Source organism: Rhinolophus ferrumequinum, chromosome 5 (assembly GCF_004115265.2).
Source record: "Rhinolophus ferrumequinum isolate MPI-CBG mRhiFer1 chromosome 5, mRhiFer1_v1.p, whole genome shotgun sequence".
NCBI lineage: Eukaryota > Metazoa > Chordata > Mammalia > Chiroptera > Rhinolophidae > Rhinolophus > Rhinolophus ferrumequinum.
Window position 1 is genome coordinate 35,596,773 of NC_046288.1, and position 1,040,126 is coordinate 36,636,898.

At 37.0% G+C, this 1,040,126-nt stretch overlaps 5 protein-coding genes, 1 long non-coding RNA gene, 1 other non-coding gene and 1 pseudogene across 14 annotated transcripts; 4 read left to right on the forward strand and 4 right to left on the reverse strand.

Moving 5' to 3' along the window:
• The first annotated feature begins 9,852 nt into the window (after positions 1–9,852).
• On the forward strand, positions 9,853–29,003 carry PRDM8 (PR/SET domain 8). Of its 3 annotated transcripts, XM_033105317.1 has the most exons (9): positions 9,853–9,921; positions 12,600–12,816; positions 13,402–13,568; positions 21,275–21,375; positions 21,623–21,879; positions 22,934–23,070; positions 25,351–25,571; positions 26,572–26,803; positions 27,198–29,003. In XM_033105317.1, the coding sequence occupies exons 7-9, from the start codon at positions 25,353–25,355 to the stop codon at positions 28,805–28,807; spliced, it is 2,061 nt and encodes a 686-aa protein (XP_032961208.1). In that variant the 5' UTR covers positions 9,853–9,921; positions 12,600–12,816; positions 13,402–13,568; positions 21,275–21,375; positions 21,623–21,879; positions 22,934–23,070; positions 25,351–25,352; the 3' UTR covers positions 28,808–29,003. The 3 variants fall into 3 exon arrangements, with proteins under 3 accessions (XP_032961208.1, XP_032961209.1, XP_032961210.1); XM_033105318.1 differs by lacking the exons at positions 9,853–9,921; positions 12,600–12,816; positions 13,402–13,568 and having other exon boundaries at positions 21,244–21,375; XM_033105319.1 differs by lacking the exons at positions 9,853–9,921; positions 12,600–12,816; positions 13,402–13,568; positions 21,275–21,375; positions 21,623–21,879 and adding an exon at positions 22,645–22,753.
• On the reverse strand, positions 19,079–22,332 carry LOC117021926 (uncharacterized). The gene is made up of 3 exons (XR_004422963.1): positions 22,161–22,332; positions 21,428–21,684; positions 19,079–19,163 (listed from the first exon to the last, which is right to left on the reverse strand). It is a non-coding gene; the product is annotated as an uncharacterized LOC117021926 (long non-coding RNA).
• Positions 29,004–88,416: 59,413 nt separating the features above from the next.
• FGF5 (fibroblast growth factor 5) lies at positions 88,417–110,957 on the forward strand. 3 transcript variants are annotated; one of them, XM_033106296.1, is made up of 3 exons: positions 88,417–89,019; positions 97,294–97,397; positions 109,946–110,957. In XM_033106296.1, the coding sequence occupies exons 1-3, from the start codon at positions 88,665–88,667 to the stop codon at positions 110,291–110,293; spliced, it is 807 nt and encodes a 268-aa protein (XP_032962187.1). In that variant the 5' UTR covers positions 88,417–88,664; the 3' UTR covers positions 110,294–110,957. The 3 variants fall into 3 exon arrangements, with proteins under 3 accessions (XP_032962187.1, XP_032962189.1, XP_032962188.1); XM_033106297.1 differs by lacking the exon at positions 88,417–89,019 and adding an exon at positions 89,040–89,350 and having other exon boundaries at positions 109,946–110,726; XM_033106298.1 differs by lacking the exon at positions 97,294–97,397 and having other exon boundaries at positions 109,946–110,167.
• Positions 110,958–148,848: 37,891 nt separating this feature from the next.
• Positions 148,849–670,836, forward strand: CFAP299 (cilia and flagella associated protein 299). Its single transcript, XM_033106360.1, has 6 exons — positions 148,849–149,000; positions 164,023–164,153; positions 358,665–358,755; positions 602,029–602,171; positions 657,424–657,553; positions 670,600–670,836. The coding sequence occupies exons 1-6, from the start codon at positions 148,890–148,892 to the stop codon at positions 670,693–670,695; spliced, it is 702 nt and encodes a 233-aa protein (XP_032962251.1). The 5' UTR covers positions 148,849–148,889; the 3' UTR covers positions 670,696–670,836.
• Positions 199,660–200,014, reverse strand: LOC117022351 (BET1 homolog; annotated as a pseudogene).
• On the reverse strand, positions 233,705–233,810 carry LOC117022693 (U6 spliceosomal RNA). The gene has a single exon (XR_004423097.1). It is a non-coding gene; the product is annotated as a U6 spliceosomal RNA (small nuclear RNA).
• Positions 670,837–720,401: 49,565 nt separating the features above from the next.
• Positions 720,402–749,035, forward strand: BMP3 (bone morphogenetic protein 3). Its single transcript, XM_033106674.1, has 3 exons — positions 720,402–721,246; positions 736,922–737,832; positions 744,719–749,035. The coding sequence occupies exons 1-3, from the start codon at positions 720,922–720,924 to the stop codon at positions 744,908–744,910; spliced, it is 1,428 nt and encodes a 475-aa protein (XP_032962565.1). The 5' UTR covers positions 720,402–720,921; the 3' UTR covers positions 744,911–749,035.
• Positions 749,036–785,643: 36,608 nt separating this feature from the next.
• PRKG2 (protein kinase cGMP-dependent 2) lies at positions 785,644–883,107 on the reverse strand. 4 transcript variants are annotated; one of them, XM_033105262.1, is made up of 19 exons: positions 882,992–883,107; positions 869,279–869,752; positions 854,053–854,219; positions 847,690–847,803; positions 846,402–846,507; positions 843,332–843,395; positions 836,086–836,163; positions 834,248–834,342; positions 831,135–831,203; positions 826,311–826,409; positions 824,807–824,960; positions 822,837–822,973; positions 820,354–820,443; positions 818,145–818,286; positions 802,895–803,058; positions 799,323–799,445; positions 793,985–794,047; positions 787,905–787,971; positions 785,644–785,748 (listed from the first exon to the last, which is right to left on the reverse strand). In XM_033105262.1, the coding sequence occupies exons 2-19, from the start codon at positions 869,737–869,739 to the stop codon at positions 785,653–785,655; spliced, it is 2,289 nt and encodes a 762-aa protein (XP_032961153.1). In that variant the 5' UTR covers positions 869,740–869,752; positions 882,992–883,107; the 3' UTR covers positions 785,644–785,652. The 4 variants fall into 4 exon arrangements, with proteins under 4 accessions (XP_032961153.1, XP_032961154.1, XP_032961152.1 ...); XM_033105263.1 differs by lacking the exon at positions 882,992–883,107 and adding an exon at positions 882,589–882,867; XM_033105261.1 differs by lacking the exon at positions 882,992–883,107 and adding an exon at positions 882,594–882,866.
• Between the last annotated feature and the right edge of the window lie 157,019 nt (positions 883,108–1,040,126).

Here is a 1,040,126-nt window from a genome sequence, read left to right on the forward strand (position 1 = left end):
TATGATCATGTGGGTTTTTCTCCAAAAAAAACCATGTTAACATGGTAGAGTACACTGATTCATTTGCAGATATTGAACTAGCTTTGCATTTCTTGGCTAAATTCCATTTTTCTTTAGTATCATTTTCATTTTATATATTGTGAACTTAATTTTCAGATTAAGTGAAGGGTGTCTAGTCCACCCTTCAAAGCAATCTTGGAACTCTTTTCCTGGAATGGCCATCAGAGCTGTCATCGTCTTACCCTTGATGTCCTGAATTTGCTAATGTTTTACTGGGGATGTTGTGTTGATGTTCATGAAGGATATTGACCTGTTGATTTTTTTTTTATCTGTATTGCCTTTTTCTTATCTGGTCTCATAAAATGAATTGTGAAATGTTTCCTTGTCTTCTATTTGCTGGAAAAATTGTGTAGATTTGATGTTAGAATCATTGTTATGTCGTCACCAGTTAAGTCACTTCAGCACGAGATTTCTTTTTCAGAATATTTTGTTGTTGTTTTGGTTTTGTTGTTGCTTTACTATGAACTCAATTTCTTTAGTAGTGATGGGACTGTTCAAGTTACCTGTTCCATCTTGAGTGAGTTTTGGTAGTTGTAGTCTTCAAGGAATTGGTATTTCCTCTAATATGTTGAATTTGTTGAGTTTTCATAGTATTAGTTTAGTATACTTTTAATGTCTACGTCTCTTTCGTTCCTGATACTAGAAATTTGTGTCTTTTTTCCTCTTAGTCAGCCTTAATAGAGGTTTGTCAATTTTGCAATTTTTTTTCCAAAGAACTAGCTGAGTTTTCATTGCTTCTTTTTTGAATTTCTTTTATTTCTGTTCTTAACTTTGTTATTTATTTTCTTCTGTTCTTTCCCCCTTCTTTCTCTAGTTTAAGGTAGAAACTTAGATTACTGATTTGAGACCTTTCTTCTTTTCCAGGGAGCCATATGGGAGTAGCTCCCAGGGAGTGGGTTCAACCAAGCAGGTATATTTTTTTCTTTGAGCACATTGAATATGGTATCCCACATCCTTCTGGCCTCCTTTGTTTCTGCTGAGATATCAGCTATTAATTTTATTGGGGTTCCCTTATTAGTGACATGGGATTTTTCTCTTGCTGCTCTTAAAATTTTCTCCTTGTCTTTGACTTTTAATATATTCATTATGATGTGTCTATTTAAAGTTGACCTGTCATTTATTCTACTTGGAATTCATTGGGCTTTTTTGATGAGTAGGTTATTGTTTTTCAATAAATTTGGGGATTTTTTTTCAGCTATTATTTCTCCTATTTTTCTTCCCCTTTCCTTCCCATACTACTGTTACATGTCTGTTGGTACACTTCATGGTGTCTCACACTTCTCTGAGGCTCTGTTCATTTTTCTCTCTTCTTTTTTTCTCACTGTTCTTCAGCTTGTGCACTCTCTATCAATCTATATTTAAGCCCGCTAATTCATTTTTCTGCCAGTTCAAATCTACTGTTAGGCAATTCCAGTAAATTTTTTACCTAATTTATTTCACTTTCTAACTCCAGAGTTTCTTTTTTTTAATCTGTTTTTCTTTATGTTATCAATTTGATGTAACACAGTCATCACAACTTCCTTTACTTCTTTAGTCATTCTTCCTTTAATTCTGTGAACATATTTATAATGGCTATTATGAAATCCTTTTCTATTAAATCCAACATCTGGTCATTTTCACAGGCATTTTCACTTGCCTGCTTCTTATCCAATATATGGTTCAAAGTTTGCTATTCCTTTTCAGGCCTTGTAATTATTTTTCTTGGAAACTGGGAAGGCTAAATAATAGGAAACTGGGAAGGTTAGATAATACATTGTAGCAACTCTGAGAACTAGTCCCCTGCCTCAGGCTTGTTGTTCTTATTCCCCACCGACCCACATACATATAAATAGTGTTAAACATTTGGTACTCTCTAATCAGGGAAGCACAACCTATAAATCACTCTGGGATGACAGTGATACTAGCAGTATTCTCTTCTATCCTTTCCTTCATCACATCCAGCTATTAAACTCTGCTAATTCTTAGCTTGTTGCCTATTTTAACAGTGCCCTCACATTTTCCACAGAAATAGTAAAAAGCAATCCTAAAAATTGTATAGAATCACAAAAGACCCTGAATACCAAAGCAATATTAAGAAAGAAGAACAAAACTGGAAGCATCACACTTCTTGATTTCCAATTATATTACAAAGCTATAATAATCAAAAGAGTTTGGCAATGGCATAAAAATAGACACATAGATCAATGGAACAGAACAGAGAGCCCAGAAATAAACCTATGCATATACTGTCACTTAATCTTTGACAAGCGTGCTAAGAACACCCAACGGATAAAGGAAAATATCTTCAATAAATGATGTTGGGAAAATTGGATATCCACATGCAGAAGAATAAAATTGGACCCCTGTTTTACATCATTCACAAAAACTAACTTGAAATGGATTAAAGACTTAAATGTAAGATAAGATCTGAAACCTTAAAAGTCCTAGAAAAAAACATAGGGGGAAAGCTTCTTGACATTGATCTTGGCAATGATTTTTTTGGATATGACACCAAAAGCACAGGCAAGAAAAGCAAAATCAAACAGGTAGGACTACATTGAACTGAAAAGCTTCTGCACAGCACAGGAAACAATCGACAAAATGAAAAGACAACTTATGGAATGAGAGAAAATACATGCAAACCACCTACTAATAAGCAGTTAGTATCCAAAATATATAAGGAACTCCGATAGCTCAATAGTAAAACACACACACACACATACACATACACACACAATCATCATCATCATCATCATCCTATTTAAAAACAGGAAAAGGAGCTGAACAGATGGGTCCATAAATCGATGCTCAATGGACAAGCACATGAGAATATGCTCAACATCACCAATTATCGGAGAAATACAAATCAAAACCACAATAAGATCATCATCTCACACCTTTTATGATGGCTATTACCAACAAAACAACAGATAACAAGTATTGGAAAGGACATAGAGAAAAGGGAACCCTTGTACACTGTTGGTGAGAATGTAAATTTGTATAGATATTATGGAAAATTGTATGGAGGTTCCTTGAAAAGTTAAAAATAGAACTGCCATGTGGTCCAGCAATCACATTTCTGGGTATAAAACCAAAGGAAACAAAATTAGTATCTCAAAGAGATATCTGTTTTCCCATGTGCATTTCAATATTACTCACAATAACAAAGATATGGAAATAATTAAGAGATTGTTGATGAATGCATGGATCAAGAAAATGTGACATATGTATATTTTCTTGATCCACTTAAGGTGTGTATGTGTATGTGTATACACACACACACACACACACACACACACACACACACACACAATGGAATATTATTAAGCCATAAAAAAGGATAAAATCCTGCCATTTTTGTCATGGATGAACTTGGATGACATTATGCTAAGTGAAATAAACCAGACAAATAATGACAAATACTGCATGATCTCACTCATATGTGGAATCTAAAAAATAAGTCAAATTCATAGAGATAGAGAACAGAATGGTAGTTGCCAGGTGCTGTGAGGGTGGGGGAAATGAGGAGATTTTGGTCAAAGAATATAAACTTTCAGTTATGAGCAAGTTTTGAGGATCTAATATACAGCATGGTGACTATAGTTGATACTGTATCATACACTTGAAATTTACAAAGATAGTAGATCTTAAGCATTCTCACCAAAAAAAAAAAGGTAACTATATGAGATGATGGATGTTAATTACTTGATTGTGATAATCATTTTATAATGTATCATCACTTCGTACACTTTAAATATGTACAATTTTATTTGTCTATAAAGTGGAAAAAAACATAACATAAACAAACTCATAGATATAGAGAATACTTTGATGGTTGCCAGATGGGAAGGGGGGTTCAGGGTGGGTGAAAAATGGAAAGGGATTAAGAAGTACAAATTGGTAGTTACAAAATAGTCACAGGGATGTAGGGTATAGCATAGGGAATATAGTCAGTAATATTGTAATTACTATGTATGATGTCAGGTGGATACTAGATTTATTGGAGTGATAGATGGGAAGGTGGTTGGGGAACAGGGTGAAAAAGGTGACAGGATTAAGAAGTATAAATTGGTAGTTACAAAATAGTCATGGGGATGTAAAGTAAAGCATAGGGAATACAGTCAATAATGTGGTAAAAATTATGTACAGTGCCAGGTGGGTATTAGACTAGTCAGGCGGATTACTTTTTAAATTATATAAATGTCTAATCACTATGCTGTACACCTGATATTAATATAAAATAATATTGAATGTCAATTGTAATTGAAAAATTTTTAAAGGGGAAAAAAAAGATGAATGGGAATAAGAGGTTCAAACTTCCAGGTATAAAACAAATAAGTCATGGGGATGTAACATGCATCATAGGGAATATAGTCAATTATATTGTGATAGCATGGTACAGTGTCAGATGTTTGCTGGACTTACCATGGTGATCACTTCTTTACGTATATAAATATTGAGTAAATATAGTGTACACCTGAAACTAATATAATATTGTATTATTTTAATATAAATCTTTTTTTAAAAAGTTCCCAGGAGAATTCCTCTATAAAATTATCCAATCATATTGTGGATTCTTGGATGGAAGGAACAGTTTCTGAGGTCAACGTTTGATATTTGTACTAATTTCAGGAGGGCACCTTCCAGCTCTTATTCCTGTTCTTTCACACAAACTATTAATAGTTGGTTTACAGTCTAGGCTGCATCTACAGTAGACCCACAAATCTCCTCTCAATTGCCTTTTATCACAATCTACTGTTGTTGAAAGTAGGCCTTAGGTAGGCCTAAACTTCACCACTCTGTTGCAAATGAAGTCAATTCTTTTAGGAAGAGATTAGGAAATATCTGGTTCTCTCCCTCCCCGCTGCCCACACAGGCAAAATTTCTGTGGCAGGGCTCTAGAGCTGGGGGTGGGAACAATGACAAAGATTCTCTCCGAGTGACACCCTGGTCTAGGAGTTGAGTGCTTAGAAGGGAATTTGGGTGGGGTGTTTGCAGCAGTCTCAGCTTGTTTCTCCTGGCATAGAATCTCTGCCTCAAGGACTGAGGGACGTGTTATGAGGGCCCCAGGATTCTCAGTGCACCACACCCAAAGCAAAACCTCCTTCCACAAGTAAGCCGTTAGTCAGAAGGAAGCTCTGCCCCCTCCATTGGTCAGAAGAAGGAAACTCACCTCTCCCAACCACACTCATCCTGAGATCTAGCCTCAGTAACAACAGGCAGCTGGGGACAGGAAGCAAAAGGCAGAAATCCTTCTCCTATTGCAAAGAAAATTCTCCAGTTAGGAAATGGGAGCTAGAGGGAGCCCAGTGATCTTGGCTGCAGCAGTCTGGAGTTGAGTCTATGGCCTCCTGAAGGGTGGAGGGGTGTTCTTGGTTCAAATACCACAGAGTCTAACCTCTCTTACCAAATTTTCATAGAATTTCTTGAATAGATATTTCTTCATCTGCTGTTTGCCTTTAGAACTACTTCCAGTGGCTTTAAATAAAATTATGTGTGTGTGTGTGTGTGTGTGTGTATACATATATATATGTGTATATATATATATATATATATATATATATATATATATATATATACATATATATAGTCAGATTCTGATATTAGTTATAATTTTTATCTGAAATTAGGTAAAGGAACATCTTTCTCCAGCGCTGTGCTCTTTCATCATTTTCTCTATGGGTTAATTCAGGTTCAGGAGGAAGGGACAGGGATGGCAAAGTTGGAAAGAGAAATAATTATTTCAATCTGAAGTCCACACAGACTCAAGGGAAGGCATTAGTAAGATTTCCTGTTGCTGTGGGATTTATTTGTTATAATGCAGTCACCTTTTGCTGTAGCCTGGCTGGCTTCCTTGAAAACAAGTCAGCAAGTGACTAAGTAGGACTAGCGAGACTAATCCCGACACAGGAAGCCTCAGAATGATGAGAGACCTGGGGATGCCCAAAGCCGATCAGATGTACTCTCAAATTCTTCAAGGTTTTGGCTTGCAAAGCCTGCCAGGTCTTCGCTTGCAAAGCCTGACAAGACCTCTGGAAATCTTTCATGAGTGCTAGTAGGAACCTTTCAGCCAAAGGGCTCTGAGGTGATTCTTAAAACCTTGGATGCTTAGGTTTACAATGCCTGTTAAGTCTTTACTTCCAGTTGGAATTGTGTCTCAAAAAGAAGTTTGCAGAAAGGGTTCTCTGAGAATCTTATTTGTGAATAATAATAGCTATGTGCTGGTTATTCTTCATTTGTCTCCATGAAATCTATTCTCCCTATCCTTCAATGAATTTGGAGGATGTGAGAAGAGAAAGGTTGGGGTGTTTCTTTCCTGCTCCGGCCTTGTTACACCACTGTCTCTCTGGCAGTAGGTATGTCCTTATGTCTCCCACTGCGCCCCTCCTGCAAGATTCCTGTCCTGACTGGGCTCTAGAAACACTAATTCCTCTCTGAAGAACTTCTTGCTATGCTGTTTTATGTGCCTCATCACCTCATTTGTTCCCACAACCATGCCCACATCTTTTTAAGTAGTCTCTTCATATGATCCATTTAGACTGAATTCTGTTTCCTGCTGGTCCCTAACAATTACCACATTTTAAGACTTACCATGAGTGTCACCATTTCTAAGTCTCACCATAACCCTGAAAGGCATTATTAACATTATTAATCCATTTACAGATAAGGACAGATGACTTAGACAAGTAAAATACCATCTACTGCATCACAAGAGTTGAGATTAAAACTAGTCCTTTTAGCAAAAGCCATTTTCCTTATTTCATTTAAATTTGTAAAGAGATTCCATTTACACTTTTCTTCCAAACACTAATTTTATTTAACTATCAATCAGATTTTATGTCGGCTATCTTATGAACGCATTAACCTTAAGCCTTTATTTTGAAATAGAATTTGATGAAATTCACAAAGAAATTGCTAAATTTAAGTACAGTATCCCTGACTGATAAGTTTTAATGACTATAATGTAAACAAAAGATTTTATTTAAAACAATGATAAAACTTGATAATCTGCTCTTGCCTGGTGCTAACATCGTCTTCTTCGCCTTCAGTTTTTTAGTGGACACCCTTGTTACAACTCAACAACCATTACCAATCCCCTTAACCCTATCTTTTTACAGTTTAAAGGCTAGTTCTCCCAGACTCCTTTGCAGGTCTCTGTGGCCTGGTGACCCAGGTCTGGATACTGAAAAGCATTTCCTTCACTGATAAAATGAAAGAACTAATTTTCTTTGCCCTGTCCCTTTCTTTATGATTAGAACAGTGTACGAGGTCTGGAGTTGTGCCAATCATCTTGTAACATGAGCCAGATACTGTATACTTTAATAATACTAGAATACTACATACCTATACTAAAAAGAATATTATAATTTTATACATAATACATTTGCACAAATATATTCAATAAAGAGCTGTTAGACTCAACTTAAATACGGAGTTTCGCAAACCCTTAAACCTCTGAGTTTTGTTGTTTTATTAAATATTGAATGGATAAAAAAATATTTCTAAAATATATGCATGGCATAAAGAAATACAATACACTGACCACCTAGTAACCACAACCCAGCCCAAGAAAAAGATCATCAGAGGCAACCTCTATTCTAGATTTCATGTTTATCCATCCTTTGCCATTTTAATAATTCCCTTGCTTTCCTTTGTTCTTCTTTATCCCCTCTGAAAGTCTAGAAATTGAAATAAGAACTTTACCTATTTTTAGCCATGTTGTTAATATGAGCATATGCAATACTTTAGTCCCAATATCCTTTACCTTTTAAAAATGCAGTAAAGATTTTATGCAGTAAAGCCTGATAGCTTCCCTACTTCCTCAATTTACAAGGCAAAGAGACTGATACAACATTAAAAACAGGAAGGTGCTCTTTATACTGGTCATCAGAAGTCTTGAAGAGGTCAGAGAAGTTCATCTTTTTAGAGCTACTTAGATAAGAAATACACCTGGGGGACGAAGGAAGAGGTCTTATAGTTAGGGTTGGGAGGTAAGTCTTTGTGTGTTTTTAGAGATGCAACTTCAACTTTGTGGTTTCCAAAGGGGTTCCCCTGCCCCTCTCTCAGCTCAGCCCTGGCCAGGCAGACCCCTGCCCAAGCCTCCCTCCTGAGAACCTGCATATGCTTTCTTGCTAAATGACTCTTCACACCGTTATCTCCTCACGGGTTACATCTGTTGGGTGCCTCACATCCTCAGCTCTGCTTTCATCGTTTCACATCTCAGCACATTGTTTCCTCCAGTCCTGATGCCAGGGTGGAAGGGAGCCATCCCGCCCAGCCGTGCTCTGGGATTGGCAGCGAATGAATGATTGGCAGCGGGCATCTCAGGGCTTTGGCATGCTGCAGAGTAGAAGCCCTGTGCTAATGAATGCCATCTACACCTACCAGATGTGCCACTGGGTGACATGCCAGATCTTTTACATAATGTCATGCTGCCGGACACCGAGACAGCTAGGGGAGGTGGTGGGGGAGGGGGGTGGTTAATGCCTCTGGGTGGGAGTGGATCTGCTTTACTTTTCTTTTCTTTTTTTAATTCAGATCTCCCGCCACTACCCATACACCCAATCAGCTCCCCTTACACTGGGTTAAAACCTTGGCTGAGCGCATCTCACTCAGAGACAGCGCTGGAAGCATTGTACTTTTGTTCCCGGAACACCTCCCTTGGCTGTCTCCCACACTCATCACCTTTTCCCTTCCTTGAATTTGCTCCCCTCCCCCATCCAAAGTTAAGAAAGGGGAATTTTTTTAAAAAAAAAAGTTAAAGATATTAAAACATTGGATCTGAAATGAAAAAAAGGGGAAGGGAGAAACCACACTTCCTAACTCCCACACACTCAATTATTCTCTCCTCTGCGCTAAACGTACAAGATGACCCGCCCTCCCCCCACCCCCTTCCTTTTCCACAGAAACTAGAGAGTATTTATCCCCAAGGGTGATATCCTGTCAGTAGCTGTCCCATGTTCTGGCTGAAGTAGTTGTCTTAGTGTGGAGTTGTCCGAAGTATTTCCTGGAGTGGGATCCACTAGGTGGGAGGAAAGGGAAATGAGAAAACCACTTCTGACCGACAGCGGGTGTGAGCGCTTGTAGGAGTGTTTTGGTTCCCAGCCTCCCAGTTCTCCACCTCCCAAGAGGAAGGGGGCTGGGAGGACTGTCAAGCTGGTCCCTGGCTCTTTCGCTAAACCTGCCAGCCGGGACTGCCCCGGTATTCAGGGGACTTAAAAGGGGCAGGCCTCCGCTCCTGCACCCCAGGGGCCATACCCCGTCACACACACTCCCTCACCACGCACACTGCGGCATTGGGACACAACAGGCGCCGCTCCCACGCTCAGACCCCTGCACTTCTTGCGCCTCGGGCCGAGCCGCCAGGCCCCTTCCCTTGCTCCCGCACCCCCGCCCGCTGCCGAGGCTCCAGATGGCGGCTCCTCGCGCTCGGCTCGCGGCCCCCAGACGCCGCCCGGCAGCAGCCGGCGGTCGCTCCCTCCCTCCCAGCTGCTGCGGCAAGACCCGGGCGCTTGGAGAGGAGGGCGGGCTCCTCCTCAGGCTCCGATTGGGGCGGGAGCCCGGCCACCTAAGGGTACGCAGGAGCTGTGCTGGCGGGGAAGGAGCCCCACAGGCCCCAGGTGAGGAGGCCGCGGGGGAGCGTTTAGGGAAGGGACAGCCTGACAGCTCCGTTCCCACCCACACACCCCACTCCGACTCCTGCCCTTCCTCCCCTCACCACCCGCACTCCCCGGCGCCGCAGGAGGGGCAGCCGCTACACCGGACTACCCGCGGGATCGCGGGGAGCAGCCGCGCAGCTGCCAGAAGGGGGCGCCCAGCACCCTGGAGCCCGGGCTGGAGGGCGGCTTCTGCCTGGGCATTCCGCCCCAGCCCTCTCGGCCGGTAAGATGCCCTCTTCTGCCGGAGAACCGTAATGTCCACCATCTGCGCCCACCCTTCCCCCGTTTTCCTCCTCTCTTCTCACTACCCTCTTCTCTCGCTTCTTATTTGCTTCCTTTTTACTTCCTTGCTGGGTTGCTTTCCTTTCCCTTGCCTCCCCCTTGCATCCTGGAACTTTCCTTCCCTTGTCCCTTCACGGAAAGGGGGACGTACTTCGTGCCTAGCCTCTGGCTCCTCTCCACTGGTGACTCCCTGGGTGCGAAAGCAGCCCTGAGAGTGGTAGGCTCGCGGGACCGGGGCTGGGAGACTGATTTGGGGGTCAGTGATGTGTTTGCGCGGCTCTTGCCCTGAGCGCAGAGCTCGGAACTCCCCCGTGATGGATGGATGGATGTTCACTGGCTTCGTAACGAGCCCCTTTCTCCCACCCAAAAGTCAGGACACTCGAGGGTATCTTCTCCTGACGCATAGCACTGAAAAACCTAAAGTCCGCCACCTGAGACAGTCCTCACTGCTGTCCTCCGAAGCAGTTGTGCCCAGGCGGGGTGGAGGGAGGAAGGCGCTGAAAGGCCCCTGCGCCTGGTGCCCCGCGCCCATCTGACATCTCTCTAATCCCTCAGTGCTCAGGCGCGTGCCCACAGACCGCCTGACCGCCCTTGCCACGCGGCCGTCGGGCATTAGACCCCGGAGAGCACATTTTGTAAGCTCCCAGCACAAATCCCCTCGGAAACATTAATCACAACCACCAGTGAATGCAAAATGTGTGCCCGTGTCGTGTCTGCCTTTTAATCCCGAACGTAATTCTGGAAAGCAGCATCAGACAGGGGCTCTATTAATCCCTTACAAGAGCAAATACAATCTCTGACCTACTAGACTTTTTGCCTGCAATTTCACGAGGAATTAGCCTCGCAAGAGGAATGTTCAAAGACAGAAGGGAAACTATGAGAGACACTTGCCGCGCGTTAGCGCAGTAATGGGGTATGCTTAGATCCAAAGGCGCTCCTGAAGTGGAGTGGAAGCACTAGCCAAGCGTCCTGAAATCCCGCAGGGGCGGCAGAGTGTGCGTTGGAAGGGTGGGGGCCGACACCTAGTGGGGTTGGGATCCTGAGAGGAAACCCAGCTCTCTCCTCGGAAGGCTTTGGAACCAAGTGACCTAATCTGGGGACTGTCCCCTTGACAACGCTAGGGCAGACAGAGCAGCCCACCTGCAACACAAAAGGCGTCAGGTTTGACCCCCCTGAGGCCTGTCCTCCCACTTGAGATTTCACTGTCATGCCGTTCAATCAATCATATTTCCTTTCTCCCATTTTATTCAAAACCATCTTCCAGTTTCCTCATAATCGTAATTTGCACCATTGCCTTTTATCTTTGATTAATTAGGAAATCGAAAAAGATAATGGAGGGTCGGGCCAATAAATTAGCCTTAGAAACAGACCTACGTCTGGGGCTGCTGTGTGGGTGGGCACTGCGGATGGAGGCTGATGTGGGCTGGCGCACGCCGCGCAGGAAAGGGTTAAGAAAAGGCGCTGCGCAGTGCCGGTTGAATGAAGAGATCCGCTCAGAAACAAACCCAGTGGGCTCAAGCCAAGCCTTCTCACCCTACACAGTGGACGGCCTCCTGTGATTTTAGCTTTTCCTGTTTAAGTCTTGAAAAGGAGAGAGGACTGGGGGTAGGGTGAGGGCAGGACTCCTGTTTCCTTCCAAGAGGCCATCCTACTGGCCGATGAACAGGTTTAAAGCCTGGTGTTTTTCGGCTGGGGTCTATTTCTTCTGGGGATGGGAAAATAGGTTTACTTTTTCATCCGTTCCTTCCCTCTCCACTTGTCTATCAGTCTGATGGAAGGTGGGAGGAAGAGAGGAGAGAGAGAGGAAGAGGAGAGATCCTGTTATTATGTATGATCAAATCAGTTACTCCCTGGCCAAAAAGGAAAAGCTCTTGACACGGAGCTGCTCCCTGCCCTCGCAGAGGCGCCGGACGAGTTCCGGATTCTTCTTTTCTCCCTCCATGAAATCGATCACGCCTCCCAGACGGCTGAAGGAGAGCACTTTGCCACTCTTCACAGCTTCGCCCCAGCCTCTTTAGCTTTCAATTGAAAACCAATTAAAGGTTTCTATAAATCTGTTAGCTCCCCTTTTATCTGGAGACCCCTGATGCATGTGATATTGCCCTTTAGATGCCTCTTCCGTGTTTTGTTTTACAATTGTTGTATCAATATAATGCGGCCTTTCTTCCCCTGTCTCTATAGATACAGATACACAAGGAAAACCAAAGCTATTCAGTCTCCTCATTTGTCCAGCCGCCTAACAGTGGTGCCCTTTCTCTGCTGCTGCTTTCCCTGCTTCGGGAGCAGCAGTTATGGTAGAAGCAGATGGCTACTGATTGGGGGAGCTTTGTGGCTCTAATACTGAATACTTTATGGAAAAGGGCTTATCATGCTTCGTTGGGCAGACGAACAGGAGGATGAGATTTATGGTCAGGAAAAAGAAACCTTTTCCAAGTTGTGGCTCCTTTTCATCAGTTGTCTCCTTTGCCCAGGGGTGGAAAAACTGAGGAACTTGTTTTATTGTATTCTCCTTTCTGCTAACAGCACTTTTTAGTCCAGGTCTGAGAGGAAAGGACACTAAGAGCCAGAGGTTTATGAAATCCCTTAGATTGTTGCTGTATCAGCATTCTCTGCCCTCAGGAAGAATGCAGAAGGGCATGGTCCTGAATGCTGCTTGGGGCCACGCTTTACCAGATGTCCTGTTAGCTGCTGAGTAAAAACGTCGTCCTCCATTATCCTATTATCCATAGAGAACAACAACAACAACAACAAAGGTGTAAGTGCTCCCACTGGAAAAGTAAGAAGAGGACACTGGTCCTGAAGGCATTGGACAGTGAAGAGGCACCTGGTGATGTAGGTATGCTCCCCCACTCTGAAAGAACCAGAGCTGTAGTAAGGATGATTAAGGGATGTCGGTGAACGTAAGCATTTGGACTGCAAATTGAATTTTCAAGCTTTGGGGAATAGACTGATTCCAACCTTACACTGAAGGCCTAACTCACCCCAAGAGAATTCACCCCTATATCTTTTCTCTTTTTCCCCTCTCCTGAGTTTTACTTCCTTTGAGTCAGGCATGCTTTGCGTCAGCTGCAGGGATGTAGCTCTTCTCCATATGCAAGAGGGTGCATCTCATCGTTCCTCCTGTCCCCAAAACCTGTTCCCCTAGAGCAGTGCCCCCTTCTCTTCCATTCCCTTTCTGAGATCTTCCCCTCCCAAGGGCCATGACATAAAATCACACAGAAATGCTCCCAACAAGCCTACTGGCAGCTAGGCACAGAGAGATGAAAACCAATCCCAATGCAGGGTCTCCCATTCCACTTCAGACACTCTGTCTCTTTAATACTTGAAATGCCATTTTCAACTAAAAAACGTATTTGTTGAGCACCTTACATATTCTAAGCTCCTTTTCGATGCCTGTCCTATTCTTTTACCTTCTCCCTAGAAACTGAAGAGGAGAGGGCAGGAGAGGCATGCAGCTTCCCGAAGGGTCACCTAACTTTCTGCCACAAGCTACCTCTTCCCGATTCGACATGTGCCACCACCCCACATACCGACATGCACCTTTGCATTTTGTTTCTCTCTGAAGAGGAGACAAGTGGAGCAGGAGAGGTAAGATTTAAAAACTATATGTACCCAGCATTTCAAAGTGGCAGGCATTGAGATGCTTTAAATAATCAGCTATTTGGACTCTTACTACGGTATGTGGTAGGCTGAATGCACTGCCATACTTATTGCATTTAATTCTTATGAGCCTTTGAGGTAAGTATTAGTATCCCTAGTTCACAGATACCCGTCCTTCACAGGAAGCGGAAGCACAGAGAGGCTACCTCACTCAAGCAAGCAGTCCAGCTGGGATCTGAAACCAGGCTTGCCCTAGTAATAGTCATAACAGTAGTCACAGACCTATGAGATAAAGGTTGTTTTTGATATTTTACAAATGAATATCAAGCTAAAAAGCCAGAGGTTAGGTAATTTGCTCAAAGACACACAGCTAGTAGATTGAAGACCTGGGGTTCAAACCTAAGTGTTGAGGATCCCAAATTTCAAGCTCTCTCGGATCCTTCAGAAGAAAGATCAATGAGGAACCCACAACTGACCTCTGGCACGGGTCCCTCGCCCGGGCGGGAGGCGTCGCAGAGCGCGAGACTGTAGGCGTGGGGCGAACCTAAGGCGCCTGCCCCGGGCTGCGCTGCGCCGAAGCGCAGCGCGGCTGGCTGGGTGCGGACTTGCTGCCCAGCACCGCCCGCGGGTCCGGGAGCGGGGTCGGCCCTGCGGCCCACAATGCTCCGCGCGCAGCCCTCGTGCGGGCCTTGGGGGCGGGGCCTGGAGGCTGCCAGCGTGGAGCCCGCCGGCTCGAAGCCGGGCTGCGGCCCGCGTGGCTGCGGCCCGGGGCAGCTGGCGCTGGGCCCATCGCGCCCCCCGCACTTGGAGCTGCCCTCCCTGCCTCAGGGCCGGGAAGAGAGCAGACCGCGCCGCGTGGAGGCCCTGAGCCCTGGTCAGGGCGGACGCCTGGGTCCCCAGGCTTCTCTGCCCACCCAGGCCACGGCTCTCTGGCCACCACACTGGAGTTCATCAGCGATGCGCTCACACGCTTTTCATTCCGTGGGGTCGCGATGCCTCAGCCCTCGCTGACCTGGCTTTGCCCGCATTTCTAAGCTGGCGCCTAAAGGAAGAGCTCCGGGATGGGCATGGGGGTGGGGCGGGGAGAAGCCCGAAGTACAAGCCTCCAGGCAGAAATCTGCTCGCTTTTCCATAAAGAGGGGAGGAGGGAGGAGGGATTGCGGCTGTGGTTGGAGCACTCGGCCCTTCCTTCAGCGGTAGAGGGGATCCTTGAACACCTGAACAGGTTCCTCCTGCCTGCTTTATCCCCCAGTACCTCCTAACGATCTCCCTAGAAACAGGGCGAAATCCTCAGCGTTCACTGAGTGGCTTTGACAGCGAGTGCACAATACAATTCCCAAATTTGCTAAGGAGGAAACCAAGGCAGTGTTATAACAATGACAAGAGTAACATAGTAAATGGGTATTTCCTATGTGCCAAGCATCGTGCTCTGCGCTTGCTCAGTATCAGCGCTCACAATAACTTTGTAAAGAGGTGACCTCTATTACCCTCTGTTCACAGAGGAGGGCCTGAAGCACAGACGGGTTAAATTACCTGCCCAGGGTCAGGAACTGGGATTCAAACCCAGGCAGTCTAGTTCCCCTGGTGGAGTTGTGGCCTGAACCTGAGTTGTTGGTCTTTCTTGGTCAGTTCTCCAGACCTCTAAGGAGAATATTACTTAATGAAGGCATTGCGACCTCTCTGGGATGTCCAAGGCTGACATGAAACTAACCTCAGCTCTTACCATCTGCTCTACAACTGGCTCTCCAAAGTGCACTCGCCCTCTTTCTCTCACTGAGTCCTCACCGCGACCCGGGAGGCAACGCTTGCCAGCCTTAGTTTGCCTGAGGAGGGAAACCAAGACTGGGACAGATCACTGTCAGTTGTAAGAGATGGGAAAACAGACCCATACCCTGGGAATGGCAATCGGAGGACCTGCCAGGGAAGGACGTGAGAAGAGGACTGGGATGGTGGTGGTGGTGGTACCCTGTTTCCCCGAACATAAGACCTAGCCGGACAATCAGCTCTAATGCGTCTTTTGGAGCAAAAATTAATGTAAGACCCAGTCTTATATTACGTTAGATAAGATCCGGTCTTATTTTACTATAAGTAAAAAAACTTATTTTATAGTAAAATAAGACCGGATCTTATATTAATTTTTGCTCCAAAAGACGCATTAGAGCTGATTGTCCGACTAGGTCTTATGTTCGGGGAAACAGGGTAGAAACGATCATAGCTGTCCCTGAAAGCCTGGTTCTCAAGACGCCTTTTTTCGCGGAAGGTAGTCACCTAGCGGGAGACAAGTGTTGGCACTGATTCCAGGGAGGCGGTAGGAGGCTGGAGAACGTGGAAAACGTGGCAGGCCCTTAACTGCGCTCGGACCCTGCTCAGTCCTCCATGTGTCCTGGGGCGCACCGAGCGCGTGCGGGGTCTCTTCCTCCCCCAACTTCACGATTTGCGCGTGAAAGAGAGACCCCCCAATGAAGGTGGCTTGTCTGGTTCTGCCCAGTACCTACCCGTGTAGGATCCTACACTCTTGGTGAATCATCCCAAACGTATTGGGAGCGGTGTCTGCGATGCTGTTGGGGCAGTGCCCTCCCTGGTGCTCTCTCAGAGAGACCTCTTAGCCTTCACTGAAGCCGGTCTCTGCGTTTGGCCTTCTCTACACCCTCAGTTCTGTTGCCATGCCCTTTACAGAGTCATGAGCACCGCAGAATCCAGGCAAGAATTCTAGCAGGCATTCTGTGCCTTGCCTTGTTCCCCAAACTTTTGGCACAAACTCAGCTGTGAATGGCTTAGGGGATAGAACGGCTCATTCAGCACCCCAGGTAAGAAATGGAACCTACTGCACTCTCAGCTACTGACTTTCCCCAGGATATTTTCACAAGTTCACAGGATCCCCACTTGTCTGGAAACATTAACTTCCTAGGGCCTAAGGTAAAATGACTGTAGAACATAGATGTGAGGCATCTGACCATATACACAAGGTACTAGATACAGAAATCATATGTAGGAAATATATAGTGTAGAACTCCATTCTGTTTTGCTTCTAGAAGACCAAATGCCCTCCTATATGACTTCACACAAACTATTTTCTCAAAACCATCTTACACAAAACATGCAAAAAGGAGCACTGACTACATTATGGATATGCAACCAAGAAAAATGACAATCCTGAAAGGTTTTTTAATTGCTACTCTCAACAATATTCACCCACAACCTACTTAAACACACACACACACACACACACACACACACAACTGTGTATGATCAGGTATAAATTTGTTCAGACCTAAACTGAATTTTAGGCCTTCAGGAAATCTCAACATCAATGTCTTTATATTCAATATGTTTATTCTTATTAGGAATTCGTGAATGATGTACTTGACAATTCTAGATGTTATTTATTCTTCAAATATGGGTTTTCCTTAAAATGTTAAAGGCGATTATGAATATCTTGATTACCCTTATATTACATTACCAGAAGACTACCAAATCAATCTGGGAATTGGCCTTTCAATCAGCAAATTCAAGAAAACAAATATGTTTCAACCCCCCCCCTCGCCTATTATTTCTGCTACTTTGAAATATATGTACGGTATTTTTTATAGTAGCCATGCTGTTACTATTGTTTGTGACAAGTTGATCTTTGAAATCTTTAAGAGAGCACTTCCCCAAGTGAAGGCTTAAAAGGAAAGATTTACGTTGGTCATTTTTAAATGTTTATGAAAAATCTGTTAAAACGTATTGGCTTTCCATACATGTTCGGGGATACATTCCTCCATCAAAATTAGAGTAATACCCCTGGATTAAATCATGAAACACCTGCAATTCATTTTAATTAAAATCATAAAAGATGGGTTTCACTCAAACAGTCCAATCTACAATATGAGCAGGGGAGGAATTTGGGTGTGAGAGCACAGTTTGTGAAGAAATAAACTATATTTCCAAGGCAATGTGAGTCATCATTGTTATGATTACTAACTGCTATGTACTCCCCCAAATCTTTTTCCTTTCTTTTTTGTCTTCCTTTGAGAAGATCAGATGCTGTCTCTGTCCTCAGGCTTCTGGAAAGTATTCCATGGATAAATTCTAAGCTTGAACATCATGGGCATTTGTATGTTCTGCTTAGACCCCCTTCCCAGGAAAGAAATGCTTTATGCTGCTTATCCCCCAGCAGCCAAATTTGTAATCTAAGTCCACACTTCAGAGGCCTACATGGGAACAGGTGCCACTGTGTGTCAATCAGCCTCTCTCTTTTTAACTTACTGGGAATTACATACAGTCTAAAAGAGAGAGGAAATTAGGTGGAACTCAGGTAATGAGTGTTGGGATCATGTCCCTGGGATTATGTCCCTTTTCCTGATTGTACAAAGAAATTTGACGGACAGCCCCTCAATTTGGTGACATTCCTAAGGCCTAGAGAGTGAATCTTCTCAAAATCTGATGCTTCCTCTCATTTGAGACTGCTGGACACCCCTTGGTCCCCAGTCTACCTGGAAAGCCTGGCCTAGAGGGTGAGGAGGCTCAGAGTGGTTGACTGTGGCCCTTCCTACATTTCCTTCCTCACACCCTCCGTCTACTACTGAGGTCTGACTCTGGAAAAACTTAGTAACTTGTGGAGTTGAGTTGATGGAACACAAGGATATTCCTTGCCAGATCTCTAAATATTTATCTGGGGAAGGATATAAAACTGGGAGGTTCCAGGGGGTCAGGATGCTGGGTATTGGATCTGGGTCACAGGTCACACACCTGTGAGCATGAGGCATTGATTTTAGATCTGTGGTAGTTGCCTTTAATATCACCTCAGTTGCTAGCCCTGATGGAAGTCATATTCCGAAGCCATTAAGTCAGTTGACTACAAACCAGATCCAGGAGAGGAGATGAATGACACAAAATTCTCAAAGATTATCCAGCTGAACTCCAACAGAATGACAAGTGGAATTTGAAATCCCTTAGAGAGAAGGTTTAAAACTTGAGAAAGGTAGGTTATCATAATGACAGCAGCAGTAGCAACAGCAGCAGCAGCAGCAGCAGCATTAAAAACAGCTACCATTCACTGAGAAAGGAAAAACTGAAGAGAGAAAAATGTAAGTCAGGAGTAACGATCCCTGTAGTTGGTAGCCTGGAGTCCCTGCACACAGGTACAAAATGATCCATTCCTTCCTTAACTCTCTGCCTCTCCCAGGACCAGGCTGGGAAACACTCATTTATCACCTAATGGACCCAAACTGAAATTGCCATGTATACTTGTAAAAAACAAAGAGGCCCCTAGCCTGTAAACCTTTATCCAGCTCAGCAAGTCTGCCTCTGAGTTACCCCTTAGAAACTTTCATATTCTCCATGGTGAGGCTATGAAGTTTCATGCTCTGCCTCCCCCAACCTTCACAGCCTCTTCTAGAGACTTCCCAGTGGGAAATTAATCAGCTTAGGGAAAAAGTCTCTGCTTCCTTGGCAGCCTCTTGTCTTCATTGCCTTCAGGTGTGGCTTTCCTTCACCATGAATGGCTTTTTTTTTTTTTTTTTTTTTTTTTTTTTTTTTGACAACTAAGCCTTTGCTGATGTAGTGCTTTGGAAACAGGATTAGAGAGGGATGAACCAGGACCTAGAAAGGGAAAGAAAAAGAAAAAAACAATGTGTTTTCATTCTTATAGAATAACGATCCTTCTGAGTGAGTTATTCTTACAGACTTTGCTTGCCTCCTCTCACAAAAGTTGAGATATGTTGGGCCCCATCCCTCTACCCCGGGAGTAGAAACAACCTGTTCATTCTACTATTCCCTAAGAATCAGATTTCCTTTTTTACCCTTTCTCCACCCTCTCACTTAGACCATAAAAGGCACCACCTCAGGAATCATTCATCAGCCTCCCTCCAGCTTTCTGTTCCAAAGCAGTACTGCAGTTGTCTACACATGTATTTCTATCATAACTGCCAGAAGCCTTGCTAAAGTGGAGCCAAAGTGAACGTACCCTCCCTCTCTATTGTCATCCCTCTAATCATTTAATTGGAAATAAAATCCCAGGGAAAAGAGCTCCAAATATATGCATAAATCCATTGTTCCATGTGAATTAGATAAAACCATATTTTTATAGTACTATTTGGGGCTGAATAAATGCCTCAACCCTTCATTTAGTATCAGTGAATTTCAGTAAGTGATAATGCAGAGGGATTTCAAAGTAGTTTATGCACCATTTTAGCCCATAAATTTCTAGAGAAATAAAAATAATTTGTAGATTTTCTTTCCCTCCTACTAATGATTGTCATTTAGACCATTTATATTACCTAGCAAACATGTACCACTTAAAATACTGGAAAACCTTCATAGCAGGAATTTCAAGTTTAATCTTACCCATACTTTTTTTGTTATGCCAGTCATTTAATACATAAAACAGAGTTGGACTCATAAAATGTTAGAAATTCTTTTATTTGGGGATTTTCCCCAAAAAAAAATCAATAGGGGAAATCTAATAAGGAGGCAGAAAAATTAAACTGAGAGGAAATATCATCTGATAGTCAGATTCTGAATACATCTCGCTCCTCTTTGATGTATAGAATCTTAGCTATTTTCTTCATCAGAATTGGAAAATCAAGCTTCCCCACCCCCAACTTAAGTACCAGAAACAGTGTTTTATACAAACTGGAATCTATTTCAATACCTCAAAGGAGACATAGTCTAAGATGTGCCCTTTATATTTAAGAAAGAAAAGACCAGGGAAAAGACAAATGCCTTCCATGTAGAGTGATTCTTTTATATTCACAACATGTAAGGGGATTTTCTTAAGTGGCTTGCGTGGACAGATGACTTTTCCTGGGAAAGGCAAGCTTCCTGTCCTATGAATAGTAGCAAAAGAAGGATCTAATGAGTGTTCTGTTCAACTGTTTAATGGAATTAGATTTCGGACACTGACTCCCAACCACATACACACCTTCCTTCACTTCATCAGGCTGTAGTTTCTAAGGGACTACAACTCTCTTATGGCGACTTCTCTATCTTAACTTGCTGTTGTTTACACGTCTCTTTCTTTTTGCTTTTTTTTTTTACCTTTTTTTCTTTTCTCTGTATTCATTTAAGTATCTGGCCACTGTTTTAGATGCTTAAGGCAATTATTTTGACATTTCTAATTTCCCCACCCTTTCTTTAAACAAGTGATTGCGGGACAGGGATACTTGAGAGAGAGAGAGACAGAGACAGAGAGACAGAAATGAATGGAGCATCCAGTCATAAGGCAATTATAGACAACCAGCTAAATACAGTTATGGATTCTGATATACAGACATGTGAGAGCCCTCCGTATTGAGCCTTGGTCATTACATGAGTTGCCCTTAGCCAAACTATTTCAAAGTATGTACACATGCATAAGAAACGATATGGTAAGACAAAAGACAACTGCTGTTTGAGAAGCTTTCTTTGAAAAGTCAGTAGCTAACCTGGAAATCAAGGGAAAATCCCCCCTCCCTAATATATGGGGGTTTCCCAACCCTACTTTCTCTATTTCCCAGTTTAATCCTAGGTGAAGGTTCTGTCTAATCAGAAGGACTGGGAAAATTATGTGGGTGACTGACCAGGGCCGGGTGAAAAGAGAATGGGGGGGGGGAGAGAGAGAGAGAGAGAGAGAGAGAGAGAGAGAGAGAGAGAGAGAGACCAAGGAGAAAAGAACTCATTTAGTGGGAAGTTCCTTGCAATCTTTTTTTTCCCTCAACAAAATCCTTTCCTAGCTTCCTTGGACCGCAGGCACCGGCGAAGAAAGGCGCTCTGGGCCTGGCTGCCTCACTGGGTTCCGGGGTGAAGTCTCAGAGCTGCGAGAGAATCTAACACGGTATGCACCTTTTCCTTTTAAGCTGCCCTTTGCCAACCCTCAGTCCACTTACCTTATTTCACACTGGATTAAAAATAAGGCTGTCTCCTCTCCTCCATAAGTCGTGGTTCTGCTTCGTCTACTTTAGGCTACTTCACATCCGATTTATCCTAAAGCTAACAGATTGCCTTTTTCAATGTAATGGTGTTGCGGGTGGGGCTGAGGGAGTGGGACCGTCTATACCACTCAAAGGCCTTTCTTCCCTTAGGAGTAGAGTTGAACGGCGAAAAAGAACCTCAAGAGTCCCCCAGCGAAAATGTGTTGCGGTCCCTGTAGAAGGAGTCAACTTTCAGGCTGTTAAAGACCTCAAGTCATTAGCATCAGCTGCTACACCAACGGGGCCAGCCAGCGCCTCTAAGTGGCTTAGCACACAGACGGGGCTCCCGAGACAGCCGCCGCAACTCTATCCACTTTTCCACCACCCGCTGGACGTGAAAAGCACATCTTTCTTTGGACCACATCTCGGTAATAATTTTTACTTTGATTCATCCTCTGCCCACCCACCCCCCCCACACACGGAAGTCTTAAAATATGGATGCCCCCAATTTGGAACCCCCTCGGGGATTACGCAGAAGGTGCCGGGCAGAGGACCGAACAGCAGGAAATGTTTGAGTCCGGTAACGTGGGTTCTTCCCACCCATCTGCCCCTCACGCCACCCCCCGCCCAGGTACTTGTTTCCTGGGATCAGATGCCCCTGTAAATCACCTTCCAAGTTCTGGCAGCATCCCCACCCCATTCCCCTTACCCCATCTCCGGCTCCGCGGAAAGACTGAGCCACGTTCTCACCAAAGCGCATCCTTTCTGAACCTTGCTGGGAAGGGCTTGGTAAAGTGAGCGCTCCTGGAGAGAGCTGGCGCTGGTTTATCAGCCCCAGGCAACTAGCTGCGCGAAGCAGCGATAGCTCAAAGGCTGGAGGAGAATCCCTCGGGCTAATCCCCAATCCCCTCCCCTGCACCCAACTCAGACTTGGGAAATGCGCGCGGGCTCCGTGCGCTCATTGAGTGGCCACCTTCCTGCCAGAGATTCTCCATGTGCCAAGCGAAACGGAAAAAAAGGCCCTTTCCAGTTCTTTTGGTACTTCCTTTCCGACCCCGAACCTGATTTTCCCCTCCTACCAGTCCCAAAGGGCCGATGCTTTAAGAGGAGGCGGGCCGGGCCACGCTCAGAAAGGCGTTGCCTCTTGGGGAAGGCGCTCAGGACCTGCCGGGCACCGGCAAGCGGGAGAGACCGCTTCCAGGCGGGCAGAGCCGGAGAGAGCGCACAGCCCAGCAAAGAGTTAAAGGGAGGGGACGTGGGCTGTCACGCGTCATTGGGCAGATTATGTGCAGCAAACAAAAAGTGTGTGTCTGCGTGCCAGTCAGTCACTGCATCGGGTCCATCTGTACAACTCCTCTCTCTCTCTCTCTCTCTCTCTCTCTCTCTCTCTCTCTCTCTCTCTCTCTCTCTCTCTCTCTCTCCCTCCTTACTCTCCCCTCTTTTCTCTATCCCCATCACTCTCTCTCTCTTTCCTCTCTTTAGGCAGAACCTACAAGACAGCAACACCAACACCTCTTGACATGGAAATACACTGATACAATAGGCAAAAGCAACACCCGATTGCATCTCCCAGTTCTTGGTGGCCTTATTTGGGCGATTCCATCCTGACCTTATTCCTGGTAAGTCTATTTGCATTGATGGGGGAGGGGGATGGGAGAAAGGCAGGTCTGGTGGGGAGAGTGAAAAATTTTGTTCTCCGTTTCCTCATTATCCAGAAGAGGGGGGAAATAATTGTTGAGCGGATCTCTACTGCCAATAAGATTATACAAAGGGAGGAGCTGGTGGAGAGCACTTTGCCGGAGAAGCAAGCTACTAGGGAGCGCGCGGCCGCCAGACAATGCCTGCCTCCAGGGGAGGGCGAGTGGCTAGCGGCCGCGACAGGCTTTCGGCAAGCCCCGCCGGCTCTGGAGAGTATGCCCGGGAGGATGAGTAGCGGGGGCCCAGTGGAGGATGTTGAGCTGTGAAAGGCTGGGTGGTAAAGGCGACCGCACGGCGGGCTAGGTCAGGCTCGCGCCCAGCGGTTATTGTGACGGGTTCGATGCTCGTGGCGGCAGCCACAGCGACGCGGACCCCTATTAGCTCGGCGTAGCGAGGATCTTTTCACCGTATTGTTAGGTAGAACTGCATTTTAATGATTGCGTCCCTGCTGTTGCCCCAAGTGACGGGGCGACCGCCCAGCACAATGAAACGCTTGTGTGAAAGAGTCTTTTAAAAGGAGAAATTGAGGCATAAAACCCTGAATTGGGGAAATTGAAAAGGAAAGAATAGGATTCCTTTGAAAAGGAGACGGAGAGGTTCTGGAGGATTTTAAAAATGTATTTAAATTTGCAGTTGAAGATCAGGAGGGCTAACTTGTGTGGGGTAAAAATGGACAGGAATAGATGATGTATCACAATAAAGTAAGTTTCTACTTTATGGATATTTATCTTCTTTCTGTCTGACAGACACATCCCAATACTTGACATTTGGGAGATGTAGCAGAGTGAATGGAAAAAGAGGCTCGCCAAAGTTTCATGCTCTGTTAGCTGGAAAGAAAAAGAAAAGCACTACCTTGTAATCACATTTGCGAGATTAATTGGTTAATAGACATTAAGATAAAAAATGGACATTGCTAATATTATTCCGTAATGAACAGCTTCTTGGGAAAAGAATTAGAACTACTCTTTTCTGCGACTTAAATTATACCAAATACACAAAAATTACTGCCTGTCGTGGGATTATTAGGGAAAAACCAACTTAGAGGTATCTTTTAGTCAGTCAGAAAGAGTGAACAATGCAGTTAGCTGAAAGCCAGTTTAAATTTAAAATAGCTGTTTTGTGTTTTAAAAATGGTAAGTCTTGTAGACAGTGTCCAGTGGCAATGGCAGAAAAATATCTCTTTATGGCAGCTTAATAGAGAGCCCTCCATCAGGGCATGACTTTCTAAATTGCTGCGGATTAAACAGCTGGAGAGCCCACCAAGGTCTACGCAAGCGGGGCTGCCCCCCCCCCCCCCCCGCCCATACAGGGTCGTATCTGGGGGAGCGAGAATTCACCAATCATTACACACGCGGTATTTCAGACGGGACACTTCTGGCCTGCCCTGTACCTGCTCACTTCATGAAGCACAAGCGACTCAATCCACCCCCTTGTATAACAAGGTAACTGGGATTCACCCTCATCCATAAATAAGCATGTCGAGAAAAAAATAATTACCTCCGCTTGCTGCTTTTTAATTAAAGCCTCGGAGGGACAGTGTTGGATTATGGTAATGAGCAGACAGACGTCCCCTCTTGTAGGCTGCAGAGAAAGGTTAACTGACACGGAATCAGTGGCCCTGACACTCCACTTGAAATCCATTCGCCATGCTCCGCTCTCTCCGCCTGTTCGCTAATGCTGCTCCCCTCTTTGGAAGAAAAAATATAAAAGTCAGCTCCTGGGCACCCGGTTCAATACCTAAGAGGAGAGGAGAGGTGCTTTCTCCCAAGGGTTAGAAGTTTCTTCCAGTCAGGGAAGTCTATAGACTAGTAAAAAATACTATTGTTCTCCCCTACCCTCACCCCCCAAATCCTGTCCTATGCTCTCCCAAACACCGTAATACAAAGCAAAGCAAAACAAAACAAAACAAAAAACACCGATCTCGTCTTTCCTAGCTCCCTGCTTTCTCTCTCACAAGCAGTCAGTCCACCTTGAGCTCCCACTATTCCAATTATTTTTTTAAAAGGAAAGTACTCCTTAGTTGGCATTTTCAAAATATGCCAGATTAAATCTGCCATTGGCTTTTTTTCTGAAATAAGAGTTATGCAAAAATAGGCGAATTCAAGAAAAGAATTTTGGAGTAGTTAAAATGCTCTGCCTGTTTTCATAAAGGCAAAAAGAATAATGTAATTCGCTTCGTTGTCCTGTGTATCTGTCTCCAGTGATGGAGGATTCGGGCATCCAGCGAGGCATCTGGGACGGGGATGCCAAGGCTGTCCAACAGTGTCTGACAGATATTTTCACCAGCGTTTACACCACCTGCGACATTCCTGAGAACGCTATATTCGGTCCCTGCGTCCTGAGCCACACTTCCCTGTACGACAGCATAGCTTTCATAGCTCTCAAGTCCACCGACAAGAGAACAGTTCCTTACATCTTCCGGGTAAGTCTTAGCCAATGCTGCCTAGGGTATGCCGGTAACGTCCAGTTGAAAACAGACTAAGAATCATTCCAATGACGAGCTGAGACAGGTTCTAAATGTAGAAAATGCAGTAATGTGAGTCATCCTGTTTTACACACCAAAAATTGAAAAGGAAAATTAAACTCAAATTACTGTCAACTGATTTTTCTGGAATAAATGACAAAATTTGATTTGGAATACTATGTTTAAATCAGTGCCTCAATCCTGGGCTTTCCTACTAATGAACACCACCTTCCTTAATTCTGGGAAATTTCACAAGGTTTGAGGCTATTTGCATACTAAGTACTTTCTGTAAGTACTTTTATTCAAAGTATTGGGCGCGTTTGTCTTCCAGCCTAGGAGGTCTCCTGTTGCCCTAAATATTATTCATTCTGGGAAAGGTAGCTAGAGCCCAGATTTTGTATTTAAATAAAAATGTTAATGGTTTGACAATAAAACATCATTAAATCCATATATTTGAGTCCGAAGATGAAAGTCCTCTCACTTTCTATTATTTCTTTACAAAGAAAAACTATTGTTTAAGCCAAAATTAGGAAGGTGAGTGAATGACACAATAATTTCTGAGATCCAAGCTTGCTTTTCACTTCCAAAATAAACAAAATCCACCCACATTTTTGTAATATGGGATAATTTAGAAGTAAATTCTGAAGATGTTAACGCTAATTGGATTTGTAAGAAGACATTCCCTCGTTTGATGTTCAACCAGTATATGAAAATGGCGACTTAAATAAGCTATATGATTGATGCAGCATTTCAAAGGACGGTTGTCTTGCCTGCTGGTTGCAAACATGAGGATAGGGTGCCAACTTGGGTCAAGTTTTTGGAATCTTGATCTCAGGTAATTCTTTGGAAAAGAATGGCATAGATGAAATGGCCCTGGCTCCTCTGGCTCCATTCTCTTACAAGTCTCCTTCCTCCACCCCTTTCCTTCTTGTATTTTTTTTTTTCGTCTAAACTGTAGGTAGACACCTCAGCGGCAAATGGTTCCTCAGAAGGTCTCATGTGGCTGCGTCTGGTCCAATCAGCCAGAGATAAAGAGGAGCAGAACCTTGAAGCCTATATAAAAAACGGACAGCTGTTTTACCGCTCTCTCCGCAGGATTGCCAAAGACGAGGAGTTACTAGTTTGGTACGGGAAAGAACTGACTGAGTTACTCTTGCTCTGCCCCTCTAGACCTCACAGCAAAATGAATGGTAGGTTGGCTCGCGATTTGCGTGTGGGCCCTTAGCTAGCGGGGGAGCGACTCCGGAACAGCGGGGGCTCAGTCTGGCGCCTGGGCGCGCCTTTCCTCTCTTTGGGCGTCTTTTAGGAAGCATCTGATAGCTAGTCCGTAGTGAAACTAGGCCAAATAGGTGAGAGGAAATCGGGGAATACTTGGTTTAATTACTGCACTCCCCCCAAAACAGGAGGGAAAGTTAGATCAGGTCGTACAGGATCTTCTTTTCTCAGCACTCGGGCCCTGAGAGATGAAGGTGGATTTGTGAAGGGGGTGATGGAAAAGTAGCCTGGAGACGATGCTGAGTAACCATGTGGTGTGCGTGTGTGTGCGTGCGTGCGCGCGCGCGTGTACGTGTGTGGTGTTTGCAGGGTCGTCCCCTTACACATGCCTGGAATGCAGCCAACGTTTCCAGTTTGAGTTCCCCTATGTGGCGCATCTGCGCTTCCGCTGCCCCAAAAGACTTCACAGCGCTGATAGGAGCCCCCAAGACCAGCAAGGCGGCGGCGTGGGCACCAAGGATCACGCGGGCGGCGGCTGTGGCAAGGACCAGCAGCAGCAGCAGCAACAGGAGGCTCCCTTGGGACCCGGCCCTAAGTTCTGCAAAGCCGGCCCCATTCACCACTACCCGACCCCCTCCCCCGAGGGCAGTAACCCACCCGTGGCTGGCGGCGGCAGCAGCGCGAAGCCATCCACGGACTTCCACAACCTGGCCCGGGAGCTGGAAAATTCCGGGGGAGGCAGCAGCTGCTCCCCCGGCCGAAGCCTCAGCAGCGGCAGCGGCGGCGGCGGCGGCGGCCACCAGGAGGCGGAGCTGAGTCCCGACGGCAAGGCCGCGGGCCTGGGCAAAGGGAAGAGGAAATTCCCGGAGGAGGCGGCAGAGGGAGGCGGCGGCGGCGCGGGGCTGGCGGGGGGCCGGGGCCGCTTCGCAGAGCGGCCGGTGCCCGCTTCGAAGGAGGACCTCGTGTGCACGCCGCAGCAGTACCGCGCCTCGGGCAGCTACTTCGGCCTGGAAGAGAACGGCCGCCTCTTCGCGCCGCCCAGCCCCGAGACCGGCGAGGCGAAGCGCAGTGCCTTCGTGGAGGTGAAGAAGGCGGCCCGAGCGGCCGGTCTGCAGGAGGAGGCGGCCGCCGACGGCGCGGGCACAGCCGCCGAAGACCAGGACGCGGGCGGCGGCGGAGGCTCCTCTACACCCGTGGCCGCGTCGCCTGCCGGTGCCGAGAAGCTGCTGGCCCCGCGGCCTGGGGGCCCGCTGCCCAGCCGGCTGGAGGGGGGCAGCCCGGCGCGGGGCAGCGCCTTCACCTCAGTGCCGCACCTGGGAGGCGCGGGCGGCGGCGGTGCGGGGAGCGGCGCGGGCGCGGGGGCCGCGGGCGGTGCGGGCAGCGGCCAGGGCGCCGCGTCCGACGAGCGCAAAAGCGCCTTCTCGCAGCCGGCGCGCTCCTTCTCGCAGCTGTCCCCGCTGGTGCTGGGCCAGAAGCTGAGCGCGCTCGAGCCGTGCCACCCCGGCGACGCTGTGGGCCCCACCAGACTCTACCCCGCCGCCACCGACCCTCTGGCAGTGAAGCTCCAGGGAGCCGCGGACCTGAACGGAGGTTGCGGGGCCCTGCCGAGCGGCGGCCTGCCCAAACAGAGCCCCTTCCTCTACGCCACCGCCTTCTGGCCCAAGAGCTCCGCGGCCGCGGCAGCAGCGGCGGCCGCGGCCGCGGGGCCCCTGCAGCTGCAGCTGCCCTCGGCGCTCACGCTGCTGCCGCCCTCTTTCACCTCCCTGTGTCTGCCCGCGCAGAACTGGTGCGCCAAGTGCAATGCCTCCTTCCGCATGACCTCCGACCTGGTGTACCACATGAGGTCGCATCACAAAAAGGAATACGCCATGGAGCCCTTGGTGAAGCGGAGGCGGGAAGAGAAACTCAAGTGCCCCATTTGCAACGAGTCCTTCAGGGAGCGCCACCACCTCTCCAGGCACATGACCTCGCATAATTGATGCGGAAAGGACCCCAGCTTTCCACGCGCTCACACGCACAGTCAAGCCACCTGTAGGAACAAATAAGCGAGGACATCCACCGTCTCCTTGTGACCTGAAACATTGCACACACACACACACACACACACACACACACACAATCTCCCCCAGCCTTCTCATTCAAATGTTTACCCGCGACTTACACTACACTACACTACACTACACACACGCACACAAACGAGACAGGATGGTGGATTTTTGATTGGGTGGGTTGTTTGAGGGATTTTCTTTTGAATGCACGCATTTTCACTTTCCCAAAAACAAAGGTACATTTTTAAAAATGTCATATATTGCAGCATATTGATGCATTTGTCATACGTTTCTACTTAAATTATTAAGCACTTACAGTTTAGATGTAATAATTATATGTAAGGGCAAAAATTATTTTAGATATAAAGGAGGAGGGCGAGATGCTTTCTGCATTTCTCGATGACAGTTTGTGTGTTCTTACAAAAATAAACAAAACTGAATAAAAAGGGGGTCGCCATTCAATTTAAGTTTCCAGGGGGAAGTGCATGTATCATGAGATGATTATGGACTTCGATGAAGAATGTCATCATTATGTAAATATGTATTTCCTTTTAATACAAAGTGTAATTTTGTGCCAGTGAAATGGAGTCTGAATAGTTATGTGTTTCTTTTATCCCTGGAAAGATTTATTAAACTTTATAGATTATCCAGGTATGTTGGATGCTTTGACAATAAATGACTATTTTCTTCAAAGCAATTATTTGGAAAGTATTTTTAAATACATTTTTATAACCAAGGGCTACTTTGAGTAGATACCATCTATTTTTATTGAGTCCCTGAAAAGAAGAGATAGCATGAGAGGGATGATAAACCCTGCCTCACTTGCATTTATGTACTCTGAGACAATTTTGAGCCTAAAAGTGAGAAGATAGGTTTGATTATTATTTGGAAAATCTTTAGCTGGAAAGCGTTGGACATCTTGATCAAAGGACAAATCATTTAGACAAAGATCCCTGCCATGGAGCCAACTTTCACTGGGATGTCAGCATTCTTTTCAGCAGCAGGATCATTACCATCTTCAGATGTGGCCAGAGACAAACAATTTTCAGGCCTGGATCAGGGAGACCAGATGAAAAGCCCACTTAAGTTTCTATTGGTGATGCCTACATGGAAGAGTATCTTGTCCTCTAGAACCTGTCAGCATTCTGGCCTTACCCATTAAGAGATCCTATGGAAAGTTTCTTTAGAAACTAAGGTGAAATGACCACAGTAGTCTGTATTGCAGGGCCCAGCTTTCCTTCTAACGGCTTGAGCAGCTGCATGGCCTCTGGAAAAACACACACACACACACACACACACAAAGAAAACCAAAAAACTAGCTCTGGAGCATTATGATACAGAAGAACTGGATAACTTTCCTCCTCTTCCTGCCCTTCCTCTTACGAGAAGTCCCTCTCTACTCTTCATATACTGACAAGAAATCTTAGTTAAATAGAGTATACATATGTAAGTGTGTGTGTTATATCTGGCAACCATTAGGTGCAAACCCAAATGGATGATGATCCTTTAGGTTTTAGGATGGCATGTCCTAAATCCATGGGCATCTACAGGGTCACTCTATGGTTGCTCTAATTACCACCACGACACTAGTTTATCTAACACAGGAGGTGTACTTTCCCATTTCCCTCCCCCCACCTCTTTCCTTCACATTTTTCCAATCCTCCCGTCAGAAGGAGGACACTTGTGAAAAGGTCTGAAATGGGAAATTGCACAAGGTCCTACTGCAGGCTTTCAAAGGTTTTCCTAAAAGAATTATGAAGTCTTCATTATCTTAAGGTGATCACAGAACTAGTTATGATTAGGGAAGGGGGCAGGTAAAGACCAGGATAGGACAAAGAGGTGTATCCATATTGTGACCCAGGTTGGTGAAAAAGACTGACTTTTAAAAGATCATCCAAGTACTTTTTGTACTACATATTTTTGAGGCCTGCTCTCAGTTTTCCTAGGCAACAGTTGGATGATCTGAAACACCAATCCTCAGCAAAGCATGGTGAGAACAGTCCAAAATTCCAGTTCTAACTCTGTCTGCTATTCATGACTAGTCTGATCCTGCTTCATTATTGATATCATTCGATTTACCTGCATCTTGGTTTTCTCATCTGTACAATGAGTGAGGCAGGTTCTGCTATCTGTGAAGTACTTGTTGCAGTGCAGAATTGATTTTTCTACTGGGTTGATCAGTCTCCAACTAAATCTAAAGGGGGCTTTCTAGAGAAAAGACCAAGACTGGTTGCGAAACAAAGTTGATGGCAAGAAGTGAGAAAGACGTTTGGGGGCAAATGGAAGATGGGCCTCAAGAGATCTTTAAATCACAATACCTGAGAAGCTGACTAAATGGTCCATGCCTGGGACACTAGTGGATCTCTGGAACAAAAGTTTCTTAAAAACAAACAAATCCAGGCTATTTGGGGCCTAACTGAAAGATCCTTCCAGAATCTCTTTTCACTATGGTGACTTCATTACCTGTTGGGGATTCAGAGATGAATTTAGGTATAGGAAAAGGTAAGCAAATACTGCTTTTTGTAAAGGGGTTCCTTATAGTCTGGAATCACATAGTTTGAAAGATACAGGTAGACACACCCCCTGAGCTTCCCGCGCGTTTTCCTTTGTGTGGTCATTAACTGAACCACACAGTCAGGAAGAAAGCCGAGCCTTGGCTGAGCTACTGCCTAGGCGATCCAGGTAGGTGTGTTCCTGGCAGACACTTTAGGGCCAGGCAGCAGTGCTGATCAATCTGCCCACAAAGACCTTTTTTGGCGGGAAGTAGTAGGGGAAGGATGCCCAGAGCTAGTTTTGCCCTCAGCCAAGGCAAACTCAGATATGTTTTATTTTAACCCTGCATTTACAAGCTTTCGGATGTATCTTAACTCTCTCCGTGTCTAAATTTTCTCTGATGAGTTTCTAAGACTCCATAACCCTACCCATCTGCCCAGCTGGCTGAGGTCGCGCGCTGAGGCCATGGGCGTAAATGTCTGAACACAGCTGCGCAAGAAACACGATCACAAGTTAACGCAATCTTGGAGCTGCACAGATCCTGTGAAGTCCAGGCAGGTGGTCTGAATTCCCAGTGCCAAGTGCAGGTCCTAAATACTGTGGCAAGGGAAAACCAACCGGTTGTTGCACCAGCATTTGTTGTGTCCCAATCAGGGACAGAATGCTTGGGATTTACCCGTCGCCTAGCGCTTGTGATCTCTAAGCGTGCTTTCGGAACGGATTCCGAATCCCTCGCCTCATTTGGCGGTTGTGAGTTGGGGGGACGTCTGTATTTCCCAGGATGTGCTTGAAGTGCATAGCGTACGCCCATAGGCATGCGGGAACCAGAAGGCGCCGGAAGGGTCGCACGCACATCTTTGCACCAGTTTCGCAGGTACTGAAGAGTCAAGACCGAAACCGGACCTACCTGGGGAAAGTTCCCACGGTCCCGGACCCACTCCCAGGTTCTGAGGCCCTGCGAGGCCCAGAGTCCCGCGTGTTGCAGTCACAGCCACGCACTGGCCAGTTGCAAGCACAGAAGTGCGACGGCCGCCCGGCGCCGGCGCCGGGGTGAGCAGGGTGGGCGTAGGGGCGGGGACAGGTGTCTAGCGGGGTTCGCATTTCCTCCTTCCCACCCAGGTCTCTGAACCGCTGTGCACCGCCCGCTTCCTGTCTTCTATTAAGTTTCCACTCCACGCAGCTTATCTCCTTAGGCGCCCTGCCCAGTGAGCGTGACCCCAAGCGGGGAAACCTTGGACACCCGGGACCAGTCAGATCCAGAAAACCGGCCAGGAAGTGCAACCCCCTCCCTACCCCGGGGGGATTCCGCGGGCCTGAGCCTCAGAGCCGCCTCGCCTCGTAGCTCAGGGGCTTTCAGTCTTCTTCTCCACCCAGTACCGCCAGCAGGCAGGTGCTGCCGACCCAGGTGGAGGCGCGGGCGCCAGGCTGCAGGGCCCCGCGCAGGTGCGCTGGCCAGGCGCACACGCCCCCTCCAGCCGCAGCCCTCGGTGCTCCCGCGCGAGCGGCAACACCGCGGGGAAGCGGACCGCAGCCGCGCGAGGGAGCGCCCGGCACGCACGCGAGCACGGGTCGGCCCGGAGCTTTTGGGTTTTCTGTCTTCTTCCGATGCCCAATCCCATGTTCTGGAATCAATTTGGCTCATTCTGCGGTATCTCCCGGTTCCCCTTCCCTCAATTCTTCTTCACCTCCACTCTCTTTTCAATCTCTTAAGCACTTCTGAAGGTTTGACCTCATTCCTGGAGTTTTATGAGGAAACCCCTGCTAATGACTCTTACCCATCCAGGTAATTCCTACGGTGGTCGCACCAGCCCAACGGGAAACTGCACTGTCAATGACTGGGCATTGAGGATGACCCCACACTCCATCCAGATTCAAAGAGATGGCCAAGTGCCAGTCCCCCCGTCCCCACACCCCACCCACCCCCAGCCGCCTCTTGAACAGTTTGACAAAGCCTGGGTTTTGAACTGTGTGATTTGGGCCTTTCTTGGAAATGCCGTTGTCTTCCCCTGAAGGTGTAAAAACACCTCCAATGGGTGTAGAAAATGTAGCCTGCTTAGAAGCAGAACTGGGAATGGAGTGAGAAGTTGGAACACCTTTTCCTCTTCCAAATGCATTTTGGTTGACAGGTGGGCCATGAGGCCTAGAATATTGAGGCAGAAACGTGTCTTACTGGTGGACCCGAATGCCTGCTGGCTTTGTTAATCTGGTTGGACAGGGAAAAGGGATGCTCTCTGTCTCTTTGCTTCACAGATCACATTCCTAAGGCAACCTTTGCTTTTCTTACTTTAAATTGAGACTTAAAAGTTTTTAGAAAGATATCTATTCTCCAAAACTAGTAGATGAAGAAACAGTTCATTAAAACTTTTTTTTTCTCTTTTTTATACTCTATAGGGTTAGAGGTATAGGCAAGTGTCCTACTTGAATAGCTAACCTAGTTATGCTAATTATTTCTTCCTTATCTCTTTTCAAGTTGTGTGTGTGTGTGTATGTGTGTACTGGAATATATATGTATGCATGTTTGCACACATATATCCACATATATGTTTATATTACATATAAATATATATATGTATTTATGTATTTTTATATACAAATGTACATATCCATTTTAGTACACACACACACACACAGGCACACAACTGGCTGGCACTATTCTAAATACTTTTCACATGTTCACCTAGTTTAATTCTCATAATCTACCCAAGAGGAAGACTATGAAGGGTCCCAGTCTATCCTGTTTTAGGATTGTGTGGTTGGTATGGTTATCACCTTGGAACAGAAGGATGAGATATTGTAAAGTGTAACTGAAAAAATAGTGACTTCTAAGTCAGAGGGCTTGCTCCAAATTTTTGACCTTTCCATCTAGGCATATGTGTTTAATTTACTCAGTTTAATTTACTTGAACTTGTGAATAATACCACCTTTGGACTTATCGTACAGCTGTGTTTTGAAAAGCCAATAAAATCATTCATGTAGAAGCTTTTCATACTATTATCCATGATTGACTTTCCTGTTAGTGAAAGAGATATCCTTTGAGCCACAACTTACCTTCCTCAGGTGGTCAGGGTGCTCTAGTACCTCTATAAGAAATCTTTTGTGGCCTTGACTTCCTTTAATGATCTTTGCTCATTTTAAAGCAGAGGTGGGAATAACAGCTCATTTGAGTTGGTGGGTGTATATTTAACCACTCAATGCTTCTTTCTAATGTCCTAAACTTACAGAAGGGTCATTGAAAAAAACATTTGAGGAATAAAATCAAACAAACCTATAGGTCCATTCAAGTAAATTTAATTTTCATTGGCTTAGTTATAATAATCCTAAATTATAAGTACAATGTGGTCCCAGTACTTAAAAATTATAAGCCAGCATAACACTAAGAGCGAAAAGGGCTATAAGAGAAGTCCTAGTTGTAACTTGCCCTGCTGCAGAAAAGATGGTCCAAATATGCAGAAGAGTAGCCCCTTTCTCTTTCTGGGTACCATGTAACAAATAGCACCGAAAGATATCCTGTGCTCCGTGCTTAACGAAGACAACTCTGGTTCTGCAGACCATGGTACTTCATGAATGATACTCGTCATCAGTTAATATCGTCAGAAAGGACCCCTGACTCCTGCTTCAGTTTTTTAGTGTTTTTAAATGGACCTTGAACTACAGTGCGTTATTTTATCATACATTTCCCCTCTTTTAAAATGGAGATTTGAAGAATACATACAACATTTTCTTCTCTTTCCCAAATTCTCGAGGGAATAGATTCTTTGGAGAAATATTAAGATCCTTTGTAAACCCCAAGAAAAGAAATGAGATTGGAAGGAAAAAAATCATGGGACAAAAGCAACTAATTCAATCAGTTCTTTGTCCCTTGTCTTCAGATGTCCAGCCAATTCCAAATTCCTCTTATCCCTTATTTTGCATCTTCTCTGGAGAAAAGCAGGATTGTGGGTGTCAGAGGAGAAATACAGAAATCAGTCCTACCCTTGACCAAGATCCCAGAGCACACCTGCTGCGGGGGTTGAAATCTGGAAAACTGTAGCATGCTTATACTTTTCCCTGGGGATTCATTTCCACATGGGTGTGCTGGTGTTACATCATGGCTTGTAGAACTTAAAGTAACTTTTCCTATGTTTAGTTACTTTTTGTTTAAGTGTGAAACTTTTTTTTTTTTTTAAAGGATTTGATGACTTCTTTTCTTCCAAACAAATGGGTTAAGATCTGTTTCCCCCTGGCAAGATTTCACTGGATCTTTAAGAAAGGCAAACACAGCCAAACAGCGACACCCAACCCAGAAAATGAGGCAGATCATGCAGTTAGAAAAGTCTTAGTATCTACACTGTTCTCCAGGCCCAGAAGTCCAGTGTAGGAGCCAATTGAGGGTGGAGGAAAGAAATTAAAGGGACTATTACTACAAGGTCCATCCTAGTCCTCCATTAAAATGCTTTTGGAGAGACTGCAAGTTAAACTGTTTGCATTAGCAGAGCTAGATAAATAGTGAATGCCAGAAGCTTTCCTCCTGGACATTCAATCTGCTCTCTGAATTCCATCTCAGGACCTCCCATCTTCAGTTGCCTCCCGACTTGAGGCTTTATTAGTTCTCCCTTAGTCCTTTCTCCTCCAGCAAAGCAGTGGTATACCAGTATGAACATAGAAACAATGAACATGAACAGCAAGAAAAAAGGTTGGAATTCACATGAAAGTATTTCATCCTTCATTTGCTTTTTTGGTCTTAATTTCTAATTTTGGAACAGTCTAAGGAAAGACGAAGCATTGGTGTGGAGAGGTACTTTTCCTCTTGGGGTTACAATGCCTAAAACTGCTTCCAAATCGGAGGTCTTTCATTTTGAGGCTGCATTTGAAAGTGTTTATTAAGCCTCCAAACATGCCTAAACTTAAAACCAGGGAGATATTTAGAAAACCTACCTTTCAAATATCTAATTCCATGCATAGTAAAGATAATAGCATGGTAAAACAAGTTTCATCAAGTTACATGATTGCCAGCAGCTCACATCTGAATTTCTTAAGTCCTTTAAATATTCAAAATACATTTATTTTGGTATTTAGCCAATTTTATAACAGCTCAGAAATAGGAACTTGAGATTTCAGATAGCACAAATTTCTCTCTTCTCTGGGATGGTGGCTTGCCTTTGAACACATTTCAAGAGATGAAATTTAGAGTTTAGTATGTACAATTTCTGAGTCCCTGTCATATCAGCTTTTTTACAATAGCCAGCTCAGGGACCCAGGAGCAGGGTCAACTTTCAAATCCGATAAAAATACTGAGAAAAGAGGACCTCTGATAATGACTTCACAATTTCAGTGACTCAGTAAGGAAACAACTCCAAAAGAAAATAATTTCCCCAAGACTCCCATTCTCAGAAATTTTCATTAGGAATGATAGATATTAAGAGCCTATAGAGGAGAGAAAAAGTAATCATATCTATCAGATGTTATAGAGGTCCTAAAGGAACAATCTCTCAAATCACCGAGGTTGCTGTTAAAAATGCAGATTCCTAGACAATATCTAGAAATTGGAGATAAGGGGCCCAGGAGCTTGCATTTTAAGTCACATCCTAGGTGATTCTAGAGCAGATGTTTCTTGACCCATATATTGAGAAACACTGTGATGGATATAGAAAAATAACCAGCCCTATGGAGACTTAAATTAAAACATAGGAGTACCTCAGTCTAGAAAATTGCTATATTTCAGACATATCAAGGCTCAATTGAATCATAGTGTTATAAAGATACATTCAAAATTTTTAAATCTTCAGTAGTACTCTGTTTTAGATCTATTTTCAATTTTTGGTGAGTTGTAATATGTCAACAGTTTGTTCTTCCTTTCCCACTCAAATATGGTCATTACTGTGAACCACAAAAAATATATAAAGGTATAAAAAGCCTGTTCAGAAAACCTTTAAAGTAAATCTTTATGGAAAAATTTAAAAATGTTCATGGGTCATTGTAGGGACAGAGCCCCAAAAAGCAGTTTCCAGGCTCTCGGCCTCACATAGAAAGGTGCTGGCTCAGGTAGTAAATGGCCATCAACTGTGATCAAATGGCCAGCAGCTGTGGCTAGTTCGCCGTCAGCTGTAACCAGTGAGCCATTGGCCACGAATATAACTGCTGTGGTTACGCTAGCAGAAAAAAAGAAAAAAGGGGGAGCTAGCAAGAAGATGGTGGCTGAGTCTGCAAGCGGCACAGTGAGGGTTGAGAATTGTGTGGCTCCTGTTTCCAGTTTCTCCAACCCAGCCGCCAGTGAGAGTATAGTGGTATGACTCCCCTACTTATGGCTCCGTGGGTGTTCCTTTTTGGCCTAGCCATATCCTGCGTTCTTGTGTGGGGAGCGGGACCAGAGACCCCTCATGAGACCCCGCCTGACACCCCGCATGACACTTGGCGTAGTCGGCAGGATCCCCTGCACTACAGTCATTACTCCCTAAGGGATTTGTCTTTCATTTTTTGGAAATCAATACATTAGGTTTTCTAAAATTGTGTCACAACTTCTCTGTTTGTGTGTGTTCACAACCTACATCAACTAAGTCTCTGACTCCAAGCTCCCAAGAGTTCTCTCTACCCACATTCTTTGTATAAAAGCAGTGGAATTGAAAATCTCTTGAGCTACATACAAGTTTGCCCCCTCTTCCAGCTCACCAATCAATCACTGATGCTTCTCTGCCAGTCGATGCCTACACAGAGGCTGCCATCTTCTGATCGCGAATGATTCTAAGCCACCGATTCCTGCTGCAGAAGCTACTGGTATCAGGGAAACAGACTCCTCCACTGGTTTTGTCTCACTGAATTTGCTAACTATTTATTACAGTCTCCTTGCACCAAGGGCTCAGGCCTACATCTGAGGAGGCAGGGCCAGAAGAGCCTGGCAGCACGAGATGTACTACAGTATTCACAAGAACCCATCAGTTCTGATGGTGCCTATTATCCTGGAACATAGTATGGGCTCCCGGAATAAATGCGTTTTTCAATGTAAACATAGCTGTGATAATCCTGTCCTACTGGGCTTCTAGATTTGTCAGGACATGTCTGAATTCAAGAGTAGATGCAGTCTAGTACTGGGGCCCGAGCTACAAGATCATTTTAAACTCCCCACGGTTCTTTATTAGCACAGGGTATCCAGCTAAAAATTAGATGTCAGAAGATCTAACATCTAATCTCCTTCTGGCTCTGTCATTCCCTAGTTATGTGACCTTGGATGAACTAACTTCTCTAAACCTCAATCTTCTCACCTGTAAAATGAAAGGGTTAGACTATATCAGATCTTCTCATATTCAAGGTTCATGATAATTACTAGGAAGCTTGATAAATGGACTCGGCTCTGTTTCTGGAGGTTCCGAATGAAGGTGCAGCAGCCAGTGTATTGGAATTTGCATTTTAATAAACCCTCTGGGCGATTCTATAACCGCCTTTGGAAAATAGTTGTCTAGATCAGTGGTTCTCCACTCTGGCCACAAATAAGAGACATTTGTAAGGTTTTAAAAAATACTATGACTGATCCTTCTCCAAATTAATTAATCAGAATACCTGGGTGTGGAGCCAGGGCATTGGTGTGCTTTAAAATTCTTTTGTGCAGCAAGGGTTGAGAATCAGTGGACTAGATCATCTCTAAGATTTTTCCTTAGCTCTAGAATTCCGGCTTCCAATCTAGGATTCTTGGTTCTGTACCACAGTCAGTTTAGAAACATGTGGCATGCCGTGCACACAGATTTACTAGTCATTATGGGCTGTTCCTCCCAAATTTGTACATTGACTTCCTAACCCCTAGTACCTCAGAATGTACCTGTATTTGGAGATAGCATTTTTAAAAAGGTAATTAAGGTAAAATGGGGTTGTACAGGTGGGCCCTAATCCAATATGGCCGGTGTCCTTACAAGAAGAGGAGCTCAGGACACACAATTCAGAGGGACAACCACGTCAGCCCAGAGAGAAGGTGGATTCTTGTGATCCAAAGAGAATAGCCTCAGAAGAAACCCAGCCTGTCAACGTTTGGCTTGGACTTCAACCTCCAGAACTGTGAGAAAATAAGTTTCTGTTGTTTAAGGCCCCCAACTTTGTGGTATTTTATCACAGCAGCCTAATACGTTAGTCAAATAGTTCACTGAAACCTGTCTGACTTTAAAGAATATGCTTTGTCTTATTAGTTCAGAACTAACTTATCTCTAAGTATGGACAGAAATATACTTTAAAAAGGTATGAAGTTTAAATGTATTAAAAAAAAGAATGTAATTTGATGGATACATTTTTTTCAAAGTCCTGATTGAAGATAAGCTATGGAAATAAGTAATGCAGCTTAAAGTACTATGACCTAATCTTAAGGATGATATTTTAATTAACAGGACTTAGAAAATTTTCAGTGATTTTTGCTATCAATCATAAATAATAAACTTTATTTCAATTAAACAACAAATCACTACCAATTTTTAGTGTTATTATGTAAATTCAATATAGATTTTAATTATGAGTGTACATGAAGCAGAATTTATTTTAATTTTAATTCTGGGTTTTATAGGGCAAACCTGTCCCCTAGCCTAATACATCCCTAATTTCTCATGTCCCATTCTTAAGATTGTCTTAATTTTAATATTCAATAGGGTCTATTCAAAGAAGTATTTTTTTCATCATACCCTGGAAAAACACACTTAGACCTTAAAGAAAAAGATATATTGCCACCTAGTGGAAAATAGAATCATCTGGTTATAATCAATTTTTAAACCACAAAATGATTAGTACAAGAAATGGTTAAAATGTTTTTTGGTCATGAATAATTACGCTTTGCCAATTAAAGTTTGTCTTCCATGTTTAGCTGCTGTATCACTATTGACTTTTAAGTTAAATATTCTTTATTTTTATTTAGCAACTACTCATATACACATGCTATTGCTCTATGATGAGTGATAAATTTGCACATAATTTTCCTCAAAGACATTTAGCAAAAGTGACAAAAAATTTACAGGTAAATATAAAACATATTTACCACTGACAGAAAGTCAGTAGTATAGCAAATAACCAATCTAAATATAGAGCTAATTGAGCTTGGACAAGTAACAGCTGTGGGCATGTTTCCTCACCTGAAAATGTGGGGTTGAACTACAGGACTATAAGATATTTTAAATTGTAACATGATCAAAATATATATCTATAATACACACTCATAGTTGTTTAGCTCAGGGTCTTTTTAATAATTAGGTAAGTGCCCAAACTTGATTTAGGGAGTATTGGTGAGTTAATAGGTGTATGGCTTTGGAATAACATTTCATCATAGAACTAAAAGAAGCTTATTAATGGGAAGGAAGTTCCTATCTATTTATTTGGTTGCCAGGTTCCCTGGGATTTTTTTTTTCCACAAGAGTACGGTGACCCAGCTAATTTTAACTTTAGCAATTACATTCTATCCAACTAAGTTATCCTTGCAGCTTCTATTTGGATATAGCATCTTTTATTGTTTCCTGTCCTAAACTTTTAGGAAGTTGCTATTGGCTGATTTACTGTTGCTGACCTTTAGCAAGCATGAAGGATGATATTCGTGACTTGGTAATTCTGTAAGTATTTCTTACCCAGGGCCAGGGAAGGAAAGGAGAGTTTAAAGATACTTCCCTTTTAATAGCCCTTGGTATGTCCCAAGAATGTCACAGTCCTTAATTAGTTAACCCTACTATGTGTATGCCCTCTGAAAGTTCTTATTTCAGATGATGTAATGCAGGGAGCTTAAGTTATCAAGTTGTTTTGGCTCAAATTGTTGGATACAATTTCTTTCTGTACAGCATTAAGATAGAAGTATCACTGAAAGTCTTTCCCCTTCAAATAGTTTTGGCTTAATGTGAAAATGCCTATGGAAAACAAGGATTGCTAAATTAGTAGGTGTTATGAAATACTACAGGTAGGTAGTTTGCTACAATCACTCAACTTTTAACTAATTAGTTGTGAGAAACTGCATTTATATAATCAATAACATAGTTTAAATAACTAATGAAAAAGGAAAGATTGATATCAAACTTTTATTTGAGTCTTTGTGGAGCGATAAGGCACTCAGGAGTCCTAGATTACAATATCTGCAATAACTTCTATTACTTCTCCCTTCTATTCCATCTCCACAAAAGAAAGAAAGGAAAGAAGGACGGAAGGAAGGAGAGAGGGAGGGAGGGAGGGAGAGAGGGAAGGAAGGAAGGAAGGAAGGAAGGAAGGAAGGAAGGAAGGAAGGAAGGAAGGAAGGAAGGAAAGGAGAAAGAAAAGAGAAAGGAGAAGAAACAAAAGAGAGTTAATTTTCTAGAGTACATTTATTCTTAATGATGTGTGGGAAAGTAGCTTCTGACAGCGGAGGAAAACAGAGAAGACACCTAGGGCCTCATGTTTTCTTCCTAGAAACTCTTTCTGTGTGTTCCTGTAGTAACATTTTATTCTGAGGTGAATTTTGTGACATTTGTTGCCCATTTTACCCATTATCTTTCAAATAAGAAAAACAACAGAGAAATAATGTTCTAAGTCTCAAATATGAAGCTGAAAGCTACCTGCATTTTTAGAATGTATAATTGTTTCTTCTCTATTGCTCTTTCTGTACAAATAATTTAGTAATCAGATCTACTTAGTTTCAGAGTTTAAAAAAATTCCAGTTAATAATGTGAAACAATCTGTGTTCTATCAGATTGTATGAGTGCCTCACATCACTTTCATTATCAGTGTCACCAGCCTATTATATATCTTCTAATCCCTCAGTTAGGTAGATAGCTCCAGCAATAAACTATGGAAGACATATGCCTGCAACAACAGTTGGATGTGACAAGGACAAATTAAAGGTCACGACACATGTCATTAGGAAAGCAATTTCTATAGGTTTGGAAAAAAATCTCTCAGATTGATCTGGGACTTAAATTTCAACATAATTTAATAAATATGTTTCTTGAACAGATACATCCGTCAATTGATTACCATTATTATTCTCTTTAAAACAGCATTTTCCCTGCGTTGTGGTAGAACAGTATTAAATAACATGTATAATGATGAGATGATGCCCCCCTAGTAATCTATGATTAAAATATTCCATTTCAGTTAAAGAAGTCATCCTACGCGCAGACCCATCGAATGGGCACTTTATAAGGTAACTTTGTTTTGACTGCATTGATTTTTTTTGTTGTTGTTATCAAAACGCACACCTTCATGTGATACACATTCTAGGGAAGCTGAGTTAAGAAAGTTAAAGGTCTTTGTCTTCATAAATGAGAAGAGATTTCCAAAGTCATACATGTTAAATTCCAGTCATATTCTATGGCTCATAATAGAAAGAAGTTGCAGTATAATGAAGTAATTTAAAAATACTACTGGTACTTAGAATTCAGAGAGTGTTATTATGGAAAAATGTCCTGGAAATATAGACAAAACTGACAATGGTTCTTTCTGACAAAATAGCAGTTTGCTTAGGTATAAGATGTTTTATTAACCCTTAATTCTATTGCACATATTTATACATAAGCATGATAATAAGTTTATTTATATTCAATTAAACATGCATTTGGCAAGCAGCCTAGAATATTCCAGTGTTCTAAGAGTCAAGTGAATACCTCAGAAGTCCAAAGTCTGTGTTTCTTTTTCAGTCTTTCAAATCATAACAATTCATTGTCCTCTTGTTGCTGCACTCTAAAATATATTTTAATTGATAGGTTATACAAGCCTACATACTTTCTATATCTACATTATAGAGTCTTTGGGGATTATATCTGATATCTTTAATACCTCTGTGTGCTTGAGTGGATGTATTTGTCTTTTAAGTGGCCCAAGAAAAGTCACAAGTTTTTGTTTTATGTTTTGTTACTGATTTTTTTTTTTAGTTCATTGGTGGGACAATACTTCTTAAGTCAGGGTTCAGAATTATTGGGTAGGCAGCTAATAAGAACGATTGTTCAGATATTGAAATTACTGATGACTTAAGGAATGACCACGGCTTTCCTAGGCTCTGTTGGGAGGTGGAGCAAAAGTAGGCATTGGAATCCAAAAGACCTTGGCGTTACCACTCTGCAGTGTTCTGTTGCAGTGTGCACTGCTGGCAAGTCACTTTTCTGAACCTCAGTTTTCTCCACTGTAAGCTGGAATATCGAAAACCATACGGGGTTGTTGTAAAGACTGGAGATAAAGTATGGAAGTCTAAGTCACATAGTAGGCAGTAGATAACATAAAAATTATTATTTTTCATCATCCCTCTTTATAGGTCTTTGAATTTTCCATTTTCTTGTGGTTTCTCAACTTTAGGCCTATAAACTCTTTTCTCTCTTTTGTGAATGAAGGGAGGCATCTCCTATACTCTTTCTCTACAAAAAGGAAGCTGTTGCTGTGAAATGGTGAAAGGAGATGTCCTGGGATACAGACTATTCCTTTCCTTGAGAATTGTAGATTGGAGACTAAGACATATAAAGGCGGAGTCTGAACCATGGACTCCTCCACTCCTTGGAGGAGATTCCATATCTCCCCTAAACATCATGGGTAAAAATCCACTCCCCCAGACTCCTTTGGAAGCTCACCGCTCCGGAGAGCTCCCTTCCCTGGTGGTCTGGTGGAGCCCAGGCATGCTGGTCTCTAGGGCACACTGGCCAGACCTGTTTGCTCACTCATCTTGGAGTGAGCAGCATGGGAGGTCCTGATAAACTGACTACCTGAGGATGTAAGATGCCTTTTGAGCACTTGTACATATGCTGGTGAGACAAACTGTCAAGTGGTCACTACGAAGTCTGTATTCAAAAAAAGAGTAAAAGTATGAATGTTATTACAATATTATCCTACCAGAGCCCTAAATGATTATGTATAGAACATTTTCACACATCTATGTCTGACTTTGGAAAAGAATTATCTCTTTCTCTTTCAATAGCCTTTTAGATCTTATTTTTTTCTAAATTGCCTAGTTGCTAGAAGAATTTAAGCCAATAACAAGGAAAAGCTCATGGTTCTGTAGTTTTCATTCTAAGAGAGTCGAGTAAAAAGAAAAAAAATGCACAAGACATGGGTCAGGAGTAAAACTCAGTCCCTGTTTAATTAAGTTTGAAGTATATATTAAAAGTAGGAGAAAGTAATAATGAGCTTACACACCATATCCGTTGTAATATTTCTCTGAATAGGTGTTGGGTTGAACTAGCAGAGGTTTCCAAGAGTTACTGAAGCCCCATTAGTCCTACAGAATTATCTTAGTTGAGGAAGACTTATGAAGTGCTGCTTCTAAACATCTCCGAACCTCAAGATGATTACTGATTTGACAATTTTCCTGGGTTAGAAAGATAAAATGGGCATTCAGGGCATTTCCATATACACTTTGGAATTGGGATACAATTCCTATGTTTACTTGGAAATATTGTTTCTGAATACATTTCCTTTTTATTCATTAAATTTCATCTTTCTTTAGGAAAAAAAGTGGTTATCTCTCCTTTCTTTATAAAATATTTTGTGGCACTTTTTGAAGAGAAATCTCACCTTTAACTCGGTGAGGGCTTATACTTTTGTATTTTATCACATGACGATAGATCAGAATCCTGTTTCCAATGTGTGCTTTTTAATGAATTTCCTTGAAGATCCTGAAGCCAGGAAACAACTGCTGCTCGTCTCTGGCACTTGCTCAGCAGAGGCTCTGGGCCCTTGTAGAGGATTAGCCTGATTTTAGAATGTGAGAAACCAGCATGTGCTGTCCGGTAGGCGTTAATATGTACTACTGACCAGCAACGTGGAAGGTAAAAAAAATGAAACATCAGGTCCACAAATGCATGTGCTGATGACATCCTATCACTCATTTGCATGAATCCAAACTGTGTCTGTCCTCGCCCGACTGGAAATGCATTTTTGGCCAATAAACACTATTCCACATGTGCAAAGGAGTTTTTAAAGTTTACGTTACCTTGAATATATTAGATTCTATCAAGAGAATTTGTAAACTCCTTTTGAAATAATAGTTTTTAAATTTTGAAAACAATCAAAATAAATACAATGTGTTACAAAATGTGTTTTTAATACATTATCCAGATGCTATGTCCTTAGCAATTTATAGTCATAATAAAAACTTTTATTTATTTATTTTTCGAAGCAAAGAGGCAGTTTTACACGTGAAACTAAGAGTCCACTAGAGGTCACTTTCTCAACTTATTTCCCTTAAAAACGGAAAAATTCAGCCTTGGTTCCTATCATTGAGTCTTTTTTACACACGTTTGTTTCCAGTGTTGGTGTTTTGTTTTCTCCCAGAAAAGTTTCTGCTATCTCTCAAACTTTTCTTTGTAAAATCTTTCTGATACTGGGGTTATCTATTCTTATATTTCAAGTATATTTTCTATTTGACCTTTTTAATGACTACTTGGATACTTTTTTAGGTCTACATTATTTTTGATCAGTTAGATATCACTGTTTGAACACGAGCAACATGTGTTTATTTCCTAAAGTTTTAGTGGACTTTATAATGCTATATTAGTGTGAAAGAACCAGCAATGTACAGCCTTCTTAAGATTTAGAAGCAGCCATTCAATTTCTGCTCCTTGCCACAAACACTAGTGCTGATGAAAAATATCCAGCATCAACATCTGTTGAAGTGATTCTCTGAATTTTATCATTCTTTATTTAATTTCCCTAGTGATCCAGTAGACCTATGTTTTGCACCACTTTTAAAAAGCAATGACTCTGAAATGTGAATGCCTGAAGTATTATGGTTTATCTAAAAGACATTTTATCTATTTTTCCTTGTGCTTGAGGATTTTACTAGCATGAAAATATTCACAAGCTGCTATTATGTTGTTAGTACCACTACTTGTTCATAAAAAGTAACATGAAAAAGATAAAAAACATTAAAAAGATATATGTATTATATGTGTGTGTGATAGAGTCTTGTGTATTTTCTATTAAGCCATCTGCATAAGGTTACAAAAGGCTTCCTTTTGCCCACTATATCCCCCCTATATCCATAAGTCTATTGATTTAAAAACACTTGTTCAGCTCTTCTTAAAATTTACTTCACATCAGCAGTTTTTAATCTCGGAAATAGTGCAATATCTCATTTCTCTATTAAATGAAGACATTTATAAAGAAATCACATATAGAGATTTATTCTTGCCTTCCAAAAAAATGTCTGTTTCTTTTTATCACTCACTACTACTCACTTACCTAAATACACTATAATAAATGCCATTTTAATTTATACAGCATTTGAAAAAATTTTATTGAAGAAAATATTTAATATCTGCAAAAGAGTTAAAACATCAGATGTGCTTTAAATCATTATGCATATACTACCTGATTTTAATTGTATTACTTGTTAGAATTATTTTCAGGCAGGAATATAATAGATGAATAATTTCGCCATGTAAAACACTCAAATGTTACAGATAAGCTGCAGCATTCATTGTTTAGCCCTAGTCTCAAGCCTTCCCAAAGGTAACTAATGCTTTTGTGTATTCTTCCAGATCTTGTGATAAATATTCAAATGTGTGATCACCTAGAATATACATCATGCTATTTTGTTTTATGTACAATCTGTTTTTAAAATAAATGTTATGCAGAATTGAACAAGTTGTTTTATCATTTACGTGTTTGATTTTTATTCAATAATAGATGGAGTTATTTACATGCCGATTTCTTGAAATCTCTCTCTCTCTCTTGTTTTAACTACGGCATAGTGTCTTTGAGAATGGACATAATCCATACTTTACACATTTTCCTAGGGAAGTACAGTTAGTTGGTTCCTATCTTTCCCCTCTTAGAAGTGACATCTCTGTGTATATCCTCCAACACATGATCAAACATTTCTCTACAGTGGATACTGTGAAGAGAATTGCTAAGATCAGAGGGAAGAGGCATTGAACATTTTAATATAAACCATCAAATAACTCTTCCACGTGTCTACACCAATGTCCTCTTGACTAGCAACAATTGGAAAACAGCAGGACTCCCCACACCCTGGTCAGCATTTAGTATCAAACTTAACATTCTTTGTCATTTTTATGGTATCTCATACCATAAAATTGTATTTACCTATATATTAGTACTATTTTGGTACATTGTCTTTCCATACATTTATTGGGTATTTATATTTCCTCTTCTGTGAATTTCTTTTTGTTTTTCCTCCTTCTTCTGCCTCCCCCCTCCACTCTGGTTCAAGCCCCTGTTTCTCAGTCTAGTTGTGTAGGACACACAGCTCCCTGGCCCATGCTGGTATTATGAGCCTTACGCTCCCCACCGGTTGAGGCAGTCAGTCGCTGGTCGTTGGTGGGCCGCTCACAGCAGCTCACGGCAGCTCTCACCAGCTGCTGGCCGCTCACATACTGGCTGCCAGCCACTAACGCTGGCCACCCGCACTGGCCACAGGCCGCTCATGGCAGCCCACAGTAGCCCACGGCAGGTCACGGCAGAACATGCCAACCTCCAGCTACTCAGGCAGCCCAGCTCCAGGGAGAGCTATTGTTCACAATCTTAGCTATAGAGGGTGCAGCTCACTGGCCCATGTGGGAATCGAACCAGCAACCTTAGCGTTAGGAGCACTGCTCTCCAACCACCTGAGCCACCCAGCCATCCCTATGAATTTCTTATTTGTATTTTTTGTTCATTTTTCTATTGCATCATTTGCATTTTCTTACTAATCTCTAGGATATTTTTTATATTTTGAGTATCAAGTGCTTACTGGTTATTGTCATGCAAATATTTTCTAGTACATCTTTCAATTTTTAACTTTGTTTATGATTTCTTGGTTATAAAGCATTTTTATTTTTATGCTGTCAATTTATCAATTCTTTCTCTTATTACTTTAATTTTGGTGTTTGCTTAAGAAAACCACCCATACCCTCAAAGCAAGTGTGTATCTTATACATTTATCTTTACCTTATATTTCCTTCTAATTCTTTTATAGTTTTATTGTTATAATTATTGTCATCAGGTTTTTTGAGGATTATTTTCGTGTGTGAAGTACAAATCTCATTTTATTCTTTTTCTCAAATGGATAACAAATATTTGTAACATTATTTGATAAGTAGTTCATATCTTCCTACTTATTCAAGATGCTACTTTTATGATAACATAAAAGTTCCTTATGTTCACAGTTATTTTTGTGCACTTTACTATTAATTTATTGTTATTATTATTTGTGTATTTCTCTGTAACACCACATTTTAAAAACCAGCACATTTTCTGCTGACGTATCAAACTCTTTTGTCTTTCTTCATTTTTGTTAAAATTATCTTTGCTAGTATTCTTGCTCATTTTATCCTTTCATATTAACTTTAGATTTGGCTTGTTAAGGTTACTGAAAAATTCTATTGAAAGTGAGAATTGCACTGAATTCACATATTAATCTGGGGAGAAATGGCATATCAGTCTTCTCATCAATGAATATATGTATTTCTGAAATTTTTATGTCATATACATCTTTTGGTTAACTTACATTTTTCTAATATACTGGTCTTGCCAGGTTTATTCACAACTATGCTATTGTTATTGATATTGTGAATGGGACCTTTTATTCTTTTGTCATTTCTAGTGATTGCTAGTGTGAAAGAAAGCTACATATTTTTAAAGTTTGATCTTGTGGCTGTCTACCAGACTGGATTAATTCTAATTATTAATGCTAATAGTTTATCAGGTGATCCTCTTGGATGGATTTTTCATCAGTGGTCATATCATAATCAAATAATGACAGTTTTATTTCTTCCTTTCTAAGACATAGACCTCTTATTTATTTTCCTGGTTTATTTCATTAACTAAGATCTTTAAAATGTCGAATAGAAGGAATATTGGACATCTATGTCTTCTATTGTATTTAATAGGAAAAATTTTCATACATCATCATTATGATTTTGCTGAAGTTTTTGACAGCCACCCTTTAAGTTAGGGAACACAGTATTAATTTTAAATATGCATGTAACATAATAAAATATTATCCTTGTCAAACATGATAATTACTATTTTGAAAGTGTTGAACTATAATGGTTTATTCTGTTGCCCAGTACTCCAAATAAATTGCATACAATATACGTTATTCTACTAGACATCTAATGTGAGTCACGCTGGGGTTAATTCTAAAAAAAATATTCAGAGACAGCTAAAACAGTTAACTTTCAGGTTTTCTCTTAAATTCTTTTTTAAAGGCTGCTTGTCAGTGAAATCTGTAGCCAGTGATACAAAGAATATACCACTGTTGGTGATTAAAATATTAAATGCAACACAATTCTAAACTGCATAATAAATACTTTGTCCAATTTTTTCTAAGAACACTGGTGCTTAAGATTTACCAACTAATAGGCAGTCCACTATTAGTCTTAACATTATTATAATTAATATTTCTAACCAGTGACAATTTATTCAACAAAGCATTTAAAGAATGCTTATTTTGTGCCAGGCATAGAAAATGAACATTGAAAGTTGGAGGAAAATGATGCCTCTAAAAATCTGAGGAATTGATTCAATTGTCATTCCCATATTCTAGAAGTAGAAACAGACATTTGAACTTAATATTTACCAGTGGTGTACAGCAGCAATTCTAAAAGTACAGAGAACCCTGAGGTACTTTTGGGAAGTCCACAATGTCAATACTATCTCAATCACCATCTCTCACACTGGCTTGCCATGTTTCAGAGGCTACAGGATTTGCTCTATCTCTGCAGAATTGCATGCAGATATGAGAATCCAGCTCCCTTTTAGTACAAATAGGAAAGAGATTTACAAAAATGTTAAACAATGCTTCTCTTGCTACTAAATTATTTTTGTTTTTGGAAAATATGACTATTCTTCATAAAATGTATCCAATTCTATTCTCACAATTTCCATGCTAAACACCTTGGCGTTATCCTTGATTCCTACTTTTCTTCTCCTATTCCACATACAATTTATCAGTAAATCCTATTGGCTCCACATCAATATGTATCAGAATATGATGCACATCTCATCATCTTTGCCACTACCAACCTTCCTAGTCCGAGTCATGATGATCTCAAGTCTGAATTATTATAAAAGCCTTATAACACTTCCCCTTGCTGAAACCCTTTTCCACCTCCAGTAACTTGATCTGACTTAAATTTTAAAATAATGACTCTAGGGGCTGTGCTGAGGATAGATGGCAGAGGAGGCAAGAGTGGGGTCAGTGTGATCAGTGAAGAGACTGGAATAATTCAGGTGAGGGGATGGTAGCTCTCTACCTGGGCTAGTGGTGGTAGAGGTAGTGGCAGCAAATGATTCAATTCTGGATGCTTTTCATTTTACAGGAAATTTCAAACATACAAATGTAGAAAAAAATAGAGTAAACCCATGTGTAATTATCTCCCAAATTCAACAATGATTAACTCGGCTTTAATAGATTATTTTGACGTAACTTCCAGACAGCAAAAAATTTCATTCATAAATATTTCAGTATGCAAACGTGAAAGATAAGGGATCTTTTTAAAATTAAAAAAAAATTACCACGTTTAAAAAATTCAGAATAATTTCTTGATATCAGTGTTCAAATTTCCCTGATTGCTTCACACTCATTTTACAATATTTGAATTAAGATCTAAGTTGCAACTTATTTATATGTGTCTTAAACCTTTTAAAATCTACAAATCTTTACTTTTTCCTGGAATTTATTCCTGGAATTTTAGAATGTAAAATTTCCTACATTCTAGATTTTTCTGATTGCATTTTTGCAGTGTCATTAAACCATGTTTCTCTGTCACCTCTATTTCTTGTGTAATGGCAGTGCGATCTCTAGAGGCTTGATCCGAATTCTTCATGGGTGGAACTGTGAACATGCATCAGGAGTCACCTGTCTTGTTGTTTCATTTAGAAATGATAATGACCACTGAGGGTCACTGCCTTGATTCATTATTTTATTAAAGGTTGACAAATGGCAGCATTCTAATTCTAACATTTTCTTCTTCAATTATTAGCTGGAATTCTTCTGTTTTGTCCTAGAGATAGTGGATTCAGAAAATGAAAGGAAGGGAAGACAACAGAGATGCTAGCCAGAGGAGATAAAATAGTCAATAAAAGGTTTTAAAACAAAATTATTTAGGATTGAGAGATTTTTAGCTATAATACACAGAAAAAGAACATAGAGGAATAGAGTCTCTTCGGTGACCACAGAAAATAATACAATGTGATATATATCCAAGTTGATTTTTCTGAAAACTATCAGAAAACACCAAATTTCATTTAATTCCTATAAACCAATGAAATATAGAAACCTTATAATTTCTAGCAGTCTCCCAATTTCAAATGTAAGTTTTATGATTTTGTTCATTTTTTTATTATATAACTTTGCATTGAACCGGTTCTTTTGTAGTTTACAAATCTCTTCCTCATATATTACTCAAATCTCAGAAAAACACAGTGAGCTAGTCTGGTTAAGTAACATTGCTCTATATTATAAATGAGGGAAGCAAAAAATATTTTTTCACAGTTTTAAAAAGTTACCTCTCATAAGTAGGGCTGTTTGACTTAGCCGTAAATAACTATTGCATTGCCAGTGTTCACAGCGTGTTGTGTGGACAAAAGGAATGAGTGAGTCAAAGGATATGTATGGGCAACATCACATAATCTTTGCTAATTTGGCTCACTTTAATATTCTGAGGATCAACTTGCCAGGACTGGGCCACAGCTACAGAGCTGTGGTGGGAATGAGCAAGCAGAAATCATTTACAGGGGATAATATGAGATCTGACAATTACGTTGCGAACTTGTTGCAACGATGTTGCTAACCTTTTTTGCTATCAGAGGGATTATTCATTATGAATTTGTACCACCTGGACAAACAGTTAACCAAGTTTACTATTTGGAAGTGCTGAAAAGGCTGCCTGAAAAAGTTAGACGACCTGAACTTTTTGCCAACAATTCATGGCTCTTGCATCACAACAATGCACCAGCTCACACGGCACTGTCTGTGAGGGAGTTTTGAGCTAGTAAACAAATAACTGTATTGGAACACCCTCCCTCCTCACCTGATCTGGACCCAATGACTTCTTTCTTTACCCAAAGATATAAGAACGATTGAAAGGAAGACGTTTTGATGCCATTCAGGACATCAAGAGTAATATGACAACAGCTCTGATGGCCATTCCAGAGAAAGTTCCAAAATTGCTTTGAAGGGTAGACTTGGCACTGGTGTCAGTGCATAGCTTCCCAAGGGGAGTATTTTGAAGGTGACCATAGTGATATTCAGCAATGAGGTATGCAGTACTTTTTCTAGGATGAGTTCGCGAACTTAATTGTCTGACCCCGTACAAGAAGTATAAAACTTAAAAGTCTGTTCCTGACTTGCTTTGAAAATTTAGGCAAGCATTTCCTTCTGCCTTCAGTTTTCCACTGGAGCAAATGTAGAAACTATGGGTTCATTTAAAGCAAAAGTTTAGCTCTTCCAGTTACATTTTGCATTGATTACAGGATTGAGAGGCTAGAAGGAAACCCAATTAACTAATGTTCTAAGAAAATTAATTTAGGAAATAAACATAATTTGGGCTGGTCTACAAAGGATATATTTTAGAAGTATAAATGGAAGAACTAGAGGATTAGAGAATTTATTTAGTATTAGAAAAGAGTAACAAGACAATTATTCTAAAATATATACAGATTTCATATTTTCTTTTGACTCTGATTTTTATATATTTTCATCTTGTTATTCAAAACTTTAAAATTGTGTAATTACATCATTAAGAATATAATTAATCTCCCTTGTCCTTCTTTGATTCATGATTTATCACCTATGAAGGCTAGTACGGAATGAGCATATGAGTTTCCTTCTCCAAGTTCCTTGCAACTTAACTTTTGATCTTTTTATTTCTTATAACTTAATTGTCTATCCAAACAATATTTTTATTTCCTGTTACATTACAGAGTATGGTCTTTGTTGGCATCCAAACCTCGGTTCAACACTTTACCACTTTACTAACAATGTCGCTTGATTTGCTTAACCTGTGAGCCTCAGTTTCTTCACTGTCAACATGACAATTTTACTTTCACTTTGGGCTTGATATGTGATGGCAGAGGAATAAGATGCGAAGTGCCTGGCACAGCAGGTGTTTTATAGAGTGTCATGCTTTCTAGCCCTTCTTTACTTCTCCTTTAAACTTCTACTAGAGTGTTTTATTTACAGAGCTGGTCCTACAAAAAAAGTGAAGCAGTTCATCTCCTTCAGTCCTAATTCTTTCCCGTTTCAGATATCAGGGCCTTTTTCTCCAGTAATCTCAAAAATCTGTATAGAGTGCTGTAATTTAGCCATGTATGCATGCTTTGTATGGGTTTAATTATAGATTCCTTTGAGTTTGAAGTGGCTTGTAAGGTAGATGCTTTAGCCCATTTTACAGTTGAGGAAATCAAGGGCCAGAAAATGTAAGTTCCCCAAATACACATGGTGATAGTACTGGAACTCGATCAGTTCTCAGCATTGTAAGCGTCTTTGTTACTGTTAAATGACAACCTTTGTGTTATTTTAACAGAATTTGCGGCCCCACTAAGTAAGCGGAAGGGGATTTGGGGTGAGGGTTGGGAGGTGGTACGGACATTCCAAACAGGTCTGGCTACATAATTGCAGGGCCCAGTGCAAAATGAAAGTGTGGGGCCTCTTGTTCAAAAAGCAGGAAAAGAATGCCATTAAAAGCACTAAATGCAAAAGTTTTTCCCTTTCTTTTTGTTTTCTCTCTCAACTTGTCATGCGTTTTTCATTAGCTATTTAATGTTTTTTTAAGTAAAGAAAAATGAAAAACTTGTATTATTGCCTAAATTTTTGTTTATCTTCATATTGTTCAATGCCAGTTCCAGTTTTAAATGTAAATATAAGAACATTTAACTCTCCTGCACAATCAGTCAATGAAATTACACAATTTGTTTTGTACCTCATGCATGTATTTATTTGGTTCTTGCCAGTACAGTGGCATTCTACGCAAATCTAACTCAACTGTTGAGAGCAACTTTCTGTGTACTAGATGGGATGCTGCCCAATTCATGAATCACTGAATAAAGCCAATTAGACCTTTATATTTACTCTGTTGAATTTTTGTTCTTGAACAACCAACATATACCCTCTTTGTGTGTACTGCACCACCTCCTGGATGTATGACCAGATCATCTCTGTCTTCTCCCTAAAAGCAAATGACAAATAGATCATTATATGAACACATCTGGCATCAACAGACACAAGAATCTCAGACTTCCGGAGGAAAGTTTACAGAACTCTCCACATTCTTGTTACTGCTGCAAGGAAGGTACAAAGCACCAGATCTGGACAAAGCTCAAGTTCCGCCCAAGAGTAAGCTCTGTTTTCACTAAATGCTGGGAAGGCTGCCTGACAATAGGAAACGTACGCAAGCCTCTGCAATTGTTCAGGAAGCATAGCAACTGGACTCAACTTTCCTTACTGGACGCGGAATAGATGGTGTGGGCTTCTCGTGAAAGGCCCACCACTGTTCCCCAGAGATGGACATTCTCAGATACAGCAGGGGGAGTTGACCGGTTTTATGTAAGCTATAGCTACAACAGTGACAGGCAATATAATCATAATGTCAGCCAACTTTCACTGATAATTTATATGCACCATGTACAATTTCAAGAGTTTTAAATGTATTAACTTATTAAATTCTAAGAGTTGCCCTATGAGGTCGGTGCTATTATTTTTGTCTTACATAGGAAGACACTGACTCACCAGGCTCCAGTACCTGGCTTAGGGCCACAGAGGTAGGAAGCGACGGAGCTGGGTATAAACCCAGATAAACTAAGCTTTCCCATGCTGCCTTTTCATTATGACTTTAGAAGTTGTTTTTTTTTTTTTTTTTTTTAAAAAAAAAAACGCCTTCTTATCTAAGAGAATAAAAGAAGTCGAAGGAGAAATTCTCTTACAGGATTACCATAAAGAATCCACATTAATTTATCATGAACATGAAATTTGATGCATTCATCTGTGAAGTGGGTTAAATATGAACAAATAGTAAGTGGGGCTGGGCCAGCAGAAAACTTATTTGATCATTTAAAAGAGATTGCCTGATCATGACCGTCACAACTGAAGAAATCATGAAATATATATATAAAAAAATAACCCAACTCAACTGTTGTTATTTCCTTTCTTGATGGACATACATTCTACCAATACTTTACTTTTGGGCTTACTGATAAATAAGTAAGGGATGAAAGGAAAAGGAATTGTGGATTGTCCTATCGTTCCCTTTCCTTCTATTATTTTCAGCATAAGTGGCTGTCTAGTACAGACAAGTGGCATACCACCATTGCTGTTTTCTGCATCCAAAGCAAGTTCTGGTTGAAACTGGAAGCGTGGCCTCTCACGAATGTCAGCAGCTCCCCCTCACTCCTAGCCTCACTTAGCCTTCCATAAGCTTATCTAGACTGGCTGTGAGCCTCACTGAACTCTCACATATCATGGGGTCCTCTGCAATTCCATTCTCACGGGGCATCACATACACTGTATATGAATGGGGCAGCAAGGAACAGACACTCATGTTGGACATCTCTCCTCTGACCTCACACATGCTCCATTGTCCCATCAGATTTCATTTCCAAAACATAATTTCAAAGATAAAATTATTGAACTTTCACGATGGCAAGAGCACAGCGTTAAACCAAGCAGGGTCTTTCTGAGCCTAGAGCCCTATGCAGCTGCATAGGTCACATGCCCATGAATGGACCCTATTTCAAGTGTTCCTGAAATCAATCAGCCAGGTATCTGTCTTGTCGAGGCAGTGGGACGAACCTGTTCTGTTTTGTGTCATCTCTTCCCTTCTTTCCTCATTCTTTCAATCTTTTATCCAGAAAACTCTCCCTTCATTCCTTATACTCATCTTGTACAAAGTTTCCATTATTGTTGACCATATATATACATATATATATATATATATATACACTTATCTTCATATGCTAATCATACAAATTATCTGAGGCAGCATATCTTTTTATCAATCTTCCCCATCTTTACAAAATCATTTATTAACATTGCACATTATTACAAAACTCTTGTTTGTTTATTTTTCTTATTCTTTCTGAAATATGTACTATAAATACAAGGTATTTCTATGCAGATTTTTGCCCATGAGTAAATCTAGTAAGTTTCCACGTAATGAGAGGGAATTGTCTCCTTATAAGAGTAACAGTAGTAAACACTTTGCCGCTTTAAACTTCAGTCAACATTTCTTCATTTTCTCTTTTAAATATCTGTTGTGTCTTCCAAACTTCATTTTTCTAAATATGCAGGAACTGAATTATCTTTCTTCAGATGTATTTTATTACTTAATGTTTTCACTTAGTTAAACTATCAGTAATGCTCATTTACAATGACTTTCATTTCAGGAGAAAAATGAATGATAGAGTTTAAATTTCTTTAGTATTTTATACTTACCAAAGCAGTTCACATATATTTCTTTTTTTCATTTAATCTTCATGGAAACACTGGGAATGATCCACAAATGTATTTCTAGTCTTAAGATTAATAAGTAATGTTTTAAATAGCATATTATCATACGTATTCTTCCCATTTTGATGTTTAAATTTTATAAGAACTTCTTTGGAATTTATAAATTAGCCTCGCTCCCTGTCACCCCCCCAAAAAAAAGTCTCTAATAGAGGGGCTATCAGGCCTTCATGGCTGTCATGCAGGGTGTCATGCAGGGTCTCTGGTCCCTATCCCCACATAAGAACGCAGGACATGGTGAGGCCAAAAAGGAAGACCCACGGAGCCATAGATAGGGGAGTCATACCTCTATATTCTTGTTGGCTGCTGGGTTGGAGACACAGGAGGCAGAAGCCACAGGATCCGCAACCTGCCGTCTGCTTCTCTGCCAACCAACCAACCCCTCACTAACTGCACTCTGCTGTGCTAACTGCAATCCACTCTCGCCAGCTCAGTGTGGGGACAGAGTCCCAGAGAGCAGTTTCCAGGCTCTCGGCCTCACATGGAAAGGTTCTGGTTTGGGTAGTAGATGGTCATCAGCTGTAATTCGTGGGCTATCAGCTGTAGCCAGTTAGCCATTAGTCACTGATACAGCTACGGTGGCTGAACTAGCAAGCGTGGATTGCAGTTAGTAAGGGGCAGTTGGGTTGGTTGGTTGGCAGAGAAGCTGACAGCGGATTGTGGCTAGCAACTGCGATTAGCAAGTGGATTGCAGCTAGCAAGTGGAGTTGGTTGGTTGGCAGAAAAGCAGACGGCGGATTGCACATCGTGTGGCTCCTGCTTCCTGTGTCTCCAACCCAGCCGCCAGCGAGACTATAGTGGTATGACACCCCTACCTATGGCTCTGTTGGTGTTCCTTTTTGGTCTCACCATATCCTGAGTTCTTGTGCCGGAAGCAGGACTAGAGACCCCGCATGACAATGAAAAACAAAAAAGCCATTTTGGGGTTCATTACAGTTAGTTGGGTTGGTAGTCAGTCTAAAAGCACAATGGAATAACTTTAAAATAAATGATTCTTTATTCTAATACGTTTCAAATGTGCCCTATGCTTGTTTTCTAGGTCAAATGTAGAGTATAGTAAAAGAGGAGGCTGAGTAATCAGGTCCAGCCCTTTGTAAAGGCTTCTGAGTTAAGCAGGATTCAGCATTTCATTGTTGCAAATCATGGGTGCAAACATATCATAAAACGAAACGCAAGCCCCCAATTTCCTTGAAAATATTTCATACATTTTCTCCCTCCAAAATTTAAATTGCATATATTCATTCTTGAATAGAATTGCTGCAAAATATTTTTCCTTACCATGGCAACGTATAAGGAGAATTTGGAAAACCATTCAACTTTAACTTCTGGTTAAATGAATCAACATCCCCAGTTCAATAGCAGCATAGTAGCATCCTAACTATGTTCCTATTCTGACTATATCACCTGTTTAGCACTCTTGCAAATTATTTTTACTTAATAGATAATATTTACAATTATGTGGTAACATAATATATAAATACATTTCTAGAATTATGTTTATAATTCTTTGATAGAAACTCTGAGCTATCTGTTCTCAGTATGTTTTAACAAAGGTCCCAAAGCTTGCTGCCTTCTTTAAATTTTGTTCTGATGACCTACTTCTATTTTAAATTCAGATTTATTTTCCTTCTGCCCACTTTCCATTCCTTTGGCTGGGACACAACGATACTTGGACTATCTTTTAATATTCACAGTTCCTCTCTTTATGGTGTCACTTTCCTTCCTTTTCCTTTCTCAGGTGTTCAGTTTCCTTATTCAGGTCTTTCCATACCCTCCTTCTGCACTCCTTCCTTCCCGTTGGTATAGCTGACTGGGAGTCGTCAGTTTCCAACAAGAAGGAGAAAGCGTATTCGTATTCTATACTTCTGGGCTACTTCCCGGTCATTGCTCCTCCTCTACCACACCCACCTCCTTCCCCTCGGTGGCTGTTAACTCCTTTTCTAGCATATTCTTCCCTCTCTTTCCTCTTTTGGTAATTTCTTGTAACTGCTATTGGAATTCTTTCAATCATCAGTTACTTCTCCTTATCCTCCCAGTAGTCGTTGTCATGTCACAACTTAAGGATAAAGGTAAAAAGATACAATGATTGTTAAAAAAGAAGAAACACCAGTTATTTAAGTCACCAAGTAAGGGTGGAGCCTGACAGTATTGGAGCTTACACTAGAGACCGGTGTCCCCCCTGCCAGGCAGTCCCCGGGCTCTCGGATCCTTCTTTAACATCGCAGTCATTATAATGGATTCCGGCTTGCCACTGCCAAAATCCACACCAGAAGGGTGTGCTCCTGCATTTGGCAAAAGGCCAATAATATATAATTAAGATAATTATGCATCCATGAAAGGAACAGAATTGTGGCTATTGTCAGTGTTTTGAGAAACACATCTGTTGAGCACCTGAAGAAGCCCTGAGGATGTATACTGTTGCCTACTTTCACGTAGAGATGAAGACACCTTAGACTTTTTCCTCCAGGGCCTCCATGAAAATGATTCACGAGAAAAATCTACCAGTACGGAAAATTGGTTGATGGAATTTGGAATGATTTACTCAAAAAGAGGAAGAACTAGAAGGGACATGAAAACTGTCTTCAAATAGCTGAAGTGCTATTAAATGGAAGAGCAATTAAATAAATAATTAAACGTATTCCGAGAGGATGGTAATTGGACTAAAAGTGGAAGCATATTTTTACTGCTATAAAGAAAGTGAAGGAGTTTTTGCCTAATTATACATTTCCCCCTCTATTAGGATTATACCCTTTTTCTATGGCTTAGCTACTCTAGGTAAAAGGAGTGCTTCATGTTATGGAAAATTCTATTATATAAGTCCTTCAGGCCTGACTTGAAAGGAATTTATTAAATCTTCTATCACAGTGGTTCTCAATGAAGGGTGTTTTTTTTTTTTTTCTTTTTCTCCCGGAGATATTTGGCAGTATCTGGGAATATTTTTGGCTGTCATACTTGCGGTGCATTACTGGTAGGTACAAGCTATGGAGGCTGTTACACTTCTTACAATGGACAGGATGGTCCCCCAAACAAAGAGACATTGCTGAGGCTAGAAACCCTGATCTATCAAGACAGCCAGCTGGTTTGCAAATCTATTCCTAACTAGTCCTTCTGCTTAATTCTATTTTGCTTGTCAGAAGTAAAATATCGCCTAACTCCTTTTTTCTATGTTTTATAACAAATCCTTACCATTGTTTCCCCTTCACAAAAAGTTGTGTATTTTTGGGTCAGCTTGATAAAGCTCTTATACTGAGAAAGATGAAAAGAAGACTATATCTACAATTTTCAAAATATGACTCTTGTTAGAGGTGTCTCTCTATTAGAAGTAGTCATGAATACCTTCTTAATATGACAGGATGATATTTTTGAGCTATTAATTTGAATCCCTTTATCTATGTATTTCCACTGTCCCTGATCTCCATCCAAACAAGTTACTTTACTGTGTAAAAAGGAACTACATGTCTTGGTAGAAGCAGAAACAGAGTACAAGTATTCCAGGGTACTGAAAACCCAAACACTGAGGAGAATTGAAAGGGTTTGCGATGAAGACAAGTGGACAAGGGGACTCTCAGGTATCAACAGGGTACCTTAGAGACTCAAGGACATAGGTAAATCTTTCCCATGCATAGACTAAGAAGGCACCTTCTGATATTGTGAGTAGGGTAGTCTGGAGGGAGATACTAAGACCTAGCCGGACAATCAGCTCTTTGCATCTTTTGGAGCAAAAATTAATATAAGAAAGGTCTTATTTTACTATAAGACTGGTTATAATATAATATAATAATATAATATAATAATGGGTCTTATATTAATTTTTGCTCCAAAAGACGCATTAGAGCTAATTGTCTGGCTAGGTCTTATTTTTGGGGAAACAGTGTATAAGAAGAGAGAGATATTTAGGGACTGTGAGGCTCTAGCAGTGTTGTCAGAGAGGAAGAAAACTTTTGAGAAAATGGACTGGTGGATTCATACCACATATACAACAAACACTAGCACAAGTTTAACAATTCTGAAGGGATAGTTCAGGGTGGACCATGGTCATACCAGTGGCACACCATATTAACAAATAGCTAATAACCAAGGCCCCCTAGATCTTCCCAACTTTGCTCCAACCATGGAGAGAAGGATGGAAAGCTCAAGAATGACTCATTAATATTTTGCCAATCTGACATAATAAGGACCCAGAGAAATAAGCTCAATTGTTACATAAAATAAAGAAAATTATAGTCCATGTACCTATGCATTTGGAAATTCATATTCACAAGAGAGTTGTACTTAGTTCCTCACAACTGAAAAAGCTTCTCTCCCCAAACACTCACAATCTCCTGTCACACCACCAGTTTAAGATAACATTTCTCAACCTGCTAAGCGTGGCCTTTAATCAATATGTATTCAGTATCTTCACCTAGTTGCTTAATAAATAGCCAGAACAGAACTCCTGATTTTCTCCTCAAAATCTACTTTTCTAGCAGTCTTGCCTATCCATGAAGTGAATGCCATATCCATCCCACTAGGTTGCTTAGTTCAAAAATCTTGGTGCTCTTTCCGGCCTCCTCCATTTCCTTTATACTACACACATTCTATCCATCAGTTGCTCCTGTTGCTCTCTCTTCAAAATGTATCCAGCATCCAACCACTTCAATTTCTTCCAATGCAAATACACTCGTCCAAGCCACATCATCTCAGGACTGGATTGTTTCGATAACCTCCTAACAGAACTTCCAGCTTTGAGTTTGTGTCCCTTACAGTCTATCATCTACCCAACAACCTGAGTAATCCTTTGGAAAATTAATTCAGACCATATAATTTTGCTCAGAACCCTTCGACAGTTTCCCTTACTTCTTAGTATAAATTGCACAATCTTTGCCATCAGGTTACATGTGATAAGCATCCCTCTTCCCTTTGACCTCTTCTCCTACCACTCTCATTTTCTCTCACTGTTTTAATCACATCGGCCTCTCTGTTCTCCCTGAATTGCACCAAGCATGCTTTTTCTAGAATATTTTTCCTCTCCATGTCATCATAGCTTGCTCCCTCACTTTTTATGTCTCTGTCCAATGGCACTTTGTCAGAAAAACTGCTCTTGGCTACTCTATAAAAATAGCAACATTCTATCCTCCAACCTAATATCTCCATCCTGATTATTATGTTTAATATTTTTTAGTGGCTTATTTACTTATCATTTGCCTGCCTTCACTACAGTGATTGTTCAATAAAGCTCATGGTTGCTTTTATGTTATTGTTTATTATGACATCTCTAGCACCTAAAATAACACCTGGTACAAAATAAGCACCAGAAAAAATGTTTTAAATGTATAAATCAATTTTGTCATTGCTGCAAGTTGACATTTTTAAAACCATCATATTGAAAATTATTATTAGGTGTATCAGGAAACATAATATATTGTAAGGTACTGAAATTAAACTCTATTTTGCAACTCAGCTCTCCCCTGAGCAGGACTGACACTTTCGAATACTATCCTCTGAGAGGAATATCTTCTTGTGTGAGACAATTTGTCAAAATAAACAAAATAGAATGTTGATGGAATTCTATCACATTGAATTAAAATGTCTTCACATTGTATGGTTACATAGTGTGGAGGCAGTATCCAAATGCAGCATCGCAATAGTCCTAAGAGACTCCCTATTTTATAGAACTTTTATGCAGTAATCTGGTATCAGTAAATATTTACTCAATTGACTCATATGAGAGAAGTATTTTACAATCATCTGTAATTAGCCATCTTGACATGTGGTCTCAACATGGCTATAGAGCAGGGAGAATTGGACCTGTAACAAGATGTTTAATTTCTGATTCCAACGTAAGAACTCTGACTTCTTGTAATATTCGGGGATGCCAAAATGCTCCTCTCAGATCGTTGTTCCTTGCGTGGAAAAAAAAAGCAAGACATCAACAGTAAATGAAAAATAAAACATCACGAAGTCTCCTTCCTCTTTGTTTTTCTCTCTCCGTGGTGGCTTCAGTGTATGGACTGCCTTCTGGCATCTGAGCTCTGGGTGACTCGCACGTCTGCTGGAGCACTGCAGGCTTCCCTGTCATCGTGGTGTGATCCTCCCAAGCCAGTTTGGGGCTGCAGGCCACCACTTCCACTCTCATCATGTTCCCTGTTTGTGCTTGTTCAGGGGGTACCTGTTATCCTGCTATGACAGTCTGTTCGGCCCCGCTCCTCTATCCCTGTGCCACTGTCTCTGCACTTTCGCTGCTATCAGTAGTTCCTGAACTCTGGTTACCGACAGCTTGCCAGCAGCACACTCTGTGCCCTTGTCATCTCTCGCCTATCACACCTGCTGCTGCCACCTGTTCCCGGTACCCTGCCAACATCTCCCCTACTGCCTTCAGTGTTGGCCACGCTCCTTCGGGGGAGGAAGGATTTTTTTCTAATCAGTGGCTGCTGCTGGACAGTGACACAACTAAACAGTGACATCTGGGAAATATCATGTCATCTGTCCTTGAGATGGTTTAGTACTCTCATTGTTGCCAAGATATTTAACCACGAAGTTCTGAGGTCTGGTGTTTACTGCTCTAAGAGCTTTTCCCAGCTTTCTAAGAACTGCAACCTCTACCAAAATAAAACCTAACTGTTAATCGAAACTACTCCATTAAGCTTGTTTTAAAAGTCCTATCTTTTGATTCTCAAATCAAAATTTAGTTATGGGGAGAGAAAGGGAGGGATATATTTTGAAGTCTGGTTTCAGCATGGCTGACATGAGCTAGAGAAATAGAAATAAGTCTAAATCAAAGAGTCCTATTATGTTTACAGGGAAGTCTGAATTAAACATAGACTTTAAAATGAATATTAAGTTAGTATGTGATTTGTAAGAGATAAATAATTAGGATATTGATGACTATCTCTATACTTCTGATGATTGATGTGTCCCATAATATTCTGTTTTTCCAAAATGCCAAAGAAAATCCTGGGGGGGAGGGAGAGAGAGAGAGAGAGAGAGAGAGAGAGAGAGAGAGAGAGAGAGAGAAGGAGAGAAGGACAATGAAAGAATATATTTGGGATTAATATAAATTTTCAGAAAACGAGATTTTAAAAACATGCATATCTATAGAATAATAAATTAATGGAGATCCAAAATTTAATGGAAATCTAAAGATATGAATGTGTTATATAAACAATAAACTATTGTGTAAATACAACGATTATTTTTAGGCAGGTCATTTCCAAATCACAGCTTCCGGAAACAGTAAACTGATCTCGTAATAAGGCAGTCAATTTTATTTATGAACAGCTCTAATTGCTAGAAGAATTATAACAAGCCAAAAACTGATTTCATTTATACTAGTTCTATGCTCTAGAATAATATTAATATAAAACAGTCCAATCTCATTACCAAATCCCTTTAAATAATGAAAGACATCTTTACAAAAATATAAAATCCAGTATAGCCACGTTCCTACAGAAGTGGATAGTCAAGAGTTCCATGCACTGCTGGAAGGGTCTGATTAGACCTAAACTTCTTGGAAAGTGATCTGAAAAATTTATGTAAATAAAAATTGCACATAACCTTTGATCCAGCCGTCCCAGTTTTGGGAATCTCTCTCATAGAAATAAAATCATAGGTACATTTGAATATTTTACATTGTAAGTAATTATGGTAAAAAATACTGGAAACAACTTTAAAAACTGTAAGAGAATATATATTTATTGCATGATTCTACAGAATATAAAGCAAATATTTAAGAGAATGAATTAGATCCACATGTCTTAATCTAGTCCAAGAGGGCTACCATTGATATATATATACATTTTTTGTTTTGTTTTTAAGATTTTTATTACAAATATATCGAACATAGAATATTATATTAGTTTCAGAGGTACACCATAGTTATTCAACATTCATATACCTAAAGGAGTGATCACCATGATAAGTCCAGCAACCATCGGACACCATACCACACTATTACAATATTATTGACTATATTACCTATGCTGTATATTACACCACCATGACTTATTTGTTTGATACCTGGAAATTTGAACCTCTTATTCCCTTTCATCTCCCCCCCTTTAAAATTTTTCAGTTGCATTTGACATTCAATATTATTTTATGTTAATTTCAGATATACAGCATAGTGGTTGCATATTTATATAATTTAAGAATGATTCCCCTGACTGTCTAGTACCCACCTGGCAATATACATAGTTATTACCATATTATTGACTATAGTCCCTATGCTTTATTTTACATTCCCATGATTATTTTGTAACTACCAATTTGTACTTCTTACTCCCTTCCTCTTTTTTCACTCACACACCCTACCCTCTTCCCATCTGGTAACCATCAAAATGTTCTCTATATCTATGAGTTTGTTTCTATTTTGTTTGTTAATTTTGTGCTTAGATTCCACATATAAGCAAAATCACACTGCATATATCTTTCTCTGTCTGACACTCAGCACAAAATCCTCCAGGTCCATTCATGCCACCGCAGATGGCAAGAACCCATTCCCTTCCATAGTCTAGCAATATTCCATTGTATGTATGTACCACCTCTTTATCCATTCATCCATCAATGGACACCCAGGCTGCCTCCACATCTTAGCCATATGTAAACAATGCTGCAATGAACATATTGATGCACCTGTCCTTTTGAAGTAGCATTTTGGGTTTCTTCAGATAAATACCCTGCAGTGTGATTACTGGGTCCCTCATTGTCTCTTCTTATAGTCTTTGTTTTAAACTCTATTTTGTCTGGTATAAGTATTGCTATCCCAGCTTTTTTTTTTTTTTTTTTTTACCTTTTTTTCATTTCTATTTTCATGAAATAACTTTTTCCATTCCTTTGCTTTCTGTCTGTGTGTGTCTTTCAATCTGAAGTGAGTCTCTTGTAGGCAGCATATGTAAGGGTTTTGTTTTCTTAATCCTTCAGCTCTCCTATGTCTTTTGATTGGAGCATTTAATTAATTTCCATTGAAAGTCATTATTGATAGAGTTGTAACCATTGTCATTTTATTATTCATAATTTTGATTTTTTTTTTTTCTGTCTTAAAGAAGTCCCTCTAACATTCCTTGTAATACAACTTTGGCGGTGATGAACTCCTTTAGCTTTTTCTTCTCTGGGAAGCTCTTTATCTGTCCTTCAATTTTAAATGATAGCCTTGCTGGGTAGAGTACTCTTGGTTGTAGGTCCTTGCTTTTCATCATGTTGGATATTTTCTGCCAATCTCGTCTGGCCTTTAACATTTCTGTTGAAAACTTATCTGACAATCTTATGGGAGCTCTCTTATAAGTTACTAGTTGCCTTTCTCTTGCTGCTTTTCGGATTCTCTCTTGGTTTTTAACCTTTGCCATTTCAATTATAATGTATCTAGGTGTGGGCTTGTTTGGGTTCATCCTGTTTGGGAATCTCTGTGATTCCCAGACTTGTATATTTATTTCCTTCACCCAGTTAGGAAGCTTTTCAGTCATTATTCCTTTAAATAGGTTCTCAGTCTCATGCTTTCTTTCTTCTCCTTCTGGTACCCCTATGATGCGAATGTTGTCTTGCTTGATTTACTCCCAGAGGTCTCTTAAATTATTCTCAAATTTTTAAATTCATTTTTCTTTTTGCTGTTCCAATTGGGTGTTTTTTGCTACCTTGTCTTGCAAATCTCTGATTTGATCCTCTGCTTCATTCAATCTGCTGGTGATTCCTTCTAGTGCATTCTTTATTTCAGTTTCTGTATTCTTCACTTCTGACTGGTTCTTTTTTTGGTTTCTATGTCCTTTTTTATGCTTCTTATCTCTTTGTTGAAGTTCTCACTAAGTTTCTTGAGCATCCTTGTAACCATTGTTTTGAACTCTGTCTCTGGTAAGTTGCTTACCTCCATTTTGTTTAGTTCTTTTTCTGGATTTTTCTCCTGTTCTTTCATTTGGGATGTATTTCTTTGTTTCCTAATATTGGCTGCCTCTCCACATTTGTTTCAATGTATTTTGTAGATCTTCTAAGTCTCCCAGTCCTGGACAAGTGGGCTTATGTAGTAGGTGCCCTGTGGGACCCAGTGGCACAGTATAACTGGTCACCTGCTCTAGGTGCTCCAGGAGTGTTGCTTGTGTGTTTGTGTGTGTCTTTCTCTCATAGTTGAGCCTTGATTGCTATTGGCACATCAGTGGGTGGGATTGACCCTCAGGCTGACTGGCTGGGGTTTGGCCACATCCATAACTTATGGGCTGCTGTGTGGGGAGCTTACCCCACTGAGTGGGATTCACCCCAGTGGGCTCTGGTGCCTGTTGAGATCACCTTTTATGTGTGCCACTTGTGGGGCTAACGGGGCAGCATTCTGTTGTGGTTTGAAACCAACCTCCAAGTATGTTGGTTCTGGGGCCTCTTGGGAGAGGCTCCAGTGCAGGTCCAGGTCATCCACTGCCTGTGACTCTTTGGGCACTACCTGGTAGGAGCAACAAAGTGATCCGTGGTTGTTTGCTGCCTGTGCTAAACCTGGAGGCATGTGAGAGAGACCATGCTATGAACCGAGGAAGTCTGCCACCAGTACTGGGCCTTAGCTCTGCAAAAAGCCAGGACACTCCAAGGCCTGCTGCCACCTGCCAGCTCCCTTAAGGTTTAGCCATTGATAGAGCCTCGTGCAATATGCAAGTTGAGTGAGGCAGGATCTCACTAGAGTGGGAAGAGTTGTGGTCACGAGGTTAATGTAAATTCTGGTTTGGTGCCAGTGCTGAGCCTGGAGTGACTCAGCAAAAGTCTCAGAGCACACGGAGGCCAGTTGCTGCCTGCTGGGGCCTGCCAAACTCCAACAGTTTTCCAAGAAAGAGTGCAATTCAGGCAGGGCTGCCTGCTCGCAGAGAAAGTGCCTCTGGCTTTGGGGGAGTTTGGTGGCATGGGGTCCCAGTGTGTCAGCAGGGTGGATCAGTGGAGCTCATCAGGCCAATCAAATTCAGATTTGGCCTATGGGGGCAGGCTCAACACAGGAAAGATGGCAAATGCCTGCCGGCTGCACGGGAGAAGGACCTCACACCGGGAAAATGCTGACAGTCCTCCAATCCTCCTCCTGCAGCTACACAACTGAGTCTGTACCCTGTATGTCTCCTGTACCCTGTACCCTGTGTGTCTCCAAAACCTCCCGAGTCACCATCCCTCCACCAGAGCCTCAAGGTGAGTGCCTGCGAGCGAGTGAGTTTGTGTGTGGGCCCTTTAAGAGGACGTCTGGGTTTCCCACCGCCTTCCATCCCACCCGAATGGTCCGAATTCCCACTGTTTTTCACAGCCAGATGTTGTGGGGGCTCCTCTTCCTGGCATGTACTCCATGCTGGGGAGCCTGATGTTGGGGGCTGCGGTCCCTCACTTCTCCAGGGGAACCTCTGTGGCTGAGGTATCCCTCATGATTCTCAATGGTCACACAGAGGTTTGGGGCTCATTTCCCATCTCCTACCCGTCTTGATGTGGCTTCTTCTTTATATTTTTTATGAAGGAGGACTTCTGTTCAGCTAGACTTCAGATGGTTTTCCAGGTTCATTGTTCTATAATTTAGTTATAATTTTAGTGTGTTCATGGAAGGAGTGTTTATCTATTCAGGCACGGTGCTTACCTATTCTGCCATCTTCTACCCTTGGTGTATTTTTATGTGAAGGAAACACAACCATGTGTATTAAAAGATCTCATTTCCAAAAACAGCCCAAATATTTATTTGAGGATAAATGTTTGAAATACCACAGCAAAAGGCATGGAATAATATACCACACATCAATATTGATTATATTTTTTAAAATATATATCCCTTTTGTTTAAATAAGTTTGCATTCCTTTTTTAGTTTTAATTTTTAATATCTAAAAACATGAAACATATTTTTAAATGTAAAACTCAATCTATGCTCTTTTAGAACTGTACATGAAATTGAAGTTGTTTCTAGGATTTCTCTGGTTTGGAAATCATACAGTCCCTTTCCCAATCAAACATACATAGGGACAGACCTTTGGTTTTCATACATGAATGATTAAGGACTCTGTTTATAGTTTTTCAACTCTAATACAGTTATGGCAATAAGGCCTTTGTTATTTTTTAAGTACTTTATATTTGGGTTGAAATTGGGAATACATCCAAGTTATAACTCCAAACAGGTATAGCCCTCCAAATTCTATTTTCTATGCTAAACATCCCCAGATCTTTCCATCAAATGATAATCTCAGATCTTTTACACTATATTGGTTATAATTCTCTGGTTCCATTTTTAATATATGTTATTCTGTTTTGGAAACATTTACTTATATCTTTCTTAAAGTGTCCCCCTATTGAAATTCATTTTTAAAAGCCTTATCTCAATAGAAATTTACATTGAGATTGTGGCAAACTAACAACTGCAGTTCTTTAACTTTTGTGTTATATTTGTGAACATTTTAACACAAACTACGTTAGATCCTCTATCATCTACCTTGTACTTGAACAATTGATTTTTTTAGCCTAAATAGAGGACTTATCATTATCCATTTCAGTTTATTGTTTTCATCGTGTTAAAATAAAACAGGAACTATATTGTATATACAGTATGATTACGACTATGTGAAAAATACACCTACTTGTTAAAAGAAATAAAAAAGAAAATAAATAGACCAAAATTATTGATTATAAATATGGTTAGGTGTTAGGATCATAACTAAATTGCCCTCCCTCCCTTTTTGATAGTTTTCTAATTTTCTTTAATGATACTTAAATGAAAAGTTATATTTAAATAAAAATTAAAATGACTTTCATTTTGTTTGTTTGAACAAACTGTTACATATCCAAAGATACATAAGAAAGAGAACTTGGGAATATTTTAATTGTGGAGTAACAAGAATTCCTAGTTGATAGGGTCTTGGGTGCTGATGTGGCCTGTTGCTCGCCTAAAAGTATAAAAAGCAAAGGGAAAAGGGGAGTTGTTTAATGAGTATAAAGTTTCAGTTTTGCAAGATGAAAATGTTCTGGAAGTCTGTTTCACAACAATGTGTTTTAACACTACTGAACCAGCATTATTTGAAAATGGTTAGGATCGTAAGTTTTATGTTATGTGTGTTTTACCACAACTTTTTAAAAAGTGTGAAAAGAGTCCAACTTTTCAATATTAGGTGTGGTAGACGGAAAAGTGTATGATCACTCAAAGCATTCCGGCTTGGGCAAATTGGTAGAGGTGATTGCATTAATGGAAAAAGTGAATATACATGAGGAGGAGCAATTTGGAGTGGAGATATTAATAGATACTGGGGTGCTTTGCGCCACCTCTTCTTTGCCCAAATGATCTTAGCACTGCTGGAGTAAGCTGTTGCCTGTGTATTGCCAGTGTCCCATCTCAAATGGGAACTGTTGCACCTCTCCTGTTTTCTATCCCAGGGCTTTCTTCTAAGGCATTGGTACCTTCAGCCAGCACACAGTTGCAGCCTGGAAGTGAGAGACAGAGGAATCAACGAATAATTGCTCCAACTTCCCCATCCCTCTCTGAAACAATTTTGAGGCAGGTTCTACAGGGTTCCCAGCATGTCCCCACTGGGTGTGAGCCTCCGTTACTGATGCTGGTAACCAGTTCGATAATCTACCCCCTATTTGTTTGCCTTTTCCCCCAATTCTGCTTTCATACTGTGGGGGCTAAAAAGAAACCCAAAAAACTATTTTCTACTATTTTCTAAATTCTTCTAGCTGGGCTAATAATCAAATTAACAGAGACATGTTAAGAGGAGAAAAAGTACAAAGTTTAGTATGAATGCACATGTTGGGGGTGTCATAAGATATAAGACCCCAAACACATTGGGCAGTTGAGGTTTATATGGCATTATGGAAAAGGAGCAACTGGGTAGGCACCTGAGATTTTGAAGGAAATAGGCAATTCACAGGTAACTGAGGAAGAGTAGAACACATATGGCAGGCAAATTATTGCCAGGTAACCCAGGAACAATGGGGTAGGGGTGGGGGGTAGAATCTAGCTATCAGGCCCCTGTCGGAGGTCTTCTATCTAATGCTAAGGTGATTATACTAAGATTCACTTCTCGGAGCAGGTCTTTCCATCTGAATCTCTGAGGCAGGAAAGGGGGCCTCAACGTTTCTTTCTGAATCTTTTGTTTCTTAAAAACCAGCTTAAAATCAATATCTCAAAAGGCACGTTTTTGTGGAGGCAAAACTTTTATTTCTTTCAATACTCTCAACTCCCTTTTTTCTGCCTTCTAAGATCATCTTCCAAATGAATTAGCTATACCCAAAGCTTGTCTCAAGCTCTGATGAAAACTAAGATAAAGATATTGAGTTACATTTAGGCTATATAAAGTTTTAGGAGTCTTTGGAGGATTAATTGAAGATGTTCATTAGAAAGTTAGAAATTAATTAGCATCACCTCAAAAATAGGTCTTTTGCGTTGTCTTGAGCCAGTTTGCTCTTCGTCTGTCCAAAATTCATTTTTTTCTATCACTCATTTACATTTATCATTGTTCCATGCCCCCTCTCCTATTTTACTGCTCTCTAAAACAGTCTGAGATCGTAAGGAAGTTACGGAACAGAAAGTTTGTTTAAAAAGCGGTCTCACCTGTTTTTCCTCAAATGCATCATATGTGACTATAAACAGCTCTAGTTTCTTTTCAGATAATCTTCTGTCCCTCTTGAGCATCTGTCCAGAGGCTCACACCTAATTTTTTTCTCAATCGAATTGTTCTGGATAAAGGCATGTTCCTTACCTTCTCTGTGCCTTGTTTTCATCAAATGCAAAATACCGTCCTTTAAAAAAATGTGAAAGGATACTATGGAAGATATTTGACCCTGCCTGGTCTTATCAGTCTAAGAAAGGTTAACTCTTGTAACAAAAAAGTTTTCTTTTCTGTCTTAAAAAAAAAAAAATACATCTAGCAACCCATTATGTCCATGTGTCATATCTTATTGGAGGCACAGTGTCAGAAATATGGTTGAAATCTGGAGAAAACCAGGATCTTTGGCACTTTTCCAAAGGCTGAAAGAAATCCTTGCAGAAATGAAAGCATTTTGTGTCCTAAGAGAAGTGAAATTTTTCTGGTTGAATCAAAACTGTAGTCTCCAGGAGAACAAAAAACGAAAAGTTGGGAGATGAAATGATTAATCCACTCTTGGAAGTTAGAGCACTGTGTTGTGGCGAGAACGCTGTGATCGTGTTTCCTTATCCCAATCCTTCAACAAGCACAATGATCCTCGTCTCCTGAGATTTCATTTTCCCCCTGTGCTTTGTTTCTCCCTGTTTTATACCTACTCTCTATTGTCTTCTTCAGAAATATTTTTTTTTCCAGGATACTTATCCTCTTCAGAAGGTTTAGAGGACTTGTTGATTTGACTTAAGTTTAAAGAGAATTATTAGAAGTTGGGCATTTAAAACACAGTAATTCAAGGATTTTCACACACACAAAAATAACAACTTTAAATAAAACATATAAAAGAAAGAAGAATAATCAAATGTTGGTGATGAAAGAAAATCAGAAATATTCTCTTTCTTCTCCTAAGTTTATATGTAAGAAAAGGAAAGTCCATGCTGTTTAAGTGATATCTTTAAAGCCGCATACCGACAATCAGCATTGGCAGGACTGAAACACCATTGATCATTTAATGTAGTTTAATTGAAATAGGCTGCAGTATAGTCAGTAAAGCCTGAGATTAGAAGTAGAGATAAGCGATTTTTGCTTGTTGATCCTATATTTATGACATTTTTCTTATTTTTAAAGATTCTTAGTTATTAATCTAATCACTTGTACAGATTTACATTTTACAGTTGAGGAAAGCCGGAAAGATGGAGGAAGTAAGTACCTTGGCCAACCACATGGTTAATCAATGGCACAGCCAGAAACAAAACCTATTCATCCATTCATTTCTTCACTCATGCAATAACTATTTCCTGGTGCCTTGTCAGTTGCAGGCATCATGCTAGGGAATGGGGATTCAAATAGTGACGAAAACAGACACAGTTCTTGCTCTCATGGAATTTATGGTAGGCCATGGCTAGGCTGCTATATATTATTTAATGATGACATAAGAAAGAGAACTTAGGAACATTTAATTGTGGAGTGGCAATTCCTAGTTGATAGGATCTTAGTTGCTGATGTGGCCTGCTCCCCTAGCCTCCAAGTATATAAGGCAGTAGGCTTGTGGTTTTTTGGCTCCTCTTACAGGCTTGGTTCTTTAAAAGATGGAATAAACCAATGCATTTTGCACACACTAGCGTGAGGAGGAACTGAGAAGTAACAAGTGGTCACATACTCTCCCTTGTAAACTCTTGCGGTGCGCAACTTTTACTCTGCTTAATTATTGGTTCTGCAGTAAAGCAAAGTGAAAGCACCTTTGCTAACATCTAGGTTGCCTTTCTTGTCAGTATTTAAATCCAGATCAATCTTTGTGGCCCAGTCTGGCTTAGAGCTTATTGTCCAGTGAAAGCTACAAAAACTGTAGCTAACTGTAGAGTCCACCCCTTGGATGAGGGTGACCGGCGGCAGGTCTCATGCCGCTTGTTGATTGCAAACAAGATCACATAAAAAAGCTTCCACCTTTAATTTCATTTATACACTTTGTAAATCATCCTACTGAGTTGCAGTTGTACACACTGATCTTTACTTTCAAACAGCTTTTATTTAATCATTAGAGGAAGGTTGGTACAGCATACTTAAGAATTTAATGAAAGAATTAGGCTTATTTTAACCTAGTGCCTGAAAAAAAATTGTTGAAGCAAATGTCATTTTTGGAGAGATTATCAGGACCTATTACATACTCAATTCCTTTCTCAGCTCAGGCTGTGTGGGAGACAGACATTACACTACTTATCCCATAAAAAGCTATGTAGAAAAAAAAGCTATATAGCTACAAATGTGGTATGTAGGGATACTTTTAAAAGAAGGATACTTTTAAAAGAGTGATACTTTGAAAACACATCCTGGGAGGGTCTTATCTAGATTTGGGTGGGAGATGGGTCAGGGAAGGCTTTTATGAGAAAGCAGCTTTTAAGCTGAGATATTTTTAAAAAAATAAATAAATACCCGAATAAGAGAGAAGAAATTAGTCAAGGAAAATTATGTGAAGTGAAGGATTCATTTCAGAAGACAGAAGACTATGTAACTTTTCTCTGATATTTTTTCATATTTTCCATTTAAAGGACTGAATCTCTTACACATTGTCATTTATATAGCATTACATATATCTTAGGGCCAATTAAAACCCAATTAACGGGGTGGCTGGTTAGCTCAGTTGGTTAGAACATGGTGCTGATAACACCAAGGTTGCCGGTTCAATCCCCGCATGGGCCAATGTGAGCTGCTCCTTCCTTAAAAAAAAAAACCAAACAAACAGAAAAAATTAATTCAGGTCTTCCTTGTGGTGATGGTTTCATGTGTATGCATTTGTCAAAACTTTCTACACCAAAAAGAATAAATTTTACTGTATGTAAATTTTAAAAAGAAACACAAACAAAATAAAACCAAATAGGAATTAAGTATAGCATTGACTACTGTTGTCTAGTTGCTCCTTCAGCCTAATGTTGAACACCAGCAAGTATAATCATATCCAAGTGTGTACATGATTATGTGTGCTTCCTGGGAATTCTACTCCCCATGTGAATGGAATGTTTGCTCTTGTTTTATTTGACTGTTTTATATTTCTAACACAAGCACTTGTTAGTATGGCTTTAATATGTAGACACACTGAGAAAATCTCTAGAAGAAAAATGCGTTTTGTAACATACTGATTTGACAAATGGAGTGTCATTTGAAGGCTTGATTGTGGCATTATGCGTGACAGGTGCCTTTGTTATCTAGAAGAGATATGGCTGCACGCACTGGTACAACACATGATACAGGTGCCTGAATGTCATCACTCCAGTAATGAGAAGACATGAGAGATCATGATTTCATAGCCTGCAAAACTTGTGCACCATTGTTGTTAACGCAGAGGGCTTTCATTTCTCTACATGTCTTCTGATGATATAGTCTCTGATATTTTTGACAATGGAAATTCCATCTGATTTTTACCACTGGGGTAAATAGCATTTTCTTTACCTTTCACAGAATTGAAGAAATCTGACTTTGAAAAGGAAAGTTCATTTAGATGCACTTGTTGATTTGCATCAAAATGAAAATCCCCTCTCCTCCTAAATGATTTTCTCCAAAATCTGTGAAAGGAAAAAGAGGGATTGTATTTGGATGGTCAACACAATTGGGGTGCCCAATGTACCCGGAAAGGACAGTACTACTTCATTTATGTGTATTAGCTCCATAATTTTTACAACAATAATCAAAACAGCACTCAGATGCAGAGGTTATTAATGTCTCCATTATACAGATGAGGAGACTGAAGCCCTGAGAGGTTAAGAAACTTGCTCAAGGTTGCAAGATTAGGAAGTGTTCTGAGCCTCCCTGTCTCCGAGGATCAATTGTGTGTTCTATGGGCCAAGGTTAGTTGTGCTTGTGGAGAAGAGTAATACTGGATAATTCACTCAAGCAGCCTTTAGTGCCGATGTTTAGGTGTATGCTGATTTCCTCCTGTTGGATGCCTACCTTCCCGTATTGTGTCAATTCATATTTAGACCTCAGTACTTTCTGGTTTCCAGCATTTACATAGAAGGTAGTTTCCGGTGATTCCCTTTAAGAAGCTGTAACCGAAGAGTCCCTCAGGGTTTTGTTTCATTGACAATCCTACTTTCAATGGCAATCGATCAGGTGTAAAACAATTGCAAAGGAAAGTGCAGGAGTTTCCCTCCTCTTTATTAATAAGTACAACAGTAATATTTTAAATAACAATTTCAAATGTTTCAAAATGCTGTGCCATTGAAAGACAATTCCTTTATGTTTTTCTTTCTTAAAACACATCGACCTTTAAATTTTTTAATCTTCGACATGCCCAAAACTTTTATCCTGATGCTGTGTTATATTACACATACACTCCTGTTGCTCATTTTTCTCTAAAACAAATCAAAGCACATTGCAGATGAAACTTAATGCAGTAAGAGGCCCTAAAATACATTTTAAAACACTTTTACAGTTAATCATACATGAGAAGAACCTTAAAGCTGACAAGTTTGTATCTCAGTTTTGCTAATGGAGAAAATGAGGTGAAAATGGATTAGAGTGTATTTGAAGTGTGGGGGTTGGAAGTGAGTCTCCCACAGTTATGCCACCCTGGCATGCAGATTATTGTGAGCTGAAAACAATTAAAGCCCAACAACTCAGGAAGAGCTTTCTCCCATCCCCACTCCTGCCCCTTTCCTTCTTAAAGAGATTCAGCTAGAAAAGAAAACCTGCTTCAGAAAGGGAATCTTAACGTAATCACTTTAGCATATTCACTTAAGCACATTCGAATAAAATGTGGTAGACAGGAAGGATCCAAGCAAAAATGTGTTCACTAGATTCCCTTCTGTCCCATTGTTTCTGAGTTGCCTAACAAGAATTTGTTTGCCACTTTCTCAGCTACCTGTGAATGTCTATTTCCCCTTTGAAACCCCAAACCCCTTCCCCCCTTTTCCCCTTTGCCCAAAATGACATATATACCTCATTTTGATTCATTGTCTTTGGAATTCTCATGCTTATGCAGATTCCCCATGCACATGTATTAAAATTTGATTTTTTTCTGTTAATCTGCTGTATGACATTTGAATTATATTGTTACAGGAGAGTGGGCCCTCCTTGGTGGGGTGTCCAGGTTCTTGGCATATTGAGCAAAGAATTGAATGAGATACTGAGGTAAAGTAGTGAAAAGGCAGTTTATTAGAAGAAAAAGTACACGTCAAAGAAATAGAAGTGGGCTGAGTGGGAAGCAGTGGCTAGAGGGTCATTATTAGAAGAGAAAGTACACTCCAAAGGGATTGGAGAGGGGCCCGAGCAAAGGCAAGACTCAAGAGGCACTGACTGGTGAGGACTTGGAGTTTGTATCCCTTTTTCTCCCACATGCGCTGTTCCTTTCCAGGCATGAGACCAGTTAATTGACACGTGTGATTGACAAACCATTACCTCATGTTTTTAAACTGTGCATGTTCCTTCCCAGAATTCAGTCTGTTATAATGATATTAATGAACTTCTGGGTATATGTATGATATTATAATGAGGGCATGCTGAGGCCCAGGTCAAATGAAGGTCGTTGTGGCCTTTACTGCGCAGGTATGAGTAACTGGTCTAATCCAGTTGGGTATTTTGTACTCACTTGTTTCCTCATAGGGGTAGATAATTACAGTGAAAAGGGGAAGTTTTGGGCTGAGAGGGGAGGTCGTTTGGGTGGTCGCATTCTGTGGGTTGTGCAGGAATGGAGAGACCCAATGCCTATCTCTAACTGCCTGCCTTGTTTTCCCTTTGAGAGACATGATCCCCATAAAATCTCTATGGGAAGTTGAGGGACAGGGGATCTTTTCTTCTGTATCTGCTTCCTGCTGGGCAGAGGCATAGAGCTGTCCCTCCCTATTGGGGATTCACAGAACTCTCGTCCTGTCTGATATTAGATAACAGGAAGGGGTCTTGAGGTCCGCCTGGAAGACCATGTTGGCTTCTCTTGGTTGGAACTGGTAATCTTGCTGGGGTGTCATCTGTATCTCCAAGGCCCCTAAATGAGGGAAAATAGATTTTGGTTAAATAGAGTTAAAAGTGTTGACCCAAGAAGCAAGACCCAAAGCCACCGACGCAAGGTGGCTGTGTGATAGAAATTCTGTTCAGCTTCCTGGAACCTGTGGTGTTTTCCTCTGGTTAATCCTGTCATTCAGGTGGCGGTGTTCACCCAGGAGCTGGGCCTGGAATGACCTGGAGCAAGAGGCAGGGGACTTCTATGATTCAGGCTAGGAACAGTCTTCTGTTTAAGATTAAAAAGCTGATTTGAAAGGTCATTAAGATCAGGAACTAGGGAACTAAGAAACTGGGGGAAAGGAAACTTAAGGAAAGGGAAACTTAAAATCCCTACAGAAAAGAAACCTTAAAGTTTTTCAGTGGGGGGCTAGTAGCTTGGCCCGTATTAATATGACCAGCCGGAAGAACTGAAGCGGGAAGGGGTAAGTTTCCCCAGCCCTGATACAAGTGATCTTCTCTAGCTACTCAGGCACTGTGAGATTATTTGTTTGATTTTACGACACATAGCTTTACCTGCCATGGCATTAGGGTGGCTGCTACAAGGGTATTCCAACATGGAAATCTGAAGCGAAACCCCTTTCTTTTAAAGGGTGTACCAGTTGTCTGGACTGATCCCCATATTCTGCAAACTGCTGCACCAGGTGAAGGCCTTAGAGTCAGAAAAGGTGACACGCAAGTGGCTCTTGCTGCCTTTCTATAGTTCTGACAATAAAAAGGATCACGATTTGAAGAAGATAGTTGAAAATGCAATGGGCGTCTTGACTTGGGTTTTCTTCCTTTCCTTTAGTGTTCTTCAGAATAAGGCAGATAAATCTCATTCATCCTACCACTTACAAATGTCTACAGGAATTGTCTTTCAGTTGCAGAGATACCTGTAGGGAATAATCCAGCCTTGTAAAAAGCTACTGGACCAGGCTCTTCTGCCACAAATTATGACATGCAACAACATTATTTATCTTACTATCTGCGTCTCTCCAAAGGCAAGATGAACTGATTAAAATATTTTTATATTCATACATTAGTTCGACCTTTTTTTGTATATTAAGGAAGTATATTTGTTTGACAAATTCAACAAACAACTCTAATTTTAATTATAAATTAAATTTGCATAGTGATTTCACATTCACAGCCACACCTGCATTCTTATTTACTTCTCAAAACAAAGGACATCAGAACAGAAATTATTATCTCTATTTTTTACAGAGAATGAGAATAAGGTACTGAGGTTTGACCAGGGCTATGCAGTTACTCTGTGTGTGTTCTTATGTGGAGAATTCAGGTATATTGGTTCTCATTAGGGGGTCTTTTCTACCACTCCCCCTGCTGTCTTCACAGAATGAACAAGGTTTTGAAATGCTGCAGGCTTCCTCTCTGCTGTGCTGGAATTCTAAGAAATCTAGATTATGAGGTTTGCTTTGTTTTGCGTTCAAATATGGGTACCACAATGAACTGGCTGCATTTCTGTCCCCACATAGTCCCCATTTTCTGGCTCATGGACCCTCTATCTGTGTGTGGTCCTCATTACAAAATTCTTACAAGAAATAAGGTTTAAAATGTTAACTGGTGTTTGGTACACGTGTGTAAGAACAACAGTGAACACACCCCCACACCCGACTTCTCCTTTTCTTACTTATTTCTTCTCATATCTATCCACACAAATATGGGGGGTGGGGACGGGTGGATGGAGTTGTAAAGAAAATTCAAAGTGAAAACAAAATCAGAGCAGCATCTCTGAGGCAATTTCACTCATTCAAAACTCATAAGGTGAAATAGAATGTCTCAACTAGAATGCTGTTTCTCCTTGTCTTACTCTACCTGAAATCTCATAAAGGATACGTTGAAGTCCCTGAGAAGTAGAGCCTGAAATAACATATCCTAAGCTGGGGAGAAGACTCTCAATCATTAGATTCATTTATTCATTCATCAAATATTTATTGGGCACCCACAATGTATTAAGTATCATTCTTGCTGTTTGGCAAATATTTGTGAACAGAGGAAAGATCCTTACCTCATGGAGTTTATATGCTAGCAGGGTGAAACAGACACCGAACAATACACATAGTACAAGAATTGTACCCTAGAGTATGTTAGAAAGTGATAAATGCAGCAAAGCAGAGTTGTAAGAGCATTGGTCCTAGAATCAGACTGTCTGAGCTTGAACCTCACCTCCACCACTTCCTAGCTGTGTGACTTGCTTAAGTTACTTACCCTCTCTGTGCCTCAGTCTCTTATGACCTATTGAATAGACAATAGTACCTACTCCCTGAGGTTGCTATGTGCATTAGATGACTTAATACCTGGCTAGAATGCCTGGCTCACAGAGCCGTGTAACTGTCTATTAAATAAATCATTGCTGTTTGGAAACAAAAATTAAAAGAAAAATAGCTTGGGTGTTAGGGAGTATGTGGAAGGTGCAGTTTCATATGAGGTGGTCAGGTGACATTTGAGAAGAAAAAATATGAACAAAGCCTTGAAAAAGGTGAAAGAGTTAGCCAGACAAATATATTGGGAAAGCACAATCCAAACAGAGGCAGTGGTCTTTGTGAATGTCCTAACGTGAGCATGTGGCTGCTGAGTGGGAAAATGCAGGGAAGCCAGTGGCTTGAATGGAGTGAGCCCAGGCATTGCGTAGGAGTTTGAAATTCTCCACCGGGAGGATTTTAGCTTTTCTTTTGAGTGAAATGAGAAGTGATTGGTAGTTTTAAGAAGAGGAGTGGTGTAAACTGACTTTTATCATTAAAAAGATTATTTTGCAGCGTTGAAAATAAATTGTAGGGCAAAAGGCCCACAGCAGGGAGACCAGTGATCCATGTGAGAGGTGATGACTTACATGGAGCATTGCAGTGGTTGGGAAGAAGCGTTTGGATTGTGCATATATTTGGAAGATAAAGGAAAAGGAGTTTCAGATGGACTGCATATAGTGGGCACAAGGAAGAGAAAAATCAAGGCTGGATTTAAGATAGAAAGTTCTCTTAAGGATTTCTCCTGTCTGCCCTCCTTCCTTCCACCATTTATTCATCCACCACCATTTTTTCTTTGCATATAATGCCAAGAGAGCTCCCAAGTCTAGGGAAAATCGTACTGTAAGGAAAGGAGAGTGGATTTGTGAGAGACAATGAAACAGAAGAGAGACGCATAATCCATCTGGAGAAGGAATTCAGGAGGCAGCCCCTCCCACAGAATATTGTGGAGAACAGCTCCAACTCTAAAGGGATACAGAGGGAAGGCTTGATGGCCCCGTCCTCATAATATTTAGCTCTGTGGTAATCTTTCACAGGAAGAGGCAGGTTCAAGAAATTTCCCTGAACCGGTGTGGATTTCTTTATTTCTATGTTTTGGGGAACAGAAGGTTAGAAAATGTAAAAATAAATATTGGTACTGTCTTTGAAAAAGGTAAGGTTTTATCTCCTCTATGTCTGTCTCCTTCCCAGTCCTTTTAGTCTTTCATTCTCTTCCTTCTCCATGGATGGGAATAAGTGATATCTAAATATCTAAACTGTCAAAGAATAATTGATTACTTCAGGAATTGATACTGACTTTTTCCAATGATACCTATTAAACTGACATACCTGCCTCTACATAGAAACAGCCCAGAACCACTCACAAGGGCACTCAAAATGATTATTTGCTGAAGGTGATTATCATATAGAAAACATCTTCTTTGCCCCATTTTTCATGCCCTCCCAACATTTCTTTGCACTCTCTCTTCTTCTGCTTCCCTTCCTCCACTCTTACCAGCTGCATATTCATCCATAAAACCTATTTAGAGTTTGATGCCATGAAGCCCTGTATTATTAAACTAATTTCCTTTAAAAAGGAATTTTCCTCAAACCTGACCACATTCACTCACTCACTGACAGATGTTGCAGCCCCAGGCTGCATTTCTTGGGAGTAGGCAGAGGAAAGGAATGGATTCATCGATATCTTCTGTCAGAAGTCAGTACACTATCATAGCCCTCCTGGGCCTTAAGCAGGTGCTCCTGCTTTTCTTCTGACAATAGCAAAGGTTCCCAAGACCCCAGATGACAGCCCCTATGTTAGTACTTAGGGGCTCCGCAGACAGGTGTTTCTCTGTATATTCAGACAACAGGTGTTTGCCTGGTGCCGCCTGCCAAAAGCCAGAGCCAGAGTAGAAAACAAAACCCATTTGCAAAAATGATTACTGTAATTAAGAGCGATGGTAATGCAAACGATGAAATCACAGACGCACTTACACTCACACTCTTCCAACTCCGCTGTCCCCTTGATAGAGGAAATGACAGACCTAGCATTACAATGTACTTTTTATCCTTTCATGTTTTTTCCTTAAAAAAAAAAATTAAAGCATAATATATGTATTGTACTTTGAAATGCTAACAGTCTCACTTCTTTCGGGGAGAAATTGAAATGATTACTAAGCTACCGTTTTTCTCCAAAAATAACACCTAGCCGGACCATCAGCTCTAATACATCTTTTGGAGCAAAAATTAATATAAGACCCGATCTTATTTTAATATAATATAAGACCGGGTATAAAATAATATAATCACCACATCATATGTTAATTTTTGCTCCAAAAGACACATTAGAGCTGATGATCCAGCTAGGTCTTATTTTCGGGGAAACACGGTATCTTTTGAAACCATTCCTCATAAGGATTCTCAGTTAGGAGTTATATGTTCTGCTTTTGGGGATTACAAGGCAGTGTATGCTGAAAGGAGACCCCTTTTGAGGAGCTTATGATTTACCTGAGCCTGTGTATACCTATAAGAAAAGTGAAACAGCTCAGCAGTAATCCAACTACAATGCTTTTGGTGGTGACTTTTATCACAGTTCCATTGTGTGCCCATCCCTCTGACTCTCAGCAGGAAGTCGCCTCATTTACAACCAATGAAAGTCATGATCTGTATATGCTATGTGCTCTTCAATCCCTCCCTTAAGGATCAAGCAGGAGCTTCAAAGATAGGGCAGATAGCAGAATGATTTGCATAGGTAAATTCTTTTGTAAAAAAAATCTGTGAACATGAACATATATATATGACTAATTCATATACCAAGGGTGCCAAAAAAAATGTCTACAAGTGGACACTTTGGTCAATGTTGCTCAAGCAGTCATTCGCCGTAATCAGAAGTGTCTGGACGCTGATGGGAACCACTTTGAGCACCTCTTGTAATTGCAGAAGTCAAACGTGACTTGTAGTCATCTTTTGTTATCAGTATATATTGAGCATTACAATTTTAATAGTTTTCCCTTTCTTAAAATGTGTATACATTTTTTTGGCACTGCTCGGATCTGAGCTAGCTACTAGAATGAAAAACAAAGGGTGGTATTAGCCAAGGGAGAGGACACAGATAGATCAGAAGTCATAGACGTGATTTTCATGTTATCTCTATAGGATCACAATATTCAAAATAAATTATATGTGTTATGTCCCTCTGCACCATTGTAAATCCCTTGTACATGTTACATACCAGCTGAGGGGGAAGTGATGTGTGTAGTTTAACTCTAGCTGTTGTATACTGTGATTATTAAATGCTTTTATACCGTGATTATCAAAAGAATGGGCCAGGATTTTTGAGCTAGCAATTTTGCAGTGTAAAAAAACACACACACAAAAAACAAAACAACAACAACAACAAAAACTAAACAGGAAGAAACAAAAATGACTGTTCACAAATAATTCTTCTAGAAGCCGCAGGAATGGGCTGCTGCTTTTTGTTATTTGTTTTTTAATTTTTTTAGTTAAGCTGAAATCACTTTTTGGACTTCTCAGAAAATCCCTGCTTTCAGAAAAAGTATGCAGGGAGTATTTCTCCAGAACGTGAGGCCTAACCTTTTCTTAGGAAAAAGAAATCTAAACTGAAGCAAGACATTCACATGCTATTATTGAAGATATCTCTAAATTTTGTGTACTTGCTCTCCAACAGTTGCATTTCCAATTTTAATCCCCCTACCCCTTTGACACTGAAGAAAATAAGCATCTTATTATGTGGGGGAAAAAAGCTTATAGTCTGTGTCAACTGGCTCTCAGACCTAGTCTGAAAAACCAGCTTTGATCAAATTACTTTCTGAACAAATGGCCTTTGACTGGGTTGGTGAATGGATAGCCCAGGCACCCTGGGTTTCAGCAGCTTCCTATCTGTTTATCGCGGGTACCAGGCTTGGTCTCACTTCTGTTCTGTTCCCCTGTCTCATTTGGCACAAGAAGGAAGCCCTAGAAGAGGACACTGTTCTTCCTTTCTCTCTATCCTCACCCTCATTTTTTCTTGAATGAATGCCCATTTGCTGATGGCCTGTTTTCTGATACAAACAAAAGATCCAGAATACTAGAACTATTCCAATAGCAGCAATTCTAACTCACCCTTTTTTTTCTCTCCTAGATGAGAAAAGTCTCTGATTCCCCACCCTTCTTGTGGGGAATCAAGACTGGTAGTAAGCCACCTCTCTGTATATACTCAGAATTACCTCTCTAGATATTATTTGATACAGATGTGCCAGGAACACAACCCATTACAAAGGGCAGAGTGGGCTCTGTTTGGGGAAAGGGATGGTGGCATGATCTTCCAAAATGACTTTTCACTCATGTATAACAAGCATAACTGCATCCTCTATCTTTTATAGCTGGCCATACACAGGGTAAAGGACTTCTAGTAGTTTAAGAGCAGTCATTTCCTGGCAAGTGGATATTGTGCACTGAGACAACTGGGGACCTGTGGTGCTTTGGGATTCAGGCATGGATGTACCAGAAGCTTAAACAAAAACAGTCACTGATTAGTTGGAAAGCACCTGAGTTGAGCTTTATAGTTGAGCTTTAATTGAGCTTTGAGTTACTTTTTCTTTCTTTCTTTCTCTCTCTCTCTCTCTTTTTTTTTTTTAGAAAAAGTAACTGATTTCATTGAGCCAATTCAGGTCACAAAAAAACCTCTTTCTTCTAGCAAAAGTTGCTTTGCTTTCTGACTCTATAGATATAGAGAAGACCAGCTGCCTGTGGCCATGTCAAAACAAATGCCTCCTCAGAGGGAAGTAATAGACCCTGTAGAAAGAGGAAGAGATCTAACCTCAGGACCTGCAGAATTTCCAATCATACCATCATCACCCTGCATGTACACTCTTAGTCTTTGTTTCCTTCTCACAGTGGGCCCTTCCTACCCTCTCAGCCTGCTCAATGCTCCTTTAGCCACAGGCTATTTGTTGTGTAGTTGCTGCCAACTTGGCTGGTGAGAAGCCAGGCCTGGAGGAAATAGAGGGTCCTGGCAAGAACACTGGCTGAAGGCCCAACAGGGTCAGCTTCTGATTCCTCCCACAATACAACTGTGCCTCCATTAAAATTGGTATGGAACTAGAAGTCACTGCGGAGTCATCAGGGACCTGGTTAGCAAAAAGTTGTCCTACTATCCAGATACAGCCTCTGAGTACGGGTGGCAGGAATGGAGAGGGAGGACCATATGGTCCTTTAGGGCCAGGATCAAGCAGCTCACTTAGGAAAACATTCTGAAAACCTCTAGGCTTTTTGTCTGCTTGGATCAAAACAAGACCAGGCAAACCTCAGAGTGTGGGCACCTGCAAGAGGGAAGATATGGAGCCACTGAAGTTCTCTGAAAAAATGCCTGTGTGAGGTCTTGTTGGCACAGTGGCAACATGGTTCCAGAGTAGAAGAGCCTCTTGGGACACTGGCATGCACTGCGCAGGATTGCTCGCTCTGTACCACTATCTACCTCTTGTCCTTCCCTCAGTCCCGGCTTGATGCTGGGTGGGAAGCACCAGGCATGCTGGCGGCCTGTCCTCGGAGCGCTGGTCTCAGGAAGCTTCTGGCCTCTGTGTACACCCAAAGGAAGGTTATAGACATTGAACTTATCCCTCGGTGAAGGAAAGCTTAATATTGACTTCTTCACCTTGACTTCTCTTTCCTTAGGCTTTTGGGTGCCAGCCTGAGGATACAGGCTTTGAATTGATTTCTGTAGCTAGTGACTGGATCATACCTACAACCACAGAAAACATAAGAGAAATTCACCGCCCGGTTTCCCACACAGAATTAGGAGAGGCTGGGAAAGAAGGCTCAGATATTGGGGCTGGAAAAAGTAAGCCTGAGGTGGTGGGGCTGCTACCAAATGTGTGGTCTAGGGATTAAGGAGCTGAGATAAATGAGTCCGAGGGGATGCCCACCCCCTCTCCAGCTGACGCACGCGCACTCGGAGTCTGGTGCCTAAGAGACTGGTGAGACCAATTAATCTGTTAGTTTTTCGGTCCTCTGTTGGCTGGCAATGGTTGAAAACTAGCCTTTGAGAAGCTTTGGCATTCTCTCTGCAGGTAGCCAGATGCAGGCACCATCTCCACAACCTTGCTTCCGGGGCTGGGAGAGCGTGGGAATTAAGAACAGCCCAGCGCACCGGCAGTGCGTGCACGTCCAGCTTGCCCTGGGGACCTTGCCCAGGCTCTGCCGCTTGTGAATGGACTGAGGGAACGTCTCCCGCCAGCAGGCTTTTGATGATCGGAAAGTGATGACCAGAGAAAAAGTAGTACAGGCTTCACTCTCTGTTAGTGGAGTTTACGCGAGTAGAGCCCGGAGTAGCCAAGACGGTGAAATGAGAATTTTTCTGACTGCAGATTTGCAGTGCACACAGGCTTAGCGAATATGGGCAGCCCAGCGGGTTAGGCAGGGCGCCGGGCATGGAGGGAGCAGCCCGGGAGCTCAGGGAGACCGGTTCCTCTCTCTTCGGAGCTGCGGAGGGACCGGGCTTGGCGGCTCAGCGCGCGGAACACGCGCAGTGGTGTCTTCTTACACTGTTCAGCTTTGCACGTCTTTTTTTTAATGACTCAAATACAGGTTCAACCCTCATGTTACAGATTTTTTAAATTTAGTGGCATCCATTCTACCTGTTTACGCACACCATGCCAATTTGGTTCTAAGAGAGCACATTCTTTTTCTTTCTTTTTTTTTTTAACCCCCTAGTATCGAAGGGACCTGGGGTCTGGTTTGCCAAACTCAATCACTGAGCACAACTGGCTACTCCTTTCCGCTTAGTAGATACTCAGTTTTTCCTCAATTCTCACCCTTTGACCCCAGAGGAGGTTGGCGTGCACCTTGACACCCTCCAAGTTGAGATGGACTAAAAAAGCCCAAGCAGGCACCGTGGCCTTCCTGCCTCATCCCTAGAGAAAGGTTTGATCCCCAACTGGAACTTTGCAGGGGATGAGAAGGATATAAGAATGGTTGTTTCAGTGGAGGTGGGGCTCAAGAAGCTGAAACAAAGAAAAAAATAACAAGAGGCCAAATCTCAGCTCCAGAAGCTCAGCCCCAGAGTGGTCTCACCTCCAGGGTTTGGGGAGGAGGCTGATAGTGCGTCTGTGGCAGGATCCACTCTCCTGTTCATACAGCAGACTCCTAGGGAAGAGGAGGGGAAGAAACAAACAACTGGATTTGTTTTGGAAAAAAATCTTGCCACTTGATGTGGTAGAAACTGTGTGACACACAGGGGAAGTTACTGATGGCATCCAGCAGCACCATTGGGCCTTAGCCCCTGACAGCTTTGTACAGACCCACTGTGTGTACTTGAAGACACAGTGCCCAGGCTCAGCAGCTGACAAGTATTCACCATGGAAAGAGGTTAAGTGGACTGTCCTGAGGGAACCGGGTTTCTGTTTTCAATGTCCACTTTCCCGATTGCCTTGTAAGGGTCTGCCTAGTCTCTAGTTAAGCCAGAAGCATAGAGCTAGAGCCTAGAACAGAGGAAAGGGAAAGGCGTTCAGCCCAGGATAGCATCTTATATAATGTGTCAGGGACATTGTGCCCAGACTGTACACATCTCTGTGTGATGTGCCCTTTCCCCCCACAGAGGCTTCACTAAGTTGTGCAGTTGACTTTCTGTTTTATAGCTGCCGAGCTCTGTGTATTCTAGCTATGGAAGATTTCCAATCCTGAAAAATCTACATGCTTTTCATTATGGAGACAGGAATCCTTAAGTGGGTACTCAATAATGGATGAGGCCATATCTTAGCATAAACCTTGGCTTATGCGAATTGACCTTATCGGTCAAAATCACAGCCTTTTCATTAAAATGACCAATGAATAATGTATCAGAGCGTAGTTTAAAGCTTCAAATATGTTTTCAGACAGAACTATTCCAAGAATGCGAGTCAGGTATATTTCTCAGATAAATGACAGTAGGGGCATTGCATACATGGAAATTCTCGGTTCTCAGGTTTCCTGAAATCCAGCGCACGCATCATTAATCATTCATTGGGGTCGGCCCTTCAGTCAATGGCAGCTCTGAGTAAGCTGAAGCGAGCTGTTAGCTAATCCTTCCTGCCAACGGGATCCTGGGGCGAGAGAGGACAACTGGACAGCCAGTCACATGTGCTGGTGCCCAGCCCCTGCCCCTCTTGCCCGGCTCTGAGCGAGGGTGTGCGAGAGCTTTCCCTCTCCCGGACACAGATCGATAGCTTCCCAGAAGGAAAAAACAAATTCGGCATAATATTTAGAGCGACGGATAGTTTCCAACAGGAAAGCAGCACGATTCGTGGCGTAATGGCTCAGAGTGTCTCTGTAAACCCTAAATAAACCCCTTCCTTAACTCTTTAGTAAATCAGTGACAGCCACCACCACACCACAGAAAACAGCCTTCTCCTCCAACTGGGCCACACCAAAGCCTTCCCAAGTTGAGCTGCGGATCCTTGCTTGGTTCCCCGCCGAAGCACTTGAAGCAGTGGGATCTCCTGGAGGGACGCAGTTCCCTAGGGATTCCCAGGGCCAGAGTTGTGAAAGGGGTCCGCTGGATACAGGGAAGAGAACCTGGAAATTGGGTCCTGGGTAGGCAAGAGTGCTTCGCCGAGACGCAGGCGTGCGCAGAGGTTGAGAGGACGAGAACTCACCTCCACGTTTTAACCCCCCATTTCCTTCGCTGCCCCGAGAGGACTCAACGCTCGCAAAGCTGAATTCCGCGCAGGGTTGGCTCTAGTCCGAGGGTGGCTGTGTGGCGCGTGGGAACCGCTGGGGTGCGTGGCCCTGGTGTGCGCGTGCCCGGGGTCGGGGTGCAGCTCCTTTCCTCCGGGCTTCTCCTCCCCCTCCCTTCTCTCATCCCCTCCCTCCTCCACACCCCCGCCCCCGGGACCGCCAGGCTCTCTCCCTCCCGGCACCCGCCAGAGAGTACACAAAGCGGCGGGTGAGGGGAAGCTTCTCAGGCGTGCACCGAGCAGTGAGATCACTGGCGTTATAAATATCCCAGTGCCAGCTCCGAGATCCGTTCGGGTGGCCTCTCTCTCTCCCCCTCTCCCTCTCTCTTCCCCGAGGCTATGTCCACCCAGTGCGGCGAGGGGGGCAGCGCCAGAGGCACGCAGCCGCACCGGGGCTACAGAGCCCAGAACCAGCCCTACAAGATGTACTTAGGACCCCCGCTACTGGAAGAATGAGCTTGTCCTTCGTCCTCCTCTTCCTTAGCCACCTGATTCTCAGCGCCTGGGCTCACGGGGAAAAGCGCCTCGCCCCCAAAGGGCAACCGGGATCCGTTGCCACTGATAGGAACCCGGGAGGCGCCAGCAGCCGCCAGAGCAGCAGTAGCACGTCTTCCTCTTCTTCCTCTGCTTCCTCTCCCTCCGCGGCTTCTCTGGGCAGCCAAGGAAGCGGCTTGGAGCAGAGCAGTTTCCAGTGGACACCCTCGGGGCGCCGGACTGGCAGCCTCTACTGCAGAGTGGGCATCGGTTTCCATCTGCAGATCTACCCGGATGGCAAAGTCAATGGCTCCCACGAAGCCAGTATGTTAAGTAAGTTGCTCGCTCTCCTGCAAAACACATCCTAAGCGGCGGCGGTAGACTCGGGAGGGACAACCGGTTATTCCCTGGGCCATCAGCGCACCTTTCGAAGCCTTGGCTGCTGGGACCCATCTGACCCCTCGAAATCGCCGGGCGCGTTGGGTGGAGATGCGTCTATATGGTGCGCACACGAGCACCCCACTCGTGGGTTTAAGGAATGGCGATTCCTGAAGTGTAGGCTATCCGGAGGCTGGTGCACAGACAGGCACCTTGTTTCCAGTTTACCTTGGTCTCAAAGAGGACCTCCAGCCCGTGCCTGGAGAAAAAACAAAAATCTTTCTCGGTTAGTTTCTGTTTACTTTCTGCTTCTGTTTACTAAGCTAGTATTTTTCATTAGGCATCAAAGTGCATCTCTTTTTCCAGCCCATAGCTGAAAGTTATTTTTTAGAAGAATAAAATCTTATCTCCCCTGAACTGTCACCATAAACCCCCAAATAATATATAATGTATGAATAGGCATGTCTATTGTGTTTACATGTTTGCACGTATCCTAAAGGGAGACCAGAAATACTCTGCCTGGTAGAAGACAGTAATCTCTAAAACTGGACACGTTTGGAGAGGGCTACGTGATGGACATTTGCATTGTTAACTCTGTAGTTGGATTTAGCAACGTTTAGTATTTTGAGACCCAGACAACACCTCGTTAGGAAGAATAGCCAGCCTTTGGTCCCACAGGAAAATTAGGGGAAAGTTTTTTATTTTAGAAGAAATTCAGAAGAGGTTCAATTCGGTATAGGTGGAAATTGTGTAGGTGTTTCTTAAGCCCAAGTTTTAAATTCTCTGAGTTTTCCCTTTAGCTCTCTCTCTTTCCCTCCTTTCTCATCTTCTGTTCCCTTGCACCCTGTCTGCGTTTCTAGAATGTCACTGACGCTATACAGCTTCCTCTCACTGCCTTTAGGGGAGAGATGGTTTGGGGTTGGGGTTGTGTGGGGGACTGAGTCGATCTCTGCGAGGCTTTACCTCGGTAGGGCCAGACAGCTGCCCCAGGGGAACTAGCCCGACGTATAGAACCATAGCCCCGGCCTCTGAAATACCAGGGAGAGCGGAAACCTGGTCAACAGACGGCACTGCTCTTGGGCACGCGGTTCTCAAGTGTGAACCTGGTAGCTCCCAGATATACTTCAATCTCCACCCTCTGTAAGTTTCATTGTTTTGACAACTATTGCTTTCCTTCTGCCTAGAGCAATGCGTGGCCCACAGAAACTGCACACTTAATTTGCTGAGTGTATAAATTCCTTGTTTAAGATCGAGGAAGCTGGAGCTGGTAACTTGTTCCATCTCAAACCAAGGACCCCACGGGCCATTGGGCGTCCTACCCAAGCTCCGGAGGATCGCCGGCGCCACAGAGGGGCGGGCTTGGAGGTGTCCACATCCTTAGGGTGGCGGGCTGGCAAGCCTCCTCCTGGGGAATCAGGAGGCGGAGTGAGACAGATCTGGAGGTTCCTGCCAGAAGAGGAGCGGGTCCATGCCCGCGCCCTGTCCCTGACTAGTCATTCGGGCTGTGCAGCTCCAGCTGGCTGTGTGGCTGGCACGTGGTGAGGTGGCCTTCCACATACGTCCCAGCGAGTCCCAGGGCCACCCACACGCTTCATAGAGGAGCCTGTTTCTATGTTATTAAGGTTCATTTTATTCTTATCAAACAACTCACCATCTTCGGTGATAAAGGGTAAGGTCTGTTAGGGTGAAGGAATTTTCTGAGATTTTTAGGAGCAGGGAAGGTTTTTGTGTATTTCTGTATTTTCAGTCTGTCCTCATTTTGTCCAACCCAGCTCTTTACTCCATCAGACATCAGAGCTCATTGTCCACTTCTAGGAAATCTTTCCTCCTTTCTCTTATGTGAAAACCTTTTCTATTTTGGTCTTTTTATAGCTTATTCAGAAAATCAGCACCAACAGAGGATAACTTTTGTGTTCCAAGGGGGAAAACCTAAAGTTAGCACGCCTCAAGCAGCAGTTTGGATCCCAGGGGAGTAAAAGAATGTGTCTGGGGTGGGTTTGGGTGTGTTAGTGATCTCTGAAAACCAGACTTGTTTCCAAGATATTCACCCTCTTTTCTTGGAAGAAACCATATAGACAAGTAGTTTTTGCAGCTTAGGCCTTACCCAAAGGGCAGTTGTAGAAAAACATAGGAAGAAAAGTGAGAACAGCTCACCAAACAATAAACCCAGCTAAAGAAGACATTGACCAATATGTTATTCCCAAGGTACAATTTATTTTAAAATCTGCTTTGAAGGCTATCTACAAAAGAACAGGAGTGTTTCCTAAACAGTGCCTAAAAGAACTTCCTTAATTTCACTAGCACTTTCCTAATTCATTCCAGTTTACAATAGCCTTTCAGAGTTTAGTCTGTATGTTTCACACACTTGTGATCATTCATTCATTCATTCATTCATTTATTCGTGTACCCAATATAGTATAGGTACCTCACCAACTTGATATTTTGATCACTTTTGGGTTAATTGGGGGTTTGCTGTTTGTTTGTTTTTGCCTTCCATAGGTTTTTCTCATAATGTAAGTGTTCAAATCATGGTGATTTTCTGCTTTGTGATGTCTGGAATGTTTCATACTATTTCATAAGATTTCGCTACCATTGATCCGTGAAAAATTCATGGAATATGTCATAGTTAGTAGGATAATATACAATTTGGAAATTTAAAATGAGTCTCTGCCCTGTGAAAGAAAAACAGAAGCAAGTTAATTATAGTTGGTCATACACCTCTTTGAAGGCATAGCACTTGATGGTTTCCTGAGACATATATAAACTTAGGTTCTGGTCATGGATTTTCAGTGAGAGTATATGAGAAAACATTTGTCTAAGTCTCACAAGAGACATGGAGAGCTGGAATCATAGAGATCCATAAAGGGTACATCAGAGTTTTACCGCATCATCTAATTCTACTGTCTGAGTGAGCAATGATAAAAAAAAACATTTTTTTTTGTCACAGCTTGCTACTTTAGAAAACTCAAAACTTTGCCATTGTGTTCTTTTAAACTCAATAATTTTCTGTAATATTTGCCAGAACAGACAAATATATATATAATTTGCATATACATATATGTTTCCCAACTATCGCTTGACATTAACATTTTTGCAAACAGTATTTTCTAGTTTCACCATCAGAAGTACACTCTGGCCATAGATTTTTGAAATATAATTTGTTTAGTTAAGATATATTACTTAATATATTCTTACTTCTCTTGTACAATAGTTATCCCACGTTTTGAAGACAGAACAAAGAATCAAGTTCATTTCACATAAACTCTTACTATGGGGAAATCCTAGGGAAGGATGAAGAAAGATGAACAAGATAGATAATGAAATCCAACTATTGAATAGAAACAAAGGTGTTGCTTTAAGTTTTATGCTTTCAAGTTTAGTTTCAATACAATGCTTCTGCTGATTTACATTGGGTCATTGAAGAATAGACAGTTAAGCAATTGTCAATTTAGGGAGCAAAAGATTAAGGCTATGACTACACAAAACCAAAGTGTTCACACAAAATATGAAAATTCCTATCATATATTTTGACTAAACTGAATCCTCAATTTTACCTATTTTTAAAAATCTTAGTTCACTATCAATTTTGCTGTCATGTAGGGTCAACCTTTATATAGTCCCGCAAAACTAGATAAACCAGAATCTGTATCTACTGTATGGAAGAACTCAGGTGTAAAATTTGTTACTAGTCTAATCAGTGAAGACTGCTGAACTGGGTATTTTAAGGTAGATTTGGTAACAATGCAGCCTATCTGTTGCTGTATGGACGCAAGTAGAGAACCTTCAGTTTTAAATTATTTTTCTTTTAGGATTTTCAGATGTGCGGTTGAAAGCTTCTGAATATATTGACTATCTGTGTCTTATTCACTACAGAAAGAGAAAAGGGAGAAGTCTATCTAATTATACCGGCCATCATTAGTAGAGTCCTGTTGTATTAAAAGAAAAATCTGGAAGGGTCTAAGTAACTAAGAAATCTAGGTATATATTTTCTTACTGAAATTAATTTACTTTGAATTGCATGTCCATGTGGTAAATAAGTGAATGAAACAGTGTGTGTATAATCTGAAAGACATCGAGTGCTTGCCTCCTTCAACCTAGATGTCAACCCCAAAATTCCACTAAGAGAGAATTCCTTCTCTCAGCACTGCCCTTTTCTTTTCTTTCTTTATTTATTTTAATTTTTTTGGTATAAATTAATTGACATTAAAGTGCTAGTGACAATGTGTTATTTTTCCTAGGGTATTCACATTTAAGAGGATCAAAAGAAAAGGGCAATAGGTCTTTTGATCCTCTTAAATGTGAATACCCTAGGAAAAATAACACATTGTCACTAGCACTTTAATGTCAATTAATTTATACTGATCCTTTCCCCTTGTCCCATTCCCCAAACAGATGAGAGAGAAAATATTAATAGCAGGAGAGTACTAAAACATGTGTCCGTAGACTTGTGTATATGGGGTACCCTGAAAAGGGAAGGAGAGGTAGTGAAGTCAAAGAAAACAATCCAGTTTAGCTTAACATTCATTGATTACCTGTGATCTGTGAGACACATTTAGCCTTCCACAAAGTATGCCTTCTTGGCATCCACAGTGTAAATTGTAAATTCCCATCAAATTTATTATTATTGACTCCTACTACCGTGTTTCCCTGAAATTAAGACCTAGCTGGACAATCAACTCTAATGCGTCTTTTGGAGCAAAAATTAATATAAGAACTGGTCTTATTTTACTATAAGACCCGGTCTTATATAATATAATATATAAAGCCAGGTCTTATTTAACTATAATATAAGACCGGGTCTTATATAATATAATATAACATCATATAATATAATATTGGGTTTTATATTAATTTTTGCTCCAAAAGACTCATTAGAACTGATTGTCTGGCTAGGTCTTATTTTCAGGGAAGCAGGGTAATAAGAGTCAGGAAATTACTGAGGTTGAAAAAAAATCAGTTTTAGAGAAATGTCCCTTGGGATTTATATATGTGTGATTTAATATACATGGGTTTAAAATATTACGCAGAATCTTTAGTGAGTTACAGATATTTGGCATATAAAAGCATAGTGATCTCTAGGGAGGGCAGAAAGTTGAATTGTGGGACTTGTAGAATCTGCTCCAATATTCTTAAAAAAAAAAGACATTGAAATTACTTTGGAAATTCTGATCTTAACAGTGTTCACAATATTATGCCATAATTACATTGAGATTTAGAAAATCATACCAAAGTTACATGTGCAAAAAAAAATATTTCATTTATCCTCATCTTTTTCCTCTGTATTTGTCATGATTTTAAACAGAATGATATATGTAAAAGTATATTTTTGAAGCTTTCAATTAAATATTATATTTTTAGAGGAGTTGTCTTTACTGTTTCACTTCCTGTTCCCCCTTAATAGCATTTCAATCAGTTTTTTTCCCCTCTACCATGCCTAAGAAACGGCATTTGTTACGGTCACCAAAGATTACCATGTTTCTAATGTGTGTTACATGTAAATATAATATTTTTAAAATGATAAAATCCTTTAATTCTCAGGCAAGCTGTCATTTTTATAATGGAACTTACAAGAAAAGAAACCATGCAGTATGTAATAAAATAACTTTCACATACATTATTTCATCTTCCTCATATATAAAATTCATTACAATGCAAATTTTATATAACATACTCATATATACACGCAGAATGTAACGTGTGTTAGTAAATAAGTTAAAAGAAAATTGGTCTCAAAAATAGAATGTTAATTGTCAGACAACAATAGTTTACATAGGCAAAGCAGTACTCTCACTAAACATCTATTTATAGAGACTTTTTGTTTTGACCTCTTAGATGTTAGCAACAAACACATATAGTTAATGAGAATTTTATCTTTTATGCTGCCATGTATTTTTTTTTCTTTTCACAAAACCAGGTAATTTTCCAGAAAATGGAATTAAAAAAACCTCTTAACAATGTAGTACCATGAGTAAATTGGTATTTTGGTAAATTTGAGTAAATTGGTAAAATTGGTAAATTGGTAAAAATTACCATGAGTAAACTCTCCTTTTCTATGAATTCCACATTGTATCCTTTGCAGCTATCAATCCACACATGGACAATTTCTCATGTTCTCCCCATCTCGCTTTTTTAACACATTTACACATTATTCACAATTACATCGCCCGACTCCCAAATACACAAAATCATTAATGCTGTTTTCAATGTCATTCTATAATTTTGATAGAAATATAACTTTATATCAGATTTCTAGTCATGATTTGTTAAATACTATTAAACCTGTTAACATCCTGTAGTGTGTTTAACTTTACAAAGCATTCTGTGTGTTTTGTTACTATTTGATAACGTGATAATGCTTCTAGATCTTTGGGTGTGCATCACAGTCATAATTTATACAGCAAAATCTATTGTAAATGGTATTTTGAATGTTTTGCAAAAAAGAATTTATGAGACAGCAGTTTCTTTCTAAAGCAAAAGTAGTTCTTTTCTAATAGTTTCTTATTTTTTTTCCTTTTGAAGAAACATCCACTAATTGGTAGCTGCAATTTTCTTGAGATGTATTTTGTTTACTCTGGGCTAAGAACACTTAAACCTTAAACAAAACTAATAGTTCTGCTACCCCTTTCTTCCATAAACTTTTGATCAAATATTAAGAAATCAAATTGAATAAATAAAGGTCAGTATTTAATATAATTATAGACATTAGCTCACATTGTGCAACACAAGTAAGTGCTCAATAAAGCACAAGTGCTCATATGTATTTATACTGCGTTTCCCCGAAAATAAGACCTCGCCGGACAATCAGCTCTAATGCGTCTTTTGGAGCAAAAATTAATATAAGACCCGGTATTACATTATGTCATACCATATCATATCATATTATACCATATTATATCATATCATATCGTATTATAATAGACCCGGTCTTACATTATAATAAAATAAGACCAGGTCTTATATTAATTTTTGTTCTAAAAGATACATCAGAGCTGATTGTCCGGCTAGGTCTTATTTTCAGGGAAACACGGTAAAAATCATATATGTGTATCCACAATATACTACTTTCGTAAGTTGAATAATTTTGTATGTACTTCAAATACTCCAGTGGGAGATTGTTATTTCAAGAAAATCACGTGAATTTCTATTCAGCAGAGTCCTATTGAGATATTAATTAGTATATATGCTCAAAATATTATAGATTAAAATGTTGAAATTTTTTCCCCTTGATCTGCCATCTTTGTTATCTTCCTAAGACAGGTCCCTTTTTACTAGCTCTAGTGAATTGTATTATGTTTTCTTTTTTTTTAATTTAATGTAGGCAATTATCAAAAAGCAGTATGCTTTTCTCATGTTCATATAATGTATATGACTCTGTGATAAACCAGCAGAAATTCCAATTATACACAGACTAGGAGTGTCATTTCTTAAAATACTCTGTGAATTGTGGTGCATGATTCTCTTGACCTACGGATGTGGGCTTTCAAATTATAGGAGACAGAGGGACTTTGACTTGATAATATTAACTATGAAATACCAAATATAAGCAATAATGTAATAAAATACCTCATTAAATTTTTTCCAGAACAGTCATTTAAAATGCAAGATGTCTCAAACCATAATCCATTAAACATTTCATTGAGCCAATAATACCAAATTATTTATAATGCTTTTAGTATCTTGTTATGTGTAATCTTTAAATGAGCTACTCAAAATATGGTATACATTGATTTGTACTTTTATAATTATGATAATTTGAGAAGAGGGATTTCTTTTGTGTAAATAAGTATTATTTTCAAGGCTTTTCAGTTTATACTAATCTTGAGTACAAATTTTATATGCTTTAATATTAAAAGTAGTGTATTATCTCTGATAGAAAAGCAATGCATGAGAATTATTTTGAAAAATATTTTTAAAAGTTCTTTCAGGTCCTTTAGAATTTGAAAAGATTCTATTTCAAACTCAATACATTGTTTACTAAAAGTGACATCATTTGTAAGAAAAAAAGAATTACTAATGAAGCAGAACTACATTTTTGAATCTTGAAATCTATCATTTTAAATAAACACTTGAGTGCTAGCCTTTTTTTTTACATAATGAATATAAAAAATGTTAAATGCTTTTTTAAAAATCATCCTAATAAAGAATGGAAAGAATTTATGTAGCAATTCAGTTCTTCACAATGGTTTATGGAGGAGTCTGTGTTTTATTTTGGGATTTCTGTCATCCTAGGTATTTTGGAAATATTTGCTGTGTCTCAGGGGATTGTAGGAATACGAGGAGTTTTCAGCAACAAATTTTTAGCGATGTCAAAAAAAGGAAAACTCCATGCAAGTGTAAGTAGAACCACTTTATATTTGTTAAAAGCATTATGGAGATTTTACATTTGTAAAATGGAATTAAGTAATTTTTTAAATTAGTAGATAGGAAAATTTGACCAGAGAACTTAATGGTTTTTGTTTTTGTAAAATTATATGTACATTTAACCAAGAGAATTGTGTATGTTAGTGTAAGTAATCATGTAAATATTTTATTTACTTGGAAAGATAGAGTCCACAAAAAATTTTAAGAGTATGTGTATTTGAAAATAACATTCTCAAAGTGATTGCCATTATTTATTTCTTAAACATAGTCCAAGTGAGAAGAAATAGTATGGAAATAATGTATTATGTAACAATTTAAATTTGCATGTTTATGGCGTGTGAGTGTTTAGTTGCCCAGGTTCGTATTTAACTTTACAAGCTATTATGATGTCAAAAATGGGTCTAAGTTATACAACATATTTTCATATTACTAAGTATGGAGGGAGGAAACCAATAATAAGAAAACTTTGACCTTTCATAGCGAAATTTTATTCAGTTCATTGCAGAATTCTCATCTTGTATTTTTGTGGCATCAAAAACAGTTCTTAAAACTATAAAACACTAATTTTGCACTTGTAAACATTTCTTCAGACCACTTACACATTTTGTAATCAATATATAAATTATAGATTTCTATGTTTTGTTCTGAAAATGCTGATTGCTTCGGAAGCAATAACACATTTTAAAGATAATATGTTTAGCTTAGTTTTCCTACTCACAGATTCTGTTAATTTGTATTAGTACATAGGCACAGCACTTAAAAGTGATTTATACTTTTTCTGTAGTGTACTAAGTTTTGTCACATTAATCATTTTAAAAAGCAAGTCTTCTTCAGTGCTAGTCCTTTAATTCTTATTCCCTTTAATTCTTATTGGAATTAACTATTTATGATTTCTACTTTACAGACCTTTAAAAAATTCAATGAGAATTTCACTTGGTTAAATGTGTAAGACTCAATTTTCCTTTCCCTAGCATCCAAAGTTGGTTTGTTAATATCTCTTGGAGAAGACAGTAGAATTCCAGCTATTTTTACAGTTATTTGAGGATTAAATGAAATAATACACATAAAAGTCTTAGATTAGTATTTGGCACATTATAAGTGCTCAAAAAATATTACTTATTATGTGATAATCTAAATATAATAAACTACTAAAATCTCAGTTTATTAATATAAATTGAAAACCTTTGTTAACCTCTTTAATCACCCATTGCAAGAATTATAAAAAGATTTACCTATTTCATTTCTGGGCTGGTTTATTATGTTCTAGCAATCTATAATATGGTATTCATAAAATAATTACTGTTTGTTTTTTAATTATATTAAGGGGCAAATTTCTGCATTGTTTTATGAAAGTAGGACATACCATTTTATTAAAAATTTGATTTTGAAAAATCTACATACAGTATAGAAAACAATGATCAAACACATGTGCACTGAATGACTTTTCCTCAGTTAACTTCAAAGTTGTAAAAAGATTGAAACATCTTCAAAATTGAAGCATCATAATGTGCAGTGCATGTAAAAAAATTTTTATTGGTTTGTTTGTTTTGGGTGAAAAATCTTAATTTTTTTTTAAATAATCAGATTCATGCCCCAGTACATGCACAAAATTAGACTAAACTTGGGCCAGTTTAAGGCTAATTGCCACAGAAAGCGAAGTATTACAAATGGATGCCAATTATAAAGGTCAAACTGAGAGGTTAGGATACATGATTCCTCTGTCAAAAGCAAGTAACAAATTTCCAGAAATTTGACCCAAATGTCTAAGGATGGCTGGCTGAAATAATGCAGATAATGCAAAAACAGCATCTGTTATTTTTTCTCATCTTGGCAGGCTAAAGTTATTTCATGGAATAATGACTTTTAAACAGTACAAAGCAAGTCTTGCTCTTGTCACTCACTGAAGCTCTTTGATATAAAAGTCATTCTGATGACTTTGAGCTTTATTGTAGATAAAAAATGAAGTTCTATGATTATGTGGATTCCTTTTAAACGGATTGTCTAAGCCTACTTTCTTTTATCAGAGCTTTTATTAGCACTTTTTTTCTAGATGGAAACCTAATTAAATTATAAAGTGATTTATTTTTAAGGATGTTGAATTTAGAAATAGTATTAATCCCAGCAATTATCAGTTTTATGCCCAGATGGTTTCTTTCCTGTTATCAGCTTCTATTTAAACAAGTTGGAAAATTGTTCTTGTAACTTTAAGTAGAATTACAGTATTTGATTTAGTTGTTTTACAAAATTGCATCACCAAAAGGCTAAAAACCCTTATACTTTTAGGATTAAATGTGTAAATTCATGATTTTCTTTAATAATTGTGCAGAGGCGTTTAAAGAGTTCATTTACAATAATTTTGAACTATATGTATATATTGTATATAGACATACCATAGGCTAACTGATATCAGCACGAGTTGAATTCATGTGGCATATTTCTCATTACAAAAACATCACCATACTTCTAAATAAAGACCCCAAACACTTCTAATATTAAAATGGAAAGAAATGTGAGCTATACAGACATTTAAGACAGATTACTATAAACAAGCGAATTCCTTCCCAACCAACTTATTCTATTATAGTTCAGCGTCAAGGGCAGCGGGATCTTCTGGCAGCTTAGGGCACCAGGCGGGACCCTACCTTGAACAGGATGCCCACCCTTCCATCACAGGGTACAGTCACACCCATATCCACACTCAGACAGGAACAATATAGACACATCAGTTCAGCTCATGTGCACATCTTCGGGATGTGGGGAAACTGGGTGCCTGGAGGACACCCAGTCCGACGTGGGTGAAAATGTGCAAACTGCACACGGGCGGTGGCCCTGGACAGGAATACGTATTTTTTTCTTATCAACATTATAATAGAATGATGTTGAAGGATACAACGTTATTCGAGGACCTGCTGTGTGTGTAAAATCACATATATCTTAAATTTACACAATGTTGTATGCCAATTATATCTCAATAAAACTGGGACAAAATTAATAAAGAATACCTTTAGGGTTTTATTTACAAAGTAAATGTGAACTAAAAATATAAAGTATTCATATAATTCTGCGGCAAGTAAACCCATATGGTATTGAGAAATATTCATGGATAACTAAATTTTTTAACTTTGCTTTTATAGTAACAGTCAGAATATTATACATTAGTTACTAGACAGAGATATTGTATTTGCATAGTTCTCTAAAAGCTCACTCACATTACCTGATTATATAGTTAGGTAAAAAGAGTCTTGGAAATGTTAAGTATTTTCGTAAGTTAACGCAGTTAACAAGTGATTTAACCAGAACTATAACCTTTAAAATTATCTTTCTTTTTAAACACTATAATGTTTGGTAGGTAAAAGTTAGCTTAATAAAAGATATAGTTTTGTTTGGAACTAATTGCATTGTTTTCACATATTATTTTATAAGAATTAATAATTGCAGGTTTTAATGATATTTTTCAAATTACATTTTAAAGAATGAATGCTTAGAATCTTTTGCTGTTTCCCTTCCTCCATCTCTCTCCCTGTCTTATTCCTAGCTCTTTTTTAGATCTTTTTCCCTATCTACTTCTGTATCTCCAATACTTGATTTTAAAAATCTAGAAAGGAGGGGATGTGTCTACCACAGAACTTGTCACAGAGTTTTACAAATGTTGGTTATTCAGTGTGATAATGACTTGTGCAGGAACCCCTCTCAAGATGAACTTTGTAAAACAGAAGAGAGGTCTGTTGTGTTCACAGAAAGTCTTCATTGAGAAAATGCTTCATCATCTGTGGACGCAAAGGTGGTAAACAGAAATTCAGCCCAGAATGGTTAGACTTAGGCAACATTTATGTTGATTTCCTTTGCATGCTAAGTTTGTTAATTTGGGAAGACAATTTCTTTGAACCTCAACCATCTCAGTTTGTACTGCTCCCTGCACTCACTTATTGAATCTACACACTCATACTGATCGATGTGCAGCTCTCCTTAAAACCTCGGGAGTGTACTCTAAATACACAATGCTAACACATTCGTACCATGCAGGTTTTTTCAGCATTCTTTACAAGGATGAAGGTGTATGGTCTTCTCAAAGTGCTTTGGGGATCATCCAGAGTAGGAGTAGGTAATTGTTTCGCTACGAGTCATGAGGGCTAGTCAGAGCCCTCACTGGGACCTTTCTCACTCATTCCCAAGCTGGGATCCCCTGTAGAATTGAGTACTCTTCTCTTCTTGTCTCTCTCGCTCTGCCTGCCCATCTGTCCCTGATCTCTCCTCACTGTTCTTGCTCTCTCTTCAGGTTTGTTGTCTTTATTGAAAGTGCCATAGAGGGCCTTTCTGCATTTATCTGAGATGGGTCCAGATGTCAGAGTGAAAAGCCTTCCTGAGTGTAGTGGTTAAGAGCACGGTTAGACTGTGTCATTCTGCCTAAGTTAAACTTTGTCATTATACTTAATCTTTCTATTCCTTGGTTTTATCAGCTCTAAAAGTAGGAAAATTAAAGTAATAATTTATTGTGATAGTTGAGCATTTAAAATGAGATATAATACATATAAAACACTTCGAATAGTGCCTGGAAAGTATTCAGGATTTAATGTTAAAAAAAGATCTTGAATTTGCTCTCAGGCAGCTGTTTCATGATTCCCAATCTCCTCTCTTAGAAGAGTTTCTGATTTGGGGGTCAGGCAGCTGTGACCCCTCAGATATTTAGAACAGCCCCAAATCCTATTCATCATTGACCTTTTTTTCTTTAGGTCTAAACTTTTTGTGTATACAGTAGCCCCTTATCTCCTTTTCCCAAGGAACCTAATTGGAAAGCAAAATTCCCAGGATCAAACTCTTAAAGAGGCAAGGATTTCCTATAGTCATAATCTCATAATTCTTTCAGAGCCCTACTGTTCATTTTGTTTTTTTCCTTAAAAAAAAAAAAATCCCGGAAAAGGTGATTATCGTGTAGTCTTCAGTCTTTTCATAAAGTACAGATGATAGCTCATTGCCTATTGCGAAGAAACTTGAGCTTATTTTAAAGATCCAGAGAGAAGCATGCGGTGGAATTATTTTTGTTTCTCAGGGTTTTAAGGGATCATGTTTGGAAGGAAAGCTAATTGCAGAGTTTACGAAACAGGCATGGAATGTATGCTTGATCAGCCCTAAGCGAGGACTAGAACGTCCTCCTTTCCTGGTTTCAGAGGGTGCCAGCTGGCTTGCCAGGAATGAGATTCTGGACTGGACTTCCTGTGCTGGGGGCAGAGTGAGGAGAGGAGGCAGCCCCTTAAGCTGGGTGTGTTAACTATAAGGAAATGGAAGCTTGAGCAATAGTTATCATCATCACTAAAAAAATAACTTACTAAGCACTCCACTCTTCCAGACCGTGAGCTACCTAAAGGCACTTGAATAGAAACTCCCCTTGCCCTCTAAGAGCTTTCCATTTATATAGTAAAAGCAAACGTGTAGTAATTCAGGCTCAAAAATGGGTTCAGGATTCTGCCTTTACAATAAATACCAGTTTTCCCTTAATTTCACACTATGTAAAGCTGGTTAGAGGGCTTATTTTGTTGAGGAAATCTGGGTGTGATGAAGTGACTTGTAGCTTCAGAGATCCATTTCAGCCTAAAGCAAGAGATGGTATTATGTTCTCTGATGGTTTGAGGAGTGGCACTTGTTTTTCATCAGTGTTTTAACATGGAGCAACTTCAGGGCAGGTGGAACTATATAAAAGCCTAGGAGATGCCCTTGGGTGTTATGGAAAGAGCCTGAATCTAGGGATCAGAAGATCTGAGACTTAAGTCACAGGCCTACCCTGGCACTTGATAAATGTGGGGCTTTAGATGAATCATTTTCTTTACTTCTCTGACTGGAAAATCAGATAATAACACCCTAATAGTCATGGAATTATTGTGAGAACTAAATAATATACATAAAACACCTGGCACATTGTAGCACTCAATAGCCCTGCTTTATTGAGTAATTAAGACCATCAGAAAGAAAACTCCTATCTTACGTTTCTCCAAGTGTAGTCTTCATCTCACCTGCATCAAAATCACATGGCATGCTGGTTAACGACGCCAATCCAGGGTCTCACCTCAGACTTTATTAAAACACAATCTCCGGAGACAGGGCCTGGGCAATCTGCATTTTGATCCGGCCCCCTCAGTAAACTAAGTCAGTTTATGAAATTCAGAGTAGAAATCCTGTGGTTGGTATCCTTCACTACATGAGCTCAGGTTGGTTTATTATGAAACCAGCTTGTATTGTCCCTTGGTTACCCAGTATGAGGAACGGAGATATAGAATGGAGAGATGGCCAGGGCCCACCAGGAAATAGGCCATGCTCTAGAGATGCATGATGTGTCTACAGTTGACCCTTATGAGACTTATGCTATAGGAAAGAGTAAAGGGCAGCCCCTTTGTGTGCATGCTGCCCTGTTCTGGGGTACTCTGCTTGGGAGCATTTGGAGCAGGGTCTGGCTTTCAGCCTTCACTCACCACCAAAGGTGGGTTCCTTGTGCAGGGAACATCCTGCACAAGCATACAAAACAGCCTGGGCTAATGGCACCCGTCGGGGGGCAACCCCACTATTGGGAGTGGGGATGAAAACCAAGAAGCACTTAAAGGATGCCGGGGAAAGAGAAGTAGAGGTGCGTACACAAGGAAACTTTGCTTAGAGCACAGTTTGGTCTATAATTATTTTTATTACAGTGTATAATAATATTTTAATTATTTAATAATCTTACAGCCTATAAAAACATTTTAATTATTTATATTTGGTTAATTATTTCTTAACTTCATAAGGGTTAAGGGAAAGAGGCAAATCAAAGAAAACAAAGTGAAAGGAAGATTTAAAATTGATTAAATACCCAGCAAATACCAAGGTTTATACTGTTGTTATTTCAAATTCACTCCTCTTTCTATATTACTTTCATAGACTGCATATTTACTTCTGTAGTTGCACATAATGAGAACTGGTACGGGTTTGCATAGCCTCAACTCATTCATTACAAGATCCTTGATTATCATACAACGTGATATTTACTAAGAAACTAAGAGGGTTTAGAAAGTTTTAAAATATCATTTTAGAAAGAATTTTCTGTTTGGTTTAATTGACCCTCAGATTTCAATTAAGCAGAATTCATCTTTTGGGGGGATATCCCAATTAACCCAAGTTTTACCTTCTGTGAACTGAATTTGACCTTTCATCTAAATATCTTTTGTGTGTCCTTCCTGTGTGAAGAGATGAGTACAATCAAGTTAAAGTGTTTTTCTAATCCAAAAGTTCTTATTTTCCTTAATACCACCATGTTTCCCCTCCTCTGAATAATTTGGATATTCTAGCAAAAATAGTTTAAATTTTTTAAGCTTTATTTATTTTGTCAATTGGGGCTATATTAAATTATGTAGAAATTAGCTGATTTGAACATTTTGTTTTAATTTTGCAATTATGGCTTGTTGATTGTAACTTTTTTTGCTAATCTAATTATTCTTAACTTATTTTTAATTATAGTTGGCATACAATATTATATTGTTTTCTGGTGTACAACATAGTGATTCAATATATATACCTTACAAAGTGATCTCCACAATAAGTCTAGGAGACAGACCCCTTAACACCACAGATAGTTATTACCATATTGATGACTCTATTTCCTATGCTGTATGTTACATCCCCATGATTTATTCTATAACTGAATGTTTGTAGTTCTTAATCTCTTTACCCTTTTCTTGCCCAACCTCCCACCCCCTTTTCCTCTGGCAACATAAATACAGTTCTTTGTATTTATGAGTTTGTTTCTGTTTCGTTTTATTTGTTCATTTGTTTTGTTTCTTAGGCTCCGCATATAAGTGAAATCATACGGTATTTGTCTTTGTCATTTAACTTATTTCATTTAACATAATAATCTCTAGCTCCACCCATGTTGTCGCAAATGGCAAGATTTCATTCTTTTTTTTATGGTTGAGTAATGTTCCATTGAAAATAACTTGTTTTTACATTTGCAAGATCAGGAGAAATTAAAGAGAAAAACAAAGATAATTTAAGTCAACAAAGAACATGGGTAGGACCATGTCTATATTGTTTTTCATTGTAAAAGTGGCAACTAGCACAGTGCCTGGCATGTGATATAGTCAATAAACATCTGTTGAACAAATCTGTGAAATAAGGAATTTGAAACATAGCGGTGCTTTATGAACATTTTTAATGATTGGTTTTGTTGTAGTGGCTGATGGTGATAGGGCAATGAGGGATTGCGGTCCTGATTTCAGCAGCTTATTTGAAATTTGATTCACCTCTATTTCACAGCTTAACTGTAGAAACTGTCTTTATGTCAACTTCAGTTTTTCTAGGGAAATAATACAGTTCTATTATTAAAAGTATAGATTTGCTAAAGGACGTATAATTCAAAGGAGTTTTTAAAAATTAAAAGTAGCCTGGAAAATTTATTATCCAAAATTATATAATGGTGAATGTGTATATATATATATTTAAATGCCTGTAGCAAAGACCTATGCTGCTTAGTGAGTCAGCTATAAAGATGCTTCATGTATGTTATTAGGAGATACTCTGCTCAGGGTCACCATCTTGCCCGAACAAGGCCAGGAATACTGACAGGAACAGTCGATCCCTCAAGAAGAAACTAGAGCTCCTGCTGAAAAAACTCACTCAAATGTTTGTTTCAAATGGTTCTATTCCATCGTAGCTGGAGGAATTTTTCAGACAAAACATTAAATTAGAAGTCAATTAAAGAAAGCCAAAACAGTCTGACTGCCTTTACTCCTGTCTTAATGTGGGATTTAGAATGACTAAGGGACTGCAAATAGTATGTGGGTCCTCAGATTCTGAACATCTCTACCCCTTGTGACAGTTAGGTGACCCCTGAAAAATCTTGAGCATGAACAGCCATCTTTGATCTTAAGACAGAACTTTAGAACATGAATTTTGAAGAGGAAAAGAGAAACGTTTTAGACAGAATAATTTTAGCGGGTGGAATCAGTGAACTCTCAATCATATGAAGACCCTAAGGTGGAATTGCTATAAGTTTAATTCACCGTGGTGTGTGTGTGTGTGTACCACATCAATAAAAAAAAAATGACATGTTTTTTCTTTATTTTCTTTGACAATGTTAGGGAAAACAAAATAGGTTAGATAATGCAGTACACTTAAACCTAACTGTCAAAATTGAATACAGCAATCACTGCTTTTGCTATTTCAGGAAAAGGGAGTTTTGTGAAACAGGGGTAGAAGTGAGGTCAAGGTATAATGTATTATGTATTTAAAAAATGTTCTTCAAATGCATTTTAAGAAAAATAATCTGAAGCAGGGTAAATATACTTGCTACTTTTTAAAATGAAACCCCCCCCATACCTTTTTAAAATGCTTATCCTTTTATGTAGCAGAAAACATTCCAGATGGCTATAACTTTTTTTTTTAAATAAAACATTGGGATTATCTAATTAAATGAAAGAACAGCCCAGTCCTTTTAAAGGTAAGCAGCTATAGACAAATCTTCATTTGACTTACAAGTCTTTTTAATAATCATCATAATAAAATAGGAACAACAAATGTGTGCTCTTCTAAAGTGATATCAGCATAGGCCCAGACAGACTGGTAGGTTACAACAAAATGACAGAAAGCCATAGATGGTGATTCTTTAAAACACCTGCTTCCAGCCTGCTAGAGATCAATCCGGGGAACCACCAGTGGACTTGTGGAAGTTTTAGATATATAGCTTCCTAGCCCCCAAATAAAGAGCTTTGTTGATTGACCTATACTTCAATGTAAATATCTTAGGTAAACTGTCATATGAGATCGGACAATTAAGTTTGCGAACTCATCCTAGAAAAAGTGGTATACACCTCATTGCTGAATATCACTACAGTCACCTTTGATGTGCTCCCCTTGGGAAGCTATGCACCGACACCAGTGCCTAGTTTACCTTTCAAAACAATTTTGGAACCCTTTTTCTGGAATGGCCATCAGAGCTGTTGTTGGATTACCCTTGATGTCCTGAATGTTATCAAAATGTCTTCCTTTCAATGTTCCCTTTATCTTTGGGTAAAGAAAGAAGTTATTGGGGGTCAGATCAGGTAAGTAGGGAGGGTGTTCCAATGCAGTTATTTGTTTACTGGCTAAAAACTCTTCTCACAGACAGTGCTGTGTGAGCTGGTGCATTGTCATGATGCAAAAACCATGAATTGTTGGTGAAACGTTCAGGTCATCTAATTTTTTCACGCAGCCTTTTCAGTGCTTCCAAATAGTAAGCTTGGTTATAACTGTTTGTCCAGTTGGTACAAATTCAGAATGAATAATCCCGCTGATACCAGAAAAGGTTAGTAACTTTGTTGCAACAAGTTTGCGAATTTATTTGTCAGGCCTCATACATTAGGTAAATGTGCTGTTGTGAATGCTCTAAAATTGGTTGTCTTCTGCTATTGTCAGTACTTGGCACAAGTCAAAAATTCCATGTGGCCACATCAACACATCTGCATGGATTGCCTTGCAGTGTTAGACTTTCAGATTATAATGTTGTGATCTGTACTGCAAAGAAAAGTTTGGCATTATTAGAAAAAGCAAGGACTTTTAATTCCAGTATAGAACCTCTTGGTCTGATATAGAAAATATATCATATACCACATCTCTTCAAATAACGTTATTTTGTTCAATGTCGTTTTGTTGTGACGATGTAGAGGGAAAAACTACTGTATCCCGGCCGGGCCCACTGTCTGTGCAGTTTGCATGTTCTCCGCATGCCTGCATGGATTTTCTCTGGGGATTCCGGTTTCCCCTCACATACCAAAGATGTGCGTGTGAGGTGAATTAGTGTGTCTACGTTGTCTCCATCTGAGTGCATGTGTGACTGTGCCCTGAGATGGAAAGGCGTCCTGTCCAGGGTGGGTTCTGCCGTGTGCCCTTAGCTGCCAGGATGGGTTCCAGTCACCCTCGAAAAGAATTCTGGAAAAGTAGTCTCTTACTTGTTTTTATTAATCTTAAATATCTGTATAGCTCACATTTCTTTCCATGTTTAATATTAGAAGTGTTTTGGGTCTTTATTTAGAAGTATGGTGATGTTTTTGTAATGAGAAATATGCCATAGGAACTTAACTCTTGTTTATGTCAATTAGCCTATGGTAAAGTTGATTTCATTATGTATCCTTTTACTTAATTTCACATTGTCAAGAACCTATTGATGATGTTAAGTAAGAAGTTAATATATGTATTTAGTGTTTTTATATATAAGCATCAAAACATTTGATATTTCTGAGCACAGGAATTCTATACAAATGGTGCTTCCTGAAATTGTGAAACCAGGTGGTCTGGTCTAGGATAGGAATTCTAATACTTGGGGGGTTATGGACTCTTGTGTTTGATGAAAGGTACAGATCTTTTCCCTAGAAAAATATTTTTATCCTCGTAATAGCCCTATATGTGTAAGAACTGTGGCTGTAAGGAGCCTAAAGATAAGACCTCAACTGACAGTATTCGTATTTGATGGAATGTCTGTCTGACTCCACGCTCAGGCTCTTCTCCCATACCATATTCTTTCAATTTCTTCAATTTCTTCAACTAGGCCCTTATAGAGCATGTACTGGCCTGCTTTGTCACTTCACCCCTTGTTTCTTCTCCCATGCATGCTAACTGTACGTCACACTGAGTTACAGTAGTGTCATGCTGACCTATGAACACACTATTCTCACTCCACTCCCTGAAAAGCCTTTCTCAGCTCACCTGCCTTGCTGGTCACCTTAAGCCTCTTAGATTCCCTTCCTCTGTGCTATCATTGTACCCTCTGCATACCTCTGTCATCATTCCATTTATCAAGGTGCACCGTAACATACGTCTGCTTGTCTGATTTTTCTACTCTTCATGAGCATTTCAAGGAGAAAGAGAGAGAGAAATAGCTAGATATTTGGCTGAAGTGTTGCTAGTGACTCCAAAAAGTAATTTTTTCTTCAAATATACTCTCCTGTATCACTGTGTAAAGATATATTTTTTCCTAAAGAACTCTAACACATGCAATATTAATAGGGCCATATGCTACCCCTCTCTCAGCACCATGAATCACACTGATAACACTGAGAAAGTATCATTGTTTTCAAAGGAATAATATGACCCCATTTTTCTGAACATGAATTTATGTTTTTTATACAATTATTTCTTAGTAATCTCATTCTATTTATTTTCTTGATGGCTTATGAAGTAAAAAAATATGTTAAAAGTTAATTTTTTATCTACAAATTTTTAAGTAACTAAAAAATACTAACAAATTTAAATATATTAAGGAGTTCCTGTTGTCATTTTTATATGCATTGATATTATTTCATTAAGTAGATAGTAAACAGAAATAAGTGTTACAAAGATGAATAAAAGAGGAATATAAAAACAAAAATAGTAATTTTAAAGCAACTTTAAAAGAGGCAAATATTTCTTTATAAAAGAATGTAGTTGAAAGGTAGGGGTTGAAGGAATTATTGGTTTTTCGTTATAGTACAAGATCTCATTTTATTACATGCTGATAATATTATTACTGCTTAAATTTCTTTTCTTCCCCTAGGCCAAATTTACAGATGACTGCAAGTTCAGGGAGAGATTTCAAGAAAACAGCTATAATACCTATGCCTCAGCAATACACAGAACTGAAAAAACAGGACGGGAGTGGTATGTGGCCCTGAATAAAAGAGGGAAAGCTAAACGAGGCTGCAGCCCCCGGGTTAAACCCCAGCACATCTCTACCCACTTCCTGCCGAGATTCAAGCAGTCGGAGCAACCAGAACTTTCTTTTACAGTTACTGTTCCTGAGAAGAAAAAGCCACCTAATCCTGTCAAGCCAAAGGTTCCACTTTCTACACCCAGGAGAAGTCCCAACACAGTGAAATACAGACTGAAGTTTCGTTTTGGATAACGTTCATCTTGGCCTTGTGAGAAACCATACTTTCTCCTCAGGAGTTTCTATAGGTGTCTTCACAGCTCTGAAGAAAAATTTTTGGACACAGCTTCAGCTCTACTACCCCGTAGTTAAGTCAGGTCATTTGTTTCAGTGTGACTGAAACAAAAATGTTTTCTGATAGGAACTGAACTGGAATTCTTTGTACTAATATTGGGAGTACACTGCTTCCATTCAGTAAGACATAAAGCCTTTTTGCTTTATGCTTAGTGGGTACTAGGACTCTATTTTCAAAAAGTTAAACAGCATGGACTATATATTTTTCTGACTTTTACAGATCAACCTGAAAGAACATACATGATACATTTTTATTTTTGGTTTCTAAAGAATATTTTGATGCAGATAAATATTTTATTAACTTTTTGGTTTTTTTTGTTGTTGTTGTTAAAGTACCTCTGCATTGAGCATATTTTCTTACTTTTATTATTTTAATTAATATGACACAACCATTTTCATGCAGTTTATGAATTATAAATGTGTTTATAGCCCATTTGTAACATGTGGATTTCTTTTTCATTTTTCTTATTCATTGCACTTTTTATTTTTATTATATATTTTTTACCATACCTCAGATAATGTAAGTTTGGTTCTACATCTTAAACTGTTTAAATTCTCTTCAACACACCAAAGGCTCAGCTTGGATTTGTGTGTGTGTGTGTGTGTGTGTGTGTGTGTGTGTTTGTGTGTGTAAATTCATGACTTTATATGGAATCCTACCCCTTTGGTGGCTGGGTTATAATGGGTTAGAACTAAGGAGAAAGTATAAGGACTTTTGATTGAATTAAAAGTTGGAGATAAGGAAGAAGATTAGAGGTACAAGTACACTAAGTTTGCAGCATTTCTTGAGAGCTAATTCTGCCTTGCCTTCATTTCTGCTATTATCTGCCACCCGCCCTCATTCTTGAACAGCTGGATGAAAACATTGTATTCTGTCTGTGAAACATATACTATGAAACTGGAGTTCTTAAAATACCTCTTCTATGACCCTCTATTATCCCTACTCGATAGATCCACGGGGCACAACCCACTTACCGGATAAACATGGAGAACTGACGGAGATGAATCGTGTAACTCTTAATCCATGTTGAGTCTCACTGTCAAAAATATTCTTGTTACTCAGTAGAACACCCTTTGAGTTTCCTATCCTAATGGAAACCATTCCAGCGAACAGATCTGCCCTTTTATAAGGAAAGTTTTTTATGTATATTTTTAAAAAGCTGGCCAGGAGATATGGGAAACTTAATTCGGGAATTTGATGTGTTGAAAATGGCATTTAATTCAGCCAAATACTGAATGTTGGGCATAAATCACGGAAAATTTTACTTAAGAAAATTTATATGATTTATTTATTTTCTTAGGTAATCATTTTTATGGAATGCTGTGAAACACAAGTGTTTATCTTCAGAAATGTGGCAATAAAAAAGGTATAGCTAATGTTTAGAAGTATGTCTTTCATAGGAAGAGCAAAAGAGTTCACAGAAAGTTTGTGGTTTCTATATAAGCATCTTTCTTTTCCTTTAGATACTACTGATAAACTTCTTTTTTACAAAAAGTATAGTTTATTTTGGTGCACAAATGCAAAGTGGAAACTTGCCAAATTGACTTACTACCACTGAAGCAGATTGGGTTGTTTTAATGGAAACAAACTATACACGTATTTTATATGTGTGTAATATATATATATTATGAAATATATATATGTATATATATATATATATATTACACACATATATATATATATTTTGCTTGTCATCCATATATATAAAATGACAAGCAAAATCCAGCCATCAATTAAAACATCATGCATCTACTCTAGTATAGTGTTTTATTATAAAACCAATAATTTGATTAAACATTCTCTGCATTTAATGTATGATTTTTTAAAATATAAAATGAAATGCTTGTAGCATTTGAAACTTGTAAAGTTTCAAATTTTATATTAAAATTCTCTTGGGTTAAATGAAACTAATATTTTGCAAGCAAAGATTTGTCTTGTCCAACTGGCATATCACCTTATAGGCACAAAAGTGATCCTCTAGTTTATTGTAATATATTGTTAAGAATTGTGCACTGTATATCAAGTTCCTAGTATGCACGAAAAATTAAAGTTGTAAAGCAAGAGAACAGTAGACAGGTGCTCCTAAATGGGCAAAGAAAAGATGATATTAATGATGATTAACAACAAGCTTAATTAATGCATATATTGTATTAGGCTAATGCTGCTGGTAGTTTTATGTTAACTAAAAAATAATAGCTTATCTTGTATTCCTAGTTTGATTTGATTAGTATGTGAAGGTTACAGTAGGATAGCTACCAAATATATATTATACAAGTCAGAACTCATTAATTTCAAAATTTAAAGCCAAGCTAAAATTAAAACAAAACAAAACCTTTAAATTACACTTATCTTTAGTTTACTGGCCATACACAATTGCACTTAATTAAAGCTCACTGAAGCATAAAGTTACCTACATTAATTGAATGAACTCACCATGTACAGAAAACGTGTATAAATATAACTCCTTATTAATACCTAGAACTTTCTAAGAGGGTTTTTGCTTATGTAGTTTTTGATGATTTTAACATAACTGGACCCATTTAACTTTGAATGAAGTTGTTAAATTGTGCTTATGTTCAGCTAAAAATGTCAATTAATTTTACATTAAAATTTAAGAACCTAATTTTTCCAGGAGACAGGCGACAAATACTCTCAGACTGATGTTTCAGTTTAATTATATTATTTAATGTAAAATATTCTTTATTTGGAACATCAATAGAGGTAAATAGAGGTTTCCAATAAGATGTGTATTTATTTAACAAAATGATATTTATTTAACAAAATATACCATTACTTCCTTATAAAGAAACTAATTTGAGGGTGTGGATGTATATAAATTACCATAGTTCTTTTAGCTGAGTTATAGAAAGAAGCACAGCAGTTTAAAATCATGTAATGTTAATAGATGATACTCACAAAAATTATTTCCAAATTTAATAATTATATCATCTTAGATGTTTTTATTTCATGTAACTAAAAATGAAACACCATAAATCTGGTAGGTACATTTTCTATAAAATTGATTTTGAAATAGAAAACTAAACAATTTTTCTTACATTTTTCCCCCTTCCAAAGGAAAGAAGAACAGCCATGACTTTCCATGTTTTCAGTAACAAAATGAAAATACTGCACTACACTTGAATTCTGGCACCATTTTTATAGTTGCAGAAAATTGCTTGTATAGTTAATTAAAAAAAAGAAAACAGTATTGTAGACATTGCTGCAGTGGGAAGCAAAACTAAGTTGTCAAAGGAAATCTACATCTTTTTAAAGATCTACTTCATTGCTACATCTAAATTTTGATCATGTGAAATCTATTTTTAAGTCAAATGATCTTCGAAAAAACTTTGAAAGAAACTTTTAGATAAATGAATGCGACTCATTTATTTTTCTTTTAGAAGTCAGCCCAATTGTACTGGCCAGTTTTTGAAATAAGATTATCGGGGGCAGCTGGTTGGCTCAGTTGATTTAGATCATGAGCTCTGAGCAACAGGGCTGCTGATTCGATTCCCACATGGGCCGGTGAGCTGTGCTCTCCACAACTAGATTGAAGGACAATGCCTTGGAGCTGATGGGCCCTGGAGAAACACAGTGTCCCCCAATATTTCCCAATAAAGTTAAAAAAAGAGATTATCATATGATTAGGAGTCATACGATTAGAAGTTAGTTGAAGAAAAGAATTATCTCCTCTATCTTACTCTGAACCTAGTCAGTGGAGGCATTTTTACATCTAAATATCCTTCAGACATACTATCAGACAATTGAGCTACAAATTATCCATCAGTATTTAAGCAATTTTATGTAATAAAAATACTAGATTAGAAATTGAAAGCTCTTACATACGTTTTATTTTATCCTTACTCTGACATTTAATTATCACAAGTCACTTTCTAGGTCTTGTTTTATCCTCCACTGTATGATCTCTAATGTCATTTCCAACTTGGTCATCAATGATGGCATGAGTCTTGAAATGTTGAGGTACCTACGCAAAAAAGGACATAGTTCCTCTTCAGGTGAAACTGGACAACCACATGAAAAAACAATGTCAGTGAAGTAATAAACATAAATATTTTTAAAGCCTTATCTTAGATTTTTAAAAAATTAGGTAATTGTGAAATTAGATCAATTCTGGGCTTAGCGTTGTATGAGAGACTGTATATTTAAAGTAATCCAAAGGCGGATGGCCAGAGTAGTATCAGTGTTAAATAGGTCTAGAACCTTAATTAAACATGTAATTTTTGAACATCTCTGTTTTGACTGAAATCCCACTTTCTCCGTGAAGCCTTCTATAAATTCATGAAGAAATCATGTAATCTCATCTTGACACTACAAATAAGCATAGTTCTTAACTTTCCATCACCATTCCCTTACTTTCCCAATAATTCAGTATTTTCTAAGATCTTGCTTTGCCGAGGCACTCAGCTAATGAAACATCCCTTTATTTGCTCAGTACTGGTTCAGTATGTTCCCTGTGGATATTAACATCAATGTGCTCTCAGATTTTGAACTTCTCAGGGGAAGATAGCAGCTCTCAGTGCACATTGCCCAGACGAGGGCCAGGCTAAAAAAAGGAACCTATGAAATGCTCGTAGCTGAGAGCAATTTTGAGTGGTGTGTTCCTCTGACTTAAACACCTTGTGGAGGCTGTTAGATATTCTAATTTACAGAACTGGGTATATAATTATATTTATAGGTCCTGGAATATACTAAGTGCTCAAAAATGCTTATAGGATGGATATAGGTGTTGAATAAGATTTATTTGATGAAGATGATGATTATGACTAAGAGCACTTTATGTGAGATATCGAATGGTTCTTACAACGAGAGGAAATACACTGGTTAACCCCCTCACTGTACTTGGACTTCTCAAATGCAAACCCTGAGTCCAAACTAAAAATATCAGGAATTTGCAAGCTGCATTTAAGTATCAATAGATTAGTCATCAAGTGAAACTTCACTTTCATGGGCAATCATAAAAATAGGTGACTGTTGAAATCCTGATGATTTTGCTCTTTGTAGGCCAAACAAGCAGTCCAACGGGATGTCGGTAAGTATCAGTGGGAGAGTGAAAACATTTCTTTTTGGCAATTTGTTTTTAGATGTGTTTTCCCTTTCCTCAGATAAACCCTCTGAGGGGAGATGCCTTTTCCTGTACCCTACAGAGAGATTAGTGAATGCATAATCACACAGTAACAGGTCCGGTTCCAATGCATTTCTCATTAAATTCTCTGTTGTTCCCTCTGTGGGAAACTGAAAAATTTATCCGATTTTCATATAGGGAGGTGACTTTCTGCTGAGGAGGCAGTACAATGTCTTTTATTCTCCGGAGTACAATTAGGGCTATGCTTCCACAGCGGTACCTTGTTGCACCATAGGGCTCTCTTTGCAGGATATGTGCATTCCATAACCTGTTTCCATACTCTGACAGGTTATATATTTACATTTTTTGAGGTTCGCTAGTTGTCCTACATTCTCCATAAAGGACCCCTGAGAGCAAGTGTAACTGTGCTAGAATAGTAAATGTACCGGAAGAATATAGTAAGCCCTCCCTAACCGTCTCCATCCTAATGGAGCATGGAACAGAATAAGTTTTAATTTTAGAAACAAAAAGCAGCATAAAAGTATCTTTTCTGTCTATTTCTCTCTCTCTCTCTCTCTCTCTCTCTGCATGAAAGATGCACTACAAAGGAGTAAAAACATGTTTTCTATTTAAGTAATGAAAGAATAAGTCATCACAATGCCTTATAAATCCCCACAGAGGGCTGCAGTTCCTGTAAATTATGATTGGTGGGGGGAATCATGCCCATTTATGTTGCTACATTAGTATCACTGGGTAATAAAATTGGGTCAGCACTGAGAGTTTGTTTTCACCTTAGACATGTTGCTTAAGATTCTCAGCCTTTACCTCTGGAGAGCAAGAGACCGAATGAGAAAAAGACAGGTATCCCAGCATGCTGGCGCAGAGCACAAACCACAAGATCTCTCTAGTAGTCAAGGGAGTTTAATGTTTAATGACGTGAAATCAACTTGGTCTAGCAAACTCCAAGGTCCAAAAGAGCCTATGCAAACTAAATAATGATTTCTTGGTTGCTAATAATTTATGGCAGAAATCTCTAATTTGTTTTTTTCTTTTCTTTTCTTTTTCTTTTTTTTTTAACTTTTTATTTATTTAAGTGTGTTTTTCCAGGACCCAGCTCCAGGTCAAGTAGTTGTTTCAATCTAGTTGTAGAGGGTGCAGGTCAGAGGGGCCCAGTGGGGATCGAACAAGCAACATTGTTGTTAAGAGCACTAGGCTCTAACCAACTGAGCTAACCAGCCGCCCCAGAAATCTCTAATTTCTAATAAAAACATTCACGGTTTATTTAACCCCTTACAGTATACTGGCACTGTGCTGGAGTCCTAGAGTAGAGCTTTAAACATGGCACCTGTTCAGGGGAAAACTTACATTCTTACAGTATCAGGGCAGTGGATTGTATGTTTGAGTGTTATATCCAGTTCTCAATTAAACATGACACTTAATCTTGCCAAAGGAATTTAATACCTTAGGATACTATTCACAGTGGACCCAAAGTTTAAACTTGGTTACATTATATACTTTGGAAGTGCTTCACAAATTCCTTTGGCCCTCTCTTTGGGAATTTATGACATGCTTTCCATTGGTTATTTACAAAGATACAAGATTATTTTACACTCATTAAAAGATAATTAGGGGCCCAATAGAAGAGCATAGAAACATGGGATGTAGGCTTTTCTAGGGACACCTCAAATTCTGTCATAACTAACACTCACTTGATAGCTGGGATTGGAAGATCAATGGCCATCTAATTTCCGGGGTGCTCAGAAATGGGAAAAACTGATTTGTACTTCCCAGAGTCTGATTTATTTCCCAAGACAAAAACGTCCACAGGACAGAAACATGTATGGGTTAAAAAAACAAGAAGTGAATGTGACCCTGAGTCTCACCTAATTGTTTAGCTCTTTTTCTACCTGTTTGCAGGAAACTGGAAAATTGTTAACAATTTAGCTCATTTAGAAACAAATAAAACACCTCCAACTGTTGGTCTTAAACAAAGGATTATATCAGAGTGCCTTTGAAAACAGCTGCTGCTTTTGGGGCTGCTAGGATTAGTGCAAACACACCTCCCCCAGGACATTTGAGGGGGTTGGCAAATGTTGCTGTGTCTACCTTGGGTGTTACAGAGGCACCCTTGCAGTGGTTTCAGCCAGCGTTCCTGTAAAGTTGGCTTGCAGTCAATAAATATTTCATGTCTCTTGCCTGAGGGTGTGCTCAGAGGACCACCCTGCAAGTGTCTGCCTCTGTAGTCGCAGCTTCATGCTGTGGGCGTAAAGGTGGGTATGGAGCCAGAGGCAGGATGTGCAGGCAGGATCCAATGTGGTTAAAATTTGGGATCACTGGTCTGGCTGTAGGGGATCTGGAGACTTCTTCATGTCAACACTCATTCTGAAAGGAGAAGCATGTCCACCAAGGGATTATCATCAAGCATCAGTGTGACTCACTCAAGGGTTAATGGAAGGAAGCATTCATAAGAGGTGAGGTTGCAGGTTAAGAGAGAAATAGAGGCCTCTTGCACTTCTCACCAGGTTTTCACAGTTGAGGCAAAGTGCTGGAATCTCGTCTTCTGTTTAGGAAGGAAACTCTCAAAATTTCCAAACGGCAGGGATCCAAGTGGGAAAGGGTCCATGTCTCCTTAACTCTTTAAAAGCTGTCAAGAGTCGTGCATCAAAACTGTAAAGCACTAAGTGAATATCTAATGAACTGAATGATTCAGGGTTTGGTCAGAGTTCTAATTGCCTAAGAAAGAGACTCAAAGGCCAGAGAAGGTAGAACCAGTTTTGTATTGCTGAAGAAAATAACAGCAAAGATGAAAATAATGTCTCACATTGATTTTTGGACCTAAAATCAGCTTCCCCCCACCTTAACAAACGGTGGGTCTAGCTGTTGTAAATTATAATTTGGATGGCTTGCTTATTTATTTACTGTCTATTTGTTTTCTGTAGACATTGGTTGAGTACCTACTGAATGCTTAATACAATACAAAGCATTGGGTACACAGAGATAAATAACTCTTTCCTCAAGAAATATGTAGTCTAGATGAAAAGATGAACAATGAAGCAAATAAGCCCATATGCTATGGTGGAGGGGCTGGACCCAGCAGGCAATAATATTAGTACTAGCAACTTGACTACTAAAATTACTACTACTGCCTCACATTGGAATGACACTGTCTAGTTTTAGTTTAGCACTTTTAGTTTTCAGAATATATTTGGCTACCTTATCTAATTAGATATAGAGATAAACCACCTAAAAGGAAATGAGGAGCTTCTCGGGTGTTGGCATTTAAACCTTGCATGTTGTGGTGCCCAGTTCCTTCTTCAGTACGGTGACTCTTTCCCCAGCTACTGGAGATGCAGCTGCTCAAGGTTGTGCCTCACAGAACTGCCCTGTCCAGGGCTACACCCACTCCCAGAGGCACCGTGAGGCCTATGACTGACTAATTCAGAGACACAAGGGTGGGCCCACCTGCCACGATTTGCAATAAATGCGAAAGGCCATACTAGCTTCAAAGCACTGCTAGGATCAGCTGAGGCCTCCGTTGTAACCATATAGAGGATCACCTTCTCTCTCTCCCCTGCCTTCTTCACCTCCATGTAAGATAAGGATGCAGATACAGTACAACACTCTTGGTTCAATTTGAATTGCAGGTAACAAAACGAATAATATTTTAGTATTAGTATATTCAAATATTGCATGGGCCTCCTGTATTTTTATTTGCTAAAATTGGCTACACGACTTACAGGTGTAACTCTTAAGAGCCCTCTCCAATAAACCTTCTGTGTGCTCCTCTCAGCCACATATTGTTTCCATTGAATCCATTGTCCACGAAAAGGTACGTATTGTGGTAAGGAAACACCAAGGAGTACTCTGGACTGCAAAAAAAAATGCAGAGGGGAACAAGAACAGGGTCTAAAAGGATCTCTTTCCACACTTGGGGAGACACAGTTCAACATTCTCATGGAAATAAAGACCTTTATAGTCATAAGCAATGCCAAAGAAGTTTTAGTGGCTATATAAACCCTAAAGTGTTTATCCCAAGTGAGAGCTTGAGACTGTAAGTCTTCTCTCCACCACACAAGAAATTAGCTGTGAGTCTGTGTTATATGTATTACACCAAAGTACATGGACTGCAGTTTCCTAAAATTATACAAGGAATGCAATCAATTTGTGACTTATCAACAACATCTCTGAAAGTCTCTTAAAACATTGATCACTTCCTCCTTCATGAAACACATTTTGTACTAATTTTCCTAAGTGCCACTGCTCCTGGTCCTTCTGCCAGCTCAGTGGCTGCTCCTTCCTCCATCACTTGGGCTAAGTCCTCTTCTGCCTGATCTCTCAATCATGCAGGACCCCAGGGCTCAGTTGTTGGCTCTTTTCTACCTCTGTCTAAACTTACTTCCTATGTGATATTACCTCTGCTTTAAATGTCATCTGTCTGCGGATGACCCCTAAATTTAAGTCTCTAGCCTCACCTCCTCCCAGAATTCCAGGTTCACATAATCAGCTGCCTACTCTTCACTGCTACTTGGATGTCCGACAGAAATCTCAAACCTAGCGTGTCCAAAACTCGCCTCTTGTTCCCAAACCAGTTAAGCTTCCAGACTTCCACAGTTTAAAAAAGAAACAAAAACAAAAACAAAACCAAACTACATGATAATTTATTTAGTGACTTGAGCCAAAAATCTAAGAATCATTCTGGCGCCTTCTCTCTCTCTCATAACTTTCATCCAATATTCCAGTAACTCCTTTTGCCTACACCTTCAAAATAAATCCTGGATCCTACCGCTTCTATTTCTACTCTATACCTTAGTTCAAGCTACCCTTGTATCTAGTTTGACCTATTGCTGTAGCATCCCAACTGGTCTCATTATAGTGGATTTTATAAAGAAGTCAGAGTGAAAATTTTAAAACATAAATTACGTCATTCTCTTGCTGAGAACCCTTCAATAGTTTCCCAGGCCACTGGAATGGATCTGGTCTCTTCTTCACTCTCCTATCACATCTCCTCCTCTCCTTCCACCTCACTCACTCTGCCTTAATCACAGTGGCCTGGAATGCCTTTCCTCCAGTTCTGTACCAACTCTCCTTTTTCTGTCCTCACAGGTGCCTTCCCCGATGGCTCTGTTTAAAGTCTCTTCCCCAAGTGACACCATCTCATCCCCACTTTACTTTTTTAAGATTATTTTTCACTCTCCTTAATTGTGTTATATACTTCTGTGTTTACTGGTTGGTTTGTAAACAGGAGAATGCAAGTAATGTGTCTCACCCCAGTAGAATGTAAGTACCTCTAGCATTCAATATTTATTGATTGAATGAATACAATCAGTTCTGCTACAACATTGCTTTTGAAAACACTATGTTAAAAAGCAAAATTCAACTGAATAAATTTGAAGACCTAACTGGCTTTATTAAGGTATTTATGAATGGGGCAGCATCCCATTTAGCAACTAGAAGGGTGCACTGAGGGGTTGTACAAAATGGAAGGTTTTTATAGGAAGACCAGAGGGGCAAGGGAGCTATTAACCAAAGAAAAGAAAGGATTATTTTGGGATATATATATATATTTTTTTCTTCTTTTTTTCTTTTATTTTGAGGGGGAGAATGGAAAGGGTTTTTATCATGCAGATTGCCTCTTCTTTCTATGAGGGATGGAGAGGGCCCAAGTGACAGATTACCTGACTGGTACTAGACCAGAAAATTCCAGACTGGTTGATTAAGATTACATTTTTGGAAGAGGTTGAAACTGCAATTAGATCAGGTATTAAATCTAGGTTTGGTATCATGGAATTTCAGCAGGAGTGATGTCATTTTGGGCCTCTGGTTTTCTCTTTAACAACTAATTTGTTCCAACTCAATTGATATAAAAGGGAACAATTTGAGCATAATGTGAATTTGGGGTTTTCTTATATGCAATTTCATCTGTGAGAAATACTAGGCATTTCAGGTCAACCAAGCTGCATAGCAATACACAATATATACTACACATAAAAGTTTTGGAATCAACAACTCCAACGTGTGTGTATGGGTTTCCCATGCCAACAAGTAATTCTCTGACACTAGCAGGCGTGTCCTGCAATTCAACATCCATCCATCTATCTATCTATCCACCTACCTATCTTCTATTCTGTTTGGGCCCTCAATGGATTGTATGATGCCCACCACATTGGGGAGGGCCATCTTCTTTACTAAGTCTACTGATTCAAATGCTACTCTCTTCCAGAATCATCCTGACAGACACACCCAGAAATGTTTTATCATTTATCTAGGCATCCCTTAGCCCAAACAAGTTGACATGTAAAATTAAACATCGCAGCTGGGTTTTCTGGTTCTTCAGCAAACTCCTCCAGCCCAGCTTCCAAAGTGACTCATTTAAGGGTGAACCCTCTATTCAGACTGTAAATGATATCATGGAACACTCTTTGTTCCTCCACCAATTCTCTGCAAACCTCTGCAAGCTCCTTATGAGAAAGGTCCTAATGCATAGACATAAATAAGAAAGTCTTCTCTAAGAACACATAGTCCTGGAAACTTTTGAACATAGTGCACTCAGAAATTATCAATTTAACAGTTACAAACTACTGAGGGGGTGGAAAGGATGCCAAAAAGACATAGTTTAATCAGTACAGCTAATTGAATGAATACAAAAAATAACAAACATTTCTTTACTTCTTTTGCTGGTGTAGGTCAACTCTCAAAGGTCTTTTAACATCATTCCACTCTGGAGTAAAATGAGTTGATGAGATTATTTCAATTTACAGATAACCACAACTTTTAAACTCCTGCTAGATTTAAATCTTGTTTTTAATTTAACCATCCCAACATAGATTACTTCCTAATGTAGCTCACATGAACCCACTGATACATAAACTCATTTCTCTTTTAAGACTTTTATTCTTTCTTAGAGTTAATTATTTCCAAAGGAAAAGAGAGAAAAAGTTCTACCAGCTATAAACACAAACATGACAAAAACAACAAGGCAAAGATAGAAAAGTGTATATACACTGAGATACAGGAATTTGGACTAAATTGCTTTTCAGGCATATCAAATCTAAGCTTTTAAAAGTACATGAAACTCACTGGTTATGAACATGTTGATTGACCAACTGCTATATTAATTATAATTGAAGTCATTTGTTCAAAATCTCACGAAAGTGGAAAACCATGGCAATAGCCCTCATAGGTAATAGCCCTTAATATAACCTTAATATAACCTTCATAGCCCTTAAATAACCTTAAGATGTGCTTACATATTTGGCTCTTTTTTTGATAAGCCACACATTCAGTAATGAGGTACTCATTCAGAAAGTTTGTGATCTTGTCTCTGAGAGGGTTGGTGAGATGAATTTTCCACACATCTTGACTGGGAGAATTGAGAACACTATTGTTACCAACAACAATAACAAAATGAGCAGACAGCTGAAATCTACAAAAGATGGTCTGTTTTGTCTCCAAAGTACAGTAGGGGGCAAAGGCAAGGGCACTTTAATAAAAAGGACATGCATATTTTTAGCAGAAGCTATGACCACTCATGTGATTCAATAGAAAATATGTCACATCCACATAATAGCTTCATGCTAGCTATTGTGCTAATTGAACTGGTATGTACTTTTGACGCATTCCCTATTCATGTTGAAGTGTGGGGAACAAGTGATAGAAGTCAACCGTCACGGCAATTGGACACACTGAAAATCTTTCTTCTATTACTCTGAGTCAGTCTCCTCAGTGGATTACTAAACACATTCCAGAAATCTCATAAGTTACTACTGGTCTAAAAATGGATATAATTAAAGATGAGTAAACCTACCGCAGAGCTTGATGTAATCTTTTAGGGTAATTAACGCAAACTATTTACAATGGACTTTTTTTCCTACTTTTCTAAAGATTGCATATATGTTACTACAAGTTCATATACCTTACCATTACAAAAGTGACCCCCTCCTTAACATATTCATACAAAGCAACAGTTCTGGAGGAGCTAGATCCGGTAACTATGGCTGTAACTTCCCAGGTTCAGGCTAAGATCTGGGAATCTTTCATGAATTTCATTACTTCACAGGTTGACCAGGAGAATCCTTTAGGTTTGGGAGTACTGTGATTTGGAGAAATAACTTCCAATGCCTAAGTTCTGGTAGCCCCAATGAGGTGGCTTTTGCATTGTGCCCCATCTGCTTTCCAAGACTGGGGGAGAGATGATTCATTCCTAAAATTCTCCTTCTTTTCAGTTCCTACGGAGTGTTATTAAATTCTAGAAAATAAGCCTCCTTTTCTTTCTGTCTCCTACTTTTCTCTGAACTCAGATGCTAACTTTTCAGAGGAAGGCTGGCCATGCTATGTGGATTACTGAAAGACCTATGGGTTAGGGTAAGACATTTCTGGATCATTTGTTCTGTCTTTTCATTCATATTTGACCATCACTTCAGCACAAATATTGTACTGAGTGCTTTTGCCTTATCTGCTTAGCCCTCACAACCACCCCATATGAATGACCAATTTCCCCCCTCTCAGGTTGAAGAAACTAAGGCTGAGGGATGAAATCTTCCAGAATCACAAGGCAATGCTGAGAACCAAATTGGGTATTTTTTTTTCTTGTTTTCCAAGTTTTAGTTTGGTTTATGTTCATCCTCAAAACTCTGTTACATATTATACAGTTCAAAACCTAAACTTCTCTATTGAGACAGCCATGGGGCTGCTGTAGGTTTTAAAAAAGAAGAGCAAATTGTCAGATGTAAATTTGGTTCACTGAGCCTGTAAATTCATGTAGAGTGTATGAATTTGTGTCCTGGTGTATATGAGAGATGCACCCAGCACTGAGGAATAACTTGAAAAAAGAAAGGCTGGATATGCATTACAGATACTGAATTTGACCTGCTTTAGTCACCCTATACGTCTAGAGATAAGCACTGAGCTTTTGGTGTATTGAATCCTTTTTACTTGTTTATTCTGATCTTTGAAGAATAACACAAGATTTTTCCTTCTATAGTTACAGCTAGAGTTATACCTAGATATGCTTTCATATCAGGGATTAAAATCACTTTGATTTTTTTCTAATATCAAAGAACCAGAAAACAAATAGCAGGACCCAATTGTCACAAAATCCAGTACCCAAATCCTGCCTTTGAGAAACTTTACTCTCATTATAATTTGATCTGATCATAGCTTAGGAGTACTTCAGAATATTTCTCTTTTTCTAAGCTGTGAAAATTCAGTTGATACATCACAGATCCCTAAAGCTATGTAGGGAACTCTTCCCTTAATTCTACCTGCTTCATTTCTAAGCATCTGTAATCGCCAAGGCTGGGTTCAGTGAGAGTTCTGCTTGCCATGGGTGTGAGATCATGCCCTCAGTAATTACAGTGAGCGTGCAGTGAAAATATGTGGTGAGTATAATGTCAGGAAATCATGCAAATGTTATTATCATCTGTGAAGTGGTGGCTGGTGGAGAACTTGTCAGTATTTGCAATTTGAAGCCTCTAATTACCCTGATTTACTTGTAGTACCATCCGTAACCTTGCTGCTGTGCTGTTCCTGACAGCACTTTTGCATTTTACAAGAAAGGAATAATGCCACGTAAATAATTTAAAAACAATAAATCATTTAGAGAGGCTTTAAACCAAAACGTAATGCAGTAGCTGGCTGAGTACTTGCTACCCTTGACAGGTAACTGGCATGAAGGATTCCTCTATGCATCATAAGTATTTATTTCTAAAATCCACAAACCCTCAACAGTGGATTGATGTAAAAATGAGGCCTAAACCTCGTCCATCCTCAATAGTCCATTTCACCTTTTTGAGATGAAATGGGAAATAAAGAAATGAAGTTCTATATAGGCTAGTTCTACTTAAAGCACAGATTTGCTGAGTTATGCTAGGTAAGTGACTAATTAAGAATGATTCTCTAAGCCGAGCTGGCGGAGTGTTGGAGGAGTACATAAACATGCCTGTGGCTGCACCCCCACCCCCACCCACACAAGAGGGGGGAGGAAAACCTGGAAAGGTTGGGAAGCAGGATGAGAGAAGGAGATGATATGCAACCAGTTCCCACCTACTCTAAGGGGAGGACGAGGATGCTCTTTCTCTCTGGTCATTTCTATTCACACAAGACAAAGCAGATAATGAAAAGTAAAAAACCTATCAAGAAAAGCTTCTCCTTAAGAAGAAAGGTAGGACTACTTCCATTATGCCGGAGGGAGAGCTGGGTCTGCCAGCTGCCTTGGACAATTGAGTTCCTACTGGGTGCCAAGCATGTCATTATCTCTTTTAATCCTCACAACAATTCTCTGAGGTAGGTATGATTATCCCCTTTTATAGATAAGGACAAAACCTGAGTTAGATTAAGTAATTTGCCTGAGATCACCAGCTAGGAAGTGACTATCAGAATTAAGTCTTAATCTGTCTGACTCAGGCAGTGCTCTCGTCCATTCCCTGCTTTGTATGCTCCCTCACTGCTCCCCACAAACCTGACTTCTTTCTTAACTCCATCAGTAAATTCATTCATATTTCTGACATATTTGTGAGGCAGTCGTGTGAACATTCAGAATGGTAGAATCCCTGGGGTGACAAGGGATCCTGAAAGTCAGGCTGTGTCTAAAACATCCTTTTCACCTCTCCAGAAGGGGTCCCCCAGCATATTCTGCCTGAGCACCCCACAAGAGGGCAACAGGGCTCACACTCAGCTTGCTTGAAAAAGACGACGGCTCCATTTCTTCCCTATACACTGCTGCTGCTACCCCACCGGGATTATCTCCCAAGTTTCCAGCTACCTTGTTTCCTCATTAGGTGTTTCCTTTCAGACCTGTTTCTCACCAGACCTGTTAAAACCCCAACATGTTTTTTTTTTTTCCTTCCAAAATACTACCATTCAAATATATATTTTCTTAGATCAATGTTTCTCAAATGATAGTCTGCATAAGAATCACCTGGAGGGCTTGCTGAAACAGATTGTTGTCTTGTGAATTAAAAATGTGTAATGCTCTGGACTTTTATTCTAAATGTTAGGACCTTTTTTATTCTAAATTGTAAATGGCCTCATAGTTTCCTGATCGAAGCTTAGGCTGGCAGTCCCCAGACTTTAGGCAGCGGTTTCCATTTAGTCCAGCAGGTTCCTTGAATTAATGCATTCAGAGGGAAAATCAGGGGAGATTTTACCCATTTGTTTGCACTGTGTGAAGAAGCAGAATGTAACATGCTTGTGCCCTCTCATGTCTACATGGCACGGACAAGGTAGAATAATCACAGTGGGGCTGCAGTTATGGAAAAATATCTTGTCTTTAGAACATTGCTTTGTTCGAATGTATTTGAAACATTTCTAGGAAAAGAGGGTTGTTCTTTAAGAACTAAAAGCCAATGGCAGAGTCTAGCTGATAAATTCTGCTAGAAGCTTACTAAAGCTGCTGAGAGAGAAATACATTTGCTAGAGGTTAGGCACTGATCAGAAGGAAACTTGGGAGAGTCAGTTGTCAAAGAATCTTGTCCTCTGGGGAAAAGGATCATTATGGAAGAAGGAACCTGGTGGGCTTTTACCAACTGCTCAGGGTTGTGGTTCTCAAACAGTGGTCCCTGGACGGGACAGAGTCTCCTGAGAATTGCAAATGATTTGGTCTCATCCCAGACCTGAATCAGAAACCCTGGGAAAGGGCCCAGAAATCTGTGTTTTAGCAAGTCCTCCAGGGGATTCTGATGAACAGGATAATTTGAGAACACTGTCCTAGCGCAATTTTCCTAAAGAAAGGAACAAAAAATGTAGAATGTACATTGGCCTAAGATTTTAGCTATGACTCTGGTCTGTCACTCCTAGTAGAGTCTTTCTTAAGGACATTAAACTAACAGTAGGGTGAGAGAAACCTCTAGGTGATTACCAGCCGGGCTGCAAATAGAATCACTAGGGGGCACTTTGAAAACTACCATTCCAAAAGGTGTTTTGTTTTTAACCCCTGCCCCCATCCCCAAACAAAAAACCCCCACTCTGGGCTACCCCCTAGTGATTCATATTTCATCCTCCGGCTATGGGGCCCCAAGGTTCCATATTTCAAGGGCTCCTCAGAAGACTCTACTATGGTGACTTGTGTTGAGAATCACTGTTGTAGAGACTTGAACTTTGGAACATTGCAAAACTTAAAATAGCATGCAAGAAAATTAGTGATAGTTCTTTAAAGTACAATTTAATTAAGCAGTGGATGGTAATACGTAGTTACCAGTAAGCTGAGTTATCAGAGCTTCTGTCACAATCAGGAGACTGTCTAGATTACAAGGCCACTGTCACTGTTCCTAGTCTGACCTGTTTGCTGGGCCTACGCACAAGCAGAATTGTACACCATTCAACCGAGCCCACTGCCCCTTTTGCAATTATCCTCTGTGTGAAGGGAAAGTAGTAAGGTTCATGGAAAGAACTTTGATCTCAGAGTGAGAAAATCTGCACTGGAGATCCTGCCTTTCCACCAACATGTTCTATAATTAGGTCAAATAACTTAAATGCTCTGCACCTGTTTCCTTGACTGTACTACTCAATAAGCTTCCTCCAGCTCAGGAAAAAAGCTTTACTCATAGTCTCTTTTGTTTCACACATAGTGAACATTTGTACATATATATTTTATTAAGAGACAACATAGTTCGATGACTCACAGATCTCAATCCTTGAGTCGTATTCCTTTGGCTTTTTCATTTATTAAAGTTAACCTTTCACTTTTCTTTTTTTTTTTTTTTTTTAAAGATTTTATTGGGGAAGGAGAACAGGACTTTATTGGGGAACAGTGTGTACTTCCAGGACTTTTTCTTCCAAGTCAAGTTGTTGTTCTTTCAGTCTTAGTTGTGGAGGGCGCAGCTCAGCTCCAGGTCCAGTTGCCGTTGCTACTCGCAGGGAGCGCAGCCCACCATCCCTTGAGGGAGTCCAACAGGCAACCTTGTGGTTGAGAGGACGCGCTCCAACCAACTGAGCAATCCAGGAGCTCAGCGGCAGCTCAGCTCAAGGTGCCCTGTTCAATCTTAGTTGCACGGGGCGGAGCCCACCATCCTTCGCGGGACTCGAGGAATTGAACTGGCAACCTTGTGGTTGGGAGCCCACTGGCCCATGTGGGAATTGAACCGGCAGCCTTCGGAGTTAGGAGAATGGAGCTCTAACCGCCTGAGCCACCGGGCCAGCCCCAACCTTTCACTTTTCGATAAAAAAGATCGATGCTGTAAGGGAAATACAGAAATTGCCAGATTATGTTCACACTATGAATCGAGAGTGTCCACTTTACCTCTTCCAACTGTAAAATTGCAAAAGCCACCAGGAGCAATCCATTAAGTTACCTGTAAAATCAAGTTTTCATGAAAGAAATTGAATTGACTATAGACAGTCAGTAAAAAGCTTCTCTGGCTGCATTTTAGACTGCTGTTAGATGTGCTTTCATTTGATTTCATGATTCTTTCTTATATTTAAACCAACTCATAAGCGAAGGCTGAGAAGGGCTTGGATGCAGCACATTCCTTTCCTCTCATAAGTGATGCTCCAGATAGTATGTGATTCTGAGAGGTACCATATGAAGCGTATCACACAATTATTACGGTCCATTCATCATACTTGGTTTCAACTGCTGGGTTTGGAAACCATACAAGGATCAGATTCTAAACGGCGTACTTAGGAAGGAGACAGATATGGCCTCTGTCTTTATTGCTCCTGTACTCTATCCTTCTTACATTTGAATGTTATAAATATTCCTTCTGCTGTAACATAAAAGATCTCTTTCTTCCACCCGCCCTCCCTTCCACCTTCCCTCTTTCCCTCTTACTCTAACATATCTTCAAGCATTATTAAACCAGAAAAGCTCATCTGAGAGTTTCATGTTAACTTTATTTTTGTTGCGGCACAGGTCAATTGAAAACTGCCAATTTTCATTCACATGCTTTTAACAAACCTTGATACACATATGTGTGTATGGATACATATATATGTGTGCACACACACCCACCTATTTACAGCCTCAACAGCAAAACCATTTCTTTCTCTTTAACCAAAACCTGGTCTTGGAGGCAGTCACTTGGGCCAAGACTAGACAGTAAACGAGGTAGTACTGGACTGGAGGAAATGAGACCTCCTCTAGTTAAAGATACATAGTAGTTTCTAACCAGTATAAAAGGATACCAATTGTTATCAGAGAAGATAGAGATATACTTCCTGGATTTCAACAAAAATCCTTTACATAATTTGCAGATGAGATTGAAAAATAGTATTGTGATTCAATAAGCAGAACCTGCACTGCACCTCTCTCATTTTGGTCTATGTAGCTTGTAAAGAATGTTTTCCAGTGACAACAGTTATTTAAAATCACATATTGAAATATACTGAATTTAGACCCAGAGCTTTGAATTGCTGTACCACAAAGGGTTAAACCGAGTTTTTAAAAAAACAACAAACCACTCAGTTGTATTGCTTTCAGTTAATATTACTGAGAGCAAAATTATCTGAACTATTGGTAAATAACAGTTATTTCACACATTGTGAATTACATTTTATCTCATCCTTTTCAATTTCCATTTCATGTATAGTTATAAGGCATATGTTATATATTGTAGATAACATATATTACATATATCGTATATTAATATTTCATGTTTATAAAGGAAGGCCATCGATGTAGGGGACAACCTATGACAGAAAATTAGTAACAAAAATATACTAAGTGGATAAATTAGGGTATTGGGTTCATTCACAAGCAAAGACAGCTACAGTCCTTTTTGAAAACAGACAAAACAAAAATAAAAAACCCAAATCCTTACAAATCTTACTGAGGACTTACAAGAAGGTGACTGCTTTAATTCAGCAAGAGAGATGCAAACGATATATCAAGACAAGTTCTCCATCTATGAGTTGTGAAGTATTTCGAGTATATATTAAGAGTTTACTAGGTAGAATTACTTTGATGATACAATTTGTATGGTACCTAGGAGACCTGAGGAATTAGATGCCTGAGAGACTTCTCACAGTCCATTGTATGTCCACTGATACTCAATGATACCTCCTGTTCTCCTTTATTCCATCATATGTGGACAAAAAAAAATTTTAGGTGAGAGAAATTTCAAGAAAAAAAAAAAAAAAAGAAAGAAAAGATGGATTGATCAATAGGCAGATAGATAAATAGGTAGATAGATGAGAAATATTTCAGCAATCTCCTCCCCCCAAAGTCCCATACCTTTTAAAATCAACCGAATTAACAAAGTTATTTAAGGCCACACCCCAAATTTTATATCTTTATTTGCAAATTGCATAGAAGTACTATTGTAACAATACAGAGGGTGCCAAAAAAAGGTGTGCACATTTTAAGATAACATCTCTTAAAATGTGTACACCTTTTTTTGGCACACCTGGTATGTAGTTATCAATATGCATTGAAATAGAGTAAAATATTTTTATATTGATTTATAGCATATTATTCAGCTTTTTAATCTACCTTATCATCTTCCCCTATCTTTCATCAGGTACGGGATGTAGTTCTTTTTCACGGAATACGTTTTCAGCTCCGACTATTTCCTAGGTCCTATGCTAAGATGTCTAGGTGATACATAGATGAAATCGGCTTATTGTGTCTCATCTAGTGTGTGCCTAGTCCCTCGGAAAAAGACACACCCTAGACATAATAGCAGCTGTTGAATTAATGTGGGTATATGGTTCAATGCAGGTCGTGGTTTGTTATCTGCTAGTCTTCCATCCAGGAAGTACTGTCTTCCTGGAAGTAAAGGAGGTTAGTAAGCTGAATGCTAAGGTGGAAAAGCTGGAAAATCTTACATGTATACATACTATATATAGCATGTATATGCTTTGTAAACAGTCAGCCCTTTATATCTGTGGGTTCTGCATCTACAAATTCAGCCAACTGCAGATCAAAAATATTCTGGGGGAAAAAAGTTATGTTGTTGCTGATGTGTACTGTGCAGTTAGGCCCATGATGGTTGTGTCTGTACTGAGCATGTACGGACTTTTCTTTCTTGACATCATTCCCTAAACAATACAGTACAACAACTATTTACATAGCATTTACATTGTATTCGGTATTACAAGTAATCTAGACACAATTTAAAGTATACAGAAGGATGTGCATAGTGTATATGCAAATACTATTTTATTTTATATAAGGGACATGAGCATCAAGCATTTGGGTATTATCACGGGGTTCTGAAACTATTCCCCTGTGGATACTTAGTTCATCAGTTTCTTTAACAATATTTTGTAGTTTTGCATTTTCAGTAAGGGTGCCAAGATAATTCAAGGGGTGACCATATATAAACATATATGCTTATATATAGCACATATATACCATGTTTCCCCCCCAAATAAGATCTAACCGGGAAATAAGCCCTAGCATGATTTTTCAGGATGACTTCCTCTGACAATAAGCCGTAATGTGTCTTTTGGAGCAAAAATTAATATAAGACCTTGTCTTATTTTTGGGGAAACATGGTAGATATATAAAATATATATTATATATATTTTAAATTTAAAGTGTTTCATTAATATCAACAGTAGACACTATCAATGCATATAAGTGAGGAAATTATAGTGTATTCTTATCAGCTCTCAATTATAATTAAAATAAATATGAGTATAAGACGCATAAATTATTAGTTAAGATTTTGAGATAGGTAGGCTAAGAACAGGTATATAATTCAAAGTCTATTTGAGACTTTTCTATGTGCCAAATATTGTGCTAAATTTTTCTATTTGCATTTTCTCCTTTCATCCTTTAAAATACGTCATAAGCTAAGTACTTTATTACTTTCAGTTTATAAGTAAAAGAACAGGCTTAGGAGAGATTTTGTGATTTATCCAATACGACATAGTCACAAAAGGGTAGGTCCAAGATTAAAATTCAGATCATTCTGGTTAATACCTAAGTTTTTGGAGTCAACTCTACATTGATTTTCCTACCTCTTCACTAATATGGATGCTTCAGTGTTTCATTGAGATTTAAATCAACAATATTTAAATACACTTTATGGGGGCATGTTCTGATAAGTCACTTGGAAGTAAGCATTCTTGTGGTTTGCTCTATTTTGAGTTAGTGATAATTTAGGCTATCAACTCTGCCAAATTTTAATATAAATTTGATAACTGTTTTTTACAACAGTTAAAGCTTGGTCTTAAAAAAAATGTGTGAGTTGGTAATTGTTAAAAATATGAAATATAACCCGCCACACTAGAGGAGTAATTGCTTAAAACCTCCCTGTGATTATGTATTTATTCCCTTTCTAGAAGTAGACAACACAAAATACGTCAGAACAGAGCTGAAATTGTATCACAGATTAATCTATTTCCTTCTGATCAGGAGTTTTAATCTCACCCTAAATGCAGCATCTCTGTCTCTATCTTTCTTGCTTCGTGTGTGTCTCTCTCCTAACTGTCAGATATAACTTCTTAAAAGAAATATTTTCTCACAGAAACTTCATGGCCACCCTCCTTGTATATATAATATTCCTGGTTGGGGAGGCTACAACCTGGGGTCAGGAGGTTGCCTCTGAACTCAGTCACCTCTTTGGTAAACACAGTAACCCATCAGCTGAGCTCCTTAATGAGTGCCTCAGAAACAAAATCCTAATGAAGACAGCCATATGTGGATGATAGATGGATTTTGGACAGAGACAGAGAGACATGTTGAAGCCTCACAGTATTCCGAGGATCAGTTATATAATTCTTGACGAATTTTTATTGCTTTGCTATCAGTCTTGTGCCAGATGCTTGCGGGTAGTTTTCTTTTTCCCCCCAACTCTTATTTTCTCTCTTTTTTTTATTATTAGTTTCGGGTGTACAAAACAACATAATGATTAGACAGTTACACACCTCACAAAGGATAACCTCAACAAGTCTATTACCCATTGGGCACTGTATGTAGCTATCACAATAACATATTCCCTATGTTGACATTCAATATTATTTTATATCAGTTTTATTGTCTCCCATAGATTCGGGGTCGTTGTGTTTTCATTTTTGTCTCAAGGTGTCTTTTGATTTTTTTTCTTGATCTCATTGTTGACCCACTTATTATTTAGTAGCATATTATTTAGCTGCCATGTGTTGGTGTGTTTTCAGTTTTTTTTTTTGTAATTAATTTCTAGTTTCATACCGTTGTGGTCAGAAAAGTTGCTTGATATGATTTCAATCTTCTGAAATGTATTGAGACTTGTTTTGTGGCCTAACATGTGGTCTATCTTAGAAAATGTTCCTGTGCACTTGAAAAGAATGTATATTCTGCTGCTCTGGGGTGAAAATGCTCTAAAAATATCAATTAAATCCATCTGCTTTAGTGTGTCATTTAGGCCACCATTTTCTTGTTGATTTTCTGTCTGGAATAGCTGTCCATTGGAGTCAGGGTGGTGTTAAAGTCCCCTGCTATGATTCTGTTACTGTCAATCTCTGCCTTTATGTCAGTCAATATTTGTTTTATATATTTAGTTGCTCCTATGTTGGGTGCATAAATATTTAATAGGGTGATGTGCTCTTGTTGGATTGATTCCTTTATTATTATGTAATGTCCTTCTTTGTCTCTTACTATAGTCTTCATTTTAAAGCCTATTTTGTCTGATACAAGTATTGCTATCCTTTGCTGTTATTTTTCATATTCACTGTGCTGCAAAGTTATTGCAGGAGCGGTTTTATATGTAGAGGGGAAAAGTAGCCACAAGTGGCAGGTCTTTACATTTTGTGACACAGAGGACACATACATTAAACATTTAATTGGGTTTTCGTGGACAGATGGTCTCTTTTCTTATTTAAATCACTACAAACTTCCTGCCACAGATGAGACGTCGCTCTTCTGTACTATTGATTGCTGTGTAAAATCATTTTGTAAAGAAATTTGTCTTAATGAATCAAAGACTATTGACCCTATAATTGATTAAATAATCCTTCAGAATAAGTGATAGTAATATTTTTATTTTTTCAGAAAGTTAACAGTTTTACTGTGAAGAAACAATTGTCCAAGCAATTTACATTAGCGAACAGACAACAGAAAGAGGAGAAAAATAATGTTTTATCAGAGATAATCATATATTAGTGAAAAGTAGATTTTGACAAAACTGAAAAATCCAGACAATTGTCTAAGTTCTCACTTATTATCTGACATTGTACATTCAACAGTTTCATTTAAAGCTAAAATGTTGTAAATTATTTTAAAAAACATCACTAAGAAGTAAAACTATCTCTATTTGAGATGACATAATCTTGTATATAGAAAATACTAAGGAAAATCCACTAAAAATTATTAGAACTAATAAACAAATTCAGCCAGGTAGTGGCATCCAAGATTAATGTATAATATAAAAATCTATGCATTGTTTGTATATATAAGAGTATATATTCTATACTCTTGCAAGAACAATTCCAAATGAAATCAAGAAAATTTTATTTGTAATACCATCACAAAGAATAAAAATGCTTAGGAATAAATTTAACAAAATAAGTGTAAAACTAACACTTGAAAACTACAAAATATTGTTGAAAGAAACTAATGAACTAAGTAAATAGAATCACATCCTGTGTTTATGGATTGAAAAACGTAATGTTAAAATGGCAACATTCCCCAAACTGATCTGTAGATTTGACATAATCTCTATCAGAATCCCAGTTGGCTTCTTTGTAGACACTGCCTTGCAGATCCTAAAATGCATATAGAAACTTAAAGTACTTAAAATAGCTAAAGCAATTTTGACAAAGAACAAAGTTGGAGGAATGGCATTTCCCAATTTCAAAACCTATTACAAAGCAACAGTAAACAAGACAGCATACTATTGGCATAGGATAGATGTATAGATCAATAGAATAGAAAATCCAGATATAAATACACTTATCTATGGTCAATTGATTTTCAATAAGGGTGCTAAGACAATTTAATGAGGAAAGAAGAGTCTTTTTGACAAATGGCACTAGCACAGCTGGATTTCCACTTGGAAAAGAAGGAAGTTGGACTACTATCTCATACTACATGTGAAAATTAAAATGTATTAAAGACTTAAATATAAAAGCCCAAACTATAAAACTCTTAAGGAAAATGTAGGGATAAATCTTCAAGACTCTGGTTTTGGCAATAGTTTCTTAGATACACTACCAAAAACCCGAGCAACAAAAAAGATAGATAGATTAAATAGACTTTATCAAAATTAAAAACTTTTGTGCTTCAAAGGACACTGTCAAAAGAGTGAAAAGACAACTCTCAGAATGAGATCAATTATTTGCAAATCATATATCTGATAAGGGGATTGTATCTGGGATACAGAAAAGTTTCCTACAACTCAATATTAAAAAGACAACCCAGTTAAAAAATGGGCAAAGGATATAATTAGACATTTCCCCAAAGAAAATATACAAATAGCCAATAGGCTTGTGAAAAGATGTTCAATATAATTAGCCATCATAGAAATTCAAATCAAAACTGCAGTGAAATATCACTTTACACCCACTAGGATGGCTATAATCAAAAAATCAGATAACAAGAAGTGTTGGCGAAGATGTGAAAGAATTGGAATCCTCTTACATTTCTGGTGGGAATTTAAGACGGTGCAGCCATCTTAAATGGAAAGGAGTGTGGCAGTTCCTCAAAAAGTTAAACATGGATTTACCACTTTACCCACCAATTCCACTCTGCTGTATATATTCAAGAGAAATGAAAATGTATACATAAAAGACATGTCACCAATTTTCATGACAGCATTATTCATAAAAGCCAAGGGGTAGAAACAGTCTAAATGTGTCGATCAGCTAATGAATGGATAAACAAAATATGGTATATCCACATAATGGAATATTATTCAGCCAAAAATAGGTATGAAGTACTAATATGAGCTATAACATAGATAAACCATAAAAATAAGAGGAAGAAGTCAGTCACAAAATACCATATATTGTGAAATTCCATTTATATAAAATGCTCAGAATAGGCAAATCTACAGAGACAGAAAGTAAATTAGTGGTTTCTTAGGGTTGGGGGTGGGAGAGTGTGGTGTGGGGAATGATAATTAAAGGGTACACAGTTGTTTGGGGAGTGATAAAATGTTCTAAAAACTGATTGTTGATTGGTTGTACAGCTCTGAAAATATACTAAAAATCTTTGTTATATATTCTAAATTTGTGAATCATATTGGATGTGATTTATATTTCAGTAAAGCTGGTACCAAAGAAAGTGTTATTTCTGAAGCAACAGTCACACAATTTTAATATTAAATATTCAGCACTTTCAACATGGGTTTCCCAGTTATACCTATGAAAAATGAGGACATATTTTAAACTGTTTTTTAAGAGATATTTTTTTGGTCTGGATGAATAAATATCTAATTTACTTCTAAAATACAGATTCATTTAAAGTCTGGTTTGTCACTTATTAGCATTGTGAAGTTAATGATTGAAAAGGTCAAAGGATGTGAAATAGGAGAACAAATTCTTCAGACAGTTTCCTTTTCAAAACAGGTGCACCCTATACAGTGAAACAGTTGGTGTAACCCTTATATCTAATTTTTTGCTGTTAATATCTCAGTAGAAAATACTATTTTCAGAAAGTATTGTATTGCCGATGAATTATACTTTTACAACCTATCATTCTTACCCAGCTATGAAAATAATCTTAGGACATGGCACCAGAATCCTGAAGAGCTGCCGCAAAAGCCAATTCTGTTTGCCTCTTGCTTCTCTTTTTGCCTCTGAGCCTTTCTACTTAATAAATCTGAAGAAATGTATTAGTCACAGTGGTTTTGAATTCTGCTTTTCTAAAGCTCTGTTCTAAGTAAGCTGTTGTACTTCTGAACTAAAATTTCCCTGCTCTTTGCCATCTTTCACCCTGTGCTTTTCCAGACCTAAAATGTCAAAGTATCAAGCAGATGGAATTACATTTGGAACATTGGTTTGGTAGGGAATGATTCCATGCTTTTAGCAGATCTGTAGTTGTATTAAAAAAAAAAAACACAACAAAAAAGACTGTTAATAAAAGACTCACTGAATTCAGTTTTCTGACTCAAGTAACTACTGTATTTAGATGCAATATTTGCTGCTATAAAATAAAACCAGCAGAGGCCATTAGCTGAGGCACATACCATAGGAAGTTATGGTAGGCCAGATTTTGGTTTAATTCTTTAGAAGAAAGAGGTTTTAGGCACGCAAAAGTATTGATATACAGCAATATCAATGTATATTGATATTGTGTGTGCGCGAGTGCGCGCGCACGCGCACACACACATCTGGACTAAAAAAGTTGAAAAACTTCTAACTCCATCTGACAGAAGGTTAGAATGGCTTCCTTTTTGCCAGGGTCTTGTGCCCATTGAGCACAAGGCAAGGACATTTTGTGATAGCCCTTGAAAGAATTAGCACTATGGTTCCCTTAAAAAGTTTAGAAAGATGCATTTCTGTGACTGGAAGTGCACTTTTTTTTTTGTTTTCCTTCTCCCTTTAAAAACGATCGTGTTTTAATGTTGAATATGGCTGGGGAAAATGTGAGTCTCAGTTCTGCAAAAACAATTGACCAGAAATCAGGAGTCCTTCTAGTTTCTAACACAGGCTCTGTCACTATCTCTGGCTTTGGGTCATTCAACAAATATTTATAAGCACATACCATACAAGGTACTGCCTAGATTTCTAAACTTGGATTTCAGTTTTCTCATCTGTAAAATGAAATATATTCTTTAAGCTGTATTATTAAACTTGATAATTCTCCTGTGATCCAGAAAGCAGAAATTAACACATTTGACCTTTCTTCCAAATCAATTAGAATTTTTACCCTTATTTGCACACTTAATGCAATGCTTTCTCACTCAGATATTCTGTATTTTTCTAAGTGGTGTTAATAAAGTCTTGTATGTCTTGAATTTAAAGTCACTTTAAGTGAAAATTGAGTGTGTATATAGCACTACATAAAGTCACCAGTGGAAATATGACATCAGGCAACTTATGGTATAGTGTCATGATTCTAAAATGGCTGTAAATTCCTTCCAGTCTGAATAGAGAGGAGAGGATAGATATTTTGTTATTCTTGAGACTGTTGGATTCTAGTCCATCTTCTCTTTTATTTTTCTTCCCCTTTTCAAGAAAAAAAAATAACCAAATGGGGGCGGCCGGATGGCTCAGTTGGTTAGAGTGCGCGCTCTTAACAACAGGGTTGCCGGTTCAATTCCCACATGGGATGGTGGGCTGCGCCCCCCCACCCCCAACTATATTGAAAACGGTGACTGGACTTGGAGCTGAGCTGCAACCTCCACAACTAGATTGAAGGACAACAACTGTATTTGGAGCTGATGGGTCCTGGAAAAACACACTGTTCCCTAATATTTCCCAATTAAAAAAAAACAAACAAAAACAAAATGTGCATGAGGAACAATGTGGTTGTAACCCAGTAAGGTTAGTAAATGTTCTTAGAAGTCAAATCTTGGAACATGGGCCATTTTATGAACTGCACTTAGATGCCTCAGCCCTGCTCACCATCAATTGGCTTCCTCATAGTGGCGCTGGGGGGAAGAGGCTGAAGTCTGCCCCCGTATTTTTAAATGTGCCTTCCTTCTCTTGTTCTGCCCCTCCCAATTTGAAGAGTTAAGTGAACAAAAGGACACCTCTACCTGGACCCAGTGTTTTCCTTTTAGACTAGGCTTTGGGTATTCGGGATCCCAGAATTCGCTGTTAACAGTGCTTCCACATTGCAGGTGTATGGACCTGACCTGAGGGGTGGTGAGGCTATGCTTGGGCCAGGATTAACCTTCAGGCTGGGGTGTCCACATGCATGTGCATCAGGGATGCGGGGAGTAGGGAGAGTGAGATCCAGGCCATGCAAATATTGGGGGTAGGCCTGGGAGTAGATATTAACTATTCTTTAGAAGACATCCTCCTATGTGTATGTTTCCATGGTTACTGCCTCTCTTCTGCAAGGAGAAGATGTTTTCAGAAGAATTTAACTGCAAACCCTGGGCAAAATGGTAAAGTTTGTTAAGCTTTCCTTTTGGTCTCCTCTCTTTTATGCATCTCTCCTTCATGTTGGTGATTTCTTCCCAACACCTCGGTCACACCATATTCCCACGTTTATCCCTGGCTGCTCTTAATCTCTGACCACAACAGGACACCTCACCTGGACTGGGCTCTTTCCTTTGATCACCTCATTCCTCCCAACCCCAAATCAACATGGCTAGGTCTCCATTTGTTCCAGGAAGTGCTGTGCTATTGTAAATAGCTCAATTAATTAATTGAATGTATCTTTGATTATCCATTTACTAATTAATGTGTTATTTTTTTCCAGGAAACCAAAGGCTTAATCACGTTAAAATCTACCCCTGCTCAGGAGGCATTTATAATGAAAACAACCTCCACAGTGAAACAGAAACTCAGAACATCCTAGGATTTTTGGAAGTAGAACCACCTGATGAAGATCAGTCTTGATACTGTTTCCTGTGTTTCTGCTTGGATTTTTCTCGTTCTGGCTACAGTTTCCATCACTTGTTACCATCATCCCTGGGCCAATCTTCTCTTCTGTCTGCACTATCTCTTATCCTTAGTGAGGAGGCAAACCTTTTAAAAATAGGTTTAAAATAGGTTTTTTCTTTCTAAATACTAAGAATAATAAGGAGATACACTGACTATAAGAAACAAAAATCGTGCAGAACTGTCTGCTCTGCTATAACACAATTGTTGAAATCTTAAGAAATCTTGAGTTTTCCATAATCATGTAGGAAAACAATTATTTCAATAGGAAAAGGGAGGAGTGGGGGCTACAAGGATTCAGATTCAAAACAACAAAGTTATTTTAAGGAGCAACACTAATGATCCTTGGCTGGAATTTCAGGTAGGCTGCCAGGGGAGTTTTGGGCTGGCAGGCTTGATGCCCTTCAAACCACACCACAGTATGGCCTTCACCTGTGAGTAAGCTGTTCCTGCAGGGCACCGCCGGCAGACACGGAACCAGCAGCCTTTGGAGCCCGCTTTCAGGCTGGGGAGACTCAGGCAGGAGCGCCACCCACAGGAGGTTGGGCTCAATGCATTATTCCGGGAAAGATGAAGCAATACAGGAGAAAAATCCACCTCCAGGCCAGAAGCAACGGCCAAGATCATAACTAGGAAAACAGGGTGAAATATAGGGCAGAAAAGCAAAGTTAGATTGTAGATGGAATAATGACAAAAATTCATCGTAATGGAAAGGTTAGATACTGGCTGTGACACGGTGTATAGATCTGGGCAATTGGTTCTGGATTAGGAACCTGAACAGTGATTGGAAGTCAGGTGTCATCTGGTATCATGGGTTCAGACCTCATAGACTGAAGAGCTTGTGACTTAAATGAAAAGCAGAAAACATAATGTCTGTTTCATGTAACTCATTTCTCTCAATTAACCTCACTGTTTAACTATGACTTGATGTAAGTTGTAAGTTTTTATCACCCTCTCTCAATAGAGAAAGTAAGATACAAAGGAGTCATAGGATTTGATTACAGTTCCAATTAAATAAATATAATTAAACCTTTATTTTCTAAAACTTAAATCAGCACAATATCTATTAAATGTCGGCTTCTTAGGAAAATTTTCTTCAATAATTTTTTTTCTTGACCTAACAGAAGGTTTAATTACTTTTTTTCTGTTAGTATCCAAAGACCTACATAAAAATTACATTAGCCTAAAAAAGCTATTAATTAAGATTGATTAACATGTAGAGGAACAAATTAGTTACGTAATCAGGTATATTATAATGGTCAATAAATTAAACAGGCATATAATAGAAAGTGTGCAAGTATTTCACAAAAATAATATAATTCTTCACTCTTGAATAATTATGCAGGCCAAACTTCTAGAAATCAGTAGGGGTTTCCATTTTAATTTTAAATTACTTAGCATATTTTTAGTCTGTTTTAAATTAAAAATTAGATTTCCCCCTGTGTATTAATAACTATTTGGAAATTTTGAGTGATTTAAGTTGATTAGAATGATTGCCAATAATTGCATTGTTTTTGATAGCTGCCATTGCAGTAATGCTTCAAGGCAAACACTAGATTTTTAATCAAAGTAAAGGACAATATTCTTAAACTACAGTTTTTAAAAATTCAGGAATTTATGGTACACGTATACTCTTTCAGGAATGTGTAATCTACTGGGAAACATTATGAGAGAACATGTAGTAAAAAACTTTTTCTCTCCAGAGTGATTATGAAAGGCTCTCAGAGTACTTTGCAATCAATTTTTATTATCTGCCCTTTACAAAAACCCACAAAATCCAATAATTGACTCATAAACTAAATAGCAAATGGAAAGGGGAAAAATTAAGAAGCATTGTGCATTATACATGGTATTATAAAGAGAGGCCTAAGCTATTAGTAATGCATTTGGTAATTGATAAGCATGCATATAGAACCACATTTAAAGTTATGGTTAAGATCAAATGGTAACAGTGTTTATTTGTAAAAGCTTTTCATTTTTCTTCATAAATATATTCTAATATCTTAATACATTTAGTGTTCAGATTATGTGGCTAGGGTTAGCTTTAGTGATGTCTGAATTTTCCTAAAATAATATCCATGTTATCTGTTTTTATATTTAAAGATTAAACTGCTGTATAGATATGGCTACATTGGGTAGGAAGGCAGGGAGTGGTGGTGGAGGTGAGTAGAAAGGGAGGGAGAGGGCAGGCGACAATTTTGAATAGGAAAGAAGATGTGAAATAGACTTTTTTTCTTTTTAACAAGAAAGCAGACACACGAAGATAGTATGATAGTCTTACCAAGCATGTTGAGATTTGTGGTCATAAAATAATTCAGTACAATGTGTTTTCTTCCAGCAAAGTGCATTATAGGGGAATAATTCTCTTTCCCTCTGTTTTCAGACTTCTTTAGGTTAAACCATGCTCTTAATGAACATATATGTCATAAGAGAATATCACAGAATTTTGAAGCTACATGTAATCTCAGAGATCAACCAGTCCTAACCCATTCTTTTAGAAGAGACAAAATTATTTTCTGATTTCTTAAAATACAACATTCTTGTATTTTTTCTAATAAGCCTGTTCTTCACATATAGAATCAATTTTTCTCACCTATATTCCACTCTGTAACTGTAAATATTTTTTATCATAGCTCCAATAACATTTTATTTTTCTCATTTATTTACAAATTTGTTTCTCCAAATCTGCTTGATTTATCTCCTTTTCTTTCACTCAGCCAGCTGCCAGTTCAGGCCCTCTTATCTCCCATGAGTTACAGGGAGAGAGAGCCTGAGTTATAATACCCTTGACGATCGAATGAACTAGGTTTTGGTTTTGTTGCAGTTGCAGGGCCTAGCCCAGTACATACGTGATCTGGTCATGTTGAATTATTGCTGACTGAACAAGTTTTACTTTTGCTTTAATAAGTAAGAGTCAGTGGAAAAATGGATCAAAACACCTTTTATTGTAATGGCTGTGATTGTTTTATCTGTAGTCAGAGATTATTTGATATCCTGGAAAAGTAGAGCCAAGTATGAGTGACTGACTCTTAATGGAATTAGCATCCCTTACTTTAATGGTTCTTCTAGACAGTCTAGTTAAGTCTAGCGATCGTTTTTCCCTCCTTTCTGTATTGGCTTAGTTATGACTGGGGTTGTATTATATTATTACCATGGATGCAAAAATACTTGAGTACCTGATGAGTTTTGCCATACTACTCAGAGGCTAGAAAGAAGATGTTGGTTTAAAATAGATCAAACCTCTCCTCTTAGGAATTCTGTAGAAGCACTGTGTATTTAGAGAGGCTAAATATACGCCCCCAGAGAGGCAGCCTGTTCTCACCTTGTCTCTGGGGTTCTAAAGGTGTCACTTTTTATTTTCTCCTGAAATTTCATCAGAATTTTTTTACATTCAAGTTAGTGCCTCATTATTTGAGTTTATTAAGTACCAGCAAGATTTCATTAAAAACCAACCACATCATTGCATTTCTTGTTTCGAGCAGGCAAAATTTTGATCTAAGATGAAAATCTTCTGAATCTTACTCAAGGGTAAAAAGTGTGTATTGAACTTGAAATCAGTTCCACGGCTGTGCAATTCCTTCCCCAAATGTTTCTTTAATCCATCTCTCCTACAGCTATTCTCAGATTCAGACTCCCCTTCCTTCCTCCTGCCTCCCTTCCAGTCATTTACTGCTGTCAGGACAACTTTTCTAAACTACAGTTCTGATTAACAGTCCTTTCCAAACACTTCCTTTAGCTCCCCTTTGAATGGAGAATACGATTAAAGTTTTTTAAGTTGATAAATCACACCCTGGTCAGCTCCTTCTGACATCCCATCCCATCCCCCGCTCACAGTTATCCTGCATATAATCAAATTTACCTGGTCACTCTTTCCTGAACATTGTGTTTTCTCACCTTAAAACTTTAGCACATGTAATTCACTCACATAGACATTTGTTCAGAGCCCCAGATACCTGTCTCAATACTTCACATTTACTACAAAGGCCACGTTATCTTTTAAACTTTCCTTGAATCCCCCCAGTTAGAAGTGATTTCTAGCTGCTTTGAATTTGTACAGGGTTTCAAAAATATCACTCTGTCTTGTGTTATTATTACTTTAAAATTGTAAAGTGCCTTTCTACTACTTAGGTGCTAAAATTTAGGTTGTTTACCTTTGTGTTTCTCACACTGAGTGTAACGCCTTTCACCTAGTAGTTTCCAAAATGAATGAATGAAGCATGAAGGAAACTGTTTCATTCAGCCAATACTTTTGAGGACTCACTATGTTCCAGGTACCATGTCAGGTGTCAGGGAATATAGTGGTGAACAAGGATAACATAGTCTCTGTCCTCAGGTGCACAGATTCTAACAAGGGGTTAGATATTTTGCAAATAAATGCTTAAAAATCCAGTGGAAAAAGAGATGGTGGCTTCTTTGAAAAATGACAGTAGACCAGTGTGGTTGGAACGCAGAATCTGTGAGATGGAGTGTGTCAGAGGAAAGTCAGAATATGAAGGGCCTTATCAGCCATGTTAAAAAGAAAATTTATTCTAAGCACAATGGGAAGCCAGTGGAGGTTTTCAGAGGAGTGGGACGAAATCAGATCAGTATTTTTAAACAATCACTTTGACTACATTGTGAAGAGTAGAATGGAGAGGGTGCCAGAGGTTTATCAGAAACCCAGAAAAGAGGCTATTTTTGGAGTCTAGATGTCGGTTTCTGGCTTAGGCAAGGGAGCAATACATAGAATATTGGAAAGAATTAAAGCCTTCAAGAGATGTACTTGGGAGACTGAAATAACAGGCCGTATATTTCAGGGGTGAAAGAGAGGCAAGGATCACAAGTGCCTGGTTTCTGCCATAAATGACCAAGAGGAGAGGAGACCATATGTTGAAAGAAGGAAAACTGTGGGAGGAGCAGTTTAGGAGACAGGGGGAGAGGAAAAATTCTTGTATACACATTATACCTTCAGTCATGTTTAGTAGACAGATATAGGATCTGAAGCTCAGGAAAGTGACCTGGCTAAGTTATGTAGATTGGGGACCATATGCATGTAGGACATTAAGTAAAGTTATAAGTGCAGATATTGTCTCAAAGTGAGAGAGTGTAGAGGCTGAACAACGTCTAGGGCAGAACCCCGAGATTCCAACTCTTAAAAGTTAGTTAAGAGGAAGAGGAGCCAGCAAAGGAAACTAAGAGAAAAATAGCTGATAGAAAACCGACCCACCAGTGAACCAACCAACCAACTAATCTCGGTCTAAGTAATGTGATGAAGCTAAGAGAGAGCTTTGAAGAGGAGGGAGTGGTCATAGTGTCGAACACCCCTGAGAATCAGGTAATACAAGGGATAGAACAATGTCTATTGATGTTAATGACGAGAAGATCATAATTGACTTTGGTGGAAACAGTTCATAGAACAGTGTGTAAAACTAAATTGGCATGTGTTGGGCAGAAAGTGGAAGGTAAGCAAACGGGGATAGGGATAGCTCTTTCAAGAAGCTTTGTTTTGAAAGTTGGGAGAGCTTACAGTTACAATGGACTGTGGAGTCCAAGGAGGTATGGTTTTTGGGTTCGTTTCCTTGTTTTTAAAATCAGAAAGCAGGTGGGAGAGAGCAAGAGAGAATGAGAGTGAGAGTGAGAGCGAGAGTGAGAGAGAGAGTGAGAGAGATGAGATAAATTAATGATATAGTGGAGACGGGATAATCAAATCCTGAGAAGGCAAAAGTAAAAAGAGAACATTCTGTGCAGGGTAAAGGTCTAAGCGGAGGTAAATCTCTTCTTTTGAAACAAGGGAAGAAGTAAAGGATTGATATGTAAGTTACATATTTGTCTATAGGATATCTAATCTGAGCTCTTTCACTTCCTTTGTGGAGCAGGAGTTAAGATTATCTGCTTTGAAACAGGAGGATATAACATTAAAGAGAGAAGAGAAAATAGGAAAAGCCATTGTGGAACATAAGTGAACTGAAGGGTAAAAACAATAAGATTGAGGGTCAGTGCTGAGCACCCACTTGAATATACATAATACTTGCTGGTCCTTTTACAAAGAATGGAATTTCTTTGGGGTTGGGTGCTAAATTCCAGGTTTACGTCTTTAAAAATCCCGGACTTTAATAGGAATGCATGTTATCCAAAATAAAGTACTTCTTGATCATAACAAAGACTTTGCAATAGGAAATAGAGAGTTGCTGAAGCTCATTAATTTCTTTGTTACTGTCCTTTCATGTAATTTCTCAGGCACAGGTCTGAAAGTGCATTCAAACTTAAAGTGAAAGTTAAGAAAAAGACAACTGAAATAGATCGACTATCATTCAAGTCTTTCTGTGAGGAACAAGGTTAAATTTACTTCTTTTCTGTTTTTCTTTAACAATCATAGAGAAACTGATTTTGTTGAAAATCATCCACAGTGATTTGAGCTGCAAGATATGACTAACCTCATAGACTGAAAATATTTTCATGACTATTTAATTTTGACCCTTTAAAAATTACTTCATCAAAGAGCTGTTGACCAAATGGTAAATTTAATGAGGTTTCCACTGAAAATGCACAACCACAATGGGTCATAATAGAATGATATATAGGCTAACAGTGACCTAACATTTTACTAACATATAGGTACTTGTAATCAAAGTGCTATAGTTTAATGGACCCAAAGATTCCCTAGATGTTTTAGCGGTCTTGAAAGTGATTAAATTTTGATGGAAGGGGACTTTAAAGCAAATGTAATAAATATAAATGTAATAAGTATATACGTTTACTTCAAAGCAAATGTTATAAATATAATTAGTGCTTGTAGTTAACAGTGAGACACTGTTTTTGAGTGATCAGCACTCATTTTCATTGTAACCCTCTCTCAGTCGAGGATATGATTACTACCTTTTGCAAACTCTTCAATCTAGCATTCTAAGCTTTCCTACCGGTTTTCCTCCTCCAGTCAGCTTCCTTTCCTCTACTCTCCTTACTGGGTCCTTCACAACTGTCAAAACAATGTCCAGCTTTTCCCTACATAGGCCCTGATCTTTCTTGCCTCCATGTCTTATAATATGCCATTCCTTTTGATCCTTTTATTTGTGCCAATCCGTTCACAATTTCCGTTCACAATTTGATAAAATTTTTTCTAATAAACATAAAAACAACTTTCATAATTCCATGTGACTTTTCAAACCTCTATTTATCTCTGCTTCCTCTTTTGGGAAACTGGGAGTAATAAGCTGTTTGCTATTTTTTTTTTTATCTTTAAGACTTTGGCCAATCCGTTTAGACTCATTATGTCTCTATATTGAGAATAATGCTAATGCTGTGTTCATGATTAAATAAGATAATGCATGTAACATATTTAAAACAGGGCTGGCACATAGTAAAGTCTTAAATAGTATCATACTGAAGCAAATATTCATATTTTCTGTACACACTACGTAGCTGAAACTTTTGTAAGTCCTTTCTTGTGCTCCCTTAGTCCACAATAATGCCTCTTTCAGGAGGGGCTTATAGAATTCTCTAGATAATAGAGAATACTGAGACCTATATCCTTTATCAGTTAGAATGCCTTAAGTAAGATAGACTTCTCATTCTTGGGCTAGTTGAATTTTCATATCTTTTAGATATTAGATGATGTCAAATTGTCAGTGGCTGTTAATTTTAGTACAAATACCAAGGTTGTAATCCAGTGTTGGCACTTAGGACAGTGCCTGGTATGCAGGGAGCACTCAATAAGTTTGCTTTTTCGTTGTTGTTATTATTGTTGTTTTGTGTTATGAGTGTCCAGGGTTTCTCTCTCTTTTCTGTTCTCCTGATTCAATAATTAAATTGCATTTTAAAACAATGTCAAAAAGGCCTTTTAAAACATTTCAGAATATATTTATTAATTAAAAAAGAAGTCAGTGATATCCTGGAGATTGTCTGTATCACTTAAAATTTGTACATTTGTGACATCCTAATTTTTGAGATGACCTTTTAAATTGGGAAAGCTAACAAAGTGAAGTTTTTTACCAGATGTTTTCATTGAAAAAAACATTTTTAGATCTGTGATAATTTTCAAAATCGTTTAATAAGTACTTAGGGAACAACTATCCTAGGCTCTACATTGTACTGTGTTAATTCCCAAGGATGATCTGAAGAATATTAAAGTCCAAAAATGGATCCTATTCGGTTGACACAAAAGTAATTGCGGTTTTTGTAATTAACTTTTTAAGCCGCAATTACTTTTGCACCTAATAAACCTAATAAAAAGTTTTGCCAGCTACCATGTTGCATTACTTTAATCCATGTTTTAAAAATGCAAAACTTTGTTCTAAAGGAAAAGTGTTTAGTGTAAGACTTTACTTTCTAAGTTTCCACAAATATTTAACCGTTAAAAAAAGGCAGCTTCAACAAGCTTTTTTCATTGTGTTCTTATTGAAACTTAAAAAAAAAAAAGTTAAAAAAACAAGCACTTGGGACCAACAGAGGTCTTCAAAGATATTTTCTTTGAGTTTCTACCGTTGAGAAATTCATTAATTCTTCCTCGTATCCAAACACTGGCAATAATTTGTCTTGAAGTTATAATTTTTCAAAGAATTCGTTTCGGTCACAGGAAGTCTTGGTTTCAAAGACTTCTATTTTGAGATACTCTACTTGCAAAAATGGACCTTCAGGTACCAGAGAACTAACCTATATATTTTTGTCCTGCATAACATTGTTTTACAATGAGATTATGAGCTCTGATCTGTAACATTTTGTCTACATATCCTGGCCGTTTTATGATTTTAAATTTTGGATTGCAATTTGCATCTCTCTCGAGTCGCCACATTCCACCCAAGTCTGAGTCAGTTGACGGGTGTCAGATATGAACTTATTGTGGATAATTTGATCCAGTTCCCAGGAGTTAGGCGGGAGCCCGAAAGAGTAACAAGACACCGGGGCGGGATTAACGTTCAAAGCTCTGCACCGATTCCCAACTGATTGGAAGGTTTGAAGTGGGAGGAACCTTCTGACCACGCCCTTGTGCCTCCGTTGCTAGGGACGCTTCGGCCAAGGCAACTGCAATGGAGCAGGAAGAGGGGCTGACGGCCGTGGACAATGTAGTCACTCAGTTCAATACCTATGAAGATTTCCTCGACTCGCAGATCACTACCGTGGACTTGTACTACCTGGAGGTAAGGACTGCAGCGCCGCAAAGCGGCCGCGTCGCCTTCCAGAACTTGTGTCCTTTCCGATTCCCCGCATCGTGGGGTTTTCGCCCCCTAGCGGTGAACGTCAGGCCCCGCAGTTTCCCGACCGCGGCGGCGGAGGTGAATTTCAAGTTGCATCCTACCCGCCCTGCTCTCCATCAGTCAGTACAGGGTTTAGGCCCCTCGAAGCACCTGGCACAGAAACCCGCGCGTGCGCACGATAGGGAGCCTTGAATTTCCGTAGCTCGGCCTCACCTGCCACCTCCCAGCGGGCTCTCTTGCCAGTAACTGGTGGCTGAATTCAGTGGCCTGCTGAGACTCTGCTGAAATTCAGGTTTGACTCCCTGCTTTTGTTTTCTTTGCCAATTTGTGTTAACAGAAGACTCTTCTTCCAGGGCAAGTGGCAACACTAATCTGGTGTGTTACTATATAGGGCATTTGGGTCCATAAATTTCCACCCCATGCTAATTGATTCAGAAAGCCCTTTAATTATAGGTACACATTACACGTCGTTGTGCCTGCACATTCCTGACTCATGTTTATCGAGTTTATGATCACAACTAATGTTGATAGTTAAAAAAAAAAAACCCAAAAAACAAAAATACACACACAAAACCCCCTAAAACCTACAGTACAGCAAAATCGGATTGGCTACTGCTTTCTACCCAGTAACCATGCTCCTCCTCGCTTTATGAAGATGTGTGTGTGTGTGTGTGTGTGTGTGTGTGTGTGTGAATGATGGGGATGTTGATGGCGGGGGATGAGGATAGAGTTCTTGTCCTCTCGAGGACAACCAGGCAGGATGGGCTGGAAAATAATAGGCTAGGTCCTGAGGAGTAGCAGGACGTGGATAGTGGGTCCCTATAGCCCTGGTATATTCCCAGAGCACGCCAACTAAATGGGCACTGACCTAGAGATTCCGCTGTGCTGGAGAACAGCCACAGAACCCCAAATTGCCTCCTCCCTGTTTAGGCCTGAGAGAACAAGCGCCACTAAGTGGTGTCAGACCACACCTGAATCTGAGAAGGATTTATATCCTGCGGCCAACCCCCCCCAAACTCCTTATCTGCAGCAGCGTAATTCTGTATTTTAGGGGACTGAAAATTTTGAACTCCAAAGACCGTGTTAAGCGGGGTTTTATTTGAATGTGGATTCCAAGGTTTGAAAAGTGCTTATTCTCAAAAACATGTTAATATGCTAGATATGAACATAATTTTAAGAAAATAGAACCTTCTAATTTAGTCCTGTCTCTGCCACAAACCAGTTTTGTGACTTTGGACAAGAAATTTGATCTTTCTGGAATTGTGTGTTAAAAATAAAACCTGGTAATATTTCCAACACAGCTTCTGGCTTCAAAAACAAGCTTTTAAATACAGATATGTTCAAAGTCATGAAAGTGAGTTTTATGCCTTGCATCTAAGTCACTGAAATGAAGGGAAAAAGTAATGGTGCTAAACAATGTTTGCATCCACACTTTTGACTGTTTAAAAAGAATGAAATATAGACAATAAACATCCCGATAGAATACAATCATCTTCATAGCACATGTGGAATATTGCCAAGCTTAAGCATACTATCATTAAGGAGGGTTTCCACTTTTTTTTTTTTTTTTTTTTTTTTTTTAAGGCAGGGCTTTTCATGCAAGTAGGGAATTAAAAACAATGTTGATTAGGAGTAAGAAATTAATACTTTGTGTTTTGTCAATCAGAACTTTAAAAGCTTCCAAAATAGAAAGTGGGGACTATATTTAGAGGCATGATCAAAGAAACTTACTTTTAAAATTGACATTGGTTAAGCTTATTCTTGTTGTACCTTAATAAAAAATAAGATGAAAGTGTAGTTGAATGATGATATTACTCAAGTGTATATATTTTTGGATTGAATAATGAAAAATTTTAAGTGCCATTAGCTCTGGGGACCTATATTCTCAAATACTTTCTGGGGTTGCAAGTTAATTGCCCACGTTGGTTGCACAGAGACAAATACACTCCTCAGAATTGTTTTAGTTGTATTGCAATCATGGGCCATGGTTTATGGGGTCATGCTTTGTGAGGCGATTCTTGCTCTTTTTTTGGGGGTGGGTGGTGACAGGTCATCAGAGTTTGGTTTGCATGGAGCAAATTTTAAGTGGTAAATGAGAGATAGCATATTATACTTAAAAAACCTTGAGATTTGGGTCCGAATTCTATATTCTTGTGCTTTTAACCAGTTTGAAACTCTATTAATTCATCTGCACAATGAAGGAGCTGGACAAGATTACATTCAAGTATTTTTATGTCTGTAAACTTTTATGAGTCATCTGTACATCCATCTGTCCATCCATTTGTCATCCAACTATCTATTTAATTCATAAACCTTCACCAAGAGCCTACAGTAGTAGATATTGCCTTAATTTCTAAGAATTTAAGTAAGAATCAGTTCTAGACTTGATCTTAGCTACCTAATTTTAGTATAGTGCTTACAGTCCAATCTAAGCTTTATTTATTCAGCAAACATTTTACAAGTATAGTAGTACCTCGGTTTTCCAACATCTCTGTTGACGAACATTTTGGTTTATGAATGCTGTAAACCGGAAGTAAATGCTTCGGTTTTCGAACACGACTCAGAAGTCGAATATGTCACACAGCTTCCCCTGAATGCAAGATCCTGAGACCTAGCTGTCGGCTGTTTTCGAATGTTTCAGAGATCGTGGATTATGTTCGAAAACCGAGGTACCACTGTATTTACTATCTTCTAGGTACTCTTATTGTGTAGTATATTTTTCTACTGCCCAAAGTTTCAATTAATTTCAATAAAAATTAGTACAAAATGGCCATATTTTCTTTGCTGGATTCATTCTCTGCCCTTCTTCACATTTATCTGTGTCCCTGGAAGCTGTATTCTGAAGTCATTAACTATGCTCTTTTGGCTTTGGGTTCGTTTCAGCCAATACATCAGAGGGCTAGGAGAGTAATTAGAGGATTTATTCCCTGTTTTCTTCCAACTGGTTGCGGTTTGGATGTGGCTGCATTCATCAGGTGTGGCCAACTTCTCATTCCATCAGCTACAGCACTCTTCCCAGGTGCTGGCAGCACTCCCTGTTCTAGCAACTGTTTCTTCTCCTGTCTCCTTGTAGGCCTAATGGTGTTAACGACTTCCCGCTATTGCTAGCCTAAGGATGCTTCACCATCCCATATTGGTTTCCATTAGTCTTGCCCATATCGTTGTGAATCATGCTTTTATTCTTTAAATCATATCTTTTGAGTTTGCCTGCTGTGACCCTCACCTCTCTATTATCATTTAACATCTCATACTACTATAAGTATACAAGTAGTGTATGAATGTAATAACCATGAAGTTTTTTATATGATACTTGATTAGGAGGGAAGGGAAGTAGGAGGAAAAAAATGAAGACTGACACCAGTTGACTTGATGAGCTGGAGAGGGTAAGGTGATTAAGGATGATAAAAGAGGCTCTTCATTCTATGTCTGCCGTGCTTTATTCATTTTACTAGATACCTGTAAGTCATGAAAAGAAATTTATAACGGTATCAACAATTAGATTTATGTCTGCCAACCCAAATAACAATATTTGTTTTGGGAGTGAGTATCATCTTACCTAATTAAACCAATCCTCTAAATCAATATACAAATACTTAAAAAGTTTTGGCAAAATTTTTGCACTGTGGTTTTCCACATTCTTTCTTGGTAATTCTTTCATGTTAAGTAAACACAGTCTCTTCATTTCAATGGCTGCCTGTGACCACTGGGGGATTAAAAGTCCTACTGAATTGCTCTTCTTAGATAAGAAATCAGGGGGTGTTTTTAGAATTATTTAAAAATTTCCCTGATGAATGGATCCCAATCATGGCTAAATTATTTAGAGATTAGTAATGCGGAAGTTTTATTTAGAGATTATCTTCCCATTATTTAGAAAATATAAGTAAATAAGTCACAAAAAGTAAGCCTGTTGTATATAATCTTAAAATTATTTGGCAGATATTGATTAAGTGAGATTCTCGGAAAAATCTAGTCATTTAATTTGCCATGATTATACAATAAGCCAACTAACAACCAACTGTTGTAGTTTTTCCATTATTTATTGCATTAAGATTCAGAATAAATACTGTTCTCTATGAAATGTCTTAATTCATGTATTTCAGAATCATCTATACTCTTTTGTTTATTCAATAGAAAAATAATTTGGTGTAAATTAGCTGCTGCTTAAGAGGAGTACTATATTTTTCTTCCAGTAGGTTCACAGAGGTACTAAATAAAAATACCTAGTTTCCTCATGGACATACTGATGATCAGGGAGTGAAACTGAACCAAGAATGCTGTCCCAAAGTACTTCTATAACTTTATCATAATGATAAAAATAAAATGCTTTGAGCCTAATGTCGTCCGCAGTGTCTCCAACAATCCCCTAAAATCTATATTCTTTATATTTAAGGTATATTCCATTCAATTTTTGTTTACATTGACTTCAAAAGCTACTACTGGGAGGAGACAAGAGTAGAAGCAGGGAAAATTCCCAAGGAGAGTATATAGCATGAGACAAGACGGGGTGCTGAAGACAAAATGTGGGAGAAAAACCATTCCTTAAGGCATGGGCATGGAGGTGGTGCTCAACAAGGAGAATGGAAGGGGGGTCAGAAAGGTAGGAGGAAGTAAGGAGAATAGGATGATCCAGAAGCCAAGGGCATCTGAATAGCAAAACAAAGAACCCATGAACAACTAGGTGAGAGTTATTCCTATGAACCCCAATATAAAATCAGATGGGGAGAAACATCCATAACCACAACACCTAGAAGGTATCAGCATCCGTGTGGCAGACAAGCAAGAAAACAATGTGGAATCTAAAAGACCCCAAAATGAGAAACTATAAAATAGTTAACAGGTATTCTCTGGAAGTGGAGTGGTCCAATTTGAGAACAGCAGCTGAAACTGGGAGGGGTTTTATGGCCAGCGGTTCAGACCCCTCAGGAATGAGGATCTGGTTCACACCACTAGATGTGCTACCAAGACCAGCAGATGTATTGAGAAGGTGAGGGGAATCTAGACTGGATGGTGGAAGTGGGAGATGATGATTATTGTGGTTCTGAGCCAAGCTGCAGCAGCAAAGTCTGAAGTTCAGCCCAGTATCTTTCCTCTTCTTGCATACTTATGAGTAGTGTTCAAAAAATGGTATATATATGTATATGTATGTGTATATACATATATATATATTTATTATCTATAAATATTTTCATTGTAAATATATTGAAAATATTTATGTATAATAATTTCTTTGTTGGCATATAACAAATGTGATTTTTTGGGGTATTTTCCACATGATCTTGGAGACCTTTTAATGTCACTACATAGATCTCCCTTTTCTTTTTAAGTTGCTGCATTGAACCCATTGTTTACTCAGGATGGTCCTTTAGAAGTTCATTTTCCTGATCACAAACAACAGTGACATGAACATCTTTTGTATATCCTCCTTATGTGTAGTTGTAAATATATTAGAAAGTGGAATTGATGGGTTGTGATGGACACGGTCAAAGTGGTCTCTAGAGTAGCCATTTACTCTCCCACCAGCAATATAAGAGACACCTTTCCCCTCAGACCATCACCAGCTCTTGATATGGTCAACCTTGTTATTTATTTTACCAATAACTTATGTGAAAAAACTAATTGTTTTAATTTTTAATTTCCCTGATTATTAGTGAAGTTGATCATCTTTTTAAATGTCTCTTGGCCTTTTGCATTTCTTTTGCGAATTGCCTGTTGATATCCCTTGCTTTTTATTTTCTTCCACGACTTGTTTTCCAAACCTTCTTTACTCTCTTTAGACTTCTGACTCTTAGTGGATGACCTCACCTCTTCAGGTCAACAAAGAAGAGTTCATCAGGCTGGAACCCTCTTTAGTTTTCTGCCAGGAAACTTATACAACTACCTTCATTTCTGCCCACCTCCTCTTCCTTCCCTCCTATGTTAATAGTATCTACCATATGGAATGCCTGTCTCTCCATTTACTGAGTATGTTATCATTTTCAACCCCTATTATCATTATAATGATTTGAGAATTTTCCCAACTTGAGTCCCACCTTCCTAAGGTGGAGGCAGAAATTCACCTCCTCAGTTTCCCTTGCTGCTCTTGTATCTTCGTGGGACTTAGGTGCTGCCAGTCATACACACCTACTTTAGAAAAGAGTAACAGGAAGAAAGCACCATGTAGAATCCATTTTGTATTACATTCGGTAGTAGAGGCTTTTGTCTTTCAGGTGATGTAGTGACAGAAGTTCTAGGGTCAACAGGTGAGTTGCAGTATCTGTTTTCAGGGGTGCCAGCAGAGGGCTATTTGCTGAAAACAGTTCATGTGGCTTTGAGTGTTGTTTCTAGCTACATAGACTTCAAACTTCACTTTTCCAGGGATTTATTTTTGAGCTACTATATTTTAATTCCTTTTTATGACTGGACTGGCTACAGTAAGTTCTGCTGTTTATAGCTAGTAGGCGTGGTTGGTGATGATAATCGCTTGCATCGTTCTCCTTTTCCTTTCGCATTTTTAGGGAACTCTCTCTAGGGATTAACTCCTCTCATCTATAATTTCAACAGTCCCTTCTGTGCTCATTGAGGTATTTTCATCTTGCCCCACCATATATTTCTTTTCTTCCTTTTTACAATTCTTCTTCTTGAATGACTTGTAAAATATTCATTGCCTTCATTTCCTCATCTTCCACTTTTTAACCCCCTACAAGCTGGCACCCATCTTCATCATTCCATAGAAATTGTTCTTGCCATGGGACAAATGTGGGATGTGTCACTGTGGGGACACAGCCAGGAGTGCAGTTTCCAGGCTCTCGGCCTCACGTGGAAAGGTGCTGGCTCAGGTAGTAAATGGCCATCAGCTGTGGCTAGTTGGCCGTCAGCTGTAACCAGTGAGCCATTGGCCACTAATATAACTGCTGTGGCTACGCTAGCAGGAAAAAATGGGGGCTAGCAAGAAGATGGTGGCAGAGCTAGCAAGTGGCGGAGTGTGGATTGCTAGCAAGTGAGATTGTTTGGCAGAGACGAGTGGATGGCGGGTTGCGGATAGTGTGGCTCCTGCCTCCTGTGTCTCCAACCCAGCCGCCAGCGAGAGTATAGTGGTATGACTCCCCTACCTATGGCTCCGTGGGTGTTCCTTTTTGGCCTCACCATGTCCTGCGTTCTTATGTGGGGAGCGGGAGCTGAGACCCCGCAGGCCGCCCCGCACGACAGTCACTAAACCCAGTGGACACTTTTGAGTTTAATCATTTGATTTTCCACTGGGAGGATGGATTGTATTGGTGTACAACTAGAGGCAAGAAGACATTTTGTGAAGCCTTTTCATTATATAAAAAAAGAGAAGATTGTGGTTAGAACTAAAGTAGACACAGCAAGTTTGTAGAGAGAGCCCTGGATATAATCAAACTTATTTCCTTCCTTCTTTCCTTCCTTCCTTCCTTCCTTCCTTCCTTCCTTCCTTCCTTCCTTCCTTCCATCCATGCTTTTTTCCTTCCTTTTTATCATCTGTCTATTCATTTTCCTTGTAAATATGAAAAAGAACAAATCAATAATAGTACTAGTAAATAAGAAATAATGCTACTCTTAGGGATCAGGAATTGTGCATCTTTCTGGTAAGTTAGAAAGCAGATAGTATAAGATTAACAAGGCAGAGAAAACCGTAGCCCTAAATAAATAAAGCAGAAAAGTATTGGAAAGATAAAGCAGATTTAGAGAAAAGCAGAGTCAACAATAATATAAAGAACAAGAGAGAGCCTGTAGTTGATTAAAGAGGTCAATTCTACATAGCTAGGCCAGAGGAATACCTTGTCCCTGGCATATATGTCTGCAAATGTTTAACCCAAGGATATGTGAGAGAACTTCTGTCTAAAGCAAGTGAAGTATATGCCTAACACGGAGTCCTGGATGGGGTAATGGGGCCTCAGAGATAATCAGAAGTAAGCTTGAAGTAACTAAATAGTGTTAGAAATTCAGAATGGATGCTGAAGAAGAGAAGAAAATCTGGAAAGAGTTTATACTTATTATGCCAAGCCCATCTCATTTTGGCAGTTAGGTTGGAGAGGGTGGGGCATATCCCAACCTTCCTTCCTTCCTTCCTTCCTTCCTTCCTTCCTTCCTTCCTTCCTTCCTTCCTTCCTTCCTTCCTTCCTTCGTGTCCACATATCCTCAAGTGGAGTCTGAACATCGCAATACACTGCTCTTTCACATAACTTCCACAATTCACATATTCAGAGGAAAGTCCAGGTAGGGAACTAGATCTGCACAACTATAGAGGAAATCCATGCTAATGACTACACCAATTAACCCAATCGTCTGTCTATAAATATGTATCTCCAGATGTTTGAGGAAACACAATAGCGTGAAAGAGGAGTCCCAAGATGATAAGAACAACAACTAATGTCAGACAAAACATTCAAAACCTAGAGAGAGCTTTAAATAAATTATAACTTTCTACCTCAGACACATTTTAGTATCTATTAAATCTATAAGCAGCATAATAGACTGGTATAAAAAGGGAGCAATCATAGAACAAGACAGAATTCTTAGAAAATAGATACATAATTAATGACATCTTAAAAAGGGCCAACTAGTAGAATGGACACTTTTAAAGGACAAATTAATGATCTGTTAGTTAAAATTGATATAATTATCCAGAATGCAGTAAAAAAAAAAATGAGGAAAATAAGAAAGAATTATATGAAAGAATAATTCCAGGAGGCTACATGTCTATCTAATACACATTCCTGAAAGAAATTATATACAAAAGGGGATAAAATAATCGAATAAAAAAAATTCTCTATGTTGGAGATAAGCACAAGATTGTAAGTACCCATAAACTGCCTAGTATGATAAATGAAAAAGATCCACACCTAGGCAGATGGTGTTAGATTTTCAGAACTCTGAAGAAAATGTTAATTAAAAATAATTATAATCGATGATATCAAAATTAAAAACCTTTGTGCATGAAAGGACACTATCAATAGAGTGAAAAAGCAACCCATTGAATGGGAGAAAATATTTGCAAATTGTATATCTGATAAAGGATTAACATTCAGAATATACAAGGTATGATGAAAAATTATGGTGAATGTTTAAATTAAAAAAAAATTATTGCAGTGAAAGACATTGCCATTAATTCCCCTCAAAATACCCTCCCCGCCTCACTTCAAACACATTTATCCCATCATTCTTGCCACTTTCTGAAGCAGTTCTGGAAGTCATGTTTCATAAGTGTCTTTAGTTGCACTGTCATGGCTGCCTCGATGTCGGGAATCAGTTCAAAATTTTTACCTTTCACGGTCATTTTGATGTTGAGGAAGAGCCAGAAGCTGCATGGTGCCAGATCCGATGAATTAGGTGGATGAGGACACACTGTAATGTTTTTATTTGACAGAAATTGCCATATACCAGAAGTGATGTGTGACACATAACCTTTCCATTGTAATTACAAAATATGGTGAATGCTGCTGCAGGGTGTCATCCAATGGAAAGGCAAGGCTCTTCAATATGGGAAGCAGCACGTCGAAACTTATTGACGGTGTGTGACAAGTTTCAACTTGTTTGGTGCAGTTCGTTAGTTCTGAGCTACGGTTGAGAGAAGGTGTGTTTTAGTGTGCCATAAATCATCCTCCATCATGACAATACTCCATGTCACACATCACTTCTGGTATGGCGATTTCTATCAAATGAAAACATTATGGTGTGTCCTCATCCACCTTATTCACCAGATCTGGCACTGTATGGCTTCTGGCTCTTCCCCAAAGTCCAAGTGATCATGAAAGATAAATGTTTTGAATCGATTCAAGACATTGAGGCAACCACAACAGCACAACAAAAGACACTCACAAAAGAGGACTTCCAGATCTGCTTCAGAAAGTGGCAAGAACAATGGAATAAGTGTGTTTGAAGTGAGGGGAAGTGTTTTGAGGGGGAATTAATGGCAATGTGTCTTTTATTGTAACAGAATTTTTAAAATTTAGACATTCACCATATAGTTTCATCACACCTCCTACAAAGAACTCCCTCAACTTAACAACAAAAAAGCAAACAGTCGGATTAAAAATTGGGCAAAGAACTTGAACACATATTTCTCCAAAAAACATACACAAATGGCCAAAAGCACATAAAAAGATATTCAGCATAACTAGTCATTAGGAAAATGCAAATCACAACCACAGTGACACACCACTTCACACCCATTAGGGTAGCTATTATCAAAGAAACAAACAAACAAGCAAATAAAACACGCTTTCCCCCCGAAAATAACAAGTGTTGGTGAGGATATGGAGAAATTGGAACACTGTGCACTGCTGGTGGGAATGTAAAATGGTGCAGCCATTGTGGAAACAGTATGGCAGTACCTTAAAAAATTAAATATGGAATCACTATATGATCTAGCAATACCACTTCTGGGTATATAGCCAAAAGAATTGAAAGCAGGGACTCAGATATTTGCATACCCATATTCATATCAGCTTTATGCACAGTAGCCAAAAGGTGGAAAAAACCCAAGTGTATATTGATAGATGAATGTATAAACAAAATGTGGTATACGAGGTGTGACAATAAAGTTCGTGAACTTGTTACACCGATGTTGCTAACATTTTTGATATCAGAGGGATTATTCATTATGAATTTGTACCAACTGGACAAACAGTTAGCCAAGTTTACTATTTGGAAGTGCTGAAAAGGCTGCATGAAAAGGTTAGGCGACCTGAACTTTTCACCAACAATTCATGGCTCTTGCATCACGACAGTGCACCAGCTCACACGGCACTGTCTGTGAGGAAGTTTTGAGCCAGTAAACAAATAACTGTATTGGAACACGCTCCCTCCTCATTGGATCTGGCCCCCAATGACTTCTTCCTTTACCTGGAGATAAAGGAAATATTGAAAGGAAGACATTTTGATGACATTCAGTACATCAAGGATAACACGACAATAGCTCTGATGGCCATTCCAGAAAAAGGGTTCCAAAATTGCTTTGAAGGGTGGACTAGGTGCTGGCATCAGTGCATAGTTTCCCAAGGGGAGTACTTTGAAGGTGACTGTGGTGATACTCAGCAATGAGGTATGTAGCACTTTTTCTAGGATGAACTCGCTAACTTAATTGTCAGACCTTGTAATTAAAAATTAAAAAGAAAAGGATGTTTTAATTTTCCTAAATCATTTTATAGGACTTGTGTAATCTTGACATCAACTCAGAAAAAGATAGCACAAAATAGAAAGCTGACGACTAATTTTACTTAGGAAATGAATGAAAAGAAATGCAAAATGAATCCAGGAATATATTAAGAAATAATAAATCAGATTAACAATAGTGTGATTTGTCATAGGAATGCAAGGATGAGCTCATGACATTAACAAATTAAAAAGGAAAAAATATGATAATCTCTATAGATGCAGAAAAAGCATAGGATAAAATTGTAAACTCATAACTTGATAGAGTATATAGCAAACAGCTGTAATAAATGTCATATTTAGTTGTAAAACATTTTAGCATTGGAATCATATACATGATAAAAATGCTTGCTAGTATTCTTAACTTTTTATTGGCAGTCTGGCCAAACCGATGATACAATGAAAGGAAAATGTCGTAAATGTTTAAAAGAAGGAGTCAGAATATTATTATTCATAGTCAGTATGATTTCATTACCATGGAAATCCAAGAAAATTAACTGGAACCCTATTAGAACAAATCAGCAAGTTTAGTAAAGAAATCTAAGATTGAGCTACATCAATAACTGTTCTTCAGCAATAAACAATATAGCAACAAATGACACAAACAAAAGCCAACCGAATCTGGTAGCCTATGGGGCAATGTCAAGCATTCTAGTGGCTGTAGACTTTTTATTTTTTCCTTTTTAGTTCCTTGGATGAGAAACACCTGGGTGTCCCAGTTGCTGGATGCCCAGACTCCTTCGGAAGAGTTTGGCTCACACCACCCAATCTTCGTCTACCCTCGCACCCACCCCCACTCAAAGAAACAGTGTGGAGGTGCTTTGCCTCAGTGGTGTAGGCATGCGGGGGAAAATGGTTTCTGGCCCAAAGGCTGTGTGTGTGTGTGTGTGTGTGTGTGTGTTTGGGGGTGTCAAGGTAGGGGGCAGTAGAGCTTGAAACCAGCACAAGGAGGGAGCAGTGCATGTGCAACCTCAAATCTGTAGCCTTCTCTTCAGGGGTGAGCCGTCTCTGGGTTCTGTTTTGCATGATGCCTCCTTATAGCTAAAGCCCCCAAACTGCTAGTATCCAAAAGTGAATGACTCATGATTACATGAGTAAATAAAAGCATTAACCATTAATAAAAGAATATGGTCTTATTTATATACTTTGACTATCATGGCTAATCACTTGTTTGTGCTAAGATGAACTGTTATACCCCAAACCATTAGATTTAATAAAAAAGTGATACAATATTTTTTCTTTCAAAAAAATGTGTCATCCTGGAACGATCAGAAGGAAGTAGAGAATAAAATGTATTTGAAAAAATAATGGTTAAAAGTTTCCAAACTTTGTGAAAACTATAAATCAATTGGGCCAAGGAGTACAAAGCATTCCAAGCAGAATAAACCCAAAGAAATCACTCTAAGGAATATCTTAAATATTTCCTGAAAACCAGTGATAAATACAAAATCTTAAAGGACTCTAAAGATAAAGGACACATTACTGTGTTTCCCTGAAAATAAGACCTAGCTGGACCATCAGCTCTAATGCGTCTTTTGGAGCAAAAATTAATATAAAACCTGATCTTATTTTACTATAATATAAGACTGGGTCTTATATAATATAATGTAATTAATATAATATAATATAATATAATATAATATAATATAATATAATATAATAAGATATGATACCAGGTATAATATAATACCGGGTCTTATATTAATTTTTGCTCCAAAAGACGTAGTAGAGCTGATGGTCCAGCTAGGTCTTATTTTTGGGGAAACACGGTATGTAGAATAAAACAGACGGGAAAGACTGAATGCTTCTCATCAGCCACATATAAGCCATAAGACAATGCAATGACATCCTAAGTACAGGATGAAAGGTAAAAAGTCAACCTGGAACACTAATCCATCAAAAATGTCCTTCAAATATTAAGGTGAAATAGATATTTTTTTCCACGAAAACAAAAGCCAAGATTATTTGTTGTGAGCAGACCTGTAATATAAGAAATATTAAAGTTTTATAGGTAGAAGGAAAATCATATATCAGTTGGAGACTTGGGCCTACACAAAGGAATGAAAAACACCAGAAATGCCAAGTATGTGAATAGATAAAATATTTTATTTCTCAGTTTCTTTCAAGAAAATTATCTTTAAAGAAAATTGACCATTTAAAGTTGAGAAATGACTCGTGATTCCACCAGTTTGAGTGAAGCAAACAGCTTCAACCTTGGTTTCTAAGTAGATCCTGTCATTTGTTGCAGAATACATTAGTGCAGATGAGTGCATAACTATCCAAATAATTTTGTATGGCCCAGGAATGTACATAGGAATGCATAATTCACTCCATAAAGTTAATACAGCAACTTTTTAATGGCCTTTATTATATAAAATGTTGACTTCAAACAATTTATATTAAGCTAGAACGCCACAGTCTCATAGAGCTAAGCTGAGAGTTCTTCCCATAGGCTCACTTTTAGTAATATATTAAGAAAATTTACACTCATTTCACTTCATTTGGGTTAATGTAAATTAAACCCAAATTCTTCATTTCTTTTTCTATTAAATATTAATTCCACTAGGTGGAGGCATTTGCTCAGTTTTGTGGTTCACACTAAAGAGAACTAAGGATCCAAGGATAGTAAGAAAGGGAGCAAGTCAAAGAGAAGACAGATAGCTTGCCCCAGGCCTGGTGCTTTGCATTGTATTTTGTTGGCATATGTATCCACATTGCTACACAGAGTGCAATATTTGCTTTTACTGTTTAGCAAAGAAAAGTAGCAAGTTTTCTAGGTTGGTAATTTATACATTTTTGGTTTTGTTCCAATAGTTTGAACTTTAAAATAGCTCCTATGGGTTGAATAGATGATTACGATGCACCTAAAGTTTCCTCATTTACTAATCCCATTTGACAGTTCTTACATTCAATAGCGATGTATTAAGTAAGGGCCTATAGCAATAAAATATATACCATTTTCACTATATTTCAAATTATTTCATATTAAGATAGTATAAGGACCATTATTACTATATAAATATTTTAATGTAATATTTTAGTCTTTATATTAGTAGCTTCAGGTAAATTGACATCTTCAAATGAAGGGGAAAAAATATTGTTTTTTGAATATGCGATGCAAGTGATAAAAATGTGTGAGACAATTCTTAAAGTAATTGAAATACAAAAGGTCCAACGGGTTGTGGGAAAAATTTCAATTGGAAGCTTTTTGTGGTCATCTTGGGTTTCTACTTTTCTGTTTTTATTGGTACCAACATTATATGGAAACAATATCTTTCTATTTAAATGAGAAACTCATCTGCCCTTTATTTTGTATTTGAAGTTATAGTGCTCTGTGTCATCAGTTAATTTACTTCATGGAAGTAAGTTTCCGAAATGGTGACTTATAAAAGCAGTCCAATTCTCTTTTTCTGTGATTGATTTTTTAAAAGTCTTTTTTGTATGAATACTATTGTCTCTAGTTTTATTGTTTTAAAGATACTCTATTAATTATCTACAGCTGTTTTCATAAATTGACTGAAAACACAATAGACTTTTGTCCTCTAATCCCTTAGAGAAAATGTAGTGATTGATGTTCTGTTTTCCTTCATCTTACATCCATGGGAAAGGGGTAACAAATCAGATGTTTATAGAAGTATAATATTGTTAGACATTTTTAGAATTTTAGACATCTTTAGACATTAAAATTTTTCATGTCTAATATATCTTGCCTCAGTTTTAAACAACAAATTTGATTTTCCATTTAAAATGGTTATTCAGTATGCATTGGATAAAATAAGCTGTCCTCAAATCGAACAATTGATTTTCTGTTTAGGATGAAGTCCTGGCCCGCCAGTTGGTGGAGCTAGGCTACCGAGGGACTGGAGAAGTGGTGAAAAGGGAAGATTTTGAAGCAAGGAAGGCAGCTATAGAGATTGCAAGGCTGGCCGAAAGAACTCAGAAAAAGTAAGTGTCCATGTTCCAAATCTAGATTTTACAGTATATTGTAGAGTCTCTAAAAATCCAACTCTGTTGGCTTTGCTGTAATTTAGAAACATTGGTTGAGCAATAGAACTTAGAACATCCTAAGTGTGTGTTCTGCAGATCAGGAACTGGAGGAACTGTGGTATGCTTGCAAGAATGTCACATGCAACGTTGAGCTACTAATTTAAGAAATATAAATACCAAATCATGGCCATTATACCAATAACGTCCTGTGAAAAATTCACTCAGTAATATTGGCTTTATGTATTTATATAGTAAAATTAGGAGTGACTTTTACCTTAGAATTCTTTGTACTTTTGAGGCCTAGAAACATTTGCATCATTTATGTTCTCACATTTTTGTAAACATTGATTCATTCAACTCTATTAACGATCGCTGGCTTTTGCTAATGTTATTAATATATGGTTATATGAGATACATTAAACATTATGAAAGAGGCGTACACCTAAAGTGAACTGTATCAAACTGATAAGACAGAAAAGACATGACAAAGTAATTATCTGTTTCCTTCTTAAAAATGAAGGCTAAAGTTGTAAATGTTGAACAGTATAATTACTTAGAAATTGGTATATTATACTTCGATAACATTTGAAAAAATACCCAGTAATTATTGGTAGAAATCTCCCATGTATTTGTTATGAAAGAAATAAGGTTCAGTAGTGTAATATGAATTGGTTCTGGGAATGTGCAATTTTAATTGATGGTTGTAGTGGTTATTGTGTTTTAGAGCCATAGGACATTGGAATTTAAAATACTGACATTTAGTAATATATTAGTTTTCTATTGCTGCCAGAGCACATTACTACAAACTCAGTGGCTTGAAATAACAGAAATGTGTTTATTCATAGTTCTGTAAGTCAGAAGTCAGAGTACAGTGGCTCAGATGGGTTCTCTGCTCAGTACATCAGGGGTTTGTAATCCTGGTGTTGGCTGGATTGATTTCCCTGGAGCCTCTGAGGGTGAATCTTTGTCTACACTCATTCAAGTTGCTGGCCAAATTCAGTTCCTTGTGATTGTAGAACTGAGGTGCCTTTCCTTGTCAGCTGTCATCTGGGGACTGATCTTTACTCCTACAAGTTGCCCACATTCCTTTTCATGCTTTCTGTGTAGTCTGGCTCCAGCAAGAGTGGGTCGAGATCTTCCTACCCTTCAAATCTGTCTGACTTTTCCCCTTCTGCAGCATCTTTCCTAACTCCACCCAGAGAAAGATCTCTCCTTTAAAGGGTTCATGTGATATCATACTGGGTCTATCTGCTAATCCAGGGTAATCACCCTATTTTAAGATCTGTAACCTCCATTATATCTGTAAAGTCTTTTTTGCCATGTAAAATAACACGTTCACAGGTTCTAGGGCTTAGGGCATGGGCATGCTTGGGGGGACATTCTGCTTAACACAAGTAATTTATGTAAAGCTTCAGTAATTTATTCAACACAGTTAGACTTGATTTCTAGTCTTAGAAAATTGAAATGATACAAAGTACATGTGTTCAATGTGAAATGACTTCTATAAAACATCAAGGGAGTCTTCTCTTTTTGTAGGTATCAACAAATGTTTATCAGTCAGAAGTAGAAAGATATTTGTGAGATTTTACAAGGAATTAATGTATATTCATGTTTTATTAGAGATGTATCCAATTTCATATCAAGGGGAGTTTGTCGTGTTTCAAGTGTAAATTCCATCCATGTTCATGTCCATGTTGCATTTGAGGATCAAAGTGGGTATTTATTCTATGGCCTAGTCTCATTAACTGGCCAGAGCTGGAAGTCATTAGGCTACTTAAATGCCAGTCGTGGGAGACTAATCCCCACCCAGAGCTGCTAGAATTGGAAGGCCCTTTCATCTGCAGATCTTCTCAGCCTGTCTCTGTAGTGCGTGGGCCCCATATGTTTCCTCTTGCCCCATGTGGGAGTCACTTTGCTCCCTTCTCTGCCAGGTCCATTGTCATGTTATTGACAGCAGGGCCAGCAGAGAGTGTCCTAGAGCCAAACATGTCCTGTGCCTATATTTGCTGGAGGATCACTTTGAAAATATGCATGAACATCTGCCTGCCTGCCAACTTGTCCCAACTTGGAACCACTTGATTCTGCTCTCAGGTTATCTTATATTAACTTCGCTAATGTGCAGGTGAGCAGCCCAAGTGGGTCACAGTCCTCTCCTCTAGCACCTGTTTCAGGAAGTGCTGGCACCTAAGAGTATGTCACTTATTTATAAGAGTTTCAGAAGGGAAGGAGTCTGAAGAGATGAAAGTTAAAGGTATTGAGAGGGGGGTAGTTTGATAAGTATTTTTCTGGAAGAAGGCATAAAGTGAAAAAAATTATTTTGGGTTTTTATTCAGCCATTCACTTCACAAATGCTCACAGACAACCATATTGCATTAGGCACTATGCTAGGTGCTGGGGATATGATAGAACAGAAGGCTTAGTCCCTGCTCTCAAGAAATTTGAGGGTTAGATGAATGAAAGACAGTTACATTGCTGGTGGGAATATAAAATGGAAAAACAGTTTGGCAGTTCTTCAAAAAGTTAAACATAGAGTTACCTTATGACCCATCAGTTCCTCTCCTAGGTATAGATATGTCCAAGGGAATTGAAAACACATGTCCACTTGAAAATTTGTGCACCAGTGATCATAGCAGCATTATTCATAGTATCCATAAAGTAAAACAACTAATACATGGATGAAAAAATATGGTATAGATAATATGGTAGAGTATTATTCGGCTATAAAAAGGAGTGAAGTACTGTTACATTCTACAACATGTATAAACCTTGAAAACATTAGGCTAAGTAATAGAAGCCAGACAAAAAGACTACGTATTGTATAGCTCCATTTATATAAAATGTCCAGAATAGGTAAATCCCTACAGATAGAGAATAGATTTGTGGTTACCACAGCTTGAAGAGAGGGTGAATGGAGAGTGACTCCTAACAGTTGTGGGGTTTCTTTTGGGGTGATAACATGTTCTGGAATTAGATATTGATGATGATTACGCAACTTTGTAAATATACTAGGGACCACTGACTTGTACACCTTAAAGTTTGAATTTTATGATATGTGAATTATATCTTAATAAAAAAAGCACTTACAACAGCAGATATATATGCTGTCCTAGGTGCTGTGGTGACACCCTGAAGTAGTACTACGTCAAGATTTGGGGGGATGTGAGGAACAGGGAAAGCTCCTCTTGAGGCATGACTGCTGAATTTACTCTTACAGGATAAGCAGGAGTTAACCAGACAAAGAGGGATGTGAAGATGGACACATCCCTTTGCCTCACTTCTAGGATAGATAAGCTCTCCTTATTTCACAAATCATTCTCCCTTCCTTTCTGTCTTAATTTGTACCCTTTCTCTTGCTAAGACTTTTCTTGTGCCAGCTAGCAGCCACTTGCTTCCATGTTTACTGAATGGCAGGTGGTGGGCGGGTTCTGCATTCTTCTCGCTCCCTCAACCTTTGCTTCAAAACCATTTCTGCTTCACTGTCATGTAAACCTCATCTCTCATCTCTTCCCCCTGAGATGCATGCCAGCTTGGTGTAATAGTCACAAGGCAGAGGCTATAAGGTTGGAAAGAGGGATGGGAATAGTTTAGTTGGTGGTCCTTTTTGTCAAGACAAAAGTATTCTTTCCCTTGGGGGCTGGCCATGGTGTTTAGTGAGGTAACCACCATCATAAGCGCAAGAGAATTTCTATTCGTAGTGAGAAGTCAGTGGATTTCCACAGGTGTTGGAGAGATGCACCTTGACTATTTGCAACTCAGATTGAATATCGGGTGTTTGGAGTGTAATTAGTACTTATACCTGAGTTGTCCCTCAGGCTGAACTCTCTCCTGGATGAGTTTGTAAGATCATCAGCCTCTTCACTTCGGGTGAGCTTATCTTTCTAGTAGATGAATTAGCCCCTCTTAAAACTGCTTCTGGGATAGTGACCTTATTTTACTGAAATGCAGCGTCTGAAACACAGATAGATGGAGTAAGTGGCGGCCCTGATGGAGCTGGTAATTGTACTGGTTGGCTATGGTCATCTTCTTGAGAGACTGATGAGCCTTTGGGAATTCCTGTAATGGTTCCCTGTACCAGCCTGACATGAGTCTCAGATGCTGAATATACAAGAATCCCTGTGATCTTTTTTTGCTTAAATGAAGAAGATATTTATGGTGATTTAGGGAAAGGTTCTTGTGTCCTTTAATCCTCCGGTATATCTGGAATGAAATGCTAAAGCTAGGCAAATCCCCAACCTTCCTTGTTCTAGCCATTCTAGTCAGTTTATCATCTGTCAACTACTTTCTGGCATGATTTGGAGTTTTCTTCAATTTATTTTTAAAAATAGGAGATGGAAATATCTATTAATTGATTATATATCCGATTTTAATTTTATGAGGATGAAGTTGGAGAAAAGACAAAAATTTGTTTCATGTAAAGTGACTTTATTCTATTCATTTCATGATCAGAAGTGAATACCATATATTCATACTTGTGAATTAAATGAATTTACGTAAGTTTAAAGGCTTCTGCTAGATTATATCTGATTTCTATGAAATGGTTTCAACTTTTTACTTTGCTTTAAAAATACTGTATTTTAAAAAAGTTATTCTCATATGTTTTGTAGGTCTCAAAGAAAAAACATGGAGTGGTAGCTTGTTGCAGATTTAGCTTCTCCAAGGAAGCAGACAGTGAGAGTTAAGAGTGCAAAAAGCTTGTTGGGGAAGTAACATTTGTGAAAAGAAAAGCGAGGAAACAGGACTAAGCAGGGTCAGAAGCTTGATGTCAAGGTTACAAAGACTCTATCGGCACACCGGCACACCAGAAAGCTCCAGAGTAAAGGTTGTCCATTAAAGGAGTCCCACCTTGGGTGAGGTGGTCAGGCCCTAGTACCCCTACTGTGTCCAGTTATTGCCTGGGGGCTGCTCCAAGGAAAGTGTGATTTCAGCTTGAAAGTTGTGGCAGAAAGGGTTAACAGCTGGAGGCTATCAGTTCAGCAAACTTCTCACTGCCATTCCAAGGGCCTTTCTCCAGAGATGTGTGAGTGATAGGGTCTCCTTGCCCCACCCCATGTGACACACAGATCCTCTTGGTACCTGCGGGGAGCAGCTCCTCCAGAGCACTGTTGGCCTCTCCCCGAGAGGAAACTCTGAAGAGGAAAGTTCGTGGGGTGACCTACAGCCCCCATCACTGCTGTTGGGTTGTGGGTCAGGACTGGTTCTCATCTCCTTTTTCCACTATCCGTTCTACATCCTCTTCCTGCAGCTACGTATCAACTCTCACGGTCTCATTCAGAAGAAGACCTGGTGATCCTACTCTCCTCAGGCTCTGGGTTGTGGCATTTGTCGTTCTCATTTAAAATGTCATAAGGGCACACCAAGAGGTGCCCGAGTACGTCACTCGAGTTTGTTGCACGTTACCCCCAGCCCCAGTCTGTAACAGCCATTCTATTTCTCCTGCTGGTCAGTATCAGTTCCTCTTCACAAGATGCTGTCCCCCTCTTCTTGCCTGCTGGTCCTTGGGCACAGGAAGCCCGGAGTGCCCATGTAGCAGCCAGTTAGACACTTGATGTTTTCCCTGGTGAGAGTGTCCTAAAGGATGGCACGTCATCCTTGAACTACGTCGCCTCTAAGCTGGCGATTCAGTGGTGCCTTCATTGCCCACCTGGTCCTGGGGTTCTGTGCACACTACTTATCTCCAGCGCCGTGGGCCTCATTCCTAGAGGGCTCACGGTGAGAGTTCCAGGCCCTAACCCCCATCTTACTGCCTGCTTTCTCAGGCTACTCCAGGTACAGTGTCTCACAGACTAGCGTCTCTGGGAAGCAGGCACAGAGATGGAGACAAGCATTCAAAATGTTAACCTGGAAGTGATAACATGAAAGGAAAAGGGTGGAAGCAGGGCTGGTCAAGGGGAGCTGTCAGACCTTACTGATCTCCTGGCAAAGTCTCTATCAGACCGATGGAGGGTCTGCAAAGCAAAGATTGCCTGTTAGAGGGGTACCCCACGTGGTGAAACATTCATTGTCTTGCTCAGTGGTTTGTGGAGGCCACCCTGAGAGCAACACGACATCTACTCAATTGCAGAGGCTGATCAAGAAACAGTTAACTGGAAGCTGTCACTTAATCTCTTCTCTGAAGCCAGGCAGCTTCCTTTATTTTTATAATTCATTTTTGAAAGTCAGATTTATTGAGTTTTTAAAGTGTTTCATTTGATGAGTTCTGACAAATATATACAGTGGTGAGCCCCCATAATCAGGATAAGAACATTTCTGTTACCCCAAAAAGTTTTCTCATGCCCCTTTGTATTGGTGCCTTCCTCCCAGCCTGGCAACCACTCATCTGATTTCTGTACCTAGACTTTTGCCTTTTCCAGGATGTCAGATAAACGGAATCATACAGTATGTAGCCATTTTTTTCCACTACATATAAGGCTTTTGAGACCATGTGGTTGCATATATGTATGGTTTGTTTATTGCTGAGTAATATTTCATTTAATGGATGCACAACAATTTCTGTATCCATCCATTTTCCAGTTGATGGGTAGACAATTGGTTGTTTCTAGTTTTTCTGATAAACCTGATGTAAATATTCATAAATAAATAGCTCTTTGTAAGGACAAATATTTCCATTTATCTTAGGTAAATACCCAAGACTGGGATTGCTGATTCACATGGCAGGTATATGTTTAATTATATAAGGAACTTTCAAAGGATTTTCCAAAGTGTCTGTATCATTTTACTTTCCCACTAGCAATGTATAAGAGTTCCAGTCATTCCACTTCCTTGACAACACACATGGTATTGTCAGTTTAAAAAATTTTATCCAGTATAGCAGGTGTAGTGGTATCTGATTACAGTTTTAATGTAATCCTACTGACTCCCTACTGACTAGGGATGCTGGTCATCTTGTCATGTGCTTATTTGCCATCTATCTCTCTCCTTTGGTGAATTATCTTCTTCTTATTGTTTATAAGCGCTCTTTATATAATTTGGTTACAACCTCTTTGCCAGATATACATTTTGTAAATATTTTGTCTCTGTGCATTTTTAAAAAAAATTTATTAGTGTCTTTCAAATAGTAGAAGATTTTAATTAGGATGAAGCCCAACTAACAGTTTTTCTTTATGGTTCAGGTTTTTTTTTTGTGAATATGCTAAGAATTATTTGAATATTCCAAGGTCACAAATATTTTTTCCTGTTATTTTCTTCTAGGACGTTTAGAGTTTTAGGTTTCATATGTAGTATAGAATCCATTTTGAGGTGTTTTTTTTTTTTTGGTATATTTTCCAAGATAAGAGTCAAGGGTTTTTGTTTTTAAATTTAGACTTGCAGTTGTCAGCACTATTTGTTGAGAGACTATCCTTTCCCCAGTGGATTTGAAGGTCCCTTTATCAGTAATCAATTGACCATATATGTATGGGTCTATTTCTTACGGATTTTCTATTCCATTCTATTGACCTGTGGGTCTACCATTATGTGAAAAACACATTGTCATTAGATTTTAAAAACAGATAACAGGAGTCCTCCAACATTGTTTTCATTATTTTTCTAAATTGTTTTATATCTTAGGTCCTTTGATTTTCAATATGAAGTCTGGAATAACCTTGTAACCTTCTACAAATAAGTCTGCCAGGATTTTGTTTACCTATATAGATTAATTTGGGGAGAATTACATGTTAAAATATTAAGTTTCTGCTGTATGAACACTATACGAATATCTCTCCATTTATTTAGATCATTTGTTATTTTTCTCTTTGCGATATTCTGTAGTTTTCAATGTACAAGTCTTACAAATGTTTTATTTGATCTATACCTAAGAATGTTGTCTTTTTAATGCTTATAAATGGTATTGTCTTTTGATCATTGATAGTATGTAAATATGAAACTGATTTCTCTATATTGCCCTTGTATATCACATGCTTTCTTAAACTTATTAGCTATAATAGCCTTTTTGTGTGTGTGATTTTGTATGTAGAAGAACATCAATAAAAACTTTTCTCTTTTACTAGTCTGTATGCTTTCCATTTGTTCTCTCCTTCATGCACTACATAGAACCTCCAAAATAATATTTAATAAAAGTGGAAAGAGTAGACATCCTTGCTTTTATTTCTCCAATGTTAAGGAAACATTCTCTCTTTAATTATTAAGTATAATGTTGATGTTAGCTATAGGTTTCTTGTAGATGCTCTTTTTAGGGTGAGGAAATTCTCTTCTATTCCTAGTTTCCTAAGAGGTTTCTTTTTCTTTTGTAAATGATGAACAGATGTTAGATTTTTTTTCAAGTGATATTTTTCTATTTATTGAAATGATCTTACGGTTTTTCACTTTTGGTCTGTTGATAAAGTGAAGTACATTGATTAATTTTCAAAAGTTTAACCACTCTTGCATTCATGGGATATTCAACTTCCTCATGTCATTCATATATATAGATTATAATTTATTATAATATATAATATATATAGTTTATGTTTATATTTATATATATTTATATATACAGACAGTGCCAAAAAATATATACACATTTTAAGAAACGAAAAAACTGTATTAAAATTGTAATAATATGCACCGGTAACAAAAGATGACTACAAGTCATATGTATACATTTTTTTGGCACCCTGGTATATGTATGTATATCTATATACATATATATGTATGTATACATATATATGTAAATATAATACATATATTAATAAATAAATATATATATGTATGAGGTGTGACAAAAATATAGTGGCTGTTTAAATTAAAAAGTATTTATTACAGTAAAAGACACATTGCCATCAATCCCCCTTCAAAGACCCCACACTCACTTCAAACCCACTTATCCCATCATCCTTGCCACTTTCTGAACCAGTTCTGGAAGTTTTCTTTAGTTGTGCTGTCATGGCTCCCTTGATATCCTGAATCATTTTGACCTTGGGGAAGAGCCAGAAGTCGCATGGTGCCAGATCTGGTGAATAAGGTGGAGGAGGACACACTGTAATGTTTTTATTTGATAGAAATTGCCATACCAGAAACGATGTATGCCACAGAGCGTTGTCATAATGGAGGATGATTTATGGCACACTTTAAAACACATGTTCACTTAACCTTAGCTCACACCTGACTGATTGCACCGAATAAGTTGAAACTTGTCACACACTGTTACTAAGGTTCAGCATGCCGCTTCCCGTATTGAAGATCCCTGCCTTTCTGTTGTATGGCACTTGGCAGCAGCATTCGCCATATTTTGTTATCACAACGGAAAGGCTCCATGTCACACATCGCTTCTGGTATGGCAGTTTCTGTTAAATAAACACATTTATGGTGTGTCCTCATCCGTCTTATTCACTGGAGCTGGCACTGTATGACTTCTGGCTCTTTCCCAAAGTCAAAATGACCCTGAAGGAAAAGGTTTTGAATCTATTCAGGACATCGAAGCAGCCACGTCAGTGCAACTAAAGACACTCATGAAAGAAGACTTCCAGAACTGCTTCAGAAAGTGGTGCGCATTCAGAAATGATGCGCTGAGTTTGAAGCGAGGGGGGATATTTTGAGGGGGATTAACGGCAATGTGTCTTTTACTGTAATAAATATTTTAAATTTAAACATTCGCCATAGTTTATGATCGATCACACATATGCACACACACGCGCACACACACACACATTTGATGTTGCTAACCTTTTTTGATATCAGAGGGATTATTCATTATGAATATGTATCAACTGGACAAACAGTTAACCAAGTCTACTATTTGGAAGTGCTGAAAAAGCTGCAAGAAAAAGACAAAAACAACCTGAACTTTTCTCCAATTCATGGCTCTTGCATCATGACAATACACCAGCTCACATGGCACTGTCTGTGAGGGAGTTTTTAGCCAGTAAACAAATGACTGTACTGGAACATCCTCCCTACTCACCTGATCTGGCCTACAATGACTTCTTTATTTACCCGAAGATAAAGGAAATATTGAAGACATTTTGATGACATTCAGGACATCAACGGTAATATGACAACTGTGATGTCCGTTCCAGAAAAAGAGTTCCAAAATTGCTTTGAAGGGTGGACTAGGAGCTGGCATCAGTGCATAGCTTCCCAAGGGGAGTACTTTGAAGGTGACCACAGTGATATTCAGCAATGAGATATGTTGTACTTTTTCTAGGATGAGTTCGTGATTGTCTGACTATATGTAATATATATATAACATATATATATATATATATGTTACATATATATTACATATACATATATATGTAGTATATACACACACACATACACACATATTATATATTTGGATTTAATTTGCCAATGTTTTCTTCAGTATGTTTACTTCCACTTTGCTTGTAATATCTTTTTCTCATTTCATATAAGGGTGATTTTTGTCTCATAAAATGCTTTGCACAGTTTTACTTGATCATCCAAACATTCTGGAAATAATTTGTGTAGAATTGATATTATTTCTTCCTTAATTGTTTGGTAGAGGTTACCAGTAAAACCTTCTAACCCTGAAGTTTTCTTTGTGAGAAGGCTGCTAACTACAAATTTAATTCCTTAAATAGATATTAGGGAAATTCAGATTATTTCTTTCTTTCTTAATAAGCTTTTGTAGTTTGCATCTTTCAAATAATTTATTAATTTCACTTGTGTATCAAATATGTAAGCATAAAGTCATTAATAATATTTTGTTATATCATTTTAATATAGGTAGAATCTGTAAGGAGGTTCCCTCTTTCATTCCTCATATTAATAAGTTGATCTTAATCTAAATATAGAGGATTACTAATTTTATTGACCTTTTCAAAGAACCAGCCTTGGGCTTTAATGATTTTCTGTAGAATTTTTCTGTTTTCTATTTTATTTCTGCTCTTATCTTTATTTCCTTCAGATTGCATTGGGTTTAGTCTATTCTTTTTCTAGTGTCTCTAAGGTAGAATCTTAGATACTGTTTTTATATCTTTCTTCTTTTCTAATATACTAATATATAACTTTAAAATATATAACTTTAAAGTTTCTAATATATAATTTAAAGTTATATATTCCTCTCTCAGCAGAGTCTTAGTGGATTTCAGAAATTTTGATGTTTGCTTTGATTTTTATTCAATTTGAAAGTTTTAAAAATTTTCCTTGCGACCCATGCGTTATTTTGAAGTTGTTGTTTAACTTCCAAATATTACAGATTTTAAAAATAACTTTTTGGGGACTTTCTTACAATCTCTCAAACATTCACAAACCCCCAACAAGCAGCATGCAGCCTTGCCATGCCCTGTCTGTACCTCTTGCTGAGCAGTCCGAAGCCTCGCACTGGTGGCAGCCTGCCTCTGATCAAGGCTTGGCCTCTACCAAGAGCCTCCCACACCAGCACTGATGGCGGCCATCTTTGGAACACTTTGTGGCTCATGCCAGGTGGCTCTGTGCAGGGTATAGGCAGCAGGTGAACTTGGCCTGGTATGGATCCCCTCTCAGGAGGCTCTGAGCTGGCACTCCCAGTGGCCGGCTATGGACCATGCCAGAGTGTCACCCGGACATCTCCACAGATGACACACTGGAAGGGCAGACTGTGCAGGCACCAGATTCCTGATAAAGTGAGTCCTGCTCCGTAAGGTCAGTCCCTGCACAACAGCTCCTCCACTGTAGTCATAGCCAGTCCTCACAACAAATCAGCCCAAAGGTCAATCCCTCTCATTGATGTGAAAACAACAACCAAAGCTCCACTACAATAAGATGGCACACACAACCCACACAAGGGACACACTTGTAGAACCTAGCTCAGGTGACAAGGGAGACTGCACTACTGCGACCCACAGGGCACCTACTACATAAGGCAAGTCTACTAAGATTGGGAGACATAACAGCTCTACTTAATACACAGAAACAAACACAGGGAGGCAGCCAAAATAGGGAGACAAAGAAACAGTTCCAAATGAAAGAACAGAAGAAAGTTCCAGAAAAAGAAATAAACAAAAGAGAAATAAACAAGCAATCTACCAGATGCATAGTTCAAAACACTGGTTATGAGGATGCTCAGTGATCTCAGTGAGAACTTCAACAAAGAGATAGGAAACATAAAAATGGAGATAGAAAACATAAAAAAGAACCAGTCTGAAATGAAGAATACAAGAACTGACATAAAGAATACCTTAGAGGGACTCAACAGTAGATTACATGAAACATAGGATCGAATCAGCAAATTAGAAGATAAGGTAGCAGAAAACACCTAATTAGAACATCAAAGAGAATCAAAAAAAATGAGAATAGTTTAAGGGGTCTTTGAGAAAACATCAAATGTACCAACATTTGCATCATAGGGGTGCCAGAACAGAAGAGAGACAGAGGGAGGAATTGAAAACCTATTTGAAGAAATAATCGTGGAAAACCCAAAGAGGCCCACACCATAAGGCACATCATAATTAAAATGCCAAAGGTTAAAGACAGGGAGAATCTTAAAAGCAGTAAGAGGAAAACAGTTAAGTTTACCTACAAGGGAGCTCCTCTAAGACTGTTAGCTGATTTCTCAACAGAAACTTTGCAGGCCAGAAGGTATTGGCATGCAATAGTCAAAGTGATGAAAAGCAAGGGCCTACAACCACGATTACCCAGCAAAGCAAAGCTATCATTTAGAATCGAAGCTGTGCTTCGATTCTAAATGAGTTTCCCAGACAAGAAAAAGCTAAAGATATTCATCACCACCAAACCAGTATTATAAGAAATGTTAAAGGGACTTCTTTAAGAAGAAGAAGAAAAAAGATAAAAAATATGAATAATAAAATGGCAATAACTACATATCTATCAACAATTACTTTAAATGTAAATGGATTAAATACTCCAATCAAAAGACAGAGCGTGGCTGAATGGATAAGAAAACAAGAGCCTTACACATGCTGCCTACAAGAGACTCACTTTAGATTGAAAGACAGACTGAAAGGAAAGGGATGAAAAAAGATATTTCATGAAAATGGAAATGAAAAATAAAGCTGGGCTAGCAATACTTATTCCAGAAAACATAGACTTTAAGACAAAGGCTATAACAAGAGACAAAGAAGGACCTAGTAATCCCACTTCTGGGTATTTATCTGAAAAATCTAAAACACTACTTCAAAAGGCCATGTGCATCCATATGTTCATTGCAGCATTATTTACAATAGTCAAGATAAAGAGGCAACTTGGGTGTCCATCAATGGATGAATGGATAAAGAAGATGTGGTATATACATACAATGGAATATTACTCCACCATAAAAAAGTATTAAATCTTGCCATCTGCAACAACATGGGTGGACCTAGAGGGCATTGTGCTGAGTGGAGTAAGTGAGATACAGAAGAACAAATGCCATATGATTTCACTTATATGTGGAAGCTAAAGAACAAAATAAACAAATAGAACAGAAACAAACTCACAGATACAGAGAACATTTTGATGGTTGCCAGATGGGAGAAGGGTTGGGGGGATGGGTGGAAAAGGTGAAGTGATTAAGAAGTACAGATTGGTAGTTACAAAATAGTCATGGGGATGTAAAGTATAGCATAGGGAATATTGTCAATTAATATTGTAATAATTATGTATGGTGTCAAATGGGTACTAGATTTATCGGGGTGATAGCTTCATAAGTTATATAAATGTCTAATCACTATGTTGTACACCTGAAACTAATCTAATATTGTATGTCAACTGTAATTGAAAAATAAAAAAAATAAAAAGAATCTTTTTGATTTCTAGTGAAATTGTTTTCAAAATATAATATATTCTATATAATTTCATTCTTTTAACATTTATTGAGATCTGTTTCCCCAGAATATGGTCTATGTTGATGAATGTTCCAGGTGCACTTAAAAGTAATGTGTATTGTGCTCTTTTACGTGGAGTGTTCTGAAAAAGTCAATTAGGTCAAGTTGCTTGATTGTGTTTTCAGGCTTTCTCATTTTGTGTTCTACCTGTTCTGTCAATTCCTTAGGGATGAATGTTGTCAACTACAAATGGATTTTTCTGTGCATGTTTTCAGTTTTATCTATTTTTGCTTTTTGCATTTTGATGCTCAAACGTTAGATGCATACATTTCATAATTTTTATGTTTACTTGAAGAAGTGTCTCTATCATTTATTTCATAACTCCTTTTCCCCGGTAATATATTCCTTTTTCAGAAGTTTGCTTCTTTTATATTCATATAATCACTTGAGCTTTTAAATAGTATTTGCATGGTATATTTTCAATCTTTTACTTTTAACTTACCTATATTTACATATTTATGGTGGGTTTCTTATAGACAGCATATATTTAATCTTGCTTTTTAATTCAGTCTTCAAGCACTGCTTTTTTTTCTGGTATATTTTAGCCGTTTATGTCTTTGTAATTATATACATGATTTAAATCTGTCATCTTTTTTAAAAAAAATTTTTAATTGGAGAATATTGGGGACCAGTGTGTTTTTCCAGGGTGCATCAACTCCAAGTCGTCCTTCAATCTAGTTGTGGAGGGCGCAGCGCAACTCCAAGTCCAGTCGACATTTTCAATCTTAGTTGCAGGGGGCGCAGCCCACCATCTCATGCGGGAATTGAATCGGCAACCTTGTTGTTAAGAGCTCGCGCTCTAACCAATTGAGCCATCCCACTGCCCCTAAATCTGTCATCTTGTTATCTGTTTTCTGTTTGTCCAATTTGGCCTTTTCCTGCCTTCCTTTAAATCTAGTTTTCTAAAATGATTCAACTTTCATAATTGACTTATTTATACTTCTTTAAACTTTCATTTTTTTAGTGATTCCTCTTTCAAAAAATAGTGTTTGCTATAGAGTTTGTAATATTCATCTTTAGCTTATTATAGCCTACTTTCAAATAATGCAACCCCTTCAGATAATGGGTAAGAATTTTACCCCAGTTCTATTCATTCTTCCTGTGTTCTATCCTTGTTATACACTATCTCTAAGTGCGTTATAAATTCTACAATGCAGTGTTAATATTTCACTTAAGATTCTCATCTTTTAAAATAATTTAAAGTAAAAATATATTCTTTTACATTTACCCTCATTTTATCAATTTTGGTACTCTTAATTTCTTTGGGTAGATCAAAATTTCTCTTTTGGAGAGCAGCTCTTCTAACTGAATAACTTCTTTTAACCTTTCTTATGTGCATGTCTGCTAGCAATTAATTTCCTCACCTATCATTTGTTGACAAAAGTATTTTGCCTTTATTTTTGAAAGATATTATTGCTGGGTATAGAATTCAGGTTTCAGATCTACCTTCAACTATCAGTAATCCCTGTACATCTGTGCCTTGGGGATGGGGGTGGGCTTTCTCTCTGTCCATGCTCTTGCTCTTTTCTCAGCAGTAGCGCAGCTCTGTATCTGTCATATGACTAAAATTTAATGTAGAATAAATAGTCTGTTGACTTAGTTTTTGTTCTGGCAGTTGCCATTTTCTGTTTCTTTAGCTTGATCAAGATAATCATCTTTTATGCTTTCATCTAAAAGGATGAATCATTTCTACTTCTTAGAATTGTAGGGAGTAAGTACTACAAGTGATGCCTTTTATTCTACACATATAAAAAGCAGTTTAATTAGTTTACTAATTATAAGATCAGTGTCTTCCAACCTCTTACATTTGTACATCCAGTTAAATAAGCGTGAATATTATCAGCTGAAATTCTCTCTTCATAAGTTCTTTTCTATTTTGTTTTTTTATGAATAAATTGGTTTGGTTTAATGTTTATTAGAATTATACCTCTTGTAAATAAATGTTTATGTGGAATTTGTTATTGAGAAATTTCAAGTGCAACACTTTCCAAATGAGATCTATGTACGAAAATTCTGTACTGAGCTATTCTTTCATGTATTTAAGTGTGTGTGTAAATCATAAGATTATTTCAGATATACTCACTGAGTCTGAAAATTATATATTGATAAATGCTCGTTATCAACTAGTTGGATATTGTGACAAAACTGAAGTTTCCCCTTCTTCCCTCTCCCTCTTTCCCTTTCTCTCATTTTCCTTTTCACTCTTTCTCCAGCAAGCAAAGCAAGTAATTAGATATTATCGATCATTTCAAGGAACATCATTGTCTGTCTGTCTGTCTATCTATCTATCTGTCTGTCTGTCTATTATCTATCTATCTATCTATCTATCTATCTATCTATCTATCTATCTATCATCAAGAAATGTACCATTGACCCTTGTACAACATGGGTTTGAACTGTGTGGGTCCACTTGTATGCAGATTTTTTTAGTAAATTCAGTAAATGTGTATTTTCTTCCTTACAATTTTCTTAATAATTTTCTCTAGCATATTTATTGTAAGAATACAATACATAGTACAATATATAGTACAAAATAGGTGTTAATTACTGTTTGTGTTATCGCTAAGGCCTAGTCAATAGGCTATTAGTAGTTAAGTTTTTGGAGAATCAAAAGTTGTACATGGATTTTCGAATGCATGGAGTGTTGGTGCTTCTAACCCCCATGTTGTTCAAAGTTCAACTATATCTTTATTATTACTCTTTTGTTGAATACTTATATGAACATGCTCATAAGTGCAATTCTAACTCAGAAAATGAATGGACCCATTGCTTAGATGAATTGATTATTTTTGTATTTAACATATTGTTATCATTGCCACCTTTAGTTATAGATCTTAGCCTCTTTGAGCTTAAAATAAATCTAAGAAGAGTCAAAGAAAAAACTATGTAGGCAAAATCCAATACTGATGATAGTTCAGTAAATGATTAATCAAAAAGGAGATAAAATTCACATGATTTGAAAAGTTATAGCCCTTTTCTTCAGAATATTATTCAGATTGTTTCTTTTTTGTTCTTAATTTAGCTTTTGGCTTCAATTTGTTGATTCATTCAGTAGTCATTCATAATCTCTTTGTAGGCAAATTCAAGGATCTCTTCTCAGATTTATCAGACTTGCTTGACCTCTGCTGATGCCTTTAACAGCAATTTGGGATTATCAGTTTCTTGAAATGCTCCCTTCCTTTGACTTATTACCTTATAACTTCTCATTTTTCTTTTGTGTTTGCAGTTGTCTGCTATCTTTGCTGTATCTTCTTCTCCTTTCTCAGTAACTTGGATCTCTCCCAAAGGACAGTCCTTAGTTTTTTCACCTTTTTTATATTCCATGTTTTTCATATCTCAACTACTTTTATGTTTTCAGTTCTCCTGAGTCTGATCTCCAATTCTGACCTCTCTCCTGGGCTTTTAGCTCCATTTCTGTTTTTTAATATTAAGTTGTCACACCAATAATAAAATAACCCCCCGCCCCCCCCAAAAAAAATAGTCTCATTATTTTTCTCTTACAGATCTGCTTCCCACAGAAAAATACCATTTCTTTATGCTGGTAATACTATCTTTTTTTAATCTAAGCTTTCTATTTTAGGATATCTTCAAAATCTACTTGATGAGCAATTCTAAAAGGCAATTAACAATGGATTCTTGTTGACTTTTTTCTTTATACTTGCTCCTACAGTCATACATTTATCACTCTTGTTCTACATTGCTAATCTGGTTTTTCTTCCAATCAACTTGGTTTATTTCAATTTCTTACCTGACGGTTCAGTCGCAATTTTCTTCATCCTCTAATACCATGCTGCTAGATCATGCTTCTGTTAAACAGCTTTCAATACATCTTCTTCCTTCCATCCTTTCCTCTTTTCATTCCTTCCTCTTTCTATCAACTGTCTAAATATGCATCCCTCCTAAAGAATTTGAGGTAGTTTACAAGGGACATGTGAATATCTCATGGCAATAAGATTTTAAATGGTGGAGAAAAGGACAAGTAAAGGTTGTATAAATGCAATGAAACTGAGGTAGAGGTTAGTGTCCCAAATGTATGCCAGATTTGGGCAGATAATTCAGAGTGAAATATTTACATTACATAATTCATTATGTCTACCTGGAACAACAGAATCACCGACCAGAACTATAGCTATTTCTGGTTCTAACTGCTGTAGGGGAGGATAAATTTTCCTTTACTGTCTTAGGGTCCCTGGATAGGTTTGAAAATTAAACTGAAACACAGATTACCAAAAGAAAAGGATATAATTGTATGTAAGTTTTATGTGACACAGGAGCCTTCAGGAGGAAATAAAGACCCAAATAAACAGACCTGAGTATTTTATGCTAGGTTTGATAAAGACTGCACAGTTGTGGAGGAAGATGAGAGGTTAAGGAGGTAATTATAGTAAACTGGGGGAAACTGAGCAAGGCTTGTTTGTTCAGATTCTTCTTGGTGTCCCTTTGTCTTTGGAGATAAGGATATTCCTTTCCTTTGGATATAGGGAGGTCTCCTCTTACATTAGGGTTTTATAACCTGTTTTAAGGAAGAAGGATGAGCAGGGAGGAGGTCAGAGTGAACCTCTTGCTTCTCTTAACATATTCAGTATGCCAAGGTGCTACATTTTGGGGTAGTGCATCCTAACCCCATTAAAGCTGAGATATTTTTTCCCTCTAAGGAGTCACGTAATGAGAACCTAGTATAGCAGAGTGAACAATAATACCACCACCAACATTTTACAGTGATAATACCAAGTTTACAGAAAAAGGATTTCACTCTTGCCCTATAGGATCAATAGGAAATTTTATCCTTTACACTTAAAACCCTATCAAATTACCTAATTTTTTCTATTATAGTTTATCTGTTATTGCTATTTATTAAGCAAATATGTTGAGCAACTGTCTTAAATTAATATTAGCCATCAGAAATGTTTCAGTGTGCTCTTGTGTTCATTCAAATTATTCTGTCTGTTTTTGCTGGTTTTCTTTCCCTGATTAGAATTCAAGAAGACAGAGATTTTTGTCTCAAGAATTGACATTGCTCTTTTGCTGTTTTGTATATCTACTTGGTTCTGCTCTGGTGAGACATTCAGTATAATATAGTAGACGATCTTAGCAAGGTTTTCATAAAATAGTGAGTTTATAAGGCTCAAGAGACCTTGGATCTGACTGACTTCGATTTTTATTCAAAATGTCCTACCTACGGTAGCTAGTACTGTTTTCTTCCCAAGAATTGTTTTCTATTTTTATGTTTTTCCTTATCCATTCCCTACAATCTCCCTACCGAATACACACACACACAAACACACACACACACACACACACACACACACACACACACGTTCTACTCCCTGTTAATCATCTTTTCTACTACCCAGATGACCAGGATATGGACTATAAAGAATTCCTACTAGATGTAGGGACATATATTCTACATTTCTAGTGAGGATTATGCTGAGAATTACAATGAAAGCACAATTATTCAGTAGTTTCTATATTACTCATAAATTTTTGAGTGATGTTGATTTTAGAAAACCAATTTTCACTTCATAAAGAATCTTGCATTCGTTTAGCAATGTTTCCTTCACAATCTATGGATGAAACTCAAGTTGCACTATTGGTGCCTGCCTGAGAACTCATCTTGTCTGCATTTTTAACTAATGTGTTCTTCTGGATGCTGCGTGACCTTGAAAGAAATGCACTGGCTGCATACCCATTCTAAGAGATGAGAGAAACAACACCAGTCTAGTGATCAGTCAGGACAAAAAGTTTCATGCACGATTTGGGAGATGTGATGAAGGAAATTATTCAGAAAAGTTAATACCTGAACCAAGAACGTTGAAGATATTTGTTTGCCAAAGCACAGTCAATGTCATGCTTCCCTCTCCCTTTTGAAGGACCTCGGGAGCATAGAGTTGAGTTCATTGTGCTCTTCATTGCACAGCGGGCTGTTACCATGAGTCGCTGCTAGGCTCCTCTATAATGAAAAAAAATTTATTTTTTTAAATATTTTCCTTCTTTATCCTTTCATTTTCAGTTGCATTTCTCTTCTTCCTCACACACCTGCCTTAGAAAGTTTAATTTATTTCCCTTGCTTTTTTCCTTTCATATATTTAATTAAACATATGCTTTCTAGAAAAATCATATTTAAATTTTTATAGAAATGTGAATTGTGCCATGTATACTATACTCCTTATAATTTTCTAGTACATTGTTTGAGGAAGTGGGGTTTCAATGTAGGTAATCATATCATTTGTAAATAATGGTATTTGAATTTCTTCTCTCAATCATTTTGCTTAGTTTCTTTTTCTTTTTGCTTTTTTATTGACCTTGTAAAACACTCCAGCATGTAGGTGAATGGAAGTGTTGATAGTGGGCTTTCTTATGTTGTTCTTGATTTTAAAAGGATAGTATCTACTGTTTCTCTGCTTATTGTGTGTGTGTGTGTGTGTGTGTGTGTGTGTTTGACATGGAAATTTCTAATACTAAACTATCCTTGCATTCTTGGGATAAGCTCAACTTAGTCGTGTTTGTTGTGTTTATTATCTTTATTATTCATTGTTAGATTAAATTAGATAATAATAACTTATCTGATACGTCTCTTGGGTTTTTTATACCAATCTTATCTGCTAATCACTTTTACCTCAAATCACCATAACAGACAACTCTTCTGTTCAGGGCTTTACCTTCTAACCATCTACCCACCCCGGCCTCCTATTCACTTCTGGGGTTAAATCAGTCTTTTATAAGCCCATTTTAAGAGTCTAAGGATTTACTAAAACGAACTCAATTTTAATAGCTCTGGTCCCATACTCACAGAATGAAAAAACAAGACAATCCCCAGTGGTTTCTAAATCTGTAGTCTAGTCAAGAAACTTGTGGCCAGAGTGAACAAAAACCAAAGCAGAAGCTCAATAGAATCTGAGGAATGAAGAATAAGTGGAATACATTTTGGTTTTAGCTGTGCCTGGGTATCAGGGATGAGTAGAAAGAAAAGACTTTGGCAGAAAATGTATTTTTGAGGAGAAAGGCTTGATTCTGTCCTTGAAGAATCAAGGCCTGTGGTCTGGGTAACTCAGATTCTGGTATCACGTTGGCTGAATTAGTTAGAGCCATTTTTACTTTATGCCTTCAGTGTTTAGGTGCTAACAGAAATAGCTAACATTATTGAACACATACTAAAATCCAGACATTTAGTACTAAAATGCGTTTATTAGTACTAATTTAATTTTATGGATGATGAAATTGAGGCACAGAGACGCTAAGAAACATGCCTAAAATCCTTCAGCTACTACATAGCTGAAGATTTAAATCCAGGCAGAGTGGCTCTAGAGCCCTTAGTGGTTTTCTAGTTTAAGAATTTATTACCAGAGAGATTTTAAAACATTTTCTAAGGACCCTGCCGTACATGAGAAGCTTCTAGTTTATGTTTAATGAGTCTTAATTTGATGACTACAGATTATTAGATAAAAAAGACATGAAGTGATTTAAATAAACCTGTGGCAGGTAGCTTTTTGCTGTTTTTACCAATTTAAATGAAGTTTTAAAACTAAATTCAAGCCCATAAAACTCATTTTATATCAATTCACTGAATTAGTCATTTATAATATAATAATAATTATTGTTAAAAATCTGTTAATTCCTTTAACTCCTCATTACTATATTTATGATAATCAGTTAACACAGAAATGGTATATGATTAAGCCTGGAGAACCTGAAAAAATGTTTATGTTTTACACATGTATTTACACATATATGCACATACATACACGGTCTCTCTATCTCTCTCTGTCTCTCTCTGTCTCTCTCTCTTCACTTTCTCTCCCTCTCTTTTAATGTGTTTAGAGTCATGATTGAGGGAAAATAAGAAAACAGCAATAGATATTTTCCACAATACTACATTGCTCTAGAGTTTTTCAGCATATTCAGTTAATATGCTTAGTTGACAAATTCTTTTTCTTGTTTGTTTTAATTTTTATTTAATGGGGAAAATTAAAAATATAACCACAAAACCACATATTTGATCTAAGAGGATGGGAAAAACCACTATGATGGTCTTTTGCTCCCTTTAGAGTTAGAAACATTCATTTTTAGTAATCAATGGGTGGGTAATATGGAAGAGTATCAGGAGATAGGTAAACAGGATTTATTCATATTTCTCATGAGTCACTTCAGTACATCATAACATCAAACACTTCTGTTTGCCCTAAACATATTCTCAAGGGTAATTGTAAACATCTATTGGGACAATAAAATATGTGTTATATACATTGCATTTCAGATCTATAACAGTCGGATAATGAGTTCTAAAAATGTGTACTGTTAATTTTATTAGCATCAATATTAATTTTAGAAATGGGTTATATGCACTAAGTTCTTTCTAGTGTACATAATCTTACTAGTTGAATTATCCCACTCAAGATGATTGTAAGTGATCTGTTTACTATGTTTCCCTTTTTTAATTTAAGTGTTGAAACAATTTCCAGATATGAGCTAATTTCTTGATTTTACTTACACATTCTAAAAACCACAGATTTTCTTTTATACCAGAGGGTTTCTTTTTGGTTTGTTCGTTTTTGCTATAAGGTTAAAGGAATTTATGGTACATCCTTGAAATGAGTTATCATTATAAAATTAGTAGATTTTTAAAATTAAAATTTAATTTCTGTGTTTTTTGGACTGTTATGATTTTTTCATTTTCTACTTTATGTATTCTCTTTCTCTTTATGTCCATCGGTCTACAGACATGTATTTAGATACATAAACTTCCATGGGAGTATGAGAATGAATAGACAGTAGATTGATCTGAGTGTATTTTGTGTATAATAATAATAAGTAGTATCGTAACTATCATTTGCTGATATGTTCCAGGCGCTGTAGAGCATTTTACATGTTTTAACTTGTTTAATGTTCACAACCACCTTGGTGGATATAAGCAATGTTATCTCCATTTTACAGATGGAAAACTAAGTACATAGAGTTTACATGTAAGTTTAAACAACAAGTAAGGGGCAGAAGGAGGATGAAAGGTCAAGTAGTTTGGTGTTAGAGCCTGTTTACTGCACTCCCTCGTCCAATATAATGAAATACGGCATTGACTACCATATCTTCAGAACATATCCTATACATTATTCTATATATTTTCAATCATGTAAGTCATATGACTGTGCAAATATTAAAGTGAAACCATAAGCACTGAGTGCTACCTGATAATATTGGGTTTTGAAAGGAAGTCTTAAAATACAGGTTTATCTTTATCAGGATCCAAGTAGCTTGCTTCATTCACTCTAAGTAGTAACTTGGGCAATAGAGCTTTTTGATGACTAAACATTCATGTCTTTAATATGTTTACTTTAACACAATATTAAATCAGTTCTGAAAAGGTGCAGGTGTGTTTGGGTAGCTTTTCCCTCTTAAGTAGTGATTTTGTAACATTAGCAAAAATGTTTTTGCACCTGGATTTGGACAGCGATAACAAACTTTCTCAGCCTAAGAATAAATTTGGACTCCTTTAAAACTTTTCTGTGATTTCAAAATATTCTAATTCTGAATAGTTTTGGAAAAGCCCACAGCAATAAATAAATACAATTTGTTTACATAGGTGCAACAAAACATTCCCTTTTAGTAGGGATTGTTGCTGTTTGTAACAAGTTAATAATCTTCCAGAAAAGGGGCTGGAGTAAACACAATGATTTGTTGGTGGACTTCAAGGCTGTTATGCATACGGTAGGTTTAGAATGACTCTGCTATTTTCCATCATTTTCCTTTTCTTTTTATCTATATTAACGGATAGTTTTGATGTTTTTCTTTGTGAACATGAATCTTGTTCTTGACGTAGACTCTGCACTGGATGTCCTTTTTGTTTGGAAAATTCTTCACCCTGATGGATCCTTGTGTTGGTTGCTTCCTTTTTGTCATTCAGACCTCAGTGCATATGTCACCTCTTAACAGAGGTAGCCCCAGACCATTAATCTAAACCAGCCAACCAGTCACTTGTCACAATATTGCTCTATTTTATTTTTCTCTGAGGTCTTATTACCTGATAAGTTTTTGTTTGCATTGATTGATTGATAGAATATGCAGTCTTTCTCCTCAGCTACGTGTAAGCAGGTATCTTTTTTCTCTTGCTCACCACTCTCATCAGAGTCAATTCCAGTGCCTGATAAATAGTAGGTTCTCAACAGCTAGTTAAACAAATGACTTTCTGATTCAGCACCTGAGAGTTCCAGTTTGCTGCATGTGTCATGGACAAGGCAGAAGTAGTAAGATATTTGTCATTCAATTTGCAACACGACGTTTATCCAACATTGACAGTGGAGTTCTAGGTATGGCCCCCGTTGTCTGTCCTGAGTTCAGTGACTTAACTCATGCAATTTTAACCTACATTATTTAAAATAATTACATCACCAAAATCTATACCTACGTATACCTTTTAAAAACTTACTTCTATGTGTAATTATACAATTAGGCAAATTGTTCCTAAGTTAGATTGGCTGGTCAGTGGTTATGTAGCAAATGTAAGTAAGTAAATATATATATATATATATATATATATATATATATATATATACACATACACACATGTATATATATATATGTATATATATATTACAAATTTTATATTTGTGGTATAAATACATTATATAAAATTTATCATTTTAACCATTTTAAGTGTACAGTTCAGTAATGTTACATGTATTCACAATATTGTGCAACCAATATCCAGAACTACTTCATCTTGCAAAACTGAAACTCTGTACCTGTTAAATGAAACTCCCTATTTCCCCCTGCCCGTCTCCTGGCAACCACCATTCTACTTTCTGTCTCTATGAATTTGACTATTCTAGATAGCTCACATAAGTGGAATCATACAGTATTGTATATTTTGTGACTGGTTTATTTCACTTACCATAATTTCCTCAAGGTTCATCCATGTTGTAGCACATGTCAGAATTTCCTTAGTGATTTTCTGAATAGCTTATTATTTTTGTTCACTTTAGAGCCTTTTCTCAGCTCCTGAAAAAATATTAACTATATCTCTAATAATAGTTATTCATGATATCAGCTCATATGCTTTTTTATTAGCTGATCAAAAACTGTCACATTATGGGTGGTATTTTTTCACTATATCTACCCATCAGGATATGCCATGTCTTAACTGAAACATAACAAAGGTAACATCACACACAAGATCCAAGAGGAATGTTTTTTGATAGACATAGGGATGACAACATATTTAACATTTAGCACACATTATTTAATGGACCCTGTACATTTGCTTCCAAAATGTCAAAAGGCCTAGTTCAGCACTCTTAAATCTCAGGTAGAGGTATGTGGTGTTGGTTGTTTTAAGGTTTGCATTTCTCAGTAAGTTTCAGATTCATACTCCATCCATTTTAAATCAAACTGATAGGTGTCATTCACATTTATTAGTATGTGAAAAGAAAAAACTTTTCAAAATCCAATACTTGTGAAACCCTTCACATAGTATGCACTTACGATGATCTATTATGTTAAAACTATGAATGAACATCTCATGTGGTTCCCACAACACTCTTGAAAGATAAGTGCACTTATCTCCGTGATATCGGTGATGATAATGAGGCACAGAGAGGTTCAGTTACTTACCCTAATAGCTGCTTTAGTGGCAGATGTCTGTATGTTTCCAAAGTCTGTGCAATACCACATCTAGATGATTTCATAGGGGAAAACATAAACAACAATAGCAAAATTTTATATTACCCTACGTTAATATTTTGAAAATCAGAGTGAATTTGCTGTACTCTCTAACGATAGAGTAACGAGACTAAGTAAACTGGTGTATCACTAAGATGAAATACAGCAGAATGTTTAAAATTATCAGTATGGTGATAGTGTCAATGAATGGAAAAAGAGCTTTAAAAAATGAATAGGACACTAATAAGAACATACAGAGTACGGCCCTGACTCCTCCAACCCGAGGTGTATCAGTTTTGTATTGCTGTGAAAATTCTGCATTAAAAATGACCTAAAACTTAGTGGCTTAACAAAACAATCAGTAATTCAGCTCACAAGTGTATGGATTGGATGGGCTCAGTCTTTGGATGGGCTGCTATGAAACTGGCTTAGATGATCTTTGCTGGGCTTGTTCCTGAGTCTGTGATCATTTGGTGAGTTTTCCGGGGCTGCCTGGTCTGGGATGGCATTGGCTGGGATGAAAGAGTTCTGTGCCGTATGATCTCTTAACATCCAGGAGTGTGAGGGAGTAAGTGTGGGTCCTGGACATGTTCTTCTGGCAGAGGTATGGGTCTAAGGGAGAGAGACCCAGACTTCAAACCGGCACACTCATTTCTGTACCATTCTGTTCACCACAGCAAGACACAAGGCCAGTCCAGATTCAAGGGGTGGACAAATAGGCACCATCTTTTGATAAAAGAAGGTGCAAAATTATATTGCATAGGGTGTGGATATAGGGAGAGGTGTATGAAGGACCGAGCCCATTTTTGTAAAATTGCAGTCATTTATACAATCACGAATTAACCAACATCCTGAGTTCTGCCATCATCATTCTCTTGCTTTCCTTTTTAATATAATTTTATATCTATGTGTTTCTCAAAAGTAAATTTTTAAATTTTAGTTGTTTTGAGTTTACAAAGAGATTATATTGCTATATGTTCTCTTTTCGGGCTTGCTTTTTCACATAATATTTTGTTACTAAGAATCATTCATGTTGTTACGTGTTGCTATAGTTTATTTTTGTCTCTGTACAGCATTGTACTGATTGTATCACCACTGAATTTTAAACATTCTTGGTGGTGGGGATTGGGATTGCTTATAGATTGTGCTATTGCGAGCAGAGCTGCTAATGGACATGTCTCCTAATGCACATATGCGAGAGTTTCTCCTAGACAAATGCCACACACGGGAGTATATCAGCTGCAGTTTATGTGAGTGTTTAACCTTACTTCCAGAGTAGTTGAATCAATTTGCCTTCCTATTACAGAATAATAAAATATCTTTTGACTCTACATCCCATGAAATACTTGTATGATCAGAATTTGTTTTTATTTCTGTTTTATTTTTGCCATTCAAATAGTTTTAAAGTGGCTTCTCATTGTAGTTTTGATTTGTGTTTCCTAATCACTAGAAATATTGAATTGGAAATCCCTTCGTATGTTTATTGGCCATATACTCGTATGTTTCCTTTTGGGCAAAAGCCTGTTTATGTCTTTTGTCTATTTTTTGCTGGGTTATTTGTGATTTTTTTCCTTACTTGTAGGAACATTTTATTTATGCTCATTTCAGTTTTATATACTTTAGGCAGCTTCTCCCAGTTTGTAGTTTGTCTTCTCCCCTAATGTAAGGTGTCTTTTGACAATCAGAATATGAAATGAGCTTGAGTATGAGGTTACGCGTTTGCATTTTGCGTCGTCCTCTCTTCCACACATGCCCTCGATTGTGTAGTGCTGTTTGAAGGAATGGTTAAAAATGGCAGATACCCAGAAGAGGCCCTGAAGAGATGGGGGAAATGAGAAAAATATCCCGTTTTTTAAAACTGAATTTCTGAAATGAAACGTGCTGTTTTTCTTCAAATTATTGTGATACTTTCTTTTTACATGTTTCAGTTTTAGCATTCCTAAACAATAAATGCTTAAGTAATGTCTGAAAAATAGAAACAACTGATGAACATGTGTTAAGGAACTATATAATTCTGGCTTAATGTGTTTATGAAATTAGAATTTGTACATAGTTAGGTATCTTCATGAAGGTAAAGAGAAAAAGAAAAAAACATGAGAAATTTCAGTTGGTTTTAAGTATAGTTATTCATAATAGTTTAAAATAAAAATAATAGAGTTACTGGCAGCTCTAAAACCCTCAGAAATGTATCCCTTGATAAATATATTCAAATATTTAAACCAAGCAGATATAAAAAAATGTATATTTAATGTTTATTTTTATAAAGTGGATTGTAGATTAAAATGGTAAAACTCATACCAGATTTAAAATGTAGTGAGGACTCACCATTTTCACAAATGTATTGATAAATTCTTCTTTAAATTTTAATCTTTTTCATTTGTTTTGTTTTGTTTGTTTACAGGATATTCCTGTAAAATCTGTCAGATTATGTCATTTTTACGTTCGAAGAAAATGGACTTCTGCATACATGCAAAGAGAACATGTTTCTAAAATGCTATCAAGATGTAAATGTTGATGGTTATTTTGTGGATTGTATGAATTTTGATTTTGCTTTTACAGCTTTTCTAGTTTAGCTTTAATAGAAGGTAGACAAATATTCTGAAGCTGTGTGCTTCTAAATTTGTTCCTTACTGACAGGAAGGGATTATTTGAAGCACCTGAAATCTGATATGAGTCCTGGAGAAAGGTACCACAAGATGATAGTATATATGATTACAAAGCAAAGAGGATTAGAAAGAGCAATATATTTTTGGAAAAAAGGGAAGCACACTACTTGGAATGTTTTATCGAGAGAGGGATACAGAAGTGAAAAGTAATCCTTCTGCTTTATTTGGCATTATTGCTGTGTTCGATTTCGGTCTTTGCATTTGGCCAAGAATATATGGAGACTCTGGAGAAGGTCCAGCGAAGATCAGCAGAAGTGATGTAAGAAATGGGGACTAGTTCCTAAGAGACGGCTCAGTGGGATCAGAACTGTTTAACTTGGAGAAGGGAAGACTAAGGGGTGATTTAACTGTCTTCAAGTATTTGAAAGGTTATTATATGGAAGATGCAGAACAGATGTTCTTTTCTTCCACAGGAGACCAAATAAAATGAAATACTTTTAAATTGTACCCAGAGAAAAGTTCAGTTGGTCATAAAGATGGACATAACTGTAAAGAAGGAATTATACATTGAAACAGGTAACTGAGGGATATGGGGAAATTCAACCCTTAGAAAACTTTAAAACTAGGGACAGTCATCTGCCTTGGATGCTTTGTCTCTCCACCTCAGTGCAGGGAACTACCCTGTATCTCTTTTTGAAACTCTTCTAACTCAAATTCTATGCACATTGTTTCCACTCTTGTGGAGTTACCTGGGAGACAGTCAGTTAGTATTTATCCAAGGATAGAAGCTAGGATTCAGCACAAGTAGAGATCAAAGGACCTAGTGTTCTGATTACCTCTGATCTCCTCCTAACTCCATAAGAATTAGTGACTGGACCAGTGAGAAGAGAGTATTTCTTCCCTGTTCATTTGTAGACTTGTCATATATGTGATCTTTCTTTTTTGAGCTTTCTGAATCAGGAATAATTCAGGACATTATACTTGCTTATGTTATATGAAAGGGCAGGCATTGCACCAAATTATCTCAATCACAGGAAGGTGGTATGTTTCTTCTTTCACAGATAAGGAAACTGAGACAGAATATTTAGTTATTAGCTTAAGGTCCTTCAATGAATTAGTGACAAAGGCAGAATTCAAACCTTGGCCTTCTTGTCTCTTTTTTTCTAAGGAGAAGTTTTCGGCATTTAGAAGGATTCTCCACTGATACCGCCAGATTTTGTTAGTGTTAGGAATTAGAATGAGCTCAAAAATGATAATCTACATTGGGAAAGCATACGGAAATACGTCTTGAATGAATGAGGACCAGGTTTGGGGTAAAATGTGGGGATGCTTTGGGATATGTGTCGTGATTAAATTTTCCCCTGTCACCCTGGTATGTAACCAGGGATGATTATTTCCTTTGGCCATTTGATTCATAATTAAGACAATTGAACAGTGGCCCCATGAATCATAAAAGCTTTACAGTTCAAATAAGCTTTGGAGTTTGAGCATCTAGAGTTCCCAAAGGCATGAGTGACATGGGATATTGAAAACTTCTACAGTCGAGTTAAACACAAAATGATAATATACCTATTTTAGAGGAAATTTAAATAAATAGCAATTTATAATTTGGTGCTTAATTTGCTCATTCTTAACTGTCCTCATGTAGTTTTATTGTTGCCCAAAGTTTGATTAGAGTTAAATTAATCTGAATCTTTGTATTTCTAGTAAAAAAGAAATATTTCTGGGAATATCCAGATAGATAAAAGGGATATATAAACAATCTATTTTTAAGTAAAAATTAGCAATTAACCTGCTACAACATGTATCTTGCTTTTAGAAAAATGGTACCTTTCTTATATATTTATTCAATGAAAATTTTAAGAACCTGGGACTACGTATTATGCATTCTTACTTTGTTTAGGTAATAGAAATTTGAATTCTTTCACCAGGTTTTGCTTTTGTTTTGTTGCTACGATATCATCTGATCCTTGGGAAAGCTTATCAGGCAGAGGTGTTAAGAGCCCTTGAATGTTATTTTCTAGGATAAGATTTCTCTTTGCCCAATTTCTCTTTGCATTCCATAATTTAGACTTCATTTAACTTCACCATATAGGGAAAGAGAGAACAGTTAGATATTGATATAATAATACTAGATAACATTTATTGAATACTTATTGCCAGGGCCCACCGAGGGCATTGTCTGTGCTGTGTTCTGGTTGGTAGCTTGCTTTCTGTGTGACAGGTATTAAGCTAAATGCTCTGTAGGTATTATCTCATCTAATCCTCATAATCATCTTATGCTTTCAGGGGCTTTCATTGGGCCCCTTTTATGGAATAAGAAACTGAGTCACAGTGAGGTTAAGTAACTTACCCAGGTCACTCAGAGAGTAAATGCAAGAGTTAGGATTCATACCCAGGCAATTTTGTGACAATACTTTGAGCCTCATGCTGTGTTGCCTCTCTATTTGTGACCACTTGCCTGTGCAAAATCTCATAGTGGGTCATTTCAACAGTCCCAAGTTTTCTGCACCTTATTTCTAATTAATAGTCCAAATCAACAGGTCTTTTTGCTTATTAAGCACTAATCATAAAAACTTTGCAACTTAAATATGTTTGTTATAAGGTGCTACTAAATGAATGTGTTTTGCATGACACACTTGGGGATAAAAGTAAGCACAAAAAAGCCTCTTTCATTAAGGAACTTAGAGGTCAGAGAGGAGAATAACACATAAATTCAACTAAATATATTGCATAGAGCGGGATGTGCTAACTGGTACAAGAGAAGTATAAACAACATATTCCAGAAGCATAGAGGAGGAAGAGATTCATTCTGATTTGCCAAGTATGGTGCATTGGACCTTGCTTTAGGGAGAGAGAGGCTAAAGGATTTGTATGAAATGGGGTAACTATGAAACACGTGGGCACAGACAATGTGCAGTATGGGAAATAGGGGCATTCTTTCCAGCAGCTTTGTCCCATTGAGGATTCTGGGGAATGCAGCAACATGTAGATGTACGAGTATACCTCAATTGTTTGCTGGATTATGCACACAAAGGAATGGCATCTTGACACACACACATATCCACTCATCTGTCTAGTCACTCTTTTATCAAATCTTTGGTTAAAGTAATCTCAGTTAAGTGGGGTGATAGTGGTCTTGTCAACCTCAAGAAGATTTAAAATGGAGTATTAAAGTGTTCAAGAGTCAAAATTATTGCATTAATATTTGTATGTTAAGGAAGAATCTACCCATATTTAGTATTATATTTGTTTAGACTGAGTAAATTTCAGTCTTTTGGAATAATGGCCTAGTAACTTTAAACTGAAATGTGTAATTGAGCAATTGGTTTCAACTTGTGATTTAAAAAATTTTTTTAAAGTTAAATTTATTGGGGGTAACATTGGTTAATGACATCATATAATTTTCAGGTAAACAACATTATAATTTGACATCTGTTGTACTCTATTGCATGCTCACCACCCAAACTCTAGTTTCCTTCTGTTACCATATATTTGACCCCCTTTACCTATTTTGCTCTCCCCCACCTCCTTTGCCCTCTGGTAACCACCATTCTTGTCTATATCTATGAGTTTGTTGTCTTAGTTTGTTTGTTATTTTTGTTTTAAATCCCACAAAAGAATGAAAGCATATGGTTTTTGTCCTTTTCTGTCTGACTTATTTCACTTAGCATAATCTCAAGATTCGTTCATGTTGTTGCAAATGGCAGTATTTTAATATTTGTATTGCTGAGTAGTATTACATTATGCACACACACACACACACACACATACACACACCCCACTTCTTTTTCCAGTCAACCAATGCTTAGGTTATTTTCATGTCTTAGCTATTATAAATAATGCTGCAATGAACATAAGGGTACATTTATCTTTACAAATAAGTTTTTTCAGGTAAATATTCAGAAAAGGAATTCTCTGGGTCATAGGGTAGTTCTATTCTTAATTTCTTTTTTTTTTATTCTTAATTTTTTGAGGAACCTCTGTACTGTTTTCCATAGTGGCTGCACTAATTTACATTCTCACCCACAGTGTATGAGAGTTAACTTTTCACCACACCCTCTCCAATACTTGTTATTTATTGTCTTTTTGATAATAACCTTTCTAACAGGTGTGAGGTGATATCTCATTGTGGTTTTGACAACTTGTGATTTTATATATAAATGTTTCTAAATATATATATTGTACTGGAACATTTAAGAGAACTTAAGATTGCCCTTTTTATATGTTTAATGTATAAAAATTACATAAGTACTTTGGAAAGCTTTTTTTCTCAATAAGACAATTGAAGTATTTTAAAAGGAAACAGTATATTGAATTTATGAATGCATTTTAACATGTTTGAAGGTATTTAACTTTGTAAATAGAACCTAAGGTCTATCAGAATGCTTAAATAGACTTAAAAATTTCTACACTATAACTAAGGTTTATCGGCAGAATTTAAAGGCTAGAGAAGAAGGTGATTTGAATCTGAATCATGTTATTTGCATTCCAAAGCCATCTGTGTAGTGGCATTAATAACATGGGTCAAATTCTAATTGGAATGGGTTTAAAAGAAACAATGGGAGGAGTGGAACTGGACCCCATTCTAACATGTGCATGGAGGCTTTCCCACACCAACAAGCAATTGTAGGACAACAACAAGGTATCTGAGAATGCAGCTCAATTCTGGCACTATCTATTTGGAGATAGGATCGTATTCCACAGGTAAAGGGCTCAGACCTACAAGATCACCCTCCACTTCAGACACCAATCACAAGCCTATCTTGTTACCTGTGCTTCTGACCAACTGGCTACAAATTGTAGGTTCCAAGGATCTCCTCCAATTCCGGATGCCAATTGCAAGTCCAGGTTGTTACCTGTACTCTAACCGATTGGCTGTAAGTCAGAGGTTTCCATGATCCCTTCCTTGGGTTCTGTTAATTTGCCAGCATGCCTCACAGAACTCAGGAAAACACATTAACTCAGTTGATTACCAATTTAGAATAAAGAATATTACAAGATATGAATCAGCAGCCAGATGAAGAATCAAAGCTAGATGAACAGCATAGGGCAAGGTCCCAAACAAAGGAGCTTCCATTGTCGTGGAGTTTGGGGCCTGACATGGTGGTAAGTGGAAGCGTTCTGGTTGTCCAACTTGGAACCTCTTGAAAAGGACCTGCACAGGTCCTTTGGAGTTTTTATGCAGGCTTCATTACGTAGTCATGATTGACCAAAAGTCACTGGCCATTGGCTATGGATTCAACCTCAAGCTCCTCTCCCCTTCCTGGAAATCGGGGGTGGGGGGTCGAGGGGGTGGGGGCGGTGGGGTGGGACCAAAAGTTCCAACCCTCTAATCATGCACATGGTTGGCTCCATTGGCAACCAGTCCTCACCCTTAGGTGCTTTCCAAAAGTCACCTTATTAACATAACAAAAGACCTCTGCTGCTCCCGGAAATTCCAAAGGTATTAGGAGTTCTGTGCCAGAAACAGGGCGAAGACCAAACATATATTTCTTATTATAAATCACAGTATCACCGGCATCAAGCATAGATCCAAGTACAGACTCAGACATTAGGGTTGTTATTTGGGCATTGATGTAATGCTCTCTGCAGCTTTGAAGTCTCATCCTTAGATAATTGTGCAAGCAGCAGGCATTTCTGAGACGGACCAGAGTGGAAGATAGCAAGACTGTGTGTGCTCACCTGTGACACTGCCTAGGGTGGGATTCAGGAGCTGGAGATGTTTTCAGCTGTGCAGACAGAGGTAACACCTGCCAATGAGCTTATCACATATGGTAAAACCCTGTTTGTACCTACAAACTGGCACTCAATGCAAGTAAAAAAGGAGGAAGGACAATCTGCGACAATGAAAGGGCCAAGCAACTGGAGGAGCTGCGGAGAGTGGATGCCTTAGAGAGTCTGGAGGAAAGAAACAGAAGCCCATTTTTGAGCTAGGTCTCAGGAGGCATCAGAACCCAGGGATTCAAAAGTCAGGAATGAAGTTTACTTTCTCTGTCTCTCCAGTCTCATGGTCACTTATTTCTGCTTTTGTCTGCATGTCTGTCATTTTTTTCCCAGTCTTTAACTACAAACCTGCTTCTCTGTTTCTCTGTGATTGTGCCACAAAATGACTGTTGCAGCCTTATATGCCTCTCTGTTCAAGCAATCAGAAACTGATAAAAGTTGTGAGTCACAATTGCAAATTTCCAGGAGAAAAAAATGTGATTGACCCACCAATCACTTCTGACTAAGGGAGCAGAATCTATTGTCCACTGTCCTCTTAACAAGCATAAATATCTTCTCTGAAAGGGACATCCAGTTGTCTTGGAGTGGGTTGTGAGGTGCATGCAAGAAATATCTGGGCATTACTGGTGTCGTGGGACATGTCTGGAAAAGGCAACTAGAGAAAAATATTATCCCAAATCTAATTGAAAAATAGAAACCAATTCAAAACTTTTTCCAGAATGTGAAAGGATTTTTACATAGTTCGAAAGTAGGTTTTTATCAAGTTTAAGGAATAAAATGAAACACAGTAATTAGGTCAATGATTTTCAAAGTTTTTTTTTTCTTTCCTTCAGCAGAATCTTTTTACAAATGAAATCTCATGTGCAACCCCAAGATAAAACAGATGCAGATGGAATACTGTGCCTAAAGCATTGTCAAGGGGCATGGAACCCTCCTTGCCCCTTCCTCTGAAGGATATATTTTATATCCTAATAGTTTCCATCTTCTCTTTCTAGCTCTCGCCCCCACCCACAGCATCCACATGAAACTACTCTTGGGGTGCCTTAAAGGAATCCCATCTTAACTGACATATTTATTTCAATGATAGTACTCTTTATTTTGGCGTGTGTATTTTACGTGAGTGGTTTCCTATATGTTCGTGTTAAGGACCATGAAAAATGAGACTTGGCCTTTTTGGTTCACCATTGTGATCACCCCTACCAACCCAGACCACTGGCTGGAACACCGATGTGCTGAGGCAATAATTGTATTGAATGAGTATAGATAAATTAAGAACATTTTAAAGACAGAGTTGATAGCAATTTGGGAAAATACATTTACCATTCCATCACAAACTTGTTTACTACCTCAAGAGCTCAGCATTAGGCTCTCTAGGCATTCCGTTATTCTCCCGTCAAGTTTCTGTACATAGAATAAAAATCTACATGTATGGTAACAATATAATGTTATACTGCTGTTTAATCTGACGGCAAACAACAGAACAATTGTAAGAGCCAGACTTTGGGCTATTTCAATATCCCTGTAAAAAGGGGAAAATAAATAACTACGCAACAGTATTCAAAGAGCACTGTGTTATCTAATATGGTTTATAAAACAAGTAAATTTCTGTAATCGTCAAAGGAAACAGCCATACGATTTGAAAATTTTGAATGTTTTGATGCTGATTTTTTTTTTTTTTTTTTACTGAAGTGGTACTCCATGCCGTTAAGTTGTAACAAATTCCAAACTCACACTTCCTTGTCACCTCAGTTTAATAATCCAATAAATGACAAAAAAGACAAAACAATGAAAATAGCATCATAGAGCACAGCAGCTTTGTCTGGCTCTCTCTAGATAAAATCTTCAGTTTTTTCATAGTTTTACCTAGAAATCCAGCTGTAGAATCCAACTGAATCCATTTCAGCTAATAATTTATTTTGATTTTTAACTTCATGGTCTGTCTCAACGGAAAGAGTCTTTATAGCAGTTACTTTGTTTCTTAAACTTTCGGGGAGTCTCTCATTGTCCTCTTCCCAGGCTCCATATCCACGATTAGCATAGCCTCGTTCCCATGGTTGCCAGGAGGGACTCCTTCATCCAGGCCTGGATGCCTCATCCTGCCAGAGGAGGGAGTGAAAAGGTGGGCGGAGTCGGCAGGATGGGGCCAGGGGTCACCTGGACTGTGTGTTAGGAACCGGGCCGGCAAACACCAGCTTCTTTCCCCAAAGTGCCGTCACATCAGTGGAGTGTCTCTGTTGGCTTTTTGAAGAAACATTCTTTTCTCCAAAAGTTGCTGAAAGCAGCTTAATTGTCATTAGTATAAATGCCAGAAAACCAGCTGATACCCATGTTTTAGGAACCCTCACACCCAAGGGTTATTAAAAAGTTATGTCAGAAACATTTTAATTATGGGATGTCTTCATGATGGTCCATTTGATGTGGCTATTTAACATTGTGGGTTGGTTGCATATGTTAAGACTCCATGTTCTGATTGTAATTTACTTCATACAGATTTTATTTTCATTTTATTTATTTTTTTGGGGGGGTTAGGTTTTTGACAAACTACCTACTGTCCTTTCTTTGAAGGTTTGTAATTTAGGCCATGTAGCTGAAAATATGTTAAAAAACAAGCCATAGATAATTAGAATCTCACCATAGGTGTAAATGATAGAGTTATTTATTTGTATAAAATTGTAAATCTATACATTTTTGCCCATCAGAAATAAAAGAAAAATAGCACGTTTCTTCATGACATTTTAAGATCTTTCCATAAACTTTATCCAAAGTAGATAACGTGTAAAGATATTTTATAAATTACATCATTCTGTTATAATTTTTGACTTGGAGATTAATTTATAACAAGCTTCCATTTGTAGATGTTAAAGCCTGCGGATTTAGGAAAAGGAAAAGGGAAGCACTCGGGTAGGAGTTCTATCACAGCAGCTTATCAGCAGTAAAATAGCCGCATCATGGGACGGGGTACCGCGGATAAATGCTCTGATGCTGTAGTGATTTTTTCCTCTAGGCGGTAGTCAGTGTTTTTTTCTTTTTTTTCTCCCCCATTTTGACGATAATAGGTCATTTTTACTATTTACAGAAGGATTAATTTCACATTTGGATGGCGATTTGAAATCCAATTGTATTTCATATTCCATTACATAAGAGTGTTTCCAGTTCTTCCCACCCAAGATGCAGGGTGAAGCATTGGGATGTACGGAGGTTTTCACAAGGGAGTGGTTATGATGCGCCCCAGAGTTCTATGGCTCTCAACGTAGATTTTTATGCTCTGCCTTCTTCTCTGGTTTTGCTTCTCTCTACTCAAAACCCTTTAACAGCTTCCCTTCACCCACTGCGCCCTTCGCCTCACATGGGCCTTGGACTGCCCTGCTCCTTGCCTTTTCATATTCCTTTGTTTGTTCATTTAGTGAATAACTATGTGTTGAAGCCTGCTCTGTGCCAGGCACAGCTTGGTTCTTCTCACTAAAATTACCTCTTTCTTAATCTCCTCGTGTGTAATCCTATCCATTATTCAAAGCCCCACTGAAACACTTCTTGAAGCTGTCCTTGATATACCTTAATAGCCCAATTTGCATTTCCTCTGGGAGCTCATGACAAATACTGTATTATCTATATTTTTCTAATGACAAGTCACATTCAGTTTTGCATTATCTTTACTTATGTAAGGCTTTTAGAATATCTATTAGATTTTAGTCTCCTTGCGGACACACATTATGTTTTAGTCCCACTGCTTCCCCAAAAATCCCTAGCATGGTACTTTGTAGATTGTCATAAGCATTTGTGGAATAAATAACTAAATTTTAAACCAGCTTAAATTTAAATTTATTTCTATGTTGAAGAATTAGGAAACCAATATATCTAGTACTTTATGACATTTTGTGGTCTTGGTACAGCAGCTTTTTAAATAATTAGCACTTACTGATTATTTATCTTATATTCCCATGAATATTTATTTCCCTCTGTCTTGTCTTCCCCTTACTTACGTTTCGATAAGAAAGATAAGTAGGAAAAAAAAAGAAAAAAAAAGCTATAGAAAACAATTCAACGTAGGCCAAATCAAGTTTTTTTTTTTTTTAATTTATTTTTAATTTATTGGGGTGACAATTGTTAGTAGAATTACATAGATTTCAGTTGTGCAATTCTGTATCACATCATCCATAAATCACACTGTGTGTTCACCACCCAGAGCAAATCAAGTTTTGAACCTGGGTTTCCCAAACTCCTTGAAGAGGGAAACTCCATGGATGGACTTTATATAGTCTGGGAACTCCACGATATTATATTCAAATCTTGTTGTGTGTGAGTCAGTAGTTTTTATCCAATTCTTTAAGGTATCTTTTACACAAAAACAAAACAAAACAAAACACCAACTTCAAAAAACCCACTGTTCTAATTAGTCTTCATCCTTCTACTTTATTCGGATATTTCAAAAAATGTCACTATATATGAAAGACTTTGTAAAATTAATTTCTATATGTAAGTTAATTTTAGAGATTATGGTTGTCAGCAAAGCTCCATGCAATAGACAGTCATTTGGTATAGCTCGGTAAAAGACCATTCATTGGTAAGACTTGGAGAAGTGAATGTCAAGGTTGGTTCTCCACATCACCAGCCCCCGCCCATCTTAATAAGATGAAATACAAAAATGTGAAGTCAATAACCCTAACGGCTGGTATGAAGTTATGAAAGAGCATGTTATTTGTTACCTAAATACTAAAAGAGAGTGAAAAATGCTACATTGCTTAAATCTGGCCAAGGCTTGAGGAAACAGATAATGCAATGAATGACTTTGGAATGACACTCTCATTGCACTAAGTCTGTCTCATAACTTTCCACTATGACGCAGTGTCCTATAAAGTTTTTGGTATTACATACCTGATGGGAAACAGGCCTCTATAGTTTAGGAAATAAATAGTTTTTCCACTTACTAATCTAAAAAGCATTCTTTTTTCTGATGCTACCCAAATTAAAAAAAAAAAAAAAATCAGCTCAGCCATCCACAACATGGTAGCGAGCTGCATCTTTAACTGCATCTCCCAGGATGTTCACACATGGTTCCTAAGTTCCATATAAATGAGATGTTTTGCAGGGTCTTACACGTTTCAACTTCCTGCTTTTCCTCATCCTGTTGTTTTGTCCTTAAATAGAATTAACTTAATTATTCTGCCAGTTATTATTGAGGAAGTATCCTGGGCCAGGACTGAGTAGCATGGATTAAATGATGAGTAAGATATAGTCTTCAGGAAGCCAGTCCTGGCCTGGCCATGTAGATAATTAAGTAGAATAAAGTATTAGTAGATGATCGATATGTTTGTACAGTATACACATACAATACAAGTATCCAGGCAGAAAAAATAGTTTTTTTACATGAAAATCTATATAAGTTAGTCCTCACAGTCATTTCTGCAAAACCCAAATTCCCATCTATATGTAAAGAACAATGTAAATATGCACATATGCTGAAGTTTGGAAAGCATTTTTACTTATGTGCCCTTCTTGAAAACATTATTTTAAGAAGTACTATATGGTAAACTAATATTTGACGAGGGAGCCAAGAATACCCAATGGAGAAATGATAGTTTCTTCCATAAATGGTGCTGGGAAAATTGGATATTCACGTGCAAAAAATGAAACTAGACTGATCTTACACCACTCACAAAAAATGAACTCAGATGATTAAAGACTTAAATGTAAGACCAGAAACCATAAAACTCGTAGGAGAAAACAGGAAAAAACCCCCTTGAGGTCTGCACAATGATTTTTGGATATGAAAACTAAAGCACGAGTGAAAAAATAAAATAAAAATAAACAAGTGGGACTACATGCAACTGAAAAGCTTCTAAGGGAGCAAAAGAAACGGTTATCAAAATGAAAAGGCAACCTGTGGAATGGGGAGAAATACTTGCAAATCATGTATCTGATACAGGGTTAATATCCGAAATATATGAAGAACTCATATAACTCAATAGCAAAGAGCAAATAATCTAGTGACAAATTGGACAAAGGATCTGAATAGACATTTTTCCAAAATGGGATGTGAATGGCCAACAGAACATGAAAAGATACTCAACATCACCAATCATTAGGGAGATGCAAATCAAAGCCACCGTGAGATGCTACCTCATGCCTGTTAGGATGGCTATCATCAAAAAGACAAGAAATAACAAATGTCAGTGAGGATGTGGAGAAAGGGGAACCCTTGTGTACTGTTGTTGAGATTGGAAATTGGTATGGCCACTATGGAAAACAATATGGCAGTTCCTCAAAACATTAAAGATAGAACTACCATATGATCCACCAGTTCTACTTCTGGGAATATATCCAAAGGAAACAAAAACACTTATGTCAAAGAGATATATCTGTACCCCCCTGTTCAATGCAGTGTTATTTACAATAGGCAAGATGGAGAACCAACCTAAATGTTTATCAACAAATGAATGGATAAAGAAAAGTGGTACATGCATATTGTCAGAAAGAGGGGAGGATTTTCCGCACACACTTCTTAAGTTCTTCTGGCTGGACTAATAATAAAATCAACACAGATTAAATTAACAGGAGAAAAAACAATTAATACGTGCACACAGGAGAATCACAAATAATGGTCAGAAATGAAGAACTAGTCAGCCAGCATTTTATACTTTTTTTGTATGAGGAAACAATAAATTTGTGAAGAATTGACAGGACAAAGAAAAATTTTGTGCTCATTAGAAAGGAATCTAAGCAAGATTTGGGTATTCATTAGTGAGGAATCTAAACAAAGTTTGGTCTTGAGTAGTAAATTAAGAAAGAGACAACAAGGTTTGTTTATATAAGCTCTTGGGCCCTGGATCTCTCGGTTCTAGTGATAAGGATGTATCAGGGCACCTTGTAGAGTGGAGATTTATTTCCTGTACTCCAGGAGACAAGGGAAGGTTAACGTGCCCTTCTAATACTGGCTGTTTGTCAAGTAACTTAATTCAATTAACAGTATGCCATTGTGGGATATTTGGGGGTGGTTTGCCCTGGGCCCCAACAAGATACAGTAGAATATTGTTGAGCAATAAAAAAAAAGGAAATCCTGCCATTAATGACAACGTGGGTGGACCTTGATGGCATTATGCTAAGTGAAATAAATCAGACAAAGACCAAATACTGTGTGATCTCACTTACATGTGGAATGTAAAAAAAGAAAACAAACTCATAGAAAAAGGGATCAGATTTGTGTTACTAGAGATGGGGGTGTAGGGAGAGGGGAAATTGAAGGAAGGTGGTCAAAGATACAGGCTTCCAGTTGTAAGATAAATAAGTACTGGGGATGTAATGTACAACATGATGACTATAGTTAACACTGCTGTATAGTGTATTTGAAAGTTAGTAAGAAAGTAAATCCTAAGACTTCTCATCACAAGGAAAACAAAACCATTTTCTCGTTTTCCTTTTTTTGTGTCTATATGAGATGATGGATGGTAACTAAACTTATTATGGTAATCATTTCACAATATATATAAGTCAAGCCATTGTACTGTATACCTTAAACTTTTATAAGTCTGTATGTCAATTATATCTCACTTTCCTGTGTGCTTTGGGTGAGACTTGCTTTTGTGGTTATCAATACAGCACAGTGTCATCCTTTGAGAGCCATTGCACACCGGCATTCATGGGTGGCACCAGGGATGAGGCATCTTCCTAAGAAATGATGAACTCAGCATGAAAGAACTGGTATTAGAGAAGTGCAGAGGCATTTTGTAGTGTTTCAATACAAACAAGTTCCAAAGAACCATGACATGGCATTATGCATTCTCATAGCATTGGTACTTTTTCCTTGATGAAAGGGGTAGGAAATTAACCAAGAATAGCACACTTGATGATAAAGAAAATGAAGAGATAGTTCCTGGACCTGTTTAAGAAGAGCTGTTACCTAGACATTAGGACAAATCATTGCATGCATTCACTGGACAATAAAAAAAAAAACACTTAAATACCTGTTCTCTAACCATTATACTGAATTGTCATCAGTCTCTAGATATGAGTTTTTTAAATGCATTATTTCATCAAATAGTTTATATAGACAGCGGCCCTGCACACACTGGAGGCAGCCCATTGAGAATCAACACTTGGTCCAGAAAGAATTGTGCCATCTGTTTCCTAGAGACTGTTTGGCTCCCATCTACCTGTCGATGACAATACCCCTTTAGTGGTCTGAGGACTTACAAGCTATTCAAAACACGGTATGGCCATGGACACTTAAAGAGGCGGTTAATGTATGGGAAGGAATGCCCTCCCTTCCACTGTAGAACTAAACAAAATGAAACCATTTGGAAATCTCTGCCGAATCTGTGACATCCTTGTTTCAACAGTCACAATCACATAACAACTGAAAAGGGTTTTGAGAAACTTCAAAGTAAACTAAATTCTACAACAAAGTCCATGTAGAACATGACATTAAATTAAGTAGGTAAATAACGGTAGCAAGAAGATAGGATTATATGGTAAAAAGGAATTTTATTTTAACTTGTTTTTAAGAATTTAAATTTCGTAACAAATTGTGTGAGAACAGTATTATATGTATACGTTTGCACATGTGTTTTAAGTATTTATCTGTTAGAAAAGTATGAAATCACAAGATGTGTGGGATTTCCCTTAAAATATTTGAGGGACAGAGAAAAATGAGAGATGATAGGTAAAATGATTTACAAAAACATTGATAATTGTGGACCCTGGGTGCTGGGTGGTTGGGGGACTTAATATACTGCTCTCATTCTTTGCGTGTTTAAATTTCTAAATTAAAAAAAAAAGATTTAAACAAATCTGTTGACGTAGAATAGTGTCAGGCATTGGAAAGACATTCTACAAGTCTTTACTGTCTCAATGTACCTCTTTCCTTGTCTTTGAATTTTTGTAGCACTTTGTATTATTCTGGATAGCCAGTGTATAGTATGCTTTATAATAGTAATTGGATTGTAAGCTGTACTTAGTATACCTATTTATTAATCATTTTTTTATGTCTTGCAAAGTCAAGTCCATAATTTCTCACATTTTTTTTTCCACACTGTATACCCAACACATGTGGTAGGCTCTCAATAAAAGTTTGTTGAATGAATAATAGATGTTTAATACATACCTGCTGAATTGAAAGGGATAACTGTGTAACAAATGACACTGTCGACTGAAAAATAATATTGACTAGGTGTTTCATCACCAAAATGGATTTAGGGAAAAAGAACGGGTTGCAACCCAGTGCATGCAGACATGGCAAGCCACATGACACTCTGGCCTCTGTGCCAAGATGGAGGGTTATTTATAGAAGGGAAAAGGAAGTTAAGGGAAGGGGAAGTTAGAATCACAGAGTTCTATTATAAACATAGAGTTCTTCCTGTAGGGTTTTCCTGTGTAGAGTTCTAGTGATTACATAGAGTGCGAGAACTTCCCTAAGCCTGAGTTCCTCTTACGTAGAGACCTTTCCAGCTGATTATTTAAAGTTCCAATTCGTCTTTATCAACATGGAGCAAATTCTTACTGCTTGCTCCTGGTAACTATTTCTTCATTGGGTTATGATAAAAAATATTTTTCCTTTCTAATTAATACATTTATTACTACACATAAATTTCTGAGAGCAAGGTATATTTGGGGATACCTTTACTAGATCATGGATTTTTCTCATCCCTTCCTTTCCTTGGGAAAGGACTGATTCAGGCTTCTGTGAAGATAATGTTTAGTGTTATTTCTTGTTACAGTGTCTGTTCCTAGGTCTTTTCATTTAGAATCTTTGTAAACACAGGTGTATAAATAGAATGGTCTTCAAGGAAAGGAACCTTACCCTTAGTAAGCCTCTGAACAGTTGTGTTCTGCACCTGTAGTAATAAAATTTGAAAGAGATAATGTATTGAATTTTAATCACATGTTACCTTGTTCCATATTCACTGTTTAGAAACATTTCCTTTATTGTGGACTTGTTAGTAAAAGGGTGGTGTTGCCAATTAAGCCACTGAATGGCCTGGGGAGTGATTTGACACTGGGGAATGATTATAGTGTTGTGTAAAAATAGCAGTCTTAGGTTAAAGTGAAAAAGTCTGGTAAACAAGCTCACTGAAAGCTGATCTCAGTAGCAATGCTTCCTGTTTATAAATTTATAGATTAAGTTGGATTTTTCTCTAAACACATGGAAAAAGATCATTTAGTCAACAGCTATATATATTAAAAATGTTATAGCATCAGTATATTTAATAAAATTGACCAATGAAGGGGAGTAGAATTTGCCACCCCCAAAATATTCCTCTTTGGCATAAGGATTATCTTGAACTGGTTACTTTTTTTTTTTTAAATACATTTTATTGGGGAATTTTGGGGAACAGTGTGTTTCTCCAGGGCCCATCAGCTCCAAGTCGTTGTCCTTCAATCTGGTTGTGGAGGGCACAGCTCAGCTCCAAGTCCAGTCGCTGTTTTCAATCTTTAGTTGCCGGGGGCATAGTCCACCAGCCCATGGAGGGAATTGAACCCACAACGTTGCTGTTGAGAGCTCCCACTCTAACCAACTGAGCCATCTGGCGGCCACAAACTGGTTACTTTTTAAGAAACAGCAGAGATAGGCAAAGCTCTGAAAACCTCCCAGAGGGACCGTTTTGTAAGGTACATTTCCATTTGTAAGGGAAATCTCCATTGTATGGGTGTCTCTCTCTCTCTGTAACCAGAAGAGGAGGAGAATTAAATCTGTAGAAACTCTTATCAGTGGAGGAGGCAATGAATGACCTAGGTCTGTACAACAACTGGACCCGCATTTGCTGTGCTTGCCTGATAACCTCCCATCACTGACATCTCCATCCCAACATATTCTTTTGTCTTTAGCTTGAAAAGGTGTTTAATGCAGTGGCTTAGGCCATTTCTGGGAGTTACTGAGTTTTCCTGGGTCTCTCCCTCCTATCCAGGAAGTATCTGTGATACTCAACTGTATTTGTTTTCTCCTGTTAATCTGTTTTTTATTACAGAGTGTGGGGGTGGGGGTGGGGGAGGGGGGATGATCTCAGCCAAGACTCTGGAGGGGTTGAGGAAAAATTATTCTTCCTCCCCTACAGCAGCACCAAAGATAGTTTAACAAGAGCTCCTAGAGTTTTTAGTTTGACTTTTTAGAAACATTATTCTGACATTTAACATGTTGACTGTTTCCACATTTATTTACCTGAACATATTCAGTGCTTGTTTAATACAGATTATTTCAGTTATTTTTAAAAGGGATTTAGGAAAGGAAAGCCAATGTTAATCTTATTTCTATTTACTGGAGTTTTTTTTTTGTTTTTTTTTTTTTTTTTAAATATGACCTTTATATTTTATTTTGTATGTTTTTTTGGAAGGCTCTGGATATTTTCTTTATATTGGGATGTGGAGTTCCCTAACAATTTCCTAAAAGGTGGACAATATACAAAGATGAAAGAGTATCTGCTGTTCTTCATCCTCCTAGGGGGGAAAATAAGTGAATCTAAAAGCTAGAATATGTAAATTTAGTTTACATATATGTTAGAAGTTAGGTTATATAAATCAGAATTCTCAGAGATTGAGCATAGCATAGGGTGGATTTCCCAGACTTACCTGTTCACAAGAATCTTCTGGGAGGGTACTTGCTAAAGTAGATTTTTGGGTCCTCCATGCCTGCTGAGTCAGAATCTGTTACAGAACAGAAAGAGTTTGTCCACTGGGCTCTAGCAGAGCCAAACACTAAACACCGAGAATTGCAGTGGAGAAATATTGGCTATTTTACTGATGAATGGTGCCATCCAGAAGAACGGGAAGCTAATGCTCAAAACCCCGATGGTGTGTAGATTACAGGTTCTATAGCGCAAAATCACAAGTCACCATGGGCTAGGGGTTCGGGGTCGTGTTGGGAGCTCACTGGTTGGAGGTGAGGGAAGTAACGCATCGTTTCCTCAGGCCTTGAGGACAGTTCTGAGGTCTGTTCCAGAGTCCCTCTTTGTCTGGTCTCATGGCAAAGTAGCCAGGGGGTGGTTCTACCTTAGGGCTCAGGAACTAAAACATAATTTAGGTCAAGATGTTATCTTTAGCCTGCAGAGGTTCAGACCCTGTGACCATCAGTCATGTCTGGGCTATTACCCTGTTTCCCCGGAAATAAGACCTAGCTGAACTATCATCTCTAATGCGTCTTTTGGAACAAAAAATATAAGACCCAGTATATATAATATTATATAATATTATATTATACCCGGTATTTTATATTATATTATATTATATTATATTATATTATATTATATTATATTATATTATACCCAGTCTTATAGTAAAATAGGACCAGGTCTTATATTAATTTTTGCTTCAAAAGGCACAATAGAGCTGATGGTCCGGCTAGGTCTTATTTTTGGGGAAACACGGTATCTTCTGCTGCCTTGGGAGTTGGTGACAGGAGTTGGTAATTTTCAGGGAAAAGGCTAGGTCTCTAAGGGAGGGAGAGAGAGAGAGAGAGACAGAGAGAGAGAGAGAGAGAGAGAGAGAGAGAGAGAGAGAGAGATGATTTCTAGACCTAGGATTTAAAACTAAATATAATCAAAGTCATAAGGACCCTCGGTTTCAAATCTCCAGGGGGAGGGGCCTGGAGTGTTTGTTAAACATATTAATAGAAACGTTGAGTAGTGGTTAAGAGCAGGTATTTGGGCCTAGAATAGCTAAGTTAGAATCTTGATTTCACCACTTCTTAACAGGCTATCCATGGAGGAAGGTATTAATAGCTCCAAACCTCAGTTTTCTCATATATAAATTGGGGGCAATGGTAAAATGTACCGAGAGTTGCTGTATGGATTAAATGAGATGGTAAACTATGTTAACTAGGATGAGTAATGTGAGCCTTAATTTTTCATTGATGAAATAGTAACTTTCAAGATAGGTGGGTTGGGTAGAAACTGTCCAAGTACCATCACTTCTGCACTGCTAGGGTAGAAAAATTAGTTGCAGGGGGCACAGCTTAATCCCTTTGGATTAATACAGATTTGTAGACTTTCCTTCAATCCTTTACCCCACCACTTAAAGGAAGAGCCACTGCCTATTTTAACGACACTGAGATCAGCCAATCCTGCCCCTAGAATGCTGTGTTTGTCTCTGAATCCATTTTTAATATGATGCTCTTGTTGGAGAGCCCAAGGGCAAGTGAGGACTTCATCTAGTTTACAGAACTGGATTTGTGCCTTCTTGCTATAAATGTTTATACATCTGGAAGAATTCATTGTGAAGCTAACTTTGTTTTTCACATATTTTGGTAGTGAGTTGTAGAGAAGGATGCTTTTACCACTCACTGGCCCTTAATCATTAGTGGCTACTAAGCAAGAAATACTGAGAAAAGTAAATGTGACCAATTTTGACTGACCATTGTTAAAAGATGAACTGAGGCATATTAAACATTTTAAGAGTGTATCTGAGCAAAAATTGATTTGAATTGGGCAGTGCCAAACCAGAAGTGGTTAGATTAGGAGCACTCTGCTGATAGAACCAAGGGAACAGCTTATATAGAGAAGGTGTATAAGCAAAGAAAGGAGATTATTTGATTTGCTGTAGCTTAAAGCCGAGTTGACTGTGATTGGTTGTCCTTAGCGTTTTGGTTTCACAACCCTGAGGCATTTACACGCTTAGATTTTGGTTTGCTTGTCTAGACCACCCCAGCATTAGTGTCACCTTAGTCTAATGACCACCTTGTTTAATTAATTTGTTAAAACACCACACAAGTTTATGTCAATTCACAAAGACCTGCTAGTTCCCTTGCATCTTTTAAAGCTTGAAGTTCAAAATCTTAGGGAGCTGAGTATTCTTTTCTAGTCATTGATATTATGATCTGGTGTCCATTCTAATATGTCTGCCCTCGTGACTCACTGGATATAAAATATATATATATTTAGAATAGCACCCTTGCTGTAGAAGATCAGCAAACACTTAAAAAACATACTTTTATTTTTTGCTTTCTTTCTGTACGGTATTGCATTGCTGGAAGAAGACAGGAAATACAATAAGCTAGAAGCATGGAATTGGACTGGGTCTTTGGAAGAAAAGTTGTTGAAGCAAAATTCAGAGATAAAACTCAGAAAACATTGAGACTGTTGATGGAGCTGAATATAGAAAACTGTTCATGTATTAATTCCACAAGCATCTCTTAATTTTTTGTTGTTAATAGAGGCTGTTAACATTCTTATTGTTCTTTATGTAACTGTTTTCGAATTAAAATCTTTATTTCAAGATACTTGTAGATTCATTTGCAGTTGAAGAAATGATACAAAAATCCTATGTACCTTTTACCCAACCTCCCTCAATGGTAACATTTTATAAACATTTCAGAAAGTCATAGACATGATATTGACATTAATACAGTCAAGCTGCAGAGCATCTCTGTCACCACAAGGATCCCCCGTGGTGACAGCTACGCCTACTTCCTCTCAGCTAAGCTCCCTCCTTAATAACCCTTGACAACCTCTAAGGTGTTCTTCATTTCCATAATTTTGTCATTTCAAGAACATTTTATAATTGGGATACTACAATATGTAATCTTTGGTATTGGCTGTTTTTTTCTTTTTTCCCCACTCAGCATAATTCTCTGGAGCATCATTGAGGTTTTGTGTGTATCAAAAGTTCATTCCTTTTTATTGCTTAGTAGTTATTCACAGTATGGATGTACCACACTTTATTTAATAATTTACCCATTGAAGGATATCTGGGTTGTTTTGGCTATTATGAATAAAGTTGTTATATATATTGAAGTAACTGTTTTTTTGTGTTTTTTTTTTTTTTTTTTTTTTTTTTTTTTTTTTTTTTTTGTGAACGCAAGGTTTTATTCCTCTGGGATAATTGCCCTGGAGTGCAATTGCTCGGTCATATGGTAGTTACATTTCAGTTTTATAAGCATGCACCAGACTTTTTAGAGTGCTGGTACTATTTTACATTTCCAGCAAAGTGTGAGTGATCCAGAGTCTCTGCATCCTCACCAGCATGTGAGGGTGTTACTAGTTTTTATTTTAGCCATTCTCATAGGTGTATAATGATATCTCATTGTGGTTTTAAGGAATTCTACTGGTTAATGATGCTGGACATCTTTTCACGTGCCTTTTTGCCATCTGAATATCCTTTTCATTGACATATCTTTTGCCCACTTTCTAATTGAAATTTTTGGTTTTTTTCTTACTCTTGAGTTTTGAGAGTTCTTTATGTATTCTAGATACTAGTCCCTTGACCGATATGTGGTTTGTAAATGTTTTCTTCTAGACTGTAATTTGTCTTTTCTATGCTTATCATATGGTTTTTTCAGAGCAAATGGTTTTACTTTCGATAACTTCCAGTTTATCATTTTTTTTTCATTTTATGGATTGTGCTTTTGGTGGCAAGTCTAAGAACACTTTGCCTAATCCTAGTTTACCAAGATTTTATCCTGGTTTTTTTTTTTTTCCTTAAAAGTTTTATATTTTAATCTGTGATCAATTTTGAGCTAATTTTTGTATAAGGAATGAGACTTAGGTCAAGTTTCATTATTTTGGTTTACGGATGTCTTCTTGTCCAGCATTGTTTTGAAGGAGATCAAAATTTTGTCACCCCAAAATGTGCCTTTTGGGATATTGATTTTAAACTGGTTATTAAGAAACAAAGGTCTCAGAACCTTTGACCCTCCCCATTCCTGCAGAAGAGATTCAGGTGGAAAAACCTGCTTCAGGAAGGGAATCTTAGCATACCCATCTTAGCCTATTTGAATTTACTATGATAGACAAGGATCCATGAAAAACCTGTTCTGCTAGATTACCCTTTGTGTCCCATTGTGTCTTTTTCATCTACTTGTGAGTTGCCTGCTTTCCCTTCAAAATCCCAGACCCCTGCCTTCCTCCTTTTTTGTGCAAAATGGCATATGATCCTCAACTACCGAGTGCCTCTTCGGGTATATCATATGGCACCCCAAAATGTACATTTGTATAAACAAACTTTGCACATTTTCTTCTGTTAATGTGACTCTGTTAATTTGATTATTAGCTCAGCTAGAAGAATTTAGAAGGTGGAAAGGGAGTTATTTTGTTACTCCCCCACATTTTATTGAAAATATGATATTTTTTGCATTGAATTGCTTTTGCATGTCTGTCAAAAATCAATTGCACTTATTTGTGTGGGCCCATTCTGGGTTCTCTATTCTGTTCCAATTTCATTGATTTCTGCTCTTTACTTTTTCCATCCTTCTAATTGCTTAGGGTTTATTTTGCTCTTCTATTTCTAGGTTCTTGAATTAGTGATTTGAGAATTATCCTCTTTCCTGTTGCATTCAGTTCACTCTATAAATTTCTCTCTCAGCACTACGTTAGCAGTCTCCCACAAATTGATATATTGAATTTTCATTTTCATTCCATTCAATGTATTTTTAAATTTCCCTGAGACTTCCTTTTTTGTCCATTTATTATTTAGAAGTTTAGGTCCTAAGTGTTTTTAGATTTTTCCATTATCTTTTTTTCTAGTTTAATTCCCTTATTGGAGAACACATTACTTATGATTTCAGTTCTTTTAAATTGTTGAGATTTGTTTTATGACCCAGAATATAGTCTATCTTGGTATGTATTCCTTTGGCACTTGAAAAAAATGTGTATTCTGCTGTTGTTGGGTGGAATGTTCTATAAATGTTGAGATTCTCTTGGTTGATGGTGGTGTTAAGTTCCTCTATATCCATGCTGATTTTCTGTCTGGTTGTTTTATCAATTTTTGAGAGAAGGGTGTTGAAGTCTCCAACTATACGTTTGAATTTACTTATTTTTTTTCAGTGTTAGCAGGTTGGAGTTCACATAATTCGCATCTCCTATTTGGTACACAACTCATTTAGGATTGTTATGTCTTTTTGGTTAGTTTATTCTTTTAATGCTAGATAATGTGTCTCTGTTTCTGGTATTTTTGTTTGCTTTAAAGTATATTTTACCCCATATAAATATAGCCATTTCTGTTTTCCTTTGATTAACGTTTACATGATGCATTGTTTTCCATCCTTCTACTTCCATTACTGACCTATATTGTTATATTTGAAGTGAGTTTCTTGCAGACAGTGTATAATTAGTCCATGGTGTTTAATTCACTCTGCCAATCTCTGTCTTTTAATTGGTATATTTAGGCTATTTACATATAATATCTGTATTGATATGTTAAGGTTTGTCTGCCATTTTATTTTTTGTTTTTTTCTGTTTTGTTTTTTCTGTCTTCCTGTGTATTTCTTGAACTTTTTTTTAGAACTTCATTTAGATTTGTTTATGTTGTTTGAGTGTGTCTTTTTGCATAGCTTTTTTTAGTTGTTGCTCTAGATATTAATTATACATACATAATTTATTGTAATCTACTGGTATAATCATTTTTTTTTTTTTAGTTTGAGTAAAATATAGAAACCTTACCTACCTTTTCATCATTTTATTTTCCTTTGTTTATAAGTAATTGTCCTAAATATCTGCTCTATATCCGACAGTGTTATAACTTTTGCTTCAACCATCAGTTACCTAATACTGATTTACCTCTTCTGTGCTTTATTCTGGCTTAATTACCATTCAGCTACCCCACTTACTACTTTTAAAATAGAAATCAGAGGTAAAGTGCTGTAGATGGGGTAATACCCATGCCACTCAGCTGATTTCAGGAACTGTAAAATAATCACCATCCTCAGTAGGGCTGGGTATGGGAGTAGGGTCATGTTTAGTCAGGAGCAGAGCTGTATTTTAGTTCTTATCATTTTTTCCCCATAATGTTTCTTATTTTGTTTGTGTTATGAACTGTAAGAAATTTGGTGTTCTTAACCGAGGAAGTACACAATGTGTTTCAAAAACAAATATAACATTTCAAAAAATAGTTTCTATTTTTTGAAAACTTTATCCTTGCTTCAGGTTTCCTGCTACACAGAGTGTCTGTACAAATTAGAGGACAGCTATTGGACAATACTCCCATGGAGGAAGAATTGTTCAAAGGTGCCATTTTTCAGGGCTGTTGCAGCCCCATAATATGCAGGCTGAATTTTCTACCTTCACACTCTCAGCAGTCACTCTTTCCTGGGCTCAAACTGCCTCACTCTCACCTGTGACCCTGTGCCCTACTACTTTGAATTCTCTCAGGTTATTCAGAGATAACACTTCTAATGAAGTACTATGCAAAATTATTTGTTTGGTTCTAAAGAAATTTTCTAAGACATCTGCTCAGATATATTGTTTTTCTTTTATTCTGGTATCTTGGTTTCTTTCCAGAGGAATAAAATTTGATTTCCATTCAAATGGATTTTGAATGGAAATTTCCATTCAAGTAGATTTTTTTCATTCAAAATTCAGTATTAATAAAAGTAATTGTAGTTCTTACCATGCTCATCATAAGTAATTTTCAACAACAGTTATCGGTATTTTGAGGAAAAGGGGACTTCATGGTCAAAAGAAGTTGAGAAAATGCTACACAATCATCTCATTTTGTATGTTTATGTAATAAAAACTCTCAAAAGTTGCGTAGTAAAGAAATACAGGCTTAACTTTGTTCAATCTAGCATTTAACTATGTAATTCTACATAATTAAATAACCAAGATCATTGAACCACATAATTTTTCTCCAGTATATTTTGTTGTACTTTGCATATCAACAATGAATTACTTAGTCTATTACTACCTATTAAAACCAATTTTAGCTTGGAAAAAATAAATGAAAGTAATTTATTTGATTCCTACAATGGGTGGGGTTTTATACTGGGCACTGATGTAATGAATCTTTCCTGGCCATTTAAAGATAATAACAAATGTGTAACTTTACTGTCATCTCCGCTATAGGAAGTTTTCTTAATCTGCATCCCATGGACCTTTCCAGGTTTCAGTGACGGGCATGAACAGCCCCAAAATTAGGTATGGGCTTTGGTATAGAATGTCCACATTACTGTAGAGAGGGCTCATTGTTTTAAAATTAGATCTTCAAAGAATTATGTGACCCCCCCCAAACAATTAAGACCCACTGTTCTATAGGAGGTAGTTGTTTTTCCTTGCGCAAATCAAGATGCTGCATTAAACAGCAATTTAGGTATCTAAACAAGTTAGGAAGATGCATTATAATATATTGATGAAGGCAGTTAGGATATTTTATTTCAACTACCTGTAATGCATAGGATTTGTATAAAAGGGCATGGGATGTTATGCTTTTCATTTTTAAAATATTTAGTAGCAGATTCAAACTTGATTTTTCATTATTGCTATAGATCCTTGATGTGTTTATTTTTTAAAAATTTATTAAATCACAAATGGTTATTAAATAGCTACTATTTACTACATTTTATATGCTATGAAAATGAGGGGAAGAATCATCAGGTGATTTTAAGAGATAGCTGTTCATTTGAACTTTACATTTCTCAAAAGGTCATTAGTAAAGCTAATATGCCAGATAGCAAGCCACTGCAGAAGCTCGTGGCCCAGTAAAAATAAAAACAAAAGAAATTGAAGAAGTGTGTTTTTGGCAGAGTTTGTTGAGCAGCCCTGCAACTTAGATCTCTGCTCTCATTACTTAGGATGTTTATTATGTTGTTCCCTGGCTCTGTTAAAGTTCTTCCCATTAATGACTTTCCTTTTATTTCTAGTTTGAGTCTTAATTCTACCAAATTTCTACTTTTGTTCTACTATTATCCGTATCCATCCAATATCTTGCGATAAAAGTTCTATTCTACATTGAAAACAGGCAAGGCCTATTATTTATCTGTATTTCATATAGTGATGTAGGCAGGATTTAGGTCACAAGGTATAATTTTAATATCTGCATTGGAATGGGGTATGACGGGGTGCAAAATCTAAAACCTTGAACTTAATAGCATCACATTTTAACTAGCTGAATTAATTACTCTAAGAAAATAATGTACAAATGCCGTAACATATGAAGAAAATGTTTCCTTGGGAGAAAAAAATGAACTAATTATGGTAAAAATATTTCGGCAGAAACAACACTGCATTCTTTGAACGTGAAATCATGAATAGAGGTAAACTAATATTTCCAGAATTATTGACACTCTATACACAATGTGCATATTTTTCTTGGCCTTAAACATTTTTTTCCACTAAATCAGATTCATTGCATTTGGCAAGATTTCCAGAAAGATCATGAGGTTATTTGTGGGATGAGTATTTGACAAGTTCACATAATGTACAGTTCAGAGTTCAAAGTTGAAGTCACAGTACTGTTTTTCTTGACAAGAATTCTCTCTGGCAAAGAGCCTAGGAAAATTCTGGTAGGTTTCCATGCATCCTACCCAATATTCAACTAATATAAAATCAGTCATCAGCTGGGACTAACTAATTGCTTTAGAGTTACTTGTCTGAGTAAGATGACTCTTTATTAGCCTTGTTGAAACAATAGGGTACATTTAATTGGAAGACTCAAGTACTTTTTTTGCCTAAAATTTGGTGAGAAAGTATAAATTTTGTATCTTTGAGATACAAAATTTGTATCTTTGAGAATATAAAATACCTTGGACAGCATTATTATTGGTAAAATAGAGTTATAGACATACTATAACTATAAATCTGTATATCTCAGTGTAAAATCTTAAGTAGGAACCTCCCAGAAATGTCTGTGCTTTAACTTTATTTAATGACATGTTACTGTTGTATTTTTACTATGCAATCAACATTCACCACTTGTTAATTTATTTTGGTGGCTATGGTGCTGAAATTGTATATCATTTTGAAGTACAAATTCTGCTTTATGAAAAGCTTATGTCACATTGATAGTACAGACTTATATTGGTTATTATAGTATGAGTGTAAAATTTTATTTTTAAGAGCATGAACAAGTATGAAAAGTTAAATAACTAGTATGATTTTAATGGAGTTCTTTATTGTCTTTTAATAGAATTAAATATTGTTTTTTTGAAAGAAGTTGATTCAGGATTAAAGATTATAATTTGTAATGTGTCACTGTAAAACATTATGTAAAATGGCCTTATTTGTAAATGTGCAAGGTTTAGGTAAAAGAAATAATCTGGATGCTAAAGTGGAAATTAGAAATGCAGATATTTATGTTTTATTTCCAGATTTTCTTTCCTATATACTTTCATTCTCTTGGCCTTATTTATTTAGATTTTTTTAAATTTTTCAATTATAGTTGGCATACAATATTATATTAGTTTCAGGTGTACAACATAATGATTAGACATTTATATAATTTACGAAGTGATCACCCTGGTAAATCTAATACCCATCTGACACCATACAGTTATTACAATATTTTTGAGTATATTCCCTATGCACTGTATGGCTATTTTGTAGCTACCAATTTGTACTTCTTAATCTCTTCCCCTTTTCACCTGTCCCTCCAACACCCTTCCCATCTGGCAACTATCAAAATGTTCTCTGTCTTTATGAGTTTGTTTCTGTTTTGTTTGTTCATTTATTTTGATTTTTAGATTCCACATATAAGTGAGATCATATGGTATTTGTCTTTCTGTGTCTGACTTATTTCACTTAGCATAATACCCTCTAGGTCCATTCATGTTGTTGCAGATGGCAAGATTTCATTCTTTTTTATGGCTGAGTAATAATACATTGTATGTATGTACCACTTTTTTATCCATTCATCTGTTAATGGACACTCAGGTTGCTTCCATATCTTGGCTATTGTTAATAACGATGCAGTGAACATATGGGTGCATATGGCCCTTTGAACTAGTGTTTTGGGTTTCTTCAGATAAATACCCAGAAGCAGAGTTATTGGGTCCTTCTTTGTCTCTTGTTATAACCTTTGTTTTAAAGTATGTTTTGTCTGATATAAGTCTTACTACACTTTCCATTTCCATTTGCATGAAATATCGTTGTCCATCACTTTACTTTCAGTCTGTGTGTGTCTTTCAACTTGAAGTGAGTCTCTTGCAGCAACATGTAAGGGTCTTGTTTTCTTATCCATTTAGCCATTTGATGTCTTTTAATTGGAGCATTTAATCTATACTTAAAGGAATTGTTGATAGATATGTAGTTATTGCCATTTTATTATTCATATTTTTAATCTTTTTTTTTTTTTTTTCCTTCATCATTCTCTTAAAGAAGTCCCTTTAACATTCCTTGTAATACTGGTTTGGTGGTGATGAAGTCCTTCAGTTTTTTCTTGTCTGGTAAGCTCTTTATCTGTCCTTCAATTCTAAATGATAGTTTTGTTGGGTAGAGTAATCTTGGTTGTAGGTACTTGCTTTTTATCACTGAATAATTCCTGCCAGTCCCTTTGGCCTGCAAAGTTTTTGTTGAGAAATCAGCTAACAATCTTATGTGAGCTCCTTTGTGGGTAACTAACTGCCTTTTTCTTGTGCTTTTAAAATTCTCTGTTTGTTTTTAATCTTTGTCATTTTAATTTTGATGTGTCTTGGTGTCGGTGTCTTTGGATTCACCTTGTTTGGAGCACTATGCACTTTCTGGGCTTGTATGTCTATTTCCTTTATCAGGTTAAGGAAATTTTCCATCATTATTTCTTCAAATAGGGTTTCAATTCTTTGCTTTACCTCTTCTCCTTCTGGTTCTCCTGTGATATGAATGGTGTTATGTTGGATGTTGTCCCAGGGGCTCCTTAAACTAGCCTCTTATTTATTGATTCTTTTTTCTTTTAGCTGTTCTGATTGGGTGTTTTCTGCTACCTTTTCTTCCAAATTGCTGATTCAGTCTTCTGCTTCATTTAATCTCCTCTTGATTCCCTTTAATGTATTCTTTATTTCAATTATTGCATTCCTCATTTCTAACTGGTTCTTTTTGTGTTTTTCTATCTCTACTTTTATGTTTACTATCTCACTGTTAAAGTTCTCATCGAAATCATTGAGCATTCGTATGACCAGTATTTTGAACTCTGCTTCTGATAGATTTCTTCTGTCTATTTTTTTTTTTCCCTGCAGCTTTGTTTTTTTCTTTCATTTGGTATATGTTTCTTTTTCTCCTTATTTTGGCTGCTTCCCTGTGTTTGTTTCTATGTATTAGGTAGGGCTGCTATGACTCCCAGACTTAGAACAGTGGCCTTATGTAGTAGGTATTTTGGGGGGGCCCAGTGATGCAGTATCTCTGGTCACCTGATATGAGTGTTGCAAATGTGTCCTTGTGAGGGTTGTGTGCCTTCTTGTTGTAATTGAACCTTGATTGCTGTTGGCTTGTTAGTGGGAGGGATTGACCCTCAGAATGACTGGTGTGAGGAATGGCTGTGACTACAATGGAGGAGCTGTTGTGCAGGGGCTGACCCTATGGTGCAGGATTCACTTTAGCAAGGCTCTGGTGCCTGCCAAATCTGCCTTTGGATGTGTTGTTTGTGCATGTGGTTGGATGGTGCTCTTGTGTGGTCTGAAGCTGGCAACCAGGTGTGTTTTTTCGGAGGCCTTTATGGAGGGGTGCTGGTGTAGGTAAAATTCAGACGCTGCTTATGCCCTGCCCAGGGCCACTTGTTATGAGCTACAAAGTGATCTACATATTTTTACCACTTGTGCTGAGCTTGGAGATGCCTGAAAAAGGCTAAGCTGCAGTCCAAGGCCAGCTACCACTAATCCAGGTTAGGGACTGCTTAGCAAGAGGTACAGGGCCCTCTGAGGCTCGAAGCTGCTTGTTTATGGTTTATGGACCCGTGAGAGATTTTAGGAGAGTCTGCAGCATGAGCCAAGACAGGATGTTTATATGGAAAAATCCCTGGAAGAGGCTTGAGTCGGCCTGCACCTTGGGTGGAGCGGGGTCTCAGGAATCACCAAGGTGGGGCTATTTGTGTTAGCTAGGTTTATGCAGACTCAGGTATGACGCCCGCTTGGGTGGTGGGAGGGCTCAATAAAGAAAAAATGGCTTCTTCCAGCACTTTTGTCTGGGAGAAATGTGCCCCTCCAACCCTCAGTCTGAAGCCAGACAGTTCAGTTCCTACCCATGTCCCTTGTGCCTTTTGAACTGCTGACCCAGTGCTTGATCTCAGAACCATTGAGTCCATCAGGAAGCAAGCCTGTTTGTAGACTTTTTAAGAGGACGCCCTCCATCTCACTTAGGCACAATCTCTGCTGCTTTTCACAGCCAGAAGTAATGGGGACTTCTCTCCCTGGCACAGGAACCCTGGGCTGGGGAGCCTAATGTGGGGTTAGGACCCCTTGCTCCTCTGGGGGTACCTCTGCAGCTGAGATATCCCTCCCAATTTTTACCTGCCACATGTGGGTGTAGGACCAGCCTATTCCTCACCTTCACCCCTTCTACCAGTGTTGAAATGGTTTCTGTATATCCTTAGTTGTAGGACATTTGTTCAGCTAGACTTCAGGTGATTCTCAATGATAGTTGTTCTGTAGTTGAGTTGTAATTGATGTGGTTGTGGGAGGAGGCAAGCACAAAGCACAGCCTTTACTTAATCCACCATCTTGACTGGAAGCCTCTGCATTTTGTATTTAAATTGTTACCATCTAGAACCTGAAGCTTTATAGCAAAGTCCTATATTTTTTCATTTAATAATATTTATAGTTTACCATCATAAAACATTTTCAATTTTATTTAATTTAGGTTTTTATATTTATACTCATAACTGAGGTTTATTTACTAATATAAATTTATTGAACATGATTTATGTGTCAGGCACTATTGTCCCTCAGAATCATTAATGACTAAGATAGAAAAAAAATAGGAAGCAGCAAATGGTGTTTACCTTACAGCAGAAGAAAGGACAATAAACAAAACAAACACATCCAATGATCAATTCTCAGTCCTCATCTTCTTTGACTTCCAGCGGCATTCCATACAGCTGATCTTTTCATCTACCTTGCAACACTTTCTTCACTTAGCTTTGCGATTTTCCCAGGTTTTCTTCTTTGGCTGTTCATTCTGCATTTCTTTTGCTGGTTCCTCCTCATCTTCTCAACTTAATATTAAAATGCTCCAGACCTGTCCTTGAACTTCTGCTTGTCTTCTTTGCATCCTTAATGATTGTTTTTATTAGTATGGCTTTAAATACACTCGCTACTCATTAGTTTCCAACTCAGACCTCTCCCCTGATGTCCAGATTCATTAATGAATTGTTTGTTCCATTTATCTTCTTGAATGTCTAATACACATAAACTCCTGATTGTCCCTCCTCAATCAACTTATCCTTCAGGCTTTTCCATTTCAGTAAGTGATAACCTCTGCCTAAAATCTAAGTGTTATCATTCACTTCTGCTTCTCTCCCAATACAACTCTAATTCATTGTCTTTTTTTCTTCCAGTTTTCTAGTCATTTTATTCAGAATTGTGTGTTTGTTTCCTGAATCAATAAACACTATACGAAACAATGTAAAAATGGCTACCGTTTTTTTCTCCCCTGCTTCTCCCACCTGGGGACAATCCCCTGGGCCACCTAATTCAGGGGTTCTCCCTCCAGATTTGGTCCAGCAAATGAGTTTGAGTGACATTATAGCCCCCTTGAATAATTTTCAGAGGAATTTGACTGGGGTGGGGAGAGCCTCTGGGGTTTGGAGGTTGACTAGGGAAGTGGGTTAGTGTTTTTAGGAGAAGAGACGGCACCTGGGGCAAGAGCCTTCTGCAAAGAAAAGGGTGTCTAAATTTTCACGATTCCTTCTTTGCCTCAAAAAGTGACATTTATTCAAAAAAAAAAAAAAGAAGGAAAAAATGATATGATGTCCATCCCTTGGCTCCCTTCCCTCCCTCCTCCTCAGCCCAAGGACTGAACTCTGGCTAGGGTGAAATGGCAGGCCAGCTCCTCTCAGATGAGGTCAGCAAAATTGAGCAGCATCTCCTCAATGGAGGTGTTGTAGAAGGTCTCAATATCTCGAAGAGTCCTCTTGTCTTCTTCTGTCACCATGTTAATAGCCACACCCTTACGGCCAAAACGTCCACCGTGACTGATACCCTTTGTTTCCCAACTACAGCCATTCTAGCCTCCTTGCTGTTCTTACTCCAGATATGATCCAGCCTCAGTCTTTTGCTGGAAATCTCCTCTCTCAGATATTCTTATGGATCATTCCCTCACATCCTTCAGGTTTCTTCCCAAACTCACTTCAGTGAGACCTTCTGTGACGAATCCATTTAAACATTAACCCCTTTTCCCCACAATCACTGTTTCTTCTTTATGTTACATGCTAAGTTTTTCTTTATTACATTTATCCTTGTCTAACATACTATATATTTTACTTGATTTGCACTCATTGCTGACTTTTCTGCCATTAGAATGTGAGCACCATGGCAGGAATTTTCATCTGTTTTGTTCAGTATCCAAAATGGTACCTGGCATTCAGTATGTCCTTAGTGGAATGTAGGGCTCCAGCAGCAGAACCACAGCTATGCAGGGTTTCCCGCCCTCCCTCCCTTCCTTCCAGCCTTCTCCCCTCCTTCTCCTGTCCCCTCCCCCTCCTCCATTTTTCTTAACAGACTTTGGGAAGCTACAGAGTTAGGGCCAATTTTCTATTTCTAGCTCTCTGTTTAGATTGGCAGCTACAGATATTTGGAAAATCTGTCTAGTCTTTCTGAAGAGTTGGCTGCCTGGACATTGTAGAGAAACCTCTTTTTCTTCAGGATCATAACCCATCAACCTACAATTTGAATTCTGGTTGCAGCTCAGTACCCATTGAATGCCATTGACATGTAGTTGCAAAAGTTCTTCTGTTTTGAGAATGGCTTGTTCCTGCAGTGAGTATTCCAGTTCAGCCTTCCTGCAGTGAGTATTCCAGTTCAGCCTTCCAGTGGGGCTATGGATGGCCCTCCTTTACTTCCCATGATACTATACTACATTCGCAGAATCATTTATTGTTCTTCATGGCAGCGAATTGTAAGATCATGAGGGTAGGAACATTGTTTGAACATCAAGGCTGGGAACAGTGCCTGTTTCACCAAAGAACACAATAAATACTTGTTGAGTAAAGGAAGGAAAGTATAAATCTATATAGAAAAATCTAAAGGCAAATAAAAATGGAACCTTTTATGATGATAAAATATTGGAAATCAGCACTTTATTATTGCTTTCATCCATGTTATTTCTAAATAAAAATCTGTAGTTTGGGGTACAAAGTTTCCAGTTCTTATACAATGTATGCCTATTTTTAAAATATATTTTTATGCATGTTGATTAGAATCTGAGGTTGAATGGAGGGGAATAACTTTGCTTAGCTTTCCATCTTTCCCAGAATATTTTCATCAATATTTATTTTTAATATAAAGTATTTATCACTTTCATTACTCATTTTATATGCCCGATAGAATGCTAAATGACTTTGTCCACTCTTAAAAGAACAAAAATTTACTCTCATCAAGGGGACTGTAAAAAATATCTGTTCTTGATGGCATGGCAGATATTGAGCAATATTTTCGTGCACCTATTATCCTTAATTTATTTTGTACAATGTTAACTCCCAAATTTGCAAAACTATAGAGAAAAAAAGAGTTATACAAGGTTAAAGATGTGTGATTTCTCCTAAGGTGTACTTTGTGGAAACAATATGGATGTATCATGTACCTGAGTGATTAAACCAAGCATTTTATATATGTGTGTAGATAAGTAATGTCCCTTAATGTGCAGACAGCCTTCTAAGTAATATATCCCAATATCTATAGCTGTATATTCCTAAAAATTATCTGTGGTGATAGCTAAATGTTGCTTCTAAGAATGGAAAGATGGAAGAGAGAAACATTGGTGGAAAAATGAGAATACCTTAAAAAAAATACTACTTTAAGTCTCCTTTCATCAATTTCTCAAAACTATAAATGAATTATTTTATTCTTCATGTAAAAGCACAAATGGCTTTGATGGTTGTAAACAGATAATTCACTTATTTGTCGTTGACTAAATTACTTGAAAAACGTTCCATTGTAAGCAAATAATTATGTCACAATTTCATGCTAAATGTTTAATTACTTTTTCTAAAATCTTATGTATGGAGTATTTGGTTACCAATTTGGTATTATCATGTTTCCCCAAAAATAAGACCTAGCTGGACCATCAGCTCTAATGCATCTTTTGGAGTAAAAATTAATATAAGACCCAGTATTATATTATATTATATTATATTATATTATATTATATTATATTATATTATATTATATTATATTATATTATATCGTATTATACCCGGTATGATATGATATGACATGATATGATATGATATTATATTGGGTCTTATATTATACTGGGTCTTATATTATTGTACAATAAGACCAGGTCTTATATTACTTTTGCTCCAAAAGACACATTAGAGATGATGGTCTGGCTAGGTCTTATTTTCGGGGAAACATGGTATATAAAAATTACGTAAATAACAATTAATTCATTTGCCCTTGGAGTAACTTTCTTATTCAGAGCAAATTAAAAAGAGGATATCTAATTTTTGTATTTTATTTGAAATTATAAAATTATTTTAAGAACACGTTTGTTAAAATTAAAATTTATTGGGGTGACAGTGGTCAACAAAACTACATAGGTTTCAAGTATACAATTCTATAATGCATCATCTATATATTGCATTATGTTTGAACACATTTTTTAAATTTAGAAAAGTGTTATTTTCTGTGCATGCATTGGAAATTTTGTTGAAAATTTCTTGATAATATTTATTATTTATGTCATTATCATATTAATTATTTATGTGTCCTTATTTTATACCTTTATTAGATGTATTTAACACATTGTGTCACCAGTATCATTAAGTAAAATGCTACCAACTTCTTCCATTATGGGAACATATGTCATACTTTTTGTTTTTAATCTCTTTGATGTCTAACACAGTTATGGCCTTTTAGAAAGTGCTCAGTACGTATTTGTTAATTGGTTAGTTCATTCATTCTTTCATTCAACAACTATTTATCAAATGCTTATTATGTAAAAGTAAACTGTAAGTTTACATCTATTTATACCAAAATTTATATTTTGGATGTTATACCTTGTAAAATATTCTATAAGTATTATTAGACCAGCAGCTGTTCTTAAAATAAGGTTCTAGTGAACTTAGTTTTTATTGTTATACAAGTAAATATTGCTTCACAGTACCCCAAAATGTTAGATCAAAATAAATAATGTCACTTGTCTTAAGGTTATAGCAGGACTATTATTGGTTCATTAATATCCAAGCGCCCCTTTTCCTAAAATGAAAGGACTCTTATTTTATAGCAGGACATGTAGCTACAGAATAAAAATTGCATTTCCCAAGCTCCCTTGGAAGTGATGTGTATAGCTTCCAGACATTTCTTAAAGGGAGGAAGTTTGCCCCACTGCCACCTTTTTCACATCCTGGTGCTTTGCAAAGTGTTTGTGGTAATAAATTATCTTGCACCATGTGGATAAGAGCAATATCTCAGAGATGACAGAAATACATGATAGAAAGAGCCTGGGTTCCCCATAAGAGCTCTGAACTACCACATCCAGACTGTAATATGAAATTACTAAACCTAATTTTTTTATGTACTGCATTTGAATCTCTGTTACACATCCCAAACCGACATCCTAACTAAAACAGAATTTGAAACCAGATGTGGGATGCATAAAGTGGTATAACCTAGATATGTGGCATAATATATTTATCAGGAGGCAGGAGGCAGACACACAGATATTGGAAGCTAAAAGCTCATTGATCCCTGATATGCTGAAGCAAAGCATTGATATAATTGTTGCTTGCATTATTTTAGAAGGCAGACCACATGATAACTGACGCCATAAATAACATTTGGGGGAATCATAGGAAAGCTGCAAAATGTTGAGGTGGGTTGGCTGCTTCATGCTCTTCCAGCAAAATCCTGTGACAGAGATTAACTCATGCTAGAGTTAGCCAGTCTGCAAGCAGGGTAGAAAGGAATACAGTTCTGTTAAGAAAGTCTCTTTATGTCAAGCTAGCAAAATAATGACACTGATAGTCCTATCATTTGAGGCCTTGAAAGGTTGAAAAAGTCAACTCCTTCTTTATTCCAAACCAAAGCAATTGTAATTGATAGCTTCAAAGCCACTGCCTTAGTAGGAGATAAACTCAATGCCCTGCCAGATTTAGGAACCAGACCAGAGGCAAAATCAAATTAAGAGTATTGATTTTCCACCCAAACAAAATGATTCAGATAGCCTGGATGTAGCTTCCATCCAGAGGGGGGCTAAGCAAAGCACACAGTGTAATGAGGAAAAGACAAGCATCTTCAGGCTTAAAGACTACATCTAGATTAGATCTTTGGCTATGGTTACCTACATATGGAACTAATCCAAAACAAATTGCCTGGAAGCTTGCTAAGGTTTTGAGGGAATTGTATGGGTAAAGAACAACAACACGCCTGCAAAAGACTAATTATTTAACCCCTTAGGAAATCCCGGGGCTGCCAAATCTGGACCAGCAAAGACATTGCAGTCTCTAAGAAGAGCAATCTTTGTAATAATTACTTGATTCATGTTAAAGGAGGACAAAAGATAGAGAACCACTTTGCTAAGGGCTTTGGAAGAAAATGTACATTTCTTCCCAGAAAGCAGAATCAGTGGCTGTCAGATGAGACTAACCAAGGGCCTTGCCTTATTTTTGGATCAGGGAATATTTGTAATTCCTATCTAGTCGGATTTGATTATTGCTATGACCCAGTGACTGACCCCTCCTTGCTGAGCAGGGGCAATTTAGTTTTCCATATCTACTTTCTTCATAAGCTTTGAGTATTGAGGGTATTGGGGACAGATAAACTTATGTTTTAGTTTATAGGGTACTAAACCACGAGGTTCCACATCCATGCTTACTGGAAAGGGCTCTACGTCACCCAGAAAGGAGAGACTTTTAACTGGATACAGTAACCAACGGGGCTTTGGAATTTTCTCCCTTGTGGAAGTGATCAATATATTCTATGTGAAAGAGAGAGGTTATGATGAATATTTGGGTTGCCACATGAATAGGCGAAGACAAATAATGCTAGTTGTACTGAAATTTTTGTTCTTTCTTCCTTTAACAGAGATATAGCCCCTGATTTTTAGCTATGTGCAGGGTTGCCCAAAATAAAGTAACTTTTCTTACCTTCTTTGCAGTTAGATGTGGCCACATGACTAACATATGGCCAATGGGATGTAAGGAGACTTGGCACATGCAAAATCCAGGATGTTTTCAAAAGGAAAGTATATTGCATTTCTGTCATTCTTTCTCCATCCCATTTTTTGGAACAAGGGTAAGATAGTGAACTATCTTGGAAAGATGAGGCTGATTTTGGGGGAGGGCAGAGCCACAAGATAGAACGAGCTTTTGTGCTTGGGTAACTTTGTGTGGCAGAGCCACCATCCCAGCCCTGTATTGCCTGCCTCAAGACCATAGCACAAGGGAGAAATGATCTTTTGTCATATTGAGAGTGTTGCTATGTTGGGTTTTGTATCAGTCAGCTATTACGACATACCAAACAATATAAAAATCTCACTGGCATAAAAATAAGCATTTATTTTTTTGCTAGTGGTTTTATGGGTTGGTGGAACAGCTATGTTTTATACTTGAGGTAATCTGGTAAATTCTGCTTCACATATCTCTTATTCTTCTTCTGGGACCATATGCCTAGCCAGAGTGTGTATACAGAGGGTGCCAAAAAATGTATACACATTTTAAGAGAGGAAAAAACTGTTAAAATTGTAATACTCAATATATACCGATAACAAAAGATGAATACAAGTTACATTTGACTTCTGCAGTTACAAGAAGTGCTGAAAGTGGTTACCATTAGTGTAATTTTAATACAGTTTTTTTCCTTTCTTAAAATATGTGTTCATTTTTTTTGGCACCCTCTGTATTGCTGGTAGCTAAGAGTTATGATAGCCAGATAAATAAATAAACTATCCTACATAAATGTTATGCACTTATGAATATCATTTAGATGAAAGAGAAGTTGAATGATGTTTCTAAGGTGTATTGAGTGGAAATAAATGACTATCATTATTAATACTAGTGTACGTGCATTCATAATGATATCTATACAAAATCCTGTCATGTTGGCATCATTCTAACTGCAAAAAGTCTGGGATTTTACCCTACTTGCACACTAATAAATTCGCCTGCTGTAGTTTTATAGATGATGGCAGGAGACCAAGACTCCTGGGTCAGAGATGAAGGACAGTTTATTATTCACAGCATTCAGAGCAACCAGAGTATACACATTTTTTGCTCCTGTTCTCCAAGCCCCAATTCACAGGAACACAAAGAAGGCGAGTTGGTATGTGCACACTCAGTGGGTTGCATTACAGGAGAAGAATCCTGAGCACAAAGAGCCCGATTTTCTTTCTTTAATGGCAGTAAGCATGCTCCAGAGGAGAGACACCGTCTCTACCTTACAAAGTTGTTAGCAAACCTGCTTTTCACTCTAGAGTTAAACACTACGTCTTACAAGGCTGTTCACTCTACAAATATACTTGAAAAAGATATTCTGGAATAAAGGACAGTCAGTATCTCTGCTAGCAACACATGTAGAGATGAGAGACCCATGGAGATTGTCTCCCAAACTGCTCTTGCCAGAAAGTCATTAGCAACATTCTAATTTTTGTTCTAATGGCCACTTTTGTCTAGTTGTCTAACTTGATCTCTTACAGATTACAGCACTATTGTCATTTTTCTTGTTTTGATTTTAGTTACATATTTTTCCATACGATTTCTTCTTACTCATTTGACTTTTTATTCATTCTTTCCTTCATTCATCAAGTATGTCTTGAGCAGTATGTTCCAGATAGTCTTGTAGGCTCTGAGAAGTAAAAAATACAGAAAAAGAGCCTCTGCTTTCATGAAGCTTGCTGGCTACTTGGGGAAGTTACATAATAAATAAGATAAATAAATAAAATAACATGTTAAATGGTGGCAAGTACTAAGGAGAAAATTAACGTAGGAAAAAAGAATAGGGGAAGATTGCATTTTGAGAACAAAGACTAAGAAGGTAAATTTTGATTAAAAATCTGAAGGGAGTGAGAAAACCTTGAAGCTATTTAGGGCAAGATGGATGGGAGAGGTCTAGGAAAAGCCAAGAGGAAATGTAAGGCCCTTAGCCTGGCGTGGGCCTCCTGTGTCTGAGGAATTGTAGGAAGGCTACTGTTGCTTATGTGTTTCATGTCCAGTTTCCAAAGGTCATCCCAATGCTGATAATATGAATTCAATTAGTTTTTCCTCTACATACTTATGGTTTAATGTGTGTGTGTGTGTGTGTGTGTGTGTGTGTGTGTGTTACATGCTTCATCCATTTGTAAATGTTAAGATAGAGAATTTTCCAAAAGGTTATCAGTTTTTCTAAGATAATTTATTGAGTAGTCTTTTCCTTTCTCCACTGGTTTGAAATGTTACCTTTGTCCTAAAATAAATTTTTAATCTGAATTAGGTTTTCACTTATTTTTTCACTTTCTTGTTCCATTGATCTGTTTCTCTATTTGGTTTTTAAAAATTCATTGGCAAGCTATTTTAATTATTATGACTTCTCTTTTTAGAAATTCTACTTTCCCCTTTATTTTTCCAATTGAAATGTACAATCCGTATGTCCAATTTTAATATCTTCTAGGTATTTTAATTTGTATTGCATTTGATAGATGATAGATTTGGCAAGTGTATTATATTGAGTCATTCCATACAAGAATGTGTTTTGTTTGTTTATTTATTTAAATATTCTTTTGTGTTCCTTAATAGATATTTAAAGTATAATAATGTGTTTTTGGTTTGGGGGTTTATATTTAGGTCTTTCTTCTTTTCAATTTGTATTTTAAGTGGAATTATTTTTTATTTTATAATTCTCTGTTTAGAAAAGCTGTCTAATATTATATATTAATTTTGTAATTTGCTACCATGTAAGATAGTTTTTCAGTCAGTTCTTTTGGGTTGTCTTGGAATGAACTGTATAATTTGCAATTATTTAAAATTTTGTTCTCCCTTCCAACATTTATATGATTTATTTCTTTCTATTGTCTACTTTTTTGATTAGTACATTGAGAATAATATCAAATTATAGTGATAATCCTGGGAATCTTTATCTTGTTACTCTAAAGAGAATGTGTTTCGTGTGTCGTAATTAAGTGTAACGAGGATATTTGTTTTGAGTCACATATTTTTATCGAGTTAAGAAAATACCTACTTCTGTGCTACTGTTACTGAACTGAATGGAATGTGGGTCCATCCACCTGATGTGCAGCAAAGCCAAACACTGAACATCGAGATTTGCAAGGGAAAAATTAAAGCAGTTTTATTTACAGGGTGCCAAGCAGGGAGAATGGGAGGCTATTGCTTGAAATCTGAACTCCCTGATGGCTTTTAATCAAGGGTTTTTAATGGCAAAGATTGAGGGTGCAGGTTTTGACTGGAGAGGTTTGGAATGGAGCCATTTATGGTAAGATATGGTAAGAGGCTTCAGCACTGGATCTTCCTGCGTAAGAGACACTTCACTTCTGAATGAGAATGTTCCGGTGTTCAAGTTCTCATCATGTCCTGCTCTTTTGGTTCTGTGATAGGGCAGAACTTTGGTTCTGGCTGCCACTGGTCAGAGGTCAGAGTTCTCTTCTGTGCATGCTTCAGCTTCGTGACTTGCGGTGTGGGTCTGTTGTCTCTAAAAGGCAACTCAGTGTCTTATTAGAAGCAGGATAAGACCATTTGGAGCTGGTTTTGCCATTACACTACTGAGAGTTTAAAGATTCAAGGATGGAAGATGAATTTTGTTAAATATACTGTGTTGATTTTTGATTTTTGAGATCATGTGATGTTCTTAGATGTAGTGAATAGGGCTTATTACACTAATAAACTTCGCATTTCCGAGTCATCATTGTATTCCAAAGATGTATGTTTATGAATATAGTGTTAATTTGTCATCTTTTAAAAATTTTCAAGTCTTACATTCTTTAACTCTGCTGGAAGTTTTAAATGGCGTCCCTCCCTTCAGTGTGTGTGTTGCAGGTTGGACTTCCCAGGAGGAAGACTTTGAAGTAGAGATGAGTAGGCTGGTCGTGTACGAGGGAGGGAATCACTCGAGAGCAGTGCTGTGGAAGGGAGGATAAGGAAGCGGGAACGGGCAGAGGGAGAGGTGAAGGTGTGGTGTGGATCGGGGAAGTCCGTGGCCTACCCTTTGTGGGGTCTTGAAGTTGTCCATAGTTGTGTGTTTTGTGGGGAGGGCCATGGCTTTTCAGATTTTTCAAAGGATTTTGTGATCCAAAAGAAAGATTAAGCATGAGAGTGAAGAAAATTTTCCTTTTATATAGCTTCACTCTATAAAATCAATCACCAAGTTCTGTTCATTTTACTGTGGGGGTTCAGAACAAGCTACCCCAAGATGTGTCTCAGGGCTATGCACAACATTATTTTATGCCACAGGCAACTGAGACCTTCAGGCTCAAGAGAAACTTCTGTTCCCCCTTAACTGTCAACAAAAATTTAAATTAAGAGCCTGGCTCATGATGAGTTATCACCAGAAATAACTTTTTACCTACCTATGTAGCAGGGCAAACTACTAATTACCAAACATGTGTTTTCCCTGCAATTGCCTTGTGAAGTCCCAAGATGTATTACTTCATCCCCTGCTCAGAATGTCTTATATACTACAATTTCCCTTTTTGTCTCTGAACTTTGCATGTATGTGGGGTGTCTGACTCTCATATATGTGGGGCTCCCATACATACATATATAATTAAACTTGGTCATTTTCTCTTACTAATCTGTTTCATGTGTATTTGATTATTGAACCAGCTAAAAGGAACTTGACAGTGAGGAAAGTCTGTTCCTCCCCAATACTACTTGCTGTTTTTTTTTTCCCTGTGAATAACCTCATCTCCTTTAATTAGACACTTACACTCTCTTATGTTACTTAGTGAGCACAGTTTTATTGACATCAGTTAATAAACTTCTTTCAGTTTTAACATTATCCTCCCACTGTACACACTCCCCCTTTTTTTCTTCATCTTCTTTTTTTTTAAACATGGAATCTCTACGAATTTGCGTGTCATCCTTGCTCAGGGGCCATGCTAATCTTCTCTGTATTGTTCTAATTTTAGTATATGTGCTGCCGAAGCAAGCATCCTTCCCCTTTTCATAGTCCATCTTCTACACTCTTGCCAGTGTAAACCGAAAAAAAAAAATGTTTAGGCTGCAATGAAGAATAAAAACATTTATTTGAGGAAGGGATTCTAATCTGGGAGACACAGATTCAGGTAGCAACTCAAACAATGCTCTGCAGAAGACAAAGAAAACCAGAGCTTATAAGGGAAAAAAAACACCATATTGCAACAAAAGAAACTTTTCTTATTGGCTATCTATAAGATGTCTAGTTAAAAAAAGATTGGTCAGGTCTTGGTGGTGAGACTCTGAGCTAAGCAATTTCCAGGATGTTTTTCTATGGCAAGCACAGAAGTGCAAGAGTTCCAACCTCATTTAGGTCCTTTATGTGAATGAAGGATGCTGGCTGGTGAAATGTTTTGGCCACTTTCAAGGTGATGGTCTGGATGACATCGTAAGGAGGAAGGTAAAGTTCAGGATGTAGTTTCAAGGCTGGTTCAAAATTTTAAAAGTTCATAAGTGGGAAAAGCATAAAGCAAACTTCTTCATGGCCTCCTGACTCCATTTTGGTTCTCTTGACATAAATGACTCTATATTGGCAATTTCCATTCATACCGGTTTAATCTTTTTAGAGTGCAAATTATACCCGGATATTCCTGTAATTCAATTATACCACTGGCTTATCCTGGTGAGTTCTAGCTCCTTATTATGGCATACAAAGCTCTTCACAATCTAATGTTTATTGATCTCTGTAGCTTCACCTGCTGTCACTCAACCCTCATATTTTAGGTACGCAGTAGGGTGGATTTATATACCTGCTATGTATATTGTAGTTTTGTCCATCCTATTCTCTTTGCTTGGATTGCCCCACAGTCTTGCAGATTTTATTTCTTCCCAAACAAAGTGTTTTTTCATCTGGGTGATCTCTTCACTTCTAATACTTCTTTTATGTGGTACATGTCAGATGCTGAGTGTTTGCTGGTGAAAGTGTTAAAAAAAAAATCCGAGGAGCTGTATTGTTGACTGGTGATTCAGTATTACTCATGGCATTTAAGAATGTATAGGTCCTCAAAAAAAAAAAAAAAGAATGTCTAGGTCCTCTGTCATTCATCTGATCGCAAACTCTAATCATCATTCTATTAATACAATAAGAAGTTTATTGGAGGTATTAAAAAGAAATATGGTTGGTTGAGTTTACCTTTGAGATGCTATTTAATAGTATTTAGTGGTAAATATACATTTGTAATTATTATAATATAAACATGACATTGAATATTTAAGATAATTTTCTTTTAACCTGAATGTTTAAAAAAAAGTCTTTACCTTGTCAAGAGGTTCCAGATCCTGACTCTGAAAATTTATGCAATCACCGACACCTATGGCTGGTAACACAATGAGTGTCCTGCTGTGTTTAGGTGTTAGTGACATTGAACATAATAGAGAAATCACATCTCTGGACTCAGTTTTAACAGTTAGCAGACTTTATTTTCAGCTTTATGTAATTCTTAGAATCAAGTTACAGTTTAAAAAATTTATTATGTTAATGAAATTATGACATTCACTATAAAAACTTACCAAACATACTTTGAAAGGAGAGTTCTTGGTGCTCTGGGCTTTGCATATATAACAATTGTGAGGCAGTTACAGATCCTGGGGCAGAAACATATCCTAGGTGATCATCTACTCTCGTCTCCACACTAGTAGAACTAAATTAAAAGCATCAGGCAGAGTAGCTTTATGTATCTTTTTGGAGATTTAGGTCAAGACAAGAAATTCCACATTTTTCTTGGGTGCACTCTACAAATTATACCAATCCTATTGCAGATGGTCTTATTTCCCACGGGGGCAAAGATGTACCCCCTGCATTTTTGTGCTTTGTTTTGATTTTTAGTCAAAGTTTGCGTAGTGACGTGGGACTGTCCCCTCACTTTTTTACCTGTCTGATTATGAGTTGTCATAATATTTATCAATAAAATTCTTTGTTGTGTGGATACAAGTAAAACATTCAGTTTTTCTTAAGAATTATTTTGCTCTGAATTTTCATATTGAAATGGTTTCATTCTTAATTTTATTATTATTTTTATTACTCACCTATTGTTAGTATTCGTCTAATAAGACAGAATTATTTTGTTAATTATTTCTGTCTTCATTCTTGTTTTTAAAATTTCCTTATTGGCTATTGATGTTAGCAATTAGCCAAGTCTGATTCTTGATGGAATTACATAATTTTTTGATATAGAGGTAGAAAAGTTTTATTTCTAAAAACAAATGACTGAAAATAATTTAATTTATTAAGGAACATTATTTGTCCTACTGGATTCAGAAATTGATTTTTATAAAACATTTAAAATTATGATTATGAGTGATAATTATGTTTTTTAATTTTCCAGAATTATATGAACTTGAATAAAATAATTTGTCAGTATTTTCTATTTTGCTAACATATGCTTACTTTTCAAGTTTTCAATGCATTTTGTCATATAATTTCTAAAAATGCCAACACCTACAAAACACTGACAAACTAATTGTCTGAAGATAAGAGGCCTATACTCTCAAGTAGTTTACATTTAATTCAATATTTGTAGATACTGATTTTTCACCAAAATGTATAATTTCTTTCTCAAAGCTGGAAAGATATCTGATTCACAAGGTATACTACCTTGTCACTAATTGAGCAACTTAATGGAAAACACCTCAAATGGCTTTTTTGTGCCCTAATAATTTCTCTCTTCCTTTGTCTAAATGTCTTATTTGCCTGGAAAATATATGCAGTAGAACAGTGGCGTGAAGTAAGCTATGTTGGCACCAAGAAAAAAAATATTTTGGGATTGCTTGTAATAGTGTCAGATCAGCCCAAGAACCTAGTTTCAGAATTAATCGCTAAAGTCAGAAAACAAAACACCTCACATAACTTGAAACCTTTTCTTTTACCAGTCTATATGAAAACTTATCTAACTGTATTTAATACCAAATTAGAGAAGATAATAGAAAAGTTTCCTTTTCAAATAATGCTATAAGTAAATAGATTGATTTCATATCAAATATGAGAGACAACATGAATCCAGATGAGTACACCAAAAAGTTTTCATTGCAAATTTATGATTCTACAGAAATAGTAACTATATGAACTTAGTATCAAAATGCTTAGAATTCCTGAAGAGAAATGATTGGAGGAATATTATTTGTTCCAAAGAAACTCTTAATTGAACTAATGAGAATAAAATGTTCAAAGTGATAAAGTAACACTTGAAACAAAATACTAGGTATCTTTATTTTGCACTGATGGGTATCTTTTTGCACTGATGGTTAGGTTAGGTTGCAGGTAAGTATACAAAATTTATATCAAGAGTTCTTTTTAAACCCTGGAATTCAGAAATACATTATTTAATTAACATTTGAGATGTTTGCATATGTCAATGTTTATTCATAGAGCAACATTCCACAATAAAAGATGTTATAAAAATGGTGAGTATAATAGAAATCTGAAATGTTTAAATACCATTTTCAAATTTATTAAAAGAAATATGATCAGAACACTACTTCATATTGAAGTGCATTGGTTGCCCAGGGAGAGTTAGGCAAGAGTTTATAAAATAATTGATTAAGTGTGTGTGTGTGTACCACATCTTCTTTATTTGTTGATGGACACTTAGGTTGTTTCCGTATCTTGGCTAATGTAAATGATGCAATAAATATAGGGGTACATATAATCTTTTTGGATTAGTGTTTTTGTATACTGGGATAAATAGCCAGAAGTGGGATAGCTGGGTCGTGTGGAAATTCTATTTTTAATTTTTTGAGGATTCTCCATACTGATGTCCATAGTGACTATACTAGGTAACATTCTCACCATGGTTCCCTTTTCTCCACATTCTCTCCAACGCTTATTTCTTGTCTTTTTCGTAATAGCCATTCTAACAAGTGCAATGTGATAACTCAAATTGTGTTTTTGCTTTGCATTTCCCTGATAATTAGTTGAACATCTTGTCATGTGCCTGTTTAAGTACAATCAGGTATAATGTAAGTATAATGTTGGCCATCTCTGTGTCTTCTTTGGAAAAATGTGTGTTGAGCACTTCTGCCTATTTTGTAATCAGGTTGGTTTTATGTTGTTGAGTTATGTGAGTTCTTTATATATTTTGGATGTTAACCCCTTATCAGATGTATGATTTGCAAATATTTTCTCCCATTCAGTAGGTTGGTTTTTGTTTTGTTGGTTTCCTTCGCTATGCAGAAACTTTTTAGTTTGATGTACTCCCATTTGTTTATTTTGTTTTTGTTTTCCTTGCCTTTGGAGTCATATTAAAAAAAACAAAAACATCATTTCGACTGATGTCCAGGAACTCACCTCCTTGTAATTTTATGGTTTCAGCTCTTACGTTAAACTCCTTAATCCATTTTGAGTTTATTTTTGTTATGGTGTAAGATAGTGGTCTAGTTTCATTCTTTTGCATGTGACAATGCAGTTTTTCCAACACCATTTTTTGAAGATACTGTCCTTTCTTCATGGTGTGTTCTTGGCTCCTTTGTTGTAAATTGTCCATATATGTGTGGGTTTAATTCTTGACTGTCAATTCTATTCCACTGATCTGTGTGTCTGTTTTTATGCCAATACCATACTATTTTGATTACTCTAGCTTTGTGGTATATTTTGAAATAAGGCAGCACGATGCCTCCAGCTTTGTCTCTAGGTTGCTTTGATTATTTGAGATCTCTTGTGGCAAATTTTAGTAGTATTTGTTCTAGTTTTGTGAAAAATACTGCTGGAATTTTGATAGGGATTGCATTGAATCTGTAGATTGCTTTGAGTAATATGGGCATTTTAACAGTACTTAATTCTTCCTATCCATGAGCATGGACTGTCTTTCTATTTATTTGTGTCTCCTTCAATTTCTTTCATTGGTATTTTATAGTTTTTAGTGTACAGGTCTTTCACCATCTTGGTTAAATTTATTCTTTGGTATTTTATTCTTTTTGATGCAATTGTGAATGGGGCTGTTTTATTAATTTCTCTTTCTGATGGTTTGTTATTAGTATATAGAAATGTCATAGATTTCTGTGTATTGATTTTTGTATTGTGCTACTTTACTGAATTTATTTATTAGTTCTAACAGTTTTTTCATGTTTTTTTATTGGGGAGGGTTTTATATATAGTATCATGTCATCTACATATAGTGAGTAATTCGGATACCTTTAATTACTTTTTGTTGCCTATTTGCTGTGGCTCGGACTTCCAATATATGTTTAAAAAATGTGGTAGAGTCAGCATTCTTTTGTTGTTTCTGATCTTAGAGGCAAAACTTTCAGATTTTTTCTGTTGAGTATGATGTTAACCATCCGTTTGTTACATATGGCCTATATTATGTTGAGGTATATTCTCTCTATAATCATTTTGTTGAATGTTTTCATCATAAATCGATGTTGAATATTGTCAGCTGCTTTTTCTGTATCTATTGAGATGATCATGATTTTTATCTTTCATTTTGTTAATCACATTGATTTGCAGATGTAGGACCATCCCTACATCCCTAGAAGAAATCCCATTTGATAATGGTGCACAATCCTTTTAATGTACTGTTGAATTCAGTTTGCTAATATTTTGTTGAGGATTTTTGCATCTATGTTCATCAGTGCTATTGACGTGTAATTTTCTTCTTATGTCATGTCCTCATCTGATTTTGGTATCAGGGTAATGCTGGCCTCCTAAAATGAATTTGGAAGCATATCCTCCTCTTCAGTTCTTTGGAAGAGCTTGAGAAGGTTAGGTATTAAATTTTATTTGAATGTTTGTTAGAATTCACCAGTGATGCCTTCTGATCCTGGATTTTTGTGTTTTTGGAAGTTTTTGATTACTGATTCAATTTTCTTGCTAGTAATCAGTCTATCCATATTTTCTATTTCTTTATGATTTGATCTTGGAAGATTGTATGTTTCTAAGTATTTACTTCTTTTAGGTTGTCTAATTTGTTCGCTTATAATTGTACATTATGGTCTCTTATGATTCTTTGCATTTCTGTGGTATGAATTGTAACTTCTCCTCTTTCATATCTGATTTTGTTTATTAGAGCCCTATCTTTTTTTTCTTGGTTAGTCTAAATAAAAGTTTTTCCTTTTTTTTTTTTTTCAAAGAACCAGCTCTTGGTTTCACTAATCTTTTTTATTGTCTTCTTGGTTTCTGTTTTGTTTATTCCTCTCAACTTTATTATTTCCTTTCTTTTACTACTTTGGGCTTTGTTCTTCTTTGTTTTTTGTTTTGTTTTGTTTTTTGTATCTATGTATTGAAATATTTTTTCTTTGGTTTATGCAACTACCTATTGTTTTTTCAGTGGCATGTTTAATCTCCACATTTTTGTGTGTTTTTCTTGTTGTTGATTTCTAGTGTCATATCATTTTGGTTAGATAAAATGCTTGATAAGATTTCAATTTTCTTGAATTTATTGAGATTTGTTTTGTGTCCTAACATGATATATCCTAGAGAATGTTCCATGGCACTTGAGAAGAATGTGTATTCTGTTACTTTTGGATGAAATGTTTTGAATATATCTATTAAGTACATCTAGTCTAATGTGTCATTTAAGGCCAATGTTTCTATATTTTTTGTCTCCATGATTAATCCATTGATGTAAGTGGGTTGTTAGTCATCTACTATTATTGTAAAATTTCAGTTTCTCCCTTTATATCATTTAATATTTTCTTTATATGTCTTAGTGCACCTATATTGGCTACATATGTATTTATAAATGTTATGTCTTCTTACTGGATTGACCTCTTTCTTTGTTTTTCATTATTACAGTCTTTGTTTTGTATGTTATGAGTAGAGCTACATTAGCTTTCTTTGTATTCGCATTTGCATGGAATATCTTCCTCCATTCCATCACTTTTAGTCTGTGGATGTCCTTACTTCTGAAGTGTCTTGTAGACAGCATATAGGCAGGTCCTTTTTTTTTTTTTTTTTTTTTTAAATCTATTCAGCCATTCTGCATCTTTTGATTGGAAAGTTTAGTCCATTTACATTTAAAGTAATTATTGATAGGTTTGTGCTTATTGCCATTTGTTAAGGGTTTGCTGGGTGTTTTTATAGTTTCTCTCTTCTTCCTTTTCTCTCTTCCCTTGGGTTTTATGGCTTTCTTTAGGTTGTATTTGGATTTCATTTTTATTTTATTTTTTGTATTTACCATAAGTGTTTGCTTTGTCATTATCATGAAGTTCACATACAATTTCTTATGAATATAATGGTTTAAGTTGATAGTGCCTTAAATTTGAACATATTCCAAATTTTATATCCCCGTTTAATATTTTTGGTATCACATTTTCATCTTTTTATTTATGCATTATTTAACTAATTATTGTAGTTTTAGTGACTAATTTTACAATTTTTTTGTCTTTAGACTTCATACTTACATTATAAGTGATTGATCCACTACCTTTACTATATATTTACAATTTCCAGTGAGATTTTTAAAAATTTTGAATGTTTTCTTGTTAATTAGTGCCATTTCTTTGCAGTCTAGAGATGTCCCTTTAACATTTTTGTTCAGCCAGTTTTGTGGAGATGCACTTTCTTAGTTTTTTGCTTTTCTGGAAAACTTAAACTTTCCTTCAATTCTGAATGATAACCTTGATAGGTAGAGAATTCTTGTTTGAAAGTTTTTCTTTTGAATACTTTGAATTTGTCATGCCACTCTTAATTGGCTTTCAAAGTTCTGATGAAAAATTTGCACGTAGCGTTATGGGCTTTCTCTTGCATTATCCTGATACCAAAATCAGATGAGGACATGACATAAGAAGAAAATTACACGTCAATAGCACTGATGAACATAGATGCAAAAATCCTCAATAAAATGTTAGCAAACTGAATTCAACAATATATTAAAAGGATTGTGCACCATTATCAAATGGGATTTCTTCTAGGGATGCAGGGATGGTCCTACATCTGCAAATCAATGTGATTAACAAAATGAAAGATAAAAATCATGATCATCTCAATAGATACAGAAAAAGCAGCTGACAGTATTCAAATGTTTTTGTGATATACTGAGCAGCTGGACGGGGAGCAGTCTTGCAACACTGTGCCTTGTTGCTTTTAAGATTCTCTCTTTAATTTTTACCATGTTAATTTAATGTGTCATGATGTAGATCTCTTTGGGCTCATCTCACTTGAAACACCCTGGTATTTTGTAACCTCCCTTTCTCAAATTAGGGACGTTTTCATCCATTATTTCTTCAAATACATTTTCTGATGTTTTCTCTCTTTCTTCTTCTTCTGGATTCCCTATAATGAGAATGTGATTCTGTTTGATATTGTCCTGGATATTCCTATAAAGATCTCCATTTTTAATATTTTTTTTCCCCTATGTCTGTGTGAGTCCTTTGCTTTCTCTTCTAGCTTACTCATCTGATCTTCAGGTTTTTTTCTAGCCTGCTGTAAACCCCTCTAGTGTGTTTTTCAGTTCACTTATTGTATTCTTTAGCTCTTAACTTTCTTATGTTTTTTAACTTTTTGTTGAAAGTCTCACTGTTCATCCATTCTTTTCCCAAGTTTGTTGAGTATCTTTATGATCATTCTTTTAAACCTTTATCAGGTGGATTGCTTATCTCCATTTTATTAATGGTTTTCTGATGTTTTGTCTTGATCTCTCATTTTCCTTTGTCTCTCCATTTTGCCTGATTCTCTGTTTGTTTCTATATATTAGGCAAATCAACTGCCTTTCCTAGTCTTGAAGGAATGGCTTTGTGTAGGCGATATCCCAGAAGTGCAATCCCTCCATCCACCAGACTCTTCTAACCCAGGGGTATCCTCTTCTGTGGGCTACAGGCACTCAATGAATCTGGTAGGATCCTGCAAGTGATGTGGGTGGGTAGGAGGGCTGCTCACTCAACTGCTGTTAGCAGGTTTGAGTGAGAGCACAAAAATGGCTCCCACCACCACTGGCACCAGCAAGGTAGAAGGAGCCTGTAAAAATGAGGACCACCAGTGTTGCATCCTGTAGAGAGATCCAGCAGACTTCTGCCACCCTGGCAGATTCCTCAGCTTAGCAACTAAATCTCTTTTACATATGGTCTACGCTCTTCTCAAATTGTTGCTTTTAATGGTGGGTCCCAGGGTGAGTGGGTCTGCATGCGAGCTTTTTAAGGGTAGGATTTTAATTCCCTATAGGCCCATGATTCTCCTGAACATAAACCCCATTGCTTTTCAAAGCCAAATGTTTTGGGGGCCATTCTTTCTGGTGTAAGACCCAAGAGTTGGTGTGCATGGTGGAGGTAAAAACCCCCTGCATTTCAGGAAGAAACAACGTTTATTGATTTTTTTTTTTTTTTTTTTTTTTTTTTGAGATCCTTCTGGACTGTGAGTCACCACACTGCTGGATAGGGTTTTTGATGGGAGTGTGTCTCTGTCTCTCCTTCCCATCTTAATGTGGACTTTTTATCCTTTGAGTGGAGGAGGTATTCAGCTAGTTCTCAGGTTTATTTCAGAGGCTATTGTTCTATGTGTAGCTGTATATTTGTTATGTCTTTGAGAGGAGAGAAATTCAGGATCTTCCTATGCTGTCATCTTGAATCACCCTCAATCTCATGTTTCTTATTAAGAGTTTTGAAAGAAAATATTTTTTGAAAGTTCATTTCTATTCAGTATTTTAAAATCTTCCCTAAAACTTTGTATTTTATTTATATTATAATCATAAAACACAAAAAAATGCATTACTTTTCCAAAAACCCCATATAGATGTTTCCAAATTCACTTTGGTGAAAATTTTATTTTTATGTGTGTCATTGAAAAAAGGTTGTGAGCCACTTTATAATTCACCTGGGGAGAAGAATGAGTCACCAACTGGTGAGATTATAAAGGCTGACAAAAGCAGCATCTTTCCAAATAGTTGGTGAAGAAAGTAGTGGTTAGAAAAGTTGGACTAAATGAGTTGGACATTTTTTGAAAGAATAAAAAACAAATGAGATAAATCTAAAATAGAATAAGGAAGGTAGTTACTGAAAAAGCTTTGTTGATTTTTATATAGTTTTTTAGTAATTGAGAAATACACTGGAAGTGTTTTTGTGATGTACTGAGCAGCTGGAAGGGGAGCAGTCTTGCAACACTGTACCAAAACCAGCAGCCTGCAGCCCCAAACCCATGGTCATGTTCATATTTGTTGAGTGAATGGGGATTGTATGAGTTTGTTTAGGCTGTCATGACAAAATACCACAGACTGGGTGGCTTAAACAATAGAAATTTATTTTCTCATAGTTTTGGAGACTGTATGTTCAAAATCAAGGAGTTGTCAGGTTTAGTTTCTTCTGAAGAACTCTCTCCTTGGCTTGTAGACGGCAGCCTTCTAGCTGTGTACAAGCATCCCTTGTGTAACTTTGTGTGTCCAAATTTCCTCTTCTTATAAGGACACCAGTCAGATTGGAATATGGCCCATCCATGTGACCTTATTTAACCTTAATTACCTCTTCAAAAGTCCTATGTCCAAGTACAGTCACATTCTGAAGTACTGAGGGGTTAGAACTTCAACATATGAATTTTTGGGGGAGACATAATTCAGCTCATAATAGGAGTCTAGAAGTACAATTAAGTACATTGTAAGAGCTCATTAAAAAATTTAACTGAATTGAACCAGGATCCAAGATCATGGAGTAGATAAATGCTGTGCTTGCCTCTTCCCCAGACCACATTAAAATTACAACTAAATTATAGAACAGTCACCTGGAGAACCATCTGAAGTCTATCTGAACAGAAGTCCTATAACTAAGGATATGAAAGAAGAAGTCACATTGAGACTGGTAGGAGGGGTGGAAATGAGGAATGGGCCCCACACTTGCGTGTAGTGTTTGAGAATTGGGAGGTATATATTGGCTGTGGAGTTCCTCCCCAGAGGAACAAGGCTCCCCCTGCCCCTTACTGGGTTCCCCAGCCAGGCGTACCAGTGCCAGGAAGAGGAGCCCCCACAACATCTGGCTATGACAAACAGTGGGGATTTCGACCTTCTGTGTGGGACAGAAGGCTGTGGGAAACCAAGACATCCTCTTAAAGGGCCCATACACAAATGCATTTGCTTTCAGGCAATCATCCTGGGCCCTGGTTGAGGGACAGTGACTTGGGAGGCATCAGAGACATACAGGGGGAGACTGAGTTGTATGGCTGCTGGGAGAGGACTGGAGGGGCCATCGCTATTTTCCCTGTGTAGAACCCTCATGCTATGCAACTGGCAGGCAGGTGCCATCTTTCCTGTGCTGAGCCACCCTGACACATGGCCAAATCTGAATTTGAATTGATCTGGTAAACTACAATCACTCTGGAGACCTGCTTGCTCCACCTTGGTGACTCCATTGGGACCCTGCCCCATCCAACTCACTGAAGAACTGAGGCACTTTCTCTGTGAACAGACCCATCCTCATTATACTGTTTGTTGGACAACTGTCACAAGACTCAGGTGGGTAGTTGGTGTCCTCCATGTGTCTTTTGACCTTGATTATTTATGGTAAATTTTGGATTATTTCTCTTCCTGGGCATCTACTGGAATGAATTCTGCAGCAAGTTGATATGAAAGGTCTTTCTTTTGTTTTCCAGTAGGTAGCACTGGAGTGTTTTATTTTTTCTTGCCTTCTTCCAGCTTCTCCAGTGGAAGATTTCCTGGGGAGTTGGGTGTCTCCTCTATGACCAGGTTGTCTCAGTCTCAGGGCACCACCCCCCTGTGTGAGAACATGGTGGGCAATGGGGTTCTGAGCCTTTGAAATCCCAGAGCTGCCCCTGGAGCCAGATGCAAAGCTGTGTGCCTCAGCAGCCCTGGGTGTGTCTACTGGGATCAGCCATGAAAAGTGGGGGTGGGTTGTGCTGGGAGAGGCCACTAGTGTGTTTGTGGCTTTGTTCTCTTCTGAGTAATGGTGACTGCCAGACCACAGCTGCCTTGCCTCCCTTGTCACTGAGATTAGCCACAGTGAGCTTCTTCACTTGGGAACTGTGTCTCCAGTTCTCAGCGCTGTACATATTCTTCTCCTTAATCCAACACTGCTACATTTTTTTGTTTTTCCTGGAGCCCCTGTTAATACTGGGAGGATGTTAACGCTTGGGAGAGTGAGCTCTGGGAGGGTCGAGCGAGGCAGCCAGGCTCCATGGCTTTGTTTTCTGCCTCTCAGTGAGGGATGTTAGACCACAGTTGCCACAATTCTATATTTGGTCTTTGCCCTGAGACTTATGCCCTGATCACTGGGTTCAGCATATTATATGCTGATTGCTCAGGCAGGATTGTTCGGGGACACAGAGAGTGCACCTGCAGTCTCAACCCTCCCCTCCCCCAGGGCCACAGTGAGCCTGGGCTGCATTGGTGGCACCCGCCTCTGCCCTTCTCCCTTCCCTCTTCCCCTGTTCACCTGAATTTGCCCACTTTCAGAAGTTTTGATGCACAGATTTCTCAGATGTGTTTGTGTGTTGTGTAGGGAATCTTGTAACTTCAAGGGGAGAGATCAAGGCCACCATGTCTCTGACCTAAACAACTTTTTTTAAATAATTGATTTAGAGTTTGTTTTTAATCTTTGCAATATAGTCAGTTCATTTCCTTTCCTCTTTTGACTGTTTTACACATATAAAGGAAAGAAAGTTCTAGTGATAGATCGCTGATATTAATTTAGTCTCTTCCTTACCTTTACCCATTACTCTAAAAAACATGCTATAGAGGAGATGAAACCTAGTTCATACTGACAATATTGATCTGATAATTACTCAGTGAAAGACTAGATCCCATCATATCTAAAGCCTGAGCCTGTTATCTGGAAAATTTTTCCTAGGAAACTGGCCAGGTCCTGCTGTAAACACTCAGAAATGTGCTAGGGTTATTACCTGTTAACTTGGGTCTAGTGGGCAAAAGAACAACTGATGGCAATAAAACGTATAGATTCCCCAGAATAGACATAAATGTAATTTCTAGAAGGTCTTAGTAGATCTTCACCCCGAAGAGACATTATCCGGGTGATAGGTGTTTTACGGGGCCTTGACTCAGGGAAATCTGCCCTCAGTTTGCAGTGCTCCCACATCACGTTTGGTATCTAGTAAGCTGTGTATTGTAACCTGATTCCTTTCCTTACATTAAAGGAACGTGTAGCCTTGGCATGGCTCTGTGGCTATCTTTTAGTCCATTACATCATCCTGTTGGGGCAAACAGGCCTTCAGCTATTCATTTCTTTCCTCACTTGTCCCTCTTGATACAGAGGAACACCCAACAGAATAAATTACAGGACATGTGAATCCAAATTAGTTTTTTCTGGCTACTGCCATTTCTGGGAAAGAGAAGAGGATAAACTTACTTTTAGAATGTCTTCTGAGAATTTGTTTGTCTCTTAGGTTTGTAAAGGCCATGGGTATCCTGTGTGGAGCTAAGTTATGCAAACATGCTGCTGTTTGGGTAAAGACTATTGTAAAATGCATCTTATGGTTTGGTTTATTGTAGATGACAGAAATCTAATGCTTTTTGGAGCTAAAGCTATTATTGTTAATATTTTTAACATTAAAAGGGCTGTTAAACCAAGCTGAATGAGAACAGTATGGTAAAACAATAAGTTTGCAAAGCAATGTAATTAAATGATTATATTTTACTCGATTACTTGTTAAGCAGAAGTTGTGGGGGTAGATTATGGGATTTGTTTGAAGGGATGTAACACATTTCCCCAAATGAAAACATGTGTCCACATTGGTGTTTTCCATTAGTCATCTTCAGAGATGTTAATTTAACTTAAAACAATTCACGCTGTTCTGTTTACGATTAATTTTAAAATGATGTTTGCATTAGTAGTTGAAGTCAGAGACACCATGAGAAATGGTAGTAAGAACAGATGGCTATGATGATGCATTTGGTACTTAGAATGTTTACATTAAATTAGCTCTCCTGGTGTTTGTATAGAGACTGAGAGCAGAGGAGAAACTAAAATTGGCACAGGTTATTAACATACCTGACTCAGGGAATCAGCATAAACCCTGAGTGAGTCTCATACAAACTGCAGCCTTATCAAGTGATTGACATAATATGCACTCACCTATTATTCTGCAGGGCTACAGCATAAACAGTGAGAACATAATCCTTTTTCTTTATTTATATTTAAGGAAGGGTATTAAAATCATAAAAACTATTAGAAGAGATCATACTTTGGCCTACTGAACCTTGCACGTTACAAACATTCCAATTATTAATAGGCAACAGTTTTCTCTGAGTATTCAGGCAGAGGCATTTAAATTCTTTTAAGAGAATTCAAACTAAGAGATGAGTTCTCATATATCATCCTTTTAATTCATTTGGTCTCAAATTTTCGTGTGCATGCATCCTGTCTTATAAATCTTAATTTAATTAGTCACTGGGGTGACCCAGTAATCTAAATTTTAAACAAGCTTTCAAAATGCTCTAAAAATAGTTTTTTCAAATTTCCCATATACCCATACTTCAAATTACTCTGTAAAATTATTTTTGTAAGTCTGATGTTCATTTTTATACACCTACCTATTCTCCCAGCATTTTAGCTGTACAGTAGCTTAAAAGAGTAGAGATTTTGGCTTCACAATGGCACACCAATCCCATGATACTGTATCCTTTACCATTTCAAAGCCCTTGATTAAAGGGACTTAAACATGTAAACGCCACGATGAAGATATAGGAGATGACTCTTAGTGGCTAACAATTTTCAATAATGTTCTGGGGAAAGGTAGTGAAAGAAGCAGGATAGAGAGAGGGGTAGGGTCTGGGAGGGAGGTGATGTGCCCTGCTGAGTCCTGAAGAGGCTCAGGACTCATGAATGCCAGATCTGATGACAAACCAGAGTGAAGAGGGAGTTGAAAAACAGGAGCATTAAACCACTGTATATGGTGGGTCACAATAATCGTTTACTTCACATGGTGGACAGAATACCTAACAATGAACATCAACTCATGTACGCAAAACTGTGGCGGGTTCTTCCCTTCAGAAATGAGTGACGGCCTGGATTGCATGGGGACAGCTGGTGGGGGAGGTGGTGCCCAGAGCAAAGGCATCGGCGTTCTGGGTTATAGGAATCCTTAAGCCTAATGCCCAGCTCACCACCAAACGATTCCACCAACACCCACACACACATTGCCAGGTAATTCGGTTTATTTATTGCCTCATTCCTAAATGTGAAATACAACTAATGCTCAACAGACATTTGAGGAAGCTTGAAAAATAAGAAAGGAAAACGAAGGTAAACATAATTTTTTCAAATCCCCACAAATGTACACATGGGCATAAATGAAACATATACTCAAATTATGTGGGAATTTCAGTGATTTCTCCCACCACTCATTCATACATGCTTTTGTGCTTTGTTTAGTATTCTTCAAAACAAGGATATAATGGTATATAAAAACAACAGTTGGAGAACAAGAAAGATTTTGGAAAGATAGGTGCAATAAAAAATTTCAAAAGTAGGATTAGTAAAGTTGAGGAAAATTCCTAGAGAGCAGAAGAAAATATACTGAGGGTCCTATTTGATTTTGTGCCGTGTAGCCCAAGGGAATAAGCACTTTTTTGAAAAGCCTTTAAATTTTTTTAAGTTAATATTTTCAGATATGAATTTTGGCAGCCACCAGTATATGCTATTCAATATTCACACGTCAATAAGTTATGCTTTATTCATTTACTAGCTGGTATTGATTACGCATCTACTATATATCCACCATTACTATAAGCACCAAGTAGTGACCAATACAGTGATCAAGACATATAAAAAATTCTGTATCTACAGAGCTTATGTTTTAGTTGGAGAAGGTAGACAATAAACAAAAATGTATGATAGATGGACATAAGTGCTTTGGAACAGACAAAGCAGGAAAAGGAGATAGGATGATGCTAGGTGAGGGTTATAGTTTTAAAAAGAATGATCAAGAAAACCTCATTTAGAAGATGACATGAGCAAAAAGCTAAAGGAACCAAGGTAGCAAACCAAGAGGGTAGATAGGGAAAGATATTTCCATACAGAGGGAGAAATGAGCCAATACCCTAAGACAGTAGCAAAGTTGGTGTGCTTGGGACATAGCAAGGAGGCCAAGTGTGGCTGGAGTGGAGTGATTTAAAGGTAAATGAGATCAGAGAAATAAAGAGGGTGGGGCAGATTGATGACAGGCCGTAATGTAGACTGTGGCTTCCACTTTTGAGATATGAAATCATTGGATTTGGTGTTTCAGGCATATCAAGTTAGAGATGCCATGTAGAAATCCAAGTGGAGACGGAGAGAGCAGTTGGATAAGCAAGCATTTTGAGTTCACGGGAGAGATGTGGGTTGGAAATATTAATTTGTGAGTCCTGCAAGTGTAGTGGGTTTTAAAACCATGTGAATAGATAAGATAGAGAAGGGTTGCAGGGACTGAGGTCTGCAGCACTCCAACATACAGAGGTCTGGCCGATGGGGAAGAACAAATTAGTGGAGGCAAAGAAGGGTTAGCCAGAAAGAGAACAAAGGAAGTATGTTGTTCTGGATAACAAAAGAGGAAAGTGTTTTGAGGAGAAGCCAATGATCGATTATTTCAAATGCTTTTGTAAAAATGTTTTCATGTGCAAATGGGTAGTGGTAGTGCTCTTATTATTTTATGAGGCTACATGAGTATGTAAAAATCGAAGAGTCATACAGCCCAAGTACTAGTCTGCATTATACCAAAATGTAGCCACTTCAAATACAACTTTGAAATGAGTAGAGTAGAAATTACTCAGTTAAGCACTACATTGAAAGGTAAGATGGCACTATTTGATGATCCACGGGCACCATTTTCCCCACCATCACTAATAAATCACATGGGAAATTGAGTAATTGTCTTTGTTATTCACCTATGTTCTAATAGCACCTCTGAAACCTGAAATCATTATTGGAGCATGTTGGCAAGTTGTTTTTGGGAATTTCCCTAGTTCAGGGAAGAGAGTCAAAGAGACTGCCATGTTGGTGATATTTAAAAACGTATTCTTTTGAGTTTCCACACTTATGCAAAATTCAATGGGGTGACAGATGTTTATCCAGTGAATCCCTTTGTCTTGGATGGATTGGCAGAGTAGTAGGAAATATTATTGCTTTCAATATAGTCTTTGAGTATCTGGAATGCTGTGGATACTTCAGTTATTGTGAATGTATCATTATGTGGTCAGTTAACTTGTTGAGATATTATTTACTGGTCCTTTGCATTTCCTTACCACGTTTATTTTCCTAAGGCTTCTGCTTGCATTCCTGAAGGGGAGAGAGAGCCCAACTTTTGAAAGTGAAGAGAAGGACAGAACAGTTTTCTTCCTGATTCAGTGGAATAGAGGTTGTCAGATCTTCTGAATAGCAAGGGGTCCACCTCTCACCTCAGAGCAGTACCCTGCACGGTTGGCCTAGGGGGCCTGGTCCCTAAGAATGGAGGGTCCTTGCCACATCAGAGATTCTGTGCCTTAGGTGTGACACGGGGGCAGCTTTCAGTTTCCAGCCCTGTGTGGCTAGAGGTAACTAATGCCATTCTTCTGGGACCCTCAGGAGGCACTGAAAAACATTTATGTGTAAGAGTTCTATGTAAAACCATCACACCCCTCATTCTAGCTCTTGATTCCCATGCTACTGCTCAGAAATCCAAGGTTTTTGTAGTAACGGTTTTCTCCTGAGTTGACACTATTTTGCTAGTTTTTTCCTGCCCCGTGGAGCATTTTGAGATGTCTTCCCAGCCTCCCTTAACCACATTCTACCGTAGCACTCATTTTACATAGAATACTTCAGTGCAGCATCTTTGCCCTAACCGAAATGAGGCCCCCTGCTGTGGACACGATTTTTCTGGCAACCATCTACATAGAGACTACTTATTCATCCCGTGTTTCACAGGGTTTGTAACTCCCTGTTGATTTTCTGGACCATTTCCTGCATCTTCCAGTAAAAATCCTCCTCCTCCTTTGAGGCTTATTCCTGACACCTATTTCCATCCTCCTGTGGCATATTAATCCATCTCTTGTGTTTGTCAAGGACTTTTACACCTAGGTTCCATTTTACTTGTCACTCCAAGTGCTGTCATTTTTCACCATTATTTCCTGTGGCTCATGGCTCTGAAAATTCACAGTTTTTACAGTAACCTGCTGGTAACTGCATCTTGGACCCTCTCATTTCCAGGATGCCTCTATCTTTGGATTCAAAATTCTGCTATCCTAACTTTGGGTTACAATCTGTAACATTTCTAGCTTTCTCCTACTTTCCAGTTTTAATTTTCCAGTCCCTTACCTGCTTATACTTCAAGTCTCTCCTTCCCCTCTGGCTTAACTTCATTTACTATTACTACTTAAATCTTCCTTTGCCTGTGTTATTAACTTCTTAGTCTGTCTCTGTCTTTCCCCTCTTCCTTTTTCTTTCCTTCCATTTGTCCTCCCTCCCTCCCACTTTTATCTGTTCATCCATCCATTCATCCTACCCTCCCTCCCTCATCTTTCCGTCCATCCATACATATATCCATCCTAACTTCTTGAACCACCTCCCCTCCCCCACCACCCATGTCAGAAATTGGCTAGCTGTTCACAAAAATCTTTTTTCTTCTTAGCACCCAGGCGTGCAGTTAGGTTTTAGCATGTGTCCGAAGTCTGACCAATGGGCTGTAAGTACTAGAAATGTGTGCCACTTCTAGACCTGGTCTATTTAAACCTTGGGCATGACCCTCACCTTCTTCCCCACCCTCATCTACTGGTTGGATGACAACATCTAAGGTGTTTATGGAAGTTCCATGCTGAAGGAGGGTGAGTGTTCATTAGCTTGACTCCCTAAATAACTTCATGAATAAATCCTCACTTTTATTCTGAAGAATTTTGGATGAATGAGAAATAAGCTTTTATTGTGTTACACCATTGACATTTCTAAATCAATCTGTTAAAAAGCAACTAGTATTATAATAACCGAAGATAAGTCCACACGTCTGTCTTTTCCCTTTCCATATTTGGTCTGTCACTGACTGCCTACTGTAGAAATTCACACCATCGTGTGGATTTGTACCAAAATCTACCATTTTCTATTTTAGCTGGATTATCAGTTCTGCTCGGTGATTATCCTGTGTATCCTATTGCTTCTTTTTCTCATTTCTTTTAATAGTTATTTCCAGTCTTTACTATGACCTTCCTCATGTGTGCACATGATTTGAATTCTGTGTCATAGAAATAGGAAAGACCTTCAAGTTCTTCAAACTCCCGTTTCCTCCCTTCCATCTACAGATGTGCCTGCGTTCATTATGCCCACTTTATCCCACTTCTATGAAAGAGCTGATTCTTTTTGTTTTCGAAGTGAATGACTTCATTTGGATCCTAATGTCATTTTCCTTTTTAGAGCCTTTGGTTCAGCTAGGATTCTCAACAGAGCAGCAGCCACTATGGCTAGACTTCTGTCCCCATCAGCCCATTGCGTTGTTCTTGCTGAGGTCAGCAAAGACTTTGTAGTTCTTAAAGTAAATCGCCACTCCTCAGGTCTTCATTTCCTTGATTTCTCTGTTGAATTCCACAGTGTTGTCACTCCCGCATCCCTTCCCCAGCCTGTTTCCCTGACACATCATTGTGGTTTACTTCTTATCTTCCTGTCCTTGCCTTCCCACCGTCACTTTATTAAAGGCTGGTGACTCTTATTTGCTGTCTTCTCTCCGTATAGACTCTGTGTGATCTTGTCCCATCCATGCTTTCCCAGTCTACAATAACAGCCTCAACCTCAGATTTGTTTAGTCAGATATTAGAAATCTCTAACTGGATGATCCATAGATGCTTCAGAGTCAACATGTCCCAAAGTGCACTCACTTTCCTGGCCCCCAGGAAAACTTCCTCCTCTTCCTAAATTTCCCTTCTCAATGAATAGCAAAGTCCTAATAATAGCATATACTGGAAATTTTAGATCTGTCTCCAGTTTACTACTTCAGTCTTCAGTATTGGAGAATGAGGTAGTGAGAGCATGACAAGTTGACTCTCAGGGCACCCGAATAAGACTAGGTGAATATCTGAACAAAACTGGAAGTAGCATAGAAGCTGTGTCCATTAGGTTGTTTTGATATTGTACATCTGAGAAAATAAATCAGATGCTCCCCCAAAACAGTGAGTGGAACAGGGACAATCTTTAAATCCTATCTTTTGGCAACACTAAGTCTGAATACAATGATTTAACTTTTTTTAAAAAAAGTCTTTTTAGCACAAGACTTTTAAAAACTTTTATAAAAGAAAGGAAGAGAAACATCAGACTAAACACTCAGAAGAAAAGCAAAACTCTGAAAATCATCTGTAGCATATGGCTATTTTAAAAACACTATCATAGGAATGAATCAGTTAGGAATGAGTGCTATAAAATTGTATGAAGAAAGAACATAAGATACCATCAAAGGAACCTCTATGAAGAATTTTAGCAAAAAAAGGAAATGACGTTAAGGAGATGAAATACAAATATTTAGTTGAAATAATCCCAGGTCCTTCTGGTTTTTTATAAATTATATGTATTATTATGCTTGGGCTCCCATAAAAAAAATAAACACCACAGGCTGGGTGATGTAAACAACAGAAATTTATTTGCTTATTGTTCTAGAGTCTGGAAGTCCAGTATCAAGGTGCTATCAGTTTGCTTTCTGGTAAGACCTCACTTCCTGGCTTGTGGATGTCTGTTTTCTCTATGTGTCCTCCTGAGGCCAGTCCTCTGTGCATGGGGGTGGTGGTGAGGGAAAGTGGGGGAGGAAGAGAGAGAGAGAGAGAGAGAGAGAGAGAGAGAGAGAGAGAGAGAGAGAGAGAGAAAGAGCGCGCGCACGCACTCTGGTGTCTCTTCCTCTTATTAGTACACCAGACCTAGCAGATTAGGGTTCCATCCTTATGGCCTACTTTAAGATGAGTTACCTTTCTAAAGACCCAATCTCCAAATACAGTCACAGTGTGCTGGCATTAGGGCCTCAAAATATGAATTTTGAGGGGACACAGTTCAGTCCATAACATTATACTAAACAGAGCAGAGGTTCATTGAACTGGTGTTTTGCTTACTAGGTAGTATTATTACTCCATGCATAGGCTCACGTGCACAAACACTAAGGCTCTGCCAAGCGGAGCTGGCATTCATTATCTACAAATGTCTGCAGCATTTCATTTTTAAAGTTAAAACTCATTTTAAATTAGAGATGCATAAAAGTATCTAAATTCAGCCAAGATTATGTTATTTTTGGCCATCTTTGACTAAATAACAAGAAAACTAATTTTGACTTTATTGTGTAAGTTAAAACAAATTGCACACCCCAATCAAGAACTTTCATGCCAAGTTTAAGCCTGGAGTCAATGTTAAATCCAAATTATAACTCCCTAAAAATGTGGGAGTTTGCTAGATTCTTAACATCACTGTGCTGCCAATTGCTTACTATAATATTTACTTGCATTACTAGTACTTAAGCTAAAGGAAACTGAATGCAGCTGCATAATTCGAGACATGTGAAAGTTTGCTGTATTTTCTATGCATTTCACTCTTTTCAGCATTCACTAAGAAAATGGATGATTTTTACCTAAAAGTGAAAAAGGTGACATTCACTGGCCACTCAAAACATTGAGATGTTAAATGTTACACTCGTAGTGTGTTATGCACAACTTTAGAAACAATGAGTGTCTTTCAATTTTCCAATATTTAAACCTTAGCTCCCAGCATTTTAGAGCTTTACAGATGAGGTATATCGTCCAGGATTCCAAACTTCAAAGGCTTAAAAAATAAACTGCAAACTAGCAAACTTTTCGTTTTTGTTTTACTTCTGTTATTTTTCTAACCTTTCCTTTTAAACACACTTTTTCTTGAGTTTGCCATTTGCAGATAAAGTTAGTAGTACCAAAGTAAGTCATTTTTAATAAATTCTAGATGTGTTAAGCTTTTTGTGAGTTGGACCAAATGACATAAAAACTGTAAACTCCAGAAATTTTATAGCTTCTTCTACCTTGTCATAATATTTTGACATCTTCTAGTAAGTGTCATATTAAAAAAGTACCTGGAATATTGATTAATAGAAAAACAAGGATCCTGTAAACTACAGAGAATACTTTTACATCTTTTACTTTTTAATTTAATTTTCTACTCTGGCAAGATTAAACTGACAAGCATTTTTTCCTCTTCTATGACGAGCATCAATATTTTAAGAATTATATTAAAATTATTTCGTAATTCCATTTAAAAATTATTTTCCCATGGCTAAGATTTTTAAGGTATTGATCAAATTTTATTTATAATCAAAAGAGGAATAAAAACTGTAATTCTTTTTTTTAATTGGGGAATATTGGGGAACAGTGTGTTTTTCCAGGGCCCATCAGCTCCAAGTCGTTGTCCTTCAATCTAGTTGTGGAAGGCACACCTCAGCTCCAAGTCCAGTTGCCATTTTCAATCTTAGTTGCAAGGGGCACAGCCCACCATCCCATGTGGGAATTGAACCGGCAACCTTGTTGTTAAGAGCTCACGCTCTAACCAACTGAGCCATCTGGCCACCCCAAAACTGTAATTCTTGAGTGTATGTAGAATGTAAATGAATCAAGATAATTTTGTTAAATTACTACTCACTTTATGTACTGGACCTTATTTTTCAGCAGACAAAAGTCAAGAAGACAAAATAGAGTTTGACATTTCTAGTATATGTGATAGCCTAATTTAGGTTACTCAAATGAAGATGCTAGAAAACTCATAAGTGATAAAATCCTGCTATCAGTGATACAGACTAAGCTGACGAAGAGGAGGGCCATGGTGTTGAGTGGTCCTAGTTCCCAGTGAAGGGAGAAAAAGGAAGGGGCAAGTTTGTACTAAATTAGAAAAAAGATGGCAGAGGGTTGCAGAGGGAAAGATTCCAAAATGCCTCACAGATACTGGGAGCAACCTAAGGTAATGCAGGATTATGGGGAGGGGGGTAGGGGACCAATTGCTTCACCAGCCCTCCATTTTTTTCCACACCCTAAAACCTGTTACTATATTATGAAGACATTAAAATAGATCCTTGTCACCCCACTATTGGGAGAGTGAAAAAGGATGAAAATCAAGAGAAGAAATAGAGTAACACAAAATAAAAAACAAAACCAAACCAAACACGCAAACATAACATATCACAGCCTTCCAACACATTTTGGAGCTTTTCCTCAATGTTTTAAACCTCTTAGGCTGTTCTTTCCTTGAACATATATATATGAGCAAGTCTTCTGAAACAGGCAGCCCCAAAGAAAACAAAACAGGAACGCCTAATGAATAAACACTTCATATGATTAACATTCACAACCCCGAGGGCTGCAGCCAGGCAACTCAAGCTGTATTTCACACACAGATGAAAGTAAATTACTCTTTCATTCAGCAGCCATAATTTCTGGGAAGAAACAGATCCTCTCAGAGGTGCAGAGGAATGCAGCAATTTCCAGGTTTTGAGCTTTCCAGTTGTGATTTTTTAAATTTAAATGAGGATACCTCAGAATAATTCAGGGTACCTTAAAACACCCAAATTATTTTCTAATCATATAAAATGTATATGTGTTAATAATTGAAAAAAAAATCTAGCTCTTATGTAATGTCAACTGAGACCTGAATAGCATCTACTTAAATGTTAAAAAAAAAAAAAAAAAAAGCACAGAGTACAAATAAGAAGCCCCTTTTGAGCCCAAATCTTTCTAGAACCTTTCTGTGAAAAGGAATAACAAGTATAAATCATGGAAATATCACCATAAGTATTTATCATTACATTCTTTTAAACAAAAGGAACCAAGTATTTTGAGATGCTAGAAAACTCATAAGTGATAAAATCCTGCTATCAGTGATACAGACTAAAAATTCTATGTGAATTGCTCATAAATGTTGGAAGAAAGGAGCTACATGAAGGTTTCTCTCAAGGTATTTTTTAAAAAATAAATATGCATAACCACCTAAAATAGGTGCAAAGTATCTAGAACCAGATTTCAAAATGTATAACGCGAGGGTTCAGTTTTGAGGTAAGGTCCTTTTCTGGACTGTTTGCCAGCACTAGAGCTATGTATGGTAAGTGGTCACGGGGGCCTTCGGCTCCTGGGGCAATTGCTTTCCTTCTAGTTCCCCAGAAGCCAACTGTGGTGGAGGGGCTTAGGTCGTCACCAGCCCACCCCAAACCACAGGGAGTCAGCTGAAGGCAGCAGTTTTTATCTCTCGGCTCCTGAATTCTGTGTTTACTGGTCTGGTCCACTGTAGCTGACTTATACTCCATCAGATGCTGTCTCACTCCAGGCTGCTGCAGACTTGCAACATCTCAGACCCTTGTATTATAGGGTATATGGAGTGATGAGAGCAGCTATTATGAGAGCTGTATGTCAGTACCAAAAGATGAAATAACTGTATGCTTAGGTTTTGTTTAGAGACTTGAAAGCAGGTAATCCCATGCCTCTCTGTCAATTACAGAGAAGGGAAGGCTCTTGATTCTGCCTAAGAGGATTTTAGGGTCAACATACTGGCGGAAGGTTGTAGAGATGTTGTCTTAAAGTTGTGTTTGACTAGCAAGTCGACTCTATTTCTTTTAGGTTGTGTTTTCATTTAAGGTGGGTTTGGGGCAGTCGTGTGCTGGAGCCCGCTTTCACAAGCTAGCAAGTCGATTGGGCACTTCTGTTCCCAGATAGGCCACCTGTTGGTAGCTTTAAATTGGCCGAGATGGGACTATTTACACCTTTACACCATGGATACTGGCAAATGCTATCAATAAGGGCCTTTTCCCTCCCCTTCCCTATCCCCCAACCCCACCCAGGTTTGGGGATATTGAAGGTGACTGGAGCAGCACAGTGCAAGCCATTGTAAGTCCATGTTTGGTGGTACCACTCTCTTAACCATGGCCTAAAATGCAAGACTTGCTCATTTTCCTAATTTTCTTTCATATTCATTTTGCTCTACGTTCCTTCTCCAGACTAATCCATCCCGCCACCCTCCAACTTTCCCCACTCTACCTTTGTTGTAAATTCATTTGCCTCTTGTATCTTTTCCCCTCCAAAGTTCCTCAATCCCTTGCCTTGTCTCAACCTGGCAGGCTTCTAAGTCTACAACTTTACCTGCACTTGCGTCCCTCTTGTTCATCATGTGGGAGAATGTTTTCCATTCATGTGCCCTCCAACTCTGGAAATGTAATACAGACTAAATAATGTAGATCTTAATGCTAAGTGATAGATATGAGTGTGGATGAGAGTCAACTTACAGAGTGAAAAAGTTGGTACCACATAGGCATAAAGTTACCTGTTCCCCCCCATATGTAATCCAGATTGTTCATTTATAAAATAGAATTGAACAAATGAAATAATGTGAACCTTGTAGATGTCTTTAATAAATGAAGGCAGTGAGAACAAAAGTGAGCTTTGGTCCCTTTGTTAATTTTAGAAGACTCACTGGTAAATACAGCTTAGGAAGGGATGATATTTCTAGATATCACCTGGGGCTCCTCTTCCATTATTCTTTATCTCATTATTCTTTATCTCCATTACCAAATAAATTTAGATGACTGAAAAAGGAATCAGCAAAGTGTGGTATATATTTAGAAGCTTTAAAATTCTAGGCCAGTCGTTCTCAATACGTGGTCCCTGGCCAGCAGTATTAGTGTCACATGGGAACGTATTAGAAATGCAGATTCTCAGGTTAACCTCAAGTGTACTGAACCAGACACTATGATGGAGGGAGGGGCCCTTCAATCTGTTGCACAAGCTCTCCAGATGACTCATGCCTGCTGAAATTTTGAGAGCCACTGATCTAACCCTTGGCTATAGAGTTGACTGCCAATATGACGCCATCTTTTTATCTGAAAGAGAACATGGGATTTTGAGTAAGAAGATGTGCATGAGTATTCATAAGTAAAATGCATGAGCATTTACTATTTATGTGATGTCAGGCAAGCTATTAAGTTTCCTTATTTGTACGAACCTTATCCATTAAGTGGGGATAACAACAGTATCTAACTCAAAAGATGCACTGTGTAAAAACACATAAACATCATCATTATACAAATAATAATAATGATATCAACAACAACAATAATAGTATTGACAATAGCTAACAATATATAGAAGAATGCTGGGTTAGAATTTTGGGAAAGCGTGTCATTTAATGTATTATCCATCAATCCACAATCAAAGACACAAGGCAAGAAATTTCCTCTAAAATTTTTATACCAGAAAAAATGTCTTATTTTTCCTGAAAAGTAAGTGCCCTTATTCATTTCTGCTAATGGGAATTATACAATTTTTCATGTGTTCATTTTTACTTTGGCTAGTAGGATACTCAGGGCCAAATTTAATAGTTCCATCAATTTTATAAAGCCTCTTGTGTAATATATTTACATCCTCCTTTCCCTGTTTCTTTTCTTAAAAAAATTTAAATAAATTCCTGATTATAAGCTCTCTCACACTTTTTATTTTTGTCTTGGTAAAAAATAAAAGAGAGAAAGAAGAAAAAAGCTATGAGTATCATTTGATTTAGCAAAAGGGGTTTACTAAATAATTCTAGGAACACCAGGAAAGTCTCAATACTGATGGAATGCCTGTGTGTTCTTTCTGTGGTCATGAGTTTTCCTCAGACTCACTCTCTCCTTTGCATAATGAAAAATGCTTCTCCAGGACCACATAGTGAAAAGAGCACTAGACAGTATTCAGGAAAACCAACCACAAATCTCTTCCACCTTGGACATGTCATATGTTCAGTCTCTCATCTCTTAAGTGGATTACAAAGACCAAATAAGAAAATATATGTAAAAACGCTTGGTAAATAACAAAACACTATGCAAGTTGAAGCTGATGTATACAAAGTTTTGGTCACATAGATACTGTTGGTTAAATAAATGAATAAACAATGAATGAATGGATTCTCAGTGTACCTTCTTCTCTTTCTCTCAAGCCAATGTACCTGAATACATCAGCTTCCAGAACAAAGTTTAGGGCAATGTTTTAATAAATTTAATTATTTTTCTCATTAATGACATGATATGCGTTTCATGTCCATATTACCTCAAATGGAAATGGGATACATTTAAATACCTGAAACATTTGTAATTGTTATTATATGTATTATTACTGAGTCACTTGATGTCATTTAATGGCCCATACTTTTGTGTGTTTTTTTTTCCAGCTTCAATTGGGGATATGACAGTTGTATCAATTTTAGAGAATAATGTGTTGATTTAAAATTAGTCAGTTATTTTGTGAATCAGGAATGATTCATGGCGTGTTATTAGTGAAATCCTGACATGAATTTCATCAGTTTTTAGCAAGTGCCATCTTTTATCCAGCATAACATTGCCTTAAGAAAAATGTTCGAAACTGAGAAAATAGGATAGGATAGGGGAGAGATATTACATTGTAGCAGAGAAACTAATTATAAATATATTTGTTTGCATTTTGTAGTCAGTCATTTCATATAATCAAGCAGTTTGAAAACCATATCAAATGAAGTTAAATTTTAAATGAAATAAGCTGATACTAATAACAAAGTGGTGATAATGACAGTAATAGTTATTTTGCACCATTACTAGGTACTGTACTAAGTGCATTCTGTGTATTGACTAATTTAATCCACAAAATGACCTCCTACAGGGAGATACCACAATTATCTCCATTTTACAAAGGAATACCTGAAAATTTACATAACCTGTTCAGACCTCAGAATAGTAGGTTGTTCAGCTAAAATATGAACCAGACTGTTTGCCTTCAAAAACCTCTGTTCATAACCACCGGCTACCCTAAAGGTTGTTTTACACTCTTTTTGATAAGAACAGACAGTATATCAGAAAACTGAACCAGCCCCTCCTCCCACAAAAACAAAAACAAAGCTCAAAACAACTACAAAGAAGCAAAACTCTAAAAATGAAAACAAATTCTCCCAAACTTATTAACTAACGTTACTATTGATAAATGTATTGATGATGTGTGGCATATTTCATAATCTAAAAAGCACTACTCTGCCATTTACAGACTTTGGCAGGAAAATTCCTCTTGTGGCATTAATTCCATGCAACCATAAAAAGAATCTTTGCTAAATGCCAGCAAATGAGGTGGTAATAACTTGAAACTACTTTACTCAGCAGGGAGATGCTCAGCAGGAGAAAAAAAAGATCCGCTTTCCAATCTCTTAATTTTTCAGTATAAAACACTGATATGAGGGTAAGGTGTGCTTCATGAACCATTTAAGTTGAGGATGTATTAACATGTGAAATAAGATGTATCAATGTTACAAAAACAATCTATTTTCAAAGTTTAGCATTCAGACTCCACAGCGTGACTGCCAGTGTTTCTTTAGCTGCTTAGATGGGAGAGCCCTTGCTCCTTCCCACACACCTGTGTTTACATTGAGGCCTTGGCAGCACATGACCCTGAAGCCATCCTTCACTCACAGCTTTTGGTCTGCTTTCAGCCATGGCAAGCCGCACTGTCTCTGCACTTTCACTAGCTAGCACTGTTAGAATGTTGACTTAGGAGTCCTAAGCTTGGAATTTAATATAAATCAGTTTGTTGAATCTCACTCATTTTAGAATGTTAGACATTTTCTTAAATCCTAAACTGGAATCGATTATGTCTGTTGAACTTTAAAAAGGTGGGGTAGTTGTTTTCATGTAACTTTTTGCTTTTATGTGGACTTAAGATATTCTCCTCATTTGTATCTCTTGGAAAATAGGGATCATGGACTTAAAATGCATTATTTAGTAAAGTAGATAGCAAGTGGGGAGAGGGATAATGTTTTTCTGATGCTTCTTAAGTTTCAGGTACAATATATAAAGCAAAGAAATGTACAGTAACACATCTTTGCAGAGACAGTTAAAGGTTTTGGATGCTACCTTTTTAGTGAAAAATTTGATGCATAATCAGTATTCATTAAAATATATGCCATTGCTGTGAGAATCTGGTGAATGAATTAATGGTGGAGTGCATTGACCTCTTCATGTGTTGGGAAATTATGGGTCCTGTGGCTACATTCAAGTACAGGGAGTATGACTGAAGTGATTGATTGGTACTCAGTTCAGTGGTTCATAAAAAACTTTGATGCTTGGTGACAGATACTTTGCTGAAGAAGATAATCAGCTCCTGCCCACAAAGAGCTTAAAATTGATTAGGGGCTGGAGAAAAGCAAATAGACCATTATAATATGACACAAATAAGAGAAGGGACGTGCAGAGTGCCCTGGGAATCCATAGGAGGGACCACTCACTCAGGTGCTTTGGGGCCAAGTAAGGCAGCACAGACGGAGAAACAGCCAAGCTGAGATCTGACAGGTCCCAGCCAGGTAAGGATCAGGGTAGAGTATACTAGGCAGAAGGCAGAGCATGTGTGAATCCCCCAAACTCAAAACAGTTCTACAAAACAAATTGAGTAAAATTAGTTTGAAGGCCAGGATCATTAATCCTTCTCAAGTGGTTCTAAAGTTTAAAATTTTATAGTTTTTGCTATGTTTAAATGGTCCCATTTAATGGATTTCAAAAAAATCCAGTGCGCAACTTTTTTAGGGAGGTGGAGTGTCCCTCATGGAATATCTTTTATTTGGAGATTCTGTACCCTTTTTGAATAAAATAAGAGTACAGACTGTTTGGAAAAAATGGAAATTTTGTTTTAGTCAAAAAACTACCAAAAGGAGTTGATTATAACTACATTGAAAGTAAATAATCTTTATGTTAGTTAAAAATTTCTATTAAAATATTTTATTATAAAGCATTCTTTTTACTATTTAAAATCTATTTTGACATTTTAAAATTGAAATTAAAGTAATTTAATGAATAAATTTTTAAAAAATTATAAATATAAATTTAATTTAATGAATAAATTTAAATTTAAGTTAATTTAATGAATAAGTTCTGGGGACCTAAAGTCCAGCATACTAATTATAGTTAGTCTATTGTATTATATATTTAGAAGTTGCTATGAGAGTAAATCTTAAGTGTGTTCACCACCAAAATAAATGGAAATTATGTGACATGACACAGATGTTAGCTAACACTATGGAACTAATCATTTTGCAATATATAAGTGTATCAAATCAACTTAAACTTGCCAGTGTTATATTCATTATGTCTCAATAAAGGTGGAGAAAAAGAAATTTAATTTTCATCATATTACGTTTTGTTTCTCAGGTTTATTCAATTTTGAATTATCAATGTTTTCGTTAATCAAAGGGACATGATGAGTAATCAAAATAAAAAAATGTTTATTTGAACAAAAATGTTTGGATACATATTTTATCTGATAGATATAATCTTATTTACATTCTTATTGAATTGTGAATCTTTTCAAAAAGCTGAGAAGTGAGGTTACTGACATGACAAATAATACTCCTTATTTTTTAAAATGTAAATAAAGTGATTATGATTAAAATCTGGTTTTTCTACGTGGAAATTTTCTGGATGGGAGAATAAATTTAAAGTCAGTTTCTGAACACTGAAAGGTTAATCAGGTATTAAATAATTAATAAGCTATTAAATACATAATAAGATATTAAATTAATAAGATATTAAATGATTTCCCTGTTTATCCATTTCAAATGAATATAAGACAAATTCAGTTTTCTTCTTTAGCATGATGGGGTGGGATGGAGAATATATATGTTCAAATTTGACTTTAAAATAACTTTCTGCATCTCACCATCAGTATATTATGATAACTATTTAAATGTGGTTTTATATAATAATGGGATATAAGAGATGCATCAGGTTAGAAATATCTTGCAGAGTGCAAAGAAAAATCAGATTGAGTGTGTAAGTCAGAAGTTTAAATTTAAAAATTTCTCCCATTCAGTAGGATCCGTTTTTGTTTTATTGATGATTTCCTTTGCTGTCAAAAAACTTTTTAGTTTGATGTAATCCCACATGTTTATTTTTTTCTCTTACTTCCCTTGCCCTAGGGGATATATCAATAAAAATTTTACTCTGGGTAATGTCTGTAAACTTTCTTCCTATATTTTCTTCTAGGAGTTTTATGATTTCAGATCTTACATTTAAGTCTTTAATCCATTTTGAATTTATTCTTGTATGTGGTGTCAGGAGGTGGTCCAGCTTCATTTTTTTTGCATGTGTCTGTCCAGGTTTTCCAGCACCATTTATTGAATAGACTGTCTTTACCCCATGGTAAATTCTTGCTTCCATTGTCGTAGATTAAATGACCAAATAGGCATGGGTTTATTTCTGGGCTCTCTATTCTATTCCATTGATTTATGTGTCTGTTTTTATGCCAGTACCATGCTGTTTTGATTACTGTAGCCTTGTAGTATAATTTGATGTCAGGTATCGTTATACCTCCCACTTTGTTCTTATTTCTCAAGATTGCCAAGGCTATCCAGGGTCTTTTATGGTTCCATATAAATTTTAGGATTATATGTTATATTTCTGTGAAAAATGTCCTTGCTAGTTTCATAGGAATTGAGTTGAGTCTGTATATTGCCTTAGGCACTATGGACATTTTAACGACATTAATTCTTCCTATACATGAATAGATGGTATGTGTTTCCATCTATTTGTATCTTCTTTAATTTCTCTCTTCAGTGTCTTATAATTTTCTGAGTACAGATCTTTTACTTCTTTGGTTAAATTTATTCCTAGGTATTTTACAGTCTTTGAAGCAATTGTAAATGGGATTGTTTTCTTAATGTCTCCTTCTGATATTTTATTATTGGTATATACAAATGCAACTGATTTGTGAATATTAATTTTGTATCCTGCTACTTGACTAAATCCATTTATCAGTTGTAATAGTTTTTTGGTGGAGTCTTTAGGGTTCTCTCTATATAGTATCATGTCATCTGCATATAATGACAATTTTACTTCCTCCTTACCAATTTGGATGCCTTTTACTTCTTTTTCTTGTCTGATTGCTGTGGCTAGAACTTCCAGCACTATATTGAATAGAAGTGGAGAAAATGGGCAACCTTGTCTTGTTCCTTATCTTAAGGGGAATGGTTTTAGCTTTTCCCCATTGGGTATGATGTTAGCTGTGGGTTTATCATATATGGCCTTTATTATGTTGAGATATGGTCCCTCTATTCCCACTTTCTTAAGAGTTTTTATCATAAATGGCTGCTGGATTTTGTCAAATGCTTTTGCTGCATATATTGATATGATCATATGATTTTTATTTTTCATTTTGTTAATGTGGTGTATGGCATTAATTGATTTGTGGATGTTGAACCACCCTTGCATACCAGGAATGAATTCCACTTGATCATGGTATATGATCTTTTTAATGTATTGCTGAATTCTGATTCTAATATTTTGTTGAGAATGTTTGAATCTATGTTCATTAGGGATATAGGCCTGTAGTTTTCTTTTTTTGTAATGTCTTTGTCTGATTTTGGGATCAGGGTGATAGTGACTTCATAAATAGTGTTTGGGAGCCTTTCCTCCTTCTGGATTTTTTGAAATAGTTTGAGGAGAACAGATGATAATTCTTTTTTGAATGTTTTGTAACATTCACCAAAAAGCCATCTGGTACAGGGCTTTTGTTTGTTGGGAGCTTGTGGATCACTGATTCAATTTCTTTGGTGGTAATCAGTCTATTCAGAGTTTCCGTTTCTTCTTGAGTTAGCTTTGGAAGGTTGTATGCTTCTAGAAAGTTGTCCATTTCTTCCAGATTGTCTAATTTGTTGGCATATAGGTGCTCATAGTAATTTCTTAAATTTTTTTGTATTTCTGTGGTGTCTGTTGTCACTTCTCCTGTATTATTTCTGATTTTATTTGGGTCCTTTTTTTTTGATGAGTCTGGCTAAAGATTTGTCGATTTTGTTTCTCTCCTCTAAAATCTAACTCTTGAATTCATTGATCTTTTGTATTGTTTTTCTGGTCTATGTGTCATTTATTACCACTCTGATCTTTATTATCTCCTTCCTTGTACTCCCTTTGGGCTTATTTTGCTGTTCTTCCCTTAAGTGTGAAGATAAACTGTTGATTAGTGATTTTTCTTGTTTCTTTAGGTAGGCCTGCATTGCTATGAATTTCCCTCTTAGGACTGCTTTCTCTGCATTCCACAGATTTTGGGTTGTTGTGTTTTTATTTTCGTTTGTCTTGAGTTATCTTTTGATTTTTTTCCTTGATCTCATGGTTGACCCATTCATTATTTAGTACCCTGTTATTCAGCCTCCATGAATTTGTGTGTCTTTCAGTTCTTTTCCTGTAGTTGATTTCTAATTTCATAGCACTGTGGTCAGAGAAGACAATTGGTATGATTTTAGTTTTCTTAAATTTATCAAGACTTATTTTGTGGCCTAACATGTAGTCTATCTTGGAAAATGTTCCATGTGCACTTGGAAAGAATGTGTATTCTGCAGCTTTGGGGTGAAATGCTCTGAAAATATTGATTAAATCCATCTGGACAATGTGTCATTTAAGGCCGTTGTTTCCATATCGATTTTATGTCTGGAAGACCTGTCCCTTGTTGTCAGAGGTGTGTTGAAGTCCCCTTCTATGATAGTGTTACTGTTGATCTCTGTCTTTATGTCAATCAATATCTATTTTATATATTTAGGTGCTCTTATGTTGGATACATAGATGTTTACTAGGGTTATGTCCTGTTGTTGGATTGATCCCTTTATTGTTATGTAGTGTCCATCTTTGTCTTTTAATATGTTCTTCATTTTAAAGTCTATTTTGTTAGATATAAGTATTGCAACTCCAGCTTTTTTCTTATTTCCGTTTGCATGAAATATCTTACTCCAACCCTTCACTTTCAGCATGTGTGTGTCTTTTGATCTGAGGTGAGTCTCTTGTATACAGCATATGCAAGGGTCTTGCTTTCTTATCCACTCACCCACCCTATGTCTTTTGATTGGAGCATTTAATCCATTTACATTTAAAGTGATTATTGATAGGTACATAGTTATTGCCATTTTTTTAAATTTGTAGTTAGATTGTTTTCATCTTTCTTCTGTTTACAGAAGCTCTTTTAATGTTTCCTGCAATGCTGGCTTGGTGGTAATAAATTCCTTTAGCTTATTCTTTTCTGGGAAGCTCTTTATCTCTCCTTCAATTTTAAATGATAGCCTTGCTGGATAAAGCAATCTAGGTTGTAGGCCTTTGTTTTCTATCACTTTGAGTATCTCCTGCTTCTGTAGAAAAGTCATTTGATAGTCATACGAGTTCCCTGGTATGTAACTCACTGTCTTTCTCTTGCTGCTTTTAGGATTCTCTCTTTGTCTTTAACCTTTGCCATTTTAACTATAATGTGTCTTGGTGTGGACCTGTTTGGTTTTATCCTGATTGAAACTGTCTGCCCTTCCTGAGCTTGTATGTTGGTTTCCTTCACCAGGTTAGGGAAGTTTTCGGTCATTATTACTTCAAATATGTTCTTGATCCCTTGCTCCCTGTCTTCACCTTCTGGTATTCCTATGATGCACATGTTGTTGCGCTTGATGTTATCCCAGAGGTCTCTTAAAGCATTTTCATTGTTTTTTATTCTTTTTTCTTTTTGTTGTTCCGTTTGGGTGATTGCTGCTAACTTGTCTTCTAAGTCGCTGATTCGATCCTCTGCCTCATCTAACCTGCTGGTAATTCCTTCAGGTGTGTTCTTTATTTCAGTTATTGTATTCTTTAGTTCTAACTGGTTGTTTATTATGATTTCTCTATCCTTCTTTATGTCGTCACTAAGCTCCTTAAACATTCTTACCATCAGTGTTCTGAACTCTGTCACTGATAGGTTGGTTACCTCTATTTCATTTGATTCCAATTCTGGAGGTTTCTTCTGTTCTTTTATTTGGGACATGTTTCTTTGTTTCCCCATTCTGGCTGACTCTCTGTGTTTGCTTCGAAGTATTAGGTAGATCCCCTAGAGTTCTTAATTCTTGCTGGGTTATCTTTTGTAGTATGTGTCCTTTATATTTGACTTGCACCACTTCCCTATTCTCCTGTGTATGTGCTCCAAAGGTGACTCTTGTGTTGTGTATATTGTCCTGTTAAAGTTGATCTTTAATTGCTTTTGGCTCGTCCATAGGTGGGATTGACTCCTAGGCTGACTCGTTGTGAGACTTGGCTCTGCCCACAGTGGATGTTCTGCTGTGTGAGGGTTGACTGCTCAGATGAGGTTTGGCCCCTATGGGCTCTTGTACTTGTGGAGAATTCCCTCTGGGTGTGTCACTTGTAGGTCAGACCCGGTAATACTCTGGTTTGGTCTGGAATTGGCCTCTGGGTGTGTTGAATCTTGTGCCTCTTGGGCTGGGCCCTGGTGTAAGGCAATTTCAGAACAAAGCAAGTCACCAAGCACAACAACAACAACAACAACAACCACAAAGAAAAAAAACAGATACACTCACATGTAAAAACAACCGATAACCCACACTCAACATAGGCAAAAATATCAAAAATACAAAAACAAAACAAAACAGAAAAAGCAGTGCCAGTCTTGGCTTAAGCCCACTAAGTAATCTCCAGGTTGTCCTCTGCTGTGCCAAAGAGTCCTCTGTGTCTTGTGCAGGCAGAGCCTGTCACCTGGTGCCCAGAATGACCCTGGGACTGCAGTTTTAGATGAGAGGGACTATAGGGTCTGAATGGTAATTTTTACAAAGTCAGTGCAGTCAGTGCCTGCACATATGCACACTGAGAGTAACACGACCAGCCCTGTGCCCAGGTCTCCTGAGTCTTAGGACACTTCTGTGTGTGTGTGTGTGTGTGTGTGTGTGTGTGTGTGTGTGGAGGGCACGAGATTTCTGAGCTGCTGAAAGCCCCAAGCTGCCTCTGCCACCTGCTGCTGACCCCTGGGACTGTCTCCGCAGTTGGTTCCTACCACTTTTTAAAACTATCCCTTAAATCTCTATTCTCTCCTTTTCCTTTATACTTAGTTTAGATTCCACAATCTGTCATTGTAATGACTCCCTTGCAGACATTATCAACGCCCTTGCTTTCATTTTTTGCTTTATTTTTGTTGTGTGGCAAAACTCTAATTCAGGTTAAATCCAACTCTCCTTTCCCTCTACACCTGCGCTTGCAGATCTGATCATGGCTGGAGAAAAACCTGCAAAAGTGACAGGTCTCACTTTGGATTCATGAAAACTCACCTATGTGCACCCTTAGTGCTCTAGCAATCCTACTCCATTTCCCTAGTGCACTTATTTACTCCCTCACTTTGCTGTATCAGTGGTCTTCACACATATTGTTCATTTGCTTCCTAGAAGAATTTTCAAAAGCTATGTACTTACTCATGTGTTTTTTAAGTTCATGTCTAATATTTTCACCATTAGTTAAATTGTTATAAAGGATGTCACATGTGGTGTATTGTATGCCACCTTTTAAAATGTATTCAATAGAAACTAAATATAGTAGCAGGTGATGTCCACTATTTTCCATTTAAAAACCCAGACATCGTTTGATAACAATTGAAAATATTTCTCACTCATTTTTCTTCTTGACTCTATCTCCATTTCACTTAACCCACAGAATTTTATTTTATTTTAATGTATTCTTTTTTTTCTGATAGGCTTTCGTTTATCACCATATCATACTTATCTGGAATAAAAATATGTATAAATAAAAATTAAAATATCCTATATTTTTCAATGAGCATAATCTTCTAGCAGTTAAAGTAGTTAATGCATATTTTCAGTAAGCAGTTGATCAAATAAAAATATCTATTTCATATTTTGAAAAATAATACTAAGCCTAAAAAAAAATACTGGAAATTCAATGTTCAAAAACACTGACTTAATTTTTAAGTTCTGATAAATATGTGCACCCACTAAAACCATTTGTTTCTGAATGCAATATTTGGGTATGAATTGAGTCTATTTCCTTACATGTTCTTTAGTTGGAAGTTTAAGTCCTTAATTCATTATTATTTATTATTTAATTTATTTAATTTATTATCATTTATTTATGAAATTTAAAATAATTTGCTTAGAAAGATATTGCTGTAGTGGAGTTCTCTAGCAAAAGAAGCCATATCTATCTATCTATCTATCTATCTATCTATCTATCTATCTATCTACCTACCTACCTATCTGTATGCCATACACACACACACACACACACACACACACACACACATTTGGGGGGCAGATAGGGAAGAGGGTGTGGATATGGTGACTTCACATAAAATCTTTAAAGAACTCCATTTTAACAAGGGAATGCTCAACAATAATATCAGACAAGTCTCATTGTTTAAAGTGGCTCCTGATGCACTGAATATGCTACATTAATTAGACTGATATGCTTAGTGTTGATAATCATAATTTAATATGATTGTAGATATTTTTGAAAAGCTAGGGTTCCAGTAGAATGATCAGATAGGTATAAATTGTGATATAAGGGGAAAAAAATAGTAGAACTTTGGTCTATTTAATTTACCAAAGTGAAAGCTAAGGGATGATATAACATATTTACAATGTGAAGCACTGTACCGTAATGAGTATTTACTTCATTGAGTTGGAGTATGTAAAAGTTGAAGTTAAGGTTACCAGTTTATCAGTAGCCTCTATTTAAAAAAAAGAAAGAGACATAGGGGGCTTAAGATGGAAAAAAATGTAGATTTGAACATTTAAAAACAAATTAAGAGTCAAAAATAAATATATAAAGATCTGGTGGTCTCTTCCATCCCAAAGCTTTTAAAGTACTTTTTGCACAAGGTTAATATCTTTTATGGGTTATAAGGATTCCATAGTCAACTAAGTTTGTGAAATGATGAGTTAAAGAAAATCAAACTCATTTCTTTATTTCTAAATTCCTCAGACCATTTACTATACTAATGTGCATAAGAAAAACAGATGAAATACTTTCATATTCCCACAGTGGAACACAGTGTGGGAAAACACCAAATTCGACTTTAAACAAATGTTTCTATCATCAATTGGTGTTTTCAACTGTTAGGTAAGACTAGGACACATTCCTGATCAAAAGGGCAAACATTTGCTGCAGACCAATAAAGAACCGAATTATTTGTTATGAAAACTGGTCTATTTTGAATGACAGAGACAAATCAATCAATTAATTAAATAAATGCAAACTAGGTATTTTAATGTTAAGTAGACATGTGAAATTATTGCAACATTATAGAGAACTTCATCACTTTAGTCCAATAAACTTGTTTAGTTCAATGAAGTTAGATTACATCTTGAGAAAAACCTTTATATCGGTGCTAACTGAATTAAGTGGACACCTGGAACATTAACACATTTTGGGAAGCCTTAAGAGAACCAAGTGACAAAAAGCTCACAGCCTTTTGCCATAAAGCTAAAACATATGTTCTGATTTATATTGGCCAAGTATCTGCTAATGGGTGTATCCAGATTTTTTATTTTATTTTATTTTATTTTATTTTTTAAAATTTTTATGGTTATACCCAGCTGTAACCATTTAATGTGAACCTGGGCAATACCTAGTTGATATATTCTTTTCTTCCTGTACTAGACTATTTTTCTTAAAAATAAATTAATGCAAAACTTTTACCTGTGTTCTTCCGTCATAAATTATTCCCATGCTTCCTTATGGATTATAGTACTCTAGGAATAAAGGTGTCTAAGTGGATATTGTGAAGATGCTATTGATTGTTGTTTATTGGATCGATTGTTTCAAAAAACTTACATTCTCAGTATACTATATTCCTATCAAAATGAATTTCAAATTACAGTATATGTAGAAAAACCTCTGAAGTTCAGGGATTGGGTTTGTTAGCTCAACTCAATCTACAAAGACTGCAGTATAAGATACATTTGTCCATGAAGTATTTTTTAAATCATTCTATGTTAGCTCATAAATCATCTAATCAAGTAAGTGCTATTGTTAAAGATCAACTGATGGCCAAAAAGGCATTCATTATCCCTGCCGAAGTATCAAAATGCCCAACAGACATGTTTGTATTTAATTAATTAATTAATTAATTAATTGATTAATTATTTTATTGGGGAATGTTGTGGATTAGTGTGTTTTTCCAGGGCCCATCAGCTCCAATTCAAGTCGTTGTCCTTCAGTCTAGTTGCGGAGGGTGCAGGTCAGCTCCAAATCCAGTAGCTGTTTTCAATCTAGTTGCAGGGGGTGCAGCCCACCATCCCATAGCAGGAATCGAACCAGCAACCTTGTTAAGAGCAAGCGTTCTAACCAACTGAGCTATCTGGCTGCCCACCGGCAGCCCCACTGCTCAGCCCGAGCTCAGCTCAAGTCGTTGTCAGTCTAGTTGTGGAGGGCACAGCTCACTGGCCCATGCGGGAATTGAACCAGCAACCCTGTTGTTCAGAGCTTGCGCTCTAACCAACTGAGCTGTCCAGCAGCCCCCAGTATACATATTTTTAGACTATTAGTCTCTTAAGGCATGTAAGAGGAAATGGTTTGTTGTAAGACAACAACATTGTTATGTATGGTAGCTGAAAAAGCACAATCATCAATAATTCTAAGAGGTGACACTGTTGAAAAAGCTTAGTTTTAGTAGAGGGCAGCCAACAGATGTTCTGAAGATTTTAGGTCTGACTTGTAAAGACAAATAGTCTATACAGTACTTCATTGAAATGAGGATGCTCGTGTGAAGTTCATAGCTGGTGATTTCTGGAAACTTTCCATAATCCACAGAAACAAAATAAGGTGCTAAAATTATCAATTGCTACTGGTTAAATCCCCTGAACTCATAGCAAATAACACAATATTTTAAGCTATTGATTTTTTAAATTAACAGAATTGAAACTCATTGCCGATATTATACTCAGCTTAAGGCATTTTTAAAACTGTTGAAAGAGTAAATTTATCTATTTTACTGGCTTTTCAAAGCACATGAAATAGTTTTGTTAATATGATTTTTTTTCTTGAGAGAATGTTGATTAGGGATGACTACACGTGGGTAAAAATTTAAAACTAGAAGGAAACTTGGAGACTTAGTTTTCATTTTCTTATTTTTACAGATTAAGGAAACAATGCATGACCCCAAGGGCTTAAAAGTGACTTACTTAAAAATTGCATGCGAATTAGTGTCAAAGCTCGAGCTAAAATACAGGTTTTCCTCCGACTAAACCTGAAAATAGCAAATAGCAAATAGCAAATAGCAAATAGAAATGTATTTGAATTATTATATGTTTATTGTGACCAGTTAACAGATGATAATAGTGGCGCTACTGTGTATTTTCCCCCCATTTATATTGTGCTCATATAAGAATTTTACAGTAAGAGCCTGGCTGGCTTATATTTAAGACCTGGTAAAGGTTCCAGTTTACTGGGTAGTTATACAAGTATAGTTTAACTACGAGTTATATGAGTATTAGCCGTATAACTCGCCCAATATTCAATATCAAACATTTAATTGGATACTGAAATTCAAACATTTAATTTAGAGATCCCATTCCAAGAAATAAAAATAATATTTTGTGTTCTGGTATATATGGCATTATTTGAAAATATGGGAACACATGTTTTGAGTGATTATATGAGAAACGATTACTATCTAAAACTGGATACTCATAAAAGAAGTGGAAGAGTCAGAGAATCTTGTAAAATGGCTTTGTAACTGCACACGTGACAACTGTGTGGGAATGTAGAATTTAAGGAAAGACTTTATGATACTTGAAATTCTTTTTTTCCCCCTTTTTAACACCTCCCCCCCAATTCCGGTTCACGCCGTTGTTTCTCAGTCTAGTTGTGTAGGACACAGCTCCCTGGCCCATGCTGGTATTATGAGCCTTGCGCTCCCCGCAGCTGACCTCTCGCTGGCTGCTGGCTTCTCACGCTGGCTGCCGGCTGCTCCTGGCAGCACATGGTAGCCCACGGCAGCTCATGCCAACCTCCGGCTACTCATGGCAGCCCAGCTCCAGGGAGAGCCGTTGTTCACAATCCTAGCTGCAGAGGACGCACCCAGAGGACGCAGCTCACTGGCCCACGTGGGAATCAAACTGGCAACCTCGGCGTTAGGAGCGCGGTGCTCCAACCGCCTGAGCCACCAGGCCAGCCCGCTTGAAATTCTTTTATGAGAAATGTGTACTAGATCAATAAGAAAGTATTAAACTCATATAAACTCATCACAGTGATATCAGCACTGGCTCTAATAGCCTTTTCTCTTTTCTCCGGCCATGAATAGATATTAGCAGATAAGAGGAAATTCAGAGTGAAATCCCATGGATTGTCACTTTTGGCTAGATGACATTTCTATCATTTGTTTAATAATAGTATCACCCAGAAAGTGTTCTTTTTGAAAAGATTAAAATAACATTTCAAGATTATAATAGTCCTAAGAAGTCTCTTATTAAATCATCCAAGAAAGAAATAAGAAAATTTTAGCATATAAACTTAATAAAATATCTTGGCATGCTGGCTATAGTGACATGTATATTTTAACAATTGTTCAAGTTAGTAAAGCAATAAAGAACAAAGCAGTAGAGAATACATGAAGGAAAATAGTCTTAACCCCGGGCAGAAATTTGAAGAGGTAGCAAATAGTCTACTGTTTTTGATAGTAACATGTAATCTAATGATATTAGCTAGTGTTTTTGAAGTTCTTACTATACTAAATTAGGCAATGTCCACTCTTTTACCTAATTTACCTTTATCATCACAACAATCCTGTAATGTATTTTTCTCTCCATTTCTTAGATTAGGAAAGCCCCAATAATTTCAAAGTATGCTAAACAGCCATTAAATGCTAAAGCTGAAATCTAAATAAGTTCTCCCTCTGAACACTAACTCTCAGCGAATGATAATGTCACCTCAACTTTTGTCTTTTAAATATATTTAGTAGTGTATATAAATTCCAAAGCAAGGGCTTCAAAGTGTGTAGGCAGAATAATGGGCCCCCAAACATGTCCACAAGATCTGTGAATATGTTACTCTATAGCAAAGGGGGAATAAAGCTGCAGATGGAAATAAGATTGCTAATCAGCTGACATTAAAGTAGGGAGATTGTCCTAGATTATCCCAGAGGACCTAGTGTAATCTCAGGGTTGTTTCAAAGTGGAAGAGGCAGGCAGACAAGAGGAGCTTTTATATTTATCTAGCTCTGTATTATCTCCAATATAAAAACATTTAGTAAGCAGAACTTAACTTCTTGAATGCCAAGTCCCAAGTATGTTTGGGCACTTTCTGTAGGTTGACCTGTTGTCTCCACATTTCTAGGTGCTGCTATCGAGTAGTGTTATTTCAGTTATATCAAATACTTTGGAAAAACGTACAGAACTTATATCACCGAAGAACACGCAAAAGAATCAATTGAGTGATTTTAAGCTGTTTACTACATTATTTTAGTGATAATGGAAGGTACATTCAATTTTTAAAAAAAATTTATCAGCAATGATCTTTGTGAACTATGATAATTTAGGTCTAGGAAAATGGAATACTAATCCTATTTTATTTTTTCCTGACATTTCTTTCTGTTCTACTTAATATCCCTAGATGAAACTTAAATACAATCTACCCTACTCAGGGGTTTCTGGGGAAATCTGTAAGGATCTCTTCATTCTTTCTTACTGTATGTATGGTAGATACATACAGTGGATAAGAAGCTCTATCACCCAGAGGGTTTTAGAATCCTTACCTGCTTCTGATTTTGACTCTTCTAAACCTTAGCATCTTTGGCACCTGGTCTTTCTGTGTCAGCCTGGCAATGTTGCCTCTCTTAAAGAGCCTCCTAACTTTGATTTTATAAGTTACCACCCACTTCTGTTCTACTATATCAACCCTCATCCCAGAGAGTATAAGATCCATGGGTGAAGAAACCTCCTCTATCTTGTTCATTATGAATCTCTAGTACCTAGAAGAATTGCTGGGTAATAACAGATGTTAGATATTGAATAAATGCTGAACCAAGTGGGTTCTTAACCTATTCTTCTTCTAGAAATAGTATAATTTATAGATTCTGAGAGTTCCCAATGTATATTCTTTACATTTACCTTTTCTGAATGTGTTTTGTTGTTGTTGTTGTTGTTTAAATTAGCACTTAATAAAGTCAAGTACATTTCTTTTGCGATCTCATAGTTTGAAATTCAGTACATAAAATGGTCATTACGTATAAGATGTAAACCATATAGCTATTCAGTAACTTAGTAAAATGTTCTAGGAAGGGATTACTGCCTTTTTAAGACACAGTTTTATCCATACCCTTTCATTTTCTATAGTATTTCTATAAAGAGGTTGTTTTTCTTGGTTAATCAATCTTATTTACTTCTCTATTTCAGGAAAGACATTATTTTTACGTTTTAACAGTGCCTGAGTAGCTTTTCAGTCTCCTAGAAAAAAGTTCAGTTTAGCATTTTAAAATATTTGCCAAGAGTAAAAATATTTTGACGTGAAATGCTTTGTTTAATATGCTTATTTTTTTCCTAATACGGATGTCATTAAGCTGTGAATCAAAATTATTTAACTATAATAAAAGTAATTGTAGTATGCTTTTTAGGAAAGACCACATGTTTTATGTAATGATTGTTTTAATGAGCCAGACTTTAAAAAATTCTAAGGATAATATCATGGTTTAAAAATAGAATTAATATAGGCTGGACATCAGGTTTTCTGTAAGTTTAATATGTTCATAAAAATATGGGTAGTAAATTGGACTTAGAATTCTGAATGCCATTTGATAAAAGCACTTAAACAAATAATGAACTTTGCTCAGGTTCTAAAAAAGAACTCCTCTGTAAAATATGTAGGATAACACATATAATATGCATACAAACGTAATAGTTAATATTCATAAATAGGGCATAGGGTAATATAGCCATTTTTTCTTTATTTAAGGAAATTTTTTTTCATATTTAGGTAAACAATATTACACAACCCGTATATGTGTGTAATAACTTTGAGAAACTTTTACTTTTCTGTTTGTTTCCACCAATTTCATGGGTTAGTTATCTTTTACAGTCCAGTGTCAAGAAGAATTAATTATATAGATGTTTGTGAAAAGTAGATAAGCATGTGGTGGCTCATGATAAACTAGTTCTTGGAGGGATCCAGGGAAAGTAGTTGTGACCAGTAGGAGGTCAAAGGCAGAGAGTTTTTATGGAGGAGAAAAGGGAAGGGCTTGGAATTATGTGTTTTAAAGGAGCCAAAAAGAAATACAGCTTGGTGTAGTCTAACACTAGAGTTGCTAGTTTGAGTCATTTCATCAGGCTCTGGAGGACAGGGCTGACTTAGTTGTCTGGTACCTGGGCTGGCGTGATTAGGGCCGGAGGACAGTAGCCTATGAGAGCACACGAAAAGAGATAGATGATTGGGATTATGGGCTTTGAATCTATTGGTTTACACATGAAGGGTAGGTGCACTTTGGGGACAGTCCTTTACTATCTCTAGGAATTGGCTATCCCAAGGAATGGCAGCCTCTCCCTGCTCATTCGGGCCCCAGGGTCCTAGCATCAGAATAAAAACATGCTAAATACAGTTTCTCACCAATTCTTTAGGTGGATATAGTATTTATAACTATTTCCTTTACTTCCTGCATTGTACATTCCCATGGCTTTAAAACTACTTATATGCTGATACTTAAATGTGGGTTTAGCTCTGCCGTCTCTCTAAGCTTGAGCCTGGTACATCCGTCTCTTCTACATCTCATAGCTGGTTGTATCATATTCTTGAAGTTAGCAGTTTGTTTGATTCCCAACCCCATTCTTCATTCAAATCTGCTCCTCTTCCCCTTGTCTCCAATTCTACTATCCTAGACCAAGTCATTGAAGTACCCTCTCTTCCCACTTTTTGCTCTCCTACTTCACATAATAGGCAGTACAGTTTTTTTTCAAACACGTATTTCAAAACCTCAGTTTGCTTAAGACCTCTGCGTACTTGTAAAATTCCTTTATATATAAAGTCTAAACTCCTTATTATGGTTTATCAGTCCCTACATGGTGTGACAGTTGTCTGGCGTTCTACCTGTATCTCATAGCACTATACCTGCACTCATGTCCTCGTGACCCTCTGGCCAGCCGGGTCTTCTTTCTGAGCTGCCCGCCCAAGTGCATTACTATTTTACTAACTTGGTTTGCCCTCTGCTTGGTTTGCTCTGCGGCATGGTCTCCGTGTGTGACTCCTCCTCCTTCAGGTCTCTGCGCCATTATGAATTATGTTGAGCAGTTTTCCTTGACCACTTGAGTTAACCAAGCCATCCTCGGCGCCTTAAACCTATGTCAATTTCATTTCCTGCATAGTTTTATTTTAAAAGCAGAGTTTGTAGTTATCTTGGTCACTCATGTATTTGTTATTGTCTTTTATGTCATGAGATGAAACTCTCAAGAGGCTTGGGACCTAGCCTGTCTCTCTTTCTCTGTCTTTCCCATTGCTTTAATGGTACTCCTATGTTCTAGTGACTAGAATATACACATAGTCAACATTTGTAGAATAAATAAATATATTAATGTATATGGTAGATGCAGAAAATTCAAAGTGATCATCAATGTCAATTAAGAGCATTAATTTCAGTATATCTGATGCTAAGTCCAGCATTTTCTCAACTTTAATATAAAGGGAGATGTGTATTTGTTTCACCTCATATTTTTTAAAGAAAATGATCACAGTTTATATGCTAAATTTTATTTCATTTTGTTAAGGCATATAAAGGTAGATTGATTTTATGAATTTGGTGTTCCTCCACCGTGCTAAAATTCAGTATTAACTTATGTTTTACAATGAAGGTAGCAAGAGGAAGGAGAAGAAAAAGCTATTTAATTTGGCTGAAACTCTAACTTCCTTCCTGAAATGTATACTTATATGACTTACTCTCCTAACAAATAAAGGATCTGCAGCAAGAACATATTCTACCTATATGTTTAAAATAACATTTTAGGAAATGATATAAAGAAACATAGACCCATTTAGCTGCCAATTCTTAGTCATCATGAAATTCTTAATATGGGTGAAAAAACTGAATTGTGTAGTCAATTTGTCTTCATTTAGAAGCATCTTTTTAAAAATTTTCTACTCAAGTAATTATGTAATTCATATCAATTTTTTCTTTTGTGAAATTTTCTCAGAGCAGTAATGAAATTTTTGTTAATTAATAAGTGACTTGTCATTTGATGTAGATTCCCTTACATAGCTTTAATAAATGAGATGCTTGAAATAAAACAGAAATGTGCTCATTTTAAAGTTAAGAAACAGAGTATTAAATAAGATAAAGTCAATGCTCATTATTCTAGGAGCAACCTTTTATAAAAGTGATATATATTCATTATAAAAAATTTTAAAAAATAAGTGAAAATGATAAAAATTGCCTGTAATTCTGCCAACTGGTTTTGATATTTTGATATATTTCTTTCCCTTCATTTCTTTTTTTCATGTATGTGAATCTGTATTTTGTATTCTTTAAAATTTTGATCATACCATATATTGTATTTTGAAACTTCTTTTTAACCTAATAGTATAACATAGACAGTGTTCAAAGTCATTGAATATTTTCTGTAACTTATTAGTTTATTTATAAAATATATGTTTAATGAAAAATTGTATATATTTAAATTATGCCTGATGATTTGATATACCTATACATAGTGAAATTATTGCTACCATTGAGTTAACTAAGACATCCATTACCTGATATATTTACCTTTTGTGTGTGTATGTGAGAACACTTAAGTTCTAAGTTCTACTTTCTTAGAAAATTTTAATTATACAGTACAGTATTATCAACTATAGTCTCTATGTTATGCATTTATCTTATAATGGAAAGTATTTACCCATTTACCAGCCTCTATTTCCCCCACCCTAGCCATTGGCAATCACCAATTCTACTCTGTTTCTATGAGTTTGACTTTTTTTTTTTTTTTGAGATTCCGCATATAAGTGACATTGAGCAGTATTTGTCTTTCTCTGTCTGACTCATTTCACTTAGCATCATGCCCTCAAGGTACATCCATGTCACAAACGGCAGGATTTCATTCTTTTTTATAGCTGAATAATATGATGTGTGTATGTACACACACACACACACACACACACACACACACACACACACACCACAATTTCTTTATCCATTCATCCATCAGTGGACACTTAGGTTTCCTCTAGCTCCTCTTGATAACTTTTCTTCTAAGGTATAATAAGTGTAAAATCAGTATTTCTCTGACTAAAACCCCCATTGTAGAGTATGATGACAAAACATGTTTCATAACTTCTCACTAAACCTTGCTATTTTGCAGCTCATATTTTATTTATATAAAATAACCATTGATAGCTTAGCTCTGAGGAGTTAAGAAATGTACTTATTGATGTCATTATTTGTTGTTGTTTGAATGACAGGCTTATGCATTTATTTTGCAGTAAGTTCAAATTTTATTTTTTTTTGGGGGGGGAACTCTGATCAGAACTTCCATTCATCCTCAGACCACTGCAGCCTGGATTGAACTCCCATATCAATTACAATTTCCCTTGCCAGCATCACCAGTGAATTCTAGTTAACCAATTGGTTGGTCATTTAATAGTGTTATCCTAACTCATCTCTCTGACACATTTGGCATTGAGAAGGGATTGCACAGAATATGGTGGGAAACCAGGAGAGAATGCTGTTGTAAGGGGCAGTCTTCTTTGGGTGGCCTTCTTCCACTGCATGGAAAGTAGTTTCATTCAGTGTTCAATCTTTGTTCTCCTCTGACTTATTAATTTCTTCTTGGGAGAGCTCATTTAAAAGCTGTTTCCTAAGTTTTCACATACAAGAGCCTGATGTATTTTATTCCAATAAAATCCTTAAGTTTACATCTGTGGAAGTTGTACTGTATTAATGAAATTAGACTACGTCAAATTATCATATTTTAACTTGCAATAATTCTACTAATTCAGTAAACTCAATCTACTCATTTGTTGGACTAACCAGCTATTTTGTTGAAATTGCTGTCAAAGCAATAGTAAATTTATTCTAAAATGTTTAATATTTGTAGTATTTGGCAGAATATTCCATAAGTCTTTAATTACATCTGATAGAAATACAAGTCCATCTGTCTCACACGTGTGTCCTACTCAAAGCATGGCACCCGTGCAAGTCTGTTTCCGATGCTCATAAATAAGATACCAACAAACCCACAATATTGGTACAGACTATTCTGGACTAGGTTCTAAAACGTTAACCACAGGAAGTGATTTTAGCTCTTTTTTTAAAACTTTTTTTACCCCTTCCATCAGGCCGCCTACGTACTCATTGTGGCACTTTAGATTTCCTGGATCTCCTAAGTACTTAAAATTACTGGAATGACCAAATGGAAGGTGATATTATTTTCTTAACTAAAACATGGATAGATAACTAAAATGAAAGCTATATAAGTCTGATTATTCTGAAACTGGGAGGCTTAATAAAGCCCACTGAAGCTTATAAAATATGTGGTCACTGAAAGTGCAGACCAGTACGTTAATGATCAATCTTTCTCATCATTTGTAAGATAACTTGAGACCTCTTAACTCTTGCTTATCACTGCCCTTGGACATTTGTAGTTAAAATATGAGTTACTGCTTATTGAGTTTTAAATTATTTTAAATGGGAACAAAAGTACTAAAAATGGAATTGGAGTATTGTGCTTAATATTGCACTGAAGTTTTCTCAGTAGGTGCTTTTGTAATTAAAATAATGTGTTCTTTGTTAATTTCAATTTATAAATATAAATAAATATAAATAGAAACTATTAAAATTAATTTAAAAATTTTTAAAATATTTATACAACTTTGGATATGGTTCTAACAGTTTTCTTAACAGTTTGAACTTTTTGCAACAGTTTTGAACACAGAAAAAAATTTCTACAGTGTTCAAAGATACCACTATTTTTGATGTAACATTTACCTCTTTTTTTTTTTCTTATTTATAACATAATAGAGAAAACGAAGCATATAAAGTGTAGCACTTTGGAAAATGTTTTTTTTTTCAGGATGAATTTTAATTATTCTGGTAATTTTGCTAAGGTTATAATTCAGTGTCGTGGTTTTGCTCACTTTTGCCCAACTGCCCAATATTTTACAACATGGTACATTATTTGAAATACTTTCGTGTTGTGGGTAGTCCTTTTTAATTATTCTCAATCAAGGATGACTGATTTTAGAAAAGGGCATGATATAACCCCGTTCCCACTATTTTTATATTATGAAATGCTTAAATGAATGAGTCACATTTGTGTGGTGTTGACAAACCACAATTTTATTTAAGATCATTGTGGTTCAGAATCTAATTTTATCAACATTTAGAACTTGTATTATTTTGAGGTTTTGCAGATATCAGTTCAGCAGGTGATTTGTTAAAATTAGGTGAAAATAAAGGATGGGTACTTTGTATTTTGATTGTTGATGTGAGATAGAAATCACTTACCTCAGTGATTTTTATCTCATATTGAAAACCAAAGCTCTAGGCAGGGCCAGCAAATACTTTACATTACTATCATAAAAGGCAAGTCAATTTTAAATAGATGCTTTTCTTGAAGTAGGTAAGTTTTACACCACATATCTACTTATCAAATGAATTAAAATAGAAAATTTCCTTTACTCAGGTTGTTCTTTTCTCTTTTTTAGATAGAAACAGGCAAAAAAGAGATGCTGACTGAATGCTCTTCATTTCCTGAGAATTTAATCTGGTGCACAGTTGACCAAACTCTAGTGGGAAGCATAAGCTTAGGTGGTGAAGTGGACAGTGGAGCGGGGAAAGGGTCAATAAGTGTCTTTAACTTCCTGAAGGGGGTATGAAAGAAATGTAGGGTCAAAGATCTTTCTGTAGGATTTTGAAAGACTTCTCCCGTCTCCACCATGGTAGGAATTATTAAACTGAATTTTCCCAGAAAACTTGAGGAATTACATGGAACTGGTAAATTGAAATTGTTCTCCTTCAGCGTCTGAACAAGCTTATTCTCAACTCTGATTTTACTCCAATGGTTCTCTTTACCATGGAATTTCTTTAAGATGTAGTCTGCAATTGCTGCTCTTATTTCTCAATCCTTAACTATCTATCTATCTGATTTCCTCGCACCATTTTATTCGAGGTCTTCTGAAAAAAGCCAAGTCCACTGATATTTTTATCTTCATCTTACCTGATCTTTGTAAGTAGCATTTGTCATTCAAGATCGACACCTCCTTGATACTACAAGTACGTGTACGTCAACTCCTGCCTAACATGTTGCACCTCTCTCCTACTTTACCTTCTTCTGCCTCCATGGATCCTTTCTTGGGGCTCTTTCCCCTGGATGTACTTCTCCTGCCTAAGCTTGTTATGTGGTATCTCACATCTGCTTCTTTGTTCTCTGTTTGGTATGTTTTTCTTTGTTTATTTCACTTATTCCTGTGACTTGAACTACTGATGATCCCAGTTCCATATGCATACAAACACTTGCTTAGCTCATGACCCTGAAACACCCATGAAACATAACTACAAGCTATAGCAGGTGTTAGAGTAAAACTCCAGGGGAGCGATGAGAATAAGTAAATAATTTAAAAAAATAAAAAGGAGAATCTGACTTAGTTGGAGAAAGGTGTTTAGGGAAAACTTCCTGGGGGACCTGATAGTTGAGGTGGAATATGGAGGCACTGGTGGAAATAATGTCACGAAGAAGGAGAAGAACAAGCAGGATTCTTGCATCCTGTCTAAAATTGAATTTGCCCAACATCATTCTCATAATACTAATACCTGATTAAAATCTTTTAGTACTGTCTTACCATCTACAAATTAAAGTAAAAAACCTTTAGCTTATGACTCAAAGTCCTTCGTATCCTTGCTTCAAGCTCATTTTCATCTGATTTGTGGCATTCCCTCTGATCTACTTGGTCAGCCCTTAAATATACAGTACACATGTGACACTTGGTCATTTGCTTTCTACTATTCTCTTTGCCTGAATTGTCCTCCTTCCACACTTGTTTTCCTGAGAGCATGTCTTACTCAACATTCATAATGCAATGAAATATTATTGTGCCTCAGCAAGTTTCCTCACCAGTGGGTTTTGTGGAACTTTCTACATGACTTTTTTACGCTCTTATCAAATCATTCTCATGAGAGGCAGCGTTGTATTGATGCTAAGAGCAGTAGCTCTGGGCACAGACCACCTGGAGTCAGGATCCGATTCCTGCGTTTATTACCTGTGTGATCCTGTACAAGTCAATGACAGCAGCTTTCTCATAGGGTTGTTGTAAGGGTCATGTGTATTCATTTCTAAGAACAGTGGCTGACTTGTGTTAAACAGTCAGGTTCTTAGTTGTTGTTGTCACATTTTTATTATACATCATTCAGCACTTTTAGGCTACAAGCTGCTTGGGGGGTAGAAGCTATCTTACTTACCTTTGTGCTGACCACAAAGTAAATGAAAAGCAATAGAAACTTGTTAGATTGAGTTGAAAGGGATGCCAAAGCATGAAAGCTCAGGCTTCAGTTAGTTGATGGGGTGGTGTTTCCTTTTATGCACCAGAACCACTTATTCATTCAACAAATATTTATGCAGCACCTACTCTGTGTCAGGCACAAGACTAGGAACTTGGGATGAATTGGTGGACAAAGAAATAAGGTTCTTGCCCTTGTGAATTTTACATAAGATTGTTAAGAAAGGTATTAACTAAATAATTGTTTAAATAAATGTATAATTCAAACTGTATCTAGGGCTGTGAAGGGGTGGTATTTGATATTGTTTGTGCTTATCATGGGGTAGGGGGTTGACTTGGTTTGGGAGGTTTGAATGGCTTCCCTGAGAAAGTGATAGATCTTCTCAGATGAGATGGAGGAATAACTATGAACTTGGTGGCAGAGAGAACCTGGTGAGCATGAGGGGAGGATGGCAGCGTAGCTGGGACAGAGAGAGCAGGGAGAACATGGTGGGAGATGTGGCACTATAGGTAGGTCTTTGTAGAGTAGGAGTATGGTTTGTATTGTAAGAATAATGGGAAACCACTTTATATACTGGATGTTTTGTTGATTTTGCACTTAGAGAAAAACTGATTCTCTGCATGCAGTGTGAAAAGCAGATGGAAGGGCCTGGAAAGGATATAAATTGATATTTTAGGAAGGTGATGATATATTTCTATTAGTTTGGTGATGGTTAGGTAAGATAAGGAAGATAGAAAAACTTGAAGAAAACTTGAAACTTAGGAAGATAGAGAGACTTGGATGGATTTGAAAAAATATATACCGTACTACATAGGATACCTGAAAGATCCTTCCTGTACTTATATCCAGGGAAAGCCTCAAAAGCCTACAAAGTAGGCAGCTGCCTAGCATTTTTACTTAAATTTTGCCTTTTCTTTTCACTTTATTTACTTTTAAGTTTTACTTAAGCATTGTCTTAAATTTTACTTAAAATCCCACTATTATAATTTTTTTTTCCCCTTTGGAAGAATGGAATGAATCATCTCTTAAATTTCATTGGGAAAATAAAGTGAAGCTTCCTTTCTAAAAACATATGCACTATTGGAGAGGCAAAACATTAAACTATTTGAATTTTGGTTTATTAAGATCTCAATTTCTAAGATTTTTTGGAATTTGTGGAGAATAGGGGATAACAAGTCACTGTCAAATGAGGGCTGATGTGGCATTGTTTGGCAAGGCCAAGACAAGTGGGCTAAGAAGAGGGTCACATGTGGTTAGCAAGGCCTAAAAGTAATAGGAGTGAAGAGGAAGGTGAAGGAGATCTATCTATCTATCTATCTATCTATCTATCTATCTATCTATCTATCCATCCATCATCTATCTATCTCAATATGTGTATGTAGATATATTAATATAAAAGATATATGTATATATGTTTATGATATATATGATTAAGAAGGAAGATATACATAAGGAAGATACACACATATATATATGAAAGAATATATATGTAGGATATATGATATAGAAGGGATATTTATATATGTGTGTGTGTGTGTGTGTGTGTGTGTGTGTACACAGAGGGTGCCCAAAAAAGTATACACATTTTAAGAAAGGAAAAAACTGTATTAAAATTGTAATACTCAATATATATCAATAACAAAAGATGAATACAAGTCACGTTTGACTTCTGCAGTTACAAGAGGTGCTCCAAGTGGTCAGCACCAAATTACCATTTGGAGCACCATTTGGTGCTCCAAATTACCATCAGTGTAATTTTAATACAGTTTTTTCCTTTCTTAAAATGTGTATTCATTTTTTTGGTACCCTGTGTGTGTATGTATGATGGAAATCTAATCTTTTACACATTTTTTTTCTATAGCAGTAATAGATTAGGTATTTAGGACTTGTAATTTTTATTTCTTGTACACTCTGAGAAATACTGCATTATACTGCTAAGTTATATGTGTAGTGACCAAAACTTAATCCTATTCTTTCCTAAGTGGAGGAATTAACTTGGTATTATACATTTTAAAGTAATGTGTTTTTCTACATTAATTTACTTGTGTAGGTGCTAATAGATTTATGAAATAGTATCTATCCTATTATTCCAGGGGAGTGATGTAAGCTTTCATTACCTTCTCTCATGTGCAGTTGTATTTGTTTTGACAGAGCCTAGGAATGATACAATAAAACTGTTAAAAGTAACAATGCAACCATGACTTTTACTGTAAAAAATGTAAAAGTGGAAGTCATTTCACAAAATGTGAAAATTGCTTACGAATAATGACAAAAGTAGTTTTGCCGTCCTCTCCTTTTTCCAGCCAAGGCACCTGGATACTAAGCAATGCAAGAAGAGTGCCTATTAAAGTATGAGCATGTATAGATATAAAAATGTTTATAAATGTTATAAACACTTATGCATATAAGTGTAATGCATGTGTATAAATATTTGAACTGAAATTAGCCCCCTTTTAATGTGAAATCTTGGAAGATACTTTATGTCAAGGATTAAAGTATATAATATATAAAGAAAAAATATTTTTTAATTACCTTTGTCAACATAAGAAATATCCAAACCTATAAAGAATTTTTATAAGATTTTATTTAAGCCAAACTGACAACAATTGCCAGGAAGCAAGACCTCAAATGCTTTGGAGTATAACAGTTTGCAGTTTCTTTTATGCATTTGGAATTAAGGAGGGAACCTAAGGCAGATTACATAAAGGTGGGAGAAAGCAAGGCAGGGATTGGATTACAGGATAGTTAAGATTACGTGCTCTATTGAGGGTGGTTACGCCTTCTATGGTTTGACTTCTGGCCTTTCAAAGATGTATTAACCTAGACGCACAAGAACGACAGACAGGGCTGGCTTAAAAACCTTTCAGTAAAGAAATTATAAGCCTGGGGTTTGACTACTCACCATGACCTGCCCAGTTAGGAATTTATGATCAGATTACCCTGTGAAGTTACTTGCTGTAGAACCCCTTTTTCATTCATACCTCAAAATGAAGTCCTATGGGTCATAACTTTGTGTTCTTAAAAAAAAAAAAAATGCTTGGTAATTTCTGCTTGTTGATAAATTTGAATGTACTTATTTTATGCTTTTTTTCTTAGTGTGGGAGATGACATTTAGATGAAAGTGATAAAAATGACATTTAATTGCTTGAGACTTTAAATGTAAAACACTGCCATTCATAAATTTCCAGACCGAGTTATAGTAGATAGATATATTTTAACATCAGTTCTTATTTTAATAATTTTTGGGTATAGTAAATCCAGGTGAGACTATTTGAAACACATATCTATATAAAGGGATTTCTTGGATGTGAGAAATCTTAGTTTTTTATAGTTACATGGTTATTATTAGAATCTGTGGAGGTTCTGTACATGCAAGATAAAGGTAGTTGAGATATTTTCCTTGTCAGAGGAGAAATCTCATTGTGGCTAGACTAGCTAAATGAAAGTCTGTGGGTTACTATTTCTAAGAAATGCTTTGAATGAAATGTTTACTACCACCCTTGTTTTAATTTCTACTTATAATTTTTCAGGAAAAGAGAATTTGGGGAATAAACTTTAATTTGTCTGTCAATCGAATAAGTTGACAATATATCGACTGATGTGTTCATATAAAGTAGCCAGGAAGCTCGTGTGTGAATTGTGAGATAGACAGATTTGTTTTTTCTTCTCCTACCTCCCTGCATTAATTTCCAAAAGCTCTTTTCCTATTTCTAATCTCAAGTAACTATTGTTTATCTCAGTCTCAGAAACTTCAACTCTCATTACCTGATAAGCCTGTTAAAGTCGATGGGATAGACACACATAGGTGTGAATTATTGTCAGTGTTCTAGTTCTAGAGTTAGTTATTCAGTTCATGGAGGTTCAGTATAATATAAATAAAGAAAAGAAGAAAAAAAAACTGGTCATGCATGGCCCATGGTAATTAATCCAATTCCACAAACGAAAGTCTAACAAAGTTTCCATTTTTAGATGTTAAGGATGTTATACTTTCTAGGCTTATTTGAGTTTTAATTGAGAACTGAATTTGTTTCAAGTTAAATGGAATCTATCTGCTAATCATTTTAAGCCCAATTTCAGATTGTTCTGTTATTTCCTGCTGTAGAGATTTTGATTCTCCAGTGTCTTACAAATGTAAGACATCCTTTCATGGAGGTTTATTTCTTCATGTTTACAGTACGCATATATGTGTTTGTAATAGGTAGTTGGGAAAGGAGCTGTTGTTATCAGCTCAGGTCATCATATTGCCATGGACACCTGAAGGCATTGCTAACAGTGAAATTTCAAAGTACCAAGCCATTGGCAGAGCGATGGGAGGGGCATTCTTTGGGGAAGGGTCATTCTTTGGAACAGCACATGGTCTTCCTACTCCATGTGCTCCTAAAATAGATCCCAATTATGCTTACTTGAAAATATTATTGATGTATTTGAGAACATTTAGAACTGTATCCTATAAAAAGAACTGAGGCAGTTTTTCCAAATAGCACATTCAGATTGTTGCATTGATTTTATAATACCAGCTTTAGAAGCATTAATTTCTTGGATCTTTTATAAGTCTTCTTTTGGAAGATTCTTTAATTGAAATCTCTTCTGTCAATCAAGTTGATTCTCCTTTAAAAAGAGATCTTAAACTCACTGACATCTGCCTGTTTTTACTGCCATTGCTCTGGTCCAGTCACATCATTTCCTCCATAGACAGCCACCTCTTACCTGGTGTGGGTGCTTACACTTCTCTTCTCCACAAACCCCCTGTGTGGTACTTTCACAATAGACACACATTATGGTGCCAAACTCCAAACCTCAGGAACTTTTGTGATGAACTCTTAGGTTCCAGCAGCTTCACTTATTGGGATTTATGTTGTAGTTCCTTGATTCAAAAATAATAAATTATAACTGATTTCTATTTAAAGATAGATGACACTTTAAAGTAACAGTTTTGTCTTCATACTATACACTATAATTAGACCAAAATAACTTTAATTATACTAGTTAGATACATTTTTAAAATTGGTCTCAGCTGGTATACAAGAATAATACATAATTGAGACCTTAAAAATTATGTCATGTCTACTGCATTGTAGGGAAGAAAACACACCTATATTTAGATTGTATTGAGAAAGGTGTTGTTTCTCTAGGGGAAAGCAGTTAGTATGAGTTTGATTTTTTCCCTCACTCATTTACTTATATTCTGAAATTTACCACACTTCTGCCTTTTTCATATTAATATCCAAATACATTGACCATCCATGAAAGAAATTGCTTCACAGAGAAGGACTATGATACTATTCTGTGAAATGGTTCTGTATAACACAAGTATTTTTTAACGTGTGGTAGAAAGAGATATATTTTTTCTTGACTACAGCCAACTCTATGGAATGGATGGTGCCGTATAAGCACCTTTTCTGTTTTGAGTTTTTTGTTATTGTTATTCAGTATAATTAAGTAAGGCAGGAACATTTCCAATAAGAACTTAATTTTATAAACCTTGTAATGCCTTTGTCCTTCTATCAAGTGGATCTCTCTTTAGAATCTCTTCAACCCTAATCAACTCGAGAGAGAGAGAGAGAGAGAGAGAGAGAGAGAGAGAGAGAGAGAGAAACATTTCTAGGTGATTTAAACATCTTCCACTATGCCAATGTATCATATCAAGTCCTTGGCTTTCTCTCTTCAAATTATGTCATCTTTCACTCTACCTCTGTCCCTCAATCCCAATGTCATAACCTTGACTTTATCATTGTTAGTAACTTCAACCTATCTTTAATCTCAATTTCAAGGAGATGACTCTCCAAATACCATCTCTTCAGGTCACTTCCTCAAGGATGCCAATTCTGAAGATTCTTCGAAATCACCAGGGCCTCCAATTTCCTTATTTGATGTCTTTTCACTGTCTACTCATTTTCTCACATTTTCACTCATTTTCAATTGCCAGTTATTCACCAAAATTCCATAGCCCATCACTGTAACCACTCATTTACAGACTCAGCTGCTTACTCCCTTGGTCCTTTCTCACTCTTTTATATTCACCTGATAAAATCCCAAACTTGGTAAAACCCGATTTTCTGCTGAATATGTGGTTGTACCTATGGAGTTGTATGTGTCTGGAAAACAATGCATGCTAAGTTGAAATTCACTCCAAATTCATGATCACTAAACCAGGTGTCTTATTAGCATTTCCAGGCAATCCTATTACATTTACCTAATCCATTTACTCTCCCACTTTCCTAGATGACTTTTTCATACCTTCCGTCTGTTTAAAACACCCCGACACCCCCCACCATTCTCACCTTTACTGAGAAAATAGAAATAACTAAAAGAGAAATTATAAAAGCTACTATCACTGCAGCAACCCAAACCATCCATCTGTATCTGTCTGTATCCATATACTTTGACTTTCCTTCTGTTTTTATCAATGAACTGACTGTGCTTCAATTAAAAGCTAATCATTGCACTGATATACTAGATCCTAACCCCTCTTGCCAACTGTAGGATATTACTCCAGCCGCCCTCTCTACTTTCAACATAAACTTTTTTTTCTCACTATTAGGTCATTCACATCAGTGGAAAAATACGCTGTAAATTTTCTCATCTTATAAATTCCTATCTTGAGTCCATATTTCACTCTAGATTTCATCTCATTTTTCTGTTCCTTTTTACAGTAAAACTACTTGAAACAGTAATTCTTTCTGTCCAGATCCTTTCCTCTTATTATTTTTTACTTTAGAAAAAATTATATTCAAATTTATTGATCAGCACCATGTAGTATACGAGATCTGTTTTATTTTTTCATGATTTCTTGAACTAGTGAGTTTTATTTAATTTTTCCATTTAATGTATTAAAAGCTTTTTGCTTTGTGTCATTTATAAAAAAACATGGTTACTAATAAAGTCTTCTTTTACCAAATTCCCAATGAAATATACTTAAATGTGACATTTCACTTTTTAGAAAATTCAGCATATTTTTAGTTACTTTTGTGACAGTAAGAATAGCATTTTATCTTGTAGTTGACTATAATTCGCTAGCCATAGAAGTGGTTTATTAGCAATGCTCTCTGGTCTGGTCTTAATGTAGGATGCTATGACTTGAAACACATACCATTGATTTTCCTATCATAAAGTTGCAATGCCTTCTTGAACCCACTCTAATCAGGCTTCCTTCCATCTTGACACCTCCACCAGATCTGCCTTTGTTCAGGTCACCATTGGTCTCCATGTTGTTTTTTTCCAATGGCTGATCCTCAGTGCTGGTCTAACAGAGACAATCACTTTATTCTTCTTGAAACAGCATCTTTACTTGGTTACCAAGACTCTTCTAGAAAAACTACATTTCCCTCTAGCTTTTGTAACTCATTGGTCATTCCTGTTCAGTCTCACGGACTTGTTAGTTTTAATATTTCATACTTATAAATGCTTAGCAATAAAGAGAAAGGAGCTATTGGTTCATATTACAAGTTGGATGAATCTCTAGGCAATTATGCTGAGTTAAAAACAGCCAGTCGCCAAAGGTTACAATACTCTGATTCCGTTTATAGAATAGTTGTGAAATGATAAAATTTTTAAAATGAAGGACAGATTAGTGGGTGTTCAAGGCTAGGGACAAGGAAGGGAAGGGTTGGGGATGAGAGGGAGATGAGAGTGGTTACAAAAGGGCAACAGGAAGGATTTCTATAGTGATGAAACTTGAAACTATTCAGTATCTTGACTAAGTGGAACACACAGGAAGATACACATGTGATAAAATTACATAGAACTACACACACAGACACACACACATAACACACATGTGTACAATTAAAACTGGGAAAATGGAATAATATTGGTAGGTTGTATCAATGTTAACATTCTGATTGTGATATTATACTGTAGGTATACACAGTCCTACCATGGGGAAAAACTAGATAAAGTGTACACGTGCTTTCTGTATTATTTCTCACATCTGCAGGTGAATCTATAGTTTTCTCAATAACAAAGCTATCTCAGTGATATTACAGAAAAGATTCAAAGAATAATATTTTAATTGTAAATGTAAATATTTTTTGTTTCAAGTTTTATTTGATATAAAGGGTAGTATTAATGTCTCATTTCTTAATTGCCTACAGATTTTATTTTTCATTTGGGAACTGGATGTTGATACTTCATTATGAAATATTTCTTGATGTACATCCAGTTCTAAGATATAAAATATATTGGATATTTTTATACTTGTAATTGTGAAATTACTTGATAAAAAGGAGATCCTGCTACTTTTTTAGTATATGTGTTTAATTCTGGAGTGTTTTTCCTCCTGACAACAGCAAATTCTGGCACTGAGTCAGACTCCTCAGGTTTAGGGGCTCCATCCACAAGACTTCTCCCACCTTAGAATCAATCATAAATGAGGTGCCCAGGACACCCACATTGTTGTCTGTTAGAGTACAAATTCAGGGATTCCCATGACACCCCCCCCCACAGTTCAATAATTCACTAGCACAATTCACAGACCTCTGGAAAGTGCTTTACTTACTATTACCAGTTTATTACAACTTGGGAACAGCCAGATGGAAGAGATGTATAGTGCAAGATACTGGGGGAAGGGGCAGAGCTTCCATGGCCTCTCAGGGCACAGCACCTCAGCCTCAGTGTGTTCACCAAACCGGAAGCTCTCCAAACCATGTCATTTTGGAGTTTTTATGGAGGTTCCATTGCATAGGCATGATTGATTAAATCATTGACCATTGGTGACTGAACTCAACCTGTAGCCCCTTTCTCCTCCTTGGACGTGGGGGTAGGGCTTAAAGTTCCAACCGCGTAATCATAGGGTTGGTTAATTCCTCTGGCAAGCCAGCCCTCAATCTGAAGCTATCTAGGGGCCCACCGAGAGTCACCTCATTAGTATAAACTCAGGAATGGTTGAAAGTGGCTCATTGCATATTAACAAAAGACACTATTGTCCCTGTCACATGGGAAATTACAGGGTTTTATAAGCTTTTTGCCAGAAACCAGAGACAAAGACCAAATATCTTTCTTTGATACTGTGTGACTGTGTGTGCACATTCAGTTCTTTTGAATTCAGTGCTGTTACCAGGAAGTTCTTTCCCCGCCGATGTATAGCACCCTAATGAAAAGGAATATAAAAAAATACTTGAGATCTTAAAATAACATCAGTATATGCCCTTTCTGAGTTGGAAGATTAATCAAGATAGTGTAGGTATGTTTGATAATAAATCTGTGGAAACCATAGTTGTATTAATCAAAGTTTGCAAAATGTAAAGCTCTCCAACTAGTCATTCTTCATAGTATGTATAGTATAATGTTAAATACAAAACTCTGCTTAATCACTGGTTGCTAGACTCCTGCCCTGTTTAGTGCTGCCTTAGAAAAAAAGGTATTCAATACTTCATTGTGATAGGTAATAGATAACTTTTCATCCTCTGGCTCCTTTTTAGCTAGCTAGTAGGGATGAATCTGGTAGTTTTCTGAGAGGGACTTCATTCAGATCCAGGAGGAAGTTTGGTGTCTCCCATCTGTATTAAACCTAATTTTGAATGTATCTATTTATTGGAGAATAGCATAATGTGATAGTTAGAATCATGGATCCTCATGTTCGACTGAGTTCAAGTCCTGCTCCTACTTATCTGTATATTATGTTAACCTAAAAATAAAAGGCCGAAGTGAGAAGCAACAGGAGTTTATTTGAGATCTAAATACTAGCTGGAATCACTGATTCAGGCAGAAACCCAAATAGTGTTCTGATTAGGAGGTGAAGGCAAAGGGGATTTATGAGAAAGGGCAGGGGAATGAATAGAAGGAAAGAATTTCTATGTATGTTAGTTAATAAGCTAAGGAGGTATAGGTGCAAAAAAGCTAACAGAGCGATGCTAATATAATATTAAAGACTGTCTTCAGTCCCATAGTCATATCTACTTTTCTGTTCTCTTTGCAAACAGTTGTTTGGAATTCAATGCTGCTTTAATCCCAGTCCAAAGGTTATTTTGCCCAAACATTTCACAGGTTTGAGGAGTAAGATGTGCAAAGCAGTTCCTCTGGCCTGGCAGCTCCAATGCCATTTTGAAGTGGCTTCATTTATATTATTTGTCACACCTTGAGCAATCTACTTACCCTTTGTGCCTCTCCTCATCTGTAGTAAAAGTTCCTACCTGCTTTATGGATGAACTAAGTATACATGAAAAGATTAGAATTGAGAACACATAGGAAGTATTATATTGATATAGGTGAAGGCTACTATTGACATGATATACGTACGGGAGATGCCCGTAGCATGTAATAATTTCTGTTTGAGTGTTTTACAGCTATCGTCAATGCTGATTTGTAAATGAAATTTGCTGAACATATTAAATGATTAGATATCTTACTTCAGCCAATCTTTCCTATGAGGAAATAAAATCATGGTTTAATATAACTAATATATTGAAGTATTCAAAACTACTTGTTTATATTATTCCACTAAAGTATGATTGATATTTTAAAATCTATTTTTTTGTAAATCAGTAGTTACTAACAATGAAAGTAGTGGCTATGGACCTGATAATGAACTTGGTCCCTATACAGCACTTAGGGTGTGCTTATTTTCCTTGACTGTTACTAATAACCAGAATCTTCAAACAAACCATATTGCGGCATTCATAAAGCTACTGACCCCAGGCCCATCACATGACCTAAAGGTTGACTAAAGAGAATCTTTATATATCGTAATGGTATGTCCAATATCTGTAGTCAAACCAAGCATAAAATAACAGGTCCTCTTCTCTTTAAAGTTATAATAACTTAGGAATTTCCCTAACGTTAGTTTCTCATAGGATCATTATAGAAATCACTAAGCTAAGACTAAGATTTCATATGAAATCCTGAGAGATTTATAGAGACCTAGAAGTTGGTTTTTAAAAATTCTTAAATTTGGGAAATTATTCTCAGATTATCAACTTTTAAAACGTAAGTTGTTTTATAAAGAGCAGGTCCCCCTTTAAGTGTTTTCACGAACTGGGACAAATCAAATTATTCATTCCAAATCTCAACACTTTGATATGTGTGTAATCAGATTAAAATGAAGATGAAGCGCAAATATAGAAGAGGAAAATAATGAAAAGATCAATTCTACTTGGCAGTGATGGCAGGAACACATTTTACACCGCATATGCTCGTACCTTAGGAATTGATCAGAACGACATCTTTTCCCATCGCTATCTCCCTTATTGATTACCTAGGTATCCACTAGGTTGAAGAGAGTGGGAGAAGGTGATACAACATGCTATGTAAGAAGAGTTGTGACCTGCCAAAGAAAAATTGTACCCAACTTTTAGAGAACAATTAATGGGGCGCACGTGGATAACAGCTCTAAATGATAGTACTCAGTATAGTGACACATTTTGGATCCAGATGAAGATGCAGTCCTCAGGCTTTTAGTGAATAGGTTCTATGTGTAAGCTGCCTAATAAGACAACTAGAGCCACGTATGACTGAGGTACTACAGGAAAGGCGTTACCTGGGAAGCGCAAAGTCACACAGCCTAAGTTCAAATCCCAGTCCTCCCAGTTACCACGTGTGAGACCTTGTGTCCGTTAATTAGCTTCACTTCAGTATTCTCATCAGAAATTTAGGAAAAATTGTAACTACCTGGCAGGTTTGCTACAAGGATTAAATGAATTATTATACTTAGAACAATGCCTGGTACTTAGCAACCACTCTGTAAATGCACGCTATTTTTAGTTTATTATTTGGTGATGTAGTAATAAACTCTGTACAGAATTCAAGGGAACAAGTGTTCCTATTTTAATTTCTACTTTGCATGTTTAGTATTATTAAAATGTTTAAGGATTACTTGCCCTTTAATACTGGTTTTCTATATTTATTATTATATTATTTTAAAAATAAGGAATTTGAAATATTTTGTAATCCATATTATTTTTTTAAAATTAAATTCATTGGGGTAACATTTAAACCATACAAGTTTCAAGTGTACAGTTATATAATACATCATCTGTATATTGAACTGTGTGCTCACCATCCAAAGTCTAGTCTCCTTCCATGTTATTTTTAGATATAGTAATGTCTGTCTCCCTTTATCAGGTAGGATGTATGATAAGCATAACTCTGTAAAAATCAAATTTACCCCATTATATTTTTTGTTAATGTGTCTTGGAAGACTAAAACCTTGTAAACAGGAACCAGATGCTATAAATGACTTTAGCTTCAAAGTCATTGAACAAGATGAACCGATCTTTCTAACCTAAATACAAATATTTAGCTCTCCAGAACTACTGTAATGGCAAGATACATAAGGCCGAAAGCATAGAAGTACAGCCTAATTTGTATTCTAACACAATTCTAGTATTTAAATCCATGCCAAAAGCTAGCTAGTGAAAATAAAGTGCAAAATTGGTTTGTACTGCTTGTTTTTATTTAAGAAGTTGCATATTTAGATAAAGTAAAGCGTTCAGTGTAACTCAATTTTTCTCCATAGGAGCATTTGAAGTTATATTTTATAAAGTAGAAATTAAAAATTAAATTTTAGACTTAAATAATAACAGGTTATAAATATCTGCACTTCCTACAGCACCCCGTCCCCACCCCCACCAATACTCACACCTGTCATAATGTGAAGAACCCAAACACAAAGGCCAAACTGCAGGAGTTCAAATACCAGCTTATCTACTTGCTGGCTCCGACTTCGACTTTGACTTCGGAACCATTATTTATCCTCATCTGTGAAGCCAGTTATACTAGTATCAGCCTCATAGAGTTTATGTGAGGATTAAAGGTATGCATATATACATGTATATACATGTATGTGTATACACATATACATATACACATACACGTACATATATGTTTTTAGACACACAGTGTCGATATAATAGATGCACATAGGCATATGAGTATATACGTGTGTATGTCTATATATGTATACACATAACACACAAAGTGCATACATGAGGAATCTCCACATCCCTATATCTGGCTTTTTCCTAAACCGTTGTTACTCTTGTCTCCTTTCTTTACACGTAAGGGGAGAGAAGCTAGACTGTTTAATAACATCTTCACTGGCATGGCCGAGCAAAAACTGAAAAACTAAAGCTGTTGAATTTCTTTTTTGTTGTATTCCATTTTCCTTTCTGCTCTCTTGTTTCTTTTCCAGCACTGTATACTCTCCTTTCAGTCATTCTTATAAATATAATGCCTTTAAGGTGCCTACACTGGTTGTTTAAAGCCTTTTCTCTAGTACTTTCCTTGTGTCTACCCTATCACAAAAGTATTAAAAATAATAACTTCTTGCCCTCTTGCCCCCTCAGTCCCTTTCTATCAGTTCCAAACTCTTTTTTTCTTATGTAATGGGCACTTGGGACCACATCCCATAAACAAACACACATTAAAGTGTGACTAACTGGTAGCCTTAACTGGGGCTTTGATGAAAAAACAACACAAAACAAATAACTGTGCCCCTTCACTGGAATGGTGAAATTGGAATTGTGCATTTTAATTTGTATTAGTGGGTGTGAATCATTGAAGAGATGACTTGACACCTTGGGGTGAAGGTGACTGTAAAGAAAAGGTGATAGCCTTGGTGCTAACATTTATGAAAATAAGTGTCATTAAAAGATAAAGAGGAGAATCTAGAAACTAAGATTGGTAACTATAGTGGTTTTTATTTAGAGTCACTATCTCTCACTTAGAGTTACTGTTTGTATCCTAAGACGCTATATGAAATTATCTTGTGTATTTGAATAATTTTTTGAGGAGGGCAGACAGGAGAACAGATCTGAGGGGTTTGTTTACCCACTGTGTCTCCCAGGGTAGGTGCTTAATAAATGTATGGTGAATACAAGAAATAGAAATGAGCCTATTTCATTTTCGCTTCTTTTTGACTCACTTGCTTCAATGGAGGTTTTTTTTTGTTTGTTTAAATGAAAGTTGAATTTTTGTGAAATTGAATGAGAATTGATAATGAATAGAGAGCTTTTCAAAACCTGCCCAAACACAACTTCTGCATTGTCAGCAGTGCGAAAATACACATGTATTGCAATGACAGCTACATTATTCCAGAGGCCGAAAGAGAGCCTGAAGGGAATGCACAGGTGATGTGACACAGCTGTGACTGATAAAAAAAAACAAATGCTGGTTTTTCTTCCTTTCTTTTTTTATTTTTTATTTTATTTATTTTTAATTAAAGTCTATTGGGGTGACAATGGTTACTCAAGTTACATAGCAAATGCTTTTTAACCAGCCTTCCTCTCCCAGAGGAGTTTCATTGACCTTCTTTGTGATAGCCAGGCCTAGCAAATACCTACAGTTCCTTTGAAGAGTCCTCAGAATATAACCTCACAACAGGAGCTACTTTGAGAGGTGGCGGTTGGGCTATAATATTTAAATAAATAAACAGTTTCTAGCAAGTGTTGTAATGTAACCTTCTGATAAGCACCGTTAGTCAATTCTCAACCAATACGTTAACTAACTCCTCATTGTCCAGTTGCAAAGAAATTACATTAGAGCAGAAAAAGAAACAAAACAAAAAGAATCTCTGGATATCAAAATCAAGAAAGTTTAGTAAAATGTATTTGATGATTAAGTAATAATAACATGGAAGAAAACAATGTATTGTACTTGCCTCTACAAGACCATGTTCAACTACATATAGTCCCATATTTGGCAGTTTCAGAATTTTTTTTTTTTTGCGCTGTACACCTGAAGCTGAAGTAGAATAATATTGAAGGTCAACTATAATTAAAGTGTGTGTGTGTGCACGCACATATATATTTACAGTATGATATAGTATATATATATATATATATATATTATACATATATATATATATAGTAATGGGATGTAAAGCACAGCATAGGGAGTGTAATCAATGGTACTATAATAGCTACGTACGATGTCAGAGGGGTACTAGACTTGGTGGGGTTATCACTTTCTGAGGGGTGTAAATGTCTAATCATTATGTTGTTTTGTACACTTGAAATTAATATAATAAAAACAGAATTTTTTAAAATCTCATTTTCTCTATGTATCTCCACATAAAATGATTAATGGTAATGATTAAAATAATATGTAACATGTTCTTAAAGTAATTTACTTGAAAGCATTAAGTAAACAGTAGATTACAAATATTTCCAATTATAACCTAAGCCAAGTTCAGACTGAAACTTTGAATTTCAGATTGAATTTAAATTTAAGTAAAAATACATGGCAGAATTATACATTCTTTGGTCCCTTGATGTTGAGACCATATGCATGTCTGGGTAGACTCAGATTACGTCATTTGTCCCAGCATAATAATTCATAACACTTGCTTTGACTCTCAAAAATGTTGTACTTTAGTTAATAAAGCATATGCACATCCTACCTAGTGCAAGCAATTTGCTTGTGAAATGCTGTTAGAAGCTAAAAAATTCTGGAACTGTAGTCAATAATATAGTAATAACTTTGTACAGTGACAGATGGTTATCAGACATATCATGGTGATCACATTGTAAGTTATATAGATGTCGAATCACTATGTTGTACACATGAAACTAATAATACTTTGTATGCCAGCTATACTTTAATAATTTTTTTTAAAAAATTCTGGAAATTTTCAGGCAACAGACATGAGCCACAAGTAACGGTGCGAATTATATCTGGTCATAGCAAGCATCAGTTCTTCTGCTTGCTCACTCTTAGTGGTGCTGCTTTCTGATGCAATCCTCCAAATATTTTGCAGTCCATGTTCTTTAAAGTAAAGAAATATTACTTCTTTCTAGCACAGAGTATCACTTTTTTTCTAACATACTTCATTTCTGTTGATTTTAATTTGTACAGTACTCAAGAGTTTGTGTTATTATTCAGTAGAAGAAAACTCTTTTGGAAGCTGTACCTTTGTTAGATAATTTCGTTCCCAAATAAACCCTTGGCTTCTGGAAGGGCCTCCCTCGATGTAGCATAATGTCTGCTGTGCAATAGTCACTTAATATATATGTATTAAATGAGGGAATGGGTAGCAATGGTAAATAGATTTTTTAACTTTTAAAAAAATTATTAATTTATTATACATTTACAGCATTTTCTCAAGTCATCTGAGCTATAATGAGAAGAATAAAATTCTTACTTGAGGAGTATCTGCTCACTTCCATCCACATTTATTGAGTTAAACACAATACACACATACACTAAAGGAGAATTGATTAAATTACCCCATATAAGATTATTAGCTGAGAAACTTTAACTCATATATTAATATTTAAATATGAAGGAGGAAAAGAGACAATATAGAAGGAAGAGTACCATGAAATAATTGAGTTTCTTCTCATGTTGAATGGTGTTGCAATAAATTTCTACTATAGAATTATTGTTGAAAGCCTATCAATCATTCAGGATCCCTTAAACATGCACTTTCCATGTTATGTTACAAATTTCTTTCATCATGGTCAAAGAGATGGTTTGTGATTTCAGCCTAATATGAATTTAAGAAATACACCAGAAAAGGACAAGGAGAGTTTGGGACACCCATAGGCCATGAACTTTGTAGACGTAATTTGAAACTAAAATTTGAGAACTCTATTTTAAGGGATGGGCTTTGCTCTTTGATCCTGTTATTAATCTTTCAGAAATTTAATAACACTTAAGCCAATTTGATAATTTAACTGAGAGGTAGCCAATAATTACAATAAACTTTAAGTGTACATAATAGCATGGTGGGAAAAGAGAAGGCCAACAATAGAGTAGATCAGAATTTTAAGTCTTTAATTCTTCAAGTCAATAGGAAGAGAATTATTGGCATAAAAATGGACTACTTTAGGTGAATTACCAAAGGTGACTGGCAAGCCACTTCCAAATTAAAATGATTGTTTAAAGCCCATTGGTCCCTTGAGGCTGCAATTGAAGCACATCAAAGCCTTGAGCTGTATAGCTTCTTGTCATTCCTAACCACATCTTTGTATACCCGGTGATTCTTTCCCTACCTTTCTACTTCTTTCTCTTGGTCTCACCTCCCTCCCTCTTTGAATAGATTCTAGTTGTTTAAAAAGAGTATCATTTTATGTCCCTTTAGAAAAAACAAAACAAAACATCTAACGGAGATAAAAGCACGGCCACTTTAAAGTTCAATAACTACATATTGAAGTTGCTGGACTAAGTAAAAAAAATAGTAATTTAATATCTCACGTTATTGCATTAAAGGCTAATTGGTCTTATTTCCAAATTCAATTCGATGAAAACAGTTTTCTTAATACAGAAGGCACAAAATATTAATGAGTCACCTCATCCTTATTCAGGAATGTCTGTTCTCATAGAAAGGACAAGTCCTGCAAAGCAAACTATTTTGCTTAAATGTCTTTTAATGGAACATTCATACGTCAAAAACTGCATGCAGCAATTGTAGTATCTTATTCTACAGAGAAATAAAAATGACTTAAATTTCTTTCTTTAGAACTATTTATTTAATACCCAAAGAAATGTTTTTAAATCAGACATCAATTGTTGCAGTGTCCCCTCCAAGTGCTTTCCCATTAGACAAGATTTCTTTGGGAATGCAAACATTAGAAATATATTTGTGCATAGAGGCTATTACAACATGAAATTATGATAAAAGCTGAGATAGTTGTTGTTGAAATAAATGGTTCTTCACAGTCTGTTGCTGGAGAAAGGCCTAACATTATTATCCAAGTTGTCTGTCTTGATTGATCTTAATTTCCTAGATAATTGCTATACTCTCCATCTCATTTTGTCCTTATAGGCAAAATCTTCCTCTGAAGAAAAAGACAAAAATTTAACATCATTTAGAGTTGACCTAAGTCTTTGAAAATTTTGCATGTTTCCGTACTGTTGTTTTTATCAGAAAGCTAATGATTAGTGTATGTGCCAACAATTATAACACAAGAACTTTAAATTTATCTTTGTTTAATTTTCTAATTAGAAAGAAAAGAAAACCTGATGTCACAGGGAGTTAGGGAAACAAGTTGTGATAGCATAAATCATAGAAATTATTTCTTTGCTTCATGGAATCTATAGAACCTAATAAAACTGCCTTTGCGTTTTTTTGGGGGTAATTGTGAACTTAATACTAAATCATTATTCTTGTGCTGACACACATATCCATTTATCTGATTATCTCTTTCTTTAACAATATTTTAGAAATCTTGTATGTATAAGGCTCTGGGATATAGAGAACAAAAGGAGAATTTAATATAAAACCTGTGCTGGAGGAGGTAGCTCATGGTTATAGTGTGAGTGACAGACAATTTACATGATCATAGTACAAGTAAGAAGATATGTGCTTAAAAGAATGTGCATTACTATACTATAGGGGAGCAAGGTATGATTCCTAATGGGAGAACAGGACATTTGGTCATCTCTTTCAAGAAAATAGTTATCATCTTAAAGCTTGTAAGGAACTCTGGTTATAAGGTTTAAAAGTCTGTTAGGAAGAGAGTTTCAAGTTCTTTCGGTAAGTATACCTCCCCATGTGTAGCTTAGCATTTTATCAGGGTAACCAATTAGGACTCATAGTCACAAGGGCAGCACCTGTGTTTAATTTTTACAACTCTATCTTCAGCACCTAGTTCATGAACTTGATATAATAAGGGCTCAGTAAATATTTATTGAATGAATGAATGGATTGCGACAAAGATGAGTTTTCATTGAATTTGGCAATAAGAGATTATTTGTAACTTCAGCGAGATCTGATATTTTAGTGAAATGTCTAGTTTCACATTTTGCTGAGGAGTGAATGAGAGGAGTCTGCAGTGGCACTTAAAATATTTTGATTGTGGACTAGGAAGGAAACTGGTTTGAGTAAGGATTTCTATTGTTTTGTATCAGAAAGATCTGAGTATCTTGAAATTCTGCTGAGAAGCCTTCTGAAGAGAGATAGTATAATTAACAGAGCTAGGTCCATGAGAAGCCGTCAGAGGCATGACCCAGACCAGGGGAAGGGAACTTACCATCACTTGGATCACTAAGCTCTCTCCCACTGTTATAGGAAAGAAGATAGATGTGTGTAGTTGCAGCTAAATTTGTAGATCTGATGGCAGTGAATTGAGGAAATCCTACTGGCTTCAATTTTTGTTGTGCAATATTAAGGTTATTATTTTATGTTGAGCAAGGTTGTAGCCAGAGCTTTGCGATGAGTGGAGACATTTTGAAATGGCTTTATGGGGAATGGAAAGACAATATTCACTAGTGAAACCCAGAAGTCTTCCTAGACAAGCTGTTGATGTTGGGAGGCCACAGATCTATAGTGACACTGGCATGCACTTCTTATTTGCTCTAGCAAGGTTCAGCAGTCCAGGCATATAAAGCTGATTTGGTTTAAATAAGTGAGGGTGTGTTATAGGGACAAGCAAGAGAGGTGAAGACATGGTAAGGGTGATTGATGTACTGCACAGTGGAGTTGAATATGAGAAAAAATAATATGGAGGGATGAGCAGGCTGTTAATAGGGAGACAGTAGAAGCATTTAGAAATTGGGGGCCTTACTGAGATCTAAGACCTGTTGCAAGGGAGAAAAAAAAGCTGAGTGGTAGAGGTAGGGTAGTGGACAGCTATAGGTGTTTGAGATTGGCAGTGGACCAAGCATGGGCACGAGAGTTGGATGGTAAAATGGAGTAGAAGTGACGTTCAATGAAGACGTAGAAGCAGAGGAACTGAGAGATTAAGATTGTCCTTTTGGACTTTGCGGACACCCAAGGTGATATTAGCAACTGGTTTATAGGAAATGATGCTGAGGGAAGTGCAAAGGCCTACAGTGAGTGTGGGGGAATGACTAAGAGATGTGTAGATCAATCATAACCAGGACAGATGGGGGTAGAAAGCTGCAGTGCAACATAAGCCTTTAAAGATCAAAGGTTCTCAAAGAATTCTGGGTATAAAGATCTGGAGGCATCAGTGATAATTTAGGACAATGATAACTATTCATCCTGACTCCAACATAAAACAAAGTATGAGGCAATGAATAGATGTTTACTTGTGAGTTCTGTGTGGGAGAACCAGGTTTGAATTAAGGCAATGACATAAAGAAAATATTTGGTGAAGTTTTCCAGAATGCAGGTCAGTTTATTTTTCATGGTTTTTTTGTTTTGTTTTGTTTTCATTTTTTTAAGAGGCAGGAAAGCACTGAAATACTTGGTCAGATGAGAGGAATTACAGAACAGTATGGAGATAATAAATTTAAGAGGGAGAAAATGACTGAAAAAGCTTAACCTTGAATGGTAACCAAGGGAAGATAACAGGATTGTGTGAGGCATGCTGGCTTAACATGCTCAGCTTGTTTTTTGGCCTGGAGATCCTCAGGTTGCTCAGAAGGAGTTAACCGATGGCCTAGGTTGGCCTTTCAGCTAGGTCTTGACAAACTGAGTAGGACCTTGCTTAGAGAAGAAGCATGGGAGAGAATAATAGGCAGAAAGAGTAGCACACACCAAGAAATACAAGTTGGAAAAGTACTTGTCAAATAAAGTGAATGCTGAAAAGTTCAGTATGGATAGAGCCACAGGATACGTGGGCTGGAGTAGTAAATCATAAGGCTTGATTTTAAAGGTGTAAAAAATTTTACCAGTGCTGGTGATTAAATAAAAAGCAATTTTGTCTTTTTCATCTCTATAACCCTACTCCCTAACATAGTTACTAGCACATGGAAAGCACTCTGTTAATATTTCTTCAACAAATACATTTGCAGTGACCTAAAGCCTTGAGGAGTAATTAACACGTTTGAATTAGAATTCAAAAAATTTGAAGCCAGACTAGAATGGGCCCAAAACATTGAGATATAATTTAATATAGGGACCTATATACAAACTTAGCCTCATGCTCAAGAAGTCAGCCACCGAAGTGCAGAATGGAAGTGGTGGTGTGGTGGTAAGCCAGGCTAAAGAGCAATTCAAGACTAGAAAACAGTGGTTTTAGTTGAAAATAGCCATATATGTGTCAAGAGTATCACACACTGCCAGATTTGTGGGCCCACAAATGTATGTTGCATAGTAGAAGTTACAAAAGCAAAGTGGGTATGAACCCTGTAACGCACATGTCAATTCACACCTGGAGCCTCATTTTGAGTTCTGAGCACAGAATTTTGTGATTTTTGTAGTGTCAGAACTGCAGTTAGTGAGTGTTGGGATCAGCCAGGACAAAGAGCTACAGAAGAGAGACTCTACACCTTCCCTATCTCCTCTGTCTCCATCCCAAGCTACCACTAGTTTGGGGTCTCACTGGATAGCCAGCAACAGATACTTGTAGACAGCATGAAAGAAATACATGTTGACTTTTGAAGCCCTTAAAAAGGCTCTGTATTTAATTTTCTATGTCTGTACTCTGTTTTAAGTACCCAATATGTTTACTTGTTTAATTTTATCACGTAGCACGGCCAGACAGAAATAAGCCTGGCTTGAACGCTGTTCTGGGAGGACCATTTCTTAACTATTTTTATCTCTTCTGAGCACCAACATATTGACTGTACCAGCTAGGTGGGGTATATCCTGCACCAGTATCTCAGAGTTTACCAGGTCCTGTTTTCTATCAGCATTTAGCACCAGAGAAGGTGATAACCTTCTCTGAGAAACTAGGGAGGGTTATATTTTCCCATGATTAGCCAAAATAATATACCTATTGTTTAAGATTCTTGTTTACCTTAAAAGTCTCTCCTTTACCTTTAATATGGAAGTGTCAACACATTTCCTAAGGAGGTAGTGACATCAGCATCATGGCAGCATGAGATGTCCCTCGATTTTGTCCACCCCACCCCACAAGAACAAATATTTGGCATTCATCCACAAATAAAAGTTCATTTGTGGGAGTTGTGGGATTTAGCACCATATGCCAAGGGACGCAGAGCGACTCTTGCCCACCCATGTATTAGGTAATAGGCTGACAGAACTTAGTACCAGCTGTGGACCATGCAGTAGCCTGTGAACCAGTTCCAGCCCCTCTTGGCAGTGGGCCGGAGCACCTGGAGAACACTGACTTGGGCAGTTACCCACAGAGGGACAAGAGAGCTTTTGTGGAAGTCCAGGTTTCCAGCAGGAGAAGTTCCAGCACTCTGTTGGAGAAAAAAAAAAAAAAAGCGAGAAATTGGAGTGCATAGAAAAACAGCTTGACTTTGCTTGCATCAGCCCTCCCCCAAGGTAGCACAGCTCAGCTCTAAGTGTGACCTGTTTGGCCTGAGATTTCTTCCACAGGGGAAAGGGAGACCTAGTGAATGAGCTCCCAGCTTCTCCAGCTTTGCAGGATGCTGCCAAAGAGACCCATTTCTTGCTCGCAGAATTCAGAGTCCTAAATCAGGAGTTCCATGACTCGGAGAGGAAGGAGATCAGAAAACAGTAGATAAAATTCTCAGAAAATGGCATTAGAGGGATGTTGTTACTCCTGACTGCATAGTGGACTCCATCAGGAAGCCTGCCCATGTGTGGCTGGAGAAGCCTCATGCGTGAATTCCCCAACTAGTCCACGAACACCCCCAGCTCCTGCATGCCTCATCTACATCTCTCCCCAACTGCTGCTGGCTCCCTGTGCTTGTTCTGGACAGCGAGGACTGTGAGCTTTGGTAGGATGCTAGTGAGCATGTGCAGAAAGCGGCCAGCATCTGCAGGCCAGGGGGAAGTCACAAACTTGAGCTGTAGGGCTACCGTCAAGAAAACAAAAGAGAGGCTATCAGTTCAATGTAGTATTGAGAGAAAACATACAAGCTTAAGAATTCTGTCCCAACAGGGAACAAGAAGTGTAGAGTAAGTATATTCATACAAGGTCTGAGAAAGCCTCGGAATCTCAAACAGGACTGATAGAAGTAATTTCTACCCTTAGGGCAGCTAGGAAAGATTCGTGGAGGTGACTGCTATCTAAAATGTGAAGACAATAGCACAAAACTCCAAGGAACATGAAAAATTAAGGAAACATGACATCATGAAAGGATCGCAAAAATCTTCCAGTAACTGAACCCAAAGATGTGGAAATCTTTGATTTACCTGATAAAGAATTCATATAAGTGTTTTCAGGAGACTCAGTGAGCTATAAAAAAAACACAGAGAGACAATTCAATGAAATCAGGAAAACAATACATGAACACAATGAGAAATTTAACAGAGAGACAGAAATCATAAATAAGAACCAAAGAGTAATTCTGGAGCTGAAGAATTCAGAGAATGAAATGAAAAATGCCATAGATAGCATCAACCACAGAACAGACCAAAAAGAAAAACAATCTGTGATTTAGAAGATAGGAACAGTGCAAACACCCAGCCAGAGGAGAACAAAGAAGAAAGAGTGAAAAAACAAAATGAAGAAAGTCTATGTAATCTATAGGACACCATCAAAAGAACCAATATGTGAATTATTACAGTTCCAGGAGGAGAAGAGAGTGAGAAGAGGGGTAGAGAGCTTTTTTTAAAGAAATAATGGCTGAAAACTTCCCAAACCTTGGGAGAGATTTAGACATACAAGTTCATGAAACTAATAGATCACCCCCTTATTTCAATCCCAACCGATCTTCTCCAAGACACATTATAATAATACTGTCAAAAATCAAGATAGCTTGCAAGAAAAATCCTAGCAGCAGCAAGAGAAAATAAGTTTGTAACCTACAAAGGAACCCCCAGTAGGCCATTAGCAGATTTCTCAGCAGAAACCTTACAAGCCAGGAGAAAGTGGGGTGATATATTCAAAGTTATAAAAGAAATAAAAAATTGCCAACCAAGGATACTCTATCTGGCAAAGTTATCCTTCAGAAATGACAGAGAAATGGACTTGCCCAGACAAACAGGAGCTGAGGGAATTCATTTCCACTAAACCTGCCTTATAAGAAATGCTGAAAGGAGGTCATCAAGCTGAGATGAAAGAAGACTAACTACTAACATGAAAACATATGAAAATGTACAACATACTACTAAGGTAAATAGTCAAGTTAAGAATACTGTAGTGTGGTGTGTTAACAACTTAAGTATAATATAAAGGTTAAATGCCAAGTATTAAAAATATCTATAAATACTATAATTTGATAATGAATACCAGTATAAGAAGAGGTAAATTGTGACATTAAAATCTAAAAGGGGAGAATAAAAGGCAGAGTTTTTGTATGCAATTGAAATTAATTTGTTATCTGTGGAAATTAGGCTGTACTATCTATAAGATGTTTATGTAAGTCCCATGGTAACACAAAGCAATAGCGTACAGTAGATTTACAAAAGATAAAGAGAAGAGAATCAGAACATACCACTACAGAAAATCATCAATTCACAAAAGTAGTAAACAAGCGAGGAGGAAGGAGCAAGGGAACTATAAAACAGCAAGAAAACAACAGATGGCTTTGTAAGTTCTTACCCATAAACAATTACTCTAAATGTAAGTAGATTGAATTCTCCAATGAAAAGGAATGGAGTGGCTAGATGGATAAAAAAGCAAGACTCAATTATGTGCTACCTACACGAGACTCAGTTCAGCTTTAAGGGCACATATGAGCCCAAAGTGAAGGGATATAAAAAGATATTCCATGCAAATGCAAACCAAATGAATGCAGGGTGGCTATCTTTCAGACAAAATAGACTTTAAGCCAAAAATGATAACAGTGGAGACAAAGGAGAGTCATTATATAGTGATAAAAATAGGTCATTTTATCAAGAAGGTGTAGCAGTCATTAACATATATGAGATGTGATTAAAAAATACAGTGAATGTTTAAATAAAAAAATTATTGCAGTAAAACACACTTGCCAATAATCCCCCTCAAAATACTCCCCTTTCTTTGAACATACTTGTCCCATCGTTCTTGCCACTTTCTGAAGCAGTTCTGGAAGTCCTCTTTTGTGAGTGTCTACTTCATCCTCCATCATGATAACACTCAATGTTACACATCACTTCTGGTATGGCAATTTCTGTCAAATCAAAATATTACGGTGTGTCCTCATCCACCTTATTCGCCAGATCTGGCACAGTGTGACTTCTGGCTCTTCGCCAAAGTCAAAACGACCATGAAAGGTAAACATTTTGAATTGATTCAGGACATCGAGGCAGCCACGACAGTGCAACTAAGGACACTCACAAAAGAGGACTTCCAGAACTGATCCAGAAAGTGGCCAGAATGATGGGATAAGTGTGTTTGAAGTGAGGGGGAGTATTGTCACGGGGATTAATGGCAATGTGTCTTTCCCTATAATACATTTTTAAAAATTTATTTACCACATTGTTTGATCACACCTCATATATATCCAACATCAGAGCACCTATGTATTTAGCAGATCTCCAGGGAGAAATAGACAACATACAACAGTAGTAGAGAATTTCAGTACCCTACTTTTAACAATGGATAGGTCATCCAGACAGAAAATCAAGAAGAAAATGTTGGACTTCAACCATACTCATACTTTAGACCAAGTAAACCTAAAAGATATATCTGGAACATTCCATCCAATAGCAGCATACACATTTTCTTAAGTGCACGTGGAGCATTCTCCAGAATAGGTCATATGACAGTCCACAAAATAAGTCTTAAAAAATTTAAGAAGATTGAAGCCACACCAGTATCTTTTCTGACCACAATGCTATGAATCTAGACATCAACAGCAAAAGGAAAATGGGAAATTTACAAGTATGTGGAAATTAAACAACAAACCCCTGGACAACCGATGGGTCACAGAATAATTCAAAAAGGAAATAAGAAAGTATCTTGAAGCAAATGAAAATGAAAATGCATTATGCCAAAACTATGGTGTGTTTCAAAAGCTGAAATTTATGACAAGGGAACTTTATAGCAGTAAACACCTACATGAAGACTAAAGAAAGATCTCAAACATCATCATATAATTTTGATAGATGCAAAAAAAGAAAAGCATTTGACAAAACATAACATCTTTCATGATTAAAAATTCTCAAAAAATTAAATTACAAGGGGCATATCTCAACATAATAAAGGCCACATATGGCAAGTGCGCAGCTAACATCACACTCAGTGATGGAAGGTTGAAAAGTGTTTCCTCTAAGATCAGGAACAAGACAAGGGTGCTCACTCTCACCATTCTCATTCAACATACTACTGGAAATCCTAGCTAGCGTGATTATGTAGGACAAAGTAATAAGAGGCATCCAAATCAGAAAAGAAGAAGCAAAATTATTATTTGCAGATGATATTATCTTATAGATAGAAAAGCCTAAACATTCAACCGAAAAGCAGTTCGAACTAATGAAGGAATTCAGTAAAGTTGCAGGATATAAAATCAACATACAGAAATCAATGGTGTGTTTATGTACAAACAATGAAACATCTGAAAATGAAATAATAAAAGAACTATCCCATTTACAGCAGCATCAAAGCAATAAAATATTTAGGAATAAATTTCACCAAGAAGGTGAAAGATCTGTACGATGAAAACTACAAGACTTGGATGAAAGAAACTGAAGAAGACCCAAATAAATGGAAAGATATCCTGTTTTCATGGATCAGAAAAAATAATATTGTTAAAATGTTTATTCTATCCAAAGCCATATATAGATTCAGTGCAATTCTTATCAAAATTCCAGTGGCATTTTTCTCAGAAATGGAAAATCTATCCTAAAATTTGTATGGAATGAAAAAGACCCAGATAGCCAAAGCAATCTTGAGAACAAAGCTGGAGGCATTACACTTCTTGATTTCAAACCATATTACAAGACTACAGTAATTAAAACATTATGGTACAGGCATACCTCATTTTATTGCAGTTCACTTTATTACACTTTGCAGATACTGCATTTTTTACAAATTGAGGGTTTGTGGCAACTCTGCATTGAGCAATTCTGTCAGTGCTATTTTTCCAACAGCATTTGTTCACTTTGTGTCTCTACATCATGTTTTGGTAATTCTTGCAATATTGCAAACTTTTTCATTATTATTACATTTGTTATGGTGATCTGTGATCAGTGATCTTTCATGTTACTATTGTAATTGTTCTGGGGCAGCACGAACCATGAACATATAAGACAGCAAATTTAATCAGTAAATGTGTGTGTTCTGACTCACTATTCCCTGAGACACAACAATATTGAAGTTAGATGAATGGTTATCCCTATAATGGCCTTTCATTGTACAAGTAAAAGGAAGAATCAGTCAATGCAGCAAACTACATCGTTGTTTTGTTTTAAGAAATTGCCACAGCCTCATCTGCCTTCAGAAACCACCACCCTCATCAGTCAACAGACATCATCATTGAGGCAAGACCATCCACTAGCAAAAAGATTACGATGACTTGCTAAAGGCTCAGATGATATTAGCATTTTTTAGCAATTAAGTATTTTTTAAATTATGTACATTGTTTCTTTTCTTTTTAGACATAATGCTATTGCACACTTTATAGACTACAGTGTAAATATAATTTTTAGATGAACTGGGAAACAAAAAAATTGTGTGATTGCATTATTGTGATACGTGCTTTATTGTGGTGGTCTGTAACAGAACCTGCAATGTCTTTGAGGTAGTCCTGTACTGGCATAAAAATAGACACGTAGACCAATGGAACAGAATAGAGAGACCAAAAATAACTCCCAGAATATATGGTCAACTAATATTTCCCAAGGGAGCCAAAAATACTCAATGGAAAAGGATAATTTTTTCCATAAATGGTGTTGGGAAAACTGGATAACCATTTACAGAAAAATGAAATCGAAACCCTATTTTGCACCACTCACAAAAATTAACTTGCCGTGGATTAAGGACTTAAACATAGGACCTGAAACTGCAGAACTCCTAGAATAAAACAAGGGGAAAGGCTCCTTGACATTGGTCTTGGCAACACTTTTTTGCATATGACACCAAAAGTGCAAGCAACTAAAGCAAAAATCAGTAAGTGGGACTACATCAAACTGAAAAGCTGCTCACAGAAAAAGAAACAGTCAACAATTTGAAAAAGTAATCTAAGGATGTGGAGCAAAGGGAACATTTGTGCATTGTTGATGGGAATGTAAATTGGGGTAGCCACCATGGGAAACAGCATAGAGCTTCCTCACAATATTAAAAATAGAACTAGCATATGATCTAATAATTCCACTTCTGGGTATGTTTTCAAAGGAAATGAAAACAGGATCTTAATGAGATATCTGCAGTCCATGTGTATTTCTACATTACTCACAATAGCCAAGATATTGAAACAACCTTTGTGTCCTTCAATAGATGAAAGGACAAAGAAGTGGTATATATGTACACAATGGAATATTATTCATTCATGAGAAAAGAAGGAAATTCTGCCATTCGGGACAACATAGATGGATCTTGAGGGCATTATACTAAGTGAAATAAGTCAGACATGAAAGATCAATACTGTATGATGTCACTTATATGTGGAATTTGAAAAAGCCAAACTTGTGGAAACGGAGTAGAATGGTTACCAGGGGCTAGGAGGTAGGGAAAATGGGAAGATGTTGTCAAAAGGTACAAACTTCCAGTTAGAAGATGAGTAAGTTCTGGGAATCTAATGCACAGTATGGTGACTGTAGTTAACAATACTGTACTATATGCTTGAAAGTTGCAAAGAGATTAGATCTTAAAAAATTTCATCACAGGAAGAAAATGGGAATTATGTGACATGATGGAGGTATCAGTTAATGCTACAGTACTAATCATTTTCCAATATATAAGCATATCAAATCAACACGTAAGTTGTACTTCTTAAACTTATACAGGGTTATGTGTCAATTACATCCCAGTAAAGGTGGGGAAAAAAATTCCCATGTGGAATCATTAAATGTTTCCCACAAGCAGTAGTTCAGCTATAATGTAGCTTCACCAAATCATGCCTCAATAGCATGCAAGTTCAAAAAGTATTGAGGTAAGCCTTGAGTGTTAGAAGATGAGACCTTGATTATCTGTGTCTACTCAAGCAGAAGTGGTTGGGCTAGCATAAAACCCCCAAGTCATACATACTTAAAAAAAAATTAAATTAAGGACAGTTTTCAAAATTAAGCTATATCTACGAGCATTTAAAGATGAATTTCTGCCAGTTTTTAAAAGTTATAATTGTATTCTAACTTATTCCACAAATGATTTAAGGTACCTTATAGCAAGCAAATGTAAATTAGAAACATGAAGAAAATGAATGAAAAATAAATATAAAATGGAGCTAGGACTTTGACTCCTATGAAAACACATACTGTAGAGTGCTATGCATATGAATAGTGGGCTACCAAGTTAAGTTTTTTATCAGGTGATGAAAAAAAGGAATTATATAAGGAAGAAAAAAATAGAGAAATCTTTTGCCAGTAAACTAACGCAACCAGTTATGCAGATAAAAAAAAAATAATAAAAAAACATAAAAAGAACAAAACAACACCTTAAGATCACTTGAAAACTTACAAATAGTACAAAAAATTTAGATATTAAGAACTGAAATGATGGAGATTTTAGGTTCACGCCTGAGGGATTAAATTGACCAGAAAATAGTCTCTTGTATGTATTGTTCTAAGTGAAACGTTCACCAAATGATATCAGGTTGGGTACAGATCTTCCCTAGACACAAAAGAGATAAATCCTAATTATTATATGACTATCACAAAATTTACTTGATATTTTACAATTTGATTTAAATTGCAGTGGTTTCTATTTCTATTATATGAGACTAATGTTTTTATACTATAAACTAATTTTATACAGTCTTTGGCTATGACAAAAATAAGACAATGGTCTAAACATGAATAAAATCTCTTGTTCTATGCCAAATGTTTTATACACTTTTCTGAAAAGGGTAAGTTACTTAAATAAAATACTGAAGAGTTATTTACCACTTTCAGAATTTTTCTTGAATGAAAATTAACAAATAAGCCATACAACAAATTTAGGGGGAAAGTTTCATAAATAATCTAGTGATTGCAGAATAGGAACCTAAAATTTTGAATCTCATGCACAGTTTTATTTTTTTTTTTAATTACAGCATACTCTGGAACAAATCTGCACTATATGTACTGTAATTTATGCTCATACAATGGAAATTTATCTTGCCTAACACGATATCTTATTTTCAAAAGAGAAAATGATAAAAATACCAATTATGTTCTTTAAACTACAGACTATCATTTTATGTAAACTGCAAAGAATGCTGTAAGTCACTGTAGAAGCAGCTGAAATTCATCCAAAACAATAAGACATCAGGTTATTTGCTGACTCAGTTCTTTATTTATCAGACGGTATAACCTTGACAACCAATCCATCCATTTAAGAAATACTTAATAAATGTCTGCTTCTCCAAAGCACTGTGCTATTTTTTATATAAAAAATAAAATTATAGGTGACACATTCTCAGCCTTCAAGGAGTTTAAAGTCTTAATAGTAGAAATTAGACTAATACAAATGTATTAAAGTAAGACTAAAACAAGTACAGGAGGTAATAGGAGCTGGAGAAGGTGGGAAATAAGTATGAAGAACTTTTTAAATAGACAAAGTAACTTTTCATGTCTAGTATATGAGCTGAAGGCTGCTAAGAGATACCACTCACCGCACAATGTCTCCCTTACTAAAACTTTAGGTCTCGGAGTCTGTTTTTGTTGTTGAGGCTTAAGACCAGTTTAATAAACACTAACGTCTTGGGAATTTAACATCTTGAGTTCTAATGATTTTTCTAGTACTTATTTTTGGTACCTAGGGTGATGGGAAGAAGAATATAACCTTTAAAAAAACCCCAGAAGAACACATAAAACAGACTCTAAAAGCTGAAGTCCTAAGCTTATATCTTTCTCAGGACTCATTTCTCCCAATCTGAGGTCTGGCTTTCTGTGGCCAAAGACAGGATGCCAGCCCTGGAACCCTTAATCTTAAGGCGAGTTGCTCTCCAGAACATACTTAGCTTTCCCACTAGGGATTTCTGCCTGCCTGTCTGCCCAGAACTTTGGCAATATTATTAGGTCCCTCATTCAGTTGCTCCAGAATGGGTGACTCCACTGGACTGGACACTTACTACCTGCCCAGTGTTCCCAGAATTTATTTTCTGAATCCCTAAACTTTAGCTTAGTATGTCAATGCATTGCAAAATAAACACATCCCCCTTGAAATAGATTCTTTAATATTCATTATATTATTTGGGTTCACCCCCATCTTCCATGAAAGCCGGGAGTCACCCTGGACTCCTCCCACAGCCTCACTCCCAATTTCTCGTCATTGCCAACACCTGTCGATTTTACCTCATAAATATTTTCAGAAAGCATTTTCTTTTGTCCACCTTTAATGTTATTTTCCTAATTCTGCTTTTCTGTACCACTGTTTAAACCTGCCTTATTGCTGTCTTAACAAAGTACCGTAAACTGGGTGGCTTAAAATAGCACGAGTATATTCTCTCACGGTTCTGGAGGCCAGAAGTGTGAAATTAAAGTGTCCATAGGCGTAGGTCCTTCGGAGGGCTCTGAGGGAGAATCTGCCCCACGCCTCTGCCCTAGCTTCTGGTGATGGCAGCAGTCCTTTGGCCTTGCTCCAATCTCTGCCTGTGTCTTCACACAGCATTCTCCCTCTCTCTTATAAGAACACCAGTCACTGGAGGAAAAGCCTACCCTACTCTGTCAGGACCTCATCTTATTTCACAATTTGCGAATGAGGTCACATTCTGAGGCACTGGAGGTTAAGACTTCATCATATTTTTGGGGGGGACACAATTCAACCTATGCAGCTCCTAAGTGAAATTCCTGCCTCCAGGCCCGTTGTCTTTAGATATAATTTCACATAACTGCCAAAATAGCTTTCTAAACTGAAAATCAGACCTGTCAGTTTGTTCCTTAATGATATTTAAAATATTTCTGTCAGATATACAGTAAAATCCAAATTCTTTCATGTGGCTGAGCAGTGCTTCCCTGATCTCTTCAGTTTCAACTCTGATTTATCTTAAACTTTAGAAATCCCCCACTGCTGTGTTTCCTTGAATATGCTATACTTTTTCTTGTCTCTCTCTGTGTGGCCTCATGCTATCATCCTTATTCAGAAGTTTCTTCTTCCCAGTTCCTGTTTATTTGGTTTTAAGACCATCTCAGGCATATCTTGCACAAGACTCCTTGGGCCCTTTCCCCTCTCACTACACTAGTTTAGGGTTCTCTTAACGATGGATCCCATGTTTCTCAGTATTTCTGTCACTTATGGAGCAAATCTTGAAACAAAGCAAGAGCCAAGCATAGGCAAGAATTTTATAGGCCTAATACAAATACGATTGCATGAATTTCATTTAACTGGTACATAAAGCTCAAGCTCATATATGATTGTAGCAAATGGCTAGATCTTAGCTTTTTGTTTGTTCCTTATGGTCTTTCACAATAATGTACCTTGTGTCTCAGAGTCCTTATCGATTGCTTTGATCTGGTCAGTTTCTCCATGTGAGCTTCTAAAAGCACTTGGACAACACTGCGGTGGGGAAAGGAAGCAATCACTTGGCAACTGAAGGAGTCCATTTATTATGGACGTAAGTTGTATCGCCTGGGAGCTAGGACTCAGTTTACACATTTCTTCTTAGCTACTGTAATGTGGCACTTATTTGACATATCTTTATATTTTACATGTTTAATTTTAATGTGTGACAGTGTACTGTGGATATGATTGACTACAATGGTATTTGCTTGACTAACATAATGAAAATAAACACGGCATTTTATTAAAATAGTCCCATATTATTGAAAAAAATGAACAATTGATAATGTAACTCATAAGTCTCTCTTAGTTTCACAAACCGAGATTTTACTTTTGCCCCTGGCATGTGTTGGAAACTGTAGCCCACTGTAGAATTTTTTCTATATTACATCTACAAATTCAGGCCTCTGGGATCCTGCTTCCCAAACTACCCCCTAAGCATCCTTTTACTTAGGAAAAAAAAAGTCACATTGTATTTTCCTAAAATTGTTTTCTTTGTTCTGTCATCTATCCAGTTGATCCTACAACCATATTTAAGTAATTTTAAAGGGAATACTTTTTAAATTCATTAAATTTTCTGTATTATTTTCTATGTGTCACTCATATGGGAAAGTTATTTTATATTATTAAATCTATTTTTGAGGGACATTTTAATATATATATATATACACACACACACACATACACAGAATATGATTAATCTATTTTTGAAACTAGCAGTATTTACTAGAATTTTTCATGTTGAAATTATTACTATTTTTGATTAAAAGTTTTGGCAAATGACATAGTAAGGGGTTAATATCCAAAATGATAAAGAACTCATAAAACTCAACATCAAAAAAAACAAACAATCTGATTAAAAAAGGGGAGAGGACCTGAATAGACATTTCTCCAAAGAGGACATCCACATGGCCAATAGACATATAAAAAGATGCTCAGCATCACTAATCATCAGAGAAATGCAAATCAAAACCACAATGAGATATCACCTCACACCTGTCAGAATGGCTGTCATCAAAAAGTCAAGCTGATTGTTGCCAGAGTGGAGGGGGATGGAGGGATGAGTGAAAAAAGTGAAAGGGAATAAGAGATACACACTTCCAGGTATAAAATAAATAAGTCACAATGTAACTACGACACAGGAAATATTGTCAGTAATAATCATAATAACTTTGTACAGTGACAGATGGTTACTAGACTTACTGTGGTGATCACATCATAAGTTGTATAAATGTAGAATCACTATGCTGTATACCTGAAACTAATATAATGGTATATGTCAACAGTACTTTAATAAAAGGTACATTACAAAAGAAAAAAAGTTTTTGTATTATCGTTTTTCTAAACTGTTTTTATTACAAAATAATATATATATTCATTTTAAAAGTTAGAATATAAAATTGTATGAAACAAAAAGTGAACATCTCTCTTCTAATCCACTCACAGGAGTAAGCTACTGAAAATATTACAGTGGTCATCCTTTCAGACATTTTCTTTTTATAGAAAATATATAGAGTTTTTATATGTGTATATATGCATATACATTTTTATATATAAGTGGAATAATATAAAGTGGCCTTTTAAAAATCATTTACCAATATATTTTGAATACTATGTTGTATTGGCGGATATAGATTTACCTCATTACTTTGAGATACGGGTGACCTGTAATTTGTTTAACCAGATTTCTATTGGTGGACGTGTAGATTTTTTTTTCAATTATTCACCTTTATCAAAATGTTATAGTGAACATCCTTATATTAATATCTTTGCTCTTCTTTTACTAGTATATTTGTTTGGTGAATTTTGAGAAGTAGATTCCTGGGCTAAACTACATATATAAGTTTAAATAGATATTTAAAAATAGTCCTCCAAAAAAGCTTTACCAATTTACATTCCTACTAAAGGGCCATGAGATTTACTATACTTAACCACTATGGGATGTTATCAAACTTCCTTTTTATATTTTATAATTCCCAAATGAGAAATTGTATCTTACTATATTTCTACTTGCACTTAGTTACTTTTGAGTGAGGCCGAGTACCTTTTCACATATTGACTCATGGAAAGAAAATTGATCAGCTACTGTCGAAGTATTGCAGTCGTTCAGACCACTAAAATTCAAGGCCATCTTTAGACCGCCAGCAGACTTTATGTTTCCTGGAAGATTTTGTTTGAGCACCCTTTAAGACACGAAAGAAGAGTGATATTTAGATGTCTACTTGAGAACAGATGAAATATTTCGATTCATATTGCACAATTAAACACTGAGAGAAGAACTAATGTACATTTCTAAGACTATAGACACTATGACAAACTGAGCTTGAGCGTATTCACTAACGGTGAAATGCTATAACATGTTCATTACTGGGTGAATGCTTTTATTGGCCACGCCATGGATTGTAATCAGTGTGGGTAATGTTTTTATACTAACCCACAGATATCTAGGAACATGGTGATAGAAGTCAAATCATGTACCATTGAGTTTTATAATAGGCAAGGCTTGGGATTAACCCCGGAACACTCAGTTCTGTTGAAACTCAATAGTGAATGAGATTATTGAAGGAGAGTACAATTTAGAAGAGGAAATACCTAGGACAAACTGGAAGAACTCAAACCTTTATGTAATACAGTACTTACTCTCTCTTCTTCTTTCCTCGCAACTCCCTGTTCATTTCCTTTGCAGGTTAGTCTTTCTCTATCCATCCATAAAATGTTCACCTTCCTGAAGGCTTACTCCTAGCTGGTCTCAACTTTTCACGTTATGCTTTTTTTCTAGGTAGTCTAATCCATGCCCATTGACCCATACATCATCTGTACAAAAATGCTTAAATTCATGTATCTAGCCCAAAGTTTCTCATTGTTGGCATTATTTTTTTTGTGTGTGTGTGGTTTTTTTTTTTTTTTTTTTTTTTTTTTTTTGTTGGGGGGAAGCATGGAGATCTATCCTGTGTAATTAAAGGATATTTAGCAAAATTCTTGGCTTCTCTCACGAGATCCAGTAGTAACCCCAGTTGTGACAATCAGAAAGTTTCTAGACATTGTCCAGTGTTCCTGAGGGACAAAATCAACACTGATCTAGACTGATCTTGAGCTTCAGCTGCATATTTACAACTAATGGACATGCCTCTTGGGCATCCCAAGAAACCTCAAATTCAACATGCCCAAAGCAGACCTCATTATGGAACTCCTGCCTCTAAACCTGGGTGATTACCATTGCTTGCTCACTCATTGATTGAAAAGTACCGCGTACTCTGGCTGTGCAAGCCAGAACGCAGCTATCATCTCCCTTCTTGGAGATGTATTAGTTTGTATTGACCTGTAACAAAGTATTACAAATTCAGCAGCTTAAAACAGCATATATTTATTATGTAACATTTTCTTTGGGTCAGGAGTCTGGCACAGCTTATCTGGTTGCTCTGCTGAGGGTCTCACAAGGCTGTAATCTGGGTGTCAGCAGGGCTTTGTTCATGTTAGAGGGTTTGACTGGGAGAGAATTTACTTACAGCTCCTTTTGGTTGTCAGTAAAGTTCATTTCTTTGTGGCTGCATGATTGAGGGCCCTGGCTGTGTCCTGGCTGTTGGCTGCTGGAGGCTGTCCGCATGTACTAGAGGCTGCCTACAGTTTCCTGCTACACAGCCCTGTCTGCAGGCAGTACGTAATGTGGCATTTGCTTCTTCAAGGCCAGCAAAGGAATCTCTCTCTAGTGTGCTAAAACAGAGCCATCTATGATATAATGTAATTACGTTTGCTGTATTCTGTTGGTTAGAAGCAAGTCACAGTTTCCACCTGTACTCAAGGAGATTATATAAAAGCATGAGTCACTGGGGATCCTCTTAGGGTGTTGTTGCCCCACTAGAAAATCAGTCTATCACTGACACCTGTACATTTCACCTAAACATGTTTATTCACATGTATCTGTTTCTATCTGTCTCCTCTTCAACCTTTATTGTGAACCTATTTCAACCTGTCATCATCACTTATCTGGACAGTTGCAGTATCTTCTTTAATGAATTTGTCTACATCCACGCTGGCCCTCTCCAATTCATTCACCACCACATAGAGTGGTCTCTTTGGAATGCAAATATGTTCAGTCCCCTGCTTGCTTAAATGTCTTCAAAGGCTTTCAAGAGCTCTTAGGAATGTGATAAAAGGCCTTATCAAAATTTACAAGACCCCTGCTTATTCTGGTCATTTCCCACCTTGATAACTGGTCTCTCCCCTCACTGCTCCTTTTTATGTCTCTGCTTTAGTCATTTTGGCTTCTTTCAGATCCTTTGGTTCCTCCCACAGAATCTCTATAGGCATTTCCTATCTTGTCTTAGAAAGATATTAGCCCTCTTCTTCACCCAGCTCACTTCCTCAGAGATACTTTCTGACCTCTGTGCATATAAACTCTCATTATACCAAGTTCCTTCTCTTAGAATTTATAGCAGTTCCAGTGTTACTAGTGAATGTATGATAAATGAAATAATTTCTCTCTCCTTTAGATAACAAGCTTTATGAAGCAGAGACTGTGTTTAGTTTTGCTCACTATTTAGCCTCAGCATGAAGCACTATGCTTGGAATATAATAGGCATTACATTTTTTTTTAATTTTATTTTTTTATTTTTGGTCTTAGTAGGTGAATAATTGATCCGAGAGATAGTTCAGGAATTTTCAGTCATATAGAAGATATGGATACTTTAAGTTTAGTTTTTAATATCAAATGATTCTAAAATGAGGACTGCATATATGTGCACTACTTAGCAGTTAAGTATCTCATAGTTGCTGTAGGTTAGAAGTCAAGGTTTAGTTTAGCTGTGTCCTGTGCTGGGGGTCTGGTGTGGTTTGAATGTTTTGTGTTCTCCAAAATTCATGTTGAAGCCCTAACCCTAAAAGATGACGTATTATGAGATGAGGGCTTTGGGAAGTGCTTATATGATGGCAGTGGAGCCTTCATGAATAGGTTCAGTATCTTATAAAAGAAGCTTTTAGAGAGCCCTAGATCCTTGCACCATTTAAGGATATAGCAAGAAGGCTCTGACTATGAACGAGGAAGGGCATCCTCACCAGAGAACTCGTAACATGCTAGCACCTTGATCTTGGACTTCGAGCATCCAGAACTGTGACAAATAACACTTCTTTTATTTACGTGCTACCCAGTCTACCATAGACTTTTCTTTACATTTTTTGTGGCAGGTCGAATAGACTACACAGGCTGCAGTTCAGTACTCAGAAAACTTCAACTGAGATGAATTGCTCAGCAATTTTGATCAAGAAGTTAAGAAACTGTATTCATTTGGAAAGTAGCTTGAAAGACTACATTTGACATAAAAAAGGAGAAAATTCATTATATAAAAAAGAACAGAAGTTCAAATGAAAAATAATTCTCTATTCCCTTACGGCCCCAAATCCTTCTACTACCCAGTTAAGAAAATTCCTTTATGCAAATTCTACTAATACATACTAATCAAAATCATAAATCTCTAGAGACTGGTGACACAGTTTCTACTGCTTATGCTAATGTGTATTTATTAAAGAGCAAATTTAAATTTAAAAATCTCTATAAGTCATCTTTAATATCATGTTGTCTTAACATTTAAAAGGGAAGTGAAACCTTCTAAATATTCTAAATGATCTTTGATGAGTATAGATTTTTCATCTCTGTACAACCCTATGTTTTCTAATTATAGCATTAAAATCAAATGAGATCTTTCCATTATTTAGTTGGAATTTTTGGTTTTCTGTCATTTTAGTAAATAAGATTATTCTATAAATTGTAAGGCATATGCTGTGATTCTACTTAAAACTAACCAACAAACATAAACAAATTGACATACAGGCACTGCAGAATGGCTTCACTTAGCTCTTCACCGTGTCTTATATCCTTTTAGTTCCCAGTCTAGCACTACACACATTCTGAGAGCCTAATACCTAGTTCTTGAATACGCACGTGTATAATAAGGATTTTATTTTAAGGTGTTACAATGAATTAGGCAACAGTGCATTTTGAACTTTTCCCATCTCTTTCTGAAGTGTACCGTATGAGAGCAAGACACCAGGTGTGTTACTCTGGGACATTTACTTGAATTTTGAAGCTGCCTTTTCCTCAGTTAGTACCTACCTCATCTATTATTACGAGGAAAACAGTAGTTAACGCACACAAGTGCCTAACAGACTTCCTAGTTCATACTAAGCACATTCAGGAAATATTAGCAATTGTTATTTGCTCTTTATATAAACTCATCATCATCTTTCAGAAGTGTGCTCCTCAGAGCTGTACCATGCTGGTAATCAAATCACTGGGATGCACTACTAAGAATTTTTAATCTTAACAGTAACATTCATTTCTATAGAAGATATTTTCCTACTCAGGGAGGAAGCGGTTTTTGTGACAAAGTAGGGTAGGAAGAGACAAGAAGGGATTATAAGAATTATCTGTGACGCATCTTTCCTTACAGTGTTTGTATATGTCAGTGTTGGCAATGAAGAAGCAAAAGAAGGACATGGGGACTTCCTAGTTGTCTTAAAATACCACTTTCATCATTTGTCTACCTTTTACGAAAAGCCCTTAGTGACTTTCGGTTGTTTGGAGGACAGTGTGCAAAGGCAGAATCAGAGCCGAAGGTCCCTCTACAATCAGGCCTTTCCCCACCTTTTGCCAAATGAATACTGGTCCCTGCTGCCCCAGGACCGGTCATCTCTCCATTCCACTGAATGATCATTGCATGACCATTTTCACTTCCACACTTCCATTCATGTCTTTCTCCTTGCCTGGGGAGAGCCTTCTATTTCAGAATTCATTAGGTCTTTGTGGCTCTTTTGTTTGCTTTTGTCAACATTGGGTGTACTTGAAAAGAAGGGATACTATCTGATATCATTATATGAAGAAAAGAATTGATTGGTGAGCGTGGTTAAAGCCGCCTCAGACCATGAAGAGAATGACTGCTGTTCTCAACTGCTGTTGATAAATCATGTAATCTCTGCGTTAAGCTTCCAAGTAGTGGTAGGTATAACCCCTAACTTCTTTCTGTTTGGTCCCGGTTCCTGATTCAGAGCCCCATCCACATTAATGGAAAGTTCTTGCAGTCTGGTAGATTATCGATTAAGATTCCTGCTTTCTAGTGTAGTTGCATTTTCCACTTTGTTGTGTGCTATTCTAAGTTAATGGCAGAGGAAAGGTCAGAAGTTGCTGGATAGTTTTCATTTTAGTGGAAGTCATTCCATCTTTGTATTTAATTGCAACTCTTAGCGTTCTTCTAGAGCTTGTTTGAGTCCATTAGACCCTCTCCTGTATTTGCAACCTCATTCTGTTTGCTGGATCTTTCCCTACAACATGCTTATGTCACTTTGAAAAGAAAAAAGGCAACTCCTTTCCTGTGTCTCTCTTTAGCACTTATTCTTTATAATAGGGGTTCATGGACCATTCTAAGTCTAATGTGTTAGTACCTTGGTTTGTAGTGGACATAATTGAGAGATGCTTCGATCCCTAAAGATTCCTGTCTTAGTCTATTTGGGCTATGATAACAAAAATGCCATAGACTAGATGGCTTATAAACAACAGAAATTTATTTCTCACAGTTCTGGAGGCTGGGAAGTCCAAGATCAAGGCACTGGCAGATTTCGTGTCTGGTGAGAACCTGTTTCCTGGTAATAGAAAGGCTGTCTTTTGCTTTGTCCCAGCATGGCAGAAGGAGTGAGGAATCTCTCTGGAGTTTCTTTTAGAAGGACACTATTACCATTCATCGTGGCTCCCCCCCTTATGGCCTAATCACCTCCAAAAGGCCTCACTTCCAAATACCATCATGTTGGGGATTAGATTTCAACCTATGAATTTGGGGGAGATACAAACATTTAGCCTCAAGCAGTCCCCCTTCAGATCAGACCCTTATTCTCCAGCTTCCAGAAGAGTGTTGGCTGCTGTAGCCTCAGATGAGTCCCTCTCCTGGAGCTGCCCTCCCCTGGAGTTGCCTTTGCAGAAGGAAGCTGCCTGGCTCAAGGTTAACACTCGGCTCCCAGCCCTAACACCCAAAGCTCAGGAGCAGCCCACATCCCATAACCAGTGTATATCAGAATATTCACGTCTGGCCTCCTCGCCTCAAACTGGACAGCTCTAAAGGACTATACCAGCTCTGTGAGAACCCTGTTGCACCCACTTTATAGTTAACTTCTCCCTTTGCCCAGTCCTGCTTTGCTCATTGCTTTACAGGAGTTCCGAGAACACTCACCAATAAGTCCTACACAAAGATCTCAGAAGCTCAAAGTGTAATTCTCAGAGAATTCAGCCTACTACTCTTGACAACATTTCTTTCTTCTAGGGAAAAAAAAAAATCTCCCTTTTCCTGTTTTCTGCTGATGATTATTAAGTACTAGAGCCAGACCCAGTTATACCTACTTCCCGAAACACAAGGTGCTGTTTTATGTCTCCCACTCCTTGCCTCTGAAAATGCTCTGTTATCTCTTTGAGGCCACATCTCCCCGTATCGTGGTGAAGTTCTTACTGTGTCCCAGTTCACAAGTCACTACCAGCCCCCATTTCCAAAACTGTGCATTCACAGCCCGTCTTGTGCAGTATCATGGATTTAATCACAGTTCCCTGCATTGTATCATAATTGGTCACATTATTGATGTCTTCACTTAGCTGTGTTTGTGAAATCATGTTGGCATTCCCTGTGCCTCGTATGGTATCTGGCATGTAGTAGATAGCTAGTGAAAGTCTGTTGAATGAGTGAATGAATGAATACAGTGGCAGAGGGGGGTTGAGAGGAGGAGATAGAATCAAGAGATAAATTAGGTACTAGATTTGAGAAAGCTTCTTAACTGCGAGGGTGTGAACTAGAGAGGAGCCATTTGGCAGGGGCACTTGTGGGATAGTCAGTTAGAGATACCGAATAGAAGAATCAAAGAATTATGAGAATAAAACCTGTCGAAGAAAGGTGGAACCCAAACAGAGAGATTCGAGAGACTTTTATGTATTAGTCCCTTTCTCCTGCGACTGCCTGACATGTAAATGCTGGTGTTCCTCTCCTTTTGGGAACATTTGCTCTCATGGCCTTAATTGCTGTAACTGAGGACTACCACATCTATATTTCGAGTTGATTAGCATCTTTTCAGACCCATAACTCCCAGTGACTATTGGATATCTCCTCTTGAATTCTTTCAAAATATATTGATTGAGCACCTCCTATGTACCAGGAACTTTTCTAAGTGATAGAACAGTGATCAAAACAGACCAATTTTTTTTCATCACTTTTCCATTCCATAGAGGGATATAGGCAATATATCCTATTTAACACATATGCATAAATGTATAATTTCATTTCAGGTAGTGATAACACATATGCAAAAGTGCATAATTTGATTTAAGCTCGTCATGAAGAAAAGTAAGGATGATTAAACAGCTAGAGAAAGGCAGGGTGATAGTTTAGATAAGTCCACCAGGGAAGACCTCCTTGATAAGGTGACTCGGTACAGGAGGAGCTGTGCAGATATCTGGCAGCAGAATGTTCCAGGCAGAAGGAGTAACATTTACAGAGCTTGAAAATGGATGCATGCTTGTGGTGTCTGAGGAATGGCAAGGAGGACAGTTGGGGTGGGGTGGTGGTGGTGGTGGCGAACATAGTCAGAGATCTGGACAGAGAGGCGGGAGTGGAGACCAAGACCTTGGAGGCCATGCCAAGGACTGGATTTTATTCTGTGTGAGATGGGAGGTCTTGGAGGGTTTTGAGCCAACTAATGACACAATCTGATTTAAGTTTAAAAGGATCACACTGGATGCTACATTGAAAGTCCATTGTAAGGGGACAAGGGAGAAAGCAAGAAGGCCAATTAGGGGACTGTTGCAATAATCCCAGAGAGAGATGGGGGTAGCTTGGACTAGGATAAGAGCAGAGAAAATCATGAGAAGTGGTCAGTTCAGATTCTGGATGTATTTTGAAGTTAGAGCCAATAAGATTTTCTCATGGACTGAATGAAGAGACAAGGATTCTTCCTTGGTTTTGGCCTCCAGTATCCTTCAATAACCTCCAAATCAATATATCCTAAACTAACCTCGTCCTATTCTCTTCAGATTCCACTTTTCCTCTGGTATTTCAGTAAATGGCATCACCGTTTGCCCCTGTCCCTAGTAAGAGGCCAATGTCTCCCCCTTATTCTTGCCATTTTCCCCCCTTTTTGGGACGACCCAAACTATTCCTAAGTCCTACCACTTTTATTACCTTATTGATCCCAAATGCATTTACTTTTGTTTACCCACGATCTTATTTCAGGCCTTGTAACTGTCTGGACTGGATTATTACTATAATTGCTTGTCTTCAGAATATCTCCATTTCAATGTACTCTCCACCTGAAGTGAAAGCAATTTTCCTAAAACTCAGTGAAACAAACACGTTGGTGCCTTCGAGGCCCTGTGTCATTTGGCAGCAGCTCGCCATTCTTCTCTGCGGCCGATTCTTCGAGCCCCAGTCAGTCACTTGCACCTTGACCCGGACCATGTTCTCTCTGCATCTGCTGTTTCCTCTGCCTCCTATGTCACTTCCAGTTCCTTCCCGGAATAAATGTGATTCGACTCAGGTCTCAGTTTGTCGTGATGACGGTTTGAGAAGCCTTCCCTGGTTCACTTTTAAAATCTACTGCATCCTATAAGACAAATTATGCCTTTATGTTCTAAACATTAACTAGCATAGTATGGAGTTTTTAAAAAAGTACTAAATGGCTACTGTATGTATGCGTTGGATTATTTATTTCCTCTCAATCTGAGCTGATACATTCGCTCATTTGTAATGGAGTTAATTGGCTGTTTGGATCTTCCTAATGAGGTTTAATCATTGCTGATGGACAGTCCTCTGACTGGCTACCATGAATGCATTTTTATCCTGGATTCTAGCAGGGGCTTATTTTAAAGAACTATTTTGGAACTGATGTATTTAATTTTGTTTTTCTTTTCTGTGTGTGTACAGAGAGTCTTAGGGTGCCTTGCTTACCTACTCTTGCTACCCTCTTTAGATACAGTGTCTTCCTTTTCCTGGAAAACAGGTAGGTTCTGTGGACCCGAAGGAAGAAAGCGAATTACTTGCAATTTAACTGAATTAAAAGATACTGGAATTTTCTTTTTCTACTATGGTTTAAACATTTAAAACACCTGATCTCTTGTTTTGAGAACAGTATTTGAAGACAGTGAAGGGAAAATAAATGTGACTTGAGGGAAGAAATTGTATAAATCATCAAGTAGAAATATTTTTCCTTATAGACTATAAATACTGATTTTTAAAATGCATGTGAGTTAGCAAAGTAGGTCATGTTCCCCAGTGGTGAAAATATTTATATGAAGTACACAAGGGATTTGAACTTCTAAATGTATGCTTTGGAGTGTGATTACAATGACATCACAAAAAATATTTGAAACTATATCTGAAACTATGATCATAGTGTTTCAAAATTTGAAATGCAAAGAGTGGCAAAATATATCATGTTAATATTGGAAATTTCTTTCTGAGACAGTATATGTTTTATTTGTAAGATAGCGGTACTTCCTGTAATAGTCAAGTGAAATAATTTTAAAGTACTTTAAAATAACATGGGTACCTAGCTATCAAGGTGATATTTTCTAGAGACTATTAGTTGTAGACATCTAAGGCAAAAAACAAAGTCATTTAATTAAACCATAATCCAGTTCTTTCTATTTCTGAACTGTAAGGCTTTTTCTCTTTTTATTTAGACAGTGATATCTATCAAGCCATTCAACCAATATTTACTGAGTATCTCCTATAGGCCAACAACGTTCCGGGCACAAGGAGTCACAAGTTAACAAAAAGTAAAGTTCCTGCTTTCATGGCATTGACTCTGAAGGAGAGAGAGAAAAACAATTGACGAGTAACAAGATAATGTATTGTATGTTACATGACGATATGATAAGTGCTTGGAGGAAGAGAAAGCCGGAGAGGTAGGATGAGTGCTGGAGAAGGGGGAGTGTACTGCCATTTTTCACAGTGTTGCCAGGCAATGCCTAATCAGTAGGATGACAGTTAAGAGATGGAAGTGAAGAAAAAAGCAAAGCAGATTTGAGGGAGAAAGTACTCCAGGCAGAGTGACAGCACAGGCAAAGAGCTTGCAGTGGACAAGTGTTTCAAGGAGTGGCTACAGCAGAGAAGTGAGATCTACTAGGAAGTGAGGGTCTGTGGTGTGGGGCTGGGTGATGGTACAGGTCACGTGGGACCTTGGATGCCAACGTACAAACTTGGAGTTTGTTCTGAAAAAGATTGGAATCTTTTAGATGGTAGACAGCAGTGGCAAAAATGCTTTACACTTTAAAAATATGGCTGTGGCTACTCTGTTGAGAGGCAAAGGAGGAAACGAGGAGACCCTTTAAAAGACTAACTTTATATTCTAGGCAAGAGATGAGGATGGCTTGGACCAGTGGTAAGAGTGTCTAAATAGAAAGCTGTCGCCATATTCCAGACATATTTTCAAGGTAGCTTTCAAAACATTTCCTGATGTATTGGACATGAAATGTGAGTGAGTCATGAATTGTTTAAAATTTTTACCTTTATGCTTTATTTCACACATTTCTTTTTCATGTTTAGAACATAATTTTTAATGTTTCTGCAGCTGATACAATTTTCCAATTTACAGTTATAATTTTAATTTTAATACTAAATTATAGTCTTCTGTCATCTTTCAAAATCTACAGAGAAAAGCCAGAAAGGCTATTCTGGTCTGCGAGAAGCAGCTGATAGTGACATATTGAATATCCATCCTCTTCTTCCTTAAAAGTAGATCTCTGATTTGGTTCAAGGTGGCAATATGCTTAGCTAAAAATTCTCACTTTCTCAGCTCCCTGCAACTGCAGTGGCCACGTGGCCCAGTTCTGGCTATTAAGATGTAAGAGGCAAGTGCAAGTACACAGATTTGCTGAAAGACTTTTTAAGAGACAAAGATATGATGCTTCACCCTGTTGCCTTTTCCTCTTCGTCCCACTTAGCCCTGAGTCATCTTAAAATCTCAGTTCAGTATTGAATGTCCTGGAGAGCTGGCTAGTTTGGGAATATCTTATCATACTTTAATATTCTGTTGTGGTGTTTTTTTTTTAAATAAGGGAAATTAGCTTAAGGAAGAACAAAGACTTTTCTAGATACTTCACTGTTAAGTGTTGGGAAAAGGTTTGTCAGAGGGGAACATAATATTAACATTCATTATCAGCTGCTTGACTTTTTGTTCATGTCTTTGCAATATTCTGGTGTGTAGTATTGGAGAGCCATAATTTGTCTTGCTCACCTCTCTGTAGTGTCAGGTAGAATTAGGATTGACTCCTGTCTTGTCCCTTAATGTTTTTGTAGCCTTGGACCATTGCTTCACGTGCAAAGTAACAGTAATAGTTATCTTCTCATTAGTTTGTTGTCGGGATTAAATGACATAAGTAAATTATATAAACCCCCCCAAATCCTGTAACCTATGTCTGGCACATGGTAAGAGCCAATTACATGTTACCTGCTATTATTGTTGTTATTATTTCCATTGATAGTCAGAGACCTATATGTTATTTGAGTGATACCATGAAAATTTTTGCAAATAAAGTTTGAGTTCAACACATGGTTTATAAAGCAGGAAGAGAGCTCACGGAGCTAGAGGGGCTGCACATCTGATATAGTTGCACCAAGGGTGGCTGCCGAGACGGTACAGAGGACCTCCCACAAGGGGAAGCCTTGTGTCCAGCTAAGTCCTGTTCTTTACCTCTTTCTTGTCATTACTTTAATGTCACTGGGCAAGGCATTACAATACTAACAAGCATCTTCATAATTTAGTATACTTTTGTTGTGTCTGTTTCCCACCTGACAATGTCTAAACCTTATGTATACTATGCCTTATTGAATTCCTTGAAAGCATTATCTCCATTTGAAAAGCTTTTCATCTGTTCCACTGTAATCTGAGTTGAGCAATCTCCCAGGCTTGTCTGTAGAACAGGATTTAAGAACTCATTAGAAATATTAAATCCAGAGGCAAGCACAGGTGCACAACTTGTGGCTTCAATTTCTTTTGCATCATAGTAGCTGGGTAATTGAAGCTGTCAGTGGTTACCTGGCTAAACACAAAAGATAAAAACACTGTTTTCAAGCATGGTTCCTTAAATCTGTCTACCTTTTACTCTTTACAAAGTTGAATGAATGTTGTTAACATTTACTAGTATGCACAGGTGTGGAATTCTAGGATTCCTATTTATAAATTCTTTTGCTGGAATGTCCCCGTCTCCTCCTTAAACCTTATGTTGGATTCCTCTAGCTAGAAAGGAAGTTTTTGCCACTAAATACATTTTCCTTTTCAGGGTGGGTACCTTTGCAATTTTAATTATAGAAGAGCCTTAACTGTTGGTAAAACAAAGCTACTGGGTTTCCTGCCTCAGGGAAATTTTAAAAAAAGATTGGAGAAGATTGTATGGGCTAAATGTGAAAGATCCAGTCATTTCTCACAGACTTTCAATACTTGAAACAAAAACATATTTCAAAAAGCCTTCTAACAACAATTTAGCAATATATATCAGAAGCTTTTTAATGCAAATAATTTTCACATCCTGTGCACACATGCTCCCAGGATGTTCATTAAACAGTTATTTATAATACAAAATACCTGGACAGCTTTCCACAGTGAAATGTAGAACCCACATACAGTTGAATACTAAGCGGTCTTCTTTTAAAGTGATATTGTAAAACACTGCTTCGTGACCTGGGAATATGTTCGTGACTTCTTAAGTAAGAAATTGCTGAGGCTAGTTTTACGTTCCAATATGTGGTCTGTCCTTGAGAATGTCCCATGTACACTAGAAAAGAATGTATAGTCTGATGTTCTAGGATGAAATGCTCTATAAGTGTCAATTGTGTTCATTTCGTCCAATGTGTCACTTAGGGCTGATACTTCTTTATTTTCTGTTTGGATAATCTATCTATCCATAGCTGTCCATGATGTATCTAGGTCCCCTACCATAACTGTGTTTTGGTCAATTTCTCCCTTTAGTTGTGTTAGTAGTTCCCTGATTGGGGGTATAGTCAGAAAAAGTTGAGAACGTCTGACTTCACTGATAGGTGGTATATAAAACTGAAAGCAACAAAGGAACAAGACAAACAAATAAAGAAGCAAAAACTCATAGACACAGACAATAGTTTAGTGATTACCAGAGGTGAAGGGGGAGGGGGGTAGTAAATAAGGGTAAATGGGGTCAAATATATGGTAATAAAGGAAAACTGACTCTGGGTGGTGAACGCATAATGTGATATACAGAATTGTACACTTGAAATCTATGCAATTTTATTAATCGTAGTCACCCCAATACATTTTAATTAAAAAAGAAATAAAAACAACAAGTATGTTGCATAGTATTATATAGAAATAATGGAAATATACATAAATATTGATTGATTTAGTACTGTGCTCAGAAAAATTGTGAGGCAAGTAGTGTGATCACCTGGACAGAATATCATGATTAATTATTGATATCTGCCATAGGTAAAGGAAAGGATACTAACATTCTAAATACTATATATTTAAAATTCTTGTCCAAAATAGTAAAAGTGACCATTTCTGTGAGGTTGGATTAAAGGGAATTTTGTTTTTCTATTTTTGTTTATCTCTGGTTTTCAAACCTCTGAGAATATGAATTTGCTATTTTTCTAACTTGAAACAAAACAACAAAATAACATATTTTCAGAATCTTTCCTTAAACATATAAATTATCCACAAATTAAATAGAAAACTCATAAAGAAGTCAACCAAAATTTTACTATTATACTTTGTTAAGGTTTAGAAAGTTCGGATAACTTTTATAACATTTCTGTATGAGGTGATTTCATCTCATCTAGCTTTTGGCAGTTTATACTGGCTTAGTTTTAGTAGTTAAATATACTTAAGTATAATGCATAATTAATCTTGATAATTAGATATAGAAAATTATCTCAAGATTTTGATAATTTTCTTAGAATTTAACAAATTTACTTTCATTCTGTCTATGTATATAGAAATAAGCTGATTTAGTGTGCTAAAGGAATATTTTCCACATACAGTTTACTGATGTAGTTTGCTTTTATTTAGTGCTTCATGAATCAGGAAACATCTAGTGTAGAAAACAGAAAGAAGTTTCAAAGAGTTGTACAAAATGAGAGGGTTTTAATGGACTAAAGTGAACAGAACGAGGCAGTTATACTAGGCATTTGCTGATTGGTTAAAGCAAGGTTACTTTCCTTATATGGAGTTTTAAGTATGCAATATTTACTTTTTACATCATGGAAATAAAAACCTACATAAGGAGGAAATATACACTTCATCCTTTATATTTGAACCAGATGGTTTTAGCTTGCTGTCCATGTGTAGGGGTGTGCCTTAGACTCCTGTTCTAAAATTTGTTCTGTGGATTTTGTTTTAATTAGGTATGGTAAAGTGACAGGCATGAAGAAAACTGCCTTTGAAAGAAGAATTTATGACTTAAATTTTCTAAAAGAAGGGAGCACGTCATTCCATACAGGGCCACATGGAGAAGCATCAGGTTTTGTTAGGAGTCAGAAGCAGGAGTGAGGAGAAAAGCATGGCCCAGAACCTTTCTTGTGTTTTCCATGGGAAAGGCAAGGCAGGGCAAGGGGAACCGCCTAGGATTGGCTAGTTTGAATAATGTCAGCCGGCCCTGCGCAATAGGGGCAGTCTCTGGTTGTTTAGTACCTGGCTCTGGGTGAGTTAGGGAAGGAGAAATATTGGCTTGGCATCTGAGAGCTATATAAAGGAGATGGTTGGGAGTATGGAGTCATGATTGGTTGGAGGGTTTGTAATGTGATCTTCATATGCCTGCGAAAGCTGGAGCGCAGGGGAAATGTAAACAATTTTGGCTGTTAATTTGACCCTATGAATAACGGGTAACAAATAGACACAGAATTTAAGAAAACACAGAACAATTTCCCTGAAGTAGAAGCCAGAGATCAGTTCTCCTGGCCTGTCTTCCTGCTAGGGCATAAACATTTGATTTTAGCTTGACTTATCAGTATGTTAGCAAAAGACCTGGATTTGGAGGGGGTCCAAGGTGAAGGGGAGCAAGAACATTGAGAATATGTCTTTTGGTGAGTAAAACCATCTCCAGCAGTGGAGAACCTCCAGGAATCTTGTCTTAGTAATTCTATATAAGCTATAGAGTCTGCAAAAGCTGCGGTTTCTTGGCCAACTGCAGAGGCAATGGTGATTTTGCCAAAGCCACCAATTCAATGTGATCAGGAGTTTTCCAGTAGCTTCTGAGTCTGGATTTGTGACCTACAAAGTTTTGTGAGCTGCTTAAAATTCTTTGATGAAGTCCATTTATGCTTAAGGTAGCCAGAGTGGATTCTGTTGTTTGCAACTAAGAACATTGAGATATAAGTTACATTTCTAAGAGTCTCCGTTTTCCTGAATTTTCTTTTAATAAATAGAAAGTACAAACATACATAGTTGAAAATATTTAACTATTTTAATTAAATATGAGTGTCAGTAAAATAATTCTGGTTTGAAACATAAGTAGCTATTGTATCATGAGAAAATGAAGAATTTGTAAGCAGGTTAAGTAAATAGTATGTTACAAGACTATATAATTCCCATGCCCCAAATAAGGACAAAAAAAAAAAAAAAGTAGGCAAATTCACTTGTAAACTGCAATTATAAATGCAGACTTTTATTACTATTTTGATGACACAAAGAGATTTAGAGGAAAATGACTCTTTATAATAAGCAACTTAATTAGAAACCAAAACAAAGTGTGTTACACGTGTAACAGAGAAGAAAGACAGAGTTGGTGATCATACATCAGGATATCCAGCACACCCCTACACATGGATAGCAAGCTAAAAACCTCTGGTTCAAATAAAAAGGATGAAGTATATATTTTCTCCATATGTAGGTTTTTATTTCCATGGTGTAAAGTAAATATTGTGTACTTGAAACTCAGAAATAATGAAGAGTTCTTAATATGCCACAAATAGCCCTAAGAAGTTTTTTTCCTATGCCATATAAGAAAGCTTTGTAGTGACTAGCAGGGATCTATCTAACAAACCCTTTAAATTTTGCAAAACTTTCATATGTTCCTTTGATGAGGATTTTTATTCTTGATAATTATCAGAGCTGCTAACCACAGAGAAGGATCAGAGAAGCAGACGATTCAATTCTTCCTCTGATCTTTGTGTCCTGGTCAAATTAAAACCTTGTTACAAAAGAGAAATTTGCTTTCTTTAAGGCATTTAGAAATATATGTTTCTTTTTTCAAGAAACATGATGGAGATATTATGTAAGTTAGACATAATGTGGACAGAAAATAAATGTTTCATATGACAAGAAAGATAAATGTGAGAAATAATGTACATGTAGTTTTTTCTAAGTTTCCTTAGATATTGCAGAAATATAATTTCTCTGTTTACGTGTATTCCATATAAACAGAGTTTAGTATATTTGTTGCTTTGTTTCCATGTTGCTTCATTGTGGTTGGTAGTTCTGATCATTATAAGAATTAAACATTTCTTCAAAGAAGCTGATGGATTAGTTCAATCAAAGTTATAAATGTGTTAAAGATGTATACATATATATGTATATATATATGTATTTTTTTCTTCTTCAAGTTACATGTTAATTAAGAGAACTTTAGAATATGTTTGCTGTAGTATTATATACCATTTCTACAGGCTTATTTGGTACTCATATCGCATAGCTTTTATGAAACTCTTTTAATGGTCTGTTTAATGTTCTATCTTCCTCTACTGCATGTTTAACTTTTTAAGGGAAGGAATTATATGTTATATCACATTTCTTCTCTTAATTCTTATCAGAGTACCTGATCCAGTAAGTAATTCATATAATAATTCATTCAGTTTACAGACATTTATTGAAGCATTCTACTACTCACTGAGCATGCAGAGTTAGGCAAAATAGATGAGGTTCTTGGTCTCACTAGATTCCGCCCAGGGAGGATAATAAACATTTAACAGTTAAATGCAAAAATAAATGTTGTAAGTGCTATAAAGAAAAAGAAAAGGATTCTATGTGAATTTATGGGAACTCTAAAATAATGTGGTAGGAATTCCGTGTAGTTTACTTATTATTATCATGGTACTAGATCACTAGGAGACACTGGCCGAGGATGAGCAAGGGAAAGGACAGAAGGTATATTCATAAGAAAAATTACAAAAAGCCATTGTAAAACATGAGAGCTCTGCTCTAAAAATATCCATCTACATAATTAATTATGGAAACTCTGTAAGATAGGAGAAGCTCAGGTTGTATGACTGCAGCGTGTTTTTGTCTTATCCCCCTGAGAGGAAGTGAGGCACTATCGTCTCTCTGTGTGTGAGTTTGTGTGAATTGGGACTCTAATCAGGGTGTGATGATTTGCTTAACTTATTCTCCACCTAGTATTCCTGTCTTATGTAACATGATTTTTGTTTTAATCTGCTGTATTTTCAAGTGCTATAGTTAGCTTTCATTGAAATTATGTAATGATACACTATGTGACCTAAATTACAATGGTGGTCAGGAAGGGCTCTCTGAAGTATGACATTTAAGCTGATATATTATAGATAAGCAGGAATTAGAGAGACAAAAACAATCTGAGGCAGTATTTTCAGCAAAGGAAACATCTTGTAGGGAGACCTGAGGTAGGAAAACACATCACGTTTCAAGAACTATACATGGCCAATGTGGTCAGAGAGCATGAGAGGAGGAGAGTGGCAAGAAAAATCTTGTAAAACCTTTCAGGATAGGTTTGCGATTTTTGTGTTTTGTCCTAAGTTCTACAGGACACAATTAAAGAGGTTTAATCCAGCAATCAATATATATACACACACATTTTTAGGGTACTGTGGCTTCAGTGAGGAAAATTGATTGGAGAGTAAAATTGGAAATGCCAGCTAAGAGGCTATTGTAATTAATATAAATGATGATGAGGGTTGGGTTTAGGATAATGGGAAAGAAGTTAGAGAAAATTGAAGGGATTCTAGACATATCATAGAGGGAGACTTTGTGAAGAGAGAGATGATCAATGAGTTAAACTATTGAAATGTTTATAACAGCATTTCCAAAAACATATTAAAATGTTTATATGTATACTTGTTACATGTATGTTAATAGATGTTCTATGAAATGACAAAAAGTGATTCTGTGGTCAAATAAATTTTGGAAACACAGAAGTTCAGCAGGTTAAAGAGGTTTCTTTACTGTAATTCTTTTCAGTGCCTTTAATATACTAATGGGCATTGTGGATTTTTCAGCAGGGTGACAATAGAAACTCTCGTTTTTGATGAAATTCTTGTAAGCTTAGTTTTATACTGGACATACTTGGGGATGTGATGCTCAAGAGTAAATAAACTCTCATAGAAATGTATTTAATTGTTCATATTAAACTATATTTTAATGAATTCTTTTACTTGATTTAGTATTTATGTGTTCTAGGAACTGAGAGGAAAAAGTATTTTGGAAAAAACATTGAAAGCAGAATATAATTTTTGATAACAGAAAAAAGTTTGTAAGTTATAAAATGTGCTTTCTCATTGCTGCAAAATAAAAGGAAAATATGAAAATTTATTTACACAGGTTACTCTTATTCAAATTTTTTCTTTGTTCATTCAAATTCCTTAAATTTTACCAGTTTAATCATTTTTATATTGTGCAGTTTAGCTTTATATATAAAATGCCATTATAATTTTAATTTTTTATGATTATTCCATAAGAGTATAAAGTAAAACCGAATAACTATTTTAAGTTTCACACAATATAACCTTAATTTGCCCAGCACAATAGATTTTATTTATTTATTCAACAATCATTTATTGAGCTCAAACCTGTATTCAGCATGTGTGGCATATAAATTCAGGGATAAGACATGATAACAATATTATAGCTATTAAATATTTAGCCCATGTTAATATTTATTGATTGATATTAAGTGCAGGTTATTCCTTTATATTTTAATTGAATCAGCTGAATCCTGAGTCATCGTATCTAATTAATTCTTTTCTACTTTTAAAAACACATTTATCTACCTATGTTTGGCTGAAATAGACAAATTCTACTTTTTTTGTAGCCAATTTAATGCTCAAATGTCTGCAGATTTTTGTTTGGGTAATAAAATATTCTTAAATAGATTAAAATAGATTCTGTTTTATTATTTATTGTTATTAGTCATATCAAAAGTGATGTTAGGGTTTGACCCTGATTCCTCTTCTTTTAATCACTATCAATTTTATCATAATATTAGCATTGTCCCTAACTTAACTTCCCATATGACTCAGCGTGTAGTAATGTGTATAACTCATAATATTTTCTACATGTTTAAAAGTATCACTCAACACAAGTAACATACACACACAGACACACACACTTCTAAATATGAAATAAGAAGGACAAAATTTTCCTCTCCATATATATACTGAACTATGCTATAACTACGTAAGGAGAGCTTCTCAGTTACGTTTTTTTCCCCCATTTCTGGAAGTGGTGGGTTTTACAAACTTAGCAGAAAGCTGATAAAGAAACTTTAAAAATATATATATATTGTTAATGCTGGATAAGTGACATGGGCCATGCTGCTGGTAGCTCTGTTAACTGTTTGAAACATTCGTGCCAATATTTGGTCAGGTGTGGACTTCCAGTGTAAGCCAAAACTCTGATAACCATGGAAACTGTTCAACTGAAGTGTGTGAGCAATAATAATATTTTTTTAAAATCATTTACTCTATGGAGTTTCAAATATCATATAGTAAGTGTAGCTTTTACAATTACTTGTTCATTTTATTAAACAATAAAATATGCGGTATTAAGGTCCTTACAAAGGCATTTCCTGTACATTAGATTATGTAAGTAGCAATCAAATTTTTATAGTAGATTTTCAGCTGACAACATGCCAACTTAGACTAACAGTCTGAGCTTTAAAAAAATGACTTCCTAATCCAATTATTTCTTGTAAAGGATAACACATTTTTAAAATATCTTTAATTTAAAAATAAAATACTTAATAGAAAGATAGTGTATACATAAATAAGATATATTTATTCTTATAACATATACATTGTTATTTCTAGTCCATATATTCTAAGTCCAGATGTCAACTAACTGTACTATAAATAATATCTTGTGTTAAAATCGTTTTTTTTTTTTCTTGGAAAGGGTTTTAGTTTTATACATGGAAATTTATGTGTATAATTCCTCTAATATTAGGCCTACTATTTCTTCATATGACTAATACTTCAATTTTTGTGTGTAAAAGCTTTTAATGTAAGTAGTATATCTACTAATGTTTTTAAAGGGGCTGAAACCATCAATTTACTTAAGATAAAAGCATAATGACATACTGAGCCTTTCATGGAAGTATTTAGATACTAATAGTCACTCAACTAATAGAATCTAGTTTGTTTTCTTAATTGGGGCAACATAACAAAAGCTGCTTGGGACATCAGTTAATAAGAGGTATTAAAATATTGCTGGTTTAAATTGGAAATATGGTGCTAGTTAACTCAGGTTACCACACTTGATAGCTTTTATAATTGGGAAAATATAAATAGATTCTGCTTTTGCTGAAGTAGAGAGTGCCCTCAAATGGAAATGAAAAGAAAAATATCTTTTCCCTGGCTATAACCTGTTAAATGTTTTCATAGCACATATATAATTGCGCCACCAACTCTGAGCCAGCCAGGTGAAATTCTCAACCAGAATAGCATGAGCCATAGTGCTTTTTATTGGAAGTGAGTGGTTTATTTTATTATCTAGACTTTAAAGTCTCCTAATATGTCTTCTAAGTATTTGTATGGTGCAGAACATTACAACGGAAACTGTAGAGAGGAAAAGAATTATAGAAAAAAGGAAATATTTTCCTAACATGAAAGCTTTAAATACAAAGATTTAAATATATTTTGAACAAGAGTTTATTACTACAGCCAGTAGTTTTATTCTTAGAGCATATGTGAATGAATAGCTAGTTATGAATGAATGACGGACAATTTTATGAAATGAAATATAAAATAAAAAGTGGCTTTCCACTCATTGCACATGAAAATCATTTGCTGTGGGCATAAAGATAAAGGTTTATAATATTTTTTTCCACAGGAAATAAATTTCATTCCACATCATCTATATAAATATTCATTCTGGTTATCTGTTTCTACAAAACACACCATAGCTTTAAATATATATATATATATATTTGCTTTGCTCACAGTTCTCTGGGTCCAGACTTTAGGCAGAGGTTGGCTGGGCAGTGGGTCTTTACTCAGGGGGTGTCATCTTAGTGGGCTGGGGCTGGAGGGTCCACTTCCAAGATGGCTTCCTCACTCATTTGTTTAGGGCCTCAGTCGTTTCCCTACCAGTGTCGCTGTCTCTGTTCTTCTCCTTCTCTCCAACTGGCAGCTCATTCTCCAGAGCTTCTCCATATGGCTTTGGCATGGTGGTCTCAGTATAGTTGCTTTTCTTACATGGGAGCTGGCTTCTAAGACAGTGCATTTCAAGAGAGAGGGAGAAAAGATACCAGTTTAATTAGCAAGCCTGGGCCAGAATTCGCACCGTGTTATTTCCCTGTATTCTAATGTTCAACGTAATGTGATTCAAGGAGCTAGAGGGAAAAGAAAGACTACTCCTCTTGCTGGGAGGGATGGCAGAGGCGCAGTGTGTAAGAGCGTGTAGGATGGGAGACGTTATTGCTGCCACTTTGGGATCTACAGTCTAGCACAGTGTCCATAAATCTTTTTAAAAGCAATGGTCTAAGTGGTCAGTTTATGATTAGCCTATTTGGGATGCCCACATTTCCCCTTGATCTGAGTATAAGGAGGGACAGGTGCAGATAAAAGAGACTCAATATTTTAATGTCAAAGTATATAACCCAAAACTTTATTACACTAGCCATCTTTGTTTTCTCTGTTTTGATTTTCCATCAAACAATGGTAATTATAATCATAATGATAGCAAAAAGAGTTTTATTTACCGAGCACCTTTTATGTGCCAGGCAATGTATTAAGGGCATCTTTGCACGAAGTATCTTAAGCCCACAGCAACCCCATTGACTATCGACTGTTGTTTTTTCATTCTGGGTTTATTTTGGGCTGCCAAGAACTGCTAAAAGGCAGCAATCAGACATTTTCATTAATGCTGCATTTGTTTAATGTGCTTTTCTTATTTTTTTTTTTAACTTGGATGTGACATCAACCAGAAAAATTTCACCTTGTATATAGTTAACATTCATCTTATAGACAAAGGCAATAAGATAAAGTTGGATTCTCATTATTAAATTAAGAAAGCTAACAGAACATGCAGTTAGAAAAAATACATTCAATAAGTGAAGAATAAACTAAAAGGAATATAGTTGTGAATAAAAGCAATGCACAATGCTTTAGGAGGAATAGAAGATAAAAAGGAGAAAAAATTAAAAATTACGCAGGATGAAGAGTTTAAAAGGACTTGAAAGCAATAGTAGATAGATAAAGACTATATAAAAGTATCAAGGGCATGGATCACACACACACACACACACACACACACACACACACACACACAATACTAGTTTCTGGAGAAGAAAAACCAAAGCAACAAAATAAGATTAAAACTAAACATTATACTTTAATAAAAGACTTGAAATTACACATTAGAAGGACATGCTACCTTTCTGGGGGGAGGAAGGAAAGCACAGAATAGCCAACAACAAGACATGGTCTAGAAAAATGAAATTTAAGGAAAAAGAAAAAAAAAAAGCTTTGGAAAAAACAGGCAAAAAGACCAAGACTTATAAGAAAAAGAAATTGCAGATGACATGGTGCTATATATAGAAAACCCCAAAGACTCCACCAAAAAGCTATTAGAAACAATAAATGAAATACAGTCAAGTTTCTGGCTACAAAAATCAATGTGCAAAAGTCCACTGCATTCCTATATACTAAAAATGAAATATCAGAAAAAGAAATAAAAACAAAACAAAACAAAACAATTCCTTTTGCAATTGCAACAATAAATAAATAAAATACCTAGGAATAAACTTAACCAAGGATGTGAGAGACCTATATACTGAAAATTATAAGATATTTTTAAAAGAAATTGAAGAAGACACAAAGAAATGGAAAGACATTCCATGTTCATGGATTGGAAGAATCAACGCAGTTAAAATGGCCATATTACCCAAAGCAATATACAGATTTAATGCAATCCCCATCAAAATCCCAATGACATTTTTTAAAGAAATAGAACAAAAAAACCATCAGATTTGTATGGAACCACAAAAGACCCCTAATAGCCAAATCAATCTTAAGAAAAAAGAACAGTGTTGGAAATATCACACTCTCTGACTTCAGCTTGTATTGCAGGGCAACAATAAAAAAAACAGCATGGTATTGGCAGAAAAACAGACACACAGACCAATGGGATAGAATTGAGAACCCAGAAATAGACCCACATAAATATGGGCAGATAATTTTCAACAAAGAAGCCAAAAACATACAATGGAGAAAAGACAGCCTCTTCAATAAATGGTGTTGGGAGAATTGGAAAACCATGTGCAAAAGAATGAAACTAGACTACTGTCTGTCACCATGTACCAAAATTAACTCAAAATGTATCAAAGACCTAAACATAAGACCTGAAAAAATAAAGTGCATAGAAGAAAGCATAGGTATTAAATTTATGGACCTTGGGTTCAAAGAATATTTTATGAATTTGACTCCAAAGGCAAGTGAAGTAAAAGCTAAATGAATGGGACTATATCAAACTAGGTTTTTACCTAGTTAGAAGGTTTTTACCTTCTGCACAGCAAAAGAACCCACTGACAAAATAAAGAGGCAATGAACCAAATGAGAGAAGATTTTTGCAAACAGTACCTCCGATAAGGAGCTAATATCCAAATTATACAAGGAACTCATACAACGCACCAACAACAAAAACAAACAATATAATTAAAAAATGGTCAGAGGACCTGAAGAGACATTTCTCCAAAGAGGACATACCAATGGCCAATAGACATATGAAAAAATGCTCAACATCACTAATCATTAGAGAAATGCAAATAAAACCCACAAAGAGATATCACCTCACACCAGTCAGAATGGCTATCATCAACAAGACAAATAGTAACAAGTTTTGGAGAGGCTGTGGAGGAAAAGGAACCCTCATACACTATTGGTGGGAATGCAGATTGGTGCAGCCACTATGGAAGGCAGTGTGGAGGTTCTTCAAAAAATTAAGAATAGAATTACCATATGACCCAGCAATCCCTCTCCTGGGTATCTACCCAAATAATCTGAAAACATTTACCATAAAGACCTATGTGCTCCAACGTTCATTGCAGCTTTATTTACGGTGGCCAAGACATGGAAACAACCAAAATGTCCTTCGATAGATAAATGAATAAAGAAGTTGTGGTATATACACACAGTGCAATACTATACGGCAGTAAGAAAAGATGAAATAGTACCATTTGTGACAACATGGGTGGATTTTGAAATTATAATGCTAAGCGAAATAAGTCAGACAGAAAAAGTCGAGAACCATGTGATTTCACTGATATGTGGGATATAAAGCTGAAAACAACAAAAGAACAAGAAAAACAAATGATGAAACAAAACCTCATAGACACAGACAATAGTTTATTGGTTACCAGAGGGTAAGGGGGAGGGGGAAGGTAAATGAGGGTAAAGGGGATCAAATATATGGTGATGAAAAGAGAACTAACTCTAGGTGGTGAACACATGATGTGATATATAGATGATATATTACAGAATTGTACACCTGAAATCTATGTAACTTTACTAACAATTGTGACCCCAGTTAACTTTAAAAAAAAAAAGAAATTCAGATCGTCATCAGATTTTTCAGTGTTTTATCCAGCAAATAATAGAGTAATACTTAAGAGAGTCAAAGAAAGAAAATATGACCCAAGGATTTTATATCCAGCCAAACTAAACTTTTTGAATGAAAGTGGCAAACACACTATCCAAGGGCATGCGAGAATGAGCCTTCCTGAGGAATTAACTGAGGAATTAACTGGAGAATGCACTTCAGACCACCAAAATGACCAGGAAGACATAAACCAAAGGACTGGTAAATACTAAATATATATGTATCTATAAAACTAAGCCTAAATAGGATATGAAGGAGATAGTACAGTATAAAATTATTATGTACACTGACAATATAGCTACAGTCATTATCAAAAATAAGGTAAAGATATGAAAATAGAATAAGTTCATTGAGAGTAAAAGGCATATTGTTTCAGTTTCAAGTTAAATGTTTAGAGGAAAGAGTGGGAGGAAAAAATACTGGTACTTAATTTCAATATTTTTTATAGTAGGAACAGTGAACATTAGCTAAAAGAGAGGACAAAAGTTTCTTATAAAGGTATTCATATAGCGGTATTCATTTACTCAAAATACAAGCCTTTCTTAATGCCAGAGAATATGTAAAGAAAAAGATATAACACAGTAGTAAAGATGTAACTTCATGGTGAAAAACTGTGTGTGTGTGTGTGTGTGTGTGTGTGTGTGTGTGTGTGTCTGTAAGATGCAATATGACATAAACTAAGGTCAAATTTATTAATCACATCAATACATATATGTAAATAAACTTAATTCAATCATAAAAACAAAACATTCTGTATTTCATATAAAGACACATCAAAATTAAAGAAATATAGAAGTGTAAAAATAAAGAACACAAATGTTCTAGACAAACACCAAAAAAGTATGAGTTACAATTTTGATATCTAACAAATTAGTATTCAAATAAAAAAACATTAATAGACAATGACGGTCAATTATAATTCTTAAAGCTAAAATCACAGTATTATGAATGAGAGTTATTAATAATTACCTAGTTAATTAACTAGTAACATTTATAAATTTATAAATCAGAAACCACAGTAGATGAAATGACAAATAGCAGATGCACACGAATAATAGGGGACGTTATTACATTTCTCTCAATCCAAAACAGAGCAAATATTTACTAAATAGATAAAAGATGATGTAATTAACAAGGTCCATTTTAATAAACATATAGTAAACTCTAAACTCTGATAATAAAGATTTTACCTTTTCAAGTCCACACGGAACATTTTACAAATTGGACTATATTTTGCCCACACATATACACCCCCCCAAAACTCCCTTAATAAATTTCACCCCCACAATTACTACAAAGAGCATTAGCAGACCATAATTCAGTAAAATAACACTAATAACAACAATAAAAAAGTCTTTTGAAGTGGAACTTTAAAAAACATGTTATTAAATAACCCTGGAGTCAAAGGGGAAAGAGAAAATGAAATAGGATTTCTTAAAAATAAGAACAGAAAAAATAAACTATTAGAATCTATAGGATACAATTAAAGCAGTTTTCAGAGAAAAATGTATAGCATTAAATATCTATATCAATAAAAATGAAAAAATAAAAACAAATTAATTGAGCACTCAATTCAAAAGGTAGGAAAAGGACTACAAAGTACCCCCCCCAAAGAAAAAGGAAGGCATTAATTTAAAAATCCAAAATAAGTGAGAAAAATGTGGACTTAATAATAAATCCTAATGCCAGTTCTTTGAAGGAAAAACATCAACATAATAGTCAAACCACTAACTAACCCAATTAAGAGAAAAGAAGCTACAAACATGTAAAATGAGAAATGACTAGGGTGGTATAACTATTAAAATAGAAGATTAATGAAAAGTAAAGAGACCACACAACACAATGAAAATAAATTTGTAAACAATAGATGAAATAGATACATTGTCTAGAAAACGTAAGTATCCAAAATTGGCCATAGTAGGGATTAACTGTCTAAACAGATCAATTATTATAGACAAAAATAGAATAGGTGTGCACAGTGTGATAGTTTTTATGTGTTTAGTCTGGTGATCAGACTCATAAAACACATGGCTTTAATCTAATACTACATTTAATTAGCTTAATAGGAATTTTAGGACTGGCAATTAGGTAACTGGAACATCTTCCTCTCTGAGAAAGGCCTAGCAATAGTCGAAGTACATAGAAGCATCTATGAGTCTGTGAGCTGGAGTACGTGTGCCTGACCATGACACAGAGAAGCTGCAACTCCAGTTTTATGCCAATCTTATACCCCTTTCTAGTCAAGGCCTACATTTCAATTTAAAACTCCCTCAATCCAGTGCACCCCCACAAAGCAGAGAGAGCAGACACAAAATTCCCTATCTGTCTACCTTCTGTAGTTCCAAAGAAAGCGGTGCTGTGCAAAGATTAGAGGTCATTTTCTTAGGCAGGCCTGAATTGACACCAGCCTGAGGTTAACTCTTGACTCAGACTTGTTAAGGAGCGGCACCAAAAAAGAGTTCTAGGCACAGTTGTTGTCACAGGAATTCCACCAAACTTAAATATCAGATAGTAGTCCCAGGTGCTACTTAGACTGTTTCAGAGCATTGAAAAAGAAAGAAAACTTTCAAGTTCATTTTATGTAGGGTATTTAGTATTGATCCACAAATCTTACAAAGCTTATACCTAAAAACATATCTACTGATTATCCTTACTTATAAATATGGTGCAAAAATCTTAAATCAAATCTAACAAGTGATTCAGTAGAGGGAGACAGGAAACAAAGGAGACTGAAAACAATATAATCCATCATATAAATATTGCTGAGGAGAAAAATCTTGATCATTTCTATTTTAGTTGTTTATCACTGCAAATCAATCCAGCCCAAAACTCAGTGGTTGATGATGATGATGATGATGATAATTTATTTACTTTCTCATGATTCTACAACTTGGGTAGGTCTTATTGGAAATAGCTGATCTTGATGCCATGTGGTATTTGTTGGGGCTGGAATATCCAAAATGGCTTCTTCAGTTACATGTCTTCTCAGTTGGGATGGCCAAACATCTATCTCTTCTTCATGTGGAATCTCCATGTAGCTAGCTTGGACTTGCATATAACGTGACAGATTCAGAATAGTTGGAAGTCTAACCTGGTGGGTAGATTCTTTAAAGTACAAAAGTGGAAGCTTTCAGGCCTTTTAAATGTCATTCAATGTCACTTTTTCCATCTTATATAGGTCAAATAGAAGAGAAGTGGATTCCACTTTTTAATGTGAGAGAGCAAGGCTCATATTACAAAATAACATGTGAGATGGGAAGCCTTGTTACAATCATCTTTAGAAACACAAGCTATAACATTTAGATATTTAAAGTTACCCTAATTATGTGATGATCAGTTTTTGAGTTTTTTTGAAAACAGACAATTTAATTATAAAATTCATTTGGAAAAAGCAAGCAAGACTATCCACAAAAAAACCCCGTAAAAGAGCGACAGGGCTAATTTTACCAGATATTAAAACCTACAACTTCTATAATCAAGATAGTGTGGTATTGATGCATGACCAGATAAAGTAGAACAAAATACAAAACAGAAATAGACTCAAGTAGATACAGGAATTCACTATAAAGAATTATAAAGATATCGCCTCAAATCAGTGTAAAAAACAAAGATGGACTTTTAAATAATTGCTGTTGGGATAACTAAATAGCAAAAAGAAAAAAAAAAGTTAAAATTGGATCAAGTTATCACATCATACATCAGGTTTAATTCAAGGAATTAGAGATATAAATGTTAAAACAAATAAAAAGAAATTCAATTTCTAGAAGAAAGCATGAATGAATTCCTTTATAATTTGTAAGTGATTCAAAATCCATAGTAAGGGAAAGATTGATCATTTCATTTAAAAAAAAAAAACCCACAACATTTTCTTGGTAAAAGGAACTGTAAGAAAGTAGAATGACACATGAAAAAAGCATTTACAACTTGTATCACTTGTCTGTATCAGAAAAGAGCTAAAATTCTTCACTTTTAAAGAAGAATATAGAAAAGAAAGAGGCCAACAGTACTATTTTTCCAATGAGGTGTCAACATATAGTTCAAAGAAAAAGAAATGTATGATAGTCTATACATGAAAATATGTTCACTTTGGTTTATAATATAAATACAAAAGGTATACTGAGTTACAGTTTCTCACTTATTAGATCAGCACTAATTTAAAAGCTTTACCAAATACTTTATTGATGAGGCTGTATAGAAACTGACACTTTTATAAACTGTTGTGAGGACTACAAAATGGCTTAACCTCATTGAAGGGGAATTTGATAATGTTTAACAAAATAAAATATTCCAGTGTTCTTTGGCCAAAATTCTATGTCTAGGAATTTATCTCCAAAATATACTGGTAAATATATGAAATGACCTATGCACAAAACTGTATAATAAAGCAATATTTATCATAGCAAATAACAGGGAACAACTCAAAAGAATGAGTATATAGGTGACTAAACTATTGTATGTTTCTATAATATAGTACTATGCAACCAAAAAAGTAGTAAAAATGTCTTTTGCTACTATGGCATAACTCCCTGAATATAATGCTAAGTGAAAAAGCAAGGTTGAGAAAAATGAGTATAGAATGCTACTATTTACATAAATAAATATATAGTTGGATAGCTATATGATATGTAGATATGCTTATATTAACAATAATAACACTTTAAAAAGCAGTATAAGGTAATCATTTTTTAAATCATGGTCTATGTAGAGGGATAGAATAAGGTAGAGTGAACTGGGGGAGATGCAAGAAAGACTTCTTTAAATCTCTAAATTGTACATTTGATTTTACAATTCTATAAATATGTTATATAATTATAAGGCAAAATTTTAAGTCTCTTAAAAATTGAAATAAAAATCAATAAATGAACCTAATTATGTATTGAGCTGGTATCATATTCATAAAGAAAGGAACTTTTCCAAGTGTAGTGACTTTAAAACACAATAATCTGGTCATACATTCCTAGTGGAATAGATCTTAAGGAAACAAAAGATCTGCAAAATAATCTTACAGTGTTTTCAATAAGCATATTGTTGATAACAATTTAGGCAATTTACCTTGACACTGTATTTGTGATAAAAAGAAATGAGTTATGCTGGTGTTTTTGAACCTCAAGATTTTTGTTCTGGAGGAAGGGAGAATTGTGGTTGTCAGGAGAATGCATCTCACATAGGGAATGTAATTAAGTGAGGGCCCCATTGGATACTTTTTGAAACCTATTGTGCATTTGCACCCAGGCCACACCTCTGCTGGGCTGCTTTCCCCCAGTAATTAAGTGTGGGATGGATATTAAGGTGGATCCATTTCTGGGAGCCGTAACTCTTTATTGGCTGACTTTGGTTCAAGGAACTTCTTAATTGTCTTCTTCAGGCATCTTTCTCCCCATAGTCTCACACCAATACTGTTTGATGCAGTCCTTCCCCTCATCTGAATACTCTTCTGCTCTGAGCACTGAAGTGCCCACCATTCCTGATGTGTGACAGTCCCCACTGCCATGTACCATCCTTGAGAAATGCAGAATGGGCTTCTGCTTTGATTGCTTTTCTTTGGTGAGTTGTTCTTTGGAATTCCATTGTATCAAGTTCTCTTCCTCTTTATATAATCTTTCAAAAATTATTAAGTAGTGACACACACGTAGAGACTAGGTATTATATATACCTAGCGTAAGCATGCTGAGCCTCAGGACCTTCAGCTTTCTAAGACTTCATCTGCTTAGGGTGCTCTGCATACCAACCTCAGTGTTCTATGCAGCAGAAAGGCTGATTCCCACAGATAGAGAGGAATTTGGAGGGCAGCATATCAAATAAGGGGTCACTTTCCTTGCTTTTTATTTTCTCATTGGCTTGCACTGTATAAATGTAACTGGAAGATCAGGAAGTATATTTCAAATCACATAAAAGATTTAGCTGCTTCCCAGAAGAGAGTAAAAGTAGTTACATTTTAATGTGTTTTCAGAATGAAATCAAACACATTCAGAGACTAAGAGCATTTATTTCCTCTCTGAGCACCCCTTTCCCCCCCTTAAAGTGTGAGAACATCTTAACCTACCATACTTAAGAATCAACTAGAGAAATATGCCAAATTTACAAAAAAAAAAAAAAAATGAGTTCAGAGACACTTTCCCACACAGAAGCCAACCCATTGTGTTCTCCCAAAGAAAAGCACCACTTTTCATCCATGGGGAGTAGAGTTTGATTGATGTAAGACACCACAGTTTTCAGGCTTCCCACTTGGGTTTCCCTCAAAATAGAAAAAGATAAGAAACAGCTGTCTAGTGTACGTGTTAGCACTTCTCGTCTTTCTTCTGTGAGCTCCTGACAGTTGCAGTTATTTTGCCAGAGATGCTGATAGCTTTAGTGAACATTTGATGATTTAAAAACTCTTTCACATAGAAAAGAGTGGGGCATGTGGTGCTATTTATCTTCTCAATGGAAATTTGATTCTCATTCCTTCTCACCAATAAATGAATCTCATTTCTCAAGTAGCCCCCTTTTCTGAGAGTTATTAGAATATAAATTGATGACCTCCTGGAAATTTCATGGAAATCACTGTATGTAGTGTAAAAGTTCTTAAACCATAAAGACCTCTAAATATAATCCTGACTGATCTGACTCTTAAGGAACATTGTTTAAATCATATTTTTTATAAAATGAAAGGCCACCAAGAATAGCTTACAAGAGAAAGTGAGACTCAAAAACCACATGTTGGATTTAGCTCCAGTATTTTTCCCTCTTGGATCTTTAAAAAATAATCCCTCAGATATTAAAGGTGGATTCTTCTGTTGAATTTGTGCTCAAAGGAAAGGACTTGAAATTGTTCCCGGGTTGTGTTTCCCCTTCTGTACAATTTCTGTTATTCATGTAGCTTTCAGAGGACATACAGTTCAGATGTAAAATGTATATACACACAAAACATAAAAATAGTCAAGGTACTGCAAATTAAAAACATGGTGAGAGACTAGTACAAACACATTGAGTTGCTTAATATTAAAAAGTACTGAAATACAGCATGTCGGGAATGATGTAGATGGAGCAAAAGGAACTTTCAGGTTCTGGTAGTGGGTGTGTAAATTGGTTCAACCATTTTGGAAAGAACTTGGCATTATTTTGTAAAGTCAAAGTTACAGATATCCTAGAACACAGCTAATTGCTAGCTACAGATCTTAGAGAAATTTATACTAGGATGCAAGTACTGGAAATTCTAGCAACATGTTTATAATAGACCCAAGTGAGAAACAACTGTGAGGTCTATGTAATAGCAAGGATAAATAAATAGTTTTATTCTTATAAGAGAATACAATGAAAATGAAGTACAGCCATGTGCACCAATATGTATGGAACGTAAAACATTAATGAAAGAAACAATATATTAAAATATGCATTTCATGATTCCATTTATAGAAAGTTCAAAACCAGGCAAATTAAACTATATTGTTTGGGGTTACACACGTGAGTGATAAAAGGGAATGATGATCATGAAAGTTGAAGACTGAGATAAGGAGAGAAGTGAGTGTCATAAAAGTGAGAAAGGGAGTGAGATATGGCGTTGTGAGCAGGAGGGAATACTCAGGGGCTTCCGGAGTGCCGTCACTGTTCTACTTCTTGATCCAGGTTGTGAGTTACAGCATTGGTTTTGTCATAATATATTAACTCTGTATTGAAGTGTTATGCTGTTTTACGTATGCTTGTTACATTTCACACATATAAAGATTAAAATCATCTTACAATTAGTATATTATTTTCATATTCAAGATATGGAACAGGAAGTTTTTCTCCATGCTATTTGAGGCAAATCACTGTAGGCTGTGTCATTTGGGTCCTTTTGTGGTTATCTGGCTTGAAATAGTTTGCACCATACTAAAGAGAGCTGGAGAGGAACAAATAGCTGACTTCAGTAACATAATATGTATCTCAAGAGGTGACAACTTTCTAACTTACTCCACATGAAAAAAGAAAACTTGAACTAGTTCCAAGTTGCACAAAAGAGGTTATAAGGCAAGCAAGACAGAAGATGGAAGGAAAAATAAAATGTGGGAAATGAGTTCTGAAGGCAGAAAGAGCATGCTCTGGACGGAATTGCACCCCCACCCCCAATTCATATGTGGAAACTCTCATCCCCAGTGTCATGGAATCTGGCCATGGGCCTTTGGGAGGTAATTAGATTTAGATGAGATTGTGATGGCGGGGCCCTCATGATAGGATTCGTGCCATGTTAGAAGAGACAACAGAGAACTTGATCTTGTTCTTCCTCTGTCATGTGAAGACACAGCAAGAAAACAGCAATCTGCAAGCCAGGAAGAGAGTTCTCACCAGAAACAGACCATGCTGGTACCCTGACTTTGGATTTACAATCTGCAAAACTGTGAGAAAAATGTTCATGAAGCCTAATAGTCTATGGCGTTTTGTTATGGCAGCCCAAGCTAAAACAGAGGAAATATATTATAATACATTTAGAAAAGAAATGTGAAGATTGACCAGTATTGGCAATATTTATAAAACATTGCATTTGGGGGGAAAGTGGGATATTTTCCCTCCTCATTTATGTAAAAGACAAAACAAAAAGTTATTGTTTTATCTTGGACAAAATGTACAAGATCATCTCTCTCTGACAAAGCAACAGGTGCCCTAAATTAAAGTACTATAAAAATATATCTCCCATATTTAATACTTCATTGTCTAAAAATCCACAATGTTGATTTAAATAAAATCGTGTTTCTAAATCAAGTTTGCAAACAATTTTTCTACTTTGGCCTCTGAAAAATCAAATATATGTTATTTGAATCCATACAAATACAAATACATACAAATAGTTTTCTCAGTAAACTTACCATGGGAAACTAATCTATTTCTGAAAACTGCTTTTTTATAGATAAGTGTGTTTGTTTCTTAAAAAAATTACATTATAGAATTTTTATAATAAACGTTTACTCATCTATTATTTTTTACTTTATTCTCCACTAAATTTTTTCAAACCGAGTTTACAAAAGCATCATTAAAGTAACTGGGGCACAGAGAGGTTGAATTGTTTTTTCAAACAAATGATAATGAGCTGAATGTAAATTCTAAACATGTGAAATGTAGACTGTGTCGGAGTTCGCTGATTTTAGAAGAGATCAACATTACCTCTGAACAGAGAAGTTCGTCAGAATTCCAGTATAGACTGGACTGATTATGGCTGATTACCTTTCCATACGGGTCTCAAGGCCATACTCTGGAAGCTCCCAGATGATGGCTGCTCACCTCACCCACCCACACCTCGCCCTCCACCCTACCCCCACACCACTCCTGTCGAAAGGTTCCTTATCCCCTGTGAATTCTCACTGTTTTCATGATGTGAAAATGTTATGATATAAATATAATGCTTTGATATATTGTGAGGCTTCACTATAGTAGAATAAAGCCTTGGGAATGGTGATATCTAGATTAAAATCTGAATTCCAGCTGATTTATAATCAAGTGCTTCTCCAGAGTAGAAATACACATATCCTCCTCTAAGGCTTTATTTGAGGATAATTGAAATTGTTTGCAAAATGCCTAGCATAGAGACTAGTCTGAAGGCTTCCAAGTAGATTAAATGTATTGCTACTAAAATCTCAGATTTGATTTAGTGATTATTCAGAAATTTCTTATTAGAACACATCTCAATGATTAATCAAACTTTGCCTATTAGAATATTCCCAATTAGACATTTAAAATTTCACGATGCTTAATCGCATAAATATTACTGCAAGATTTTATAATCTTTAAAATAAGCGAACTCCTAAGAAAGTAAGTTTCTATTTTAGCAGTTTTCCAAATTTTTTTATTCTTTCATTATTTATTCTTTCTCTGAGTGTTAATCTGATAATGTGAATATGTGTGATATGCAAACAGCATAATTAAATCATAAACCAGTAGCCTAATTGTTGAGGATTAAGAATATATTTAGAGTCACTCATGTAGGATTATATAAATACATTTAGCTAATGATTTAATGAGGTTGGTAAAAATTAACTCATCCATATAACTTTTACCCCAGTTTGAAAGTGTGGTGCAATGTAAACAACAAAGTTGGAATATTTCCTTTTATAAAACTTATAAGCCTAGGATTTTGTAACAGACCTACTTCACTTCTTGAGGAAGTAACTCTTTTTGTAATATTTATTTAAGCAAGGTTTTTCAGGTCACTGACTGTTAAATAAATCTAGTTAAGTAAGAGTAATGCATGTTAAAGATTTAAGAATTCCTTACCATACACTCTACATTAACTTTCTTTTCTAATATTTCCCCTTGCTGAGAAGTTTCAGGTTGTCAGATGTAGTGTGGCATAATAATTGATTATTTATATAACTTTTTTACTCTGCTGCAAATAGCTTAGGGGGGTTATAGACTTTATCCTCTTTGTTCCCAATTTATATAACAAAAATACTTTTATCTTCCTCATAGAGGTTGTAAGAAATTATGTAAGTCTGTGTAGTAAAAGAGGAACAATGTGATCTTAATGTATTGTCAGTATAATAGTCATATTTCTTAGACTGATTATAAATGAATTTTGGTGATCGATGATAGAGTATGATCATTTAAATCACAAGTATTACAGCTGTTAGGGGTTTTCGAGATTATTTAATCCATCATGAAACCCATGTTCAAAAAAAATGTGGTAAGTTGGTGAATAGGAATTGAAGATTGATGTTCCATCTTATATTTCAGTTTAATTTCCATTATCTCATGCTTCCATTTAAAATACTTAACTTTTTGACTATTTAAAAAGTAATTCATTTTAATTACACAAGTAATATAGACTCCTGGGGAATCCTTACAATGTTACAGATCAGGTTAACGTCCACTGTGATCACCAAGCCAATGCCATAAAAATGTCTTTTTCAGAAGGATGAGCAAATTTCCTATGCTGAATGTATCTGTTTATGTTAGGGTTAAACATAATAGAAAAACACAAAATGACTGTGGCCACAGCAAAATATAAACTCTTTTCAATCTTGTATTTCAGAAATGCATAGGGTGTCAATCAAGGCTGGGTTGGTGCTCTGAGGTGTCAGGGACTTGTTTCTCCATAATAGTGGCCTCCAATTTAGGTCCAGGTGGCAGATGGAGCAGCAGTCCTTATATTGCATTCCCACTATGGGTAAAATGGTACATTACCTCCTTTAATACACTTCCTAGAAGTTGTACATGATTTTCACTTGATTCCCATTGTGAAAAAGTCAGATGGGGATAAATAGCTGCAAGAGAGTCTAGGAAATGTAGTCTTTATTCCAGGAAGCGATATGCCCAGGTGAAAACTTTTATTTTCATGGAAGAAAGAACAGCGTTTGCCACAGTCCAGGGGCAGCAAGAATTCTGCTATTAATCCCTTGTCCGGTCTGGCCCAGATAGCTCATGAAAACCTCACCCATTAGCAAGAGAGCCTGGGCTGGCAGAATGTTAGGAGATCCTTCCCTATTAGTGAATGGCTCCTATAAATCTATTCTTTTGCCTTTTCATGTCTGATATCCCTGGGGATAATTTTGATCTTCCTCGGCACTCTTGTAAACTATTCCCAGGAACAATAACAACAAGGTAATGAGACAGTAAGTTACAAATTATATAATAAAGTGAACAACTCACACATGACACTATGAGTATATGTGTTTTTATGGGTGCAGAAATGTGTACATGAACTATAGAAAATAACCTTGAAAGGTGCATGCAAAACTGCTAATCATGGTTTCCTTTGGTGTTTTGGCATTTTGGTTGGTGAGCAAATTGAACTTTAACTTACCTGCAATGTTCTAAAGATTTACAACAAAACGAGATGTGTTTGGGGAGGTTTGAGGAGTAAGGCGTAAACTTGCTATATGAAAACTTTTAGGAACTCTGGAGCATCTTAACTGGATAGCCACTGTAGCAATTATAGGTTTTGTTCGTGAGGAATAGAAGCCGATTCTAATGAACTACATCAAAAAAGGAAAGTTATTGGAACAGCTCTGATGATCATAGATTGGAAGAAAAGTTGAGTGATGAGGCTATGTAGTAGCAGATAAGGACAGTCACTGCAACGCCAGCTGCCTTACATCCTGTGTCTTCTGTTAATGCTATACATTCTCATGAGGTGAAGTGACATTGGTCAAGCTTGAGGCATATTCATTAGCTGGAATTTATGGGGTAAGAGTTGTGAGTAAGCAGGTACCTTGATTGACTGTTCTACCAAGCTGTAGAATATGGGAGGGACCATTGCCCAAATAAAAATAAGTGTTCTGTTACCAGTAAAAGGGGAGGCATGTTAGGGAGGTAAAAACAACAAGTGTGTACCATTATCACAGAGGCCCACATGCCGAAATGTATTTCATTCTTTCAGCCAGAATTTTTAAAATGTTCTGTGGGTCTTGGGGGAAGGTTGTGCTTTGGGGCTAAGACTCTCTTAATTTTCACAAAGGTCCTTATTTGGTTATATCGTAATGAACTACATTGTTTAACACATTTTCTGTACTTTATAATTTTGCTCAGAAGTTGTTTTCCTTATTGCTCTTATTTGCTGTGCTATCTACTCTCAGTCTTTTTTGGTTATGCTATCGGAAGCCAGGGATGCATGGGCTACTGTTTACAAATATTTGCTACTGTTCCCTGGCAGGACTGTACTTTGCCATCCCCTTGATTTCAGGCCTGGCTGATAAAATGTGAGGGAAGTGACACGTGTCTCTTATAAGCAGATGCTTTAAGAGCGAGTGTGTGGCCATGTTCTCTTTTCCCTCTGCACAATAAGCAAAGATGTTTCAGGTAAAGGCTGTTTCATCAGCCTTTTACTTCATCCCTCTAAAGTGAAGAGCCACCATCAACCTGCTATTGAAGCATTGAATTATTGAGAAACGATCCTTTGAATTATAAACCACTGCTATTTGGGCCACTTGTTACTATAGCATAACCTAACCAGTCCTCACTGATACACTTGTAAAACTAATTCTCTGTTCAAACTTCACAGAGAATTTCTAACTTATTCTGGTTTTAAATATAGAATACAAGCAAGGAAGTTAGGTAGAAACTGACCAAGTGATGAGAAGTTATCGTATGAGCCAAGGAGAAACAATACATGTTTCTTTGGGCAAACAACTAATAAAATAAATTTGAAATATTAGAGATTTAATATCAGAGAAGTGCATGCATAGGTATTTTGTAATACGGAAGACTCGCTTTTGGACAGACCAATGGATTGAAAAATTTCTCAAATATATGATTCTCTCCATTGATACCAATTAGTGGTTATTTTTAATGTATATTTGGCTGTTTGAATTATTAGTTGATAGTGATACTAGAAGCCAAGGCATATAAAGCTAGAAAAGCAAAAGCTGACAAGTTATGATCAATTTAAAGTGTTTCATTTCTAGATCAATAAAGTAATCAGTAGGTTACACAGTGTACATGTCCATGTTGATTTAATGAAGCCTGGTAGTAATTTCTCTTTAACTTGTCACAAAAGGAAATAACCAGGTCCATTTTATCTCTTAAATATTTTTTATATCTATCCCTATCCTTGCCACAACAGTGGGTCTGTAAAAATTTTAGCTTTTGTTAATATTATATGGTTTCTCCCTCACTTTGTGCACTTACTCTCTGACTGCTTTGGAATTACTCAAGGATGTTCTGCCCTCTTATATCTCTATTCTTATATTCCTTTGTAGTTACTGACACCACTCTCATTCTTCACCCCACCTCCATTCTAAACTGGCTAATGCTGTCTCATCTTCTAACGTTTAGTTCAGTAAATGTTTTAAAGCTTAAGATTAAGTGACTTCCTTGAATAGATTGTACATTTCTCTTAATAACTCCTCTGATATCCATGCATATCTCTATTACAGTTATTACATGGTCTGACATTATAATATTTATGTATCTCATCATCTCTAAGAGACCACAGGCAACTTGCGAGCAGGGATTATGTGCCTAGTACAGTTCTTGGTACATTGTAGACAATAAAAATGTTTGCTGAATATATAGGAAATTGCAATATGAAGAAAGGATTATCATATCGCAAATCACTCTAGAACTCACTCTTCAATATGTGGTTTAATGTTGCTTGATCAAGATTTTTGTGATACATTTCCTTTAAATTTTACTTCTAGAGAAATTCATTTTTCTTTTGAATATTTAATGCTTTTTAAAAAATTTGACAGAGATAACTCAGTCTAGTTTCCTTTCTTGCCTTCATTATCTCCACTCATAGAGCTAAAATTAATGCTCTATACCAGTGACTGAATTGGCATAGGTATCTCTAGTATTTTAATTTTCTTATATTAAAGAAATAAATTCTATTTAAATTATAGGCAATTTAAAATTGTTGGGGTATAAATATTATAGTGAGGGATATAAATATATTAAATTTTCATGGCATGATAAAAAGAATAAAATGGGCATGTAAATGAAATTAACTGTATCTGGCATGAGTATTAATATGGGTATGTATATTATTTATAGACTCAATTCCAATTATTTTTAAATAAAGACTCTGTAACTGTATGAAGTTTGAGGAATCTAGTAGACTATAATAATTGTGCATGTTTTTTAATGACTGTGTATAATGTGTATATATCGTTTTAGTGTTATAAGAAAATCGTAACTTAGAATAAAGAAGAACTTTGGCCTCAGAGTGTTTTAAATATATTTGCTGTCTGATATATTATAATCGAAGACCTGCTTTTTACAGGACACTAACAAGTGCTGGTAAAGACCTGCAGGATAATTTTCTAAAGGCTTTGGCAGTGAGAGAAGAAGACAATCGCAATGGAAAAGTGAGCGTGAGTACATCTCATCCAACAACTAAAAGTATATATACTAAAGGCACAGTTAGTGTATAATATGTAGTTAGTTGATAATATGACTTTTAATATCTTTCCCGAAAAGTAATTCATGAGAATATAATATGGCTTTTTATTATTTATATATTATAGAAATATATGTAGACATATTTTTATTTCAATTAACATCTGTGGAAGTAGTGCAATGGTGAAAAAAATTGAGATTCTAATCATCTATTGCAGGGAAAACGCCTGTATATGGCAGACTGGTTGTCATTTCCAACTCTGTGCTATTCCTGTGTAGAAACTTCCTGCTTCTTTTTAGCTTGACCTCCCAGTACACTTCTCCAAGTCACACTACCCACTGGTCCCTAACTTTTGCCCTCCCTACTTGATTTCATGCTACCTCTAGAAGATAGTTCTAAGGTCTGCCCCATAGTCCTATCCTGGGAAATGGGATAAAAAGCACATGATGAGAGAGATGATTTTGAATCATCCAAGTAGAACATGCTCTTGCTTTATTAAAATGTGTGCTAGTTTCAAATATGTCAAGTTGTTAATATTGTTTGGAATACATATTTATTTTTACCCTGTGTTAATATAATATTAGTGATAACAGTCTTCTGTAAGTCTTAAAATGAGCCAAGTCAAGAAAACAGTTTCGTGCTGAAACTGTAATAAGTGACTTACAGAAAAATAATCATAGTAGTATGATGAAAAATTTAGAGCAAAAGAAAAATATGCATCTACGGTGGTCTATTTTACCAAAGTTTTCTCAGTAAAAAGATTGGAATTTTTCTCACTGTCAGGTCTCTTGAAAATTTCACATATAGACAAAATTCTCAATGTACTTCGGAGAAAGAATCATACCTTGGTTATATAATTGTATAGAATTAACCTGGACTTGAAATCAGGGAAAGTTTCTTGGAGGAAGTGGACTGAATGAGATTTAAAGAGGTAGGTTGGAAATATGGGCAGAGACGGGACTCTGGAGGACCTTGTAAATTACAATGGAAAAGTTTGGAATTTAGCTGACTCTTAATAGAAAGAGCAGCTAGAAATATGGGAAGAAATGCAGAAAAATGTGCTGTTACAGGAATTCATGATAAGGACACTGAACAAGGAGCCAACGATCGTTAGTGATCGAGCAAGATAAGGACTGAAATAAATCTATTGTGTTTGGCAACATGTACATTTGAGGAAAAAACAGTCACGGGGATATAAAGTACAGAATAGGGAATATAGTCAATAATATTGTAATAACTATGTATGGTGTCAGGTGGTTAAGAGACTTACCGGGGTGATCCCCTTGTAAGTTATATAAATGTCTAATCACTGTGTTGTATACCTGAAACTAATATAGCATTGTATGTCAACTGTAATTGGAACGTTAAAGAAACTTTAAAAAATTATTTGACAAGAACAAATTACATCTATACTAAGGATGGAAATCAGATACCATAGGGATGAAAAAATGGTTCACCGTTAGACAGTAGTACCAACAAACACAAACAGCTTTAGAGAGTGTAAGCCCATGTTTTTTTTTACTATAATGGTATACGTCCTCTCAAGATCTCCTAAATGTATTAGATTGGTGCAAAAGTAATTGCGGTTTTTGCAATTATTTTTAACCTTTTCAACCGTAATTACTCTTGTACCAACAGAATAAGTCAAATCACTTCAATTTTCACCATTTCAACCATCATTTACTTGACTCAAACTCCCATTCTACCTTAAACAAATTACTGTAACAGCCTCCTGAAGGATATGTGTATATATTTTCTTGCCCAACTTTCATCCATTTCTCAATCACTCAAGACGTATTTCTTGTGCACCTGCTCAAACCTGGAACTGTTCTAGTCACTGGGACACTGGGACACTGCAGATTTTATGTCCTTAAAGAGTTTTTATTTTAGGGAGGAAGACAGAAAATAATTAAGCAGAATAAAAGTAAAACAATTACTTTCAGCTCTGGATAAGTGCTTTGAAGATCATAAAATTAGAAAATTGAATAAAGGGCTATTGAATACAGAGTGTTTGGTTGCTTTAAGCACTGTATACAGAAAAATCACATTTAGGGGGTGACATATATTGGGATTTGAGGAAATGAAGAAGATAACTATGAAATTTGAAGGGAGAGACACACCAAACAGGGAAAAAGTATTTGAGAGGGAGAGATATTCCAAGAAGAAGAAACAACATATGAAAACCTCCTGAGATAACAGAAATCATAACATAGTCAACGTAAGAAGACCAGATAGCTGGAATATAGTTATTGAAGGGGAATATAAAGACAGATGCAATTAGAGAGGAAATCAGCAGCCAGATCATATAGGTTTTAAGAAATTTTATTTTATTCTTTACTTTTTATTCTTTTATTACTGTAATAGAAAATTGATAGACGATCTTAAGCAAAAAGTAACCTGACCTGATCTTGCTGCTTCTGTGTAATGTAGAAGATGTGGGAAAGAGAGATACAGTGGAAGCAAGAAGTTAGGGAGCTCATAATCAACAAGCAAGAGATGACATTTAAAACAGCATGGTAGTAGTTGAAATAGAGGGAAGTTACTGAATTGTTTCTATGTTTTGGAGGCAAAGCAGACACGACTCACTGATGGGTTGAATGTGGAATATTAGGGAGGAAATTTGGCTTGAACAAGTGCGTAGATGATGGTGGCATTCATTGTGACAGAATTCTTGTTAAGGAATGCTTATTTCAGGAATCAATAATTAGTGCTATTTTGGCTGTATTAATTTTGTGGTGCCTATTAGATATCCAAGTAGAGAAGGTGATTGTTCACTTACACATATTGATCTGGAACTTAGGGGAGAAGTCTTGGCTAGAATATAAATCTAAATAGAAAGTTATGAATGTCTAAATGGTATGTAAAGTCATGGCCTTGCAAAAGTTTACTAGGCAGAGAGTATAGGTAAAAAGATTGAAGTCTTATGACAATCTTTAGGACACTCCAGCATTTAGAGATCTGGAATGTGTAGAAGAGCCAGCTAATAATACTGAGAAGTAGAAAGTGAGGAAAATCAGATGAGAGTGATACTACAAACACAGGAGAAGAAAAAAATTCAAAATGAAGAATGCTCACCATCTCAAAAGCTGCTGAAAGGTTAAATATGATGATATATTAGTTTCCCACGGCTGCCATAACAAATTACCACAAACCGAGTGGCTTAAAATTCTCTCACAGTTCTGGAGGCTAGAAGTGGGAAATCAAGGTGTCAGCAGACCCATGCTCTCTCTGAAAGATGTAGGAGACTGTGTTCCATGCCTGTCCTTTAGCTTCTGGTGTTACCAGCAATCGTTGGGGTCCTTTGGTTTGCAAACATGTCAGTCTAATCTCTGCCTCCACCATCGCATGGCACTCTCCCTGTGTGTCTAATCTCTGTCTTCGGTTTTTATAAAAATACCAGTTATATTGGATTCTGCCCTCCAACTGAATATGATTTAATCTTAATTTTACGACATCTACAAAGGTACTATTTCCAAAGAAGGTCATATTCACAAGTATTGGGTTAAGACCTCAACATATCTTTTGAGGGCATATAATTTAGCCCACAACAAATGATTAAAAATTTGCCATTATTTATGACTAGAAAAAAAAAATATCATTGCATCGGCAAGGGCTGTTTCCATGGAAGGCTGTAGTTAAATGTTTCATGGAAGTAGGTAGAGAAAAGATAAAAGTATATAAGTGAAGGCAAAGAGAAGCAATTTCTTTTTAGGAATTTTGTAGTGAAGGGTAACACAGACATTGAGTGACAGCTGACGGAGGGCCTGGAGTCCAGGAAGCTTGCTTTGTTGTGTTTTAAGAAGGATAATATTAACTTGTGTGTTACGTTGATGGAATGATCCAGTAGACAGAGGGCTATTGATGATGTAGGGGAGAAAGGGAACACTTGCTGGAGAGAATTTCTTAAGTGGAAGATGAGATCCAGAGCACCAGGAAAGGGTTTGCCTTTGAGAGGGGCAGAAACCACTGGTGAAGTTAGAGCAGGGGAGAAGGAGGCTGAAGGCACTTCTGCCAAGTAGGTTGGTGGATTTGAACCTGGGAAGGTGCAAGAGCTCTGCTGCAAGTTTATCTGTTTTCTCTACATTGTTACTCCAAATGTTTAATTATGTCATTATGTTTTCTTTCCCCCTAGAGAAGGTCCTAAATTTAACTTTTATTCAGAATGCTAAGTAGTTAACATTTGATGCTGGGCAGTCACTGACTTGGAAACTGGAATCTTGTCAGACTCGTAACTTGCTGACTCTGAATATAACTTATGGTCATTTATTTGGGCCTTTGAATTTGTGATATTGTAATAATCAGCAGAATACGTATCTTTGTGTGAAGGGTGGCACTTTAGGCTTCATTTTCTATTTCCTCATCTTGTCTTAAAGCAGACTCCAAATGGTTTTATACCAAACTGTTTACAACCAAATATAACATAGTTTAGAAAGACTAATGATTAGGATCATAAGCTTACTTAAAGCCATTTACTAAATGGATGGGCTTTTTAAAAAGTATTCCTGTAAAACATACAATATTCATGAGATTTGAATCTGTACTAATTTGCTGTCAGCAGAAATTATGTGTGAATTTTATGCGGTCTGAACTCTCCAAGGGAAACGACTGTTTCCTAAACATTAGGATCTCTCCACATCATGTGTGAATGCAGAATAAATGGAGAACTTCCACCCAGAGGCACATTGGCTGGTCTTTTTGTGTCATCTTATTGAGAATACATACTAGAAAAATTATAATATAGTTTCAGAACTGACACAGTTGACCTGCGCGGCCTAATAAGGCTTGCAGGACAAATTCCATAGCAATTGTCCCAGGTAATTTTCTTTAAATGTAGCTAGGAAATTAGAAGATTAGATCTACTTTCCCACAGTCACACTTTTTATTGTACTTTTAATTTTAGTGGTCCCAGGTTGCAAGTGCTATTTTGTGTAATTGAATCGTGTTCTGGGTGTCCTTTTTCTCCCTTTAGTCAACTAATTGCAAAATTGATTTACTAGTTTTCTCCATTTAGGCCTGAATTTACTCTGCTATAGAACCTGGAGCTCTGGCAAACAGCACTTCCCTCTGTTCCCCATTCCCGTGAGCCCCACCCCATATTTTCAGTGCTCAAGTTATTTATTATATACATTCATACCATTCCCACAAAGCTACTGTTTGGACATGTAGTCTCAGGCTATGCCCTGGGAGGGAACAGGGTTTTATGAAAATTTGATACGTTTATATAACTGCTAGTCAAAGAATAAAAATACTTTAAAATGTGTTTCCTTAAAACTTTCAATTCAATAGATTCTGTTGACATAGACATTATTTAGATAAATAACTATTTTAAAAAAGCTTGTATCAATCCAGAGGTAACCCAATTTAATTAAAAAATCAGTATTATTTTATGAATGCCTCTGATTTTCATGTATAAAATATACTACATATGTGTATGTATGATATATGTGTACGTACATGTATCATACATACATATTGCTATACAAGTACTATATATAAACACATACGTTTCTTTCTTTACATTTTTTCCAAAATACTCTGTTTTAAATGACTATGATATTCCATGCATTTAGTTTAGACAAAATATTGAGCCTTATGTGCAATGCATGTAGAAAAATGTTTAAAAGGCTTAATTGTATGGTACTTCAAATGGCACAATGAGTATTTTTTCCTATTAATGTAACTACTTAATTTTATTTTAAATATGTGCCATTCATATGTGAAAACATTTCTACCTCATGCCCCATGTATTTCAGATTTAATAATTCTTTAAAGACTAAAATGATTAACCATTTCCTTCTCATCTGTAAGTAGATTTATTGTTTCCTGAGAAAGTGTAGTTTTCTGATTGTTTATGCTATGAAGTTTTTGACACTACCACCACAGTGAAGCATTTATTAAGTGTATGTTTATGGTAAGTGTTTGGAAAAGCACATTGAACAGATCTGGTTCTACGTATCCAGAAACTCACATCAGTGTGGCAAATCACAGTGTTGCAGGAGGACATAAAAAATTCACAGAATGGAACACACTGTATTAATATATGAGATATTGTACAATGTATTTTCTCAGAAAAATCAGTGAAAATGTTAAATAAATTGAATATTTAAATGAGACTAAGATTAAGGGTGTTTTTCCTTGCAATTTCCAGAAATGTCTTAATAGAAATGGTAGAATTACAGAGGATGCACGAAGATGTAACATCTTGAGAGCATTTCATATATATAATAGAGACTAAGGAAAATTTTAGAAGTCAATGTGTGATGATTGTATGAAAAAAAGACTACATAGAAATTAGAGTAAAGAGGTAAAAGGGGTTATTAGGAGACAATAATTTCCAATTTCTTACTAAATTACTCTGAGGTATTTACATAGCTTATCAATCTCTTTTCTTTCCTATGTTGGTGTTTATTACATAATTATGTTATATTTTTCCTACTTTCTTCTGATTTTTTATCTCAATCTCTTTTTTGAGCTGACCACCTCATACCTCCACCTGACCATACCTCCACCTGATTCCATCTGTCAATCATCCAGACCCATGAACTCACTGTCTATATAAGGTTTGACAATTAAATTTGCCAACTTTTTACAACGATGTTGCTAACCTTTTTTGGTATCAGAGGGATTATTCATTATGAGTTTGTACCAACTGGACAAACAGTTAACCAAGTTTACTATTTGGAAGTGCTGAAAAGGCTGTGTGAAAAAGTTAGACAAAACAACCTGAACTTTTCGCCAACAATTCATGGCTCTTGCATCATGACAATGCACCAGCTCACACAGCACTGTCTGGGCAGGAGTTTTTAGCCAGTAAACAAATAACTATATTGGAACACCCTCCCTACTCACCTTATCTGGCCCCCAATGACTTCTTTCTTTACCCAAAAATAAAGGAAATATTGAAAGGAAGACATTTTGATGACACTCAGGATATCAAGGGTAATACACCGATAGCTCTGATGGCCATTCCAGAAAAAGAGTTCCAAAATTGCTTTGAAGGGTGGACTAGGCGCTGGTGCTGGTGCATAGCAACCTAAGGGGAGTACTTCGAAGGTGACTGTAGTGATATTCAGCAATGAGGTATGTAGTACTTGTTCTAGGATGAGTTCACGAACTTAATTGTCAGACGTCAGATGCTTCTTGCTACCAAAACAGGATTCTCTGCTGTCCATCTATTAATTATTATTCATCAAAATTTAATTATTTATCAAATAGTGATAACTGGTTCTGTACCAGGCATAGTGCTAGCTTCTGGAGATACAATGGATAACAAGTGTCTATGGAGCTTAGAGTTCCTTGGGAAAGAAAAAAGTATAATCAGATAAGGATACAAATGAAGCAAAATTGCAACTGTGAAGGAAAAACACACAAAAATTCTGGTTGTGTATAAGTGGGTTGAGAGATGATATGATCAGACTTTCAGATAGAAAAGGTCAGTATGCCTTCAGTGTAGAGAATAAGTTACAGAGGAGATAAATAGATGCCAATATATGTATTGCAAGATTAGATGATAGAAGATGAGATGGTAGCATGGACCAGGAAGAAAATAGAATTGATTTGTGAATTATTTAGAAGGTAAACTAGGCAGGATGTGATGACAGGATATGGCTGCAGAGGTGGTTGAGGCAAAGGGAATGGTTCTGGATAAGGGCCTTCACAGCGGGTTACATGGTGCTCTACTCTTTAAGACATGGTGCATTCAAAGACCAGGAATGGGGTACAGAGAACATGGATCTGGTGTTGGAGATACTGAGTGTGAATTGTCTTTGACGAAACAAGTTGTTGAGATGTTAAGTAGACAGCTGGAGAAAAAGACCCTGCACTCAACCCCAATGTTTATGCCCACATTGCTATACCTTAGATACTGACATTTAATCTACAATTCAACCAAATGCTTTTTCTTCTTCCACTCCTCAGAATTCGCATCCAGTTGGTCACCAAGTCTAGTCAATTCTACTTTGTTAATATATGCCAAATAAACGTGGGGGAAGTGGCAAAAAAGCCAAGCAGTAAGCAACAGCCAGTTCTAATGGCTCTGTTGTTCTGTGCTCCGTAGCGTAGACATTGCCCCAGAGATGATGGGGATCCATGGCAGAATTTAAACAAATGGTCAAAGTGATGAGATACGTATTTTAAGAGTATATTGGCAGCAGTATGTGAGAATAAGTATGTGTCTGCAGGGGCGGGGGTTGAGATATGAGACAGGGAGGTCAACCGATAAGCCATTGTTACATTTCAGACAATAGGTAATAGAAGGCTGGGATAAAGAAATGAGAGAATGAAAGGTGGGAAAGAATTTGAGAAATTTTGGAGATAACTGCAAAGTATGTTTTTAGTTTTGATATAGGAAATGGTGAGAGGGAGTTTTTAAGTACTGTCCACATGTTTCTATTTGGGGGATTCGATGGAGTATATGCTGATTTTATTAATGGGAAGAGAAGTGTGATTCTGGCTTTAGGGGATTTAGTGTGTTTTAGTGGTTAAGAGCATAGAAGCTGGAGGTACACAGTCACTAGACTCACGTTCCAGATTTATCACTTATCCTGTATTACAGACTGCAAAGGGGCTATGAAAGTTTTCTAAGCCATGATGCCCTGCTATGTTATATAGAGATTTAGAGTACCCTCATCTTAATCTTGAGTATTTAACAGAAAATGTAGATTAAACACTTGGTACACTGCATGATACGTGACAAGTGTTTAATAAGTAATATGATTTCTGCAGTAAAAGAAAATTTTCACGTTGCTAGAGCTATAGTTGTGAATAAAATAGAAGTTGTAAAAAAATATGCGGTACTTTCATGGATTGTTTTTAAGGAAAGCATTGACTAGTTTTGAGTTTGTCTTTAAAAAAGATGATTGAATGGGTCTCCTGAGACAATTAGATACTTATAGATTTTATTAGGCTTCTAAATATTGGTGGTCATTGGCAAGATGTTATAGTAATAAGAATGTTAGAAAAACACATTATGTTATGGAATTCTTTTATGTTATAGGAAACCACAGTCCATCTCATTAGTGTTCTACTTTGTGCTAACCAGTTTGCTATTGCCATAAACAAAGATACGAAAGACAGGGGCCTTTCCTACAGTGTTTCTAATGTAGTAGGATTATGTAATTCTTTTAAGTGGTTAAGTGACAGGGTTGGGGGTGTTGTTATTTTTCAGATGGTACTAAACTAAGAATCCTGGATTTATTGAATGGAAAAAATAAAAATGAAATATTCCCTTCCTAATCAGAGACTCATGAGAATTGTAATGAAAGGTCACACGCTGTCCCAGGTTGGGAAAGTGGAACCTGTTGACACTTATTTTCCCACTGAATGTTGACTATGTAAATAGTTACATGGCTGACTAGTTTGGGCTTTGAAATATGCATTATTGAAGCTGGTATAAAATCACTGCTTACAGCTTTTTCTTCAGAGTCATTCAAAGAAACCACTGTACGTGGGTCAGGAAAACCTATGAATTAGGCAGTTCCTAATATACCCATTTCCTGTGTTGAAATCTCTGTGAAACATAAGATTGCGTTGTATATGGCCAGTAACATTGTGCTGACATGATCTTTTCCCTCCTTGCTATTTTCCAACTTCTATAAAATGTTCCCTTTTAAGAAAATGAAGGTATTATACATATGTTTATTTCCTTTTTAATTGAATCCATGCTTGTCCACTAATAAACCCTTATGGAAATTATATGACTCATACAATCTTACCTTCATTTTAAACAAATTACATCAATGTTTGTGGAAAATAAAATGCACATCAATTTCCATTTCACTAAAAAAAAGTATAGTTGAATAGATCTTTAATTTTTTATTTCCTGGTTAAAAATATGATACAGAGGCAGTGAGAAATTCTGTAGAGTGGAGTTTATGGAGCCATATTAATCTGAGTTTGAATCTTGGATTTCCCACTTATTACTAGCTAAATATAATAACTTCCTCAGCTCTACACAGCCTGAGTTTCCCCATCCACAATATGGGGATAAAAATTTTCATACAGCTAAGCTATATCTAGAATAAAATTATGTAACATTTAAAGCACAAATAAACCGAATCCTTAGTAGGTGTTCAGTAAGTTATAAATAATGTGTGTTGAGTTAGTTCAGGTTTCCTAGAAATAGAGCCTAAGATGCAGATTTTAGTACAAGTGGTTTAGTAAATTTTCTCATGCGAAACGTGCTTACAGGCATGAGGGAAGCAGGACAGGACAGAGGAAACAGGTAGGCAGACATGCAGTTTCAGGGGAAATCTAGCCTTGGTCTAATTACACAGGGAGCTCTGGAGTGTGAGTCGTATCAGTTTGCTCTGCTGTGAGGCAAAGGGGATGTGTAGAAGGATGCGCCCTTCTACAACTTTCCAGTCTCTATCAATTCATGGTCAGCTGCCACAGAGGTTGGGGGAGGAAGGAGCAGAGTGGCTCCTGTCAGCCAAAGGCAGACATTTTTGAGAAGAGTGCAAGTGTGAACTTTTAGCCTTTAACACCTGCAGCATTGGGAGCTGGGTGAACCCACCTGGGAGCCAGACCTCGGAGGGACACCCCCACCAGGCACTGCAGATGCAAAGCTTAGTTTTGCCACCTTTGAAAGAAATGAGTGGGGGATCAAATATATGGTGATGGAAGGAGAACTGACTCCGGGTGGTGAACACACAACGGGATTTATAGATGATGTAATGCAGAATTGTACACCTGAAATCTATGTAATTTTACTAACAATTGTCACCCCAATACATTATTAAAAAAAAGAAAGAAAGAAAGAAAGAAATGAGTGCCACTCTGTCAATAATGTCATCCTGTATAGACAAAAACGTTTTAAGATATTTAAATTAATCAGGTATTTTTAAATGAAAGTTTGTTATTTGTTTAGTGTCTAATTTTGTCAATCATTTTTAGATGAAAGTGTAATTAATTTCTTTAGTGTTCCATTTCCATAGTCATTTGAAGTAAAATAATGTGTATTTTATTTGAAAGACATCTTCATTTACAAATAATCAGAAGTCCGAACATGGTTTTCAGGCTCAGAAATGTTGCATCTATAGTAAGCTTTCCCATTTAAATCTTAGATCCACTAGTACACGTCCTCATATAGAAGAGATGCCATTTTATTTGGATTGACAGAATCAAGCCAATGAAGCAACTCATAAGTGAGCAACCAGCAGCGTGTCTGAGTGCATTCACGAAAGATATGTTTGTGATTATAATAAGTAATAATTGCCATCATAAGGAGTGGAGATACAGTTTACTACTTTCTGGACACTATGCACTTTCAGATCTAGCTTTGGATGCTTCTGGCTGCTTGTGGACTACAAAAAAGAGTAAAGATGATATAAGGTCACCAAAATTTGAAAAAAAAAATGAATATCTGCCAGATTATGGAGTTATATTCCCAATGTTCTATGCAAACAAGTTACCTTGGATATTTGTCCAAAGGTGAAATGTAGTAGGATTGTTTAGACATTAATAGAGGTATGAACATCCTAAGAATGTATTGCTCCTCTTTATAAATAAAAATAGAGCTACTAATAGTAAAAAGACCACTGATTTACTCACAGCAAGTGCACTGATAACAAAAGTTTATGTGAACTTTCAAGTCTCCAATCCCTTAACCACCAATTTAAAATCCACAAAATTCTGAAAACCAAAGGATCTTGCAAAGTTTGGAATAAAGTTATTTGGCAGTGAAACCTGACCTGACATGAAGCTATTTATAGACTGTATCTCATTTAGTGTGACTATCCCTTTATTTCACTGGAGAAAAATTAATGTGTTTGGTTACTGGATGCTGTCCTAGGCTTACCTTGGAAGGTCGATTAATATGTGTTTATCTACCATATTATCTTACCAAAATCCAAATATTCTGACTTCTAAAACAATTCTAGTTCCAAAGATTTCAGGTAATAGATTATGAACTTGTATATACTTGTGTACAAAATATATACTTTGTGTATCTGTATATATTATATATATATATTATATATTATATATATGAAGTATTGTATTGATTATGGTAAAGTGAGCTGTATAAGAAAGCAAAACAAATCTTAATGGTTTTATAATAAAAATGTATTGCTCTCTTACTTTATGCTCAGTTACTGTGTTAAACTCACAGTAGGGCTTTTTCTGTTTCATGTACTCATTCAGGGAACTATTTTGATAGATAAGCTCTATTGTCTTTGCTATATAGCTTGTGAAAATTCTCTGGATATTGGGAATCAGCTCAGGGAAGAGAGGGAGAGGAAGGGTGAAAAGGAGAAGGAGAGGAAGAGGGAAAGGTGGGAGAGGGAGAGGGAGAGGGAGAGGGAGAGGGAGAGGGAGAGGGAGAGGGAGAGAGAGAGAGAGAGAGAAATATCATTGAGAAGGTGAGAAGGTTCTTTATGCGTCAGGCCTGGAAGTATGATTTACAGTACTCTGTCCCATTTCTCTTGTCTGGGACTCAGTCATATGGCCACACCTACTTGGGAAGACTGGGAAATGTGGTCTAGCTGAGTGCCAGGAGCAAAGGGAAATGTGATTGGTGAATTACTAGTTGATTCTGTTATCTGCCACATACGCATATGAACACATTTTTGTCATTGCTGTGTAATATTTCCAGTGCAAAATATTTATTCACAGAAAAATGATTTCTTAATTAAAGTCATTACTGATTTTTAGTAAATGAATGACATTTACATTCCTAAAAACAATGGAGAGACTGAAAAAGAAGACGAATGGTGTGGGTAATCTGTCCTATCAGATAATAACATACATTAAAAAGTCTCCATCGCTAAGACAATATGGTACTGGGGCATGGCTAGATAGATGCTCAACTGTACTAGTAATCAGAGAAGTGAAAATTAAAATGAGTTATGTTTTACACCCAAAAGACTGGCAAAAAATAAAAAGATCATTCTTTCTAAATGCAAGTGAGGATGAGAAGTAAGACACCATGTTCAGAGCTGTCAGGAGAGTGCCTTATTAGGTGCATTTCACAGAGCAATTTGGTAATATCTGGTCAAAAGAAAGATATGTACAGTCTTTGAACTAGAAGATACATATCTGAGAGAAACTGTTATATCTCTATATCTATATCTCTATACCTACTGTCATATGTATGTGTGTGTATATGTATATATATGTATATACACACATACATATGATAATTACAGCTATGTGTGTTGTAGCATTGCTTTGAATAGTAAAATGCCCTACATGTTCATAAACATGAGAACAAATTGTGGTTCATGCATAGAATGGGATGGTGCACATCAATCAATGTGAAAAACTAGGTGTGTTCTGTGTATCAACATGGAATCATCTTAAAAATATCATGTTAAGTGAAAAGAAAAATGTATGTTTCAGAGTAATGTGTGCAGGACCCTCCCTCAGTCAGTGACAAGCTCTGTTCTTTTCTCTGTCTCAGTTTCTTTGTCTTTATTGGGTTAATAACAGTATCAAATTAGAACAGGTGTGAGGATTAAAGGAACTAACACAGACAAAGTGCTTCGAACACTATTTGGAACATAGTAAATTCTCTACAAGTATCATTATTAAAAATATTTACATAAAGTTTAAAAAAATACAAAGTACTTGATAATTTTTTATGCATACACTCATGTTCTAATTGTATAAAAATTACATGGGGATAATACACACCATATTTAGGAAAGTGGTTATATTGTGCAAGGTAGGAGGAGGTTGGAAAGGAAAGGGGAAAAGAACAGAACTGAAGAATAGATTCTTATGTCAGGTTTTCTTTCTTTAAAATTTATGATAACAGTATGGGAGAATGTGAACATTTGAGTAAGCTGCTTAGCTGGATGTTGGCTAATGGATATTATTTTTGGTAATTATGTTAATATTAGTTATGTTAATCTCTTTTGTAATTTTCTTTATGTTTGGAATATTTCAGTCAGAAATGGAAGCAGTAAACCTAGATTATAATATTTTGGAAAAATTTTAAATATGTGAGCTTATGTCTAGTAAAATATTTATAAAGAAAGAAACAAAAAATGCATCCAAGAGGTCAAACACAAAGGGCAAACCTTGGGATAGTAGCTCTTCATTGTCTTTGCTCTGGGAACGGAGCCCATATCAAGAAGAGGGCTGCCAGAAGCCACAGGTATCCTGCCTTTCCCTATCCACTTAGATAACTGGTTCATGTTGGGCCAATAGGATTCTCTCTGGTGGGAAGTCACATTAGAAAAGTTGAAATTCAGAGCTAAGGAGACAATGAAGCTAACCACTTTAAAGAGATGGCCATGAGCTCCACCTGCTGAGTTCCCTGAGCTGCCTGTGTATCTTCTCCTGTGTCTTGAATATTTGACCCTGCCTTTGACTCTGGGAGATGCTGCTGAACCAGTCCAGTACATCCTCCATTTTGCATAGAGTTCAATTCTTGGCCTACAGTAAGGGAACTTTAACTGCAATCTTAAAATTAGTAAAGTTTTTCTCTAATACAAAGAGGATAATCATTTAGCAGAATCCTTTTGTGGGAACAGATTATTTCCAATTCCATTCACAAGAAGCCTCCAGAAGCATTGGTAGAATTGGAATCTATGGATTCATGTTCTTTGTGCATCTAGGAAAGCTATTACTTCCTCTAAATTTAGTTCTGTGTACTTGTCACCCAGCAATTCAAAGGTTAATTAAGAGCTGTTGAAAAATTACTGCCAAGTTTGGAAAGATGCAATGCAAAATGCTGTAGATCAAGTGAAATGTAAGATTAGTGGATGTGCTGATTATGGTGATATACATAACGGCTTTTATTTTAAAAATTTGTGTTGATAAAGTTGCTATTCTACATAACTGAGGAAAAATTTACATATTGTTTTGGATTCAGACATGTGCAGTGAGGGCCAAGTATATTTATGAGACTATTTGACCCTTGCTGCAACGTTATGTTAGTACTCCTTTCTTTAAATTCATAAAATTTAAGAAAAAACTGGTATATAATGTCAACAAACATAATGGCTTTCATATTTGTGAATTATACAAAACAAACAGTAGGAAAAGAAATAATCTTGATACATGAACTATATTATTAGAAATGAATGAATCAAAATGTTCTTTCGTCAACAAATATTTTCATTTCCTAATAGTAGCAGAGGGTCTCATAAAGAACTTTCTGGTGAAAATTAGCTGTCAGGGAAGATGTTGACTATACTGTAATAAATAACACAGCTGACCGTCAGTACAATGAGAGGGATACAATGGTTACTCCTTAAAATTTATGAACATTATTGTTCAACCTAATTTGCGAAATGTGATGGTGAATTTGGGGCACAGTTGCATATCGAACAACTTTGGAATGTGTGTGCTATTAGGAAAAAATTATGTTGCACCATATTTAAAAGATTTTCCTCTTCATTTTCCAAATGACTATGATTTAGTACGTTAGTATGTATGCTTTCAGTAAGAAATGGATTACAAACAGAAATTTAGCAATCATGTTAATTTCTCTTTTCCTCCTTAACTCCAGTATGCGGAGAGTTCATTAAGCGCTCTTGACAGCCAAGCTTTTGAAGCAGTATTCTGTTTATTTAGAAGCTATAACTGAAAAGGAAACACATTTGAGCCTTCCTATTCCTCACCCCCTGCCCCCTGACTCTTGCCCTCTAGTCCCAGGGGAAACATCTATTTTACAACTGGGTCATCACAGGGTTGTGTTCCTTTAGATGAGAAAAACAGTGCATATGTTGCCAGGTGTGCTGCCAGGTACTCTTCTTTGAACCAATTCCATATGTCTAACCATTGCTGGCTTTTATATTTATTCATCCTAGGTAAAGAGGTTTAAGGGGATGGACCAGATCTGAACCAATGTGTACGTTATGGTGAAGATAGCAAGAATACCTGCTTGCTTTGGCGTGGAGGCCAATACATTTATATTCTACTTTAGTTCTTGAGAGATGGAGGGAAAGTCTCAGAAGAGTGAGATTACTTGTCATTCTGCTTTTAAAAATGTCTACTCCTCTTCATATTTGACCAATGCAGAACCTTTGCAATGCTAACAATCACAATTATAATTAAGATAGTCATCTTTCATGAATGCCTACTTTGTGTTGACACTTCTAATTTATCACATTTGTTAGTATAAAGTTATTCATAATATTCCCTTATCATTTTAACATCTGTGAGATCTTTACTGATATCCACTTTCATTCCTAATATTAGTAATTTGTGTCTTCTCTTTTTTACTGAGCTGTCTGGCCTGAGACTTATCAATTTTATTCATCTTCTCATAGAACCAGCTATTGACTTCATTGATTTTCTCTATAGATATTGTGTTGCTTACATCATTGACCTCTGTTCTTTATTATTTATTTTCTTCTGCTTACTTTGGTTTAATTTGTTCTTCTTTTTCTAGTTTCTTAAGATGAAAGTTTAGGTCATCAATTTTGAGACTTTTCTATTTTGTGGTATAGGTGTTTTAGTGCTATTATTTACCCAATAAGCACTGCTTTAGCTCCAATAGATCTTTTGATAGGTCATGTTTTCATTTTCATGCATTTATTTTTATGCAGTACAAATTATTTTCTGATTTCCTTGTTGATTTCTTTATGACCCATCGTTTATCTAAAAGTTGTTATTTAGTTTCTAAATATTTGGGTATTTTCCAGTTTCTAAAATTGCCCCGTTGTCTGAGATTAATTTACTAATTTTGATTGCCCGTTCCTCTTCTTCCTTACTGTCATGTTCTTATCGTTTGATATCAACAGGCTGAACAGGCATAAAACTGTTCTCATGTACTTTCATTTTAGTATTGTGTTCTTTTGTGATCTCGAAGGAGGCTACAATTTTTTGTTTTGTTTGTTTGTTAATTTTCTCTCTTTCCTAAATTATTTCTATGTCTTCTAAGGTAAAGATTTTTGTATATTTGTGTCTATCATGTTGCAAGATTATTCTCAATTTTTTTGTGATCCTTGGTTATTCATTCATATTTAAGAAAAAGGCAACATAAGACCACTTCATGGATGGTGTAGATGCCTGACCACTGTGCTGTACACCTGAAGATGAAGCTGAGTAATATTGTATGTCAACTATAATTTAACATATATATATATAGTCACGGGATATGGAGTATAGCATACGGAATAGAGTCAATGGAATTGAAATAGATATGTATGATGTCAGAGGGGCAATAGATTGGTGAAACGGGCTTATCACTTTGTGAGGGGTGAAATGTCTAACTGTTACATTGTTTTGTACACCTGAAACTAATTTTTTAAAAAAGCTGACTGTAGGCTCTGATGGGTTTTGTATTTGCAATTGGTTAAAGAGCTTACCATTAGTCAGAAGCCCTCTTAAATACGGAAGATTTTGTTTTGTGGCATCAAGTGCCTGTTCTGATTCTCCCCAGGGATTTTGTTTAGTTTCTTTATATATTAATCTTTACTCTTTTGCCTGAGTGTTTGAGGGGCATGACTAGCTATTGATAATTCTGGTCATGCAGGTGGAATATATTTTTGATTGACCTTCTTGTATGTAGCCCCACTTCTTACTCCTTGACACCTATGTAACTGGAATAGTTCTGATGCCCTCAGTTTTCTTCTTGGATGCAGACCTCTCCCACTTCCCTCCCTCCTGCTACCTCTCCTTCCTTTCTTCCTCCCTGAATAAACCCAACTATACTCCTCCCCTTTTATTAATAAGGATAGATATATTTTAATCCTCAGCTATTACAGAGCTTTATTTTTTAAAGCAGAATAATGCCATTATATTCTTACTACTAAGAAACTAATGTTTGATGGTGCATCATCTGCTCATAATATGCTTGTGTGTGTGTGTGTGTGTATAATTTATATATATATACCTGAAATGGTCTGTTCATTTATTAATGTAATTTTGGTACAACAATTTTTCCCATATTTTAAAAATGACTAGGAATATCAATAAAAGTAATATATACACCAAATGATATAGGAACTTTCTGGGCATTATGTTGGGGCGAGGGGTTGTCCAGCATTTTATATGTGTTTGTTGCTATATGATAGGTCAGAACTAAGGTTACATTTTGATCTAAATGCTTTCTACTTTACTGGATTGGGGTAAAAAATAATCAAAGAGGTTTTCCAGTCCTGATGGCAGAGTAGGTTAATACTGTGCTTGCCTCCTCCCATAACTGCGTCAAAATTACAACACAATCAACCTGGAGAGCCATCTGAAGACTAGCTGAATGGAACTCCTATAACTAAGGAGTCATAAAGATATAAAGAAGAAGCTACATGGAGACTGGTAGGAAGGGTGGAGACATGAAATGGGCTGGTCCCACACCCATGTGTGATGGTTGGGAATCAGGAAGGATATATCAGCTATAGAGGTCGCCTCTGAGGAACTAGGGATCCCAGCCCCACATCGAGCTCCCCAGCCCAGGGCTCCAGTGCCAGAAGAGGAGTCCCAACAACAGCTCACTGTGAAAATTAGCAGGGATTCTGTCCAGTCCCAGAGTGATGGAGGGCTTTTGGAAACCCAGGCATCCTCTTAAAGGTCCTATGCACAGATTCATTGACTCACAAATACTCATCCTGAGCTCAAGTAAAGGGACAGCAGCTCAAAAGGCTCCAGAGACACACATGGAGAAATTGAATTGTGTGGCCACCAGTGTCCCTGTGTTGAGCCCTCCCCCACATAGTCTGTAGGTGCTGGTGGGCGCCAAATCTGAATCTGCATTAGTCTGGTGAACACTGCTTGCCCCATCCTGCTGACTCCCTGAGATCTCACTCCACCCAACTCATGCATCGCCCTTGGCTCTTTAAGTGGCTGAGCTTTGCCATGCTACAAACTTAAAAACAAACAAAAAAAACACTCTCCAAGGTCTGCAGGGTCCAGGCGGTCAGCAACTAACCTCAGTGTGCTCTGTTCCTTTTGTTGAGTGGCCCCAAGTCTACCATGGGTGGCAGCCAGCCTTGGGTCGCAGCATGGCCTCACCCATGTGCTTCTAGGCCCAGCACAAGCAGCTACCAACTGAGGATTACTTTGTAGCTTCTAAAAGGTGACTCTGGGCTGGGCACAGGCAATAGCTGACCTCAGCCTGCATCAGAGTCCCTCTTAGGAGAACCAACCAGAACCAACATACCCAGTAGCCAACTTCAGATAACAATAAAGCACCATCTGATTAGCTCCACAAATGGCACACTCAAAGGGTAGTCTCAGCAGACACCAGAGACCCACTGGGGCAAATAATGCTCTGTGGGTTAGCCTCCACTGTGGTCATGGCCAATTCTCACAGCCAGTCAGCCTGAGTGTCAACCCCACCCACTGATGCACCGAAAAACAATCAAGGCTGAACTACAATAGGAGGGCACACAAAACCTACACAAGGGACACCCTGGAATACCCAGCTTAGGTGACTAAGGAGACTATTTCTCTTGGCCCCATAGGACACCTATGTGTTTCCCCGAAAATAAGACCTATTCCGAAAATAAGCCCCAGTTAAAATCATCAGCCAGACGGATGCATTTAGTACGTTATGACCATGTTCCAGAAGAAGATGACATGACTATTTGAATAAAACAGTAGATTGTTGTACATGAAAAAATAAGACTTCCCTGGAAAATATGCCCTAATGCATGTTTGGGAGTAAAATTAAGACCCAGTCTTATTTTCAGGGAAATATGATAGTACATAAGGCCACACTTCCAAAACTGAGAGATATAGTAGATCACCTAATACATAGAAACAAGCACAGAAAGGCAGCCACAATGAGGAGACAAACATACCCCAAATAAAAGAATAAGAGAAAACTCCAAAAAAAAAAAAAAAAAAAAAGGCAACAAAAAAAGAAACGAAATGGAGGTAAGCAATCTACCAGATAGAGTTTAAAACACTGGTTATGAAGATGCTCAATGAACTCAGGGGAAGATAGATCTACGCAGTCAGAACCTCAACAAAGAGATAGTGAAAAAAAGGGCACGGAAACCATAACAAAGAACTAGTCAGAAATGAAGAATACAGTAACTGAAATGAGAATACAGTAGAAGGAATCCATAGCAGATTATATGAAGCAGAGGGTCGAATCAGCGACTTGGAACACAAGGTAACAGAAAACACCCAATTGGAACAGCAAAAAGAAAAAAAGAATAATAAAAAAAGAGAGTAGCTTAAGGGACCTCTGGGACAACATAAGCATAACAACATTTGCATCACAGGTGTACCAGCAGGAGAAGAGAGACAGCAAGGAATTGAAAACCTATTTGAAGAAATAATGACAGAAAACTTCCCTAAGCTGGTGAAGAAAATAGACACACAAGTTCAGGAAGTGCAGAGTTCCAAACAGGATGAACCCAAAGATGCCAACACCAAGACAAGCATAATTAAACTGCCAAAGATTAAAGACAGAGAGAATCTTAAAAACAGCAAGAGAAAAGCAGTTAGTTACCTACAAAGGAGCTCCCATTATACTGCCGGGTGATTTCTCAACTGAAATTTTGCAGGCCAGATGGGATTAGCGCAAAATATTCAAAGCAATGAAAAGCAAGAACATACAACTAAGACTACTTAGCAAAGCTATCATTTAGAATGGAAGGACAGATAAAGAGCTTCACAGATGAGAAATAGCTAAAGGAATTTCATCACCACCAAACCCGTATTACAAGAGATGTTAAAGGGAGAAGAAGTTTAAATGTTTTAAGAAGAAGGAGAAAAAAAGGAAGAACATAAATATGAATAATAAAATGACAAAAACTACACACCTACCAATAATCACTTTAAATGTAAATGGGTTGAAAGCTCCAATCAAAAGATAGGGTGGCTGAATGGATAAGAAAACAAGACCCAAACATAGGCTGTCTGCAAGAGACCCATTTCAGATAGAAAGAAAGGAATGGAAAAAAGATATTTCATGCAAATGGAAAGGAAAAAACAAAACAAAACTGGGGTAGACAGAGAAAGACAAATACCATATGATTTCACTTATATATGGAATCTAAAGAATATAAATGAACAAACAAAACAGGAAAACTCATAAATATGAAGAATGACAGTTATCAGATAGGAGGGAGTTTGGGGGCTGGGCAAGAAAGGTAAAGGGATTAAGAAGTACAAATTGGTAGTTACAAAATAATCAAGGGGATGTATAGTATAGCATAGGGAATACAGTCAATAATATTCCATTAACTATGTATGGTGCCAGGTGGTTACTAGACTTATCGGGGGCATCACTTTATAAATTATATAAATGTCTAACTATTATGCTGTACACCTGAAACTAATATTAAATAATATTGAATGTCAATTGTAATTGAAAAATAAAAAAGAATAATCAATAAAATGACACTTCAATTATTTGGGAACTAATATGCTAAAATAAATATAAAACTCATTAAAGTGCTGGTGTTTGGGAAGGGGGTGTTTCTGTAGACCTAACAGATAAGGTATCATTGAAAGGATGCTGTATACCACCTTGGCATGTGTAATCTGGTATGAAATATTTATTGTTATCTAGCAATGGCAATTATGCACATATTTTCTTGTGTGTTTTCTGAGATAGTGGAGTTCTCCAGGATTCTTGGAAAACTATTTGGGGAGGAGGAACATCCCGTTCCAAAATACCTTCTCCTTTGGTGGAAGCGAAGTTGGCAGGGCATGGAATACATAGTCCTTGACATCAGGCCCTGGTGGGGGCTCCCATCACACTTGGAGGTCTTTGTGTGATTAGCCTGAATGAAATAGAATTGAGAAAATAAAAGAGGTCAATTTCTATTATTATGTTTTTGGAGACGGGAGAGAGAGGAGGATTGTACAGGGAAGGATAGAGGATAGAAAGAAAGAAGGAGATAGGGACAGACATTTGATACCAATTTCATCATGAACCATAGTCTTACAAATGCAGAAAGCAGAGTGTATCTTCTTCAGCCTCTTTTCCAATACAAGGATCTCTCTTTCAGCTTCTGTGACAGAGATAATATTTCAAACACTTTTATTGATTGATAGCTCATTTCTTTGTAGGTTGTTATTTACATTTCAGAGAGTTCTAACAATTAGACAGCGCTGGGAAAAAAACCCACCTTTTCATTACTCGCCTTCTGGAACAATATAAATAATGCTACTGCCACACTGATTTTTGAACATAGCATTCATTTTATTTTCTTTTAAAATTTCTTGGTCTTTTTAAGTTTAATTTTTTAATTCCTTCAATCACTTGTTATTGAAACTTGTAGCATTCTGACTGATTTCTTCTTGAAATTCTCTAATTTTCAATGTCCCTTAAAAACTTTTAAAAATTGAAGTATAACATACATAAAAAAGTATACCTCTCATAAATGTGCAGCTCCATAAATTACCATCAAATGAACAAACCATTGATCAATACCCAGGATAAAAAAAAAGAACATTACATACATCAAGTAAGGCTCTTGTGTTCCCATTTAGTCACTGCTGTCCTACCCCCCAATATAGTCACTACTGTGATTTCCAACATCATAAAATATTTTTGCCATTTTTGAAATTTTATGTAAGTAGAACCATATTGTCTGTGTTATTTCACTCAATATTTTGTTTGTGAGAGTCATACATGTTGTTGTATGTAGTTGTAGTTTATCCTATTTAATTTCTGTGGTTTTCCATTGTATGAACATCGTTTGTTTTACTATTTATGTAAACAGTGGACTGTTTACAATTTGGTCTGTTATGAATAATGGTGCTCTGAAGATTCTTGTACATGTCTTTGTGTACATACGCCCATGAGTTTCTATTCGATACATACATACAAGTGAAATTGTTAGGTCCAAGGATATATGTGTTCTCAGCTTTAGTGGATAATGCTAAATATTTTCCAAAGTGATCAGGCCATGGACAGCCATTCACAGCAACCATGTACAAGAGTTTTTATTGTTTCAGTCTCATTAACATTTGGTATTTTAATTTTTGATTTTAGATATTCTAATAAATGTGTGATGTTGTCTCAGTGGTTTATTTGCAGTTCTCTGATTCTTGATGAGGTCTTCCTTGTGGTGATTGGTCATTTGGATATTCTCTTCTGAGAAGTGTCTGTGCAAGACTTTTCCCTTTTTGTACTGTAGTTTTTGCCTTTTTCTTATCAATTTAAAGCATTTTCCATATATTCAAGATAAAAACTCTTTGTTGATTATATGTGCTGGGAATATCTTTTTCCACGTTGTATCTTGAATTTTTGCTCTCTTAATGAAAATTCCTAATTTTAATATGGTTCAATTTCTTAATCTTTCCCTTTATGGATAGAGCTCTTTCTATTCTATTTAAGATATCTTTGCTATTCCAAGATCATAAATGTGTATTTTTATGTTACCTTCTAGAAGTTTTATTCTTTACATTTAGATGTATATTTGACCTGCAATTACTTTTTCACATATGGTATGAAGTAGAGGTCAGCTTCCATTGAGATACCCATGGCACATCCTAGCAAAGATGTCAAGCAGGCATAGATATAAACATTTGGTTTTCAGAGTGGCAGTCCACATTAGAGTTAAAGTTTTGGGAGTGTACAAATGCTACTTAAAGACATAAGATTAGATGCTATTGCTAAATAAATGAGCATAGATTAGAAGAAGCCTGAGGGCACTCCAACGTATCACACAAAATTACAGTCAGTACTGCACTACGTTCTAATTCAGAGTGCAGTATGCTAATACAGAGCATGTGCTTTCGATTCCTGCCATCTAAATACGACCTTTAGTAGTGTATCCCGTGACTGTGTTGGCTATGCCACAGTGAAGGCAGAATATAAACTTAATTACATTTATGGTAAACCAGAATGCCATATTTTTAAATATGAATTGTTGTTAAGCCAAACCTTTCATTCTGCACTAATAAAATTGATTAGTTTGCATATAAAAGCAGCAATTTTCATTTTTTTCTTGAACATTTTATAAGGTTTTCATGTTATTCAAGTCATTTGTTCCACCTGTCAGGATATTTTGCATATGTTAGCTATTTCTAATACATCTGTACAGTCACCATTTGTAGATTTGATAAGCAAATGACTGATAGCAAATATTGGATACCGTAGGATCATACTTTGAAATCTCTGGCACACTAGAGACCTTCCTCCTCTAGCTGACTTTGTTTCCAATCTCAAACCTTGTTTGAGCAAAGCTATTCACCAAATGTCATTGTGGGGACAGAGCCAGGAGTGCAGTTGCCTGGCTCTTGGCCTCACGTGGGAAGGTGCTGGCTCAGGTAGTAAATGGCCATCAACTGTGATTGGATGGCCATCAGCTGTAGCTAGTTGGCCGTCAGCTGTAACCAGTGAGCCATTGGCCAATAATATAACTGCCGTGGCTATGCTAGCAGCAAATGGGGGCTAGCAAGAAGATGGGGGCTGAGCTAGCAAGCGGCGGAGTGTGGATTGCAGAAAAGCAGATTGCTAGCAAGTGAGATTGTTTGGCAGAGACAAGTGGATGGCGGGTTGCGGAGAGTGTGGCTCCTGTGCCTCCAAAACAGCCGCCAGCGAGAATATAGTGGTATGACTCCCCTATCTATGGCTCCGTGGGTGTTCCTTTTTGGCCTCACCATGTCCTGCGTTCTTATGTGGGGAGCGGGAGCTGAGACCCCTCATGACACCCTGCATGACAGTCATCCACATCATAGTTCCTCAACTTCTTCTTGGAAGGAAACCATGAGAGAAACAATGTTTCTTTGAATTCCCACTTGAGTCTTGAGTGGGGCACCTAACACTGGAATCTTGCCAACATTATTGTTATAGCAAATTACTTCCAGTGTCCATATGTTACACCTCTGCAAAAAGGAATATCCATAAGGTGGTATGATGCGTGCCTAAATGTCACAGTTGCCCTCTAGTCACCTCCAACTGTGTGAAAGGAAAACTGTGCAGAGTAGCTTTTATTCAGCCAAATTTAAGAAGAAAAAGTTCCCGAATATGCATTCATTTCAGTTACAAGGTGTGCAAAGTGCCTATTTTATGTAATGCACTGTTTTAGATGATATGCAGGGCATAAAATGAATTATGGATCCCTGCCATCACACCTTATATCTAATCTCTAGGTCTGTCCCTTACACTGCTGTTGAAGTGACACTATACTTTCCTTCATTTTCTGCATAATTTGTTCACAAGTATTTTCCTGTGATTTCACTGATCCTTGAGAAACCTCCATAAGTTGTTGCAAAGTGGTTTTTAAGTCCTTACTAACTGTGACAGTATTTGGCTCTTTCCAGTCACATGCCTGATATCCATATGCTGTGAACACCCTTTGATTTTTCTACCGTCATCCAAAGAGTTGGTCATGAGAGATAAGAACACTGAGTCTTTTCGAGGTTAGGCAATGTAGTTATTGGCTCAGTGGGGTCTAGAAAATAAATTCCCTCATCTCCAGTCCTATTCTTGTTTCACTAGTCCACAAAGTATGACTTCAAAATTGCTGAGGTATTGAATTTAAGGACCCCTATTAGCAGGGAGGACAGACTCAGAACTGTCTCAGGTGTACCTCATGATTACGTTGTTATGAATTTCATGTAAAATGAGATACTGCTGCCCCGATCTTGCAGGCTACTACTGTTACACTCCCAGGAAACCTTTGAGGTCTGAAACTTGTGTTTAGGTTGTAAGGGATCATTTATTTCTGAAACATTTACAGTAGTGCTTTTGTAAGGCATGTGACCAAATCATAATATGAGCTTTTAGCAATGAAGGAATGAAGGTTGTTGATTATCAGTAGGAAACTTGGATGTTATACACTTGAAATTGGGATACAAAACAAAATAAAAAGTTAAAGATTACCAGATCTCAAAGGGAAAAATTAGTAATCCATGAATAATAAACAGGGAAAATATTTTTAAAAGGTAGGGTGTCAGAATACCTCTGAGATCAGTTCAACGTATATGATCCGTACTTATTTATAGCGTATTACCTAGATGCAAACTGACCTTGGCCACTGTATGAGAGTAATATTTTTGAAAGTATGAGCTGTACTAAAACAGTTTCTGCAATGTATTAGGCACAAATATGCTTTCCTTCCATGGTAGGCATGCAGAACTTTTTCCCACCTGTTTATTTTTCCTTAAACAAACATATTATCTGATATAACTAGTCCAAAGAAAATTTTCTCTTCCTCTATGTGAATTAACTCCCCTCTTACTCTTTTGCTGAATCCTGGAGTTCTGATGTAGTTCAGGATCTTATATTAACATCCATGTCACTTCTTGGAACCACTTCAATGGTATAATGCCTTGAATTATTTTCACGCATTTAATCAGCTTCTGTTTAACTCCATTTTCTCCTTTGACAGTGTAAATTTATTTTCCAAATGCAAATGTATGATAATACAGACTGGACACCCTGTGCCTGTTATGAGGTTTGAAACAAGAAAACAAGCTTTGTCTTAAGTTCTTTTATAGCTGCAAAAAGTAGCAAAATTAAGAAGGTTGTCTAAACTTGTAGCTCTCATGACAGTTATTATACACTGTAGTTGTCTATTTTCTTTTAACCATTGAAAAGTTCAACGTTTTTTGTGTTTTTTTTCCTTTCTTTTTTCTTGGAAATGGACAAGTTGTAAAAGAATGGTTCTGGGTATTCAAAATATAAGGAAGAAGGTTTTTAGTAAATGGATTTAGACTTACTCTGCAGTAAAAAGAGTAGGTGCTGGAGTCAGAATTTTAGATTTGTAGTTGAGCTCTGAAATTTACTAGTTGGAACACTTTGAGAAAATGATATGCCCTTTCTGTGCCTCAGTTTCCTCAGCTGTGGAATGAGGGTAACAGTGGCTCTCACTCATTGTGTTATGGAATGCTTTAAATTAGATCAAGTATGTAATGTACTAGTAGGTGTCTGTACGTAGTGAGTGCTTAATAAATTAGGTATTATTCAGACTCACACATGAAATTATTATATAAAGTAATGACTTTCCCAAACGGCAGATGAAGGAAACCACAAGGAAAAACTTAAAAAGTTCTATTACTTTTAGGGTATAGATGATAAAATTGAGACTCGAAGAGGTGACAGCTTATTTTATCCATCTTAATTATCTAATAAGATGAATCAAAGAGGTTAAGCTTCTAATTTCACTGTTTTATCGTAGGACATTATTTAAAGTGGAAACTGCTACTATAACTCAGTTTTGTCTAAATTTTGAGGTTATCTGATTTGGATACTTCTTAAAACTTTTCATTTGAATAATTTTCCTTCGTGGAAAAGACACCATGTTTTGTGCATTTTGAAATGTAAATGGTAAGAATAAATATACAATAAATACCGGTATCGTTGGAGTTTGACGACTTTATGCACCACTTCTCTATTCTTCACCTAAATTTGCAATTGACTGAGAGAAGACTGGTAAGTCACACAGAATGAGAAAATGATCCTGACTCTCAAATGAGTAAATCTGTACTAAAAGTATGGCTGAGGAAAAAGCCAGTGGCCTGGCTGTAGCTACCCTTTTTCCCAAGCCACATTTTGGAACAACTAACCTAAGGGAAATTTGCTCGACTGAATTTATGTTTACCTAGGATCACCACACCACTTTACACTTGCAGCTTTTGTTTGATTAGCTCCATCTAGTTGAGAGAAATGAAGATGACTGAGTTATCTATTTCTGTGGGGACGACTAAGGGGTAGAACAAAGCAGTTTTTTTTAATTTTTTGAATTTTTTAGTTAATAGGTTCCAAGTAAATGTCAATGAGGAGAAGGAAGCGATGAAACCCTGATGCATGCCTATTAAAGTAAGACTGCTTGACAAGAATGGTGACAATCACTGCAATTGTGCACGATTATCCTAGAGGCTCTAGCCTAAGAAATAACATAAACTAGATAAAAATATATAAACTTGGAAAGAAAGATTTAAAAAAATCAAAAATGGACAATGATATCATTTTCCCCAAAGTTTAAGAGAACCGATTTAGAAAATCATGAAAGCTACTAAGTAAGGAGACCAAATCTCAGATCTCTGCCTTATACCAGAGGAGAATTTCAGGATGAAAACTTAAATACAGTATATATAAAAAATCAACCATTAGATTTAGGTTGATGCGAGACAAATCCAGTGGCCCTGGTGTCTAATCTCCTTTCCTCTCTTGGTTGCTTAGCTTAGAGTTGGCTCAACAAATGTGTTAGTTCAACAGAAGAAGAGTTGCTGGAGTGCAGAGGCTCACCCTTTCTAACAAGGCCGTTTCTTGATGAGGAGCTGTCTACTGTGTCCAGATCACATACGACTGGATTCCCCTGCCCCTTAACCTTATAAGTATGTGGGGTGTGACTGACTCAGTTCCTTCTCTGCTGGAATGCTGGCCATATGCACGTCGACCTGAGCAGTGGGTGAGGAGAGCGGAGGGCTGGGGTGCTGTGTGCTCTAATGCCTCTTTGCTTATCAGCTTTCTCCTGATAACCCCATCTTTGATCTGCGTCGTGAAGTGCTGGTGGTGCGTGCCCATACCTGGCAACTGGGAAGTAAAGAGGGACACCCATGTTTCATGGTGAATGCAGGGACAACCGTAAAAAGAAAGTGTGTATAGTAGAAAAGTATGAATTGCACATCATATCAGAAAGGCAGGATGGATAGATGTCAACGCCCTTGGCTTGGACACCTGTCCTCCGAGGCCAGTGTGATACCAGAAGGAAAAATTTAAACCCAGGAGGATTAAAAAGGAGAATGGGAGGAGGATAATTCTGAGCCAACTAAATGTTTTCCTCAAAGTGTGTTGAAACTAGAAAAAAAGTAACCAAGTTTATTTTACACTGGCAAGATCACATGTTTTGCCACCAGTGAAACTGGGGGCTCAAAAGGTAAGTTAAGTTTATAGATAAAAATTGTTTAAAGCTACATTTTTCAAGGCTGAGTTATATAAGATTCATACCTCAATTAAAAGAAATGGTTGTTTGTAATTGTACTTGAGGTCATGTTAAGACATTTATTCATATTTTAGAAAGTGGGAACTAGATTATTTTCATTGAAGAGATACTTCTTTGCAAATACACTTGCTTTTGAACAGCATTTACTTTTCAACCAAAGGCTTAATAAGCATGTCTATGTCTATTTTCCAAAGGTAAAAAGTGGCCTAATAGGAGGTGAAGAAAAATACCGAAATGATTTTCCTCAAGTGTTTTCATTATAATCACTTTAAACATAAAAGAAGTTACACTAATACATCTTACTCTAAATACAGACTGGAAAACTGGAAAACTAGATTATATAGCCAAGAGGATAACATTATGAAATACTCTTACTGATTGCATTACATCATCTTTTAAATATAAGAAATAGAAAAAATGACAGGAATATGTTTTAACGAATGAGCTTTTTACTTGTGGTATTTTATTCCGGCTGTAAACATAACCTGGGAATAAAATGAAAAGAGGACATTTGTTTATTTTTATAAAAACAAAAAACACAGTTATGTCATTTACTTGATAACATATCACGATGCCAGTTTTCTGTTTTTCTTTCTTGAATCTTTCTCTTTCGAAATAATTTCAAACTAACTAAAAAGCAAAAATATAACACAGAGGAACTATCCAAAAGGCAAAAATACAACACAGAGAATATAACACAGAAAAATATACCCAGATTCACCTATTGTCACCTTTCATTTTTAATGGCCTTTTTCTATCTTAATATATTGAGGACTTAAAACAAAAATTAATCATGCTGTGTTGTTTCGTGTGTTTCATGGGCAGCATGCCTGTTTCTCATGGTTTTTGGGGAAGGACAGCTTTGGCCAGTCCACACAAGTCCACTTAGGGCAAGGGGGACAAACTGTCTTTCTTTTGTAATCCTGAGGCACCACTGCAATTGTTGAAAGAAGAATCAACGAAGCTCCCGACTGTTTTACCTAATGAATAAATTAAAAACAATAAATAAGTGAATATGTAAGCAAGTAAATAAGACTTAATAATAGGTATAAATTTTAAAAATGACAATCCCATTTTCCAACCTCACTGTCCCTTTTGAACCTAATGTTACTTTGTGAATCTTTCCAAAAATATTCTACGTAGGTACAAAGATATATAGCCATCACTATAGTGGTAGGTATATAGTTATAGACAGATACATGAGTATAAAATCATCTATAAATAGAATTGCAGATGTGGATTTAGAAATCTTTTTCCATATTTTATGTAATGGGATTATGCTATATACACTCTTTTGCAGCTTGCTCTTTCCACGTAACAATACACTTGAACTAGCTTGTGATATTAGGTCATGTAGATCAGCCTCAGTATTTTTAAAAGTTGCATAATATTTTATTGTATGGATATGCCATAGTTTTAAAATCTATACCCCAATGATAAACATTTAATATTTTCCCTTCTTGCTATTACAAAGCTAATAAACATACATTTGCTCTGTATAGCCTTCTCTTGTCTGAGAATTTTCTTCTTAGCAGGATATTTAAATTGTGATAGTAATTATTAAATAATTTTGGTAATTGTTGTTTGAAATTTCTTGTCTTTGGCACATAATATTCATTCAGAAACTGTTTGTAGAAGGAAGGAAGAGAGGAAAGGAGAAGGAAAAAGGGAAGAAAGCCAGGAGAGCTTGTCTTTTGGGGACAGTTTCCTTTATTTAAATGAAAGAGAACAGGGACTTCACAGTCAAGATTACGATTGCCTTTACTTACCAATTTTCTATTCTTTTATCTTTTTATTTGTATAATTTTTTAAAAAAATATTGAGTACCTATTATATCTTTCAGAGGCCAGCTTGATTATTACGTCCTCAGGAAGAATATAATAAATAGAATGTTAAATATTTTTATTATATGGTCCTGTCACACCCTAAAATTCATCACACTTGCACTTTTTTCCCCCCAATGTCTGTCTTCCTAGGCAAACAAGAAGCAAGAAGCACCATGAGGACAGAGACCGCGTCTGTCTTGTTTGTCAGTATATTCTCTAATTCACAAGGATGTCTAGGTGCCCAGCATTTGTTAAAAGCAAAGAGGGGGGATGAGGGAATTAGAGTGACACAGAGAGATATATAGAGAGAAATAGACACACAGAGCGATAGAGAGACAGACAGAGAGAGAGACAGAAAGTAGAGAAGGAAGAATGGAGAGAGGGAAAGAAAGGGGAGGGAGACATGAAGGTTGATGATGCCTTCTTGGTTAAAACTGTAAATATGGTAGAAATATGTAAAAATGAATGGTAAGAAAAAAACCCTTAGTCATAAGAATGTCACTATTTTCTGATGTCAGATTCAGGGAAACATTGGGTCATTTTCCAGAAAACCAAAGGAGCTCATGACCACAGCTTGGTTTCTGATTGCAGGACGAAAGTTATGAGTGTTGGAAGGGCATGAGTCCAGAATAAGAAGTATTGTTTTGAGGGCTTGTTTTTCAATTTAATTGGTGCAAAGAGAACTGGGAAGCTTCACTGTAAAAGTGAAATACTTGCTTTCTATTAGTTAATGCTGTGGGAGTAGAAATGTAATAACGGTCATGAATCTATCACAGGGTCGGGCGGGGAGGGCAGCTTGGAAATAGCACTAGACTAAGGAGCCCATGTAATGCAACAGTATGAGTGTTATATGAGGTAGTTTTGCTTATTTTTATTTTAGATTAGAGTATAATATAGTGGAGATGTTTATAAAGCATTTCCTAGCTAAAATTTCTTTTTGATTCTACTATATTGTAATTATATGTACCTCTATATCTATCTCTCTGTCTGTCTATCTATCTATTCACTTACATGATTTAATAATGTATGGAGACATTCATATTAAAGAAATGAACAATCTTAAATTTTACGCCATTCACAAGTGTTGTTAAACCTAAATAGTTAGGAAATGGATTACTCAATTTATAAACTTCTTGCTTGTTCCAACTTACGATCTCCTTTTTGGGCCATGTATCTCTTTCACCAGCATTGGAAAGTGAGTTAATTAAAGGAATGTATAGTAAGTGAAATATTTAAATAATTAATAGCAGGTTGCACATTTTTTTTGTTCATTTTACTTATCAATATTCTCACTCTTATCAATGTGCCTGACTGATCACTGATTCCAGTAATATCAGAGGGTGGGATTCAAATTATACTTATTAATAGGAAAATTTAGCTTATGGAGCCTGCCTCACTTGGATTGCCTTTCAATTGATTGGAGTTGAATCAATAGGAGCCAATGCTGCTCAGACCTTGAAGAAGCAACTGGCAGAAAGTAGTGTTCATGGAAAAGTTTCCTTTACAAGTTAGAAAAACATTTTGGCTTCGTCCTACACATACTATACTCCGAGGTCTGTTGCTACTGTTTTCCGAATTACTCACCGGCTGGATGAATGGCAGGTACAAGCAGTGCTTTTATTGCGATACACAGATGTTGATAGTTTCCACAATTTTCTTGGAGTAAATGGAGGGCTTTCATTTCGAAAAAACTCATTTTGGATGTAATAAAAGAACTTAGACTTCTACATTTTAAAGATCCATACAATTTCTACATTTTTATTCTGATTTTTTTTTTTTAAGGAAGGTTTGTTTAAAAATCCTGCCTCTTTTGGCATTGATAGAAAGCAGATGTTACCTGCCTATGGGATGAAGCCTGGAGGTTTAATGAGTAATAATAGAGAGTTTGAAACACAGCAATCATGTTGAGGGTCAGAAGTGGGTTAGAATTCTTATATAAAATGGGTAAAGTTAACTGTGTGTGTGTGTGTGTGTGTGTGTGTGTGTGTGTGTGTAGGGAAAGGGAGTATAATGAAGGGGAGCTGAAAAGAAAGAAAAGTTACGTGAAAATGTTTCATGATAAAATTTAATTCTACAAATGATTTGTGATTTAAATTTATTTTAATTGCGTACTTGAGATTCACACAGTGTGTGGGACTTTTAAATTAGGGCTTATAACTCAATATAAAGGAATGTATGGATGAATTTCTTGGAAAAGTTTCCAAGGGCTTTTAGTATACATATATTTGCTATTTGAGCACCTTACTATGTCTAGAAACTTAAGGTTGTTTTTTTGAGGAAGAAAAAGAGTACATAATGTTAAATAATGTGACTTTGTAAATAAATAGGATTCTTGCCTTGTGTGTTATTATTCACATGAGCAGAACTTTACAGTACAATCTGAATAATATTCACAGTTATTAAAGTATGTTTTTCTGTGACATTATTTAACTATGTTAAAGAATCTTGATGACTTTGTCATGCTGTTCATGCAAATATTTCCAAGGGCAGGAAGCTATGTAGTGAGAGAAGAAAGCTATTTGGGGGGGATATCCTTTTAGTAATGTTTCAAGGTTTGCTTCATGTGGTTTATTAAATTATATTGATTCTCACTTTTATTAAAGTTGGATTATTTCAACAGAATATTTCTTTAATGTCAATTGAATGTGAAGCAATTCAGAGTAATAAGAGTTAATTTAATAATTTCTTGTTTATATTTTTGTAGTGGGCCAAAGTAATAATGAAATATGTAATGATTTTTTAAAGACTATTTGTTTTGAGCAGTTTTAAGTTCGTTCACAGCAAAACTGAGAGGAAGGTTCGGAGAGTTCCCATTTACCTGCTGCCCCCACACATGCACAGACCCCCCCCACGATCAACATCCCTTACCAGAGTGATCTGTTTGTTACAATTGAGAAAAGTCCATAGTTGACCTTAGAGCTCACTCTTGGTGTTGTGCACTCTATGGGTTTGGGCAAAATGTATAATAACATGTATCTGCCATAACAGTTTCATACAGAGTATTTTCACTGCCCTAAAAATCCTCTGTGCTCTGTCTATTCATCCCTTCGTCTTTGTCCCCCAACACCTGGCAACCGCTGAAATGTTTACTGTCTCCAGGGTTTTGCCTTTTCCAGGATGTCATATAGTTGGAATTATGTAACACGCAGACTTTCCAGGCTGACTTCTTTCACTTAGTAATATGCATTTAAGTTTCCTCCATGTCTTGTCACGGCTTGATAGCTCATTTCCTTTTAGCACTGAATAATATTCCATTTTGTGGATGTACCACAGTTTATATATCCTTACACCTACTGAAGTACATCTTGGTTGTTTCCAAGTTTTGGCAATTATGAAAACAGCTGCTATAAGCATCTGTGTGCAGGTTTTCCTGCGGGTATAAGTATTTATCTCCTTTGGGTAAATATCAAGGAGTGCTATAATGATTTTTGCATGGTACATTTAATGTTTACAACTTTTTGTATTTTTTGTTTATATGGCATTAGTGGAATTTCTTATCATTTATATTTTATATCTAACAGTATGTTTTGGGAGTTTTCCAGTGATACATAGCCTGTCAATATATCTGCATGTTTGTGTGCAACACTCTATGATTTTTTTGTGACCATGTATCCCTGTGCCCATGGATTTTGTCTGGTAAAATATTAATTTTACTTGAATAGTCCATAGATGACCCTCAAAAATGATAAAGTGGAAAGAAGCCAAAAATTATAAGCTGTGTTTTAACAAACCAAAGGCATTTTAGTAGGTATGTTCTTCTCTGAATCCTATCTGGGAACCATTTTACCCCATAGGAAGTTTCTTAAAACTTTAAAAAGGGCTGAGCAATACTCATTAATAGCTATGAATTTTCAGACAATTTGCTTATTTAATCTTCATACTTTATGAAGTAGTTCTAAGTAATGTATTAATTGAAGAGATTCCAGTTCCTCTTTTTTATCATATTAGTGTCTCTTTTTGATCGTATTAACAACTTTAATTTTATAAAAGCTCTGATAAAAATAAGTAACACCAGTAAGGTACAGAGGGACATTAGCGTTTGCCTTCTATTCGTAGAAGATGTTACACTGATTTCACTGGACTGAATATCCCTGAACTCATCTGAACCTCCAGTTCCTTCCAATTGGACATAGTACTGAAATTGTGAAGAGAAGCACATTTAAGACAAAAAAAAGAATATTTTTCCAGCTTTATTGAGATTTAATTGACAAAAATTATATGTATTTAAGGTGTATAATATGCTGGTTTAATATACATTGTGAAATGGTTGCCACAATCAAGCTAATTAACAGGTCCATCACACAAGATAATTTTTTACTTGTTTGTTTGATGAGAACACAGATCTACTCTCATAGAAAGTTTCAAATCTACCATATAATGTTATTGACTATAGTTACCATAGTGTATGTTAGATCTCCAGATCTAACATATTCATCTTATAACTGAGTTTCTACCCTTTGACTAGTATCTCCCCATTTTCCCCACCCACAGTCCCTGGCAACCACCATTCTATTCTGCTTCTCTGAGTTTGACTATTTTAAGATTTCACATATAAGTGGATCATACAGTACTTTTATTTCTGTGTCTGGATTATTTCATTTAGCATAATGTCTCTGAGGTTTACTTCGTATTGTTGCAAATGGCAGCAATATTACCCTTCTTTCTAAGGCTGAATAATATTCCACAACAATATTTTTATGGCTGATAACATACACACACTATACAGTGGAATATTATATGTTTCACTTTTCTTTATCCATCTATTTGTTAATGGATACTTTGTGTTTTTAAATATCTTGGCTATTATAAATAATGCTGCAATAAACATGGCAGTGCAGATATCTCTTTGAGATAATGACTTCATCTTCTTCAGATAGATATATACCCAGAAGTGGGAACGCTGGATTGTATGGGCGTACTATTTTTAGTTTTTTTGAGGAACCCCCATACTGTTTTCCATAATGGCTATACCAGTTTACATTTCCACCAGCAGTGTACAGGGGTTTTCTTTTCTATGCATCCTCTCCAACACTTATCTCTTGACTTTTTGATAATAGCCATTTTAACAGTTATGAGGTGATATCTCATTATGGTTTTCATTTGCTTTTCCCTGATGGTTAGTGATGTTGAGCACCTTTTCATGTACCTGTTAGCTATTTGTATGTTTGTTTTGTAAAAATGTCTATTTGGGTCAAATAACGCAAATGCCATTTTTGACCAGATAATTTTTTTTAATTTGCTGTTGAACTTATTATTAGATATATGGTTTGCACATATTTTCTCCCAAAAGAGAATAAATTCTAACAAGATGCTAATTTAATGCCTAAAGAGCTGTAGCCACTTATTTTTATCTCCCATTCTATCTTGTATCTTTCCTATGACATTCAACACATTTTTTCTTATATTATAGTCAGTCACACTTATATCTTTTCTCCTTTACATTTTCAGTGTTCTTAAACAGTTTCTAAGCCCAGTGCCTTAATAACAGTAGTATAGAATGTATGTTGTTTAATTAATATAATTTAAAGACCTTTTATCTTAAGGTTTTATCAGAATGGATGTATAGCTAAAAGGTCCTTTGGGACCTTATTTTCAATACTATAACATCTACAAAGTGATATAAGCCCCTTTCTAAATGTAAACCTGTGGTTCATGTTCAATGATAATTATTAAGCCTTTTTATACCCATATTGCTATCTTAAATCTTGTTATTAGCCTGGAAACTTCCTGGCAAGAAGATTTCATCAGTCATGGTTAAGTTGCTCTGGGTGGCCTGTAGCCATTATGTCATTATCAGTTGTGGGATGAGCTGGTCACACTGTTCGTAGTTTCACAAAGTTGTTCTATCAGTTCTCCAGAAGTAAATGCAAATAAACGGTTCCAAACCCCTTCAGAGCACACTGTAAATCTTTGTAACTTCATGGCCAAATGGTAAACCGCAGGACTACATGACTCACGTCCCGTGAGACCTTCATGTTATTCCTGTCAGACTTTTCTTCCCTCATTCATCAGCTGGAGGCTTTCATCTCCTTTTAAAGTCATGGCCTTTCAAGTAGGGCTGAAATTACACCTGTCAGTAATAAATGTCATTTTGTCATTTCACAAAAGAAATTAAGAGGAACCATCGCCTATTTCTTATTCATTTAGTAACACTTTTTTTTTCTTTATGGTACTTTTAAATATCTTCTAGTTATGTAATTGTTGAGATAAATTAGAAAATACCTAAATTGGGGGATGGTACGGGAATCTTGGGGAAATGAGCTTTCATGTGAGCTATACATTATATTCAGTAACGACATTATTAGACTTACTTGACAGAAAGATTTAACTGTATACATAATCTACAACAGCAATGTAACTGTGCCCCTTAGCACACTTGTTCTGTTTATTTTTTCTGTGTTACACGCTGATAACTTTGTGGTTGCTCGTAATACCATAGCAGGTGCACCTGCACAGCCACCATTTTATTTACATAGAGAACAAAGTTAATGTTTTATCAAATGCAGGCCACACCTGGGTTGGGACATTAGTAGGAAGCAGGGTTCAAATAAAAATTGCCATTTGCGTTTAGCCTGGTATTTGAACTCCATTGAGCAAACTCTCTTGAAAGTTTTGGGGACTTGGTCTCTTAACTCCCCATTAACCAGAGGATAAAAAGGGAGCCAGAAATTGAAAACATTACCCATAGTGCTATCGTAATAGGTCTTGATTAAAGCAATGAGAATAATGAACTGTGTCATTACTGCTCACATCATACACTGTCCCTGGCAGAGAATTCTTCAAATACAAGTATATTTGGCCTGATACACCTGAGTGCAAGGGAAAAGGTTTTGATCAGTGTCCTGAAACTGAACTAGGCGAATGAATGAATATTGTGTGAACTTCACAAATCATTGATGATGGTCATGCCCTATAAATTTTGTTGTTGTTGTTGTCATCCCTGAAGGAGAAAGTATATATCAATTGTTTTTAGATTACTGATGCAGCTAAGAATACACGAATACAATTAGCCACCCACAATTATTAGCAAAACATATTTTTTTCAGAACACAAAGGAAATATAGAATCGCTCTATTCCTATACCTTGTTTCTTACCCTGTCTTCCTTTTTCTTCTTTCCCCTAAGGAGAAAAATAACACAGTAAACTAAAAATCAGAGCCTAAAACTTAAAAAGATAGATCAACTCAGCTTGTTACTAAAATATAGCATTGCTCTCAAAAGTACAGTGTGAATTTAGTTTCTCTGGAAATTATTACCATTAGAGTTTGATGAGAAAAAAACCTAAAGTCTCTATTTTGAACCTAATAGACTAGTATCTTTATTTATAGAAACAACCATCCATCTATAAGGCTGGAAATTCATTGCCGTTATTATTATGTTTTGTGCAATCTTTATATCAATACTTTGTGAAAATTGATTTATCCTTATGTGTATCCAAATAATTCTCAAATAGTCTTCTGTGGTTTAATTTAGAGTGCTCCAATACTACTTCCATTTAAGTAGAGATTTCACTTAATACTGTCAGTCCTCTGCATTAAGTATGAAATGCCTTTGAATACCCTAGACCCTAACATTGTCACCTTGGGCTCTCACTCCAAGTCTCTCCATAGAACATGTGGTTTTTAACAAGCTTGTTTATCTGTTTTATTCACCTTAGAAGATAAGAAGCATCAAACTAAAGGAATTAAGTATGTTGGTGAGAAAGGAAAGACTAATAGCCAAGGAGAGAGAGGAAAAGGGACAGTTGTGCTGGGCATTTTTTTAGGCTGTTTCACATGCATTATCACATTTATTCCCCACAAGCCTACACGAGGTATTACCTATTCACAAATAAGTATGCTAAGGCATAGCGCATAAGGCGTGCAATTCCACACGGCTGCTAGGCAGCAGAATAGGGATATCAACTCAGGATATTTTACCTTAAGTCAGTGGTACATGTTCACTTGGATGATGTAAGTCACCTATACCAGTTTAAATGTTGTCTTGTATATTTGTTGGAGCAAGAAGTAGAAAATCCATTTTAGGAAGATCCATAGAAATGATTAACCTATGCAGAGCTTCCAAGTTATTGGCAGTATGTCTTTTTGGGAAACTCTCATTTTCTAAAGATAATTAACACATTAATTTATATATCTCTGTTATTGTTGCCTGAATCATTTAACTATAAAACTGATGTAGCACCTATGGTGTCTCCAAGAAATGTAAATAACTCCGATTATCCAACTCAATTCATTATAAGCCCAAATTACATGGTTTCTTTCATTCTCTCTCCAAAACTAGGTCACATACAGAATGCCAATCAGGACAAATTGAAGCACTTTTTCCCCCTTTTCCAAACTGCAGCGGCTTTGTATGGTTTTCCAATATGCACACATACCACATAGCAATATTTTACAAAATGAGCAACCCACATATCTCCTGCATAGAATCAGCTATGTTGCTCTTGTAGGAAACTGAATTAGGTCATCAATGATGGGGGCTTAGGTGCATAAAGTCTGAGAACCACTGCCTTTCAGTTCAACATCATTTCCCTTTGTCCTTTAAGATAACGGGTGCTTTGCAACTAACTGCATTTCCCAATAGATCGGCACCTGTAGACTAATGCTTGACCAAAGCACTATTGACTGCGGCACAAATGATGGGGGATTAAAAGTCTGTCTTCAGCTCATAACTGTGACAACTGTTGGCTATGCGCTTCCCTCTACCTCGGCCCTGTTTTATTCATTCTCTCCAATTATTTCAAGTATTAAAATTGTTTCCCAGTTTGTATGGAGTTGGGTTTTGGGAAATGATGTTATCGTTTGTAGGCCCCTGACTATCTGTTAAGTACATTTGTACTTTGTACTTTGTTTTTCTCTCTCTACATATGACAGCATCCATTTACATGTTAAATTTGCCACCACGAAATGTTAGTGTCAGTTTTCACTGAAATGATACTATTCTTTCTATCTTAATGGGAAGAGTTCTGATTAAAATTAACTACTACCTTACAATATTTTAAGACTTAAGGGGTGTTGCCAAACAGATAGAAAGTGTATTCTTGACAGTGTATCCTAAGAGGTGTGTTTGTGTGACTAACGATGGCTGGATCCCTGTAGCTATAGATTTAATAGAGATGACAGACAATCCATGCTAGTGGTGAGACACCAGCTCTAAATTATGGCACTTCTATTGAAAAGGAGACCTTGCTGTATTAGACATCACAGATACTCTAGAGAAGATGGCCCTGATGTGATGTGGGCAACAGGAAAGCACTGGAACCGGATCAGCTGCTGGAGAAGGATGTGTTATGTGTGTACTAGAAGCCTGGCTGCACCATTGAAAACTTAGGTGGCAAAGTTAATGGAGTTTGTTTGACAGAGAAGTTAGAAGATATCAGGGACAATACTCTTTTTATTATTTTTTTAGACTTGGAAGCGTAAATGCACACAATTGCTGGCAATGCAGCTCTTTCTAAACGTGGTTATAAGTCTTGAATTTCAACGAGTTAGTCCCACTTATCAAAAATTTTGTGAAACATTGCACACACTAGCTGTTAAAATGCTATTTGAAGTTGAACTGTTTTGAAATGGTTTCTAATCAGAAGAGAAAAACACGATTTTAGTGTCAACGTGCAGGAGACACCTTTGCTTGCATTTATAAAATCTTTATGAATCGGTGTACTTTATTGTAGTCTCAAGTTTCCCATTTCTTCATTGATATATTTAAATGTCTATCAACTAGTTATAATTTAAGTACCATATTATATTATAGATTTCCTCAGTGGTAAAGAGAGTATTAAAAGTTCACTTGAATTTTAATAAAATACTTTATTTGAAAATCTCTCTTTTTATTGCATTAACTCTTTTCTGCCCTCTGGGTAGGCAATATATTTTGGCTAATACTGAGCACCGAAGAGGCTCATTTTTAGTTATATGAGCAAATTACTAGCCTTTCAGAACCTGGATTTGAGCTTAGGGAACTGCCAACAGAGTGCAGAATTTAGAAATCACTGGCTACTTACTGCTGAAACACTGTCATTGGCTAAGTCAATAGTGATATGGAAACAAACTTGTACAAGTGCCAAGTACGTAACAATGCATTTACTTTTACCTAATATTTCCATATATTTATTAAAAAGTATTATGGGTTAGTGGAAGGCAAACTTCTTTACAAAGTGAAGCTTTAGGAGTATTTTAATACCTAACTTCAATGCGTCTACTTTGGAATAGAAAACTGATACTATTGATTCACCCTAACGTGGGCATGCATCTTGGTATTTCTAGCAATGGTAGGTTAAAAGTAATTTAAGTGTTCCCTTTTCACTCAGCAACCTCTGAAAGAACTTTAGGACATTATTGAAAGAAACCACATTATTACTTGTGGGCACGGAGTGGAGTAGGTTTAGCTGGGTGGGTATCTGGACTGTCAGTGCCTCCTTCAAAGTACAGCTCCCTAGGGGTCACCCTCAGCTTCATTCCTTCAGCTGCTAGAGAGCTGGTAATGAGCCTTAATTACCTAGTGTTTAGTTCATAACCTACTCCAGGAAAGGAGAGCTATTTCCTCTGACTGGTGGATATAACCTCAGAGTTAAGAGTTAAGCTCATATTAAATTATAACAAGTATCAAATTGTATCATAACTTTCCATGTAAGTTTTGTTTGTGTGTCTTCCCAAGTAAACTGTAAATTTTTATCTGTGTATTTTGAGTGTCAATGCTGGAACCAGATCAGAGTAGTTCTTTTTTGTGAGCCCAAGCTTCCTGGCTGCCCTAAAACATATAACATGACAATGAAGGGTTAAAACTCCCTGATAACATATGAAGCATCTCATGGTCCTGGATGAAGTCAAGTCTGGAAAGAATAAACTTGACTCTTTCAGATCTTTGAAGAAAAAAAAAAAAGGTAGAACAGGGTATAATTCTTAGAATTAAGAGGTAGAAGGTATTGCATAAAGTCAAGCTTTTACAAAGAAAACAGTATCATCAACTAGAGGATAAAAAATGTATCTCATGAGCATGCAAGTGAAAAGGGTAAATAAACAGTTTGTCTCAAACAGAAGCATAGGACTGAAGGACAACCAAGCAAGCAATTTGATAACATAATTCTCTTAAGTTTGTGGTCAAATATTCTTACATTCAAAATTGTACCAAGAATACAGAAAAGGCTGAGGACCTCTACTATGTTAGAAAAATATTAGGGACATATAGAGGGTGCCAAAAAAATGTAGACACATTTTAAGAAAGGAAAACTGTATTAAAATTGTCATACTCAATATATACCAATAACAAAAGATGAATACAAGTCACGTTTGACTTCTGCAATTAGAAGAGGTGCTCAAAGTGGTTACCATCAGTGTCCAGACACTTCTGATTACCGCGAACTACTACCTGAGAAACGTTGACCAAAGTGTCCACTTATATGCATTTTTTTGGCACCTCTTTTATAAATTATTATAAAAATAATTTAGAGGTGAAATGATATGAGGTAAATATCAATAAAATATTAGAAGATAAAATGGAAGCACAAATCAAAATCATATAAAATTAGTTGAGGAAGCAGAAAGGGAGTCCTTTCTGAAGGCTTGCAGCCAAATCAGCCACATGAACTCTATTTCTATAATTTTTATTACAAATAAACTAAAAAAATACATTAAATAAATTATTTTCCAATCTGAGGATAAGGTGGCTAATAACTGATGGATTTTTACTTCGTGTTATAAGGGTAGGGTATACTATATTATAAACAAAACCAGTAGGGGCTCAAAACATTACAATAGTAGAAATAAAATAAAATTTGTATTTAAAGCACATGTGAAACCCATACTAAAAATTATTCATTAAAAAATAGATAATGTTTGACATCTCTCTATATAGTATTTAGTACTCTTTTGGGTTCCTGGACCCAATTCCTGTGTGTGTGTGTGTGTGTGTGTGTGTGTGTAGGCTTCCCCACACCAAGAAGTAATTCTCAGACACCAGCAAGGTAACCAAGAATTCAACTGAATTCTGACACTCTCTACCTGGATAGAATCAGATTCCACAGGTAAAGGGATGGTCCCACCAGACCACCATTCACTTCAGACATAAGTTGTAAGCCCAGGTTGTTACCTATGCTTCTGTTCTCGTGGAGCTTGGGGCCACAGGTGGCAGGTGGGAATGTTCTGGTTTCATAGCCTGGGAGCTCTCCGAGCTCCCTCGCTTTGGGTTTCTGTGGAGATTCATTACACAGTCATGAGCAACTCATTAGTCGTTGGTAATTGATTCAAACTCTAGTCCCTCACCCTCCCTGATAATCAGGGGTGGGACCGGAAAAGCCAATCCTTCATATGTGGTTGGTTTCCCTGGCAACCAGCCTCCATCTTTAGGTGCTTTCCAAAAGTCGCCTTCATTAACATAAACCCAGTTGTGGCAAGGAGCTACTTATGAAAAACAAGACCCCATTTTACCTTTATAACTCTGAAGCATTTTCAGGAAATGAGGACAAGAGAGCAAATATTCTAACAAATGATGCTCATTGCTCTGATAGCTCAGGACATTCCAAGGGTTTGGGGAGATTTGAGCCAGGAATAGTGGATGAAGACCAAATAGATAAGAGAAATATATTTGGGTTATACATTTCTAATATCACAATTACTGAAGTGATCTTTGGTTACCTATCACTTTTTAATTCATTTAGAAATCAAGGACAATTTTAAGTGGTTGAATTTATTTTATTCGAAGGTAATTGATTGACTTGTCTTAACATGTGAAAATACAAACTAAGATGTGAAAAGAATTACCTCTACAGCATTAAAATTCAAGTAGAATCAGTTTACCCCCAAAGTAAATTTTTGGAAAGGATTCCCACTCCAGTTTATACTTTATTCTATTATGTTAGGAATGGATCATGTATCAAAACTCACTGAATCAAAATGCTACAAGGTGGCAGTGGCATGCTCAAGGTGGTGTCCTTTTAGGGGGCACTGAAGGACTTCTTTTCAGAGTTGACATTTTACTTCCTTCTTACATTTCTTGATAATTGAACTTCCTTAAGACACATGGAATTTTCTGAATACACGTAGTGTTGAAAAACATTTATGACTGATTTCCTTGACCTTTATTCTCTTCCATTCTAAAAGAAGAAAGGAAGAAACCAACAAGGGAAGAACACAAATCTTTATTATATATTATATGCCAGCCAACTATATTTAATACTCTTGAATGAATGAATGCAGTAGTATATTTTCCCTCATCTCAGAACACAGTGCAAACAGGTATTTATTAAACACTTATTAAAACTCTCACTCAGGCTTCTATCACTGGCTGTAATGTTTGATTTAATTTGGCTAAAATATCTGTCTTAATATGCCTTTTATGTTTAAGAATATATATATTCCAGGGTCATTGTATCCATGGTTTTGTAATATCTCTTTTTATATTGGAGTGGGCTAAGCTGAGGTTGAGGGAATTTGCTGTGACACTGTTAACTGTTTTTTTTTTTCCACGATGCAAATGACTTATGAGCTTTAAAATTATGATTTTCCAATTTCCATACAAATATATCAATATATTAATGAAAAACATCATCAACAATCAGAAGCATTGAGAGAGTAAGATAGTATTATAGAGTTGTGGAAACAATTTTAAGTATGTGATATAAATGCAAGGCATTTTGTCATTGTTATTGTTGTTAGATGGAATGCTACATATTTTCATGAGTTACATTTATGAAAAATGATGCAAAAAAAAAAAACCCAATCGTCCCATCGATACACACTTATCTCAACCCCCGCAGGCAGAGCACAGCAGTCAAGGATGTGCAGTGAATTTCGGGACAAGAATCTTTGGGGTTGAATGTTTGCCGTCACCCTGGCTTGTTGGTCACAGCAGTAGTACAGTGTGTAACTTCATTTCTGGGTGGGCTTATCCATGGATGACTCCAGAGAAGAATGAAAAGAACAGTTTGTTAAAACGAAGATGACCGTGGAGGTGCCAAAGATGTCATGGTGATGAAGGAGCTGTTCTCTCGGGGATAGCGGGCAGAGATTCTGAAAAGGCTTGGTGATTGAGAGCCCCTGGGACTCTCGCCAAAGATGTTCATATAAAAGTTTTGGAATGAATTTAATAAATCTTCCATTTGTATTTTGTGTTTGATCTATGTTCAATCGAGTGAACATAAACTATGTTACTCTTGCTTCAGGGTGATGGCTTGATTCCTGATGCCATACTGATAAATTCAGTTTGCTCCCCTTATTTCTGTCATCATTCTCATCACTTGCTTTAATTAGTTCTTTGAGGTCATGTTTAATCAACTTTACACTGACTGGCTGACAATCTCTCTTGCCTCTTTTTTTCTTTTTAAATCTGTTCCCTATAAGAAGTCAGAGCACCAGCTTTGGAATAAAATAGACATGGGTTCGAATTTTGGCCTAGTCACTTTCTATGAGACTTTGGCCTATTTATCCTCTATAAACCTTATTTTCCTGGTGCGTATTTAAACAAATTGGTGCTGCTGTTTCTGTGACTGCTACTTCTGGGCTCTGCACTCTCTCAACAACTCCATCCACTTCATCATTAAACGAGTGACCTTCAGCAAAGTCACTGATCCCCTTTTCTAGTGGTCCCAGGGGTTATTTTCAGTGGAGTGCTTCCCTCCTTCAGTTATTGCCTTGAATATTTGATGTATCATGGAACACATTTTTCTCTAGGATCCAGTTATAGGTGCAAAGTCACACTTTTATCTAAATGCATTGAAATGTGTGCTGTGAATGTTGCCATGTAAAGACTACTTCTTTCCTTTTTCTAAAGAGTAGGCTTAGACTACTGAACACTTTTAAGGGAGTAGTTATATTATGAAACCTTATGAAAGATTAAATATCAGATCCTTTAAAATTGGTTTTGCACTCACTGAGTAAAAAGCTCAACTAATACCTAAAAGTAAACATTGTGGATCTTGTGGTGAATAAGACAAGGATTCTTTCTAGAAGATCTTAGTTGTAATTATTCATTTATAAATAGTTACTACATGATAAATGCTTCAAATGAGGTGTAAACCCAGTGCTGGATCATGCAGAAAAGGAAGATATTTGGCCTGGGTCTTTAGGAAGTAAGAATTTTCTAGGCCATTGGGGGAGGTAGGGGCTGCTGAGGAGACTGTATTAGGGAGAAAAGAAAATAGCTCAAGTAGAGGAGCTGGGAGGGAGAGCGAAGCATTATGTTAGGTATGTTTGGGCTGACAAAGAAGGCATTTAATGCTACAAACTGAGACCACAGAGATAGGTTGGGGATTAGATTGTTAGTGTCATGCATAGGAAGTTGGATTCTGTCTTGTAAGCTCAGGGTACAATTGGATTTTTTAAATGTAAAGATCTCCAGTGATCATTTTTATTAGAATAATAATTCTTCTGGTGATGGAAGAGGAGAAACCAGTAATGGGAGCCTAATTGGGAGACTTGCAAACGCCCAGGTAGGAAAGGATATAAGATGAACCAGGAAGGTCAATGACATTGAATAGGAATACAACAGTCCGGGTGTAGTCTGAACTATTCTGAGTGCTTCTGTTCTCCTCTTCAGATCAACACAGAATGACTTTGCCCTGATGAGTTAGATCAGAGAATATTGATCAGAATTCTGTTTCAAATCTCAGTATACCAAATTTTTCTTTCTTAGATAAAGACATTTATAAAGGCATCTTTTCAAAAACCATTTTATCTCAATATTTTAACTTCATTGTGCTTTATATTTTTTAGTATCAATGTGTTTCTAATAATAGCTTGCATTCTGGTTGGGATAGTACAATGAGTTCATATTTAAAGCACTGCCTTTGCCCCAAACAATAGCATTGAAAAGTGAAAATAAAGAAAATCTAAATACATAGCTGGACTCAAAAGATCAATATCTTTATAGACCGGAAACACAAAGTTGTGGGTGAGTCTAAAGCTATAGTGCGCTAGGGTCCAGTTGTTGAGTCATATGGTCTAAACAAATCTCTATGCAATACTTGAAACTAGAGAGAATGGCCTTACTGTTTCATGTCTGGGATCAAAATGACTCTTGCCTAATCCAGTTCCATTCTGGGTAGGAAGGTAGAATTATGGTTGTGATTGTGAACCTGGGGCTATGGGTTTGTAAGACACTGTAGACCAAAGTTGGTGAGAACACCAGTACATCACTTTTTTTTTTAATTGGAAATGAGTCAAGTTGCTCAATGGTTTAGTGACTGAATCTGTGTTATCACTGATATCATCATAAAGAGGAAACTATTTTATGGTTTAGTTTGGATTTAACTCATTGGGAGGCTAAGTGGAAACAACTGAAATACAGAAGAATAAAAATATAATAGGGAAGATAGAAAGAGAGAGAAAGGAGTTGGTAGAAGGGACATACCGTTCATTCAAATGAGCTTGCAAGCCAAGATTACTAAGTACGTGAGCAAACTAATTAATATTAAGAAACACAGCCCACAAACTAGGCAGATGTTCACAAGAATGTCTCCAAGATGAAATTAATTTTAAGGAGTAATATGATAATATTCATGAATAAAGGACAAACATTATGAAACAAAAAGCAGAAAGGAAACAAAAGTAATTTAGACACGACTAGAACCAAGTGAAAGTTTTAGAAATACAACAATTTTTATTGGAATGAAACTACTATATGGAATAAATTCTAGATTGAACACAGTTAAGAGACAATTAGTGAAGTGGATGGTAGAACTGAGAAACTTACTAAAAATGCAGCACAGAGAGGCAGAGAGATGGGACATATGTTAAAACAGCTATGAGATTTGGAGGAAAGATTGAGAGGCTACAACATACTTTGGACAGGACTTCTAGGAGCAAGTGAAATAATGGTACAAAAGTAACATTTATGTATGTGCCTGTTTATTTTTTTCTTTGTGGCAGAAAAAAGGGAAACACTGAATTAGGGTGGAGTAAAATTATTTCAAATTCAACCTCATCACTCTACATTTGTGTAAATTGCATATGCCCGACTTATTTTGCTATTATTAGAAAGTCTTGTCTTTAAAGATGTCTTAAAAGGAAAATTCGCAACCTTCTCTAAATTTGTCTTCTACTTTATAAGTTGGTGAATAGCATAATTTTATAAAGCATTAGGTTGAGTGATGATTATATTAAGAAGAGTACAATTTTTAAGTAAATTCTGAAATGATGAGTTTAAGAAGTAACTATATTTTAGGATGCTTTAGAAAAGATCTTAGTGGCAACCATTTGTTCATATATTGTTCAAGGCAAATAAAAGACATAGCTTGTTTTTAATAGTAAAAGCTTTGATAACCACTTTAATATCTACAGTTCAGTGATAGTAGGTGTTAATAATCCATACTCTAAATACGTTCCAAATTATATAATTTCTTAGAAAATTAAAAAGAAACCCACCAACTTAGATGATATAATATGTTGAAATTTTGTGAATATTCTCATAATGCAATTGTAGAAGTACTTGATTTGCTAAGATGTATGGTACACAAACACTACATTGCAACTAAGTCAATCTAAGAATTTTTCTTTTCTTTTAAGGGCTTGCTTATAGATGTATACTTCATAGTTTGCTTAAACTTCATAACTTATTAAATAGTTTCCTTAATATAGTATTTGAAAATATCAATTGTCTTTATATTTTGGAAACAGAAATGGTTCTACCGTTTGCTTTTCTTCCTTTAAGGTCTTTAATATTTTTCTACTTGGATAAACTTGTCAAAAGTCTGAAATAGTCCAGGAACCTGGAAAATGAATCTCTTAAAGGCCATGGGACTCATTCAAAAAAAGGACAAAGACATAATCATAAACTTTTCAGCATATACATTTAATTATTTAGTACATGGGATTTAAATTATTTATTTATTATTTAGTATTGTTATAGATGGAAATTAATGACTCATCTATTATTAAGTAATATATTGACCATAGCTGTATGATATTTTTATAAGTACTTAAAAAAATTACTTGATTAATGGTAGATTTTCCACTAAATAAATGCCAAGAATAGGCAGACTTGTAAATCATGTTTTTCTTACCCAACGTACTAAAGAGTTATGTTAACTTATTTACTTTACTTTAGCACAAAATGTTTTAGAAATTAATTAGATTTAAAATGAGAATAGACCATCACCAATTCCCTATTAATGACAGGAAGCATTCATGTAGACAGTTGACATACTAAAATTAGAAAGCATAAAAGAAGTATAATCAGTTGTAAGGCTATTCATAAATCATAGTTGCTTCCTGAATTAGAGTAGTGTTGTTTTAAATTAATTATAAAATAACATTATTTTCACATTAGTTGGCCCAGTCTTTGCCATGTTAAACTGTTATAGTCACTAATAGTCGCTAGGATTATCTTTTTAACTTTAATTTCGAAGAACAATAGAAGTGTTAATTCTGTGCGTATTGAAAGTTGCCAGATTAATAGATAAGAATACTAAACTCTATTGTTATTTTATAGTTTATTTTATGTGAAATATTTGTTGATACAGTGTTACATAATAGATGCCTTATTAATTGTATTTACATACATTATTGGGTAATAAATTATATAAATTTCATGAGAGTCAGTGCAAATACTTCAAATAGATACATAAGTATGAAGTACAAATTATGAATTAAAGAATAGGGCTAGAAATTAGTAGTTGATAAAATCAAATACTAAAAACAAATATATATAGGTGGGATTCCCAGAAATACGCATTTCTTCGTTTTTAGTAATTTGCTATTAAGCATCTTTTTCTTCATGCTTTTGTTATATTATAATCCTAGTAGCTCAGATGCTTAGATATATGTTTCATTTGAAAATGAGGAAGTACTTCACTTTGCCTCTTGGAATATTCAAGCACTGTCATAATTCTGTCTGTATGAACATATTGTTTTAAAGTTAGTCAATTTACATAAATTTTCTTTCAAATACTTCTTTTTAATTCATACGATTATGGATTATGGTTGCTTTAGTCACATTAGCAAAGCATTTTGGAAAATAGAATTAATCAGACCATTTTCTCTGTCGTTTCATGTTGTAGTTCATTTTATTAATTTATGTCATTACCACATAATTGTTTTGTGATAAAAATCATTTTCTTGTATCCAAATTATTTTTTACATATATGATTTTTTTTGACAAAAGCTAGAGATACCTGAAATTATTATTAAAATTTAATTATTCATTTCCCCTTTTCTCCATGTTAGTTTATTCACTCATTCGTTCAATGAATTTGTATTTATTCAGCATCTGTTACGCACCTAGCAAGTGATGGCTGCTGGTGATGAAACATTGGGCAGTATTGACAATTCTCTTGACATCATGGAAATTAGTGCTTCATAGATGAGGTGGACCATAAACAAGTGAACAAATGAATAACATATAGTGATAACTACTATACTATGAACGAAACAAAGATCAAGAATAATGGCTTATTTGGGGCAGACTAATTTGCGTTTACATTCATATGAGAATACATACACTTGTTACTTTCCATGCATATTAATGAGAAGTAAAATGTTTTTTTGATGAGGAAGTACCTCTTTGCAAGTTTCTTTGCATATACGAGGTCTGACAATCAAGTTTGCGAACTTGTTGCAACAATATTGCTAACCTTTTTTGATATCAGAGAAAGTATTCATTATGAATTTGTACCAACTGGACAAACAGTTAACTAAGTTTATTATTTGGAAGTGCTGTAAAGGCTGCGTGAAAAAGAGGACCTTAACTTTTTCCCAACAATTCATGGCTCTTACATCATGACAATACACCAGCTCACAGGGCACTGTCTGTGAGGGAGTTTATAGCAAGTAAACAAATAACTGTATTGGAACACCCTCCCTACTCACCTGATCTGGCCCCCAGTGACTTCTTTCTTTACCCGAAGATAAAGGAAATATTGAAAGAAGACATTTTGAGGACATTCAGAACATCAAGGGTAATACGATGACAGCTCTGATGGCCGTTCCAGAAAAAGAGTTCCAAAATTGCTTTGAAGGGTGGACTAGGCGCTAGCGTCGGTGCATAGCTTTCCAAGGGGAGTACTTCCAAGGTGACCATAGTGATATTCAGCAATGAGGTATGTAGCACTTTTTCTAGGATGAGTTCATGAACTTAATTGTCCGACCTCAACACTTAAAGATAAAAGAACTAAGAGAAAATGTATTTTCAAGTAAATAGAAATTTAAATATTTCCTAAGATATCACTGATAGAATTTTTAGTACCCACTTATCCGATTTATAAAAAAAAAGAGAGAGAGAGAGAAGAGCTTAAAAATGATCTTCTATATGAATAATGTTATTTCAGTAAATAATCTGTATCATATTGAAAACTCACAATGTGATAAATGGAGAATTTTCTATGAGTGACTTGTATTTGATATCACACTGATGCATTATAAAGATTTGAGGAAAGGGCATATAGTAAACATAATTTTTCTTTTTTTAAATGCTATTTTTGGAAAAATGCATTTAAATGTCTTTCCTAACACTATCATTTCTTCTTAAAATTGAGAAACATGTAAATCATATGCGTTTAATTGAGTCCTCTTCCTTAAAATGTGAACATGAATACTTAACTTTTTAAATTACAGTTTAAAAATTACCATGCTAATTTTAATACCGTGTTTCCCCGAAAATAAGACCGGGGCTCATATTAATTTTTGCTCCATTAGGGCTTATTTTCAGGGGTGTCTTGTTTTTTCATGTACAACAATCTACATTTATTCAAATACAGTCATGTCATCTTCTTCTGGAATATCATCATAACGTACTAAGTACATCCGTCGGGCTGAGATCTTAACTGGGGCTTGTTTTCGGGGTAGGGGAAGGCAGTAGACCCTATGAGTTGATTTAATTTTTCATTTTTAGGACACATTTTACTAGACTGTGCTGTGGCTTTACGGTTTTATATATGGCAAGATACCATCAGGAATGCAGATAGTTTCCTTCCTGAGTTTTCATTGCATTTAATTAAGATTACAACTAAACTGGCCGTTAAAAATAAAATGAAATCTTTCTCCTTTTCTTGCTTCTGAATTTCCTGGGAGAATAATTTACTTTTAACTGTACTTTGGTCAGAGATTAAGTTTGTACAACAGTACCAAGTATATTGTATAAGAAGCAATATTTCCTGAAAATAATTAGTCTTAAATACAGATTTTTTTTTCTCCATGGTTTAATATTCTCCCACTTTAAACATGTTTAATAGTGTAGAAAACAGAATGACAAACCATGCAACTATTAAAACAAACACACAGAGGAAAGCCCTTGAGCCAGCACAGCACATTGGATAAGAGCAGAGGCATAGGAGTTAGAGCCAGATCAAGCTGGGTTCAAATTTGCTCTGTGGCCAACCTCTCGGGCAAGTCACTTAATCTCTTGGGTCCTTATTTCCCTCATGTGTAAAATAGAGAAGATAAGATCTACCTCAGAGTGTCATTTTCGTTTTATATATATGTAAAATGGCACATTTAAAAGTGTGCCTGCTTTTTTTTTTTAATTAAAGTTTATTGGGGTGACAATGGTTAGTAATGTTGCATAGGTTTCAAGTGTACAATTCTGTAATACATTATTTATATAGCACATTGTGTGCTCACCACCCAGAGTCAGTTCTTCCATCACCATATATTGGATCCCCTTTACCCTCATCTCCCACCCCCCTCCTCCGTTACCCTGTGGTAACCACTAAGCTATTGCTGTGTCTATGAGGTTTTGTTTCTTTATTTGTCTTGTTCCTTTGTTGCTTTTCGTTTTATATCCCACATATCAGTGAAATTATATGATTCTAGACTTTTTCTGTCTGACTTATTTCGCTTAGTGTAATAATTTCAAGATCCATCCATGTTGTCACAAATGGCACTATTTCATCTTTTCTTATGGCAGAATAGTGTGTGTATGTATATATATATATATATATATATATATATCACATCTTCTTTATCCAATCATCTATCGAAGGACACTTTGGTTGTTTCCATGTCTTGGCCACTGTCAATAAAGCTGCAGTGAACAGTGGAGCACATATATCTTTATGGATAAATGTTTTCAAATTTTAGATACCCAAAAAATGAGAGGGATTGCTGGGTCATATGATAATTCCATTCTTAATTTTTAAAGAAACCTCCACAAAATGTGCCTGCTTTTTTTATAAACAAAATATTAATGTAAGCTATTACTTTTAACATTTCCACTTCGCTGTTTAAAACATTGCACTTTGATTGCAATTATCATGAAGTAGTATGGTCTTACAGCGCATAGGTTAAAAGTGTGGGATAAAACACACTTTAAATTTTTTTCCGTAGGCTACTATAATTAAATCATTAAATTGTACTTCAAAGTACAAGCATATGAGATCTCCTAATTTGAATTTTCTAAGCTTCTACAAAGCATTTAGGGATTTTTTTTTTTAGTTCTTTGGAGACATTATTATGAACATCTACTATCATTTAATTGTAGTTGTATTAAAGTTATGGTTGACTCAGAGTTCCTTTAGTGAATGTAGTGAATACCCTTTGTGAAACTTGAAATGAGCAAAATGTGAATAGTGAAATCCCGTTGACATTATGTATTCCACTGAGGTCATTGTAATTCATTTCTTATGCTTTGTCCCAAAGGAATTTAATATATGAAATGATTAAGTATATAAAATTTATACTTTCCTTAATATAAGTATACTTAGAGTGATCCCGTTTTATAAAATGCTGTAATTCTTAGAATTATAAAGTAGGAATTGAATTAAATTTAAATTTAAATTGAATTTAAATTTCGTGCATGTTTACAGAAGAAATTTTCGTTTCTGACATTCCAGCTCATCTTGAGTTTAATATAAGTAGAACTAAGCTAAAAAACAGCTGAAATAGTGATTGTCATATGCAGAGCTTCACCCATAGAAAGTGTGTGGGGACAGAGCCCCAAAAAGCAGTTTCCAGGCTCTCGGCCTCACATAGAAAGGTGCTGGCTCAGGTAGTAAATGGCCATCGACTGTGATCAAATGGCCATCAGCTGTGGCTAGTTGGCCGTCAGCTGTAACCAGTGAGCCATTGGCCACTAATATAACTGCCGTGGCTACGCTAGCAAAAAAAGGGGGGAGCTAGCAAGAAGATGGGGGCTGAGCCTGCGAGCGGCGCAGTGAGGGTTGAGAATTGTGTTGCTCCTGGTTCCTGTGTCTCCAACCCAGCCGCCAGCGAGAGTATAGTGGTGTGAGTCCCCTACCTATGGCTCCGTGGGTGTTCCTGTTTGGCCTCAACATGTCCTGCGTTCTTATGTGGGGAGTGGGACCAGAGACCCCGCCTGACACCCCGCACGACAAAGTGTGTTTCATGAGAAAGAGCTATCATTCGGAATATTGAACCTGGAATGAAATCTCCCTTCTCTGAGTTAAATAACTATAACCTGCTTTTTCTTTCTCTTTTTTCCTCCCTGCTACAGCCACCCTATAACTAAGAGCCATTTTCACTCTCCAACTTTACTTCATTTACATTTAGACAAAATAAATAATATTCCAAAAAATACAGTATTTTATGAAAAGCTAAGATAAATTTTCCAAAACAAAATTGGTCACAAGTTTAATATATTTAATGACTTTGATGTCCTCTTTATCCTCTGTGATTTATTCTTAGAGTTGAAATTAATAAGGAAGAAATATAAAGATAAAAGAAACAGGTTATGTCATTATTTAAAATGCTCCTTTATGTTTCTACAGCTGCCCTCAGGTTCCTCACAGGTAATTCAGCTACAGAGGGCAGCTGTGGAAACATAAATGAGCATGTAAAACAATACAATTTACTAGAAAACAGATATTTCTGACCGCTGTTAGTATTGAAAGTAGCAGCAAACATTTGTCAGTAGCATTCTAACAACCATGGCCCCTCAGTTATTCCAATTTATTACCTTAGGTAACTGCAGAGAATTTGGAGATCTTAGATCTTGTTAAATATTGCCCACTGATAATTGGATAGCTTCACATTCTGATAGGAATAGAAATGATGTATTTCCTGGAAGAAACTTCACATAAATTCACTAATACACAAAGGGAATGTACCATGAAATGAAAATCTTATCAGCATTTCTACTAGTTAATGGAAGTCCTATATTATTACCAAAGTGAACCTTTAGAGTACTTCCTCAATTGTCATGTACTATGGCTCCTAATATTCCTCAGAAGGTTCAGAACATAAAGACCCATCTTTCCTTGAAAGCTCACTCTCTTTTTCAGAGGTACAGACAGGAATTAGAGAGGGAGAAAGAGGGCATCAGCCTGTCTGGGCAGAACAGCAGCCTTAACCTTGGGCATTCAAATTGTTATCAGATGCCACAGCCAGGTTATCCTCATACCCTTTCTTTTCAATATTGAAAGTTCAGCTATGGGGAATGGGACATTTCATTTATAACCATTCAGGAATTGTATTTAGTGGATCTAAAAGTTTACTCTTCAATGGAAAGCAATTAAACAATAAAATATTTTGCAAAAATATTTTAATTTTAAAGAGTTAAAAAAACTGTCCACAAGTTTTAGCATTTAGTTTCTTAGCATTTGTTCATAAGTAGTCAGGGCATGCTCAAGTGATTTGAAATATTAGGGTTTGATAACATTCTCCTGGACCAAGCACCTTCAAATTACAGACCAGGAAGCTGAGACAGGTTAAAAGACATGCCCAAAGTGACGTAGTTGATAGAAAGGTTTGTTCTAAATCAATATATCTTGGCATTCTATATTTATGATGTGCGAAACACCATTTATAGAATAGGATCTATCCTAGTCTATATATTCCATATAAAGAATAGGATAATAGATATTATTCTATATCTATTCTTTGCAGAGCAGGAGCCTCCAAAACATGGCCTGTGGACCAAATCTAGCCTGATGTTTGTTTGGTAAATAAAATTGTATTGGAACACAGCCATGCTCATTCATTTACATATTGTCTATGGCTGCTTTTGTGCTAGATGGTGAACTTAACTAATTGTAGCATACTATCTAGCTCAATACAGATAAAGTTCACCAACCCTGGCATAGAGAATTAAGGTATGAGGATATGCTAGAAAAGAGAAAAATTGAAATTTTTAAAAAAGTGTTGTTCAATATGGCTATCAAAAACAATAGTTTGAAACTTTACTCTGAACCTCGAATAAAAAGTAAAGATTATGGCCACCCATAGATGTTATAGAGACTGATTGTCATAAGTTACCTGTTTTAATTTTTTAAGATCAAGGATCTAAAGCTCATTGTATTATGTTTAATAAAGACAAAAAGTTAGTAGGGAAGGTCTATAAAAAAGTATGGATAATATTCTCTAAATTGTATTCCAACAAAATAGAGGGGAAAATGAGAAAAAAGTCATTGTCAGCAAGTTATCATAGATATAATATAATATACAGTAAAAAGGAGAAGTGATAGACATTCATTTTCATTCTTGTGAAACTCTCTTACTTAGGAAAGAAATGGTTGTCAATGCCTGTGCATTTCCTTGACAGATTACACCATGCTGCACAATGGCAGCATTTGTCTTTGGTCTGTGGACCTAAGACATTCAGTATCGATGGGACCTTTCTCAGTACAGGTAATAATAAGGTGGTCAGTCATGCAACCGAAAGATCGAGTTTAAAGTTAAAATTAAAGAAGAATTCCCAGCACTATAGCATTTCATTTTATGTAAAGCTCTCCACCAGCCAGGCTCGTTTACTTGTCATAGGTCCCCAAATGAGAATACAAGGTTGACATGAAAGATACAAACAAGTAAGGTAGTCTCATTCCATAGAAAAGGATCTAACAGAAACATTAGAACAAGCCTATTACATGACTTAAAAGAATAGCAAAAAAAGAGTCATTAACACAAGTATATAATCTCTATCATGTCCTTTAAAAAATAACATGTCCAAGCAGTAGTTCAACTAAAGGTCATGGCACCTTACTTCACTGGAAAACTCACAGTTAAAAAGTCAGTACAATGTGTGTGGGTTGTTTTTTTTCTTTTGTCAGACACAGTCGACTATCTTAAAATATTTAATTTATAATATCGTGGTTGATTTCTAGCAATAAGGAAAATTCTATTTTGATTAACTTTCTACTTGAACTTAGCATTTAGATGGGAGAAAACTGGGGATTTCAGTGACTTTTGAAGTGTTCCAAGTTTAAGGAGATTCACTTCACCAATTCCACTTGTGTTGACAGATGGGTAAACTGAGGTTCAGAGAGCCTCATATCCAGAGTTACACAGCAGGTAGGAACATGGCTGCTAGGCCAGGAACGAATGACTCCAACTTCCTTTAAAAGGCTCTTTACACAGTACCACTGTAACTCTACTTGGAGAACTTTTATTCAGTTTACTTGTTGGTGTGTGTCAAGGAGTTGTTATACCAAAGGGTTCCAACTTTAGGGTATTTTCTTTGACATTTAAATATTATCAATCATTTTGCCAATATGTGTTTTTGCGATACTATAAGCTTTGAAGCCTATTTAGCCATTCTTCTTAGGTCTACTCATAGGTCTCCAGATGAGAATACAAGGTAGAAATGAAAGACACAAACAAGCAAAGTAGCCTTATTTCAAAGAAAAGGAGCTAGAGACTTCCAGAATCAGAAACACTAGGACAGGCCTTTTGGATGACTCTAAGAGCTGCATCATACCTTCCTGAGAATATAAGCACTAGGTTATACTTCACAGTTTCAGTGACTGTATCAATTCTCTGCTGGATCACCAAAACGATCACATTTCTTGGTGGAAAATTTTATTCTTTCTCCCTCAGCTAATGTTATATTCAAAGTCCAATAACAATGCCAAAAGTGATCCACTATGGGTACATTTTTGGTGAACATTTTAGAGTGCTCATCATGTATCAAGTTGTCTTAGTTTTCTCAGGCTGCCATAATAAGATATCATAGATTAGGAAGCTTAAACAACAAATATTTATTTTCTCACATTTTCTGGAGGCAGAAAGTCTGAGCTCAGAGTGCTGGCATAATCATTTTGTGGCAAGGACTCTCTTCCTGACTTGCAGATGGCTGCCTTCTCAATGTACCTTCAACATGGTAGAAAGAGAACAAGAGCAAGCTCTCATAAGGGTACTGCCCATCATGATGCCATCCCACCCCATGACCTCATCTAAACCTAATTAGCTCCCAAAGGCCCCTCTCCAAATATCATCTTCAACATATGCATTTGGGGTGGAGGTGGGGACACAATTCAGTCCAGAGCCTAGCTCCTATATCAAGACCAAAGGATACAAGATAAGTAAGGCACAGACATTTCCTCTAGCAGGGAAGACATACTTAAATAGAAAAGATTACATGCAATGTAAAGAGTGCCATAAGTGAGCAAAATGCAAGCACTCTAAGGGGTGTACTGGGCTATAGTGTCTGTTCATTTCACAGGAGAGATGAAATTTACGTAGAACTCAGAAGGACATGGAAGTTTTTTTTGGTGTGAAGACATGAGTAGGGAATTATAAATATTCACAGCAGGACCAGGTACATAGTTTGTGAGGGGCCCAGTATAAAATAAAGATGCAGTGTCTCTTGTTCAAAAATTATTTTTAAGAACTTCAAGGCAGTGACAGTAAAGTGTTAAACTAAGTATGGGAAATATGACAGATATTGTATGATTCTACTTATGTGAGGTACCTAGAGTAGTCAGATTTAGAGACAGAAAGTAGTCTAGTGGTTACCAGGGATTGGGGGAGGGGAGAATGGGGAGTTAATTTTTAAGGGGTAAAGTGTTTCAGTTTGGGATGATGATAAAGTTCTGGTAATAGATGGTGGTGATGGCTGCACAGCAATGTACTCAATGCCAGCGAGTTGTGTAATTAAAAATGATAAAAATGGTAAATTTTATATTACATATATTTTACCACAATAAACAATAAATGAAGTATAGGACCCTTCTGTGTTCAAAGCGCTGTACGATTGCTGGGAGGTACGCCCATGAAGCTATCTCTGATTTGCAGCGTGCTAGGGCCACGGTCAGTCCTTGCATCTGGCTACAACACTTGGAGGCCTGTATGTGGGTGTATCGGGGCTGGCAGGAGGTAAGAGCTGGAACAGTGGACTGAGACCAAGTTGTTTTAGCAGATGGCATGGCTTGCTTACTTCACCAGTTTTACTCTTCTTTCCTCTTAATAAGCCACCTGTTTTATTCAGGTATACATCCCTTGGGCAAAGTAATTCTATCTCAAGTTCAGAGTTTAATACTGATTATCCTATGAAAACAGATGAACACTCAGAGTATTCCCATTGCCCGTGGTTAGTTTAGCAGCAGCCCCAAATACATCTTCATATAGTTTCCTCCACAGAGTGCTGGGAAACACATGAAATCATGTTTCAAGATTAGTCCTGGGAATTTCATAATTCCCCCAGTGTGAACTCCGGTAGTGACACCAGATATCACCTATAATACTCATTGTGTTTGTTTAAATGTAGTCTGTTTTTTCTCTGCCTGTTTGCTGGTGAATTATTATTTTTCTCCCCTGTGCACATTGCTTATATTCTGTGCCTCAGACGGTTACTCAGAGTTAATTAGTATCCCCCCGAGTATAGAAAGTGACAGCCTCTGCAGTTTATCATTGGGGAATATCATCAATTACTTTGCTCTACAAATCCAGATGAAAATATTTTGAATGTTAGTGTAGGTATTAAAGTAATACATAAACAAATATGCCATTTCCATTCGTTAGATTTTCCTGGGTAATTTTGTCACTATAGATATAAAATTTTAACATCTGCTAAATACGACATCAGGTGAATTACATAAATTTGAAAAATTTTATTATGCAGTGTATGTCAAAACTGAGTTTTGTTGGATCAAAGCATATTTTTATAACTAAATCTTTATATCTTAATCTTTATATCTTAGTATCTTTACATCTTAATATAATATCACATGTCTGTGAAGGTAAGACTTCGCTTCAGTCATTTCAGTGAAATTAATATTCGTCATAGCATGGTTAGCTATGTCAAATAAAGTTTTTCTTCTAAATCCAATTTCAAAATGGCATTTATCTGGAGATTGCCCCACATTTTGCCCTATTTTTCAATTTAGGTTAAGAACTTTTAAAATTAAGTATTCACTCTGTTCAAGGTTTTGTGCTAGGTACTATCCAGAACTTACGCATGAATAAGAAATCTACCCAAGCTTACATTTCATACAAGAGTACAAATGATTGCAGTAAGAAAGACTAGAGAGAGCATCGTGTGGATGTGACCTCAAAGAGCATTATATGGCCCCCAGTGGGGGACACTCACATATCATTGAGCTCAACAGCGAAAAGGTATCATGTGAGATAGGCAAACAGGACAGGGTGAATCTGTTTACGCTGAAATCAAGTAAGTACAGTTCGACATGTACTTAATGAAGGGGTCATTCAGGGTAGAGAGGAACCTGTAAAATCATTGACACTGCTGGATGTACCTACATCCAGAAAAAAGGGGTGGTTCAGTTTCGTGGATATGTAGAGGTAACTAAATGAAGCTGATGGAGGGGGATCGTTTCATTTAATAGAGCCTTGCTGGCCAGTTTCAAATGTTTGTGTTTAATCTGTTGCTTCTAAGTAGTAAAAAACATGCATAAATTGCAAATTATCATTCTTAATCTTCTGTCGAGGAGAGATTAATCTGTTAACAGTGCGAAGAATAATTTGAGCTATGGAAGGATAGAGGCCAATGGGTCCCGTTGGAAGGTACGTGGTAAACATAAAACCTTAGAGGAGTTGGCAGCTGACTTTGAACTGAAGTTCTGTTCTGAATAATCTAGCTGGTCAGGGAAATGAATAGTGGCATTTTTCATTGAACTAGGAAAGTCAAGAGAAAAGCTGGTTTGTGACAGGATATAATTAATGCTGTTTAGGCATTTCACAAATTAATAGGAACTCTTGAGGTTCACGGTACCAAAATTACCGGTGTCTACCTTGATAATTCCGTGAAAAGTCAGCCGATAATCCAGATTTGCCAGCATACTCTAGGTTGGCTATGTGGTCTGCAACATGCCAGACCCCACTTTAAGTGCTGGAATATTAAGCAGTTAACAAAACAGGCAAAAACAAAACCCTCCCCTCATGGAGGAGCTTTCTGTATATTAGTGGAGGGGGAAAACAGCAAAGGACCCTAAGTGATACAGGAGGAAATTCCAGAGATACGCTAAACTGAAAGAGAAGTAAAGGAATTGTTTAAAGAAGGAGAGAGCAATCCACTGGGCCAAATGCAGCTGGTGAATTAACAGGAAAACAAATGGTTCTTAAATTTGGCAAGATGCAAGTTGTTGGTGACTTTGTGAAGAACTGTTCTGAGAGAAGGGTGAGGATAGAAGCCTGAGTGGAGTGGGACCAAGGTAAAAAAGAGGAAGAGGGAAGGCATATAGACAACTATATCACTTGTTAGATGAGTCTGCTGTAATGGAGAGTAGAGAACTATGCCAGTGGCTAGAGAGGAAAGAGGGCTCACAGGGTTGTGGGTTTGCCTGTTTTGAAGTGGATGAAATTATGGGATGTTTATATGTAGATGGGAAAATCCACTGGAGAAGGAAAAGTAATGATAGAGTAAGTAAAGGGAAGAATTCTAGAATAATGTCTTGAGTAGGTGAGGGGTGATGGCATCCAGCATACAAGTTGGAGAGTTGGCTCTTGGATAGAAAGATGGATGCTTCATCCTCTGTGTTAAGGGGGAGCAGCATTTTGGGGTCCAGATGCAGGGATTGATAGATTCGATCTGGGGAACATGTGGAAGTTCTGTGCTTATTGCTTCAGTCCCTATTCATCCCAGAAAAATAAGAATTAAGGAAATTAGCTGACAATGAGGAGTTTTTTTCTGTTAACTCTCATCAATAATCAGAAAAAATATTTTATAATAGATTTAAAAGGAAAAAAAATAATTTCATGTTACTATGTAATATGCCTTTTGAAAGATATTTGTAACATTAGACAGTACAGAATGCTTTAGGATCTATACGAGATATTGATGTTTGCATCATGTAAATTTTAATATAAAGTTTTAATACCTTTACATATCTATCAGAAGGGGAGTAGTTGAATCCATTATAGTACATCCACACTGGGGAATATTATGTAGCTATTAGAAAATAAATTTATGATAGGTCTATATTTATTGGACTGAAGGGATTTCCAATATGTCTTTGTCAAATGAGAAAAGCCAGTTGAAGGGTTTTTAAGCACAATATGCTTATTGTGATCCCACATTTTATAAAAACAAATGAAACGTGTCATGTGTATTTTTGTGTGTCACATTATTACTATGAAAAACATAATTCAGAGGATACATAGTATATTATTAACATTAATTGCCTTTTTAAGAGTGAGAATGAAAGAGTGATGGAGGGATTAATGGCTTTATTTTTATAGATCTTTTTACTCGTTCCCTGATGATAATGAGGGTACATTGTTTTAATTAAAAATTAATGAGCAAATAGGTCTAGAGACTGAATCATTCAATACCATCTTTCAGTAATATACTCAACAGTAGAAACTAAAATTAATTCCATTTTATGGTTATTTTCATAAAAAATAAAAATCTTCATTGACTTTTTGCATATTTTGAATTTTTCATAGTACTGTCCTATTTTCTTGTTCCTACATACATCCCCACGGAATTACATAGCTCAACTGGTAATTGAACTGAAGAGGACAGAAATAAGTATTTATCGAAGTGTTCTGTGAAGGCTAATTCCGATGAGCAGAATGTTTAGGGAGCGCAGACTTCTGTCCCTTGAGTCTATTTTGCTCCCTGTTTGGAAGAATTTTATGCCAAGGCAGCTAGACATGCCTATAATGTGTCTATGTGTGACTTCAGGCCTGTTCCCTAACCTCATGGGACAATATTTCATATGCTTCAATATGAAATGAAATATTTTTTAAAAATTCCTAGTTCATAGCAAAATGTGAGAAAAAAGGTTATTAGATGAAGAAGCATTTTTTTTTTTACCTCCACTCTTCTTGATCTTTCATCAGTGTTTATCACTTTTAATCTAGCCCTCCTTCTTGTAAGACTTTATTAACATAGCTTCTGTGACACAGCACTTTCCCACAGAAATCTTACCCACATTTATGTCTTCTGGTCAGACTTCTTCTCTGAGTTCCAGAATACCTACTGTGCAGATCCTCTTCATTAGATCAGAACACTTCAAGCCTGATATTGTTCAAGATGAACTCCCCATCTTTCCCATTACTATTCTCCAATATCTGTCATCTCAGTGAATGTTGAAGGTCCTTATAAATCCTTATAGTTCTTATAAGTGGAAAAAAGGGGCAGAAGAGGGGGAAGCAGAGATAGCTATCATCCACCCAATTGTGGAGATGCAGTTCAACAGCTAGCAGGGAGGTAAGGCCTGTAGTCCAGTAGCCCATGAAGTACTTCATCCTGCCAACAGCCGCCAGAGTGACCTTGGAAGCACATTCTCTCTCAATGGAAACTTGAGAAAGTTTGATAATTAGCATCTTGGAGCCACTTTTATTGTGCCTGTGTCTTTACAGACCGTATTAGTTTCCTATTGCTGCTGTAACAAACTACTACAAACTTAGTGACTTCAAACAACACAAATTCTTTATCCTAAAATTCCGACAGGTCAGAAGCCTGAAACGGGTCTCACTGGGTAAAAATGAAGGTGTTGCCAGGGCTGCGTTCCTTCTGGAGTTTCAAGGAGAGAATCTGTTTCCTTGCCACTTTCAGCTTCTAGAGGCTGCCTGTGTTCCTTGGCTTGCGATCCCTCTAACAGTGTTTGGCTGTCTTTCTCATGCTGCCATCTCTTGCCTTCCCCCTTTTATACCTCTCTCTTCCAGTTATAATGACCCTAATGATTACATTGGGCCCACCCATATAATCTTCTCACCTCAAAGCCAGCACATTAACAAATTTCGTTTCATCTGTAACCTTACTTCACCCTTGCATGTAACCAACCTATCCTCATGTTCTAGAGATTAGGTTCTGAACCTTTTTGGGGGACACTATTCTACCTAACACATGGGTTCACCCTAGAAAATGTATGCAAATTACAGACAGACACACAAACACACACATGCATTAAAAAAAGGAAGATAGAGTTGGGGTGTCAACTATGCATAAATCAGAGAGAGAGAATGCGAGATCAACCATGATATGAGCTACAGGGTCAGTGATATTCTATCTTTTGAACACCTCTTACTTAGGTTTTCCAATAAAATCACAGTTGTACAATAAGAGTTAAAAGGAGCTTATGAGTCTGGAAACACAGTAGACTAACAGAGTAAAATAAATTGGTAAAGTGAGGAAATTTGTGCTTATTTCTTCCTTTATATCCAGGCTGCCTGCAACAGTGAATCTCCAGAGGTCACGCTTGTTCAGTGTGGCTGGAGCTATGCAGATGGAAGCATCCCATAGCGGAATAGGGCTGGACGCAAGCCAAATCTCCACCTTTCATAAGCTCCCTCCCTTTCTTGAGCAAATTACAACCTGTGTGTCCCCATCTGAAAATGAAAAATTCTCTTTCAACTCCAAAACCCTATGATTTTTATGGTCAGTACCAGCCAAAAAAAAAAAAAACAAAAAAAAAAATCAATGCTGGGGCAAACTCCCTCTCGTTGCACAGGTTATCTGTCTTTTATTTTGCCTTGAAAGAATAGATGAAATATCATTATTCAACTATATGATGATATGAACATCAAGAACAGGTTTGACTTTATGTAATGCAAGTAAGTGCCTAGCTTTAGAACTGATTTAAAGTAAGTAATACTATAATTAGAAGCTGAATTAATTACTTTATTTTTTCTATGTCACCTTTGCAGCAATCAGTTGGGAAAATAGCTATAGAATTTAGAACTTGGGATGTTTGGGTTACATGCCAACTAACTTATGGAATGTAAAATAACCAGGAAAAAAAGGAAGACTAACAGCTCTCTGCATAGCTGAACTGTCTTCCCATCAGTTGGATTATTTTTGAGGCAGGGAGAAGATACTGACTTCTGTTTGTGAGGCTCTTTCTCTTGGCATGTTTTCCAAGGCCTTCATGACGTGGAAGGTCAAACACTAGTTGTGCCTTTTCTCACAAACAATAGCAAGTAAAAACGAGGAAAGTACTTAGTAAACATTATCTGCAAGGAGTTTTTGTTTAGAACCTGTATTTTTACTGTAACTGAATCGCTCTCAGTTTGAAATACTTGAAATTTAGCATGATCTCCAAACATATGGCACTTTCCACTCTTTAGCTGTTAGGACTTAGCTTTTAACACACTAGTCACCGAAAGGGAAGGGTCCTTTCCTAAATGTGGTGGTATCTTCGAACCACAAATTAATGAAAATGGACAATTGTAACCGCTGTACCACAGCAATGCCTCCGGTGTCTGTAATCTTGCTTTGAGCTGGCACAAATGCATGTGCTGTACATCTGTATTAGAGAGTTTAGCCTTGAAATTCCTTTGTCCCATGCAATATGTGTTAACTAAAAGAAAAAGAAAGGAGCAGACATGCTTCACCCAGATGTGATATTTAGTCAGCCTGGAAAGTCTTTCTTTCACCATGGCTTTACTGTCACAAAACAGCACCCCACTGGTGCTGGCCTCCTGGATCCAATTTAAATCGATGATTGCTGGTGAATTATTATCCACATTTCTAATCAGCTAATTACAGTACATGTGCTGTGCAGGACAAGAGTGCTGCAATTTATTCCAATAGCTTGATTCTCAGTTTCATGTTTACAAATTCTACATTTAATTAATTATCTTCTGTGTGAGCCACATTAATTTTTGAGTGTCTTTAAAAGGTTAGAAAAAAATAAATCCAAATCATTGTTAAAGTTTTATCAGAAAATAAAGACTTGTATCACAACATTGTTATGTTCATTTCTGGAAAACAATGCACAATGATTTAGGCTGGTGATAGTCACTATTTTCTCTCAATCTGAGACGCCAGATAATGTGGAAAGTGTTGATACTGTTTTTGTTTTTTCCACCTTCCCTTTCTCTCTTCTCTTGCCCTGTCTCTTTTCTCGCCTCTTTTTCTTTCCCCTTTAAACTATAAGCCATATTTAGTTGTGCTAATTAGGTAACGTAAATGCCGAATGGATTAATAAATGTTTCCATTTTATAATATATTCTCCACTCTGACACCATGATTTTGAAGCACATAAAGTTAACAAAAAAGATTTGTAACTGATTTCAATTAGGTTTTTCAATTCTTTGCATATATAAATGTTTCTAAAGCATTGAAAAATAGTGTAAGAATATGGTTTGCTTTTCAAGTATATGAACAATCCTCTTTAAAATAACATTTGTCAAGTAGTAAATATTATAGAGAGCTTCTGCGCCAAACGTTACACTTGGATGCTGCAGACCAGAGAGCAGTGGTGTTCTGACCATGTGCTGATGAATGCTGGGGTTTTGCAGAGGCTCTATGAACATTCCTTAAAATATAATTTAAAACACTCTTGTAAGACTTTTTGTGTCCACCAACTTGTTAACTTATGAAGATAGGTATGTTTGTTTTTGGTGTAGATCATGAAATAAACTTTCTCTTTCAATCACTGTGCATATGACTCATCATATATATATGATGAGTAAATATATATATATTTAATATATATATATATATTTAAAAATATATATATATATTTTTAAATCAAATGGATGACTGTACTGGTCTTTGCACTAGTCACGTTAAAAAGAAAAACTCACTTCTGTGAATGTCCCCTTATATAAAATGGTGGAAGTAAAAAATAATTTGACCACATTCAGACCCATGGAATTAAAAGTTGACTACATATTTCATACAGCATAATACGTACAGATGTACATGCATATAATTTATAAATACACATATGTAAATATGCACTTATGCGTATTTGTAAGTATATAGATAAATGTATATTTATAAGTAAACAGATGTAGATATAGGTAATCCTCAAATACGTTTATTGGTAGAGATGTTTGAACAAAAGTTTGGAGACGGCAACTTAAGATATAAGTCCTGTAAAGGAATGGATCTTTTTATCCATATACTTCTAGAACCTAGCACAGTTTGTTGCATGTTTTAGGAGTCAATAAATATTAATTAAATACATTAATGGTATCTTCAACTCTCTTGCATAGAGCTCAAACATCAGTCAAGTCTCAGACACATCTGTTTGGCGTATGCTCTTGTTTTTGTAGTCAGTGTGCAATATCAGGCAATGTTTTAATGACGAGTAGTAAGGTGATATTAAAGATAGATTTAACACATATTTATGTTTCTCTGTATTTTATGTTTCTAATAGGGAGTCAACTATTGTTAAGTAATTAGTACCATAGAAACCCTCTAACTGGACATTTCATGACTCACTGTACTGCAGAAGGGATCCATTTCCTCTGAAAGCCCATGGTATGGTGGATTTTCAAAATTACTGAGACACTTCATTGCATGTCTATGCACTCCTGCTCCTGGAAGGTGTACTGTATGGTAATCAAGAGCCATTTATCTTTGTTTCCAAACCTTTTATGCTAGTTGTTCTTTTATTTACTGACACATTAAATTTAATTGTTCATGTAATTGAATCAATTGTTATGTAAGCAGATGAAATATGGGAGCCCAAAGAAATGTTTCTAAGAAAAGTAATTTAGGTGATTTGGATAGTTTGAGTTAAAATCCCAATTAAACTGGGTATAGAAAAAACAATTATAAATTATTGGCAAAAGAATCATAAAACTCTAGATGAGTTTCACGTGCAAATTACTGCTAAAGTACCCCTAAGTTTCTGCTATGTTTTCAAGAAACGGATACTAGACTTTATGGATGAAGTATTGAAATATTTTGTGTAAAAAGATATTAAGAATCTCTGAGGAGCAGTCGCTTGCATAGAAAAGGCCTTATCCATAGCTTAAAAATAGCTACTGTGTGGACCTTTGTATGTTTTACATAAAAATTAAGTTTGTATCCTTTCATAATCCTGTCCTTAATTGTTCTTTTGACACACAGACTAATTAGCAATCTAATTGTGTCAATCCACAGGACTTCTACTATAATTTGACCTTGAGATTTCCTTCTACACTGCTCTCAGTGCTTCTGGGACAATGTAATTGAAAGGTCTTGAGACTAAAAGACAAGGTGTTAAAAATCTATTACCATTTGCGACTTAATTGTGTGCGTCATGTTTGTCTTGATATTGTACAACCTAAAGAAAATTCAGAAGTGAAAAAGTATAGCTGAGAGACGTGAAAATAAATGTTACTCAGATCCCCTCATTTCAAATGTCTCTCAAAATAGCCTTGTTGTTTTTACTGATTAACTACAAAATAAGTAGATTACAAATACAAACCTAAGCAAGAAATTCTAAAGCACATTTTAATTTACTGGGAGAATCTGTGTAAGTTTTCTTATGAAGAATGTTTCTTTATCAAAAATGTTTCAAATGCTCTATTTGAGAGTGTACAAAAATTATTCAGACTCTGGATTTTCAAGAAACAAAAGTAAGGACAACATCACATTGGCTCAAAGGAAATTAATGATGATGAGCTTACTTCCCACTAAGGGGATAGGGAGACTTTGCCTAGGAAGTGTTGTTTAAACTCAGCCTTAAAATAATAAGCAATTTTCTGGCAGATAGCTAGAGGGAAAGGTAATTGCAGAGAGAGGAGAAACTGGGCCAGCAAAGGGTGATATAAGAGTAGCAGAAAGTATTTACAGAGAAGGGAAGAAGGTATTGATCTTGGAGTCAAAGAAGGGAGGGAGTTGCCTGCAGGCCACGGTCATGGAACTTTTAAGTTGATTTTCTTGAATCTCTGATGTTGCTTGAGCCTGAAAAATGACATCAATCATTAATTTATGGCATATCTGTTAATGATGGGTATAAAGTATTATGGGAGAACCTATGAAACCGTGACTCATTCTGCCTGTAGGGAAGCTTCTTCATAGAGGAGATAACACTTCGTTTTGACTTGATATATACATGCTTTGAGACTACGTACAGGGCATTGAAAGGGGAAGAGACCAAAGGCAGAAACACTCACATAAGGTGCAATGCAAAATAATTCATGAACTTAGTAAAACAGTTTCCCTTCATTTCAGGGCAATTACTGTTGATTTTTAAAAGTAAATTCCAAATCAATGGAATTTAAATTGAGAAATTTTCATTTTCTTCTACTTTATTAGTCCTTTTCCCTTGTATTCAGAAATTTCACCATGAAGTTAGTGTCTTGAAAGCATTTGACTAAAGTGAAGAATTAATTTAAAAAAACCTTTAGATCACAAACGAATTATTATTCTTAAGTGAAATGAAAGTTAAAAAAATGTATAATTTTATTGTGTAGAAAAATAAAATGTTTGTTCAAATTGTGTTTTTTTTTGAAAGGTTACTAAGATTGAATTTTTAAATGTTTTTGAAAGATTTCTAATTGTTGTCATATGGTTCAATTTCATGTACATTTATGAAAAATGTCTTTTTTAGTCATTAAGGAACTTCCTTCTATAAATTACTGAAGAATATGTTTCTTACAACATTTACTTTTGGTTTTTTACATGATTAATAGGGAAAGGAAGTACAATTGTATCATTTTTGTCAGTGCTGTACTGGCTTTCACTTGAGAGATTAGCATGTAAATAAGCAGAATAGCAACAAAATAGCTTTGCAGTACAGAAGTGCCTTATATAATATATATGGTATAAGAAACTATGAATACAGTCTATATATGGAATCATTTTAAAATGTTAGGAAGGTTGACATTTGCAGAATTTATGGCATTCATATATTGAGAGCTGTAATTTTGTGTATTAGGGTACTTATTTTTAAAACAAAAATTTTAAATTAATACTTAAAAAAAATTCAAATGTCAATAAGACAAAAAAATTACTTTTTATCTTACCATCCCAAAAAGTACTTTGTAGGATATACCTTTTATGTATACATAAAACTGTGTAAATGACTTTTTTAAAAACTATTTTCTAATAGAAATTGCACTGATACATCATTTTTTTACTTCAGGTCTTTTTTTCATTATATTCTTTTAGCCTCTTTTAATAGTCTAAATTATTTTTCAAGAAATGATCTTAATGACTTACACAAATATTGTCATATTGATGTACTATTTATCATATTTTATTTAACCAATCATCTAAGATTGGCATTTACACTGTTCTTATTGCCTCTAATGTAACCATCATGGGGATTAACTGTCTGAGACTTAAATATTTGTACCTGTCTCTTAGAGGAGAGTACAGGGATATAGGCAGTAGGTAAGTATCTTAAGGCTTTTGATTCATCGTGTGAAATAGCTATTCAATTTATATGCATACTTTCTCTAAACTCTCCCATCCTAGATAATATTTTGTTTCGTTTTTGCTTTTGTTATTTTTTGTAGTTTTCTGTTTAAAAATCATTTATTTGATATTGAACATGTTTTATATTAATTAGCTGTTTGTATTTTTTGTGTGAATTACACATTCATGTACTTTTCCGTGCATTTATATGGGTACTTTTTGTCATTTAGGTTGCAAGTATTTTTCTCCTCTTGTCCTTTGCTTTGATATTTTGTTTATGGCCTTTTTGAAATGCAGATATTTATAATTTGATGAGTCTAATCTAAATATGTTGCTTCCTGGTCTAGTCTCTTAGGTACATGCACCGTGTTTGTGGGTGGGGGTAGTTGTTTGCTTGCTTGTGTGTGTATGTGTGTGTCTGGCGTGGGGCTGTGTTAAGGAGGCACATAAAAAGGGAAAAGCACTCAGGTAAATTTTGAAATTTTATTCCACTACATATTATTAAATTTCATTCAGGACAAAGTCAAAGAGCTTATATGTAAACTGTTCATATACTTATTAATTTAAATATTCACTTAAGTTGCAGTGTTGAGACCTTAACAATATTGTGGGGCTAATAAGTTCCCTCTAAAAGGAAGGTATTACTTTTACAATCAGAAACCAATATACTACTCAATAAATATCTACTACTCAAAATCAATGTACTACTCAACATCAATGTATTTGTGTGGTTTTGACAATACAAGAGATAATTCCTAGGAAGATGAAAACTACATTTGTGTTAGAAGACAAAAATCAGTGCTAAGTCTCTCAGAACACTTCAGACAAATTAAGCTGTGATTGCCACAACAAAAATTTTATCTGATGAGAACTGAAAGCTGACTACATGATTACCAATAAATGTTTCCCATTAGCAGTGACACTGTACATGTTAAATGATGAAATGCTGTTAACAAACATAGAACTTTCAGTGATGCAAACAATATTTCATCAAATGGATTCTCTGCATGTGGTAAAATTTCACCAAGTATAAAAATTTTATGAACAATATTTTATAAAATACGTATTTGTATATTTGGTAATACTATAGAGAAAAAGCAAGAAATGAAAAACAAATTTTAGTTTAGTGGTTACCTCTGGGAGAGAGGGAGATGGTAAATATGGTACAACAAGGGTACCGAGAATGTGTGAGTGGTGTTACACAGGCTTTGCATGAATAAGCTATGAAAATATTAATAATTAATTTTTAAAATTACAATTTTAAAAGAAATGAATGAAGTGACGGTCAATATTTACTGCATGTGTCCTGCGCCAAGCATGTCCCTCATATTCTGGTTCCCTTTTCCCCATCCTGTTCCCACCCACTATATTGACCTGCTTCACTTGTTGGGTCTCTTTTCTGCCTCTGGTGTTCCCACAGTCTCAGATTCATGTTTTCCAAATGGAGACTCAGTGAGTCAAAAAAAAAAAATAACCCTAACGTATGAAAGTTGTTAATAAAAGATGTAGGGCCTCTTCTCTCCTTTGTCTCACGTTATCAATGACCTTCAGAGACAGTGCCCCACACCTTTGCTGTCTACTTAAAACTGTAAACTGATGTTTGATGTTCACTCCAAACTTCTTTTCTCACCTCCACATGTCTATATTCAGCTGCATTCTCTACTTGTGTGTCAAACCTATATAAACTGAATAGCTAAATCTTCACACTTACCTCAGGACTCCTCTTCCTGTGCCACATCTTGATGAATTGCAGGGCAACTGTAAAATGGTGCAGGTAAGACACATAGGAGGCATCCTAAAGTCATCCCCTCCCTTACATCTCCATTTCCAGTGACTCCACCTTTGCTGTGTTTCCTTTTTCCTTTCTTCTCACTGCTATAATTTAGGGCTTCATTTTTACTCAGCTAGATCACATATGTAGTAAAAAATAGCAAAGTGGCCTCCTTATTGATCTGTTATGTTGCCTACTCAAATTTAGTTTCTATACAGAATGGACATTCTAGAACATTGATCTGTCAATGTCATCCTCCTGTTCAAAAATCATTATGTCTCCTGAACATCTATATCAGTGGTCTCCAAAGCATAAGCCTCAGGGTGATCAAGGGGAGGCTGTGGAGTGCATGAGGAAAATATTAGCACTAATATTTGGGTTTTAAATTTATTTTTATGGAGATATAATTAACATAGAACACTGTGTAGGTTTAAGGCAAACAACTTCTTGATTTGATACATTTGTATATCATAATATGATAATGATTGTAGCTAACACCTCTATTATGTAATGTAATTATCATTTCTTTTTGTGCTGAAAACATTTTGCTGTTTTGAATGTAAAAAAATCAGGAAACAATTAATCTTTATTAGTATTAAAATGGGGATTGGCACTTTTTTTTCCATTCAATCTATATATTCTATGGCCATTGGTTATGAACAGTATCAAGATATATTTAGGAAAACAGTGGGAATTTAAAAGCGAGAAGTCGGCAGTCGTTCCTTTGCTTGTTTCCTTTCTTTGAGCATATATTGACATATTGCAGTTTATGTGTGCCAGGTTAAATGGATTTACTAATTATAATATCTGGCTTTAACTAAACTAACCCTCAGAAAATGGACAAGAAGCTAAGAAATATTTCTGCAAAATGGAAGGGAAGGAGGGAGGGAGAAGGGGGAACGGAGGGGAAGAAAGGAAGGAAAGAAGGAAAGAGGGAGGAAGATAGGGAGGGAAAGAAAGAAAGCTTGCCTATTAGGAATAATGCTGATGATAAAAACACAAGTAACAATTTAAAAGTAGCAGAGGTGACCCCATGCATGTGGTAGAAGCTCCTATCATTCACATTAGAGATAAAAACAGTGATGAGCTGATTAGAATGGCAAGAAGTTGGCCAAACTAAATTAGATTTTAGCAAGAAGACAATGGAAGCATGGATTTACAGCCACTATCTTTAACAGTGAATCTTATCAGGCGAGTATACTGAGCCTTCAGATTTTAGTAATGACAGTATGCAGTTCCAGTAATTTGCAAGTTAAACACCTAGAACAATTTTTTGAAGCAAACTCTTGCTGGCTATGGGAAAGAACATTTTGAAAATTTCCTGCTATTATTTTATTGCTGAAGATAATTTTAAGACAATTCTAAATAATCATCTCTATTCAAAATTTTAGAAAGTGATTGACATAAGGGAAGATGGAAATTTGCTAACTGTGTTTTAACCAACACTATTGTGTAATGTGTGGATGGAGTTGAAAAGTAAGTGTCATGATTTAGTGAGTGCGGCTCGGGTTGCACTTTGTCTACTTGCATCTAAATAAGTAAGTTTGTGAGTTACCTTTTTTCTGCTCTGACAGACATCAAGAGCAATTGGGCAACAAATCCTAATTTAGAAACAGATTTTTAAAGCACTATTTCACTATTAGATGTAAATTTGGGAGGGAAATGAAGCATGATTATTTTTAAAATATCCCATATTTCGTCTCTGGTGCATCCTTTCAAAAATATGTTTTATGTATTTCAACATGCATACATGATAATAAAGGAATAAATGTATGTATTTATCTATTTAAAATAAACAGAGGACACAAGTTTAAAATACTTTTGTTTTTTATTTTATTTTTACTGATAGTGCATATTTTAAAAAATTGATAAAATTAGCCAAAATTTAGTATATTTAGGGAATAGAGGATATTTAAGAAAGGCAGGGTAAAATTAAAAGTTTTAACAAGAAAAAAGGGCCATTCAGAATTCTGAGCATCTCATTTAAATATAGTGGATAATGAATGTCACCATCTGGTTTCCCCTGGAAGAAGGTACTTGTGAGGTAGACACAGGCATAAAAGTGTGAAAAGACAGCTGACATCCTGAGAGCAAAGGAAAAATTAGAAACGATTTCAGAAGTGTTTACTCAATTATACAATGCTTTATATAATACAAGAATGGAAATTGATGATGGTATCAGGAAAGACTTCATTCTTATATTAAAATGGTTTTGATTTTCACTAAAATATTTCAGAGTTTATCCCTTGAAATATTGCATTCCAATACTGAAAAAATTTTCATAGCTTAAGATACTTTTTCTTGATAAATTGGACAGCAGTGTAGTGTTCTTTTCCTGCTGGACATTTCATGTGAGTGTTTTATGAAGTTATTCACTTCCATCAAGTCTATGTTCAATTTGCTCACATAGTGTTAATATCTGTTATGTATATATGAGTATGCGTATCATGCTAGTTAAGGAGAATTCATTTTTTTATATGAATGTGGTAGGTCGGCATTAAGTTTTTTTTATTTCAGATGCTCACTAGTAATTTCTACATTTCAGGTATAAGATTTGCTTTAAAATATGGCTAACCTGATTTTAAAGCTCCATGACGTTGGATTCCTGGGGAATAATGGACAACTTCTGATTGACAAGATCAAAAATATCAGTACAGTAAAGGATTCATGATTTCTGAACCTTTAGGTATCTTTTTAATTGTTCATGTTCAAGGATGATAAAGCACATTTAGTGACTCATTATACACTCAGGATAAAGAGAAGTACAAAAAAAGAAAGGCATAAAGTTAGATGAGACGATTTAGATGGCATTTTATTGGTCAGTGTAGTTGGTTCATGGAGTTTTCATAAACTTTGCAGTGCTTCAAAGTCCTGATGGTTTTTATTAGATCTTGTTAAACTCTATACCTAATAATGTGTTCATGGTTCTTGGTTTCTCTTCTTTTTTTCAGCCTTTAGGTCACTGCATGTTTTAGGGCCAATTAGTCTATTATGAAATTTTCTGATATAAATAAATTTATCTGAGCTTAAAATATTAGTAGAAAATTAAAGCACACAACTATAAGAGTGTCCACAGATACACTGCCTATATATCACATTAATTTATTAATTTGTGCAATTGTATATTCATTATTCTAAGTTATTGTTTTTAAAGAATAATAGATATTTTCATTTATTTAAGTAAAAAATATTCCAAGACTTCTGTTTCCTAGTCCCTTTAGTCAGACCCCCCCAAAAGGACATATTTTTATAAAAGACATTAAGGATGAAGTTTCGAGTGATACCACAAAATTATTAATATTAGCTTATTACTTTTATTTTAAAATAATGCCCCAGGAATTTGTATTCTATACAGAATTAATGAAAGACAGTCAAGGTTTTCAATAAAACCGATTTATTGGAATAGACTTTTCCGATTAAACTATTAGTAACATATCAGTTGTGCATTTATCATTTCCAGTAATGTAACTTTTTGTTAAGTAGTTTCTCTAACATGATGGATAGAAAGGGTGACACTGGAAATTACTAAAAGATAACCTATCTTCCATTGGCGTCTGATGCAATATCACTGAAATACTGATTTTAAAAACAAATATTCTGGAATCATGGCAGGACAGACATTTCATAGGTCTTAAATTTGAATCTATAAAAGCTGGAAAGGATACTGGGTAGACAGAATTGGGTTCTGCAGCTGTGCTTTGTATATATTATTCTTAAAGACCAAATAAAAGAGCAATCCCTTTATCTTCCAAGGGTATAGGAATACTTCTTTTTTCTGTTAATAATAGTCCCACATATGAATCTTATTTTATTTTCTTAAAATGTTTGAAACGGTGAGTAGACACTTGCACTTGAAGACACACCTGTTCAGTTGATGAGGCAGAAAAGAAGCCCAACAATATTCTCAAGGTGAAATTCAAATTGTAATTATGTGAGTTTTAGCTACTGGAATTATAAACATAGAGCCCCACTAGGAAAGCTGAAAAGCTGCCAACTGCATTTTATGAAAACATTCACATATATTATAAAGAAATTTACATTTTGTCTCTCTCTTCCCTTTATTGGCATGTAAACCATCTTCCTGCTCTCTTTCACTTTCTTTTTCTATTTGAAGGTGGAAGTCAGATGGTTGGAAGTTTTTTTAATGATTTCCTCTCATCTGCTCATAATGAACACCTGCACTAAATTGTGCAACGTCATTTTGAATATGCACAGACCAATGCTCGGCTCAGATTAGAAGTATAACTTTATCTTCTTGGCTGTTTCAGTGTTGGCACTAAACATTTTTCAAGGCATTTTTTAAAAATTAGTGCAGAACAATTATTGTTGTGGTTTGAGACTGTACAAAATGTATTATTATTGTTATGGGACTGTTGAGATATATTTTAAGTTACTTCCTGGATACTTTGGAAATTCTTAGCAACCTCTGACGAAATAGAAATTTTTTTTCTTTTTCAAAGTTTCTAAAAATTCTATGTAGACCTCTCAAAATTGTTAATGCTATTTTTGGTTGTCGATTATAGTAATTTCTCTTGTCAAAGCTATGTGAAATAGTTGCTCTTTTCCACATATTCTTCCTTATTAGGTAATGCTAGAACTTTGCGAGTTTTCATTAGTTTTCATTTTTTTCTTCAATTTTTCTGTCTCTCCTGCTCTACATTTGTTTTATTTTCTAACCATTTAAAAATGTTTTTGAAAATGTTGCCTCTCTGAATGTTCCTTATTATTGGCTTACATTTTAACTGATTGTTTATAGCTTCAGCTATTATATAGCTTCAGATTTTTTCATTAAAAAAACAAATCTCCAAACAAAAAATAAAAATGTTTGTCATCATTTGCATTTGGGGTCAGCATCTACTATTTAATGCTAAAAACCTACATCTTTCATTGATAGTTATCTTGTTTATTTCTTGTGGCTTTTGAATGCTTAAAGGATTTTTTAATGCCTTGGAAAGAAAGTGAATACTTAAAATGTAAATATTGTTTTGCTTTGGCTTTCGGTTTGGGAGGATCAGGGGCTTCCTTATTGGCTTTTGGTGCCATCTTTGTGAAAACGGTCGGAATGTTATCATTGACCAATTTTATATTGTGGTAAAATACACATCCCTAAACAATAACTCCCCATTCTCCCCTTCCCCTAGACCCTGGCAATGACCATTTTACTTTTACCTCTGTGAATTGGACTACCCTGGGTACCTAATATATGTAGAATTACACAGTATTTGTCTTTTTTGTGACTGACTTATTTCACTTAGCGTAATATCCTTAAGGTTCATCCATGTCACAGCATGTGTCACAATTTTCTTCCTTTCAAAGGCTAACAAATATTCCATTGTAGATATATATACCACATTTTGTTTATACATTCATCCATCATTAAACACTTGGGTTGCTTCCACCTTTTAACTATTGTGAATATGCTGCTATGAATGTGGGTGTACCCATGTTTGTTCAAGTACCTGTTTTCAATTATTGTGGGTGTATACCCAGAAGTGGAGTTGCTGGATCATGTGGTAATTCTGTTTAATTTTTTGTAACTGCTATACTGTTTTCTATAGTGAATGTACCGTTTTAAATTCCCACAAGCAATGCACTAATGGGTGTGAAGTGGTATTTCCTTGTGGTTTTGATTTGCATTGCCCTAATAGTTAGGGATGTTGAGCATCTTTTAATGTGGTTATTGACCACTTGTATATCTTCTATGGAGAAATGTTTAAGTCCTTTGCTTTATTTGTTAATTGGGTTGTTTGTCTGTTGTTGAGTTGTAGTAGTTCTTTGATATATTCTGGATATTAATCCCTTAGATATGTGATTTAAAAATTCTTCCATTCTTTGTGCTGCCTTTCACTCAGTTGATAATGTCCTTTGATGCACAAAAGTTTGTAATTTTGATAAAGTCCAGTTTGTCTAACTTTCTGTCATATCTAAGAAATCATTGTCAAATCCAATGTCATGAAGCTTTTCTTCTGTTGTTTCTCCTGAGAGTTTTATAGTTTTAGATCTTATATTTAGGTCTTTGATCCATTTAGAGTTCATTTTTTATGTGATATAAGGTAAGGATCTAAATTCATTCTTTTGCATGTGGATATCCAGTTTTTTCAACACGATTTGTTGAAAAGACTGTCCTTTCCCCCATGGAATACACTTGACACCCTTGCTGAAAAATTATTTGACCATACATGTGAGCGTTTGTTTCTGGGCTCTATATTCCATTTCATTGGTCTATATGTCTATATTTATGCTAGTACCAGACTGTTAGATTACTTTGTAGTGAGTTTTAAAATCAGGAAATGTGAGACCTCCAACTTTGTTCTTTTTAAAGATTATTTTGGCTACTCAGGGTCCCGTGAGATTCCATATGAATTTTAGTTATCCACCACATTTTTTTTGTCCTCTCATTGCTCAGCCACACAAATGGCCATAAGAAGAAAAGCAATTAGTATTCCATCATTTTTTTTTTAGTACAGGAGAATATTGCGTATTTTTTAATATTAATATCGTGTTTCTCAGAAAATAAGATCTAGCTAGACAATCAGCTCTAACGTGTCTTTTGTAGCAAAAATTAAAATAAAACCCAGTCTTATTTTACTATAATATAAAACTGGGTCTTAATATAATATAATATAATATAATATAATATAATATAATATAATATTAGTACCGGGTCTTATATTAATTTTTGTTCCAAAAGATGCAATAAAGCTGATGGTCCACCTAAGTCTTATTTTGGGGGAAACATGGTAGTACCTGAAAGATTAGAATATAAAGAAAGACAGCATTATGTAATGGAAACAACCTTGGAATAGCAGTGGAGAAGTTGAAAGCCTCTGGTTTTAACCTCTAACTAGCTATGTGGTCATCAGCAAGCTATTTAATCCTTCTGGGCCTCAGTTTCCTTATTCTTATACTGAGGATATTGAAATGGATTATCTCTAAGATGTGTTACAACTCTAAAATTTTATGAAAAATATAATCTTTGGAAACTCTGCATGATAGTCCCTTTCCCTACCTACTCCTAGCTAATATTATGATTATAAAAAATAGCCCTTCTCTTTATTGAATGTGGATTATATGCATCCCTTCCTGTGGCAGAGGTAAAGCTCTCTTGTGGATTCTGTACATGCATATGTTTGTTAATGTTCAATCAGGAGATAGATGAGGTGGACATTTAACAAAGGATGAAAGACATTTGTACCCAGATGTGCAGAGAGAAGGAGTGAGTCAGGTAAACAAGAGAAATCACAAGGAGTTAGCACGAGAGGCCAAACATTGTTGAGAGGCCAGTGAAGGAAAGGAAGTGGAAAGCCTGAAGTACTTGAAAATTTGGGACTAGAATGCTGGTAACTTGGGTAGCAGATGACATTTCTACTTAGGTGTCAGAACTAGAATTAGGACTACCCACTTCTTTAGTTGCCCAGTGACCTAGAGATACAGAGATGGAGAAAAAGAAAGAAATATTTCTAAAGTTTTGAAAGGGAAGAGGGAAGCATAACAACAGGAAACAATTTCAAAGAGAATGTAATGTAGCATAGGATTAGCCAAAAGTAATTTAACAGATGGCAAAATGTGTAAGATGCATATGTGATCCTGACCAGTAAATACCAAATGCTCAGTAAAGTCCCCTAAGCTCATGAATGCTTTGTGTGAGAACCATTTTTGGTGTGGACACTGACGAAGGACTCATTTTCATGCCCATATCCATGTAGCCCAATGCAGAGGGAGCCGTTGAGAATTCAAGAACCTGGAGAACAGTAGCCCATCAGAACTTTCCAGAACTCTGGGGAAGGCCCTGGAAATTTACAGCCTCAGGAACTAGTAGAGAATAGGCATACAAGGTGATACGGGAATATATATGAAAAGGAAAAGGAAGCAATTAACTTTTTGAATGCGCCAAATTCAGTGGGATATACCAAAAAAGGTTACTTTTATATTTCTCCAAGAACTGCTCTCAGATTTGTTCTGGGGAATCTACCTTCCTTTTCCCTGAACAATATCACAGGCATAGTTTTCTTTCTTTTTTTTTTCTTTTTTTTTTTTTTATCCACTAAAATGTAGTCTCGTGGTAATTCAAATTCATTTTCAGTTTTTAAAAGTCCAGTCCTGTCTAAATCAGATATTTGTCTAATGTGCAATTATGATTATCAGATAAGGTGTCACCTTACATTTGGGATAGGGAGCTGTGATCTGTTTTGTTGTTATTTTACATCATTTTGAACCTGTCCTCCCCTGCCTCTGGTTCATGTTGGAGAAAGAGAGATTAGAGAAAGAAGGGGGAATGGTGTTATGTGATTGATGCTGTTGTATTCAGCATCAATTTGCGCCAGTTCTTCGAATGGTGTCCAGAGGATAATATTCCTTTGGGTGTCAGTGGGCTCTTTGGAAGACTGCCCCCTACACACCCCAACCTTGGGAACAGCCACTATAGTGTACTGATACAGGTGATGCAATTTCTAGTTAATCTCTTTGCTACACCAGTTTAGTTTTGTTCTCTAACTATGGTATACAATCTACCAGGCAAAAAGAAAAAAAGTATGCACCATTAACTAACTCTGTGACACTGGGAGGTTACCGAATCTCTAAACTTCCCATTTGTAAACTTGGAATCGTACCCTACACTTAAGATACAATAATTTAACATGTATGAAGTGCTTAGAACAGTGCTTGGCATATAACATGAAATATTGTCTATTATTATTGGGGCTGAGTTTCCCTTGTTCCAATGAGCAGTCCTCTTACATAGGTAAGAGGGGAGGACAGTTGTCAAACCTTCCCCCTGACAGCTTGACCGACCAGAACTGATGCATTCTTATCCTGCCAAATAGAAAAGTGAAGTTTGCCGCACTGCTAACCATAATCTCCTGGATGTACCTTCTATATCACTCTATCTTTCCATCCCAAGGGAAAAGAGAAAGATAACGCTCTCTTTTCTTACTCCTCTTTATATCTTTCTAGCCTTCTCTTAGCAGGGTGAAGAGAGAGAGTTCGATAGAGAGAGAAATCTGTCCGGCTACTTAGTAAATCCCATTGTCTAGCATCTTTCTTTAGATTGTGGGAACACTTGTCAATGTTTATCTTCAATGTCAACTGTTTAGCCAAATTCTGAGACCACATAAATAAAATTTCATTTAATATCCTATTTAGGGGCGAAGTTCTCAGAACAGAGGTTATAGAACAAAGAGGAAGCCATGTTAATCCTTGGGTGGTGTCAGCTGTGCAACTAACTGGTGCCCTTGGTTCTATCACAAGAAACAGGTTGATTCCTGAATGTTTTATTTTTCATTCTAAAGTTATAAATCTCATTATCGTGCTTAGAAGATGCTTATTTTTTTGTATTGAGCTCCATGAATTTGATTTGTTTGGGGACATTGTTGGAAAGAAGGGAGGAAAAGAAATGGAGCTTGTTTCTTAGACATTTCCCCCACCTTCAGGCAACCGTCAGGAAAAAATTTAAAGATACTCAAATCATTTAAAAATGAGTTTTAAATATGCAAGTAGGAAAGTTTCAGAAACATAGATTCAATTTTAATTTAAAATATAGCACTTTATGAAGCTGAATAATATCGTATGTCAACTATAATTTTATATATATATAGTCACGGGATATAGCATAGGGAATAGAGTCAATGGAATTGTAGTAAATATATATGATGCCAGAGGGGCAATGGATTGGGGTAAGGGGTTATCACTTTGTGAGGGGTGAAATGTCTAACTATTACATTGTTTTGTGCACCTGAAATTAATAATAAAAAAATATACATAGCACTTTAAAAGTGGAAGCAAATTGTCAATCTGAAGAAGGTAATATTTCAAATTATTAATGTTCTTTGATTACTCCAAACATATGAAGGGTACTTGAGGATATTAGGTACACCCCAACCATTCGAACAGGCTTATTCTACCCAACTTCCTGTTCTTGCTTGCCTAATTGCAAAGAAAATTAGGGGAAATGATCTTCATTACTTTTAAAGTGCAATGATTCTCAAGGCCCTTAAATTTTCTTGCTACACTGTGATTTTATTTTACTTTACCTTGATTTGTGGCTTAAGAAATGAGTATCTCAACTTGCCCTTGAGAATGCATTAGTTTTGATTTCCTCTTATATCTTTCAGTGTCTTTGGTGAGTAAAACGTAGATAAGAGTAGTAAATGAGTGCAGGATAAGATGACGTTTGGAGCTCTGTGGGCAGATAACCCAGGTGGATAGATTCAGTCCCTTGTTTTATGATTTCAGCTCCTGATAAAAGTATGTGGGAGACACTCAGAGAATCACAGCCTTATCGGATGTTAACAGTTTAACAGGTATAACTTTTATTTCCAATAAAAGTGAAAGAAAGATAAGAGAGAACATTGTGAAATAGAAGGGGTTAGCAGAAAAGGAAATATTGGGGAAGCTCAATTCTGGAGGACTGACACTGTCTGGATTTCTGGAGACCAGCCCTGACATGAAGATAGTATTTAATGAATGTCCGATAAAGTCCTCAAGTATAGGATTTCGTGTCAAATAACTTCTTAATACTATTATTAAGATCATCCAAATGTGGAACAAATTCAATCTCATCAATAAAATATCCCATGTGAGCTGTAAGCATTGGAATGAGTCTTCCACTTACCTATCTTACAGATAATGAAAGTTTAACTTTGTTAAATTGCTTTGTAAAGTACATATTTTCTCATTTATTTCTGGTTTCTCTGTTTTTAAAACCAAGACTTAACATGAAGACATCCAAAGTATTGTCAATGCCTTTTAGTTCTTTTGCAGTTTGAATTGTTTAATTCAGATGACAAACACACATTGTTAATGATAATATTGATTGTGATTTACTGTGAACTAGATCTGTGCTAATAGCTTTGCCCATTTTATTTTTGGAATCCTCCCTTCCAGAAACCCTATTATTTAGCTAATCTTATTCCCATTTTACAGAGGAGAAAACTGAGGCACAAAGACCTTAAGTAATCTACTCCAAATCACGCTGGTAAGCTAGTGACAGAGTGGTCAGTCTCATTTCAAAATCCATGTTTCCACTCCCCAAATTGTGCCTAACTCTTTTATCTTAGAAGATCTGAAATATTACTAACATTTTATATTCTTAAGAGTACTAGAATTTTAATGATTAGAAAAGAGCAGCGTGTTCAATTGAACAGCACATGGTATTTGTCATTGTGTTTTTTGTTTTAATAGTTTGTGGTGGAGTCCCAATGAGATATTTGGCATATTCCAGTTATCCTCTACAAGATTTTTAATAATAATAACAATAGCTAAAATGTATCGAGGCCTGACTGAATACCAAGCACTGTGCATTCTATATACTAGTACATTTATTCTTTGCAACAATCTTACTGTCACTACCTCCATCACATAGAGGAGAGAACGAGACTTAAAAGGTTGTCCTTTTCCCAAAGGTCACATTTTCACTACTTTTAGGCTAGATGTTCCACATCCTTTAAGACTTCAAAGGCAGTATTTCATGCATATCACTTTAATTTCATTGTTCAAGCTTCACCCTATCAATTCTGACTCATTGGGATTCCTCCAATTTTGTTTCTGTCATCCCACATCTTTCTCCTAGCTCTTGAAGCCTGCTATTGGATAATACCTCCACGTTCATCTCAATTTTTAAGAATTTGAGCAGATTGGTACCAAATACAGAGCCCTGAGGTCCTTTGCCAAAGATCCCCTTCCTATGTTATATCAATTCATCCTTCAACATTCTTTGAGGGCTGCTGATTTACAGGTTGTGAATTTCCTCCATTCAACCCATTTTTACCTGGTCCACAGATTTTGTCAATTTTTTTTCTCTCACTAGTATAACATCTCTACAACATATCTAACATATATACACTATATATATAGATATAGATATCTATATCTATATCTATATATACACACACACATATATATATATACACATATAGAATAGAATGAATTTGCTATTCTGTCGGCTGCTGTGGTGATGGTGGTGGGAAGAATATAATGTAAATGTGAAGCCTCTATAAACTATTATTTATAGATTCACAAAGGTGGAAAATATCTCACAGGGACTCACAATACATTTTCCTCCATACTGACAAATTAATCATTATATCATTCGATTCTTAAATCTCTGTAGGTCCTTATGCTTCTTAGTAACAAAATCTAGTGCCTGATATCTAAATTTCCATGAAGTCAAAAAGTCCTACAGAAGTTCCGTTTGATTACTCAATCTAATATTTTCTTATTCTGTCATTACCAAGGGATGTTTAATAGGGAAGACTGATACTCGTTTTATAACATAAAACTTACAGGTATACCTGGCAAGTCTCTACTGTCTTTCAACTAGCCTAATAAGGATCTATCAACATTGAATTTAATGAAATATCGCTTGAACATATTTGTATTTTTGGCTTAACTTTTAAAGTTAATGAGTTCCATATGTTAACTGCTTAAAGTATTTTAGAACTGTTTTATAATTTTGGTTTTGGAAAGCAGGAATAGCACCACATTTATGAGACACTTATTGAGCACATGCTATTTCACAGTGCCTTATCCACAGTCGATGCTCAATAAATATTTGTTGAAAGAGCTATTGTGTTATAATGGAAATCTAGGGCATTTGCTTTTCTCTCCTATAAAACTTCCTTCTTTCAGTGTCAAGGAGTGCACTTTAGTCCTCGTATCTTAATATTTGGCAAGTAAGTCCATTTTTATGACTTTTAGGATTTAACACACTTTCATCCGACCTATTTTTAAGTTTCACTTTCTGAACCAGAGTCCCAGTCGTTTCAAATATAAAATGACTCTCACATGAGTGCTAAATACCCGCCTTGTGAATCCCAGTTGACCATTTCTGAATCTTTGTCAGATTGGTTGTCTCTTTTCTGTTCTACAGCTGATTAGTCAGAACATAAGCTTCCAGGTATATAAGACCATCGTTCATTGTTCCAGGGCATCTTAAGACTTTTTTTTGTCTGTTTGTTTTATTTCTGTCATTTACCCTGAGATATCTATTTTTTAAATCTCTCTAACTATTACATGGTGATTTAATTCCTTAGAACGAGGAAGTCATTAATATTATCTAAACTGGACCCCTGCTGTTCCAAATGAATTTCATTTTTCTTGTTCTTTACCCAGTGGATAAGGTTTAGCCACTATTTGCCAAGACTATCAGTCTTTTACATCATTAAAAACCCTTACTACAGTCACCTTCACACTTTTCTTTTTCTGAGTAAATGAAAGTATATCTTTCTGTAGGTTCTATTATGTCTGTTTACACAGTCTCAGAACTCTTCTGTTGAAGCCTAGGCATTTCAGACATATGTGTATATCGTTTGTTCCAATTTAAAGTCTAGAAAAAAATTTAAAAATAAATAAAAAAGGTAAAATACTAAAGTTCACATAAAAATGGTGCAATGATATTGATTTGTATTATTTACGTAATTATATATAATTTCAAATCTATTAGAAAATTACTTAAAATTTGAATCTGAATGTTGCTTTATCAAGGCAACAAACAGGAAACTTACTCTCAAAACTAGAATTAAATACTCTATGCAATGCTATCATCCTTTAAGGTGTTTTTTTGTTTTTGTTTTTGTTTTTGTTTTGGTAAAGGAGCCTTTAGGGCTGGTCCCACACATTCACCTAACATTGCTCTGGAGTTTTCATCACTTATTCCAAGAAGCTCTTGTTTGGTGAATGAATTTTCCGGCTATTATTAAATTTAGATGACCAGTTTCTCAGATTTGGTTTGAGATCACTGAGGGACAAACTCCAGAGCTTCACCATTAGCTACCCAAAGCATAATGTCTGCTTTCAAAACAACGAGCAAGGAAATGTGACCCCAGGCTTGGGAATTGAAATCTTGCCAATTGCACTGAAGTGTTACATTCATTATGTCATACCACACACATCTGATAAGGGAAGACATAATGCTGTTGGATAGGTTCTTGTATACAAGAACTCTATAGGTCAAATAAAGAGCTGTTTTTCATTTAATAACTGAACTATGCAGGTGCTAATTTGGACCATATGTAAGACAATGCAGAAATATGTTACTCCACTGTGGAATGGTAGCATGTGTGTGAGTTGATACTGAGAGGTATTTTTGATTAATTAAGGTGCCTATGCTGTGGTTAATTTAAAGCATTAGAAATCAATTGCCATAATGTTGTAAAAAATAAAGCTTGCAGAAAACTGTCATAATACTGAGATTTTTCCCTGTTCCTTCTCTTCACACACCCTGACTTTTTGAAGCTCCCAGTGGACCAGTTCATCTGAGAGAAACATATTGGACACTGGGAAAGGCCAAATTAGAACTGAGGCAACAATTGACTCCCTCATTAAATATGCCTGCCATGGGATCTACAGAGTATGTCTGGCACAAGCAATACTGAGTGATTCAGGTTCTTAATATTTTTCATCTTCTTGTGGGAACTAAGTTAGAAAAAAGGACCCCAGAGGTAACATGCTAAGAACCATTTTCACAATTTAATTGCAAATTTGCACTAACCAACCAAATGTAGCCTATGGGTTGAGGATTAACTAAATCCATGAGAACTTTGGTGAAAATTTTGTTTGAATGCTATTAGAGTCCACCCCTAAGAGAACTTTTTAGATTGTTGCCCTATCTAGTGAAATCCACATTTTGCAACGTCTGTCCTCCAGTTACTCATGACTCTGTAGCTTTTTGTGCTTTCCTTTTACTTCTTTTTGAGGCAATGTTATAAAATGCTTTTATTTGCATTGCAGATATTATCCTCTTCCTAAAATAGTCATTAGAGCTAAGAAAGTTTTTAGTTCATTATAATGATGTATGTGAACGTACATTTAGTTCACATAAATGTACGTGAACAAGAATTTTCTGCCACCCTACTGGTTGCTAAAATGCTGTCGCAGCTCTCACTATTTTGAGAGTTTTGCTGCTAAAGTAGAGCGACTGCAGGGTTCATGGTGCAGTGGTAGCACATGGATGCCATTTCTACTTCTGAGGAGCAAGATGGCCAGAGACTATAATTATTGATCAGATCTTTGGCACTTAACCAGGATATGGCCTTTTCTGAGCTTAGATTTCTACTGTGATGTGAAGCATCTGCCCTGCAAAATGAAAACATGGACAGATTTTACCCAAAGACATATGCAAAACTGATCACCCTATAGTATGGTGATTTGGAGACCATGTGCGTGGTGTAATAGACGTGTGCCTTCCTTTACACTTCTGACAGAAACCACCTGAGTGATGCTTCCTATACACCTGTCCTACATACCTATGGCTTTCTCATTGGACTTATGCCCTCTGAAACACCCATATATATCAGTTTCATTAATCTCTGTGAAACGTACCCTTCTTAGAAAATACTTCGCCTCTTTAATAAATTCTGAACTCCCAGGTCAACAATTAAGTCATTCCAATATCTGGCCCAATCTACCAGTCAGCTTTCTCTCCCATTACCCACCAGTATGTCTCCACTGAAACAAGTCTCTCCCATGACTAGACTTCTGATATTATGTCAACTGTCTTCTAACCTGCGCTTGCCCAGTTCCATTTGCCTGGAACGGGCTTCTCCATCCGACCTATTTATTGAAGCCCCATATTTCACATTCCCATCTCAACTCCAGCTCCATCACTCATGATCTCCTCAGCTTCAGAACTCTTGAAATTACTTATTGTAACATTTCAGAATTTCCAAATCTGAAAGGAGTTTGTAAATTATCTTCATGCCTCATTTTATAAGTAAGAAGACTGAGACCAATGGAAGATAAAATTGCTAACTTGCTATTTTAAAGCAAAAGCTGTAAAGAAACACAAAGGAGGAAATTCGCCCTGAGGTGGGACATCACTACTGCAAATTCTTTGAGATCGGGGTTTAGGTCCTAGATCTATCACCTAGAAAGTATATAATGCGTACTTTGTAAATAATTTGATGATAACATCCTCATCAGATTTACATGACAGAATATGATGACCATTTTTAGTCATCTAAAGGCTGTCCAAAACATGAGGATTAGCTTCCATCATTAGAAATTTTGTAACAAGAATAATTTATAAAATTCATTCAACTAGTAGATTATTGCCCTTACAGCTATGATTAACAGCCAAATTTAGTCACAGAGGAAACCATTACTAGTATTTCTTTGTTTTATACACAAAAATTATAAAACTACTTTTGAAAATTGATTATGAATGTAATTGTCACTGCCTTCACAATTGTGATGTTTCTGCCTCACCATTTAATATTGGAAATGCAACAGTTGAATTCTGAAAGTCACACATGGAGTACATTCTTTGGAATCTTCTTTGTTTGATCACTGCTGCACAACATGCAAAGCTTTGTATTTTTTCACCTGAATAAATAGTGCCCTGCTTTTCACCCTTTGAGGTCAATACATACGTCTCACAAGACAGGCGTTCTTCAGCTCTTTTCCTGCAGATTCCAGCCGAAAGCAAAAAGCCCAGCACTCATTGCCACCTGGCTGAGAGTGGAGGAGTCTGTGTTTTTTATACTTATTTGACAAGGCCTGATGCTGGTCACCAGTAGTTTTATGTATAGTAATGCTTTCTCATTAGGAAAGGACAGTAAATCTATATGCTGCTCTCAGCTTTGATTACCAGCATAGTTTCAAAGCAGATGATTTGCCAAATATGCTCAATATTTAAATTTCATTGTAATATGTAGTAAAAAGTATGTGGAATAGTTGCCAATATCTGCATAGTGTTTATGAGTTCAGTCATTACTTGCCAAAATAAAATGGTATTTAATTTATAATCTTGAATTTTAACTTGGCAATAGCTCTTTCAAAAGTTTCAGTTTTCAGTAGAAATCATTGTTATTTACATTTATAATGCCAATTGTGGGTAGAAAGCATGTTTACTATCTATTTTTAAGATATCTCAGATTATTTACGACATGTATTTAGATGAAATTATTTGTTTTGGTGTGTTTTGAATTGGACACTTTTTAAAAATAAAGTGAAAGAACTGATTGAATTATTCAGAAAAAAATACATTATAAATTTTAGAGCCTAAAGCAAAAACAAAAAGTACGTTTATGTAGCTTGAGTCTCCACAACTTGATGTTTTGTCAGATGCAGAGGCCAGAGTTTGGGGCTAAAATTGTTCCAGCGGTGACCAGATCATTACAGTTTGCTAACACACCCTGTACGCTATAGTATTTAGAAATGTCTCACAGTAGCATTATTAAAACAAACTGAGTATATACTTAGATGTGATGAAAGCCAAGTTAATACAAATGTGCAGATGTCTTCTCCTTATTCGGGCACAGGATGCTATTTCTATCACACATCCACACTTCTTCATTCTCTTAGGGAAATATCTGATGTGTTGTTAACTAATAGCCAGTATGGATTATTCTGATAATCCTGGATACATTAGAAAATCGATTCCATTAGCATCTCTTCCAAGTAAAGGCTAGTGTTCATCTACGCACGGCAAAAGCCTTGTTTTGTTTTACTTTTCTACCACCTGGACTCCTCCCACGTACTTTATTCCTGGGACAGTTTCCTCACCTTTAGTGAGGTCCACTTGCCACCATCAGCAGATACTTTCACTACCCAGATGGGACAAGCTGTATTCTTTTCATCTACGTGCTCTGTTGTTGTTTTTTTTTTTTTTCCAGAATGAGAATGTGGACCAAATGGATGTGAGCATCTGTATAAATATTGTTTGTATCGTTCCCCATCACTGCATCCTCAGCTGATCTTCTTCTCTCATAGAGCTGGAGTGGATTGCATCAGAAATCACCAAGGCAGACCACACATGCTCTACTCGAGCAGAAAACAACTCTGGGTCTTATCTTCATCATCTTAAACGCTACAAACACTTGGGCACAAACAGACAAAAGCCTCTTATAGGTAGAACTTTTTTAAAGAGTAGAAGAAAAACTTGATGCATGATGTGTTAAATATAATAATTACAAATGAGTTGTTTGTTCAGTGGACATAGAGGAAAGAGAAAAAGCTGTATTTATGAATAGTGTGGTCTTACTGCACCATGTAAGAGGAAAACACCCTGATAGCAGTCAAAAGTGACAAATGACAATCAAATACCAAAATAAGAGACAGAAAAATAAAGCAACACAAGACCTATAAAAGTACGGTGAATCTGCAATCTTCATCACAGGGTCTCTAGAATGACTCTTTAATAATTATAGTCTTCTATATGCTAGATGGTAAGGCTATAGAACAGTGAATAATGCAGACACGGAAGATGTAGAGCTGAGGATTAAACAAAGTTCCTCTTTCTATGGAATCAATGTTCTATTTGGAGAGGCAGGCAATAAACACATAAATAAAAAAATAAACTCGATAATTTCATGTGATAAATGCAAAAGGGAATAAAAACAAGGTATGCGACAAAGAGTGAGGGATAACTTCCAAAGCGTGGTTATAGAAGGTGTCTCGGAGACAGTGACATTTGAGGTGAGGCCTGAGGCTAGAAGAGCAATGGGAAGAACTGATGAAAGTGTTTCAGGCAAAAGGAAGAGTAAGTGGGAAGACCTTGATGCATAAATGGACTTAATGAGTGTGAAGGATAGTAAGTTCAGTGTTCCCTTATCTGTGGTGAGCCCTGGGAAAAGTAATAGGAGATAAGGGTGGGGAGGTAGCCACACACAGATCCTAGTGACCATTTGTGTGAGAAGCAATTTGGATTACATTCTGTTGTGTCAATGGAGAAGATGAAGTGAAGCTCTGTGCACTTGAGACATATAAAGGACTAATGTGTTTACAAAAATTTTAATCAGAGTAGTTCAATATTTAAAAATTAGTCATTCCTGAAAGCAGTTATTTCTAGTTATCAGAAAAATAACCTGTTTGAAACAGCTAAGAACTGGAGAGCCTAGTTAAATGAGTCCTTGAAGAGGATGAATTTCTTTATGGGATAGTCTAAGGCTTTGGAGGTAATTTTAGAAGCAAATATGTTTGTACGATCTTCGTTTTTGTTGTCTTGTTAATCCCTGCGACTCTTATAATAGAAAACCCTATTGCTTCACCTTTCCGAGCCTATTCAAACAGATGCCAGAGCCACGACTGCCCTCATCTCCAAACAAACAATCAAATAACTGAAACAAAGCAACAACAGCAAAAGACAGACTGAATTAAATGGCTCCTGGCCTTTTGGACTTGGTGTTCTGAACCTACACAATGGAGGCTAAACCTCAGCAGCGACATCGGGTGAGAGTAGTGGGAACCACTCCCTGGGATGGGTCATGCATACATCTTAGTTTTGTTGAATAGTGGCTTTGGGCCATAGTGAGAGGTAAGAGTGAGCATAACAATTAGATTTCTCACAATGGTAGCAGACAAGAGCAAGATTTATGGCTACTACCGTCCAGCTTCACTTTGGTCCTGCAGTTTCATGTGAGGTAACAGGACAGAGGGCAGTGTGTCCATAAAAAGTCACACTTAAGATAACTTAGGGTAGTGTGAGGACAAACTTTATTTTGATAGAAATCTATTTATTTTAATGCATGCATTAAAAAAATAAGTAACACATCAAACTAAGGATTTCACAAACATAATTGCTCTAGACAAGTCCAAGAGAACCTATTTAAATGGAAGTAGTACCTGGTATGACACAAACTGCCAGTGTCATAGCTGACTGATGGAGGAGTGAGGAATGATAGCACTGACCTAACATAGAAATTCTGGCTCTGTAAATTCCTCGCTGTGTGGCTTTGGCAAATCACCTTAATCTCTGAGCAACCACTTCTTATAAAATGGGGGAAATAATACAAATTTCATCATTTTGTGAGAAATAAATGCGATGATTCATTTATAGACAGTAATATACCATGTTTCTCTGAAAATAAGACCTAACCAGAAAATAAGCCCTAGCATGATTTTTTATCCCCTGAACATAAGCCCTAATGCATCTTTTGGAGCAAAACTTAATATAAGACTCGGTCTTGATTTTCAGGGAAACATGATAGTGTCTCTCATATAGTAAGTACTACAAATTAGCAGTTGCCATTGCTGTTTTATATCACAGTGGGCTTCTTGAGGACAAAACTTGTGGCTTTGGTACTGTTACATCTCTAGAATCTAGACCAGCGCCAAGCAGTCTATGAATGTTTTTGAATAAATAAAAGAATGGGTGAATAAATGCATGAGTCTACTGCATTTGAATTTCTCAGTAAGTTAAATTAATTGGGCTTTTTTCCCTCAATTTTTATACAGTCCTGTCCAGTAAATATTTTTAGGTGCCTACAATGTACTAAGCACTCTTTTAGTTAGATTATCATTGCTTTCAAAGACTTCACAACATATTCTGCAAAATAATTCCAGCACAGATATTGGTTAGAACAGTAAGCAGGTCAAGTTTTAATATATTTGGAAAATTACCAAATGTTTAATATTTCTAGTTCCCATAAGTTCATTGGTACCAAAGAGTTATTTAAATTCTGCTCCTTCTTCCTCCTTTCTAAAAAGTGCCCCAGGCTCCCAGACACCAGAAGGATATAACTGATACCCACCCCCAGCAACTTAGTTATGTCTGAGATTAGTCAATATTATCTCAAACGTATTTATATACACTGATACAAATAGGTTCTGCATTGGCTGTGTTGGGCAGGGTAGGCGCTCTGCTGGGCCGTGGGTGGCCTGTCAACATTTCACTCTACAACACTTCATTGTTACTCCAACAGATACCATGTTATCTATGGCTGCTTTTCCAGACTTCACAATTCCCTGTCACCTGCCACATTTCCTCCAGATGCAGAAAGCATAATTACTCTTCCACCAGACAGAGCTAGAGACACCCTGAATTCCCATAGTACCCAAATAGGAAGCAGTTGGTGGCAAAATGGGCAAGAAGAAGGTAGCTTTCTCTCCTCTGATTTATACTGTATTAGAGAGTCTCAAGAAATGCTGTTAGCTAATATTTTAGTTTCTTCAATTGTTACAGGTAGTCAAGTTCCTGAGAACAGTTGAAGAGATGGTCAGTGTGCTGTATTTGAAAGAACTCCTTACCTATGATGATGAGAGCTTTGTTAGGGAGGTTTATTTATGGCGCATTGACATATGAATAGCCACTGGCTCCTCAAATATTTCCAGAGTTTAACTCATTATGTTATCTCTCAAACTTAACCTCGACTCCTAACCTCCTACCTCATTTTTCGGTCAGTTCTCAATTTTTTAAAAAAAATATTTTTGTCTAAGTTTGAATTTTTCCAGAAAGTTCTTAAGTGTTCTGTTCAATAGACTCTGGTAGGTTATTACACATGCCTGAATTTCAGCTCCGGACACAGCCTAGCCTCAATTTGGGATCCCAATTCTCCTGGAACATTATATATGGGGATAAAAGTGACAAGAGCTGGCAATGAAGAAGTGGGCAGTATCTGTATAGTGAAACTTACTTTTTTACCCCCAAAGTCATTGTGAACCATTGAAGCAGAGGATTAACGCATCGGAATTTAGTATTAGGTAGATCTTTTTGGCAGCATTAGGGTTGATGTGTAGGAAAAAACTAGAAACAAAGAATGTAGCAATCATATAGGCGAGATAAAATGAGAATCTAAAGAAATCTATTTGTTAGGTATATAGCAGCTAAAATGAGCAGAATTTGGTACTAACCCAGTAAAGGAAGTCAAGGAAATTGAGAAGTTAAAGGTGACTCTCATCTTTCTAGCTTCCAAGTTGAAGTCAGTATAATGAAGTGGTTAAATATGTAGGCTCCAAAGGCAGAATACCTGGTTTTACAACTTTCTAGCTGCGTGACCTTGGGTAAGTTCCTTAAGCCTGTGCTACCTCAGATAATAATTACTTCATAGGATTTTTGTGAACACTGAGTCAATACTTGTAAATACTTAGAACAATGATTGACACACAGTAAAACATTCAAATAGCTTTAGTTATTGCTGTTATAGTTTATAGTTAGTATAATATTTCTTATTATTTTAATATTATTGGGTGGATGGTAGTAGTGCCACAAACTGGAATACACAATAGAAGAGGCAAAGCAAATTGGAAAGCTAAGATAGTGTTTTGATTTAGACTTACTGAGTTTGAGGTGTCAGTCATATACCAGGGCATCAGCATACAGCCAGAAGGTGAGTCTGCAATTCTAGCAAGGGCTCTGGCTAGAAGAATGTAACTAGGTAAGATTGCCTTCCCAGAAATATACTAGGGTTTGGATACTAAACAGAAACTAATGTGTTCAAGAATAAATGAAATGAGAATGTGGTGACAGGATGTCTAGCCTATTCTTTCAAGAAGTTGTAGATGAGAAGGAAAAGAAGTATGACAGTAGCCAAAGAGAGGAAGAATTATTTTTAAAAAATTCATTTAAAATACAGTTTTAAAATATTTTAAATAAAAATGGAATAGATTTAATATATTTATAGGCTGACTTTATACAAAGTCAGAAGAGCGCAAGGACAGTAAAATATTTAATAATATCATAATTAAAAATAATATTAAGTATTCGCTAATGGAAAGACATTTATTTTGTGTCACCCGCTGTTCTAAGCACTTAATGTGCATTATCTCACTGGAGCCTCAGAACCAAGCAAAATGGGTACTAGAATGAGGAAGCTTGAGGTTTACGAAGCTAAGCTTGGAGTGTACGTCCTTGAACTCTGGACTGCCTGCTACCCAAGTTCCTGTCTCTCAGCATTGTACTATTTTGCTTCCAACACTTGGAATAAAAAGGATAATGGACAATGATCCTAAAAACAGTAGTAGGAATTAGAATTAAGAGCACAAATGGAAAAATCAAGAGCATCAAGTAGTTGAGGACATGGTTTAAGAATCTCTGGGTTGGATTAGAAAGGATGATGTTTAATGAGTAAGAGGATATAGAAAAGAGATTTCTCATAGCCCTGCCCCTGTGAAAATAGAAGTGACGTTATTTGTATTAAAGATGTCTGAATCCTAATATTCAGTTCTCAAACACCAATCATCAAACAAGTTTAATTAACTTACTGCTTTTTCAAAAATACCTAAATGTGTCGGTTTTCTTCAGACGGTGCTAAGACTCCTTTGGCAAGAAAGATTTGAAGGAGATATTTAAAAGTAATAATCCTAGATGTGAGTCCATTTATCTACACTGATTTTAAGCAGGAAATACAGTAAAATTTAGTGGTGTGTCTTTTTTTTCCCCCACAAAAGTTTGAGTGTGGTTAATGGGGTAATTGTTAACAGAAACCTTTTTCTTGTAGCAGTGTTGGTGGGCTTTAAAATCTCTTGCACTTAAATTATCTTTTCCCATCTTGTTTTTAGCTATGCAGTATTTACTCTAGGGGGAAAAAATCCCTATTGATTCATACCAGGCTTATAAAACAAAATGTGTGCTTCTACTTTTTTATAGGCAAATGAAATAGAATGATTATAAACAATGAACTTGCCAACGTGATACTGCTAATCAGCTTGTTTAAACAAAACCCAAATCATGTGCCAAATACCTGCCATCTTGTTAAGGAACAGTTTGTGTTCTTTGTATGTGGCCAGATTTTATTCCACAGAGATTTGATGCTATGAGGCTGGAATTCAATTTGTATGTGGTTAGGAATGATATTAGGTCCTAGACACGCTGCCAGGACATATCTTTCCAAACAGGTGGGAGAATGAGGTGGAATGGAAAAACTCTACAGTGATGCTTGAAGAGATTCATAAATAGATTTATTTTATAATGTCCTCTCAAAAATCTTCTCAGCCTTTTCAATAACTCAGCAAGGTTAGGAAGTTCTCATTAAATACTTTGTATTTTCTTTTGCTTAATGTAGAAGACGTATTTCAATGCTGATAAATATTTATTTTTCAGAAACTCTTTTTGCATACATTTCAAGAATTTATATTCAGTTTATTTATTTTTTTTCCTTCTGTTAAAAAGACATTTATGGCACAGAAAATTTTCCTTGGAAATGCTGAAGAAATAAATTATTTCTCTGCTTTAGTATACAGCACTGAGATGTTTCTTAAGTAGAATAGAGATAAATACCTTACCAAATGTCTGAAATGTTGGCTTTAATGCAGGCTGATCTGCATGTCTGTGGTGGAGATTAGGTCATTCTAGAAAATTGTACTCAGATAAGACCATACCGCTATTTTTTTTTTTTTATGTATCCCTTTTAAAGTTATTGCTATTTGGGTAAATTCTGGAATTTTAATAAGTATTTTTTTCCTGGCTATCTTGCCTCACAACGTCTGCTAAGTAAGGAATAAATGCAAATATATTTTTACATTTTAAAATTTCAAAAGTAAGCACAGGAGGTCTTAGTTAAGTTTGCCTATATTAATCATCATCCTAGTTAATTGGTAATGAGATTTAAAATCTTGTATCATGTAACAAATAAGGCCTCATCAGAAAAACTCAAAAGTATTCTAGTTCAGTCTGTATTCTGTATTCTGATTTATGAAGTACTTCTGTACTAGCCTTGGAAAAATTGACATAGTGGAAGAAAAAATGCTTAATTTTCTGGAAGGATATCATGGAAATAAACTGTGCTAATGCCATCTTTCATAGATCACCTTCAGCTCAACATATACTCAACTGTCCTTTTCCTACTTAAGTCTATTTCACCTTCCATGACCTGTCGTGACTTAGTGGAACAGGAGGGAAATCTATACTTATCCCTTACCATAAACATAGCATATGTCTACTTACTAAAGAAGTTAGTAGGTCTTGCTTTCTATAGGTTAATGCCAATTAACATTTATAGTTTACTTGTTTATTAAACTGAAATCTTTCTGACCAAAGACTGCTTTTGATTAGACCTGGATCTGCTGATCTGCTACTATCTGTAACTAATACTATATTACCTCAGAGGAAATGTCAGTGTCTGAAAGACGTACAAAAAGAATAATCTAGCTTGACCACTATGATATCCTTTACATAATTGAAATGATACTGACAATCAACATATCTTTAGACTGTGCAGGATAATAGCATCTTTCCTGTGACCAAAGATGAAAATTTTAAGAAACAAGACTGAGTTTAAATTAAACTATGGAAATGTAAGACCTACAAACAAAATTGGAATATCTGTAGAATTCTCTGTAGTCTTTTCCCCTCTTTTCTGTATTCTTATGTTCCCCTCAGGTTTCTGATACTGTTTGTGAGAAGACACTTATTAACGATGGCTGCCCATTTCTCTCTCTGTAATCACCAAAGCATACATAATCTTGACCCCTCCCTTCCTTCTTGAAAAATAATCTAATTTCTGTTATTACAGAGCAATGTAATCTGCTTTGTAATCTGAATACCAAGTAAGTAAACTGACCTGTGTACGTTTGTCATTGGGAAAAATATAACATCTCATCTTAGGTTACCTTTCCTTAAAGTATGGCATTTTCTGAAAACACTTATTGCCTCTGTTGTCTGCACAACCTATTTTTACTAGATTTAACAGACTTAGGAGAGTGGCACATACAACTGGCAGCTTTTGGTATCTTAGGAAAGACTTAAGTTATATGATTGTAAGAACGTGGTCCAGGTACTTATTTGCCTGTGCAGCCCCTGACTCTTCCACTTTAGCACAAGCCCTTGACTTCTCTGAGCCATCTTGCTTATTTTAAGACATGAATCACTTAGGATTTTCAGTCAAGATGGAGGTCTAGGTAAACACTGTGCTTGCCTCTTCTCATGACCACATGAAAATTACAACTAAACTACAGAATAACCATAAGTGAGAATTGCCTGAAGTCTAGCTGAACTGAAGCCCTACAACTAAAGACATACAGAAGAAGCCACCTCCAGACTGGTAGGAAGAGCAGAGATGCAGAAAGGGCTTGTCCCACACTCACATGTGACTATTGACAATCAGGAAGGATATCTCAGCTGCGGAGATCACCTCCAGAGGAGCAAGGGGTCCTAGCTCCACACCAAGCTCCCCAGGGTTCCAGTGCTGGGAAGATAATTCCCCACAACTCCTGGCTGTGGAAACCAGGAAAGATTGTGGCTGAGTGAAACAGAGGGAAGGTGTAGTCACAGGTACTCCTCTTAAAAGGCCTGTGTATAGACTTACTCGCTGACTAACTCATTCAGCCTGAGCTCCAGCTCTGGGGCAACTGCTCGAAAGGTGGCAGGGGCATACAGGGAGGAACTGAGTTGTCTGGCTTCAGAGCCAGGGCTAGAGGGACAGCTTTCTCCCAGACAGAAGTGCTGGTAGAATCCATTGTTTCTTTGTTGAGCCCTCTTTCCTCCCAGTGTAAAGATACAGGTGACTGCTATATTGGGGTTTCCATCAAACTGGCTAACACCATTCCTTCTCTTGGCCCTGGTGATTCCCTGAGACCCCACCCAACCCAACTTTTGGGCCCAACCAACCCGCTTCTAGTGGCATTTCTATACAAATTGCCTGTCTTGGCTCATGCTGCAGACTTTCCTAAAATATCCCAAAGGTCCAAAAACCCAAACAAGCAACATCAGGCTTCAGCATGTCTGTTACCACATGCTGAGTAGCCCTAAACCTAGCACTAGCCACAGCAGGCTTCCATTCATGGTTTGGCTTCTCAAGCAGCTCCAAGCTTAGCGTGAGTGGTGGCCTGCTAATTACATTGTGGCTCATGCCAAATGGCCCCAGGCAGGACACAGGCTGCTACTGAACTTGGCCTCCAGTGGCCCCTTCATCCCCCTCCTGCCCCCGCCATCCAGAAGGCCCTGTGGAAGGCATGCCCAGAGGCCAGCTTCAAATCTAGCTGAAGCATCACCTGGCCACCTCCAAGGGTGACACACAAAGGGAAGACTGGGCAAGCACCAGAGCCCTGCTAAAGTTAATCCTGCTCTGTAGGGTCAGCACCTACACAACAACTCCTCCACTGTAGCTATGGCCAGTCCTCAACCAATCAGCTTAAGGTGAACAGCAATCAAAGCTCAACTACAATAGGAGGGCACACACAACCCACACAAGGGACACACCTGGAGCACCTGGGTCAGATGACCAGGGAGACTGCGCTACCAGGTCCCATAGAACACCTACTACATAAGGCCACTCTACTAATATTGCGGGCATCGCAGCTCTACCTAATACATAGAAACAAACTCAGGGAGGCAGCCAATATGGGGAGACAAAGAAACATGTCCTAAATAAAAGAACAGAACAAAGCTCTAGAAAAAGATGGAGACAAGTCATCTATGAGATGCAGAGTTCAAAACACTAGTTATAAGGATGCTTAATGATTTTGGAGAATTTCAACAAAGAGAAAGGAAACATGAAGGTGGAGATAGAAAACATAAGAAAGAACCAGTCAGAAATGAAGACTACAATAACTGAGAGGAAGACTACATTAGAGGGAATCAGCAGTAGATTAGATGAAGCAGAGGATTGAATCAGCAATTTAGAAGATAAGATAGCAGAAGACACCCAAACAGAACAGCAAAATGAAAAAAATAATCCAAAAAAATGAGAATAGTTTAAGAGGCCTTTAGGACAACATCAATCATACCAACATTTGTATCATAGGGGCACCAGAAGGAGAAGAGAGAAATGGAAGGAATTGAAATCCTATTCAAAGAAATAATAAAGAAAAACTTCTGTCACATTGCCAAACCTAATAGTAAGGGAAGCTGAGACTGTAACCGAGTGTGTGTCCAAGAAAAGAGGAAAAGGGTGTGGAACAACTTGGCTTCATGGTGAGTTCCATACTAACTGCTGAGTAAGAGATATGACAAGAATGCTGGTCTAGCAGGGAAAGCTATCTCCCACTGAACCCCAATCTCCACTTAATGATCGTGAACGCTTGGCTGGTTTCCTTCTAGTTCTTGTTTGAGTACAGTTTTAAAATTAAAATATCAGCAATTAGGTTCATTATATAACATGCAGAGGCTGTTGAATATAATTAGAATTCACCTCTTCATGTCATTGCTATAAATGACCATAAATGATGATAATTAGGCAACATGAAAAATTCTTGTTTTTCTAAGGACATAAAGTTTTATCTCCACAGTGATTGGCAACTGTAAAAATAATTAGTGTATTTTGACTAGAGAGCAAGAGAATATTTATTTGTTCAGGTAGTGGGATTTTACATGATTTTTTTTCTTTTTTTTTTTTTTTTAGTTTTAAAATTTCGGCTATTGCTGCAATATTGTTTATGCAATAAATAAAACCTCTTACTTTTTAAATGATGAGTATAAGTTTCTCCAGTGTGTTTAAGTGCATATGATAAAGTATGTTAATGTATATGTTATCTTTAAATGGCTGATATGAAATTTTTGTAATTTAGATTATAGTACCCTTATGATCCAAGTTTGATTTTTAACGTAGACTCTCATAAACAAGTATACCCAAATGCTTTCTTTTAAAAAGGTGTTATCATTGTTATCCTTTGTTACTATGTGGTTGGTGCTGTCTTAAAAAACCTATTGTTTATTTTTTCTTATATTTGAGAGTTGGGTTTATGTGAACATATCTTGAAACATTGAAAATTTTAAGACAAATGAGAATATGCTAGAACTTCTGTATTGTCTAAGGATTAAATGAAAAATCATTTATATTAAATCTTGGCCTCACTAGTTAGCACAAGTTTCAAAGTTTCAAAGAATGAAGATTTTGCCAAAGGAAAGGTTTTCTGGGGAAAACAAGAGTTCAAATCATATTTAAAATTATTATCCTCTTGACTGCCAGTCAAGATGGCAGACTACGTAAATGCTGTGCTTGCCTCCTTGCACAACCACATGAAAATTACAATTAAACTGCAGAACAACAGTCATTGAGAATTGCATTGAAGTCTAGCTGAACATAAATCCTACAATTAAGGACATGGAAAAGAAGTCAGAGGGGCATACCTGAAACTGGCTGGTCCCACACCAACATGTGGCAGTTAAAAACAGGGAGGAATATCTTGGCAGTGGAGGTCCCCCCAAGGAGCAGGGGGTCCCAGCCCCACACCAGGGTCCCCAGCCCAGTGTTCCAGTGAAGAGAAGTCCCCATAACTTCTGGCTGTGAAAACCAGCAGAGACTGTGTCTGGGTAAGACGGAAGGAGGCTAGAGTCAAGGTGTTCCTCGGTAAGGACCCATGCATGGACTACTCAGTGACGGACTCACACACTCTGAGCTCCAGCTTGAAAGGCTCCAGGAAAATATGGGGAGGAACTGAATTGTCTGACCTCAGCGCAAGTGCTGGAGGGGCTTCTTTCTCCCAGACAGAAGTGCTAGTAGAGTCTGTTGTTTCTTTGTTGAGCCCACCCTCCTCCAGGTGTGCAGACTCAGGATGGCTGCGATATCTGGGTCTTCATGAAACTGGCTAACACCTGTCACCCTGGTGATTCCCTGAGATCCCACCCCACCCAACATTCAGGCCCACCCTAGCCACTTCCAGTGGCTTTTTCATATAAATAGCCTGTCTCGGCTCATGCTTGCTTGAGACTTTCCTAAATTCTCTGAAAGCATCACACAATCCCAAACAAGTAGCATCTGGCCTCAGCATGTCCCGTAACTCTTGCTAAGCAGCTCCAAATCTGGCACTAGTGGCAGTTGACCTTGATTCATGACTTGCCCTTTAAAGGCACCTCTAAGCCCATCATGGAGGGCAGCCAACTGAAAATTGCTTGTGGCTCATGCCAGGTGGCCCTGGGCAAGGCACAGGCTCTGCTTGAATTTGGCCTGTCATGGAGCCACTTTGGAGAGGCCCCAGGGCCAGAACTCACAGTGGCCAGCTTTGGACCAAGCCAGAGAACCAGCTGGCCACCTCCAAGGATAACACACCCAAATGGCTGACTGGACAGTCACCAGAGCCCTGAATCATGTTCCATAGTGTCAACAGGTGCAAAACAGCTCCTTCACTGTAGTCACAACCAGTTCTCACAATTAATCAACCCAAGGGCAGGTCCTTCTCATTGATGTGCAAGCAGCAACCAAGGCTCAACTACAACAGAAGGGAACACACAACCCACACAAAAGACACCTGGAACACTGGATCAGGTGACCAGGGAGACTGCACTACTGTGCCCCACAGGACACTTACTACATAAGACTACTCAACTAAGACCGGGAGGCATTGCAGCCGTTCCTCTACAAAGAAACAAACACAGGGAGGCAGTCAAAATGAGGAGACAAACATGTCTAGAATAAAAGAATGGAACAAAGCTCCAGAAAAAAGAACTAAATAAAATGGAAACAAGCAATCTACCAGATGCATAGTTCAGAATGCTGGTTATAAGGATGCTCAGTGATCTCAGGGAGAACTTCAACAAAGAGATAAGAAACAAAAATGGAGATAGAAAACAATAAAAAACAGTCATAAATGAAGAATGCAACAATTAAAATGAAGTACATTAGAGGGAATCAACAGTAGATTAGATGAAACAATGGATTGAATCAGCAATTTAGCAGATAAGGTAGAAGAAAACACCCAATCAGAACAGCAAAAAGAAAAAAAAAATTCAAGAAAATGAAGATAGTTTAAAGGGCCTCTGGGACAACATCAAGGATACCAACATTTATATCATAGTGGTACCAGAAGGAGAAGAGAGAAAGAGGAAGAGATTGAAAACCTATCTGAAGAAATAATAATGGAAAACTTCCCTAACCTGGTGAAAGAAATAGACATACAAGCCCAGGAAATATAGAGAGTCCCAAACAAGACACATCATAACCAAAATGCCAAAGGTTAATGACAAAAAGAGAATCTTAAAAGCAGCAAGAGAAAGTTAGTTACCTACAAGGGAACTCCCATAAGACTGTCAGATGATTCCTCAACAGAAACTTTGCAGGTCAAAAGGGATTGGCAGGAAATATTCAAAGTGATGAAAAACAAACAAGGACCTACAACCAAGATTATTTTATCTTGCAAAGCTATCACTTAGAATGGAAGGACAGATAAAGAGCCTCCCAGACAAGAAAAAGCATAAGGAGTTCATCATCACCAAAGCAGTACTGCAAGGAATCTTAAAGGGATTTCTTTAAGATAAAATAAATAAATTTTAAAAAATGTGAATAATAAAATGGCAATAACTAAGTAGCTATCAACAAGTACTTTAAAGGTAAATGCACTGATCAAAAGATAGGGTGGCTGAATGGCTAATAAAACAAGACCCTCACATATGCTGCCTACAAGAGACTCACTTCAGGTTTAAAGACGCACACAGATTGAAACTAGAGGGATGGAAAAATATATTTCATGAAAATGTAAACACCAAAAAAAGCTGGAGCAGCAATAGTTATATCAGACAAAATGGATTTTAAAACAAAGGCTATAACAGACAAAGAAGGACCCACTACTGGGTATTTATCCGAAGAAACCCAAAATACTACTTCAAAGGGACATGTGCATCCATATGTTCATTGCTTCATTATTTACAATAGCCAAGAATCGGAGGCAATCGGGGTGTCCATCAATGGATAATAGATAAAGAAGAGATGGTACATAATTTACAATGGAATATTACTCAGCCATAAAGAAGAATGAAATCTTGCATCTGCAACAACGTGGATGGACCTAGAGGATATTGTGCTGAGGGGAGTATGTCAGACAAACACAAATGCCATATGACTTCACTTATATGTGAAATCTGAAGAACATAACAGAAACAAACTCATAGATACAGAGAACGTTTTGATGCTTGCCAGATGGGAGAGGTTGGTGAGGTGGGTCAGAAATGAGAAGGGATTAAGAAATACAAATTGGTAGTTACAAAGTAATCATTGGGTTGTAAGGTATAGCACAAGGAATATAGTCAATAATATTATAATAATTATATATGATGTCAGATTGATACTAGACTTACTGGGGTCATCATTTTGTAAGTTATATAAATGTCTAATCACTATGTTGTATGCTTGAACCTAATATAATATTGTGTATCAACAGTAATTGAAAAATAAAAAAATATATTAAAAAATAAAAATAAAGTAAATTGTTATCCTCGTCTCTCCAAATACCTTTCTAACGTACAATCTTACAAATTCCTGATAATCATAGATATCAATACATGAAATTATCACCCGAATAATTATAAGAAAGTTATAAAACTTTAGAGATGCATTAAATTGTTTCCCGAGGGACAGAAAATTGTGTTTGTCTATGTGTATGTCTCTGTGTGTGTCTCTGTGCGTATGTTTAGCATAGATGTAAAACTCAATTTCCTAGTTTTCCTTCGTCCTAGTATCAGTTTGTTAGAGTGATATGTACTAAAAAGGTTTATACCACATTACTATAGATAATTAGATATACAAACGGACTCCTCTGGTTTCACTCATGAACATAAAACATTGATTTGGTCACTTACAACACCTACCAAAATAGCTCTATCTTAGGGAAGTTGTTCTTGAAGTATAGTATACACAAAAAATAACTGGATAGCTTATTAAAAGTTTAAGTTTCTACTAAAATAAAATTAACGGAGGAGCATTAATGTGCATTTATTATAAACCCCCTGATCAGGGTGCTTAATCCATGGATTACATGTCAAGGAGCACTGCCTTAAGGAGTACATCGAAGAATATTTCGATGTTTGACTTCTTTGATCATGCCTCTTACACCAAGGCTTAAGCAAAATGATGTTTCTGAAATGAATATTTTATGCTCTTCCAGATTTATATGTGATCTGAATTCTATAGTGACACATGGAGACCCTGATCAGTAATCCACCCTGTTTTGCCTTTGAGCAGAAAGACTCTAAGCTTTAGAACAGGGGCTGGCAAACTATGGCCTGTGAGCCACATCTGGCCTGCTGCCTGTTTTTGTTGGGCCTGTAAGAATGGTTTTTATACTTTAAAATGGCTGAAAAAAAATCAGAAGAATAATAATATTTTATGACATGTGAAAATTATATTCATATTGCAATGCCTATAAATGGTGTTGTTAGAACACAGCCATGCTCATCTGTTTATGTATCACCTGTAGTGGGTTATGCACTACTATGACCAAGTTCAGTAGCCACCACAGATAGAATATTTTATGCTCTCATTACTTTGCATTGCAGCTCAGTTCACCACGAGTCACAGTGATACTGTTATAATTGTATAGTCTTTCACATGCCACATGTACGTTCATATCAGAGCATTGGCAAAGCATTGTGTTTATATGCAATGGCACGGTAGTTGTGCTAAAATAATACAACACCTGTCAATATCACCAAACTATGCACTCATCAACAAATTCCCAACTCGTAAGAAAGCAAGTCAGAAAAATTAGAAAATTAAAATGGAATATCTTATCATAATAGAATTTCTTCACAAAAGTAAAAAATGAAAATGAAGATGCAATCAAAGTTTCTGAGTTACTCATTTGCTAGTCAAGCAAGGAAAGCCATTTGCCAATGTTGAGTTAATTAAATCATGATTGCAGTAGCTGAAGAAATTTATCTAGAGAAAATAAACTTGTTTGAGACTATGCGCCTTTTTGTAAGAATAGTTGCTGAAAGAATTGAAGATGTTGGGAGCAACATTAATAGTCAATTGAAAAATAAAGCAAATGATTTTGAGTGGTTTCCTTAGCCGTTGATCAGCCAAAAGATATTGCGGATACTGCTCAGTATTGCTTATTTGAGGAGTCAATGCCAAGTGTAAAGTGACTAAAGAATTAGCCCCTATGAATAGCCTGCATTCAACAACTACAGTCAAGAAGTTTTTAAAGAAGTTGAGAAAACATGAATTAAGTACAACCTGAAGTGGAATTAGCTAAGATGCTGTAACTAATGGTGTTGAAAATATGTATAGAGGAGAGAAAGGATTAGTTGTAGAAATTTACAAAGTTTTTGAAAAGGAAAGTTGTTTAAATTATTCATCACTGGGTACTTTTTGGAAAATATTTGAGTCTATAGTGTATTACTGAACCAACAGTGTCACTGGTGAACTTCATTCACTTTTGTGGCTTTAACGACTCATTGTTAGTTCCATGAATTTTTGTCAGAAATAGCAAGTGAATATCCTGAGCTGCCCTATTCAGCAGTTCAATGCCTTAACAGTGGTCAAGTTTTATTATAGTTTTTTTTGTTTTGTTTTGTTTTTTAAATAAGGGCTGAAATTGAAATTTCTTTGAACAGGAAGAACAACCTTGAAACACTATTTTCAAATATCAAATTATTTTGGAAATTAGCTTTGCTTCAGATTTGATAATGTTTCTTAATGGACTCAACCTAAACTTACAAGCAAAACAGTACTTACACCGTGTTTCCCCAAAAATAAGACCTAGCCGGTCTTTTGGAGCAAAAATTAATATAAGACCCAGTCTTATAAGACTGGGAATATAATATAATATAATAATATAATGTAATGTAATGTAATGTAATGTAATGTAATATAATATAATATAATATAATATAATATAATATAATATAATATAATATAGTATATACCGGGTCTTATTTTACTATAAGACCCGGTCTTATATTGTATAAGACCTATACAATTTTTGTCCTATACTAATTTTTGATTCAAAAGACGCATTAGAGCTGATTGTCCGGCTAGGTCTTATTTTCGGGGAAACACGGTAAGTGAAAGATTTTACTCCAATAAAGTCATTTCAACAATAATTTACATTGTTTGAATCAAGCATATTACTTTTCTATTGCTGTGTAACTACAGCAATACTACAATAAGTACTAAATAAATTAGTACAAACTAGACAGTGTAAAGCAAAACCCATTTATTAACTCACAGTTTTGTATGCTGAAATTAGTGTCAGGCAAGCTGGGTTCTCCTATGGAGACTCTAGGGAAGAACCCACTTCCAAGCTCATTCTTTTCATTAGCAGAATTCAATTCCTTTCAGTTATAGGACGGAAAATCAACCCTCCTTGATTGCTTCAGTCAAGAACCACTCTGGGCATCTAGAGACTTCCCACATTTCTTGCCACGTGGCTGGCCCTCTCCATCTTCAAATTAGCAATGGTGTATCCTTCTCATCCTTAAAATCTTGGACTTCCTCTATCTCTGACATCTAGACCAGAATTAAAGGGCTCTTGTGATCAGGTCTCGTCATGGGAGTAAAATCCACCCTAGTCATAGTCCTAGAGATTATGTAGAGTATGTACACCAGAGGGTGGGGATGTTGGGTGCCATCTTAGAATTCTACTTACCACACATAAGACATGCCTGGGTGCTGTATGCATTTCCTGTGCTGTTGAAAGGTAAAATGAAAAGCGAGATCTCCATTTCCACACAAATTTGAAGCAGATACATATTTGGAATTCAAACCATACAAACAGTAATGTTTCTTAGACTTCTATGTAAGTATTAGTTTGATGCACAAATAATTGCAGTTTTTGCAATTGTTTTTAATCTTTTAAACTGCAATTACTTCTGCACCAACCTAATACAAAGGAAATTTTTATAATTAAAAGTCCATTTAACTGTGCAATTGAGAAGCTTCCACATAACTTTCAAGTGGAAGTGATTAATCTGCAATGTAATAACAAGCTAAAAGGAAAATAGGAAAAGAAGAATGCAACAGAATTCTATAAATACCTTCCAAGCATGAATATGCTCAATTAAAAACATAATTGTGTGGATTGATATCAGTATTTGGCAATACATGTGTGAAGAGACATTTTCAAATATGAGTATGTAAAATCTCATTACAGATCAGCATTAACAGATGAACACTTACAATTGATTTCTATGATAGGTAATAATATATTTGAACCCCAATTAAGGAAAGTATTATTTTAAAAAACAAGGATTTTCATTCTTGTTATTAGACCTGTCTTACAAAAAATTGAAATCTATCATTATTATTATTGTTTGAATTTTATCAATAAATTTTCTTTATTTTCATATAATTCCCTACATGATTTTCTCAATTTTGTGTATTGATCTACAAAATCTAAAATATCTGTCTTTATGAAGGAAAAATTTGTCACTCCTTGCTTTAGAATGATGTAATTTGCTGTGGGACCATGATGATAGTGATAGTCTATATATTTTTGTGCTTCTTTCTGAGTGATATATTATACAGGGCTGGCTACACAGCACCCTTATCAGAAAAACCACAGCTCCGTTATTTCCATCTTTGCAGTTCTCTTTTGTCTGTTGCTTCTCTATACATCTTTAGCTCTCAGCTTTATTAAGCTTTATTATAATTTTATGCTCTGGAAATTTCAGCTCATGTAGGATTTTCTGTTAATAAATATATTAGTGTTCTTTATATTATTTGATAGTGGATTTAGAATAATGTTGTGTATATACACATATATAGTCCATTAATGGGCTTGAAAGAGTGAAATAGGGCATCAGATTTAGTGGCTCCCCCAGCAGGTTCCTTGTAGCTTTGATATTATTGTATTCCTCTCTATTTCATATTACATGTTTACATTTGTCTCCAGTGACATGAACATGAATTTTCCAAGTCCAAGTAACACTCCAGGTCTTACTCCTGTTTATATCCTTTTCATCTTTCACTGTGCTTGAAACATAGTAAGTATTCAGAAAATGTTGTCTGAATAAAGAAAATCATGAAACATTTTATCCCCTAATATAAGATTTTGTTATTATTGCTTTGTAATATTAACCATGTTTTCCAGTAGGCTCTCTGGTGTATTTACAAAATTTAATCACTTTCACTATTGGAAGCAGAATAATCTGGATAAGTGTATTTGGTTAGAAAAAGATAGTGAGTTTAAATTCCAACGAGTGACTCTAATTTAGATTACTTTAAAAAAATACTGAATTAGTTCTGCAATTCTGCTATAAATGAGCAGATATTTCATAAAGATCAAAGACTGGGGGCGGTAGATTTCAAATGTATTTATTTTGAAATAAAAACATCAAATTAGATGATGTTATGAAATGAAACTCTGCATCAAAATGAGAGCTCAAAGAATTGTCTTATGAGTTTCTCTTGATATCCATATTATCCACATATAAATTTAGTCCCCCCACCTTTATTTCTAAGATAAAGATATGTTATTTCTTACACTTGATTTGGTGTCATTGAAAAGTAGAAGGAACTCAACAAATGTTAGATGATTGAATGAAAGAATGAATGAATTTATCTTCCTCAAGTATCTTAGTCAAAAATTCACACTTTTTTCCTCTTCTCCCATCAGTTATATTTACTTTCAGTAACGTCAACATTTATATAATGACCATCTTAATGTTCTGATATCACAATTTCTTGTTCTTCCTGGCTTTTTTAGGTTCTCCTGCCAGACATACAATGGTAGTTTCCTCCTTGCAAGGCCGCTTCATGTGTCATTCAAAACTTCTCCATCTCCAGTATCATCAATTTTGTAAAGCAACAGGTTCCTATATTTCCAACTTCCCCACATTCTCAGTCTTTAATTATGGTTACCCTTGCCATAGCAGCCTCCAGTTTCCTCCCCACCAAACTGTTTCTTCAGTCTCATTCTTATGTAACTTTTCTTCTTTTAGCCACAATGATTAATCAGCCATTTTAGCAGTGCTCTCAACTGCACACCTGTTGTCCTTCATCATAGCTTTATAATCTTTATAATCACCACGAATCTACTTTCTTCACTTTGACAGTTAGATCTATTTTAGACCATGCCTTAATTATCATTTGTTTTCACTATTAAAATTATGTGACTTCTAGGTCATACATAAACCAACCATTATTGCTGCTCAATAGCTCACCTTGCCCACCACAGTATTTACTTCACAATGCTTCTTCTTCTTCCTTTTTTTTATTACTTTCAGGTGTACAAAACAATGTAATAGTTAGACATTTATCATTTATATCCCTCACACAGTGACAACTCCCCTCCCCCCATCCACTACCCCTCTGACATCGCACACAGCCATTAGATTTCTACTGTCTCTATTCCTAATACTGTACTCCACTTCTTGTAACTGTATACATATATAAAATTGTAGTTGACATTCATTATTGTTCAGCTTCAGCTTCAGGTGTGCAGTGCAGTGATCAGGCATCTACATCATCCCTGAGGTGGTCTCCACAATGCTTCCTAATTCCCATTCTTCTGTTCCTAGGAATAGAAAAAAAATTCTAGAGTCCCAAATGTTTCATCCAACTGTTTCTTATCTGAACAAATAATCCCATTCTTTCCCACTTTGAATATTATAAAACTCCATTGAATAAGTCACACATGTTGCTAAATTGTAATTATCCATGTAGCAAACACAAAATTGGAGGAAATTAGTGTTCTCTTCTAGTTCAAGGAAGTGCTGTGGTATACGGGGCCATTTGCCACAACCACACTAGCTGTGATGAATCAGATTTAAGTGACAAGACATTTTCAAGACTCTGATGAGGAGCTTTTGAGGATCCAGGCAACACAAATCGAAACTTTCAATTATTATCATCCATGAGGGACAGGTAGTTAAGACTATGGGCTCCAAATCAGAAAATCTGGACCCATGTCAATAGCTATTAGGAAAGGTTAACTTCCCTAGTGTATCCATGTGGTAGCTGCTCACCAGCAAACTCAACTCTTGGCAAGTTTTTCAGTTACGTTGCTTTATTTCATGTGATTTTCACAGTTTGACCATGATGCAGGCACAAGGATTTCCTGTTAGATTTCATCCACTTCTCCTCTTGAACTGGCTACAAACAAAAGACTGTTCTATGCTTTATGCTTGTACATTTTTGTTGTCTTTGAAGACCACCGAGATTACAGTCCAATCGCAGTAGGAAGCAGACATGTTCTTTGTCTTTTTGCTCTTTATGTGAACATATTTCAGATTCATTGTGCTTTACTGAATGTCACTAAAACTGAATCCAACATTCCACACAACGCCTGGCATTTTCTTTCTTAGATTCAATGTACTATTTACAGTTCAAATTATACTCTTCATAGAGTTTTTCAATTGAGAAAGACTGTCGGTTGGTATTTTTCTTATAAGGTTTCCTAGGATTCTATTTTAAATTAGTGTAAAATTGTTATGGAAAAAAAATGCCTTTGATGTTATATTTTTAACATGCTGAAAGGAGTACATATGGATGTGTCCAAACAGCTTTCTTTCAATGGAGAGAGCCACTTAGACAATTTTTTCAAAGTTGTTGTACTGTAAGCTCACTCTGCTTCTGATCACTCACACACAAAAACAATCCAAATGATAATGTAGTTAAAAACAAGTAACACTTGGGCTGGCCCGGTGGCTCAGGCGGTTAGAGCTCTATGCTCCTAACTCCGAAGGCTGCCGGTTCGATTCCCACATGGGCCAGTGGGCTCTCAACCACAAGGTTGCCAGTTGAATTCCTCGAGTCCCACAAGGGATGGTGGGCAGCGCCCCCTGCACCTAAGATTGAACACGGCACCTTGAGCTGAGCTGTCGCTGAGCTCCCGGATGGCTCAGTTGGTTGGAGCGCATCCTCTCAACCACAAAGTTGCCGGTTGGACTCCTGCAAGGGATGGTGGGCTGCACCCCCTGCAACTAGCAACGGCAACTGGACCTGGGCTGAGGTGCGCCCTCCACAACTAAGATTGAAAGGACAACAACTTGACTTGGAAAAAAAAAAGTTCTGGACGTACACACTGTTCGATAAAGTCTTGTTCCCCTCCCCAAATAAAAAAATCTTAAAAAAACAACAAAAAAATAACACTTAAGGCTGGTATATTATGAGAAAATACCCTTTAAATTTAAACTTTAGTTACCAATAGCCAAAAGCACAGCGTAACATATTAAAATAAATGACTATCAACATTATTTTTAAATGTAAAGAAAAAATATGTAAAGATTAATATAGAGAATCAGTGTATGGTGAATTTGCCATGTGACCTGTGAAATATCAGCTTTAAAACTGTAAAAGTCACACAAAATGTCAGCTCTGTTTTTACTATTATAAATACTATGACTATTAACACTTTTGCTCTTTTTCAATAGCTGGAAAAAGTATGCTAAACCAAAATGAGCCCAGTAAATGTTATAACATAAGTAAGGCAAATATATTCCTGTAGCCAAATCCTTTTACATTTAGATATCAGTTGGTGGCCAGAGAGTGCCATTTTTCTTTTTAGAATTTAGCTGTTTTATTTTTCACATGGTTTACATTTGTTAAAGACTGTGGCTTCTTTGAAAGACGTTTTGACTTACAGCCTCTCCGTTTGTGTGGGTAAATGAAAGCAAATGATGTTGTTGTAAAGCATAAAGACAAAAGAAAATTTGCCAAGGTTGCAAACAAGTAGAAGCCTGTAATGCATATAAATAATCTGGGCTAACTGTCAGGGTTGTCAGAAGTTCTGTTATATATTGCTGCTCTCCTCATTCATATTTTGATATAAATCATTACTCTTATGATTAAGAATCTTTATTGAGCAAGTTTCTCCCCAAGTTCAGATTTCTGCTTTAATCCGAAAGGATCAGCGATTCACCTCCTCCCTAGCAGTTCAGATACTGGACAATCTGATTCCGCAAAACCCATGGTGTTCTGTCATCTACAAGCTAGATAAAAATGTAACGAACATAGACAGGGTTCTTGGGGTCATCAGGCACAGGGTTGAACAGACTGGTTGAACAAGAAGTTTGTTTTGTTAAGTCAACACTTCATACAATGACCCAGATTTCACTCATGTTACTGGCGATGTACAAAAATCTTGGTGTGTCGCTTCAACACTGTAGGAGCTCAAGACATATCTGAGGAAGGAAGGCAGATGGGGAGGGAGTTTGGACCAGTGTATAATGGGAACTCTCGTTTTCTTTGAAATTCTTTTAACTTAGTACAACTTGTGTTTCAGTAATATGGGTAGATACTAAGAGACAGTAGCGTATAATAGCTAAGAGCGTGTACTCTGGAGCAGGCTTCCAAGTCTTGCAGCTCTGTGACCTCAGGCAAGTTGCTTAATGTCTCTATGCCTCAACCTCTTCATCTGTAAAGTGGGAGCAATACTAGCACCTACATTCTAATTTAGGGGTTAAAGGAATTAATGCATGTAATGTCCCTATGACAATTATTAAGCACATAATGAATGTCTCGCAGCTGTTATTCAGCCAGAATAAAACCTGTCTACTTGCAATTTATACTACATATATATAATAAATAGTGCACAACTGATTGACTTCTTATTATAACTCTGATAAGCAATAAAAATCAATAGCTATTAGGCAACTATCAGATTTATCTGAATGTTAGCTGGAGATACTGATCTCAGAACAATAAGTAAGATAAATCAAGATTTAATTACATAAGGCAGTGGTGATTAAGAAAGTAGCTAATAGAAAATTGGTGGGATTATATATTGGGGGGAAAAGAGGGAAGAAAGCTTTGTAGCCAGCTAGCTCCAGGGTTGAAAAATCAGAAGAATGTGAGCTGGGAAAGCATTTTATCTAAGCCTTATTAGTTGAGGTCCAATGTGGAGGTAGGTAAAGTTGTTTTCTCTTTGGCCAGATGGTTGAGAGAAATAGATTTAACTTTGTCCAAGGAAAGCAACATGCAGGAACCAGAAAAGGAAATGAGATTTCTTCGGGATTCCATAAAGAGACAAACGGGATTGAAAGAAAGAAACTCAAGTACACATACTGGAGAAGAAGATTCTGATTGCAACTCTGCCAGTAAACTGCTGGGTGATTAGGACAAGTAATGGTCTCTTTGAGCATTGACTTTCTTAATTTTAAATTAATTATGTTGGAATATTAGGCATTACAGACTGGTGGCCTGGGATCAAATTTGAAGAACTGAAGTGAGAATTTTTTTCCCATGGTGTTTAAAAGATTTTTGAATCTAAAAGCTTTAAAGAGGCTTTTATGCGTTCCCCAATTCCACCAGAGATAATGGCTCTGAGGACAGTGTGGCTATTGAGAAATAACCAAATGCCTTAAGTACATAAATGGGGCATTTGTCAGACACTTGTACCCTTCGCTTTCAAGAAGTGTGGTTACCTCATAACCAAAGCCTCAGCCTGTGCGAACCCACCAGACATTTGGCTCAATTGCACTTTTGAGGAGTTTTTGAATATTTTGGACTAGATGACTATTGCCTCCTTATCACTAACATTAGAATTTAGCCACAGAGGACGCTGTACTCTACCCTTTGTTCCTTTTCCTCATGCCCTTGTTTTGTCCCTGACAGAATTTGAATTTGAGACCTCTCTACCTCTCTTTCTATTGCCTTTTTTTTGCTCTAAAATTCCATCAGTCTCTATGAATAATATTAGAATAAACAACAATACTGGCTAAATATTGGGTTCCTCTTATGTGCCTGAGACTGACCCTCAGAACAATCTTACAGTGTAGTAATATTATATTTATTTTACAGATGATGAAACTGAGGCCGATGGGTGCTAAGTGACTTGTCTAAAGCCGCAAAGCTTGTGAGTTACAGGGCCAGGCTCCTAATTCTCACCTAACTGGAACCAAGGCTGAAGGTCTTTCTATTATACTATACTTCCTTCAACTATTGTTTACTATTGTTATTTTTTCAATTACGGACCTAAAAAATGGAAACATTTAGTCATCTTGGAGATGTTCTCATCTAGAGTGATGTATTTTCTAATGATGATGGAAAAATGAGTTGCTACCTTTCATCAAGTTGAGGCTACTTCAAGATTGGACCCTCTCAATAGACTTAAGATGTACAGTTTCACCCAGACATTGTAGAACACAAGTTCTATGAATTGATTCTGTTCTGTTAAATCAGACTAAAATGTGAAGTTGGAAGTTATCATCCCAATGTTTAAAGGTACACCCTTTGCATGTATTTCTAAAATGGAGCTTCCTCTGTGGCTGAATTCTAATGTTAGTGATAAGGAGGCAGTAGTCTCCTAGTTCAAAATGTTTAAAAACTCCTCAAAAGCTTAATTGAGCCAAATGTCTGGTGGGTTCGCACAGGTTGAGGCTTTGGTTATGAGGTAACCACTCTTCTTGAAAGCGAAGGGTACAAGTGTCTGACAAATGCCCCATTTATGTACTTAAGGCATTTGGTGTTTTGTCAATAGCCACAGTGTCCTCCGAACCATTATCTCCCAACATCTGCTCCTTAAGTACTATCTGAATTATGACTGTTTAGCATATTGAGAATGAAATCCCACACTTGTACCATGTTGATATTGTAAAGCCAGTACAGCTGGGATAGAGTAGATCAGTTTCATTTAATCTCATGTATCAACAAAACCTTCAGATAAGTACTGAGACCAGAATCTAGGTTATGTATGTAACATAAAGTATGAGGAAGACCAACTCACAATGGCAAGCTTCATTTCTTAGCTACTAGCTTGAACTTGTCACATTGGCTGTACGAAAAATCTTGTTTTGACTTGAACAAATTAAATGTGTAAATCAGTAATTGGTGACTAACTGTATGATCCATATGTAACAACTTGCAATTAATTCTTCACTAAAATGAGTAAACTTTCAAATCAACAACCAAATATATTATAATGGGTCCAACGACTTTTTCGAAATCAGATATAGAAATGACTTAGAATGACTTGTCCTTCCAGAATAACTGGATCATTCTCACAAATGAGTGAATAGTGTGTCTTAGAATGATCTGTTGATCTTCACATTTGACAAAAAGATACTAAATATTCTGCTATGTTTATATATATATATAAAGACTGTTTTTTATAATCTGGCCAATATCGTACTTCAGGCCTATAAACGGCAAGTTTCTTGTGCCTCGATTTCCTCATCTCTCTGTGGTAGGGTACCCTCTCAGAGGGACATCCTTCCATACATTTATTTTTTGAGAGGCTACTCTCTGCCAAGAGTTGTGCTGGGTACTGGAGGATCGTGGTGAGCCAAACATCGATTCAGGGGGCTGGGAGAGGGTGTAAGAACTGACCATTGAAGGATATGCAGGAGTTATCCTCGTAGACAGAGGATGAGAGGGCATTCTACCGTAGGAGACCAGAGAGACAGGAGCAAAGGCATGGGCCTGAGAGACAGCACTGTATGTGAAGGACTACAGGTGTTAATGGGTCATGCAGTAAAAAGAAGAGGCTGGAGACTTGGGCAAAACTTGGCGACGAGGACTCTGTTAAAGGCCTGAGCCCCTGAAGGGGGCCACTGAGGAGTTGAAGTCAGGAGAATTGCATATCCAGCTGTGTATGAGGCAGCTGGGGGCAATTCTGAGAAGGGAAATATCTGATTTTAAGGAAGGAGGCAAGGCATGAGGCCAGGCATGAGATGATGATGGTCTCAGCTAGACTATTCTTATTCCATAGAACATACATTGTTTTCTATAATGTGGGAAGAATTTGAGGGTATCGGAAGAATCCCTCAAAGGCATCACCAATAGCAACAGTGGTAACATCCGTGGCGACATCAGTAGCAACCGGAGTTTATGTTGCTATGCACCAGACATTCTGCCAAGACTTTATTACATGCTCCAGTGCAATCCTTCCTACAACTTTGTGAGTTATCATTCCCATGTTTAGACAAGGTCACACAACTAGGAAATGGGTGACCTGAGATTCAAAGCCAGGTCTGTTTTAGAGCTGTGGTCTTAACTACCATGCAACCAAGGTTATTTAATTTACAACTTTAAGTTTGTATAAAATAATAAAGCAATGGCTTTCAGAATAAAAGCTGAATAAATTTTTCTACTAAAGTAATCAAAAGTAAATAGGCTTTGTGACTGCTTTTGACCTTGCTTCAAAGAGGCATTTATTTTTATTTATTTATTTTTTTAATTTTATTGGGGAATATTGGGGAACAGTGTGTTTCTCCAGGGCCCATCAGCTCCAAATCATTGTCCTTCAATTTAGTTATGGAGGGCACAGCTCAGCTCCAAGTCCAGTTATGGGAATTGAACGGGCAACCTTGTTGTTGAGAGCTTGCACTCTAACGAACTGAGCCATCTGGCCGCCCTTATTTTTATTTTTTTAATTAAAATGTAGTTGACATACAATATTATATTAGTTTCAGGTGTACAACATAATGATTTGACATTTATATACCTTACAATGTAATCACCATGGTAAGTCTAGTAACCATTTGTCACCCTACAAAGTTATTATGATGTTATTAACTATATATTCCCTGTTTTATATTACATCCCCATGACTTAGCTATTTTATAACTGAAACTTTGTACATATTACTCCCCTTCACCTTTTTTACACATCCCTCCCACACTGGCAATAGTTTGTTCTCTGTATCTGTGAGTCTGTTTCTGTTTTGTTTTGTTTGTTCATTTGTTTTGTTTTGTTGTTTTTTTACATTCTACATATAAGTGCATTCATACAGTATTTGTCTTTCTCTGTCTGACTTTTTCTCTTAGCATGATCCCTCTAGGTCCATCCATGTTGTTGCAAATGACAAGGTTTCATTTTTTATTGCTGACTAATAGTCCACTGTATGTGTGTGTGTTTGTATGTGTGTGTGTGTGCGCGTGTGTGTGTGTGTGTGTGTGTGTGGGTATCACATCTTTTTTATCCATCCATTTATCAGCAGACACCTAGATTGCTTCCATATCTTGGCGATTTTAAATAGTGCTGCAATAAACATAGGGGTACATGTATCTTTTTTAGTGATTTCATTTTCTTTGGATAAATACCCAGAAGGGTAATTGCTGGATCAAGTTGGTAGTCATTTTGATGGGTGCCTGAACTGTCGAGAAGGAGGCTGCTTACACCCAAACAGTAGTAAGCCACAAAGCAGGTCCTATTTTAACTTATGGAATAGTAGAATACATCTTCAGCACATCTCATCTCTTTACCCTTATTTCTTGTTGACTTTTATCCTCCTCCCTGCGATCTAATGCTAATGGTGTCTTGCCCCCTCTGAGGATAAAAAGTTATCTGAGAAACTGATTGGAACAGACATGTTTGCTAGTGACTCGGTGGGGTACTTCTCCTAGAGGATGTTTTTGTATAAAGAGTGAGCTATGGGGAAACAGAGGGGAAGAAAAGCTTCAGAGGTACTTGGAAAGGGTTGCCTCATAAAAGGCCTAACTCTAAGTTAAAACATTCATCCGTGTGATAAATTTATATATTCAAATCACATAGTAAAAAGTCCTTATCCAAATTCTCTCCTTCAAAGCAAACTTTTGATTATAATTTGACTTTCATTGTGTTTGAACTGTCTAGAGAAAATGCTCTGGATAAAGGATGAAGTACCTGGATACATGGGCAGGTGTAGTTCTTAATTTTCATTCTTCAAATAGCCTTTGTTTTTAGCTGTCACATATCTACGAGCTTTGGTTGATGTGTAAGTTCCTGAGACACAAATCAATTCCCAGAATGCTCCCAAATAAAATTTCTAAGACTCGAACACTGAGGGTTGGCCTGGAGTCATGGTGAATTCATCAAGGAAAATGCTCTCCTTTTATGCTGTTTGGCAGTTATCCAGTTGATTTTTCTGTGTTACACCCTTACCTTGCTATGTGCCCCTGCCCTCTGGAAAGTCTTACAAGACCTATTTAGAAAGTCAGATTGTAAGCATCCCATGACTTGAAAGGGAGGTGGAGTTTTCAGAAAGTAGGCTATCCCTTTACTTCCAGACCATACTGTGTAGGAACATTGAGCCAGTTTTGGAAATCTACTAATCATATTTCCGACATTGATGACTTTTTACATTATTCCAAGGAAATATATTGATTCTGACAGTTGACAATTTCTTATAATTGCATTTAATCAACGAGTTTATTTTAAAGCTGCCTAGAGTTCTTACAGCATTCCACATGGCTGACGCTTTGGCAAAGTTAGGAGTACTGATAGTCTTACTAAAACCTCATAATTTTCCAGGTAGTTCCCCGTCTTAGCCAATACATCTCGTTTTTTCAAAAGACTTCCTGGGCAGTGTACCAAGTTGGGCAGATGTTTTGAAGATGTTCTGATCAATCCAAATTAGGAAGTAGGTGTTTGAAGCTCATTATATAAACATAATGGTATTGAAACGTGGCTGTGTGATTTGTGTAGAACACAATAAAAGAAACACAAAGCATTTTGCTGCCTCTATATGACACAATCTCTAAGTGAGGAGAAAAAAAAGTAAAAAATGACAAGTTGGCTTACCTCAAGTATATTTTGATCTCCTTGCAAATCCTGGCAATACTTATGTAAGTTTGCTGCTGATAATACCAGGTTTCCCCGAAAATAAGACCGACTTAGCTGGACAATCAGCTCTAATGCGTCTTTTGGAGCAAAAATTAATATAAGACCCGGTCTTATTTTACTATAATATAAGACCCGGTCTTATATAATATTATGTAAGACCGGGTCTTATATTAATTTTTTCTCCAAAAGACATAGTAGAGCTGATTGTCTGGCTAGGTCTTATTTTCGGGAAAACACGGTAATAGATCAATCAATATTTTCCACCAAAAGTTTTGTTTTGTGTTTTGTGATGGCATTTTTTTTTTTGGTTTTGTTTTTGTGTGTTTTCCTGATGTAGAAATAGCATACCTTTTATTTTCCTGAGAGTTGTCATAAATATTGTACTTCTGAAAGACCAAAATGAGTCTACAGTATGTTGCCATAGAAATATATTCTATTGCTCATTAATTTAGTTAATATTATGGGTAAGTGCTTTTCCGAAATAAAAAAAGATGTTTTTAAAAAACAAATAAATATTGATTTAAAATACAGAAATAAACGTTTTCCCTAAATGCATGTTTTCCTTAAATATTGACTATGTGAGTACAGCATAAACTCTTTATAACATTGCTGCTTAAAATTTGGAATTTGATGATATTAAGGTTTGAGTTTCTTATCCCCATTTTATTGATAAGGATTTCAAAGTAAAGGTTGCATTCTAGTAATCCAGAGCTATGTTTAAAAGTCAAGTCCAATGTTTCCTTCAAACTTTCTTGAATTTTCACCCATTTTCCTGACATAACAAACCTTTAGTGTAAGTAGATGTAATTTTTCTGGGAACCAGATTTGATTTTCATTACGTCAGAATCTGAAAATAACTTTCCCATTTGTAAATTTACTAAGCTAATGTTTAGTAAATTAATATGATATTAATTTGTGCTCCAAAAGACTGCATTAGAGCTGATTGTCCGGCTAGGTCTTATTTTCAGGGAAGCACGGCACGTGTAAGGCTATAAAGCTCCGAACAAACATAAGGAAGAGAATAAACCTTGCTCAGAAAAATAGGAATGGAGTGAGAAAATTGAGATGATAGCTGTATTAACAATCCCTTTAAAACTTTGAACCACTATATTAATACAATGTGGCTTCTATATGGGTGTCTCATTTGTTTCCCCATGATCCTGTGAGAGAAACAAGACACACAGTATTGTTACTTTGTGGATAAGGAAAATGAAGTGTAGAAAACTAACATTTGACAGCAAGTGAATGTTAGTAAGCATAACTCTGATTCCAAATACATGCTAAAAGTAAGTTAATTTAGGCTTCAGTTGAATTCACTGAATGACCTGTGCAGACCTCCCACCTCCATGCAAAAGCAACTACAGTTGCTTTTAATCACATGACATAATCACATGACTCTGCTTTACCCTAGAACATTCACACTCAGCATGCAGACTTACATGTTGTATATGCATCCTGGTTCTTCTATTAACAGGTTGCATGACTTTGCTCAAGTTATGATTTCTTTAGTAACCAGTTTTCTTAATTTGTAATAGAAATGATCATCCTGCCACATTAGAGTTTGTGCCGTGGAGTGAAATTATATGACAAAGCACTGGAGTGAAATTACATGACAAAGCACCTACCTATTAGCCTGGTATATAGCTAGCTCTCTACAAATTAGTTTAATTGAATTTCAATATGTATACATTCAATGTATAGCTATGGATTAAGGGGTCCTAGCTAGTTCCAAAGCAATGCCAATCCTGAAGATCTCTGTGGATCTGCAATAATTATCCATGACAGAGAGGTTCCCTGAGGATGCAAATAATATTTTCTTACTCTATCAAAACCTTTGGAGGTATGTGTTTGCATGGTCTCTTGTGTCTGCTTCAGATCCAGATTCTAGAACTATCTCTGAGCCTCAATTTAAATTTGCACATTTATTAAGGAATTTATTCATTTACCCATTCATTTATTTAATAGATATTTATTATTATCAATGTAGTGCAAAGCAGTCAGCTTTCTGCTGGGGCTGCAACAATGAATAAGAGACATGTCTCCCTTTTTATGTAGTTTGCGATATATTGGAAAGAAATGTCATTAAAAATAACTATGAAAAATTTATGAAATTATACTATGAGAAATTGGGATTTGGGCATAGGACAACTTACAAGAGTCTAGTCTAAAGGGGGTGGCCATGGGGGTGGCTGGTTAGCTCAGTTGGTTAGAGCGTGGTGCTGGTAGGATCAAGGTTTCCGGTTCAGTCCCCTCATGGGCCACTGTGAGCCGCGCCCTCCTTAAAAAAATAAAAACTAGAATAATAATAAAGGGGGTGGCCTCACTGAGGAAGTGAGCATGTTTAAGCCAAAAACTGAAGGATGAGTTGAGCCATTTTTAATTAAGAGAAGGAACCAGAACGTCTGGCAATGATTTTCTCCTGTGTAACTCCAGCTACAAAGTCACATTTGAATGCTTTGTTGTGACCATTGTGTGATACTGGAAATAAACTAAGGTCAGCAGAAATCACGTAAGACTACTACTCTTTCTTTCCAACTACTTGTAGACAAAACATCTGAATTCCCCCAAAATGTATCCTGGACATGCCTTTAAGTTATTTATGTCTCAGGATCATTGTTTTAAAAATATTTAAATGTCTATCTTTATATAAGAATGAAATAGTAATAATCAAAACAAGAACTACTGTATATCTAGTGCCTGCCGTGTGTTAGGAAAGCTTTTACATTCATTTGTTCTGATCTTACCAACAACCCCATAAAGTTGGTTTTTCATCACCATTTTGTGCAAATAAAAATTGAGGTAAAGCTATTTTAATTTTTACCTGATTCTTTAATCATGAACTTTTATAAAATATTAGATGTACTACTGTGTTAGTTGAAACATTTGACTTTCCCCATTTCACAAATAGCTTTTCATTAATAGTCACTGTAATTTTGACCATTTTTAGTTTTATAATTATAATTGTATATTGGCTTCTCCTTTTCATTTTACACTTGGTAATAGCAATGCCCTACTAATTGTTGAAGCCAAAGTCTTTGTAACTCAAGGAAAGGTAAGAGAGAACATGAAGAGGTGAAGATGGTACACATCTTCTTATTAGTGATCGTCAGCCTAGCTTTTCTGGACAGGCTCTACAATAATTTGAGTAATACTATATGGCAGTAGTAAGTCTTTAGAACATTGTACTTAAAAAATATGGGAACAAAATCATAAGGACTTCTAGCAAAACTCTAGGCAAGGGAAAACATGCCAGATTACCGTGCTTCCTCTGTGGAAGGGACCAAGTCTTCCACCTGGTATGTACGGTACCCACATTATACTTAATAAACTTTTGGTGAATTGAAGAACATACAGATAAGGGGAAAGAATCTCTTCAATAAGGAATGTGCTGAAAACGTTATTTTCATCAATACAAATATATGGGAGCCGTGTCTCTGTATAGTATTTTAGAACTTGTCAACAGTAGACAATTAAGTCTGTTCTTTAGAATCCAGATATAAGTGAGATCATATAGTATTTGTCTTTCTTAGTCTGACTTACTTCACTTAGCATAGTATTCTGTAGGTCCATCCATGTTTTTGCAAATGGTAAGATTTCATTCTTTTTTATGGCCAAGTAATAGTCCACCTGTATAAATGTACCACCTTTTCTTTAGTATTCTATTGATAGGCATTTCAGTTGTTTCCGTATCTTGGCTATTGTGAATAGCACTGCAATATACATAGGGGAGCATATATATTTTTGAATTAGTGTTTTGGATTTCTTTGGATAGATACTCAGAACTGGAATTGCTGGGTCATAAGGTAGTTCCATTTTCAATTTTTTGAGGAACCTCCATACTGTTTTCCGTAGTGGCTGCACCAATCTGCAAAATAACAGAATAAATGAGCAAACATAACAGAAATAGACTCAGAGATATAGAGGAAAAAAACTGATGGTTGCTAGATGGGAAAGGGATGGGGATGGGGGAGAAGGTAAAGGAATTAGAAAGTACAACTTAGTAGTCACAATATAGTCACAGGGATATGAAATACAATATGAGGTTTATAATCAATAATGTTGTAAAGATTATGTAGGGTACCAGGGGGGTACTGGACTTATCAGGGGGATCACTTCAGGACTGTGTGGATGCTTGACCAGTATGCTATACATCTGAGGCTAAAGTAAAAGAGCATTTAATAGTCATGGGATGTAAAGTACAGCATAGGGAATATAGTCAATGGTACAGTAAGAGCTATATATGATGTCAGAGGGGTAGTAGATTGGGAGGTGGTTACATTTTGTGAGGAATGTAAATGTCTATTATGTTGCTTTGTACACCTGAAACTAATTAAAAAAATTATATAGGTGAACGCCAATTGAAACTACAGTGAGATACCACTAGACATCTATAAATATGTCTAAGATAAACAAGACTGATCATACCGCCCGTTAGCAAGGATGTGGAGGAATAGGAACTCTCAGACGCTGCTAGTGGGAATATAATATGTTACAATCACTTTGGAGAACTTTTTTGACAGTTTCTTAAAGGTGCAACATGTACCCACCATACGAGTTAGCCATTCTCCCAGTTAGTTATCAAAGAGATATGCTCATTTACATGAATGGCCATTGAGGCATGATCATAAGAGCCCCAAATTGGAAACAACCCAAATATTCATTAATAGGCTAAAGGACAAAGAAGCAGCAGTATAGACATACAAAAGAATACTATTTAGTAAAAAGGAATGAACTGCTGATGCCTGTTACAACATGGATGAATCCCAAAATGATTATACTGAGTGAATGGAGTCCATGGATAATTCAATTTATACAAATTTCTAAATATGCAAACTAATCTATTGTGGTAAAAAGCAGATCTGTGATTGTCTCACGATGAGGAGTTGAGGAGAGGTGGAAGGTTGCAGAAGGTAACAAAATTTCTGTGGATCTATGTAATTTTGCTGACAATTGTCACCCCAATAAATTAAAAAAAAATAAAATTAATAAAAAAAAAAATTTCTGTGGGTAATGGGTATGTTCACAGGCCTTATTGTCCGGATGGTCTTATGGGTTTTACACAGGTAAACATAAATAGTACACTATAAATATGTGCGTATTTTAATGTATGTCAATAGTACCTATTTAAAATATAAAATAAAATTAATAAGTGGATTAAATAACGACTTCCAAAAAATAACTAGATTAAAATACAAAACAAAGTAAACTGGAGGAAGCTCAAAGGAGGAATTATTAAGTATGAAAGTAGAGGTCAAAGAGGTAGACAACTAACTAATCATTCAAAATCCTGTTGTTATGAAAAAAAAGTTAAAATAGACAAACCACCAGCTAATTTCATAAAGAGAAAAAGGAAGGGAAGCAAAATTGCATAAAATAAGAAATGAAAAGAGGTAAATCACCATTAAAACATTAAAATGTCATTTCACAACAAATTCCAGAAATTTTTAATACAGTTCATATCTTTGTTTCCTTGGGTTCATTTCTTTTTAGAACCAACAAGAACTGTTTAGAGGCTAGATGTACATAAATGTATTGTGGATAAGAATATTTTATCACTGACATAGTTCATGCTAAGAATAAAAAGATTGCTTTTAGTTGGTTTTATCATTTTTTAAGTTTTCTATACACAATGCGTGCCTTTCTTGCCTGCACCAGGTAAGACCACTCCCGTTCGCCCACCCTCTGCTCACCACTACATCTAATTGCTTTCTAAATATTTTCTATTGAATATTTTATTTCCATTCTTTTTGAATTCCCAAAAGCTTTGATTTATTTTCTGAAAGTTCCTTTTTTATATCATAGATGAACTGCTTTCTCTTAATTCTTTGAGGATATTAATTTTTATATATTTCGAGGTTCTTATTTTGCATGCTTCATTGACTATATTTCCTCTGAGTCTCTTTTTCTGTTTGGCTTTTCTATCATTTTTGTTTCATGTTAGAAAACTGCCCTCCAGTGGTTGGAGATCCTGGGTTTATTATATTATTTAAGAGAAAGCACTAAAAAGCCATTTGGAAGGTCTGTATCCTGTGGCTAACGTTTCCAAAGTACAAAGGTAGATGAAGGGGTTGAGTGGAGGAGCCACTAATAAGGCAGTCCTTTTCCAAGTCAGTTTCCCCAGCAAGGATTTCTCTAATCTTTTGTCCATAATGAGGTGAAAAAGGTGGCAAGTACAGACCTGACTGCCAACCTGAGACCTAAGTAGAAAAGAGGGCCAGGGTCTTCTTACTCAGACATTCTGATTTGTTGGCTTTCACTTCATGATTCTGTTTTCAGTATGGCTGCGGATCCTCCTGCTTGACTGATTTCTGAGTTTCATCAGAAATTCTGTGTTTTTCTATTTCTGTAAACTTCTGAGGTGATAAGAGAGGGAGGGACATTTCCCTGACTGCCAAAGCTAGAAGGGGATGGAAGGTAGTTCTAACTGGTCCTCAGACAGGCTTTCACAGATTTCTGATTGCAGCCCCACACCCACTGGCATCTTCACGCGCCTCGTGCCTCTGAGTTTCTTTCCCCTCTGCAGAGAACACCTGGGCTTCAACCTCTTCTGCCGTGTCTAAGTAGTGATCAGCAATCTGCTTTGTATCTTCTACAGTGTGGATTTCTCTCTTCTTGGCTTACTTCCGTTCTAGTTCTCATTGCCATTATGAATTTATATAATTTGTATTCCTTTACTGTTATTTCATTAGGCTTTGCAGAGGGAGCAGAGGTGTTCAGTCTATCATATTTAAACCAAAGCTTGGACTCTTCTGCTCTGACACAATTAGAATAATATGTAACATTAAAATTTATATATTGAAGCTTCCTGGAATTTTTTCAAGTATTTTAGTGGGTTTTCTTTTGCCTTCGGTGATCACTAATACTTGATAAAATATACTTATGTTTGCAGAGAGAAGAAAATGTCTCTTAAAAAGCCTCCAAATCCATTTATTTGATACTAGTTATTTTAAATATAATTAAATAATATAAAACAAATATATTTATACAACCTACGTTCAGGGTTGAATAAAAAACCATCAAATAATGAGAATGAAAAGGAAAGGAAAACCAAAATGTATCAAGAAGAGATTAACTATTTTCCCCACACTTCACTGGTGCTGACAGTGTTATGAGCTATCTTTCTTTGTAATGCTTTTGGCATTTCACATCCATAGCAGATCAGCACTAGCATATGTTATTTCCCTGATTTTCCATTTCTTCACTAACTTAAACATTGTGGGGACTGGCTGCTATGAGTATTACTCACCAGTAGTGGAATAAAGTAGTTGGCTTGAAATTGATTTAAATTAAATCTGATATTTCAAAGATACGAACCGTGTTTCTACAGTATTACCACAGCACCCAAGAGGTATTATGTAATCAGTTGGATACAGGTATGTGTTTATCAATTGGTCTTTTCTCATCTAGGAATACTTTCATGATTGTATTGTTTTTCTTTCGGTTCAGTAATTTAGTTCAGAAAAAATCTCAAGCTTTCTTTTCACATGCCCCCCAGCCTTCCAGGTAAAAAATAAATAAAAGAAAATAGATCATCATGTGTTTAGGGCAATGTCCTATATATTCCAAGATAACATTTAGATATTTTAAGAAAATGTTTGCTTTCATGTGAAAGAATATTTATATATTTCTTCTAGAAAAATTTTTTATTTCAGCTCCATACAAAATATGACATAGCTCAGAATTCCAGATCATTTAATGATGATATCTATATGCTTTTATTTTCCTTCTGGAACATTTTATTTACTGCTTAACTATTATATTTTTAAATAGCTCGAATATCTTCAGAAAATTATTAACTAGCCTGTACTTAACTTACTCCTCCAAAAGGATAAAGATTATAGAACATCAGTTGTATAACTGGCATGCTACTACCATGTGTTGTTGCTTTGAGGACAACAAATGCCTGGGAAAATAATGTACCCTGTTTTCCCGAAAGTAAGACCTAGCCAGACAATCAGGCTCTAATGTGTCTTTTGGACCAAAAATTAATGTAAGACCCGGTATTATATTATTATTTTATATTATTATATTATATTATATTACTTATATTATATTATATTTATTATATTATATTATACCCGGTCTTATAGTATAATAAGACCAGGTCTTATATTAATTTTTGCTCCACAAGACGGCATTAGAGCTGATTGTCCGGCTAGGTCTTATTTTTGGGGAAATACAAGTAGAGGTGTTTACGAGTAATGGACTTTGAGCCGACTACTGAGTTCAAATCTTGTTTTCACCACTTCTTGTCTTATGGAAGCATGGTCCTTGGTTTTCCTTATTGTTAAAATAGTACTAATAATAGTGCCACCCAAAATGTTAATTTGATGAAAACTAACACACATAAGAAGCATAACATAGTGTCAGTTACATAGTAAGAACTTAGTAAGTGTTATGTATTAATTGTCAAAGCTATCCTAAACTATTATCATTACCAAGTTCAGGAAGCTCATTTTAAGATGTTGCCCAAATACAGGCTGTTGTTAGATTTGGGACAGTAAACTTAGGTCTTGATTCCTGACTTCCTAGGCTTCTATAGAAAAATAGAGTTTTATAGAAAAATAGAGAAAAATAGGGTTTTTCTCATAATGTCAATGTTTAACCTAAGCAAAATAGAGTTCACAAAACAGTCTAGAGAACAACTGTGAATATTTGGTAAAATTTGTTAGGAAATTCCTCATAGTATTTTGAAGTGAAAGCAATATTAATAAATTTGTAACTAGAATTTCTTTTTGCAGCAATTAATGTGTAGTCTAAGAAAAGCTCAAATCAATTACACAATTAATGAATAACAAGAAAACCAATTTCTGTTTCTATAGCCACAAATGTCCGGGATTTTCCTTCAGAACAGATTACAATTTAAAATTTAATAGCAATAAAAGAATACCAGTTGGTTTCGGAAAGAAAACTATTCTTAATATTTCCATATTCAAAACTCAGTAAGTAATTTTCCAACTGATATGATTTGTTGCACAATAGTAATACTCTTTTTCTGTCCCCTGTGTTTCCAAACCTGTAGAATATTCCTTTCTCTAATCTTAGAGCTTTTTTCATTAATTCCAAGTCCATAAAACTTTGGCTTAGCACTTTCCACATATTCCAATGACAGAGGAGTAATAGACTAAAAAATATTGTGGAAAAATAAAAGGCATTAGACTGAAGAATGTTACTATGGATTCTCTTTTCTATTTCAAAATTTAGTTCTTCATTTTCTTTTGACCTTAGTTTTGTGAAACTGTTCAGAACCATATTTACTATTTATCCTTTCCTATTATTATTCTTTCAAACTTATATTTTCTTCTACATTCCCCATTGATCTCATCAACTAACTGGGAGACTGGGAACTAACCTAAACCCTTCCTTTTTCCATATACTCTACATTCAATGAATCGCTAAGTGCCATGCATTTTCTTTTTAAAAATCTCTTAATTCCATCCTTTCTTTGTCTTCTCTGGCCCTATCTTAGTTCCAACAATAGTCTATAAACCCACTCTCTTTCCACGTTGTTGTCAATGTGTTCTCTATAAAATGTAATACTCTTTGGAGGTCACACGTTGCCCACAGCATAAATCTAAGCTCTTTGGTGTGAAAGACAAAGCCAGTCTTTCCTGGTTCCTGCCTACTGCCCATTGTTTTGCTTTGTCCTTTGCACCAATTGTTTTTAAAAGACACAGTGCCTAAAAGCTCCCCACCACCCTCATACAAGCAAAAGAGACCAACTCCTTTTTCCTGTAATAAGGAAAAGTGAGTTTAATTAACCAAGACAAAGTTTCTTAGATAAAACAAAAGACTGCAGGTTGCTGTTGTTGGCTTGTCCTCTTCAGTGGTGAGGTTGACATTACAAAAAATAGAAAGTAAATGCATCTTTACCCTAAGTGAATGTCTTTAGCTCTGGGTGCTGCCAGAAAGCTTTCACAGATTTCCTAGCCATTTGTAGAACTGGGTCCACCATTTTGGTCTCATAGAGCAATAGAAAAGGTTCTATGTAAAAGCTATAAAAAGTTACACCAATGCCAGCTCAACACTCTTTTGGTTGCTGATTCTTCAGCCTCAGCAATGCCACCTTAAGCCATGCCTGGAAGTAAATTCACATGTTGTTGTAAGCAGCTTCTTAAGTGGCTCCCAATGATCCTCACCCTGGTATTAATGCGCTATGCAGTCTTCTCCCCTTGAATGCGCTGGACTTTGTGACTCACTTTTAACACATAGAATGCTGTAGAAATGATAGTGTGTCACTCTTAAGATTGGGTTACAGAAAGACCATGGCTTCCATTTTGGTCACTTTCTCTTAGATCGCTCACTCTACAGGAAGCAAGCTGACAACTTGTGAGCAACCCTGGGGAAAGGCCCCTTTGAGTGAGCTTGGAAGTGGACCCTTCGGTCCCAGTCAAGCCTTGGGATGACTGCAGCCCTGGCCAAAAGCTTGATTACAACCTCCTGAAAGACCCTGAGTCTGATGCACCCAATTAAGCTGGACCCAAATTCTTGACTCATAGGAACTGTGAAATAATAAATGTTGTTTTAAGGTGCTAACTTTAGGGATAATTTGGGCAATCTATAGTAACTAATACATATTCCTCAAAACTGTTATGCCTCTATGCCATTAGCTTAATTACACTGCTAAAATATTGAACTGCTTTAGAAATTCCCATACACACCACCAAGTTGTTTCATTTCTTCCGGCCTTTGCACATGCCTTCTTTCTCCCTAGGTTTCCCTTCAACTCCACTTGTTCTCTAGTCTTACTCTGGGGTTTCCTGAGGTGGTAATCTTAAATAGCACTTCCTCTGTGATACTTCTATGCTTTGTACCTACTGCTCAGAATCTATTGCAATGATTTGAGAGATACGCTGACTCACATAGCTTAATTCTGTGTGCCTCTTTTCTCTGTGTGCATGTTGAAAGATGACACCTACTTTTCCTCTTGAAAAACAATAAAAGAAAAACTTTCCTTCGTATTTTTTTGTGAGAGTAGTTGGTGCCTGGTTTATTTATTTTCTTAACTTCTGGAAGCTTTAAAATGCAAATTAAATCACATATTGAAACAGGTACAAGGTAGTTCCACATTGCTAAAATAAACATTAACTTAAGAATATGTGAGTAAACAAAAACAGCCACAGTAAAATCACCAGATCTTCTGCATTTTAAAAATGCCCTGTGGCTATTTCCCTTGAACCCTCTACTGACAATAAAAAAGGAGGCATGCATGAGGGAATGCACAGTAATGGCTTGTAAAGTAACTTTTAAATTACAAGGAGTCAAGCATTCTGGTTTCTATCAGGGCCCAGTGGGCATTACCCAGCTTTAATGGGCGCAGGTGCGGTACTTTCTTCACGTTTTTTGTTTTTTGTTTTCGTTTAATCCCGTTATCACTGGCTGTTACCCAGTGCCCACCCCATCTGTTTGCCCTCGTCATCTCACTCATTTAGCACCACCATGGCAAGCTCAATTTACCGCTGTAAAGAAAAAAATTCCTTGATTTCACCATGATCAAATAGTGAGGGATCTTGAATTCTTAAATTCATTGGCCTGAAACTACGGAAGTTTTTGGCCAAATTGATTTTCATCAGCTATTCATGCTTTTTCTCATAATGTCACGACTATTACCTGTTCACTTCCTAGGTATAAAAGTCTTAAAAAAAAAATCCCTGACTTTTAAAATTCTCATCAACTCTCAATGTGGCCCTTTGTAGGTTTATTTTTATAATTTATAATTTTTAATTTATTAGCATGTCATGTATTTGCTATGATATAACCCCTAATTGCCTCATTACTGAAAGCTTCCATAACCTTTTCTCTCTCTATTAGAGGCAATTTCTCCTTTAAAATGCTGAGCAAAGATTTCCGTGCATTAAAAAAAAAAACAAACAAACAATATTGTGTATTTTGAGTGTAGACACTGTAAGCAGGAAAAAGACCAATCTGATTGGAATTGTGCCAGAAAGGGTGGAATATTTGAAAGAAACGATTCAGTTGCATGGCTTTCCTTCATAAATCTTGCTGTTTAGTTGGAGAAAAGCCACAAATACTCCGAGAGTTTGCTTTAAGAATCACACACCTTGAACTGTGAGTTCTGCTCGTTGTTTCCGGATGTGAAGATTGACCTGCCACCTATTCTTCCATTACACATTAACCATGGTTCCTCAGCTTTTTGATAATTAAGAAATTGCATTCATTTTTGACTGGAAATACAGAAGGCAGTGAGATCATACAGAGAGTTAGTTAGAAAATGTATCTGAGTTTTCCTCCACTTAGCCAATAAAGGAAACAAACAACTGGAGAGTTCTTTTGAAACACTATAATCTTTCATTCTTACTGTTCAATTCAGCTTTTAAAAGTAGGGCAGCAATTGCCCCCAATAGCCATTTTCCTTGTCTTCTTTCTTCCTGAATGCCTCTTCTAATTTTAAGATCAACCAGTCTCCTCAAGGAAAGTCTTCTCTGACGTCCTTCCTCCCCACGCCTAGTGCTTTCCACACTGCATTATTATTTTTTGTTTACTTTTATGTGTCCCTCTAGACTTTGAGCTCATTCCTCTCTGTACAATTTTTGTATTAAAAAAGAGTATGTTGGACTCTCAACAAATGATTTGAGGAAAGAAAGCAAGAAGGAAGAACTTCAACATAAATTTTTTATCATCTGCCAATACCCATGACAGTAATTTTAGCATTGTTTTCTAACTCTCGATGCGTTATAAGCCTTATTGAAGTGTTTGGTATACGTTATCTTCAAAACTTCCAGTACTATACCTGTATACTGCCAAATATTAATTGGGCCTACATCAGTAATCTCATTATGGTCGCTTATAATCTGTATGTGGCTATAATTCTGAGACAGTAATATAGTAAGTTCTGTGTATAATAATTTTGAAGCCTACATAAATCTACCAGCCTGAACTATAACTAAAAATCTATGAATGGGTATTGGATGTAAATTAAAAGTTGTAAAGTCATGCAAATAAACATTTTATTAAATTTATTGGGGTGACATTGGTTAGTAAAGTTATATAGGTTTCAAGTGTGCATGTTTATAATACATCATTTATATATCACTTTAGGTGTTCACCATCCAGATGAGTCAGTTCTCCTTCTGTCACTATATATTTGATCCCCTTTACCATCTTCTACCATACCCCCACTCTTTACCCTCTGGTAACCACTAAATTTGTCTGTGTCTATGAGTTTTTGTTTCTTTGTTTGTTGCTTTCAGTTTTATATCCAACATATGAGTGAAGTCATATGGCTGTCAACTTTTTCTGTTTTACTTCGCTTAGCATGATGATCGCAAGATCCACCCATGTTGTTGCAAACCACAGTATTTTATCTTTTCTTATGGCCGAGTAATATTCCATTGTATCTATGTACCACATCTTCTTTATCCAATCACCTATCAAAGGATACTTTGGTGGTTTCCATGTCTTGGCCACTGTAAATAATACTGCAGTGAACATAGGGGTACATATATCTGTATAGGGGTACAGATAAATATTTTCAGATTTTTGGGGTAGATCCCCAGAAGAGGGATTGCTGGGTCATATGGTAAACTTTTAATGGACTACTAATTTACTCTTTGAACTTATGCCAGTTTTAATGAACAGCTAATTTTGGCTCAGCTTAACATAGGACATTAAACAGGGATATAATAAGTGTATAGAGTTCTTATAGAAGAAATAAGGTATTTTCTAATGAAAGGCATTATACTTATTTATTTATTCTCTTATTCATTCAAGAAATAATTATTGAGTTTCTACAAAGTACCAGGCATCATTCTAATACTAGACTGTAGCAGAAGATAAAACAAATCCCCTGCTCTCAGGGTGGTGAAATGCTAGCTGTGGGAACAGACCATAAACAAATTTGTCATAGACTGATGATACAGCCACACCGACAAACGATAAGCAGACAGATACAAAGAAAATGTCAGCCTTTGATAAGTGCTATGAAGAAACTGAAGGGTTAGAGAATAAGTGGGTTATTAGGTAGGTGATAAGGGGAGGAGAACTGTTTATCAGCATGATGATATCAAGATCTGAAAATATTTCCTACAAATGAGATAATTTTAAAGAATATATGACTTTAGATAAGAATGACAGTAGGCAACCAGCTGTGGATGTCCAGGGAAGCCAAAAAATATTGGTCTTAATTCAATATGACATGTACCCAGCCTCTTTGTTATGTGTTTAAAAGCTCAACTCAAGACAAATTCATGGGAAATGTGACTCACTCTGGCAATTCAATTGCCTTAGTCCCTCATGTATAAAAAGGTGATTCAGATATATATGTAGACAGTACTATTTATAAAAACAATTAGATATCATATTAAAAAAATCTAGAAAGTGTGAAATCAGTTGACTTGGTTGCATCTACTTTTGTAGTTGACTCAACTTGATTGTGTAGCTTGTTATCAAATTTAATTTTTATCTTCTATGTCATCAAAAGTTATATAAGTATGTATGTGTGTTTACATACACAACACATTTAAGTATATAATAATGTGTTTCATTCATAGAAAGGTCCAGGCCATTTTATTTTGTTAATGATCATTGAAGTATCAGGGTTTCCTTGAGGTAGATTGGCAAGTAATTAGTAATAGCAAACAGTAGGGTATTATTTTTATTTCTAGGAAGAACTTGAGTTTAAATCATCAGGTTTCTTTTTCAAGTTCAGGTAGCTGATTACATTTTCAGTCAAGAGAGAATTCTGTTCCCTTTTCCAGCAGATAAGAGTTGTATTTTGTCCCTAAAATTAAATCAAACTGTTTCATTCCCATTTAGTTAAATTTTAGTTACAAAAACAGAAGGAAATGGTAAATACTAGTTTTTGAAAGCATGTATCTAGATAGATAAAACAATCTCATTTCTTTCTTATGGAGGAGATCTAAATCCTTGCCCAAAGTCTCATAAAAATAACTATTAAATATACATTTAAATTCATGAATACACTTGACTTCAAGGAGTTAATATATTGTCATGCACAGTCATAAGCCAGGCTTCACTCCACATTAGCTCACTTTTGGTACAACATTCCTTGAATTTCCTCCACTAATCCTGTAACCTGGCATGTAAAGGCTAATGGAGCAATCTCAAAACAGCACAGAAACATTAAGCAAAAAATATTTGTAGAACTATGATTTATAGACATATAACTTGTTGCTAGAAATAATGAAAAAATTATAGGAAGGAAAAATTTAAACATCATAACCCAACTTATTTCTTTAGATAAGTTTATATTTATATATATTATTTTACACACACACATATGTTTATTTGATCCTGTGCTTAGCTTTTAACCTCTGATAAAACAGGAAATGCATTTGATGATAGCCATTAATATATATGAATAAATTATAAATATAAAGTCAAATTGAATTTTGAGTCCACAATATATAATGACTTAGTTTTCACAAACTAGTTTCTGACTTAGCCTAAGCAGAGATCTTAAAAAGAGACTATTAAGCTGTTCGGTGGTATTTGAGAATGAGTAGAACTGAAATCTATAAAATATGACTTAATTTGCCACATGTCAAAAGTCATACAAGCAAATGTATCTAAAGGTCTTTCATTTCTACATGTCCAACACAAGTGATATTTTTCATCATTTATAGTAAATGTGATTATTGCCAGATTGTAAATATGGGCCCAGGCTGTTTGTTGGGAAATTTAGTTCAATCTGTTTGCAACTCTTTACAGATGTGAGTTTTCCATAAAGATAATATCTTTATACTTTACTACAAACTATAGATTATATTACTTCATTTATCTTTTAAAAGTATATGATAGCATTACTCATGTAATTCATTTAGTGAAATTTTAATGATTTTTTTGTAAAAGAAGACAATAGGACAAAAAGGTAGGAAAATAAGGTGGCGGTTTCTTCATAAAAGCATGATCTCATTTTAAAGACAACAATAGAATGACCTTAACAGAAGTTCTGTTGCTGTCTTTCCATGGTCAGGATGCTCTAGGAATAATCCAAAGACAGTGTACATCATTCAGGTCGTACTTGTAATCCCTGCTGTATTCTGTATCGGGGGGTGTGGCTCTTCTCCAGACCTTACCAGCCAGCTCAGAGGGGTTTTCTATGGTTCACAGAAGCTGGGCAAAAAAAAAAAAATAAAAATAAATAAAAAAATAAAAAACAAAATAAAAAGAAGGTAAAGAAATAGTGAAGAGTAGATGGATAGACACCCATCTCCACTTTGGTAAAGCTTGATGTACATATTTTACTAATGCAGATCAGCCCTAGCATTTTGCATGTATTGGCACCATTTTTGGCAAATAGTCCTGCTTCTCTGCATGTGAGCCCCTCCTCTCCCTTACCGTCTGTGGTTTTTCTCTTTTTCTTTTTAAAGGCTGTTCACTCGACTAATCCCTGTTACTACATAAGGTCTCTCCAGCACATACATTATTCCTTGGGAGTCATTTATATAGTTATAGGAAGTACATTGATTTGTTAAAAAGTTTGACCATCTTTTTATAATAATGATGAGCTTCAAATTTCTCCTCAACTTGAGAAAGTGAATTTCATGATTGAAAAGTACCCAAATTATCTCAGATGCAGATCACTTTTTAAAAAAAATATTATGCTTTTCCACGGGCTGGGGAGTTGGGTTTGGTCGTCTTACATGTGGCAGTGAATATTCCTGAGGGATAATAAAAGATTTCTGATGGGTGGATAAAAGCATTCTGAATGAAGGCTTAGAATATCAAAGAGGAGTTTCCAGTGCATTATTTGCTGCAACCAAGACAAAGCCAAACAACTCATCTGGCTAAAAAAGCTGAACGAATAAAAAAGAGAGGAGAGAGAGAGAGAAACTGACTTTGAAATAGAGATCATGAACATATGAAGTATCTGAGCCAACTCCACAGTGTACGCAGCATTAAGTCACAGGAAACAACATGACCTAGAAGGAGTAAGACGGCAAACCTTCAGAAATGGTGGCTGCCCATCACTGTGTTTAACACCGCAGTACTCTTGTTTGGTGATCCACTCAGATGCTCTAATCCTTAGCCCAATTTACAGTGAAATTTTAAAGGGATCTTTCTAATCTGCTCCACATGCCCTCCAAAGTTTTCAGATGGGTACAGGCAGGGGAGCAACATTTGATTTTATATATTCAAAAATGATGTTTGAGTAGGATAGGAGAGCAATATATTTTAAGAAATTATATCTATGAAGATCTTCCATCAGACTTGATATCATGTGTCTTCTTTTGTCCTAACCTCAATCCTGTAACTTACCAGTTGTTATCCCAACTTTACATATAAAGAAACAAATGAGACTAGATAAAAAATTTGTTAAAGGTCATGCCTTGATGATAAATATAAAGCTAATGATATAGGTTATATAAAAAATTATGCTGCTAAAACGACCAGGAGACCCAAACAGACTATGAAACAAACTTTAATGGAATATTGCCAATGGATGCGATGCACCAAATAAAATCGCTTTTATATGTTTCTGTTAAGTTTTCACCAAAAATATTGTATTCAGTTTGAGAATTATGTTTATAAGTCTGTTTTGGTAAAACTGAATTACAAAGAAGCATTTTTTTAACTTTTTAAATAAATTTTTAATTTTAGAAAAGATTTAGATTTACAGAAAATTTCTGAAGGTAGTACAAAGGTTTCCCACATTACCACACACTGAGTTTACACTATTATTAGCATCTCACATTAATATGATACATTTATCAGAATTAATGAACCAGTACTGATTTATTATTATTAACTGAAGTCCTACTTTATTAATATTTCCTAGTTTTTACCTAAGATCTTTTTTCTCTGTTCCAGGATCTCATCCAGGATCCTACATTACATTTAATTATCATGTTTCCTTAGGCTCCTCTTGGTATCCCTGCTTTTGAAGGCTTGTGAGTTTTGAGGAGAACATCCATCAGCAGGGATTTGTCTCATGTGTATCTTGAGCTAAGAAATCTCCCAAGGAATTCAAATTCTGTCCCAATTTTCTGCAGTCTTCTGGCTATCAATCCCATCTGGGTTGAGGTAGTCATGGTGTAAAGAGCCCAAGGACCAGGCAATTTAGGACCTGGAGCTTTTCTGCCAGTAAAGAATTGGGAATATCACAGAAGGCCGAAAGGACATATGCTTGAGTCTTGGTTTAACCATTTATTAGATTTTTGTATTTGGGCAAATAAATTAATCGCCTAGAGCCAGTTTACTCAGAAGTAAAGGGCCAACTCCCACTTTAGAGGGAGTTGTAAGAAAGGAAGCATGCTAACTTTTTGACGTAGTTCCTTGACTTAGTAAGCTATTAATAAGTAGTAGTTTTAAAAAATATTATTCGATACTAAATACAGAGTTGGGAACAGATTAAGCCTTTATAAAAATCTATTAAAATGAGTGATTTGAGAAGTAAGCCTACTTAATTTGTGAGACTATTTAAGTTTGGAAAGACATGTTATCCTAAGGGTTAATTTTTGCATATAGTTTCACTACAATGACACCATAGCTCTTTCTCTGAGTAAAAGATCTGTTTGGTTTTTTAGAGTGCTAAAATTCTGTGGTTTATCAAATTTAGAGATAGATATCAATCAGGTTGATATGACATCCTTCAGGAACAGAGATGGGTCAGCTCTTTAGTGACTGATCATGCTTGAGTAACTAACACTTAAAATTATATTCATCGTCAAGTAATAGTTAATTCTATAGTGAAAATAATCTAGTATTGGAACAGACAGATGTTTTCATAGACTTCGCTCCAAGTGGATAGTGAAAATTGCAAGAGATAGTATGCAGTCTTATTTGTAGTGCATTTTTCAGTTAGTCTGTGAAAAGTAACCTAATGAAGCCCATTCAAAGCGTGTGCGCACAAATAACACCATTAGAAAAACAAACTAAAAACTTGGAAATGATCTTCAGAATATGAACAAGCTAGATACAATTGAGTAATCATGATAACAAGTACTGGCCTTTGTATACGTGGCTTTAAAGAAACCAGAATGGGCTCAATGCAAATTGGGCTCTGAGCTTAGGAAGAATTTGGCAGGGAGCCTAAAAGAAATTTAATGTTCTCTGCTTCTTTCTGCTTTCTATTTAATTGATTTTGGAAGAAATCTCTATAAGACAACATTAAGTTTATCTGTAGCAGGTGGATGATGGTTTTTAAGTCTATTGATATAGAGAAGCAAAGAAGATAGAAAAACAGGAGAGGGGATCCCTGGTATATGTCTGAGAGACCATATCTTTGCAGATGGAATTTGATCCTCTGCAATGTAAGGGAATTTGTAACTTTTGCCTGAGTATGCTAGATATTTGATTGTTTGTCTTTGTTTCATAGTTGAGTTAGTCTATCCTCCATTATTGTAATAGAATTGTAATAATCTCTAAAATAACTGAATAGTTTGATTTACTAGACATTTCCATTGAAGCAGGTTCTATATATTCATAAAGTATATCTGTCTGTAAAGAGGATTTATTTTATTTTGCTTTCAGCCCAGTCTATTTTCTAAGGCTTTGCATATAAAGAACAGGGTAATGATCCACACATTCAAATGGGAATAAATATTGTGGGAGGAAAAGAAATAACTAATACAGCCAATAAGAATAAAAATTTATTTGTTCCAAGCAATATGTAGAAGTTGTTATACATATATATTATGGCAAAAATGCTGTTTAAGATTTTACTAAGTAAAGTTTCAAAAAATATCAGGTATGGAGGGAACTTTAAAATTTAGTATACACGGAGTACCTAACTAAAACATTTACAATTGAACTTCATCTACATCTCTTTAATTTTTCAATAAATATAAATACTAGCTTGATAGTGATTTTTATACTAAACTTATTCAAATTTAATTTTAAGCAATAGGGCATAACAATTATCACATCAACCCCAGACACCAAAGCCTAAGATGGACTCAGAAGTAAATTGGCAGAAATATATCAAATCAAAAATTAATGACATTTGTGAATTGAGTATAAGTAGATAACATATAAAATAACTCCTTTCCTGCTCTAAGGACTGGGCATTGCCATTTTTGTGTGAATAGAGATCCCACAAATAGAATAAGGGGAGCCAAAAATAACAAAGAAGATACGCAGTTAATAAACTAATCAAGTGATGCTAAGGTGATATTTGTTATATCCTGAGTTGATTGTATGATTAAGGTCTAAAGAATGCAGTTTGACACATTAAAAACATTATTCTTAAGTTTAAAATAACAATTAAAATGGAGAAAAAGGTATTTTGACCAGAATCCTATGTACCGTCTAGGTTGCTTAAAATCTATATTATTTTGAACAAACATTTTCATGACAGGACTATGTATAGTTTGAATTGTTCCGTTGATAAGTAATAATGTTGTGTGGACTAACTGAATCTGATACAAGCTCCAAATGAAAGTAATTAGAAAATTGCAAAATACCGTGAAAAGCAAGTGTTATTTATGTCTCCGTTAAAGAAATGTGATCTTCCCAAGTTAGCAAATTTCAAATTTCACCTGAGCCTTAAACCTGAACATGTTTCTAGATAATAATTATAATATAGAAAATACAGACTCATTTGGTGTTCTCACTGTTTACTGCTTTAGAAGAACAAAGCAGCATTAAAATTAATGATTTTGGAGGCTCTCAATATAGCCAGTATTCCTGGACACATACAAAGGTAAAAAAAAAAAAAAAAAAAAAAAAAAAAAAAAAAAAAGACAAATGGCTACATGCACAAAGAAAGAGAAATATTCTTGAATCTAAGCTTCTTTTATTTTATTTTAATTTTTTATAGGAGGGATGTAATGGACCTAGAAAGCCTCAATGAAAGTAATCAGTGCCCAAACAAATGGCAGCCTTGTGTTTAGAGCCCAACTGGTTTCCAGATGAATCCATTTTCTGTTGTCACTCCAGATGCTGTGACATCAGCATACCTATGGACAATATCCTGAGCCTCCAATCTGTTTCCCTAAACCAGCCTTCATTACACACATTACCAAGGCAATAGTTCTAAACAGTTCATGTCTGTAATTTCACTACTAATCAAATTATTTTGCAAGGAACAGTCACTTAAAAAAAGAAAGAAAGAAAGAAAAGGAGGGGTACCGAGACTGTTGGCATTCAGCCACACCATGGTATACTTTCATGGCTACCCAGTTACTAGCTGAGGACTTTCTAATCTGCCCACTGGGATTATCAGTGGTTTAAGTCAGTGGTCCTTTAGTACCCAGCATCTAGTAAGTACACATTTATCACATTAATGGAGTAATATTTATCACAATTGGATGGAGTTGCTGACATTTAACTGCTACTCATCTGGATTAAAAAAATCAATATTCCAAAGACTGATGCCTATTATATCCTTTCTCTTTTTTTCTTTTCCCGCATCTCCTTGATTCATTCTTGTAATGACACACATTCCAGATTTCCACAGGCTTCAAGCCCTGTAGTTTACCTTGGAATAGCAGGAGACAACTATTAGCCAGCTGATGATAATTTTGTTTCTATGTGTGTGTTGCGTAACAGATGCCTGTACCACTTTGGGTCAGCAAATTTACCTACTTAAGGGTATTTCAGATTTGCATAGTAGGGATCCCTGAATTTCAGTGAGTTTCATGTGAGGTATACGAGAGATGACATAGTTCTTATGAAATATTGATTTCAGAAATTTGTAAAAGAAAGATTAGGGTCAAAAGAGATAGAGAAACAAACACTGGGCATTTGAGTTGTTTCTAGTTTGGATTATTACAAATAATGCTGCTATGAACATTCTTTTATGATAGACTTGTGCATATGAGTACATTACTATAGGAAATCGAACCAGCAGTAGAATTGCTGGGCCACAGATTGTTGTTAGCTTCACATTTAGTAGAAATATTAACACTTCTCGATAGTAGTTTTAACAAATTATGTGCCCCCTGGAAGTGTGTGAGATTCACGGTTGCTCTATAACCTCACCAAAGTTGGGATGCTTGATCCCTTTTTATAACCATTCTGGTGAGTCTGTAGGTATTGCATTGTTTGCAATATGTGCATTTTCCTGATTTCTATTAGGGTTGACAAATTTTTCTTATGTTTACTGGCCACTTGGATATATCTTTTGTGAGGTTGTGGAAGCGATTGCCAATTTTTAATTGGATTGCCTTATGCTTGTTGATTTGTAAGTGCCCTTTACATACTTTGTATTGAGTCTTCTGTCAGTTATATGGATTGTAAATATCATTTCTCACTCTATACTTGCCTTTACATTTCTTTGTGTCTCAATCAACAGAAGCTCCCAATATGAATGTTGCCCAGTTCTTTCATCTTTGCCCTTATGGATTTATAGTTATATGTAAGATAGTTATATAGTATTGAAATAAATTTTGACTTTGACTTCCTGAAGATTATGGACAATGATAACAATAATCTTGGCTATGGTTTCTTTTATGTGTTGCTTACATTCTCATGTTGTATCATGTCTTGATAGCATTCTGCATAGTTGACTACGTACTACTCAATTAATATTTCCCTTGTCTTCCCTGACATAGCTACATAGTACTTACCTGAAATTGTTGTTACTTTCTCAGTCTCTTTTGCCAACTTCTGTGACATCTGGCTTGAAATGGTGAAATTCACAGAGCTCTGTCTTAGACTTCCTTCGTTTTTCACTGTTTATTCCCTCTCAGGTGTCTTATTCACCATCATGGCTGTGTGCAGATGATTTACATTTGTATCTTCAGATCAAATATCTTTTTTGAATTCCTGGTTTATTGATCCAACTAAGTAATATCCCTACCTGGATGTCTTACAGGCACTTTAAATCAAACATGTCCAAAAACGAACTCATGAACTTTCTACAACTCTCCAGTGTTCTCCAGTTAGGTAAAGCAGAATTTTGTAAAAGAAATGCATCCTGTAGTCCAAGTTCTACACCTTTTCTTTATCGTCTCTCATTTATTATATCACCTAATCTTGACTTTCTACTTATTAACTATTTCTCTTTTTAAGGCACTATCACATCATAAATAGATTACACCAACAGTTCTTTAGTCCCTTTACATTTTCTCTGTGGCTCCAATCCTTTCTTCACGTTGAAAAGTTATCTATTTAGAATGCAAATGTTAACTTGTCATTCCCTTGCTTAACCCCTTCAATGATTTCTCATGCCTTTAGTGTAATAAAAATCCCTTAATCCCTTAATGTGGCATGATTTAGTGTAGCTCACTTCTCCAGCCTCAATCTCTTATCACTCTCCTAGTTAAATGTCTGCCTTCCATACTAGATTATAACCTTCATGAAAACATATTGTTTTCTTTTTTGGCACTTAGTGGTACTTCAACATATTTTTACTGAATAGATAGAATGTATCATGGTCTTCTTTTTCACATTTTCATTTATACTGGAGTATCAGTGTTTTGGTTATGTATGTTTATCACCAATGTTGTTTATGAACAGGTTCAAATTCATTTTAAGTAGAGTGTCTTCATTTATCATATCCCTGAGGAGATACCTTATTGTCAATATGCTCTGCAAAATTTCTGCCATGATTTTCTTATAGGCCTGGGACTGGCTTTGCTCTCTTGGAAGAATTATACGTTCTGATCATTTGCCCATGTATTCAGTTTATGTATTCTTTGACACACTGCAACAATGGACAGACTTATTTCTTTTCTTTTTCCAAAATTTGAGGTCTAATATTAAAAGTAAATTGTCCATACACACAATACAGCAATGTGAATACCATACATAGTCCTACCAATTTATCTTGGAAGGACTTGGAAGTTTCAACTTCCTCTTTTTCTGTAGAATATGATACTTTTTCTTTAACCATTTCACTTCCATTATTTAATAGACAATTGTTATGGAGGCATATATGCTTGAGATCTATTTAGACATCATTAAACAGAAAGAGAACATTCATTCACTTATTTTAAAACTTTTATTGAATAGTTAGGGAATCGTGAATAATAATGCTACATGCTGTTCAATGCCTGGGAGGCAGTACTGAGTATTAGGTACAAGGCTTTAGGATCTACTTGTGCAACCTGGTTTTGAATCTTCATTGCACTACATAAAAGCTGTTCAAGCTACTTGTTTTATTTGTCTTGTGTATAACATGGAAATAAAAATATATTTCACCTTATAGGGCTCTTATGAGGTTTAAAAAGAAAGTGCAATTAATAAATCTTAGCAATTACTAAAGTAAAACTTAGGAAGATAAATCTTTCCTTTGAAATCATTGCTTGTAGTATAAAATGTATTTTAAAATAATGATACATGCCAATACGTATTTTCTCTAATGTAAAATTTCTAATACTGTATAATTTATACAAATACATGATAAATCATCCAAACTGTATAAAATGGTATTATAATGAAAAGTCTCTCTATCATTATAGAATTACATTTGAAAATAGTAATATTAGAAAAAAGGATAGCACTTTAAAGTATTCATACTATGCTTGACCATCTAGATCATAAATTGCTACGTACTTTGCATACTTAACTAGGGAGAGGATTTTATTCTTCATACACAAGTAATTGTTAGACTTTGTAACATTCTGATATAATTTCTGAGTTTACTTGTGGAATAATACTGTTATCTAACTCATTACATGTATGGAAACAATGAAATCTGTGAATCAGAATTGTAAATCTTGTATAATAGAAATCCACCTGTGGCTTTACAGTTTTGGAACTCAGCCATAATTTTCAACACCAGCGAAAGTGCACCTGTCTATCAGATAAGAAAACACAGTGGTCATTAATTCTGTTCTTTCTTTCATTATCTTATGGGCTTGAAACCATGAGTGTTATTTACAGGACAGACTTGTGTTTAAGTCATGTTGAAAGCTTCAGCCCATATGAGTTACTTTAGCAATGTCATGATTTGCTCATGTTATGAAGACATCAGAAACAAAATGTGCTTTGGATTATGTGAGGCTCTGCTGAAACTGTTTTTTAAGAAAGACAAAATCATAAAAAGTGTTGCCAGTTAACACCGTGTTCAGAGTTTCAGGAGTTTGGTGCAGCTTTTACGTGTGAACTTAGAGACCTGAGAAACAACGGAAAGAGGAAAAGGAAAGTAAGAGTTTCAGGCAGCATGATAAGTTTCCAAACAAAAAGCCTATCAAGAAACATGCCTTAAGAATAAAGAAAGTGGAAATGAGGAGCGTTGTTCAAAACAGAACTGTCTTTCCAATTTTCCTTTCTTTTAAAATTTATTCATTGAAAATTTCAGATTTATATTTATTACTTTCATTTTTCCTAAAGCATTTCTATTATTTTCTCTACTCTGCCTTCTCTAAATATCAGAGTTGCTGTTCACAAATTTTTATTTATTAAAAACTTTATTGACAATTGAACAAGGACTGTGGGAGACACCATGAAAAAGGAATGAGAGAAGAAGGAAGGGCAAAAAGAAAAAGAAAAGACAGGAAGAGGAAGATATACAACAAGAAGAAGAGGATAAGATTCCCTCTTTCCAATATCTAAAATATCCACATGTACAGTTATCTCTAGCCAAAGGCAATGTGTTATATACAGTGCAGTCATTTGCTAGGGCTGTCATGACAAAGTACCATAGACTGGGTGGCTTCAACAAAATTTTCTTTTTTCACAGTTCCGGAGGCTAGAAGTCTAAGATCAAGGTGTCAGCAGGGTTGATTTTTTCTAAGTTTTCTCTTGGGCTTGGCTTTTCAATGGCCTTCTTCCTCTAGTATCTTCACATGATTTTTCCTCTGTGTGTATCTGTGTCCTAATTGCCTCTTCTTATAAGAGCAACTGTCATATTGGATTAGGGCTCACCCACATGACCTCATTTTACCTAATACCTCTTTGAAAGCCCCATTTCCAAATATAGTTGTATTCTGAGGTACTGAGTGTTGGGACTTCAACGTATGAATTTGGAGCCCGGGGAGGGGGGCACAATTTACATTTCTGTAGTAGATTTTGAGCAAATTAGAATATAAAAAGAGTAGAACAATTAATTCCAGCCAAAGAAATTTGAGATCATTATAGAGAGAACATATATTCTTAAGTTTATATACATGACATCACATTACGACACGTTTGAATTTTAGGCTCTGGGCATTTTCAATCAATATTTAGTATATTGAATACAATAATGTCATAGATCAGAGTAGGATTAGTTTTTTTCAGGAAACAAGCTAAATATTATGTCCTTAGCTGCTATTTATACAGGAGAAATGTTGAAACATGCTGAGCCCTCTGCACGGACATTCAGTTCAAAGAAACATTCTGTATTAAAGATTGTTTTAGTTATAAGCATATTCATGGGCTATTTCCCCAAATTATTTCCAAATGTATGTCTCCTAATATGTTACCCTGTAGTTTTATTTATTTGCTACCATTCTGGAGTAAAAATTTGAAATGCAAAAGATTTAGGTGGGTTTAGTTTAAAAGGAAAAAATATAGTTCATTGTTTGTTATATTTAAGTTTTAAAAAAATTAACAAATTGTAAACTAAGAAGTGTAAAACTATAAAGCTATGCAGCCATTCTAATTTGAGTTGTTTCATTTTTGTTAAATATTAGATTTTTTTTTAAAGAGGAATGCTGTTATATTTTTATAAAACATAATCAGACTGGTTTTAGTTCAGTCCGCATTTATATTGTCTGCAACTATTTCTATACCGAAAAGATGAAGCACTCTATTTGCAATGTAAGTACTGTTATTTTTCCTGCATATTAATTTAACATGCCTACTATAGACTGAATGTTTACGATCCCCCAAAATTCATAAATTGGAACCTAATCCCCAATGTGATGGTATTTGGAGGTGGGGCCTTTGGGAGTTGATTCAGGGCCTAAAGGCAGAGACCTCATGAATGGGATTAGTGCCCTTTTTTTCCCTCTTTTTTTCTTTTCTTTTCTCTCTCTCTCTCCTCTCTCTCTCTCTCTCTCTCTCTCTCTCTCTCTCTCTCTTTCTTTTTTTGTTAGTTTAAGGTGTACAAAATGAAGTAATAGTTAGACATTTACACCCCTCACAAAGTGATAACCCCCTCCCCCAATCTACTACACCTCTGACATCGTATATATCTATTATAATTCCATTGTATCTATTCCAATGCTGTACTCCACATCCTGTGACCATATATATATATGTATATATGTTAAATTATAGTTGATATTTATTATTATTCAGCTTCAGCTTCAGGTGTACACTGCAATGGTCAGGCATTTATTCCTTCCATGAAATGGTCTCCCTAATAAGACAAGTGTCCATTGGATACTGTACAAAACCTTTACAACATTATTGATGATATTCCTGAAACTGTCTTTCATGTCACCGTGGCAATCTTGTGGTTACCAATTTGTGCTTTCTAATCTCCTCAACTTCTCCCTCATCGCCACTCTTCTCTCATCTAGCAACCCTCAATTTTTTCTCTATATCTCTGAGACTGGTGCCCTTTTAAAAGAGACCATAGAGAGCTCCCTTCTCCTTGTGCCATGTGAGGACCAGGCAAGAAGACAGCCATCTGTGAACCAGGAAGCAGGTTCTCACCAGACACTGAATCTGCTATTGCTTTGAACTTGGATTTATTTCCCAGCCTCCAGAAACTGTGTGGAATAAATGTGTTGTTTATAAGCTGCCCAGTCTGTGGTATTACAGACAATGTCTCTGTAAAAATTGGATGCCAAGAACAACTTCAAGAAAAGCATCTGTCATTATGGGAGAAAAGGACATTTCAAACATTTTAAATAAATAAAAAAAAACTCAATAGATAAAATCTAACAGGTTTTTAAAGTAATACAAACTGTGTGTTAATCTACAGCCTTTACTTAGGGATATGAAGCACTTACTAGTTTATAACGATGATGACAAAGTTGAAGATTAAAAGGGATTATAATGACAGTGATGATGAAGTTATAGTTTCATTAACCAAAATTATTAATTAGCTGCAAATTGTCTTTGGCTCACCTTTATCACATCTGGTTCAGAGGAACCAGGGAACCAGGCGACTCTAAACATTTTTGGAAGCCCATTATCTCTAGTACTTGGGTCTCCAAAATCTATACTTTCTCCTATACGACTATGTAAATGTATTATTTACCTCAGTTCTGTTGTACTACCAAAAGAATAATTCTTAGCACAAGTGAAATTGACATTAAGAAGAACTTTCTAAGAGTGTTATTAAGCTTAATTTTAGGCAAAATGACAGACTAGCGAAGTAAGTGCATATAAATTACACCATTGCCTAAAATTGGTGTTTTTATCTCACAGAGTTTATATGTGCATCCAGGTTATTATTTTGATTTGAATAGTTTTTGATATATGGTTCAATTACTTGGTCATATATTAAATGATTTGTATGTGAATTAAAGATTATTTATACATATAAAATCTTGAATTTCAAATTTAGATTTGCTATAATATAAACAAGAAAATAGATGGTTCATGGATCGCTTTGACCATGCTGTAGCTATTACGGTAGTTAAATATGTGGCTGTTTATTTTTGCAATTTTTTAAATTTTGGAGCCTGAAAATATGACTGGATTGCTTCAATCTCATGATAAAATTAACAGATGAGGAGTTGCTTTTTATGGATGAGCAAAGAGAGTGGTTTCTTGAGATGGAATCGACCCCAAGTGAATATTCTATGAAAATTGTTGGAAAGACAACAAAGGATTTAGAATATTACATAAACTTAGCTATTAGGATTTAAAAGGATTGACTCCTATTTTGAAAGTAGTTCTAATGTGAGTGAAGTGCTATCAAACAGCATCACATGGTACAGAGAAATCATTCGTGAAAAGAAGAGTCAATTGATGCAGCAAACTTCATTATTGTCGTATTTTAAGAAATTGCCACAGCCACCCTGGCCTTTGGCAACCACCACCCTGATCAGTCAGCAGCCATCAACACTGAGGCAAGACCCTCCACCAGCAAAAACGTTATGACTTGCTGAAGGCTCAGATGATAGTTGCAATTTTTTAGCAATAAAGTTATTTTTTTGATTAAAGTATTATATGTACATTTTGACATAATGCTATTGCACACTTAAAAGACAACAATATAGTATAAACATAACTTTTATATGCACTGGGAAACCAAAAAATTTGTGTGAGTCACTATATTGCAATATTTGCTTTATTGCAGCGATCTGGCGCTGATCCTGCAATATTTCCAATATTGCCTGGACTCTTGCACCTGTCACTCATTGGTTGAGGGTTGCCTATAACATAATAAATTTCCATGCACTTCTGGCTCTCTGAGTGCATGGTAAATTAGGTTCATGCAGTTGATCTGAACATGGCAAAGGTAAACAAGGAGACATGGGTGGAACACAGAAAGATCTGTTATAAATAATATACCACTGTATAACTACACCATGTTTTATTTATCCATTATGCTGTTGACAGACATTTGGGTTGGTTACCAGCCCTGGACTATTATGAATAATCTTGCTGTTAACATTATTTGACTTTTCTTTTGGTGGACTTCTGTGTACATTAGGAAATATATTTACTGGTAGCAGTGGAATTGCGTTGTCATAGGTTGTTGTTGGTTTCTCATTTAGTAGAAAATATTAACAGTTCTCCATAGTAGTTTTAACAGTTTATACTCCCATCAGGAGTGCGTGAGACTTCCAGTTGCTCAATAGTCTTAGCAAAACTTGAGACCTTTTTTAGCCAATTTAATGAGTTTGCATTTCCCTGATTTCTAATGGTTTTGACCATTTTTTCATATGTTTATTGGCTATTTGGATATTTTCTTTTGTGAAGCTGTGTATTTAATTTTTTATTGCTTTGCCTTTCTCTTGTTGATTTATAGGAGTTCTTTACATAGTTTAGATTTGAGCCCCCTGTCAGTTACATTGTGCAGGAGGCTGAATAATGGTTCCCTAAATGTATCAGGTCCTAATCTTTAGAACCTATAAATGTTACCTTATATGGTAAAGATTTTGTGGGAGTGATTAAATTAAGGGTCTTGGGATGAAAGATTATCCTGGATTATCTGGATGGATTGTAAACGCATGCAATCAGATGCATCATTTTAAGAGGGAGGCAGAAGGAGATTTGGTACAGACCCAAAAGATAAGGCAACAAGGAGTTAGGATTAGCGGACATTTGCTCCTGCCCAAAACATCCAAGATGACATTTGGTCAGAATACAAACATTGAACCTCGTTCAAATTACATGAACATTATTATTTTTTTTGTTTTGTAATTCATGAAGATTCTTGGATTTCGTGTTGATTCTTGTTCTTCTCATCATGAAGTTTGACAGGTTTATTCTGAAGTCAATGAGCAATTGCTCTCAAGTATAGGTGTATGTTAACCTGATTGTTGGCTTCTGTTCCTTACCTGTGAGCACTTTTGGTGATATGGATGATTCTGTTGGTGGCCATAGTTGTGATCACCAAGAACCTGGGTGATAATTTATTCATGGCTCTGCTGTTCCTCTTCACACTTCAGGGACCTTTTGGCACGGACCAAATGTCTCCATGAACATTCTGAACAGGACCAAATGTCCTCCAAGGGCAGTTAGAGCCTTGATTGCTGCAGCCATCAGAAGCTGGAAGAGGCAAGGAACAGACTCTCCTCTAGGGTCTGCTGACACTTTGATTTTGACCCAATGGTACTGAACTTAGACTCCAGTCATTCAGAACTGTGAGATAGTACCTTTCAGTTGGTTTAATTCATCAGGTTTGTAGTAATCTGTCAGAGAAATTTTAGAAAACGAATATACTTGGGTTGCAATTATCATCTCCACTGTATAGCTTGTGTTTTTATTTTTTTAATAGTGTCTTTCATGAACAAAAGCTCTCAATATGAATGTGGTTCAATTTATTAATCTCTTTCTTATGGTTTAGTGCCTTTTTCTTGCCATGTTTAAGAAACATTTCCCTGTCCTAATGACATAAAGATATTCTCCCATGTTATCTTGTTTTACCTTTCATGTTTATGTTTACCAACCACCTGGAATGGATTTTTGTATATAATATGAGGTAGGGAGGTCAGGTTTTATTTTTTCCCCTGTAAGGATATCCCTTGGAGTTGGACCATTTATTAAAACAACTATTTTTTCCTTTCTTCCTTCAGAGGCACCTTTCTTGTAAATGAGATAATTGTATATTGTAGATCTCTTTATTTTCTTCTCTATTTTGTTTTTCATTTATTTGTCCTTGCACAAACACATCTGTCTGAATTAATATAGACTTATTATAATAAGTCTTGGTATTAGGCAAAGTAAATTCTCCCATCTGGTTTTTCTTCAAGGTTGTCTTGACTATTTGGCCTTTACATATCAATAACTGTTTTACAATCATTAGGTCAATTTGCACCGAAAAATCTGATGGAATTTTTAATTTTATTGACTCTATAGAACAATTTGGAGAATATTGGGACCTGTAAAAAAATAGCCTTCTAATTCATGAACACGATATTCCTTTCCATTTATTTAAGACTTATTTTGTTTCTCAAGATAATGTTTTAAATTTTTCATTAGAAAATATTTGATATTGTGATTATTATAAATGGTAACTTGAAAATGTCACTTTCTTAACTCTTTGTGGCTGGTAAATAGAAATATGAATTTATTTCTTAAAATACTGACCTTCTATCGAGCCAAATGGCTACAGTCACTTCTTTAATCTAAAAAAAATGGTTTTTTACGTTTCTGTGTACACAAACATATTATGTACACATAAATTATCATTTTTCTTTCTAAAATTCAGATGTTCCTTTCTTTTATTCTTTTTTTTCCCCTTTATTTCATTGATGAATCTCTCTACTACAGTTTGAATAGACATGCTAATAGTGGGCATCCATATCCTTTTCCTGATATCAGAGGAAAAGATTTACCACTGAGGATGAAATTTGCTTAGATTTTTTGTTGTTGCTTTCATTTACTAGATTAAGAATGTTGCCTTCTAATATTAATTTTGCACAGGTTTTTTTTTTTAATCACAAATTTATAAATGCTTTGCTCTGGATGTTATTTGAGATGATAATTTGATATTCCACCCTTTATCCTGTTTAATGTATTAAATCACATCAATTGGTTTTCTAACATTAATAAACCTAACCTGGTAGTGATATATTATTCTTTTATATATGACTAGATTTGATTTGTCAATATTTTGGACGTAAATATTTGCACCCATTCTCATCCATATGATGGCCTATAATATTCTCTTTCTGCAACATTCTTTTCAGATTTTGGCATCAACATTATCGTAGCCCCATAAAACAAGTTTGGATGCACATTCCCCTTTTCTATTTTCTGGAAGAGTTTTTTTTTAGTAATGTCAAGGTTGACATTATTTCTTCTTTAAATTATTAGTAAAATTTATTGAAACTGTCTGAGCCAGAGTTTTGTTGTACAAAATATTTTTATTTATGGATTCAAATAAAATTATTTATGCATTCAAGAAAAGTATTTTGTTCTTATGTCAATTTAGTAGGATATACTTTTATATGAATTTTATGTCTTCATAGATTTTCCAATTTATTGGCATAAACTTTCTTTTTTTCAATTCTTGCGTTTATATTATAATGGAGTTGGGGGCAGAATTTAGCTATAACATCCAATGAAACAGTCAGTCTAATCCAGTGGTTCTCAGATTGTGATTCCTGGACCAGCAGTATCAGCACCCCTGGGAACTTGTTAGAAGTGCAAATTCTTGCCCCATCCCAGAAATTCTGGGAGTGGGGCTGTATTTTAACAAGTCCTCCATCCAGGTAATTCTGAAATTTGAGAATCACAGATCTAAAAGTTAAACTAGACATTAGCAGCTGAACACAGCATAAAAGAAAAGTAATAAGTCAAATATTCTCTCGGAAACAAGAATTCTTTTTCTGGTTCCATTAATCTGGACATGGCATAAACTTTTTGTAAAATTATTCTATTATCTTTTCAAAGTCTGTATGATTTGAAGTAATGTTCTTTTTCATTCTTGCTATTGGTCATTTGTGTTTTACTTTTTTTTTTGATCAGTAGCACCAGGGGACTTTTTAAAAAAAAATATTTTATTTGGGAAGGGCAACAGTGTGTATTTCTAGGACTTTATTGGAGAACAGCGTGTTTTTCCCCGGACCCATCAGCTCCAAGTCAAGTTGTTGTCCTTCAATCTTAGTTGTGGAGGGTGCAGCTCAGCTCCAAGTCCAGTCACGGTTAACCGATTGAGCCACTCTGGAAGCTCAGCAGCTCCTTGTCTTCAATCTAGTTGTGGAGGGCACAGCTCACTGGCTCATGTGGGAATTGAACCAGCAACCCTATTGTTCAGAGCTTACGCTTTAACCAACTGAGCCATCTGTTCGCCCCCCAGGGGACATTTTTATTGTTATTATCAATGATCCAAATTTGTCTCCAAGGTTCCTCCTTATAGCTTTTATCTTTTATATTCCTTATATTGTATTTGCTTCATTTATCTTTCTGTTATTTTTTTATCTCCCTGGGATGAATGCTTAGAAACTACTGATTTTTATCTTTTTTTTCCCTTATCTAATATATGTATTTTAGGCAGCTTCACCCTCAGCTTTAGGTCTTCCCTTGTCATGGTCCAAGCTTCTGTCCCTCTGCCAGAGAAGGAACACTGCTGTTACTCAATACTTCAGTGCTTGCCATCCTGCTGTGGCTGGAGGAGAGGAGCTTCTTTTTCATTTTTTTTATACTGAAAGACCTACACTTAGGCAAGCACTTCATCAATGGGTATTGATGGAGTAGGGCCATCTCAGTGGCCCTGTCTCGACTCCAGATTTTGTATCTCCCTTTCTCCCCGAAGAGCAGAGTGTTTGGGTTTATTTATTTATTTATTTCTCCTCCAGTTCCCTTCTCCTAGTTGCATTGAGTTTTCATGAGATCCCTAAGGGTGATAGTGTTTCCTACCATTCCTCCCAAGGCTTGCTTTTTTTCCACGGGGAAATGAAGAGAAGGTTCTGGGTAGGGTGCTGTGCCTTTTCTAAAAGTGGCTGCTCTTCGGCTCCAATAAGCCTGCACCTCATAGGAGGCTTTCTCATCACTCTCATTGGTCTGTTTTTGTGAGAAGGGCCTGTGAGCTGGTATGAATTTTCCTTGTGTCTGTGGTTCCCAAGTGTTCCATATTCTCTTGCTATCTCACAGTTGGCCTTCAGTAACTTGTTAAAAATGTTAGCTGAATTCTTCTTCCAGATGTTCTTTGGTATCTGCTCCAGGTAAGCAAGTGCTTGTGTTCTGTCTCTGGGGATGAGTGCCTTTCCTTAGATTTCACGTTAGTTTGTGAATTCACCTCTCTGATGAGTTCAAGAAAAGTTGTATGTTTTTTGACTGTTGAAGGTGTTGTTGTTTTAAGGGTGGTGGCAATCTCCTGTGTAGACCCAGATATTCATTTTTAAGTCATTAATTGTCAAGAGGTAACGACAATCTTAGTCCCAGAGATCAGCTCAGTCTGAGGTTTTTCTAGGTCAATAGTAATAAAACAAGATAGAGTCTAGAATTGTCTGAAAAGGGAAGCGGTAGATAAGTGGGCAGTCGTGTTATATTCCTATTAACTTTGCCTGACTTTGTTACAGAGTCCAAATGTAACATTATTTCCTCTTTGAGAGAGATGAATAGAACCAAAAGTCATTAGGCTAAATGCAAAATTGGCTCCTTTGGAGTCAGATCTAACAAAAGGAAAGAAACAACCAAACAAAAATCATGGGTGAGATGTTAAGGTCTTCATAAGTCATTAAAATTTAATGCTTCTTTTTATTTCATTTGATTGATTTTGAAACCATTCATCAGTGTTTTCTCAATTATACATTATGACAAAGTATTCTGGGAATGAAATTAAAGGACCATAAATCACATAGACCAAACACTTAGAACACTGCTTAGAGATACTACCATTAAATTATTAAGTTCACCCTTTATTCTTCAAGGTGACAAAGTGGATAATGGAAAGTAGAAGTCAAACTGAATGGGAGGTGGAAATCCAACATATTCCAATTAATGGTAAATCCTAGATAGGTCACTCACTGCATAAGAAATTCAAAGGCTCCCTTTCTAAGCTGTAATTCTTGTGCAATGAGCAGTGTAGTTTTCATTAGAACTCTGTGGCCAGCAGAAACATCCACTTAATTCATTTTACTAGCAAGTATTTTTGTACTTTTACATGAATAAATAAAAAAGACTGGCTCAAGCAGACCTGTTTCTTTCCTTTGGTGCTTTTCATAATAAAGGGCTAGTCTCAGTTTTAGGGTGGTCCTACCATCCTGCTCACAGTCTCATTCGAGATATCTGAGAGCTACATTGTGTGGACTCTGTTCTCTTTACTTTCAAGAAGACATCGGTTACTCAAGTTTGTGGGAGGAAGGGAAAAACACAGGTCCTGTCAGACACCTTATTGTCCATTAAAACTTTATCTTTCAAAGGGAACCCATATGCTTCTACTTTGCAGTTTAGGTAGGTTTCAATATAGAAAATAGTGTGCCTGTATTGAATCAATTGTAATAGTTCTCCAACAGAAAATCAAATTGCGTAATAGATTAATCTGTGTGGCTTTCTTAATTTTATTATTGTTATTATGATTTATTTTCTGTGCCCTGTTTCCATTTTTTTTTTCTGTGAAGAAAATATAGTTTTCAGATATTTGGCTGGTTGCTTTTGCATGGTGCCACTGCATCTATTTATCTTGATACAAACTTACTATAGTTTATTCTCTAAGTATGGAAATGTATTTAAGCTGATTATTTTTCTATGTCTGACCACCATCAATGAGCTTAAGATTGTTATCCAATCTTTCTTGTAGACTTATGAGCTAAGAATGGTTTTTACATTTTTTGAGTGAATTTTTAAAAATCAGAAGAATAATATTTCATAACAGATAAAATGTATATGACATTCAAATTTCAATTTTCCTACATAAAGCTTTATTGGAGCACAGCCACACTTATTTGTTTTCAAATTATTTATGTCTGGTTTCTGCTACAAAGGCAGAGTTGAGTAGCTGCCATAGAAAGGTATGGTCCACAAAGCATAAAATATTTATTACCTGCCAATTTACAGAAAATGTTTGCTGACCTCTGCTGTATATAAAGCATCTAGACTGATCAAAATAAGAATATCCCAAGGAGAAAGAAGTGTGCCAAACAGTGGACAATGCAAAGGGGTGGATATTGGCATTATTATCGTAGGAATATAATGTATCCTCAAATATATTGTATATTTAGAAAGTAATGTATTTGACATTTCTGGTTATATGCAGCTAATGCTGATACCTTCCCAGGAATGCACACACCATAATTTGGGTTTTAATCATTTCATATGAATAACAATTTTAAAATAATGAAAATGATTACTCAAACCACACATGGAAGTCAATACTGCTTGTGACTTCAACCCATCAATGTTTGGTTTTTCTTATGTTCTGGTAAGTCAGTTTTTATAATCTCTCATCATTATTTCACATCAGAGTCTTTAGAAGGAATTTTTTTAAAAAAGAAAAGCAAAATTATAATTAGAAATATTGAATACTTAATAACTACCAAAACTTCAATTTTTAAAATATATTATTAATCAAAGGATTGTTTGATATTCAAAGTTCAGTAAAAAGTAATTTTAAAATTGCTGTTCTCATGAGACAACAATTGGATTTATTACCGGTGAGGGATATCAATGTTTCAGGGATATTTCGGTAGAAAATTACTGTTCTTTTAATTTATATTTATTTATTTGAAACATTTACTGACAACTAACTTATTTATATCAAACTTATATTTTTTTATAGTCTTTCCAATGTCAAGACAATGCTTTTACACTGAAAGCTTCTATAGTTTCTTACCAGGGCTAAGATTCCATTATTCAGTTTGCTAGTCTAGTATTAGATATTAGCAAGTTAATGTGGATATTATTTCTTTGTTAAACAGTAGTTCTGTCTTTTTCACAAAGTCAGTTTTTTATTTTCCCAATGTAAGTTGAATTAAATTGATGTTTTCTCAAGGACAAATGTTCCATTTTCCATAGCATATTCATAATATAAATAGTAAAGGATAATAAAGAATGTCTAAATGATATGTTTGTGGACCTAAATGATATTAATACAGACATAGCAACATTTCCCTTCTCCCAGTGTTTATTAATTTGATTGCAAAAAATGCATATTGGTCATGTAAAGATGATGTATTATATTTCCTAAGGCTAGCAAAACAGAGAATTGTATGTCAAAGATGACAGGAAGCAGAGGTAAACTTTCTTAGGTAAAATCAGGGCAAATTGTACAGACCAAAAAGAATTCCTACAATCCTCTAAATGTTAAAACAGCAGGAAAGCATTATTGATGTTTTTTGTACCGTCCTGGGTTTTTATTCTTAAAATTAACTCTGGAAGAGAAATGGTGAAACTCATTCAAATTATTTTGAAAAATATATTTGTATTTTTATAAAAAATAAAAGTTTCAACCACAAAAAGACATAAAACTTGATTTGTGTAATATTCGTGCCTAAAACTTTCTGGGTTTTCTTTTTTTCCAGCGTGGTTCAAATCACTTTAATGCAATAAATCTTTTCCAATGCCTCTTATGTGCCAGGCACTGTGTTAGGCTCTGAAGAGGATACAAAATTGGTCAATACGTAAACCTGGTTCTGAAGATACCCACAGTCCAACAGTTGATGTAGAATGTAGACCATATCTATATGACCAAAATGTACTAGGTAGAACTATGAGGAAAAAGATTTGAAGTGGTAGTTTGAGCTCTGATTAAAGGGAAAATTTTGAATGTCATGATTATAGTTTGAACTTTATTCTGTACTCATTAAAAGCTTTTGAGGAAAGGGCAATTATGATTATGGTTGTGCTCAAAAGCCATAGAAGGAAAATGTGAGCAAAGTTTTCTTTTGTTTTATTTGTTTGTTTTATTGTGTTATTTTTCTCCTTTCAAACACTATTCTCATCTGTGTTAAGTAATATGGGGGTGAATATCAAACTAATAATATTGACTATTGTATATTCATGACAATTTTGACATCACCATTATTTCCTTCTTTCTGGAAATTGTTTTTGTTGTTATAGACAGACTTTCCAGTAAACATAGCAAACTGGACTTATTTAATGTCAGTGTTACAGGGATTTAACAAAATAGAAATAATGATGGTTTAAATAACTCTCACACTGAATTTATTTAGTAACCTGATTAATTCCATAACTTTATTCCATATTTTATTCCTGATTTTCCATAATTTTACTCACCTCAATATGGACCTGGTTGCCTTTAACTTTAAAAACATTTTTGTTTTAATAAAAAAAAAAAAAAAACCCTCTAGATCCCATCACAGCATTTTTTTTTTTTATTTGGGATTATGCTATGGGTAAATTTGCCCACAGCTGCAGACAACCTCTAAGAAACATGTCCACAGCCAGAAGAAAATCATTAACCTTATCTTACCCTGATTTAGTCAATTTTATGGCTTCTATAAACTCTTCATAAGGATAGACAGACCGTCTTTTTACATTTCCAAATTGGTTCAATTTTTTTCTGCATTGAAAACCTCATAGAAAATCATTAACCTTAATTTTGATCTTTAGCATTTTTAACACTGTATGAAATAATCTGAAGGAGAGAGAAATAATGATTATTACTCTTTGTATCAATCAGGATTTTAGCAGAAAAACAGAACTACCATGAGAATTATGGAATAATGGACTCATTATAGGAATCAGATCTTACGTAGTTGTGGAAGATGCTGAGAAATAAGAACTGAACACAGGCCAAAGGATGAAAAGAACAAAGTAGGACCCTCCTTCCCTGCATCTGCTTTCACCATGTCTAACCACATGGCATTCAAAGCACAATGGCTACTGTTTAATTTCCAATTTCCAAACTTTGTGTAAATTTCTTTTTTGCCTAAATTGAACCAGAAACTATGTAGGGAAGGAGACTCTGAGAAACAGTTTCAGCTTACCCAAGTTGACATACCGTGTTTCCCCAAAAATAAGACCTAACCGGAAAATAAGCCCTAGCATGATTTTTCAGGAAGACATCCCCTGAACATAAGCCCAAATGCGTCTTTTGGAGCAAACCTTAATATAAGACCCAGTCTTATTTTCGGGGAAACACGGTAGTACAAGACTACCACACTCCTATTTTTTAAAGTCATTTACATATTCATTCATTTATTCAGCAGTTATTTTAATAAACACTTACCACTTGCCAAGCTCCTTGTTAGTTGCTGGAGATAACAGTTCTAAACCAGAATGTCCCCTCTCCTCAAAATTCAACTTCTTCTCAGGGATGAAAATATAAGAAGCAATTAAAAGTGTAAGGAGAAATTCAGGTAAAAATGAGAGAGATTAGCTGATCCCCTTCCAAAAGAGTTTACCAGGGAAACCTTCCTAGACAGTAAGACTTCTAAACTAAATACCTGATGGATAGGCAGGTGTGATTGATGGGGGAGAGAAGTAGGAGAAGGAAAGTAACCTGTGAAATTCCCTAGGACCAAGAGATATCATGGTGTCTTGTGAGAATTGAAAGAAGTTCGGGTTGACTAGAATACTGGGTCCCCACGAGAAGTGGGTAACCTATGAAGATCCAATTACTGATTCTTTGGTAAATTTTATACATGTATTTAATTTTTTTCCTGCTCCTATATTCATTTTGGTAGTAATTCAGTTTATACAAGGATTGTCATTTTAAAAGTTCCTCTCATCCTAGGTAAGAGTATGTTTCAATTATTGTCTCACAGCAGATATTTTAGAACGAATTAAATCAGATAGGAACTGCATTTTATTTTAAAATCTCAATTTAAAATTGTCTAAAAGTATAATGTAAACAAGAACATGTGTTTAAGCAAACTTTTTCTCTATATATATTCTTCTAGCAACAAGTCCTTTACTTCTGGGTGGTCACTATTGTGGTCTTTGTTTTTATACAAAGGAAAATATAGAAGGACTCTCCTGTAAATTATACCACAATGGAATTTTGCTTAGCATTAGACTGCTGAAGTAACCTCAATCACACATTAGTTCCTGTGTTTATTATTAGCATGGTCAGTCTCCAGTTACAATGATGTGCTGCACTATTCAAAACTGAAAAATTGATGTATTTTATGGAAAGAGGAAGTGAATGCTTCACCTTAGCTTCAAATACCCAAGCTATAAAAACTAAAATGTATATTCAATAAAGTAGATGACTGCACAATGTATACAGAAAAAAAAGCAAAAGTTTTCCTCTGTGTCTACAATACGCAACTGTAAAGAAAAGAAAAAAATTGAATAATAAATATAAAACAATTATGCAAGTAAATAATAATAAGAAAAATAAAAATACGCAGGTTCTAAATAATGTAACAAGCTCCAATCAGATTTCTAGCGGGAGTTTTTTACAATTTTAAAGGTGATTTTTTTGTTTGTTTTAAGTAATAGTTAACCTATGTTCAGAAAACATAAGACGATCTTTTATAATAAATTATGAATCTACAAATATCAAATCAATGTAATACTGGGACAGAAATAGGTAAGCAGATTGACGGAGATGTATAAAAAACACAAGAACGGATTTCAGTGTTTGAATATCTGTGTGCATGTTCATGTGTGTTTGGGATTCAAATATAATACATGTATCATTTTAAATCAATGGATGAATGATTATTTCATAAATGGTGTTAGATTTTAATTTGGTACAAAATATAATGGGATATGCATATATTACATTTGATAGAATTCTGATAAATTCAGGGTAAGATTTAAAAATTGAAAACATACATTTCCTTTCCTGCAAGTTGATTGACTAAGATAACATGAAAAACTTCCCACATAAACATAGAAATGCTGGGGGGTGGGAGAAGGAAATATAAAAACCAAAAAACTGACCTCATAGATAAAATCACAAGAAAGAAAGATACTTGAAATAAATAATATACTTCCCATTTCGCCTGGGACAGCCCTACTGTCCAAGAGTAATTGGACTTCCAAAAATCTGTTGGTTTGGATGAGTCCAGTAATTGTAAACAGGAACTAGAAACTCATGAACAATTACTGCACCTGGTCCTAGAGTAGGGTGTGGAGTATAGTGGGAATGGAGTTTGTAATTGTGACGTTAGTAATTTAGAGCAGAAGTTAATGCTCATGCGGTAACAGGAGATGAGATCTAGAATCCACCTGAGAAGGGGAGTTGGGGCCCTAGAAGTCTGTACTGCAGTGAATGATATGCTGCTAGATCCCCTTTCAGGAATGAAGAACATATTACCCCAGTTGTTAGAAGTAACACAGACAGTTCTCTTCCACTAGCCCCTTTTGGAAATTGTCTAGCTAAAGACAGCTGTCCCACCCAAGCCATGCCTCTTTCTCAGCGTTGCCGGCATCCAATGACTAATTGACAGGGCTATAAAATAGGGCCTGGCCCTATTTCCTCAGTGGGGAACAATTATAAAGAGCCATACCAACTCCAAAGCCACATGTAGGGGCAGCAGAGGCATGTAATGTAACTGCAGCACAGCTCAACTTTATCTACTGTCCAGTCTTATTTCCTTCCTCAGGTATTAATCCCAAGAGTACTTCCTAACAAATGGCTTGAACGCTAAACATTTTCTCAGTCTGTTTTCCAGAGAACCCAATCTGTGACATGTATGCTTGGTGAAAGAGTAGGCTAGAGATAAGCTGCCTAAAGGCACAGGAGGGTTATTTGTCTTTTCCAAGGTCCTCTGTAGGAGAGGTAAAAAAGACTGACAAATCTAACTGCTGGATGTGGGCCTCCCATGTGGTTCAGGAAGTGTCATGCTGAAAAATTATCATGAAATTGATCCTCAGCCAGAGATAACACCTCCCTTCACTGACATAAAAAGGAATACTAAACTTATTTCAAGAGGCAGTAACACCACCCAGACTGCAAATGATTTCCATAGGAAAAAAGAAGAAGCACTAGTAAGATGAGTTCACAATAAAAATTTACAAAACACATAAGAAATATTCACTATGGATTAATTGGTAGACATAAATATGCTAAAGCATTGAAGTTTCAAGAATTTAGGATAAGTAGGTTGAGAATTTAAAATTAGTATTTTTAAATGAATAGATTTAAAAATAGATAATCGGATCCTTAGAAAATGTTAAATTTTAAAACAACTAATGTGAACTTCTAAGATGAAATAAAAACATTGTAATTAAAGGAGGAAAAAAGTCTCAATGGACAGATTAATTTTAAAGAAACTGAAGAGAAAATTAGTAATTTGGAATACAGAAGTGAAAAAATTACCCGGAGTGCAGTACAAAAATATATGGAAATTATAAAAGAGGTTATGACACACAGATGATATATTGAGATGGTTCAACACATATCTACTATGTTTCAGAAGGACAGAATAGAGAGAATGACAGTAAACAATACTTGAGAAAACAATAGCTAAACATTTTTTTTGAATACATACGAGTCATGAATTTAAGATTTGTGAAGCAAAATGAGTTAACAGTAGGATAACTACTCATAAAAATAAACCATCACCTAGACACAACTTAATGAAAATGTATAAATACAAAATGAAAATGTAAAAGTGAAAATGTATAATACAAAGTGAAAATATAAAAGACAAAGAAAAAATCTTCAAAACAACTGAAAAAAACCTATATCACCTACAAAGGAAAAACAGACAAACTTAAAATGTCTCCAATAGTCCAAAATGTCAACAATAGAGATTAAAAGACAATGAGAAAATAGCTTCAACTTTTGAAGGGACAATAAATGTTATATGAGAATTCTAGACTCAGCTAAACAGTTGTTTAAGTATACAATTATATTTATACAGATATAGAATATATACAGGAAATAATTTGCTTGTTTTTAACTCCTTAAGATAATTGAATTTTATCCTCTCTACACAGTTGCAATAAGAAATCATTGACAATGGTCAAAGATTAGTTTTACATCATTTATAGGGTCTTTGCAGCTAATGCAATAGTTTAACAACATTTTTATCACACACACACACAAAGTTAGATCACACAGGAATATGCAGGAATATGATTTCTCTTTTACAGAGAGTGTAACTTAGGCTCTGGAAGACTCCTCCAGGTCTCTTCACTCTAGTACTTTTGTTCTCTTGACTATACCACACAAGTTAAAACCCATCAAGTAATCAAAACACAAGCTGTCATGAATGTTGGGATTTTTGTGAGTGCCAGATAACATGCTAGAATGATGTTTTGTGTTTGAAGTCTAAGTAACTGAAATTTTTCCAGATGTCATCAAATTTTGTTTTGCAAATTGCTATGAAGCCATTGCCTCATTCTTATTTTACTCCTTGATTTAAAACTTTTAAGTGAAGAGTCAGTTTGTTAAAATTGTGTGTGTTTTAGGAGTAAATTTTAGTTTTAAGCAGGTATGAGTCATATTATTGCATTTCTACAAGCCCTGAATAAGGTAATAAAGGCAATAACTGGTTTAGTATTATTTTCAGTATTCAGTTGTATCTTTCTTATGATTTTCATCACCTGACTGCTATAATCTTGGATGACTTTCATTCTTTTGCAGAACTTAAGTTGATGTTTCCACTTACTATTTATCAAATACAACTCTCCTTTATTAAAATAGAACTATATTTTGTTTCACTAGTTAATTATCATTTCCTTTTACTGCCGTATATACAACTTTGTCAAATTAATGTTAGCATTTCCGTTTTAAAAATCAATGCTGTAATTTCTAGTAAAATGTAGTATTTCTGGTTGTACATAATTTGTTTGCCTTGGATATAAGAATATATTTAGTGCTTTCAATTTGCAAGTGAGAACGTTTTCATAAGTGAGGTCTAGAGTGCCATCAGTGCCATTTTATTCCCTTCGGGAAGAATGAATCATCAGTAACCAAATATATTGAATAATGACACCTAAGATTCTAAAAGAGCTTTTGAAAAGCACAGAGGGTTCCACAGATGTTCTCAAGAAGTTGCATGACATACCTGAGAAATAAGAAGGCATCAACTAACAGTAACTTGTATCTGTTTGCTATTTTAAGTATAAATGACTTACCCTGAAGTTGAGATAGATTGTTCAACAGTAACAAGAAAAAAGCCATATACCAGGTAGGATGAAATATGCCTTCAATAGAATTCAAACGGCATATATTGTGGTCCTTCAGACGATGGACTGATTGATGCTCTCTAAGAGGATTCAAGTAAAGCTTAAGGCAAAAAGAGACATTTGATCTGTGATGTTCAGCAATGCTTTCCAAAGGTGGAGAGAGAATAAGTAGGGGAACTGAGCAGATTAGATTACCTAAGGTTAAGTTTTGATAGATGCCAACAGTCAGTTGAAAGAAAAATTTAAGGTTTTTATAATTTTCTTGAAAATAATAACATATGCAAGTACCTGTTAAGTGCTTACTTGGTGCCTGACAGACTACTTCAGCTTAATAAGAATTATTTCATCCAATACACTATGTATGGTATGATGTAGGTATTATGATCCTGTTTTACTGATGTGGAAACTGAGGCTTAGTGAGTCTGATACTGAACTTTAACTAAAGGTGAAATAGCTCAGTTAGTGCTAGCTATATTCCATTCATATTGCTGTGTAACAAGTTACCATAAACTTAGTAGCTTAAAACAATTCCCGTTTATTATCTCACAGGCCTGTAGGTCAAAAATACAGGTACAGGTTATCTCAGTCCCCTGCTCAGGGTCTCACCAAGCTGAAATCAAGGTTTTAAACAAGACTGTGATTCTTATCTGAGGCTTGGGGGCCTCTTCCAAGCTCATCCGTTGTTATTGACAGCATGATTCATTTCTTTGTGTCTGTGACTAAGGTTCCTGCCCTCTTGCTAGCTGTTGTCTGGAGACCATTCAGCAACTAGAGACTGCCCACAGTTCCTTGTCAACTGACTGACTGCCATAGGCAGTTCACAATATGGATGTTGGCTTTCTGCAAGCCAGCAGGAGCTGATCCCTCTAACTTCTAACTACCTCTATTGACTGCTATGGTGGAGCCTTATATAATGTAAGGGAATCACTGAGTGACAATCCTATTACCATTTGGCATAAAATTTAACCTAAAAATGAGCAATTATCCCATCATATTCACAGGTTCCACCCACACTTGAAGGAAAGAGACTATACAGGGTGGGTACACTAAGGGGCAAACATCTTGGAGGCCCTCTCAGAATTCTGCTTCTCATGCAAAATCCACTCACTCCCTTTCCAAATCTCCCAGAAGACTCATCCCATTACAGCCTCAGCTGTAGTCTAAAATCTCATCATCGAAATATAAATTTTCATAATTTCATCAAGTCAAGCCCAAAATTGTATCTAAATCTCCTTAAAGTCAAAAATCTCATCATCTAAATCATCTTAATGAGGTGCAGATGAGGTTCCTGCTGTAAACCATAAATACAACTCTTGGGGCACAATTCCTCTCCATCTGTACATCTATAAAAGTAGGGACAAAATGCCTGCCCTCAACACTCCCCGCATACATAGTGAGACAGGCGTGGATTATAGCTATACATATTCTGGTTCAAAAAGGAAATGGAAGGTGAAAAGGAGTCACTGGTGCAAAGCAGTTTCCTAATCCAGCTGGCAGATGAGACTTTCTTGATTTGTTTGTAAAGACTAAATAATTCTTGGTAGCTCTTAGTTCTATCCTCTGGATACTTGGTTTCACCTTCTGAGTCATCCTTCCTTTTTATGAAAAGTAGCACATGTTTGCAATTGAGTAGTTCATCATCCTGCTTCCAGGCATTAGAATTTTTTTTTTCTTGGGTGGGGGGGAGTTGTCTGACAACCTCCATTTATTTGTATTTCTTCTGTACTTTTCAGGCCAAGCTTGCAACTTTGTGGGCTTTTTATGGGTTCCCATGGCATTCACTCCACCAGACAAAAGCCATACCCACAGATCTTTTTGAGATAACCCCTCCTTTCTCTTTGATTCCCCTTCTTAGACGTCCTCCTGTTTGGTTGAGCTCAGTGAGACAACACCTTTCTTTCTTCCTTCCTTCCTTCCTTCCTTCCTTCCTTCCTTCCTTCCTTCCTTCCTTCCTTCCTTCGTTTCTTTCTTCCTATTTATTTTTTAATACTTATATTAAAATATAGCTAGCATGCAATATTATACTAGTTTTAGGGGTACACCATAGTTATTCAACATTTATCTACCTAAAGAAGTGATCACCGTAAGTCCAGCAACCATCTGACACTGTACCATGCTATTGCAATATTATTGACTATATTCCCTGTGTTGTACATTACATCACCATGACTTGTTTGTTTTATACCTGGACATTTGGACCTCTTATTCCCCTTCACCTCCCCCCCTTTTTTAATTTTTAAATTACAGTTGACATTCAATATTATTTTATATTAATTTTAGGAGTATACTGTAGTGGTTAGACATTTATATAATTTAGAAGTGATCCACTCGACTTGTCTAGTACCCACCTGATATTATACATAGTTATTACCATATTATTGACTATGTTCTTATGCTGTACTTTACATCCCCATGACTATTTTGTAACTACCAATTTGTACTTCTTAATCATTTCACCTTTTTCACCCTTCCTTCCAATCCCCCTTCTATCACCCCAACAAATCTAGTACCCATCTGATACCATATTTAGTTACTAAAATATAAATGACTGTATTACTTATGCTATACCCTACATCCCCATAACTACTTTGTAACAACAAATTTGTGGTTTTTAATCCCCTCTGCTATTTTCACCCACACCCCCAACCTCCCTCCCATCTGGCAACCATCAAAATGTTTTCTGTATCTATGATTTTGTTTCTGTTTTGTTTGTTTGTTTGTTTTGTTCTTTAGATTTCACATATAAACAAAATCACATTGCATGTCTTTCTCTGTCTGACTCTCCAGTCAGCACAATACCCTCCAGGTCCATCCATGCAGATGGCAAAAACCCATTCCCTTCCATGGCCGAGCAATATTCCATTGTATGTATGTACCAACTCCTCTTTATCCATTCATCCATCGACAGACACCCAGGTTGCCTCCATATCTCAGCCACTGTAAACAATGCTGCAATGAACACATGAATGCACACATCCCCTCAAAATAGCGTTTTGTGTTTCTTTAGATAAATACCCAGAAGTGGGATTACTGAGTCCTTCTTTGTCTCTTGTTATAGCCTTTGTTTTAAAATCTGTTTTGTCTGGTGTAAGTATTGCTACTACCCCAGCTTTTTTTGTTGTTTCAATTTTTATGAAATATCTTTTTCCATCCCTTTACTTTCAGTCTGTTTGTGTCTTTCAATCTGAAATGAGTCTCTTGTATATGTAATGAGTCTCAGCATATGTAATGGTTTTGTTTTCTTATTCATTCAGCCCTCCTATGTCTTTTGATTGAAGCATTTAATCCACTTACATTGAAAGTAATTGACATTTTATTATTCACATTTTTATCTTTTTTTTTTTTTTTTTGGTCTTAAGGAAGTTCCTGTAACATTCCTGTAATACTGGTTTAGTGGTTGTTTTTTATGCTTGCTATCTCTTTGTTGAAATTTTCACTAAGTTACTTGAGCATTCTTTAGCTTTTTTAGCTGATGAACTCCTTTAGCTTTTTCTTGTCTGGGAAGTGCTTTATCTGTCCTTCAATTCTAAATGATAGTTTTGCTGTGTATAGTAGTCTTGGTAGTAGGCTCTTACTTTTCATCACATTGAATATTTTGTGCCAATCCCTTCTGGCCTGCAAAGTTTCTGTTGAGAAATCAGCTGACAGTCTTATGGGAGCTCCCTCATAAGTTACTAGTTGCCTTTCTCTTGCTGCTTTTAAGATTCTCTCTTTGTCTTTAACATTTGACATTTTAATTATGATGTGTCTTGGTGTGGGCCTCTTTGTATTCGTCTTGTCTGGGACTCTCTGCTTCCTGGATTTGTATGTCTATTTCCTTCACCACGTTAAGAAAGTTTTCTGTCATTATTTCTTCAAATAGGTTCTCAATCCCTTGCTTTCTTTCTTCTCTTTCTCGTACCCCTATGATGAGAATATTGTTATGATTGATGTTGTCCCAGAGGTCTCTTAAACTATCGTCATCTTTTTTACTCTTTTTTGTTTTTGCTCTTCTGATTGGATGCTTTATGTTACTTCATCTTCCAAATTGCTGATTTGATCCTCTGCTTCATCTAGTCTCTTGGTGATTTCTTCTAGTGCATTCTTCCTTTTAGTTATTCTATTCTTCATTTCTGACTGGTTCTTTTTTAGGGTTTATATGTCCTTTTTTGTGCTAGCTATCTCTTTATTGAAGTTTTCACTAAGTTCCTTGCGTATTCTTTTTTTATTATTATTAGTTTCAGGTGTACAAAACAATGTAATAGTTAGACATTTAAACCCCTCACAAAGTGATAACCCCTCTTCCCAATCTATTACCCCACTGACATCGTATATAGCTGTTACAATTCCATTGACTCTATTCCCTATGCTATACTCCATATCCTGTGAATATGTATATGTGTATATATATATATATATATATATATATATATATACATATATATATAAAATATATAAATATATAAAATATATATGTATATAAAATTATACTTGACATACATTGTTATTCAACTTCAGCATCAGGTGTACAGTGCAGTGGTCAGGCATCTACACCATCCCTGAAGTGGTCTTCCTAATAAGACAAGTGTCCATCTGACACCCTACAAAATCTTTACAACATTATTAATTATATTCCCCAAATTGTCTTGTGTATCCCTGTGGCAATCTTGTGGTTACCAATTTGTGCTTTCTGATTCCCTCACCTTATCCCTCATCCCTACACCCTTCCTATCTAGCAACCCTCAGTTTTTCTCTATATCTCTGAGACTGTTTCTGATTAGTTTGTTCATTTATTCTCTTATTTAGATTCCACATATAAGTGAAATCATGTGGTATTTGTCTTTCTCTGTCTGACATTTCACTTAGCATAATGTTCTCTAAGTCCATCCATATCATTGCAAATGGTAACATTTCATTCTTCTTTATGGCCAAGTAATACTCCATTGTATAAATGTACCACAATTTCTTAATCCAGGCATCTACCAATGAGCATTTCAGTTGTTTCCATATCGTGGCTATTGTGAATAATGCTGCAATAAACATAGGTGTGCATAAATTTTTTTGAATTGGCATCTTGGATTTCTCTGGATAGATACCTAAGAGTAGAATTGCTGGGTCATAAGGTAGTTCCATTTTCAGTTTTTTGAAGTACCTCCATACTGATTTCCATAGTGGCTGCACCAGTCTGCAATCCCATCAATAGTGCACAAAGGTTCCCTTTTCTCCACATCCTCACCAGCACTTGTTGTTTGTTGATTTATTGATGATAGCTATTCAGACTGGAGTGAGGTGGTATCTCATGGTGCTTTTTATTTGCATTTCTCTAATGATTAGTGAGGTTGAGCATTTTTTCATATGTCTGTTGGCCATCTGTATGTCCTATTTAGAAACGTGTCTCTTCATGTACTCTGCCCATTTTTTAATTAGGTTGTTTTTTAGTGTTGAGTTGAATGAGGTTTTCTTAATAAATTTTGGCTATTAACCCTTTATCAAATGTATTATTGACAAATTTCTTCTCCCATTCAGTAGAATGCCTTTTTGTTTTATTGATGGTTTTCTTTGCTGTGAAAAAACTTCTTAGTTTGATGTAATCCCATATGTTTATTTTATTCTCTTACTTCCCTTGCCCAAGGGGATATATCAGTAAAAATATTTCTAAGGATACTGTCTGCAAATTTACTTCCTATATTTTCTTCTAGGAGTTTTATGTTTTCAAATCTTGCATTTAAGTGTTTAATCCATTTTGAATTTATTTTTGTATATGGCATAAGGAGGTGGTCCAACTTCATTTTTTTGCAAAAAAATTTCCCAGCACCATTTATTGAATAGACTGTCTTCACCCCAATGTAAATTCTTGCTTCCATTTTCATAGATTAAATGACCATATAGATTTGGATTTATTTCTGGGCTCTCTATTCTGTTGCATTGATCTATGTGTCTGTTTTTATGCCAGAACCATACTATTTTGATTACTGTAGCCTTGTGGTATGATTTCATGTCAGGTTTCATAATACCTCCCACTTCGTTCTTATTTTCAAGTTTGCCAAGGCTATTCAGGGTCTTTTATGGTTCCATATACCTTTTAGGATTATATGTTCTATTTCTGTGAAAAATGTCCTTGGTAGTTTAATAGGAATTGTATTGAATCTATATATTACCTTAGGCAGTATGGACATTTTAACTATATTTCTTCCTATCCGTGAGCATGGTATGTGTTTCCATTTATTTGTATCTTCTTTAATTTCTCTCTTTGGTGTCTTATAATTTTCTGAGTACAGGTCTTTGAGCATTCTTATAATCATTGTTTTGGATTCTGTATCTGGTAGAATGCTTGCCTTTATTTCATTTAGTTCTTTTTCTGGTGTTTTCTCTTGTTCTTTCATTTGGGATGCATTTCTTTGTCTCCTCATTTTGGTTGCCTCTCTATGTTTGTTTCTATGCATCATGTAAGTCTGCTATGTCTCGCAGTTTTGGCCAGGTGGCCTTATGTAGTAGGTGTCCTGTGGGCCCTGGCACAGTCTTCCTAGTCATCTGCCCCGGGTGCTCCAGGAATGTCCCTTGTGTAGGTTGTGTGTGTCCTCCTGTTATAATTGAGCCTTGCTTGCTATTGGTGCATCAGTAAGTGGGATTGACCTTCAGGCTAATTGGCTGTGCAGTTTGGCCACATCCACAGCTTATGGGCTGTTGTACAGGGGGCTTATCCCACTGAGTGGGATTCACCCTGGCAGGCTCTGATGCCTGTTAAGATCATCCTTTGTTGTGTGTGCCTCTTGTGGGACTAATTGGGAAGTGCTCTGTTATGGTCAGAATCCAACCTCCAAATATGTTGGTTCTGGGACTTCTTGGGCGGGGCTCTGTGTCACCCACTTCCTGTGACTGGTAGGGGCCTAGCTGGTATGAGTTACAAAGTGATCTGCAGTTGTTTGCTGCCTGTGCTAAACACTGGAGGCACATGAGAGGGGCCATGCTGTGAACCGAGGACATCCGCCACCAATACTCGGTCTGGGGTAACTCCACAAAAAGCCAGGACACCATGAGGCCTGCTGCCACCTGAGCTCCCTTAAGGTTCAGCCACTGATAGAGCCCCATATGCAAGTTGGGTGATGCAAGGTCTCAGGGAGTCACTACAGTGGGAAATGTTATGGTCACCAGGTTAATATAAATTCTGGTTTGGTGCCAGTGCTGATCCTGGAGCTACTCAGCAAAAGTCTGAGAGCACACAGAGGCCAGTCACTGCCCACCTGGGGCCTGCTGGACTCTGACAGTTTTCTAAGAAAGAGTACAATGTGGGCGGGGCTGGATGCTTGAGGAGAAAGTGCCTCCAGCATTGGGTGAATGGGGTGGGGTGTGGTTACAGTGAGTGAACAGAGTGGAGCAAGCGGAGTTCACCAGACCAATCAGATTCAGATTTGGCCCTGTGAGGTCAGGCTCAACAAAGGAAAGATGGCATCTGCCTGCTAGTTGCACGGGAGAAGGATCCCACACAGGAAACTTAGCAGCAGTCCTCCAGCCCTTGCTTCAAAGCCACACACCTCATTCTGCCCCTCGTATGCCTCCAACACCCCCCAAGTCGCTGTCCCTCCCCTGGAGCCCTGGGTGAGTGCTTGTGAGTGAGTGAATCTGTGCTTGGGCCACTTTAGAGGGTGTCTGGGTTTCCCGCAGCCTTCCATCCCACCCAAACAGTCAGAATCCCTACGGTTTTTCACAGCCAGATGTTGTGGGAGCTCTTCTTCCTGATTCCAGTACTCTGGGCTTGGGAGCCTCGTGTCAGTCTGGGGTCCCTCAGTCCTCTAAGGGAATCTCCATGGCCTTGTATTCCTCCTGATTATCAACCACCACAGGGAGGTTCGGGGCCAGCCTATTTTGAATCTCTGCCCCCCTCTGTCTTGATGTGGCTTCTGTTCAGCCAGACTTCAGATGATTCTCCAAGTTGATTGTTCTGTAACTTAGTTTTAATTTTAATATGTTCACAGAAGGAGGATCTCATAGTGTTTATCTTCTCTGCCATCTTGGATCTCAGGGAGCCCTAATTTCTTGAAATAACATATGTATGACTTTTGACATTTTTCTATAAGCAGCTAGAAGAACCCAGGCAGAACCTTCAGTGCTTTGCTTGGAACTCTCCTCAACTATATGTCCAAGTTTATTGATTAAAAGCTCAGATTTCCACATAACTGCATGAGACAGTTTCGCTAAGCATTTTGCCATTACAAAGATCTCTCTTCCTCTTGTTAAGAATGGAACAAGGAACATGTGAAAACTAATTAATATTTCTGCATGTCCAAACATCCCCTCCAGATACAGAGGTGTGTATCCTTTCACACATTTTTATCTGGTAACATAAATATATACCAACACATGTATACATATTTAAAGGGTATGCTATCTTTTCTTTCAAAAACACATTTATTTAAATGAAGATGTCAGCCAGCTGCCTCCTCATTCAGAGGCTCAATTAAGGAAATTTTTGCTTCTAATCTCCCTCAAATTTTTTGCAGAATACATTTCTTCTGGTTGTGGGAGTAGTATCCCTGTTGTCTTGCCATCTGTCAGTTGGGGATATTGACATAAGAATTGTCCAAATGTGTAGAGAATTTTTATGAATTTATTTGAGCCCAACTGACAGCAATTGCTGGGAAGCAAGATCTCAATGGATGGAGAAAGACTGACCTTTGTTAAGGAAGCCACAGGCCTAGGACATGACTACCCACCATGACCTGCTTTTAGTTAGGAATTTTTATCTTCAGACCAGCCTATGTGGTTACCTTCAGTCTCTTGAGTTTGTAAGGTTGGCCACTCAGGTCTCCCCTGAGCTTGTTAGGTTTAGTATGTGGCCCCCTTTTCATCCACAGAGAATACTTGTCAGCTCCTAGAGGCTGCTCTCAGGTCCTTGCCACATGTCACTTCTCCATAGGCCCTCTCATCCTTCCAGTCTTTCTGGACTTTAGGAATAGTTGGGTCATTTTTTTAAGGGTTTAGCTAATTAGGCCAGGCCCACCTGGGCTTTCTCCCTTTTGGTTAACTCAAAATCAACTGATAAATAACTAATTATAGTTGTGATAGACTATTATACCCAGGGTGCCAAAAAATGTATACACGTTTTAAGAAAGGAAAAAAACTATTAAAATTGTAATACTCAATATATACCGATAACAAAAGATGAATACAAATCACGTTTGACTTCTGCAATTACAAGAGGTGCTCAAAGTTGTTACAATCAGCATCCAGACACTTCTGATTATAGTGAACTACTACTTGAGCAACATTGACCAAAGTGTCTACTTGTATACATTTTTTTGGCACCTCCAGTATTCTTAGGTTCTGTTAAATTCAAAGGGAGTTGATTATAATAGGTATGCATACCAGGGAGTAGGAATCACGTGAGCCATTTAGAATTCTGCCTACCACAGTGGCATAGCTATAATCCAACTCTAGGTCTCTTTTACTCTAAATCTCTTTCCCTTAGTATTATGCTATACTGCCATCTCCTATCATTATTTTGAAACATATTTCTTAATTTAATATGCTAAACAGCATAGATGTATGCTTTTTCAAAGTATCAACCATAGGCCGAATTTATTTACTTCCCACCAATGAAGAGATAAATCTATATTTGCTCAGAAATATAATCATTTGTTGTAGAAACATTTCACATATGTAAATATTAACTACAATACTTTTGAATTGGTACAGTTAATGTAACTAAATTTTTTTCCTACCCAATGAACTTAGTTGAATAAAATCTATTACATGTTCCAACCACTGAAAACTAGTTTGGCACATTACTGTACATATTCTCAAATTATATTGTTGATAGAGTTCTATTTGACTAGTAATAAGTGATAAAGTACAAGATATGCTTTTTTTTAATCTCCCTGAAGATAGCAAGTTGGTTATAAGCATGTAGGTCTGATATAGTGGTCCTTTGGTGTTAGGGACCCATGCTTCATCTATGTTGTTGCTCAGCCATGCTAAATACATGTCTTCCATCACGTATTCCTTTAGCCACTGCCATAATTCCAGCGAAGAAGGAGAAGAACAGAGAGAGCATGGACATTTCTATTTAAGAGAGTAGCTAAAAGTTATTTCCTCCCACATGCCATTTTTATCAGACCTAGTCAAATGGTCCTTCCTAGTTGCAAGAGTCTTTAAGAAATTTTGTCTTTGCTGAACAATAATGGATCCAGTCAACATTTTTGTTCTTATATTAAAAAGGAAAAATGGAAATTGGAGTGTTATTAGCAATGACTGCCACATGTTTTGGAATTGCTGCCCTGAGTTTTGCTGGCTAGTACTTCAGGTTGTTATGACCAGTTTTCACCTATCATTTCTGGCTAATAAAAGGCAGGCAAATAGCACTGCAGAAGAATCACACAGGACCTGAAAATCTAAAGTTTTACTGGCTTGGGGCAAACAAACACCTTTACGGTACCAACCGAATACACAGAGGATAAAGATCAGTGGCCAATAAGTTACCAATGGAAATTCTTTGCTTTACAAAGTACGTTATAAAAAAAAGACAACATCAGTGCAGCCTGAAGAAAAGTGACAAAAATGTATCAAGAGTTGCCAGAAAAAAGTATGGTTCAGGTATCTGATTGCTTCAGAGGATATGAAGAAGAGTATATGACATCATATAAGGACACAAGAACACAATTGTGTGACGAACAGGTACTGTGAATTTCACTTCGGTCAGATTCAGATGATGATCCCATTTCAGGGAACTCATTCCCTGTGCTAAATAGAATGACTCTGTAAACCAGTAAACTAAAGTTTCACATATAACTAGATTGATATTTGTCTATAACCACTGGAGAAAGCACCTTTTCCTAATATGCTCATTTTTTTAAATAATTGTCATTAGTTTGGTTTTAATGGTGTAACCATAGAATCAACATAGCCCTGAGAGCTATAAGAAATGTAATCAGATATTATTTAAATATTCTTAAGAATTGTGACCTGGCTATACTGTAAGATATGAAATAAATTCAGAATAATATGAAGCAGGGAATAGATGTCATTGAATCCTACTAAGTGGTAAAATGAGTAGGGTATGAGGCTATTGATTCAATCCAGACGGAAGATAATCTCTGCTAAAGTTTCTTGAGTTGAGAGGCCTAGTGCTGTTATCCAACTCCATTTGGAAGGTATGGACTTGAATCCATGGTTGTTATAGTGACTAGAAAAATTGGCCCAATTTGTCCCTCAGTGGGAAGGGGAAAATCCATCTGGATGTCTGCTGTCTGTTTTTTATCTTTCATTTTGTAGAAATGGTGTTACCAATTTTCTTTTCTCCCTGTTGGTTAATTTTCTTTAAAACTCTGGGAGCATTAGAATTGCAAACTTAGATGATAAGTGTAAATTATCATCATGCCTTACTATGTTTTTGTTAAATCTAGAAACGGAGCGTGTTTTGTTGGTAATACTTTCACCAATTCATTTTATTTAATATTTTAAATATTTTAATAGGGAATTGGGACTAGTAGAGTATTTAGCTGGTTAACCTTAGATTCCAATTAATGTGTATATGAGTCCTTTTTTAGGACTCAAACAATTTGTAGCTCAAAAGTTATAAAATAATTTTTCATGTTACTAATGAGTCTTAGGTGTCACTATATTTCAGAGTTTAATAGATTAGGGTTTCTAACATTATTTATATAATCTAGCAAATTCCTAACTTGGAGTACTTCAAAAAAACGTTAATATAATAAATTTATACATGAGTTGTAGCTGAAAGTGTTTAAAAGAATGTAATTAACTAAGTCTGTAAATGGTAGAGATTAAAAGATTTCAGTTTGTTTACGTTAGGTTGATTACACATTAGTCAAAAGCTCTCTTGAAAGATATTGTTAAGATTTACTCAATTTGTGAAAAGAATAATGAAAAATATAAAACAACTTAAAAATTGAACTTAAAACTTTGAGTAAAATATATCTGTGAATTTGTGACTTCATTAAATTTAATATCAATTTAAATAATCCAAATACCTGTAATTAATTTCCAGGTACAGAAATTATTCTCAGGGTCACCAAAGTTTTGCACAGACAAATACCCATTAAGCGGAAGCATTGTAATACTTATATTTTTAAAAACAAAAGTAATACCAATTTAAACAAAGCAAAGGTATATATAAAAAGTAAATAATCTTTGTGCACTTCCAAATACCCCCTTCCAATGGCATATTCTTTGCACAGTTTTTTCTCTACTAATATAAATATATTCATATATATGTATACATAAAGTTTATTTTCTCTTCTTTTAAAAAAATAACATTTCTTTGGACAAAGATCTTAAAACAACCAATTCACAAAAGAATTACAAACTGCCAATAAATACGTGAAAAAATGTTCAAACTCACCTTCCATTAAGCAAATATATGTTAAGATAACTAGTTAATTTTCAATTTTTAATTAGGCCATTATTTAATGAACACACTTGGCAAAATTAGTAATGTGAAAAGAGCACTCATATACATGGATGATGAAAACAGGCAGACTCTCTGCAGATAATTTGGTAATATGTGCGTCAACTAGCTTAGATGTACCACATTCTTTGATCTAGTGGTTCTTTTCTAAATATTTATGGACAAGGATATTCATCAAGTCATACTTATAAAAATTGGAATAAATTAAATATCCAAAGAAAGGACTCATTAAAAAATAGTGCTTTCCTTTGATGAACTATAATGCAGCTATTAAAAATTGTGTTTTTAGAGTATCGGTATGAGAATATAGGCTAGTGGAAAATTAAGATATAAACCTATATATAAATATATAAATATAAATAAATCTACAGCTCCTATATTTAAATCTATATAAACATGCTTCTAATTAAAATGAATATGTAATATGGAGATATATTTATAAGGAACGAAAGAAGACAGGAAAGTATTATAACATAATTTTAATATCTCAGGGTGGTAGAATTACAGATTCTTCAATATGTTTTCCTTATGCATCTCTATATCCAAGTTTCTTTCAATGAGCGTGAATTACCTTAATAATTGCACACAAGAAATGATTTAAAGTTAATAATAAAAATAATGGATGTTCAATTTTATGTATTCATTCATTGTATTCACTAATTCATAATTAGGCATCTTCCATCTTTAATGCAGCATATTTATTTTCTTGCTGTTTGGCTCGTTGGTTGATGTATTTTTTGATTTGGTTAATCAGTTTGGGGAACGAAATGAGAACACAGTCTTCCAATTCCAACTAAGTATTCTTTGCCTGAGACTACACTGCAAAATAAATAATTTGAAAATTAACTAAAAGAAGCACCAGAACACTAAAAGTGGGGAGAAAAAACAGTACAGATATATTTGTACAAAAGTTTAAAATCTTGGGCTTGTGAGAACTTTGGAGAATATTTTTGAAACACTGGCTATCCAAATAAAACAAGTTTGTCTGGGATGCAAATTCATAAACAAAATGGTTGTACAAAGTGAGAAAGGCATGAGTCTTTGTTTGCTTTGATATTATTTTTAACACTTTGAAATATTCCAGTAAGTGATTTGAATTGCAGTTTAGGAAGCAACTGAGTCAACAAAATAACTATGACAATTTGATGCCATTTGAGGATATTGGCATTTTATAAAAGAAATTGTCCTGTAGAGTAGATGGTGGTTCTGGCTTAGGTGGCATCTCTTTTTCTCTTTTTCTCCCCCTGGATGGAGATGGTTGCCACCAGGTTCAAAGCACTCTCTTGCCAATTCTAACACCCTGGAAATAATTTAAAAGGTGCAATGGCTGAAATGCTTGAAGGTAATAGAGGCTTTTACAACTGTTTAGGATAGAAGGATATACTTGTACAGGTGATCTAGAGAGGAAACGTACAGATATACCATGTTAATTTGGCAAGTTTCACAGTTATTTTAGGATCATCGCCAAAAGTTCGTGATTCCATTCCTCCATTTACTCCACAATGTCAGGCCACAGTGGTCACTCAGCCTCTATTTGAATGTTATTAGAAATGGAGAACTGTCACTCTCTCTCTCGGGTTCTTAACTTGGGGTCATAGACACCATAGGAATGCCTAAATGAATTTCAAGGATCAGAAAATAACCTTGAAGTTATATGAAGTTAACAATTTCTACCTTTCTTTCCCCGCCTACAGCCCCACTGGAATGATGCAGAATTCGTCTAGTCACTCTGTCTGATTATAATCCTTTAAATAGAACAAACCATTCACCATTTTTCTGCTGAAATCTCCTCTAATCTAACCATCCTCATTTTCTTAGTCATTTCCTTTCTGATGACTGGTTGCCCCACCATCATGCCCGCTCTCTTTTATACACACTCCAATTTGATAATTTATTGCTTCTTCCCAGATTGCAATATTCAGATGTGATCTAAACCACACATACCAAAGAGGATTAATTCTCCTCTTATTCTGTATACTCATAATAATAGATAAATATTTACTTTTGGAGGGAGCCATAACAAATGTTCTTCCTCTTTGAAAGTTAAATAAATGTTTTATGTGTTCAGATGCAATATTTGCTACAGTTCCATAAAGGATAGCAAAATTGTGTGTCCCCCATTCGTACCCCAGCCCCAACACCGCCTGCATCTACTCTTTTGCTTTTGACTTTTCATTCATGCAAAGCCAGCTTCTCTGTTTAATTACATCAGTGCTGATCTTAATTAATCCTCCCAAATTTCCCACCATGGCATATGGAGAAATACAAGTCATACAGATGTAAAATACTGAAGTTGGAATCTTAGTTCTGTCTCTTTTTAGTTATATTAACTTGGACAGTCTAGTTAACATCTCAAAGCACCAAGTTCTTCATCTATAAAATGGAAATAATATCTAATTTGTAGTGTTGCAAGAATTAGAAAAGATTATCTATACATAATTTTTTAAAACAGCTCTATTCTTTCCCTCTTCACTACATGCAACGTTAGCCGTGTTTTTATCTTTATAGTATCGTATACATATATAAAACTGAGGAATACTTAGTAAATTCTTAGGCTTTATACCATATGCACCCCTCTAACCTTAAACCTATTCTCTCCTTCTGCTGCCATCCTTACTATTCAGCTTTGGCCACGCTGACTTTCTTGCTGTTCCTAAAACACCTCACACCAACTCCTATTTCAAGGCTTTTTATTTGCTGTTCACTTTATCGGTAATGCTCCCTGCTTCCTTTCTTCCTCCCCTAATAAAATAAAAATAAAATAAAGTAAAATAAGTATTTCTTCCCCCTCCTTCATGCCTTTCAAGTGAAGCCGGCCTATCCACATTGCAACACCTGCCCCCCTGCAAACATAGGAGGTAAACCTAGACCATCTTGCTGTGCTGGAAATCAAGGAAGCTATTAAAGAATATGGGGATTATATTGAAGATGGTTTCATAATTTTAAAAAATGATATGTTAATGAACTCCTATTTCTGGCACTTTTGGAGTATTCTGTGTTAGAACATCCCTTTTACTGGGTATAGTTAAAACGGCAGGATAAAAAAAATGGTAAATAAATAAATGTTTTAAAGTTAATCAGTGAACAACCAAAGCAGCTTGAGGGCCCCATGTTTGAGAGAGAAATTTAGGTGAGCCAGCTTTCTCTGCCATTTTTCCTCATGGAATATTAGCCAATTTTCAGGCATAGCACTGGGGTGAAACAGAAAGTGATGGTAGAAAGTAGGGGTCAGCAGAGTACAACATGGGCCAAATCTGACTCGCTGGGCACTCCATGCTCGTTGGTTAGTTTCTGTGGCTGTTTCTGCAGGGCAACAGCAGAGCTGAGTAGCTTCATCAGAGACTGTCTGGCATGTAAAGCAGAACTTAGGTCCTTCTCACAGAGCTGGAAGGACAAACATTGGATTTTAGGGCTTCCAGTGAAAAAAGGTCTGTAGTGCAGGGGATCCTGCCGACTACGCCAAGTGTCGTGCGGGGTGTCAGGAGGGGTCTCTGTTCCCACTCCCCACATAAGAACGCAGGACATGGTGAGGCCAAAAAGGAACACCCACGGAGCCATAGGTAGGGGAGTCATACCACTATACTCTCACTGGCGGCTGGGTTGGAGACAAAGGAACCAGGAGCAACACAATTCTCAACCCTCATTGTGCCGCTTGCAGACTCAGCCACCATCTTCTTGCTAGCTCCCCCATTTTCTTTTTTTTACTAGCCTAGCCACGGCAGTTATATTCATGGCTAATGGCTCACTGGTTACAGCTGACGGCCAACTAGCCACAGCTGCTGGCCATTTGATCACAGTCGATGGCCATTTACTACCTGAGCCAGCACCATTCTATGTGAGGCCGAGAGCCTGGAAACTGCTTTTTGGGGCTCTGTCCCCACAGGGTCCTAGAAAACAGTGTTTCAGTTGAGACCTCAGAAAGGCTGTCCTTTGTGATTAAGAGCAAACTGAAAATAGACCAGTCTCCACCAAGCCGAACACCAGCCTTGATGTATGTCAGTCATTGATTGTATCAAGGTCCTTGATACAGCTTGAAGGAAAGTAAATCCTCTTAGGAAGAACATAACTTTATCCGGAACTTCCACAATTTTTTATACTGAATACGTAACATTTAATCAATAACTACCAGAAATGTCAGGAGACAGGGAAAAATGACAAAAAAAGCAAGAGGGGGAAAAAAAACACACAAGTAATACAAAAGAAGCTTAAAGTGGTCAAGATAGTGAAGTTACCAGGTATAGAATTTAAAACTGTGATGAATATATTCAGGAAAATAGATAACATGATAACTCACCACAGAACCGTAATCTGCAAAAATTCAAAATTCTAAAATTGAAAAATTAAGAACATGTTTACCAGCATTTAAAAACTATCTAGAGCAATGCATTGAAAGAAAGATTAAAAATACATGCAGGAATATAAAAGACCTGGGACCCGATGAAAAGGCCTAACACAACTGTTATAAGGGGTCTTAATATAGAAGAGAGAGATAATGGGGTGGAAATCTGAAGAGATACTAGTTGAAAGGGTTCTTTTAATTATTGAAGGGTTTCACAAATTGATGAAACTCTATTAGTCCCAACAAGGATGAATGAAAAGAAGCTATACCTAGGTATCCCATAATAAATCTTTTGAAAACCTAAGACAAAGAAAAAATTGTATAAACAGCCAGACAAAAAGAAAACAAAAAGGGTACATTTCTCTCAGTAAAGCTGCCATAAGACGGGCAGCTATTTACCAGGAACTATGGAAACCAAACTTCTAAATATAACTACAGAAAAGACAAGAACATAGAGGAAATAGTCTCTGTATATCAGGTATAAAATCAGCCAAATCCAGAATGTCAAAATTTTGAATGGCTTGTGAACTGGTTTCTTCATCAGACAGACGAAAAAGGAGAAGGAGGAGGGGAGGAGGGGAGGAGAAAGTGAGAGGAGAAGGAGAAGGAATTATCGCGAGATGCAATGTTGGAACCTTGCTTGAGTCTTGATTTTAATAAACTCAAAAACATTTATGAAACAATTGGAAAATTTTAGGTGTGATAATCCTATTTTGAATATGTTTTTAAAGCCCTTAATTAGAGTTATATACTAAACTATATACAGATAATAAGATATTTTTGATCCCCTTTATTATAATTCAGTAAAGGTGTGGCGATATGGATAAACGAGGTAAGATTTACCATATTGATAATTTCTGAAGCTGGTTGATGGACACAGGAAATCCATTATACTATTATATCTGTATTTGTGTTTTAGAACCTACCTTTAATAAAAAAAACAAAATTTTAAAAAGAAAAAAAATTGCTTTTAGCTCTTTGAGTTGAACAAAATGAGCTTACAATTCATACCAAAAAGAGGCACATCTGTGGAATAATTTTATTATACCTAAGTCCCAGGTATTTTCACAAGAACATGAAAAGTCAAAACAGTTCTAGATTCCAAAGTTTCAGTCCCTTTATACAGGTTCAGGATCTTTTTTTTTTTTTTTTCCTCTTTCTTTCTATAGAAACTGGTTCAAAATTTCCTAGCTGGAGTGCAACAACTATTTAGAAACCACTTGTACAGACAGTGCTTTGTACACCAGTTTGGAGAGGAGCAAGTCTTACTGTGTACCTGCACTAGCTAGCCCTTAGAGTTCCCTTGTGTGCATTAGAAAAAAGGTCTTCTCTGGGCTCTGGTTTCCAGCCTGTGCTGATCCCTCATCTGGGTGTCATTGTGTATTGAACAAATTAAATAAGCTCTTGTGACAGCCTTGGGGATTATGGAATCTTTTCTCCATCATCCAGTCTCCACTGCCAGTTAAGATGAGTTTTCTTTTCATAGAAAATTACTAATTTACTACCAACTCCTCCTCTCTCTGGTTTTCTACTCCCTCCCTTCACACACTGCTGCTGCAAACTCCCTTGGAGACCTTAACAGATGACTCTTCTCTCCATATCACATGAAATCCTCCCCTTCATATAAACCAGTGAACTGCACCACAGCCATTTCTCCCACAGATTTATAAAGGGATAAAGAACAACCGCACTTTTTAAAATTATACTTTTTATTTTGAGATAATCGTAGGTTCGCATGCAGTTGTAAGAAATGGTATCCTTTACACAGTTTTCCCCAATGCGAACGTTTTACGAGCTCTAGTACAATATCACAGCAGTATACTGACATTCATACAGCCCATCAATCTTATTCAGGCTTCTTCAATTTTACCTGCATTCATTTGTGCATATGTATTTAGCGCAATGCAATTTTGCCACAGGTATAGGTTAATCCACACATTTTTACTTGTATGCTTTTGTGCTGATAATATGTCTTAATAGAACAATCATAAAAATAACAGCTAACACATATAATGTTGAATATATACTCAACAGTGTTCTGAGCATCTTACATGTATTAATACTCAAAACGAGCTTAGAAAGTAAGTATGATTTCTTGTCTCCATTTTAAAGATGAAAAAACTGAGGCAAAGGGGTTAAGTACCTCACCCCTATGTCACATAGCAAACCAGGGGCAAAGCTGAAACTTGAGCTAGGCATTCTGATCCAGTATCTGTGCTCTTAATCTCTCCATAGTATGCCCTGACAAATTATTTCATTTTTCAGCACTTCTATATTTTCTAAATGGCCACTAAATTAGGATTTTTTTGAGTCAACAGCTCTATTCAACATGTTATCTAGTTCTGTCACAGTGAAGCTATTTTTTGTGACTCAAAGTTCAGGTCACAACCTGGCCAGTACCTAGCTAGCTGTATATCCTGCTTTGCTGGAGCAGGATTAAATGAAACCAGGCAAGTCAACTGTCTAGCACAGTGTTGGGGAGAGAATAACAAGAGTTATTTGCCTCCTCTTTCCCTTGAACCCATCATTCCTTCTTCATGTCACCAAAGGTAGGTCCAAATCCTGTCATCACACTCCTGTATTCAGATATTCATATATATATATATATATATATATATATATATATATATATATATATATCTGTATATATATAGTGCCAAAAAATGTATACACATTTTAAGAAAGGAAAACTATTAACATTGTAATACTCAATATATCCCAATATCCAAAGATGAATACAAGTCACGTTTGTCTTCTGCAATTACAAGAGGTGCTCAAAGTGGTTCCCATCAGCGTCCACACACTTCTGATTACGGCAAACTACTGCTTGAGCAACGTTGACCTAAACGTCCACTTGTAAACATTTATTTTGCACCCCAGTATACTCATATATACGTACAGACAGACAGACAGACAGACATATCTACTACAACAGACGAGCCTTTTAATCTTCCTCCAGCCTCTCCAGCCCTGTCTCCACTGTCAGTCCCTTAATGACACTTACTCTCCTTTTCATCCACCTGCCCCTGCATTTCCTAAATCTCCACTTTGTCAGTCCCCTACTCAGCATCATAGCATCTTCTTCTCAATCTTTGGCTATCAGCTTTTTAAAATTTATGTATGTATTTACTTACATATTTCTGTATATAAAGTAGTAGTACTCTTATTTCAAGAAAGCATATGCAAAAGTCCAGTATGTAAGAAGTACTGAAAAAAATAGTTTCCAGAATCCCGTCAGGCTCTGTGGAACAGACCTTGAAAACACCTCTACTCGTATTTACTCTACTTGTACATTATTTCCCACAACTTGTTCCACTCCCCTGGACATTGTTGTTCTCCTCCTCACATTCCCACTTTTGTTGCTGTGGTTGTTCATTTTTTGCTTTGAGTCATACTTTTTATTCTTACCTGGAATGTTCACCTTCCCCGCTCCACATTTGCAATTCTATGCATTCTTCAAATAAACTCTAAAAGGTTTTCTAAGAAACTGCCTCCTTCCCTCACTCCACCCCCAACCCTTGTTTTCTTTACCGCATCTCTTTGACTACTGTTGCTTGCACCAATATGTCATTTTGGCATTTCATAATGTTACCTTTTGTTGGGATTTATTTCTGCTGATGGTTTCTTTGTGTCATTATTGTAAGCTCTTGAATGGCAGTGCCACTTTCTCAGAATCCCATCTTTGCCACTATGTAATCTTAGGCAAACTACTTCTTTCTATTTCCATAGCAATTAGCACAGCATACTACATGTATGGCCCACCCAGACATTTTTTGTTGAATGGATAACTGAAATGTTTACATGACGGCATTGGGTATAGAAATTATATGATGTGCTTAGTGTTTAAGGGAAATAGCATTTCAATTCTAGGTAGCCTTAGAAACAAGCAAATTACTTTTATTGGCCTCATAGTTCTCTTAAAATCAATAATCCCCTTCGTATCTATTGCTACACACTTTTGGTTAGAGAAATGTTTTTCTTTGATCACATGCGCAGAGTTATTGCTAATGACTTGGGCTAATGGAAATGTACTAATTGAGCCTATATGCTTGTGCAACTGAACCTGGAAAAGAAACATATACAAAAATAATATCCAAGCCTGTCAGTGATTACACAATTGGTGACTAAACAGATGAAGTCTAGATGTTTATAGTAGAAATAGATACGTAGTTGGTATAACTGAAAAATCTAAAGAAAAATGGTTGATAAGATGATTTTTTTCCCAAGTATGTTATGCCCATGCACTGGACAACAAACTGATGTATTTTCATGCTTACGCTGATTCTTTGTGATGACCCCCTACCATAAGAACTTTATATAAAATGTGCGTTGCATAATTATCACATACATAATCATATACTTTTTATATTTAAATAACATTATTATACCACATGGTTTTCTTTAAAGGTGGTTTATATTTAATCAAGTTCAAGAAGCCCCAGCATGAGATATTAGGGAAAGGAAGAGGAAAATTCAGATGCCCCTAGATGTCTGCTATTGTTGATGAATAATTTAAAGAATGCTGTTTTGAGGGAAAAGTCATACCATTTTTTTTTTATTTCAGGGAAGCTAACATTGACAGAAATTATTTCATCATCATCAGAATTCTTTTATTAACATTGTTTATCGTGAATTACTTAGAGTGGTTTTAATAGTTACTAACATTTTTAAAGTGGTGTGTCAAAAGAGTCTGGGATGTGAATTTTCAACAACAGAGATATATGAACTACTGATCTATTAAATGAAGAGGCAGATGGGTACCTATACCTGTGTATAGTAGTCTAGAGTTGTAGATTGTTTCTGAGATTTAATCTCCAAGGAATAGATTTTGTAAAGAGCAGAAAGGACCGCCAACAAAACCTTGCCAATCTAGTCTGCTAGGAACTAGAATAAGACTATTTGCACAGGCTGAGGGGAAACTTATTAAGACTCATTGTTCACCCAGTAACTACAAGGGAAGGTTTAGTTAACAAGATTATACATTGATTTTTCATAACCCAGCCCATTTTAGGTATTTTATCTGACTCAAACATTTAGGTTTCACAGTTGAGTAGATAGGACAATTGAAGAAATTGACCAGATTATGTAGGACAAGGAGTATAATTTAGGACAGAAGGAGTGGAACAGATGTAGAGTCTTAATAACTCAAGTTGCTGAGCCACAATAAAATACTAATTTATAGGATCACTGAGAGAGCTAATATAATAAGGTGGTGCGGCACGTGGGCTCTGGAATCTGACTGGCCATTCCACGTATGAGCTGTGCAATTCTCAGCAAGCCACTCAAGCTCTGTGCTTTATTGTCCTCTGTGGAATGTGACAATAATACTAACTTCTTCAAATAATTGTTATGAGGCATGGAAGATACCTGATTTTTTGCCCAGCATCCCCTTTACCCTTCTTCAAATCACAAGACCCTAGTACCCTGATTTTCCTCTGGCAGCTACCCCATCCTCCACTTTTAGCCTCTGTGTTCATGAGAGGGAGCCTGTGATGTGACCTGGCTGACTGCTCTCTTTCCCCTGGCTCTGTGATTGGGTCAGAGACACTGACGTTGCTCAGTCAGAGCAAAAATGACACAATGAGAATTTTTCTGGGATTGTTGAGAGAAGGAGCCATTTTCTTTCCCACTGGAGTGGAATTTAGAAGAATGTTAGGCTGCCGCTGCTAGCAGCCACCTTGTCAGGATGAGCTTGAAAACTAAAAGAATATGAGAGGAGAGCAAAGCCCAAGAATAGAGAGATACTAGGGAGGTACTGTTTAAGCCCTTGAATCTAGCAGCTTGTAAAAAAACCTCTCCCTTGTACTTTTAGTTACTTGGATCAGCAAATTCCCTATTTGGGAGTGGGTGGGGAGGGTTCAGCTTAAGCCAGTTTGAGTTGGGTCTTCTGACACCTGAAACATAATGCTAACCATATGATATATGAGGTTTAAATGAGACAATTTATATATACATATTCTGTCCCAGTTCCTAAAACATACTGGTGCTCAGAAATATAACTAACGTTATTTGTTTGTTCATTATATTCTAGATACTATTCTATTGGCCTCACATAATTATCTCATTAAATCTTTACAACCTTTTCAGGCAGGGTAGATTACTTAACTATTGCTGCATAAAAAATTACACCGAAGCCTACAGTTATTATTTCATGGTTTCTATCAGTTAACAATTCGGGAGCAGCTTGAGTGGTTCTGGTTCAGAGTCTCTCATGAGGTTTCAGTAAAAATGTAATGTGAGATTGCAGATTTCCGAAGACCTGACTGGATCCACTTTCAAAACGGAAGAGAACAAGTCAACAGAGAAAACAGTTTCAATATCTTTTATGACCGAGTATTGAGAGTAATACTGTGCCACTTTCATTAACTTCCTATTGCTTACACAAGTCAGCCCTATTTAGTGTCGGAGGGGACTGCACAGGGAGCCAGGGACCGCTGGGGGCCATCTTGGAACCTGGCGAACCACAAAGTACGTTATTCTCTCCATTTTATAGATATATGAATATTTAACTATTGTGTCCAAGGTCACATAGCCATTAAGTAATGGAAGAAGATTTTGAACCTAGCTAGTCTCATTCTAGAATCTGCTCTCTTAACCACAATGCAATTTTTTAGTTAACTGTCTCAGTAAACATTATCCATTATTACTTAATTATAAAATAGTCAGGAACTCATTTTTCTTCATAAATGGACGTAAAACTATAGAATTAATGTTTATCTCTATCACTCTAATACTGAACTGTCTTTTTTCAAAATCGTAACAAATATTAATAAGGCTTAAAGCAATGTATTCTTGCAAAAGCTTTTCAAAGCGTTTTCTCATATATTATGGCATTTGGAACAACATCCCTGGTGTCTCCATTGCCCAAACCTGACGCTTTGAATGCACTTCCCAGGGTCAGCTGTCGGGATGGAGCTAGGCAGAGATGTTCCACAGAGGAGGACAGAGAATAACAAGCCCAATGTCACTACAGTTTTAGCTAGTAAATAACTTACCTGGGAAGAAGCAAATTGTAAGTAAAGTGAAAAATAACCCTATGTAGAGCAAATATTTAACAGATCATTCAAAAAAATTTCAGCTCACCAAAATACCTTAAATAATTAATGTTTTATGCTTGTTCATTCTTCTTGCTTTAAATAGCCTGTCTTTCCTCATCCTTTCATATTTTTTTTTTGTACCAACAGTATATTTAGAAGGCTTTTCCCAGTTCATAAAGTGAAGAGTTTCATAATTGTTTAAGTGTCTTTATACTGTGCTGTCTGCATGGCATGGTCTGTATTACAAAACAAGCAAATTCTTTGTGATTGATAAAGAAGACAAGTATATTAAGTGATTATATTTAAAAAATGTTTTAGCAGAGTTAGGTTGGCTGCTGATACACTCTGCCAAATTTCAATATAATTTTTTGGTGAGAAACTGTGTGACTACCCTAATACCAAAACAACAACAACAACAACAACAACAACAAACACTTTTAAATGTTTTCCTTGTTGTAGTGGTTTTAGCATTTCATGTTTGCTTATCAGCTACAATTCTTTTCTTTAACTTGAGATTCTTATTTTACATGTGTTAAAGTTCCCTGCTGAAAACATAAGGTTATAGACTTTCATGGATATCTATACATGGCATCCTACTTACCCACCCCTTCCAATGGTATCCCGTGTGCTGTCCTTGAGCTAAGGTGTTCTCTTACCCATCAAGTCTATGATTCTTGTAGAGCATCTGTAGGATCCACCATTTCCTCTTCATTCCCGTGGTCAAAATTTCAATCCATATTCTAATCACCTTGGCAACTCTGCTGGGCTCATAAAATAAATACCTTAAACATTTACTAATGGAATTATGGGCTCCCCTGTAGACAAATTTGTTTTGGACAACAATGAAATGGCAGTGTCCTATAGATCGTGAGACTCATTAGGCTGCATGGAGGGCAAGAGGTCAGGGTAGAAGTTCTGATCTATGAGGCATATAGAGCTGCCTATTGAAGCCTTATGAATCGATATTTTTTCCCAGTGATTAGTGACATTAATATTTTCCACACTGTAACTTTTCTTTTAATTGAAAGAAACTATAATTGGTTTCATCAATATAGGAAAGTGCCTTGCTTCAAAACACAGTTAAAATAATTCAGAGCAGTAAAATAATATTTTTTGAGGTACCCTTCTTGAGTCTGGCAATAAAACTCAATGTTCAGGGCCAAGCAGAACAGAATAAGGAAGAAAAAAAGAGAAAAACCTCATAAGTTTTTTTTGTTTTGTTTTGTTTTTGGGTTTTTTTTTTTTTTTTTTTTTTTTAATGTCAGAGGGACCTCCACATATTTTGTACAAATCTTGCAATTTGGAACTGCTATTGTCTTTGGCTCTGATTTAACCAGTAAACTATTTACCCTAAATTCTAAGACACTCATGATAGACCTATGGCTAGTGAAATAGACCCTCTGTTTAGTGGGCTATGGTTTCTGCAGAAAGAAATGTAGTACTCCAAGCTATTTTAATGTCATGGTTTTAAAAGGATAACCCTAGTGCAATTAAGTCATAGTTTGGAGTGGAAAGGAGGTGGGGAAGGAGATATTAAAACCAATGAAAACACTGCTGACCAAATTACTTTGGTTATTTGATGGAGCAGATACAACAGATTAAAAAGTGGTGATTTGCAATACCATGTACATACTACAGGCCAAGAGGGTTTGACTTTCAGATTAATGAAGCTATAAAGAAAAATTTCCACCTATGCATTTGTTTACTTTTCAAATATGAAATACTTTAAAAACTGAAGTCTAATTATGGACTATAGTCCTCCTGTGAACATTAATAAAAGTTTGACCAAACCGAAATTATGCTTTCCACAACCTTTTTAAAGTCAAATGAAAAAAAAACAAACCTCAACCAATTATAGTAACAGTGCTGTGTAGGAGGTTTGCAAATATATGATACATTTTGACAGCTGTTTTTTACTGGAATCCTATCAAGACAATCACTAAAATATTTTGGAATGCTTAAAATGAGGGAATGCTAAATTTGTAGCTGTTCCTAAGCCACTGGAGGCCCCAGAGTTCGAAAGTGTTTTTTGGTTGCTACAATGCTACCGATTCTTGAAGCCCGCCACATTCTGTAACCCAGATTCCCCAGTGATTAATATAAAATATTTACTTTAAATATAATCCCTCACTGTTCAAAATGTGTATACCATTTGTTCAAAGAAGCTTGTCCTTCTGACACGCTTGATTAGTAAAATGGGCAAGTAAGATATTCAGAGATTATCCCTTGTAAAATGGGTTTGATGATTAAAAAATAATATTCCCAAACTTATAAGTAATAGATTGTTCTGAAGGTACCAGACGTAATAAATTGCAGTGTGAAGAGCTAATCCTTTACCCTGTCTCTGTCAAGAGTATATTAGATAATGACGAAGTATAGACAATGTCCTATCTCCTGCTCTGTGAACTGAATTAGCGATAGTAACTATATAATAACCATATACATTCATGGGGTTGATCTTAATTTCCCCTTTGTTGTTGTTGTATGTGTGTTATTTAGAATAAAGTTAACCTGAATTTTAGTTAACTCCTTTTCCCATCCTTCCTCCCCTCTTATTAACCTCTCTCTATTCCAACTCAGTCACCTTTGGTTAAATTTCTCACAGCCCAGCTTCTGCATCTATCTAGAAGCACCTGAGTCTGAAGCTTTCTTCTTCTAATTCTCTCTCTCCCAGCATTTCCTTAATGAACAGCGATTCTTGAACCGCAAAGCATTTCCCTCATACGACCTAAGAGCATCCTGAAGGAGCTAAAGGGAGTCATGGTCAGTAACTGTTAGATGTCCAAAAACAAACAAATTTTGCAGAAATCTCAATTCCAGGTCTTTTTCACAGTGAGTCCCTGGAGTAATTTGCCAGAGGCTTATACCAAGCCCTGTATGAAGCAAGACCTAAAATATTGAAGGCATTGATATAGACTCTGGCCCCAATCTAAATCCACTTTATCTATTCCCATCCCCTGCCTCTGACCTTCAGTTTCTAGGAATATCAAACACATGCTATTCTTCTCTCTCTGTATTTGTTAATATTGTCCCTTCTGCCTGGAAAAAAAAAGTTATAAATACTTCCAGACACAGGCCAAGTGTCAGTTCCTCCAGGAAGCCTTCTCCTATATCTCCAGGTTCAGTATGTGTTTCCCTACAACCCCTGTCTCTTTAAGCCACTGGTTTTCAAACTTCAATGTACCCCAAAGAGAGAGCTTGGTAAAATATCGATTCCTGAGTTTCTGATTCAATGGATCTGTGATGGGGCCTGAGATTTTGTTTCTAACAAGTCCCTAGGGAGAAGCTGATGCTGATATAGTCTAGGGGTTAGAGTTTGAAAATCACTGTCTTAGGTTATAATTAAACGTAAAAAATAAGACAATGTAGTTTCCCCAACTGTGAACTCTTGGAAGGCAAAAAACTTGGTCTTATCTGTCTTTATCTGTACTTTCAGTACCTGAGCACAGAGCCTGGCACTCAGTAGCAATGAATGCTGAAAAATAAAAACTTATAGACTTGGGGGTTAGGCAGAAATGCATCTGTAAACTTATTTTATTAGCAACTAGCTATAGGGTAACTCGGGTAACTAATTTTAGCTGTCAAGCCTTTAGTTTACTCATCTCCTTTAGAGGATTAAAACTAGTATCCATGAGATCTGGTTATTTTGGAGATATTAAATTAAATATATTGACATATATGTCACATATATTCATATATGTTTGATATAATTCTCACTCTGTGTGTGTGTGTGTGTGTGTGTGTGTGTGTAGTGATAAGATCATTGGCTAGTATATCTTCTTAGTAAGTGGTATTTTATTAAAATGATGAATAATTAGTTTGAAAAATCTCTCTCAACTAGCCATATTAACTGCACTGCTTATAATGGCCAGTTTTACTGGGGGGGAGGGGGTGCGGAGTGGGACAGGGGAAGCAGAAGGAAGAGAAGCAAGAGGAGGAAGAGAAATTATATGGAGGACAAGAGAACATATAACAGGCCTCTGAAAAATGATTTTCTGTGGTAAGTGGAAAGTCCTTGTTTATTAAAGTGGTTTAGGGTTAGACAATATGTTCTTGAATTTTCAAAACTTGGGTTTTCATTGGAATGGGTAAGCCTTTAACTGAAATGTGGTTGATGAATATAAACATCTAATACTTTCTTCATCTCCTGTATCTGCTCTCCTCGGCACATTGCCGAGTTACTTGAGGGTTGCTGAAATACAGCTCTTGAATAATGATTAACATATAGTATGAGGTTAGTTTTCCATCTGGAGATTTTATATTATGTGCAAACCAAAATACTGATGGGTTTTGATTATGAAAACATCTAAAATTCTAGGAAAAATAAGTGAACAGCTATCATCTGATAGAAATAGACAGTTGGCTCTGTTCTGAGCAGTGTTGGCCAAGAATGAAGGTGCTTCAGTCTGTCAGGTTTTTAGGTTGTCACTGAGGCTGCTCTTACCACCAAAATCCTGGAAACTGGGCACGCCTTTGGGAATATCTTACTCCTATGTTGAAGTGACTTAACTACCAAGAATAAACTGATTTCTTAGTATATTTAGATAAAGGTTTGGGAGGAGAGCAGCATGAACTAACTTTTAGAAAAGACTATTGATTTTCATTAGAATCTAACCTTATTAATTTAGGAAAAAGTTAATACTGATGCAAAGTTACCTGATACAGAATTATTAGAAGATTATTAGATTATTAGATTAATACTCTGATAAATTATTCTGCCATAAGCATCCTTATGGACCTATGCTGAATTACTTTCACCACCTGTGAATGAACAGCCAAACATAGCACATTAGACATGTACTATGTTTCAGGCTCTTTAACACACATTTATTCTTCACATGGCTATTTTTTTATCAGTACCTTAGAGGTGAGCAAACAGAAGCTCTGAATCAGAGAGTTTTGCTCAAGAAAATAACTCTTAGTAAGCAGACTTGGAACCAATTCCTGGCTTTAAATCTAGAACGTAACTACATTTCAGAACTCCTCATCAAGCATTAAGATCTATTAACCTTCTCACACAGTGAAAAGATGTATATTAACTCTTTCTGTATATTAGCCATCCAATAATTTTGCTGACATGGACCACTCACCTAAGGGTTAATGTGCCTTTAAAAAATGAAAATATCCCTTCCACCCTTACATATTCAACTTTGTAATTGGCAGATAAAGGTAAGTACTAATATATCTACTAGTATAACATTTCAGGAATCACTAGGAGACTTGCTCAAGATTATCCAACAAACAAGTCAGAGTCCACATCACTATATTTTTCTCCCCCAATTTTTTTCTTTTTTTGTCTTTTTATGTGAATTCCTCTTGTAGTTCTACTGTACCTGAGGATCAAGGATTATCATTTGCTTTAAAGCATTACTGTCAGAATTTGAAAACCACCAGGTTCCATTTTAAATGCATAGGTTTCCTTGAAATATGAATTTACCCGTGGGAACGTGTAGCTTCTTCGTTGTCTTCTAGCACACACCACCTCTTTGAAGTTTCATCATCGCAATATAACACAGGCAGATTTCACAAAATCTAAAAGATTTGAAAGTCTGTCTTAATGGTCATAGCATGATTTTCTTTCCCATAGACACTGGACTATCTTGAACCACCATCATAACACCCATGATTTTATACTGAAGATTTTATTTGCTAAAGGTACCATGAACATGACATGTGAGGAAAGAACATGTATGTAATGATGAGATTAGAAATATTTCACCCAAAATCCTAAGTAACAGAAATGGTCCCCCTGTTAAAATTCTAATGGGGGCATTGAATATCTCTTAAACTCTAGACCATATGACTGAGACTTTGCAATTTTCTTATTGTATAGTGGCAAACATGTATTTCTCCACCCTCAAGAAAACAAAAACAAGAAAACAACAACAGCAAAAAACCTCTTTAGTTCTCAATGACTATATCTTAACTTTGGCTTAAAAGAAATATTACATGAACAAAATTTTAAGTTTAATTTCTGACTGGTTGTAGATTTTTCTTAATTAAATTTATTGGGGTGACAATGGTCAGTAAAATTACATATGTTTCAAGTGTACAATTCTATAATACCTCATCTATACATCACATTGTGTGTTCACCACCCAGAGTCTCCTTCCATCACCATATGTTTGCCCCTTTTCTACCATCCCCCTCCCTCCTTACCTTCTGGTAACCACTGAAACTATTGTTTGTGTCTATGAGTTTCTGTTTCTTTGTTTGTCTTAATCATTTGTTACTTTCAGTTTTATATCCCACATATGAGTGAAGTAATTTGGTTCTCAACTTTTTCTCTCTGACTTATGTCTCTTAGCATAATAATCTCAAGATCTAACCATGTTGTCCCAAATGGCAGTATTTCATCTTTTCTTATGGTAGATTAGTATTCCATTGTGTATATATACCACACCTTCTTTATCCAATCATCTAATGAAGGACACTGCAGTTGTTTACATGTCTTGGCCACCGTAAATAATGCTGCAGTACATTGTAGTACATATCTTTATGAATAAATGTTTTCGGACTTTTTGGGTATATACCCAGGAGAGGGATTGCTGGGTCCTATGGTAATTCTATTATTAATTTTTTGAGGAACCTCCATACTGTTTTCCATAGTGGCTGTACCAATTTACATTTCCACCAGCTGTATATGAGGGTTCCTTTTCTCCACAGCCTCTTCAACACTGGTTATTATTTGTCTTGTTGATGATAGCACTTCTAACTCGTGTGAGGTGATATCTCATTGTGGTATTGGTTTGCATTTCCCTAATAGCTGGTGAAGTTGAGCATTTTTTCATATATCTGTCGGCTGTTTGTATGTCTTCTTGGGAGAAGTGTCTGTTCAGGTCGTCTGCCCATTTTTTAATAGGATTGTTTGTTTTTGTTTTTGTTGAGTTGTATGAGTTCTTTATATATTTTGGATACTAGCACCTTATTGGAGGTGTTGTTTGCAAATATTTTCTCCCATTTGGTTGGTTGACTCTTTGTTTTGTTGGTGGTTTCTTTTGCTGTGCAGAATCTTTTTAGTTTGATATAGCCCTATTCATTTATTTTAGTTTTTACTTCCCTTGCTTCTGAGGTCAAATTCATAAAATATTCTTTGAACCCAAGGTCCATAAGTTTAGTACGTATGCTTTCTTCTATGCAGTTTATTGTTTCACGTCTTAAGCAGGTTTTATTATTATTATACAGAAAGAAAATGTGTTACTTAGCCAGTCTCCTTTTTCATGAATATAAAAGACAAAATTTCCCTATTACAATTGAGAGTTCAGGGAAAAAAATGTTTAAGTTTATGGACTTAAAGTTGCCCAGACTGTGTTTGAATCCTTGCTGTGGTATTTCTTAGGTGGATGAACTTGGGCAAATGTTTAACCTCACTGACTCTTAATCAAGGAGAACAGGGATTATGATACCTACTTCCAAGAGTAGTAGTGAGGATTAAGTGAGAAAATCCACATATGTAGTACCCATTTTGCACACAGGAGGTCTTCGATATATATTAGCAATTATAGCAGTTACTGAGTGAGATATAGTACATATTTTGATAAAGTAGAAGTAAACTCTCCACGCATATTAGAAGCTAACACTGAAATCTGGGAATGAGCATGTGACCGGTGAAGAGGAAATAAAAGTAACACGTGGTTTAGTACAACTTTGCAAACCCTTAAATATATGTAAGCTGATTTTAGAAAGAAAAGTAGTCTAGGGATAAAGCCAATGAGTGAAGATTTCAAGGAGTTAAGCTGTATGATTACCTACATAAACAATCAATATAAAATGTGGAATCTCACTGATAAAGGAAGTTGAGAACACATTCCCTCACAGAATGAAATGTTGACAAATATATGTTTGAAATGCATAAAAATCTTAGTTATTCACATGTTCTTAGAAGCATGGCAGATACTGAGAAGCAGGGTTATCAAAAATGTAAACAATTTTGGCAAAGAGCTACTAAACAAAAAACACTCCAAATCGTTTGAAATGAGTAACTCGATATCACAATAAATTTTGTCTGAAAATGTATATAGTGTCATCACATCATTATATATAATTCCATGTGTGTGGCTTGAATTTTCATCAGATAGTTTATCCAATATGATAATCACTAACTACTATGAATATTAAAGTGTAATTGAAATTAAAAGTTTAGCTCCTAATGGCATTGAGTTGGATGTTTAATAACATTAAAAGAAAAAGACTATGATTTCTATTCCACATTATTGATTTAGTAAAGTCTTTGCAGGCATCAGATCTGGGTTAATTTGGTTTCATAAGCAAATTGAGTTTTCCGACTGAGTAGCAGTAGGACTTATTATGCTTCTGGATTAAAATCCTAAACCATGAGTGATAGACTAGACAAGTAAGTACTCAAACATACCTCACAGAGATAAGAATCTTTAGAGAAGCTAGAAATTCATTAGAACTCAAAAAAAAAAAAATTCTGGGTGAAATCATTATATTGATGTTTGATGCTGTCGTTATAGTGATTATGAATTTTAAGACTACTTCATTTGAATGTTATTTTTGCAGTGGTTGTGTGTTTGAGACAGTATTGATAGACAAATAGTTAAAAGTTGTTAAGTAAATCATACCTGGAATTTCTTTTCTTTATATTCTTACATAAACCAAGTCTGAGTTAGGAAATGTTTGTTCAGATGGGTATTCTACATTTATCCCTTCGAAAATCCAGTTTGTGTAGCCAAATTTGAATTTTGCAAGATCCACATATATCCACTTAGATCTCACTGAAAACTTGGTCATCTAATGTTTTGTGTACATTTAGCTGTGCATCAAAGGGACAGTCTGCGCTTGTTTCTTCCATAATGTTTATGTAAAAGTAGGGATCTAATGATACCTAATCTGTTTATTTTCTGACCGTGTACTTAAGGGACACCTGTTTCTTATTCAATAACAAAAACAATAAATTTTGAGCTTCAAAAATCATTTTCATTATGCTAAATGAGTAACTGACTTTTGAAACTATAGTTTTGAGAACTTTCTATCAACAATGGTTATCCCCCCTACACACACAATTATAAAAGTTATAAATTATGAATAGCAAATGTAAGTAATGTATTGAGTTTAATTGATAAAATGGGTATCTTTATCACTTTACTCTAAAAATTGTAGTGAAATCTATGAAGTAAAATTCAAATAAAGGTAAAAATGTGTCAGTCTTTACGAGAAAAATGGTTGACAAGACGTTAGTAGGCTGTTCTTTAAATTCACATATATAAAAGAAAATAAAGGCTATAGTTTAGACAGTTTGTCCCAACTCAGTTTTATGAACTATTAAACCAGAATTTCTTGGTTCTTCTGAGTCATAGTTAGCAGAAGAAAGCATGACAAGATGTCTGTCAAGTTCCACTTAAGATTGTTGCACATTCTTCTCAAGTTCTGTATAGTTATAGTATCAGCTGGGAAGAGGGACAAAAGAGAGCAAAATAGATGGTCGATCAAACTGGAATAGGGAAACCTTAGTGCAAAAAGAGGTGCTTCTAACTTTCACAAGAATGGGTTAAGTAAAATCTCAAACCCATGCTGCCTAAAGCACTCTTTGCTTTCTCGCAATTAAGCTCCTGTGAAGTTCAGTAGAAATACAATCCTTATGTTTTTTATTCATTTTCAGCTAATTCAGCACAACAGTGTTTTGCAAGCACTTTTTTGATGTCAGAGAAACATGTTGTGTTGTCTCTAGAAAGCAGGAAGTAGCAAATTAGAACTAAAAGGAAAAAAAATCCGCTATTTTTCAAAACCTGATTTAAACTTTCAAAGTGAATTCGCCTAAAACTTGTCAAAATATAATTGTTTTATTATCATTTTAATGAACGAATCTGAAAACATTCTTATCTCAAACTCCTGGCCTGTTTACAACAGAAAGACTAGATGCAGGATTGTAGGAATGGAGGGGGGTAGTAAATAACTAATTCTAAATATATTTTGAATGCAATAGGACAGAGGTTTTAGTACACATAGGCTGATCCATTTTGAAGCCTGGCTTTACTCAAAATATATATTTTTAGAAGTGGATAATTTCTTTGAGTTGTGGTATATATGATTATGGTATTGTTTATTTTTCACTTTTTAGTCTCACCTATCATACTTCATTTTTAAGGAATAATAGAATTAGTGGTTCTCTAACACATGCCTTTAACATGGTTTCATTGTTAGCTGCAATGATGTCGGTTTGTTAGTGGTCATCTATGAGCACTTTAGACATTCCCTCCGCTATCTTAGAAGCTTTCAGATACACTCCACTTTTCCTGCCATCAAAAACAATCTTTGATATTTGAAACTTCCAATGTTTAGAAGAAATTCTGGGAAAATGATCAATATATGAAATGAGTCCCACCATGCCTTCTTTATATTTCTTTCCATCTCCCTCACTAAGTATAATTTGAAAAGATTATATATACTATCTTTTAGTTGGCCTTTTGTTAGTATAAGCATTTTGTGTCCATTTAACTGGAATGAATTTTGTAAGTTTAGAAAAATTTTGCAGTTTTTAAAAACATACAGTATGTAAGAAGTTGCCATTCTAAATGATGGCACTTGCTTTATTAATTTGTATAAATTTCTGTAATTCTTTTATACTGGAATCTCTCATTCACCTTAAACCAAAATCTGGAAACATCTTTTATTGACAAAAAATTAAGTGGCAAAGAAGCTGATATAAAGGATGTATTTTTTAAAGGAGTATCAAATGCTATGCAATAGAATAAATACAGATTTAGGTCAACCTCTTAGATCATCTGCATATTAGTGTTTAAATAAATTTTTCAAATGTCTATATCTAATCAGTGATGGGGATGTATTTAAAGCAAATCTGTTTGATTCCAAACTCCATTTATGTTCTTTTATTCCGTAAACACTCATGAAGCACTTCTACAGTGTGGGAGAACTCACTGTCAGTCTTAGGGGATAGGTTTGTACCAGTGATTACAATATAGTGCGATAAGGGAAATCATTACATGCACATAGATTTGAGAACATCATCAATGAAGAAGTGATCAGTGCTGCCTGATAGATCAAAGAAGAGTTCATATAGAAAACCACTGAGATAAGTTTTGAGATTTTATTAGGATTTCAGCAAGGGAATCAAAGATCGAAAAGCTTTCCAACAAAAAGATTCGGGTGTTTAGAAATTAGAATTTGTGTAAGAGCATCACAAAGGCTAGGTCCCAGAATGTATACCAAACTAGATCACAGGCTGAACCACAGGCAGGGCTGATTCAATGACCAGCTAAGAGGTTGAAGAGGAAGGTGGAAGCTAGACCCAGGGAAAGCTTACATTTATCCCATGGGTTGGTTCATCCTTATAGAAACATAACATCAGTTACATATGTAATTTTACATTTTCTAGTGGCCATACTAAAAAAAAAAATAAAGTGGTAAAATTTATTTTAATAATAATAAATTTAAATTTAATAATATGTAGAATATAATACATTGCATTTTATATATTGTATCTTATTTAACTCAATATATCTAATATATTAAAATTTCAACATATAATCAGAATAAAATTATTAATGAGATATTTAAAATGATCAACACTAAGTTGTCAAATTCCCATGTATATTTTATACTCATGGCACATCTTAATTAGCATTAACCACATTTCAGGTGCTTAATAGCTACATGGTTCTAATGGCTACTATAATGAATGATTCAGTTATAGGCAATAACCTATTTTAAGCAGGGGAATAATGTGACCAATTTTTGTCACTCTGCTGGCAGTTTGGAAAGTGAATTAAAGGTGGACAGATTGTAGGCAAAGAGACTCCAATTGGGGTCTGAGAAGTTATTGCAGCAGTCCACGTAATGATGAGGAGGGAGTGAACTAAAGTGGTTACCAGGGAGCATGGAAAGGTGGATTGGTAGTAAAGCTGAATGGAGTTATTAACCAATTTGAGGTGGGTATGAGGGAGCAGGAGTTCCCAAGAATGACACATAGTTTCTGATCTAGAGAGGTCTGCGGTTGGCTCTGTGTAACCTGGTATAGGGGTTAAGAAAACAGACTCTAGAGTCACTCTTCTTGTGTTTGAATCTTGTCTTTAACACTTACCAGTAGTGATCCCTCAGCACTTTAGTTTTCCCTTCTGTAAAATGGTGATAATAACTTACCTTCCTCACAGGGTTGTTGTTAGGATTGAGTTAATAAATGTGAAGCATTTAGAGCAGTGCTTGGCATACTATTAAATTATATGAGTGTTAGCTATAAGTCTAATCACTTGAAAATTGATCATTTATATATAACTTATGAGGTAATAACACTCTAATAACCAAAGAATTTAATTAACTAGAGCACTCACAACCCATCTAGATAAATGAGTATTTGATGATCTGCTTTTTACCTTTACATTTATCTAATAATGGAATCATTAAAGATATTAGGAAACATATCTTTAACACGGTGTTATAAACAATTTTGTGAGTATAATGGAAGCATACTTATTGCCAGTATATTACCAAATGTAATTGAACTTAAGAAAACTTATTTTAGTTTTATCCCTGTAGTTACATAGACTTCTGTTGTGGTTTGTGAAATTTTCATGCAGGTGATACATAAACTTAACCATTCAGCCATTACTTCTCCATGCTTTTCTACTCTCTAGATATTATTTCTACCTATTTGTTGTTATTTTAGATGTTCCTTATCTTTCTTTATTCACATAATTTATCTCCAAATAATTTCAATGAGCATTAATGTTAACAAAGTTGCTAATCATTGCTGGTGGAAGTAACAGCCTTTCAGAAGGCACTGAGGGAGACTGGTTGCCACAGTATCTGTTCATACACAACATTCACTTTCTTTTGGATAGTATGATGTTAATGACATCTAACTCCTATTATATGGTACAAAACGCCAGAACTTTTCTAGGGTGTATCTTGTTAATTTTTAATCATCTGAAGATGTTAGCTTTTTGGTTAATAATTGTAAGAGTATAGACCCAGTTATATTAAGTACACTTTGAAAATAAGAATTATCTTTGGACTCATTCATCAGGTGTCAAGATTGTCAGTGGAAGGATGGTGGTTTATAGATATAAAGTTGCACCAACTACTTCTGTAGAAGCAAATTATCAACCTGAAACAGGGTTCTGCTCTTTAAAGAAGGGATTTTTTTTTTTAAAACAATGTATAAACTTATTTGGGAATGGAGTAGTTGTAATGATAAATAAATATAATACACTTTGGCACTTAATTTTGCCTACAGATAAAGCCAAATATTTTAAATATGTTTACAATGAAACATATGATGTATGATGTAAATGTACAACCATCTCAAGAATCACAGCATAGGAATACATTGTGATTTTCAGAGTTAATTTAGTTTAAATTCAAAATTTATACCTATATCTACCATCTGTGAAGTAGTTGATATTGCACTATACCATACCATACACATTTTACGTTATACTCATTTATCCCAAAGAAACACCCTAGGAAAATCAGAAATTAGTCATGGACATTTAATTAATCCTTTAAAAAATTCAATGACTCAAGTACAATACATCAAATGAGTCAATTTTTAATAACGAGGCTTTAGTAGGAAAGTACACTCTTAAAAACTGAACTTTAATAAAGTCCCTGGGTATCAACCCTATACCATGGCACAGAGTACTGAAAAGATGCTCTTCTTTGGCTCTAACTCGTTTAAAGAAGGGCTATCCCATTGAATAAACATGACAAAGGGCATTCATTTTTAAAAAATTCTGACAGTAATTTACTGTATGCCCTGACTGATGACAGTGTTCAGACCTTTCAAAGCTTACGTGCTAGGGGACCTCAGTTCGGTAATGATATATCTTGGCGTTAAAATAAAAACACAACCCATTTCCCTGTTATAATTAAAAGTTGGGGGTGGGGAGGGAACCTCATTGGTTATATTATCCTATTTCTAAAGTTTGCGTGCAGATATCACAAACAGAAAAAACCAAGAAGAGAACTACCTGCGATGAACTGTGAGCGCTTTAAATACTGTTACTGAGGAGCAGAGAAAACAAAAGGAGAAATAAGCATTTGGTTTTAAAATATAGAATTTTCAAAAATGTTATACATAAATTAAAGGATTTTATATGTAAATACTTGAAAGTTCATGAAGTTATATTTCAATTTTTCCATTTTGATACTGAAATATTGAAATATTGAAAAATTAATTTGGCTGTTAAAATTTTCTAAGATGTATATATTTACCATTATGACAAAGCCATATTTGTTCTGACTTCTTTGGTTACTAATCAAAATTCTATTTGAAGAAGGAATTTGGCATTCATAGATCATAATATGCTGCTACCCTGAATGATTTTGTGAAGCATTTGCATGCAAAATGGTCGAAGCATTAGTTTAACCGGAAATGCCAAGCTTAGTGACTAGTGATGTGTTGTCAATCTGTATTTTAAGTTATTTTCTGAGATAATAAAACCATAGTTTCATGGGAAAATGTTGAACTTACTTGTGAGTTCAAATGGGTGCTTTCTGATGCTCTAAAATACCTTTTTAATTCTGATGTGTAGGGAATTTATTGAATTTTGTAAAGTAAAGGTCTTTGATTTCAGTATATGTTACATGGTCTGCCATAATGCCTTTGCACTGAGTATGTTGTGATCCTTTCTGTCTTTCCATAAAATAAGCATTTCCAAAGCTGCTAACCTGCCATTGCATGTGCTGCACATGTTAGACATTAACTAATGTGATTTTTCAGACTTCTCTTACATGTGACACATTGAGGACTAAAGGCTTGTGGGAATCTTGATTCTAAGAGCCACAATTATAGGTTAGAGCCTATTCTCCCTTTTTATTTGTGGTTAAGTTTTAATGTGGTCATGGTTCATAGTCACATGATTTACAATCAGATGGGTTAACCACTGACTTATGCCTCACATAAGCATTGTAAATTCATATGCATACCTTCCAGATGCACGGAAAATGCAGAGATATTTTCATAATGGGTTATTCAGACCAGTTTGAGTGGGGAGAAACCAATCCAAAGCAAAAACAGCTTTTACATATGGCATCCATAGCTCTAACATTGTTTTGCAGAAATTGCTTAGATGAAGCAAAAATGTCCTTGACAAAGACAAGGAAAAAAAAAACCAGCAAACTATTTATAGCTATAGTTTGAGCTGTCAAATTTAGGGTAAACCTTTTGCCTCTAACCACATTTGCTGCAGAATTCTTCTGGCTAATTGCAGGCTACTTCTGTTTTGCACAGAGACATCTGCACTGTGGCACACCCTGTAATTATATGGGAAAGGATCAGTCATGATTTTGTTGATAGTGTATTATAGCTAAATATTTTGGGTGGGAACAGGAGGATTGCATAGTTTTGATCTAGGTGACAAGTGAAATTTTGAAGGAAGTAAAGCTGTCCACAAAATAGAAAAAATGTTCTATGATAATGCATCATACTTTTTCTTAACTGCATAGACTCTTTAAATTCCAAGAAAAAGAGAGAAGGAAAGAGGGATTACTACACAGCCAGGATTATTTCCTCCAGCATATTTTGAAATGAGTCATAATTGCCACCACACCCTAGTTCAGTCTTTATCACCTCTTGACTATTGCAAAAACTTCTTACTGCAAATGTCTCCTAACAAACCGCATCAAGACCCCGATTCTTCAGTCTCTCCTGAACGTTCATCATTGGCACAATATTCCCAACTTAACTGTTTCTATCATGTTACATGTCCTTTCACAAACTTCAATAATCCCTGTTTCTTAGAATAGAGACCAATATCCCTTACCTGGATTTCACAAGCCTCAAAAGCTGCTCTCAGACTTACTTCTCTCTAGCTGTGTCCCTTCGTATAGTGCTGTATCAGTATTGAGTTTGGAAATGGCGGTGGCGTCCTGAATTCAGATTGTCCAATTCTGGGATCCAGGCACATTGCTACTGGAGTCCACGGGTTTAACATCTCAGTGGCTCAATATCTTCATCAAAGTGGGTCCAATAATTACACCCATATTTTAGGGTTTTGGTGAAAATTTAACATGTTAATAATAAACTTTGACAGTGCCTGGAACATGGTAAGGGCTCAAAAATCGATAGCTGTTTTATTGTTGTTCTCGTTCATTGGAGGATAAACACTGGATATCCTCTAGCTGAATCTTTCCTCCAGAAGTGTATTATCTGGCAAGCCACATTTTAATTATTTTTTGTTTTCATATTTTTTAGACTATCTTGCTGACTAATTACATACTCTTTACATATTTTTTTAGTGTTACCTAGCCAGTCTTTGAAGGGATTTAATCAGAGTAATTTGCCTCTGTGAGCATTACCCGACCCACCTAACGTGGGATTGAACAGCGTCCCGCCAAAAGTTCTTGTTCATCCTGAACCTCAGAATGTGACCTTATTTGGAAATAGTGGCTTTATAGATATAATTAGTTAAGACTCTTGAGATGAAATTATCCCGGATTTACCCTCAGCCCTAAATCCATTGCCTGGCATCCTTCTAAAAAACAGAGGGGACACAGCGAGACCCGGAGAAGAAGACCATGTGGAGATAGAGATAGGGATTAGAGGAATGTGTCCACAGCCAAGAAGAACTGAGGATTGGCGCAACACCACAAGCTAGGAGAGAAGCACAGGAGACTTAGAGCCTCCAGAAGGAGCCAACTCCACCCAAATCTTGATTTTGAACTTCTGACTTCCAAAAATGTGAGAGAATAAAGTCCTGTTGTTTTAAGCCACCTAGTTTGTAGTGATTTGTTGTGGCACCCTCAGGAAACTAATATGTAAGCATTATGCTATTCAGCTTTCAAGTTTCGGTTCCGTTCCCACCTACGTGGATGGCAACTGAACATACATAGCCCACCTACATAACCTTCACTGATGAAATCATCCCAGCCTGACCCCAACCTTCCTTTCTTGGAACCTTCACTGAAACGAGCTACCTGCCCCACTCATTTTGTTTCTGCCTCGTCTTACCTTATTGCTGTTCCACATGCATATGTCTTGGTTCCACAGCAGGACTACAAACTATGTAAGGATGAAAAGTAGGCCCCCCGTCTTTTTATACCCGGAGAGTAATTTCAATTCTGTAGGCTATGATGAATTTTAACTGATTGATCCAAATTGCCTCTGTACTTTATGGATAATGTGGTTTTCTTTATGTATAGAAAAATCTGCCGTAAAAACAACTCACTTAAATTCCAGTCATCTTTTACCAATATATTGTAAGAATACAAATTTAATATTTAAAATATACAAAGTGTATATTTTTAAATACCTTTTCAGTGCTATCATATCACATTGATAGCCAGAAGCATATGTGGCCAACATCAATTGCAAAAAAATAATATATACCCATAACAAATATGCATATTATATATAATATATGGCCATCATAGTGTAACTATTCTTTAAAACGTGACTTAATTGTCTAAATTGTGATTAGCTATGATAATAATTTGTCTCTCATGAAATTTTTCATTTATTAGATGAAAATGTTTACATGTTTAAAAACATGGGACCCAAATTTGCCGTCTAGTTAATAGGAAGGATATATTGGTGACTATTTCACTGAGTTGTTAATCATTAGTGCTTCAGGGATCATGGCTGAGGCCCTGGGTTTGATCTCCTTATGGCCTGGTGGTTTTGCAGCTACAGACTATACCCTGTACCACAGCTGGCTGACTCACAAATTTGTGGTCACTCAGAGAAGTGACCTACGAACACTGGGTCAGTTGTGTCTACTTTGTGTTGAAAGGGCAGAGAGTTGAGAAGCTGCATTGCTGGAGAGCCGGTTGTAAAGAACTTCAAAGATTGAAGATAAGGCATCTGGCACTGCAGATTTGAGAGGTTAAACTTGATGTAAACTGATGGCCCAGAGCCAGAAATGGACAGCGAGGACAGCAGATGTAAAAGCACAACAAAACACAAAGCAAGAAATTTGGAAAGAATCAGGGACTTGAATAAATCTAGAATAAAGCAGGATTAGGAGAGGCAATAAATATATCAAATTGCATTACATGAAGTAGCTGAAAAACAAAACGGTTATATGAAAAGGGCCTGTAACAGTAGCCACAACTTTCAACAGTGGTAGATGAAGTCTCTTTTTCATGAGACAGAGAGTAATATACACTCCAAAATTCCAAAAATAAAGCTTGTGAAAATGGTGAAGAATTTATGTCTATCATCTATACCCAGTGAGATAAGTTGACCAATGAGTCACAGCTAGAATGAACTGTTTTGTGATTACCTTGTTTTTTTTTCTTTAACATTTATTGATCATCTTTTATGTGCCAGAAGCTTCTCTGCAGACATAGTCTCTACCTACCATGAGACTGAAGAGGTGGGTGGATGCACAGACACTATTAAAGTAGAAGTGACAAGTGTTTTGATAAAGATTTGTATGCAGAGACATTACACTTACATAAGAGACTCCCCTCCCGTATTCTGGGCTTGAGCAGGGAAAACTTCCCAGATGAGATAACACTTAAACTACAGAAAGAAGCTCTAAAAAGTGGTGGAGACACTAAAATCTGTCATGAAAAATAGCTTGCATCTATTGCATTTATTTACTTAGCATTTGTTAAACCACCTACTCTTACGTAGGAAGAATAGAGCACTCGTATTAAAAATGGAATGGCAACAGAGAAAACACTTTAGTTGGTCATAATTTACATAAATAACTTTCAGATCACTTTATCATAATGACTGGCCAAAATACAGCTGAGGTTGTTGTGTTACTTATTACAATGTATGTTGGTTTCATATTTCACAATTGAATCTAATGACATCACTAATATTTATAGGCATACTCACTGAAGTCTGTGGACAGTGCTGTAAGAGATTATTGACATTTCACATGCGTTCTATTAATACATTAAGAAAATATTTAATTGCAGGAGAAAAATGTGCTGCCTTTAAACTTTAAGATATTTTAATTGAACACTTCATAAGAATAATGTGAAAATCTATCATCACGTATAAATTATAATGTCCAGCAGTCATATAAAATGCGTTTTCTGCCTCTATACACAAACATAGACTACATGTAAAAAAATGTATGTACTTAATTAAAATCTACTTATTAGCATACAAAAATAAGTTATATCATCAAAGTTTAGAATATCATTAAACACATGAAAAAAATGATTATTTTGGGTCTTTGTCATAATAAATTGAGAAGCAATTTGGTATCACTGAACAACTATATTTATGAAAGGTAGATTTCCACGAACAAAGGAATTTTTCTGGAATTTAGGAGTTTATTCTTAAAACTATATTAAATATTAAATTCTTCAAAGAATTTTTGTAAAAATCAAGGAGCATTGTATATAAGATATTAAAAAAAGTGGCAAAGTGGTTCTCTCTATATATTTACAGTAAGGACATCTTCTTTTGTTTCTTCTAATACATTTATTGGAAGTAGATATCTTGTCCAAATAATAAGCCTTCTGTGCTTGTGAATAAAATTAATGGCTCATCAACTATATCTGCACCAAATGAGACAGAATTTACATGACCTTAATTTAATTCACATAGAATTCAAAAGTTTAGAAACGGGAGTTCATTTAAACATCTATTTTGGGGGGAAATGTACTATATGAGTAGCCATAATAAGTGTTATAATACAAACAAATGAAAAAAGCACCATCAGATCATTGCCAGTAGTATAGATTTAAGACCAAACTCAAGGCAGCCAAACATTTGATATAATTTCTTACCCAAAAAAGAAAAAGAACAACCTAGCAAATTTAAAGGAGTATTTGAAAAGTTCTTAGCTAATTGTAAATCAGTTTGATCAGTTTGTCTGGATTTATTGTTATTGCTAAACAAAGATAGGCTGCATTCGAATCCTGTTAATTTTCTCTTTTCTAAATTAACGAATGTTTTTAAAAGTTAGTGTACCTTATTTGACATATTTCAATCTGCTGTGATTGCTTATATATTAGATCTCTCAAAAGTACTAGAAAATTTTATTTAGCACAGTTATTTTTCTTCTGTGTTCTGTCTTCTGTCATTGCTCTCTCCCAAAACTCTAAGAAGTACATTACTGTTCAAAGCTTTGTAAAGTGTATTTGAACAGGTTGAACTCTATTGCACTTCATCACTTCCCTTAAACAAGTGAGCTAATGATGTCCTTTCCTTTAAAATGTTTGTTCAGACAACTACATGTGTTCCTCAGCAACCCCTTAAACTTGTTAAAAGCACGTGCTCTGAAAGTGTACTAATCCATGCTCTGAAAGTGTACTTATGTTGGCACATATTGGTATCAAACACAGATGGACATGAGTGTCATCATGTCATTAGTAAACCCATAAGAGGCGTTTTTTCCATGTTTATAGTAGATTTTGAAGGTCTTTAGATAGTTTCAAGGAGAGGAGAATACTTGAGCCAGAACACACATTCCATAGAAAAATATGCAAGAAATCAACTCCCCAGTGAGTTTTGTGTTCATATGATTTTTTTTCCAAGAGTCTTTGTAATCTGGGAGTAATTTTAATGTCTCCAACTAGTTTAAGCTCTGAGTATGTGATTTAAAATACTTCCTTGGAGTATTTAGCAAAATTAGTTATTTTTACATGTTTTCAGCTATCAATTTAAAGTAAAGGTGAAAAATCTTGGTTTCCTTTCTTAACAAAGTAGACAGTTTGCCTGAAAGGAACTCCCGAGTGAATATTGATGCTAGAAAAATAAACAGGGTGAAGCCTGAGGTAACCTCTTATCTGTATGTATAAATGTGAATGCATAGGTAAAAGTCTAGAAAGGTATGCATCAAATTTTTTACAATGTTTCCCTCTGGAGTAGGAATTGAACTAGGTTTAGGGGTAGGGATTGAAAACTGCAGTGAATAATTTTTTCCAACACAGTATTTTTTTCACAATATCCATAACATTAAAAATAAGAAAGATTTTGCTACTTTCCTAACATAATCTATCAATAAAAAACATTTTTAACTCAGAAAAAAATCTAGCTGTATAGTCATCTGTGTAGATATTTGTTTAATAAAATAAAAATTTGCTTAATCCCACTAGACTGGGAACTTTATGAGAACAGGGACCATCAGTGATTTGCATGTAGGACAAATCTGGTATATAGTATGTAATTAGAATTATTTCTTGTTCAAAAACATTTTTGTGGGTAGATTTATATTTTGTCCCCAACTTTTCTTTTACATCTTAATTTTATCAATGTTTTAAAAATCAAGGTTTAAAAAGAACTTTTAAAGATGGAATAGTTTTCCCAAATATGGCTTTGGTTGTGTGCTCAGTATATTTTACCACCATTTCAACTTTCTTTAGGTGCCATTATTTCCTTCTAATGCTTTCACAGTTTCTCTATTATATGTTATTCTGATTTAATCTATGTGTAATATATTTCAGTTTCAGAAAGTAACTATTTTTTAAATTTTCTTTTGTTTGCCAAATAGTTTATATTTTGAATAAAAGCTAAAAGAGCTTTTATTAAATAAACAGTCCTTTCACCACTGCTTTGAAACACTACCCTTTTATATACTAAATTATTTGTATGTGCTTAGGTCTATTATATTTGGTTCCATTGTTCAATGTGACAACATCTTGGCTATTTGTACAATAGTGAACTCCAGACACACATGCTTCATTATTCTTCTCTTTAACATTTCACTAGATTCTTCTACATTCTTTCAAGGGAACATAAGGAACTGTTTTATAAAATTCCCTTCACCCACCAAAAAAAAAAAAGAAGGAAGGAAGGAAAGAAGGAAGGAAGGGAAATCTAGATGTTCAATAATTTGCTGAAATTGGGATAAACAGATCCAAGAGACCTATCATAATAGAGATATAGAAAACTTTGATAACAGTTTGACACAAAGAACTAAAAATAGTGAGTTGTCACATTAAAGTGTCACCTAGGACCATAGAAATGTACTATTACCTCAAAATGATTTTACAGTCCCCCAAACAGTAAACATGAATAGAATCAGAAACAACTAAATTATAAGCCAGTCAGAGAAAGACAAATATTGTATGATCTCATTTATATGTGAAATCTAAAACAAACAAACAAACAAAAGTCATTGAAGCAGGAGTGGGGTGGAGAGAATGAGGAGATGTTGGTCAAAGTGTACAGAGTTGAAGTTATGTAGGATAAATAAGTTTAGAGATCTAATGTATAGGCACTATGACTATAGTTAATAATACTGTACTGAATACTGGATATGCTGAAAAAGTAGACTTAAGGTGCTGTCATCACAAAAAAAAGTAAATATATATGAGGGGTGATATGTTAATGAGCTTGACGGTAGTACTCATTTCACTTTGTGTGTGTGTGTGTATCAAATCATCATGTTGTATACCTTAAATACATATTATTATTAAATTTAAAAAATGACCTAGTAGTCCCTGGTTTAGGTTTTGGAAATCTATTACCCATAAAAAGCCTGCTCTACCAAACCAAACAGGCTTATCTTGGCAAATGATGCTGGTGAACCATCCCCTCTTTTTGCCTCTCCCCCTCCCTCAGGCTTCACATCGCCTATTTTGAAATGTGGTCCTATTACCCACCCTTTTAAATTTAGCTTATGAAGTCATCATGGTATAATTTTAATTGAATTAAATAAAAATCACTGACTAAAAATCTTAAAAGAAAAAGAAAAAACCTAAATTACTGAAGCACATTGAAGCAAGGTCAATGAGAGCTTCTCTCTCAACATGAAATGGCCTGTGAGGGGAAGGAAAATACGTTAACTTCAGTATTCTAAGCTAGGTAGGGAAAGTGTACATGTAACTTAGAGTGAGACAGATGGCTGCTTAGAAGAATTGATGAACATGTGTAATGTAAGGAGAACTAGGGGAATGTGATTTTCTTTGATTTGGGTATATTAGGAAGTCATGTATAGGAAATTGATTTAACATGTGACAAGAGAAAGCTGAAAGTGGTGAACATTTGAGCAATCAATCCTCAGCTAGGAGAAGAAGCTATGAAGGATTTATGTGAGCTTCAAGTGCACAATAAAGAGTTCTGAGTGTAAAAAGGAACTGTCTGTGGGCTTCAGAAAAGTCACTGGAGGTTTTTAGAACACCCTCCGTATAAAATCACTGCCTAAGGTCCAGCCTTGTCAAGGGATTGCAGGCGACCTAGGACTCCTGTTATACTTAAGAGTGTTAAAAGCGTGTTAGGTGAAGGAAGAGATCAAATTAACTGGTAGGTTTTGGAAACTAATGAGAGAAAGGAGATCAGACAAAAGGTATACTAAGGAGCTGACCATGTCCACAAGAAATAGGTAAGCTTTTTTAGGTCAGATAAGCCAGGTAGGTGGTCAAGATTAACCTGACTTCTAGACAAGTGAAACAGAAAAAACAAAAATTAGCTAACTGGTGTAGAGGAGGAAATTGTATAACTTGTCTCAGTGAGTATGGAAGCAATAGAATTATTCATTTCCAGGTTACAAGAATGAGCTCTATGAACACTGACCTTAATCATTTCTTTTCTATTTACCTAAACTGAAACAGTCCATTGGGAAACATCCCAACACATAAAATAATAAAAAAAAAAAGCTTTTAGCTTAAGTACTATGATTATTTTAATATAAAACTGACAAAAAACGAATACAATGTTGTCAACATCATGCTCCTATTATTTATAGACCTTTAAAAAGGTTCCATTCTCATGGATAGTCAAAGCCTCAGGCATTTTCCTAAGATTAACGACAAAATTCTAGACAACGTTCTTGAGAACCCGATAAAAGTTCTTAGAAAACAATCCTTTCCTTTTTTCCTTCCTTCCTTCCTTCCTTCCTTCCTTCCTTCCTTCCTTCCTTCCTTCCTTCTTTCCTTCCCTCCCTTCTTCTCTCCCTCCCTCTTTCCTTCCTTTCTCCTTCTTTCTTTTTCTCTTTTTACATTTTCTTTTTTAATCTCTTGACGGTTTGAAAAATGGTAAAAGAATTACGGATGAAAAGGGCTATAACACAGTAGCCACAAGAAATATTAGAAATATAAGAAAGCCTTATAAGAAAGCACAAATATAAGAAAGCCTGATAAGAAAGCACAAACAATGCTTTCCTTGACTTCTAAACATACCTGTAATATCACGTAGCTCTATATTTTAGTAAATTTACATTTTAAGAAATATAGACAGGTATATGATCCCTGTAACATGTTGTACCACAACACTATAATGATTTATGGTGATATGTTAAATTTATTCACGTCTGTCTAATTAGACTAAGGACCAAGTATTAATGATTTCATTCTATGATCAAACAAATATTTATTCCATTTCTACTATATGAAAGACTGTTCCAGACATAGGAGATACACGAGAGAAAAATGAAACAGCAAAAACATCCGCCCCCATGAAATGTAAAAGAAACATGAGTTCAGACCAAATCCTGAGGTTAATGAGAACAGAATCAGACCAGGAGATAAATACCATGGAGATAATAGAGAATTATGCAACTACAATTTGTAGAACAGGAAGTCGGGGGACAATGCTCCGTGCATTTGAGGAACAGCAAAAAAGGCCATTATTGCTGGAGCAGATGTAGGGCAGGGATGGAGTGGGACATGAGGGTTGGGAGGGAGGAAGGAGCCAGCCTGAGAAGCGATTGTAGCAGTTTAAAGCAGAGGGATGATGTGATCTGACTCATATTATAAAAGGATTCCTCTGGATACCTTAGGTGACTATGATGGGTGGACAGGGGCCTGGAACAGCATCATTATTCTCCGTGTGTCACTACCTTGCCTGCCATTTTGCCTAGCACTCAGTGTCGGTTCAATCAGTGCTCACTGAGTCAGTGTGAATAAATAAATGACAATGTTTATGACTGACTATAGATTTCATGACTATAATAAATAGCAACTTCTCAAATTATGTAAGCTGTCATTTTGAGTAATATAGATCATTGGGCAGAGAGAAAAATTGTAATCACTGAGAACCAGTTAAAAATCTCCCCGCATAGTTATTAGAGTCTGTTACGGGGGAAGATGGCATAGATGGTCACAGAACTGATTTATCACAAAACAATTGTGCTAAGGAACTGCTATAAATTAGCACTTCCTTTAGCAGAAATTGGTTTTGAATAATGTAATTAAGATACTAAACTTGACATACTTAACTATGAATAAGCCTATTAAGTAAATCAGTGGTGTTTCCTTATATTAAGTGGTATTTGGAGATTCATCACAGAGTAGTCTTGATAAGAAAGTTCCATTCTTATTCTTGGGTCACTGAAAATATAAGTTGAGGAGGAAAAGTTTTCCAATTTTAAAAGATGTTTGTTTCCTTTTATTCCACTATGAGTAATAGATTTGAAAAACAAAATAATTCAGAATCATGTGAATGATTCCTAACTCCTTTAATAGTAACCCCTCTTCCCCCATTTTTGGAAAACAAATTATACAAACACACTTCTGAAAAAGCGAAATGCCTCAGAACCAAGCAGAAGATGTGTTCTTCTGGTAAAAGCTGAAATGAAAAGGCAGCACACCTGCTTCCAGCCGGTCCCCCCTTCACATATCTCTCACAGGCCCTCCATGTGAAGTCTGGTCCAAGGCAAACAAGTAGCAATTTTAAAGTAGCACCTAAAGAGGAACTCGGGCAGAGTGTGCTAGCAAAACCCCAGACCCTAAAAGTTCCTGCTGCACAGGCTTTATTTTCATTTCCTTGACCCATTTGCAGAGAGTTGTTACTGATGGCCGGCTCGGCCTCCCTGTACACAGCACACCAATAATAAACAGAGGCCAGCTGACACCCAGAGACACCTGCAGAACACTCACAGTGCCGGATTGTTCATCCAAGGGGAAACGTTTTGACTGGGGGAGGATGGGTAGCCATCCACTGGCTCAGTACACACACACACACACACATACACACACACACACACACACACCCCTAAAAGAAGTTTACCAAGGACCCACCTGAGGGCCTGCTGGACTGCCAAGAGAGCTAGTAGAAAAGAACTGCTGACTGTGTGACCAATGTGTGAAAAGGCCTCTGTATGCAGTCATCCCCTTGTATCCCGAGCACTTGGACTTGCTGAAATTAATTTTGCAGAAGTTTGGTAGAAACTGCATGCAAGCCTTTGCACAAAGACTTGAAGGCATGGAGCTTATTATTCCAGTTTCTCAGGATCCAACTTTTTATTTATTCATAAATTATATTTTTGCCAATGAAAATACTTTGCGGAGCTCTGATCAAGCAGGTGCATTCAAGTAACCTGAAAAGCCTTCACTAACATGTGAAAACTTTTCAGAACTGGGTTTCTTGGAATTTACAACAAAGGTCTTTTTTTTTCTTCCATGAATTCAAGTTTCAAATATTTTTCTAAATAATTCAGAAAATATGATTTAAGTTGGTAATGGATCAATAAGAATATATATATATATACATATATATATATATATATATATATGTATATATATAAACATTTCTCATGTATGAAAGTAACTTTAAAATATATTCAAATATAATAATTAATATCTTTAAGGGCACTGCTTGGTATTTTAAATATTCAGTACACTCAATATTTTTGATTAATGGTTATTCGTGACAGAAGAAATAAAAGAAAGCTGATTTTAATAACTGTGCAGCTTCAAAAACCTAAGATTCAATTCGCTTATAATATTTTTGAACTGGATAAGATCTATGAGAGAGCATAATAGAAAAAAATTGAACCCAAAGGTGTAACATAACGTAAACAAGGGCCACATAAGATGAGGTCAAAGTTAGCATGGAAACCAGATTTCAGACCTCTAATACAATGCTCTTCCTAGAGTATTGTACAGCCTATCTTGTACATGTCTTCCTTTTGAATTTTTCAATGATACAGTAACTTTCTGTAAGAAAAATGAGTAAAAACATCAGTACTATCTCTAAAATTGTTTACTCCAGCATATTGAAATCTTTTGGTTTTGTCCAATTTTTTTCTCATTAGCAAAGTACATCTTTCTGATAGTATTTAAAATCACTTACATCAAGTCTTAGGAATAGTCCAAACCATTCTTGGACAAGAGAGAACACACCAGCTGTGGTTTAAGCAGCAATGCAGCTGTAGAAAGTATGTGAGCAAGACCTGAAACCTGGAGAAAAGCCAATGTGCCTTAAGAAAATTCCACCTGGACCCACTTAGCACCTTCTCCCTTGCCCTAACCCTAAACACATGCCCTTGGACTCCTCAGGGACAGGAATGGAACCTGGAGAGAGCAAGGGGCTTAGTCTTAGTTTGTGTTGGCAAGACTATTCCAGCGCCCCTCTTATTTCCTGCTTCACCTTGGTGTGGCCCTTCCCTGTCTCCCACACCTCTCTTCTTGGCTCCAACAGACAACTGAAACTCAGTATAACCAGTAGTTCCTACGATATATTAATAAGTCAGAAACTATAGCATTTCCCTCATATTGTCTTTTTATTGTTTTTTTGTTTGTGTGTGTGGAAGAAATCCAAGGGATATACTGGAGACCTTCTTTCATTGCATGTAACCAGAACAATTAAAATAGTAAATACATAGGTACATTGGTTCAGCTATTTCAAAAATTTTCTGCATTCATAGTCTTCAGAATGCTTATCCTTAAACAGCAACACCACAGTTCTGCATCCAACAGCTACAATATAGCTAGTAAAGTTCCTTTAGAAGATTCAGAAACTTTATTATGCATTCATTAATTCATGTACTCAGCAAATACTAATTTCTATAGCTTGCATTGACTGCATATATCTGTCTTGTGCCTGGCAATGGGTTAAGTATGCTGCATAGATTATATCCTATAACCTTTGCAGCAATGCATAAAGTAAGTACTATGGTTATCCCCCTTTTCTAGATAAGGAAACTAAGTTTCAAAGAGGTTAAGTAACTTGCCCAAGGTTACCCAGCTAAGTTATAGAGTTAACATTTTTGAATAGAGTCTCTTGCAAAAATATTAATTATAGGATCTAGGCACCATGTATACAAGGGTTCACTGCATATATACGTGCAATGGAATGTAGTCTTAAAAAGGAAGGAAAGTCAGACATATGATATAACATGGATGAATCTTGAAGACATTATGCTAAGTGAAATAAGCCAGTCACAGAAAGACAAATACTGTATGATTTTATATGAGTAGTGAAAATCATAAATTACATAAATGTCTAACCACTATGCTGTACACCTGAAACTAATATAAAATAAGACTGAATGTCAACTGTAATTGAAAAAAGAAGACTTTCATGAAAGAAATTAAAGAAGACATAAATAATCCGAAAGAAACTACGTGAAAAATAAATAAATAAAAAAAGCTCATCACGCCCCAGGGATTGCATTAAGTGCTTTACACAAATCATCTAATTGGCACAATTATCTACAAGGTATTTATTTAGTATTGTAGAAATGCTGGGTAACATGTACAGTGTGGCATGGATAGGAAATAGCTGAAATGGGGTTACAATCAAGGACTGTTTACTCCCAAACGCATGCTCGTCAGCACTCCCTGAACAGTCTCTTCAACAGGGTAGACGATATTACCATCTACTGAAGCGAAACGGGAAAGAATGTGTTGGGGAAAGGGATCAAGATAATGAAAATGTTTTTAAAACACTTTAAATTTATTAGTTTCCTGATCTAACTATTGAAAGGAGTTTAGCTATTTTTCTTAAGTGAAATAGGTCAACTATGAAAAGCATTTAATACTAAACAGCGAAAGGAAGTTAAATCTATTTACCAATGGTTCTCAGCCTAGTTGTAAATCAGAATCACCTGTAGAATTTTAAAAATCTAGGCATATCTGCACTTCAGCCCGTGTAGTAAATATATGAAGAAGTATCTGTATTTTTCTCAAATTTCTCAGAAATGCCAGTTTATGGCAGTGTTTTTTCCAAATGAGAGAGCAAGTCTACTGGCATTAGGAATTTGGGCGTTCGTACTTATTAAAGTGGAAATTCTAGGCCCCTTCCCATGCTTCTAAATCAGAATCTCTGGGAGTGTGGAACTGCACTTTAACTGACTTCCTAAGTAACAGTTAACTGCAATAATTTTTTTTACAACTGTTAGTGGATGGTATTTATCTGCATTCATATTATAGAGATATTATAATGATAAAAGCTATGTCATTAGTCTTCCAAATGTGTAACACTGATACTATCCATTGAGGACATACCATTGTAGCATCTGATAATTTTCTGTTCCTTCTTGTTAACTTTTTAAAAACAAAATACTTCATTTCTTATTATTCCCGAAACAGTCACTATTGTGTGAAAGAGAGAATACAAATCTTTGCATCAGCAGGAATTGGTACTTGTTAATGATTCCAAACAATTTTGCATGCACAACTATACTATGCCTACTCATAATAAATCTAGTCCTTGGCAAGGTTACAGGAGCTGCTTCCAAATAAGGCTTCCACAGAAATCATGTGAGATTTGTTTTTTCTGTGTCGGAACAATGGGCACAATCTCAATGGATTTTTATTCCTTTGATACTCCCAAATATTTGTTGCTTAATGCTCATGGACTTTAAGTGTCCCCTGGAGCTGGCATTCCATGTGTCTGTTCCGTATGGCTGTCGTGTACAGTGATGCAGGATGTGCACTGCACAACTCCAAGAGGCCCCATTCATGTTGTGGTCTATGATATGCAGCTCAGTGCCAATTCTGAGAGTCAGTAATTATACCCCAAGGGAATTTTTAAGTTCTAAATTAAGTCTTGTTTTACTGTTTCCTATTACATCACATTGGAAAACATGTCCATTACTCAAAATGGTACATGTACGTTTGTAGACTAAAATAACTTAAAAGCACATTGGTAAATAAAAGGAAATCAAGACATGTATTCACCAAAGATAACATCACTGATAATTAGGTTCAGAAGAAAAAAAGTGATAAAGACTGTGGCAATTGCTGCCAAAAAAATGTTTTTACAATTTTCAAAAATAGTAAATTTTAAAAGAAATTTAAAGTTCTAATTTTCCATAATTCAGCTTTAATTTAAAATGTAAAGATTTAAGTTTGTTAATGTTAATCTTGACTGTTTAAGTAAATAAGTAGATGATTTTAAAATTCATTTCCGAAGCAGCAGTGTTTGTTGTCACAAAAGTTGAGATCCCACTTAGAGAATGTGTTTTCTATTACAGAAATATCTATTGTAATGATTAAGTATATGTTTTTATCAAACAGAGATTCCAATATAAATATTGCCACTTTACATTCACATTGGAAGCAAGAGGATAGTACCTTTCAAATGTTTTAAGAAATTGGACATAATTTTTAGCATTTAGAGATATCTAGTTTAAAAAAATTCGAATTAAAAATAAAATAAAATCTAGTGTTACTCTTTTACTATTGATTTGTTTTGCTTTCTTGATCTTCTAATCCAAGTATAAAAGAGTATAAATGCAAAGTATTTGTAACTGGAAGAGAGTGTTACATTTTAACTTTTGTGAGTTTTCTTGACTATATACTTTAACAATATTTTACTTTACTCAATTAGCCTGTGATTATGCAAAACAGATTTTCCAGTATTTACTGAACATAGTAACCAAAAGTGGGTCAAATATTTTGGATAATAAAAGGCACAATTTACAAGCCTATAAACTATTTTGTGAATTACTATCATTTTAATTTCACATATAGCAGGAACCAAACTTTGTAGAATGTTTTGGATGAGTATGGAGCATGTCATCAGTACTTGTATGAAGGAGAGACTCGCACCTCTGGGCAATGGACAGATACCTAGAGAATAATTTCAGAGACCAGTGACAAACGGACTCCAAATATCTCTGCCATTCTTCTCTTGTTCTGGACATTTGTTCATTGGAACTAACAATTTGTGTTCCGTTAAATTGAAACTTTATTTCTTTATAAAATTTGTGAGAAAGTCTTATATGCTGCCTTCCCACTTATTCCTTACTTTCCTTCACTGCCAGTCACCTCATTCAATCACTCATGGAGTTATGACAAGCTATGACCTTTAAATGTTTCTTAAGCAGTGCTTCTTAAATTTTAACGTACACATAAATCACCTGGGGAATGTTGCTACAATGCAGATACTTTTTCAGTAGGTCTAGGCATATTTTTTAAACTAAATACACCTGAGAATAGCACCCAGACTAAAAAGCACAAATAGGATTATTACCAGCACTCTAGGAATCAACTATGTGGGCTGAATAGTGGCCCCCAAAACATCAGGTACTAATCCCTGGAACCTGTGAATGTTACCTTATGTTATAAGGTTTTTGTAGATATTAGGGTCTTGAAATGAAAACATTGTCCTGGATTATTCAGGTGCTGCCTAAATGCCATCACAAGTGTTAGAAGACAGAGGGAAAATAGACACACACAAAGAAGGTCATATGAAAATGGAGGCAGAAACTGGCGTGATGCTGCCACAAGCCAGTGCCACCACCAAGAATCTGGAAGAGACAAGGGACGCATTCTCCCCCTAGAGCCTCCAGAGGGAGTGCAGACCTGCCACACCCTGTTTGGGACTTCCAGCCTCCAGACCTGAGGGAAAATAAACTTCTGTTGCTTTAAGCCACCAAGTCTGTGGTAATTTTCACAGCAGTTATAGGAAACAAATATACCAGCTTTAATTCCTTTTTGGATAAAATACCTCCCATCCTTCAGTGTCATTAAGACTCATAACCTCTTAGGAACCAGAAGGAGATGGGTAAAAAGTCCATTGTATGATATCTTCATATTACTGCATGACATAATCTGCTCACTTTTCTCATTGTACTTACATGTAAACTTACCTATCTAGCACTGACATTAACATTTCTGTATCTCACTGACTGGGCCTATTTACTTAATTCACTAACTCTTGCTTGTCTTTAATTGGCTCAGCACTTTTGCACAAGCCTACGTATAATTAATTATAGCATGTGATTCTTCTAAATAATCCCTGGTTGTAACTCATCTTTGAATAACTCCTTCTAATATGAAAGAAAAGTAGGCTACATTTCTTGCTGTATTTTTTTCTATGTTCCTTATACCAAATTACAGCAAAGTTAGAAGCTTAAAACCACACAATGTAGCTCAGAACTCTGGCATGGGTCTTATCAGGCTAAAATCAAAGTATCAGCAAGGCTCTGAGTTCCCTCCTGAGTAGACTCATGGAGGGAATCAATTTCTCTGCGTTTTCTGGCTTTTAGAGGTTGCCCACATTCCTTGGCCCAGGGTCCCCTTCTTCCATATGCAGTGAAGCAATGTAGCATTTATTCGACCCTTCTTCAGTAGTCACATCTCCCTCCATGATCACACCTGGTAAAGAGTTTCCTCTTTTAAGGAGCTTATGATTTTATTGGGCTGATCCAGACAATCCAGGATAATCTCTCCATCTCTGAATTCTTAATATGAATCACAAATTCAGAGTCCCTTTGCCATGTAAGATGACCTATTTACAGGTTCCAGGAATTAAGATGTCAACATCTTTTGGGGAGGCCAGTATAGCTTTTCTTGTTCTACACCTAATTTTGAGGATATAGAAAGTTTTAATATTTCATATTACTTTTAGAAACAGAACAGCCTTTTTGATTTTTTATAGTAACTGTATTTTCTAAAGTCACTCCGTTTTTTAAAAAGTTCTCGTTTAAAGCTTTTCTCATCCAACTATTTTCTCTGTATAATGTTGCAAAATACAATCCTAGGCTTTCAGCTACTTTGATAATCATTGTTAGGGTAGTTTTATACTGGAATTATTGTTTTTCCTAAATCAGGAATACATAATTTTTAAAACTATAATCACCATACCTATATATTACTTCCCCTTGTTTATCTTAAAACCGGAAGTTTGTACCTTTTGACTACCTTCCCTCATTTTGCCCATTCCCAACCCCCTGCCTCTGGCAACCATCAATCTGTCCTCTGTCTCTATGAGTTTGTTTTTTTTAGGTTCTACGTATAAGTGAGATTAGGCAGTATTTGTCTTCACTGACTTATTTCACTTAGTATAATGCCCTCAAGTTTCATCCGTGTTGTTGCAAATGGCAGGATTTCCTTTTTGTGGCTGAATAATAATAACAAATATATATCTGTATCTATATGTGGTGGGTGTGTGTGTGTGTGTGTGTGTGTGTGTGTGTGTGTGTGTCACATTTTCTTTATCCATTCATTTATGAATGGACACTTAGGTTGTTTCCATATCTTAGCTATTGTGAATAATGCTGCATGAACATGGAAGTGCAACTGTCTTTTCAAGATAGTGATTTTGTGTCTGTTTTTCTGCCAATAGCATACAGTTTTGATTACTGTTGCCCTGTAGTACAAGCTGAAGTCAGGGAGTGTGATAACTCCAACATTGTACTTTTTTCCTAAGATTGCTTTGGCTATTTGGGGTCCTTTGTAGTTCCGTACAAATCTGATAATTTTTTTGTTGTTGTTCTATTTCTTTAAAAAAATGCCATTGGGATTTTGATGGCGATTGCATTAAATCTGTATATTGCTTTGGGTAACATGGCCATTTTAACTATGTTGATTCTTCCAATCCATGAACATGGAATGTCTTTCCAATTCTTTGTACTTTCTTCAATTTCTTTTAAAATGTCTTAAAGTTTTCAGTATTATACATCTGTCACATCCTTGGTTAAATTTATTTCTAGGTATTTTATTCTTTTTGTTGCAATTGCAAAAGGAATTTTTTTTTTTATTTACTAAACTTATTGAACTTGGGTTCAAAGAGCATTTTATAAGTTTTACTCCAAAGGCAAGGGAAGTAAAAGCTAAAAAAAATGATTGGGACTATATCAAACTAAAAAGTTTCTGCACAGCAAAAGAAACCATTGACAAAATAAAGAGGCAACCAACTAAATGGGAGAAGATTTTTTCAAACAACACCTCCGATAAGGGGCTAATATCCAAAATATATAAGGAACTCATACAACTCAACAACAACAAAAAACAAACAATCCAATTTAAAAGTAGACAGAGGACCTGAATAGACATTTCTCCAAAGAGGACATAAAATGGCCACTAGACATATGAAAAAATGTTCAACATCACGAATCATCAGAGAAATGCAAATAAAAACCACAATGAGATAGCACCTCACCCCAGTTAGAATGGCTATCATCAACAAGACAAGTAATAACAAGTATTGGAGAGGCTGTGGAGAAAAAGAAACACTCATACACTGCTGGTGGGAATGCAGATTGGTGCAGCTGCTATGGAAGGCAATGTGGAGATTCCTCTAAAAATTAAAAATAGAATTACCATATGACCCAGCATCCCTCTCTTGGGAATCTACTCAAAATAATCTGAAAACATTTATCCATAAAGACATATGTGCTCCAACGTTCATTGCAGCTTTATTTACTGTGGCCAAGACATGGAAACAACCAAAGTGTCCTTCGATAGATGAATGGATAAAGAAGTTGTGGTATATATATACAACGGAATATTATTCTGCAATAAGAAAATGTGAAATAATACCATTTGAGACAACATGGATGGATCTTGAGATTATAATGCTTAGGGAAATAAGTCAGACAGAAAAAGTTGAGAACCATGTGATTTCACTGATATGTGGAATATAAAACTGAAAACAACAAAAGAACAAGACAAACAAATGAAGGAACAAAAACTCATAGACATAGACAATAGTTTAGTGGTTACCAGAGGGGAAGACGGGAGGCGGGTGGTAGATGAGGGTAAAGGGGATCAAATATATGGTGATGGAAACAAAACTGACTCTGGGCGGTGAACACACAATGTGATATATAAATGATGTATTACAGAATTGTACACCTTAAATCTATGTAACTTTGCTGATGATTGTCACCCCAATAAACTTTAAAAAGAACAAAGATAGGGATTTTGTTTCCTTCAGATACATGCCCAGAAGTAGAATATCTGGATCATATTATAGTTCTATTTTTAATTTTTAAAATTAACTCCATACTGTTTTCCATAGTGGCTGAACCAATTTACATTCCCACCAACAGCGCACAGAGGTTCCCTTTATTCCGCATCCTTGCCAACACTTAACTATCTCTTGTCATTTTGATAATAGCCATTCTAACAGATATGAGATGATATCTCTTTGTTGTTTTGATTTGCATTTCCCTGATGATTAGTGATGCTGAGCAGTTTTTCAAGTACTGTTGGCCACTTGTACATCTTTGGGAAAATGTTTATTTGGTTCCTCTGCCTATTTTTAAAACTTTTTTTCTACTGAGTTGTATGAGTTCTTTATATATTTTGAATACTAACCCTAATCAGGTATATGATTTGCAAATATTTTCTACCATTCTTTACATTTGGTTGCCTTTTCATTGTGTTGATGGTTTCCTTTGCTGTGGAGAAGCTTTTTAGTTTCATGTGGTCCCACTTGTTTATTTTTGCTTTTGTTGCGTTTGCTTTTAGACTCACATCCAAAAATATCACTGCCAAGACCACAGTCGAGGAGCTTAACCCCCATATATTTTCTTCTACAAATATTATGGTTTCAGGTCTTGCCTTCAAGTCTTTAATCCATTTTGAGTTTATTTTTGTGTATGGCATAACGTAGGAGTCCAGTTTCATTCTTTTGCATGTGGTTGACCATTTATGAGAGAGACTATCTTTTCCCCATTGTATCTTCTTGCTTCCTTTGTTATAGATTAAATGACCATATATGAGTATGCATGGGTTTATTTCTGGGCTCTCTATTCTGTTCCATTTGTCTATGTGTCTGTTTTTACACCAATAACATACAGTTTTGATTACCATGACTTTGTACTATAGTTTAAAATCAGGAAGTATAATGCCTCCAGCTTTGTTCTTTCTCAAGAATGCTTTGGCTATTCAGTCTTTTGTAGTTCCATACAAGGTTTAGGATTGTTTTTTTTTTTTTCCTATTTCTGTGAAAAATGACATTGGAATTATGATAGAGATTGCATTGAATCTGTAGATTGTGTTGGGTAGTATGGACAATTTAACAATATTATTTTTTCCAATCCATTAGCACAAAATGTTTTTCAGTTTATTTGTATATTCAATTTCTATCATCAGTGTCTTATAATTTTCAGAGTACAGGTCTTTCATCTCTTTGGTTAAATGTATTCCCAGGTATTTTATTCTTTTTGATGCAATTATAAATGGGATTGTTTACTTTAATATCCCTTTCTTGTAGTTCATTGTAGGTACATATAATTTTTAATAGTACTATTTAAAAATATATCGTTTAGTAACTTGTTAGATGATTTCTTTTGAGACGAATGATAAGAATTATCGTATTTTTTAAAATTAACATTCTGAGGTTGGTTTTATCAGTGCCTGTTTCAGGAGGAAAAAAAGCTAAAATTAGAGTTAGCAAATATTTTACCTATAATTCTTTTTGTACTTCTTTAATTTTTACCAAGTTATTCATGGTATTATTTTAACATATTGACTGAATGTATTCCCTATTCTTTAGAGAAAATTAGTGGACCCTAATTGGCTGATCTTTTTTAGGTATATAGACACTTCTGCTTGTCTCAAATTCACAAATATATCAAAACCCATTAAATTCCTGTCTTCCCATGAGTCTATCCTGATCACCCCAACCCATAGTGATATGATTCTTTTTCCAAACTGCTTATTTCGTATATTGTTCATTTGATGCATATGAGCTTTCTTGAATTATTCATTGCTTTTCATGTACATAAATATTTTCATTGCTTTTTGTGTAGATAAATATTTTCTTCCAAAGGAATTGTAAACTACTTGGAAGCACATGAAATACATTATGTTTCTGCATATTCCTTTTGTCCTTATCATACTGCTCTGTCCATCGTAGGTAATTAGAGTACATTTGTTGATTGGTCAACAGTATCACATCCTCATTATCTTTAGCTTCATCAGTAAGCAATAACGGAGAAAATGACAAGTCATAATCTAGAACAGCAAAGAATGACCTCAAACATGCTTAACAGTATTTTTCTTGCATCACACTCAGGAAAATAAATACTGTCTTTTGTACTGCTGAATTCATGGGCCAGTTATGAGGACAAAAAGCCTGTGTGACCTAATGGAAATCTTAAGGGATTGAAAAAATCAGGAGATCTGCCTCACACTCCTTTAGGCCTTCGCCAGCATACTAACTCTAGGCAAGTCAAGTCATCTCAGCCATTGCTCTATTTCCTCATCTGCAAAATTGTCACTATAGCAATTTTTTCCTATAGACACCTCTGGGCTATACTGTGGGTAAAATAAGAAAATAGAAAATAATTCACTTTAAAAAGGTAAATTTCTTTTAAAAGCCAAATTCTTGTTCATAGTCATCTTAAAATTACCTCCTCCTATAAAAATTCCCAAGGAGATAAATGGTCTTTAAAAGATATCCTCTGTGGATTTCCCATTTGAAAAATCCCTCTGAATGTGTTTCAAGGTAGGAAAAGCCCCTGTCTGCTTTACAGAGCTACACTAGATAGAGGAGCTCATTTTCCTTCCTTGCTGCTGAGACCTTGAAATTCCTGGAAAACATCTGAGAAATTATCAAGGTCCCACCAAGGAAAAAGCAAGCCCACTCTGAAGCCTACATAGCTGAACTGTTATTGTTGTCCCCACTCTCCAGATGACAAAACTGCCTTACCGGGATTTTGTGAGTTGCAAATGAGATAATTTTTGTGAAAACCCTCATGCAAAGGCTTATTGTTCTTAGGTGCTTACCTCAGGAAAATTGAAAATATTCATCAATTAATCTGTTGATGTTAATAAAAATATTTTTATGAAAAAGTCACAAATTTGACATTTCAAATTTTACTAATCCACATTCAAATTGATGTTTCTCCTAATCAAAATATGTAACTTGACCTCGATCGTGTATGTTATGTTCTAATTTTCATGAATTAGTAAGGTATAGGTACTTCTATAGCCATGTCTATCAAAAATGTTTACCATTTTGATGGGCTTTAAAAACACTTCAATAAATCATACAAGCAGAAAGGACTTGGATGATTTGATATTCTAAATTGGCATCGATATAAGCAGACAAGTTGGTGTTTTGTCTTAAAGATAAACGCTAGTGGGTTATTTGGGCGTAATTATCATGGTTAAGAGCAAAGGTATTTTGAATGGGCAGATAAAAAAAGTAAACACACATTTATTATATTTTGAATCTTGAGATCACAATTTTGTATTTGCACGTTACCCTTAAACCACATCCTGCATTTTTTCGATTTCAGAGAGTTTAGGATTAAGGGAAGTTCTTTTTATCTAATGCTTATCCTCAGAGTTTGTTTTGATATTTTTTTCCCTAGCATGATACCTAATAGCTTTAAGTTCTTTAAAAATCCTCTAGACTTATGAGCAAAGAAAGGTGAGGATTAAGATGATCTTATTTTTATTTAATATTTATGAAGCACACAAGTTATGCCAGAATTTTTGTAAAACACCAAACTAAAATAGCCTCAAAAATGTGTTTGCCTCTTAGAGTTTTAGATTCAGATGTCTAATCATTCCCTCTGCCTTCCTTTTACAGATGAGCAAGTTGAGTCACAAAGAGCTTAAGTTGTTTATCTTTGGTCATATAGCTGACTAATTGCAGAACTGGGCATAGATCTTAATGTTTTCACTACCACCTATTCTAGAATTCATGGGCCAGTTATGAGGACAAAAAGCCTGTGTGACCTATACAAACGGCCACTCATGACAACTAAATGTTGCCAAGAAGGATAAATATGTAATTATACATTAGAATGTAGGAACTTTGAGGGCAAGGATGGTATCTTATTAATTCACACAATAGCAATAAACACTTTATGAATATATGTTGAATAATTGAGCTGCTCACCGGTGCTGATTTTATTCTATAACATGACACAGGAATTAATGCATTGCCTCTGACTGAGGTAAGCATCTTAATCGAAGCCTCACTGTTCAATTAGCCTCAATTTTGTGGTCTCACTGGCGATAAGGGTCATAAATTTCTCCTATCTAGGAGGAAATAACCTCTAGAGTACTGATCTTGAAAACCCTAATGTTCAAAGTGACCATACAAAGGTTCCTATGCAATTATTTCAAGCCCCCAAGTTGATGTTCCACCACAGTCCCTGACTGTATTCTTATGCTGTCCAGATGAGTAAACAGATCTACATAAGGCTCAGCAATTTCTGTCACTATTGGGTCCTTTATCAAGATTTTTAGAAACCAAGTAAGTAATAGAAAAATTACACCTCTCCCAAGAAGACATACAGACGGTCAACAGATACATGAAAAAATGCTCTACTTCACTAGTTATTAGTGAAATGCAAATCAAAACCACAATGAGATACCACCTCTCATTTGTTAGAATGGCTATCATCAACAAGACAAGTAACAACAAGTGTTGGAGAGGCTGCGGAGAAAAAGGAACCCTCATACACAGTTGGTGGGAATGTAAATTGGTATAGCTGCTATGGAAAACAGTATGTGGGTGCCTCAAAAAATTTAGAATACAGTTACCATACAACCCAGCAATCCCTCTCCTGGTATCTACCCAAAAAGTCTGAAAACATTTATGCTTAAAGATATATGTACCCCTATGTTCATTGCAGCATTATTTACGGTGGCCAAGACATGGAAACAACAAAAGTGTCCTTTGACAGATGATTGGATAAAGAAGGTGTCATACATATATACAATGGAATATTACTTGGCCATAAGAAAAGATGAAATACTGCCATTTGCAACAACATGGATGGATCTTGACATTATCATGCTAAGCGAAATAAGTCAGGCAGAAAAAGTCAAGAACTACGTGACTTCACTCATATGTGGGATATAAAACTGAAAGCCACAAACGAACAAGACAAACAAACAAAAACTCATAGACACAGGCAACAGTTTGGTGGTTACCAGAGGGTAAGGGGGAGGCGGGGCAGGTAGAATAGGGAAAAGTGGGTCAAATAGGCGTATGGTGATGGAAGGAGAACTGACTCTGGGTGGTGAACACACAATGCAATAGATAGATGATGTATTATAGAAATGTACACGTGAAACCTATATGAGTTTACTAACCAATGTTACCCTAATAAATTTAATAGAAACTTTAAAAATCAGTAAAAAATTAATAAAAATGAAAAATTACACAGTCATACTAGGTAGTGTAAGTTATATCTAAAGTAGTATTATGATTATATTTTGATCTAAATCCAAAAAAATTGTATTTGATCCCCAGACAACTGAAACTTGTATGACAACAATGTCCCCCAATGGGAAGGATCCTAAGACAATAGACCAAACCAGGCAAATGGGTACCCTCTTTTAAAATGAGGTTTTGTCCCAAATCCCAAAGTAGACCCATGATGAGCTAAGCTAAACCACATGAAGGGTGCCTTTTTGTCTGTACCAGATTTTGTCCTAAGTGATCAAAGACACTTGAAATAGATTGGGAGGACTTTTTGTTTTCTTTTCATCCAAGCTTTCTTTTAAATCTTTATCAGTCTAATAAGAAAGTCTTGGCAAGAAAACAAGCCAGAATTTCTTTCTAAGGCCAAGAGAAAACTAGCCTAATCCATTCACCCCAGTTTTAGTGTGCAAACAAGGAAAAGAGACTGTATGCCCCTAACACCCCTGCCAGGTTCCATATCCTGGAACCTGATTCATCACTTCTGGGGCTGGTATAAGGAAGATGACTGCTAGAGGTGGGAGAGCTGGGGGATTTTGCCTGGATCTTTCTCCAGACAAAAATAACACATTACATATAGATGAGAAGAGACTGCAGCATATTGTTGGGCAATATTCCAGTGTTTCTGAGTTCTAATCCTGGCTCCACTACCTACTTTTTGGGTGAACTTGGCCAAGTTATTTACCAGTTCCACCCTAGACATTGGGGAATGGATAACACCTCCTTTCTTTCTCATATGATTGGCTAACCTTTCCAGCCATTCCTCACTATCAGGATGGTAGAGTGGCAGTAGAGTGTAATGGTGAAGACAGTGGGCTCAGACGCATTAGGCTTCCAATTACAGCTCTGTTGCAAAATTACTTAAGTCACAGTTTTCTAACCAGTAAAATGAAAGTGATAAGTGCTTGCTTAGTAAGTTCATTGTGAGTGTTAGATAAAATATTGCGTGTACAGTGTTTAGCACAATGCATGACCCAGTCTGATCATTCAACAAATATTAGGTATTAATTATAATAGCCAAAGCATGTTTGTGAGCTTAAATGGTATGTGGGAGAGGAGGCTATAAAACGAGCTATGTAATCTTAGACTCAGGGTTGCCTCGAGCATGATTCAGCCTAAGTGTTTATGCTATGACTCCAGGTATTGCCCACAAAGCTTCCATGTAGTCGTGCATGGTCACTAATCTTAAGTTTTCATTTCCTTCAGACTCTTTGCAGGAGTAGGTAGTGGATAAGGTTTAAGGGTCTGCGGTATTCCTGCTAAATCCAATCTTACTACCATTTCTTTCACCATAATGTAAGTTAAATGCCAACATACTGCCTAAAACACGAATAAATAGAATTTATGTCTATTGTGCTCAAATTGCTTGCAGCAGTCCTCCAATCCTGAAGGATTAGGGAAAAATCTTCACCCTATTTATACATCTCAGTCATCTCTTCTGTTCTTTCATTGTTCTCACTATCTTCTCCAGTAGACTTTTCAAATTCTCCAGTGATGTCTTTAAATTAAAAATCTGACCGTAGCACTCTTACATAAAACTACTCAGTGACTTTCTATTGTATTTAAATCAAATTAAAAGCCATTCTTAGAGCTTTCTCCTTGACTTGATTCCTACATCATGCCAAAATTTATCTCATGTCATCCCTTCCTTACCCCTTCCCTTCTTTCTCGAACAAGCCAAACTACTTCCTGTATGAAGGCCATTGCACTTTCTGCCTGGAATGTTATTCCCTTGCATTTTCCCATTGCTTTCTCATTAGTCAAGTTGCAATTAAAATATTTCCTTTTCAGAGAGACATAATTCAACCTTCTGTCCGGTAGCTAGGTTCTTTCTAATTCATATCAACTTTATTGTTCTCACAGCACAATATCTCAACCTACAATTATTTGTTTACATATTTATGATTCTTCTTTCTTCACTGTAAAGCAATCTATTGAGAGCAGGTATATTATCTTATTCACCATTTATCATCAGTGTCTAAAAGAGTGACTTGCTCATGGACTCTCAATGAATATTTATTAAATGTAAGAATGAATGTATGGCCTGAAATACTCCTTTAATAGTGAGCTGGTCTCTACCTACTCCCCTTTCCATATCTCTGAAATTTATTCAGCACTGAATAATAGTGTTTAGGATTTTGCTACCTTTACAGCAGTGATATTTTACATAACCCTTTTAACTCTCCACATGGTCACCCTGAATTTTACTTTCCAGATAATACCTCACAGTCTATCTTTGTTCATTTGCTCACGATTACTGGGTAGGGCACAATCACGTCTATTTTTGAGAGGTGGAGGGGGAGATGGGACACTTAATAAACCCCTGGATAGACCCTAGAGTTTCCAACAGAAGGGTCTCACTTCCAGGCAGTGTCACTTACGGATAACTGGTCCCAGAAAACACAAGTCTTTAAATTCTTTGAGTTTTTTCCTAGGTCCTTTGAGCAATTCCAAACTATAGCTGTTTTGTTTGTTTGTTTTTTTTTCCACATTGCTTTACCTGTACATTCTTTATTACTATGCCATTCCTCATAACCATATTTATTCTTTCCCACTCTTGTTTGCATTGTCTATGCCCCTCAATCCAACCCCCACGATAACTTAAGCAAAAAGGTATGGCAATCAACATGAATTGCTCTCATGCCTTATTTCCTTAATTTAATTAGCCATTCATTTATTCATTCAACAAATATTTATTGAGTACCTAGTATGTGTTATACACTGTTCAAACTCTGGAAATGCACTAGTGAACAGGAGAAAGTCGCTATGCTCTGGTAAGCATACACTCTAGTAGGTGTTGATTGCCATAAATAAATTAAACATTTATTGTATGTATTATGTTATAAGAATTATAAACATATGTTGAGACTTATATATATTTTGATTGTCCATCTTTATTCTTAAACTTACATTTTTATTTTTTTGTAAAGCAGACATGATATATGTGAATTCTGAATGATGTTCTGAATTAAATCAATTTACTCAATGTCTTGTGGTTTGTTCAGTAATTATTGAAGTAAACATGCTGCTAGGTATCCATATAAACACTGACAAGCTGTAACAGGAAAAGAGTTCAGCATGTCCCATCATTTTTAATTTGAGAGTTTTCTCATAAAATGTGGATTAACTTGAATAAGCAAGTAATATGCTGATATTTATCAAGAACATCAAAGTTCACCCATTGTGTCTCTCCACAACCCCAAACAACCACGGGTTATTTGTAAATTCAGATATGTTGATATTATTTTTAAGTTCTTTTTTTTCTAAACCTAAACATTTTAAAGGTCTATTTAAGGCCACGGGAAAATAGGTACTTTGATCTTTACCTTAATTAGATTACAAGGTTTTAAAAGTTTATTTCATCCACTAAAATAAGGAGCTTGATATTTTATCTATAGGTTAAAGAAAAAATGGTGCCCTGAACCCAAGTGTAAACCCCCAGTGAATAAGCAAGGAAAATGAAATAATAACTGAGTCATTTCTTTAGCCCATGCCGAAGAAGGGGAAGTATAGTAGTGTGTTTTCATAACCGTACTATATTCCTAATTTATACATAGGGTTGGGGACATCTTGCTAGAAAATGTGCTTATTATCATCCCAACAATTCACAACTAATTTGAGACATTCTTCCACGTTTGCTGGAACGCACGCAAGTGTATTGAAGGAAGCAAAGCGTTGAATTAGGCTTTTTTTTTTTTTTGAACTTTCATTCAAAGCACCAACTTGGCTGTGGGTCCTTGGGCAAAATAGTTGATGTTTTTCTTATGTGATTAAAAAAATGGAACTAGAAATGCCTAAATTACTTAGTAGAAATACAAGTAAAACCCCTGTCACGTGGAAGATTATCAATAAATGGTGACTGCTTTACTCTTATTATCAAGCATGCAGATGACTCCTGCCTATTTCAGGGTTAACATGGGAAGTGGATAGAAGATAGTTTTATTCTCTTTTCTTTTGTTTATTTATGCATTTAATTAACAAACATTATTACATGTCTTCTCTGTGCTGGCCATGAGGCTTGACTCTGGAGGAACCAAGGTAAAGGATAGCTTCACTGATCACAAGCAGCTCACCATCTAATAGGGGGATAAAGCAGTCAAGAGACCAATAAGATAGAGAGCTCTATTTTAGGGAAGAGCTAAGAAATGGGGTCTGCGGGGACACTGCATGGGTGAGGGAGGATTGGTCCACAAAACCCTCCAAGAAGATGAGTTTCAAAGGATAAGAGAAAATGCTTAGATGGTAAAGCAGAGGAAGTTCACTCCAGATTTCCAGATTTAGAAGTTGTCTGTCTTCTTCACTAGACTGTGAACTCCATGCAGTCAGGATCCTAGTTTGTTTACCATAAGATCTCTAGCACCTAGGACAGCACCCAGTACATACTAGTATCTCATTAAGTATATTTGAATGAGCCCTTCTAAAGCATAATATGATTTGCTCCTATATATACTCTGAAACCTATATTAAAAGATATAGATGAGTTTTTTTTTAAATTCAGAATTGTATGGAGAAAATGAAAGGATTTTTTGATGTTGACAGAATCCAGTCTATAATGAACAATATTCAGAACAATATTCAGATTCAATGAATGATAAATCCTGTGTAGTGAGTTAAGGTATCATTTTATAGATTCTAATCACTAAGGAAGTATTTCTAACCCATATTTAGTCTTATCAATTGATGAAACTCTATTCTAGTTTGGTCACATCCTCTACTGTGTGTCTCAGGGTGCAGTTATCCCACTGGCATGACCACATTCTTCAGCCTCTCTTATTTCTGATTTTTTTCAGTCTTTGCTTGTGGCCAAAGCCTTTGATCCAAACCAATAACTCTACAAAGTTCTGGGTGCCTATTCTCCTGCTAATGAGAATGTCTGTGCGATGTCATTTTTCTGTTAGGTTCCTAGATTATCTCTTATTCTCCTAATCAATTGTATTCTCCCTGCAAGATGGATGTCCTACTAATGTTGATGGTAGACAGAAAATAAAAATCCCTCTTTTCCTAAGAGTCACTTTGTTTTTGGAATCAGAACCAAAAACAGAACCTCCCTTCTTGCCTGTCTCCCCACATGCATCGTATAGTATTAAGAGCAGACGCTTTACAGCCAAATGCTTGGGTACAAATGACAGCACAGTCACCAACTATTCCTAGTACCTTTGTTTTGCTGTTTCAGATTCTTTTCCTTTCCTCTCCACCCTACTCTCCACTTATGGAGGCTGCTTCTGTGGGAGTATATGCATGATATCAGGTTTCTGGCCCTAGTTAGATATGTCCAACCTGAGACTCCAGCAGGAAGGTATTTATTTCCTTGGCCCTTCTTCTGTGGGATTACCTACAACTGTCTATGTCCTTTGACATAAGGTCGTTCTTCTTCTCCGGGATGTTTTAAATCTATATATTTCTCTCTTCTTTTTCGCATTCTGATAAACTCTCCCTCTTGGGGTATGAAGGGCGAGGCTGGTGGCTAGGATGGTGTCCATTTCAATACCATTATCCCTGGCTTCATGCAGTATTCCTCATGGTGATCCTACATGCCATCCATTAATCCCTGTGTAAATAAGCAACTGATTTCATTGTTTTCTGTTGGAATTCTGACTGACACATGAACCATATGAGCCCAGGCCTTGCACCTCTTCTTACAGTAGTTTTCTTATCTATAAAACAAGATTAATAATGGTACCTACATTATGGAATGTGTGTTAGAATTAAATGAGAGGAAATCTTGGCACATAAGCACTCATTAAAAGTTAACATTTAGCACTATTTTTCCATGGCATGGTGACATTTTCTGTGAAGCATGATTAAATAAATAGCACCATGGAAGATTATCTTGTTGGACTTTGTTTAATCACCTAAATTCCAAAACCGTATTGGTTACACACCTGCCTTGAACCAAGAGCCAGGAGGGAAAATAAAGATACAAAGTTAGATAAAGATAGCCTGCAATGACCTCAAACACTACAATATAAAGTAGTAAGTGCAAAAATAGAAATATTTTAAAAACTGTTATGGGAGTTCAAGTGAGAAACAGAAAATTCCCAAGATGATGCTGTAGAAAATTCCCCAAAATGATAGTTCCGGTGGAAGCCTAGAAATAATCAAGTATAGGTGAAAGAAGACTGTGTTCTCCTGAGGGTATGTCTCCAAGAAAAATAAAAACCAGAAGATTATGAATGCATGGAGAAGATAGGAATACCGGTAGTTCTACTGGAATTTTTGGAGTGGGTTAGTGATAGGTACATAGAAAACTGAGGGGAGTGGAAAGCCAAGGCAATTAACCTCTTAGAAAATAAAGAATTGTTGAAGAAAGGAAATGATTTCATATCGGAGGGAATAAATACTTTGACCTTGCTGATTCTATGGCTCAGCTGTGGCTAATGTTTAAATCGTACTAAAATTGTAAACACCGTATGATCACTTAAACTAAAACTACGATTTTGCTCTACTGGGGGGAGAGAAGAAAAGTTAAAGCAATTGTTTGAAGTTAAAAGTTAAAAAATTAAGAAATACCAGTATTAATGTTATTTAGAAATAGCTAAAAGAGTCAAATGAGGTTCTTCTGAGAAACAAGTATCACGATTAGGGAGGAATGAAGGGAAAACTATATTTCTTAATATGCGTTGAGGTAGTATTTGAGTCTTAGAAAATATATGAATACATTATTGAATACAAATAAATTGTAAATACGAACTTAAACATAAATATCTTGCACGAAAGGGGTTACCTAAAAGGGGGAGGTGAGAGTGGCTCTGGAATGGCAGTTTGGCATCAGATCTTGGGCAGTCTAGAATACCAAAGATGTTGTACTTCAGAACACCAACTAGCTAATAAAACAAGGAGAAACATATTCAGATTTCTGTTTCAGAGAGGAAATTCTGTGACACTTTTGCAGATGGCTAGAGTGAATGGTGTCAGGGAGAGTAATTATGGTAAATCAGCAAGAAATGATGAGGTTTGAAGTAAGATGTTGGCTACGGTCATACAAATCAAAAGCATGGTTTGAGATCGATCCTAAAGGTAAAATCAAGAGGATTTGGTGATTGATTAGATGTGGGAAATGAAAGAGAAATCAAAGTTAATACAGAGGCTTCTACACTTTGATGGTAAAGCTATTTGCTGTTGTAGGAAGCATAATTAAAAGTGGGTTTATAGAATGATGATACAGTTTTGCAAACCAAGATGCGTGGATTACATCCAGTTAGAATGATGTAGTAGACTGTAACACATACAATGTTGAAATTCAAGGGAAACCTCAAGGCCAGAGCCAAAGATTTTGAGAAAAAGTATCCACACAAGTCTGAAGTTCATGAAGGAGTAAAAACTGGTACTTAAAGCCATGAAACTAAATAAGATACCTGGTAAGTGAATATAGATAAGGAAAAGATGAGGATTTAGCCTTGAAGAACTCCAAAACCTCAGATCAGAAAGAAGAGAAGAAGCCAGTAAAGATTGGTGAAGAAAATCTTGGCAATATGTGATGTCACTAAAGCCAGATGAAAAATAAACAAAAACAAACAAAAAAAAAAACTCAAGAAAGAGGAAGGTGAACAATTATGTCAAGTGCTGCAGGAAGTTCAAGTAAAATAAAATTAAAAAATGAGAATTCACCATGGTATTTGGCAAGATGGAATAGTAGACACGAGAGACGTCTATTTAGCAGCGTGGTCCAGGAAAAGACTGTAATGGCTAAAGAGATCATGAGGATTATAAAGAGCAGCAGAAACTTGAAACTGTACCTAGCTGCTTCTTTTTCAAACAGCAGCTATTATACCATGTTTATATGTCAATAGTGATGATCTTACAGAAAGTGAAAAACAAAAACAAAAACAATCAATGATTCAACAGTGACAAGAGAGGAAATGTGGTACAATGCACACACGAAGAGGTTGGCCTTGAGAAGCCTGGGTGTTCCAGCTCTTATAAATAGGATAGAAGGAAGAACATTGGTTCACATGAAGATGCACAGGCAGATTTAATGGGAGGAAAATGAGGTGGTCCTGATCTGACTGCTTCTGTTTTCAGAGAGAAATCATTGAGTGTGAGACAGGTATTGTTAAAGTTTGAGGAGAGAAGATATGAAAAAAACTAAGAGTGTAGGAGAGAGGAAGAGCACATCATATACAATTATTTGCAAGAACCAGGAATCCAATTGAGTTTATGGTTATTAATATGAATAGTCATCATAGTTTTCTTTTACTCTAACCAAACTTGGTTGTTCCTATGCAAAAACAGAATAAAAGGAAAGTTGGGCTGAAACAGTGTTGGAACTTTTTCAATGAGTGTAACAGAAGGATGTGTGTACGGAATTTGAAGGGGTAGTAGGCAAGTGAGCAATTGTGATGCTTCTCTATGGAATCAAAGCTGGATAAAGAGGAAAGAGTATATATAAAGCAAGTTAAATGAACAGCGACATGTGATGGTTTAATGGACGAGCAGCTCCAAAGATCTGAAAGGGTTGTTGAGTGAGGAGGGCTTCCAGCGTATGTGAGCTAAGAAAATAGGAGATGGATGTCATAGACTGGTATGCTTAAAAACAAGATTTTGGGATTGTGTAGTTAAAGAAAGAGTAGATATTCATTGTAGAAAATATCACTCGATAGAAAAATATATATACTATGTGCATGTACATATGTGTGGATGGGTGTGTTTCTGAAGTTATTACTTTCCATTATCTATTACTGTACCAATGACATAGATTTAATTATTTTAACCTTCTATCTAATAGTGCAAGTTCTGTTGTTTATTTCTCCTTTTCAAAATTATCTTAAGTGACATTAACCATTTATTCTTCAAGGTAAAATTTTAAGTAATCAAAAATACCCCATTGGTATTTACTTAGAATTTCAGTACATTTATAGTAATAACTTTCCTTCAGCAATAATAGTCTCTTTTTTAGTTTTTAAATATTATTTTAGAAAATTTTTTTACAAAAAATATTTGGAGGAATGTTATAATTTAAAAAAATAATGCAAATAAAGAATGCATGCACAATAGCTAATAGGTATTGCTAGTGTAAAGCCACGCTATTATTTTTTACACAGATATTTTGTATTGGATCAACTTATTGAGCTGTCTTAGAAGTTTTTCAGTTAGCTATTTTAGATTTTCTAAATATATTATCAATTTGTATACAAACATGATAATTTTTTCTCCTTTCCAGTATATAGAGTTTATATATACTTTTAATATTATTTTTATTTGCTAAAGTTTCCAGAATATTTTGGGTATTTACAGTGAGACCAGATATTTCTAAATTATTTTTAACCTCACTGGTAATGCAAAAAAAAAGCCATTTCAAATGTGCTATCGCATATAAAGTGAGAGAGAAAAAATAATAAAGTCAATGATTCCCCTCAGAAAACACATCTCCAACCATTGCAAAATGAACATGTGAACCAGCTACATACATGCAAAACTCTTACTTCTTTTAGTAAATAACTACAGATTGCAAAAATGGCCCCAGTTCTCCACTTTGTCTTTTTCCTTGCCCCTTTGCAATGACGCTTTGCTCCTCCCATTAAGAGAAGTCACTTTCCCCACGTTGAATTACCTTGAATATGGGCTGGTCTGTGACTTGCTTTGGCCAACAGGATGTGGAAGTAAAAGTGCTGTTTCTGAGTGTAGGCCTCCAATGGGAAAGACAAAAATAATTATCATATTTGTCTTAAACATAACCCTCAGAATTCTGTGAGTAGTGAAAATTTATGTGTCAAAATGCAGTTGAGTAAGAGGAGACAGAATTTAAAAAATAATTATCAGTATAAAAAAACTTCAGAAAATAACTTGTTTCAGAGAAATTTATACTGACAGACCATTTGAAATGTTAGAGAACAATTGTTTGTCAGAATTTAGACTCCATTTGCAAAATGATTTCTCTACTGAAATAAAGTAAAAACTCCCTAAAATTACTGATTCATAAAAGCACTGCAGAGTTTTACAATTGTAGGAGATAAGAATTCTTGCTTTATTTGTCTCCATCGAGGAGCATGCTGACAGTCTCAGAGGACAAGAACTTAGCTTGACAGCTCTCATTCCCTGAAATGGATGTTTCAGTTTTAGTGCAGCAACGTACTGTTTAGTACGCCTTTTTTTTTAAGTGTTTTTTCACTGTTGAAAAAAATCCCATTTTGATGTATCAGGTTTATGTCTCCTCCTTAATGTTTGGCAAGAAAAATCAGGCAACACATGTAGTCAACTCCTAACAAGTTTATGATTTTGTATTTTAATCCACTTCTGGGAAAAGAGAAGCAGCCAAAGATTGAAATGATATATTAATGGTCTAAATTGTACTTTAATTTATCTTTTACCAACACATGAGAAGTAATGAGGACCTAAGTAAGCGTTCCATAAGTCTTTTCAACTGACTGGTCTCACACTTGAGGTCACAGACCATCTCAGTAAAAATCTCAGATTTCACTTACTCCTTGGTGTCCAAACCCATTTCGGTATCAGGAATACTTGTATCTTGATATTTATCAATAACTTGTTCTTGTGGGGTTTTGTTGTTGTTGTTGTTGTTGTTGTTGATACTTAAACAAAAACTAGTGTTTTCTGCTTAGATTGCAAATAAACATAGATTGATATTCAGAGTTTCAAATGAATAGCTTTTGATTTACTGAAATACTTGTGTGGTTATCCCTTGACTTGTCCAGAGAGGATTAAAGGGTCTTATCTAAGAACAATGACTGTTTTGGCAGTTTTCCTTTTGCAAACATAACATCATCATTTAAAAGACCCCTTAAATATATAAAGTATGGTTTTCATGTGTCTTTTGGGAAATTAACTGTGATAAAAAAATGTTATTAAAATGAAAAAGGCCATGTATTGTATGATTCCATTTATATGAAAAATCCAGAAAAGGCAACTCTATAGAGACAAAAAGTAGATTAGTGGTTACTTGGAGCTGGGGATGGGAATAGGAATGACTGAAATGGGCACAAGGGATCTCTTCAGGGTGACGAAAATATTCTAAAACTGGATTGTGCTGCATTGCTCTGCAAATTTACTAAAAATCACAAAGTTTTACTTAAAACTTTGGGGTGAATATTATGTTATATAAACTATACCTCAGTGAAGCTGTTATAGTTAAAGAAAAAGAGTTATTAGAGAAACTTGAAACAATTATTTATAACATTTTCCAATTCCTTTAGAAACAATAGAGGGCTCCAAATAAGAAAACTTTCGATTATTAAAATATGTAACACTCAGGCTGAAATAAACATAATTCTTCAAAATGCTCTCTTAATATATTCTGCAGATTCTGGATGCCAGAATCATGACTTTCTTGTCAATTAGGTCCATCCTGTATAATACTTGGAAGAATTGTTTGAATTTTCACTTCAAAATACATCCAAAGTTTTAACTGAGAATGACTAAACTTAACAAAGGAATAAATGCTATGTACTGCAACCTAAACATAAGTATACACACCTAAGCAATGGAATTTTGATACGATTATTCCGTTCCTTATCTCTAAGGAACTCATAAAACTCTTAACACTGTATAAATACAATAGTAATGGTAATAATAAAAAAAATTTTAAGTAATAGATAATATTTACTGAATGTCTACCGTGTGCCAGGCATTGTTACTTGCTTAGCAAAAATAGTATTATTTAATTCACACAGGAACCCTGAGAGGCAGTTGTGATGCCCATTTTATAATAGAGGAAACTGAATCTTAAAAAGGGTAACTAACTTATCAGCGTCACAAACGAAGCAGGTGGCAGGGCCAGCATTTGGATCCAGGGCTGTGTGGACATTGTGTGGTGGTGAGAGACAGGGTCTTTATGGAAGGGTCTGGACATGAGTGTGGGTGCCCCACTCTCAAGCTGCATGTCCTTGAGGAGGTTCACACTCTCAATACTTTGAGCTCCTGCATTTATAAAATGAGGCGAATAATGCTGTCTAGCCATTATCTATTTCTGAGAAACGTAAGTAAGATAATGAATGTAAATAAATCTTCTAATGGTTTGCTCAGGACATAGTGGCTTAATAAATGATGGCTAGTCGAATTATTAGTAGGAGTAACTACTATTCACTTTGGAGGAAAATAGATATTTTATAAATGAATACATGAAATTGATGAGTCAAAAGTATTAGTTAACTTCATTCTAAATCTTGGACAATTCATATAATAAAAATTAAATAAGAGTCAGGAAGATTTTGACCAGCTGGTGAGTGCTTTACAACGACCTCTCACCTCTTCTGTCTCATTACTTTTTCTCATAAGCCTATACTGTGCTTTTACAATGATGTATTTCTAAAATTAAATGTTGAGTTTTAATTTCTTGACAATTTATTACCAGTTACTATGCATCAATAATTCTAATCAATTTTTTAAAAATAATTTCATGAAGCATGCTGTTCATTTGTAAGATTTTTATTATAGCAAATGAAAAATCTTCTTACTTCACTAAAAAGACTTTTAAAATATACTTTTACACATATGTAGCCATACCTGGAAAGACATGAGCGAAGTCATTTTCATTTGCTCTGTATAGATTTGTGTGAAAGCAACTCCTTGTGATTATCTTCTCTAGTTTTAAAACTGTAGAAATTTTAATTAGCCATTTTGTTTCTATTGAAAATAAAAGAAATCATAGATACTATGATCAGTAGAATTCCCATCGAGAAAGAGAGCATTCGCATGTTCCTTACAAATTGAGTATATGGGGCAGAAAGTAAGTCCCTGACAGTATCTGAATGTGAACTGAGCAGTTCCATGCAAGGCAAAAGGAAGAGTTTATTCTTTGTGTGTGTGTGTGTGTGTGTGTGTGTGTGTGTGTGTGTGTGAAAATTCTTTCATTTTTTTTTTAATTAAAAAGTATTAGGGTGACAATGATTACTAAAATTACATAGATTTCAAGTGTATAATTCTGTAATACATCATCTGTATAACGCATTGTGTGTTCACCACCTAGAGTCAGTTCTCTTTCCATCACCATATATTTATATGCAGAAGAATTTATTCTGTTGCTCTGTAGAGTTGAAGGAGAAATAAGAAGAGGCTGCAAGAAGGCTTACCTAATTAAATGCTGTGGTCCAAGCAGGATGTTAGCCTTTGTTTTGCTGTTTTTTGGTTTTGAGGGTGTTCCATTTGGTTTGGTAGAAATTTGCTGGGTTTTGCAGGAACCTACTTAAGGCCATTATACTTATGAATATAGAGAGACACTTAACTCTCACAAGGCTGGAAAAGTGAAATTTGAAATAAATTCACTCAGATTTCCATAAACAGGGAGCTTTAGCTCACATGGGAGGACTATATATAATAATGTAAAATAGTGAAATTATGACCAAATATTTATAATTTTAGACCATCAGTCATTTTACCCACAAGAACATTGAAGAGTGAACATGTTTAGATATTTGAATAACGTGAAAACTGAGCATTCAACTTTGTGATTTTAATTCTTTAAATCTATATTAATTCGATAGCATTTAAGTATTTATTCTATTTGATCTAGAACTTGATGAGAAAGATAAATTTACCACAGTGATGATGACTTGTCTATCCTTATACCTCTATCAATTTTTGCTTTACATATTTTAAGGCTATATGGTCAAAGGTTGGAATTGTTATATCTTTCTGTGAATTGAATCTTTTATCAATATCTAGTTACTCTTCATCTCTAGTAATGCTTTGCCTTAAAATCCATTTTGACTAATGTTACTATACTATACAGCTTTTTTTACATATATATATTCTTTGATCATTTAACTTTCAATCTTATGTTTTGTATCATAATTTTTGTATCCACTGTAATAACCATTGCCCTTTAACTTAAACATTTGGCCATTTACAGTTATTGTAATTACTTAATTATTTTAATTCATTAATATCTGCGTTGGTTTGCTAGGGCTGCCATAACAAAATGCCACAGACTGTATGTCTTAAATAACAGAAATGTATTTTCTCACAGTTCTCAAGGCTAGAAGTCCAAGATAAATCAAGGTGTCAGCAGATTTGGTTTGTTCTGAAGCCTTTCTCCTTGGCTTGCAGATGGCCCCTTCTTACTGTGTCCTCACATCTTCTTTCCCCTGCGCACATAACCCCCTAATATCTCTGTGCGTCCAAATTTCCTGTTCTTAGAAAGTCAGATTGGATTAGGGACTACCCTAATTGACTCATTTTAACTTAATTACCTCTTTAAAGACCCTTAGTCTAAGTGTATTCTCTGAAGTATTGGGGGGTCAGGGTTTCAGCATGTGTATTCTGAGAGAATACAATTCAGCTCATAACATTGTCATTACATTTTAGTGTAATTTATTTGTGCTGCTCTTCCATATTTTTTCTTTTTTTGCCTTTTGTTTTACTGATTGATCACTTTTTCATTTTATTTTTTTCCTCCAATATTTTAAAGGTCATATATACTACTTCCTATTTGTTGATGGTGATCCTAGATTTATACATGCATATTTATCAAATTCTAAAATTATGTAATACTTTCATATTGATAGTTGCCCTCATTCTAGAAAAAGACATTCCAACACTAACTCTGATCTCTCCCTCCAAACACATGTTTATTGAATAAACTTTAGACATACTGTTCTTTTTTATTATAAAAGAAATTGTTATTGTTTTATACAGTTCAATATTGTATTTACTAATTTATTTGACTGTCATTCTATTCTTTATCTCAGACTTTGTAGCTGGAATCACTTTCTTTTACCTGAAGTACATCATGCAGAATTTCTTTGAGTAAGAGTCTGTTATTAACTAAATCTCTCCTATTTTTGGTCTAAAAATTTCTGTATTTTGCTCACTAGAAAGATGTGGATGTATAACTATGGAATGAATCTTCTTTTCTCTGGACACATCAAAGATGTTTGGTCACCGTTTATGATTTCTCAACTTTATGTCGAGGCAATAAGTCCTGTTAGTCTCTCTACCTGCAGGCTGGATTGTTTCCTGCCACCCCCACCCCACAAGGTCTTAAAACCCTTGGTTAAATTCCCCTGGGTCGGGAAAATGCCTACAGGACAAAGATGATTTCAGGACTCTGCTTTCCTTTCTGGGTTTCTGCTTTCCCTTAGTGTTTGGACTCTGAGTACTCTTCATTTTCTTGCCAAAGCATAAATGCATGTTACAAGTTGCTTTTTAGATTATATCCAGACATTTTATTTGTTTTCAGCAGGAAGGTCAGTCACAATGTCTGATAGGCTATTCTGCTGGAAAAATAAGGCTGGCTTGTCTTGCCTTTAAAGGGGAAGAGAGAGAGAGGCAGGAAGAGAGAGAGAGAGGGAGGAGATTTTTATTTTTTTCTGTTGATTTCCATTTTAAAAGTAGAGGACTTATGTTGGAACTTTTTTTGCCCTCTCTCTGTCTTTGCATGACTTGCCTAACAACATCAGGAGCAGCCTTAATGGAATAAAGATTCCAAGCACCTTTAGGACTCCATAGGAAGTATTGATAGTTATAGTTTATAGTCTTGTTTGAGCAGGAAAGGGACAACAATGCTAGCTCTTGGTTTAGTAGTGTAAGCGCCTCAAGAAGTCTCTTTGACTTACTATCCATTTAGAATTTGTGCTATAAAAGCTAAAAACTAAGTGACTAAAATTATGGAGCAATCTATATAAAGTTATGTGGGGGAAATGAGGAGGACTAAGGATTGAATCTATATAAAGTTGAGTACAGGAAAACAATGAATGCTCGTTCCTCCAGCCATATCTTTGGGAAATATTACTAATCCATCATAACACTTCCTTGAGGCAAAAACATGTCTCAGAGTCTTTCTTGGCACAGTACTCTCATCACCTGATGCCAAACAACCAGAGAAAGCAAGAAGATGATGCTTATCAACAGAATAACAACTAATTGTAAATAGTGTGTCTGTTCTTCCATTTTCTATTCGGATACTGTTAGTAATGTGTTTTTTCAGGTCGGCAGGTAAAAGAATTCTTTAAGTTCTCTAACTTCACTTTTTTAGAAACCCTGTTATCTAAGGTAACCCATATCAGTGCTTCCTGTATTGACTACACAAAGTCCCAATAAGTAACATCCAGTGGTTGCTAAGAGGAAAAGGATGGTTGTTTACAGATTCTGCCTTTGATCTAGATTTAGAAATAAATACATTAAGAGCTTTTCCAATTACAGTAGGGTTTTTTGTTTTTTGTTTTTTTCTTTTTTCCTCCTAGAACTTGAGATCGATGTCTATTAGCTTGATAGGCAAAAGACTGTAACTCATCCATTTGTGTTACTTTCTGTCCACTTTAGGGCCTTAGTACCAGCTGTTCCCTTTGCCTGATAGGCACCTATTCTAGATCTTTACATGGTTTACTTCTTCTCATCCTTTCAGTCTTGGCTTAAGTGTGAACTCCTCAAGGTCTTTTCTAATTACCAAAAGTAGCTTTCACCTTCAACAACCGTCTAGACAACCATCTTCCTTATTTGCTTTCTGACACTTACCACTCACTGGAAGTACTTTTTTTCTTTCTATGTCTATTGTCTGTCTTCCGTCACCAGAACATAAGTTCTGAGAGGTTAGGACCTTTACTGTCTTGTTTATCACTGTATCCTTGGCACCTATAACAGTGTCTGACATGTAACGTGTGTTCAATGACATTTGTGAAGGAATTACTATCAATGAGAACTATGTACTTCCTGTATAATTTTGACCTATGGAATTAATTTTGTAAAGCAATTTTGATTTGTAAAGAGATTTCAATTTCGTAGAAACATTTTTTATTTGTTTGTTTGTTTGTTTACTCTTATGGTATTGAGAAAAAGGTATGCAATTTATATCTCTGTAACAGAAAATACATAGGAGTTCAAACGAAAAAATAAAAGAATGTAGGGATTAGAAGGACAAACCCATGAGCCTGGTTTTTAATCTCAGTGTTTCCATTTACTAGCTATAAGACCTTGAGGTACTTGAGGTGAATGAGGTACTCACCCTGTCTGTTCCTTAGGTTTTCTTGTTTTGTTGTTGTTGTTGTTGTTGTCGTTTTTAATCTGAAAATGATGACAAAGAGAAGACAATAGGATTGGGGGGGAAGTAAATAAATTATGTATTACAAACACTTAAAACAATACCTGACCTCTAAGAGTTATTATTTATATTGTTATATAAAACTACTGTAAATGTACATTTTTTCCATGCTCAGTTAACTTTTCACGAATCTCTTCATCAGGAGGAAATAGTAGTCCCTACCTCATAGAATCATTGTAAGGTTGAAACATAAAACAGGGTAGGATCTGGCACATGTAACACTCAATAACTGTAGCTTGAATTAGCATATACAATTTACTCAAATGACTTTTATTCATTTACTCTCTTCATTCTCTTTTTTTGTTGTTGTTGTACCAGTCCGTGATCTTTATTCGTGACAGAAATTCTCATGGGCAGGAGGTGTCAGGATACATTGACTATGCCCATAGGCTAAAGACTGAAGATTTTGAAGTTTACTTTAATGGAAAAAGAAGACTTCTTCCAAAACCCACCGATTTGAGGTAACTTGTACACATTTCTCACACTTTTGATAAGAGAACAAGCTCCTCAGAGGCAGGGATAAAGGATTTTTATGTTATGTTCTACACTGTGCCTAGAATGCTAATGTATATATAGAAGGAATGTGGTAAGAGTGGTTTGAATAAAAAATAGATAAATTTTAAAATAGGGAATCAACATAGATGCATTTTTTTCCATTAGCAGCCTGAGGAAGGTCTCTCTTCAGAGATGAGATAAGTAAATTCCCACTGACATTCCTTTTAAGTGATAAGTAGAGCCTAAAAATTGCTAACCTCATTAGGCTCTTGTACCACTTGGGACTCAGTCTGTCTAGATGCCACAAGAGCAGTCTATCTACCACATTCTCCTCCTACTTTCTTTGGCCACCCACCAAAATGTAGGCCTCTGGCTAGCTTACCTTCATGGAACTTCTCACTGGCCTATTCTGATATTCTTTCGACTCATCATTCTTTTTACTATTGACCCCTACCTACCCTTTCCTCTGGAGCCCTGATCCCATCACATAGGAATTACTCTACACTGTCAATCTATTCACAGATTCCATTCTTCTGCCTCCTTCTGAATAGCTCTCAAGCTAAATTTCTTATAGGAGTTTACTATATTTCACTTACTATGGAATACCTGAGCAGTAGCAGCATTCTGCTGTAAGTCTCCACTGCTGTATGCAACTCATTATTTGACACTTGTGACAACACTCTATCCTCTGACATCCCTGCCATCTTCTATCCATTCTATCTAAAGACTCCCTAACTCATCACTACTTGCATGGACTTACCCCTTTTCCTATCTAACCTAGACGCTGGCCTGTCATTTAACTTCTCTTGCCATAGTCCCCACTGCACGTCTTTTTGTGCTTTGATTATATCTGTCCTGCTAACCCCCCAAAGTAGATTGATCCAGACATCTCTTGCCTGAACCTGTAGTTGGACCTCTGAGCACTGCTTGAAGGAGATTTCAGGACGTTTTAAAAAGGTGTGGGTGGCTGCTACTAATAATTTATGGTCTCCAAACTCAGCTGGAGTGGCCCTCAGCCACCCACTTCTGTGCTTTTTCTCAACTCTTAATTTCACCGTCCTCCCCGAAACTAGTCTAAAGCTTCACCACTCTCAAAACCATTGTTCTCAACTGCTGACACTGACTCCTCTCTATATATGATTTGCCTCACATTTCACAGAGAACGTTGGGTCTAAACAGAAACTACCACCTGACCTGTCTGTCTCTCTGTCAACCAAAATTGACTTCCTTGTAAACCAGTGCTTCCTTCAGAATGCCCTTCTGATTGTTTCCAGTCAGAATTTGATTCTATTGGCCCCTGAGACTGCCTTCCACATTCAGAGCATGTCTGTCTGCCCTGGAGTCTGGTCTTCTTTTTTTACCATATACATTTCCCTGGGTGATTTGATCATTTCTCTGAAGTGGAGCTGTCTTCACAACTACAACCCCAGTACAGATTTTTCTTCTTTATCTCAGACTTATCCTGCTGCTCACTTCAGAGAACCTCTTGGTATCCCATTAGCACCTACAACTTAATTTTCAAAATTAAACTTATTTTAATCTCTGAAGCCTGCTGTGCTGTTTGTATCCCGTCTTTGCAAATGGCACCACCCGTGCAACCCAAGCAAAAATCCAGATGTTAACCTAGACCTCTTCCTCTTCATCACCACCCCTATAACTAATAATTTACTAAAAATACTAAATTCTATTACCTTAACAGTTTTGTTTATATTAAAGCATATACAAGCTATGTCATTTCACCTGTTAACACTTCAGTATGAAATCTTTATCTAATAGCATTTTAAAAGAAAACATCATGACTTTATCATACCTAACAAAATAATTCCTTAATATCATTTAATTTGATTACCTAGTTAGTCTTTATTCATATTTCATTGATTGTCTTGAAGCTATCATTTGACAGTTGGTTTAACCAAATCAAAATCCAAACAATATTGTTTTCTTATTCTATCTTTTGCAACTCTTTTAATTTACAATAGTCGCCCTCCTTCTTTTCATATTTTATACTGTTGATTTGTTGGAGAAACCAGGTCATTTGTCCTAAGAAATGTCTCATATTCTAAATGTGGCTGATCATTCCTGTGCTATTGTTTGTTGCACCCACTTCTATCCTTCTTTATCCTGTCAACTGACTTGATGAAATTCAAGGTCATTTTTTTTTTTTTTAGGTAAAAATTTTTAATATGTGAAGCTCTTTGAGCTTCATCAGTGGGTCAGATGGTGTGAGTCTGATCGCTCCCTTATAAAGTTCCCATCAACTTTTACCCAATGGTTTTAGCATACAATAATGGAGGCTACCTAAATATTTTTACTAAGGGTTGCATAATGGTGATTTTCAAATTCTATTAGTCATTCTGTGTTTTTTAGCTAGATTCTTACATAGAGAATAACTTTTCCTCATTACTTATTTGGTTACCCTGAAATAGAATTCAATTTATGAAGAAAGACAAAATAAATATTTGATTATTTTTCCTCAGTTTATGAAAAAAGTGCAAAGCCAAAAACACAAGACTATACAGATAATACCCAATTGTTTTCAAAATGGTTATTCCAATTTGTACTCACCAGAAGTACTATATAAGTGCTCTCGTTAACCCTCCCCTTCATCAACACATCATAGTAACAAACTGTTTTTTCTACTGTAGTGAGTTATAAATGATCTCTGATTGTGGTTTTAATTTCCATTTCCGTGATTACTAATGATTTGGGGCATCTTTTATTAGTTGTTCAGATTTCCTTTCTGTGAAGTGTCTATTAAGACTTTTCCTCATTTTTCCTTGGCTTTATTTATTCGTCATTATAGATTGTAGGAATTATTTTTATTTTTATTTTTTGGATATTGATTAATCCTTTGCCTCTTATATGTATTGAAAAATACCTTCTTCCAATATGTAATTCTCTTTTCACTTCCTTTACATTGACTTTTGATGGTCAGAAGTCATACATTTTGATAGTGTCAGATTAATGCATTTTATTAATCTTTTTCTCTGAGGTTTGCATTTTTTATGTTTTGTTTAACAAATCCCTACCTTGCAGAAGGTCATAATGATATTGTCCTATAGACTATTATAGTTTTGCTTTTTATTTTATATCTTTAAACTACCTGAGTTTAATATTGTATGTGGTGGTTAGGTAAGAGTATACTTTTTGATTTTGTTTTCCCATGTGACTAATAATTTGTCCTAGCAACATTTATTGAAAGGTCCACCAACTCCTCTTGCACATCTGCAACACCATTTATGTCATAACTTAAGTTTTGTATGTGTTGGTTTGTTTCTGGGCTCACTCTTTTGTTTTGTTGATCCTCCTTGAAATAACAGAATCTTGCTCATTTGTTATATTTTTATAATAATTCTTGATATAACGAAAGGCAATTTCTTCACCTTATTTTTCTTCTTTAGGAGTATCTGTGCTATCTTTGCCCTTTACTCTTTCATATAAATTTTAGCATCAACTTGTAAAGTTCACCCACAAAAAAGTTATAATTTTGATTGGAATTCCTTTCAAGTTATGACCAATGTACAATTAACTGACATCTTTATAATATTAAGTCTTCATTTATTTATTTAAATTTATTTATGCCTGCTTTAATATATTTTAATAATATTTTATGATTTTCTCAATTAGAGAGTTTTATCATTTTGGATTTTTTTTCCTCCTCAGTGGCAGATAATATTTTACCTTTTAAACAAAATTAGTTCTATTCCAATGATCCCACTGGATAATTTTCACCACATGAGTTTAAGCCATCTATCAGAATCAAACCAGATTTTTCACTCAAGAGATTTCATGCCAATAAATGACTTAAAAACAGTTTTTAGAGGAAAAAATATCTTTGGTATACATAGTTCCATACCTAGTTCAATTTGAAACTAAAACAAAGATTTTAAAATTTCATAAGGTCTCTTTCTATTTACTTGCCTTTTGACATGCTGTTTTCTTCTGTGTAGGAAGGGACATTAGTTCTCTGATTAGAATCCTGTCTTGTATTTGTACTGTGGAAAATATAAATATCAAAAGACTGCCCCAGCTGCTATGATATGCAACAGTAGAAAGGGCCCTGAGTCCTTGATCATCTTTTTAGTTCAGACTCCATCTTGACCATGTGTTTAAGAGTCAATACCTTCGTCTCAGCATACTTTTGAGTAACTTATAATAGCATGTTAAAGTTTACCAAGTTCCTTTACACTTCTCTGTAACAACTTCACAAAACAGGTTCAACAAGTGTTATTCTTACCATCTGAGAAAGGAAAAAAATAGAGAAAACCAGTTGCTAAAAGTTCACAGGCAAACTGATGCTGAGTGAAAACAAGTTCTTAGGCATTATAATTCACTGCCCCCCCCCAAAACACTCTCCTGTGTTTAAAAGCTTTTGTAGCTTGAGGAAAATTGAACTATACAGAATCCTTGAGTCATGTCCTGCCCCACATTTAGCTGCTTAAATTTTCATGTGTATTGTTGAACAAAGATCTAAGATATATCTACCTGTGGAACTCTACTCATCCCTCAAATAGGATGGTCAGGAGGAAATAAAAAGTTCTTTTTGTGTTTCTCTTTGGACAGTCCATGAAATATTCGTACCTTTGACTGAGGAATGCCCCTAAATACTAAAGCTTTGAGAGGTATTATTGTCAAATTCCCCTAACAATTCCATTGTCTGTTTTATTAAAATGTTTAGTATGCCAAACCTCTGAAGTTAGAATTATTAAGTTGTGCTTATCCTGTATCCTGTGCTAAAGTGCATTTTCATGAAAACATCTGGTAACATATTGGCAGGTTCCCAAGCTTTTTTGTTTTGTTTTGTTTAAAAAAGAAGTGAGTCCGTGTTTCTGCAAGTGGTATATAAAATATTGCTTATTTTAAAGTTATTAATGTTATTCCACATCTAAATATGATGACTAACTATTAGAATATCAGTTAAGTCTCTTCAACAGATATTTGCTGAATTCGAAAGAGGAGGGAATGCTTTGGGTGAAAAAGGATGCTGATTGAGGGAGACTTCCCACAACATCTAGCTCCTTGGTATTCAGAGTGTGGTCTGTGAACCAGTAGCTCTGACATCACCTGGGATGGTTGATATGATTCTTGATATAAAGAAAGGCAATTTCTGTAAGAAGTGAAACATCTCAGGCTCTATCCCAACCAGTGAATCAGAATTAGCATTTTTAACACGATCCCCAAATTTTCGATATGCATAATTAAGTGTGAGAAACTTACTCTAGACCTGTGCTGTCCAATTAGGTAGCTACCAGCCCTATATGGATATCGGGCACCTTAAATGTGACTAACCCTGAGTTAGGGTGCATTATAAGTGTCAAATACACACCTGATTTTGAAGACGTCAGAGAAAATATAAAATACCTTATTAAGAAATTCACATTAATTACATGTTAAAAATATGTTGGATATGTTAGGTTAAATTAGATACACAATTAAAATATTCACCTATTTTCACTTTTTTTTAATGTCGCTATTAGAAAATTCAAAACGACATATGAGTATATGGCTCACATTCTCCTTTGTCTCTCTCTCTTTCTCATGTATATATTATATATATATGTGACACATATATATGAGCTCTGTTCTAGTCTATGTGTCCCCAACCCAGAGGTTCAATCCCATCCCAATCTTTAGGACCAGTACTGATCTTAAATAGGCATGATGTAACAAGCTATAGATCAGAGATCACCAGTTTGTAGTGTCTGGCCGCAGACATGTTTTATTTGGCCTACACAATGTATTTAACATTTTTTTCAATGTTTGAGAAATAGGAAATGTCATATAAACATTTTGGATTTGCAGATTCTCTTAAAAATTAATAAGGTCTTCCCACGTGGGCCTTCATTCTCTCATCCCAACCATGATCTAAAATTGAATTGCTGCTGCTCCTTGAGATGGAGTATGATCTCACAAGATTAACACGGACATGACCACTCACACATTCCAGCTGCTGCACCGTCACCCTTGAGCCACTCATTTATAGTACCTTTCAAATTCTTCTAGGCATTTGAGTTTGTGACTTCTGGTCTAAATGACTGTCTTAGATTTTAGAAGTCCTATTTACCATTAGCCCAGCAGCGATTTCCTTTGCTCAACCACTCTGGGTGGGTTTAATTTCATCTCTTGGTCTCTGTCAGGTTGCTCCATACCACTGTGCTTAACAAAGCTGGATGGGGTCAGAGTCTGAGATGATTATGATGGTGATAAAAATTAACTGAACACTTCCATTGCACAAGGCACTGTAAATAATTTATGTACATCATTTCACTTACTCCTTACTACAGCCTTATGGGATCTTTTTCACATTTTGACAAAATGTATCATAGAAGTGTTAATTTGCTTAACCAAAGTTACACACAAACACGTTTGCACTCACAACTAGAAGTCTAGAACCAAATAAAGATCTGAGGTACTCCAAATGCCACTTTATTTTATTTTATTTTTTTTAATCAATATGTGATTCTACTTTAGGAGTTTGTCGTAAAAAGATATCATTTTCCCCCTTTGGTCTTATACCCATGTTCTAGTCATTGTCAGGAGATATGTATACACACCCACACACACACACACACACACACACACGTGCGTATACATATATTATGCATATATATGTATACGCACATGTGTATCTGACTTTACAAGACCTTATTTGGGATTGTTTTTCAGAATTTTAAGCAATCCTGCTGTCCATAGTTAAGACTGGGGAATTTCAGCCATCCTGTACCCACCCTTGCCACTTCCTCCTTTCATTGAGCTTGACAGAAAACAGCCCTTTGTACTTAACCAGGCTTTTATTTTCAGTCACTATGAGTAAGAATTACAGTGTCCCACAGCTTTGTGTGTGAAAGAGCTCTAACGGAACTAAAAGTGGCCTTTAATTGTGGCTTCAGCCTTAAAGTCTTTAGGGAAAAATTGGCCCTGACTTGTTGAACCTCAGTTATGTCCCAGAATACTTTTAGAATCTATTCATATCCTCTGTACTGTGGTTCACATAATTTTTGTAATATTTACTTGGAATTCTTTGACAAATAAATTTAACTTTCCGATACTTATCTTATTTAGTTTCCCTTTATCCCAAGCTAAACATTATGTACTATCTTCCATGATACCTCAAGGATGGAGATGCTGGTCCCAAAAGCTGTATTCAGATGGACCTCCTCCTGCCTGTCTATAAAATCCAAATATACTAGAACTAGTAGCACCTACTGAATTCCTACTGGAATATCTGTCTGCACTTTATCCATGATAGAATTTTATCCAGGCCCTATTTGGCTCATTACTTTAAAATATGCCAGAATCCCAGAACAATTACCTGGTAGTCTTTTTAATTGCCTAGAATGTGTTTTCCTAAAGGTTATGTCTCTGGGTAAACCTTAAGTGAATAATTAGAGATCTGAGGCAACCTCTAATTTATTGGCAACACTTACTGTGGTTAAGATAGAATTATTCTTTACACAAGATTTTTTTCCAACATTTAAAAAAAAATGGGTAAAATACACCTAACATGAAATTTACCATGTTAACCATTTTTAAGTGTTCTGTTCAGTGGCATTGAAGTTGTGCAATTTTCCAACTTTTTTGGAAAAGCTCAAAGAACAGTACAAAAATACCAATATACTTACAACCTAGATTAAACAATTGTTAACATTTTTCCAAATTTTCTTTACCTCTCTAAAGTATGTTGATGTGTGTGTGTGTGTGTGTGTGTGTGTGTGTGTGTGTATGTGTGTGTAGCATTTTAAAATAGCTTGCTGATTTTTCCCCTTAAATATTTTTCTTGAATCTCTGGGTGGGTTCATCACTTGGACTCTGTCAGATTGCTCTGTATCACTGTGCTTAACAAAGAATAAGAACATTATCCGATATAGCATCACTATTATCATAAATAAGAAAATCAATAATTATTTCCTATTGTCATCTAGCATCCGGCTCGTATTTAGATTTCTTAATTATTCCCAATATGTATTTGATAGCTAGTTTTGCAAACCATTGTTCAGTCAATAGACAAAAATTTCATTGTTTATGTCTCCTGACTGTCTTTCACTCTATGACAGCCCTTCCCCCGCCCCCACATTCCAACAAGATGGTTTTTTTCTTGGTCATGACATTGACTTTTTAAAGAGATAAGGCCAGTTGCCTTTTATATTGCCCTGCCCTATGGAATTGTCCTATTATTTCCTTGTTGTATCATCCATTTCTATGTATATTTTTAAACTAGGAGATAAGTCTAAAGGTTCGATTATATTTAGTGTAAATATTTTTTCAGCAAGAATTCTCTATTGGTGAGTAACATATTGCATCATATGAAAAGCCTTCTAATATCAAATTGTCCCATGGTTAGCGATGCTCAGTTTGACCCCTTCATAAAAGAATTGCTCAATATCACCTTTAAAATGGCATATTTTCATTTTGGGGGTAAAATTTTTCTGGTAGCTAAAATAACATAAACTATCAGTGATTTATTTATATAAACCTATCTATTTGTCTGTTTCCTTGTTAAAAGGAAATTGTTTAAAATCTACATATGTATTTAGTTTTAATTTATTGAGGTAACACTGGGTAATAACATTATATATATTTTAGGGGTACAATATTATAATTCAATATCTGTAGACTCTGTTGCATGTTCACCACCAAAAGTCGAGTTTGCTTCTATTCCCATATATTTGACCCCCTTTACCCAGTTCCTCCTCCCTCCAACCCTTTTCCCCCTGTAAACCACTATTTTGTTGTCCCTATCTGAATTTGTTTTGTCAGTTTTTTTGTTATTTTTTCTTTTATATTCCCTGTATGAGTGAAATCATATGATTTTTGACCTTTTCCTTCGGACTTAATTCACATAGCACAATACCCTCACGATTCATCCATGTTGTCTCAAATGGCAATATTTCATCTTTTTTATGGCTGCGTATTATTCCTGTGTGTGTGTGTGTGTGTGTGTGTGTGTGTGCACGCGCGCGCACCACATCTTCTTTATCCATTTATTCATCAATGGCCACGGGTTTTTTCCATATCTTGGATGCTGCAAATGATGCTGCAATGAACATAAGGATCCATGTATCTTTTTGAATTAGTGTTTTAATATTCTTCAGACAAATACCCAGAAAGGAGCTGCTGGATCATATGGCAATTCTATTCTTAATTGTTTTTAAAGAACCTTTTCCACTGTGTCTGCACCAATTTACAATATCGCCAACAGTGTGCAAGGGTTCCTTTAAGAAAGGATATGTAGCAAATTAACCTAGATATTCAGAGTTTTTCATTTAATTTTCTAATGAAAAGGATGTATGTCCTTTTCATTAGAAAAGGATGTCTTTTTCTAATGAAAAAGAAGAAAGGATGTATTTGTTATAACAAAATTTAAATAGAGTTAAAATTATAGTGTAGAGCTAGCAGGTGTCATAGACAACTTCCATTGTGCAAATAAATGTTGTGCCAAAATTGCTCAAAACTGTTTTCCTTAAGTAATTGCCATTTAATTTCCTACACCATCCCACAAAATGCCAAACCCATCATTTCCATTAAAAACAATTTTGTTGTATGTATCAAGAAGAAACTTGAAGACATCAAATAAATGTCTCCACCTTCCTACAACTTCCCTGTCTCAGCTATATGGTGACCATCTAATTTGGGTTAATAAAATAAGTAGGGATGAACCATGACTATCTTTCTGCAGATACCGTATCTGTGGCCACCACAGAATCAAAAAAGTGAAGTAACATGATACTTTAGGGAACACATCTTGCTCTCTGGGGTAGCAAACAATATCGTTCCAATTCTTAGAATATATAGTCAATACATTCCAGGTAGATTCTGTTCAGAAGTCCAATGTTCATAACCTCAAGAACACTAGAAATCTAGTGATGACTGGCAATCTAGAAATCTAAGGATGCTTGAATGTAAATTTCACAAATTAGAAGAGTAATGACTTCTAAGAGTAATGCATCTACCCTAAAGATTAAGACTAAAGGGTAGATGCAACAGAAGTGGACAGGGTGCTAAATCTCCTAATCCCTAGTCCAGATTTTTTTAACATTCCAGCATCTTGTGTATTTATCTATTTGTACATGACTGGAGTCTCTTTATTTTGCTTTACTTTAAAAAAAAATGACATTATTAAAATATTATTTTTAAAACCGTAATGGATTAGCCCAGGTGTTAAGTAAAAACTAGTTCACTTTTTCTAATTAATTGCTACAATGACATATTATTTAAGACATTTTCTCTTGACTATGGCTGAGTTAACATGCAAAGAAGAGTAGAGAATAAAACAGCATGGACTGAATCTGTATCTGTCTACAATACTTCCTATGGGAAAATTGTGGAACCATTCTGGAATTTAACTTAAGAGATATTAACTGTTCTCTTCCTATACTGATTTCTATTTGTCCTGGAAATTCTACCTTCCTTGTTATTAAAATCATCTCAAACTTCAAGAGTGGAGATTAGCATTCAGTAACTTAGAATTCTACTTAAACACCTAATATTTTTTTTCTTAAGATTCAAGACAATCAAAATCTTCCAGTATGAAGAAAAAAACAGTTCCCATCAACTTTTCCCGTCTTGTTTCCTGTGTCTACTCACCTCTCCACATGCCCAATGATTGAATTACATACAAAGAACTACTCACTGTTTCCTAAATAAATAATGCTCTTTCATGACTGTCTACCAGAAGTACCTGTACCCACATTCTCCACTCAGTGAACCATTCCCTGAGGACACAATTTAAGTGTGACCTACTTTTTCAGAACTCTTTATTCCTGCACAGAGTTTACCAATGTGATTCCATGTAATTTCGTCCACCTCTTTTCCTTTACATCAGTTAAACATGATGTTATCATGTTTACTGTGAGTCCCTCAACACAGGAACAACCGTGGTAGTGGAGGTTTGGGGTGCCAAATACCTGTAGTCGTATGTTCTCAGGGCTATGGCTGACAAAGAACTAACACAAAAGCCCAATGAGCATTCTTTCATCACATAGTTGTTGAACACCTTCGGTATTCAATGTTCAAGTTCTGGGAACTGAGGGCACAACATTTACCAGAATAATGAAGCCTTTTCTCATGTGTTTACAATCCAGTAGTAGGAGATAGAAAATAGACAACAACAAAAACTATCATCTATCTATCTATCTATCTATCTATCTATCTATCTATCTATCTATCTATCTATCTATCTAAATATATACAAATATATGTATTACATAATGTATAGTATATACTATAATACCTAATATACTGTATGTTGTATCTATTTATATATATGTTAAGTAGTTCAGCCTCTGTATATTTGTAGGAAGATAAGTGCTATGGAGAAAATTAAGCCGAGAAAGGGGATTTCTGGTTGCCATTTTAAATTAATTTGGTCATAGAAGACCTCAGTGCACTGTTAAGCTGACCTTTGACAGAGACCTGAAGGAAGTGAGCCCTGAAGAGAACGGGCAGAAGGGCTTGTAAGCAGAGGCCAGAAGGCCCTGAGGCAGTCTGTGTGAGGAGCAGCGAGGAGGCCAGGGTGGCTGCAGCGGTGTGGCCGAGGAAGCAGGTGTGGTAATAAGGTCAGATAGGTAACAGGAGCCAGATCGTTGGCTTCACAGGTCATTGTAAGGACTTTAGTTTTTGTTTTGTTTTTGTTTTTATTTTTTCTGACTAAAATGGGAAGCCACGGGGGAGTTCATAGCAGTGGAGTGATGTGATGTGAATTAAATTTTTACATGATCATGCTGTCTACAGAACTGAGTGAAAACTATGGAGAGAGCAAAGATAAAAGCAGGGAAAAGCAGAGGCTACTGGAACCAAAGTATCAGCTTTCTCAATGGCAGTCCCATAATTCTAAGCACTGGGTTTTCTGATAAAATTGTCTAATCTGTGGTTCTCAGACGTCAGCTTGTTTCTGAATGCACTGACAGCTTGTTAAAACCAGATTTGGGGGCCCCACTCTCAGAGTTTTTAACTTAGTAGAGTTGAGATGAGGACTGAGAATTTGCATTTCTGTCCAAGTCCTGAGTGATGCGGTGCTGTTGGTCCAGGGACAACACTTTAAGAACCACGGGTCCGTGGTGTGACCGGTTAGCTCAGTTGGTTAGAGCACAGTGCTAGTAACACTAAGGTTGCCAGTTCGATCCCCACATGGGCCACTGTGAGCTGCGCCCTCCTTAAAACAACAACAACAACAAAAACATTGGTCCAGGAGGATGCCTCTGCATCCTTCTGTCGACACAAGATATCAGGGCTGCCTGAAAGAAAGCTGGCTCTCAGTGCTGGTTCTGAGAACTCTTCCTCAACTTGTGATAGGCCTGTAACCCTATCTCACTAACCAGCTACCTACTGATTTTCAGTGCATTGACTCTACCTCTGGGAACACAGGGCCCAAAGTGATCAGGTGACCTCTTTAAATCAGCTACCTCGACCATGGAACTGCTCTCCTGTAGAAATGTGAGGGAATATGTTTCTGTTTTTAACATATTTGTACCGCTAGTGTCTACCTAAGGCCTGGCATGTGGCAGGGACTGATTAAATATCTATTACATGAATACATTGACTGAAACAACGAGAGATTTTTACGAAGGAAAACTTTAATGCAATTTTAGAAGATTTCGGAAATGTAGTGTTTGCTTAAAATATTTAACTTAAAAAAAACATTTTAGCATTGTGGAAAACTTCAAATAAAAGATAAACGGTGTGTATTACTTTTATGTACAGCTGATATTTATTCTTTAATAACACAATAATACTGAGTTTGTACTGGATATTAATAGCATAGCAATTCTATCAAAAATTGTTCTATTATATTTATTTTATCTTATTATATTACATTCTAAGTCTAGACATTTGCCATTGACTCTCAAAATTTGTTTTGGTGGTAGGACAGAATTTTCACTAGATTTCAAACTGCAAGATAACATTAGAAGCTTTTTATGAGTTCTCCAGACCAAAGTCCATCTTACCACATGAAGTAGAAGTTAGAGAATAATTAAAATTTTAGTATAGTCCTGATTTCATTGTTTTCATAAATATCCAGGAGTACAGTATGTGTGATATGTGCAGAGTCTCTGAATTTCCTTGTGGTTTTAGTAGGAATGATTTTCTTTATATTATCAAAATCTCATTTGTTTCTAGTTTGTTACATAAAAGAATTGCATTGGGCAGTAAGTTGGGACATAAGAGCTTATGCTTAAACTTTAGAACTTCAACTGCTAAATTACTTATAATATTAAATTCATTTCATTTTTACTAATTTATGTAATTGAATGAAACAAGGCAAGACCAGTTTCTTCAAGCAATATATTATTTCATTTTCTAATATTGTAAAATGTTTGTCATATAAAAGAATTTCAAAACCAGAATAACAATTTGAAGAATTGAATTGATCTTAAAGATCTTGATGTAAAGAAAACAATCTGTGTGTTATTTTCTATTTTCCCTACACCTATGTTTAGGAGCAAAAAAAAAAAAAGCCATTTTAAAAGAACTAAATAATTAAGTTCAATTTGGTCATATCTCAATTTGTATCCGTGGACAAACTTGAGGAAGAATGAAACAGAAACCCTGATTTGATTATGTCTTACCCTTGTCTAGTTCTATAAGAAGATCCAGAAACATACAAAGGTTTCACACCTAGTCCTAACCACAATAACTGAAGTAGTCAAACCTAACTACAGCTTTCCTGAACATTTGAATTCAGGAATGATTAATATAATTCATTGATTGTGTGACTTTCCCTCTTTAGCATATTTGATATTATTTAGGTATGGAAACAGCAGTACAATATATCTGTTCAAGCTTTTACATGCACTTGCGTGTGCACACACACACACATCCACACACACATCCACATCCAAATATAGTAAAGACTTGTTAATACATTAATATTCTGAGTCATTTATGTTGAATCACCCGTTAACTTGTAAAGGCACAACAGAAGGGAAGTTAACTTGTCAGTGACATGGATCTCAAACTCCCATACCAATATTTTTATGCTTTTAACAATGCAGCATGTTTATTTTCTTTCAATATTTATATTTGAGTTTTACTTATTTTTTTACATATCATTTTTTAAGAAAGCATGTGAACCATATAAGCCCGCAAGTAGTGTAATTCTGATTCATAAACACAACTTGCAATCCGGTAACAAGTGCATGCACCTCTGTGCCAAAATGGAATGGAATGGAATAATGGCACTTTCTTAAGTAATTTAGCTTCTTTAGTCATAATCCAGAATTCCACCTCTCATGTCCCTCTCCTACTTTCAAATAAAGAAAGCAATAAGCAAGTCCAACATGAAAAGGCAAGTCATTAGGAATGCCACCATGCCTTCTTATTAGTTCCCATAATTTCTATTCATTATTATCCATCTGAGTGGAAGTCTGCAATATCAAACATTTAGAAATTTATTGTTTAAATTGTAGAGTATGCTGGGTAACTAAGTACTTTGACTATGATGCACTGTCCAGAAATCGCAGAAAATGAACAAAGAAAGGGAAGGGGAGGGGATGGGAGAGATGAGAGGGAGAGGGGAAGGGAAGGGGAGAGGAGAGGAATGGAAAGGAAGGGAAGTGGGAGGAGAGGGAGGGAAAGAAAGGAAAGGAAGGAAAGGAAGGGGAGGGGGAGGAGAAGAAAGGAAAGGAAGGGAGGAAGAGGAGAGAGGGGAGGAGAAAGGAGGAGAGGGGTGGAGAGGGAAGGAGAGGAAAGGAAAGGAAAGGGGGGAAGAGAGAAAGAAAAAGAGAAAGGGAAGGAAGAAGTAAGGCAGGCAGGCAGGGAGGGAGGGAAGAAAGAAAAGAGGGAGGAAGCGCTTGAAGTTTGTTGAAATATCTAAAAATTGGGAAATGTTCTCCTTGAATATTTTCATTTCACGTGTGAAGACATGAAATAAGTCCATTAAACAAGAATTATTGCTTTGGTTCTTGAATTCATGTTGAGTGAAGCCATTTTAAAGGCATTTGTGTGAAATACTCTGTGGAAATTGGTTAATCAACCTTTAGTGGCTAAGAACAAAATTAGAAAGCTCTCCCAATTTGCTGGAAAAGCCTGTTTTCTTTATTTTCTGAAAACATACCTCATGTTCTTCATAAATCTAGGCCTTGTCCCCACTAGTTTTCAAAAAATATATATGATTTGCAGGATGCAGAACCGAATAATGATGTTTTGTGTTTTTCTATAGTCACGTTCCCTTGAATACTCCCTTTAAAATAAAGTGTGTAGCAATGAGAACTGTCACAAAGGGATTTCAGTCACTGTTTCTCTGAAAGCCATACAGGATTAGCCCATAGTTTAAACTTGTATAAAGATGAAAATGAGCTATTTAGCTCATCTGGGAAGCAGCTGTGCAGAACTGTGGAAGGCAGTGGTAAGGAAAACCACTATTAGGGAAACAAAGCAACAGAAAAATGGTGAAAGGGGTAAAGGAATAAGAAATTAGAATCCATTCAAACAAAACTTACTTGGGTGAATGAGGAAGAAAGTCTTTTTCCTGCCAACTCAGTAAATGTTTAATCTGGAAAAGCATGCTTCCACATCTGGCTTATGTTTAATTTTGTAAATATTATTTCTTTACTTTTTTTATTTTATTTTTGATGTAAATTTTGGTTTATTAACAAAAATAAAATAAAATCAGTGGAGAGGTATGGTATTAATATCACAAATGCTAAATGTTTCAAATAAAATATTCAAAATACAAAATATTATCTCCTCTCTAACATGTGCTGATAAAAATCTCTAAAGAAACAAATTGAAAATATTGAAAATAATAAACATTTATTGTTTGAATGAGTTACATCATACATTAAATACTATAAAAAGAAAATTCTCCAAATGACTAGAGGAATAGTTATTTTGGGATACTTGCAATACAGCATGATTTTCAAAGTGGGTATAATAATTCAATTAAAAGGATAAAAGGAAGTAAAAATGATTCACTTGTGTTTATTTGCTTGAGGGCAGTATTATAATGTCTGTATCCAGGAATGAACTAGTTCCAAACCGAATTATCCCTTAATTTTCTAAGGAACTACGCTGAGGGAACCTTCCACTCTTCCAGTCAGCCACACAAATTAACATGTGGCTTCCTAGGGCTCCCTGGCCCTTCTTTCCAGAGGCTGAAAAAGTCAGATCATGTGTAAGTAAGTCCACAGAAAGAAGATAAATATAATAAACTGGAATTCGACCTGTCTGGGAATAGAAATGAGTGAACTTGAGCAACAAATTTTCTCTGCTTCTGCATGTCATAATAAAGATAGTAACTTACATTTGTGAGTTTGTAGCACATTTTCACAAGCACTGCCATTTTACTGTTCTTCACCCATATATTTTATGTCATGTAGTAGTTATAACATAGTCACTCAGTACAATAAAATGTAATCTATTATTCTAGAAATGCTATAACAACAGCTCTACAAAGTATTATAGGATCACAAATTAAGATATAATTAATTAATCATTTTGGGAAGTACAGGAAAGGCTGCTGCAAGAAAATAATTCAGTCTGTCCTTGAAAAATGAGTAGGGGGTCTGCTCAGTAGAAAAGTGGAGGACAGGGTATTCCAAATATGAGTGGAAGCAAGAGCAGAGTGGACTGGCAGGAAGTTCCTTAGAGGGTATTTATTCCAAAGCAGTTTCTATCATTGTAGAGAAACTAAACCTTTCTAAAATCTATGTCATGAAATTCAATAATTATATGTTAACACCTACAATGACCTAAGCTGTAACTGACATTGGAGGTTCATTAATTGACGATAAAATGTTAATTTCTCTTGGAGTGCTTATATTCTAGTAGATAAGATAGACACAAAAATTATTAGATGTACTGATCAGCATTCTTAGTTACAGACAACAGAGTACACTGAAGCTGGCTTAAGCACAAAGAGATTTAATAAGGATATACGCATTAAAAAGTCCACAGAATCACTTGAGGATGGAAGAAACAGACACTAGTTCCCACACTTAAGCCACACTGCAGAACTTAGCTAACAAAGAAGCTGCATTCTCCACTACAATCAGGAAATACATTATCAGGAAGCTTCCACCCCTCTTGGCAGCTCCAGAAACATGCTGCTTCTGCAACAATCAGGAGCTGCAGTATCTGGAATCTTCTGCCACACCTGAGGAGCTGTAGAACTGTGCTGTTTTGGTAGAATTATGATTTTTCTGCATAACCTGTTTGAGCAACATTGTTCCTCAGGTCCTCTGTCTCTTCCCACATAACTTAGTTCCAAATTAATTTCTCCTGTGAGAGCTTCTGGTTGGTGAAAACTAAATGACATGGGAAAACCGAGCTGTGTGGTAAACTTAGAACACTAGGTTTTAGGTCTTTCACCTCTGTAATACAGGAAGGCACACCAGAAAGGGATTAGAGTACTGGACAAAATCATCCATGGCATCTGACAAAAGTGATGAGTAAATTGCATGACCTTCAACTCTTAATAAATAATTTCACAGAAATAAATAGGAAGCTGAGACTGAGGATAAGCAGGCAGGAGCTGCTCTAAACAAGATGATCAAAGACTGCCTTTCTGAATAGGTAAAGTTCCTAAAAAATGAGAAGTGCTTCCTAACTTCTCACATGGAGAGAAAGGAAAAGATGTTAGGCAAAGAGATCATACAGAGTCTAGTAGTAAAAGAGCAAGATCTCTAGAACCTAACTAAGCTAAAAACTTTTCTGTACCTATTACTTACCTTATGATATTGGGCAAATTACTCAAACTCTGTAACTCATTATCTGTGTTCATAAACAGGATAATAATAACACCTACATAAGAAAATTACCAAGAAGATTTTATGAGTTGATATATGTAAAGCACTTAAAACAGTGACTGGCACATAGCATGTGCAATAAAAACATTTGTTATTATTAACTTTTCCAACATGTTAAGTTTGAGTTATTTATGAGATATGTCTAGAGTTGAGAAGAAGTCTGCAGATACAAATTTTAAAGTATTCATAGAATGTTGGTGCTTAAATCTCTGGGAAGGAAGGTGACTAACTAGGGAAGAAAAGACAAGAGATGTACATGAAAATGTCAAATTTTAGATGTTGGGAAGAGGAAAAGAACCCAGTAAACTGAACTGAGAAGGAAGGTACAGTGGCACACGAGGAAAAGCAGAACATAATCGTATTATGGAATTCAAGCGAGAAAAGTATTTCAGGAATGAAGAAGTGATAGAAAACAGTATAGAGGTTCTTCAAAAAATTAAAAATAGAACTACCATATAATCCAGCAATCCCACTCTGGGTGTATATAAAACGGAAGTGAAAACAGGATCTCAAAGAGTAATCTGCACCCGCATGTTCACTGTAGCATTATTCACAATAGCCAAGATGTCCATCAATGGATGAATGGATAAGATGTGAAACTAGAAAACGGACAGCTGTGGAACATGTAGCACAAAGCATCACCATGGTAAACAACAAATCAGACGTTACAGCAGCCTATTGAGACAGGACTCTCCCTTGGGGGGTGATGAAAGTTGAAGAAGCAATGTGGCGAGGTAAGCAAAGTACACCCAGCACAGTATAAAACATAATTTCAGGTATAGAATCTGTTCTTGTAGTGTCATACTAGAACATGTACATTCACATATACACGCAAACACATTACATATTAAGCAATTTTAATTTTTGAAATCTTTTATCAAAGGGTTGATTTCTTTCTTTTTTTTTTCTTTTTTTTTTTTTTTTTAGCAACTCTCAGAATCTGCTAGAAACATTCTCTTCTCCGTTCAGCAAACCATCCAAGAAGCAGTATAATGATGTAATGGGTGTTATGAGATACACTTATTAAACATTCCAGGTCCTTCTGAGGGTAAAAAAGAGCAGCAGTCATTCTCTCTCATGTCATCAAAGGTAGTAAACTTTTTTTAAGGAAGATATTTGTCTTCACTTTGTCAATTCTAAGTTGCTTTTGACCCTTAGGTATTGCCATAGGTATGTGACAGCCTCTTTTGTGTGCTTAGAATGTTAAAACTCACTGAAACTGGGTCACTATGTGAAATTTCATCTTATTCCACCGTCTAGAATAACAGGTTTCTGGACTACAGATTTAATAATTATTAACATTTTATCCTCTTGGCCTGATCATTTCCAACTATTTGTCCAACTCCCTCATTTCTTTTGGATACGGATACTTAGTTTAGCTTGAATATGACTAAAGACTTATTAAGCCTGCGATTTCCAAAGAGAACTCTAAATTAAATCTCTTTTTAAAATTTTAGAATAGTTTTCATTTTTTCTTCTCGAGAATCTGCAATTGAATTCTTCCTCTTCCTCCTGAGTTGGCTTACTAGATGTCGGCTAATGTTTGTTCTCCCTCTCCTCCTCTCTAAAATTACACACTTTTGCATATATATATATATATACATATACGGCCTTCCGAAAAACCAGTAAAACGTCAGGAGCGGTGCTTTTAAATAGTAAAATTGTGATATGTTTCATCTGACTAAACTTACTGGTGAGTTGGCCCATAAATGTGGACGGCCATCTAATTCCTACTCCTGACTTGAGATTGCTGGAACGGCTCTGTTAGTTCCCATTAGCTTCCAGTGCAGAATTTCTCTGTAGCAAAGGGCTTGTCTCTGCAATTTTTTATCATGCTTTTCATCTTGAGATTAACAGACAAATGCAAAGTGTTTTCCAACTTTGCTCAGGGAGCTTCAAGTGTCTTGTTCATTGGTGTTTGAATTTCTCAACTTTCATAAACTCTTAACGCTGTTCTCTCGATGGTCCAAAATACTCGCTAAGTTAGAGGGTGTGTAATGAACTGTGGTGTTGCAGCTGAGACATTTCACATCTGTATATGATGTCGATTTGACTGCAAGTCCTGGAGAAATCTTGTGGGTCACATTTATCAGAGCTGTGAAAACAGCCACAAAACACAAGTCAATAATGCTTCATTGATTTTGCTGATATGGCACATAGAGTTTAAACTTTAAAAGTATTTAGTTCAGGTTTTGTCCTCCTCCACTTTTTGTTTACTATTTTGAGAGTATGAGTTTAGCATGACATTCCTACCTGCTTAAGTAACAAGGCTTGAAAAAATTTAGTGGAGAAAGAATCCAAGGCAGAGTTCCTCCCATGTCAGAATTTCACTTTTTCATACACTGCTTTGGTGATGCACCTGCCTCTACACATGAGAGTCACCAGAGAGAAAGCATTTCCTTAAGTGCTACTTCTCATTACGTCTCCAGATCAAAATATGCTTTGGAAGTAAGTGTGCAAGCCAAATTGCCTTGTTGGTATTGGTGTACCACGCCTCGGATAATATTGCTAAGGTCATTCGATTTGCCAATTGATATATCGTATTTGCTAACGGAGATTGCAAGTTCATTGATACTATCCTTAGGCACTAATACTCATCTCTCTCATCACTGCTTTACTCTTGTGCTTGATCTATACCGAAAGCATAAGTCTGGATTGAATTAAAATATTTGGCGATGCATTTTAAATATTGAAACATTCACATGTGTATGTGCGCACACGTGCGCGTGTACACACACACAAACACACACATACACACACAAACACACATTCTGTCTTAGTTCCCCCTGATTTGAACTCTCTTGTAATGAGAGTCACATGCAAATGTTGACATTACGTCCCTGAACTTCTGGAAAGTCTCATAGCATGGTAAAAACTGTAATCTACAAAATACATACCCAACTTTGTTAATTCCATGATTCTTCTCAATCTACAAACTCAAAACCTGTAATCACTTACTTAAAACAAACATCTACAGTGGTGATTATGCATTTCAATTCAAATGTCTCACCAATTGCCTTTGTTTTTTCCACTACTAGAATACCAATAATTAACTATAGTTAGTTCGATAATCACCGAACTTCAGTAAGTGCCTGGGGCGGTTCATCATTGCATTACAAAAAGTTCAGTATTTTCTAGAAGAGTTTACCTGGATATTTGTTACAAGATTTAGTTTTTGGCTTTGGCACCAGATTAAAATTTGTAATTTAATTGAAGTAATAATTTAAATAATAAACTCATAATTAGCTATTCTAAACTGATATGGGAAATGAATTCTATAATGGTCTAATGATTCCAAAGGAATCTGTATTAATAATATGTACTATTAAGAGTCCCAGAAAATATTTAAACTATAAATTTGATATGCAATGTGTACCTTGAAGTTCTAAAGTTTCTATTCTAAGAAAACTTTTTCATTATTCCTTGCCTGTCTTAAACTTCTATGGGAAAAGAATGTCCTATAATTTTAAAATTCTTATTTTCTTTTATAAATTGAAATATTTCAGTATTCCAAAATGATAAATAAGATCTGTGATTTAAAAAGGAACAAATAGTCTATGTAAAATTTAGAAAACAGTATGCTTTAATTTCTACTCAATTTCAGTATTTTTCTGAAACAGGCTTACAAAAATAACAGGTTTTTTTGAATGGTTCAATTTAGTCAAATAATTGATTTATTTGAAAACTATAAGTGGAATTTGAGCAAACTATTATTAACTGTTTTTAATAACAATTGCTTGAATTAATTCATGCTTTAAAAATTTTACAAACTGATATTCACATCTAAATTCAATATGCAAGGAAAAGTTTCAAATCACTAAATATATTTTTGATCATAAAAAGCTCTCTTAGCCCAGTAGATTTGCACACCAGAGTTTACATCTGAATTTTATCTCCAATGGACAGTTTATTTTACATAAATTATTAACTTCATTAGGTCATTGTCATCAGTGGCTACTTTAAAAGTAGAATAGTCTGAGAAATATGAACTCAGAGTTCTTTGAGAGATTTGTGCCATATGTTCTAGTTCTCAGGATAGAGTATTGCAAATACTTCCAAATTAAAAAAAAAAAAAGGCAATTTGGATAATTTAATAAATGTTCAATAACACTTTATCTTACTAAACTTTTCCTAATCTTTGGCTTTCAATATCTTGGCTCATCCCAAACTTAATATATTCTTAAAATAAATATTTATATTTAAAATCTTTAAGCATTTATAGTTGATTACTTCAAAATATTTAAATAAAATAAAACATAAATTGTTTGTCCCTTTCTGTTCTCTTATGTCTCTAGTCTGCTCCATTATTTAAAAGTTTTTGCTTGTTTTCTGTTCAGTTTTTGTGTTTTTAAGCCATTTTAAATATCTTTCTTTCCAGTGTAATCATTTATTTTTCTAAGCTTTCCCATCTTTTTTACTCATATACTCCTTCTATTCTATTCTGCCAAATCCACATTTGAAGGTATTATTCTGACATAAATGAAAATCAGTTTGCAATAATTTTTACATCAAATTTACAAGTTAACATGTTGATTAAAAAAAGAAAGAGAATCAAAACATTTTTCAGTTCAGGTTTACTACTAACACAGAATCTTGATAGATTTAGAAGCAGGTATCTATTCCAAATGGTAGATATTTTTACCACTCATTTGTCTCTATGCTAAACGGAAATTTATATTGAGTGGATTCATCGTCCAAATTGATGTCAGGCTTAGGTTCTAGGAAAAATCTGGCTGCAATAAGATTCCGGTCAATTCCGTAAATCTCATGATGACTTTCATGTCATAGTAAAGTACATCACACCAGCCTTTAAAACCATAACACATATCAGACAAAGGAAGTCAGAATTGCTTCTGTCAGGATCAACATAATGCCTTAAGAAGTACTTCTTGAGGGAGAATGATTTCCAAAAAAGGAAGAGACACTTGTTTTACATTCAAGAAACCTGTGTCCATTTACTTCGTCTTTTTTCATACATCCAAAAATGGTTTAGTCTTTGACATCATACAGACTTACAACTCAATTTCAAAAACAGAATCTGTCTGGAATTGCCCAAAGAAAAAAAATGTATATTTTACTTTTCTTTATTTGAGGAGTGCTGACCTCAAGGCAATAAGCCAACATTATTTAATAGCTTCTTTTTTAGAGAGAATATATTAAACATCTGATCCTCTGAATGAAACGTTTGATTTATTAAGATTGACTCGCAACCAATCTGTCAGAGAAGAAAAACAAATAAACAATAATCATATGCTAGTGCCTAACAGAGCCAGATGCAATGAAACAATGCAAAAGAAATTTAAGATAGAATGCCTCTTCTCCAAGATTTTACTCTCTCTCCACCAGATAAATTAATATTTTGGCTGCAGTTAGAGAATACTTAGACATCAAATGATCCCCTCACCCTTGCCTTCCACACATTATACCAGGAGGACAGGTGAGGGCTCATGGTCAGAGGGAATGAGGGAGGTGCAACTTCAACCAACATGGCCTCAGATGGATCCGGAAGAACACGATGTCACCATATCAATCAGTCAAGACAGAACATCTGTTGGAAGAGCCAGTTGGCACAGCTGAGCAAGGATGTCGAAAGCCCTTGGAGGAGCTAGGCACGGCCAGTCCTAGAACATGGACTTCCTTATTGCCTGAGGCCAGTGGAGGCATGGAGCGCTCTAGACCTGAGCACAGCTGCAATGTGCTGTGCTGACGCATCCATCAGGGATAACGCATTGTCCTAAACACTTCCTGTGTCTGAAAAAAGTTACCAACCTTCAGCCCCATTCCGGTAGTATAATCTCTCATGATCCCATGAAACAATGCTGCAACAGCTGGTGGGAGCCATCCACTTGCCAGGCCACCCTCCTGGCCCATCTGGAGAGTCCAGGAAGATCTCGGAGATATGAATCCTGGAGCTCTTTGAGTCTTCTTGTGGACCCCACAATCAAGAGTCAGGAGTAGAGGGTCAGAGAGCATCCTGGAGGGCAGAAACAGAGGCCAGGGATAACACAGGACTTGGTGCCGTCTGATTCTCTGCCCACACAGCACTGCCTACCGCAGTCTATCCCCACTACTAAGTACCACTACTAAGTAAGAGTACTTAGACCTTTTTTTAAAAAAGGCACTCCCCAAAGCATGGGGGCTCCTGAGATGTAAGCTCTGCTCCCCTCAGCCTAAAGGCAGTGCCGTCAGAAAGAAGGGCTAGAGCTAAGCTTGGAAAGATAGTAAATATCCAGATAAGAAGAAAGAAGGACTAGATGGTAAGCAAGACAGAAAGGTTAGGAGGCAGCAAGGGAGAGGTCTTAAATAAGAAGGAAAGAAAATAAACATATTACTTGTAAGGAGCAGGGAAGAGACTGGCTGGTCACTCCTTGAAGGTGAGTCGAGGAACTGTTATGAGTACTTTGAAATGGCTCTTTCATTTTCGGTTCCAACTTCCATTTATTATGCCTTAATGTACTATGGAATCGGGATAGCTAAAAATCACATTGCACAGACTCCAGTACAGCTAGGATTTTGACTGAGAAATAGGTTTCTCTACTTCAGTTTGGAAGTGTGTTGATGGCAAGAGAGGCAGGGCGGTAAGCATCCAGTTGGGTGGTGTGCGCTGTGGCTAAGGAGGTAGAGAGAGCTGGCTTTGAAGAGGCAGCTCCTACCTGAGCAGGAAGCTTCCAACTTTTGACAGAGGCTCAGTGGTTCTGAAACCTATAGTTATAGAAGGTGTTTCCCTCATCTGGCATGCAGTTTCTTTCTTCTTCCTTTAGTCAGTTTATTTTGAGAGATAATCTATATACGATAAAAAGTCCTGATTTGAAAGTGTACAATTCATGAGTTTTGGCAAATGAATACAAGTCATGCAAATACCACCACAATCAAGATAGAGAACATTTTTGTCACCCCTAAAAAAAGTGTATTTACTTTTTACCCCTTTGTAGTCAATCCCCAATGCCCACGCTGGCCCCAATAATCTGTTCTTTGGTACTTGAGCGTGTCTTTTTCTCTAATTTCATATAAATGGAATTGAACAGCATGCAGTCTTTGGGGTATGGCTTTTTTTCACTTAGATTAATGCTTTTGAGATTCATGCAGGTTCTTGCATGTATGAGTAATTTCTATTTATTGTTGAATAATGTTCCATTATATAGATATGCCACGATCTGTTTATTCATTTCCCAGTTGATGAACCTTTGAGTTCTTCCCAGTTTGTGGCTAATCTGAACAAAGTAACATTGCTATGAACTTGCTATGAACATATGCAAGTCTTAGTGTGGACATAAGTTTTCATTTTTCTTGGGTAAATACCTATCGATAGGATTGTTGGAGAGGATAAACTCATGTTTAACATTATAAGAAACCACCAAACTGTTTTTCAAAGATGGTGTAACACTTTTCACTTCCACGAGCCTTTTATAAGTTCCTTTTGCTCCACATCCTTGCCAACATTGGTATTATAAGTCTTTAATTTTAGCTATTCTAGTACGTGTGTGGTGTCAGGTTTCTTAACCGCAGCACTGTTGACATTTGGGGCCAGATAATTTTTTGTTCTGTTCATTGTAGGAAGTTTAGAAGTATGCCTGTCCTCTACCCACTAGATGCCAGTAGTAACCCTCCAGTTACACACCTAAAACTGTCTCCAGACATTGCCAAAAGTCGCGTGGGGGCAAATACCCTCTTCCCTACTGAGAACCACTAATGTAGTGGTGTATTGTTGTGGATGTAATTTATATGTCTCTAATGATGGACAATGAGCATCTTGGCATGAGTTTACCCACAGGGCTCTTCAGGTAATCTATTTCCTAATGGAGCTTGAATATTTAGTTTATATCTTTCAAGGAATTTGTCAGTCTCATCTAAGTTGTCAAGTTTATTAACATAAAGTTGTTCATAATATTCCCTCACTACCCTTTTTACTTTCTGTAGGATGTCTTCTGTCTTTTTTCTTCTTGATCAAGCCAACTGAACTTATCAATTTTGTTCATCTTTTCATGAAATAAGTTTTTGATTTCATGAATTTTCTGTTGTTTTTCTGTCTTCAGTTTTATTGATTTATACTTTTATATTTATTTCCTTTTTCTTAGATCATTAATTTGAAACCTTTTTACTTTTCTAACATAAGCATTGATTACTATGTTTCTATAAGGATTGCGTTAGCTTGATCCTACAAATTTTTGTATATTTGTTTTCATTTTCATTCATTTAAAATATTTTCTAAATATGATTATGATTTTTGCTTTGAGCCACAGGTTATTTAAAAATGCTAATTTCTCTCAATTATCTTTGTGTCTATTTCACCCTTATCTTTGAAAGATATTATCACAGAGTATAAAGTTCTAGGTTGACAGATTTTTTAAAGTACTTAAAAAATGTCACTCCTTTTTCTCTAGTTTGCATAGTTTCATATTATCTATCATTCTTATCCTTTGTTAAATCTGCATATAATGTGTCTTTTTCTTTAGTTTATAAAAAATTTAATTTTGTCACTGACTTTCCACAGTTTGGTATATTTTCCTCAAATTTCAGTATGTTGCTGCCTTGGTGTGTTTTTCTTTAATATGCCAAGTTTCTATTTGAGGTTGAGCTTCTTACAGTTTCAATTACATTTGGAAAAATTTAGGTCTTTATTTTTTCGAGTATTTTTTTCTGAACCTCCTCTCTACTTTCCCCCTGAATCTTTCCTCTCTCCTCTCACCTTCAATTACATATGTGTTAATTCACTGAACTTCTGTTAAGTTTTTTTTATAGCTTTTATTGACATGTCTTCAAGTTCACTGATTTTTTTCTTCTGCAATGTCTAATCTATTAGGTAATCCCATCAAATGTATTTTTTTTATTTCAGAAATTACATTTTCCTCTCTAAATTTTCATTTGGGTTATTTTCATATCTTCCGTGTTCTTCCCTTACCATGTACATTTTTTAGCATACTTACTTGAGTATACTAGTTGTTTTATAATTGTCTACTAGTCCATCACCTTTGTCATTTCTGAGTCTCTTTCCATTAGTTGATATTTTTTTCTGGCTATAGATCACATATTCCTACTTCTATGTTTATCTAATATACTGATTAGATGGCATTGTGGATTCTACGTTGCTGAGTACTGGGTATTTTTGTATTCTTTTAAAGAATGTAGCTCTTTGTCTGGAAATGTGATTAAGTTATATGGAAATAGTAAGACCCTTCTGACACTTGTTTTCAAGCTATGTTAGGGAAGATCCAGAGCAGCCTCAAGTTGAGATCTAGTGTGTTCCAGTGAGTCTTCCCAATAACTCATGTATTGTAAGATCTACAGTCTGGCTGGTGGGCAATATGAGCTACTTCCAACCCTGTGTGAGTTCTGGGAACTCTTCCTTTGATACTTAAAATAAATTCCTATCTCTTCAAACTAACCAGAGCAAGTTCCAGAAAGTTCTAACTGAAAGGGGGATAATGGTTGCTGGGAGCAAAGGCAGAGAGAAAATGGTTAATATGAGCAACATTTGGATAGAAAAAATTATTTGAAAGGAAAGGCATGGTGACAAACTGGATAGAAAGATATTAGAAATGGAAACAGAAGAATCAAAGATGACTCCAAGATTTCTACCTAGGGTGATACTAAAAGAAATGGACAAGGAAAAATAGCTTTCAAGGGGAGATTATGAGTACATTTTGGACTTGTGTTTTATGATGAAGGTGGCGCATCCAAGTAACAGTGTCCTGGAGGCTGTTAATAGGTAACATACTGTTTCATAAATAATAAATCTGAGTAGGAGACCTAAGTCTGGACAAAAAACATGATATGGTCAATATAAGTTCGTTTAGTTGCTCCTTAAACATATTACTGTTCAAAATTATATCTTCATGTCAATCTTATTTTAGCAAAAAAGAAAAGAACCATAATAATATTTTCTCTGTTTTAGATTTTGAATGCCTTTTGGTTTCTAGATTTGAAAAGGAATTAGAAATATCATAATAATGCAAGGGAAACTATTCTTCTGTGTAATTACTTACACAAGTATTGGAAGCCTCACATTAAATGTTGTGTTTGAGGGAACTCCAGCCCATATTCTTTACCAGAATTTTGGCTAACCTTTAGATAAACAAGCCTCCAAATAGTTCAATAGTCACCATTAGCAGTTGCCAGGCTAATGCTTTCATTTCCTTTCCGTGGAACATTTCCCAAAGAATCTGAGCCTTTTGTGTTTGAAGGGAAGATTTTGTACATCAAAAATAGACTCTAAAAACACAATAGATTATTATTTTGCTCATTTCATGAAATAGACAACTTCCAGAATACATCATACAATTTTCTGTTCTCTACAAACCATTTGCTAGGATAGCAACCCATTCAGTACTGCTACTCTAAATTAATCATTACACAGAAGCATAAATTATAGCATTCTAGGGGACTCTAGAAAGCTCCTACTCCAGATGCTTGATTGTGTAGATGTAGAAATTGTTGGTAAGAAATGGTATAGTTACCTGTCCAGGTTAATGGTACAAGTAGAAGTAGGATGAAATTTGATATTCTTCTTAGTGCTACATGCTGTATCATTAGTTCTCCTTTGCTCCCCTTTGCAAACATTGTTGAAAAGCCTCTTAAGATAAGAAGATGTCAATCAAGCATGATTTCTTTGATTTATTCACCTTAAGTGTCAGTATCGTATGTTGTTCTGGTTTTCTATTACACTCATAAAGCAGCTGCATAATATCGGGTAATTCCAATTGCCTACAATGATTCAGTTAATTTCACAACACATCTAAAACAAGCATTTTGCTTATATCTCTTTTGTTACTACATGCCTTAACTCTAATTATGAGATAAATTTCTAGTTTCCATGGCTATGATTAACAAAGTGAACTTCCTCTCCACTTTAAAATGGTAGGAAAAGCTAACAAATAATAGATTCTGATTTATGACTAATCATACCTAGCTTATCCTTGTAGACCCCACTTTGCAAAAGATTTATGTTACAGAAGTTTGCAAACTGGCTATTATAAAAATTTATTGTATTTTCCCAACAATGTTATATATCGCAGTTAGGTGGATTCAATAATACTATTACTTCTACTGTGTGTGTGTGTGAATGTGTGTTAACTTTCAATGGCAAACTGATAACTTTTGGTATTTATAATACTGGTTTTATATTTTAAAAAGTTTTTACAAATTCTAGAATTTGTTACCAATAATATATCTTCCCCCCAACTCTAAACTGAAAGGGAGACATCCCTACCCTTCCCAGGCATAGGCTGTACAATCGAAGCTCCAGTAAATGAAGAAAGGGGGAGAGGCAGGAGAGGCTGATAGAATCTTACAGTGATGTTTGGTTTGCTTCAATGGAAGCTGCTAAATCAGGAAGCTCTGAGTCCAGGGAAGTGGTTTCTGAGGATGTAAGTTCTACTTACAGGCTTCATCTGTAAGGAAGCTAAGTGGAAATAAAAGATCTGTAGACTGGTGGTGGCTGAGATATCCCGCCGCCCCAGGAACGCCTCTGTCATTCAGGAGGGTAAAGGAAGAGCCCCACAGAACACCATGCATAACTGTTGGTTATAAGTTGTATGGGCAAAAGCCAGGGATTATCTGTAGTTTCCACAATTGGCACTAAACCCAAAACCCTGAGGACCTGAGTTTATTTTCTTTTCATTATTTCAGTAAATGCACATTTAGTTCTAAATAATAGTTCCTAAAGCATGCTACAAGTTGAGTAAATTATAAAACAGAATATTTCTAGTTAGAATGATTTCCAGATTCTCCAATTCAGGTTATAATCCAATGTATTATATCAGTATTTTAGCCTCCATATGTTTTAATAACCGTGTTGAATTACCATGCAACCCTCTAATTCAAGTTATTGGACAAATGTGCTACATGAAGTTCAAGAATTTAGCCTCCAGTCACAATCATGTCTGAGGCAGCAATGCAGTCATCTGCAATTCTCAGCACATTATAATTCAAATGGATAAAACTTTCTATAGTTTCAGGCTATTAAAAATGTTTTCTATTTTCAACTATTAGTATGAGATCCTCGGGTAGAGTTGAATTATCCATTACTTAACCTTAAGCAGTTCTTTTATTTTCCAGGCTACATAAGAAACTGTTTTATTTCTGAGTCCATGACTCACAAACTCAATATGTCTGGATCATTTCATTAAAAGGTAGACATTATTTTCTATTGTTTTAGTCCAAATTGATCTGGTTCACATAGAATCAGGACATCGAGTTCATTCAAGGAAAACTTAAGTGTCTGTTAATTCCAGACAATGTTAGATACTACTATTGCAAAGATCACCATCCCGATAGAATCAAAAGAAGCTGTAATTTTTTCAAATGAAACCAACGCTGTTGCGTGTCAAAAGTTGTATGCCTACCGCAGATCATTTGCTCAGGCGTGGTTTTGATGTGCCCTCAGTATGTATGAGCCTGCCAGGATACCCCATCCACTTCCACGACATAGGCCACAAACATAACTACTCTCTTCGAGAATTATTTGACTTATTTTTAGAAATTCTTGGTAAAAATTTTGACTTGTGAAACCTCCTCAGTGCGAATACTACTCTTGTATGATGTACTTCCCCACCCTCAACACGACCCCAGAATCTTGCACTGAAGTTACTTCTGTCCTTATATGTTCCCTTTCATACTTGTAGGACAAGAAAAATAATCCTGGTCAAAATTCCTTCCTGACAAATAGTTCATAATGAGGATTGATCGATATCCATCAGACTAATATGGAACTAGACTATTAGCTCCTCACTCTGGACATCACTCTTCTGCTGAATACATGATGGATCAGATTAGAGACGAAAGCATTTCCTAATTAAACCAAATTGAACCAATGCAATGGAGGTAGGGTCATGTAGAGTAGGAGCCGGACTGCAGTGTCAGCATACCTAACCTGCTTCCTTGTACTACAGCAGAGACCAAGATTCATGACTTATATCTTCAAATGATGTCCTTAGGTCTGGAAAAGGTATGTCACCTGGATGCCCTCTTATCCGTCAATTCTAGCTCCTCTCCCTCTAACTTTCCCTTCCCATAATGCATCTTGCTTTTAACTCCTTTCCATGCAATGTTCCTGAGCCAGCCTGCCCTGACATATGTGACAGTTACTACAAAATAGTGATGCTTCAACCTCCAGGACTTGTTGCTGCTGTTGTTGTTGTCATTTATTAGTAACATCCAGAAATCCCCAGAATGTCCATGACTTCTGTCTGTAGTAGGAAGGGGTGAGCTCAGTTTCTACTACTTTTGGGGGTAAATGTGGAGATTTGGGAAAGGAAGGATTGCGATGTGGTTAAGGTATAGGTAAGGATTTCTATTCCGAAGGGCTGTGGCTGATTTTATAAAGGTAACTAAAATCAAACTCAATTTACCGATAAAATATTTTTTCCTATTGAGAATTACAACCCAGTCCTTACGAAAAACACAAATTCCTTCTATTAACCTGATTTTAAAAACCATTTTCTTATTTGCTAATTTGCACATTTGTCTCTTTCTAGTCTGAATTTTTGTGACACAGTTTCTCCCACATTAATTGACAAAGCCAAGGACCAAGCTCAATTCTCATATCCCTAATCCTCAGGAGGTCTGAGGAAAATAGTGCAGTATATCCTCCCACACATTAGTTATGACTTTGTTTTCTAAATTTCTGTTTATGAACCTACTATATAGTAGAGCATAGCATTAAGTGATTTGATAAAAGATAAATAAGATGCAATTCCTTCCCTCAAGGAATATATTGTTTAGTAGTAGGTCAGACACTGAGAGAAAAATTATATAATGCAATTGGAAATACAATGGTATTGATATGCCCATGGCATACTCAAGTAGAGAGGAGAACAGAGAAGGAATTAGTGTGAGGAGAAGGCAAGGCTTGCCAGAGGGTGCTGACAGAGCTCATTCTAAAGGAATGCGTAGGCATTTCCAGACATGAAAGATGGGACAATGGCGTTTAGGCAGAGGGGACAGCATGGGCGAGAGCATAAAACTGAAAAACAACACGATATATGAAAGAGAAATGACTAGCAGTTCAGGGTGGTAACAGCATAACCTCAAACTGGGAGCAGTATGGCATGAAGGGCCATGCAAACCAAACTAAGAAGCTTGGAATTCATGCTATACGTGATGGTGAGTCATTAAAAGGGATTTGCATCAGGGAGTAAGTAATATAGTTAAATCTGTGTGTGAGGAACTCCCCTGGAGGCTGTGTGGAAGATGAGTTGACTAGATATAAAACAGGAGGCAAGGAGACAAACAAGCTGCTGCTCAGGGCCTGTGTTAGGCAGTGGTGGAAGGAGGCACGATGATAAGGGACCTGATAGGAAAAATATTTATGGAGGGAAACTGGCAGGACCAAGTGGAAACGGGCAATGAGGAGAGGGAAAAATTGAAAACACCACATCTGAAGCATGGGTGTGTCAGTTAACAGAGGTACCAACAAATATTTGATAGAAAATTCAGGGTAATAGTAGTCAAGGGGGAAGATCAAGGTCTCAGTTCTGGACATGTTGCAGTTAAAGAGTCAGTGGAATATCTAGAATACAGTAGAAAGATATATAAGTCTAAATCTCTGAGGTGTCTGGGCAAGGAATGAAGGTGGAATTTTTTTAAAAATATAAATAGCAACTAAAACAATGAAAGAAGATGAAATATCCAAGGAGGTCCTCCTTTCTACCATCAGCAGTAACAATGCTCCTTTTACAGTACTAGCTTTGTTTACTGTTTTTGAAGAATGACTATTATAATTTTGTAAATATGTAAGTAGCACCTTTTTTTAGATATATAGTTGGCAAATATGCTTAAACTTTTACTTGCAAATTAAAATATAAACAGATAAGGAAATGGGTACAGTTCTTTTTCATGATTTTATGACTAAACAGTTAAGGAGCAATTTTAAATACTGTTCTTAAAAATAAAACAGTAACTTACTGTTTATAGATGAATTTCATGTCAATTCTTACTGTCCCAAATAAAAACTGTTTCAAGGATACTGTTTCTCAAAATCAACCGCGCTTGATATTCCAAGATTTTTCATATAATCTTACAAAGCATATCAGATCCAGACAGATACTTGGAGCCAAAAAAAAACCATGTATCTCATTTATGAACTCTATACACATATTATAATAAGGAGCTTTTTGATTTCCTCTATTTAAAAGGAAAAACTTTTCTTCTTTTTGGATTTAAAAAGTAATGCATACTCATTATCGAAAATATGTAAACTATAGAAGCGTATAAAGTATAAAAGAGAAAATTAAACTCTCTCCTAAATTCCCAACTCAAAATCTTAGAGTGTTATAAATTTTAAAATGTTACAAATATAAAATTTTATGAATATAAATATTTTACAATGTTACAAATATTTTAGTATATACATCCATAGATAACATGTATATTAGAGATATACTCGTTCACATATACACCCATATGCATTAAAAGAGAGATGGGAGATTGGCTCTTGGGCAAAATTGTGTGCTCACCAGGTCAGTGACTGCAGATCAAATGTGTGCTGTGCAATCAGCTACATGCCTGCTACTTGCTAAACAAGGCAAGAGCCGCAAAACATTTACATTTTTCTTAAATAATCCATTCCAAGGGGAAAGAGTGACTAGCTCAAGGAGGGTTTCCTTCCTGGTTGTTACGGGCTTTGCCTTCAAAGGACTTCTGCTGATAGAACAGTTTGCCCCAGGCAGTCAGGGAAGGTCTTGCTGACACTCAGGCGTCACCCGTTTGTGAGGCTGGGGTTGAATCACTGAGTCCCAAACTGTGAATCTCTCACCACGTCTACCACTATCCCTTCCCTTCTGCTTTATCATTCCTCACAGTTTTTCAATGTATATGGAGAACAGCATGTCTACTATAGATGCCGCTCTAAATGCCAGTGAGCATTCAAGAACGTATGGGCCCGTCTTCACGGTGTATTACAGTAAGGAGGAAGAAGTGTCATTGAAAATGACAGTGACGCGCAAGCAGTGAACCACACGTGTAGGTGTGTTCATGAAAGTGTATTTATTGCTGCCTTACTGTATACACACAACTCTGATTATACTGTAAGTACTTACAATCTCTCTGAAAATTCCTCATGGATTACAGTTCTAGCAGCTGCCAGTGTCTCATTTTATGGCTGTTCTAATCATTTCACTGCTCTCTGGGGCTCTTTGTTCTCCACTGTTTGAAGTCCCAGATTCCTACAAAATATGGACCTTGTTTAGATTCTGAGTTGAGCAAACCATAAATTTAAAAAAAAAAAAAAATTAAGGAGACAGTTGGCGAAATTTGAATGCTAACCGGGTACTTGGTGATATTGAAGAATTATTGTAATTTTAAGGTATGATAATAAAACTGGAGTCATATTTTTAGAAAGAGCCACCTTTTAGAAAGTAAAGGGAAACTGTTTTCCTATTCACAATACTTCTGACACCAAATGTGTATGTGTGTGTGGTGGGGGTGAGGGGTTTTCTCACACTAAATTTCCAACTTTCAGGGTACCAACTGGGTATCCTCTAATTTAATGCAAGTCTGACACAACTCCAGGTCATGTCAGAATTGCAGGTAGTTAGTGTTAGACTAGCTTCATATTCTGACACGAACTACCCAGACTCCACAGGTTTAAGGTCTCCGACCCACAAGATTTCCCTTTCTTCAGTTGCTGGTTGCAAGTAATGGATCCCCAGTCTGCCCACTCTTCTATTGAAGTTGGCTACAACGTCAGGGGTTCCACAACCCCTGTCACATATGAGCTGCTAACACAGCTCAGAAAACTCAGCGAAATATGTACTTACGTTTACCAGTTTATTATAAAGGATATAATCAAAGATACAGATGAACAGCCAGGGGAAGAAGTTCATAGGGTGAGGTCAGGAAAAGTCCCAAGAGCAGGAGCTTCTATCCCCGTGGAGTTTGGAGTGTGTCACCTTGCTGGCACATAGATGTGTTTACCAATCCAAAGCTCTCCAAACCCCCACTGATTAGGGTTTTCATGGAGGTTCCATTATATAGCATGAATGATTAAAAATCATCAGCCATTAGTTATTATTAAATCTCTATTTTCTCCAGCCCCTCTCCCTTCCCTGGAAGTCTGAAGGAGGGTGAGGGAGGGCTGAAAGTTTTAACCCTATAATCCCAAATTTGGTTCCTCTGGCAACCAACCCCCATCCTGAAGCTATCTAGGGCCCTCACCAAGCTACCTCATTAAATAAACTCAAGTAAAGTTTAAAGGATTTTATGAATAACAATAGATGCTCCTCTAACTTCTACCAGGAAATTACAAGGGTTTTAGGAGCTCTGTGCAAGGAATGAGATGAAGACCAAATTTATATTTTTTTATTATATCACAATATCACAGAGATCCATAATGAAGATTTTTCAGTTGAAATGAAATAATGTCCCGGATTTGCTAATTCAGTTGGTGGGAGTGAGTTTGTGGGTGGGGAGAGATGAAACTAAAGGACCTTTTATGAATAATTGTTGAAGCTGGACAATAGGTACATGGGGATTCATTATTCTAGCCTCTCTACTTTTAGGTATGTTTAAATGTTCCACAATTTTTTTTTTTTTTTTTTTTTTGATAGAGGAAGAGGAGATGACCTGAGTCTCTAAATAAATATTCTGGATAGACATTTTGTGAAACTTTTGTTCATCTTTACCTAGTGAATTACCCTCTGATATTCTCTATTCCAGTCTACACTGTTCCGTATTTTCATTCTGGCTGTGACCCACCAAACTGATTTTACAATACAAAGGAGGACCACAGTATCTGCCATTTAAAAACCACAGTTCTCTCCAGGTTCCACCTTTTTCATTACTAACTCTTTGTTACTGCTTGTTGCACTCCTACTTTAAGTCAGAAGTTGACATTCTGATTGCCCAGAATGAGAGTTGGGACGACTTACACTAATTTCAAACCATTCCTATTATAAATAATCCTGTACAGAGTCTTTACGTGCATATATCTTTGTCTATAATTCCTAGAAGTGGAATTGCTGGGTCATGTGATATGAATAGTTATAAGACTTGTTATGCACCATGACAAATCGCTTTCCAAAGATGTGTAATAACTTGTACTCCCTCAAGCTATCAATGAGCATGCTTGTCTTACAGCACCCTAGCTACAATATTCCCTAGCTGTAGGGAATATTATACTCTTTTTAAGTATTCCACTTTCTGAAAGACAAGACATTTTATTTTACTTAAATTTGTTTATTGTTAGCAAAGCTTATGCTTATTTCAATTATTTGTTGGCTATTATTTTATTTTCTGTGATCTATTTTTGTCTCCTCCCAATGTTTAAAGTTAGAGTCATTGAAATTTTTAAAATTACTTCATAAGGGAGTTTTATAATTTAAGGATATTTGTGGCACTAATTTTCTCTGTGTGTTTGCCTTTATTTTTATTTATGATTTCTCTTGATATAACAATATCTTACATTGTTATGAAGTTAAATCGATCTATCTTTTCCTTTAGAACTTTTTCCATTACTTTTAAACTTAGAAAATCCTTGAGTATGTGCCAATCAAATAAAAACTAACCTACATGTCCTCCCTTTCAGTTCATCTAGAGCAGGGGTGTCCAAACTGCGGCCTGCGGGCCAACTGCGGCCCGCAATCCATTTTTAATTGGCCCACAGCAAATTCAAAAAATATATTTAGTTTATTTAAATAAACCAGGTGAGGCAATACGTACTTCACCTCGAGTGAGTGGCCTGGCTGTTTGTGAATTTTACCGCATATGGCCCTTGGTGAAGAACGCTGAAAAAAGTTTGGACACCCCTGCGAGTCTAGAGTCTAGAGGCTTAATAATATTCACAGTGCATTCTCTCTCAATCTTCTTCCTCTGTCTTTCCTGAACAAAATATTGCTGGTTTACCTCTTTAGGTTTCATCATCATTATCAAGTCCAAATGTGTGCCAAAGGCATATCTTACTAGCTTTTTCAGGGTAAAACAAAGGACTTTTAAATGCAGTGTATTTTTTCCAACTATAATGACCTCTGCTATTTAGCTTCCAGTGGGCTACATGATGCTTCAGTCATACTGACAAGAGAATTATACTTTGTACAAGCAAAAGAGGTTGCTGAGTATGTGATGTGGTTTGACAGAGAGTTAGGAAACTACCTGTCCTCCCAAAAGTATCTCCTCTTAGAAATGACTGAGCATACACCCCCACAACCATTCCTTTGCTGATGTTTTGTATCTCTACATAACATCAGCAAATGAAAGAGGAGACAGCTTATTTTGTGCTAATGTGTGAGTGTCTAATAATGTCCTGATCCCAAGCTCTTTGTAGAAGACTAGAGGAAAAAGAAGGTGAAAGTAGACACAAGAGCAAGAAGGGAGCTGATGCAGACAGTCAATGTCAAATCACATGACTCATGGCAGCCTCGTAGCAGCAGAGGAATAAGCTGAATGTTTTCTGGACCCAACCAAGTGCCAAGTGCTGCAGTAAGCTCTAGGAATAGTCAAATAAAGCCTGGTTTCTACCTCTACGGGACTGAAAGTCTAGTAGAGAAGACAGAATAGTAAATCAATGATTACAGGATAGAACCTCACTTTCTATAGCAGAGTATCTATTCATCCCAGAGACTAGAATATAAATTAGGATAGCTGAGGGTTGTAGGTTCCCATGGGACCTATTGTATGATACAAGATTTGAAGAATTAGTAGGACTTAGCTAGATGAAAGAAAAAAATGTGGAAAGGCAGTCCAGGAAGGAAAACAGGTAGTAAGGCACCTCCAGGGCTTGGAATGGCATATTTAAAGAAATGCACATAGTAGAAAACACTCAAGAAAAATATGGTGTTGGGAGTGCACGGGGTGGCCAGAGAGGCAGCTCCCAGCTTTTGGAGAGCTTGTGTGCTAAACTACAGATGGATTTAGAAAGCCCTTGGAAGTATTTTAAACAGGGATATAATATCTGATGTGATATTTTTAAAGATAATTGTAATTGCAAGGGGATGATGGATGAAGGAGATGCAGACAAAAGGGGCAGGGGGACTGATTGTATTAATTCAATTATATTAATTCAAGTTAGAGTTGGTGTGTGATGCAGCGTTTGCAGAGAAGTGGATGGACATGAAAGATTAAGGAGATAAAATCCGTAAGACTTGATGAGAGACAGGATGCAGTGTGAGGGAGAGGGAAAAGCCTAAGGTGACCCATGTTTCTAGCCTGGGTGACTGGGTGGATAAAGGGGTGACTTAGTGATGACTCATCCAATTATGATTCATCAACATGATAAAACATTGCCTCATTTTCACTATTAACAAATGGCAAAGGAAGGAGAAGAATTGGTTGAAAGGAAAAGAAAGATTGAGTAGCACTGTAGTCTATTGGAAAAAAATTTTGATATAGGAATTGATGGTATGAGCAACGGTCTCATTTGTAAATACAAAACACTGAGCACTCTATTATTTGAATGAAGAAGGCCTTCACCAGGAGATATGTCAGATGAGGAGGCATACCTGGATGAGCAGCCCTGATTTTTTAAACTTAATGCTTTTTCCTCCTCAATTCTTACTACCATCACCACGATGGGCCCCAACAAATAACTGCTCCCATTTTAATTCTGGCCCAGAAGAACCAGCACAACTTTCCTTGATTTAGCTCTATACAGTTGAAGTAGACAGACATTTATAAAAGATAGCTTTCCCTATTATCTACAGAAATATAAAGTTGTCCAGTGAAAAGTCAGAGGCTGTGAAGTGGTCGGCTTCTCTTTTTGCCTAAGGTTGTTTTTCTAATACGTGGATCCTCACTGCTTTAATTTATGTTGTTTCAGTGTTATTTTTGTTATTTCTTCCAGTTCACATTCTGATTATCCCTTATATTCCCGCTCCTCCAATCTCAAGTACAAAATGAGGTCACATTCCTTTTAATATTGAAAATAAATTTTGAGCCTCCAGTCCATCCCAGCATTCCAACTGTCATAAAATGTTTATTTCCTCCTCAACACGCACCCTTAAGGTAACTCCAAGCCCCCACAATGCCTAATATATTAGCTTTCTATTGCTGAGTAACAAATTACCACAAATGTAGTGGCTTAAAATAATAACTCATTGATTACGTCAATCTTTAGGTCAGAAGTCCAGCTTGGTATGGCTGGATGCTCAGTTCAGGGTCCATGAGGCTGAGATTAAGGTGCTGGCAGAGCTGCATTCATTTATGGATGCTCTGGGGAAGAATTCACTTCGAAGCCCAGTTAGATTGTTGGCAGAACTCAGTTCCTTCTAGGTATAGGACTGATGTCCCCGTAGCCCCTCCATCTTAAAGACAGCAAGTGCGTCAAATTCTTCTCATGCTTTGAATGTCTCTGACTTCTTATGTCTTCTTTTCTGCTTTGGAGGGCTCTTGTGATTACATTGTGTCAATCCAGATAATCCAGAACTTTTTCCCTAGGTTAAGGTCAAACATTTAGTAAACTTGGTTACATCAGCAAGTCTTCTTTACCAAGCAGCATCACATATTGTGGATGCAACTCCAGAGAGTAAAGATCACAGGATATTTTGAATTCTGCCTCTCTGTTCCTAAGGAGAAAGTCTTGGTTACTGTCTTTGAAGGACACAGACTAACAAAACCATTTCCAATAGCCAACCAGCCCCCTTTCAACAAGTTGTCCCTGTTGAAACCTAGCCACCAAGCAGCTCAGGTGCCTTCCCTTCCTAGAGGGTTGTAATTTGCACACAGAAACCTCAGCCTTCTCAAAGTCATCTTACTTGTTACTGCTAAATAATCCCATTTCCTGGACAAGTACACCATCAAAACTTCATAACGCATCCACCTACCGTATTAGTAAAGCTTCTGTCCACTTAAGAAAGGTACCTTAAGTGGAGCTGGGATTCCACTGCTAATCTGGTGATGCATCTTCAGGTACAGCAGCAGAGAAGGAAGTCGCTCTCCCCCAGCATTATGCTCCTCCATCACAGCTCTACGCTGCCTCAAACTCATTCCATAATACTCATTTATAAAAAGGTTCTACATTGCACAACTCTTTTATTTTACACAATTCAGAGCGATTTCACCTCAAGGCACAGCTAAAGTGCCTGAGGCTGGAGGAGGAGCCAGTCTCCCTCACAACATGCCTATATCCCAGTTTTTTCTTCCTGACTTCTCTGCCTAATCCCTAGGACCCAAGACATGCCATGATTTCCTCTCCCTAATATATTGACATTGCTTTTGATGAAAATCCTTACCTGATCACATAGTCATGATTGGAAAATTATAATTCTAGAAATTTATCTACAGAGATGAAGGAAAAGGATGGTGATTACAATGCTGAATTTGCTGCTACTCATAGATCAATAAGCCTAAAGAACATCTCAGTATTCATACTGTAAAAATGAGTGATGAGGTTGCTGATGCAATAGCTCAAAATATTGTCATATTCATAAAATTTGAGTTGCCAAGAACTTCCAGTATAGGAAGAATATGTTAAGTCAAAGAATGTTTGTTTTTCTTAAAGAACAGAATTTTAAGCTTATAATTCCAATAGACGCAGCAATGACTACTTATCTATACAATCTCAGACTAAGATAAATACACACTAGCCCCTAAATTTGGTGGCTGTTACCAAATATCATAGTCTCATTCCTTTCTGGAATTTGATAAGGGAAATCTCCCTGTTATTTTACTATACCTTCTATTCTCTTTGATTCCCTTGGTACTGTCCTATCCTAACACTCCTCCTGCATTTGTATGTGTAATGATGAGTGGGAAAAAGAAGGAGGAGGGACACAGGCTAGAACTGGGCTAAATTGATTATTTATTTAGTAATATTTAATCAACTTATTTAGCAATATGCAATAGTAAAAGACAAAGGCAATTAATAGAATGTGCTAATGACAGAGATTAGAGGTGGTTAAGACTAAACTATACACATTGATACCAATGTCATGTCAAAGGAATACACATACTCATAAGTTTAAGATATCTCAACATACGTTTACTATTGCTCAAAAATCACTTGGCTAAATACCCAAATAACATCCGTAAGGAGTATCCAAAAGCAGTAATAAGCTCTATAGGATAGTAACTATTACAGTAGATGCCACAAGCTCACCAAACCAGGGTGGGGAACAGCACTGGAAAAGTCATAAATGAAAACCTTGCCAGGTCTGTAGCTGAGAGAACCTCAGGCGTCTCCCACACCGCTGCTTGCTAGTTCCCAAGAATGCTGCTGCTGTTGGTGTTGTTGTTATTGTTGACGTTGTTGTTGTAGTTGTTGGAAGTTAGGACGTCTTCTGATACTGCAAGCTGCAAGTTACATACAAGTTCCCAAAGATGCTAGAATGATGACAATTCACCAACAAAAGAAGTCTCTGCTGTCCATTGAGGCAAGCTCTGATCTCTTACTCTGAAACAATCCAATCCTGTAAAGCAGTCCTGAAACAGCAAATCTTCTAAATAGCAATTCCTTGAAACAGCAATCAATCAATCAGTCCACCTGAGGTCTTTTTTATATATCTCTTTAGATACACCCCAGAGTCAAGTTTTATGTTCCTGCCTCCCTTCTTAAGGAATGGCCAGTTCCAGGAGGGTCTGGCAGTTACTGATATGAATGTTGTCCATCCGGCCAAAGAGCCATTTCATCCGAATAAGCAATATCTACTGTTCTTGCTTGGGACCATCAGCCTAAGGTCTTCCAGAGCCTGGCAATGTGCCTGTCACATCGTCCTGATATAACTTAGCTACTTCTTGACTTCATCTGCTGATGTGGGTGAAACAAACAGAACAAAGAGGAATTCTCTTAACCCCTGATCAAAAATTTATTTAAGCTAACAATCACCTCACAAAATGGACAGAACAACAAACATTAGCTCATATCTCCCCTACTCAAGAGAATGAGACCAAACAGAAAACCTCATCTCATGTCTCCCTTGCTCGGGAGAATGAGACCAAAGGGTGACAGAAAAGCAACCACATCCCATATTTCCCCCGCTAGGGAGAATGAGACCCAGACAGCAACATCATCTCATCTCTCCCCTGCTCGGGAGAATGAGAGCAAAGGGGGAATTTACTCAACCCCAGTTCATAGCACAGAAATCACCTCACTTATAGGAACAGATAAAAGCTAATAGACAAAAGCTCACATCAACCAATGAAGGCAAATTTTCCTCAACATCTACCCTATAGTATGCAATTCTCTGACTCCTTCTCAGGCTCTTCTCTTATATATACCCAGTGTAAATTGTGACATCAAAAACATAAAATGAAGGGTGGAGTGTGTCAATGTAGAGCTTTTGTATACATTTGAAGTTAAGTTGTTATCTGCTTAAAATAAACTTGAAAATATAAGATGTTTTATCTAAATTTCATGGTGAACACAAAATAAAAACCTTTAATAAATACACAAAATATAACAGAAAGGAATTTAAGCATAGCATTACAGAATATTATTAAAACACAAAAGAAGAGAGCAGGAGAAGAAAGGAACAAAGGAATTGCAAACAGCCAGAAAACAAAATGGCAATAGTAAGTCCACACCAATCAGTAATCACTTTAAATGTAAATGAACCAAATTCTCCAATCAAACGACATAGAGTGACTGAATTGATTAAAAAACAAACAACAACAACAACAAGACACAATCATATGCTGCCTACAAGAGACTCTTCAGCTGTAAGGACACACAAAGCTGGATGTGAAGAGATGGAAAAAGAGACTCCACGCAAATGGAAATCAAAAGAAAGCCGAAATAGTTATACTTACATCAGACAAAATAGAATTTAAACCAAAGACTGAAATAATAGGCAAAGAAGGCCATTATATAATGATAAAGGGGTCAATGCAACAAGAGGATATAACATTTGTAAACATTTAGGATACACGTAAGATCACGGGGTCTATTTACAGTCCACTATTCTCATTCCCACCAGATCAGTAGAGCAAAAGGCCAGATGTGTTAAAGAAAAATTTCTCCTCATAGAAATTGGAAGCGTATAGAAAAGGTGTTCCTTCTAATATTCCTAAGTGCTAGTACCATTCTCCATCCAATCTTTCAGTCTAGCAACCTAAGAGTCATTCGTAACACTTCTCACTAATGGCTTCTAAAATTGCTATCTGCTGTATATCCCCTAATTATATCTCTTTTTCTCCAACTCCATAACCTATAATCCTTTTTCAATTCTACCCTGGATTAATGAAACAGACTTTAAACTTATCCTCTGGTTTCTAGCACTCTTCACAGCCAGCCCCTTAAATTTACTCTCTGCCCACTGCCAGAATAATCTATCCAATTTGCGTATCTAGCCATGTTACTTTTCTATTTACAACCCTCAGGTGTTCCCATTGCCTAGAGGATAAAGATAGGATTGTTTTGTGTAGTAAATAAGGCTTTCTGTGACTTGTTCTCTGGGTATATCTCTAGTCTTTTTCTCACCCACCTGTCTACACTTTCTGTTCTGTGGAGCCTCTCTACCCCCAGACTCCTCCATTCTGATTGTCAAAAACATGCATTCCCCATGCTGTCTTATGCAGTTGGAAGGCTATTTTTCCATCCCTGATTCCATCCCTCTACCTTGCTAATTCTTATTCTTCATTTAAGATTCAGGTCTTGAGTTACTTCCTCCAGGAAGCTACCCTTACATTCCTTCTCTTCCCTCAGTGTGGGTAAAGTTTCCCTCCTCTGTCTTCCTTTCAAATTCCAGGCATACTGTAGTGTTGGGATTATCTGTTTCCTCCTATTAGACAGTGAACTCATGAGGCAGGAACTGTACCTTATTTCTCATTCTATCCTAAACACATAAAATTGTGCTTGATGTATAATATATCCTCTCCATTAATGTTAAGTTTCAAAAAATGAATGTGTGGGTGAATTAGTGACTTCACAGGCACTTCTCTCAGCTCCTTGCCTTGTTCTAAGTCATGTGGCCTCCAGACAACATATTTTCCTCATTACCTGCAGGAAAAATTGAACAAAAGACTACTTTATGGTCAGAAACCTTCCAAAAGCCTCATTTACTTAAACACTGATTTTAGTAGAACCTCTCAGATGGCCTCGTTAGGTAGGAGGAAGGACAGGAGATGGTGCCTAATCTGGGGAGCACCCCTTTAATTTTGCCAATTGACAAAATTGCCATAAATGACGCCATGGATTTGGAGATGTCCTGGACTAGATGTCAGTTCTATTCATCTCCATGCACATTAGGTCTCGCTCATTAGGTGATAACCCTGGTCCTCACACAAGCAATTGTTCCTGCAAGATCTCCCTCATTACAATACCCGTAACATGCCAAGAGGGGGCTCTAGAACACAGAGACTGCACAGAAAGTTTATTTCAGTCACCACCTGGGTTTGGCCAAGAAATCTGTTAGATTTTAATGCACATACCCCATGTACACCTGGCCTGGCAAACTCTAGCAAATCTCACAGGTTTCTAACCCAGCTCTAATGCATGTGATGAAACAGTCCCAATTTTTGAGAGGGGTGACTCTATATGCTGCCTGAGATGAAACAACTCCTTTGTAACTGCTTTGTTTGTTTGTTTGTTTGTTTGTTTACTGTAAAGGAACAGTTTGGCTCACAGAGTTCCCTGTTTGGAGTTTATTCCTTGCCTTTCTCTCCCTAGGGTTTGCTCTCAAGGGAGAATCTTTATTGCTCTTATGGGATATAGGACTTGCGCCTAGCCCAAGAAACCTGACATACAGTAATAGTTAGCACAGGCAGGCAATGAAATAATCACCTTAAAACCATAGATTTAATGTTGATTTTGCTGCATGATATCTAGAACATTCCGTAGCTTCAATTTTCTCTCCTCTAAAGTAGTAATTAATAATAATAATAAATATCTGCATACCCTGCTTATATCACATGATTGTTTTGGACATTCAACAAGAGTCTAAAGGTGAAAGCTCTTTGTAAATGATCAAGTACCACATCAATGCAAGCTAACATTAGCAGCAGTTATTTCCATAATATCGGAAAGGTCAGACTCCCTGTGACATCCATCCCATCTGTACACCATCTCCTCACATTTCTGCTTTGGAAAAGTGCTTCCTCTTCAGTCTCTTGACCACAAATGGCCACACTTGCTTTAAGACTAGCTGTTGGCATTCTTGCTTGACCTTGAGGTTCTCACTCTATGATCTGCAACTGTGAGGTACTCCAGGATGTTTCTAATACTTGCTCTGATTGAAAAATCGGAAAGAGCTGTGTGTAACTCATAAATCTGTGTCCATAGCCTACCATGGGGGAAATCTGGTAATGAGTGCATCTGTTATAATCACCCATTCCTTTCCCACTGCTCCACCAGAGGTTCAGCATTCCCAGTGAGGCGGCCAGCTTTCAGCTTGGGAGAATGGAAGTGAATATGAAATCCTTCCTCAGAACCTCTATCTATTAGAAGGGTCCCTCTGCATAAGGAGCTCCTTAGTGGTGACTTAAGAAATATACCTAGGTTACATTATTCTCTACCCTTGAGGACCTATTACAATTAGGTCCTATTATAATAGGTCCTATTACAATTAGGTCCTATTACAAATATCCCAAGTATTATATTCCACTCACCTCTCTCTCAGTGCCTTCCACAATGAGTCAATCCACTTGACACCACACTTTTGGTTCAAAGCACATGACCTGGTGAACATGCCAAACAGGTGCCCATCTGTCTTATTACTCAAGTGAAAATTAGGAGTGACGGCCGGCTGGCAATGAATTCTCCCTCCTATCCATGCGTCTTAAAGTGATAGGAGAGCCAAACTTACGAGCTGTCCTTGCTTCCTTTACTCTGAGTCCACTCTGGCCCCAAAGAGAAGACGTACCCAAAGTTTCTGCACTTTATCAGGAGTTAGTTAAGAATCATATTTCATATTTAATTCTCAGCCCACAGCTATTTACCTTCTGCCTTATCTCCCAATGTGCTCCTGAAAATCTCTCATAATGGTTAACACTGATCTACGTACATTTTTCAGTTCTTAACGTAACATAACTTCTACTGTCCTTACTGTCTAAAATGCTTGGCCCTGCTGCTTTCCATCAGGAAAATCTCATTCGAATCAATTTAACTAAAACATATATTCTTTTTTGACTCCTACCATCCCAAAATATCTTACATAAATTTCTATTGTATTATTTTTCACACTGTATTGTAATCCTTTGTTTGCATTTTTGACATCCCACAAACTCTGAGTTTTTTTAAGGTAAGAACTGGTGTTTTTTCATTGTTAAATACTCGAGACCATTCCTGGTACAGAATAGATGCTCAAAATTGTATGGAATTGAATTGAGTGACCCTTCTGACTATCTGTCACTAGGACTTTTAATTTTTTCAAAATATTTTAATAGTTATAGTTGGTTGTTCAACAATTATCTGTATTTTCCAATTGGCATATGTATTTATTAAATAACTGATTGAATTTAGAAATACAATAGATAGCCATGAATAGGAGACAAATTAACTAACTTATGGAAACAATAAACTTTAGATTTCATATTCTTAACAACCAAAATAACTGATTAAACATATGCGTATTTTTACATGGAATATGATGGTTCAGAAAATTAGTTATTATAGAATGTTTTACTGCTTTGATATTATTTTCAAAATAGAAAAAGAACAGGAATATTTGTTATTCTAGATTAAATTTCATGTCTCTATACCGCAATTGCAATTCCATATCATTTTTCCACAGCAACAAAATAAAACAAAAAGGATCAACCGTGAGAACACATGTTTTAGCATTGTTTGAACCTCTTTGTCATATTTTTGGCAAATTTATGGCAAAACTTTGGAAACATTTTATACAAACATTGGATAAATCAACTAAAACAGCAGTGTTTAAATGGTGTGTAGGTGTGGAGACCACACATCTCAGTTTACCCAGCATTATCTGGGCTTACTCTTGTTATCTTGGCACAATTATTAGTAGCAACCCATTTCTTTCTCAAAGGATCCTAGTTTAAACAGTAAAGTTATAAAGTCACCCTACTTAACATTGTCCATTTTGTGCTTTTATAATTTCCATAAATATGCCCTTCCCATTCCATTTGAAGGAAGATATTGATAAAAACAAGGGTAAGCAAGGTATTCTGGAGACAATGACTTTGAAATTTTCTCCCCCTGGTGGTCCAAAGCTCTGTTGCCGCGATGTCATCAAAATCTTTTCTCTGATATCAGGAATTACCATGTAAAATAAATGACAAACAAGTAATTGTTTCCAAAAACATGCACGGAGGTCCCCTTATCACTTAATGAACAGATTTTGCACATATTTATTATTTCAACTTATTTGTATAAGTTGTGTATAAGTATACTCTTACACCTATGCACTAAAATACTCAATTCCTAGGATGTCTATCATGGGGAGCAAATGGAAAATTGTTCTTTTATTCCAAAATCCTTAAATCATTTCACATAAATGATCTCTTAAATTTTCTATGTATTGTAGATACAGTATGTTTGAACTTTTCTATAAGTATTTTTAAGATGTGAACACTGATACATGAATTGAAATAACGTATAAGAACTTACTGAATCAAAGAAGGCTTTTACAATCATAGAATATTAGCATTATAAAGAGCCTTTTCAATATATAGTTCAACCTCTGAACTTCAGATAAAATTAAAACCATTGCACGAGGGTTTAGATTTCCTAAGTCCCAGATCAGTCCCAGAACTGACGTTCCAAATCACTTCTCTAATTTTCCTTTAAAAATAACTTTACTTGCTACTTCTTTATTTTAATTCTGTAATAACTGAAAGTAATACAACCAATTGGATCAGAAGCAATAATAGTAAAAATGGGCATGTATCATTTATTTAGTCAGTAAACATTTCTTGAGTGCTACTTATTGATACAGAGAGTATAGCAAGGATAAATTTGGAGGGTAGAAAAGAAAATTTCAGTTTTTGCTATGTTGAGATTTAGGTGTCTATAGTTTATCCCAGTAAGTGCAGTTGAGCAGGTCATGTGGATCAGCAGCTCAAGCAAGAGATCTGAGATGGAGAAGGGGTGCGGTAGGTTGGTGTAGAGAAGATGGGTTTAATTATAATGTATTAGGAGAAAAATGTGACAGCCTGGAGAGAATCTAAGTTTGAGGAAATTTTTTAAGCTCTCTTTTCTCTTCTTCCCTTTCCCCTTCTTACTCCTCTTCTATTTTTTTTCTGCTTTCATTTCTTTCTTCTTTTTTCTTTCTTTCTGCTTTGTTTAGTTGAGATAATTTATATGTGTTTGTTAGTTCTGGGGAAAGTTTACAGTGAGGTAAGTGATTATATTAGAGAAATTTTGGATAATTATTTTAAGTAACTTAAGAGGCAATAAGGGATGGAATTCAGACCACACATGGAGATTATTTTTATCTTGGAAAGGAAGAGGGGCACCTGTTCCTCTGAATTAAATGGAAGGAGGTAGGGAACGTTGTCAATATAAATAAATGTGCTAGTGATGGCATAGGATGTTGATCATGTTCCCATTTAATGTACTTTATTCTCTTAATAAAGTAAGAGATGAGGTCATCCTCTGAGAGTAAGGAGGAAAGTAAAGGAATAGGAGACTGGAATAATGTAATGAATGGTAGGGAAAGGTAACTCAAAACATGTAAAAAATTACAGTGTCTGGAATCCAACTGAGGATAGAGATTTGGAATTTAGAATTACATCAATAGTACAGTATGTTATTTTCAGTATAAGTTGTCCCAAGATCATATGCAGAAACAGAGAAATGAAACATTTGGATTTGTCTAGAGCTGGTATTTTTTCAATATAAAGCAGGTCAACTGAGCACGGAATTTGTAATTATTGGCAAGTATCTTGTGAATGATGGACAAGGAAGGAAGTAAAAAAAAATAATAGCTATTGTAAATTAGGATAAAAAGGAGGAGTCAGGAACCCAAGGCCTCAATGAGGTGAAAACAGAAGTGTAGATGAACTAACAAAAAATTCTAATAGACAATAAAAATTCAAATAGAGTTATGAGTTATTACAAAATCTAGAGTGAGGATCTGGATGTAGGTGGCTTAAAAGAAGTGGAATTAAGGTTGAAATATACATTAACCCATTCTTCATCGACAATTTCTTTGCCACTTAAAACTAATCAAAGAACAGCAAAAAAAAAAAGAAGAAGAAGAACATATGGATTGATGACATCAGCAAGATAGCCAAGTAGAAAGCTATGGACCCTCATTCCCCCTACAAACACACAGATTCAGCAACAATCCCCAGACAAATTCCCTCCGTGAGAAATCCAGATATTAACTGAAAGGCTTCTGCATCACAAGTGCAAAACCAGCTTCAACAAAGCTAGTAGAGAGGTTTGGCTCATCCTCTTGCTGGAATCCCTATCCCACAGCACAGCACCTTATGATAGAAATAAAATAAAATAAAAAATAGCAAACAAACCAACAACAACAAAAAAAACCTAGCTCGCAGATTCCTTCAGAAGAAGGGATTAGTTTGTTTACCCAGACTTCCAACTTTTCTGAGGAGGCTCACCAGAGGACCTGCTTTTATCCTGCCAGTCTTGGAGCTCTGATAGGTTTTGAACAGTCTATACACGTAGGGGAAAATGGAGACAGTGGCTTGGGCTGATAGACACCAGAGAATCTACCCCCTGCTCATGACAGAGCAAACAGACAAAACCCACAGCTACCTGCTGCTATGTGGAGAGGGAAAAACTTGGAAGAGGTCTCCAGAATCTCCAGCAAGGCTGATTAAGGCCAGTCCATGAAGACTAGGAAAGGCTCCTGCTTTGTCTAATGTACAGACACAAAAGCAGAGAATCAAGGAAAATCAAAAATTGGGCAAAGATGTTCCCAAAAAAAGGAATAAGATGAATCTCTAGAAACTGACCCAAAAGAAATGGAGTAATATGATTTACCTAAAAGAGAATTTTCAAAATAACTTTCATAAAGATGCTCACTGAGGTCAAGAAAATAATGCATAAACAAAGTGAGAAATTCAGCAAAGAGATAGAAAATATTTAAAAGTACAAAACAGAAATCATGGAGCTAAAGAACACAATAATTGAACTAAAAAAAATTCCCTAGAGGATTTCAATATCAGACTAGATCAAGCAGAAGAAATGATCAGTAAACTCAAAGACAGGTCATTGGAAGTAAGTCAGAAGAGCAGAAAGAATGCAGAGTGAAGAAGAATGAAGAAAGTTTAAGGGACTACGGACATCATCAAGGGACCAATGTACACATTAAGGGATTCCCAGAAAAAGAGAGAGTAAAAGAACCAGAAAACTTACTCAAACAAATTATGGCTGAAAACTTCCCAAGTCTGAAAAAGGAAATGGACATTCAGATCCAGAAGTTCAAGAGCACCAATTAAACAAATCTAAAGAAATCCACATCAAGACAAATCATAATCAAATTGTCAAAAGTCAAAGAGAAAATTTTGAAAGAATAAGAAAAGTGGTTTGTCACATCCAAGTCCCCACCCATCCATAAGACAATAAGCAGATTTTCAGCAGAAACCTTACAGGCCAGAAAGAAGTAGAGTGATATATTCACAATACTGAAAGAAAAGAGCTACCAACCAACAATACTATACCCAGCAAAATTATTCTTCAAAAATGAAGGAGAGATACTTTCCCAGAACAGAGAAAAGCTGAGAGAATTCATCACTACTAGACTTGCCTTATAAGAAAGGCTAAAGGGAATTCTTCAAGTTGAAATCAAATGATGCTAAACAGAAACATGGTAGCATAAGAAAGTATGAAACTCAATGATAAAGGTAAATATATAAACAAATGCAGGGTACTGTGTTACTGTAATTGTAATGGGTAAATCACTATTAATTCTTCTATAAAAGTTAAAAGGTATAAGTTTTTTAAATAACTATAACAAAAAACATTAAAACACACACTATATGAATAGATTTAAATTGTGATAATAATAACATAAAGTACATAGCAGGGAGAAGTTAAAGTGTAATGTTTGTGTGTGTGTGATTGAACTTAAATTATTATCAGCTTAAAATTTATTGTTACAACTATAAGATATTTATGTGAACCCCAAGGTAACTACAAAATAATTAAAACATTTATAGAAGATACACAAAAGAATAAGATAAATTATTCACCCTATATCAATAAAAAAATAAATAAACAAAAACACAAAAGAAGACAGGAAGAAAGGAAAAGACAAACAAAAGAATTCTAAGACTAACAGAAAACAATAAAATGCCAAGAGTAAAATCCTTTCCTATCGATAATTACTGTTAAGTGTAAATAGATTAAACTCCTCAGTCAAAAGACATAGAGTGGATGAATGAATTATAAAAAACAACAACAAAAAAAAACACTCAGCTATCTGGGGTCTAAAAGAAACTATTCACAATAGGCAAGATGTGGAAATTTATTGTCCACCTTTAAAAAGAACAATATTCTGTAATATGTAACAACAGGGATGAACCTTACGGACATTTTGCAAAGTGAAATTTTGCAAAGACAAGTACTGTATGACGTTACTTATATGAAGTATCTAAAATAGTCAAATTCATAGACTCAAAGAGTGGAATGGTGGTTGCCTGGGGAAGGGGGAGTGAAAATTGGGTAATTAATCAATGAGCATAAAGTTTCAGTTCAGCAAGATGGATAAGTTATAGAGATCTGCTGTACAACATTATACCTACAGTCAATGTATTGTACACTTAAATTTTTGTTAGAAAGGCAAATCTCCTGTGAAGTGTTCTTACCACAATGATTTAAAAAATTTTTTAAAGAGAACTTGTTTTAGATTTATAGTCTGGGTTTTATATTCTAGTACTGACTAAATATCTAAACTTAAAAAAATGTGATTATCTTCTCTCAGCTTCAGTTCCGTCATCTGTATAATAGGAATTATAATAAATATGCTGGGCTCTTACTAAAATAAAATAGTCTACATAGATAAAGGAATAGGTTAGTACTGTTGCATAATAAATAATCTTCTCATATATGTTTTATGACAAAGCCCTTTTTACAGCTCTTACTTCTTTAGGGTTCTGCATTTTCAATTTTTTCCTCTTCACACCATGAAAATACAATCAAGAATATTCCATCTTCAAAAAAAAGAAAAAACCCTGTCGTTTGATTTTTTTTTTTTATCCCTATCTGGTGCTGTCCTAGTTTTCTTGTTTTCTCCACAACTTAATTCTTAAAGGAATTAATTTTATACAGTAATTAATCATTTCTCATTTTTCTTTAAATTCTCTATAACGTGAATTTTGCTCCCGCCATTTCACTGCTACTGCTCTCCCTGTAAAATCCTTCCAAGTGCAAATTTTGATGGACTCTTCTTAGGAAGCATTTCTCACTGCTGTCTTTCTCAAAGTACTCTTTCGTGATATAGTCTCCTTACAGTTTCTGCAATGAAATAACATTTTCCTGGTTCTTTCTGAGGCTTCAGATCACTGTTTTTCACTCTCAGTTCCTTCTTCTGCTTCCTTCCCTGTAAAGTTGATGTTCCAGAGTTCATCCTTGGCGCTGTGTTCTCCTTTTCTATCTCAGTCACCTCTTTGAATTTAAGCACCACTGATACTTTCAGATCTATTATTTCATCTTTAAAAACTCTCTAAAGTTCAGAAATTCATCCATTATCTATTTATTCAATTAATACACATTCTGTATCTACTCTGTGTCAGGGATGGGCTGAGTGGAAGGCAGTATTGGAAATAGGGCAGTAAACAACACAAAGATTCTTACTTTGATTTTCTTGAGTGTTTCATGGGGATTTCAGCTTCAACGTGTCCAAAAATGAACCCCACCCCCTCACCTCCTGCAATCTTTTCCTTCTCTTATATTTTATGTCCTAGTAAATAATTCCAACTACTTAGTAATTCAAACCAGAAATCTGAGAGTAACCCTATATTCTTCTCATCAATATCTCTCTCTTCACCATTGAGTATCTTCTCAAATCCAGCCCCTCATTTTCATCCAAGTACACTTCAGGATCACCTTGGCTGTGCATGACTGAAATGGGATAATCGTTTACCTACTTCATGGGGTTGATGATAAGATTAAATGAGATAATAGATTCCTTAGGCTCAAAACAGTACCCAGCACATGATAATTATTAAGTAAATGTTATCTTTATTAAATACTAATAATTATTAGCTATTTGAATTGGATTTGAAATGAAATCTATTTCCCACCCCTACCAGAAGAATAAAAGTATTCACAAACAATCCAAATTGATTCATTAAAATATAAGGCTGGTGCAAAAGTAATTGTGGTTTTTGCAATTATTTTTAACCTTTTAAACCACAATTACTTTTGCACCAACCTAATACCATGTGCTCTACAAATTAACTTTTTAACATAAAGAGTAAATATGTGTGTGTGTGTGTGTGTATACATATGTATATTTCTATACATACAATCTGTTTAGACTTTAACAAGGCTTTCATTTAAGGTATGAACAACAAGATAGATGTGAAATAAACCATGACATTTCCGAGCATTGCTATGACTCAAGCATTTTACTGGGATTACCGATATGTACACATCTCATAAATAATTATTTAGAGAGACTTATATGTAAGATTTAGAATCACACCCATGTCCACTATTCCAATTTAGTAATCTCCTACCTGAACAGCCAGTTAGATTATCTGTCAAATTATCTGTTATGGATTGAACTGAATTAGAGAACCCAGTTTTGGTGCATAGTTAAACTGTTTTCTAATACCTTTACCAGTGAATTGAATTTATCTCCAGTACTATAGGCTGCTATCTACTGTCATCCTACAGGGGGCTGAGTCTTCCGTGATAAACTTCGCTTATGAAGGCCAGCTAAAGTGAGGACCCAGAAAGCCATGAATGCTCAGCTCTTTTCCTCAATGCACCAGTAGTCATTCCAGCTCCCCTTTTTTTTTTTGTAATTTGTTGATATGTTTTTTTTTTTCCAAGATTTTTATTAAAATATACCTAGCATACAATATAACATTAGTTTCAGGTGTACACCATAGTTACTCAACATTTATATCCCTAAAAAAGTGATCACCATGATAAGTCCAGAACCATCTGACACTGTACCATGTTATCACAATATTATTCACTATATTCCCTATGCTGTATATTACATCCCCATGACTTATTTGTTTTATACCTGGAAATTTGTACCTCTTATTCCCCTTCATCTTTCCCCCTGCCCCCCACTCTTTTTTTTTTATTTTTCAATTACAGTTCACATTCAGTATTATTTTATATTAATTTCAGGTGTACAGCATAGTGGTTAGACATTTATATAATTTACAAAGTGATCCTCCTGACAACTTAATCTAGTACCCACCTGGCACCATACATAGTTATTACTCATCCCTGCTCTCTTTAGGAGGACTGAGTAAACATAGATAGTTGAAAAACTACTTTTCCTAACTCTGTGCCTTAGAAAGGGAGACACTCCTATGTCTTGGACATAGAAAGAGTAGTGGAGGAAGAAAGAGAAATAGTTCTCATGTTATGCCTGTGATATAAATATATGATTTATGTAATCAGTCCTTTCTGAGTATTAAAACATTTGACGGTAAACATTGCATTTTCAGGTTATAGCACAAAAGTTGATGTCTCAGAAAACAATATAATTCAGAGTTAACTTAATCAATGAAGTCTCTTTCAAAATGAAGAAGGAGAGTAATAGAGGGCAAAACAAACCAGAAATAGGATAATATTAGCCATAGTAGGAATGTGTCAATATGTGAACATATTAAAGTAATATTAGAAATGTGTTCACAGGAATGAGAGATGCAAAATAAATATATTGATGATTCTTCCAACTCATGACAGTGTTAAATTCATTTTTGATAAGTAGGTACAAAACAAGACATAAAAAAATAGGATATTTCCATAGATAACAAAAATAAAAGGATAAACTGCAGGCAAAGTTGAACAATAGAAAGAGCACACATATGCTTTGAAACACACAGATCTGGGCTGAAATATTAGTTTCATGACATATTATTTGTAGAGCCTTAACTATCCTGGTTGATCTCCCCTAGTCTACTTGCCTTGTGTATGAAGTGAGAGCAACTTCACATGGGTTGTGACAGAATACATCACATCATGCCTGGCCATTGTAACCTATCAGATGCAAATTGTTCCCTCACTCCCTTGGAAATATAATATTGAAAAACAGAGCCTGAAGGAAATAAATTAATTTTTTTTTTAATGAAAAGAGGTGAGTTAGCCTGCCTCTCCTTCCGGTAAACAGTCTCTGAATACCCTGAATACTCTTAATACCTTGAAGAGTCTGAGCTGGAAGAAATAGCTTTAAATTGCTTCAATTTTCTTCTTGACTTCCTGGGAATATAATACTGGAATACGCCCTAAGTCCTAGAGTGTCCAAACTGGGAAATCATGCAAAATAGCCATAAATATGTATCTGATTTGAGAAATATGTAAATGATTTGAGAATAACCCAGTCTAAGGTCTTCTGCAAGAATTTAAGTACACATATGTTCTAGACGGTTATGCAGACTATGGTCTGATTCATTTATCTTGAAACTGAACTGCCCCAAATATTTTCTGAAATATATTTGTCAGTTTAATGTATTACACATACTAATTCCTAATAAATATTTATTTTTATAGCTTTTACAACTGGGAGAGTCATAGTGCTGTTTGGAATTCAACTCCCAATTATCAAGTGATTGCTAGTAATCCAGAAGGCTTACTTTTCAAATACAAAAGAGACAGAAAAATTCTCAATGTGGACCCAAAGGTAAGTCTGCTTTTACATTTATATCCAAGTGTTACTGTATTTATACCATTATTCATTCAAAAATCTATTAAATATTGGACAGCTTTATGTTTTTAAATCTAGAAATGAAAAACTATGTTGAAACTTAGAGCATGTACTATTCTTAAAAAATTCCAAAACTTAATAAGTTATCTGGTATCAATAAGGAAAAGTCTGGGGGGAATTTAAAAAGAACTTAGAAATGGGAACACTTCTTGATACCTAGCAGCAGAATTAGATCTGGGAGCCAGTTGGTCATGCATTTGTTTGTTCTGATCCTGGGGATCTCCAGTCCCTTTTTGCTATAAATGGGGAGATGAGTCATTTTGGGGGGAATTTTAATATCGCTTTCTATATGTAACTAACACTGAAAACAGGATGGCCTTTAGTGTATTTCTAAGTATTAACTTAGAAAATACATTTTATTTAAATATTTTAAAGATATGACCTATGATATTTTGAATTTGTTCAAGGACAAATATTTAAATCTTACATATTTCAAAGACTGCATTTATATCATGATTTTTAATCATGACTTGTCATGTTTGGGGGTGAAGGTTACAACTTTACTTAAAATCGTATGTGCTTGAATGCCTTATACTTTTTTTAACTTTTGAAAAATATTTTACTCACATGACAGCATCAGTCTAAAATCCAAAGTCAAGAAAAATATTTTTTCATAGTGAAAGAAATAGGAATAGGAACGGTATGATATGCCTGGGATAGTGGCGAAGATGGGACAAAGGAAAAGGGGAGTCTGGTTCTAAAAACTTTTCCAAAACTTTTTAGAAACTGAAAATCAGAAATAAAATTATTTTTGTTTCATATCCACTTAGTATATTTCCTTGCTCATAAAAAGTGCTCAATAATTATGTGCTCAAAGAATGAATGAATGAAATTCTGTAGCAAGAAATGGATTACTGTCTGTAATCAGATACAGCTCCAAATATCAGAAACCCCAAGATAAGGACTTTAACAGAAAAATCTTCTGTCTTTCCCATGTGTGAGTGTAGACAATGTCAGTCCAAAGTTGGAATGGCAGCTCCACAGTTATCTGGGCCAGGGAGGGCTTCATCCTCATAGGCCAAAATAGATTTCCAGCCAAAACCACCACATTCCACACAGAATTAATGAAGGGAATTCCGAGGGTGCAAAGGACATGCTCCCACTGCCTTTTAAAGACGTTTCCCAAAAGCTACCACACAAATGTTCACATATGTTCCAAGGCAAGAGCTTAGTTAGATGGTCCTATCTAGCTACATGGAAGACTGGGAAACATAATTTTTATTCAGATGATCAGTCTTCTGAAAACAGAAGTTCTGGGAAAGGGAGAAGTGAGGCTTTTTCTGACAGAGCAATTTCTGACACAATACTATCTCCTTCAAAAAAACACTACTCTCTTTTTGGTCTCAGGTTTCTCATTAGTAAAATGAAGGACTAGACCTGAAAATCTTTAGGGCCATATTTATTATAAATCTGTGAATACCAGGGAAGCTTATCAGCACACCTTTTCTCTAGTGGTACTTCTTTACTTACCATACATGGCTGTCAAATGTTATTAGTTGGGGCAAAGTACAGAAAACTTAATAAATAGCATTTACAGAGTATTTTCCTTTTAGAAAGCTATACTATATATATATATATATATATATATATATATATATATATATATATGAAAAGATATAAAATTGTTAATAGCTTCATTAAGATGTGTGAAACAAATTTTTGAATCAGTTTTGAATGACATCACCCTTCAACTGTTTGAAGGCTCTATTTTAACTCATGGCATATACATACTTCAAGATTGTATGTCATGAATTATACTTTTTATGGTCTTTCTGGAATCATTATTAAATGCAAACCATTATTTGAACATGGTTCAAATAACGTTAACTAAAACACTTTTCAAAGATTTAGTCAACAACCCATGAAATGTAACATTTTCCTCATTTTTTTCTGAAAAGATCTTGAATATAATTCCAAAGATTCATGATGAGTCTGAAAGAAAGGTATTTCCCAATCCTAGAGAAAGAGCAAGGGTTTAGTTAATTAGTGATAAGAGTAAAGACTTATTGGATGGGATACCTGATAATATTTGGATACATTTCTTTAAATTTTATTTAAATTTTATCTTTTGAAGATAAAATTTAATAGCTGACTTACTGGCAAAGAATATCAGTTTCAGTATCCGTAAATGATATTCTAGGCTTTTACTATTACCTGGCAACAAGGCCTGGAGAAATGCATTTCACCTCCCTAGGCTTTCATGTTCACACCTGGAAGATCAAAGTGTTTTCTTTACTGATCTCTAGGGTCCCTCTACAGCCCCAGGCCCAATTCGCAGAGATTCTGACTCAACTGGGCCCACAAGTACATATTTTCATAAGCAGCCAGTGTGAGTCTGCTACAGATTGTCCATGAAATACAATTTGAGAAAACCTTCTCCATAAAAAAATAATAATAATAAACATAAATAATAATAATAATAATAATCTCAAGAGATCTGGCACTGTGTTCTGAAACATAAGTGTCTGTATAACACATATAGCTTAATTTGTATGGTTAGATGTAAAATGAACCTGTACATCCCCTATTTAATTTCTTAATGTGTTCACCTTCTTCAGAGCCATGATCTTTTTATATTTTATTCATCCACATAGAATCTGTTACAGACTTACAGGAGAATCAAGAAATAAGCTAAAATGTCAAGTTTTTAAAACTACTAATGCACAATGATAAGAATTACATTTCATATTCAATATTTTTCTTAATAATTTTGCTGAAATTCTTCCTAAGATAAACACCTTCTTATAACTCCACAATGAAGGTACTCTAAAACATTGTAAGAACAGTACAACTCAACTCTCCTTTTCCTTCCCTTCAAGTATTCTCTTTGAAATATTTTATGCTTCAAATTAAAGAGGTCAAGATAAATGAAAGGCGGAAACAGTGATAAACAGGATGTGTTTCTTTTGTACAGCACAGATGTGGACTCATTAATTCTGAAGTATGGTTCCCATGAAACATAGTTGTTTGTGAATGGTTATAGTGGAAAAAGCAAATTGTGCAGGTCTTAGAACAAATAATATGTGTTCATTGGTTAAGAAATTCCAAATGCAATAAGAGTTTGGTTGCATTGAAAACAGGACCACTGGCTTTAACTTCCCTGCAGCTGTATAACATCTGGAACAAATAAGGCAAGTTTCTATTTTTGAGTGAAGAATGCTTGTTTGAGTGATTCACACCCACCAAAATGTTTCCAGTGTATTATCTTTAGAAGGATTGAGTGGAAGCACTTTGCACTCACTCCCCTACATTATCTGGACAAATGAAAAAAATAGGCATTTTTCTTTTGCTTTTACTAACCATTAACCATGGGAGAGTTTGCTTTGAGTCTTAGCATAGCAGAGGTGGTCTAAAACCTTCATGATGCACTAATGAGAAGGATTGTATAAAATAGTTGAGATTGTATAAAATAGACTGTATAAATAGAAAAAAATTCCCCTTAATTACATTAGCTGTTCTCTCCTTTCCTCTCCCGTTCACTAAATGTGAAGCCCATCACCTGGAAAAATACCTGGTTAATAGATGCTCAATAAATATTCATTAATAAATGATTGAATGAATGATTCCCTCCCAACACATAAAAATAGTGCTACACTAATTAAAAGTTGAGGATTGGATTATGTCACCGATACCTGCTATAGCAATGATAGAAAGAATACAGCCACCCCACTATATATTGATCCAAGTTAAAACAAAACAAAAAATTGCAGGAATTCATCAGTGGAAACAACTAGTGCAGCCATACTTTTAAGTTTCTTAGAGGTCATGCAGAAATCTTTATTTTGGTATGTGCTTTCAAGTCTTCTTGTGTGGTACCAAGAATATGTAATTTAAACCATCTCAATTTAAGATTTTTGAACTAGAATATATTTTTTGATTTATGAGTAAGTTGACTCAAACAGGTTAAATGACTTGCTCAAGATCACATAGCTCATTATTAGCAGAATCTAGCAATGGAGCTTAAACTTAAATATTATGAAACATCATAGAGCATGTAAAGATGAGCAAGCCTTCAACCCTAGCCCTTTCAGTGCTTAGTACTTGTATTTTTAGGGAAACAGGTATGTAAACAACATACCTACAGTATAAGGCAGAAAATGATATGTTGCAAAAGAGAGAAATGCTTTTGGAATTCAGTGGAAGAAGAGGTGGTTTATGATATACAGCAGGAACCAGTGGAGAGGGATGGTGAGGGGACAGCATTGGGAATAATATTTGTTATGCGATACTAGAGGAGGTCATTTTTTAAACGGACTTGAAGAATGATGAGCAATTGAACTCATACAGATGAAGAGGCAGGCAATCCCAGGACTGAAACCTACTAGCAAAGATAAGGTTGAAGAGTGTGCAAGCAAAACAGACAGAGGAGAATCTCAGTAGTTCAATTGGTCTGCTGCGGCTTGGAGAAGTAGTGAAGAGGGAATTAAGTGTGGAAAGGTTATGAAAAGCCTTGAATGCAGGACTGATGAGGATTTTGGACTGACCTTGATAGGAAATGGAGAAATATGCCAAGACTCTTGTGCAGCAAAATAACAGGATGAAAGTTACGTTTTAAGGACATGAGAAGGTGTAGATTAGGACAGACTAGGGAGGAAAACCTGGAGAGGATGAGAGCATAACAATAATTCAAGTAGAAAACAAAGAGAACTAGAACTAGGGGTCGTGCTGTAGTTGGCAAGTGTCTGGCTTGATGTTTTTAATATTTCAACTACCTGATGATTTGGGTAAAGGCCAAACTTGTAGAATGCATATATATCTAGAAAAAGGGGTTGAGAGATCTCAGTTCACCCCAACCCTCAGAAAAGGGAGAGGATGCGGAGAAGGGGAGACTAGTACTGGAGGACTATAGAGAAAAAAAGGTGAGCTGGATGGATGTCAGTGCGTCTGTCACCTCTTCATTTTTCCTTCCATCCTCCTTTTCCTCATTTGATGTTTACTGAGCACCTCCTGGACACTGTGAGGAATACAAAGTGAATCAGAAAGGTGGGTTTCTTGCCCTAAAGAGCTTACAGGTTAATTGATGGGTGGGTGGGGAAATATAATATGCACAGAAATAATAATCTAGAAAGTGACCTGAGAGGACAGAAAAAGCTCTATAAGAATTCAGAAGAGACAGAATTTACTTTCGACCTTAGGCATTGAAAAATGAGGTGATGGAGGGGTAGCATCTGAACTGAATTTGAAGAGTAGGAATGGTGAGGACACGGGACTGGACGGAAGGGGTGTTGTTGTAGGAAGGAACATCACATACAAAGGAAGCACAGAGCGTGGGGCCGTGTGGCAAGGGATAGGACCTTCCTTTGGCTAGAAAGTGATCCTCGACACAAGCCTGACATCAGAATCACCCAGGAAGCTTTAGAACATGTAAAGCCTGGCCTCATCTCCGAAGACTGAGGGTGTATCGGTCTGGGTGAAAGGCCTGGGCATCTGTACTTTTCAAAAGCTCCCCAGGTGATTCTAATGTGTAACCAGGGTTGAGACCAAGGTAGCGGAAAGAAAGTAATGGCAGAGAAGTTTGGAGAGAAAATTGAATTGCCATTGTGGAAGCCAATCAAATGAGTTTTTGCCATTCTGCATAGTCCAGTAAGAGTCTATACCATTTGTGTCATGACTTAAAAATCAAAATTTCTAAGTCTGAAAATGCATAGGCCTTTTTAAAAGGAGGCATGTTATTTTTCTGCTGCCTAAATTTCATTGGTACACAAAAGAAAACCCATTGTATGAAAAATCATGAAATTCAATAAATCAGTCTCCTTTTTGCTACTTTGTGTCTAATGGAGTACATCTTGAATGTAGTTGCTTGATAAATAGCTGATGACAAAACAGGTAAACAGAAAAAGAACATGTTAAAAGATCTTAGAAATGCTGTGGTTTCTGTTAGATGTGGGAAATTGGTGAAATAAAAGACACTGTAGAATAAAACTTTCTAGATCCATTCTGAGAGTCACAGAACTTGAAAGGCGTGGGCGATGTAGATTGTGCACTGACTTGGCAGGATGTATTTCTTTTCTTTTTACATATCAGTACTCCTCACTGTACACCAGTGCCCCCTGATCCAAACTCATCTTTTTGAAAATGAAAATCACAGTTGTTGAAACATAAAAAATGTGTTATTTTGGAGTGCAGAATGTTATTCCAAGAGTTTATTGTCAACATCCAACCCACGGTAGCTTGATTAGGAATAGTCTGTCAATTCGGTAAAGTATTTCCCTTCTTCTCTCCTCACGGTAGCCAACCTTGAGAGCCCTAGGCTCCACCCTTTAGAAATTCAGACTGAATCCGGCTGTGGTAAGGCCCAGGAATCTGTATTTTTAACATCTCCCTAAGTGATCCTAAAGATTAGCTGGATTTGATATCCACTGCTTTACATACGTAGTCATATTTTATTAGCTGTTGCTTCACCTTATGTATGTCCATAGAGTGAGCAAACTTCGTTCCTCTGAAACAAGTTTTAATTCACCAGACTTAATTTTAAGTAGTCTAAATTACACATTCCTGAGGCTGCACAAACAGACTAGAAAGTGCAGACCACATACCAAAGACTTCTGGATAACCTCTGCAGTAATGCAACCAACCGCAGTAGATGCTTCCGCTGATAAATTGCTGTTCTTTTTTCTCACTTATTTGGATCATTATAGAGTGGGACTGGTGGTACCCATTCTTGCTGTCACTGCCTCATCAAGAATCACTTTGTCCGTTAGGTTTGTCTGGAGGCGCAAATGAAACAATATATGTAACAGAGACTTGTGAAACATAAACCGAAACGTGGGGCAGAAACCCTTGCTGGTCATTTTACCATTGCACCTCCAATGCTAGCATATGGTAGGTGCTCAGTAAACATCTGTGGAATGAATAAATTGAATATTAAATATTTGCTAAAGAAATGAATAGTAGGGCCAAAAATAATCCTGGAAATTTTTGCGGTTAACTTTAAAATATTTTAGGATCTTAGGCACTAGAAACATATGTAGAACTAACACTATTTTTAGATGAAAATTACCGGAGTAGGTGAATTAACCCCAAGGGTTCATTACTAAACTGTGGGGTGCTGACCCTGGGTGTTTACAGCAATGGCAATGTGTTAGGTCCATGGGTGAATGAAAAAAGTTATTATTTTTATTATTTTTTAAATAAATATGTAGTCATGTCATGCAAATGCAAAAAAAAAAAAAGAAAGAAAAAGAAAAAGAAGCCAAACTGTTTTTCTATAAGCAAAAGATTATCTAGGTGAGCAAACTTTAAAGTTATAAATAACATCTACCAATAAAAACATGTTTTTGGTTTTGTTTGTTTGTTTTAGAGGAAGTACCTTCTCACAGCTCCTCTCTCCTCTGTCCTGTCCCTCCCAAGCAACCACTGATGGACTGAGCACTTGCTACCATGTTTCCCCGAAAATAAGACCTAGCCAGGACATCAGCTCTAATGCGTCTTTTGGAGCAAAAATTAATATAAGACCCGGTATTATATTACATTACATTATGTTATATTGAAGTAAGACCAAGTCTTATATTAATTTTTGCTCCAAAAGACGCATTAGAGCTGATGGTCCTGCTAGGTCTTATTTTCGGGGAAACACGGTAGTATTAGTAGGAAAGGTGTTAATTGCCTCTTTAATGCTGCCTCGCAGTTCATTGGCTGGTCTTAATGTCCCTTATCACGCAGACATTAAAATCAGATGGAGCCTGTCACAGCCTTGAAATTGTTCTTCTCAAAATGGAGGCCCATAACATTCCTACATCCTTTCCACAGATGGTTCAAATTTAATCTCTTAAAGCTCCACCCTTCCAGTGAAGGTCCTCAATTTTACAATCCGTCTTTTTACAGGGCCCAGGTATATTTCCTATTGGATATTTAAAATAAAACACACACACACCTCACATTGAAAAAAGTAAGTTAAGCAAGAAGCAAGGCTATGGCGTCTTCAGTCTCCAACAGTGTTTCCTCAAACACCACACAAACTTGAAGTAATGGGGCAAGGGACACTTACTGAATCACCCACACCACTTTCCACTTATTCGGCTCCTGGATTTTCCTCGGAGGCCTCTTGTAAACGTTGCTTTTTAACTGTGGCACAGTCGCAGTTATTAAGTAAAGTTGAGGCCTTGCCAACTTTCTGGTTTTGCTGCCCAAATTACTGAATGTTGGTTGATTATAGCCCTAAAACACCCACATACTAAGAAGCTTTTAAACATTTTCTCCCCTGGGCAATCACCTGGTACACCTGAACTAAAAGTCTACCACATATAAATTAAGTATTTACTCAACTAACTGCTGCTAAAATCAATGGCCTTGAGGAATACATTAAAAATTACATAACAGACCTTGGCTTTTATGAATTAAAACTCCTAAAACTTAAATGCTATGCCCTTCTCTTGACCTGGAAAACTGATTTTAATTTTATATGCAGTAGTATGAACAACCCCTAGAGATAAGCACATTGTTGTTAAGTGTCCAATGTATGAACTCATATACGAAGTAATAGCGCAGGAAAGGTAAGCTGGAGGAAAGAAAAAGCTAAAATATATAATTTTGAATTATTATATGTATGTCAATATTTAGTAATAAAGAGTACAAATGATAACCTTTCACCATCCAAGTTGAATAACTGCAGTAAAAAGAAAAGTACATATCCCAATAATACATTCATGACAAAAAAAAAAATTACTGTTTTAAGCTTCTAATTAGAAGGACAATCCTGATCAAACATTATGCCAAAGGTAAAAGGTACCAATAGAGCCAAGGGATGCGAGGATGGAGGCATCTGAAAAAGAGAGCTTAGCCCCAATTCAGGCTTGTGTTTTCACACATTTCTTTTTTTGTCACAAATAAGGACAAGGAGCATGGGAGACAATGGAAGGTGAGTTTTCTACCTGGATGAAATGATTGAATAAGAACAATGAAGTATACAGATGTTGTGTTATAAAGTTGTACACCTAAAACTTATATAATATTAACAAAAGCTAATAACATTAAAAATGTACTTAGAATTTAAAAAATTGAGGTTTTTATTTAAAAGAACAAAATAATTGTTGCCTCCATGGTTTCAAAGACCTGATAACTAATGACAAAGAAGCAGGCACTACAAAACGTGAGTCAGGCATGGAGACACTGCAAGTGCCAAACCACGGTTTAGGGGTGATTTCTAATTCAAAGAGCATGATTTCCCCTGGGTCACAACAGTTGAACAAGTAGTCAACTCCCATGAATGCTTCGTAACCAATCACCACCCGGGCAAATTCTTACAGTTTCTGCAGCATTGAAATCCCAAAAGCGAGGTGAGGGCTGTTGAACTGAAGCATATTGGAACATGGAACCCATAGTATGAACAGTGATCAAGGCCATTGGCAAGAGAGGAAAATCTCACATTGGCAGCGTCTAAGTGTTTACTGCCCGCTGAGATATTTTCAGCATAAACGTTGGTGGCCTAAGCAATATAACTTGCCCCCACTAGCTGCAGCAAGAGTAAAAAAACACAACAAAACAAACAAATGGCAGCCCCAACTTGGAGCCCAAAAAACTACCTCACAAGAACCTGAGGCTGCTCCAAAGGATAGGATTGTAACCTTTGAAAAATAAAACTTACTTTTAAAAAAATCTGAGAAGCTTGATGGATTTATTCAAAAAAGAAAATGCACTCATGGCCATAAGCAGAGCAGTACAATAATTCAAAGACCTGCTTAAGTCTCTTAATGAATTACACTTGAGAACTGCAAACCTAAGGACTCCCCAGGATACCTGGGAGCAGTTGAAAGGCTGGAAGAACAACAGGACAAGGATTAGCCAGGACTCAGACAGGGAAAACTGTGTAAGAGGGGCAATAGGTAAAATGAGTTGGAGTTAAAGAGATCTTAGGGCTTTGTGGTTGGGGCAAATTACTTAACCCCTTGGAGCACTTCTCTACCTTGTTTACTCATCTGTAAAATCTGTAAACATAACTATTTTACAAAAGATCGTTGTGAAGATTAAATGAGAGAAGGTGTTTAATGTGCCATTGAGCAGGTGCTCAGTGAATGACTGTTGCTTCTTGATGGTGTAACAACTTAGAAACAGTGAAAGTTCTAAAAGGATAGCATTTTTCACTGCAGTAGTTAAAAACTGGAATTTATCTGTATGTCCGTGACTAGGCAATGGTTAAATAAATTATACGACATCAACAGAGTGAATTAGTATGCAGCAGTTTTAAAAAACCGTTCAAGCTATATTAGTTGAAATTGATGAACTAGTATGAATAGATGTTCAGGATACACTATTCGGTGGGAAAAAAACTAGCTGTATAAAAATGTAAATAATATTCTATCCTATGAAGTAGTCAGAATTTATGAAAGAATCTCTCATTGATGGACACTTAGGTTGGTTTCTGTTCCTCTCTTGAAGTTTAAAAAAACTCTCTCTAACCAGGTTTGTGGTTTATTTTTGTTTTGTTTTTTTTTTTTCATTATGATGGATTCCTAAAATGGAAATTGTTAGTCTAAAGAGATATACTTTATGAAGCTTTAGAAAGATATTATCAAATCACTGCAATCACACCATATCAATTTTCCAATTACGTACACATGAATAAGACTGCCCATTCACCATGCCATATTTATTTTGCATACTTTTTAAATGTTGTTCATTTTATAGTCCAAATTCATCTGGGGTCATTTTAATTTGCATTTTTAATTATTGTTAGGAATGAACATTTCTTTCATGTGCGTGTTAGTATATTGTAGTTCTTCTGTAATTATTATTGCCCTCTGCACAGTTTTCTATAGAATCTTACTAGGGGTTTTTTTCATTAAATTTCAAATAGTCTATACAAAAAAGGTAGAAAACCTTTGGCTATAATATTGATAGTTATATCATGCAAAAAAGTTATTTGGTGTTCTCAGTAAGCCCCAAGATTGGACAGGGGTTCTGAGAAGAAACAAAAGAGAAAAAGACCTGAACAACGACTACACACAGACACACACAGACACACACACACACACACACACACACACACACACACACACACAGAGTCACATAGATAGCTTATAGCTTCAGATCTAAACTATAGCCATGGGCCAAAAGTCAGCACAAAAATATTAACGCTCCATATATCAAAATGTTATTCTCTTTCCTAGTGGGTACCAGATTTTTAATTTGAGCCCACATAGACAAGTAGACAAATAAAGAAAAGAAAATAGTAACAAATCATTTTCTCTGTTGTCTCTCAGCAAGATAGAATACATCTCTATAATCCATTCATTCACAGAGATCACAAAGGTTAGACCATAAAACCAAATTCTGAATCATTGCTGTCACCAATGGGGAATAATTTATCGATTGTAAAAGTTCCCAAAACAAAAACAAAGCACAAAAATAGTAAAATGGAAAATATGTTAAAGAAACAAGGGATCAGCAAAGTGAACATTCTGTTGCTCCTGGGATTTCACCTCTTGGACCGAAAAGAAATGCCTGGATTGAAGTCGTCCAGCACTCCTCTGGCAACACAGGCTTCTCAGCTGTCAGGTGAATCTATTGGGCATCACAGGTGAACTTCGAAAATGTTTACAAGACAACTTTTTTTCAGTTAAAGTTCATTGGGATGACAATTATTAGTAAAGTTACATAGGTTTCAGGTGTACGATTCTGTAATGCATCACCTATATATCATGTTGTGTATTCACCACCCAGAGTCAGTTCCTCTTCCGTCACCATATATTTGATCCCTTTTACCCTCATCTACCACCCCCCCTTCCCAATTTTTCTAAAAAGGGTATAGTAATGTATGATTTTCATACAGATATAAAATGAATGTGCCAAAGATTTTATTTAATTTACTAATTATAGAGGGAACCAGTAAGATATCACATACAGTTTAAAGGAGAATAACATACCTGGGAAATAAAAATTGAAATTAGTTTACAAATAGATGCAAAGCGGATCCCAATACAGGGCAATACTTAATTGCATGGCACTGGATACAATTAATTTGCATTTCTGTAGCCAAGAATAATTTGCCTTATCAGTCTTCTGTAACTTAAAGAGTTGTAAAATAGCACAAAAACAATGAAAGGCAGAAAATACTTGGATGCATGAGCCACTCAGGACACCCATTCTTTTCATTTTACCCATCTCAAAAGTCTAATTTATATTTAATAAAAAATATAATCCTATATATTCATTCCCAGCTAGCATAAGAAATTAAGTACTATGGGGGAAAGACAATACAAAAGTTTCTCTCTAGTCCCAGATCTAAATTTCTTATCATCTCTTTGTACAAAAGAAGAGAGAGCAAGTAACTATTCTTTTATATATCAAACATAGAAAAGGCCCAATGAATAATATTTTCCAATTGTAGATATTGTCTAACTCTTGTAGTATCTCTCTCACCTCTCTTATCAATACCAGATCAGTTCCCACAGGAGCTCACTAGGAGCCTGTAAGTGTGATAGACTCTCCTGAACAAAGATAAAGGGAACAAATCTTTTTTTAATGATTATAATTTGAAGGAGAAAGAAAGCATATCAATAATTTTGAAAGTGATCAGCTTTTCATGAAACCCACCATGAACAGGTTATTTTCACTAGTCTGAATTAGTTCCAAATTCGACACATTTTTACTTAACAAACTCAAGATAGGATTCTTTCTGATTTATTAACCTGTGATCACATGTGTTTGCAAAGTCCTTCACTGGGAATTCTGCAGAGTTAATGACCCATGGCGTTCAGCAGAGTCTAGACAATTATTATATGAGTCTGGGACACTGCTTTGATCCTATATATTTTCAATAATGTCACAGCCCAGGGCCTCAAATCTCCTGATTGGAATTATCACCACTCCTGAAAAAGATAATCTGGGAGGAAACATGAAAATGTCTCCATGGCCACAGCCTTTTTAGATCTGTTTGTTACCATATTGAAACAAGAAGAAAATTAATTTAATGCCAATTATTTGCATGGACTGGACTGATTAACAATATGATTTATGTATTTTAGGCTCGACCAGGTGACAACTCTACTAGAATCCCTATCCAGACAGAACTGTACATACAAGCTATCATTTTTGACCACATTTCCAGAAGAAAGACTTAACTACCAACATGTTAGATGATTCCTTAATTGTTTGCGAAATTTAAATGAAACCTGTAACCTGAAGCAAATTAGAATAATAAATGAGTTCAATACCTGGAAGACAAATTAGAATATTAAAAGCAAATAAAGAAAATTAGAAAGGAAACCATAGCCTTGGCTGTTTTTTATTTATTTTTTTTATTGTGCAGCTAGCCTCTTAATCTGATTTGAGGTTTTTCTAATTTTCTCCCCCTGACCACTGAGGCTGATTGCAACAGATCATGGGAGAAAATCTTGTTGCTACTTCAAGGATACAGTAATTAGTGACATATTTTGTAGCTCAGATTTTCCAAAACAAAAATGTTTCAGGTCCTACATTGCCAAATCTAGTGGACCAAAAATTATGTCATGTGGCATAAAACCTTGAATATTGATAAGGGTCACAAATTGGAGGGCAGGCATAAAGAAATATAAATACAAGGTTTTCAATAACAGCAAATGCGTGAATAGTATCTGAAATAGCCCATGAGATGATGTATAAAATGAATAAACGTGTTAGATATTTTTATGTGCCTGGATGATATGAACCCCAGGACAAGGAAGCTGAGAAAATGAAATCTAAAGGAAGCCAGAAAATTTTAGAGAGATGAGGACTTCATAAGAGAGAAAAAACAAACAAACAAACAAACAAACAAAACAAAACAAACACATTTTCCTTATGTCCCCCTGTAGGTGGCTTTTCTGCAGAAAAGATACTATTCAGAGGCCACTTGTGATTTAAAATGAATGTTTAGTTCTTCGTTTTCTGCTTCTCATTCTCTTCTCTTCCCTTTCTGAACAATCCAGCACTAAGGCAGTTAGGTGGGGCCAAGCAAGGTGGGTAATCTGTCCAGCATGTAGTAGGGAAAGCCCAGAGCAGAGCGTCAGTGTTCCAATGGGGTAAGAAGGGCATATTTATGAGGGAGGTGATGGCCACCTGAACATGGTGTCAGCTCCCGGTCAGAGTGAGTAGGGCAGTAGTCAATTAGAATTGGATGTATTGGTGTGGTCTCGTCATTTTTAATAAACAGATAGAGAATATATGTTAATGTGTATATGCGTACATATTCCTTTGCTTTGTCCCATCCATGGAGAGGACCTAGGGGCCACAACACCCAATTTCAATGAGCACAACTGGCACCCAGATCTCAGTTTCTCAATACTGTTTTTACCAATAGGAATCAGGGATTCTTGGGGAAAATGACTGATTCTAGGGCTGAGACAGGGGAAATACAAGAGTCTAGAATATCCTTTTGTGCCAGAAAGCAAAGAAGTTCTCAAATAAATAAAGGGGGTTTATCAAAAAGACACAGAACCCAGCTTGAAAGGATTCCCACTGGTCAAATCTGGGGACTGTTTGGACATCAAAATAAATAATGATAATAACAGGCGTAAAATAAGAAACCATGAGTCCATTCTGGTCCACATAAATGAATAAATGGAAAGTTTGAGGAGGCATGGGATATTTGCATAGTCTCTCCCTAAAAAATACCCATTAATTACAGAGGGACTAAACTAATGGAAAAGTCTGGAAGACACCAATTTCAGTAACTGATAAAAGAGACTATGAGGCAAACTGAATTTGTTCCCCCACTGAATAAGATGCAGCCAGAGAATTCAACATCCTTTTTATAATAATCCTACCCAACCATAACCTGAATTCAACCAAGAGAACACCCAGACAAACCCAAATCCAGAGACATTACACAAAATAACTGCTCTGAGACCTTCAAAATTGTCAAGATCATGAAAATAGAAGACCGAGAAACCGTCCCAGACTGAGGGAGAGTAGAAAGACGTTATCATCGGATGTACACATGATTTTGAGTTGTATCCTTAGCCTATAAAGGGAATTTGGGGGCAACTGGTGAAAATGGAATGGTTTCTGAAGATTCAATTATAGTAATGTAAAAACGTTCATGAACCTGATTTTGATGATGACGTTGTGGTTATATTAGAAAATCTCCTTGGTTGTAGGAAATTACCCTAAAACATTTGGGAGTCGAAGGACATCATCATGTCAGCAAATTGTTTGTAAATATTTTAGGGGGAAAGATCTTTGTGTTGTACTTGTAATTTTTCTGTAAGTCTGAGATTATTTTGAAATAAAATAAATATTTGATTTATCATATTTATAAATTCAAAGGTACTTACTTATACTTTAAGTATATACATAAATTTTATTGTTCAATCTATAGATTTGATGAAATTTTAACAATTATTTTATGAGTTCTATAGATTAAATTCCTTTAAACATTTTAAATTGTATTTATAAACTTTATTACATTCAACTTTCTAATGATATAAAATTTTTAATTAACAAATAAGCTTTCATACATATTTAAATGACTTATAAATTTAGTAAATTAAACTTATAAATATAATGACTCAGCTCTCTTAAAAGTTTCAATAAGGTTTAAAAATTTATAAAATTTCAATTTAAAATCATGTCTGAATTAATTATTCAAATATCACATTTAATTTAGAATAGTGAGGCCTACCTATTAGATACTCTGGACTCCAATATGCCAGTTTTTAAAAAAATGTTTTAGCTATTTCAAACATTTTTAAGTATAGGTATTTAAAATATTTGAAATACTTAATATACGAGTATCTACAGATTATACCCCATATTTAATTCCAAGGTTTAAGACACTAAAAAATCAATCATACCATAACAAGGAATTTTTACATTAACTTCCGAACTGAATTTACTGATAATAAATACTGAACGGAGATTTGAGTTGGGTTGTGGGATGTACTCATTTGCTAGGGCCGCCATAACAAAATACCACAGACTGGGTGGCTTAAACAACACCAATTTATTTTCTGAGAGTACTGGAGACTGAAAGTCCAAGATTAAGGTGTCCGCAAGTTTGGTTTCTTCTGAGGCCTCTCTCCTTGTCTTGCGGATGGCAGGCTTCTTGCTGTTTTCTGTCTGTTTTTCGTGTTTTTTAACATGGATTTTCCCCTGTGCCTATCCCTGGTGTCTCTTCAAGGGTCAGAGTTTCTTTTTCTTATGATAACACCAATCAGATTAGATTAGAGTCCACTCTAATTATCTCATTTTAACTTAATTACTTCTTTAAAGGCCCTGTCTTAAAGTACAGTCACATTCTGAGGTATTGGGGGGTAGTGCTTCAACTATGAATTTTTGGTGGGGGACACCGTTCAGCCTATAATTGGGATATGGACTACAAATATCCCGGACATTTTACTCATGACCAGACCTCTCGGCCAATGCTTGGCCAAGTCTAGACCTCTGAAGGTTCCAATATCATGCCTTTCAAATATGAGTTGCCTTGCTATCCAAGAACCTTGGATTCAATGTCATATTATCTAATTTTGTAGTCAGATTTGAGTTTCTAGCGCTCACCCAGGTTGATGCATATTGAATGAATCTGTTTAAGGTTTCATTCTATTTCTGAATTGTTTTTATATTCTTTCTATTAGCAAAACCCCAACTCCTATAAATATTTAAATGACAACTGTTGTACTGAGCATACCTCTTACATCTTGCCTTGTTCTGTGGTCACAGTTCTAAGGTCAAACTAATGCAACTATTGGAAATTGGAAATTCCCTTCATATAAGCTCATTAAGGTGACTTTTACCCAGTAGAGAAGAGAAAGCAATTACAGAATTGTTATGCCTGAGTCCAGGGTACATTAAGAAAGTAATTAAAACCTGAAGCTAATGGTTGAATGCAGGGCCAAGGAAAGGGAATATGTGAAAGTCTGTGAGGATCAGAAGAAGGACAGTGGGCCAAAGACACAGGACCAAAAATGAGCTAGCTGACTGAAAGGAAATTAAACAAGAAACTGAGCAATGCAATAAAGAGTAAAGAGCATTAAGAACCAGACTATTTGGCAAGCTAATGGTGGTAATTGGCCAAATCACTTTATCTCTCCAGACTTTGGCTCTTGAAGGTCCCTTCAAAATCCAAAACATCTATGATTTCTTCTTGCTGTTTTTCTAATCTGTTTATAGACTCCTTCAACTAAATAGAATTGCCTTGCAGGTTAAGTGTAATTTTCTCCAAGTGATAGTTTAAGTGTATTATCCAAAATCTGGTTGCAAGTGACAGAAATCCAATTTTAACCTTTATTATAAAAACAGAGGGGTGTCTCCCATAACTAAAGAAAGGAATATGTCTGCATCTCTGGAATAGTCATGATCAAACACTTGAACACTTTCAGAACTCCCCGTTTATTCATTACTGTGTGTGTTCCTCTCTGAATCATTATTCTCTTCTGACAAAACAGCCTATTTTCCACATACACACACATCTCTCTCTCCACCCCACTCCCATTTCTTCCCTTCTTTCTTTCTCTCTTCTCCCCTCATCTCTCCCCACCCCACTCCCATTTCTTCCCTTCTTTCTTTCTCTCTTCTCCCCTCATCTCTCCCTACTTCCCACCCTCTTTCTTTTCCTCCCTTACCCACTCTTTTTTTTCCCAACTCCAGAATCCCAGAGAAGGGACATTGACATAGCTTTAATCAGGAGCCCAGTCCCCCCTGAAATTTAAAAATCTAAACTGGTCAGGCTGTGCAGAGTTATGTTCCCCATAATTATGGCAACTATGATAACTTTGTGAATGAATGAGAATCTTCAGAGAAGGTAATTGTGCAACAAAACAATGCATCCAGTTCAATGCAGGTAGGGAGACTGTTTAGGAGAGAAGAAAGGAAGTCTAGAATGCTCAGTTTCTGTCATTGGGCAGCAATTTATTCTTCATCTTTTCACTGGTGGTGACAACAGAAGGAAAAGCAGCAGTGGCAATGTTGACTGGATGAATATTCTCTCTGTATGTTTCCTGTTTTATAATACAATTTTCTTAGATAAGCAATTATATAATCAAACTACCTGATATATGACCAGCCTCTTCAATTTTATTATATCTCCCAGAATAATGTGATTTAAACAATAGACTATAGCCATAAACTATCTTAATCTCGAGGAAATTAAAAGGAAATAGCTGCCCATTCATGTATGGAGGACCAGTTGTGATCCAGACACTCTTTCAGGGCACAATAGTGCTTTCCTCAAGAAATTCACCAGCTTGGAATAAAAACGGAATCTAAGGGATCTTATGTTTTTATTGTTGTTGCTGTTGCTCCTGCTATTGTGAATGATTTTCCCTTCACTGCAGCTACCAATAGTTTGTTGCAGATACTGCCATGTTTCCCTGAAAATAAGACCTAGCCGGACAATCAGCTCTAATGTGTCTTTTGGAGCAAACATTAATATAAGACCCGGTATTACATGATATCTTATCATATCATATCATATCATATCATATCATTTCATATCATCATCTTATAATAGACCCGGTCTTCTATTATAGTAAAATAAGGTCTTATATTAATGTTTGCTCCAAAAGACGCGTTAGAGCTGATTGTCCGGCTAGGTCTTGTTTTCAGGGAAACAGGTTACATGAATTGGCCAAGATTTTCCAGAACCATGTTAAATCATGAGGGTGATGATGCTGGTTTATTGGGAATTCCACTAGGGAAGTATTTCCTAAAGTATGTTCTGTAGCACACTAGTCTACAGGAGGTAGACTGCCAAAGGTATCTGCCAAAAAAAAAAAAAAATTCTGGTTAAGTATGGTTGTGAAAATGCATACCATAGCTTTCTCCTAGAGATTCACAATGTGACATATTATTGACTGAGAAGTTCTAAAGTAAGGAGAGCTCTACAAGTTTATTTAACCTGAGCTCCTAAATTGTCCATTGATTAACACTGATTCATTTTCACATGAAATACCTATCAGTGTCTGCATTACTTAAGGTTTTTTGGTTGTTACTTGCAAACTACACAAAACAAATCTCACACATTTAAGCAGAAAGAGGAATGAACTTGAATGCAAGTAAGAGTTGATATCCAAGATTCAGTAAACAAAGAATACAGAGGAATACTGGAAGCCTGTATGTCAAACACTGCCAGTGATAAAGCTGAGTTCCAACTATTCCCCAGTCTCTGTCTCCCAACCCTAAATATCAAATTCTCAGGAGAGGAAACCTGATCAGCCACAGGAGGGTCGGTGTCCATCCCTGGATCAGTCAGCAGTGGTCAAGTTCAGATGATAGACATAACACCTGGAGATCCATCCCTGTGTCTCAAGGGCTATTTCTAGAGCGAGGGTCTATCATGAGTTGAGAATAATACAGCCCAAGAATCATCTACTGTGAAATCTCTTAAAACTAGGATAATACAACACAATGTGTCAAAAAGTATTAAGTGATGTTGACTCTTGATTTAATATTAATATTTTAATTTTGTTATGAAATATACACCTATATTCCTAATTTTGTGTTGAGAGTTAACCAGGAATGGATTTCAGTGTTTCCTTCCAAATGCAATTTTGCTATCAATTGAAATTATTATTATATAAGTAAAATTAAGTTGTATGATTTGCTATGTATATACATTTTGAGATGCATTCCATATAAAAATGCTTCTTGAATGGTTTCTTTAATAAACTGTCCAAATTGGTTTGCTCATCTATTATTTGAGATTTTTGCAACTCTATTTATGAGAGTGCTTTCTATGTATGTAGTTTTTTTCTCTTTGCCATTAAAACTTTATGTATGGACACTGGATATTGAATTTTATGCAATATTTTAAATTAATAGACTTTTTTTTCTTAGATAAGTTTTAGGTTTACAGAAAAATTAAGCAGAAAGTACTGTTCGCTTCCATATGTTTCTTCTCCCCACACTTACAGTTTCCTGTTATTAGCATCTTGCATTAGCATGCTGTATTTGTTACAATTGATGAACCAATATTGAAATTTTAGTTATTAACTAAATTCCATAGTTTACATTAGGGATCACTTTTTGTGTTGTTCAGTTCTGTGGGTTTTGACAACTGCATACTATTTATGTCCAGCATGACAGTATCAAAGCAAACATGCAAACACCAAGCCCTAAGTATCCTCTGTATCCCAACTACTCATCCCTCCCTCTCTACCTTCTTTCACCTCTGGCAACCACTTTACCTTTTTTACTATCTCCAGAATGTCACATAGTTGAAATCATATAGTATATAGCCTTTTCAGATTGGCTTCTCTCACCTAGCAATATGCATTTAAGTTTCCTCCATGTTTATTCATGACTTGATAACTCATGTCTTTTTCTATCACTAAACAATAATCCATTGTGTGGATGTACAACAGTTTGTTTATCAATTCAACTATCAAAGGGCATCTCAGCTGCTTCCAAGTTTTGACAATTATGTGTAAAATTGTTATAAACACCTGTGTGCAGGCTTGTGTGTGGATGTAGGCTTTCAACTCATTTGGGTAAATATACATATATCTAGGAATGTGATTGTTGAATCATATGGCAAGACTGTTTAGCTTTGCAAGAAACTTCCAAACTGTCTCCCAAAGTGGCTGTACGCCATCAATGAATGACAGTTCCTGATGTTCTGCATCCTTGTCAACGTTTGGGGTTGTCAGTGTTTTAGACTTTAGCCATTCTAATAGGTATACAGAGGTACCTTGCTTTAATTTGTAATTTCCTGATAACAAATGTTGAGCATCTTTTCATATGATTATTTTCTACCTGTATATCTTTTTTGGTGAACTATCTGTTCAATATTTTGTCCACTTTTTAATGGAACTATTTTCTTATTGTTGATTTGTGAGAGTTCTTTGTAAATTTTAGACACATGTCCTTTATCAGATATGAATTTTGCAGATATTTTTTCCCAGTTCCCAGTTCATGGCTTTTCTTTTCATTCTCTTAAAGTATATAGTTGGGTTTTGTTGTTGTTGTTGTTGTTTTTAATGCCATACGAGCTTTAACAGATTCTTTTTAATAAAACTTAAGTTGTCTTTTTCTGTATTCAAGAAAAGTTTTTATGTAGAATTTGGATTATCTTTTTTTAAAAGTTTGACATAACTCTCAACAGTAAAACCACATGTTTCAAAGCTTTTCAGAAGAAAGAAAATTTGATTGTTTTTATGAAAGTAATTGATGTTTCTATTTCTTGAACAATTTTGAATGTTAAATTTTTCTCAGAAAAATAATCTACTTCACTGAAATTTTCTAATATATTTTCATATAATGATACATAGTTTTGTAATATATTCCTCTATACTTTCTTGTAATATTAAATGTCTAATTCTTATTTTTAAAATTTGTGTTGTACCTTTTCTCATAACTATATTTATAAGAGATTTGGGTTTAAGGTGCCTATCATTTTATTTTTGAATTGATTATGATTATTTTTTATTAATTTTGTTTCTATTTTTATTCTTAATCATATCCATCTTCATGCCTTTTTTAGATTTGTTTTGTTGTTTTTCCCAAACTCCTTTAGATGTGAGTAGTCATTTATTTTTATTTCTGCTTTTTAAAAATAATAAAACCATTTAACAAAATCTCTCCTTCTGAGAACAGCTTTGACCATATTCAACAAATTTTGAGAATTACTGTTCTCATTTTTTTTACTTTGCAAATACTCCATACATGTAGATTTACATTTGCCTTTAGCCCAAAACTTTTTTTAATTTGTTTTAATTTCAAAGTAACTGTAATTACTTTTATCTAAGCTTGCGAACGTGATTCTTTTTTTTTAATTAAAGTTTATTGGGGTGACAATTGTTAGCAAAGTTACATAGATTTAAGTATACAATTCTGTAATATATCATCTATGTATCACATTGTGTGTTCACCACCCAGAGTCAGTTCTCTTTCCATCACCATATGTTTGATCCCCTTTACCCTCATCTACCACCCCACTCCCCCCTTACCCTCTGGTAACCACTAAACTATTGTCTGTGTCTATGAGTTTTGTTTCTTCATTTGTTTTTCTTGTTCTTTTGTTGTTTTCAGTTTTATATACCACATATCAGTGAAATCACATGGTGCTCTACTTCTTCTGTCAGACTTATTTTGCTTAGCATTATAATCTCAAGAGCCATCCATGTTGTAACAAATGGTACTATTTCACCTTTTCTTATGGCAGAATAGTATTCCATTTATGGACAACTTCTTTATCCATTCATTTATCAAAGGATACTTTCGTTGTTTCCATGTCTTGGCCACTGGAAATAGAGCTGCAATGAACATCGGAGCACATATATCTTTAGGGATAATTGTTTTCAGATTATTTTGGGTAGATGCCCAACCAAGAGAGGGATTGCTGGGTCGTATGGTAATTCTATTTTTAATTTTTTGAGGAATCTCCACACTGCCTTCCATAGTGGCTGCACCAATCTTCATTCCCACCAACAGTGTATGAGAGTTTCTTTTTCTCCACAGCCTCTCCAACACTTGTTACTATTTGTCTTGTTGATGATAGCCATTCTAACTGATGTGAGGTGATATCTCATTGTGGTTTTTATTTGCATTTATCTGATAATTAGTGATATTGACCATTTTTTCATATGTCTATTGGCGATTTGTATGTCCTCTTTGGAGAAATGTCTCTTCAGGTCCTCTGCCCATTTTTTAATTGGATTGTTTTCTTTTTTTGTTGTTGAGTTGTATGAGTTCCTTATATATTTTGGATATTAGCCCCTTATCGGAGGCATTGTTTATAAAAATGTTCTCCCATTTGGTTGGTTGCCTCTTTATTTTGTTGGTGATTTCTAAATTTATTGCGTTAATGCCAAAGAAGCTTGCCTTTACAGTTCCTACTTTGGGGGGGGTTTGATATTTTCTTTGTAACTTAGCTTGCAATTTGTTTTATTTTTTAATTTATATTCCACAGATGGTTGAAAAAACTGCATATTGTTTGTTTTAATATGCATTTAAACTTTAGTAACATATTATCCAGTCAGTTATAATGCCAAGTAAGAAGTTACCATATGCCTTGGTTCTCTCACACCATAGATGCCAACACATCCCAGAACCCTTCACCAGCCTTAGCAATAGAAAATCCAACTTCATCTTCTGATGTTCTACCCCCTGAAGTGTATTTGAGTTAGTTCTTTAACTACTCTGGGCCCTTCTTCAGTTGTGCAACTCTAGCATGTCATAATTCTCTAACTGCTGTCAAACACAGTTTAGAATACTGTACAAGGGCCTACCACACGTATGGATTGTGACCACTCCTTCAGTTATCACCTGAGGAGAGTCAGCATGCAACTCAGCACCTGAAGACCTGCATCTGAAACTGTCACATACCATGATGTGTCTAGAAAAATGAAAACATACTTATTAAGCACCTACTGTGTCCCAGGCAATCTTCTAAGCCCTGGGACTGGAGCAATAATCGGTGAAGTCAAAGCCCCTGATCCCAGCAACCTTACCCTCCCAGTAAGGAATACAGACAGTAGACAAAGAAACAGCCAAGAATAACATTAGCCTATAATTTTAAACTGTGCTTCTAAGACTGAAAGACCTGTAGTGTACTATAAAGAGCAATGATTTTGGACTCAAGAGATCTACATATGTGTGCCAGTGTATTTACATTTAGCTGAATTATTTTAAATAAATCACATTTTATTTTTCCAAGCCTCAGTTTCTCCACATGAAAAATAAAGATAATAATATCCATTATTGTTAGAATTAAGTGATATAATACCTGAAACAATTCCTTGCAATAAAATATTATTGCAGAATTCTTCCTATTGCCCAATAAAAAACATATCCTGATGTTCTATTAGCTTCTGTGGAACATCAGTAGGCAATAGCAGAACAACACAGGCAAAGGGCCAGGAAAAAGGTGGCTTAACTCCAAAATTAAATAGAGATGTCTCAACTCTTAGCATTTTTTAAAGCAAACCTCAATACCCCGATAGTAGACTGGGATAACAATTTTTGATATTTTGACATGTTTCTTTGAAACAAATGTAAACACTTTTTTAAAATGCAAAAAAAATTGCTAAGCATAATAAAATTTAGGGAGGAAGTACTAAATGCCAACTCATATTTTGACATTTCAATGTGAAATCTGACAACATAAAGTGAGAATATATGATAAATTAGAATTAGATATATACTACCAGTTTTGCTCCATTAATTGTATTAATTTGACAAAATGCAATCTGTTTTTCACTTTTACAATGAACATTATATAAGGATGTTTTATCACAGTCCATAGGAGCCTGATGCAGGCCACTGCCAATCCTATAATATTTCTGTGTCTCAGTCTGTCTCTCAAAATTAAGATGTATGGTTCCACTACCTGTTGAATTTTTCTGCCTGAATAATTCACTGGCACATCAACTTCAACAAATTCAAAATGGAATTCATAATGTTTCTCTCTAAATCTTGTCCTCTTCTAGACATTTATATTCCTATTACCATCTTTCAATATCCAGAAACTTCTACTTAGTTTCCAAAACTCTATTAGATCTCCAATCTTATATCACCCCTGTTTTACATCTAACTACCATTGCCCTAGCTCAGTTCTGTACTGTCCCTTACCTAGACCAGATTAAAAGCCGCCTAGTTAGGTGTTCAAGACCAGCTTCCTTCCAGTTTCAATCCATCTACATTGTGGAAGACAGAATAATGGCCTCCAGAGATGTCCATGTCGTAATCCTCAGAACCTATTATATAGCAAAAGGGGACTTTGCAGCTGGGATTTAGGTTAAGGACCTTGAGATGGGGAAAGCACCATGGATTATACAGGTGGACCCACCCTCGTCACAAATTCTTAAAATGAGAGTGTCTTTCCTCATGTGATCCGAGGACAATGTTTATGGTTGATACAGTTCTTTAAGGATGTTCCAATGTCTGTGTCTCCATTTCCTAATTTGCTTATTTTGCCATATTTTGAAAACAACATTTTGTTGTCTCTAAACAATATTATCCCTAGGGCGACAGAGTGAGACAAATGTGCCAAACATATGGATGACAGGGAAATGATTTTCCCAGAAATGATAACCACATGAAAGTTCTCAGAATGACCTCCTGGGCTTTGGGACTCTTTAGCCATAGAAAATGCAAATTATATGGGCTAAAGTGGGAGTCATACAAAAAGAAAAGGAATAAGAAAAGACGTTCAATATTTTGAGAAAAGAGAGTCACCATCTTGACATATAAAACATCTTCATTATTCCTGCAGAATATTGACTCTACTTCTAAAATGGCACTGTTGGGGAAAAAAGACAATCACTGTTGTTGGAACTAACAACATTTGGAGACACACAGGGAGCAATAATTAAATTATATTGGGGAAATCCCTTATTGAATGCCTGCTCTGCTGGGCACTAGACTACAATTTCGGGACACCAAAGTTAATAATACAAGGCTTTTTCCTCTATAAGCTTAAATTCTAACACAATTCATGCTTGATTAATTCACTAAGGGGCTAACTGACTTTCAATGATTGCTTTCAGTGATCTGACTTTTGGTAAATTGACTTGCCTCTGAGAACTTCTGAGAATTTCTGAGAGCTAAGAATATCGTAGTAGTAATAGATAATTAAGTGATTTGAATTAAGTGAAATAAAGAGTATGGCAGAAGTTTTCATGAGATTATTTGATCGTGTAAGTAAGAAGCACGTAGACAACTTTCTGAATGAGGTGATACCTAAAATAAGTCCTGAAGAAGAATGAAATAGCCAGGCAGAGATGAGACATCTACAACGAAAGAGGAATTAGAGAGAGAACAAGATGTGTCGGAGGAACTCTTAAGTAGCTGGACCAAAATATCTGAAGTAGGATGTGAGCGGGGAGACATTAAGAGGGAGAAGTAAACAACAACCAGATCATGAAAGGGCCTCCTGCATTTTAGCCGTGCATTTGTATTTGTTTTGAGAAACCTAGGAAGACTTGACAGGAAAAGCAGAGATAGCAGTAGGATGAAGGTAAGGCAAAATGGGAGAAAGAGCATTAATTTTTTTAGATTAGATTACATGGACTTGGAGAGAAAAAAAAGGCTTGGTTGGTTCTTGAGCTTCTGCAGGGATGTGATTAGATTGCTGAGTATAATGGATATTGGACTAGAACGAGGAGAGGCAAGGGGATCACTTAGGAGGCAATTGCAATAATTCCTGCAAGAATCCTAAGGCAGTGATAGTGGCCTAGAAAGAAGGAAACAAATATGAGAAACATTTTGGAAGTAGTATTAACACAACCTAGGGATCTATTGGTTATGGGGGAGGAAGAAATTAACAGATGCGCTAAGGGATCTCTAGCCTGGGAAACTGGGAAAGTGATGACGGCATTAAATGATATTAAACCTAGTGAAAGTGGCACACGGTTCACTGTGGAGGTTGGAGAAAAGCTTGGTTTATTATGTTGACTTGCATATATTAGCCAAGCATCTTCATGGAGTAAAGTTATACAAGAGCTAAAAATTTGTAACTCAGTATAATGTTTCATTTAAAGTATTTCCTAACATCTTTCTATGTGGTTTTACACGACAAAAGGAAAGGAAATTAATATTTGCTGAATACCTGTTATATGCAGGCATATTTTAGAGTATTTCCTCACATTCTGTCCTCTAAAACTCACAAAATCTGAAGAAGATGATGTTCAGGAAACTTAGAAGCAATCACTTCTGACTGCATCTATAGCCTACACCTTAACTGTCTAAGTTACAGGCAGTCTGTGCTCAAGGCCACAGACTAGCAATTGCTCTGCATTTCTTAGCACAAAAGGCCATAGATAGAATAATACGTTATATTTGGGGGGCACTTAGCTTTGTACATCTTTGGTAAAGTAATCCATTTGGTCTTGTGGTGTGTGATAGATTAAAACTGTAATATATTATTTGGACACTGGATGGCAATATTCTAAATAGGCTAATGTCTACTTCTGTATGTTGGGGACAGTTTTACATTGGGTTTGCATAACAAACCTTCATTTCTGAAATCCTATTTACTCTCTGGCTTGGTGAGCCTTGTAGGGTATTTTTGCCAATAGAAAAATAAAGGCAGTTTGGCGAACCCTTCCATCCAGTTCATCCAAACACTTGCAACAGGTCAATCATATCGTCACGGATGGATAATGATGAAAAAATACATGTAGTAAATTAACTCCAGGAGGCCAAGGACTAAAGTTAAGTTTCCTTATAGTGAAATTAAGAATCTGAACACATCCAACTAATTTCTGTCTCAGTGGAAAATGTGAACATCAAGAATTCTGCAGCATCCACATCTGATCAACATACTGTGAACTGGGAGTGGTCTGGGTGTGACAATGTTTCGCTGTCCCCTAAATTGGGGCATCTATGTAATGCTTTGTTATGTGGGTCTGTTTAAGGCAGCCTAACACCAGATTAGGAATGTAAAGGGGAAGAAATGAGGAGGACAGTGTCATTTGGCTGCAATTTGGTAGTAACACAAAAGGGGAAATAAGGGAGACGGGGGTCATTATCTGATATATTTGTGCATGTAAAAATATGAAGACTTCCCCTTATGAAAAGAAAGAATATAGAGCTGTGTGTATTTTGATCTTTTTGTTTCTTTGTTTTGTTTGGGTTTTTTTAGGGTTTTTTTTTTGTTGTAGTAGTAATTGTTGTTTTTGTTGTTATTGTTCATTTTTGAGAGATTCAAGAATGAAACTTGCAGCCAGACTTGTACAGTCCAGTAAGTCATATGGCAGGTCCCTCAAAGGTTACATAGGCTAAACTCTAGGAAAGCTTCTCACTTCCTCAAGCTTTTCAGAGGTAGACCTTAACAATAGATTTGAAACCAAAGCTAAAGAATAAATTACTGAAGCCAGCCATGTGTCATAATAGCACAGATCTTGGCCATTTCCCTGGGCAGTGTCTCAAAATGGTAATAAGGAAAAGTAATTTTAGGAATTACATTCACCTAAAAGCATCTAGTGAAGCTGAGCTCTCGGGACGGCTGTTAGAGCTCTACTGGCTTCAGGTGCAGGTATATACTCGGGCCAGAGGGATTTATTCTCATCTATCACAGCTTGCTCTGCTAAAAACCCACTGCCGTTCTCCTCATAGTACAAGTGATATTTTGAAGCACAGGGAAAAATTTATATCTTAAGACAAACATAAAGCACCAGCAGTGAAACCTTGTTTAACTGAGACTGCTGAAAATTATAGAAGATGCTGAAATAATTAGATCAAAATCATCTTACAGCTTAAAAAGAAAATATCAGACAATATATCTTATTGGATTTTAACCCTTCTGATTTCTAAAACAGGATGGAATTAAAGACAATGATATCTTCTCTGAAGAACTGATTGTCAGCTTCTGGGTATACATCTACGTAACAACAATATACTAAAGAAAAAGATTACATTTAGAAGTAATAGAGTATGTACTTGTTTGAGTTGTAAGGGAAATAAAAAATCATTTCCACAATTGCATGTATATACCCACTTGCATTTGTATATACGCAGTTTCCAAAAAGCTTGGAAAGTATACTATTTCTAAATTGTTTATTATATTTATAGAGAGGCAGAAGAAGGTTATTTAAGCAAGGGGTTATGGAAGGATCTTCACAGCGGTTATCATCCAAAATTCCAGTGCATCCTAAACTTGGCTCAGTATTAGGCATAACTGGGAAAGTCTTTTAAAAATACATATTCTAAGCTACATCCCAGCTCTCGGGAATCAGAATCTTTAGGCAGTGGCATGCTCATATATGTCCATTAGAAATTATGAGGTGACCCCTTTCTGTTGGGGTGCCATGGCCCAGCGGGCAGCCCTCTCGGGTAGGCTTCTTTCAACATGGCTCAGACCTAGTCACCATCTGAAATGCCTCTTGGTCTTCTGAAAATGACAGGCTTTATTTGCCTGCCCATGGATGAAAGGGCAGCTTACCCAACTGCAGCCTTCCCTTCTCACCCTACCAGCTTCCCACTTTCAGAATTTTCCCGGTGGGAAACAATCACTAATCTCTGTAACCACTTATAGTCCCAACCCCAAGGGAACGTGCATTGCGGCCACACCCGATGCTGTGCGCAAGGCCCCCGGCTGTACCTCAGCCATAATCCTGCAGCCCAGTCAGTATCTCGTACAGGCCCGCCCAGTCTCCATAAGTATTCTTTGACTTAGAGATTCTCATTTGGTTGGGAAAAGAAGCATCCTCTTCTTCCCTCCGGGAAGAGAGAAGTCAAAATGTGTTCTATACCTACGACTTTCTTTAGGAAATTCGTCTTTCTAAATTATAATTTTCTCTTTTATATACTGGAGCTGAGTCCTGCCAGTTGAGAGACTAGTTTGTTCACCATGTAAAAGGAGGAGATAAATTTAGTGATTCTCTTTAGGATATGGGAATACTTATCTTACCGTTTTCAGCTTTCACCTTTAGCTAACATTCAGGAAAAGTCACTTTTAACATCCTGTTCCATAGATATTTAAACTCAGTGAGCTTAGTTCAATAATAAAAATATTGTGATGGTTAATTTTATGTGTCAAGTTGAGTAGGCCACAGGACACCCAGATATTCGGTTAGACATTATTTCTAGTGTGTCCATGAGAGTGTTTCTGGATGAGACTGACATTTGAATCAGTAGACTGAGTCAAGCAGACTTCCTAATGGGGATGGGCCTCATTCAATCCATTGAAGGCCTAAATGGAACAAAAAGATTGAGTCAGAAAAAATTCTCTCTCTGTCTGCCTGACTGTCTTCAATCTGGGACATGGATCTTCTCCTATTTCTGGACTTGCACTTGGATTCAAACTTGTATCATTGGCTGTCCTGGTTCTCGGGCCTTCACATTCAGACTGGAAGTACCCCACTCGCTTTCTAGGGTCTTCAGCTGGCCAAACGCAGACCTTGAGACTGCTCAGCCTCCATAATTACATGAGCCTACTTCTAAATTTCTTATGATAGATAGGTAGAGAGTTTGATGATAGATGATAGATGATAATAATGATAGATAGATAGATAGATAGATAGATAGATAGATAGATAGATAGATAGATAGATAGATAGATATGGAGATGGAGATAGAGATTGAGAGATCCTGTTCGTTCTGTTTCTCTGGAGAACCCTGATACCTATTGGTAGTTTTTTCTCACCACCTCCTGCTTAGCTGATTCTGTGTGCCTGTTCTCTCCCTCACATGAGCCCCCAGACAAGACTTCATGAGGAAAATCTCATCCCATAGCTTTTCTGTTCTCTGCTAACTCAAAAACAATCTCAACTAGATTGCACCAACTCAGTTAAATTTTAAATTGCCTACTATTCAGAGATTTTTCACACTAGTTTTTAAAGTTTTGACAGCTTGTTGTTGACCGCAGTGGGAATCTTTACATCACAGAATTGGCAAATGCTAAAGATCAGGGTTTTTAAGGGGAAATCCAGTTTTACTAGCACCAGTCAAGAGTAATAATTTATAAATACTCCCTCCCTAAAAGTTGTGCACTCTAAGTATGGATATTACATTTTTTAAGAAAACATTTTTAAAAGAGGTTTTTTAAGTAGAATAGTAAAAAAAAAAAAAAAAAAAAAAAAAAAAAAAAAAAAAAGCTTAAAATAACTCCTCATTCCCTTAACGTCAAGACTATGGCTAACTTCAGACTTAGAAGCCTGGAAAGGGGAAGGGGGACAGAGAAACATAACTAGCTTCTTCTCTGTTCTCCTGTCCTGCTCTTGTAGTTCCCCTCTCCCACTTAGTAGCTGCTGTTTCTGATCATTCTAGGGTTAGACTTCCTCGGATAACAACCTGGCATTGGTTTCCCCTGAATTGTAGTGGATGCCCACTACAATATTGTAGTGGATGCCCACTGCTGTACTCTTCGTCTCTGGGTTTCTTTTGAGGTCAGAGTTCTCAGGTTGGAGACTGCTGGTCCCTGGCTACTCCTCTGGCTGACTGCTTAGCTCCTTACCTCAGCCTTTGGACTCAGGGGGTCCAGCCGTCTGTTGAAGTTACATGGCCCCTCGAGGCAGTTCTCTTGGATGAGATTCCTTTTAAGATGACTCCCAGTAGGCTCCTACTGCCCACATTTGCCCTACCCCCCATCTTCTTCAGAAAATAGACACTTGCAGCCCTCTATCTACTCTGTCCCTCAGGAATCTCTTGCCCTCGACTTAGTAAACATGAGTGTGGATCCCTGTGCCTTCTAAACTCCAGATAACACAGGTCAAGATCTCTAAGTAATTATCTTGAAGCATCCTTTCCCCCTGGGGCCAACATGAAGAGGAAGGATCCCCCAAGTTCCCTCTTGGGGAAAGGAATCCATAAAGCAGAAGAACAATTCTCCAAAAATGTTGTACTTCCAACTTTCTTGTTATAGCCTTGTGATGAATAATGGGCCAGTAGCAGCCACAAGCTTTACAATTTCTGAGCACATCCTGTATAAACAGTCTAGTACGTTGCTTTACAATGTGGGAGCATTTGGTAACTACCTTGTTGTTCTAGGATTTTGGAGCCTCAGCAGAAATTCTGAGATAATTAGAAAAGTCATATTTAATATCTTATTATATATGTATTTATAATTATGTTTGAATTTATATATAAACTCTCTTGAGCAATACATGTCCATATTACAAATTAACCTCTAGGGAAAAGCATTTGGAAGATATATATGGTTTTTCTTATATAGTTTCTGTACTATGTAATTTATTTTTACAGTGTGGATGTATTAGCATATTCTTAAAAACAAAAACAGGATTGCTCTGTTGCCCATTCAGGTTTGAGAACCACTGACCTCTTGGTACCCATTATTTTGTTTAAGGAACTTATTGCAATTTGTAATAATTCTGCTATTTTTGTGTATTTTACTATCTCTTTCACTGTCTATACTGTAAAGTCCAAGGGATGTTTATATTTGTTACTGGAGTATCCCTGAAACTAAGCAGTTAGTAGACGCTCTTTGTTGAAGCAAACATGAAAGAAAAATTGGAGCTAATAGAAGTGGTTACCGATAGTGTTTTGGTATGGGATGGATAGGAATTGGAACACTTTTCAATGCATATTTGTTTATATTATTTGGATTTTTGAACAATGTGTGTTACATTGTTCAAAAATGAGAGTTTTTGAAAAAGAAAGCTGACACAAATACAGGGAAAAAATTAACATTTTCCTTGACTTAGTAGTGTGTGTGTGTGTGTGTGTGTGTGCGCGCGCATGCGTGTGTGTGTGTGTGTGTGTGTATTTTCTGAACTTTCTGTGTGTTTAAATATTTCACTTTTTTTTTTGTAATTTTAAGGAAAAGAAAATAAAATTACCACATGATATAGTTTTAGAAACATTTTCTGTGAAGTGAGAACAACAACAACAGCAAATCTGTTCTATCCTATCTCTGTCACCCAGGCTGAGTCACCAGGGACTTTGGACTTTATATCATTACTTTGTTCTTCATTTGTGAAATGAAGAAGATAGTGATCATATAACCAGTATGGAATAACAGGTGTTAAAGTGCCTTTTTCTTCTGATTTCAAATTCCTTAAATTTGGGGACCATACTGTATTCTTTATATATCTCCCAACTATTAGCTCAGTACCTGATTAGCTCAGTACCTATGGGACTACTGTCTTCATTTCCTGAATATAAACTAAAAATTTTCAAACTTGGCAATACAAATTAATCTTCCCATGGGACAAAGTGACTAGGCATTGTAGCCTTGCCTTTTGTTCCCTTGCAATTCCCCTCCATAGGGGAAAATGGCGGCTAATCATGGCTGCAGTGGCCTCCGCATTGTCAGGGGCCACTGCTCTCTCTTTATCACGGTGGCCTCGGTCTATGTCCATGACTTCCCTCGCCTGTTCTTGGCATGGCTGGAGATAAGCCAATGCCTTAAATAGACTCTACTAAATACTTAGGTGTAGTGAGAGAAAATGAAAGAAGAGAGAAGGAGGAAGAGGAGAAAGAGGAAGTAGGGATGGAGAGGGAGAGGGGGAGAGGAAGAGAGAAAGGGAGAAGAGGGAGAGGAAGAGGAAGAGGAAGAAGAAAGAGGAGGAGGAAAGAAACATTAAACCAAATAAGGATTTAAAACACTAGACAAAAGAAAGAGACTAGCGAATGTCCTGCCCCGTGTAGAGGGCTCCCTGCTAGCACTCACAATCAGAAGGTGCCCATTGAAAGACATTTTTACAACCAAAATGCATTGTCAAAGAATATGACACACATGTAAACACACAGACATGCACACAGCTGTCTTTTAATTCAAATTTAGTATAATTTAAAGATTCATTCATTAACTAGGATCATTTCTGGACTATTTACCAGGTAGAAAAGGATCAGTGTCTCAGAAACTCAGAATTTTAAAGGGGTTCTAAGCTTCAGAAAAACAAAACATCTAGTTGTTTGAGTTTGATGTTAATAACATGATCCATATTATACAATTTAGTCAAATAAGTTAACACATAAAGTAAGCTGAGGAGTTGCGTTTTATGATTTTCTGTGGTCTCAAAACATGTGCCTGTTTTCCAGCTTAAGTAAGCTTTAAATAGTAGGAAAAGAGAGAAGCTCTTAAAGAATTTTTTTAGGGTTCTATAAAGTTCAAATATTTCTTATAAGTTATAACATAAAGCTCAATTAAAGAAATTGTTTTTGTCCTCGGGGAGACATTTAGTTTTCCTTACCTATTTTCTTATTTAATTACCTAATATTTTAATAGAGAGAGTCTTAAAACTTGGGAAGCGAAACAAAATAGAGAAGATACATTAAAAGCTCTTGTGGTATAAATAACCTCAGGCACAGATCAAAAACATGCCAGCCATTATTATTATATGAGAGCAAAATAGGGGCTTCCTAATCAAATTAATAAAGAAAAAGAAATAAACTTTCCACTGCCAAGCAGATTCAGTATTATAAAACAAACTCACTTTCTAATATGGGTATAAAATGAATCACATCCAATTATGTACTACCTACCATAAAGAAACAGTACAGTCAGAGATCATCCAGAAAAAAATCCAAAATTCCATAGAGAAGCACTTGTCCTCTCAAATCATTTAAAGTGTTCAGTATACATTACATTTTTTCAAATAATAGCAAATATTTAATCAGTCCAAATGGCAACTCCCTAAGGATTCAACCATTTCTGATCCACTTTCAGGCAAACATTCTAGCTTCAAGATTCTTTGCCTATAGAACAGATGTGGGCAAAAAATAATGGCATCCAAGCATTCCAAGGCGTACTACTCCCTAACTATTTATTAATGCATTCAACATACATATCTTGTAAATGCATATTACGTACCAGTCTTAATGGTGTGAAAGTTATTTCCTGCCTCTGTGGAGCTTACTAAATAACAAGGAATGGTTAAACTAGTAATATAATATAAGGCGGTAAGAACCATAATTACAGTTGCATTATTCTATAAAAATATATGGCAAAAGCAACTACAGGTGCCATGGGATCTGTGGGTGTGGAAGGGAACGGACTCCAAGGAAGTGATCTGAAAGCTGATATGTGGCTTTTTCTTACCCCTACCTCCCTCTGTTTTCTCCTCTATTTCTTTTTTCCTCTTTCTTATCGTCTTCCAAATATCTTTCTTCTTTTTTTTTCTTGCCCCAACCTGCCTGATAATAGATCCTTTACTATTTCTGCAGTTGAAATTGACATAGGATTTGAGCAACAGGTCCTCTTTATAGCTAAAACTCAATTCAAATCCAAATTCATTTACATAAAACCACAAAGAAACCTACAACCTTGTGGAGTCAATGAGTATTGAACTTGTAGTCAGAAGATCTGGATTCTGATCCTGATTTTGCTGTGTAATAATAGCTGTGTGGCTGAGGACAAATGGCATCTTGGAATCTCAGTTTTCATCTGCAAAATGAACCTATCTTGCAGGGATGTTGAAAAGAGAAAAGTAGGGAAAATGATATATAAAATTCAGAGTCAAACAAAAGGGAATAATATCATCAAAGGAACAAACAAACTGAAAATTTGATTCAATCAGGACATGTTTTAGGAGACTATTTTTGAAATACATGAAAATTTATACTGCAATTGAGTCCTCTACAAAAATGAATTAAATTAGATTTGAGATAGTTGGGGCTATATTTTGCAGAAGTTTATTTTGATTCTAATGAATTTTGTTATGAAATGTAAGTATGTGATCATGACTCATAGAGATTGAAGAATTAAAAAAAATCTATGTTCATCATATATCCTACTCTTTCCGCTTATATAGTTTTTTTTTTTTTTCCATGATAAAATGAAAGCTTCCTACCATGTGAATCCTGAAAGCTATCATAAGAATGGATTGGACTTATTTAATTGTTCAAAATACTCAGACATGGATTTACATTATTACCCACATTTTTATTTTTGAACATCTAAAGAATACTGAGCAATCTACAATTTATTTTCCATCTTTTTTTTTTTTTTGAGGACATTACAGAGCCCTCAAAAAAATTTAATGGTAGCTCGAAGGAAAGCGAATATAAATAGAGTGAATTACCATGCCCATGCATTTATAATAGAACTTCATCCAGGGCCTAGAGTGATAACCCACTCTTTCCTTGTAGTATTTCCAGACAGTGAGTCACCTTTTAGCAGAAACTTTTGTAAGAGTATATTTTAAACTACATGTATGTATTTTACAAAAGGCTTTTGTCTATTTTCTTGTAAGAAATTTTTAATTTCCCTTTCCTTGCGCAAAGCAATGTTCAATTCAAGGCATTTCAGGAAAACTATCTATTTCTATTTTGGTTGTTGCCTGATTCAGTCACTCTTTGAACAAATATTTATTTAGGAACTAGGTAACCTTTCAAGGGTTATTTCATTTAACTCTCACAACAACACTATGAGGTACACATTTTCTCCCATTTTAAGGGTAAAAGTACCAGGATAGAGACAAACCAAGTAAAATTCTGTCAAAAGCATACATACAAAGGTTTTGCGACATCCTTGTTGTGGGGACAGAGTCCCAGAGAGCAGTTTCCAGGCTCTCGGCCTCACGTGGAAAGGTGCTGGCTCAGGTTAGTAAATGGCCATTAGCTGTGACTAGTTGGCCATCAGCTGTTGCCAGTTGGCCATTGGCCACTGGTGTGGCAGCCATGGCTGGGCTAGCAGGGGCAGATTGCAGTTAGCACGGCGGATTGCAGTTAGCAAGTGAGGTGGGTTGGCAGAGAAGCAGACTGCAGGTTGCGGATCGTGTGGCTCCTGCTTCCTGTGTCTCCAACCCAGCCACCAGCAAGAATATAGTGGTATGACTCCCCTACCTATGGCTCCGTGGGTGTTCCTTTTTGGCCTCACCATGTCCTGCGTTCTTGTGTGGGGAGCAGAACTAGAGACACAGCATGACAGGCTTTGTGTCATCCATGTCTTCATGGAATTAGTTGCTCCTCTAAGCACACTGGGTAGTAGACATCAAAACCTGTTTGGAACTGTTTTTCAGTGGCACCCCACTCATTGTGTTTTGACTGAGGGTGCTTAGTTAGATTTCCAACTGTACTGCCAGTGCTGTTATAACCCGGAAGAGAAAACAGGAATCACCTTACTCATATCTAGAGGATTTGCCACCTAGTGGTAAAGTTTAGCAAAATGTTTTGTTTTCTATTTAAGACAACTTTCTTTAAATTGTATCTTTATTAGCTTTAGATAGAGGCCCCAGCTTTACACAGCAACTTCCAATGATCGGGGCAGACATATTTTCATGATAATAAGTTACTAGGCAGAATTTCTAAGGGTGACAAGAAAGCTCTTTGGCTCTCCCTTCATTGAGGAAAGGGCAAAAGTGCACCTCTTAATCAAATGCCGCTGCCTTTGGGGAAAAGCATAATGCTCTGTGTGCAACAAAAACCATGCAGACACAACCTGCAAAGAAACAATCCAAAGAGTTCAGTAGACTAAATTAGAATTTGGGTGCTTAACGATTCATAAAGTATTTGCTCTTTTGTTTCTCCAGTTTGCAAAAAGGGTATTGGCAAATATTTCACTCCTTGGTTTCCTGCTCTTTTAACTTTAAAATACAAATTTCAGTATTTCCAAGTGAACAAGTGACAAATGTAAAGTGTTTTGGAATTTTTAGAGGAACAGTATTTTTGCAGACACTGCAGTTTGCCAGAAATTCCAAAGTTGAAATCTGAAGAAGTATGAGACTTCAATTAAACGACCAGGCAAGAAGCATATCATTTCTAAGTCTTGTGTAGGTATATTTATATTTTTTTTTTATTTTATGCCACAATTGCAGTGAATTTTGCCACTGCAAGATTCATAATATTGAGATTTGGGGCCAGGGTGAGATTTTGCTTTTGAGTGGAACAAATTAAGGCTCTCGTGCTCAGATAAAATACACAGTCAAGAGCTCCATGACTATCTGTGAGACAGATGGGAAGTCCTGATGCATACCAGGCAACTGTTCTTCGGCAAAGAAAACAAAAACCCAGGTGCAGAATGTATTGGAACAGTGCAGATGGGCCTTCAAGGATGTTCACTGTTTTCAAGAAAAAGGAACAGAGAGCTCTGATCATTGAGTGACCACTCTTCCTGGGGATCTATTTCCCCCAGCTGGTCTCAAGCAGAATATCCTTCCAAAGGCCCAAGCAGCAGCTGTCAATGACCTCTGCCCCTTCAAAGGGAGAGGCTGGGTGGCCGCTTTCACCCTGTCAAGATGTGCTAATTACTTGAATGCTGAGAATCAGAGCCTCCATACAAGAACAGTATTTCTATAGCCTGTCTGCCTCCCACACATTTTTCTCTTGTCTATTTAAGGAAAACAATTTACATCTGTTTCTATCCAGATTGCTGGCAACTTTTTCATCCAGTTGTAGGTTATCAGCTCCTAATTATGTCTGAAATATGCTGAAATTATTTTGGGAATTGAAAGCCAACTACTACAGGAAGGGTTATTTGGAAGGAGTGGAGGATCCTCTTGATATCTACCCTATGCCAGGTTCGTGTCCATGATTTATAGTCAGGGCTCCATCCGATCCTCATAATATTCCCTAGAAGAGAATACTATTGTTCACACTTGGCAGACAAGGAAATGGAGGCTAGAGGAGGTTGATACTCCAGGACCCTCTCATCTCTCCTCTCCCCATTTCATCTCTTGCATTGCTTGATTGCTCTTTCTAAAATGTAGTTCTGATTATTTCACACTCCAGTGTTCCTTCGTTGTCTAGTCAATGAAGTACAAACTCCTCTGTCTGCCTCTGAAGGAGTAGTTTCAGCCTGTAGTCTCAACCATAGCTCAAATCCTCAGCTGGTACAAATCTCTCCAGCTATACTCTAGGTTTCTGCCCTTCCTAATGCAGTTTAGACTTCTCTGATGCATCTGTTTTACCCTTGATCCTTGCCCTTATCCCAGGAAAATCCTACCAGATTTTGCAGATCAACACAAAGGTTATCTCCCTCATGAAACTTTTTCCTGCCTTTGATATGTGTTAAACCCATTATAACTCTTATTATGTTAAACTTTTAACTCTTATTACAGTCTAGTAAAGATGATGTTGAAGTATCTATGCACACACTTAAAATCATCACCAAAATAAAATATTATAGTGATTTCCCTGGGACACTATTATGCACCATGTAAGGGGAGTTAGGGAAAAGAGGCAAAATTTCTGATCTCTGCTGCACTGTGTTGGAAGAGAGAAAGACAGAGAAAAGAGAACTAAGTTATATAATATCATAAACTAAGTATGGAGATAATAATATGAAATTGAAGTTTCCAAGTAAAAATCTATTGTCATTCGGTTTCATCTAGATGTGTTGAGATCAAGTTTTCAGAAACATATATTCTATAGGGATGGCTCAGGTGAAGGAAAATTATTATTGCATCCCTACAATTGAGAACCTATTCATCGTCTCATTTTATAGTATATACTCAGAGATGAACTAATAAATGTTTAATAATAGGCTCTCTGAAAAAGGGGGGGAGGGCTTGTTTGTAGTCTTTACCAATTTCTTTAGTGTAAATATTTCCACTACTAATACTTCAATTTCAAGCTACTAATGTGACATCTCTCATCGTGGAGTAAGAAGAGATGTGCACTCCAGGCTCTTACAAGCTGATAAAAGCCCCCTGCAGCACAACACTCCAAAAGCCAGTTATTAACCCTATTTAAGCAGATGAGGAAACTGAGAAGTCAGAGAGGTTTTCTAACTCGGGAAAGGTCATATTGTAGGTATAAGGAAGAGATGTGTTTTCAGTCTGAAAGTAAGATTACAAATTCTACTCTGTCTGCTAGAGCACACTAACTGGACAGCGTCAAGTGACTGAATTAAGGAAATTGAACACAGACACTCCTTAGTCCCCTGATGCTTCTACCAGGAGTGGGGAAGCAGAGCACAAAAGAATAGTCCCACGGTGGGTGTGTCTTCAATAAAGTATTTCACAGGGGAGATCTATCAGGTAGCATCTAGTGATGATTCTCAGAAAGATAGAGGTGAGCAGAAGAGAGCTTCGGCTTTTACACTGATCTTCCCTGTACTTACCCAAGTGCTTCACCTTCACAGAAACCCACTTTTAGCCCTTAACCTAGTCACACAATGAATTTCTCCTTGGGGTGTAGTTTTCCTCCCTCATCCCCCCCTTCTTTCCGTCCTTCCTTCTTTTCTTCCTATTTTCCTTCCTTCCTCCCTTCCTTCATCCTTCCTGCCCTTCACCCTCATTTCTTTCTTTCTCCTAATACTATTTTATTGTTGTTCTTTAGTTATGAAGGGTCTGAAATAACACATGGCACTGTTTCCCAATGTGTATCACACATAAATTATCCTCCATCATCAGGAAAGTAGTTTGGTCAAATAGATTATTAAAAAGTAGTCACAGAGTCAGGATCTGTTAATGGGGTGAACACATGTGTGTTGTGAGGGTCAGATAGATTTACCCAGAAGCATATAAAACATTCCCATTAAAAGTTTGGAGTGAAAAACTAATTTCTAGTGTATCGAGCTGAATTTTAGTCCTTCTCACTAGGTACAAAACAAGGGTAAGGTCTAAATGTTTATGCATGTAACACCCAGAGCCCAATATCTCCCTGAGAAAGAAGATTATAGTATTATACGGAATGGACACAACACACTTCCTCTTATTTCCATAATGAACTTGCCTGAACACTGTTTAACACGAAAATGAGTTTCCAACTTAGCCTTTAAAGTAAAAAGACCAATTCTGTGATAGTTGACATTGCCCATCAAGTAAAATACAAAACAACCCATGACAAAAAGAAGCATACCAGTGAAATCAAATGAGGCTTTAAAAAAGTCACATACTCAGGAATCACTTTGAACCCCTTGCTTTTTGTCTAAGGGGAGAACTAGCCCCCTCTCCCATCCACCAGCACCCTCTTCCCATCTCCCATTTGTCAAGCCATTTGTCAGCACACAGCAGTATCCAAAGTGCCTGGACTTTGTCAGATTTTCATCTGGGAAGCGAGGAAAGCTGTCTAAAGTCACTCGCACAGCCACCTCCTTACAATGAACAGAACCCAACCTACATGAAACTTGCCACTCCTGAACCACATTCATGATACAGAGCCCTCTGACTAGCTGTGACACTTCTGGCTAGAGGACCATTAAGAAAATGGAACATCAAGGACAAGAAACAGGACTTGAGACCTGTCCCTGAGGGTCTCCAGGCCTCAGTTTCTTCATCTTTACAATAGACAGGATCTGGGCCAGATGAGTTAAGGTCATTTCTAACTTAAAATCACTATAACATATATACAAGCTTCACCAGGCTGCAATTTACTTTTTTCACTGCATCAATAAGACTACAAGATTCCACAAGTAAAAAGAAAATAGTATTTTCACTTTTGAGCTGTTTGCCCTAAACAGCAAAAATGTGTGTGCTTTGGAACTTTGCTTGATCATCTTGGAAATTCTGAAACAAAGGCTATATAAGTGAAAGATCTCAGGAAAGGATGCCACCTGCCTATGTAGGAGAGAAGGGGCTTGATTTCCATTTCGCACCCACTGTGGGTTAGATGCTTGAAATAAGGACATAGAAAAGCCAGGTCCTTTGAAGGCAATAGCATCTTGGTGGGCTCACTATATTCTGTGGTCTAGTTTTGAGCATTCATGGTTTGCGGCATAAATAGATGCCTCACTTGGAGATGAAGAGATCCCAGGAGCCTACCTCACATTGGCGAGGTAGTAACTACCACCTAAGGACCATGCTGGATACTTTCCCTACACTGTGTATTGTAGACTCACTAGAGCTTCATGAGGATATGGAAGTTCAGAAACATAGAGTAACTTGCCCCCAAATACACAGATTTTAGGGGAAAAAAATAGAAATTGGCTTCAAACGCACGTCTCTCTAATTATAAAGTTAATTTCCCCCCAATATCCCAGTACAAATTGTGGTCTGAAAACTACCTGCATCAGAATCGCTTGGGGTATCTGTTAAAAACAATGTATGTTCCTGGACCTCAGGCCAAATCTGTGTGTGTGTTTGTGTGTGTGTGTGGTGGGGCAAAGGAGGTAGGAATCTGGATTGTTTTTAAAACAAGTTTCTCAAGTGATTGTTTTACACACTCAAATTTACACATGGCACAATACTATATGGCCTTTGAACTAAAACTCAAAAGAACTTGATATGACCCAAAATGCAATTATAGAAAGCCTTGTAATAAGAAATATAGATGCCAACAACATTGTAATACTCAGGTTGTCTGGCCAGTCTGTTCTTTCCCCAGCACATGAGAAACTAAACTCCCCTCAGAAGGGGACTGGTGAGAGAGCATGGAGTAACTTCAAAGGGCTTTGGATTCATCGAGAGGAACATCGTCATGTCTGTCTCCACAATGGGCCTAAAGCTGACAGGAGAACCAGTGGGCACAGCACCCTCTATGTCAGCCAACTCTAATTTTGCACTGATCAAGTCATGTGCTTTGCCTCCTTTGGCTGATTCCAATCTCTCACTGACATACTTTTCATCATTCAGTGTGCAGTAGCATTGACTAGACTGTGGTTTTTGTTTTCAGCTTCTGAAGAAACAACTTAGATACCTCAGTTAGAATGGGACACTTTCCTGATTGCTTACCTGCAAACTGTTTCTTCAGAAGGAAATAGTTTTGCAGGTAATTTAAATAGCCGGCACTTATATGCACTATCCTACGAACCTGACTTGTGTTATCTTAGTTAATCTTCACAGCAGGCCTATGAGGGAAGTACTGCTAATTGCCCTCATTTTGCAGATGCAGAAACTGAGGCACAAAAGGGTTAGGTAAATTTCCAAGAGTCATACAGCTGTAAGCCGCAGAGCTGGGATTTGGACACCTGTAGCAGAACCCCTGTTCACACTCTTATCTACCCTGCTATAACGCTTTTAAGAATTTTTTATATGCTGTTTTTGTGAGTGTTATTGTTGGATGGTGACAAACCATCCTACATTCAAGTGACATTTTAAAGGAAAGATTGTGAACGCAACAATTAAAGATATGACTGATACAGCATTATATTTATCACACACATAGGAGAATGACCTGAAAAAATGAAATTATCTTTATAATATCCATTTGTCATATTTCCATAAGCATAGCACCCATCCCCGTTCAGTGGTTATCTTAAAATTACATAATGTAGTGTAAATGTGTGAACACTATGCTGTGCACCTGAAACTAATATAAAGCACATTTAATGTCAACTGTAATTGAAAAAAAAAAAAGTTAAATAAAGCAATTGCCCCAGATAAAAAATTACATAATTAAATTCTACACATAAATTGTCACTGGGAATATCAAGCCCACTGGATAAAAGAGTGTGATGTAAATATATCACTTCTCTCCTCCTATGTCATCCCTCCTATGTGTGTCTGGATGTTTTTACTGATGAATTATTTCAGAATCACCAAAACTTAAGTTAATTTAGACTTCTTACTTCATAACACTATCCCTACAGTGATGCTGAAGGTGCCTTCCAAGTAAACTGAACTGGTCATACTTTTTGCAATTATTTTTAAAAGACTCTTTTGAAGATCAGTGACATCAGGAAGTGACATCTGCAGGAATGGTAACAGGCCAGATATAAGCTCTGTTTCTACTGTTTCTTCTCTTTTGTGTGAAGACCTGATTTACAAAACATAACTGAAATTCCCACTCTGTACTCACCAACATTGCTGCTGGGTCTGTCAGATAGAGACAGGGTTATTGGAATTTTCCAAAGAAGTGATTTAGGAAGCTGTAATCTCTACTGGAGTTTGGAACTGCACAATGTTTCTTCTTGAAATGTTTGTCTTATTTTTATAAACAATGGAGCTAAAATTTCTCTCCCTTTTTTTTGCCCCTCCTATTGCTTTGATTGTATGTTTGGTTGCTAAATAGCAACCAGTGTACAATATTTCATTTTAAGGAAAACCTCAGCAAACGTATCCCAATTGAACAGGCAAAACATACTATAATGCTGTATTAAGACTCAATTAAAGTTAATTATAAATAATACAAAGACCATTTAAGACGTCCTGCTCTACCAGGGAAGTCAAGCGTTCAATTGGTTCATGTGTTACCAAGAGATTAAATATTACAACCAGGTAAACAAAAGATTAAATGATTCACTTTTTAGTGAATGACTAGATGGACACCAAGAGCCCTTGAAAAGAATATCAAATAGTTTCTCGCAGAGGAAAAATATCAAGTAGGCATCTAATGCACGCGGTCTATGGTTAACACCTTGATGAGCATGGATTCAATACCAAGTCTCCCAAGGTTTTCCAAGATAACCCTGATTTCAAACATCCTGCCCTGTGGACCCTAGGCAACTATTGAGTATCTCCTCTGTGCCATACAATGTATATTACTATTTGTCAAACTATGTGTCTTAATTTTTTGTGTGGAAAATATGATCCGAATAGACTTTTACTTCCTGTAGCATCTATGGGCTTTATGAGGATGGCCTTTCAAAGTGTATCTGATAGAATTACTTGGGCTGGAAGGAATTAATTTCAAGAGTTCATGTTTCTGGTGGCTCAGGCTGTTGGAGCTCCGTGCTCCTAACGTCGAAGGCTGCCGGTTCAATTCCCACATGGGCCAGTGGGCCCTCAACCACAAGGTTGCCAGTTCGACTCCTGCAAGGGATGGTGGTCTGTGCCCCCTGCAACTAGCAACGGCAACTGGACCTGGAGCTGAGCTGCGCCCTCCACAACTAAGATTGAAAGGACAACAACTTGCAGCTGAACGGCACCCTCCACAACTAAGATTGAAAGGACAACAACTGGACTTGGAAAAAAGTCCTGGAAATACACACTGTTCCCCAATAATGTCCTGTTCCCCTTCCCCAATAAAATATTAAAAAAAAAAAAAGAGTTCATGTGAAACCAGATGGGGTTCATAACACAGACCCTACTATGTGAACTAGGGAATGTAATGCAGCCCCATGGTACCTTAGTTTCCTCATCTGCAAAACAAATCATAATAATGCATATTCCATTGGGTTGTTAAGATAATTTAGTAAGATAATAAATGTAAAGTTCTTAGAATAGTCCTTAGCACATACTAACTTCTCAATAAAAGTTACCTTGGTATGTTATCTAACTATTAATCAATTTAACTGACCATTGGATGAAGCCAATACAGAGATATTGCCATTTTACCTCAAAAACAGCTCTGTTAAATAAGAAGGGTATATAATATGTACTAGAGCTATGAATTTGTTGATACAATTTAACCCATTCCTAAAAAATTGTCTTACCTTCTACCTGGCTTAGGTATTTATAATACATAACTACTGTATTGTTGTATAAGTACTTTTACAATGTGAAAAAAATATTATTGTCAACTTCTTAGTGCCAATATTTTATTACTTTAATTGCTCACTAAAGGAAAACCCTTCAGGATGACAGTATTACATCATCCTCATTATCTGTCTCCATGCCTTTTCAAATGAATGGAACTACCTGTTACATCGAGACCAAATTATTTCAAGTACTGCATAAAAGATGTATTTGTTTGCTCTTCTCTTTTTTTGGTTTTTCTATTATTAAGTATTGATACATATTTTTTTAATCAGGTATTTTATTTTCAATTCTAATAAGTGGTTGGCAAATGAAATATCTAGATGGCTTTTTTTTTTTTTAACTTGGGATAGGAAATATTTAAAAATGACTCCTTTTTTTCCCCAAAAGAAAGACAACCTAAATAGAAGGAATAACCTAAAAAATGTATATAAGCAGGATGAATCTGAGTTCAACAAATAAGAATCCATTAATTCTTGAAAAGTAAATGTTATAATAGTTACAAAGTCCTAATGATGATTGCAGAAAACCAGTTCTCATGGATCCACTATGGGAAGGATGGATGGCATAACATGTAACAATCAATTGCACAGTACCGAAGTTGAGTCAAAACATCAAGAGGGGGTGGAAAGAAAGGTTTATTAAGACTTTTGTAGAACAACCTTAAATCACACCATCTAACATATTCACATGCAGTATGCAATCAACACTAAGACTCATTCATAGTAGAAATTCAAGGAATGTTACCTGGATGAATGAATAAATGATTGCATTTGATCCTTATTTATAGAGGATAGAAAATGCAGAATAATGTGTGTGTGTGTTATTTGTTTGTTTGTTTGTTTTTGTCAGAATGGCAATCAATTGACTTACCTCTCTAAACCTCAGTTTCCTCTTCAGGAAAATGGATATAGTAATAATATTGTAATTTAATAATCTTTCCTACCCCAAAGGGCTATTGTGAATTTCAAATGCGAGTACTCTGGAATTTACAAATGCTATACACAATTAGATAATTTTTATTTCACTTCCTTGAAAAAAACGAAAAGCCACCGGTATATTTCCACAGATTTTGTCCCTCTCAATAGACCTTTACGTATGTAGAGGTGTGGAGATAAGGTTAAGGGTAAAATGAAAAAGAGTAATGAGCATCGTTACAGAAGAAAAGTGTAGTCTTTGATTGATCATCTTTCTCCGAGATGGTTTAGAGGGATTGTCTGTTTAAGGTGTAAAATGAGAGAAGGAGGTCCTCATTGTTTTCTTCTGTAAGTCAAGCACAGGATGCTTTATATAGAACAAGGTGTGGTGAGTCCCTGAGGAAAAAGGTGAGAGATGGCAGTTACAACCATAAGTTGAAGAACAGTCATCACAGGTTCAAAGTGTGAAAAGCACAATTAGTCAAGCATAGCTATTTTAAGCTTCACTTGCACTCGTAACATGTGAGAAATGTAGCCCCTTCACCCCAACCCTTCTGAAGGCAGAGAGGAGGGGACAGATTAGAAAGAAGAACCAGAGTTTCCCCATGTTAAAATATTAATTATTTGTGGGTGGCACTTTTTAAACAAAGCCAGGAGTTACTATTGAAATGCAAATGTGTTTATTGCCCTGAGGGAGATGTTGTAAAAAAAAAAAAAATAGACAATACCCAGAGCTGGAAATTGCCCCCTGGGCCAAGGGCAGATGTTGGGCAAGAGCACAAATTTGCAGAGTGGACAGGAAGAAGGGAGGAGGGGCAGGGAAAAAAGGGGCCAGAACGAAGTAGAAAAGGCCAGCTTGAATATTCCTCTATAGCAAATTAAAAACTCACAGGAGAACCCAGCCTTTGTCACAATCCAAGAAAGGACTGGCAAGATTTAATGGGTAGAGTGCTCAATTAGTGAGGATTGAAAGACTCTTCCTAATAGAAGTAAATATGGTAAAGCTAAGCTATACAGCCTTAATAATGTGAAATGATACTGCACCTGGTAAGATAAGGATCAGATAGATGTCCCTTCTTCATGTAGTCAAAGTTGGCTTAAAAATGAATCAGCATTAGAAAACCTAAATACAGAGCAGATAAAGCTGAATTTGTGTGAGAGATTTCCCACTAACATTTTTTACCCACTGAATTGTGGTAGGACAGAAAACTGAAGACTTACTAGGAATATATCAGGAAGAAAAAGGAAAAAGCTAACTAATAAACTCCAGTTTTATCATCACTTCCCCACTTTAAGTCATACCAGACTATTGTATGAATTCAAACAACAGCTAGATATGCTCATGGACTTAGACAAAATCATCCACGAATCATTGCTATTTCTGGTTAATTTACTATATAAAGGCTAGTGTTAAGGCACCTTGAATATGCATAGGTTGTTTAGGAAGCAGAGCTAGAACTAAATTTCTACTTTCATGTCTACTATAAACTCAAATGCCTTTGTATGTGACTCCATGTACATGGATATGAAGTGACATAGAACTATATTTTCATTTAGTAGATAAATTCAAGTCAAGGAAAGGCAGAATCAATTCACACAGCAGAAGGATGATGTATTCGCTATGCCAAATGGACAGATGGGAAGAAGGATCAAAACTTTGAAAAGTTAGGAAACTTTTCATGAGGTTACTGGATTTTACGTAGTTCTAAATACATAGAAATGTGAATTAGAGAGGTATCAATAGAAATATTTTTTAAAGGATCAGATCTTTGCTAGAAACTGGCCAAAGCTTGGGAACAATCAGACAGAGGATAGAAGAGGAAGGAAAGATTACAAAATGATGAGAAGTTTTTAGTTGAGAAAGTCCACATGATAGAGAATAATTTCCAAATAAATGATGTAGGTCATTCTAAAAAACCACAGAAAACCAAGAAATCAGTAAGTTTTCCTCAAATTGGTGGTAACTGATAAGACATGTCAGAATGCTCACAGCTCTCTTCAGGCTCTAGGGTCAAGAGTTGTTCTTAGACTTCTGTGTTACTTATCTGAAATTCATCAGTAAGATCCTTAATGTTAACATATACTGCATTAGCGTTAACAGTTTGTTTTACAATTGATGGAGATATCCTTCATTATGCCAAAAAAAAAGTAAGTGTTGGAGGAAAACAAAACACATTTGAGAATGACCCCTTATTTATTCTTAAGTACATAGACTTGCCGGCTTACCTCCTTTCACAGACCAGAAGATCTTGTCAGAGCACATTAGATCTCAAGGATCTCAAATTTAAGGTTAGTGGGTAAACATTAAGGGTAAAGTGTAACAAATATTGTATCAGAAAGAACAATTGTTTTTCTAACCCTGTTCTGCCAATTACTAGTTATGTGACTTGAATAAGAAAAGACAATGAGCTATAGCTAAATACACATACACACACACACACACACACACACACACACAACTGGAAACTTGGGTGGCATTCATTCATTTATTCAAGAAGCTTTATTGAACATCCTCTTTGTGCTAGACACTGTTCACGACCCTGTGGGGATGACAAAGAAGAAACATAAGGTACTAATAGTGAAACACAAGACAACACAGTGCGATGATAGTGCTGCCAAAGAAGGCAGGAAAGCTCCCCGTGGCTATGGAGACTTCGCAAATGGAGTAAATCTGAACTCTCTCAAGGGTTGAGTAGGAGCTTGCCACCTGTACCCACTGAGGTTGACTTTCCTTGTGGAGAGAACTGACTAGTTATCAGCAAACTAAAACCCATTGAATTGACATTTAAATGTTACATTTTGAAACCAGTCTTGGAAATCTTAATCTTAAAAGTATTTCTTTCCAGAATACATATTCTTTTGAGAAGAGGTTAAAAAAGTAAGAGGAAGGGAAGAAGTTACCCTCTTTGGAAGAAATTACTAAGAAATTTCATGAAAGCCTCAAGCAGAATTAAGAAGAGTTGCATTTCCATATTATATGAGTAACACAGACAAAGGACATTTTAAATTAGTGACTTATTAATTCAATATTTTTACAAAGTTCATGAGTTCTGACAGGTTTTTTCAATATGTTTCATTCTTTTTCATTCTACTGAAAAGACCTTAAAAACTTCAATTAAAACATACACACACACAAAATATTCTGTTCAGTTGTATGAGCATTTAGAAGCTTCCTGATTTTTTTTTTTAAATCAATGTTTCACTCTTTGATTAGGAGACTTGGAGCAACAAGCGTTTGTCTTTTGAAATGGCAATTGCTTGATTCTATTCCATAATTGTATTTATCTACACATGAGGATTCACCGCAGATCTAATAAGCAACAATTTTTGCTATATATTTTCCAATTATAACATTCCAAAAATGTTTTCTGTTGTCTCTTTGAGGTATAGGTCATAATGTGTCTTTTTAAGGGACTTTTTAGAAATGATGTATTGGAACAACATAGTAAAATTTGCACTAAATGATCTCTAAATTAGCATGAAGTGATACAGTCTATTGAAACAGAAAAAAAATCGTGCTACAATTTGTTGAGTTTCTACTTTGTGCCAAGCATAATACATTATCTTATTTAATCTATATAATACTCTTAAGGAATAGAGTCAGCTCTTGTTACTCACAGAAGCTCATTTCTGTAAATTCACCACAAACACTGTATTAACAGAGACTGAACCATTGCTCCTGGTGTAATACAAGGTTAAGTTCCTGTGAGTCTTGTTTTTCATTCCTTAGCCCAGGGGTGTCAAAACTGCGGCCCACGGGCCAACTGTGATCCGCAGTCCATTGTTAATTGGCCCGCAGCAAATTTCAAAGATATATTTAGTTTACTTAAATAAACCAGGTGAGGGAATACATACTTCACCTCGAGTGAGTCGCCCGGCTGTTTGTGTATTTCACTGCATATAACCCTTGGTAAAAAACGTTGAAAAAAGTTTGGACACCCCTGCCTTAGCCCTTTCTCTTACATATAAAACATAGTAAACCCTAAACACTCACTTTTATAAAACAGCAAATCAGAGGAATTAACTTTAAACCTAAGTATGGAATCTAACTAGAAGGACAAACATAATCAAGTGGACTCAGTCATGGAGACCAGAGCATTAGGCATGTAGTGTGTGCCTGATGACGACATCGCACTGAATTAGCAGGTTGCCTGAAGGAAGTGAGTTCTGAGCCAGATCTTGACCACTCAAGGAACATAGATTACAGGACAGAATGAAAAAAAGTGTTTCAGGATTTAAATCATTTATTTATGGATTCAACAACTCTTTATCGAACGGCTACTATAAACCAGATACTTTTCATAGTATTGAGGCTATCACTGTCCTCAGAGTTATAGAGTTTACTCAAAGATAGGCCATTAGTGGCAAAATGATTGGATGTATTGAGTTTATGGAAATGAAGTGTACGGACGATAGAAGCCCTGAAATTCCGGACTGAGGAGTTGAAATGTTACTATGTTGGGCCCTGGACAGTCACTGTAGATTCCTGAAGCCTGAAATGACCAGGCTATTCTTGGCTGTTCTTGTCCCATTTGTGACTGTGGAAAGAGAACAAGCAATTGTTCTAAACTGGCATAAATACGAGTGTGACCTGCCCTTGCAGGGTAAGATAACAGTAATAATTGTAGAAATGAAAAAGAAGGCCTTTCCACTTTTTCACAAGATTAAAAAAAAATCCTACCTAGACTGACTTTGAGCAGGGCTCAGCTACGCATTCGGATATTACTCTCTGATAAGAAATACCATAAAACACCTGTGTTAGGTAATAAAAGCCAACAGCATCTCCTCTATATCAGAACTCAATCTATATTCATCACTATTTAGTAGGACTTCTACCAGGGCCTGGTAAAAACATACAAATACCATGTTTCCCTGAAAGTAAGACCTAGCCAGACCATCAGCTCTAAAGCGTCTTTTGGAGCAAAAATTAATATAAGACCTGGTCTTATTTTAACATAATATAAGACTGGGTCTTTATGATATGATGTGATATGATATGATATGATATGATATGACATGATATGATATGATATGTAATATAACATAATATAATACTGGATCTTCTCTTAATTTTTGCTCCAAAAGACGCATTAGAGCTAGTGGTCTGGCTGGGTCTTATTTTCGGGAAAACACGGTAGGTCCACCTCTCTGCAGAACTAGAGATAAGTACTTGTACAGAATATTATTATTATGATGCTATTTAGACCACCTTTATAATCCTGTAATAAAACCAGTAATAACACTTTGTACTTATGAACTGACTCAATCACAAATGTTTTATAGACCATAAATTCTTCCAACACCCTTCATGAGATAAAGAATAATCACTCTCCCCAATTAACAGGTAAACTAGAAACTAGCTTAGCTGAGTGACTTGCCCAAGGCCACTGAGGTGAGACAGAAGTCCACTTGTTCTGGAGACCTAAGCAGAACTGATCCTGGACCAGAAGGTGAGGTAGGCACTCCTTTATCCCAACAACTGTTTCTACTTCCCCTTTTTCTCTCTATCAACTTCTGGCAACTCTCCTAAGTTCCTCTTAAGGTGTTAGGTGATACCAGTTGATAATGCTCAAGGTGTTAGCCTTCCCAGGAATATCTACCTTTTTATTAGGGGGCTCTTGAAGGCTGGCTGAATTTCAAGAACCAAAGAAAGGAGCTCTTTGAATCCCTGATGGAGAGTTTGCTCCCTTCTCAGAGCTCACAAAGTGTACAACCCAGCGGCCTTTCACACCTGTACTCTGCCACCCTGGAGACCATCCCCAGGAGAAACCTCCTCCCCTACGACATCGACCAGTACACTGAGGTTTTACTTTGTCTTAAGGACAGAGTGGGAACAAAAGGGTCATCTGTGTGCCCAGAACTACCTGACACAAGGAGCCATCTGGTTCTGTCTGAGCCATCTCTGTGTTAGGCAGCTGGATCTCTGAAAACATTTTGTAACTCCATTCTTTGTAGTAAGTGAATTGTTTCTTGACATTTGCTGGGAATACAGACTGAACATTGACACCAGGTGGGATATCTCTCATCCACGACAAACATTTTTCACAGCATTTCCGAGATGAAGATTTAAGATCTCTTCCTACCTGATGCGGGGGAAAGTGGAACAATTTGAACCGACCAGGAAAATACCTGGTTGCCCATTGGCCTTTGCTGGAACTTATATATGATTTCCTGAACAAATTTCAAATACCAGTCTACTAAGTAGGATTCAAGAGGAGAGTGGGAACTAGGCACTCAGGGGCTGAGGTTTGCTGCATGATCACTTGCATGTCTTTTATGACAGGTATCATTCAAAAGATTTGGACAAGGCAGTCATACTTACATCATGTGCAAATGCTGAATGCACAGAGTACCATACTGAAAATGTTTTGCTTTTTTTTTTTTTTCTTTCTTTTTCTCCCAATCCTTTCATTGCTGGAAAAGAAGTAGCACTGCCTTTCTCTATCTAAAAAAGAAACACATTTCTGCTATCAACATGAAGTTCCTCTGTATATCTCTGTGGAAGTTGCGGAGACATGATAAACTATGCCCAGGTTAGAAACAAAGGAGGCATTTTTTTTCATCTTTCTGCCATCTTAGGTGAGAGAGTTAGTCTATCACAGCTTCTGCCTCAGCGTTCTTCTTCCAGCTTCTTTTATAAGGGTATTTACTGAATACCTACTGTAGGCAGTGTTCTCCCAGGTGGGTATGCACGATTCTTGGCCTTACAAAGCTACATTTTAAATAGAGGTGCCGATGTACCCAAATGCCCATTTTTATATGGTCAGTTAACTTCTCATACATTTGTGTGTCAAATAAAAATGACCTTGAGTCATCCAACAAGGCTTTATGAAAAAGAAAAATGAAATCTGAAGTTTGCTGCTCTACAAAGGATTAACAGTTTGTCTTTGAGTAGTGTGTCGTATTATGAGGAAACTTGCACCACAAGGTTTTAAAGCAAGAACAACTGCCACAGGACAGCAACAGATTCCTTGAGGGTATTCCTTATCAGTTTTTTAGCATTCAAAAATATATACTGGATTAGCTACAAAGATAATCACAAATATCTTCTTGATTATGTGTACTTCCTCCAAAATATGTCTTTCAATAAAAATGTGTTGCACACTTAGTATAAATGTAGGGATTACAAAAATGGAAAAGCAGCAAACTTTGCTCTTGTGGAGATTAGGATATGTCAGCTTCCATTCAGTTTTAAGTCCTGCCCAGCCAAATTTTATGCAGCTCACCCAGTACTAACCAGATACTCCTGATCTGTTTACAGCTCAGCAATAGTTACCATGATTGACAACATGGATACTTGAAATATTTATATAGCATTTATGCAATCACTCTTCACTGCCCAGTTTAAAAAAAAAGAAAAGAAAAGAAAAGAAAAAACTGGTTTGCAGGGCCTGGCTTCTTGCCAGAGTTATCCAGATCTTAATTTTATAAGGCAAGAATTTACCCCAGAGTTCAAAAATTGAAAAAGAGGGTGGAGGAGTTGTTGGTGGTGATCATTTGTGGTCAAAGAAAGCTGTTTGCTTTTTCTGTGGGCAGATTTCCAGGGGCGGTATAAAATGACTTCCCTCAAGGAAGAAACGACAGAAAAACACCTGGAAATCCTGAAGCAAAAGTAAAGAATCAAATTAGTTCCCAGTGGTGATATTTATCATTTCTACACCCCCATCTGTCCATATTTTTAAAGCATTCGTCACCATACCTAAGCAACTTTAATTGATCCTGTTAAGGTTTTACATGGGTCATCTGAGCAGCTACACCTGGAAATTTGCAGGGTGCAAAGGCAGATAGATGCTTGCAACCGTGCCAATGACTGGATCCCTGGCTTGCTGAGATGACAAATGAGATCACATCCCTCCAGGGCTTTTCAGTTCCAGACACTGGAGGGTCCGTAACCTCTTCAGTCTACAGTCCCATTGCCAACCATCTCCTATATTGCATTTAGGGGCAGGGTTGGTAGGAAGGAAGAGGGACAAAAGGAGGTAGGATTTTAAAAGCGAGAGAAGTGGAGCGAGGGGTCTGAGCCTGAGAGCAGAAGGAAGAGGAAGCTGCATGTGTTAATATTTCAGCATACCCAGCTGATCCTTACCTATGGGGGCTTGGAGGCATGACAGTACTATGGAGCTATGAATGGTAATGTTCACTGACTTGTGCATGGCACAATTGCTAGGGCATGAAATAATTTAAGTACCGTGCTTTTAGAAACGCAAGAAACAATTGCGAAAGGGGTGAGATGGAAAAGAGAGGTGGATTCTAAGAAGAAAAGATTTGAAAATGTAACAACTTTTCCCAGGAGACAAGAATCAGACTCAATAACCTGCCATCCATGTGCAGAAATGGCTACATCCCGGAGAGAGAAATCTACTGGTAAAAAGGTCTTCAGCAGACCTTAAGAATTTAAACACAAATCACAGAGGAAGGACGACACCTGAACTGCCTGCAGGAAGAGACTGATTAGGCGGCAGGTAGAGTTCCACAGGCAGATCCTATAGACCACAAGGGGCAGACCATAGGAACAGCCTCCGAGGGGACCCTCCAGGGATCAAATCACGAGGACTAAACTGCTAGTGGAAGGAAAACCTTCAAGGTAGGCCTGCAAAATTTTTCACACTGTACTTCAAGCATGACACTCTACCAAGGAGAAAAATATCCATTGTTACAGATAAAATCCTTTGCAACGTTATTTTTTTTGGGGGGGTGGCGGGGAGAGGAGGTGTAGTTCTCATAGCACCATTATCAGTAGACATTTTCAGTAAAGGTGGAATTGAAGAATACAAGGGAAAATATGACCAGGTATGTCAATTAGTTATAAAACATTAGTGGCAGATTGTTCTGCTATGTTCATTATGAAGCAGTGTATAAAATAGCACAAAAAGGGGCCACTCTGCCTCACAACATTTCTTTATTTTTTAATTAAACAGAAAAAAAATCAAAGTAATGTATGATTATAAAGATACATTTAATACAAAGAAATATCTATGCCTGAGGCATAGAAAAAAGGGAGACTTCAGAAAATATAACCCAAGATGCCAATTTCGGTTTTGTTTGGGTCCCATGACTACGGGTGATGCAAAAATATATAAAATACAGTTCCTGCCCCAAGGAGCTGACTAATTCTTATTACTATTCTTATTATTTATTATATTTGTTTAGTCATCTTTAATTTTTATATCATTAAAATTTTCAGGAATGTCTTAGTGGAAAGCAGTTGAAATGAATTCAGAAGGAAAAGGAAATAAGCAAAGGCTAAAATAAAATTTTGTGTTATAGGAAGATAATAATTTTTTGTTCTATATATTTATGTGAGAAAACAAACATGTTGGCGGGAGATATCTAATGTAACACCCCTTCATCTTATCCTTATTCAATTGGATTTAGCTATGAAAATATTTGTTTGTAACGATGTGTAAGGAAATTAGGGGAAGGCAGTGGGGGTAAAAGTAGAATAACTATTTCTGTCTTCTAGGTCCTTGCATCCACTAAGAAGTCAAATCAGGGTACTGTCACTTCCAGCTCTACCCAACCCCAACTGTATGCCTTGGATTTCTGTCTGACTTTCCTTAGGACAGAGAACACGACTAAGCCTTTGGATAAAACTCTCTGAATGACTGATTATTTTCAATGTAAATCATTAAGAAAGTGGGACAGCCTCAGTCACTGGACAGTGCTCAGCAGATTCTCCTTTCCATTTTTTCCCTATTGTCTGGAATATTTTCCTTCCAGACTTTTTCTTGGCTGTCTTTCCCATCACTCAGGTCTCAGTTCAAAGGCTGGATCCTCAGAGAGGCCTCTCTTGACCACCTCACCATCCTGGAACACCGTCCCGTGTCCTCCCAACCTCCCTCCACACACATACACACTATTCTTCATCCTCTTACTTGGTTTTGTTGTCTTCGTCGTACTTTTTGTTTCGGTTTAGTGTCCATTTCTCTTGGAATATAAGCTCCATGAGGGTAGGGATTTCAGAGTTATTTTCTATGGCTAGATACCCAGCTTCTAGAATAATGCATGGATCACAATATACATGCAATGAATATTTAGGAACAAATGAAAGAGGAAAAACCTGCCTCTGCCTCTCTGGATCTTACATCTTGACCCCAGATTAAAAACATTCACTTTGTTCCCAGCTGTGTCTCCATCCAGAACCTAGAAGAATTTCTGGTACATAGTGGATGTTCAGTTAAAAAAAAAAAAAAAATAGCGAAACTGATGGTAGTACAGGAGTCAGGAAGGAAAAGACCCCAAAAGGTAGAAAATCAAGATAAAAAATGTTGTGTAAACCAGATTATGGAGTTGTATGTTGATCTCTGTGTTTATTTCCATGAACCTTTAGTCAATTATTGTTTGCAAGTTCCAGGCTTGCCTCAACTTTGTGACGAAAATTAAGGATGAGCTATGTGTTAAAGCTTAGCCAGAATGAGTGAGAAGGAGTGGTAGTATCCCTTAGTGCAGGGCAGTAGTAAGAAAAGGAATAAACCAGAGAGAGATCAGGCAGATGGAAAATCTCTGGGGATGAAGAGCCAGACAAGAGTCCAGCCACTTCTTCCCCAGGTGGATGTTCTCCCATTACTGCCAACCCTGAGGAGCTGGGTTTTATTAGAGAAGCAGCCATGTCTTTTATAAAAGCAAACAAAAGCAGCATATGACAGAATCTCTTAAGTGCTCTGAGAGGTACGAAATGCTATGAGGATTTAAAGGATTAAGAGCTCACAAGCCATTGAACTGATTAGGAACCACTTGATGAAAAAAGTAGCATTTTCAGATGGGTCTCGAGGAGCACAGACCAGGCAAAGGAAAACAGCAAGTGAGGAAAGTGGAACGGACATCTACTGTGGCTGGAGTATAGAGTATATGAGGGAAAGAACAGAGATACAGCAGAAAATTAGGATAAATTATGGCAGGATATGAATACAAAACAGGGTTTGTTATGTTTTGTTTAAATTTAGTTGGTAACAAGCAACTACTTATTGCTTTTTGAGAAAGCTTATAATATTATTGAACTAAATTTCAGGAGGATAAATCCAGTGGCAGTATTTAGATGATACGGTGGTAGACAGAATTCTAAATGACACTCAGTAATTTGTATAATCCCTCCATCCTCACTGGAAGAGGGAGGTATGGATAAGATAGAGTATCACTGGTGATTAGCTTATGTTTTATGACAAAATTGAGTTTAAGTAAGGGAGGTTAGCCTTGGTGGGCGTGGCCTAAGGCAAGTTCCTTAAAAGAATGGGGACGCTTTCTGGACAAAGAGATTAGATGTACCAAACTCAACCTGCAAGAAGTTCTCCATTGCTGGTTTGAAAATGGAGGAGACCACACAGCAGAAATGGCAGGTGGCTCCTGGGAGCTGATAACAAGCCCTGGTAATAGCCAGCAACAAGATGAAACCTCAGTCCTAAAATGTCATGTAAGTCAACACATGAATGAGCTTGGGAGAGGATTCTTACTCAGAGCTTTCAGATAAGAACACCATCTAACACCTTGAGTGTGAGACCCTGAGCAAAAAACCCAGATGAACCCACCTGGACTTCTGACCTAGAGAACTGTGAGATAATAAATGCGTGCTGTTTTAAGCCTCTAAGTTTGTGCTACACTGTTATGCAGCAATAGAAATCAAAAAGAGTTGGAGTGAGGAGGAACTGGAAGCCATTTGGGAGATTATAAAACCAGATTAGATTATACTAAATTAGTAACTAAATAAAAGAGATTGCAATAAAAATAAGGAGGACAGATGGGAGAGGTAGCAAAGAGATAGTCTCTACATGACATAGCATTGGATTAGATATGGTGGTCAGAGAGAGGGAGAAGGTGAATGTGAGTCTAAGACTTGGAACCTGCATGACTGAAAGGATACTAGTGGTGCCATTCATAGAAGAATGGAACCCAAAAATAAGATAGGGGATGATCAGTTTCGTTTCAGATGCACAAAATTTGTAACGCCAACCGGATAGCCCCAAGTTTATAAAAAATGGGAATCTGAAATTCTATAAAGAAGCTTAGGTTAGAAATGTCACTTTTGGAGTTCCTGATAAGTAAATAAAAGTATATAACTAAAGTGAGTTAGCTGAGGAAATGACTGGAAAGAAAGACTGGTATGAAATTTGAATAGGGTCCCAGATGAAAGGCGTCTCCGACCTCTGTGTTCTTGACACTTCCTCTGCCTGGAATATCCTATCTGAAAGAGTCCTGGAAAACCACATTTAAATCTCAGTTTAAATATCATCTCCTCCATGCAGCACTTCCTGACTCAGCCACTCAAAATTATCTTAAGGTTTCTCAAGTGGTACTATTCCTATCTCCCCTGTCGACTGAGTTTTCAGAAGATAGGGACCGTTTCGTATCATCTTTAGTCTCAACACCAAATTAAGCATCAAAAACACAATAGACAGTAAATATTTGTTGAGTGAATGAAACTAAGATAGGAGGAATCAAAAAGATAGGAAGGAACCAGAATAGTGTCATATACATGAGATAAAAAAAAATGAACAGAGTTTCCAGCAGAGAATGGTAAGTAGTGTCAAACACTTAAAGATAAATAAGGATGAAGACTTGATGGGGTGGGAGGCTGTTGGATTGGTAATTAGAAGTTTAAAACCTAATGCACAAACAGTTTCAGTAGAGTACGAAGATCATATTAGAAATGGTATGAAATAAAATGAAATGACGTAATTATAGGTAGTGAGAAAGTAAAATGTTAGGTGTAGACTGCTTTTTAAAGAAGTTCAGAGAACAAAGAAAAGAAAGTGATAAGATAATAATTTGTGAGATAGATAAAGAAAAGAGTTTTCGTGTTTGCTTTTGGTTTTAGAATGGAAAAAAATCTAAGCAAGTTCACAGGCAGAATGACAATAACTAATAAATGGAGTGAAAATTCATAGACTCTCAATGTTGGAAGGATCCTTATATAAGACCCTGTCAGGTACTTCACATTTTCCATTGCCCCTTCCTCCCTGACAGCTGAACTCAGGTTCTATTTGTAGTGGCACTGTGCCCAGGCCCAGACAAGATACGTGATTCCCCAGATCCCCTTGCACATAGAGGTGACCATGTAATAAAATTTTGACCAATGAGATATATGAGATACTTGCCAGGGCTCAAAGAGAGCTTTTGCTATTCCTGATGAAAAGGGAAAGATATAGCTGGTGCCTCCTCTTTCCTCCTTTCCACCTTGAACAAGTACTCAATGGCTGGAGTTGCAGGAGTCAGCAAGAAAGAAGGAAATGATAAGTGAGTCACATAAACATCGGTAAAGACGTTGCCAAGCCACTGAACAAATACCAACAGCTCCTTAACTGCAGACTTCTTACAATAGGAGGAAAAATAAACCCCTATATGTTTAGGCCACTGTTTTTTATTTGCAGCCAAATAAGTTTGCAACTAATAAGGCTTTCAAGATCTTCAATCAACCTTCTGAAGTTTGAATCAGCTTTAAAATTTCTCCAAGTTGTCATCTACCTTATGTGTATATACTTCCAGAGGCAGAAAGTTTATTAGTTATCAAAACTTTCCAGACTATTTTAGAGAGTTTTGACAATTAGAGAGCCTTCTCTCTCAAAAAACATTCTATGGTTCCCTACTTTCCCCTTGATCTAGCATTCAAGATCCTACATAAACTCATTCCATTTCTCTTTCCCTATGCTCTCCAGCATACATACTCTATTCACATGAAGTCAGCCTTTGTCCCAACAGACACTGCCTTATTAACATGGAAAGTTCAGTCTCATTTGGGAGACTTACTGCTTACTGTTATTCTTTCCTAAATTACGAGTCTTTTATGTTTGACTTGTTTAAAATCCTACCCATTTTCAAGACTATGTAAAGCCCCACCTTTTCCCAGAAATCTACCCTGGCTACTGCATCTCCCATTGATCTCCTTCTTTCAACTGACACAATAAATTGTGACATCATCTACAAAATACAAAACATGGTTGAGTTCTGTATAATACTTCTCCCATTGTTTGTTCGTTGTCCTGTGTGGGTTACTTTGGTTCACCTACTGAAAGGTAAACTCCAAGCCTAAGATACATTCTCCTTATATATTTTCCCTACAACTGCTCATGCAGCCTTTCGTAAATATTCAATAATTGTTGATGGGAGTTTTTTAGAAAATAAATGTATATAATGCATAAAAGGGCTAATAAAAACATGTATCACTCACACACACACACACACACACACACACACACACGATTTTGTGGTCAAAAGTAGAGCTCAACTCAATAGAATCCACTATAATTCCAAGTTGGAATTTTGCTGTTATTTTTAGTTATAGAAATGTCTTTCTTTAACTCTCCTTGTTTTTAGGAAAAGAGACTGATACGTGTTCTATGAGTCAGCGGTTGGTTGTAACAGTGACACTTGCCCTCTAGCATAAAATAGGAAACTCCTTTTATTAAAATATAAAACAAATTTTAATTAACCACACCGATAAGAAATCAGACACAAGACATCTGTACCAACGTCCTTTCAAATTCTGAAGTTCCTCTTTTTGAATATCTGCAAATCCTCCATACATCAAGTGAGCCACATACTCAGCTAGAATTATGAATCCAGTGATTATTGATTCCTTGTGAGGGATGGCACCTAAAAAGGCCAACATTCTGAGGTAATTTAATCTTTCCGGATCTGAGATTCTGTAGCCTTTGATAAAAGAAGCCCTGTGCTGTTGTCTTGGAATATCACAAGATGGCATCTCCAGGTTTTCTATTTAGAGAACTATTATTTCCAATTCAGTTTGTTTTCTATTCAACTCCTCAGGTCACTTAGAGGGTCTGGCATGGGTGCCATTTCCTTGTCATTGCTGGACTTGATGCTGTTGGCCTCATCTATTTCTCCCTTGCTCCATTTTCTTGGGTATATGTCAGTTGCAAATGAGCTACTTTTGGTCCAGAATTTGGCTGCTACTAGTAGTGTTCTTCAGTTAACTATCTTCCCATCCATACTTTCTTTTCCAGTTGTGCAATTACAGCTGACAGTCCCGGCTAGGGTCTATTCTACCTGTTTAACATTTTCTTGTTACTTTGTTTATTCTGCATGCAATGACTGGTCAGTAATATATAAAGATGGGTATGGCTTTACTACTGTTTTTGACAAAAACATAAAAGCGACTCTGTTAGCTCATAGCTGACTCTTCTTAAGCATTTGCTATGTCCTTGCTATGTGCTGTACTAATCTCTTGACATGGGGTGTCCAATGATTCTTTATAACAACCCTGTGACACACAGGAACTATTATTGTACATATATGGCTCAAATAAGAAACTGGAAGCAAAAGGAAGGGGAAGTACACACATCGAGGAAGAAGTGAAAGTAAGCACTAAAGACATACGGTCAACTCCAGTACCCACAGCACAGTTTCTACAAATGAAGAATTATGTTGCGTACAGAGAGGCAAAGGTTGCAATAGAGATATGCACCAGAGCTAAAGAAAGGGAAGTCTCAGGGATGGTTTCAAAGGGGAGAAGGATAAAATTTTGGTAATGCAGACTGGGGCGGGGGTAGACCCAGAGCTATATATTTAAGGTCAGCGATGACCACCAAAGCAGAAGAAGATTTTTCTTCTCAATTTGGCATCCCACCAGGGCAGAGTATAAAGATGTGAGGAACATTGGAGGCAGGCCTAGAAAGAAGAGGTAGCTCACAGAACTGAGAGAGAGCAGAAAGGCGAGAAAAAGAACCAAAGCTTCACAGGGAAAAATCAAAGATGGAGCAAGTTTCCAGGGCCTATGGAATTTTTCAATTGGGTCTTTATTATTAATCACAAAAGCTATCATGGTCTTTATGCCAAGCAAAGATTGCACACGTGATCTTAGCAACCACCCTTGAAGTATGTGTTGTTATCTGCAGAACAGATCTGAGGGTGGCTATGAGCAAAACCTAAACAGCAGTGGGTTGAGAAGTGACTGAGGATGTAGTCTGCTTTTGGAATAATAGGGATTGAGCCCCTCCTAAAAGCGAGTCAGTGTGCCAGTCACGTTAGCACTGTTTACTAATTTCATCCAAACAAAACTCTTAAAAGGGATGTGTTGTTATTCACCTTCTAGGAAGAAACTGAGATTTGGAAACCCTATTTTTGCCTATTTTCTTTTCAATAAACCCCACTCTGCTCCCAAAGAGGGACTAGATAGCTGCAACATACATTTACTGATGGCTTCACTGCACCAGGCCAGGCACTGTCCTAAGAACATTTACATGAATTGTTACACTGAAATGTCAGTTCAAATGCTAGTGTCATTACTATTATATTAGTGTGGTGATTGAGGGCCTTAGCCCAGCCATCAGACTCACTGAGTTTGGAGCTCAGCTCTATCATCTACCAGTGTCCTTTTGCCTCAGTTTTTTCATCTGTAAAATGGGCTTCCTTGTGAAAATTCTTTAAAGGTAATACACGCTGAAATATGAAGAATAACAAAGGCCTAGGACATAAATGTGGGGTGAAATGTTGGCTAGTAGTTTAATCACCATTTTACAGACGGGAAAAGAGAGGGCGAGGAAGGATCTCAGAGTTAGCAACTCTAAGAGCTTGCTCTGGATTCTGGGGTCTCCCAGAAGCCCTTGTGTTTCACCACCACCCACCACCAATCTTCAGAGGAACCTCTTGAGTGGGAATGAGTGAGTGGGATGCGTGTTTGTGGTGTGTTTGCTTGTTTATTTGTTTCTAAGATGGGATTGAGCCGTGATATGTTTGCGCTGGGGGTCAGGGGGATGCAAAGTGAAGAGGAGGAGGAGCTATGATGGGTAACTTCTTAGACAGACAGGATGGGATGACACCCCTCACAGGCACCGGGGCATGGTCCGCAGTGTTCATCAAGGGAGGAGGCTCAGGGAAGGAAGAGAGTATGGTGTTTTCGTCTTGGTTCTGTTAGGAATCAGAGGAAAAAGAAGCCAGGAAGAAGTTTATTTTCCTCTGCCCACTTGCTGGCCAAGTCACAGCCAATGTTCTTGAAGGGGATTAAAAAAATAAAATACCCAGTCCCTCCTACCCTTTCTTTCCTCCTGATCTTCTCCTTTCCCCCTCCTCTCCCCAACCCCCTCCACCCCTACTTCCTCTTCTCTCCCTCCGCTTGCGGGTTTGCGGCTTACTTCCCTTCCCTTCTTTCCCAGCTATAGCAGGGTCCAAGCTGCCTTCGAGAGAGAGGGCGAGAGGGCGAGATTGGCTGCGGACTGTACATATCAGCCAGAGAAGAAGTCTCTCTCTCTCTCTCTCTCTCTCTCTCTCTCTCTCTCTCTCTCTCTCTCTCTCTCTCTCTCTCTCTCTCTTTCTCTCTCTCTCACACACACACACACACACACACACACACACACACACACACACACACACACACACACACACACACACTCACTCACTCAAAACTCGGTCCGGCCGCAGCGCGGCTGCTCCAATCCCTGGAAAAGGCGAGCGAGCGCCCTCAGGCCCGCCGCGCGCTCCCCGCTCCGGCACTGCGCCCGACGCAGCGCTAGTTCCCGTCCCCAGCGCCGCGCTTAGGCCGGGTGTGCCCGAAAGCAAAGAGGGGAGGGAGGGTACAGACAGATCCTGAGAACACCCTGGCCACACACGCCGTGCCTTTAGCTCTTTCTCCGCGCCGGAGTGGAGGCTGCGCCTGCAGTGCCCCGCGCCGGAGGTCCGCACCGCAGCCCGGGAAGAGCCCACCTGCAGGTCCGCGATCTACCAGCGCAAAAAGTGGGGCTCCTCACTGTCCTGCTCAGGCAGTGTCCGGACTCCGGGAGCCCTCGCCCCAGCTAATTTGGAGTGCAACCCTCTGCTCGGCCACCGGCCCCTGGCGCCTTTGTAGTATCCCCCGCCACGCAGAGAGCGGGCGCGCTGCGGGGACCTCGCTATGGCCGGGACGCGCAGGCTGCTGTGTCTGTGGCTGGGGTGCTTCTGCGTGAGCCTGGCGCAGGGAGAGAGACTGAAGCAGCATTTCCCGGAGCTCCGCAAGGATGTGCCAGGCGACCGCACGGCAGGTGGTGGCTCGGGCCCCTTGTTGCAGCCGCACGACAAGGTGTCGGAGCACATGCTGCGGCTCTATGACAGGTACAGCGGTGGCGGCAGAGCAGAGGCGGCGCGGACACCAGGGTCCCCCGAGCGGGGTTCGCAACCCCTGCGCCCCCAGCCCCTGCGCGAAGGCAACACGGTTCGCAGCTTTCGAGCGGGAGCAGCAGGTGAGTGTCAGAAGAGCACTCTTTTTCGCAGTCCTGTCCCAGGTCTCTCCTTGGACCCCCACCCCACCCTCAGTCTCCTCATCTGCCCTAGGCTCTATAGGACTACCTAGAGACCTTCCCTCACCCTTCTCAGCTGCCCTTCGAGACCTTCGGTCCCGTCACACCCCGCACTTCGCCAGCGAGTAAGCCTAGTTGGAGAGTCCGAATTGGGAGGGAGAAGTAGAGGGAAGGGCGCGGAGTGGCGGAGGGTCGGCTGGAGGAACAGCGTGGGGAAGGGAAGGAGTTACCCCCCTCCCATGCCCAGCGTAGCCTTCCTGCCCTGGGGGGGGGGGGGTTGGAGCACCTCTGGGGTGCTTATGTTGATGTTTCCTAAGTCGGTCAGCGGAAATTCCCTGGAACTGGGCTTTAGCCATGTTTACCTAGAGGCAGATGTCATTGTATGCCAACCCAGGATACAGGAGAGAAAAGTCACACGTAAACTAGACGTCTTCCCCTAGCCTTTTAGACAATCGCTTCTCTAGACCTTGCACCCCTCTTAACTCGCGTCCTCTGTGTTACTATAGTTGACACTTTCTACTTGACGGCCCCCCCTTGGTGGCAAACACACAAACTAAACCAGGTGCTTAATGTATCTTTTAAAACCCATCTGGGCAAATAGAGGTGTACCATCCACCCTGGGAGGGGTGGGGGAAGCAGCCGTGGGTGTAAACACCTCTTGGAATCTGCCGATGAAAAATCTGCTCATCCCATTTTTCAACACACAGATCACTGTGGACTGAAATTCATGGCTTAACAAGGTTTCTCCTGGCCCCTGTGGTGAAGGGAATAATTTATGCTAACAACCTGCCTCCCTTGTGCTAACAGCTTGAAGGAAAGTTTCCTGGACACTAACTCAGTTTATATGCTTTGAGGATGCACCAGGCTTTTTTGTTCACTGCATTCACGATAAAGGGAAACATAACTGCAAAGCCTGTCTTCAGTGAATGGTTGAAAAATAGCCAAGAATCTTCAAGTACGGAGGCCATGCCTCATTCTCTATCAAGTCTGTCAGAATCACTAGAAAGAAATCTCCCAAAGCTTTGATATGTAGGACTCCTGGAAAAAAGGGAAAACCAAAGCATCCATCAAGGAAAGCCCTAAGTTGACACTGTAAATATACACTCTAGAGCTCATAGGCATATGACATTTACAATAAATGTGAATTATGCTTTCTGATGCAGAAATCTTTAGCTAGAATCTGAGCCGAACCAGATTTCACTTTCTTCTTCAAGCTGTGAGCATAATCTGTGAGGAGCTGGCCTCTGCTAAGGAAACAGAAACCTGTTCTGGGTTATCCACAGTACGCCAGCCACTTGAGGAGGCTGTCCTGACAGCTGACCACACCACTGAATGCTGTTTACTTTAGTGCAGCTCTGAGGGCAGAGCTCAAATGAAAGAGGGGTGTGGGACCAACAAGAAGTGGAAGAAGTTGGGTGGGCAAGGCAGGTGGATACATGAAAATGCTCAAATCACTCTTACCTTGATACTTCTTTTTCTTGGTTATATTCCTAGGGAGTAATTTTTGTATCAACAAGTTTCATTTTCATTGTGAATCACAGGGTTTGGAGGTAGAATGTGAGTTTGTTTCATTGACACATATTGTATAGTTTCTTTGTATGTTTGTTTTGGGCTGAGTGAACCATGAGTGGGAGATGGATAAGGATTTGAATGACTCAGGCTCCATATGTTTTTTGGCTTCAACTCATTCCGTGCACTATGATTTCAGTGTCTCTTATCAGCCTCACTGTAGTCGTATGCCATCAAATGATAAACTCTGATACAGAGGCCAGAAGTTCCCTTGAAATGATGAATTGCAGCTTCGAGCTTATATACAAGGCTGTGTGCCCTGATAAGAAAAGTAATCCCTTTAGCATCCTAGAGACTGTCTTAATGACTTATTCATCAAACGTAGACACTGGTTTTTGTGGAAGCTTAAGTGTCATGTTACTACATTGGAGACTCCTGGAGGGGTGGTTCGTGTTGGACCTCTTCCAAGAGTGTTTAGTTACTAACACACTAAAAAGACCTTATTATAAGGCAGTTCTGGCTCTAATAAGGCAGGACTCCAGGAAGGTGCTAAGGCTTTCATGTGTATCCTTCTCCTTTATCCGTATCAGCATTTTCATAACACCCTTCGTCTTGTGACATACGTTCTGATGTAGGTGAAAGATGCTGTCTCCATTAATAAATTAGATATGTTTTCTTGTCCATAGTGTTTAGATTTCACAACATATGGGCTTCTCTGTACCAATGGTGTTACAGATTATAAGGCAAGGTCAGGTGGTGTGCTGTGTGTGTGGAGTGGCTGCTGATCTGGCAGACTTGCCAAGTGCTTGTTCAGTCTGAGTTATAGCCTAAGACCCCTATTTGCTCCTTGGAACATACCTGATTAAAATTATTTATTGTTCTAAACCTAGAATATCTTTGGTTGAAATTTAGCTGCTGTGGTCTCCCTCTGATTACTTTCTACTTAAACCATTACTTGATGGTGGGTGGCATTCATCCTAAATACACTTTCTGCCAACCCCTTTTCTCCTCCCTCAACGCTATGCAGTTGTTGTGCCAAAACCGTACATTTGGAACACTCATAAGTCTTTTTGTGATGTGTAAGGGTTTACATAAAGATAGGTTTATCTTTCCTTTGTAAAAGGTAATTTACAAAATTACTGATGACAGAGAAGTTCAGCTTGAAAAAAACATACCATCTTGAAGGAAGACAAGAGGGATATGAAATCAGCTTTTATTTTAATCTTAATTTAAGTTGTCCTTGGCTACTATATAATTAAGGAAGAGTAGTTTACATGAAGTTTTCTCCTGGCTTGATCTTTTGAGATACATACTTTGTGTTCATTAGTTTCTCATCATTGCCATAGTCACTTAATTTTATCTTTCATAATCATAAATTTAACCTTTTCAGGAAAGTGATTAAAGCACACATGTTCTTATTAAGAAACTGTCATTATTTTAATTTATGACCTATAACTACAAAAAGATTGCATTTCAGTGGATATGTGTCACCTTTTTAAAAAAAAATCATACAGAGTTCATAGATAAAAGCTCCTTTTATCTATTACCTCAGGAAACTGAGGTAATCCCAACCCACTAGTGAATATTTTTCTTCAGTGAAAAAGGGAAGAGTCTATGACTAAAAATCTTTTTAAAAATGTCATTTGACATGTTTCTGAAGTACAAGCCTAAAATATAAGGCTTTACGAAAGGCATAATTAAGGGCTGAATGTTGACTTCCAGTAGGAGCCATTCCTGTAAAATACATGGCCTGGTAGGAAAGCATCATTTTTGATGAGTTTGATGGTAAGGGGATATAATAATTTTTTAAAACATAGTTAGCTTGAAATTTCTGACACCTAGAAACTAGGCCTGAAATTAAAGAGTACTTAGATTAGCTAACATTTTTATTCAAAAGACAATAGAACATCTGGAGAGGGGGAACTGGATATACAGCTGCTTTGAATTATACACTTCTTTGAATACATGATAGCCCTTAATGAAGTTTTTACTGTAATAGGCAAGACAGCTTTACAATCTCTGACATTTAAAGATCCATAATACCATGAATTCTTGATTATCCATGCTAATGGAAAGGAGAAAGAGAATGAGTTACATAAAAAATAATTTAAATTTACCTCTTTAGTATAATTAGACACACTCAAAGAGACCCAGAGACCATGCCAGTCAATGAAAAACATCCCTTAAGCAGATAATTCACTCAGGGAATATTTGTACATTAAAAATATATACATAATTAAGAATACAGTAAAAGGATTACATACATTTTATCTAAGCAGTAGAAGAAGTTTATAAGCATTTGATTGACCTAATTCAATCAATTCAGGTTTTTGTCAAAATTAAATACGGATAGGAATGTCAAATATGCTTGTAAGAATTTTGAAATTATACAATCTTATATTTGGAAGAGGCTCCAACCCCTTTCTTATATAGAAGAAGAAATGGGTAATCATGATGTATATGCCAGACAACTTTCAAACATACTAAACTCATCTCAAAACTTACTATTTCTAATATTCTGATCTAATTTTCTAGGAGAAAATTTGGTAAAAAGGGGTCTTTGGAAGATATTCACATGTCATAAAATTGGGTGCCATGGTCAAATAAGTTTGGAAAAAATGATCAGTTTTCTTTCTCATGGGACCTTTCAGGTCCTTTAAATGCTAATGACTTCCCTTAAGATTGGGTCACTTTCTTCCCAAGAGAGCATCTTAGAGAACTGTGGTTCTAAGATATCTAGTTGGGGACACACTGGTTCCCCCTAATTTCTCAAGAAAGAAGATATGCAAAATTCAAGTGAAAACTGTCTCATTTACATTGTTATTTTTTGGACTGGGGTCCAATTTGCATTGCACCATCTTCCTGTTTTTATGGTTTAAACTGTGCAGGTAACTTTATGAGTCTTTCTGTCATTACATTTCATTTTCCCTCTTTCTTTATGAATTATTCTTCATTGTTTTCTTCTATAGGTTTAATATTTGCTATTTTACAACTAGCATTATTCCTTCAAAAGAAAAGTTACTTTATTTGTGGAAAAATTCACTAGAGATCATACACATCCCTTGGTTAATGTTTCATCACCATTAATACCTTGATTAAAGACACATTTACTCAATACACCTATGAAATCCCTTATATAATCCCCATTGTTTGTTGTATTTCTTAGATATAATAAAAATTATACCTATCAAAAAGCCTACTGAAAATTATTAACTTTGCACATACTTTCTATTCACTAGTCAGGATTTTTGTGCTACAACATCAGAACTTTTCTCCCCAAAGTTTGATGGTTTTCCCATCTATTCATTTTCTATATCCTAGTAATCAGTATCTTAATAACTTTTTTCAGTGGTAGTAGTGGAAAGAAGTTTGGCATCACAAATAGTCTCATCTTGAGCTTTCCTAGGCCAAGTTTCAATTCAGAATGAATCTTTAAGATTATGTTATGAACCCATGAAAATAGAATTTTGTAATGGAAACACTGACATACTTTTAATCAAGTAACACAAGTATACCAGGATAATATCTACTTTGGACAGTAGTAAAAGATGACAATGTAACCGAAGAGCCCTCATATGTGGAATATATTTAGAAATCCAGAAAATTGCTAGTCTATTCACATGCTACTAGTGGTTGTGTCCTAGCATATTGGTACATAAAGCAGTACCTTCGGTAACACACATTTTCAGGGGTAATATTTTTAAAAGCATGGCTATCTCTTTATGTAAAACATCCACACATAGGTCATAGAACCAGTTGATCATGGTGTGTTTTGGTACTCCTTCAATGATCGACCTTCCTTTAAAATCCATCTTTTCTTGATAACGAAACACAGTAAGTCCAGGGCCTTGATTTTATTCAGGCATACTATGAAAAAAAGTTTTTGGACAAACCGATCCTACTGTATCACTAGCTTCAGTAAGTTCTGACTTTAGTGAGTACGGTTCTGTCAAATATTTCTTTTATAAAATTATTGTATCCAATGGTTTTAGAAATGCAGAATTCTTTGTCCAGTCCTCTGATTTTACAGTTAAAACAGATGAGGCCCAATATGATGTTATTTGCTTTTCTTTCAAAGAAAACTGTTATTGCATGGAACTAAAGACCGTTAATCTAAAGACCGTTTGAATTGAGTGTAATTGCTGTACTTTGGAGTGGGTTAAGAAAAATGGTTTTCAAGTAGAGAAGAGAGTCTTGGAGTTTTAATGTTTCAATTACCTGAGGCTAAGAGTTAAGAGATCTAAATGCTAATCTTGGCTAAACTGCTAATTAATAAAGTCATGTAATATTGGCAGGCCTGGTTTCGCCATCTATCAAATGGGTTAAGTCATACCTACTGTACCAGTCTCACAGAAAGTTGGCAAAACTCATTTAAGAAAATGAATGTGAAAATGCACTCTAAGTTTAGAAGCCCTGGGTAAATGAGACATTCTTAATATTTTAAGATTATAATATCGTAATATTCCATCCCTTTCTAGCTTCCCACAAAACCTTAAACATGAATAACATGTTGATCATGTGCAGTTGTTTAGAGCACAAAGGACACATCTGGGTGGCAATGTAAATAGAAAGAGATGGCAGTCCTCTTGTAACACAATCTATGACATCCCAAAACTACATTCAAGAAGTTACTCTTCCTGTCCTGACCTTGGTGAGTTGCAGAGTTGCACCTTTTTGTAGTGAGCTCTTGAAGTTCATTGTTCTCAAAGTATGGCCTCTGGATTAGCAGCCTTAACATTGCCTGGGAACTTGTAGAAATTCTCCAGTCCACGCAAGACCACCTGATGAAATGCTAAGGATGGAGTATAGAAATCTCTGTTGTGGCAATCAAGGTGATTCTGATGCATATCTGAGAGACAATGCTCTATGCTCATGTCATTAGAGTTTTGAGTACATATCATAACCAGCGTCTAAAATCTAAGATTGATTAACATGCAAATCCTGGCCTTTTTAGTGGACCTGCCCATGAACAAATGGTTTATGAATTTATAGACTGGTAAGCTTCTTTCACTTTGGAAGATATATCACTATCTTTACGACAGTTTTTGCCCTGGAGAGGGCTTCAAAGTAAGTTAACCAAGACTTCTTACTTTTCTTTCACAGCTGCAGAGAGTATGAGGCCTAATTGACTTGCTAGAAGGAGGATGATGGGAGCAGGGACCTGTAAAGCTAGTTTCTGGAGGGCAAAGAGTATATCTCATTTCCTTCTTGCGTTCTGAGGACCTGGCATAGTTTGCCACATGGCAGGTACTCAGTAAATATTTCGGCTGAGCTGAATTAGATGTTGAAGGGGCTAGATAAGAAAAGATAAGTAGAAAAAGCTATCAGCCAGGCACAGGATCCTTTAAAATTTAATTTACCATGAAAGAATTTCTCACGAGGCATTTTACTATGTATATGTTGAATGGAAATACTATTTTACTTTATATACACTGTTCTAATAATGCTTCTTTTCTGTTGAACTGGAAGGAAACTCCACACAGTACTTAAACCCAAGAAGGGCTTTTGCTGACTTTGGGAACTTGAAACTACTTGAAAGTTTTTTCACTTCGGTGTGAAGTAGGAAACACTTTTGAATCTGGTAAATTTACACATTTGTTCATTCAACAAGTTTAACAAATATTTTTCAGGATATAAATGCTCCATTCTGTGCGAAGTACTAGGAGTTCAAAGATTTATAGGACATGGGTCTGCCCTCCACAAGCTCACAGTCTTGGAATGCCCTTGGGTGGAGGCTGAGTAGATAAACTGATTAATGAACATTTTGCTCTCTTCTAGAAAAACATACATTATATCATCTTTGGCCATGTTTTACTTTGGACGTAGAGAATGGCTGTTTTGAGATCCCATAAAACTCAGTCATTTGACTGGGACTCTGCAAGAACAGCAGAATTCTATGACTCGGTGTACTTTGTAGAAACACTCCATTTTGCCTTTGCCTGAAAGCTGGGGGTGGGATAGAGAAACTGCAGTTGTGACTCAGTATCTGCAGCAAGTATTTTGCAGGTGACCTCGAGTGCATATGGCCCCATCCTAGGCACCCCTAGCATTTCTAGCAGCTGTACTTTGTTTGGAGAAAGAAGTGGGGAAAACATTGTTCTTAGTTACATATTTTCTGTGTGACTAAAATGTTTTCCCTGCTTCCTGGGGATTTAAGTAATCATCAGGATTTCATTTAGCCTATTTCTTTTAAAATCAGACTTTACATAGAAAGCTTCCCATTGTATGTTCTAATTCCCTTTGAAAATGTTGTGTGTGGGCTAGCGCAAAGGTGAACTTCCACTTACCATCTACTCCTCGAGAGGAGCTGAACTGTTGCAAGAGTACAGCTGGTCCTCAGTCGCAGTTTCCTCCCTGAGTCCTCGGTGCCGTTAGGTGCAGGTGTCTTTGTTTTCAGATAAAACCATAAATAAGGCTTCTGTCTTTATTTCGTCATTGAACTCCTAAAGCGTTCCATCTAGCTAGTTGCAGACCTGGGTTCCTCTCCAAAATTGATTGCTAACTAACTGGGTAACTGCTGTGGTCCTTCATTTTTGCTTTTCTATTAATGAGTGGGCCAGACTAAATCTATGTATTCATAAAAGAAACATTTACTGAGCACAGCTGAAGCGTTAAGCCCTACGCTAGGGGCTGAAGAGCCTGGTGTTAATTACTACAGGGCCTTGTCTTTAAGGAGTTTATGGTCCCAGAAAGGCACAACAGTGTGATGAAAATGGTAATAGAGACAGGATCCAAACCGAAGGAGTGGGTTGTCATGACAAGCTTGTTTTAAGAGGTGGTGCCTGTCTTTTGCCTTAAAAACCAAATTTGGAATTCAAAGAGAACAAAGGTTGGATGAAAGCCTTTCAGGGAGAAGCAGCAGCAGGTGCAAAAGTCCTAACAGGTGTGCAAAGGGGAATACGGCTTGTTCAGAAACTCACCTCATTGCTAAACCCCTTTTCAATTCACAGATATTATGACTCTGGAAAATTCAAAATAAGATTATAAAGCCAATGGCAAATCCTAACTAGACTGCGGTAGGTGTATCCCCAACAAGGAAAATCCAAGTTTGTGCCAATGCCAGCAACCGTGAGAAAACAGCACCACCTATTGGTAGTTACATTTTGGCATTGAAAACATTTCCATGGTAAGAGCTGGAAATAAAGCCTGTTGAAGTTCCTTGCAAGGGATCTGTGAGGTTATCTAGTCACCTTTCACACCCGTCCTACTATAAAGACATCCTCCTGTAATAATCTTGAATTATGATCATCTATCTTCTGTTGGCCTAGTCCCACAGATGGGTCTCAATGTCAGGCTAGATGCTTAGGAGGTCATGACTTACACTGGCCTGGATTCTGCCTCCGTTCAGCTATCTCCTTTATAACCCAGTCTCATCTTTGACACTGGAAAGGGAGACACTGACCTTTCTGAAACCCCTCAGGTATTAGCAAACCATTCTCATGCCATTACTAAACTGTTTTTAATTCCTCCAGGCTGTGTATTTTCTCTTTATTCAACTCAGACTTCGTTTTAAGTTTCTAGACTCTCCAACATCTTGATTACTTTCCTAGTTGCTCTCTTCTATATTAATAAAATGAGAGCACCTGGAATTAAGCATGTAACTCTAGATATAATTGGATTGGTATGGTGTACAATTAGTGTTATTTTCTGGTACCCAAAGACTATAAACAGCCTAAAACTGCATAAGCTGTTGTTTTGTAACCTGATACAACTCATCATTTATTTATATTATTATTGTATCAGTTCTTATTAATCAGAAAGTACAACTTGGGTTTCTGAGTCAATAATTCCATATATATATTTATATTTATATATATATCACAATATTTCAGAAGAATAGGGAAAGTGAACACTAAAGTACTTTTTATTCACTATTTGAACATGGCTATCTATGTCCATGGATAAATCTCTGCTACAATTCATGGGGAAGAGAGAGGATCCTACTGAAAAACTGTTATTAAGCATAGGAAGGGACTCATTTGAAAAGTTATATTAATGTAAAATCTAAAAATAATCATGAGAATAATTGAATAGATATTATCTTTACATATTTCTACTTGCAAGGAGGTATTATCTCATTTTTATTTATTTCCTCATACTCATTTGCTCAATTCCATGCAATCCTCTAATTACTGTTTTTGTCCATCGTAAAAACTATTTGTTGGGTTGTTTGGGGGGAAAGAACATTGACTTACCCAGAAATTACGTGCTTTAAAGTCAGAGAAGGTAAAAATAATATGTGTGTTAGAGAAATCAAGGAATGTTTTGTGGAATGGTTAAGATTTTGAGCTTATTGTTTAAAAAACTGGGGGAGGAGGGAATCTAGAACAGGTAGGGATCCTGCATTCCTGGGTAGAAATGGTACAAGAGCAAACGGCATCAAGTTAATTTTAATAATATATTATATTTTAAATGGTCTGCACCTGATTCTGAAAGGGGAAGGGTCCCCCACTCCAAGGAGCAATTCTTAGACACCAGCGGAGTATCCAGGAATTCAACTCCATTCTGATACTACCGTGTTTCCCCAAAAATAATACACCACCTTGGGTCAGGAGCCAAATGTGCAGTGACCATTCCTTTTCTGCACTTAGGCAGCTTATAGTATGTCTGGTAGGACTTCAAATAACGAGGTTAATTGGAATATTTTTATAAGTTTCCATTTAAAACATTGGAAATATTGCGTATGCAAAAGTTTCCTGATATCCAGCTTTGCATCCTACTGGAAAGTGTTCCTTCTATCCCCTTCCCAGCACCCCCTTTTCCTTTCATTCTTAAAAGTCTGGTTCAAAGATTACCTCCTCCTGGGGGGTCCTTTGACAGCAAGTTGCATCATCATGGTAAAACTATCTGCATATAGCTTATTAATATTTTCCCCCTGCCAGTGTGGACTACAGTGGTCATTTGTGCAGCCCTGAGACCCAGAACAGGATCCAGCACCCAGTAGGTCTATAATTCATATTTGTTAAGCAAAACATTTGTTTTGCTTTGGTTCCTGTTCTTTCTTGGTTGTAGGGGATGTTTATGTGTAATTCACAAATAACACAACTAAAGCTATAGCTATAATCTCTATGCCATAAATCACTATTGCGAAACTGAACGTTTAACTCTGTTTTAAAGCAGTGTGTTGATCTTAGACTTTTGATTGCAGAGTGAATCAATTAAGTACAACTGGAGGAAAAATTAAAAAGTAATCACCAAAATTGTCTTTATCTAATATGTCCTTGATAAAGGAAAATATGTTGCGTTCTAAGAAGGGAATTTTTTTGCCCAGTTTACTTTTTGGTTCGCATATTCAAGTTTAGCAAAATCCCAATTCTTCACTACATTTGGGGGGGGAAGATGCCTATTTTCTTTCCTTTTGGAGTATATGACTACTAAAACTGGTGGTTATTCTAGACTACCACTATCCAATAGAAATTTACTTTGAGCCACAAATGTAAGCCACATATGTAATTTTTAAATTTTAGTGGCCACGTTTAAAAATATGAAAAGCAACAGGTCAAATTACTTTTAATAATATATTTTAAACGGTCTGCACCTGATTCTGAAAGGGGAAGGATTCCCCATACCAACAAGCAATTCTTAGACACCAGCCGGGTATCCAGGAATTCAATTCCATTCTGATACTACCGTGTTTCCCCGAAAATAAGACCTAGCCAGACAATCAGCTCTAATGCGTCTTTTGGAGCAAAAATTAATATAAGACCACTATCATATTATATTACATTACATTACATTACATAAGATCTGGTCTTATAGTAAAATAAGACTAGGTGTTATGTTATATTATATTATATTATATTATATTATATTATATTATATTATATTATATTATATTATATTAAAGACCCAGTCTTATATAAGATAAGACCGAGTCTTATATTAATTTTTGCTCCAAAAGACGCATTAGAGCTGATTGTCCTGCTGGGTGTTATTTTCGGGGAAATACGGTATGTACCTGGAGGTAGCATCAGATTTCACAGGTTAAGGGCTCAGACCTCCCTCCACTTCAGACATTAATCACAAGCCCAGGTTATTACCTATGCTTTTGACCAACTGGCTTCAGATTGGAGGCCCCTGTGACCCCTCCTTGGGTTTGATTAATTTGGTAGAGAGGCTCACAAAACTCAGAAAACCCATTTACTCACAAAATTACCAGTTTATTATAAAAGGATATAGCTGATAAACAGACAAATGAAAGAAATGAATAGGGCAAGGTACATGGGAAGGGTATGAAGCTTCCATGCCCTTTCCAGGTGCTCCACTTTCCTGAAATCTTCACATGTTCACCAACCTGAAAGCCCTTCCAAACCCCCTTCTTTTGGGTTGTTATGGAGGCTTCATTATATAGGCATGACTGATTAAATCATCAAGCTTTAGTGTTAGCTTCAACCTTCAACCCTTTTCCCCCTCCCCAGAGGAGTCAGGAGGCTTGGACGGAAAGTTTCCAACACTCTAATCTCTGGGTTTGTTCCCCTGGCAACCAGCCCCATCACTACCTGACCTCCAAAAGTCACCTAATTAACATAACAAAAGACACCTTTGTAGCTCTAATACTTAGGAAATTCCAAGGGTTTTAGGAATTCTGCCAGAAAAAGGAGGAAGACTAAATATACATTTATTATTATAAATCACAATATTACTATATTTAACCTAATATATCCATATATTATCATTTCAACATGTAATCAATATAAAATATATTACTGTGATATTTTACATTTGTTTTTGTACTAAGTCTTTGAAATCCAATGTGTATTTTGCACCTACAGAACATCACAATTAGAACTTCAGTGTCTAATCACTATCACAGTGGACAGTGCAATTCTGGTTAGCTAACATTCACTGAGATTTTTCTATGTGCTTTACCTGCATCCCTTCAATTACTTCTCACAATTCTGCAGTTGACACTATCAGGCTCGTTTTACAGGTGAGCAAACTGAGGCTTAAGGTGCTTAAGTTATTTACTTGAGGACAGCTGTGGAGCATGGTGGAGTTGGGACTGGGCCATAGGGCTTTGACTTCAAAATAATGCTCTGAATTAAAAGGAAAGTCATCAGAAGAGGCCACATGGCGATTTCTGAGACATTTATGGGAAGATATTGAAAATTAGACTCGGGTGAAAGCCGTTTAACAGCAGGTCACAAAGTGTCTGGAAATATGTTTGAAAGAAAGAAACATTTTGAAGCAAAATGTGGGGGAAGGGAGCGTGATTGTTTACCCATTAAGACACACCACCCATATTCCCCAGAGTTCAATTCTTCCCTGCCAGGATGTTCCTTTGGCAACTGTTCGATTGCCACATACTCAGAACAGAGTGACTTCTCTTCCTTCCATTTTAAACTTCCATCTGCTACAAAGTTTGGGTATATATGCTTCGGTGGCTGGTATGAATTAAGACTAGAGTCTCTGAATAATCCTGATGGCATAAAGCTCTGTAAAATATTACACTGGTGTCATGGATTATACAGATGTACACAAATGGCAGTTTCCTCCTTTTACCTTCACACAATGTGAAAAATGAGTAAAATATATTTCTCATTGCACTTCCCTTGTGCTTGGGGACTCAATGAACTCATTTTAAGTTTCTGCGTCTTTATAAAAATATTTTGTTTCTATTGAAATATGTTTTTGATCAAGAGCATAATTTCACGGTCGCATGTGTGTTTCTGAAACAAATATGTATATGGAGCAAGTGCACAGAGGAAGGTTCCATCTCCGGCCCATCCCAGGACTGGGGTCTCAAGTCTAACCTCAGCCTTATTGCTAACTCATTAGATGATCTGAAGGGAAGGGATCAACTTCTGTCCTCACTAATCAATCTCCCATTCTGTCACACTCTCTCATTTCTGGACTTGAAGAATTGGAAATACAACTGACCATTTTCAATTATATAGATGAAATTCAACTCTTAAATTCATGGGATGTCGTAAACTTCAGACAAGCTCCAAACAACATTAATTCTTTATGACACTTTTGAATATTCAGCTCATTTTTTTCAGCTATATCATCTGAATAGTGAGATACAGGGTCTTGCTTACCCATCCTCATCCTGCACTGTAAATTTTGTGAGTCAGGTAGAAGAAGATGTAATCCCTGTTACATGGTTAAACCAGCACTAATCACAATAATAATTTATATTAGCAAACACTTATTGGACCCTTTATAAACTGCTTTACACACCTCATTTAATTCTGATGACAAGAGTGGTAGGTATTATCTCTATTTTATAAATGACAATACCAACTTGTCCAAAGTGTCTAAGCCAGGACTTGAATCAGGTGAGTCTAATTGCATCAATGCTTGTCACCAATAGACTACATACATTGCCTCAGATAACAAACTATTACAATACTTGCCAAATTTACAGTAATAGTTCTTGGTAGCCCCATAAATAATGGTGATATACACAGAAACACACATGCACACACACAATGGAATATTACTCAGCAATAATAAAGAATGAAATCTTACCATTTGCGACAACGGGGGTGGACCTAGAGGGCATTATGCTAAGTGAAATAAGTCAGACAGAGAAAGACAAACACCATATGATTTCACTTATATGCGGAATCTAAAACACAAAACAAATGAATAAATAAAACAAAACAGAAACAGACCTGTAGATATAGAGAACAAGCTGATGCTTGCCAAAGGGGAGGAGGGTGGGGGGGTGGATTAAATAAATAAATGAATATATATTTATATATTTTTAGACGGAAAAATGTTCATGGCAAATGGCCCACTGAGGGAGGGCAGGGCCAACCTAATAATAATAATGCGAATAATACCAAACATATCAAGTTGTTTAAGTATAAAACAAGATAAAGCTTATAAAACACCCAGAAAAACATTTTTCTAACAAATAAAATTCCTACGGTATTTTGTTTGAGGTGAAATTCACATGACATAAAACTCTTTTTAAATGAACAATTTGGTGGCATTGGGTACCTTCACAATGTTGTGCAACCACCAACTCTACCTAGTTCCAAATTATTTCTATTATTCCAGAATACAACCCTGTAGCCATTAAGCAGTTTCTCCCCATTCCTGCACACCTCCATTCCCTGGCAAACACTAATCGGCATTCTGTCTGTATGCTTTTACCCATTCTGGATATTTCATGTAAATAGAATCATACAATATGTGACCTTTGGTTCCTGGCTTCTTTCTTTTAGCATAATGTCTTAAAGGTTCATCCACACTGTAACACGTATCAGTCCTTCATTCCTTTTTATGGCTGGATAATATTCTATTGTATGGATAGACCACAATTTGTTTATCTATTCGTCAGCTGATGGACATTTGAGCTGTTTCTCCCCTTGGCCATTATGAATAGTGTTACTATAAACATGCATGCACTTGTACTTGTTTGAGTACCTGTTTTCAGTTCTTTTGGCTGTATACCTAGGAGTGGAATTGTAGGGTCACATGATATTTCTATGTTTAACTTTTTGAGGCACTGCCAAACTAGTTTTCATAGCAGCTGAAGCATTTTACATTCTAACTAGCAATGTAAATGGGTTCAAATTTCTCCATACTAACTAACACTAACTAACACTTGTTATTTTGCTTTTTTATTATTATTGTCAGCCTAGTTAGTATGTGTCAAATGGTACCACATTGTGGTTTTGATTTACATTTTGCTAATAAATACTACTGATGTTGAGCATTGTTTCATGTGCTTGTCGGCCCTTGTATATCTTCTTTAGAGAAATGGCTATTTGATTCCTGTGCCCATTTTTTTTTCCATTGGTTTGTTTGACTTTTTGTTGTTGACTTGTAATTTATATATTCTGGATATTAGATTTTTTTCAGATACATGATTTGAAAATATCTTCTCCATTCTGTAGGTTGTACAGACTTTCTTGATAATGTCCTTTGGTGCATAAGAGTTTTTAATTTTGATAAAGGCCAGATTATCTATTTTATCAATTTAGATAAATCCATTGCTAAATCCAAGGCCATGAAGATTTTCCCCCTGTCTTCTAAAAATTTCATGGTTTTAGCTGTTATATTTAGTTCATTCATTTTGAGTTAATTTTTGTATATTGTGTGAGGTAGAAGTCCTGTTTACTGTTGTTTACTCTCTTTATTTTTCCTTCCTAGGAACCCTTGAAAACAAGGGACTGCATATTTTTAACCTGACTTCTCTAACCAAGTCTGAAAACATTTTATCTGCCGCACTGTATTTCTATGTTGGAGAGCTAATAAACATCAGCCTGAGCTGTCCGGTGTCAAGAGGATGTTCACACCATGCTCAGAGAAAACATATTCAGATTGATCTGTCTGCATGGATCCTCAACTCCAGCAGAAACCAAAGTCAACTCCTGGGTCATCTTTCAGGAGATGTGACCAAACCTCATCGAGACTTTGTGCCCTGGTTGTCTAAAGACATCACTCAACTCTTGAGGAAGGCCAAGGAAAATGAGGAGTTCCTCATAGGATTTAACATTACCTCCAAAGGACACCAGCTGCCAAAGAAGATGTTAGCCTTTCCTGAACCTTATATCTTGGTATATGCCAATGATGCTGCCATTTCTGAGCCAGAGAGTGTGGTATCAAGCTTCCAAGGTCACCGGCATTTTCCCACTGGAGCTGTGCCCAAACTGGATAGCCATATTAGGGCTGCCCTTTCTGTTGAACGGAGGAAGAAGCGTTCTGCTGGGGTCCTGCTGCCTCTGCAGAACAATGAGCTTCCTGGGGCAGAATATCAGTATAAGGAGGACGGGGTATGGGAGGAGAGAAAGCCGTATAAGACCCTTCAGACTCAGCCCCCTGAGAAGAGTAAGAACAAGAAGAAACAGAGAAAGGGACCTCACCAGAAGAGCCAGACACTCCAGTTTGATGAACAGACCCTGAAGAAGGCAAGAAGAAAGCAATGGATTGAACCTCGGAATTGTGCCCGGCGATACCTTAAAGTGGACTTTGCAGATATTGGCTGGAGTGAATGGATTATCTCCCCCAAGTCCTTTGATGCCTACTATTGCTCTGGAGCATGCCAGTTCCCCATGCCAAAGGTAGCCATGGTTCTCTGTCCTGTACTTCCTGTTTCCATAGAATAGAAAGACACACTAAGTTGAGTGTGTGATTCCATTTACAAAATCCACCTGGACGCTTCTTTATTACATTCTAAAGTGTAATAGGTAATATGGTTATGCATGGTTTTTCTTTAATAGTTGTCAAACTAATATAAAGTCAGTATTAGTATGAAGAAAGATATGAGAAAAAATGTATGCGTAAAATCTGCTTTTTGTGTTGCTTCCAAACAAGGTGCACATTTAGCTATGTGGTCTTAAGTTAGCTATGTGTGAAACTACACCTGTTCACGATAAGCAAGCCCCAAATAATGGAAGGCTGCTCTTGGAGGGATATTCAGAAAATGAGTGGACGTGATGGGAGCAAAGGAAAGGATTAATTGGATTGATGTCCTAATGAAGAATATTTTTCGATAGTCTTTTGTGAGATGAATTGCCCCCTAGGGGGTCAAGATAAGGGTTGGGCCAGGTAAAATCACCTCGTGAAATTCACTAGATGTTTCTTTCATTTGCTTTCCTGATAAACATCAAAATGGAAGGCAGAATAGTGTGCAATGACTCTGTAAACTTCTTCCAAGACTCATTTCAACTGGTCAGTGCTTACCCGTGTGTCATGCAGGGACTCTAGTCCCACTCCCCACATAAGAATGCAGGATATGGTGAGGCCAAAAAGGAACACCAATGGAGCCATAGATAGGGGAGTCATACCACTATATTCTGGTGGCTGGTGGCTGGGTTGGAGATACAAAAGCAAACATACACCAGTGTCCCAACAAGGGATCTTCCTGCACCCCAGTCTCGCTGGAGGTCGGGCGAGACACACAAGTAGGATCCCCACGATCCACAATCTGCCGTCTGGATGTCTGCCTGCCAACCAACCAACCAACCAACCAATGCAGCCATGGCAGTTTTACCAGTGGCTAATGGCTAACTGGTTACAGGTGATGGCCAACCAGTCATAGCTGATGGCCATCTACTACCTGAGCCAGCACCTTTCCACCTGAGGCCAAGAGCCTGGAAACTGCTCTCTGGAACTCTGTCCCCACACCGTGTCTATTTCAAAATCAATGGGGAGTGTACTTTATCGTATCAGTACTCAGTATCCTGATAAACATATTTTCAAAAGCTTCCCCAAACCTACCCCCATCTTGCCCAGCAAGTCCAAGTGATTGTTCTCTTCTAATTTAGAGTTAGTGAAATATACTGGTGCCCTCTGGCCTTCAGTTAAGCTTATTGCTGCACTTGCATTGTTAGCTTGTAACAGGTTGAATTGCTGTTATACAATGAAAAGTGGTTCTAGAAATAGAATTCAGAGGAAGAATAGAGGGGTTTTTGGTTTTCTGTTTTTTTGCAAAACTTGAAGTGAATCAACTTTTGCTGCTCTATGATAAAAAAAAATTGCTTCAAAGAGTAAGCAACTTCTGCTTATAAATTTTTAAAGTAGCATGTTCATATTCCAGTCCTGTGATCATTGGGATGCTAAATATAACACACGCACAAAGCAAAGGACTGACTGAACAAAGCCATATCAGCCTCGGGGCCAGGAATTTCACTGAAATTCCATTTTCTTGTTGGAATGTCTCAGAAGCATGAGCTTTCTACATGTTCTAACATTTTTGCTGATTCTTCCCCAAAATTTTTGCTGATTCCATGTTTTGTAAACTGAAATACAAAGTAAAGATTATATACATTTACAATTATGTAAAAGCCTTATCTTGCATAATATTCATAAAGGACATTTCAGTGATCAAACAAAGTTTTTCAAAGTGGGATAGCATTTAAGAACACACAGCAAAGATGCCATGTATAACAGGCAGGGATGAATCTTTATTTTAAAGAGTGGCTTGCTTTGTAGCGTTGAGAGACAGAAATGGATTCAAAAATCTCTCTCTAAACCCAGGATGACTGATTTTTAAGTGGGCCTCTCTGACTCTTCCAAATAACTGTTCTCACTCTCATAAACTGTAATTTCTCTGTTCAAAATCTCATAAACTGGGGGAGGAGTTTTTCCCTTCCCTCCTGACTCCCGATTTCAGGGCCTAGGGAGCCATGAAAATGCAGCGATACTCAGTCGGTTAGCTTTTCAACCTCTGACTTTGGAGACGTGGCCTTGTCTCTGCTCCCCCAAAATTAACCCATCTCCTGTTGGCTCAGACTGCTTTTTCTGTTCAAAAACTTTGCTGTTGCTTCAGTACAAGTTTACCATGGTTCTCAGTGACCTAAAGAATAATAGTTTTAAAACTTATGAGGGATAAGTAAAGAACAGCAGAGACAAGTTTAAGGAGAGAAGTATGTTAGTGCAACAGAATGATTAAATGTACATACTTGGTCATAGCTGGGCTGCTTAACCATAACGTGCCTGAAAATTGCCCGGGAATCATGTTACTATGTAGGTTCTGATCCAGTGGCTCTGGGGGTAGAGCCTACGATTCTGCAGATCTCACAAGCTCCTAGATGTTGCTGATGATGATGGTCCAAAAATCACACTATCAAATAGTGTGCAAATTTGAGAGTCCAGTCCTTTGGGCTCGAATCTTGGTTCCGCCTCTTACCAGCTATGGTTTTTTGGGGAAGTTACTCAAACTCTCTGCGTGTTCGTTTTCTCAGCTTTGGAAGGGGTACAACAGTAAATAATAAAAATAATAGTATCTACATAATAAAAACAATGGGAGAGTGAGGTACTAGAGCACCTTACACATAGTAGGCACTCCATGAATATTTGCTGTTGACATTATTATTAATGACCATTGTTGAGACTGAGGAGAACAGAGAATTAAATGCAGGGGGCTGAAGAAAGATCACATAGGGAAAGGGATCAAGAGAATAAAAGATGTAAGACAAGAAGAAGTTCTGTAAATGTTTCTAGTCTCTTTTTGAACATCACAAAGCCTAAAATAGGATTCTCCCTATGGGTACAACAGCCCGTAAGCTCTTCCAGTAACGTTTCTTTGGAGAATAATAGAATCAGGAGAGCATCGGTTGCAGCAACTAACTCATAATAATATTTGTCAAAACTTGGAATGGCATCAGAACTCCACGGAGACATAACAGGGATAAGTGTGGAGTTTCTTTCTGAGCTTGAGATTTCCTTTTGCCAAATTGAGAGTGGAAGTTTGGCTGTTACATGGAGTTCTCAGTCTCTCATCACCTAGTGTAGATCCGCTTAACTTTTAAAGGATTCTAGTGGTTCCTGTTAAGCCTTCCAGGCTTTGTGGCTTTCAAGTGGTACAGTCACCAAAAGGATGGGAAACGTGAAGCCATAGGAAGCTGCTACGTAATTAATCAGCATCGCCGTTATCAGCACGGTGTCCGACGCGGTAACCAGAGCGAGCTGTTTAAATGGAAATACAGTCCGAGCAATGGAGGAAAATAAAGTCTCTGACCAGATCAGCACAAACACATGTGGAATAACTGAGGCGCCAAAGAACTTTCAGACTTTAGATATACATTTTGCCCCAGAGGAAAGTTCTCCCAGGCCAGACTCCTCTGCTGGCCCTCCTGCTTTTTGGCCTCCAGAGCGAAAAAGCCTGCTCTGTATGGTGGGGCTCTGTGTCTGCAAAAGTCGACAACCTGTTCTGTAATTCAGAACAGCTGTGTTCTGCCTTTCCCAAATTCCAGGCTTTGCCCTTTCACTGATTCCAATTAGATAGTTTCTGGGCTATCACACCCATGTGGGCTGGACGAGAAGAGTGTGGAGCAAAACCCCACGGCCCTGGTCAGGAATGAGGGCTCTTAGCTGATGACATACTCTTCCCTGCTAATGCATTTGTAATCAAATTCATCTCAAGGACATCATACATAGCTTGGCAGATGCGGGCCTGACCACTGCAGATTTCATTCACAGACGCTGCAGTTTGGACTTTTCTGATTTCTAGCCCCTACAGCCAATCTGTTCTCCTAGGGAGAGATCCCTGGAATTCCGCCATGAGATGAAAACTACCCATATAGCTAAAGCCAAGTCGTATGCCTTTGCCTCTCTATTATCTCTTTAGCAAAGCTGGAAAACAGAGATTTCCAATGAAAATGATAGAGCCATTGTCACTGACAGAGCTCCAAGAGAACCAACAAGGATTAGAGGAATGAAGTTATTTTGCATGGAATGATGCAAAAGCTAGAAACAACAATGACACAGACTTAGGCAGCAAAGAATCTAAACCAAGCATCCTATATAAAGAAGAAATTTGCATTTAATGAGTTCAAAATGATACCCCTGGATTAATTTCCTGGGTTTTCCAATTCCATATTTTGGTCACAATTATGAACTCTAAAAACCCTAACTCTTGATGTGCTGAGTTACCTAAGCAAAAAAAATCGCCTAAACTGATGATGAAGTCATGTTTCACACTCATTAAAAAGGGAGACCGGGGAGGAAAATAACACAGATTGAATGATTTCCCAAGTTACGTGAAGAAAATCATAAGAAATATGACCAGAACTCAAAAACAAACAAAAATTAAAGACTGGCAATATGCTTTAAATAAGCAAATTAGTGCATGAATCTTTTGTGCATGACATAATTATTCTTCATAGTGGCAGCTTGTTCAGAGGATTTTATAATGAGAAAAAAAGTGGGAAACTCCCTGGAAAACTGAGAGGTTCCTGATAAGACATACCAACCCAGAATCACAGGCTTGCATTTAATTCCATGAGCCCACCAGAGACAGCTCATAGTTTCTGAATCTATCATTTGTGAGTTAAGAGCTTAAAAAAAAAGAAGGACCGGAATTTTCCTGGGAAACACCCAAGAATATTTTCCATATTTACTCCAGATCAGTTGCACAGAAACTTTTATTTTTGTTGTTGGGAATTATTTCCATAGAAATAGGTAAAATGGAGGGTATGCTATTTTTCATAAGTATTTCATCCACTTAGCAAGTACTCATTCAGTGCATAAAGCATGCACTGTTCTAGGCATTGAGGAATATTAGTGCAGCGCACTGTGTATCGATAGAGGCCTCATCTACTTAAATAGATCCTATTCATATGAAACTTAAATATTATAAGAGTCATTAAAACATTAACAATAACAGAATAATGTCGGGAAAATGTATTGTTTAAAAAAAACTCTTTGGGGCATTATCATAAGCTATTTGGATGACTGAGTCTTAAAAATAAATCAATAGAGAAAAGTAAATGGCTGCAAAAGTTTTCTTTGGATGTTAACAATGCTGATGAAATAACAAACAATGGTTATTGACATAAACTATATAATACCGACTGCAGTTTGTGTCAGTTACACACATTTTATTGAAGCTGCAGAGCACATGATGTACAAAGTAAAACAACTAGACTTCCTTTCTTTAAAGGGAGAATACCTTCCTTTGCAAAGCTAATTAATTGAAAGTTAGCATTCCTTTTTAACACATACTTAAAGTCTCTAGGAAGAAAGGGTGAAAAACAGTTGTCCATTATTAAGAGTAAGTTTTTAAATAATTTATGCCTATTCACAAGAAAGTTGAAGGCTAACATATGGATAATTGTTTTCGTTAAAATTGAAAGATGGGATGAGACAAATCAGCTTTGCCCTTTCTCTGCCAAAAAGAATTCTACATTTTTTTTTTATATAGTATGCCAGATTTCTATATTGTTTGCTTCTCCCTTAGCTTTTATGTGCCCTTAACCTTTTAACTTTTTCCAGTTTCCCATAGTGGGAGTTTTAGGAGTATGAAATTAAAATACCAATTCATTGGGGCAGAGGTGCCTCTTGAGCCATGAGAAACATGGCTCAAAATCCTGAAATTTAAAAGCCAGAGTTTTGGCCTAAATCCTACTCCTGAATTCACATGTGATCTCTGGCAAGTTACCACATTTCTGTTTCAAAATATGCTTAAAACAAAAACGGTTTCACCTGCCTAAAAGAGACACTGGGAAAACTCCTGTTGCAAAGTGTGGCACTTCTTGAAGACGTTCTGACCACTCTGGCAATACCTAGCATTCTGGGCTTGGAACAGTGACTGTTCTCAGTGCCCAGCAGGGCTGTAAGGCGCTCACTAAATGAAACCACATGTTTCACATGGATGTTAATGTTCCCATTTGGCATTCTCTCAGGAACAGATTTTACCCAGGCTTCTTTGGTCAAACTTCTGACATCCATGGGATAACCTTAGGCCCCCTGCGTTATTCCCAGAGGATATGGCCTCCTCTTTGAACACTTTTAACTCTACTGCATTGAAGTCTGAACCCATGGAGCAACAGTGACCCCCAGTGGCCAATGGTGCGGTCTTCTTAACCCCCGTTTGTGTTTCTAAGGAGAGGTGAATATATACTGGAGTCATCATCCAATTTATCCTTGTGGCCACTATGAAATAAATCAATGCCCTTTGACGTGCTTGGTTTTAGTTTTATAAAATAGTGTAAATATCACTACAGTCGTGGCAATAATGTGTCAGTGTTAAATAGGGTGCTTGTTAGGGTTCTTTATGGAACCCTAGGAAGTTATTTGTGTTGCAGTCCTATTATTGAAAACATCCTAGGATGTATTAAAGCTGTTTGGGGACTCAGTTGTTTTTAATTAAATGATTTTTATTTAGGTAACTGGGTTCAAAGCCTCGCTCTTACCAGCTGTTTGATTTTAGACATGTTTTTAACTTTTTTAGTCTATTTCATTACCTGTAAAATGTAAGAAAAGGTAGTCTTGTTGTAAGAATAGAGATACTACATATAAAATACCTGGCACATAGCAGGCACTTAATAAATGATAACCATTCTGGTGATGGTGGTGTAGGAGATTGGGCTAAATGTGTAATGATGCCAGGGCTTTATTAACTTGCTGAAAGGAATTTATTATGTATGTATTTTAGGATAAGAGATGAAGAGTGGAAAAGCAGTTCCACTTAACGTATGTGTTCTTCTCCCATTTCTTTTCTAGTCTTTGAAGCCATCAAACCATGCCACCATCCAGAGTATAGTGAGAGCTGTGGGGGTCGTCCCTGGAATCCCTGAGCCTTGCTGTGTGCCAGAAAAGATGTCCTCGCTCAGCATCTTATTCTTTGATGAAAATAAGAATGTGGTACTTAAAGTATATCCTAACATGACAGTAGAGTCTTGTGCTTGCAGATAACCTGGCAAAGAACTCATTTGAATGCTTAAGTCAATCAGTTTATTTTTATGGACTTTGTTTTTCTTTTGCACTGCCAACGCATTTCATTCCAAAAGAATTTTTTAATAGTCAAAAGAGAATGAGCAAATAGACAATTTCCACCATGGAGAACTGGGATGTATTTGTTTCTGAATGTAACTAAAAACAAGATTTTAGTAAATATGGACATGTACTACTTCTTTTAATCACACAAGAAACATGGTAACAAACTGTTTTTAGAACTGTTAGAGAACACAGTGATTTATTTTTGTAATGGGCTTGGAAAAGAGGTTGGAAAAACAATAATAGCTTATCATTTATCTCTACTCATAGAGAATAGAATAATTTCATATTTCGAAGTAGGCTTATTGCCTTAGATTCCTGAGCAATTCAGCAAGTGCTAAATAATCCGATCAACTCTGATGTTTATCTTAAAACTGCTTGAGACTCTTGTTTACCTGTGTTTTTCTCCACAAGGCAGTGTGTGAGTAGCTGAGTGGAGACAGTATGTGCTGAATGTTAGTGTGTATATATCTATGTACCAGTGTACATACTGCCAGGTGCCTGTGCCTCTGTAGGAAGGTTTGCTTAACATGGTTTTATAATTCAGTCTACATAGGATTCTTTGTTTTTTTGATTTTCATGTTCTGGCAAGCACCATTCAATTATGAGAACTTAACCAAAAAGGATACAGTGATCCAAGAGCATATGCAGAGAGTTACCACTTGGCCCAGCCATTTAATTGGAAATACAGTTGTTTTCATTTCATTGCCTCCCAGAAAAGGAAACCAGCAACCCAATTTTCCAAAACCCAGATGTAATTCCACTTCTATACCTCTTTTTCACAAGTACTTTCATTTGTTCTTTTAAATTGAGTTCAAAACTCCTTCCTGAAGCCATTAAATTTTTAGTTCTCTTGCTATGCCTTTACTTTCTGTGAAGTAATCAATAGATACTGAGGCTCAAAAATTGATGGAACATTAGAGATGTCTTTAAATGACCAATTTAATCACAATCAGCCACATCTATTTCCAGGCACTTTTTCTCATGGCTCAAGGCTTTTGACTCAGCCATGGAAGCTGTTCTTTAGCAAAATTCATTAAAAATTATCCACCAAGAAAGGGAGTCAAACATAGACACTTTGTTTTTTTCCCCATTTCTATTTGTTATAAATACCTACTCTTAAAGTTTTGCCCTTGAGTATTGTCTCAAAAACCTCTCACGCACTATAGTGACATGTGTGACAGCAATGTTTTCAGACCATGGATTGTTGTTGATGTGTCTATGGTTTTCCCTCACCTCAGTTCATTCTCATCTCATTAGAGGCAACTAAGCCATTTCAGAGGCTGTGACATACCAGAAGGAATGAGTTTTTGCTTTGTTTCGTTTTATTTTGTTTTGTTTTTTAGTCTCTGCCTATAACTATCTATCGTGGTTCATCATTTCATAAATATTTACTGAGAATCTATTTTGTAAAAGACACTTTGTTAACCATGTGTCTTTAGTGTCCTCGCTGGTAAAATGAAGTGGCTGTCTAGCTGAACTGGAACGCTCTTCTGGCACTGAAAATTTGGGATTATTATACTAGCTGTTTCACACACATCTTCCTTGAATGGGTGGTAGTGAGATCTGAAAACACTGCAAGTACTCCTGTTCAGAAACCAAAGGCAAAAACATTCTATTCTTCAGTGCTTGTGAGTGTGGACTTCTCTAAATGGGACTTTTATCTTTTTGGAAACCCACTGAAAAAAAGATCACAATGAAAAGAAGCTCTTGACACTTTTGGAGTCACACAAAGGCTGGTGTGCACGTGCGGTAACTCTGTGAATGAGACACACCAGTTCTAAATAATGAATTAAGTTCTGGTGCTTGAGTTACTAGGTTTCTGATGTTCATTACTATTTGTTCTGATAGCATAAGGATAAAGATTCACAATGACATAGGTGATGAAATTACTGTTTGAACATTTTATCAAAATGTGAAAGCAAAATTACATAATAGAAGCAAGCCAGCATATGGCCACCATAGCCTATGTTTTTCAATCAATAAAACTTCTTTTTCATCGGTAGATTTGATTAAATCAAATCTTAATTTAGTTTTTTTTCTAGAGATATATCAACCAAACTTCTAACAATTCTCAGTATTGTTTCTCAGCCTTCTTTTATCCAGATGTCTGTTTGTTACCTTTTTTAATTGGACTTGATTACATATTACAAATTACATCCTAAAATGGCCCCAAAAGTTCTCTAAATAATAAAATTTCCAAGTACAAACGAATTAAGATTTTACTTTAAGTAGCAATTTATATGAAAAAATTGCAGCACTATGAAAGAGCTTGGGTAGTCTCTTGGCAATCAAAATACTTTCTGACCAGTAGTTATTTTGGGGTGGCTTTGTAATCATCATTTCACTACTGCATTGAAGACATTTTATGGTATAACAAGAAAAGTTTTATTTCCAAAGAATAAAGGAAGATTACTTTTCAGTAGTGGGGATTGAAGTAAATGAGTTAATATTTTAATTAATAACAGTTTACATGAAATAGTTGGAAAATTAAGTGACTGTTTTACAATTGTTTAGGTACTAGTGTTTGTATATTTTACTACATAGACATTTTGGTAAATCTCCTGATATAAAAGTGGCAGTGGTGAAAGGAGAAATTACATTTATAATGCCATTTCCTAAGTCATGCATCTCCATCTCTGTCCTCTCTGTCTCTCTCGCCCCCACTCCCCCTTACTCTCCCTCTCGGTCTGTCCTCTGTCTGGTCTCTGTCTCTCCCAATGCCCACCCCCACCCCCACTCCTAGATGTGAGACACACATGCACAAGCAAAGTCACTTAAAAAAGGAATTCTTTTTTCAATAACTATTCACTTAAATTCAAATTAAGGACCTGCCAGTGTCAATATAGTATTTTCAAAGTACTTTCTTGTAACCTGTGTAAATAATATACAATTTACAGGAATTTGGGGTAGAGTATTGAAACTGGAAGATTGGATTCCCCAGAGCTCAGGACTACAATATTCCAGATGCATTTTTAAATTCATCTAGGTAATATATTAACTAATGATCATTTATTCATTAACGTAAGATTTTTACCTTAATATTTCTGCAAAAAATCTCTGTTGCCCATTTAATATTTTTATAGACAGTCATGTGTATATAATGCTATTATCAGTCTGACATAAAAATTTTGTATAATTACATTATCCAGTTTAGTCTTTCTGTTTTCACTTTTCTCTGTGCTAACGAGTAACTAATGTCTGAATGTTGACTTCCTGTTGAATCAAAGTTGGGTTAAAGAATGGCTATAATAACCACACCTGATGTGTAAGAGTAAATAGGAGATTAAATAAGAAATCTTGGGTAAGTCCTCACATCTCAGTGTAGCTCTTTTCCCCTTACAACTGTATTTTAATGTAGTTTTCTAGGTGATTAAATGATCCCCCTTTTCTAAAAACCAAGCCTTTCCTCAGCTTTCCACCTACTTTCTGTAAATGTTTTAGTTGAGAATTCAATGCTTTGTACAGTCAATGGCAATTTAAAATATATATATTATATATGTATATGGAAAAACTTTAAAGATGCTTTTAATTTATTTAATGACTGTTGCTTTTCTATAATGGTAATAATTTTCATCCTTAGATGGTGAGAAAAAAATTCTTTTTACTTTAGTTATTACATGCAAAATGAAATTTGGTTCTTTACTCAAATCCACTAAAGGGGCGCGTTGCAGTGAAACTGTGAAGGGACGCTTCACTACTGACGTATAAGCTTTGCTGAATTTGTATCCTTTTCCTCCAGTAATGGAGAGCTTTCCATTATACAGTATGAAAATAAAAATTACTTCATTAAAACATTTCCCCATTCTTTTCTATTTATCATTGGGAAAAACAACATTTTCAAAACTTTTCAATGGCTGCACTTGTAAAGAGCTAATAAAGTTTGAGCACAGAGCTGGACATTTTCAAGTTCAAATGGCATCATGAATGGAGCATCAGGATATACTGTTAACGCAACATGACTAACACTACAATAATACTGAAACACACCCATAAGGGAAAAATTCTCATGTTTTAAACTTGAAAAATTCAATTTGACTCCTTTCTTTCTTTCTTTCTTTTTCTTTCTTTCTTTCTTCTTTCTTTTCTTTTTCTTTCTTCTTTTCTTTCTTTTTTTTTCTCTTTCTTTCTTTTTTCCTTCTTCTTTTTTTTTTCTTTTTTTTTTCTCCTTCTTTCTTTTTTTTTCTTCTTCTTTCTTTCTTTCTTTCTTTTCTTTTCTTTCTTTCTTTTCTTTCTTTCTTTCTCTTTCTTCTTTTTTTCTCTCTTTCTTTCTTTCTTTCTTTTTCTTTCTTTCTTCCTTCTTTCCTTCTTCCTTCCTTCCTTTTCCTTCCTCTTCCTTCCTTCCTTCCCTCCTTTCCTTCCTCCCTTCTTTCTTTCTTTCTTTTTTCTTCTTCTTTTTTTATTTATTCTTTTTTTTTTTTTGGATTTCTTCTTAAATCAACAAACTCCACATTTCCTACCTGGAGATTTTCTTTCCTGGATGCCTGACTCACTATTTTGAATATAACTTTATCTCATCAGTCATCGTTAACATTTTAGAATAATAAACATCTAATTTAATTATCTGATCATTGAGATGTATTTGGCCTTGTTTTGCCTGTAGCTTTCTATTTAAAAAGTGACCTGAGGTTATGAAATAAATATGATTTCATATTATTTTCACTTGTTTAATCTATCTCTATTAGATTTATGCAGACTTGATGTTTAATTAAAAATCATAGCATTTTGGAACTACAGGACACTGTAGAGATTTTGAGCATGTTCCTTTACCTCTCCATGCCCCATTTATCTCACTGTAAAGTGGGGCAATAAACTTCCTGCCTCAGATGTGTTATAAGGTTTAATGAGATAATACATTAAATTACTTTGTCAAGTGCCTGAAACAGGATAACTACTTCATGACTATCATTATTATTACTGTCTTCCTGTTTTCCAAATGAGGAAATGTAGACATGTTGTGGTTTAACCGTATTTGGATCTCATCATGCCCTACTCTAAAACTGGCTCCAGCAGGATGGGTCCTTCACACTAACAAATAGGGCACCTGACAGAAGCTGGACATGCTGGTAAAAGCTGGGAGGTTTATATAGCAGCAGGGCTGCCGAGGAGGGCTGTAACTATTTTCCACCAAGCATGTGAAAAAATTTGAAACCCAATGTTCAGAGAGAGAAGACTGAATCAGACACCAACAGAGCATTGAGCCTTGCAGAGTAAAGAGAGTAGCTGCCTTGTTTCCTGATGATATTCCACTTTCTGTTTCCATCTTTTGTAATCTCGCTTCCGGGCCCTTGGCTATTAGAGATATCCCTGTTAACCCAGTGAAGTGCTCACTTTTACTGAAGCAGATGTGAGCTGATGTGTGTAATTGCAAGCAAAAGAATCTTGACTATGATATATATACTAAACTGTTGAGCATGCCAAGGCCGTATGATGAAGTTCTGGAAAAACTGGTATTTGAACCCTTTGTAACCTAACGAGAGAGGATGGCTTGTCTTCAAAGTCAAAGAGTCTTGCATGTGAATCCTGACACTGCCAGTTACTAACAGGGTGACATGTACCAGATGATATGTGCCTTTGAGGAATATTGACCAGGCCATCATACCATCAGGGTGGTCAGTTCTGTAATTAATGCAGACTTCCAGAAAAGTCACTGTTTTAACAGATGACTCAGTACTCATGCCAGAGGTTGCCTTGAAATAGCTCATAGGGTTGGACTTTGTAGCTATTAGAAGATATGGGGAGGTTAGTATTGAGACTAAGAACTTGAGTACAACTCCACATCATCCTATACATTATTTAGTATTACTAAACGTTATTCACATTGTACAAGACTCTATCTTAGTTGGAGATGTGCTTGATGATGTGACAGAATGAAGAGCCACGAACAGAGCGGGAAACAGGATACTATGTCTTCTTCCATTCCTCTTCCTCTTAGCAAGTAGGGTAGAAGTTGAGCCCCATTTCTGGCAAGGTGAGGAATGGGGTAAAAATGACCCCCCTAACATAAATTGTGATAGGAACTGTCTCCTGTCCCTTTTTAAATTATAATGAACACTTATTATGAATCTAAACGGCAAACACGATATATAGTAATCATTTCAGGGTAGTTGTTGGGATTTGTTTTTGTAAGAATTCCCCTGTCCTATTTACTAGGCCTATTTTCTCCAGGCCCATCAGAGGGTGTGGAAAGAAATCCACCTTTGGTTTACCTCAAGTCCAAGGCCATAGTTATCTGGGTATTTGAGCTGCAGCCTACAGGGAGAGAAAAGTTTATTGTGAGACATTGGAGGCTGCTGATAAACAAGGTTAGAACATGAAACATACTCCTTCCTCCCACCCTTAATTTGACCAATTTTACTTTGCGCAAAGTGGTTTCATTTTGTCCTCATTTCCTTCTGGAGCACTGAAACACTGCACCGAGGGCAATAAGAAATCCAGTTCTAGGAAAAGTTAAGTCAGAGAGTAGCAGGTGTTTTCCTCCCTACATTCCCTTCATCCAGCCCCCACACCCAATCCATCTCTCTCTCTCTCTCTCTCTCTCTCTCTCTCTCTCTCTCTCTCTCTCTCTCTCTCTCACACACACACACCACACCACACACAGATCCTGGCTCCAATGCAGTGTCACAGGGAGGGAGGTACAATTATGTTCCACCCCTGACTCAAAATATTAGCCAACTGAATTTTCAGACTGGAAACACAGGCAAACTGCCATTAGGTTACAATCAAAACCACCCCCACCCATGGGGGCTCAGGCCAGATGTGAATGCAGCAGTCCAGAGGTGAGCCAAATATGTGCAAGAACCATGTGACAGAGCTTTTCCAAAAAGGACTTATTTAAGAGAAATATTTTGGTGTTTATAGGACTTCAGCCGTGCTTTCTGGAGATTTTCCATCACTCTAAACATTGATATACATACACACGAACATACACGGACTTTTAAAATTGGGTCCAGAATATGTAATTTCAGTAAGTCATCTTATTTGTTAGAAATGGGGGAAATTAATGACACAATATCAAAATATTGGCAGGTGAAACAGTTACATGGACAAATGCTGTATGGAAGTTGGAGCCCACACTCTGGTGTCAATAGCTTGAATCGGGAAACTCAGAGCTGTTTGTCATGTTTGTGTGATTTTATAACGCAGAGGTAGATGGCATGCCTGGCTGGGGTGTGTGCATCGAGAGACAACTGAACACTTTGGAGCTATGCTTTCTGCTTCCTTTGATCTGGAGCTCACTTTGTAACACTTCCAAGGGATGACCATATACAAAAGAGAAGTTACAGGTTTGACGGATTGGGTTGAGAGCATTTTCTAGTTACAGTTGCCTCTGCTGTCATCAACAGTTCCATTACCTCTAACAGAGTGTTATAGGAGTTGTTTTTAAATTCCATCTCAGTCCAACTAGTTACAGATTTGAGGTCCAGAATTCACCATCAAAATGAGACATTTCCATCTTGTGGCAGGCTGACTTCTCTGCTGCATTCTGCTTTGAACTACCTATTCGACACAAGGAAATGACCCTGTGCTCGGAGAACAAGGGAGAAATCACCTGAACATGACTATATCGATTTAAATTAAAATGTCATATTTATTTAAATTAAGAATCTTAAATCTTAGACTTCATTATTCTTTCGCAGATCTCTTGCAGCTTTCTGGAATAAAATCTGAATCTGTGAGAAGGCTCAATATAGATGGCACATATAGATGATGGTCTACAAATCTAAATTAGGATGGAAAAAAAATAAAGCAAGTGGAAAATGGAATGATTGAATCTACGCAGTGAACACTTACTTATTGAAAGGATTTTTTTTTTTAAGTTTACTGAATTTATGGGAAAATGACAAAGCCAAGCCCTAGACACTCATAACTGATGAAAACTAATTAGCTTGATTACATAGACTCTTACTTAAAAAAGAAAAGACAAGAAAAATATCAGTGTTGAACCACTGGGAATTTGAAGAATGTCACTGTGACTACCACTAGAGACAAAGAGGCCCTGTAGTAATTTATTCTTCATCAACATAAATAGTGGCTGGAAGGGGAGGGACCCCAGATAAGAGATTCTTCAGTAGTTTGCATGACAGGCAGCTTGAGTTTGAGTTGTGGCTTAGGGTGTAAAGGTGCAGCATCTCATAACATTAAAACATTCAGAAAAATGTCCTTAGCAAACAAAAGCATTAGGAAAACTTAAATCTAAGGCTGCACAACTACTGTAGCCACTATCCATCTAGGCTATTTAACTTCAAATTAATTAAAATGGAATAATGAAAAAAATTCAGTTTCTCAGTCCAGGAAACCACATTTCAAGAGCTCAGTAGCCACACGTGGCTAGTGACTAGCTTGTTGAACAACACAGATATACATTTCTATCATCACAGAAATTTCTCTTGGACAGAGGGGTCTAAGCGGTAAACAAGAAGTCATTTCACTTTGACTCTATTGAAAAATGTCTGTTTTATGTCCCTCAGCTAAACAAGGTGCACTATCAAATAGGGAGATCTTTGGCCAATATGGAGGCTCTGGAAGCAATAAAAGATGCAGCACCCTCGTGGCTGATTAAAATTGAGAAACTATTACAGATGCAATTGGTAACCCACACTTATTTAAGATTATATGTTAATCACTCTCTAACCTAAATGCTGCCTCAGGTCATTTCTCCTGGCACTTAGTCCAGTTTTGTTTACTCACTTGCTATTTATAATGCAGATGTTAATTACCAAACACAGCTGTGTTACTCTTTCCAGAGTTATATCATATGCCACAGAAAGCTCCCAACACCTTTTCCTTGACTCTAAACATTTTCTCGTGATAATATCAAATTGTCCACAGTTATTCCTAATTCATTCAGTCCACTTTTGCAAGAAACAAGTGTTTTTCCCTTTCTGGACATTTGGAATATGTGTAGATGACAAATAGATAGGTGGATGGGTAGATGATAGGTAGATAAACTTGAATATTGATAAACCATTTTACCCTGTTTTTCATCAACAGTGATTTCAATTCCTGTTTGATAATAACTCTGTTCATTAATTTTTCTACAAGTGAATGATTTTACAAATGAGTTAGTCACAGCCATGTAAAATGTATAAAAAATCATAATATTATTGAGATTATTATATATTTATATCTTATAAAAGGGTAAAATGTTTCCCCAAATTTCTCATCAGTACTCCTTCCTTTGAGATAGTAGATTGCTGTCAAAATAAGTAATAAATACTTAAAATAATTCTGTCAGAAAAGTAGCTATTTTCAAGGCTAAAATAGAAAGTTGCGGGTATAAACTAGACAAAAGCAGTTTCAGACTCTCCAATCGCTTCTCTGTGTGATGTTGGATGTTTGCCCAGAGAAGCTGCAGTTTCAGAGGGGAAATCTTCAGTCTCTGTAACCCAGAAAATGTAGTTGCTTTCTGTTTTCTGAAGGACTTACATCTCTCTAAAACCTTCAAATTTAAAAAAAAAAATTTCCAGGATACACAAGTCTGTGTCAACTGACTGGAAGTATTAATGTTTCTGGACTAAAAATGGGATCGTGTGTGTGAAATATATCTTATGTTTTCAAAATGTGTATGTAGCTCTAGGATTTTTTTCTCAGCATCTACAGAGATGAATGGATAAACAAAAATGAGTACTGAATTATTTATTTGTGCTTACAAGCCACTTTTGAGTAAAAATTTAATAACTGAAGTAAGATTTTTGGAATGGAAAGTGTGAGCAATTATAAGTCGTCAAGATGATGATATAATAACGTGGATAATAAAGTATTAGGGTTGAGAAGTGTTCATAAATTCTATTTGGAAACCAGTAAATAAGTGGACTTATCTATTTAGTAAACTAAACAGACTTAGTATAAGAGAGACTTCTAAAGGGTGGAGAGTAAAGTTCTAAGCACTTGCTTTGGAATTCTTCCATGGCTCAGAATAAGTTGTTATGATTCTCTTTGTCACAGCCTCTCGCTCATTGAATGCAGGAAGAGCTCTCCCCATTCCATTCTCTTTCTCATGTGTGCTATGTAGACAGAGGTGCCTGCACACACACACACACACACACACACACACACTTACAGAAAGTATTTCTCCAAATATTCTCCCCACCCAACAAATCTACATTAAATTCCCTCCAGTCTCTCTGATGCACCTGCATTCTGATTTTCTGGCTAGGAAAGAGAGAGTGAAACTTTTGGAAGCTATCAAACTTCTCTTAAATCAGCCAGGTAAATGAGTTACACATGGCTTTTAATGTCCATGGGAACTCCCAATAATATAGTGAGGAATAAATGCCATGCCCACAGCAATGCATGGAAACCTACCAACACCCGTAGTTTACTATTGTGAATCTGGTGGTTGTGGAAATACGTACCTTGTGGCACCATAAAATCTTATAAAACTTTTAGATATTATTGGTTTCTATGCATTGCATCTATCAATTCATTTGCAATTCCTAATAATTAAACCTAATAAATCTTCCTGGTTTTCTAATTGTGAATAAGGAATGTTAATAGTATTATTTCATTTTATAGGTGTTTTGGTAGATCATAGAAACAAAAATCATAAAATTCTAAACCTCAAAGTAACCTTAAATATGAATAATAATATCAACAATATCTTTCATTTATTAAACAATAAACAATACTAATTTCTTTTCGCAAAAATCTAGCTTAAATCTTTATAGCAGCAGAGCCGGAGACTTGGAGAAACTCAGCAGATGTTCAAGATCTAACAGTTAATAAAAGGTAGGCTGACTACATTTTAGCTCTGATTCATCTGAATCCAAAGCTGATAGCTTACGTATAGCCACTATAATTGACAGACTTACTCTATTAGTAGCGCTCACAACTTATTATGATGACTGGCATACATGATGCCACACTTTGGGATATTATTATTCCCATTCTATAGACAGTGTAAATGAGGCTCAAAGAGGGTAAGTGAATTTTCTAAATTCACCATGACAAATTAAAATACTCTTCTCAATTTTTATTTTTGGATTCTTTGAAAATAACTTTATCATCATTATCATTTTAATTTATTCATTCCACAAATATCTATGGAGCTCTGTGCTGGGCACACCGTAAGATCTGGGCCTACAAACAAACAAGGATAATGCTGGTGCTTGCCATCAACAGTGCTCAGTCAAATGGGACTCAACAGGTGACTTGGCAGGCAAAGCAGCGTGACACAACAGGATGCCAAGGAGGCTAGGTAGTTGCCCTGTCCACCTCAGAAATCCCAGTCAGCAACTTCCACTCTTGACCCAACAGGCAGTAGAAAAGATGTTGCCTGCCTTGGGCTGACCATCAGAGTACAATTTTCAACCACTAGAAAGCTGGGCTTACTGCAGGAACAACCCGGAAAGTGCAGAGCCATTTCCTGGCATCTGAGACTACTAGCTCCGGGCATCTGGTTTATAAATTCAATAAACATTTATTGAGCATGTACAATATGCTAGGCCCAGAGATGTAAAGTCACATAACACACCATGGGGACACTGATGTGTAAGAAAAATTAATAGTGATTGCAGTATCAGCGCATCATAGATATGTGCTCCGGGCATCATCAGATTCTCCCAACTCATGTCCCATTAGGAAATCATCAGATTCAGTGCTGATAGTAAAGCACCAACCATTGTGAATATTGTACAGTTAAAGAGAATCTAATTAAGAACCTGAAAAACTGGGATGATCATTCATCTCAATTTGCCCAGGTCAGTTCCCAGATTACATCTTGCAACTGCATAGCTAAAGGACGACCCCCCCACCCTACCTTCACTCTCGAAAGCAATCTCATTTGTTTGATAAGTTATATGATCACCCCAGTTACGTCCAGTGGAGATTAATACCTGCGTTGCTTAATATACAAGGAATGGCTTCATTTTCATTTTCTGGAACACTGACTAGGTGCCAAGCATAGTACCAGGTGCTCCACTTATGCCACCTCATCCTTCACAAGAAAGGCACCATCCCTGCTGTATGGATGAAGAAATTGAAATTTTAGAGAATTCAGTAACTTGCCCATGGATTTTAAATGGTAACACTAGGATTCGAAAATGGGTGTCTAGCTCCTGGTAGCAGCAGATGGACTAAGTCTGACAACAGTAATTAAGGACTAGAGAAGACTATCCTCATAGAAAGCTTTGGACACATACTACTTGCCTGATAGGAGACAATCAGGACCTGGACCATGCCATCAGTATAGAGACAGCAGATCTCTATCTAGAGACTGAACCCATGAAAAGCCTTCTCCACCCTCCCCCTGGTCCAGACTCAGCTCTCACTGACCATGTTCCTCAGCCCTGACACCTTGATTCTGACCACAGGCACACGCATCCGCACACGGAGAGAGGATTGCAGGCAAAAGACAGATGTATCCTGACCACTCAAGCTCTTTGTCTGCCTGTCTCCTTCAGAGACTTTGCATCTTTGCAAGGTTCCTTTTACCTGCTTCCATATGGAGCCTTAATATAGTGCCTAAGGGATATGAGAAGAGAGAATTTTTTCACCAGTGAAATGGAACTTTTATGGTCTAATAAAAAGATACATCGCTTTGTTAGTCCCTTTATTTACCTCTACAGTACTATAAACTGAAGCAGGAAATTATACTTTCAGATTAGGAAACACAGTGGAAGGGGTAGTTTGAGATTTGCATGGAAATTTACTGCAGTTGCTCAGGCTTTATTCCCATCTTCACTAAAAATTGCTCAATTGGTTTATCTCATAATAAAAGTAATTTATAATTGTAGGAAATACAGACAAAGGGAAAGGTATATTAAGAATGTGAAAATTGTCTGTAATTTTGCCACCAAGAGACAACAATTACTGATGTTTGCAATTTATATCTTTCTGAATATTTTTCATGCTAATTCGTGTATACACACAATTTACCATTTGGATAAAATTGTGACATACTGTATATATTCTTTTGTAAGCTATTTTCTCCTTAACATAAATATTTTTATGCTATAAATGTGGATTCATATAAATTTTCATTAGAGTATTATAGTCTATTATGTGGTTATACTCCAATTATTTTATCACTCCCAAACAGCAAAACATTTAGGGTGGTGGTTTTGTTATTTGTCTTTTGCTATTTCTTTTGCTATTATATAAAATGCTGCAATGAAGATTATTACAAATAGATTGCTTTGTAGTTGTCCAGCTCTTCCTTTTAGATATACTCCTAAAACTGAATCTTTTCCATTCTGATTCATATTGCCAAGCTTTATTCAGAAAGATTAGCAAATACACTCTCATCATCAGTGTATAAAAGTCCATTTTCTCCATGGCTCATGAATACTAGTGATTACCCTTTTTAAACTTTGGCTGGTCTAACAATAAATTTTTAATGTATTATTATTAACAATTAACTTTAGTTAACTGAATAATAATTAAATAGTAATTAAAGCTAACTTATTATTTAAAAGTTTGACTTAATTTATCTAATTGTTGGTAGTTTAAATATATTTTACCAAATTTTTTAATGTCTGTAGTTATTTTTTTAGTAACCTATTCATATCCTTTGCTCATTTTGTCACTTAGGAAGTTTTAAAAAATATATTTATTTGTAAAAATTCTTTACACATCAACGATATGAAATTTTTATCTGTTGCTCATGTTCCAAATATTTTCCCCAGGTGGTCATCTGTCTTTCACTGAGTATTAAGTTTTAAATTGACTATTCAAGTATGTATGCATATGTATGTATGTATGTATGTGTGTATATATATATACACACACACACACACACACACACACACACACACACACACACACAGAGTACCAAAAATGTATACATATTTTGAGAAAGGAAAACTGTATTAATATTGTAATACTTAATATATACCGATAACAAAAGATGAATACAAGTCACGTTTGACTTCTGTAATTACAAGAGGTGCTCAGAGTGGTTCCCATCAGCATCCAGACACTTCTGATTATGGCGAACTACTGCTTAAGCAACGTTGACCAAAGTGTCCATTTGCATCCATTTTTTGGCACCCCCCTCCCCGTATATATTTATATACGTATACACACAGAGAATAGATATGAACATACAGCTATGGTTAGTCACAGACACAGATACACATTAATATGCTATGTCATCTCCTCATTCTTACCACCTATGAGTAATTATCTAACCCTCAGACTTCTACGTGGAACTCTCTTGTAGCTTTCTGGTATGGAACCTGGTACCTCCTATCATGTATTTTTGATATTTACATTAAATTTTTCCCTCTTCTCTTGAACTTTAAACTCCTTTGGCCCCACAAAGCACCCAGCAAAGGACCTGGCAGATATTAAACAGATGAGTGAAGCTTTGTGGTCTCACCCTGTCATCTTAGACACAAGTTTCCTTGCGTCTAAGGTCTAGCCCCAGGGACCTGCCCAAAGTCACATAGCAGAGACAATTTTCTTGACACTCCACCCACCTACTACTCTTTCCACCATCCTTCCTTGTTTTACAGAATAATAAAAATGCATCACACAAAACCATCAGAGGGAGTAAACGCCTTGCACCGCCTGCAGGGCCTCAGCCACATCAGGAACCTACCTGCAAAAGGAGGTTTCAGAGCGCCTGATTCCGAGGGCCTAGAGGATCTGTGTTTTGCTATTGTTGTTGTATTAGTTAGTCACCTTCAGACTCTGACAACAGGAGCAGTCTAAAGACTAGTATTACCCATCTGTTTGCGTTGGTTTTCAAGTCTCTTTGTGTAGGCGGCTAGATCCCAGTTCAGCATTCTGACCACTAGATGGAGTCCAGTTATTAGCCTGAAGAGAGAAGACTGCACGCTTAGGTGCCGCCTAGCTTTCCTGCATAACCAAGTGACCCTCGGGTTAACCAGACTGTGACAGGCCACTGTGCAGCAATGGTTTGTAGGCGGCCCTTGCTTCCAACAGAAACGATTTTAGATAAAGCTAGAATTGTTCTGTCTTTCTGAACTGAATGAATTATCTATCATGAGGCTCTTCAGGTAGGATTTTATGTTGCACCCATATGTTCGTCCTCTCCTCTTCCCCTCTCCCTTCCTCTCTCTCCTTTATCTTTACTGTTTTTAAAGGCGACGAGTATTCAGTTCATCCTTATCCTTAGTCAGATATTTCTGCCCCAAAAGCATGCTGAGCTATCAGTTTCTGGTGAGGGAATATTGCTGCCCTGAAATAGAAAAAAAAAAAAAAAATCAAGAAATAGTTTCACCTCTTAATTAATCTAAAGGATTAAATGATAAATGGCTCTAGAATGGAATTCATCTTGATCCCATGTTCATTTACAACGCTTTTAGGAAATACTACTCAGGAGTGCTTTTTGCCCCATTATTTATGGTTCAGTCAGTTTCAAAGAGCGCATGGCAAACTTTGCAACTCCCATCTTTTCCTATGCTTTGAATACTTCTTAAATTTGCGGTTGTTTTTAGTCACTGACATATCCCTGACCCATCAAATATAAACACAAGTGAGGAAGACAAATAGAAAAAAGAATGGCAATTATAACCGTGAACAATCCCACTTTTGAAAATTGAAGATCATACACTTCATTTGTACAAAAATGAATCTCCCCAGCTTCTCCAGGAGGCTCACCATCAGCTAATTTAACTTAATCCTTATTTAGAAACATGGAAAATATTAGTTTACAGACTTATACTAATATATCTAAATATTGTCCCCCTCTAAACACTTCAAGTGCATGACAAATGTGACAGAGCAACCCATCATCAACGATCACAAAACTTACCATGAGAATGATTGACATATTTAAAAGACAGGCATAGAAAATAACCAATCATTTAACCAGATAGTAAGAGAGTACCATTAAGTGTGACTTGCAAAAAAGAGGAAGATTTCAGGATAAAGCACAAGTTTCCTGGTATATTTCTGATACTTTAAGAAACATAATATTACCTACCCTTATAGGTTTTCTTTTAGTATATGCAGTTCAGGCAGAAAAATAACCTAGCACCTTTATTTTCTTTCTCCCTAATTCCCTGATAAACACTAAAATTCTCAGGCAAAAATGTATAAGGGTAGATTGTGTCTTACAGTTTATATGAAGGTCAGAATTGTGGATAATATTGATGGCCTCATATAAAAATTAAAATCCCTAAATTTGTTGTAAAAATTGGCATTTCTAGATAATTTATCTACATCTCATCATACGTATAAAAATAGAATTTTACATAGTTCTGCACAACTTGATCTGATGTGCTCTTCTATTTAAGTTACTAACTTGAACATTTTAGCATCTGTGTTAGGTTACAGCTCTGATTTTTGGGGTTTTTTTTTGTTGTTGTTGCTCTTTTTATTTACTGGGGTGACAATTGTTAGTAAAATTACATAGATTTCAGGTCTGCAATTCTGTATCACATCATCTATAAATTACATTGTGTGTTCACCACCCAGAGTCAGTTCTTCCATCACCATATATTTGATCCCTTTTACCCTCATCTCCCACCCCCCACCCCCTTACCCTCTGGTAATCACTAAACTATTGTCTGTGTCTGAGTTTTTGTATCTCATTTGTTTATCTTGTTCTTTTGTTGTTTTTGGTTTATATACCAAATATCAGTGAAATCATATGGTTCTCTGCTTTTTCTGTCTGACTTATTTCGCTTAACATTATACTCTTAAGATCCATCCATGTTGCCACAAATGTTCCTATATCATCTTTTCTTACTGCGAATAGTATTCCATTGTGTATATATACCACAACTTCTTAATCCATTCATCTATCGAAGGACATTTTGGTTGTTTCCATGTCTTGGCCACCGTAAACAAAGCTGCAATGAACATTGGAGTACACGTGTCTTATGTATAATGTTTTCAGATTTTTTGGGTAGATACCCAGGAGAGGGATTGCTGGGTCATATGGTAATTGTATTCGTAATTTTTTGAGGAACCTCCACACTGCCTTCCATAGCGGCTGCACCAGTCTGCATTCCCACCAACAGTGTATGAAGGTTCCTTTTTCTCCACAGCTTCTCCAACACTTGTTACTATTTGTCTTGTTGATGATAGCCTTTCTGACTGGGGTGAGGTGATACTACATTGTGGATTTTATTTGCATTTCTCTGATGATTAGTGATGTTGAGCATTTTTTCATATGTCTATTTGCCATTTGTATGTCCTCTTTGGAGAAATGTCTCTTCAGGTCCTCTGCCCATTTTTCAATTGGGGTGTTTGTTTTTTGTGGTTGAGTTGCATGAGTTCCTTGTATATTTTGGATATTAGCCCATTATTGGAGGCACTGTTTGCAAAAATCTTCTCCCATTCAGTTGGTTGCCTCTTTATTTTGTCGATGGTTTCTTTTGCTGTGCAGAAGCTTTTAAATTTCATATAGTCCCATTCGTTTATTTTAGCTTTTACTTCCCTTGCCTTTGGAGTCAAATTCATAAAATGCTGTTTGAACCCAAGGTTCATAAGTTTAGTACCTATGTTTTCTTCTATGCAGTTTATTGTTTCAGGTCTTATGCTTAAGTCTTTGATCCATTTTGAAATAATTTTGGTACATGGTGACAGATAGCAGTCCAGTTTCCTTCTTTTGCATGTGGCTATCCAATTCACCCAGCACCATTTATTGAAGAGGCTGTCTTTTCTCCACTGTATGTTTTTTGCTTCTTTGTCAAAAATTATCTGTCCATATTTATGTGGTTTTATTTCTGTGTTCTCAATTCTATTCCATTGGTCTATGTGTCTGTCTTTCTGCCAATACCATGCTGTTTTGATTATTGTAGCCTTGTAGTACAAGCTAAAGTCAGGGAGTGTGATACCTCCAGTATTGTTCTTTTTTCTTAAGATTGCTTTGGCTATTCGGGGTCTTTTGTGGTCCAAACAAATATGATGATTTTTTGTTCTATTTCTTTAAAAAATGCCATTGGGATTTTGATGGGAATTGCATTAAATCTGTATATTGCTTTGGGTAATATGGCCAGTTTAACTATGTTGATTCTTCCAATCCATGAGCACAGAATGTCTTTCCATTTCTTTGTGTCTTCTTCAATTTCTTTTAAAAATGTGTTATAGTTTTCAGCATATAGGTCTTTCACATGCTTGGTTAAGTTTATTCCCAGGTATTTTATTCTTTTTGCTGCAATTACAAAAGGAATTGTTTTTGTATTTCTTTTTCTGAGATTTCATTGTTATTATATAGGAATGCAATGGACTTTTGTACGTTGATTTTGTAGCCGGCAACTTTACTGTATTCATTGATTGTTTCTAATAGCTTTTTGGTGGATAGCTTTTTTAGCTCTTTAGGGCTTTCTATATATAGCATCATGTCATCTGCAAAGAGTGACAATTTAACTTCTTCATTCCCAAATTGGATGCCTTTTATTTCTTTCTCTTGCCTGATTGCTCTTGCAAGGACTTCCAACACTCTGTTGAAAAGCAGAGGTGATAGGGGACAGCTGTGTCGTGTTCCTGAACGTAGAGCAAAGGGCTTCAGTTTTTCACCATTAATTACGAGATTAGCTGAGGGTTTGTCATATATGGCCTTTATTATGTTAAGGTATTTTCCTTCTATACCTATTTATTAAGTGGTTTAACCATAAATGGATGTTGTATCTTGTCAAATTCTTTTTCTGCATCAATTGATATAATCATATGATTTTTGTCCTTTATTTTGTTTATGTGATGTATCACAGTGATGGATTTGCGGATGTTAAACCATCCTTGTGCCCTCGGGATGAACCCCACTTGGTCGTGATGAATAATCTTTTTAATGCATTGTTGTATTCGATTTGCTAGAATTTTGTTTAGGATTTTTGCATCTGTATTCATCAGAGATATTGGTCTGTAGTTTCTTTTTTTGTGTTGTCCTTACCAGGTTTTGGTATCAGGGTAATGTTGGCCTCATAAAATGAGTTAGGGAGTACTGTCTCTTCTTCAATTTTTTAGAAGAGTTTGAGCAGGATTGGTATTAGATCCTCTTTGAAGGTTTGGTAGAATTCACTAGTGAAGCCATCTGGTCCAGGACTTTTGCTTTTGGGAAGGTTTTGGATGACTGATTCAATTTCGTTACTGGTGATGAGTCTGTTTAGATTTTTCCAATTCTTCATGGTTCAGCCTAGGAAGGCTATATGTTTCTAAGAATTTGTCCATTTCTTCTAGGTTATTGAATTTGGTGGCATATAGTCCTTCATAGTATTCTTGGATGATCCTTTGTATTTCTGTGGTGTCCATGATAACTTTCCCTTTTTCATTTCTGATTTTATTAGTGTCTTCTCTCTTTTTATCTTAGTGAGTCTAGCCAAGGGTTTGTCAATTTTGTTAATCTTTTCAAAGAACCAGCTCTGTCACATTAATTTTTCTATTGTCTTTTTGTTCTCTATTTCATTTAGTTCTGCTCTGATTTTCGTTATTTCCTTTCTTCTGCTGACCTTGGGTTTCATTTGTTCTTCTTTTTCTAGTTCTTTAAGGTGTAACATGAGGTTATTTATTTGGGATTTTTCTTGTTTCTTGAGATAGGCCTGTAATGATATAAATTTCCTTCCTAAAACTGCTTTTGCTGCATCCCAAAAATTTTGGTAGAATGTAGTTTCATTGTCATTTGTTTCTATGTATCTCTTGATCTCTCCTCTAATTTCTTCTTTGACCCAGTCGTTCTTTAAAAGTATGTTGTTTAATCTCCATTTATTTGTGTTTTTTCATGCTTTTTTTTGGCAGTTGATATCTAATTTCAAAGCCTTGTGATCAGAGAATATGCTTGGTATGATTTCAATCTTCTTAAATTTGCTGAGGCTGATTTTATATTCCAATATATGGTCTATCCTTGAGAATGTTCCATGTACACTAGAAAAAAATGTGCAGTCCAATATTTTAGGATGAAGTGCTCTATATATGTCAATTATGTCCATTTCATCTAATGTGTCATTTAGGGCTGCTATTTCATTATTTATTTTCTGTTTGGATGATCTATCCATAGCTGTCAATGATGTATTTAAGTTCCCTAGTATAATTGTGTTTTGGTCAAGTTTTCCCTTTAGTTCTGTTAGTAGTCGCTTGATATATTTTGGTGCTCCCTGATTGGGGGCATAAATATTGAGGACTGTTATGTCTTCTTATTGTATAGTAGTCCCCTTTACCATTATGAAATGTCCATCTTTGTCTCTTGTTACCTTTTTCACCCTGAAGTCTGTTTCATCTGATATCAGTATGGCTATTCCTGATTTTCTCTGGATACCATTTGCTTGGAGTGTCAATTTCCACCCTTTCACTTTGAGTCTATGCTTTTCCTTGTAGCTGAGATGTGTCTCTTGGAGACAGCATATGGTTGGGTTTAGTTTTTTGATCCAATCTGCTACTCTGTGCCTTTTTATTGGTGAGTTCAGTCCATGTACATTTAGAGTGATTATTGATATGTGAGGATTTCCTGTCATTCTATCTTTAGTTTTATGGTAAGGCTGTGTCTCCATTGTTTCTTTGCCTTTTTGTTGTTGTCTATTATTTCTGTGTGGTGGTATTCTATGATGTTTCCCTCTGTTTCTTCTTTTATTACAGTATATATTTTAGTTCTGGATATTTTTTAGTGGTTACCCTTAAGTTCATGTAAAAGAAAGTTTGATATTTAGAGTATTCCATTTTCTTCAGCACGCTTACTTTCTCCATTCCCATATTTCAGTTCAGGCCTTTACTCTCCCCCTTTTTATGTTTTGGTTACCACAAATTGTCCCTGTTGATGGTGGTCGAATAGACTCCTTTAGTATTTCTTGTAGTGCAGGTCATGTATTAGAAAACTCCCTCAGCTTCTGTATGTCTGGAAGGTCTTTATTCCTCCTTCAGATCTAAAGGATATCTTTGCTGGATATATTATTCATGGCTCATAATTTGTCTCTTTCAATAATTTGAATATTTGGTTCCACTCCCTCCTGGCTTGTAGAGTTTCTGCTGAAAAATCTGATGATAATCTAATGGGCTTTCCTTTGTAGGGTACCGTCTTTGTTTCCCTGGCTGCCTTGAGGATTCTTTCTTTGTCATTGATTTTAGACAGCTTCAATACAATGTGCCTTGGAGAAGGCCTGTTGGGATTGAGGTAATTAGGTGTTCTGTTTGCTTCTTGGATTCGAGGATCCAGTTCTGTCCCCAAGTTTGGGAAGTTCTCATCGACAATTTGTTTGAATATATTCTCTCTGTTCCCTTCTCTCTTTCTTCTCCTTCTGATATGCCCATTATTCTTATATTGCTCTTTCTGATAGAGTCAGAAAGTTCTTGTAGAGTTCTTTCATTTCTTTTAATTCTCAAGTCTCTTTCTTCTTCCATCTGTGTCATTTCCAGGTTTCTATCTTCGATGTCACTGATTCTTTCCTCCATCTGGTCAACTCTACTACATAAACTGGCTATTTCATTCTTAATTTCTTCTATTGAGTTCTTAATCTCCAGAAATTCTATTTGGTTCTTTTTAAAAATTTCAGTCTCTCATAAAATGCTCATATTTTTCTTTGATTGTGCTTCTCAGTTTCTTGCATCTCGTTGAGTTTTTTCAGAACTGCAATCTTGAATTCTCTGTCATTTAAGTCACATATTTTCATATCTTTAAATTCCTTTTCTGGAGACTTTTCACTTTCTTTTGAAGCTGTCTTGTTGCCTTGGTTATTCATGGCAATTACTGATTTATTATTTCTCTTCCTAGACATCTACAGGAGTGTGTTCTGCAACAGGTTGATAGGAAGAGGACTTTCTTTTGTTTTCCAGTACTTGTTGGTAGAATGTTTTATTTTCTCCAACTGCAGTCTTTTTTTCTCATTCACCCGGTAGTGCTATGTTTTCTCTGCACTGTTCCAGCTTCTCACACAATGGGGGGATTCCCTGGGAGATGGCTTCTCCTCTGTTAATAGTTCGCCTGGGTCACAGTGTGCAGTGTCCGTGTGGGTATGCGGAGAGCTTTTGAAGTTCCAAAGCTCTTCCTGCACCAGATTCAGAGCCCGTATGTTTCAGCAGTTCTGTTTACTCCTGCAGGGATCCGCCCAGATAGGTGGGGCCAGGGGCGGGGTGAGTTGTGAGAGGTGGCCCAGAGCGATGGCGGCGACCACCACCACAGCTGGTCCTGCTTCCACAGCTCCCTCCCCTTTGCCAGAACTAGTTGGGCTGCAGAACTGTGTCTGCAGTCCACAGTTCTCAGAACAGCAAATATTCTGTTCTTTTGATCTGGCACTGCTACTGTTCCGCTTCTAGCACCGGGCAGGTGGGGATGGGGTGAGCTCTGGGACGGTAGGGAGGGGGCGGCTAGTCTCAGTCCCTAAGTCTTCCGTTCTCTGCTCGGCAGTGAGGGCTTAAACCACCGTTTTCAGCCTTCTTCCCTCAGTCTTTTCTCTGAGGTCTCTGCCATGAGCGTTTGGTTCAGCTGTGTTATATGCTGTCCCCTCAGTCCTGTGGCCATAAACAGAGCCCTAGCAGTCCATGTTCTTCCCTCTCCCACAGCTGTGGTAGTTCCGGGATGCAGCGAGCTCGAAGCACTGAGCCAGGTCTGCATCCTGCGCCCGCCAGGCTCTGTCTCCATGCTTCTCCCTTCCCTCCTCCCCCACTTTCGCAATTCGCTCACCTTTCAGTGAATTCAGTAGTGGGCCTCTTCGTCTTGCCTGTCTGCTGTGCAGGGAGTCCTTTGTGGAGTTATAGTTGTTTGATTCGTTGTAAATTCCAGGGGAGATTTACAGAGGCTCACCTCACGCTGCCATTTTGATGACGTCTCTGATTTTTTTAAAAAGTCAAATTCTAAAAACGGAAATATATGAGAAATCAACAGATTCCAGCCATACTCTAAATTCTGTGGTCCTTGCATAAGAAAACAAAATCTATTCATTTGGAAGTATTAAAAGTAACAGAAAATTAAAACAAATTTAAATTTAACTCAATATATGAATATCATAGTGATAAAAGAATATACTGGAAAAATATATGGATTAGGGAGTCAGAAGATGGAGGCTTTAATGAAGTTTTATAATATGGATGAAGTTACTTAACTCTTCTGGGTTCAGTTACCTCAACTGTAATTCATGCATTCATTCATTAATTCATCCTAAAAATTTTTGTTGAATGCCTACAAATGACAAGCACTGTTCTAGATACTAGGAGTAGAGCATCTGTCTTCATCAAGGTTACATTCTATTGGAGGGAGACAGAACATAAGAAAAAAATATGTAGGTAAAGATATAAAATGTATTTATATTAGAGGGTGGCAAATGCTATGGAATAAAGTAATGAGGGGAGGAGGAATAAAGAGTACCAGGTACTTGCAATTCTAAGTAAGGTCATCAAGAAAAATGACACTGAGAAGGTGAGGTTTGAGTCAAAATCTAAAGAAGGTAAATTTTTTTTTTGGGGGGGGAAGGCATTCCTGCAAAGACCTGTGCAAAGGTGGCAGTGTAACCACCATGTGTGAGGAAGAAGAAAGTGGCTATTGTGGTTGGAATGGAGTGAGTGAAGAAGTGGGACAGGAAGTCAGGGGGGTAACTGATAGAGGTGGAGTGGGTTACGCTACTGGGAATGAATGATTTTGTCTTTTCCTCTGAATAAGATTAGAAGTCATCATGAGGTTCTGTAGAGAGAAGTGGTACTGTTTGGCTTATAGTTAACCACATCGCTTGGGCTGCAGTATTGGGAACAGATGAAATGGGGACAGAAGTAGAAGCTGTGAGATCAGCAAGGTGACTATTTCAATAATCTAGATAAAAGATAACAGTGGCTTGAACTAGGTGGTAGCAGTTTCAGGTGCTCTCTACATCTCAAATCAAATTTAATAATTCAGATAAGAACGATTTGGAAGCTGTAAATTTTTTCACAAATATAAGTTAGTAATAATGTTCTTACTTTTAAAGATTTTGACTATCCTTTGCAAATACTATTCCAGATCAACTTTAGAAACAAATTGTCAAATTCATTGGAAAAATACCTAGCTCTTTTACAAACATATTTTTTCCAAATTGAAACTTAAATTTTATCTTTTTAAATGATCTATCCATATGATTATATATATTTCCATTAATCCATTCATCTTATAAATTACATTAAACATTTGAAAATCGCTAAGAGTTAAACTTTACTTGGTAACAATGAATGAATCTTATAATAGTTTTGGGTTTGATTTGCTGATATCTTATTTAGTACTTTGCATTTATTTTTATAAGTAACATCAGTGCACATTTTCCCTGAGAATAAAACCTAGCTGGACAATCAGCTCTAATGTGTCTTTTGGAGCAAAAATTAATATAAGACCCAGTATTATATTATATTATACCCGGTCTTACATTACATAAGACTGGGTCTTATATTATACAAGATCCAGTATTATATTATATTATATTATATTATATTATATTATATTATATTATATTTGACCCAGTCTTATAGTAAAATAAGACCAAGTCTTATATTAATTTTTGCTCCAAAAGATTCATTAGAGCTGATGGTCAGGCTAGGTATTATTTTTGGGGACACAGGGTATACTATGGTTGGATATCATGTTTATATTAGCTAAGAGAATAAATTGGGAAGTACTTTTCTTTCTTTGTACAGAAAGAGTTTAAATATTATAGGAATTGTTTGAATCCTGTTATATTATTTAGGGGGTAGACAGTTACTATTTAATTTTGGTCAATTTAGATATCTATCTCTTCATGAGTTGATTTTTTATGATTTACATGCTCTTACAATTTATCCTTTTCATATACATTTGCAATTTGCTTTCTCATTTAAATTAATTAAAATCTGTAGTTATTCCTTTCCTTAGTCCTGACATCACTTGTATTTTCTCTCTTTCCTCCTGGATCAATCTTCCATATTTTTTCTGTTGTGATGATCTTTGCCAAAAATCAGCTTTTGTCTGTAGTAAGGATCTAAGGTATTTTTCTCTTTCATCAAGTAATGCTTTGATCAATAAAATAGTTTCTTTTAATTTCTTTGATTTATTTTTTCTTTTTCTAACCTCTTGATGTAAATAATGAAGTTCATTTATTTTCAATTTTTAGTGTTTTAATAAGTTCATGTAAGAATAACTGTTTTTCTCTGAATACTATTTAATTATATCCCACAGGTTTGTGAAATGTATTGCTCATGTTCTTATTCATTTCTAGCATGACTTTTTTCATTTTAAAGTCATCTTTAAAACTCAGAGTCACTTTGAAAAAAATTATCTAATTTCCTACTGAATAGTTGTTTGGGGGCTATCCTTCTATTGGTTCTAGTTTTATTGCATTGTGTGCTTAGTAGTTTTTTCCAATCTACTTTTGAACACAATAAGTGTCTCTTTGATGAATCTAAAGACCCTTTATCCAAAATTTAATTTAACATAAAACTTAATTTTAATTTGGATGAAGTGCTTTTAAGCAAAATAAATTTAGACAAACTGGTTTCCTGTCATTAAATGAGTGTTTTTGGGGAAAAAAACAACAACAACAACACTCTAAAAGAAATACAAATGGTAACTGACAGAAATTTAGGCTGGAGGCAAAGAACAATCCTAAAGAGTTCAGATAATGCAAGCAAGAAAGGGCATTAGCCTGAACAGAGATGGGAGAAGCAGAAGGAAGAGTTTAGTTTTGAACTGTGTTTGTGGTAACTAGAAAATTTAGGTGGATACTTGCAGAGGCTTATTGCCCAGCAGCGAGTTCAGGTCTCTAAGTAGGGATTTGGAATTACAGTTACACAGGTGATATTAAAACAAAGTAGGTAGTGGAGTCATTTGTCAGGACTGATGGGCCAAAGGCATTGACAAAAGTGGTGAAAGTTGATCTGATATAGAGGAGTTTGTAAAGAATGAAGAGAGAAAATACCAGAGTCCTGAATAGAATATTAAGTTGGAAGTGTTGAATTTCTAGTTGTACCTTTCTACAGGTTAGTTGGCCTATCTAGGCCAAGGAAGCTGAGTTTGACAGCTCTTTGGCCTCCTCCATAGAAAAGTAAAAAGAGGAGCAGGATTTGGGGAATGTAAAATGAGGAATTGTGTTTTAGACATGTTTAGCAACAAGTACAAAAACTAGTAAAAGTTGAAACTATGAATGCCCCGAGTTTGATTAAAGAGTAGTAGTAGCAGTGAGCTTTAATTCATGAAGTAAAAAATTAAGAGATGAATAAAATCTGGCAAGTGAAAGAAGAGGTGTGAGTAGGGTTATATGACCCAATATTTAGCAAGCATATTAGAACTTACTCTTATGAGTGCTGTCCTCATGCTTACAGTAATTTCCTTGGGAGGCTACGTACTTACTTGAAAAATTTTTACATCCTCCCAGTTTATAAGAAAGTATATTTCTTCTCTTGACAGCAGCACATTATTTTGAACCAAAGTGGTATAGCTTATTATTCCTACTACTCTATGTTTTCTGACTTGGCTTGTATGGATTTCTGATTTGTTGCCACATAACATTAGGTTGTCCTTTCCATCTAGAGAGAAGTTGGAGTAAAGGATACATTGTTTCATTACATGATTTCCCTGAGTAGGTGACTTCCCTGAGTAGCCAACAATCTTTTGAATATATACTTATTACCATTAAAAATAATCATGTTCATTTATTTTCATACCTGTGCACCATGAATGCAAGCCATAGAAGCAATAAAATCAGTGAGTCCTAAGTGAAAAACGGAAGATAAATTTGATGGCCTAAACCTGCTGGGAATAATAAGAATGGAACTTGAGTTTGGAAAAAAAAAATGCAGAAAAGCTAACCAAGGATTACAAAAACTTCCTTGGAATCTGTGGATTGGGTCTATTCCATAGAAGAGTAAGTATTTTAGACTTCTACAAAAGAAAGACATGCTGTAACTAGCAACTCAATTGTTAGAACAGATGTATAAAAGAGCTGGTAACCCCAATTCTGCTTTGTTCCAACGAAAACTAAAAACATAGCAGAAGTTGAACTTAACATGAAGAGATATAAAAAGTTAAGTTTAAAACACTCCTACCCTAGTCACACTCCACGGTCTAAAACCATTACTTGTACATAACATACGAATTTTGACTGATACTCTGATACAGTGTATGCTTGAGACTATTTTTTATCACAGCTGCTATGTCTGGTGTAAGTTGGTGCATGAAAGCAAGATCTTTCATTTTAAGTAGATTCACACCTGGAAAATATACCACACAACAAGGAAGACTTAAAATTCTTTCTTTTTTAGTAAATGGCCATAGTAATGGTAATGATGTTACCTATTTGGACCATCAACTATGACTCTAATGCACTGAGTAGGTCCTTTAAAAATGTTGGTTGAATAAATTTTTGAAATGTGTTAGTTTTTTTCCCTCCAGCGTCGTTTCCTTATTTATTAAATATTAGATATGATAACTTCATAAAGCTAAGGCATAAATTTCAAGTCACATAATATTTATAAAGTACTTAGCATGTTGCCTGTCACATAAATGTTTAAAATGTTAATCCCTTTCCTTTTTTTGTTTATCTTGTGCAATGGTAAGCACCAATATCTGGCAACCCTACTTGAAAAATCATTCAGACCGCGGTCTGCAAACTGTTCTTAGAAGAAGAAAGGGTATTTTTTAAATTAAACATACACACACACACACACACACACACACACACACACACACACACATATACATATATATAATATATGTATATATATACTCATGCACTTACATTATTTACTCACTTAGAACCTTGAAAACCCCAAGAATCATCCTTGCTTACTTCCTCTCTGTCTCTCATTCCTCACATCCAGTCCTGTCACTTCTCTCCACAACACAGCTCCAATCATGCCTTGACCCATTTGACATGCTAATCTGAGTCAGCTCCCATTAGTTGTCTCCTGAATTAATTCATTCAACTGCCTGCTAAATGGTCTACCTGCTTTCTTTATTCTGCGATCTATGCTCCATCAGAGCACAGGCACCAGAGTGATATTTTGAAAACATAAATCAGATCAAGTTATTCTCCTGCTCCAAAAGGAAAAAAAAAAAAGAATCAAATGGCTTCATATTCCATCTGGGATAAAAACTAAACTCTTTACTGTGGCCTATGAGGTTCTCCTTGTCTGGCTCTGCCTTCCTTTCTGAGCTCTCAATATTCTGCAAACTTACACAACTTCTTTCTGTTTCTCAAACATGCCAAATTCATTACTACCCCACAGCTTTTGCATTTGATCTCCCTGGCTGGAACACTTTTTCATAGACTGTCTCAAGGCTGTTTCCTTTTCACCATTCAGGTCTCAGCTCAAATGTCACCTACTCAGGAAAGCATTTCCTTACCACTTATTCAAAGCCATTCTCACTTCTCCTCAGCCCTACTCTATTACATTATCCTCTTTAATTGTATGAATAGAGTTTAACACTGTGATGAAAGTTTCTCGTTTATCTATTTTTGCAAAGGGAAAATAATTCTCTTTTACATTCTTAATGTGATATTATTTTTGCCTTCCTAAGAATAAATCTTGGTTCTTTTCTAGAATCATCTACCTGCCGGGTAGGATTAGTTCCAGTGCGGTTGAACTGAGAAAGTACATGAAGAAAGGCCCTGAGCTATAGTTATCCTGAGTCCCCTTGCTTCTTCATTATAAACACAGGCCCTATAATTCTCTGAAGGTCTGGCTAGGAAGCTTATCAGAGGGGATTACCTTAGTAGGTGGCTTTATAGTGAGTTCTGCAAAGCAAGTCTCAGCTAGAGCTGGAAGGGGCCACAGGCAAACCCCAAAGTGTGTAGTGCCAGCAGTAACCAAGGGGAACCTGAGTCACTGAGGGAGGCCTTGAGCCCTGTCTCAGCCCACAGAGGATAGATGATGAGCTTCTCCAGCCATAAACTTCTGTCATGGACATCAGTCAAACAAACAGCAACCAAGTAGGTATCTGGCTTTAGAGCCTTGACTAACCCTCCATCTTGATCAGGAATGTAATTAGAAAAGAGGCTAAATGAGAATCAGCATTTTTGTCTAAGAGAGACTGAACATTATATAGAGCAATAGTTCTCATATGGGTGCTTTAGCAGAACCATCTGGGGAGCTAATAAAGCCCACAGAGGCCCAAACTCCTCGAAGTGGAATGGGGGAATGCGTATCAAAATGTGATACCCACCAAAACTTGAAAACCAATGCCTTAACGGGACAGTGTAAATTATTTGATTGGAATAACTTTAAACTGGATGAGATTTTTAATTCCCCACCCCCCATTATCCAGTAGGTGGAAACTGAAAAGAGACAAGATAAGCTACAGATACTTCTTTTTAATTTATATTTTTTCAATGTACATCCAAATTTTATGTTGGGTTAGGTTTTTTAATGCTGTCCATTTATTTAACTAGTTACCGTCATCATCTTGCACTTGTAGTTGACCTTTGAACACCATCAGGTTTAGGGGCACCAACCCCTGTGTGGTCAAAAATCCCCAAACAACTTTTAACTCCCCAAAACTTAACTAGCTTCAGTGTTAGGAGGGGTGTGGTTTCAGGACTCCCATGGAAACCAAAATCCAAGGATGCTTAAGTCCCCTATATAAAACGGCATAGATGGATGCACACAATTGGACTTCCACATCCTCAGGTTCCCCACTGCAGATCAAAACAGTACAGTTATTCAGTGACAAAAATCCAGGTACAAGTGACCTACACAGCTCAAACCCATGTTGTTCAAGGGTCAGTGCATGCTACATGCTCCACGATTGGTTGTGCAGGCTGTTCTTTGCTGTACACCAGTACGTGGCACAAGCAGGCACATAGATATTTTTTGATAGAATCAAACAGTTAATTATAATAGTTAACTAATTAATAAATGTATATGCATTTAGCAGAAAGAATTTGGTGTCAGGAGGTACTCTGCCTGGGGGTGAGGGAGAAGGTAGGGGAACAAGGGAGAAGGTAGGGGAACAAGGGAGAATGTCTGGCAGAAGCAAAACTAGACATTTTTCAAAAACACCTAAAATCACCTAAAGAAGTAAATTACCTGCAGCTATCAAGTGCAAGGCTTCATTTGGTCATGTGAAAATATATCAGAATCAAGGGGTAAGGAAGAAAGAGAGTCTCTCAAAGTTGGACTCAAAGATTTAAGTACATTGGCACTTACTGCTGGAGAGGCCTGAGAGGGTTTGTCTACCCGCTGCCTATAAATAAATTTAATAGAGTGAAATTTGTAATTGATGTTCAACAGACCTTTTTTCGATGATCTTTCTGGTGTCTAGCTTATCTCTCTGATTCGGATTTATTTCTTAAAGTAAATTTTGTTCTTTATTGTAAAATATAAGTTCAATGCATAAAACTTAGAAAATAGAGATAAATGAAAAGAATCCATGATCGCACCACCTGGCGGTTGTCACTGTTAACTTAGTTGTCTGATAAATATGGGTATTTTGGGGACTATGATCTCTGTCACTTTGTTGGATCCTCGGCACCTAGAATAGTGTCAGGAATAGTGCTCAAGAAAGATTGTTGAAGGAATCAATTAAGACATGTCTTAAATATTTTCCTTCACATTAACCATCCTTCAGAATAAGAGGGTTCTCCTTACTCCCTTTGACCCTTATGGGCCCTCAAGAAGAAAAATATATTTAAAAAAAATTTTTATTAGACGTTCTTTACTTTCTTTGGCCTTGACTCGTGGTTTGAATGTTAAGTATTTCTAGGCATACTTTAAATGTTTTGACTATCCTTCCTAAATGCAAAACTGAACACAGGCTTGAAAAGGGGCTGACCAAGCCGAATATAGAAAAGGGCACCTTTCCAGATCTTACATTTTATAATCCATTTAGCAATCAGAGCTTCTTCCAGAATTGTAAACAGCAGGGACAGGATAGTTACCTTATACTTGGCTTGTGTTTGAATCGGACACCTGGCTTTCTCCCCTGTCCCTTGACAGTGAGCCCATTGCTCTACTTGGTCTCTAAGACCGAGGCGTTGCTTGTGTTCCTCTTTTATCACATCATGTTTTCTTCTGCCTTATTTTATTTCTCGGCGCATGTCTATTTGTTGTTTTCCTCACTGAGGAAGTTTATACTTATCAAAACAAATTGCATGTTACTTTTTATTACACCATTTCTAATTTAGTAACCAAAAATTAAACAAAAATATCTTGATTTTGTAACTTCCAAAATTGAAAACGTTCCAGTTCTAATCCAATTTAGAGCTTGCCTGTAAGTCACCTGAGACAAATGATTATGCTGCTTTCAACTGAGTCATACGGCCTGTGTTCTATGTACACTTTGATAAATATTGGGTAGAAAGAGAGGAAGCGAATCTCATTATTTAAAAATTAAAGTTAAATAAATCACATAAGAATAAATATATATTACATATTTTACTAGATTTTAAATTGAATGACTTTGTACTGTGTCAATTTAGCTAAGCCAGAAATAAGTCTCCCAGAATTCTCTCTCTGTATGGTTCTGAGTTTGGCTTTGCCACAGGAGAAATTTGCATAAGTTCTGAAATGCAGAAGTGAGAAGCAGCCATATTTATACTCTGGAAGTCAGTGCAAGACCAAGCACTGTTGCACTGATACACGTTGTTGCTGATCTACTGGCTCACCTTATTGGTGAAGGGCAGCAGCCAGGTCCATAGTTCCTCTGGCTCTAGCCAGATTGCTCCTTGGGCATCTGCAAATCCCAAGCTAGGAATATGTAAAGGTGCCAGCTTATTCTGCAATCCACCCATCTGACCTAGCTTGGCAACCAAGAAAAGCAAATCCAGGTTCCGGTTTGTCCTTGTGGGTTCTGATTTGTCATCACAAATTCCGGTTTTCCTCAAGAACTCCAGTTTGTTTGCTCTCGCTTCCCCTACTGCATGCCCGTCTTTTCTTCCCAACTTAGTAGTTTAAAACAACAAACATTTCTTACCTCACAGTTTCTGAGAGTCAGGAACTTGGAAGTTGTTTATCTGGCTCCTTGGGCTCATGGACTCACACTAGGCTGCAGTCAAGGTATTGGCCATGACTCCAGTCTCATCTGGAGGCCCAACCATTGGAGGATCTGCTTCCAAGCTTCTTTCAGTGGGTGTTGGCAGGGACTGAGGGCCTCATTTCCTCACTGGCCGTTGGCCAAAGCTCCCTCAATTATTTGCAATATGGGCCTCTCCACAGAAGACTCACATCATGGCAGCTGGCTTCCATCAGAGCAAGCAAATGAGAGAGCAAGAGAGGGTGAGCAGGACAGACAGCAGAGTCACTTTGCAACCTAATCTCAAAAGTGACGTCCCATCACTTTTATTATATTCTATTGGTTAGAAGGAAGTCAGGAGGCTCCGTCAACACTCAAGGGCAGGGGATTAATAAAAGGGCATAAATACTGTAAGCAGGGATCACTAGAAGCCATCTTTGAAGCTGCCTACCACACTATTTAAAGAGACAAAAGGCCTTCTGACCATCTTAGGCACTGTGCTAGGCACACCCTCTCTTGAAAAAAAAAAATAGAATTTCTGAGTTCTGGTCAAGATGGTGGAGTAGGTAAAGGCTGTGCTTGCCTTTTCTCACAGCCACATCAAAATTACAACTAAACTATTAAAAAATCATCATTGAGAATTGCCTGAAATCTTGCTGAACCAAAGCCCTACAACTAAGGATATACAAAAAAAGCCACCTCAAGGGGCAGCCAAATGGCTCAGTTGGTTAGAGCGTGAACTCTTAACAACAAGGTTGCCGGTTCAATTCCCACATGGGATGGTGGGCTGCAGCCCCTGCAACTAAAGATTGAAAACGGCAACTGGACTTGGAGCTGAGCTGCACCCTCCACAACTAGATTGAAGGGCAATGACTTGGAGCTGACGGGCCCTGGAAAAACATACTGTTCCCCAATATTCCCCAATAATAATTAAAAAAAAATTTATAAAAGCCACCTCAAAACTGGTAGGAGGGGCAGAGATGGGAACAGGCTGGTTCCACACCTGCATGTGACCAGTGACCATTAAAAACTGGGAGGGATATCTCCCTCCCAGAAGTTACCCCCAGAGGAGTAAGAGTCCCAGCACCTTCCTAGCCCAGGGTTCCAGTGCCAGGGAGAGAAGTTCCCATAATTTTTGGTTGTGAAAACCAGTGGCGATTGTGGCTGAGTGAGATGGAGGGTGGCTGGAGTCCCAGGTGCTCCTCTTAAAGGGACACACTGGATGTACTCCCAATGCAATCAGTGGCTCTGAGCTCCAGCACTGGGGCAGCAGATAGAGAGACGACAGAGATATATAGAGGGGAACTGAGTTGTCTGGCTTCAGGACAAGAGCTGGAGGGGCAGCTTTCTCTAGGACAAAAAAGCTGGTGGAAGCCATTGTTTCTTTGTTGAGCCCTCCCCCCTTTCAGCATGCAGCCATAGGCCATATCTGAGTCTCCATCAAGCTGGCTAACACTCTTTGTTCATTATGCCCTGGTGACCCCATCCTGCCCAACTTTTGGGCACATCCAAGCCACTTCTAGTGGCTTTTTCCTACAAGTTGCCTCCCTTGGCTCATGTTACTGACTGTCCTAGGGTCTCTCAAAGGTTCGTGGAACCCAGAGAAGCAATATTTGCCTTAAGCATGTACCATACCTTTGGCTGAGCACTAGAGGCAGCTGAACTTGTTTCTTGATTTGGCCTCTCCAGGCACTTCCAAGCACAGCATGGGTAGCAGACATCTCCAGATTGCTTGTGGCTCCTGCTGGGTGGCCCCAGGTGGGCACAAGCTGCAGCTAAACTTGACCTGCACTGGGTCCTTTCCCAGGTGGTCCTGGGACTGGCGTCCCAGTGGCCAGCTTTGAAATGAGCTAGAACATCACCCGGCCACTTCCAAGGACGACACACTCAAGGGGCAGATTGGGCAGGCACCAGAGCCCTGCTGAGGCAGATCCTGCTCTGTAGGGTCAGCCCCTCCACCATAACTCCTCCATTGTAATCATGGCCAGTCCTCACAACCAATGATCTTGAGGGTCAACCCCTCCCATTGATGTACAAACAGTAATGAAGGTTCAGCTGTAAGAGGAGGGCACAGACAACCCATACAATAGACACACTGGAGTGCATGGCAGGAAGGTGACCAGGAAGACTGAGACCCAGAACACATCTGCTACATGAGGCCCTAAGACCAGGAGACATAGCAGCTCTACCTAATACACAGAGACAAACACAGGGATGCAGCTAAAAAGGGAGACAAAGAAACGTGTCCCAAATAAAAGAACAGAACAAAGCTCTAGAAAAGAGCTGAACAAAATGGAGACAAACAATCTATCAGATGCAGAGTTCCAAACATTGGTTATAAGGATGCTCAATGATCTCAGAGAGAACTTTAACAAAGGGACAGGAAACATAAAAATGGAGATCTAAAGAATAAAAAAGAAACAGTCAGAAATAAAAAATACAATAACAGAAATGAAGAATACATTAGAGGGAATCCACAGTAGATTAGATGAAGCAGAGGCTCTAATCAGTGATTTAGAAGATAAAGTAGCAGAAAACACCCAATCAGAACAGCAAAAAGAAAAAAGAATCCATAAAAATGAGGCGAGCATAAGGGGTCTTTGGGACAATATCAAGCATACCAATATTCGCATCATAGGGGCACCAGAAAGAGAAGAGAGCAAGGAATTGAAAACTTATTTGAAGAAATAATGACGAAAAACTTCCCTAACCCAGAGAACAGAGAGCCGCAAACAAGTAGAACCCAAAGACCCAAACCAAGACACATCATAATTAAAATGCCAAAGGTTAAATACAAAGAGAGAATCTTAGAAGCAGCAAGAGAAAACTAGCTAGTTACCTACAAGGGAGATCCCATAAGATTGTCAGCTGATTTTTCAATAGAAACTTTGCAGGCAAGAAGAGATTGCCAGGAAATATTCAAAGTGATGAAAACCAAGGACCTACAACCAATATTATTCTACCCAGCAAACTATTATTCAGAATCGAATGGCAGATAAAAAGCTCCCTAAACAAGAAAAAGCTAAAGAAGTTCATCAGCACCAAACCAGTATTACAAGGAATCTTAGAGGGACTTATCTCAGATGAAAAAAAAATAAATAAATGAAAAATATGAGTAATAAAATGGCAATAACTACATACCTATCAACAATTACTTTAAATGTAAATGGATTAAATGCTCCAATCAAAACATAGGGTGGCTGAATAGATAAGAAAACAAGATCCTTACATGTGCTGCCCAGCAGAGACTTCCTCCAGATCTAAAGACACACACATACTGAAAGGAAAGGGATAGGAAAAAGATATTTTATGAAAATGAAAACAAACAAACAAAAAAGCTGAAGTATCAATATTTATACCAGAAAAGATAGACTTTAAATAAAAGACTATAACAAGACACAAAGAAGGATGTAGTAATTCCACTTCTGGATAATTATCCAGAGAAATCCAAAATACCACTTTGAGGAAAAGTGCTTATCCATATGTTCATTGCAGCATTACTTACAATAGCCAAGACATGAAGGCAACCTGGGTGTCCCTGAATGGATGAATAGATAAAGAAGAGGTGGTACATATATACAATGAAATATTGCTCAGCCATAAAAAAGAATGAATCTTGCCAACTGTAACAACACGGATGGACCTAGAGGGTATTGTGCTGAGTGGAGTAAGCCAGGCAGCAAAAGACAAATGTTATATGATTTCATTTGTAAGTGTAATTTAAGGAACAAAATAAACAAACAAATTAAACAGAAACAAACTCATAGATACAGAGAACATTTTGATGATTGCCAAATGGGAGGGGCATTGGGAGTGGATGAAAATGGGAAAGGGATTAAGAAGTACAAACTACTTATTACAAAGTAGTCATGAGGATGTAGGGTATAGCATAAGGAATATAGTCAACAATATCGTAATAACTACGTATGGTGTCAGATGGGTACTAGAACTATGGCGGTGATAGATGGGAAGGGAGTTGGGGGCAGGGTGAAAAAGATGAAGGATTAAGAAATACAAGTTGGTAGTTATAAAATAGTCATGAGGATGTAAAGCATAGGGGATATAATCGATAATATGGTACTAACTATGCATAGTGCCAAGTGGGTACTATTCAGGGGGATCTCTTCCTAAATTATATAAATGGCTAATCACTACGTTGTATACCTGAAATTAATATAAAATAATGTTGAATGTCAACTATAATTGAAAAATTAAAAGGGGGGAAGGGTAAGATAAAGGATAATAAGAGGTTCAAAGTTCCAGGTATAAAACAAGTAAATCTTGGGGATGTAATATTACATCATAGGGAATATAGTCAATAATACTGTGATAGCATGGTACAGTGTCAGATGGTTGCTGGACTTACCATGGTGATCACTTCTTTGGCATAGAGAATATAATCAATAATATGGTAATAACTATGTATGGTACTAGGTGGGTACCATTGAATAATTATTATATACACCTGAAACTAATATAATATTGTATGTTAGCTATATTTTAATAAAAATATTTTTAAAATAGAACTTGTAGGAATCATTTTTCCCACAGCATCTTCACAGAAAAGATTTGTGAGTGTAACTTTTGTCTGATAGAGTGGATCATGAATCCATACAAAGGAACTCAGGAAATGTTTAAAGAAAATGTATCAGCTCGGTAAACAGACATAGAAAGATAAATTGAAAAGAGGCATCTCTACACCAAACCTTTACAGGCAGGAAATAGGATACGATGTCTACTTAGTTGCAACTACTAGCCATATCTTGTATAACAAAAAAGGAATGATGACTCAGAAAGCAGAACCAAGGTTCTACAAGGTGGAGTCAAGAGTTATGGAGAATAACTCACAGGGACTAGGATTGAGCCATAAGCAAAAACATGGCAACATGCATCAGACCAAATTTCAGCAGACTAGTGACTGCTTTGTGCCTCTCATCTTCCCCCTTACTGAATGCAAGAATTTGTTTATCTTTTGATCTGCTCCTCATTCGATGTTGTGTGTGGATAGATGACTTATTTACTTAGTTCACAGGCTTTCAGATCTACAAGAATGTATCCAAGGAATTATACCTGAGGAGCCTCCACCACGCCTGAATAGATTTAGATGACAAGTTCCTGGACCTTGAGCCTGAGCTTGATGCTATAATGAGATGATATTTTTAGGGGGGCTCTTGGGAAGGAGTGGATTTATTTTGCCTATGGCTGTAACATAAGTAATCTGTGGACAGAAAGTGTGTTGTGGCAATTTTAAATCTGGCTTACAAATTCTTTGAAATGCTCTTCATTAAGAAATTCATTATTTATGTCCCTTCCCTCAAATCTGGGTAGGCTTGTATTTCTACCAATAGAGTGTGACAGAAGTGATGTTGGAACTCCAAGACTGGTTCATAAAGCACAGTACAACTTTTCCTTGTTGGTTGGAATACTTGCTCTTAGAGCCCTCTGCTACCATAAAAGGAGTCTGACTAGTTTAAGCACACCAAGATGTAAGGAATCCAAGCAATGGAGAGGACACGTGTAAGCAACGTGGTCAGCCATTCTAATCTTTGAGTAGTCCCATCCCACACTCCAGATACGTGTGGGTGAACAAAGCTTCAGGTGATTCTAGCACCCAGCCATTGAGTCACCCAATCTTTTAGTCTTTCCACCTGATACCCCAGACACTGTGGCATATGTTGTCCTAATTCCTGACCCACAAAATCTAATAATATTAAAACAATTGTTCTAAGTGACTAAGTTGTGGGGTAATTTGTTACATAGTCATAATAACTGGGACTGAGCCATGTAAATACATCACAGCTAAATTGTGAATGATATACATATTCGAGGTCAATATTTAGCTTTGAGGGCAGTAAACCGTCAGTGTGTTTATAATTATTTTAGAACTTTACACAAATTAGATAATGGATGTGTAAATACTCCTATTGCAATGCCTAGCAATAAAGAACAAGAATTTATTATTATGCCAAAAGAAATATATTAATATGTGTATATCAATTTCCAAATGGTTATTTTCAATGATCTATGAGTAATATACTGGCCAATGTTTCAAAGCTTTCCATGTATATCTCCAAATTACAGACGAAATAAAGATGTGGTTTGTTGTTCAAGGTGACACAAATCTGAACAAATCTAGAATTCAAACCCTTTTTATTCCAAATATCTTACTTTTCACCACTATATTCTCCTCCCTCCAGACATTTTAAATATAAAAATTAAGAAAATACAATTATGAAAAGTTGGAAAAGGCTCAAGAATAAAAACTTAACTTTGCAGCTAGAAAAGAGATTAAGAATGATTTAACGATTACAAATATGATGGGTTTGTATGTAGAGGAATAATTTTCAGTATGTCCTAAGAGGAAAAAAAAGAAATATATACTTTTAATTCATAAAAAAATTAAAATTTAGAAATTTAGGTGAGCTCTTAATAAAGTACTTAATTTTGGTAAGGGTTAATCTTCATTTATGTAATAGAGTTTGATCAACCATCTTCATGATTTAAAAGAAAAAGATAGATACTGAATTTTTTGTGGTACAATTGTACATATAGATACCAATGGTACATAAAGTGCAGGACTAAATGGCTATTAAGGCTCCTTTAGTTCTAATAGAGATAAGTAACAGTAGCTCCCACCTATGTAGCATTGATTATTTCACAGATATCAGCAAAGGACTCTATAGATATCTTATTTAATCCCCGAAACAGGCTTCTAAAGCAGGTATCACTTTATGGTGCCTTTTTCTATAGCTGAGAAAACTACTACACTGAAAGGTGAAGTCATCTTCCCAATGTCACCCAGCTAGGAAATAGTGGAATTGAAATTATACAATGGATCAATGGCTCATTTCTTCATCTTTCTATTGCAAAGAAACACAATAAAAATCAGACGTGTATATTACATATTGATATGGCCAGTCGCAGGCAAAATACCTGTAGTAGTCTAAGTCGGTTTTTATTTGTATATATGTAGGTCTTTCTTGAATTACAACTCTTGATCTCCTTTGAGAATATTATTGTGATTATACTGTACAGTTCTAATATCTACCCAATACATAAATTTCCTACATTTAGGTGGGTAATTTAAAAATATATACACGAAAAAACATACAGTGCTTATAAATCAAATGCAAATAAAAATCTTTTAAAAATCTTAGAAATTCATTAAGCAGGTTATGTTGATCCTATTAAAAATGGTTCTTCTATGTACAATACACAATCTTTAAAAATACTACTCCAGGAAACAAAAAAAGTCTTTGGTTCAGCAAAAGGATTCTAAATGTGGAAATTCAGTTTGTTAAGGAGGCACCTCTTGAGTTGGGCCTCTCTTATCTGGTTTAACTCTTCAGGAAGCATGGCGCTGACTTTCTTTGAAGGCAAAAAATATGGGCGAGGGGTGGGTAGAGGTTGCTATTCCCACAGAACATTAGCATATGAAAATATAACCAGAAGCTTGAATAATGCAGCAACTTAGATGGTATTTTCACTCTGCTAGATCAAAAAGATACAGAGAAAGTCTGCTTCCCATCCATTGTGGAAGGAGGGTAAGGGAATGATCATGGTTGATACATAAAAACATTTACTAGTTAAGTTTTTAGGTACTGGCCTCCAAAGCTATTGAAACTACTCTCTTCATTATTTGGAAGACAGCAAGGAGGCCGGAGGACAGGTGCTAGACGATGCTTTTACTTCTGACGTCCCATCACTTCTCCAGCAGCATGCCTGCGTTAATATTCTAAAATTATAAACACAGCCATGACTCAGATGTCTTTTTAAAAAGTTATTAACAAAAAGGTGATTACAGTGCATGAACATTTACCAATGGGATCTTCATTAAAAATTAACTGTGGTTATTCTATACTCTGGGTTTACTAATAGCAACAATCACAACACTGGCCAAAATACCTCCAGGGTTTCAAAGAGTCAGCAACCTTACCTATCAGACTTTATTCTCCTTCACATTTAAAGGGAGGGAAAAGCCTTCACAATTTTGTTTCTGCATGTTTCCTATTTAGATTGTGAAAACATCTAGTATATAAGATAAAACCTTTCAAAAAGCCCGTTACGTAACCACACACTATAACCACCTTCAACAAGGCTTTGGAAATTCTCAAAGGTATCGCAGCTGGCCGCAGGAGAATGAAAAATATTTTTTGCTTTATTTTCTCTAAGTTCCCCAATAGAGTATAATTACCTAGTTGGATTAACTAAGTCCTTTATTTTAGGGAGCGGTACCACTGACTAATGACTCAAACTTGCCTTTTCCAAGATGAATACCAGAAGCACACTAATACATTTCTAGGTTAAATGCAGGTAAAAGTCAAGGGCCTCTATTGACTACCAAGATTTCTGCAAATCACCACTTGAAGATGCCATAATTCTTATACAGAGTTGTTAAGAGCAGGGGAAATCTTCCAAAATTCACCCTTGGTCTTGATACCATTTGCATGACTTAGTTGCTCAAGGGCGATGCTTCTTAAACCTCATTAGGACACAAAGGACATGAGTATGATTAGAATGGAGCAATAGATTGCAGAGAAAACTATGCCCCCTTCAACAACAACAACACAACAACAACAAAAAATGGTTCTGACTGTGCAAAGGAGAATAGAATAACCTTCAACATTTGAGAAAAGCAAAGAATAGAATACATGAATAATTCACAGCATCTAAATAAGACATTATAATTCAGAACCACCTTCATACCCACTATCACCCACCCCAGCTCATGGGCAGGGCTTTCGTTTCCCTAATGGTCTTCCAAAAGATATCACAATATTCCAGAGAGAGAAATAATCAATGCTAGATTATTGGTTCGCATAGTCCTCTTTTGTAGTAGATACGCAGTAATCATTGTTTTGTTTTGTTTTTGTTTTTTCTGTCAGAAGTCTTTATCCCAGCCTGACAGCTCATCTGGAGGCACTCCCTTTTCAGGAGGATACTTGTCAAAGTAGCTGTGATCTGTGGGTCCATTGAGCTAATAGAGAAAGGATTAAAGCAAAGGTAAGGATGAGGTTGACTAAGCATGCTATTACATATGGCTAATACTTTCCATATCTGAACACGGGTTTTATACTACAAACACTGGTAAGTTACATATAAGGAAAAGATGGCTAAGTATCATTTCTGAGTCAGACTATCAGCCTCATGAGATCTCCCCTTTAGATCAAATGAATTTGGTCACTGGATTACATTCAATAAAAGCTACCTGGCTTGGGAGTTATTATTAAAAGAAAAAGTGACAGAAATTATGTCCATATTTTTCAAATAAAAAAATCTTAAAAGCAAATACTTCAAAAAAATACAAAATTTCTAAAATCCTTCTTCCATTTTACAAAAGATTCTCACCAATCTTGACATTTTATATGGTTAATTGACCTATATAAAGTTTCCAGAATGCCAAAGGGACAACTCAAAATATTATTGACTGTTGAAAGAGTGAAATGACTCTGGAATTAAGCTATTTTGCAGATCAGGTGGTTTCCAATTCTTTCTTTCCAACAAATTTAAGAAGCACCTAATTGAATTATCAGCTGATAGATCATTAAAAATATTATTTATGATAGATCATAATGTGTTTTTTTAGGAGGGTGGGGAGATCACTCAGAAGGCATTTAAAATAACATTTTGCTATTATTATGAAACCTTCCACTCCGATGTACTTATTTTTGTGAACACAGCTCTTAGCACTTGCATCAACATAATTTTAAAAAGGAATAAAATTGATGTGGAGTCTGATCCTATTTTTAAAATAAATAACATTCATCCACAGGTAAATTAAATAACTGCTTTTCAAAAGATGTTTAATAATTACTTCAAAATTTTGTAATTTATTTATGTTGTTTGATATTGCATACGATAAAAATATAATTATAACTAAATCCAGAAGAAATATTTATGTTGTCACAGAAATTTCTGTTGTCACGGGAATTTTCAAATTTATAAAACTATAATTGAAAGGTATTTAAAGAATGATCAATTAAAGTTTGCCAAGCATAAAAAATATTTTACATTAGGATGAAATTTTGTAGGGAAAATGGAATGGAAATACGAATTCAGAGAGAAAAAGGAGTCATGTAATATTTTTGTCTGTATTGTTAAATGGTTGATTGGTATCAAATCTCAGTGGTATTTAGATTACATTGGAAATATTTAAAGGAGTAAAGTAACAGTAGCGTTTAACTTTAAAAAGTCAAAATTTACAACATATTAGAAATTATATTCTCCACAATGACTTAAATGTACGATGAAAAATTCAGACGTCAATCTAAAAAATGTACAAGAGGAGACATAGATCTTCAAAACTCCTCTAGAGAGAACACAGTAGAACACAGTATAAAGAGTGTTGACCTACATCATTCCTGAGTCATTTTTCCCCCAATGCTAGCAGATATTCTGCTTTCTTTAGAGCTGCCTGTCCAATCAGCTACATGTGGTGACTAAGCACTTGAAATGCAGCTGGTCCAAACTGACATGTGCTGAAAGTGTAAAATCCACTTGGACTTGTGGAAAAAAACTGACATGTGCTGCAAGTGTAAAATCCACTTGGACTTGTGGAAAAAAAATAACTGTAACATCTCACTAATATTTTATGTTGATTACATATTGAAGTGATAATACTTGGATATTAATTAAATTAATTTCACCTATTTCTTTTTACCTTTTTTAATGTGGCTACCAGAAATTTTCAAATTACCTATATGGTTCATATTATGTTTCTAGAATCAACTGTCAGCACTGACTCTGTGGGGACTTAGATTTACATGTGATTGATTCCTGAGAGCTGAGCTAATGCCCATCAAATAGATAACAACATGTAGTCCCTATAATCACAACTTATGACGTTTTAACTTAATTTTGAAAAACCACAGAGGGTGCCAAAAAAATGTATACACACTTTAAGAAAGGAAAAAACTTGTAATACTCAAAATTGTAATACTCAATACATACTGATAACAAAAGATGAATACAAGTCATGTGTATACATTTTTTGGCACCCCCAGTATTTTAAAAATCTAAAATCTGTCACACACACACACACACACACACACACACACACACACACTCCTAAATTCTGTTTACAAAAACAAATACCCATAAAAAATTATAGTAGTAATATAGTAGATACCATACCTCTCTTTGTAAAGGTGATGGAAGGTTCCGAGCTTTCAGTCCCTCCCAATTAAAACCATTTAACCACCTGAGAAATGAGCAAAGTACAGAGAAATATCACTTGCCTGAAAATGATTAGCCTGTCAAGTTATCTGCCCATCCATTTGGTTGCCTGCTCCCTGTATGCAACTATGCAGCTGCCAGTGGTTGGAGGAAAATACTCGACCATGCTTGTTGTCTGGTCTCACCTTGAACCCATACCCCCTCACGAGGGGCACTTACTGCTGCCCAGTAATCAGTTTAGACTTCCCTGCTATCCCTCTCATTGTCACTCTGTCTTAGATTCATTAATTCATATTTTGTCTTCTCTCTTCAAACTTCCGGAACCTTCTCCCCATCCTCATTTTCCAACGATGACCTGGCTTTCTTTTTCACTGAGAAAACTGAAACAAAAAAGAGAACTTCCACAGTCTTCCACCAGCATACCTGCCTACTTACCTGCAACTGTGTATTCCCTTGTTTTGGCCCTGAATGAACTGCCTTTCCTTCTCGCTAAGGTCAACTCTTCTACTGTGTACTTGACCTCATAGACTCTGATCTATTCAAAGTCATGCTCCTGCAGTTCTCTCTCCTGAATCTTCAACATATTCTCTGCTGGATTATTCTCATCGGTATGGAAACATTGTATCTCTTGCAACCACAAAACACTGTCCTGTGAGTTGAGCTCCTTTCCAGCTCTCATTTCACAGTCTCTCCTCCCATGGGAGAAAAACCCCTTGAAAAAGTTACCTAATCACTCTATTTACCCATTTTCTCCTGACCACACTACAATCAGATTTCACCCTCTCCATTCACTGAATCACGTCAGTTCTCAGTTTTCATCTTATTTAAACTACTAGTAGCATGTGCCATAGCTCATCACTCATATTTCCTGAAACCCTTCTTCACTTGGCTTTCTTCCTACCTTCTTGGGTGCTTTCCCTCATTTTCCACTGCTATTTCCACAGGAAGTTGGTGTGTTCCAGGGCTCAGTTTTTAGACCGCTTCTTTTTTCAACACTCTCATTTCCTAGGTAATCTCATTCAGTCTTGTGGCTTTTAATAACATTTACATTCTGATTACTCCCAGATTTCTATTTCCAACCAAGATTTCCACGTTGCTTTATGGGCTAATAGGTACAACTGTTATTTATCCAGTTAGACACCCAGTCCACCAGGCACCTAGCATGTATCAGGTCACACTGGAGCTCCAAATTTCCTCCAGCAAACTTGCCTCAACTCTTGCAGTTGCTCAAAGCAAAGATCTTGGAGTTATCTTTTCTCTCACACCCTACCTCAGTCCATATGCAAATCTTTCAGTGTTACTTTCAAAATATGCTTACATTCAGAATATGACAAATTCTCAACACCTTCACTCTACCTGAACGGGCCAAGCCACTAGTAGTCCTTGCCGATATTACTACAACAACCTCCTAATGTGTCCTCCTGCTTTTGTCCCTGGCAAACAACCCAGCAGCAAGAGTGATCATTTAAAACTAAGTAAGTTCTCACTACGATTTTTGGTTCAAAACTCTCCAGTGCTTCCCATTTCACTCTTTACCATAAGCCACCGGGCTTATAAAACACCCTTTCCACCACCGCCCTTCCCCACCCAACCCTGTCCTCCACTTCTTCCTTTGCCCGTTTATCTCCTCATCCTGTTCCAACAAGCTAGGGGTGCTCCCTTTCAAGACCTTGCACTCCAGGCCCTCTCGCTGGATTGTTCTTTCCTCAGCTTTCTACATGGTTTGTTCCCTCCACACCTCCAGGTCTTTCCTCACAGGTCATCTCCTTAGTGAGGCCTTCTTTGGGAGTCCAATCTAACGTTGCAAGTCCTTCCCCACCCCCATCTCCACACGCGTTCTATCCTTCTCCCTGCTTTATTCTTTCTCCCTAGCACTTACTGCTATCTAACACATCTACTAAGCACTTTCCTTAATTATCTTGTTTATTTTCTGTCTTCCCCACTAGAACATAAGCTCCTTGAGGGTAAGACTTTCTGTTTTTGTCAGTTTCCTTTCCTCTGTGTCCCTAACACTTGACACTGAATGGGAGCTCAGTACGTGTCTTTCCAATAACTGAATGACTCTGCAAGAGAACAAACTTACATAGGACCTCTCATTATAGTGTCTTGTCATATCACACCAAGGTGGTGATACTCCACTCTCGGTGATATGAATCTCAAAGGCTCCAAGATGAAAAAAAAGGATTTTATATTAATGTGCAATGGGATTAAGCTGATGGCCAGATAAAATTCTTTCATTTATTGCGTCATTAATCTAAAAAGGCTGATCTGGTCTTCAGAATACACATCAAGTTTGATGGCTAGAAACATATCACCAGAAGTGAGGTTGCCTTGCTTCTCTCAGACACAAACAACATGCTTGGTCTCTCAGTGTCTTATAAGGACCATGGAATACTACTGTTCTACATCCACTGACCTTTTCTACTGGAACACGGAGGTCAGGTCAGCCAGCCAACCAACATTTATAGAAAGTCAATTTGGTCCCAGGCATAAAACAAATAAATAAACAAAAAACAAAGCAAAACAAAACAAAAAAAAAAACCACCCAAAGACCCTGCCTTTAATGTTTTTATTTTGGTGGAACGTGACTGACAGAAGAACAAGTAAACGATACAAATATTTAAATTAATTTCAGACACTAATAAGTACGAGGAAGATTAAAGAGAATAAAGTCACAGATGATAACTGGGCTGGGGTTGGGTTCGAGAGGCTGCTTTTAGATAGGCTGGTATTTGAAGAAGTGATATTTGAATTAAGGCCAGAATGAAAGAAGGGGGAAGCCACAGAAACAGCCTTCCCAGTGGATGGAAGCGAAAGGAATAAGGGGAAGTATGGTGACTGCTGTGGAAACTGGAAAAAAAACAGACGTCTGAGAAATGGCCAGAGGCCAGATCATGTAGGACTCTGTAGGACATAGTAAGGAATCGGGATTTTATGCATAACGGGAAGCCATGAAAAAGTTCTGTGGAGAATGGCCACAGGGGGCCAGGATGGTACAGGAGGTGGGGCAGTGTGTATGTGGCTGAGGCAGGAAGACTGTAGGAGGTTGTCTGTTGGCCACGCCAGAAGTTATGCTCTTCCACCCTTCTCAATCTCTCTCATCTCTGGGGTTGGTTTGGGTTCAGTCCGTGACTGGATTTCCCAAAGAATACGAAAAACAGAGAGGGCAGGTTTTAGTACATTCCATTTCAGGTGCCATTCTTAACCCAAAGTGCCTTTTTGATATAAGCTGCTGAGACTCTAGTCAAAGAGTGGGAGTCAGACAGCAACCCCAGCTGCACGGTTTCCCCTGCCCTTGCTATGAAACCACAGAAGTCCTCTCCTTGATCTACCCACCAGCTTCTCTACACAGGCTGATGCTCCATTTTTAGGATTTCTAGGCACACAGTTCTGGATTCTTTTCCTTTGACACTAAACACTGCCACAATTCCTTTAAACATATTTTACAATGCTCTCTACCCAGAAGCTACTCCATAAATATTAATAAAAATCACTACTGTTACTCTACTTAATCAAAGAGCCTATGCATTTCTTGCTGAGTACTTGTTGCAATTTGACTTATGGCAATATTTACTTAACATGAGTGGCTCTTCACTTAACACTTGGCCTTTTGACACTAACCACAGTTTAAGTAATGCAAGTGCCAGCATGCACTCATATGTGAAAAATATTCCCCAAAGAAATATTAGCAGCAATAGCACATAAATTCCTTCTTCATTTTTAGAAGACTTGTAGAAGCTATTCTTAAAAGTAATTTTAGAGACTAGAAATATTCAAGGTAAAGTGAAGACACTCAAAACATATTATTCCTCTACCCAGCAGGAAAGATTTAATTGTCCCCTACAAGTATATTATCTCTCTTTTCAGAGGCGTGTTGGGAGACATGATTGGTGCCTAGTTTATAAGTTAGCTCATAAATAGGGGAGGGAGGAACTCTATTATTAGGAAAGATAATTTAACACAGAATGGGCAAACCTAAAACAGTAGGCCGTGTTTAACTGTATTGTTTTTAAATGCAAAGTTACAGTGAATAGCGCTCTGAGGGAAAAAAAAGTTTTACTTTAGAGAAGAGTGAGAAAATCTCATGGCAAATTTTAGAGATAATTTTTTTTTTTAATTCCAAGAATATACTGAGTAGAGAAGATACATATTTTAGGGACTTGTGAAAGGTTTTAGAATACTCCTATTTGAAGGCAAAAAGAGATCTATTTTTCAGGCCAGGCCCACCCCAGCTTCATATGTTAAAAAAACATTATGAAAATAGGACGAAATAATGTTTTGAGTCCTCTGGGCTCACCGGAAGGCATGGTGTAAGTGTGGCGCACGTTACTAATGAACTCTACCCTACGCACTGTACACTGACTGTAGAGTTATGTGGCAAAGAACATCCTGACTGTTAAGAAGAGTAGGCAAATGAATTCCTACAGGGAAGAAAATTCAAAATTCTTTATTACCATGCTGAGGTGAGAGAATTCAGTGGCATCAATTTGCATGTGCATTCAATCCCAATTTGACAGCTATATTTAAATGAGTCTCAGGTATATAAGAAGTAAAAGATAAAACTGGAGGTTATTAACAATTATATCACTTCTATTTCCCAACTACCTCAACGCAAAACATGAAGATGCCTCTGTAATGAGAGAAAGGAGGAAAATATATTGAAAGAATGACTTTCATTGATAGGACTCTCGCTTGTTCAATATGAATGGTGTTTTTATATGTCATGTTACAATGCGATAAGAAATTGTGATAATAGCTTGTAGGAAGAAAGATAAATTGGAATCTAAGACAAATAACAAACTTTACACTGAAGGCAATTCAAAGGATGACAAAGAACAATAAAATACTCTAACCATTTTAACGTCTACAAAATCCACAGATGTGTCCCCCTCCCTCCTTCCCTCCCTCCCTCCCTCTCTTTCCCTAGTACACCCTCAAGGCAGAGCCCTCTATGAATTTACAATGTTGAATACATGGCTTTATTTCAAGAAAGTTCATGAATAGATAGAGCAGGGTTGGCAGCTGTACAACTACTGTTAAGAAAAATGAATAGTGTTTCTTTTCAGCAGTATCTCTCCCTTTCTTTTTCAACTGAGTTGATGTGCCCTTAATTCTTCAGTAAAAACATCCGGAAAGGAATGCAATATTGAGGTGTTTTGATTTCTAAAAGTGATATCAATGTGATCCAAGGTTTTTCATAACGAAATTCTCAAATTTATTTTTTTGTACTATCAAGAGGTGATATTTTATATCTGTAAATCATAAGCAAAATTAAAACATCTTGAGGATTACAGGATTCAGTCAGGCATTAATTTAAAAAAAAAAATCTCGAAGGCTTGAACTTCCACATATGTAACCAATTCAGAGAGGGTATCTTATGGAAGTTATTCATGGTTCTGAAGGATAGATTTAGAAATTCACAGAACTGAAAAGGTTCATGTTAGATTACTGCATAAGGATAAAACATTGAGGTTTTGTGGAAATCAATGCACTTTACCCGAAAAGTGAAATATAACATGTGGCTTCAGAATTTGGGGAGCTAGTCAAAGGAAAATTATATTTTAAATAAATGTTAATTAAAATTGAAATAAAATACCATATAATAGTTGATTTAGCTGACCCCTTCTCTGGACTATTGACAATAATGGACTATTGACAATAATAACTATATTCTACTTTAAGTACAAATAAAATGTCAGAATTATAATTTAATTCACCTATAGATCCCAAGTTGATATTTAAAAATAATAATATAGATAGTAGTGAACAAAAAACTAAGTTGCTATAACTTGAAGATGCGATTTTATAACTTCTTTTAAATTTCATCCATTCTTGATATGAATTTCCAGCGTTAGAGAAATCATTTTGAGATTGATTATTGTAACTCATCTAGTAAAACACAAATTAAATACAAAGCACTAAAAAGGAAAAGCTGAGAATCTGTAAAAGAACTCTGTGGCCTACTGAGAGAAGCTTCAAGATCACCACAATTTTCTGTAAATTTCTACATTTTTCTAAGCAAAGAAGTAACGAGGTACCTGTGTTTCTTAATGTCATTGATCCCATTCTTCAGATTTCCCAGTCTTTCTGTTGGATTTTGCCTAAAATAATAATTTTTTAAAAGAAAGTTTATAATAATTATGCTTGAGTGAATTTTAAATTAAAATTTAACATTTCTTCATTCATTCATTCATTCATTCATTCAACAATATTCGTAGGCATCTACTAGGCATTCCCTAGTAGGCATTCGTAGGCATTCCCTCTACTAGGCATCTGAGTAGAGGGAGATGAAAACACATGCCCCCCTCTAGGAGAGCCACAGTCAAATTAGAGTTAGGAATATATTTATATTATATCTATATTTATATCTATATGTCTCTTAGTGCTTTAACTGAGCTAGAAGCAAATGCTTAAAAGAACAGGAAGGTGCTATCTTACAAACTCTGCTGAGAAAACGAGGGAAAGCTTCAGAGAATTATTTACACTTCAGCTAGAATCATAGAAGCATGCAGAAATTTCTGTTGACAACCCACAGCTAAGTTTCATGTTCTAAATTTACTAAATTTTAATGTTTTTTAAAAAGTTCAAATGTGCAAAACAAACAGTGGCAAAATGAAGTTCAAACAAAATTCTATAACTCTTCTTTTCTCCAATAAATTAGTTTTATTGGTAAATAGAAATTTGGAGTAATTTAAAATAAAACCAGGAGCATGGTCCAAGATGGTACATGAAGCACCTGAACTCACTTCTTCCCATGAACACACCAAATATACAACTACACATGGAACAATTCCCTCTGAAAAAGACCTGAAAACTAGCTGAAGAGCTCCTTCACAACAAATAATAAAAGGGTCACATCGAGGTGGGTAGGAGAGGCAGAGACACAGTCTCTCCAAACATCACCATTCCCACCCCCATGTGGCAACCCACAACTGGGAGGGATCTCACAAATCCAAATCTTCTCCCTGAGTACCAAGTGGTCCATGCCTCACATCAGAGTGCCAAACCTTGGGATCTGAATGAAGAGATAGCCTCCAAAAGGTCTGGCTTTGAAAAACAACAAGGCTCATGTTCAGGTGAACCAGAGGGCTGTAGGGAACTGAGATACTTTTGTTAAGGGTTGGCTCACAGACTCACTTACCCCCTCTAGGAGAGCCACAGTCAAATTAGAGTTAGGAATATATTTATATTATATCTATATTTATATCTATATGTCTCTTAGTGCTTTAACTGAGCTAGAAGCAGTTAAAAAAGCAGCAGTGCAAAAGCAGCAGTTTGAAAGGTACCTAGACTACATGTAAAGGAGATTCATTTGCTAATCTTAAAGTGTCTGCCAGAGAAGCAGGGGCCTGTTGAGAAGACTCTCTCTGGGAATGGAGGTGCCAGCAGGTGCCATTTTTGTACTCTCCCTCTACCTCAACAGTGCCAGTGAGCATGTCCTAACCCAATGCTTCCCTGTGGCCCCACAAAAGCCAATGGGTGCACCACAGTCCTGCATTCTCCCACTGCCTTGTTAATGCCAGAGGACACATGCAGTCCACGTAGGAGACACATTAGACCAGGTAGACTTAACAGATATATACAGAAAATCCATCCAAAAGCAGCAGAATACACATTCTCGTCAAGTGCACATGGAACATTCTCCAGGGTAGATTAAACGTTAGGCCACAAAAACGAATTTCAACAAATTTAGAGAAGAGTTTCAACAAATTTAGAGAAGACTGAAATCATATCAAGTGTCTTTACCAACCACAACAGTATGTGAAACTAGAAATCAAGTACAAGAAGAAAACTGGAAAAATCACAAATATGTGGAGATAAATAGCACACTATTGAACAACCAATGGGTCAATGAAGAAATTAAAGTATACATCAAAAATACCTTAAGACAAATGAAAATGGAAATACGACTTCTCAAAAACTACAGGATGCAGGAAAAGCAGTTCTAAGAGGGAAGTTCATAGTTATACAGGCCTACATCAAGAAAAAATACAAATAAACAATCTAACTTTACAAAAGAACAAAGCCCAAAGTTAATAGAAGGAAACAATACAGGTCAGAGCAAAAATAAATGAAATAGAGACTAAAAAGAAAACAGAAAAGACCAATGAAGCTAAGCACTGGTTCTATGAAAAGATTAAAAAATTGACAAATCTTTAGCTAGACTCACCAAGAAAAAAGAGAGGGATCAAACAAATAAAATCAGAAGTGAAAGAGGATACATTATAACTGATACCACAAAATGCAAAGGATCTTAAGAGACTACTGTGAATAAGTACATGCCAACAAATTGGATAACCTAGAAAAAATAGGTAAATTCCTAGAAATACATAATCTTCCAAGACTGAATAGTGAAAAAAATAGAAAATCTGAATAATTATTAGTAAAAAGATTGAATCAGTAATCAGAAACTTCCCAACATCTACCATCAATTGTACCATCTACAGTTGCATCAAAAAAATAAAATAACTTTGGAGTAAATTTAACTAAGGTGGTAAAAGACCTGTACAGTGAAAACTGTAAGACATTGATGAAAGAAATTAAAGAAGAGACAAATAAATGGAAAGACGTTCTGTTCCCCTGAATTGGAAAAATAGTGTTAAAATGTCCATATTATTCAAAGCAATCTATAGACTCAGTGCTATCCCCATCAAAATCCCAGTGACATTTTTTTATAGAAAGAGAACAAATAATCCTAAAATCTTCATGGAAACACAAAACACTCCAAATAGCCAAAGCGATCTTGAGAAAGAAGAACAAAGCTGGAGGCATCACATTCCCTGATTTCAAAATATATTACAAAGCTATAGCAATCAAAATAGTATGACATTGGCATAAAAACAGACACATAGATCAATGGAACAGAATGGAGAGCCCAGAAATAAACCCATGCATATATGGACAATTTATTTATGACAAAGAAGGCAAGAATATACAATGGGGAGAGGATAGTCTCTTTAATAAATGGTGCTGGAAAAACTGGACAACCGCCTGCAAATGAATGAAACTAGACTACTATCTCTCATCATACACAAAAATTAACTTAAAATGGATTAAAGACTTGAAAGTTAGACACGAAATCATAAAACTTCTAAAAGAAAACATAGGCAGTAAGTTCCTTGACATTAGTCTTGGAGATGATTGTTTTGGATCTGACGCCAAAAGCAAAGGCAACAAAAGGAAAAAAATAAAATAAATGAGACTATATCAAACGAGAAAGCTTCTGCACAGCAAAGGAAACCATCAACAAAATGGAAAGGAAACCTACTGAATAAGAAAAACATTTGCAAACCATGTATCTAATAAGGGCTTAATATCCAAAATATATAAGAAAAACTCATACAACTCAATAGAGAAATAAAGAAACAGTCCAATTAATTATGGGCAGAAGATCTAAGTACACATTTTCCCAAAGAAAATGTACAGATGTCCAACATGTACATGAAAAGATACTCCACATAATTAATCACCAGGGAAATACAAATCAAAATCACAATGTGATTTCACCTCACACCTGTTAGAATGGTTAATATCAAAAAGTCTACAAGCAAGTATTGGTGAGGATGTGAAGAAAAGGGAACCCTTGTGCACTGTTGGTGGGAATGTAAATTGGTGCAATAACTATGGAAAACAGTAGGGAGTTTCCTCAAAAAATTAAAATGAACTACCATATGATCTAGTAATTCCACTTGTGGATATTGGTCAAAAGGAAATGAAAACACTAATTCGAAAAGATATATGCAACCCTATGTTCATTGCAGCACTATATAATAATCAAGCTATGGAAACAATCTAAATGTCCATCAATGGATGAGTGGATAAAGAAGATGTGAGATGTTTCCCTGAAAATAAGACCTAGCCAGAACATCAGCTCTAATGCATCTTTTGGAGCAAAAATTAATATAAGAGCTGGTATTATATTATATTATATTACATTACATTACATTACATTATATTATATTATACTGGGTATTATATTATACTATATTATATAAGACCCAGTCTTATATTATATTATATTATATTATATAATACCTGGTCTGATATTACAGTAAAATAAGACTTGGTCTTACATTAATTTTTGCTCCAAAAGATGCATTAGAGCTGATGGTCCGGCTAGGTCTTATTTTTGGGGAAATACGATAGAGATATAGATGTAGATGTAGATGTAGATGATATAGATATAGATATAGATAATGGAATACTACTCATACATAAAAAGAATGAAATCTTGCCATTTATGACAATATGGAGAGACCTTGAGGGTATTATATTAAATGAAATAAGTCTGACAGAGAAACACAAATACCATAGGATATCATTTATATGTGGAATCTAAAAAGAAAACAAATGAACAAACAAAACAAAACTTACAGATTCAGAGAACAAAATAGTGGTTGCTAGGGAAGAGGGGGAGTGGGGGGTGGACAAAATGGGTAAAGAGGGTCAAGAGGTCCAAACTTCCAGTGAGAAAATAAATAAGTTGCGGTGATGTAATGTACAGCATGTTGATTATAGTAAATAATATTGTAGCGCATATTTAACAGTTGCCAAGAGAGAAATCTTAAAAGTTCTCATCACAAGAAAACCATTTTTTTTGTAATTTTGTATGGTATTGGATGGTAACAAAACTTATTGTGGTAATTATTTCGTAGTGTATACAAATATTGAATCACTGTATATGTAATGTTATATGACAATTATATCCCTAAAAATAATAATAAAATAAAATAAGGTCAGAGGAGTACTTTTTTTAAAAATGAAGACTTAAAGAGGACATATAGTAACATATTATCATCACCACTGATTTTCTCTCAAAAAAACAAGGTTGTAAATTGATTACTCCTTTATCAAATTAGGGTTTGTGGTTCCATTTTGCTCTATAACAGATAATTCCTAAAGATAACCTGAAAATTGTATATCTCTTTTATACTATAATTAAGTACTGTGGTTCTATAACAAGATAAACTCAAACTCCCAACATAGACTGCAATGCAGAAAATGATTTTTTGTAAATATAATTTACCGTGTTTCCCCGAAAATAAGACCGGGTCTTATATTAATTTTTGCTCCAAAAGACATATTAGGGCGTATTTTCAGGGGATGTCTCATTTTTTCATGTACAACAATCTACATTTATTCAAATACAGTCATGTCATCTCCTTCTGGAACATCAACATAACATACTAAATGTGTCCATCTGGCTGATGATCTTAACTGGGGTTTATTTGCAGGGTAGGTCTGACTTTCAGGGAAACATGGTACATAGAGAAGTTCAAAAAGTAAACATATACCTAATTTAAAATGTGTGGAAACAGAAATAAGAAGGCTTCACACTTTCTCCAAGAACAAGGGGTTTCTAATTGTCATTCTCACCTGCAAAGCCTCCGAATCAAATCCTCAGGTCGTTTTGTAATTTTTCTGGGAAAATCCATTTTTTCAATTCCTTTGAGAATCATATTGTAGGTCATCATTTGATCAATCCCAGAAAAGGGTGGGCTAGAGGAAACACAAAATAGGACACTAGGACCAGCATCTGAGACACATTTACAACTAAGTTTCTTCCTTCCTTCCTTCCTTCCTTCCTTCCTTCCTTCCTTCCTTCCTTCCTTCCTTCCTTCCTTCCTTCCTTCTTCCCTCCTTCCCTCCCTCTGTCTCACTATTTGTTTTATGATAAATCTGGATACACAGTAGAAAATTGTTCCATTAATTTCACATCACAACTAATTACACACACACACACACACACACACGAGTAATTTTAGATCATCACTAACATGAAAAATGAAGGAGAGGGGCGGAAAAATGACAGAGAGGTGTGACTTCTTTTAGACAGAGTGGATATGAAAAGACTCTCTCACAAGTTGACGAGATCGAGCAGAGGTATGAATGAAGAGAAAGAGTGAATGAGTCACACATGGAGAGACCTTGAGAGTATGATGTCTAGTGAAATAAGTCTGACAGAGAAACAAAAACACTGTAGGATGTCACTTATATTGGAATCTAAAAAGAAAACAAATGAGCAAACAAAACAAAACGCAGAGGTTTTCAAGAGAGCAAGTACAAAGGCCCTGAGTCAAGAATGGGCGTGGGCTGTTCTTGGAGCCGTGAGGAGGGCAGTGTTGCTGGTGGAGAAAGTAAGCAAGAGAGAGGGATGTAAGAGAGGAGGAAACATCACATAGATCTAGTGGGCCACGATAGGGACCTAGGAATATGTTGTGAGTCAAATGATCTAATTACAGCAGCCAGAGGAAGCTTTTTTTAATGTGTGGAACATAAACGGTGATGTTGAAAGTGGTGGGGGAAGGAAGGCCGGGTAGCCCGGACTAGGACAGTAGTAGTGGAGGTGGTGAGATGTGGCTGGATTCTGATCTATTTAGACGGAAAAGTCAACAGGATTTGCCGATGAGGTGAATGTGGTGTATGGTATAAAGAAAACGTTCAAGAATGATGATCAAGTGTTTTGACCTACAGAATGAAGCCAACATTTACGAAGAGATGAAAGACTAGAGTAGTGTAGGAGTACAGAGCAGGTTATGGGAAAGAGAATCAAGAGTTATGCTTTGAACATGAAACCGAGATGCAAAGAAGGCAGTTGAATTTATGAGTGTGGCATTCAGGGAAGAGGTTAGGGCTGAAGACATGATTCGGAGGAGTTGTTAGACAGTATTTATGACCATGGAACTTGATGATATCACCCAGGGAGTGAGTAGAAGGAAAAGAGATCAAAGAGTGAAGTGGCCCAATATTGAGAGGTCAGAATGATGAGAAGGACCCAGCAATGGATAGTGAGATGGAGTCACGAGTGTGGGAAAAGAAACGAGAGAAATACTGTGAAGTCAGTATTTCCAGGAAAGTGTTGCTAAGATGAGTAAGAAAGCACTGGGAACTGGCCACTTGGTTCAGATAACATTTTAATGCATATGCTTTGCTTTTAAAAACACTTCAATGTCTACGCTCTTGTGTCATTTAATTTTTGAAAATTCATAAACTACTCACTATTTCTCAGTCATGCTTCAGACCTTTTGATACAGCGAATTCCCACTCTTGGTAATAAACTTGAAATAAGGTCAGTGCACTAACTATTCAATAATCTATGTTTCACTTGTAAAGAAATGAGGTAGGAAACAAAGACATTGCTATATTTCCAACTATATTGTGTTTTGTTTTTGTTTTGAGTTCTTTTCTCATTTTCATTTACCGCCTGACTCTCAAGTTCAGGGCATTTGAAAGTAACTTTTCTTGTGCCCTACCCTGAAAACCTTTACAATTTTTCTACTTTGTTATGACAGCTCAAGTCACCTTAGTAACTCCAAATTATTGTGTTCTTTTCCCCCTTCTTTATTCCCTCATTTTATTTCTTTAGTCCTTGTAACAATTTATCCCAGCTGGTGAAGACTGAAATGTATATTCTCCAGTTACCTACAGGAAACATCAGGTGTCTCTTAGAAATTCAGTTAACAAATTTCCCAGGAATGAGGAACTAGATGAATAGAATTCCATGTGTTCCAAGACCTTAAGCAACTTTCTGTCTAAATGACTGGAAACTCTTCTTTTCTTTCCTTCAAAATCTTAAGCAATTAATATTTGAAATTTATTACAGATACTATAATCTTTCATATCTGTTTGCTCAACGAATGTAAATAGGAAGTAGAATGTAGTCACAGGTAATCTAACATTTAAATTTGTAAGTGTAAAAAGTTCAAGAAGATTCTATGAAACTCTTTTTATGTAAAATATGTGTTGAGACTTGAATCTCTATCAATGGTCTCATTCTAGAATTTCTTATGCCATTCCAAATGCAAATCTTCCCTGAAAATATCGGGTTATAAAGGTTTATAAAGATGATCATATCAGTTCATGAGGGATGGAGGTACAAAACTGAAAAGGAAACTGATCTGAATCTTGTGTGTGTAGTGTGTGTGTGTGTGTGTGTGTGTGTATGTGTGTGTGTGTGTGTCCATGCATTATACTACATGGCATATGTGTGTAATGGAAAATATGTCTTGTCACATTTAGAGTCAGAAGATCTGTGATCAAATCACTGAACTCTGGCAGGTAGCTCGCTGCCCTGGTTTTCTAATCTATAAAATTTAAATCACAAAGTTATCATAATAAAATTTAAATTATGAAGAAATAATAAAAATTCCTGCTTTAATTTCCACACAAGTTTGTGAAAACAAAACTAGATAATATGCATGTAAGTGCTCTGTAAACTGCAAAATGCTTTACAAATGTGAGTTAATATTATATATAGCCTATATATGTATGTGTGTGCTCATGTGTGCATATAAATGTATGTGTGTGCATGCGTGCACATGCATGTTAAATATTTTGGACCTTGGATTCATTAGTATGGCTCTTTAATTTCTTTGGGAGTGACAATTCAATTTTAACTGATAAAACCCCTGCTGTGTCTTGTCTCTGTTCATTAGCACCTCCAGAAATCCGCTGACAAGGGGAATAAAATTTAAATCCAGCAATGTTGCTTTCTCTTAGCATTCCTGGTTAATGATTTATTGGGAAGATGGCTAATTTAGTTTAATTGATTAATGAACTTAATTGAACTATGATTGCTATTTTCTCAATTATAAACCATATGTAAAAGGAAATAATAACATAGCCTACAACGTCAATTCCTTTTCTTATTCTTACGCTGGATTATCAAAACCTTCACACACTTAATATGTTACCTATAATAACAGGCTTGCCATTTTAGATGAACCATAGCATTCTGTACTTCTTTCCTTCACCTTCTTGAATCTTTTCTTTACATTATAAACTAGTAAGCATAGTATATGTGCAATAATCTAAAGAGGAAAAGGCATCATACTTCATCAGAAACATTTCCAAATGTTAAACTCTTAAATCACATATTTTTTTATCCTTAGTAAGTTATTTTTGCACTTCTCTGAAGAAGAGTCTGAACACAACATGGAGGTACTTACTTGCCCGTTAGGAGCTCATACACTAGAATTCCCAGGGACCAAAAATCCACACTGAAGTCATGCCCTTTGTTGAGAATGACTTCAGGCGCTACATACTCTGGAGTTCCACAGAATGTCCATGTTTTCTGTCCAGATCCTATTTTCTTAGCAAATCCAAAGTCAACCTGGAAAAGAATGTCAAAAAAATTTTCAGAGACAAATTTTCAGGTTACTCTTTAAGTTACCCACTAACTTCCCCAATCTTCTTTCCACACCCCCACCCTTTCCTTCACACACACACACACACACACACACACACACACACACACACTGACCCTCTTGTTTATTCTTTTCTAGGGTCAGGTATAAATCCAATTACACTGGGGAAAGTTCCATGCACACACCTCTACACCCACAACCCCTAGAGGACAAGAAGAATGGTTTAGCAAGGGGAGGCCATTACAACACATGTGAAGCGAGGAACAAGCAAGACTAAAATAATTTTCAAATCCATGGTGGTATTCATTGGGAAGAGGAGAGAAGGGGGAAGCGAAGGACTTAAAACTCCATCACAAGAAAAACAAATAATAGCAGAATTGAGAGTTTGGACAAGGGACCATTCTCCCTTGGGCAAGGGACCATTGTTGAGAAGAAGGGGAGCTAAAAATACTGGACAATCTTAAAAAACCATTATGCACAATGTCTGTACCCTCTGAATTCTGGCAGTCCAAAGAAAACACCAGGATCATCCCATCTCAACCTTGGCTAGACTCTGTACACTTTCAGTCCCTCTCAGGGAGGTGGGTGGTGGATAGCACCTGCAGTAACTTCTGAATAATAATGTTTATTCACTCAGCACCCACTATAGGCCAGGCTCTGTGCTAGCCTTATAAATACAGTGCTGACTAGGAGAGAAGCTCACAGTGTTGGGAACACTTGCCCTTACGTGATTAATATTATATCATGTGATATAATAGAAGATTATGGAAAGTATAAATTCAGAGGGCCAAAAAGCAGATACTTCTGGAACATGAGGAAGAAGACGGTTGGGGAAAGACGCCATTAGGAGGAGACATTTGAGCTCGGCCCTGACTGACGATTAGGAAGTCTCCCCAGGTAATGAACTTGTTACCCTCCTCTGGCTTTTCAGCACAGCCCCCTCCACTCTCTGAGACTCTATTCAATGAACTCTGTGCACAGAATAGAGACAGGAAAGAAGGCAGGAGCAACAGAAGACCCGCTCATTGAATGGAGGCAGTGTATAGGAATGACACCCTGCCCTGCAAAACAAACAGTTGGTTTCCTTCCACAGTGGTTATTTAGCACATACTTTCATCTCCAATACATACAGATACTATTTTAATAAAACTGCCCCCACCTCCCTCAAGTAAACAGACACACAAATTATACCTGGGCTTCAACATGCTCATTTTAACAGCTACATTACACACACTATCTCAATAGTATAGCAATAATCTTGGCTAAAAACCTAAACAAATAAGGTTAACGTATCAAAATAGGTCCTCACCTAAAAAAAGTATGAAATAGTGAACTATAAAATCCAGCCCTCATTTATTTACTCAAATATTGACATATAAAAATCTTTGCTTTACCGTAAATAAATCTCTTAGAAATTTACCATTTTGCTAATGCAAAGAGCTAATGCTCTTCAGAATTAGTATCAACAGCAAAAATTTCCTTATTAGAAAAAGGGAATTTAAACAACCTAATTTGAACTATTTTCTTTTATCTACACAGAATGACTCACAAAGATTATATCTAAGAGATGGCTGGGGATATTATGAAATTAAAATTTGTAACCAGCTGAGAGTAGCCTATCTACTTATTCCTCAGAGAAAGAACCAATATGAAAATCTAATTTTATAAAGACTAAAATTTAAGAGACAAGAAAGCAATGCTTATAATTGCATTTTTAATGCATGCATATATGGAAATATTATAATTTTTTGTTTTATAACAGCTTTTCAACTCATTTTTATTGCACCTAGTTTTTTCTTTTTAGGTTGACTGGAAGTTCATTAGATGTTTAGGAGAGTTTTTCTAGTGCTGAAAGTGATCAATTTTAATTTGAATAGCTGGTTTTGCTTTTGCAATATTTATATGTTGGCCTAAAGAGATCGCAATAATTATATTAAGATTTTAAGATTTATGAAAAGTTACCACGTTCTCTATCTCCTTCAATCTTAGAATCAACTTGTCTAACCTGTTTGGTAAGAAGAAATTGACACTCAGACCTACCCAGTCATGTGCCTTAAATATAGGAAGTCTCAGATCGTCTGATATGAAGTTCTGTGCATTTTCTGTAAAAATTCACACTCTTTGTCTTGTATCACTATGGCTACCACCAGAAATCCTCAATATTTTTGTTTAACCCAGTTCCTTCTAGGCAACAGAAATGGAAGCTCCTTGCTTTTCTCATCTAATGAATATTTATTAAAAACCACTATATACCAAGCACCAGGATACAGATAAAGCCCCAGTCCTCTTAGAACTTATATTCAAGAGAAATAGAACAAGCATAAAAATATAATATACATAATGATGTCCAATAGTGACATATGCTACGAAGAAACATATAGCAGTTAAGTACAGAAAGCAATCTGAATTATACTTTAAACTGGGTGATTAAGAAAAATCTCTCTGAGGAGGTAGCATTTGAATAGATTTAAGCAGAAGTCTGAGTAGACTAAGAAAGAGAGCTCAGTAAAAATCTGAGCAAGACTGATTCTGCCAGAGGAAGAGCTAGTGCATGGTCCCTAGACTTTGGGAACATGCAGAGTAAGTTCAAGGACAGACAGGAAGCCAAGTGTGGCTGGGCCATACATAGTGGTCTGGTAAGCCACAGAAAGGACTTTAGATTTTTATTTTTCTAAGAGGCCATTGGAGGATTAAGAGAAGGGGTATGAATGGCCTAATGTTTTAAAGGGATCATTCTATAAGACAAAAAAATAGACACAACCCTTTTGAAAATTCTACTAGCAAAACTGAGCTTTTAAGAAGATTCTCTGGAGCAGCTACACACAGGTTTTTTTCTCATCTCTGTTAAATCCCCATTATTAAGGATAGCTGATATTATGCTGGAAGCTTAAAAACATTGTCTCCAAAGATTTTAACAAACTAGAAGGTTTTAAGATGCTTCTAAATCTGCAGTGATGATTACATCATGCAGAAATAGTAAAATTAGCATTGTGGTTTACTGGATCTGGTGTCCAGCAAGTATTAGCTTTTTCCCAGAAGTTTCTCTCTGGGTCAATAAATTTGTCAGATATTGGTTCTCTTGGTCACATAAAAAAATGGAATCAAAATGACCAGTCTAATTAAGCCAGATGATTCATGGAGACATAACATTCCAAAAAAATATTTATGTGGCATTTTTAGGGCACTTAACTTAACCCAAGTCTAGACAAGGGTAAAATGGAATCTGTTGGTCTGGTCCGCCAATAGGCAACAGTGGATGGCTCCCCCTAGATGGAAGTGAGAATGAGAGGACACTAAGGTATGGGATGGGTGAATCTTTTACAGCAACAACCCATTCTTTATGGGGGCATGATGACTCCTCTGAAATAGTTGGAGGGTTTAGTAGGAAGTGGGCAAGACAAAGAGGAACTCTGCATACACAAGAACAAACAAAAAAACTCGCTGAAGGCTCATCTTATATACCACCATCTCTTTAAGCAAAATTTACAGAACGAATTTCTTTCTCCTATGAGGTTCTTTAACACTGTTTATATTCCACAATTACATCCCTTGTGGCAGTATTGTCTAGCTGTGTGTCTAGCTCCTTGAGAAGAGGCATTATATCTTATTCATTTTGCACCCCCTACAACATTTATGACACAGCAAATGTTCAGCACATTTGGTAAAAAAAAACCTGAATGAAAAGATAACCATTAACATCTGTTTAATCAGATATTTTATATATATATATATATATATATATATATATATATATATATATATATATATTTATATATTACAACAACTTGCAACTTGTGAGCTAGGGACTACTTTTCTAATGCTAAAGATGAAAAAAATTAAATCTAGGAAGGTCATGAATATTTGAGGTGAGACTGAACCAGTTTCAAAGGGAACATTCCCATTATAAATAAGTTGATGAGGAAATAGAAGATATTTAAGGGAAAAGAAGCAGCCTATGTTAACACATTGGTGGGAAAAACTTAATTGTCACTAAATAAGAACAGCTAATAATGGTCTGGCGAAAAGAATATAGATGGAGCCAATGATTACTTATATTTTCAAGTTAGGAAATCCTTGATATATATAAAATAATGTGACATACACGCAAGCTATAAAGCATGAGAATAAAAATACTCGAATAGCCTCTGCCAGCTTAATAATTAGAACAGAACCGATGCGGAAATCCATGTGTTCCTCCCGTGGTATCCTCCTGCCCATTGCCAAGAAGTCACCACTACCTGCAGTTTGGTGTTTACCATTGGCTTGCATTCATTTCTGATTTCCCCACATATCTTATATCCTTAAGTAATACATAGTTCACAGGTGTAAAATTTTTAGACAAATCTTATATCTATTCCTGGGCAAATTGCCTCTTTTCACTTAAAATCATATCTGTGAATTTAATCCATATTGTAGTACATTTATTTTAACTCTGTATCATACACCAGTGAATTGACACACCACGATCGTTTTTGTCCATTATGGTGTTGATGGACACTTGTATTATATTAGGTTGGTGCAAAATTAATTGCAGTTTAAAAGGTTAATAATTGCAAAAACTGCAATTACTTTTGCACCAAGCTAATATCTGTGTACTATTATAAAAATGCTTCTATTAATACCATTTTCCATGTAGCCTAGTAGATACATGTAAGAGGGTAGAATTGCCAAGTCAAAGATGTGGTTATCTTCGACTTTACTAAATATTGTGAAATTATTTTCCTTAGGGACTGTGCTATATTACCACCCCTTCACCAGCAACAGTGTATAAGAGTTCCCGTTGCTTTACATCCTCACCATCACTTAGTGGTATTAACCTTTATTTTTTGCCATCTGTAAGTATCAAATCACTGTGGTTTTAATCTACATCTCCCTCATTAGTAATTAGGTTGAGCTATGGCATTACAATTAGATCTGATATCTGAGAGAGTTCCCTCCCACCCTACCCTTCTGGTTTGTATTCAGAAATGTCTTGGTCATTCTAGGCCCTTGGTTAGTCTACATAAACTTTCGATTCAGCTTGTGAAGCTTCATGAAAAGCTCTGCTGGAATTCCACTGGAAATGTATCAGCCCTGTAGATCAATTTGGAGATAACTGATATCTTTGGGATGTTGAGTCTTCCCATTTGTAAACCTAGGAGATACATCCTTCTGAGTTAGTTAGGGTAATGCTAGCTACTGCCACAAACATATCCACGAAAGTATAAAAGCTTAAACTCTACACGAATTTTCTTCTTCCTCACATAGTGGGCTTGACTGAGCAGCGGGGAGCTCTCCTCCAAACAATGGTTCAGGGAATGCAGTCCCCTTCCATCTTATGGCTCTACCAACTTCAAATCTGCTGTTTCTTGGCCACAAGCTGGAAAGCCTGCATGGAGATCAGCTGCGTAGTTCACTCTCAGCCCAGGTCTGACGGTGGTGCACAGACAGTGGGCTCACATTTCACTGGCTGAACCGAGCCACACACGATCATAGCACAAAAAAGACTGGGGTATGCTGTCTAGCTCTGTGCCCAGAAGAAGAGGAATGAGCCTATTAATTTAGGTCTCTTCATGTTTTGCTATAAATTTGTGTAAGTTTCTCAAAGCTCTTACATATTTTTGCGAGATGTATTTCTAGATTCATTATATACTTACTTTATTACATAAACATATATAATATTTTTATGCTTTTTGTAAATGACATGTATAGTACTATTTATCAACTATGTTTCTGGCATTTAAAAATACACTGAGGTCTTGTGTTATTAATATTACATTCAGCAACCACACTAGACTCTCTACGTCATTTTAGTAATTTGTTGTTGCATTCCGGATTTCTATAGAGTTAATTATATCACATGGGGAAACAGGCTTTGTTATTTACTTTCTAATCTTTCTTACTGCATTGAGTAGGACCTCCAGTAAAATACTGAATAGAAGCACTTACCCCACTTACTTTTAAGAGCATACTTCTAATGTTTCATCATTATGTACAATGTTTGCTCTAAATTTTTGTCAGGTATCTTTCACTGGGTTAATAAAATATATTTATATTCCTAGACTACAAAGAGATTTTATCATAATTGAATGTAGAAATGTATGAAAAATACCCCTGCATTTACTGAGGTGATTATATAATTGTTTTTCTTTTTAATCTATTAAGGCAGTGACTTGTTTTAATAAAATTTTTAATGTTAAATGATGCTTGCATTCCTGAGATATAGCCAACCTTGTTATGATTTATTGTCATAATTTGTATTCCTTGTAGTGTTCCATTTGCTAATATTTTGCTTATGTTTTTTTGGATTAAATTCAGGAGTGAGACTGGACATTAATTTGCCTTTCTTAGGAGTTTTCTTTGGAGAATCAAGTTTACACTAGCCTCATAGAAGAAGATAGTATAGAGTTGAGTTGTCCAAATACTTTTTATACCACGTAAATCTCTGCTTTAACTGTAATTATGTTCACTTATGATAGTACATATCTGTACCTGTTCTCTTTTACTTTTATAAGTATTTCCACAGATTTGTTAATTTTGTTAATCTTTTCAAAATACTCACCTTCGTTCTATATTCCTTTTATTTTAGATTTTATTAATTAATGTTCTTAATGTTATTATTTTTTCTTTGGTTTTATTTTATTTCTCCATTTTCCAACTTCTTAAATTGGATGCTTAGCTCATTAATACTTAGCCTTTCTTATTGCCTAGTTGAAACATTTGAGGCTATAACCACTACTCTAGCTATTACTTTAGCTGCAACCCACTTGTGGTGACATATACGAGTATGCAGTATATTATTTATTGTATAATGCTATTTTTAAAAATTCATCAAAGTTTCTTCTTCACTGATCCTTGAATTCCTTTGAAATAGTCTTAAAATTTCAATGATGAGTTACAATTTTTTGTTAGTGGTTGCTTCCTGTTTTTAAATGTTTGTTATTGACTTCTACCTTAAATACATCGATATCAGAGTCCAAAAAATTAGTGTCCCTATTTTGGGAGTGAGGAAGAAGCTGCCTCATTGACGTTTTATTCATTCTTATATACTAAGCCATGTGCTAAGTCAAGCAGAAAACAGCTTAGCAGTTTCTGCCATCGTGATGCTATCAGCATAGAGAGGCAGATAGATCTAAAGCACTCAACAATGTCAACATTTAATACGTTTTACACTGTATTTTCTTATATAATACTCAGTATACATATGATTATGTTGTTCTGCTACTACATGGAGTATATTACTCCCAGGAGTAATAGCACAATCATATGGAATGCTTATTGATGAGTGACAGCTGAGATTTATTGGATTACAACCAAGTTTTCTGCTGAGCAACCACAAGAAGGCTAGCTAGTATATAAATTCTGCTTGGGTTGAGAACAAGGTGGGTTTTTCTTTAAACTCTTCAAGTACTGTCCTACATCTTAATATTGTCCTGGATTCATTCATGATAACCAGAAGAAGGGCTTTTAATGATTATTGTGTTCATCAGCTGTCCTTGGCCTTGAAAGTGGAGATTTAGGAAATTATTGGATGGGCAATTGAGAGAAAATGATGTGACTCTTCATGGTCCATTAGTAGTAATATCTGCCTAATCCTTAATTACTACTCAGTGTGTTTCCTGATGCAGACAGCTTGGACCAGTTGGGATTCATTTAGGAACGAATCGGAATGGCAATATCAATGATGAATTGGGGAAGAAAAGTGGAATGAGGTCTTCATTCCTTACCACAAACTCATTTTCTGTAATTATAAGAGAAGGGCACACTTCTACAGCCTCTAGAGAGACACATTCAAAATCCACACCTTTCTCTTACATCTTTATTTCAGGACTGGTTATGCTTTGCTCAGAAAAACCACCTTTACTTTCCTGCCATCCTTAGATATCTGACCCCTCACCGATAGCGCCAAAAAAAAAAAAAAAAAAAAAAAATTGCAGGAAGATAAAAATATCACTTAATGAAATTTGTAGAATGAGGCCAAGGTCACTCTAACAAGGAGTCTGCCATCCTCAAAGACATTGGTGTCCAAGGCTACACTGCCGAGCGTCCATCACCCAGATGTGCATTCCTGCTGTGCTGTCCCCAGGTACCCCCACCACTGCCACCTCTATTGCAATCCCCTCAGAAACCCTCAGTGAAAGCAGTTTTGCTGGCTACCCACCAATAGCCCAATTCCTATTTATGATTTTTGATAAAACTTGCTTAATGGCTCAGTATGTTACCAAATTTTGTTATTGTGTATTTTCTAATTACTGGGAACCATATTCTATAAGTCATTAGATCAAGTTAATTAATTGTGTTGTACACATCTTCTAAAGCTTTAGTGATTTTGGTCTGGGTGTTATATCAATTTCTGAGAGAGGTGTATTAAATTTTCTTACAGTTGTTCATTTACCCCTATTTTATCAAATTCTGCTTCTTATTTTTGAAGCATTTGTTGGTAAATAAAAGATCAAGATTTGTGTATCATCTTGGTGAAACGAAACTTTCATCATTATATGGTAACCCTCTTTATTTCTAGTAATACTTCTTCCCTGATACTAACATTAACACCTGCATTTAAATTTGTTGAATATTTCCCAGGCATATCTTTTTCCATCCTTTTAATTTCAACCCTTCTGCATCCTCATGTTTTTAGGTCTGTCTCTTGTAAACATATAACTGATTTTTATGGTTTAAATTTATTTGACAATCTTTGGTTTTTATCTGACGTGTTAAGTCCGTTTGCATTTCTCTCTACTCCCAATTTGTGCTTTCTCTTTGATTGTTTTCTAGGTTTCCTGTTTCACCTTCTTTTAAAATGAATGACATGTTCTCCCACTTTAATTTCAATTAAACCTACTGTCAGTTTACATGCTGCAGTTGTTCAGGTATTTAGCATTTTCTCATTTTTAGTAGTACATAATAGAATAATTATTATGTTATACCATAATTTTAATAGATTAATAACATGTTTACCATTTTTCTACAGTCACCACTCCCAGCAGTATCTCAGATTCTTCCTCAGGGATCATTTTATCTCTCCTTTAACCACATCCTTTGTCTGCCCTTCATCTTTGTTTGAAAATGCCTTTATTTCACCCTCCTAAAAGAGTTTCCCTGAATTTGTAATTAAAGTTTGTCAGTTATTTTTTTCTCAGAACTTTGAACATATTATTCCACTGTGTTCTGGCTTCTATTGTTGAGATGTCAACTGAGAGACTAATTTTCATTCCTGCTTATGTAAACTGCCTTGTCTTTAATAGCTTTTAAGGCGTTCCCTTTGTTTTTGTTCTGTACTTTTGCTATGACAATGGCCAACATCCAAGGTAGCCCCAGTGATCCACTTCTCCTGGTAGGCAGAGGTGTCCCTCTCACAATAATTCCCAAGAAAAATCAGGGCTGACTCTGTGTGACCAACAGAATACAGTAGAAGTGTTGGTTTGTGACTGAGAATAGGTCTTAAAAGGCATTGTAACTTTTACTCAGCCTTTTAGATGACTCATGCTGAGGGAAGCCAGCCTCCATGCCATGAGGACATTTAACCCATAAAGAAGCTCATGTGGAAAAAACTTAAGGCCCCCAATTAACAGGCAGCATCAATTTGCCAGCCATATGAGCAAGTCACCTTGGATTTGGATGCCCTAGTTAAGCCACCAGGTGACTGCAGCGCCAGCCAACATCTGACTGAAAATTCATGACAGACCTCGAGTCAGAACGACTCAGCTGAACCACTCTCCGAATTCCTGGCCCACAGAAACTGTGAGATTGTAAATGATTGTTGTTTTAAGCCGTTGAGCTTTGGAATGATTTGCTATGCAAAGAGAGGAGCTATAATAAATACAATTTGTCCCAGTTGGGATTTGTTGGGGTTCCTTTACTGGATGATTGGTGTTTTTTTAAATTCTCAGCCATTATATCTTTAAATACTACTTTCCCTCATTTTCTATATTATTTTTATCTTGGACTCCAATTAAACGTTTTAAAAACTTCTCACTCTGTTCTTCAAGTCACCTTATTACTCTTATTTTCCACCTTTTTGTGTCTCTATGGTACATTGTAAATTATTAATACTGAAATTTATCTTTAAGTTCACTGATTTTTCTCTTTATTTGTGAATCATCTGCTATTTAACCTATTACATTTCTCAAATTGATGTGTAATATATAAGCAGAAAAATGTGCACATATTTTTGATGTACAGTTCATTGAATTTTAATGCAGATTATACTCATGTAACTACAACCAGCTGACGGTCAAGATACAGACACTCCTATTATCTCGGAAAGTTCCCTCCTGCCCCTTTTCAGTCTCATGCCCCTCCCAGAGGCAACCATTGGATTTGTTTGTACCATCTATTCTAGAATGCCAATAGATGTTATCATACAGAAGATACTCTTTTGTGTCTGGCATCTTTTGCTCAACGTAGTTTTTAAAATTCATTCCTGCTGTTGTTTGCTGTAATGCATTCCTTTACACTGCTGAGCACCATTCCATTGCTGAATGTACTGCTAAATGTGTATATATGCAATTGGTGATGGGTACTTGCTGTTTCTGATTTGGGGGCTTTTAGGAATAAAGAGGTTATGAACATTCTTGCCCAAGATTTTTTAAAACAGAAGTTCAATTTTCCTGGATAAATACAAGGAATGCAATTTCCATCAGGAAGCGGAGTTTCTTGTCACAGAGCAGGCATAGGTTTGAATCCGAGAAAATGACAAAACTCTTCTTCCAACAGTTTACAATTTTCTTTTCCCATTAGAAAGTACTGTCAATCTTTTAAATTCTGATCATTCTAGTGGGTATGAAATGATAACTCTTTGTGGTTTTAATTTGCATTTTCTTGATGACTACTGATATGGCTTATTGATCATTCCTGTCTTCTCTGGTGAATTGATTTTTCAAGACCTTTGACCATTTTTTTCCACTTGGGTTGTCCTTTTATTATTGAGCTGTAGGAGTTCTTTATACATTTCTAGATACAATCAAGTCCTTTGTCATAAATAGATATTGCAAATATTTTCTCCCAGTCTATGGCATAACTATTCATTTTCTGAATAATATAATATTTTGATTATCAGAAATTTTTTGTTTTAATGAAGTCCAATTATTATGAACTGCATGTTTGTGTCCCCCACTCAAATTCCTATATTAAAACCCTAATGCCCAGTGTGATGATATTTGGAGGTGCGGCCTTTAGAAGGTAATTAGGTCATGAGGGTAAAGCCCTCATGATGGGATTAGTGCCCTTTGAAGAAGAGACTGGAGAGAGCTCTCTCTATCTCTATCTTCTTCCCTCCCTCTCTCTCCATCTTTCCCTGAATGAAGAAGTGAGAAGGCAGCTGTCTATGGGCTAGGAAACTGGCGCTAACCATACACCACTTCCCTCAGAGCCTTGATCTTAGACTTTCCAGCCCCCAAAACTATGAGAAATAAATGTTTGTTGTTTAAGCCACCCAGCCTATGGTATTGTTGTTATAGCAGCCCAAACTTTTTAAGATTGCTACTATTTGTGTCCTAAGAAATCTCTGCTTACCCCACGTTGTGAAGAGATTACCCTATATTTACTTCTGGATGCTTTATAGGTTTAGGATTCATCTGGAATTAATTTTTGTATATAGTGCAAGGTGAGTCAGGTTCATTTTTTTCCCCACATATCCATATCCAGTTGTTTCAGCAACACCTACTGAGAAGACTACTAGTCTTTCCTCTCTTGCTGGAAATCAGTTGACTACATATGTCTATTTCTGAACTTTATTCTGTTATATTAAGCTACTTTTCTATCCTTACACTATTATCACACTGCCTTGATTAGTATAAATTTATAATAAATCTGATGTAAGATATTATAAATTTCTCAATTTCTTTTTTCAAAGTGGTTATTAACTCTTTTGAACACAGCATGTCTGTGTAAATTTTAGAATAAACATCTCAGTTTCTAAAAAATGGTTCTTCCAATTTTTATGGCAATGGCCTTCAATCTTTAGATTTGGGGACAATGGACATCTTATCAAATATTGAGTTATCCAATATATGAACATAGTGTATCTTACCATACAGTTATTTTTTTTCTCAGCAATATTTTTTGGTTTTCAATATAGAAGTCTTCCACATTTTTACACATTAAATTTGTTCAAAATTATTTTCTGATTTTTGATATTATAAATGGTATTTTTACTTAATTTATAAAAATTTATTGCTAGTATATAGAAATAGAATTTTTATTTATATATGGACTTTGTAGCTGTAATCATATTTAACTTACTTATTCTTTTTAGTACTTTTTTGATAGATTCTTTAGGCTTTTCTATATAAACAATCATGTCATCAACAAATGAAGATAAGTAACTTCTTCCTTGTTAATCTTTGGCTTTTCATTTCTTTTTCTTGGTTTGTTTCATTTGCTAAGATCTCTGCTACAATGTTGAAAAAAGTGGTGACAGAAAATATTCTTGCCTTTTCCACAATTTAATGGAAAATGTTCAATATTTCACTGTTAAATACGATGTTAACTAAAGGTTTATCCCCTGTGCCTTATACAATAAGGAGTGTCCTGAAATGAACAGCTGCAAACAGCTGTATCAATGTGGATTTGACCCACATTGGGTTCCTTCCCTTTTTTCAAAGTTTCAAAGTCTACTTTTTGTTGTTCTCCAATGTCTTCACACATTTTATACATATATTATAATTAATGTCAGTAAGATCATTCCACTGCAAGCTACTCCACCATTAATGAAAATTTCTATTGAATATTACATTTCAATTATGTTCTTAATTTCTTAATAGAAGTTTTATTTGTTAGTTTTTTCTAAACCTGTTAGATTTTTTTCGAGAGACTCTGTTCCTTACTCATTTGTTATTTCCTCTCTTATTTTTATAAGGTGCGTTAGATGTATTTATTTTACAGTTTTTATCTGATTACTCCAATATATGAAACACTTATGTGCCTGCCATATAATATTCATGGTACCTTTTTCTCTTATATATTTTTAAATTTTATTTTTTAAACATGAGCTCATGTTCCCTGGAACTTTATCTCTGAGAGTCCTAAGTTGAGAGTACATTCTTCCAAAGAGAATATATATTTATTCTTGGAAACTTGAACATACTACCAACATGGCTCCATTTTCACTCAAATTATTGCTTGGGTTTTTCCATCCTTAAAGACTGGGCGCCCAACTTTCACAAAGACCAGCTTGTAGCCAAGAACTCAGAGGCGACCTCTGTTTCTCTACCAAGAGCCCAATAATGAGAAAAGCATGTTTTCTTGCATTTACTCTGTGTTTATAAATATTTTTTTCTTGTTTTCTATTTCCCTGAGAGTGTGATCTGTGTGATTCCTGGCTCTGTACAATGTTCTCTGTTTGAACTGCCCACACTGCCCAGGTCCAAACCTTGGTCTCCTGTTTCCAGAGGGTGCAGCTAATAAAATCAAACCTCTAGGCCACCTAGAATTGCTGGGTGCCCACAAGACAGCAGCTCCAATGTTTGAGCTCCATCCTATGCTACTGCTCAAGCTTGGTTCCCAGCCTCAGGAGAATCCCAATGCTGTCTTATAAATTCAGCCCTGCATGTAATACTGTTTTTCATGTTTCATCCAGTATTTTTAGACATTTTATAGTGAAAGGATCAGGACATCTAATTTGATATATAGCTAGAAATGCAAATAGCCAACATTTACTTTTTAATTTCTAAAGGCTTTAGTAACCTTCATTTAGCTGGTTGGCAAATGAGTTAGCAGGGTGGATAACAATGACTAACAGGAGAGATATTTACTGATCTCTATGACTATAAATATTGAATATGCTATCTAATATTTTAAAAACAAACAGCTATAAAAAAAAAAGAAATGAACCTAATGGATATCTGGACCCCTCACGATATTTTTTTACTTCTAGAATATTCCAAAGGATTTCCCTAAAGAGCTGTGAGAGGCATAGCCAATGAAGGAATTGTGAAGAAGAAGAGTGATTGAGCCCTTGTGTTAGTACCTCGCCAATCTCAAAACTGTCTTTCATGGATAAGATAAGGCTTGAATGGATCAAAATGTTTCCTGGAAGTCAGCCAGATTTCACATGCGAGGACTTTACTCCTTTACTATGGAGAGAAATCCCTTAGCAATTACACATAATTTAATTCCTAAGACTAAATTATACATGGTAACATGTGGATGACAAAAACTATCTCATCAATTGTTAAATATATCAATTGCAAAATGCAAAAAGCACAGTAGCTTTACACATAGCTATCATGAAATGGTAAGTATTATTATTATTTCCATATATAAAAGTTTCGATGTGAAAAACTTTTAATATGTTTGCAAATGTTATGTTCAGAGATGCTTTAATGTCCTTGAGGTACTTACAAAATGGACTCAGGAAAACTCAGTTTGGCACCCCATCCTGATGCGGTCCCCTCCTAAGGACTAAAGTGTCTTGGCTTCTCCTAAATTATGACTGCCCAGTTCTAATATAGTTTCTCACGGAAAGCAGTTTATGTGACTGGTAGCATTTTTTTCTTTAGTGTGACATACAAGAGGATTCATGTTGAGCATGAGGGCATTACAAAGATGACAGCAAGGAAAGTCTCTGTCACCAAGGAGCCTGTATCCTAGTGTTGTGATTCTCAAGCCTGGTTGTACTTTTAGGATCACCTAGAAAGATTTCCAAAAAAAACTACCAACATTCATACGTGTATCTTTTCTCTCTGTACAGACAGTGGGTATCTCAGGGCAAGAGCCATGCTATCTTCTTTCCTTATCCTTTAGAGCCAGTCCCTATATGTAGCAGGAATCTATTAAAACCTAGTTAAGACTATTAGTCAAAAAATACTAATAAAATCCAAATTTAAAGGCATTCTGTTATGTGAATACCTAATAGGTGTCATAAATACGGATGAAACATTCAATTCGTAGGCCAAAAAGAGTGTGCTTGTAACACGGCTCCCTGTGTTGTGTGTGTCAATTTCAAAGGCCCTACCCCCAAAGTGAAAATAACAGGTGTACCAAAATTAAAACAAATTGCAACTATACCCCAACTTTGTGTTTGGAAATATCTCATATGATACTGTAAGTAAGAGAATACTGTAAGTCTTACCAATTTCAGGTAACCTTCAGCATCTAGTATTAAGTTTTCTGGCTTCAGGTCTCTGTAGATAATACCTAGTCGATGCAGGTAATCAAATGCTTCTGTCACACAAGCAACACAGAACTTGGAGGTGGATTCATCAAAGCTGCCTCTGCAAAAAAATCATTTTCCCTTTTAATACTATAGATGTATATCTTTGTTGTCTGTTCTAAGTGCCAATTATTATATTGGTAGATTTATGCAATATAAATGTTTTCTAGGACATCAATACTAAAACGTACTTTATACTGCCAATGAATTAGACTGCTGATCATAAAGAAATTTAGCAGGATACTCGAAGCAAACGATAACTACTTCACTACAATTAAAATGTCCACATCCAAACAATTGTTTCTGGTAACTACACAGGAACATAGAAAGGTAAATTTTTGTAGATATTTATGGAGAAATGCAACACTGGAGAAAATGCAACTATTTCAATGGCAAGCCTGAACCAGATATGTGTAATTGATTGCTTGACGAGAAAATGACTCAAGTGATCATTTGCATTTCCTGTTTGTAAAGCATGTAACAATAGCAGTAAAAATGAGGTCATAACTCTTTCTTATTTGGTGGACCTTCATGATATTGGAGTTGCACTGTGTCAGCATTGTGTGTAGGCTTACACAGTGAATGATTGCAATGCGGCGGCGATTTGCTGCATGGTATAACAGAAATGTGGATTTGGGGTGAAAGGCTGGCTTTGACTCTTGCTTTTTCCACTCACTGTGTCCTTGGGCAAGTTGTTTAGCTGGTCTGACCCTCAGTTTCCTATCTATAAAACTGGTTTACTACTCACTTCACAGTGTTGTTGAGAGGATTAGACACAGTGCCTAACAGGAAGTGGGAACTCCCTTTTTTAAATAGATTTAGATTTTCTCAATAGATTTGCCTGTTGAAACAAAGATGGCAGATGCAAATGCTTTTGCAGGTATCATGCAAGTCTCCTCATCCTTTCAGGCTCTCTGTATTCAATGATATGTTCTATCCAATGATATGCTCTAAGACAACACATTCATCTTCTACTCAGATGCTCAGTGGTCTCTTATTGCCTAGGTGTGTGATTATCAGCCATGAACGTGTTAGAATTGCCTGAGAAGCATTTAAAAAATCATTTACTGGACCCCATCCCAGATGAACTGAACCATAATCTCTGGCGTCAGGGGTCAGCATTTTTACTTTGTAAAACCCCCAGGTGACTGTAATGTGTAGTCTGGGCTGAGAACAACTGGCCCAGGTAACACTTTCTAAATGCCTGGCATTAAGCCACACAACCTAGTGCAAACCTACTTTCCCATCTCCTTTTCTGCTGCCTTGTCTTCTATTTAAATTCTACTGTTGATCATCCACAAACAGACCTAATCCTATTCCAACATTTCTGCTGTATCTTACATTATTTTCCCTTCCTCTCTGTCTTTCCACATTTTGGTCATCTTTAGAGTTTAGTTCAAGTCCTTCCATATACCATCACATTTTTCTATCTCTCCTCTCCTCCGAGCTTACTATCTACCACACTCATTTGGCATTGATTAATAATTACAAATTGCAAATTCTTTGTCCTATTTAGTTTTCACATTAAATAAAGAAATGTTTTTAAATTGCATACATTGTCTCCCCGAATAAACTCAAAACTCACTGGAGGAAAAGTTTCTACTTTTTACTCTTTGGTGAGAAAAATCTGCATTGTCTAGAAAACCCCAAATTGTCTATTCTGGAGCCCTATGCATACATGGTTTTGATTGTTCAGAAACTACCCCTTTTGTAAAATTGAATCTTTGCAGACATCTTACTCTGCTTTTCAGAAGGGCTTCACCATTCCCCACCCTTTTCTTCAACTTTCTTCTTGAGATTCAAAATCAGAAACATTCAGGTTTATACCTACTCTGTTTCATACTATGTGACCACAGATAGTTCACAATCTCTCTAAGCCTGGGATTCTTTAATTTGTAATATGAAAATGATAATGACTGCCGAAGTGTGCCTATGACACAATTATAATGTTGGTTAAGAAAATATCACTATTACTACTATTTTATTAATATTTTATTAAGTGATAATATTTTCTTAGAATCATAACTTAACTACTTCCTTCATGTTTCTTTAAATGTTCATGAATATATGATCGTTTAGACCAATTATGAGTAGACTAAAGTTATTGTTTGTAATCTTTTTTCATTACCTGTCCCTTAATATACTCCATAGCTCGCCACCTAGGCAGGCTTCCAGAAGCATGTATACGTATTTATTGTCCTTGAAAGTACGATATAATCTGTGGGGACAGATAAAAACATGGTTATTATTAGTTATCTAGTTTTAAAACCTCTTTAAAGTTGGTTAAGAGCATCATCAATAACGTTTTGAACATCCAAACATCGTACAACTACACTGGGCTTCTCGCTGACTACTCTGATCTTTCCTACTGCCTTGCTTTTGCTCACATTAACCCCGTTACTTAGCCTGCCCTCCCTCTACTCACAGACGACTTCTTCATCTGTTTCACTGTAAAAGTGTTATCCATTCCTCAAGGCCAAGCTCAGAGGTCACCTTCCTGATAAAGCAGATCATTATCCCACCCACCAAATATGGTTCCTTCTTCCTCCAAAAACCCAGAGAACTCTGCATATATCTCCCTCAAGATCTGCCTTGCATAACAGTTATTCATACCCACGTCTTATATCCTCTAGCTGGTCTCAGGAAGTAGACTCTGAGACAGAGGGTTGTAAGCCGTAAGATTAGTGGAAAGTGCACTTGAGAACAACACCCATGGAGAAGGAAGGATCTAGATTTGAGCAGAGAGAGAGTTGGATTATAATCTAGTTTCAATGAAAGCCTCAGCTTCAAGGCGCTCTGCTGTGACTGGATGCCAGAATGTACCTGGAGAGAGAGTATGATCTTGGGCAAGGAGTTTTTCTTATCTAAGAGCAATGGCAAGAGAGAGACTGAGCCAAATGACTGAGATGGCAGCACTCCCAGAATCTCAGGAAATGACAACCTCAATCCTGATGCGAGACCTGGACAGGGTACTGTTTCCACATTAGGTGAAAGCAGCTTCTGGGTCTTAATCAAATCAAAAGAACCCCTTTTCTCCCTAGCACCATGCCCAGGTTACATCATGTACAGACAGCAGAAGCAGTCTAGTACAGGGGTTCTGTGTGGGCCCTGGAATCAGTTGCCTAGGCTTGAATCCCTGATTGGCTACTTATTAGCTATGCAACCTCACTTTTCTTATTGTTCTTCGATGAGGAGAATCATAACATTTACTTCATTGTTCTATTATGAAGAGCAAATGAATACATATAGTCATTTGATTATGCATTAATTATACATTATTGATTATATATTAAATTAATATATTTTAGATATCTATATATTATATCTAAAATAAATATAAATTTATAAAATAAATAATACACCGGGGGTGACATAAAAATGTATACAAGTGGACACTTTGTTCAATGTTGCTCAAGCAGTAGTTCTCCACAATCAGAAGTGTCTGGACGCTGATGGTAACCACTTGGAGCACCTCTTGTAATTGCAGTGACTTGTATTCATCTATTGTTATTGGTATATATTATTACAATTTAATACAGTTTTCCTTTCTTAAAATGTGTATACATTTTGGGGGGCACCCTCTGTATTTGTATTTTATATGTATGTGACATATTAATATATTGCTTAGAAGACTGCCTGACACATGTTAATTTCTCAATAAATGCTGTCATTAATATTTATTCTTAGTATCATTAGTACCTTACTATATGCAACGAACCTTGTAAAGAGCTGGATATGAGAAATGAATCAAACCTAATCCATGCCCTGTAGCCGCTTGTCATAATGAATTGTTGATAAAAAAAAAGAGGGGGATGTATTTTGGGACATAGTTAATATAAAGATAATCAGATGACTTTATTGCCAGCATTGCCTGGCTTCAGATTTCTTTTTCAATTTTGAAAAAATTTATCAGGAATATGCATTGGCAAGAAGATTCTCTCAAGGCATTTGATCACAAAGTATAAATTCTGTTCTTGAAAGGGTACTTTATATTACCCAGAAATCACTAAAGCTACCCTCTGGGGCACTAAGACATATCTGAAAATATAAACTGGCTTACACCACTAACCCATGAATTCACAAGTAAAGACAGCTGTGACCTAGCATCATTTCTTTTTCAAACTCTGGTGATAGCTACAGGTAGACAGTAACTGTTAGGAGGTGGACCTGTCAGCATCTAGGTACTGCCAGGACCACAGCCTGGTGCTCCTTGGCAGCTCATGCGCGCCCACATGCTACTTACTCCAGCAATTCAACAGCAGCATAGTCCCTGAGGGGTTTCAAATGGATTCTCACTTCCCAAATTCTGTATTAGGTCTGGATTACATAATCAATTCAAACATTTTCCAATAATTTTATATTCTCTCTCACACACACACACACACTCACATACACACATTTTCTTGACATTTACTCAAAAAAAAAAAAAAAAAATCTAGGTGCTTGACTCCAGATCTCAAACTCGTAACATTTTATGTATTGCTGCTGTGACTAGCATGGAGAATTCAGAGTGGGGCCTCCTCTTCTTATGCCTCTGTGCATCCTCTTGCATGGAAACACGTCGGGGAAGGGCTTAAAGTCCTATGTTCTGGAAGCCAAATGCTCACTTACTTTACAATAAAGGGGGAGCACAGCTCCTCCAGGATCCGCTTCTCGGAGTAGACATGCTCTTGTTGCTTAGTGTCAACTATGTGCTTCTTCTTTATACACTTCATAGCAAAAGCAACATTCTCATTTTTTACTTTAACCTATGTAAGAAGAGAAAGATCCCTCAAAATGATCTTACGAGGAAAGATTTACAACATCTATATAAAGCCTGTTAACTAAGGAGAGAAAAAATTCTTGCACATTTGAATAGTATGTAAGCTTTAACCACTTCTCCCTCTAAGAACTGAGTTTATTGAGGTGTACACACTTCCCCTTCATTGCAATTTCCAAAAGAGTTCACATAACAAACATGGTTCTAAAATGTTTGTAGGGAAACAAGGAAAAAAGAAAAACAACTCTCGTTAGATTTACTGTTTAGAAATCTATTGTTTTGAATGTGACATGAAAAACTTCAACCTGAATTGCCCCAAATTGTTCTTTCTTAACATTCACTTCTTTGATTTTCAAAACAAAACAAATTAAATCAAGATCTATAACTGCACTAATGTGATAGCCCCTAGTCACAATAAGTTATTTAATTCCAAATTAATTAAAAATAACATTCAGTTCCTCCGTGGCACTAGCCACATCTAGCTACTGGAGACCCGATGAGACAATGGAGATACAGGACATTTTCCTCAGCACAGAAAGTTCTATTAGAGAGCACTGCTCTACATGGACACACAGAATTTTCCCTTAAAAGGAAATTAAATATTTTAATAGGTATTTATTCAGATAGGCTTAAAACTACATAAGCAGATTATAGTTGACATGTAATTAAATTGTGCAGAAATGGTTGCACTTCATATATTTCTCACATCCGCCATTAGTGTTGCCTATGGCTTTTAAATTACTGGTGGAATTATTGTTTCAATTATTATTATCTAACTATAGAAAAAACAGATCTCGGTACTGTTCATTCAATCCTTTTGCCAAGATCTTTGATGAATAACGCTGCAGATGGATATTGCTCTCGTCTCTCCTTATGGAGTAAGAAACATTGTAAATATTCTTTGGCCCATTAAGAAATTGTTTCTTCCCCCTCACCCATCAGACATGAAGTATTGACTGGGTGTGAAGTGTACTATCCGTAGTCTCCTGGCAGCACTTCAGATCTGCTCATGCCCAGAGCTATCCAGCAAACAGAAGTGTCAGCATAGTTCCCGGAGGTTAATGTACAGAGAATCATTAAAAATCTGCTGGGCAAAGAAGGACTTGGTAATTGCCAAGAGTTCAGAACCATCTGTATCTAATAAGGTCACAGATTTCCATTCTACAGTTTCCTCAGAGCACTTGATCTGACAGTAGCACTCTGAGGAGGATCCAGCCGAAATCAGGCCATACGCTCCCAGCTGTCCTGATCAACACTACAAAAGGCTTCAAACATTCCCTTGCAGTCATATTTTGTTTCTTTTTTCTCTGATAGAAAACTTTGAGCAACCAAAAATAGAGTAATGAATTGAAAGCCAAAGACAGTCTTGGTAGTGAAATTGTTTAAGAGATGGACCCATAATATTGAAGATTTTGTTTCCACAGCACTTCCACTGGACACGTTCTTCTTTTCTTTACTGTACAGACAGTTCATGTGTCAGGAGTGTATGTATACACACACTTTGCTGTTAGGAAATGTATTTTTAATGTTTTATAGTCTTTGGCAATGCTATTTGGCACATTCTCTAATAACTACCATCAAGAAAAGAATTCACCAAAGGATGTGATGCAGGAAGCATGGAATAGCTATAACTTACTTACTAGCACAGACCTGCTACTATATAAAATACAGGCTGAAAGTGAACTTGCTTAATTTCAGGTTAAAGCAACATTTAAGTGAGCAATAACAATTCATACATTCCTCCAAGATATGCTGGAATATAAAACAAACAAAAAAAAAGTCAAAAGGCTTCTCTCAGATGCTTGAAACGTAAACCCCTTACAAGCTCAACTCTTCCGAACCCACCAACGCCCAGTGTTGCAATAATCTCAAGGTTCTGGAATGGGGATGAGGAGGAGAATCTGGCCACCTTCTCCTTCAGTTGAATCATCTCGAGAGAGAGAGCTTTGGACAGCTTCCGGTTAGACATGGACCTCCTGCACAAGAGAAGTGACACTTTACATACACTCCCTTAGTCAACCAGGGGTCACACCACACATACATTCCACTCTTACAACACTCTCATTTCTGAGTAATTACTGGCCACAGTTGTCACAAAGGCTATTTCAACTTTTATAGGATCCAATTCAGTCAGGTCTGGGCAGAAAAGCAATAGAATATACAAACAAAAAAAAAACTCACACACACACACACACAATAATAGACAAATGTCAAACTGAATCAATGAGAGGTAAAAACTGGTGAATTGTGTAGTATTTAAATTATATCTCAATAAAGCTGTTAAATAAAGAGACAATGAGAGGAACTAGAACCCGAGAGCCATTTTCTTTGCGTCACCTACAGGAAAATGCCACATTGAGAAACTTTCCTGTGTTTTGCTTTTTGTCAGATCTTGAAGCTTTCTATGATTAAACCAGAATAACTATTTTTTGAAACATAAAAAAATACATTTCTTACTTTATGTCTAAGTACTGTTATTTGGAAATACTCATTTTTCTCTTTTATTTAAAGTTTGCTGCTCTGGATTAGATATTCATAAATTGTTGTTACTACACAAAGGCTTTTGGCATAAAAATTATAAATACATTTCTTGCCAAAAAAACAATCAACCAACCAACCAACAAACAAATAAAACCTTATGAGGTCCTGATTGAATCCTCTGATTTAACTCAAATGTCAGTTTTCCAGACCTTTGAGTATTGTCTGAGGAACATATGCTTATTAGCTAACAATCGTCAAATAATTTTAATTTTACAAAGTAGATTTTTCTATAAACAAAAAATGTCTCTTCAGTATTACTACATTTAGAGCCTTACCCAACTCCTCCCTACACACACACACACACACACACACACACACACACACACACACACACCCCTGGGCAATAGTTCCCTTATATTTTGAAATAATTTTGAATATACTGCTAGTTCTTAACCTGAAATCAGAGTGAATGAGCTACTCTAGTACCTTGGCATTCCTATTTGATTTCCATGGGCAAGAGTGGCATCATTTCTGAATTAATGTCCTTTTGAGCTAAGTCCCAGACAATATAAAGAATGCCTTTTCCAAGTCCCCCTATCAGGAAATTTCTCCCTACCGCTACTACTTATCACCCAAAATAAGGAGCTGACTACTTATAAACTAAAATAATATCCATACTAGCGGGAAGTGGTATCCTCTTTGTGGAAGACAACTTAAAAGACCTGCCCCACATTTTCTAGTGAAAGCACACTAAACATGACAACGGAGTGAATCACACCAATTTGTCCCCTTCTTCATCAACTGCTGAAGTCATATCCAGCTTAGGAAAATGTTCCTCCACTTACTTTGCATGTCTTTTTTCATCATCACGGGTCAGGTTTGCCACATACCCTTCAAGGTATTTTTGGAGTTCTTCAAAAGTGCCGACTGTTTGGTTGAACGTTCTAAATGAATAAAATTAAATTAAATCAAAAGCTCTGTGCTAATAGTTGCCATTGCAACTTGACATTTTTCTTAAACTCATACAAGACTAATTGTATGGTTAGTCAAGGCTTTGTAAATTGTTTTTCAATAATTTATGTATGTTAGTGTTTCAATAATATATAGAATAGTTATTAGAAGTTATATAGTTGATCCTTTGAGTTTATGAAAGCAAAGAGGCTACCAGTAAGAAAACATTTCTGTAGTTTTCTTCCTTGCAGTTCAGGTTTACCAATATCATTTCTTTTTCTTTCTTTCTTTCTTCTTTCTTTCTTTCTTTCTTTCTTTCTTTCTTTTCTTTCTTTCTTTCTTTCTTTCTTTCTTTCCTTCCTTCCTTCCTTCCTTCCTTCCTTCCTTCCTTCCTTCCTTCCTTCCTTCCTTCCTTCCTTCCTTCCTTTTTCCTTCCTTCCTTCCTTTCTTCCTTCCTTCCTTTTCTCTCCTCTCTCTCTCTCCCCCTCTCTCTCTCCTTCTCTCTCTTTCCCTCTTTCTTTCTTTTAAGAAAACAGTGGAAAGTAAATAGTCTACATCATCTGTTCACGGAATCAATAGGTTACATGGGTAACAGATTTTCTAAGTTTGCTCAATCAAATAATTTATTTTAAAAATCACAGATGAATTTCTTTATCCTTAGATACTACTCCTCATTCCACATTCCTTCATAAACGAATCCAATTTTTTTAACCTTAACTTAGTAATTCTCTGAGGTTCAGCCAATATCCTCCCCGACCTCCCTCACCCATCAATAATCACAGGTTTGTTGTGTACCCCATCTAATCTCCCTGTCCCCAGTCTGTTGTCTCCAGGAATTCTTACATACAGCACTGTCTATGACAAAAAATAATCTTCCTCATCAGTGAAATATATGTTCTTGATTATCCTTATCGATTATTCCAATGCTTCCTTGCCCCCACACTTGACAACTACCTTGATTTGTGATTATTAGAGTACTAATACAAAAACAGTATCTCTGTGTTTCCCTATTTCAAAATAGTATCCTTTTCAAAACCTTGTTCCAATCATCTTGGTAATATCTTAAGCAACTGAACGTAGAAAAATGAAAGAAATGAAAATTTACCACAAAATACCTAAAACGAATGAACCAGAGCCACCTCATTAGTAAACTGTCAAAACTTACTGCCTGTCTAGCCCTGAACACCTCTACCCACAATTACTTGACAACCAATCTATATTTACATTATTAAGCGTATCCCATATACTGTCCTGGGTGTTTTCCATTTTCCCTTCCAGATCTACTCTCCACTCTTTTCTACCCTTTTCTGTGGACTGTCCTTTGTTGAGTGTAGAGTGATGAGAAATAAAACAGTATTGCCATTAAATTTCTAATTTCCAATGGTTAAATTTTCAAGTAAAAAGGAAATACTTCTTGTACTTTTATTTATGCTTCTTGTTTTTATTTATGTTATACATCACCATTATTTTGTTTCCTAGTGTTGTTTTAAAGAAATCTTAATTTTTAAATGTAGGTGACACTGGTGTCACAGGTCCCTTAAAAATTCTCTGAAAACTAAACTTAAAGTCAAGTTTAAGTAGCTACAACATTTTCCCTGTAACACTCAAACAGCCTGTATTGTCTCATTAGGGAGACAACCTCAGAGATGATGTAGATGCCTGATCACTGCACTGTACACCTGAAGCTGAAGCTGAACAATAATGAATGTCAACTACAATTATATATATACATATATATTTATATATATGTATATATATATATATATGTATATATATATATAGTTACAAGAAGCAGAGTACAGCATTAGGAATAGAGACAGTGGAAATGTAATGGCTGTGTGCGATGTCAGAGGGATAGTGGATGGGGGGAGGGGTGTTATCACTGTGTGAGGGATAGAAATGATAAATGTCTAACTATTACATTGTTTTGTGCACCTGAAACTAATAAAAAATGTTTAAAAAAATAAATAAAAAAACACGGAACAAAACAAAATCAAAAACAAACAGCCTGTATGCATACTGATGTTACAGCCTGAGAGTTAATTCGTCAACTCCCTTGAGATTTGTCCCAACAACCAAACAGTAATGGTAATATTACAGGCAACACTTCCCATTCATTTAAAGCTATTGCTATTTCCTACAATTATTTCATACATTTTATTAGTTTTAAAAATAGGAAATACAGCTTAAACTTTAACACTCCTCCTTGCAATGTATTCATTCTGTGCATTTTTAAAAATAATAAATTAGGAAAGAAGAAACAAAAAGCCATAGGCTTTAGGTCACTATATTTCATCGCAAGGATAGCGCACTTGATTCAGCCAATATCTGGTGAGCACTTCTGGTATGCCAAAGACTGTCCAATGCTGACACTGCAACAGCAGTGAACAAATAAATGCTTGGAGCTTACAGAAAAAGGGGAAGACAGATGTTAAATAACGCAATTGAATAAAGTGTAAATATGATGAAGGTAGATAGGATGCCATGGGAGAATTATCAAGGGATATTAATCTAGTCTATAAGTCATTGCTAGGGTGACATATAATTTATTATACAAACTGAATACTTTTCAGAATGAAAAGGGGTGCCAATAATAAATATGGTTAGGACTGTCTCAGAAAATCCAGGATGTAGGCCCACCTAGTCATACCTGATATTCAGCTTCCCCAATCCAGAGAATTTATTAAATAAATTGTTATGTTTTATCGTGCCTAATACAATATTTTGCATATTATAAAATCTCAACTATTCACATGGAAATTAAATATTTTAAAATCATAAACTTTCAAATAATTTATAAACTCTGTAAAATCATTGCGTCCTTTTCATGGGTTATGAATACATGAGATATTGTATAAATATTTGATTATGCGATTACAATGAAAGAAAAGGAAAGGAGATTTTCCTTTCTATCATATTTTTAGTCCTAGCATTTTGGAGCAATTTATAAGAGTTTACCACACAGCTAATGCTATTATTTAGTGCATACATATATTTTTAAGGAACTCATACACAAAACAATTATGGGGACAACACTATATCAATATATATTCCATTTGAGAGCTGGCATCCAAAGATTACCTTTATCTTAACATACTTTGCACTTTTCTAGCTCTATGCTTTTACTTTTAAATTTTACTTCACCAGGAGTGATTTCCACATCTCCTCTTTGCCTAAAAAATTCCTATTAATTTTTAAGCCCATTCTCACACTTAAAAAAATAAAATAAAACCTTGCCCGCTTTACTGCATCGTGATTGCTTCTCTTTCAGAACACATACTATGGGAGCCAAACAGCATGGTGGAAAGGATGCTGAGGAATGGGGAGACCTAGGCAGGAGTCCCTGCTCCATCACAGATCGCACTATTGGGGCAATTCGTTAACGGAGCTGGGACTTATTCTTCTTATCTGTAATGGAAAAATTAAAATAACTGGAAGTGATGTTAAGAATTATTATTCTATGTGTGGTGATGAATGTTAACTAGACTTATTGTGGTGATCATTTCACAATACAAACATATATTGAATCATTGTGTTGTACACCTGACACTAATATAATGTTATATGTCGATTATATCTCCATAAAAAATAACAAATAAAAAAAGAAGTATTGTTAATTTTTCAGTCATGTTAATGTTATTGTGGTCATGCATTATAAGTAATACTTAGCCTTTAGAGACGTGACTAAAATTTACAGATGAAATAATTATATGGTTGTAATTTGCTTGAAAGTAGTGTGGAGCAGATAGGGAGGGCATGATGAAGTGGCACAGATAACGCGTTAAGTGACCATTGTTGAACTTGCATTATGAGGTTCAGAATACCATCCTGCCTATTTTTTAATATATTTGAAATTTTCCATAAAGAAAAGATTTTTTTAAATGTTCTAAAGTTCTTTCCAGCTCTAAATCTCTATGATTTTATGTTCAATAAATATTGTACGGAATTACCGGTCAACTATACACTCCCTTGTGATACCTTTTGTCATTTTACTATTCTTTGTTAATATTTCATACAAGTATGCCCTATTTCTTTGACTACACTATGACTTTTCTTAAACAATGGCCTAGCTTTGGTATATTTGAATTTTCTTTATTATAACTAGATAATCAATAAATATTCAATTAATTAATGAGATCCAAGGGCCAGATTCAAACATGATTTGAAGTGAGTTAAGAACACAAAACGAGACTTGTTCGGAAAAATAACCTAAGACATCCAGAGATGACTATTGATACACATCACTTGCAAATTACTAGAAATGTTAAATTAAAACAGCTCTGGGAATATATATAGCTAATGAGTATTTTATATTTTGTCTGAGAGAGACTGGTTTTGTTCAAAAAAGTTTATGAATGCTTAGAGCATTTTAGAAATAAATTATGAAATTGCTCACTAATCTTGTGTGGGAAAAAGAATCCATGAGCACTAACAAGCTTATTTCTCTGGAAGATGCAAAATTTAAATCTATTACTGATATTTATGTACAAACGTTGCACACAAAATATTTAGTCGGCCAGCATCTGCCACTGCCACAGACAGATCAGAAGGCCCCGTTTTTCCCCCATGAATTTTAACAGAATGTACTTGCAGCTGAGGATTGGCTGCATTTCCAAGTGGAAATGAATGAGAAGACAGATGGGCCCTTGGAGCAACAGAAGGCCACGTCTTCAAAGGTGACAGTAGCCTGCCTTCTCCAACAATGTCAGTATACTCACTCTCGATCTATAACCAGGCATGCGACATCATTTTCTTCAGCAATAATGTTAGCTGATCTGACATCTTCACTGCAGACAAAAACAGGAAAGTCAATTTTTTACAGTTAGAAATTCAACATCTATCTTTATTAGGGAATCTGCTACTTGGTGCGAAATACTATCACTTAAACCTTTCAAACACTATGCGTTTTTTTAACATCATTATTTATACTTCAACTCCTTTTCAAGAAAGGGATTTGAAATGTGTTCCAATAAAGGTTATAGATACAAGGAATTCAGAGGGGAAGAAGATATCTAACTGCACTGGGAACAGAGAAGAATCAGTAACAGCAACTGTGTACGGAATCTCATTCTGTGCTTGTGTCTGCCAAAATAAAATAGCACTCTTCTGATCAAAGGGGAATTGCTAATTAATTGGCAGGCAAAACTGAAATTAACTACCGAAGAAATTTATTGGGAAAACATTTAAATAATTAACATATAATAAACCAATCAAGAATAAAACCCAAAGAATTGTTTTTTAGTGCCCTAACACCCAATCAATTAAATAACACTAAAATATTTTCATTTCATAGAATCTACTATGTACATCTTCCAGCAAATCTCTGAAATCAGAGTATGTCTTACAACTGATGTTGAGTCATTGTGTAATTAACAACCTTGTCTTTCTTTTTCAGGGGTTCGTAATATAACGGTGCATCTTACAACTGATACTTTAAATACAATGAATTATGGCATATGATCTAATGATGATAAATTTAAAATCTAATGAATACCAATCTGGTAAGCATTGGCTAAACTATTTCTATAGAGACCTTGATTTATACTAGTTTCTTCCTTCTATTAGGTATAAACTAAAGACACTGAAAAAAGGTACATCCATATGGTACCCAGTGCTCTGAAATTTATTTAAGGTAACCTGGAATAGTAAGCATATTGATAATGCACCAAGCAACTTCATCAAAAGTGGCATCACCCAAAGTATAGTCCTTTCATCTTCCCTTACTGATGGGGCGGAAGAAACCTTGACAGCCCACCACTCCATTCCAAAGAAGTCCCCTATCCACATAGCTGGCATCCAGGGACCTTCTGACATGACCCACAGTCCCTACCAACTTTACAGGGTACTTGCTGGAAGACATCAGTGACAATATTTCAGCTTGATGAGCTCTTAAGTTGGGAGTTAGTTAGTTTGTACTCAACTTGTATGTGTGTACAGATCTATAGGTATAGAGATACAGAGATAGACATGACCGTGGATATGGGCCGACTGTTTGATTTGTGAATTCAAACAGAAGAGAGAGGTATGGCATCCTTTTCACCTCTCAGTGTCATCATTTTGACTAGAATATTCTCTGCAAATGCTTTGTAAGGATTAGAAGTTTGTAAATACATACATGTTCTTTCATAATAACTGTGTAAGTGCCAAGGATTTATTTTTGCACATAAAATTCTGAAAGAACTCTTGGGACTATTTAGTGTCGAATGATGGAAATATACAGAATATAAGGAGTATGGAATCACAGTCAGTGGACGTAATAAGTGATAGCATAAAAATGCACCAAAATGTAAAAAATATTTATAACCAACTCTCCTTCTCATTGATTTTTGCTTTATGCTTTTAAATGCTTTGGGGAGTTCGGTCTTTAAATTAAATATAAATTCCCATGTTTCTCATGGGAAAACACTGTGATTGGCTAGCTGCAACATACACCATAAATTATTTCTGATCCAGCAAAACTAGACAGTCTATTTCCTTTCACAAGCTACTTTGACTCTATAGTACATTTATAAAGTTCTCTGCACTTTCAATTTTGAGTTGTTTTGCTTGGAGGTATGAAAAGAATAACCAATAAATCTTAAGAACAAATACATTGATGTCTTGAATAATGACATTACATGATTCTGTTCCATGAATGTATTTTATTCTAAACAAAGAAACAATTTCTCTATTATTGAAATATGTTCACTAGCAGCTAGAAAATGGGAAAGAAAAATTCAACTTGTCTTTAAATTTCATTTTTTAAATTTAAATGGTTTACATGGTTTACATAAGAACCATAACTTATTAAATTTAAATAGTGGATTTTATTTTTAAAATAAGATATCATTTCTAAATAATAAAATTTGTCTGCAGATATTAATTATTAATACTTTTTGTTTGTTCTGTCCTTATGTAATCCTGACATACAAATCAGTGGAACTGAGGCTTTCTAGACAAGAGTTAACAGGAAGATAAGAATTAAGAGGAAGATAAGAGAAAATGAAGAGAAATACTTCTTCTTTTTACGAGCATATGATTTTATTTTACTTATGAAATGAAAGCATTTAGTAATAATATAAATATTAAGGGATTTCTTAACTAATTTCAAGTATTATTTAAAAACATCTGACTCCAAAAGAAGGTATTGCTCAAAACTTTAACTTGATCTTTTAATAAGTTATTTACATTTACAAAAATGTATTTCTTCAGACTTGAGTTTGTTTTCTGAGTTCCAGGAAGTACAAAAATGTTTCCTGAGCCACTTGATTTACCTTTACAAACATTTCTTCTATAAGGCAGATCAACAATAAATAAACTCATACCTCCAAAGACCTAAGGTGTAGGTAGAAATTTCAAATATAATACATTCTTTTAAGTTGTTTCTAAAACTTGCAAAATGAGTTGATAAAAACTCTTAAGAAAATATAACTTTTGTTATGATGATTAAAAAGCACACAAAATATGTAAAGTCATTATTTGATATTTTTTTAAAGGGAGAAAATAACAATATTTCAAATCCTGGAAATATGAAAACTCATTCGTAAAGGGAAAATATAATTTTCACTTCTTTAATCTTTTTCTCTCTTTTTTAAACTAAAAGTTCTAAGAGAGCATCTTATTTTCACTAACAAACTTAAGACTTTCCAATTTATTTCCTGTGCAAAAATAGTACACTTATTTCCTGCATAGCAATGAATTTTTTTAGACGTCAGTTTATAATTTTTGTTTAATTCCTGGACTTTGGCTACCATTAATTTGGTAGCTCAGTTTGACAACTCTACATGAGTGGTTGCACATATGAAACAATCCAAGAATTATTTTAGTATGGTATATAAAGTCATGGATTCACCTGATAAGAGCTTTTTCTCCAAAATATTCTCCTTTCTCCAGTGTTTTTATCAGTTGTGGTTGATCGTGGCCCTCTGTACTCTGGGTGACTTTTACCTAAATTATATCAAACAATTAAAAAGAGAGAGAAGAAAAAGGAAGAATCAGCTCTATACAAACTTGACTGAACAAGGAAAAAGACAGCCCTTGTTTAATTTTGCAGTAGCTAGGACAATATGGATGGGCTGAGAAATTCTGTGATTTAACACGATCAAATGACTTCTTCTGTAAGAGGAAGATGCTCCATTCAAACCCCACCACCCAATGTTAAAAATATTTATGTGAATCCAGTTAGTCCTTCCTAAGGATCCTCAAAGAAAATAATAACTGTCCCGTAGGAACTTTGATTGTTTCAAAACGCCAAACAGAGTTGACAAATTAATGAAGAACAAGGCTATGTATCAGGAATTCTGAATTTGTTATTTACAATTGACTCGCTGAATGAAAAATGTGGATGTGGAGAAGGATCCATACACTTTCATAGGTCATTGTAATCCACAGCCCAGAAAGGTTTCAGAACCCCCACGGTAAAGCCAAACAAAAACTTCAATATTCCTTGTTTGTGGCTAGAATTATTCCAGTTCAACATGGTAACAAGGGTTGCTTTATGCTGATTAGAAATTCTGATTAGCATTTATCAAAGTCACAATGAATTAAAAAAAAATTAATGTAATTTATTTATTAGCCAGAATTCTTTCAAAGCATGGGGTCCAAGTTGGGGAGAAATAATAAAAGTGGTTCTCAGTGTTAAAGAGTTTCTGAAGTTTGAAACTATTTTGTTAATTTTTTTTCCTTCACTGGGGGCCCAGTTCAAAGTTCAACCACAAACCACTTTACAAAGGGCAGTGTCTGACTCTTTGATGATAAACTTTTCCATGAAAGAAAGAACATTTGTAAAAGTCTGACAGTTTATAGACACAGGTGCTCAAGATTTTACTGTCTTTCAGTATTTGACAAATGCTTTTTTATCTCCAAGGACCATTGTAAAGAGTCAACATGTGATCCACTCAATACCTAGGTAAAGACAAAGATCTATTGCATATCTTAGTATAAAATTTTCATCAGCAGCTAAATCAACTTGAGCTATCGTATATGAATTAAAGTCCTGAGCCAAACTGTCCTATAGCTCGATGCCTGCCCATTGCTGTCTGCAATTGCAGAGTTCTTTCTCTTCTACCAGCTGTTTGTTGTAGCTGACGGATGGGAAAATGTTCCAGCCCTGATCTTGGACCCAGGGGCTAGTAGAAAATCACACACTCACAGCTAGAAGGGGCCTTAGAAATAATCCAGTCATCTTATACATAACGAAATGAGGTCCAAAAAAGTCAAAGTGACCTCCGAAGATCACTAGCAAGTTACTGTCTCAGCTGGAACGATCAAATGACTTCTTCTGTAAGAGGAAGATGCTCCATTCAAACCCCACCACCCAATGTTAAAAATATTTATGTGAATCCAGTTAGTCCTTCCTAAGGATCCTCAAAGAAAATAATAACTGTCCTGTAGGAACTTTGATTGTTTCAAAACGCCAAACAGAGTTGACAAATTAATGAAGAACAAGGCTATGTATCAGGAATTCTGAATTTGTTATTTACAATTGACTCGCTGAATGAAAAATCACAAGTCTCCTATGTCCCCAAACCCAGCGCTCAGACCGAACCCCACCAGATTCTTCTGAGCAGAAGCACCGTTACCTGTTCAGTGCAGAGAACTTCTCATACCACAATGCAGAGCACTGCTGCATTTATGGAAAGCTGATTTGGAAAGACTTTTTGATGTAAGTAAGCTATAATTAATATTTACCTTTCCTTTGGCTAAAATGAAAAAGGTACTTCCTTCCTCGCCCTCTCGTATAATATAATCTCCTTTGTCATAGTATTCCTATTGGGATGAGAGGGAAAAAAAGGTTAGATCCAGTGGAGATGCACCGAAGAAGACCTACATGAAAGAGAACTCATCGTGTCTTTAAAATGATCATTCACACCTGACTCTTTCACTTTTTGGGTTTGTATCTGCAACCTTAAACACTGCAGTCATAAACTGTGGATTTTTGTTTTATTATCTGTGTTTATGTTTATGTTTCACAGAAAAAAAAATCACCTGGAATGCTGAATTTCAGGCATGGAGCCTGAAAACATGAAGAGAGAAAGGACAGCAGAGCAATAATCACTGATATACAGGTAGCTTCCACCTAAATAATCTAAATATAAACTGTCTAGTGATCTGCAACAGTCTGATACTAGGTCTAGGTTAGAGTTTAAAAGAATAACAAATGATCATCTAATAAACTGAAAATATTATCCCCAATGGATATTAGGAGTATCAGCCTCCATTTCTAATTCCTTGATGAGCAAAGGTTGGGAACATTCTACATACACAGTAAGTAGCTCTTTCATATGGATTTTTCCCAAAGATTTATCATTATAAAAGATTGACATTAGATTTTTTTACATGTAAATTGTGTTCTTCCGTGTAAGTTTATCCACATGAAATCTCAAACTGTTACTTTTTTCTGTTTCCCTCCTATATGTGTGTATAATGAAAGAATTCTTGGGTAGGAAAAATTCATCCACCTGCCAGACCAAAAGAGCAATTCAGTCTCTTAGAGAACAAAAGATGGATGAAATTGTCCACCCCTACTTTACTTTAATGTGATTCTGTCTCAAAGTCACAGAACTAAAATAGATCTATCTCTTCATCATTTATACAAGCAACAATGGGCTTAATTTTTTTAATAGGTAGTTAACTATAGTTAAGAACTGTCTCTTCTTTTTCTTTAAGACTTGAAAGTAAAATTCAAACAAAACAACTTTTGTGTCTACTATATTTCAATATATTTTTTGGTCATTTATTCTCAAAACCTTTTTCCATTTATGGAATCAATATTATTCCTAATACTATTAAACATACCTTTTATTTACATAGCACTATGTACACTTTATGATACATTTAAACCACTTATGGAAGGAAGCATAATATCTTAGGGGACAAATTACTTTGAAGCCAAACAGTTCTAGATTCAAATCCTAGTTCTGCTTTGAATTTCACTTCCATCAATCCATGAAGTTCAAATAAGAACATTTACTTAAATATTTAGAGAATAGAAGCACACTAGCTTTCTGTTGCTGGTGAAACAAATAACCACACTTAGTGGCTTAAAACAACACCCATTTAATGCGTCTGTGGGTCACAGTGTTCAGACACAGTGTGGCTCAACTGGACTTCTCCATGTTGGGTCACACAGGACTGAATTCAGAGTGTTAGCAGGGTTGTGTTCCTTTCTGGAAAATCCGGGGGGAAATCCACTTTCAAGCTTTATCAGGTTGCTGACAGAATTCAGTTTCCTGTGGTTTTAGGATAAGGTCCCATTTCCATGCTGTCATCTGGGGGGTACCATTTCCATGCTGACTGCCGCTTAGTTCCTAGAGGCCTCTGTGTACTTAGTCCTTGCACAGAGTACCCTAAATTTCAGAACTAGCAATGGCGCGGGGAATTCTCCTTCTACTTAGAATCTCTCTGACTTCCACTTTTGCTGCATCTCTCTGACACGAGTCAGAAAAAATTTTCGGCACTTGAGGGCTCATGGAATTATATTTGGCCCGCTGAGATAATTCAGGATAATCTTCCTATTTCAAGGTCCAAAACCTTAACTACATCTGAAAAGTCCCTTTTGCCATGTAACATAACATATTCACACATTCCAGGGATCAAGGCCTGGACATTTTAGGGGGATCCATTCTGTCTACCACAATAAGACAATTAAAGACAATGTTTTTGAAGCATTAAAAGCATCTGAAACAGTAAATATTCAATGTTTGCCTTATTAAGGAGGATGATAATGGTTTGCTTAGCTGTTCCTTAAATCTTCTGGATCTCAGTCTCCTTTTCTGTAAAATTAAGACTGTATTACTTACAGTATATTATTTGTACAGTATACAGTAATATTATTTGACGGCTAGGTGAGATACTGTATCTGAAGTACCTGAGGGCACATTTGGTACATACAAGGCACCTAATGACTGTGAATTCCCATGAAAGAAGCCGTGAGCTGGTCACCAAAGTCTCCCACAGGAAATCACACTCCCCAGCCTCCCTGCTGGGCCACATGATTAACTTCTAGTTAAAAGAATCTGAGCAGCAATGATGTGCCATCCCCGTGCCAGGCCCATGAACCGTTTCAGGCATGCGTCTCCATACTCTCCTCCTACTCATAATGGCATGGCCCAAAGAGATCCTGGAAGAGGGGCCATGTTGAAAATGGCAGAGGAGCCATCAGCTTGGGTTCCTGAATGACTCTTTGGAACCAATGGGGCCCATCCTCCTTGGACTATACTACTTAAGCAAGGGACAAACTTTTATTTTAGTTGGCAAATAATATTTTGTGTCCTTTGCATCACAGTTTGCTTACTCCAACTCTTTATTCTTTCTGATTTGTTTTTTTTTATCACAACAAACAAGCTCCATTTTACAGTTGAGATGACTATGACCCTTGGAGGTGAAGTGAATGACTAGGACACCACAGTCCAGGCATCTTCATTACATAGCTAATGTTCAATTCTCTTCACTAAAACTGCTGGTGTCACATGAATGTTCCTGTTTTAGGCTGCTCTTCAAGTCTCTCCTATTCCCATCTCAATCTGTGTCCCCATTACCACATGGAGCAGAGGAATGTGGAGAATTACTCAAGGGCTGTTAGGTTGTTCTTCAATTATTATAAAGACTTTTTTGGTGTGTGTAGATGTGCGACTTTAATTTCTGTCACATTAGTTAAAAGGGAGAAGCTTGAAAGGGAACAGTGAGAAAGAGCTTTGTTGTTTCCTAAGGAGAACTTTCCTAGTGGTATTTTTTCCAGGAGTGATTCTTTGTCACCCAAAACCATGGAAGAAAGATAAATAATACCTCCCAGTGTGTTGACAGTAACTTCATAGATCAGAAAAGACTGTGGATGTAGGTCAGACCAAAAATATATAGTGGTAAGTACTGGCTATGATGCTAGACTGGCCAGTGTTTGTCAAGTGGGGAGTGCAGCCAGTCTAGCCAGGGTAGTCACCAAGACCAAAAAGAGAAATGCAAACAGTGTGGTTATTGTCCTGTGGTTATGTTGCAAAGGGGTCCCTTAGCGGACCAAGAAGCCATAGGCCTTATCCTGTGGAGCAATGGTTTTTAAGCATTTTTCACTCTGACCTACAGTGAGAAATACATTTTACATGTACGCCCAAATACACACGTCTGTTATGCACACATACAGACATTTGTATAAAATGGAAACATATTCCAAAACAATATTTATACTTACTACTCTGATATAAAAAAAAGTTCCTCTAATTTGGTTTCATGACCTACTCATGAGTTGTGACCCACATTCTGAAAAAGATATTTTAAAAGAAGATGTCTAGAAATCCGGAGAGTAGCTGCTGAGTGTATGGCAAGAGAAAGAAAATAAGGAACTAATTCCAGGACAGACTGAGAGGTAGAGATCAGAAGAATCCTATACAAACAGTGACAGCTAAAGATGGAAAGATTTTTTTTTTCACTGTAAAGAAAATGCTCATTCTATGACAGTCTAACAAAATGCTGGAGGCTGAATGCCTTTAAATAGAAAACATAAAACCAGAAGAAAAACCCAAGGTGATGGAGGACAAAAACAAAGAAGGAAGCCTGTGAATTCCTTAGAGCCTTTAGGGTATGGCTAGAAATCTTCATTACAAAGAAGTATTGATGATATACAATCAGATGTAGAACATGGGAACACACACACACACACACACACACACACACACACACATACACACTGTGCACCATGTGACTTTGTACTCAAGCTGGTTGCTTAAAAAACTGTATACAGTTATTTGGGTTGTTGCCAGCGATTTTTTGTTTGCCCAAGTACAATAGTTAAAATAACTTAGGGATTTTAAAGCAAACACACCTGGATCAGTGGACCCTATGAGCCATAATTTAGTACCTGATTGTCAAATTCTAAGGAACCAGAACCTAAAAAATGAAAACCAACAGAAATTCCTCTGATGTGGGTGAGCCAAAGAAATAGAATCCTGAAATTAAAGCATTGAAATAATTCCTCAAGATGAGGCCCACCACCCCCTTATTTTACAGACGAGAAGACACTAATGCCCACCACAATTAGCTGACAGCTGCTGGTGACAGAGGCTTGATCACAAACCCCAATCACTGGACTTTGGACAAGTGGACTTTCTACAACACCCAGCTGCCCCACCTTTAACCAAGACGACTATAAACTGTGGCAAAAGCCACAATTATCTCAAGTTTCGTATGGCTCTGTATGTAATTATTAAAATAAGAAAGATCCTCTGGCTTAGCCAATCATTAGCAGGAACTGTAAGAAAAGCTACACTTTTAAAAAATGATTTTAAAAACAAAAAGGAAAATTCCCGAAGAAAGAGACAGACTGCAGCAAACTCTACATATAGATGTGTATTCTATTCATCACTTTGAACTAGTGCTTCTCAAACTTTAATAAACATAAGGATTGCATAGTTAAAATTCTTAAATGTGGATTTCTGGGCCCCTTCTCCACCAGAGTTCCTGATTCAGTAAGTGTGAGGTGGTACCTGGACATCCGCCCTTTAAGTAGCACCAAAGGTAATCTGAGCAAGGACAAGGACCTTCCACACTACCCCACCCCCACCCCACTCCACCACACCTCCAGTTTTGTGAAAGATGACATGCCAGAGTCTGAGTCACAGCACAGAGGGTCACTGAGTCAAATGCCAAAGCTCTGTAACAAAGAGTTAGGTGACTTTTCCATCAACCACACAGTCAAATCCCACGCTTCCTGGGCTGATCACCACGAATGGAAGCAGAAACACTTTTCACTCTTGTCTTTTGTACTTCACAACTGTCAGGTTCAGACGTCACATTATCATTAATAGTTGCAGTGCATTCAAAATCTATATCATGCTTTCTGATGTTCGCTAATAACTCTAAAGCACACCAGTGAAGGTGTTGGTAGTGTTTGCACTCTCCTTCTTCCATCAGAAGATGAGAAGAGGCTTAAAGGCGACCGTGTCTGCTTCTAGGACTGAATGTTCTGGCTTACTTAAGCTAAAGCAAGAAATGCTACTGGACCACTACACAATTGGGGCCATTTGGTCTAGCAGTTCAACAGTCAAAGTCTTAACAAACACACAGATCCTCTTACCCCGCCCCACACAAACATTTTAAAAACTCTCAAATCAACTCCAAACAGCATGCCAGATTCAGCCTGTTTTTCTCAAAACTTATGGAGCCAGTGCAGTTTGTGGCACAGCTGCTCCTATAACTCACCGGGGGGCGTTCTGTCACAGCTCAGATGCATTAGTGATTAGCTGTTGTCAGGACCCTGCTGATGGGTCATCAATACAAGCTATGCTGGTAAATACTGTGCTTTTCTTAGCTCTAAGTAGATCCCACCACTCCCTTGTTAATCACTTTCTCACATTTGGGAATTTTCACACGTTACAGAGTTGCATTTGTTTGCCAGGTATGAATAAAGAGTCCTTTATAAACTGTGCTGCTGTCTGCAAATGCTGAAATATAGTGAAGCCTTTCTAGGGTTTTTCAAAGATGAGACTTTCAAACTTGAATTGTGTGTTAATTAATACTGGAGCACAGCCCCCATCTATATATTCTGTAGCTGCTGCCTGTGGCTGCTATAAATATGTCTAATTTACCGTTTATTTTTAATGATACTAAATTTTAATATTTGCTGTCAGCATGGAATTCCCCTCTGGTGAATCTACTCTATTAGTATTATATTAAAAACAGATTTCCTCAGTTAACAAAAAAATATAGAGCCTCTCCAGCTTAAAAAGAAGAACGACACTCTCAGAAATTAGGATGAATTATTAATTTGTAACATCTGTGATTGGGTTAGGTTACACTGGGAAAATCCCAAGAGATGCAAGGCAAGCAGTCCTCTTGAAAATGACTTCATATCTGAACGCTCTTGGAACACAAGGCCAGGCACTGTGTCATCATGGCCTGTCCTTGATAAGCTGCTGGATGGGGTCCATGAATTGTAAGTGGAAACATTACTGGTGTCACTTACACTTGCGGATAAAATGGTCAGTGCTCCCTTCTCAACACATATTAGTTTACATTGCATATTGTGATTGACAGAGGCATAAATCTGTCAACAATCAGTCTCGCAGGGTTTTTTTTTTGTTGTTTTTTGTATTTTCTCCCACTGAGAACAGCTTTATAAAAGCTTAGAGTCTATATGTGACTCCTTTACGATGCCTTACCTCCTTTAAATTCTGGAAAAGCCATTTTGGTTTCAATGAAATTGACCTCCAACAAAGTTAGGGAGAGGTTATTCGCTTTGAATTTTAACCTCTGACATCTGAAGAGGTTTTCATATAATGCATATCATTAGAATCCAAGGTACATGTCATAAAAGCATTATTCACAAAAAGACTTGACTAGTCTTGGACTAGAACCAACCATCTGGGTGATGCCTAATATAATAGAAGTTTTTGAACACATTCCAACATGCCATTTTCCCCTAGATGTTAAAATAGGTAAAGTGCTTCTTAAGTGCAGTGTTTCTTTGTTTTGTTTTGTTTTCCTAATGTTGTTTCATGGCCTAGAGTTTTCAAGTATGATTCAAAAGTCTGTCACCAAAAGCCCCAATATCCCTTTCTCTACTCCATTTCCTAATTATGCATCACTGACTCCTTTATATTATGAAAACGCTGTAAAAGATTGTGAAGTTAATCACAGAAAATCAAATGCTTCTTAAGGCAGATTAGTTTTATAAAATATACTAACAAGATTAAAATATGTAAATCAAATGCCATTTTGCACATGCAAATCCAACTTCCTTTTATAATTTCAGAAGAGTTCCCCAAAGCCATCCCAATCCCTTAATTCAGTATGAATTGGCCTAACATTTTTTACAATAGAAAAAGGCTCCTGGTCTCTGTAGACTGGCAATGTACCATCTTTTCCTTTTTATTTATCTACAGTGCTAATGATGGCTAGATTATATAATCTCTTAAGAAAATGTGTTTTTTGCTTTTAAATTTCTTACCACTTCTAAGCAGTCAATGATCTTGGTTAACTTGTCTTCAGGTAAATTCTTCAGCAAGGATACACTTCAAAATGAAAAAGAAACATTTATTTCATTATCTTCCTGAATTAAATTCTAAACACAAATGTATATGTAGATTCAAAAATCCTTACATGCATTTAAAAAGGCACTTTAATTTTTCCAAAGTAAACCTCCAAATTTATCACACATAAATAACTGAATTTCAAATGCATTGAAATTATATAAACACATATAATCACAGGTATTTATCATAGGCAAATAAATAAAAATAGTAAGATATTGTAAAGGGAAAAAATAAAATTTTGCCTGTTCAGGGTAAAAAAACATACATTTATTGATGGTTTACAAAGTGAATCACTTCCGGAAATGTGATTCTCTGCACATCTCAATACCTCTTTTACTAGCTTGGGTGAGGAGCTCTGCTTCCAGAAGAGGATCAGATTTTCATCTAAATCCTTATAATTAAGTGAAGACTGAATCCAGGGGGAAATGCAGGAATTAGCATGGAAATGATCTTTGATTATTAGTCATACTATCCTGTCTTTTAAAATTAATGATAGCCAGAGGTATGTAATAGAAACACTTTCACAAATAATAATAATAATAATATAAATAGAATGAAATAGAATACTGAAACTATTTGGAAAAAAATCAGAAACTCCACTCAGTATGATTAACCAATCAATATGATCAAATTATTCTATTAGAGAAATTTCTTCTCCACTTTACCCATTTTTACTCAGGACTGTTCATAGAATTTCTATAAGACAAATACATCTTTCTTACCATCTAAAATTTGGCATGCCTAAGGAAAAAATGATGCTACTCCAAATATACATCATTGAATCTGATTTTTGAAAAGAGATCTCCAGACTGACCCTTGCACATGTGCCAGCAGCCATGTATAAGAATGTCTATAATTGCCAAAAACTGGAACCCTCCCCCTTCCCGCCCACTAGTGGGAGGACAGATAAATGCACTGTGGTAGAGTCAGATAACAGAACTCTAAAAGAGAAAAATGACTGAACTAACCAAACTGATGAATCTTAAAAAAAATAATAATAAGTTGCAAGAATAACACCATTTTTATAAAGTTGAAAAATAGGCTAACTCAAGCTATAGGCAACACAATAAAGAATACCAAGGGAATGATTAGTACGAAACTTCAGAATATAGACTACCCCAAGGAGAGCAGGAAATGACACATGGGAGCACGTGAGAACTCCAAGAACATTGCTCACTTTCTACGTCTTGGTTTGGACAATAAATTGATGGTGCTCATTTTGTTATTATGTTTTATAAATTACACATGTACTATGTATCTTCTATATACATCACATACGTCATAATAAAAAGATATAAATGGGAAAAAGAAAGAGCTTATGGTATATTATGAAACAAAGAGAATGTCTTTCTCTAATAAGTCTCCCTATCTATGAAAAGGTAAAAGGGTAACCAGATTTTGTCACTGGTTAACATGACCTTTCTGAAAGATCTACTTCTAGTTCATACTGGAATCTACAACGCTAGTGAAAATACTCCCCTGGAAATGAATACCTTTGGGGACTGGTGAGGAAATTGATGGGCGGAAAACTCTTTTGTCTATTTCCCCTCTATGAAAGCAGACAGCAGGTTTGTCTTGTTCACCATGGAACCCGCAATGTTAGGGCTTGGCAGTGTTGAATGAATGCAGGAATGAGATAACAAAAGGAAGGAAGGAAGGAAAGAAAAAAGGAAGGAAGGAAGACGTACTAGTAAATTCTCTCAGTTCCTTCCAGTAAGACAGAACATACTAGACTCCAAGGGAAGGAACAGCTATACCTAGAGATTCAGGTTTTGACTTCAGACATTAAAATGCAACCCCCAGCACTGGTTTATTTGTTTATCCCTTTTTGCCTTTGCATAAGTTTGGTTCATTAGCTTTAAATGCTGAACTGCATTGCTCAGTTGTTGGATTTTGAGATAATCTATACTCAGGTAGACCTCAGATTGCTGAGGCATTGGTTGGCATAAAGGTAAGGCACCAGTTGTCAAAACTGCATCTCTCTGCCAGGAGTCATTATTGACTTTGGGAGAGTAAATCAGCAAGATTCTATGTGAGAAAACTTAACGTCGACAATGTTCCACTGATTAACATGTGTTCATTCAATAGGTATTGAGTCTTCACTCTATGCGAAGCACTGGACAGCCCTAAAATCATTGGTTCTACAGGCTAGCTCTGCATGCAAGAGAAAATCACTATGCTTATAAAAAACTTAGAATTTATTTTTGGAAACTGTGAGGTATTTTATTATTGTTACCACTTATCACAGATAACAGTTCATTACAGTATGTATTACAGCTTCAGAGACTGTCAAAACTCCCACAAAAGAGACAGAAATAGTTGAAATAGGGAACTTATACTTTCTAAAAACATTTTTATGTGGGACTAACTTTTCAGTTACATAGGTATTTGTTTCTCTATAATTTGATGCTTCCAAATAGTTGGGGGTATAGAATAGTTCACAAAATGAGCATGTTCCAAAGATCCGTGCCATCAGGGCAAGCACAGTACCATTGTGGCATGTTAATCTGCTACAAATATAGTAATCTGGAAGATGGTGTATCTATGAAAATGTGAAAAAAAATGTGTCAGGTAAAGCAAGTAAGGATAGCAAAATAAATTAATGTTAATATTATTCTAAGCAAAGCATTATTAGAAAGATTATCTTTTGCTATTTTCTTCCAAAATATAGAGTATCTTTCAAAGTCAACTGGGCACCCCGGGTGAATATTTTTGGATTTTTGGCACATTTTTCTACACTATATACAATGATTCCATCAACATAAGGGCAAAATTAGCAGGAGAAATAAATCATGGCACAAGGCTAATGGGAATTAAATATAAAATTTTATATATCGTGGCATTTACTGTAAGGGAATACTTCTGGTTTAATCATGTGGAAAATGCTTAAGAGAAGCTATAGTGAAGAAATTATTCTAATAAAACCAACATATCCACAATATGGTTATACCATCTTTTCTCTTTCTACCAATGTGTTAGTCTTACCTTCTGAGGAAGTTTCTGTATTGTTCATCTCTAGCTTGAGCTGTCCTTCTCATTATGTTCTGGAATACCTCTCGATCTAGTGCCCAAGTTTTAACATTGGTAATAGCTTTATGAGAAAAAAAAATCAAGAAAATAATAAAATACTATGTTTTCTCACATTAAGAAAACATCGAAAAATGTTAATAATTTTTTTATGTTGTCATAAAATAAAATTTCTTGGAAAAAATGTATTATTTAAACATGCAAATGAAAGGAAGTAGTGATGTAAACAGTGGGTAATTTATACAATCATTTTTGGCTTTCATATGAACCATGGTTTGGAAGTGAGTAGCAAGATTTCCTTTCTAATTATGTTTTACTTAGGATGATATTAAAATTACTTTGCAATGCCCAATTATGCACGACATCATCAGGATGTATTTCAGATTTGTGCTGTGATACAAGAGAAAGCCAGCCAGCCTGGAGCTAATCCAGACAGTGAAGAATTCACAAGCAAATAATTGAAAGTTAAAGTTCCCTGCGTGTATGAGTGTCTTTTTATGCCATTTAGGCATTGTAGCTACAGAAAACCGATATATTTTAAGGATCTCTGAGTAAATTAGAATTATCTTAACATTCTTGTTAAAAATGCAGATCCTTAGGCCCCATTGCCAGAGACCTGATTCAGGTTTGAAGTGAAGCCCTGAATCTGCATTTTTATCAAACACTGCAGCAAAGCTGAGACACATAACCCAGTCCCAAACACTGAGAAACACCACATCTAAGTAATTCAGAAGAAAACCTAAGATTAAATACAGTCAAAACAGGAATCTTAAGGAGAAACAATTAAACTAATCTCAACAGTTATTCGTGAAAATTCTCATTAACTAATTCACATCTCTTTTGACATTTATACATTTTCACTGGTTTAATTAATTTTTCTCATTTATAATATGGTCAGAACCTCATAGAGAATGGAAAGCAAACATTCTGGATGAGCCTAAGGCAGATGTCTATATAGTAACAAGTGAAATGGCAATTAAAGAAAATATTGGAATCATTCGGTTTAAACATATGTTCATATTCTATATATACAGGTATCTGATGGTAAAGCTCTTTTAAACTTGAATTATTTAGACAAGTTCTTTAATGAAAATCCTTTTATAAGCGTAGTATTGCGACTATTAACAAGAGCATAGGGGACACAATGGGGGACAAAAAGATTAAATCAGGTTGCAAGAGTAACTGAATTAGGCTGTCCTTAATATTGTGTAACAATTCCAAAATATAGCATTTAATCTCCTGTTACCTTTCACAGAAGCGGTCCTTGTACAGTTGTATAAAATGGCTAGTTCCCCAAATGTGGTCCACATAGGGATGGCTGACAGCAATTTCTCACCTTGGAACACCTCTAATCGGCCCTCTACCAAGAAGAATTTTAAAAAGAAAAAGAAACAAAGAATACAGTTATGATTCTCATTATAATAAAGTGGTTAAGAGTGCAGACTGAAACCAGCTCTGCCACACTATTAGCTGGTTCTCCTTGAGAAAGTTACCCTCTCTGCCTGAGGTTCCTTGCCGATAATGGGGATAATACTAATATTTACTTTATGCACTTGTTGTCAGATATGAATAAGTTACTATAGGAACGTAGAGCTATATAGCTAGCAGAGTAAATGCCATGTAAGTGTTAGCTATTGTTAACTTTATCATTGTTACAAAATTCTTTCTCTGGAGCAGTGGCTGCCAAGTGTCTTATTTAAAGTTGACTCAGTCCCATGAAAAATGTAGCACATGAAACAACTTCTCTTGTACAAGAAACACAATTAATATATGTCTGGAAAACATAGCACAGCTGTTCACACTGACAGAGGGATGAATCGTCATGACTGAGAAGTGCACTGGCCCTGCAGTCAGGCTGCCTGGCCCGACTAGTCATTGCCTGTGTGCTTTGGGGAAGTTAGCTTCCTATGCCCCAGTGGTTGTCTAACCCCTCATTCAGTGAAATGAACTAATAAGTGGAAGTCACTAAAAAGAGTGCTTGAGGAAGACAATATCAAGTAAAGGAGAAGACACACCAACAGACTGGGCAAAAATATGTTTACAAAAGACACATCTGATAAAGGACTGTTGTACAAAATATACAAAGAACTCCTAAAATTCAACAACAAGAAAACAAACAACCCCGCTGAAAAATGGGCCAAAGGTCTTTAACAGACACTCACCAAAGAAGATATACAGATGTCAAATAAGCATATGAAAAGATGTCCCACGACATATGTTATCAGGGAAACGCCGATTAAAATAATGAGATAACCGCTACACACAAATTAGAATGGCTAAAATCCAGAAAATGGACAACACCAAATGCTAGCAAGGATGTGGAGCAACAGGAACACTCATACATTGTTGGTGGAAACGCAAAGTGGTGCAGCCCTTTTGGAAGAGAGTTTGGCAGTTTCTTACAAAAACGAAATATATTCTTACCATACTCCTTGGTATTGACCCAAAAGAAGTGAAAACTTATGTCCACACAAAAACCTGCACATGGATTTTTATGGCAGCTTAATCATAATTGTCAAAACTTGAAAGCAACCAAAATGTTCTCTAGTAGGTGAATGGATAAATAAACTGTAATACATCCAGACAATGGAATATTATTCAGCGCTAATAAGAAATGAGCTATCAAATCATGAAAAGACATTGAGGAATCTTAAATTCCTCTAAGAGAAATTCCTACTAAGTGACAGAAGCCAATCTGAAAAGGCTACATACTGTTTGATTCCAACTGTATATGACACTCTAGAAAATGAAAAACTATGGAGAAAATAAAAAGAGCAGTGGTTGTCAGAGGTGGGGTGAGCGGAGATGCATAAGCAGAGTACAGAGAATTTTTAGGACAATGAAAATGCTCTGTATGATATTATAATGAACAATATATGTCATTATACGTTTGTTTAAACCTATAGAATGAACCCTAAGGTGAACTATGAACTTTGGGAGATTATAATGTGTCAATATAGTACCATCCTTGGTATAAATAGATAAAAAAAATAAATAATAAATAAATAAATAACTTTTTTTAAAAAAATGTACCACTCTGGTGAGTAATGTTGATAATACGAGAAGCTATGAATGTGTGGGACCAGGGGATATATGAGAAATCTCTATATCTCCCTCTCAATTTTGTTGTAACACTAAAACTACTCTTTAAAAAATAAAATCTTATAAAAAATAAAAAGAAGACGAGTGCTTAACACTAACCTTTATTTAGGTAAAGGTTGGGGGAAGGAGATGCAGTACTTCAGGCAACCTCACAATTCTTTTTGCCCTGGAAATTCTATTCTCCTTTCCCATTGAACAAAGGCAAATCAAACCTTACCTAACCAAGATCATATGCAAAAAAAGACGTATTCTTAAAGGAAAACAAATGGTGGAGTTATTCTCTTTGCCTTGAAAAATTTCCTCCTAATTCACCACAAAGTGGCTCTGGATCGCCTCTGTCCATCTATCTATTCATTCAACAAATCTGATGTGAGCACCTATGTTCTACCAGGAACTGGTCCAGGTGCCGAAGAGACAGAGTGGACAAAACAGAAAAGATCCTGGTTCTGATGGAACTTAATATTCTAATAATAAATAAAGTCTGTTTTGGTTCCAAATCCTACAAATTAGATATGAAAAATTTAATAGTTTCTCATTACAACTAAATTAAATTCCATTGAAATCACTTAATGGTACTGTCAAGTTGGTGTCATGGATCTTAATGCATTCCAAGTTTTTTTTTTTTTTTCCTAATTAGTTATGGCTCATAGGACTTGGCTGATAGGACTGAAGAAATATATGCAATATCAAACATTTAAGCTAAATATAATTGACTATTTGCTATTCATTTGATATTTTATAAAGGGAATATTTTTAATTAACAAATCAATTTGCTCAATCAACTAAATCAGGCAATTCATTCCTTAGATAACACCATAATTAATTCAAATAAAAAACTATCCATTTTCATTTTCATGTGTGCTATAGCCTTGATTTGAATGACCGTATTAACGCTCACTTCTGATGAAACTCTTCTCTCCCCAAGTCTTTCATCGGAATTACTGACTGGCAAGGAACAAGATGGGCTGACATGAGTTTCTCACCCTTTCTTAGCAGGTTCCATAAATATTTCTTGACTTAATGATCAATCTTCTCTTGCCAGAATGTTCTAATGTTGCTAAAGTAAGAGTGAAATGGCCAAGAAAAAAAATGAAAGAGGGACAAATTGCTCTGAATCACCTTCCGTAGAAAAGGGAAGGCTGGCTAAATTAAGACTATAATCTACTTCTTGGGTAAAACAATTACTTGGGAATGACTGTATAATTTTAAGAGTGCCTACAAAGATGTAGATGAAAAATAATAAACCAATAATTATGAAACTGGGTTGTTTAAAAAACCAAAGTATAGAAAAACAATCTTCTATAACGAAGATTACTCTATCCAGAAAAGCTATCATTTAGAATTGAAGGACAGATAAAGAGCTTCCCAGACAAGAAAAAGATAAAGGAGTTCATCACTACCTAACTGATATTTCAAGGAATCTTAGAGGGACTTCTTTAAGATCCCCCCAAAAATATGAATAATAAAATGGCAATAACTATATATCTATCAATAATTACTTTAAATGTAAATGGGTTAAATGCTCTAATCAAAAGATAGGGTGGCTGAATGGATAAGAAAATAAAAACCTTACATATGCTGCCAACGAGAGACTCTCTTCAGATCAAAAGACACACACAGACTGAAAGTAAAGGGATAGGAAAAAGATATTTCATGAAAATGGAGGGAATAAAAAGCTAGGGTAGCAATGCTTATATCAGACAAAATAGACTTTAAAACAAAGACTATAACAAGAGATAAAGAAGGACCCAGTAATCCCACTTCTGGATACTTATCTGAGAAACTCAAAATGCTATTTTGAGGGGACATGTGCATCCATATGTTCATTACAGCACTGTTTACAACAGCCAAGATGTGGAGGTAACGTGGGTGTCTGTCAATAGATGTATGGAGAAAGACAAGGTGGTACACACATACAATGAAATATTGCTTGGCCACGGAAGGGGATGAGTTCTCACCATCTGTGGTGGTATGAATGGACCTGGAGGGTATTGTGCTGAGTGGAGTGTAAGACAGAGAAAGACAGATGCAATGTGATTTCGTTTATATGTGGAATCTAAAGAACAAAACAAAACAAACAAACAAAACAGAAACAAACTCATAGATACAGAGAACATTTTATTGATTGCCAGATGGGAGAGAGATTGGGGGTGTGAAAAAGGGGGAAGGAATTAAGAAATATAAATTGGTAGTTACAAAGTAGTCATGGGGATGTAGGGTATAGCATAAGGAATAGAGTCAATAATATTGTAATAACTATGTATGGAGTCAGATGTGTACTAGATTTATTGGGGTGACAGATGAAAGGGGGTTTCAGGAACAGAGTGAGAAACATGAAGGTATTAAGAAGTACAAATTGGTAGTTAACAAGATAGTCACAAAGATGTAAAGTAAAGCATAAGAAATAGTCAGGGATCAAAGACGATGCAGCCAAAAACATTTTGCAAAGAATGAACAATGTTACATAATTTTTCTGGATATTACATGATAACGGTGGTATTTGTCAGTATTTTTTTTAATCTGTAATTGATTGTGATTGCTTTTCACATTATAAATATTCCATTTGTACCAAAGAAAAAAAAAAGGAAAGAAATATAGTCAATAATATGTAATGTATAGTGCCAGATGGGTATTAGACTAGTCAGGGGGATCACTTTTAAATTACATAAATGTCGGGTAAGGGGGATCAAATATATGGTAATGGAAGGAGAACTGACTCTGGGTGGTGAACACACAATGGGATTTATAGATGATGTAATACAGAATTGCACACCTGAAATCTATGTAATTTTACTAACGATTGTCACCCCAATAAAATTTTTAAAAAATATATAAATGTCTAACCACTATACTCTATACCTGCAATTAATATAAAATAATATTGAATGTCAACTGAAATTGAAAAATTAAAAGGGAGGGGAAGGAAAAGGAGAAACAAGAGGTTCAAATTTCCAAGTATGAAACAAATAAGTCATGGGGATGTAATGTACAGCATAGGGAATATAGTCAATAATATTGTGATAACGTAGTACGGTGTCAGGTGGTTGCTGGACTTACCATGGTGATTACTTCTTTAAGTATATAAATGCTAAACAACTATGGTGTACACTTGAAACTAATATAATGTTTTATGTTAGCTATATTTTAATTAAAATCTTTTTAAAAATAAATAAAAACAATCTTTTATATACTATAAATAGAATAATACATGTTTATTAATTTTTTTTGGATAGACAACTTCTGCCCCACACGTAAGTCCCCAAGTAAACAAGAATCATAAAAGCATTGCTTAAGAAGTGGCAAGATCTTTGAATTAGCACTTGTTCACTGGAACATGCCAAACTCAGAGCCTAACTGTAAAAAGTGACTTTCTGAAAACTAAACATCACCCATCACATTAATGTTAACTTAAATTTTATTAGTCTGTAATTTTAGTTAATATGCAGCTTATACATTTATTCTGGTGTTCATGTTGTTTAAGAGATATGTGTAAATGAGCTTGTATTATGTTTGTATAAGTTTATTGCAAGGCTATAATAAAAGTAATTTTTAAATGAATTTTAGGGGGGAAAAAAAACAAAACATTGCTTAGATGGCCAGGAACTGTAATGCAAAACAGAAGGCCACACACATCTCAGGTTACCACTGCATCTGGGTAAACCAGTTTAACTTTTTCCTTAAAACTCAAAAAGTAGGGGCAATTCAGAATTTCACAGAGTATTCAATAACCATCAGCCCCATTCAGATAATTGCTTGCTTCTATATCTAAAATTTTTTTTTTCATGTACCACTATAAGATTTGTGTATTGGACATGCGTTTGAGAAATAAATCCTTTGCCTATCTGTTATAATCATCCGAGCATGTAAGCTTGTTCAAGTGATCATATATGAAGGAAACCATTTAAATGATTCTAAAAACAGCAGTTTTAGTTTTAAGATATGCCATTTGATGTGTCTATTGACTAAGTGTACCTAAATTATCTTTTTAAATCATTGTACATAACCAAAATATTTTACAAAACCAAAAAAAGAACTGTTTTCTTTTTCTAGTACAACCACCTAAAAATATCAACATAAGCAGCAGTATTTTAATGGAAATATCTTTTTGTAATTGTTGAGTGAGTGGCACTGTGATTAAAAGTATGAACTCTTAAGTAAGAGCGCCTAAGGGGCTTAGAGGCTGTGTGGCCTTGGCTTAGTTATTTAACCTCTCTGTCCACATTAGTAACATGAAGATAACAGCATTGCCTAATAGAGTTGATGAGAAGCTGAAATGAGATCTATTAAGTTCTCAATAGGATGCTTGGCACATATAGAAAGCATTCAGTACATATGAAGTATTATCGTCATGATTAGATCAACAATGTTACTATTTCATGAGCTCAATCTGTTACATTTTCTATAAACAGAGCAAACTGTTTTGCATTTTCATAAATTTTGCAAAAATTGTCAAGACAACAGGCAAAATATTTGTTACACGATAACTGGAAAAATCTGTGAAACCCACCTGCCAGCACAAAGATGTGGGTTCCTGGTTCTCCTTGCTTAATAATGTAACTCCCATGTTGGTAGCTCCTTCCATACATGCATTCTACCATGTCTTTGATCTGCTGAGGATCCAATCTCTTCAAAAACTGATTGTTATTGAGAGCATCTGTAATGAGCTTCTTCTCACTTGTGCAATGGAAAAGATGTGTTAGTCACAATGAATGAAAACTATGTTTTGCTATTTAGAGTCACTTCATTTTGAATCTTGATATAACTGTCTACATACTTACAATTTTTCCAGCAGGACGATTTTTTTTCCTAGGCCCACCAACACTTGACCCTTATAACTACCACCATGGATTACACATAAAATCTTTCAAAACATCTTGGAATATTTTTCTGATAATCATGATTATACCAAGTTTATTATCACTCCTAATTATCATCATCACAAATGTAGCATCTCTGAAGATCCCTAGATGCACTATTAATGGACACATGACTTTTAGATGGAAAGCTAATCTGGTTGGAATGCGGAGGTGAGTTCAAGGGACTACAGCACAGTTCGTTCATTGATGTATGCAGGTATGCATAGCGCCTATGGTACTAGTTATTTTACACCTTATTTAATCCTTACCACTCTCCTGTGAGATAATTACTATTCTTAGTTTATGGATAAGTAAACTAAAAGGTAAGAAACAACTTATTAACTCCTAGGATTTAAATCTAAGTCTGTGAATCTGAAGTCTGTGCTGCTTCCATTCTATCCATTGCCTCTTCCATTGAGCTGGAGAAGTCAGCTTCCTTGGGACTTGTTAGATTTGATCAGACATAAAGGTGGTAGCCTGTGTTTGTCTAGGTTTTGACTCTTAGTAGACTAGACCACTTACGTTTTAAATCTCACAGCTTATTCATTCCCCAAATGAATCTAAGACCCACTTGTCATAATCCTAGAACACTCTACTTTCTTTTGGAAAAGAAGAAGCTCTAAATAATTATCCAACCTTCATTGTCACAAATTTCAAATGTTTTAATTAACATACTTTATATGTAGACATCATAGATATAATAAACTGGAAAAATGTTGCCTTTGGGTTAAGTCAGAATCTTTGCACAATATATTTGCTCCCACTCAAACTCAGTGTGATGTTTGTTAAATAGGGTTTGTTTGTTTGTTTGTTCCTGTAGTTGTCATTCAAACTCTCTCCCATCACTACCTTTCCTGTTTGAAAACTTGTGATCTTTTCTACACAGAAAGTTCTCAAACACAAGGTAAAAATTCACGGAATAGGATACCTCGTTCACGACCACATCCATCAGATCATTTGACGACATGAAGGGCAGAGAATGAAGTCTTGTACGGAAATCCCTTCCTCCCTACACAACCTCCGACATCCTCGAGCCATCCAAACTCTTTGAGTTACTTGAGAACTTCCTTCCTCCTTCGTCTAATCTATCACCAAATCTTGTCAAGTCTCTTTACAAAATATCACCGTTATCCATTTTAGTTTCCATGTTCAAAGATATCACCACCATCCAAGAAAAAAAATCTTAGGCCTGGGCAACCTTAACAGCTTCTTTCTTTTTTGGTGTTTCAGCTTCTAGTCTCATTCCTGTACAGTCCATCCTATACCAGATTATCAGATTAATCTTGCTAAAAAACTGACTTCACTCTGATCTAATTCTGCCTTCATCCACTAAAACCAACAATTCGTTTAATTAATAGATGCTGAGAAAATACTCTTGCTAGACGTTCTCAGTGCAAGTAGTAGAACTGTGGTTACCCAAAAAGCTCCAGCTTTCATGGGCCTTTCATGCCAGCGTACCATTCCAACAAGCGTTTCCTCAAAGCCCACATATCCAAATTTCTCAAAATATGTTCCAAGAAGCACTGTTCCTTTATAAGCACAAGTGTGCTGAGTTTAAAGTTTTGGGAATTTGCAATGCGTACTTTAAAGGTTCAAAGAAATCTTGCAGTAAACAAATCTGTTTAAATCAATGTTTCCCAACCTCAGTGTCTTAATTATTTATTTATTTTGGCTTAACTTCTATTAACATGCCATGGAAATACAGTTGACCCTTGAACAACATGGATTGGAACCTTACAGGTCCACTTAACATGCAGATTTTTTAAAATAAATACTGTAAATGTATTTTCTCTTCCTTATGATTTTCTTAATAACATTTTCTCTAGCTTACTTTACAGTAAGGATACAGTATGCAATACATATACAAAATATGTGTATTGACTATGTTATCGGTAAGGCTTCCAGTCAACAGTATATTATTTGTAGTTAAGTTTTGGGGTAGCCAAAGATTACATACTAATTTTTTCCTGTGCAGGGGGTCGGCACCCCTAACTCCGGTGTTGTTCAAGGGTTAATGTACTGTGAAAACCCTTTTACCCATAGAAGAATATAAACATCCCACAATCTGATATTCCCCATTTCCCACCACATGGCTACACTCTATCCATCTAGTACTTACTGCTTAAAACAAATCCTTTGGAATTGTAGACTGGTATTCTCATTGTCTCCTATGCTTGGTGGCTTTACCTTCCGGTTTGGTACGTGCTTTCTCCTCTAACTTAACTTAGTTTCTTCTCCTTTCCACCTACCCAAACCTTACACATCTACCAAGAAACCTCTAATGATCTAGTTAATCCTGCCTGGGTACCGTAGCTTACACAAATTTTTTATTTTACTGTAAACTCCTAGAGTACTTGTATTCACGTCCATTCAATTCAACAAACTTACCAAGCATTTACTTGGGACATAAAAATTAACTAACTTAGATAAAATGTACTATCCATCAATTCCACTCCTAGGTAAATACTCATCATAAATCATATTAATATACCAAAAAATGTGCAAAATGTGCATTGCAGCTTTATTCAAAACTGCTAAACACCAGAATCAACAAAATACCCATCAATAGCAAATTGATAAATTGTGGTATAGTCATACAGCTAACACTATATAGCGATGATAATTAATGAACCAAGGCTATATACAATACCATAAATGAATCTCACTTATAAACAAAAGAAGCCAGGCTCCACTCCATAGATTCTCTTATTCCATTAAAATAAAGTTCAAAAATAGGCAAAAAGTAATCCATGATAATAATAGTGCAGATAGTGGCTGTCTTTGAGGTAGATAATGGGTAGGGATTGGTGGGTAGGAAGAGAGCAGGAGGGGCTTCTGAGATGCTGGTAATGCTGTTTGATGGTTACCTGGGTGTGTTCACTCTATGATTTGTGTGCTTCCATAAAAAATTCATTAAAAAAATTAAAGATGTGTATGGTTTTGGAGTCAGAAAATCCTAAGTTAAAATCCCAGGTCTGCTACACTTCCAGCTGTATGATCTTGGTCAAGTCACTTAACCTTTCTGAATCTCAGATTTCTTCTATGTGAATAGAGCATGGTAATCATACCTACTTCATAGAAATATAATGTCCATTAACTAAGATAAGGTGCCAGTAAATACTTAATAAATGGCAGTAAGCGTAGTTGACAAGGGTAGTAGTAATACTTTTTGTGGGGAACAGTGAGATGGGAAAAGTTCTGGAGACCATGGAGAAACAAAGAGGAACTGCCAAGCCCCTCCGCTCAGTTCAAAGTTCCTCCAGTAGGGCTGGATCTCAGATTTGTGACCAGTGTTGGCAGCATCACTAATCCTTTTGGAATCCTTTCATATCCCAGATTTACATAACCAACATTCTTTGAAGCAATAAATTCTTGTCCTCTAAATTACTTCAGGAAGTTTAATTTGTCAAAGTCCATTGACAGTTCTTGTTAGGCTGGGCCCTCAATCTTCCTCTTCTGGTCCTGTGTACTAAAGGCTTGCGCTCTCACTGTTTGTTTTGGTTGGGTCATAGCATGTGTCTTGCCATCTTCTTTGCATAAGGCTTAGTGCAAAGCAGGAGCCAGCAGGTCTTATCTAGCAGGGATTTCTTGTGAGCGCAGAGGCCAAGGCAACTTTACGTGCGTGGCATTTCACAGCCTAATTACATATACCCTTAGAAATCAGACTGTAAAGCATGTTTGTCAAGGGTACAAGATCTAGAGTTGTCATACCAGGGTTGATTCCGAATTCTGCCACTTAGGCACTGTGGAACCCTGGGCAAGTCACTTAATCTGGAGTTTTCTCGGCTATAAAATGACAATAAACACAGTCCATGGGTCATAGGATTTCTATGAGAATTAGATTAGTTAACACTATAAAGCACTAAGAACAGCTCCTGGCACATAAAATATGTTACGTAAGGGACAGCTCTTCCTGTTATCGGTCAGCAAGTTGCCAGCAACTTAAAAACCTTCAAGTTAGAACAGCTCTAAAAACTCCATACTTTCCACCTGCCTTTATTTATGGAGATTGCTTCACAGTGTTGTTAAAACTCCTGACAATCCACCACACCCACCCAGGCCCACCGAACTACTTACAGGTCCCCAAAAGTGCCAGAACACTTTGTTTCCCTGCAATCCATTCAAAACCCAGTTCAAGGTCGTCTCTTCTATGGAGATTTCCCTGATCCCACTAAACAAGGTATGCTCTGTCCTTTCTTTATACACGTACTACTTAGAATGTTAATTACACAAGACTGCACTGAATTTTAATTTCCTCAAAGAGACGGTGATCTTCAAGGGTGTAACTATGCCTTTTTCCTCCTGTTACCTAAAATCTAGACTTGTACATGGCACATAGTAGGAACTCAACAAAATTAATGCTAAAAGACATGCAAACTCTTTCTCCTAGTTTAAAAACCATGGACACGGAGACAAGAGTAGAGGTGGAAATGTCAGTCACCTAGGAAACAAGGCACAGATAATAAGCAGGATACACATCTACTTCCTCCTCCTAAAAATGTTTTGAGTGATAAACCAAAAAGAAAAAAAGAAACTAATAAATGCACAAGTTTATAATTTGAGAAACTAACATGAAAAAGATGAGGTCATTCCCTGGGTAAACAAACTAAGCATGACATCCTCTTGTCAACTCTCTTGCCCTATTGCCCATGTAATTAAATACAGTTGTAATTTAATCACGTTTACTGCTACTTCATGCTTCAACCAACATTTCCCTCTTCCTTTCTTAAATGTGTGCAGATGATCCTATTCCCATGAGCACCGAAGAAAAGAGTTTAACAATGAAATGTTGAAAACAACCAAAACTTACAAGGAAGTTAATCTGACACACTCAGTGACGTGCATAATCACCATTCGGCTGCATGGCCATTAGGTAGAAATAGCAAATAATTCCCTTAAATGTCTGTGTGGAGTATTGCTCTTAGATCGTCAAACGGAATATTTGTGGATTCAGCTGCAGGGAACCCTGTTCCTATAAGAAAATGGATCTCAATCATTGTCGCACATTAGAATGTCAAGGGAGTGTTTATAAATCCTGATGCCCATCACCCTCACCTCAAACCAATGTAATCAGACTCCCTGGGGGTTGGACTGAAACATCAGTGTATTTTTAATGCATGCCAGGTGACTACAGTGTGTGTGTACTTAAGGTTAAGAATTACAGCTGTAAACAAGAAAATGCAAGGTCCTCTGAAGCTGTCCTGTCCCTCTGTATTCCCACAGCACTGGGAATATGCCTCTATGGAAGGTTCATCAAACAATCAATCACTATTATGTAATTAACAATAATTGGTTAATTAGCAATAATCAATTAATATTTGTTTGTCACAACACTTTGCAAGATAACTAATAAATACAGAAAAGAGGAAGTTATTAGTCTCCCTTCTTCCAACATCCTGTATAGAACCTAAAACATGCCTGGAACCTACGAGCATGCTGTCCAATCAGCCCCAGGACTCTGGATTTTTATTTTAATTGTGGTAAAATATACAACATAAACTGTACCATTTTAGTCACTTAAGTACACAGTTCAGTGGCATTAAAAATATTCCCATTATTTTGCAATTATTGCTACCATCCATCACCAGAATTTTTTTCATCTTCCCAAACTAAAACTCTGTACCCATTAAAAGCTAAGTCCCTGTTCCCTTCTCTTTCCAGCTCCTGGCAACCTCCATTCTGCTTTATATCCCTACAAATTTGACTGCTCTAAGTACCCCATATGAGTGGAAAAATACAATTTGTCTTTCTGAGTCTTATTCACTTATCACGTCTTCAAGGTTCAATCATGTTGTAGTATCAAAAAGGGAGGAATTTCCTTCCTTTTTAAGGCTAAGTAATTGCACGTATTGTACTGCATTTTGTTCATCCATTCTCCCATCGATAGACATTTGAGTTGTTTCCACCTTTGGCTATGGTGAATAATGCTTCTATGAACATGTGTGTTTAAGATTCTGGACTTTTTACATACGGCTTTACATATCTAGCCAAGATTCTTAGCCAGGAATCTCACACCAGAGAAGTGAAAGGGCATGGTGTACAGAATTTAAAAATGGCCCCATGATCTGTATCCCTCTGGTGTCATGCCCTTGTATCACCCTTGAGTGCAGATGAACCTGTGCCTTACTCCTCACCAACAGAATATGGCAATGGTGATGGGAAGGTCACCCAGTGTACGAGGTCTGACAATGAAGTTCGCGAACTTGCCACCATATGCTTACATTGGCAGCACTGTACAAACAGCTTGGTAAGGTTTTATAATCTCCATATATCAGTGTCTTATAGCTCTGTTTGTGTCAACATGTGGCGGTGTCTTGCTGAGTGGCATTTATTATTGTTGTTGCATATTTTTGTGTGTCATTGCAAGAATGTCTGAGCTTGAATTAGAACAACGAACAAACATTAAATTTCTTGTTAAACTTGGCAATAGTGGAAGTGAAATCAGGGACATCTTAGTCCAAGTTTATGGGGATAATGCCATGAAGAAAATAGCAGTGTACAAATGGATTAAACAGTTTTCTGAGGGGAGAGAACGCATCACTGATGAAGAGACGTCAAGGCAGCCTGTAACAAGCAGAACTGACAAAAAACACTGCAAAAATTCGTGGAATTGTGCATCAAAATCATTGGCTGACTGTTAGAAGCACAGCAGACCAAGTAAACATCAATAGAGAAACAGCTAGGAAAATCTTAACTGAAACTCTTGTCATGAGGAAGGTGTGTGCAAAAATAGTCCCAAAGGAGCTCTTGCATCATGACAATGCACCAGCTCACAGGGCACTGTCTGCGAGGGAGTTTTTAGCCAGTAAACAAATAACTGTATTGGAACACCCTTCCTCTTCACCTGACATGGCCCCCACTGACTTCTTTCTTTACCCTAAGATACAGGAACTATTGAAAGCAAGACATTTGCATGACATTCAGGACATCAAGGCTAATACGATGACAGCTCTGATCCACATTCCAGAAAGAGTTCCAAAATTGCTTTGAAGGGTGGGTTAGGAGCTGCTGTTGGTGCATAGCTTCCCAAGGGGAGTATTTCGAAGGCAACCATAGAGATATTCAGCAATGAGGTATGCAGCACTTTTTCTAGGATGAGTTCGCGAACTGAATTGTCAGACCTCATATGTTCTTTTTGACTTCATCTTAGCCAACTGTAAAGAGATTCTCCAGTTGGCCTTAAAGAAGTAATCTGCCATATTGTGAGAGGGTGTGCGAGAGGAACGTAGAATAGGCAACCCTGAGCAGCCTCTCGGAGCCCCCAGCTGACAATCGGCAAGAAACTGAGTACTTCAGTCCTACAACCACAAGGAACTGAATACTGCCAGCAATCACAGGAGTTTAGAGAAGGACCTCTTCTACTAGAAAGCCCTAAAGAGGAACATAGCCAGTTGACACCTTGACTGCAGTCTTGTGAAACCCTAAGCAAATGACCTAAATGGCCATGCCTAGACTCTGAACCCACAGAAATGCTGAGATAACAAATATGTATTGTTTTAAGATGCTAAGTTTGTGGTAACTTGTTACACAGCAATAGAAAAATAATACACGTGGGTTTCTCTGAGTTTCTATTTCTAAGGACTTTCAAATAGTATCTTATTCTGATCATTTTTTACCTCGCTTTTTCTCATCTCACCTGCAGAGAAGGAACTAGAAGCTACAGATCTTTCTTTCCTTCCTATTTCCCAGAGCTTGATCTATAAACCCTCAAAAGACTATCCAAACTGATGCTTGAAATTAAAATTAATGATCAATTAATTTACCAATTAAAATTAATTCAGCATGACAAAAAAAAATACTACTGCAAGGATTAAAAGGAAACTGGCAGTTCCTGATCACTCACACTTTAATATGAATTATATATAAGACACCCTCTGGTCATTCCTGGCTCTGTAGATCTCCAAAAAATTGTCAAACAAGACTGCACTGAAAAATCTACAACTAACAAATACTTCTAAGGGGCGTCATCATGAAGAGGAGGAGACAAATTATTTTAAAATGAGACTTTAAAGAAAGGAAACAGTTTTAGTCAAAGGATAAATACAAGTAACGTATCTTTCACATAAGAGGTACCGTGTTTCCCTGAAAATAAGACTTAGCCAGACAATCAGCTCTGATGCGTCTTTTGGAGCAAAAATTAATATAAGACCCGGTATTATTGTATTATATATTATATTATATTATATTATATTATATTATATTATATTATATTATATTATATTATACTGGGTCTTACATTATATTAAAATAAGACTGGGTCTTATGTTAATTTTTGCTCCAAAAGACGCATTAGAGCTGATTGTCCGGCAATGTCTTATTTTCAGGGAAACACGGTACTTTCAAAGCCTAAAAACTGAAAAGTTTTTTTCCTGGCTTCAGATCTTTTCCCCTTCATGAAAATTTTACTGCAGGTTAAACCCTAGAAAAAGTCAGGTGACAGGAGCTGAGCTGCTCAGGTTTCCAGAAAGAAAAGGGAGGCTCCCCTGGAAACTGCACCTCTTATTAGGAGGCAAAGGTCAGTGACAAAGCTTCCCTCTGATTGGACAAGTAAGGAGGAAAAGGCCACTGTCTTCTCAACTATGCTATTTCCACTGTACTCTTTCCTGGGAATCTAGCAAAATAAATAAATAAATAAATAATGGGCAGTGTCCTGAATGGCATGAAATGTTTGTGAGCACTAAGGCTGTTGACTATTCAAAACAATAGGTCCTAGAGTCCTGAGTGTTCTCCGAAGCTTAATTAAACACTTTTCCTAACACCTAGCAATTGACAGACTGGAAGATTTGAGGCTAAAGTGAGAAGGAGCAAAGGGCAGCTAAAAACCAAGCGGAAGATAATTTGAGAGGTTGAGAGAGGGCCCAGGTAGGGGTGCAGAGTGAGGGGAGCCCAGGGGTTTTGGTTCCCCCAGAGAAAAAGAAGAAAAAGCAGGGACAGGAATGAGAGGGGAAGGGGGCTAGGACTCAGAAAGTCTGTAGAAACCTATTTAAGTCCACCAAGATGTCAGGGCAGCTGCCACTTAATTCCAGGCAGGTTGTTCTTCAACTTCTCCACCTCCTTCCTGCTTCCTTTTTCTGAAGTTGAAAGGCACTGCCCACCCCATTTCCCTCCCACCTCCCACTCCAAGGGGAGTCATTCACAATGCAAGCTGCACCACCTGTAAGAGTTGTGTATGCCCTGGTGGAGAACACACTTTTGATATCAGGCCCACTCAGACTGGAAACCTGGTTCGAGAAACTACTACCAACAGCATGCCCTAGAGCAAGTTGTCGACTAACTGAGCTTTCATTTCACCTTTGGTACATTGGAACAGCAACGCCCTTCTTATTACAGAAGTCTCCAGCCTCCATGAGATAATGTACGGAAAAGAACAGACATGCAGCAGGTAACTGATAACTTGGTTTTCTTCCCCAGCCTTGAGTCACTAGTTCTGGTCTTGATGTCTACATGCACATTATTGCGATAAAACATAACCTTGTGTTTTCAAACACTCTGACAACTTTCACCAGACACATCCCCCAGTTGCATTCTCCCACAGTTTCTGGCTATCAGGTCACCACACAATTGAATTTTTCTTCCTTCCCTTATGTATCTTATTTTTCACTTTTCTGAAGACCCAGGTTAAAGCAATAGTATGTATAAGCATATGTATGAATTTTTTAAACTATGCAACTGATAATTTAGAGTACATACTCATACATACACTCTTAAAAATCTTTAATTATCTGTAGTAAAATCTAGATGTAGAACCTCTCAGACAGTCACATCTAAGTCAGTATTTCATGGTGGGGGGAAAGATTTATTTCCCTCCCATCCCCAGCAAAATTTTCCTCTACTGCAAACTGAGACCAGGGCAGCATTTTCTGGAAGCATAATTTTCAGGAAGAAATAACAACAGAAGGGAGTTGTGTGTGATCATACAAAGAAAGTATTAGAAAATATCTATTTCTAATTATACATTTAATTTTTTTCCAAGGCTCCCCAGCTAAAATGTGAAGAGTCCTCTAATTTTCATCTTGGAAAAGTGGAAAAGTAGCAGTTGTTAGAATAGACTTTAGACAGCAAATTTTATGGCTTTCAATCCCAATTCTAATATTAAAACTATCAAAATATAAAAGTATAACTTAGGCAAGTTATTTAATTCTGCATGCTTCAGTTTCTCATATATAAAATGGAGGTGATAATATCTATTTTACAGATTAGTTGTGAGGATGAAATGATCCAATATTTGATCCAAGCATTCAGAGTGATGCTTGGCACAGAATCAGTGATATATAAATGTTATTGTTATTATTACTATTATTATTCCATAGAAACCCTCCTGTTCAATAAAGGAGACACATTTCCACAATGTATATTCAAATGCTCAGCATTGCTTTAGAAAGGAAGCACAAAAAATAACAACATACTCTTCCTCCTCTTCCAAGTCTTATTTAAATAGATGACTCACAAGCGTTTTCCACTTTTACCTATTCTGCTCCTGGGGTGGAAATGACAGATGAAACTAATGGCCCTTCTGAAAACTAAGTCAACCTCTGAAGTCAGATGGCAAGTCTTTGTTTTATCTTTCCTTCTCACAGAAGAACAATAGTTTCAAATGATAGTTCAAGCATTCTTAGTGAAAGCAGACCAGGGACTTGCCAGATGTCTCTGATTAATTTGCCTGTGTTCCACCAGACATTAAACATAAGCTTGTAATTTTGCTCTGCCGGTGCTGAAGTTTGCTAAACCATGTCTACATAAACAGAAAATTTAATTTCAGTAAAAGGTCTGACTTCTGGATGCATGGTTGTCTTGGAGCTCAAGGCAGAGTCAGACATGAACAGAAATGCTATCTGAGCTCTTTCTCTCCCTCCTTTGCCACAATCCTTTGAACTGGCAATCGGTTCTCAGCCTTGAGAAGCACTGTGCTCATTTGGGAACCCATTTGTGGCCCTACGCTATTTCACAGTCTGTGCCATCAGCTGGATCAAACCCATCCTCTGTGTCCTTTTCACATAGGCCTGAGCTTTGGGGACCCAGCATTTGGTAAACATCGATGCAATGAGTAAACTCTTCTCAGCTCTGCTTTGGAGAAGCCAGGAAGCCCCACTGTTCTTTCTACGAATCAAGAGGCACGTCAAAATAAAGCTGACTAGTGCCCACACTGGCCTGACTTGAGGCCTTTGATCACTGTGGCAAGGTCTAGGAACACTAGGATTGTAGAGGGGAAGAACTGGTTTCAAAGTCAAGAATCTCAGTTTCTAATCTTAAGTCTGCCATTTACCATGGCATGTTCTGCAACTCCCCTACACCTGTTTCTTCACTTCTCCAGTAAGTAGGGTAGCATGAAACAATCTCTCAGGTTCTCCTAGTCCTAAAGTCTTCTGGTGTTCACCATAATAAATGTAAATGGGAGTATTTGATATACTGCTGTGCTCTGATTCATCATAATTTATGATACTTCAGTGAGGCTGAGTACCTATAATAGAAACGGGCCACGTGTCCACAGAGTTGTATGCTTCTGAGCATCTAACATGGTCAGTGGGCACAAAGCCAAGTCACTACAGAATGCTGTCATATACTGCAGGAGGTTTAAAGCACCCTGGAATGATTCCACTTTGTGCCCTCCTCAATCCGACAGGCACAGTCTCATTTTCCAAGGCTTTTTCCTAAAACCAAACACAGGTCTCATTTTGTCTATAAAGTTGTCCCAAACTTCACTAGGTCATAATTCCTATCTCAGTGGTTAGTGGTTACCGTCAAAAACACATGACGTAGAACTTCAATATCCAATACAGTAGCCGTTAGACACAGGAGGCTATTTAATTTTAAAATTAATTAAAATGAAAAATTCAATTCCTCAGGGACCGTAGTCCCCTTTTCAGTGCTCAATAGCCACATTTTGCTATTGGTTTCCACATTGGACAACACAGATTACAGAACATTTCCATCCTTGCAGTAAGTTCTGTAGGGCAGCACTGAGTTACTACAGAACCTGATCTTAGAAAGTCAACCCTTGAATCTTGCAAGAGACAAATTTCAAGAGTTCCCCAGTGCCAGTAGAGCATACAAATTCCTCCCTATAAGTATATGTATAGTTTGAGCTTCTCCTTCAGGCCCTACAAGTGTACTTGGTGGGTGCAGGACAGCAAAGCGGGCATGAGCAGGCTGCCTGGCACTTGAGGGTCACCTGCCATCTACAGTATATTTGAGCATGGGGGCCTCCCCAAACTCACAGACTGCTGTGGCATGGGTGGTAGAGTTTCTGGCGCACTACTGAGTCTGAATCCTCAAATTTCGAATCTATCATTGCCCCAAGAGTTATTCTCTGGTTTCTGTCTGTACTTCATGTCTCTCTAATGTTGTTGATTGCAGGAGGGTGGAAAGTCTCCCCTCATTTTCATGCTCGCAGTGAAACAGTCATCAGAGACAGCCTTTTTGACAACAACAACAAAAAAAAACCTGAAAAGCCTTCTGGCTTCCTGATCCAGTGGGGAGGAGGACTTTATCCAAAACATAGTTGACACAGAGTAGTAGGAAAAAATTCAGTCAAAAATTTAACCAGGAAATTTTATAAAAGTTTATAAATAAAGCATGAGAACGTAAAAATAACCGAAGCGACCCTTTTGACTGATATCTTACACACTCTAATCTCTAGCAGGAACTGCTTGGAAAAGTAGCCAAACCAATGGATACTGACATCATCCTTTTATCAGTGAATGATGCTCTCATCTTTTTTTAATGTTCTAACTTCTAAAAAATTGTTTTTCATAGATTTTTTGACAGACTGTATGAAAGATATATGAAAACAACCCACATTTACTTATGGCTTTTCTCTAAAACTGAAACTATTTGAAAATGGAAAATTAATTGTGATATTGAGCACTTTATAAAAACTGGGAGATTAAAATCTCGGAATTGATGATGTCAGGTATCTGTGCTTAATCAGTTATTCTAGAGGGAAGGAGAGATATGACATCAACACAGACTTATACCCACGTGGCTTCAACAGCTACCATGTCTTTCCTCACCTGTGTCCCATTAACTACAGAGTGGTGGTCTGCCCCAGAAATTCTTTGCCTGCTTATAATAGAGTTAATAAAGAAATACAAAGGAATTTGCTTATCTTGGATTGTTCAGTTACCTAACACCAGGAGAATGGTCTTTTGCTGCAAGATGGACTTAAGATTTGGAACAAAATAATTGAGCATAATACTCACTCAAGAGGAGAAATCTGGTGAAATATGTAGGCAGAGGGTCAAAGAAGATGAATTGCTATTAAATTCTCTCACATTCTTTCTAGATATACAAGCTCATTGCTATTTGAAAGATATTTTGTGGTAAAGAAGATATTTTGCTTATTATAGATATATGGTAATATAATACATAATATGTAATATTGCTATGTGTGTATTTATCTCTGATATATCAACAGAGAATACTGGATGATGTGCAATTTTTGAAAAACAAGCATAAGTTTATAACATTTATAATTTCTGAATTTGCACCATTAAAAATAAGTAACTATTACCTTTGCAAAGGGAATAAATAAGACCTTTCTGAACCAACCAATAATAAAACTCTTGGCTTAAAAACTCTCTTCTGAATTCTAATATTCATCACATGTGTTTCAACCACAGAGTATTATCATTAATAATCCAGCATGACTTGTTTCCTTAACAAATATTTATTGATCATTCACTAAGTGTCAAGTACCGTCAACAAATTAATGAATTAAACCTCCCTTTATATCTGTTGTCAAAATTAATCACTATGTCAGATATTTTATCTTGATTGATATTACTTGTGTTGGTAAATAAATTAAATTTTTTTAAAAAATTTCACAAATCTTGCATTTTGCAAGAGAGATCCAGGCTCAGCCAAAACATTATCAAGGCAAAAGATTTAATTTCAATAAATAAATATTTACTCGTTTAAAAGTAAATGCAGAAAGGAGACCCTAACTCATGATGTTTCTAGTCAATCTTTCCTGGTTAAGAAATTCAAACTTGAGCCAGAAAGGAAATGTGTATACACATTTGGTAATATTGTGGTAAATATTTACATGTTCTTTTAAAAATCCTTATTTTTAAAATTAATTCTAGCTTTTAATTGTCACCTCTGCCTAAAACACCCTTTCTACCTAGTCTATGCTCCTTTCCCTCCTTTGGGTCTCAGTTAAAGGTCACCTCCTCAGCCAGGCCTCCACAATAATCCAATTCTGTTGCCTCTTTGCCCTTCTCTCCCCCTAATCCCAGACGCCACCCACTATACTGTTGGTTTCCTTTATATCATTTATCCCAATTAATAATTATACAATGCTTACTTGTTTCCATTCCCTGACAAAGGTTCTGTGTCTATATCTTCACTGATACATACTTAGCATTTAACATTGGTTGGAAGAAGGTAGTGCTCAATTTAAACTGTGGGATGAATGAATGAATTCACCCCGGTTGGAGGCTCTAGCTTATTCCTCTTTCATGACCCCTGCAGACTAAGGGCTAGGAAGTGGTCTTCATAATTCATTGTGATTTCTGTACACTTTTAAATCCATTCCTATGGAAAGAGAAAAGAACAGACTTCCTCAGAAAGCTACCTCTTCATTCCCTAGGATTTTCGAGATAATGGAAATGACTTGCATAAACTCAGCTCTTCAGTTGTACACAACACAAATCAAAGTCCAGGTAAAGTGTAATTCCTGCTTTAAAGAAAAGTTCTCCTTAGCAGGAGACCCTTTTGCAAAATATAACCATTTCAGAAGCTCCTCTATCCCCAAATCTGAAAGGTTGAAGATGCTATTCACCATTGAGAAGGCTTAATCAATATCACTCCAGTGTTTCATAATATTAAAGCCATCTGTAGTCGAAGGGGTTGGCTTTAATGATGGGAAATTCTTACCTGGAGTCCTTTCGAATTCTTGCTTTCTCAAATGAAAATTCAGGGGGTTTGTTGAGGTCATAAGTTCGGGTTGTTGGCTCAGCAGACACCCCAGCCTTTGCACCCCTTCTGCTGTGGAGAGAGACCAATCCCGAAGTCTTCCGGTGGACCTCAAGATGCACTTTTTCTGGAGAGGCCGGAAGCAGGCTTCCTCCCTGGATGTGCACCACATCCTGAAGCTTATTCAGCTGGATGCACTTGTTCTGGAGCTCCTCCGTGATCTCTGCGATGGCCACAGTCTGCTTCGATATCTGTTCCCGCAGCTCCTTCAAATGGTACTCCTGCTCCTGGAACTCAGCTTCCTTCCTCCTCAGCTCTCTCTCTAGCTCTGTCACCTTGTTCCGCAGGGCATCATTGGTGAGGTTCCCGGAGTGGCCATCTGGGTGCTTGGAATGTTTGGGTTTCATAGAACCATTTCCCATTTTGCTCAAGGACCTGAGAGAGGGCACAGAATTGGGAATTACCCAGTGGAGTTTCATGTCCCAACAGCCCCCACCACTCCTCTCATTCTGATCTGTTTCATAAATAAAAGCATAGCAGACATCATTGCTTCATAAGCACTATTTTCCCCACACTTCCAAAAGGAAAACTATTGATCCATTTCTTTTATCCCTCCATGAGGAGGAGTTAGCATTTGGTTTCATTGTTCCCTACCCCTTTCTTGGCACAAGTATCACACCTGAGTCTTTTGCACAAACATCCTGTGTTACCTGCTGCTCTCTGTGGTCATTCTCTCCAGACAGCTATCAAAAGCACCACAACAGAGCTACAATTTGGATGTCAGCATGGCAAAGATAAAATGCAAATGAGCAGCTACAGCAGCAGAGGTTTGGAAATGTCACAACTCTCACAGCTCCCTGTGCAATGACAATAGGAAACTTTCCCCACATTTGGAAAATAACACATCTGCATTCCTCGGGAGGAGGAGGCAGAGTTGGTGTTGCTTTATTAGCACTTTCTCCTGCCGTATGTACTTATTACGTTTTGCATTTCTGATAATGCTGCCTGTTTAAAACTTCTGGATTGTGGCTAGTAGAAGGTAGGACAGAGGTACAGGGATTCTTCCCCATCCTTTATTTTATATATTCTAAAGCCAAGGTTGTCCGAACAAGGATGACCGATGGTCCAAGGCTCCATTCTTTTCCTGTTAAGAATATCTTCAGTGTAAGCCCCAAAGTGGTTACTAATCCAGTGAGTCTCAAGAAATGATATGCAAATCAGGATTATTAGGAATGGTTTTAGTTGATTTAGAAACATTTTTTACTTCAATAGCTATGTATTTGTTTTAGTATTCATTAGAAATATAAATTATGGGCACCACAAAATTGTGATTTCATTGATATTACTGCTTAAATGGAGGTTAAATTCGGTATTTAGGTTTACTGAGTCAATTCAATTTATTTGTGAGAAAATAAATCACGTGTAGATAATAAGCATATAAGAGCAAAATCAAAAATCTCGAAAGGGTGAAGTTGGGAAGTGTCACTTTGATAAATTATGATCAGTTGAAGTCTTTTTAGGCTGCCTATTAAAACTTTATACTTTTGCATGTGCAGTTTTTGACAGCTATAACCCAAGAAGCATATAACACTTATAAATGAAGTTTGAATTACCTCTCATTATCTAATACCAGAAGAGATAAACGAAACTTTGAAGTTATATTAAGCCACACATTCTTGCCCCTCTCTCCCTCCAGACTGGAAATGCAGAGAGAAATGAGATGTTCAGACTGATTTCACTAGGCCCACTGGAATAATCATGACCTCTACAAAATAGGTATAGATGTAAAATAGCTTCTAAGTGCCAAACAAATGCAACCTAATAGCCAAGGCAGGTTGCCTAAGATGGATGGTACAAACAGAAAACAAATGTACTTTTAAAAGTAATCTTGCAATACTCAGATATTCTTCAGAGAAATCAGGTTTGAAGTAGTCATTAATAAACATTAGCCTCCAGATTATTGCCTTAATATATTGCAAAGATGTGGCATGTTTAACCTGTTGATTAGGCAGCATTTACTCTTTTAAGATACTAAGAATATCTACAAAGGTTGAGTAGACTAGAATTCAAAAAAGAGACTACAGAGGTGAGGGATTTCTGGTCAAGATGGCAAAATACGTAAATGCTGTGCTCACCTTCTCTCAGGACCACATCAATTACAACTAAACCACAGAACAACCATTATTGAAAATCACCTGAAGTCTAGCTGAAATGAAGCCCTACAACTACGGACATACAGAAGAAGCTACCTGGAGATGGCTAGGAGGGGCAGAGATGCAGAACAGGTCCACACCCATGTATGACCATTAAAAATAGCGAGGGATATCTTGGCTGTGAAGGTAGCCCTCCTGAGGACAAAGGGTCCCAGCCCCTCCACAGCCCAGGGTTTCAGTGCTAGGGAGAGAAGTCCCCATAACTTATGGCTATGAAAATCAGCAGAGTGAGACAAAGAATTGCTAGACTCCCAGACAATCCTCTTAAAGGGACTTTCTCACTGAGGAACTCACTTGCTCTGAGTTCCAGCGGTAGGGCATCAGTTCAAAAGGTTCCAGGGACATATGGGGAGGAACTGAGTTGCCTGGCTGCAGTTTGAGGGCTGGAGGGGTAGCACTGTCCTGGATGAAGGAGCTTGCAGAAACCATTGTTTCTTTGTTGAGCCCGGCCCACTCTCTTCATGCAGACAGAAGCAGATGCCATATCTGAGTCTCCATCAAACTGGACATCACTTTTTGTCTGCCCTATCCTAATGATTCCCTGGGACCATGCCCCACCCATTTTGGGGGCACACCTAAGCCTCTTCCAGTGGCTTTTCCATATAAATGGCCTGCCTTGGCTCATGTTGCAGATATTCCTAAAATCTCTCAAAGGTTCACAAAACTGACCAAGCAGCATCTGGCTTTGGCATGTCCCATAACTTTGGTTGAGTAGTCCTAAGCCCATCACTAGTGCACCTTGGCCTCTTAAGGCACCTCCAAGCATAGTGTAGGCGGTGGCCATCTCTGGATTACTTTGTGGCTCATGACAGTTGACCCAGAGCAGGGCACAGACTGCAGCTGAACTTGGCCTGCAGCAAGTTCTCTCCCAGGAGGCTCTGGGGCTGGCAGCCACAGTGGCCAACTTCAGACTGGGCTGGAGACTCAACCGTCCACCTCCAAGGATGACACACCCAAAGGGCAGACTGCTCAGGTACCAGACCCCTGCTCTGTAGAGTCAGCCCCTGCACAACTGCTCCTCCACTGTAGTCATGGCCAGTTCTCACAGCCAATCAGTGGGAGGGGCAATCCCTCCTATTGACATGCAAACAGCAATCAAGTCTCAGCTACAATAGTAGGACACATGCAACACACATAAGGGACACATCTGGAGCACCCGGCTCTGGTAACCAGGGAGACTGCACCACTGGGTCTCACAGGACACCTACTACATAAGGACACTTTACTAAGACCAGGAAGCATAGCAGTCCTACACAGAAACAAACAGGGAGGCAGCCAATGGGGAGACAAATAAACAGTTCCCAAACAAAAGAACAGAACTCCAGAAAAAGAACTAAACAAAATGGAGACAAGCAACCTATCACACACAGAGTTCCAAACACTGGTATAAGGATGTTCAATGATCTCAGGGAAAACTTCAACAAAGAGATAGGAAACATAAAAATGGGGTTAGAAAACATAAAAAAGAACCACTCAGAAATAAAGAATACAATAAATGAAATGAAGAATACATTAGAGGGAAACAACAGCATATTAGATGAAGCAGAGGATGGAACCAATGATTCAGAAGATAAAGTAGCAGAAAACACCCAATCAGAACAGCAAAAAAAACCAAACAAACAAACAAAAAAAATGAGGAGAGTTTAAGGGGCCTCTGGACAACATCAAGAATACCAACTCGCACTATAGGGACACTAGAAGGAGAAGAGAAAGAGCAAGGAATTGAAAACCTATTTGAAGAAATAATGATGCAAAACTTCCCTAACATAGTGAAGGAAATAGACATACAGGCCCAGGAAGCACAAAGTGTCTCAAACAAGATGAACCCACACCAAGACACATCATAATTAAAATGCCAAAGTTTAAAGGCAAAGAGAGACTCTTAAAAGCAGCAAGAGAAAACCAGTTAGTTACCTACAAGGGAGCTCCCATAAGACAATCAACTGATTTCTCAACAGAAATTTTGCAGGCCAGAAGGGATTGGCAGGAAACATTCAAAGTGATGAAAAGTAAGGACCTACAACCAAGATCACTCTACTTAGCAAAGCTATCATTTAGAATCAAAGAATAGATAAAGAGCTTCCCAGACAAGAAAAAGCTAAAGGAGTTCATCGCCACCAAACCAGTATTACAAGGAATGTGAGAGGGACTTCAAGACCAATAAATAAATAAATAAACAAATAAAAAAACAATAAATGGCAATAACTACATAAACATCAACAATTACTTTCAATGTAAATGTGTTAAATGCTCCAATCAAAACACAGGTTGGTTGAATAGCTGAATGGATAAGAAAACAAGACTCTTACATATGCTGCCTATAAGAGACTCACTTCAGATCAAAAGATACACACAAACTGAAAGTAAACGGATTCACCTAATTGGAATCCAAAACCTAATTGGATTCACTCTGCTTCCTGTACAAGACATTCCATTAAAATGGAAACAAACAAACAAAAAATCTGGGGTAGCAATACTTAGACCTTACAAAATTAGACTTTAAAACATGTGATAAAGAAGGCCCCAGTAATCCCACTTTTGGGTATTTATCCAAAAAAACCCAAATCACTACTTTGAGAGGATCTGTACATCAGTATATTCACTGCAGCATTGTTGACAATGGCCAAGACGTGAAGGCAGCCTGGGTGTCAGTCAATAGTGAATGGATAAAGAGGAGGTGGTACATATATATATACAATGGACTATTACCCGACCATGGATGGGAATGGGTTCTTACCGTCTGTGGTGGTATGAATGGACCTGGAGGGTATTGTGCTGAGTGGAGTATGTCAGACAGTGAAAGACAGATGCAACATGATTTCACTTATAAGTGGAATCTAAAGAACAAAGTAAACAACAAGCAAAACACAAAGAAACTCATAAATACAGAGAACAATTTGATGATTGCCAGATGGGAGGGAGTTTGAGGGTGGGTGAAAAAGGGGAGAGGATTAAGAAGTACAAATTGGTTGTTACACAGTAGTCATGGGGATGTAGGGTATAGCATAAGGAATATAGTCAATAATATTGCAATAACTATGTATGGTGTCGGATGTGTAGTAGATTTATTGGGGGTGATAGATGGGAAGGTGGTTGAGGGACAGGGTGAGAAAGGTGAGGGGATTAAGAAGTACAAATTGGTAGTTACAAGATAATCACGGGGATGTAGAGTAAAGCATAGGGAACATAGTCAATAATATGGTAATAACTATGTACCGTGCTAAGTGGGCACTAGACTAGTCTGAGGGATCACTTTTTAAATTATATAAATGTCTAACCACTATGCTGTACACCTGAAAGTAATATAAAATAATAAAGAATGTCAACTGTAACTAAAAAATATTAAAAGGGGGATAAAGGTGAAGGGGAATTAGAGGTTCAAATTCCCAGGTATAAAACAAATAAGTCTTAGGTATGTAATGTACAGCATAGTGAATATAGTCAGTAATATTATTATAGCATGACATGGTGTCAGATGGTTGCTGGACTTATCATGGTGATCACTTCTTTAGGTATATAAATGTTGAATAATTATGGTGTACACCTAAAACTAATGTAATGTGTATGTTAGCTATATTTTTAATAAAAATATTTAAGAAAAAGGAGATTAGAATTCAAAGAAGCAGCCCTGGTCATCTTTGTATCCCAAATAAACAATTGAGAAGATGTTAGATTGGGACCTAAGAATAAACCTGACTGAGATTCTGAAAGACAGGCATGAGAAGGGTGCCCCCAAAGGTATCTAAAATTAATGTGTGCACAAGCTTTTAACACGCAGCTGTGAGGCATCTTCTAGACGCACATTTTTGGTTTAAGGACAAGCATTCTTAAACCAAGGCAGGATGGAAAGAGCGGAGTGGTCAGAGGAAAAGAAATTGCCTTACAAAGAACAAAAGTGAGGACAAAACTTTAGAATCTAATATTAAACTAACAAGTCATTCTTTATTCATCGAACAATTGTTTACTAATATGTACTATTAATTGTTATAGCACCTGTCACGTCCTGTATCAGGGGCATAGCTCCAAATTTGCAGTCAAATTTGACACAGAAAACAGTTCTAACATACTAAATATGAAAAGGCTTAGAACCATTTTTGTTCTATGTTTGGTATTCGAAACATTCTGTACCAATCCAGTAATTTTACCAACCTGAAGCACAATTAAGTAGATGTTAACCTCTCCCAAAACATCAACTGTTCTCTGGTTTTATGAAGTCAGTTTGGAAGCTGTATAAATCTTTCAAGGTACTTAAAATTCCAAAGAGGGGTGAAACAAGAGTAGCTATCTCATCGTTCAAGTCACTAATTTAAGATATGCAAGTAAGTTACTGACTGGCTCAATACTAAGTCGGATTTCTTAGTTAGTTCACCCATTTAAATTGTGTTGTCCCTCAAGCCAAAGCTTCAAGTTATTGGCTTCATAAAACCCAACTGGCTTCACTCTGTTTCCTGTAATAGTCCCGAAGACAGATAAACTATTTCTTCAATATGTATTGCTAGCCACAAGGAGAACTGAACCACAGGACATTGCTCCATCAATCTAGCAACTATAGGTTATTAGAATCATTCTTAAAATCAGAAGGCAGCACCTAAAGCAATAAGAAATCAGCTTGGAGATAAAGATCAGAATTTCACATGAACAATGGAGGGTAGCTATCCAGGGTAGGAAAATAATGTGCCCTCTCCCGGCTATGAATTACTTAGAATCCTTGGTTTTCTAATCCAGATAGTGGATATAATTATATCCATCTAATAGGGTTATTAGGAAGATTTTGTTAGAAAGGCATCCTGAGCAATGTCTGGCATGTAGTAAGTACCAAGTAGCTCTTACATCATGTGACTAGACAAGGCACTTAGAGTCCTGATGTGAGGATATGCGCAGGGCGGATCATTGCTGCTTAGGACAGAAGTCTAATGAACTGGAAGTCTTCCAGATGGGTGGTCTTTAAAGATGCAAATTATTCCCCTGGAGGAGGAGGCTTTTACCGTGTCTGAATTATATCTTTGAGTAAGAAAAGAGGTCATTCTGAAACAAACAGACTGGGAAACCTTCCCTATTAAGGGAAGCCCACCAAAAGATGGAGATGAGAAACCTTTATGAATCACTCAGCCCACGTTCCAGGGCTACAAGGACTCTTCCTTTGTAATTCCCTCATGGAGCCTCTATCAATTTACAGGTATTGCAATGAGCTCCTTAATCCAAAAGGACCCACCTAATTATCTTTGAAGACAACAAAAACACGGTTCACTGTGAAAGCAGTGTTCTATGGCCTGGAACAGGAGAGAGGAATAGAACAAAAGGTGGCATTTAGCCAGAAGAGAGGAAACCTATATAAAATTATCAATTATTATTACATTAATTTAATCACTATTTAGGAAACGTCACCTACAAGAGGTAAGGAGAAAAGACTAAGCACAAGCAAAATTTACTGTGGAGGCTTTTGCAGATAGATTAACACCTGGCAACAACTGTGGGAGGAATTAGGCTTTTATGGTCTATTTTTCCTCCAGCCCTTAAGTAGTTGGAAACCAAAATCTTGGCTCTGATCTAGAAAATATCTATTTCTCTACCCATCTGGAGTCTGGTATATAAATATATAAATATATACACATCTATCTGTAAATATGGGAGATGGAATAGTGATGACTAAGTTTATAGACCCAGAGTCCCTATCAAGCATTTTCACTTAATACTTATTTGTCCTTGGGCATGATGTTGGGGTCGAGTGTCAATAATAGAAGAGAGAGATAGACACATAGATAGATCAACAAACAGATAAAATATGCTTGCGTGTCATTTAGAGCTGTTAGAGGGTTAAATAAGATAAACCATAATAATCATTTAGCACAGTGCTTGACAAATAGTGTATATATAATAAATATTAAATATAACTATTATTATTACTGTAACATTACCCAATAAAATAACTCGTCTTAGTAGAAAAACATATTGATCAAAAAATATGTACTAGACCAACACAATATTATAGGAAAACAAAGTCAGAATGCTGATACAACCAGACTTCGAGACTTGCTACAAAGCTATAATAATCAAGACAGTGTGGTATTGGTAAAAGAACAGACAAATGGATCAACGGTTTAGAATAGACCCACACAAATACAGTCAACTGACCTTTGAAAAAGGAGTAAAGGAAATTCAATGGAGAAAGTATAGTCCCTTTAGCAAACTGTATTGGAACAACTGGACATCCCATATGTAAAGAAAATAAAATGAATCTTGACACAGACTTTACATCTTTCACAAAACTTACTCAAAATGGATCAAAGACCCAGTGTAAAACAAAACTATAAAACTGCTATTAGACAATATAGGGGGAAATCTAAGTGATCTTGGATTTGGTGATATTTTTAGATAAAATACCAAAAGCATAATCCATGAAAAATTGATGGGTTGGACTTCATTAAAATTGAAAATGTCTACTCTACATACAGAATGAAACAACAGCCACAGACTAGGTGAATGTATTTGTAAAATACATATCTAATAAAGGACTAGTATCCAAAATACACAAATAACTCAACAATAAGAAAACAAATAACCAAGCTGAAAACTGGGCAAAGCTATAAACAGACACCTACTACAGAAGAAACACACATGTAAATAAAGATATGAAAAGATGGTCAACATCATATGTCATCAGGTAATCTCAAATTAAGACAACGAGATATAATTACATACCTATTAGAATGGCAGAAATCCAAAACACTGACACCACTAAATGCTGGAGGGGATAATAAACAGCAGGAATTCTCATTCATTGCTAGTGGAAATGTGAAATGATACGGCCACTTTGGAAGATAATTTGGCAGTTTCTTACAAAGCTAAATAATCATATGATCCAGCAATTATGCTCCTTGGAATTTATCCAACTGCTATGAAACCACATGTCCACACCGAAACCTACACATGGATGTTTATAGCAGCTTTATTCATAAGTGCCAAACCTTAGAAGCAATGAAGATGTCCTTCAAATGGATGGATGGATAAACAAACTGTGGTATATCCAGACAATGAAATATTATTCTGTGATGAAAACTAATAATTATAAAACCATGAAAAGACATGGAGGAACTTTAAATGCATATTACTAAGCGAAAGAAGCCAATCTGAAAAACCTACATTCTGTATGATTCCATCTATATAACATTCTGGAGATACCAAAACTTGGTGACAGTTAAAAAAAAAAAAATCAGTGGTTGTGAGGGACTTGCAGAGAGGGAGTAAAGAACGAATAGGTGGAACATAGGGCAATTTTAGGGCAATGAAACTATTCTGTGTAACACTATAATGATGGATACATGTCATTATACATTTGTCTAAACCCATGGAATGTGCAACACAAAGAATGAACCCTACTGTAAACTATGTACTTTAGTTAAGAATAATGTATCAGTATTGGTTCAATTGTAACAAATGTACCACACTGATGCAGGATGTTAAGAATACGGGAAAGGGCTGAGGTAAGGGGAGTATATGGAAACTCTGTACTTTTTACCTAATTTTTCTGTAAACATAAAACTGCTCTAAAAAATAAAGCCTATTAATTAAAGAGATATACTAAGGAATGAATGCAAGAGAGTTGATAGCACATCCAGGGAACAGGCTGAAATGCATGATGGGTAAAGCCGAGTGATGAGAAACGAGCCTGAAAAAGTAAGATACTGGAGTAAGATACTGAAAAACTTCATATGCTATGTTATGGTATCTGGATTTTAGTGTAGGTCAAGTTTCTTTCAAGTTGTATGGTCATATTTGTCCTCTAGAAAAATAATTTTCTTGGCAATAAATATGGAATGGAATGAAAAGAGTTTAGAGGAAGAAAAACTAAGTAAAAGGCTATTGCACCAAGTCAACTAAGAGGTAATGAGAACAGGATTAATACCGGAGTCCCAACCTTAGTCAAATGTGTTGAACTTCTCGAACTCAAGAAAAAATGTATCATCTCCAGTAACCAGAAGAGAAAAACATTATCATAGGGGATTAGGTAAAAGTTATGGCTATAGGTAACTGCAATTTCTTTCCCTTCAACAAATCATGAAAAGTAGAATAGATTCTTTTTCATGATATGGGGCAGTTTAGCCTAAAACTAGAGGAGTGAATGATATAGGCCTTTATAGTCTTCTAGGCATACATGAAACTTATGCATTTGGTGTTAACCTTAACTTTGTTTCACCCAAGTCATTTTAGAAAACAATTAACCATCATTGAATATATAAATCACTGCTTCTCCTCCCAGAGGTAAACCACACAGAGAAGTCCATGTGAGAAACAGCGCAATTCCATATGAATGCCACAATTGAAAGCATCTGTCCATCTGCTCTTGTGACTGTTGACCTGAGGCTTAGTTTTGAATCTACTGCTTGGTTTCTCAGTCCACATCATCTTAATTGAAAAAGTAATCTTCTCTTGTCAGTCATGCAAGCTTCTTATTGTACCAGTTTCAGCTATTCCAGAGGTTGAGTATCTCTTTGAAGTGCCCCTCCCCACAGCAGAATGGTCACAGTAAATTTTATAAACACCACATAACTTATATTTTCACTGCCAGATTTGGTGGCATTCCATCCAACTAGTTTTGGTTGATACCATATCAGATAAACAGTTAAAAACACAGAAATGTGATTTTATAGCTGTAGGTCAGGAGATTGTAGCTTATAGAATTTGAGTGGTAAAAAGGAGAAATAAAGATTTTGAAGGTTCCATTGTGGCCCCTGGGTAACAGGTGATGTCATTAAGCAAACTGAGGAGCAGATTTGAGGGATAAGACAGTGAGTTTAATTTTGAACACGCTCAGTTTGAGGGACCCAGGGAAACTTCAGAGTAGAGGTGTTCAGTAGGCAGTGAGAAATGAGGGATCAGGAAATTAGAAGAGGGGAACTGAAGATATTTAGTGATCACTGACATGGAAATAGAAGCTCAGGAAGTGGATGAAGGTGCCAGGAGATTGGCAATTAGGAGAGGAACAGTATCTAGGCCTATATGAAGTCTGAAAGAAAAACTAGAGGTAGGGTAAGAAGAAGCTATTGCTTTGATAAAAGTGAGAGAGGATATGGAGGGATTCATAATAAAAGACAAGGATGGCGGGAGGAATACTGCAGCGGCAGAATCTCTAAATGTGGTAATTACATGGGTGTAAACAAGAGGAGAGTCAAAAGCGTTTCCCATGTTTTGATCTAGGAAGGCTTGGAAGAAGATAGTACTATGAGCTCAGTGACCGTGACGCTGACCAAAGTCAGGGGGAAGGGCGCACTTTCTGGAGATGATCAGGAGGTGGCATGTTGAGTAGTGTGTGGTGCCTGTGGGTCATCAAGCTGGAAATGTCTAGCAGACAGTAGCAAAGAAGAAAGGTCAAGGCAAGAGACCTCTTCACAGAGGTAAGAATTGAAGTCCCAGATGAGATCTCTACGCGACAAAAGAAAGGAATGTCTCCATTGTCATGTATGGACATTTAGATAATAAATACCTGTGGATATTATTTATAGGTGAATATGAGGAGAAGCAAATAACAAATACGGTGAAAGAAGTGTACAAATAAGAGATCTAGGAGAAGTATCACAGAGGCCACGAAGGTAGGATTTTCCAGAATGAAGCGGGTTGCAGTTCACATTCCACAGACAGATCAAAGCAAACGGGATCGGAGGGGAAAGCACTGATTTTTGCCTTTCGTGCAAAAGTCAGGATAGACATTTGATTACAAAGGACCATGGAAAGAGAAGGTGCTGGGAGTAGGGAGCTCAGGATGGTATCAGGGTTCATGAAATGGATTTTTAGAATAGTGGGAACCTGACGGTTATTGGTAAACTCAGAATAATGAACCAATGAAGACAGAGAAAATAAAAACATGGGAAAAGAGGGGATAATTGATAGGGGAGAATAGTCTAGAGGAAGCAAGACAATATGGGATCAACAGACTTGGGCAAAATCCAGGCAGTAAATGCCTTCATTGTGAGACAAATTAGCCTCACGTGTAAGAATTTCAGAGGCGTGAAGTATTTCACATAAAAGAGAAAAATCTCTGTGCATCATCTTTTTATGTCCTTTATTCTTAGGTGCACAATGTTCCAATGAGGAGAATAGCCTTCAGTTCTCCAAAGAGAATTCTCCACCATAGTAGCTCCTCCTGTGCAAAAGTAAACAGGAGTACTGGCAGCAGACATTGTATGTAAGTGGGATGATAACCTTAGCGAGGCATTAAATAGACGCTTGCAAAGAAAAGAGACAGTAATTTCTAATGAACTGGGGCGGGGCAGGTGTATGGTTTCTCTCTTCCTTTATGAGAAAAAAAAAAAATCCCTGGGAACTTTGAGAACAAAATGAAGGTAAGGAAACCAAGGAGTTTGTCAGACCTTTCTACCTGTTAATGCTGCCTGCGTTGTTTCTTTCTATTCTAAACCCTGGTCTCAACTGCTTTGGATTTGCACTCGAGTTCTTCCCAAACTGGAACCCATTGATTTTTCTCTCATCCCCGAAGTGGCTGAGGTATTGTTTTTGTTTGCTCTTGTTTCTTCATCACCGGGAAATACAGAGCAAAAGACGTGAAAGCGCCTTACGGTGCAGAGAGTGCCTCAGTACACCCACACAACTTTACAAGGACTCCTAAAGTCCTTGCCAGTGTATTGGTCTCCTAGCAGCTCCCCGAAGCCTGGCGAAGCGGAGCCGGGCGCGCACGCCCTGACAGCAGCGCCAAGCCCCCAGCCAGGGCTGCTCCAGGCTAAAGGCGTGAGAACCCTGAGGAATCCCCACTGGAGATGAGCTCCCCACCCCCGCTCCCCCGCACCCCCCACTCTCCCGCACTCCCACCACTAGCCGAGCTGTTTAAAATCAAGCAGCTTTCCTCTGGCTCCGGGAGCTCGCGAAACGCTGTCACACCGAGCGAACGCAATGTGTGCACAAGTCCACAGCAAACAGCACACGCACAAGACCAGCTGGGTGTGGAACGGAGGAGCACAACGTGCAACGCGCGCACAGCATGCACAGGCGCGCACCCCGACCTCATCCCTCCCAGCGCACCCCCTGCGCCCAAGCCCCCCACCCTGGAACCTCACCAGACAGCCGGGTAACTTTCCAGGTGCGCAGCTTGTCACCCCGGCGCGGCCGCCCCTGCGTCTCCGCGTACTCTCCCACGCCGCCCTCGCCAGCCGCCTGCAGCGCAGGTCAGCTCAGCCTTCCTGGGCGGTGAGCCGCCGACCCGGGGCTGCGGGCGCCGCGGCTCGGGCTCCTAGGAGCTGCGGGTGCAGGCGAGCGCGCTGCGGGCAGAAGCTGCGGCGTCGGTGCTGCCGCCCAGCTCCACCGCGGGGGCCGGTGCAGAGGAGACACGCAGGGAGGGAGGGAGGGAAGCAGGGAGGAGAGGAGGAGAAGGAGGGGGGGCGGGGGTCAGCCGGGGCAATGGTGTGGAAGAGCAGGGAACCGTCCTCACTAAAAGTGGGGTCACCGGCGCGCGCACCTTTACTGCCGAGACCAGCCGGCGGCGACAACCGCAGTGTGCACTTTATACCGTACACCTTCCAGAGTGCAGCAACTTAAGTAGGGAGATAACATCGTGGTTGTAAGCATTTTTTTTCCATGTTGTTATTATTTCTATTTCAAGTGTGTGAGACGAGGGGAGAGGAAAGTTCAGGGAGGCGTTCCTCTCTTCCGTCCCCTCCCTTTTCCCCACCCCTCCAGTCTATTTTCCCTGCAGGCTCTCTTCCACCTCGCTTTCCTTCCCAGAGCGCAAACTGGAGCACGTATCCTGGACGTGCTGTCTTCTGTCACACCAGTGCCCTTCTGGAAGACACGTGACCCCAGAGCAGCTTGGCGATGCCCTCTTCCTAGACTCCGAAGCTGTAACTTGCATCCAGTTTGCCGCCAATGCACGTGATGCTGGGGGCAGTGGTTTGAACTGAGTTGCAAGGTACAGAGATTATACCTTCCTTCGGAATCTGAAAGTCTTTTGGCAGGGAACTTTCTCGATCACCCAAGCTCTCCCCGTCGCCTTTTGATTACATGTTTTTTTCCTGAGGTTTGCACTATGGTTTTCTAAATATATGTATGTCCCACCACATTATTTGCTGTGCTCCGAGTTGTAAGATCTTCGTGTGGCTTTCCCCCTTCCCTCCTGCCCCCAGAGGAATTTCACTGGCAAATCCGCGAGGACAAGGGCAGTTTAGTGTTGAGGAATGGCAAGTACAGTGAAGGTCTATTCTTCACTGTGCTTCTAGAGAAGGTTAGAACCCAACTCTCTTGGGTTTTAAGCCACGTGGTGGCAGTTCATGTAACACTGGTCTGCACTAGTACACACATAAACATATAGAAATGAGGCCCGTGTAAATACTATGTCCAATGGGGCCATTACATTTCAGAGGAGGGAGAATGCAGTCCTGTGTGTTGTCGTGGTAATTGGGGGGAAAATAAGAAAAAATACAAAGTACTTTTTCATGGACATTTTATGCAGGCCTTCAAAACAACGACTAGAGGAGATGGAGATGGGGAAGAATTCCACTGGAAAAGGGAAAATTAGGAAGTCATTGTTAAGTCACTGTATTAATGGCCTTTTAAGTCAATGCACTGGCTATTCATATAGAGAGTTTAACAGCAAAGAAAAGAAAAACAAAGAGTTTCAAAGTCCATACATTTCATTTAGTCCAGTTCTTTTTGTTTTTTAAACTGTGGGTTGCTAAGTAATGGGTCCAAAAATTGATGTATTGGGTCAAAGCTTGCATTTTTTTTTGAATGAAATAGAATAAAAATATCAGAGTACATCACACATAGTAAAAGTATGCTCTATAAATCTCTCATTTCAGTTAAATATGTGTGTCCTGGGTCAACCATGTAATTGTATTTTCTTATTGTTCCTCAAGGTAAGAACTTGGAAGCCATTGGTGTAGTGAAGGCTGCTGCCCAGGGCCACCCACCTCGTCGGAGTTGGAGGAGGGAACACAGCTTCCTTCCCAGTGACCTGTGCTCTGTCAGTAATACTATGCTGAATTGTAGAGATCGGGGAGGAGGTTGAGGAGAAAGAGGAGGAAGAGGAGAAGGAGGAGAAAAGTGACCATTTTTGAGCCCTTTATTCATTCTTTCATCAAATATGCCTGAATAGATCCTACACCTCAGGCCTGGTGCTAAAATCTGCAAATTCAATGGTGAACAAAATTAACATGTGATCTTTAGCAATTTAGAATCTACAATTCAGTGGGGGGAAACAGATATTAAACAAACACAAAAGTAACTAGTATATACATGGTAAATGCTATAAAGAAACATATGAGAGCAAAAGTGGGGTTATAATTTAGATGTAGGAGGCTGAAATTAATCATTAACTCAATTTAAAATGTCTTAAATGATAAGGATATTTATTGTTTCATATGGCTAGAAGTTCCAAGGTCGAAAGGCTCTAGCAGGTGAATTCAGAAACTCAGTGATGTCAGGGAAGGCCCCACCCGGGCTGTTCCCCGTTATTCCCCCTGCCGTCTCCTGCCCACCAGCTTTGTACCTGGGACTACCCTGCCCATGGTCCCAGGATGGCTCCCAGCAGCAGTCCCTGTTGGCACAGACAATCCTGACAATGCCTCATGGTAGCAGAGTGTGTCCCTTCTCAAGAGTGAGGAAATCTTTCTCAGAAGTTTCCAGTAGATGTCTTCTTACCTGTCATTAGTCCAAACTGAATCACATGCCCACACCTAAATGCTCAGAATGAAGCAGGGATTATTGCAACTGGCTTAAATTCTTCAGCATTTGCTCCTGAACTCTTCAGGATTGAGGAGCTGACACGAAACAGAAAGGGAAGATAGCAATGGATGCTGGGTAGGCAATCCAGAGTCTGCCATGGAGGCCCAGGGATGACTCCTCTGAAAAAAACGGCATTTAAATTTAAAATGAGTAAGAGCAAGGAGTGAGGAGTAAGCACCTTCTGGCAGAAGGCATTATGTGTGTGTGGTCTGTGCCATGTGTTAAAGGCACATGTGCAATTTCTTATCTATTCTGTCCACCTGAGTTGTTAAATGGCACCTCAGGAAACAAGCTCAATGAGTTAAACAACTTGATGAAGTTCACAGAGCTAATAAGTTGTGGAGCCCATCTAACTCCAGAGCCTATAATCTTGACCTCTTCTGCCTGTATGGAGACAGTGGGAAGCCGAAATCCACCGGCCTTTCCTGGACTTTGGCTGAGGAATGCAGCCCCCCTCCAGATCTCCTCTGCAAGGTTTCTCTGGGCCCACTGGTCGTGCAGGACATGTGTTCATGAACAAATCCCCACAGGTTGTGCCTCTGGTCCAGTAGGCACCATGGTCTCTCCCAAGGACTGTGGCCAGAGCACGCGGGTTCTCAGGATGTCCAAGATCTGAGAGAGCCTGTAAAAAGTGGCAAGTAAAATGCCCATCTTTGTGCTACACACAGAGAAGTCCCCAAGCAGCCTGTGTGATAGATATCACACAGTTTTTTCTACTTTCTCTTTCTTGCATGAACCTGCATCTAAGGAACTGAGCTGGAACAGGTTACAGTAATGCCTCCATGTTGAACTCAGACTCCCAAGCTTCTGGATCACTAAGTTCTGGTTCAAGCCCTCCAGCCTGAATTCTGTTTTCTTGGGATAAATTCTCTCACAGAAGGCTCTACAGTTGCCATGACACAGACTTCTGTCAGTCCACCTCATCAGATTAGCCTTTGTGCTCATGTTTGAACCTCAGCTCAGAGCACCCCAAGGCACAAGCCAAACTCTTTTCCATGTGTCATCAGAAGATTCCCTGAGGACATGAAACAGAAAAAACCACCCTCCTGGTGAGTTCCACTCCACTCCACTTTCTCACCATCTCTCTGGTTTTGCTCCCTTCCCTGCTTTCTTCTTTCATTTGTCTTCTGACTTGCTTATTTTACCACACAGACCCCATGGGCAGCCATTTCAATTGCTAAGGCTAGAACCGTAGGTTACTGTGCCCTTCTTTCATATACATTAGTTTTGCTGTGACCCTAACCCAAGATAAATACCACCATTTGCCTTTCGTGTTCCTGCTCCCAGTGCCAGCATTACTCTCAATGGTTATGAAACTGGGCCAATTGATTCCACCACAGTTCTTCTGTTAGCTAACCTCCCTGCAGCCAACAATCCCTTTATTCATATCAAAGCCATTTACATATTTCTTTCATGAAGTCTCACTGATTCTGCAGGATAGTGGTTCTCCGCTGTGATTCCCAGTCACAAATACTTGTTAACTTCTCAATCTCCCTCATTGGACTTCAGAGCAGGGACTTTGTTGTATTGACTCATATCTTCAGAGCATTCATAGCTCAAGTCTTTAAAAAAAAAAAAATCAAAAAAAAAATTTCGCTCTTCAATCTACTGTCTCTATCTTCTTTAAAAAACAAAACCAAACCTGTTTACCAAGATACTAGAGACTTGAGTGAGGACCCTAGCTCAGTGCCTCTACTTGCTCTGTGGGAGCTCATTACTAACATGACAGGAGGCTTAGGGGAGCACATTCTCCTTTCCACCCCTGTCTCTCCGGAGAAGACAATGGCTTCTCATTTGCAAATCCCTCCCTGCTGATCCCTGGGGGAGAGGAGGATGACCCCCAGGGGCACTGATTCACAGCCATTTGGGAGGTTTTCACAGCCCTGCCAGGTAGTAGCCAGAATCTACAAGTGTCCCTCATTTTTAATTGACCAGTCTCTTGTCCATGCTTTCCTTGAATGTCCTCCCTCCTCTACTTCCTTCCTTCTGCCTCTCTCTCTCCCTCTCTCTTCTCAGCTTCACTCACTACTTCTAGGTACCTTTTCTTCAGAATTCCCATAAAACTGCATTTTATCTCAGCCCTTCTTACCGTATTTATCACTTTCTATTTGTATTATTGTTATCTATGTGCATTTCTTATCATTCCTGCTTGACTAAATACCTAGAGGACATGGTTCACTGATTTATCTTTGCTGTTATCTCTCACAGCACCGACTACAGGTCCAAATGCAAGGGATAAAGACAGCCATGACTTATTACCCAGAAGAATTGTACGTATGTTTCTGAAATTCTATAGAAAGAATTTGAAATGTGTTCTTGATTTTCCTTCTGGAATAAAGACAATTGTTTGGAATAATGACATAATTCAGAAATTAATAATCTGCCTAATTAATTAGGTAATAGTAAATTGCACTATAAAGACAATATATAAATATATTTCATTTTCTATTTTTGTCTTCATGTACTGAGTTTCAGTCCATAGTGCACTGACTTTCCTAAATGGTGATTTTTTTTTCCCTAGTTATGGGTGCTCATTAAATAATGTAGGCAGTGTACACTCACTATGCACTAGACTCATTTGGCATCCTCTGACATTTCAAAGTTGTGGACTGTTGAATCCAATACTTTGACCTCTCAACTCCTTAGACCTCATATCCAATATTCTTCATTTCTACTCAGCTTCAGCCGTCAACTCCCACAGCTACACCTGGAATCTCCCCTAAACTCACTAATTCAGATAATGTATGTACACCCTAAATCAGTTTGGCCCCACCTGCTTCTCACCTGCAATGGTCACAGCAGAGCCTTATGGTTGTAAAGGCCAGGGTAATGCTGTCACCAACCTCAGCCTCCGCTAGAGTGAGGACTAAACCAGCATGGCTTCCGTAACAGAGGAAGCCTCAGTAGCTCCAGTTCCCAGGTCTGACTTGACTGGACCCACAGAAGCTCTGGCTTCCCTAGTGACTGCTTGGAGGGGCCCACACCATACCCCAGAAATAGAGTGGAATTAGTGCTCTGTGGAGCCTACTTGGACCATTGAGAAATGGGAGCCAGGAAGAAATCAGCAGATAATTGCTCAGCTTTCCTGCCCACCCCAGAGCTATTCAAAGATGCAGTGCTTCTGTACATCTGCAGCTCTAGCATGACTTTATTTTCTAGAAAAGCTAAGGACAGATTGGTAAAGCACATTGAATCTGCTTTTTCTCTTTCTCTCCCTCATTTCCCTTTTCCCCCTCACTCCTGCTTCCTGAGGATAATATCCCCTAATTAAGATTCAGCATAGGAAAGTCACCTCCGGCTCTGTTTTCTAGAGAACCTAGGCAAAGATAAGACTGCATGCACATTCTGTGACCACCACCTTCCACCCCTCAAGCTTATTTGCTCAAATACTTTCTCTTCATGTTTTTTTTTTTAACTTTAAAGCAACCTCTAGTTCTTTGACCCTCTATTTCCTTCCTCTCTGCCTTTACTCTGCTTCTACGCAGTTTAGTATGCAGTGCTATACTGAATATATATTGAATATGTACTAAATATTCAATATGTACTATATTATAGCTAGTATACTGAATATAATAATATACTAAATATTACTATATTTCAAACTGTATTACAAAGTGATAGTAATTAGAATAGTATGGTATTGGCGTTAAAAACAGACACATAAATTAATGGAATAGCATGGAGAGTCCAGAAATAAACCCATAAAAATATGGTCAATTAATTTATGACAAAGGAGCCAAGAATATATAATGGGGAAAGAACAGTCTCTTCATTACTGGTGTTGGGAAAACTGAACATCCACATGTGAAAAAATGAAACTCAACCACTATCTTACAACACACACAAATATTAACTCAAAATGGTTTAAAGACTTAAACGTGGGCAGCTGGTTGGCTCAGTTGGTTAGAGTGCAGTGCTCATAACACCAACGTCACCGGTTCAATTCAAACATGGGCCAGTGAGCTGTGCCCTCCACAACGAGAGTGAAAAAATGATGACTTGACTTGGAGCTGATGGGTCCTGGAAAAACATACTGTTCCCAAATATTCCCCAATAAAAATTAAAGAAAAAAACACTTAAACCATGAAACTCTTAGGAGTATACGTAGGCATTAAGCTCCTTAACATATGGCTTGGTGATGATTTTTTAAATCTGATTTTCAAAATCTGATTTGATTTTCAAAACCAAAGAAACTGAAAAGAAAATAAATAAGTGGAACCACAACATACTAAAAAGCATCTGCAGGGCCAAAGAAACCATCAACAAAATGAAAAGTCAGCCTACTAATGGGAGAAAATATGTGCAAATAATATATCTGATAAGGAGTTCATATCAAAATATATAAAGAACTCACACAACTCAACAGCAGAAAAAACAAACTATCTACTTTAACAATGGACAGAAAAGCTGAATAGACATTTTTTAAAAGAAGACATACAGGTATCCAACAGGTACATGAAAGATGTTCAACATCATTAATCATCAGGGAAATGCAAATAAAAACCACAATGTGATTTCACCTCACACCTATTAGAATGGCTGTGATCAAAAAGACAAGAAATAACAAGGCGAGGATGTGGAGGAAAGGGAACCTTTGTGCACTGTTGGTAGGAATGTAAATTGATGTAGCCACTATGGAAAACAGTATGGAGGTTCTTCAAAAAATTAAAAAGAATTACCATATAATCCAGTAATTCCACTTCTAGGTATTTATCCAAAGAAACCGAAAATACTAACTCGAAATGATATATGCACCCCAATGTTCATTGCAGCATTATTTACAATAGCCAAAATGAGGAAAGGACCTAAGTGTCCATTGATGGATAAAGAAATGTGATATATCTATATATCTATATCTATATCTATCTATATCTCTCTACATATATGTATAGATGTTTTTTTTTTTCCTTTTTGGCACCCCTGAGATAGGTGTGTGTGTGTGTGTGTGTGTGTGTGTGTGTGTATCTCAAGGGTGCCAAAAAAAATGAATACAAGTGTACACTTTGGTCAATGTTGCTCAAGCAGTAGTTTGCCATAATCAGAAGTGTCTGGACACTGATGGTAGCCACTTTGAGCACCTCTTGTATTTGTAGAAGTTAAACGTGACTTGTATTCATCTTTTGTTATCAGTATATATTGAGTATTACAATTTTAATAGTTTTTTCCTTTCTTAAATGTGTATACATTTTCCGGTACCCTCTATATATATCTCTAATGGAATGTTACTCAGCCATAAAAAAGAATGAAATCTTGCCACTTGCAACAACATGGATGGGCCTCCAGGGCATTGTGCTAAATGAAATAAGTCAGACAAAGAAAGACAAATACCACATGATATCTCTTATGTGCGGAATCTGGACAAAAAAACAAAACAAAACAAAAACTCATAGATACAATTGCACACCTGAAATCTATGTAATTTTAATAACAATTGTCACCCCAATAAATTTAAATAAAAAAAAACTCATAGATACAAAGAACAGATGATTGATGGTTGCACAGAGGCAGAGAGATGGGAGAAACAAAATTTGTCTAAAAATTCACTCTATATTTTTTGATCCTGTGTGTGTGTGTGTGTGTGTGTGTGTGTGTGTGTGTGTGTGTCTATCTCTCTATTTCTATCTATATCTGTATCTACATCTATATTTAAAAAAATAAAGTATGCAGTGCATTATTTTGTACTATTGGTACCCTACCCCAACATTGTATGCTGCAATGGCCAGACAAAGGAAGTCCACTTTTCATATAAGAAAACCCTTCTCTTTCTTATACTTGGACAGTGAGTGCTAATGGAACAAAAGCAAATACAGGCTGTTCTCATGGAAGTTAAATTCTGGTCCAATGGTAGGAGATTAGACTGGTAAAACCATTGTAGAGAGCCATCTTGTACATTTAATCTAATTAAGAGTACATGCACTCAATGGCAATTTCACTTCTGAGGGAATACCACATATGTATCCCAAAGAAATTCTCACACAGGTCCATACAGATATATGTTCAAGGATATTTACTGAAGCTTCTTTTATGTTGTTATGGTTAAGGGCTAGAGAGTACTTGGGTGTCCATCTTTGTGAGGATGGATGTAAATATTACTGGTGGATATATCCACAGAATATCATACAACACATTTGATATTCATGAAGCAAAATCTTATACCTTAAAAATGTAGTATCTTGTAGAAAATGGAAGAAATATAATGAGATATATATATATATATATATATATATATATATATATATATAAAACACAATAAATACCTTTTGCATAAGTTAAAAATATGTATAAAATACAATACACATTTTACAAAAACACATACAAGTAAAAAGATACAAAATTAGTACATTGTGGGAGAAGGGGAATGGAAGTGGAGTTTTGGAGTAAAGGAAATAGCAAGCAAAAAAGGAAAAACTCTGGGGAAGTCGAGATAGAAAATTAACAATTAAGAGACATTTTCCAATATTGACAAGCGTTATAGAGACTATAAAACAGAATGTGATAGGTTGCATATGAACTGATTCTGAGAAGTGATCAGAAAAGACCTCTCTGAAGAGGGAGCATCTGATTGAATCCTAAATGATAAAGCAAATCTGCCATAGGATGACCAAGTGGAGGAACATGATGGGCAGAGAGAACTGCAAATGTCATGGAGATTGGAAGGTGTTTGATCAGCTTTAAGGGCAGAAAAACAGAGCATTATGTCTGGAACACCTGAATATGGAAGAATGTGACGTAGGTTCTGATTTGAGAGGTCTGGAAGGTGACTGAAATGCTACATTGCATTTGTCACAAGCTCCCAGTTGATACCACTGCTGCTGGTCCATGAATCACACTTAGACTGGCAAGGACCCACAGGGCAATCCTGCCTCTTTCTGCTGGCCCCTCCAATAATGCTAAGAGCTCCACAGGGTCTAAATTGGCTTGGAGGTTCAAGGGTTAGGTGGTGCTTATAGCCTGATGGAAAATCTTGATGGGAGAAGAATATGAATTTTGAGGATTAGAATATTAGAGACCACGATGCTCTCCTATATGCAGTGTTGGAGCTGAGTGTAAGGAGTGGGATAGCAGGAAGAGCAAACAAGCACACTTTCCTTTGTATGTGCTTGCATCCTGGACATCCTCTCACACGGCATTAGGCTGCTCCCAAGCCTGTTTCCCTAGCGTTAGAATCTAGGGGAGGCTTTGCCTGTGTCACACCTTTAATCAAGCAGTTTTATAATCATATGTTCATGTGGCTGTTTTAGGATTATTCTCTAAACACCTATGGGGCCAGGATGAGCTCTTCTTCATGCTAATCATTCAGTGGATATCAATAAAAGAATGACATTAAATACCTACTCACATATAACTTCCAGCCAGAAGGCAACATTGTTCTGGAATGCCAGGAAATAATTTCATCCTACAGGACAAGCTTCTGTATAGTAACTGGAGATGGGCTCACTGTTTTGGCGCTCAGATGCTATGTAACCAACTAATGGAAATAGCATGTAGAGACAGCTCTATAAATGGAAGCCCTAGCTATAAATTTTAAAAGAACACCCATGCCTACCTAGCCATAGCTAGGGTAACATAGGCTGTTTGTCAATCAAGGCAATTTTTTGCTTGTTGGTTTGTTTTATTTGTTGCTTATGTGATTGTTATATACTAATTTGTATTTGAAGTAGTGATAACTTTACCTCCAAGTAACGAAAGATAAAGAAAACAACATGAATGTTATTTTTGTCCCACTTCTTTTAGAGAATTATGCCATGTACATATGGGCTATTCCGTGCCCATCTTGTCATTTAATCAGCAGAAACATGGCTTGAACTATGTTACATTTATCTTTTCACGTAACCATTCAACAGGAACTAAATCCATTAGGACCCCACTAGAGATGTAAAGTTGTCTTATTTCCCAAACCTGAAGTGCATGTAACTGATTCTTCTTCCCAGAAAGTTCTTCAGACACCAAGGATTTCATTTAATCCGTCAGCAGTAATATTTTCCTAAAATAAGGGTAATTGAGAATCTCGTTTGGTTTCAGCAATTTAATGGGTCAAACTGTTTTTCAGATTTTGCTTGGTCTACGTAAACATTGTACCACTAAGGGAGCTCATTTGACGCCATAATACCAGACAGAGCCATCTGCTCAAAGACAGCAAATAATAAATCATCTCCAGTCCGTATCTAGCCAGCATGCTGCATGAAGAAGCCAGTAAAACACAACTACATAGTTTTCCATCTTAGCACATTGTCACATGTCACTGCTTATTTCTATTTTATGATCTTGCCAGTGGGGATAAGCACCAATTAACCTAAATTACTAGACCTTCTCCTTTTCTCTGACCACTTTATTTGTTACTGACTTTGCAATGTACACATCTAACTTCTCTTTGGAGACCCTAATTTAGAATAAACTACCAATTTAATTGTCAGTGTGGTCCATTTAAAACAGGCTCCTATGTTAATGATGTACAATAAAAATGTTATGCATAGTTTGTTCTGGTCATTAGTAATTTCCTTTTATAAAGGCCAAGGTTCAGTGACTATTTATCAGGGGCTGGCCACAGGATACACAACAACTTGCATTTACAAACATTCACAGAGTGTACCTAACCCAGAGTGGGTAGTCAATAAATATTTCTTGAGTATAAATGTTGCTAGGCTACTTAGCCATAAGACCAGAGGTGAACACCACTTGTGTTTTGGCAATTTAATAAAACTGAAAATGGTTGAGGATCAATATTTTTAATTATAGAGTTTTATTAGAAATTCTGCAACTATGATTAAGGGTTACTTTATGTTTCCCTGTTACTGCATGACTCCTTTATTGAGAGAACATTTCAGAAACTACGTAATAGTTGTAGTTTCCAGTAGCCGATTGTAATGACTCGCCTTGGACAGATTTCACGTAGGAGTTGAGGCTTCCCGGTGCTAGAAGAAGGCTGTGACGGATTGACACTAGGGAGAATGGAGGCCAGAGTTTGGCCTCAGGCCAGAGATTAAATAGCCAGTTTCAGTTGCAGATTCCTGGGGAAATAGAAGTGGTGTCACCCTTGGGGAGGGAGTTGGTTCAGAGGAATAAAGTAGGAAAGGGGGTGGATGTCCTAAACTATGTAGTGATTCACCTTCTGCCTCTATACCCAACCTACACACAGGCTAGAAGGAAACACTCTTTAGGCAATAAATACTTCCTGAGGGGCAGTGGGTTTTGGAACTTCTTGTGAGTTCATATTTGTCTGATTCAGTGGTTCTCACATTTTTGGTCTCAGAAGACTTTTACAGTCTTAAAATTAACAAAGATCCCAATATAGTAATACTTTTATTTATGTGGGTTATATCTATCAATATTTATCATATTTAAAATTAAAACTGAAAATTTTTATAAGTATTTTAAAATAACTACTTTAAAACCATTATATATTAACTAAATATCATTTTATTAAAAATAACTATTCCCAAAAAAATAGTGAAGAGAAATATTATTTTATGTTTTTGCAAATTTTTTTTATGTTTACCTTAATATTATAGCTAGATTTGCATGACTCTGCTTTCAGTCTAGTATGATGTCACATATCACGTAGTCCCTGGGAAACTCCACTGAATGACAGTTAAAAAGACAAATAAGGTCTCAATATTGTTATAATTGTTTTGATCTGTCACTCCCTGAAAAGATCTTGGGGACTCCTATAGGTCCCCTAATGATGCTTTGAGAACCACTGCTCTAGTTCATAAGCCTCATAGTACTTCATAAGTCATAGATGGTCCCAAATGCATCTACCACAGTGGCTGTCTTTGGGATTCACCCCATGGCCCCACTGGCTCCCCCAAACTCACACTTCCAACAATGAAAAAAAAAAGATGTCTGTGAATTAACTCAGCTCTAGGGTGCTTTCTCAATTCCCAAATGTAAGTAAGTAAATGAAGGATTAAATTAATGAAAGAATAAAACTATTCCTCAGTTTTAATATTTTCATTTTCTTGACCTTGAAATTAGGTTGTAGTCCCCATCATGAAGACAAATTAGGTGCATTCAATCTGAGGTTATGATATTTTGTCACTTGCTCCTAAACCTTGTAAAACATGTAAGGAAAACTGCCACATGTTGGGCTTCTAATCACCTGTAATCAATCATTCAAGTATTAATTCATTGACAAAATTATCTATTCAACTAACACACTCTTATTCACCTCGGGATTCAAAATTTAAGAAGACAAGGCCTCTGTCTTGTAGAAGTTCACAATCAAATACAGAATGCTGTAATTCTATAATCCATGCACACCTTTATTCGGCATGTATTAATCCATTCAACAAATACTTATTGAACACCTATTATTATGTGCCATTATTGGAGCAGGTGGAAAGAAGAACCATTGCTTGACTTGTAGAATTCAACCAATTGAGGCTACAGACCTAAATAAGTAATTGAAATATACTAAGCCTCCGTAAATCTAAGTAAGTGCCAAACTCTATAGCAACTTGAAGGAGAAAGTGCAAATTTGGCTACGGAAGCTAAGGAAGATTTCTGGTTCTGCAAGAGGCCAAGAAACAGGAGGATTGTTTCTGTGACCTGAAAGAACCAGGTTCTAATGCCACCTCCTCCCCTTCCTAATCTATGGAAGCCTAAATCACACCTTTGTGAACACAAACCTGTTATTATCATGCATGTGTAGTACCCACAACATCGTTGACTATCAGAATTACAGAAGTGATTGTGTTCTTTCGGGAGAAATTCTTCAGCCATACATTCTAGGTGAGGAAATCCACACACGCAAAAGCAAGGAGACATAAAGAGCATAGCGTATCCTGGGGAAAAAAATGACATAAAACAAAATTGATCAAGTAGAGTAAAATACCACAAGGTCCTGATTGAGATAAGATTAGAATTTCATTGCTTTTGTTCCAACAGCACTGGCTGTAACATCTATAGAGAAAAAAATACGATAGAAAGCCTTTGATAAAGTAAATCACAATGATAACAAAAGATAGAGGAGTAATTTTCTGAGAGTAAGCTTAGGTAACATTTTACAGTTTTTAATCAAAAGGTGAGTCTGCATGGAAACAGGCTTTCCAGGGAGCTGAGGGCAGAGATATGATTAAGAGATGCCTGACACTCACTGTCCTTTCTCCTCTTAGAAGTTGTGGCTTTGTCAACATTGAATTTGGATCAAGTACCAAAAGAATGCCACATTTGTAAACATTCTCCTGAACAGAAGGCCATAGATTATAAATTCTTCAGGGATTGTGCTGTAAATTTACACATAAAAATGTAGTGGGGGCGGCACTTTTTCCAGATCTTCAGGACCTCTGCTATGCAGAGACAATGCTACCAGAGCAGCCGTCCACACCAGAAGCTAGGCTGTGTGGCCACTTTGTATCCCATTGAAACATGGTTTCTGCATTAGTTTCCCAGGGCTCTTGTAACAAGCTACTACAAACTGAGTGCTTAAAACAACAAAAATATATTGTCTCACAGTTCTGGAGATTAGAAGTTTAAAACCAAGATGTCAGCAGTTTCAAACTTCCTCTGAAATCTGAAAGGAAGAATCCTTCCTTGTGTCTTCCTAGTTTCTGGTGATGGCCATCAATCCTTGGCATTCCCTATCTTCTAGCTACAGCACTTCAATTTCTGCCTCCATTATCACATAGCATATTCCCTATATGACTGTGGTCCAAATTTCCCCTTTTCATAAGGATGTCACTCGTATCTAATTAGAGCCCACCTTAATGATATTATCTTAACTTGGTCCCATCTGCAAAGACCGATGTCCGATTTCCAAATAAGGTCATATTCTCAGGTATCAGAGTTTATAACTTCAGCATATTTCTTTGGTGGAACACAATTCAGCCCATAACAGTATCCTTGGCTAGTTAATTTTGGAACTGAATCTAACAGTGTGTATGTGCTGCTGGTGATGGGAGTAAGACAGAGTCCCTCTTTCCACCTGTCTAAAACCTACCTGAAATATTGCAGTCATAAAACCAATATATCAAAGTGTCTTTGTCTCATGACGTAATTCCCCCGACACATTTACACTATGCATCATTTTGGATGCAGCTGAACTCCAAGTAACCTGCAGCCTCTCTGAGGGCAGGACTGTCCAAATTCCATTCCACAAGCAGATTGAGTATCTATTTTGATTCATGTTTTTGCTTAAGATACAAAGATAAATGGGTTACTCTTCTCAAGTATATGAAACTTCTGGACTAATGAATTGGATAATTCAAATATTAAAAAGGAGCTTATCGCTTAATAGGAGAGTCAAGGAAAATGAAAATGTAAAAAGACGGGTAAAATAAGTTGGTACAGTCAGAAATGAATTATTACAGATCAGAATTTTAATGTGTTTGGTTAAAACACATTATCCAACACATACAGGCCAGAGTAGCTACAATATTATCTTAAAAGTAAACCATACAGATCAAAAAAGAACAAAGTAAAAGTGAATTTCCAAATATAAAAAATGATGACATTTTTCAGTTCTTTTGAAGAAGTCAGTGGACCGATAACACTGCCTTTGACACTTCATTTGCACCAACTAAAGCAACTCTTGGCTCTGCTTTTCTCTGGTCAAAATAGAAAAATGGTATAAAATAAATGTTTTAAAAAATAGTAGGTAGTTAACCTATTCATTTTCTGATCATAATTAACCTCCACAAACCTCTGACCTGGCCTCTGACTGATGGAAATATTTACTCCACTGCCACCAACACCTGTCATGCCACCGCACTCATTTCTCACAGGGGTTAATGCCGTCACGTCCTCACTGAGCTCCCTCCCCTCTCACTCTCTCACATGCTCCTTCTTTGTTCTTAAGAAACACTGTCACCCCAATTAACTGTAATTTTTTAAAAAAAGAGAAGAAGATCCGGGCCTCAGTTTAGCTTGCAGACTATTTCATGATCTGCCCAGGTTTTTGCCCCCAGACCTACCGGATGAAGCCTGCTCTCGGTCTAAAACAGGCCAAACACTTTCCCTTCTAAGGGCCTCTTTTAAAGGCTAGGTTAAACAAGCAGGATCAGCATATCTACATCAGCAAAATTATCTTGAAATTATTCGGAATTTCGAAAGTAAAAGCATGAACATAGTCATGGTAGGAAAAGCTTTAATCTGGTGGAACTTGCTTACACCTGTTTTGTGGTTTAGTCCTGTTCTGATTTTGAGTTACATAGGTACTACTTGTATCTTGGAGAAGGGGAGAGCAATAACCTTTTCAGAATTTAAGTGCTTTTTAGGGTTTAATTCAGTCCTGCCTTCACAATGTGAATGAAGCTTTAACCTTGCTAAGAAAAGTTTCCCTGACCTTCCTACTCTACACCACACCATCTTGTGAAAATCCCACATTGTTCCTCTTTCTCCATTCCATGGCCCTGGTCAGGCGACCATCAGCTTTTACCTGGACTACTGCAGCAACTTTATAAGTGCTGTCACTACTCCTACTTCTAATCCTCTCAAACCATTCTCCACGCAGCAGCAGACTGTTCTTAGAATAAGTCCTGTCAGTCTGCTTAAAATCCCTCAGTGGCTTCCTTCTTCATTAGCATAAAATCCAAACTTCTTTTCGTGTCCTACGAGGTCCTGCATGCCCTGGCTTCTGCCCCCCTGGGCTCACTACCCTCCAAAATCGCTGGACTTAGGGAGATTCCAGTTTCATCATGTCAAGATCTTTCACCCCTCAGGACTTTGCACTTTCTGTTTCCTCGGCCTGGAAATTTTCTACTTCTTAAAAACGACAGCATGTTTAGGTCGCAGCTTAAATATCACCTGCTCTTGAAGACGTTATCAGATCACAGCTCCTAAAGATAACCCCACTTTTGTCCTTTCTTTTGTTTATATGTTTTCTCATAGCATTTGTCACAAGTTATTCATAAGTCTCTGTTTATTTTTAATTAACTAACTAACTGGTCTTTTGGTCTGTCTTTCATCCTAGAGAGTGAGTTCCATAATGAAAGCCACATCTCGGACTCACTTACTTTGGTATTCCCAGTACCTAGCACAGTAACTGGCTCATAATAAGCCACTCAATATATGTTTATTGAATGAGTGGTCCTTTATTGCTCACTTTATGTTATATTCATAGAAAATTTTTTACAATTTTCATTATAGTTTTGTGTGCTTTTATTGATTTAATATCTTCTTCTTTACCAAAGTTCTATGAGAGCAAAGATCAAGTATGTTTTGTTTATTGATATATTCCTGGGATGTTGTAAGTAATAAAGCGCTTAACATACATTTATTCATAAAAGACTGCATTAAATAATTATCAATCAATGGAAGACACTTAAAAAGGCAGTATTAAAGGGACCAGACAATCTACTGTGTTAAAACAAAAGCCAATGAACTCTGCTTTTAATAACCTGAACTTGGGAAAGACAGGTTTCAATAAGTAATAACTTACTATTTTATTGCTTAATTCTACCCATAAAAATTAAGGTCTAATAACTAGACTGTTGGATAGAGATTTCACTTTCTTTTTATAAATCAATGATCCAGTCTTGTACATCAGCATCTGCTTAAAACAGACTATTTGCTTATGGGGACAGAATGCACTTATAGTATCAATGTTTCACAACTCAGTCCTTATTATTTAGATATTGGCCTCAGTATAATTTTGATAGAAAGCTCCATTTAAGAAGTTTCCAGAATTGATGATGGAGCATAATCTTGACCCACCCTTCTGATTTGTAGAAAAGTTTTAGTGCCATAGTGTCAAAAGGCTATTGTAGTCGATGGCAAAATGACCACAATACCCTGTATCTCCTCCCACAAAGAGATTGAATCTGCACCAGATCCAGGACGCATTTTGATCAATAGAATATGGCAAGAGTGATATTGTGCCCACTGTGAGTCTCAGCCTGAAAGGCCTTATAGCCCCTCCTCTTGCTTTCTTAGAAATCTGCAAATGCCATATGAACAAGCTTGGCTAGTCTGCTGGAGGATGAGAGAATGCAGGGAGAGAGACCCCAGTTCTTTCAAATATCCAAGCTGAAGCCACCATAATCAGCCAGGATGGCCAACCCACCAGCTACCTGCAGAGGCACAAGAGAGCCCAGCTGTGTTAGTTTGCTAGGGCTGCTGTAACAAAGTACCAGACTGGGTGGCTTACACAACAGAAATGTATTTTCTCGAAGTTGTGGAGGCTAGAAATCTGAGATCAAAGTGTTGGCAGGGTTGGTTTCTTTTGAGGTCTCTGAGGAAAACCTGTGTCCCAGGCATCTGTCCTTGGTTTATAGACAGCTGTCTTCATGTTCACATGGTGTCCTCCCTATAGCTTCACATTTCCTTCCTTCTGTGTCTGTGTCCAAATTTCCTCTTCTTACAAGAACACCAATTGTGTTGGACTAATAACCTCATTTTACCTTAAATACTTAAATAAAGACGCTGTCTCCAAATATGGACGCATTCTGAGGTACTGGGGGTTAGGACTTCAACATATGAATTTGAAGGGGCAGGATGTGGGAGGGGGGGAATGGGGGGGGACATAATTTAGCTCATAACACCAGCCAAGGCCAGCCAAGACAAGACTGCCCAGTTCAGTCTAGCCCAAATTGCTGACCTACCAAATAGAAAACTAAATAAATAGCTGTTGTCCTAAGTTACTAAGTAACTGATACCGCCATCTTTAATTGAATTTCAGTGTGTTTAGTACATGGTTTTAAGACTGTAGACTATCATAGTCCATTTGAGCTGCTATAACAAAATACCAGAGATAGGTGGCTTAAACAACAAACATTTAGTTCTCAAATTTCTGGAGGCTGGGAAGTCCAAGATCAAGGCACTGGCAGTTTCGGTGTTTAATGAGAGCCCACTTCCTGGTTCAGAAGATGGCTGTCTTCTCCCTGTGTCCTCACATGGCAAAAGGATGAGGGAGCGCTCTAGCCTCTGTTGTATGAGGCAACTAATCCTAATCATGAGGGCTCCACTCTCTGTCCGAATAGCCTCCCAAACGTCCTGCTTCCTCAGACCATCACTTGGGGATTAGGTTTCAACAAGGGAATTTTAGGGAGACACACAGATTCCGTCCATAGCAGTAGACTTTCCAAATATTACTAAGTAAGTTACAAGAGCTATGTGGTTACTTGGAAAACTTGCTGAGATAAACATTCACTGGAAACATACTTCGTCTCTACCATTCCAAGGATGAGCCACAGGTAATTTACCACAACTATTTAATTTGTTTCTTTCACATTGTCCTTTGGGAAGTCCAATGGCAATGATCACACTGTCACCTCAAACTCAGATTTAGTCCTTTCCCATTAATATCTCTGCTGAAAGTATGTTCTTCAAAGTATGTTCTTGTCCAAGTTTAACATGACCTATTTTCTAAAAAGTCAAATCAAGCACACCTCATCACACCCTCACATAGGTAGAAACCATGGCTTGTTTATTTTTATGTGTAATATTGCATCGCTAAATACTAGTATTTTCCCCAGAATAAGCTGAGTCGTGGGAAGTTAAATTTCATGCACGTCAGAAATGTTTCCCCAACTGAGTAAATATTGAAATGAGCAATTCTATTTCTTGACAGAGAGTGTTAAATGTGTTTGGTCATCAAATATGACTTAGTATTCCAAAGGGTGTCCTAATGTTTGGGGCAATATCTAGAAACTCTTGTAAATCTCCCAGTAAACTGTCGCTTTGAAGGGCAGCTTCTTCACCTAGCAGGAAGTTTTTCTAGTTAACTCACCTTTACTTAGAGTTCTATATCTTCCTCTATCAATTTTTCCTACGTATTTAAGCATAACTAAAATTGTGACCAAGAAATGTTTTAAAAGTCCTACTTGGTTGAGAAGCCTTATTACACTCATGTGGGAAACTGATAGTTTATGGTTTTAATTTTTACTGGAATATCTCATTCAAAATCCTGCCATGCATATTACACATCTTGCTGCCCAACTTAAGAATTTTATGTAAAAAATGCTGAGAATTGAGATAGTTTTGCCTTTAAAGGAGCGTTGCTCATACTCTAAAATGTAATTTAAACCTAAGTCAATGTTATATGCAATTTAATTTTCCCTTTAAAAATATTTTTTTTCAAAAACCTACCTTCTTTGAGATTCTCCACCAAAAATCATGGACAATCCCACTCTCAAAAGTACCAGTGTGCTCCCACTGCCACAATTTCTCACTATATTGAGGTCTAGTTAGTGTTTTGCTTCGAAGGGTCCACATTTCCCCCTGTGGTTGTGTGGGGAGATGGCGAGGTTTTACCACTCCTTGATCTTCACACTGCTTTCATTTGTGCATTGGCTCTAGCTGGGTGTCTGCCATTTCCTATGTTCCAGGAAGCCCGCTCTGTCTACTTGACTCTAATTCAGTTCATTAATATTCAAAGTTTATCTGGTTTATGGATGCCGATTAAGTCCTAGATAATTTCATCTATGTTTGCAAATGACTTTACCAGATAAGAGCCTTAATATCAACATTAGGCTGCCCAGAAATTCTTTTCTGCTTTGACCTTTCATTTTAATAGTCTGTATCTGTGGAAAATTGGGTTGGCATATAAGCATCTCTTCTTTGGCTTGAGGCCTCTTTCTGTCTTTCATCTCTGGTAATGTAATAACCTCTCTACAGTTTTATTTCTTTTTTTTTTTTAATTTTCTTTTATCTTTGCATGTTAGAGGTCATGAGAGTTCTCCAATTTTGCTGTGCTTTTCTCCTCAACCTGGAAATGATCTACTAGCTCTCTTAGGGGTCTCTTTCATAATCTAATTTCCTTGACTTTGCCAGAACCAACAAGGAAGTATTTCTTGTTGTAGTCCCTCCTAAGCAGAAAGTCTGTGTGCCAGACCATAGTAGACAATTTTTTTCCAGAATTTTCTAAGTTGAAGAGATAGTGATATCTACATTCTTGCAAAAACTGCCATTAGAATCCCCCTTTTCAAGACTTCTGGCAGCCTCCCCTATTCAGAAAATACTTCCCCACTCAGAAAATTTTCCAGAGAACAGGAGAGAAATATCTCTTTGTCCAGGAATATCAGTTTGTCTAAAAACAGGCAAAAAAATACAAGGTGTATCTAGTAAGAGCAGCCAGAATTGTTCCTTTCCAATCCCTTGATTTGCTATTTGAAAAAAATAGCCTTCTGAATATGTGATCACTATGACTATAGGGGCCAGGACTTATACCCTTAATCTAAACAAATGATTTTGACAGTTTTAATGATGAATAACTGATGTCAGATAAACTACTCAGTCACTGAGATGGGCAGAACAATCTTAAGGCAGCGGTTACCCTCTGGGGCATCAGATACTAACTGTGACTGCCTGTATCACTAGATATATGAAGACTGCTAAATAGTTGAATGCCCTAAAACCCTCTTTAGGCATCAGATATTCTGAGAAACTCAGATAAATTGGTGGTTTTAGGGCTTTTAAAAACAGAAGGTAAAAGTGCTTAGATGACTACAATGCATTCCAATAGAAGTAAAAAACGGAAAGAATCAATATTTATTAGGCATTTAGTCTAGGGGAGACATTTTACAAAACGATCTCTTTATTGCTCATAATAATCCTTTATTTTATAAATAAGAAAACTAAGTCTTAGAGATGTTAAGCTACCTAAGGTTACACTCTGCCCTGACTAGCGTGCTTATCTGCTGGGGCCAGAATTATGAGCAGGTCTCCCGCCAAAGGCCATGCTTATTTTACCCTATTCAGATGGCTTCCTAAGAAGCAGAAAAGACAAGGAAATAGGATGAATATATTTTAGTCATATTTTTTACATGATTTATTTTTCACATATACTAGGACCTTAGGAAAATGATGCATATACTATGAAAGACAGCATCTCGTGAACATGGAAACACTGAATGTATATGTTTTCTGCACAGGTGAATGGTGACAGAAAACACTGTCATTAAAATTGAAGTATACTTCTTAGGATTAAGTAGTGTGAACCGAGTACTATTGTGGATTTGCTTTCAGCTCACAGACCATCAGAGACACTGTGTAGTGGTTAAGAGCCTGGACGTCTGGAGCCGGACTGCCCATGTTCGACTCTTCCTTCTTCTTCTCACCAACTGAGAGTTCTGGGAAAGTTACTTAACCTCTTTGTGCTGCAGTTTCCTCATTTGTAAAATGAGAATGGTTTTAAAGGACAGCTTACCTTGTTGGGTTAAAAGGACTAAATGAGCAATACATGCACATTATTTAGAGCTGTGTCTGGCTTACAGTAGCACTTAAAGCATGGTGCCTCTTATTGTCTTATGCTCTGAATCTCAAAAATTCTATAAATCTCTGTCACAACATTAGTCATCAGAACTCACAGTGGTATCATTAGATTGCCTCACAAGTTCCCAAGATAGCTCGTGGAGTTCTTGCAAACACAACCTATATCATAAACAGCTGAAAGGGCACCAGTATAGAACAGTGGTTAAGATGGCAGGCCATCAAGCCACTTGTTCCGACAGACCAAGATGTGAATCCTGGTTCTACTACCTAGTAGAAATGTAACCAGAGTAACGCACTGAGCATTTTTCCACATCTCTTTAATACTATGTTTCCCCAAAAATAAGACCTAACCGGACCATCAGCTCTAAAGTGTCTTTTGAAGCAAGTTTTAATATAAGACCTGGTCTCACACTATAGTAAAATAAGACCGGGTCTTATATTAATGGAAATATTTTTACTATAAGACCAGGTCTATAACATAATATAATATAATATAATATAATATAATATAATATAATATAATATAATACCAGGTCTTATATTAATTTTTCCTCCAAAAGACTCATTAGAGCTGATGGTCTGGCTGGGTCTTATTTGTGGGGAAACACGGTAGGAGAATAGTAACTACCTCACAGGGCTATAGAACAGATTAATCAAATCATGCTTGAAACAATATGTAAAGGCTCTCAAGAAGTTACTCATATATGTATTCATCATATCAGTTCAATACTTTTAAGCCCAGAATAGGAATTCCCTTGCTTGTTGTCTTTTGAGCAAAACCTACCTAGATCTCATACTGATTATGTCCTGGATTTGTGTAGTGTGTTACAGTTTACTCAGTGCTTCACATTCATCATCTCATTTAATCCATAAAATAACCTTGTGAGACAGGAATCTCTACCCTTAGATTACAGAGAAAGGCAGAGAGATTTACCCAAGATCACAAAGTTGGTAAGTAATTGAGATAGAACTTGAATCCAAATCTTCTGAGTAAAGCCTTCTATAATAGATTTTCATGTCCCCCTACTTTCTCCTGAATATTCTCAGGAGAATTTTTTGAAGATATATAGGGCAGCAGACATGCCTCCACCATATAATTTACATTGGCCAAAGTGAAACAAAGAAAGCCTTTACTAAAAGCAAATCAGTAGTTTCAGAACAGAGGAAAGGAGAAAGAAATTCAAAGATATGATTCATCTTTCCTTTTGCAGTCCTCAAGTCAGTAAGAATCATGTGACAAAGTAGTTCACAGAATTCCCACTGAGATTTGTGAACCCAAAAAAAGGTAGGCAAGAAAATAAACTGGGCCGACAATCAACTTGTTTGTATTTTATGTTTTCACTGATTTTTAAAAACATATTCTGTTTTCATATGCACAGAAACATGAACATTGAGAAACCATTTAAAAACCCAGTAGAAATATTATGAAGTTACAAAAAAGACATAGTTGATAGGGATATGTAGATAATTTCTATGATTTTGTGTGTGTGTGCCCTAATCCACTGTCAATAACTTATTCCAGTGGTACAAGCTGACATTTACTTTCTTACCTTTTTTAAACTCCTGGGTTTCAGCTGAAGTTCAGTTTCCAGGAAATCTCTCCCCATTTGGGGTCACTGTGTACCACAGCCTCAAATTCCTCCCGAGGCCTTTGCCCATGTACACAGTCATACAACTCATCGTCTGTTCGGGCTGGTTTAGTGGACGCTGCCCATGTGACAAAATTATATCCCTCTGGAAGGAGCTGGAATGAAAGTGAACAGATATTACCCACTCAGGGATGGGGTTTAGGGTAGGAAGCCATGCACACTAGCTGGCCATGATCACAAGCTTTGCCAACAGGCTGTGATTTTTGGATTTTGGTCTCTCATATCTGTCATGCACCTTTTAAAGACTACTGAGATATAGAAAATATAAAACCAAGTCTTTTTATCCAGGAAGGCAGCCTTCCTGCTTTTCACATTGTGAAGTTTAAACAGAGAGGTAGAAGATTAGGCTACTATAATAACCACTTACTCCTTGATGGAGAAAAACAATGTGTGAGTTACAGGTCGGATACAAATACTTTGACAATCTACAAAGGACTGAAGAAATAAAACTGTGAATCAAGCTATACTGGAATCACTTTGGGTTAATGAAGTTCACAGGATTAACTAGTTTTTTTCCTCCAAACCATGATGCTTTTAAATGCCTGGATATTTGCTCTTTCATCCAATATCACACATTCCTTTTCCCCTCTCACTGAAGAAACCACTGTAACTCAGAAAAATCAAAACTTTCTGTTGTTCACTGTGCTTTTTTGTGAGCTTGTTTATCAGCTACACAGATGTACTGTGAGGCCTTTACTTGGTTTGGGACTGAGTGTGTGGTGCAAAAAAGACCTCACCATGCAATTTAACAGATTCCAAAAAAAGGAACAAAAATCCTGAGAGAAGGCATTCATAACAGTGAAAATTACGGTTGGTGAAACTTGGCTGAATTAGCTGAGGAATTCTTCATCTTTCTAAAAAGATTTGCCTCATGGATTGGGGTTAAGATCAGCCCTGAAAGAACCTATTTGAAATCATGTTGTTCTTGCATCTGACTGAGGACATACTACCCCAAATTACCACACACATATGCCATTTTTAGCCTTTCAACATTTGACTAAACAACGGTTCACATCCTTTGAAGCACAAATCTTCATAGCTGCAATATAGTCAATAAACATTGGAATACTTATTGTTTTCTGATTAAGTGAATATTCTGGTTAGATAAAATGTTACAATCAATTTTTATTTCAATGTTTATTTCTTGAGAATCATGCTTATATGGGTTAGAAGAGTTTACTGTGCTATAGAAATCATGGCATATTGAATATGATTTAATTATTTCTTAAATAACAGTAATCTGGAAGTAGAGTAAGATAGTAAATGTCTTTAAAAACTAGCTTTGTGAATCTGTGACTGTAGGCCCCATATATCTAATATAAATAAGGAAATTTCAGTATAGGAATCCTGCCTCCCCCAAAAAAAAGATGCTTGTAATGATTAAGTATGCTTCCTGGTTGCCATTATGGTTATTAAATATATATCCTAAGTGATGCTGCAGAAGATGATGACTTGTACCAAGCTAAGGCTATATTCTAAAAGATCTATTTATAAAAACTCATGATTTATGTTCATAGTAGCATTATTCATAATAGCTGGAAAGTGGAAAGAAACCCAAATATCTATTGACCAATGAGTAAATAAACAAAATGTGATATATCCATATAATGGAATATTACTCAGCTTATTCATACAACGGAATGTATCCAGCTTTATAAAAAGGAAATCCCTTCACATGCTACAACGTGGATGAATCATGGGGACATTAAGCTAAATGAAATGAGCCCCAGTCACAAAAAGACAAATATTGTGTGATTCTACTTATAGAAGATATCTGCAGTAGTCAAATTCACAGAAAGGGAAAATCGAATGAGGATTGCCAAGCGTGGGGGTGGGCTTGATGGGAAATTGCTGTTTAATGGGTACAGAGTTTCAGTTTTGCAAAATGGAAACAATTACAGAGATTAGTTTCACAACAATGTGAATGTACTTAACACTACTGAAATGTATGCACACTGAAAAATGGTCAAGGTGGTCAATTTTATTATGTGTATTTTACAATTAAAAAATAATTTAAAAATAAAATATTCCATGATTTGAGCTTGTAGTTTTGTCATTTTCTTCTTTTATAAATTCATACGTAGAAAAAAATGTAGGTTGACAAAAAGAGTTAAAATTTTACTCTACAAGAAGCACGTGGCACAAGGATTTGATACTACAGTAGCCTTGGTTTCTCTCTTATAGCAGATGGTATTCATGGGGAATACATTCTTTCTACCAGAAATCAAGGAGGAGATTATTCTTCTTAAAACTTTCTTGCTCCGTTAAATTTTCTTATTCCATTAATGATCTCCCCTCTGTTTGTTTCTTTCATTTATCCATCTCCACTGACTCTTTTCTCACAGTCTATCCCCCATGTTGACTCCTGAATCCATTAACCTGATTTGCTTTAGTGTACTACCTCCCAGCTTTCCAAATTCTGTATATAGAGGGTGCCAAAAAAGTGTATACACATGTTGAGAAAGGAAAACTGTATTAAAATTGTAATGCTCAATATTTACCGATAACAAAAGATGAATTCAAGTCACGTTTGACTTCTGCAATTACAAGAGATGCTCAAAGTGGTAACCATCAGCGTCCAGACACTTCTGATTATGGCAAACTACTGCTTAGCAATGTTGACCAAAGTGTCCACTTGTGTATATTTTTTTGGCATCCCTGGTATATTCAAATGGGGCTTTATATACTAATTGGGGCTACTGGAAAGTAGTTGATGAGAGAGGTCAGAAATTCAAAATGCTCAGTTTAAACACTGTGGAGTCAGGATTAAAGATTCAAGCCTGGAGCTGAGAGGGGAGGCAGTGGAACTATTGTTGGAGACATGGCTGGAGAGGGCCAAAGGAAAAGAGAGGCCAGAGACAAAGTTAGAGACAAGGTCTTCAGATAAAGGGGCAAAGAGATCTAGCATATGGCAATATAGATGTAAGGTATGGAGGCGATATAAGATATAAACATGGGCCCTCCCAAATTTGTATATGTTTTCAAGGTGGGTCCTTAAAATAGTAAACTTCCATTGAACAAATAGCTATGTTTTAGATGCTACAATCAATGGATCAATGTTTCCAAAGCTTTCTACAATTTTGTCACAGCCTGCATTCCAGCCATCTGCCTTCATTATAGCCCCATTCAAGTATTTGCTCCCTCACATTTTCATGATTTTATTAACACTGTTCTCAGCACTGTCCAATAGAAATGTTGATGGAAATGTTCTATATTTGCATAGTCCACTACTGTAGTCACTAGCAATATGTGACTACAGGCTAATATATTGGACAACACAGGTCTAGTATGTTCTTCTCTATTTCTAAATCTGTTGAAATGCTACTCCTTTCCTTTTGATGTCCAACACTGTAGTAAATATTATCAGTGTTCCACTCAGACCGTCTCAGCTCCTTTTTACCATGTCTGGTGCCTCCCCCTGACCTCTCAGCTTTTGCTTCTAATACCCTGTACATATGACTCTCTTCAGAGAATTGTCCTGAATCTACTGCAGCCGTTGTGCCTGCAGGGATAGAAGTCAGGGAACCTGGGAGTTTATGTCCTGTCCCACCTTCCCACCTATATCTCCAGGGCATCCCTCTGCACTGACTGACAGGTGCAGGAGAATGAAAAGCCAGCTCTCTTCAATTCAGGCCAACTCTGAGGTGGGACTCACACTCCCGAGTTCCCCACGGCATCAGGCTGACGCTCCCTTTGGCTGGACTTTGCCAGAATTCTCACTCTTGTGCTTGGCTTCTTTTCCTTCCTTGTCCTCCTTTCCCCACTACCTCACTAGTTTCTCCTCAGAGCACTTCCCTAATAAATCACTTGCACAGAAATCCTCATATCAAGGCTTCAGGGTCGGTGTCTAGGGAATTTTAAGACGAAGTAGAATGCTGATTTCTCTGTGAAGCTTTTCAAGTCCCCAATCAGAATTTATCTCTAATACCGCTAAACTGCCATAACACTTCATTATTATCTCTAGTATAGCACCAAGTAAATATTAGACAATTGTATTCATGACTAGGTCCCCAACTAGAATGTGAGCTATTTGCGAGTAGGGATCATGTCACATTCACACCGGTATCTTCTTGCTCTTGTGTGTTACAATGTCTTGTCTGTTACAGGTTCTCTAAAATGTTTGTTGAATTTATTTGAATATAAAGGAAAGCATGGACATAATGACTTTTTCATTTTTAATAAAATATTCAATGATTTAAGGTTATTAAAATTATAGAAAAGAGAATTTGTTGCCCTAAAGTATGTATTTACTGTACTATAGGTTCCTTCCGTATTCAGTGATGATGGATAACTGTTCTTTAAATTGAAAAAGATTAACATTAAAAAATGGTTCATATACTCATTGACAATGGCAATGGCAATACTTCCTGATTTTTATGACTTCTTCAAACTTTAGAGTCTTTAGAAATTCAACTGGGATGATTCAGATATATCACTGAGTTGAATCAGGGCAGCACACACAATAGAAAGAAAAAAGCCACACCTTTTCCATCCTTCTATGTAAAACATAAAGTATGGACCACGTTGAATACCTTGTAGTTTTCTAAAAACATATGATTGGAAGACAATAAATATTTATCAGGTGAACAAATAAATAATGTTTCATGTCAAGAAAAAAACAAGTCACAGAGTAGTACATATTTTAAATAGTAAAAGATGTATGTAAATAGGAAATTTTTAAAAAGAAAACAATTATACCAGAATGTTAGAAATGGCTGACTATGAATAGAGCCATTTGGCGTGGTTTTTATTTTCCATCTCTTGCTTGGCTGGATTTTTCACATTTTCTACAATGAATATGTACAACTTTTGAAATTAGAAAATACATATATTTTTAGAAGTTTCTAGCCATATATCCATATCTTTCCTGATCTGTATATTCTAGAAATCAACAACAATAATCAAAAACTTAGGTTTGTATACAGGGAAATAAAAATGAAAAGAAGTGAGTTATTTTGCTCTTTGAGAAATTATTTACAATTCAATAACTTGCAGAGTAACAGCTTCTAGAGCTTGATGTGAAGAATCGGGAAAACCCATGCAATGACTTGTTACGATACAGGGATAACCCAACATAAACCATAGGTTGCCGATTCAACGGCACAATTTGATTCTTTCCTTATACACTCTCATGTATGTATGTATTTTACATACAAAGCCCATGTTCTTATGACAAAATACACTCATTCAACCATTTGAAATTTAGTTAGCAATTCAAATGCATCATTGTTGGTTCAATTAATTATGTTAGTTGCTAACAAATTAATTTGGCTAAAAGAACTACACTGGTCACACTATACCTTATTCAATCATGTAAATATTTTTTCAATGGACTAAAATTATTAAATCAGAAATAAATCATTCAGAGAATTCCTATTGACCAAACTGTTTAGATTCTTCAAGGAAATATCCTACCTTGTTTCACTTTGAAATTCACCTTTGACAATAAAATTATGGAAAAAAATTGACCTCAACCTCCTCACTGTATGGAAAAGGAAAGTGATCTATGAAGCACCAAGTTTCTAGGTGAGCTTAATATTAGATTCAAAATCTAAAAGAAAAATTTTGATAAGTATATACCAGTATTTTTTTTAATGTGTTTACCTTTATTTCCACATCTTATGCACATAAGCCCTGAGAAATCGGAGGGACAGATACTATTATCCTTAATTTTCTGATCTAGAATCAGAAACCACAACTGAGTCCTCTCAAAGCCATGCTGCACTTCAAGCACAGCTCTCTTGACCTCCTGTTTCAAGTGCATTCCAACAGGTAAGGGCTTAAACATCTGAGGGATGGTCTGCACTTTAAAAGCTGAGCAGGAATAATATTCCTCTACCACCTCCGGAAATTGCTGAGTATCCTGCTCTCTTGAGAACTTCTCCAGAGTGCTTGGCAGGAGTGCTCTTCCCCTGAGTGCAGAGTGGGGGCAACGCATAGCACTATTCACACCTCAGCTGTGCTTGTTCCTGCACCATCCACCCACGTGGGTGGTCTTTAGAGGAAGCCCTCAGCGAGTACTGAGGAGGACCAGAACTGCATGCCACCCACACCGCTCCTAGGGTCAGAACCCAGCCAGCTACAGCGTATTAGCTATCCTAAAATAATAATAACAAATTAATGGAATTGACTCAAGGGAAATCAAATTCCACTTATAGGCCTAGTAGCAGAAACAGCTGTTAAAATTCATTAAATTGGAAGTTCCTCTAGTAGCTTCTTGAGGAAGTTTTTCAGTCTTTGGTCCACAGCTATATTAAAAAAAAAAAAAAGCTACTTAAACATTATTCATCAGAAATTATTTTTGCAGGGAGGACATGGAGTGAATTTTGAAATCTTCACAGGATGTAAGATTGTGGCTGGACTGTTTGCAAAGTTTATATTTCAGTAGGCTTTGTCAGATGGGCTCTTGTAGTTTTAAAATTTAAGAACGGGAGATCAATGGCTGCATTAAAAACCCCAAAACGTTTCCACTGTGCATGATTTGCCTTATCACAAAAAAAACCCGCCTATAAGATGTTTATAGATTTTCACAAGTCTGGCTAAAAATTCTATAATAAAATTCTTAGCTAAAGACAAGAGCAACCCAAAACCTATGTTGTTTAAAACTTTCTTTTTTAAAAAAGAATCGTTTGTCTAACTTCTTTCTTCCAAGGATATTCCCATCCATTAAAAGGACTTTGGTTGTTATATAGATGAAATATTTCAGGAAGAATACTTATCATGTTAATAATAATGTATCTGGTAAGAAAATAAATGACTTTAGATGCTCTCTCTGCTTCAAATTCTACATCTAAGAAGAAGAGGGAGAAAAAGGAGAAGGAGGAGGAGGAGAAGGAGAAGGAGGAGGAGAAGGAGAAAAAGGAAGAGGAGGAGGAAGAGGAGAAGGAGGAGGAGGAGGAGGAGATTGAATTATCAGATCTCTGAAAACTTCCGCTTTTGAGTTCAAGGAAACTAAAATTCCAAGAGTTCTCCTCAACACCAGTGAGGAGCAGCCAGCAATAAACACAGAGTTAATGTATTCATCGGTCATTCAGCCAGAATTGAGGATTGTTGACATTGCAAAACCTGTGTTCATAAATATATCAGTTAGGGTGTTTGGTTGTAAATGAGAGAACTCAACTCTGTCTAACTACAGGGAAAAGGGAAATCGTTCCATGGCCAAGGTGAGCTCACAGATCCAAGGGGAAACCTGCAGATGCCTGAAAGGACAAGAACCAAGGCCATTTGGGAATCTAAGTAGCAGATCTTCGGGACACTGCACAGGACCGATTGGCTCCAACCATTTTTCTTCTGCCCTCCAGCCACTATGTTCAAGAGTCAAAGCATGGGGAACAGAGTCCATTGCTCATGTGATGGATTGATGTTCACTATTCATTCTGACCTATTCCAGGGTCTCTTCACTCATTGCAAAGGCTAGAAAGCTAAAACAAAAACAAAAACAATATTCCCCAGTCTTCCTTGCAGCCAGTGTTCCAAAAGATATTTACTCCTCAGCTAGTCACATGCGCTTGTGTGAGACTGGAAAGGCAGGAGTGAGGTGGGTACTACACTTGTGCTGTTTCTGCAATTTCTGCTCCAGAGCATGGATGTCACTGTGTTTGATTTTCCTGCAAGAGCTCTAGCTTAGGTCTCAATATCTAGCCACTAGCTTAATAGGTGTCGAAAGGCATGGCATGGATCATCTATTTTGTTGGTGCAATCCCGAAAGACATGTCACAACTCTGGAGCTAACAATTCTGACAGTGGTTTCTAATTTCCAGGTCACAGCTAAGGTGGCATATTCCTGGTGCCAATGGTTGCAGTGGTCACCAGAAGTTGGCACTATGGCTTCCCAATTCCTCAGCTTCCTCACGGTCGTCATTCTCTTTGCACGCCAGTCTTGCACTGCTAGTAATTCTTGGAGGCCTTATTCTCTATAATAAATCCCCTTCTGCTTAAATATCCAGAGAGAGCTCCATTAGAGTCCAATTAGCCATCATGGTTCATACACCCATCTCATAACTAGTGGAAGGTAGGACATAATGATTGGCACACCCACCAAGACTACACACGCAATGCAAAAGGGACAATTCTCCCAAAAGAAAGTAAGTTGCCTGTAAAAAAAAAAAAAAAAAGTGGGAGGGGGTGATGGATTGTGGGTAGCAGAAAATAACAAACAACCATTCTGCAAATGGATACAAAGTTCTTAAGTCAACATTGTTTCAAGAGTGTATTGCAGGCCCAAGCAAAGTTGTCTGAAGTGCTGAAATGTTACAGCACAGTTACAAAAGCTTAGCTATCTCAAGGGAAGAAGTCAGAGAAGGCTACATAAAGTGACCTCTGATCTAGGTCTTAAGGCTCAAGTAGATGTGAAGGCTTTCTAGGTAGTAGGAAATTAATAACTTAATTTGGTGTGTGTGTGTGTGTGTGTGTTATCTAAATAAAGATGAGGGTTCAATTAATTAGTAAAGGGGAAAATTTCATTTTGAGCTTTTCTCAAATAGGTGTAAATTTCATAATTAGAAGGAAACCACAAAAAGGCAATACAAACAATTGAGACACTATAGACCCAGGTTAGCCAGCAGAAGATTCCAAGAGCCCAGCCTCTATAACCCTAGGCCCTACCCAGAGGACACATAAGTAGGCATCTTCCTGTCTCTGCCCATTTAATTGCCCTATGCCTTCTGACCTCCTTAGATAGAAACTGAATTTAATTCCTGAACACATACCAAATGCAAAGCTTCATTATCCCTGGACTCCCACACCACCTGATTTTTTTTTTTTTTTTTAATACCTTCCCAACATTCTTCCCTAGGATGAGTGAGTCTCCCCCTCATGGTCTTGGTTAGTAGCTCAGGGACTGACCTCTAGGAGTATTAGATTTGGGTCTCCGGATACTCCTGCTTCCCCCAAGCGAAACTAGACCCCTATTACTTCTTTCTCAACTCCAGCTAAGACTGTAGTTTTATTTCTCTCCTGATCTGTGATTGCTATTTTTCTCACTCAGCCATTTCACACATTGAGTTCAACTGTTACCTGCACTGGAAATGCTGCTGAGACAATATTGTCACAATGATGCTTTGGCCCAAACTCACCCAGTGTGTTTTATGTGCTACCTGGTAGCATCAATAGCAGGAAGGGAAGGAAAACTAATATTAAGTGAATTTTCATTATGTGTCAGGGATACTTCTAAGACCTTTCCCATGTGCTATTCATTTAATATAATTTATACAGTGGTTTGCATCCCCGAGCCAATCGTCCTTCGGTCTGTGTAAGCACTTCCCAGGGATAACTACAGTAGAATTCGGTTTAATTAAATACCTTCCTCTCAGTAGTGTCCTTTCTCTCTCTCATACTGACCTTTAGTCCAGGAGACCCTCAAGTCCATCTTACTGGCTCTTGCTTTCACCTTTGCCATCCTCAGAATCTACTCCAGTCTTGTATCTCTGTTTTCCTACCCTGTCCTGGCTCCAATCTTTCTACAGTGAAGCTCTCATCCCACCTCCAAATTTAAGCAAGTTCTATATGAAATGCAATTATCTACGCCCTCAGATGCTGATACTGATTTCACAGAGAGAGTGAAACTGTGATAAGAATCAAATTTCTAGTGTTCCTACCATTTTTCTAACAGTGTGTCCACCTGTTTTGACTTAGTGGCTTATGTTAAGTGAATGTGATTCTCCCAACAGAATAAAAATAAGTAGATGTTACTTATCACACAATTTCTCAAAGCTTTTCTTCTCTTCCTGACCTTCCACATTTTTCTTTCCAAGTGTCAAGAGGACTACTAAGAGATATGGTTTTAAAATATGATAGAGTTTTCCTCAAAAGACTAGGGAATACAGATAAAGTCATAGATCTAAAAATGAATGAACAGTAATATAAGCAGCCCTGAGGAGACTTCTGTGAGCTGTAAAAAAAGAGCAAAGTCCCGATCCTAAGCGTGCACATGCACATAAACACACAACTCACCATTACTCTTCTGTCACAGCATTTAAAAATCTAATGTGTTGCATTGCCTCCATTTTTGTTTTCACACACTGAATTCCCAAGCATACAAGCTGTAAAACTTAATCTACTTTTGCCACAGGTTCCTGGTATTCGGTGTTGGATGAGACTCTGCTTTTCAAAACAATTATGGCTCTGGCTGAGAAAAAAAGGTGCTAAGTTCCAAAGAGAACTGTGAGAAGCTGGGTCCAGACACCTCTCCAAGGCTTGCAGTGTCAGGACAAAGCATTTCTACTCCCCCTCTTCTCACCTCTCAACAACAGAAGAGGAGAAAGGGGAGCCGGAAAGACTTTATCATTTAAAGAAATACAGTATGTTATGAAAAGAAAGCATTTCCTCCCTTCAGCTCCCCCTATTGGGAAGAGAGGACTTTTCCTCCCTGAATCCAAATGAGGGCAGCCTGACAGGAATTCCAAGAATCCTGTATGTCAGAATGTGGTAAGGATTAAGATATTTTAGCTTTTACATATTGGACTATGGAGTAATAAAACATGTACATGCTTCATAAACATTTCTCGGAAACTGGTTTCAAGAAGAGGCCTCAAAACTGATTCGAGTAATGACAACTAAGTGGAACAAACGGGTCAATTTTCATTGTGGAGATTTTGAAAGAACACACATTTATGTACACATACTTTGTTACAGTCGCTCCAAAGAATTGTGCCCTCTCATTTATAGTCTCAGTGACACAGATTGTTGTGTAACTGAAGCAGCTGTAACATTCCCACGAATCATCCAAGGGTGGGTTTTCATGATTCTCGGTTGCCCTCCTGTTTTCATTTGTTGACCATAGGCAGTGACGTGCTGAGAAATGTTTAACAACGGAGTATCCTGGGTGGGGGCAGTGGTGGGTGGGGTGGGGGAAGGGTGGGGGACACATCTGATTCGTACAGGTGTAATCACACGTGATTAGCCACCATGGCAAATTCCAAGCTACCAAAGTGACACCATTAAATGTGGACTTGAGGCAGAGAGGAGCAGGGTCCACTCTCAGGAGCCAGTGGAGCTGTCTGAAGCACGTCACTGAGCTAGTCAATGTGACAGTAACGTCCACTCAACCTGCACCACTGGTTCACTTAAAATGTTGTTGTACTGTTCCTGTTTATTTTACGTTAAATATCCTTCCTCAAACAATTCCAAATAGTATAGAAAGTACAAATATAGTGCTCAAGTACAAGCAAGAATGAGAATGAAAAGAAAACACAGATGCACCTTGATTGACAATGGGGTTACATCCTAACAAACCCATTGTAAGTTGAAAATACTGTCAGTCGAAAATGCATTTAATACACTTAACCTACTGAATGTCATAGCTTAGCCTAGCCTACCTGAAATGTGCTCAGAACACAATATCCAAAAACCACTGACAACACAGTACACTGTAGAGTGTCAGCTGTTTACCCCTGTGATTGCGTGGTGACTGAGAGCTCACCGCCACTGTCTGACATCGTGAGGGACAATCGTACTGCATATCACTAGCCCTGGAAAGATCAAAATTCAAAGTACAGTTCTACTGAACATGTGTCACTTTCATACCACTGTAAAGTCAAAACATTGTAAGTTGGGGACCATCTGTATAGAACATGAAAGATATTAGCTTCTTTCAGAAAAGCCTTGGTAGGTAAAGGAGCTAATTGTGCATAGCATAGTAGATACCAATCTCATTTTTAAGAAGACAAGATGATAGTCCCACTGGTTTGAGATTCTTGCCATAATGGCACCAACCATTGGTAGCATATCTTAAAGCATAGGCCTTTTGGGTTGATCTGATAATGTGGCTTATGAAGTACCTTGGCACTGGGGTACCTGCATAACTTGCTTTTCCTTTGTACTAAAAGTTAGCTCATCAGCCACACTCAGAGGCACAGTTCTTTATTTTCTGCAAAGGAGAAAAGGCCTATGTCATAAAGCTAGTAGAGTTCATTTTCTAAAGAAGGGGTTGTGTCCCCCAAGCTGATGGAAGGGTATACTCACAACCAGCCATGGAAGCCCAGGGATCCTTTACAGCTAGTAGTTTCCAAAACAAGATTTATTCCAGGGCCTCTGGAGTTATACTCTGTGCACATTCAGGTTCTCAGCTGTAGCCCAAGTGGAGATGAAAATGACCACGGCCCATTTAAAGTACTCTCTCAGAGAATAAAATAAAAAGATTATGACTAGCACTGCTCTTTCTTAGAGGAAAACACTAAAAAGTCATACCATTTTCAATCAAAAACAAAAACAAAAAAAGCTTTAAAAGCATGACCTCAATATCATATCTGCATTAACAATTCAAGAAGAACAATTTTGCAATCATCTATGAGTAGAAAAGTCTATTACTGGCCCAATTCAATTACATATTGAATTGAGGCTAAATTTTTTTTTTAAAAAAAACATAGCAAGGAGTTTCTGAATTTTCACACAGAACTTTTATAGAAGACTCACTTTGATTTTGATATGTTACATTTACACATTCCAATTATACCCTTGCAAAGTTCAGTGAGCAGCATGGTTTCAACCCAATTAAATGGCAGCTTGGAGACCTTTTTTCACCCCCGGTCTGTCCTTGCTCAACTCCAATCATCTCATTCTGTAATAACTAAAAGCTTAGTATGGAGCTAAAGCTTAGAGGTCCTACAAGCAGCTGTTATAATGACTTCATTTAAAACCCATTCTAGGCATAGATAATATAATATTGTCCCTCATCACCAAAGGGATAGGTCAGAGTTACAGTACCATATTTAGTCCTATTTTGTCACTTGTCATAATCCATTCTTCCTAGAAATATAGACAGAGAAAGAGTAAGGGAGAAAGAGAGAGACAGAGACAGAGAGAGAGAGAGAGAGAGAGAGGAGAGAAATAGAGAGGGTTAATATACGATAAATTGACTCAGGGGAAACTACTCACACTTAAAGAATTTCTTCAGTCATGCAGAGGTGGAAGCAATCCCCAAAACGTGTCAGCAAATTGTCAATTCAATACTCACTGATTTACGATAAACAAACCTGAACCAAGAAGGCTAACCCCTTTGAGATGCCAGCAGGCAGAATGTGACTTCAAAGCTTAAAGCTCTGGAGGAAGGTCCAAGATGGCAGAATAGGTGCATACTATGCCTGCCACCTCCCAGGATCACATTAAAATTACAACTGAATTATAGAACAATCAACCTCAAGAATCATCTGAAGACTAGGTGAACAGAACACCTATAAGTATGGATCTAAAGAAGAGGCTACATTGAGACTGGTAGAAGGGGCAGACATGAAATGGGCTAAGCCCAAACCCACAGGTAGTGATTGAGCACCAGGAGGGACACCTCAGTGGCAGAGGTCCCCGCTGAAGAATGAGAGGTCCCAGCCCCATACTGGATCCCCAGTTAAGGAGTCTTGTGCCAGGAAGAGGAGTTCCCACAATATTTGGCAGTGAAAATCAGTGAGGATTCAGTCCATCCCTCCCACTGAGACTGAATGCAGCTGGAAACCCAGACTTTCTCTTAAAGAGCCCACTTAGATTCATTTACTAGCAGGCACTCAACCTGGGCTCTGGTGGAAGGACAGTGATTTGAGAGGTGCCAGAGACATACAGGGGGAGACAGAGTTATGGGGTTTCAGGCGAGGACTAGAGGCATAGCTGTCATTATTCCCGTGTGCAGCCTGCCTCATGTGTAACTTACAGGAAGGTGCCATCATTCCTGTGCTGAGCCTATTCTCACAGGGCCAAATCTGGCAAAATCCATGAGTGTGGCATCACCTTTGGAATCACCCCACCCAGTTAGTGCAGCATCACCAGGGGCACCCTCAGCTCCTGGGTGGCCAGCCCCACCGTGGAATCTGTAGGAAGCTTATACAGTAGCAGTTGGCCCATAGAGGCCTGGGAAACTTTCGGGGTCAGGTGGTCAGCCCTAGCTTGTGCTGCAGCCCTTCTTGGGCATATCTCAGGGATCTGTGGGCTTGAGGCAAGTGGTGAGTAACCAGTGTTATCTGGACATTTTGCAGAGCGGCCACAGGGTCTGCACTGGTGCAAGAGCTGAATCTGCATTAATTCTGTAAAAACCACTGGCTACTCCTATGACTCCATGAGACCCCACTCCTCCCAGCTATCACTACATTGATTGGGCCACTCTCAGCTCCTGGGCATCTAGCCCCACCCCACAAACTGCTAGAAGCTTGTATAGCAGTGGGCAAATCGCGGCGGTCAGGGAAGATTTCAGTGGCAACTGGTCAGCCTCAGCTTGCTCTGCAGCCTTCCTAGGATGGCTCCCAAGGTTCTGTGGGCCCAAGGTGAAAAACAGCTGGCCACAGTGTTTTCGAGTTTTGCATAGTGGCCTTATGCTCAGTACTAGTGTAAGAACTGAATCTGCATTAACTTTGTGAAAATCACCAGCCACACCCCATGAATCTCTGGAACCCCACCCCACCCAACTCAGGGGGCATCACTGGAGACACTGTCAACACCAGGTCAACAAGCCCAGCCAGTACATCTAAGAAGGCTCTTTCAGCCACTGAGCTTATGGGCAGCCGGCAGGTGGATACAGGCCTAAGGGGGCCATGGGCCTTTTGCTAAGCTGCCCCAAGCCTGATATTAGTGGCAACCAACCTCGTTCACAGCAAGGCCACCCCCTCATGTCTCCAGGTCAAACACAGGCAGCAACCAATATTGTATAGCTTTGTAGCTCCTAACAGGTCACTCTGGGCCAGTCACAGGCAAGTCTGAAATTGGCCGACACAGGAGCCCCTCCCAAAAGGCACAAGAAGCAACACACCCAGGGGCCGGCCTCAGACCACAACAGAGCACTACCCAATTAGCACCATAAGTGACACACCCAAAGGATGGCATTAACATACCCAAAGGATGGTATCAATAGATACAAGAGCCCACTTGAGTGAATCCCCATCTGAGCGTTCAGCCCCCACATAACAGCTTATATGCTGTGGGCATAGCCAATCCTGACAGCCAGTCAGTATGAGACAATCCTATCAACTGAATCTCCAAAAGTAATTAAGGCTCAACTACAATAAGAGAAAACACACAACACACTCCTGGAACAAACACACACAGGTTATCAGAGAGATTGTGCCACTGGACCACACAGGACACCTACTACATAAGGCCACCCAACAAAGACTAAGAGATATAGTAGATCTACCTAGTACATAGAAGCAAACAGAGAGGCAGCCAGAATGAGGGAACAAAGAAACACATCCCAAATAAGAGAATAAGAGAAAACTCCAGAAAAAGAACTAACTGAAATGGAGGCAACTAACATACCAGAGACAGAGTTTAAAACACTGGTTATAAGACTGCTTAAGAAACTTAGTGAGAACTTCAACAAAGAGATAGCAAGCATAAAGAAGGACACAGAAACCATAAAAAGGAACCAGTCAGAAATAAAGAATACAACAACTGAAATGAAGAATACACTAGAAGGATGCAACAGTAGATTAGATGAAGCAGAGGATCGAATCAGCAATTTAGAAGAGAAGGTAGCAGAAAACACCTAATCAGAACAGCACAAAGAGAAAAAGAATTAAAAAAACAAAGATAGCTTAAGAGACTTTTGGGACAGCATCAAGTGTAATAACATTCACATCAGAGGAGTACCAGAAGGAGAAGAGAGGGAGGAAGGGATCAAGAATCTATTTGAAAAAATAATGACAGAAAACTTCCCTAACCTGGCAAAGGAAATAGACATACAAGCCCAGGAAGCACAGAGAGTCCCAAACAAGATAAACCCAAACGGGCCTATACCAAGACACATTATAATTAAAATGGCAAAGGTTAAAGATAAAGAGAGAATCCTAAAAGCAGCAAGACAACTAGTTATTTACAAGTGATCTCCTATAAGACTGTCAGCTGATTGCTCAACAGAAACTTTACAGGCTAGAAGGGAGTGGCAGTAAATATTTAACATGATGAAAAGCAAGGGCCTACTGCCAAGACTACTCTACACAGTAAAGCTACCATTTAAAATTGAAGGCGAGATAAAGAGCTTCCCAGACAAGAAAAAGCTAAAGGAATACATTACCACCAAGCCAGTATTACAAGAAATGTTAAAGGGACTACTTTAAGAAGAAGAAGGGGGAAAACAAACAAATAAACAAAAGAAGATCAACAATATAAATAATAAAATGGCAATAACTAGGGACCTATCAATAATCAGTTTAAATGTACAGGGATTAAATCAAAAGATATAGGATAGCAGAATGGGTAAGAAATTAAGACCCATATATACACTGTCTACAAGAGAAACACCTCACATCAAAAGGCACATAGACTGAAAGTTAAGAGATGGAAAAAGGTATTTCACATAAATGGAAATGAAAAAAAGCTGGGTTAGCAATAGTTATATCAGACAAAATAGACTATAAAACAAAGACTATTATAAGAGACAAAGAGGGACATTACATAATGATAAAAGGATCAATCCAACAAGAGGACATAACACTAGTAAATATCTATGCACCCAACATAGGAGCACTTAAATACATAAAACAAATATTGGCTGACATAAAGGGAGAGATTGACAGTAACACAATCATAGTAGGGGACTTTAACAAGAATCTATTTGAAAAAATAATGACAGAAAACTTCCCTAACCTGGCAAAGGAAATAGACATACAAGCCCAGGAAGCACAGAGAGTCCCAAACAAGATAAACCCAAACGGGCCTATACCAATGGACAGATATTCCAGAGAGAAAATCAACAAGAAACAATGAGCTTAAATGATACACTAAACCAGATGGATTTAATTGGTATTTATAGACTATGTCACCCCAAAGCAACAGATATACATTCTCTTCAAGGGAACACGGAACAATTTCCAAGATAGACCACATGTTAGGCCACAAAACAAGTCTCTGTAAATGTAAGAAGGTTGAAATTATACCAAGTGTCTCCTCTAACCACAATAGTATAAAACTAGAAATCAATTACTCACACACACACACACACACACACACACAAAAACAACACACACACATAAACAAATGAAGGCTAAATAACATGCTATTAAACAATGAATGGGTTAACAATGAGATTAAGAAACAAATCAAAAGATACCTTGAGACAAACAAAAATGAAAACAGAGTGACCCCAAATCTATGGGACACAGTGAAAGCAGTCCTAAGAGGGAAATTCATTGCAATACTGTCCTACTTCAAGAAACAAGAAAAATCTCAAATAAACAATCTAACTTAACACCAAAGGGAACTGGAAAAATAAAACAGCAAACAAAGCCCAAAGTGAGTAGAAGGAAGAAAATAATAAAAATCAGAGAAGAAATAAACAAAATAGAGGCTGAAAATGATTTTTAAAAAGATCAATAAAACCAAGAGCTGGTTCTTTGAAAAGATTTTTTAAAAAATTGATAAGCCCTTAACCAGACTCATCAAGAAAAATAGAGAAAGAACCCAAATAAATAAAATCAGAAATGAAAGAGAAGTGACAACAGATACCACAGAAATACAAAAAAATTTTAGAAAATACTGCAAGCAATTATACTACACAATTGGACAACTGGAAGAAATGGATAAATTCCTAGAAGTGCACAATCTTCCAAGGCTGAATCCAGAAGAAACAGAAAATCTGAATCAACCAGTTACATCTAATGAAATCTAATCAGTAATCAACAAGCTCTCAACAAACAAAAGTCCTAGACCTGATGGCTTCACAGGCAAATTCTACCAAACATTCAAAAAAGAATTAACACCAATTCTTCTCAAACTATTCCAACAAATTCAAGAGGAGGGGAGGCTCTCATTCTTATTCTATGAGGCCACTATATTACCCTGATTCCAAAACCAGACGAAGACATTACAAAAAAAGAAAATTACAGGTGGATATCCCTGATAAACATAGATGCAAAAATCCTCCACAAAATATTAGCAAACCGAATTCAGCAATACATTAAAAAGATCATACACCACAATCAAGTGGGTTTTATTCCTGGTATGCAAGGTTGGTTCAACATCCGCAAATCAATTAACATGATACACCACATAAACAAAATGAAAAATATAAATCATATGCTCATATCAATAGTTGCAGAAAAAGCGTTTGACAAAATCCAGCATCTATTTATGATAAAAAACGCTTAGTAAAATGGAATAGAGGGAACATACCTCAACATAATGAAGGCCATATATGACAAACCCACAGTTAGAATCCTACTCAATGGGGAAAAGATAAAAGCATTCCGTGTAATATTAGGAACAAGACAAAGATGTACACTTTCATCATTTTTATTCAATATAGTGTTGGAAGTCCTAGCCACAGGAATCAAACAAGAAAAAAGAAATAAAAGGCATCAAATTGGAAAGGAAGAAGTAAAACTATCATTATTTGCAGATGGCATGATACTATATAGACAGAACCCAAATGATTCCATGAAAAAACTATTCAAATGGATAAATGAATTTAGTAAAATAGCAGGATACAAAATTAATATTGAGAAATCAGTTGCATTTTTATACACCAATAATGATCTATCAGAAAGAGAAATTAAGAAAGCAATCCCATTTACAATTGCATCGAACAATACAATAACTAGGAATAAATTTAACCAAGGAAGTAAAAGACCTATACTCAGAAAAGTATAAGACATTGAAGAAAGAAATTAAAGAAGATACAAATAAATAGATGCATATACCATGCTCATGGATAGGAAAATTTAATATCATTAAAATGTCCATATTACCCAAAGCAATCTATAGATTCAATGCAATCTTATCGAAATACCAATGGGATTTTTCACAGAACTAGAACAAATAATACTAAAATGTATATGGAATCATTGAAGACTCCAAACAGCCATGGCAATCTTGAGAAAGAAGAACAAAGCTGGAGGCATCATGCTACCTAATGTCAAATTATACTACAAGGCTATAGTAATCAAAACAGCATGGTATTGGCATAAAAACAGACACATAGATCAATGGAACAGAATAGAGAGCCAAGAAATAAATCCATGCTGATATGTTCATTTAATCTATGACAAAGGAAGCAAGAATTTACATTGGGATAAAGAAAGTCTATTCAATAAATGGAGCTGGGGAAACTGGACAGATACATGCAAAATAATTGAAATTGGACCACCTTCTTAGGCCATATACAAGAATAAACTCAAAATGCATTAAAGACTTATATTTAAGACCTAAAACTATAAAACTTCTAGAAGAAAACATAGGCAGTAAATGCTCAGACATTACCCTTAGTATTGATAATATTTTTACTGATATTTCTCCACAGGCAAAGGGAACAAAAGAAAAAATAAACAAATGGAATTACAACAAACTAAAAAGTTCTTGCACAGCAAAGGAAACCATCAACAAAACGAAAAGATATCTTATTGAATGGGAGAAGATATTCATTAATGATACATCTGATAAGGGGTTAATATCATATATATATAATTTGTGTACATATATATATACATATATATATATAAAATTTATATATATATGTATGTATGAAACAACTCATACACCAAAAAAACAAACAATCCAATTAAGAAATGGGCAGAGGACCTAGATAGACATTTCTCCAAAGAGGACATACAAATGACAAATAGAAATATGAAAAAATGCTCAACATCACTGATCATCAGAGAAATGCAAATTAAAACCACAATGAGATATCACCTCATACCTGTCAGGATGGCCATCATCAATACATCACCAAAAACAAGTTTTGGCGAGAATGTGGAGAAAAGGGAACCCTTGTGTACTGTTGGTGGTGTTATATATTGGTGCATCCAGTATGGAAAACAGTATGGAGGTTCCTCAAAAAGTTAAAAATAGAACTACCTTATTACCAACAATTCCACTTCTGTGTATTTATCTGAAGAAATCTAAAACACTAATTCGAAAAGATATGTGCACCCCTATATTCACTGCAGTGCTATTTACAGTAGTCAAGATATGGAAGCAACTGAAATGTCAATCAATAGAGAATTGGATAAAGAAAGTGTGGTACATATATACAATGGAATGTTACTCTGCTATATAAAAAAAATGAAATATTACCATTTGCGACAACATGGATGGACTTAGAAAATCTTAAACTTACTGAAATAAGTCAGACTGAGAAAGATAAATACCATATGATCTCACTTATTTGTGGAACCTAAAGAACAGAATAAATGAACAAAACAAAACAGAAATAGACTCAAAGATACAGAGAACAAATTGATGGTTGCTAGATGGGAATGGGTTAGGGGGATGAGTGAGAAAGGTGAAGGGATTAAGAAGTACAAATTGGTAGTTACAGGAGAGTCACGGGGATGTGAAATACAGTATGGGGAATACAGTCAATATTGTTCCAATACATACAGTGTTGGGTGGGTAGTAGACTTGTTGGGCTTTTCACTTAGTGAGTTTTGTAAATATCTGATCAATATGTTGTTCTGTGTGCCTGAAACTAATAGAAATAAATAAATAAATACTTATAAAGAATGCTTAAAGCTCAAATGTGAACATGTTGAGAGTTGTACCTATTTTGGAAGTCACTTCTTGCTCCTATATATCCAACAGCATTCCCTATGAACCTACTGAACAGGAAATGGCCAACCAGGGACTCCCAACAGTAAAGCGACGTTCACCTTGGTATAGCTTCATGGAACTGACCTGGTTTGGGAAACAGATGACCACCAGACATTCAAGGAACTTTCATAATTGTGAGCTAAAGTAGGGCAGCCACAAACAGGATGGGGCATGAGGACTATTTTAAGGATTCCCTGAAGCACAGCTTCAAATGATGAGGCCTAGTTTTGTCACATTGGTCTGATAGGGAAGTACTTTCAAAAACCTTAGGCTTCAGACAGAGCAAGTAAAAGGCTTAGATTCTGCAAACAGCCCTGCAACCACACTTCTAAGAACAGAAGGAGTCCTTTCAGCCATACTTATTCAAAGGGTCAGTCTCTGTCACTGTCATATTGGAACTGAAAAGTTTATGCCTGCAAGTGATCTGGCCTGGATAGAAAAATTGATTTGGAACAACTTGTCTCAGCAATGCAAGTGGCAGGCAATCAGTCAATATATTAAAAAACTGTTACAGATCAATGGAAAAGGAATAATGCCTGAAAAAGAATATGAAAGAGCAATTTTTTAAAGTAGAACAATAGTCATCAGTGAATATATGAAAATAAGTTCAACCTAAATAGTGATCAAAGACAAAAGATACCATTAACGAGATATCAATCTTCATCTATTTGAAGTTTCTTTAAATTTATAGTGTTAGGCAGATGGCAGGAAAATAGACTCATATGCATTTATTTATACATTAAATATTTATTGAGCACATAACTCATACCAAGCACTATTCCAGATACTACAAATATAACAATGATCTAATCAAGCAAAATCTTTGTCCTCATAGAGCTTACATTCTATAAGAGGAAAGTCATAAATTATTAAAATAATTTCAAATAGTGCTAATCCTATAAAAATAAAATAGGATAATTGGATAAAGAGTGATAAGAGAGGGGTCTATTTTATACAGAGTGGGGAAAGCCCCTCAGAGGAGATGACATTTGAGTCATGATGGCAGTATGAGAGCAATTCTACCTCTAAAAAATATATGTTAAGGAAATGACGTGAATGTCTAAAATATTTAATTGTGAAGATGTTAATTGCAGTCTATTTTATAATTGCAGAAAATTGGAAACAACATAAAAGGCATCTCAGTTTCCTGTTTGTTTTTGTCTCTTTTGGATCACTAGTTATGGAGGCAGCCGGCTGCCAGGTTTTGTGCAGTCCTTTGGAAAAGCCCGCATAGCAAGGAACTGAGGCCTCCAGCCAACAGCCATATGAAGCAGCCCCAGTCAAGCCTTCATATGACTACAGCCCTGAGCCAGAACTGACCAGCTAAGCTGTTCCCAAGTTCCTGAACCTCAGAAACTATATGATTTAATATATGTTTGTTTTAAAATGCTAATTTCTTTAGGACAATTTTCTACACAGCAATAGCCAACTAATATGCCTGGCTTGAAGAATGTTTTTAGAAATTTGAATGTAAATGTATTTAGATTGGGAAATATGTCTCTCAGTTTGCCACAAATGCTACGACTACCTGCCTCAGGCTTTCATCCAGTTCATAAAAACATTTGAGCTGAAAACACATGTAAGACTTTCACCAGAGAGCCAATGGAAGCTGTATACTTTAAAGAATGGCTCCAAGCCATGTTTTCCTAACTCAAGCCACACACACACACACACACACACACACACACACAATGGCTTTGCTATTAAAAATATTTGATAAATGCATACAATAGCTACCCTGAAGACTCATATTGCACATTGACATCGACCTTTAGGAAAGAATCGTTTAACTTTCTTTAGTTGGGTATTTCCCAAAATTTAATTAGTTACCTTTTCTGCTTTCCTTTCATTCTCTATAGCATAATAGCTCTCGTCATGCCATGGAACACTTCAAGAAATGCTTTTCCAGTTGCATATCAGAGCTGCTAAAGTTGTGAGGTTTGCAATATCATCCATGTTGGCCTGAGAGAGAGAAGGATTAGAGTCTTGAGTTTTTGTACATTTGATTGAATAGCTAAAGCCCTGCCTGGCCTGGTATACTAGAAATTTACCTTGCCTGCTTTTTTATTATAATCCATTGCCAAACATAGGCGCATAAGAAAGTCATTTTTCAAGCATTAAATTACTGCAATATTTTTAAATCCTTGCCTAGCTTCCCTCCACTATCTTGCTGACACCTGAAACAGGCATGCATGGTTATTTAGACGTTAGCTTGAAGAAAAACAAAAATCTAAATCAAAACAAGAAAAAAGAATGGATATAAACCTAATGTTGTGGTTACTGGCTACTTGGATATTGGTTGGAAACATAACTCTTTCCCCATTAATAAGGATTAATGGAAACTTAATTACAGTTTCCTAAAATCTGTAATCTGATGGAGATTTCTGACAATTGCCAAAAGACCTAAAAAACTCTAATAAGCATGAACCCTTTGATTTACTTTAAATATGTACCACCTACAAAGAAAAGAGAAGATATTGGCCACAATTCAGAACCAGGTCACATTGTAGCCATTCCTTATAACTCAGCCTGGCACAAGGGTTGACAACAACAGAACAGATAGACCTGGAGGAAACAAGGCCTGAAAAGCCCACTGGTGCCAGATCAGCATTTGGTTGCAGAAAGGTTCAGATCCAATTGCAAATCCTGTAGTAAAGTCCAATGAGCAACAAGAATTCATTATCCCAAGAGAACCATGACCACAATCTATTGGAGGAAATCTAGGCCAGCAGCTGGTGTGAGAAGCAATATAATTTAGCACCTTGCTGCTCAAAGTGGGGTCCCTGGTCAGCAGCATCAATATCTCCTGGGAGCTTGTTAGAAATGCAGAACCCAGGTCTTCTGTAGATGCTATCTGTTAGCTGGCCTACAAATCATACAATAGTGGTCATTTATAAAAATACACTAAGCTGGGGAATATCTAAGTACACACACACACAAGGCTTGCTAATAGTAGTTGTAACACGTTAAGATCACATTAATAATCTTAACTATTGTTTTTCAAAATTAGAAAGTAGGATGCCACTTATCTATCACTGTGTAACAAAAAAGACAGAAAAATTTAGTGAGTCAAAACAACATCCATTTAACATTGCTTATGGTTTCTGCAGATCGAGAATGTGGAAAAGGCTTGGCTAGTTGGTTCTGTCCCAGAGAGCCAGGGACTCTCACCTGGCTGAAATGAGATAATATCAGAGACTGGAATCAACTATAGTGTCACTCACTCACACATCTGGAGCAAGTCACCTCCACCCTCTCTCTGCGTCCTTAGATAGTCTCTCCACACGGACTCTCCAGCATGGACGCTTCATGGTAGACAGATTCTTACATGGCAAGAAAGGTGGTCATCAAATTCTATCAGACGTAAAAGTGATATTTTGGTCTCTCTGATTTCTCTATCACTTCTGAACTTGATTAGTAACCAGGCAGGAAACAGAGGTGCTATTTACTAGGGCCCCTTATAGACTCAACACTTTAGAATGATTTTCCTCTCACTCCTGTGGAGTCTTTTCACTTGGGCTCATGCCTTGCATGGTGCCCTGCTGCACCCACGCCCTTATCACACTCCCCAGCCTCTTCAGATCCCATCTGGCCACTTTATTTACTCCTCTTACAGGACCCCAAAGCAACTCTGGCCTCTATTATGTCCTTGGCTATCTGCTCATCTCTCGGTTGCACTCTGAATCCCAATCGTCATGCACGGGTAGGAGATCTCCTCCTTGCCTAGGACTCCAAAAGGAAAGCCAGGTATAGATGTGGAGAAGTTGCCCGAAGGAATTGAGGTGAGGGAATATAACAGCGAGTTACTGATGATTTAAGTATAATGAAGGAAGAAGAGCACAGCCTCCTTCACTCCTCCCACCCACAGTTCCAAAAGAAGGAAAATTTTTCTTTATCTGATTAAAGGAAAAAAAATTGTCAAATTACATAAAATCAAGTAAATAATCATGAAACATGTCACAATTCTCTTTGTGCTGTGACAATGTCAATACTTAGTAAAATGATGTGATCAGCCATCATCACATGAGCCATCTGTGCCTTCCAAACAATGTCATCACACTGGGCTTATGGCCAGGTAACAGGTACCTTAGGGAAAAGTAAAGTGAACTTTAACTCCGGTCTGTGAGGAAACTACAGGCAATCTCATGCTAAGAACGTAGAAGTGAAGCCCTGCCTGCCAGATACCAGGTTTCTCAGAGCTGTCAGAGGAGAGCACTGAGACCCTTGACTATTTGGCCCAGGAGCAGCAGAAGGCACCTCCAGCTTCTAGAACATCAGGGAAAATTTCCTGAGCAGTGGTGGCCTGGCTTTAGAGAATGAGGGCCACAGAACACTGTGGCAGAAGTATGAGGCAATCTCTTCTCATGGCAACACAACCTCTTGGGAATCCTGCATAGTGTCCAGCTGTCACTCAAGGCAGCAGAAACTGGGACTTGGAGTAGGTTACCCAGAGAGCAGAAGGAACAAAGACAGAAAGGTATGGGTTTCCTAGGTGGTAGCAGGGCAGGCAGCCTGAAGCATACCACAGCCAAGTAAACACAGAAGGAAGGAAAAAGTTGAATGACAATAACAGACCATCAGTCATTTTGTTCCAGAGGGAGAGAATTAAAAGGGCAACTAGGGATGAAAAGAATTGTTAGGGTATCAGTTTGCTCCCATCTGTATCCACAGGCAGCCTTTGTGGAAAGAAAAGGAAATTCATGGGCATTGCCATTTTCTATCTTCTGACAAAAAGTGTCTTCCTCTTCTCCAAGAGTTTTGCTGGGTTGGGTTGTCTTAGTTTGGGTTCTCCCTGAAGCCATACTGAGACCAGAGTTGAGTGTAAACAGTTTAGTTGAGAGATGGTACCAGGAAACTGTGGAAGGGTATAGAGAAGAGAAACAAAGAAGAGCGGGAAGCCAATAAAGAGGGCGTGATCAAGCCAGTTACCATTGTAAACCACTGGCGCTTATCACCACCGGGAGCTCCAAGAATCAGTGCAGGACACTGACCTCAGAGCTATCCTTCAAGGAAGCTGGGCATTTTTTCCACCAACTTCCACCGGTGATTGCTTAAGGGAAATAATTCCCCTTTCCTAGGGGCAATAATTCCCCATAAATTCCAGCCTCACCTGGCAGTCAGAGAGCCTCCCTGCGAAGAAGAATCGATGGTGCTGACAGCCTGGGGGTATAGAACTGGTAACTTGTTTACTACAAAGTCACTTTCTGTCTTTCCTGTTGGCTTGCTCTTTCACCTTCATTTATGCTTGGGTTCTTCCCCTAATCCCTATAGTTCTTCTAAACTTTTCTAGAATAGCCTGAGGCTCACCTGTCTACCTGATCTTTCAGGCCCACTTACTTGCGTTGCTGCTTAGGTGTGGTTCACTGGTTTCCACACTCTGTTCCTATACCCACTGCACTCTGTTAAGATGCTGGGATGCAATTAGATCTCATATGGAGAATTGCTGGTAGAACTTTAGTTTCTTCACAAGCATACATATTTGAATAATCTTTGGTAACAACCAGATAACCGCTATGAAAACTTGACCACTGCTGTTTCCCTGGTGGGCTATTCAATTTAATTCACTTGGTTGCATTAACCATTTGGATCAAAAAGGAAAAATCAAGAAGGAAAAATATTTGAACCACCTAAGTAACCACAAACATTTTCTCTTCACATTGACTTTAATTATAATTCACTTTGTTGCTATTAAACATGAGGTAATCAGACTTTTCTAAGTCCAATACCTAAACCTCTGCCTTCCTAAAAACAAAACACACCAAATTGTACTAAATTACACATAAAACCTAAAATCCAACACTAATATACAGTAAAAGTAGGAATGATCTGATAAACACACAGACTTTATAAGGTAGAAACAAGGTATGTACGGTGCAGTTTCACCCCCAGAATCAGGACAGGGCTGGGAGCCTGAGAGGTGGTGGTGATGGTGCGTTAGGCTGAGGGGTGGGAGGCTGGGGTGTAGGAGAGAGAGGAAGAGGGTCTATAATATCTCATTGTCATCTGGATCATCAGGACAGACAGGTCACTAATTCTACACCTTCTTATGCATCTACCCGTCTCAACACCAAAGGTTAAGGTTCATCGTCTGCTGTGACTGATGTAGCTGAGGTGTAAGGCTTGAAATAAGACAGTCTCACACATCTTTAGATAACACATATTTAGTAGTAGTCTCACACATTTTTCAGATAACAGAACACCATGCTTTGTACACTCATCAGTCCACTCAAGCAATGGGCTTTCCATTTTATCCATTACTGGATGCTGAGCGAAAGAGACCACTTCTCTACCAGCAGAACCAACCAATACAGGCATAACTCCGAGATATTGTGAGTTCATTTCCAGGCCCTTGCAATAAAGCCAGCCATCATCTTTTTGCTGGAGGGTCTTGCTTTCAATTTGTAAAAACAACAACAACAAAAAAAAAAAAAAAAAAACCACAAAACACCTGTGACACACAATAAAGCAAAGTGCAATAAAACCAGGTATGTCTGTAACTTTGGCAGCTTTTGAGATTCTTTCTGTCTGTGTTATCTGGGGAACGTAATTTGGTGGTTACCAGAGGGTAACGGGGTTGGGGGGAGGGGGATGCGGGTGAGGGGGATCAAATGTATGGTGATGGAAGGGGAGCTAACTCTGGGTGGTGAACACACAGTGTGATTTATGGATGATGTGATACAGAATTGCACACCTGAAATCTATGTAATTTTACTAACAATTGTCACCCCAATAAATTTAAAAAAAAAAAAAGTACAAATGGTGGACGCAGCTAAGTTCAAAGTCTTTGTTTCATTAGTCACAATTGAAACCCTTAATTACATCCAATTTTATGCTAAATATAACACCCTTACTCTTAAGCTTTTCTGATACCTTAAGACACATCTTGCTAACGGATGCTCAAAATAAATCAAGATAAAGCCCAGATGCTCACAGTCACAGTTCACAGTTATGGCAGGTTGATGCTGAGACGCTGAGTGTGGTTCCCAGGAGAAGGAGCTTGGCGGGGCCACTCTCCTTGCATGGGAGAGGCGCTGCTTTCATTAAGGTTTACTGCAAAACAAATGCTGAACACCATTTTTGCTTTTCCTCTTTTTTCATAAAAGTGAAAAATCCTTTTTGGATTTTTTTCAGTTACAAGTACTAATGTGGGTCTTTCATAAAAGCAAAGTAGCGTGAAGTAAACTTTTGAAACGTAAGGAATACCTGTATTTCCCACTCTATTTTTTTTTACGGACTTTAAAGCTAGAAAACATATAGTGTTGGGAATAGCAAGAGAAAGTACCTTCTTTTCCCCCCCTCACCCTACATTCTTACCGTCATGTGTATTTGGGCCCACCCTACCCTCTGAGTTAGGTCACTTACATGTTTCCAAGAATTTTACATACATTTACTCACTTAGTCCTCATGACAATCCAGGAGAGATGCACTATCGTCATCTTCATTTTATCGATGAAGAAATAAAAGTACAGTAGTTAAGTTCAGTAATTTCCCCAGATCACACAGTTAGTAAAAGATGGAGAGGGATTTAAACCCATGCAACCTGGGTTTGGAATTCAAGTCTCCTAACAGTTGTTCTCAATGTCTCTTTACCTTTTCCATAACTTCATTACCTAAAGTCTAAATTCAGCTGATTGCCTGTCATAGTCTTGATCATTTTCTAATCAATATTGTTTAAATGTTTGCATGCCTCATTCCCCTAGTACACTCTTACTTGTGTTTGTAGCTCTCACAGAATTGAGCCCCCTGATTTATTACATAGGTTCTCATATATATATATATAGGTTTATTTTTATATTTATATTTACAGTTTATACATACACATATATACATATAAAATCTGCTATATCTTAATTCGACTTAATAACACAAAGATCTGACTCTGCCCACTCTACATGAGAAAACCAAGCAGTTTGTCATGCTTGAGGTTGACCATACAGCCACATAAATATGACAGCACTCTCAGCATATCACACACTGGAAAATATTCAGACTCGCCAAAGTTCTCATGCTATTTATCAAAGCCAATACAAATTTAAGTCTTTCACATACATGTGTTTTCTAATATATCTGCTCCATTTTTGAAACGTCTCAGCTGTTTCACATCACATGCCACTTAGAAATAGGAAATGATTGCAATATGTTTTCAAAATATGATATGCAGATATATTCTTGTATTTCTATAGCTTTCCAGAAAAATGGTAACAATTCACCAATTCCTTGCTGAAGATATATGCATAAGCACACATGATTTTCTCACCTATACCTCCTTAGTACAAGTAGTTTCTTCATGGCTAGTGAGAGAAGGAAGGGAAGTTTCACAAATTCAAGAAAGGAATGTATTATAAAGTAAAATAGTTGAGATGGAGGAATGGAGCTAGTAAAAGAAAATTTAAGACACTCTGCCAGAAAAATTCTTTAAACCAAAAAATCGTAACTTTTTAAAAACTGTAAGTTTATAAGAAAAAACAACCTTAATATAGCAATTTACAGACATCATGCCCACACAGATCTTAAGATATCAAGGAAAGGCTAGTTCTCATACTCTTCTAAGAATACTTCATGGATTTCAAACCCTTTTCATTGGGAAATGTTTCAGGTATTGCTGGTTTTGGAATGTTTCATTAGGTATAGAAAGAACACGGAGGTATATTTTGGAAATAATCTAACCCCAGAATGAGGTGATGTTGGTGACAAGCTTGATACAACTTCATAAAACTTGGCCCCTAATTCTAGTCCAAGTTCTGCTGGGCGTGGTGGGCTCTTTCATATGTTCCTACATCCCTTCTGCAGCAATGGCATCAGCCACCAAAAAAGAGCTGAAAAATCTCCAAATCTCCTCCGTCTTTTAGGACTCTATCAAAAGGATCTGAATTTAGCAGCCCATAGTCCAAATGTGCTTCAAAATCACACTTTATAAGGTTGACTCAAGTAGAATACTAAACAGTATAGTCATTTATACATGTATTTGGTCAAAAAAACTAGTTTGACAATTCTGACTTTCTCTTTTATTGTATTGGCCATTTCCCTGAACTGACTAAAACTCATCTGTTGTTTAGAAAGTCATGATGCATAGATTAGGCGAGGTCACATTCGACGTGAAGATGGCTTTAATACGTTAGTTTCTGAATATGGATCAACAATACTCTTTTTTCTCCTAACATTGCTGGTTTAATGACACGATTTTATTTTGACTGAGTTATAAAACAAAGGATATGGTGGTCTTAATAATATGGATATTAAAAGTTAACTTAGAATGGTATAATAATAACAATAACGATAATTATTATTATTGTTATTATTATATGACATGTACTCAATAAAGGAAATTACTATACCAAGGATTATCTGTATCCCAGAGCTAACAGTAGAATAGATTTTTCTCATCATTTTTAGGGATCTTCTAAGTTGTTAATGAGATTTTCTGATGACACACGAACAGTTGCAATCAAGTCCTCAACGCTGGTTTTAAACATCTGCTTTCACTGTTGAAGTTATTGTTCATTTCATCTAAAATAGGAATAATATGGCACTCAGCTATTCCAGAAATAGATCTATCACTCCTAAATAATCACTAATGAGAGCATTGTTCTATAGATAAAGAAAATTTATATTCTACTATTCATTAAATAGATTCCAGTGTTAGGATTAATCACAAAGATAGAACCTACGTTGGCCTGAATTTTTACTTTCCCAAATTCACATGCTCCAGCTCTAACCTGCAATGTGACTATATTTGGAGATAGGGCCTTTACTGAAATAATGAAGGTTAAATGAGGTCATAAGGATAGGGTCCTGATCACATAGAAATAGTATCCTTATAAGAAGAGAAAGAGAGACCAGATTTCTGTCTCTCTGCCATGTAAAGAAACAGTGAGAAGGTAGCCATCTGCAAGCCAGGAAGAGAGTCTTCAGCAGGAAGTGAATCAACCAGCACCTTGATCTTGACTTCTAACCTCTAGAAAGGTGAGAGATGGATTACTATTGTATAAGCCATCCAGTCTATGGTATTTTGTTACGGTAGCCTGTGCTGACTAATATATACCCTATGATGGAAGAAGAAAATCAATATTCTTAAGGTAGGATAAGAGAAGAATATTTTGTTAAGTAATGGATGAATGTGATTTTTAGAGTCTTCTTGCAGTTCACGTTTACTTGTCTGTTTGTTTTTCAGAAATGGAGATTCCCAACATGGTACGACAATAGATTATTCAATGAAAAGCAAGCTATTGTGTATCTGACATATAATCCTTTACAGAATCTCCTATGTTCTTCAGGAGCACAACCTGACATCCTGACTCCTAGATTAGCAGATAGGCTTGTATCTCTCTTGACATCAACTAGTGATACCTGTTCATGATTCCTTGACCTGGCTAGAATTACTATCTTTCTCTTTTTGATTCCCCTACAGGACCTGTTGAAGGAGTTAAAATACTCTAAATTTACAGATCTCATGAGATTGGTAAAAATAGGAAAAGTAAGTCCATGTGAATACTGCTGTTGTTTGAGCCCTGATGTCAGATTCATTTTTATCTGCCAAAATGGGAGTAAAATAAAAATCTTCTAGAAAAAAAAGCAGTGTTTGTTTCTTTTCACAAGAGTCATAGCAGACAAAATAGCTGGGTGAGAGCTGAAAGAGTCATTGCAGAATCACAAAGATAGAAATAGATTAAGTAACAAACATATGCTGTGAATAACGTTTCTGGAGCACACACTATGCAATGTGTACTCTGGGGAGCATAAAAAAAAGTAGAATCTGACCCTGCAATGTGGTGTAAGATGATGTCATGAAACAGCACAGCACAAAATCAATCAACTTGCATTTACTCAGCCCTAACTATGCTCAAGGCATCGTAGCTGGTGCTATGGTATGTACTCAGTTTTTCTATATGCAAGGAACTAATAAGCCAATTGGAAAGAGTCTGCACATACATATATACTAGTAATAGAAAATAACAGTTAATTGACTGGAAATTACATGGAGACCGTAATTCTTACCTCACAGCCTTTTGGGAAATTGGGACTGAGGATTAAATTGGAAGCAAAATATTTATGAACTCCAGACAAACTTGGGTTTGATTCCTTGCTCTACTGCTTATGGGCAGGTGATTTATCTTGGACAGGTAACTTACCTTTTATTAAGCCTCAACATCTTCATCTATAAGAAGGGATAGTAATAGTAGCTTCACATGATTGTTGATGATCTGTATAAAAGTGTTTAACACAATGACTGGCACTTAGTAAGCACTCAAAAACTGTTAGTTAATTCATTACATGCATTTAAAGTCCCCAGCACAGGGTCTGATTTGTGTAGTTGTTAAACAAATGTTATTTGGTATTCTCTTTTCCTAAGTGTCAAAGGAAGAAGATCATTAACTAGAAATAATATGCACAACAGATATTAGAATAGTTTTCTCTAGTCTGAGCTGCTGACAGACATGCCCAAAGCTAAATTGCACTGCAGGAGTGGACCCCAAATGATGCCTCTCAGGAGTCCTGCAAGGTCTGACGTAATCAAGTCCTTGAGGAAATCCTGTTGGTGGTAAGTTCAGAATAGCACTCACCACCATCACAGCTACCATCAGGCCCAGGCCACATCAACTTGTACAGGATTACTAAAGCAGCCTCCTAACTGGTTTTCCAGCCCATTGTACCCTTGTCCCCTTGTACTCCATTCCCATGTAGCCCGTCATTCTTTTAAAATGTAAATCAGATCATGTTACTCCCCTGATTAAAACTCTAATCAGGGTTCCCGATTTCACTCACAGTAAGAGCTCAAATTTTTGTAATGTCCTATGGGGCACTCATGATTAGCTCCCTCACCGTGCACCCCTTGTTTTCTGGTTCTTTCACTTTCCCCCAGCTCCCTCTCCTGCCAGCCACAGTAGCCTCCTTGCTCTTTGTTGAACATTTCCCTTCAAGTCTTTGCACTGGCTGTTCTCTCTACCTGGATCTATTATCCCTCAGGTAACTACTTCCTCTTCAAGACTTTGCTCAAAACTCAACTTCTCAATGACGCTTATTTAAAATTGTAACCTGTCCCCAATATCCCCTATCACTACTGATTTCCTTTATCCTGCTTGCTCTACTTTTAATTTTGTTCACAGCAGTTAACTATTTAAGTTACTTATTTGTTATGGTTATTGTTTATTTTCTTTTCCCCCAGTAGAATGTAACTAACTACATTCACAAGGATTTGCATCTGTTTTGTTAATGGTTTTGTTCATAGATATAAAAGAAATGTCTGGCAAATAATAAGAATTCAAAAGTTACTAAATGAATAACTAACCTATTATTAATAATAGATAATATATAACATAAAATTAATATCACATATATATGTGTGTGTGTGTGTGTGTGTGTGTGTGTGTATATATATATATATATATATATATATATATATATATATATATATATATCTCCGGTCATTTTAATGCCTGCTACTTTTAATTTTAATATCCTATTATAGTTATTAATAATATTAATAATTACTAGAAATACTAATAATTTTAATATATTAATAATTTTAACATGTTGTTATTATAATACAGACAGGTAAGGGTTTGAAGTATCACAGATTTCACAAGGAAGAGCCACAGTCCCTTGAGTTTATTGGACTGTGTGTCATTGCAAGAGAAAAATCAATCCTTGGTCAGCCTGGCTAGAATACTTAGTAGTATCAGTAGACATGGAAACAATGAAAGGGAAAAGAATCTTACTGGCCTTCTCTTTAGAGGCAACCCACGAAGTCATTTGGCAATGCAGTGGCTATATCCTAATTGTCAAACTGAGGCTGTGAATCAGATTTTCAGATAGATGACTTAAATCAGGATCATCTAGCAAGTCTTTGAAAAATAAATCCATTGAGCTGACAGATTGTGTGATGGATCATTAATGTCTGGCTGTAAACTCTCCAGAAATTTAGGGGCAAAAGCACATAGAAATGCTGCATATACTGGCCTCACCAAGAAGTATATTTCATAGAGTCAACATACCCATCATCAATACTTGTATCAATCAGCATCTTTAGAGAGACCCAAGGCATGCCTCTTGCCCTGTGTGCCCCTGATACTAGAGGAATTTCTTTCCTTTTGTATCTACCCCCACCCACCTAATCTCGTATGCATTCCCTTCATATTGAAGCAGCAAAATCTTTCCTGCTTTTTTTCCCCCAGACACATTGTTTATCATGTTCAGTTTCTACCTAAAGTGTGGAATATATATTTTCCTTGTACAAAGACAAGGTCCTGTTCCCAACAATTTGTTTCAATGGTCCGCAGGGGACAGAATAGGTGTTTTACTCACATAACCAGATGTGAAATATGGATTTTTCTTTCAGCAATTTACTGAGTAACATTTTTTTCCTTTCTCTCTTTTTTGTTTTTTCTCCTTTCAAATCTCTTCTTGTGACCCAAAATCTTGTGAGCAAAATGATATGTCTAGAACTTAGCAATACAATTTACTTGTTGGCAACCTCTTTCTAAATTCTAATATACATATTTTCATTTCAATTAAATAGGACACTGAATTCCATTCAGTTTTCTTCATTTTGGGGAAAGTCTCTTTATTTAAACGCAGGAAAGTAAATATCTCTTTACTATGTACTATACTACATGAATAAATTGAAGAGGACTTTTTAATAGTAGAAACCATGTCTAAAAGAAGGAAAACATAAAAGAGAGTTCTGAATGCAAAACAACAACAAAGCATTTCAGACTGTTAGGAGAAGAATAGTGACTACTCTGTTTAAAAGGAGATAGCTTATTGAAAAGGACTTTTCATTACTTCCAGTTATCTAATGATTATGAACATTGTCACTTTGTTATTCCAGAATGACACTGAAGCATGTTCCTTTACATTAAAAAAAAATAAAGTCTATGTTTTTTTTCTTGTGTCAAGGTCAAGGCAAGCAATAGCAGATTGGGGAAAAAGGATTATTGTCTACTCCTTTCAGAAGAAACCATCTATAAAAGAACCAGGGAGACACACCATTTCAAAAAATTTTTTTAAGTAGATGGGATATAAATAATAAATAAATTCTGTTATCAAAAACACCAGGCAAGATGGCCTAGTCATCTAATGGAACAACAGGTTATGGACTGAGAACGAGTGAGAAAGAAGAGTCTGAAAGGGGTTAAATAAAATAGTGCCTCTTAGATCACTGAATATGGGCTGTGTGACATGCTCACATCTTGCCTATGAAATGGCCATCAACCTCTCTATGAAATTGCTAAATCACATGGGAAAGACTCACAGTTTCGCATGGTGTCGAGGGCGGGGGGGATTGGGGTGAGGACTATACATAACATGACTCCAACTGACAAAATGTTTTTGGTCTTATGGTTTTCTCACTAAGCCCTGAGATGTAGATAGGTCTGCCAGGAGGAATGAACTTTTAGCAGTTTAAAAGCTTTTACCTTGATGAAGGACAAAGGCAGAAGCAGTCTTCAAGGCTGGAAGATCAAGATGGTAGACTAGGTAAAAGCTATGATTACCTCTTCTCGTCGCCATATAAAAATTACAACTAAACTACAGAACAACCATCAATGAGAATTGCCTGAAGTCTAGCTGAACTGAAGCCCTACAACTAAGGACATACAGAAGCCATCTGGAGATGGGTAGGAGGGGTGGAGATGTGGAAGAGGCTGATCCCACTCCCTCATGTGACCATTAAAAATTGGGAGGGATATCTTGGCTGTGGAGGCCCCCCCCCATGAAAAGCAAGGGGTCCCAACCCCATGCTAGGCTCTCCAGACCATGGTTCCAGTGCCGGGAGAGAAGTCCCCATAATTTCTGGTTGGGAAAACCAGCAGAGATTGGGGCTGAGTGAGATGGAGGGCAGCTAGAATCCCAGTCATTCCTCTTAAAGGGAATGCACATGGACTTGCTCACTGACGGACTCACTTCCTCTGAGCTCTAACGCTGGGGCAGCAGCTAAAAGGGTGCCAGGGATATACGTACGGGGGGAAACTGAGTTGTCTGGCTTCAGGGCAAAGGTTGGAGGGGCAACATTCTCCCAGACTGAGGAACTGGTGGAAGCCATTGTTTGTTGAGCCCTCCACCCTCCTGGTGTGCAGACACAGGTGACCACAATATCTGAGTCTTCATGAACCTGGCTAACACTGTTCATTCACCCTGATTCCCAGAGACCCTGCCCCACCCAACTTTTGGTACAACCATGCTGCTTCCAGTAGCTTCTCCACATAAATAGCCTTTCTGGTTCATGCTGTGGACTTTCGTAAAATCTCTCAAAGATTCACAAAACCCAAACAAGCAGCATCTGGTTTCTGCATGTGCCATACCATTGGCTGAGCAGTCCTAAGCATGGCACTAGCAACAGCTGGCCTGAGTTTGTGGCTTGGCCTCTTGAGGCACCTCCAAGCCCAGCGAGGATGGAGGCCATCTGCAAATTGCTTTGTGACTCATTCTACATGGCTGCAGGCTGCAGTGGGGACCTTCCTAGGAGACTCCAGGACTAACATGCCTGGTGGCCAGCTCTAGACCCAGCCAGAACAAAACCTGGCCACCTCCATGGAAGACACCCCCAAAGGGCAGATTATGCAGGCACCAGCGATCTGCTAAAGTGAATCCTGCTCTGTAGGGTCAGCCCCTGTACCACAGCTGCTCCACTGTAGTCATGGCCAATCTTCAAAACCAATCAGCCCAAGGATAAATCCCTCCCATTGATATAGAACCAGCAGCCAAGGCTTAACTACAAGAGGAGGGCACAAAAAACCCACAAAAGAAACACACCTGCAGCACCCATCTCAGGTGATAAGGAGACTGTGCCATTGAGCCCCACAGCACAACTACCACATAAGACAACTCTACTAAGCTGGAAGACATAGCAGATCTACATAATACATAAAAACAAACACAGGGAGGCAGCCAAAATGGGGAGACAAAGAAACATTTCCCAAATAAAAGAACAGAACAAAGCTCCAGAAAAAGAACTAAGCAAAATGGAGACAAGCAATCTACCAGATGCAGTTCCAAACATTGGTTATAAGGATGCTCAGTGATCTCAGAGATGACTTCAACAAAGAGATAGGAAACATAAAAATGAACCAGTCATAAATAAAGAATACAATAACTGAAATGAAGAATACATTAGAGGGAATCAACAATACATTAGATGAAGCAGAGGATCGAATCAATGATGTAGACGATAAGGTAGCAGAAAACACCCAAACAGAACAGCAAAAAGAACAAAGAACCCCAAAAGATAAGGACAGTTTAAGGCGCCTCTGGCATAGCATCAAGTGTACCAACATTCTCATCGTAGGATACCAGAAGGAGAAGAGAGAGAGCAAGGAATTAAAAACCTATTTGAAGAAATAATGATGGAAAATTTCCTAACTTGGCAAAGGAAATAGACATACAAGCCCAGGAAGTGCTGAGAGTCCCAAACAAGATAAACCTAAAGAGGCCCCAAACAAAACACATCATAATTAAAATACCAAAGGTTAAAGACACAGAGAGACTCTTAAAAGCAGCAAGTGAAAATCAGATAGCTACCAATAAGGGAGCTCCCGTAATACTGTCAGCTGATTTCTCAAAAGAAAGTTTGCAGGCCAGAAGGGAGTGGCAGGAAATATTCAATGGAATGAAAAGCAAGGACCTAGAAACTAGATTACTCAATCCAGCTAAGCTATCATTTAGAATTGAAGGACAGATAAAGAATGCCCCAGACAAGAATAAGCTAACTAAAGGAGTTCATCAGCACCAAACCAATACTACAAGGAATTTTAGAGGGACTTCTTTAAGATGAAAAGAAAAAAATAAATAAAAAATATGAATAATATAATGGCAATAATTATCTACCTATCAGCAATTACTTTTAATGTAAATGGATTAAATGCTCCAATCAAAAGATATGGTGCCTGAATGGATAAGAAAACAAGACCCTTACATATGTTGCCTACAAGAGACTCACTTCAGATCAAAAGACACATGCAGATTGAAAGTAAAGGGATAGGAAAAAGACATTTCATGAAAATGGAAACAAATAAACAAAAAAGCTGAGGTAGCAATACTCATACCTTACAAAATTAGACTTTAAAACAAAGGCTGTAACATGTGATAAAGAAAAATCCAGTAATCCCACTTTGGGATTTATCTAAAGAAACCCAAAACACTATTTTGAGGGGATCTGTGCATCAATATGTTCATTGCAGCATTGTTGACAATGGCCAAGATGTAGAGTCAGCCTGGGTGTCTGTCAATAGATGAATGGATAAAGAGGAGGTAGTATATATATACAATGGAATATTTTTTAGCCATGGAAGGGAATGGGTTCTTGCCATCTTCGGTGGCATGGACGGCCTAGAGGGTGTTGTGCTGAAGTATGTCAGACAGTGAGTATGTCAGACAGTGAAAGACAGATACAATGTGATTTCACTTACAAGTGGAATGTACAGAACAAAATAAACAAACAAGCAAAACAGAAAGAAACTCACAATACAGAGAACATTTTGATGGTTGCCAGGTAGAAGAAGGGTTGGGGGGCAGGGGTAGGTGAAAATGGGGAAAGGATTAAGAAGTACAAATTGGTTGTTACACAGTAGTCATGGGGATGTAGGGTATAGCATAAGGAATATAGTCAATAATATTGCAATAACTACGTATTGTGTCTGATGGGTAACTAGATTTATTGGGGTGATAGATGGGAGGGGGTTGGGGAGCAGGGTGAGAAAGGTGAAGGTATTAAGATATACAAATTGGTAGTTACATACTAGTCATGGGGAGGTAAGGTAAAGCATAGAGAATATAGTCAATAATATGGTAATAACTATGTATAGTGTCAGGTGGGTATTAGAATAGTCAGGGGGATCACTTCTTAAATTATATAAATGTCTAACCACTATCCTGTACACCTGAAATTAATATAAAATAATATTGAATGTCAACTGTAATTGACAATTTTTAAAAGGGGGGGAAAGGTGAAGGGGAATAACAGGTTCAAATTCCCAGGTGTAAAGCAAATAAGTCACGGGGATGTAACATACAGTGTAGGGAATATAGCCAATAATACTGTGATAGCAGGTACAGTGTCAGACTGTTGCTGGACTTCCCATGGTGATCACTTCTTTAGGTATATGAATGTTGAATAACTATGGCGTACAACTGAAACTAATATAATGCTGTATTTTAACTATATTTTAATAAATTCTTTTTTAAAAAAGAAGCAGCCTTCAAAGACCTACAAGTATTTGAATCACAGAATCTTGAATTTTTTCTGATCCTATGTGCTTTATAGATATTTTTTCATTGTAACAATGTCTGCAATGGATCTAATAATAGATCTTCTTTTACCAACTCTAGAGTTGAAGGCAATGAAACATTTCTTCCAGATTTGGTCTGTTCTTTTAATGAGAAATGAAGTAAGTGAGGTTTCTGTTTTACATTGAGAGTAATTTAGGTTAATTCATTTGGTTTTAAAGGGCTCTGTCAGAGCCCTTTACCTCATTCACATTGTATTGCCATGTATCGTTTTGCATCCTTGCTTTTAGGCCTGTGAGAAGCAGTGTTTGCCACCCCCAAAATAAGTCTTTTGGGATATTGATTTTTTTTTAAGCTTGCTATTTTTAGGAAACAAAAGACTCAGGAAGAACCTTTGACCTCTCCCCCAAACTACCTAAAAGAATTTAGATAGTGGTCCTGCTCCAGGAAGACAGCTGTCATTACAGATAACTATAGTTTAATATAAGCGAATGTGTGGTAGGGAGCAACTAACAAGGACCCTTTGATCAAAACCCTCTCTGTGTCCCATTGCTAAAGATGGCCCAGCAAACATTTACTTACCAAACATTTGCTTTCCATCTCCATGTGAATTGCTTTCCTGCCCTTTGAAGTCCCAAACACCACAACCTTCTCCTTAGCTCAACATGACATATAAGCTTTCACCGCCCTATTTGTTCTCAGGTCCCATACCCTCATGGAGCCCGCCATATGTACATACACAATAAATTTGGTTATTTTCTCCTGTTAATTTGTCTCATCTCAATTTGATTATTAGACCAACCAGAAGAATTTAGAAGGGTAGAAAGAAAATGCTTTTTCCTCCCCACAGATGGAAGGAGATGAGAATAGGCCCTGTTATCTCACCCTCGCATCCCCAAGGATGCTGGAAGATAGTGACAGTTGGCCCAACATTAACAAATAATAGCTAAAATATGCTTCTGTTACAGGAATAGTACTGCCAGATGGCTGGCACCAGGAGGAACATGCCAAGAAATCATTTTTCACTTTTGAATACTTAAACATATTTTAGAAAGAGAACTTAAAGATGAAGGAGGCCTTAGTGAAAGGGGTTGAGATTGAATTAATTTACTGGCCCTACTTGTGCTAAGAATACTCTTTAACTTGGAGCATCCTTAGATCTAACCCAATATCTAATCCCAAACACTATAACACTTTGTGATAATGAGTGCCAGGGCCAGATGTAAGTCTCCAGTACATGCTTTGATTCCCGTAAATAAACATTACCTCTGGAAACAGAAAATATGGATTGTATTGCAGACTGTAATAATTAATGGCAGAGTGTACATTCCATCCATAATCCTCACTGGGATAGTAAACAAAGTCTGTCTGATCTGATATTGCTCGGTTCCATGACTTGGACTTAGAGTTATTAATTTCACCCCGTTAGTAACATGAGGCAGAGAAACAATCACTATACTATTCAGTTCATCACTGATACAAATTTGACTTTAGTTAAAGAAACAGAGATCCCCACTTAGGTGTATGAAGAGACTGTGTCAGGTGCCTGGAAGACTCCGGAATGTTAACCATCACCATAGCATTTTGGATCTACAAACCCTAGAGCTGTTGCTACGGCCAAATTCAAGTCTATAAAACTCACACCACTTTTCACCTGCTTCAATGGATGGCTTCTTTACTTGTAAGTAATGTCCAAAGGCCTCAGGCAAAGGTATTTAAACTCTTCTCACACCAGGAGCCTGATCTGGCTGGCCAAACTTCCATTCCTAAAACTTTTTCTGCCTACAGGAGTCATCTGGCGCAGAATCCTGCAACGCTGTCTTGCTTTAGGGTTTAATTGTATACTATTTATGCAATACCTTCCCCAGTAAGCCTGAGAGCCTGTCACGTGTGGGGTCTGACCTTGGCCAGCATTGGGACTTTGTACCTCCTCCCCTTCACCCCCACACAGTGCCTTATCCCGTGTACATTTTGAGTAAACTGCTTTGAAATAAATCACTTTATTGAATAGGACTATATTCCTTGGGAAAAAAATGCCTTAAGACAAACTGATTCTGTGACACTAGAAGTTTATATTCTAGACCCATGCACAAATTTTTCCCAGAAAAAGGCCCAACTATAACACTTTTCCCAAGGAGCAATTAAAAACCAAATCTGAATGCACAATTCCGTCTCACTAATGGGCTAAAGACAATAAAATAGTGACATAGCCAAAATTTGATTTGGGATTAATATTACTGTTTTAGAATTACACTACCTCATTTTCTACATCTAATCATTTGGAGTTAATGTCCCTTCCAGTGGAAAGGTTGATGAAATGTTTAATAAGTGAAGACTAATTTTAAAAGAGCTTTGCTGGCTCAATTCTATGTAAAAGTAGCACTTAAAATAAAAGGAACTATATTTTATGCAAGACCCTCTGAATCTGTCCTTTGTATAAGGAAACAGTGTATAAATTGCTCTTGTACTACAGATCCTCTGTCTTCTCAGTCTACCAGGTGGCGGCAAGCTTAGTGACCTGCTGCATAAAAGAGCACGCACCATGGCCGGACAGTGATGGGGGCACTTAGGTTCTGGTGGTCTCTAAGGTGCCACAAGCAAGTGTGTGGTCTTTCCCAGGAACAAGAATATTTTCTGAACTATGAGAGAAACAAGAGAGCATGTCCATCTTACATTCTCTGGAAGTCATGGCTATCGCTGATAAGGCTCACTTTCGTCTGTGAAGTCAGAGATGAACTTCTGCACTGCTCCCACCGATATTCTGGCAACCAGAGACTAAAGGATCTAATGATGGTAACCCTGCTGCTGTCCCGGTCAGGGACCCAAGTGGCTAAGAGCCTCCCAGACGTGAAGAAGTAAATTCACACAGAGCAATTATGCTCTTGCGTCAGCATTGTGACCTTGTTCTCGTTCTTCACATATTTATAAACCTTTAAACCCAGGGTTCTGATAAACGTTCCACTCTTCCAAACACACACTCCAGCCTCTTCCAATATCTACCCATGCAAGCTGAACAGCATTTTCTTTTATCTTGGGAACCAACGGACACAAGCATACAGAGTCCTGGGGTTGTCTTTTGAGGCAGAATTTCACTTTATGAAGAACATTATTAAAAGGCAAGCATGCTGTTTGGTGGCATTTTTCCCCAGAGGTGTTGGCATTTGGTGGGTATGGTTATGTCTAGCAAATGCAGCCTACCAGAAGTTCCCAGTAAGTGTAAAATTTCCACTAAGATCATTGATAATAAATTTGCTGTCATTTCCCATATGAAAGTCTTCCTACAGGCATGGAAACCCTCACCAACTGAATAATGTGCATTGATCCTTGGACAAAACAGCGTACCATGTCACATCGCATTATATGAACTAGAGTCAGTTGACCTTTCTCTATAGCTAAGTATCATTATGCCAGCTGCTTTTACATGTTATTTTATTTAATCGTCCCAAGATTCTTGGGATTTACGTATTACTCTAATCCTTTGTCAATGAAATATAGAGGATCAGAAAGGCTACACAAGTAATTAGTGGTAATATGAGTTCAAATTCAGGTCTTCTGAACCCAAACTCCAGAATTTTTTTTTTAACTATATCAGGATGTCACTCACATATTTATTAAGCTCTCCAAGCTCTATAACAAAATACCAGCAATTTCAAAATTAACAACTCTTCAATAAAGGACCAGGCTCTGCAGACAAAAAAGAGAATATATTTACCTAATCAGTTTAAATCCCAGTATGCCCTCTTTGCTTAGAGCCAAAGTTAAATTGGAGTGTATTCAAGTTGTATGCTTAAAATATAGAAATAACGTTGGTGTTCAGTAATTTTTAAAAGAGTCAAACTAGTAACCCACTCTCACTAAAACTAATGGGAAGTGTCCTATTCATTTCCTGCCCTCATTTCTATCCTATTTCCCAAAACTGCGATAGAGGTCAGGAAAAAAGAATTTCCTTGTGTCCTGCCAACATCCAGCTCATGTCAGAAATCTAGGACCCACTAAGACAGAAACCTGAAGTTGCTAAGGCAAGCTGAAAGGAAAGAATTGTGCTGCCATTGTGTTTCCCTACAGTAAACCTCATTCCCACTCTCTCTCTAAAGAGCAGGGATTACTTATTAAATCATTTCCTTTATATCTCAGCTTTTAATCTTTCCCTAATAAGAGCACTGGACAAAGTTCATCAAGATTTACTGCCCTGTCCAAATGTTTAGTCAACAGGTAATATGATGTTAGAGTCATTCAGAGTAGTCTGCTTCCACAGATAAAGATAATAAAAATTTATGATCATGCATGATTTTAGCAGAAGAAAATTGAATTGCATCTTCAAGTCCAAACTTAAGCACTGCTATGTAATTGAATAAAGTAATGTGACAGTTAATTATTTTGCTATGATAACTCATTGTTGTCTAAGTATTATCTTCTCTCGTTTATTTTATTGAAATCAATCAGTGAGTCTTCCTTACAGATTGATATTTCTGGTATTCTTGCCTTCACCTCTGAAAACCAACCTTCAGATATCCGCATGAGAACCATGGAAAAGGGCATGAGGATGCGAAACTTTCAATATTTGCTCAAAGGAAATGCAAACGGAGGAAGACAGCTTCAACAAATAACACCTACAAAACTTTTGGAGAAGAATGTTTACATTTGTTTTTGCTTTACTTATGAGGTACAATGCAGCCCAAGGAAATTTATATGATCATTGATTTCAAACTTTGGAACGCATCACAAGCCCTTGGAGAGCTTGTTCATAATTCAGACATCTCTTCACACACCCCCTTGGGTATTCTGATTCAGCAGGTTTGGATAGAGCCTATCATCTCACTTCCTGTACCCAGCACTCTTTATTGCCTTCCCTGATTTCCTTTTTTCCACCACACTTATCATTTTCTCAGATACTAGATAATTAACTTATCTAGTGTGTATATCGCCTCATTCTCAGTATCTTTCATCTGTTTTGTTCCCCAGAATGGTGTCTGGCACAGAATGGTGTGCAAAGAGAAGGAAAGAAAGTAGACAGGATGATTAACTATGTGATCTCAAAACCCTTTTAGTCTCCTCTTAGGACCACACGGCCATCCCTAGACTGAAATGTCCACTTAAATTCCTAATAAGCTCTATGCCAAGGCCTGCCACGACTACTGATTATTCTCTCGAGGATTGGCACACGTGCAACCCATTCACCTCCCTTTCACCTCCTGACCAACTTCCCTGCTTCTCCCTGTTACTGCATCAGACTATGGCAAACGCCAGGAAAGCCAGGAAAGTTCGATGGCAAATTGTCAAAGACAGGGATGAATTTGTCCCTTCTCATCTAAACAGGAAGGAAAGAAGGAAATATGAAAGAAGGAAATAAGACAATTGAGAGAATTTTCTAGATGGATCCTGGAGGGAATTGAGTGGGACTTTGCCCAGAACCTGCCTAGTTACAAGTGATAATTAACTATTCAACAATTAAGAAGCCTTAATAAACTCTACAGAGGATATCATTTTGGATCCACAAAAGTCAAATCTAAATAATCTTAGATCTCTCTTTTCTAAACTGTTTGGTATGCAAACAGGTATTGCTTTGAAGGAGAAAACTTGGAAATACTGAGATATTGATGAGCTGGGAACTTAGCTCAGGCTCACGGGATTTCAAATTCCCTCCATCAGGCTGACTGAAGGGAGTCTGGAAAAAGAAAAAAAAAGGGACTAAATTGGGAAAGTCTAATTTCCCCTACTGATTTCCATTATAAATTGGAGAATTATTTCCAGAGAAAAATAATGTTATAATAGTAAGTGAGAATAGCAGCTTCTTTAAAATATACAGAGGGAGGCAAAAAAATGTATTCACATTTTAAGAAGGAAAAAACTATTAAAATTGTAATATTCAATATATACCAATAACAAAAGATGACTACAAGTCACATTTGACTTCTGCAATTACAAGAGGTGCTCAAAGTAGTTACCATCAGCGTAATTTTAATACAGTTTTTTCCTTTCTTAAAATGTGTGTTCATTTTTTCTGGCTCTCTCTCTCTCTCTCTCTCTATGTGTGTGTATATATATACACACACACACACACACACACACACATATGTGTGTGTGTGTATATATATATATATATATATATATATATACATACATACATATATAGACACACACATATATATAGATAGACACTTTGAAACTTGAAGGCATGGACCTGCAATGACAGTCATTCTGTGAGGTTGGCTATAGTCATCTACACACTGTTGGTTGTTCTTTCATTAAAAACATCATTAGTTATTTTCTGACAGTTTTGGCTACATTTATATTTTAAAAAAAGACTTTCATTAAGTAGCACCTTCTTGAAATCTAAAGAAACCATCAATAATCATCAGTAACCATAAATCAGGACCCAGAGTGAATATTTGCCTGGATTATCTAAGGAAGTTAACTGTGTTAATAGAATTCAGTTGTTTAAGTAACTTAGAAATATTTGAGGCCTGATATTGTGTCTAGAATGTTTTTCTAGCCTCTATAGCACTCACATAATATTTAAAGCTAGGTTGGAATTTACCATTCAGTATTACAATTATCTATTTATGTTTTCTCCTTAAAGGTTAAGTTTTTTATCTTGTCAACTCTATATGCCAGTATCTTGTTCATATTAACCACTCATTAAATATTAGTTCATTTAGATTGAAGAATGGTCCAATAAATATTTATTGAAAAAAACTAACTACATTGAATCAGAACTTAATTTAACGTCATTTTGGCTTAATACAAAAAGGGCTATCAAATACGTAAGGCTTTGGATCATTAGGCAGTATAATATATACTAACTGGATTCAAATTCTAGTTTCATTTCTTATAAGCTTCCGGACCTTCATCAAGTACATAATCCCCATAAGCCTCAGTTTCTCTACCCTAGCATGTAAGATATTTTATGTAATAGATAAATCTGCTATGTGGTCATAAAACATGATTGGCCTAAAGGGTAACTTAGGTATTTAGAACAGTGAAATATATTCCAAATTGCCAGTCACAGACTTGTAACAAAATTAAACTTTATAATGCCCATCAGTTTAATGTCATAGTTTCCCTTCTAGATGTAACCTATGCTTCATTAGCCTAAATCAAGACTGAGTATTAAGGGACTATTGAATTTTGATCTTTTTCTGCCTTTGGTTTGCCTTGGAGATCTGGTAAGTTAATAGAAGCCAAATATCAGTCTTCATATTATCTCGTTGGATCTTCATGCCAACTATGGATGTTAAGTTTTATTAGCTCTAACAAGAAAATTGATCCTTGAAGTCAAAAAGCTTGAGCATGGAATATCATATTTTTAATTCATCAGTCCCCACCAAATTCCTTTCTACTACAGAATACCTCCTCTCTTAGATTGCATAATACCTCACCTCACTTTTCTCACCAAGATTTTTATCTTGAGACTTGTGGTCCAGGGAAGTCAGTTAAGCATGTGCACTCCTGATCTTCAGTTGTAAAACTAAAGTTGTATACTGAAGCAGTTTTTAAAAATGACTGAAAATTCTTGACAACTTTTCAATTGAGAAGTGGAGTCTATGTCTTCTTTCTTGGAATCTGGGTGAGTTTATGGCTGCTTTGACCAATAGAATATGACAGAAGTGACACTATGTTACTTCTGAGGCTAGGTCGTAAAAGGCCTTGAATCTTCCACCTTGTTCACTAGAGCACTTGCTCTTGGAGACTTGAATTGTCAAGGGGTGCCTTGTTAAGAGGAAGTTCAAGCCATATACAGAGGCCAGAAGCAGACTCTCTGGTCAACATTTCCAGGTGAAGCCAAACTTGAATTACTTCCCCCCAGGAGTCAGACATGTGAGTGGAGAAGCATCCAGATAATTCCAGCTCTCAGTTATTCAAGTCACCACAGCTGCTCCACCCTTCCCAGCCAACACCTCAGATTTATGGAGCAGAGAAAAGGATCTCTGCTGTGCTCTGTCAAAATCCCTCACCCCCAGAATCTATGAGCATCATAAAATGATGGTTGTTCTATACCACTAAATTAGAGGCTGTTTGTTATGCAGCTATAGTAACTAGAACATTTAACGTGAACCACAAGGGAACCCATAGAGGTGGAAATTCACAACAAAAAAGAGACACACTATTTGAGTAATGTGAGTGGAAGGACATTGTTGCCAGGAAACTAGACTTGAGTGCTTACCGTGCAGATATATAGCATCTCCTGTCTTTATCTTTTTAGTACCAGCTAATGTTGTCATCTTTCTCCTCATTCTCTGCTTCTCGTTGCCAGATCTCTGAAGCTATGCTAGACACTTCCAAAATAGACTCCAAGGCAATTTCCCGGATTAACTATATATAAGATGCTGTTACATATAGGAAGAAATTTTTCAAATATGAGAGAGGGAGCACTCTCTTCTGCTGGGGTAAGGAAGGAAAGGGGTGTAAGTTTGGAAAAGTTCTTTTTCTAAGGGTTACTCTTTAACTCTATTCTTTTGAAATAAATGATAGAGGTGTGAAAGAATAAGAAAAACCATAAACTCTTTTTTAAAACCTGGTAGAAAAAAGAAGATGCTTTAAAAATTTGGCTTGCCAAATCCTGCACAAAATCTTATGATGTCTACAAGGTCCTGGATATTTAATAGTGCCTGCTCTTTTCTCTTTGACCTGACATGTCTTTACAATATAAGTGATGTAACAAAATATTTAAGACTTTGCTATATGCTGTATTTTTTATCTATATTGCTTAAGCTACAAAATCAAAACACCATCAAGTACAAAACTAAAAGCCTATATAATATTCATGGCTGCAAAATAAGTGAATCTCATATAAATGAAAGTGCAAAAATAATAATTAATACATTTTAATAAAAAGCAGTAAGTTAATTTTGAAAGGTCTCTGCAACCCTGTAGTTCTTTAGAGGTATTGTTTAACATAAATCTTGGTAACGCATAACAGCTATATAACTCAATAATAATGCTAATGATTACCCATTTAATGTTTACAACAACTGCATGAGTTGGGTACATTTCCCCCCATTTTACAGGTGAAGAAATGAGTAGGCAAAAGGACATGTCACTAGTAGAGCAAAGCCAAAATAAAGCAGAGGGTGGCCTATTCGTAAAGCCTATATGCCAGGTTGGCTGTGTAAATAGCACTTGATAATTTAAAACACACTTCCATGTGCAGCGTTTAACCTCACTGAACCTGGAAAGCAATGCTGTGAACCAGCCTGTTCTTTCTGTTTTATAGATAAAGAATCTTCAGTTCAGGGAGGCTGAGCAAATTTCCCCAAGTCAAACCATACCTATGGAACACTTTTGGACATCACAACTTCTCAATAAATAATACTTGAGATGTGTTCTTTTGTGAGAACAATAAGGAATGTCTCCATTGGTGCCTTGTGAAGAGAGAGATTTTGGTTTTACGGGGGACATTTTTAAGAAAAAGAATATATGATTGAAAATACAAAATTAGGTCCTAAAGTGAGTATTCACTCAGAATGAGAAAACAAATAGCCATATATTACAAATTTTGAGAAGCTGAAAAATATCTCTGACATTGCAAAACTCCAGAAAATAACAAAAAGACTTTCATGAAATAACTGTTAACATAACTGTGTGATAGCTTTTCCCTACATTTTTGGTTGCATGCTCCTTCATCACCTCTTTATAAGACAATGATTTAAAAAAAGAAAATAACATGCTATAGAAAGAATAAAAAGATAATTCATTCTTTCTTCTAACATGACCAATTGGAACCTGTCTTATTATTACTGATAGTTGAGAGAACTAAAACACACGAACCTCGTATGCAGCCTTTCTCCCTGTTTGTAAAACAACTATAGGTTTACATCCCACAAACACAGGAATTCTGATAAATTCTATTTCAGTACTTCCTATCAATCGTGTGGTGGGTGGATCATTGTATACACAACATTACTGAATATGCTCCGGACATGAGAGAACTTCTGTTTTGACTAGGAATCGATGAGAACCGAATCCTCTGCTTGTGACTGTATACATCCAATGATTGAAACGATCCTCCACAAATTGGTTTTTGAGTCTATATATTTTAAGTCTTGCTTCTCCTCTATGGCCCACCTACTTCCCGTGCCGGGAACTGGTGTCTCACAGTACACTTCTGGTCCTGCAATTTGGTGTCACATACCAGTACCTGAAAACCATATCACAGTGGAAAAGCCAGCAATAATTTAACTGGTTGTAAACACCATAGATACCTACGAACTTAAATCTATTCTCATCTCCACATGCCCAAAATGTTCACGCCAAGGCCTCCTGACAGGAGAGTCAATATGACAGAAAGGAAGTCATGGAGGAACGAGACAGAGGTCTGAACAGTTTGCAGTTATACACAATAGTTTTGCAAATTAAAAAAACAAAAAAAAGTAAAATGCATGTCCATATGAAGACATTTCTTGGACCCTTCTAGGGCCAAGGAAGGAGCTTGTCCCAGTGAGGGGCTTTGAGGTTTAAGCTTCATTAATGTCAAGGTGAAACACCTCTGTCTTCATGAAAAGAATGGTATAGAAGAGTCCCGCAGAAAGATTGAACAATTATTAGGATCTCAAAAGCTTCTATTACTTCTTCGACTTGGACTTTCTTTGGCCAGTCAGGAGAGAATCAAAGTTCTAATTGTCTAAGGATTTGCCCACAATGCCTTTTCCTTGCCAATGAACTTTTTCTACACTGGGCTCTAAAGGGACAAACCGGGGCACTTAGAGTATCGAAATAATTTAAGCTGCAAAACCACTTCATCTAGATCAATTAAAAAGTGTTCTTAGCTAACTTCATTTGCATATTTATATTAATTCTCCACTTCACTTGGGATTGTGTAATCTAAAGGGCTGCATTTAATTATAGCACAGCCTTTCATTTATCAACTACGACTGATGCTAACAGTAAATAAGTGTTATCTATTATTCAGTATGAAGTCATCATAATCCACAAGGAGCAGTCATGTTCAAGTTGGAAAGGCTTGAATGAACATGATGGCCAGGGAATGGAAACCCAGGATAACTGTAAAGCAGTTGGAAATAAAGTTCTTAGTGGCTTTTACTAAACCCAAGTCTCCAGACAGAGATGAATGCCTTCCCAAAGTACTGAATTTGCAATCGTGAAAATTGCTCATTTGTATAACTTTTGCATAATTACAGAAAAAAAGAGATGTTGAGAATCTGGAAGTAAAAATGTTACCCACTCCAAAAAAGAAGAGATAGACGTTATTTGGAAAACGTAAGACTGACGATCTTGGTGTCCATTTCTAGCAAAATGCTAAAGTAGATTATTATTTTATTAAGTAGGAATTCCACAATTACTAACTCAATAATCATGTTCCATATATATATATATATATATATATATATATATATATATATATATATGATACATGATACATATATATCATCCCAGAAAGTCCTCAAGGGCAAACAATGGACACTGCCCCCTCCGCTAGCAACATAGCTGGACCACATGGAAGGGGATAGGCTACTGCTAGAATCTAGGAAATCCCCATCAACTTCAGCCTGAGATACACACAAGGTCCAGGGTCTCTTCTCAGAGAGACCACAGGAGTTGCGAATTTGATTATTTCAGGATAACATGCTCCATTCCAATGTGTGTTTGTAAACAGCTTTAAGAGAAATTTATGCTGTTCCTATAAATTCTAAATAATCCTCATTTGCTGAGGTGAAAAATGGTAAGTCACAAATTTGGATGTGCCAAGATGAGGGAAAATGCCCCGACTTGCCTGAGAAATTGCAGAATTTAGTGGAGTTTTCTTTTTTGTTGTTGTTTTTGTTTTGTTTTGTTTTGTTTGTAAGATTATGTTTTCTCCTGGAGAGCAGTTCAAGAATGAAGTAGTGATGGAAGAACTGACTCTGGGTGGTGAACACACAATGTGATTTATAGATGATGTAATACAGAATTGTACACCTGAAATCTATGTGACTTTACTAACAATTGTCACCCAATAAACTTTAATTTAAAAAAAAGAAGAAGAATGAAGTGAAGCTTAATTTTAGAAAACTAATGCTCTTTTGTACAATTCAGCTGTGGCCTACAAATTCTTACCTGATAAATATACAACAGCCTTTTAAGCACTTAGAAAAGGTAGCATTTATCACTAAGAGCTCACACGAGTTTACCAATAATAACTCCTATTCAACCAACCACGATTTTTTAAGTTAAAAAAAAAAATCTGAGAAATCAGGGAAAAACTATCAACATGTATCTTGAATGATGAAAATCAATATTTTTTTTCATAGCAACTCAGAGACAAAAGTGGCCTGGGAGAAGAACTACTTTAAATCCAATATTTCAAATGAGGAAAGTGAGGTTTAGAGAGCTTAAATGATAGCCTCAAGGTCAAACACTCAAACAGTAGGAGAGACTGAACTTGAAATCTGGGCTCTTGTCTCTCAGACCATTCACAAGCATGCTACGTGTCAGATGCTGTGCTAGAAGTTGAGAACATAAAGATGAATACTCACAGTCTAGCTTTAGAAAGCTCAAAATTTAGTAAGAGACATTAAATGGACCCCAGATGGCTGTAATCTCTAGGCCCACGGGAGGTCCTGGAAAGCTTCTTTGTAAGGATGTACAGAAGCTGGCTCCCAACGAGCTCACAGAAGCTATGTGTGTACAGCTCTTCCCAACTCCATGTTCAGTGACATTATCTTGGTTATATTGGGAGAGGAGGAATTTACACCAAGGGAACAGGCAAATGCTGCATATCAGGGCTTTCCCACGCTGCACACACAGTTTTGAAACACCAGCACACCACTGCCTCAGGGATTCTCTTGCTTTTCATTTTTCGTGTTGCTGCTACTACCTTCTCTGGTGCTCTCTGTTATCCACAAAATAGGCTCTGGAGGAAAAGAAAGGTTTCCTAAGATTTCTGTGGCCCATAATAAAAAGGAAAGGAAAGGAAAGGAAAGGAAAGGAAAGGAAAGGAAAGGAAAGGAAAGGAAAGGAAAGGAAAGGAAAGGAAAGGAAAGGAAAGGAAAGGAAAGGAAAGGAAAGGAAAGGAAAGGAAAGGAAAATCTTATCATTTTAAGCAAATCAACGTTATTACGAAGTCAGAAGAAATCAGATAAGCATATGAGGCAGTTGCAAAGATTCCTCCTGTTTGCATTGTTCTTACCAGCCTGGCCTCTAGTCTTTTTCCTAGTTCCCCTCTGAGTTCCTGAGAGAATACGATAATACAGCAAAGCTCATGGTACAGTGCTCAGCACACGGCCCTTATTGGGCTGAGGTTAGAATACAATCCCCCTGACCAGCCCTCTCTGAAGTTCCCCTTGGCGAAAAGGAGCCTGAAGATACAATTAATATGGGCCAGTATGTTCCCTGTTTCTCTGATGGTTAATTTGCTCACATTGCTTATATTAGACTGGGGTCTATTCTTCCACAGGGACCCAATCCCCATAAAGATGACTCCTACACACAATGTTTTAGAGAATCTCCTCATCTAAAAACACAGTGGAAAATAAAGTGGCAAACGCTATAGTGAGAAAAAAGTTTATATATGATAGCAGTTTAGCTTGGAGTGGAGCAGGGGGAATGGGAGAAGGCCTCATATAGTCTTTCCATGCTAGATAATATTTGTGAGGCAGATGGAGAAAGGAGGATTTATAGCTAAGGGGGCATGTGCCCAGTCAATATAGAGGGAGGTCCCTTGTGCTGGGCACATGGTTTTCAAGTTGGCCCTGGGCTGCTCAGTCACCTGATACAGGGGAAGACACAGATTTGCTCATCACAGTTTTGTATGGCACAAAGTTGGGAACGACAAATAATGCATCAAAGAAAAACAACAGGAGCCTTTATAAGGCTAGTAAAATGAACCCCTTGACAAACAAGATGAAGTTTAGCTGTGGTATAAACAAACTCCGGTTCTTGGGTGTACACTTAAATGATGAGTATAGGGAGGGAACATCCTGTCCTTCACATGTGATCTGGTTAGCACAGGCGCAGGCCAGGGAGCTTGGAGCCAGCCATTCTTGCAGTGTCTCTTCCAGATCCTGAGAACATATCTGTAAGATTGCTTGTTGGCTTTGGGAGGACAGCCTGCGGCTGAGGCACTAAATGTTTCTTTCCATATAGTTATCTGGCCCTTGAAGTGATTAAGGATGGTTTTGACATTAAATGAACTATATTCTAACCAAATGAGTTAACCAGCGTTTAGTATTTGGATTGGGAGGGAAATTTGTATTGAATTACCTGGGCAATTTCTCAACTCTTTACTTAACATTGCTTAAGTTGTAGCAGATAGAATACCAAGAGTCCCTTTTCATTCCTTTAACTACCATTGTAATGCAACCCGTTAGTGAACATGGCAATTAATAGTCAGACATGCTCTAAATATGGCATGTGAGAGATGAATTTCAAAGTAAAATGGCTCTTAATTTTGTCTATGCTTAGAGATGACTTTATGACCAGTTCTAGGAAAAGCAAATGAACATTACATATCAGGTGTCATCTTCTCATGAATGCATGAATATATTTTAAATAGCCTTAAAAAGTACTTTCTGTAGCGGATGCAAAAGATATTTCTATACTGAAATCCAAATGGCCTTCTTTGCTTCCCTCAAATATGTAAATAAAGTTTATTATCTTGTCAGTTAGATTTTGTCCATTAAGGTATATGATTATACTATGTAATAAAAATTGACACAGGATATAAATCAAACTGATTATTTTTCTGAAATGCATCAGATCAATATAATACTAACAATTGTCATTGTATAGAGAGAAGATACTATAAACCTATCCTCAAGTTTTTAACATAATCTCTATTCAGGTTTAAAGTTACATTAAGGAAATGTATCCATTCAGTAGAATAAAGAAAGCAGAGTTCATTTGTAAGTATAGGTAAACTATTTTTGATAAATTAGGGAAAATATTAGAATAAATGCATGCATATTGTAAGGTCCTATCCATTTAGTTCTGAATTTTCAAGCCAAGAATACAATCAAATGTAACATTCATTGTGTCCATCAGATAAACATTGACCAGTTGAGGAAAAATACAGGTTTTACTACATACAAATGTCTAAGAAATATTCTTCTCATGGAAGCTTAGCTCATCAGCACCAGGCCTGTAGTTTAATCAGTTTATTATGCTTCTATAGTAGTAATTACAAGAGCATGGTTCAGTCTATCCTCTGGCCCTGGCACCAATCCTTCTGGGGCTAATGATACTGGTGATAGAATGTATGACATAGAATAGTGATGTTAATGGATGCATCTAGCAACTTTTGCCCCTTTGAGTAAAGAATTGTTTGATATATATATATCAAACAAACAACATTATATATATCTATATCTATATCTATATCTATATATGTATGTATGTATCAGAGACAGAGAGAGAAAAACAGAATGATTTAAAACAGAATGATTTTTAAAATATGTAGAGCCCTGGAGTTGACCTTCTCATTGTGAAACTGCTTTGGGAAAAGAGAGCAAGACAAGCTCCCCCTCAAAATATTCTGAAAAACAGAATAGATTTCTAAGAAAAGATGGGATTTATTTGCATATTGGCCTTAAGGATTTGGGGACAAGGAGGGAGGAAGACTGAACCTGTAGTTACCTGAGAGTGTAAATTACAGAAACAGATGGGGCAAGTGGCTTAGACTAGGGTTTCCTAGCAACAAAGATCATCAAAGTCTCCGCATTGTTCAAGGAAACTCAATTTTGATTACCTTCGTTCCACACAAGGTCTTAGGAACTGCGGCAAGGACTGGTTCTAACATAGGGATAAGCGAAGCCAGAAATCACTCTGTAACCTAGTCCAGTGGCTGTACTTGGAGGAACAGCCACTGCCTATCTATGTGGGTATGAACTGAAAAGAGCTTTAGCCTAGGATTCTAAGGCGTCAGTGTGTCCTGGACAGACAGCAAGCCACTCACCCACCATCTGACACTGACTGTGGCAGCCAGAAGCAATGGCAGCTGTGAACTGATCCCTTTTCCGACTTTCTTTGTACCTGGCATTTAGAAGCTGAGTCAGTCCCACCCCTCCTCCCCAAATTAATTAAACCCTCAGGATTGTTGGCCAGTTCAGTGAGGGTGGAGAAGGCATTAAGAAAGTGACTCTGGACATCCTGTTAATAAGAAAAAATGGTCTTCTCAAAAGACTGGACCAATGCAAGAGATGAGACCGTGTTTATTCCCCAGGTTGTGAAACAAGTAGTAATTCTTACAGGGGACTCTGGTACGGCACTGTGATCAAACAGCTGAGCAGCCACACAGTTAATCCGAAACTTCTGCTAAGATATGCACAAATGAAGGGAGAGGAGCTAGAATGCACATTTATCTAGTTTCTATCTCAGGCAAAAAAGAAAAAAAAGGTCATGCCTAAAGGATATTCCCTATGCATCTTGACATCCTGTTTTAACACCTAAAGTAGCTTCCCATAATGGAATGTTTGATGAAGTATCTTGGAAAAGCCATTTTTGTTAATAACATCTGGTGACTTATGTCCATCCAAAGTGCCTAATTAGTGATTATTAAAACCATAAACATATTGCACACTTGTCATTTTCCTCCTGCACATTTTGTAAAACTGCCACCTAATACAATGCCTACTATATATTCAATTCTCCTGGGTGAAAAATTTTCTACCAGTTGGTTCTAAAGGGGAAAAAAAAGTTCAAAATAAAAGGAAAGAAACATATTTCCCTTGCTATTCTGGTTTTCATTCATCCATTCATGCATTCATTTTTCTCTATTATTCATTTAAAGTACCAACTATGTGACAGTCATCAGCTATGCACTGGTGACATAAAGATTTGTGGAACACAGTCCCTAACCTCCGGAGATGCTGTTATAATGGAGGAGGAAGATATGCACAGAATATGTTACTGGATGCTAAAGGTGGGGTGGGCACATGGTGGAGGGAGGAAGAATTTAACCAGGAAGAGTTTAAGGCAGACGTGTAGATAGGAGGTGATACCTGAGTTGAGTCCTGAAGAGTGAAGGAGAGGCAGGCATCACGATGAAGTCTGGTTTCGGACTTGGCAGGCTCATTAGTTAGGTGCCATTAACCAAGATAGGGAATAAACAAAGGAGGACTTATTTCTGGGAGTAGGTAGAGTTCAGTTTGGGAACTTCACCTTGATCCTGCTGCTCTTGATACTGGTTTTCATCACAATGTAGCATAAATGGGCAATGGTTTTCACTTCCGCTGGTTCATATCCTGGCTCTACCACATACTAATAATACACCTGGGACAAATGTCTCAGACTGTCAGAGCTGTGACTTTCTCATCTGCCAAATGGAATTGATGACACATACTTCTTAAATTATAATGATGAAAATGTACAATAGCAACTAAATTTACAATCTTTCAATTAATCTCTCCACAGACCTCCCTGAGCCCGATCTGAACCCAAATTGAATCCATTTCACTTCTGCTTTGTCTTGGTCTTTGCCAATTTGTGGTGCACTTCCTTCTGCTGTCTACAATCCCATGCTTCGTGCCAGGTTGTGTGGTTCCCTAGTGCCCACCTTCTATCTACAGCTGAAGGAATAAGCATCCCTTATTCCCAGCATGCTTCACAGCCATGGTGTGTCCTATCTTACTGTTGTCTTTAAGCCTTGGGGGAGAGAATGAATAAAAATAAAGATGCATGTTATTTCCCTTGTTCAAATGTGTGTCACCTGTTGGGACCACAGCTTGTTGATGGATTGGGTGCTTACAACTATGAACTTGGTCCTAATTTCCTCCCCTCTTCAATCCCTCATCATCTGAGGGGAGTAGTGTCCTTCCCCAGTCTTGAAGCAAAGCCAGCATGCAGAGTAATGTCGTTTTGCTGGACTGCTCACGTGCACTGGAGGGTGACAGCTGGATCCCAGACAGCTGTTGTAGGGTAAGCTAAAGTGTGATAATCGTGGGCTGCAAGGCAAAGGAAATGCTTTACAGATTCACTGAAGCACAACTTCAAGAAACAGAAAAACTGGAGACAATTAGGAAACTCTGGCTGACAAGCAGCGATCAGGAACACAGCCTTCCTTTTTAAACAAAGGCTGAGGCTAATCAGTCACAAACAGCAAAATATCTTCCAGCTAGCTGTGGCCAGTGGTAATTAAGGCACATTTCCTGTGAGCTCAGTTTAGCAAGACCATCGAAGGTATTTTTGGCTGCATGCTCATCCAGATTTCAGTGTTGCCTCTCGGAGGAGGGTGACCACTTGCCTCTCCACGCACTTTCTGTCTATCTCACAGGACACACAGAAGCAGAACTTCTCAGCCACTCTTCATTCAGACACAAAACCTTTAGCAGCCACCAGACAAAGGAACACAACACATGAGGTTAGTGAGCTGGGCTGTTGGGTCAAACAAACAGTGGACGACCTGATAGGTCGACACTTAGCGACGACCTGAGCTATGGCAAAAAATAGTCAGGGTAGATTTAAATCCCAACTCTGCAATAATGTGAGAAGTTTCTTCCTACTCTGTGAAATGGAAAGAACCTTTCAGGGTTTTTTGAAAAGTAAATGAAATAATAAATAGTGTGCTCATAATAGATTCTTTATTATTAGGTTTTTTGTTTGTTTGTTTTGCTGTAGCATCTAGATGTTTGACATACGAGTAGTGGTGTCAAAATTTATCCACATTTTGTTTGTGTTCAGTCATTTATTATGAAGGAGATAATAAAGACAGTTTTAACTGCCAAGAGCTGCCTAGGGTTAATAAGGAAAATAAATGATGAATAAATATGTGAGATCAGGTGTCTGAGTTTCTATCCCTCTTCATTATCTGACTTGGACAGCACACAAGCTACAGCTCAGCATGCAATATGTTTTCCTTGTTCACTTCAGTGGGAAAACTATTAAACTACTACACACTTAGGAAAAGGGCAATAGATATATACTTATGATACATGTAATTTTTATCTATCTATATCTATATCCATCTATCTATCTATCTATCTGTCTGTCTATCTATCTCTACCTACCTAACCATGATATGTGAAGGATTATAGAAAATACCCCACCACCTCACACTGCACAGAGGTGCTGGTCCCCATGATACTCAACAGTCACTCCATTTCAGGACAGATACTTATTTGCACATCATTTCCTTATCTTTTTTTTTAACAGCTCTGAAGTTTTTATTACTTAAAAAATTTTTTTTTCTTTATTTCCATCCCTTCACCCCTTCTCTTTGGCAACCATCAGCTTCTTCGCTGTATCTATGGGTCTGGTTCTGTTTTGTTTATTCATTTGATTTGTTGTTGTTTTGGTTTTTATTTTTTAGATTCGGTATTTGTCTTTCTCTGCCTGACTTATTTCACTTAGCATACATAATACCCTCTAGGTGCATCCATGTTGTAGCAAATGGTAAGATTTCATTCTTTTTTATTGCTGTGTAATATTCCATTATATATATATATGATATATATATATATATGACATATATATGCTAAAGGTGGGGTGGGCACATAGTGGGCACATATATATCATATATATATGTCATATATATATACATACACTCATGACAATTAAGTTCGTGAACTCATCCTAGAAAAAGTACTACATACCTCATTGCTGAATATCACTACGATCGCCTTCCAAGTACTCCCCTTGGGAAGCTATGCACCGGCACCAGTGCCTAGTCCATCCTTCAAAACAATTTTGAAACTCTTTTTCTGGAATGGCTGTCAAAGCTGTCATTATATTACCCTTGATGTCCTGAATGTCATTAAAATGTCTTCCTTTCAATATTTCCTTTATCTTTGGGTAAAGAAAGAAGTCATTGGAGGCCAGATCAAGTGAGGAGGGAAGGTGTTCCAATACTGTTATTTGTTTACCGGCTAAAAACTCCCTCACAGACAGTGCTGTGTGAGCTGGTGCATTGTCATGATGCAAGAGCCATGAATTGTTGGTGAAAAGTTCAGGTCGTCTAACATTTTCATGCAGCCTTTTCAGCACTTCCAAACAGTAAACTTGTTTGTCCAGTTGGTACAAATTCATAATGAATAATCCCTCTGATACCAGAAAAGTTTAGCAACATCATTGCAACAAGTTTGAAAACTTAATTGTCAGACCTTGGTATATATACAATGGAATATTACTTAGCCAAAAAAAAGAATGAAATCTTGCGATCTGCAACAACATGGATGGACCTAGAGGGTATTGTACTGAGTAGAGTAAGTCAGACTGCAAAGGACAAATGTGATATGATTTCACTTATAAGTGGAATCTAAATAACAACAACAAAAAAAAACCAAAGGAAACAAAAACAAACTCATAGATACAGAAAACATTTTGGTGGTTGCCAGATGGGATGGGGATTGGGGGTGTGAGTGAAAAAGGGGAAGGGATTAAGAAGAGGTTGATAAAAAGTAGCTATGAGGATGTAGGATATAGCATAAAAATATAGTCAACAATATTGTAATAACTATGTAAGGTGTCAGATGGGTATTAGATCTATTGGGGTAGATGGAAGGCGGGTTGGGGGAAGGGTGTAAAACTGAAAGGATTAAGAAGTACAAATTGGTAGTTACAAAATAGTCATGGGGATGTAAAGCATAGGGAATATAATCAAGAATATGGTGGGGTGGCCGGTTAGCTCAGTTGGTTAGAGCGTGGGGCTGATAACACCAAGGTTGCTTGTTTGATCCCCACATGGGCCGCTGTGAGCTGCACCCTCCTTAAAAAATAAATGAATAAATAAAATAAAGAGCAAAGAAACTAGGATTATTTTTTAAAAATATGATAATAACTAGTATAGTGTCAGGTGGGTACTCATCAGGGGGAATCACTCCATAAATTATATGAATGTCTAACCACTATGCTGTACACCTGAAATTAATATAAAATAGCATTGAATGTTAACTGTAATTGAAAAATTTAAAAAGGGGGGAAGGTGAAAGGAAACAAGAGGCTCGAATTTCCAGGTATAAAACCAGTAAGGCATGGGGATGTAATGTACAGCGTGGGGAATATAGTCAATAGTATTGTGATAACATGGTACGGTGTCAGATGGTTGCCGGACTTACCACGGTGATCCCTTCTTTAGCATAGGGAATATAATCTATAATATAGTAATAACTATGCATAGTGCCAGGTAAACTAATATAATATTGTATGTTAGCTATATTTTAATAAAAATCTTTTTAAAAATGATAATAGAAATTTTTGATATTATACTTCCTACATGACAGGCATTGCTCTCAGGGCTTTAACATTTGTTAAACATATCTTAACAGAAGGCTCACAATAGCCATCTGAGGTAGGTAGGGATAAAGTCCCTGGCAGGTTCTTTGGGCTCTCACCTTCTCCTAATGGGCTAATTAAAGATTTTTCTCTGAAAAATCACATTTTTCTGCTAGAAAGGAATTCTGATAAATACGATTTTTTTCTAATACATACTATAGAAAATAAAGTGCAGATGGAGGGAAACAGGCTTCTTTTCTAACCATTAAAAAATACTGTTAAAATCCTATTCTGTGTTCTGAAAGTGCAGGCTTTTTCTGGCCCAGACAACCTGAAGTCTGTAGGAGAACCATCAGAGTCAGGTCAACGTTACTGATGTGGGAGACCATCACTGGGTCATCCAGGCCCCCTGCTGTCCTTCTTGTCCATGGTACTGGGAAGGTGAGCCTGGTCTCTCCTATCCCCAAAGTTTGCAGCCTTCCCTTCAACCCCAGTCCAGGGATGGGGATAGAGTCCTTTAAATATCTGTTGGGATAACGTACTTGTACCAGGATTAGGGATTGGTTGTATAAACCTTTGTTTATTCTAAATATCACCTAATATCACCTAATTTCATACTCTTCTTTTAGGTTCATGCAATTCCTGGCTCAAGCATTCCTCCTTTCCCACCTTATTCCTGTTCTTACGTAAACCAGGCTGACAGTGAGAGCTCTGTGCAGCTACTTCTGACCCTCAGACACTGTCCTCATTTCTACACAGGCATTTGCAAATCTGAGATCCTAATTCTGTGCCCTTATCTTGATGTTGTTTTGCTGAATTCTGAGGGTACAGCTGACTATGGACAGCCTTCTCTCCACGTGCACTCATGCCCTCTTTCTTGCTGATCAGATTTTGATCTACAATAGTAATTCTTATTTGTTTCCCTCATCATCTGAATTTGATCCTAGCAAGAAACTAGGTTAAGATCTAGTTTTTTGCTTGTTTTTTGTTTGTTTGTTTGTTTTAAGCAGAACAGGACTTTCAAAAGCTATATAAATGGTTTGGTCTTAATTCTGGTGTAATCAATCAATTTGGGTATTTTGGCCTTGTTTTACAGTTTATGTGTGTAAATATGAAAGAGCAAGAGGATAGGGGAAGGGAGGTGAGAAAGATATTTCATTGCTTTTGTTTGGTTGAAAACGATGTTATTTTGATGGTTACCACATGTGAGTATTGCAAAGAAGACTATGCAGAAAGGTATGCAATAAAATCTGAATAACTCACTTCTTTTTAGCTCCATTAAGGACAAAATAAGTTAGTGGTTCAGAGCATGAGCTTTGGAGTTTAGGCGGGATTGACTTCAAGTGCTGGCTCCTTACCTTACCCACCATATATGACTTAGTGACTTTAATTTTTCTAATACACAATTTCCTCATTTATATAACGTGGTTATTAAAATACCTCATTGTGAGGTAGAAATTATGTAATACATAAAATACTCTTAGCACTTAGCTTAGCACATAGTAAACACCTAACAATTGGTAGTTACCGTTTTTAGTAGGCACTAGGTAAGCCCCTGCATTATTTGGAGGTCAGCTGTGTGAATTAAAAGAGTAGGCCTTACGGTTTAATATAACTTATGCCCTCATGATCTGCTTGCTCATTCTCCCACTGGCCTTAAGGCACTAAGGCTCCTGAATCTAGTTTATTAAATTAGCTAGATCAATAGAGTACACGCAAAAGGCAACTTTTTTCTTTTTGCCACGATCCCTCTGAACCACTCAACTTGCTCTTTCTCTGCCCCTGGATGAATGTTTGGCAGGTCTCAGAGCTCTCCTGGTTACTGTTAGATAATAAGACACTGTTAAATATGTAGAAATTTAATCATATCCAATAGCCATAGAATTCCAAACTCAAGTTCAATTTAAATCTTCACCATACCCGCTGAGGTCTCATTTAGGTTTGTAAGACTGTGGAAGAAGAAGATGGGCACTGGCTGCTTCTCTCCGTCTCTCCCTCTTCCTCATTAAACATTGTCTGGGAGAAGGAAAGATTAAGTCAGTTATAGTTCCCAACACTTCCATTCATATTAGCTTATTAAATTACTTCTCAAATCCTGACTCCCCAATGGCAGCCTCAGCTGGTGTGGGTACAACTCTGCCTATTTGGGCAAGGAGAGAAATAATAGGAGCCTTCTCCACTTCGGTCGGGCCTCCCTCTGCATGTCTTAGGCCATGTTGGTGTATCCTGGGAATCATGGGAGTGGGCCCGGTTGGGTCATGGCCACATGTCATAGACAGGACAGGCTACACAATTTGTGGGATCCTGTGCAAAATAAAATTACAGGATCCTTGTTAAAAAAAAAATGATTAAGAATTTCACGACAGTGACAGCAGAGCATGAAATTAAAAGCAGGGGTCTCCTGGAGCACCTGTTCATGTGAGACCGCCTGGGGCACAAGCCCATGAAGCCAGCCCCTATCTTGGAGCAAGTCCAGGATGAGACTGTAACAGGAAATCACGTAAAAAACTGGCATTTCTGTTTCCAGGCAAGGGTGGAGACTAAGAACAAAGTCCAGAGCAAGAAAGATGAATGGAGGTAATTCAGGATGATGAGGCTGAAGGATTCCCAGAAATAGACTTGAAGCACACTGAACTGGTTAATGAAACCACTAACTCGGCCTGGTCATAAATGAGTGTGTAGGTATCTAAGGTGAGCTCTGGGTGCCCAGGTGAAGAGTGAAAGACAATCTTCCTGTCGACCTTGCCTAGGTTTCCCTGTGGACACAGGCTCCCTGACCAAAGCCCCAGTGAATTTTACGTATGCAGGAAAACAAAACGAAAATAGAGTGCTGGAGGACTGATGAAGAAGGGCAGGAGGGGAAATCCCTGATCTTCCTACTCCTTATTAGTAATAATAGGCAAGAAGGATCATAATGCGCAGGACTTCAGACTTTTCAAAGCAAGTCCACATCCATTACTTCACAGACATGGCATCTGTGCCTATAGAAACACAAGGCTGAGTTTCGGTTAAATCAGTCTGCTGGATGGGTGCATCCAGGGCCCCCTTTCTGAGAGACAAAATTGAGAAGACTGGCCACTGGCCACCATGACTTCACCAAGCCCCTCCCCTCTGGGCCCCAACCCTGCCTTGTGGGCAGCGCCACTCTTCCTCTTCCTGATGCCATTCCTTGGCAAGATGGAACAGAAAATGTAGGAAGGGGATGGACATTTACCTGCAGGATTAGCAGTACCGTTCCCTCAGTATATTTTATCCATTTTATAGATGTGAAAAATACTTTCTGAAATCCTAAAATGCTGTGAGTTGCTTCAATCTGCAGTATCTTGCCAAGTCATCATAGCTCAGATTATTTCAAAAGGGTCAACTGATATGGAAAAATATCAGAAGCCTCTCTACAAAGTAGTTCAAACACTTGGCACCTGTAACTGAGAATGTGTAAAACACGACAACCTAATTTTTTCTCTATTTTCTCCTGAACTGGCATCTTTGTTTAAATTTAATATTGTTTACTTAATCATTCTCATTACAGACGCTTAATACATCAAAAAGATACTTTAATATTGAACACTGTGTTTTCACTATTATGTTTTTAAGTCTATTTTTTAAAAGGTATACTTTGTGTATGAGTACGTATATATAATATATTATTATTATATAATATTAGTGTTAAGTAATCTAATACAGTGAAAATAATATTGTGTGTGTGTGTGTGTGTGTGTGTGTGTGTGTGTAAAAAGAACAGAAAGAAAGAAGACAGGAAGAAAATTCACCAAAATGCACAGTAATTCTCTGAGTAGTGGAATTAGACATGATTTTTATCTTCTTTACATTTTTCCTCTGTTTTCTAAATGTTCAATATTAATAACATATTTCAAATTATCAAGAGAAAATTATTTTTTAAAATATCCCTTGGAAACCAATAAGATAGCACATATTTATTTAAACACTTCTAAGCTTACAAAATATTCCTTTGATACAGCCATCATATTTTCTTACAATATATATGTTTTCATAGCTTCTTTCCCTTCTACACTTTGTTTCCTTAAGATTTGTGATTTATTTTTATATTCCTAGCTACTCAGCTATCTAGCACACATAGTAAATACTTAAATAAATGTGGGATAAATGGATGAATTTAGGCCATTTTCTAGTTTAGATACTACATAACTCTATATTTATTACCTTTTTCTCAAATTTTTATGGTTCATTTTACATTAATGTATTAATTCAATAGCATTTTTTTAGGTGACTCAGTTTTAGACTCTTTCCAAAGGATTTAATTTAATTTTCTTGAAAACAAAAATGTTGTGGGTTTTTTTTTTTGCATTCACTTCTTTGATTTACCTAGTATTCAACTAAATTATAAAGTTACAAGAACAAGTACAGCTGACATGAATAGGCTCAAGTTTTAAAATAACAGACTATTAGGAAAGCATACAACTCAACGGTGGAAACAAAAATGAGGGCATGAATTAGAAATTGGCCCAAGGGCAGTAAGCATCAACATGCAAGGGACATTAGTCAGTGTGTTTTTTAGGAAAAACAGAGTAAGCGAGCTCAAGTGGAGGTCAGTTAAGAGAGCTCTAATTTGTAGGCAACCTTACTTTGCCTACAGGATTCCTTTTAAAGGCACGATGGCCCTGTTCTTCACAGTAAGCTTTGCTCCTCCTGCTCCTCTGAAGAAGCAAAACAAAACCATTGGAAAGCCATGAATGGATGAACCTAAATTTTTCTGCATGTGTGTTTCTTATAGAAGAAAGATTTAAATTTAAAAACATAACAAATCAAAATATATGGTGATGGAAGGAGAACTGACTGGGTGGTGAACACACAATGTGATATATAGATGATGTATTGCAGAATTGTACACTTGAAACCTATGTAACTTTACTAACAATTGTCACCCCAACAAACTTAAAAAAAAAAAAATCAGATGTGAATGGGAAAAACAAAATCCCTAAAGTTACTTTGTTACAAAAATATCCTAAAATCTGAGAAATTGGCCCAAATCCTAGGAAGATATTAGACAAGCAGGGTCAACCACGGAAGAACTTTCTAGTAAGAATTTGTGCATAAGAACATGAATGGAATTAGTTTAAAGAGAAAACTACAAGTAAATGGGGAAGGTAAGAAATCAAAACCAGGGGCAGCCGGATGGCTCGGTTGGTTAGAGCGTGAGCCCTTAACGACAAGTTTGCTGATTGAAAACAGTGACTGGACTTGGAGCTGAGCTGCGCCCTCCACAACTAGATTGAAGGACAATGACTTGGAGCTGATGGGCCCTTGTGAAATACATTGTCCCCCAATATTCCCCAATAAAAACATATATAAAAATAAAAAAAATCAAAACCTGCCCTTGGTTTATTTTAAAGATACCTTCAAACTTCATTCTTAATATAGTGTTTGCTTAATATTGCTTGGGTTCAAGTGATTTAATAGTGAGATTTTTTTTTCCAAAATAAGAGTTTAATTAACAGCTTAGTAAACTTTAATTAAGCACGTAAGCCTGTTGTTTGAATTCTATGACCACAGTAGTATATTCCTGGAGTTTGAAGTCCACCGACACTTCAAAATTTAATTTTAATGAGTACATAAACCTAAACCTATACCTAGGTATAGAGCAACCATAAACATCATAATAATATAGATAAATATATATTTAATATAAATATATAAGTTTATTTATTTATTTGTTTGTTTGCAAAAGCACAGGTAGTTTATCCACTCACTTTTTCTTTCAACATTGAACTAAATATACTTATTTTTTCTTTACTGTATGCAGAATTTTCCTTGATGATCTACTTTTAATTTATATTATTAGAGAGTGCTTAGAGTATATGAAAAAGTGTTTTTAATGGTAAATTATATTCTAATTAAATCAGCACTATTTCTTGCAGCAGATTACTTGATATTGCAGATGTTACTTACAAAATACCTGCCAACAGACCAGGAAGAAAACCTGATTGTGTAATAGGTCGAAGATACATATATCTTGGTTTGTGTAGAGACTATACTATGTTAAATGAGAGTTTCAGAGTAAGTTTAAGAGTTTTGTGTAAACCAAGGTGTTATTTATGTAATGATATATACATAAAAGTAAACCAGTTTAAAGAAATAGTTAATCTTATACAAATATATATGGCCAACTCATTTGGCCTATACTAGCTTTGAAGGCAAATGTACAATACAGTCATGGTTGGTTTCATCTTTAGAAAAACATCAAAAAATCTAAATGCAAAATATATTATTTAATGGGTATACTTTGCTAATGTAATATGTTTGTACTATAAAGACACAAGACAATAAACATTGCTAGCTACACGCTATTGTTGAAATTTTAGTTTCAATGTTTACCCCGTACCAACACTTAACCTACCATTCTTTTATTATTTCCTACCCTTTTTCTTTATTTAGAGTTTCTTTTCATCACAATGCAAATTCTATGAAAGCAGACATTTAACCTTTGAAACTGTCCTTTCTTTTATACTTTACTTCACAATAAAAATATTATTGGGACATCTAATCAGTTTTGCCCGATATTCAAGAAGATTCATCTGTACACCAAAAGCACAAGCAACCAAAGAAAAGAATAGATGAAGTGGATATCACCAAAATTAAAAACTTTTGCACTTCAAAGGGCACCATCAGAAGAGGGAAAAGACAACCCACAAAGTGGGAGAACATTATTTCAAATTATATATCTGATAAGGGACTTGCATCTAGAACATATAAATAACTATTATAACTCAATAATAAAAAGACAAATAACCCAATTTAAAAATGAACAAAGGATTTGAATAGATATTTCTCCAAAGAAAATATATGAATGACCAATTAGTATATGAAAAAGTGTTCAACATCATTCGTAGTCAGAGAACTGTAAACCAAAACCACAGTGAGATACCGCCTCATACCCACTATGATAGCGATCATCAAAAAGTCAGATGATAACAGGGGCTGGAGGATGAGGAGAAATTAGAACCCTCATACACTGCTAGTCAGATTATAAACTGGTGCAACTGCTTTGAAAAACAGTCTGGCAGTTTTTCAAATAGTTAGGCATATAGTTAGCATATGACCTAGCAATTCCACTCCTACTTACATACCCAAGTGAAATGGAAAGCTATAGTCACACAAAAACTTGTAAGCAACTGTTCGTAGCAGCACTATTCACAATAATCAAAAAGTAGAAACAACTAAAATATCCATCAACTGATAAATGAATAAACAAAATGTGGCATATTTATGCAATGGAATATTATTTGGCAATAAAAAGGAATAAAGTAATGATACTTGCTATGACACTAATGAACCTTGGAAACATTATACTTAGTAAAAGAAGCCAGATACAAAGGATGACATATTGTATGATTCTATTTATGTGGAATTCAAGATTAGACAAATCTATAGAGACAGAAAGTAGGTTGATGGTTTCCCAGGGCTGGAGGTGATGGAGAAATTGAGGATGAAGACCTTTAAAAAAAACAAAAAAAAACAAAAAACACCACCCTCTATACACCAGGCCCTGCTGTAGCAAAATATCAGTAAGGCTGCAAGTTGTTGGAACCTCCGTCTCAAAAGTTTCCGTACATTTGCGTACTCACCTGTTCCTGTTACTGGAGGAATTCTGGATTCAGCGTCAGAAGCCCTGGGTATTGTGTCCTATCTTCCTCTAGCTGTATGACCTTGAAAAATTTACTTGACCATTTCAAATCTTAATAAAATAGAGATCATCATAACTACCTCAGAGACACATTGTGAAAGCTAAATGAGACGCCTTGGATCAAAAGGCTTATAAAGTATACATTCCACAAATGGAAATGGTTGTAATGATCAATTCTGCAGACCCAGGGCCTTGATTTTCAGTTTACAAGAAGTCAGGCCCAAAGAGGCCTGACTCACATCATCCAACTACATCATACGCAGGAGCCAGGGTCTTAATTTACAGTGAGAGATCACACTGCCAAGCAGATTGGATAGTCCTGTCATCCTGTCCACTCATTTCCTTCCCAGGAGAGAAATCTATTTGGGAAACTCAATTACCATCGAAAGGTTGCTTGGAGAATACAGAATCAGAGCTGGGGGAGTTGGATTATCCTGGGAACATTATTATGAAGATACAGCAAACTCATGAGTCCCCTTCCTTCTCTACAGGAATAGATCTGTCAAGCAAACTAGACATCCTTCCTACTTACTGCAGAAAACTGCTCAGAGAAATATCCCTTTGTCCCTATTTTTTCAGGGAGCCCTCCTTTTACTCAGGGTATTTGTGACAGTCTCAACTTCATCACCTTTCTTCATTCCACTCATTGTTATAACACAGCCATTCCCAATTTCACACTTCTTTTGTATTTTTTGTGTTTTGCAGATAGACTGCCTTCCTGGTGACTATTTATGACCTACAATTCCCCACTCTCCCCACAAAAACATTGATCCAATCAAGGCTTCCCAGAGAAAGCTAATCTAATCTCCTTGGTATGGCTTCTTTTCTGATCCAGTTAGTGGGCTTGTCTTCTTCCAGTCAATTTATCTCTGACCTAAAAAGTTGAATTCTCCATAAATGTGAATTATTATGATCACTGTAAGCTCTGCAGATCAATATCTTGATGGTCGGTCATTATGGCATGATTAGAACCTGCTGGTAAAACATAGTTCTCCGTCTCTCTGACTTTCCTTCTCTTCCAGCACAAACTTACCACCATATTTTTTTTTTTAAATCAGCTTTGTTCTGAAAGAATTTCAATAATAAAGGAAATGACATTTATGTTACTGGACCACTAATATCTATTTTTACTCTCATTTGAGAGTTTTCTACTATTTGAGGATGGAAAAGTAGCTATTAATAGATTTATCTGGTCTTCCCATAAATGCAGATACAATTATGGATGTCACATAGCATGAGAGTGGGAAGTACATGAATTTTAGAATCAGAGAGTTGGAGAGTTCTGACCCAGCCGAATGTATCTTGGTCCAGTTACTTAACTACTCTGAACCTCTCTTTTTTCATCCATTACAATTATTTCCATTGTTAGTATCCTGCAACACTGAAAAACAATGCAAGATAACAACAAATGTGACTGGCATGTTTTAGGTACAATGTAAAGGACGGCTATTATTACTGAGACATTTACATTCTTTTCTTTTAAGTGTGTTTTTTCCAGGACCCATCAGCTCCAAGTCAAGTAGTTGTTTCAGTCCAGTTGTGAAGGATGCAGCTCACAGCGGTCCATGTGGGGATCAAACCAGCAACCTTGTTGTTAAGAGCACCGTGCTCTAACCGACTGACATAACCGGCCACCCCGAGACATTTACATTCTTTAAAGAGGACTCTGTCATTGTGAGTTTAAAATCAGATTGGTCATGGCTTGCTAAGTGGCCTTCCAAAACTCTGGGTCTTTCTGTTCATTATTTGAAAAGTAAAGCAAAAATGACACTTTCATGTTTAAAAGTAATAACAGTGTGGTTAAATAAGTTTTCCTCAGCACACTGAATTTTTCCTTATACATTTCAAAAAAGTGGCTCAGTCATTATAGAATCTAAGTAAGGTTTATAGGGCAGACTCTTAAGAAATGGTCTTTTATGTAGAGAAACACAAACAATATCTGTACGAATGTTCTCATCTGATCTCACCTACTATTTCAGGAGAGAGACAGAAGAAGAAGCCCATGGTAGAACAGGCCTCGGACTTCAAAGCCTGGTAGTGTTTAAACTGCTGTTTGACTTGGAAAAACCATGGTCAGATGCTTAAACTTTTAAAAAATCAAACACCATTTAAAAGTCCTGCTAACTGCATTCCTAAGGTTTTATAACCTGATTCTTTTCCAGAAAGGAAAGAATGATCTGCAAAAGAAATACTATGTAATGAAACATTTTTAGTGAGTTGAATTTTTCACTTTCTAAAAGTATTCTAAGTGTGGGTGACACTATTGCAACTCTTCTACTGAATAAAACAGATGCAGAAAACAAAGAAAAATCTGAGATGAAAGGCCTGGTACAGAATACCAGGTATAACACAGTCCTAAAGAAAGCAAAGCTATTTTTTCAGATTTCTTCTCCTTAAGATGATACTCTCTGGGTTGTTCATTTTCTTGGGATGGACTTTCAGGTTTCTTGAATCTGACCTACCCCATCGTAACTTCTTTCAGTCACTCAAAGAAGGATTGCCTTCCTATCTTCCATGGACCCCTTGTATTAGTCTGCTCACACTGCCATTACAAAATACCATACACTGAGTGGCTTAAACAACAGAAATCTATTTTCTCACAGTCTGGAGTCTAGAAGTCCATGATCAGGGTGCCAACATTGTCTGGTTCTAGTGACAACTCTCTTTCTGGCATATAGATGGCCGCCATCTTTGTGCAAGATATGGAAGATCGAGAGAGTGAGAGAGAGAGAGAGAGAGAGAGAGAGAGAGCACTCCAGTGTTTCTTCTTATAAGGGCACTAACCCCTAATAAGACACCCCATCCTCCTCACCCTTATGATTTCATCTAAGCCTATTTACCTCCCAAATGTCCCATTTCTAAATATCATTACATTGGGGATTAGGGTCTCAACATATGAATTGGGAGGAGGGACACAATTCAATCCATTACACTCTTCTGAACCTCTTATCATATCACTTCACTGAAATTTAACAGCTTCTTCCTTTATTCTGCCTTATAGTGTGACATTTACTCACCAGATAAAGTGAAATGATATGCTTATAGAATGAAAAAAAAAGTTGGTAGACAATGAGAAATAAAAGCTGTTACACATACCAGAAAACTCAAATTGGCATGGACTCCAAATTCTAAGGGGTTCTTTTTGGAAGGTCAAATTAAAATCAGAAAGCTGATTGTTAACCAAGAATTCAGATGACAAGAATTTGTTGGCATAATTAAAATGTTTAGTATTGTAAGGCTAGAAAAGCCTAATACATGTAGTCCCACTGTGAGAGCCTCAAACCAAAGAGACCATGAAAACCAGAATTTATTGGGGTGGCCAGTTAGCTCAGTTGGTTGGAGCATGGTGCTAGTAGCACCAAGGTTGCCGGTTCAATCCCCCCATAGGCCACTGTGAGCTGTGCCCTCCTTAAAAAAATAAAATAAAAACAAAAAGACAAAAAAAACTCAGGATTTAGTGGTGGAACTTCCTCTCCTTGAAGAATGACTGAATTGGCTATCCAAGTTACTCTAATTTTCCACACTTCTGTCACTAAATAACACTATATACAATGGAACCCTCCAGCCTTGCTAAGATCTGGGAGCCATTTTACCTCTTTAGTAGAGAGATTATAATGTGGGAATTCAGAACAGGAGCTCTGGAACCAGAAGATCTCATTTTAAATCTCATTTCTTTCACTTCTTGGCCACCTGACCTAGAGGACTTTATTGAAAATGTCCTAAAAATCATTCTTCCACTGCAATATTAAGAAAATAATCCCATTTAATTTGCAAGGTTGTTGTAAGTATTATGTTTGTAATGCTTTTAGTACATTAACTTTAGTAAATACTAAACAAATCTCACTTGTTATTTAGTAGGAATTTGCAAATCTCTGCTTTAATTCATTGTCTGATTTTATAGTTTACCTCCCAGGGTACAATCTCAGGTCTCTTATTTCCACCTTCTGTTATTTTTACCTGTCTCATATTTGCTCCTGGAACCTACTACCTACCATATTGATGGTAGAGACAGGTGATAGAACTCTTTCTAAAGTGCCCACCAACTCCTATCTGACTAGACAACATAAAATTTAACAGAGAACTTCTAGAGATAATGTTATCTGCCACTTTTCTAGGACAAAAGTTCAAGCCATCACTGTGGAAAGTTTGCAATGGTATTTAAAGGAGGCGTGAGGCAAAGGTGACTATAGAGGTCAAAGGCCAACTACTGTTCTTGTGGGTTTGTCAAAACCCATGGTTACCCTTCCTTTTCCTTATAATTCCTTTATTGCAAAACATAATGCATCTACCCATAAGTACACACACTGGTTTTATTAATAATTATTTCCTTGCTTTTATTTATGCTTTTACTACCTAAATATCTATCCCTAAATACTGTAGTTTAGTCTGTTTTTAAACTTTATATAAATGTGACCAGACATTATTTTGCATCTGACCTCTTTGCCTTATTAATTTTATGTTTTCAACGTTCATTCCTGATGTTGGATATAGTTGGAGTTCATTCATTTCATTATTACATGGTATCCCATTCTATGAATATAACCCTACTTATCCATTCACTTTTGATAGAAATTATTTTGGCTCCTGTTTGGATACTACAAATAATACTTCTTTAAACATACTTGCACATGGCTTTGGGTGAATCCATAAAAAAGAAGAAATCAATGGACATTTTAAAATTGAAAAATGTAACATATTAAAGTAACAACTTAATAGGTTGGTTTAGCAGCAAATGGGACACAATAGGAGACAATAATCATTAATGGAAAAGTTAATAAAATAACCCAAACTGAAGCACAGAGAGAAAAAGGACTGGGGAAAAAACAAAACCGAAAAGCTTTGATGTTCGATTGCAAGACCTGCCTTAGTACCAGCCTTTCAGAGCCCTCATATTCCCTTGGCCACATGACTGTCTCAAGAGCTGGCATGTGATTCAGATAGGTGCAATCAGAGCTCATCTTGGAGCTGGGGCTTGAACCACCACAGTGAGATGCTCTCTTCTCCGTTGGACTTGACCCTGGGCCTCAGACATTTGCCTGGAATTTCTGAGCTGGTGTCTCGTCAGGGCCATAAGAGAAGAGTAACTGAGTCTGATAAGATCATTTGAGACTCTGGAGAGACTTGTGTCAGTTCTATCCCTGGACTGGTCAGTTCTGGGAACAAGTATTTCCCTTCTCGCTTTATACCAATTAGACTTTGTTTTTGATTTGTCACCTACAATGGGAGTCTTCACTATAAATACTCTTTGACTTTTATACAGTCCCCAAATAGCCTCATCCATGTCTTCCAAAAGGGAAGGTAGAACGCATATTATGGAGAACTTTAGACCAATTCTCTGGCCTATCTCCCAATTTATATATGATCTTCCTTCTGGGCCTTTCCCAATAAAACAACAGCATTGATCAGGGAGCCCAACTACACACAGGACACCTACATTGAACTCTTCTTCTGCATTGGGTCCCTGTTGACTTATACTCATCCAGCAAACTATTACGTTCCTCTATCCCCTGTTCATTTTTTGTACCCCTAAATTTAATACAGTGTTTTAATTAACATCTTAGGAGCTAAACCCTTAAGAGAGCTGTGATTATGTCTGAGTGAGAGAGCTCCTGATTACTCTTGGAATAGAATCACAGTCAAAGTGAAAAGCTGATTGTGAATTTCAATTGCTTCTGCTTTTGAGTCTGAAGATGAACCTCTCATTCGAAATGGCTATCAGAAAACCTGCTTGCTTAGATCTCTGCAAATTGACTTCTCTGAGCTTCACAGTCCTTTCCTATTGCATTCTCTTTCCACTCCCCTCTCCTCTTCAGATGGATTACTCTCAGCCCTGGGCGCTGGGCTCTCAACCCAGGTGCTCATTCATGGCTGATTATTTTACAGAGAGAGAAACTGCCCTCACTTGAAACTAAATTGGAATCTCTTTTTCTTCAAGTTTTATATTGTTTCTTATTTCTTTTCCTTTACTTGGATACTATTTTTTGAAAAACGCACACCTAGGTTTTTGCTTTCGATACTTCTTTTTATTCTTTGCTCTGCTTTGCCCTTTGTGTCCCCCACACATAAAATTAACGAAGTCAGAACCCACAAACTGGCAGGCTACAGGGCCAGCACACAGATATGCTTTGTTTAACCTTTACAATATATGTTAAAATCTTGCCTTTGATACACACAGTTAATATCAGGAGATTCTACATAACAACACTCAGTTCGGGATTCTCTTGAAATACCAGGATGTCTGGCACCCCAGCCCATATTCCCTCCTGGCAACAATTAGCTAGAGCAAAGTAACAGCTCCCTCTGTTGTCTTAAAGCTGGTCCACTGCACTTACTCTACCACTAAAAACCTTAAGCAGTGATCTGCGTTGACAGACATGGGACCAAGGAATTGTCAGAGGATGCCAAAGAATGAGTACATGATGGCCAAGATCCAAAGCCCTCAGTACCTCAGCATTGCAAAGGAATGGAATGAGGAGAGGAATAAATTAAGCTGACTTATCAAAAACTGAAAAAGTTATTTCTCCTGGATGTCTGCATATGCAGACTGAGATCCAAGCTATCCACGTTATTGAGGGAAGCCTCATATAAAAACACGTTCGTTTCCTCTGTATTTAACTATTGACCTCCTTATTTTCTTTAATAGTTTTTACCCCATTCACTTTTGGATAATCTTCCGACACACCTTTTTATCGGAAAGAGTATTTTTCAAAGAGCATGAGCGCTATACTTAAACATCACCTGGAGAATTTACTTGTTGTTGTTAGTATTGTTGTTGAGCAAACCAGCCCAAAATGTAGCAGCTTAAAACAACAATCATTCGTCCGTTTGGGCAGGGCATGGCAGGCTTGGCTCACCTCTGCTCCGAGAGATATCAGGAAGTGCTGGTTGAAGGTGACCCATACCCAAGGACTGGAGTCTTTGCAAGACGGGCTCACTCACTTGTCTTGGGGTTGCGACTGGGTGTCAGCTGGGTCCTCAGCTGGGGTCGTAGGCAGAAACACCTAGAAAGGGCTTCGCCATAGGGCTGGTGGGCTTCCTTACAGCACAGTGGCTTGCTTCCACCAGAACCATCCCAAGAGACAGGAAATGAAAGCTACCAGTTTCTTAAGTCCTGGTCCCAGAAACCTATGCAGCATCCCTTCCACTGTAGTCTGTCGGTCAGGCCGACTGTGCCCAGAGTCAGGGATAAGGGACATAGAAATCAGCTCTCAATGCCAGGTGCGTCAAATAATTTGGGGCCATGTTTTAAAACTGCAATACTTACTAAAAGTGCAAATACTTAGATTACACCCCAGGCCCACTGAATCAATATTTTTGAGGCTTGAGACTGGGAATCTAGTTTTAATAAAACACGCCAAATTTTTCTTAAGCATACCCAAATTTGATTTCTATATCACCTTAAAACTGCCTGTTTTAGCATAAAAGTTCTACCCCACCTTCATGTTTCTTTGGCTGGGAGTATTTTGTGATATCCACAACCACCTTGCTTCATTGGATGAGAAGGGACAATGTTAAGTGGCCTGTTCTAAACTTAAATTCCTCCCACACTACAAAGAGCACACAGGACAAGAGAAGGTACAAGAGACTGAATAAGGGGAGTGTTGATAATCCTAAAGTCAGCATGGATATGCATCCAGTATGTGGCTGCATAGCTGACAGGAGACCTCAGATGATTTTTATGTGCAGGACTCTCACTTGTGAGATGTGCTTCCTGTCCAGATAAGTGTTAAAGAGAGGGAAGTTATTTCAATACGGGTATGTATCGGTTGGGTTCTTCTGACAAGACAACCCTGATACGTGGACTGAATGCACGCCGTTTATTTGGGAAGTTCAGGGATACATGAGACAGACGAAGTAAGGCAGACAATAGCAGCACATAATTAAACCAGGTCCTCAGTGGGAGGAAGGAGCTTAATCCAACTGAGAGGCTCTGGAGAAAGGCATAAACACATACACATCAGAATTATCCTGCCAAACGGTAAAGGGATTGAGATATTTATATTCCTACCTTCTAAAGTAATTTGCAAGGAGCCCCGTATGGGGTCGTTAATCTCTAGGCATTTCAATAGGCAAAGTGGGTTCCCGCAACCCAAGAGCAGGTATCGGCTGTTGTAAGTCAGGCTGATGTGCATGGAAATGGTAAGGAATCCACGAAGATATGAGTAGAACAAACCCACAACATGTCAGAAGAGCTCACATCCAGGTTCCTGCTTAATCAAAACAAATCAGACTAAGGACTTTGACATATGAAAATCTCCAGCTGGTCTTTACGATTATTCCCTGTTTTGCTGTCTTAGGTTATCCATGGAAACTCCTTGCCTTTCTTGGAGGTGAAGAATCTGCCTAAGTGAGAAGCCTGTGCTATTTCATCTTTTTCTGAAGAAAGCAACTTCATATCAATGAAAGAATTAACTTTTGGAGCATTTGTGACATTGTTTCCAGATGTGTGCTTTCCAGCTATCGTCTGGCCAGACCCAGAGGAGACCATGCCACAGCATACAATTGCAGATGCTTTAGGAATATCTTTGAGTCCATTAAGACCCAGCTTTGCAGACTACTTTGATGTCATCTCTCCCAGTTTATAGTGTGGTATTTTATTTTACAAGCAGGGGAACATCTGGGCTATTTCAGCTGGCTTTGCCCTTTTAGGTAGTGTTTGGGATTTTTGTTTAGAAAAGGGTATGCTGAAAATTACCAGTAATAACATATGTGTTGGCTTTGTACTTCCTTGTGTTTTTTTGCATCATTCCACCTCACATCTACCATGTTTCCCTGAAAATGGTCTCTTAGCCAGACCATCGGCTCTAATGTGTCTTACATTGACGCATATATTAATTTTTATATTAATTTTTGGAGCAAAAATTAATATAAGAGTCAGTCTTATTTTACTATAATGCAAAACTGGGTCTTTGTAATACAGTATAATATAATATACCGCGTTTTATATTAATTTTTTCTCCAAAAGACGCATTAGAGCTGATCGTCTGGCTAGGTCTTATTTTCAGGGAAACACGGAAAGCCAGCCACAGTGATGCCAAGACAACCCTTCAAATGCTAGTCTCCATATTGATTCTCATTAGAAGGTAAGGAAATTGCAAGGCAACTGAAGAGTTCTGATGACGATGCTCTGGGCTAGAATAAAAACAGTCGTCTCATCATTATTCACTTGTGAGGTGGCCTTGGGCAGTGGCGGGGGGGGGGTCCCAATTATTTTGGCTACATTTCTTTAATTTATAAATCTATTCAGTTTACCAAACAAATCATTTTCCCGCCCCACAGGAGCTAATCTTTCTAGGACATTTCTATTTAAGGAAAGTAAGGCCATGGTATTGAGATTCATATTTGTGATAGTCCCATGGACTTAATGACACTGCAGTAGATGAAATTTGATGTCTCCTTATGGCACTTTCACACTAGAGACACTTCCCACATGCTTCTTAATGAATCTGTCTGTTCATCTGTTCTTCCTTGCTTTGCCACAATCTGCCCTGCCCTATTCATTGAAGCCCTTCAAATTCATATAGGCAGTCAACAAGTCAGAGATAAATTAGAGTGTTTTCTTGGAAGTAGACTGTAATATTAAATTTATTCCTCTAAATCAGAGGCTGTAAACTAGAAGCTCAGTTGTCAAGTTACTATATAGATATTGTTATAGATATAGACAGATATAGAGATATAAATATATACTGGGGATGCCAAAAAATGTATATAAGTGGACACTTTGGTCAATGTTGTTCAAGCAGTCATTCGCCATAATCAGAAGTGTCTGGATGCTGATGGTAAACACTTTGAGCCCCTCTTGTAATTGCAGAAGTCAAACGTGACTTGTATTCATCTTTTGTTATCGGTATATATTATTACAATTTCAATACTGTTTTTCTTTCTTAAAATGTGTATACATTTTTTGGCACCCTCTATATACAGACATAGCTATATCCATATCTATATCTATGTATATCCATATCTACAGAGAGAGAGATGTTTTGTTTGGTCCTGATAAAAATCTGAATTATCTACATGAATATAGATAGAAAATCTATATTATTATGTAATTTTACTAATGACTACACTAATTTTTAATGTAGGCAACTGATTAAAATTATTGTTCTGTTTATTCCTCACAAAAAGCTAAATTACCACCTACTTTTTAAAATAGCATATTTTGATTGTGTAGATATATGTGTAGATATATGACTCTGTAGATATATGACCAATGTGCTGTATAATTGAAATTGAAGTAGAATAATATTATATGCCAATTATAAGGAAAAGATATATCTATTTATCTATCTATATATCTATATATATCTATGTATAGATATATATAGATATATATAGTCACAGGAGGTGGAGTACAGCGTAGGGAATAGAGTCAATGGTATTGTAACAGCTGTGTATGATAGCTATATATGTCAGAGTGGTAGTAGACTGGAGTGTATGGTTATCACTTTGTGAGGGATGCAAATGTCTAACTACTATGTTGCTTTGTACACCTGAAACTAATAAAGAGTAATAGCATATTTTGTGTAACAATATAGATTTCCTACTTCTTTCCTAGGTTAAAGGGCTCAGTGACATTGGGCCCTCATCATATAGCAACCCTATGCTGAGAGAGTAACATCTGCTCTTTATATCAGGTAAGCACTCCGCAGTTCGCCACTGACCCCACTACTCTCTGTTGTCTACCCAACCCTGGGGCCCAGTGTCAGCTACAACTTTGATTACAACAGCACTCAACCACCCACATGCATTTGTATGAGCTGCCTAATCTCTGATGGGATTTGAAATCCCAGTTCTATTATATAGAGACTGGAAATTTCACAAGGACAGAAAGTATGTTTGTCTACCCTTGTTTATTCAGTACCTATCATATAGTAAGTGCAATGAATATGAGTTCAATGAATGAAGGAAAAGTTAAATCTAGTCTGCAGCAAGATAAGATACTTGGCTTATGAGAATTCTATTTCTTCTAGAATGGCAGAATTTTATACCTTTGCATAACTTACAGCCCTCACCTTGATTCTAGACTGAAGTGACCAGCACCATGCTGGGGGATGCAGGGGGAATGACCAAAGTAATTGTGGGCTGAGTTTATTCACAGAGAGTCTGGACAGCCTCCCCCTTCCAGATCACATAATACGTTAATAATGAGGCTAAAGTGACCTATTGCACCTTGTAAAAGAAAAATGCACTCACTTGAGGTTTGAGCAAGTCCTTTGGTACAGCTCCAGATGCCGGGAGACTGAGCTGTCTCCCACCCCCATCCCCCCCTCGCAGCCCCTATGCTAGCTATTAGCACTGCTCAACTAATAACGAATATTTAATTTTAAAAAAATAAATCTTACTGGTAACAGAAAAAGTAGGAGACTTTGCGTTAGTTTTATAAAAGGTTCTTGCCTCCTTACATTTCCTGGTGCTCAGAGCGGGACCCCAGACACTCACCACAATCAGGGAAACCTGTTCACCAGGGCTTCGGCCCTAGCCCAGCTGACATCAGAGATGTCAATGATCCAGCTGCAGAGTGGGCCCCACTTATCCAGAGTTCTGCCTCCCCTAAGGGTCAACCACAGCAAGGAGAGAAAGGGGTAGCTTATCCATAGGGCCCTCAGAGTGGAAACCCAAACTGCAAAACAGATAGAAGAAAACATAGAATAGTATCTATGGCATTGAAAGTGGGAACATCTTCTTAAGACATAAAAAGCACCCCTCTTTTGCTTTAGAAGCAAATTCAAACTCTATCCTCACCTCCAAAGCCTGACATGATGAGCCAACCTCTGATGTCATCTCTCACCACTAACCCCCTTTCCCCACATGGTCCTTAGTTCTGCCCCCTGAACACAGTAAGCCCACTTTGGAGCCTTTGCATTTGCCTGAAATGCTGTAACCTGCACATGGGTGGCTTGTGTTCATCATTCAGGCCTCAGCTTTAACGTCACCTCCTCAGAGAAGCCTTCCCTGACCACTCCATCTTATAATACACCTCAACTTTCACCTTTACCTGCAGCTTAACCACTATCAGGTATTGCCTTATTTGTTCACTTGTTTATTGTCTGCTTTCCCCACCAGAGGGCATGTTTCATTAGAACAGGGCTCTGACCTCCATCTATCACTGTAGTCCCAATATATGGCACACAGTGTGTCCTCAATAAGTATTTTTGGATGGATAAATAAACAAATAAATAAGAGATGCTTGTTGGCAAAATGAAGAGTTTGATAAGTTTAGAAGTGGAACTTAAAAAAGCAAGAGAGAAAAGAGCTAGGAAGTAGAATCTCAAGGGTAGTAAGAATAAAATCAGGAAGCAGGATTTCCTACACAGCTAGCCAGGCCTGCTCAACCACCCGCTTTTTCACCTTTCCTGTCATTGCAGCTTCAAGCTCAGCTCTAACCTCCCCTTTTTAAAAAAAAAGGTGAAGCGGCATATAGTCAATAATATTGTGATACGTTTACACGGTGACAGATGATTACTAGACTTAGTGAAGTGATCATATTGTAAGGTATATAAATGCTGAATGACCATGTTGTACACCTGAAACTAATATATTAGGTTAGTGCAAAATAATTGCGGTTTTTGCAATTATATTTAACCTTCCAAACCGCAATTACGTTTGCACCAACCTAATAATATTGTATACCAACTGTACTTTTAAACATTGTGATATAATTGACATATAACATTGTATAAGTTTAAGGTGTACAACATATTGATCTGACACATTTATACTACAATATGATTGCCATTGTAGCGATAAGTGATACTTCCATTCATCATGTATATCATTTCTTCCAGTGGTGGGAACAATTAAGATCTAGCCTCTTAGCAAGCGTAGTGTTTATAATACAGTATTGCTGTCTATAATCACTGTACCGTGTGTTAGTTAGGTCCTGGGACTTATTTACCTACCAGTTACAAGTATGCACCCTTAAACAACCTTTCTGTCATTCCAACCTTTGGAAACCACCATTCCACTCTCGGTTTTTTCAATTTGGGTTTTTTTTCTGTTTTTCCTTTTGGATTTACATATAAGGAATATCACACAGTATTTGTCTTTATCTGACTTATCTCGCCATTACCTCAAACTTAAAATCTGCTGCACTGCCAAAGCAACAGTGGACAAAATAAGAAGGCCACCGACAAAAATGGGAGAGAAGGTCTGCAAACTATGTGTCTCTTAAGGGTCGATACCCAATACTTATAAAGAAGTTATACAATTTCAACAGCAAAAAAAACAATCTGATTAAAAATTGGGTAGAGGAGCTAAATAGATGTTTTTTTCCAGCAGAAGATTTTAAAGGACGAGTGGTAGGAATCAGCGGCTGTGGCTCCCTCCAGCCCACCCCTGCCCTGTGCTCCCTCCTTCCCTGTAAGGAGCCTGGAGGACACAGCCAGCCCACCGGCGGCCACAGCGGTGGCCTGGAGCATGGCTGCTGGCTGCAGCCCCTGGGAGGCTGAGAATGTTGGCCACACTGTTTGCATTGTCACCTCTCCCTGCTTCTCCTGCTGGACCCATTTATTCTTGGGCTCTGTATCTCCCTTAGGAGCCGGAGCCCAGAATTCAAAAGACTTCAGAAGGGCAAAGTTTATTCCCAACAATGAGCTGTGAGCTTATTTCACTCAGTCAAGAGCTCACATCTCTGAGGGCTAACCAGTTGAGTTTATCTCTCCATATGCATTATTCCATGTAAGCTCACAATACCTCTGTGATGTAGCTGTGATTATTGTCCCCGTTTCTCGGATGACCAAACTAAAGCTTAGAGAATGAAACAACCTGCCCAGCCTCACCAAGTTCAGTAAGTGATAGAACTGGCCTCGAAATCTAAGTCAAACTGCTTCTAAATGCTTATAAGTTTAATTACCTCCAAATGAGTAAAATTATACTTTAAACTTTCTGCCTGACTTTGGCACCTTGTTCTTAGTTTAATTGAGTAGCTGATTCCTTCTTCTTCTGTTACTGGTATAGAAGATGAATAGCTAAATACAATCGTCTTCTTTTCTCTACTTAGCCACCATGAATTCCACAGAAATGTGTCAATCTTTGTCTATCTGTTTAATTATGTTGCCACGGGGGTAATTGTGCAGGATAGTTTTTGGTTGCTTGCTGTTTGAGGACTCCCTCCTTGCCTGCCCTAGGCGCCCGGAAAGCTGCTTCACACCCTTTAAACCCGGCATGTCCCTGCTTGCGCCACTCTCTGTGCCGTGCTGCCCTCTAGTGGCTAAAGTAAATGCAGCTTCGGTTCAAGCAGCCTTTACATTTTAAACTACCTCTTCTTACAAAGCGAAGAGATAAACACACGTAGGGCCAAACCTACATTCGAGGGATTCTTTAAAATAATTTACCTGAACTTATTGAATGGCTCATGGGAAGCCATTTGCTATTTCTGCCCAGTAACCCAGGACTGGAATAGGAGTTCAAAACAACTAAGAGACACTTCCAAATGAAACATGCTTCCCTTTATCGGTGTTGGGTGCAGAAGCATTTCTCACTGAGTTCATCGCTTCGTAAGTATTATTGTGTCCCTCCCCATCGATCAGAAATGAGACAGAAGCTGTGAAGTTCACAGAGAAGACCGTGGTAGTATTGGACGTGTGCTCTCCAAGCAGGGCTTTCTTTGACATGTCACAAAGGAACATAAATCAGACGGCACTGTCGTTTTTACAATGAAGCGTTAAGTGTGGGATGCCTCCCACTTCTTAGGAATTCCAGCATTTTCTCCTGAATCTGAGGAAAGAAGTGGGGACTTTGCAGGAAGAATGGAAAGGCTGGTGATAATTCTCTAAACAGCCTCATGAGAGAAGGACGGTACAGGTGAAAGTTTTAAGTATATTCAAAAGGCTGTGGTGGCTCCTTTTAGAGTTCGTGTGTCAGAAAAACAAACTCTCTGAAGTTGTGTCTACATTCGCTCACAGGATTGACCAGGCTGGTTGAATTCACCCACGGCTCAGTCAAACAGGTTTAACCGATTATTTTCTTCACTGAATCCACCAGTTGTTTTGACGATTCAGACACAGCAAAACCAGCCCAGTGAGTTAAGCCAGACCACAAAGTCTGCTCTAACTTTGCAAGAATTCTGACTTGGATCCTGTTCCAGGTTGCTTTCGCTCTGGTTTTATTACCAAAGCAGCTAGCAGTGCAGACGTTATAGATGATGTGAAGCCCGCAAATGGGGAGATGCTGCTCGCGGACGCCTCCTCCTGTATTCATCCTCAAGGCACACCCAGAGTTCGGCGGTCAGGGCAGCTCATGCGGGGCGATGAACCTCCTAGGACCATGGAGTCACACACAGACTTGATAGGGAGATCTACGTCTCACCTGGACATCCTGGAAGAATGCAGGGGCACCTGGGGCTGCTGCTCTTGAAGAGGGTGTCAATGCATTCGACATAAAAAAATTGTAAAGGGATGGATTGGGTACTACACCTGAAAAAGAAATTTGGCAGCAAAATGCAAGATGTCTTTGTGTTCACTCAGCAGAAAAGTATCTGGGTATCATTGAAAAAAGAGCTATTAGCATCATGCAGGACACATAAATGTATGCCTAATAATGATTCATAATTGTCAATTTAGGTCATAATTATGCCTTGCATTATATGTTTTTATGTTTTCTGTTGTATGAGTACTTCTATTAAAGGATCAAAGCAAAATAAAAAAGTAGCAGTAAGAACATTTAAAACTATTTCATTGGACTCCTGAAGTTTTTTCATTCCTAACAGTCACAGAGAGCCCTAAATATAGGCTACATTTAAAAAATTTCCTTTCACATCCATAAATCACTCAGCATTATATAAGAATCCCCTTGATTTGTCCACTATGGCTTTATATCCCACAAGAGGTTGGTTTCTTTCCTTGCTCGGTAAGCTAACACCTTCCTGCAGTTCCAGCTGGGATCTTGGCAGGGACCTGAACACAGTGTAAGGTAACGAGGTGGAGAATATGTCTAGTTTCAGTGTTAGAAATTATGCCCAGCCAGAGAGATGGCTGTTTGGAGACTGACAACACTTAGACATGTTGCAGTCTTTTTGAGAGAGTAAAAAACAATTTTTTTTATCATAACATATTTCGGAACAGTTAGGTCAAAATATACCACATAGGTGTGCCAAATGCCACCGCCTACAGCCAGTAAACAATGCTGAGCTTCAGACAATACCGATGAGCCATCGGGGTTTACAGTCAAAGGTAAGTGATCCTAGAAGTCATGTCCTGCTCTACAAGGATTCCTAGACCCTCCTTTGCCCCAACGCTTTCTCTGAGACATTAGAGAAATTGTCCAGATTTCCTGTTGCTGTCTGAAGACTATCCTTGGGGTCTAGGTCAAACTAGGTTTTCTGTGATCACTTTAGAAATACTTAGAGCTCTATGTTGAAAGGAATTAAAACTTCAGGAACCCTAGACATATAAACAGGTTGGCCCTGAGTAAATGTCATAGGTGATTGAAAATGCCTGTCCCTATCTATTTCCCTAAATTCCCTCTCTCCCTCCCACTCCCACACATATTCCCAAGGGACCATGAGATATTAATATAGACTCTGTCTAAAAAAAAAAAAAAGACCTCTCTTACAGGACTTAGGCACTTAGGGATGAAGTAGTGGTCCATTTTGATTATCCAGAATATAGTCTCTCCTTTATAAGTGTTTTAAGGCTGTCCAAATTAATATTCTGAAGTTGCAGGAAAAAATAAAGGATGGAGGGAGGGAGCAAGGAGGGCACAGCAGGATATCCAACTACAAATGACTAATTTCATTTCACAATAGAAGATTCGGTTTTGTCAATTTATTTCTTGGTAGGCTGGCATTTTTTTTTAATCCCGTAATTTACATCATGCCATGAATCTTTGCATCTCTACTTGTATCTAAAAATGTTTTGGTCTTGATTCCCCTGAAATCCTTTCTTATAGTCATAGCTGTCATTCTAAGCAGTACCTTTGAGACAAAAGGCCTGTTTCATAATTCATAAACTTGAAGACTGTAGGTTCTTCCTCACTCTTGTTCTGAAAAGTTCATAACTTTAAGCCCTTAAAATTGTGTCCTCCTTCACTTATGTCTTGCCTGATTGTTATCTGAGACTTCATCTTTATCTGATAGTAAAATTTCATACAATGCCCTCTTTCTAGAAAAGATCTGAAAATAGCATGATTTAAAAAATAATAACCTGGTGAAATTAACCTCTACAACTATGTATTACATGATTATGATAGAAACCTCATTTCAAATAACAAATATATTTTAGACTATTCCATTTCTAGAAGAATTTCACTTATGCAACTTGAGAATAAAAAATAATATATGCAGTACATTTTGCTGTATGAATGTTTCAATAAAAACATCTTTAAAGGAAATATATGAAATAAGACAATTTCTAACTATTTGAGTTCATTTCTGTTAAAAATATTACCCTTGTCTATTCAAATCTTTCTCAATTAAATCAGATTCTTTGGGGTTCACACACTGCTGGTGTACAGTTTAAACAGATTTTCTTCATCTGCAGTGATGATGACCACTTTTTGGAAGTATTGGGGTTACAATTTTTATTCTGTGCTTGTGAAATTCATTGTACTGGCAACTCTAGAGAGCCCAACCTATAATTTCTTTTGATAAGTGGTACTACCTGCAAAGTGGAAGCAGCACAGCCTCATTCACGGCTCCTTCCTGGATTTCACTACAGACAAGGACCCTGAGAATTAAGGAATCCTGATTTGCAGCATACAAACATGTGATTTAGTCACAATAAGGACAGGAATTTTTACCCATATGTACAAGTCAAAAATAGTTATTGGGTTTCCCAAAGACATTTTGCATGAAGTTATATAGTCATGAGTCTCAAAGTATTGATTCAGACATCAGTTCTATTCCTTATTTCCTCTCTTACCAATGTGCCATGTGTATATTTGTGCCTGCACATATCTGTATATTTTGTTCCATAGGCATTCAAGACAGAGTGGCCAATACTAGCATTACACATGTGTGTTTAAGCGATCACATTAACCAGAAGGTGTAGAACCAGACAAGGTTAATCTACCTATGGACTAGCCAGTATTTCTCAAAATATGTCCCATCTCCCTACACGTATTAAATGAAAGTCTCTGCCATTGAAACTAGGGCCTCTGTATTCAAAACAAGTTCCCCAAGTGATTCTTCCCCATACTAAAATGTAAAGAATGCCTAGGTTTGATCATTTATTCATTTATTTTTTTCACTCAACAAACATTGACTGAGCTCTTGTTAAATACTGGGGGATATAAAAATAAACAAGACAATCAGAGGCCCTGTCCTCATGAAACTTAGAATCCAGCATTTGCTGAACGGTCTCACAGACCTCCAGTGTCCTGCAAGAACTTAACAATTGTTACATAATGTTAAGCAGACTTTTCTGCCAAACAGGACCCAAATCCAGGAACAATCCACATTCTAAAGAGTACAGAGAATTGTAAGTCACTGGAGACCAGAATCTCACTATCTCCAGGGCTTAGTAAGTGGCCACTGAACTATCTCTGATATCTCCCATCATCACCCAAGCCCAACCCCATTTTCTGTGCATGAAGAATAGGGAGGGAGGAGGACGAAGAGGGGAAGGCATAGGTTTAAGGGCCTGAAGTACCAAAGCTCTTCTCTCTCCTCCGTGTGATGAGAAAGGTTGCTTCCTCACCCTAAAAACCAAGTAAAGAGGTGCTAGTTGAGACCCTCTTAGAAATCGGCAGTATCTTTAAGAAGCAGAGATAGACATTTAATTCCCTTATGCAGTAGGCTTGCTGGTCTACCACTTGTGGCTATCTGAGCTTAAAGAGGATTAGAAAGAGGAGGCAGGGTAGAGAGGAGTGGCAGCAGAACAACCTACATACCCATGGAAGATCACTGGATTTGAGCCATAGTGCCAGTACCCCACCTCAGACGGCAGCTAGTTAATAAGGGACCCGAGAGGCAAGAGGCTATAGGGTCCACCATGCAGGTGGGAACCGAGGAACATTGGAAGGTATCAATACGGAAGCTCATTGGTGCATTATGTAGAAAGGGGCCACACGTCTGGGAATGTAAACAAGGGCCCTATGAGAGCATGAGCATTTGGAGTCCTGTCATGCCACGTCACACATAAGTCTTCACAGTCAACCACATCCCCCCAAAAGTGACATGCAACAGTATATTAAATTGCATTCCCATTTATACAATAAAAAAGGGTGCTTGCTCTTTGTGACCTTTAGTTTTTATTTCCTATCCCAACACAGTTAAAATAGAATCCAGAAAAAGTTAGAGAGGATAGGTGAAAGGGCAGATGACACTCCCTCCCCACCTTGCCTGTGCTGGCAGAGGAGAATGGTATAAAATGCCCCCCTGGATGTGAGACTGAAGTTTTTAACTGGACTAGATTGGACTAGAATGGCCAGAAAGTTATGGGCTCTGACCACATCATTATGGTACGTAGTATGTAGTTGAAAGAGTTAACTGAAAATAATCCTTTCATGTTTATACCACACTGCTATGGACTGAATGTGTCCCCCACCCCCAAATTCACGTGTTGAAACCTAATTCCAGGGCAATGTGTTTGGAGGTGGGCCTTTGAGAGGTGGTTAGGTCATGAGAATGAATCCCTGATAAATGGGATTCGTGCCCTTATGAAAAACAGACTCCAAAGAGCTCCCTTGCCCCTTCCTCCATGTGAGGACCCAGCAAGATGACCATCTATAAACCAAGAAATAAGCCTTCAGCAGACTCTGTATCTGCCAGTTTCTTCATCTTGGACTTCCCCACTCCCACACTGTGGGAAATAAATTTCTTTTGTTTCAGCCACCCAGTCTATGGTATTTTTGTTATAGCAGCCCAAATAGACTAAGACAGACTCCAACTTCAGATCATTTAATAAATCCATGAGTACCATATATAGGTATTCTGTGAAAAACAACAAAACGTGTGTCCTTTGGTCCAATAAGATTGGGAAACAATGTAACTATAATCCCCACCACTACTACCATAACCACTACCATCATGCTGACACTGACAGTGACAATCAAAGACTCCCAGAGTTTCTTCAGGAAAGACTATTTAAGTGTATTCAACAAAGTAGTTCTCTACCTTGTGGAGAGAGAGAGAGAGAGAGAGAGAGAGAGAGAGAGAGAGAGCACTCTTACATTTTATGGAATGCTAATGTCTATAGAGTTTGGGAAATGAATGTGAATGCTGGGATAAACACTAGTTTGTGCTGTGTAGTGTAGGATACAGTGCCATGAGGTGATAGATCAAAGAGATTACCTGTGGTATTCACGAGTTCATCATGGTTAAGAAAAGTAAATTTGAATGTATTATCATTTATAAAGATAATAATAATAACTAATCTTTATTGGGTGTTAACTACCTTCTGGAGATTTTCCATAACTATCATATTTAATCTTCTCAAGAACCCTGAGGTAGATACTATTTACATCCCCAGGTTATAGTTAAGAAATTGGAGGCCAGGCTACACCGCGAGCACGACCTTAACCCCATGTCTGTAGGATTCAAGCCCTGCTCTGGACCACTAGGATATATTGCTCTGTATTCATAGTTTCACCTGCACATTTATGGGAAATTATCCAGATTATGATTCCAACATTACTCATGACCACATTAAATAATCAGCCATAGCTGTGAACCTTGTGGCAATTAAATGATCCTTACTTTTCTAACCAGTATTTTCAGGTTAAACAACAATGTAAGGGTCTGCAAAATAAGTGTAGTAATGATTTAAAAGTGATATGAACTATAAGAGAAAGGCCAAAGGGAGGCTGAACAGCTGTACATTTTGGAAATGTTACGGTTCCTCTGGGTGGCAGATTATATGAGTCTCTGTGAGTGCTGAGGGGGGTATTGGGGGGGTGGGGGTGTGGGGATAATATTTATCTTCAATATACCCTGAGTACGAGAAAATTGGTTGCAGATGGCTCACAGCTGTGAGGAATACCTTTGTTTCATTTGAAACTTGTTATAAATCTGTCCCTTAAACTACCTGCTCCAGTGACTTTTAATTTAGAGGATGTCGGGTAAGTCCCTGTATATGACCCTCATATATCATCATAAAAATGTTTGGGGGGGTTGGCTTGGAAACCCTGGGGAGAGTCCCTAGATTTATCGAAGGACTGGGTTACTACGTGCACTTTGGGGACTTTAAGTAAAGGCTTTTATTGATTATCAACACTGTAAAGAAGAAATCAATTTTTACAAAGAGTGGGATTAAAGGAGAAAAACCCCTTTGGCTATCATTTAAAAAAATTATTTTAGAATTATTCTTTTTTTCTCTAAGAGCATTCTGAAAAGTGGAAATATTATTCTGTAAGTTGAAGTTCGGGCTGAAATAGAAGAGATACGGTTTTTGTAGGCAAGCAGTTTAACTTACTTTTCTCCAAAGGGCAACTAAGGTTGAATCAATGTCCTGTGGTACATTCAGTGGGGTGGGGGAGGGTTGATGGTGGGAGCTAAGTGGATGATAATCAAATGAATTATTTGGTTTCATAAAGTTTAAATTAATGATTCTAATATTTGGAAAACAAAACTTTTTTTCAACTATAGTTTTGCATCATACAGCAAATTTTCATTGAATCCTATAAAGTGACTTCATACTTTAAAATACAAAAAAAAAACTTTTCTTAAGTGTTGGGAGTTGCTATAATTTCTGTATTACTAGTTTTTTTATTATTTAAATTTCAAGGGTCCTTTTACACTAAGGCTTTGAAAGCCAAAAGCTTTGAACTTGGCATTTTCTTTGGACTCCTTGGAAATCTGGACAATCTTTAGCCGATGGATTTGTACACGCGGCAACAGACGCTCTTCTTCTACATCAGAGCCAACTGATCAGTCTTTCTCAGAGAACTGCCTTTGAAGTCAATGGGCATTGGACTTCCCCTAGAGGTGGGTCAAAATGGAGATCTGGATTTGTAACTTTTCCTATCACAGATAAGCCATGCAAAGGAAAACCAAAACTCATCTTAAACACTGATCAAAGAGTGGAATAAAGGAAGCCATAATAAGGTTGCCAAGGACACCACCTCTCCCTTATCATTTCTCATTCAAAGGTTTCTCCAATATTTTTATGAATCAAATTGACAACAACATTTTAAAGAGAAATTACAATAATTTCAAATAAAATTTAGAAGTCTGAAGCAAGAAAGAATACCTCCATTTGCAATACAAAGGTTTGCCAGAGAGGGGAAAACCTATTATATTTCTAACTTCACTGAATGTGCATTTTCAGAAACATGGCCAATTAAGTCTCTTCAGAAATATCCTCGAAAGACAGCAAAAGCTTGAATTTACCAAATAAATATTTGTTCCTAATAATCTAAATTTTTTTAAATTTTTGTTTAATATTATGTTCCTTTATTTTGTGATCAAATTTGTTACTTTTGTGGTAAAACTGAGTTTCCAGGGACAAAATCCTTAAGTATATTATTTCACAATAAGAAATCAAGGTTTTATTATTATGGCCCAACTTATAATGACTGTCCAGGAACTAGTTAGTCATATTTGGGTTAAAGGTATTATCCACCAACTCAATTCAAGGTATTAATACATGTTTTTATTCCCTCTGTTATGACTATTTTAAAAAATGGCTACCACATTGCAGGAAAGTTGACCCAAATGTCTTAGAACAATACTTCTCAAATTTTAATGTGCCTATAAACTATCTGGGGATCTTATTAAAATGCAGATTTTGACTAATTAAACTTGGACAGGGTCTGAGATTCTGCATTTCTAACAAGATATGCTGATTTTGCAAGATATTAGAATTCCTAGGATTTGGATGGGGGAGAGAGGAAGTTCCTAAATAAAGAAAAAAAACACAGCATAAAACCTTTAACACGTTGCTTTCTTAGAAGCCATTTAGAAATGTCTTAGAAGAAAATGGATAACAAATATAGTTAGAGCTATAATAAGCATCGTTGGTTAAGGAGTGTTTAAAGTATTATAGCAAAAGAGCACTACATTGGGTCAAAAGAGTCTGGTTCTAACTTTAGCTCTGCTACTAATTATTGAACTTGGGCGACTCAACTACATGGTCGGGATCTTGGTTTCCTTATCTCTATAATGATGTACGCATGTCTTCAACTATTTATAGTACCAGAAACAACATTATTAGTACATTCATGATGGTGTAAAGTACTGCAGACAAGAAAGATAAATTGACATTCATGTATGCTATTATTGAGTGTATTTTCTGGATAGCAGATTAGCAATCCCTGCCTTTCAACAAGAATTCCACCTCTGGAAATTAATCCTGAAATATAACCAGAGATGCACACAAAAAGAAGTAATCCCAGTTTTATCTATCATAATGAAAATACAAAAAATATCAAAATGTCCAAAACTGCAATGAAACTATTAAATTAATTATGGTTCATCCACATAATGGATTGCCATGCAGCAATTAAAAAACACTTTTAAAGGGAGATCCGAGACGACAGAGTATATAAACACTGTGCCTGCTTCCTTCAGTGGGCAAATTAAAATTACAACTAATTTATAGAACAATCAACCTAGAAAACCATCTGAAGTATGGCTGAACAGAAGTTTTGTAACTAATGATATAAAGAAAAAGCCATATCAAGACTGGTGGGAGGGGCAGAGACACACAACTGGCTAACTCCAAACCTTCGTGTGGTGGTTGAGAACTGGGCGGGATATCTCGGCCACAGAGGTTCTCCTCAGAGGAGTGAGGGACCTTAGCCTAACACTGGCCTCCCCAGTCCAGAATATTGGTGTCAGGAAGAGGAATCCCCACAACATCTGGCTGTGAGAAACAGTAGAGATTCTGACCATCCAGGTGGGACAGAAGGTGGTGGGAAACCTGGGAAACCCATACATCCTCTTAAAGGGCCCACACACAGACTCTCTCACTCCCAGGCACTCTCCTTGGGCTCCAGCAGAAGGACAGTAATTTGAAGGGTTTGGAGATATACTGAGGGGAGGGGGGAATGGGAGGGAGAGAGCAGACTGAGTTGTGTGGCTTTAATATGAAGGCTGGAGGAAAGTTGGCAGTTTCCCTGTGAGAAGTCCTTCTCCGGTGCAGCCAGCAGGAGGCTGCCATCATTAATGTGTTGAGTCCACCTGCTATGCTTATGGCCAAATCTGAATCTGATTGGCCTGGTGAGTTCTACAGCTCCACCCTGCTGACTCACTGGGACGCCACCCCACTCAACTCCCTCAACCATGGCAGCACTTTCTCCAAGAGCAGCCAGCCCTGCCAACATTGCACTTTTTCTTGGAAAACTATCAGAGTCCAACAGACCTCAGGCAGGTGGTGACCAGCTTTGGCGTACTCTGAGACTGTTGCTGAGTACCCTCAGGCTCAGTACTGGCACCAAACCAGAATTTACATTAATCTGGAAACCACAAGTCTTCCCACTCTAGTGATTCCCTGAGATCCTGTCTCACCCAACTTGCACAGGCTTTGTCAGTGGCTGAACCTTAACAGAGCTGGCAGATGGCAGCAGATCTTGGGGTGTCCTGGCATTTTCCAGAGCTACTCCAGGTCTGGTACTGGTGGCAAACATCCTTGGTTTGCAGTGTGGCCTCTCCCACGTTCCTCCAGGGTTAGCACCAGCAGCAAACAACCATGGATCCCTTTGTAACTCTTACCAGGTAGTTCCCAGCCAGTCACATGCAGTGGGTGACCTGGACCTGTATGAGAGCCCTTCACAAGAGGCCCCAGAACCAACATACTTGGAGATTGGCCTCAGACCACAGCAGATCACTGCCCAATTAGCCCTACAAGCAGCACACCCAAAGGGTAGTCTTAACAGGCACCAGAGCCCACTGGGGCAAATCCCACTAGTGGGGTAAGCCTCCTACACAGCATCCTGTAAGCTGGGATGTATTTCATAAGGAATATAGTCAATAATATTGTAATAACTATGCATGGTGTCAGACAGGTACTAGATTTGTTGGGGTGCTAGATGGGAGGGGGTTGGGGGGCAGGGTGTAAAAGGTGAGGGACTAAGAAGTACAATTTGATAGTTACAAAATAGTCATGGGGATGTAAAGTAAAGCATAGGGAATATAGTCAATAATAATATAATAACATGCCAGGTGAGTACTAGTCGGGGGGGGTCACTTCTTAAATTATATAAATGTCTAACCACTATGCTGTACACCTGAAATTAATATAAAATAATATTGAATGTCAACTGTAATTCAAAAATTTAAAAAGGTAGGAAAAGGTGAAGGAGAATAAGAGGGTCAAATCTCCAGGTATAAAACAAATAAGTCATGGGGATGTAACATACAGCATGGGGAACATAGTCAATAATATTGTGATAGCATAGTACGGTGTCAGATGGTTGCTGGACTTATCATGGTGATCCCTTCTTTAGGTACATAAATGTTGAATAACTATGGTGTACCCCTGAAACTAATGTAATATTGTATGTTAGCTATATTTTCATAAAAACCTTTTTTTTTAAAATTGGGGAATGTTGGGAAACTGTGTTTCTCCAGGGCCCATCAGCTCCAAGTCATTATCCTTCAATCTAGTTGTGAAGGGCGCAGCTCAGCTCCAAGTCAGTCACCATTTTTTCAATCTTTAGTTGCAGGGGGAGCGGCAACCTTGTTGTTAAGAGCTCACAGCTCACTGGCCCATGTGGGAATCGAACTGGCAACAGTGTTGGTAAAGCTCTCACTCTAACCAACTGAGCCATCTGGCCGCCTTCATAAAAATCTTTAAAAAACATTTTTAAGGTTTTTGTGATAAGACATGCAATTAATATATGGAAAAATTCTAGAAGGAAATAGACCAGATTTAAATAAAATTTTCTCTGTATTCATCAAATTTTCTTTAGTACACATCTAATAGTTTTATAATCATAAATAACTATTTTTTAAAAGATTAATTCTCCATGTGGGAATTGGGAAAGTGTCATAGGTAATGTGTTACTTGCTTGCATTCTTGAAAAGTGGAGTGAAAATATTTCTTAGGGCCTTTCCAGCTCTAAGATGCAACTATTCTATAAGTGGGACAGGTTTTTAATAATAAAGCAAACTGAAGAATTGAGACAACTGATCAGATAATCATTCAAAAGTCAGAGTAGAGTTTTTCTTTATAAAAGGTTTTCAGTGAGTGAACAATCTCCTGAAGCAACTTATGTAATACCTGCTGTTTTCACTCACTCAACCTTATATATATATTGATCCTTTGGGAATTAAATTTTACAATCCTGTGTGTGCTCCAAACCTGTGTTGTTTTTCTCCATTCTCAATCTTGTAATCACATGAGTGTTGTTTGACTAATACAAATTTAAATATTGGTAAGAAAGCAGAACAAATCTCAAGTGTTAAAATTAACAGTGTCACAAAAGGCCAGCACTGAGATCTAGGATGAATTAGTCTGATAGGCGGACAGTGGTATGTAGCAGGCTTTTACTTATGTAGTAATCTATGAAGGCATGTCTTGGTTTGACTGTCAGTGTACCTGAAACTGGGCAGTAATGGAAATTTTTATAAACAAATGTATATTTGTTTCCAAAACTCATTGAACTGTCAATGCCTTATGATTAAGACAAAATCCTAAGATGCCTTCTGACCTACAATAGATATGATTCTCCTTTAACCTCTCTCTCCCTTTGACCTGAAGTCCTCAACACTCAGTAGAGTGTGTCTGTGGTAATTGTTAGTTTTTGGCTGAATGATGTGCTTGCCACTTCCCTGGAGGTAGGCGTGCAGCCAGTCTCTGCCTTGGACACCTTATTGGGATTCCTAGGACCTCTTCAGCACGTTTGCATGAAAGTGTGTGTGAGCAGGTAGAGAAGTCCCAAGTAAAATGGTGTAGTTAAGAATGTTTTAAATTTGCATGTGATTTAATGTTTGCCTATTAATTCTTTTTATTTTTCCCTTGGAAAGGAAGAGGCCAAGTATTAATAGAAAGTTGCTGGGTGGGTAAATCCTAGACCTGTTACAAAAAGCTTAGAAAATTAGTGAAACGACCGATACTTATTTGATTTCCTGATGTTACAGAATTAGACTTCAGTTTTCACTTTTCAGCCCACACAGTCATTTGACTCGGCTTCAGAGATGAAAATATTTAAAAACTCTTACAAAGAACTCAACCTAAAGCTTTGCCACTGTCCCCCATAGTCATTGTGAGTAATCAGACAGGGCATGCTGTGTGGCACATATGACTTAAGTGTCATTTCACAACTTCCTTGCAAGTGACTTCACATTTGTGATTTTTTAGAGTGATGACTTCTGGTTTTTATTAAAAAATATACATTCATGCTTAATACTTTTTAAGCTAAAAAGAAAAGTACAAAAAAGAAAACCACAGATGATCCCAAATCTTAATGACTGAAAATCAACATTTTTACTGTTTGATGAATATTATTCCAGATCTTTATACTTATATAAAAGGGGGAATGAGAGATCATATTATAGAGTGTTCATGAATTTAAATGTGGGGTTACCTTTAGTGTAAATCCTTATTTATTTTCTTTGAATCTAAATCCTGTTCCCAAGTTGTCCCAAATAGTTTCATAGCCTCCTCTCTAACTAGTCTCCCCCAGTTCCTTCCATGGTAGATAGTGTTCAGCAGATTCTATTGAAAAAGGTCCATGCTTTTCTATCTTCTGATCTTCATTCTACTGATGTCTCCCCTGCACCAACTCCGCCCACCCTGAGCAGAAGTGCTTCCATCCTCCTCCAGTCTCTAAAAACATCTAAAGATCACCATCTCTCTTCCGGCACTTGCTCTCTGCTGCATCTTATAGCTAGTTGTCTTTGTGTGTCTTAGTGTAGTGTCCCTATTAGATTGCAATCTTCCTCAGAACAAGAACTATGTTTTATTCTTTTTTGGGGGGTTGGGGGTCACCAGGGACTTTCTACACTGCACTGAGGATGATACAGGTAAGTGCTTTATCAATAGTTGTTGATTGATCATTCCCAGACCACAAAGATGAAAAAGTCTGCATTTTGCAATAGTTGGGTGATTGTGATATGCTGCCTACATGCTTTGCAAGGCAGCTGAGGGGTCTGGAGATATCACAGAAGTGGTGAGTTGCCATTAGAAGATATGCCAATGTGAACTTCTGAACATGTTTAAAAACACCTCACGAGGGAGCCTGAGAGATTATTGGGGGAATGACAGAAATGTGCCTAACAACAGCATGGCCAAATGCCGTCTCTGAATCATGTTATACAATCTCTAATTAAGTGAGGGCAAATAACTAAGTGTAACATTTATGGGGAAGCTAATGCGTTATGACCCCTTAGATTCAAAAAGAATGAAGAACAAAACATTGCAAAGATGAGAAATAAACAGGAGAAAATTGCCAGTAAAGAGAGGAAAAAATAATTAGAGGTTCCTCTGAGGAAATATGGGAAAAGAGAGGAAACTGAGGGCAAGATGAAGGCAGGCAAGAAGATGCAGTTCTTTGTCTAGGTGAGAGTCACAACCCTGCTAAAGAATCCTGTTCACATAAAAGGGAGCAAAATCTTCGAGTGAGGAAGAACCATAATTCAAACCACATGTAACCCTATTTTCAGGCTTTTCAAGGACTGAAGAGTGTATGTATTATCGAGACAATGTTGCGAGCCCATTTGCACTGTTAAATAATACAAAATGGTTCTACATTTTCTATGTATGAAAGTAGTATATTTTGTTAATAAGAAAGAAAAAAATCAGGATGATTCCTGAGCCTTGACTTCCAGAAAATATCTTTTTACGTTTGTGTGTTCCTGAATATATTCATGATTCAGTCAGTCTCTGAGAGCTGCAGGAAGCTTCTGAAATCGGAAGGTGCTGTGGATACCTGAGAAACTTTACTCCAGTCCATGCCACTCTAAACCAAAGGCTCTGCCTGCTCTTTTTGAGACAAGTCCTGGAAAAAATGCTCTTTGTTTTCCTCGGGTTATACTTTTCACTGAGAAAAGGGATAAAGTGAACATTGCAACCCCTATAGCATCAGACGAGTGATCAGTCTACTTTGCCCAAGTATGCTATCATCTGCCGTCTGAAGCAAATTGTTTTCTAAACAGGAACTGAAAGAAAATAGACAAGGAAAACAGGTTTGGAGTCAGATGGGCTCAGCCTGGAATCTCGACTTTATGATCTAGAGGAAGTCAGTTACTCCTTCTGAGCCTCAGTTACCTCTTCAATAAGATAGAAATAATAATATCTGTCTCATAGAATTGCTGTTTTACTGAATGGCGCGTGTATAGTAAACAATTTTGTACCTCTCTGTTCCATCCACACAGGAGCAAAGAGGCTCACTCATAGTAGCCACGTGTGTACCATGTGACATTAGTCCATCTCCATTACTGAATAGAAAGTAACATACCCAAATGAATCTTCCCACAATCTTGTCCTGGAATTAAAAAACACCAGGAGATCTAGTTTGGTTACTTGACCAGAGGAGATAAGATGTGGGTGGTGGCATTGAGCCTTCTATGTGCAAAAGCTGTAAAAGCTGCCTGAAGAGTAAGAGCAAGAGGGAAAGAAAAGAAAAAAGGAAATGAGAGAATACCTCGCCTGCACATTCCTGATAACTGTCCAGTTCCTGGCCCTTGTTCTTCACAATATTTGCCTAAGTTCCTGACCTTACACCCATGAGTTCATTCAGTCGGCTCACAACGAATTCTTTTACACATGAAATCATTGGGAATGGATTCCTGTCACTTGGCTATCAAAAGAGATTTGCCTACAACTATATTTTAATGTCCCTAGGACAGTACCTAATATGTGGTAATTAGCTTGTTTGGTAACCACTTCCTGTGCTTTGAGTATAAAGTCCTTGGAAATCCTTAAGAGGTTTCTTAGGAAGTCCAAAGAACGAACTGAAATATCATTTTTACTGCTACTCGGTGGGCCTGTCAAAACAATTGACAGAGATATATCTTTCAGATGATAAAAATAAACAAGATAATAAAAACAAGTTTATAATAGGAAATGTTGACTCATCCAATTTGGGATTTATCCCTTCGTTGTTTGCCAAATTCAGTTTTAACAAAACAACATGGGTAAAATGTAATAAATGAATAATCAATAATAAAATTATCCAAAAATATTTTATATTTATATTTTATGTTTTGAAATTCTATCAGAGTCTCACGATGCAGATGATCAGAGTACTTCCCTTTCAAGGACACATTTGCTTTGTTTTATAGGGCACGACACAGTGTGTCCTACAAATAAAAGGCATCCCCTAGCTATCTCAAAGAGCTCCAAAAGGAATGTGGCAAGAGAAACAAGCACACAATGAAGAAAGAAATAAAAAGCAGAATATCAGATGAATGGGGACTTTTCCCAACTCATTTGACAAATTTTTTAAACTCATACAACATACAAAGTATTGGGTGAGTACGTACAAAGATGATCAAGACTGCCCTCAAAGATATTGCAGTGCAATAGGAGAGATAAGACAAGTATACAAACACAACTCTTCTAAGAAGACTATGGGAGTGTACCAGTATAATGAAAGTACTCAAAGGTAGCAGAATGCGGTATCTAAAATGTGCCTCTTGGGCATATTGATTATTTTGAACTGAAGGTATTTGAAGGGCAAGGGATGAACGGTAAGGCTTTCTCTGTATCCCACTCCCATCTGCCTAAAGACAGATCCTCCAAAAGGAACTCAATTGTCATAGATCCCGTCCCCAGGAGTTTCATCCACCAGTGAAAATTGACTCTCATCACAAGAGAAGACACTAAAAGTCAACACCACACCCAGTCATACTTTGTCACAAACTCTCATACCTCCCATCTATTCTTCTAAGGGCACAGTCATCTTTCCTAAAAACCATTTACTCTCCCCTAAATGGTCGACATCCCTAGTAAGGCCTATATCTCTCTCCTTTCCCTATTAAGATGGTATTTAATCCTGAATCCTAGAACACTTCAGCAAGTTACTCATTTTTCTCTGGGTGTCTCCCATGTATACACGAGGTATGCCTATGAATGTATACTGAGATATGTCTTCTCTATGTTTTTCTCTTGTTAACCTGTCTTTTATTACAGGGTTTTCAGCGAAGAACTCTAAAATAAGTTTTCCTCCTCTATAGCACCTAGGTCTACAGTTGCATATGGCAGAGAGCCATCACATGTGGTTGAGGCACAAGGTAATTGAAAGCCAAACACAGCATGTAAGCTGGATTTTTAACAGCAGGTAGATTCTGAGGCAGGGATGTGAGAGGAAAGACAATGAGATGCAGAACTGAGCTCAGAATACTCTGTCCCTTCTACCTGGAATGCCTTCTTCCATCCTCTTTCTCATCCTAACCAGCTTCTACTTTAAGACTTGGCTCACATGTCTCCTCCTCCAGAAAACACTTTATGATCAATCTCCTCTGCCTAAGTCTGGCTGAGGTGCTCAGCTCTGTGCTTCTCCGCATCACAGCATTTATTCATCACATTACATTGGCCGTTTATTTGTCGAGTCCCCCATCAGACCAATACTTCCAAACATACTGATGTGGATCAATTATTTTTCAGATATGTCACCAACTTGTTACTCAACTACCAAACTTTACCCTTTTTTTTTATTTTCACTTTTAAAAACTATTCAAAATATTCCCACAATACCCTCCCTTGTCGTCACTAATGTTACGCTGTGTGTACTTGGCTGGGAGAAATAAGGTGCCTATGTGAGAATTTAAGACATCACTCTAATCTCCCAATTCCCCATTTGTACAATGGTCCTGATGCTGCTAAACTTGAGGTACCACCGTAATCTGTTTGGCTTCAGCAAAGCTGTGACACTTACATCATCGTAAGCAAGACATTTCTCAGTGGACTAGAAAATAGAGGCACACATGCTGGAATTTGGATAGTAATATTCAAAATATTTAGCAAACTCATAGAGTATGGGCAGTGGCCAGTCAGAACACACACTGGCACGTAGTTCTGGAGCATGATTCTAGAGCCTCTTTCCCCCTACTCCTCGGCAAAATAACCTTTTTTTATTAGAATGAGCAAAAGTCTGGAAGATATCAGGGAAGAAGCCAGGGTAACCAGGGCTGCAGGGGATATATGAGGCCTCAGAGAAGCTGGTACATTTGCCAACTGGTACAGATGTATTTCAAAACATTTAACAACTGCACAAGCTGTACTTTTGTGTACCCAGCGAATATTGGCACTGCCAGCTGGAAAAGAGAATTGGAGCAATTAATATTGAAAACAAAAAACACTCAGATCTCACGTGTGCTGAGACCCTGGAGAGGATTTCTACACTGTATTCCATGAGAAAATATAGCCCATAAGATATTTCTAGATATTCCAAGAGAAAGACTTTCTATGGTTAAATAAGATTGAGAAATATTGTGCACATTACACTTCTCTTGTATTCCACAACACATTATTCAATTACAAGTCCTGGAGTAAAGAAAACTCTTGAACTTTGTTTAGCCTGAGTATTTGATAAATTTCTTTCCCAGAGGGAATTCCTTTGTCATGAAATAATTTAGCTTTTGTGGGTCACTAGTGTTCTACGCAACAATGCTTGGGAAATATCATCCAAATTATCCTCTTCGCATTTAAATATACCCAGCATGGTGAGTTCTCACCACCAGCTCACCACTGATATATACCAAAGCCAGATTTTTCCTACTACGATCATTTTCATGAGGATTATCTTACTCTTTATTCCAGAGGTTCAGGAGTCTTGGCCACTTGCTTGTTTGTTTCTAACACCTAAGAAAGTCCTCAAACACTAACCCCTGGTGGTCAGAGATCAACAAATATTTTCTAAAAAGAGCCAGAAAATTAGTATGTTCAGTTTTGAGGACTGTCACGACTTCTCAACTCTGCTGTTATAGCTTGAAAGCAGCCTCAGACACTATATACATGAATGAGCATGGCTGTATTCCAATAAAACTTTATTTACAAAAATAGGAAAAGAGCCAGATTTGTCCTGTGGTCTACAGTTGCCAAGACTTGATCAATACTGAAAAAATCAGTAGCCTCCTAAGCCTCCCTTCTTATGGCCTCAAAATGGTCTTTGCTTCTCTCTATTTGTGTCCTGTGAGGGAAACTAGATCGCAGAGATAAATTAACTTAAGATTCATAAATTAATAGAGACAAATTACCTGAGCAAGTCCTTGTTACTGTTCCAACCATAAGGAGAAATGAAGGTGGGGTATAGAGAGCAAAAAAATTCCCAAAGACAGTATAAACCTTGCACCAGGGAGTACAAGTAGGAAAGACCTTTCACTGAGCTCCCTGAGATATTTAAAATTAGCCTTACTTCAGCTACTTCCATGAAATGTTTTGGGACTAAAAGCCTAATGACAATTCTTTGGCTGAGAATCAAGTAGCTGTCGCTTCAGTGATCCTGCTGCTTGCTACTATTTTTATTTGATAAGCAGAACATTATACTTGGGCCTAGATTTGAGGCAAGATCATCAATGATTCATGGTTTAGAGATGAGAGGGCCCCATCTCCAGGTTGGCCTGTGTTCGGGTTTCTTTGGCAGAAGTATTGTAGATGTTTTCAATTAGGTGAAAAACAAAACCTCCAGAGACTATGACTTTAACCCAAATAAAACCTCCCATTGAATATAATTTTTCTCTCTCTTGTTCTGTATGTGTGTGGGGGTGTGTATATGTGTGCAAAATGGTTGAGACAGCTGCATTACACAGGTGGTATCCTAGGCAGTAAATAATATGGCTTTTATAGATGGCTTGAGACATACAGTCTCAGAACAATTAATTTTACCACTACACATTTGACCTAAGAGCACTTTTTATCACAGCAGGAATTCCTTATCAAATTCTCAGGTGCAGTGCCCCATAAACACTTTGGAAGCATATGGACCTGGTGGCCGAGAGGGCTAGTAACTCGAGAAGAGAGTAAGAGGTGGCCTGGGAAGAAAGAGAAATATAAAACACTGACCCCAACTCAAAAAGGCAAACTTGAAGAGTCAACCCTGCCCTTCCATGAAGGCTGTAGATCCCACAAGCAGTCATAGTACCAGAAAACCTTGGGAATCTAGTAGTCTGCCATAAAGGGAAGAGTTCTGCTTTGTTGTCATAAGGCAAGCACACTCATATAAGAGATATGCACACATATAGTGTAACTATATGCACACTCATATAGTTACAAGTTTCTGTATTTACATTTTGAAAGAATTGACAAACATTTCCAAGAAGAGGACAAGGAAACTATCCTGCATGCAAATCAGGGCTGTGGAGAATACTCACCAACACAGCTAGCCAGCGAGACTATTTCATACAAAAAACTCACATGATTGGAAATACACATACATATGACATTTAAATATAGCTTTAAATTTTACTTATTTATAAATGGGTGAGGAAGCGGGGCAAAGGGTACAAAATTCCAGTTACAAAATAATTAAGTCCTAGGGATGTAATGTACAACATGGTAACTATAGTTAATAATACTGTATCGTGTATTTAAAACTTGCTTAGAGAGTTGATCTTAAAAGTTCTCATCACAAGAAAAAAGTTTTTTGTAACTATGCATGGTGACAGATATTAACTAGACTCATTGTGGTGATCATTTTGCAATACATACAAATATCAAATCATGTTGTACACCTGAAACTAATCTCATGCTATATGTCAATTATATCTCAATTAAAAAAAGAATTAAAATCATCATTTGATTAGGAGGTGCAGGGAAAAAAACATGTCCCAAAGACCCACGCTTGAACCAGTAAAGAAACTTTTACACAAGATGATTCCCAACACGATAATGTCTGTGGTATAAGCTTGGGTGATTCCCAGTCCTCACTAACTGTACCCATTCAGGGCAAGCCTCAGTGGTGCCGAAAACAAAATAAGACAGAAAAAGAGGAAAGGAGGAAGGAAGGGAGGGGAAGGGATCCATGTATCTCTGGTTCTAGTGACAATTAGTTTTATCTATTCAAAAATTAATTTATTTTACCTGCAGAAAACTCCCAGTCCAATTTTCTCTACTTGATTAGCTAAACAAAAATTTACTCAACTCAGACACACAATCTGCAAATTAGAGATTCCACAAGAATATATATTTTCGGGGGTTTTGTTATTTGTTTCTTTGTTTTTTTTATTAAATGGCCACTGGAGTATGCCATTTTTATTTTTTAAAAAAAAGGTGGGGGGAAACTAGTGTTACAATTATTTTTGAAATTCATCAAAATCCTGATACTTTTCCAAGTTCAACAAACCTTATTGATGGGCTAACAGCACTAAATGACAGTTAAATGAACAAATCATTACTGTTACAGCGAAGGTGCAGAAGAGCCTTCATTTACTCACCATCTATAAGCCTCTCCTTAGACAGAGATTCTTCTCTTCAGAAAGAGAGGAGAGAGTTGGAAGGACAGGGAAAAGCATGAAATGAGAAAAACCCAACAAAAATTATCGAATCTGAGGCTTCTGAATCTGAGCCCATATGTAATTTTCATGTAGAATCATAAATTTATAGATATAAAAATTCATTTTCTGTTTAAAAATGGTAAAGAGATTATATTATACTTCTCTAACTCTCTTACTTAAAATCCTCTCTTTTTATTACATTTTTTATATCCACTATGTCATTATAAATAAAATTGTTTCTGTTTCTCCAAACCAAAGGATCGTGACTTTTGATGACTGAGGGCCTATTCTCAGGGGAGGAATTAAGTGGTTGACATGGGACGCACATAATATCAACACATAACTAATTAGAAATAACTAGGGAAAAAAAAATCCCAAAGGCAGCCTTTCACCCAGGTCTCTTTCTAAGAAAACTTTATTCTTTCTTTAAAGTCTAAATGCCTTTTTCAAGTACTATATCATTATTTTTCTCAAAGTTTGAAATATTTGGCACCTCATAAACCTCCCAATGATTCCTTCTCTTTCAAAGCATAACAGACATTCTCTTTTAAGGAATAATTCCTAATAAGATAAAAATGACAGATTAAAAAAAATGTAATTGGTATTTGGGCATTTCTATTTTCCCCACAAATGGTGGGGAATGAATATATATACATATTCATTCATATATATATATATATGTATATATATATGTATATATATATTCATTCAATACATATATATATATATATATTCAAGAGGACCAAAATGTGAGACTCTTCAAATTTATTGTATCAAAAGCCAAAAATACTTGCATGTTGGCCATGTGAGTGGAGTAACTGAACACTCCAGATACACACATTTACAGCTCAATTCTACAGATGTTCGTTGGAGACATAAACCACTCACCATTGAACTATGAAGTCATGAGAACACCCCATAAATTTTTTTTAATTTGTGAAAAAAAGTAATAGTGAGACTACAGCTCTGTGTCCATTATACTTAAAAAACTGGGAAGAGAAATCTTCCCTGAGAGAGAAGACCTATCTCTGAAACATGGCTGTCCTCCACAGACTTGAGGAAGCCACAAAGCTTTTTCTTCTCCCAACTGTGCTCTAATATCTTTCTGTCTCTTGAAGAGTTTTCACAGGTACTACTGTATTTCTTCTACCAGAGAAACTTCCCCCAGGTATTAGGGGTATGTGGGAACTGGCTCCTACCTGCTCATGTGAGCTGATTCTCTGACTCTCTTCCCAAGTCCATGTTCAGTGATATCATGTTGTAATTAGAAATCCGTGATGGTGGGCATATTTACACCAGGGAAATTGGCAAATGCTATAGTGCAGTGCTTTTTTCTCCCTGGATATCTAGCCAGTTGTTAAACATATACCAGCATACCAATGCCTTGGACGTATTTCCCTATTCTTTCTTCCTCCCCTTCTCCCAAATCATCCTATCTTCAGATAACCACACACTTGAAATATTCCAATAAACTAATTTACTGTTATTCATGGTGAAAGAGATGTTTACTGTACTATCTTGGTCAAGCATATATTGAACGGCATCCAATGATTGTACCTTAACCCACAGTAAAAATTTCTACCTATTAAAGTCTGGGTATTGATGAGGGATAGCATTTTTGTCAAGGGCCAACCTCTCAGCATCCCTCAAGTTATACAATAAAGGCAAGTAATGACTACCTAAAACCAGTGTTGACAAAGGATGTTAAAGGCGGGTCTGAAAAAACAACTACCTGGGTGGAGGGCCTAATATTGATTGGAGTGCAGACAAAAGGGAAAAACTAATTTTCAAATAAATAAGTATCTTGTTATCACAGGAGGAAAAGTAAAGAAATAAGGGTGTTTCTGTGAAGCTGTTTATCTCAGGATCTACTGAAAGAAGCCTGCACCAACCAACCTAAGCATTTAGAGCTCAGGTTCCTCATTTGGAGGATAAGTCTGTCATTACATGAAAACACTAAGCTGGGGATCAACGCACTTTTCTGTAAAGGGCCAGATAATAAATATTTCAAACTTAGTGGACCGTACCATCTCTGTCACTACTACTTAACTCTGCCATTACAGCACAAAAGCAGTCAAAGATAATACTTAAAGGAATGAGTGTGGCCGTGTTCCAGGAACACATTATATACTAAAGCAGGCCTCAGGGTGGATTTGGCACATACACCTTAATTTGTGACATCTGCATTAAACCACATTAAAGCAACATGCAGGTAGAGCAACCAGATATCACATACCCATTGAGGTCATGCAACAGGAACTACACAGCACCACCTATAAAGTATTTTGCACCAACACTCTCCTCCCGAAAAAAAAAGTTTAACTTAATGTGATCAAAACTAACTTCCAGTTCACAAAAACTACAGGAATTAAAAATCAAATTAAATGATATAATAAGAAAATACACAGACAAATCCAGAATGTGAGACATTCAGGATGGGTTAGGGACAGCTCCAGATTAAAAGGGATTAACTAGTTCAATGCTATGAGTGGACTTTGTTTGAAACCTGAGTTAAACTAACTATAAGAAAAGAAAGATTTTTTAGACATCAAGAAAATTTGAAATGTTTTCGGTATTCGATTGATACAATGTTAGGCATGATAACGACATTGGGATGATGTAAGAAAATATCTGTATATTTTATAATGTGTCCTTAAATATATATGAGTGAAAAGACGTGAGACCTAAGTTTTCTTAGAAATAATTGCTTCAGGAAAAAAATTTAAGATAATGAAGCATATATGGCATAGTATTATTTACTGTATCTTAGTAAACCTATTTCTGGAGTTCCTTTCCTTGAATCAGCTTTTTTCTCAAAGCAGAGAGTTATTTTGCCCCTTGAGTTAAACTGCAATGCAGTTAAAGTGGAAATACACAAAGTTGACTGGAGATATAGAAGAGAGTTTGGCGTTATGATTTCTTGAAAACTGGCTCTGAAATGTTACCTGCTTTTATTTTGAGAAGTGGCCTGTGTTTTAGTTCCACGTACGTATACATAACTGAACTAAAGATCATGATGTACACATTTGCTGGCATATGCACAAATGAAGTGTTCCTGGAAGCATGAACAAAAAAATGGAAACAGGTTGTCTTTGAGGAAGAAAACTGAGTGGCTTAGGATAAGAAAGTAAGGGAGATTTTTTTACTGTGCCCATTCATATCTTTTGAATTTTTAATCCTATGGATGTGTCGCTTATAAAACAAATAAAGACAATTTTAAAAATAAATAAGATCATCTTGTATGTAAGTTTACACGGCAGGTTTTGTAGTCACCTATGTCTCCAGCATTCGGCTCTCAAAGAAGACGCCCATCAATGGAGGGGGGGGTGGAGATTGAATCAGTCACCATGCCAATGATTTCGTCAATCATGCCGATATAATGAAGCCTCTGGGAAACTCCAAAACGACATGTTTCGGAGAGCTCCGAGGTTGGTGAACACGTGGAGTGAGTGGCTGGACGAGTGGCACACTTGGAGAGGGTGTGGAAGCACTATGCCCTTTCCTGATGCCTCATCTCACGCATCTCTTTCATGGGATATTCGTGTGTATAACTCAGTATCCTTTGCAATAACATGATAATCTAGTGAGTAAACAGGTTTCCTGAATTCTGTGAGCCACTCTGGAAATTAATTGAAATCAAGGAGGGAGTCATGGGAGTCTCTGAAGTGGAGGGAGGTCTGAGCCCTTTACCTGTGAAACCTGATGCTATCTCCTGGTAGCTTGTGGGAGAATTGAGTTGAATTATAGAAAATCCCCCTGGTGTTGGGGAGAATTGCTTGTTGGAGGTGTAGGAAGAAACACACACCTCCAACTGGGTGACCACAACCCAATTAGCTATCATAAAAAATAAAAAAAAATTGGGGGAGTAATTTATTTCTTAGGTCATGGAATCATTACATGTTTGACCTGGACACATTAGCCTCTCTCCAGTCTACTGACCAAAACCAAAGACAGCGTCTCGTGGAAACACAAGAGCATCAATTAGAGGATGGATATGTTAGCAGGGGAGAAGGGATTCCCCACAGAAATATACTGGGATGAACGTGCTCATCTTCTTTTAACGCTCTTTTCCTTTTTTTTCTGCACAGTGAGCTCTCTTCATGTCTTCGCTTCTACATGAACGACCTGGCAATACCAAACCTAAGGGCATCTTCTGATTGGGGTTCCCCAAACTGAGAAAGCAGGAAGGAAACCAGCATGGATCCCTGAGGAAAGCAGGGCATGAGGAAGAAGCTGATGCAAATCTCTCCTAGGCACCTTGTCTGTAGCATAGGGAGAACAAAGACCACGACAGGGACAATTCCCATAACTGGATCCTGCTTTCCCCAGCTTAAAATTCATGTATTCAGTATTCCCAGGATGTGTCTTTTATTTTCCCACTTCTCCAACTTTACTTACATTATTTCCCCTGGCTGGAATAACTTTTCCCACCTTCCTACTTTCCCAAAGTCCATTCATCCTTCAAAACTCATGTCAAGTCTTCTCTTGGCCAAAGAGCCTGTGCCAATCTCCCCCACCCACTCCAGGGGACAGGGAGGCATCTGGGACATTGGTTTCTGGATGGGGGGTCACCAGTCCTCTCACTCACTGGCTGTGGCGGGGTGCTCTCTAGGCATCTGGGCTGAAGCGTGTGGATTTAAGGGGTGCAGAGGAGTAGAGAAGCAGGAAAACAGCACTGAACTAGATCATTTTCTTAGTTCACTTTTTGCTCTACCATCTCTCCCTCCTCTAAATTCACAGAATGTATTGTCTGTTTAGTCATTTTTCACTTTATCTAGATTTACCTATTCATAGCACAAAGAAAAAAACTATCACTGACTGGGTGATTGACTTGTTTGTTTCTCTTGGGAAAATCCCTTTTGAATTATTTGTTTTACTCATTATTTTATTGGCAGTTTATTTGTGTCCTTTTAGATTGTAGCGTTTACTTAAGAAGTAATTTCACTGTGTTTTTTTTTACTTTTGAAAAAAAATTTCACGTTTGTTCAAAACTTACCTCCAGTAGCAATTAGGCACACAAGAGTGGAATTATAAAACTCACGATAATACATTTGTACATATATTTATCAAACCAATGATTAGCCATACCACTGATTCCAGATTTAGTTATACTTAAGGAGTACAGTTAAATTCTAATTAATTGCTTTGTTTTGCGTAGAAAATTCCCAAAATTTTAGCATCAAGATATTAATGTTATATCTTCATACACACACACACACACACACACACACACACACACACGTATATATATATTATCTCAAACTGTAAAATGATCTTATTTCCTTATTCATGTAAGTTACACATGATTAGAATGCTTAGGCCAGAAAGCAATTTTGTTTGATGAAGCTAATCTTTCTCTTTCAGTTTTAGATTCACTTAATATAAAATGACATTATAAATCATTTAAATTTTAAAGAGATTATTTTTATAAAATATTTCTAAAACACTCATTTCATTGTTATAGTGTTACTCATGGATTAGTTATCATCGTCTTAAGGAAGCTTTATATTTCCACTTCCCTATGAAATTAACTTCACTAATTTTAAATAGATTCCTATTTTAAAGGCAAGAGGGAACTAGTTCTGAAAAAGTAGAGAATTTTTTGGGGGGAGTGGGGGAGGTGGCAGGGGCTGAAGCTTGTGTGGCCTTATCCTGGCTGAGTGGTCTTTGCCCTTCTGTCATTCAGCCTGGAACTTGCAGGTTTTTTTCTAGCAAAGGTGGGAGCCTGTACCTCCTTGGCAACACCAATCCTGGCCATCATGCCCTCAGGTTACTCCTGCTTTCATATTAAATCCTGATGACTCATGGGCCATCAGCAAGCTTGTTTAACAGAGCAAATGACAGCTCCTCATTGCTCTAGATTAATCCTAAGCATATCTAGAATTTTGTATTAAATTTCCACAATTTCACTAACCTTGTTGAATATGATATCATTGATCACTGACTGGGTGATTGACTTTTTTGTTTCTCTTGGGAAAATCCCTTTTGAATTATTTGTTTTACGCATTATTTTATTGGCAGTTTATTTGTGTCCTTTTAGATTGTAGCGTTTACTTAAGAAGTAATTTCACTACTTTTTTTTACTTTTGAAAAAAAATTTAAAAAATATTTGGTATATAAGCCAAATATGTTAAGAACGAGCACAGAATGGTCATTTTGGAACTAGCTTGCCACATTCATTGATAAGTGGTATATAAGCCAAAAACAACAAAAGAACAAGACAAACAAATGAGAAACGAAAACTCATAGACACAGACAATAGTTTTAGTGGTTACCAGAGGGTAAGGGCAGAGGGAGGTGATAGATGAGGGTAAAGGAGATCAAATATATGGTGATGGAAGGAGAACTGACTCTGGGTGGTGAACACACAATGTGATTTATAGATGGTGTAATACAGAATTGTACACCTGAAATCTACATAACTTTACTAACAATTGTCACCCCAATAAACTTTAATTAAAAAAAAGATATTAGATAAGTAAAAGTAAGACCTGAAAGCAAAGGGAGCCAAATGATTGTGCCATTTTTATTTGCACTCTCCTCTAAGCAACTGTGCAGACTCCACTTCAAGCTTGTTCTTCCTTAGGTTAGGCCTCAGACATCCAGAGCTCTGAGCTAAGCCAGGCTTAGTTCCTGCATGTTCTATCCACCAACCTCCTGGCATAGTCTCCCTTTTTATCATTTGGGTAAGAAAGGCACTTTTCCTTCTATCCCGAAACAGTCCTTCTGAATTGCCTATGAAATCACTTTCTTTACTCCTCATAATGTAGCGAGGACTCTGGCTCCACAATTTTGCTCAAGAATCTTTTTTGCTTAGTTCTGCTCATTTGGGAAAAACCAAGTGTCGGCAGTAGCTGGTTCTACTTTCTGGGCAAGCTTAGATTCTTCACCTGTTCTAAGTGGGCTTCCATTCTAATCCAGCTAAGACACATGTTGGCTTCAGGGAAATCAGCTGGGTTGAAGCATGTACAGTAAAGGCAGGAAGCCCCGTGAGACGGCACTCAGTGCTCCAGGAAAGCAATGGGTTGGAGGGAGGGCTGAAATAGCATGGAACCAGTGGGACTAGGGCACAATGAGCAGTACCATGGAAGACCAATTCACCTACGCCGCTTACGTCATAGGACCAAACGAGGACTGACATAATACATGCTCCACTTAGAACAGTGCCTGTTACATAAGAAATGTGGAATAAATGTTAGCTATTATTTTCACTAGTTACACATACTGGAGTTTGCTTTTGTGGCTGAATAATGTGCTCTATTATTGTTACTGATTATTCAGTCTGGGAATCATGTCTTCATTTCCTGAAGAAGCAAAAAGTAATTTGCTGTAAAATGTTACTGTTCCACTTACTGCATCTACTGTATATTGCACCTACTGCAGACCACAAAATTAATTTATATTCAGGGACAGATTAGAGAGACAATTTGCTATATTGGGGCTGAATTTGTAAAACCAAATATGTTAAGAATGAGCACAGAATGGTCATTTTGGAACTAATTTGCCACATTCCTGGCTTAAAATTTTACCCTAATCCTTATCTCTAGTCTCCTCTACCAGTTATTCAGCTGCAGTCTTATTATAACCAGTACACACACTCCCTGAATTGTCTCTCTGACTGTTTTCATGAGTTCACGTCATATCCTCAGGCAGGTGACAGAATTATCTACGTTTCCTATAGAGGTGCAAAGGAGTACATAGCTACTTCCATACCATGCTCGACTTCCAACAGCCTTTTGTTATCACTAAGAAAAATTAAAACTGTGACATTCGCCTGATGAATAAGGAAAGGATTCCTTCTGTATGCTTCATTTCTGTCAGCTTTCAGGTCTGTTTCAGTCAATATTTACCTGTCAGACCCAAACATGTTGGTGTTGAGCTCAAAGGAATTAAATCGATCTATTTTTCATCTATCTTGTGGGAACTTTTGTTAGCTACAGCCTTTTGTGAGCTGTCTATTTTTAAGTGACACAGTAGAAACCCTTTATATCACAGATAATGGGGTTAGATCCACACTTAACTTAGGAGCTCAACAACTGTGATCCATTAGGCTATTATCATCTGTAATTGCAGTGATTCCAGAAACATGCTTAGACCTCCAGGGTATTGAACTCATATAATCAACAGCTGTTACAGTAAGATTCTTCTGTACCTGACCAAAAATAATGCTTAAAAACAAACACATTTGGGCAACTATAAGTACTATGTAACCAAACAGTTTTATGGATTTTGGCTTGAGGCCTTTTTTTCTCCTCCTGCTCTTTCTGTTAATTGAGATGCTACATATTTGACAGCAGTACGTTGCCTCAGTAATGCATTATATCTTTTAGGCATGAATGTGATGATTTTTAAAATACATATGATGACTTCAGTTGTCCTGGGGCTTTTTCTTTACTTATTCTCTCTTCCTTAAAGATCTGAATGATTTTTTTTCCAACTTAAAGTTGTTTTCCACCTGCTTGCCCTCTGCTGCTTACTATATTCATGCAGGGACTATCTGGAGAACAGAATAAACCAAAAACTCACAATCTCTTTATAGAACTTTCCCTTCTCAATGTTCTGGAGGGGCTCAAAGGAGATCATTCCCTTTGAACAACAGCTGCATACACACAGAACAGATTTTCCTGAAAAAACTCAGCAGGGATATCCAGGGAAATTAGTATGGTGAGATGTGACCATTTCCAACAATACATATGTAAGTAACAAAACCAACACAGACTTTTTTAGGGGGCAGGAGACTGTATCAACTGTATCAGCCTTACTGGTTCTTACTAATTGCAAAAGGGGTCTGCTTTAAAAAACAAAAGCAAACAAAACATATTCCACCTTCATCTTTCTAAGATAACCACCGCAAGAGTTTCACAGTGGGGTCCTCTAAATGGTTTTTCCCTGGTGCATTTGAAATGCTTATTTTATAACAACTTAAGTTATATGCAAATTAAGAAACACATTCCATTTGCTTAAGGTAAGGCCTACCCTATTGCAGTCCAAGATGAGACCAACCCAATCTGGAACAAAGGGACCTCCACAATTTCTAAAATCCTAGCAACAAGTTAGTCCATCAGTCAACAGATAACATGTCGAGTGCCAGCTCTGTGCTGGATACCACCCCTTCTCCACATCTGGATACAGCAAGAAATAAAAGAGGCAATGGTACTAACCTCAAGTTCACTGGCTATATTAACAAGAGAACATTTACTTTCTCAGTCTTCGGTTGCTTCACTGCATTTAGTTTTTCTTCCAAGAACAATGATAGATACTTTTGCATCACTAAGCTGGTCTACCAATAAAGTGTTTTGTTTTAGTTTTGCCCACAACAAAAGGATAAGTATGTCCCAAAGGTAAATTCAATGCATCATTTCTAATATGGCAGAAAATACTTTTTTAAAAAAATTAAATAAAAATTTTCTTGGATTCTCCACAATCAAGAATTTGGGGTGGGGAGGGGAAATCAGGCCCAAGTCTCTTCCAGGATACCATATTATATTATCTCTGAAGAAAGAAGAGGCAGGAACGTAGGAAATGAAAGTGAGACGAGTAGCAAAAGGGCCCTTGTTGGAAATAATTTTTGAAGTGATGGATTTAGTGTCCAAAACTACTAAACATATACTAGATGACATTTGCCACTCATCTTTGAGGGCTTCCTCTGGGGGCTGGCTGAGAGAGTCAGGAAAGCAGCAGCATGCAGACCATAATCAGGGCTTTACCTTTCCTAAAACCAATTCAGAATGTTCAAGTGGGCGTGCTTTGTTAGTCAGCTCCGAGCTGCCGTTCCCAGTTCCTGCTCCTAGGAACAAAGACATGGAGAGAGCAACTGCAGAGTCTACATGTCTGCCTATCTAGTTGGGCCCCACTTGAAGGGACAAGATGGTGGTCTTAAATAGAAGTCCCAGAACCATTTGTTCTGTATTGTCGTGCCACTTCCATAACTTCTTACCTGTTCAGCTGAATAAAGGAAGCAATTTAAAGATAAATATTAACTAAACTGTTATTGCCATTCAAAGCTTCACCTTTTTTCCAGCAGCATAGTAGGTGATTCTCCTATCTGTTCCAAAAGTATTATTCACAAACTCATGCCCTCAGGGAAGCCCTCGGTCACTCTCTGGGAGAACGTGGGGCAGACTTAGTTACTGGTAAGCCTGCTATATGACGACAGTAGACTATATTGTATACTCAGTTGGCCATGAGCGGGGGGAAGCTGTTTCCACTTTGCACTTTGGTTACCGAGCAGATTAAGCCTAGAAGAATGTGATACAAGCTGGTCTGATCTCAATTCTGTGGTGTGGAGACAATTGGCAAGACACAGCTGAAACAAGTGCTTCTCAATCCTCAAAGCAGTGGCTACAGGTGTTTCAACCTGAGCAGCCTTCTGGGTATCCAAACTCGGTGGGTCTGATCTCAAGGACGCCATATCCAAAACTCAAATGAATCTGCTTTGGGTCTGGCATTAACAAGGTTCACTGGGCTGCACATCTAGCATGTAATGTCTGTTAATTGAGAGTTACAAGTGGAATGCGTCTGTAACACAGTTATAAATTGCTTTGTTTTTATTGGACCAGACCCTTATTCTCTGAATGCAGTAATAACTCTCTCATAGAGCTTCAGAGGATACGAATCTGGAATCTGGCCTGGGGTTTAACCTTTACTGAGCCTGAGTGTTTGGTTCCTTACAAAACGTTGCAGTGGGACTTCTGAAATCTTTCATTCCCACATTTGGGGAATGGTGTTAACTTGCCCTTAGGTAGCACAGGCAAGACAAGCTCAGATCAGCACTGATTCCTGGAGGAACTGGCTGTCACAGAGCCATGGACAGAACTAAATTGCAAACCATGGGTAGATAGGGTGGGGTAGAGTCGGGAAATTGCACCAGGGCCTGATCCTCACAGCTGTTGGAATGCTCACAGCTCCCTGAATATCTTTGACGCCAGCGTTTGCTGCGATGTGTAACATGGATTTATCCATTAATGTCAGAGTATCCTCATAGACATCTGTGCAGCTTTTAATTCAGAATTACAAAAGAGGTTCAAGTTGTAACTATGGTAACAACACTACCAATAAAAAAGACCCAAACATAACCCCAAATAATTTTTGCATTTACCGTTCTCCTGTAGTCCTTTGTTTTTTTCTGTTATGCAGAATTTAAAGACTGTTCTTTGAGTTATAGTTATTGTATATGTATTACTACCCATTCTACCCTGAAATCCTCTTGGGGACAGGAGCCATGTTCCAATCATCTTTGTAGCAAATACAACACAACGAGAAGGACATAGACTTGTGTTTGAATACTAGATCTCCCTAGGTTGGTGGCCTTGTGTGATTCAATTAGCTTCTCCAAGCCTCAGTTTACTTATGTGTAAAATGGGGATAACACCCTCCCCATAAAGTTCTTAGTTCCTTTCTTTATGTTACGTCTCCTTCCTCCCACTCCAGTGTCTGCTATAGTGTTTTACATGGATGTGGTAGATGTTTGAAGTATTTAAAGTGTATTCTTTAAAATAAGCAGCTAACATTTTCAAAAGGGGGTAATGTTATATTTAGCAATCCTACATATGAATGAGTGAAAGAGAAAACTAGAGAAACCTGATAAATTGTCCAAGGCCATAGAACACATTGCTGTCATGTCCCAGGACAAAATCAAGACTCTTGAATCTCAGATGAGCTCTTCAAGGTCATCTAAAGGTTTCCGTAAATATCTGATTTCACAGTAAGCAACGGTCCATCATGAAACAGAGCAGAGCAGGCAGATGGTAGGTATTTTGGAAATTTTATCAAACTTAATGTAATTCCTAGATGCACCACACACCACCTTCATGGCTTCAGTCAAAGGCATTAGAAGAACAGAGACAGGTTCTACAATACTAAAACGTACATTTTATTAGCTACTGTCCACACTGTGGCTAACAAGCAAAGAGCAAAGGAATTAAGATAGATAAGAAGAAACAACAGTACAGATAACTCTCCATCCCTACCTACTCCTATACACATTGTGCTTCCGTTTTCATACCACACTGGAAAATAAAGAGAAGGAAAACAAGAAGCACTTCCAGACAAATACCACAGATTGTATTACTGCAGACATGGTAATGGGGTGACTGCCGCAGGATTTCCCAATGGGGTCTTTTCCCGGTTCAGGTGATCGGGTGTGCAGGAGGAGCTTCGGCCTGGAAGCACGGGACCCCACTGTGACCTTGCTGTGTTCTCAAGATTAGCCCCACCAAGAGCTCCCATTTCTGAAAAGATACATTGTGCTATCTCAGTGATTCTCAACCCCTTTTAAATTTAAAATATCCACTTAGAGAGATCCAAGATGGCAGAGTAGATAAATACTGTGCCTTCTTCCTTCCATGAACACACTACAAATTACAACTAAATGATAAAACAATCAACCTGAAGAACCATCTGAAGTCTGGCTGAACAGAAGTTTTATAACTAAAGATAAAAAGAAAAAGCCAGAGACGCAAAACGGGCTGGCCACAAACCTCCGTGTGGCAGATGAGAATCAGGAGAGATATCTCAGCTGTGGATGTTCCTCCGCCCAGAAGCGAGGCACCCCAGGGCCCCACACGAGGCTCCCCGTCCCGGAGTACTGGTGCCAGGAAGAGGAGCCCCCACAATATCTGGCTGTGAAAAATAGTGGGGTTCCGAGCATTTGGGTGGGGTGGAAGGATATGGGAAACCCAGACGTCCTCTTAAATGGCCCGCACACAGATTCACTCGCTCGCAGGCACTCACCTTGGGCTCCAGCAGAGGGACGGTGACTCAGGGGGCATCAGAGGTACACAGGAGGGCAAACTGAGGGGTGTGGCTTCCAAGTGAGGGTGGGAGGACAGTCACCATTCTTCCCTGTGAGAGGGCCTCCTTCTGAGCAGCCAGCAGGTGGGAGCCATCTTTCCTGTGTTGAGCCCGCCCTCACAGGCCAAATCTGTACCTGATTGGTCTGGTGAGCGCTGCAGCTCCACCCTGCTGACTCACTGGTAACCCACCTTACCCAACTCCGATAACACCAGAGGCACTTTCTCTTGAGCAGACAGCCCTGCCCACATTGCATTCTTTCTTGGAAAACTATCTGAGTCTGTGGGCCCCAGGTGGGTGGCAACTGGTCTCCAGGTGCTCTGAGACCTTTGCTGAGTAGCTCCAGGCTCAGCACTGGCACCAATCCGGAATTTACATTAACCCGGTAACCATAACACTTCCCACTTTAGTGACTACCTGAGACCCTGCCTCACCCATCTAGAGTACTGCACGAGGCTTTCTTGGTGGCTGAACCGTAGGGAGCTGGCAGATGGCAGAAGGCCTTCGGGTGTCCTGGCATTTTTCAGAGGTATTCCAGGCCTGGTACTGGTAGCAAACGCCCTCGGTTTGCAGCGTGGCCTCTCCCATGTGCCTCCAGGCTTAGCACAGGCAGTGAACAACCACAGATCACTTTGTAGTTCTTACCAGGTAGTCCTCAGGCAGTCACAGACAGTGGGTGACCTGGGCCTGCACCAGAGCCCCTCCTAAGAGGCCCCAGAACCAACGTACTTGGAATTTGGCTTCAGATGACAGCAGAGCACAGCCCAAATAGCCTTACAAGCAGCACACCAAAAGGGAGGTCTCCACAGGCACCAGAGCCCACTGGGGTGAATCCCACTCAGTGGGGTAAGGCCTCACCCCACCCCCACAGGAGCTTGTAAGTTGTAGTCATGGCCAAACCCTACAGCAAATCAGCCTGAGGGCCAATCCCACCCACTGATGTGCCACTAGCAATCAAGGCTCAAGTACAACAGGAGAGCACATACAACCCACACAAGGGATACTCCGGGAGCACCCAGAGCAGGTGACCAGGGAGACTGTGCGAGGGCCCCATAGGGCACCTACCACATAAGGCCACCCAGCCAAGACTGGGAGACATAGCAGATCCACCTCATGCAGAGAAACAAACATAGCGAGGCAGTCCAATGAGGAAACAAAGAAATAAGTGCCAAACAAAAGAATAGGAGAAAATTCCAGAAAAAGAACTAAAAGAAATGGAAGTAAGCAATCTACCAGAGACAGAATTCAAAACAATAGTTATAAGGATGCTCAAGGAACTCAGTGAGAACTTCAAAAAAGAGATAGCAAGCATAAAGAAGGACATAGAGACCATAAAAAAGAACTAGTCAGAAGTGAAGAATACAATAACTGAAATGAAGAATGTACCAAAAGGAATCACCAGCAGACTAGATGAAGTAGAGGATCGAATCAGTGATTTAAAACACAGGTATCAGAAAACACCCAATTGGAATAGCAAAAAGAAAAAAGAATCCAAAAAAAAAAAAAAAAAAACGAGAAGAGTTTATGAGACCTCTGGCACAACATCAAGCATAACAACATTCACATCATAGGGTACCAGAAAGAGAAGAGAGGAAGCAAGGGATTGAGAACCTATTTGAAGAAATAATGACTGGAAAACTTCCCTAACCTGGTGAAGGAAATAGACGTACAAGTCCAGGGAGTGCAGAAAGTCCCAAACAAGAAAAACCCAAAAAAGCCCACACCAAGACACATTATAATTAAAATGGCAAAGTTTAAAGACAAAGAGAAAATCCTAAAAGCAGCAAGAGAAAGGCAACTAACTATAAGATTGTCAGCTGATTTCTCAATAGAAACTTTGCAGGCCAGAAGGGATTGGCACAAAATATTCAAAGTGATGAAAAGCAAGGACCTGCAAGCAAGATTACTCTACCCAGCAAGACTATCATTTAGAATCAAAGGGACAGATAAAGAGCTTCCCAGACAAGAAAAACTTAGAGTTCATCAACACCAAACCAGCATTACAAAGAATGTTAGAGTGATTTCTTTAAGATGGAAAAAAAAAGAATCAAAATTATGAATAACAAAACGGCAATACCTACATATCTATCAACAATTATTTTCAATGTAAATGGACTAAATGCTCCAATCAAAAGACATAGGATGGCTGCATGGATAAGAAAACAAAACCCTTACACATGATAGGCACCTGCAGGGCCTTGTGGGTTTCTTCCCAAATAATACGCACCACCCTCTCTCCCGTGGAACTTGACCTTCCCCTTTCAACATCACTGAACTGGGTGGGAGCATTGATCCTAGAGAACTTGTTAAATGCACTTTTGCCATCAAGAGGAACCCTTAATAGTATTCCATGTCTTGAGGGGCATCTTTGCCCTTCATCTCCTGCCTCCCCAATTTGCAAAAGAGAAAGAGTCACATGTTGGAACTTTAGCATAATTTATATTAAACAAAATGTCCATAAAATGAGCCCACTCAGTGGAACACACAATCCTGTTAGCTTTGAGAAGCATAACCCAGAGAGCGGAATGTTGAAAACCAAAGAAGCCTATGTCCAGTGTCACAGAAAAAGCCTGCTGCAGCGTAAGAACCACAGTATCTGTGTATCGCACGGTGTCAGGAAGAAGGGAGAGGCACAGAGGAAATCAGTGTACCCACAGTTGTTCTTCAGTACATCCAACTGGACTGTCTTGCAATTTTTTTTCTGTTTGTTTGTTTGTTTGTTTGTTTTGAGAGGAAAGACAGTTGGAATAAAACTGGCATCTAAGACACCTATGTGTGTCAGGTTTCCCTTTTCTTTTGAAGGGAAAATGCTACAAAAGAGATAGTAACTGACCATTTTGCCCAACTTAGTACCTGAGCCCCACCAAGCTCAGACATACTAATAGAGAGACAGCATTGTCTCCATTTGTCTCTCTTTGCCTTTAGTTCTTTATTTAGGCATAGGGGAAAAGAGAGCAGAGATGAGCATGAAAGAGAAGGGCAAAGAAACCAGGTAGAAATAATAGGTGTTTATTGTGGGGAGGGAGAGCCCATAGTTGGGTGAGTATGGAAGGCAGAGGGAGGGGGAAAAGGAAAGGAAGAGAAGGGAGAAGTCAGGAATTGAACATCCAGATGCCAAAGGCCCCCAGCAGATGACCTAGGAGAGTGAAACACAGGCCAGAGAGGAGAGCCCAGAGGGAGGGAGTGGTGAAGATGGCAGAACTGGAGAACGTGTGCTCCATCGACTCAGCTCCAGTTTGCATTTATCTAGAAAGCAGGTAGATCTTCTGATTTTTCCAAAGCAATTTGAAATCCAAACTTTTACATGAATTATTCTAGTGTCTAAATATGGATAAAACACTGTTCATCATGAAAACTATCTGCCAGGTAGATTTGACCCAAGGGCTACGAGTGTGTGACCAGGAATCTGGGATGTGTATGAGTGTGTGTGTACAAGTTTTATGTGCTTTGCTGACCTCCCGGTCCCTGCATCATAAGAAAGAAATGGTCTATACCCCCTGCTTGGATGACCCACATCTGATTGAAATATGTCTAGGGATCCAGAAGACCCTTGGGCCTCGGAGAGATGGAATTGAGTGGGCGGCAAACCGCATTTGTCACCAATTGAAAGGGGGTGCTCTAAGGGATGATCCCCCATACGACTTGTGAGCGACTGGGGCTGAAAGTGAGCTGTGCTGGCCTGTTAGGTGGGCACATCGAGATAGTCCAACACATCTTTTGGAAACAAAGCGGGAATCCAAGGCAGTAATGGAGACTGGGTCTCTTCTCTCTAAAGGTCATGCCCTCTACATGTACTAAAGAAACACTACCAGGTAGCAGGTAGCAACACACTACCACAATACCCCGCCCCCCCACCTTGCTTAAACTTTGTTAAGTAATTTTGTTAGTACTTTTTGGAAATCTTATCTAGATAACATTCCTCACCTCTCAGTAAGTACTACAACGTGACATAGAAATGGCTTTAATGTGTAGTTGCTCTTTCTTCTGCATTTACCCAAACTCAAGGCTGAGGCCTTAAAAGTGTTTCCTAAGAAATATATTTGTAAATACGGCTGGTCCCTCTCAAGCTGAAAAACCTATGATGCTGTAGTTCTTCTGTGTTGTAAATTGAAGAAAAGCAAGGTTAAGAATCATAAAGGAACAAAGTTCTGTGCAAATGGAAAGGAGCATGGGTCTAAGAGATCCCAGGCTGAGGATAACGTCGTCTCACCAAGCAAGTGGCAGGTCGCCCCCTGCTGGCCGAGTGTGAGGTGGGGAACATTTCCCCAGAAAATCTAGAGCCCCCATGACTTGCCAGACAGGGTAAGCTTGGGAATCTGTTTCTCCTTAACGACTACAGTACCAAAGAAGGCAGGCACACTTGTGACTTGCAGAGAATGAGCAAAATCTTTCGGGAAATTCAAATCATATAGAAACTTCCTAGGTTTCCAGTGTACAAATTACCATCTTTCAAGTTGTTCACTTTGGAAAATGGAAAACAATGACCGTGTTTCTTATTCATTGTTAAAAATACGACTTCGTAAAAAGTAGTTTTCCAGCTTTATTATCTACTACCCCCTTTACCACTGTAAAGAAACAGGAAGAAATGTAATACATAAGCAGGGGTTGCACATCCTTAGGTAAGATTAAGACAATGTCTTTGGACTCTTCTGGAAAACTGTGTTTTGTGTGTCCTGTGGGCTCCCCTGCATTCAAGATCTGCCTTGTGTGTAGGACAAGTGTCACAATAAGTTATGACCTGTGGGAGGAAGTGGTAGTGGAGTCTTGAAACAAGAACGAGTTAAATGAATCTTAAATTTGACTGGAATTCTACCAAGTTGAACTGGAAAAACTAGAAATTGCCAAAGAGAGAGATGGGGAGGATGCAAGGTCTAGAAAAGTATGTTCAGTTATAAAAATAAAGACTTATTTTTATATCCCTGCATTTTATGGACTGCCATAACTGGAAAGCAGCACAGCAGTTACACATACTTTAGTGTGAATTTATGTAAACAGGGCATTTTTTTTAATCCAGGAGATCAAAAAATACAAGAAGCTCCTGTGAGAAAGGGAGCAAATAATAAAGGACACTAATTAATATTTATTGTGTTCTAGATGTGTTATTATGTCCATTTTACAGATAAGAAAACTGAGGCTAGCAAATTAATTTACCTATAGTTACACAAAAGTGACCAAACTACAATTCAAAAATAATGTTGCCCTTTCCCTAGAAACAAAGAGGACAGAAATGTCAAAGATGAATTCTGCTGACTTTACAATTTTGCTTAGAGCTAAATTCCTACCTTAAAGGGTCCAGATTTCTCCATTTCTCTGCACAAAGTTAAACCATTTCTTGCTTGCCCTCTGTGCTTCTTTTCACATCTCCCACGAGGTGGCAGCATTTCTCCACTAAAGCTAGAAGAATCGGAAAACGGAGCTAGAAGTAGAAATCAGGGAACTGATACAGAATATATTAAAAAGTTCTAAAATTGTGATGGGTCCCTAACAAAATAAAAGCTTTCAAACTCAATCATTACTTTCAAATTTAATAGCTTCCAGCTTCTCCGTTGCTTAGAAAAGTTAATTCCCATTTTATTATTTAAGAGCTATCTTTGTTTCCACCACTTGATGGCAATAAAGACCCCATAAATATCTAATATCAATTTTTTTAAAAGTTGGTAATTCTGTTCTAAAAGTTCTGCAGTCTATGCTTTTATCCATAGTTCCCAGTCCCATCTTATTCAAGATGCTGTGGATAGGATGCCGTGACAGTGTGTCAGGCCTATTGCCTCTCTCCGAGCTGTCACTGGGACCTGGTGCGGGGATTCACTGACTCACACTTTCTCTGTGGTTAGCCTGATAAGTTTAGGAATTTTCCACCTCTGATCCCCATGCTTCAATTAACAGCTTTCTTGGGTTCCTCCTTCGAATAGCTTCTGAACAACCAACTCCTTCCTGTTTGGCCCTATCCCATCTACCCGCGCAACTCCCCTGATCCTCCATTACCCATGATGCCACATAGGGCTTCAGACACTGACACTTTGTGAAAGGTGGTTCCTACCTCATTGTATCTAGTGGTGCAAGCAGTCCCCAGAGAGCTTCTTGACGATGAGACCACGTCTTGGGCATTCTTTGTGAGGTCAGCTTTAAGCTATCAGCAAGGAGCCTAGCACAATAATGTCTGCACTCCATGGGGGTTGTTGAATGAACAGGTAATCGTGAAATTGCACGTTCCTTCGCTTCAGTGACACTGATGATCCGTTTCCTGAGAAAGGGACACTTTCAGTACTTTTGCTTTGACGTGGGCCTACTACTGGCCCTGGTGATCCATGAAGATGATGGTAGCAGGGGTGAGTTAATGTCATATCGGAGAACAGGAGGATTAGTGAGTGAAGGGAGAGTATCGTGAGCACAGTATACTGACGAGTCCATCACACAGCATTTGGTGGCTTTTACAGTAGTGGTGACAGCCCACACTGAACCCTCCTCTCTGTAAGCTGGTGTCCCTCCAGGATCAGTAGTCAGCCAGAATGCAACGTCAAGCCGGCTGTGGAATTTTTTTCCTGAGATGAGTTAAATTACACATCACGATGCTATCACTTTGTTCTTTTTAGCAATAATTTCTCGGCTGAACATTGTTGGAAAGAAATAATGGAGACGATTCAAATCACGTAGGAAGTGAAGGAAAGGCTAGAGGCTGGGTCCTCTGAGGTATGCATGGGGAGAGCAGAAGCGATGGCTTCTTTATAACTCCTCAGGTACTTAAAGTTTGCTGAAGAAAGGAACACACGAATGGAGCTGTCCTCAGAGAAAGGAAGTAGTCTTCATGTAATCATTCCAATCTCTACTCTTCTTTTTTCTGTAACTGTAATTCAGGATGTGCTATTTCTTTTGCCTATTGTGTTAGTGCTCAGATTGTATCTTTGTGCCGAATGAAGCAATGACTTCTTGGCATTCACTTCATACACGCTCGGTGTTTGCAGACAGTTATCATATCATTAGTCATTGCCTCGTTAGTTCTACTTTCATGTTTCCACATAAATGAATCCCTCCCACTCCCTCAGTCATGTCTGTCCTTACTCTCTGATCTTCTTCCAGTATTTGGATCTCTTTTCAGGCCCCAGAGCACCTCACTGACAATTTATTGTCTCAGGTAAAATACCAGAGATACCCAGAAGGAAAATATGGTGTGCCGACTCAGGGGAGAGTTAACCCTTTTTGTACAGCTCCAAAATTGGAACCAGGAACAAAGAAACTTCATTCCTGGACACCTTATTTGTATAAAATTTCCAAACTATTTGAAGGGCTTGACCCTGAGAGCGAGCGCTTCCTTAAATTTTGGGTCCTACGTGTCTGACTTGCCTTCCCCTAGTCCTGCGTAGTTGGTTACACAGCTGTAGATAACTGATACAAAAATCTTCTTGATTTGGCTCCTGAAAAGTTTCTTCTGGACAATCACAGCCCCTGTATTGTGGCGACCACTCCTCTAATCTCCCTGCAGTGTCCTATGACATGTGTCCAGGTAGCTATATCCTATGACATATTACCCTGTACTGCAGTGACAGCTGATGGGTACCAGGGTCAGGTACCTCCCCAAGGCTTTGCAGCAAATTAAGGAGTGTGCTGATACAAAACATTCCGTTCCAACAAGGTCAGTGATGTTTAGCTAGGCCAAGAGTCTTGACCTTGGATTTTGTATCAGGAAAGGTAGAAAACATTCATCAGAGAACTAAAGTAATAATCCATTAACTCCTGCCTATGAGATAGCCAGAGCACTCTTGAATCCTGAATCGCCTTCCAGAATCAGCCTCCATGGAGCATCAACATACTACAGCTCTTTTTCTTAGATTTCCTTCAGGTTCCTGCCTCCCTCTAGCTAGTCTGCTGGAATTTTTCCCTGTGGTACCACAAAAGTCTACCACCCGAGTTTTGTGCCTTATGTTCTATTCACTTTTCATGTTGAATGATACTGCACCTGTTCTTCTAACCACACACCATTTTTTGTACCTTTGCTCGGCTAGTTCTTTTGCTAGAAGGCCCTCATCTCCAGGTTTCTGAGGAAGGAACTGTTAGTGTGGAACCAAATCCCCTTCACCATATGTGACCCTTGAACCATACATGGTACCTTTCCTCGACTTCTCCGTGCTCTACTGCTGTTGGCTCACAGCAGCACCTATGGCCCTCAGAGGACTGTTCTGCAGGTGCGCTGCCTATAGCTGCTCTTCCATCAGGGTAGCACATAACCAGTGAAGGATTGGTGTGGAAGTACAAAAGCCCAGCTCTTTTGCCTCAAGGGGAACAAACTCTGAGGCATAATCCATGCTCCAGAGCTCCCCACAGGAACAGGGATGAGGCTGAACCAGGGACTTCACCTGCAATTATGTTTTTGCCTGGCTCCCTCCCATCCGCACAGGATCTCCTTAACTCCTGCGCTGGCTTCTCCTGGGAGCGCTCCCCTGGCATGCATCCCCCTGGAAGACTCATACCTGTGCTTCTAAGTTACGCTTCATAATCCTTCTGTGGAGTATCCCTGACCACTTCGGGAGAGAGAATCAATCACTCCTTCCTCTGCCACTGCTGAGTTCTACAGCAACGCCAATGGCTGTATTTAAATAGGTCACATTTATAAGTCAGCAGACTGTCCATCTTGCTGGTCTCTGTGTACTTGGAAGGCAGGAGCATGGTTATGTTACTATCCACTGGGTATCTCCTGTGGCAATTAGGGACACAGTACATACGTGTGGATTAGAAAACTCTTTACATTGACTTGAAATCTGCCTCCTTGTAATTTTCACTTTGGGGCCCTACTTGTTCTATTTTACACAATAGCGTCAGCTCCCTGACAGTGGTTATTTCCCATCAAGTCTTCCCTTCAGGCTTAATAACTCTGGGTCCAGCCAAAGTCTCACATGGCTTTGAGTCCTAAAACTTTGATTCCTAATGACTGTCTGTTTGGTGCTTCCGAGTTTGTCAATATCCGTTTTAAAGTTTGGCACTCAGAACTAAAAACAATAGAATGACCAAAAAAAAAAAAAGAAAATTGGATGAAATAATCATCAGATGTGGTTTAGCAGCCCCGTTGACTACAGACTTCTAGTCTTCCTCCATCTGAATGCAGAATTTTTCTTAATGAGACTGAGATGGCTGTTAAAAACACCTGTATGATATTCAATGGAGAGAAGGGTCAGGTAAAATCACTAGGGCCCTTTACATAAACTTTTGTAAGACCCATTTTCTTCCACTTGAATTTTCAAGAGTGAGTTTTGAACCTAACTTCAGTCTGTCAAGTTCCATTCGATTTGGTTTAATTTGTTATTGCAGCTAAACAAAACATTTTTGAATATTGATGCCATATCAGTTTTATGAACTTTTCAGTTTTCATGCTGATTTATGATAAAAAGGACAGAGTCAGAATGGTGTCATTACACTATAAACCTGGATCCAGGCAGACACTGACTTACTAATCCACACAGTCCGTGGTAACCACTGTTCAGTGAGCTCTGAATTTTCTTGTGCTGTGATTCAGCCTGAACTTGTTTGCTAATAGGATGACATAAATACTTATGTTTTAAATGGCCAAAATCAAGTTTTAACCTGTCTTGAGAATCTCCCTAATCTATGAGTATGGGACAAAATTACATAGAAATTAAGAGCATGACATTTAGAGTCTGACACAGATAAATCTGAATTGTACCACTTACTGATTTTGTGACTGGTTAAGTTTCTAACATCTCTATGCCATGGTTTCTCTACCCCTTAAATAAGGATAATAATGGCTTCATTTCATAGTACAGTTGTAAGTAAATGAGTTTATCTGTATCAAGAGTTTAATAGAGAACCTAGTATATAGTAGTAAGTTCAATATATGTCCTTACAAACTATTGGACATGTTGGGCAGGGGGTTACTGATTTGAGGGGGATCAATCAGAAGGCCTCGTCTGAGAAGCAGACATCTCAGCAGAGCCGATGAAGAAGAGGCAATGAGCTGTGGGGCTGTCTGGGGAAGAACGCTCCAGACCAAGAAATGGGTTAGGACAAGACCTAGTGTGAGCACAGACCAGCAAGGAGAGTGACACTGGATCTGAATGAGCAAGAGGGAGGATGGTAGGATATGCGGCCAGAAAGGCAGCAGGGTTAGACCTTATAGGACCTTGGATTTCACTTTGAGTGAGATGAGAAGCCATTATAGGAATATGAGTAATGGCATGAATGACGTAAGCAGATGTGTTCTACATGACTACCTAGTTGATATGTGGCATATAGGCCACAGGAAGGCAAGGGTTTGGGAGACTTTTGTAATAATTCTGCAAAAGAGAAGTGTCTTGATGTGCTGCAAGTGGTGGAGGTGGTGAGAAGCAGTCAGTTTCTACATATGTTTGAAGGTGCAGTCTACAGGACTACCGACATGCAGTGAAAGAAAGAGGAATCAAGGAACAGGCCAAGCGATTTGGCCTGAGCAACCCAGAGGACCGAAGTGGTGTTTTTTGAGACAGGAAGATGGGAAGAGGCAGAGATTTGGGAAATGCATCACTCATGATAGGCGAGGTTATGCTGTAGTAACAAACAGACCCCCAAGGTACACTGGGCTAACCCACAAAAATCTCTTTCTCACTCACAATATACGTCTGTTGCTGGTTGGCGAGGGGCTCTACTCAGAGTATTCACTCAGGGACCCAGGAAGACTGAGGCTTCATCTTAGCCCTCTTCTGCCATCACCACAGCAGTGGGAAGGGAGGAAGTGAAGGCCTTTCAACTCACACTTCCTCAGACAAGAGCCATTACCAAGCTCTGCCTAACTCCAAAGGGGACAGTGGGAAGTGCAATGCTCCCACATACCTGGAAATCAGAGTGCTGGAAATATTTGGTGACTAGCACCCACGACTACCCATAGCGGAAAAATAAGGAGGCTTTTTGTTTTTCTTTTCTGGACAAGACCATCCTAGTGGAGGGTAGTATACAAAGCTGAAGTCTAGGGGATGACAGGAAGAAATGGATCCAGGCTTATGGGACCCAGAGTTTATATCATTTTAGGGGAATGCTCTTCAAGATAAAGAATTAAAGACTCAATTGTACAAGGGAGAGGTCTTAAAGTTTAGCTTCATAAGCGTTACGGTGACTCCACCTGAGAAAGAAGGCCTAGAGCTATAAATATGGGGAAGTCACCAGGCTGTAGAGGATTTTAAAGCCTCGGGACTGAATGAAGTCCCCTATGAAATGAAGATAAATAAAGGAGTCCCTGAACTCTCGTGTAATCCAGAGTGTTGAGGCTGAGAAGCCATCAGCAAAGAGACTGAGACGCAGCCAGTCAGACATAATCAACAACAAAACAATTTCCTTTCTCTTTACATGTACTGTGTGTTTGCTCTTCTATATGCTGCTCTTTACTTCTGTTATATCTCTTTTCTTGAATGTCCGCAGGGTGGAGAGTCTCAGATCATTTGACTTTTAATACATTCAGAAACTAGGATAGCATCTGACCAATTCAGTACAAAGGGAAACACAGCATTGCACCAGCAGGACCAGGAGAAAGAACTGACTACAGGTCAAGAGATTACATCTTAACTCCTAGTTCTGTCACCAATTTGTTAAATCACTAGATCAAAGTCACATAAATTCTCTGGACCTTAGTGTATGTGTCTGTGAAATGAGGGTGTATATATTTTTTTTCTCCAGTCCTTTCCAACTCTACTATTTGACCCACAAATTCCATCTCACCATGGGTTGGGCTTCAAGACTGGGTCACATCAGTTTCCAAGATATGTTTTTAATTGCATTCACTGATTTGTGTAAACGTTTCAAGTTCTCTATTCATCTGACAACGATTGAGGTATGATACAATGTAAGTAATAAATAAATGAAGTATGGAACTGAAAAGGTTGTTAGACAATAAAATGGAATGATTATGGTTGTGGAGTTCAAGGAAACGTGTAGGAAGCATTATCTAATCCCTTTATAAACCTCTTTACTTAATTAATAGCAGACTTCAGCTAATAAATAATTCAATCATAGAAGAGACAGACTGTTAGTTTTCTAGGGCTGCTGTAACAAAGAAGCACAAACTGAGTAGCTTAACCAATAGAAATGGATCATCTTCGAGACCTGGAGGCTAGAGGTCTGCAATGTAGGTGTGAGCAGGGCTGGGCTCCCTCTGGAGATTCGCGGGAAGGATCTTGTCCAGGCCTCTCTCCTAACTTCTGGTGGTTCTTTGGCTTGTGGCCGCATAACTCCATCTTTCCATGGTGTTTTTGCCCATGTGCATGTCTGTCTGTGTCCACATTTGCCCCCTTTTGAAGAATACAAGCTGTATTGTTTTAGGGGCCACGCTAATAACCTTACTTTAACTTGACAATCTTACTTTAACTTGACAATGCTCTCTCCAAATAAGGTCACATTTTGTGGTACTAGGGTTAGGACTCCCACAAATCCTCAGCCCGTCACATAGACCTACTGTCAGCAGCTGCTCCCCAGGCTCAGCGCCTCTTCATTCTCCAGCCAGACCCTGAGTCACCTCCACCCGGGGCTTTTCTCTCTGTCTAAACACTTTACAAATCCATGTCCTCCTCTCCATCAGTCCTCCTGTTCTAGCATCTGGTCAAAGAGAAGAATCTCCTATTCAGGCCCTCGAAGTTAACCTCCCCCGAGCCACCCCCACGCTAATTCATCCTCTACTGAGTAGCCAGGGCTCTCCTGCTATGAGAATGCACCCCTGCCCGCGGCACCTCCCTGCTAAACATCCTCCAGTGGCTCCACATAGACCTTCAGCATAAAGTGCAAGTTCTCAGGGCAGACCCTGACTCGTTAGTCCGTCTGGATGCTTCCTCCCTCTCGAGCCTCACCTTACACCCTAACTCAGCCATAACACACATGAGGTGGTTCTTTGACTAGAACATTTTGTCTGTGCCCTTTTGCAGGGCTGCTGCCAGCATATCAAGAGCCTCTGTGCCAACTAGTAAAAGGTGTCTTATGAGGGAGGATGAATTACAACAAAGCACCCCTTCCTCTGGGTGGAGGCCACCTTAGTTCAGGCTCCATACGTAGCTTGGTGAGTGAGGGTTGGTTGGATTTCAGTCCCCAGTCACCTTCCTCAGAGCAGAATAAAATGATACATCTGTGTATGTCTGCCCGACCCTGTGCCCGCATGCAGTAGGAGTTCCCTAGGTAAAAATCCATAAAAATCTCAGGTTTTCATTTACCATGAAGAATTCTCTGCTCTCCCAAGCTGATTAGCAAAGAATAAGGATTTCATGGGAGCACCAATGACAGACCTACTCCCAGCATCTCTTGTACTCTAAGGGTGATTACCCCAGAAGGTGAGCTCCTTGAGTGTAGATGCTGGCATTATTCCCACGTCAGGAGCTTTGGCACTTCACAGAGTGCGTAGCACACCTTGGTACTCAGTAAATGTACTCTCTAATGAGATTTTTCCTTTTTTTTTCCTTGACCATTAAAGAATCTGTGAATTGAAAAGTGTTGGACTGGTTGAAAAACACCACGAATAATTGAAGGGTATGAACCCAGGCAGAGAGAGTCCCAGGCAGTCTGCCTTGCTTTAGAAGGAATCTGCTTAGTGTCAGGGGAACAGTCCTAGAGTGTGGTTCTAGTCCCAGGCTAGTCACCAGCCAGTTAGATGGCTCAATAAATCAATCACTTGATAATACTACTAAAGCTCTTATCATTGTATGGCTTTAAAAGGGCTTCTCGTCCACGTTTCTCCTCTCGCTGCCTAAATTTTTAAATTTCACTGTATTATATTCCCTAGAAAGCTAACATGAAACAATTCTCAGCCAATCACATAACAGTATGACTTAATTAACAAGTTTAGGTGTGTTAAATTGCTAGCTAAGATGAAGAAATGGACATCTTGATTTTGAGAGAAGAGTGAGGCGAAGATCTCGGATGCAGAGCGTGTGGAGAAGGTAGGATGCGATGTAGGAACTTACCAACTGTACTGGGAAGTGTTGTCTGTTACTGGCAGGGCTGAGTTTCCACTCTTCATCTCCCAGTCCCCTGAAGCTGTGGGGCAATGACCACTGACCTCTTGGGGACCAGGCCCATTCCAAGCAAGGATAATTGACAGGACTCTGTCAAAGCAAAGACGAGAGAGACTCTCCAGACACAGCAGCACCTGGGAATTGTGCTGAAAGAGGCAGCCAGCAGAATTCTCTTCCCTTATTCTGTCCATCTCCACTAGAACTGATAGTGCAATTGAGGAGAGAGTGTCTGGGAATGAAAAGCCCAACAGCCTACACCCGGACCTGGATGAGGGCCGAGTAAAACTCCCTTCAGGGTCGTTCCATCTTGACAGAGCATGGACTGAAAAAATAACTCAAGGAAAACAACCAAAGAACTGTTTGCCCTGTACTCTGAACTCTCTGAACACAGGAAATTCTATTAGTAAGAATATTTTGGTGATAGGCCTGCACCCTCACCTCCTTTCCCATTTGTTTTTGACCATCACAGCAGGACTGAATTTATCTATAAGCCAAGAGAATATCCTGAAGCAAAGAAAGCATATTACAATTCTTGAGCCTTTTGGGGGGCAACTAAGGACCTCTTGGATTATTCTTAGTTTCCGTCTAAGTCCAAACTGGCTGAGAGCAAGCCCTCCAGCCAGCTCCTCGTTGTCCTGTTAATTTTTGAATAGGTGGAGAGGGACTGGTGGTGCCTATTTCCCAGAATTGTATAAAGTTTATTTTATGGAGTTAGTTCAGTAAGTTACTGTCACTGAAAATAATTCTCCTAGTTACCTAGCTCTATTCACTTACCTAATATATATCTGTATAGCAATGTTTGTAGTTTCCCAAGAGAACATATTTTCTAGATTCATTGTTGTGTTATTAGATTTTAAATGAGTTTGAGTATTTCAGAAGCTCTAACACTGCTGAAGTCCTATCTCTTGTTAAACTAACTCTCCCACTTGGCAAAAGTTTTGTTATTTATATGTCCCTCTACATTTTTCTTCCTCTTCTAAGTTATCTTTTTATTCCTTTGATCTTTTCTCTTCCTGGATTGGGATTCAGAGAGCTTTTGTAGCCCAAGGAAAGAAGGTATCCATCTTCCTGGGACTGGGTCATGCCCTTAGTAGGACTTCCTCTAACAGATACATCAAATTCAGTAGCTGACCACTGTCTGGGCAGCCTGCAGAGGCAGCGATCCTGTGGTCCAAGGAATGAAACTTGACAAAATGCAGAAGTGGACTCTGATCAACACTTGTCTGAGTCTTGGTCTTTTAAGCCAACTAGTGACTCATTTATAAATGACTAGGTATGAACAGGCACTTTATATGTGATTTTTATCTATATAAACAAGAGCAATTAATGCAGCTACTATGGCAAAGATGTAATCTACAGAAGAAAGTTATTTTTGTAGTCTTTGGACACTGTGCTTTCTTAACCTGTTCCTCTGAAATCATCCAACTGGTTTTGCATGAAATATGTTTTCTGGTTTCTGATCTGGGTAGCAATCACGCTTTACTACAAAGAACTCTGTGCTGTTGTGTGACATGGGCTACAACTGGAGGAGTGAGTTGAGCCTTTATTGTTCCTTTGTCTCCTATCTAGTAGCAATTAGCCTCTTATCCCTTCGCTCTTCAAACACAATGATAGTAAACACAAAAGAGCCGGGCAGAAAAACAAGAATGTTGAAGGCACAAATGCAGGATGCTGTGTTTACTTGCTAATTCACCTTTCAGTCCAGCAAGCTGAGAAAGTGCTTTCCCAAACCACAGACTCTTAGACCCGGAATGGCCATTCTACATCACTTAGTCCAGACCCACTACTTAGAGATGAGGACACTGAGGTGAAAAAGGGGGGGAGACTGCCCTAAAGTCCCAGAAATCTAGGGAGAGTGAGGTTTAGCCCTGAGTTCTCACATTCCGTGTCTACTACTCTCATAGAATGTATTTCAAACTTATCCCATGACCTGAAACAATAGTGATTCCAGTTTTGTTTTGTTTTTAATGATGGATTTTTGTATTAGTTTAGAAGATGGATTTCTTATCATGATTATTGGTACTAATAAACACATAACTAAAAAGCACTAGTAAACACTAATACTTATTGGGAGTGTTACCAGTCTAGTTAATAATCACAATTGTACAAAAGAGCCTTGGATTTCCTTTGCTGATCTCCGGGGGTAATGCCATCCATGAGAAGGGATCAGAATCACTTAAATGTATACTCATTCCCCAAATCCAGATATCGTAGGTGGACATTTGAAATTTACTCAATTCAAAGCAAAACCCTGTGACTGTCCAATACCCAGACTAATAACTGGCTGCCATGGGTTCAATGCATTCACTCCCCACACAGCTCACTTGTACTTATGAGGATTCATAATCACATTGCAAAAAGGATAACAATGCCCACAGTCCTCCAACAGCTGATCTCCACCAAGCTACCAGCACAGTTTGCTGAACACACTTTCCCACAATGATTCACCCAGAGAAAGATGATTTCACACTAACTTTCATTTTCTCCCAGCAGCACAGGTGGAAAGAGGGAAAGAAAGCAAACTTTATTTCACAGTAGAAAGCCCACTGGTTTGGCAACCATCAAGGAGTACATAATTTTTTTGTTTATTCTAAGAAATATCATTTCCATTCTTCCTCTTTAATTCCCTAAATTATTACCTACAAATCATGACTTTGAAGTCCTAAAATGTTGGATTATGTGCCCATTTAAACTTAAGTATGCTAACAGTTAACGATATTTAAGACAGCTGCTTCATCGTGTCCAGAATGTGATTGCACACATTTGGATGTTTCCTCTCCTATTAGATGGAATCTTACAGAAATGAAGCAGGGTTTTAGGCTGGCAGGATAAGATTCAAATCTGCTGAAAGCTGCTAGCACTCAAAAGGGAATTGGCTACTTGGGAATTACCTCATTGAGTTAATAAAAATATATACACAGAGGGTGCCAAAAAAGTGTATATACATTTTAAGAAAGGAAAAAAACTGTATTAAAATTGTAATAATATATACCGATAACCAAAGATGAAGATAAGTCACGTTTGGCTTCTGCAATTACAAGAGGCGCTCAAAGTGGTTACCATCGGTGTCCAGACACTTCTGATTACGGCGCACTACTGCTTGGGCAACATAGACCAAAGTGTCCACTTGTATACATTTTTCTGGCACCCTCCAGTATGTACACACCTTCATCAAGAAGAGTTGATTCTTAAGAACAGAATTCAGGCAGAGGTCTATTTTGCACAGAGCCAGCCTTATTTGCTAGTTTTGAATGACAGGTCCCTAACTTATAAGGATTGTATATGTAAACCTGAAACCCCAACCTCTCGTTAGCAATGAGCAGAGTCCAGCGCTCTTGATTACATGAAGCAGAGAATCGAGGCAACAATCTGATCAGTCACAGAAAAAAATCTTTGGCTTGAATTCTCCAGAAAGTGCCCCATGAGAAAAGTGCTCCTTTTCTTTTAAACCTCTAGAAGACCAAGTCTGATAGAAGTCTTTACTTTTAAAATATCTTAAGGGTAAAGCTAATAGAGTTGCCATTAGAATACCTTCAAGTTTTATATGTTTGGTTAGTAGTTCCCAGGTCACTAAACATATTTCCCCCCCACCAGGAAATGAATTCAGGAATTCTTTTGAACCCTTAGCTCCAAAAGACAATTAGCCTAACCCTCTTTTCTAGCCCCAGTTGTACATTCTTCATCAGAATAGTAAAATACGTTTGGAATAGTGGAAGGCACTGTCTTTTGTTGAGACAGGAATAGGGTAATCAAAATGCACCCAAGCAGAAGGTAGAGAAGCTTAATAATCTATAAGTCAACATTCTCATATAGTTTAGCAACTCAACTTCTAAAGAGGGCCGTGCTTTTTTGTGATTCTAATCACAGGAGGCATATAGATAGCAATTGGAAAAAGAAAGTACAGGAAAAAGTTAAAGTGTACTAGAAGTACAAGAGAGGTGAGGAAATTGGCAGGGGTGCCACAGCCAGGCAAAATGGAGAGGCAAAGCAGAAAACCTTCTAAGACCCATTTCCCATGATGTTCCTTATTAGAGGAAAGGCAGGCCACCCCTGGGGAACTTGGGCCTGGGTTCTCAGAAAAAAGGGACGCTTCAAATAGTGAAAGGTGCTCTCTTCTTTCTCCACCAAAGCCAGCGAGCTCTGAGGCTCCCTCCCAGGTCTCAACTCAAAGCCTGCAGCTTTGGAACATTCTGAATGGAAATCTCCTGACTGACATTGTCTGCTGCTGTTTACGCTTGTATTTAGCCAGGCTTCCAGCCAGCCACATAAATTATTAATGCATCTATAACATGCTGGGGAGTCCAAATCCACAACACAGCACTAAGAGAAGGACAGTAAATGATTTCCACAAATGAGTTAATACATGATTTAAACCTCTGGCTTATCTGAACATTAAAGCAAGAGGCTATGCGTGAGAGTGGTTAACTGAAAACTTTTTGATTAAATTACCTCAGAATCACATTTTTTATGTCTAATAGCACTTTAGGAAATTTTCTTCCAGTAGCCACATTTAGGTATCAAATGCTATA

Bases quoted from the DNA above. Each gene is read 5' to 3' on its own strand.
- PRDM8 (XM_033105317.1), top strand. From the start codon at position 25,353: ATGGAGGATTCGGGCATCCAGCGAGGCATCTGGGACGGGGATGCCAAG. The intron at 25,572-26,571 runs GTAAGTCTTAGC...TCTAAACTGTAG, and splicing joins CAGTTCCTTACATCTTCCGG to GTAGACACCTCAGCGGCAAA. The intron at 26,804-27,197 runs GTAGGTTGGCTC...TGGTGTTTGCAG, and splicing joins ACCTCACAGCAAAATGAATG to GGTCGTCCCCTTACACATGC.
- FGF5 (XM_033106296.1), top strand. From the start codon at position 88,665: ATGAGCTTGTCCTTCGTCCTCCTCTTCCTTAGCCACCTGATTCTCAGC. The intron at 89,020-97,293 runs GTAAGTTGCTCG...CTGTCATCCTAG, and splicing joins CCACGAAGCCAGTATGTTAA to GTATTTTGGAAATATTTGCT. The intron at 97,398-109,945 runs GTAAGTAGAACC...TTCTTCCCCTAG, and splicing joins AAGGAAAACTCCATGCAAGT to GCCAAATTTACAGATGACTG.
- CFAP299 (XM_033106360.1), top strand. From the start codon at position 148,890: ATGGAGCAGGAAGAGGGGCTGACGGCCGTGGACAATGTAGTCACTCAG. The intron at 149,001-164,022 runs GTAAGGACTGCA...TTTTCTGTTTAG, and splicing joins TGGACTTGTACTACCTGGAG to GATGAAGTCCTGGCCCGCCA. The intron at 164,154-358,664 runs GTAAGTGTCCAT...TGCTTTTTACAG, and splicing joins GCCGAAAGAACTCAGAAAAA to GACACTAACAAGTGCTGGTA.
- BMP3 (XM_033106674.1), top strand. From the start codon at position 720,922: ATGGCCGGGACGCGCAGGCTGCTGTGTCTGTGGCTGGGGTGCTTCTGC. The intron at 721,247-736,921 runs GTGAGTGTCAGA...TTTCCTTCCTAG, and splicing joins CTTTCGAGCGGGAGCAGCAG to GAACCCTTGAAAACAAGGGA. The intron at 737,833-744,718 runs GTAGCCATGGTT...TTTCTTTTCTAG, and splicing joins GCCAGTTCCCCATGCCAAAG to TCTTTGAAGCCATCAAACCA.
- PRKG2 (XM_033105262.1), bottom strand. From the start codon at position 869,739: ATGGGAAATGGTTCTATGAAACCCAAACATTCCAAGCACCCAGATGGC. The intron at 854,220-869,278 runs GTAAGAATTTCC...CCATTGCACAAG, and splicing joins AGAATTCGAAAGGACTCCAG to TGAGAAGAAGCTCATTACAG. The intron at 799,446-802,894 runs GTAAGTACCTCC...TGTTTCCTCTAG, and splicing joins TATGAGCTCCTAACGGGCAA to CCCACCCTTTTCTGGGATTG.